General features: G+C 45.8%; 1 protein-coding gene and 1 long non-coding RNA gene across 4 annotated transcripts; one reads left to right on the top strand and one right to left on the bottom strand.

The window, feature by feature from the left end:
• Positions 1–383,635: 383,635 nt before the first annotated feature.
• LOC138472980 (uncharacterized) lies at positions 383,636–614,677 on the bottom strand. Of its 3 annotated transcripts, none has more exons than XR_011268708.1 (5): positions 613,948–614,677; positions 525,222–525,327; positions 521,661–521,892; positions 466,993–467,101; positions 383,636–387,108 (listed from the first exon to the last, which is right to left on the bottom strand). It is a non-coding gene; the product is annotated as an uncharacterized lncRNA (long non-coding RNA). The 3 variants fall into 3 exon arrangements; XR_011268707.1 differs by having other exon boundaries at positions 613,959–614,677; XR_011268709.1 differs by lacking the exon at positions 525,222–525,327 and having other exon boundaries at positions 613,959–614,677.
• Positions 432,133–888,861, top strand: LOC138472979 (vertebrate ancient opsin-like). The gene is made up of 5 exons (XM_069611410.1): positions 432,133–432,832; positions 514,155–514,365; positions 766,523–766,640; positions 806,728–806,967; positions 887,656–888,861. Exons 1-5 carry the CDS (start codon positions 432,469–432,471, stop codon positions 887,893–887,895), a joined length of 1,173 nt encoding a protein of 390 aa, XP_069467511.1. The 5' UTR covers positions 432,133–432,468; the 3' UTR covers positions 887,896–888,861.
• The last annotated feature ends 264,572 nt before the right edge of the window (positions 888,862–1,153,433 follow it).

Genomic DNA, 1,153,433 nt, shown 5'->3' with positions numbered 1-1,153,433 from the left:
GAGAAGTCACAGAATTTAAAGAGGTGAAAAAGGACTGATAAACAAGGTAGGAGGAATCCCAATCAAGGGCAGTGCCCTGGATTTCGCAGTCAGCGAGGGAACGACAAAGAGAGATGTGATCCATTGTATGAAAGGTGGGTCACAGTACAAGTAGGATTAAGATAGAGGGTAGTTTACAGTGGTACGCAGAGATCAGAAAGTTAAAGGTATTGGTGGGGGATTATTCAGCAGAATGCCAGCTGCAAAATCCAGGCTGGTGCAGGTCCCAGAGTTTATTATTGTCCACATAGGAAGTGATCCTCTAAAGCACAAGGTGTTTGAGGATTTTGGAGTAGTGAGGGAGGAGAGATAGAGGCCAATAGTTGTCAGGATTGATAGGGTCAGCCGAGGGCTTCTTTAAAATTGTTAGGATAGGTAATGTCTTGAAGGAGACAGGACAGATTCCAGGAAAGAGTGAGAAGTTGAAGAGGGAAGAGAGATTAGAACAGATATGAGGTGCTAACTCATTGATCGTCAGTGGGGCATATAGGTCAGGAGGGGCCCAGAAGAGGATGGCATTCTTTAAAATAGGTGCCAATTCACCAGGAGAGGTTGGGGATCATCAAAAGAGTGTTGGGAGGGAAAATTAACCAGTGGAGGGGTGAATTGGAGGAATACAAGCGTGTCTCAATTTTCAAATGTTCAGGAGAAATAATGGGAAATGTCATTTCTAGGTAGGGAAGAGGATCTAGCATGAGGGCAAGAACCAGCCAGCATGGCTTGAGGAGTGAAAGAGGGTTTACAAGAATGAGATTAAAGACTAGTGATGAAAGAGTCAAGAGTCTAGGTGAAAGAAAGGTGGGCATTCCTATAGGTGAGACGATGGGTGGGGATATGGTATCTGCACCACTTGTGTAGGATCCCTTTCATATACATTGTGAGTAATCAGATCTGAGGGTTAATGAAGTGTTGGGGATGAGGAGTAGTGGGGATGAACGGATTAATATGAGCAAAGAGGTGAGCAGAGAGCCAAGATCAAATCTGAGAAGGTCTGTGCAGTAACAGAGGCCTGGGGAATAGCAAGAGAGTTGGGAGAGGTCCTGGGTTCAACCCAGTACTGGGCGGCTATTTTGTCATGTTTGAATTTCCTTTTCAATAGTGGAGATGGGATGAGGAAATCAGGCAACAAAAAGGGATGCTGGATAAGAGGATAGAGTAGCCAGAGTGAAGGGCCAATAATGAGATTAGATTTGGAGAGCCCAGGTCAATATAGTATCATTGAAAAGGAATGGGTGAATTGTGGTGTGAGGCGAGGGGAAGGAGTTCAAATTGGTGGGTAAGAGAGATTTTGAGAAGGTTAATGTCTACCACGAGTGTTAGTGGGGCTGCATGACAAATTGAGCCAAGAAGTAGATGCTGGCCAGAATGAGAGAGCCTGAGGGAAGATATAGGAGGATGGTTAGAGGGGTGGGTGGGTGGTCGGAGTTGGGTGTCACAGAATTCAAATGATAGTTGCAGAAATTCAGAGGATGTTAGGGGCATATGGATTGGCCTTGTTGTTCACCCTTAACTCTATTTCTAGAGGAGCATGGGGGTGAAGGGAGATAGCAGTGTTGGGTGTGTAAGGTAACAGGGGTACCAGAGTCAATAGGTATAATTCAAGTCTCAGGGATTCTAATGGCTACTAGAGGGGTGTCATGAGACTCAATATGACCAGTTTTGAAGGATGTTTTGATACAAATAGATTGGGGATTCCTGTGTTTCAGAGTAGTGGTAAACATAGGGAGGGGGGAGGTGGAACAGGAGGAAGGCACGACACATAGGAAATATTGGCAAGAGTAAGTCAGGGACATGATAGAAAGAGAAGGAAAATGAGGAGGAAGAGATGAAAGGGATGTGCAAAGAAGTGATAATCTGTAAAGCGCTAGAAAATGGTCAGGAGAGGGCAAGTTTTAGGAGTAAGGGGATTGAAGAATATGTTGTAGGATAAGCTTTAGTTTGACATCAGGTAGGAATGAGGGTGCAGAGAGGTGATCATGGGTGGTGAGGGATTTCTATGAACACGTGGCAACTTGTTTTGCCAGCCTACACTTTGGCTGAATTTTGTTTCACCAATTATTTTCACTTTTACTACTGCAAAATGCAGGGGAGACACCCGTACCACCCCCTTACACTACCCGCCCCAATATATGCCTTACCCCAATTTACCATCTGCAATTTGCAGCAAATAAAAGTGGGGTAAAAAATGGGAAAAAGTGATTCAATGAAAGTGTAGGCTGACAGAAGTGGGCTAGACTGGTGAGAGAAAGTTTAGGAGAATGCAGTGGCAATAAATTGATGCATGGACAACAGGTCCTATGGTAAACAAAGATGCAAAGTGCAAAGTATCATTTCAAATCACATGGTGTGAAGCGACCAAAAGATGCTAGAAACAATGTAAAGTATTACATGATAGGGTCTTAGGTGACCAAATGCAGTTATAGATTGTTGCACAGTGATTTATTTGTTATTTGATTTGATGTATTTGTTGGTCATTAATACCTTGGTTAATGCTGCAGTTCTCCAGTTTCGAAGCACCCAGATGGGGCACATCTTGTTCCAAAGACTGGCTCATTTCCCCCCATTATCCTCTCAGCCTAAGCTACCTAGGTTTGAACCCAAAAGAGCCATAAGAACATATAGAAAAAGGGCAGCCATTAAAGAGGTAAAACTATTATGCAGTAGGTTGCAAATGAGTTGGATGAAGGAATGAATGGGCAAAAAAACTCCAAGGAGAATCTTTTCAAGCAAAGGAAACAACATATCAAGTTTCAAATGAGATACAGCACATATTAATGCAATGAGGTATTTTCAAGAATATAAGGCCACCAATTTAAGTTACAGGATCAGGAATATTGTATGCCTTGAAAAAGACCTTGTGTCGAAACACATTTTGGCAGACAATTTGTAATAAATGATGGCATACATTTTGTAATAGCTGCAGACCATTTGTAATACATGATGGCAGATCATTTTTAATAGACCATAAGAGTACATAAGACTTTTGTTTGTGATAGCACCTTGTGGTATATTTTTATCAATTTTCTCCCATTTTAAGTGGACATTGGGTACATTGTCCAGAATATCTAGGCAGCAAGCACATTATTTACTGTTTACAGAAATAATAGGAGAATATCTGTCCTTGAGTGCAGAAAGTAAGAGGCTCTACTAAAACCCCCAACACGTTGTATCTGTGCTGACACACTAACATTTAACATTACATATGTTTAACGACCTGTGTGAGCAAAGACATTCTGTGAGTGACTACAGCTAAAGTGACAGGTTTGGGCCTTCCTCACACCGACTGGCAGCTTGTGCACAATGCAATTGTGTGCTAAAGTAGTTTAGGGAAGCCAGATATGGTGTGAGAAATAGCTCTGTATCACTTTTCAGGATGCGTCCACTCACCCGCTATAAATTAACTTGTCCAAAAAAGCAATGAAACAGTGAAACAAGTCTTTGTGTTGCACTCATAATTGGACAGTTTGAAGTGAAAATAATGTATGTGTTATGTCATTAGGTAAATGCCTGAATACTGTAGATACACCAAAGCAACTGTTATATAATAAGAGACCTTCAGCAGATAAGTCCATTCAGATTGCATACAGATCGGTATCTAGTCTTGTTATCCAATTATTTTCATTGCAGCTATTTAACACTTATCTAGTAAGACTTTGGAATAGTGCAACAAGCGTAGCGGTAATGAGCTCAAGGTATACAAATGTGCCAATATGGTGATATCTGGTTAACCGTGTTAAACGGTAATTATATAGTGCCTGCTTAATATTTATATTGGCCTAAGCCTAGTCGCGCTACAATGAAAAACACGTTGCAAAGTTCCGATTTTAGGTTAACTTCGCTGCCATTCTAAGATCCATCTGCCATTTTGATTTCTACTCGTGTGTTCTTCGTTCTAAAATGGTGGACTATGTTTTCAACTTGCAACCAAGCCTCCCGACCTTTGAGTTCTGTTAATGTTTAGGCTGTCCAAGAGCCGACTGTTTAGACTAGGCAATGAGACATTGTGCTGCATATGAACTGTTGTTTAAGTGTTGTCTGCGCTCACAAGACTCATCCTTGTATACACATTGAGACAATGTAGAACAAACTCAGACCGTGTGTTTTTACTGAACTGCATTGTAGCGATTCTTGAAACAAGGCTTACCTCGGGTTTTGAGAACATACATCACCATTGGGCCTCCATGGAAATGCAAACCTATGTAATCCTTTGCATAATATTGTATAAACTGTATGTGAACTAGGCACGAACTCTAGACCACAAATTATTAATGTGAAGAGAGGCTGGACAATATTACACGAAATTATATAAAAGCACGAATGTTTAGATGTCCAGCACTCTCTCACCTCTCTCTGTCGGGCTGGTACAAATTGCGGGGTGTTTTAGCCCGTGATTAGTGTATTTCCTTTGTGGTACTCAGCCCCAATATTTCCTTGTTCTTTCAACCGAAGTCCGATTTGTTTGTCCCGCTTCACTGACATTTGCAATTATTTCCATTCCACAGCCACAATAGAAAAGTGTGCATGTATATCCAATACAGGGTTAATGATTATCTCATCCAAATCTGGAGTATTCCTATTAGGGGTTATCATGTTTTAAAAGATATATGTCCCTATTTAAAATGTCATCTCCAAAGCAGTTGAATGCTGGGCGTCCCAAAGAAGAGGAGAGTGATACAATAAAAGGTCTCAGTAATTGGTATTTAGTCCTTTCCAAACCAAATGTTTTCCTCATTCCTGAGATATGACACCTAATATTAAAATGTCTACCCTCACTTTAAATAATCAAAACATTACACAAAGTACATTGAAGTAAAATTCATTCATGTTGCTTACATTTCGGGGAGGACAGTTTGTGGCTTTTTTTTTTGGTTTTGATGTTTTGAATATTGGGTTCTTTTTCATGAAAGTGATGGAGAAATTGAAACATCATAAACAGCATGCACGACAGACAGAATTACAAGTATCACCAGATCCTCTTACTGTTAGTGACACCACAACTCGGACAAAAGACAGAAGTCCCAACTATAGTTAAGCCACATAACCCACATACATGAGGAGTGAATTGCATATGAGATAGGTTGGGTGGGAGCGTGAGTTTTGGAGCGCTGCAGATGGAAAGCGGTAGTTGGGCAGATGGAGGCATGCGTGGGTGAATGAAGGTGCAGTGGGTCTATGGAAGGATTACACTATTGGGTGCATGGACGATGGCCATAGGCTGTAGACCAAGCCCTAAGGAGCGTAGGGCTGCATCATACACACCCCAGGAAGGCATGTCTTACTCTGCATCCGATACAGGCTGGTGCTTGCAAAGTGCGGTGTGTGCCAATTGGGTGCAGTAACGTTAGTGCTGCAAAGTGATTGTGGGTAGGTTGGCAGTGACACAGTACTTTGTGAATGGGGGTGGAGGATGTGGTATGTTTGTGCATTCTGGTAAGTGCGAGCTATGTTCATGATTGCGTGGTTTATGGTGTGCAGAAGTTGGGGTGAAGTGCTGCTAACTACGTGTAGTACGTTTGTGCAAAATGGTAGCTGCCCATGTGGCCATCATGTTAACTGTTGGCATTTTCTGCTGCGTAGCGCCTTGGCGGTGTATAGGTTGGGTAGGAGTGTTGTTGACAGTGATGTCTATGTGTATTGTCGCAGAAGCTGACATGGAGACATGCATGGTGGTCTTACGTTGGCGTGCATGTGTTCAAGGCCTAGACTATTGGATGCATGGCCAAAGGCTGTAGGCCGTAGGCCATGCATTCAAGAGCCTAGGCCTTGAGGGCACACACACCAGTAATGCATTTTTCAATATGCATGAGTTAGAGGGTGGTGACATGTAAGGAATGGGTGTGGAGTCCATTTCAGCCGTTAGAGGCCCCTGTTGTAAATAGATTGTGGGTAGGTTGGTAGTGGCACAATAGTTTGTGAATGGTAGTGGGTATGTCCATAGTATGTGATTGAAAGTGTACAGGGATGCAGGAGAGAGTGTCTTGTTTGTACATTATAGTAACTAGTAATTTGTTACTACATACCTCCATGGCGGTTCTCTGTGGTTGGAGTTGCTGCAGAGAAAAGTCACGCTGTGTGTGGGCACCGGGTGCAATGCTTGGGCCAGTGGCACATATGTGCATAGTGGTCATTGGCGATATGCTGACATGTATTGTTCGATTACAGTGGGGGGAATATGTGCAAGGAGCAGACCCACTGGAGCATTGCAAGTTTGGCAGTGTATGCGGCACAGGGTGGTGATGTTTTGGAAATGCGTGTGAGGCACATTGTCGACGTGCTACAGCAGACCAAGTGAGTTGCAAAGCATGAATTGTGCATTCTATGGTTGTGGTGATAGTTGGAACATGCCACAGTATTTTGTGTGCAGCAGGAGATGGTGCAGAGAGAAGTTGGGTAGTGTGGCCACAGGGTGCAGTACGTATGTAATGTGACTATGGAAGTGGGTATGGTTGAAGGGCAGTTGGTTACTCTGCTGTGTGCAAAGTTATTGAAGTAGGCCCAATGTTGTGAAGGTGGTGTGCATAGGTTGGCAGTGACACAATAGCATGTTATCGGTAGTGCACAGGGATGGTGGAGGCTGCACTATGGTTGTGGCTTCTGGTAACTGTGACATTTTTTCTGCATGGGTGTTTTATGGTTTGAGGGAGATGGGTAAACTGGCACTACGTATGTAACGTTTGTGGATAATGTTGGGTGCCCACATGGTTGCTTGCTTGGATGTCAGTGTTGCGGTGGGTGTGGAAAGGGTTGCAATGTTGTATGCATACCTAAAGGTGTGTTGGGGGCATGTTAGGATGTTTGTGGATGCTGCAATACTGCCTTCTTTATCAGACATTTCTGGTGGAGGGGCTTTGCAAACAAACGGAACATGTACTGAGAGTGTTGAACGGTAAAAAAGGAGTGGCGTACAGAAATGACAGTATGCAGTGCAGAGGTTTTGTATAGAATTGGTGCATGCATGTTTTGAAATGTGACAGCACCCAATTTTGGTGCAAAGGGAAAAAGTATTGTCACAGCTTTATTGGGCCATGGCCCTCACTGTAGATGGGAAAGCACATGTGCACATCCTCCCATTATGAGCAGGGTGGAAATGGAAATTGAATTGTGGGAAATAGACAATTAGCAGTTTAGGGCGTGGTTCATAGGAAGTGACGTTACCATTTCGTCACAATACTGTGTCATGAGGGTGGTGGAGATGGAGAGACGAACCGTGCTTATCGTCGGTGATATCTTTGTGCACCATCATGCGAGACCATGAGGATGCAAAACATGCAGTGGTTCCGTAGAAATTGCATTTATTTGAGCACCATTGGCAATGCCATTTTCTTTCACACTATGCAAGAAGCATTGACCAGAATGTTGTAAAAATGTGAGGACAGGCAAACCAAAACGTATACAAAGATTAAATAAAGAAAAAATGCGCTTGCACGGCCGTAAAAAAGAAAAAAAAGAAAAAAAAAGCACACATATACGCTGGAAGACTAAATCCCCTGCCAACTTTCATATTGTTTACCACCCACCACACACCCCCCACCTTCACTATCACAAAAAGGTAGTGGATTACGCTGTACTTTCAGGATGGCACATGCCACATTCTGGGTGGCCATGTGGATGCATGCGGATGGAGAAATCATGCATACTTTCATTGAACTTTGTAGTGGACGTACTTTGGAATGGCACATTTGTACTGTGAATTAGTAAGGGTACATTTCAAGTGTTGCACAGCAGTGACAGTGTTCGATGATGGCACCTTTAATGCGATTGGTGGATGCGTGTGTGCCTGTTTACTAGTATAACCTAATGAGGTACAGCTGCAGAGAAGATAGTACAAAGGGAAGGAGGACTATTCCAGTTTTACAGGGGTGCGGCCCATGCGCTACTTTGGGAGGTGCCCTTTACACCACCTTGCCCAATTGCCATGGCAGTGTGGGGATTAGCCAATCACGTAGAATGGGTGTGGTTAACAGGAAGGGGAGGTGAAACAGTAGCACATTATACTGTGCATACTGACGGTGGTTGACATGGCGAAACTTATTGCGTTGCCTGTAGGTGCTCCCTTTGCAATAGATGTGCACAACTGTTCTCTGCAAAGAAACTTGGATGGCAATTTTGGTTTGGTAGGAGTGGACGCATTGTGGAACGCTGTGTTTGAGTGCATTTTCGTCGATATGCATGCACTTTGCAAAGGCCTCGCCACTTTTCCAGTAGTAGATGTTATCGTAATTTCTTACGGCGGCATGCATATGGGTTACCTCCCTTCCTTACATTTCTCCCGTAGACTGAGGAGGTTGCAGGGTGTCGTAAAGAGGCTTTTTCACACCGCCAAGGTCCTTCCCTCATCTACATTACCACGAAGAGCATGGCCTACTGCTCATGGATGTCGATCTGAGCCACATGAAGTAAGGTGTAACATCAACAGAAGCATGTGCACTTTTTCTGTCTGCTCGTGGAATGTTCTTCTGCAACAGTGACCTTATTACTTGTGGACATGCAGAGTGTTTCCAAGAAAATGGCATTTTGTTGTCCTCCATTGGCAAAGCAGTTTTGTTTGCTCCTCTAAAGGATGCGGTGAAGAGTTTACTGAATTAATGTGCGTAGAAGAAAACTCAAAAGCTACTGAAAACAGACACAAAAGATATTTTTGTAGAAGGATCTAAACAAAAAGAAAAACAGACTCTTTTAAGAGTCGCCCCTTATGTTGGGTGTCTTGACCCACGTTCAAGTTATTATGCTGCAACATTTGGTGCTGTGGGTTTAGGAAATCCAAGATGGCGGAAAAAAAAGCCCACATTTGCGCCAGAATCCAGGAGAACCGCACAGTTTTGCACACACAAAAATGGTCCCCTGACCTGCCACCCACCAGTGCAAAGAAAGATGGTTCTGTTCAAAATCCGTTTTTATTAATGTCAAAAATTGCTAAGATCATGGGCCCAAAACCACCAAACAAAAATCCAACTATGGTTGAGTGTTTTACTTTACTCTACTGCAGATCCACATCAATGCCATGTCAAGCAAGGATCATATATTATCAAGTAAAATCCTTTCTTTTTGAAATGTATTAATTCAAGACAGCTGTCAAAAATAGGTGCAGTACCGGCATTGGACACTGACCGCCACTGGCGCTCTATAAATCCTGACAGGAGGGCTGTCTTGCAGAACTGGGCAGTGAACAGAAGGGGGTCTTATGCAATTACAAGTTCAAAAGACTTGCTTTTCCTGAGAACCATTAACACCTCAGAGACACACACAACAGCCCAGGATATCACATGGCCCTGTTGATTGAGAGGGAGGAGTTTCTCCTGCAGCCTGCAGGACACAACACAATAGACCCTTTCAATTGAATAGAAATGCAGATTAGGGTGTAGCTGGCAACAGCTGCCCTGCCAAGAAGGAGAGGCATGTGATCTCTGACTCACCAAGCTTCTGGGGGCGGGCCAGACTGGACTGTGGATTCATATTGCAGCAAATATATAGTTTAAGTTAAATGCTTCTAAAATCTTGTATTAAGCTCACAGAAATGTACAATTTGGGGGTCCTCAATATGGAAAATGCCCTCACGATCTGAGACCAAACTCCACTTTGTGCGGTGTTCTGGGACCGAACCCCGCTATTTATTAATATTGCAGACACTGTGTTTAGGATAGAGACATAGTAATTTCCAGTAATATGCTCAGGGAAGGGGTGCCGGTCTGTGTAAATTTTGAGGAAAAACCAATATGGCGAAAGTCACTAAAAAGCACAAAATGTTGCCATTTTTGAACCCAGGCTCTGAGGGGGATCAGATTTGGGCGAGAGTGTATCTTAAATTAATGTGTGAAATGTGTATGTAATTTCAACGACGTGTGTATCTGGGAAACCTGTTAGTTATGAAAAATGCATTTTCTAAGTAAATGCAAAGGGGAGTGTTCTTTCTGTATGCCATAAAATGAATGCCTGATGACACTCCATCCCTTCCCCCAATCAAGGGAGAGAGGAGAGCTTGGCCAATAAATAAGTTGTGAGGGGCAGGCTTAGTTATGCCCACGCACACACCCACTTGCAGAACACATAAAAAGAGACTGCTTGGAAGCCAAGACATTCATTTTCTGTTTTCTTGCAGAGCATTTTGCCGGACCACACAACATCTAGAAGGAACATCCAGAACTTAGACTCCAGATAGACTACATAACTTAAAGCAAAGGCCTAACCCACAAGCTGAGAACTCTTCTCAGCAGGCCTTCAGAATCCAGCAATCCAACCAAACTATTCTACACCCGGGCAAGCTGTTTGATTCTGGCTAGAACCTTGGGCCAGAACCATATCCAGACCCAGAAAGCAGAGCTGTATCCAGAACCGGTAGCAGACCCAGAAAGCTGTGCTGTATCCAGAGAGACCAGAACCAGAGAGACCCAGACCAGACCGCTGTGAAGTGCAGAGCAGAGCTGACCAAGAGAGCTGTGATTTTAGAACCACCCGCCGGAGTCCAGTCCAAACCTGCTGACCAGACCCTGACGGCCTATTTCAAATTCATAGTGTGAGTACTCAGCCAGAACGGTGCAAAACCAATCTCTTAGTTTAAAATAATCTAATTCAAACTATTTTAACCTATTTAGAACTGCATCATAAGAAATCGTGTGTCCATTCTGCAACTGTCATCTGTCATTCTGAGCTTTACTTTTATTTTGAGAATCTACCTCCATTAAATCGTCCGTATCTTTTGAACCGTGCGTGCTAGCAACGTGGTTTAACTTTCATCTTAAAGCTAAGATTCTAAGCCTACTTGCTACTCCTTAGAGTTCCTCCATAATCGCGATCAACGCACACGGAAAAAAGTGCAGCGAATTGACAGTTTACTTCATTTCAACCACGTGTAAAAATATCTGTCTTTTGCTTCCATTACTGAATCCCGTTTTCAACCTGATTAACATCCCTGAATCATTGGTACGGCTGACTTGATCTGATTTAAAGTATCTCTCACTCACCCTGAACCTCTAGAGGGAATTAAAAGCATTTTCAGCATATTTTTCACTTCATTGCCACCACATTTAAAAGGATCTTGCCAGCTTTAAAATCATACCTGTTCTCCTCTAAACTCGCTGGGGGGAAATGGACATTTGTATTGCATTTTGTATTTCTGAGAATTGTGTGCTCTCCTTCCATCTCCTTACCTTGCATAGGGTGGGAAGGGAATTGTCAAAGAAAAAATGATCATATTATCTCTTGTGAAACCTTATCAGTTATTTCTGTACTGCATTCTTTCCATCATTGTTTTTCCTTGAAACCATAAAAGCATTCTCAGTTAACTTATCCTGCCTATATTAACTTTTAAGTAATTAAATAAGTGTGCTAGTGTAACATCATCTATTGTTGATCAACATTATATTCATAAGTGTGCAATCAATTATTAATTTATTCATCAAAGTGTGATATATATATATATCTTGTTTACTTTCTCAATAAACCATTTAAATTGCAAAACAAACCTACTTCTTGGCTCAGTGAGATCAGGGGGATTCATAGAGAGGGGTGTTATACAAGGGTTTATCATCCAGTGTATAACTTGCTATAAAAATATATAAATAGGGGCTTGCCTTGAGCAATCCCAGACAAGGCACTGACTTAGTGGGAGTGCTTGATTGGAGTCACTTAACAGATTGGGGGCTCGAGCCGAGGATTCTAGATTAGACCTATCACTTGTGCAGATTAATACAGTGTGCTAACTGACAGGATATATAAATTCTGTTGGATCGCCACGCCGTGTTACACTGTAAAAACACCCCTCAAAGGAACGCTCTAAGGAAACGGTCTGTTTTGCAAAATAAAATACAAACTTCTGTAAGTCAGGAAGGAAATCAATTAGCAGAATGACGACCTTGGTAGATATCAAATTAGCCAGAGAACTCCTCTTACATAAGCTATTTGTGAGAGGTGAGTGGGCTCATCAGGACCAGGCTGTCTGGTTGCAGGCAATCGCACCCCAGATCACTGAAACAGGGTCAGATATATGGAGAGATCAGGGTCCCTTACATGTGGCCCTGAGTGAACTATATATGGCACTAAGGCCAAGGATGAGCACAACAAGATTGCCAGGATAGCGGCATATTTATATTTATATATGGGAGCCATACAGGACAAATGTGCTGAAGGACAAGATCTGGCAAATAGGCAACTGATGGCATTAGAGAAGGCCCAATCTAACCTGGTCTCTTCTGAGCAGAGGCTGCAGAAGAGCCAGGAGTCAGAAAATGATAGTAGGCAGTATATTATTAAAATAAAGGAGATATGGATATCCTGCAACAGGATAACAGATTTCTGGCCTTGCAGAAGGAGTACCAAGAATGTTTGGACGCCCTACTGCAGAGCCAGAAAAAGCGGGAGCAACAACTGGACTTCAATAGGGCATGCACAGAGCAGGTAGTCACCCTGCAAAGCCACCTAGATAGGGAGAAGACAGAGCAATAAACTGTTTTTGAAAGACCTGGATACCCAGGCAGAGTTTGATCAAGAACGCCAGAAAGCTGGTGCCTTTCAAAGGCAGGGGGACGACCTGGCGTCACAGATGCAGGCTCTTAGTCAGGAAAGGGACACCTTAGGCCAGGAAGTCTGCCAATTAAAAGAAAAAATTGAAGGAAATCACCTGGCCCTCCATGGGCTGGGTGACCTCCAAAAAGAGCATCAGAACTTGTTAAAGCACACTAGGAGGGTGGAAGATGCTCTGGCAAGAAAGGAACAGGCCAGTAGGGATGGGACTCAGGAGATAACCCTCCTGCAGCAAAGACTGGCCCATTATTCCAGGACCAACCAGGAAGCGCAGAGAGAAAATGAGGCCCTATGTCAGCACAATGATAGGCTCCAGCAACAGGTAGCCATTCACGGGGAGATTGATAGAGTCTAGTAAGGCCTTAACTGAGGAACTGAAAGCGCAGGCTCTTGCATTGCAACAGGGAGCAGGGGCTGACAGAGATGAAGTTCGCTGGGAAAGTGAAACACCTGAGCATAACCTCAGGAGCCCTAGTACCAGAGGCCTTTATCTCTCCATGTCCTTGGACTCTGCCACCCCCATGTCCCCTGGCGCACATGAGCACAGGGCCACAGGGAGGGCAGATTACTATCCAGCCAAAAGTATGGGGTTCATAGGCCAGTACCACCCAGGAATGGATTGGCGGGCATCCAGGTATGGGCACCCAAGTACAGTGCAATTTAGTGGGGAACCCCAGGAGAGTAGGCCCACTAAGGGCATCCTGAAAACCTCTGCCCAGTTAGGTCAGTGGGGGGTACCCATCAAATCCTGGCAGCAAGGAGGGATCTGAAGACTCCTCTGAGCGGCCCAGGACACAGGAGACCAGGTCCCCACATTCTGCCAGCCATTCCCAGGCTCGCAGAATCCGGGAGAGCCTGGAAGATCAGACGGGCACCTCTGGGAGCAGTGCTTCTGAGTCAGAGGATGAATGGACCAGGGTTACCCGAACCAAAAAGGCCAATAAGGCAAAAAAAGGGCCTTGCTTAAGGACCCCTTAAAACAGATTAAGGCAATAAGGAGTGTCATCACGCCTTATCACAAGAACACCAAGTATTCTGTTTGGGAACACTTGGAGCTTTATGAGCAAATGATGGAGACTTTCCATTTGAAAGACAGCAGTAGCTGCATTCAGTATGGAAAATGGACATTCTCACCAGAATACTTCAGTTTCTTTGCGGGGCTGGAGGACCAAAATCATTCAAGATGGTCCACCTACAGGGCGGCCATCTTGAAACATTTTTCTGTTCACAGAAATCCTCAAGAGGCTCGCAAGGCAGCCTACAATTTGCAATGTGGGGAGGATCAGGCCCCACAAGAATTTGTGCAGGAGTTAAAGCTTGCTTTTGCGCAGTCTACAAAAAGGGTACGCACGGACAGTAAAGAATTTGTTAATACGTTTTTCCATGCCTTACCCAAATACATAATGACCCATCTCGTGAGAGACTTTCATGAGAAAAGGTCTTTAGACTGGGTCATTGAGCAAGCCACCCGCATCTATGAGGTGCAGAAACCAGTGGAAAATAAGAATCAGCCCAAAAACCCCAAAACCAACAGCACCCCTGCTGCTGCCGAGGTGTCAGAGGTAAAGGTTGCCCCTGTTTTAGATTTGGAGATGGGGGGCCTAAAAACCTGCCTGCACCGAATAATTCTAAGCCCAGAAGGCCCTCAGGCCAGTCACAGACAGGGAGTCAAGGAGGTAGTCCCGCAAATGGGGTCCCTCGCACCCCTGACTATGTAAGTCCCTGCTATAAGGGAAACAGTCCAATCCTGGGTTATGTGTGGACTCCTCCGGTCCAAGGGGGGGATCCAAGCAAGCGCCCAACCCAGGGAACTTCCCTCCGCACTTCCCCCAGGAGGGCATAAATTCACCAAATCCTAGGCAGAACTTGTTCCCCAGGTATCCACCCAAATTCCGGCCCCAAAATCATCCATCCTTCTTTCCCCAATTCCCTGAGCCCTGACAAGCGAATCCGGGACAGGGGAGGCCAAGGGTGGAGGGGTACACAAATCTTCCCAACCCGGGGTACTACCAGAGAAGGGATAGCTACCCTTCCCGGGATCAGCCCAGGGGAGAAAATAGAACCCCGTATCAGCCTGAGCGGGTTTCACAGTTAGAGCGCCAGTTCCAAAATATGGCATGGGATCTGGGTCACATACTGAGGGCTCAACAGAACCCTCAGATGAGCATGCCACCGCAGAATACCCCAAACTCTGGGCCTGGTGCTCCAGAACAATGACGGGGCAGCACCCCGATAACCCACCGGTTCCCAGGGAGGAGGCACAAGGAGAAGAGGGGTGTAAAGCCTTGGAGGAAGCTTCCTTCCCCATTTGTAAACAGCCCCTGGTAACCCAGGAACCGGAAACAAAATCTCCTACCCCTGGAAGTCTGCCACCCAAGGAGCAGAGAGGAGGTAGGAGAAACAAAGGACCCAAGCAGACCCATTTTGTGGAGGAGGTACAGGTCTTCCAATTTGAGGGAGAGGGATCCTCAGAGGATCCTGGGAAAAGGATCTTCTCCTTCAGAGATGGGGGAACTCCTCCCAATGAAAAATGGGTCCCAAGGGATTCCAACCCAGACTGGGTAGATGTGGGGATTGAGCTGTCACCTCCCATCATTCTATCCCAGAACCAACAAGACCGCAAACCCCTGATTCAAACCCATTCTGATGGCTGCCTCAAAAAAGGGGGGGCGGCCCAGAACCGGAACCAGGGGAACTTAAAACCGCATCCATAGACTGGGTAGATGTGGGGATTGAGCTGTCGCTGCCCATCATTCTATCCCAGAACCAACAATACCGAAACCCCTGGTTCAAACCCATCCTGGTGACTGCCTCCAAAAAGGGGGGGGGGTGGCCCAGAACCGGAACCAAGGGAACCTAAAACCGAATCAATAGACTGGGTAGATGTGGGGATTGAGCTGTCGCCGCCCATCATTCTATCCCAGAACCAACAAGACCGAAAACCCCTGGTACAAACCCATCCTGGTCACTGCCTCCAAAAAGGGGGGGGGGGCCCCAGAACCGGAACCAGGGGAACTGTTAGGCAGAAACCTGTGCAGTTCCCTCTGGGACCACTGCAAAAGATTTAAGTCTACAGGTGTTGGCAGTAAACCCACTTGGTAGCAGTCTGCACCACACAGATTCACTGTGGTAGCTGTGGCTGAGCAGTCAGACTTCCCTCATGAAGAGTTAGGCAGTATACAGAGGATACATAATAGGTACAGAGGCACCGTAGCACAAGCAAACACTGACCAGAGCTAGGTGTAAAAGTATAGACTTATTTATTAAAGGTACACTCGTAAATTACACTAGCACAATTGAAAAGATAAGAAAGTCAAACACAGTTACTATTACTCATATGTACATCCCTAATCATTTGTTGGACAATTCTAAGTTAACCCCACTTATTTCCAAACAGAGGTGAGCGCTTAACGTTAGATGACACTCCAACAAGTATTACCAAACGGGAGGGAAAAGGCAGAAATAAAGAGAGCAGTAAGGTAAAACACTTTTCACATAAGGTTAGCAAAGAGAGTCAATGGTGGAACAAGGAGAATTAGTTCGGGGCCCGCTTTAGAGGGAGCCAGGCGAAAAATGTGCCCAAGATCACACAATGTCATCAGTCTTTGCAGGTGAGAGAAAAAGATTTTACTACGGTTCTGAAAAGTTTAGTTAGGGTGTCCCAGACCTACCCAGGTTCGAGAGCCGAGGGCTAAATCTACCCCGTACAATCGGTGGCAAGGGAGGCCGGGCGGAACACAGTACCTTCAAAAGTGGAAAGGATCCTCCAGCGGTGGTAGTCGTTCCTGGTAGTGGGTGCAAGTCGCGGCGTCGTCCAGAGGAAGAGGTGATCTCGACGTGGAGAAAAGCTGAAGGTCGTTGCACTACCAGGGATGAGGCCAGCCGTGGAGTTTTCCGCACACAAAATGGATTTTACCCCTCTTTCGCGGTTGAAGTAAAAAGTGGTATCCCGGTTGCCAGGGTGCTTGGCACAGGCAAGGCGGCCACGAGATGCTTCGGGACGGCGAAAAGAAGGCAGCAACTGGTTGTCCCCACCAGTTAAGGGAAGAAGACTCTCCGGCGGGAGATCTCCTCTGTCGTCGAGAAAAGTGGTGAGACGGTTCCACAGGGCTCCACTGGACGTCTTGGCAGGTCGGCTCGGCTTCTCTCTCTTCGGCTTCTTAGGTCCTGTGGCGACTTCTGAAGTTCCAGTCCCCAAAGCCCTGCTTTTATGCAGCAAACCCCCATTCACCCAGCCTAGCTGTCACTCAAACATGCTAAGTGGTGAGCCGGCCGGCTCACCACTTGGGCCAATCAGGACGGAGTGCGACTTGAGTTACCAAGGTAACTCAGTCCAGGGTGCCTAAATCCCCCTCCACCCCTCCTAAGTACCCCAGACAGAGTGGCACCACTTTGGAGGGCTTCTGTGGAGAAGCCCGCCAAAAGTGGAACAAAGGGCTCCACTTTGGGTCAGAGTTACAGAGGTGAACACCAACGCCATTTTAGAATCAAGTTTTGGCAAAAAAATACCAACCGGAGTTATAATAATAAAGAAATAACCCGGCGGTATGTTCAAGGCTACCGTAAATAAATAAATAAAGGTATTAGCCTAAAACAATGGGAAATCCCATAGGAAAATATTCGCAATTGAATATAAAAAGTAGTTTCCACTGCCACCAGCCAAATCTCGATGAGGGGGGACGGAGACGTGCCCCCTCGACTAACAGACCCCGGGGCAATGGAATTGCCCCGGCCAGTACGTCCACAATATGATGGTTTGTACTGGTTCTGTTCAGGATTTGAGACTAGTAAAGTCAATGGTGACTTTACAGACCCTGGGAGACAGTAGTCAGTCCCAGGGTATGGAGTCTATGTTGGGGGGTCCCTAGGACACCCCTGGGTTACGGCACTGAGGGTGCTGTGTAACCCATCTCACAAAAACACATGAGGCCCTATGGAGTAAAAGACCCCATAGCCCATTCAACACAAGGCAAACCAAAGAAACACACTCCAATCATGTCCAAGAGTGAGGGTAAAAGAGTTTCACTCTTGGCAGGAGAAGAAAATAAACCCAGAAAATCCAGCAAAGCTGCTGGGGGACTCAATAGGTTAGGAAATTCAGCCTAAACAGAGAATTCTCCCTAACAGGAACCCAAAACCGCATCCATAGACTGGGTAGATGTGGGGATTGAGCTGTCGCTGCCCATCATTCTATCCCAGAACCAACAATACCGAAAACCCCTGGTTCAAACCCATCCTGGTGACTGCCTCAAAAAAGGGGGGCGGCCCAGAACCGGAACCAAGGGAACCTAAAACCGAATCAATAGACTGGGTAGATGTGGGGATTGAGCTGTCGCCGCCCATCATTCTATCCCAGAACCAACTATACCGAAAACCCCTGGTTCAAACCCATCCTGGTGACTGCTCCAAAAAGGGGGGGGCGGCCCAGAACCTGAATCAGGGGAACCTAAAACCGAATCAATAGACTGGGTAGATGTGGGGATCGAGCTGTTGCCGCCCATCATCCTATCCCAGAACCAAAAATACCAAAAACCCCTGGTCCAAACCCATCCTGGTGAATGCCTCCAAAAAGGGGGGGGGCAGCCCAGAACCGGAACCAGGGGAACCCAAAACCATATCCAGTTGCCAACTTTTTCTTTCAGATTCCTGAGACTCTCCACAGAATTTTGCCCAAATCTCTTCTCTCTCAATGTCCAAAACCAGAAAATTAGCCCACCAGTTGTCCAAAAATGTGCATTATCTGTGCCCCCTTGAGGAGAAGGAGGGAAGATACTATTCCCCGGTACAAGTACAGGGGCAGGGTATAATTTTGGCACTGGTGGACACTGGATCCCAAGCTACTCTTCTGTCCAAAAGGGCCTTTGATGAACTAAATGCAGGAAGGGGGGAGAATTACCGTATTCCTCTCACCTCTCTCCCTGGACAAATCCAGAACTTTGACGGGAAGGAAATTCCCGTCGAGGGGACTGCAGATTTGGACATCAAAATTGGGCGACACAAGGTGAAACACCCGGTCATAGAAGTGAATCCAGAGGGCCCCCCTTGTTTACTAGGGAATGACCTCCTGAGAAGGTTGTCACCCCTAATAGATTGTGTAAACAAGATCCTCTGGACCCAGACTAGTCGACCAATAAAATTAAAGCAGAGTGTCAACCATGTTAGTTTAAACGGCACGTACCACATGGTTGAACAAAAATCTGACCAAGTAGAACTTCACTTCCAGAACAACCAAATTCCAGACGTGACAGTAATAGCAGTAGGACAACAGACTGGTGATGGGGGTGTCCTCTCTATTTCTGAAAATCAACCTTCCTTCCAGTTTAAGTTGGTATTCCACACTGGCAGGAAACACTCTGAAATTCTTTACTAATCCACAATCAGACATTCCCACTCCGATAGTCCAGAAAGATGTGAAATCAGCTCAGAGCCTGGCTGATATTCAGCAAATTGGAGAGCAGTTGTTCATCCCTGTTCAGTTAAATGATGGGAAGGACTCTGTTCTCACCCGAGTGTGTGTGAACAACGGTAAGAGCTTCATCAGCGAAGCCATGTTCCGCCAACTCCAAAAAGATCCAGCCATTCCCACATTCAAACTGATAGACAAATGGGAAATGTACCTGGAAGCACCCAATTCCAAACATCTCCTGCCAAGCAGGTGTATGCTCAAAATCTCAAAATCTCCATTGGCAACAAGAGCATAGTCCATAATTTTGCTTAGGCAGTGACATTCTCAATCGCTTTGCCATTAGTTTGGACCTAATGAACTTCAAAGCTTGGTCCCGATTAGCGGATAATCCCATGGGCTTTGATGATCCAGAAAAAGCATTTCGGTCAGCTCAATTGCTACCTTATGCAGTTGAAATTCAGATTAAAGAGGAAGTCACCATCCCAGAAAGGACCCGACAATTCTCCCTGGAAGTGAAAGTTAAAAGAGGACAAAAATTGAAAAACCCTGATGCTTATATTCATCTAAATGCTTCCCTCCAACAGCAAGGGTTAGGGGTAAACCCAACACCATTAGTCAACATAGAACATGACACCATTCCAATAGAGGTGGATAACAGCGACTTAAAGAGTATTACTCTAGCCGCAGGCACCATTATTGGGATGGCGGTTGATGACCAACATTTCTCCATTGATTTAGGAAATTAACTGTTAGGACCAATCCCCATGGACTGTTTTGACAGTGACAGTGATGACAATACAACACCAGACAGGATCTTTACCCGGCATGGGGGGCACTTCCTGGTGTACGCTTCTTGCCCTTATGGTAAGGAAGATGTGACTTGTGACTTCAGAGATGTCCATGAGGGCTGCCTTTCCCACATGAAGCCTCTGGTCCAAATCAGCACTCTGACCAGGGACTTCTCCACCCAGCTGGAGGAGGCCGCTGAGATAGCAAAACCAGAAGTCTTTCCAGGCTTCAGGCAGATGGTGGAAGAGAGAGTCAACCTAGCTGATGCCTGCGTGACTCTGGAACAGAAGCAAAAGTTGAGACAAGTTTTCTTGGATTTCCAAGATCTCTTTGCGGTAGACTCATATGACTGTGGTCGCACCGACATCCACACAACAACAATTCCCACGGACCCTGGAATGACTCCAGTGTTTGTGAAGCAATATCGCTTGCCTCTCGCATCCATGGAGTCCCTTACTGAAATAATTAAGAACCTTGAGTCCCGGGGAATAACCCGTCCAGTCCACAGCACCTTCAATAATCCGGTGCTGGGAATATTGAAGCCAAATGGCCAGTGGAGACTCTGCGCCGACCTTAGGGAGCTCAACAAATGGGTCCATTCTTCCCGATGGCCTCTGCCCTACATTGACCAAGGGCTGGCCCAGATTCAGGGGTCACAGGTATTCACTGCAATAGACCTAACCAATGGATACTGGACTGTGCCTGTCAGTAGGGAGGACCAATACAAATTGGCTTTTACCTTTGGGGGCCAGCAGTACACATGGACCCGGACTCCCTTCGGATACCTCAACTCTGGCAATGAGTTCAACATTTTCCTACACAAGGCCATGCCCGACCTGGGTGCGAGGGGTAACCTGGCTTATGTAAATGATGTCCTCATCAAAAGTTCAACTGTGGAGGAACATATAGTGGAGATCCGTTATGTTCTGACCCAGTTGAGGGCCGCCGGAGCAAAACTTTCCTTTCAGAAAGCACAGTGGTGTAGAACCCGTGTTAATTTCTTGGGGCATGAGATTATTCCTCAGGGTCTTTGTCCCCAGGAAAAGAAAGTGGAAGCACTTCAGAAACTGAAAGACCCCACAACTCTGCGGGAACTAAGGAGCCTCCTTGCAGTGACTAATTACAGCAGAAAGTTAATTGCGGGCTATCACCAGACCCCTGATTCATCTCTTGAAGGGGGGATCAAGTGGGAATGGGGTCCAGAACAATCCGAGGCAGTAAGACAGCTCAAAAGAAGCCTCTCACAAGCGCCCTGCCTAGCTTACCCTGTCAGAAACAAGGAGTTTTTCTTGGAGACAGGGTTCTCTAATACGTGCTTGACGGCAGTATTATACCAAAAGCATGACAAGGTCAATAAAGTAATATCCTATGCAAGCAAAACGTTATCCTCTGTGGAGGAAAAATTCAACGATTGTGAGAAGGCACTCCTGGCAACGGTGTGGGCATTGAAGAACTACCGCCCGTTTATCCAGGGGGAACACATCATAGTGGAGACTCCACACCAGCCTCTGCAATATCTCCAAAGTGACAGAATCTGGGCCCGAAATGTGAGTAATTCCCGAATAACTTCCTGGATTCTGTCAATGCAAGGCTTTCTTGTGGAGGTCAGATATGGCCAAAACAAGAAGAGTCCCCTCGCGCAAGGTCTGGCTGACTTGCATGATTGTGCCAGAGATAACTGTCTCGAGGACGAAAGTCTAAAAATCAAGGACAACATGGAGGCATACCTAAATTCCCCACACAAAGTCTTTGAAGAAGACAAGTGTGAGGGAATGCCCACTGTCTATGTGGATGGATGCTCTTATCATGTTGACAACAACGGGGAAAAAGAACTTGTGGCCGGCGTAGGGAATGCATGGGTGAATGAGTCCCCAGAACCCTCCGCTGGATCCAAAATTGGTCCCCGAAGTAGTAAAGTGGCAGAATTGATGGCTGTGCATCAAGCCATCCTCACTGCTGTCCAACACCAACTCCACAAACTGGTCATAATCACAGATTCAGATTATGTACGGAACGGGTTCGTGGAGCACCTGGTTAATTGGAAAACCAGAGGCATGTTATGTGCTAAAAACAAACCCATGAAACATGAGAAGTTAATTCAAAACATTGATGATCTGGTCACCTCGAATGGGATGACCATCTACTGGAAGAAGATCAAGGGTCATTTCAAAGTAGAGGGACCAGACCTGGAAATGACTTAGCTGATCAGCTGGCCAAAACCGGGGCCATCCAAGGGGATCTAATAGAGATTGAGTCCCTGTTGGGGGAAATCAAAGTCACTGCTATCACTAGGTCCCAGACAAATGCTCACAATGATCTTTGAACAGCACAGTGGAGTAAGGAGTCCCCAGATGCTGATTTGATTACGGCTCAGAAGGGGGATCCAATAATTGGTAAGTTTTACCAACACTTTGAGGACTGATGGATACCGACTACATTGGGAAAGAGGACCTTAGAGTGTTGATGAAATGTCCAAAAATGTTCCGGATCCAAGACGGTTTGTTGGTAAGGAAATCCCAAGCTGGCCATGATCAGTGGGTGGTCCCTACCTCATTCCGAAGCCTGATGTTAAGTCACGCCCATGATGCGGCCACCGCCGGTCATAGGGGGTTTCATACAACACTTGTGATCTTAAGAGAGGTTGCATACTGGCCACACATGGGGCAGGACCTCGACCAATACTTGAAGGGGTGTCTTGTGTGTGCACAATTTCAGACAACATCCCTCAAACACCGGGCGCCTCTCCAAAGAGGGGGATGACACTGCCATGGTCAGATTTGCAAATCGACTTCATAGGCCCCGCGATTCGCTCCTCTAGGGGAAACAAGTACATGTTGACGGTCACATGCTTGTTTACCAAGTGGGTGGAATGTCTCCCGGCCCCAAACTGCAAGGCAGAAACAGCAGCTGCCCTGATGATCAACCACATCTTTTCGCGTTTTGGTGTACCCCAAAGGATTGAGTCAGACAGAGGTAGCCACTTCACCTGCGAAGTAACGACTAAGATGTGGGAGATACTGGGGGTTAAAAGGAAGCTACATATTGCTTACCGGCCAGCCTCTTCTGGTGCAGTAGAGAGATACAACAGAACCATAGTGAGCATCTTAAAGAAGTTTGAGGCAGATTCTGGGCCAAGTTGGGATATCCGATTACCTCTGGTCCTAATGGCCATCAGATCTACCCCTTCATCTGCAACTAAAATGTCAACGTTTGAGCTGATGACTGGACGCAAGATGGTGCTTCCCCAACATTTGCTCTACAGGACCCAAGAGCAGACATTGATAAATGCCTCCACTCCACAACTCATGAGTATGTGGTGAATTTAAGGAAACACCTTCAACATGCTTTTGCCTATGCTCAGCGGAATCTAGAAAGATCAGCTGATAGCATGAAGACTCATTACGATTTGAAAACCACCATGAAAGAGTACAATGTGGGAGACCAGATTTATCTATACAATTTCCAAAGAAACCAGGCCAAACAGCGAAAATGTTTGCCTACATGGAAGGGACCTTTTGAGATTATAGACAAGATCTCCCCAGTTGCCTACAAGATCTGCATCCCCAAAGGTAGTTTGGCCGAAGGGGAAGACAAGCGGGTCCATATAAATCAGTTAAAGTGTTGCCATCCCAGGCACACTCTGCAGCAACTGGAGGAGTCCTCTGCAATGCCAGAGGGGGCCGCTGCAGAGTAATTCAGTTCCAGCCCTAAAATATCCCACATATAGTCTCTAAAATATTATGATTCTTGAATGAAAATGTCTTCTGATTATATCTTGTTTTTTAAAAAAAATAAGAATGTAAATGTCTATTGATTTATAAAATGTATATGCCGCCCCACTATATTAATAGTGGGGGAGAAATGTCTACGAATAGGTATTGCTGCTTTGCTTTGTCATCCTAGGAGAAAGAAAACCTGGAGACTGACCACAGAAGACGACCTGGGGACTGGGAGCAAAGATCCGAGGGGCCCGGAGTACCGCCCAATACTCCAATCAGGACCGGGGAAGAGAACCGATCGATCCACCCTGATGGAGGAAAAGATGCTGAACTTTGTCATCTGCGTAATTGGAAGAAGGTGATGCGGACATCCCAGCGCGTGGATCAAAACATCCTTTGCACCCGACTCCCCCTCGACTCGATATCAAAGCGCAGTCGGGCGGAGAGGCTTGTTGGGTGTCTTGACCCACGTTCAAGTTATTATGCTGCAACATTTGGTGCTGTGGGCTTAGGAAATCCAAGATGGCGCAAAAAAAAAGCCCACAATTGCGCCAGAATCCAGGAGAACCGCGCAGTTTTGCGCACACCAAAATGGTCCCCTGACCTGCCACCCACCAGTGCAAAGAAAGATGGTTCTGTTCAAAATCCGTTTTTATTAATGTCAAAAATTGCTAAGATCATGGGCCCGAAACCACCAAACAAAAATCCAACTATGGTTGAGTGTTTTACTTTACTCTACTGCAGATCCACATTAATGCCATGTCAAGCAAGGATCATATACTATCAAGTAAAATCCTTTCTTTTTGAAATGTATTAATTCAAGACAGCTGTCAAAAATAGGTGCAGTACCGGCATTGGACACTGACCGGCGCAGGTGCTCTACAAATCCTGACAGGAGAGCTGTCTTGCAGAACTGGGCAGTGAACAGAAGGGGGCCTTATGCAATTAAAAGTTCAAAAGACTTGCTTTTCCTGAGAACCATTAACACCTCAGAGACACACACAACAGCCCAGGATATCACATGGCCCTGTTGATTGAGAGGGAGGAGTTTCTCCTGCAGCCTGCAGGACACAACACAATAGACCCTTTCAATTGAATAGAAATGCAGATTAGGGTGTAGCTGGCAACAGCTGCCCTGCCAAGAAGGAGAGGCATGTGATCTCTGACTCACCAAGCTTCTGGGGGCGGGCCGACTGGACTGTGGATTCATATTGCAGCAAATATATGTTTCGGTTAAATGCTTCTAAAATCTTGTATTAAGCTCACAGAAATGTACAATTTGGGGGTCCTCAATATGGAAAATGCCCTCACGATCTGAGACCAAACTCCACTTTGTGCGTTGTTCTGGGACCGAACCCTGCTATTTATTAATATTGCAGACACTGTGTTTAGGATAGAGACATAGTAATTTCCAGTAATATGCTCAGGGAAGGGGTGCAGGTCTGTGTAAATTTTGAGGAAAAACCAATATGGCGAAAGTCACTAAAAAGCACAAAATGTTGCCATTTTTGAACCCAGGCTCTGAGGGGGATCAGATTTGGGCGAGAGTGTATCTTAAATTAATCTGTGAAATGTGTATGTAATTTCAACGACGTGTGTATCTGGGAAACCTGTTAGTTATGAAAAATGCATTTTCTAAGTAAATGCAAAGGGCAGTGTTCTTTCTGTATGCCATAAAATGAATGCCTGATGACACTCCATCCCTTCCCCCAATCAAGGGAGAGAGGAGAGCTTGGCCAATGATAAGTTGTGAGGGGCAGGCTTAGTTGTGCCCACGCACACACCCACTTGCAGAACACATAAAAAGAGACTGCTTGGACAGGCAAGACATTCATTTTCTGTTTTCTTGCAGAGCATTTTGCCGGACCACACAACATCTAGAAGGTACATCCAGAACTTAGATTCCAGATAGACTACAGAACTTAAAGCAAAGGCCTAACCCACAAGCTCAGAACTCTTCTCAGCAGGCCTTCAGAATCCAGCAATCCAACCAAACTATTCTACACCCTATTCTACACCCGGGTGAGCTGTTTGATTCTGGCTAAAATCATATCCAGACCCAGGAAGCAGAGCTGTATCCAGAACCGGTAGCAGACCCAGAAAGCCGTGCTGTATCCAGAGAGACCAGAACCAGAGAGACCCAGACCAGACCGCTGTGAAGTGCAGAGCAGAGCTGACCCAGAGAGCTGTGACTTCAGAACCACCCGCCGGAGTCCAGTCCAAACCTGCTGACCACACCCTTACTGCCTATTTCAAATTCATAGTGTGAGTACTCAGCCAGAACTGTGCAAAACCAACCTCTTAGTTTAAAATAATCTAATTCAAACTATTTTAACCTATTTAAAACTGCATCACAAGAAATCGTGTGTCCATTCTGCAAAACTGTCATCTGTCATTCTGAGCTTTACTTTTATTTTGAGAATCTACCTCCATTAAATCGTCCGTATCTTTTGAACCGTGTGCTAGGAACGTGGTTTAACTTTCATCTTAAAGCTAAGATTCTAAGCTTTCCAACAAGCCTAAAACCGACTTGCTACTCCTTATAGTCCCTCCGTAATCGCAATCGACGCACTCAGAAAAAAGTGCCGTGAATTGACAGTTTGCTTCATTTCAACCACGTGTAAAAATATCTGTCTTTTGCTTCCATTACCGAATCCCGTTTTCAACATGATAACCATTCCTGAATCATTGGTAGGGCTGACCTGAACTGATTTAAAGTATCTCTCACTCACCCTGAACCTCTAAAGGGAATTAAAAGCATTTTCAGCATATTTTTCACTTCATTGCCACCACATTTAAAAGGATCTTGCCTGCTTTAAAATCATACCTGTTCTCCTCTAAGCTCGCTGGGGGGAACTGGAAATTTGTATTGCATTTTGTATTTCTGAGAATTGTGTGCTCTCCTTCCATCTCCTTACCTTGCATAGGGGGGGAGGGAATTGTCAAAGAAAAAGTGATATATTATCTCTTGTGAAACCCTATCAGTTATTTCTGTACTGCATTCTTTCCATCATTGTTTTTCCTTGAAACCATAAAAGCATTCTCAGTTAGCGTATCCTCCCTATACTAACTTTTAAGTAATTAAATCAGTGTGCTAGTGTAACATCATCTATTGTGAATCAACATTATATTCATAAGTGTGCTATCAATTATTAATTTATTCATCAAAGTGTGATATATATATCTTGTTTACTTTCTCAATAAACCTTTTAAATTGCAAAACAAACCTACTTCTTGGCTCAGTGAGATCAGGGGGATTCATAGAGAGGGGTGTTATACAAGGGTTTATCATCCAGGGTATAACCTGCTATAAAAATATATAAATAAGGGCTTCCATTGAGCAATCCCAGACAAGGCACTGACTTAGTGGGAGTGCTTGATAGGAGTCACTTAACACTTACTACGAACTACCCCTGCCCTGGGTGCAAGTTATTCCCCCACGGCCGCAACTAGCACAAAAGTCCCATGCAGGGATTTTGCAGGTGGCAGCCACGAAAATGGTACTGTGTGGATTGTCCAATGAGTTGCTTAGGATGTGCGACAATAGGAAGAGGGACTCCTGCTTCACTCGGGCCCAGCCGTTGACATATTTGGGGACTCGCATGTGCCATATTTGACGCTCCTCACCATGTTGGACTATGGAAATGGGACTGTAGTGATTGCCCTATCATGTTGTAGAGGAGGTGCCAAGTACCCCCACTCCAACTGCCCCGCCTACATTACCTGAAATGTATGAACCCAAGTATGTGACGTATAGTGAACAGTTAAACCAGCAAAGAGAAGAGCGTGGACTCTGTGCAGTACTGATAAGAATACTTATACCTAAGAGACTATGGGAGGTACTCATTGAGGAAACCATACATGCATCCAAGACAATATGATGGCCATTTGAATGAGATTCCTGAAGAAACAAAGAAACTAAATGACAGATGAATGATGACATCATACAAAGTTGAATTGACACCCATATAGAAAGATAACCGGACCAGAGAGGCAGAAGATTTATAAAGAACACAGAAGTACCAAGGATAAGTGACATCTTGGGATCAAGATGAAGAGACTTATGCCACAGACTTGATGAAGATACTTAGTTAGTTTAAACGTGTACAGATGCAATGAAATGCAAGCAGAAAAGCAATCATGGAGCTAGCCACATGCTTTTAAATAGATTAGACTGTGGCAAGTGCCAACAATATACAACTATATACCTCTATAGATACATATGGACAAGTAAAAGATGAATGTTTCCACTACGTATATAAGAAGTACTGAATGAAGCAAGAAGGCTTCATTTTAGTGTCACAGTTGAGAAAAGCAATTGAATTAAACAGAATAAAAGTTCAGCTAAGGCATTCACTGAGCCAAAAAAGCCAAGGTCTTATCAAACTGGAATTGGCTGACATTAGATACAATTAACGTGAAAGAACAGAAGCTCCTGTTCAGAGAGGTGAAGCCAAAACAAAAGATGTCAGAGGACTATTGTAAATAAAATCCAATACACAAAAAGGCTCAAATTCAGGGTGTCCAGTCACGTGATAGAAGGAAGTTGGACGGACAAGATGATCACACCTATGCACGGAAGCCGGCTAGTGCCCATACTCCTTAAGAATTCTCAGAGAACAGTACAAACTCAAGGCCAACTTCAAAGCACTAATTGACACTGGACCATTGAGGTGATGATGGATGATATTTTAATTGGTGGCAAGCTGGTGCAAAGACAAGCTTACCCGCACCTGGTTGTTCAGTCTGCGTGCTGCTAACGTAGGTAGGAAAAGTACTGACGGGGGTTAGAAGCCAACCAATTGTAGGGTACCACGTAGTTGGAGGTCCTATGTGTGTGTAGCCAATGTGACATCATACATTTAGTGACGTTCATAGGGCCATTTTGAATGGAGGGCTTAGTTGCCCCACCTGATGTTAACTATCCAATTACCTCTCTCTGTTACTCCATACAGATATAGAACCTATGCTTAGTTATTCACTTAGAACCAATCCCACCTCCCGATAGATTTTTGTAGTTTGCCACATAGGATGACGTTGGTGATGACGCAGGTCAAAATGTCGATGATGACCAGTTATGGGTATAAGAACCCCGTTTTTTTATGAAGTAGGTAGAGTCAGAGTATCAAGCGATTGCTGATGTCGTTGTACTCCCTGTTTTAGATACTTGATATTAAAACAGATGAACTTTTGTCAAACTATTTGTGTTGTCTTGATTATTGATGTATGAATACAATCTGCATCCCCATCTATCTCCAGGGTACCACTACTCATCAACCAGAGCCTCCAGTTCAATGTGCTGCTCAGGGTGTGTTTCAGAGGAACGCGCACCAATGGGAAGAAGGACTCCTCCTCCGGCTTTACTGAGGCGTGGCCCTGGTGGTACTTGGAGAAAGGCACATGCCACAATCTGCGTTTGTGAGCATGCTGGCCAATAGAAATGGGACTATGCCATTTGGCCAACGAGGTGGTCAGGGTGTACGTTACAGAAAAGAGCACCAATAGGTAGAACAAGTCCTCCTGATTCACTGGGGCGCCTCCCTATCGCTAATTGCGGGAAGGCACGTGCCACATTTTTCCCTTCTCACCATGTTGGCCAATGGAATGGGGACTACAGCCTTTTGCCAATCAAGTGCTCTTGGTGTGCATCACAGGAAAGGGAGGCATTCACTTTTGATGAACTTTGTGTACAGCGGCTGGCAAGCATGGTGTGGGTGATTACTTTGTAGAAGATCTGTGCGTGTAGGCCCTCCACGAAGACTTGTCTAGCAATTTAGGTTCAGAGGGAGTGGACGTTTTGAGCAGTGGGATGGAATTGTGCTGTTTCGGCGGACTGCTTCTAGAACGTTGACACGTGGCCTCTTCGGCAACAGTACATGTGATTGTGCATTTTGGAGGCTTCTTTTTGGGTTCCATGCCTTGTTCCCGTGTGTTCAGTCAACTGAAGTTTTTGATGAAAGAAGTGCAGCACATTTTTCCTACTGCCAAGGTGCTTTTCTCATATATACTGCCGAGAATCGCCAGGCATTATTCCAATGCTTCCTGTCCGCAGCCAGAGGTTGGAAGGGGTCTTCTTGAGTGCTGCTTGGATGTACTCCTGTGAGAATGAAAACATTGGTTCCCGATACATACACCTTTTCAAGGGAAAATGCATGTCTTTGTCAGCCAGTGGAATGAAATGTCCGTGCACAATCTACAGACAGCACTGAAGACCCTACTGTACGATTGTGAGCTGCAGTTCAAAACACACATTCACGTATGAAAACCGCAAAGAAAACCGCAAAGAAAATGTTGCTAGGGAAGCAAAAAAATAACACAAACAAACAACGGTTCTTTTAAGACCCACCACACCCAACCATGTGCACTCCCCTGGTACAAACTTATTCCCCCATTCTCGCGCACGTGCAGCACGAAAAGTCTGCAAATATTGCAATAGTTGCAGGGTGGCACATGGTACATACGACCCTTTTGCAGATGACGGCGAAAGCATCTTGCAGCACTCTGCTAGACACCAGGACCAGAAAGGACATTTTTAAAGAAGAGAGAAACAGAAAACGAAGAACTAGCAAAGAATCATCAGCAGAGAGCTGAAACTATAGAACACCTTTAAAAAAATAAATAAAAAAAACACACAGTCAATGGAATTAATTGCTTGAAAGTCAAACCAATTTGCAAAAGTTGAATGCACCTTTAAAAGTGTTTATGAAGAAAATATATTGGTCAATGGAATTAATTGATTGAAAGTTAAACCAATTTGGAAAAGTTGAATACATCTTTAAAAGTGTTTATGAAGGAAATTTATTGGGATTTGCTCTCCTGAAGGACCATTGCAAAAAGCAATGGGGAAACACGTGTCGAGAGTGAGTGGGATTGAAAACCAATCAAGAGAGTGAGTGGGATTTAAAACCAATCAAACAGATACTATAATTTGAGAACCTTTTTTAAATTGTTAAAGTGTGGAGTGAACACTTGGAAAATGAAATTATACATGTGATGATAACATGTGGAACCAAAACTAAAAAGCATTACAGAACAGCAGCAATGTATTGAAGATCTTTTTCTTTAAATTGTTATCTGAATTTGATTTTGAATACTCACCACAACAAAATTAACCTTGAAGGTTGGCGCATTTGAGTAAAACGTTATACCTCACATCAATTTACTTTTTAACTTTTGCAGATGACGCCCATAAATATGGGCCTGCAGAAGTAACGGGATTGGGAAATCAAGTTTGTGGGTGTGGTGTGTACGGCCCAATGGAGCTACACTGTGTATTTGTTCACAAAAATGCAGAGGGTGCCGTTGTAGGTGTGTGTTTTACGAGGCAGAGCATGCAGATTTCAGGGTATGCCAACAAAAATTCAATGAAAGCGAATGCAAAACACTGCTACTCATTTACCAATCTATGATGTACATGTGTACTGCTATGGACTAGGTACAATGAAGTGCCTGATTTTGGTTTGTGTGTGTGATACGCAAACATGCCAACCTTACTGTTGGTCCTTGTGCAGGGAACATTGCACAGCATGTTACAGGAGTTCCAGTGCTGTTTGCGATGAAGGAGGCACTAACCAAGTTCATGCGTTTCTTTCCGATCTCTTGTATAACTTTCTATCGCAGTATGCAGCTAACAATGTCACAGTATCCTTTTCTATTTGGCCTGTCAATGGAAACAGCGCGGTACATAGCAAAGAAGTGTATTTCTGCATTTCATTGTCATGTGCCATGGCATACTTTGCCCATGCCATTATGACGTTTCTCAGCACAAATACTTTTTCCTACTTACAACGTTCAACTCACTGTGCCAGCTATCTCGATTTCTGCACATCCCATCTACATTGCCTTGGTGCCTTTCTTGCAGTTTCTGATATGTTCTTGCAGTAAGTGTTGCACTTTGACTGTCTTCAAAACGCTCCGAAACACGTAAAGAAACTTGTTTGTACAGCGCACTCTTTTCTAACCGACTGCACTACAGTGTTCTCCACAATCCACACCTCCCGCCCTGCATGTATGCATTGGCAATTCCGTTGTTCATCTGGGAAAGGTAGTTTCTTTGTTTCCCTTTTTTCGTTCCCCAGTGAAGCTTTATGTATTATCGTGTTCTTATACTCCACACAGAAGGAAAGCCAGGAAAAGTCTGCTACGGAAGGGGCAGCACCTGCCTAGATATTATAGGTGGCGTGCCGGGAGGCGGAATTATTGGGTAGCCATCACCTATACAGGCGGTTCGCATTGTAATGCTCCTGTAACGACCTTTGCAATGCACTTCCACGTACCTTCCCTGTGCACAGTATCGCATTGCACTACATGTACAATACAATTCCGTTTGTCAGGTAAGGGTCTATAATGCATCATATGCTTTGGAAAGGCTGTTTTACAGCTCCGCTGCCCTACAGGAGTGCCCCTCTTGTTGCCCGCAGCGGATGTGGCAAATTCTGAACATGACAGTACCCAACCTCATTCTTTGAAAGGCGGGGTAGCCAGCCCACTGCTTATTTGCCCTTCAATTTCAGTTGTCGTCACATACAGTATAAACACTTTATGGTACACCATTACTGTTATCGGTACCATTCGCAGATATACATACATTGTGGAATACAAGAATGTTCACCACAACGCCAACCGCAGCTTCTTTACCTATGCCTTGAAGCCATTTATTCTGTGCAACCCATGCAAATACAGTGCTTTTCCAACCACCAATAAGATTGTTTGTGCTCTGTGTATTCTGCTGTTTCCTTACTTGCCTTTAGATGCACTAGTATGTCTGTGCGGAAGGTGCACCAGCTTTGCAATTTTGCAGCCTTATTACAAACTGTCCCACTTGCAGTTACATATTTTCTTCAACTGTCGAACCGCAGGTGACCTGTTCTTTCATGAGATTGTCACATTGAATGGCATGTGCACTTACAAATGGAGAGACACAAGAGTGGGTAATTAAGTGCATACTGTAGACAGGTGCATGTGAATGCAGATAGTTTATGATGGCACACACTACGTGAATAAATATAAGAACACTTATAAGAATGAGATTTGTGATGGCATCTTTGATGTCATGGGTGTTAGTCCTAGCAGTGCACACTGGTGGCACAAGTTATGGTTGCTTAGCTTACCATACTGTCGATTTTTTTTCTTCTCTTTTTCTTCCCTGTAACAACATTTTTCCATTGAATTTCATATGTTTTTGCTAGTGCAACTTAACGTCCCTTTAACAAGGTTTTGTGTTAGTGTATAAATTAATGTAATTTTTAATATACATACCAATGTATGTCTTTTTTACATAAGTGACCCTGCATCAAATTAATAAACGCTGCTATTCCAATCATTTAATTCGAGTTAACATGAGGCAACAGTCTCTAAAAAAACAAGTTGACAAAAAAAGATATTATTGTAATATCAGTTGACATATAGCTGAATTTACCAAAGTTTCTATTCATGAGAGTTTCTCCAAATGGTTAATTAATTCAAAGAACAATTTATTTCATGATATCTAAGACAGAAATTGCACAAACTCGCTGCTGTTGGCCTAGCTGCGAAGAATAATTAGTTATTTATTGTATTTAGTTATGTTAGCATTTATACAAGCGCACAAAGCCCGTGGGCATTTAGGCACCAGTCAAAGTGCGGATGGATGGCATAAATATGCATTTAGATTAGTTGAACAGGTGAGTTTTGAGTTTCCTCAACAGTTGGAGGGAGGGTTCATCACACAGGGGATGGGGGTGGTTGTTCCAGTGGGTGACAGCGCAAAGTTTGAAGCTGGATCCCCCTGCTCTTTTGCAGTTGAATCTTGCTATGATGACGCAGGCTGTGAGAGGATCGTAGGGCCCTTGTGGGAGCATGTCTGTTGAGCCTCTGCGCAAGGTATGAAGGTGCATTATTTACCAGACATCGGTCGGTTATTGAGAAAATCTTACATTTGATTCTTTCTCTGACAGGGAGCCAGCGAACAGATCTTCTGGCTTCAGAGATGTGGTCGTGCTTTCCCAGGTCCAGCTGGGCATGATATGATAGGATATGGCATTTATAACACGCCTATACAAAGTGTTTCAAGAGAGTGTTGTTTTTTATTACTTGTATATATATATATACAGTTTGCAGCAGTCAGTTGAGAATTCCCCTACCAAAATTGTTTTAATCTCCCCCATCTATATCTCAGGTTCACATAGCATCTTTGTGTTCTCCTTTTTTTTGTACTACTGTTTCTGTATTTTCTGAAAGTAGTGTTCTTATATTTATTCACCTAGTGTGTGCCATCATAAGCTATCTGCATTCACATGCACCTGTCTACGGTATGCACTTAATTACCCACGCTTGTGTCTCTCCATTTGTAAGTGCACATGCCATTCAATGTGACAATCTCATGAAAGAACGTAGGAAAGGGATTTACATCTTTATCTTTGTTTGACGTTAGTGTGTTTATAACAAAAATAATAGTATGAGTCAAATAACAGTGGCATAGGATCCACAACATTTTCTTTTAGATGCATGTTTCTGTAGCATGTGAGGAAAAGACATGTCTGTCCAACAAAACATAAGTGGAAAAAAGGTGTCTATAGGGGCTCATTAAGAGTTTGGTGGTAGGTCAGCAGTAAATCTGCAGAATTACTGCCAACATCATTTACCGTTACTGACACTCAGTATTGTGGAATCACCATGGGATTATGAGTGAAAGCAAAGTAATGTTAATATCCAATTTTGGAGTCCATTCGAATACATGGGGATGTTTTCAGATTTACAATGAACGGTAATTATGCCATTCTTTGCAGGTGAAGTGCAGGATTTATCTCCAGATACATGCTTGAGGTAAATCCTCCACTTCACCGCCAAAACTCTTAGTACAAAGGGAAGGAAAGTGGTGTTAATTTCATTAATTATATTTTTCTGTCATTTTACCCATACCACCATACTCATAATGAGGCCCTATGAATTTTTTGTACAGGTTTTATTATGGTTATATTCAAAAATGCATAATGGTGTGTGTCTGATAATCATTAGCACTCCCCTCTATTTGGCCACAAGTGAGTTTGTTGTAGCACATACTCTGTAGCCATCTATAGTACACTTCCACATACAAATTAAGTTCCATTTGATAAAACAGACCATTGGAGGTTCTTATATTGTCTATTAGTTGTAGAAACCTTACTTAAAACATGTTTCGCTGCGTCAATTATGCATCTTTACAATTATTATTCTGTATGTATTTCTCCAGAAAAGCTTTGACCAATGGAGCTTGAATGTTTGGAGTCCAAATTTGGATTCATGTTAAATTATAGGGGCGGAAGTAGTCATCCCAATATACATTTTCGAAAAGGGGCATTGAAAGAAATATGATAACATTTGAAAGATAGTATGTTTCTGTCACTGCCATTTGGAGATGTCATGTTCAAACACAGTGTGCCAGTTAATAAAACAGCGCCACAACACCAACAAGGTTAATGTTCCATCAAAGGTCAAGTCTAAACCAAAAAATGTCGGGATGGTATTAGTAGGTACATGTTTCTGAAAAGCCACATAGACTAGGTTGTCTATGAAATTGTTGACCCTTATCAGGGGAAAAATAGGTCTTACAGGTACTTTGTCGAAGTTTAAAGGGGCCAATACTGCAGAAATCATTTTTAGGCCACAAATACATCTAGAAAAAAGTTGGCACACAAGATATAGTATCCTCCCTGGATTCAATTTCTTTGAGAGAGAACAATGTGTCCTTATAAGTACACCAAGCTTGCTTTTCTGCCTGTTTCAATTAATCTTTGATGATAGAAGTGTGTTTCTAGCCTCTTTATCAAGAAATGCATCTGAGCTGTGTTGTTGGTCATACAAATAAAATGGAGATGATCATAGAAATTGACTAAAGAATAATGCCCTTTTGCGACCTTGAATGCTGGCTAAAGTATGGAAGTGCTGAAATTCGGTAAGAGGGTTGTTGATATAGTGTAGGGTATGATTTCTCATCTGTGTGTCATTTCTTAGTATCGAAAGAAGGTATTTCATCATTGTTTAAATTCCTTGTCAACTCTAGGTTTGGATTAAGTGTGTTCAACCAGTTTTTAAATACGTCCAAAAATGTTGAATCAACTTACCAAATGATTTTAAAGGCATCACAACACTTCTAAGCATTTTTCAACCGTTGAGCCCAGAGAGATTCTGTAATGGGTTTAGGGGATGTTCACCCATGCCTCATTGTCAACATCAACATGATTTATGAGCCACACAAATGAGGAATGCGTGTGTAGGGACGGACCTCATATCACCTTAACCCAGAGTAGGCCCACCTCTTAAGAAGCAAGGGCACGCTTTGTCCATAAAGCAATTTATGGCCAGGAGGAGCTAGATGACGCTATGGAGTCAAACTATCTCAAATCACCCTGAAGCACACAAGTTGACACATTATATACATGTTTGCAACAGTTGAAACACTCCAATATATATCATCACAAACATCCCCCCATAAGTGATTAGTTAAAACCTATACAAAGAAATCCAATCTTTCTCCAATTTCCCCATTCTCATTGGCTGCAGTTATCTTAACTACCATTTTCAGCTCATATGTAGAATTAGGATTAGTCCATGGCAGGTTATGACATCATCATATAGTTACACATTCACGTACAAACATAATTCATTACAAGTCACAGCTGGTCTGAAACCTTTTAACTCTAAACGTAATTGCACATGCTTTGAAAAAATACTTCAAACAACATGAGGAAGGGCAGTATAAACAGGTTCCTTTGAACTGTCGATAACCACCTCACCCACCCACCCAGTTCGTTGTTTTGCTCTCAATGTTCACCTCACTTGCCGCACTCTGAATCACTTGTGTACAAGCGCAATATGAATAAAATATCAATATCAATACCCCAGCTCACTGGCATCATTGGAAAATTCTAACCAAATGTCTACCAGTGCAGCACGCATGGCACATCCTGAAAACAATCGAAACACTGCCAAGTTTAATCCATTTATAAAAAAAAAGCACAAATGTAGATTTATAAATTCCCTGCGTATGCAAATCCGTTTGCATGCATATTTAATAACTATCATGTTTTCCTCACAGTGGGTTCTCCATGAAAAGACCACTTCCTCGCATGTCAGTTATAAAACTCCTTGTTGCCCAGCTTCTAGGCAATTCACAGCACACCATATCTGGGTCATGTTGATATTTAATTTGGTGATTTTGGCATTTATCTAGCTGCACACATGCAAATCAAATATGTTACAACTTGAACAGAATGTAACACTTTAAGTAACATATCCCATTCACATTTAACTATACTGGATACATATATAAAATTGCAACCTTGCGCTAACTTTGCACCCCCAGTCACAATATGGCATGTGCAACATGAACCCCTCTATCTCTGTGGGACCTTTCCTGACCACCCCAACATGTGGCTCCACATTATGAAAACAGATGACATTCCTACATATAATGCTGTCACTGTTGTCCAGCCTGAACAATCACAAACCTGTACTTTCTTTCTTGCTGTAGTTCTTTTATATCAATTTATATTAGCAGTCACTTTAATGCCTCTTTTCCCCTTTCCTGTATTGGTGTACATAGGGAAATAGTGCACTTCTGAGATCCTCTCCACTCAAGCGGTGAGACAGTCTAAAGTTGAAGCAATCTACATTCATCATTTCCGTGCTCAAATATGTGTTCTCATCAATGCCGTACAGACTGCAGAAAAGCGCAGCAGGCACAACTTGCACACATTTAAGTCTATCCCTGTCAGACCTGCCACATCCCCTAAAACAACACATATATAATCAGATACTCTTCTGATACTCTAAGGAATATGTGGAATCTATGGCTCAGACCTATGTATTAGTGTCTCTGGATTGCAAGGTCACCAGCAACCAGGAGCAGTCAGGCACGTTTTTCATGATACGGTTTTAGTATTTACAAAACTGGCTGATTGAGAGCTTCCTGGACTGCCCTGACAGGATATGCTAATGTCCTCTGTACAAACCGACTTTCTGTAAGAGAGACATTGTTAAAGAAGATATTTCGAGGGTCCATTTCGATATAAGAGATTTTATGCCACCTGGTGAAAAATGTCAGTTTTCCTCACAATCATATCATATACTATTTTTGAGGGAAAGTCCATGGTTTCAAAATCAGTCCTGATAGGATCGACAAATTCAGCCAGCTCACTGTCTTGAGTTGTAATTAGTCAAACCCAAGTTATTTCATAAATTAGAGCCAGAATGTTAGACCTAGAACCCCCATCCAACATAAATTCTAAGGATAGCCTTGGCTGCCAGGGTGAATGAAATGCCGATTAATTTTCCATTATTGTGATCTGCGTGTGGTAATGTTAGAAAAATGCTCAAACATGAGCATTGAAGGGGGACATGGTTGCACCAAGAAGCCAGCCAGTGTACAAGTCGGAACAACGTGCGTATTGTGAGTCTTTCAAAAAAATAGGTTTGCTTTGGTTGACTGCCCTCAAACAAGTAAAAATATGTGGCGCAACTGAAAACGTTCCACTATTTAGTGATGTTACCGTCTTGCCTGGAAAAATTAGACACAAAATGTCTAGCAACCTAGATCTACAGAAATAGAAGCTTTCCCCATACTTTACTTATTTCTTTTTTTTACCCCATGCTTGTTTGTTAAAATGGGTTTCGTGTGTAGCAGTTCTTGTCAGGTACCGGCGTTTGAGGCATTTCTTTGTCTGCAGGGATTTAAAAAATTACCTTGCTTAGGACCAGTTCTTTTGATTGTTTGTCTTTTTTTTGCTGAGGATTTTTTGTTCTAGGTAAGGGATTGATTTAGTTACTATCTATGGCAGACTTTCCTGATAAGCAGCATTGCCACACATGGCTGCTTCCGCACCACTGGTGTCCGTGATGTCAAATCAGAAAGAAGCTTTGTTATCCATGTCGGCTCTGCAGGACTTATTTGTGGTAGAAACTGCTAACGAGTTAAAAACGGGATTGTGACATGTTTGTCATAGAACAAATTCCCACAGGTCATGGCATAAGTCCCAAGAATCCATTCTAGTTTTATAGGGTACAGTAACACTGTGTCCAGCTTTACTTCTCCACTGATATTGTCATACAGTTTGACAACTGAATTGAGCACCACATTCAGTGCAAAATGGCCCCACATTTATTATACTGCTAGGGTCCAAAGTTTGAAGATGCAGGGAGGCAGGTTGCCAGTGCATTTAAGGAGACTGCTTGATTGGGGTTACAGGAAACAGGTGGGGGTGTTAAAATCAAGCCGTAAGCAACCTCACAATCTGCACTGGCCAAGTCACGTGCAACATTGTTTGGTACAGCCATGTCATTGTCTGCTAAAATCAAGCTTTTTACATGGAAGAAGTCTTCATTCTTTCTTCCCGCAAGGGTGATAGGCATTGGGGAGAGTCTAGCACTGGTAGGAGTCGTTTTCCCAGATGCAGCGTTCAAAGGTCCAGCTGGCGCATTACACGACTTGGTTCATTCGGCCACGTGGGGCTACACGTTGCTGCACACATTGCACATTGGGCCATGGAGAGTGTGATGGTTTCAGGCATCGGATGTAAGATTGGAGTCAGGATGACAACATTAGTGATTCAATGAAACGCTAAATTCTTACCTGACTCCAACTGCACTCAACACACACAGTGGCGCCCAACACTCAAGCAGGGTACTTCAACACAGGAGCAGGACTTTGAGAAAAGCAGTCTGTGTAGCAATAATCTCCAAACAACAAGCAAGCTTCCAGCTGCTTTCAACGCACTCCACCACATTCCCACATTTTTCAAACCGAGGGCAGGCCGTTGGGTGAAACTCTACAGTTGCTGGGTAAAACTCACAGGACCAGGGAGCTGTGATTGGAAAGACTCTCTGAGTCTCAGTGGCTTTACAAAGCACATAATGGCCCTCCACTTTTCTGGGAATGGCTATGAATGTCCACAAAAGGCCATGCAAAGCAATGTTTTTGTTTAATCAGTAACACTAGACAAGAAGCTTATAGGTATTGGCCATAGAACCCGTGAAGGTCTGTGGCAACACATTTGTGCCAGGAATTCAGCAACAAACTGGCAAAAAGGTGAACAATATTACAGATATTCACAGGGGCGAATACATGTGTGAAAGTTGCAGTTTTCCAGATCAGCCACACACGTGGAAACAATGTTTCAAATTCTAAATGTTAATTCCCTTGGTCGAAAATTCCCCATCCCTACTATTCACTCCAATATTTCATTTTTACAATTCACCCTTGTTGGAACTCATTAGATATGTAGTCTGGTCTTCTAGAATAATCCTGGAGACATGCATTTTATTTTAAAATTCCCAGAATAAAAGGTCAATCATCATAGTTAAAAATGTGTCTGCATGTAAAACATTATTGGAGGGGTCTGAATGTTCTCAAACTCCCTGCTACCAAATCTGAGATTCATGTGGTTAGTCCTTATTCACAGCTCTGGCAATCGTCTTTTATGGACTACAGAGCTGGAGCAACGTCCACCACCTGTTTCCCAACTAAAGAAATTAGGGTATGTTCTTGATAATGTCTGGACCTCTCTTTGTCTTGTCTCTACAGATCACCACACATATTTTTGTGATTTTGCAACCAGTAAAGAAATGATGCCCTTTTTTGATAAGTACCAGAGGGCCCCAGCACTAGTGGCTTAGTGTCCTGTAAAAGTGTCCTCCCACTAATTCTCAGTCTTTGTTTTGGTCTCCCAGTCTATTTAATCTAAAGGCTGCTGTGTTTACAAAACAGAGCAGTGTGGGACATTACTGGGATTTGCTCTAGAGCAGACATCGCGGCAATCCTACACTTTCTCCAATGGCTTCCAGTAGATCTATGAAATTAATTTAAGATTTGTTGTGAAGTCCACTAATCATTCTACAGCCATGGACATATTTGTATTGGGTATATATTCCAGCAAACGGTCCTCTAAGGGCTCCTAGTAATCTTGAAACTTCTTTTAAAGATGTTTAAGAAAACACAAGCACTCATTTTTATCTAATACTTCAGTGTAGGCTAATCCTTCTGATGGCTTTTGTCAAACCTACTCATCAGCTGCCATCTATGGTGGATGGGTACGTCATGCTTTACAAATAAACATACATGCCATAACACAACATAACATCACATCACAAAACCTAGAAACCACAGCTCTAGGATCCTTCCAGTCCAGAGAATTTATCGAGTGTTGAGCAATAGCTGACGATGGCTGGCGGGTGCATGAATAGGTCATACAATAAAATGGAGATGTGTGCATATGTATTTACCATTGCAGAGAGACTAGACAATTTAAAGTGGGTGGTCATCTATGTAAATTATTCTAAACCAGCTTATCAATGATAACTAATTCTGGTTTTTCATATCCAAAGGGGACTGGTATATGAAATAGGATTATGCACTCAGATTTCCCGCGCTGTCCAGAAGACCGCCATTAACCAGATGGCTACACAGCAGCCCTCTATATTGACCAATGCTCTGATCTGTATATATATTTGTCACCTGCTAAATTGCCGCGGTGTTATTGGAAATATACCGCAGTAACGTGAAGGCGAACAATAGAGTTTATGCTGGAGTCCACTGATCCTTAGCCATCATAATATCCGATGTCACTAAAATATTGCAGTCTGGTGTCTCTGTATTGTCATTAATAATATGTCGATTTGCATAACTCAATAAAATGTTGTCATGAAAAAAAAAAAATGTTATGAAATGGGATGTAAGCGGTTGAAAGTCCTAAGCTTCACCACTGATGAAAGGCTGATTTGTTTACCCAATTGTCCCGATTTTTTGTGACTGGTTAATCCTATTGAGTTATCATGTAAAGCCTCATCAATGATGCTAATTCTGGATATACTAATGAGAGACCCTAAGCCTCATGGTTAATGTGCCCTAAAGGCACCCTGCTTCTTTTATGAGTTCCTACAGTGTGGAATTTGTTGGTTGAAGGCAAACCTTCCTGGCATGTTGCTTTGTTTACCGGTAGCTGCTCTGAGCTACCAGCAGGCCTGACCTGCTGGGAGTTCAAGCCCATACTGGCATTTTTTTTCACTGAATACCGGGACCGCTACTAATGGTGCTGGTGCTTCAGGGTTCCCATTCCTGTGCAGTCCTAATGGACTACATGGAAATGGGAACTCACTGTACCACCGCCGCTTGTGATATCCCGGTAGCACCGGCATGTCAGGTGGCGGTAACTGTAATATAGGGTTGGTGGCAACCTGCCAGAAGCACCGGTGGGTTAATGCCACCCTCGTACTGAGGGTTCTGTGAGAGAATAAACAGAATAAAATGGTTGTTTACATATGTGGCTCTGGCCTCTGTCTGCCTCAGATAGGGTGTTTTATAATTGCCAGAACCAGATATGACCAGATGATTAAATGGTGTCTTGATTCACCAATAAATTGACACCTGGACTGAACTCCCTAGAGGATTCATGCAAATTCAAATGTGACAAAGCCAGTTTTTGGATGTCCAGCAAAAGTTTAAATGGATGTAATCCTATAGTTAGGAGCCAGATCCACACTTAGCTAACAGGATAACTATTTTACCTAAGGGTCTGCACTGTCATGGCTGTTGGGGTAAACAGAGTACTCAGGATCTGTGATTCAAACAGGTTATTTTACAACAGAAATATTCCCAGCACAAGGAACAGTCAGGATAAAGAGTAAATACATTTTAAAGGAAATTAAAATGTAGCAATTCCAACTTTATTGTTGACCGCTAGTTCATTAGTCTGCCCCTCACTTCTCTGGTGCTCCACCCACTCGCAATCATACGAAATAAATCAAAGCATTGAGGTGCCAAATGCCAACTGTGCTACTGTTTTCTCTTCATAGGTTATTTCTGTGGTCATCACTGTGGTTTTTCATAAGTGACCCCCCACCACTCCCATTTTGGTGGGTCTTGCCACACCTGTGTTCCTTGTTTCCAGATCTCACTGAGTCCAGGGAGCTTTGGATATGCACCCTGGATAACTGGCTTCCAAATCTGCCACAGCTGTTGACAGCAAAGGATGGGCAACTCGTCCTTTGGTTGGACCTTTCTATTCCCTCTATCAACCTCCTGGTATAATACCATTGCCATGTCACTTACTCCTTCCTTCCCCTTCTCAATGCCCCTCAATGATCGGGTCATCTTCAGCTCCACTCATATCTTCTCTTCTCCTCCCCTGGTTGAGCTTTTTTTTGCCTTTATATATTGTCACCTTATTTTCCTATCTTTAATTCTCACTCTTAAATCTCCATTGATGTTTCTCTATTCTCCCTCTGCATAACTGCAGTCTTTCCTCTCTTTCATTTCCACTCTTGCTTCGGTCTCTATCAAAGTTTCTTAGTTTTTCCCCTTCGAGATCGCTATCTTCTATAGTGTCTTCTTCTCTCACTTTTTCCCTTTCAGATCTATCTTTTCACCATAAACTCTGCTTTGTATTCTGCCTTTCTTTACTCTTACTCCTGTCTCTGCCAGCTTTATTCCTTCACCTTTCACGCTTCTCTCTTCTCTAGTTTTAATTCTCCACCTGTGCTTATCCCATCCCTTTCTGCACTGTTCCACCTGTTTCTCTTCCTACCACAATTGCACTACTCACTCCCTTGGCATCACCCACTACCTCAACTCATATTGGCTTTACGCCTCCTGCTCACCCATCCCACTCACCTCACACTGCTAATGCTCCTTCCATATTTGTGTGGACTCTTCTCCCTGGTCCATGAGGGCTGTACTTCAACCAGGAGTGGTATTCAGGTATTGCTACACAGGTTTTGGTGGCTACAATTCAAATCTAATTTCCCAGCAATATTGATAGGTCCTGCCATGGATAACAGTGCTGTGTAGAAGAAACTTCCAAAAGGCATAGTCACCACTGATATTATTTGCCTCCATAACATGCCACTGCTCAGTGCCGCATCCTCGCATGGAGGGGGGAAAAGTATTGCAAGTCTGGAAGCCCTCCAGGTGAAGTAAACTGTGATACTTCTAAAGTGGAAGCAATGTTGAACGTTGCTTGCAGCAGCGGGAGTCCTCTGTCAGTGATTTTCTCGTGGGTATTTCAGGCATGAGTGTGTTGCTTGATGCATAAAACCAGTGGCTGCTAATATGGGCAACTGATGTTCATAAAATGCCTGTTGTTGTGCACACAGTTGTTCTGCAAACTTACCAATCACCAGGATTCTGAGCAGGTAGGGACGTTGCCCTACTTGGTCAGTGAGTGGGGTTTAAGGGAAGGGTCAGAGTCATTTGGGATCTACACAGGGCAATGATAAGCTGGAGGATCTGGGGTATCCATTCTATTCCTCCTCCAGGCCCTACATTCCATAGCTCGCGGTGGCACTTGGATACCTATTGTCTTCCTAGCCTCATATACTGTTGGCAAAGATCTGTAAGTAATTGCAGATACCAGCCTTGTTCAGACAAGAGTAGAAGGACCGGCCTGGTGCCTCTTCTCTTGACCCGACAGGACCAGCTGAGTCTGAAGCCCTTGGGACTCACTGTCATGAGATGGCTGTCTGTGATACCTGTGTTGATCCAGACCAGAGAATGTGAATACACCATACGTCTTAGAGCACCAACAACCAGCAACATCTGCACTAATAGCTGCAAGAGGTATGTTTCAAGACACTATTCAGGTCCTGAATACTCCAGATGTTGTCTCTAACAGGTTCTGCTACAGTCCTGTGTCCTAAACCATTGTAGTACTGAAATCAGAAATTCCCTCAACCTCCACAAAGACCACCGGGTCTGCTAGTAAAACTACATAGCCTTCCTGGAAGCTCCTCCCTTCCGTTGTGAAAATAATTTTCTAGACACCTGCCCATACACAAAACAGCAGATGAAAACCAAATCATAAGGTTTTCAAATTGTAAAAGTGAGCCTTTCAGGGGAAGAGGCCCACTAAACATGTTGTGTATTGACAGCTGTCACAACAGGTGTGGCTGGACAAAGAACATATGCATAGCATGGAACTGGCACAGACATAGCTGTGCCAGGTGGCTATGGGGCTGTGACCATAGCCACTCCACACACCAACCAAGAATGGAGGCTCTTCCGAGGTAGGACAAAAGCAGGGTAAGGCACACTACCACAAGCAGGACTATTGATCCCAGAATGCAAAGCACCATGGGTGGCACCCACCATTTTGGCACAGCCTTTTACATATGACTATTGTGCCCTAGCTGGTGTTACTGATTCTGAATCCTCATTCAAATATGGTTTCTATTGGTGCTCCTGTTGCCTCCACAGGTTTCTATAACTCAGACATCCCAAGAGCTTTAATTTTCATTTCAGAACCCTCAATACAAAAGTACTTGGTATGGGCTAATACTCCAAATGAGAGGAATATTATCTCTAGGGCAAGATTAAATTGCCCCCTCGGAGAGCCACAACCTCACTATAGTTAGGCGATATTGATGGCAAACAAATGCTCCTGTGGAAAACCTTTTGCATAGTGTTCTTATTTGTTCGGTATGCAGCTAGATAAGAGCAAGAACATTACCTTAATATTAAGCAAGCTATGATTTGCCCAATGTTGCCCTTCTCTTTTGTACTTGTGATGGACTTACTCACCAAGGAGTAGTTGGGGTTTGCTTTTGTTTTTGAGACAGGCTCTGAATAGCAGGAAATCATTATAGTAATTTTGTATCTATTCATAATGATTGTTTATTGAATGAAAGGAAATTACCACTTGCGCTTTAAGATCCTTTAAACATATTTATGATTATTGTTTATCCACGATGTGGAAGGAACATGTTAATTATTTATCATAGGCTAATTCTTTTACTCACATTTTTTATTTGCAAATGGGTGAAGAAATATCAAGTCATCTGTATTTTTAAGAAGTCTTGTCTTTTTTACAGTTTTTACAATGTGGCTGAAGAATGTGATTTTCTATTGATGTCTTTGTGTTTCTGCTCTGGCTTTATGTAATGTTAAATTCTGAAATAAATGTGAATTGATTGATTGATTGATTGATTGATTTCAACATAAAGGATATACAATGAATTCAACAGATGCCCCACATCAAATGTATGCATTCTGTGGCTAATCCTACATGTGTATGTCCCTATTGCTATAAAGTCTGAACATCCCTCAGGGGTATAGGCATGCAGAATAACATGTTTTCATTAAATAGCATCTCATAATTAAATGTCATTGAGGACAAATGAATAATCCCTAGATTTGGGCAAATCTAGTACAACTTCATGTTGGTCATTTATTTGTCTTCAACGGTTAAGAGATGTCCTGTGTTACCACCATCTCCTGGGTAGGCTTTCGACATAATGCACCCTGTATGGAGTGAGGAGATAAAGTTCCTTTGGAAGACACCTCTGATCTAAAACTACAATACACTTGAAATGTGTAAAAACACCTCACTAAATAAAAGTAAGTATCTGAATTATTTAGAAAGGTCACTTCCTGGAGGCCATTTTCTCATAACTATAAATGTAATTGCTTATACTGAATTATTCCATTATTTCTGTTAAACCAAAAGGGGAAACCATGTTCATAAATTTGGCTACTAATAAACTTAGTATTAGAAAGTACAAAACAATTAGGTTAAGGACATGAAAGATTACTGTGCGACAAGTATCCTATGCTATATTTCCAAAACCACACATGATGTTGAACAGTTAATTATATGTGTTCCTGTCCACTGATTCAATGAATTATGTCATTGATATTGATGTCCATAACTAGAACATAATATGGACATTTAAAAATTAAGAATCCAAACAAGTATTAAAGAAAAGTTTTAACAGATAGGGCACATAATATAATCTACCACTGTTTCATGGTTTAAGAATGGATTTGTTCACTGCAAGACTAACATAATTACTCTGTCTTAGAATCTCTGCATGCATACCGTCAAAATGGCTGCTATAAATATGCAGTGCCTATGTCCCAATGTAATGACAAAATCGCATCACACAGTATACTTCAGCTGCCATCTTTACATCCCCTAAGATATGCGATATAGGTGAAGAAAATATGTACCTTTAAGGGCCCCTCGGAAGTATGATGTGTACCCGAAAAGGTTGGAATGAGGAAATGCAATACCATTGATGAATTACCAATGGATATATAACATTGTGCCACGTAACATTCTCGTTTAAAACCTAATAAGTGACTCTTAGCCAAATGAATTAACTTCTGTTCAAAACGATGTGATTTATTGTTGATAATATCCTGAAAATCATCAAATTGGTCAAGTAAAGTTTCATCAAAGTTGCTTTCTTTATTTGATTCTTAATGCAGCTCCTATGTTCAACTATTCTAGTCTTGTATTTCCTATTTGTGTTACTAATATAGCTTAAACCACAACTGCACGCAATCATATACATTACATTTGTGCTGTTACAATGTATTAAATCATTTATTGTCCGTTATTGGGAGAGTCCTATATCTAAAGATGTATTCACAGTATTATTTTTGCAATCTTCACATGATCCACATGAAAAGTGTCCTTTAACTGGGTTCATACCCCAATTCTCTATTAATGTACAAAATCTTAGATTAATCAGTTTGATGTAATTTTTCATAATGATCTTTCTGATGCTAGTGCTTTTTTTAAAGCAAAAATGGGTTCTTCTGTGGCTTTCATGTAAAATTGTGTTCCAATTTCTTTTGACAATTGATTTAATTTTATCTGAATGATTTGGGAACATGTTTACAAACACTAATCTATCACTACTTATGACTTTGGGATTGTGTTCTAGCAGGACCTTCTGATTATTTTTAAAGGCTCTTTTACAGGATATTTTAACTAGAGTGGGCAGATATCCTCTACCTGTTCTTGGACAAGATGCTGACTTCAACTGAATAAGCCTTTCAGGTGCTACTGCTTCTTTTGATCTGTAAAAACAGACAACCCATTCGTTATTTTTGACATTTTTGGTGTGATGGCTCCCATAATGTAATAAAGCATCTTTGTCTATTGCTTTGTTGTAAGGTTTGGTATTAAGAGGAGTATTCAATTGTGGTGATGAATAGAAACATCAAAAGTTAACTTCTAAATGACTTGTGTGAGTAAACTTCAGATAGTGATTTACTTTGGTTCTTCTACCAATTCACAAAAGAATGAGAACCCTGTCAAATGATGAATATAAACTCACAGAGCTGTAAATGATCAATCTTCACGTGGAGTAAATGATATTGTTGCTATGAAAAATGTATGTCACAAAATACTGATCACTTTGAAATAAACGCCAATTACAATCCACATTTTATGGTGACAAAATAACATTTGCGCCATTAATCAATACATCACTGAGGGATTCTCTCAATTTAACAGGAAGTGTACTATAAACAAATTAGCTGATTGATTGCGTGAGATAATTGACCACCTATGTTTGGCCTAAATAAAAACTCTACTGGTTTTCATGATGTGGAAATTGCTAAATCTAAGCAATTACTTCAAAGTACAATTTGTTAATATAACAGATTGTACCAATCAAAGGAAGCAAACGAGCATGCTTTAATCCGCAAAGCCAAAACAAATTGGATTAGATTCCACAAAATACCAATCCAAACCCATTGTTGGCAGACAATGTTGAAGTTATTGGTAAAAAATGTACAAAAGTATTTTGGCAGTTGATAAAGAATATGTAGAGAAAGCCAAACAGGTACTGAAATTAACCCCATAGCGGAAGATACCTGCGCAAATGATATATAAGCATTATTTTTAAATGAATTTAACAATTAAAAGTAGTGTATAACTTGAATGTATCCCTATAAATATAGGCAGACAGTGGAACATTTTATCGATGTCATCAAGAAAATAAAACATTAATGCGCTCTGCGACCCTGTGTCAATCCTAATATTGTAATAAAGGAAGATCCATTAGCTTGCGCACCATTGCTATATGCTCCAAGCTAAGGCATATCCATATGTGGATTAATACCCTCCACATGGAAAAGATCATTACTTGTTTGCCTGCTGGCAATGCCGGACTCTACTAATAAGACATAAGATCTAACTGAATGGTCAAATGATAAACAAATACTTAATCCTCTTCAAACTAGATTTAGATCAGGAAATAGTACAACACATAATATCTTTGTAATACAATATATAATGCATAGAGCAAAGCAAGCAGAGTCATTGCCTCTGCACATGGTCTTCATTGATTTCACAGTTGCATTCAATGGCGCTGATTGAAATCTTCTCAGGCAGAAATTGTAAAGATGGGAGATACCATTGGACCTTCACAAAATAATACAACAGCTATACATGGGAACAACAGTTAAAGTTTGACTCAACAACTCTGGCAATTACACCAAATAGTATCATACCAAAATGGCAATCAAGCAAGGGGGCATATTAGCTCCCTTGAGATTCAACCTCTACGTTGCTGACATGCCAGAAGCAATTAACAAAGTGAATCATTTTTCACCGAAGATAGGTTGTGCGTACACCTCTTGGGTGGTGCATGAAGACGATATCATTCTGATGGATTATACTCTGATAGGACTAAGAAGGTCAATTAATGCTCTCATTGGATACTCAAATGAGAATCACCTTGCAATAAATTGAAAAAACTAAAATAATGTTGTGCAGCGGAAACAAGATCTCTAATTACCTCAAATGGTTAATTAATGGTACCTGTATTCAACAGGAAACTAATTTTTAAATATCTAAGGTTTCTTCTAGGTAATTTGCGAAACAATCATGACATGCAAGAGAACATTAACACTGAAACTATTGCTTAATTTTCATATATGACATTGCTTGTAAAGCACACTATTAATTATTCAATGGCTATTCATTAGAGGGTCTCAAGAGGATATACAAAACCAGCAAGGTTCCTGTTATACTGTATGCTCAAAAAACATGCTTATCAATTAGATCAGGCAGGCTGAACAGCTATGGTGATCAATTTTAGGTCTATGGCAATGTGTTCCAAATCAAGGTATATGCTTAGAATGGGGACTCATTTCCTTAGATTCAATAGCACAATATTAATGGTGCATCCTATTTATAAAGCTATACAAAACATATGATGTTTCCATTGAGGGCATATTAGGCAATCTCATTAGCAGAGGCACAAATAAAACAATACAACAATATGTGAGCTTATGTAACAATTATCACAAAAGTTTGGATTCATACCTGGCTGGGAATTAGACTACCATCTGTTATGTACCCAATTAAAACAAACCATTGAGTTGGGACTGGTCTAACAATAAAGCCCACTGAGCTGAAAAAGAAACATGCAAAATATGCAAGCTTTACCCATTGCTGAAATGCAGAAATATCTAACTGTATATCCAAGCCAAACAATTCAAAGATTTCTTATGCTACTGAATCTAAATTTGCTTCCATCGCAATTGATTAGGGAGACACAGTAGGGTCTACCCGGAGAGATAAGTGGGCTCTGTCGATCCAGTACTCTATTGGAAAGTACACAAAATCTTCTTGCCCAATGCCCTAGTCTTATATGCAAGAGGTTTGAGGAAATGTGTCAAAAACATTACCTACATTCCAACAGAAATGTTTTGGCCTTACTGCACCTCCGGGACATCCATTTCTCTAACAAACGTACTGAAATGCCTATGGGACATTATCATGGTAACACTAACAACTGCGGAATATAATGAATGCTTCAAATAATAAAAAAAAACTAATATATATTACTCAAGACTATATATGACTGCCAGAATCCTAATTATCAAATGGTAAACACATGATAAACTACGATATTGGAACAATTGTTGTTTTTCAATTATGAATTATAGTGAATTTATAGTTTTTAAAACATATAATAAATTATGGCTTTTAAGTATTAATTGACATGTATCGCATTGGATATACTAATTGATGTTATTTTTGTAGTTTTGTCATTTATAATATTTAATTAAATTATTGCATGTGTAATTTGTTTGAACGTTTACAATATATAACTGTAATATACGATACATAAATACATTAAAAAAATATATATCATCAATGTACCTCAAAAAGTCGAAACTTGAGATTTGTAAGACATATTATTTGCATAAAATACAGGTTGCTCCTACACATTGACAGAGGTTGGCTAAAATGATAACTGTAGCCACTACCATTGTAGTGCCCCCGACTGTAAAAATAACTGATCTTGAAATTTAATTAAATGTCTTGTTAAACCCATTTCGATACACCAAAGAATAAACATTTATAGAATCAGCTTTTTCACCCTTCGATTGTTGCAGCATATCATTCCTTACCTTCCCCATTCAGATCACCTCAAAGTGGTGGGTGATTTGGTTAATTCTCAGCTGGGCTATGCAATTGCCCTATACGCAAGTCTTCTTAATCATCTTTTGAAAAGACATCAATTGGCCAAAATGTGGGTATTCACCTAATTTTTCATCTCCATAAATTCAATCCTTTTTCTAGCTTCAGACCCGTTCTGCACTAACTTTTTATCATTGTATCACTTTAAAGGTTCTGTTTTTGTTCTTTAGATGCATCAATGGGCTAGTACCACAATATTTAATGCAGATAATTCGAATCTAGCAAACATTGCTTCCACTCAGATAAACACAACTTGATCTTGTAACTTTCCCCTTCTTAATACCATCCAAAAGATGATTCACACTTTTGGTGACTGGATCTCAGCTTTTGAATCAAGATCCTGATCCAACGTCGGTCCCTGACATTGCTGCTAGTTTTTGGGAGTAATCTGGAAACTTTGCTTTTATCCTAATACTCTTCTGTTTACTTAAATCTACTATCCTAGCCTATGGTCTCTTATGTTCAATTAGTGGTTGTCATTTTCACCCGGATGCAGACAACTGTGCCTGGTATCCGGCTGGATTTTGGCTCTATATAAATTAGTAAAATCAAAATCAAATATTTTATTGATCTTTAACTGATATTTGGAAAGGCAAAAGTGAACATATAGCTAACAAAAACGTACATGTATATATTCCTACCCTCAAACCATCAACAAAGATTCTGGATGGTGTGAAATCTGATTGTATCATGCCACAAGGAGCACAATGGATGCTTGTCCAAGAACTTTCTGTTTTGCTAAAGTCACCCCGAGTGGGACGGGTATGCCCAGACGTGGGTCCCGAGTCTGCCGGGCCTAGAGACCCAAGCTACTCCTCACTGATGACGCCCAAAAAGGCTGAAACATGTCTGGGGATGCTTGTGGTCTCGTGCAGAAGGGATGTGACCTAGCAGTTCGGGCTGGACTGCCCCTTTTGGGGTAGGACCAAGCCTGATTTGCATATGGTTTTTCCCCTTCTGTAATGGCTTGGCAGGCTGAAAAACGATGGTCTGGAGGGTTGCCCAGAGCTTTGCCCGTGGTTATGATTAATTCAAAACCTTCCAGCCATCACCTTTCTGTTTTGCCAAGAACATGTCTAAACTGTCAGTTAACAGACTGTGCACCAAAAGACTGCTTCTGAACCAAAACCTTAGTCAGCAAGCAAGTGTAAAATCAACAGCCATCTTTCAGATGTTATGCCTTGCTCTATCACAAATGTAGAATGGACTTCACTTTGCCAGGAACTGTGTTGGGTTTGTTTGGACAAAGAGCCAGTGTCTAGAGAACCCATTTCACTCCGGTTTTTCCCGTAATGCTGATATTTGGCCTCATTACAAACATGGCAGTCTGGGAACTATGGTACCGGTTAGCATGTCGGTACCGTAGTTCCCGGAATGCCATACTATGAGCTGTGTTCGCGGGTGCCTGTCAGACCTGGCGGGCAAAGAGGCACCCGTGAGCCCAGCATGTCGGATGCATCCGACGTCCCCATTCCCATTTGAGCCCTATATAGGACATTTGGTTGAGCACTCATTTGTAGATAGTGAGCACTCATTTGTAGATAGACGACTATGTTACTTTAACCAAACTAGCTAGCAAGGGACTTCGTGGTAGACAAACACAAACAGGAGGCCTTTTAATTGCCACCAAAAACCAAAAATAATATCAATATCAATGAATCCACACTATCGACTAATTGCCCTCAAGTACTGGCCTCAATCATCACACCTCAAAACAACATGGACACCAGAAAGTCCTGGTTGTTAATGTTTATCATCCTCCTGCAAAAATGCATACAGAGATCATAAAAAACAATAGATCTGATTATATAATTTGATTAACGTTTTCCTGTCGGCAGTCAGATCTTACTATAATAATTGGAGGAGATTTTACCACATTTCGCGCCACTAAGGATATTGATCTTTCATACTTTAAAATATACAGTGTGCATGATTGAAACATGCACTTAAGTCCAAAGGAAATAAGTAATAGACAAAACTGAAAATGGTTCAATAAAAGGAAGGTAATGGGCTCATTATATTAAATGGTCGATTATCAGGAGACGTTCCTGGACATCCAACTTGGAAAATGTCAAACAAAACAAACACAATTGTCTATATTTATATCACTGCTAATTACAAATGACCTAAAACTTTCAAAATGATCATCTCTAATGACAGCGACAGTGCTGCATTGCCATTTACAGTTAATATTAAAAATACACCTAATCGGTGCTATGACAAGGGCACTTATGGTGTTAAGAATGCTAAGAACCGGATAATTTGGTGTGATTTCAATGCTCCCAATCTCATTTCCTATGCCAGGCCTGCACTCAGATAATGATTCCTTCTAAATATGATATGATATGATATGATATGTCATTTATAACGCACCTGTACACAAGTGTTTCTAGGCGCGAGCAAGTGTTTCTAAGTGTGACAAGTGTTTCTAGGTGTGGAAAGTGTTTCTAGGCGCGATAGCCATACTAACTCAAACCTTTGGCAAGCCTCCTGTGAAATGGCTCTACACCCAAACCATTGCCTCGAACTACAGATCTAAGATGATTGGTGGCTGGATATAAGCGAGAAATGCGACAAGCTATTTACACAGCCTCTAATGACCAGGCACTGGATATATTGGCACATAGTTGCTTGATTTGCCAAATCAAAATGTGCTTTAGGAATTGGCACAGAAGACATAAGCACTCGCTGCAAACTGTGCAGTGGCAGCTGGTTCGAAAAACTCTTTCAAACGAAGATGCTCAGAAATGTTTGCAGTTTGTTAAAAACCTCACCTTAAAAAAACTTCTGCTCTTAAATAAATCTTATATCGGTGACATCATTCCCCTATTGTGGCTATATAGTCACATGATTTCGATCATGGAGTGGAAGAAATAGCGTTGGTAATTGGTAAACCTAAATCGTCTAGTTCTCCAGATGGAAGGTAGTATATACAAATAATCTCATGACTTGAGCACCTCCATTAATTGAACTAATTATTAAAATCAGTTTGCAGGGCACCCCACGGTCATGTAAATAATTGCTGCTTTTCCCTATTCATAAAAGGGGAGATAAACTCTATCTAGCACTAATCACCTACTAGCCATGTTGGAATGCCAGTAGCAAGATCTCTGCCAGCTTTCTATTTAAAGACTTAAACACCTGGGTTAATATCAACAAGATGCCTTCAAGATTCCAAACTAGCTATCGACCTGACATCTCTACCTTATAAAATATCATGATTTTACAATATCTAATAAACCAGGCACCGCCTTTATCTGATATTTATTGACTTCAAAGCTGCTTTTAATACAATAAATCAAAAGCTTCTCTGGAAAAAAACGTATTAAAATGGGAATTCTGACACACAAACTCCTCATAATCCAGCAACTGAACAAGGTCAGGTCAGTTAGGATTTGTTTAATCATGTATTGGAATGTTCTGACTTAATCTCCCCACACCACGGTCTCAAACATGGCTTCATACTAGCTCAGTAATTGTTTAAAATATTCCTGGCTGATTTCCCAGAAGATATACTGTTATCTTATGTTAATACTATTTATAAAGCGCACATCGACCAGAGGGGCACCTTGGCACTAGGACACTAAACCGAAAACAATCAGCAGCTTTCCTAAAAAAGGAGAGTTTTCAAAGATGATCGGAATTGCAGATGATTTCTTAAATTCTGCATTGCTGTGGGTAACTGATTCCACAGAATGGCTGCTGCAACCGAAAATGCGTGGCCACATAAACAAGCTCTCCGAAATATCGGAATTATGACCAAGCTGACCGTTTCTGAGTGTATGGAACTTGTGGGGATGTAGGGCCTAACTTTGTCCTGCAAGAAATCAGCACCCAGCCTGTAGTACGCCCAGTGTACTAGGCATAAGGCCATAAACGTAATCCTCTTTACCACTGGGAGCCAGTGTAGAGCACGTAGCACTGGAGTGATATAGGCACCATGTGGTGATCCTGTGGCTACCATGGCTTCCATGTTCTGCAGGCCCTAGAGCCGCTGGATCAACCCCTTAGGTTGAGCTAAGTAAAGGGCATTGCAGTAGTGAATGCGGCTGGATATTAGAGAAGCCACCACCTGACGGAGAAAGGCCTCCGGTAAGAACGGCATAATCCTGCTTAGAAGCTTTAGCAGATAGAAGCCTGTCTTACATACAGTGCAAACTTGTCCAGCCATCAATAGCATGGATGCCAATATGACTCCTATGTTTTTGACAGACACACTGTCCGCACACAACTCCCCTGCTCACCCCCAAGGTCAGTGGAGAGCAAATAGGCTGCCTAGGATATGCGGATGATGTTCTACATCGCAGATCAAAACTAGGTGGGATTTATTTGTATTTTTTATTTTTTTGGGCATTTATAAGGCACTTATACAGCTAGTATAGCAAAAGGAAAGGGAACAAGGGAACAAAACATGACATTGGAAGAAAATAATGACAAACAAATGATAGGAGCGGTCCTACTAAGCCTTGTGACATTCAGAGCGTGCAAGTGCAGAGAGAGAGGGGAAAGGAGCAGGGTTAAGTGTAGGAGGGTCCCCCATTGGCGGGGAGTGCCAGAGTCCCCATTGCAGTGGCAACAGGTAAGTGTGAGGCAATGATCACCTGGTAAGAGGGAGGCCAGCTGCCAATCAAATAAGTGCAGACCTGAGGAACACTACAGGCCAGAAAAGGCCGAAGGCAAGTGCAGGGGGCGTATGCTAAGGTGATTGGGCGGAAGGCCAGAACCCAGTAGGAGTCTTAAGGGCCCAGGCTGTCAATCTCAGCGACTGTGGGGGATTAGCATGGGAGGGAGAGAAGGAAGGAATAGGAGAAATGCTTGCAGAACTTGAGGAGTTCCATCTCAAGATGGAGGCAGATAGGGAGTCTGTTCCAAATGAGGGAGCCATCTGAAGAAAGAGAAGGTTTTGATCAGCAGAGAGTTGGAGCAAGAGGATTGGAGACATCTGGAAGGATAGTATTTAATGAAAGTGAGTTGCAGGTAGCGTGGTCCCCGGCCCCATACAGCCTTAAGGATGCTGCACAGGGATTTTAATTTCATCCTTGCAGCAACCCGGAGCCAGTGGCGAGATTGTGGAGCTGGAGAGATATGGTTACTGGGCTTGAGGCCAAGGATAAATCTCACAACCCTATTCTGTATTAGTTGGAGGGGCGGAGAGAAGAGGAAGGTAGATTAAGGAAGAGGCTGTTGCAATAGTGCAGCCTAGAGAGAACCAGAGCTCTGGATACATTGAGCTTCTGGGGAAAGTTGAGGAAAGGGAGAATGCATCTGAGCAGGTGAAGTTGAAAATGGGCCTTCTTGGCAAGTTTAAAGATCTGAGGAATGAAAGAGAGCGAGGAGTCGAAGATGACTCCAAGGTTTATGACTTCTGAGGAAGGAGAGGGTGGGGAGCCCATAGAGGGTGGCCAGAGTGAAGGGAGGAAACAGGGAACAGAAGACCTGATGGGAAGGATCTCAGTCTTGCTGGCATTGAGACAGAGATTGTTAGAGGTGCACCATGACTGAATAGCGGAAAGGCAATCAGGAATGACAGGGGAAGTAGGAAGAGAGGTCGTAGGGAGTTTGAAGAAGAGTTGTGTGTCACCTGCATAACACTGGAGGTGCAGCAAGGGGTTGAAGATCAGGTGAGCAAGAGGGGCGAGATAGATGCTGAAGAGCCATGGTGAGAGGATAGAGCCTTGGGGAACACCACAGGTGTAAATAGAGGAGGAGGAGGAGAAGGGGCCCAGGATCATGTGGGAAGGATGGTCAGTGAGAAAGGAGGTCAGCCAGTACAGTGCCTGCGATACCAAGGGTATCATGCAGTCGCTTTAAGAGGATGGAGTGTTTGACCAATGAAAAGGTAGAGGAGAGGTCAAGTAGAATGAGAACAGCACAAGAGTAAGACTCAAGATTTGCGAACAATTCTTCACGGGTGTTCAGGAGAGCAGTTTCCGCTCTTCTGTATGCTTAGAATCCAGATTGATGGCCGTGGAGGCAACCAACAAGCTCAGTATGTTGGGTCAGTTGGGAGAAGACCAACTTCTCCAGGAGTTTCCAAGGAAGGTAGTGATAGAGATGGGGTGGTAGTTGGCCGGACACAAGGGGTCAGCAGAAGACTTTTTCAGGAGGGGTCCACAAGGGAGTGCTTGGGAGAAGAAGAGTGGTTGCAGAAATCAGCATGTGCAGGAGCGAGGGAACAGATATTGTCCTTGATAGTTCTGGAAGAACAGGGAGAGACCTGTTTGGATGAGACCTTCATAGAGCAGACTACTCTAGTGATCTCGTCTGAAGTGATAGGAGAGGAGGAGAGAGAGGAAGAGGGTGGAGGAGGGGCCAATGAAGCCAGGGAGATAGGGGGAGGAGTGAGGGAAGGGGAGGAAAAGAGAGAAATCAGGATATTCTGAGTTTTAGCAGTGAACTGGGTTGTCAGTGCAGTGCAGAGTGCCTGGGAAGGAAGAGGTGAGGTAGAGACTGCAGATGGATTGGCTAGTTACTTGCAGATTTTGAAGCGTTCTGCAGTGTTGTTAGAAGCTCAAGAAACATGGGCATGGATGTGAGCCCTCTTCTTGGAGTGAGTAGAGAGATGATATTGTCTTTGGAGTAGGCGACAGGCCAGTTTATCAGAGGATGAGCGCGATGTCTGCCACTTCCATTCAGCCACTCTGCACTTGCGTTTAAGAGATGCTTGATCAGAGTCCTACCAACTGTTACACTTGGTGACAGGTTTCAGACGGATCCTCATGACAGGGGCAACAATGTCGATAGCAAGTTGAAGATTGTTGAGAGCAGTGTCAGTGGGTGAGTCAGAAGGGGGGTGAAGGTGGAAGCAAATGAAGCAACTGACACCCATTTCATTGGCCGGATGACCGCAAACGAGGTTGGCAGTGCTGAGGGAGACTCGGCCAAGGGGCCGAGAGGTCCCATGTGGGAGGAGAGGAGGGAGTGGTCAGCCCAGGAAAGCGGGGAGAAGAGAGGGTCAGAGAGCAGAAGTTCTGCATGGATGAAGCAACAAGAGTGAGTGCAGCAGAGTGGGTAGGACCCGAAGGGAAAATAAAGAGGGAGAGAGAGGTGCAGAGGTCACGGAAAAGAGTGGAGGCCATGACTGAGGAGTTGAGGTGGATGTTGAAGTCACCCAGGAGGAGGGGTTTAGAGGTCGAAGTCAGGAGAGAGGAAGTGAAATTGGCCCATTCCGATATGAAAGAAGAGATAGGGCCAGTGGGCCTGTATATAGTGGCAACAGTGAGAGAAGAAGTGGGAGAGACACCAAGCTTGCAGACCAGTCTTTCAAAGGAGGTGTAAGGCTGGGTGGTTATGAGGGAAGAGGGGACCCACTCAGGGAAGATCAGGGCTACTCCACCACTAGATCGGTTAGGACAAGGCTTGGAGATGATCTTGTAGCCATCAGGGAGGAGGGAGTCAAAGGCAGTGACTGGGCCGGAATTGAACCACGTCTCAGTGAGAGTGAGGACGTTGAGATCAAAATCTTCAAGAAGGAGGCAGATATCAGAAGGACATTTGATAGCAGAGCGAGCATTAAGCGTAGCTAATTGAAGCGGTCACCAGCCTTGAAGGTTTTCCGAGGTGGGATACACCTTGATGGGTACACCCATCAGAGGTGGTGAAGAAGATGCAGAGAGAGAGGAAGTAGGGATTGCAGGAGTGGGAAGGAAGTTGATGAGAGATGGCAGGCACCAGTCAAAAAGGAGGAGATTGGGTTGAGGACCCTGAGCCATGAGAGTGCCATTGTGATAGACATTAATGATGCACCTAGAGGATGAGAAGTGAGCCAAGAGTACTTCCCATCTAGTGCCACCATTAATGGATGAGGAAGAGAAAGGGGAGAGAGTGGAAATCAGATGCAGAGTCCATAGTTCTGGAGAGGGGACAGAAAAGAGGATATCAGTGACAAGGTAGCGCTGACATAGGTGTTTGCGATAGGTATTACGGTATTAGAAGAGAGGAGATCTTTTTTTAACGTTTTTTTTTCCAGACTTCGTGAGAAAGGGAGGATAGGTGATAGAAAAACTCTTAGAGTAGATATGAGAGATGGAGAGAGCATAGAGATGGTAGTAAAGGTATTAAGGTGATCCATTTCAGTGTTTATGAAATATTGATTAATTTAATTATTTATTTGTTCACTTGTAATGTGCCAGAGTCCGCAGTCATCCGGGCGTAGAGAATATGATAATTGTAATGAGTTTCTTTTCAGTTTTCAGAAATCGAAGGCCATAGTATGTGGTAGAAAAAAATACATTGAATCTGCTCCTAATTGCTGGTTATTAGAGAGTGCTGAAATCACCACTGCAAACAAAATACTTGAGAGCTCTGTTTACTAACACTAGAATTAAAGCTAGGACTGAGACGTCTGTTATATCTAAAGATCATGTGAGCTTTGCATTTATAAAGAGCTTTACTAAACATTCAGCCAGCTTCTTTCTTAAGGAAATGATGAGAGTTTATTGTAGTAGCGTAGCTTCTGCAGTCATTTATGGTCTTGAGACGTAGTTCAGGCTGAAGCTATATTGGCCCAAATCACTAAAGGTAAAATATTGAGAGCTGCTTAAGGGTTACTGCAATGTGCTCCCATCCAGGCAATCCAACTTTAACTCGGGCTCACATCTCTAAAAACTGAGGTGGCACACAGGGGTACCCTCATTTCCATAAGGAAGAGGATAACTCACACTAATACCATATTGGGACCCTTTGAAGACATGATTTTACACAATAAGGACCAATTACTCTCATCCTTAATTGGACAATGTATAGCATTCATGAAGTCAAAATTTAGGATACAAAAAACATTATAACAACTTTGCCAATTCCATCACTCACTGTCTAAAACCCATTCCTTATTTGATATTGTTCCCGGATGGCAAGACTAGTACATTTCTACCTTAATATGAATGAACGTGCTGCCCTCACACATGATATCTTAAGCTTAGAACACAATTCCAAAACATGGCAAAATGTAAAGCGGCTGTTGTAGACGTGCTGTTTTGGAAACCTCTTGACATCTCCTAACACAATGTTTGTTGGTTGCCACAGTACATCTAAGATTTTTGTAAAAATATGTACATAATCTTGACCATATAGCATCTAATTATTTTGGGGAACATTGTTTATCTGGCACATCCTTTGTCACTGACAAATGCAATTTATGGATTATGGAAGATAATCGCTGCTGAACTATTTTAAAATAATCATACTATTCATAAACTTTATTCAATCGATATGTACGTGACTGACTCCATCTCCAAAACAGTATTTTAATTGATCTATTGAAAACTAATTTACTTATAGAATCATAAATTGTAATGTGACCTAGAGTAGAAAAATGTATTCAGTTTATGTTTTAATGGATAATTGGATTTCATTTAGTTTGCAGATTCCTCCATTTTCTCTTTATTGTCCATGTATTTTTATTCTTTTGATATATTTCTTTTTAATTTGAAATAATACAAGATGTCTAAAGTTTTTTTTTTTTTTAAATAGATCCCATTAATAAATAATAGACATAATCCGAGAAGATACAGAATTCTCTTTTGAAAAATACCTGAAATATACACCAAGTTTTTTGGGTGAAAACCGAGAAAATCTGTGTCAACAATAATGCTAAGAAATCTATCAAACCTACCTACATCGCCACAACTGGAAAGACCCCAATGTTGACAACTATCTTATTAAACCACCACCCCACTATCATTCATAATACTGTTAAGCTTTAAAAGTGAAGGAGAAAATGCCTCGATTCAAACCCCACCTTCATGAAGAGCAGCTTCTACATTCTGCCGGTGTCTAGCTACTTAATGTGTAAGTCTTCATTTAAGGCAGGCAAAATCGACAATTCCTTCAAAGAAGTAACTGAGGACCGTCCCCTAAACAAAATGTTCCTAGATTGCAGTGACCAAACCGTATACCGTCCTTTTGCCGACTGTTGTTTTTTGATGGATTATTCCGACACAAATCCATCGAAAAAACTCATTGAAATGTATATGGGGCGTGGGTAAGGGTATAAAAGAAGTTGGGATGGGTTTCAGATTAGGGTAACAATATAGGGAAATGGGGGTTTGAGGGACGCCCCAAATGTAGAAAAACAATATTTTGATGCATTTTTTGATGGATTTTTGTCAGCAAAAAATCCATCGCAAAAACAACCTTTGGTAAAGTAACATAGAACCAACCAAACAATCACTTGCAGTTTTTCAATATTTCTTTTACATGAACATTTCTGTAGAAAATGGCCACCACCCAACTCTTGACCAAAAAGTAAGGGAGGGTCCCTTTTTGTAAACCCAGCCTGGATTCGGGCACTCACTTAAAAAAAGAGATTGGGTTACCCAGTGATTTTAAAGATTAAAAAAAATATTTGCTTTATGAATAAATATACAAACCAATGCACTCTTAGAGTTATTGAACCAAAAATTATATTGTACATTTTTTTCCAACACACATAATTTCAAAATTTCAAATACAAAATGTATATCAGCAACCATACATTTCAAAATTTAAAGTATATGAACAGAAATGAAGCAACAAACATATATGTTTTTACATTGAGCAAACAAAACTTATTTTTTATTGCAAATACCTACCAATTTGACACGTGTCAATAGGGTGGAAAAGAGTACAAGTAAGTGCCTAGCAAATTAACCCTCTTATTAGGATTTACGAAACTGTAATGGCATCAACTTTCAAACTGAACTCAATTTAAAGGCATAATTGAATTCATTATTTTGGAAGGCAGTGCAATGCTCTACTGTGAAGATAGTGCCACTCCACTCATGGCCTACAGTGAAGCCTTTGAGGAGCTCAATGACAAAACACTCAGCATAAGACTCTGTAGAGGCATGAAAAATTCCCTCATTTTTATGAAGGAAGAGAACATTCAAAACTATAGATTCCAATACCCTTTTGCTGCTGGACCTTAAAAAATCATATAATCCAGTGGAATATACCACATTGTGATCCAGACTTGAATCGACTGTGGGGATCAGAGAACCTGCCTTGCATGGCTTACTGCCTTCCTCAAAGAGCACACTAATCAGGTGATCCTGGGAGATTTCATGGCTACTTTCTCTCTAGGGGTACCTTAAGTATCAGTCTGCTTCTTGTGACTACGACTACATTCAACCCCGGGCTGCTCTTCTGAACCAGTTTTCCCCCAGTGTTGACTGTACACAAATGACACTCAGATTGTTTTCAATCTGGACAAGACTATTACCCAATCTGATATAATGTCTAGATGTCTGAGGACAATTTACGAATGGCATACACAGCCTCAATTCTTCAAAAACTGTAATGCTTATGCTTGATATCTCTAACCCCACCACATTGTCTTTTCACTTGCGTGATAGTCTAGGTTTCCCTCCAGGCATGGCAGACATGCTCATGAACCTCAGCATCATGTTGGACAAACATCTGCCCCTCCCAACGCATATTGAGGGAACTGCCTGCAAATCTCCCCTTTAACATCTTCTTAAGACAATGCATGGACTCATCCATGGCTCATAAGGGGGAATCTAAAATGTAGATTAACAAAACATTGTTTGCTTAGGCCTAAGACCACCAACTAAAGCTCATTATTCAGACTGATGCGGCAGGGAAGATTTTAAGTCTTGCCCTCTCACCAGCTCTCAAGTCACTCCATTGGTTGTCAATTGAAGTCAAAATGCATTTCAGAGTCTTCATTTCAGAGTCTTCAGTCTGACATAACAAAGCCAACACAACAAGGGGGCTAAATTCCATAGAATCTGGGTGTGAGGAATTGCTATCTGGCAAGGGTGTCGAAGCCCTTTTTTTTTTTTTTAATTAACTCATCAAACTATGCAGGGAATTCCATCTCAGAAAGGGTGACTTGCCAAGTTGCCCTCAGCGAAATCTGAGGGAAGGGCGAGACAGTCTGCAGCAGGCTGCAAATGTGGGCTGTGGTTTAACCACCACTATTGTGTGTACACAGTCGGCTCCTCAAGAAGATCTTTCTTTTCCCTTCATCGTGTTTGCTTGATGTCTGCTGAGCTGAGGAGTGCAACACTGCAAATTTGAAACTTTGTAACCCATATGGCTACTCTTACCTACAGTTCACCATTACTGTGGTAAGGGGAGGAGAGAGGACTTTAGTTTGACCTAATTTGGTCCCCTCTGCGTGGATTTATGGGCATATATGGGGAGCACGTGGATTTATGGGCATGTATGGGGAGCACGTTTGGTGTTGGCTTTGGATGTGATCTCTAATTACTTCTTATTTATCAGCTGGTACTTGAGACAGTAATTAAGTGACACTTGCTTTATATTTTTTAATAATTGAGTTTGGGAGGAGGGGTGTGGACCTTGGGTGCTCCTCAAGCTATCGGGCCGTTCCTAAGCCACTCACTTGTTTTCATGTTGCAGCAATTTTTAACATCGATAAGTGGTTTCTTTTTTTTCTCTTTTTTTTCCTTTCGGTGTTCTTTTTCCTGTTTGTCAACATTTTTCCGGGATATAGTCTTTAGAACGAAGACATGCACATATGACAAAACTTTTATAACGAAAATCTATGCAGGGGTGGGGTAAAGTGTTAAGTCTAGTGTGGAAATGATTGGGTGAGTTTTTAGGGGTAGGAAACAGGTTTTTTTGTTTACCAAAAAAAAAATATGTTATGTTTTTTCGCTGTAAAATATTCGATATATGTGTATTCTACATAAAAGGTGCCATCATAAAGATATCTAAACCATTTTTCCCTGCAATATTCATATATATTGTGTAACAAATGTTTTTTCTCTGCTTGTATAAATTAATTATTGCATATCTTGCACATAAATTCGGTATATCCTCAGTGTGAACCCTATGTTCAAATGACTAAAAGGAAAGCCACAGCTAGCCTTTCAGCACACCAGATCCCCAAAAGGACAAACTCTATAAGAAAACCAGTAGAGGAGGTCAATGTCCTGTGAGAAACCTGGGGGTCTCCTCATGACTACTCCCCCGGGATCCGCTTTGCAGGTGGCCAGGGCAAGGGTATCATTGTTGTATGGCGGACAAGCAAGGGAGGATCACCTGGATAGAGGGTCGTTGGGGATTAGAGGTGGTATGCCCTTAGGTAAAACACATTATTCCAAATGCTCCTTTCAGGGGGGAACCCCTATCCCAGAAGTTGTTATGGGATATTGTGCACCACTTTCCCTTATCTCTGAGAAGAGCAGGAGATACTTTCATCCCCAATGTGTTAGACAGAGAGGGAGAATGACTGGGAATAAGGTACTGTTAGGCAGAATCCTCTGCCGTACCCTTAGGGAACACTACAGACAATTAAGTCCACAAGTGGCAGTACAATTTCACCTTTGGTACAAGCCTGTACTACACAGTTATAGTGGTAGAAGTAGCCGTAGCAGAGCAGCCAGACTTATCTCAAGAGCAAATGAGCAGTAATAGGGATCACACCAAGGATTACAATTACTGTGACTCAAACAAACACTGACTCAAGGTTTCTGGTAAAAAAATATAAGCAAATGTATTTTTAAACCATATGTTTACAAAACACTTAATAATAATAATAATAATAATAATTTGGCATTTATATAGCGCTACGAACCCTCAGGTATCTGAGCGCTGCTTATTATTACCCACGGTGTGTGGTGCTCATTTATCGACCTCGGAAGGATGAAAGGCTGAGTTTGGCCCTGCCGGGATTCTTAGCAGGCTCTGCACGGGTGTCAGAGCGAGCGCTCTACTCGCTGTGCCACTTGACCGGCTTCACTTCTATTAAACAAAACCACACTCTAAATATACCACACACAACCAATTCCTTTGGTTCAGGTCAATTCAAGGTAAGTACATTAGGATTTGACAGACCGGTATTGTGAAACAAAAGATGTTACCGGGGGTTAAGCAGTGCTCACTTTTTGACAGTAATGACAGTTCGGTCTTACGAAAGAAAAGCACACCCGCGGGAAGAATTGTAACCGTAGTAAAAACACATTTAGCACATTGAATAAAAACCAAGGAAAAGGGGATAAAAATCATAGGCAATACGTTTGTCAAGGCACTTGAATCAGAGGACGTATTCTAAGATGAAGTCAATAGGCCTGCCCCAGTGTCAAATGGAGCAAGGCTCTGTTGTCGAGGATCACACGATTAGAACAGTTCGAGATTAACGTTTGCCAGGAGTACTTGGATATTGTCAAAGGGAGGCAAAAGTCATAAGAGGGAAGGAAGAAAGAACAACCCTTTGGTAAGGAAAAAGGGTTCACCCCGATTCCTCAAGGTCGGACGGAGAGAATGACCAAATGGACACAGTACCTTAATCGAATGAAGAAAGCTGGTGCCACGGCAGCTGTTCCTGCTAGTTCCTGCAGACTCACGGTTCCTGAAGCTTCAGTCATGGGGACAAGAAGGAAGATGTCTGGAGCGATCTGCACTACCCAGGGATGAGGCCAGCAGCAGCAAAGCAACAGTGAATGAAAGGTGCGCTCCTTTAAAATAAAACAGGAGAGGGCTCTTCTGATGGCTATCTGGACCACTACAGCTTTTTGCAACGATTTCGACCCAGGAGAGGACTCTTTGGCTGTAGAAAGGTGAGCTGGTTGATGCCACCAGACACAAGGGAAGAAGACTCCGGACTCTCACTTCCAGCTCAAGATTCCTGCCTTTTATGCCAAAATCCCCCATTCACACAGCCTGGCTGTCAATCACACAGCAGGGGGATTGTCCAGCCCGGACAACCACCTCAGCCAATGGACACAAAGTACGACTTGGGTCTCCAAGGAGACCCTGTGCAGGGGGTTACTAAACCCATGCCTCATATCAGCCCACCTAGACACCAAGACGCCAAAGGAGGGATTCTTTGCAGAAGACCGCCAAAGGACGCCGAACAAAGAAGGCAAACATGGTTTGCCACGCAAAGTAAAACACAAAAAAAATATTAACACAAAGAAATGGCGGCTAAACCCGACCAGAGCCAAAATAAGATATATTTGGTCAAGCGTGTTTAGGTTCGAGGCTAACACAATAGCCTGAAACAGTACCACGTTTATATAATATAATCGCGGTAGAAAAGTTAGGGTAGATACCACTGCCACCAGCCAAGTCTTAGTGGTAAGGGAGTGAAACAAGGCTCCAGGAGGTACAGACAAAAGGGGAGTGGAGTTAACCCTTTCCAATACTCCATGTAAGATGGGGTGTACTGGGTCTGTATGTTAAATGACGACATAAAGTAAATGGCAACTTTACCTGTTTCTGGGGGGACAGTAGTCAGCCCCAGAAAAATGGAGTCAGTGGGAAGTCTTAGAAACAGCCCTGTGTCACTGCACTGAAGGTGCTATGTAACACACGCAGAAAGTTGGGCTCATGGAGTGGTGTGGCTCCGAGCCCAAGATCACACAAAAAGTAGAAATACACATGGCAAAACACATGTAAGAGTGGGAAAAAGGTTCACGCTCTTACCAGGTGGAAAAAATAAACCCCAGAAATCCAGCAAAGCTGCTGAGAGACTCACTAGGTAAGGGAAATTAGCCATAAATGAGAATTCTCCCTAACAGTTACCTTGGGCCAAAACACAGTATCCCCCTTGTACTTCTGTCAATAAGCCAAACCCTCTCCTGACCTTTTTAGGTCATTATGAAGTAGTTCCCCTTTATTCCCCTCACGGGGTACCAAACAGCACTGAGATGAGCAAGAAACAACTGAAAGTTATGAATAGTACACACTTTCCCCAGTCTGGTACTGTGACGAGGAAGAAGCAAGTGAGAGTAATGGATACTATTTCTTCTCAATGTTTTGGTACTGGGACGAAGAAGATGCATGAAGGTCAGGCATGTCCATGTAACCAGGGCAAGGCAGTACTGGTCATTGATATGCACCTGCAGCCTATTGATGAGCCACAGGTGTATAAAAGGTGGAAGGCTGAAGTACAATGGAGAAGAAAGGAGGAAGACACAGAACAAGGAGCCGTGCAGATGTGGGAGAAGTTCAGATGCCGAGAAGTCAATCAAAATCCGAGAGTCCTGCTGGTGTGATTGTACAGTATGGAGATCCCACAGAAGGGAAGGCAGGCAGCAAGCACTGCTGAGAAGCAGAGGCGGAACTGCGCACAAGAGCCAGAGATTGCTGAGAGAAGCACCCGGCAAACAGGCTTTCCTGCTCGGGGAGAAGCTGTAAACAGAAGCGGGGCTGCCACGGTCAGGGTAAGTGTCAAGGACACTGGAATCACAGGGGTGCTCCAAGGGACCGTGAATGTAGTCGCAGTCCATGGCAACAATCAAAGTAACCTTTATTGAATACCGAACTGAATGAAACAAGCAAAGTTGCCTTAATTGAATACAGAAATGAATGAAATATGCAACGTTACCTTTCTTTAACACAGAAATGAATGAAAGAAGCAAAATAGCATTTATTGATTAACAAATTGCATGAACCAAGTAAAGCAGCATTTTTTGGGAGTACTGTATTGAATGAAGGAAGTAAAGTTACATTGTTTGAAAACCGAATTGAAAGGATGCACTTATTGAATATTGAACTGAATGAAATATGTTAAATTAAATGTATTAAGTACTGAACTGAGTCAAATAAGCAGAACCTACATCTATTGGATAATGAATGAAAGAAAAGAACAAACCTGCTAAATGTTGAACAATGAACTGAAAGCAATTAGGAAACAATGCAAGACTCTGAGGGCAAAGTTGAAGTCATGGTTAAGAAACCACTGGTATATTAAAGTTGTGGAGCTACATTGGAGAAACTGCTTGTTTATTCTACACTGACATGAAGATATTTCTTATTGCAATACACCAGCTCCATTTGTAAGGCCCATTCAAGATTTGTTGATTTACGTCACAAGCAAATGTTAAGAAATTCATTTTTGATTGTAGGTTCACCCCAATAACTTTACTACTAAATGTTCTGCAAATGTATATTGCATCCAAGTGTTCCCCCACTCTTTTATTTTGTTTTTAGATGTCTCTCCTCTATATTTCAAATCCAGGTGTTCCCCCCTGTACTTTCTTCTAGGCATTCCCTCGCTCTGTTTTGCATCAATGTGTGCTCTGATCATACTTTATTCTAGGTGTTCACCCCCTGTCATTTGCTTCCCTATGTTTCTATACTTTACTTTGTTGTTCCATGTTTTAGCAGCAATTGTGTTTACTGTGCGGTCTCTCCCTTACGTTAAATACATTGGTGCTGTTCCACTGCTGTCCATTCATGCAGAAGACCCTCTTCCTCACAGTGGATCCTCCCTTCACCTCACACCCCATGTCTCAAATACCCATGAAGGGGGGTTGTACCCTCCCTTAACCCCCCGCCCCGAATATCTCTCTGTAGCCCTCCTTAATTAGGTTCATCATCGGTCACCACACTGTTTCCTCTTTATCAAATCTGGACATATTACCTCCCGGGATCCACCCTCCGTGAAACTCCTTCCCACGCAACTTCCCTCCTACTATTCTGCGCACCGAGACGCGCCCACACATACTACCCCAGATGTGCAGTGCTTTGCCACGGTGCAAGTGTGGTGCTGCAATGACCTGTGTCGCACCCACAGAGTGGCAGACATGCAATTACTTGTTTCTATGTGTTCCTGTACTGTATCTTGCTTCTAGGTTTCCCACTGCGCTTTAGCATAGGCGTTGTCCATTTTAATTTTCGCCTAGGCTACTTATACTAAACACACAGAAAAAATATTGTGTGCAGTGTTGGCACAAAGCTGGTTGACGTTTATGCTAAAAAGCAAACTACAAAATCTTCAGTGGCAATTGTATCACTAAAGCGTATGTAAATCAATGTCTTGGATCCAATGCATATCAAAATAAGTGTTACGCTAAATGGATGTCGGGCACCATTGCATGTTCAGCAGTGCAGGAATAAACAGGTGGCAATACTGTTGCTGCCAGTTTTTTGGTCAGTAACCGCACTGCAGCCATTTTTACCACACTGCCGAACTATAGATTTGACCGTAAAAGTCAGTTTTCCTGCAGCATCACGCTGGAGGTAAATCCACCACTTTAAGGCCAAATCTCGGTAGAATTAATGTGGTGGAATAACCGCCAGAATTACTTCCACCGAAATCCCCATGGAGTGCTATGGACGATTGGGATTAATACCGTCCTACCACCACTTGTAATCCCGTGATAATCCCCCTGGACCAGGTGGCTCTAACAGTAACCAGGTTTCGCTGTAGTTAGTGAGATTAACCCTTGAATTTCCATCAAACTCATAATGTGGCCGAAATGTGTTCATGTGTAAGTATGCTGAGAAAATCAAAATTCCCACTTAGGCCATACAACTGACAAATGCTGTTTCAAAGTGACAATTCAGACATGTTCGCAAATAGACACACGTGATGAGATATGGGAATTGTAAACGAGAAGACGTCTGCACCATGGTCGGTTATTTGTAATTTGGAGGATCACATAATTGTGTTTCTGTTAAGTTCAGAAAGGGTTATACATATCTTTTGATGCTTTCACAAATGGATCTGGGAGGTATTTGTTGTATATGTTCCTACAGCTGTCCACCTGTTAAGACAACCTGTGTGAATGCAGTCAAAATACAGGATCTTCTGTTCTTTTGCAAAGGGACAGGTTAATTATGGGCATACGATGAGGTATGGCTTAATTCCTTATCACATGTACAAGCATACAGGCTGGAAAGGAACGGTGAGTTATGCGCTGGTGAATGTGGACACAGATGGAGAAATGGGATCTTGTTCACTTAAAGCAACAATTGATTAGAGGAAATGGTTCTCTGCTGTAGATGCAGCCTGAGGTGTTCCCTGTAAGAGACAAGTAACTACCAGGCTTTGGCCATCATAGTATAGTATTTCCCAACAAAGATACTTCCTGTGCAGACAAAGGGAAAAATTATACATTTCAAAAACTGTTCCTTAATAAACTGTGTGCTAGAAAAATGAAATGCCTATATTTGTGAAGGTTATCATTAGCACATTTAGAAAATATATATTGTCATGCAACTTTGATGGCGTCTGTACATGCAGGGATTTATCAAATATTTTCATAGAAATTCCAGACTAAATGTGATTTAAACACGTTGGACTAAAATCATACCACTTAGCAGAATTTGAAAGATTTGCAAATTCCTTTGTTAAAAAATGTAGAAATTACAGACAAGGCTATCAGTTTATGTTGTCACAAATGTGGAGTTTCAAAGGCAGGAGATACATGAGCATGCCACAACTCACCTGGGTGGAAATGAGGCCTGTAAATGCAAGCTAAACATGTCTACCATATCAGTTCCCACTCCCAAACCTAAAACAGTTGTTGGAGGTGATTTTTCCCGCAGTTCCAAAGAGAGGATGCCAATGATAGTTTAGACAAATGGGAATGACATTTTAAGACATCCTGCTGAATTCATAGATGGGAAATAAAATCATGCTTACAAGAAAACATTTCTAATTTCAGATGTTCCCCTACCACAAATACCTCCAGTAATAGTTACAATTTAAAAAAGAATCATGATTATATTCAACAGGTTCCCCCAAACAAGTAGGGTTAAAATTGAGATCTGCTGCTCCTGCAAGTGTAACTATTGCCCATTATAGGATGTTAGCTTCATTCCAGCTAAAAATGGCCAAGCACTCATGTCCACAGCTGAGGAGACCAGTAAGACAGTTTATAACTAAATGTGATGCATGTTTGTTGTCTATGACCAGCAGTTTGAGAGACTAGGAAGCAAAGAGTAGCATCATTGCTAGGTGCATCATCATCATCATATCAAGACCTTTATATGCGAAATATAGACCCACTTACAGCATTTAATAAATAGTTATTAGCACCCTGGCGGGGGGAGCCGGCCAATCAGTGGCTAGGAACGCAGGCTTGAACCGCCGGTGAAAGCCCATGTTCCATCCCACCTTAAGCCCGGCTCGCCCCGCCACCAATTTCCATCCAACCTCCCTCCTGTTATTTTTATTTTGTCCCTTCCCACCTCCCACTTCCCTTATTTATGAGGCATGCCCCGCCGTCGCTGCTCCTTCCTCTCCACTCCGGCATGCCGCCATGGAAAGGGAAGAGGCATCTGTACAGAGCCCTGCTTCCCTTTGAATGGCGGCCATCTTGGAAAAGTAATTCCCTCATTCAACCCAATACCATGGGCGCCCCAATGAACAAAAGATTTTTTTTTTTTTTTAGCACCCTGGGTTTCCACTTTTTTAGCAAGCCGTTAACTTGGGCTGCTGGGCTGTTACCCCTAGTTCTAGCCCTTGGAACAAGGGCTTAGCACCCCATTCTTGTTGATTGAAATGGATGCTGAAGCAGGTTTCACCTATCCATACTTCCTCAAATGAAGGCTGACTGGAGAACAGTTGCTTTGGATCTCAATTGATGTTTCTGTTACTGCAATGAACACATTTCCAAGCATACAACAAGCAAACAATAAGTGGCAAAACCCTCAAGAAACCCTGTCCCAGTAGAAATGTACATTGCAGTTTAGTCCAATGGGATAGATGAAAGCAAAGCGAATCAGTGACCAGACTCTAACCAAATGCATTCATTGTTTTGTGTGTAGCTGAGTGGATAATTGACCCTTAGTTATGAGCAAGTATAAACAACCTGCTATGCCAAGCACAGCGTGATGTAAAACTCCATATAAATTGCTCTATGCCATTTCCATGTATATGACTAATTTACATAACCCCTCTAGCTTTCCTACCTGACCAAATCAACTACTATATACTAACATACGAACAGGCGAGATGGTGAAGATAGACATTCTGACTGACTAGAGCACCTTGAAAGCAGTAGGTTGGGTTATCTAAGAAGACAAATGATTGTTATTAGTTTTGACCACGAAACCGAAATGCTGATCCAGTAATCAAACTTTTATGTCTTAGAGCAGTAGTCCTCCCAGCCCTCTTTCGCCATCCCCACCAAAAGGTAATGTGTCAAGCACAGTGGTGGACTGGCCTACAAGGAGCTATGGAGCTTTCCTGGTGTTCCTGCACACCAAGGGCTTCTTTTATGTGTGTAGTCTGGTGTTCTGCTTCTCTTGACCTCTCTCCCAGTCACCCCACACCCTTCTAATACTGCTACTTGTTAATCCTCATATAGGGACATATGTGCTTCAGAATTCACTATTTGGACCCATGTTTCCAAAATTCTTGGTGGAGAATACCCCAGACTCTGCTTAGAGGGGTTGGGCTTTGTTTGCGTCATATGCTTGTGCAGTGTAATATGGAGCCACTTTGGAGAAAATGTCTGGCACACATTTGGTTCCCAGTCCACCGCTGGTCAAGTGTCTATTGATCATGTGAACCAAGTTCCAGATGGTCATTGCCATTTACAAAAGGGAGAGGAGTGCTCCCCTTTAACCACCTGAAGAGCAGACCAGGGAAGCCGGTGGACTAATGATGATGGAAATCAAAGAACCACTGCCTACTTCTGGCTGTCAGGAAGAATCAGATCAACAGATGAGCTAAAAACCAATATGCTAATATTACACAACAGGGGTCTCTCCTTCATTCCTAAACCTATTATCCACTTCCATTATTTAAGTTGCGGCAGTGCTCGAAGTGTATGAAAAGAAGTAGAGGAGCTATGTTTTCTGCTGGTCTGCCCCGCTCCCCACAAACCCCATCCCTGCGCCCCTTCCCATACACAATCCAACACCCCCAAACAAACACCCCAGCTATTTATGGGAATGTGCAGTGCACTGAAGTGCAAGCTTCAACTTCTTCCTACACTTTTATTTTAAAACGAAACCGTTCCCGAACGGTTTCTTTTTAAAATAAAAGTATAGGAACAGTGAAACTTAAAATTGAAAAGTATGGGAGAACCGCTCCCGTCCGCTTCCGCCCACTTCGACCTTTGAGTTGCGGACACCACAGTACACAACTTTTAATTGTCCTGCAATGCACCTTTAGATACACACAGTATCAATGATACATTAATTAAGGATTGTCTCCTAATGCTCCTATTTCAACTTCAAATAGGGACACATGCAAAGTGCCAAGAGCTTGTTAATGTCTGCCTTTTTAGGTACTTTGATACGTTTTGTTCTTTAGGGATATCCCAGAACACTGGTTAAACCAGACCCACTTGAAACACTTAAACTCAGCATAGTACATTTCCTTTACCTTTAACCTGTGATCCTTCTTTAAGGATGAGTACATTCCTACTAACATTGTAAGTGCACAGGGACATTTGGTGTAACGTTTATGTGGTTTATAATAGCATATTTCATGCTAAACTGTCACAAGAAGCCTACCCCGATGATATCCCTTTAATTTGCACGTGGCAGGTGACTTTTGGCAGATATATGGGCATGCAACACTAGACCTACCTTGTGGGATTCCTCATCTCATACTTTTATCTTTAATCAAAAGAATGTTCAGGCTACATCTAGCCGGGGGTTATCCTGACTGGCAATCTCAAAAGGGACGTTTCTGGACACCTTCTTCAAGGGACAAGCCATACCTTAGTGCAACTACTACCATAGTAAGTCTCAGACAGTGCAGTAGCCTGGGCTGTACAATGGAATTAATGTAATAAGGGATGTTGTAGAATGTCACCAGAGAGTTTAAAAAAAAATCTTTCTATAACATTCATAGTTTTATTTGGGGACTGTATACAAGTAGGTTCCTACTAAAATGCACAATGAGATCCTCCCAAAGGGAAGCATTAATCAGAATGATCTTTCTCCAAATGTTTCTCTCAGCTGATACTGTTATTGTAATGATTACCTTGTACCTTGTCTCTGCGGGAGCGTCTGGATCCTCGAGTCGGGCGACTGGTGCTGTTTGGGCTGGCAGGTCTTCTCCTAAAGGGAAGATATAGGTGTGATTTACTGAGTTTCTGTATGCCCCAGACCCCTCTCCAGCCTCCCCAATCCCTCTGGTGTATTCCCTATGGATGCAGAGCTCACCTGCATGTAAATGATGCTGGGCTCTCCGTCCTGATGTCAGTCGCAGGGGCGCTATTATTTTGTCTGCGTGCACACCAGTTGCTTCACTGGTTTCCAGGCCCAGACTGGCTGCGGCCCGTCAGTGCTGTGTGTGATTGTCTTGTTCGTGTCCAGACACTCTTTGCAGGATGGTCTGTTGATGTCCGGTGGCACTGGGCCCTTAGGGTATCCAGTGCTTTGACAAGAGTCCTTGTGTATGGTTTGCACTGATCCCTAACATCAGGGCACTAATACTGCCTTTCTGCAATCACACGGAATGCGGAATGACTCTCGTGCTTCTTTAGAATGACTATCACAGCTGCTTGCTGTTATAGCTGCTGCTGTAGCAACGCGCGGCGTGTTTCTTCCAAAAGTAAGTATGAATAAAGTATATGTAAACAGCTGCTTGCTGTATTGAAGCGATGTCTGCTTGGCTGTATTTGTTGTTAATGTTGTCTTCTTTATTGCAGGTATCAGCCCGTAACAAGCTTTGGAGTGGAGAAAATGGGTGCTAAATGAGGGATGGAGCAGGCGCTGATGAGGGATGACACCCGAGCTGGCGGAAGATCTGCGAGAAGCCGTGCAATGTCAACCTAAGTTTCCAAATTACAAATGTTTCTGTTGCAGCTATCCGACTCTCAGAACTCTTCTCTTCTTTCCGGCAGGTCGGGAGCTGGAATTCGGTGTTAAGCGTTAAGCTGCTGATGCAGAACAATGCAAAGCGGAGCCACACGCTTGGGGTGTGGCTTTTATATGCAACCAATTCCATCAACTAGATGAGCAACTTCCAGAGATCTCCACGGCCTGATGGTCAGCCATCTTCGTAGAACCAGGCCGTTTACTGTAACCCCTCCCTGTTGCCTGCACTAAGTTCCAGGTGTGCCATGAGTGTGTCCAACTGGCTCTTACGCCAGTCTTCCTGGATCTAATTGTGCCCTTTGTGTGTGAATGAGGGGACAGTCTGGCCTTTGATGATGGAACAGTGTACAAGTGCAGGTGGTTCTAATAATGGGCATGACAGTTATTTAGTCATTTAAGGACTGTAGAAACAGGTGTCCCCATCTGCACAAGTGTGAGCCAAACATTTCATTCCGATCTGAACTCATTTAGGACTTTCTGGGGTCCCGTATCCCATGACAGACTCCAGTACAAAGCTATGTGAACAGAGATCAGTGGACATGGCCAGGAAGGACAGCTAAAGATTGGATTCTGGGATCTTCCTTTGCCTTCCCGCCAAAGGGAGACCTGAATTGCAGGCACTGGGTTTCCTCATTCTCTTCTTCACTTCCTGCACACCTTACCTTTTCTTCCACTTCCTAGGATGTTATCTTCTCAGCTGTACTGGTATCACTCCCTAAATGTATGCCCCTAATCTCTGTAGCACTTCCACAACCACCTTCACTACAATCTCCAATTCGTGTCAGACCTTCTTCCACCTCCTCCATACTTCTCTCTTCCCCTGATGTTACCACTTGAGTGTCATTTTCAGCTTCTGCTTTTGTCACCCCTTCCTGGACCTTGGGTTTCTCCACCTCCCCCCGCCACCCCCGCATCCTGTATTTCGACCACCTCCTCTGCGTTTGTGGACTATGATGTTATTCCCTCCTTCGGTATTTATTCTCCCTGTGATGTTACCAACTGCTTCATCACCCCCTTTACTCTCACCAGCTCCTCCTGTCCTTGTTCCACATGCATCCTGCTCCCTAGTATCTCTATTTGTCCACTCCACCCTAATCCTACAGCTGTTTAATGCAGTCCACCTCTTTTATCATCTCTCAGTCTTTTTTACCAGGTTATCCTCTGCCCTCTTAGCTATGACCACCTCTTTCAGCTATCCACTGTTTTCACCACTCCAACCACTTCCATTCCTTCAGAGTCTTCGCCTTCCACCAGTCTCCATCCATCTGCAAACATGAGCCTACTGCACCTGCCACCCACCCTGGAAACTGAGTTTATGTGTCTTTATACTGTGATCCTTCCTGTGATGGGTATTTCAGCCAGGGCCTGAAACTGTGACATGTTGGTATATGACAGATGGGATTGGTTACTGTCCTTGAGTGTACCTGTGGTTGCTCTGGACGTATGGTCTATATCCAGCCTGTTCACCATTCTGGAAGATATTAATCCCTCCGTGGCTCTCCTGAATGCTGTTTATTTGCTGTGCTGACATCTTCTCCTTTCCCGGCGTGTGAATTCAATACTAGAAAAATGTAAGGCAAACTTTGGATACAATTTGGTTAACAGAATAGTCCATGAACCTGGAAATAATGCAATATTGTATTCATGGTAGAGAAACTCTCTGCTGGGAGACCATGCTTCTGTTCCCTCTGATACAATATCTGATTGTAAAGCTGCGGGCTTGCAACACTGTATCTGAAAGACTCCATAGTCCATCAAATATTCCTGTAAAGTATCTCAATGACTTCCCTGGTTTTCTGAACAAAGTTTTAACAATGTTTCAACATGTGCTGTTAGTGTCTAATGAATGGAAATTAATGCTAGCGGAAGTGATCGTGTGGTTTGTGCACGTAGAGTTTGCATGCACACGCACGCACACTCGTGGTGTGGCTTGTTGGCAGCTTGGGATGCGGCTGTCTGGTTGAGGTATCTCGGTTCTGGTGGCTCTCTCTTTCTTTTCCAGGTGCTGGGGCATCCGTATGCTGTTGGGTGGCTTGGTCGCTGCCGTTTGTTCTGTTTTGGTGGTGGGGATTGCTGACTTATGACAGAGCTTAGCATTGAGAGGTACCGCTTGCTTAACGGGGCATGTTGCACATCTAATGCTATCTTCTTCTTTTTATTAGGCCTGCTCTGTGAGCGCTGCCTTTATTGTATTAAAGCAGCTCTACCTATATTTCAATGGCTATTAGTTTGGGGTATGTTTTCAGATTAAGATTTCTGGGAAATTCTTGATCTGATAATCTATTTCATTACCAATGCAGTAGCTACAGCTGCACATGTTCTTTGCTTTTAGCTGTACTAATTGTACTGAGAATGCATTTAACCAGGTATCAGATTGTAATGACTCCCTCAGCGTGTGTGGTCCAGGTATCAAGCAGTAGAAGCTGCATGATGTGGGTTCTTTTCAGGCTTTACCCAATATAAAGGAACCCAGCTCTGCTGTCATAGATTTAAATTGTGCTTCCACCCCTTTTTTGTTTAAAGGGGATCGTCTATCAGAGGTGCTGGCGCTAAGCTCTAGGTGCAAACAGCATCTGCAGGATCAGAAAATTGGAGGACCTAAAGTTTCCCAGGAAGCTGGTGTATATGACCAAAACAATTCCAAACGGATTGGGGTTCAGGTAATGTGTCCAACTAAAAGCACTGTTACCCCTCAGTTTGATATACTAGGCTCTGTGGTTAGATCTACTATTGTCTCATTTAGCAGTCCAACTAGAACTGTTGATTTGGTGGACAACCTACACCAGCTTGGTAAAGAACTTCCCAAGGTTGATAACCATTCTGGAAATACTGACAACCTATCTCTGACAATGTCTAGGGCTATGCAGTCACCTACAAGGAGTATGGACACTGTCATTGCGGAGGCCCTTTCATAGTAGGGGCACAGCAAGATACAATGCATAACATTTTAAGTAATACGTCTGTTGTGTAAAATCTAAGGATTTCATTGGACTGATTTGATTTTGCTTTTCCAAACTTTATGTTTTTATTTTAGCACATATTTTAAAATCTCTTTAAGTTTCTTCATTTATATTTGTTTGATGTTGTTTATTGTTTTACCTGTTTGTGTAATTTGTCTAATCTGTGTGCCAATTTACCTAAGAGCCTAAAGCGCTATAGAAATACAATAAATAGAAACACATTTTTTCCATTAAAGACAAAGGCACATTTTCCTTCTCTGGAGCTGGAGATTTGTTTAAGGAGAGCTGCATTTTCTTTCAATTGGGAAGTGTTCTCTAATTATTACCCTGCATTATCTCACAAGGGGTTTGGTCAGGGGTTGAACTCTGAGGAATAACCTGCCTAGTGGACTGATACATTGGAAAAGTCTAGAACCAAAGGACTGGATCTTGGTGAGGCACTGGGGCTTACCCCTGCCTTATGATGGGTTCCAATGTAAGGAGACCTGAGGAACCTCCCATTCTGTTCTGAAACTCAACATCCACTGATGAGGATTAGCAGCCAGCCATCTGAGTCATCACCTTTATGGTTCCAAACAAGGCAAAGAACTTTATCACAGTTCTTTTTTAGCTTAAGCCTTGCATCAACATGTACCAAACCTTTGCAATATCTTTTGGTAATTGCTGTCAAGAATTGTCAGTACCCTATCATCTAATTGTAGTTATTCATGACATGGGTACTTGGGAATAAAAGTGTTACTAGTCTACTCCCATACATGTGGTTACATCTGTTGGAAAAAATCACAGAAAGCCAGACCTGAATTAGGCATCTGAGTGAAAATACTGCAAGGCTTTCCTACTCTTGAAAGGATGCTGTAAGTGCATGAGACAGCAGATGGATCCACATGCATGTGAAATAACACTTTCCTCTTGGACGGATACTGCTTGTGATACAGCAGGTACATTTGCATGCAGCTGATTGAAGATTCCAGCTGTAGATATATATTTTAACTCAAAGCAACTTGGCATCTATTGTTTGAGAGAATCCATCATAGTGACTGCTCTTCTGGATAACATCATCTGGGATGTTGGAAATCAAAAGCCAGGCAAATTCAGATGTGAGAAGTGCATTAGACTACAAGACATGGCGTCAGGTGATGGCAGAGACTACACCCACATTGATAAATGTGCTGAGTGATTAATTTTATTCTTCATCACCCTGGGTTGCAGATATACAGGGTAATTCATAGAATTTCGCAGAAAAGTGTCGCAAGCGGCTGGCGCAGAGTGTCCGCGTGCGATTGACTGTGCCAGGCACGTGCGCTAAAACCAATTTCCGCGCACAGCGTATTCATGGATTTTAGGCTCCCAAACCAGCCGTGGCGCAGAGAATCGCAGCGACCCTGCAACAGCGCCAGTTACGCCCCCAAGAACGCCCTCGCGCAAGGAAAAGCCATCAAAATCGCTAAATCATCGCAAAGGGCTGCGCTAACCCTGGACCAGTTCACCGGGCTGGCAAACAGCAAACGCCAAGCGGGGAACGTGTATTTCAGGGGTGCGCGGGAAGTTCCACACGCGATTGGCCCAGTGCGAGCAAGGTATGTGTATTTCAGGGGTGCGCGGGAAGTTCCACACGCGGGAAGTTCCACACGCGATCGGGCCTGGGGGAGCGGGCTACGTGTATTTCAGGGGTTCGTGTGAAGTTTCTCACGCGATCGGGCCTGGGGGAGCGGGCTACGTGTATTACTGGGGTTCGCGTGAAGTTTCTCACGCGATCGGGCCTGGGGGAGCGGGCTACGTGTATTACAGGGGTTCGCGTGAAGTTTCTCACGCGATCGGGCCTGGGGGAGCGGGCTACGTGTATTACAGGAGTTCGCGTGAAGTTTCTCACGCGATCGGGCCTGGGGGAGCGGGCTACGTGTATTTCAGGGGTTCGCGTGAAGTTTCTCACGCGATCGGGCCTGGGGGAGCGGGCTACGTGTATTACAGGGGTTCGCGTGAAGTTTCTCACGCGATCGGGCCTGGGGGAGCGGGCTACGTGTATTTCAGGGGTTCGCGTGAAGTTTCTCACGCGATCGGGCCTGGGGGAGCGGGCTACGTGTATTACAGGGGTTCGCGTGAAGTTTCTCACGCGATCGGGCCTGGGGGAGCGGGCTACGTGTATTACAGGGGTTCGCGTGAAGTTTCTCACGCGATCGGGCCTGGGGGAGCGGGCTACGTGTATTTCAGGGGTGCGCGGGAAGTTCCACACGCGATTGGCCCAGTGCGAGCAAGGTATGTGTATTTCAGGGGTGCGCGGGAAGTTCCACACGCGATCGGGCCTGGGGGAGCGGGCTACGTGTATTACAGGGGTTCGCGTGAAGTTTCTCACGCGATCGGGCCTGGGGGAGCGGGCTATGTGTATTTCAGGGGTTCGCGTGAAGTTTCTCACGCGATCGGGCCTGGGGGAGCGGGCTACGTGTATTACAGGGGTTCGCGTGAAGTTTCTCACGCGATCGGGCCTGGGGGAGCGGGCTACGTGTATTTCAGGGGTTCGCGTGAAGTTTCTCACGCGATCGGGCCTGGGGGAGCGGGCTACGTGTATTTCAGGGGTTCGCGTGAAGTCTCTCACGCGATCGGGCCTGGGGGAGCGGGCTACGTGTATTACAGGGGTTCGCGTGAACTTTCTCACGCGATCGGGCCGGGGGAGCGGGCTACGTGTATTTCAGGGGTTCGCGTGAAGTCTCTCACGTGATTGGCCCCGTGCAAGCAGGGTACGTGTATTCCAGGGGTGCGCGGGAAGTTCCACACGCGATTGGCCCCGTGCAAGCAGGGTACGTGTATTCCAGGGGTGCGCGGGAAGTTCCACACGCGATTTCAGCAGGGTATGTGTATTCCAGGGGTGCGCGGGAAGTTCCACACGCGATTTCTGCAGGGTATGTGTATTTCAGGGGTTCTGGGGAGTACTACACGTGAATTGGCCGTGTGGGTCCTCCCAGGTGTATGCTCCACAACCTCCACGTCCCCTGCAGGCAGCCCACACCATGGGGGACTACCCTGCACCCCTGCTCATGTCCCGCAGGCAGCCCATCCACCATGGGCATGCCCCCCAGCCAACCCACATGTCACCTTGCACTACTGATCAACAATGCATGTCTCCCACCACCCCCACCCACCAGCAGTGCAGGGGCAGCCTCCACCAGGCCCCCACTCATGTCTCGCACCACCCCCACCCCCCAGCCACCAGGGGCACCCTCCACCAGGCCCCCACTCATGTCTCCCACCACCCCCACCCCCCAGCAGTGCAGGGGCACCCTCCACCAGGCCCCCACTCATGTCTCCCACCACCCCCACCCCCCAGCATCCAGGGTCACCCTCCACCAGGCCCCCACTCATGTCCCCCTGCACCCCCACCCCCCAGCAGTGCAGGGGCACCCTCCACCAGGCCCCCACTCATGTCTCCCACCACCCCCACCCCCCGGCCACCAGGGGCACCCTCCACCAGGCCCCCACCCATGTCCCCCTGCACCCCCACCCCCCAGCAGTGCAGGGGCACCCTCCACCAGGCCCCCACTCATGTCTCCCACCACCCCCACCCCCCAGCCACCAGGGGCATCCTCCACCAGGCCCCCAATCATGTCTCCCACCACCCCCCACCGCCCTGCCACCATGGGCAGCCCCCACCAGGTCCTCACAATCCCCAATCATGTGCGTAATGGTCAGCCTCCACAGCCAAAAAGCCCTACCAAGTAACCCATTCACCCACATGGAAATGGAAATCACATGTTACACCCCCAATGTTCATGAAGCTAATGAAGCCATGTCCGTCACACACAATGGTTGCAATTGAATGGGAAAACACACAACATGACATGCATGAAACCAATGAGATGATACCACACAGTGAAGTATGCAAACAAAATTGTATTGAAAAAAAATAAGAATGCTAAAGAAAGAAAACTAACTACAATGTGAATGAGAAAAAAGTAAGCTGCATGTCCGTATGAAAAAATGAAACTTGAAATCCAAATAGAAAAAAATTTTGTCCAAAGTCAAATGTAAAAAAATCTCCATGCAATAAAGAACTATGTACAAAAATAACAAGGGTCCATGAGCCCAACTGAACAAAGGAAACCTACTAAAAAATCTACCTAAAAATCAACTATATACAAAAAGTGGAGCAGTGTCCGTCGACTCCAAATCATAATACGAAAGAAAGGAAACCTAAAACTAAAGAACTATATACAAAGGCGGCGGGCAAGTCCAGCGGCTCACTCTGTGGTGTCCCGGGCCAGGGCATCATCGAACTCCTGTTCGATGTCCCGGAGGCGGTCCAGTTCCATGGCCCCGAGGGTCCGCAGGGACGACGCTGTGTCCTCCTCCAACCCCCTGCGGATTGCCTCGAGGCACTCGGCCCGCCTCAGGGCCCTCCGCATGGAGTTCTCCGCCCTGACCATTGTGAGCCGCGCCTCTTCCGCCCGCCGCCGCTCCGCACCTATGGCGTGGCCCAACCGCTGCCACACGGAAGACACTCTCTGTCCTGGGTCCCCCTGCCCTCCGGCCGATGCCTGCCCCTCCGATGTCGAAAGCCCCGAGCCTTCATGGCTCCCACCATGTTGCTGCTGCTGCTGCTCTGCCTCTGCCCGTGCACTGCCTCCTGCTGCCTGCACATCCTCCGCCGGCTGGGGTGCACTTGTTGATGTGGCCACCCCTGCTGGACCACCGACTCCCGACTGTGGCAGGGATGCCTCCTCCACCAGCCTGGCCGCACCGTCAGAGGCAGCTCCACAGGGCACCCAGGTGACTGATGGGTGGGAAGATGGCACAGAGGACGACTGGCGCGTAGGGGGTCCAGTTGAGGAGGGGGTCGGAGCAAGCCCCATCAGACGGAGGAATCCGGCCTGGGTGACCTGTCCCAGCAGGCTGACGTGGTCAACGAGCCATTCGAGATGACGTGCAGTCTCTCCATGAAAAGACTGCAGGTCACCTCGCATGGCCCGTTGACGCAACGCCACACCAGCCAGGACAGGCTCAACCCGGACCTGGATAGCCGCGTCCGCAGGCAGAGGAAGGCCAGTTGACGTCAGCTCATCCCCTGCCTGGAAACGGGTCTGGACGTAGGCATCCCTGCTGGTGCAAGATGATGCAGGGACAGGATCGGGGACAGGATTGCACACAGGCACCTCCGAGGCAGCCTGTGCTGCCTCCTGTCCCTGGTCCTGGACTGCACCACTAGCACCAGTGGGATCCCCACCTGCAGACCCCGTCTCTGGTGCTTGCACGGCCTCCTCCTCCACCAGACCCCCCACCAACCTGGATGACTCCGTGCCATCTTCCCCTGTTGGGCCCTGTGGGGTCCCAGCTGCCCCTTCTGCTGCCGAGGAGTCCAACTCCAACCTCCGCCTCTTGGACCTCCCCCCGGCAGCTGCGGCCTGGGACGCGGCACCGGACTCCTCACTCCCCGACGAGATGACAACACGGGAGGGGAGCCGGGCCTTGCGTCTCCGGCTGGCGGTCGGATCCCCGCCGCTGTGCTCCACAGCACCTTCTCCGCCCTCTTCATCAGTTGACGCTGCACACAGGGAGAAACAAAACACAGGCATCAGGGCACTGTACAATGGACACATACACACATGACAGTTGCACATGAGTGGCATTGGCAAACCTCAGACATGTCATCACAATCCCCAACACACATGTCATTGCAACTCGCACACATGAGCCATACCACAGGCATATCGCAACTGCCACCACCATCCATACACATACAAGAGCATGAGCAGCCAAAGGTGACCCAGACATCACATGCAACACAGGAAGTGCACCACACATGTACACACACCACCACACTTGCATGCATGTGTACACCTCGGCCAAGTGTCGCACTGTTCAGACGGGCATCCATGTCACATCTGCCAATCAGGCTTACACATACCGCAGTCACATGCATCCATGTTGCATCAATGTTGCACCCTTGTCAAATACACACACATGCACATGTACACAGTGCTCATACATGCAGCCCAATACAACATACATGCGTGACATCACGGACATGTCTACTTACATACACATACATACAAACATGTGTGCACGCACAACTGCATTTGCCATGCAAGCCTACACACACAAGCACCATCCATGTCTCACACATTACATCCCTCGCATGTGTCAGCCCCACGGCCATGTACACCCCCACCCATACTCGACCCCATACAAACAGATGTGCAACCTGCACAATACCGAATAATCACCACACGCACTGCTCACAATCAGGATGCATGTACACTCACCGCTCGACTCCAGACGGGTCTGCTTCTCCAGGACCTGGACGTGGAGCGCTGGGGATATGCGTTCCAGGACCCCCATCTGTTCTTCCGACAAGTGGCCCCGGCGCCCCTTGGCATCCGCTGCCTTCAAGAGGCGCCGGGCCTTGTTCAGGGTCCTGGACCTGAAGTCCTCCCAGCGCTTCCTGACATGTTGTAAGTCCCGGACTGCCACCCCCTCCGCGTTGATGGCAGTCACGATGTCAGTCCAGATCCGAGTCCGTCCTTCCTTGTCGGCGCGGGAACTTCCGAAGAGGGCATCATACTGCCCCAGGACTTGCTCCACCAGGACACCAACTTCGGTGGCACTGAAGCTGGTGCCCCTCTGCCTCTCTGGCCGGGGGTTGTCAGTGGTCACAGATGGTGTTTGCCCCGACATGACAACCCCAGAGGCAGGAGTGGGTGGGCAACTGGGTCCTGGGGCTGGGCTGTGGAGCGATGGAATTCCAGTCGGGAGTCTTCGGTACCAGCAGGGGTGGTCACAGCAACAGCACCCCTGGCTGATGTGCAGGCAGCAAATGGCAGTGCACGTGGGCAGCAGGCAGTCAGGCAGCAGCAGATGGTAGGTGGGAGCGTGCTCGGGGCTCTGGGGGGCAGTAGTTCGGCCTTCTGGGCAGGAGCGTGGTCTTCCGTGTGCTTACGCGTGGCCAGCTTGGTACGGAGTGATTTGGCACGTGAAAATCCTGCACGTCAGCGTGAAAATCGAGGAAAGGCCCTTAGCGCGTAAGCGCGTCAGCACGCATAGGCGATTCTATTGGACCAAAGGCCCTCAGCACGTAAGCGCGTCTGTGACGTGACCCGCACGGGTGTTTCCCACACAGCACGTGATGACAGAGCACACGTGGAAAGACTGCACGTCAGAGTCTCATCGCGTGTGATTGGTGGAAATGGCCCTACACGCAGAAGTGACAAAGCGTGTAATAGGAGGAAATGTCCCTACACGCAGAAGTGACAAAGCGTGTAATTGGAGAAAATGGATCTACACGCAGAAGTGGCAAAGCGTGTGATTGGTGAAAATGGATCTACACGCAGGAGTGACAAAGCGTGTGATTGGTGAACGTACACGCCGCGTAAGTGACGCTGTACGTGTGGGCCTGTATATAAGGTACGTGTAGAACACCATTTCCTTGTACGTGCTTTTCGTGGAGAGCGAGTGGGTGAATTCTGTACTTCTTGTCGTTTCACACGCGATTTACTTCACGGCGTTTCCAGTTCGTACTCCCTGTTACCTCTGACAGCTTTTTTCTCTTGTACTGGTTTACCTGGGCCTGTTCCCTCAAACAGTGTCCCCTTCTACTGTTGTCCTGTCTTCTCAGACAGCGTACACATCTTCTTTTGGCGGGGGTATTGCCAACCAAACGCGCTCATTTTTCACGCTCTTTTACCTGGCAGACGGTGAGTCACGCACGTATCTAACTTCTGTGCTTGCCCCGTGTGTAGCCTACCCCTTCAGAGGTCATTCTAGGCTGCGTGTGACACGCATACGTTCATTCTTGTGTTACTGGGTGCCACAGCGTAGTGCAGGTTTTTATTTCTGCACACGTGGTCTAGGAGGGGTTGCGTGCACGTCATCTCCCTTTTTTGGGCCTCCTGTGCATTGCGTGACCCGTCATCTTTCCCCAGGGGTTACAATCAGCCGTGCTAGAGCACTAGGGTACAATTACCATCTGGTACCCAACCCCTTTGACCCCCAATTGCCCAGGACAATTGTCTACAGCCACTCCCATACGCACATTAATATCAGTGCCATGGCTGGGAGGCGAGGATTCCGTAAGGGTGGCAAAGGTGGAAGAGCCACAAGTGGTGGCCGTGGTGGATCCGGTAGGGGACGTGGTCGTAACTTGCAGGGTGAGCCTGTCCCCCCATGTGTGGAGGACCAGTCAAGGGCACCCATCATCCCCCCCTCCCCCCCCTCCCCCCCTCCCGTTGAGGCTGAAGTGGCTGACACCATCCATGCTCAGCCCTTGTTGGACCAGCCCATTGTGGCACCAGACCTGGCTGACTCCATGGCTGACTTCCAGGTCAGCAGGGCTACGACACGTGCGCTGGTGCACGTTGATGCTATCATGCCACGTGGATCTGGGGCAGCAAGGTCATCTGCTGCCCCAAGTAGGCAGGGCGGAGAGGCTGCAGGGGCAGCTGCGGCTCCATCCACCCCAGCTCTCACACACCCAGCCAGGACAGTGTCCATCCTAGTCCATTCTGCTGACATTCCCCATGACACCATTACACTTGAGCCAATGCCTGCACCAACTCCCATGCTGAGTGTGCAATCCCACACACCTGATACAGAGCCCACCAGGGCTCCTGCCCCTAGTGTCCAGAGCGGCGCAGGACACTCAGGATCACCACCACCTTCCAAGCGGAAGAGGAAGAGTGCTCGTCCGGCACAGGCTGATGCCCCAGACACGGCTACACAGTCCGGTCCGTCGAGGAAGCCCAGCTTCACGGATGACGAACTGAATGCACTTGTCGAGTATGTGTCCGGACATGATAACGAGATGGTCATTGTTGCAGGATCCAAGACCACACCTGCACAACGCCAGGCACACTGGCAGACCGTTGCGGACATCGTAAGTGCCCTTGGAATCATGAGGCGCACAGCCAATGATTGCTACAAGCGCTGGAATGACCTAAAGCGCAGGGCAAAGAAGAAGCTGGCCTCAAGTCATGCCGCAACTCTAGTGACTGGAGGTGGGTCTCCAGTAGAAGACATGGAACTCACTCCACATGAGTCAGTCGCTGGGACCTACGTCACGGAGGAACAGATCCAAGGCATGGGAGATCTGCCTGATTACGAGGAATTGTCCGGTGAGTGTACATGCATGTGTGTGTCATCCATGTGCATGGTGTGTGTGTGAGGGCATCTGTTTGTGTGCCAGGTGAGAGTGTGTGCGCCTGAGTCGAATGGGTCAGCCATGTGCTTCATGCAATACATCCTGCGCAGCTGCATTTTGCCATTGCAGTATCCCTTCTGCCAACAGTAGACATCTAGGCCAACAGCACCCAAGTTGGCCTTGAAGTGTCACCTTGCCACAACATTGTTGCTTATTTTCCTTTGTTCAATCAGACAGATTGTATGCATTCCACCACTTATACTAGGCATTCCTCAGTCCTCTAGTCACATGTATGGCATGGCCATGGTAAAGTGGAGTTACTTTGTTACCTGGATATCATATGTTCACACATGTCCCTGTGCAATTGGACCATATTGTACTGCCAGCTCCAGGTGATAAAGCAGACCTGTTTGAATTAGAAAAGCTATTGCATGTGGGAACTGGACAGAATGAATAAGTGCTGCCCTCCTCTCCATCTACACTCAATAGCAATGGCACATGCCATCTGTGTGATGGCATGTGTGTGTCACCTGGCAATCACAGGGCAATGTGTGATGCCACTGCCAGGCAGCATGCATGAAATGTGTTCAACTTCCATCTTTGTGTAATGAGTGTGTGCCATTTGCCTGCCCTTCATACGCAGTGAGGGTGCATGCATGGGAGGGTCTTAGTCATGTGGGACATGTGTCAATCAAGTACTGGTTCTCTTGCTTCGCAGCCCTCATTGTGTGCCATGGTGCTAATGCGGGTTTCCATTTCTTTGTCATTATGTCATTGCAGGGGAAGACGCACCTGATACTGCTGGGGTTGTGGAGATGGTGCAGAGCCAGGAGGGTTCCGAGGGCCGACCAACCACCAGTGAGGGACGTGGTGTGCTGGTGGGTGAAAACCCACAAGTGCTGCAGGTCGTGCTCTCAAGGGGTGTCTCTGGCTGCACCTCCCCCGAGCTGTACTCAGCTGTTGACTCGAATGATGAGACCTACGTGCCGTCGCAGGTGAGTGTTCCAGGGAGGGAATCTGTTCTGTCCCACCCACCTGCACCAGGGTCAGAACCCTCAATGGGGATGTCAGTGTTGGCAGCTAGGCCTTTGGTGGTTACGGATGCAGGGTCACACTCCGCGACATCTGATCCTGTTCCTGGGCCAGCAGATCAGAGGGGGAATGCAGTCCTGCAGCCTCAGGCAGTGCCGGCACAGCAAGGCGCAGTCCGCCTTGCCCCAGACAGGTGTGGTGCCCGCCGACGTGGTGGCCGTACGCCACCTGGCAATACCGAATGGGAGCAATCCATTTACGGTATGGCTACCCAACAGGCAGCATCATCCGAGATGATGGCTCAGGCCATGGATAGGGTGGCCACTTCCATTGTCCCCCCTGAAAGGCTGATGGAGCGACTAGAGCAGGCAACCGACTCCATCTGCCAGTCACACAGGGAGGACATGTTGGCGTCCAACAGGGACAGGCGGGCGGCACTGGCGACTCTGCAGGAGGCCATCTCCATAGAGTCCCAGGGCCACAGGGAAGCCCTGAGGCAGGAGCTACATCAACTCAGGACGACTCTTGTTGAGCTAGAGGCTTCAACACACCAAAGGACAGAACAGCAGCTGGAGCGTCTCACCCGTACGCTCTCAGCTGAGATGCAAGCAACGAGGGCGGAGGTCCGGGCATCCCGTGAGTTGTTGCATGGGGACCTCCGCACACTCATCCTCCAGAACGAGACCTACCACACCCGCATGCTTGCAGCCATGGAGGAACAGAGTAGGGCCTTGCGTGGGCTGCCTCCCATAGTGCAACCACCTCCGGATGCAGCTGCACAGGGTGATAATAGCGACAGCAGTGATACTCCCACAATAGGGTAGCCGTGTGGGCCATGAGCCCATGGAGGTGTTTTTTTTTCCCAGGATCCACACAGGTGGTTTCTGGTGTGCACCCTGACCTCGGACCTCCTGGGTGGCCTCCCCAACCCCCCCGGCCCCTTTAATGGCCATTTTTTATTTTTGTTTATTATTTTTTTTTATTTTTATTTTTATATTTTTCCCAAATTTTGTTGGGACAATTTGTTGGCTCCATGGTTCCTGTGGGCATACGCTGCATTGTGGCTGGGCACATGCAGGCTTGTCATGTATTAGGTTCAGATGCCTGGGTTTGAGTCACACACACCCCTCCTGCTTCCCGTTTCCATGGGCTTGCAAAGGGTGTGCCCAAGTGACATTGAAGTACATGGTGACATTGGACTCCCACTACATGTGTGGGTAGTCTAGTCAATACTGTGTATACATTCCTAGTGCATATTGCTGTTGTGTTGTACACTGCATGTTGCATTGATGTGTAACTCATCATCTGTGTCTGCCTCCCAATTTGCAGGTCCCTTCCTCATGTCTACACAAGGCCCTCTAGTCTGGAGATGGGGTCCTTGTTGGCAGCAGTGCACCTACAACTCTACATGGCACCAACACTGTTCAGTTGGAAGTGGTGGGAGTGCAGGCATATCCAGGTGGTGAGACAACTGATCTATTACATTACTGAAGTCATGTTAATGGTAGTACGTGCTCAAGTTTGTTGTTTGTCCTGCATTACAGTGAGCATTTCAGGTGTAGGAAGTTTCAATTGGGGACACTGTACATCGCAACACTTGTCATGTTATGGGGATTACTTTGTTTACCTGCACATAGCATGACATGGCACGGTGTGTTGTGTGGCGGTGCTGGGGATGGGTTGGGTGACATGGCACTGTCCTCTTGTTGCATTTAGCCAGTGGGTATTCATTTTGGCTGCTTGAATGTGTTTCTTCACAAAACTGCATTGGTGTTGTGTGTGGGTAGGGATGCACACATTGTAACACTTCCTGGTGAACAATCTCAGGCTGATATGCTTTTCACGGTTGAATCTCCAGACATCCAGGATCAGTGTCAGGTTGAGTCATCATTGATTGTCAGATGGAATGTGCCAGGCCAGTGTGCACTCCACAGGGGAGTGTATACTATGTGAAGTAATTAGCCACTAGCTGTGTACGGGTTGCCTCCCCTCGTGCCCTTTCCCCTCCCATGCGCAGCGGCTGTGCATGTGGTTGGGGATGTGGGGCCACCACCATGTCCATGGCCAGGCCCCGGCGTGTTGCAGCGTTGTGCAGGACACATGCTGCCACTATGATCCTGCACACTACTGGGGGAGCGTATAACAGCTGCCCACTCCGAATGTGCGCTCCACTATGCCCCGGGTTGTAATGTGGGCTGTGTTATATCTTACCTCGGGTGGCGTGGTGGGGTTCCGAATTGGCGTCATCATGTGGGGACTGAGAGGGTAGGCACTGTCCCCTGTGGAGGTGGTGATTGGTATCATTGGTGGGGTTGTGACCTTGCTCAGTATCCAACATGCATGCATGTGCAGTGGCATACATACTCACCAAGAAGCCATGTATAGCCATGCCGCCCAGCATCTATGTCCCGGCATAGGGTGGACATTCGGTAAATGAAGCTGTCGTGGGTGGACCCGGGATAGTTGGCATATACTGAGGTGATGATTCCCTTGGCATTACATACTACCTGCACGTTGATGGAATGCCAGTGCTTGCGGTTCCTATAGATGTGCTCAGATGCCCTGGGGGGACGTAGAGCCACATGGGTGCAGTCGATGGCACCTAGCACTTTGGGGAATCGTGCCACACCGTAAAAATCCAGGGCGGCAGCATGCCTTTCAGCAGGTGTTCTGGGCAGGTGTATGTGCCTGCGGACTGATGGGCGTGCAGTGATGATGTCCAAGACCTGGTGTAGGCAGCGTGACTGGGTGGCCTGTGACACCCCACCCACTATGGCACTTGTCCGCTGAAATGATCCAGTGGCTAAGAAGTGCAGTACATTGAGGACCTTCTCCAGGGGGCTGAGTGCTTGGGAGCACAGGGTGGGTGATGTGAGGTCATCCTCTCACTCACTCACCAGGTCCAGTATTATGTGTGGTGGAAACCTGTACCTTCCATACACCTGGTCATCAGGCATCCCGAAAAGGCTGGTTCTGGGTGTGAATATTCTGGCCCTGACTCTCCTCCTCCTCCTCCTTTGGTAGCCCACTGCCACTGCTGCTAGGAACGGTATGTTCATCCTGGCATCTGGCTTGTTGTTTGAAAAGTGCGCAAATTAATGCTTTGCGCGTGTTCTAGGCGAGCGTGTGACCCGCGCACCCCTGGAATCTAGTTCCCAGTCCAATAGCGTGTGGAAATTCCCACACAGCACGGGATCAAGTGCGCTGACGTACTTGCGTGTGTAAGTGCCCGCGCACCCCTGAAATACACGTACATATGCCAATCGCGTGTACGCGCACTTTTGTCCAATTACACGCGATGACGCACCCCTGAAATACACGTACATAGGCCAATCGCGTGTACGCGCACTTTTGTCCAATTACACGCGATGACACTCTGACGTGCAGAGTGACGTGCAGTATTTCCACGTGTGCTCCGTCATCACGTGCTGAGTGGGGAACACCCGTGCGGGTCACGTCAGACGCGCTTACGCGCTGAGGGACTCTGGTCCAATAGAATCGCGTATGCGTGCTGACGCGCTTACGCGCTAAGGGCCTTTCCTCGGATTTCACGCTGACGTGCAGGAATTTCACGTGCCAAATCACTCCGTATCAAGCTGGCCACCCGAAAACACACGGAAGACCACGCTCCTGCCCAGAAGGCCGAGTTACTGCCCCCCAGTGCCCCGAGCAGCCTCCCACGTGCCATCTGCTGCTGCCTGCCTGCCTGCCTGCCTGCTGCCACCGTGCCCTGCCATTTGGTGCCTGCACATCAGCCATCTGCAGGGGTCCAGTTGCTGTGTCCACCCCTGCTGGAATTGAAGACTCCCGACTGGGATTACATCGCTCCACAGCCCAGCCCCAGGACCCAGTTGCCCACCCACACCTGCCTCTGTGGTTGCCATGTCGGGCACTTCCACATCTGGCACCAGTGGCAACCCCAGGCCAGAGGGGCAGAGGGGCACCAGCTTCACTGCCACCGAAGTTGGTGTCCTGGTGGAGCATGTCCTGGGGCAGTATGATGCCCTCTTTGGATCGTCCCACGCCAGCAAGGAAGGACGGGAGAGGATCTGGGCCGACTGTGTGGTTGCCATCAACGCGGAGGGGGTGGCAACCCGCAACGTCCAGAAGATCAAGAAGCGCTGGGAGGACTTGAGGTCCAGGACCCTTGTGAAGGCCCGGCGCCTCATGGAGGCGGGCCGGGGCCGCATGAGTTCCATCCAGAAGAGGGTCCTGGAACGCGTACGCCCAGCGCTCCACGCCCAGGTCCTTGAGAGGGAGCCCCTCTGGAGTTGTGCGGTAAGTGTCCAAGCATTACTGTGTGAGACAGGGCATGTTGCGGTGTGCTGGTTCTATGATACTTGCCTGTATGTGTGCCATGGGCCATGTATGCATGTATGTGTGCAGGGACATCATGGTAATGCATGTGCGACCAGTGATGTGTGACCCACATGGTTGTTGCATGTGTTGAAATGCGGCATGGGGAGCCCTATGCAGATTTTGGACATGAGAGCATGCCAATCTCTGTACCTGGACATGGATGGGGGTGAAGGATGGGTACTGATGCCAGGTACATATATGGTAGCCATGTCTGTGTGCCTGACCTGTGTGTCTGTGACTTGTGCATGCCATGGATGCATGACACATGTGTGTGACAATGCACAGATTCAGTGACGCACCCAACTTACCCTTGTTTCCCCTGTGTTTGGTGTGTTTGGGGCCAGATGGATGTGACTGAGGTGAAGTGTGTGCATGTGATATGCATGAGCCATGATGCATGTGAGTTACATATCATTGAATGTTTCAATAGTCCATTGGACATGCATGGAAATGTCCATGGCATGCACCATGCCTGTTACTGTGTGTGTTTTGCCTGGACTGACCCATGTGTTGTGGAGGGACATGATGGAAGTGTACTTTGACAGTGGTGCTCATCTGCTATTGCTTCCTGTCTAGGGGACCATTGTACAGTAGCCTGATGCTTGTGTCCTTTGTCTCCCTCTACGCAGCGGCTAGTGAAGAAGAGGGCGGAGACGGCGCTGTGGAGCAAGGTGGCGGGGATGCCCCCACGGCTGCAGCGGAAGGGGTGGGTGAGCCCCCACAGGGGCCTGCTACGGCGGGAGACGGTGAGGAGCCATCCAGGTTGGTGGTTTGCACAGAAGAGGAGGAGGCCGACACTGGTGCACACATGGGGCCTGGTGGGAGCATCCCTGCTGGTGCAAGTGTTGCAGTCCAGGGCCAGGAGGCAGCACAGGTCACCGTGGAGGGGCCTGTGCATGTCGCTGTCCCTGACCCTGTGAGTGCACCACCATGCACCAGCAGGGATGCCCCGTCCCAGGCCCGTCCGCAGGTAGAGGGGATGTCCATGTCACCTGACTCCCCTCCACCTGCGGACGTGGGAACCCCTGGCCGCGTGGAGAAGGTCCTGATTGGGGTCGCGATGCGCACGGCTGTGATTCGTGATGACGTGCATGCTTCCCGGGAGGAGCACGCACGTCATCACGAAGTGCACCGTGCCGACGTGGCCCAATTGGGATCGGCCATGTTCGGGGGTTTCCTGCATGTGTTGGCCAATCTGACGGCCCTCTCCTCCTCTGTGCAGGCTATCCACCGGTCGTTCTCCTTGCCGTCTTCCGGCCCAGATGCCACCAGGGCCCCCTGTGGACCTGCCCCGACCAATGCAGCCAGCTCGGTGGGGATCCCATCCCTGCCACAGTTGGGAGTCGGAGGTCCAGCAGGGGTGGACAACACAGAAAGTGGACCCCAGCAGATGGAAGATGTGACGGCATCATCGGGCAGGGCACGTGCACGACGGCGTCGGTGGTTTCCATCAGCCTGGATGCCGTCGTGCTGGCAGAGGCAGTGGCGTCGGAGGCAGCAGCGGGCTCGACGTGGGAGGCATCATGGCTCGGGGCCATCAAGAGCAGAGGGGCAGGCATCGGCCGGAGGGCAGGGCAACCCTGGGATGGTGGTGTCTTCCGTGTGGGAGGAGTTTGGACAAGCGGATAGGTGCGGAGCGGCAGCGGGCGGAAGAGGAGCGGCTCGCCATGGTCAGGGCGGAGTTCTCCATGCATCGGGCATTGAGGCGGGCTGAGTGCCTCGAGGAAGCTCGCAGGGAATTTGAGGTGGACATGGGGTTGTCCCTGCGAGACCTCGGGGCCAGGACAGAGTCCCGCCTCCAGGACATCGACATGGAGTTCGATGATGCCCTGGCCAGCAACATCACCAAGTGAGCCGCAGGACTTGCCCGCTGCCTTTGTATATAGTTATTTAGTTAGTTAGTGCTAGGTTTCCTTTATTTTTTTTTATTATTTTGGACCGCTCGGACAATGGCCACTTTTTTGTACATATATTTTTCATTAGTTAGTAGTAGGTTTCATTTATGGTGTTGGGCTCATGGACCCTGGTACATTCCTGTATATAGTTTGTTTTTTTGGGAGATACATTATTTTAATTTCTTATTGTTTTCACCATGACGTAATGGTTTTTCATTAATTTCCTACTACATGATATTGCTTTGGACAAAGTTTTTTTTTTTCATTCCTTTGTTTTCTTGTTTATCACTTTTGTTCTCGGACATGGACCATTTCTTTACTTAGCCACATAGTTGTATGTTTGAAAAGTTAACTTATTTTTGTTATTTAATACATTTTTTATTTTTTCTTACACTTGTGTTATTTTCTCATTGGTTTCTTACATGTCATGATATGGGTTTTGACATTCACTTGCACCCTTTGTGTATGTGTGTGTGACGGACATGTGTTCTTTTGCATACTTGCCATTGGGGTTGTGTCATGTGATTGCATTCACTATGTGGGTGGATGGAATCCTTGCCTGGGTGTTTGTGCTGGGTATGCTGGCCATTACTGCCATGATTGTGTATCGTCAGGACCTGGGGCCAGGGGGACATGTGTGGGGGCCTGCTGGCAGGTTCCCCACAGTGCTGGGGGTTGGGGGTGGTGGGAGACATGGGTGGGGGCCTGGTGGAGGCTGCCCCTGGTGGCGGGAGGGTGGGGGTGGTGGGAGACATGGGTGGGGGCCTGGTGGAGGGTGCCCCTGCACTGCTGGGGGGTGGGGGTGGTGGGAGACATGGGTGGGGGCCTGGTGGAGGGTGCCCCTGCACTGCTGGGGGGTGGGGGTGGTGGGAGACATGAGTGGGGGCCTGGTGGAGGCTGCCCCTGGTGGCGGGAGGGTGGGGGTGGTGGGAGACATGGGTGGGGGCCTGGTGGAGGGTGCCCCTGCACTGCTGGGGGGTGGGGGTGGTGGGAGACGTGAGTGGGGGCCTGGTGGAGGCTGCCCCTGCACTGCTGGGGGGGTGGGGGTGATTGGGGACATGAGTGGGGGCCTGGTGGAGGGTGCCCCTGCACTGCTAGGGGGGTGGGGGTGGTGGGAGACATGGGTTGGACATGAGTGGGGGCCTGGTGGAGGCTGCCCCTGCACTGCTGGGGGGGGTGGGGGTGATTGGGGACATGAGTGGGGGCCTGGTGGAGGGTGCCCCTGCACTGCTGGGGGGGTGGGGGTGGTGGGAGACATGGGTGTGGGCCTGGTAGTGGGTGCCCCTGCACTGCTGGGGGGTGGGGGTGGTGGGAGACATGGGTGGGGGCCTGGTGGAGGCTGCCCCTGGTGGCGGGGGGGTAGGGGTGGTGGGAGACATGTGTGGGGGCCTGGTGGAGGGTGCCCCTGCACTGCTGGGGGGTGGGGGTGGTGGGAGACATGGGTGGGGGCCTGGTGGAGGGTGCCCCTGCACTGCTGGGGGGTGGGGGTGGTGGGAGACATGGGTGGGGCCTGGTAGTGGATGCCCCTGCACTGCTGGGGGGTGGGGGTGATTGGGGACATGAGTGGGGGCCTGGTGGAGGCTGCCCCTGGTGGCGGGGGGATAGGGGTGGTGGGAGACATGGGTGGGGGCCTGGTGGAGGGTGCCCCTGCACTGCTGGGGGGTGGGGGTGGTGGGAGACATGGGTGTGGGCCTGGTAGTGGGTGCCCCTGCACTGCTGGGGGGTGGGGGTGGTGGGAGACATGGGTGGGGGCCTGGTGGAGGGTACCCCTGGTGGTGGGAGGGTGGGGGTGGTGGGAGACATGGGTGGGGGCCTGGTGGAGGGTGCACCTGCACTGCTGGGGGGTGGGGGTGGTGGGAGACATGGGTGGGGGCCTGGTGGAGGCTGCCCCTGGTGGCGGGGGGGTGGGGGTGGTGGGAGACATGAGTGGGGGCCTGGTGGAGGCTGCCCCAGCACTGCTGGGGGGTGGGGGTGATTGGGGACATGAGTGGGGGCCTGGTGGAGGCTGCCCCTGGTGGCGGGGGGTAGGGGTGGTGGGAGACATGGGTGGGGGCCTGGTGGAGGGTGCCCCTGCACTGCTGGGGGGTGGGGGTGGTGGGAGACATGGGTTGGACATGGGTGGGGGCCTGCTGGCAGGTTCCCCACAGTGCTGGGGGTTGGGGGTGGTGGGAGACATGTGTGGGGGCCTGGTGGAGGCTGCCCCTGGTGGCGGGGGGGTGGGGGTGGTGGGAGACATGGGTCGGGGCGTGTTAGTGGGTGCCCCTGCACTGCTGGGGGGTGGGGGTGGTGGGAGACATGGGTGGGGGCCTGGTGGAGGGTGCCCCTGCACTGCTGGGGGGTGGGGGTGGTGGGAGACATGGGTGGGGGCCTGGTAGTGGATGCCCCTGCACTGCTGGGGGGTGGGGGTGATTGGGGACATGAGTGGGGGCCTGGTGGAGGCTGCCCCTCGTGGCGGGGGGGTAGGGGTGGTGGGAGACATGAGTGGGGGCCTGGTGGAGGGTGCCCCTGCACTGCTGGGGGGTGGGGGTGGTGGGAGACATGGGTGTGGGCCTGGTAGTGGGTGCCCCTGCACTGCTGGGGGTGGGGGTGGTGGGAGACATGGGTGGGGGCCTGGTGGAGGGTACCCCTGGTGGCGGGAGGGTGGGGGTGGTGGGAGACATGGGTGGGGGCCTGGTGGAGGGTGCACCTGCACTGCTGGGGGGTGGGGGTGGTGGGAGACATGGGTGGGGGCCTGGTGGAGGGTACCCCTGGTGGCGGGAGGGTGGGGGTGTTGGGAGACATGGGTGGGGGCCTGGTGGAGGGTGCACCTGCACTGCTGGGGGGTGGGGGTGGTGGGAGACATGGGTGGGGGCCTGGTGGAGGCTGCCCCTGGTGGCGGGGGGGTGGGGGTGGTGGGAGACATGAGTGGGGGCCTGGTGGAGGCTGCCCCTGCACTGCTGGGGGGTGGGGGTGATTGGGGACATGAGTGGGGGCCTGGTGGAGGCTGCCCCTGGTGGCGGGGGGGTAGGGGTGGTGGGAGACATGGGTGGGGGCCTGGTGGAGGGTGCCCCTGCACTGCTGGGGGGTGGGGGTGGTGGGAGACATGGGTTGGACATGGGTGGGGGCCTGCTGGCAGGTTCCCCACAGTGCTGGGGGTTGGGGGTGGTGGGAGACATGTGTGGGGGCCTGGTGGAGGCTGCCCCTGGTGGCGGGGGGGTGGGGGTGGTGGGAGACATGGGTGGGGGCCTGGTAGTGGGTGCCCCTGCACTGCTGGGGGGTGGGGGTGGTGGGAGACATGGGTGGGGGCCTGGTGGAGGCTGTCCCTGGTGGCGGGGGGGTGGGGGTGGTGGGAGACATGGGTGGGGGCCTGGTGGAGGGTGCCCCTGCACTGCTGGGGGGTGGGGGTGGTGGGAGACATGGGTGTGGGCCTGGTAGTGGGTGCCCCTGCACTGCTGGGGGGTGGGGGTGGTGGGAGACATGGGTGGGGGCCTGGTGGAGGGTACCCCTGGTGGCGGGAGGGTGGGGGTGGTGGGAGACATGGATGGGGGCCTGGTGGAGGGTGCCCCTGCACTGCTGGGGGGTGGGGGTGGTGGGAGACATGGGTGGGGGCCTGGTGGAGGCTGCCCCTGGTGACGGGGGGGTGGGGGTGGTGGGAGACATGGGTGGGGGCCTGGTGGAGGCTGCCCCTGGTGGCGGGGGGGGGGTGGGGGTGGTGGGAGACATGGGTGGGGGCCTGGTGGAGGGTGCCCCTGAACTGCTGGGGGGTGGGGGTGGTGGGAGACATGGGTGTGGGCCTGGTAGTGGGTGCCCCTGCACTGCTGGGGGGTGGGGGTGGTGGGAGACATGGGTGGGGGCCTGGTGGAGGGTATCCCTGGTGGCGGGAGGGTGGGGGTGGTGGGAGACATGGGTGGGGGCCTGGTAGTGGGTGCCCCTGCACTGCTGGGGGGTGGGGGTGATTGGGGACATGAGTGGGGGCCTGGTGGAGGCTGCCGCTGGTGGCGGGGGGGTAGGGGTGGTGGGAGACATGGGTGGGGGCCTGGTGGAGGGTGCCCCTGCACTGCTGGGGGGTGGGGGTGGTGGGAGACATGGGTGTGGGCCTGGTAGTGGGTGCCCCTGCACTGCTGGGGGGTGGGGGTGGTGGGAGACATGGGTGGGGGCCTGGTGGAGGGTACCCCTGGTGGCGGGAGGGTGGGGGTGGTGGGAGACATGGGTGGGGGCCTGGTGGAGGGTGCACCTGCACTGCTGGGGGGTGGGGGTGGTGGGAGACATGGGTGGGGGCCTGGTGGAGGCTGCCCCTGGTGGCGGGGGGGTGGGGGTGGTGGGAGACATGAGTGGGGGCCCGGTGGAGGGTGCCCCTGCACTGCTGGGGGGTGGGGGTGGTGGGAGACATGGGTGGGGGCCTGGTGGAGGGTACCCCTGGTGGCGGGAGGGTGGGGGTGGTGGGAGACATGGGTGGGGGCCTGGTGGAGGGTGCCCCTGCACTGCTGGGGGGTGGGGGTGGTGGGAGACATGAGCAGGTGTGCAGGGTAGTCCCCTGTGGTGTGTGCTGCCTGCAGGGGCCGTGGAGGGTGTACAGGTAATGCCTGGGAGCACACAGCCAAATCGCGTGTGGAACTTCCCGCGCACCCCTGCAATCCACGTACCCTGACTAATCGCGTGTGGAACTTCCCGCGCACCCCTGATATCCACGTACCCGGCCATATCGCGTGTGGAACTTCCCGCGCACCACTGAAATCCACGTACCCGGCCATATCGCGTGTGGAACTTCCCGCGCACCTCTGCAATCCACGTACCCTGCCTAATCGCGTGTGGAACTTCCCGCGCACCCCTGAAATCCACGTACCCTGCCTAATCGCGTGTGGAACTTCCCGCGCACCCCTGAAATCCACGTACCCTGCCTAATCGCGTGTGGAACTTCCCGCGCACCCCTGAAATCCACGTACCCTGCCTAATCGCGTGTGGAACTTCCCGCGCACCCCTGAAATCCACGTACACGGCCATGTCGCGTGTGGAACTTCCCGCGCACCCCAGAAATCCACGTACACGGCCATATCGCGTGTGGAACTTCCCGCGCAACCCTGCAATCCACGTACCCTGCCTAATAGCGTGTGGGACTTCCCGCGCACCCCTGAAATCCACGTACCCTGACTAATCGCGTGTGGTACTTCCCGCGCACCCCTGAAATCCACGTACCCGGCCATATCGCGTGTGGAACTTCCCGCGCACCCCTGAAATCCACGTACCCTGACTAATCGCGTGTGGTACTTCCCGCGCACCCCTGAAATCCACATACACTGCCTAATCGCGTGTGGAACTTCCCGCGCACCCCTGAAATCCACGTACACGGCCATGTCGCGTGTGGAACTTCCCGCGCACCCCAGAAATCCACGTACACGGCCATATCGCGTGTGGAACTTCCCGCGCAACCCTGCAATCCACGTACCCTGCCTAATCGCGTGTGGAACTTCCCGCACAACCCTGCAATCCACGTACCCTGCCTAATCGCGTGTGGAACTTCCCGCGCACCCCTGAAATCCACGTGCCCTGCCTAATCGCGTGTGGAACTTCCCGCGCACCCCTGAAATCCACGTACCCTGCCTAATCGCGTGTGGAACTTCCCGCGCACCCCTGAAATCCACGTACCCTGCCTAATCGCGTTTGGAACTTCCCGCGCACCCCTGAAATCCACGTACCCTGCCTAATCGCGTGTGGAACTTCCCGCGCACCCCTGAAATCCACGTACACGGCCATGTCACGTGTGGAACTTCCCGCGCACCCCAGAAATCCACGTACACGGCCATATCGCGTGTGGAACTTCCCGCGCAACCCTGCAATCCACGTACCCTGCCTAATCGCGTGTGGGACTTCCCGCGCACCCCTGAAATCCACGTACCCTGACTAATCGCGTGTGGTACTTCCCGCGCACCCCTGAAATCCACGTACCCGGCCATATCGCGTGTGGAACTTCCCGCGCACCCCTGAAATCCACGTACCCTGACTAATCGCATGTGGTACTTCCCGCGCACCCCTGAAATCCACGTACACTGCCTAATCGCATGTGGAACTTCCCGCGCACCCCTGAAATCCACGTACACGGCCATGTCGCGTGTGGAACTTCCCGCGCACCCCAGAAATCCACGTACACGGCCATATCGCGTGTGGAACTTCCCGCGCAACCCTGCAATCCACGTACCCTGCCTAATCGCGTGTGGGACTTCCCGCGCACCCCTGAAATCCACGTACCCTGACTAATCGCGTGTGGTACTTCCCGCGCACCCCTGAAATCCACGTACCCGGCCATATCGCGTGTGGAACTTCCCGCGCACCCCTGAAATCCACGTACCCTGACTAATCGCGTGTGGTATTTCCCGCGCACCCCTGAAATCCACGTACCCGGCCATATCGCGTGTGGAACTTCCTGCGCACCCCTGAAATCCACGTACCCGGCCATATCGCGTGTGCAACTTCCCGCGCACCCCGGTATACACGCACACGTTTATTTTTTCTCTCAGCGCGTGTCTGTGTTTGTGGGTACCCCTTTGTACGTCATTTATCCTGGAGGGCCACAGTATTGGACATTCATCATGGCTGTATATAGGTGCTATTTGTTGGCGCACCTTTTAGCGCACATTTCTTCCAGGCGCAGAGACACTACCGCCTGCTTTCTTGTGGCGGTCGTGTTTGTGCCTGTGCGCTGGTTTGAGCGTGCGCTTTTTTGCCCTATTCTATTCCATGAATACGTGTTGTAGGCGAGTGTGTGGGCGTTCCGCGCACTTTTACCCTGTGCTTCCCCCGTGACGCCCACATTTTGGCAAGTTGTTCCCCATTCCGAGTGTTACGTCCCGTGTTCCGCCTACTTTTGTTGCGTGCGCCGCGCTATGTGCGATTTTCGCTGTGGACTGTGCGATTTTCGCTGTGGCCTGGCGCACGCCGTTAGATGGCCTGTGCGCCAACGTGCGCCGCGCACCTTCTTATCGCACGTCCGATGGTTTTCTCGCGCACGGCCTTCCATGAATCGATGTGCGCTGCTTTTCGTGCGATTTTCGCTATTCCACTGCGATTTTCGCTATTCCACTGCGATTCGCACGTTTTTGGCCACTTGCGCCGCGCTAATTATTCCATGAACCGGCTTGATAGTGTCTTGGACTCTACATGGAGTTTTTAACGTTCCAGTCTCTTCAATGCCTTTACTGAGTTGCCAATTTCTACAGGCTTAGTGTACAATGCACCAGGTTGAGGAACATTGGATGAGGAGTTTCTTTGTCATGAGGAATTTCTTTGTCCTCAGATGCACGCATGCTTATGTTCAACATGCGAATTCTGGGATCCCTTGATAAACCTTTTAAGCCTGCCTGGTCCTCTTCAAGTGAAATGTCAAGAAATGTTAAAAATACAGCCATTTCAACAGTGTTTCAAGCCACTGTTTGTAACGTACTTGCTTAGGGATTAAACATTTGTTAAGCATATCATATTTGAAAAAGATTCAAATAGATCTTCCATTGCTCAGTTCAGTGCATCATGCCAAAGCACACCAGTGAGAGTGGCCTGTCTGAATGTTGTCACATCAGTGATTAAATGCAGTGTTAACTTTGGACCCTTGGGGGGCGTGGCCGAGCGCCGTAGCAAACATCAGCCTAACCCATGCGCTCCCACTCCAGTGCCTTTACCGCCTTATTTTCATGATCAATACATGTAAAACTAACCTTAAGCAAGGCTGTACAATCAATAATTAAGTCCCTGGTGGTCCGTGGTGCTCTTTTGAGTCGTGGAGCCAACTCACCTTTTCTGAACGAGGACTTCCATGAGCGAGGCCTGTGATGGCAGCGTCCCATGACTGCAGTATTCGGTGTCTCCTGTCAGCTGTTCAGAACAGACGCAGCGAAGGCAGCGCTGACTTTCCCGTAACACCTTCCTTCCATAACACTTGTTTTTCTACTAAAAAAAGCCTTGTAATACACGCGCATGAACTTGTTACCACATATAATTACTCAGCTTCCTTTTTGGCATTTTATGAGTTGAAGCTTGGAATAAATGTAATTTCTGCATTTTTCTCACTGGAAGGTTTCCACCTATCTAATTACTAGAAGATACCAAGCAATAACACAGAGACAACTTTTAACAATAAATGTCCATTATTTGATATTGAGAACTGGGCATAAAGTAGCCCAACTTTAAATACACTAGAGGCAGGAGGGGTCAGCTCAATTCAATACAGCATAACCTATACAATTGGAACTTTGTGAGGCCCTTACACCTCATCTCTCTGGCTTTTTTCCAGTATTGCATACACTGTTATGGCATCTAAAAAGGGCCAAATTAAAGGCATACCTGCATCCTCTTCAAACACTCTCAAGAGGCAGAAAAGTGAATCACCACAACCTAAAGAAGAATCTTCAGACCCAGTCATGCTTGCTATTCTCAGTGAAATTAGAACGTTGAAACCGTTTATGGAAGCCACGAACACCAAATTACAGCAGCTTGATGATAAATGGTCCGCTTTCATATCAAGAATCACTGAAGTTGAGGGACGTGTTAGTGATGCGGAGGATGTTACTTGCAGAGTGCATATGTTTGAAAGTGCTGTCAAGCATCTCCAAAAACAAACAGAAAACCTTGAAAATCCCAACAGAAGGAACAATCTTCATATTGTCAGCCTTTTGGAAGGCTCTGAATGAGATAACACAATTGTGTTCCTAAATACAATGCTTACCAAGCTCCTGGATCTACCAACGTCGGTTCAACTTAATATTCAAAGAGCTCATCGGATAGGACCAGTCAACCCCATGCAGTCTTCTAAAATTGCTCCCAGGACTCTTATTTTTGCATTACTGGATTACACTCATGTAATATGTATAATGGAAAAAGTGAAACTATCAAAGCAACTTTTATGGAATGGTATAAAGGTAATTATTTTCCAGGATGTATGTAATGCTAAGGCGGCTAAGAGAAAATAATTACTTGCCTTTAGACCAGCCTTAAAACAACTAAATGCCAGATATGGTATTCTGCAGCCAGTCATACTTCCAATTTTCAAAACCCAATGGAGTTGAGACACTTTATTCAAAATTATAAAAAGTATGAGATGGACACATCAAGACCAACTACCCGAATCTCAACACATAATATTATAATGGTTACAATATATTATTCTTGTTACTCTGCCAGAGTGGGGTGAGAGGGAGGCTATCTCTTCTGTGCTCCTCCAACCCCCCATTTGTTTGTCTCTTCTTCAACATGGATTGGTGTGGCTGTTTCCGGTTATCCACAATCTTCTTTGGGGTCCTCTTTTTTACACAGTTGCATATCATATATATCCACGTCGATTTTGTTTGTCTGCCCATATTCCTCATGTGTTGTCTCCTTTTTGTATTTACCCTGTGTGCAAATTCACCAATTGTCATTTATAGAAGGTCTCCTTATAGTTATTCTAGATATTATTGCAATGGCTGTTATTATCAAAATAACAATATTTATAAGGTCATAATACTGTTATATATGTATTACTTTGTACAGAGATATAACTTTTAATGTAACTTCGTGGAATGTCAAAGGGTTGCACAACCCCATTAAGAGGCAGAAAATACTGTCACATCTCAATAGAGCTAAACCGTCAATAGCTTGTATAAAAAGAAACACATATCACAAGCAGAAGTTGCCAAACTTAAACACCACTGGGTATGCCAAGTGTTCTCAAGTGCAGCAAATGGAAAGAGGAATGGAGTTATAACTCTCATAAATAAGAGGTTTAAGTGTAAAGTAATAGCTAATAAATCTTATGACATAGGCAGATGGGTGCTTGTTAAAGTACTAATTGAATCTATTGAATATACAATTTGAATATATATGGACCAACATCGCCAGATCCCTACTTCTGGAAACAACTTATGAATCATATTCTCTGTTCTAATCTGACCAATTTAATTATCTGTGGTGATTGTAATGAAATTGTTGATCCATTCCTTGATAGGAAATCTAGTGTGAATTTCAAAAACACCAAATCTCATTCACAATTCTCTAACTTTATATCAGAATTGGGTCTTATTGATACCTGGTGCATTACTCACTCCTCGGATTTGGAATATACATTATTTTCCAAACCTCATAAAACTTTATCTAGATTGGATTACATATTCAGATCTATATCTGTGGGTAGCTCTCTATATATGCCAAAATTGAGTGCATAACGATTTCCAACCATGCATCAGTTCATATTCAACTCAACCTACCGCAAACTCCATGTAAATCCAATATATGGAGGTTCCACTCAGCCCTCTTAATGGACAATTTATCCACACCCTACATACCCCAACAACACAACCACTTATTTTCAGAGAATAAAAGCCAGGATACGTCTGTAGTTAACAACTGGGATTGCTACAAAGCTGTCCTTCGTGGCTCTATTATATCATTTGTTACAACTAAGGAAAGTAAACTTAAACAAGAATCAGATGATATCCTTAAACAACTCAAAATCCAGGAATCTTTATTTGCATGCACCAGCTCTGATGCTATTCTGAATAATATTATCAAACACAGAGTGCAATATAATAAAATCATTGCACAATATTTGTGTACAAATCTCTTAAAATAAAAAAGCAAAAATATATAACTTCTCTAATAAATCTAGTAAGTCCCTTGCCTCATACCTCAAACTCAAAAAAGAAAAAGCCAGAATTGATGTAATCAAAGATCAAGCTGGCAATAGGACCTTTTCAGATAAAGAAATTATTAAAGCCTCTCCAAATTTGATCAGAAACTATACACATCGGAGGCCCCTCCTAATAACACACACATTAAGGAATTTCTTCAACACATACCTTATACCACATACCCAAAGATTGATATGCAGGTGCTTAGTGTCCCTATATCCCCCAACAAAGATGCTAAATCTATAAAAGAACTCAAACAGGGTAAGGCCCCAGGACCCAATGGTTTTGCCATAGATTTATTTGCCCACTTTAAGCAACCCTTAGTACCCAAACTTAATGAACTCTTCCCTCACTTTATTCTGGATACCAAGGCACAAGGCTTGTTTTAGGAAGCTATGCTTATAGTGTTTCCGAAGCCCAACAAAGATCCTGAACTACCTCAGAGCTACAAGCCTATATCCCCTATCAACATTATCAAGATTGTAAGATGTGTGCAAAAATTCAAGCAAACAGACTCCCCCCTTGTTACATAAATTATACAAACATGATCAAGTGGGATATATTAAGGGTAGACATTCCTCTTCAAACATTCGACTCTTCCTAAATATTTTAGAAAACATCCATGGTTCCAAGGATCCTTTTGCTGCGGTCTCCCTTGATGCAGAAAAATATTTTTATTGGGTAGAGTGGAATTATATGTTTGAAGCCCTCAAATGGCATGGTTTTGATTCCTCTTTTATCTCCTTAATAAGAATCCTTTACTCCAATCCCAAAACTGCTATCTTTATTAATGGGCAAATGTCCTCATACTGACCCTTATTTAGAGGCACACACCAAGGTTGTCCATTTTCCCCAATCCTTTTCATCCTAGCCTTAGAGCCCTTCTTAGAAACAATTTGACAAAATAACAACATAATGGAAATACAGTGTTGTAATGTACAGATTAAAACAGCAGCATACGCTAATGACATATTACTGTTGCTAAGGAATCCAGACACTTCTTTTGCATACTATCTCGCAATTCTCCTTAACATCAGGATATAAATTGAATACGGACAAATAGGACATCCAGCCCCTCAATGTACATTGTACTAAACATCATATCCAAACATCAGGCATGAAATGGTGTCCTAATGGTCTAAAATACCTCAGCATCTATATCTCCAACTCTATCAAGGATATTGTCAAACATAATACTCCAGTCTTTTATCAAGAATCAAGTAACTCACTAACTCCTGGTCTCCTCTGTACCTGTCCTGGTGGGGCAGATTAGAATCTATTAAATCATGATATCTCCTATTATCTATAGATTCGTGTTTGACTAAATTTCTTTGGGGAACCAAGAAGCATAGACTATGTCTATGTAAACTTAAATATCAATGTGCCTGCAGAGGAGTGGGTTTTCCTGATTTAAAACAAATATGTGGCTTGCATATTGAAGCAGGTACAGTTATGGTTTATTCATGAACAGTCTATTGATGTACCTCAATGGCTAAGTCTAGAGAGAGCCATGGTGTCCCCTCTAACCCTGGCAGATTGCTACCTCATCAAAATGAAAAACAGATTTATAAAATGTACAAGTATTATTCTATCTGCCTGCTACCTCAGAATCTATATGTTTCCTCAGGCTCCAAATCCCTCTAAATATATTTCATATTTTTGGTTTAATTCCTTGATTAGAATCAAGAAATTATCAATATTCTGGAAGCCACGGCTCTCTCGGGATATCAAATATCTTAATCAGATTTTTATGCATGGTCTTCCAATCATCTTCAATGAACTAGCTACCAAATTCCATATCCCGGTCTCATTTTTGCAACAATACATAGCTATCATAAATGCAATTATGGAGAATTATGACTCCCTCATATGTAATAATATTGCTGTCTCTGTAGATAGACTGCAATTAGTCCATAGTTGTAACAAGTCTGCTTCACTGATCTATAAAACCCTTAAGGAAATACCTTCCATGGATACTAGGCAGAACTGTTATCAGGCCTGGCAACAAAATTGCATTTTACAATACGATCAACTACAGTGTCCTCAAGCATGGAACCACATATTGAAAGTCACCACATCAGCGAGTTTATTACAAACCCTATACTTCTTTCAGCATAGAGCTTGCATTACCCCTTCTTTACTTCTCAAAATCAGCTCTACACAGAATGAAAACTGTTGGAATTGCCTTCAACCTCCTGGGACTTTTACACATATGATTTCTGACTGTAAATATGTTAAACCGTTCTCGTCCAGCGTGTGGAATACACTTTAAAAATGTTTTAATCTACAGTTTGACTTTTGTCCTCAACTACTTTTTATTGTAAATGTTATGCCAAGACATGTTATAGATAAAGGTAATGGTTACCTGTTTGATATTTTCATTTTAGTGGCCATCAAGACTATAACCTCTAATTGGAAAAATGTAGATCGACTTCATTACTAGATATGGTGGAACTCAATATGTAACATTCATAGATTAGAAAACTGTAATGCATATACTCCTTTACTGCTACTAAAACATGAACTGAAATGGAAACCTCTTATAGAATTTTTTACCTGTGTTACTTCTGCTTAACTGATACCCAAAAAGACAAATGTATGCACGTCATCCCTATGCTACTTCCCCTTTTCAATCCTACCCTCCCTCTTTTATATGGTCTGTTCTGTCTTGTCTTCTCCTTGATGTGTTTCTGATCCCCCCTCCCACATATGCAAAATATGTTTTTTTCATATTCACCAATCTCATATCCGTGCAATACTTTTATGTATTGCAGCTGATAGTTTCAGTTTTGGATTTTATATTTGTTGAACTTATCTGCTCTAATTAGTTGTTGACCTTGATCTTATATGGTTGTTATTAATAAACATCAACAACAACAAAATAAAAGAAATAAACGTGTGTACACTCAGGAAATGTTGCAGCACTGCATTACAAATGCCTGAAAGTAGACTGAGGAACCTTCAATAGCCACTGTTATTGTCGAGGGTGGCTAGAATTGTACGTTAGATTTGCTAGATCTTCAGGAACATTCCAAGAGTGCGAGACAAGGCACTTTCACTAACCATAACAATTCTTCAAAGCATAACTTCACGATTAGATGCTGTCAGCCCAATGCATACGGGTTTTTCAATGATGGGACTCTCTTCATTGCTTGAAACATTCACCAGCTAGGTAACAATGCATCTTCAAAACAGTGTCTGGAACAATTTACTTTTCAACAATGAGCAGCGGATTTTCACCTCATTGCAGCTCTGGTGATTGTGATTTTAATAATGTAAGCACTGAAAATGTGGCAGCTGCGTATCTTGATGATGATATGCCTGACTTTGAACTGAATCTGTGGAGGCAGTCTTTCGGAAAGGATCGAGCATGAAAGTCCCGAAGATTGTTGCCTTCGGGACTTTGATCCTCGCACTGTATTTGCACTGCTGCACTCTCAGGAGCTAGCCAGAGTGAAAGTACAGCAAGCTAATCAATTACCTGCCTGTTTGGAAGGTCCTTAACTTGACTCGTTATTGCAGTTCTTTGTCTGAGCCTCTACTATTGGTCACGTACATTTCCCAGTGAGTTTGAAATCTCTGGATTATGTGAAGTGGCCTTGCCTTGTGTTCAGCCCACCTTCTTCGGCTGAGTTTAAGAACTGTGTCATGTGCTAGAGAAGCAAATGAGATACTTCGGGTCCTTGTTAGTGTTTTTTTCTTTATTTATTATTATTATTATTATTATTATTAATATTATTATTATTATTATTATTATTATTATTGTATTTATTGAGAACAGACCTGACCCTTTACAGAGATAAACACCAATACAGATACATAACGAAGCGCTTTACAGAGGTGTACAACATTACAGATGCACAATGGAGTGCTTTTCAGTGGTAACAACAGTACAGATATAAGCGGCGGCTCGAGGGGGGATATGAGTGCCTAGGTGTTGAGGAAGAGAGACTCCTTGAAGAGGTGGGTCTTGAGTTCTTTTCTGAATTGTTGGAGCGTGAGTGCGAGTCTATGCAGGCAGGGGGAGGTTCCATAGTCTTGGGGCGTAGGAGGATAAGGCTTGCTTTATGGTCCTTTCCTTTTTGCAGCAGCAGATTTCAAGTCTGCACGTGTCCTGGCTTCTGGTGGTTCACTGTCCGCCAGAGATGCAGAGTTTCTCCACAAGGTAGCTGGGTGACTTGAGGGTGACTGCCTTATAGATGATGCAGCAAGACTTGAAGGTGATTTGTGCATGCAGTGGGAGCCAGTGAAGGTTGATAAGGGCCGGGCTGAGCCCTTGATGAGGTGTGCAGTCGCATGTAGGACACTTCTCAGGTGCACAAGGGAGGATGAAGGGAGGCCTTCGTGGAGTGCATTGCTCCTATCCAGATGAGATAGGACCAGTGCTTGAACGTGAATCTAAAGCTGTCCGGAGGGAGGCCATGACTTTTTTCACAGGAGGGAGAGCTGATACCAAGCTGTCTGAGTTTTCTTACCCATGTGTGTCTTGAAGGAGAGAGGTTGGTTGATGTGGAACCCGAGGGACTTGGTGCAGGAGGTTGGCTCGCGTGGGAAGCCCTCAGAGTTCATGGTTGATAGCCAGGTCTGTATGTCTAGGTGTTCAGTGTTGTTGGTGAGGAGTAGGAATTCGGTCTTGAAGGGGTTGAGCTTCAAGTATGCACTGGACATGTAAGACTGGATCAGCGAGAGGCAGGTTTTGAACCTCTGGATGTCATTGGTGCAGTCGATCTTGCGGTATAACTGTGTGTCATCAGCGTATTGGTTGATGTGGATGTTCATGTGTTTAGTTCCCGCTATTAAGTGTTGTCTGGATGTTTGCTGTTTGCCCACCTTTTCACTGCCCATGGCCTTGCTAATACCTATGGCCATTCCAACCCAGTTCCTACCCCTCCCTGCCCAAAACACCTCCTCGTGGAACTGGAAGTGCCTGACAGTGTTTTTTCGGTATGACTTAATTGGAGCTGTGAATGCTGTACTGGTGTAATAAAAATGCCTTAACTAGGTCTGCCTTCAGCCACTCAATGTATAAGCTCTCTGCATGTCCTTCACTGAAATCCTATTGAAAACAAGGATTGCCAAAGCCAACCATTTTGGCTTGTGTATAAGTATTAGGCATTTGCCAGGAATTGCTATTAGATGCCCAGGTGCTCAACCATTTTGCACCTGCTACCATCAATGGACAGTTAATGCCACTACGGCAGTCGTGGGAAGTGTGTTTATCATGCCTATACCCAAGATCACACTGTTGGTATTGCCATTGCTTTTTTTTGTTAGTAGTGTGCATCATGAACATGTGTTTTTCTTCCTCATAGCATGTGTCACTGCAGATGGGTGGTGTCATACATTCATTAAATAGTCTATAATTCATAATACGTTGTCTTTTAAAACTATTTTCAATTTAGTTACCTTACTTCATTCAGTATTATTTCGCATTTATTTCAATAGCGGTGCTTTTCAAGTGTCTGACAAATATTTATATATTTAAAGTACAGCATGACCACATGATTCTTGTTTAACTGCAGACATGTATTTACATATTTAGAATGCACAGTGCTCGTATTGCATACATTAAGTCAAGTGACCTTGTATTCACGTTTTTTGGAATTGGTTTATTGGAATGCATTTCATGTACGCATTTATTAGCACTATGATATGGATCGTATGAGGATTACACAATGACCCGTTTATTGTTTCAAAATGGGCCTCATTGCAAGTACGCCAATGTGGTAAAAAAAACAGTGGTCAAACAGAGGCAACTTGGTTGCCACCGAATTACTGCACTGCCGTATTACAATTTCAGCCATGAGGTGGACGCTTTACCTGAAGCAAAAAGCTAGAGGTAAATCTGCGGCTTTTCCGCTGATAATCAGCAAAATCTGCAGAATTGTTGGCAGTAATTCTGCTGAAATCCCCATGGAATCCTATGGTCTCCAAAAAATGTGAGCTAACACGCTTACCACCACTTGTAATCCAGCGTGAATCCTCCAGACCAAGTGGCGGTAACAGTAAATCCATTTGGTGGTGTTTTGACAGATTTACCACTGAAATACCACCAATCTTGTAATGAAGCCCAAGGTTCTTTATCTTAGTTTAAATTGAATTTGATATTTTCACAAAATAGCAGTCAACCAGGTTGGCCTTGAATTAAATGGTGAACAGACACTTTTTCAGGTTGCCATCATTGCTGGACTTGAGAAAACGTTAGGAGGGAGGTTGCATGAACTGTTGTAGCCTGAAAATGGCTGCCATACACATTGTGGTAGAATGCCATTTTAGAATTTCGATTGAACTTCATTTATCTCTTTGCTGCAGGGTGGTCACTGAGCAAGTTGTCAGATAACCACCAGGGACCGCAAATCCTTAGTTATAATCACAACTAAAATGTTTCAAGCAAGACATGCCAGCTGCCTGAGAGCATATGGGAGACAGTACTTGATAGGGTAAAAATGTATTTAAAAAAGGTATCTGAGAGATAAAAAATATTTTTACTCACCTAAAGAGTTCAACATTATTTTTAATCAACTAAAAACTATCTCCATTACGAATGAGAATGACTTTTTTATGCCATGAAAACAGATGATACTATCAGTTTATTTTATTTTAAGGATGTCCAGTGGCGAGAAATGCCTTTGCACATTGCCTGAATCAATGGGTGTAGAAGTCTTCCTTTCTGTGACAACTTTTCTGAACTCGCAGTAGTTCACAATTGGGCGTAAGGATGCGGATATGGCAAGAACTTGGGAACTGGGCTTCACCCCCAAACTGTTGTAGTATCTGGTAGCACCACAGTCTACAGTCCTTCTTGACAAAGAGAATGTGTGCATACCTACCCCCTACTCCACCCACATCACACATTGACAAGTGTTTTACTACTACCCATAGTGCTACAGCCTTTTGAGTAAGCATGGTTTTAACGCTTATTCAAATGCATGGAACAATGACACAACCAGTGGACGTATGGAAGTTAAAATTGCAGTTGAATACAGTTGAAAAAGGAATGCATTCCAACCCAATTTGGAAAAGAGTCAGAGTTAAATTCTGCCACAGCTGCAGTTCACAACCTACAGTGGGATAAATTGGCAACCAACAAACAAAAAGGTCTGTGTCAACCACATTCAATGTCAGTTGATGTGGCTCTGCATCATGGCAGATCAACTAGATTTCTCTCACGCCATTGTGAATTGAGTGTTGTAGACCTGGAGGAATTGCAAAACTTTCAAATGGAATTAGCTTGACCATGAGTGAGGAAATGCAGTGATTTCTCTTCGTTTCCCTGCCATTGCCTGAAACGTTTTGTGGTGGCTTCCATTTTTTCACATTGTTATTGAAATAGACTTTTAAAAAGATGTGGAGACTGAATTCTGCATTTCAGTATTTTCTTTATTAACTTTAATGCATGTAAACCGTGAGCACTAAAAACGGAGTAGGTGGGTTCCAGAAGATAGAAGCAGGAACAGGTAAGTAGGCGACTTAACATTGAGTGTACAAAGTGTTGTTGTTTTTATCCTTTAGGAGTTATATTCAGGAGCAGTTAATTGACAATCTTTTTTTGTTTTACTGTGCTTTAAAGTAGATCTGTTTAGTTATTTTTCCATACTTTCACGGTAAGTGGTCCCCTTGAGTTGTCCCAAACGTCACTTAAAGCACAGGATCAAGTCAAAAGTTGCAGGGAGTTGCGTGGAAATGAATGATGAACAGTGAAAACCATTTCCACCACTTCAAGAAGTTGGGAGACTTTTTAGCTGTGTATCAGCACTAGCACAATTCAGGACACTCATAGAAGCTTTGAAGACCTGTGATTCTCATTGTTTGCGGATTGAGGCCTCAGGACACTCTGGGCATGTGTAAAATGAAATGACTGCTTCTAGCAATACCAAAGGCTCATAGCACTGCATGATAACGCCATCTTCCTCGACAATTCTCTTTCATCCACATAGGAAGCCACTGTATTTCTTGTCAAAGGGCAACTCACTTCTTTTTCACAAGGATGTAAACAAAGAAACAAAGGGCCTCATTACGGGTTTGGCGGTAGCTATGGCGCTATTGGTGGCATGGCTGCATCCAAAACCGGTTCTGGGTTCCCTGAATGGGGAATTACCGGGCCATTCTGAGTTTGGAGGGCCCGGTAATTCCTCCCTCAGGGAACCCGGGCCCGGACCTTCCCCATTCCCATTCGAGCCCCCATAGGGCTCAATGGGAATGGAAGAGGGATCTAACAACGGGCCGATTACGACCGGCCCGTTGTTAGCTCCCTGGTCCCCTCGCGGGACCTGTTAAGGATGCCTGGTTTTACAAGGCGTCTTTACCGGGTCCTGGGAGGGGACCTCGTAATCAGGCGGAATGGGAATAATGGGTCCGCACACATTAGCGGACCCTGTTAACCCATTCTGCCTGACTCGTAATGAGGCCCAAATACTTTATTTCTTTTGTAATTTGGGTTGTAAATTTCGTAAAAAATTGGCAAACGTGAACAAATCTAACACGTGTTGCCAAATAGGACACAGCTATGAAAATATTAGGGATGCTTGTGGATGCTGATGTATTTCAGTAGGTAGATCCACATGGCATGAAATTAGACATTTCAAAATGCAAGTGTGAACACGTTTTCATATTTTATACACTTGATTTTGCACGTACATATGCTGGTACTTTTCCATCTTTAACTTGCATTCCTTTGGTTTATTCCATTCCCTTCATTTTGGTGAAAGTGATCAGATGGTTTATAGAAGAAACGATGGTGCAGCACGCATGTCATCCTTCAGAGAGTGATCAACAGTGCGCTAGATATGACTGGAAAAATGAGTTGGGAATAAAATGTCATATTAAGTTTTTTCAGATACAAGCGCAATTTGAAAATCTCATTAGCATTGTTTCCATCATTTGAGCGACGAGGAGTGCACACACAATGTTAATTGTCAAGGAGCAGATCCACTACTGTAAGCCCAGAAAAGCACTTTGTAACTTGAAATGTGTATATTTGTATAGGCTTTGCTTGTGAAATGGATTTTTTGGTAAAAATATTTATTTATGTATTTATATATTTATGGTGTGCTTGTTAGGCGCTTATACAATAAGAAAATACTGTTTCAAAGCGCCACCAGGGCAGGGAGGGACCAAGGGTGGGAAATACATTAAAAACACAATGTTTAGGAACAGAGGGGTGAAAAAGGTAGAACTGACGAACCTACTATGCCCTTGGAGTATTCGGAACGTGCATGTGCAGCAAGGAAGAGGGAAGAGAGGGTAGGTGCTGGAGAGTCAGAACTCATGGGTGAGCTACAGATGAAGTCCTAGGAATGTTGAGTGCTACACGGACAGGGGCCGCGGGAGGTGTACGTGTGAACCTCCAGGGCAGAGGTTGTGCAGATGCAAGTACTGTGGACAGACCTGAGCTGGGCAGAATTGGTGTAGGAGGTCAGGGCCCCAAGGATGCATAAGGGCCCAGGACACTTGATCACAGCAACTGTGGGACTAGCAGAGGAGAGAAGAAGGGAAGGAGGAGGAAAAGAGGAAAGAGCCCAAGGAGGAAGGCCACAGTGAGGGGAAGAAGAGGTAGCAGGGACCCCAATGGGAAGGATCTCAGTTTTAGAGGCATTGAGGTAGAGATCATTGGAGGCGCACCAGTGCTGGATGGCAGATAGGCAGTCAGGGATGATGGATGGTGCAAGAGGGTCCGCAGGGAGTTTGAAAAAGAGCTGTGTGTCATCTGCAGAACACTGGAAGCTGGAGAAGAAGGAGGCAATGAGGCATGCGAGGAGAGTAAGGTAGATGTTAAAGAGTCAGGGGGAGAGTATAGAGCCGTGGGGGACACCACAGGTGGAGAGTAAGGAGGAGAAGAGAAGATGCCCAGAATGACTTGGGAAGAGCGGTTAGTGAGAAAAGAGTTCAGCCAGTCCGGTGCCCATTTCGCGATACCAAGAGTATCGTGGAGCCATTGTATGAGAATGGAATGGTTGACTGTGTCAAAAGTAGAGGATAGATCGAGAAGGATAAGGACAGATGGGGAGTTGGAGTCCACAGATGCAAGCCGTTCTTCACAGGTGTTCAGAAGAGCAGTTTCTGTGCCTCTGGATGTGCAGAATCCAGATTGATGGTCGTGCAGACCAGCAACAAGTTCAGTGTGTGAGTTGAGTCGGGGCAAAGCCAGCTTCCTAATGTATCCTGAGTCAGGTAAAAGACAAGAAACAAGAACCAGACTGACCCAGGTAAATTGTAAATGAAACATGGATGCTTTATTCTTCTTAGTTACAGGTTACAACATAGAGGTGGGAGAGAAGGTAACATACATCTACTTTGGTCCCTTTTTTTAGCTCCAAGTCTACAACTGACATCCTTAGATCCCGCAGGCCTCCAGCACTCCACATTCCACAAAGCATTCTCAGAGGCCTCACCTTGCATACACTCAGTCTGCTACATTCAAGTCACTACACATCTCCTTCCCTAAAAAAACACAACAATTGTGAAGGACACTCCTTCACATGCCAGGACAAACAACCACATCAAAACTAAAAGTCCTTCTACCCTGGCCTGCCAAACCACGGTCTCCGTACTAACACTACTGAGCACAATCTTGCCACACTGGGACAATAAAACACACATACAAACTCATCCATCACAAATATACTAACACTCCTTAGAACCTGCAGGCCTGTAGCACTCCACATTCCACACAGCATTCTCAGAGGCCTCACCTTGCATACACTCAGTCTACTACATTCAAGTCACTACACTTCTCAAGGGGCTTCCTCAGGAAGGGGGTGATGGAAATAGGATGGTAGCTGGCCGTGCAAGTAGGGTCTGAGGATGTATTTTTCAGATGTGGGTGCACAAGGGAGTGCTTAAGGGGGCAGGGGAATGATCCAGTGGCAAAAGAGTGATTGCAGAAATTAGCAAGAGCAGGGGCAAGAGGGCAAATGGTATCCTTAATGGTCCTTGATGAACAAGAGGAGACCTGTTTAGAAGAGATCTTCATGGAGCGGACAACTCTGGTAACTTCTTCTGGTGTGACAGGGGAGAAAGAGGAAGGAGGAGGGGGGAATGGAGGTGAGGGGGTGTGGGATGGGTTGTGAGGGAGAGTAGAAAGGGTAGTCAGGATGTCCTGAGGTATGGTGGAAAGGTTTGAGACCAGTGCATTGCAGAGGGTTTGGGAAGGAGAAGGGGAGGAGGAGACTGTGGAAGGGTTGGCTAGTTCCCTGCAGATCTTGAAAAGTTCAGCCTTGTTATTAGATGCGCCAGAGACCCTTGCCTGTATGTGGGCACTTTTATTTGTATGGATGGTGCGTCTTTATTGCCTTTGGAGCAGGCAGCAGGCCAGTTTCTCAGAGGATGAGCCTGAGGTTAGCAACTTCCATTTTGCCACCCTGCTCTTTCATTTCAGGGACGCAAGTTTGGTGCTGTAACTGGTGTTACGCTTAGAGGCAGGTTTCAGGTGCATCCTCTTGACTGGGGCAAGCATGTCAAGAATGTTGGTGATGGACAGGTGGAGGTTACTGAGGGCAGAGTCAAGGGTGGAGTTAAAGGTGGGGGATGAGGGGGGTGAAGGTGGAGGTGAAGGCAGGCACAGTCACTCGCTTCATCGGGCGGATATTAGCGTACATGTTTGGTGGGACTTAAGGGGTGGGAGGAGCAGGCCGGGGCCCAAAAGGACCCATGTGGGCAGAAAGGAGAGAATGGTCTGTCCAGGAGAGAGGGTTGACTAGTGAGGGGAGAGAGAGAGGTCAGAGTGTATGAGAGAATCCAGAGTGTGTCCAGCTGACTGGGTTGGCCCAGGAAAGCGAGGTGCAGAGGTGAGTGAAAAGAATAGATTCAGAGACAGGGTAGTACAGTTGAATGTTGAAGTCACCCAGGATGAGGAAGGTAGAGGTGGATGAAAGTACGGAAGTGCAGAAGCCAGCCCATTCATAGAGGAACAGGCTGGTGGCGCCTGGAGGCTGGTAAATGTTGGCAATGGTCAAGGTGGAGATGGCAGAGAGGACCAACTTGCAAACCAGGCTTTCAAAGGAAGAATATTACTGGGTAGGTAAAATGAAAGCAGGAACCCACTCAGGGAAGATTAAGGCAATCCCCCACCAGTATGGTGTGGTCAAGGCTTGGAGATGATCTTGAGGCCGTCAGGGAGGAGGGAGTCAAAGGCAGTGACTGAGCTGGTATTGGACCTAGTCTCGGTAAGGGCGAGAATGTCGAGGTCAATGTCTTCAAGAAGAAGACGGATGTCAGAGGAGTGTTTGTTGGCTGAGCGGGCGTTAAGATTTGCCAGGTGGAGGAGGTCTGTGCCTTTGAAGGTTTTCTGAGATGGAGTACAGGGGCGTGGTACACCAGTAAGAAGAGGGAGAGCGAGAGAAGACAGGGAAGATGCAGGAGAAAGAAGGACATTAATGAGAGAAGGGAGGAACCGTCAAAGAGAAAGAGGTTGGGTAGTGGACCCTGAACCAGGATGGGGCAAGAGTGATAGACATTAACGAAGCAACGTGAGGATGAGAATCCGGCCAAGAGGCCTTCCCACTTGGTGCCACCGTTAATGGAAGAGCATGCGGAAGGAGAGAGAGTAGAGATGACATGGGGGATCATAGATCTGGAGAGGGGACAGAGAAGAGGATATCAGTGAAAACCTCTCTAGAGAAAGTGCTGGCATAGGTGTGTCCAATGGGAAGTCGAGGGTTTGCACTCAAGATCTCTTTTTTGTGCTTTTTCCTAACAGACTCTTAGAGAGGGGGGATAGGTGATAGTGTAGCAGTTAGGGAATGTAGGAGAATTGGAGAGAACCATAGGTTGGCAGAGGTTTAGACAAGGAATGAAGGAGTGACTGCACAGCACAGTTGTAGCTATGCTCACTGGGAGGCCTAGTAGATGCATTTGTAAAGAAAAAGTGCAAACCAGAAGGAATAGAATTACATCAGATATGTGGTACAGGAATGTATGAACTATACCCACCTAAATTCGATTTTGAAAACAAAGGCAACAAAAGCAATGCATTGTTACTCAGATGTAAAACTAAACAGGCACAGATTTAATGGCAAACACAGCTAAATTCAATTTTAAAATGGAGGCAGCAAAGCAATGCAAGGCAGATGGTGCACAGATCTAATACTAAACACAAATGGGAGTCGCAAGTTCAGTGAAAGAAATAAAGTTAGTTTAGGTGGGGAAGGAACAGGTGAAAGGCACAGTAGACGCTTCAGGAGAATTAGTGTTGGAGGTCAGTCAAACTCACTTTCATGTCTGCAGGGATCGTGGATAGACTAGGATCCAGTGACATAGGAAGCACTCCAGTAATTAGTCTGGAGAACGGATCATAGTTTGAGCCGGGTATCGAATATGTAGTGTTTTGTATTAGACATCATGTTGACCCAATGAATATCTCAAATCATTATGCATTCATTTGTGCAGCACAAGGTGAACATAACAGTGCTTATAGGGAATAATGAGTACTGCAACGTTTAACTTTTAAACTGTTTTGGAAAGCACAAATCGGTAAATGAGTAGCTTAGACTGACAGAAATGAGTAAGGATACTCTTTAGATGCTAGTGATAAAAAAATACAAATCTTTGGAATACTTGATGAAAAATTAAAAGTTTCCCCCTCTAGAACCTAATTCTGAATAACATATCTGGTATTCCCAGTTTTATAGGGCTAGTTTTAAGAGAAGGTGTAAATACTACCACGAACTGCAAGGGAACTGACAGCAGTGTGGTTTCAATGACCAATTATGAATGCAGGTACTGTCAGTGATATTGTAGTTCACACCAGTGCTTCAGTAATATCCATTCAACAACCGTCTTCACAACATCACAGACATGTGTTACTTCCAAAAGGAGATGACCATCTGTTTCCGATTTATTTTATAGTACAATTTTCTATCTGACAATAAGGGGGCAAAGGGAAAGTGGAAGGAAACTGTAAAATGAATATTCTGGTTGTGATGAATTGCCATCTGGCAAGAGTTTGAAACACTGGAATTCTTTTAAATGTATATTAATTAATATAATGATGCAGGTAAGTCCATCTCTGAAATGGTAATCTACTGACCAGATTCCCCTTTCATAAGCTCCATGCCAAAAGCATAGTGTGTATGTGTACCTTGCTGCATTAGTATCGTGGTCTGCAGTGCCTGCTGCACCAGTGGCACAGAGCCGGTTGGTTCAGAGTTCACAGGTGCCCATTTGACAGCTTAAGTCATGGCTAAGTCTCTGCAGCACAGGGGCTGCATTTAACATATGCACTCCTGTGCCATAACTATGATGATTCAAAGTAGCCCATGCTGTGGCAGGGTTACCCCCAAATATAAGCTATGTTTGAGTGAAGACAAACTAGCCGATTCATGGAATGAATGTGCGCTGAAAAAACGGCGCACGCGTGCGAAAATGTGCGATTCGCAGTGAAATAGCGAAAATCGCAGTGCAAGTGCGATTATCGCATAGAAAACAGCACAAATCTATTCATGGAAGTCCGTGCGCACAGGTCATCGAACGCCGTGCGATAAGGCCACAGCGAATTCGCACATAGCGCGGCGCACATAATAAAAGTAGGCGTAACACGGGGCGTTACACACAGAATGGGGAACAACTCGTGAAAATGTGGGCGTCACGGGGGAAGTACAGGAGGCAAGTGCGCGGAACGCCCACACGCTCGCCTACAACACGTATTTATGGAATTGAATAGGGAAAAACAGCGCACGGCCAAAGACGCGCACAGGCCCATACATGTCCGCCACACGAAAGCAGGCGGTAGCGTCCCTGCGCAGGAAAAAAATGTGCGCCAAATTGTGCGCTAACATAAAGCACCTATATACAGCACTGTTGAATGTCCCATACTGGGCCCTCTTGGACAAATGACGTGCAAAGGGGTACGCGACAAACACGGACACCCGCTGTGTGAATAATAGCGTGTGCGTGTATTTCGGGGGTGCGCGAGAAGTTCTACACGCGATTGTGCTGGGTGCGTGGATTTCAGAGGTGCGCGAGAAGTTTCACATGCGATCGGGCCTGGGGGAGCGTGTGTGTGTATTTCAGGGGTGCGCGAGAAGTTTCACACGTGATTGGCCTGTAGGCGTGTATTTCAGGGGTGCGCGAGAAGTTCCACACGCAATCAGGCCTGGGGGAGCGTGTGCGTGTATTCCTGGGGTACGCAAGAAGTTTTACACGCGATTGGCCTGTGCGCGTGTATTTCAGGGGTGCACGAGAAGTTCCACACGCGATCGGGCCTGGGGGAGCGTGTGCGTGTATTTCAGGGGTGCGCGAGAAGTTCCACATGCGATTGGGCCTGGGGGAGCGTGTGCGTGTATTTCAGGGGTGCGCGAGAAGTTTCACACGCGATTGGCCTGTGCGCGTGTATTTCAGGGGTGTGCGAGAAGTTCCACACGCGATTGGGCCTGGGAGAGCGGGGTACGTGTATTTCAGGGGCTTGCGGGTGGTTTTACATGCGATCGGGCCTGGGGGAGCGGGGTACGTGTATTTCAGGGGCTCGTGGGTGCTTTTACACGCGATCGGGCCTGGGGGAGCGGGGTATGTGTATTTCAGGGGCTTGCGGGTGGTTTTCACAAGCGATCGGGCCTGGGGGAGCGGGTTACGTGTATTTCAGGGGCTCACGGGTGGTTTTACACGCGATCGGGCCTGGGGGAGCGGGGTGCATGTATTTCAGGGGCTCGCGGCTGGTTTTACACGCGATTGGGCCTGGGGGAGCAGGGTACCACTCACCGTCTGCCTTGCGTAGAAGAACGCGTAGCCAACACCCACCCGCTGTGAAGTAATAGCGTGTGAACCTCAACGCCTGCAAAACACACGCACCGCACCCCACGAAAAGCACGTACAGAGCAATGGAAATCCATGTGGGATCTTCAAGCCCTGGCAGGGCAACGCCCATGCGCGATACGTCACAGACGCGCATACACGCTAAGGGCCTTTGATCCAATGGAATCGCGTATGCGTGCTGACGCGCTTACGCGCTAAGGGCCTTTCCTCGAATTACACGCTGACGTGCAGAATTTTCACGTGCCAAATCACTCCGTATCAAGCTGGCCACGCGTAAGCACACAGAAGACCACGCTCCTGCCCAAAAGGCCGAATTACTGCCCCACAGAGCCCCGAGCAGCTTCCCACGAGCCATCTGCTGCTGCCTGCCTGCCTGCTGCCACCGTGCCCTGCCATTTGGTGCCTGCACATCACCCATCTGCAGGGGTCCAGTTGCTGTGTCCACCCCTGCTGCAACAGAACACTCCCGACTGGGATACCATCGCTCCACAGCCCAGCCCCAGGACCCAGTTGCCCACCCACGCCTGCCTCGGGGGTCGCCATGTAGGGGCAAACACCATCCGAGACCACTGGTGACCCCCAGCCAGAGGGGCAGAGGGCCACCAGCTTCAGTCAGAAGGAAGTTGGTGTCCTGGTGGAGCTTGTCCTGGGGCATTATGATGCCCTCTTCGGATCACCACGCGCCGACAAGGAAGGACGGGACAGGATCTGGGACGACTTTGTGGTTGCCATCAACGCGGAGGGGGTGGCAACCCGCAACATCAAGCAAGTCAAGAAGCGCTGGGAGGACTTGAGGTCCAGGACCCTTATAAAGGCCCAGCGCCTTGTGTAGGGGGGCCGGGGCAGCATGAGTACCATCTAGCTGAGGGTCCTGGAACGCCTACGCCCAGCACTCCATGCCCAGATCCTTGAGAGGCAGACCCGTCTGGAGTCGAGCGGTAAGTGGCCAAGCATTGCTGTGTGAGACAGGGCATGTTGCAGTGTGCTGGTTGTCTGATACTTGCCTGTATGTGTGACATAGGCCATGTACGTGTGTGTGTGTGCAGGGACATCATGGTCATGCATGTGAGACCAGTAATGTGTGAAGCACACAGTTGGTGTATGTGTTTAAATGCAACATGGGGAGCCCTATGCGGAATGGACACATGAGAGCATGCCAGTCTCTGTTCCTGGACATGGGTGGGGATGAGGGATGGGTGCTGATGCCATATACATGTATGGTGTCCATGTCTGTGTTTCTGACCTGCGTGTCTGTGACTTGTGAATGCCATGGATGCATGACACATGTCTGTGACAATGTTCATAATCACTAATGCAGCCTAGTTATCCTTGCATCCACTGTGTCTGGGGTGTAGAGTCCAGATGGATGAAAGTATGTTGAAGTGTGTGCATGTGATAGGCATGACCCATGATGCATGTGAGTCCAAAAACAACATTGTATGCTTCAAGAGTCCCTTGGACATGTTTGCTTATGTCCATAGCATGCGCCATGCCTGTTACTGCATGTGTTTTGCCTGCATTGACCCATGTGTTGTGGAGGGACATGATGGAAGTGATCTTTGACAGTGCCACTCATCTGCTATTTCTTCCTGTCTAGGGGCCCATTGTACAGTACCCTGATGCTTGTGTTCTATGTCTCCCTCTACACAGCGCAAAGTGAAGAAGAGGGCGGAGACGGCGCTGTGGAGCTAAGCGGCGGGGATGCCCCCACGGCTGCAGCGGAAGGGGTGGGTGAGCCCCCACAGGGGCTTGCAACGGCGGAAGACGGTGTGGAGCCATCCAGGTTGGTGGTTTCCACAGAGGAGGAGGAGGCCGCTACTGAGCCGCACCTGGGGCCTGGTGGGGGCATCCCTGCTGGTGCAAGTGGTGCAGTCCAGGGGCAGGGGCAGGAGGCAGCACAGGTCACCATGGAGGTGCCTGTGCATGTCACTGTCCCTGACACTGTGACTGCACCACCATGCACCAGCAGGGATGCCCCATCCCAGGCCCGTCCGCAGGTAGGGGGGATGTCCATGTCATCTGACTCCCCTCCACCTGTGGACGAGGGGACCCCTGGCCGTATGGAGAAGGTCCTGAATGGTGTCGCGTTGCGCACAGCTGTCATTCATTCATCACGAAGAGCACCGTGCCAACGTGGCCCAGTTGGGAGCGGTCATGGTCGGGGGTCTTGTACATGTGTCGGGCACTCTGGTGACCCTCTCCTCCTCTGTGGAGGCTATGTGCCAGTCATACTCCATGCCGTCTTCCGGCCCAGATGCCACCAGGGCCCCCTCTGGACCTGCCCTGACCAATGCAGCCACCTCGGTGGGGATCCCATCCGTGCCACAGTCGGGAGTCGGAGGTTCAGCAGGGGTGGACACACCAGCAACTGGACCCCAGCAGATGGAGGATGTGACGGCATCATCGGGCAGGGCACGTGCACAACGGCGTCGGTGGATTCCATCAGCCTGGATGCCGTCGTGCTGGCACAGGCAGTTGCGTCGGAAGCAGCGGCAGGCACGACGTGGGAGGCATTATGGCTCGGGGCCATCAACATCAGGGGTGCAGGCATCGGCCAGAGGGCAAGAGAACCCTGGAATGGGAGTGGCTTCCGTGTGGGAGCGGTTGGGCCAGCAGATAGGTGCGGAGCGGCAGCGGGCAGAGGAGGAACGGCTCACAATGGTCAGGGTGGAGAACTCCATGCGGAGGGCGCTGAGGCGGGCTGAGTGCCTCGAGGGTCTTCGCAGGGAGTTGGAGCTGGACACTGTATTATCCCTTCGAGACCTCGGGGCCAGGGAACATGCCCGCCTCCAAGCCATTGAACAGGAGTTCGATGATGCCCTGGCCCGTGACAACAACCAGTGAGCCATCGGACTAGCCAGCAGCCCTTGTAAATAGTTATGTAGTTAGTGTTAGGTTTCCTTTGCTTTTTTTTTATTTTGGAACTTTTGGACAATGGACCACATTTTTGTGTATAGTTTTTTTATTAGGTAGTATTTTTATATAGGTTTCATTTCTTCAGTTGGGATCATAGACCCTAGGTTTGTTTATCTGTATATAGTTGACTGTTGGATTTTTGTTTTTTTTTGGATTTACCCATCGAGCAATGGTTTTTGGTTTTGTTTTTACCTTGGATTTACTTTCTTGAACTGTGACTTTGGACACCTTTCCTTTCGATTATGATTTGTGGTTTTACATTATTTTACGGACATGCTGCTTTTGGTTTTTGATTCCCATTGTCATTTGTTTATTTTTAATTCCATTTATGCTGCTTTTAATACATTTTTTTCATCAAACTTCAATGTGTAGTATCATCTCATTGGTATCATGCATATCATGATATGGGTTTTGAGATTCACTGACACCCATTGGTGTTCTTTCATGCAATTGGGGTTCTATCATGTCATTGCCATTTCTAAGTGGGTGGATGCAATACTCGGGTGGGTGTTTAGCATTTGGAGGCTGACCATAAGGGCCAGGGATCTAGATTGTGATGACATGTTGGCTGGGGGACATGTGTGGGGGCCTGCTGGCAGGTGCCCCGCAATGCTGGGGGGTGGGGGTGCAGGGGCCCTGCAATGCTGGGGGGTGGGGGTGCAGGGGGACATGAATGGGACATGAGTGGGGGCCTGCTGGCAGGTGCCCCGCAATGCTGGGGGGTGGGGGTGCAGGGGGACATGAGTGGGACATGAGTGGGGGCCTGCTGGCAGGTGCCCCGCAATGCTGGGGGGTGAGGGTGCAGGGGGACATGCGTGGGACATGAGTGGGGGCCTGCTGGCAGGTGCCCCGCAATGCTGGGGGGTGGGGGTGCAGGGGGACATGAGTGGAACATGAGTGGGGGCCTGCTGGCAGGTGCCCCGCAATGCTGGGGGGTGGGGATGCAGGGGGACATGAGTGGGACATGAGTGGGGGCCTGCTGGCAGGTGCCCCACAATGCTCAGGGCTGGGGGTGCAGGGGGACATGAGTGGGACATGAGTGGGGGCCTGCTGGCAGGTGCCCCGCAATGCTGGGGGGTGGGGGTGCAAGGGGACATGAGATGGTGATCAGTAGTGCAAGGAGACATGTGCCTTTGCTGGGGGGCATGCCCATGTTGGGTGGGCTGCCTGCGGGGCATGACCAGGGATGCAGGGTAGACCCCTGTGGTGTGGGCTGCCTGCAGGGGCCGTGGAGGGTGTACAGGGAACACCTGGGAGGACCCACACTGCCAAATCACATGTAGGACTCCCCGGCACCCCTGAAATACACGTACCCTGCTGGAATCGCGTGTGAAACTTCTCGCGCACCCCTGAAATACACGTACCCTGCTGAAATTGCATGTGAAACTTCTCGCGCACCCCTGAAATACACGCACATGCTCCCCCAGGCCCGATCGCGTGTGAGACTTCTCGCGCACTCCTGCAATACACGTACCCAGCCCAATCGCGTGTGAAACTTCTCGCGCACCCCTGAAATACACGCACCCAGCCCAGTCACGTGTAAAACTTCCCGCGCACGCCTGAAATACCCGCACCCAGCCCGATCGCGTGTAAAACTTCTTGCGCACCTCTGAAATACAAGCACACGCTCCCCCAGGCCAGATCGCGTGTGGAACTTCACGCGCACCCCTGAAATACACGCGCCCAGCCCAATCGCATGTGAAACTTCTTGCGCACCTCTGAAATACACGCACACGCTCCCCCAGGCCAGATCGCGTGTGGAACTTCACGCGCACCCCCGAAATACACGCGCCCAGCATGATCGCGTGTAGAACTTCTCGCGCACCTCTAAAATACATGCACACGCTCCCCCAGGCCAGATCGCGTGTGAAACTTCATGCGCACCCCTGAAATACACGCGCCCAGCCCAATCGCATGTGAAACTTCTCGCGCACCTCTGAAATACACGCACATGCTCCCCCAGGCCAGATCGCGTGTGGAACTTCACGCGCACCCCCGAAATACACGCGCCCAGCACGATCGCGTGTAGAACTTCTCGCGCACCTCTGAAATACACGCACACGCTCCCCCAGAACAGATCGCGTGTGGAACTTCACGCGCACCTCCCCGAAATACACGCGCCCAGCACGATCGCGTGTAGACCTTCTCGCGCATCCCTGAAATACACGCACCCATGCCAATCACATGTGGAACTTCTCGCACACCCCTGAAATACACGCAACCAGCCCGATCGCGTGTAAAACTTCTTGCGCACCTCTGAAATAAACGCACAGGCTCCCCAGGCCAGATCGCGTGTGAAACTTCATGCGCACCCCTGAAATACACGCGCCCAGCCCAATCGCATGTGAAACTTCTCGCGCACCTCTGAAATACACGCACAAGCTCCCCCAGGCCAGATCGCGTGTGGAACTTCACGCGCACCCCCGAAATACACGCGCCCAGCACGATCGCATGTAGAACTTCTCGCGCACCTCTGAAATACACGCACACGCTCCCCCAGGCCAGATCGCGTGTGGAACTTCACGCGCACCCCCGAAATACACGCGCCCAGCACGATCGCGTGTAGAACTTCTCGCGCACCTCTGAAATACACGCACACGCTCCCCCAGGCCAGATCGCGTGTGGAACTTCACGCGCACCCCCGAAATACATGCGCCCAGCACGATCGCGTGTAGACCTTCTCGCGCACCCCTGAAATACACGCACCCATGCCAATCGCGTGTGGAACTTCTCGCACACCCCTGAAATACACGCACCCAGCCCGATCGCGTGTAAAACTTCTCACGCACCTCTGTAATACACGCACACGCTCCCCCAGGCCAGATCGCGTGTGAAACTTCTCGCGCACGCGTGTTCCCGAAATCTGTAATACACGTTCCCCGCTTTGCGTTTGCGGTTTGCCAGTCCGGTAAACTGGTCCAGGGTTGGCGCAGCCCTTTGCGATGGTTTTGCGATCTTGATGGCTTTTCCTTGCGCGAGGGCGTTCTTGGGGGCGTAACTGGCACTGCTGCAGGGTCGCTGCGCCACTCTGCGCCACGTCTGCTTTTGGAGGCAAGAATCCATGAATACGCTGTGCGCGGAAATTGATTTTATCGCACGCGGCTGGCGCAGACATTCGCATGGGCAAGCTGTGCGCCAGCCGCGTGCGACACTTTTGTGAGGAATTACATGAATCGGCCTGATAGTGTGTGGCAGTAGTTATAATCATTACAGCCCCATCCACTATGATATCACATGTCAGCTCCTGTGAGCCAGATCAGCTGTGGAAGGTGAAGTGTATTGTGGCTAGACAGACAGAGCATGCTTAATGGCAGGACAGGAACGTAAATGTCCGTGCCTCTTCTTGAATCTCTTTGTGGGGTTAGGTAACACCCTCCTCCAGATGCAGCCACACAGCAGGCAGCTGTCCTGGGACCAGGCATCAAAGGCAGTGGCCTCACACCAGGGGTGGGGTTAGTGTAGACAGGAGAGCTCTGTACCGTGGTGTGAGAATTCCAACATCTTGTTTCTCCAAGTCTAACCCTCTCCTTCCTGTTACCTTCTAAAACAAAGAACTCTGGGTTTTATATCAGAAGAGCAAATTCCACAATTTCAAGAGCAGGGATTGGTCCAATCACCTGTGGGTTTTTTTCTTTAAAAGAAGGGGGTCACCACCCACTTCTTTGAATCATCTCTGGACTCCACCCCTTGAAGACGATGTTGTTTCACTCTGGTCAGAGGGCAGTCCTTTCTAAAGTCCTCCAGTTGTGAGGTAAAGCCGGGTGTTCAAATTCAGAGGTAAGCTCTGTCCCCTAACCATCCCCAGGGAATATTGTGAATGAACTCTGCTGCTGCATCAAGACCTGCATCTCTGCCAGCCACACAGTTGTCCAGGACCTCACCCTGATGCAGGACCCAGAATAAGAGAGCCAGCCTTCACTGTGCTTGCGAGCCCCTGAAAATACTAATCTTGGCTTTTACATCCCTGGAGTGGGACTCACAGCTCTTAACAGGCAAGACCCCTGTGTTTTCAAAATTGATTCACTGCGAGCCATGACACAAGCGTGTTCGGCATTGACTAAACCACCAGGACCCTTCACCACTGCCATTGGTGTTCATCGTTCTTCAAAAAGCCAATTTTCTGTTCAACTCTGTTCGCCATTGCACCACTCCAGCTGACGAGCATCATTGCCTTGCATTGCTTGGAGCACCATTTGGACTACCATCTTCTTCATCGCTGCTCCTGTAAGTCGATCAACCTGTCCCAGGTGTCCTTTGAACAGCGACCCACAAACCTCTGTATCAAATCTACTCACCTGCACATCCCGACATCAGCTTGCTACTGTTGTACCTCAATGGTCGAGCTGAATTACTGCACTGCCATATTACAATTTCGGCCATGAGGTGGACGATTTAACTCCAGCAAAAACCTTGAGATAAATCTGCGGCTTTGCCGCTGATAATCAGTCAAATCTGCAGAATCGTTGGCAGAAATTCTGCCGAAATCCCCATGGAATCCTATGGACTCCAAAAAATGTGCGCTAACACCGCCTACCACCACTTGTAATCCAGTGTGAATCCTCCAGACCAAGTGGCAGTAACAGTAAATCCATTTGGTGGTATTTTGAAAGATTTACCACTAAAATACCACCAATCTTGTGATGAAGCCCAAGGTTCTTTATCTGAGTTTAAATTGAATTTGATTTGTTCACAAAATAGCAGCCATCCAGGTTGGCCTTGAATTAAAAGGTGAACAGACACTTTTTCAGGTTGCCATCATTGCTGCACTTGAGAAAACGTTAGGAGGGAGGTTGCATGAACTGTTGTAGCCTAAAAATGGCTGCCATACACATTGTGGTAGAATGCCATTTTGGAATTTCGATTGAACTTCATGTATCTCTTTGCCGCAGGGTGGTCACTGAGCAAGTTGTCAGGCAAACATCAGGGACCGCATATCCTTAGTTAGAATCGAAACTAAAATGTTTCAAGCAAGACATGCCAGCTGCCTGAGAGCATATGGGAGACAGTACTTGATAGGCTAAAAATGTATTTAAAAAAGGTATCTGAGAGAGAAAAATTATTTTTACTCACCCAAAGAGGTCAACATTATTTTTAATCTAAAAACTATCTCAGAATTACTTTTTTATGCCATGAAAACAGATGCTACTATCAGTTTATTTTATTTTAAGGATGTCCATTGGGGAGAAATGCCTTTGCACATTGCCTGAATCAATGGGTGTAGATGTTTTCCTTTCTGTGACAACTTTTCTGAACTCGGAGTTGTTCACAATTGGGCGTAAAGATGCGGATATGGCATGAATTTAGGAACTGGGCTTCTCCCCCAAACTGTTGTAGTATCTGGTAGCATCACAGTTTACAGTCCTTCTTGGCAAGGAAAATGTGTGTATACCTACCCCCTACTCCACCCCCATCACACATTGACAAGTGTTTTACTACTACCCATAGTGCTACAGCCTTTTGAGTAAGCATAGTTTTAACGCTTATTCAAATGCAAGGAACAATGACACAACCAGTGGATGTGTTGAAGTTAAAATTGCAGTTGAATACAGTTGAAAAAGGAATGCATTCCAACCCAATTTGGAAAAAAGCCAGAGTTAAATGCTGCCACCACTGCAGTTCACAACCTACAGTGGGATGAATTAGAAACCAACAAACAAAAAGGTCTGTGTCAATCACATTCAATGTCAATTGATGTGGCTCTGCATCGTGGCAGATCAACTAGATTTCTCTCACGCCATTGTGAATTGAGTGTTGTAGACCTGGAGGAATTGCAAAACTTTCAAATGGAATTAGCTTGAACATGAGTGATGAAACGCAGTGATTTCTCTTCGTTTCCCTGCCATTGCCTGAAACGTTTTGTGGTGGCTTCCATTTTTTCACATTGTTATTGAAATAGACTTTTAAAAAGATGTGGAGACTGAATTCTGCATTTCAGTATTTTCTTTATTAACTTTAATGCATGTAAACCGTGAGCACTAAAAACAGAGTAGGTGGGTTCCAGAAGATAGAAGCAGGAACAGGTAAGTAGGCGACTTAACATTGAGTGTACAAAGTGTTGTTGTTTTTATCCTTTAGGAGTTATATTCAGGAGCAGTTAATTGACAATCTTTTTTTGTTTTACTGTGCTTTAAAGTAGATCTGTTTAGTTATTTTTCCATACTTTCACGGTAAGTGGTCCCCTTGAGTGGTCCCAAACGTCACTTAAAGCAAAGGATCAAGTCAAAAGTTGCAGGGAGTTGCGTGGAAATGAATGATGAACAGTGAAAACCATTTCCACCTCTTCAAGAAGTTGGGAGACTTTTTAGTTGTGTATCAACACTAGCACAATTCAGGACACTCATAGAAGTTTTGAAGACCTGTGATTCTCATTGTTTGCGGATTGAGGCCTAAGGACACTCTGGGCATGTGTAAAATGAAATGACTGCTTCTAGCAATACCAAAGGCTCATAGCACTGCATGATAACGCCATCTTCCTCGACAATTCTCTTTCATCTGCATAGGAAGCCACTGTATTTCTTGTCAAAGGGCAACTCACTTCTTTTTCACAAGGTGTAAACGAAGAAACAAAGGGCCTCATTACGGGTTTGGCGGTAGCCATGCCGCTATTGGCGGCATGGCTGCCTCCAAAACCGGTTCTGGGTTCCCTGAATGGGGAATTACCGGGCCATTCTGAGTTTGGAGGGCCCGGTAATTCCTCCCTCAGGGAACCCGGGCCCGGACCTTCCCCCATTCCCATTCGAGCCCCCATAGGGCTCAATGGGAATGAGAGAGGGATCTAACAACGGGCCGATTACGACCGGCCCGTTGTTAGCTACCTGGTCCCCTCGCGGGACCTGGTAAGGACGCCTGGTTTTACAAGGCGTCCTTACCGGGTCCTGCGAGGGACCTCGTAATCAGGCGGAATGGGAATAACGGGTCCGCACCCATTAGTGGACCCCGTTAACCCATTCTGCCTGACTTGTAATGAGGCCCAAATACTTTATTTCTTTTGTAATTTGGGTTGTAAATTTCGTAAAAAATTGGCAAACGTGAACAAATCTAACACGTGTTGCCAAATAGGACACAGCTATGAAAATATTAGTGATGCTTGTGGATGCTGATTTATTTCAGTAGGTAGTTCCACATGGCATGAAATTAGACATTTCAAAATGCAAGTGTGAACACGGTTTCATATTTTATACACTTGATTTTGCACGTACATATGCTGGTACTTTTCCATCTTTAACTTGCATTCCTTTGGTTTATCCCATTCCCTTCATTTTAGTGAAAGGGATCAGATGGTTTATAGAAGAAACGATGGAGCAGCACGCATGTCATCCTTCAGAGAGTGATCAAGAGTGCACAAGATATGACTGGAAAAATGAGTTGGGAATAAAATGTCATGTTAAGTTTTTTCTGATAAAAGCGCAATTTGAAAATCTAATTAGCATTGTTTCCATCATTTGAGCGACGAGCAGTGCACACACAATGTTAATTGTCAAGGAACAGATCCACTACTTTTTTTATTTTATTTTTTTATTTTGGTTGGCTGAAAAATTCAACCTTTCAAAATATTCTTCTTTACAACAAGCTATGAACAAAAAATGTACAAAAAATAGATCAATTATCTGAAGATTTACAATAGATTTTTTACATAGAGTAACTCAATTATCTAAAACTTTACAATAGAACCATTACTATTTAAGAAGTTAAACAATTTTAAAAATATTCCTAAATTTCAAAGTAATTGACAAACATTTAGCAGTACATACATAAAAGGAAAGAAAAAACCTAAATCATAAACTTCATAAAATTATCAATTGAACATAGAAGAGAGGTCACGCGGTAAGACTGTTTTTATGAACTGGGTAAGTGCAATACGAATAGCAGTTCGATTGCTCGTCATTAATATATTCCATATTTCATGTGAAGAATGATCATAGTTTGTAATAAATTGCGATAGTAGTGTTCACGTAGACCAGTTAGTGCAGGGCAATCCACTACTATATGAGATCATGTCTCTACTTGTTTACACTTTTTGCAAAAACGACAAAAGTTTGCATCTTTTGGAATTAGACCACATCTTGCCAATATTTGATTTGTCGATCCACTACTGTAAGCCCAGAAAAGCACTTTGTAACTAGAAATTTGTATAGGCTTTGCTTGTGAAATAGATTTTTTGGTAAAAATATTTATTTATGTATTTATATATTTATTGTATGCTTGTTAGGCGCTTATACAATAAGAAAATACTGTTTCAAAGGGCCCCAGGGCAAGGAGGGACCAAGGGTGGGAAATACATTAAAAACACAATGTTTAAGAACAGAGGGGTGAAAAAGGTAGAAGGGACGAACCTACTATGCCCTGGGAGTATTCTGAATGTGCATGTGCAGCAAGGAAGAGGGAAGAGGGGGTAAGTGCTGGAGAGTCAGATCTCATGGGTGAGCTACAGATGAAGTCCAAGGAATGTTGAGTGCTACATGGACTGGGGCCGGGGAGGTGTACGTGTGAACCTCCAGGGCAGAGGGTGTGCAGATGCAAGTGCTGTGGACAGACCAGAGCTGGGCAGAATTGGTGTAGGAGGTCAGGGCCCCAAGGATGCATAAGGGCCCAGGACACTGATCACAGCAACTGTGGGACTAGCAGAGGAGAGAAGAAGGGAAGGAGGAGGAAAAGAGGAAAGTCTTAGAGAGATTTTGGAATTTGAGAAGATCCCGCTTAAGGCACAGAGGGAGGGGGGTTATTCCATAGGCAGGAGCCTGCAGAGGAAAGTGAACAAACACCTACTCTCTTTTTAGCAAAACTCTTTACACACAAAGAGTTGGTGCCAGAGGAATGTAGTGGTCTAGAGGGAGAGAAATTTAGTGGGATAAAGTTGAAGATAGTGTGGTCCCCGGCCCCAGACAGCCTTGTGTATGATACAGAGGGATTTGACTTTAATCCATGCAGCAACCGGGAGCCAGTGAAGACTTTTTAGTGCAGGAGAGTTGCGGTCGCTGGGCTTAAGGGCAAGGATAAGTCTTGCTGTCCTATTCTGGATTAGCTGGAGGGGTCGCAGAGTGGAAGATGGTAGATTCAGGAGGAGACTATTGCAGTAGTCAAGCCTAGAGAGAACCAGGGCTTGGGTCATATGGAGCCTCTGTGGGGGAAATTCAGAAAAGGTAAAATTCCTTTAAGAAGGAAGAGTTGAAAGTTGGACTTCTTGGTAATGTCCTGAGTGTGAGGGAGGAAGGAGAGAGAGGAGTTGAAGAGGACTGAAAGGTTTCTGGTTTTAGTTGAAGGGGCAGGGGGAGAGCCCAAGGAGGAAGGCCACAGTGAGGGGAAGAAGGAGGGAGCAGGGACCCCGATGGGAAGGATCTCAGTTTTACAGGCATTGAGGCAGAGATCGTTGGAGGTGCACCAGTACTGGATGGCAGATAGGCAGTCAGGGATGATGGATGGTGCAAGAGGGACAGCAGGGGGTTTGTAAAAGAGCTGTGTGTCATCTGCATAACACTGGAAGCTGGAGAAGAAGGAGGCAATGAGGCATGCAAGGAGAGTAAGGTAGATGTTGAAGAGCCAGGGGGAGAGTATAGAGCCCTGGGGGACACCACAGGTGGAGAGGGAAGGAGGAGAGGAGAAGGTGCCCAGAAAGACTTGGGAAGAGCGGTTAGTGAGGAAAGAGTTCAGCCAGTCCAGTGCCCATTTCGAGATACCAAGAGTATCATGGAGCCTTTCTATGAGAATAGAATGGTTGACTGTGTCAAAGGCAGAGGAGAGATTGAGAAGGATAAGAACAGATTGGGAGTTGGAGTCCAGAGATGCAAGCCGTTCTTCACCTGTGTTCCGAAGAGCAGTTTCTGTGCCTCTGGATGTGCAGTATCCAGATTGATGGTCTTGAAGACAAGCAACAAGTTCAGTGTGTCAGTTGAGTTGGGGCAAAGCCAGCTTCCTGATGTATCCTGAGTCAGGTAAAAGACAAGGAGCAGGAACCAGACTGACCCAGGTAAGTTGTAAATGAAACATGGATGCTTTATTCTTCTTAGTTACAGGTTACAGCATAGAGGTGGGAGAGAAGGTAACAAACATCTACTCTGGTCCCTGTCTTTACTTCAAGTCCACAACTGACATCCTTAGAACCCCCAGGCCACCAGAACTCAACATTCCACAGAGCATTCTCAGAGGCCTCACCTGGCATACACTCAATCTACTACATTCAAGTCACTACACATCTCCTTCCCTAAAAAAGCACACCAATTGTGCAGGACACTCCTTCACATGCCAGGACAAACAACCACAACAAAACTAAAAGTCCTTCTACCCTGGCCTGCCAAACAAGGGTCTCCGTACTGACACTACCGGGTACAATCTTGACACACTGGGACAATAAAACACACCTACAAACTCATCCATCACAAATATACTAAAACTCCTTAGAACATGCAGGCCTCTAGCACTCCACATTCCACACAGCATTCTCAGAGGCCCCACGTTGCATACACTCAGTCTACTACATTCAAGTCACTACACTTCTCAAGCAGCTTCCCCAGGAAGGGGGTGATGGAAATAGGATGGTAGCTGGCCGTGCAAGTAGGGTCTGAGGATGATTTTTTCAAATGTGGGTGCACAAGGGAGTGCTTAAGGGGCCAGGGGAATGATCCAGTGGCAAAAGAGTGATTACAGAAATTAGCAAGAGCAGGGGAAAAGAGCCAATGTTATCCTAATGGTCCTGGATGAACAAGGGGAGACCTGTTTAGAAGAGATCTTCATGGAGCGGGCAACTCTGGTAACTTCTTCAGGTGTGACAGGGGAGAAAGAGGAAGGAGAAGGGGGGAATGGAGGTGAGGGGGTGTGGGATGGGTTGTGAGGGAGAGTAGAAAGGGTGGTCATGATGTCCTGAGGTTTGGTGAAAAAGTGTGAGGCCAGTGCATTGCAGAGGGTTTGGGAAGGAGAAGGGGAGGAGGAGACTGTGGAAGGGTTGGCTAGTTCCCTGCAGATCTTGAAAAGTTAAGCCTTGTTGTTAGGTGCGCCAGAGACCCCTGCCTGTGTGTGGGCTCTTTTATTTGCATGGATGGTGCATCTTTATTGCCTTTGGAGCAGGCAGCAGGCCAGTTTTTCAGAGGATGAGTCTGAGGTTAGCCACTTCCATTCTGTCACCCTGCACTTTCATTTCAGGGCCGCAAGTTTGTTGCTGTAACAGGTGTTACACTTAGAGGCAGGTTTCAGACGGATCCTCATGACTGGGGCAAGACTGTCAAGAATGTTGGGGATGGACAGGTGGAGGTTGCTGAGGGCAGAGACAGGGGTGGAGTTAGAGGTGGGGGGTCAGGGGTGTGAATGTGGAGGTGAAGACAGCCGCACTCACTCGCTTCATCGAGCGGATGTTAGCATAAAAGCTTGGTGGGACTTAAGGGGTGGGGGGCAGGCCGGGGCCCAAAGGGACCCATGTGGGCAGAAAGGAGAGAATGGTCTGTCCAGGAGAGAGGGTTGACTAGTGAGGGGAGAGAGAGAGGTCAGAGTGTATGAGAGAATCCAGAGTGTGTCCAGCTGACTGGGTTGGCCCAGAAGGAAGAATGGAGAGGGAAAGTGAGGTGCAGAGGTTGAGTGAAAAGAATAGATTCAGAGCCAGTGCAGTACAGTTGAATGTTGAAGTCACCCAGGATGAGGAGGGTAGAGGTGGATGAAAGTAAGGAAGTGCAGAAGCCAGCCCATTTATAGAGAAACAGGCTGGTGGCACCTGGAGGCCGGTAAATGGTGGCAATAGTCAAGGTGGAGATGGGAGAGAGGACCAACTTGCAAACCAGGCTTTCAAAGGAAGAATATTACTGGGTAGGTAAGATGAAAGCAGGAACCCACTCAGGGAAGATTAAGGCAACCCCCTGCCAGTACGGTGTGGTTGAGGCTTGGAGATGATCTTGAAGCCGTCAGGGAGGAGGGAGTCAAAGGCAATGACTGAGATGGCATTGAACCTAGTCTCTGTAAGAGCGAGAATGTCGAGGTCAATGTCTTCAAGGAGAAGACACATGTCAGAGGAGTGTTTGTGGCTGAGAGGGCGTTAAGATTTGCCAGGTGGAGGAGGTCTGCGCCTTTGAAGGTTTTCTGAGATGGAGTACAGGGGCGTGGTACACCAGTAAGAAGAGGGAGAGCGAGAGTAGACGGGTGGAGATGATGGCGAAAGAAGGACTTTAATGAGAGAAAGGAAGAACCGGTCAAAGCGAAAGAGGTTGGGTAGTGGACCCTGAACCAGGATGGGGCAAGAGTGATAGACATTAACGAAGCAACGTGAGGATGAGAAACCGGCCAAGAGGACTTCCCACTTGGTGCCACCGTTAATGGAAGAGCATGCAGAAGGAGAGAGAGTAGAGATGAGATGGGGGTCCATAGATCTGGAGACAGGACAGAAAAGAGGATATCAGTGAAAACCTCTCTAGAGAAAGTGCTGGCATAGGTGTTTCCAATGGGATGTCGAGGGTTTGCACTCAAGATCTCTTTTTTGTGCTTTTTCCTAACAGACTCTGAGAGAGGGGGGGATAGGTGATAGTGTTGCAGTTAGAGAATGTAGGAGAATTGGAGAGAGCCATAGGTTGGCAGAGGTTTAGATAAGGAATGAGGAGTGACTGCACAGCACAGTGCTAGCTAAGCTCACTGGGAGGCCGAGTAGATGAATTCGTAAAGAGAAAGTGCAAACCAGAAGGAATAGAATTACATCAGATATGTGGTACAGGAATATATGAACTTTACAGACCTAAATTCGATTTTGAAACCAGAGGCAACAAAAGCAATGCAATGTTACTCAGAGGTTAAACTAAACAGGCAAAGCTGATGGTGCACAGATTTAATGCCAAACACAGCTAAATTCAATTTTAAAATGGAGACAGCAAAACAATGCAAGGCAGATGGTGCACAGACCTAATACTAAACACAAATGGGAGTCGCAAGTTCAGTGAAAGAAATGACGTTAGTTTAGGTGGGGAAGGAAGAGGTGAAAGGCACAGTAGACGCTTCAGGAGAATTAGCGTTGGAAGTCAGCCAAACTCACTTTCATGTCTGCAGGGATTGTGGATAGACTAGGATCCAGTGACATAGGAAGCACTCCAGTAATTAATCTGGAGGACGGATCATAGTTTGAGCCGGGTATCGGAATATGTAGTGTTTTGTATTAGACATCATGTTGACCCAATGAATATCTCAAATCATTGGGTATTCAATTGTGCAGCACAAGCTGAAAATAACAGTGCTTACAGGGAATAATGAGTACTGCAACTTTTAACTTTTAAACTGTTTTGGAAAGCACAATTCGGTAAATGAGTAGGTTAGGCTGACAGAAATGAGTAGGGATACTCTTTAGATGCTAGTGATAATAAAATACAAATCTTTGGAATACTTGATGCAAAATTGAAAGTTTCCCCCTCTAGAAGCTAATTCTGAATAACATATCTGGTGTTCCCAATTTTTTAGGGCTAGTTTTAAGAGAAGGCGTAAATACTACCACAAACCGCAAGGGAACTGACAGCAGTGTGGTTTCAATGACCAATTATGAATGCAGGTACTGTCAGTGATATTGTAGTGCACATCACTGCTTCATTAATATCCATTCAACAACCGTCTTCACAACATCACAGACATGTGTTACTTCCAAAAGGAGACGACCATCTGTTTCCGATTTACAGCCTGATTCATGGAATTATTTGCGTGAAAAATGCAGATTTGCGCTCGTTTCTGTCCGAAAATCCCTGTTTGAAGTATCGGGATTTTCCGCAGAAAGGTGTGCATATCTGCATTTTTCATGCAAATTATTCCATCAATCAGGCTATTAATTTATAGTACAATTTTCTATGTGACAATAAGGGGGCAAAGGGAAAGTGGAAGGAAACTAAAATGAATATTCTGGTTGTGATGAATTGCCATCTGGCAAGGGTTTGAAACACTGGAATTCTTTTAAATGTGTATTAATTAATATAATGATGCAGGTAATTCCATCTCTGAAATGGTAATCTGCTGACCAGATTCCCCTTACATAAGATCCATGCCAAAAGCATAGTGTGTATTTGTACATTGCTGCATTAGTATCCTGGTCTGCAGCGCCTGCTCCACCGGTGGCATAGAGCAGGTTGGTTCAGAGGTCACAGGTGCCCATTTGACAGCTTCAGTGATGGCTAAGTCTCTGCAGCACAGGGGCTGCATTTAACATATGCACTCCTGTACACAACTATGATGATTCGAGGTAGCCCATGCTATGCTGTGGCAGGGTTACCCCCAAATATAAGCTATGTCTGAGTGAAGACATAGTGCATGGCAGTAGTTATAATCATTACAGCCCCATCCACTATGATATCACATGTCAGCTCCTGTGAGCCAGATCAGCTGTGGAAGGTCAAGTGCATTCTGGCTAGACAGACAGAGCCTGCTTAATGGCAGGACAGGAACGTAAATGTCAATGCCTCTTCTTGAATCTCTTTGTGGGGTTAGGTAACACCCTCCTTCAGATGCAGCCACACAGCAGGCAGCTGTCCTGGGCTCAGGCATCAAAGGAGGACACATATTCCAAAGTAGTGGACTCACATCAGGAGCGGGGTTAGTGTAGACAGGAGAGCTCTGTACTGTGGGGCAAGAATTCCAACATCTTGTTTCTCACTGCCTAACTCTCACCTTCCTGTCCCCTCCACTTCCTCTAAAACAAAGAACTCTGAGTTTTATATCAGAAGAGCAAAGTCCACTCATTTCAAGAGCAAGGATTGAACCACTAAATTGGGCTAGCTTTGGTCCAATCACCTATAGGCTTTTTCCTTTAAAAGACAGGGTCACCACCCACATCTTTGAATCATCTCTGGACTCCACCCCTTGAAGACAATGTTGTTTCACTCTGATCAGAGGGTAGTCCTTTCTAAAGTCCTCCAGTTGTGAGGTAAATGCAGGTGTTCAAAGGCAGCGGTAAACTCTGTCCCCTAACCATCCCCAGGGAATATTGTGAGTGAACTCTGCTGCTGGATCAAGACCTGCATCTCTGCCAGCCACATGGTTGTCCAGGACCACACCCTGATGCAGGACCCAGAATAAGAGAGCCAGCCTTCACTGTGCTTGTGAGCCCTTGAAAATACTAATCTTGGCTTTTATGTCCCTGGAGTGGGACTCACAGCTCTTGAAAACCAGAACAGGCAAGATCCCTGTGTTTTCAAAATTGCTTCGCTGTGAGCCATGACCCAAACGTGTTTGGCACTGACTAAACCACCAGGACCCTTCAACACTGCCATTGGTGTTTATCGTTCTTCAAAAAGCCAATTTCCTGTTCAACTCCGTTCGCCATTGCACCACTCCAGCTGAAGAGCATCATTGCCTTGCATTGCTTGGGGCACCATTTTGGACTACCAGCTTCTTAATCGCTGCTCCTGTAAGTCGATCAACCTGACCCAGGTGTCCTCTGAACTGCGACCCCCAAACCTCGGTATCAAATTGACTCACCTGCACATCCCGACACCAGCTTGCTGCTGTTGTACCTCAATGGTCGAGCTGAACCTGGCGCCTGTCTGATCTGCACAGCTTGAGTAGACTGTTCTATGTCCTTTCATCGAGGAATTTCAAAGCCTGCATTTTAAACTTGTATACTATAACGAAAAAGTACTCAAATTCTTTTTTATTGGGGAGGGGCCCAACTCTGTCCCCCACCTATTTCGAACTAGACACGACCCCTCCCCAAGCCCTTATCTGCCCTTTCACACACCCCTGCCCCAAAAATTTGATTTACTCTTTCGTTATTCTTTACACATTTAAAATTCAGGCTTTGAAATGTCTGGCAATAAAAGGACGCCGTACCAAGTAGACACCTCAAAGCTGCAGCAACCTCCAATTAGACACTAACTCGATGCCAGCTGGGTGAACAAATGCACAAACTACGCTGAGAAGCTTTGTTCTACACTATCGAACCACCAAGACATTTGCAATGGTATTACTGACTGATATCAGCCCATCTGTTCCATCCTTGTCCGTAGAGACAGGCAAGTTAATTTTAATCCGTTTTTGCAACCTCAAAAAATATCCTTTTTGAACATTGTCATCTTTTAATTGCCTTTTCCTCCTTGTCTCACTACCCAGGGTGCTGCATCTATTCTATCTTTGCATAGTCTGTGTTCCTTCTTACAGGGGGTGGGGGGGGGGTTTACAGTGGTCTCTATTTAGTTATTATTGTATTTTTATAGAAACTTGATTGGACATTCCTTTATTTTGGACTGTTATACTTCACTGTTTGGGTTGCTACTGAACAAAATCCATACCCCTCTAGAGAGTATAGCCTTTCCTCTACCCACGTTACCACTGATGGTAAGGGAAGCATATCTCTTTACAGTGCCTGTTTTACTTGTATGATTGTGTTGGCTCTTGGTTTTATAGAAGTGTGAGGGCTAAATGGGCCCATTATCCTCTACTCGTCCTTATACTCATGCAGGTAGAAGTCATTTTGTCCCACTAGTACTATGGGAAATTTACTGTGACCAATACCTCAATTATGATTTTGTAAAGAAAAGTTTGACAAATATTGAAAAATGAAGTGAATTAAGGTAAAAAAAATAACTTCGAATACAGGGGTTGTGCGTAAGTTAAAGTGTGAGGATTAGGTTCAGAGAAAGAGGAAAATGGGTAAGAAGGGTGTGAACCACTTGTGGGTTTAGGATTATGATTAGTGTTAGAGAAGAAATTAAGAGTAAATAAAATATAAAAAGTAACAAAAGGCAGAATCAAGAAGAGAAGTTGAATAGCTGGTGTGTAAGATTAAATGGAGTCATGACAGGGACTCAATGTATACATTGTCAATAACGTTATCATAAAACCAACTTTTTTCCAAATGTTGTATTAATGTAAATTAGCCTATGCATTATATAACTCTATCATGGACACACAAACCGAAAAGCTTCCACATTCCAGTTAACAACATTTGACGCATACAGATAGTAGTTTGGAGAACAAGAAAGAGGCTGTTTCTGCCAAGAGGTAAAGGCAATTTCCAAGACATACCCCCACACACAAAAGACAACAAGCAGGAACAATTTTATGAATGAAATAAGTTTGTGTGAACATAAAACAATATTGCAAACAATATTGACATGGCCTGGAATTGACCCTCAGGCCTCTGCGAGACCAGAAATAAATTAGGAGACACACAATTACACATGCGACACATAGGGGTCCATATCAAGCACCGATATGCACTGCTCTGTTCTGCTTGTCTTCTTTGGGGTGCCTTCCAATTTATTTAGAGTTAATAACAATCTCATGATTGGAGAAGAACAAGGAGTACAAGGAATGCTTGTCCCTCCAAGCCAACCCCCACCCTCAATACAGTACAGCTAGACATTTCAAGTTAAAGTTGGTTTCCCAGCCAAGCACAACCTGTCAAGCTACAGAAGAGGAGAGTATCCTTTCAGTGTGATGAATTGACTTCTACCCTGCAGTAGTAAAAAGATGAGAAGAGGCTAAAGTGTCTACACACCCCTCACACTTCTACACACCAAGAGCCATCACAATCACTATCAGCTGTCCAAGGAGTAATTGACCAATTAAATTGCAAAGCCCCAGGATCCGGTTTGCTGCTGGGGAGCCATTCCAGGCCCAAGCACTGGGACAGGAACAACTGGACTGTCCTTCCAATCGACCCATCAATCAATAAATACAAATGTATTTTGTGATAATGTCATCCCATTAAAGTGCAGAGTACAAAAATATTGTATAATAGCATATCATGATGTCACATACACAATGCAATAAATACACGCATAACAAATAGATCAACAAACTGGAAATACCTTTTCCTGCACTTAAGGAACAACCATTTTGAGGATAGGTAATACCTCAGTACCTCCAATTATATAGCCCTCAAACAAATCCCAATATCTTCCTCATTCTAACATTTGTAGAAGTGAAAAGGTTGTATGAGTCACAGCATGCTTTCCATAGCTTTATCAACAGGATGTTGTGTTTAGCTGAGGCCTCTATGAATACAGATAATACATTCTATTGTTATAAAATAATCTCATTAAAGAATCACTGAGCTCTTGAACTTGTATATGTATGTGTTTTTACTAAGATTAATGAGCTTTCATTTCCTGTTATACCAAATCACTGGTCATTATTAGGGGTGTCCTGTTCCACCGTGCTTTAAGGAGGTAACGTGACACAGAAAAGACAACATCTAATGTACATGTCCTCTTGCCGAACATTTTTGCAACAGCAAGGTCCCTTATTTGATAGTTATTCAAGCACGTTTTTAAAAGATCATGCATGAGTGTATCTGTTATAATGTTGGATATGTATCAAACAAACTTGTCATACTGTTTTTTATCACTTATGTTTATCCTTCTTTAATGTAGAAAAGAAATACAAATCTGTTATATTTTCCATAACTGCATCAATAAACATGGTGGATGATCAATACCATATAAGGATGTAAATACTGGATGCAACTACAATAAACACACTTTTTATGTTTTTCTGTAACTGTTATGTATAAAAATGTTATGATAACATGTCCTGTTTTAAAGGTGCATTTGCTGTTGTTGCCATTCTTTTCCCAAATCATAATAAACTTGTTGTGAATTCTTCATGGAGGCATGGCACCTCCACAGGGTTCCAGGCCACTGGATATATATATAGACTACAACCTTCCTACCGTCCTATTTACTCGAAGAAAATAAATACTAATTCTGCCCTGTGTCCTGGGAGAACCTTTCTTCAGAATGGCCCTCCTGCCTTTTGTTTTCTTTGTGCTGTTCTTCTCTCCCTTTGTGCCGTTCATCTGCTTCTCCTGCGATTCACATCTGCATTGAATTCCTCCTCGCAGGCGCCTCTGTCTCCCTTGGTGTTGATGCAGCATTGTGCAGCTTCTCCAGTTGCTCAATTACACTTCCTGCTGATTAAGTGACCCCCACGCTCAGGTCACCTGATCACTCTCCAGTGTGTCTAATTGCTGCAAGCCTCCTGCTGTGTCAACCTTCGAAGTGCCAACCGGCACCACGGACAGGGAGGTCTTGCTTCCTATCTACATCTGTTGCAGAACCTCATGAAGTAAGAAGGGTGACCTTCCAACCCCTTGGTCTCCTGATCGCAACTCAGAGGATCCAATCCACCAAAGTAATAAAGCAGCCAGCCTTCAACGTGAGAACTGTCACTGTGCATGAGGGAGTCCTGCCTCCTCCACACACCCATTGTCTCCACGCTACTCCATTCTCCAGAGATGGCACCTGACTTCACCTTCTGCACTTGGTATAACAGCCACCGGTTCATCTCCACAGCCACTATCATTTGGCAACTGTCAAGCAGTTAACTGACACCACTTTGCCTCCACAAGCTGCCTGACCGCGTCCGGTAAGCACTCAGCCCTGAACTTGGTTTCCCCTGGCACGAAGACCACTCTTTCCACCTCCCCACACTGTTTAACTACTCCCCTGTTAGGGAGAATTCTCCAAAATGGCCAATTTCCCTTACCTACTGAGTCCCTCAGCAGCTTTGCTGGATTTCCAGGATTACATTTTTTCACCTGGTAAGAGTGTGAGCCTTTTTTCCCACTCTTAGATGTGTTTTTTGCGGTGTGTGTTTAACATTTTTGTGTTCGTAGGCTGTGGAGCTTCACCTACTCCATAGGCATCATCTTTTTACTGTGTGTTACACAGCACCTTCAGTGCAGTGACACATGGTTGTTTTTTTCAGACTTCCCAACTCCGACTACATTTTCTGAGACTGACTACTGTCTCTCAGAACATGTAAAGTTGCCATTGACTTTATTAGTCTTTTTAAACACACAGACTCAGTAACACTATCTTACATAGAGTTCTGGAAAGGGTTAATACAAGTCCCTTTTTGTCTGTTTCTCTTGGAGCATTGTTTTGCTCCCTTTTAATTAAGACTTGACTGGTGGCAGTGGTAACTACCCTATTTTTCCTACCACGGTTATTTTAAATAGCCTTGGTATTGATTAAGGCTATCTTGGTAGCCTCGAACTTAAACCCGCTGGACCATGTATATTTTTATATGGTTCGGGCTGGGTTTATTCGCCATTTCTTTTTGTAAAAGTATTTCTCGTGTTTTACTCTGCGTGCCAAACCGGGTTCGGTTCCTTTGTTCACCGACCTTTTGCGGGCTTCTGCACAGAAGCCCTCCTTAGGCGCCTGAATGTCTGAGGGGGACAGGATGTGAGGGAGGGGTTTGAGACTCCCTGCAGAGGGTCTCCTTGGAGACCCATGTCGCACTCTGATCTGATTGGCTGAGGTGACTGTCCAGGTGGAACAGCCACCCTGCTGTGTGATTGACAGCCAGGTTGTGTGAATGGGGGAAAACTGCATAAAAAGCAAGTCTCTGGGGCTGGAAAGGCAAAGTTGCCACTGGGTCGAGAGAGAATTGAAGAGAAGCTGACAGAAAAGGACCTCTACCACGACTGAACCTCCCGGTGAAGCCCTGCTGCGGGTCTGAATCTTCAAACTTTGACGACAGGGAAGATCTGCAAGGAATCTTCTCCCCTTCAGCTGGTGGGAACAACCAGTTTACCAAACTGCAAGCCAGGCCTCCCTCCTCTGGTCGAATTTACCGTACAGTGCTACAGTGAACCGGATATCCAGGTGGAACAGACCCTGCTTGGGTTTTAAGGAGCGCACCTTTTATTTGTCGCTTTGCTCCACTGCTGGTTTCTTCCCTGAGCAGTGCAGGACCCTCCAGTCTTCCTCCTTCTTGTCAGTCCTACAGTCGCTTCAGGAACCGTGAGCCTGCAGGACCTGCCAGGAACGTCTGCCACAGCTCCAGCATTCTTCTGCTCTAAAGGTACTGTGCTTATCCAGTTGTTCGTTTCGTCCAGCCGTGGTGAAAGTGTGTGAAATCTTTTGCCAATCTGAGGGCTTGCCTCTCTCTCTCTATTCTTTAAAGTAACTTTTCGTCTGACCAACTTCGTTCTGAACTCTTGTCAAAGACATAACCGCTAACTACCCTGAACTGTGTGATCCTCTGCAAAGACTTTCGTCCATTGACTTTGGGCCAGGCCCCTTTAATTTGATTTCCTCACTGTAGTTCCTTTTTCTAGATTTCCCTGCTTACTTACTTGTTGGTGCTGCTCAACTTCTGTCTAACTTTGTCTTTCCCTCCCTTTTTATTCCTGGAGAGCCATTTTGCTCACACTTAATTTTGAGCCTAACTTGTACAGAATCTATTGGGTGCGGTGTAGTGTATTAGAATCGTGATTTTTCAACTGCTTGATAATAGTGAAATGTTTAATAACGGATGTGTAAATAAATGTATGATACTGCTCACTTTACTCTTGAGATAAATCTGGCTACTCAGCCATCCCTACCACTTTACTGTGTAGTACAGGCTTGTACCAAAGGTGAATCTGTACTGTCACTTGTAGTCCTAAGTGTGTGTGCTGAAAAAAGGAACTGCATATAATTCTGCCTAACATCCTCTCTCATCTTTTCAATGCAGAGTTGACTTTTTCTTCCCATCCACTGCCCACAGAAAATAAAAACTGTTTTACTTGTGCATGCTTCAGTGTTCCATTGCATGTATTCATTTGCAATCCTACTTCCACTGTCATTTATCACAAATGTTATTGTGCCATCACAACAAACCTAGACGTTGCAGAAACCTCATTACTTCTGTTGCCATCACCATTGTTAACATGTGCATATTAGAAAGTGCACCCCTTTCATCTTTTGCTGTGACATTCACTGCTACCCCCAAATGTGTTCAACATCTACCATTTAACACTCCCTCGCTTCAGAGTGTTATGTCTGTGGCCAACACCCCCTTGGACATCTACTTTTCACATATCTTTTATACCAATACCTCTCTAGTGTATCCACCATGTGCAACCTTCACCCTCACTTCATTTCTTCTCCTCGTGAACCCACCATTCCTAGGGAAACTTGGAAAGAGGGGTTCATGGACTATGTCTCTGCCATACATGGTCCACACTTTAACACTGAGAAATGCAGAGCCTTGCTTATGCACTGTTTAGGTAATTAGGGTAGGAGGATTATAAGAGCCTCCCTTTACACCCTCAATGATAAATAGGTTGCTGGGGATGGTGTTGAATTACCTAATGTATATGAAACCACTCCTAAAAAAATGGACAAGGACTATGAAAAAAAGTCAGTATCACCATACAGCGATATCATTTCAGTACTAGGGAACATTATAAAGATGAATCAATAGTGTCTTTCATCACTGCCCTTAGGGAGTTGGCCAACACCTGCAACTTTGGCCCCCTCTATAATGAGCGGATACAGGTTCAATTAATGCTTAAAGTTAAAGAAACTAAACGAAGGAGAGAAATGTGGACAAAGGGTGATCCCTCTCTAGACGAGGTATAAGACATTGCCAAACGTGTTGAACATATGTTATCCAATGCCAAACAATTAGAATCGAGAGACAATAAAGATGCTGTTTGTTCCACCTCCTCACAAGAAAAAAAGAAACATAGTAAAAAGAAAAAAACCTTCCCCCAAAGGGGGTAACAAAAAGGCCACATCTTCCAAGGCCTCCAATCACCCCTCAAGCAGAAGGTGTTTCAGGTGTGGCAGCTCCTCTCACTTCGCTAATAGCCCTTCATGTCCCGCTCACAATGTACAGTGTGATAAGTGTGGCAGGAAAGGCCACTTCTCCAAATATTGTCACTATCCTGCAAAGAAGGTTGTCAAAGAAATTAGTGAAAATAATGAGAATGATATATCAGAAGAGCATACCTCTGAGGAGGAATCCTCTGGCATCACTGGGTCCATTTGCAATTTTGATGTGCCCACCAAATCTGATGGTAAGCCACACTCTATTGTGTTGGTTAATGATGTTCCTATCAAAATGTTATTGATTTTAGTTCAGGTACTTTAATCAACAGGGAGACCTGGCAATCAAAATGTTCCAATGTCTGTCTCAGGCCCTCACATGTAAGGGCCAGTGCGTATGGTGGCTCTCCAATCACTAGGTTGGGCTGGTTTATGGCTACCTTAAAGTGTAAAAGGAAATTGACAAAAAATAAGGTTTATGTTTCTGACAAAGGTGTTGGTTTATTAGGATGGTATCATCAATGAGACATGTGCCTAACAATTAATCTCAACGTCCAAGGTTGTGTTTCCAGCATGTTTCGCACCTATGAAAGTCATGGCCCTGGTGGGTTTAGAGAAGACTTGGGTTGCTTAAAAGGACCTTGTCAGAAATTCAAGTTAACAAATGGGGTCCAGACTAATAGTGTGTACCTCTTGCATTAAGAGAGGAAGTTATCAAGGAAATCACCAGACATATTGATCAAGATATTATAGAAGCTGCCGATGCCTCTGAATGGTGTCCCCCCATTGTAGTAGTGGGGAAACCCATTGCATTGTAGTAGTGGGGACACTCAACTCCACTTCAGGCTGCCCTGGGCCACCTCCTCTCCCTCTCTCAGCTATGATTGCCTTACTGCCATCCAAGATTGGTGTTCCGCCAATGATCTTTGTCTGAATGCTAGCAAGACTGAGATCCTCCTCATCGGCACACCTTCTCCATCCTTTCCCCTCACTCTCTGGCCGGCCTCCCTTGGCCCTCCTCCTACCCCCACCTGTGAGGCTAAGAACCTCTGGGTCATTCTTGATTCTACACTTTCCTTCTCCGCCCACATCTCTGATGTCTCCAAAAAGTCAAACTTCCTATTGCACCTACTCAGAGGTACTCTGCCCTTCCTCTGCTTCCCCCAGAAGCTCACTGTCTCCCAAGCTCTGGTTCTCTCTAAATTGGACTATTGTAACAGCCTCTTTCTAAATCTACCTTCCTCTACTCTCTGCTGTCTGAAACTAATCCAGAACAGGACTGCAAGACTTGTTCTTGGCCTCAAGCCCTGGGATTGTATCTCTCCAGCTCTGAAATCTCTCCATTGGCTCTCAGTGGATGCAAGGATTACATTCAAAACCCTCTGCATTATCCACAAGGCTTTCTGGGGCCTGGGTCCAAAATACCTTCAGCTATCCCTCTGCAAATACCTCCCCTCTCGAGCTCTTCACTCCTCTACCTCCAACTCCCTAAGGGTCAGTCGTTTTTCAAAGAAACAAGCTGGGGGTAGATCTCTGTCTTCCACTGGGGCCTCTCTGGAACAGCCTCCCTGCCACTCCAAGACTTGAGGAGAACCATCTCCGGTTCCGGAAGCACCTCAATACTTTCCTCTTTGCCTCTGCCTTCTCCCCCCTCTCCCCTGCTGATCTGTTCTCTCTTGGCACCGTGCACCTGGCAAACTTCTGTCCTCTAGGCCCAGGTTCCTGCTCACCCTGCCACCCCCTCGCACTGCCTCTGGGCCACCCCTTGCACTGGGGTCTGTATCTGTACACATACAGCCCCCCCTTTTTTTTCTTCCTGCACTTATCTGACTTACCCTGTCTGCTACCTTAAACTCATCACTTTCCACTTGCTGGCTGCACTACCATTCTTGTTGCTTTTATTACTTATTTATTTATTATTATTTATCTATTCTGTTCTCCTTTTGCTCAGCACTGTCCACTTCTCCCCCTTCCTCGCACTTTTTCCCTCCCCCTCCCCCATGCACTTGCGCGTTCTCAATGTCACTGGGCCTAGTAAGATCGCTGTTTTGTTTCCCCCCTGTTCGCCTCCCTTGGGGACATTTATTAAGAATCATGATATCAAACTCAATACTCTATTCTATAATTTGGGTGATTCAGACCTCACTTTACAGAAAGCTAAATGTTGTTTTAGGACCTCACATATTGATTATTTGGGATATCGCCTATCGGAAAAAGTTATATCGCCCAGAGAAGGTTTGGTCTCATCCATAACTCAGGCAACACCACCCAAAAAGAGGTCATGTAATTTTTAGGTCTGGTTGAATATTTTTCACGATTTATAAGCAATTTCAATGATAAATGTAAAAATATTAGAAATCTATGCAAGAAAGGTCAAGACTTAAAATGAAGTGTGGAATGTGAGGTTGAACTTATTGAAACAAAAAAGGTCATTGTCAAAGCCCCCATTCTGGCACCATTTGGCACAAGAATGGACACTTATGTCATAAAGGATGAAAGCAGTATTGGTCTAGGTGCAGTACTCATGCAGGCTGGCAAGCAGGGTGACAACGTCATAGCCTTTGCCTCTAGAGTTTTAAAAGAAGTAGAACAAAGATATTCAGTAATTGAGAAAGAAGCTTCATCTGTATCAATGGCGATATAGACATTCAGAAACTTCCCCTGGGGGAGTAGATTTTCCATTGTCACTGGTCACAAAGCCCTAGTATCTGTTTTTATGTCGAAGGGGTTAGAAGGTGTTTCTAGGCGCATCATGAATTGGGTAACATCAATCCAGGGTCATGACTTCACTATCAAGCATGTTGTAGGAAAGGATAACATCATAGCTGATTAATTGTCCAGGGTATCTGTTAACATGTGTGAAGAGGATTCTGATGAGCCTTTACAAAAAGTATTTGGCTCTGTGAAGGATCCATTTCCCAAGATACTTGGGAGACCTGTAAGATGATGCAGAGCACAAAAAGGTGAAAGAGTTTGTGCTAAATAATTGGGCAGGGTGGACACCAGAAAATGGATTGTGAGAATTTTACAGAGTAAGAGATGAATTACGCTTTGAAAGCAGGCAATTAACGAGAGCAGGACGTATTATTCCACCCATCCTAATGAGGCAGAAACTATTACAATTGGCCCACAATAGCCACCTGAGGATTTAAAGAACCTGAGGATTTAAAGAACCAAAAGGATTTTCCACGCTAACTATTGGTGGACAGGACTGGACTCTGAAGTGAAAAATTTGATAACTAATTGCAGTACTTGTGCCCCTTCAAACGAAGTTCTTAAAACTCATGTCCAACCATTAAAATCAATAGACCTACCCAATATTCCATGGGAACACATTGTTCTTGCCATTTTAGGCCTGTTGCCTTCCAATGAAGGAAAGAAAAATATGTTATAGTTATGTTGGATAGATACTCCAAATGGGTTAACGCACTTTCAGTTCTAGAGGCTGATTCAATAGCTGTGGTAATGTTCCTGGATGACATATTTCAAAGGGATTGCGTAACTCAGAATAACCTTACAGATAATGGTGTTCAATTGAACTCTAAGTTGATTACATTTTTATTATATAATATGTGTGTAGAACACCATAAATCATCTGCATTCCACACTTCAACCAATGCAATGGTTGAGCGATTTAACTGGACATAAATGCAGAACATTCGCATGGCAATCCAAGCAGGTAGAGTTTGGGAAACAAAGCTGGCATTAGCATATAGGCTGTCACCTCATTACAGGGCTAGTTCCTTTTTAAATTCTGAGAAGAAGGAAAGCTGCATCACATGTGTTCCCACATGGCTGGCGAGAATGACATTCATTGAGTGGAATGAAGAGGACCTGAGAGAAAAAATAAAAAGGAAGAATGAAAATGCGAAATCTATTTATGATAAAAAAATTCAATACCAGGTTATCAAGGGTTGAACAGGATGACACGGTTTGGGTTCGGAGACCAGTAGGTGCACTTAAAGGAGAAAGCAGATTCGGTGGTCCATTTAAAGTAGACACACTCATGGATGATGCAGTGATATTAAATGATGGGTGAACATGGAATAAAAAAAGATTTCCAAATGCCAATAACTATAAAAGGAGTGTTCCCTTTCAGGATACAGGAAGAGAGGTGTGTTATAATGTTGGATATTTATTAAACACACTTGTCATACTGTCTATCATCACTTATGTTTATCCTTCTTTAATGTACAAAGTAAATACAGATCTGTTATCTTTTCTATAACTGTATCAATAAACATGGTGGATGATCAATACCATATAAGGATGTAAACACTGCATGCAACTACAATAAACAAACATGTTATGTTTTTCTGTAGCTGTTATGCATACACATGTTATGATAACATGTGCTATTTTAAAAGTGAATTTGCTGTTGTTGCCATTCTTTCCCCAACTCACAATAAACATTGTGAAGTCTCCATGGAGACATGGAACCGCCACATGTTTCCAGACCACTGTATATATAGACTACAGCCTTCCTGCCAGCCATTGCAATGTCAGGAGGGCCTTTTTACTTGAAGAAAATACATACTTTAAAGAGGACTTGTGTCCTTGGAGCCCCTGTCTTCAGTCTCCCTTTAAAAGGGGCACATAAACATAAAGTAATTGATTGACTAACAATTGACTTCTTGGGGGACTTACAAGCTGGGTAAAAGTATGTTTAAAGGTGGTTACGGGTTTTCTACACAACAGTGAGTGGCAGAATTCTTAAATAAAACGTAATAAATAATGTACAGGCATATGCTGAGGCTATGTTGTCTAATTGGATCTCCAATTCAAAGTCAAGTTTCACAAAGTGAAAACACTTTTACTGATATGCCAATCTTGAACCAAAAGACTGGCAGCTTTTCTTTACCTGATCGAAGACTCTCTACTAATGCTGATTTGGTTTTCCCAAAGCTTCAGTAAACCAAAGTTCCTCCATGTTCATCTTATTTGAGAGCACCAAGGGAGGGTACAGCTTTTATCTTTGGCCAGTACAACCTGCAATGCCTCCTTACAGATTAATAACTGGGGCTTGACCAAAAGATTACCCATTACAGGATCAGTTTTAAAGTTGCCATAGGATGCAGTTCAGTCCAACACAATACACGGTGGATCCCCCTGTGTGCGCAGAGTGTGCTGCCCCAATAGCTGTGTTATAAATGTATTCTCACTAATGTTTTACTGCCCCAGAGTTCTCCCCCAGAAAGTGTAGCTTTTGGGCCTTCATCGTGTAAATCTCTATGAAAGGCAGGACTATGCCGTGTCAGGGTGGCATTACTTGCATAATCCAGCCCCCTTTTAAAATGAGTTGCAGTTCTAAGCAGGCATAGGTATTTTTTTTCATTGTATTTATTCTATTAGACATTTTCTTCAGAGCGCTCAGCTGCCCCTACCAAGAGGGACTAGGAGTGCCTTTCAAGGTTCAAAGGTTAAAACGGTGGGAAATGAAACAGAAGTTACACAATGTTTTCATGATCGAACAATGAGGATAGACAGGTGGTAGCAGGATGGTGGGGCGGAGTTATGTGTGGGGAAACATCGCGGCTCTTTCTGAAAGTAGTAATGGAGGGTGCAGTTTGGATTTGAAGAGGTAGGGTGTGCAATGCCCATTGGGAAAATGCTAGCTTTGTGTGCATGAGTGGAATGCGTAGGAGATGCTGGCATGTTTGTCTGGTGTTTGTGTGGGTGATGGGTTTGAGTTTGTCATGAAGGAAAGATGAGGTTTTGTGGTGGATAGTTTTGAGAACAATGCACAGTCCTTTGAAGACAATTCTTTGGGGTAAGGGAAGCCAGTGGAGCAAGATGAGAGCTGGGGTGATGTATGACTGTTGGTAGTTGGAGGATGAGCCTGACTCCAGCATTTTATATGGCTTTCCAGGGGCAGGTGTGATGCTGGGGAGTCTAGTGAGGGGAGCAGTGCAATAGTCCAGCTTGGACAGAGCCAGTGCTTAGAGTGCAGTGCAGAGGTCACCAGCGGGAAAGATGTATATGTCTTTCTTAGGAGGTTTAGATGTAGTTTAGATTGCAGGTTTGTGACAGCAGCTATGTGGTGTGTAAAAGAAAGGTGGGGGTCGATGATGAAGGGATTTGACAGGTATGGAGAGGATTATGTGTGGGTTGTCCGTGGTGAGTTCTTCGATCAAGGGGGTGAGTTTGGGGTTGCATCTGGAGGGTGTTGGGGCACATAAGGAGGTATTCCATTTTGGAAGGGTTTAGCTGAAGGTTAACCTCTTCTAACATCCATCCATTTATTTTGGCACCTTCTTTTCTAAGGAGCCTTCTATTTCCCACACAGACCATTATCATTTTCTCATCATAACTATTTTCCAGTCTTTTTTAAAAACATGTATTACCAAGGGTTTTGGGAAATCACTACATTTGTTGAATCCAAAAATGCTGAATTTTCTTTCTCCCCCATACTTTCCTTCTATTTTTTATAAGCCTATCCCCCCTGCCCCACATATAATTGTGGGGTAATGTGTCCTTCGAAATTCAGCATTTTTGGATTCAAATTTTGGTCTGCTCTGTAATTTGCTCATACCAAGGGATGCTGTAGGGAATAACAATGCAGTTAAAATAGTGTTATGAGGGTGTTTGGGCAGTTTGCTTTCAGGTTGGATATGGGATGAAAATGAATAGAAAAGAATATTGTCCTTAGCTCACCACAAACACTAACAACTCCCAATTACTGTTTTTTCAACTTCACATGTTCATCCTGACGTCAAACATCTCCTTCAGTCCCTCCTAATATCATTTTCAGTGTGTTTTGATTTCCTGGTTTCTCCTCTCGTCAGTGAAGAAAATGGCGACTTTACATGTCTTCACATTTCAGTTGCTGCAATGCACCATGGAAGCTATATAAAAGACTTTACTACAGGGCACCTCGCTCTCTGCCACATTTAAAACAGAAATTAGGCAGCATATTCCCTATCGGAAAAACAAAGCAAAACGTACAAAACACACCTTTTTATTTATTTCATGCTTTATAACTTTTAAACAGTTGGACGAATTTGCAAGAGAGATTCCAGTTTGTTGCCCCCGACAGACATACGTTGTGACAAACTCACACACTACACACTGTGACACAACAACACACTATGAGCACCAATGCACACACCTACAATGTTATTGACTAGCACACAGATACTTTGCTATTCACTGAAACCAGACATAGGCACACATACAAAATGGTACACTTGCACAACATACACAACGTGAGAACACTCTAGCTGACACAGACAGATACACACACATGAAAACTGTGATGCACATATATTGTGAAGCAATGACATCCATGGACGGAATGGCTCACACAGGTACTTATTCTTACACATAATATGGCACAGATACAAACACAATGTGAAATTCGCGCTCTCTAAAATGTGTTCACAATATTGCTCACACACACAACATACAATATGATTAAAATACAAAATGTCCCAGACTGCACAATGTCAACCTCGAAGGCACACGTTGACACTGTGAAATACATGTATTGTGGCACAGTGACGCATACTGACACAAACATTCACAGAAATCTTGATTGACTCGAGAAGGTCACACAACCACAACACAACAGCAAGTGTAAATATAATGTTAAGACTTTTTTTTACTGAATACCATTGCTACCACCTGTCAGTTATGCACCAAAACCAAATCCTCTCTCTGCAAAATATAAGGGCTTCCAACAGCTCCTTTGGTCTGTTGGAAATCCTCATGGACAGACTTTTGTGTATCTCGTTCTGACATTCTAGAGAACATAGAACTCCATCTCAGGGTCCTGGTCAAAATCTATTCACCCCTTCTGCCTGCAAGACCAAGGAGTCGGGATCAGCTCGCGGACCTTGTGGAAGTCATCGTGATCATCCTGATTGGCTGTGGGATGTTTATGTGACATACTTGCTTGTTTTTCACTGTCCGCAATACATTAAAAACACTGAGATATAGTGTTTCTTAAATATCCTGATTAGCGCCCAGACAATCACATGAACACATCGCAACAGAAAGATGATAAAGCATTTTGTTAATGTTTTTGCCACGTTCTGCCATTCCACAGTACCCTGAACAGAACTTTAGGGTTCTGCATCAAAAACAAGTTGCTCCTCTCTCAACAGCTACTTTGACCTTTTGCAAACCATCTTGGTTAGCCTGATTGTCTCCAAGAGGGTTATATGACATTATCCCTCCATCTTTATTCAGTTTCCCCTATGCGGCCAACCCAGCATTGCACAGGGAATGGCCATCAACACAGCATAACTTCAGTGTGTGACTTCCTGTTTGGAATAGAAAGGGCCTAAAACTAGACTCACTACCCCACACAGGACATCCTAAACCTGGTGTATTCACCAGATAAGAGGGGCTTAAGAAAAAGGAAAATCTGCTGCTTCTTGCTATTTTACTTCTCTTTGGTACCAGTAGGAACAGTTCCTCTGTGTTGCCTGGTGCCGACCTATGAAGGAACTGTCCTTATCCTCTGCTGTTCTCTTACCATTTTGTTGCATATCTATCTTTTTCCTCTAACTGCCTTAACCCCATTCTGCATCTGTGGAAGCCTAGCACTGGCTGGCATGGTCCACCTGCTGCTTTTCTTTTCTCCCTCTTCTTACTCTATCTCAAGTATCTTGTTCTCTCTACAGTAACTCTCTGGTTGCTAAATTACACCTACTCTAACCTCATCCGCATCATTTGTAACCCTCAAGTAGTATCCCTTCTTCCATCCAACTCTGCTTACAGCCCCACTTGACTCATGCTGGAGCTCTGGAATAGCACACAACTAATTTTGGTATTCACCAATCTAATTCCACCACCCATTTCATTTTTTTGTGACGGCCACCATCTGACACTGTCACACAGACAGATACCTTTTATAACTCCATTCACCTTTCTAAGTAAGCTGGTGCTATTGCCGTTATGGAGCATAAAGCCAGCCAATCTACTTCTGTGCCCTCTTCTAGATGTTTCCCCCCAATTCATTTGAATGCAATGGTGTTGAACCTCTTGTACCAATCCCTCTTACTATCATCCTCATCTAAGGGTTGCCAGGCACAATCAACATCTTCTTTAATGATCTTGATCTCCTACTCAAAACCATTTCCACTCAAGTGTCAATCACTTTCATGGAGGACTTCAAACTCTCTGAGATAAACAGAAATAAAACCTACCACCAGCAGGTAAAAATGTTCATTTAGTCATTAATTTGACCAAATTGAATCGAATATTGGGACATTTACGTTCCAAGTTACATAAACCAACATTGTGTCTCAAAAACACTCCATTACACTGTATATGAAATTTGTAGAAGTTTTTAGTAGTTGAAAGAAACAGTTGTGTCATTAAACCTTCTATTGTGAAAAATTGATAATGAAATAAAACATTTAGCATACAAAGTGGTGAGAAATAAAAGGGGGTGAGAGAAAAGGAGAGACACAGTAGGGGGATGATGAAGGGAACGTCTAGGTTGCGTTAGCGAAGAAGTGCTTAAAAGAAAATGATAGATCTTAGGGGACTGCTGAATATATGCTTTGTCATCAAGCTTCTAAAGGCACTTCATGAACACATATTCAGGAACAACAAATGTAAATAGAAATCCCTTCATCAATGGGCATACAGAATCAAATCTTGTATAGTTCAACATTGACTTAATAGTGGGTAATTGGTGATTGTTTCCCATGAAGAGAATTTTATACATGGAGCATTCAATCAAAGTGTCCCATTGTTTTGGAGAACGTTCTGAGTAGTGAGTCATTGGATCTTCTTTAATGATCTTGATCTCCTACTCAAAACCATTTCAACTCGTGTCAATCACATTCATGGAGGAATTCAAACTCTCTAACAGGACCAAGGCCCACAAACTCCAGCTGGAGTCTTCTTCCTGTGACCCTACTCTGGGGACTCTCCATAACATCCTGATCCACAATCCATGCAACTCACTCAATCCCATCCTCATCTCTCCTCACTTCATTTGTTTGCTACCCTCTGAGAACCCATCACCTTCTGACCAAACTGTTTTACATTCCACAGTCTCTGTCTGTCTTCCTCTCTCCCTATCCCATGCTTTTAAAATCAGTAAATGAAAACTCAAAATGTTGCCTTAGGACTTCAGTTTAATATTTCTTTCCACCTGAATTAAATTAGCATTTTTGAAGTTAATTTCACCCCAGAAGCTATGTTTGCATTTCACCAGCTGGGTGCACGCATAACACTAAACTCTTCTCTGCATTCTCATCCTCAGAAACGATGAATGATTGCCCAGGCAACGCTTCCCCCATTTGCTTCTGTTCTTTCTACACCCCATTCTCAGTGCATAACTTTGCCTAATACATCTCCAAAAGCTCTATGATTCAGTAACCCTGTCAGTCCTCCTCACTATCCCACCTCCTACTTCCTTCTCTACTCTGCACTCCAAAATCACCATCTACTCACTATTGGCCATCCCACGAATCAGATAGCGTAGCTGGCACATATTCTTAAGGTCCTGAACTCCTTGGGCCTCATTAGGACCCAGGCGGTAAGGGGTTTACGCCGGCGTAAACCATGGCGCCCCTTACCGCCTGAGTACGAGTTCCCTTAGCGCCATGGTGATTTTAATGCCTGCTTTTAGCAGGCGTTAAAATCCATGGCGCTAAGGGACCTTGTTGTTAATTACGCCACCGTAATTTACGGTGGCGTAATTAACGCCTTCCCCACTCCCATTATGCCCTATGGGGCCAGAAATGGGAATGGGGAAGGGTAAATGGGGATTGGGGACTTACCGCCCCGCCAACCTCAGAATGGGGCGGTAAGTCCGCCAACCCCCATGGCGGAGTTGGCAGCTTAGCGCCATGGACCATGGTGCTAATAGCGCCATGGTCCTCCGCCAAGGTCCTAATGAGGGCCCTTGTGTGCTAACATTGACTCCTTTGTACCACAAACAGTAAGGGGGTGGCTTGCTCCACTCTTCAACCATTGGCTTTCCTTTGGTGTAATCAAAACCTGTTTCAAGGTGGTCTATGTCATACCAATTGTGGCAAAATTCACCACTTATCACAACAACCCAGATGACTACAGTCCTACCTCCTTTGATTGTGTAATCTTCAACTGCATCACTGAGATCCTAGAGACCAACAGAGTCGTTGACCCCCTATAATCTTGGTTCTGTAGAAGACACTCTGCAGAAACAGTTGTTTACAATATTACTAACCCATTCACTATAGCATACCCATGCCATCTGACCTGCATCCTCATTCTCTGTGACAAAGTTGACCTTCCCAACATCATTGAGACCCTCTCACGTCCTGGCTTTCAGGGCACCAACCTCACTGTGGTGCCCTCTTACCTGGCTGATGATTTATTTTCCAACGCCTGGAAATGTTTTACTTCTGTTGCCATCAGCTTCCTGATAGTGGTCCAGCAAGAGTCTGTCCACTGTCCACCCTCCTCTACACATTCCCACATAAGATAAAATCTACTTAGATTGTCTCATCATCTATTTGCTGGTGATACTCAAATGCACTTGTATTTACCCACTTTCGCCCATGAGCTGTGCTCTCACATAACTGTCTACTTATCTGCTCTTACTGTCCCATCTTCAAATACAACAACTCTTATCCCCTTCTGCTCTCTATTACGTTGTTTCCCATGACTTATTGAACACATCTCTCATTGCAGGCAATCTGGTGGGTTTCTTTGGCAGCAACCTGAAAGTTCAACACTTCATCACCTCCACTGGAATGGCTGCCAGGCTGAACTTCTTTAACATTTGTAAATACTGACCCAAACATCCAAAACATTTATCATCACCCTGGTACTCAGCATGCTAAATACAGCTTTAACCTCCTCTTGGGACACCCTCCCTAATCTTCTTTCACTCTCAATAAGTTATAGAACTTTGCTGCCCATACCCTGTGCATACTTACATGATTCTTTCTCACTTCGTTGCACAGCGTTCATGTGGGGGAACATCCTACACAAACAAAACTGTTCCCTGCTAGAATTCCTACTTCATCTTGTGTTTAAATTCACCCATAAAAAGGAATGTCTCTACTCCCCCACCAGTATGAACCTAGCCGTGTATAAGCACCCACTTGTACTTACATTCCCATGCTTTACTCAACTTAATTTTCCCTGTCACACATGGCAATCTCCTGCTTATTCTCTTCCAACTCTCCTGGCATTCCAAAATGGGACTCTTTACACCCTGAAATTAAGAACATTGCAATTGTGAATGTATTAACCCCACTGCCCCATAAGAACCTCGTCCATCCTGAGGAGGGAGCCCCAGGGTGTTGGAGGTCACCACCTTGATTAAAAGTGATAGAAAATTACCTGCACAAATTCAATACCAAAATGCGGTTGAAGTCACCTAATTAATAAGGTGTACATAATAATTAAAACAATATTACCTTTTGCACTGAAAGGCAGCACAAGAAATAAATATGTGTCTGAGGCTCTCAGTATCCTGATGGCAATATCTGCACACGTTATTGTTGCTTAAACCTCTAATAAAAAATATCTCATGGGTGTGTACAAGATTAAGGCGCATCCTTAAAAAAGTTCTCATGACCCGGCCGTAGGGGTTTTGCGACAAATACTTCAAGGGGATTGTCTTTTTTTACTTTCCACGCTAATCTCTGTGAACATCTTATACAAGCTTCTTCCATCACATGTTTCAATTCAGTGAAGCTCAAGCATTTCTTGCTTCACTAGATCTGGATTATGGATAAGAAGCTTGCTAGATGTACTACCGGCCCCCAGGATCTCAATACATTCCTTTTTGAACCTTGCTAAACAGCCTGAATTCAATTTTTTCACAAAGATAATTATATATACAGTCTGGTTTAGCTGACATACTTTTCCTATAAAGGGACACACTTTTCCAAGCAATAAAACAGGACATAGCTGTCAAACCTAGCTCATAACTTATTATGGCTATTTGAACGCAATTGGGCAGGTTCAGGACTTTTTTCCATAATATTCCTTCAATTTTCTCGAACTCAAATTTCGCAGTAAAGTCACTTGTCTCTAAGACATTGAAGGTACCACCTTCAAATTATAATAAGATACAAGCCAATTGTAAGCGTGACAATATGGGCCTCATTACGACCCAGGCGGTAAGGGGTTAACGGCAGCGTTAACAGCGCCGACCCTTACCGCCTGAGTACGAGGTCCCTTAGCGCCATGGCGCTTTTAACACCTGCTTTTAGCAGGTGTTAAAATCCATGGCGCTAAGGGACCATGGAGTTAATTACGCCACCGTAATTTACGGTGGCGTAATTAACGCCTTCCCCACTCCCATTATACCCTATGGGGCAAAAATGGGACTGGGGAAGGGTAAATGGGGATTGGGGACTTACCGCCCCGCCAAGGTCGGAATGGGGCGGTAAGTCCGCCAACCACCATGGCGTAAACATAGTTTACGCCATGGTGGTAAAGTCACGGCCCAGGCGGTAACTTACCGCCTGGGTCGTAATGAGGCCCTATGTGTCTAACTGTAACTGTATTAATGAAGCACTAATTGTAAGCAAATTCCTAAAGTTCCAGCACCTACATGCCTATGCGTTTTGAGCGCTTTACAAATGTACAAATAAATAAATAAATAAATAAATAAATAAATAAATAAGCAGGGTCAGTGTAAAGCAGCAGTATTTTCATATGCATATGCATGCATATGTCATCTGGGCCCTTAGCTGTAATCCTTTCATTCTCACAATATTTTCTAATACAGCCTTTTGAGGAGCTGTAGTAGGGGTATAAACCAGGTATTTTACTGTTTGTTCTACAGCCAGTACTTTACCACCTAATCTCTGGGTACAATTGGCCCTCTTACAGCGGTTTCAATTAAAACATAGTGTATTCTTTTTTTTTGTATTACTTTCAAACTATTCACAATTGTATATTCCATAATTTTTAACAGAAGTCATTGCAAACCAATTTGGGTTCTATCCATAAGCAGGATATTGTCTGTGTAGCTGAGTCAAAAACAGTTTTTCCTGAAATAGACTGCACTCCCAGTTCTAGGTCTAATTCAATAGAGTTTTAAGATAAATATAGGAGGTAGGAATACATTTCAGATTTGTATTTCAGGTGCAGAGGAGAAGAAAACCACCCTGGCATATGGGTTGTATTAGGGACAACTAATGGATAAGTTCCATTCCAAATTTTGAAATCTTTTGTAGATATTGTTAAAACAAGCCCCCGAAGAAGAGAAATCTCGAAACATGTTGGACAATAGAAATAAAAAAGCCTTAAATGAAGGAATGAATTCACCAATTTATCATTTTCTGTTTACACAATTGGACAGGAAATTAAAAAAAGTTTTTGTTTTGAATAATTAATTGAGAACATGTGTAAGCTGCCCACAGGAGGGGTCAGCTATATCCTAATAGTTGGGCTTATTTATTGAGCCATTGATAGGGGGCAAGGGATGTGAGTTCCCTAAAACAAGGGCACTTATCCATTAGTTGTCCCAAAAACAGTGTTTCTCAGCAATCAACGGTTCCACAAAAGAAGCTGGCTATAGGCACTCCCCCCAGTTCTGAGATGTACAGGTTAAACAGGCAGGGGGCCAAAACACACCCCTGGCCGAGACCTCTCGAAGTAGAGACCAGATCCATTACTTTGATATTTAACCTCACTTTAAGCTCTGTCCCAGCAAAGAGTTGAATAAAGATGTCAAGGAGATGTTCTGGTAATTTCCAACTCCTTAGCCAGCAAAGATATGAATAAAGATGTCAAGGAGATGTTCTGGTAATCTCCAACTCCTTAGCTTGGAAATTATCAATCTTGCCCTATCCACCATATTAAGGTCCACGGCCAAGGTCCATATTAAGGTGCTGGTCCAAAGCCCTCAGGACAACCTTCTCCTCTTTGATAGACGCTTCCCACGCCTCATCAACTTCCTTCCTTCTCCTGCTGTGCCCTCTCTCCCCTTTCTGGCTCTCTTGCCTCCCACCTCTGCCTCCTACTTGGCTACCTCGCCCTCTCATCTTTCCTCTTTCCTCCTCAGCCCCCCCTCGTGCTCCTTCGACACCTCCACAGGGTCTACCTCTGATTTGTACCCCTACCCGGAAGTCTTTCAAGGCTGGCAACCTTCTCCATATTGCCACTCTCAACTCTCGCTCAGCTGTCAAACACTCCTCTGTCATGCGACGCATTCCTACCTGGTGTCTGTGGCCCGATTCCGATTACGCACTTCCTAATTCCTGTCACGTGATTCACGTCACGTCCACTTGACGGTCTAGTCTTTCTCTGTTTAGCGAACGTGGTGTTATTTAAGTCACACCCTATCTTCCTTCTGTGCGTTGCAACCCTTCCGGTCAGCTTTGCTTTCTTTTGCTGCCGCGGTTTGCTGTACGATGTGTTCTGCTCCGCTGAGCTTTCCTCTCTCTACTCCTCCTCGTCCTTTCTGGTTCCAATTCTCGGGACCGTTCTCTCTCTATTTTTCTTCTTATTCTTTGGTTCATTAACCATTCTGTTTTCCTTGCCATTTTTTCCGTTTTACTTGTTGTGGGAGTTATTGCATTTCCTACACTTCCTGTTTCCTGTTATTCCTTCCTCGCTTTCTATTACTGAGTATTGCTGATTTCCGTTGATTTCAACTGCTACAACCTCCATCAGGATTCCCACCTGCCGTTGTGATTTCCTGGGGTTTTTGCCTTCACTTGGCTTTTTTCCCCTTTCCGGTCTCTCCCGGGAGGGGGTCACAGTCAGGGCGTTCCTATCGTTCTCACTGTGGCTTCTTCTCGTGGGAGATATCCGCCACAAAGAAAAAAAGAAAAGGACTACAGAGCGCATCAAACTCTCAGATCTATTGAAGATGACTCTGATTCAACAGGTGAGGAGGTTGAAGAGGGAAGCGGGAATATTGACATCGAGATTGTTGACATCCTCTGACATCTGCCGTCTCTTAGAAGAACTCAACCTCGATGTACTCGGTCTCACCGAGACATGGCTCATGGCCAGCTCTGTCATGATTTTTTAAACTCCCCTCCCTGATGGCTACAAAATCTTCTCTGTGCCCAGATTAACCTGTACCGGCGGGGGTGTAGCCTTGATCTTCCCAGAGTGGATTCCTGCGTCTTTGATTCCTACACAGGCCTACTCCTCCTTCTAATACCTTGAATGTAGGCTTTCTCTCTCACCCAGCCACTCTCTCACCAAGGTACTATCTATCGGCCACCTGGCCAGACTACCTTGTTCCTCTCCGAGTGGGCTGACCTTTCCTCCTCCCTCCTGGCCTCAACCACTCATCTCCTCCTCCTTGGAGACATCAATATCCACCTGGATGCTTCCTGTCCCTCTGCTGTACTCTTTCACAACCTCTGCGACTCTTTCTCTCTTTCTATTCTTCCTTCTGGCCTGACTCACTCTGCAGGGCACACTCTTTATGTTCTCATCTCCTCTGAACCCCCCTCTCTAACCTTCCCAACACTCCTCTCTCCTGGAGCGATTACTTTCCCCTTTCCTCCCATCTCTCCATCTCTACCCCGCAGGCTAGGCCTGCTCCAGCACTGCCACCTACCTTCTCTGTCATCCGGCCCATGAAACGTGTGTCAGTTGAGGCTTTCACTGCAACTTTCTCTCCCCCTCCTCCACCTGTGGCTGACTCTCATCCTGACACTGCCCTTTCCAAGCTCCACTCTGCTATCTCTGATATTCTCAATGTTCTTGCCCCTGTTATGAGGATCCGCTTGAAGCCCAAAGCCAAGTGCAACTCTTGGTACAACTCTCACCTAGTTATCCTTAAACGGAAGTGTAGGGTGGCTGAGAGGAAATGGAGGGCATCTTGTGCATCCTCTTACAAACTGGCCCGCCACCTGCTCCAAAGGCATTACCGGCTCTCTGTCCGCATTAAGAAGAGCGCCCACATCCAAGCCCACATCTCTGCGGCATCTAACAACTCGGCTCAACTCTTTAAAATCTGCAAGGAGCTGGCCAATCCTGATGCAGTCTCTACTTCTCCTGTCCTCTCCCAGGCCCTATGCACGGCCCTGACCTCTTATTTCATCTAAAAAATGCAAGACATCCTGTCCACCCTCTCATCCTCACCTCCTCTTCCCTCTGGCCTCTCTGCAGCTGTCTCCCCACCCTCTTTCTCTTCGTTTCCTCTGTTCCTCCCTGATGACATTTCCAGACAAATCTGTTCTATGAATGTCTCGTTAAAACAGGTAGTTACCTGTTCATCCAAAACTATCAAAGACCATATTGACACCCTTGCTCCTGCCCTGGCCAACTTCTGCAAACACTCCTTCACCACTGGAGCCTTCCCCTCCCCTCTGAGGCACTCTCTTGTGCACCCTCTTCTAAAGAAACCCACTGCCTACCCCTCCTGCCTTGCTAACTATCGCCCGATTTCTATCACTCCTTTCCTGGGCAAACTCCTTGAAAAGCTGCCCATCTCCCAGCTTAACCTTCACACTGACTCTGTTGGTTGTCTCCATGACAATCAGTCTGGCTTCAGAGCAGCCAGAAGCATGGAAACTGCTCTCCTGAACATCCGTGAAGACCTGCTCTCCAACCTTGATTCTAATCTCCCCCCTGTCCTCATGCTACTTGATCTCTCTTCTGCCTTTAATATGGTCAACCATGCCTTCCTGCTCAACCATCTCAATGAAAATCTGGGTATCACTGATCAGGCCCTGGCCTGGCTGACCTCCTTCCTCTCCAACAACCCTCCCAGGTCCAACTTGGGTGCTTCCTTTCCTCTATCTCACTCTCTACTTGTAGTGTTCCTGAGGGTTCTAAGCTGTCTCCCTGACTTTTCAACCAATACTTGACACCCCTCGCCCACCGTATTGCTGCTCTCTGCTCCAATGTTCAGTGCTATGTGGATGACACTCAGCTCGTTTTCCAGCTCCCCTCTGCCACATCTTCTCCCTCTCTCATCTCTGACTGTCTGTCTGCAATCCAGGAGTGGTGTGCCGCCAACGACCTCTGCCTTAGATCCTCCTCATCGGCACTCCTGCACCTTCCTTTCCTGTCACTCTCTGGCTAGCCTACCTTGTCTGTCTTCCTGCACCCACCTGTGAGGGGAAAAACCTCTGGGTCATCTTCGACTCCACGTTTTCATTTTCTCCACACATCTCTCATATCTCTAAGAAGTCAAACTACCAACTGCAGCTCCTCCGAGGTATTCTTCCTTTCCTCTCCTTCCCCCAGAAGCTTGATGTCTCTAAGCTCTGGTTCTCTCTGGGCTACTGCAACAGCATATTCCTAGATCTGCCTGCTACTACTCTCCGCCCTCTGCAGCTCATCCAGAACAAGACTCTGAGACTTGTCCTTGGCCTCAAGCCCAGGGATCATATCTCTCCAGCCCTGAAATCTCTTCGCTGGCTCCCTTTGGCTGCAAGGATTAAGTTCAAGAAACTTTGCATTGTCCACAAGGCCTTCTGGAGCCTGGGTCCGCAATACCTTCAACTCTGCCTTCGGAAATACCCTACTCAAACTCTTTGCTCTTCCACCTCCAACTCCCTTTAGGGTCAGTCGCTTCTCCAAGCAACGAGTTGGGGTAGGTCTCTTTCTTCGGCTGGTGCCTCCCTCTGGAACAGCCTCCCTGCCTAACTGAAACTTGAGGAGAACCATCTTCATTTCTTGAGGCACCTCCAAACCTTTCTCTTTGCTTCTGCCTTCTCTCTTCCTCTCCTCTGCTGATCTTTCTGTTTCGGCACCGGGCACCTGGCTACCCTCTGATTTCGGGCCCAGACCCCTGCCCATCCAGCCACACACCTGCACTGTCTCCTGGCAATCCTGCACTTGGGTTTGTATCGGCAACCCTACAGTTCCTTTCCTGCACTTACTAGTCCCCTGATGTCTGCGCCTTAATCTTGCACTTGCCACCTGCTGGCGGCACTATCTGTTGTTGTTGATCCCATGTTGAGCACTTCCCCCTTTCTCTCCCCAGCACTTGCACATTCTCAATGTCATTGGGCCTAGCAAGATCGTTGTTTTGTTCCTCCCTTGTACCCCTCCCTTGCCTCGTTGCACCCTGAAACACTTGTGTATGGGCGCGATATAAATAAAATATCATATGACATCATATCACACAAGCCCCATATTGTGGATCTGCCCCCTTGACACATGCCTGCTCAAGTAATGCATTGATTGGTGGAGTGTTAGGAGTGTTTCTTGTGTGGAGCAGCTGAGAAACTGCATTTTTTTGTTCTTGAAAGCAGTCTGTCTTCCCTGCTTGCTTCCCTACTGAAGAGGAGCTTACTTTTAAAAATTCACTCCACGACGTGGAGCGTCACAGAGTGTCAAGAGTGTTTCCTGTGTGCACCAGCTGGGAAACTGTACACTTTTTTGTTCTTGAAAGCAGTCTGTCTTCCCTGCTTGCTTCCCTACTGAGGAGGAGCTTACCTTTAAAAACTCACTCTACGATGCAGATTGTCGCAGAGTGTCAGGAGTGTTTCCTGTATTCCCTGTGAGACCGGGGACCATGGGACGAGAAAACAAAATGATCGGTCTTGATTGCTCCCAATATGGATATTGAGTTGGAGCAGAAGAAAAGAGCCCCACTGAGAACGAGACGACAAGCGCGGTTTTGCCTACTAAACCAATTGTCTACGGCTATGGTGCCAACTGAAGTCCTGAGACATACCAATGGTGAAAATGATGCTGACTCAGAGGCTGAGGTAAGAGCTTGTCCGTTCGTTATCCACACCCTACCTAACAACACAATAGCCATTCGGGGAGGTGATAGCGAAGCCGCATTAAGATCATCAATAAATAAAGCAAATGAAGAGCAGGGCCAAAATGCGGCTTTTGTTGACCCTTGTGCGTTCTCAATCAGCACGTGCCTTAACAATCACACGAGTTCATACAGACCCAACGACAAACCATGGAAACGTGTCATTTGGCAAACACCTACAGCGCACAACTGAAGTGCAATTAGAGTCCCTTATTTCAACATTAGGGACGAAACAACAGTCGATGCAGTCACATCAGATTGAAGTAAATACCTGCTGAAATGGAGATGTCTAGCATGACATCTGTGAAGTGGCAAATGGCGCAATGAGTGACAAGTTGTTAGGAAACTTTCAAGAAAAAAGAAAAAATGATGGTTTTTTAATCTTAAGGACACAAGACATTCAGAGTTATGACAAGGAGTGACTGTTCAACACAGGCCATGCTGTCATACATCAAGAGCCTGTAGCACCTGGAGCTTCAGACCTTGTTGGCCATAGAACTGACATTGAATGTGAAATTCAGGAAATAACGCCTAATTTGATAGTGCACAAGACTCAAGACTCGTCCCGGGAGGATAGCTTAGCAGCAACGTGCGCGCCTTGGAAGCAAGACGACACGAAGCAACAAGGTTCGATCCCCAGGTCCGTGCTTAGAAACCTCTGGGTGCTTAAGCGCATTATAAATAAGCAACTAAGACAAAAAAAAACAATTACACAACTAAAAAAAAAACAATTCCTGTAACAGCGCCTCGATGCCCACGGGCTGTGTGAGCGCTTTAAAAATGCAAAATAAATAAATAAATGAAGATGTAAGCCAAAATGATACCATTGCATCGCCTTTGCTGGCAATTGAACCACAAATCACAACACTTTTGACAAATTAAACTAATTCGATAAGTTGAATCAGCTCAGTGGAGACGTACTGTCTGGATCCGGATCCCTAGCCGTGGCTGAGAAATTGTCACTTTGCATTGCTGAGATTTATTTACAGCTGGAGAACAGCAGAGTGAACATAACGGCACAGGATTCTCAACCCAAAATCCCTGCTTATAACAAAACAAATACAACCATTCCTTCAAACTAACGTACGAGACTTGATTCATGTACTGCTGCAGGAATCACTTGTTTGCAAATTATTGAAGGAGTACAAATGAGCGAATAAACCTATTGAACTGGCGTCCCTCACAAACAGCATTGTGAGACATACAACCAGTTCCCACATAACGACAGACTCAGATGAGTCTGCGACTTATTCTTCTTTTACGCAAAGAGATTATCCGAAGGTGAGAAGAATGACTCCCAATTGGAAACAAGCCAGCAAAACCATAAAAACCAACATGTGCAAGTCCCCTCAGGAACTACATTTGAGTCTAAAGTGAGCCTTAATAATATACTTGGCTACTTTTTTGAAGATGTACGAACATATAAATGAGAACTATAAAGATCAAACTACCCTAACAGCCATGATGCACTCAAAGCTTTTGCTCATAGAATCATTCATATACATGATCCAGTAAAAAATGAATCAAGAATGCGAGAGAGAAAATGTGCACAAAGGGCCTTGTTCGAACAACTTAAAATAAACGGAGAAGAAAAGAAACTTCTGGCCACGAGAGGGTTTGAAGTTACTAAAAATGAACAGATCAATCATAAGGGAACCATTTGAAAGCCTGAGCACAAGTGTAGCAACAAATTGGAATACCAACTGCCAAAATCAAGCTGGAATAGAAACAAGTAGTCAGACTGAAGCCTCAGACTTCAAACACCCTGCAACTGAATCGGATGAGAAAAATGCCTTAACATCTTTAATAGTGAAGATCCAGCGCAACAACAGCACGATCAGTCATGCAAAGTGCTCTGAGTCAGAGCCAATTTGCCCCCTTGGAAGAAAGTGAATCAATCATTATCCCTTGAACATCCTCAGATGCGGAAGGTCATGTGGGAGCCCTATGGATCTAATTGTGGCAAAGACAGTTGAAAACAGCTCCTCGTTTCCACCAGGGTCAAAAACTGAAACACATTTAAAAAAAAAAAAAAAATGTGACACAAGCAGCCAAAATCTAATGGATCATTAAAATTCCTTCACAACTTAAAGCCCTACTCACCAGAACCTGTGGAGAAACATGCGGATAAAAAGGTTGTAGTAGCAAAACATAAAGAAAAGGACCAAGAACCTAACATATCAACTGAAGGCAGACAACCCCCTTCCAACTAAATACCTCTGAATTGGACATAAAAAGCATGATGAACATGACAACACATGATGAAGATCTAGAAGAGGAGGACCATGAAGATCGTAGTCCTCAACACGCAGTAATTTCAAAGTCACCTATTGACCTTGAGCGACATGTTGATTCAGAATCACTGGATCGAAGGGCCATGATGGAAAATGAATCCTTTCAGATGCCCCAGGACTTATTTATGAACCCTATCAGAAAAAAGACATAAAATAGACACCAAATTTCGTGAAGAGTCTTGTCACAAAGTTGAGGTGGCAAAGAACCATGGAATGTTCATGGAACCACTTCAACGAAATCCGTCATTGCAACCTAGCACTGCCAATTCAAACAGGGCATTGGAAATACACAGATACACTAAAGAAGTCAGGAGCAACACCCAAAGGTTAGAAAAAAGAACTAGTGCAAATAATCAACTGCTATTGGAACGAATATAATCAATGAACAATGCTTTGATATTGAATCGTTTCAATGTCCTACGTTTGCTCCACCATGACCCGATGCTTTGTGCAATTGAATCAGATGACATTGCAGTAGTAGAATTTATCAATGAACAACAAAGTGACCATGTGCTATTGCACATTCAATCTAGAATGATCTGTGATTTTCTACTCGACGCTTCGCCTTCCTTACTACCCTTGGGCTTTGGCATTACCAAATGTAAATCCGAACCTAAAAATGACAAAAAGTTCAAAATCAACAACAGAGAGAGACGGATGTCTGTATCATTGAAAGAATCAGATGCTACATCGATACTAAAAACAAATCACCTAGAGTCTTTGACTGGGCTCGTACAACCTACTAAGAAACTGGAAGTGACTCATGAAGCATATCTTGTCAGGCCTCACATATACCCACTGAGCATAAGAGATGGTCACCAAAATCTTAATCCATTAAAGATAATGTTTAACTGTCTCAAAAACACCTCTAAGACAATCAATGAATATGTGCGAGGGGAAGCTAAGGACTTAAAGCAAGACTCATGGAGTTGGCTGGCTGAGGCTATAGTCACTGAAAATAAAAGATAATGCCAAGAACAAGAGAAAGATATGACAACCCTAATTGGATCCTGGAACACCAGCGATTTTGTCCATCTATTTGCAAAGAACGAATGTAATTTGAAACGTTTTTACATCCTGTGCTTGCATGAGACGGGACAACTGGACCACCAATTGCAGATGGATTTAGTAACCACATGAATCCAGCAATAAAAGGCCAAAAAGGACGGCCATTGGCAGGCCTGTTGACTTTCATAAAAAATGGGACGGACTTACAAGTGATAGATGTATAAAACCCAAATCCGTACATTCAAATACTTGTCTTGGACTCTTTCAAGAAATCACGACAAATAGCCCAATCGGCAAAATAAAGCCGCTTGCTCAACAAAATGTGTGGATCAAATAACATCTGTAATCAACGATTTCAATGTCGCAATGCTAGATCCAATCATCATTCTATGCTGTGACTTGAGTATCAATTGCCTAGACTCATGCCCTGTAGCAGGCAGAGCATCTAACAGTGCATGGTTAGAAAAAGTCAACATATCGATTCTGTGGCTCTGGGAAATGGAAGAGCGAAAAATTAGCATGCTGAATGGGCAGACTACAGGGTACATTCCGCGAAATGTAACGTGGCGAAGAAGGCCGCAAAATGTGATGCTCGATTACTTCTTTGTGTCAGAAAATATAAACTAAAGAGTTATATCACTCATGGTAATGCCTATGAGCAACAACAATCATGATCTTCTAGAACCGTGATGTCAGCTCCTAGATAACTCAAAACTAAGTTATTGGAGAGAAACAATCTTGGTAGAGCCCGGAAGAAACAGGCTTTGCTTACACCTGGACAATGTTTGCATGCTGACAGAAAAATACCAACTGGCAATTAAAAATCAAGTCGTAGGAGTCGAATGCATATTGTTCCTCTCTGAATACCCAGACGTACAGCAAGCACCTCACAAGCCTGGCTTCAAGACACTCCTATGATGCAAAGATATCATCACAGAAGAGAGCGTCGCGAAAGGCAATTAGGCTTACCACTAGTCTCCCCATGCTGGAAAGAGCTGCAAGGCAGAAAGAAATCTGACAAGTTTACAAAAACGGGCTAATTTCTCACAAGAGCATAATACGACAACATAATGCAGAAAATATGAAGCAGACACTATCAACTAAAAACACCATAGCCTTCTGGCATTTACTAAACCATACAAATAATTCAAAACAAACCCTTCAAAGCAATATAGTACCAGAAGCGGAGTGGGTGCGACATTACTACAAACTATATGAAAAAAAAGAAAAAACCCTTAATCCAGTTTTGTCCCGCCAAAGCAATTGGATAATTGAATTTGATAGAGGCGACATTCTCTTGTTGATCAAAAAGACCAGTAGCTCGAGAGCCCTGGCCCCTGATAGCTTGAGCAATAATATGTGGAAAGCAGCCCCAGAAGGTTGGGCCGATTTCTGCATGACCTTATTCACCGAGATACAAAAAACAAAAGTAGTACCACAGTCATGGAAAACAGCAATCGTGGTACTGATATTTAAGAAGGGCAAAAGGGCAAATCCTAAGAATTATCATCCTATAGCCCTTTTTAACGTACTGGGAAATGTTTTTGCTTCACTGATATTGATGCGACTGAGAAATTGGGTGCAAAAGTCACAAAACTATGTTTGTCGAGAGACTGGTTTCGTCAAAGGAGCAGGCTATGAACGCAATCTGTTGTTGCTTAACTTTCTAAGAATTATAACATTCAAAGATGGAAGCAAAGTCAACCTAGCATTCATAGACCTGGTTCAGGCCTTTGATAGCATAGACAGAGAGTTACCATGGACTGAACTACTGAGATGGAACTGTCCCGCAAGCCTTCTCTTCGCCATCAAAGCCCTGCACACCGAAACCGTAGTCAAAATATGCTTAAATCAAACTGGCCTCCTGTCAAAGCCAATCAATATGTATAGAGTGGTCAAACAGGGATGCCCGTTGGCATCCTTGCTGTTCAACTTATTCATATCAGACCTAAGAGAGGCGATGGAGATGTCATATTCATTTCCATCAAAAATCAACAGCAACTCATTAGGTTGGATGCTTTACGCTGATGATTTAGTCATCTTGGATCAAACTCCCATCGGCCTACAAAGAAAATTAAACATACTTCAAACCTATGTTGAGTACAACAGACTCAAAATCAATGTAGCAAGATCGGAGATACTAATACTGCAGAATTTAAAAGGAAGGACAAAGAAGGCATTCCTGTGGTGCTCGGGAAAAGAATTGTTGAACCGAGTAGAGACCACAAGATATCTTGGCATGTGCCTCAACTCGAGTGCAAATGACGCTCCTTGGGTTGCCGCCTGGAAGTCCAAGACAAAGAACCTTACGACCCAGTGCATCACAATCTGCAAAATGTTTGGCACATTTTCGTTGGTTTCCGACCATAACATTCTACAAACAGAAAGTAGTTCCCATTTTACTCTATGTGGCCGAATATGCACTGAGCTGTTCTTAGGAACTCTGGTCAACACCGGAAAGCACATTTTGGACCAAAATGCTACATCTACCAAGATCTGTGCCCACAGACATTATTAGGCATGAACTAGGACTGCTCTCCATTAATGCAAGAGCGACATGGAGATCCTTATCCCTGTACAGAAAACACATAATGGATCCAACTCCCACACAGTTTGCAATACTTCAAACAAAATCATCTAAGCTAGCATTAAAACCAAACCCTGATGCAGTCAAGAAAAAACTTGAGAATTGAGACTGGACTAAGACCATTGAACAAAATCACCAGTACAGGTTGTTTGAAAAAATAGGTAAAGAAGTAACATCTCTGAACATTTTGCCCAAGTATTTGGAAAAATTCCATAGCCTGTACCACCAGAATTTATTTATGAGATTCTATGTGAATGTATTTCATATAAAGGAAATACTAAAGAGCACAAGGATAAGAACTTTCGCAGATGAAAATTGTTGACTATGTTGCAATGCAGTGGAAACCCTGCAACATTTAACCTTATACTGCCCTACTCTGAGGAACACAAGGACATGCTACCTCAGAGATTTTATAGCAGAAAAAACACTTTTGAATGGATGAGATTCGTGGAAATATATATGGTGGGCACAAAACTCAAAATTAATTTTTGCCCTAGCTACATTTTTAGAGGACATTTTTCATTTATTTGCAAATGAACTCTAAGGATTGAATGTTGCATCTATATCACTAGAACATCGAGATAAACACATGAGCCAATCTGAAAGACAAAGATGAGATGAGTAACTTCCTTCAGTTTGTAATAAACTAAATACAAAATAAAAAATAAATAAAACATATGTGTTGATTGCCAAGCCATTAGCATCTGTCATGATCCTTCTCCTGAACCCTGTCTGGAATTTAGACAGCCTATTAGTTTTAGTGTTCCATTCCACCATTTCTTTCAAAATGCAGGCTAAAAACACTTTGCTATCTGTGTCCAGGAGAGCAATTGGGTGATTGCTCAGTGGACTTTGGTGATCCCCTTTCTTATAAATCAGGTAGGTTTTCCAGGTAGGGGGTACCCTCATTTGCCTCAAGATACTATCAGAGCAGACACACGGTAAGTGCACAGGTTGTTGAATCTGATTTCAGGACCCTATTGCATAAGCCATAGGACCTGTGGCTCGTGAACTGGAGGAAGTGGCAATCATTCTTTGGATTTGCTCCACTGTAATATTTATACTCAAAGGGCCATCAAAAACATAATCAAAAGGGGCCTCAGAGGGTTTTTATTATATAGTTCATTAATGTATTCATCCCAACATTGTTCCAAAATCGGATTCAGCAAAGTCTTCCCATTACGTTCCAGCACAGCACAGCTCTAAGCATGGCCTCCCCATCCCTGTGTGCAAACAGGTATTTATGAGCCCTCAAACAATTTCTAGATCTTTGTTTCTCTTTCATATCAACAATTTCTGCTCCCCAAACCAAATTAAGTGTACGAATATTCCTTATAAGGGACCTCATTTTTTTGCACCTTTGTACCTCTTGATTAAACTGATGGGTGTGTCTAACATGCATGTGAGTTTTAGACTTATCCCACATTTCTGTAATTGTTGCCTTAATAAAGTGGGGCGAAAGCCTACACCGATAATAATTCTAATTTGTTTCTCAAGGTAGACGAATGCCAACTACTTGACATCATACTACTAAATTGCTCAATGCAAGTGGGCTTCATGAGATATGATTTCTATGCCGATTAACCAAGACAGACGGGCAGGCGGATTGCACTGGAGACTTAAAAGTACATTTTAAATATACTGTTAGTATTGTATGGTCGCTTGCTTCATTTCCCATAATTTCAAATGTACTACATGTATAGAATAATTTACTAGATAGGGCAGCATAATTTATCCAGGAGAAGGAATCCTCCCTGTACCACCTGGGTCTACTAGGGATATCCCTCTCCATCTGTCTATTTACAGTAGACAAAACTCAGGGTCTACGCACAATGAATTCCAATCGCCCAAGATTACAATTTCTCGCTCAGTTACCCTCACTTCATAAGCCTCCAAAATGCCACTGACGACCTCCAAAAAATCCCTTAATATGTTATGCTCTTAGGGACCTGCGGTTTGTCAAAGACCCCCTCTACTGAGACACAAACCCTCATTTGACTTGGATAACAGAGCCAGTAGCCACAACCACACCTCCTGTATTTTGGGGACATCCATTTGAGCATTTAGAAAACACACCTTTCTCGTTTATTTCCCATTAGATTGAATAATTGTCAAGTTATTACTCAGAATTGAAGTACACAGAGCCTGCATTCTCAAATTGCCCTCACCCTTATTGCCCCCCCCTGATTTCATAATATTGGGGGGCAAATCAAAACCCAAAATACGTAGTGACTCCACTTCCTATTTCAACATTGCGTACAGCACCCTGGATGGCACTTTAATGACTAGAACATCATTTCTTTGCTCATCAAAAAACTCTACCAAGTCAAGATATTTAGAGATGATCAACCTCAATCTTGGAATTTCATTGAAGAGCACTAGTATATTTGAGCAACTAAGTGTCAATCCGGTGCTGTGGCTAGGGTCCAAAACATATTCTAGGATCAGAAAATGAGAGCAATATTTGTTTTTGATCAATTTACTTCCTCCTAGAACAGGAACTTTCCAAACCCCCTCCCCCTTTCATTGCCCGTATCCCCATTACACCCTGTCTCACAAAACATCTCAGTCGAATCCACAGAAGTGCATTCCAAGTCCCTCACACCCCGCTCTGCGACTATCACTTTCAGGTAAATTACAACCAATTGCTAGATGGAGTACATCATTTAGTGCTACCTTTTTTCTGCACATACAATTATGGCAATTTTCACAGAGCCCTAACACAGTTTTATGTGTCTCATTCAATCTTACCACTCCATCATTCAGGACCTGAGAGATACAGGTAAAATAAGGTACAGGGCCACTATCACAATTGAGTACTGACTGATCAAATGATTAAGCAAAGTTAGACAAAGTGCAAGCAGGCTCAGTGCCCAGTACAAAATCACACTGTATCTCCTGGTGCATGACACCACTCAATTTAAACTCCAAATTCTGGTCCCCCCTACAAACTTCCCTATAATAGTTACATCCTGCACACACCCCTTACCACACTGTATAGCCACTTCACACTTTTTAACATTAACTCTGGTTTAAGAGGAGTCTCATTATCAGTGCTTCCCAGTAGATTAAACGTTTGAGCCCCAAAATCACATTTAGTCACTATGCGCTCCTCAGAAGAAGTATACCTTGATTGAATTACTGGTATAGCCCAAGATGTTGCAATGATCAAAGGGCAGCTGCCAGTATAGGCATCCTTCTCAGATACTGTGGGTTTTCCAAAAATGAGGGCAAAAGAGGACCTTGATTCACCAGCCAGTCACTTTTTTCAGAGATGATGCTGCTGTAGCATCCATGCTATGAAGTCACTGCATGAATTCTCTGTGCTTCTATTAGTCTGTTTAGAATTCCGATTCTGTGTCCATAGTTTTTTTGAGGGTCTACTGTGAGGGGTCAAAAATGTGAGGCAGACAACTTTGTGAAGGTTTTTGAAAAGATGCAATTTTATTAACTCAAAAGGTTGGATAAACGCCTCACTATCCCTACCCTTCCTAAAATAAACTAAAGCACTCCAACACAAGGTTTCTATCCCTCACACTTATAAAAATACCATCTCAATAAGGTAATATGTGGCAGATCATAAACAAATATAACAGTTAAATTCTCATGATGATAATAGCTTCTTATAATCTGTGTGAATTCCCCTTCTCTTAGCAGTTCCAATAGGATAAGGAAATCATGTCTTACAAGAAAAAATTCCATGTTGATAATCCAAAGTTCCAACTTGAATTGAACCACTAATTCACGAATGTTCAACAAAGGGATCCTCTTTGCACTGGTATGAATTCAACCAACAATTCATAAATCTTCAACAAAGTGTTCCTCTTTGCACATGTATGAATTAAACTAACAGTTCATAAATGTTCAACAAATATTTCCACTTTATAGTTGTACCCAAGGTCTTGAAACACTTCTTTTCATTAGCAAAGAGTTTTGTACTTCATTAGTTTAAACAATTTGTCTTTGTCAGGATATTTCTGCACCCGTTTATAAAAACCGCTTGTCAACACTTGCATCAGTGATAATAATTTGTCAGACTGCTTCTGTATTATTCCGCAAAACACTTTAGTGGTTCTTTAACTGTTTCAGGAACACCAGGTAATTGAATTGACTTCCACCTGGTCTACTCGCCTGCCTGGCCTACTACTACAAAGTTCTCTGTTCTGGTGTACTCTCCTGCCAGACCAGAACTAATTGTTACAAAGTTTTCTGACCTGGTACACTCTCCTGACAGGCCAGCACAACTACTAACTACTAGTACATCTGTGGTAATGGTGAACTTCACTTTCAATACTTTTAGCAATTTCTCTTGCTTCACAATATCACACATAAGAATTTCTTCAAGGGAAACAAGAAGCACACTGGTGATGTTTATTACACATAGGTGATTGTCACACGCAATACAGGTTATGCTCCACTCTTCTGAATATCTTCTATCAGAAGGGCAGCTTCCCCACCATTCTTATTTTTACTTCTGCTTCACAACTTAAAATTCAAAATAATATTTCTGGGAAAACAAGAAACACATTGGTGCCGTTTGGTACACTTTTGTGATCGCCCTGTGCAAACATGTTATGCTCCACTCCTCCTGAATATCATCTATCCGCAGGGCAGCCTTTCTGCTACTCTTGTTGTTCCCCTTCTGCACCAACCAAATGCTGATAATGATTCTATTTCACGTTCACACTTCTTTGGCTTTGGCAATGTAGGCTTAAGACATCGGGGCTCATTAGGAGGCTGGCGGTAGCCGTGCCTGTAATACAGGCAGGGCTGCTGCTGGTATTTTATTTTTTAATAAATTAGAAAAGGGCAATTACTGGGTCATTACGGCCTTGCCGGACACATGCAAATAATACCATGTGTGTTTGGCTGTACAGGAGACAATCAGGGACATAATGGGGCATGGCGGTGGGTGCGTTTGGGTGTTGGAGGAGGTACATTAGGGGGTTAGTTTTTTGGGGCCTGGTTGGGGGTGGGTACGTTTGGGTGGTGGGTGGGCATGGGTGTACAGTGTCCCTACACATTGCACCTTCTTTCCTGTTTTGTTTCAATATATCACCTTTGACATCCGTCATTTCATTTGCAGTAAATCCATTTATTAACTGGCATCGTCATATCCATTCAATTCTGTCATTGTGCAGTCTCTCAGAAGTAAATGCATATGAGTGTATCCAGTTTTTGTTGGCAATCTTGTGCACCCCTGGGGGGGGAGTGGAGATACCCCATCCCCAACCCCATCCCTATCCACATCTTCAACTCCATCATCATCTTCTGTGTCTGGGGGCAGCAGAATGTTCCTGCGCATGCACAGATTGTGCAGCATGGCACACACAAGCACAATTTTACCCGTCTTCACTGGGCTGTAGAGCAGCGATCTGCCAGATCTGCTTAAGCAGCGGAACCTGGCCTTCAGTAGGCCAAATATCCTCTCAATCATGCACCTGTGCGGACGTGTGCCCTGTTGTAGGCCTCCTCATGCCTGTTCCTTGGCCTCCGTACCGGTGTCATCAGCCATGGCATAAGTGCATATCCAGCATCACCTACATGGGATGTAAATGCAGGGGACATGTCAGTGTTCATCAGATGCAGTGCAATCTTGTGTCATCATTCATTCGTCCATATGGGCAAAGCAGTGCTGGGTCCGGTGGGTGATTACCATTCCTGGGTCATTGTTGTTGACGTTGGCATTTGGACATTGCCCAAAAACTTGGTGTGCATATGTAGTTCCCATTGTGGACAATAGTGGTTGGTAAGTATGGCATTGTGCAGTGATGTACACTCATGGAGGAGTCAATTAATGGACTGTGATGATGTGGTCGACGAAGGATGACTCATGTGCAGGCATCATGTGCATTGGGGGGCAGTGGTGCATAGTGTGGGTGGATGTAATGAGTGGCTGGAGTTCTACAGGCGTGTGGCAGTATTGGTTGTGTGTCTCATTTGGCAGGGTGTGTACGGGCACACTGTGGCAACCTGCCATGTGTAGCTTTGTGATGTGTGTGTTGTGCTGACTGTCCATTACATGGGCTGGAGGGTGATGCATGTGCAGTTGTAGCAGGCCACTCACACAGGTTATTGCCCTGGACACACACACCCCTTCCACTGGGCCTGTGCATTGGCAGTTGTACTCACCCAACAACCATGTGCTTTGTCCTGCATAGTGTTCCATGTAACGTGGTAATGTCGAATTACGCAGGACCATTGAGTCATGTGTTGACCCGGGGTAACGTGTGTAGCAATGTGTTATCACTTGTCCGGTGTCACATACCATCGGTACATTCAGTGAGTGGTACATTTTCCTATTGCGGTACACCATCTCCATTGCACGTGGTACTGTCAGCTCTATGTGGGTGCAGTTTACTGCACCTCTGCAATTTGGCATTGCCGCAATGGTATGGAAGGCCAACTTGGTGGCAATGACCTGGTCAAGGGTACGGGGTAGGTTGATGTGTTCTGACACATGTCGCAGCAGGGCATCGAGTACCTGTCCCAATATTTCAGAAAAGCAGCGTTGTGAAAGCCTGTGCAGCTCACCAACTGTGTGCTGATAAGTTCCCGTGCCAAGGAAATGCAGTACCGGCACCACCTTCAGGAGGGAGGGGATTGCAGTCGGAATGCCAATGTGGCTGCTGATGTCGTCAATCATGGTGGTGATGTACATGATTGCTGGACGGTCCAGCCGGTATAATGTATGGATCTGTCTTGGGGTCAGGTTCCAGGGTGAGGCCCTGATGCGGGGAATTGCAGGCTGTATGCGGGGTCGTGCGGGGTCGTGCCAGCTGAACAATTGGGTTGGCCATGGGTGCAGGGTTTGCTAACTGCTGCCTGCGCTTCATCCGCCTCCTCCTCTGCACCATTACGACCACCATGTGTGGTGCATCCTGTAGGTTCAATAGCCCCAGTCCCAATGCTGCTAGAGCTGCTGCCTGCATAGTTGTGTTTGGAGTTGGCCTGGGTGTGGCCCTTTTGTAGACTCCCAGTGGCCTGCTGGGTCCAGCTGGGCTCATTTGGTGCACCTGTGGCCTGATTCAGCTCACCAGGCACTGTATAACGTCATGTTCACGGTGGTGCTGATACCGCCACCCTGTCCATGGTTTTTGTGCCATTTTCATGGCGGTGTTTCCATGTCCGTAATACTCGGTGTTAGGTGTTGCCGGTAAGTGGGGGGTTTCCCGGCGACACAGTTTACGGGTGCCCTAACTCCATGGTGGCGGTTTGTGGTGTTGGTATTTCCGGGATCGTAGGTTGTAATTTGACGATCGCGGAAACAGTGCGGGTATGGTTATACCGGTGGCGTTAAGTCCGGACCGGCTGACTCGTAATGAGGCCCATTGTGACAATTCGCTCCCGTTACTCCCATTCCCACCACTTGGGGGCAGATTTGGGGTTTATTCCCTACTCGACTTACCTTCCAAACCTAATGCTACAGTGCTGTGGTGAATTGGGAGTGCTAAATTCTTATTTTCCATGCTTCTTCCCTTCCGTATCCATTCGAGGTTTCTGGCAGCCAGCATGATGCTTTAATCAAAAGACTATGCTTCCCAGAATGCCTGACCCACTGCTTCAACTCTGCCCTTGCAGGACAAGGTTGGGTGGAGGATAAGCAACACCTGTGGCTGGCAGGTGCAGCAATCAGCACACCTGTGGCATGTGCTCATTAAGCAGCTTTACAAGCCTCAGTTTGCTTCATTCCAGCGCTGGTCATTGATGCAGTGTTCCTGTTTGTGACTGGTCCCTTGTTCCTGGTTCTTAGCTTAGTGTCTAGTTCCTAGTTTCTATTTTCTTGTTCCGTTTCCCTGGATTTTGAAATTAATGTGCTTATTAGTGATTTTTGCATCCTAGATTCGCTTTCTGTCTTGCTTTGTTTTGCAGGCAGCACTTCCGAGTTTGCATGTGTTCTATATTTCTTTGGCTTTGCTTGCCCTACTCTGCTGTGAAACCTTGATTCTTTAGTATGTCCCCTTTGCTAGATTTAGCATTTTCCTTTTTTCCCTGGATGGGGAGGGGAAGGTTTTGCCTTTGTAATTTCATTTCCCCTGCTCCTGTTCCTTTACTTTCTGTCAGAATCCATTCCAGGTTTTCACTTCTCCCTTTATTTCCTATTGATTATTAGGTGTTGTGTGCTGTTGTAGCTAGCTCCTGCTTGACTGCCTATGTGCAATCACAAGTCCTACTTGCCCCTTGTCACGAGTCCTATGTATTAAGTTATCCTCCCACTGCTGTTATAGCCTTTCTGTGTCCCTGTTTGATCAACAGGGTTTGCTGATATTTCAGGTGGTATTTCTCGTCCTCACGAGTATTGTCTTTAAGCCACTTTATACAATACCATCAAGGGTGTTAACTCACAGATCCTGTTGTTGCTTGCCTGGTATGTGGGCTTAGCGTTGTTAGTACATGTAACAGCAATTGTGGGTAAGGCGCTTGCCAACTTTCTTTGTAATCATAAGGAGCTTCTAAGTGCTTACTCAACATCCCCTTTCATATATTTTTATTGTTATCCCACTCTACTTACACATCCTGGGCTTTAGTTTAAATGTGTCTTGGTTCCTGTGTGCATGTTGTTTGGCTCATAGCTATTCACTGTGTGATCCTGTGCACATTTCACTTGTCATATTCACTGCCTTTGTCCTCTCAGCCCACTGTTACCATTGAATATGGCAAATTTAAGAAAGAAAGGCAGCAAAGTGTCTAACATGTTTGTACAGAAAGTTTCCCCTACATTTACCTGCAACAATCAAATCACCAGTTCTGACATAAATGAACTCCTTGTCACGAGTGGGCATTTACGTGCAGAGTATTTTTCCCACAGGATGGCACATCTTACATTGCGAGATCCTAGTTCTGTCTTTTATTCTGATCCAGATTCTATGCCTGCACACGCCTTAGCAGCAGAAAACAACACGCTGTTAGTCTTACTACACAAGAGACAAACCTTTTTTCAATGGATGTTTATATTAAAAAAAGGGAGACCTAATAGTCTAATAGCACACAAAATACACAGAACATTTCATTGATGGCTGAACATGAACCAAATGCATGGTATTGCAGAACATACATACTTGATATATTTATAGCTCAATTCTTAGTACATGTTGACCTAAAATAATAGGTTACCTACTGTTGTAAAGGAAAGCAACAACAGAGGTTACAACAGTTAATACCATTTATAGACACAGGCCCTCATTACGAGTTCGGTGGTAACCATGCCGCTATTGGCGGCATGGCTGCCGCCGAAATCGCGTTGGGGTCCGGGTCCTCGGAATGAGGACTTACCGGTAATACCTCCCTCCAAGGACCCAGACACGGTCCTTCCCCATTCCCATTTCAGCCCCCACAGGGCTGAATGGGAATGGGAGAGGGAGCAAACAACGGGCCATTACAAGATGGCCCGTTGTTTGCTCCCTCTTCCCCTTGAGGGACCCGGTAAGCACGCCTGGTTTTCCCAGGCGTTGCTTCCTGGGTCCCGCGAGGGTAACTCGTAATGCGGCGGTACGGGGTGAACGGCACCAGCACCTTTTACGGCGCTGTTCACTACGCCCACAGTGTTGGAACTTCCACTGTCCCTACTGATAGTGATGTACAATTAATGCAGAAAATGCTAAAAGCTAAGCTTGAAGAGTTAAGACAATAATGTGTTTCTTTACAAGAGGAAAATAAAACCTTGCAATATTTACTGAATACACCCCAGACCTTATCCCTTGTTGATGTTGTGAACACTGTGCAGTCACTAATATTTTTCAATATGTAAGATCTACTGGGAATTAAAGTATTTCATCTAGTGCAGTGCCAAAACAGGGCACAGTTTCTGACATGTGTTCTTCTGTTTGTCAGGGATTCCAGTTAGCTGAAGAGTTTCTATGCACTCCTTTACCTAAGATTTCCTGTGTAGCAGCTTGCCACAACCCTGAGCTAACACGCAAGTTTCTAATTTCCAAACACAATCCACAAGAGTGGCCTAGACAGTCACTACAGTAGGCTTAGGCTCTGCTCTTGATCCAGCTGCTGAGACTGAAATAGATATTCTAGCTGTTGTGCAAAACGATGGTACCCCTGTGTTCACTCTTCCTTATGCCAAATTTGGTCACAATGAACAGTCAGAGAAAATACAGATTCCATGTTCTGATGAACTTATTCCACAGTATACAGAACCAAAAACCCAGCAGGCGATTCCTGAACTGTTGATTGTTAATATGCCACTTTCAGCGACTAGGACAGATGAGTGAACAATTGACAAAATCTTGATTAACAGAAAATTTACTATGGTAATTCCACTGGTTTATTTTGACTTCTCCAAAGAAAGAGACTCTGTGTCATCCACTAAGGAAAGGGGCTGCAAAGGTACAGCTCAGTGTTTGAGTATTGGTGCCAAGGAGTCTACTGCCCTAGAGGTGTCCTTCATTCCTGAGCCACCAATGTTTCTGTCGACTTAGGAGACTTCCCACTGTCCTCCTACAGCCATTGACTCTTCTACGTTCCAGTCCCCAGCTCTGCGGTCATCTTTGGCACACATGTCTTCAATCAATGAACCTCTGCTATGTCTTCCATTTACTCAAGAGCCTCCACCATGCACGTGGTCAGTCCTAGAGACCTTGAAATGTTTGTCTTCACCTGCCGAGATCGCTTCAGCATGTATGTCTTTAGCCTCAAAGTTTACTCTGGCATGTCTGTCTTCAGCTACAGCGACTCATCCAGCATATCACTCTTCAGCCATAGAGCCTCCGGCGGTCGATCCTAAGTGCATGTCTTCAGTCCCAGAGCCTACTGCTTGTTTGCCTTCAGTTCATGAGACACCAGTGTCCTGCTTATCCTAACTGTGTGATCTTGTGCACATCTCCCTTGCCATAATTACTGTCCTCTCATGACAGATATTTTAGAATATAATTTTGAATTAATGTGAATGTACTGTATGTTTCCCCATATAAGAGTAAGAAATATTTTGATATCTTTCACTAATAGATAATGCAGAAGAATATCTCAGGTCATGTGACTGTGTGTCCTTGCTCATCCCTATCTTGGCCATAAAACTGTCTATGGGGCTCTTGCTGTATTTCTTTTCTGAGACCCTGATAAGGACAGTCGATCATCACTAGGAAATTACCAGCTGACGAAGTTGTATGATGAGGTAGTTTTACATTGGGTCTGGCACTACATCAGTATGCAATCTAAAAGACCACCTCATCATGGTTATATAGACCAGTGGACAGGGCATTGACTACATGGCCCTGACTGCACACTGGATGAGAACCCCTTCCACTTCAGCCACAAGAGCAGGTTTCAGATCCCAAATTAATCCAGGAGGGCAGCAAATGTAGGCAGTTGTGCACCAAGCCACCTTTTGCATGCAGGATTTGAAGTCAGAGGCCACCTTTAGAGAATATATGAAGAAGGTGGCACTTTGCGGGTGTCAGGTTTGTCCAGGATTGTCCAGGTTGATGAGGTAACTCTCTCAGGCAAGCCACTTTTTGCATGCAGGATTTGAAGTCAGAGGCCACCTTTAGAGAATATATGAAGAAGGTGGCACTTTGCGGGTGTCAGGTTTGTCCAGGATTGTCCAGGTTGATGAGGTAACTCTCTCAGGAACCAGGAGAGGAGGACACTCAACCCCTTGGGGAACCCTTTACCCTTCAATGATAGAAAAAACACAGGGAGGATGTATTTAAACCCCAGGTACAAGCACTACTTAACACACACCCTGGAACATGCACAACTATGGCTAGCACTGGAACTACAGAAGGAGAGAAAAGCTTGTTCATCGGGAGTTCAACCTTCCCAAAATCCTCAAAAAGAGCAGTCAGCCACACCATACAATACCTGGATTACTTTGTTGAAGGTTTTGTGAGGGTCTTGAAACTTATCAAACACCAGCTACAACCAGCATGTATGTTGCTTAAATATAAATCCAACATTACCTAGTAGAAATCCAGGTGCCTCTCCAGAATTCTATTACCTCTTATAAATGCTGTAGGGCAGTGACCCCTCTTTAATTGCCACAAGGATCAGACTCACTGATGCTCATGCTCTCCTTACAGTTGTGAGCACAGTGTCACATGGATATATCTTCCCGGTCTCCCAATTACATCATGGTGGTGTGGTGTGTGATGACATCCCTAATGCAAGATTCTGAGTTTTGTCCTGAGCAGAGTTTGCCATCTTCATGGACTGGCTACTAAATTCTGTATCCATCCACCCTTACTTTGTCTGTGTATATATGGAGAGAGTCCATCGTCAGAGGCACCGGTGTCCCGGTAATATGCAGGATCTTTTCCAGAGGTTTGGATGCAGGGTTGGCTGCACTCGTGGTCTACGTTCAGCCTTAATAGTATCTTCACAAAACCTCTCAAAACCTCCCATTAGAATATTAAGATAGAGGGTTGTAGAGCCAGGCTTCCCTGGATTACACCACTGAAACCAGGAAACCAATCAGGGGTCCATTACATATTTTCCCTTTGAGAATGAATAACCAGGTTACTCACCGTAGTGACCACCTTACTCCTAATCCATAGTCCCCTCCCCTTTCCTCCATACTTATGGGACATCTCTCCGTCCTGTGGGACGGGACCGGAGTACTTTGTAAAAAGCATCCAAAAATTTTGCAAAAATATGTCCTTCCTCTCTTTCTTGCGCGGGGCCCGGCACACGGATGCAACTTCGCCCCCCCTTGGCTCCGCCACGTGCATCGCCCATCAGTCCTTTTCTATCACCAGGTCTAAGACCTAATAGTAATAACAGAGGAACCTTATTAGAGGGGACGACGGGCGGGTGTATGGAGGAAAGGGGACTATGGACTAGGAGTAAGGTGGTCACTACGGTGAGTAACCTGGTTATACTCCTACATCCCGTCCCCTTTCCTCCATACTTATGGGAGATTCCTAAGCCCTCCTTACAGGAACTATGGGTGGATGAAAATACCCTTTACTGAAAAAGGTTCTTCAGCACAGCCTGACCAAACTGAGCATCAGATCTTGAGCTCATGTCTGGACAATAATGCTTACAAAAAGCAGATGGGGAGGCCCAAGTAGCTGCCCTAGCTATGGTCTCCCAGGGGACATATTTCTGAAAGGCAACCATGGCTGCCTTACCCCGCACCAGGTGTGCATGAATTCCTTTAGGAGGCTTCAGCCCTTGGACGGTGAAAGACTCCGTAATGCAGGCGGCGATCGACCGAGAAATAGTCGCCTTAGATGCCTGCTTACCTTTTGGGTTACCAAAGGTCACAAACAGTTGAGAAGAATTCCTGAGCTGGGATGTTCTGTCCAGATAGAACTTAAGAGCCCTTCTGACATCGGGACATTGCAGAACCCTTTCTGCCTCTGAGGCAGAGTTCGGAAAAAAGACCGGCAGGGAGATCGACTGATTCAGATGGAACTCAGATACCACCTTCGGCAGGAAAGCAGGATTTGTCCGTAGGACCACCTTATCCTTGTGAAAGACCAAGAAGGGATGCTCCACCGACAAGGCCTGGAGCTCACTCACCCGCCTTGCTGGCGTAATGCCGACCAAAAAGGACACTTTCCAGGATAGGTACTTGAGGTCCACCGTGGCCATTGGTTCGAAAGGTTTGTGGCACAACGTCGTCAGGACCACATTTAGATCCCACGTCGGGTGTGGACTACGAATTGGAGGATAGTGGCGTGTCAAGCCTGCAAAATGCCTCTTAACCACTGGGTTACACAGAGAGTAAGAGCATTGGTCTGTAGAAAGGTAAGCGGAAACCACTGAAAGGTAAGTTCTGCACAACAGAAGGTGGACTCCCGACTCCACTAAGAAGGATACAAAGGACAGTACCATGTCAATTGTAGCCCCCCTTGGGTCCAACTACTTGCTTAAACACCAGTGACAGAACCTGAGCCATTTGCTTCTGCCTAGTCGAGGGTTTCCTGGCTGCCTGGATAATACGCATGTTATCCGCGGACACGTTAAGATGTTCTAAAAACTTGAACTCAGGCACCATGCCACCAAGCTGAGCGATTGTGGGGAGGGGTGCCATAGCTGCTGTTCCCCCTGGTGAAGAAGATTGGGGGTCACCGAAAGTCTGATTGGTGGATACACCGACAGGTGTTGAAGTTCTGAGAACCAAAACCTGGCCGGCCACCACAGGGCTATGAGTAGAGAGAACAGTTCACCAAGTTCTTCAATTTGCAAACTGCTCGGTGAACTAGAGGCAGAGGCGGGAAAGCGTAAGCTCTCATGTTGTGCCATGGAATCTCGAGCGCATCCCCCAGAGAGGACGCTCCCAGCCCCCCTCTGGAGGCATACTGAGGAAGCTTCTTGTTTACCGCCATAGCGAAGAGGTCCACCTCCTGTGTGCCCCAACGCAGGAGGAGGCGTCCAGTTAAAGTTACGAAATCAAAAGGATCGAATGCCAAATGTGAGAGTGCATTTGACCGAAAACAAAAGGATCACATTTTTTTTAATGTATTGTTTTTTTGGATTTAGTATAGGTAAAAAAAGGTGTTTTTACACCAAAAAACAGGGGTTGGGGGGGCCCAAAAAAAAAAAAACATTCAATCCTTTTTTTTCGGTCGAATTGACTCGACCCTTTTGTCATTCGACCCTTTTGAGTCGAAACTTTAACCTATAACCCAGGAAAATCCATGAGAGGACCTCTGCCATCAATTCCCACTCATAGCTGACCATTGTCCGCCAGCTGAGGGCATCCGCTGTGACATTCAGCTGGCCCGGGATGTGCACTGCAAACAGCCAAACACCATGAAGAACAGCCCATTCCCATATCTGGATGGAGAGATCCACGAGAGGGGGAGACTTGGTTCCCCCTGTTTGTTGATCTAATACATCGACACCACATTGTCCGTGCGTATACGGACCACCTTGTTGGCAATGATTGGTCTGAATGCCCTGAGTGCTAGGAAGATCACCAGAAGCTCCAGATGATTTATGTGGAGGAGCTTGTCCTGATGCGACCAAAGATCCGAGACCTGAAGAAGGTCCAACGTCGCACCCCACCCCAGAAGGGAGGAGTCCGTCGTGACTGTCACCGGAGGGGCTGGGTCCTGAAACCCCACACCCACCGACAGGTTGCTGAGAGACGACCACCACTCCAGGTCCACTCTCATGGAAGCCGGAATCATTATCAACTTGGAGTCCGGATCCACAGCCTGACGCCAAGAACTCCGAAGAGCCATCTGAGTTCGCCTCATCTTGAGACGAGCAAGAGGAAGAGCCAACACACACGAGGCCATGAGGCCTAGAAGCCTCTGGAACCACCATGCCGACATGTTCTCTGACTGCGCAAACTTCTGACACGTGGCTAACAGATCTGCCATTCTGTCCCCGGTCAGGTACACTCTGCAGTCGATCGTGTTCCAGCGAAAACCCAGGAAAATCAAGTCCTGCGAGACCGTCATGGAAGATTTCCGCTAGTTCACCAACAGCCCAAGATGGAACAGGAGCTTTAGGAGAGACTGAAGATTGCTTGCGGCTCTCAACGGGCAAGGACTGCGTAAGAGCCAGTCGTACAAATACGGATACATATGGATACTCTGCAGATGAAGACAGGCCGCAATCACCAACATCATCTTCGTGAAGACATGCAGCGCCGAGCTGAGGCCAAAAGGAAGCACTCGAAACTGGAAGTGCTCCTCTCCCAATGAGAAACGGAGATATCTACTGTGTGGATTCCAAATCAGAATATGCATGTACGCATCCTGAAGATCCACCACTATGAGCAAATCGCCCATCTATAAGGAAGACCGTATCTGGCTGGGCGTGATCATCTTGAATTTCTCTTGGGGTAGGAAAAGATTAAACTGGGAAACGTCTAGGATGGTGCGCAGGCCATCCTGGTTGGGTTTGGGCACCGTAAACAGCCGGGAGTAGAAGCCCTCCCCTCGTTCCCCGAGAGGAACGGGTTCCACCGCTCTGAGGTCCAGAAGCTTCTGCACCTCGGCATTCAGGGAGGGCGACAGCTGGAAAGGAGGGTTGAAGGGTGGGGTAGGGGGTAGGGGTAAGCAGAAGCCCACGCAAGCAACTGACAAGACCCATCTGTCTTTGGTGATGGTCTGCCACACCTCCCAATGAGACGCAATGCGTCCTCCCACCGGGGTCTCATGCGAGTGTGGAGAACCCTCATTCTGTAGGTTTTTCAGTGGTATTGCCACCTGAACCTGAGGAGGAGGCTGAGGAGCAGGAGAAAAACCGAGTCAGTTGTTGCCTCTGGTGGTTATTCCCCAAAGGGGTATCCACTCTATGAGATTTCTGGTCAAGGAAGCCCCTGAAACCAGAGGAGTGCCGACTTTACGACAGCGGTCTCTGGGTTTTAAAGGTTGTTTTTACCAGGACTGACAAGGACTTAGCTGTCTGCGTGCTATCCTTCGTCTTGGTCAGCTCTACATCCATTGTAGAATGAAACAGCACCTTACCATCAAACGGAAGTTCCAACAGCTTGTCCTGCACCTCCTTCGAAAACTTGATGGCATGCAGCCACGCCTGTCGTGAGGTATCAACTCCCAGCATAAGGCCCCGAGCCAAGGTGTCTACGTGGTGAGCCGTAGCCTCCAGGAGATCCTGGGCCAAGACCCTGGCGTCGGATAAGCCCACCTTAAAATCCTCGAGCTTTTCGACCGGAATGAACTCCTCAAACACCGACAGACCTTTCCACATCCGCTTATTATCCCCCGCTAACACTAGTTCGGCATTGGCCTGCAGGAGCTGCAAGGTCGAGTTAGCGAAAAATGTCCTCCCAATGGTGTCAAGAAGCTTATCGTCCTTTCCCAGAACCTGAGTAGCCGTCGTGGAAGAGGCTGCTGCAAGCCTGGACTGTAAGGTAGCCGCAGCCACCACCATGGAGGAGGGAGGCGGACAAGACTACAAAGCCACCTCTTCCGAAGAATGCAGCCTGTATCGCACGTCAATTTTCCTATTGACGAAAAGTCCAGAGTGTAGCTTTTCCCAAACCCTATGGACCTCGGCCAGAACGTCCTTCTGCAAGAACAGGCCGGTACACTCCAAAGGAGACAGGGTGAATGCCCCAGAAAGCACGCCCTTCTGCAGAGCGGGTGTCTCGGGCACCGGAAATCCAAGAAGCACATCATGTCCAGTACCCGGTCATGGAAAGCTCTAATAGAGCGGGGCAGATCCTCGTTGTCCTGATCGACCTGCGCGTCATCCGACAGGTCAGGATCCTGCTGAGCCGTGTCAAGAGCTGCCTTGTCCACGGGGGGCAAAGGTGGAAGAGTCAGGGAAGGCACCGTAGGCAAGGGAGGCGCCGGCGGGACCACCGGAGGAACTGGTGGTGCCGAAGGCGCGGGCGGACATATCTCCCTAAGAAGCCCTTTGAAACATTCCCTCATGGGGTCGGTACACATGAGCGTCTGAAATTTGCTTAAAAAAGCCTCCTCCGGGGATAATTCCAGGGACACAACGGGGAGAGTTGCCACACAGGCCCATCCCCCGAAGTGTCCCCAAAAATCAAAGGTGCCGACCCCACAGGCAACTAGACATTGTGTGGAAGGGGCATCCGAGCGTTCCAGTCGTAACTGGGTGAAAAGGATGTGCACAAGGAATTTTATGTTCACCCACAGAACAAAGCCCTACATCTGAGGCCGATGGCATAGCTGTAGGGGAAGCACCCAAAATGGCCACCGGGGTCGTGGCGTGAACGGCTGCCATTTTGCCATCACCTGAGGGGAACTGCGGCACGTGAGGAAATGAGGCAGAGGTCCCCGTCAATGGATCAGGGTTCTTAACTTTAGCCTTTACGTAAGGAACCTCGGCAGAGCCAGTACTATGAGGCCTGGAATGTTTCTGAGACATATCAATAGCCAAATTAGCCTTCTCAGGAAGGACCTCGGCGCTGCCGGTAAAGGAAGAACTTTCTTTCTTTGCCCCTCAACAGTTCTGGCGTCGCCACAAGAGCGGGAACGGTGAGAAACAACTTTCACCGATAAGGCCTTGCCTGGCCTCTCAGAATTGTTGGTAACCTCAGCCTCTGTACGAGGGACCTCGGACCCAGGTCCGGTAACAGCCTTACAAGCACGGGCCTCAAACGTCCGTTCGGTAACACCAAGCCCAACCAAGGCCTCGGGGCGCACCCCGGTTTTATTTTTGAGGGAAGCCGATAAAGAGGCCTCAGAGCTAGTTCCGGTACCGCACGACTCAGTAGAACTGGGTCTGCAAGCCGCCCCCACAGGAGGGGCCTCGGAGTGTACTCTGGTATCCACAGGCCTCTTACAGAGACCCTCGGAGAAAACTCCAGTACAATTTTTAGGCCCAGAAGGCACCTCAAGGCAATCCCCGTGACAGAGCGACTAACGCTCCTTCTGGCTCAGGAAAAGCCAGGATAGGTATCTCCCGGCCGGGGTGCTCTAAAAAGTAAAGCACTTCCCGGGATTTTCTTCTTTTTCGTCGATAAAAGCTTGAAAATGCAAGGGAGGGGCACGTCGAAACACCTCCTCCCAGCACTCCAACTGACATTGAAGTGCCTGGACTGAAAGGGAATCACAGTAAAAACAGGAGTCCCAATGGTGGTCCAGACCCAAACACTCGAGACAAAGAGGATGGAGGTCCACCTTCGCGAAGCGTCGGTGACATGATGAACAATCTGGAAAGTCTAGTTTGAACGACATAGGCAGATTAGTACACGATCGCTAGCGAGAGCCAGAGAGGAAGAAAGTGCATCCAGTCCCGAACGAGCGGAAAAAAGGACTAATGGGCGATGCGTGGGGCGGAGCCAAGGTGGGCGGGGTTGCGGCCGCGTGCCAGGCCCCGCGCAAGAAAGAGAGGAAGGACACATTTTTGCAACATTTTTGGATGCTTTTTACAAAGTGCTCTGGTCCCGTCCCACAGGACGGAAAGATGTCCCATAAGTATGAAGGAAAGGGGACGGGACGTAGGAGTATACAACATTTAAAGAAAATCTGATACAAACTTTACAAATATCGCACGCATTCTTTTCTGGGTCCCTCATTATTGAAAAGTGGGCAATCGCCATGGCCACAATCCTTCGCCGGTGGGCACGGACCCACAGGGTGGAAAATCTCATGGTGCATAACTTGGAAGCATGCAAATAATATTGAATATGACATCTGTGATTATATGAAAAGAAACATCTTTAGTAATACAGAGAGTGTGAGATATAGCATAACAAAATCCTTGAAGCTCAGTGAAAAAAATAGTTAAGAGAATGTGAAGTAAAATAAATCCCTGAAATTCAGTGGACAAAATGTATTTATTTGTTTTATTTATTTTGGCATTTATAAAGCACAATAAGCCCAGCGGCATCAAGGCGCTAATTACATATGACAGTTCAGGTCAAATTACATAGTGGTAAATTACTCTTTGCAGGCATGTTATCAGTTAGTAGACAGGCTAAGTTGTACATTCAATTCCGTTTTCCCACTCTCTGCAGAATAGCCATGTATTTAGGTATTTGTGGAAAGCCTGATAGGAGAGTATGGATCTTAGAGACACGTGCAGGGCATTCCAATTCTTCCAAGGATAAAGCATTCTTTTTGGCTTTACCCTTGATGTACAGTACCATGCATCAAGGGTAAAGCAAAACTAATATTTTAAGTGTAATTACGTGGCTTCACAGGCCTACATTGAATGTAGGCCATATTAGCTAATCAATAACACTTATCATGTTTGCTGTATGCTTGATGCACAGTGACTGGAGCCACTATATTGAACGGTGGTGGCTGCTGGGGCATGGCATTCTTTTTTTCTTCACCGTTACTGCACAGTACCATGCATCAAGGGTAAAGCAAACATGATAAGTGAAGTGATATTATTACATTCAATGTAGGCCAGTCTAGCCACGTAATACAACTCATCATGTTTGCTATAGCCTTGATGGCACATCAAAATGCCATGCCACGTTAAGACATTATGTACAGACAGACACTTCTAGTGTCAGTCTGCATCTACTTTCGTAATGTGGCAAGACATTTCTTTTACTTGGCATCAAAGGTAAAGGAAAAATAATAAGTGTTATTACATGGCTAGACTAGCCTACATTAGTGGTGCTAGTCCTCATAAACTTTGCTACTGTGGCATGGCATTTTTTACTGAGCATTAAGAGTAAAGAAAACGTGATGCATAGTATTACATGGCTAGACTGGCTTACATTGGGGGCTCTAGTCTGGCTTTATAGTATGTTGTGGACAAAGGCATTGGAAAATGGATCTGTGCATTGTTGGTGACTTGCTTCTATTTGGTTCTTTCATGTGCTACCATACAAAACAAATTGCAACCTGTCTGGCTTTTCACAAAATGTGCTGTAAAATGCTCAATTGTATCCCAATATTGAAACAAAATTCTCTACGGTAGAACTCCTCCTCCCCCTGAACACTGCTTGTTTGGTTTGGTCACTCACACATATTAGGCACATACATTTATGACCATCAGATTCAAAAATTCACCAGCTGCCACTGAAGATATCTAATTTATTTCAAGATATAAGACAAACATATCCTATAGGTGTATGCATATTGTATGCTAACAGAGATGTAATATATCAGCAGACCCATGACAATGGTGTAAGAGCCACTGGGTCTGGCTGAAGGCTATTCCCTTTGATTACTTTGAGTCACCTAACAGGGCCTGAGACATGAGGCCCTGGGTATTGGCCCACAGTTCCGGTGTCTACCTTAGGTACCATTGTATGGCAGAAATCCATGTCCTGCCAAGGTTTCCAGTGGCCCATAGGTCCACTATGGGTACACAGAGGCCACTGGGCCTGGTTTGTATTCATAGATATGCTGTGATGCAATGCATTGCATGTGACACTGTGCCCTTTGATTTCAGTGATGTACTGATTGTTTTTAAATTCTTGCATATTTCTCAGTTTCAGATATGATACCCTCTGCTACTGATAAAAATATGCGACCTATGTGATGTCATCAGTGAAGTCATCTGAGATGTCAACACTGTGGTCTAGTTTCTGGGAATGTCATCAATGACATCATAAGTGATGTCATCTGTAATGTCATGAGTGATGCCATCTATGACGGCATCACGGTGCTCATGAGCTCTGCAAAGGGAAGACTCAGAGTTGAAGTGGTGGAACTTCCAATACTTTCCTAATTAAAAAGGGTTTTGTTGCATTAAATGGTCATCTTAATATCATTATAAGTAAAGTGTATTAAATGACTATACACATAAATAAATACAGCGAAAAAACTTCAGTTGAAAGAGTTAAGGTGATCAGATCCATCACAAAGTCCTTGAAATTCAGTGGGTGCAAAAAGTGATGACCACCTTAACTCAGTGTCCCCCCTGTCGATGTGACCCAGGATGTTTTTTTGTTTCCCATTTTGAAACTCTTCTGTGATATTTTGTATGTGCTTATGTGCTTTGCAATAGGAGAGGGTGGTTCAGGCGGTCGTCATTTCCCACACCCCCTGAATTTCAAGGCTCCATTGTAAAACATCTGATCACCTTAAGTATTTCACAGGTAAAAATGTTTAACTTAATTCCAAGTATTTTTTATAGCATTCTTTGGGGCCCACCAGCCATGGTGAACCAATGATTTAAAAAATCTTTACAATTCTATGTGTACTCCTTATATAATTTTAATTAAATCTTTCATTGATTGTATTTATTTGCAGAGTGCTCTTTTAATTATTGGTCATTAGGCTTGAAGACATCTATTACAATTAAAAACAGTTAATGTGGTGGGTCTCCCTACTGTCAGAGTGTCATTAATAATGTACAGTGAGCAGACACAGCAGATACCACATCAGAAACATGTGATTTCGATTCTTCATGTATTTGCTGACCCTCGACATTGAGGCTCTGCTCCCCCGTCCCCTTCGTTGCTGTTCAAGTCATGCTCTTTTTGATGGGCAGGGTTACCTTGTTATCTTTCTCTGTGTAAAAGAAATACCGTATTTTTGTTTGTAAATCTTTGTTCTTTCAGAATATATCATTGTATGTGGGATTGATTCCACATGTAAAACATGACAGCATTACCCAATGTAATTGTACCCAATTTATAGGCTGTAGAAGGATAAGGCCTAATTCGCCATTCTCCTATGCCAGCCTTTATTTGTGAATTGCACATAAATCTTTCCCTGTCATTAGGTGTCGTATACGCCAAGGTGCCTGCATGCACTATATAAAACCATCCATTACATGGGTAAATGCATTTTTAATTAAAATTCAGGATTCGCCACAATGTTGGATGCATGCTCTAGTTTCTGCACTGATTAAAATAGATATGCTAGGCATTAAGAGAAAACAAGAGTAGTTGCACAGGAAATTTGTGTTACATAATGGATTTTAGATAGTGTCAAGTGAATATGAACACACGTGGTAATTTAGAGTGTTTTCCACTATAGAATTGCATCTAAAAGGTGGGCGTTGGTACCATTAAAATGCATATCCATTAAAGGCATATGTATTAAGTGTTTTGAATGAAAAAAAAAACGTCTGTGGCCAGGTAATAGCGAAACACTTTTCCTAACCATGTGTGTAACGTGGTCATCTTTCAATCGTGGCCAGTGACATTCAGTTCAGTATGTGGCTGTTAATTTAATTAGCATATACATACACTGCACACCCAGCTACAAATGCATATTGTGTCAGTCTACAGCTATTTGGGATCAGTTCTATTTTCCGGGTATGGATAATCGTATTGATCTTATGAATACAATGAAAGTAACATTCTATTTGTTCTGCTTCTAAATGTAAGGAATGTTTTAATCTATTTGTTCATTTTGTCTCCCCACTGGTGAACCTTTCCCCCAGTAAAGGCTTCTTTCCTGATGCCTTACAAATAGGCCACGTTTTCTCCTTTCTAAAAAAGCCACATTTGGTTGCAAAGAGCCTCTCTAATTTTCGACCCATATCCTCGTTGCCATTTCTTGGCAAGTATATTGAAAGAGTAGTTCCTCTCGGTTGAATCCATGTATTACTGAGCAACAGCTTGTGGCCACCTTCCAACGGTTCCATGTGAAAATGTCCCCGTAAATATGTCTCCTGACAAAAAAGTAGCCGTTTTCGGTGGAGACATTATTACATTGAACATGCGGATGACACCCCCGCAACTGGCATTTAAAAAAAAAGTTTTACAAGGGGAGCAGGGGACATCCACGCAACCTGTCCCCATACATAATGTCGCCATATATAATGTTGCCAATGGCTTTACCCGGGGACATTATGTATGGTGACAATATTACCTGATACACTTCCAGTCAGGCTTTCAACAAGGCTGCAGCATTGAAGCTGCCACCCCCTTATCTTGGATGAAGTTCATAACAGGGTCGGACTGGGACAAGAAATAGGCCCGGTCACCCAAAAGAAAGTGGCCCACCCCTCATCTCAAAAAGTGGCCCACCCCTCGCCTAAAAAAAAGTGGCCCTCAAACCATCATCCGTGAATCACGCCAATTCACAAATTTACAGAAAATGCTACTTATTGAGGGTTCATGATATGATATGATAGGTTATTTATAACACGCTTAATACCCAGAGGTTTCTAAGTGCGGACCAGGGGATGGAACCTGTGGTGCTCCGTGTCGTCTTGTTGCCAAGGCGAGCATGTTGCCTCTGAGCTATCCTCCCGGGACATGTGTCTGTTAAATTACAGCACAACTCATAAAATAACTTAACTTTGCATACATTTCTGTGACAGGGTCCACAGCTCCGAGGCACATTTCTTTCTCTTCGATATTAGGACCATGTGCCACCCAAACTTTATTTTGAACTTGCCTGAAAAGGTAAGTCAATCTGGTTGCCACTTTGCCACTTTCTAAATCGAACTGACATAAATCAAATATGAAATGGCCGCAAATATGCACATTCATATACAGGTGCTGCACAAAAGTAAATAAAATCTTTAGTGCTCACCTTTCATATGTCTTCTTCAGTCCCTGCTACACCCGTATTCCACAACCTATGGCTCCCACTTCCTCCATCTCTCCTCGCCCATACCCCTCCCTTTCTCCCTCTATCCAGCTCACCAGGCTCGCTGGAGGAGTCATAATCCGCCATTCTTATATAGCAGATTAGCCATTTTACCTTTATCTAGATTTCTATTATCACTTTAAATACTGTTACTCGTGTTATCATAATTCCGGGGCTACTCAAAGAATCCCTTCCATACGTCACACTTGGTGTTATTTGAGACAGCCTGTGCACACTAGAAACATGAGGTTCAACATTTGTAAAGACTATAAGACACGGCACACAGCAGTAGGCACAGCCTTATTTACAATCTTCTAGGCTACAATGTCCACTTACAGGCATAACAATGTTCCACGGATCAACCAATGCAGGCACAGGCCCACGCCATTACATGGGACATACTCCTCCCTAGGATTCTCGCTTTCACATCTGCCCGAGTGCCTGAGACCGTGCACATGACAGTGGTGCGTAGTCATGGGTCGTGCAAGCGGGCAGCCTGGAAGTTCCAGAACACAATATTTCCGTATTGGTGCAGCGGCCATTGGAGAAGGAATCGTCGCGTGCAAGGACAGAGCATGGATTAGCAGAGAAACAAAAGATCCGAGATCAAGGTGAATCCACAGCAAAGGCATAAGGGTTTATTCATTATGCAAGCACTTATACAATTATCTATGTGCAATCGCTTGCATGTGCAACAATTCAATCGTATGCACGTGAGCATCTTTACTATTTCATTTGTATGCTGCAGATCCGTGTTGTGCAGAATTGCAATCCATGTGCACGAGTAACTTGGTTGCATTGGAATGTGTGTGTGCTTGCGCTTCTGTGCGCAGCACAGAAGTGTCATTTACTCGAGGCTCGCTGTGCTGCAGTCTTGTGCAGGACTCCCACTAGAGGGGCAATCAAATTAAGGTTTGTTGAGGTCTATTATTATCCCTCACTGTGCAACCCTTCATTCATGAGTCTCTATGTACAATCTTCCATTCATGAACCTTGGTGTGCAGCACGCAATTGAATTATATCAGTGCCCAGCAGTGGGAACGTATAGGTGACATCCCTCAAGAGTGCACAAATACAATTGACCATGTATGACCTCGAGTATGCCGAAATATTTTCTTTTGCAGCACCTGCATTGGGCAAAATGCACGTGCCTGGTGAAACATTACAATTCCGCCTACACGAGCCTCATTCTGCAAGAACACCAATGCACAACAGATTTGTGAGCCTGTGTGCAACAGGTGTGTTCTGTTCTTGTATATAGCGCACCGTTACCATTTCACATGGGTGAGTGTGGAGTGGACGTGCAGCAATATAATTAGATTTACTTCCTCAGTGTGCAGCAATGTAATTAGCTATACATGTGCCCTGTGGTGCAAAGAAGCAGTCGCCAAATGCACCTCTCCCCCTCAGTATGCTGCGCTGCAATCCTAGTGTCTGCGTGATCTTGTGGTGTTGGTTAACACATGTTAACGCGCATCTGTGTGCTCTGTTTGAGTGGAATGGTGCGCTCGAGATTTGAGCTGTGGACCGTAGTGCCATACTTTGCACTGTACAAATGAGTACTAGCGACCAGTGTTTCTCAGTAAGGGGCATACCTGGTGTTGTTGCTGTGCGGCAGGCACGGCCCCTGGCATCTCGTGCCTCCATCCGTACCAGCTCCTCTGTCACCTGCAGCAGCTGTCTGTCTCCTGAGCCCAGTGACGTGTTGCTCAACTCAGGAGCTGCCACACAGCCCGGAACCTCCCCTAGCATGGGTTGTATGGCGTGCTCGGGAAATTCTCCCGCCCTGCCCTCCCCCGGCGCCAAAGCGGAGCAATTTGCAACTTAAGTTGCAAATGCGCACCACGGTCAGCCACTTACGATTGAATTTACTGGGAGCGGGCCAGGCTGAGGCAGATGCCAGCCTCGGCCCTGCCCAGCCCGTCCGCTCCCAGTGTTTTGTAAAATAAACACTGCTGGCGCCGCCGCCATGGTGTCGTGCGCAGCAGTTTGCTCAGGGGCTGCCTGCAGCACTGCAGGCACCCTAAAACCGGCCCAGGCATATGATTTAAAAACCGGCCCATGCGTGGGCTTATGATTTCTCGTCGGCCACGGGCCGATTGGCCGACGGCCCAATCCAACCCTGGTTCATAAGATCTTGGATGATGGGGGACAATTGTCTCCTTGTCCTTCTTGAGATATCGATTGCATTTGATAACATCGATCACAAGGTACTCTTAGAGACTCTTTGACATAATATTAGTACTAGGGGTCAGGTTCTGGAGTGGTTTAGCTTTTTCTTGCCTGATAGGTGGCAGTTGGTTACTCTTGGGCGAGCCCATTATGACCCTATTAAAGTACCGTTTGTGGATCCCCAGTGATCAATCCTCTCCCCTAGGGATCAATCCTGTCCCCTATGTGTTTTCATTTATAAATGGACCCTTTGGGAGAAGTGGCTGTGAAACGTAAGGTGAACATTCACCAGTATGCTGACGATACTCATCTTTCCATTAGCGTGTCATGGGAAGAAACTTTCTGTGTCTCTATGATTTTGTGCATGATATTGAGGAATGGATGGCCTCCCACGTTTTGAAATTGATTGCCTCAAAACAGAGTTCCTTTTATTCTCTCAATTGTCTTCCCTTTCCCCATTTATTATGTGTCTGGCTTCAGCTAACATAAAAGGTGCTCATTCCGGCTTTGCTTCTCAAGCTAAATCACTGGATTTGCTCCTGGATTCCGACCTGTCTCTGATCCCTCATATTCATTCTTTAGTTAAAGCTGCCAATTTCCAGATGCCTAGCGGATTACTACATTCTGCCATTAACAGTTCCATGGTGCTCAATGTGGCATGTGCAGGATTAACCACTAAGGCAATGCCTTGTCCAGCTTCCAAGCAGCAGCCATTGTTCTTGCATGTGCAGTTACCATCACAGCTGCCTCTGTATTTGCCGCTCTTTCTTGCTTCCTTGTATAGCCGGGTCACCATTCAACTGTCTCCTTTTCGGTCACATTGGTTTAAATGTGAAGTTGTTTGCTCTTTTTTGACTCTTTGGGCCTCATTACACGGAAGGCGGTGGACCAAGGTGCTTTTAGCACCTTGGTCCATGCCGGTAAAATACCGGCACCGCCTTGGTGGAAAGGGGAATTACCGCCCTATTCCAAGGTTGGTGGGGCGGTAATTCCCCCTTCCCCCACTGCCCTTCCCCATTCCCATTTTTGCCCCATAGGGCATAATGGGAATGGGGAAGGTGCTAATTACGGCACCGCAAATTGCGGTACCGTAATTAGCTCCCTGGTCCCTTTGCGGGTTGGTTTTTAACGCCCGCAAAAAGCAGGTGTTAAATTCTCCAACCCGCAAAGGGACCTCGTAGTAAGGCGGCAAGGGTTTACCAGTACCGGTAAAATACCGGTAACAGTAAACCCTTACCGCCTACCGTGTAATGAGGCCCTTTATCTCTGCTATCCTTCTTAGCAGAATTAGATGGGATGGGTGGATCTTGTGACGTTGTGAAGCTTGAGGTGGCACTTGTGATTTATCTTCAATCAGAGCACTATTCATCTGTCATGAGGACCTTTTTGGTGTTTTCATCTCTGCTGGCTTCCAAGCCTTCTCTTTCCTCCTGGACTGAAACATCACAATAGCAAAACCATTATCTTGCAAAATTGGTATGAAAGAGAAGTTAGATATTTATGTTACACTGTCCAAGAGGACAATTGATTATACTACCAAAAGCTGTCGATGACTACTTTTGAGAGTTGTTTTCTTACATCTTGAAGCAGCAGCCTTAACCTGCAAAGCACTAACAAAAACTGAAAGCAACTTATCCTGATTGAAACCAAACAACACACTGCTTCTAAAAGTTAAGAATATAATAAGTGAGACATTGCTGGCTAATTCCACCTTGTCAGAAGAGTGGGCGTGGGACGGCTGTCAACTATTAAACCCTAATAAGAAAGGCCAGCAATTGCAAGGCTATATACACCGTACCGATCTGAGGGGACAGAGCCTGTGATCATGTTTACAAAAGATCTCATGGAATCCAACCACAATGTTTAATTGCATTTGCTTGAATCTGGTGCAACCTTGAGACATAAGGTTCAAGAAACCAATCTAACACGCTTCCTATCACGCTTCCCACTAGCAACCGTCTAATGGAAACAGGCATTACTGAGATCCACTGCTGCTCTGTGTTCAGATATCCCACAAAGATTTTCAACATTCATTCTCTCTGCATATAAAGGCCTGATACAGGGTCACATGTAGCACACATGCTGCACAGCTTTGACCATAACAAGCAATTTTGTTCCAATGTTTGCACTCTTCCAGAATGTTATTTCTGCACTCTGAAGATGGTAAAAATGTCACTGCAGAATTTCTCAACATGTGCATCAATGACCAACACCCCTACAAAGTAGCCCAGCACCCCATATACTTCATCTAATCTGCTGCTAGATGTCTGTGGTATTTGAGAGCACAATAATTGGTAAAGCAATCATTCTGAAACTTTGGACATTGTTAACTTCACCTGGAATTGTTGATAACATATACAAACTATTATATTTCACTAGCATCAAGAAAGCAATGATAACATGCAATTTACATCTGGGTTAAATAATTAACTTAAGTCTTCCATCCAATACCTGTGCTGTTGACATCATCAGGTTCAAAGCTGTTTTCATGTGCTTGTTCATCTCAGTAGGAAGGCACCTTTTCACCTCCCCATTTGAGTTTCTCTTTTGCTCACTCTAAAGGCATCCGTCATATGACCTGCTAATGTTTATATACAATATTCAGTAACAAAAAACTCTGTTAAAGGCACTATTGGTTAAGTTGCACTAATAAACGCCTAACAAATTCAATGGAAAAAGTTTCATAAAAGGGGGATTATGGTTACAAGTAAAATTGTAAAACCCCAGAAATTCGTCAGTTATGGGAAGGTAAGCAGCCATAACTTGCGCCACCACTGTGGACTGCTAAGACTAAAAACATCCCAAAATTGTGGCTGGTGGTGCCATCAAAAACGTTGCACTCTTTGCTTGGGAAAGTAACATTCTACTGAACTAAACTTGTCCATGCAACTTACACAACAATAGGCATTTTGTTTTCACCATCCTTCCATGCATTTTCTGTTTCACCTATTGGAAAATGCTTTCTATATTTAGAAAAAGTGCTTTAAATCATTTTGAATATTTTGCAGAAAAAGTTGATTGGCAGTATCAGTAAGATGTACTCCGTCTCTGTGAAAAATATTGGTAATATCAAAGTAAATATTTTCATTATGGAACAATGTCATGCCAACATCTCCCAAAAATTTGCCGGCCAAATGAACTGGAGCACAGCCACATTTGTCTCTGGTCATTGCGAGAAGAAATTAGTCGGGAGCTCGAGAATATGTCCATCATTCCCAAATGTCTCATTGATTACAAACTGCAGTGAAATTCCAGTTACATGGCCTAAACCTGTCCCTCCTCAATGAACAATGATAATGTCTGGATGTTGGAGCATGGCCAAATTGACACAAAATGGGAGCAAGTCCACTCACTTCATGCCGTGCACTCCATACCACTTCACATCAACATGATGAAATCCAAGATGTTCAGCCACTCCGCACTGCTCTGCATACACCTGCAGCCAATGGGTCCACAAGTCCCCCAAAATCTACACACTCTGCCTCCTGAAAGACTCAACCATATGCATGGCCATCTGCACCCCTCTCAGCAGAAAAAAACCTTCTTCCACACACTCTCCTTGCATACCACACACAGGAAACCTTATTGGCCAATCCCCTAGGATGCACAGTCCCATTTCCATACCTGGCATCCTCAAAAGCCCCAGATGTGGCACATGATTCAAAACATACCCTTCAAAACTGTAAAGCTATCAACAGGTATAATACGTCAAATGGTATCTAGCTCCACCCATAATACTGCAATATTAGTTTCCAATAGTAAAATAGTTAGAATCCACCAACAGGAATCAAACTGCATCAAACCATACCCTTCAAAACTGCAAAACTATAAACAGGTGGACTGCGCCAACAGGTATCTAACGGCAGCCATACAACCAGCACTTTCGAAAAGTAAAACACTTACACCATTACCATTCTTCCTACTGCAACATTGCTTTTCACAACAAATACACTTAGTTGTGCACCTTAAACATTCCTTTCAGTACTCCACACTTCAAACAAGCATAGTGTGACAAGTAACGCCAAATAAATGTACTAGTTTTTTTTATCCTACATGGATTTTTTTCCCCAAAGACCCAAGGATTATGCAAACAAAAACAGCAACTATGCAAAATGCACAGTGATGTTGTTTGAAACATAGTACTTGGAATGTGCTAATTATGAGGTCTAAAAAGTATATGAATATGTGAGATTGTATCCAATACGACATTGTGAACTATCTTACCTAACATATTATGATATGTTTGTTCACATAGAAAGAAGCAATGATTTATCCTGCATTACCATGTACAACAAAGTCAACCTGTACCCCTAATGGTACATCAATCAAAAGTAATATGTCACCATGTCACAAAACTATACACTGCCTACACACTACATATATTTACTATACACATATTATTATAATGATTGTTTCCAATGGCCGAATTCCATTTCTGTACACATATTTTTACAATGGTTGTGGCCAGTGGCCAGATTCTTGGGTGCATGGCCATATTATGCTGTGGTGGTTGTGGCCAGTGCCTCGGGGCAGCAGAGTTGGGCAGTCTGCGGCAGTCCACGGCGGACGATGGCGGCAGGCAGAAATCCTGAGCAGGAGCCTGGAAGACGACTACGCAGTCATAATCAATGGTCAGAAGAATCTGAAGTGGATCATCCGAGTCCCCTGAGACTGGCAGCCTCAAAAAGAGGTAAGAGCCTGCAGGAGGATAAATTAACACAGCAAGGGACGCAAGGGTCGCAAAGGCAGCGGCTGACCTCGCACTCACCTCTGAACGAGGACGTATCCCTGCTCTCCCCCTCCCGGGCCCCCGCGACCAAGTTGTCCCAGGAGGGGGAAGTGATAAGGTCGCAGGACCTTGCACCCCCCCCAGTCAACACCTTAGAAGAGGAGAAGAGTGGGGGCAAAGGGGAGGGTGCACTGGGAGGTGAAAAAGAGCAAATGTTCCGCCACCCAGGAGCCCATGACTCGGAAAACGAGCCAAGAGTGGGTATTACGGACTCCGCCTCCCTGGACGAAGAAGGGAGTCAAATCGACGGACTCGCTCTAGGCAAAGCGAGCATGATGACATGCATCCGAGAAAACGAGGGAGTCGGCAATAATGTGCCCGATTCCTCTATAAAGAGGGGAGATGACAACCCAATAGATAATATGAAAGAGAATGACGGCGGGGTTGAATTTGTTCAAGAGGGGGTGGGGAGAAAACACACAACGGAACTCACCATCCACCCGGTACATGAGGTTGGAAACCTCAAAAGCCCATCAGCAGATGATATCACGCCTCACCATCAAGACCTAGTCCTAATGGAAAAACTGACGGAAGTATCTGACTCAGTGCTCTCAACTGACAGCATCATGAATCTGGATGAGGATCTGGACCAATCACTAGTAATGGAAAACCCGCTAAGCTCCACAAATAATGAGGAGAGGACAGATCTTACAAGTAAACCAAAAAGTAAAACAATCTTAAAGAAATCTCAGAGGAAGCTGAAACCGCAGGAGTTGAAACCCACAAAACCTAAGACTAAACGCACTCCAGCAAATCCGCCTATCCCTACAAGAAAAATAGGGAAGGGGCAAAATAAACTGGAAGATGAGATGAAAGTAAAACGGACATATATAAAAATCAATCTGTTAAAGAAGACAACTATGTCAAGCCAAACTACAGTTTCGCACTTCTTTTTGAAAAAACAAAACATAAAGACCCAAAATTTGGGAGAGCTATCAGACGCGGAAATCTTACAAGGAGCAGACATAGATCCTAAGATACAACTGCCAGGCCTGCAGGTGTTCACATGGACGGGCCTGTCAAATGCAACAACCAAACAAAACTTGAGAGAAGTCCCCTCCACTCAGAAAACTCATTCATCCCCAGATGAAAGGGGACTGTCCTTTCAACTGGGGGTGGAAGTAATGGAAGGAGACTCCTCTGCGAACAGAGCAGAGAAAACTGTCTTTAACATATCAAAAACACTTGGGGGTGACTTAACAATACAATTAAGCTTACCTGAACCGCGAACCAACATAAAAGAAAGCACCTCAAAGACAAAAATTCAATCAAAAGGGATTCAAACATCAGAAGAACTAAGACTTATATTGGGAGGAAATGCTCCATCAGAAGGAAATCAGGGAGAAGGGTTGACTCCATCATCTCCTTCCCCAATCCCAGGGGGAACTCTCCATAATGAACACACATCTCCAAGAAACCGGAAAGAGGGAAACCCCACGAGGCTAAAGAGCGGTAAAGCGTTAACACCAACACCCCTGAATAATGATATATCTGCAGAACAAGAGCTAAATGACTGTATTGTAGGGGATATAAACAGAACTAAATCAACACTACCACTCTTCAAGTCACCGACAAGAAGACGTACTGCTTCAAGTGCCACAGATTTTCCACACAAAGAAACCCCTTCTAAAAAACCGGGCTTAATGGCAATAATGTCTACATTCACAATAGCTTTAGCACCTTTTACTAAATTGTATGAGTCACTCAACGACACGGCCAGACATCATTATTGGCAATGATGCACACTAAAATGATCTTCTTAGAGGGCTTTATCACATCAACACCAAATATAAAAGAAATGTACAAATTAATTACCTCTGAAAAATCTAAGGATAATCCGGATGGAAGAATACATTTAAAAGATCAAAAAACAGAAACAACGGTAATAAAAAGGAGGAATCAAATGACTCAAACAATGCAAGAGAATGAAGGACAAAAGGATAACCCATATACATTGGAAGGTCTACCACAGGAGAAAATCGTCACAACAAATGATGAAGAGCAGAATACGAGAACAAGATTGGTAACAAGGCAACCAACAGAAACAACGCTACAAATGCTACGCCAAGCAGGGAGTCAACTTAAAAAGCTAGGTAGTAGAGAAAACTGTACGCGAAAAGAATCTCAAAACACAACTGCTAAGAAAACTATTAATGGTTGTGTTGTCTTGAAAGTGAAAACTGCATCAGAAATAGAACCATTTTTTTAAAGACCAGGACTTATACATCCACCAAGACGGATAGAGTAATTTACAAAGAAAAAATAAAAAGCATTAGAAGTTTTCCCCTTGAAAGCATAGGAAAATCAGACAGTACTATCTTGAACAGGAAAAACATAATGACACTGTTGCAATGTACACCGTCATTAAGATCAATCATCTCAGCTGATATCAGGATTGTGGAGTTTGCCAAAAAAAGGTAAACAGGATAGTGTTTACTTACATATCCCTTCACCGGTGGTGAGAAAATGATCGCACAAGCAACCGAAAACTTTCTGATATTGGGATACGAGCTATCAATATATAACAATCCAAAAGAAAAGTGTGAGAAAGACTCACAAACAAGATCCCCTATTAGAACTAGGGAGAAACAGAAGAGGCAAGAACATTGAAACCCCGATAGGCGAACAGAAGGAAGAGTGTCAAACGGGAACACAAGTCGAGAACTCCTTGTAACTGAAAAACCTGCAGATTCAACTAATACCAATAATACGAGTAAGAAAGAAAAAGATCAGGACGGGAAATCCCAGAGAGACAGGAAGACATCTGTATCACCCCAAAATTGGCCTACAGCAGCATACAAAGACCCCACGGGGGCGGGGCGATTTCCCAAAGGCCCCTTACCGAAAATGAAGGTCACATTCAACTCTAAAATAGATGATAAAGAAGAACTATCACCGGTAGCTCTAGAAAAAGAATGGAATAAACTTAAAGAGGGTCAAAAATGGAGGTGTATTTCCAAAGTTCTAAATCAGAGTGACTCAAGTTAGCAAATCCAGACCAAAGGACCAGAAGACGCGCTAAACAAGGAAACAAAGGAGAAGATTGTCTCTTTGAAGTTCGCTTCCTGGAACACCCAAGGTTTTTCTCACTTGCTAAAGCAAAGCGATGTACACTTAGGAGACTTTGATGTTCTCTGTCTACAAGAGACATGGCTAAGAGATCCTCCAACAATGGACGGTTATGAAACATATCTTTCCCCAACAGCTAAAGGGCCTTCAGGTAGACCCTCATCAGGCCTCCTGACAATGCTACATTCAAATAAAGACCTACAAGTGATAAAAATATTAGAATCATCTTTATACTTTGAAGTGCTACTACTGAAATGGGAAAGAAAAAACTGGAAACTTTTGGCCTTGAAGCCTGAGGACATAATAATAATTAATACATACTGGAATCTCCTCGCAATAAACGATGATCAGTTTCTAAACCAAATAAACAACATCTTTGAAAAAATCGACAAAGAACATCAACTCGGTCACTTGATTATATGTGGAGACCTGAACTTGGAATATCCAAAACTGCAACGATTTAACCAAAATCGATCATCAAAAACTCCGGCAAAAAAAAGAAGATTTAAATGGGACAAATTAATGAAGGTAAAATCCCTACAAAATCTACATTTCTTGATAGAGGAAGATGTTACCTTGATACCTACCTGGGAAAAGGACCTTTCCGCAGCTACCTTAGATCATATTTTTGTCAGCCCTGAGCTTTTAACTCACATCACTAACTTTCGTGTTAAACGTACTGAGAACAGCGACCATAATCTGCTTGAAATCAAATGGAAATCCAAACATGAAATAAAGGAATTCATGAAAACGGAGATCAAAGAAGCAAGCGGAAGAATAAGACTAAAAGTAAAACCTGCAGATATATAACAGCGCTTACCAAAAAATACATAGAAAGGAAAGAAGTTGATTACGAACAATGCTTAAACGTCTATAAACAAAAAGCTAATGCCTCAACAACTAAGGGAAGTGAACATATTCATAATTATGATAAGCTTTTGGTCGCTGAACGAAAAAAGCTAAGAAAAGCACAAAGAGTGGCAAAAAAGACTAAGGACAAAAAAGACGAGGAGGTAGCACGTAAAGCAAAAAAACAGTATAAAAACTGGCTGAGGTCGCGCAGAGCTGCAATGCTGCAAGCAGACGCAGAACTGATGCTGAGTTTAATGAACGGCCGTAACTCCAGGGATTTTTGGTCGCTTATTAAATCAACAACGAACACTCCTCGAAATGTAATTCATAACAGTGTAGGAGAAGGCAAGTGGATTGATCACTTCACAAACCTTTATAAAAATCTAAATAAACAGACGGAGATCCCAACTGGCAGAATGGAAACGAAATGGGTTCTTCCCAACGACACATCTTCAATCATAACAAGAATTAAGCGGCTGAATACTTCTAGAGCACCAGGACCAGATGGCCTCACTAACGCCCATTTAAAAGAAACTCCACAAAACTGGCCACTATTTATTAGCAAAGTATTTGATACGATTATGGAAACAAAGTCGATCCCAAAATCCTGGAAAAAGGCTATAATAGTCCCACTTTACAAGAATGGACCGAGGCAAAATCCAAAGAACTACAGACCCATAGCATTGTTAGATGTTATTGGGAAAGTATATGGTTCAACTTTATTGGAGATGTTTCAGAATTGGGCAATGGAAAACACACTTGTGGATCTCTTTCAATCGGGCTTTGTAAGGAAAGCGGGAACCTTGGCCGATATATTGTTGATAAACATCCTGAAAAGCAGAACGAAAAAAGGGAACCGGGCATATATATGGCCTTCATTGACCTGGTACAAGCCTTTGACCAGGTCAATAGGGAGCGCCTCTGGAAAAAACTGGAAACCAAAAACTGCCCTGGTAACATGCTGGAGCAAATTCAAGCACTCTACACAGAGACGTCTTTAACTATCCATTTGAATCAACAAGGCACCCTATCAACCTCTATTGAAACAGCAAGAGGGGTGAAGCAGGGCTGCCCAATGGCCCCCACATTATTCAATGCATATTTGTGGGATTTCAAAGATTCTGAACTTGACCTTAGATCTTATCCTCCAAAAATGGGCGGGTCTACAGTGTCTCGTCTACTGTATGCGGACAATCTAATTTTATTGGATCAAACGCCGATAGGATTACAAAGACAACTGGACAATCTGAGCAGATACATTGGAGAAAACGACTTAGAAATTAATAAAAGCAAGACGTAAATCATGACGCTACAAAAAACTAGTACTCCTAACATCTCGTTTACTTGGAAGCTGGAAGACGAAAAGATTGAAACGGTATTAGAGTTCAAATACCTGGGAGTGATCTTGAGCAATAACCAAACTGAAACAAGTATGCAGCTCTATCTTTGGGAAAGAATGAAGAACCTAACATCCCAAGCTAAGATCCTTTAAAGGAAATTCTGCTGGTATTCACTCAAGCCGATTATACAATTTTATCGATCTAAAGTGATCCCATCAGTAACATACGGGGCAGAGGCCTTCCTCAACATCCCGGGAACTTTATGGATAAAGGTGGAAAGCAATTTCTGGAGACAGATATTGAACCTTCCTCCTTCTACGCGGATGCCTTTAATAAGAAGGGTATTATGTATTCTGTCCCTACAAAGCATTGTATCAAGGAACGAACTGATGATATACAGAAAAGTTATAATTCCAGAGCGGTCTAACATCTTTGATATCATCCATAAAGAAGTTTTTACAACAAACTCTAATACCTTAAAGAGCTGGCGCCAGAAAATAACATCTCAACTAGAAGAAATCGGATCCTCAGAAGAAGAGCTAATAACCAAATGCCATGAAAGCAATAACAAGACTAGAAACTTTACATTGGATAAAGACCCAGGACACGGCGAGTTCATATGAATCAGCGGCGCATGTGACACCGATCAATAGAAAGCTGAATGAGATCAGACCCTATCTGAAAATCTTTCCAAATAGACAACACCTGCAAACATTCATGAGGGCTCGTCTCAACATTTTGCCAACTAATGAGATAAGATTTATCAGAGAAATATCATCGTCCAACAACTGCCGTTTCTGCCAGGATAAAGTGTTTAAAGAAACACTAAGAAATCTACTCTTGAACTGCACGGGCTTGACCGCACTAAGAACCACACACATGTTGCATTTATTTGAAGGATTTTCCATCTACAAAGAAAAAGTCTGGTGGAAACGCTTAATGGAGGGGGAACACACAAAGGAAATAATTGCAGTGTCGCAATTTTTACAACATATTGACTTTTGGAAAGCCCTAAACCAGAAAGAAGATTAATTTAAAACAACCTTAAAATGAACTAAATAAGGATGAATGGAGGAGCAGGACTAAGGAACCAATTCAAATAATTTGTAAAAGAAAATGTGTAAACATTTTTTAAATCAATTAAAAAAAAATTAAAAAAAATTAAGACTGGGCCATGTACTTTTTTATGCAAAGTTTGTTAAAGATTCGTCCAGGAGGAGCAAAGTTATAAGCCACCCAAAAAGTGCTCTTCCTATGAGTTGTGCAACTTAACCATAACTACATGGCCGCTACCGCAGGCGCTGTAATAATATATATATGCATGTTACAAGTTTACTTTATATTTTGTTACTTGAAGGTTTTCTTTTTGATTCTTGTGATAAGTATAAATTCTGAAATGCAAGGTTTCCTCTCTCAAAAAGGCACCTAGCAAAGACACTAAGAGCATATCTGCAACAAAGACAATGTAAGTGGCTTTCATCCATAACCTAAGTCCTGATCATCCCAAAATATATTGCTTCCTTGAAGTTGGGGACAATGTCATTATCTTTGCCTTGCCTTCAGACCCTGCTATGCTTACTTCCACATTCATCACAAAAAGTATACTAAAGCTGGATTCAATAGAACAAATAATACACTTAGAAATCTGCTCTGTGATGTCATCTTTGATGTCCTGGGTGTTAGTCTTAGCAGTGCACGGTGGTGGCACGAGTTATGGTTGCTTAGCTTACCATAACTGGCGAATTTCAAGGGTTTTTCGGTTTTACTTGGAACCATAACGTCCCCTTGACAACATTTTTTCACTGAATTTCATAGGTTTTTAGTAGCGCAACTTAGCCATAACGTCCCTTTAACAAAGTTTTTTCACAGAATTTCATAGGTTTTTAGTAGCGCAACTTAACCATAACGTCCCTTTAACAAAGTTTTTTCATTGAATTTCATAGCTTTTTATTAGTGCAACTTAACCATAAAGTCCCTGTAACATATTTTTTTTCTTACTAAATTTTAAAGGTTTTTATTAGTGCAACGTCATCATAACATCCTTTTCAATCGATGAAGACCAGTAACATCTTATGTCCTCAAAGTGGGAACACCGGGTGGTAAAAAAACCAAAAAGATGGCCACCATGGAAAGGGAAGGCGGGGTGTATAAAGAACACAACAGGGCATGAGCTGGGGTTGGGGGGGAACAGGGGAGACACATGGGCATGAGCGGGGGGTGAGAGGGAACAGGGTACAAACAGGGCATGTGCAGGGGGTGGGGGGAAAAGGAAGGAAACACGGGGCATGAGCGGTGGTGGGGGGAACACGAGAGAGACACGGGGCATGAGCAGCAGGTGGGGAGGAACATGAGGGAGACACGGGGTATGAGCGGGGGATGGGGAGGAACATGAGGGAGACACGGGGCATGATCGGGGGGTACAGGGCACACACGGGACATGAGCGGGGGTGTGGGGGAAAGGAGAGAGACAAGGGGCATGAGCGGGGGGTGGATGAACACGAGGGAGACACGGGGCATGAGCGGGGGGGTGGGGGGTAACACGACGGAAACACGGGGCATGAGCGGGGGGTGGGGGAACACGAGGCAGACACGGGGCATGAGAGGTGGGTGGGGAGAACAGGAGACAGACACGGGGCATGAGCGGGGGATGGGGGAACAGGAGACAGATACGGGGCATGAGTGGGGTGGGGAGAACAGGAGACAGACACGGGGCATGAGTGGGGGCTTGGGGGCAACAGGAGACAGACACAGGGCATGAGGGGGGAGGGGGCAACAGGAGAGAGACACGGAGCATGAGCGCGGAGTGGGGGGGTACAGGAGACAGACACGGGGCATGGGTGGGGGCAACAGGAGACAGACACGGGGCATGAGCGGGGGGTGGGGGGAACAGGAGACAGACACGGGGCATGGGTGGGGGGAACAGAAGACAGACACGAGGCATGAGCGGGGAGTGGGGGGCAACAGGAGAGAGACACGGGGCATGAGCGGGGGGTGGGGGGGTACAGGAGACAGACATGGGGCATGAGCAGGGGGTGGGGGGCAACAGGAGAGAGACACGGGGCATGAGCAGGGGTTTGGGGGGGTACAGGAGACAGACACGGGGCATGAGCGGGGGGTGGGGGGCAACAGGAGAGAGATATGGGAAATGAGCTGGTGGGGGAACAGGAGACAGACACTGGGCATGAACGGGTGGCAACAGGAGGCAGACACGGGGCATGAGCGGGGGGTGGGGGGTACAGGAGACAGACACGGGGCATGAGCGGGGGGTGGGGGGCAACAGGAGACAGACATGGGGCATGAGCAGGGGGTGGGGGGCAACAGGAAACAGACACGGGGCTGGGGGTGGGGGGAACAGGAGACAGACACGGAGCATGAGCAGGGGGTGGGGAGAACAGGAGACAGACACGGGGCATGAGTGGGAGGTGAGGGGCAACAGGAGACAGACACGGGGCATGAGCGGGGGTGGGGGGCAACAGGAGACAGACACGGGGCATGAGCGGGGGGTGGGGGGCAACAGGAGACAGACATGGGGCATGACCAGGGGGTGGGGGCAACAGGAAACAGACACGGGGCAGGGGGTGGGGGGAACAGGAGACAGACACGGAGCATGAGCAGGGGGTGGGGAGAACAGGAGACAGACACGGGGCATGAGTGGGAGGTGAGGGGCAACAGGAGACAGACACGGGGCATGAGCGGGGGTGGGGGGCAACAGGAGACAAACACAGAGCATGAGCGGGGGTGGGGGGCAACAGGAGAGACACGGGGCATGAGCGGGGGGTGGGGGGCAACAGGAGAGACACGGGGCATGAGCGGGGGGTGGGGGAACAGGAGACAGACACGGGGCATGAGCGAGGGGTGGGGGAACAGGAGACAGACACGGGGCATGAGTGGGGGGTGGGGGAACAACAGACACGGGGCATGAGCGGGGGGTTGAGGGGCAACACGAGGGAGACACGGGGCATGAGCGGGGGTGGGGGGCAACAGGAGAGACACGGGGCATGAGCGGGGGGTGGGGGGCAACAGGAGAGACACGGGGCATGAGCGGGGGGTGGGGGAACAGGAGACAGACACGGGGCATGAGCGAGGGGTGGGGGTGAACAGGAGACAGACACAGGGCATGAGCGGAGGGTGGGAGGAACAGGAGACAGACAGGGGGCATGAGCGGGGGGTTGAGGGGCAACACGAGAGAGACACGGGGCATGAGCGGGTGGGGGAACAGGAGACAGACACGGGGCATGAGCGGGGGGGGTGGGGGGCAACAGGAGATAGACACGGGGCATGAGCGGGGGGTGGGGGGCAACAGGAGAGAGATATGGGAAATGAGCTGGTGGGGGGAACAGGGGACAGACACTGGGCATGAACGGGGGGCAACAGGAGACAGACACGGGGCATGAGCGGGGGTGGGGGGTACAGGAGACAGACACGGGACATGAGCGGGGGTGGGTGGGTACAGGAGACAGACACGGGGCATGAGCAGGGGGTGGGGGGCAACAGGAGAGATACACGGGGCATGAGCGGGGGGTGGGGGGAACAGGAGACAGACACAGGGCATGAGCGGGGGGTGGGGGGAATAACAGAGACAGACAGGGGGCATGAGTGGGGGTGGGGGGCAACAGGAGACAGACACGGGCATGAGCGGGGTGCAACAGGAGACAGACACGGGGCATGAGCGGGGGGTGGGGGGCAACAGGAGACAGACACGAGGCATGAGCGGGGGTGGGGGGCAACAGGAGACAGACACGGGGCATGAGCAGGGGGTGGGGGGCAACAGGAGACAGAAATGGGGCATGAGCAGGGGGTGGGGGGCAACAGGAAACAGACACGGGGCAGGGGGTGGGGGGGTGGGGGGCAACAGGAGAGACACGGGGCATGAGCGGGGGGTGGGGGGAACAGGAAACACGGGGCAGGGGGTGGGGGGCAACAGGAGAGACACGGGGCATGAGTGGGGGTTGGGGGGAACAGCAGGAGACAGACACGGGGCATGAGCGGGGGGTGGGGGGCAACAGGAGACAAACACGGAGCATGAGCGGGGGTGGGGGGCAACAGGAGAGTCATGGGGCATGAGCAGGGGGTGGGGGGCAACAGGAGAGACACGGGGCATGAGCGGGGGGTGGGGGGAACAGGAGACAGACACGGGGCATGAGCGAGGGGTGGGGGAACAGGAGACAGACACGGGGCATGAGTGGGAGGTGGGGGGAACAACAGACACGGGACATGAGCGGGGGGTGAGAGAACAGACACGGGGCATGAGCGGGGATGTGGGGGTCAACAGGAGACAGACACTGGGCATGAGCGGAGGGTGGGAGGAACAGGAGACAGACACAGGGCATGAGTGGGGGGTGGGGAGAACAGGAGACAGACAGGGGGCATGAGCGGCGGGTTGAGGGGCAACAAGAGAGAGACACGGGGCATGAGCAGGTGGGGGAACAGGAGACAGACACGGGGCATGAGCGGGTGAGGGGAACAGGAGAGAGACACGGGGCATGAGCAGGGGGTGGGGGGGCAACAGGAGATAGACACGGGGCATGAGCGGGGGGTGGGGGGCAACAGGAGAGAGATATGGGAAATGAGCTGGTGGGGGGAACAGGGGACAGACACTGGGCATGAACGGGGGAGGCAACAGGAGACAGACACGGGGCATGAGCGGGGGGTGGGGGGTACTGGAGACAGACACGGGGCATGAGTGGGGGTGGGGGGGTACAGGAGACAGACACGGGGCATGAGCGGGGGGTGGGGTGCAACAGGAAAGAGACTCGGGGCATGAGTGGGGGGTGGGGGAACAGGAGACAGACACAGGGCATGAGCGGGGGGTGGGGGGAATAACAGAGACAGACACGGGGCATGAGTGGGGGGTGGGGGGTAACAGGAGACAGACACGGGGCATGAGCGGGGGTGGGGGGCAACAGGAGACAGACACAGGGCATGAGCAGGGGGTGGGGGGCAACAGGAGACAGACATGGGGCATGAGCGGGGGGTGGGGGGCAACAGGAAACAGACACGGGGCATGAGCAGGGGGTGGGGGAGAACAGGAGACAGACACGGGGTATGAGTGGGGGGTGGGGGGAACAACAGACACGGGGCATGAGCGGGGGGTGGGGGGCAACAGGAGACAAACACAGAGCATGAGCGGGGGTGGGGGGCAACAGGAGAGACACGGGGCATGAGCGGGGGGTGGGGGGCAACAGGAGAGACACGGGGCATGAGCGGGGGGTGGGGGGGTAAAGGAGACAGACACGGGGCATGAGCGGGGGGGTGGGGTGCAACAGGAAAGAGACACGGGGCATGAGTGGGGGGTGGGGGAACAGGAGACAGACACAGGGCATGAGCGGGGGGTGGGGGGAATAACAGAGACAGACACGGGGCATGAGTGGGGGGTGGGGGGCAACAGGAGACAGACACGGGGCATGAGCGGGGCTGGGGGGCAACAGGAGACAGACACAGGGCATGAGCAGGGGGTGGGGGGCAACAGGAGACAGACATGGGGCATGAGCGGGGGGTGGGGGGCAACAGGAAACAGACACGGGGCATGAGCAGGGGGTGGGGGAGAACAGGAGACAGACACGGGGCATGAGTGGGGGGTGGGGGGAACAACAGACACGGGGCATGAGCGGGGGGTGGGGGGCAACAGGAGACAAACACGGAGCATGAGCGGGGGTGGGGGCAACAGGAGCGACACGGGGCATGAGCGGGGGGTGGGGGGCAACAGGAGAGACACGGGGCATGAGCGGGGGGTGGGGGAACAGGAGACAGACACGGGGCATGAGCGAGGGGTGGGGGGAACAGGAGACAGACACGGGGCATGAGTGGGGGGTGGGGGGAACAACAGACACGGGGCATGAGCGGGGGGTGAGAGAACAGACACGGGGCATGAGCGGGGGTCAACAGGAGACAGACACTGGGCATGAGCGGAGGGTGGGAGGAACAGGAGACAGACACGGGGCATGAGTGGGGGGTGGGGAGAACAGGAGACAGACAGGGGGCATGAGTGGGGGGTTGAGGGGCAACAAGAGAGAGACACGGGGCATGAGCAGGTGGCGGGAACAGGAGACAGACACGGGGCATGAGCGGGTGAGGGGAACAGGAGACAGACACGGGGCATGAGCGGGGGGTGGGGGGCAACAGGAGATAGACACGGGGCATGAGCGGGGGGTGGGGGGCAACAGGAGAGAGATATGGGAAATGAGCTGGTGGGGGAACAGGGGACAGACACTGGGCATGAACGGGGGAGGCAACAGGAGACAGACACGGGGCATGAGTGGGGGGTGGGGGGTACTGGAGGCAGACACGGGGCATGAGCGGGGGTGGGGGGGTTCAGGAGACAGACACGGGGCATGAGCGGGGGGTGGGGGGGCAACAGGAGAGAGACACGGGGCATAAGTGGAGGGTGGGGGAACAGGAGACAGACACAGGGCATGAGCGGGGGGTGGGGGAATAACAGAGACAGACACGGGGCATGAGTGGGAGGTGGGGGGCAACAGGAGACAGACACGGAGCATGAGCGGGGGTGGGGGGCAACAGGAGAGACACGGGGCATGAGCGGGGGGTGGGGAGAACAGGAGACAGACAGGGGGCATGAGCGGGGGGTTGGGGGGCAACAAGAGAGAGACACGGGGCATGAGCGGGTGGGTGGAACATGAGACAGACATGGGGCATGAGCGGGTGGGGGGAACAGGAGACAGACACGGGGCATGAGCGGGGTTGGGGGGCAACAGGAGTTAGACACGGGGCATGAGCGGGGGGTGGGGGGAACAGGACACAGACACGGGGCATGAGCGGGGGTGGGGAGAACAGGAGACAGACACGGGGCATGAGCGGGGGGTGTGGGGGGCTACAGGAGACAGACACGGCACATGAGGGGAACAGGAGACAGATACGGGGCATGAGCGGGGGGTGGGGAGAACAGGAGTCAGACACAGGGCATGAGCGGGGGTGGGGGGAAGGGGAGAGAGACACACTGGGCATGAGTGGGGGTGGGGGGAGGGAGAGAGACACACGGGGCATGAGCAGGGGTGGGGGAGGGAGAGAGACACACGGGGCATGAGCGGGGGGTGGGCGGGAGGGAGAGAGACACACAGGCCATGAGCGGGGGGTGGGCGGGAGGGAGAGAGACACACGGGGCATGAGCGGGGGGTGGGGAGAAGGGGAGAGAGACACACGGGGCATGAGCGGGGGGTAGGCAGGAGGGAGAGAGACACACGGGGCATGAGCGGGGGTGGGGGGAGGGTGAGAGACACACGGGGCATGAGCGGAGGGTGGGGGGAGGGAGAGAGACACACGGGGCATGAGCGGGGGGTGGGGGGAAGAGGAGAGAGACGCACGGGGCATGAGCAGGGGGTGGGGGGAATAACAGAGACAGACACGTGGCATGAGTGGGGGGTGGGGGGCAACAGGAGACAGACACGGGGCATGAGCGGGGGGTGGGGGGCAACAGGTGACAGACATGGGGCATGAGCGGGGGGTGGGGGGCAACAGGAAACAGACATGGGGCATGAGCGGGGGGTGGGGGGCAACAGGAAACAGACACGGGGCATGAGCAGGGGGTGGGGGAACAGGAGACAGACACGGGGCATGAGTGGGAGGTGGGGGGCAACAGGTGACAGACACGGATCATGAGCGGGGGTGGGGGGGAACAGGAGAGACACGGGGCATGAGCGGGGGTTGGGGGACAACAGGAGAGACACGGGGCATGAGCGGGGGGTGGGGGGAACAGGAGACAGACACGGGGCATGAGCGAGGGGTGGGGGGAACAGGAGACAGACACGGGGCATGAGCAGGGGGTGGGGGGAACAACAGACAAGGGGCATGAGCGGGGGTGAGAGAACAGACACGGGGCATGAGCGGGGGTGGGATGGAGCGGGAAAGACACACGGGGCAAGAGCGGGGGTGGGGGGGAGGGAGACAGACACACGGGGCAAGAGCGGGGGTGGTGGGGAGGGAGAGAGACACACGAGGCATGAGCGGGGGGTGGGGGGAAGGGGAGAGACACGGGGCATGAGCAGGGGTGGAGGGGAGGGAGAGAGACACACGGGGCATGAACGGGAGTGGGGGGGAGGGGGAGAGACACACGGGGCATGAGCGGGGGGTGGGCGGGAGGGGGAGAGACACAGGGGGCATGAGCGGGGGTGGGCGGGAGGGGGAGAGACACCCGGGGCATGAGCGGGGGTGGGGGGAAGGGGAGATAGACACACGGGGCATGAGCGGGGGGTGGGCGGGACGGGGAGTGACACAAGGGGCATGAGCGGGGGGTGGGGGGAGGGAGACACATGGGGCATGAGCGGGGGGTGGGGGGAAGGGGAGAGAGACACGGGGCATGAGCGGGGGGTGGAGGGGGGTAACACGAGGGAAACACGGGGCATGAGCGGGGAGTGGGGAGAACAGGAGACAGACATGGGGCATGAGCAGGGCGATGGGGAGAACAGGAGACAGACACGGGGCATGAGCGGGGGATGGAGGAACAGGAGACAGATACGGGGCATGAGAGGGGTGGGGAGAAAATTAGACAGACACGGGGCATGAGCGGGGGGGTTGGGGGCAACTGGAGACAGACACGGGGCATGAGGGGGGGCAACAGGAGAGAGACACGAGGCATGAGCGCGGAGTGGGGGGTACAGGAGACAGACACGGGGCATGGGTGGGGGCAACAGGAGACAGACACAGGGCATGAGCGGGGGGTGGGGGGAACAGGAGACAGACACGGGGCATGAGCGGGGGGGTGGGGGGAACAGGAGACAGACACGGGGCATGAGCGGGGGGTGGGGGGAACAGAAGACAGACACGGGGCATGAGTGGGGGAGTGGGGGGCAACAGGAGAGAGACACGGGGCATGAGCGGGGGGTGGGGGGGTACAGGAGACAGACATGGGGCATGAGCAGGGGGTGGGGCCAACAGGAGAGAGACACGGGGCATGAGCGGGGGGTGGGGGGAAGGGGAGAGAGACACACGGGGCATGAGCGGGAGGGAGAGACACACACGGGGCATGAGCGGGGGTGGGGGGGAGGGTGAGAGACACGGGGCATGAGCGGGGGGTGGGGGGAGGGAGAGAGACACACGGGGCATGTGCGGGCGGTGGGGGGAAGAGGAGAGAGACGCACGGGGCATGAGCAGGGGGTGGGGGGAATAACAGAGAAAGACACGGGGCATGAGTGGGGGTGGGGGGCAAAAGGAGACAGACACGGGGCATGAGCAGGGGGTGGGGGGCAACAGGTGACAGACATGGGGCATGAGCCGGGGGTGGGGGGCAACAAGAGACAGACATGGGGCATGAGCGGGGGGGCAACAGGAAACAGACACGGGGCATGAGCAGGGGGTGGGGGGAACAGGAGACAGACACGGGGCATGAGTGGGAGGTGGGGGCAATAGGAGACAGACACGGAGCATGTGCGGGGGTTGGGGGCAACAGGAGAGACACGGGGCATGAGCGGGGGGTGGGGGACAACAGGAGAGACACGGGGCATGAGCGGGGGTTGGGGGAACAGGAGACAGACACGGGGCATGAGCGAGGTGTGGGGGGAACAGGAGACAGACACGGGGCATGAGCGGGGGGGTGGGGGGAACAACAGACACGGGGCATGAGCGGGGGGTGAGAGAACAGACACGGGGCATGAGCGGGGGTGGTAGGGAGGGGGAAAGACACACGGGGCAAGAGCGGGGTTGGGGGGAGGGAGACAGACACACGGGGCAAGGATGGGGGTTGGGGGTAGGGAGAGAGACACACGAGGCATGAGCGGGGGGTGGGGGGAAGGGGAGAGAGACACGGGGCATGAGCAGGGGTGGAGGGGAGGGAGAGAGACACACGGGGCATGAGCAGAGGTGGGGGGAGGGAGAGAGACACACGGGGCATGAGCGGGGGGTGGGCGGGAGGGGGAGAGACACAGGGGCCATGAGCGGGGGTGGGCGGGAGGATGAGAGACACACGGGGCATGAGCGGTGGTGGGGCGGAGGGAGGGAGACACACGGGGCATGAGCGGGGGGTGGGGGGAAGGGGAGATAGACACACGGGGCATGAGCGGGGGGTGGGCGGGACGGGGAGTGACACATGGGACATGAGCGGGGGGTGGGGGGAGGGAGACACATGGGGCATGAGTGGGGGTGGGGGGAAGGGGAGAGAGACACGGGGCATGAGATGGGTGGGGAGAACAGGAGACAGACACGGGGCATGAGCGGGGGGGTTGGGGGCAACAGGAGACAGACACGGGGCATGAGGGGGGGAGCGGGGCAACAGGAGAGAGACACAAGGCATGAGCGCGGAGTGGGGGGTACAGGAGACAGACACGGGGCATGGGTGGGGGCAACAGGAGACAGACACGGGGCATGAGCGGGGGGTGGGGGGAACAGATGACAGACACGGGGCATGAGCAGGGGGTGGGGGGAACAGAAGACAGACACGGGGCATGAGCGGGGGAGTGGGGGGCAACAGGAAAGAGACACGGGGCATGAGCGGGGGGTGGGGGGTTACAGGAGACAGACATGGGGCATGAGCAGGGGGTGGGGCCAACAGGAGAGAGACACGGGGCATGAGCGGGGGGGTGGGGGGGTACAGGAGACAGACACGGGGCATGAGTGGGGGATGGGGGGCAACAGGAGAGAGATATGGGAAATGAGCTAGTGGGGGGAACAGGAGACAGACACAGGGCATGAACGGGGGGGCAAAGGGAGACAGACACGGGGCATGAGCGAGGGGGGTGGGGGGAACAACAGAGACAGACACGGGCATGAGTGGGGGGTGGGGGAGCAACAGGAGACAGACACGGGGCATGAGCGGGGGGTGGGGGGCATCAGGAGACAGACACGGGGCATGAGCGGGGGTGGGGGCAACAGGAGACAGACACGGGGCATGAGCGGGGGGTGGGGGGCAACAGGAGACAGACATGGGGCATGAGCGGGGGTGGGGGGCAACAGGAAACAGACACGGGGCATGAGTAGGGGGTGGGGGGGAACAGGAGACAGACACGGAGCATGAGCAGGGGGTGGGGAGAACAGGAGACAGACACGGGGCATGAGTGGGAGGTGTGGGCAACAGGAGACAGACACGGAGCATGAGCGGGGGTCAGGGGCAACAGGAGAGACACGGGGCATGAGCGGGGGGTGGGGGGAACAAGAGACAGACACAGGGCATGAGCGAGGGGTGGGGGAACAGGAGACAGACACAGGGCATGAGCGGGGGTGGGGGGAACAACAGACACGGGGCATGAGTGGGGGGTGAGAGAACAGACATGGGGCATGAGCAGGGGAGTTGGGGGTCAACAGGAGACAGACACAGGGCATGAGCGGAGGGTGGGAGGAACAGGAGACAGACACGGGTATGAGCGGGGGGTGGGGAGAACAGGAGACAGACAGGGGGCATGAGCAGGGGGTTGGGGGGCAACAAGAGAGAGACATGGGGCATGAGCGGGTGGGGGGAACAGGAGACAGACACGGGGCATGAGTGGGTGGGGGAACAGGAGACAGACACGGGGCATGAGCGGGGGGTGGGGGGCATAGGAGATAGACACGGGGCATGAGCGAGGGGTGGGGAGAACAGGAGACAGACATGGGGCATGAGCGGGGGCGTGGGGGGCTACAGGAGACAGACACGGCACATGAGGGGAACAGGAGACAGATACGGGGCATGAGCGGGAGGTGGGGAGAACAGGAGACAGACACGGGGCAAGAGCGGGGGTGGGGGAAGGGGAGAGAGACACACTGGGCATGAGCGGGGGTGGAGGGAGGGAGAGAGACACACGGGGCATGAGCCGGGGGTGGGGGGAGGGAGAGAGACACACGGGGCATGAGCGGGGGGTGGGCGGTAGGGGGAGAGACACAGGGGGCATGAGCGGGAGGTGGGCGGGAGGGAGAGAGACACACGAGGCATGAGCGGGGGGTGGGGGGAGGGAGACAGATACACGGGGCATGTGCGGGGCGGGGGAGAGGCAGAGAGACACACGGGGCATGAGCGGGGGTGGGGGAAGGGGAGAGAGACACACGGGGCATGAGCGGGGGGGTGGGGCAAGGGAGAGAGACACACGGGGCATGAGCGGGGGGTGGGGAGGAGGGAGAGAGACACACGGCGTTTGTGTGCAGGCAGCAGATCCTGCTCCTCGGACCTCCGTGGCCACCGTGTGCCGATGGCGTGAGCTGGAGGAACAGGGGAGACACGGAGCATGAGTGGGGGTGGGGGGGACAAGAAGGACACACGGGGCATGAGCGGGGGTGGGAGGAACAGGAGACAGACACAAGACTTACTGTGCAGGCGGAGGAACAAAGATGGCGGGAGTCTCTGAAGCCAGACGCACTGCACACTTTCACCGCATCAAATGAGAGAGCACGTCAGATGTCCGCGGACATCACGCAAGCTGCTTGCCCAATCACCGTCCTGTCCGCGGAACAGGGAAGTGTGTCCGCGAAGCGAACACAGATATCACTAATTTTTTTCACTTACATTTTTTTCATTATTTTAAAAACTACTGGACGGATTTACACCAAATAAAGCAAAGCACGCTTGCGGGACCAAGCCACCACTCCTGCCGCAAATTTGGTGTAAATCTGTCCAGCGGTTTGGGCTGTAAGCGTGAGCAAATTTTTTTCCCATTATGTCTATGGGAAAAAAAAAGTTTTGGGAACCCCCCTATAACTTTGCCCCCCCTGGACGAATCCTCACCAAACTTTGCAAAAAACTTCAGAGTGACCCAAATACTTTTTTTGCAAAGTTTGGTGAGGATTCGTCCAGGGAGAGCGAAGTTATAATTCGCCCAAAAAGTGCTCTTCCTATGGAAACAGCAACTTAACCATAACTACATGGCCACTACCGCTATATATATATATATAATCCAGATATATTAACTACTCATGAGTGTGCCTTCCATGCTATGCCAACACAATGAGTGTCAACGAAGATATCGCATGGCTGGGATGTGGGGGTTAAAAGGGATGTGGTGACTCCCTGCTTGTACAGATGTTCTTCTGTAGTGAACACTGCAGTTTAGGGATCTGGCTACTTGTTTGGGGACATGTTCTGCTCTACCAAAAACCTGATTCTGGCCTCAATAGTCAAGCTGGGACCACTTCTTCCCGTCTCTTGACCCAAGCAGTGTGAGAAAGTTCAGTTTACCCATCACATAACCAATAATGCAGATATGAATGCTTTAATCAACGGGATACCCAGAGGTTCCTACCATAGGGATGATTTATATAAATTATGTTTGGATTGGGTTAAACTAGCAAGATTCATATGTTGTGCAATAAATAAGCTTCAACGCTTAACCAATGAACAATAATAGGTGTGAGGATGCAGAACATATGAAGAGAAACTCCATGGAAACGATATTAACAACACTCATTTTCTCCCAATTGGCCATCTAAAATGAGACAATCCCGTGTTAATGGAATTGTTTTAAGGTACTATGACCCCATATCCCATGTTCCATAAACTGTCTCAGGAGGGGTTTCCTGACATTTCTTTATGATGTGAGTTTTAGTAAAGCAACACACACTGACTACAACAACTGATATTTTGCAACAATCAATAATAAAATTATAATGGTACTGGTCTGATGAAAGCAAGAGCATTACCGCTTGGTGAAAGACTATTACCACATGGTACTGTCCATCCCTGTTGTCATTATGCCATTAGCAGATGTGGGGTGCTGGTGAAAGGTCTTTCAATAGACAAAAATACAGTAATGAGGGGGGATACACGTATGAAAAGGAGAGTCAGAAGAATTACAGCATGGTTGATGTGGAGCCAGATATGGGAGCGGTACGGAGGGGGATGTGTGGAATTGTAGCGGAATGCGTGTAGGGGCCAAGGAGGGGAAAAATTGCTTCTGGAGACATTGCTGCATTCTGGGCACACATATAATGTGGCCTTGTGACACTGCTGCTGCAGAAAACCACGGTGTTAATGGTCCTTCAACAGAAAAGAACAATATCTATGTGGATATCATGGTCCTTATCTCAGGGACTTGTATATATAATCCTTCTACAGAAAGTATCGTCCATAAGACTGTAATGCTGTATTATAAACTATGTTTTCAACAAACTCACACACAATTTGGTAAAATCGTATAGGATATGGGTGGCAAAGCGGCAGCATTGTTCTATGTGTTCAGAAACCCTACAAGGAATAGAAAGGAGAACATCTGGTAGTTCAAGTGTGCTTAAATATGGAATTTGCTCCCTGTGGGGATTTGGGATTTTGTTCAATGGCAGCTTTCACTGAGAGTCTTAACCTCAATTTAGTCTTAAAAGATGAGAGATTAGAGCAGAAATCTGCAATATGTAGCCCTTCAGATGTTTTGGACAACAGCTACATGACACGTCACCATTGGATATGTGGTCTAGGGCTGTTGAGGCTTTTGGTCCAAAAAATCAGAAAAATGTTGTAGACCCCAGGATTAGTTGTATAGGCTACACTTGTCAGATGTCATTCTACATATACATTGCTGTGCTCTTTAGTGATATTATATATTTGTGCCTTCATGTTTGAATATTTGTTTTCTGTGGTGTATTTATTTTTACTGGCTCTACGCATGAGTTTTGATGCTTAATGTATTCTTGTATGCTTTGGTTTGTACTTGTTTTGGGATGTTTAAATGTATTATTTAACCTAAGAACACTTTCAGGCTGCTGTAACCACGGGTGTTACGTAATATTACATTATGTATTCAAAACAAACAGTTCCCTCTTTAAGGTTTGTTGGCGAGTATATATGTTACAGTGTCTCCTCTATAAATAGATCATGTGTACTGATTGTATAATGGTAATTGAATACTCTACTGATTTCAGATATTTGAAGAGATCAGTTAAAGCTAAAAGCATTTCAATTATGTTAACCCGGGTCCCCTGGTTTCTATTAGATTAACATTGATACAACATTGATGAAACTCCATGCATCATTATAACTTCTGCCTGAAATCGCCTTAAGCCTGGAATGACCCAGAGGTGGTTGCTTTCATCACTATTTATCACCACAATAGAGCTCAGGCAGGACATCGCTAGAAGCTACGAGAAGGGATGCTAATTTCATGTTTTCTCCATTTCCACCTCTTCATCCTGTATCCCATAATTCCCAATTCACACTTCTTTGACTCGCCAACATCTTGGCACTTTTGCATCCTGTCAACTAGCTCGGTACAAACTGTCCCTTCCCTGTTTACAGGAGTCATTTCATATAAACTATAGAGCAAACAGCCTCCACACTGCAAAAGCTGCTCGAGCAAATCTAAAGCCTATCATGCAATCATACAATACTTATTTCCAGGAGTATACAACCCCAGGCATAGATATTACTGCTCACGTGATAGCTATATCTTATGTAAAGCAACACATACACTGTGCTTGGCTTCACACTGTTGTACAAGCAAGTGAAGACTAAAGACACACATCCATCCTAACAAAAACATGCCCTTAACCACCCCCTATAAAACTGCTCGTTTGTCATATAATAAAGCTGGTTCTGTTTGTTAATCCATGTCTTTTTGTCTTTATGTCTATTTCTTTCTCTCCCTTTAATCGCTTCCTTGGTAAAACCAGGCGCCCTTAGCGGGTCCCGCTAGCAGACCAGGGAGCTAACAACAGGCCCGTTGTTAACTCCCTCCTATGGGGGCTCGAATGGGAATGGGGATGTACCGGGTCCGGGTTCCTTGAATGAGGAATTACCAGGTCCTCCAAGGTTGGAATGGCCCGGTAATTCCTCATTCAAGGAACCCGGACCCGGTACCCGGTAAGGGGGTAACCATGCCGTTAATTGCAGCATGGTTACCTCCAAGGTTGTAATGACCCCCGGTCACACTAATTGAAGTGGAACACAGGCCTAGACCATGCTACATGGACCAACCCTTGAATTTTGAATAAGACATAAATCAATGGAGCATCATCCAGGTGATTATCAACCTCAGAATAACACAACAGATAAAGTGATGATTCTAGAATATATACTGACATAGTAACTGAAATATTATCTCGATGTATTTAATTATAGACATGAAAGAATCACAACAGAAAGGAACTAGCAACGCCTGAAGAAGGGAAAGAATTCCCGAAACGCATTGAGCAGAAATAATACATGTTACCTAATACTGGACACTGAAATTAAGTTAAACAATGAAGGGAATTGTTTCTAGCTTATGAAATGTTTTTAGACAACATTTAGATACATTATTCGATAAGGTTATTTTCAAGAATTACATACTGTGTTGTTTACACATTGTTTTTGATGAATTTCTGTATGGACACTTTTATATATATATAAAAAGCAATATCACCCAAGTTACAGGATGTGAGTCAAAAATGTCTGCTGAACTTTATAGAAATGTGGTTGTTTATTCAACATATATAGGGTGTACAAGGGCCGCGAGAGTTCCACAAGACTGTGGACATCTGCTGTTTTTTACTACTGTATGCCACCTAGTGTCAGGTTTGGTTTTTCTCCCCTGAATCCCCCTACTGATCTTAAATAATTTAATAATCACCAGCACAATTGAAGTGTGCTCCCAGACACGAGGGTACTTAGCCTCCCCCTGGAACAGCCTCCCTGCTTCCTGAAACTTGAAGAGAACCATCTCCGGTTCCGAAAGCACTTCAAAACCTTCCTCTTTGCTTCTGCTTTCTCTACTCCTCTCCCATGCTGAATTCCAGGCTGAATCTGCACTGTTTACCTGGCCACCCTCTGATCTTGGGCCCAGGACCCCTCCCGCCGCCAGTTACACACCTGCACTGCCTCCCTGGCAACCCCCGGACTTGGGGACTGTTTTTCTGTATCCCTTCGGTCCCCCAACAGCACTTGACACCTGATGTCTGCACTTACCCTTGCACTTGCCACCAGCTGGACCCACCTCTCTTGTTTTATGTATTCTATTACCCATGTATTGCACAGTGCCCTCCCACTGCACTTTTACCCTTCCCCTGCACTTGCACTATCTGAATGGCACTCGGCCTAATAGGATCTCTGTCTCTGTCTTCCCTATGTTCCCCCTCCCTTGCTGCCTCGTGCCTTGAAACCCTTGTGTACAGGCGCGTTATAAATGCCATATCACATAATATCATATCAAAGACCGAAATACCAAGTTGCCTTTCCAGGCAGTAAGATAATTACGCGCTTCCTACTATTTGAATGTAATTTGTGTGACACATTAGAGATAGTAGGCGCAAAATGCGGAATTCCAAGAGAAACAAGAGTGTGCTTTAAGAGCCAAATATTCTAAAGCGTATTATAATGCCAGTAACTTTGATAACATGATTACAATATGGGAATTACTTTTAAAGGGTAATGATATGAATATGATCTACCACATGTTGAAATTCTATGAGTTCATTTGAACTGTTCTTAAATAATTGTCAATTGGCATTCTTTTATATTAGAAAATCTTAACAATGATGAACTTGAATTATGCTGATATTTTTTATCCTTTATTTTAAGTGTTTCTGTTGTATTGCTGTGCGTTATATGTAAGCCTTAGGTGGCTATAAACACATTATTGTAATAAATAAATAAATAAATAAACAAAACCCTAACAGACAACTAGCCATGGCCTTCGGATTGCAGGCTTTGAGAACTCACAATGTTTTTAGGCAATATGCAGTGAGATTACATTATTTGCCATCGAACACACACTTTGGTTAAGCAGTGTGCTCCAAGCGGTACATCCCTTTTTCGGCGCCATCATTTTAGCGTGGGCTGAATATGTGTGATGATTCCGCCGAAGTGCCCATTTCGGCACGCCTTTTACGGCACGGGAGCCATTCCGGCTCTGTTAATTTGGTGCGAAGGATGTATGGATGCGGCTGACATTGCAGCCACGTCTAAACATCCTCATGCCAAATAAGATCACAGGACTGCACTGCAACAAACCTTGCCACCTCCCTGTTGCGTTGCTTTTCTTTTAATTAAGTTGAATTAGTTAAATTCTTTTAAAAAAACATACATCCTTGAACCCTGGTCTGCCAGAGTTTAAGGTCTAGCATTTAGCCTATAATTTATTATGTTCAATAATAAAAGGATAGGTATGAAACAAGTGATAATCCAAATAATAACATCATTGTAGCATAATGGTTAAGTGCTGCATCTCAAACTCCTTCAGTCCAGGGTTCTCCGATTTCAGCATAAATGTGATTTATTTTCCTGTTTTACAATGTTTTCCAGAGACGGTGTAGTCCTATTTTTTAATATATGTGCAGTGTAAGGGGGAATGTGTGGTGTGAGGGTGTGCATATCATCTGAGGGGGTGTGCATGAAATGTGCGTATGTTTTATGTGAGTGTGTGTGTGTGTACATGGTGCAAAGTTGTTTGTGAGGGATTATGCATGCAGTGTGCATTTGCTCTGTGTAGGCGAGTGTTAGTGTGCACGCACACGTGTACAACCGTGTGTGTAGGTGTGCATTGTGACACATTGAATGTCAGTTTTCAGTATCAGTGTGTGTGTGTGTGCGTGCATACGTGTTTGTTTGTGTGTGTGTGTGCGCATGTCTCCATGTAATTTGGAAGCTGCCCACCCAGTTCTGAGTTTTGTTTTGTCCATCAAGTGTCCTGTACTACAAATTCCAAAATGCAAAGTAAAAATAAAATCTGAATGATCACCTTACAAATAACAAGGGACTTGTGGTATATAACAATATATTCAAGACATGTAACTTGGCTGCAGTCATGATTTCTCCTGTACCTCTATTTGTTCGGGTTGAATGGCAGTAGGGGGACTCTAAGTTATTGAAGGAGGAGGTACGTAGTGTAGAATGCGAGGATGAGAAAAAAAAGTAAAATATGTTTTTTTTCAGCTTGGGAAAGTGAGCATAAGGGGCTGGAGAGGAGTGATGTCTACTTGCGCCTGCCATTTTCAAAGTCTAAAAGTAGCACAATATATTAAGGGAATAATGGGACTGTGTGGCAAGCCCCTCCCTTGAGCTGCAAAGAAGTCTTGTTTGTGCTGGCTCGCGTGCAATTTAAGACGTGCAGATGTATTAACTCATTGGTTGTGCAGCTCAAAAGACCTTCTTAAAATCATCCAATGAATGGGTGAACATTTCCATGAAGGAGGCCACATGGATCAGAGGCATGCCTGTTAGACTACATAGTCCAGAATATAGAGTGTTTACCAAAATATACTGTTCTAAATAAAAAAATGTAAAAGTCTTGATCCCTGGTCTGCCATAGTTCAAGGACCAGCATTCAACCACTACGCCACAATGGCTTAGTGCTTCCAGGTGCATACATTTCATACTTAATATATGCTTTTGATTAGGATGTTTTTTTACTAAATTTGTACTTTAGAATACATTTCAATTCCTCATAAAATGATATGGTATATTGTTGGTCTGAATTTATTTGATTAGAAGTATAACAGGGCACACTGTTTTGTGTGTATGATTCCCACTTAGGTTATCCTGGTGCCATAGACAGATAGAAGCTTTAGCTCTACCTTTTTTTTGTTCCTTCCTTCTACATTTCATATTTAGCCTACACTTTAATGTGTTCAATTGTAAAAAGCTAAGTATGAAATGTATGATAATTCAAACAATAACATAATTGTAGCATAATCGTTAAGTGCTGTGTCTCGAACTCCTCCAGGCCAAATTTCTCGAAGGCAGTATTCAGCATGAATGTGTTTTTATTTAGTTTTTTCAGTTTTATAATGCTGTCCAGAGACAGTGTAATACATGTTTATAATGTTGCAGCGAATAAATGTTTTTCACGCCTAATCCATATTACAAAATGCAAAGTGCCTGCAGATTCATGCCAATTGTGACCTCTCACGCCAATACATCCTTGCGCCAACATGTCCCTGCATCCAACTGTTTGGGTTTAACTGGGCCTGCTCGAACGGGGCCGAACGGGGCCACTTACAGTCATGCCATAACGATGTGCGCTTAACTGGCTTAACTGGCCATGCCGAAAAGTCCGGCCCCATGCTCCAAGCCCGTGGTTTTATGGGCAGCCTCTTGGTGGCTGTTGTGATACTTCGTACCACTGCAACTAACCACATTTAAGCAGCTTGGAAATGGGGAAAAAAATGAACGGCTGCATGAATAACATATGCCCAGGTACTTTCTACATGCACAGCCAAAATCAAAAGCTGGCACCCATGAATATGAAAAATAAAATAAATAAATAATAATTAAAAAAAATATACGCACAGTACTGCTTAGCTTCAAAGTGAGGAAGGGGCCATCCCCTTTAGGCAATGTTGCTCTAAGTGGTCTTGTAACTTTCCCCCACTTATTAGGCACTTTGAAGCTAAGCAGGGTTGGTCCTTGTTACTACATGGATGGGAGACCAAGGTCACCAGTAATTTTTTGCCCTCAAAGTCACTGTAGCTGTAACAATAGCTATTATTTTTTATTATGTATAAAAAAATTGCAGGCTTGTGAACTCCCAATGTTTTTAGTTATTGTAGCTGTGTGATTTAATTATTTGCAGAGGATCACACACTTTGGTTAAGCAGCGTGCTACAAGCTACTTGTGTTATGGCCGGTCTCTTAGTGACTGTTGTGATACATCGCATGACCCCAAATAATCGCATTTAAGCAGCACGGAAAAGAGTGTAAAATGATCAGCTGCAAGACTCACATATGCCCAGGTACTTTTGCCCCATAGCAAAAATCAAAAGCTGGCACCCATGAATAAACACGCAGTAAGTGACCATATATTTTAAAGTGAAATATACAAATGCAGTTCAATCGACCTTCTCTTTAGAACAAAGTGCGCAACAGGAAATAACATTGGATTTTTAAAAAAAGTAATGATACCAGAAAAATAACCTGAGAGAGGAAATCTTCCAATAAATATGCTGGCAAAGTATGAAATGTGCTCACTTTTTAAACCCAGCAATCTGTAGTGCAATATTCTATGGAAATTAAAATCCCAATGTGACGCAAGTGCTTTTGGTCTTGTGAGTAAGCGTCTGTGCTGGGAACATGGCAACCCAAGTAAAATACGGGTATCCAAATACTTGAGCAAGCTAACCAAACTCAAAAAAACACAATGGGTTGCAGCCGCCCTCTGAAACAAAGTTACGCTGTCCACCCACATGTGTCCTCTATTGGTGCCCTGAAAAGCAGCCACAATCAGGAAAAAATAACTGCATCAGTGTCCAGGATTGCAAGCATCGTGGGCAAATACTCATGACTTACTTGCCTCTCATCATTTCCCCTCCTCACCCCATGTCTGGTTTTCAACAATACTCTGCTTTATAAGCTAACTTGAACCATAGTGTACTCAAATACATAAATCCTTATAGAACTATGTTAGGCAAAAGTGTACAATTGTGGCATTATTCCCTCGATCTTCACTGTGAGACTACAAATACCAGAATGCAATTCAGCAAAAGGCAAAGAATGGTCCCTCAGTGCAAAACTTTCAAGTACTGACAGTAGCACGGTTTACATTTTTTTTAATTTCAGATGCCCATTCGGTCGTCCACCTATGCAGTAACTGGGACTGACCCTGCTTAGCTTGAAAGCGGCGCTGATTCTGCTTAGCTTCAAAGCAAGGAAAGGGTCAGCCCATACCTCTAAGTGGTATTGTAAGTTTGGCTCATTTATCTGGAAACATGGCCTGAGGAGGATCATCTCTTCCTCACTATGAAATTAAGCAGAGTCTGTTCTGGTTACTGCATGGATGGGAGACCTGGATGACAATCGAATCACTGGCCATGGGCTTCTGCCACGGCCAGTGATTTTTCACCCCTGACGTCACTATAGCTGTAAAAATATCTTTCACTTAAAAAATGTAACTGCGGGTACTGAACTACACATATCTGTGGTAATCCATAGTCCTTTGTGGCCTCAAACATAGCCACGAATATCGTCAAAACGTCTGAAAAAAATGCTTCCCAATCCATCACCGAGTGCCCCCCTAATCTATGCCAGCTCCCCAGATGGCCTCTCCCTTTCACCCCAGAACACATGCTGCTTCTGTGTCGCAGTTTGCTTTCACATGGCAGCTGTAGCCAAGGCTACAGAAAGCTTTGTGATGCAAACTCGGTCCCTGGACCCCCTCCAACACCCACATTTCACTCAGTGCTCTCTAGCCATCCCCTCACCTCTACCGTGGTTGGAATTTTGATGTTTTTTGACCTGCAAATAGCTTTTTACTGCATTTCATTTGCCCATCTCTCGCATCAAGAGAAAAACAAGATGGGGGACGTTTTTTATTTCTGAAAACCATGATCCTGCAATGCACCATGGGAGATATCTCTATTTATGGGAGGAAAGGGGCTCCCCCTTCTCTGTCTAATATTTCAATAACTACTGCACAGAATAACCCCAAACCAAGCAAAGCACTCTTTTGGACGTTTAGTGCCCGGGTTGTTTCAGATCAGGTCCAAATCCGTGCAGCAGTTTGGGCTGTGAGTTTTGGCAAAAATTGACCTCTTTTGTCTACGGGAATATGAATGGGAAGTCAGCGGCACTTTTGGAGGAAAAAAATTGCTTTTGACTCTTAATAACTTTCTTATTTTTTCATGAATCTTTATGAAACGTTGCAGTCTGGTGATGCCCGCACACATTTAATCACTCTTTAAATTGCGGTCAAATCTGTTACTTGAATCAAAAGTTATTAACAATAGGATTTTGAGAGGTTCTTATGTGTTTCCGATTCACCTTAACTATAGGGTGGCTATAGCCACTCTATGACATATATAAGTATATTCACTGAAAATAATTTGTTAAAGTTACATTATAGTAAAGTTGCACTAATAAAAAACCTATGAAATTCAATGAAAAACTTTTTTAAAAGGACGTTATGATATGTAAAACCGGAAAACCATAGAAATTCACCAGTTATGATATGCAAAGCAACCGTAACTCATGTCACCACCATGCACTGCTAAAACTAACACCCACGACATCAACAATGACATCACAAATGCCATTGATGACATCACTGATGTCATCACACAGGAAATTAATTTTGATGAAAAGTCCCTACAAGGAGTTGTGTCAATAATTTGGTTAACAAGATGTCAGGGGTGATCAGAAGACCTGTCCTGAACTACCTCTTGTATTAAAGAATGTACTCATGTAAAGAAAAATGATATTGGAGTGGTTTTAATACAGGATCCTAATGATACAGACACATAAGCAATGGCTGCACCATAGAAGTAGCATAGTGAATTTCTAAGGTTTTTCGGTTTTACTTGTAGCCATAACGTCCCTTTAACAAAGTCTGTTGATTGAATTTCATAGGTTTTTATTAATGCAACTTAACCATAATGTCCCTTTAACATAGTTCTATCAGTGAATTTCATAGGTTTTTACTAGTGCCCCTTTAATCTGCTACAAGTTCCATACATTAGGCGCCCACCCCAACATGTCAGATATGAAATCCACAGACAGCGCAGTAGTCCGAAGACCTCGTGCGCCATTTAGAAGGCTCAGAATCATAAGGGAGACCCAAAAAAGTTGTACCCAGCAACCAAAAAACAGATGCACATAAAATCACAACTAATGTTTACAACATGCAAATATACCTTTTTGTACAAATACTTACATTAAATTTGAATTATTGTTTTCATTTAGCACACATTATAATGGAATGCACCAATCAGGTTCCATGTGATAATATCGCCGCAAAAATATTGCTGTACAAAAATTTCGCCATAATTTTGCGGCGATATTACCCCATGGAACCTGCGGGGGACACCCCCGCAACCCTCATATATTTTAAAAGGGAGCGGGGGATACCCCCGCAACCCCCCCCAGCCATTTACCCCATAAATTATCCCCACCAAAAATATTGCCTATGGCCGTTCCTGACGACCATATGTACGGCAATATTTTTGGTGGCGATAATATTACCTGACACCACCAATCACAAACTATAACTGTACACTTCATATAATCTCCTCACTACAACTCTGCATACAGATTGAGAAACACCAGTTGCTTATTGGACAACACATTATCACTAAATAGTAAGTGCATTGTATTTATTTCTCTATTATTAGCTTTCATTATATAAACATGTGTTATAAGACAGAAGCCCTTTTTTCTCACAGAAATTACAAGCACACTTGAATTGTAGGAGGATAAATTCCCAAAAGAAGAAATGAGTGATAATAACATCTCCCATTGTATAAATAGCTATTTTAATGTAAACAAATAATGTATTGTGTACAAACCTTACCAAAATAATAATTTCTATTTTTCTTGCAGTACATAGTTTTCATGAAGAAACTATGCCCAGTTTAATTATACCCAGTCCCCATAATCACAAACAGAAGCCCTATTCCCAACTGTAAATAATCAAAACATGAACTTGTCCAACAAATGAGATGAACTTAGTAATGATTTCAAAGAACTTTCACAGTACGTGAAAAATGGTGTGATTAAAAATGATCCCTATTACTGTCCTTCTTGCACCTGTCCTCCTTGTCCCCAGTAATTATCCCCAGCAAAATCTGAACATTTTAATGTATTGCTGTGTAATGTTTCCTATTTTTTTTTAAACTCCCATTATGAGTCTGCGGACACTACGACTGTACGGGTGTCCGCACTCAAAATGGGCATGTCCCCAGGTTGGCGCAATGTCCGGACATGCATGTTTTCGTGTAACGCACTTTTAATTAGCCTGCAGACAGTGCACCTGTTCGACAGACACCAAGCAGATGCGCCCTGCATCTCCCACCAATGGGTTTCTGTGGACGGCGGTACAGCCATGGATGTCATCATGTGACCGCACCCTGCGGCATGACAGCGGTGTCTGCAAATGGTGTCTGTGGCCATAGACAGTTTAAAAGTGCATTACCGGCCAATCAAGGTTGTTTCAATTTGAAACTTTACCCTTTAAAAGCTCCCAGACCCATTCTTGGTTGATCTGGTGACTTTTTACAACTTTTCAAGGCCTTTTTGCGACTCGATCGTTCACAGATAGCATGACTGTCTGTGGACGGTTCCTCTAAAGGGACCCACCCATTACTTTCCCTCATTCTCAATCTGTCTATTCAGGGGTGAGCATCTTCCTGCACCTGCTTTGCAGAACTTTGAGGTCAGCATCATGGCATCTACCATGGCCACTTCTGCTCCTCAACCACCCCCACCAACACCACCATCACCATCAGGGGGGCCTGAACAGGGGAACAGGCACAATTATATAGATAAGGATCAAAAGGAAGACAAAGATGAGGTAGTGGAAATGCCTCTCCACAGCACCCGGAGTGAGTCCTGGGTATGCCGGTTCATTAAGTTCGTGGGTGGGGTCCCAAAGACAAAGACTGCCGGAGTTGAATGCATCGTGTACAGGGTGAAACTCAGTTGCAGACAACAGGGCACTACTCCTTTGGAACCACATCAATGCACTGCCACATCGGTTCTAACCACCCAGTTCTAACCACCCACTTGCACTGAGAAAGTCTGTTCCTCAGGGAGGAGCGGGGTATCTTCGCTGCACCATCTTCTTCAACCGATCCTGTCAGCACACAAGGTACTCTTGTGGGGCAGAGGATCCCAGCGGCTGCCTTGCAGGCCATACTGGATGCTGTAGATCTGTACCTTTCGAGGGTCACAGTGCTTTGCATGTACTGCACTATACTGCTCTGCAGGGGAGAGCAGTTTTGCAGTGCTTTTGAGGCAGATGCCAATGAGCATTAGAGAAACAGTGCTGCCTACCTTAAATTTAAGTGTAAGGCATGCCCAACATCCTTCCCTGTCCACGTGGCTCTCCATCTCTGTGGTTGGTGCCCCTTCCCTGCCTTCGCTCATATCCCTTCCCTACCTTAACTTCCCTCTCCTGCAATAAAAACTAAAAAATACAAACAATACAAAACCAAAAAAACACACACAAATCGGTTCCTTTAGAAGCACCATTCACAGTTAAAAAATAGAAGTGAGAAAAAGTCACAAGCCCCTGTGCAGCCTGCATATTCTGCAGATAATGCAGTAGTCTGCAGACAGCGCGGGAGTCCACAGACTTCTAAAAAATTCCAGGCATGGGGCAATTAGAATCATTTTAATTGTTTTGTTTTCAAAAAGGGTGGGTCTTAAAATAACTTTTTGTATTTTTGGCTTTTACACTAATAAAACATTTCACCCAAATGAATTATATCTTCTCACTTTCACAAAAACGGATTTAAAGCATTTTCAATGTTTTCCACACACATCTGATTACCCACATCAGTTAGATGAACTCCATATCGCTGAAAAATGTTGGTCCTATCAAATTTAATATTCTCATTATGAAACAATATCATGCCAACATCTTGAACAAAAGCACACACAGCTTTGTTGATTTTGCTCCTCGCTTTTTTCATTTGCGACCAAATGAAACGGAATGCATCCACATCTGTCTCTGGGCAATGCGTGAAAAAATCATTTTTGAATTAGGGAACATTTGCTTCAACTTTCCCAATCTCTCCTTCATTGGAAACTGCAAGGAAATTCCATTCAAGTTCCCCAAACTGTTCCCACCACAATGAATGATAACAATGTCCAGATGTTTCAATTCAACCACATTTGCACAAAATGTGAGCAGATACACCCACTTCATGCCTTCCACTCCATACCAGAACACTTCCAATTCGGGGAATCCAATATTTTTGGCTATTCTACAATGCTCAACATACACCTTCATCCAATGAACCCAAGAATCACCCAAAATCCAAACAATCTGCCTGCTGAAAGACATTGCCATGGCCATTTTCACTCCTCTCACAACTCCTACTAACATAACTCCTGCTACCCTCTCTTCTGTACACCACTCCCAGGCAACCTGATCGGCTTATCCTCTGATGTCTGCCTGTACCACGACTGTCCATGGTCTCTGCAGTCCCCTTTTCATGTCAGGCAACCTTAAAAGACCTGGATGGGGCAGGTAATACAAACAGAAGCTATAGCAGATCTCCCAAAAATACTACATCAAACAATACAACCACAAAACAGTCTAGTACAAAGTCAACTGCACGTCCATCAAAAAAGAAAGAAACAAATGTCTCTTCTCCAGAAGGATTTGCAGGTCATCAAACGCTACACACACAGAACTCTCTGGTTCATTTAAATTCAGCAACACCACTGGAGTAAATTGTTATGCTAACGTGACAATGAATCCTCTCTTTCCATTGCCCACAATTCTTCACAACATTTACTTAAACGGCTCGGACCAGTTGTGTTTGCAAATGCTCGTCCTTCAGAGAAATACCACAAAATATCCTGACAACACTTACAGTGTCTCAGGTATAAGGCACGATTTGGACTGCTGTCATATTTACCATAAACACATAGGAAGATCCACAAGAATTCCTAATGTACTTACTACAAGTAAAGGAAAACAAAAACACCACTATAAATGAAATCGACCATACATCTCATACATGTGGAAACATGCATGCACTCTATGCAACCATGTATGCCCTTTTTGCAATTCAGACAATCGTTGCACCGTACAAATAAACTAACATAGCCAATATATCATACTAATGCTTCTAAGGTACAATGCAGATATTTCCAGAAATAACTGTAAGCTTACAGGCTTCACACACGGCCAAGTAGCTCTTGGGAAAAGAACCTTCACAACAGTAGATCTTGTAGACCACACTGGTGCCACAACCACTTCAGGGCAGTACACTGCATATGTCAAAAAAAGAAGTGGTTGATTTGAACATAACGATACCTCTGTTACTCCAAAACGTAGTTTACAGGCAATTTAAAAAGAAAATTCCTACTTGATATTCCTTCAACCCAAATTTAGTCACTAAACTATAGCATAAATAACAGTTAGAAAACGCCAGCAGGTATCTAACTACATCCATAATACAAGAATATTACTTTTGAAAGTCAATCTATTTAGAATACGCCAACAGGTATCTAACTATTTGAAAAATACCCTTAATTGAAAACACTTCAAATACGCCATCTCAATGTTCATATGACAAAGCATGTTCTAACCTCTAATGTAGTTAGAATATGCCAACAGGTATCTAACTACTTCAAACATTCCCTTAATCACAACATAATTCAAACAAGCATACTATCACCCTTACACTTACATAACTGTAATCAGGTTGTGTCATAACCTAATGTTGTGCCAAACATAGTACTTACAATGTACTGTTTATGAGGGTCTGAAAAATTTAAAATTCTATACAACTACAGCTTTTAAATTATCCTGCATAACAAATGGTACTGTTTTTTTTCCACAGAAAATAAACCAAAGATTCCAGCTTCATAACGCTATAAAACTAAGTCACCACAGCAATTATAATCAAATACATATTCTATAAGCACTATCCTCAATTGTATAACAATCATAAGTACCATGTAGAGTTCAATTATATCTTTCCTTCATATTACAAACACTTTGTACTCCCACTACATTACCCATAATTACTATGCACATATCACTACTGTAGTGGTTGTGGCCAGAGGACATATTCTTGGGGCGTTGGCCCAGAATCTGTCCACTGGCCTCAACCACCACATTACAATTAACTATGTAAGAAGTACGTACTATACACCATCAAGTAATACAACTCACCCTGACTCCCTGCAATCAAAATGATGTCTGTGGACACAGAAATTGACTGCGGACTCAGCAGCATTTCCAAACCCTTTTTTCACCTATAAAAACAGCTCCAAATTACCTTCATTGTACTTCCCTACCATGTATACGCTCTCTTTCAGCAATCAAATAACCCCAAATGCCTTTTCCAATTTGTCAGTTCATGGCGATGTCCGTTCATGGTGCTGTCTGCAAACTACTGCAGTGTCCGCAGTACCGCTACAACACCTGCCCAACCTTTTTCCACCTACAAAAATAACCGCATTTCATCTGTTTCCCCTCAGCCACCCTTCCTAGCCCCTCTTTCCACGACCAAATACCCCAAAATGTGTTTTTCAAACTTTTCCCCCGAGAGCGCAGTCCACAAACAATGGCGGCTGTCCATGGATCCAACATGGCGGGTGTTTCCAAAAATCAGACTCACCTTATGCTTTTCACTATCCAATCAGGAGGCGCGTCCGATATCTGCAGATATCACTAATTTCTTTTAACCTAATTTTTGGACATTTAAAAAAAAACCTACCGCACAGATTTACACCAAATTTACAAACAATCACTTTCGGGACGAAGCCGCTGCTCCTGCTGCACATTTGGCAAACATCCATCCAGAGGTGTGGGATGTACGCATGAACAAATGATTTTTCCATTGCATCTACTGGAAAAACCAAAAATGTTGAGACCCCCCCCTATAACTTTGCCCCCCTTAACGGCAAACCTCACTAAATTTGCAAAATCAATCTGATGGGGACATATACTTCTTTTGTAAAGTTTTATGAGGATTTTTCCCAGGGGGGCGCAAAGTTAAAAGCTGCCCAAAAAGTGCTTTTCTTATGGGTTGAGCAACTTAACCATAACCACAGGGCCGCTACTCCAAGCCCCAATTACAGATAGCGACACTGCAGCACAGGAGGTGAAGAGAAAGAGTGAATGCGGCAGTGGCAGGGAGAGAAAAAAAAATGGGACAGAGGGTGGGGATGAAGATGGCACCGGGGTGAGCTGGCCATAAATTACCATAAGGTAATTTAGACAATACGTGCTGCTTCACAGCTGACCGTTTCGCTATGTAAGCAGATGAGGCATGGAACAGGATGTTGACATTCCTTGCCAACATGACTTTAGGTTTCTGGTGAACTCAGTTCCAAAATATCCGAACAGTTTTACCCCAATCTTGAAGGGTCATTTCATCAGTGTAGTTTGGTCTCCTTTGCTTGACATCTGCATATCAGATTTCTCTGAATTGACCTTTTATCACTCCATGTTTGTTTGAGCATTGTGTCACTATTTATATGTGTGCATTTTATATATGTACATGCTTTGCTTGTTACACTTACACATTTGATAGATCACTCTTGGATTGATAGAGGAGTGAGACCATCGTGAATTTCCATGAGCTTGAACATCAACAGATTGACAAATGACATCTGGGATTACACTAATATCGTTTTCATGTATTCAAGTTTTCGAGCGCTATTTCACTACTATACATGCAAAAATCAGCATTAAACTGTGTTCTCCTTAATTGGCTTTTAACATAATGTAGTTAGATAAACATGTTGCATGGTCAGGGTTATTATTAACTTACACTTATATATGTATTTCATTCATTTGTACACAGGTTCAACCAAAATATAGTCTTGTTAATGAACACAATGTTTATACAACAGCAATTGCCTCTCACCAGTACTTGCAGTATATCTACTCGCACTTTAGTATTGCAAAGAGCCCCAATTTTGTTCAAGTAGGGCTAAGGTTGACATTAACACAAGAAAATTAAATTCTGCAATATTACCTGTGGCCTCACCTTTGTACATAGTGTCATGTTTTAACTCGCAGCTATGTTCAATTATGCAGCCGCATTAAGAGAGGGACTCCCATACCCAGTTTGTATACTGTTGCCTAGCAACAGAATACGGGGAACCCTCGACAAACAATATGCTTTGCATGTGAGATAGTAGGCAATATATTTGTAGCTTGTCATTTCCATTACTAACAATAATCAACAAGTACAAGTTCACCATTTATGAGATACTAGTCTAGCCTGCATTCAACTATGGGCCGATTCGCCAAACGGTGTAGGCCCTCACTCATACTAATATAACCATGTTCTGGTATGCTGATTAGACATGCATACACACCAAGTGCATTTTTATTTATTTTATTTTTCAGGAATCAAGGGATGATATATTCTTTTGCACACAACACATACTGGTTGTGAACCAGAGATATATAAATTGAGTGCACCCTTCTCAGGGCTACCATACTCTTAAACCCACCATAATGCAGAATTTGTAATGATCCTAACATGTTTGACAACCAAACTCACTTACCTCTCTGTTTTTCTCCCCCTACCCTCTCTCTGCTTAAACCCCTATAATCCTTCCCATTTCCCATCCTTTGAAATCTCGATTCTCTATATTGTCATTATTATTTTTGTATGCCTTTTTTGTATACATTGTATATATGTGTGTTTGGGCACGGTTAACGCTCTGCCTAATACTTGATGATATTGTTCACAGTGTTTTGGTTATCATTGATACATGATGTAAGTCAGCAATACATGATACAAAGGGCCTGATTCACAGAATGTTTTCCTATGCATTGTGCCAATATAAAACACTTCCATGAACCAGGCCTAAAGTGTTTGTGATTTAGATGCTACAATCAGTCCTAGTGCCCAGTTTTGAAAAAGACCTGGAACAGGTCGAAACACGTGTCAACCCAAAGGGCACCTTAACTAATGAAGGCATTTGATAACTACCATAACTTGCAGCTGTATTTATGAAAGAAGAGTGTTGGCCAGCACCATAATATTATTTGGACACAGGACCAGCGCCTTATCCAGTGTACCCATTGAACTCTTATTAACTGTGTCAAGGTTTTGGGTAAACCTTTTCGGTACCTGGAGCTGCTTAAGTCCAATGTTCATCAACAACTACTCACATTTGTAATCAATCTGACCACTGATTAGTGCAGAGGGAGCAGAATTACCCAGAACTCTCTTCCTTTTATCACTCCAATTTGCCAATATTGTCTATGGTGCACATGATGGTTCGTTTTGCTCTGTCTGGGTTTGTTACAAACAATAACGTCTCTCATGCATATGACAATGACGTGTACATGTTTTTGCCAGACATGTACCCAATGTACTAGCTTAGCTACAATGGTAAGTGATCATGGATTATGCCAATCACACTGAGGAATATTATTCATAAAAACTTTGGAACTCAGAAAGTAATGGAGAGGTTGATGTTTACATTAGAGAATAATGATGTGTCTTACCATCAAGTTCGCAAAGCACCATACTCCATCCATTTATCAACCCTGTGGTATGTGAAGTGTCTTCCTGTTTTGATTCTCGTTTGAATTGTTTATGTTTTTTCAATCTAATACTGCATCTAGTTCTAATTTAAACCCTAAGTATGATTACATTCTGATCCGATAATTGTGACATGATGTTGGAAATATAATTAGTACCCGGCGAGGGAGAATCAGAATGAAAGAACCATTCTGATTGGTCCTCGCCGGGGCATTACCTGGCCGGTAATCCCTCCGATTCCATGCCTTAGTCTCCAGCGGGGGGCATGGCAGCCCCTCAACCAATGAGGAAGCTCGAAGTGGGGCCGACCCGACTCCGAACCTCCACACGGCTGGAGGACTCCTTTGTCCCCCGCTGGGAATTCAGGTATATTTTTTTTTTTGTTTGTCCTCCCCGCCCTCCCAGCCCCACTTACCTTCAGCCTGCTTTGTCCCCGGTGGGGACGATGGCAGCCTCCAGCCGTGTGGAGCCTCGGAGCAGGGCCCTCCCTGCTCCAAGCCTCCACACAGCTGGAGGCTTCCATCGTCCCCTGCCAGGGACCCAGGTATGTTTTTTTTTGCCCCCTCCCTCCCTTCCGCCCTCCCAACCCCACTTACCTTCAGCCTGCTTTGTCCCCGGTGGGGGACAATGGCCGCCTCCAGCCGCTCAGTTTTCCCTTTCCTGGCTGCCATTTTCTTGGTCGTTTTTTTTTTTTTATTCTGTCCCGAAACACTGCATCGTTTCAGGACCGAAAAAAATGCTTTTAGTGCCCCAGTCACACAGATTTTGCAGGCCGAGGTACTAATAGCAATTTGCCCCTTGCAGCGGGGTTTTAACCTGACGCGATAATGCCCCCACCGCTCGGGGCATATTGCTTAATTAATGACTGGTCCTGAGTTGCGATTTGGCAGTTATATATTACGTAGCAGAAACCCTACTTCTGGCAGTCTCGTCTCCAATGCCAGGTACTAGTCTTTATAATATGCATTCTTTTTTATTTATTTTTATTTTGCAATGCTTACTAATCAAAATGTTCAGTCACTGGACCACACACTGAGACAAAGTTACCATGTTCCATTTCATCCATTGATTCCTAACATTATTGCTTACTCCTGTACCAGATAAATGTTCTGGTAATGTGAGTATGAAACATCTTCAAGTGAAGCAGGAAGATGCTTCATAGAGTCTGTTCACCTTTCATATGCTATGCTCAACATAACTATATAGTTCTGATGACAGGGGGAGTGATTATTGTTATTGTGTTATTGTCAATATAAATGTAATTGAGCAACAGACTCCAGGTCTCCTTATATAACCAGCAATGTCTGTGGTCTTAATGCATTAAGAACCCTGCCTGCGGCAGAACACATTTTGTTTGGTCAGATTCTAGATACATCATCTATGTAGAGCTGACTCCCCTTTATGTGTCATGCAATGTGAGATAGAGGAAACTCCACAGACTATCATTGGGTGCCCCCCGAAGGGGTCTAAGTTGCTTTTTAAATCTTATACATACAGTATCAGGATGGTATTTCCATTAGCTCTAGAGTGCAGCAAAAGCAAAGGCTTTTAAAATGGTATTTTACTGAAAGAGAGCAGTACATTGTTAGAGGTAACATGATCTCATATTTCACATTATGAACTGTGGGGATAGTTAATACACGAATTTCAAATGTGCACCCATTTTAGCAGCACCACTCACTTCTGTGCGAGGTTGTGAATACCATTTTAGAAGTGAGAATAGTGTTGCACCACATGTTAGGTGGGCGACTTAGCACTGATGTGAGGCACTGAGGGTGAACTAAAAAGGGAGAGATTTTGGATTTGGCATAGCACAGTGTAGTGTAAGATGCCAACAACCATTAACATGACTAAATACTACCAATGACTAATCTTAACAAGACTAATATTACTAATTATTCAGATGAGAGTGGGTTTGCTTAGACCATAGATCACACCGCAATGTTGGCCTAGAAAATAAATATGAGAATTGAAAGTTGAACTGCAGTGTGCTTTGTGGGTGTGGGGTTCAGAGCACTGTGATACAGCACAGTGTGAATTGCAAAAACATCTCCTTTGTTTAAACAGGAAAGCAAAGATGATGTCAGAATGCTGTGTAGATCATTTCAATTAGACTGGAGAAGAGTGCTGAATAAAGGTCACTGTGGAGAAACGAAAAGGGTTGGACATTTTCTGGGGGTTGGCCATAGAATTAGTGAAGAGAGACAGAAGGGGGGAGAGAGAAAAATGGAAAAGAAAAGAAATTTGAGGAGTGCTGGCTGAGCAGTGCAGTGAGACAGAAGTCCTGCAGAGACCTGGGCTGGGCCGCAGAGAGAGGAGGTAGATGACTGCAGGGAGACCTTGCTGGACTTCGGGAGCCAGCTGAGAGCTAGAGAAAGAGTGGGAGAGAGTACCAGTGAGACAAAGGGCATCCAGCCTTGAAGGCAAAATCAGCAGGCTGAAATTGAGTGATAAAAAAATAATTAATTAATCAGGGCACCTCATAGCCTAATCCGGTGAGTGCCAAATCAGGACATACAAGCAAAAGGGGACACACACACACATTGGCTCTGGGGAAGCTGTGTTCACGTGTGCGAAAAGAAAAATGTATTGGGAAAGAGGGGTGGTCTGTAGGAGTATTTTGCGGCACTGCGAAAGTTTATCATTCACATTTACAAGGTTACTTATACAAGTATGCATATATTCTGCTAGGTTCTCTAGGTAGTAGCTAATTTTGCTGATAATGACAGGGCAAATTGTCAGCTGCGGTGGGGAATGCCAAGCGGGCAGATGCTAAAAATTGCAACTATGAGCACACTCAGATTGTGAAAGCTGTATTTTGCTACGCTGGGTTATGCTCTACTTTCTGTGTCTTACATTTGTCCAATGAACGTGCATTGTGAACTTTCTCCCTGTGTGTTTTTGTTCCAGCCTGCAGAAAGATTATAAAGTGCCTTAGGGCATAATTGTAGAAACTGTGTTTGATGTATTGTTCTGTGACCGGTTTATTTTGTGATATATAGAGTGTGTAGTCTTGTGCATCTGGTACTGCCAGTGGTAAACATAGTGTTCCTGGCATGGCGCTAGGTCTAGAATTTCCCTAGCCAATCGCCCCATATAAAAAGATATGATCATGAACTAGTTCGCCATATTTTAACAAATGAAAGTCAGAGAAGCACAGATTCATGCAATTGGTGGAAGTGGCCTAGATACACTTCCCCACAAAACCCTTTGGATCAGAATGGGGAGGAGGTACAAGTGGATCTAGGTCACCTGGCCTAAGCCCCGCCCACCTGGTGCCTTACTGCCTGCCGCTCTTTTTCACCACTTAGCAAGCCCCGCCCACCTGGTGCCTTCCTGCTTCCAGCTCTTTTTCAACACTTAGCAAGCCCCGCCCACCTGGTGCCTTCCTTCCTGCTAATCTTTTTCACCACTTAGCAAGCCACACCCACCTGGTGCCTTCCTGCTTGCCACTCTTTTTCCCTACTTAAAGAGCCCTCCAGCTTCTTTTCCTTTGCAGATGGGGAGCAGGTGCAAGTGGATCTAGGTCACCTGGCCTAAGCCCCGCCCACCTGGTGCCTTCCTGCCTGCCGCTCTTTTTCACCACTTAGGAAGCCCCGCCCAATTGGTGTCTTCCTGCTTGCCGCTCTTTTTCACCACTTAGCAAGCCCCGCCCACCTGGTGCCTTCCTGCTTCCCGCTCTTTTTCACCACTTAGCAAGCCACGCCCACCTGGTGCCTTCCTGCTTGCCGCTCTGTTTCCCTTCTTAAGGAGCCCACCAGCTTCTTTTCCTTTGCAGATGGGGAGCAGGTGCAAGTGGATCTAGGTCACCTGACCTAAGCCCCGCCCACCTGGTACTTTCCTGCCTGCTGCTCTTTTTCACCACTTAGCAAGCCCCGCCTATCTGGTGCATTCCTTCACCATCACTGTCTTGTGGCCAATGCTGGATTTGACTTTTATGGACTTCATTCATTCACGGTGCGTCACTCTTTCTCAACTCTCATGCTGGACTTCCTTTGCATCTTGTACTCATGGTGGCCCTGAATCATGCTGTTCCCATCTTCATCTTGTATCCTGGCTTGCAACATTATGTGTTACTAATGACTTCTGCAATTGTATTCGCTCTCCACTCTTGCTTCTCCACTCTTTTTGACTGCTTACTCTCTTTTCTCTCCTCCTTTCCCGTCTCCCTTTTCTTATCTCCTCCCCTTACTTTCTTCTATGCACTTACTCTATCAGAATTGTCCTTGGACCTAATATGATAGCAACCTCATCTGTTTCCTCCACCCTCCCATTACTGTTTTTTTCCTCCCCACCACGCCTCCAGCACTATCTGAAATGTCGTCAGGCCTAGTATGATAGTCGCTTGTTTTGTTCCTCCCCTCCCTTTCTGCACCCCTCTCCCTCACCTTTTGTTTTTCTCCAGCTCTACCAGAAATGTCGTCAGGCCTAGTACGGTAGTCGCCTGTCTGTTTCCTTTTCCTTCCCACTCTCCCCATCCCTTCCTTATCTATGTCTTAGCTCTTGCACTATCTGAAATGTCGTCAGGCCGAGTACGATAGTTAATTTCACATCCTTACTGTTCATGGCCTGTAAGAATGTTGTATTTTCCCATGTTCCCTCCCTTGCCTTGAAGCGCTTTGAAACACATTGTGTATAGGCGCTATATAAATAAACGATCATATCATATCATATCAATACTTTATTTGAAGCTTTGTTTTATCTTTCCACTTTACACTTCCTGCCTGGATTTGAACAAGCATGTCCATCAACCCCCATTGACTCAATGATCATTACACAGCTGATTGTATGCGGGTAACCACCTGTCTGTGCCCTACCTTGGCTGCAATGCTTCTCTTCCACACTGCTTCCCATCTGCCAAAGTCGTGTGTGTCAGGCCCTCCCAGGAACAGCACCCTGCCTTCAGCACACATCTCCTGCTCTACCTTCAGCAAAAAGTGAATTCCAGTATCTATATGCTTATGAATTTTCTATGCCAGTATTCTGTGTCACTAATCCACAGGGGCGAGCATGATGGCATGCTGTGTGGTCCACTACACCTGTGTGGAAGATAACAGCTCATACATTATGTGCCAAGAAGACGTTTAGCTTCCACTACCCACACAAGTATGAATCCACTGTGTGCATGGTAAGGCTTCATTCAGCTTCATAAACCTCAAATGCAGGTCAATAACCAATCAATGCCTGGGCTCAACTATCTCTACACGCTCCCCCCACCCTAAATTTCCCAAAATGGGCAATATCATCAGCAGTAAACTGAACAAAATAATACATGTATGTGTAGGCTGAAACCGAAATCCGCCATCACATTTAACCTGCCAGATTAGCATTGACACTAACAGTGTGACACTTCTGTTAACCCAAGTGGTAGAGTGGGACACTGTCTTACATATTATATACCGAAGAGCATGTAATCATGAAAGAGATATGTAGAAAGTGAATAGTGTGGGGAGCCTGTATCGAGGACAGATATAGTATGAGAGTTGTGTTGGCTAGTGGGCTCTAATTGGACATCATCTTCATTAGGATAAGTTCAGATAACAGATGCACCACATCTTTTGGGGTTTTACCTAGCTTAATTTCTCATTGAAGGTCTATTTTGAAAGCAGCAGTGCCGTCAGGGTCTGCTTTATGTAATTTTCCATTGCTAACCAAGATGCTTCTCCAAAGGTGTTTCTTCATTATGCCTCGATCTCCGATTGTCTTGGTAATATGCAATTTTCCTGATCTCTTGCCCACCCAGTTGGCTCTTTGAATTTTTGGCCTCCATATGCCCTTGAACGGTTGAAACACCATGGGCTTCATTACAAGTATGGCGGTAAGGCAACAACGGCACGGGTATCGCTACCGGCACCGTTGCTTCCGTACCGCCATACTAGGAGTTCTGCTCGCGGGTGCCCTTGCAGCCACCAGGTTTGACTACCGGTGCTACCACCGTCCCCATGGGAATGGGGATGTACCGGGCCCAGCACCCATGAAAGGGCAATTACCGTGTCCAGCTGGGCCGGAATAGCCCGGTAATTGCCCATTCGTGGGTGCCAGACCCTGGTGTGTGTGTGTGTGTGTGTGTGTGTGTGTGTGTGTGTGTGTGTGTGTGTGTGTGTGTGTGTGTGTGTGTGTGTGTGTGTGTGTGTGTGTGTGTGTGTGTGTGTGTGTGTGTGTGTGTGTGTGTGTGTGTGTGTGTGTGTGTGTGTGTGTGTGTGTGTGTGTGTGTGTGTGTGTGTGTGTGTGTGTGTGTGTGTGTGTGTGTGTGTGTGTGTGTGTGTGTGTGTGTGTGTGTGTGTGTGTGTGAGAGATTTTTGCCAAGGGGAAGGGTTGAGGGAAATGAAAGTGTTTGTGCTTTTATGTGTGTTGTGGGGTATAGGGATAGCAAGGAGGAAAGCTGGGTTTGGGGGTGAAAACCCCTAAAAAAGACCCTCAGCCATGTTGTTCTTTGGCTTTTTGAGGGCTTCACAAAATTGACTGAAATAAATCGGTCTATTTTATATGCAGCCTTCAAAAAGCGGAAAAATGACATAGAACGGGTCCCTCCACTCCCTCCAACATGTCCCTTCATCCTTGTGCTTTCTTAGTGTTTTTTGTCGTTCACTCTCAGGAAAGCTATCTGAGGGTCACAATCTCTCCTCTCGGCTCTCTATGGGCAACATAGCAGCTATCTGGTTACCTCACGTAGTACTTTACTCTAACCCACACTGAGTCTACTCATGTGCTTAGGAAGTGCACTCATATTGTCCATCAATGTTTGAATCTTGACATCTGCAAGCACTTCTCATTGGATTTCCCGAATTTGAGATCCAGAATCTTCTGTCATGCACTCAGTCGGATCCCTTCATAGCTAAGCAACTTGCTGCTTTACTTGGATGCAGAAGATTTGCTGATACCAACGTTCCTTGATACATTTGACATCGAAAACTCTCTATGTGGAGGGCTTGGTAGCTATCAAGCCAGGAAGTAGGCTTCACAGAGCCCAAATACAATTTTAGAGGGGGGCAATTTAACGTCTAAAGTAATTGTTCTGACGGAAGTTAATCAGATGGGTGTACCATTTTAAATGATTAATGGACTAGACTATGGAAAAGGGACGGGCCTTATTTCTGCTAATATTTAATTTGGGAGATGTTAGAACTGGCTAACAATGCAAAATCTTTTGTCACAGTATTTGTACCAGAGTTTTGCTAGAGCAGTGCAGCAGAATAGCACAGCAGCACTTACCATCAGTATAAAACAGCACCACTTAAATGTGCTGGTGCTGTCCCTTAAACCCATTATTGCCTTCCTGAAAAGTGCAGGCAGTGCGTAGCCACACTGCTGAGATGTTCTATTACTGTCCTTAAAGCACAGCAGTCCTGCCGAGAAGCTCCAGCATTCCCACAATTAAAGCAAAGAAGGCCACCTAAGAATGCTGGCGCTGTCCAATGTCCAAACAGAAGAGTACTGCTATTGAGATACTCTGGGACAGCCCCAGTAAAAGTACTGTTTAAGGGATTTGATGAAAAACACTGGTAGCTTTGTCTGCTACTCCGGTGCCAGTATACTATTTCCATACACATTCTCCTGAAACTGCACACATGGGGCGTCTTACTACACACACATGCGTTTCATTGTAAATAAAATACTGACATATTTATTTTTCTAGAAATGTTTACGTCTTTCTTTACTTCTGTTGCTTTGCCATTATGTGACCCTGTACTCTAACTTAAATGCCATTAAGCGTAGAAGTAAGCATTGTTCCAAATTATATAGAAAATCAGTGGCAAGTGGTTTAATGCATTGGCAGTTCCTTATATACATAGATACATTTTGCTAACAGCCTTACTAACTTCTTTCGAAATTACCCCTTTCATTCCCTACTTTCTGCATGTGATGTGTATACATAAAACAGGTCCTATGCCTGCAAAAACTGATAAGCTGGAAATATGCATTGCCGCAGTCCTGCTTCAATTGGTGCCAAAAGAAACGCTCTGGTAGTGCATCAACTGTCTGAGAAGCGTGTCACAGGTGACAAAGGCTGCATTGAAAACCATAAATAGCTGCGTGATTGAACAGACATGTTTAACATCTTTTTTAAATAGACCACTGAGAACAAAGGCAAGGATAGAAGCCGTGCAAGAACTTGCGGCCTCATTGCAAAACTGTGTTGAGTCCGACCAGTTTGTATTGTGGTGTTAAATTGCATTTCTGTGTTATTCCATAGTCACGTTATCTTTTTCAGTGATGAATTACAACAGGTGCCTTATTCCACTTATCATTGATATTAGGTTTTTGTAGGGCTTTTTTAAAAAAAAAATCAGTAATTTTCAACATACACCCACTAGAAAGCAGGGACAACGTGACTCTTACTGAAATGTGACAGCATTTATTTATTTATTTATCTATTTATTTACGTATTACATGTATTACACGCCCAAACCCTGATGTATCATGACGAGGTTACAGACAGCATGGTAACAATTGGAGCAGGAAAAACATTACAACATCTAAAGGTGAACAAATATGTACAAATTATGTACATTGTGTGGCAAAGCGAATAAGAGAGATCGGAAAGTTCTGTGCTTGCTCCATCGATCTGCATGAAACCTCCAGTCATTTATTGAAATCATTGCAGGATTGACTCAGCACTTCATCCTTCCAAAGATGGCAAATTCGGCTTTACTAAAGAGAGTGATTATGACGTATTTCAGCAAAGTAGTGTGTAGAAGCAGGAGCCATCCGGCATTAAGCACAATAATATAAAGACTAATTTGTATTGTTAGTAGTCAATAATGTCTGCAATAGTGGGCAATGCCAACTAGTAACAGTCTGTTACCCAAGTAGACAAATCCATACATGGCAAAGTTTTTAATGAGGCCATTAGGATATTAAGACCCGGTTCTGCCCACCACTCAGAAGTTACTGTCTTTAGCACCTATTGAAATTGTCTACGGTGCAAATGTTGTCTTCATCAGTTAGCTTTATCAGTTAAAAAGTTTCAGGGAGGATTGCAAGCATTAGTTGCTCAAAAAACAAAATAGTACAAACAAAATAACTGCCATTGAATTCTCTCTTGGAAGAGGCACTTCTCATTTGCATGTCTGCCACTGGTTACAGACGTGGCATGGAAAGGGGCGAAATTCAGATTAGTTGACATGTATGCTTTTATTTATACTTTCATGCTTGGTTTGGGGCCAAAGGAAAGAAGAGAGTTGCACAGTATGGGGTTAAAGGAGAAATTCTCTCAGGAACTGTATCGGTCCAATGGATAGGGCATGTATTTTTGAGCATGTATTGTTCGATCACATTTTTTTTCCAAAGCATCTTACCTTTGATTTTCAGCCATTTAAACATGCGAACCGCATAGGTCAAAACTGTCATCTTGTGATAATCTAATCCGTTAATCTATCCCCCAAGTTTAAGTGCTTTGGCTCAATAAATCATCATTCATACCCCTCAATTTGACAACAGCATGTCAGACAGATATGCAATGCCCCTTCCCATAACGTTGGCTTAGAGCATAGCCAAGAGTCCACCATGAGCATCTATGCAATCATGTTTCTGAACGCAAAATGCAGAAGACGCTGATTAAAAGTACACACACAGAGTTAGTATGTTTACTCGCTTATCAAGAAGACACCACGTTATACATTTCAATAATGTAGCTGAGTTTGGGAATTGGGTCTGTCTGTATATGTTGTACCGCAATGAAAACATTTTACTAAATAGAACGTATCCAATCATACTTTTTACATACATAATCATCGAAAGAACAGATTTAATAGGATATTTTATACTCCAGGCCATAGGAATCTGGTTATAATCCCACTCCGTTTTTTGGTTAGGATCGATGTAACATTGTTCTTTTTAAATTTGAGATACTATCCAAACAATTGACTTCTTGTATATTTTTTCGGGATCACATTGGGTTGTACATTGAGGTATGCTACGGGAACCTGCTGGCCCAAACTTAACCCAAATAAGAATGAATGGACAGTGATAAAAGTGCTTTGATAAGGGAGACGTGGTGGGATACATTAGGATCAATTCTGAGTAATATTGGTAACATATTCAAAGCAGTACCAATAACATGTATTGATCTGGCTGGCAGAGCATACCATTTTTATTTATAGACTGACATGTATAGTTGATGTGTGGTATTGCTGACTAAGGCAACAAACCCTTTCATTCACATGTCATTGCATTACATTATTACTTTTATTTAATACACCTTTAAAAGTATCAGGATTGTCAAGATTTCAAAAAAAGCATATATTCATAAATGCAATACCATGACATTTAGAGCTTGATTCATGGAAGTGTTTTATAATGATGCAATGGCATAGGAAAACGTTATTTGAATCAGGCCCTTAGAGTAGGTAAAACGAAGAGATAACATGATATGAAAATATTAGAATAAGAAATGTGATGTCCATTACAATGCAATCAATCACTCAGTATTTGGTATTGTGACTTTTAGGTTATGCTTAATTGTATGATTTTAGGAAACGAAATCAAAACAAGCTGAACCTCTTTCTGTGGATTAATAGCAAAACAAAACTTTGAAACGAAAGACATGAACTTGAAATAATGAGAAAGTAAACAATTCTGAATTATTAAAGGCATGCATATTTTTTATAAAAATTTAAGTATTTAAATAAACAGCACCTTTAAAGAAAAATTAGAATGCCAACAGAAACAACGGGTTATATTGATCGGGAAGTGGTATTGTCTGTGTGAATCCCTTGTATTTTCCCAAGGATGGCTAAGGCAGGTATGACACTACAAACTCTGAATCCCAGACTTACTTCCATGAATCCCCCACGTAAATGCTCTATAGGCCACAAACTTGTACCATTTCAGTAAAAGTAAGATACATAGTTTTATTGAACCAACTGAATAATTGATGTGTACTTTTTTTGCAATATTTAGAAAAAAGAAGACATACATAGGAATACAAAAATATATTTTGTGATTAAAGGAGTTCAAAGTCCAATATTTTTAAAATATAATGTAACTTCATTATCTTTATCATTATCATTATCATTATATGAAAATGTATTTGTGCAACAAAATGAATAACTAGATCAGATTACTATTTGGTGGTACCTTGTAATTGGGAACAATAATTTAGTGGACTCCCAAAAAACAAGAATGAATTGTTTAGCATGACCCAAGAACAATACCTTTTTTATATTACATGGCCATGGTAGTGGACATGTAGTTATGGTTAAGTTGCTGTTTCCATAGGAAGAGCACTTTTTGGGCGGCTTATAACTTCGCTCCCCCTGGACGAATCCTCACCAAACTTTGCAAAAAAAGTATATGGCCCACTCTGAATTATTTTGTAAAGTTTGGTGAGGTTTGGTCCAGGGGGGCGAAAGTTATAGGGAGGTCCCAAAACTTTTTTTTTCCCATAGACATAATGGGAAAAAACTTTGCTCACGCCTACAGCCCAAACCCCTGGACGGATTGACACCAAATTTGCAGCAGGAGTGGCGGCTTGGTCCCGAAAGCGTGCTTTTTTTATTTGGTGTAAATCCGTCCAGTAGTTTTTAAAAAAATGAAAAAAATGTAAGTGAAAAAAATTAGTGATATCTGTGTCCGGTTCGCGGACACACTTCCCTGTTCGCTCGGGGATTGGGCAAGCGACTTGCGTGATGTCCGCGGACATCTGACATGCTCTCCCATTGGCTGTAGTAAAGCGTGCAGTGCGTCTTATTTTCAGAGACGCCCGCCATCTTAGTTTATTGTTCGTATATTGGCATCTGTGGCAAGCTCTGGTGACTTCAGACTTCACAAGTGATTATCACAAGCGAAAATTCCAATGCGATAAGATCAGAGGACAGTGGGGCCTCCAATGGGGCTGTGTGAGGCTCATGTGGATTACACTTCCTGAACGTCCCAGGCTGCTGCAGACTTGCAGGAGACACGCCATTGTACACAATGGCCTGCAGAGGACCGAGGAGCAGATATCCCGTTCCCCCCACCCTGGCTCATTACCCTTGTCTCCCTTCTGTATCCCCCCACCCCCCACTCATGCCCTGTGTCTCTCTCCTGTTACCCCCCACCGACCTTCTCATGCCCCATGTCTTTCTCCTATTGCCCCCAACCCCCCGCTCATGCTCCGTGTCTCTCTCCTGTTACCCCCACCCCCTTCTCATGCCCCGTGTCTCTCTCCTGTTGCCCCCACCCCCCAGTCATGCCCCGTGTCTCCCTTCTGTTGCCCCCCACCCCCTGGTAATGCCTGTGTCTCTCTGCTGTTTCCCCCCACCCCCCGCTCATGCCCCGTGTCTCTCTCCTGTTACCCCCATCCCCCTCTCATGCCCCATGTCTCCCTCGTGTTCCCCCACCCCCCGCTCATGCCCCGTGTCTCCCTGCTGTTGCCCTCCACCCCCCGCTCATGCCCCGTGTGTCTCTCATGTTGCCCCCCACCTCCTGCTCATGCCCCGTGTCTCTCTCCTGTTACCCCCCACCCCCCTCTCATGCCCCGTGTCTCTCTCCTGTATCCCCCCACCCCCCGTGTCTCTCTCCTGATACCCCTCCACCCCCCTCTCATGCCCCTTGTCTCTCTCCTGTTACCCCCACCCCCCACTCATGCCCCGTGTCTCACCCCTGTTACCCCCCACTCCCCGCTCATGCCCCGTGTCTCCCTGCTGTTGCCCCCCACCCTCCGGTCATGCCCCATGTCTCACTGCTGTTGCCCCTCACCCCCTGCTCATGCCCCGTGTCTCCCTGCTGTTGCACCCCACCCCCCGCTCAAGCCCCGTGTTTCTCTCCTATTACCCCCAACCCGCTCTCATGCCACGTGTTTCCCTCGTGTTCCCCCACCCCCCGCTCATGCCCCGTGTCTCCTTGCTGTTGCCCCCCACCCCCCTCTCATGCCCCTTGTCTCTCTCCTGTTACCCCCCACCCCCTCTCATGCCCCGTGTCTCTCTCCTGTTACCCTCACCCCCCGGTCATGCCCCATGTCTCCCTGCTCATGCCCCCCACCCCCCACTCATGCCCTGTGTCTCTCTCCTGTTACCCCCACCTCCCTCTCATGCCCCGTGTCTCTCTCCTGTTGCCCCCCACCCCCTGGTCATGCCCCGTGTCTCCCTGCTGTTGCCCCCCACCCCCCACTCATGTCCTGTGTCTCTCTCCTGTTACCCCCCACCCCCCAGTCACACCCCGTGTCTCCCTGCTGTTGCCCCCCACCCTCTGCTCATGCCCCATGTGTCTCTCCTGTTCCCCCCATCCCCGCTCATGCCTCGTGTCTCTTCTGTTCTCCCCCACCCCCCACTAATGTCCCATGTCTTCCTGCTGTTGCCCCCCACCCCCCTCTCATGCCCCGTGTCTCTCTCCTGTTACCCCCCACCCCCCTCTCATGCCCCGTGTCTCCCTGCTGTTGCCCCCCACACCCCGCTCATGCCCCATGTCTTCCTGCTGTTGCCCCCCACCCCCTCTCATGCCCCCTGTCTCTCTCCTGATACCCCTCCACCCCCCTCTCATGCCCCGTGGCTCTCTCCTATTACCCCCACCCCCCACTCATGCCCCGTGTCTCCCTGCTGTTGCCCCCCACCCCACGGTCATGCCCCATGTCTCACTGCTGTTGCCCCTCAACCCCTGCTCATGCCCCGTGTCTCCCTGCTGTTGCACCCCACCCCCCGCTCATGCCCCGTGTTTCTCTCCTGTTACCCCCACCCCGCTCTCATGCCACGTGCTTCCCTGTGTTCCCCCCACCCCCCGCTCATGCCCCGTGTCTCCTTGCTGTTGCCCCCCACCCCCCTCTCATGCCCCTTGTCTCTCTCCTGTTACCCCCCACCCCCTCTCATGCCCCATGTCTCTCTCCTGTTGCCCCCCACCCCCCGGTCATGGCCCGTGTCTCCCTGCTGTTGCCCCCGCTCATGCCCTGTGTCTCTCTCCTGTTACCCCCACCTCCCTCTCATGCCCCGTGTCTCTCTCCTGTTGCCCCCCACCCCCCGGTCATGCCCGTGTCTCCCTGCTGTTGCCCCCCACCCCCCACTCATGTTCCGTGTCTCTCTCCTGTTACCCCCCACCCCCGGTCATGCCCCATGTCTCCCTGCTGTTTCCCCTCACCCCCCGCTCATGCCCCTTGTCTCTCTCCTGTTACCACCCACCCCCCCTCATGCCCCGTGTCTCTCCTGTTGCCCCCACCCCCACTCATGCCCCATCACTTCCTGCTGTTGCCCCCAACCCCCCTCTCATGCCCCGTGTCTCTCTCCTGTTACCCCCACCCCCCTCTCATGCCCCGTGTCTCCCTGCTGTTGTCCCCCACGCCCCGCTCATGCCCCATGTCTTCCTGCTGTTGCCCCCCACCCCCCTCTCATGCCCCGTGTCTCTCTCCTGATACCCCTCCACCCCCCTCATGCCCCGTGTCTCTCTCCTGTTACCCCCACCCCCCACTCATGCCCCATGTCTCTCCCCTGTTACCCCCCACTCCCCGTTCATGCCCCGTGTCTCCCTGCTGTTGCCCCCCACCCCCTGGTCATGCCCCATGTCTCACTGCTGTTGCCCCTCACCCCCTGCTCCCTGTTCATGCCCCGTGTCTCCCTGCTGTTGCACCCCACACCCCGCTCATGCCCCGTGTTTCTCTCCTGTTACTCCCCACCCCGCTCTCATGCCATGTGTTTCCCTCGTGTTCCCCCCACCCCCCGCTCATGCCCCGTGTCTCCTTGCTGTTGCCCCCCACCCCCCTCTCATGCCCCTTGTCTCTCTCCTGTTACCCCCCACCCCCTCTCATGCCCCGTGTCTCCCTGCTGTTGCCCCCCACCCCCCGCTCACGCCCCGTGTCTCTCTCCTGTTGCCCCTCACCCCCCAGTCATGCCCCGTGTCTCCCTGCTGTTGCCCCCCGCTCATGCCCCGTGTCTCTCTCCTGTTGCCCCCCACCTCCTGCTCATGCCCCGTGTCTCTCACCTGTTCTCCCCACCCCCTGGTCATGCCCCATGTCTCCCTGCTGTTTCCCCTCATCCCCCGCTCATGCCCCTTGTCTCCCTGTTGTTGCCCCCCACCCCCTGCTCATGCCCTGTGTCTCTCTCCTGTTACCACCCACCCCCCACTCATGCCCCGTGTGTCTCTCCTGATGCCCCCACCCGCCACTCATGCCCCATGTCTTCCTGCTGTTGCCCCCCACTCCCCTCTCATGCCCCGTGTCTCTCCCCTGTTACCCCTCACCCCCCTCTCATGCCCCGTGTCTCCCTGCTGTTGCCCCCCACGCCCCGCTCATGCCCCATGTCTTGCTGCTGTTGCCCCCCACCCCCCTCTCATGCCCCGTGTCTCTCTCCTGATACCCCTCCACCCCCCTCTCATGCCCCGTATCTCTCTCCTGTTACCCCCACCCCCCACTCATGCCCCGTGTCTCTCCCCTGTTATAACCCACTCCCCGCTCATGCCCCGTGTCTCCCTGCTGTTGCCCCCATCCCCCTGTCATGCCCCATGTCTCACTGCTGTTGCCCCTCACCCCCTGCTCATGCCCCATGTCTCCCTGCTGTTGCACCCCACCCCCCGCTCATGCCCGTGTTTCTCTCCTGTTACCCCCACCCCGCTCTCATGACATGTGTTTCCCTCGTGTTCCCCCCACCCCCCGCTCTTGCCCCGTGTCTCCTTGCTGTTGCCCCCACCCTCCTCTCATGCCCCTTGTCTCTCTCCTGTTACCCCCCACCCCCTCTAATGCCCCGTGTCTCTCTCCTGTTGCCCCCCACCCCCGGTCATGGCTCGTGTCTCCCTGCTGTTGCCCCCCCGCTCATGCCCCGTGTCTCTCTCCTGTTACCCCCACCCCCCCCGGTCATGCCCCGTGTCTCCCTGCTCATGCCCCCCACCCCCCACTCATGCCCCGTGTCTCTCTCCTGTTACACCCACCTCCCTCTCATGCCCCGTGTCTCCCTGCTGTTGCCCCCCACGCCCCACTCACGTTCCGTGTCTCTCTCCTGTTACCCCCCACCCCCGGTCATGCCCCATGTCTCCCTGCTGTTTCCCCTCACCCCCCGCTCATGCCCCTTGTCTCCCTGTTGTTGCCCCCCACTCCCTGCTCATGCCCCGTGTCTCTCGCCTGTTACCACCCACCCCCCCTCATGCCCCGTGTGTCTCTCCTGTTGCCCCCACCCCCACTCATGCCCCATCACTTCCTGCTGTTGCCCCCAACCCCCCTCTCATGCCCCGTGTCTCTCTCCTGTTACCCCCCACCCCCCTCTCATGCCCCGTGTCTCCCTGCTGTTGTCCCCCACGCCCCGCTCATGCCCCATGTCTTCCTGCTGTTGCCCCCCACCCCCCTCTCATGCCCTGTGTCGCCCTGTGTCTCTCTCCTGATACCCCTCCACCCCCCTCTCATGCCCCGTGTCTCTCTCCTGTTACCCCCACCCCCCACTCATGCCCTGTGTCTCTCCCCTGTTACCCCCCACTCCCCGCTCATGCCCCGTGTCTCCCTGCTGTTGCCCCCCACCCCCCGGTCATGCCCCATGTCTCACTGCTGTTGCCCCTCACCCCCTGCTCCCTGCTCATGCCCCGTGTCTCCCTGCTGTTGCACCCCACACCCCGCTCATGCCCCTGTTACCCCCCACCCCACTCTCATGCCATGTGTTTCCCTCGTGTTCCCCCACCCCTCGCTCATGCCCCGTGTCTCCTTGCTGTTGCCCCCCACCCCCTCTCATGCCACTTGTCTCTCTCCTGTTACCCCCCACCCCCTCTCATGCCCCGTGTCTCCCTGCTGTTGCCCCCCACCCCCCGCTCACGCCCCGTGTCTCTCTCCTGTTGCCCCTCACCCCCGGTCATGCCCCGTGTCTCCCTGCTGTTGCCCCCCACTCATGCCCCGTGTCTCTCTCCTGTTACCCCCCACCTCCTGCTCATGCCCCGTGTCACTCTCCTGTTCCCCCCACCCCCTGGTCATGCCCCATGTCTCCCTGCTGTTTCCCCTCACCCCCCGCTCATGCCCCTTGTCTCCCTGTTGTTGCCCCCCACCCCGCTCATGCCCTGTGTCTCTCTCCTGTTAACACCCACCCCCCACTCATGCCCCGTGTGTCTCTCCTGTTGCCCCACCCGCCACTCATGCCCCATGTCTTCCTGCTGTTGCCCCCACCCCCCTCTCATGCCCCGTGTCTCTCCCCTGTTATAACCCACTCCCCGCTCATGCCCCGTGTCTCCCTGCTGTTGCCCCCCATCCCCAGGTCATGCCCCATGTCTCACTGCTGTTGCCCCTCACCCCCTGCTCATGCCCCATGTCTCCCTGCTGTTGCACCCCACCCCCCGCTCATGCCCCGTGTTTCTCTCCTGTTACCCCCACCCCCCACTCATGCCCCGTGTCTCTCCCCTGTTACCCCCCACTCCCCGCTCATGCCCCGTGTCTCCCTGCTGTTGCCCCCCACCCTCCGGTCATGCCCCATGTCTCACTGCTGTTGCCCCTCACCCCCTGCTCATGCCCCGTGTCTCCCTGCTGTTGCACCCCACCCCCCGCTCAAGCCCCGTGTTTCTCTCCTGTTACCCCCAACCCGCTCTCATGCCACGTGTTTCCCTCGTGTTCCCCCCACCCCCCGCTCATGCCCCGTGTCTCCTTGCTGTTGCCCCCCACCCCCCTCTCATGCCCATTGTCTCTCTCCTGTTACCCCCCACCCCCTCTCATGCCCCGTGTCGCTCTCCTGTTGCCCCCCACCCCCGGTCATGGCCCGTGTCTCCCTGCTGTTGCCCCCCGCTCATGCCCCGTGTCTCTCTCCTGTTACCCTCACCCCCCGGTCATGCCCCATGTCTCCCTGCTCATGCCCCCCACCCCCCACTCATGCCCCGTGTCTCTCTCCTGTTACCCCCACCTCCCTCTCATGCCCCGTGTCTCTCTCCTGTTGCCCCCCACCCCCCGGTCATGCCCCGTGTCTCCCTGCTGTTGCCCCCCACCCCCCACTCATGTCCTGTGTCTCTCTCCTGTTACCCCCCACCCCCCAGTCACACCCCGTGTCTCCCTGCTGTTGCCCCCCACCCTCTGCTCATGCCCCATGTGTCTCTCCTGTTCCCCCCATCCCCGCTCATGCCTCGTGTCTCTTCTGTTCTCCCCCACCCCCCACTAATGTCCCATGTCTTCCTGCTGTTGCCCCCCACCCCCCTCTCATGCCCCGTGTCTCTCTCCTGTTACCCCCCACCGCCCTCTCATGCCCCGTGTCTCCCTGCTGTTGCCCCCCACACCCCGCTCATGCCCCATGTCTTCCTGCTGTTGCCCCCCACCCCCTCTCATGCCCCCTGTCTCTCTCCTGATACCCCTCCACCCCCCTCTCATACCCCGTGGCTCTCTCCTATTACCCCCACCCCCCACTCATGCCCCGTGTCTCCCTGCTGTTGCCCCCCACCCCACGGTCATGCCCCATGTCTCACTGCTGTTGCCCCTCAACCCCTGCTCATGCCCCATGTCTCCCTGCTGTTGCACCCCACCCCCCGCTCATGCCCCGTGTTTCTCTCCTGTTACCCCCACCCCGCTCTCATGCCACGTGCTTCCCTGTGTTCCCCCCACCCCCCGCTCATGCCCCGTGTCTCCTTGCTGTTGCCCCCCACCCCCCTCTCATGCCCCTTGTCTCTCTCCTGTTACCCCCCACCCCCTCTCATGCCCCATGTCTCTCTCCTGTTGCCCCCCACCCCCCGGTCATGGCCCGTGTCTCCCTGCTGTTGCCCCCGCTCATGCCCTGTGTCTCTCTCCTGTTACCCCCACCTCCCTCTCATGCCCCTTGTCTCTCTCCTGTTGCCCCCCACCCCCCGGTCATGCCCGTGTCTCCCTGCTGTTGCCCCCCACCCCCCACTCATGTTCCGTGTCTCTCTCCTGTTACCCCTCACCCCCGGTCATGCCCCATGTCTCCCTGCTGTTTCCCCTCACCCCCCCGCTCATGCCCCTTGTCTCCCTGTTGTTGCCCCCCGCTCATGCCCCGTGTCTCTCTCCTGTTACCACCCACCCCCCCCTCATGCCCCGTGTGTCTCTCCTGTTGCCCCCACCCCCACTCATGCCCCATCACTTCCTGCTGCTGCCCCCAACCCCCCTCTCATGCCCCGTGTCTCTCTCCTGTTACCCCCACCCCGCTCTCATGCCCCGTGTCTCCCTGCTGTTGTCCCCCACGCCCCGCTCATGCCCCATGTCTTCCTGCTGTTGCCCCCCACCCCCCTCTCATGCCCCGTGTCTCTCTCCTGATACCCCTCCACCTCCCTCATGCCCCGTGTCTCTCTCCTGTTACCCCCACCCCCCACTCATGCCCCATGTCTCTCCCCTGTTACCCCCCACTCCCCGCTCATGCCCTGTGTCTCCCTGCTGTTGCCCCCCACCCCCCGGTCATGCCCCATGTCTCACTCCTGTTGCCCCTCACTCCCTGCTCCCTGCTCATGCCCCGTGTCTCCCTGCTGTTGCACCCCACACCCCGCTCATGCCCCGTGTTTCTCTCCTGTTACTCCCCACCCCGCTCTCATGCCATGTGTTTCCCTCGTGTTCCCCCCACCCCCCGGTCATGCCCCGTGTCTCCCTGCTGTTGCCCCCCGCTCATGCCCCGTGTCTCTCTCCTGTTGCCCCCCACCTCCTGCTCATGCCCCGTGTCTCTCTCCTGTTCCCCCCACCCCCTGGTCATGCCCCATGTCTACCTGCTGTTTCCCCTCACCCCCCGCTCATGCCCCTTGTCTCCCTGTTGTTGCCCCCCACCCCCTGCTCATGCCCCGTGTCTCTCTCCTGATACCCCTCCACCCACCTCATGCCCCGTGTCTCTCTCCTGTTACCCCCACCCCCCACTCATGCCCCATGTCTCTCCCCTGTTACCCCCCACTCCCCGCTCATGCCCCGTGTCTCCCTGCTGTTGCCCCCCACCCCCCGGTCATGCCCCATGTCTCACTCCTGTTGCCCCTCACTCCCTGCTCCCTGCTCATGCCCCGTGTCTCCCTGCTGTTGCACCCCACACCCCGCTCATGCCCCGTGTTTCTCTCCTGTTACTCCCCACCCCGCTCTCATGCCCTGTGTCTCTCTCCTGTTACCACCCACCCCCCACTCATGCCCCGTGTGTCTCTCCTGATGCCCCCACCCGCCACTCATGCCCCATGTCTTCCTGCTGTTGCCCCCCACTCCCCTCTCATGCCCTGTGTCTCTCCCCTGTTACCCCCCACCCCCCTCTCATGCCCCGTGTCTCCCTGCTGTTGCCCCCCACGCCCCGCTCATGCCCCATGTCTTGCTGCTGTTGCCCCCCACCCCCCTCTCATGCCCCGTGTCTCTCTCCTGATACCCCTCCACCCCCTCTCATGCCCCGTGTCTCTCTCCTGTTACCCCCACCCCCCACTCATGGCCCGTGTCTCTCCCCTGTTATAACCCACTCCCCGCTCATGCCCCATGTCTCCCTGCTGTTGCCCCCATCCCCCGGTCATGCCCCATGTCTCACTGCTGTTGCCCCTCACCCCCTGCTCATGCCCCATGTCTCCCTGCTGTTTCACCCCACCCCCCGCTCATGCCCCGTGTTTCTCTCCTGTTACCCCCACCCCGCTCTCATGACATGTGTTTCCCTCGTGTTCCCCCCACTCCCCGCTCTTGCCCCGTGTCTCCTTGCTGTTGCCCCCACCCTCCTCTCATGCCCCTTGTCTCTCTCCTGTTACCCCCCCACCCCCTCTAATGCTCCATGTCTCTATCCTGTTGCCCCCCACCCCCGGTCATGGCTCGTGTCTCCCTGCTGTTGCCCCCCCACTCATGCCCCGTGTCTCTCTCCTGTTACCCCCACCCCCCCGGTCATGCCCCGTGTCTCCCTGGACATGCCCCCCACCCCCCACTCATGCCCCGTGTCTCTCTCCTGTTACACCCACCTCCCTCTCATGCCCCGTGTCTCCCTGCTGTTGCCCCCCACCCCCCACTCACGTTCCGTGTCTCTCTCCTGTTACCCCCCACCCCCGGTCATGCCCCATGTCTCCCTGCTGTTTCCCCTCACCCCCCGCTCATGCCCCTTGTCTCCCTGTTGTTGCCCCCCACCCCCTGCTCATGCCCCGTGTCTCTCTCCTGTTACCACCCACCCCCCCTCATGCCCCGTGTGTCTCTCCTGTTGCCCCCACCCCCACTCATGCCCCATCACTTCCTGCTGTTGCCCCCAACCCCCCTCTTATGCCCCGTGTCTCTCTCCTGTTACCCCCCACCCCCCTCTCATGCCCCGTGTCTCCCTGCTGTTGTCCCCCATGCCCCGCTCATGCCCCATGTCTTCCTGCTGTTGCCCCCCACCCCCCTCTCATGCCCTGTGTCTCTCTCCTGATACCCCTCCACCCCCCTCTCATGCCCCGTGTCTCTCTCCTGTTACCCCCACCCCCCACTTATGCCCCGTGTCTCTCTCCTGTTACCCCCACCCCCCACTCATGCCCCATGTCTCTCCCCTGTTACCCCCCACTCCCCGCTCATGCCCCGTGTCTCCCTGCTGTTGCCCCCCACCCCCTGGTCATGCCCCATGTCTCACTGCTGTTGCCCCTCACCCCCTGCTCCCTGTTCATGCCCCGTGTCTCCCTGCTGTTGCACCCCACACCCCGCTCATGCCCCGTGTTTCTCTCCTGTTACTCCCCACCCCGCTCTCATGCCATGTGTTTCCCTCGTGTTCCCCCCACCCCCCGCTCATGCCCCGTGTCTCCTTGCTGTTGCCCCCCACCCCCTCTCATGCCCCTTGTCTCTCTCCTGTTACCCCCCACCCCCTCTCATGCCCCGTGTCTCCCTGCTGTTGCCCCCCACCCCCCGCTCACACCCCGTGTCTCTCTCCTGTTGCCCCTCACCCCCCGGTCATGCCCCGTGTCTCCCTGCTGTTGCCCCCCACTCATGCCCCGTGTCTCTCTCCTGTTACCCCCACCCCCTGGTCATGCCCCATGTCTCCCTGCTGTTTCCCCTCACCCCCCGCTCATGCCCCTTGTCTCCCTGTTGTTGCCCCCCACCCCCGCTCATGCCCTGTGTCTCTCTCCTGTTACCACCCACCCCCCACTCATGCCCCGTGTGTCTCTCCTGTTGCCCCCACCCGCCACTCATGCCCCATGTCTTCCTGCTGTTGCCCCCACACCCCTCTCATGCCCCGTGTCTCTCCCCTGTTACCCCCCACCCCCTCTCATGCCCCGTGTCTCCCTGCTGTTGCCCCCCACGCCCCGCTCATGCCCCATGTCTTGCTGCTGTTGCCCCCACCCCCCTCTCATGCCCCGTGTCTCTCTCCTGATACCCCTCCACCCCCCTCTCATGCCCCGTGTCTCTCTCCTGTTACCCCCACCCCCCACTCATGCCCCGTGTCTCTCCCCTGTTATAACCCACTCCCCGCTCATGCCCCGTGTCCCCTGCTGTTGCCCCCATCCCCCGGTCATGCCCCATGTCTCCCTGCTGTTGCCCCCCACCCCCGATCATGCCCCGTGTCTCCCTGCTGTTGCCCCCCACCCCGCTCTCACGCCCCGCGTCTCCCTCGTGTTCCCCCACCCCCGCTCATGACCCGTGTGTCTCTCCTGTTGCCCCCACCCCCACTCATGCCCCATGTTTTCCTGCTGTTGCCCCAACCCCCCTCTCATGCCCCGTGTCTCTATCCTGTTACCCCCCACCCCCCTCTCATGCCCCGTGTCTCCCTGCTGTTGCCCCCCACGGCCCACTCATGCCCCATGTCTTCCTGCTGTTGCCCCCCACCCCCCTCTCATGCTGCGTGTCTCTCTCCTGATACCCCTCCACCCCCCTCTCATGCCCCGTGTCTCTCTCCTGTTACCCCCACCCCCCACTCATGCCCTGTGTCTCTCCCATGTTACCCTCCACTCCCCGCTCATGCCCCATGTCTCCCTGCTGTTGCCCCCCACCCCCGGTCATGCCCCATGTCTCACTGCTGTTGCCACTCACCCCCTGCTCATGCCCCGTGTCTCCCTGCTGTTGCACCCCACCCCCCGCTCATGCCCCGTGTATCTCTCCTGTTACCCCCCACCCCGCTCTCATGCCATGTGTTTCCCTCATGTTCCCCCCACCCCCCGCTCATGCCCCGTGTCTCCTTGCTGTTGCCCCCCACCCCCCTCTCATGCCCCTTGTCTCTCTCCTGTTACCCCCCACCCCCTCTCATGCCCCGTGTCTCTCTCCTGTTGCCTCCCACCCCCAGGTCATGGCCCGTGTCTCCCTGTTGTTGCCCCCCACCTCCTGCTCATGCCCCGTGTCTCTCTCCTGTTACCCCCACCCCCGGCCATGCCCCGTGTCTCCCTGCTCATGCCCCCCACCCCCCACTCATGCCCCGTGTCTCTCTCCTGTTACCCCCACCTCCCTCTCATGCCCCGTGTCTCTCTCCTGTTGCCCCCCACCCCCCGGTCATGCCCCGTGTCTCCCTGCTGTTGCCCCCCACCCCCCACTCATGTCCCGTGTCTCTCTCCTGTTACCCCCCACCCCCCCGGTCATGCCCCGTGTCTCCCTGCTGTTGCCCCCACCCTCTGCTCATGCCCCATGTGTCTCTCCTGTTCCCCCCACCTCTGCTCATGCCTCGTGTCTCCTCTGTTCCCCCCCACCCCCCACTCATGCCCCGTGTCTCCCTGCTGTTGCCCCCCACCCCCGCTCATGCCCCATGTCTCTCTCCTGTTACCCCCCAACCCCCTCTCATGCCCCGTGTCTCTCTCCTGTTACCCCCACCCCCTCTCATGCCCCATGTCTCTCTCCTGTTACCCCCCACCCTCCTCTCATGCCCTGTGTCTCTCTCCTGTTTCCCCCCACCCCTCGGTCATGCCCATGTCTCCCTGCTGTTGCCCCCCACCCCCCCACTCAAGCCCCGTGTCTCTCCCCTATTACCCCCCATCCCCGCTCATGCCCCATGTCTCCCTGCTGTTGCCCCCCACCCCCGATCATGCCCCGTGTCTCCCTGCTGTTGCCCCCCACCCCGCTCTCATGCCCCGTGTCTCCCTCGTGTTCCCCCACCCCCGCTCATGCCCCGTGTATCCCTGCTGTTGCCCCCACCCCGCGCTCATGCCCCGTGTCTCTCTCCTGTTACCCCCAGCTCCCTCTCATGCCCCGTGTCTCTCTCCTGTTACCCCCCACCCCCCCGGTCATGCCCTGTGTCTCACTGCTGTTGCCCCCCACCCCCCGCTCATGCCCCGTGTCTCTCTCCTGTTCCCCCCACCCCCGGTCATGCCCTGTGTCTCCCTGCTGTTGCCCCCCACCTCCGCTCATGTCCCGTGTCTCTCTCCTGTTACCCCCCTCCCCCGGTCATGCCCCGTGTCTCCCTGCTGTTGCCCCCCACCCTCCACTCATCCCCCATGTGTCTCTCCTGTTCCCCCCACCCCCGCTCATGCCTTGTGTCTCCCCTGTTCCCCCCACCCCCACTCATGCCCTGTGTCTGCCTGCTGTTGCCCCCCAACCCCCGCTCATGCCCTGTGTCTCTCTTCTGTTACCACCCCAACCCCTGTCATGCCCTGTGTCTCTCTCCTGTTACCCCCCACCCCCCTCTCATGCCCCGTGTCTCTCTCCTGTTACCCCCCACCCCCCTCTCATGCCCCGTGTCTCTCTCCTGTTTCCTCCCACCCCCTGGTCATGCCCCGAGTATCCCTGCTGTTTCCCCCCACCCCCCGCTCATGCCCTGTGTCTCTCTCCTGTTACCCCCAGCCCCCTCTCATGCTCCGTGTCTCTCTCCTGTTACCCCCACCCCCTTCTCATGCCCCGTGTCTCTCTCCTGTTGCCCCCACCCCCAGTCATGCCCCGTGTCTCCCTTCTGTTGCCCCCCACCCCCTGGTAATGCCTGTGTCTCTCTGCTGTTTCCCCCCACCCCCCGCTCATGCCCCGTGTCTCTCTCCTGTTAACCCCATCCCTCTCTCATGCCCCATGTCTCCCTCGTGTTCCCCCACCCCCCGCTCATGCCTCGTGTCTCCCTGCTGTTGCCCTCCACCCCCGCTCAAGCCCCGTGTGTCTCTCATGTTGCCCCCCACCTCCTGCTCATGCCCCGTGTCTCTCTCCTGTTACCCCCCACCCCCTCTCATGCCCCGTGTCTCTCTCCTGTATCCCCCCACCCCCCGTGTCTCTCTCCTGTTGCCCCCCACCCCCCGGTCATACCCCGTGTCTCCCTGTTGCCCCCCACCCCCTGGTCATGCCCCGTGTCTCCCTCCTGTTGCCCCCCACTCCCCGCTCATGCCCCGTGTCTTTCTTCTGTTACCCCCCACCCCCCTCTCATTCCCCATGTCTCCCTCGTTTTCCCCCGCCCCTCGGTCATGCCCTGTGTCTCCCTGCTGTTGCCCCCACCCCCCGCTCATGCCCTGTGTCTGTCTCCTGTTACCCCCATGCCCCGCTCATGCCCCATGTCTCCCTACTGTTCCCCCCACCCCCCGCTCATGCCCCGTGTCTCCCTCCTTTTCCCCCCACCCCCCGTTCATGCCCCTTGTCTCCCCTGTTCCCCCCACCCCCCTGCTCATGCCCTGTGTCTCCCTCCTTTTTTCCCCCACACCCCACGGATGCCCAGTTGTGTTCTCTTTATACACCCCGCCTTCTCTTTCCATGGTGGCCATCTTAAAAGATTTTCCTCCCTACACGGTTTGGGAAGAAAAATCTTTTTTTTACCACCCGGGGTTCCCACTTTGAGGACCTAAGATGCTAGTGGTCTTCATCTATTGAAAAGGATGTTATGGCGACGTTGCACTAATAAAAACCTATGAAATTCAGTAAAAAAAAAATGTGTTACAGGGACGTTATGGTTAAGTTGCACTAATAAAAACCTATGAAATTCAATGAAAAAACTTTGTTAAAGGGACGTTATGGTTAAGTTGCGCTTCTAAAAACCTATGTAATTCAGTGAAAAAACTTTGTTAAAGGGACCTTATGGTTAAGTTGCGCTACTAGAAACCTATGAAATTCAGTGAAAAAACATTGTTAAAAGGACGTTATGGTTCCAAGTAAAACCTAAAAACCCTTGAAATTCGCCAGTTATGGTAAGCGAAGCAACCATAACTCGCGCCACCACCGTGCACTGCTAAGACTAACACCCACGACATCAAAGATGACATCACATGCTATTTTTTGTTGAATCATCATCACCTTTCTTTTCCATTCTTCCTTGATCACAGGTTCTTCCCTCCAAGGTCTTACTTTCAACACCAGTCTCCCAGCTTCTAAGGTCTGAAATTGGTTCTTTATGAGGTCAGGAGGATCCGACCCACCCCTGGAGATACTTGCGAGTGGTAAGCTTTCTACAACCATCAATATACTGACATCCTCCTGACTTTCATCTTCCCAGGTGCGTGTTGCTTTCTCTGCCTCGCCCACATCTTCTTCTGTAATTTCTCAATAGGTTGATAGATTCTTCAAGGGGATCTCCTCGAGTTTGGTTATTTCCTCCGCAGCCTCCTTATCTTTGGCAATTGCGTTGAAGGATATTTCTTTTCCTTTATTAGTAGTGCTTCCCTCATTAACTGACCTTAGCAGATTGGATTTCAAGGCCTCTGGGGTTGATAGACTCCAAAGGAACGCTCTTGATCTGTTTGATTTCCACTTTTTCATTGATTGCAATTTTTTTTTAAATTAGGATCTTGCTTGCTGGACTTTTCAAATATTGAAAATGATCTGGTTTCGGTAGTAGTATTCTTTGTATAAATCCCGCACATCAGTATCGGGCCCCCTATCCAGTAGGCACTACCCGAGCCCTCTCAGAATCAGGATTAGCAGGGGGTGTTAATGTCATCGGGTCACACACCAAGCTTTCAATCTCCCTCCTTGGATCCTCTCTCTGGCTGGCCTATCATCCTCTATATCAGGGATCTCACTTCCCATGTTAGGTTCCTTTAAAATCTTCATTTGCTGTCTCATCCCCTCTATATAGAGCTCTTTTTCTCGAAATGCAGTCAAAAATTTCATAGCTTCCAGAAGGGACGCCATCATAGGTGTTTTATCAGCAACCCTCATTGCCATTGGGCAGTTAGTTCTGCTTCTCTATCCAGTCGTGAATGAATAACTCCTGAGAGAGCCTCTAGACTCATCATTTCTGTGAGGATGGTTTTCAGCAGGGCTCCTTGGTCCTTTGTAATCTCGTTTAGGGTTTCATAATGTTTGCTGAACGGGTTTAAAGTTATAGCCAATGCAGCCATCACAGAATTGTGGATTTGGATTAGAGGGAGTAAGGGAGTTTGGTCGTTTTTAATTGATCCATTGCTTACCGAGGAAAAATGTCTACTTACAGATGCAGAGGTGGAAATCGATGTTTGCTGTGCTATCTTTCTCTCTTCCATCATTGAAGAATCTCTCTCTTCCATCGTTATTTTGGCCAGATAGTTGTCTTCCTCCCTCACCCCTGGGGAAGCTGCCACCTCTTGTAATCCATTACTACTCTGCTGGTTTAGTATTGAAATTGCCTCCAAGTTCACTGTCGGCGCCTTTGGGGTGGAGCATTTAATAGAAAAAGAGTTGCTTAATATTCATTGCCAGGCCATAGTTGATTTAATGTCCTGTATGTCCCTTTGTAATCGAGCAGCCAGGGAAGAGTGTTGGGCTTCAAGGGAGCCCAATCTGCCAATACTTACTGGGGGGCCATTCCCATTGACCTTACAATAGAGTCATTCCCACTTAGTCACTCATACTCTGGTGGCTCCGGATGCGCAAATATTTCCTCAAGAGACACATTGTCATCTTCCCAGTCAATCGTCACTCTTTTCAAAACAACACCCTTTTCCTCGACCTCCGTCACTGTTTGGTATCCATCCAAGTATTCTGAGTACATAGTCTTCTCCTTGGATCTTCCCCTCATTGGTATCAGCTCATGCATGTGGCTCCTCACAGCTATTATCATGAAGGGGGCATCAGCCAACGTTGGCCTCTCGCCTCTATCTCCACCATCAGCGTGTTCTCCCTCCTGTTCTACTGGCACGAGGGTCGTGCACCTCACTTCTCCAATTTCCAGCACTGAGTCATCTATAAATGGGACTTTCATATAAGGAGTTCCCCGTTTTGGCTCTTGCTCGACCTCTGGTCGTTGCATGCCTTCACTCACGCTAAGTGCTTCTTCTTCTCTGATTTTTCATTGTTGGTGGGTGCAGGGACCATTTTCCATTTTCAAGTGGGTTGTGTTCACATATTAACGAGGCAAATCGAGTAAGATAGAGGGATCACAAAGAAAGGGGAAATACCCGCCAGATCCAGGCCTCAATCAAAGATGAGAAAGAAGGGACGGTCAGCGGGATTCGCATGTAAGTGGTATATGCCAAAACAGCATCCAAGCAGCTAATGTTCATTCCAGGCCCCCACCTCTACCCTCACTAGGCGCATTATTAATTCTCCGAGCTCCCGGGGCACGCCCAGCCATCAAATCTCTGTTTCCGTCTCCCGGCCTTTATGGACTTCACAGACTGCAGACACCTCTAGAGCACAGCTCTGCGGCATGCTCTGCGGTAGGCTGTAGATTTTGTAACCAGGCTCCACCCTCTGGATTCACTGAGAGCAAGGACAGACTCTCACTCACAGATTGCAGACACCTCTGCAGCACAGCTCCACTGTAATAATTATTGAAAGACTAAGTACTTGTAGAGAAAAGTCATTATAACTAGTACGTTCTTGTGTTGTATGGGTCATAGTTGGTAGCTCAACAGAGCAAAAAAGAGTTGTGAAGGCTCAGAATGAAATAGACAGATATAAAGGCAGGACAAGCTCCAATCTTATCTGACCAGAAAGGGTTTGTTGAGAGTCATCTAGTGTTTTTTCCTGGAGACACATCAATAGATTGAGCACTGTGGACGTTCATATGGGATGTGCACTGGCAGGGTGACAAGGGGCGTAAGCTTATAGTTCACATCGGCTGATGTCAGCTACAGGGGTGTGTGTTATGATGTACTGCCACCAGAGCACTTGAACTTAGTGTGATCGATCAAGGGATTTTATTATCACAAGAAGGCGGTTCTCGAGCCATGTAGTTTGTATTTGTAAACGCCTGAAAATTGAAGGTAAGATGCATTGGAAAAACACACATGATCGATTGATATATATGCTCAAAAACACATGCCCTATCCATTGGAGCAATAAACCTCTTTGTTAATGAGCCAGAGCACCCAACGTATTGCTTGGACCGCAGTCTTAAACCATGTAATCCAGCCAAAGCTTTGAGAAACCAGATTGGCTAATCACCCGTCCCAGGTGATAATATGCAGAAATCCTCTATGCACAGAAGATAGTTGCCACTGTAACAAAATATCAAAGAACATCAACTAAATGCTACAGTCTTCATTTGCACCACTGACCACAGGGTGTATATAGTCTGGCCCAAGTTTGAATTTGCTGTACAATGTTTCACCACACACTGCTTGCCAGAGACAAAAAGCCTCCACCTCAGAGTCAGTGTAACTGGCCTTGGGCTGAGGTTGATTTGTGTCAGAGTTTAGAGCTGAACATAGCAGTAAACCCAATGCGAGTGTAGGGACAGTTTAGAGGATTATTATCTCAAACCCTCTCCCTCTGTGGAACAGCCAGATTGTGCTTATATTCATGTGTCTATCATTATTATTTTTTTTATTATTAATAGGGTATTTATTGAGTGTGGAACTAGCCTTTGGAAAAAAATGAAGCCCTTTACAATTATAGGGGACAGAACACAGGGAGGGAAGTAGATAAAAAAGAAGTGGGAGCTAACAGGGAGGGTGGGCGATTGGCAGCATGGGGGATTATAGTGGGGAGTAGATGTCAGGCTGGTCAGTAATATCCTCTTCTTCCACTGAGGACTCCGTCTCTCCCACCTCCCCTTCCTCCTCACCTCTACTTTTCCTCCTGAGTGCCAGCTTCTTTCTTGCTTTCAGTCCGGGTCTCTCCTTTTTTTTATGTAGATGGGGCGGCCGTGGAAGACGCCACAGTGTCACCTTATAGGTAAACTGTGGGCAATCCTCCGCGGTCGCCAAATGCGGGGAAAAAGCCAGAGGCACAAAAAACCCCAAAGTAGTCTCCACGGAATTCAATGAAGTTGCTGGGTTCCGGTTTGACTCTGAAGTATTTTCTACGTGAGGTGGACAAAGACTGCCAGCAGGCGAAGAAACTGGAGAAAGGTGGTTCCACGTGAGTATACCGCTGAAACTGTAAACAACTGCAGAAAGTGGCACCTTGAGCACAACGTAGAGCCGAAGGATCAAGAAAGCAGTCCGGGGACAGGCGTAGGTCTGGTACACAAGAGAGGAGTAACAAAGTCAATGGAGTAGGCAGAGAAATCCAAAGGCAGGCCAGGAGTCGGTACACGGGAAGACAGGAAAATAGCAGCGGGTTGATGGTAAAGGGACGGGAAGGAAAGAATGCAAGAAGGGAAACAGAGGAATGAACGGAAGACGGAAGGAACAGAAGGAACAGAAGCAACAGAAGGAACAGGGAATGGGAGAGAGAGTAGCGAGGAGGATGGGAGGAAAAAACAGAGAGAGAGAGAAACGACAAGAAAGGGAAGGAGGGCGGACAGGAGAGAAACTAGTAGCAAGAGCAGGGAGCACAGGTAACCACAAGCGGAAAAACCATAGGACGTTGCAACGTGTCCGAGTTCCGGAAGTGAGGAAGGAAAACAACCGCCGTCGGACGTGATGCAAGAGAAAACTAGACCTGCACACGACGCTGCGAGGAACGTGATGGGAACATCAATGGTGGACTACATTTCCATCAGTTCCAAACCCGCCATCTCCCCCAAGTCGTGACAGTAGATCACTGAGTGTCAGGTAGGGTGGGGAGTGCAGGGTGTGTGGACCTAGGTGTTAAGGAGGAGCCATTCCTTGAGGAGGAAGGTTTTGAGCTATTTACTGAATTGTAGATGTGATGGGGCAAGTCTGATGTTGATGGGAAAAAGGTTCCAGAGTCTTTGAGCACAGAAAAATCTTCTGGTTCTTTCCTTCCTGCACTGTCGTAATTCAAGTTTGCACATTTCTATACTTCTAGTGGATTGCAGGCCTCCAGATATGCTGAGGTTCTCAGTGGGGTAGCTTGGAGACTTCAGGATGACAGCCGTGTAGGTGATGCAATAGGATTTGAAGATGATACAGGATTTCAGTGCGAGACAGTGCAGTTCGATTAGGGTCGGGGTACTGTGGTCGAATTTGCAGAGTCCTTTAATAGGTCTTGCTGCAGCATACAGGAAACAATTCAGGGTTTCCAGGGTAGTCACCCGAAGGCCTTCCAAAGGGCATTACCACCATCCAGGTGGTAGAGGACAAAGGCTTGGACAGTGGATATGAAGTTGTTTTCTGGGCTTGATTTTGCACAGGAAAGAAAGTTGGTAGCGGGCTGTTTGTGTCTTCCTTGCTATCTTCTGTTTGAATGTGAAGTGTCTGTTGATGTTGAACTCAAAGGACTTGGCACAGGGTTCCAGTTGGGTGGGAATCCCTAAAGGTTCATAGCAGAGAGCGACTCTGGATATCAGGGTGTTCAGTGTTGTTGGTCAGCAGTAGGAATTCAGTCTTGGAGAAGTTGAACTTCAGGTAAGCACTTGACATCCAGGACTGGATTAATGTAAGGCTTGTGTGGAGAGATGAGGGTTCTGAGTGGTTCCATGTAAAGATTGAAGATCACGGGGGACAGGATGGATCCCTGTGCAGCTCCACAGGTGATGGGTAGTGTTGGTGAGCTGGAAGAATCCATTCGTACGAATTTTTGGTGGTCCGCAAGGTAGGATTTGAACCAGCTGTGGACAATCTTGCTGATCCCCATCCAGTTATGTAGATTGTCGTTGAGTGTCTGGTGGTCTACGGTGTCAAATGCTGCTGAAAGGTCAAAGAGAACTAGGAGGCAAGGATGGCCATCATCAAGGATTTTAAGGGCATCGTTGATCACCTTGATGGTAGCTGTTTCTGTGCTGCATCTTGGTCTGAAGCCAGATTGATAGGACAGAAGGAGGTTATTTGCTTTGATGTGTTGAAGGAGTTGTTGGGCTACTACTTTCTCAAGGATCTTACCTAGAAAGGTAAGATTGGTAGTAAGGCAGTGGTTGCTGCCATCATAAGGGTCCAGTGTTGGTTTCTTAAGAAGCGGGAGGATTTTTCTAGTCTTGACGTTGAGGGGAAAGTGCCTTGAGTTAGGGAGCTATTGATGATTATCACGCAAGGGAGGAAGGCTTCAGTCAGAAAGGTCTTGAGTAAGGAGGGAAGGGGAATGCCATATGGATAGAATGTGGCCTTCAGGGAGGCCAAGATGGCAGTGAGGTTTTCCATAGTTAGTGGGCCTCATCACGAGTTGGGCGGTAACGCTGGCGCTATTAGCGCCGGCGCTAATAGCCCTACCGCCAAACCCCCGGCGCCGGATGGCGGGTTTGGCGGAAGGGTTATTGCCCATTCCCCATTGGGCCCATTCGGGAATTCATCATTCCCCATTGCGCCCAATGGGGAAAATTCACGCTATTACCGCCGGCGGATTTCCCGCCGGTGGTAATCGCGGCGAAAATTGGCAATTTTGCAGCTGATTTCCCCGCAGATCAGAGCTGGTGGGAAATCCGCCAAAGTCATGATCTGGCTAACTCTTAAATGCAGCGGTAATAGCGCTACCACCACATTTAAGGGTTACCACCAGACTCGTGATGAGGCCCAGTGTCTTGAAAGCTGTCCAGGTAGTTGTGGTTTTGGGAGGTGGCATGTGTAGTGTTGTGGAATTGATGTCTATGTATTGGTGGATCATGTTAATCTTGTTGATGAAGAAAGAGTTGACGGCAGTGAATGTTTACATGGAGTGTGCTGCAAGTGTGTCGGGAAGTTTGGGCTGATGCAGTGCTTGATGGCTTTGAAGAGGGCTCTGCTTTCATTGTTGTCTTTGGCTATGGTGTTTTCGTAGTAATTGGCCTTAGCAGTGTTGATCATTCACCTATGTTTAGCACAGAGTTCCTTAAGCTGAACAAGATTGGATACGCTGCAGGATTTTCACCAATTCTGTTCTTGTTTTCTGACAGTTCATTTGTTGAGGATGAGCTTTTGAGTGTACCTTGGTGCTAAAGGTTTAGGTTTGAGGGTGACCATTTCACTGGGGCTTGGTGGGTATTGTTGTTTGTGAGGGTGGTGTTGAGTTCTTGGAGAAGTGAGTTGCAGTCCTGGTTTGTGAGGGGTACATCAGCCCAAGTGAGTTGGAATTTGGTGATGCATTCTGTAAGAGCCTCCATTTGGAAATTCTTGAAGGGTCTGAAGGCTTGATTGGTTGGTTTCCAATGGGTTTGCTTAAAAGGTGTGGTCGACTAATCTCAAAGGGGATTTCCAGGTGGTCTGACGATTGGAGCAGAATAGAAGAGCTGTGATGAAGGGTTGGAAGTGTGCTGATGATGACGTTGAGGATATTGCCTTTCCTGTGAGTTAGTTCCCTTGTGTGCTGTGTGCAGTTCAGTGTTTAGAGATGACAATGGAGATCTTTTTTCATTGCTTTGGTTGCTGAGTTGCCAGGGATGCCAGTGTGAAGACTTGGAGTGGGGCCATCCCCTCTCCGCGCCTCCACGCGGCTGGAAGCTTCCATCGTTCAATGAAAAAACTTTGTTAAAGGGACGTTATGGTTAAGTTGCGCTTCTAAAAACCTATGTAATTCAGTGAAAAAACTTTGTTAAAGGGACCTTATGGTTAAGTTGCGCTACTAGAAACCTATGAAATTCAGTGAAAAAACATTGTTAAAAGGACGTTATGGTTCCAAGTAAAACCTAAAAACCCTTGAAATTCGCCAGTTATGGTAAGCGAAGCAACCATAACTCGCGCCACCACCGTGCACTGCTAAGACTAACACCCACGACATCAAAGATGACATCACATGCTATTTTTTGTTGAATCATCATCACCTTTCTTTTCCATTCTTCCTTGATCACAGGTTCTTCCCTCCAAGGTCTTACTTTCAACACCAGTCTCCCAGCTTCTAAGGTCTGAAATTGGTTCTTTATGAGGTCAGGAGGATCCGACCCACCCCTGGAGATACTTGCGAGTGGTAAGCTTTCTACAACCATCAATATACTGACATCCTCCTGACTTTCATCTTCCCAGGTGCGTGTTGCTTTCTCTGCCTCGCCCACATCTTCTTCTGTAATTTCTCAATAGGTTGATAGATTCTTCAAGGGGATCTCCTCGAGTTTGGTTATTTCCTCCGCAGCCTCCTTATCTTTGGCAATTGCGTTGAAGGATATTTCTTTTCCTTTATTAGTAGTGCTTCCCTCATTAACTGACCTTAGCAGATTGGATTTCAAGGCCTCTGGGGTTGATAGACTCCAAAGGAACGCTCTTGATCTGTTTGATTTCCACTTTTTCATTGATTGCAATTTTTTTTTAAATTAGGATCTTGCTTGCTGGACTTTTCAAATATTGAAAATGATCTGGTTTCGGTAGTAGTATTCTTTGTATAAATCCCGCACATCAGTATCGGGCCCCCTATCCAGTAGGCACTACCCGAGCCCTCTCAGAATCAGGATTAGCAGGGGGTGTTAATGTCATCGGGTCACACACCAAGCTTTCAATCTCCCTCCTTGGATCCTCTCTCTGGCTGGCCTATCATCCTCTATATCAGGGATCTCACTTCCCATGTTAGGTTCCTTTAAAATCTTCATTTGCTGTCTCATCCCCTCTATATAGAGCTCTTTTTCTCGAAATGCAGTCAAAAATTTCATAGCTTCCAGAAGGGACGCCATCATAGGTGTTTTATCAGCAACCCTCATTGCCATTGGGCAGTTAGTTCTGCTTCTCTATCCAGTCGTGAATGAATAACTCCTGAGAGAGCCTCTAGACTCATCATTTCTGTGAGGATGGTTTTCAGCAGGGCTCCTTGGTCCTTTGTAATCTCGTTTAGGGTTTCATAATGTTTGCTGAACGGGTTTAAAGTTATAGCCAATGCAGCCATCACAGAATTGTGGATTTGGATTAGAGGGAGTAAGGGAGTTTGGTCGTTTTTAATTGATCCATTGCTTACCGAGGAAAAATGTCTACTTACAGATGCAGAGGTGGAAATCGATGTTTGCTGTGCTATCTTTCTCTCTTCCATCATTGAAGAATCTCTCTCTTCCATCGTTATTTTGGCCAGATAGTTGTCTTCCTCCCTCACCCCTGGGGAAGCTGCCACCTCTTGTAATCCATTACTACTCTGCTGGTTTAGTATTGAAATTGCCTCCAAGTTCACTGTCGGCGCCTTTGGGGTGGAGCATTTAATAGAAAAAGAGTTGCTTAATATTCATTGCCAGGCCATAGTTGATTTAATGTCCTGTATGTCCCTTTGTAATCGAGCAGCCAGGGAAGAGTGTTGGGCTTCAAGGGAGCCCAATCTGCCAATACTTACTGGGGGGCCATTCCCATTGACCTTACAATAGAGTCATTCCCACTTAGTCACTCATACTCTGGTGGCTCCGGATGCGCAAATATTTCCTCAAGAGACACATTGTCATCTTCCCAGTCAATCGTCACTCTTTTCAAAACAACACCCTTTTCCTCGACCTCCGTCACTGTTTGGTATCCATCCAAGTATTCTGAGTACATAGTCTTCTCCTTGGATCTTCCCCTCATTGGTATCAGCTCATGCATGTGGCTCCTCACAGCTATTATCATGAAGGGGGCATCAGCCAACGTTGGCCTCTCGCCTCTATCTCCACCATCAGCGTGTTCTCCCTCCTGTTCTACTGGCACGAGGGTCGTGCACCTCACTTCTCCAATTTCCAGCACTGAGTCATCTATAAATGGGACTTTCATATAAGGAGTTCCCCGTTTTGGCTCTTGCTCGACCTCTGGTCGTTGCATGCCTTCACTCACGCTAAGTGCTTCTTCTTCTCTGATTTTTCATTGTTGGTGGGTGCAGGGACCATTTTCCATTTTCAAGTGGGTTGTGTTCACATATTAACGAGGCAAATCGAGTAAGATAGAGGGATCACAAAGAAAGGGGAAATACCCGCCAGATCCAGGCCTCAATCAAAGATGAGAAAGAAGGGACGGTCAGCGGGATTGGCATGTAAGTGGTATATGCCAAAACAGCATCCAAGCAGCTAATGTTCATTCCAGGCCCCCACCTCTACCCTCACTAGGCGCATTATTAATTCTCCGAGCTCCCGGGGCACGCCCAGCCATCAAATCTCTGTTTCCGTCTCCCGGCCTTTATGGACTTCACAGACTGCAGACACCTCTAGAGCACAGCTCTGCGGCATGCTCTGCGGTAGGCTGTAGATTTTGTAACCAGGCTCCACCCTCTGGATTCACTGAGAGCAAGGACAGACTCTCACTCACAGATTGCAGACACCTCTGCAGCACAGCTCCACTGTAATAATTATTGAAAGACTAAGTACTTGTAGAGAAAAGTCATTATAACTAGTACATTCTTGTGTTGTATGGGTCATAGTTGGTAGCTCAACAGAGCAAAAAAGAGTTGTGAAGGCTCAGAATGAAATAGACAGATATAAAGGCAGGACAAGCTCCAATCTTATCTGACCAGAAAGGGTTTGTTGAGAGTCATCTAGTGTTTTTTCCTGGAGACACATCAATAGATTGAGCACTGTGGACGTTCATATGGGATGTGCACTGGCAGGGTGACAAGGGGCGTAAGCTTATAGTTCACATCGGCTGATGTCAGCTACAGGGGTGTGTGTTATGATGTACTGCCACCAGAGCACTTGAACTTAGTGTGATCGATCAACGGATTTTATTATCACAAGAAGGCGGTTCTCGAGCCATGTAGTTTGTATTTGTAAACGCCTGAAAATTGAAGGTAAGATGCATTGGAAAAACACACATGATCGATTGATATATATGCTCAAAAACACATGCCCTATCCATTGGAGCAATAAACCTCTTTGTTAATGAGCCAGAGCACCCAACGTATTGCTTGGACCGCAGTCTTAAACCATGTAATCCAGCCAAAGCTTTGAGAAACCAGATTGGCTAATCACCCGTCCCAGGTGATAATATGCAGAAATCCTCTATGCACAGAAGATAGTTGCCACTGTAACAAAATATCAAAGAACATCAACTAAATGCTACAGTCTTCATTTGCACCACTGACCACAGGGTGTATATAGTCTGGCCCAAGTTTGAATTTGCTGTACAATGTTTCACCACACACTGCTTGCCAGAGACAAAAAGCCTCCACCACAGAGTCAGTGTAACTGGCCTTGGGCTGAGGTTGATTTGTGTCAGAGTTTAGAGCTGAACATAGCAGTAAACCCAATGCGAGTGTAGGGACAGTTTAGAGGATTATTATCTCAAACCCTCTCCCTCTGTGGAACAGCCAGATTGTGCTTATATTCATGTGTCTATCATTATTATTTTTTTATTATTAATAGGGTATTTATTGAGTGTGGAACTAGCCTTTGGAAAAAAATGAAGCCCTTTACAATTATAGGGGACAGAACACAGGGAGGGAAGTAGATAAAAAAGAAGTGGGAGCTAACAGGGAGGGTGGGCGATTGGCAGCATGGGGGATTATAGTGGGGAGTAGATGTCAGGCTGGTCAGTAATATCCTCTTCTTCCACTGAGGACTCCGTCTCTCCCACCTCCCCTTCCTCCTCACCTCTACTTTTCCTCCTGAGTGCCAGCTTCTTTCTTGCTTTCAGTCCGGGTCTCTCCTTTTTTTTATGTAGATGGGGCGGCCGTGGAAGACGCCACAGTGTCACCTTATAGGTAAACTGTGGGCAATCCTCCGCGGTCGCCAAATGCGGGGAAAAAGCCAGAGGCACAAAAAACCCCAAAGTAGTCTCCACGGAATTCAATGAAGTTGCTGGGTTCCGGTTTGACTCTGAAGTATTTTCTACGTGAGGTGGACAAAGACTGCCAGCAGGCGAAGAAACTGGAGAAAGGTGGTTCCACGTGAGTATACCGCTGAAACTGTAAACAGCTGCAGAAAGTGGCACCTTGAGCACAACGTAGAGCCGAAGGATCAAGAAAGCAGTCCGGGGACAGGCGTAGGTCTGGTACACAAGAGAGGAGTAACAAAGTCAATGGAGTAGGCAGAGAAATCCAAAGGCAGGCCAGGAGTCGGTACACGGGAAGACAGGAAAATAGCAGCAGGTTGATGGTAAAGGGACGGGAAGGAAAGAATGCAAGAAGGGAAACAGAGGAATGAACGGAAGACGGAAGGAACAGAAGGAACAGAAGCAACAGAAGGAACAGGGAACGGGAGAGAGAGTAGCGAGGAGGATGGGAGGAAAAAACAGAGAGAGAGAGAAACGACAAGAAAGGGAAGGAGGGCGGACAGGAGAGAAACTAGTAGCAAGAGCAGGGAGCACAGGTAACCACAAGCGGAAAAACCATAGGACGTTGCAACGTGTCCGAGTTCCGGAAGTGAGGAAGGAAAACAACCGCCGTCGGACGTGATGCAACAGAAAACTAGACCTGCACATGACGCTGCGAGGAACGTGATGGGAACATCAATGGTGGACTACATTTCCATCAGTTCCAAACCCGCCATCTCCCCCAAGTCGTGACAGTAGATCACTGAGTGTCAGGTAGGGTGGGGAGTGCAGGGTGTGTGGACCTAGGTGTTAAGGAGGAGCCATTCCTTGAGGAGGAAGGTTTTGAGCTATTTACTGAATTGTAGATGTGATGGGGCAAGTCTGATGTTGATGGGAAAAAGGTTCCAGAGTCTTTGAGCACAGAAAAATCTTCTGGTTCTTTCCTTCCTGCACTGTCGTAATTCAAGTTTGCACATTTCTATACTTCTAGTGGATTGCAGGCCTCCAGATATGCTGAGGTTCTCAGTGGGGTAGCTTGGAGACTTCAGGATGACAGCCGTGTAGGTGATGCAATAGGATTTGAAGATGATACAGGATTTCAGTGTGAGACAGTGCAGTTCGATTAGGGTCGGGGTACTGTGGTCGAATTTGCAGAGTCCTTTAATAGGTCTTGCTGCAGCATACAGGAAACAATTCAGGGTTTCCAGGGTAGTCACCCGAAGGCCTTCCAAAGGGCATTACCACCATCCAGGTGGTAGAGGACAAAGGCTTGGACAGTGGATATGAAGTTGTTTTCTGGGCTTGATTTTGCACAGGAAAGAAAGTTGGTAGCGGGCTGTTTGTGTCTTCCTTGCTATCTTCTGTTTGAATGTGAAGTGTCTGTTGATGTTGAACTCAAAGGACTTGGCACAGGGTTCCAGTTGGGTGGGAATCCCTAAAGGTTCATAGCAGAGAGCGACTCTGGATATCAGGGTGTTCAGTGTTGTTGGTCAGCAGTAGGAATTCAGTCTTGGAGAAGTTGAACTTCAGGTAAGCACTTGACATCCAGGACTGGATTAATGTAAGGCTTGTGTGGAGAGATGAGGGTTCTGAGTGGTTCCATGTAAAGATTGAAGATCACGGGGGACAGGATGGATCCCTGTGCAGCTCCACAGGTGATGGGTAGTGTTGGTGAGCTGGAAGAATCCATTCGTACGAATTTTTGGTGGTCCGCAAGGTAGGATTTGAACCAGCTGTGGACAATCTTGCTGATCCCCATCCAGTTATGTAGATTGTCGTTGAGTGTCTGGTGGTCTACGGTGTCAAATGCTGCTGAAAGGTCAAAGAGAACTAGGAGGCAAGGATGGCCATCATCAAGGATTTTAAGGGCATCGTTGATCACATTGATGGTAGCTGTTTCTGTGCTGCATCTTGGTCTGAAGCCAGATTGATAGGACAGAAGGAGGTTATTTGCTTTGATGTGTTGAAGGAGTTGTTGGGCTACTACTTTCTCAAGGATCTTACCTAGAAAGGTAAGATTGGTAGTAAGGCAGTGGTTGCTGCCATCATAAGGGTCCAGTGTTGGTTTCTTAAGAAGCGGGAGGATTTTTCTAGTCTTGACGTTGAGGGGAAAGTGCCTTGAGTTAGGGAGCTATTGATGATTATCACGCAAGGGAGGAAGGCTTCAGTCAGAAAGGTCTTGAGTAAGGAGGGAAGGGGAATGCCATATGGATAGAATGTGGCCTTCAGGGAGGCCAAGATGGCAGTGAGGTTTTCCATAGTTAGTGGGCCTCATCACGAGTTGGGCGGTAACGCTGGCGCTATTAGCGCCGGCGCTAATAGCCCTACCGCCAAACCCCCGGCGCCGGATGGCGGGTTTGGCGGAAGGGTTATTGCCCATTCCCCATTGGGCCCATTCGGGAATTCCTCATTCCCCATTGCGCCCAATGGGGAAAATTCACGCTATTACCGCCGGCGGATTTCCCGCCGGTGGTAATCGCGGCGAAAATTGGCAATTTTGCAGCGGATTTCCCCCCAGATCAGAGCTGGTGGGAAATCCGCCAAAGTCATGATCTGGCTAACCCTTAAATGCAGCGGTAATAGCGCTACCACCACATTTAAGGGTTACCACCAGACTCGTGATGAGGCCCAGTGTCTTGAAAGCTGTCCAGGTAGTTGTGGTTTTGGGAGGTGGCATGTGTAGTGTTGTGGAATTGATGTCTATGTATTGGTGGATCATGTTAATCTTGTTGATGAAGAAAGAGTTGACGGCAGTGAATGTTTACATGGAGTGTGCTGCAAGTGTGTCGGGAAGTTTGGGCTGATGCAGTGCTTGATGGCTTTGAAGAGGGCTCTGCTTTCATTGTTGTCTTTGGCTATGGTGTTTTCGTAGTAATTGGCCTTAGCAGTGTTGATCATTCACCTATGTTTAGCACAGAGTTCCTTAAGCTGAACAAGATTGGATACGCTGCAGGATTTTCACCAATTCTGTTCTTGTTTTCTGACAGTTCATTTGTTGAGGATGAGCTTTTGAGTGTACCTGGGTGCTAAAGGTTTAGGTTTGAGGGTGACCATTTCACTGGGGCTTGGTGGTTATTGTTGTTTGTGAGGGTGGTGTTGAGTTCTTGGAGAAGTGAGTTGCAGTCCTGGTTTGTGAGGGGTACATCAGCCCAAGTGAGTTGGAATTTGGTGATGCATTCTGTAAGAGCCTCCATTTGGAAATTCTTGAAGGGTCTGAAGGCTTGATTGGTTGGTTTCCAATGGGTTTGCTTAAAAGGTGTGGTCGACTAATCTCAAAGGGGATTTCCAGGTGGTCTGACGATTGGAGCAGAATAGAAGAGCTGTGATGAAGGGTTGGAAGTGTGCTGATGATGACGTTGAGGATATTGCCTTTCCTGTGAGTTAGTTCCCTTGTGTGCTGTGTGCAGTTCAGTGTTTAGAGATGACACTGGAGATCTTTTTTCATTGCTTTGGTTGCTGAGTTGCCAGGGATGCCAGTGTGAAGACTTGGAGTGGGGCCATCCCCTCTCCGCGCCTCCACGCGGCTGGAAGCTTCCATCGTTCAATGAAAAAACTTTGTTAAAGGGACGTTATGGTTAAGTTGCGCTTCTAAAAACCTATGTAATTCAGTGAAAAAACTTTGTTAAAGGGACCTTATGGTTAAGTTGCGCTACTAGAAACCTATGAAATTCAGTGAAAAAACATTGTTAAAAGGACGTTATGGTTCCAAGTAAAACCTAAAAACCCTTGAAATTCGCCAGTTATGGTAAGCGAAGCAACCATAACTCGCGCCACCACCGTGCACTGCTAAGACTAACACCACGACATCAAAGATGACATCACATGCTATTTTTTGTTGAATCATCATCACCTTTCTTTTCCATTCTTCCTTGATCACAGGTTCTTCCCTCCAAGGTCTTACTTTCAACACCAGTCTCCCAGCTTCTAAGGTCTGAAATTGGTTCTTTATGAGGTCAGGAGGATCCGACCCACCCCTGGAGATACTTGCGAGTGGTAAGCTTTCTACAACCATCAATATACTGACATCCTCCTGACTTTCATCTTCCCAGGTGCGTGTTGCTTTCTCTGCCTCGCCCACATCTTCTTCTGTAATTTCTCAATAGGTTGATAGATTCTTCAAGGGGATCTCCTCGAGTTTGGTTATTTCCTCCGCAGCCTCCTTATCTTTGGCAATTGCGTTGAAGGATATTTCTTTTCCTTTATTAGTAGTGCTTCCCTCATTAACTGACCTTAGCAGATTGGATTTCAAGGCCTCTGGGGTTGATAGACTCCAAAGGAACGCTCTTGATCTGTTTGATTTCCACTTTTTCATTGATTGCAATTTTTTTTTAAATTAGGATCTTGCTTGCTGGACTTTTCAAATATTGAAAATGATCTGGTTTCGGTAGTAGTATTCTTTGTATAAATCCCGCACATCAGTATCGGGCCCCCTATCCAGTAGGCACTACCCGAGCCCTCTCAGAATCAGGATTAGCAGGGGGTGTTAATGTCATCGGGTCACACACCAAGCTTTCAATCTCCCTCCTTGGATCCTCTCTCTGGCTGGCCTATCATCCTCTATATCAGGGATCTCACTTCCCATGTTAGGTTCCTTTAAAATCTTCATTTGCTGTCTCATCCCCTCTATATAGAGCTCTTTTTCTCGAAATGCAGTCAAAAATTTCATAGCTTCCAGAAGGGACGCCATCATAGGTGTTTTATCAGCAACCCTCATTGCCATTGGGCAGTTAGTTCTGCTTCTCTATCCAGTCGTGAATGAATAACTCCTGAGAGAGCCTCTAGACTCATCATTTCTGTGAGGATGGTTTTCAGCAGGGCTCCTTGGTCCTTTGTAATCTCGTTTAGGGTTTCATAATGTTTGCTGAACGGGTTTAAAGTTATAGCCAATGCAGCCATCACAGAATTGTGGATTTGGATTAGAGGGAGTAAGGGAGTTTGGTCGTTTTTAATTGATCCATTGCTTACCGAGGAAAAATGTCTACTTACAGATGCAGAGGTGGAAATCGATGTTTGCTGTGCTTTCTTTCTCTCTTCCATCATTGAAGAATCTCTCTCTTCCATCGTTATTTTGGCCAGATAGTTGTCTTCCTCCCTCACCCCTGGGGAAGCTGCCACCTCTTGTAATCCATTACTACTCTGCTGGTTTAGTATTGAAATTGCCTCCAAGTTCACTGTCGGCGCCTTTGGGGTGGAGCATTTAATAGAAAAAGAGTTGCTTAATATTCATTGCCAGGCCATAGTTGATTTAATGTCCTGTATGTCCCTTTGTAATCGAGCAGCCAGGGAAGAGTGTTGGGCTTCAAGGGAGCCCAATCTGCCAATACTTACTGGGGGGCCATTCCCATTGACCTTACAATAGAGTCATTCCCACTTAGTCACTCATACTCTGGTGGCTCCGGATGCGCAAATATTTCCTCAAGAGACACATTGTCATCTTCCCAGTCAATCGTCACTCTTTTCAAAACAACACCCTTTTCCTCGACCTCCGTCACTGTTTGGTATCCATCCAAGTATTCTGAGTACATAGTCTTCTCCTTGGATCTTCCCCTCATTGGTATCAGCTCATGCATGTGGCTCCTCACAGCTATTATCATGAAGGGGGCATCAGCCAACGTTGGCCTCTCGCCTCTATCTCCACCATCAGCGTGTTCTCCCTCCTGTTCTACTGGCACGAGGGTCGTGCACCTCACTTCTCCAATTTCCAGCACTGAGTCATCTATAAATGGGACTTTCATATAAGGAGTTCCCCGTTTTGGCTCTTGCTCGACCTCTGGTCGTTGCATGCCTTCACTCATGCTAAGTGCTTCTTCTTCTCTGATTTTTCATTGTTGGTGGGTGCAGGGACCATTTTCCATTTTCAAGTGGGTTGTGTTCACATATTAACGAGGCAAATCGAGTAAGATAGAGGGATCACAAAGAAAGGGGAAATACCCGCCAGATCCAGGCCTCAATCAAAGATGAGAAAGAAGGGACGGTCAGCGGGATTGGCATGTAAGTGGTATATGCCAAAACAGCATCCAAGCAGCTAATGTTCATTCCAGGCCCCCACCTCTACCCTCACTAGGCGCATTATTAATTCTCCGAGCTCCCGGGGCACGCCCAGCCATCAAATCTCTGTTTCCGTCTCCCGGCCTTTATGGACTTCACAGACTGCAGACACCTCTAGAGCACAGCTCTGCGGCATGCTCTGCGGTAGGCTGTAGATTTTGTAACCAGGCTCCACCCTCTGGATTCACTGAGAGCAAGGACAGACTCTCACTCACAGATTGCAGACACCTCTGCAGCACAGCTCCACTGTAATAATTATTGAAAGACTAAGTACTTGTAGAGAAAAGTCATTATAACTAGTACGTTCTTGTGTTGTATGGGTCATAGTTGGTAGCTCAACAGAGCAAAAAAGAGTTGTGAAGGCTCAGAATGAAATAGACAGATATAAAGGCAGGACAAGCTCCAATCTTATCTGACCAGAAAGGGTTTGTTGAGAGTCATCTAGTGTTTTTTCCTGGAGACACATCAATAGATTGAGCACTGTGGACGTTCATATGGGATGTGCACTGGCAGGGTGACAAGGGGCGTAAGCTTATAGTTCACATCGGCTGATGTCAGCTACAGGGGTGTGTGTTATGATGTACTGCCACCAGAGCACTTGAACTTAGTGTGATCGATCAAGGGATTTTATTATCACAAGAAGGCGGTTCTCGAGCCATGTAGTTTGTATTTGTAAACGCCTGAAAATTAAAGGTAAGATGCATTGGAAAAACACACATGATCGATTGATATATATGCTCAAAAACACATGCCCTATCCATTGGAGCAATAAACCTCTTTGTTAATGAGCCAGAGCACCCAACGTATTGCTTGGACCGCAGTCTTAAACCATGTAATCCAGCCAAAGCTTTGAGAAACCAGATTGGCTAATCACCCGTCCCAGGTGATAATATGCAGAAATCCTCTATGCACAGAAGATAGTTGCCACTGTAACAAAATATCAAAGAACATCAACTAAATGCTACAGTCTTCATTTGCACCACTGACCACAGGGTGTATATAGTCTGGCCCAAGTTTGAATTTGCTGTACAATGTTTCACCACACACTGCTTGCCAGAGACAAAAAGCCTCCACCTCAGAGTCAGTGTAACTGGCCTTGGGCTGAGGTTGATTTGTGTCAGAGTTTAGAGCTGAACATAGCAGTAAACCCAATGCGAGTGTAGGGACAGTTTAGAGGATTATTATCTCAAACCCTCTCCCTCTGTGGAACAGCCAGATTGTGCTTATATTCATGTGTCTATCATTATTATTTTTTTATTATTAATAGGGTATTTATTGAGTGTGGAACTAGCCTTTGGAAAAAAATGAAGCCCTTTACAATTATAGGGGACAGAACACAGGGAGGGAAGTAGATAAAAAAGAAGTGGGAGCTAACAGGGAGGGTGGGCGATTGGCAGCATGGGGGATTATAGTGGGGAGTAGATGTCAGGCTGGTCAGTAATATCCTCTTCTTCCACTGAGGACTCCGTCTCTCCCACCTCCCCTTCCTCCTCACCTCTACTTTTCCTCCTGAGTGCCAGCTTCTTTCTTGCTTTCAGTCCGGGTCTCTCCTTTTTTTTATGTAGATGGGGCGGCCGTGGAAGGACGCCACAGTGTCACCTTATAGGTAAACTGTGGGCAATCCTCCGCGGTCGCCAAATGCGGGGAAAAAGCCAGAGGCACAAAAAACCCCAAAGTAGTCTCCACGGAATTCAATGAAGTTGCTGGGTTCCGGTTTGACTCTGAAGTATTTTCTACGTGAGGTGGACAAAGACTGCCAGCAGGCGAAGAAACTGGAGAAAGGTGGTTCCACGTGAGTATACCGCTGAAACTGTAAACAACTGCAGAAAGTGGCACCTTGAGCACAACGTAGAGCCGAAGGATCAAGAAAGCAGTCCGGGGACAGGCGTAGGTCTGGTACACAAGAGAGGAGTAACAAAGTCAATGGAGTAGGCAGAGAAATCCAAAGGCAGGCCAGGAGTCGGTACACGGGAAGACAGGAAAATAGCAGCGGGTTGATGGTAAAGGGACGGGAAGGAAAGAATGCAAGAAGGGAAACAGAGGAATGAACGGAAGACGGAAGGAACAGAAGGAACAGAAGCAACAGAAGGAACAGGGAACGGGAGAGAGAGTAGCGAGGAGGATGGGAGGAAAAAACAGAGAGAGAGAGAAACGACAAGAAAGGGAAGGAGGGCGGACAGGAGAGAAACTAGTAGCAAGAGCAGGGAGCACAGATAACCACAAGCGGAAAAACCATAGGACGTTGCAACGTGTCCGAGTTCCGGAAGTGAGGAAGGAAAACAACCGCCGTCGGACGTGATGCAACAGAAAACTAGACCTGCACACGACGCTGCGAGGAACGTGATGGGAACATCAATGGTGGACTACATTTCCATCAGTTCCAAACCCGCCATCTCCCCCAAGTCGTGACAGTAGATCACTGAGTGTCAGGTAGGGTGGGGAGTGCAGGGTGTGTGGACCTAGGTGTTAAGGAGGAGCCATTCCTTGAGGAGGAAGGTTTTGAGCTATTTACTGAATTGTAGATGTGATGGGGCAAGTCTGATGTTGATGGGAAAAAGGTTCCAGAGTCTTTGAGCACAGAAAAATCTTCTGGTTCTTTCCTTCCTGCACTGTCATAATTCAAGTTTGCACATTTCTATACCTCTAGTGGATTGCAGGCCTCCAGATATGCTGAGGTTCTCAGTGGGGTAGCTTGGAGACTTCAGGATGACAGCCGTGTAGGTGATGCAATAGGATTTGAAGATGATACAGGATTTCAGTGCGAGACAGTGCAGTTCGATTAGGGTCGGGGTACTGTGGTCGAATTTGCAGAGTCCTTTAATAGGTCTTGCTGCAGCATACAGGAAACAATTCAGGGTTTCCAGGGTAGTCACCCGAAGGCCTTCCAAAGGGCATTACCACCATCCAGGTGGTAGAGGACAAAGGCTTGGACAGTGGATATGAAGTTGTTTTCTGGGCTTGATTTTGCACAGGAAAGAAAGTTGGTAGCGGGCTGTTTGTGTCTTCCTTGCTATCTTCTGTTTGAATGTGAAGTGTCTGTTGATGTTGAACTCAAAGGACTTGGCACAGGGTTCCAGTTGGGTGGGAATCCCTAAAGGTTCATAGCAGAGAGCGACTCTGGATATCAGGGTGTTCAGTGTTGTTGGTCAGCAGTAGGAATTCAGTCTTGGAGAAGTTGAACTTCAGGTAAGCACTTGACATCCAGGACTGGATTAATGTAAGGCTTGTGTGGAGAGATGAGGGTTCTGAGTGGTTCCATGTAAAGATTGAAGATCACGGGGGACAGGATGGATCCCTGTGCAGCTCCACAGGTGATGGGTAGTGTTGGTGAGCTGGAAGAATCCATTCGTACGAATTTTTGGTGGTCCGCAAGGTAGGATTTGAACCAGCTGTGGACAATCTTGCTGATCCCCATCCAGTTATGTAGATTGTCGTTGAGTGTCTGGTGGTCTACGGTGTCAAATGCTGCTGAAAGGTCAAAGAGAACTAGGAGGCAAGGATGGCCATCATCAAGGATTTTAAGGGCATCGTTGATCACCTTGATGGTAGCTGTTTCTGTGCTGCATCTTGGTCTGAAGCCAGATTGATAGGACAGAAGGAGGTTATTTGCTTTGATGTGTTGAAGGAGTTGTTGGGCTACTACTTTCTCAAGGATCTTACCTAGAAAGGTAAGATTGGTAGTAAGGCAGTGGTTGCTGCCATCATAAGGGTCCAGTGTTGGTTTCTTAAGAAGCGGGAGGATTTTTCTAGTCTTGACGTTGAGGGGAAAGTGCCTTGAGTTAGGGAGCTATTGATGATTATCACGCAAGGGAGGAAGGCTTCAGTCAGAAAGGTCTTGAGTAAGGAGGGAAGGGGAATGCCATATGGATAGAATGTGGCCTTCAGGGAGGCCAAGATGGCAGTGAGGTTTTCCATAGTTAGTGGGCCTCATCACGAGTTGGGCGGTAACGCTGGCGCTATTAGCGCCGGCACTAATAGCCCTACCGCCAAACCCCCGGCACCGGATGGCGGGTTTGGCGGAAGGGTTATTGCCCATTCCCCATTGGGCCCATTCGGGAATTCCTCATTCCCCATTGCGCCCAATGGGGAAAATTCACGCTATTACCGCCGGCGGATTTCCCGCCGGTGGTAATCGCGGCGAAAATTGGCAATTTTGCAGCGGATTTCCCCCCAGATCAGAGCTGGTGGGAAATCCGCCAAAGTCATGATCTGGCTAACCCTTAAATGCAGCGGTAATAGCGCTACCACCACATTTAAGGGTTACCACCAGACTCGTGATGAGGCCCAGTGTCTTGAAAGCTGTCCAGGTAGTTGTGGTTTTGGGAGGTGGCATGTGTAGTGTTGTGGAATTGATGTCTATGTATTGGTGGATCATGTTAATCTTGTTGATGAAGAAAGAGTTGACGGCAGTGAATGTTTACATGGAGTGTGCTGCAAGTGTGTCGGGAAGTTTGGGCTGATGCAGTGCTTGATGGCTTTGAAGAGGGCTCTGCTTTCATTGTTGTCTTTGGCTATGGTGTTTTCGTAGTAATTGGCCTTAGCAGTGTTGATCATTCACCTATGTTTAGCACAGAGTTCCTTAAGCTGAACAAGATTGGATACGCTGCAGGATTTTCACCAATTCTGTTCTTGTTTTCTGACAGTTCATTTGTTGAGGATGAGCTTTTGAGTGTACCTGGGTGCTAAAGGTTTAGGTTTGAGGGTGACCATTTCACTGGGGCTTGGTGGTTATTGTTGTTTGTGAGGGTGGTGTTGAGTTCTTGGAGAAGTGAGTTGCAGTCCTGGTTTGTGAGGGGTACATCAGCCCAAGTGAGTTGGAATTTGGTGATGCATTCTGTAAGAGCCTCCATTTGGAAATTCTTGAAGGGTCTGAAGGCTTGATTGGTTGGTTTCCAATGGGTTTGCTTAAAAGGTGTGGTCGACTAATCTCAAAGGGGATTTCCAGGTGGTCTGACAATTGGAGCAGAATAGAAGAGCTGTGATAAAGGGTTGGAAGTGTGCTGATGATGACGTTGAGGATATTGCCTTTCCTGTGAGTTAGTTCCCTTGTGTGCTGTGTGCAGTTCAGTGTTTAGAGATGACAATGGAGATCTTTCTTCATTGCTTTGGTTGCTGAGTTGCCAGGGATGTTGCAGTGCCCGAGGAAGATGTTGGCATGCATGACAGACATGGTGGTGACCAAGTCAGTGAAGTCTTCGATGAAGGAGGTCATGGGCTTGGGTGGTCTGTAGATGAGATGAAAAGTTACTGTGTCCATTGCAGAGAGAAAGAGGTGGCAGGATAAGTTTTCAAAAAACGCCAATGGTGGTGATGTCTAGTTGGATGCATGACCATGATGCCCTGTGAATGATGGCGAGGCCTATGCCAATCATGTTTGGATGCCTCATTGTAGACTTCTGTAGCCATTGGGGGTGATGTGGTTGGATGTGGATGTCATCCAGGTCTCTGTAATGAGGATGTCATCCAGGTCATGTGTGGTGATGAGGTCAGCGATCTCAGCTGTATGGTTGAGTGCTGAGCAGACATTGGCAAGCATCAATTTGTGTGTAATGGTGGATTATGGAGTGTATGGTGACATGACTAAGGTTGTTGCGATGCAGTGTCAATGAAGTTGCTGGTGAGTGGCATGGTTGGCGATGAGTGGTGATGGTAGGAATGGGCTGTTAGGAGAGAGGAGTGAAACACATATTCAAGGGAGCTTACCTGATGTTACTAGGGGCTGGGGTTCTGGTCCTGGGTCCTCCTGGTCTCATCAGGTACAAACAGGAATTCACCGGGCGAGAGATGCCCTTGATCTAAGAGTTAAGAGCACAAAGGAAGAGGCAGGACTAAGAAGGTGGATGGTGCATAGACCACATGACCTAGATCCACTTGCACCTGCTCACCAACTGCATAGGAAAAGAGGTTCAAGGGCTACTTAAGTAGGGAAAAAGGGCAGTAAAACAAGAAGGCACAAACAGATTAGCAGTGATTGACAGCTGGGTGGGACCTAGGCCACGTGGCCTAGATCCACGTGCACCTGCTCACCAACTGCAAAGGAAAAGAGCCTGGAGGGCTGCTTAAGTACAGAAAAGGAATGGCAAAATAAGGCAGCAACAGATTAGCAGTGATTGACAGGTGGGTGGGGCTTAGGCCACGTGACCTATATCCAGTTGCACCTGCTCACCACCACATGCAAAATTCTTTCACATTTATATTACATTCAGTGTTGTGCACAGAGATATCCGTTTTGCATTTTTGGCTCAGCTACGTACCTTTGAGAGATCAGCAATGCTCCATTTTATGGGAAAACCCAACTGTTCTGCAAGAGGTGTGTTTCGTAATAAAGCCTCAAGTCACTATTTCATTAGTGTTTCTTTTGTTAGAATACTTTATTATGCATAAACAACACAAACATGTTAAACATTAAGAATCAAGACTAAGTTAATATTGAAAATAGTCTTCCACATGTTACCAAACACAGGTCAATCATATAGCTTTAACTGATGTATTTATTAATATACAGGTAAGAACAGTGCTCTTTTGATCACAAAAAAAACATAGAATCGATAAGACATCCGATTTGACAGGAAGCATTCAGCTTCTCACAATGGGGTGAGTTTGAGTGGCATTCTCGCCAGGTTGTGGAGTAGAGAAAGCAGAACAGTCACCACAGACAATACATGGGTGGACATACATATATTTAGGACAATCGACAATAGACATTTTGAAGTGCAAGTAGTCAGTAGACCCAGCTGTGTTAGGGGTGTTACCATTATGGATGAAGTGCTAGTGGTGAGGCAGAGAAAGTGAGGGATGAAGGCATGCTAGTGGAAAGTGAAAAATGTTACCTCGAAGGCAGATGAGAAATAGGTTAACCTGGTAACTCGGAGGCAAGCAGGTTGACTTTCAGTTTGGTTTTTTAAGAGCGGAAGCAAGAGGAAGCGCAGGGAGGCCGAGATGCCACAAGGGTAGGTAGTTGAGGAGGAAGAGCAGAGATTACGAAAAGGCTTTAAGAGTTGGACAAATGTGTATAGATACAGTGGTATTTTACTGTGGATAGATTTGTGAACAAGGAGAAGAAATTTAAATATGGCCCTGTTTTGTATTGTCAGCCATCCAGACTGGTGATGGTAAGAGGAAGTAGGTGTAAACTGAGTGAGTTCAAAGAGAGGACTGGTAGAGAAGTTAATGATCTTGTCAGACGACAGAAAGCGTAGTTGGGGAGACCAAATAAGATGCTGGCACAGTAGTCCAGTTTATAGAAGACAAGAGTGGTTAAGAGATGTTTGGCAGTGTGTAAAGTAAGGAGGAGTCTGATTTTTCCAATATTTAGGAGGTTGAGCCGAGCGGCAGTTACAGTTTTGGAGATGAAAGTAGATAATGTGTGAGAAGGGTCAACTGATTTTGATAGAGTTTGTTTCCATTATTAGTACCCAGCGAGAGTCAAGCAGAATGCAACACGCATTCTGATTGGCTCTCGCCGGGTCCTTACCCGGCCGAGAATCCTTCGATTCTCAGCCGGGATTCGAGCCACCTTGTCCTCGGCGGGGGGCGTGGCAGCCCCTCAGCCAATGAGGAGGCTCGAAGTGGGGCCATCCCCGCTCTGAGCCTCCCCACGGCTGATAGGCTGCCTTCGTCCCCCGCCGGGGACTCAGGTAAGTTTTTTTTTTTTTCCTTCCCTTCCCTCCCTCCTCCCTGCCCTCCCCACCCCAATTACCTGCTTGCTCCTGCATCCCTGGTAGGGGAAGATAGCAGCCTCCAGCAGTGTGAAGACTCGGAGCGGGGCCATCCCCTCTTCGCGCCTCCACGCGGCTGGAAGCTTCCATCGTCCCCCGCCGGGGACGCAGGTACGTTTTTTTTTCTTTCTTTCTTCCCCTCCCTCGGAACCCCACTTACCTTCTGCTTCTTTTTCTTTTTCGTGAGCGGACTCGCTGGGAACACTTGTGTTCCCAGCGCGTCCGCTCCCGATGGCCGCCATGGAAAGGGAAAACGGACTCCGTTTTCCCTTTGCATGGCGGGCATTTTCTTGGTCGTTTATTTATTTTTTTTCTGTCCTGAAACACTGCAGCATTTCGGGACAGAAAAAAATGCTTTTAGTGCCCGGTCACACACATAATGCGGGCCGGGGTACTAATAGCAATATGACCCTTGCGGCGGGGGCATTACCTGATTCGGTAATGCCTGCGCCGCTCGGGTCATATTGCTTAACTAATAATGTATGTTTATGGTTAGTTGAAACATGGCACAGCATGAGAGCACTTACAGACTTCCTTTTGCTGACAAAAGTAAGTGAACGAAGGATGGCATACATCTCAGAGTGGAAGCTATGATCTGCCTAAGATTGCTTTGTGTGACCTGCTTCAATAGGTTTCACATTATTTTAAAATACTAACCTAAAACTGTGAATTCTAGAAAGCAGCATCCAGCAGAAAGCAGCATCCAGTCTGTGAAAAGCTGTATGTCAGAAAATGTAAGCAGAGTCAGTGTTCATGCGCTAGCTTTAAAAGCATGACAGAACATTGAAAAAATAATACATGCTACTGCCATTACCGCTGTTTAAAACATGGAGGAAGGTCATCAAACATTATATCTAGGTTCAAACTATTGTTTTCATTAAATATATGTAATTTTCTCTTCAGTGCTCAACATCTCTATGGAATGTGTGACATTTAATCTGTAGGCCTCAATGACTTTGCTTAAGAATGCTTGACCATTTTACTGGTGTTCTTGCTCCTGATACTACATCTAATTACATTCATATGTTTCGGTGATGTTGGCACCCACAGTACCTCTTCTTTAACTACATTACATTGTATGGTTTTATTGTTGTTCACTTTTTGTTATTTGCTGCTGCATATTTTCCCACCAACTCATTGTACAGGCAATAGTCCTGATATTTCTTCTGTCGCACAGCCTATTCCACTTGCCTGGTTGTATCATTATTGTATAATTCTTAATGTGTTTGCTCATTCTACAGCGTTCCATGGCCAATCCAAAATTTCTAATATTGTTACTTGGAATTATAAAGGTGTCACATCAAAGTCTCTTTAATCTGTTTTGCTTGCTTTCATTTCCTTGGATAAATAAGGTCAGCCTGTGAACACTAATGAAGATGTTCACTGATCCTGCTGTTCGTTATATTATTCGCACACAGCTTCTTCACCTGAAACGACCCTATTCTATGCAAAAAAAGTCCTTGGTACTGTAAAGTCTTGAATTCGAACGGAGTGGAAGTTCACGGATTACAAACGCTGATGGCAAGCCAGAACCACCACATGTGTGCCCCTTAAATTATCCTTCAATACTCTAAGCTCTTGATTAACAATGCAAAATCAGCATCATTTGCCAATCTAATAAAGCATGTCCGGAATACATGAATGGTTGTCTTTCAAGTGGTGAAAAATGTGGCAATCATCTCCATGCTGCATGTTTGCCACACTCCTCTGGTATACGTCATGATGTCAACCGTCCTTTTAGATAGAATTCAATAGGTTGAGGTTCAATTATTGCTGGTTCTGCTCTGTTCCACTACTGGTGCATAGATCAGTTCCTCCTCTTGCTGAGTTTGATTCACTGGGCCTCATTACGACCCTGGCGCTAAGTGACAAACGATGGCGGTAAATGCTTACCGCCATCGTTTTCCACCAGGTCCGATCATGACTCCTGACCGTAAACTATGATGCCAATAGCGGCATCGTAGTTAACGCTGCCGCTAACTGCGCTAAGGGTGCGCGCACGCGACCGCCCACACCGTACTTAGCGCCATGGCGGAAAGGCACGCAAATGCCGACCCAAGCGGACATGCACCTAACGCCATCACCGAGGCCGCAAAGTACCTTACCGCCATGGTGCAAATAACGCCATCGCGAACCAACCGTAAAGGGCCAATTCAAGTGAATGCAGCTGCCACAGGTGCACAGAAACAGCACAGGTGAAGGCAATACAGACTCAGGGGAGTACAAAAAGAGCACACCCCACCCCTACCCACACCCAGTCACACTCCACAATGATGCCAATACGACTAGCAATGTTGGGGCTGGAGGACCTGATAGCAATGCATGTGCTACTACAACAGCAACAACAACAACAACAACAGGCAGCACAGAGGAGACGCAGGAGGAGAAGGAGGGCAAGGCAGGCCCAGCAAGCCCCACCAGCACAGCCAGTGCCACCACGCAGGCAGCCCCCAATCCCACGCATCAGAGCCAATCCAAACAACCTCACTGCTGAGCAGATCCACACCCTGTACCGTTTGGACCGGGACACCATCACCGCCATCGTAGACATGATACACGATGACATCGTCAGCATGATAGAAAGTCCAACCGCCATCCCCCCCCTACTGAAGGTAGTGGCTGTACTCCACTTCCTGGCCACAGGCACCTACCAGCACACAGTGGGGCACCTGCATGGCATTTCACAACCATTATTCTCACGAACACTCATCCAAGTGCCCGATGCCCTCCTCAAGCACACAGACGACCACATCTCATTACCACGGACTGCCCAGGAGATTGCAAACACCAAAGTGGGTTTCCATGCACTAGCCAGCATACCCGGTTGCATTGGTGCCATCGACTGCACCCATGTGGAATTGGTGGTTCCACGTGCCATGGAGGTACCGTACCGCAACCGGAAACAGTTCCACTCTATCAACGTGCAAATGGTCTGTGACTCCAACAAGATCATCACACATTGTTGTGCCCGATTCCCCGGATCAACCCATGATTCCATGATCCTGAGGAACTCCACAATACCACGCTACATGGAGCGACATGCAGGCCCAAGATCCTGGCTACTCGGTGAGTGCTATGTCATGGAAGTGGGCATGGGAATGACGTACCAGTGCATACTCCACCTGGCAGAAAGGGGGGGGGGGGGATGATGCATACTCCACCTGGCAGAAAGGGGGGGGGGATGATGCATACTCCACTGGCCTGTGAGTAACACAGAGAACGGATACAGAGGAAGGGCACTCACAATGCACAAAACCCCTCTGCATACATAGGGTGATGGCATGCAAAACAGGCCATGGCAGCAATGAGCATATACTGGTTGCATAGTGTGAATCAATTAGTGCATGTAGAAGTGAGCCAAGGTAACAGTTCCATGCCAGCCATGGTGGAACATCATGTTCCTGATCAGACAACATGACTGACACATACATTCTCGCCTACATACAGGTGATGCAGCCTACCCCCTGAAGAGGTGGCTCCTCACGCCAGTCCGGAACCCGCAGAACCAGCACGAGGAGGACTTCAACCGTGCACATACACGTACTCGTGTGGTCATAGAGCAGACATTCGGCCTCCTGAAGGCACGGTTCCGAAGCCTCAGCAGGTCTGGTGGGGCACTCCTGTATGGCCATGAGAAGGTGGCAAAGATCGTCATGGCATGTGTCATGCTGCACAATATGTGCGTCAGACGGAATGTGCCCCTGCCCCCTGACGCAGAACTGCAACCACCTGACGATGAGGATGAGGATGAGGAGGGTGCAGATGGGGCGCCACCACATGGAGGAGGCGATGTACAGGAGGGGCGTGCCATGCGCCAAAGTATCATCAACCACTGCTTCTAGCACACACGGCTGGTGTTCATCGCATGGAGACTGCACTTGGGGCACTGTGTGTCTCTGGGGCATGCACACTGTGGACTGTACACCAATAAAGCACACATACGCAATGAAAATGTCCACACATTTCCTTTTTTTGAAAGAAAAAAGTGTATTGGAACCATGAACTGTCGTGTCACACCCCCTCCCACCTCCCCCCTGCACACCCCAACACACCCCCTCCCACCTCCCCCCTCCCCCCTGCACACCCCAACACACCCCCTCCCCCCTCCCCCCTGCACACCCCAACACACCCCCTCCCACCTCCCCCCTGCACACCCCAACACACCCCAAGTAGCTGTCAACAGATGCCTGTGACAGTGTCCACAGGCCGTCACAAGCCCCCTCTCCCGGCACCCGGGGCACCCCTGGCTGTGGAGCGCAGGTTGCGTCCGGAACGGCGCACGGGGCTGCTCTGCGCAGAACTGGCAGTGGAGGATGTCCCTGGCTGCTCCTGTGCATGCACGTCCTGTCGTGTGTGGGTGAGGCCAATGACCGCACGACGCAAGGCCGCAAGTTCTGCACAGATGTCCCTGGACATGGCCTGCATGGCATCCCTCAGGGTGGCAGTGCTCTGCGCCACTTCCGCCCTTAGTGTCTCCGTGGCCAGTTCAATGCTAAACCTAGCCCCCACACATTCCGCTGCATGCTCATCCAGCATTGCGGACAGTTGATGCTGCCGTTGAGTGATGTCCTCGAGGGACGGCTGGCCGTGCTGGCCCATGGCCAGTGCAGGTGGAGTGATGGAGGGGCTGGTCCCCTCCTGTGGAGTGTGGACAGGGCATGGGGTGGAAGGCCACTCCTCTGCCTCAGTGTGCCCCTGTGTGTCGCCCACATGGGGGCTGGCGTCTGAGAAACAGGGGGAATGTAGTTGGTCAGTGGGGCTTCTGACCTCCTGCTCCATGTCCGAGTCAGAACATGCAGCTGTTGCAGCTGTCTCCCCGATGTTGCTGCTGGCCGCTGACCCCCTGCCTTCTGTGGCAGGCAATGTCGGTGGAGGTGGAGCAGCAGCTGCTGGCCTGCTGCCAACAGGGGTGCTTGCCGGTGGGACCTCCGGTATGCCTGCAGTGGGACCTGCTTGTCGTGGGGTCTGCCTCACTGCAGTTGAGGTTGAGGGTGCAGGGAGGTTGTTGGTGGACTTCGCCCTCTTCGGCGCAGGGGTCTCCTGGTCCTCTGGGTGTGATTCTGTGCCTGTGGTGGAGCAAAGGTGGGAGGGCGTTATTGATGGGTATACGGACTTTTGAATGACAATGGTTGACATTATTTTGGCCAGTGGATGAGGCAGATTTCAGGCAGTGCCATGCAGGTTGTCTCCTTTTGGTGTGGCATGTGGATGCAGGTATGCGGGTGCCAGCAGTGTATGCAGGGTGGTGCTCGCATGTGGCTATGGGCAGTATTGATTTGTGTTGCATTTACACTCTAGGGCAACCTTGTGCTACACATGATTGGACTGCTGTGACTATGGCATGTCTTGTATGAGGCACCTACCTTCATCGCCTGATGTCGGGGCTCCCCTTTCCATCCCTCCAACGCCTTCGATGGATTCCATGCCGATGGTGGCAGCACAGATCTCCTCCCACGGTTGGAGTTTCAGGGGGGATTCTGACCCTCCACCGGTTCCCTGGGCAAGGTTGCGGTTTGCCGAGATGACGGCTCTGACCCGTATGCGCAGGTCATCCCAGCGTTTCCGGCACTGCTGTGGGGTGCGGGGTACGGTCCCCACCGCGCTGACGCGCTCAGCCACCAGGGCCCAGATGGCCTTCTTCTTCCCGATTGCTGTCCGGCTCATTTCAGGGGAGAAAACAACACCTGCGTTGTCCTGCAGGGTCTCCGCTAGCATGCAGAGTTCCTCCCGGCTGAATCGCTCCTGGCGCAGGCGGTCACAGGCCTTTTTCACGCATTTCGGCATTTTCGGGAACTTGGGTGGGTGGGTGTTTTGTCGGGACAGGTGTCAGGGTTGGGTCTGGTGTTGTTTGGTAGGATGGCGATGGATTGTGTTTTTAAAGATGGCCGACGGGCTGCTTCCCGTTCCGGCGCGATGACGCTATTTCCGGTTTGGCCTTTTACGGCCACCGTAAATTACGGTGGCCGTAAATTACGCTGGCCGTAAATTACGGTGGCCGCTACTTACGCTGGCGGATGGGCACCTTGCTCGCTTAGCGATGGCGGTAGGGGCCTTTTCCGCCATGGCGTTATTTGCATTACCGCCATGGCGTAATGCTCGTGCGCGATGGGTCGTGATGTGGCGCTCTTTACGCCATCGTCCCACGGCGTAAACGCTCATTACGCCATGGCGTTAATGACGGGCGCTTACCGCCAGGGTCGTAATGAGGCCCACTGACCTTTGACACTTTTCACTTGTTCGAAAAAAGTCTAAAACCAACCTTTTAAAGTAATGATATAATCACTGACAAACATTTCAGAGAACTGTGTCCTGAAAACTTCACTCCCTTTAAGTGAACGTCACTATCTAACTTCAACAAGCCATCTCTTTGGGAAAGATTTTCTTGAAAAATTGGAGCCCAATCACTAGTCCCCCTTTTTTGGGTAAGATTATTATGATGGCAGTAGCACACAGAAACATGGAGACGGAATTAAGGACTGGAAGGGTCCTCAGCTGTGGAATTGTGAGACTGCAGTAGGCACACAGCTCTCTTGTATCCCATAAAAAGAGATTATAACATTTCAAAGCACCACCAAATCCACTGTGTTTCCATGCGTCTTTTACTTTGCATTGAGTATTCTTTTAAGTTTGTAAGAAGTAATTCAATGCAGTACCCAACCTCTGTCCCTATGTAACAATCCATTTGGGGCTCACTCCCTCATCTAAAGCTACAGTTAAGAAATAATAGACCCCCTTCAGTATGATGTACCCACAATTCCGCACTTAAAATGGAAATGTCCGATTTAATGTTCCGCCTACTATATTTAGTTAGCATGTTCCTCATTTTAGCTGGATAGCCCTGTGGAATGCATGTACATGTTTCCATCATATTTAAACTAAAACGTATTCCTGTATATTTGACATATTCCAGCAGGGGTAATTCAAGGAGTACCCCCATGTAATATGCCTACCAAGGTAGGAAATGATGGGTGCATGTGAACAATTATGGGTCCATGAGGTGTGCAGTCTTTGGAGGACCACTAGTGGGCAAATACGGGCAGAATTAATTGGTTTGCCAGGAGTCTGAAGGACCTCTGTGATCGAAGGCTTTTATAGACGGAACAAGATGACAGCAATCTTATAGGAAACTGAACCCTTGTGGCGCTTTTGTTTACACCCCTTTCCTTCATGCACTCAGCATTTCTCCAAAACTGGATCCAGGTGGACCAGATCCACTTGCATTCTTTTGTGCAAATTTTGATTTTGGCACATATGGCAGCACTGTATTGCTACCTTGTATCTGCTGCTGAGCGAAGATACAAGAGATTGGTCTGGGAAGAAAACCTAAACCGCAGTTGGCAAATCCAGCAAGGAAAATGCAGTTTTCAATGTCCTCCATCAAGGAGAAAAACCTTGAATTATTCTAATAAGTCGTTGTGCTGGTGCTCCTTTATCAACTGTGTTGGTACAATGATATGTTATAAGTCATTTATAGCATGCCTGTACACAAGTGTTTCACAATGTAGATTCCCCCTGCTAATAGCGCAGGGAGCTCTTGATTCTATTAAAGACAAGGAGGCGAGCATTATGCTTCATCATCTATGTATTCTACTCTCCAGCAGTTACAACAAATAATACATTTTCAATCTTTCCATTGAAATAGTTTTTTTTTTCTTTTATAAAACTTCATATCCCATCAGTCTTAGGTCCCTGTAACCCCAGTGTCCTGGTCATGTGACCTAGTCCTTCCTCTTCCTGTGATCCTCCTCTTCTTGACTGCTTCCAACTGCAATCTAAACGAAACTGAACTGTCAACTTGATCAACATAGTCTCTGAACTTTTGAGCTCTGCCGAGTCTATCTCTCGCATTCCAACTTGCGGTTTTGGTCAACGTGACTCATTCACTTCCTGTATAGTCTCAGCCATTCTTCTGCTCGTCTCCTAGTGGCAGAAACAACAGTACATGTTAGGGTGGCAGATACACACCCTTTTCTGGGAGGAATTCATGTAAATTATTCTGATATACATCATAGCACACTTACCCATCAGTACTTTAACTCTCCCGTGTTTCTAGGGCCGGAAAGTAATGCTTGCCTCCTTGTCTTTTAATAGAATGAAGTGCTCCCTGCGCTATTAGCAGGGGGAATCTTCATTCTATGTCAAGACGGAGGCGAGCATTATGCTTGTTCAAAGCTTCTTACCATAGCTTCTGCTATCGTGTTAATTGGTCTAAAATAAAATGTTCCAAATGTAGTATCACTAGCCCAATCAGCTGCTTTCAGAATATCTTGCAAAGTCACAACTTGCCTAAGTGCCTTTGACGCCATTGCGCCCCAAACCGAATGTGCTCCAAATTTTGACATATCTATTCCTGCCAGGATCATAATCTCTCTAACCCACCTCGCTATGGTGGCTGTTGCTACGCCTTTATGCGGTTTCCTGCGCGCTATCAGCAATTGAGTCGTCCCCATCAGTCTCAGCTATTCTATTCACATATTCTTTTATGCACACGGCCACACACCACTTCGGATGCTCTTGCATATATGGATAAGTTATCAGAGAGGAATCTGTCTTCGTTCTCCTGGCAAGATGGAAAGTCACTCCGTCTGGTCCATATACCATCCTATCCACTTCCAGCGCTCTGACGTCTGCTACTCTCCTACATGACACCATAAATAACAGCATCGCAAATTTCCCAGAAAGTCTGTCTAAGGGCAGGTATCTATTACTTGGCCAGTCTGCTAGCAGCTTTAGCATGACTGCCACGTCCCATAAGGACTTGTATCTTGGGTGTGGCTGCTTCCTACATCTTATTCCTTTTAGAAGTCGGATTACTGCTACATTCTCCCCTACTGGGACTCCTTCGATGGGCGTGTGACCTGCTGATATCGCTGATCTATACACTCCTATTGTTATATAGGCTTTCCCATCTTGCAGGAGCTCTGCTAAAACATTGAGCAGAAACGGGATGAAAACCTCTCCTTTTGCACCATCTCGACCATCTGTTCCATGCTGCGTCGTAGCTCCTTCTAGTCGAAGGGGCCCATGACTCAGCGATGAGGCTCGCAGCCTGTGCCAAAATTCCTGGGAGATTCCAGCGTCTCCTGCTATCCTTCACGCCATCAGTGGCAGTGTCCCCTTCATTCTCAGAGAGTGAAACAACCAAACTGGCTCTGTGAGAAGGTTCTCTCTTTGAGGTAGCATTCTCGGATAATCGTATATTAGCTACATGAATGCTGGAAACCATACCTGAGATTTCTATATTGGAACTACCACTATCAGATTCACTGCTTCTCTGTGAACTTTTGTTAACACTCTGCTTATCATTACGAAAGGAGAAAATGCGTAGAGCATCTCTCCTCTCCAATCCTGCAGAAAAGCATATACCCCCGCTGCTGCTGGGTCCAACCTCCAGCTGAAAAATCTGTTCTGCGCGTTCAGTCTGGACGCAAACAGATCTGTGTGAACTGGTCCTAGAGGCCTTCTATCCGATGAAAAATCTCTCTGTCCAGCATCCAGTCGCTGGAGTCTGCTAGTTGTCTGGAGTTCCAGTCTGCTACAACATTCAGCAAGCCCGGTAAATATTCTGCTATCAATGAGGTTCCTGATTCTAGGCAGGAGTGCCAAAAGTGCTTGGCTATCTGTGCTAATAATCTCAACTTCATCCCTCCTAAACGATTGATCTACCTGACTGCTGAAATGTCAATTTTCAACAGAATACATGAATTCACTTTGTCTTTCACGAAAGCCTTGATTGCAAATGAACCGGCTAACAGCTCCAGACAGTTTATGTGCAGTCTGAGTTCCTCCGAACTCCACCTGCCCCCTATTTGGAGGTCTCCGCAACAGGCTCCCCAGCCTGCTCTGCTGGCATCTAACTCTATTACAATGTCGGGTTGGTCGACAAAAATGGCTCTCCCATTCCATGCCTCCATGTTCTGTAACCACCACTCCAGCTCTGTTCTGGAGTCTTGATCTAGGGGCACTAGCTGGTGATAGTGAAGGCCCTTCTGAAGGTGTCTTACCTTCAGCCGCTGGAGCGCTCGGTAATGCTGGGGCCCTGGGAATATCGCTTGTATTGACTCTGCCAACAAGCCTACTACTCATGCAATTGTTCGCAGCAACATAACTGTTCTGCTGATGCAGTTCCTTATTTCTCTTTTTATGTCTGGAATCTTTCTGTTCGGTAGCTCTACGGTTGCTGCCCTGGTTTCTATGGGGAAACCTAGGAACTCTATCTTCTTCAGTGGTTTCATCTCTGACTTCTCTCCGTTCACTAGGAAATCTAGGTAGGTCAAGAGATTTGCTACCCAGCAGGTCTGGTAGAAGACTGCATCTTCTCTGCTTGACATCAGCAGGATGTTGTCTAGGTAGACAATGATCTGTATCGCTTTCTCCCTGATCGCTGCTGCTACTGGTTTCATAAGTTTCATAAACACCCAGGGCACTGATGCCAGTCCAAATGGCATTCTCGCAAATATCCATAATTGCCCTTCCCAGTCGAACTCTAGAAAGGGACGGTAAGCTCTTTGCACTGGCATCATAAGGTAGGCATCTTTCAGATCTATCCTCGCGAACCAGTCACCTTCTCTGAGCGTATCTCTTAACTGGTGGGTACCTTCCATCTTGAAATGGTTATAACTGGTCTCACTTTGTCTTTCCTGTGAACCAGAAACATAATGCTTATGAATCTCGGTTCTTCGCACGGTTGGATTGCTCGCTTTTCCGCTAGACTCCACAGCTCTGCGTGTAGCAATACTTTCTCTGCTAGTGCTGACACTATTGGTCAGGGGCTTGGTACTGGGTTGGGGTCTGAGTAAAGTCTATGTGCAAGCCTTTGGCTGTCTGCAACACCCAAGCGTCATTGGAAAGCGTGTGCCAGTTCTCCCAGAACTTCGCTGTCCTCCCCCCTACCGGCAGATATGCGCCACTCTCACCTGCGGGGAAGTTTTGTCCTCTTCCTTGGTCTCTGCTTTGCCTTCCGCTGGGGAAACAACCTCTTGGTGGAAAGAAAGTGTCTGGTTGCTTGTTTTCCCAGTACTGGGCGCTGTTCAATGGAGGCCTTCTGGACGTCTGGTAGCGACCGGTCGCTCGGCCTCTGTACCGACCAATCCCACCAAAAACTCTTCCAGGGAAGAGCTTTTTTATGGAGGCTTGCGCCTTTTTCCTGGGAAGTATAAGCCACAACACATCTCCCCATTTCCTTCCCAAAGGTCTCTCCGAACAACAGCCCTTGCGCTGCTTCGCCCGCTTCGTATGAAGACAAATCCCCTAGTTTAGGATCTATTTTGAGCAGTAGCCCTCATCTGCGCTCGGACGATATGGCGCAATTGGCATTCCCTAATAAGCATACCACTCTCTGTGCCCAGTTCGCTAGCGCTTCTGGGTCCACTTCCTCATTGGTGTCTTTCGCTCACTCCGCCAGGACCATGATTTTTGCAAGTGGACCAGCTAGATCTAGGACTTTTTCCTGACAACTCCACCATGAGCGATCAGTCCCTTTCCTGGGGTCCCTGTTAGACTTGGCAACGAAGGCCAACATCTTTGGGTCCAGTTCCGGCGTTTCTGCCACTTTGCCTGGTAGTTCTGGCTTTGGACACTCCGCCCTCATTCTTTGCCTCACCACCTTCTCCACTGCTTTGCGCAGACTTTCAGCCATATATTTTGCGAATCTCAGGGAGGGCACCCATTCCGAAGATTTCAGGTTCTGGATGTCTTCTGGATGAAACATATCTGAAGTCTCCTCATCCTCTAAATTATTGAGCTTTCTCAGCCTTTTCTTTGGTGGAGGCAGACTTCCTTCATCCCCTTCTTTATCGGCTTCCTCTTGCGAGGAGGTCAGGGATTCTGCAGGTTCCTCTTCAAGGCAAACCTCTTCTGTGTCGCCCATATTCTCTTCCCCTGGGTAGGGGATGCTGAGGCTCGGTGTTAGGCAGAATTCAGGGCAGTTCCCTTAAGGAGCACCACCCCAGATTAGAACTACAGGTGAGAGCAATAAATCCCCTTTGGTATCAGTCTGTACCACAAAGATTTAGTTGGTAGCTGTGGCTGAGCAGTCAGACTTATCTCAAGAGGGAGATGAGCAGTATTCAGGGTTGACACAATAGGTAGTGCAGTACTATGGAGCAAGGAAACACTGACCAAAGTTATGTATTAAAAAGAGAATATATATTTATTTTATACACTTCTAAGTCAACACATAGATCACAGTTAATAAAGTAAGTTAAGTTTAGTCAAAAGAAAAGCATATACAATTCCCTATTCAATGGTAGATAGGTTTGCGGTAGAGTGAAAAGTGAGCAAAATGGCACAGTGAAAACCAACTACAAATGGCACTCTAACAATGTACCGAAAGGGAGGGAAAGCACAAGTTAAACCGAAATACCTTCAGACACCCCCTAGCAACACTTCCCTGAAGTTTTGTGAACAAGTAATGCACAGTAACACTTTAGCCAAAAGATAAGTGAATGAAAACTGAGCAAAATGGCACTCCACAAGTTAAAACAGTAGGAAGGAAGAGGGGTTTAGAAGATTTAGGTGCATCCACACATTTCTCATTGAAAACTAATCTAGTGGGAGCAGATCTAACAAATCAGCCAGAGTCAATAGGCCTGAGCCAGAGTCAGTGGTACAGGACCAGGAGCTTAGGAGCAAAAATGTTCTTGTAGTTGCAGTGAAGTCTTTAGTAGAATATTGTTGAAGAGGTAAATGCGAGGTGAAAGACAATGTTAAGAGAGAGGGCGGCCGACCCCACAAGTAGTTAAAGGATTTAAAACACCTTTAGGGCTACCACAGAAAAAGGGCGGCCTGGCGAAACAATGTACCTTAAAAGTGAAGAACTGGCTCCTGCGGTGGCGGTTGTTCCTGTTAGTTCCTGCAGGTCGAGGGATCCAACAGAGGAATAGAGGCTCTCGTCGTTGAGGAAGGTTCAAGTCGCTGCACTACCCAGGGATGAAACCAGCCGCGGTGCTGCCAAACGAAGTTTAAAAGGTACGCTCCTTTTAATGACGGTTCGGGTCGATAGCTGCCTGGCTATCCGGTCTCCAAGTGCTGGGCACTGTCGATTCAACCAAGGCAGGTCCGAGGAAGCGATTAGTGAACTGGTTGACCCCACCAGCTCAAGGGAAGGAGGCTCTTTCACTGAAGATCTCCTCTCGTCGTGTGGAAGAAAAGTGGTGAGACGATCCGGCAGGGCTTCACCGGTGGTGTAGATGCTGAAGATGTCTCTGGCTTCTCCCCCCTTTGGTCCCGTAGTTCCAGTGGCGACGTCTTGCTCTTCCAGTCCTCAGGACCCTGCTTTAATGCTGAAAGAGACCCATTCATACAGCCTAGCTGTCACTCACACAGTGGAGTGGTCATCTTGGCGGGAGACCCTCCAGCCTATCAGGTTAGAGTGCAACCTGAGTTGCTGTGGCAACTCTGTCCAGGGGTTCTACTCCCCCTCCCAAACAACAGACCAACCCCAGACTCAGAGGCGCCGAAAGGAGGGCTTCTGGGCAGAAGCCCGCCAAATGAGCGAACAAAGGATCCCCGACCTGGGTTAGAAAAATGGTGTAAGACTCGGGAAAGAGGTTTTATCAAAGCTCTGGCAAATAAAACCTACCAGAGTAAAGTTAATAATAAAATAAACCAGCGGTATGTTAGAGGCTGTCAGTAAAAGTATTAGCCTCGAACAATGGGAAAATCCCATAGAAAAATATTTGCGGTCGAATATAAAAGGTAGTAACCACTGCCACCAGCAAGAAACTTTGTATAGGGGGACTTTAAGGTACCCTCTCGAAAATAACTATGAACCCCTTCCAGTACTTCCATATTAAGATGGGGTATACTGGTTTAGTTCATATAGATTGACTAGTAAAGTAGTAAAGTTAATGGGGACTTGGGGACTTTACGTGCCCTGGGAGACAGTAGTCAGTCCCAGGGAATGGAGACTATGTTTGGGGGTCACTACAACACCCCTATGTCACTGCACGGAGGGTGCTGTGTAACACATGTTCATAAAGATGGTTCCTATGGGTGAGAGAAAAGATCCCATAGGCATTAAACACAAAAATAGCCTAGAACTCACATAGCAAAGATGCCTAAGAGTGGGAAAAAGAGTCTCACTCTTAGGCAAGTAAAGGGAAATAAACCCTTCAAATCCAGCAAAGCTGCTGGGGGACTGTATAGGTAAGGGAAATTAGCCATGAGTGAGAATTCTCCCTAAAACTCGCTCCCCCCCAGACTAAGGGACAGGAGGATCTAATCCACTCCTGGATGAGTCCTATACCTCTAGTCGGTTATAAACATCCTAGAGAGACCATCAGCATTTTGGTGGTGACATCCTGACCTGTGCTCAATGGTAACATCAAAGGTTTTCCTTTGTAAGCTATATGACCTACAAACCCTTTGAGAAACATCTTTCTTTTTAAATCTATAGGGGATCTGGTTGACCAGTCCCTCCGAAGTTGGTACAACTCCTGAACCTGTGATAGGCTTTTTCAAGGGGTCCTTATAAAGGATTCCCTTAGATCTAGAGGGGCCTCCAGGGTTCCTCACCACCTCTCTTGTGGGAGCAGGTTGGGTCTTACAAGACTTAGGTATTTTGGTTGGAGGGGCTGGGGTTAGGCAATGTACCTGCTTCCCATTCCTCTTAGATCTAACCTTACCTACTTTGGGAGTGTCACTCCTAATAGTAGGATTTGAGTTGGAGTCTTCAGTAGAAGGTCCAACATCTGAAGGTTTTTGGCCTTAGACTTTTCTTTTCTGGTTTTCCAGCAGCACTGAGAATTACCAGTTCTGTTAGGCCTAGATAGGGGTCCAGTTGGTCTATCCACCTCTTCCTCAGAAGCAGGGGGGAGTCAGAGACTCTAAAACTGGGGGAACAATGATGGAGCTTTGTTGGGGCTCCCATTTCCCTAATATACTAGCCTGAAATTTGCCTGGGTTGGAGGTCAACTTACTAACACCAGGGCTTGTAGTGGGGTTCTCTGTAGAGGTTCCCACAGGCTTAGAGTGGTCCTTTAAGGTGGCCTCTCTAGCCAATTTGGTTTGGTTCTGCTTCTCCATACTGGGATGTCGGGGGGTACTGGATACTACTCCTAGAGTTTTTAGATCATTCCTCAACAGGACTCTCCCAGGCACCTCAGTCTGAACACTGACAGGAATCCTCACTGTCATATTATTACACTGAATGAGGGCTGGTAGAATAGGACCCATCTGGACAGGACCTCCAGAACATTTTGTGGGACCTTTGGGTGCCTTAGCAACATCCTCAGGCTTGACAAAGCTTTCATCCACTACTGTTCTGCTGGCCCCAGTGTCTCTCCTGGCAGGAATATCCTGGCCATTGACAAGAACACTGTCCATGTAATATACTTTAGAGTTTTCTGGAAGGGGGTCATACACACCCCTATTCTGTTTGCTGACAAGACCCATGGACTCTAAGGATATAGTTGCTTGAAGACTCAAGGGTTCTTCAACAAAAAATTCAAAGTGAGCAATAGCCATTTGTACTTCCTCCTCAGGAGTGAAGGCTAAGGAGACTGTGCTGATCCCTGCAGGTTTACCCTTACACCTGGGATCTCCTTTGATATGGTCAGTTGCCCCACAGACATAGCATGTTCCAAATGCTCTCTGGAATGGGGCTTCTGCTGACCTCTCTCTGGTTGAACACCAGAGGACTGACTAGCCCTATTTGGTTTCCCTTGGGGCTTACCCTGGTTATTTTGTTGTTTTTGGCCCTCTTTGGGATGGGAGGTATTAGAAGTCTCTTGGTTCCCTTTTGGGGGCTGCATTCCCTCATCCTTTTTCTGAGTGACCCCTGAATCCTTGTGAGTAGCCCTGTTGGCAAACCACAAGTCAGCTGCCTTGCCTAACTTTCTAGGATCCATTTCCTTAGAATCAGCCAAGTAATGTCTGAGCTCAGGAGAGCAGGCATCATAGATAGACACCATCATAACAAGATTTCTCATTCCTTCATAAGTGTTAACTCTGTAACCCTTAATCCATCCCACTAACTTCTTCAAACATTCATTCACCCAAGTAGCCCAAGGGGTACTATCATGCTTTTTGAGGGTCCTAAACCTCTTAAGGTACTGGGAAGGAGTTTTCCCAAATCTAGCTATCAAAACTATCTTTACACATTCATAATCCATCCTATCCACCTCCCCCAACTCCATTACCACATCAAATGCAACAGGAGGGAGCCTAGAGAATAGCCAGGGGATCAACTGATTCCCTGTGATATCCTGGAGTCCATGATTGTTCAAACATAGCAAGCCAATCTAACACATCCAACTTAGGTTCATACATACCCACAATCTCTTTAGGCATCCGGGGTCTTTTTGGACTGGAAGATCTAGAGGATTAGGGGAGAGAAGCATTTTGCAAAGACAATTTCTTCATCTCAAGCTCATGGTTCAGCTCCATTTATTTGAGCCTTAGTTCTTGAGGCCTCTGTTCAGTTTGGGCACTAATTCTTTTGAATTCAAGTTCAAATCTTAATGTAGGACCTGGTAAGGGTCCAGTAGCTACAGGTTGAGGCCCTTGAGCAGGCAGAGGACCAGAGGGGGTGACATAGTTATCCTCCTCCTCCTCATCTGTCTCAATAATAACATTTTCAACATTATCCTCATTACTGTTTGCCACATTTGCTGGAGTAGTAGGGCCTACAGAACCACTATCCAGACTTTGTTTCTCTAACAGTCTATCAATCATTTCTGTTTTCTTGCCTTTGACAGGAAGACCTTTCTTTATGCACAAATCTTTAAGATAATCAGCAGTTTTTGCAAGGAGGGTCTCCTGACTATAACTTTCCATTTTTGACTTTTGTTAAAATGACTTTTTGTGATTGTTAACCTTTTGGTTAGTTGCACCAAGGCACTAGTAACACACTAAAATGTCAATCCAATACTTGTATCCTCACCGCTGTACACCAGTGTTAGGCAGAATCCAGGCAGTTCCCTTAGGGAGCACTACCCCAGATTAGGACTACAGGTGAGAGCAATAAATCCCCTTTGGTATCAGTCTGTACCACAAAGATTTAGTTGGTAGCTGTGGCTGAGCAGTCAGACTTATCTCAAGAGGGAGATGAGCAGTATTCAGGGTTGACACAATAGGTAGTACAGTACTATGGAGCAAGGAAACACTGACCAAAGTTTTGTATTAAAAAGAGAATATATATTTATTTTATACACTTCTAAGTCAACACATAGGGCCTCATTACACGGAAGGCGGTGAGCCATGGTGCTATTAGCGCCATGGCTCATGCCGGTAAAATACCGGCACCGCCTTGGCGGAAAGGGGATTTGCCGCCCCATTCCAAGGTTGGTGGGGCGGTAAATCCACCTTCCGCCACTGCCCTTCCCCATTCCCATTTCTGCCCCATAGGGCTCTATGGGAATGGGGAAGGCGCTAATTACGGCACCGCAATTTTGCGGTGCCGTAATTAGCTCCGAGGTCCCTTAGCGGGTTGGTTTTTAACGCCTGCAAAAAGCAGGCGTTAAAGCACCAACCCGCTAAGGGACCTCGTAGTAAGGCGGTAATGGTTAACGGTCACCGTTACCATTAACGGTGGCCGTTAACCATTACCGCCTTCCGTGTAATGAGGCCCATAGTTTAGTCAAAAGAAAAGCATATACAATTCCCTATTCAATGGTAGATACGTTTGCGGTAGAGTGAAAACGGAGCAAAATGGCACAGTTAAAACCAACTACAAATGGCACTCTAAGAATGTACCGAAAGGGAGGGAAAGCACAGGTTAAACCGAAATACCTTCAGACACCCCCTAGCAACACTTCCCTGAAGTTTTGTGAACAAGTAATGCACAGTAACACTTTAGTCAAAAGATAAGTGAATGAAAACTGAGCAAAATGGCACTCCACAAGTTAAAACAGTAGGAAGGAAGAGGGGTTTAGAATATTTAGGTCCATCCACACATTTCTCATTGAAAACTAATCTAGTGAGAGCAGATCTAACAAATCAGCCTGAGTCAATAGGCCTGAACCAGAGTCAATGGTACAGGACCAGGAGCTTAGGAGCAAAAATGTTCTTGTAGCTGCAGTCAAGTCTTTAGTAGAAAATTGTTGAAGAGGTAGATGCGAGGCGAAAGACAATGTTAAGAGAGAGGCCGACCCCACAAGTAGTTAAAGGATTTAAAAGACCTTTAGGGCTACCACAGAAAAAGGACAAACTGGCGGAACAATGTACCTTAAACGTGAAGAAGTGGCTCATGCGGTGGCGGTTGTTCCTGGTAGTTCCTGCAGGCGAGGGATCCAACAGAGGAAGAGAGGCTCTCATCGTTGAGGAAGGTTCAAGTCGATGCACTACCCAGGGATGAAACCAGCCGCGGTGCTGCCAAACAAAGTTTAAAAGGTACGCTCCTTTTAATCGCGGTCCGGGTCGATTGCTGCCTGGCTATCCAGTCTCCAAGTGCTGGGCACTGTCGATTCGACCAAGGCAGGTCCGAGGAAGCAATTAGTGAACTGGTGGACTCCACCAGCTCAAGGGAAGGAGGCTCCTTCACTGAAGATCTCCTCTCATCGTGTAGAAGAAAAGTGGTAAGACAATCCGGCAGGGCTTCAACGGTGGTGTTGATGCTGAAGATGTCTCTGGCTTCTCCCCCCTTCGGTTCCGTAGTTCCAGTGGCAACGTCTTGCTCTTCCAGTCCTCAGGACCCTGCTTTTATGCTGAAAGAGACCCAGTCATACAGCCTAGCTGTCACTCACACAGTGCAGTGGTAAACTTGGCGGGAGACCCTCCAGCCTATCAGGTTACAGTGCGACTTGAGTTGCTGTGGCAACTCTGTCCAGGGGTTCTACTCCCCCTCCCAAACAACAGACCCACCCCAAACTCAGAGGTGCCGAAAGGAGGGCTTCTGGGCCCGCCAAAAGATCGAACAAAGGATCCCCGACCTGGGTTAGAAAAATGGAGTAAGACTCGAGAAAGAAGTTTTAAAAAAGATCTGGCAACTAAAACCTACCGGAGTAAAGTTAATAATAAAATAAACTGGCGGTATGTTAGAGGCTGTCAGTAAAAGTATTAGCTTCGAACAATGGGAAAATCCCATAGGAAAATATTCGTGGTCGAATATAAAAGGTAGTAACCACTGCCACCAGCCAGAATCTTTGTAGAGGGGAACTTTAAGGTACCCTCTCGAAAATGAACATAGGGGGAAAACTATTAACCCCTTCCAGTACTTCCATATTAAGATGGGGTGTACTGGTTTAGTTCATAGAGATTGACTAGTAAAGTCAATGGGGACTTTACATGCCCTGGGAGACAGTAGTCAGTCCCAGGGAATGGAGTCTATGTTTGGGGGTCGCTACGACACCCCTGTGTCACTGCTCGGAGGGTGCTGTGTAACACATGTGCATAAAGATGGTTCCTATGGGTGAGATTAAAGATCCCATAGGCATTAAACACAAAAATAGCCTATAACACACATAGCAAAGATGACTAAGAGTGGGAAAAAGAGTCTCACTCTTAGCAGGTAAAGGGAAATAAACCCTTCAAATTCAGCAAAGCTGCTGGGGGACTCTATAGGTAAGGGAAATTAGCCATGAGTGAGAATTCTCCCTAATGCTTGGCACCCCCGACTTACTCATGAAGGCTTCTCTCAGCCTATTGAAAGCGTTGGTAGCCTCTGGGGCTCTTGAATCTGCCCTTTCTGGTTGGCCCGGGGGGTCAGAAGAGTTCTTGCTCTTCCGGGCCTTGATACACCCCTACGAGTCCTCTTGTGCGACCCTCGTGGACGTGCTTGCCTGTGTTATGTTTTTTTTGGCTCAGAAATAATTCAATTATTTCTAGTCTGTCCTGGAGGGGTTTGACCCCTTGAGTCATTGTCTCCATGAGTGAGTCTGCCAGCACTTCTTTGAAGCTATGAGCCAGGTCTTCTGAGTAAATGGCCTCTTGCTCCTCTTCACTCCATTCAAACTCAGCCATACTCTGTGCTGGTAGGTGCCTAACAGTACCCTCTCAGGTGTAGTGGCACGTCCACTGACTCACTCTGTATGATTGAGGCTGCACCTGGTCTGCCAAAGAAGCTTCTTGTCAAGCAGTGCTGGGCACTGTGTTCACTGTATGAGATATTCTAAGCTTTGTGCTGCTCCCGGTGGTCATTTAAATTTCAATCTGCTCTGGAGTGCATGGAGCTCTCATACGGTGTTTTTTGAACTTTCACATATGGGAGACCAGGGCGTAATGCCCGCAAAGCGTTTCGTCCCCTCTTCTCCAAAGGAGGGGGCTCTGCGCTCTCCCAATCACTTTGCCGGCTTTCCGGTGTTAAGCCCCACCCCCGCGAGGATGGGGGCTGTTCGTACGGCTCTCCGCGAGCCTATCTCTCGCACTGAGCGAGTCCACTCCGCCCCCACAAGGGTGGGGGATCCTCGTTCGCGGAGCATGCCAGCAAACCTCTGAAGTGCAGCACGGGGCCGCCGGGTGTTTTTCTTTTTACTAAATTTCAACTCAAATGCTTCACATACCCTGTGCTGTGCCACAGATTCGATTCAATCCCCTAATGTGGGTTGACAGCCTAATGCCAGAAAACAACATTAAGATCACCAATAAAACACCTCAAACGCTGTCTGATTACACAGCAAAGTAAAAAGTGTACTTATCTCTGGAGAGCAGGAAAAGAAGAGGAGGATTACAGGAAGAGGAAGGACTAGGTCACATGGCCAGGACACTGGGGTTACAGGGACGTAACACTGATGGGATATGAAGTTTTTTTAAAGAAAAAAAAAGCTATTTCAATGGAAAGGTTGAAAATGTATTATTTGTTGAAACTGCTAGAGAGTAGAATAAAAAGAAGAGGAAGCATAATGCTTGCCTCTGTCTTGACATAGAATGAGTTTCCAGGTCCCATACAACTATCTGCATGTGAACAAACCTGCACAATATGTTTGGTGACGTCACATATGATATCATCGCTGCGGTTATTGATGATGTAAATCAATGTCATAAGTTAAGGGATTTCTGACGTAATAAGCTGGTCATTTATTTAAGTATTTATTTATTTGTTTATTTCTTTATTTTGATTGGTATACATGCCACGTGCAAGGTTTGAGGGCCCTTACATAGGGAAGAAAAAAAAGGTAACATTTTAATAAACATGATGTTCAGAAAACGTTGCAAGTAAAACTAAGGAGGCATTGAAGAGGTTAGTGTCCAACATTGCAGAGAAATAGCCGTCCATTAGGAGTTCGAGGAGCCAGCTTCTGGGTGCCTACAGTAGATTAAGGAATATTGTAAGTTAGCAGTCACTAGGATGTAATGCCTGGCTTTATTTGTGTGTATCATTAAGCAGGTCTATTGATTAAGTTAATTTTAGGTATCTAGACTAGCTCAAATATTTTAGATGGTAGCTGGTGCTGAACTTGCAAACTTCCGGACACCTCACCAAAAACCGTTTTATTTAATATGTAAGATCTAAAATTTATCGGAACACATAAAGGGTACTTTGCAAGTGTTTGACATAACCTACTTGATATTCACCTCTCAGCAATCACCAGATCGGTTGGTGGGATTGTGGGGCAATTCTACAAACACCAGAAAGGTATGATTGGGAGACATGTGCGGCTGTATACATGACGTTTGCATACATGGAGCTGTCCAGCTAGGCTGAGCCCCTACGAACTCGCTTCTGCTCACCATGTGAGAGGTGCTGTCTGTGTAGTGAATGACTATGATGCCTCAAACCACTCACACTTGCCTTTGTGTACCATGTCTTGGGGTTCATAAAAAAGTTGGCCAAGTCCATAAACGTACATGCTCCAACAGAGTGCTAATTAGGAACAGATGTGCAACATTGTTGATCAACCTGTAAACTACCATGATGAGGTAGAAAATGCTAGCTCAGCGAAGGGAGTCCAACCATCTACCACACAGGTACCTAAACGGCAGGCATCCTATGCAATAGGTCTGTGGCCTATGTATAGGTTATCTGATGATATGAGTGAGAATATAAAATAGTCTGTAGCCACACCGTTGCGTATCGGGTGGATAGAAGGCTCTAAGAACTCCTGGAATGGCCCAGAGGTGAACACCATCAGAGCTGACAGTTCTGAGCTGAGGTTTTGTGCATATTTTAATGAGCCAAAAGATGCCACTAAGATAGAGGCCCACCCTACAACCAGAGTGTAAGAGCTCATCGACAAAAAAAAAGTTGTTGTCCAATCCCTGAATATATTCGCCTCACCTTGGTCTTTGTACGTTCTTAGTAAAGGATTGCCATAACTGATGCAGACAAAGCAAAATCTCTGTTGGTCACCCCTAAAGGTCACTGCCACTTCAAGCGTTAGGTCATTCTTCTTATAAATGCCAATGAAAACTTGAACTATAGAGTGAACATTACTCTGCTTTGTACGAGCTGGAACTACACATCAGGAGTCCTGATGCTCCATTAGAGTAACCTGATCATTAAGGCCAGTACGTGTCAGGCTTGACAGCTCTATGTGGCTTACATGGGTCACCAATTGTATGTAGGTCAGATCCAGCCCCCCAAAGATAAGATCCAAGCCATTAGGGTTTGCCAATCAAGAACATCTAGACTCAGGTGAAACTCTTTCTAGGTCTGCGTGGTTAGTACTTTGCTTTATTATGAATGGTGACAACGTAGAGGGTGCCCTAAATTATTAACTTGTCAAAACCAAACCTTGATTGTCTGTTTGTTAAATCAAAGGCTTTCAACAGGTAGAAATTCTAATCACTTAAGAATGAACTATGAGCAGATTCTCAGTGTAAAGGTCCTGACCGTAGTCAGAAGTTACTTGTCCAGACAAATGTGTCTGCTTTTGTAATAGGAATTCCACGTATGCCACTCATTTGGAAGGAGAAAGAACAGCAGATATCTCATATTAGATGTAGGGTATTACTCAGACAGCAGAAGTGATTATTATTAAGCTGGGTAATAGTATAGTAGCACACATTATCACATTAGTTGGAAGTGGGTAGCACTCTAAATTAAGGCTATAAGAAAATGTGATAGTATTAGTATTACTACTAGTTTTAATATTATTATTAGTAGTAGTATTATAATCTATGGGAATGATTGTCCATAGACTTGGTACCAAAGGACCAAAGAAGTTTAACCCAAAAATGTGGCACTCACTTCAGAGGAAATGCATGTCACAGGCCCCTGAGATGGCATTTGACAATGAAGAACTACAGCCTGAGATAATGAGATGGGTCATTTTATTCACAGGGTTAAACATGACTGTAGGGCATAATCCTGGCTCTTTCTGTGCTCTTGTATTTTCCTTCAATCAGGATTGGAAGAAACCACCAAGATCTTATGTATTGATGGAAATGCGCAGAAAAGACAATGCAGTTCTGCAGTAACCACAGATTTCTTCTATCCCCTGATGTTTGCCCTATTTGATGCTGAATTTGACACAGGTTATTTGTTTTACAAATTCTATCCAGGGACCTCAGTAATTCTGCTAAATTTAAATATCATTTTCTAACCAAATGAAAGTTTATCTTTGATGAAATGTGAAAAGTTGCAGTGTCGCATGCAAGTATGTCATTAGGTCACAATATGTGCATGCAATGCTTAGGGGATGAAAGAATAAAAATTGCACACTTTTCTTTGTGAAGGAGAAATAGTCGAGCTCTGTCTTGCCGGTAGCCTCCTGCATTCAAATCGAGGGAATGCCCTTCCTAATAACCAATTCATTGGTTGCAATAAAATGTGTTACAAACCATTTTATTTCATTATATAAACATTTATTTCACGCACCCCATAGAAGATCTGAAATAAATTATTTTTTCAGAAGAGTTACCAACTGCCCTCTTTTGACTTTAATATATTCAGCTCTCCACTAGAAATATGAAAATATGAATTCCTAGAAGAGATCTCACAAGTTATTTTGCAGAACATTAAAAAGGGTGCTAGGGAATTAAATTTGAAAATCAATTGCATTATGATATTGGGAACATCTTTCTGGAAACAATTGATAACCCTTACGGTGCTGGACCCGATGATATTTCTGTCCATTTCAGGGTGATTCTTTTTAGTTCATCTGAGAAATAATTCTGGCCTTTACGAGGAAGGCACAATAAAGCAATAATGGAATCTATATGAGATCTGACAAGACCCTAGAAACAGCAATGTACAGTCATGGGGATAAACACACTTCTTTGAGGTCCCCTTGTGACCTTGAGTAGCTAAGGTGAGTACAAGATTTACAATTATAAGTGAGTCTGAGTTATGTATGAAATAGACAAGTACACTGTAAAGTGGTCATGAGAGAAAGAATTTCATGCCAGTATAAAACATACTATATAACAAAAGGCCAGATGTATGTTTGTCTGAAGCAGTCCTGCCTGATTTGCCTGTTATAACTGCAAGATTGATTTGTTGCCTTACACATACAACAATAAGACTTCAAGTTCATCTTCCAGGCAAACAAAATGTGTATTTCATCAATGATAACATACAATTAGCTGCAGAAAAGGTCCAAGATAGGGTTACCACTTTAACAGCATACTTCAAGTTGCATATACTAAGACCATCTATACATTTTAAAAAGAATATATAAACAGAAATTCATTTGATTAACCACTATTTCTCTAACAAAACAAAGTATTTTTTTTTCTCAATGTACTTGTGTATTATGTAATTACTCATTAGAATGTATTATTATATCAATAATATTCTACATGTATGTTTCAAACTTCATTTGACTTCAATGTACTTTATTTTATGATCTCATGTCTACTTCGAATCATGCTGCACATGAATTGTATTACTCTGACATCCCTCAACAGCATATATTTGAGTCCAAAACCCATAAGTGGAATCCAAGACAATGAGGAGCAGATCAAACAATTGGCTGTATGTACTATGTTGAACTTTCAATGGATTCTGTGAGATTTTATCTGAGGTTTTTACTCCTCCACTTAAAAGGAGCAGGATCTTGTACACTTTTTTTGTATTAACATAAATTACTTTTAAATACACCACATACAAGATTTACACTCTGAAAATGTCTTCCTTTGCTCACATTAGTCAGTGTAAACAGGCTTTGTCCACTAGTATTGATATAAAATAATATTGGAGCAAACTCACTGTGGTTTTAAGCACTTTCAATTCCATTAACTGCTTAAAATATCCCATTTTCTAAGTGAAAATAGCTATAACTTTGTTGGTGGCCACGTAGCACACTTTACCTAAAGGAAGAGATTTGGTATGCCTCTGAAGAACTGATGGTTGTTTAGAAGGCTACTTCAAAGGCCCCTTGGTGGTCTCCTTTCATGTGCATCCTGCTGTTGATGAGTTTGGTGTCTCGTCTGTGGGTCAATCCTTGTTTTAAATCATTGAGACTGATGCCAATGTTGTTGGTGCTTATCCTGTTCTTAAGGGTCTTTCCTCATGCTTTGAGGCCTTACTGAAGTGAGCAACTCCACCTGTGTTTCCAGTTGTTTTCTACTATCAAGGCACAATTGTGAGGCCTGTGATAATGCATTTATGACCAGTACTGATCTAAGGGATCTTTAATCACATTATGAGGTATTTCTGCAGTGATCAATTACGCCAGTATTTTCAGTTGTTTTTACCTGCATCTGCATCTTCTACACCCCTCTCCTTTCCCATACCCGTAATAGCCTTCCCACTTCAGGATTAAGCTTGCCCATCTAGCCCAGTCAGTCTGCCATTTGCAGTTTAGCATAACAACTGGGCATCTAATTATGCAGTGCGCCCTCAAGTACAACAATTGCATCTTGTTTGTTAGAGATCTTTTCCTGATAAAAGTCAAATGAAACGTATAGAAAATCAAAGTAAGTGACTATATTCAGAAGTGTGGAATTCTGGAGAGAAAACATGTTTTAGAGGTTGCATCTGGACTTCCCACCTTTGTGTGTTTTTTTAAAAATTATTTAAAAGGAACACAATCTGCTTCCTCTCAGCGGAAGAAGGAAAGGGGATGATCCCTGATGCAGGAACTTAAAAGAGCAGTGTGTGAAACGTACATGAATATCCCTTCAAATGGATTTCTTATGTGGATCCTCAAACAAATGAATCAATTAATCCTTAAATTGATCTCTTCCTTACCTCAGTACCTTGCCTGTAAACCACTTTACCCCATATCTGCATGCCCTGCCAAGTATACCTTTATTTGCACCTGGAAGAGGGCGTTCAACCACTGAGGTGCCTGGAAATGTTGGAAGAATCTGTCAGTGACTGTCTGCATTCTCCCATCCACCAGATCACCTAGACCAGGTGTCGCCACTTCTTTTACTTTAGCACCCCTTCACCCTCTACACCATCCACCCCATTCCCTTAGCCCCCGCAGCATCTGACACTTCCGCCCCCACCCTCGGCAACCAACCGACTTAACTACTTAACTACTCACCTGGGCTTCTTCCTCCTAGCTGCTGCACTCTCTTGACTTTTGCTCCACCATAAACATTGAACATTTGTTTATTCCTACTTTCATTGCACATGGTGGCGGCCAACTTTGTTTGTTATTTGACAGGAGATTGGGCATGCACATTTCACAGGAAAAAACATTTAAACTATTCTTAACGCGGAGTGTGCTCCAGGCTGTGAATGGCTATCACCCTCCTGTTCAGGGGCCAGGGGGGGGGGGTGGTGACGTCCATGAGCCATCACAGAGGCCCTTGCTTTGCTTGGGCCTAACTTAGCTCAGGCTGGTGAGCAATCACTGGGCCTGTACATCCCTGAGCACTAGTGTGATCCCTTAAATATCAAATCTCTCCAATTGTACCAATTCTAATGGGCCACGTTACTATTACTGCATCCCATTCTGGTACGGTGCTCGGCTGTTTCACAGCTAGGAGTGTGATATATAAAACCTAGCATATGCATGCAACACATTAAAGAGCAAATAAAACAATATTGGCTTTTTTCGTTTTATATTGCTGGCCTACGGAGTGGTATCAAACTGACTGTGAGTTACAGACTATGGTTGGATTGAAATGTTATGCAGTTCTTTTTCCAATTGTGCTGCTTTTGTTATCAGGAATAAACAAGAGGTGGGTGGGGGGGGGCGAGTGCTCGCCAGCTACTTAAAGGGTGCTGCCCAAGCAGTAGTCTTTAACATGAAAGAGGACGGGTGGGCAGGCAAACCCAAACACTGGCCTTTTGAGCGATGGTAGCGCTCACTAACCATAAATGAGCTAGCCATTCCGCTCTCACTAAAGTCACAGCATGGCAACTGCATAACTATGGCTGTTGTTAGGGAGAATTCTCATTTATGGCTAATTTCCCTCACCTTGTGAGTCCCTCAGCAGCTTTGTTGGATTTCTGGGGTTTACTTTTTTTCACCTGGTAAGAGTGTGAGCCTTTTTCCCACTCTTACATGTGTTTTGCCATGTGTATTTCTACTGTTTGTGTGATCTTGGGCTCTGGAGCTACACCACTCCATGAGCCCCACTTTTTGTGTGTGTTACACAGCACCTTCAGTGCAGTGACACAGGGTTGTCTTTGAGACTTCCCACTGACTCCATTTTTCTGGGGCTGACTACTGTCCCCAAGAAACATGTAAAGTTGCCATTAACTTTATATAGTCACTTCAAACTACAGACCCAGTACACCCCATCTTACATGGAGTATGGAACGGGTTAGTTCCTACTCCTTTTTGTCTGTGCCTCTCTGAGCTTTATTTTGCTCTCTTAACACTAAGACTTGGCTGGTGGCAGTGGTATGTACCCTAACTTTTCTACCGCGATTATACAATATAAACGTGATACTGTTTTAGGTTATTGTATTAGCCTCAAACCTAAACCCGCTTGACAAAATACTTTTTATTTTGGCTCTGGTTGGGTTTTATCACCATTTCTTTTTGTTAAAATCTTACTTGTGTTTTACTTTGAGTGGCAAACCAGGTTTGCTTTCTTTGTTCGCCGACCTTTGGCGGGCTTCTGTCCAGAAGCCCTCCTTTGGCATCTGGGTGTCTAGGTGGGCTGAATGTGAGGGAGGGGTTTAGTCACCCACTGCACAGGGTGTCCTTGGAGACCCAAGTCACACTTTGTGTCGATTGGCTGAGGTGGTTGTCCGGGCCGGACAACTGCCCTGCTGAGTGATTGACAGCCAGGCTGAGTGAATGGGGGATTTTGGTATAAAAGGCAGGACTCTTGGGCTGGAAGTCAGAGTCGCCACTGGAACTGCAAAGAACTGAAGAGAAGCAGAGAAGAAGACGGCTGCTGCAACTCCTGAGTCTCAGTGAAGCCCTGCTGCAGGCCTGAGCTATCTACCCTTCAACGACAAGAGAAGATCCAGTCCGGAGTCTTCTTCCCTTGAGGCCGGTGGGATCAACCAGCTCACCTTCCACAGCCAGAGGATCCTCTCCTTGGTCGAAATCGCTGCACACACTGTAGTGGTCTGGATAGCCATCTAAAGAGCCTCTCCTGTTTTAAAGGAGTGCACCTTTTATTCACCGTTGCTTTGCTGCTGCTGGCCTTATCTGTGGGTAGTGCAGATCACTCCAGACGTCCTCCTTCTTGTCCCCACAACTGAAGCTCCAGGAACTGTGAGTCTGCAGGAACTACCAGGAACAAATCTCCGTAGCACCAGCTTTTCTTCAGTTGAATAAGGTACTGTGTCCAACTTCGAGGAACTGGGGTGAACCCTTTCTCCTCACCGAAGGCTTGTCCTTGTCTTCCTTCCCTCTTATAACTTTTGCTTCCCTTGTGACAATATCCAAGTACTCCTGGCAATCTCGAATTGTGAACTGTTCTAACCTTGTGATCCTCTACAACAGGACCCTGTCCCATTTGACACTGGTGCAGGCCTTTTAACTTTTATCTATGTTTTAGAAAGTATCCTCGGATTCTAGTTGTCTTGACAAAAGTATTGCCTATGATATTTGTCCCCTATTCTCTTGTGTTAATTCATGTGCTAAGAGTGTTTGACTACGGTAACATTTCTTCTCGCGGGTATGCCTTTCTTTGGTAGGACTGTCATTACTGTCAAAAAGTGATAGCGTATTAACCCACGGTAACGTCTTTGTTTCACAACACCGGTCTGTCAAATCCAAAGGTACTTACCTTGAATTGTTCTGCACAAGGGGAATTGGTTGTGTGTAGTATATTTGAAGTGTGGTTTTATTTTAATAGAAGTGAAGTGTTTTGTGAAAAGATGATCTAAAATTAAATGTACTTTTACTTTTTAACCAGAAACCTTGAGTCAGTGTTTGCTTGAGTCACAGTAATTGTAGTCCTTTGTGTAATCTCTACTACTGCTCATTTGCTCTTGAGATAAGTCTGGCTGCTCAGCCATTGCTACCACTTTTTCGGTGTAGTACAGGCTTGTACCAAAGGGGAAATTGTACTACCACTTGTAGTCTTAATTGTGTGTAAATCAAAAATCAAAATATATAAGAAAAACGTCTCTGGTACTTCTTATTCTATCCACTGATTTACAGGCGGTGCACCAGCACACACTAGGGATACCCTGTTTGCGAGGCAGAGATTGATAAAATCTTCCCTGAGCTTCTATCTTCCTGCATCCGGACTGATGTTGGGAAGGGAACATGATCTTTCCTCACCCCCAAGTGCTTTAGGACACGGCAAATGCTGCCACAGGTACTGTAAGCAACCAGTGGAAGGGAGGGTACCCTTAGGGCTTCTGCACAATTACATTATTGCATGCTTTATAGGCATAGCACACACGCGGGAATAGCAGCCATCTTAGATACCAGCAGCCATATTGTGGCACAAAGCTTAAACGTAACACGACAGTAAGTAATCCAGACCTAGGCCACGAACATAAGCAAAGAATAGGTTGTATCCCAGGCACTGATGAGGAAGGTCAGAGCTACACAGATCCTTAAACTCTTCATTGTCCTAAAATGTTGGCAACCTTCGTGACGGGGGAAGAATGTACCCTGCAAGGCCATGGTAGGAGGGCAGAGTGTCTATGAACAATATGATCCCATGAGAAGGAGGGCACAGGCCGCCAACCCCCACCAGTCCCAATTCTTAATTATAGCACCCAAATGCCCTGTCTTTAGGACCCCTGAATTCCAAGGTACCAACCAGCCCCACACCACTGATCATAAACCTATTAGACCCCCCCCCCCAAATGATCAAAAGGATCAGAAAGCAGTGCCTTCCTGCCTTCACTTCTAGGTCACATGATTTGTGCTGTGAGGTGCAGGGAGGGATGAAATGATAGCCCAGAACGAGGTTGGAAGACCTTGGAGAGGTGCTGACCTGTCTGGGAGTGAGTGAAGTGTGTGAGTTAGCATGACCTTGGCTTTTCCCCCGGGCTCTGTCTACTTGTAGCAAGTGCACTGCTACATAGAGATGTGTTTAGTGTGTGAGTAAATTGCTAATTGAACAGCTTGTGGCCAATGACGGGCGAATCATCACCCTCGTGGAAGACGATGGACGGACGGGCCAGGGACCAATGGCCTGGCATCCCCTATGGAGTAGGCGGCCTATGTATAGGGTCTCACCAACCAGCCGCTCCGGAATCTACAATATGCAATGGTGTCACTGATGATGCTATGTACCTTTCTAATGTGCTGCTCATGCAAATTTCGTCAGAATGTTCTGCAGCAGCAGAATCCTTTATTGTCGCTTTTTTATGGAAATAAACTTGTTATCCTTGCAAGGGGTGTATTGGGCCTTTTTCCATCGTGGGTTGTATTTTTTCTGGTGTGAGCGTCTAAGGGGGCTTTCCTACATTTGGTGACCCCAACATGATCCCAGTGGCCCCCCGCAACAGAAGCTTCCAGGCCACTTCTCTGAAGGGGCTGTGCCAAACTACAGCGACCAGTCCCAATTGTGCAAACCGCAGAGGTGTGCAGAAGGCGTTTTCACAGAATTCCTGTCTGCTCTTTGGAGCGTGGCGTGGCTCCTGGGAAAGTACAGCCTGTTATTGGAACCACATGACGGAGGAGCTCGGGTGAACACACAGATGTGAATAAGCCACTTGCAAGGGAGAACAATGAGGGGTATGTAAGTGTTGTGTGTGTGAGTGAAGGAGGAGTGTGGTAAGGTCATGTGGTGAGATTTACTTTTATTGTTATTTCTTGGAATTTAAGAGGAGTTTACGAAGGAAAAACAAGACTGTAGGGAGCATGGTGCCTTTCCAAGTGAGAGAAGATGATGGCACCATTTGTTTTGTGGCACAGAGATAAAGGAAAATTAGGAGCTCCATATAATTAGTGGGCTCGGTGGAAATAGTGGTTGTTATTTTCGCTTGTTTTTTTAAGCATATTATGATTTTTGTTTAAAAGGCAGAGGCCAGAGGTGACTTAAAGGCTGGCGTTTTGGGGCACGAACTGCAAGATGGGAGGGGGACACCATTGGAGTATATGTACAGCGCATTATCATTGTACAGGGATAAGATGGAGAAGTACCACAAACAGTGGGTGGTAGAGACAGAAGGGGGGATGCCCACAATAGAGGGATACTAGACCATATGAGCACGTTTTTAGCTGCTACATATAAAGGTAAACAGATTCAAAAGAGAAAAGAGATATTGGATTTGTGGAAAATGATAGGGTATGTGGAGCGCCCTGATGTGGGTGGGATCAGAATACTGAAGGGGCCACACAGATGTGATGTTTGCGACAACACAGGGGCTTTACCCACTCACCACCTGCCCTGCCACGGGGTACAGAAACCCGACATATGTTCCCACCCCGGTGACCGCCTCACCTCCCTACATACCGACACGGAGTGTCATCCTGACACAGGACAGTAAGGTACAGACGGAGCTAGAAGAGGCATTGGATGCCATACAGGTAGAATTGGCCAGACTGAGGGCAGGACAGGAGGGAGGAGGGAAGAAGGAGAGTGGGTTAGATGAGTGGAGGGCAGGAGACATTTTGTTTAGGTTAGACAGCACGTCCATAAAGGATGTGCATATTCAGAAGGAGGGAAGTGGTGACGGGTGAGCAGGAAGCACAGGATAAAGGACTATGAGGTCCGACAGGGACACAGACAGAGAGCTGAGGGAAGATGAATGGGACACAGTGGATGGGATCGAGGATGACGAAGGGGATGGGCAAACAATGCAGGTAACGCTGTGGTTGAAAAGTTTGTGGGGACAAAGGTTAAGGAATATGTTTGGTCGGGTAGCACTAGCAAGGAAAAAGGGAAGTGCTGGACGTAAAGAAGGGAAGAATACAGGTACCCAGATGCCATTATTGCATAGAGGCCTAGGCAGGACACACTATGCGCCCTGGGCACAAATGGATACAAATTATTTGATTAAACTTCTCCTGACTCCAGGACCGAGAAAATAGATTTACGCATTTGAAAACAAACAGCAGGGATTCCCTTGGCAGTGGGGGATATGAAAAGCTTACTTGTTGCAATCGATCAGGCTGGAGATATCGAGGACTAAAGTTGGATGATGATGCAAATGACAGTGCGCATTTTAACAGTATCAACAGGGTGCAAGTGTGGGAGGCGATGCGGCAAACGTACCCCAACACGCCAGACCTGCAGTCTATCATGCAGTATAATATAGGGGACGATGAGGATCCTGTTCAATACAATATTAAAGTTCAGGAGGTGTGGCATGTGGAGATGGGGGACCAGTGGGACAGATCTGTTCTTCTTTTTTATTTTGTCGTCAAAAGGGGTTTATCCAAGGAAATTCGGAAGGCGCTCTACAAAATAGTCGCCATTGAAGTGAAGGGGTGAGCTGAGATTCAAGCCATAATAAAACACCATTGTAAGAGAATAAAGGAGTGAGAAAAGGAAACGGTTCAGAGGCTGCAGGCTGCAGGCTGAGGAAGCAAAACTAGTGCAGAAAAATCTGGCAAATATAGCAGTTGAAGTGGCGGTATCGTCAAATGCGCAAATGGAGGTGGTTGAACAGACCTCGGCACCACCAGATGTGAGAATAGCAACGTTTTGTCCAGGAGGAGGACAAAGACAGTGGGGAAGTGGACCTCAGCACCCCTACCCGGAGTGGCAGCAAGGGGGTCAGCAGCATGGGAGGGACAGGCTCAGAGGTGGAATAGGGGGATTTGTCAGAATGGGACCTCAAGGAGGAGGCAGGGATCCCTCACAATGCTGGAGCTGTGGAAAGTGGGGACATTTTGCAAGATAATTAAGGAGCAGGCAGGGGCAGCATACAACCCATATAATAACTACCACCCACAGTCCAAACCCCAACATCAGATACCAACACTGAGGCCGACTTCCATACCCTATGAAATACATCAGGCCTACACTCACCTACCACCACAGCCCCCAGGTATACAACGGGCAGAACATCCAGATGACACAACCACTAATGTTCCAAAAGAATACCATGTACGGAAGTAACATGCCAGCGAACAACACAGTGCCGAATGGCACAATCATGCCTGCCCGAGGTGTGAGTGTGGTGGGAAACAATCTTTTACGTTCCCCAGCTCCAACACTTATCCCAACTAGGACAGACCACAGAGAACTCTTGCATGTCCAGTGTTGTCCATGACAGTCCACCCTGACAAGGAACTCTTGGTGGGCACTGAGATAGGCAACAAGCTATTCATCTTCATGGTTGGCACAGGTACCACTAAATCATGCATCAGTGAGGGAAACTTCCCATTATCAGGTGAAACTCTTGACACGCAGGGCTTCTCTGAGGCTGTCGCTATTGTTCCCTACACAAAAGAACTAGATCTCAAAATAAGAGGAAAACAGGTGTGAGATAAAATGAATTTATTGGGTCAAGACCTGTTGAATAAATTGAATATGGCAGTCTCCTTTACTGACCACAGAGTTATGTGTCCCACCCTAGGCATGTGTGTCATAGAAGCAATGATCATCATACATGCAAGGGGTGGAGAGGCAGTGGTTTACAGTATTTCCATCATCCTGGAAATTTTGTGTATGGCATAACAGTGCTTCTCGAGGCAGTGCCCCAAATTGGCAAACCTTGTTGGCGGATGCCATCAGACTTCATTTTTTGGCCTGTGGTAACACCGGAACTGGTGGCAGGAACGATACTCTCCCTGAAATTGTAGGGTCAGGTGGTGTGAGCTAAGAAGATTGTGGTAATTGGAACTGACTTTGAAGGGTGTGAATGTTGCACAGTTGTGTGTATTGACCCTACAATGCCTATAAGGGAAGTGTCACACCGCGGAAACCGTGGAAGCTATGGGCAAGATGGAGGCGCTATTAGGTCCCAATGATCTGTCGGTGAACGGTCTAGTCTTTTTTCGCCGCTGCATTTAAAGAAGCCACGCCCCCCCCTGCGAGTTGCGTTGCAACTCGCTCTGCTGACTTTCGAACCTGTGCCTACGATAGATCCTGACCTTTCGAGCTCATCTCTGCCTTCTCGGATACACTCCGCGGTCCTTCGCCTTCTCGCCAGGCGACGGCCGTTCTCTTCTGCCTTCTTGGATACACTCCGCGGCCCATCGCCTTCTCGCCAGGCGACGGCCGTTCCTTTTTGCCTTCCCTTATTCCTTCGGTCTTACCTTCCCTCGCCTTTCCCCTCTTTCCTCCGCATACTCTTGCATCCACTCTACTTCGCATTCGCGCACTCTCACAATCACTCGCTCTCTCATTCATGCTCTCTTAGATTCACTTCTCCTTCATTCGCGCACCCCTACCATTCATTCGCTCTATCTCATTCAGGCTCACTAGCATTCACTCGATCTCTCTCATTCAGACTCCCTAGCCTTTCACTCGCTCTCTTTTCTGTCTCTCTCGCATTCTTTCTCTCTCTCTCTCCAAACCAACATACCTCCGTCAGCAGTCTTCGGAGCCCTTGCTTGATCCCTCGGAAGTCTACAAGTCATCCTTCGTGGCCCCACACTCCATTGCCTCCTCCGAGACTCTCTCATCCCTGCCAAGAAATCACTGTCCTCCATCTGTTATACTTTGGAGCTCTCAACTGGACATTAGTCTCAAGACTCTTAAAGCATCTGGATCCGCTATTCTTCCTATCCATCCTCGCCAGCAGCCTCACAGGGTTTTTTCTGCCTTACGGGCTTTTTCCCTGATTTGGGAGGGGCGGACTCCCCAGGGTTCACCTGACGGTTTATTCGGTTAACGGTCAAGGTGGCCTCCGGAGGAGACCGTCCCTATCTCTTCGAACGCAAGAAGGGTAAAAGACTCCTTAAGAAGGATATTGAAGAGGAGAAGACCCCGAAAGACCGGAGGAGAAGACAGAAGGCTACCTGTCAGAGTGAAGACCAAGGTGAGGAGACTCTAGGGGAAGGAACTTTGGGAAGTGGCTTTGACAGTTTGCAACGCCCAACAAGTACGATGGCCTCCTTGGAACAATACCAGGAGATGGTAACAGCGATTCAGGGTCTCCAGGCGGAGGTTCAGAGCCTTCGAACAGAGAACGTCAACTTACGCCAGCAGGTGGCAGCTCGAGACGATTTCCGAGGCGACCTGCCTCCCCTGACGTTTTCCTTCGGGAAGTATGATGGCAGTCCACAACTCCTGAAAGAATTTTTGGATGCCTGTATGATTTACTATACCTTTCGACCTAAGGCCTACCAACTCGATAGGGCCAAGGTTGGGTTTTTGGTTTCCAACCTAGTGGGTAATGCTTTGGCGTGGGCTACTCCATTGATAGCGCAAACAAATCCTGCGGTTAATGATTACGCACAGTTCATTCAATTGATGCGGAACAGATTTGAACGACCAGAGGTCCAATATTCTTCGTATGAAGCCCTTCTGGATCTCCGTCAGGGGAATCAGGGGGTACAGACATACGCCTCCGCATTTATGAAGTTGGCGACGGAGGCAGGATGGCCAGATTCAGCCCAGCAGACCCTCTTCCGACGAGGATTACACGATGAACTTAAGGACGAACTTGCCCGGATGACACGTCCTGCTTCCTTCCCAGAGTTGGTTACGCTGTCCCTGCAATTGGAGTATAGATTGCAAGAGCGAAAAGTAGAAAGGAGGAGGTTCAGACCTCACCAGACCACCGGAGTACCCGCCTCAACTCCCTCTACTCGATCGCCATCTGAGGAACCTATGCAAATAGGATCAACTAGGGGCCCGTTGACTCCCGAGGAACGAAAGAGACGCAGAGAACAAGGTCTTTGCATGTACTGTGGATCCTCTAAGCATCTGCTTAGGAGTTGTCCCGAAGTTCCCCCGAGACGGTCGGGAAACGCGTCTCCCCGGTTTTAAGCAGGGAAAGGAACCGGGCGGAATCGATTAATCCCTGCAATTCCAGGCAGCAGGATAAGCCGAAGGAGGACCATAGACTCATGGTATTTACCGTCCATCTAACTTTCGGTTCTCTTGCTTCACTAGAAACCTTGGCTATGCTGGATTGCGGAGCGGCTGGAAATTTTATTGATATTCAGTGGGTTCAAGAACAAGCCATTCCCCTAATTCAGAAGGACTGTCCTTTACCGGTAGAGGGTGTAGACGGGGCTCCTCTCTCTTCTGGACCTATCATTCAAGAGACTTCTCCAGCTACTATGGCTTTGTTCCAACACCAGGAACAAATTACCTTTGATGTCATCAGAGCTGCCCATTTTCCCGTCATCCTGGGCATACCCTGGTTGCGCAAGCATAACCCCAGGATAGACTGGGCTACTAATACTATAAGTTTTCAGTCCTCATATTGTTCCACTTCGTGTCTTCCCCAGGTATCTCCTTTCAGGGGGAAGGGTGCCGCTATTTCAACCTCCTCGGCAGTGGTTCAAACGATCCCTCCTTGTTACCAGCAGTATGCCGAGTTGTTTGAGGACAAACTACCCCGTACTTTACCTCCTCATCGAGCTGAGGATTGTGCTATCAATTTGAAACCTGAAGCATCGGTACCGTTTGGACGCATATATCCGATGTCCCTACCAGAAAGAAGGGCTTTGAAGGAGTATCTGGATGCAAATCTACAGAATGGCCTGATCCAGGAGTCTCACTCCCCCGCAGGGGCTTCAATGTTCTTCATCCCAAAGAAGGGCTCTACTGAACTCAGACCGTGCATAGATTACCGGGGATTGAACAGCTTGACTATTCGGGACAGATACCCTATGCCTCTCATAAAAGAGGTACTCAAAGCAGTAGAAGGAGCTTCTATATTCACCAAATTAGACCTTCGGGGAGCCTACCATCTGCTAAGAATAAGGAAAGGGGATGAGTGGAAGACGGCCTTTAGAACCCCTCTGGGACACTTCGAATACAGAGTCATGCCTTTTGGTCTGGTGAACGCCCCGGCAGTGTTCCAGCGCTTTGTTGACAAGATTTTTTCTGACTTGCTGTATGCCTCAGTGGTGGTCTATTTAGACGATATTTTGGTCTTTTCCTCCTCCCTCTCGGAACACCGAAGACATGTCTCCCTGGTCCTCCAAAGATTAAGGGAAAATCAGCTTCTGGTCAAGCCAGAAAAGTGCATATTTGAGGCTATCTCAGTGTCATACTTAGGTTTTATCGTCTCCAAGGAAGGGGTACAGATGGATCCGGAGAAGGTAAGGGCAGTCCTTAGGTGGTCTGTTCCGAAGAGTCCTAAGGACATACAGAGATTTTTGGGTCTATCCAACTTCTACAGAAGATTCATCCCAAACTTCTCTGACATAGTCTTACCCATCACTCGTCTTCTAAAAAAGGGCCAGAGGTTTGAATGGGATAAAGATGCCGACCAAGCCTTCTTGGTACTCAAGAAAGCCTTTACTACTGCCCCCATTCTGGTGCAACCCAACCAATCTCTCCCCTTTGTGGTAGAAACAGATGCCTCTGGAGGGGCTATTGGAGCTGCTCTTCTACAAGCCGGCAAAGATGGAGTGGAACATCCGGTGGCTTATTACTCTAGAACACTTACACCTAGTGAGAGGAATTACTCGGTTTTGGAACGAGAGTTACTGGCGATCCGACAGGCCTGTATCGAATGGAGACATTTGTTACAGGGAGCGGCCCATCCCTTTCTGGTTCGCACTGACCACCGGAATCTGAAGATATTGCAGCAAATGGAGTGTCGCAATTCCCGACACGCTCGATGGGCCTATTTCTTCTCCCAATATGACTTTGAAATCACATATCTTCCTGGAAAGGAGAACGCCTTAGCGGACGCTCTCTCTCGGAGCCTGGAGTACCAAGAGGAAGAGAAACAGGGCCAGGATGGGATACTTGCTGGCAAGAGAATCTTGGGGTTGGTCAGCTCTTTCCTACAAGAAGTAGAGCTTGCCACTAACCATATTGAGGTGTCTTCAGAGTACCAACCGCTTCTGGTGAAGAAGGGTGGATTGTACTTTCATCAAGGCGCCCTATTTCTACCGTCTAAGGAGTCGCAAACCCAAGCCCTATATTGGTGTCACGACCTACCGTCTGCGGGTCACAAGGGGCAGAAGGCAACCCTATGCCTGGCGTCTAGATATTTCTGGTGGCCGACAATGATAAAGGACATTAAGACATACGTGATGAGTTGTCCAGTATGTGCTGCCAATAAGAATACCACTCACAGACCTTTGGGTCTGCTCCAACAAGAGCCTCTACCATCCCAGCCGTGGATACATGTATCTACTGATTTTATTGTAGATCTTCCCCCTTCAGGGGGTTATACAGCAATTATGGTGACGATTGACTCCCTGAGCAAGATGGCACACTTCTCTCCCTTACATGGCTTGCCTTCCGCTCCTGTAACTGCCGAGGTGTTCCTGTCGGATAGGGGTACCCAATTTACCTCCCGTTTTTGGTCAGCGTTATGCAACTCTCTGGGGATTCAGAGGGCACTGTCGTCTGGTTACCATCCCCAGAGTAACGGCCAGACCGAACGCCTCAATGCCACCATCGAACAATATCTACGTTGTTTCTGCAATCAGGAGCAGGATAAGTGGCAGTCCTATCTAGCACTGGCAGAGTTTACATATAACAATACCCAACATTCTGCTACAGGCATCAGTCCCTTCTTTTTTACCTATGGGTATCATCCGAGACATATACCTCTTTTCGGGATTCCTACTACTACTGTGCCCTCAGTGGATCAACATCTTTATGATCTCCGTATCATCCAAAAGGAAGCTGTACATAAGTTGGAGGCAAGCCGGATACGTTACAAGAAGTATGCGGATAAGAAGCGATCCCCTAACCCTAACTGGGTTGTAGGAACCAAGGTGTGGTTATCAACCAAATATCTCCCACATTGGGTTCACCCAGGAAAATTCTCGGCTCGCTTCATAGGTCCATTCACCATTCTGTCCCAAGTAAATCCTGTGGCCTTTCGGTTACAATTACCACCCAAGATGAAGAAGATTCATCCTGTTTTCCATACGTCTCTCCTAAAGGCTTATATTCCCGATCCTGCGAGTCATCGGAGACCCTCTTCTTTAAGGATCGAGGAACCGGACCCTGACGAGTATGAGGTGGAGAGGCTGGTGGATTCCCGTTACAGACATGGCACCGTACAATACCTGGTCCATTGGAAAGGATACTCCGCTGCAGAACGATCTTGGGAGCCCAGACACAACATCCATGCCCCACGCCTTCTCAGATCGTTCCATCGCCTTCACCCAGGGAAGCCTGGGGGAGAAGGGATAAGGAGAGGGCATACTGTCACACCGCGGAAACCGTGGAAGCTATGGGCAAGATGGAGGCGCTATTAGGTCCCAATGATCTGTCGGTGAACGGTCTAGTCTTTTTTCGCCGCTGCATTTAAAGAAGCCAAGCCCCCCCCTGCGAGTTGCGTTGCAACTCGCTCTGCTGACTTTCGAACCTGTGCCTACGATAGCTCCTGACCTTTCGAGCTCATCTCTGCCTTCTCGGATACACTCCGCGGTCCTTCGCCTTCTCGCCAGGCGACGGCCGTTCTCTTCTGCCTTCTTGGATACACTCCGCGGCCCATCGCCTTCTCGCCAGGCGACGGCCGTTCCTTTTTGCCTTCCCTTATTCCTTCGGTCTTACCTTCCCTCGCCTTTCCCCTCTTTCCTCCGCATACTCTTGCATCCACTCTACTTCGCATTCGCGCACTCTCACAATCACTCGCTCTCTCATTCATGCTCTCTTAGATTCACTTCTCCTTCATTCGCGCACCCCTACCATTCATTCGCTCTATCTCATTCAGGCTCACTAGCATTCACTCGATCTCTCTCATTCAGACTCCCTAGCCTTTCACTCGCTCTCTTTTCTGTCTCTCTCGCATTCTTTCTCTCTCTCTCTCCAAACCAACATACCTCCGTCAGCAGTCTTCGGAGCCCTTGCTTGATCCCTCGGAAGTCTACAAGTCATCCTTCGTGGCCCCACACTCCATTGCCTCCTCCGAGACTCTCTCATCCCTGCCAAGAAATCACTGTCCTCCATCTGTTATACTTTGGAGCTCTCAACTGGACATTAGTCTCAAGACTCTTAAAGCATCTGGATCCGCTATTCTTCCTATCCATCCTCGCCAGCAGCCTCACAGGGTTTTTTCTGCCTTACGGGCTTTTTCCCTGATTTGGGAGGGGCGGACTCCCCAGGGTTCACCTGACGGTTTATTCGGTTAACGGTCAAGGTGGCCTCCGGAGGAGACCGTCCCTATCTCTTCGAACGCAAGAAGGGTAAAAGACTCCTTAAGAAGGATATTGAAGAGGAGAAGACCCCGAAAGACCAGAGGAGAAGACAGAAGGCTACCTGTCAGAGTGAAGACCAAGGTGAGGAGACTCTAGGGGAAGGAACTTTGGGAAGTGGCTTTCACAGGAAGTGACTGATGCAGACTTGTTTGAAGACAGACCAGATAATGTTGAAATTGTCATAGCAATTTGTGATATTATGGCGCAATATCAAAATGTGCAATGTCCTCTGATGGCTCTATTGGCCAAACCCTCGTTCACTGAGACAGACCTAGAGCAAGTCCATGAGAGGTTCTGGACAACAGATGCCCACGATGTTGGGCTTTTGCAAGGCATGACCCCAGTTCGAATAACATTGTAGCAAGGTGCCATGCTTCCCCCCGTAATGAAGTACTGCTTATCAAAAGAAGCAGAAGAAGGGATATAAGACACTATTCTAGCCCTACTAAATCAGGGGATAATTGTACCATCTACCACCCCATGCAACCCGGCTATATGCCCGATAAAGAAGATGAAAGGGGGGAGTTTGAGAATGATTCAGGATTTGCATCCTCTTAACAGAATTGCCCAGGCAGAATTTCCAGTGGTTCCAAACCCTGTAACAATACGTTGTAACATCCCCAAAGAGGCAACCCACTTTACTGTGGGTGATCTTAAAAAAGCCTTCTTTTCTGTCCCCTTGCACCTTGACTCACAATACCTCACAGCTTTTACGCATAGGGGGATGCGCTTCCAACACACAAGACTGCCTCAAGGGTACTGTGAGAGCCCCGTCATTTTCAACAGGATATGACATTCTGACTTAGGAAATATTCAGGTGCCTAGTACCGTCATTCAGTATGTTGATAATGTATTAACGTGCAGTACCAGCGAGCACCAGTACACGCAGGACTCCATTAGACTCCTACAACTCTTGGCGTGCAAGGGATACAAGGTTGATAAGGTCAAATTACAGTACTGCATTCAGGAGGTACTGTACTTCGGTCAGTTGATTTCAGTGAATGGCCAAAGAATAATCCCAGATCGTGCCACCTCTGTGCGCATGACCCGACCGCCCAAAACAGTGAAATAAATGCAAACATTCTTGGGACTATTGCAGGGTATGGATACCTGACTATGCAGCATACACCAAGCCCCTGTTGCAGCCCTCAAAGAATCACAAAGGGAGAAAACAAAATTGTGTGGACGGAGGACTTGCAAACAAATGTCAATGACCTCAAGGAGGTCATATCAACAGCACCAGTGTTAGCAACCCCAGGCTACACGCAAGAGTTCTATTTATTTTCCCACTCCATCGTGCAACTGATGACTTTGGTGCTCACACAAAGATGCACAATGGGCCAATGGCCATTGGCCTATTACAGTGGTATACAAGAATCTGTGATTCAAGGCCAATTCGCTGGTGAGCAAGCACTGCTATTGAAAAGAGTACAACTGTCATTCTGGGATGCTCCATAAGATTTTACGGCGAGCAAGCAATTTTAGAACGATCAAAATCTACATTGACCATACAGCGTGCATCTGCATATGAGATTATTTGATGAAGATGAAACATTCACACTGTGCAATGCAAAACAGTTAACTGAAGGAGAGGAAGATGATATTCCAAAGTCACATGATAGACTGCTCGAGGGGGGGTCCTCTTTGTTGATGGGTCATCAATAATTGACCAGGACACAGGCTTGCGGCACATTGGGTAACACTGCCCTGGATGCAGAAGCAAAAACAGCATCATACCTTCCAGTGCCACAGGACTCAGAATATCCGGTACTGGTGCACAAAACAGGGCTTACACTGAGAACTAACAGAGGTACCTTGACCCACCCTACTGGGCCGTTCTGCAAACTGCACATTGATTATGCAGACATGGGTGAAAGGTGCAATGGATCTCAATATTTTATCGTGGTCGCGTGCCATTTCTCGAGATGGGTGGAGGCGGGACTTTGTGCACATCCAGATGCCAAATGCGCCGCAGTATTTCTGGTGCAGGAGGTTTTTCCTAGATGGGAAGTGTGCGATGGATTAAAGTTAGACAATGAAACGTATTTCTTTAACAACCTTTTCAAAGAAATGTCAGCATTACTGGGCATCAGGCATTGGATGTGTACAATTTACCACCCCGGGATGACAGAGTCAAGGAGAGGATGAATGACCTGTTGAAAAACAAGCTGTTGAAGCTGTGCATCACATTAAAGAAAAACTGGGTGCACTGTGTACGACTTGCATTACTCAGTTTGCGTGCACAGCCCTGCAAAGACCTCTATTTATCACCCCACATAGTGGTCACCAGGTGCCGCATGCACGCCCCGCATCAGTCGAGCATCCTCATAGGGCAGCATCAACTTTGGGGGAGAAATTTAGCAGCTGATTGTCCTCCCTTACAAGGGCAATAAAATGTGTCTGCCAACAGATTGCACCTCCCCGGACAAAGGAATCAATCAGCACTGCAACGAACACATCAGCAATGTCAGCCCCATTGCAGCTGTTCTCTGGGGCCTGGATATATGTAAAGAATTGTGTTCATCAGTGGAAACAACCCAGATATAACTCCTCCTTCCAAGTGGTTTATGCCACTCCCTTCTAAGTTAAAGTGAAGGAGTTATGTTACTGGGTGCACCTCTATGATGTCCGTGAAGCACCCCTGCCCCAGCCTGCTGCAGAAAATTAAATTACTCCATGGCCACAGCACCTAAAAACTAATCCTCATATGCAGCCCGTATAACACCTTCAAAAGTATTAAAAAACACTATCCAATACTACCACACAATGCTGCTACGCATTACATTTGCACATGGATTGCATTCTTGCAGTTCCAAATACTCTTCTTTTTCTCCTTCTCTTTTTTCTATTATATTTCTCTCTCTCTGTCTCTATCTCTCTCTCCCTCTCTTTCTCTATCTCTTTCTTTGACTTCCTCTCTCCCTTTCCCTGACTCTCTCACTATCTCTTTTCCTCGTTTGTCCCTTCCTCAATATCTTATAACAGCACTTCCTTTTCAGGTGGTTTTCAAGATGGACCCAGCTGGCTCTACTAATTCTATTTATGTTAAAAAATGTAATGTGTAGGATATAATGTCCATGTTTTCTTATTCATATTTATGCGCACTGCATTGGATAGCTGGATTGTTTTCAATGTCGATGTTTGGTTTAGGCATATAAGTAAGCTGTACTTTTATATGGGGAGAACATATAAAAGAGGGGGGACATATAAGCAAATGCTACCATCAATGGGTCTGCTGAGGATGTAAATTTGACCGAAGATTCATATGTTCCCATTGAATTTCACACACAACACTGTGGCCACACATCCCCATGTTAATGATCAACTAAGAAGTAACAGCACTGTTCACAACGCCACTGAATCTGTCATTTCTTCCAAGATAATTTCTAATGTCACCAAGTCTTTTCAAAATACATATAACATGTTTAGCATGCAGAAAAAGGCAACTGAACAAATATAAATATGGTAAATATCACAGCCTTAGTCTAGACATGATAGAAGATGTGCACCATCCGGAATTCTCAAATAGCTGGTGTGAAAACATGAGCTTGGTGGGAAAAGGCAGGGTGAATGGAAGTTGATATGTCTGTTTGTTGATACAACACACGTCGGCAGCATCCAAGGTATTAATATCACAAAACTACCAATTTTAGATGCTCAATGCTTGGTTCATCTGGCACTGTGTAGGCTGTGAGGCACATTCCTGGTGCAAAGAGTGTGATTATAAACTATGGAACCTGATCAGCTGCAAATCACCCACAATCCCAAAAGCATCCAGTGTTTGCAGGGGCCATACTTTACCTTACGAGCGGTAAAATACGTGGACAGCAGGCGGCAAGAAACATCAATGAGTTGTGCAGCAGGAGGGTTGCTGGGGTTCGGAGATGAAGTATTGGCTCATGTGAATTAAGTGTGTGCACAATTCTGGAACAAACGTATCGCAAAACTGATGTGGATTGAAGCAATGGAAAAGCCAGTAAAAATGCAACAACAACAAAATCATGAACTATGTTTTTATAACGAAGGAAGTGTTTTTGTAGAGGGCAACATGAGATGTAATAGAACATTGTTCATTCTAGACCTCCAAAAATGCACCTGAGAAAGAAAATTGCACTAAATTCCACAGAAAAAGAAGATTGAATTACCTGTCTCAAGACTCCTCTGAATTGCTCAAAGAAATACTGAATGAATATATACTGTTCAGCAAAGAAGACTTTTTTTGCATCTTTGCTACTGCCTCGTTTCCAAACATCCACCAATGCCAAGTGGCTCCAAATCGTCAGATGGGAGGTCATACAGCTCGGGAACGACACGGAAGAAGGTCTCACTGCAGGTTAGGTCTACTTGATTGGAAATAATTGACCTGTTCCTTTTTTACCTAATTATTTTTGGTTGTGCTTTTGTTAAAAAATGCGGGGGATACCGGCTGCACCCTGCTCTACTTCCCCTCACTGTAACCTCTTTCTCCATCCCACATATTTAATTTCATTTGCCCAAAATTCCCACAAAAAATTATTAAAAAACTTCGGTCAAATATAAAAGATCAATTCATTTTCAGTCAAGTACAAGTATGCTAATACCCTCAATGCAATCAAAGTCGAGATGCGTGCCCTAAGATTGATGACCCTCCAGAACCGATATGTGCTTGACCTGCTCAAAGCGATGAAAGTGGGGAGGTTTGCCACAAAATCGCCGATTCTTGTTGCACATTTGTGCATCCAAATGACACCGAGATCGGCTCCCTGACCCAAATAATAGGAGTATTGCAAAGACTCGGATTGCACATGCAAACTGAAGCAAGCATACAAGATGACTGGTTTGACAGCCTTTTCACCTGGGTACCTTCCTGGATGTGAGCCAATCGTGAAGATGCGTGTGCCTGTCATCGTGTTTGTGTTGGTCCTTTTTTACACCTGCCAATTGGGACTTGCATGTTGTGCAAAAGCAGTACCTAGCAGTTCCATGATGATGGTTTCAATTGGGGTATCTAATGCACCTCACGGTACAAAAGATAGTGCTGTCCGAACAGATGTCCCAAATAAACCACGTATGACGGTGATAGAGCAGCGCTTACACCCTTGTGGTGCTAGCACTACACCCCACCTAACCCTGAGCATTATACATTGGGTTGACCTGGCAGGAGATGGCGGTGTATATATATGACTTGAGCACCTGAGGAGTATGCCCAATCTAGTCAGAGTTTGCGTCATGGATGTAGAGCATGGGTTCCAAAAGGGGGGTCACCACCTCATGTAGATGCTGAAAGGTTGAAGGAGGAGCATTGGCGAGGGACACATAAGGATGGGCTTATTGGGGAGTTTGTTAATGTAGAATTAACGAAAGGGGGGAATGTTGGGAATGGGACACAATTTTCCTGCACCCCCATGCGCTTTAGGATAAGGCAAAGGCTGCCACACGTACTGTAAGAGACCAGGGGGGAGGGGTGTGCCCTTAGGTCTTCTGCACAAGTACATTATTGCATGCTTTATAGGAGTAGTACACATGCGAGAATAGCAGCCATCTTTGATAGCAGCAGCCACAATGTGCCACAAAGCTTAAACACAGCACGATAGTCAATATCCCCGGCCTAGGTCATGAACATGAGCAAAGGAATAGGTTGTATCCAAAGCACTGATGAGAAAGGCCAGAGCTTCACAGATCCATAAACCAAACATTGTCCTAAAATATTGCCAACCTTCGCACCCTGGGAAGAATGTGCCCTGCAAGGCCATGGGAGAAGGGCTGAGTGCCTGTGAACAATATGATCCCATGAGTCGGAGGACATGGGTCTCTGACCCCCACCAGTCCCAATTCTAAGTCATAATCTAATTCCAAATAAATAGCACCCAAATGCCCTGGCTGTAGGTCCCCTGAATTCCAAGGTACCAGCAAACCCCACACCACTGATCGCAAACCTATTAGACCCCCCCACTGATCAAAAAGATCAGAAATCAGTGCGCTCCTGCCTTCACTTCTAGGTCACATGATTTGTGTTGTGAGGTGCAGGGAGGGATTGCTACAATTGGGCGGCAGGAAGGATCACTGTAGTGAAACTGGCCACCTATAACATTGGAAATGTTATAGGTGGCCCTCACAACACAATCATGTGACCTAGAAGTGAAGGCAGGAGCGCACTGATTTCTGATCTTTTTGGTCTGGAATATCTTCAAATGCTTCTGTGTATATCCAATACTGCATGGCTTTTCCGTACAGCTGAGGATTAGCAGATACGGGTCTTGTGTAATTTGAAAAATACTCATGACAGCAATACAAAGTTCATGGTGTTACTAGATCTACTGCCTCAGTGACATATCCACGATTAAGAAACAGAAGCCCCTTATGCTGGAACTGTTGTGTGTACCCTGATGAAGACATGGTCAAATTATCCTCAATAATTCAAAACTAGTTTGTCTTGTTCTAAATGCCTGGAAATGAGATAATGGAAATGGATAATGAAAATGAATTAATATCCAGTCCAGGGATAGATACCTTGTCAATAACTGTGATGTTTTCCAGAAAAAAAACGTTTTATGTGTGTGACTGTGAAGAGTGGATGCAGGTATGGATATGCTTGTTCAGGCATTATGCCCAGTGTGGATGTAAGAAATCATTGTTTTTGATTTTCCTGCATTAAATTGTTGTTCTTGGATTTATTCCTGATTTTATCAACATTTTTATATTAATTAAATAAATATTGTTTCACTTTTGTAAATTGCATCCTCTTGATTCTTTCTTTCTGTAAAAAAGCTGTGTATTTCCACAATCCAGAGAATGGGGTTGCCTGATCTTCAGTTTATTATTAAAAGTGACATCACAGCACCGTAGAGGCTTGAGTTGATGGAAAATCATTAGAAACAAAAGGGAACTGAAACATTGAAGATTCAAAAGTGGGGACCAATGGCCGGGTCTTCTCTGCAAGATAAAGGCGAAGGCCTAGAGCACTACAGATTACTTTTTATGATGACGTTTAGAGAGGAATGAAGCTGCTGTTGGTTTGGCACACTTCCATACCACAGTGAACAACAAAGTAACGATGTCAAGCCTTACAAAGAGAAAAGAAAGTATTTGAAGGGCCTCAAGGCTCTGTAGAAGATGGTTGAGGTGTCAATGAGAGTGCTTCTCTGCAAGAGGTGCAGGAGAGGAGAATGAGGAAACTGTAAGTAGGCAGAAAACTATTATATGCAAAGAATTTAAGGTGGAAATGCTCACAAATGCTGCCTGTACAATTATGTTAAAAATTATGTATATCACTTTGTAAGCATGTGACAAGTGTTAGTAGGAGGAAATAGCACAGTTCCTAGGCTAACATTGCCTGAAATGGGAAACGCTTTGAATTGCACCATGGGTCTTCAAACTCCCATCTAGAGATAAAATAGCAGTGCAGGCAGGAAACTGTCAATGTCTGGTCATACAGCAAGGGACTCACTATAGAAAGATGATCCTTAAAGCTGCACTGTGGTGTCAGAACGGTGATTTCATTTATTTTAAAAGTGATATTCTCATTCCCTGGTCTGATAAACTATACATTCATGAACTTGTTCATCGGACCAGTCTATAAAATGGCAGAGAGGAGAAGAAAACTGCATGGTGTTTAGAAGGAACTGCGTGTGCATGGAATGCAATCAGAGGTGTGGCAGCCTGTGAAGCATGGGTGCATTATAATTGCAAGATGTCTGTAGTCACCACAATTGACACAGTCAGGCACTTCATAAACCATTTGCAGTCAAACCCATGATGACTGCCTCTGGTAACATTGATGAGATTGTTTACTTCGGTCTGTGTCTTTGCTTGTTAAAATTCTAGGCAGAGTGTTCCTGTCGAAAACAGTGAATATTTTCTCAGCAAATTGAAGAGGGCCTGCCTGAGCCGGATGCAGAATATTCAGTTGCAGGATAAAACCATCAGCTAGGAAGCATGATGACCCACTACATCTATAGCGGAGTAAGCAATGTTAGCATCTAGAAGCATTTGTCATTTGGTCATTAACAACCTAACATGTGACTGCCCCTGCGCAATGTGAAAAGGCTGTTGGTGCTTTCGGGGATATTATGTTTGACTGCAGGAGACACCTTTCTAGATGGGATGTTGAAGAGCTGGTGTCCAATAAAATCAATAAGCACCCCTCACGAGCTGCCTGTGGTAAGAAATCTTTATTCAAAACCCAAAAGGATACTGACCATACCACCAATTCAGAGGACGATGAGTTGTTGCACAGTGAAAGCTTTTGCCAAAAGTGAATGTAAGGACAATGAATATCTTAAGAACAAGTGCTAGATTAAATTTGTTAACAAGAATAAAACATAGGAAGCACCTCGTCCCTGCTAGTCTGGATAGAATAATGTGTCACCTGAGCCTCAGAACGTATCACAACCTTGCAAATACCACTAAAATCTTGCCCCTAGTATTAGCTCTAGCTGATTTTAGTAATCACTGTCTTAGGAAAAATAAGTTACCCTGCACGGCAACAAACAGCTCTCACCATTCACACAACACCTATTCCCCCCAATCCAAGACTCCTCCACCTAGCAGCACCCTGGACTCACAACTGCTAGAGTCTATATTGGAGCTTATACCACCTGAGCCTAAAGCAATCCCCCCTGCACCTTACTCAAAGGAGCCCTCATCAATGCCAGATCGATCCCCACCAATGCCCTCGATATTAACATCCTAATCACTTCCCAAAACCTAGATCTGCTAGCCATCACCGAAATCGGCTCAACCAAACCGCTGTCCAAGCCCTATCCCTAGCTCTCTCTGAAGGGTTTACTATTCTGAGACGCGACAGAGCGGACATGAGGGGTAGAGGCATAGCGCTCATCTTTAGAGACTCTCTCCACATTAGACCTATTGACAGGCCTATTGATGGTAACTGTGAGCTCCTCTCCATGAAGCTCACCTCATCACACTCAAATTATATCACCATCCATATCATCTAATGTATGCCCTGGTCCTAGAGCAGCCTTTGAGGCAGACTTCTTGCACATGATAGTGGAGAACATCAAACCCACATTAGAATCATCCTCCTGGGGGACTTGAGCCTAGGCCTCAATGACCCCTCTGATGCACCTCCGTAGCCAAAGAACTATCAGATTTAGGACTCAAACACTGTGTCCCTAGCTCTATGAACAAAAAACAGGCAGAACCCTTGATTAAACAGCCAAATAACCATCATGGACCTGGTCAGACCACCAAACCATCTGCTTCACCTTTCCTCACAGAATTACCAGACCCCTACACTAGCCATGCCCCAATCCTTGTCACGGAGCACCCACAGAATATCCCATAAAACCATCTCCCCCTTCCTCACTCCGATCTGCCCAGTATTCTCAAGTCCACAGATCCAAACGTATTTTTTGTGGATATCTACACCAGCACTCTAACTAATGCGGTAAACGTGGTAGCTCCACTACTTCTGAGGAAGGTCAAACCAGTTATCCATATCAACTCATGGTTCACCGAAGACCTCCAGGCCCTGCGCAATACAAAAAGACAAGCCAAAGCAATAAGGAAAAAATCGCCTTCAGCCACCTCCAAATCTGCATTCAACAAGATAGCTATAGAATACAAGCAGGCCATTCTTACTACAAAAGCAGATTCTAGCAACAAAAGAATTGCTTATGCCAATTCTAACTCTTAGGAAATATTTAAAATCCTCAGGGAATTAAAATCACCCTCTTCCCTCCACCCCACCGCCACCATCTCAGACATGATCTGGTGCTGTACGATCCAAGACGCCATGCTGCTGGAAATCTGCACCCTCCAGCAGAAAATCAAGGCTAAACAAGCACTGATTAAAGTACTCCCCTGAAACTCTATCCAAACCAAAGTGCCCAAGCCAGCTCAATTCCATTTTAGAGAAATCTGGGAACTAGAAATGGCCAACATCATCAAAAACCTAAAACCGTTGAGGTGCAAAGGGGACACCTGCCCAGAAAACATTGTCAAAGATTGCGCAGAATCCCTAATACCATTAGTTAACAAACTCATCAACACTTTGTTCAGAAGCAACCAAGTCCTGACTACTCTTCAGGGAATCCTGGGTCCTTACACTTCTAAAAACAAAACACTTGACCTGTCTTCCCCAAACAACTAATACCCAATTACCACGGTACCATTCCTCCTGCAAATTCTAAACAGTGCAGCCTACATTCAAACGCAATCCTACTTGGAATACAACCACATCCTAGGGATGCCCCAATCGGGCTTCAGACCAGGCCGTAGCACAGAATCAGCACTCCTTGACTTAAAAAATCTGCTAGACATGTTCAAAATGAGGGAAACCCTGCGCTCCTTCTCATTCTAGAGTGCTCAGCTGCCTTCAACTTAGCCCACAATACCCTATGCCACCACCGCAAAGATGTGGCTAACTTCTCACCAGAAGTAACATCATGGGTAGCATTTTTCCTAGAAGGAAGATCGACCAGAGTGTTCTCTGCCCTGGCCAGCGCACCACCCATACCTACACTATGCGATTCCCACAAGGCTCCTGCATCTCCCTGGCCCTCTACAACATTTTCACTGAGCCCCTCTTTGACCTCCTGGATGACATTGGTATTTCCTACACAAATTATGCCAATGACACCCAAATCCTTCTCCCCTGTCACGCAACTACAAGGAAGACTCCCTCACTGTTAACAATGTATACTCAATTATTCAAGCCTGGATGGTAGAGAACTACCTGTGCGTAAAGACGGAGATCTTACTGGTTAGATCGCCAGCCCTGCTCAAAACCTTGAACCCCCAAAATCCTCTGCATTCACCATTGACAGGATACCGATTCCCATCTCTGCATCAGTAAAAACATTGGGAATCCATTTAGATGCCTCTCTCTCCCACACCAAACAAGCAAAAGCGATCGCCTCCTCAGCCGCATATGCAGCCAAACTGATCAATGCTGCCAGGCACTTCTTGTCACCATGCAACTGCCTCATAATCGCCAGAGCAATCATTGGGGCCAGATTGGACTAATGTAATGCTCTATTTGCAGGAATATCCAGACAGAATTTAAACAAACTTCAGACAATCCACAAAAATGCCCTTAGAGCCACACTCAACATCCCGAGAAGAGACCACATGTCTGCCATGAGAAAAAAGCACACTGACTCCCTATTTGAGAAAGGATCATTTTATAAATCCTTGCAATCACACACAAATGCATATCGAATATGGTGCCCCAGTACTTATTGCAAATAATTGTGAGATCCTTACCAAACAGACATGTCAGAGCCATGCATGCCCACCGTCTGTCCTTACCAAGAGTAAAAAGAGCCAGAGGAAGAGGCTCCAGCTTCCCTACAGTGGCAGCGATAATTTGGAATACCCTCCCACCTGCACTGAGAGCAGAAACCTCCTATTGATCGTTCCACAAAGTCCTAAAAATCTGGCTATTCGCCTTAAACGCTTCCTGTCAAACAGATCCAGGCCACGACTGATCATTAAGCCGGTCATTTATCTTCATAACACCCATCTGAACCCAGACCAGCGCCCTTGGTCTACCCCTCCGACATATGATGCCTACTCTGATGCTTGTATGTAACCTGTTCCACAACAGAGCCCTGATGCCTGAGGGCTCAGGCGCTTTACAAATAAATACAAAAATAAAATAAAATGAATAAATAAATTGTCAACGGCATCACTTTGGGTCACTAGCCAGAAGAATTTGAACATTTTGAGACAATGGTCTTGATAATCACATCTTGTCACAAGAACTTTTCCGAACCCAACTGTACACACACAAACAAACGCTGACACACGCAAACTTGTTTTTGGTGGATCTGATGTATGTTTTTTTCCAGTGGGAGTAGAAAACCAAAATGGGCAATTTCAGAGTCACAAATAATTTTTCCCGAGCTGCCGGTCTTGTAATCTCCTGGTGGCACCGGGAAGTTAGGCACCAGTAAAGTTTTACGAGTCTGGCGGCAATCCGCTTGTAGCACCGGCAGTATTACCGCCAGACTCGTAATGAGGTCCATGACTGCTTTCTGAATGACATTTTTTTGCCATGGGGATCAACAAAACTCAATGGGCCTCATTATGACCCTGGTTGGGTAATTTTTTTTCTGGCGCATGGCAATGGGGAATTACAGGGGCATTATAGCCCCGGCGGTCCTGGTAATTCCCCATTTCCAGGCGCGGGAAAAAATACTCCCCATTCCCATTCGAGTCCGACAGGACTCAATGAGAATGGGGAGGATGAATGCACCAGCACTGTTACACACAGTGTCGGTGCATTCGTCAAAGTCTGCGAGCGGTGCCTTTCCGCCCGCCAGGTCATACTCCGAGTTCTGCTTGCGGGTGTCATTCCGCCCACCAGGTCAGACCTGGCGGGCAGAATGGCACCCGCACACAGAACTCGGAGTATGCCGATCCGGTAACAACGGTACAGTTGTTACCAGACCGGCATACTCATAATGAGGTTCATTGTGACATGTTTTTTCCTGAGGGAGCAATAAATCATAGTGACTGCATAATGACTGTCTACTATGATGAGAATGGAGTTATGGGTGATCTGGAGAATATATAGAGGCAAGTGTTTTAAGTGTTTAACATCATCACAGTCAATGGTATGGCATGTGTTGTTATTATGGTAGGTCTAGAAAAGGCTCTATCTTTTCATGGAGAACATTGTTTACCAAAAATTCAAATTACATAAGAATGAGTATGTCTAGATTATTGTGCAGTCCTATGAGAGCCATTTTGTCTCTGATATACCAAAGTTGTTTTACACAATGTTTTGGAAATTGCATTACAGTATGGGATTGTTGAAAAGGAGAATGCGGCTTGAAACATGTATCAAATTCAATGTGTAGTCAGTATTACTGCTAAGAACGTGAGAAATAACCTGTGTTTTGGTATCATTGAAACCCCATATAACTGTTTTTGGATGCCATGGAGAATCTCAGTGAATTTGATTGTTGGTATTTACAACCAATTTAATCATCTTCACATACTCAATGGGCCTCATTACGAGGAGGGAGGTAAAGGGTTAACAGCGCCAGTAAAGGTGCCGGAGCCGTTAACCCCTTACTGCCCCATTACGAAGTCTGCTCGCGGGACCCGCTAAGGACTCCTGGTTTTACCCCTGGTCCCGCGAGCAGCCGAGGATGCTAACAATGGACCTGTCATTAACGGGCCCGTTGTTAGCATCATCCCCATTCCCATTGAGCCCTATGGGGGCTCAAATGGGAATGGGGATGTACCGGATCCGGGTTCCCTGAATGGAGAAATACCGGGCCCTCCAAGGTTGGAATGGCACGGTACTTCCCCATTCAGGGAACCCGGACCCGGTACACGGAATGGAGGTAGCCATGCCGCAAAAAGCAGCATGGTTACCTCCTTTCTCGTAATGAGGCCCATATCTTGTAAACTGGGTACAGTCATCCAATGTACAATCAAATAAATTAAAATTAAGCCCAACATTGAACATAAAATATGAAAATATTGAAAGCGTCATGGATGTCATGTTAAATATGATTACTGCTTGATCTGCGTGAAGACGTTTTGGGTCACAAGTATGCCGTTTTTGATTTTATGTTTTAGTTTTGTGCGGTACTGTGTAGCCAATCACAAGCTGCAGGAAACGTGTATACCACGGGATTAGCATCATTTTGCACAGGTCACTCAGGATTGCTGCAAAATCCTGCACTACATGGGAAGGTTTTAATCCTGATCAGATAACATTGCATAACCAAGACTACCCAAACAGCACACTATCAGTTAGCGTTCATCCGCAAAGTGAAATTGTTTACCCCTGCTTCAGAACAGTCGTCCAATCCATGGTCATTATCCACCTTCATGGAGGCAGTGCCCTACTGACAGGAGTCCCAGGTGCCACCTTTGCACGCCATCTAGCATGAAAGCCTGTAGCATGCAGCAGCACACATCATCCCAAGACTATGGGCCTCATTACGAGTTTGGAGGCAGCCATGCCCTTAATAAGGGCATGGCTGCCTCCAAACTCGTACCATCCCCATTCCCATTTGAGCCCCCATAGGGCTCAATGGGAATGGGGAGCAGGTTAACAAAGGGCCCGTTAATGACGGGCCCGTTGTTAACATGCTAGTCCCCTCGTGGGACCCGCAAAGGACGTCTGGTCTGGTTTAAACCCATTCCGCCAGGGTCGTAATGAGGCCCTACGACAATTCAACCACAAAACCCTCATCCTAAAGGAGACGCACTGGTACCCCTTCAAGCATACATCTTGTTCAAGACAGTTTACCCCACCTACTTATCTGTCACAACCAAAACACCACTGTCAGAGAAACGCACTGTACCTGGATGCCACAACAAACCACAACATTCCCATACTAGAAAGAAATAACTGAAAGAGGGGAAAACGATGGCACAGACCATTACTTGATATGCACCATGTCTCTGGAACACATTGCCAATGCAGATAAGATTGCCCCCTTCATCCTGAACTTCAGGAAGTATCTGAAGACCCAAGTCTTCAAAGACCATTTTGCCAATGTACAAACACTTCACTCAAGCCTACGTCTTTCTTTCTGGAGTAAAGCCCATCCCTGCTACCACTCCCTATTCTAGCTACATCTGCTATCTCCACACATCTTCCCTGTATCTCGTTTGGTGGATCTCATATGTACAGTCCTCCATTGCTTCCCAGCCAGGGACGTCAATTAGGGGTTGACAGGGGTCGCAAGTGGAACGACTGAGCACTCCCTTGCTACCCCTGTGGTCTCCCTCGCTACCCCTAAAAAAACGGTTTTCTAGCTCCTGGGCTAGACTCAATAAAAGGTTTATTTCAGGCACACTTCAGGGGGTGATTCACCGAATTAGTCTGTTCTTAAACACCTCAACTCAGCCTTTCATCCTTCTGAGGTTGAGAAATGAGTACCAACACAGGTTGGGTGATATTATATGTATATTTGCTCTATATAAAGCGCTCAAGCGTAAGTGCTTTATTATAACATCTAATTATCATTTGGCCATGGACGTCTGCTTGCATTCACAGTCATTTGGTAATATGGGCCTATACACGCTGATCTAAACAATATGTATGGCGATCTATTCTTATATGAAATGTAAATCGCATTATAGTGATATCGTAATCATATTTTTTGTACTGTACTCAGGAACAATACTATGTGATGTCACTTCCTGTTTTGTCAAGGGGTGAAAGGTTGTGTTCCATCACTTCCCGTGATATCACTTCGATGTGGGGTGAAATGACAACACTTCCTGTGATGCCATCAGAGGTCAAGGGTCACATGATGTCATTTCCGCAACCCCAGGCATTTTGGTGAAATGACATCCCTGTTCCCAGCTAGGTTGTACTTTATAAATACTGTACCTACATATATAAATCAAAGTGGACGAGGTATTATATGCTACATAAGGATACAAGAAGGGGACCAGATCAAGTTTTGTACAGAGAAAAACAACACACAGTGTTGGAGAGGAGCAGGGTATACATTTATAAACTTCTCCCAGTTCCACAAAATTACGCAATTGTGATGAACAGGCACGTGGTTATGCTGTGTCTCGTAATACGAGTCTACAACACCTCTCCTCAGACACCAAGGATACCAAGGACAATAAAGACAGAGAGCAACAAGGGATGAGCTACAGGGTAGCTCTAAAGGATGTCTTTAGTGTATATTGTAAAATAGCCATTTCTGCTAATGGGACAATTTCATTAAAAAAAATAGAAGCATCATAATTTAGGATGGGTGAATCAGCTTGAAACATATTCAAACGGAGCTAAACAATGTGGGTTTGACTGGGCTTGAAAGATTCAAACCAGTTGGATCTGAGGTTCGGAATGGTTCTAAATATTCAAACCTAAATTTGAGCGATTCAAATAAATATGAGTATTTTGATCATTTGACTCAGCTCTAATGCAGCACATTGGTACACTGATTTCTATGGGTACTGGACAAGTATGCTGGACTAGAATTCCGTATTACTTGTGGCTAAGGAAATAATACGCTAAGGTCAAAGAATGAATATGTGATAAAAGCACAGGGGATCCTTTTTTTTCATTTGCCTTCATTTCAGAAATATGTAGATCACCTTATTCACAAAGGTGATCTGTGCATTTTAGGGGAACTCTGTGACAGCGCAAATGCTGCACTGGCTACCCTCCTTCTATACATTAGTGTCGGAACAGTGTTCCCAAGACTAATGTACAAAAGGCTCCCACTAACCATGTAGGTGCTGGAAGAGCAAATCACAGTGATGGCCTTGAAAGAGCCCGTCATTGTGAAATGTTAAAAGAAAATATGTTTATTTCTATCTCAGGATTTAAATGCAAGTGGAACAGCAGCTGCATCTGTTCAATTTTAAAGTAAACGTATGACAGGTTCGGCAATGACCCTGTCATTCCTTTTGCATCCCCTTGCTCCTATTCCAAATAGGCGCAGGGGAATGTGACTTTTTTCTGTGCATTTCAAAGAGCATTCCTTTGTAGATAAGGAATGCACTTTGAAATGCAAATAAACACCCCCTTGTTTGTGCAAATGCACACAGGGGTGAAGAAGGGCATCTGAATGGGTGCATCACAGATAAACACATTCTGGCACCCTTTGGGAATAGGATGCAAGTGATGAGATGAACATTTCATCACTTGTGTGAAAATGAGATCCCCTAATCCACATTGGTGACCTGTGCATTTCAGAGGCCTGTGCAGCTGCACGAATGATGTCCTGGCCAGTGGCCCATGTGTACCTCATTTTGTATGACATGCTCCCAGCCAGTGATCGAAGTTGATGGCAGCGGTTGGGAGCGGTTCACTATTCATATACTTTTACTTTGAAAAGAAACCATTCTGGAATGATTTTGTTTTAAAATAAAAGTGTAGGAAGAAGTTGAAACTTGTACTTCAGTGCACTGCACTGCACCTTCCCTGAAACAGCAGACACGTTTGTTTGGGGGTTTGTATTGCACGTGGGAGGGGGCGTGGTCATGGGGTTTGAGGGGAGCGGGGCAGACTAGCATGGAACATGGTTCCAGTAAATCTTTTTGTATACTTCCACCACTGCTCCCAGCACCCAAATATCCTGTCACTGTGAAATGCTAAAAAGAAAATAAAGCACATATATTCCAGTTTGACGATAGAAGTGATTCATACTACTCATTTCCATTTAAAAGAAAATGCATGACAGGGTCAGCAACGACCCCGACCTGCATTGTGCATTCCCTTGCACCTATTCCAAATGGTACCAGCGAAATGTGACTATTTTCTGTGCATTTCAAAGATCAGTCCATTTGTAGATGCGGAGTGCATTTTGAAACACACCTTGTTTTATATGTTACAGGCTCCCACAGATGCAAATGTGTTTCTGTCATTGGTAAACTGCACACATTAGAACACATAATGCAGTGTATTCATTCCAAAGCCAGGGCAGCATGGTTTCAAAGTACTCCAAAGTGAATTTGCTGTGTAGAGCTAAAGGGAGCAGTAATGCAAACATGTGGTGTGTGCTGAGAATATATTGTCATTTGGGGTAGTGCTTTGCGGGAGATGTGGTTTGTTCCTTTACAGTACGTGTGACCTAGACTACATTCAACAAATGTGTCTCATGTGCCCAGGCACATTGCCTCTTCCCTTCGGCCGTTGTCTCTAACCTCTAACTTTATCAGGCCCTTAGTGGATGATTGTGGGAAAGCCACAATGAACTGTACCACTCAAATTTGCACCCCGTCCTATTTTGCACATCAGATTAGCACCTGAAGCGTGTTACTATTGCACCACCAGAGTCCTCAAACACATTGCATTTGTCCTTGTTGTCAATGGTTGCCAATCACCTCTTTAATGAAATCCTCAGCCAGGGTTTGCGGTCACAAATGGTGTGTGGTTAGAGTTGGGAGATGGATGGGGTGGACAATGCAGAAGGCAGGTTTGGTTACATAAACAGTGGAAATGCATGTTTTACCAGTTGGAGGCTATAGTGTTTTCTTTCTGAGCAGGTGTGTAGTGACCTGTCTCCCGAACTTTCTCTCCTTGGAACTTAGAAGGCTTGGGACACAGCGATCGTGAGAGAGACGGTTGGGCAGAGCTGCAAGCATATTGATGAGTCCCTGCAGGCCCGCTTAATTAAAGTATCAAGAAACCCACCTACCGCGTCCTTCGTATCTTTTGATTTGGTGACGAGGATGGCGCACTAAGAGCAGACCTGTGGGGGTCCTTGGATGGATCCCTGTGCCACCGCGGGATCATTACAATGCGGAAACCTAATCCGAGGTGAGCCCAACTCCAAAGTCGGCTCCAGCACACACGCAGCACTGGTGGACATTGCATCTGGTGAGTAGAGGCAGCGTCGAACCTCATACACATATTTTGGGATTAGGGCACGTCATCACTCTGCGGGCTGGAAAAAGGCACCCATGAGCGTGAATGCTAGCAGAGAAGAGGTTGCCATAGCAACCTTCTCAACGAAGCACAGGCCCAAACAGGCACAACAAACGACCGGAATAAAGGTGCTTCCAACGAATCGACAAGAAGACAAAAGGCACAGCAAAGAAGCCTGAATGATAATGCTCAGAGAAATTTAAAGTGACAGTCCCGAATTGTATAACTAGTAGTACCAACACTCTAGAGATTAAACCAAATATTGAAGTGGATGCACAAACAATTATAAAACAGAGTAAATAATACACGCTCTACTACAATGCAGACATTGCAGCTGCAAGCATGCCCTCCCTTTTTGCCTGAACCAGGAACACCGAGTATCAGGTGGGACAGGTGGCAAATACTTTTTGATACATATTTAATAGCAATTGGAGGAGACAAATTCACTTCCAGAAGGAAACAAGCTATCCTACTACACAATCTCAGCTTACAAGGAAGGAGCGTATATGATGGCCTACCAGAACCAGAAGAGACAGGCCAGGGTGATACTGATGAATATATCATTGCAAAGAGGAAATTACAGAATCACTTCAAGCCCAAAAAGAATATTACTTTTGAAAGACACAAATTCTTTGAAAGACCCAAGAACCGCAGGAGGCAGTGGAAGGCGTTGTGGCTGCTTTGAGGACATTAAGTCGGCACATGAACCAACTTATTGATAAGGGATCAACTTGTACGATGCACCGACAGCAGCAGGGTTCAAGAGAAACTATTATCAAAGGACTTGCCCTTGGAACAGGCAGTAGAGGTTGCCAGGGGCATGGAACAAACTACTAAATACATGAAAGGCATGAAATGTGAAAAACAAGGAAATGAGGTTGCAGCATTGAAGGGTAACAAAAAATTGAATGAAGGGAAAGAAGTGAAATGCTGCAGGTGTGTCAGTAATCGGCATATTTCGTCCAACATCTTTTGCCCACCAAAGAACATAAATTGTGTGAACTCTAAGAGGAAAGGTCATTTTGCAAGAGTCTGCCACAAGCTGTCTACAGTTGAACTGATTGAAATGGGGGGAAGGCGACCAGAGCAAGAAGGGAGCCCAGTAAGTGCATCCATGACTCAAGCGAGACATGTGCTGTAAGTGTCATGTCCGGCCGAGGAAGAGGCCTGACTGATGTGTTCTTAATAAATGGCAGAGTGGTGACAATGAAAGCAGACAGTTGTTGACTTCGACAATCATGTCGAAAGAGACATCTGAGAAGTGTGTGAATGGAAATGTAGAAGAATTAATGGAACATGAAATAGAACTGTATGCATATGTAAATGTGAAAATCGAAGTGTTGGGAAATTTCCAGGCAGTTGTCAAATACAAAGGAAGAAGTTGCAAGGCAAAAATGTATGTGACCAAGGAAGGGTCATCGCTTCTATGGTGGAGTTGACAAAGCAAGCTGGGCATTCGAATTCAAGCCAACGCAAGAGTACCGGTTACCATAACAGAGATAGGAGACAAATGGGAAAAGGAATTTCCAGAATTTTTCTCAGAGGAGTTAGGAACGTTGAATGACTTTGAACACAGAATGAAGCTCAAAAAGGAAGCTGCACCGAGAGTGCATAAAGTAAGAACAGTGCCTCAACAACTGAAGAACAAGGTGAAGGTGGAAATAGAAACATTGCTTCAGAGAGGGATAATTGAGTGAAGTGAAGGATCGGAATGGTTATCTCTGGTAGTAATTGAAGCTAAACCGAATGGTAATTTTAGGCTCTGTGTATTCCTAAGAGACCTAAATAAAAACATTTGGGTAGATTGTCACCATCTTCCTGTCATATCCAGACAGAACAATGCGAGGGTGTTTTCAGTAATTGATTTGTCTTCAGCATATCACCAGGTACACCTATCAGAGGACTGGCAGCACCTCACAGCCTTTGTGACAACGGAAGTGACATTTAAATACTGTCGTGTACCATTTGGCTTAGCGTCAGCGGCAGCAGTGTTTCAGAAAGCTATGGAGAAGGTGTTGGAGGGGGTACCAAACATTATCATATATATAAAATATCATTCTAATTTATGCAGAATCAAGTGAGAAACATGATGAGGTATTGAGAATGGTTTTGAAGAAGCTGGAAAGTTCCGGGTTGACAGTGCAGAGAAAAAAGTGCAAGTTGGCAATGGAGAGTGTGGAGTACTTGGGCCATGTGGTTTCATGCAATGGCATTAAGCCAAAACTCAGTCTGGTAGAAGCCATAGAAAATGCTCCGAGCCCGGTGGACAAGGACCAGTTAAGATCATTTTTAGGGCTAGCTGAGTACTACCACAAGTTTGTTTAGGAATTTGCTGTAATGCCCACGCCCTTAAGGTTATTGTTGAAAAAGGGGGTCAGGTTTGAGTTTTCCGATGTGTGTGAAGAGGCTATTCAGAAGATAAAAAAAGACATAGCGAGGGCACCTTCTATAGGGAAGTTTGATCCAGGAGACAGGTGTGTTTTGTCTGTGGATGCCAGTATACTGGGGTTATAGATTAATAGCATTCGCATCAAGAACATTGAAGGGTGCTGAGAAAAACTATTCAGTCATTGGACGAGAGGAATTGGCGATGTATTGGGGGATATGTCATTTAAAGTTTTTCTTATGGGGCAGGAAGTTTACAGTGAAGTCGGACCACAAACCATCAGTTCAATTGTTTGAATGCAGGAACTGGGCTGTACGGTCGCCCAGAATCAGCATGTTTTGTTTAGGTCTACAAGAATATCATTTTGGAGTGTGCTATTTGCCAGGTAAAAACAATGTTGTGGCGGATTGCCTATCAAGGATGCCTACTATAGGGAGTGAGGAGGAGATGTGCGGAGAATGGAGTGAGGAAAATATTGTGGCAGAGGCTGATAGAGGATGTGTGGGGCAAATGGAGTGGGAGCAGAGTGAACACAGGGATGAAGACATGCAGATCATTAGAGAATGGACGGCCGGGGGATGACCCAGTAAGGAATTAATAGAGAAGAGGTTTGAACTATGGTGGGAGGCTAAAGATGAGTTGAGCATAATTGAATGGCGGCTCAGAAGAGGAACATGTGTTGTGCCTCCTGAAGGAGTTAGAAGTGCATTGGTGGAATTGGCCCACCAGGGACACTTAAGGGAAGGAGCTACAAAAAGAAAACTGAGAAACATTTATTGGTGGCCAGGGATGGACAGAATGTCAGAGAGATTTGTCAAGAATTGTGTTACCTGTAATCTGAGTGACAAAAACAAAGTGGTGAGGGAAGCCCCACTTATTCCTAATTTTGTGCCAGACCAACCCTGGAAGAAAGTAGTTATCGATATAATGGGACCGATAGCTGGGTTAGGTGAAGGGTTGAAATATATATTTGTGTTGGTGGAATTTCATACAAAGTGAGTAGAATGGAGTGTTGTCAGAGAGGTGACAGCCAAGGAATTAGTGACATTCCTGGAGAAAGTATTTCTGAGAGAAGGGTTTCCTTCAGAAATTGTTTCTGATAATGGTGTGCAATTTTTGTCAGATTCCATGAAGACGTTTCTAAGTAGTTATGCCATTAAGCATATGCGGACGGCTCTATATCTTGCAAGGGCTAATGTACTGGTGGAAAGGACTAACAGGTTCATATTTTTATATATCTGGCATGATTAAAGAATTGACCTTTTTCGTGTGTATGCTAGCACTATCCCTTAGAGGAAGCACACCCTATCCCTATAGGGTGGTGTTGTCGCTAGGTCAGAGCTGGAGCACCGCCTATCTAAAAGGAAAGAGCAGAGAGGGTCTACGCCTGCCTCTAGAATGTGTAGTATTCCAACAGAGTTAAAAAACATAAACGTTGATGAATCAGATCTATTTTTAGCATGAACATTTCAAGGAGGAAGCATTTCCTTCAGGCTGGGTGCCATTTCTCTTTATTCACCCCAAAGAAGTGTGTACAGTCAGTATAGATCAGTTTGCATACTGTGGTTCAACAAAATTAAAAGAGCTTAAAAAAGTGAAAATCATTTTTAGATCTGTCCTTTCAGATCAGTTGTTTTGGGGATTGCTTACTGGTATTGTCCCGATATTGCATGGGTTCTGTGTTCAATTTATTCTAGCCAGATACATCTGGAAAAGATCATTAGTTAGATGCCGGTAATCCCGAAATGTTGATGTTAGTGAACTTATACCACATGCCCAATTCCCTTCTGGGATATCAAACAGTGGGGTGGCCAACCGGTTTCGATGACATAATGGGTGTCATCATCTTCTTCAGGATTTATATTTATAGTGCTTATTATCAATCACGTTGTCTATCAGAGAACATGTGCAGAGCATGGAACACACATTGGCCCTCATTACGAGGTATGCCGGTAAGGGAAAAACGATGCCGGTATGTAAATACTGGCATCATTTACCGTTCCATAGCATTCCGACCTGGAACCCCGGTATTAGCGGCATACCAAACAATGGTGCCGCTAATAGCGGCATAGGCGCATACACGCGCCTCTTCAGGTAGTAAATACTGGCATGCCGGTAATAGGGGGTAATTTCAACCCACGCAAACATGCAAATACCGGCATCGCAAATCCGGTAATAACGGGCTGCATGATGCCGGCAAAACAGGCATCGCAGACCACCCGCAAACAGCAAGCAAGATGCAAGGCAGCTGCCACAGGTGCACATAATCCCCATAGGTGGAGTCAAAGGAGGCTGTGCCAGTATGAACTGAGCACACCCACACACCACAACCCCCCCGGTGTAGGCAATTTAGAGTTGCCCAGTACAAAAGGAGCACAACTAAACACCACACCCCTTCCTACACCAAAATGCCACCACTAGCATTTGCAAACATGGCGCAGGAGGACCTGTCTATACTGATACAACTACAGCAACAACTGCAACAACAACAACAACAACCACAGCAGCAAGAACAGGCAGCACAGAGGAGACACAGGATGAGAAGGAGGTTGAGACAGGCCCATCCATTACCACCAGCGCAGCCACCAGAGCCTTGTAGGAGGCCAGCAATACCTTGCACCAGACCCAGCCCATTCAACCCTACACCTGAGCAGATCCACACCCTGTACCGGTTGGACCGTGACACCATCACCACCATAGTGCACATGATACAGAACGACATTGCCAGCCACATACAAATATGCACTGCCATCCCCCCACTACTAAAGGTACCTACCAACACACAGTGGGCCAGCTGCATGGCATTTCACAACCACTATTTTCACGCATGCTGAACCAAGTGCTGGATGCCCTCCTGAAGCACGCAAGCACCCACATATCCCTACCACGGACTGCCCAGGAGATAGCCGAAACCAAAGTAGGCTCCCATGCACTGGCAGGCATGCCCAATTGTGTCGGTGCCATTGACTGCACCCATGTGGAATTGATAGTCCCCCATGCCATAGAGGCCGTGTACTGCAATCGCAAACAATACCACTCCATCAATGTGCAAATGGTTTGTGACTCCAGGAAGATCATCACCAATTGCTGCACCCGATTTCCTAGATCAACACATGATGCCATGTTACTGGGTAAATCCACGGTACCCCATCAAATGGAGCGTCATGCCGGACCACGTGCCTGGCTGCTTGGTGAGTTGCACAACCGTCCCATGGCAGTGCTTTGGGGTATGGATGTGTGGGGATGCGTGAGGGGGGGCAATACTGCACCTGGGTGGGAATAGCTGGTGATTGGAGAATGCATGCAGAGCCAAACACCCCTGACCTGAACCAGTCAAACGGTACATGACACTTCACTGGGCCACATATCACAAATAATGCATATCAATGAGAACAAGTAAGAGGCACAACCAGGCCACCATGGTGATGGCAAGCAATGCATGAATTAACAGGACGGCAAGTGTGGCTATGTGGGCAGTGTGACCATGCATAGTAAATAATGAACAGCATGAATTGGAGTCAAAACATTGTTGCACTACCACAGCATATCTGCCTCAGCATGCATGATTACACCCTGCATCATCTATTGAATGCCAACCAGACTACCACACCTAATGACAGTACAGATTGCACCTAGATAAAACATGTTCATGCTTAAAGGGACATGTGCATGGCCACACCAAATAGCTGGCGGCATGACTGTGCTCCCTGAATTACGGGAGTTCAGAGTGACACACACCTATTTGAATCTGCTTGCAGGTGATGGAGGATATCCCTTGAGGCCGTGGCTACACACCCCTGTGCCTAACCCGCAGAATGTCCATGAGGAGGAGTACAATCGTGTTCACACCCGTACCCGTGTTGTCATTGAGCAGACCTTTGGCCTGTCGAAGGGGCGGTTCCGCTGCCTCAGCAGGTCTGGTGGGGCACTCCTATATTGGCCTGAGAAGGTGGCAAAGATCACCATGGCCTGTGTCATGCTGCACGACATGTGCGTCCGTAGAAAATGTACCATTGTCACCTGACATTGACATGCATGGGCCGGGTGAGGATGATGAGAAGGGAGACGGAGGTGAAGTAGCCCCACTGCCAGTATGTGATGCACGGGATGGCCATGCTGTACGGCAAGCACAAATTCAAGTATACTTCTGAAACACAGGGACTATGAAAGACTTGTGTCAGTCAGACACTGGGCCAATGTGAACATGCACACAGGGAATGTTGGAAGTTGGGCACTGAACACCGTAACACATTAAATGGATGCACACGAAAAATAACAATGTCCAGCCATGGATTTATCTTCTCACAACTTGTGTATTATTTAAAACTGCAAAAATGTGCCCACTCCCCCCTCCCAGACACCCCCAACAAACTCCCTCACCCACCCCACAAACCCCAGAAAATACCCCAACAAGCTCCTTCACCCACCCCACAAACCCCAGAAAATACCCCAACAAACTCCCTCACCCACCCCACAAACCCCAGAAAATACCCCAACAAACTCCCTCACCCACCCCACAGATCCCAAATGTCCCCATGTGTGCAACAAACAGTGTCCCTTCACCAATGTAGTTCTTCACATTGTCATTGCCCATACTGGTATTTCTTTGAGACTTTTGGGTCTGGGGGTGCCATGGCCGAGCTCCGTGCGCTCCTGCGCGTTAACCGCACAGGGCTCGATTGCACCGAGGTGGAAGGGGTTGTTGTAGTGGAAGTGTCTATTGTCAGTCCCATGGCTGGGCCAAGGTGTGGCCGCTGCATTTGCGGGATGTTTGCAAGAAGGGCCTGTGTCAGTGACCCCATGCACTCCCTGAATGCACACGTAGATGCCTCCACAGCAGCTGTATTGGCTGCAATGGCCGTGGCAATGGCCCTCATGGCCTCATTCCCTTCGTCGACCTGTTGACGCATGATTTGCAGCATTGACTCTTGGCGGGCCTCTACCCTTGCCAGGCGAGCCTCGAAGGAGGTGTCGGCCGCAGGTGTACTGGTGGCTGGCAGGGTGGTGGCTGGCAGGGTGGTGGCTGGCAGGGTGGTGGAAGGCAGGGTGGTGGAAGGCACCTGCGTGGGGTCCTCGTCCTGGACACTGTCCTCCTGGAAGATCCCAATGCCTGATTCTCCAAGGTCAGAGTCATGGAGACACGGATCGTCCAGGCTCTCAGACACCGCAGGTGGGTGGGGGCTGGCAATGGGGCTTGGGGTGGGTGTTCCAGACATGATTCCAGCCTCATCATCCACCTCTGTGGACACAACATCCGTGGTGTCTGCCGGAACGGCTCCCACTGTTGTGGGTGCCTGCTTCTGTTCTGTCGCTGCAGGTGCTCCCTGCAGGGTTGATGCCTTGTGTGGCACACTGGGTGTTGCTGCAGGCATTTTCTTGGACGGGGGTGGCAGTGGCCCTGGTCCCTTTGCGTGCACTGGATGTACTCGCACCCCTGTCCTGTGTTCCACCTTCCTCATCGGTAACTGTGAGATAGAAGAGATGCAGGTCATCAGTGATGTTGTCAAATGGCAGCTATGATGTATTGCGGTGTGAAATGTTCATACATTCAGGCATCATTTCATTTCTGGTGTGTGGCATTTGGTGTACTGAGGGGACATGTTGGCAATCAATGCATGGATGGTGGCATAGCATTGGTTTGGTGTCTGTGTGGTGGGTCCCATGGGCATGGTTGGGTCATGTTGCACCTCTGTTGGGATTGGGATTTTGACTCAGAATGCGTGTGGTGCAGGGTGTGGCACTCATTATTCTATGGATGTGTTGATGTAGCCTTGGAACATGCATTGCCTTGCCTAGTCTAACTTCCACATCACTTGTGCCACATCATGTTTTGGTATGCGTGGATGTGATGGTTCACTCACCCTCCTCTGTGGTAGTTGCAGCGCCGAGCTCCTGGTCTCCTATTCGCTCTATGGATTACGGGTCAATGAATGCACTTGCGGTCTCCTCCCATGCGGTGAGCTTCACAGGGGAGTGTGGGCCACCGCCTGTCGCCATTGCGGCCCTCCTGTTCTCCGCCAGGATCTTCCTGACCCGGAGGCGGAGGTCGTCCCAGCGCTTCCGGCAGTCACATACACTCCTTGGGGTGCTCCCCACTGCCGACACCCTCTGAGCGACCTCCTGCCAGACCTGTTTTTTTTTTGTTTGGGCAGCATGCTTGAGGTCTGTGCTCCTGATTGTGTCTGCATGCTGTTCGAGGGTGTTAGCAAGCATAGTGAGTTCAGCATCTGAAAAACGCTGCTTCCTCTTCCTTTGGGAGGATTTACTGGTGGCCTTCGACATCCTGCTTCAGTTGTGGCACACAACAACACGAGTGTAGTGGTGGTTATGGAGGATGGCAATGGTTTGTGTTTTTAAAGATGGCCGCTGGCTCATTTCCCGTTCCTGCGCGATGACGTAATTTCCGGGTCCTTTTTTGCGACCACGGTAATACCGCGCCGGTATTACCGTGCCGGTGTTTAGTGGTTGTTATGACGCGGTTATGGAATGGGCGGTACCCGCAATGCCGGTATAGGGGGGTTGGTGGCCCGTTACCAGCATGGCGGTTTTGCCACTACCGGCATGGGGGAACGCGCGTGCTCACGCACTCGTAATCACCCGGTGTTAGCGGGTTCATGCGGGCACGGACTCGCACATTCCGGCATGCCGGTAATGAACACGCTCTTACCGGCCTACTCGTAATGAGGGCCATTGTGTCCCAGTGCGTAGGGCAGAAATTACATTAGATCAATTGTCCACTGCCACAAAGTTCAAGGATTTCTTCTGGGACTGTAGTCACTCTGCCACCAACTGCTTCACTTTATTCCAGGTATCTGAATCTGCGATGCTCCTTCCATCAATGCTTTTCATGCAGAAAGTGGCTTGTTGGTGTATGGTGTGCTGCTGTTGTGATGTCCCTCTTGCATGGCAGTGTCACCACCAGAGGGAAAGGTGACCCAATGTGCTGAAAAAGGAATGTAGTCAGTGCTTTGGCCACTCATCCACATATCCATTGTGAAATGTACTACCCTATCCTCCAACCTGTCCAATTTATTTCTCAAAGCAAGAAATACTGCATCATGCTACTCAGATATAGTCCTGTATTTTCAGATAAGAAATGTCCAGGAGGCATCATCATTTTCCATCAGCTCCCTATAACTACTGTTTCAAAAAACGATGTTAGGTAGATGGTCTACTACTAGCATTGTTTCCATTTTGATATTCACTAGCTGTATGTATGGATATTTACATAGGTATTTCTAGCTGTGCGCAAGTGACTCACTCAGACTGGTCTGGCACATATTGTGGACTTCCCTGCCACTTCTTTAGCTTTGCTTGCTGTTGGCAGTATTTCTATGTGGGTTTAACATAACTTCCACTTCCCGTGTGACAGGGCTGTAAAGTGCTAGCACTTTGTGTTCACTGATTCCTGGGAGCTGCTGCTCTGTTTGTTTGACCCATTCCTTTGTATGATGTTGCATCATATGGTCAGAAAATAATCAGGTAACTAATTTGGTCCCTGACTTTCCATGGGAGACTGTTTTTTTAGCACAGAGTGCAGAGACAAAGATGCAGTTCATGACCCTGAATAGAAAGAAACACACAGAAAATAAGCACTGTTTGCTCGCCGAAGTGGCTGTAGGTTCCATTGGTTGATGGGCCGAGGTAAGAGGTAAGAGGAAATACAATCTGTTGCTCTGGAAGGCAAATAGTTGCAGTAAATTACCATGTTTGCTTAAGTGGCCTTGGTGGTGCTGCCATTACTTGACAACAATCTACCGAACTGACACTTTGGGGTCTCCAACTAAGTGTCACAAAGCCAGACAGGAGACATGATACATACTTTGGGGGAATATCTGCTGTGAAGAATTGCAACTGTCAATGATATAGAAGGCCCCACTTTCATAAACTCCATGCCAAAAGCAAAACATCCAACTGTGCCTTACTGCATCAGTCTCCTGACCTGCAGTTCCTGCTCTCCAGTGGCACAGAGAAGATTCAGAGATCACAGGTGCCCTGGTTGTCAGTTGTTGTGACAGCTAAGCCACTGCAGTGCAAAGATTGCATTTAAATTTGCATCTCTGTTCGAAAATTCCATGTGATAATAATACAACTCTCACTTGGCGGCTGGGTATTCTAAACATATAATCAATACCTGTGTTGTATGATATGGAAGGGTTTATATAATTATTAAGAGCCACATCTGATTTCTATCATAACTGTGTCCGCACTATGAGCTCAGCTCAGCTGTGGAAGTGTTGTGCGAATTCAGCTCAGACAATGTGTCCCTGCCAGCATGCAGGACCAGAAATTGAATGGCTATGCCTTGTCTTTAATCCGGTCTGAGGTAGGGTAACACCCCTCTCCATCCCAGGGAGCCCTCAGCAGGGGTTGGCCTGGGAAACAAGAATCAACTTAAATGCCAAGAAACAAAAGAGACTAGCCTCATACCAGGGTGTTTCATGCAAAAAGAACCTTTGAGCCTATTGGGCTGAGAAGGGAGTGGGTTTAGTAGCAAGAGAGAGAGAAAGAGCACAGCATAGTTGGGGGCCATCTTGGTCCTCTTTGTACCTCTCTCTCCTTCATGTCCCCTCCATATCCTGTAGCACAAAGCAGTTTGGGTATGATGTCAGAAGGCAAAGATCACTTGTCCCAAAGACAGGGATTTACCTCTTAAAGCAGGATTGCTTTTGTCTAAGAATCTGTGGACGTATACCTATGAAAGAAGGGGTATCCCACTCCTTCTTTAATTCAACTGTGGCCTTCAACCCTTCAGGAAGAATTTGTTGGACTCTGCTGGGAGAGGGGTCCTTTCCAAAGTTCTCCAGTTGTGAGGTGGAGGTATGTGATCCAAGGCCCAGGGGATCAGCTGCTTGACTTTTCAGTTATTGTGAATTCCAATTCTTGTTTGCCATCCTCCCCCGGGATTGGGAGACTAAGAACAAGGAACTTTATTGCCCTCTGCCCCTGGATTGGGATTCACAGTAACTGCAGAAGCCAAGCAGCTGGTCCTGCACCTGCTTTGTGATCGCATTGAAGCGCATTCAAACCAATGGACCTGTGGTGCTGCCTTTGGCACTTCAAACTTTTTGGATTGCTGTTGCTGCATCCTCAAACTGGTTTGCTTCTACACCACACCAGTTGAGTGCATCATTGCCTCGGTTTGAACCATGAACTCACTGTCAAGGAAGAATTTGAACGACTGAGTGCCTCTCTTCGAATCTGACTCGACACCTGCTCCCTATCGGGATCACTCTGAATTGCTCCATCCAAACCTGATTTCAACCGCTCACATCGCACCAAGAAGCCTAATTCAATGAAGTTGAACCGCCAAGAACAGAAAGAATGTATTATTGACCACTAACTTCCCCCTGGACCATCTTTTGGCTGAAGAGACTGGTTAGGTCACCCATAACCCTTTTCTTGCACAAAACCATATCCTTTTATAAGCATTGTGCCTATTGATTGCCAATCATCACTGTTTAATTTTCCAGAGCACAACATTTTATCTCTTGCATATTCAATGTTCTTTCCATGGGGTCACCTTTGCACTCTGAATGATTGCAGGGTTTGTGCTGGCATGTGCTGTTTCAGAATTTGCTTGCTCCTACATCTGTTCCTCTGTGTCAGTGCTCGAGCCGGGATTAGACTCAGTTTCAGTGTTCTCAGATAGATGTTTCATTCTTCTCCTATGATCACTGCCTTGGCCATCATCACATTACCAAATTCATCACCACCATTTCCATCGTCAGGTTTATGCGTCAAAGGAGTGGAAGGGGTGGAGGGAGATGAAGTGGGTGTGCCTGTAACATATCAGACCGAGAGACATTCTGAACCTGTAACATAGGGTATTGACTCTTGCCAAGCTGACCCTGACCCACTGCTGCTAACTACAACTTCAAATCCTCCTCGTTACTTTGAAACTGATTTAGTCAGTGGCTCCTCACTGTCACCTCCATAGACCCCTGCATAACTTGGAAGTTTACCATGGTCTCTTGCAACATGAGAGAATGGGTTACATTCCCTCTTGTACCAGCCTTCGATGTTACGGAGGGTGTGCTTTGGCCTGGCAGTAGTTAAGTAAAAGACACAGCCAAGCCAGTAATGACTTTAGAAGGACTGCTAGCCACCTCAACTGGTGTTTCATTTCTTGTAGCACTTGTATCTGTGGTCAATGTTCTACTTCTGCTTGCTACCTGGCAGTGTACAATGCTGCCACCCACAGATCATACATCCCCAACCATTGCAGCAGCAGTTGTTTTTTATGCAAACCTTGCAACATTTAAATGCCTTGCGCATCCATATTTGGCTACTGCCCATCTTATTTGGTGTTGCTTATTTCCTCACATATTTAAGTTACTGAAAAGTGATGTGTGGGTTTGCTTCTGCGCTCAACTGCGAAGAAACATGCAATGTTTTAATAATCAAACCACCCACGACAAAATTCTTCCTCCTTCCAGGCAGATGGTGTGTTGTGTAACAGACCACATCACCTTGTCATTAATGCCACCGCCCACATGATATCATATGATATGATATGGCATTTATAATGCACCTGTCCACAAGTGTTTCTAGGGACAAGACAAGGAAGGGGAAACAAAAGGGGGACAAAACAATGATCTTACTAGGCCTTGTGTCATTCATATTGCGGAAGTGTGGGGAAGAGGGAAAGGAAGAAGTGTTGGGGCGGGAGGGAGTGAGAAGTGCAGGTAAATCAATAAGTGTAGCCAGAAGGTGGCTGATAAGTGCAGTGAGAAGGGACTGTAGGGTTGCAGGAACAGACCTTTAAATGCTCGGGGAGCCCGGAGGCAGTGCAAGGGCAACTGGACAAGCAGGAGCCTGGGCCCAAGCTCAGAGGGTATCCAGTGAACAGAGCAGTCAGGTACATCTGAAGGGCAGAGGAAGAGAGAAAGTGGAAACGAAACTGAAGGTCTTGAGTTGCTTCCGGAACCAGAGGTGGTTCTGCTCCAGTTTAAAAGAGGCAGGGAGGCTCTTCCAGAGGGAAGGACCAGCCGAGGAGAGAGATCTGCTCCCAACTCTCTGCTCGGAAAAGCGTCTCACCCTCACAGAATTGGAGGTGGATGAGTGGAGAGCTCAAGAAGGAAGATGTTTTAGAAGAGAAAGTTGGAGGTAGAGTGGCCCGAGGCCCCAGAAAGTCTTGTGGACAATGCAGAGGGTCTTGAACTTGATCCTTGCAACCACAGGGAACCAGTGAAGAGAGTTCAGTGCTGGAGAGATACAATCCCTGGGCTTGAGGCCAAGAACAAGTCTTTGCAATCCTGTTCAGGTTAAGTTGTTAAAGTCAAAGAGTAGAGGCAGGCAGATTTAGAAAGAGCCTGTTGCAGTAGTCCAGCCTAGAGCGGACCAGAGCTCTGGAGACAGTGAGCTTCTGGGGGAAAGTGAGAAAAAGAAGAATACCTCTGAGGAGGAGCAGCTGATAGGTTGACTTAGAGAGGTCAGAAATGTGAGGAGAAAAGGAGAGGGTGGAGTCGAAGATGACACCAAGGTTCTTAGCCTCACAGGAAGGTGCAGTAAGAGGGCCCAGAGTGGGCGGCCAATGAGAGACAGTAGAAAGGAGGGAGAAGGTGTCCCAATGAGGAAAATCTCAGTCTTACTGGCATTACGGCAGAGATGGTTGGCGGCACACCATTGCTGAATTGCTGCCACTCAGTCCGGTATGAGAGAAAGAGCAAAGGTGGCTGAGAGGAGCCTGAAAGAGAGCTGGATGTCATCTGCATAACACTGAAAATTGGAGCAGAAAGTTGCGATGCGGTGGGCAAGAGGTGCCAGGTATTGGTTGAAAAGCCAGGGTGAGACGTTAGACCCCTGCAGAACACTACAAGTAGAGAGACATATTTAAGAGAGGAAAGACCCCGGTTGAACCTAAGAGGGTTGATCAGTGAGAAAGGAGTTCAACCAGGCCAGGGCCTGATCAAGAACCTGACCAGGTTGTCATGGAGGCATTTTTGCAGGATAGCATGGTTGGCCATGTTGAAAGCAGAGGATAGATCAAGGAGAATGAGGACAGAAGGGAGATTAGAGTCAAGATTGGAAAGGAGGGTTCACAGGTGTTCGGGAGAGCAGTTTCTGTGTTTCTGGCAGCTCTGAAGCCAGACTGGTGGTCGTGGAGGCAACCAACAGATTTAGTATGCAGATTAAGCTGGGAGATGGCCATCTTTCCAATAGTTTGCCGAGGAAAGAAGGGCAATAGTTAGCCGGAGAGGAAGGATCAGCTGAGGGCTTGTTTAGAAGGGGGTGCACAAGGAGTGCTTAAGGGGTAGGGGAAAGTTCCAGTGGCAAATGAGTAATTGCAGAAATCGGCCAAGGCTGGAGCAAGGGTGTCGATGTGGTCCTTGATGGTTCTGGATGAGCAGGGGAGAACCTGCTTTGACATGAATTTTATAAAACAGACTTTTCTAGATACATCGTCAGTGGTGAACAGGGGAAAGGAGGAGAAACGAGGAGGAGAGACGCCCTCAGACAGGCCAGGGGTGGTAGAGGAGGAGAAAGAAGAAGTGGCATTTTAGTGGTGAAATGAGAAACCTAGGCCATGTAGAGGGCCTTGGAAAGAACAGGAGAGGCAGATACTACAGAAGGATTGGCCAGCTCCTTGCAGATTTTGAAAAGTTCAGCCGAATTCTTAGATGCTGCAGAGATGCAGTCTTGGATGTAGGCTCTCTTTTTAGAGAGGACAGAGAGTCTGTATTGCCTTTGGGGCAGGTGACAGGCCAGTTTGTCAGGGGGTGCGCCTGATGCCCTCCACTTCCTCTTCACCACCCTACACTTGCGTTTAAGGGTGGCAAGGTCGAATTATACCAAGAGTTGCACTTGGATTTGGGCTTCAAGCAGATCCTCATGACAGAGGCCAGGATATCCAGAGTGCTAGAGATGGAGAGATGAAAGTTAGAGAGGGTTGTGTCAGGGTGTGAGTCAGTGAAAGGTGCAGGAGGAGGAGAGAAAGTAGCGGCAAAAGCCTCACTGACACATGCTTCATGGGTCTGATGACCGAGAAGGTAGGTGGCAGTGCTGGAGTCGGCTTGGCCTGAGTGGTAGAGAGGTGCGAGGAAAGGAGAAAGTGATCACTCCAAGAGAGAGGAGTGTGAGAGGGTTAGATAGGGGGATGTCTGAGGAGATCAGAACATCCAAGGTGTGCCCTGCAGAGTGAGTGGGGCCAGATGGAAGAATAACGAGAGAGTGTTGCAGAGGTTGCAAAATAGTCCCAAAGAATGTCTAATAGCATCCAGGTGGATAATCAGGTCTCCATGGAAGAGAAGTTGAGAGGAAGAGACAAGGAGGGAGGTGTAGAGGTCAGAACATGCAGAGATTAAGAGGGCGACCTGGCTAGGTGGTCTGTAGGTGGTGGCCACAGTGAGAGTGAGGCCAGAAGAGATACAGAGCCTCCAGACCAGGTATTCAAAGGAGAAGTAATCCTGCATTGGAATGAAAGAAGTATGGATCCATTCTGGGAAAATCAAGGCTACACCCCCAACAGGATTGTTTGTTTTGGGTTCGGAGAGGATCTTGTAGCCATCGCGAAGGAGAGTGTCAAAACTCGTAACAGAGCTGACCATGAACCAAGTCTCAGTGAGACCGAGTACATCCAAATCAAAATCAATCTCTTCCAAGAGCCGGTAGATGTTAGAGGAATGTTTGACAGCTGAACCATAGTTGAGAGTAGCGATGTGAAGCAGGTTGCCACATTTGAAGGACTTCTGGGGAGGGGTATAGGCCAAAGGTGCACCCTCTGGAAGTGTAGGAGGTGCCCGAGGATGGACAGAGGAGGAAGGAAGAGAAGGCAGGGAAGTCATACAGGAAGAAGAGGGGTGGCAGAGGAGGGAGGCAACAGGGTAAACAGAGAAGCAGCAGGGGGTGCCAGAGAGGTGGCTGAGGAAGGAGGAGGCAGAGGGGACTGAAAGGGGTACGCAGAGATAGGAGCAAAGGAAAGGAAGTTGATAAGGCCCGGGAAGCATCTATCAAAAAGGAGAATATTGGCCTGAGGGCCCTGGATCAAGACACTGCCATTTAGGTAGACATTAATGATGGTATTAGAGGAGTGGAAGGGCACCAGAAGGGCCTCCCAACGGGTGCCACCATTAATGGGAGAAGAGGAAAAAGGAGCAAGAACAGAGACCATATGGGGGGTCCAGAGGCCAGAAGAGGGAACGACAAAGAGTATGTTGGTAAGGGTCTATCTGGAGGAAGCACTGGTGTAGGTATCAGCGACAGAACCAAAAGATACACACAGAGCTCAACAGGAACCTGGAGGTGAAGAATGCAGGTAATGCAATGTATTGTCACAGACCATGGAGAACAACACTATATCAAAACCATAGGGATCTTCACAAAGTCAATACCATCAACAAGGTACAGAACACAGCTGGAGCCTAGAGGAAGGAATGCAGTGGATCAAACACAAAGTTGAAAACAGTACACAATAGATCAAGAAGGAAGGGTATAAGATGGGAACGCAGGGGGAGAGTGGAACAAGATGCAGTGACCTATAATGCGATGGAGAGCAAGTAGCTAGAGAAGCAAGGGAGCGCACGCGGCCAGTTATCAGGGAGCGCACGCGCGCGAGCAGAATGTGGGGACCTACGATGCGAGCGCATGCAGCTTTGTAAGCAAGGGAGCACACACGGCCATTTTGGCGGAGAGCATGCACGCAAGCATGATGCAGGGACCTACAATGCGAGGGAGTACACACAGGAAGAGAAGCAAGGGAGCGCACATGGCCAGTTGCGAGGTAACGCATGCAAGCAGGATGCAGGGACCTACAATGTGAGGGAGCTCATACGGCTAGAGAAGCAAGGGAGCGCAGCCGAGCAGTTACGAGGGAGCGCACATGTGCAGGATGCAGGGACCAATGATGTGAGGGAGCGCATGCAGCAAGAAATGCAAGGGAATGCACACGGCCTGTACTTGCGAGGGTGGTACATGGAGTCTAAGTTGCAAGGGAGTGAACGTAAAGCGGGAGACACGCGCAAGGTGGGGTGTGAGGGTTGGTAGCAGGGGGAGAACGCGTATGACCAGCATGCCCCATACACATGTTCCCTTTTTCTCTAAGTATGCAAATAAGTTCAATTGAAATTCAAGTGTTTGTATCACTTATTGCACTTAACTAAGTTGTGACTTGTGTGAGTGTACGTTCAATCAAGCCGAAATTCCTCCTCCTTTCAGACAAGTGATATGTTGTGTCACACACCCCATCACAATGCCTTTAATGACACTGCCTGAGTAATCAGCAAGACTCTGCAAAAATATTTTGACAGAATGCCCTAAACACTATTACTCTTCCCACAAAGAAGGTAATGGTCTGATGGGCCCCAGTTGCGTTACCAGGCTGATCCAGCCCGCTGTTGGTGGTATTTTGGTGATAGCACCCCAGGTTTAAGGTTGGGTTTGGGTTTGGGGTGTAGCTAGTGTGTGACTCATTTGTTCAGCAGTGGGGGTGTGTTAGGAAGATGCCATGGCAGATGTGAGCAGCTATCAGCTTGCTCAGAAAGCAAGCTTGGTTCATGAGATGCAACCCACAATCTGAGCCGCTTCATTGACTACATCCTCTTGCGGGGTGCTAATACATTTTAAACCCATGTATGTGCTTGTATCACCTACTCCACTCACTCAAGTTATGACTTGTGTGTCAGTGCATGTTCAATCAAGTCAAAATTCCTGGCTTATCCAGACAAGTGGTGTGTTTTGACACACACCCAACCAACATGTCACTGCGCAAGTGATCAGCAAAGCCTGCAAACATTGTTTACCAGCAGATCTCCAAAGACGTTTCCCCCTCCCTCAAAGTTTACTAATATATTTTAAAAGAATTTCAAGTGTTTGTGTCAGTTATTGTGCTCAAAAAGAGGATGTGTGTGAGCGCAAGTTCAATCAATCTGACCACTTCAAATTCCTTCTCCTTTCTGCCAGGTAGATTGTTGCCTTACAGACCTAGTCACCCTGGTGCACCATCTTTGTGTTTGGCCGTTTTGGCACCAGTCGTTTTGGCTTGGTGTTTTCGGAGCAGGTATCATTTAGGCGCGGGACATATCTGCACTTCTATATTACCTCAAACACCAATATCCCAGCACAGGGGCCCTTCCATGCTGGGATTTATTTTTTGCTTAAATATATAGTCAGCCTAAGCACTAATAAATGCAGTGCTTCAGGTAATAGTATTTCTAAGACAAACACTATGTGCTCAGTAGAGTGTTTGGCTTAAATATACTGTCTTCAAACACAGTGCATTTTTTAGTGCTTAGATTAACAATATATTTAAGCAAACAGTAATATCACGGCACGGATTGGTCCCAGCGCCGGCATATCATTGTTTGCAGTAATAACCCAGTGCGGACATGTCCCTGTGCCCTTTTGGCCAAGTCCAACAAGGCACACCTAAATAGGAGCTGCACCTAAGGTGCCACCCCGAAAAAACCGGCCCCAATATAGCTGCACCGCAGTGTCTGGCTTCATAGTCACCCTGACGTAATGCCACCGAATGAATGATGAGCAGGACTATGTAAACCATTTATTCCCAGAACATCAGAAAGACTTCTGCCTTCTCTCAAAGTGTGCTAGTAAATGCAATTCAAGTGCTCCTGTCAACTATTGCGCTCAATTAAGTGGAGTGTTAGCTCATGTTCAATAAATCCACTACAACACACATGTCTTCTCAATCTCCATCTAGGTAGGTATTGTACTGTATCACACAGCCAATTGCCTGTAACTAATGCCACTGCCAGAGTGATCTGCAAGACCCTACAAACAACTTTGTCCAACACGCCATAAAGAGTTTTCCCTTTCCCTCAATGTGTGGTGATGAATTTTTAAAGAAATTCAAATGATTGTGTCAGTCATTACACTCCAGCAAGTAATGTGTGACTACACATTCAATCTAGGCATCCCAATGCACATCCTCCTCGACCCTGGCAGGCGGTGTGGTGCATTATACACACAACCATGCTCACCCTAATGCCTCTGCCTGAGTGATCAGCAAGGCCCTACAAAGAATCTTTTCCCAAGACACCCAGGCCCTTCCCACATTCATGACCCCTTAACAGAAAGTATGCAAGCAAACATGTGATGAGACCTGGACAAAGGGAAATTAGTCTCAAACAAAATCCCCAAGACCTGGCAAGCTTGTCTATCCTGCCTTCTTCTGTGGGATGCAGTTAATTGCTTTTAAAGATGCTATAACATGTTATTGTGTTTAGCAATGCCTGAAATCACCTCTGAAGTAAATACCAAAAAGACCCCGAATAAAGTAAAATGCCCAGCTCTCAACCAGCAAAAGATGTCATCTTCCTCCCTCTATGAAAGATGCAGTGGCTGCTAAATAGCACCAGAAGCAAGTTCCATATATACATAGCTGAATCTGACGGACCAAACATGATTACTTGAATCTCTTGAAAGTTTGAAAATGTCTTCCGAGCCATACTACAATGAACATTCAGATGACTCTGCATTCGGCCATACGCATTTGCGCTGTAAACACAATGTAATCTGCGCAATTCTGAAAAAACGGTGCATCATGGGAATCCGGGCACACAGTATGGCTCTGGGATTTATGGAGTCATTTGGAAAAGAATCATCAAGGGTAATTGCATGCTGAGCATGAAAAAGGGCAAAGTAGGCTGGCTGCTGGAACTTCTTATGAATGGTCAGTCCTTGTGGTCGAAGAAGGGGTGATGGGGAAGTAGTTGCTGGTACGCGTCCTCAAGGTGCCCGCAGGAATCTAACCACTTGATGCCTGCACCCTCAAAGTGGCAAAGAGATGTCGCCCATGTTCATTCATGACCATTACCTATAGAGTCAGGCACTCCTACTGGCACTGGCAGCACACTTATCAGACTCTTAGACAGTCCAGCATCAGGGATATTTTCACAAAGTCTGCAAAGTACCAATGAAAACAACCACAGCTGCATTTTTACAATGGGAATCTCGCCAAATGTTAAGAGGTAAACTCCTGCTATATTGGTATGGACAGTAGGATTCTGGGAATGTGTTGAGGCTGTTTGCAGAAATATCAGGTATCACGTGACACAAACCAAACAATTATTGGTAGGCACATAGGTTGGTGATTAAAACAAAGATGTATTGGGGATTGTTACACAAGTGTGTTAACTAGGCAAAATGCAATGTAAAAACAGTATGGCGTCTCCTGGACATTCCCACCTGCATTCTTTGTGCTCAGTAGTGTGCTGTCTTCTTTGTTTCATTATAGCTCAGGGTTACTCCATCACTTGCAGTCTTGTGTTTTTTTCCCCACCTGTTCCAGGAGCCTGTTTCTTGCCTCTCAATGCTTGAAGTTTGCAATCCTGTGGTTCACACCCTTGACTCCCAGAATACTGCTTCATGTGACTCCAGTAACTGGTGTGTGTCCACACATAGGGCCTGCGACATAGTAGCAAACCGAATTTCCAGAATGACCTTTAAAGAGTCTGACAAGCACACCCCAGTGGTAGGCTTCACTTTACATGTATCTTACTTGTTGAGCTGGCTCTACTCCACGGCACATGACCCTATCCTCCTCCACAACATTCTGCAATACACTCCTGTCAACAGGCTATTTTTGTCGCTTTCACTCTCACTCTCTTCCACCTCAGTCTATGCCTCCTTCATGCTTCACTACATTCCTGTTCCTACTCCCCTCCTTGACTCACTGCTTAAAGAATTCTGGCTGGCATGCTCTGCCAGCTCGTCTTCTTTCCTCCTGCCTATCTCTTAGGCTGCTCTTCTGATATTCTCTCTAGTGCTTCTCCTGTCCTCTGCACCCACGTGTCCAGTTATCTCATTGGTACTTCGTCCAGCTTCAACCTCAATATTCTCCCTGTCTCTCTCCAGATTTATCTTCCAACCTTCTCTTTGCTCTACTCCCCCACCTGTCTCCCTCCTATGCCTTGGATACCCCTTACCTTCACCTCCAACATCCTTTTTCTTCTCAACTTTAAAGTCGCATACCATGGCCACTTTAAGCTTCCTTCATAGGGCCTTTGTCCCTTCCCTTTTGTGTAATTTGGGTAGTGAGATGTTGTTTTAGAGTCAATTGAGGGCCAGCTGTTGCCCCTGTGAAAAGTGATAACAAGGACCAAGCCTATTAAAGGATTTGCTGCCATTTTGGATTCATAGTATTCTGTTCTTCCAACACAGGGTACAATCCCCACATGAATGCTCTCCTTCTTCACCCACGGACCTATGGGTCTGAGGAAGACCCCAGGGAAACTCTTCCTCACCTAAAATTGGCCTTAAGCTGATTGAGCAATAGTGAGCTCTAATTCTGTGTTAATGTGCACCCTGATGGCGTAGCTGGCTATATCCGTGTGTTAGGAACATCAGGGCTTCCTAAAGGGCAGAGTGAATGGTGAGTGCCATGTGGCGATCCCATGCCAAAAGCAAGGGGCATGGTAAGGCAGGCTAGCTAAGCCCCTGAAAACCCTCCCTCAGCCGAGCATCCTGTACCCGTGTAAACCCTGGTCCTGGTGGCCCCACCCTCTATCGCAAGACACAGGCAAGGAACTTCAGCACACCAGTCACACACATGTTGTCACAGATGCCTACACTTCACAAACAGTTTTAGATACAATCTGAGAAGCACTGATGGGGTCCGTCATGCACACCATTCATGCGACAATGTACATGTGGACTAGTGGACAAGCAACAGACTACTGGCCTCATTAAAAGTATGGTGGTATGTTAAAATGGCAGAAAAATGTCTGTAATTCCATTATTGAACCACTTTACAGCCACATTATTGCACTGTAATATTCGAATTTCGGCTGCAAGGTGGAGGATGTACCTCCAGCCCACCTTACCACTAAAAGTCGGCATACTGCCTGCAGGAGAATTACCACTGACAGTAGGTTCCTAGTGAGTATTTCGAATGACATTTTTTTGAATGCCATAAGGTCGAAAACATGTCACCAAAAAAAAAATTGAAGGCTTTTTTTTGTTATTTTGTGTTTGCAATGGGGGGCATTAACGTAAACTAGTGTGATGATTATTCCAAAGATTTACCACCAGATTACCACCCAACATTTGATGAAGTCCTATAAGTGCTATGAGTGCGTGAAGGTGTCACACCCGCCAGTCCCTGGGGATCTGTCATCCCGGTGATGAAGGCACAGCCATTGCTATTGGATCCAGTGCCTGGGGTGGACCAGTGCAGGAGGATCACCTGGATGGGGGGGGTCTTCAGGGAGTGGAGGTGGGACACCAAAGGGTGTGATGCGGTATCCCCTTCCTTATGGCACCTTTTCCCCATCCTATCAGGTAGGATATCTAGAAACTCAACCCCTCTCCCCCTCTCCCAACACAAGGGCCAGGCAGAGTCAGTCAATCATTGATAACTACACACACCTGACTTCCATCAGACTTCCCCACACGGATAAAAGGAGTAGCATGAAAGCACACTATGAGCAAGGCCAAACGCATGAGGAAGCAGGTATTCTGGCGAGACCAGGGAGGATGACAGAATGACCCTGATAACAAACTGGACTGAGTGACGCTCAAGGTTGCAAGCAGCAACATTGCATGAACAAATAAAGTGCGATTGAACTGTGAAAGCAAAATAGGTACCAGATACAGAGTGGTCCACCGCCACGTGGGTGCTCACTCGAAGGTCTCTGTTTAGTCCCCCCCAGAGTGTAAAAGATTACTGAACAGTGAAATCGAAGTGGTCCTGCAGCAGGTTAAGTGGAAGCCCATGCACATTCAAAAGTCTTCAATTACCTATGAACTGAAATTGGTCTGAGCCCAGTTGAGGGGGGATTATTGTCAAAAGGGGATCTGAGCCCGGAAGAGAGGGATCCAGGGAGAACAGTAGAACTCATCCGCAAAGATATTGTTGTTGTAAATGTGAACCAGACCGAGGGATGCCTGTGAATGAAAGTTGGTCTGATCCCGACTGCGGGAGGTTAATTCTGAAGAAGGATCTGAGCCCTGCTGAGGGGGATCCCGGGCAAAGAGTAAATCGCCCAGCTTGACTATTTTGAGAGGAACTTTTCTTTGTTGTTTATGGGAAATCGAGCCCTCTGAAGCAAGCGACTTTGCCCAAAAGCGTCTTGGGCACAGAAGGCCCTGATGTTGGTAACAGGAACTGTGACCTTCTGCCTATGAAGCTCAAGAGTGTGCTGTGCTCGAGTGACCCACATTGTGCGATGATAAAAATGTGGGCAAGCAAGACCCATGGCATAAGCATCCTGACTTATAATTTTGTGAACAATTCTTTCTTTTTGTCAATATTATCCCACACTATTTTGTAGCATAGCGGTAAGGATGGGCAATCTTTTTTTTAGCTTAGGCCCTTTCTTTTTGACTCCACTCCACTAGGACTGTATTATTATTATTTGATGGTCGTAGCTTGCTCCCATGTTAGATATCTTAGATTTAGGTTTGGATAGGAGTTTTTCACATCCCTAATAAAAGTTCAATAAATACCCTTGAACTGCGTCTGTCTCAATTTGATACCATGCCTTCCTTACAGTGCATAACTGCTCATTGTGCTCCTTTTAAGAAACTGAGCAGTGGCTGTTCAGCCACAACTACCTCAACTGCAATACTGCGAACACATCACCAGCAATCCCCTGTTTCAGTGTTTACTGTGGAAAAAGCCCAGACAGCAGCAAAGAGCTTCGAAGTATCCCATTCTAATATTTTCTGATGACTTAACCAGAAGTATTGACTGTTGGTTTTGCTGAAATTTATAATTGTAGCAACAGGTGGCAATTACTACTGTGTACCCTGCTTTGCACACTTTGAACATCATTGTACAACATTTTGGGGAAAAAACAGAGGTTGCAAATGTAATGTCCAAATAGCACACACAGAAGAAAACATTGTTAGTAGGGGAAATTTTGTCTGCAATAAAATTCCAAGCTGGAAATAGGGCCCCATGGCCGGATAATGTGCCAGAGGATCTGTTTTTGTCAGAAGCAGACCTTTGGGCTCCCATCCTGACCATGGGGTTTATTGCTATTTACGCAAAGGGCCCATACCAAGCCTACTGGTCACGTGCAGTAATCCATCCAATTCATAAATAGGGGCCAAAGTGTTTAAGACCTGGGGAGGACAATTTTGGGGAGATTGGAGTCTTGGGCAGAGTGTAGAAATATATTTTCCCCTATCCAGCTGGGGTTCAGACCAAGTCTTGGAACCTCAGAGCAGGCACTGAATCTCTATCTGGTGGTGGCCCATTCATTGTATATTAACGAGAAGCCAATTTGTCTTGCCTTCATGGATCTGAGCACTGCATTTAACAAGGTCAATTGGGACAAGCTCTGGGGTGTGCTCAGATCCATGAATTGCCCAAGTGCCCTGGTAGACCATCTTGAGAAATTGCATCTGTCAACAGTGTCTAGTTTGAGGAGTTGGGTACATGGACAGCGTACTGCCTTCTTATAGGTGGAGCGTGGGGTGCGTCGGGGATGTGTACTGACCCCCCTGCTCTTTTGTCTTTATATAAATTGCCTATATGATCATTTACTCAAGTCTGCTCCAGACACTCCTAGGCTGTGCAATAGGTGCCTGACAGTATTGGCCTATGCAGATGAACCAATATTGCTGGCCCGCACTCCAAGAACTCTGCAGTGTCTTATTGATGATTATTCTTCATTTATGGACTCATTTATGGACTCACTGGACCTAAACGTTAATGCCCAGATATCAGCTGTAATGGTCTGTGGTGGGGGAAGCGTCAACCCCCTTTCGGGCAATGTTTTGCAAGGGTGTGTTAATCCCCAGGTTAGTCAGTTTTGACTAACTGGGGGTTAGATGTTCCTCAAACTTTACAGCAGAAGCCCATATCAATAAGCAGATGGCTAGATATAAACAGGCCATGGGGGGAGGAGGGTGGCCAGGGCTATGGCCACATTTAAAGCAAAACCGGTCAAGCTCCTGCTCAAAGTTTATAATGGCAAAGCTACCTCTGTTGCTATGTATGGCATGGAGCTGTGGGGGCATGGTAAGATTGAACCCATCCAGGTAATAAGGAACACATATATTTAAAGAATACTGAGGCTTCCTCACTCAGCTCCAAATTCAGCAGTGCACCAGGAGATGGGATGCAGGTTAGTAACTGATGTCATCGCAGTGCAGCATGTAAGTCATTGGCTCAGAGTTTGGGGTAACAGTAAAGCTGTTCTGACTCATTAGCTAATTAGATATCTGGTGCCCATGGACCCCAACTTGATGAATCCCTGGCTTAGGAATGTAAAAGTGACACTGGGGGAAATGGATGAGGCTGAATATTTTTATTTGACAAATATTATGCCTTCTGTCATGGGTTTTGACCCATGTTGAATCAATAGACTGGGTAGATGTGGGGATGAGCTGTCGCCGCCCATTATTCTATCCCAGAGCAAACTAAATCAATAGAGTGGGTGGATGTGGGGATGAGCTATCGCCGCCCACATTCACGCCAGAATAGGAGAACTGCGCAGTTGGCACGAGACCACTCCAAAGATACAACCTTCTTGTGGGGAATTAATTTTCTTAATCCCAAAAATGGTTGCATTACCAGCACTCACCACTATCAGAAAGCCGGCGTTTTAAAACCACCAGACTTTTGTGTAAAACTGAACAAATGAAACAAAACCAGACCAAGAAAAGACTTGCTAAGAGGTGGATACAATGTAAAACTATATTCTGAAATGACTTGAAGGAAGTAATTATTTAATGTATAGGTAAAAATTGTCAGTTTGATTTGACTGTAGAAAACTGGGAACAAAAAGTGACATTTAGCTGAAACCTGGCTTAATGAAACTGAATTCTGCCTGACAACTATCCCCGACAGGAGTTGATACTGGATCAACAGCTGTGTTCCCAGGTCTGGCTGCCAGGCCTGGCTGCATCCTGAGGTCACATGGCCCTGTTGATTAGATTAGGGGTGGAGCAGCTGGGGACTACAGGGAGTTGAACAAAGGCCTGTTCTGGACTCAGGCAAATGTTATATTGGGGGGCCGTAAAGTGGCTTCCTCTTAGGGTAAACTGGGAGGGGCAGTGCCTCTGCTAGCAGCTGAGCTTGGGGGAAGTGGATAAACCAGTTATTTCACCCTGTGATGTGGGAAGCCACACCCCTTTTTGACCAAGGCATAATTTTAAAAAGATAGATAACTCAAAGTGCTGACTTGTCAGAATTATATAAGTAATATCATTATTTTTGTGATTTTTCTGTGGACATTTTGAAAAGCGTTAGGACCCTGTGGTGTATTCTGGGGGGTTGCTAGCGGAAAATAGGGTCTCACTCCAAACGTCTGCATGTTAAAAATCTGACACTTCATCAATTAATGTCCATACTCCTTGCGCACATGTGTGTAAATTTGGGTAAATGTCCGATATTGCAAAACCAGTTAAAAAGCGCAAAATGTTGTCATTTTTTAATGCAAGCCCCCAGGAAGATCAGAGACGGACAAGCATGGACCACAAGGAATATATAATGTGCACATGTAATTTCAACAAATTGTATATCTGGGAAGGATGTATTTGAATCAAATATAGATTTGTGGGCAAACTGACCAGGGGAGGATCCTCTGACCCATAAAACCTACAGCATCACTCTGACTCACATTTCCTTCCACCAATCATGGGAGAGGGGAGAATTGGGCCAATGACAAGTAGAGAGGGGCAGGCTTAGCTAGGCCCAGGCACACACCCATTTTCAAAACACATAAAAAGAGACTGCTGAGACAGGTAGAGACATTCAAATCCAGTTGCTGCGGAGCATTTTGCCGGATACCAGTTCCAGACTGACTCCAGCTACATACTCGAAGAACCTAGAACTTATACTTTAGAACCTAAATCAGAGGCCTAAACCACAAGCTGAGTTCTCTGCAGCAGGCCTCAAATCATTGCAAGCTACTCACAGCCGGGCGAGCTGCTTGAATCCCTTGCCAAGAACTTTTGCCAGGACCAGTGCAGAGATCCAGGAGCCGTGCAGAGACCGCTGTATCCGGACAGACCTGACCAGAGATCCAGAGTGACCCAGACCGCTGTGAGCAGAACCAGAGAGCTGACCCAGATCACTGTGAAGTCCCGAGACCAGAACCGGAGTCCAGTCCAAAACCTGACCAGATCCGTGGCGAGGCCTATTTCAAATTTATATTGTGAGTACCTAGCAGAACTGTGCAGAACCAATCTCTTAGTTAAAATAATCTAATCCAAACTATTTTAACCTAAGTAGAACTGCCTCCTAGAAATCGTATCATCTGTCATTTTTAAAGCTGCACAACTGTCACCTGTCAATTCTGCAGCTGCAAGCTGTCAGCTGTCATTTTGAGTTTACTTTAAATCCGAAAAACTACCTTTATTTAATCGTCCGTATCTCTGGAACCGTTTGGGCTAGGAAGGAAATTCATCTGAAAGCTTAGAATCTGGGCTTTCCAACGAACCTAGAACCGACTTTCTACTCCTTATACTTTTTCCACAATCGCGAGACACGGACTCGCGAAATTTACCGCGATTTGCGATTTTGGCTCAATTTCTCCACTTGTCAAAATAGCAGCTCCATTCTTTCCTTTGTTAAAATCCGTTTGCAACTTGGTAATAAATCATAGAGCATTGCTAAAGTGAGCCTGAACTAATACCAACACGCATCTCCCACTCACCCTGAATCTCTAGAGGGAATTAAAATCATTGGCACATTTTCCCATCCATTGCCATCACATTTAAAAAGCATTTTGGGCCTGTGTTTCAAACTCCTACCTGTTTCCTTTAAGCTTGCTGGGGGGGAACTGAATTTCGTATTGTATTTGATTGCATTCCTGAGAACTGTCTGCTCCTCTTTCCATCTACTTCCATGTCTTACATTGCATAGGGGAGGGGGGTGAATTTGCAGAGAAAAAGTGATTATATTATCTTTTGCTAAAATCATCTCAAGTATTTCTGTACTGCATTTTATTCCTCATTGCTTTTCCCTTGAAATCATAAAAGTATTTTGCTACTTGATCCATCCTATACTAACTCCTCATTGATTATAAAGAAGTGTGCTAGTGTCAGATTACCCATTGTTGATTAACATTATATTTATAAGGGCGATATCGATTATTAATTTATTATAAAAGCGTGGTATCTATATTTGGTCTTATTTCTCAAATAAACCTTTTAAACTTGCAAAATAGAACTACTTCTTGGCTCAGTGGGGTCAGGGGGATTCTAAGAGAGGGGTGTTATATAGGGGTAGTCATCCAGAACTCATGAACTGGACATAAAGATATATCAATAAGGGTTTCCATTCAATATCCCAGACTCGGCATTGACTTAGCTGTAGTGTGGAATTGAATCCTCTTACACTTCCGGGGATTTAAAGTCTGTGAAAGCAGATACATTCTGGAGAAAAGGGAGTCATCTGTGATCATGAGGCCCACCAATACGAAGCACATGACTGTTACGGGCCCAAGTCTTCAGAAGTACTTATGGTGAGACCAGAATCCTTTACAGCGTATTGTTATTGCTAGGGCACGGTTTAATTGTATCCATTTGAGAGCCGTGGAGGCAGCCTGGTCCAATGGAAATGGGAACCAATCATGTATCATTTGTGATGCGCATAGAGAAGACCTGGCACACTTTTTATTGTTTTGTCCATCTTTTTCGCCCATTAGAGAGCACACACTGAAACCGTTTTTTCTAGGGACAGGGCTGTTGCCTGATCTGTATTACCAATTATGAGCCGATTCAGTTTGTGTGGCCTGGCCTTTATTGTTATTTTTAAAGAATGCCCTATCTGTGAGGACATTCTTATTGAAATCTGCTTGAAGAGTTCCTTTTGTGCTTTTGTAATGTTTTAATGGTTTTTATGTGGTTGTGTTTTATTTTTTGATTTGTCATTATCTTGTCTATCTTGTCATTTTTATTAGTATGTTTTGTATTCCCGAAATACACGTTTACAAACTTTTTCTGCCATTCCCTAAAAGCCCAGAAGATGCTATTAAGATTTCAAAAACAAATAGACTTTCCCAGCCCAGTCTGTAGCATGAGGTTACCACCAGATGGGATTAGTCCCTATATGTGCTTCAAAACCTCTTTCAACAGCACAAAGCTTCCATAAATAGCTGAGATGAAACAACGGTGGAGCCAGGTCATCCACATGAAATAGCTCATCAAGTTTCATGCACCTTTTGAATATGTTACACAGGGTGTCAGCAATAATAATACCATCAGTAATGTTATGTCTTTGGGTCTTGTGCTCAACAACTACATCATGACGATTGGGCAGAAAATTAGGAAATGATACAGGGTACTGCCTCGGACCAAGAATGGTGCCAATGTTGTAGTTTATTATCCTTCATGAGGTGATATATTACAAACACAGACAATAGAAAGTGGATCTTCCCAAACAAAACAAATGTCAACGTGGTCCTTCTCGATAGCGATCAGACCCCTTTTTCCCTCAGCGACCCTTGCCATGTCCAATGCCCCTTTTTCTGGTTGGGGCTTCCAAGGCCACCCCAGCCTCCAGCATACTTGTCTCTATTCAGGCAGTTTAAGAAGGGTTGCCTCATCCTTTCCTGGGGCTTCAATATTAAGGGTGGCCTGAATCTGTCTTCACTCTCTGATCGAGGTGTGTTCTTTCCACGGCCCTGTACATCAAGACTCGCTCAGGTGCAAAATCTGCTCCACAGGTGAGTTAGTGAATGCAGCCATTAGGAAGAGCTCACGATCAATCTCTTGCATGTGTTTATACATGGACAAATTTCCCTATCACCACCTCTCTGATCTCACAATAATCTCCCTGGCCCTGTCTCATTTCTCCTCCCACATCGTCCTGCCTGGGGCCAATCTGGCCTATAAGAAACTGTTCTGCTCTGGATATCTAAGAGCTGTTTTTCTCTTATAACCTCAGTCCTTCTCTCAATGCCTGGTGTTCTTATCTCTTCTTCTGCCCCTTGAGTGTTAGCACATGCTCTATTTTAGTGCCTCTCTCCCCTGTCACTACCTCCAATCCTACTACTACTCATCTGAGTGTTCTCTCCTCCGCTTTATCTCCTCTTGATATACTTTCAAGCTCATCATACCACCTTCACTACCACTTCCACATTATGATGATCCTTGTTCCACCCCCCTCTGTATACCACTTCTGTATCACTTTCAACCTCTAATGCTATCACCTCCTCCATTTCATAGGGCTTAATGACCTCCTCCTGAACTATGATTTCTCCTACCTCTTCTTGATTTCCAGACCAAGACCCTGAAATTATCACTTCCTCCTGTAACTGTCTTCCTTATGATAGTACCACATCCTCGATTGCCCCTTTAACTCAAGATCTCCTCCTGTCTTCTTTTTCTTTCCACTATTACTGGCTAATGCACAATCCTTCTTAACTGCCACAACCTATGTTAACATCATCTTTTTCAGTCATTTAACATGAACAGCCTCCTCTTTGCTGTGATCACCCGCCCTGCTCTCCACTGCTTACATCTTGCCACTCTCCTCTGTCTCTGAAGCCTCTGGTCCTTTTACAAAGATCCTACCTCCAGTCTTTTCCAAACCTGCTCCTTCTGCTCCTACTACCCACAATGAGCAACTGGGCCAGGTGCTTACATCGTGTTCCCCCTTCTCCCTTGGAAGATATTTTATTGAGGGTCTGTTTTCTCTGTAGACACCTGCGGCTTCCTTTGGTTGAAGTGTCTGGACCCAGCCTATAGCTGGCATGTCTGCTTTCTTCGATGTTTGTTTTCCTCCCTTGCTGAGCTAGGTCTCTCGTGCTTCCAGCATCCAAACAAGAGGCTGTTAACCCACTAGTTAAGCTTTGTGCACACTTTATTTCTCTTTTCATAGTGTGCTAACAGTGAATATGACACATTGCACGCCCAGTGTGTGAATATTTTGCCAGGGATCAATGCTTTCCTACGTTTCTTTCCTGTAATGAATATTGAACATTCTTGAAGTCACAGATTTGTAACATTGTATATATGGAGGTACAGAGTTCATTTAGGTTCCCAAGAGCTCATTAAAATAACTTATTTGATGTATCATGTGAAGCTGGAATAGTATCTAAACACATGCTTCGTATCAGTGAGTGAAGGAAATGTTTTAACCTAATGGGAAATGTGCCTTTTCCTATGTTGAAGATTTGGCTTTCCTCAGAGGGAGCGTCAGGATCTCTAAGCTGGGATGGGATGTCCCATTATTGCCCTGTAAGGTCTCGCAATGGGTTTTGGTATGGTAAATGCTTTTAGTGCTGTCCTGCCCCAGTAGGATTGTGAAATGGGAAAATCCTAGGCCCCCAAGATTGACCTATGGTGGGATACTGTAATTGTCCACAACCTCATGACAGGAAGAGTTTGGGTCACCAGGGGATCTTCGCAATACTAGCCTTGGGACCAACATCCACTAGATTGGCGTGGCTCTTAGCAGGCAGGGGAGGAAGATTATTTTGAAGCTTTAAGTCTGCCCAACATCATAAACTAGCACTTATAAATACAATGCATTGATCAACACATACATAGTTGACTCTGAGGAATTTACCCATGCCGCCATTTCAAACCATTGCTACAGATCTCATTTGTCCGCTTGTTATCCTCTTTTATGGGGTAACATGTCAAAATACAAGACATGGATTCTGCACTGAATTGTAGTACAAAAGAGGCAGAGTGATCATTTGAAACTTCACCTAAAAGGAACTGGTTTAATGCCCTTTTCTACCAGCTCCACACAAGCAGTCCCATTGATACCACCACCACCAGTGGAAATCACTAGCCTCTGCAATGCCTCCTACTATTACCAGTGAGCACAGCCTCACACACCAATTCTGTTTTTATTTGATCAAGTGTATTATGTTTTTACCTTAATCTTAGTACTTCTAATATTTGTAGACTTTACGTTTTTTTTCTTTTTAACCTTAACCTTTTTGTAAAAAAAAAAAAAAAAAAGAAACATGTTAAATTGATTTCAACTTTTTTCCGGTTTTGTGATTGCTTTTGTTTTGTAGTGGCATGGAGTGAGTGTGCATACTTATAGTTAATGTACATATTCTACATGTCATGTAAATGTGGTATAGCAACTATATGTTCATTTTGACTGTAAGTTACTTGTTTGTGTACATTATTTATAGAAGTTGTTCATACATTGTGTTCATGTGTAATGCACACTCAACATGTCAGTGTAACTTTTGTATAGCAACTGTACATTCATTTTCAGTGTGCATAATGTACAGACTCAATATGTCTGTGTACATTTTGGATAGAAGAGGAACATTCATTCTGAGCCTGTTTTGTTTAGACACTTTGTATCCATTCTGAGCTTGTGAAATGTACATAATCTACATGTCTGTGTACTTTTTGGATAGGTGTACATTCAATCTGAACATGCATTATCTACATACTCTACATGTATGTGTACATTTTGTGCACCAGCTGTACTTTTAAATCGAAAGCGGTACATTCATTATGAGGGTGCATAATATACATACTCTACCTGTCCATGAACATGTTGTATAGAAGCTGTACATTAATTCTGAGTGTGTGTAATGTATATGGTCTACATGTCTGTGTACATTTGTATAGAAACATGTAACATACATGCTCTATATGTCTATTTGTCTTTTGGATAGAAGCTGCACATTCATTCTTAATGTGCCTAATGTATATACTCGGTGCATAATGTAAATACTCACATGTTTGTCTATATTTTGTATAGAAGTTGTACTTTTATTCTGTGCGTACATAATGTAAATATTCTACATGTCAATGTACATTTTGTACAGAAAACTATATTTATTCTTTATACATGTCTGTTTAATGTTAGATGGAAACAGTGGGCCTCATTACGAGTCTGGTGGTAACCCTGCAGTGATACCGGCGGGTTGCCGCCAGACCCGAAAGAAATTACTGGTGCCTGGTTTGCTGGTAACACCTTGGGATTACAACCCGGTAGCTGGGAAGTCAGGCGCTGGTAATTCTGTTACTCCCCATTCCCATAGAGTCCCATAGAAATCTATGGACATGGGGAACACGGAAGCACCAGCACCGTTAACTATGGTGCCGTTGCATCTGTTATGCACTGCTTACTGTGGCCGATGTGCCCTCCAGGGTCGGCCCTGCCGGGCACAGTGACTCCGGCAGTGTTAGGCAAGATTGTATGCAGTACCATTGGGGTGCACTACAACAACCCTGACTTCCTGGCAATAGAAACCCAGACTTTGCTATAAGTCTGTACTACACAGGTTGGTAGCGTGTTGAGCAGCCAGGCTTATCTCACTGGGGGTCAAACTGAGCAGTAGGGCAGTTACACAGATATTCACCATGAAAAATATTCAAATAAACTCTTACACACAAGGTTTCTTGATTAAACAATTATTAATTTATTTACCAGTCAGTTAGAGTAAGTCTTTTTCAGAAGGGGTAATATAACAGTAACACTCAAATACACGTATAAAAATACACGCTCTTAAGATTTCTAAATCATGTTAAGGATTTCAATCAGGCGACACACCCTGGTCTCAGCCTTGTATGCAGCGCACGACTGAGAGGTTTATTTTTTTATATATAGATTCAATATTTGAGAGATACACCACTCATATCACACCCCCTTTTCAAATACCCCGGTCGCGATGGACCATGAATCAGGCTGGTGGGTAAAGGTAATATTTATTTATTTATTTAAAAATTCAAAAGAAATCATACACGTTTTAATAAATGGGGCAGCCATCACCAATGTGATGATATTAACAATAGGAATGTAGGCAATGCACTTAATTCAACCCTTTAGTAACACAGGTAGAAAAGACCAGGGAATATAAACACTTTTGGATTTTCAGAAAGATAGCACTCAAGTTAAGATTTCCCCCTGCAATGTTCCCTCAACCCACAAATGATCACTTCTGAATGGATATAAGGAAGCAGCACGCAGTTAGGAATATGAATCTGGAAACGGAATTCAAATCTAACTTACCCTCCTCAATTAAAAGTGAAAAACGGATTTGAAACCCTTGCAATGTTAAAATGACACTCGGGAATGGCTGAATAAAACAATGAATGTGAATAAAAATTTTGAAACAAAACAATTTGTTACTGGAGCAACACTGGAAAGATACTAGCAATCACAAGCAATGGATTGAGCAAAAGCATACAGTTCCAAAATGAGTCGCAGGTTTTAAAACATGTTTGCAGCAAATGACACGCTGGAAAATCAGCAAACTTTGCAATTCCCGCCTGAAATTACCAAAACGGTTTTTAATAAAAACGGGTGCATCTGATTTGGAGTGCAGTTTTTTAGTTGGGGTATAGCTATAGATCTTAGGTACAATCTGGAAGTGAAATGAATTCTCTAGCTATTAAACTGAGTAAATCCACAGTTACGCGCCCATTGTAACCTTTCACGTGATGTACCCCGTTTCCTTGTTTGGGAAATTAATTTATTTAAACAAAGTAGCTAATGGCTCATGTTCTAGCAAAACAAAAATGAAGAGAAAATCAGCCCTAACACTAGGAATCAAAGGCAGGGTTTCACATATAATGCTGACAATTTTAACAAGATATCGGGGTCAGAATAAGATAGCTTAAAGATTGGAATAGGACAATGCAAGGCAAGGTGTATTATGAATTACTATGGGTTCCTATTGATACTCACAGTCCACTTTTTAGTTTTTGGATTTTGGACAGTCAAGGGTTCTGGTCACTACACGACAAGGCACCTGGCAAGACAGCTGGGCAGTTCTGGTCCCCGGACTGGCACTGGACTGGCACCTTTGGTCGCTGGATACTACAAATCAGCTGGATGGCAGGTTTGCAGTAGGCATGCATTTAACGAGCAGCAAGCAAGGTTAATTCAGGATGCTTCCCAAAACACCATAGCATTTCCTTTGGTTATTGGGATTATTTTAGAATTGAGGCCTATCTGAAGCAGGGTCAGCAATGCTTGGCCTTGGGGTTGGGATCTGACGTCTAGATGGATAAATGCAAGATGAAGACAGGAACAGACAGGAACAGGACGCTGGTGTAGGAAATCAGGAATCAGTCTGTACTATGTGTTGTCACGGGATCCTATTTATAATGCCTAGTGACATCCTCACAATATATGACTGGGGCAGGTTTTACTACACCTGCCTCTATCAACCATATTGGGCAGGGGTAATAGTCTTTGCCTCGCTCTCAGGTGGTTGGATTTCTAAGGGAATGATGTCAGGTTTATGAGGTGAGTTTTACAATGTCCAGAAACTCCCACATTTACTTTACTGAAAATCTGATTTTGACGAAAACATACATTTCTTCAATTACAATCTCTTGGCAAATTATACACACAGGTTACATATTATGTGCATCACATTTCAGTCCAAACCTCAGGTCTGTGCGACCTTGTTTCACCCTTCTGATACATTTTGTTAATTTTAAACATGACAGATTTGGCCTAAAATTCCACAATTTTATACACAGATGCAAATTGCCCCCAGGGATGTATGTACAAAATGTTATGTTTGCACCATTAATACTTTCCTTGGAATCTGTCATATTATGTAACCTCTGTTCCCCATGCGGCAATGAGTTCTACCAAGTTGTAAAAGATAGCCTATAAAATTAGATTTGAAACTGCAAACTTTTTACATTTTGACAAATTTTTGCTGCAGTGATAAAAGTCTTTAAAGTTTCTTTATAAGATAGTCTTTGTAAGCAAAAGGCAGTTCCTTTGTTGGGTCATTTTTTTTTCTTTAACTTCAACTGCAACCAACTGTCATTTCATCCCTGTGTGGAGTGGGGGTTTTCCCTTGACTGGAGTTATATTGCCCTCTTCACACCTTTGGCTTCCTTCCTTGGGAGCTGCATTGTTTGGGTCCCAGCAGAGACATAAATCTGTTCAACCCTATAATTATCAGGGGTTTGTCAGTATCTGCTGAGAGTGTTTATGACAGTCCCCTTCCCCTTGGGGGAAGTTTCAACCTGCCAACTGGAATAACTTATTTCTTTTTAGCTTGCAAGTTCAGCACAGTTGGTTCACAATCTTCATTTCCTGATTTTTGGGTCCTGAATTAAACAAACCTAAGGAATAACATATAGCTCATGGGTGTACTTTCCCCAGCAACAAAACCTCTTCATATTGCTAAATAAGGCGGGCTTTCATTCCACCGTTTACTTTTTAAATGGGCATTTTTTGTCTTTAGCTTGCACAAGCCCATTTTACATGTGTGGTGAAAACTGGTGTTTCCTCTAATTTCAGTTTTGCATCTGTCTTTCCAATATGGTTTACACAACAGTCTGGACAAGGCAAAGGTCTCCATAAAATTGACATGTGTATATACAGCTCTGATTCCTTTTCCTTTTTAAACAGTGATTTTGACACCTTTTAGCCAAAGTTAAGCGCTTTTCCGTGTTTGATGCAGTACAGCTTTTGTTGGTTTTCAGGTTTTGGCTGGTACAGCCTGTCATTCTGGAGTAAGGCATGGTTATGCTGAAGCACTGTGAAATATCCTGGGCATGACAGGTCCTTTTCAATCACAGTGGTTTCAGATGAATGGATGGAATTGGCATCAAACAGCATTTTTAAAGAGTGAAAAAGTTTTCATTTTGAAGGGAATATTGGGTTTTCAGCAAAGCAATGCTGCCTCTTGACTTAATTCCCTTTATATGTTTCAGGACACAGTGGCACGCTCCTGCAGTGTGTCCCCTGTTTCATCCTTCCTGAAGTGTGTGTGGCATGATGATGCAGCCATCGTTTTGGTTGTTGCAAAACTGCATTTTTGAGGTACTGGCATGCACAGGAGCCGGCACGGCCATTTTCCTCTTTCTTGCGCAAATGCAGTTGAGTGATGTGGTAAAGCACAGCAAAGTGGGTCAATAAATCCCACACGTCCCCCCAGACAAGGCTCCTGAGATTTTGAGCCGAGGGAGAATCGGCCAAGTGGGATTCCTTCATTGGACAAGGCAGGGTCTGTCAGGTATGAGTCCTTCTTCCATCAGCGAATGATGCAACACCCTCCCTAGCTGCCTCTGGTTGGAACACGGAACAATACCCCCAGCCTTCTCTTGGGTTTTCCTTTCTGGTGTGGAGTAACACCTCGGTTTTCCTTGGGTTTCTTATTTCAGGCTCCCCATGTAGGTCTTCCTTGGTAAGGACAGTGCAACCAGTACAAATCTAGAAAGAGAGCACAAACAGGTTACTATATTTTCCAACTAACTGCCCTCCAATCGGTATAACAGCAGTGGGATACGCATGCATTCAGTGACAATTTAAATATTCCTATGTTTCAGATGCATCCCCCACTTGATTTTCCATGGGCTCTTCTATTTGTTGCAAAGTGTGCCTAGGGTGACAATTCTTTAGCTGATTGATATGGACCCATTTTTCTTCTGTCAATTCGCCTTTGGGGGGGGTGGATTCTGTAGGCGACTGGTGAGATTTTGTCTACAATTTCAAAAGGTCCCCGCCAGCTAGGCAAACATTTTCGCTCTTTGGTCTGGTTCCTTTGGAAATTGTACAAGTAGACCCGGGCTCCTACTTGGTATTCCTTTTTGATAATTTTTAGATCATAATGAGTCTTGATGCTGTCTGCACATCTTTCTAGATTCCGCTGAGAAAACGCAAAAGCATGTTGTAGGTGTTTCCTTAGATTCTCAACATACTCATGAGTTGTGAAGGCATCTCTTGTGTTCTATAGAGCAGAAGCTGAGGTAGCACCATCCTTCGTCCAGTCATCAGCTCAAATGGAGACATCTTAGTCGCAGAAGAAGGGATAGATCTGATGGTCATCAGGGCAAGCGGTAATCGGATGGCCCAACTTGGCCAAGAGTCTGCCACAAACCTTTTTAGTATGCTCACAATGGTTTTATTGTACCTCTCAACTCCACCACTAGAGGATAGCGGTATGCAATGTGAAGTTTCCTTTTTACCCCAAGTATCTCCCACATCTTTGTCATCACTTTGCTGGTGAAGTGATTAGCTCGGTCTGACTCAATCCTTTGGGGCAGTCCAAAACGCGAGAAGATGTGATTGATCATCAGGGCAGCTGCTGCTTCTGCCTTGCAATTTGGGGCTGGGAGATATTCAACCCATTTGGTAAACAAGCATGTTACGGTTAACATGTACTTGTTCCCCCTAGAGGAGCGAATCACAGCCCCAATGAAATCTACTTGTAAATCTGACCAAGGCAGTGTCATCCCCCTCTTTTTGAGATGAGCTCGGTGTGTGAGTGATGTTGGCTGAAATTATGCACACACAAGACACCCCTTCAAGTATTGGTCGAGGTCCTGCCCCATGTGTGGCCAGTAGGCAACCTCTTGCAAGATTTTTAATGTAGTGTGAAACCCCCTATGACCGGCTGTGGCTGCATCATAGGCGTGATTTAGCAACAGGCTTCGGAATGAGGTAGGGACCAACAAACAGTCTTGGATTGGGAAATTCTTTGGACATTTCATCAACACCCTGATGTCCTCTTTCCCAATGCATTCGGTATCCGTCAGGGGGAAGTTCTCAGGATCCTCAATGTGTTGATAGAATTTACCAATGATTGGATCCCCTTTTTGTGCTGTGAATAAATCAGCATCTGGGGTCTTCTTAATCCACTGGGCAGTTGAGAGTTCATTGTGAGCATTTGTTTGGGACCTAGTGTAGAGGAGATCCCAGATATGGCCTGCACTCCAGCCACCTATTTTGAGATACCAGGAGCATACTCACCAAGATATGTGACATATAAGGAGCAAATAAACCAACAGAGAGCCACAATGGGGCTCTGTCCATTACCCTTCAGAAGAGCAATACCTATTAGAGCGCAAATAACCATACAACCATAGGCTGCACGGTACCCATTGAGACAACCGTACCAGCAGCTGACGCGAAATGAAGATTACTTACAAACTGTCCCTGAAGAGAGCCAAAGGGCCCTAACTGAAGGCGAATGGTGATGACACAATGGCCCGGACAGACATTCAGATGAACAAAATAACAATCAAAAGGTGACACATAACGAAGAAATGTTAGGAATAATGATGTAATGGACATAGAAGAAGAGACGATATTGAAATATAAAGAAACATAACCATAAAGCAGGATGGAAATATACAACCGGCTAAATGCCTGTAAATAGGCTTGGAACGCAAGAAGCTAAGGAAACGTTACTGCTTGCAATGCTTAGTAGAAGGATAGAGCGGCAAGCGCCAACTATATATCTACCTCAAGAAACACATTATACAAGTGCAACTCCATTTTATAAAAGCAGAATTAAGACCAGGATGGTAGAGGGCAAACAGGCCAGGATTCATATACCAGCACAAAGCCAGACGAAAGAGCGGAATCAAACCTCAGTAAGAAGTAGCTCATGCCTGGGAATTCGAGGTCAACTCCAGGAAGGGGGGAGAGCAGCAACTCCGAAGAAATGAAACTGAAGAGCAGAGCAGCCAGCCAGTAAAGGTCGAGATAAGGAGGCCAGCCAGGTGGAAAGGCTAAAGTAAGAATCAAATGCACAAATAGAGGGAGAATGAAGCAGATTCACAGTGAACTGACACGTGACCCGTCAAGCAAAAAGGAGGTACCCACGTCTGATGTCATCCAAACCCAGAGGATGCCATAACTTCTCCTGATAGGAAGCTACAGTTTCAAGGCCATCTGCCAACTAATTGACACATAGCCCTAAAGTGCTGATTGATGGAAGGGAGGCAGGGTGAATCTTGGAGCACTCCGCATCTGAGTGTCCATTCTGAATGCTGCTAATTAAAGTGGAGATTTATGCCTAAGGGTGTAACCCACCCAATCACAATGGACCAAATGATCTAGGGTCCTATAGCTAGTAGAATCAATGAGACGTTGTACTTTTAGTGATGTCTATCACGTGTGATGTAGAGGGATGGGCATAGACGCCCACCCGATGAGAGTTATCCAATCCTCACACTCTGTTACCATATACAGATATAGCACCTATACTTAAGTTACCTTTTCTGACCAATAGAATTGCATGACAAACTCTGAGTGTAACACATCAACGATGACGCAAATCTGCTATAACTATTGCTGTCTGATTGAAGAATTTGAAAGTTGAAGCAAGACGGGCGATCGCCTCACTGTTGATTTCCATTGTTTCCCCGTTTTTTGTACTTGTCATTAAGCGAACTTCCCTTTGCCGAAGCATTGACTTGTCCTTATTGACTGGTGTTGGAGTAAGAGAATCCTGCACCCCATCCTCCTCAAGGTGCAGCTATCTCGTCTTAAAGTACTCGAGGGTGAGCTCTGATTCCATGGGCCCGTCAGATGTCGCTCCGCCCTCCTGTACACTTGGTAGCAGTGAGGATGGTTTTGACCATCAACTATTGAATATTGATTATTGATAAGACACCTATTGACCGTCAACATGAAGTAACTCTTCGGCAATATCACGAGTCCTTTGCCATTTTGGCTGAGTAGACTGTGAAGCTTCCCGTGAACAATGATAGCTAAAACTTGTCCAAAAAAAAACTGCAGTGGGTTGAAGGTACCCGTTTTACAAACACAAACCCTTCCATTCCTACGGGCAGTGGATCAGACGAAAGACTAAAAAAAGGCGGTAATGGAGGCGGTGATCCCGAGGGTCCAGAGAGGAACGATGCGAGCGGTGAGTGAAACAAAAATTGATGCTCTGCCAAATGTCTTTAGGCAATAAAACAAGTAAGGGAAAAGGTAACAGAGGGAGGTGGAGAAAAACAAAATAGTCAGAAGTAGAGAAGACTGTATATATATAAGGGGATAATGACTTGAGAATAAATGAATAAATAGTGAATACCGGGGTGGACACCTGAGATAAAAGAGAGAGGATACTGGGGTGGACACCTGAGATAAAGAGAGAGGATACCGGGGTAGACACTCGAGAAGAGAGAGGATACGCCTTGTTCCTACGCTTTAATATAGCGGCCAGAAGAAACGTGAACTCATAGTCCCACATAATAGGGAAAGACTAGGCTACTACGACGATTAAAGACGTTGTGAAAGGAGTTTGTTTCAACTCTATGCCAGGGTATTGATTAGAAGGCATAGAGATCTGTGTCCAGCTGGTGTCTGTCTAGTCTGTTTAATGTTTGTCAGACATGTTATATTGATGTGTCACACGTAAGGAAATTTATCTCCTTGTTGGTTGAAATTGATCAAGGGATTTTACACGATTCTATAGTTGAGAGAGAATCGCACATGAATTGATGTTCTTGAATAAATTGGTGGTATAACATTTTGGCGGGAAAAGATTTGATTGGAGCTTGCGGTATTGGTGCTCGCTCATATTATAAGGAGTGGTGAAGTTACATGGAAGTATTGTTAGAAACAGGTTTACGCATGGAAGAAATTACTCCACTAGCACACTTATGTAAACAACTGCCTAAACATGCACCCAAGCTTAAGAAATACAGTACCGAGTGGGTTAAGGGTACCGCTGACAAGATGTTTACGCCGTGGCCACAGAATGGGTCCTTATCTAAAGCCATCTTACAACACATGACGACTTACTTGCATGCCACATATACAGGCAAAAAACTAGAGAAACGACTCGCTGTTCTAGAACTTTGGAAAATGTTCCAACAGTCGAAGGATGAAGAGCCACCTGCTGACTGGAAATTAAACGTATGCACAGAGGGGGGTGAGACACCTACCGTGCCACCTGCCCTGCCTGAAAAAGAAACCGAGGGAAGTAAGTCAGATGGACTCTACCCATTAAGAGAGCTTAAAGCAGCCACAGGGTATAGCAACCCCGCATATGAGTCACCTACGTACAGTAGTGATGAAAATAAAGGGAAGGATCAGGATAAAAATCTTACCTCTGCAGTCCCGAAGGACAAGGAGAGACGCGATGATGAGAGGAAGGATCAGGCACAGACAAGTGCATCTCTTGATAAAGAAAGGGAGGGAAAGAAATGGAAAGGAAGTGAAGACAGAACTGATGAGATAGCATTCGCAAAAGACGAATGGATGGGAGGACAGATATTTTTGAAACCCGATGGAAAACGAAGTGATGATGTGAGACCTAGAGAGAAGTCTGATGAGGCACAGAGAAAGGAGAAGGAGAAGGAAAGGGAGTTAAGAGATGAGAGAATAAGAAGGAAAGACAGGCTAAGGCGAGAACAGCTATATCACGAGGAGCAAGAAAAACATCTCTATCGCAAACAGAAAGCAGCCTATGACCAGTACAGACAGAATCAGAAAAGGTTGCAAGAAGAGCAAAGAGTACGTGAAAAAAGGGTAAAGAGACGAGAAGATGAAGAAGTGCAAAGGGCAAATGAAAATAGAGATGAAAGGAGAAGGGAAGAAGATAAGGTCAGAGAAGAAGCGAGGAAGCGCAAAGAATTTGATGACTATATTAAAAATAAGCATAGGCAGAGGGCACGCGATCTTGAATATCTGGAACGGGAAATTAAAAAAACCCAATCCTGTTGTAGAATGGGAAGACATTGAAGAATTTTTCCCTGCGTATGATTCAGTACCAGGCACTAGTGGGGCGAATATTGAACCAGAAGCATCGGAGAAATGATCGATTAAATACACGATGAAATGGGGCTAGTAACAATATGCCAAGGGGAAGACGAGCACTTGGAAAGCACTCAACTGTATGACACTGAGGACGTCACCCAAAGCAGTGGGAGCAGGAAGCTGTCCTTGGATAGGCTGGAAATCAGTAAGAACCACGATGACGCAAGGAGATGCGTGAATTGGGAACAATCAATGTCTGACTCTGGAGAGGAGACTGAGTGCGAGAGAAATGAAGAATGAAGACGGCCCGAAAAGCGGTTCCCAAAGGACAAAGGGGTACGATGGTCAGATGCTAGCGAGTCTGCACTGAGGGCATCAGAGTCTGCCACGCAGTCTGACCGGTATGAAGGAACACCCCATGTTCAGAGGGGGGTGTCAACACCCGCCTATGTAGACAGGTTGAGGACATTTTCAGGTAGACGGCGATGTAGGAATGTTACCCCAGCGATAGACAGAAGAGCTATGGGGAAAGAAAAAGAAGGCTGCGCATTCCAATTTCTGCTGTTATAAAAGTAGGGAGAAGGACCACAATATATTCCATGGCCACACATGGATCGGGAAAACCAGAAAAACAAGCTTCCAATGCTGACATCGGGAGCCGGGAATGGATACACGAGTTAGAAAAAATGACAGGGGGAGTCACGTTAGCTATAGGGGACATTAAAGGTCTCCTGATCGCCATACTTGGTGAGAGAGCAGACGATGTGTGGAAACGGGCAGGGTACCGTGGTGTAACCATTATTAGCACTTCACAAGATGGAGCGCCATTTAATAATTGCAGAGCAGCAGTGTAGAAAGCGCTATGAGTGCTTTACCCAGACACTTCCGATATGGGAGCTATAATGACTCAAAAAATGAAGGAGTCGGAAGATCTGTTGATTTATATCCAGAATTTCAAAGACGCGTGGGTGCTCGAAACGCATGAATCTTGGATGAAATCTATACCTGTATTTTATCACATATTGTGCTAGGGGTTACCAGAGCATGTACAAAAACAGCTTAAGAAATTGGTAGGAGTTGAGGCTAAACCTTGGGCCGAAATACAGTTTACTATTGCACATTACTGTACATTGCTGCAAGAAAAGAATAGAAAAAAGGAGGCAACTCAAAAGGGTGAGGAAGCAAAACTGGTGCAAAAGAAATTATCAAAGTATGCTCTTGAAGGAGCCATGCTGACTAGCCCAGCTGAACATAACGTACATCAGGTGGCTAACCCACAGCAGAACAACCAGGGTAATATAGGATTGTACCCGAGGGGAAGGGGATTTAGAGGAAGAGGATGGCAGTGTAATCAGGGACGTTTCCAAAGTAATTAAGGAGACTTTCAAAACGTGCAAATGGGCAGTCCCGATATGTCAAATGGACAAATAATTCAACCACCGCCAGTTTGTTGGCTGTGTGGATTGACAGACCATTTGGCGCGCTTCTGCAGAAGCCAAGGTGCATGGCAAAATGGTCAAGGAATGGGAGCAGGCACGGTAAATCCGCCTGCAATCTCACAACAGGGAGGTGCACAGAATCACACAATGCAGCAGCAAGCACCAGGCATGCAGCAAGGTGCGCAACAAGGGGTTCAACCCCCGAACATGGGCAACATGTCGCAAGGGCAATTCCAACAGTCACCACCGCAAACTTCTCAGGGCACAAACTCCCGAAGGGAAGGCAACCCTGGAAAGGGAGAGAATCCACAAGTGTACAGTGGACCGAACTTGTATATAAACTAGGACAGCTCACTGGGAACCATGATGTGCTCTATCCTATTGTCATGATGCCTACCCCTGGAGCACCAGGCCAGGCCCACCACCCCCGGGAGCAGGCATCATGCCCCCAGGTAAAAGCCCAGCAGCCCCTTATAGGGGCTCTTTGGACTCTGTCCTGGTGCCGTTGGCATCAGGCTAATGTTGGACATCAGTACGGGCGCCGTAGGCGCCAGGCTCATAAAGGAAGGTGTTTTGTGCACTTACCTGATGCAGACCATGCTGCAAGATTCAGGCCTCCCTGAGACCTGAAAGGGACTATTTTTTCATTGGGACTATTTTGCCACTCGGGCCTGGCCAGGGAAGGATACTTACCTGGAAGTACTTTGGTGGCTATTTAAGCCACGCCCAGACAGTAGCTCACGCTTCGCATTGTTCTGCATCCAAGCAGCTGAACGCTCACCGTGTCTGCTCCTGCATCTGGTCTCCAGCCACGCCCGCCTCGGTCCTGGAACACCGGTAAGGAAAGAAGAGAAGAGAAAGGTGAAAACCAAGAATTTTATCAAACTTCTTACCTGCATCCGGAACCTTCACGCCAGCATTCCTGAGAAAAGACTTTCATTTAAAAGCACTGCGTTGCTCGCTGCAGCGCTGCGCTTCACTCACCTGTCCTCGGGAGTTCTTCTGGCTCCACCGCGACTGTCTGCACCGGTCGCCACATCTCTGCGCCTAGGGGAGAGAAGAAGAGACAAAAGGTGAGCAGAAGGAACATATCAGGAAAGCCTAATTTTCCGCCATAACACTTACCGGTCTTCTGTTGGTGGACCATTCCTCATTTCGGGTCGGCGCTGCTTCGTTGGCAGGTACCGCACCCCGGCCCCTATGGGGAAAGGACAAAAGACATTACTGGAGCAATATAAAGACATTAAGAGGGATCGCCCCCATCGCTAACTCACCTGAGTTTACCATCGGCATTTCAATCCCTCAATGCACCACCTTCATTCTGCACCTGAAATAAAGGACAGATCACAGGTTAGGAAGGCAACAGAAAAGGAGGCTCTACACTTGAACTTTTGCAATCTTCATACTTACGGCGTTCCGCTCGGAAAAGTCAAGTGGATTTTGCCAGCGCCATTCTGAAAACCAGTGAAGTAACTGGACAAACACGCGCCCCTGCACCAGAAGCAGGATGGAGAGTTCATCCTTTCAAACCATAAGGTGAGCTTCAACCGGGGATTTCGGAGGAAGTTAGAGAAGAACGAAGGGGGGAGGGGGGAGCAAGCACACTATTCTGCAGACTGTTAATCCCCTTTCTCATTTGCAGAAGGATATTCCTACGGGCCAGACAAGCAAGATTTGAGGGTCCTGTTCAGTCGGTGTTCCGAGTTCTGCGCATCACGCTCGAAGAGCCCACAGCAACCCAGACTAGACCAGCGCCTCTGTGGGAGTCAGGTGAGCATTACAGAACGCGAAGCCTTCCTACAAATTCCCACCCAGGCGCTATGGAAACTTCTGAGACTGATCAGTTGGCCCAACTACTGGGGGAATTACGGGCCGAAGTACACGCCACTCGTCAAGAGACTAATGCTCTCAGGAGGGAAGTGATTGTATCAAAGGAAAGAACTGATGACCTGGCTAGACAGTTTTTGCAAGGTCAAGCTGGACACACTCCTCTACCCGGTTCCGGGGGGAACCTCACTCCTGTGGTTCCCAGTAACCCTGTGCAGATTAATCTACCTGGAAACATGCCGCTGGCCCCACCCGAACGCTTTGCTGGGGACCCCAAACGATTCGCTGTATTCATGAATCAGTGTCGTTTGCACTTCCTATGCAGACCTGGGGCCTTCCCTAATGACCAGACCAAGGTAGCCTTTGTATTGTCATATCTCAGCGGCTGTGCTGCCGATTGGTCAGTTCCACTGGTTACTCAAGATGACCCGATTCTCTGTGATTTTCAAGGATTTCAAGCAAGCATGGAAAGGTTATTTGCTCGACACTCTCAGGGGCAGGCTCTGGATGACGAACGCCTATCCCTGCGACAGGGCAATCAGGACCTTCTATCCTACATTGCAACCTTTAATAGACTAATTGTGGAAACTGGGTGGCCAGAGGATAAAAGAATCACGTTATTTTATCGAGGTCTACGCGGAGAACTTAAAGATGTCCTGGCCCAAGTTGTAAATCCGCCCCAAGAATGCACAGAATATATAGACTTAGTGGTCCAATTGGATCACAGACTTCAAAACAGAAAAGCAGATCTGTCCAAGTTTGAGACCCGGGTGTTGGTCAAGACCCACGCTAACCCCAAGGCTGCTGATGTCTCTGAGCCTATGCAAATCGGAGGGGTTAAAGGACCTTTAACTCAAAAGGAACGTGAAAGAAGACGGCAGATGCAATTATGTCTTTATTGTGGGTCCTCTGGACACTTTCTACGAGATTGCCCGGCAAACCCGCCCAAGAAGGTGGTAGGAGCCGCTGATAAAAACCATGAAGACTCTGTTTCGGGAAACGACCACGCCCGACAAGCGTAGGGGTCCGCTTGCCGAGCTTGAAAACTCACTCTCAGACCTCGCATTTCATTATGCCAATGGTCCTCGTAGATCCGGAACAGCCTAAGCGGTTGCATGCAATAAAGGCATACATCGATAGTGGGGCTATAGGAAATTATGTGGATCGTGAATTGGTCTCTAGGATTAACCTCCCTCTGCGTCCTAAAACCAGCAAAGATGTCATCACCACAGTCGATGGAACCGAAATTGCCTCTGGACCGGTAACACATTCCACTGCTGAGGTGACACTTATAGGTCCGGACGGCCATCGGGAGGCAGTTGTGTTTGATGCAATCAAGGCTCCACAGTTTCAGGTTATTCTTCGAATCCCTTGGTTAGAGACACATAATCCTCGAATTGATTGGCGAGCAAAGAGAATAACCTTCCCGGATTGTGCACAAACCTGCTACCCAGAAAATCTGAAGATTAGTCTAGCGTCTGTAACCTCTGTCTCCATGCAACTACCTCCGGAATACAAAGACTTTCAGGATGTCTTCCAAAAGGAACAGGCCAACACGTTACCTCCCCACAGATCGTACGATTGCCAAATCGATCTGGTGCCCGGTGCACAACCCCCTTGTAGCAGGATTTATGCCCTTACTGACCCTGAGAATCTGCATTTGAGACAATATTTAGATCAATACCTAGCCAATGGTTTCATTCGCCCGTCAAAGCCTCCGCCATCCTCGGCTTTGTTCTTCGTGCCCAAAAAAGAAGGCGACCTTAGAACTTGTATTGACTACCGCGCATTGAACCAGATAACTGTTAAAAACCGTTACCCTCTGCCTCTGATCCCTGAACTCCTTGACCATGTGAAGGACACTTGCGTATACACCAAGTTAGATCTCCGGGGGGCTTATCATCTGGTGCGAGTAAAAGAAGGTGACAAATGGAAAACGGCCTTCCGTACAAAATATGGATTATTCGAATACCAGGTGATGCCTTTCGGGTTGTGCAACGCGCCTGCTGCCTTCCAATTCTTCATGAACAATGTGCTTCGGGAACTCATCGATGTTTGTGTTGTCGTATATATCGATGACATTCTTGTGTACTCCTCTTCAGAATTTGATCACAGAAAGCATGTCAGAGCCGTCCTTGAGAAATTGCGCCAGCACAAACTGTTTGCAAAGCCGGAAAAGTGCTTTTTCCATACCACCAAGTTTGAGTTTCTTGGATTCATCCTGACACCTAAAGGGGTCCGAATGGACTCACGAAAAGTGGATGCCATCCTCAAATGGCCATCACCTAGTTCGGTGAAAGGTGTCCAAAGCATGCTTGGTTTTGCTAATTTTTATCGCAGATTTATCCTGGAATTTTCACGTGTCGTACAACCCATCACTGCACTCTTGCGAAAAAATAAACGCTTCGAATGGACCGAGGAAGCCGAACAGGCCTTTCAGGAATTGAAAGCTAAATTCACATCCGCACCTATTTTGAAGCACCCGCGTCCCGATCTCCCATATATAGTCGAAACCGACGCTTCCAGTTTAGCCATGGGAGCTGTCCTGTCTCAGAGAGACACTGAAACCAACCAACTGCACCACGTAGCATTTTGGTCCAGAAAGTTCTCGCCGCCTGAGGTAAATTATGCAATCACCGACAAGGAATTATTAGCCATTAAGTCCGCCTTTGAGGCTTGGCGGCATTATCTTCTTGGCGCCAGGCATACCATCACCGTTATCACTGATCACCGAAACTTACAATATTTAAAAACTGCCAAGGCTCAATCGTCACGTCAGCTCCGATGGGCTTTGTTCTTTGCTGAGTTCGATTTTGTAATCACTTACCGCCCCGGCTGTAAGAATGGCAAAGCGGACGCGCTATCTCGAATAGGAATGGGAGAAATAGACACAAACTCAGAACCTGTGCCGATAATTCCCGAACAAAGAATTTTGGGGATAACCTCTTTACAAACCCTTGAAGACATTCAAGCACGGGTAAAACAACTCCTGGACTCTACAGCCTTGCAGGATTGGATCCAAAGGGGGTCTTACTTTTCGGTCAATGAAGGCCTACCTTACTTCCAAGGACGCTTATTTTTGCCAGAAAAGGAATTGCAAGAACTGGTTATTTCCCGTCATCATGATACCCTGATGGAAGCACATCCTGGCATTGCCAAAACTGAGGAAAAAATTAAACAACAATTCTGGTGGCCTTCCTGGCGAAAGGATATTAAATCTTTTGTGATGTCCTGTGGAGTTTGCACCCAAAACAAAGGCCAAAAGACAAAACCCGCCGGTCTTCTTCAGCCTTTAGACATTCCACCAGCACCTTGGCACACCTTGTCACTAGATTTTATCACAGACCTGCCCCCTTGTAATGGATACAATACTATTCTGGTTGTGGTGGATTTATTTTCCAAGATGGCCCATTTTATTCCGTTGAAAGGATTACCTTCAGCTTCTGTCCTAGCCAAGGAATTCCTCGAAAATATCATCCGTTTTCATGGATTCCCGTCCATACTAGTCTCCGACCGGGGAAGCCAGTTTATTTCTCATTTTTGGAGAAAGTGTTGTCAACTGGCACAAATCGACGTAAGACTCTCAACCAGCCACCACCCACAGACCGATGGTCAGACGGAGAGAACGAACCAGACCCTTGAACAATACCTACGATGTATGTTGCACCAATCGGAGGGTAATTGGAAGGATATTTTATGGGTGGCCGAATATGCATACAATAACTCTGTACACTCTGGAACTGGACAAAGCCCCTTTTATACCCTATATGGACATCACCCTCGTACTTCAGACCTGGACTCACCTCTGAGCCTTGAAATGCCCGCAGTGGACCATTTGCATTCCACGATAACTCAAGCCTTCAAGGATGCAACTGCACATTTGCAACAAGCGAAAGGGAAATACAAAAAGAATGCGGATCTGCATCGGAGTGAGGCGCCTCTATACCAAATAGGGGATCAAGTATGGTTGGTTACCAAACACTTATTGCTCAAGGGACCTTGAACTTTTAATTCAAGGTATTTGGGCCCTTACTCGATCAAAGCTATAATTAATCCAGTGGCAGTCAAGCTCGATCTACCAGCTAACATGCGGATTCACCCCGTTTTTCATGTGTCACTTTTGAAACCAGTGCAACCAGGAACCAGATTAATAAAGCCACCAGAATCAATCCAGATAGATGGGGAGCCTGAATTCGAGGTGAAGAACATTTTGGATTCTAAGATCTCAAAATCAAAACTTTTCTATCTAATTGAATGGAAAGGGAACGGGCCTCAGGAAAGGTCTTGGGAACCCAGCGACCACGTACATGCACCTCGGCTGGTAAAAAGGTTCCATCGGAATTTCCCAAACAAACCGAAACCTCCAGAGGGAACAACCTTGGGAGGGGCCTTGAGGGGGGAGTGCTGTCATGATGCCTACACCCGGAGCACCAGGCCAGGCCCAGCACCCCCGGGAGCAGGCATCATGTCCCCGGGTAAAAGCCCATCGGGCCCTTATAGGGGCTCTTTGGACTCTGTCCTGGCGCCGTAGGCGCCAGGCTCATGTTGGACATCAGTCCTGGCGCCATAGGCGCCAGGCTCATAAAGGAAGGTGTTTTGTGCACTTTCCTGATGCAGACCATGCTGCAAGATTCAGGCCTCCCTGAGACCTGAAAGGGACTATTTTTTCATTGGGACTATTTTGCCACTCGGGCGTGGCCAGGGAAGGATACTTACCTGGAACTACTTTGGGCGCTATTTAAGCCACACCCAGACAGTAGCTCACGCTTCACGTTGTTCTGCATCCAAGCAGCTGAACGCTCACCGTGTCTGCTCCTGCATCTGGTCTCCAGCCACGCCTGCCTCGATCCTGGAACACCTGTAAGGAAAGAAGAGAAGAGAAAGGTGAAAACCAAGAATTTTATCAAACTTCTTACCTGCATCCGGAACCTTCACGCCAGCATTCCTGAGAAAAGACTTTCATTTAAAAGCACTGCGTTGCTCGCTGCAGCGCCGCGCTTCACTCACCTGTCCTCGGGAGTTCTTCTGGCTCCACCGCGACTGTCTGCACCGGTCGCCACATCTCTGCGCCTAGGGGAGAGAAGAAGAGGCAAAAGGTGAGCAGAAGGAACATATGAGGAAAGCCTAATTTTCCGCCATAACACTTACCAGTCTTCTGTTGGTGGACCATTCCTCATTTCGGGTCGGCGCCGCTTCGTTGGCAGGTACCGCACCCCGGCCCCTATGGGGAAAGGACAAAAGACATTACTGGAGGAATATAAAGACATTAAGAGGGATCGCCCCCATCGCTAACTCACCTGAGTTTACCCTCGGCAATTCAATCCCTCAACGCACCGCCTTCATTCTGCACCTGAAATAAAGGACAGATCACAGGTTAGGAAGGCAACAGAAAAGGAGGTTCTACACTTGAACTTTTGTAATCTTCATACTTACGGCGTTCCACTCGGAAAAGTCAAGTGGATTTTGCCAGCGCCATTCTGAAAACCAGTGAAGTAACTGGACAAACACGCGCCCCAGCACCAGAAGCAGGATGGAGAGTTCATCCTTTCAAACCATAAGGTGAGCTTCAACCGGGGATTTCGTAGGAAGTTAGAGAAGAATGAAGGGGGTAAAGGGGGAGCAAGCACACTATTCTGCAGACTGTTAATCCCCTTTCTCATCTGCAGAAGGATATTCCTACGGGCCAGACAAGCAAGATTTGAGGGTCCTGTTCAGTCGGTGTTCCGAGTTCTGCGCATCACGCTCGAAGAGGCCACAGCAACCCAGACTAGACCAGCGCCTCCGTGGGAGTCAGGTGAGCGTTACACCTATCAGTGACACCAGACCCTAACAGGGAACCAAGGGTGAATGTCGTCATAGGGGGTAAAGATTATTCCTTCTTAGTTGACACGGGTGCAACGCACTCGTGCATACGGAAAGGCAAGTTTTCCTTGTCCGGAGAGGCCATAGATACTCAGAGTTTTACAGGAGCTCACAGTCGAGTTCCCTTTACAGATGCACTCCCAGTTTCTGTAGGAGAGGGCGAAATGAATGTACCTTTGTTGTATTCAAGTCATACCCCAGTAAACATTTTGGGTCATGATTTAATGACAAAATTGAACATGACGATCTCGTTCACAGATGAGGGCATAGTATGCTCCACTCCAGGAATGCATTATTCAAACATGTGCAAAATAATCAGGGCATACTCAGGACGCATAGCCATGAGGGCTGTGCCTCGAGAACCAGAGGTCTTCGCATATGGCATGCGTATGCTTATGGCAGGATTGCCAGGCCTCGCAGATAGAACTATGAGAACCCCTGATGAGTTTCTATTCAGAACAAGAATACCTATGCATGAAGAGGAGGGACAAGTATTTCCCTTGATGATACATGCTGCAGCATTGGTCGAAGGCTACGATGATGAAGGCAGACAATGGTGTGCAATTATCGCCATTGAAGAAGGGTATCAAGTGACTGACGTCACTGATGACGATCTGTTTGAAGAACAACCAGACTCAGAAGAGATGAGAGTGTACGTGAGTCTCATATTTTGGGTAAAGATGATTAAAAGAGAAGTACCTCAGAGAGTGATGTTGGCATTGGTATGTCCGGAATACTTTGATGACGACATGGCCCAAGTGCCTGTCTCAGTATGTACTACAGGACCATATGACATAGGCCTCCTGAGGGGGGTGGGAGAAGTGAAAATGAAACTAAAACCAGGAGCAATTTTACCAAGAGCGCGACAATATCCCATGACCAGAGAGGTGGACGAAGGGATCGCAAAGACAATTTCCGCCATGATGGATCAGGGCATCCTAGTGACGTCAGAGTCACCCTGTAACACGGTGATCTATCCTGTCAAGAAATCAAAAGGAGGGTCTTGGCGTTTAATCCAAGATTTAAGAGCAGTAAATGATATTATTGAAGTCGAATTCCCTCTGGTCCCTAATCCATCTACAATCCTATGTAACATATCCATTGAGGCAAAATATTTCATGGGGATTGACTTGAAAAAAGCCTTTTTCTCAATCCCATTACAACGTGACTCTCAAGTTCTGACGTCATTTACATTCAGACAAATGCGTCTGAAAAGCACAAGGTTGCCACAGGGGTACTGCGAGTCCCCGTCCATATTTAACAGAGTCCTACAGATGGACCTAAGCAATATTGCTTTAGATAGTGTTGTCTTGCAGTATGTGGATGACAGACTAATCTGCAGCACCACTGAAGAGCAATGCAAGCCTGATTCTGTTAAGTTACTGACTATATTGCCTGAGAAAGGATATAAGGTTGACAAGGAAAAGCTACAGTATTGTCAACAGGAAGTACTGTACATAGGCCAACTCATCTTGCATGAGGGGAAAAAGGTGACCCCAGAAAGGGCTGAAGCTATCATGAACACGGCAAAGCCACTCACGATAAAGCAATTGCAGAGCTTTTTAGGCCTGTGCAATTATGTTAGAGCATGGGTCTTCGATTACAGCTCGTATACCAAGCCCTTGCTCCAGGCTCTGAAGAAGGCCCAGGTGACAAAAGAAAAGATTGAATGGAACGAGGCAATGGAAAAGGGGTTTACAGAACTCAAGAGAGTGATTTGTACGGCTCCAGTTCTCGGGATTCCTAATTATGCAGAGGAATTCTACCTATTCTCACACGCAGATGGCAGAGTTATGACGGCAGTACTCGCTCAAAGAACCTCGTTGGGGTACAAGACCCTGGCGTATTACAGTGGGAGCCTGGACCCAGTCCACTTCCCATGCACACAAAGCTTAGCTGCCGCAGCATTCACCATAGAGAAGGCAACAACCATTGTAATGAGATGTTCCATGATGTTATACGTCGAGCACTCATTGTTTGCCATCTTGGAGAAACCAAAGGGTACGTTGACATCTCAAAGAGCTTCCACCTATGAGGTGATCATATCTAATCCATCGATCAAAATAGTTCGATGTAAAACAGTAAACCCAGCTATGTTCATAGCTGAGCCAGTCACTGAAAGAAAGCCGATACATGACTGTGCAAACTATGAAGAATTCTATGATGATATCCCCAGGGTGAAAGAAAATGCCCTGCCGGGAGGTGAGATAGTTTTTATTGACGGTTCTTCGAGAATCGACCAAGAAGACGGACAAAGGTATACAGGCGTTGCAGTAATAAAACACATAGCAAACAGATAATTTCAAATACTCGTCAGTGCACGAATACCATCTCATTATTCAGCAAAAGCTGCAGAATTATTGTTGTTGATACTCGCCATTCAGAATCACGCAGATCAGGAATTTACAGTGTACAGTGACTCCGCCTATGTGATGTCAACAGTGCATGCAGGCCTAGCATGCTGGAAAAGGAGGGGCTACCTCTGAGCGGACGGCACGCCAGTGCAACAATCAGCCTTATTGGACAGGCTGATCAAGGCACTACAGCTCCCAGTGGGCACAGCGGTCGTGAAATGCGCTGCCCACACCAAAGGGACAGATTTCCTGTCACGCGGAAACCATGCAGCATATACGGAAGCCAAGCGTATGGCATCCAAAAGTGAGACGATCATGGAAGTAGCAGTGGCGTGCATCCATGAACGGATGATGATAGCACAAGCCACACCAGAAGCCCATGGCAATATGGGGCAGACACAACTAATGGAGCTTCAAGGAGAGGCACCTCAGGACGAAAAGAACCTGTGGAAAAGTCGAGGGTGTTCCTTAAACCCCTCTGACGGCCTGTGGCGGCAAGACAGCACTGGTAAACCAGTAATGCCTGTAGCCCTACTAAAAATAGCATTGGAGCAATTGCATTACCCATTTCACATGTCGAAAGAGAATCTAGCAGCAATGCTCGTAGAAGACTGGTTTATACCGAATTTAGCTGAGCATGTTGCATTCTTTATCATGAACTGCATAATCTGCCAGCAATTCACCGCTGGGCACACATTAAAAGTAGTGAGAGGAGTCCTCTCCCGGCCAAATTGGCCTTTTCAGCACTTACATATCGACTATATTGACATGGTTCAAGTGTGTAACGGGTACAGGTACTTAATTGTAGTGGTGTGTCCATTCTCTAGATGGATAGAAGCAGGTCCATGTACACACCAAGACTCTACCTGTGTGGACAAATTCCTGGTGAGGGAAGTGTTCCCTAGATGGGGGGTGTGTGAGGTGATGAGATCAGACAACGGGGCTCATTTTGTTAACTCCGTCTTTGAGCAGATCAGCTTGTTGCTTGGTATAAAGCACAAGTTCTCGTCGGCGTATCATCCGGAAGGTAATGGTATTTGAGAGAGGCTCAATGGCTTGTTAAAGGAAAGGATAGCCAAATTGAAGCTTACTCTAAAGAGGGGATGGTTGCATTGCCTTCCACTGGCATTGTATGCTCTTCGGAACCAACCAGGCTCCGACCATCATCTTATGCTGCACAAGATTTTCACAGGAAGGAGAATGAATACCCGCTTTACCCCCCAAGACAGAGCTTGATGTGATGCCCAGTCAACCCGAGAGGTCCTGGGAACCGAGTTACAAGAGTACCTGAACTGCATGACATCCAGCCTTACTGTAATTTCAGACCAACTACAGCGACGATGAAAAGGGGGCAGCGCAGCACAAAACACAACAGGAGACGCTGAAACAGATGCAGTTCAAAGTCTACGTAGTCCATTCATCTTCCCTGGAGACGCTGTGTTGTTGAAAAACCACACGCAAAAAAGGTGGGACGAGCCAAGATTCAATGGTCCCTTCATTGTGGAGGATTGCACCCCTTTGGCTGTCAAACCACAAGGCAGAAGAGCATGGATCTTTCTCAATTACATTAAGCCCTATATCGGAGAAAGCCCTCAAGCTGCACCCCACCGTGACGAAATTACAGACAACGGGGAAGATCCTCAGCACGTGCAGACGAGATCCATGATGAGGAAGAAGGACGCATGAGCAGCAAAGCCAAGACAAAGAACCCGTTTTCGAGTTGTGGCTTAAATTGGACAGTTCCTCTAAGCAAAAAAGGGGATAAGGACATAACGGACACTCTGTGCATCTCAGTTGCAGGGTGAAGAAGACAATTGCGCATCTAAGCCACAACACGTTTGTCAACACAAACTTGTAGATCAAATCACACTAAAGCGTTGCTGAGAAACAAGATTCAAATAGACTGTAATCAAGGACTTTTGCCCAAAGGAGCTAAACGCAGCATCCTGAATTATCAAAGATCAAGACGTCTCTTTGCCGCATTTATGGTATCTCCCAGCAGAAATATCACAAGGGATGTGCTATCCTATTTCCAGCTAGTACTAGAGTCGTATCAGTCACTTGTAGGGAGCGTTACCAGTGTCACAGACTTCATCCAAGATCCTGCCAACAAGAAAGTAATCTGGCAACTGCTTACTGTCATCGCGGAAGCCTTCATTGTGTTACCAGAATACAGTGATAAGGAAATAAATGCTTCCACCGCAGGCAATTATAGATGAACTCGTCAATACGCTCTTCTTTTGCATCATAGAGGAGTGCCCAGCTATTGTCGGAAGAACCACAGACACTCTCACTTTTATTAGAGATCCAGCAAACTCTGAACATTTGAGCCAAATGTGGACTAAACTAAATTACTTAGTCGCAATCCACGCAGCAGGAAAGTGCAAGGAGTGTTCACGTCAAGGGAAGGGCCTGTGATCCAGAACCCAGCAAAGCAGGACAAATGTCCCTGTCGCCCAAGGACAGACGACTAGTGCATAACGTCCTGTTTCGCCTAGTCACTGACTTTCCAGGAATGGTGGGGAGACCTATCGAGGTTGACGTCATCACCTTTATCAGAGATCCAGCTAATGTTGCTCATATGGGAATGCTCTTCCATGGAATAATGCTGCAAGTAGAGCTGTCCAACTTTCAGAGAGATTATATGAGGAGATTCCAATGAAACTTTCCGCCGAGGGACAGATCGAATAAACAGAGGCAAAATACTTCATCTTTCTGTCGAGGGACAGATCGAGGGAGTGGAGGCAAGAACTGATTTCGATAAATTGCCATTTTTCCATTTTTTACAGTGAACAGGTTCCAGAATGTCCTCAGGACTGAAACAGATTTGGGGGGTGGACTGTGAACTCAACTATTTTGAATATGCAAAATGTATGTGACTCACCAAAGGTGTTAGTCTAATCTATTTTTCATAGTCTAGCAAGGGAACTGTATCCCATATCCAGAGACAATTGTCACCCGCAAGAGGAGGGACACTTTATGATACAAACTTTCTGAGAAACGATAATGGAGTAAGTGAAAAGAATAAAACATTGACATCTGTTATGATTGAAATGGGGGCCCAGAACAGGAACCTAGTCCTCCCACAAGCAGAGGGGCACCCCCGCGCTTCTCTGGAAGGAAATGCTGCCACCTTTCGTATTGCAGGATTATGTGTATTTGTGTACTGATTATCATTGTCTTTCTGTCATTAACGATCAGAACTGCATTCTTTATTGGTGCACGAAGCGTTCCAATCTCAGTGCACCCACCGGATAATGTACACATAGGTCCCACAAAAGCACCCAGACCCTATATAGTTATTCCAGTCCCGGGAAAATCTAATGGGAAGGTAAATGAACTGAAAATTAATGTAATTAGCAGTGATACATAAACACTTCAGTTAACGAATGAAGAGAAAAGATGGAGACAAGGTCAGCACGGAATGAATGAAAACGTAGCACTGACCACTACACGCACCCACACACTGAATGCACACGAACTAGGGCATGTGTCAAGGGCCACGAAACCTCAAGCGAAGGCAACAGAGAGCATGAGACTGCCTACCGAACAATCAAAAGGAATCAAGTGAAAGGCCAAATAATGCAGACATAGCAAAAGCTCTCGAGATGACAGAAGCGGCTATGAGAGAATTCACTACAAGGACACAAATGTTGATAGATCATTTATTCCCGGTCATAGCTGGAGCAAAGAAACTACATGAGGAACTGAAAAATAAACCCGCAGAGACTGTATCAACAAGCACACCAGTTCTAACTCAGGGAATAAGTACCAAGCCCACGATACAGCCTTACGTTGGGCTGATAACAAGGGGGGTCCTTGGAGACTCTCTGCCAGACATGAGTCCTGGTTACAAGAGCTTTACCCAGAATCTTTAGCTCACTATCTTTCACAGAGGAGAAATATCCTAAACATATCAGTCTTTGTCCTGCCCTGGGACAGTCCAGCACCATAATGCTAGGCAATTCTCCTCTGAACAAGAGTACCAACAGCAACCCCAGAAACGTGTTTCGGTCTGGTTGATCCTCATCAGTAGGGTGTAGCTGTGCCTCTCTAAGAATAGTGAGCAAGGGGTCCACGTCTGGATTCCCCTAGTAACTTAGGGTGAGACCCAAAGTTACCTTAAATATGCAAATAACAAGGGGGGTCCTGGGAGACTCTCTGCCAGACATGAGTCCTGGTTACAAGAGCTTTACCCAGAGTCTTTAGCCCACTATCTTTCACAGAGGAGAAATATCCTAAACATATCAGTCTTTGTCCTGCCCTGGGACAGTCCAGCACCATAATGCTAGGCAATTCCCCTCTGAACAAGAGTACCAACAGCAACCCCAGACACGTGTTGGGCTGATGACAGACAGATGGTGGTTAAAGGCACTTATAGAAGGCAGGAAAAGAATGCATGAGGAGAGGAAGAGATTTGCAAAACCTCCACCTGTCACATCGATGCAGATAAAGAAACCTGCTCTACCGACCAGCATGCCCGAGAGTCCCCCAGCAAGAAAGAGTCACACAGATGCATTTAGAGATGTAGTTATAGCTGAACTACAGAAAGACACTAAGAATCAAGAGAAGCCCACATGAAGATAACAATGAACTAAACGATTACCTGGACAGCACAGCACATCTAGGAAACAACATTTGGTACCAACACATGAAAGAAGTAGGGAGAAGGAAGTCAGAAGGAGATTGCTTCGTTTGTGCACTTATACATACAGCGTGGAAAAATCCAAAATCTTCGTGGCTGTAGAAATTGATTTCCCGATAGCACACTGTTTGTCACACGTAGCAATGTGCAACACCAGAGGACAGTTTATGGGGAGGGATGCCTCACTGATATGGGCAACTGAAACAGCATATCCCGATGAAGATGATCATGCCCAGGACATTAAGACAAGAAACAGAGCTCACACTAGGAATCATGTGATCAGGTATGAAAAGCCAGAAGTTAAAGAAGCAGGAACAAGATGGGAAATTAACCCAAGACTGAACATCCAAGTAAAAACTCCAGAAGAAGCTCGATTTTGGAAGTACAGAGGCCAAATGCAGATCTGCGTAACAGTGCATTCACCAGATGGTTGGGAAGAAGGAGTAGTGATCTGCCGAGCATGGATGGTCCTTGGAACCTGCCAAGAAGCAATAGAAAACTCACAGAGGCTGTGCAAACCTCTATAGCCAAAGTTGGTAGTTACTAACATGGGTCGAAGACAGAGGAGGACCCTTGCAGATAGTGCCACTAGAAAGCCCAAAATTATGCTTCAGGAGCAATGGCACGAGTAATATGGGAGAGAATCAAAACTGCAGACAAATCTTTGAAGCTCCAGGAATGACTCACGGAACTGCAGTAATTAACGATCATTACTGGGCATGTGGATCCAAAGCATACATAAGACTGCCGAAAAACTGGGGAGGCATATGCACAATAGTGAAAGTCCACGTTCCTGCACTAGTGATCCCGAAAAGTGACCTGAATATTGACAGTTTTCCGAAAGCAGATGTTCACCTGAGGAAAGGAGATCTGTGGAACTGGTATCCTGAATGAAGAGAGAAAATTACTTTTCTGCCAAATTGGAAGAAGCATTCCATGAAATCCCATATGAACATAGGCTGTTCAGCCTCACTTCATCAGTGTTCACAACAATCATCATGCCAAGATTCCAGGTTGGAGCAAACACTAAGTTGTTGCAAATAACCAGATGGGAATTATTACAGACCATCAACACCACCATAAAAGGATTCAACGCGCTTAAAGAAGAGCTAAGAGCAGTCCGATTGATGACTCTCCAGAACAGATATGTATTTGACATGATCACAGTGATGGATGGAGGTGTTTGCGCGAAAATTGGAGAATCATGTTTGCCATTTATACCTGCGTATGATGAAGAAAATTGAACTTTAACAGAAGCCATGAGTATGCTGACATCCTACAGAACCAGATGATCAATGAAACTGATGAAGTGGATGATGACAGCTGGTTTGGAAGACTATTCTCATGGGTCCCACAATGGATGGCAGACATATTCAAGTTTCTGGGAACCCTGCTATTGATGATACTACTAGGACTCTGTGTTATCAAGATAATCATCAAACAGTGCCAGTAAACTGCGAAGGAAGCCATTGGGATGAAGATCATGATTGATGTCAAACCAGGATGGAAGCCGAGAGACCTGACAGATGAAGAAATAAGAGACTTTGTTAAGGCCAGCGAGTTTGCGCCAGAAGGAACAAAGTTTGTGTACCCAAGAAACCAAAGAAAGTATGAAGGAAAATGGATCTATTGCCGCCCAAATGGACAGTGTCAGCTTATGACCTGGAACAAAGACGAACATGTAAAAACAGCAGGAAGTCTGAAAGGAGTATCACAAATATGGACTCCAAAGAAACACACGTTCAGACCATCATGTACGAACCCAGAAGACGAAGAAGTGGATCCAAAGGAGAAAGCAGGAGTGGCGATGAACCGGCCAGAGGGGGGAGTGTAGAGGAGGTCCCACATATGGCCTGCACTCCAGCCACCCATTTTGAGATACCAGGAGCATACTCGCCAAGATATGTGATGCATAAGGAGCAAATAAACCAACAGAGAGCCACAGTGGGGCTCTGTCCAGTACCCTTCAGAAGAGCAATACCTATTGAAATGCCAATAACCATACAATCATAGTCTGCATGGTGCCCATTGAGACAACCGTACCAGCAGCTGACGCGAAATGAAGATTACTTACAAACTGTCCCTGAAGAGACCCAAAGGGCCCTAATTGAAGGCGAATGGTGATGACACAATGGCCCGGACAGACGTTCAGATGAACGAAATGCCAACCAAAAGATGACACATAACAACAAAATGTTACAAATAATGATGTAATGGACATAGAAGAAGAGACGATATTGAGATATAAAGAAACATAACCATAAAGCAGGATGGAAATATGCAACCGGCTAAATGCCTGTAAATAGGCTTAGAACACAATAAGCTAAGGAAACGGTACTGCTTGCAATGCTTAGTAGAAGGATAGAGCGGCAAGCGCCAACTATATATCTACCTCAGGAAGCACATTATACAAGTGTGACTCCATTTTATAAAAGCAGAACAAAGCCCAGGATGGTAGAGGGCTAACAGGCCAGGATTCATATACCAGCACAAAGCCAGACGAAAGAGCGGAATCGAAAATCAGTAAGAAGTAACTCATGCCTGGGAATTCCAGGTCAACTCCAGGAAGGGAGTAGAGCGGCAACTACGAAGAAACAAAACTTAAGAGCATAGCAGCCAGCCAGTGAAGTTCGAGATAAGGAGGCCCAGCCAGGTGGCAAGGCTAAAGGAAGAATCAAATACACAAATAGAGGGAGAATGAAGCAGATTCACGGTGAACTGACACGTGACCAGCCAAGCAAAAAGAGGTACCAACGTCTGATGTCATCCAAACCCAGAGGATGCCATAACTTCTCCTAATAAGAAGCTACAGTTTCGAGGCCATCCTCTGCCAACTAATTGACACATAGCCCTAAAGTGCTGTTTGATGGAAGGGAGGCAGGGTGAATCTTGGGGCACTCCGCATCTGGGTGTCCATTCTGCATGCAGCTAATTAAAGTGGAGATTTATGCCTAGAGGTGTAACCCACCCAATCACAATGGACCAAATAATCTAGGGTCCTATAGCTAGTAGAACCAATGAGACGTTGTACTTTTAGTGACGTCTATCACGTGTGATGTAGAGGGATGGGCGTATATGCCCACCCGATAAGAGTTATCCAATCCTCACACTCTGTTACCATATACAGATATAGCACTTATACTTAAGTGACCTTTTCCGACCAATAGAATTGCATGACAAACTCTGAGTGTAACATGTCACTAGAGGTGACCAGATCATCAATATTTTGTATTAGCTTGCCATGCTTCAGTGGTTTGTTGTTAGCACATAGAATGCCTCTGGTTTTCCAATTAACCAGGTGCTCCACAAACCCGTTCCAGACATAATCTGAATCAGTAATTAAGACCAGTTTGTGGAGTTGGTGTTGGACGGCAGTGAGGATGGCTTGATGAACTGCCATCAACTCTGCCACCTGACTACTGCGGGGACCGATTTTATACCCGGCGGAGGGTTCCGAGGCATCATTTACCCAGGCATTCCCAATGCCGGCCACCAGTTCCTTTTCCCTGTTGTTGTCAACATGGTAGGAGCACCCGTCCACATAACCTGTGGGCATTCCCCCGCACTTGTCTTCTTCGTAGACTTTGTGTGGGGAATTCAGGTACGGCTCCATGTTGTCCTGGGTTTTAAGACTTTTGTCCTCGATACATTTTTCTATGGTACAATCATGCAAGTCAGTTAGACTTTGCGCGAGGGGACTCTTCTTGTTTTGGCCATATCTGACCTCCACAGGAAAGTCTTGCATTGACAGAATCCAGGAAGTAATTCTGGAATTACTCACATTTCCGGCCCGGATTCTGTCACTTTGGAGGTATTGCAAACGCTGGTGTGGAGTCTCCTCTATGATGTGTTCCCCCCAGATGAACGGGCGGTAATTCTTCAATGCCTACACCGTTGCCAGGAGTGCCTTCTCACAATTGTTTAATTTTTCCTCCACAGAGGATAAAGTCTTGTTTGCATAGAAGATGACTTTATTGACCTTGTCGTGCTTTTGATATGATACTGCTGTCAAGCATGTATTCCAGAACCCTGTCTCCAAGAAGAACTCTTTGTTTTTGACGGGGTAAGCTAGACAAGGCGCTTGTGAGAGGCTTCTTTTGAGTTGCTTTACTGCCTCAGCTTGTTCTGGACCCCACTCCCACTTGACCCCCCCTTCAACAGATGGATCAGGGGTCTTGTGATCTCTGCGTAATCCTAAATGAACTTCCTACTTTAATTAGTCAGTCCAAGGAGGCTCCTTAGCTCATGCAGAGCTGTGAGGTCTTTGAGTTTTAGGAGTGCTTCCACTTTCTTTTCCTGGGGACAGAGACCCTCAGGAGTTATCACATGCCCCAGGAAATTGACACAGGTCCTGCACCACTGTGCCTTCTGGAAGGATACGTTTGCTCCGGCAACCCTCAACTGGGTAAGAACATAACGGATTTCTGCTATATTTTCCTCCACAGTTGTGCTTTTGATCAGGACATCATCTACATATGCCAGGTTACCCCTTTTACCCAAGTAGTGCATGGCCTTATGCAAGAAGACATTACATTTGTTGCCGGAGTTGATGTATCCTAAGGGAGTCCGGGTCCATGTGTACTGCTGTCCCCCGAAGTTAAAGGCCAGCTTGTATTGGTCCTCCCTACTGACGGGCACGGTCCAGTACCCATTGGTCAGGTCAATGGCAGTATATACCCTTGACCCCTGGATCTGGGCTGGCCCCTGGTCAATGTAGGGGAGAGGCCATCGGTACATGAGGACCCATTTGTTCAGCTCCCTCAGGTCAGCACAGAGCCTCCACTGGCCGTTAAGTTTTAAAATCCCCAGCACCAGATTATTAAAGGTGCTGTGGACTGGACGAATTATCCCACAGGACTCATGGTTTTTGATAATTTCCGTCAGGGACTCCATGGATGCGAGAGGCAAGCGATATTGCTTCACAAACACTTCAGTCATTCCAGGGTCCGTGGGAATTGTTGTTGTATGGATTGCAGTGCGACCACAGTCATATGAGTCCACCGCAAAGAGATCTTGAAAATCTAAGAACACCTCCTTCAACTTTTGCTCCAAAGTCTCACAGACATCAGCTAGGTTGACCCGCACTTCAACCATTTGCCTGAAGCCTAGAAAGACTTCCGGTTTTGCTATTTCATCGGCCTCTTCCAGCTGGGTGGAGAGGTCGCTGGTTAAATTATTGACCTGGACAGAGGGTTTCAGGCAGGGGAGGCAGACCTTGTGGACCTGGTAGATCACCTCATCCCGCCTGATGTCACAGGTCACCTCTTCCTCACAGTAAGGGCAGGAAGAGTACACCAGGAAATTGCTCCCTTGCCGGGTGAAGATCCTTTCTGGTGTTATGTAATTTTCACTATCACTGTCAAAACAGTAATTGGGGATTGGTCCTATCAGTTCATTACCTAGATCTATGGAATAATACCAGTCATCAACCACCATTCCAATAATGGTGCCTGCTCCCAGAGTGATACTCCTAAGGTCGCTGTTATCCATCAATATCGGAATGGTGTTGTGTTCTACATTGACTGATGGCCTTGGGTTTAACCCTAACCCTTGATATTGGAGATGGGCATTGAGGTGAACATAGGCGTCAGGATTTTGCAGTTTCTGTCCTCTTTTAATTTTTAATTCAAGTGGGAATAGTCGTGTCCGTTCTGGGATGGTGACCTCCTCTCCAATTTGAACTTCAACTGCATACGGCAGCAATTGGTCTGACCGAAATGCTTTTTCTGAATCATCAAAGTCCATGGGTTTACCCCCTAATCGGGACCAGGCTTTGGGCCTCATCACGAGTCTGGTGGTAACCCTTAAATGCGGCGGTAGCGCTATTACCGCCGCATTTAAGGGTCTGCCAGATCATAGCCTTGGCGGATTTCCCCCCAGCTCTGAGCTGGGGGGAAATCTGCAGCAAATTGGCCGATTTTCGGCACTATTACCGCCGGCGGGAAATCCGCTGGCGGTAATAGCGCAAATTTTCTCCATTGGGCCCAATGGGGAATGAGAAATTCCCGAATGGGCCCAATGGGGAATGGGCAATAACCGTTCCGCCAAACCCGTGATCCGACGCTAATAGCGACGAGGGGTTTGGGGGTTTGGCGGTAGGGCTAATAGCGCCGGCGGTAATAGCGCCGGTGTTACCGCCCAACTCGCGATGAGGGCCTTTGTCATTTATCAGGTCCAAATTACTGGCAAAACCATTGAGAATGTCACCGCCTAAATAGAATGCAGCAGGGACATCTCGCACGACCCAACAATTATGTACTATGCTTTTGTTGCCTATAGAAATTTTAGCATACACCTGCTAGGCAGGAGATGTTTGGAATTGGGGGGTTCCAGGTCCATTTCCCATTTATCAATCAATTTAAATGTTGGAATGGCTGGATCTTTTGGGAGTTATCGGAACATGGCTTCGCTGATGAAGCTCTTACGGTTCTTCACGCACACCCGGGCGAGAACAGATTCCTTCCCCTCATTTAACTGAATAGGGATGAATAGCTGTTCTCTAATTTTGTGAATGTCAGCTAAACTTTGAGCTGGTTTCTCATCACCCGACTATGGAATTGCGATTTTCAGATTGTGCATTGGTATAGAATTTCAAAATATTTCCTTCTAGTGTGGAGTGCCACTTGAAGGTTGATTTTCAGAAATGGAGAGGGGTTCCCATCACCCATTTGTTGTCCTACAGCAATTACTGTCACGTCAGGTATTTGGTTGTTCTGAAAATGGAACTCAATCTGATCAGGCTTCTGTTTAACCATGTGGCATGTGCCATTTAAACTAACATGGTTGACACTATGTTTTAATTTTATCGGTCTGTTAGTCTGGGTCCAGAGGACCTTGTTGACGCAGTCTATTAGGGGGGAAAACCTACGCAGGATGTTTCACCTTGTGTTGCCCAATTTTAATTTCCAAAATCCACAGTCCCCTCTACAGGAATTTTATTCCCATTGAAGTTCTGAAGTTGTGCAGGAAGAGGGGTGAGAGGGATCTGGTATCTCTCCCCCTTCCTGAATTCAGCTGATCAATGACTCTCTTTGACACAAGAGTGGCTTGGGATCCAGTGTCCACCAGTGCTGAAAATGTACACTGCCCTTGCACCTGGACTGGGGCATAAAATCTACCTTCCTCCTCCTCAAGTGGACAAAGGTAATGTGCATTTTGGGCAAGTTGGGTGGTCAATTTCCTTATTTTTGACTCCAACACAGGGGTAGTTTGGGCATGATGTTGTGTTGGAGTTTGGGGATCTGAAGGAAAAATCTGACATTTGGATATTTGGGGAGTTTTGGGCACCCCTTTTTCTGATTCTGGACCACCACCCCTTTTTGGAGGCAGTCGCCAGAATTGGATTGGACAGTTTGGTTTCCTTGATGCTCATTCTCAGGTTCAATGATGGGTGACTCTGACTCCATCCCCACATCCACCCAGTCTTCATTTGGATCTCTTGGGACCCATTTTTCTTTGGGAGGAGTTCTCCCACCCTTGAAGGAGAAGGTCTTTTTCCCAGAATGTTTCCCCTTCAAATTGGAGAACACTGACTTCCTCCACAAAATGGGCCTTTTTGGGTTCTTTATTTGTCCTACCCACCCTCTGTTCCCTGGGTTGCATACTTTTGGGGGCAGGAGAATTTTGTTACGGTTCCTGGGTGTCCAGGGGTTTTTCACGGGTGAGGAAAGAAGCTTCCTCTAGGGCTTCACACCTCCCTTCCCCAGGCCTCCTCCTCTGGAACCGGTGAGTTGTCGGAGTTCTCTCCCCGTCATTGTTCTGGAGTACCAGACCGTTGGTTTGTGGGGTTCTGATCGCCATGTTCATCTGAGGGTTCTGTTGAACCCTCAACATGCGACCCAGATCCTGGGATAGGTTCTGGACCTGGCGTTCCAGTTGTGATACTTGTTCCGGCTGGTACGCGGGTCTCTGGTCAACCCGAGGTGAATCACGGGAAGGGTGACTATCCCTTCTCCTATAGTACCCTGGGTATTGAGAATTTTGGTAACCCTCCACCCTTGGCCTCCTCTATCCCGCTTTGGGCATTCTGGTCTCCTGAAAGCGGGGGAAGAATGGAGGGTTGTCCTGTAAATTGGGGTTTTGTGGGTACCGGGGGATGAAACTCAACCCGACATTTGGGGGATTACTGATCTCTTTGGGAAAGTTAGGAGGGAAGTTTCCTGGGGCGGTACCTACCTGGTTGGATCCCCCCCCCCTCTTGGGCTGGGGAGTCCATACATACCCAAGGATGGGTCTGTTACCATTGTATCTGGGGCTGATGCAATCAGGGGAGTTAGGGGTCCCATTTGTGGGATTACCTCCCTGACTACCACCTTTCTGGGATTGGCCCGAGGGCCTTCTGGGTCTTTGATTGGGTTGATTTAGTACAGGTATATTTTAGGCCCCCCCATCTCCAGATCTAAAATGGGGGCAACCTTCACCTCTGCCACCTTAGCAGCATCGGGGGTGTTGGCTGGTTTGGGGTTTTTGTTTGGATTTTTGTTATCTGCAGGTTTTTGGACCTCATAAATGCAGGTCCCCTGCTCTATGACCCAGTCCAGCGATCTTTTCTCATGAAAGTCCCTCGCCAGCTGAGTCATTATATGTTTTGGGAGGGCATGAAAGAAGGTGGTGATGAACTCCCGACTATCTGTGCGCACCCTCCTGGTGGTCTGTGCAAAGGCGCGTTTGAGCTCCTGCACAAATTCTTGGGGGGCCTAATCTTCCCCGCACTGCAGATTGTAGGCCACCTTGCGGGCCTCTTGGGGGTTTCTGTGAGCCTAAAAATGTTGCAAGATGGCCGCCCTGTAGGTGGACCATCTGGAGTGGTTTTGGTCCTCCAGTCCCGCAAAGAAGCTGGAGTATCCAGGGGAGAAGGTCCATTATACATATTCTGTGCAATTCTGTCTGTCTTTCATATGAAAAGTGTCCATCGTTTGCTCATATAGTTCTAAGTGTTCCCAAACAGAATACTTCACATTTTTATGATATGGAGTTATGAAACTCCTAATGGCATTGATCTGCCTAATGGGATCTTTGTTCATAGCTCTCTTAAGTTTGTTTGCCTTCTTTGTTTTAGTCACCCGAGTCCACTTGCCCTCAGACTCAGAGGTGCTTCTACTGGAGGTCCCTTCTTGATCCTTTAGGCACTCCTGGATTCTGCGAGATTGTGAAGGGCTTGCAGAATGTTGGGGCCTAGTTTCTCTACTCCTGTCATGCTCAGAAGAGTCTTCTGACTCTTCCCTGCTCCCAGGGTTGGTGGAGTATCCCCCCACTGCCCTTACTGGGTAGAGGTCTTCAGGATGCTCTTTTTGGGCCTTATTTCATTTAGTTTCTCGTCAAATTTAACCAACTGGTCCCTTGGAAGGCGGTATTTCAGTGGATCTAATTCCCTGGCCCTCCCCTCATAGGAGTCTTCCTTGTCAGAGATATCAGCCTTAACATTTGGGTATCTGTACAGGGTCGCCCGTCCATCAATTTCTTGGGGGTGCTGATCTGTCAGTCCCATCTTACCAACTCTATTGAATTCTGCCAGCCCCATGGCTCCCAGCTCATGTGAGCCAGTAGACATGAAGTTGGCAGTATTCATGGTATTGAATGGGTTTGAGTCCCTGAGTACAGAGGTCCTTATGCTATGATCAGGTGTTGCCCTGTCCCTCTCTACCTGTCCCTCCAGTTAGGAGTTAGTCTAGCACCCTCTTTCTCCAACCTTGCTAGCTTTCCTTTTTCAGTCCCTATTTCTTGGTAATAAGCAAAGATCTGAACCTTTTGTTCATCTATCAAGGCCTCACTGGTCTCAATGATCCTCCCTTGTGCTGCCACTTGTTGGTGGAGCCCATCAAATTTTTCACAGAGGGCCTCATTGTCTCTCTGTACTTCCTGCATGTTTTGGGAATGCTGAGACATTTTCTGTTGCAGGAGATTCATCTCCTGGGTTTGTGTATCTTTGGCTTGGGTGTTCTCTTTCAGAGCACCTTCTACCCGTTTGGCGTACTCCAGTAGCTTTCCATGCTCTGTTCTTAGTTCATTTAGCTCCTGGAGGGCAAACTTACTTTTGTGTAACTCGGTTTTTAACTTGCTTATTTCCTGGCCTAGGGTGTATTTCTCTTGATTTAAGGTGCCACTCTGCTCCCCCAGGTCATCCCTTTGTTTTTTTATAATATTGGATTTCTGGTGCTCCTGATCAAATTCCTCTTGAGAGTGGAGGTCTTTCACAATTCATTTATTATTTTCCTCTTTCAATTTGTCTATCTGGTCTTGTAGGGTAACCATCTGCTCTGCACAGGCTCTGTTAAAATGTATTTTCTGATTTAACTTCTGTTGACTCTCTTGCAGAGAGTCAAACTTTTCCTTACACTCCTCTTTCAATACCTATAAGTTTGTCTCTTGATCTGCCTTTTCGTGCTGTTGGAGAGCCAAATCCTCTTTTAATTTTGTGACATAATCTCTAGATTCTGCCTCCAATTCTTGGCTCTTCCTTAATGTATGATCTGCTGAATCTAGATCAGTCTGGATTTTATCTAATTCAATTTGATTCTGTGCAGAACTGTGCTTTCAACATGCTTTTCCCGTATCTCTCCCATGTGGAGATATAGGTAGGCCGCAATTCTAGCCATTTTTATTTGCTCCTCTTTAATTTTTAGGGCCATGTATAATTCACTCAGAGCTTGGTGTAATAGGCCATTGTCCTGCCATCTATCCAGGTTCACGGCGGTGATCTGTTGTGTGATTTCCTGCAGCCAGACATTTTCATCCTGTTCTGGCCATTAACCCCTGACAAAAAACTTGTGCAGGAGGTGCTTCCTAGCCCTGCTGATTTCTACTGGAACAGCCATTTTGGAAATGTTCTTTCTTTATTAATTATTTTGAGGTTGATTTAATTTTACTTTTACAGACAGGCCTGGTCTTGGAGTATTTGTTTTAGGAGGCACGTGTACAGTGTAACACAGTATTCCAACCACACAATGTATCACTACTCAGGTTAATCTGCTGTGCTAGACTGTCACTGGTGGTAAGCAAACTCAAAGTCCTAGCACAAGCCCCAAAAATGTGTTAAGGATTTCAATCAGGCGACACACCCTGGTCTCAGCCTAGTATGGAGCGCACAACTGAAATGCTTATTTATTTATACATAGATTCAATATTTGAGAGATATACCACTCATATCAAACCCCCTTTTCACCCCTTTTTCAAATACCCCGGGTCACGATGGACCAGGAACCAGGCTGGTGGGTAAAGGTAACATTTATTTCAAAAATCAAAAGAAATCATACACGTTTTAATAAATGGGGCAGCAATCACCAATGTGATGATAATAACAATAGGAATGTAGGTAATGCACTTAATTCAACCCTTTAGTAACACAGACAGAAAACACCATGGAATAGAAATATTTTTGGATTTTGATTTTCGTAAAGATGGCACTCATGTTAGGATTTCCTCCTGCAATGTTCCCTCAACCCACAAATAATCATTTCTGAATGGATATAAGGAAGCAGCACGCAATTAGGAATATGAATCTGGAAACGGATTTCAAACCTAACATACACTCCTCAAATGAGAGTGAAAAACGGATTTGAAACCCTTGCAATGTTAAAATGACACTCAGGAATGGCTGAATAAAACAATGAATGTGTATAAAAATCTTGAACAGAAACAATTCTTTACTGGAGCAACACTGGAAAGATACTAGCAATCACCAGCAATGGATTGAGCAAAAGAATACAGTTCGAAAATGAGTGGCAGGTTTTAAAACATGTTTGCAGCAAATGATACGTTGGAAAATTAGCAAACTTTACAATTTCCGCCTGAAATTACCAAAACGATTTGAAATTCACTGAATTGGAGTGCGTTTTATCTAGCTATAGATCTTAGGTACAAACTGGAAGTGAAATTAAGTCTCCAGCTATTACACTGAGGAAGATAGGCAAGATAGAATGAGGTACGTTTTTAGAAAAAGCGGGTAGTGAAAAACAGAAAAGAGGCTTTAAAATGGATTGCAGACTTGATTTAAACTGGATTTAATGACTAAGGAAAAGAGAATGTCGCCAGTGAATCTCCACAAGTGCGCGGCCATTGTAACCCTTCACATGGTGTACCCCGTTTCCTTTTTTGGGAAATTAATTAATTTAATCAAAATCGCTAATGGCTTATGTTCTAGCAAAACAAAAATGAAGAGAAAATCGGTGCTAACACTAGGAATCAAAGGCAGGATTTCACATATAATGCTGACAATTTTAACAAGATATCGGGGTCAGAATAGGATAGCTTAGAGACTGGGATAGGACAAAGCAATTTCTGGTCACTATATGACAAGGCGCCTGGCAAGACAGCTGGGCAGTTCTGGTCACCGGAATGGCACTGGACTGGCATTGGACTGGCACTGCACTGGCACATTTGGTCACTGGATACTACAGATCAGCTGGAGGGCTGGTTTGCAGCAGGCATGCATTTAGTGAGCAGCAAGCCAGGTTAATTCAGGATGCTTCCCAAAACATCACAGCATTTCCCTTGGTTATTGGGATTATTTTAGAATTGAGGCCTAGCTGAAGCAGGATCAGCAATGCTTGGCCTTGGGGTTGGGATCTGAAGTCTAGATGGATAAATGCAAGATGAAGACAGGAACAGACAGGAACAGGACGCCTGTGTAGGAAATCAGGAATCAGTCTGTCCTGTGTGTTGTCAGGGGCTCTTATTTACAATGCCTAGTGACATCATCACAGTATATGACTGGGGCAGGCTTTACTACACCCGCCTCTATCAACCGGATTGGGCAGGGGTAATAGTCTCCGCCTCGCTCTCAGTTGGTTGGATTTCTAAGGGAATGATTTCAGGTTTATGAGTTGAATTTTACAATGTCCAGAAACTCCCACATTTACTTTACTGAAAATCCGATTTTGCCAAAAACATACATTTCTTCAATTACAATCTCTTGGCAAATTATACACACAGGTTACATATTATGTGCATCACATTTCAGTCCAAACCTCAGGTCTGTGCGACCTTGTTTCGCCCTTCTGATACATTTTGTTAATTTTAAACATGAAAGATTTGGCCTAAAATTCCACAATTTTATACACAGATGCGAATTGTCCGCAGGGATGTATGTACAAAATGTTATGTTTGCACCATTAATACTTTCTTTGGAATCTGTCATATTATGTAACTTATGTTCCCCATGTGGCAATGAGTTCGACCAAGTTTTAAAAGATAGCCCATAAAATTAGATTTGAAACTGCAAACTTTTAACATTTTGACTAATTCTTGCTACAGAGATAAAAGTCTTTAAAGTTTCTTTATAAGTCTTTGTAACCAAAAGGCAGTTCCTTTGTTGGGTCATTTTTTTTCTTTAACTTCAACTGCAACCAACTGTCATTTCATCCCTTTGTGGGGCAGGTGTTCTCCCTTGACTGGGGTTATATTGCCCTCTTCACACCTCTGGCTTCCTTCCCTGGGAGCTGCATTGTTGTTTGGGTCCCAGCAGAGACACAATTCTGTTCAAACCCGTAATTATCAGGGGTTTGTCAGTATCTGCTGAGAGTTTTTATGATAGTCCCCTTCCCCTTGGGGGAAGTTTCAGCCTGCCATCTGGAATAACTTATTTCTTTTTAGCTTGCAAGTTCAGCACAGTTGGTTCAACATCTTCATTTCCTGATTTTTGGGTCCTGAATTAAACAAACCTGAGGAATAACATATAGCTCATGGGTGTACTTTCCCCAGCAACAAAACCTCTTCATATTGCTAAATAAAAGGTGGGCTTTCATTCCACAGTTTACTTTTTAAATGGGAATTTGTTGTCTTTAGCTTGCACAAGCCCATTTTACATGTGTAGTGAAAACTGGTGTTCCATCTAATTTCGGTTTTGCATATCTTTCCAATCACACTAAAGAAGACACAGTTTTATCGAATGGGGACAGGTTTTCAACGAGCCAGTTGGTCTGACTACGCTTTCCCAAATGTCTCTGGTGCACTGTGTTGTGCTAAAAGACACATGCTCCACCACCTTGGTTTATGCATGTGCTTGCTGCCATACAGATGAAGGTTAAATTGATTTTAATGGGTTTTCTCTGTGTTGACAGGTGCAGGTTAAAAACGATGAAGAACTTTCTTCAGTAGATATTCTCTCTAGAGGTTGTACACCTCAAGCAGGAAGGACCCCTAGGTACTTAGTCTCGGGGTCCTTTTTCAGAACGAGATGGACCTGTGCGGGTAACACTGTGCACTAGATCTAGTCATTCTATAGCCGACCGGTTTCTGTGGAGCAAAATGGATGAGCCACATTCATCAGGGCTAGGCAAGGCATCTAGGCATATGCCAGCTGTAATTCCTATGTGGCAGCGGTGTCTGCTTAACTTCAGTACCTCTCCCCTCTCTGTGTGGTAAGAAAGCTCTCCACGGGGGGTGAGACGGCCCGGGACCTTGGAGCCGCGCTCGTAAGGACCCCTGAGACGATCGCTCCAAGTCACCCAGCAGGGTCGCTGTCCTTGACGGAGAGCCAGCTGGCCAATCACCTAAGAGTGCATTCCTGTCTCCTAGGAGACTAATCACTGGGAGTTTTGGGCACCTCCCTCACTTCCTGCCCCCGCCAGACACCCTGGAGCCAGAGGCGGGCTTCACCTGTGAATTTCGCCAAAGGCAAAATTAACAAAGGGACTAAACCGGATTTAGCATGCAGAGTAAATATCAAGAAGGACCTTTCCACAAAGAAATGGTGACAAAAGAAGACCGGGCCATTTTGAAAAAATTGCACCCTTATTTGCTTTACTTCAGATGCGAACGCAGCCTGCGGTAAATGCACACCACGGTAGTTAAAAGTAAACCACTGCCACCAGCCATTCGTTGAGGGAAGGGTAACATAAAATGGTTACATGAGAAGCTAGACAAAGGGGATACTAAGTAACCCATTCAGCACCCTATTGTAAGATAGTGTGTGCTGGGTCTAGAAAGTTACAAATGTAAATAAAGTCAATTTCACTTTACTGCTCTTGGAAACAGTAGTTTAGCCAAGCGAAGGTTTTTAAACCTTTGGGAAATCTGAAAGACTTCCCTGTGCCACTGCACTGAAGGTGCTGTGTGACACAATGTAAAATATGATGCCTCTGGAGTTTGTCAGACTCCATAACCAAAAGAAACACAGAGTTCAAAATCACATTTAAATACATGAGAGAGTGGGGAAAAGGGTCTCACTCTCTCCAGTTTAAAAATTCCAGTCCTCAAAATCCATCAAAGTTTCTGAGGTCTCTAAGGTAGAGGAATTAGCACATTTCTGAGAATTTTCCCTAATAGGCAGGCAGACCCGTAGTGTGCCGGTCCAGTAACAAAGGTGCTGGTAGGCTTTCCTGCACCGTTGTTACCAGACCGGCACACTTATAATGAAGCCCAGTATGTTAATTCTGAGCCAAAGTAATGCACATACTCTGCATGTGCATTTTGGATAGAAGCAATACATTTATTATTCAGAGCATGCGTAATGTACACACTCTCCATGCCTGTGTACATTCTGTATATAAGCTATACATTATTAATAAGATTGCATGACGAATATAATTTACCTGTCCATGTACATTTTGCATATAAGCTGTACATTTATTTTGAACATTGGAAAAATCGACTATATTCGGCCCAAAATCCCATGTCGAAAACTGTTCAAAATGCAATCAGAGTACACCTGTTTTTAAATATAAAGAAATGAATGTACAATTCAGAAATTTTACATGCACATGTGGCTGAATCAAAATATTACTGTGGAATATTTTCAGATGTATTCATCTGACCGAACAGAGAGCAGTGACTGCTTCAAACGGTGCTCTGCTTAAACGATACAGCGGGTGTCTCCAGGCTGTGGTAGAAGTGGCATCACACATCACAGTCAATAGTATCAAAGTGACCCAGTCATCAGTACACACACACATCACCTGAGAATGCCTGGAACAAATTTTCTTTGAGAGTAACTTTGGATAATTAAATTATATATATATATATATATGGGGTGTTTTTAGAAATGAAACAGCCACCATCTTGTTTTTCACTCGATCCAAGAGATATTTGAGGTTATAGCCGAGGATATGGGAAAATGTAACGCAGGAAAAAAGCTATTTGCAGGTCAAAAACATGCAAATGCCATCAGGCTAGAGATGGGGGGTGGCTAGTGGGGAACAAGTTAAATTGGGACTGAGTTTGCAACACAAAGCTTTCTGTAGCCTTGGCTATAGTCGCGAATGGCCGACATCTAAAGGCAAACTGCATCACAGAAACAGTGTGTGTTGTGGGGGGGAAGAGGGCAGGTAGGGGAGGTGAGGAGGCCATCTGGGGTTTGAGGGGGCTCTGGCACATAAGAGGGGGGGCACTTGGTGGGGGCCTGGGAGCATTTAAGCATTTTAGCCGCGTGTAAGAGCAGTTCCGTGCCCGCGGTTATACATTTTCGGGTGGCTGCGTTCTTTTTTTTTTTAAAAAGTTATATTTATACTTAAAGTCATATTGGGGTGAAAAATCATTGACCATGGTCAATGACACCTCCACCAAAGTTGGCATCCTTGTGGGTCGGGTCCTGGGCACCTATGATGCCTTCTTCAACCCAGCTACGCAGCTGGGCAATGACACAAAGTTGAGGATCTGGGATGAGATCAATGCAGAGGGGGTGGCAGTCCACCTCAGGAACATGGTCCAGAAACGTTAGGACGACCTCAAGACCCATAGCAATTCCAAGGTGGTGGCTGCCACCGGCTCACCCAGATAGAGCTGCGGGTACTTGAGAGGTTCAATCCGGACCTCCACTCCCCGTTATTGCCCTGGAGAAGTCGCCTGGATGCCGCTGGTGAGTACCCATGTGGGGCAATTCTCTATGGCATATTTGTGGCATGCATGTTTGCAGACGCCACATCCTGTTTATGGTTTGAGTGTGCTGTGAGCCACAGCGTATTGCTGCCTCATGCCAATGCAAGCCATTTGTGGCATCAGACATTGCAGACTGGCATTTGTGTGAGTATTGGCAGATTGTGCATTCATGACTTGTAATATGGAACGTGCAGTAGGTGAGCATGGAGCAAGTGTTTGGACATGACATATGTGAACATGCTATGCTGTGGGCATGTGAGTGACATGCATGATGTCCACGTCCATGTGTGTCACACCTGACAGTTCATCCATGAAGGCACATCTGCTGATAGTGACACATGTGCATTGATGCCTTTATATGTGCATATGTGGAGTTGATGCATTGAGGTCTTCAGGACTGGGATGTGACCTATAATCCCACGGCATTTGTAACACAGGTGTATGTGTGTACATACAATATGTGTATGCTTGGCCACATGACGTGCAATTTGTTCACAGATATGTGTGCCAGTATATGTTGCTTGCTTGCAGGTCATGCTGTTGCATGAGCACATTGGTGACTGTTTGTGTGGGTAGGTACCCTGATAATGTTCCCATGCACATGGCTGCATGTCATTCTTGTGTTTGTTGTTCATTGGTATGGTGGCGTAGCTGGTTTTTGGTGATGTGCTGTTGGCCACTGTAGAATGTGGTTTGTTGACATGTGCATGTGTCATGACTGTGATTTGGCCTTCACACTACACTCATGCAGCATTTGCAATGCAGTTAGCCTGGGCATGTTCATGTGTGTGTGTGCATGCATTGTGTGTGTGTGTCAGTTCATGGTTGGCACATGCTGCATGATTAATAATGTTTATTTTGTGTATGGCACACATCCATTGACAGCGTTTACTGATGTCAAGGCTTTTTTGTCCCAATTTTCAACAGTTGCTGCAGCTTGTGAAGAGAGCAAAGGCATCCCTGTGGAGCATAAGGACGGGGACAGAACCTCAAGACCTAAGCGCACACCCCGGCCAGCCAGCCAGCCAGGGTGCGGAAACAGAGGGGCCATCCAGCGAGGAAGGCTCTCTGGAGTCATCCAGGGAGAAGGAGGGGTTGGTGGAGGAGGAGGCAGGTGAAGGCTAGTGCTCAGGGTCGGGTGGGGGATCCAGGAGGGTGTTAAGGCTGCACCCCTGAGCAAGGGACAAGAGGGTGTACAGCGCACTGTGGTGGGAGCTACCCAACCTCATGTTCCTTCTCCATCTGATGCAGCAATGACCACCATCGTGGATGCCTCCAGCCAGACCGTTCCCCCCTTGGGGCCACAGGGATCAGCCCTGAAATGATGCACATCCTGTTGGATGGAATTGCACGGCAGTGGCCTTGATTTGCGATTATGTTAGAGCTTTGTGTTCTGCAGCATCACAAATCAATGGCCCTCTATCTGGGCCAGCTGGCACATGCGCTGCTCTCAGGTGGTCTCTATGCACTGGCACATTCAGTTGCCCCCTCCTCCACTGCCTCCTATGTGCCCAAGTTGATCTTCAGGGTCCCTTCCTTGCCAGTTTCCATCATGGGCCCCTCTACTCCAATCTTACCCACACCACCAAGTCTGGTGGTCAGCATGTCCCAACCTCAGGTGGGAGTCCTGGCAAGTACAGAGGTGGTGGTCTCTGTGCATGACCAGGCATTTGCACAGGAACAAGCATCAGTGGGACAGCTAGCCCATCGGGGCAGTGCTGGTACTGTAACCCCCGTGGTACAACATCCAGACGGCGGGGGTAGTTGCACAGTGTACGCTTGGATAGGCATCGGCATTATAGGAGTGGCCTGGGGCAATCCTCACAGAGCCCATCAACATCGAGGAGGCAAGCAGGACAGCAACATACAGTTAACTGGCAGGCGGAGCGCAGGTGCTTTCGCAAATTGGAGCGCCTCCGGATGGACTTTAGGATGCAGCTGATGGCGAAGAGGCAGCGGGTGAGGATGGCACAGGTTGCTAGGGCAAGGGAAGAGGTGATGGAGGGAAGGACACTGAGGCGGGTTGCCAGACTGGAGGCGGCTTGCAGGAATACGGACGAGGAGGTGTGGAGGTTGAGGGAGAGCCTGCAAGCCATCCAGGACTGAACAGTGTCCCACCTCCAAGTGGAGGACGATGAATGTGGCTGCCCTGGAGGATGTCATGAGAAGCTATTGACCTCGCTGCCTATATATATAGTTGATTGTGTTGTTTTCATTTTTGGACTTTTTAACATTTTTACCCTTGGACATTTCCTCCTTCCATGTAGTTTGTTATCATAGTGTTAATATTGCTAATACAGTTTTTTGTTTGTTCATCACACAGTTGTTGTTGTCTGTTTATTTGTGTGCTGCATTTGTGTGGTTTCATTCCCTTATGCATTTGTTCTGTGACTGTCACATGGGTTGGGGGCCTAACTGTGGATGTGTGTCATACACTCATCAATTGTGTAGTTGGGGTGGGGTTGCCTCCAAATGCATGGCCACCCACCAACACACATCAGGTACCAGCCAGGGGGTGCTCTCATGTCATGCTGCACATCTGCCACTGAAATGCTTCATCATCACATATGAGTTTGTTTATATATGGCTGTACACATCATACATCTGCTTGGCTCGCACACTGTCAGACTTCCTTCACATCATTCCGACACATGGCTGTTTAAATTGTGTTAGTTGCTGGGCCTTGGAATGCTATGCTTTCCTACCTGAGTCCCTTCAGTGATTGATTGTTACTTGCTACTCTGCACTCACATTATTGTGGCTTTGTCCTATCGGTGATGTCTTGGACTTGTGTCCTCTGTCATTCATGTATGGCATTTTGGGCCATTGTAATGGCAAAAGGGCACCATGATACATCACATTGAAGGCTTTCACTGTGACGCTGTTGCTTCGTGCTGCTGTCCTGTTGCCGGGCCACTGGTTGTGATGTACCAGGGAGTCCTGTGATGAGCTACAGACATGGATTCTGAATCAGTACCCCCAGTTGTTATATTTATGGTGAGTATTTGGCCAGCGTGCTTCATGTTGGTGGTAGGCCAGTGGAGTTGAGGTAAGTTGTTGATCAACATTTGACTGGTAGGGGGTTGTGTGGCATGGCCAGGATGGGGTGTTGTCAGAGGTGAGAGGGGTTGGTGAGTAGTGTGAGGACCCGTGGGGCTACTTGGGGGGGTGTTGGAGGTGAGGGAGGCTGGTGGGTGGTGTGAGGACCTGTGGGTCTGCGTTGGGGGGTGTCAGAGGTGAGGGGGGTTGGTGGGTTTTGTGAGGACTTGTGGGGCTACTTGGGGGGGTGTTGGAGGTGAGGGGTTTGGTAGGTGGTGTGAGGACATGTGGGGCTGTCTGGGAATGGTGTCAGAGGTGAGGGGGCTGGTGGGTCATGTGAGGAGCTGTGGGTGGTGTTGAAGGTGAAGGGGTCTGGTGGGTGGTTTGAGGGCATGTGGTGCTGCCTGAGGGTGGTGTCTGAGTTGGGGGAGGAGCTGGTGGGTTGTGTGAACCAGTGGGACTGCTCTGCTGGGGGTGGGCGGAGGTGAGGGGGCTGGTGGGTGTTGTGAGGACCTGTGGGGCTGCCTGAGGGTGGTGTCAGAGGTGAGGGGGATGGTGGGTGGTGTGAGGACTTGTGGGGGTGCCCTTGGGGTAGTGTTAGAGGTGAGGGGGGCTAGTGGGTGGTATGAGGACCTGTGGGGCTACCTGGGGTGGTGTTGGAGGTGAGGGAGGCTGTGGGTGGTGTGAGGACCTGTGGTTCTGTCTTGGGGGTGTCAGAGGTGACGGGGGTGGTGGGTTGTGTGAAGACTTGTGGGGCTACTTGGGGGGGTGTTGGAGGTGAGGGGGTTTGTAGGTGGTGTGAGGACCTGTGGGGCTGTCTGGGAATGGTGTCAGAGGTGAGGGGGCTGGTGGATCATGTGAGGAGCTGTGGGTGGTGTTGAAGGTGAAGGAGGCTGGTGGGTGGTTTGAGGGCCTGTGGTGCTGCCTGAGGGTGGTGTCTGAGTTGGGGGAGGAGCTGGTGGGTGGTGTGTGAACCAGTGGGGCTGCCTGGGGGTGGCGGTCGGGGCAGAGGTGAGGGGGCTGGTGGGTGTTTTGAGGACCTGTGGGGCTACCTGCGGGAGGTGTCAGAGGTGAGGGTTATGGTGGGTGGTGTGAGGACTTGTGGGGGTGCCCTTGGGGTAGTGTTAGAGGTGAGGGGGGCTAGTGGGTGGTATGAGGACCTGTGGGGCTGCCTGGGGGTGGTGTTGAAGGTGAGGGGGATGGTGGGTGGTGTGTGGACATGTGGGGCTGCCTGAGGTGGTGTCAGAGGTGAGGGAGGCCGGTGGGTGTTGTGAGGTCCTGTGGGGCTGCCTGGGGCTGGTGTTGGAGGTGAGGGAGGTGGGATGTATCTAGGCTTAAGGGTGTTGCTCTACAGTCAGGGTATTTGCTGTTTTGGTGCGTAGGGTGGAGAGTTTACAGGATCGCTGTCACGCAGATTGGGTGGGGTGCTGGTGTTCCTTATGGGGGAGCTTGTGCATGTTCTCAGGGGTGCAGCCGTTACTTGCGTGGGGCATCGTGCAGATTGGCAGGGGTGTAGCCATTACTGATGGGGAAGATGGTACAGGTTTGCAGGGGTGCAGCCGTTATTTACGGGGGAGATTGTGCAGGTTCTCATCGGTGCGGCCGTTACGTACAGGTGAGCTCACGCAGGTTCTCAGGGATGCAGCCATTACTTGCATGGGGCACTGCCCAGATTTGGTGGGGTGCTGCTGTTACTTATGGGGTATCTCACGCAGGTTCTCAGGGGTGCAGATATTACTCGTGTGGGGCATCGCGCAGATCGGCAGGGGTGTAGCCATTACTTATGGGGGAGATGGTACAGGTTTGCAGCCGTTACTTACGGGGGAGATTGTACAGGTTCTCATCGGTGCAGCCGTTACGTACAGGGGAGCTCACGCAGGTTCTCAGGGATGCAGCCATTACTTGCATGGGGCACTGCCCAGATTTGGTGGGGTGCTGCTGTTACTTATGGGGTATCTCACGCAGGTTCTCAGGGGTGCAGATATTACTCGTGTGGGGCATCGCGCAGATCGGCAGGGGTGTAGCCATTACTTATGGGGGAGATGGTACAGGTTTGCAGAGGTGCAGCCGTTACTACGGGGAGCTTGCACACGTTCGCAGAGGTGCTGGGTGTTAAGTCAATGGTGGACGCAGAGCTTTGCGGAATGGTTAGTCTGTGGCTCTGTTTTTTATTTGAGTAGGTGGATGTTGTGGGTGTTCCTCTCGCAGCTCTATTTTCTTTGCGGTCGGGTTGGAATGCACGTTTCCATCCATGAATATGCAAAGCGCGTATTGGAAACGTTGTACTTAGACCAGCGCAGAGCCGGCCTCCGCAAGCAGGCTTTGCGGGATCAATGCGCACTTTTCCATGAATCGGGCCATAAGTCTATGCCGATTCAACCACCGAAATATCTTTTATAAATGCGGAGTGTTCTCAGTTCAAATTTAAAAGCTGTCAGAAAATGTTCAGGTCTTCCAGAACTTCATAAACATCATATTTCCTTGAGGGGGGACGAAATGTAGGGGAGGCAGTAAGACTCCGAGGATATTTAATCCGTAGCTCCTCCGCTGACAAAGCTTGGCATCGCCCGTGCGCGCGCGCGCGCGCACACACACACACACACACGCGCTATACACGTGCATACTTGACGCACGATGGTTTTTTTATTGCAACAAAAGAAATGCCTTCACACATTAGCAACGCTTGATCTCCTCAGAGTGTCTTGAAGTAAACGAATCATCATAGCCAACATGATCTTAAAGCCAGTCAAGGGTGTGTTGCTCCATCAAATATGGAGTTCCCTCTGGTCGCTTAAGAACGAGATGGGACAATATCAGGGCTGGACTGGGAACTAAAAGAGGCCCTGGAAATAATTACTGGGGACCAAAAAAGGCCCTGGAAATAAAGTTCAAAGTGGCCCCATATGACACATTTTCAGCAAGCCCAATGCTTTTCCTATGAGAAAATTTGGAAATACCACAGAAAAGATGCCCAGGGTGCAGAGGCCCACCAGGAAATCTCCAGAGTTCCCTATAGGCCAGTCCACACCTGGACAATATGACGGAAAGAGCAGAACTTACACTATTCATCAACTACATGCCTCTGTTCTCCTGAAAGTGAAAATGTAAATGTTTGATTACGTTGGCTAAGACACCATGGCAACGCCCCGGATCTCCGCACCCCACTCTTTTACCTGCAGACTCCCCATTATTATTATATACCGAGTCAACAGTCCCTCCGACTGGTGGGTAACTTTCATATGCACGCTGTTCATTAATGCGCCATTGTAATGGTTTTAAACACTTTCAAAAGAAAGGCGGTGCTTTGCCGAAGATACGAAACGGAAAGGGCTTCGCGCCTCTACGTAAAGCTCTGCACGTTTGAGCCATTCTTTTTCAAAGGTGTGATGCGGTAACTTACAGAGGTGTGTGTGTGCGTGTGTGATAGACGTGTATCTTCTGTGCACTGCAAGGCAGTGCCCGTGCAGAAAGTGTGAGCACTTTAGAGCATACCATGCATACAGTGCAGAACTACGATAGTCCATGGCCAGGGCGCACTGATGCGATGGAGACTCACGCTTCAAATGAGTAGCTTAGCCCCACCACGCGCTTTCCACGGCAGCTGTGTGATTCGCTGCTGTTCGGCACATCAGCCAGCACTGTAACAACTGCTTCAAACAAGCTGCGAGGGGGCTTACCCCTCCCCTCTACCAAGAAGGCAGGGTTTTCGTACCTTTTGCTTTGAAGGGTGGCGAGCAAAGCCTTCTGCTTCACCACAAAAGAGACATGCCCGAGAGCGTGTTATTTACTCCCTGTGGCTGTCACTGGGGACCCCACAAGGAGAAACCTGGCAGCTCCTGCTCCCTGGCATTGCTGCAGCCACCGATCTGGGGGCACACAGACATTATATTGCCCACTGTAGTTCTTTTTGGATCACCTGGGTAGAGCCCTATTGCCCTCCTCTGACATTAACTGAAAGCACCCAAGTGCACTTCGGGGGCAGAAGCATGTGCCGGGGCGCACCCGCAGCTGGACTGCACACTAGTGAACTCTGCCCGGAGGTGGCCTGCTGACGCCGGGATCTGGCATTGCCGGAGCGTCCCCTTAGTTCCCTCGTGTGATGGAGACCTTCACAGCACCTGCAAACGCAACGCTGCTGCCCGACCTCCTCGGGGACACCACGCCGTGGGACCCCTTCCAGACGCCTCTCAAGTCCGTGCCACCCTGGACCTTCCGTCTCCTGGCAACTCTCATGTTCCTGGTGACCTCGCTCTCGCTCTCGGAGAACTTTGTCGTCATTCTGGTGACGATAAAGTACAAACAACTGAGGCAACCGCTTAACTACATCATCGTGAACCTCTCGGTGGCCGACTTCCTCGTCTCCCTCATCGGGGGCAGCATCAGCTTCTTGACCAACACCAAGGGCTACTTCTACCTGGGCCCCTGGACCTGCGTGCTCGAGGGCTTCGCCGTCACTTTCTTTGGTAAGATGACGTTTTGTTCCGTTTTGTGTGCCAGGATACTCACAGACCGTGTTTCGAAGTTTTTTGCAGGGTGTGATTCTGTTTAAGAACTTGTGTTTTCCCTTTTTCACAACACATTCAATTGTTATTATAATGAGTAGTAGTATTAACTTTGTTGTTGTTGTTGTTATCAGAACTACCACAAACAAAGTGTACACGAGAAACTAATGAGAGGCTTTGGGACACTCAGCTTTTCATCTTTCCGGATTGGATAACATGAGGACCATTCAGTTGGTTGTTACTGTAGTACAGCCGCTGTACGACTTGCTTGTGGGATGAAGTGTGATATGAACGCATATTTATAATCACAATATTATTATTCGTTTTTAGTATTATTTTTTTTCCGGTGAATAGTTTCTGTTTTATTTGATCACAAATTAAAATATGAGCCACAGAACCGACCACACAGTGTGAAGCTGAATTATTCCACTATGAACAAGTTAAATGTCCACCTCAATCTGACAGGATCAAAACCTATTGGCATCTATTTGGCGTGTTGTGGTGGCTACGGGATGCTACTGCCTGATACCCTGGCGTTGGGGTCGTTGTTGTCCTGTGCATAGGCGTAGGCAGCGCTTAAAGCCCATGGGCCTTACTGCAGAGGGACGGCGCTATGCCACGACTATAGGTAGAGGCAGGGACGCGAGGCACAAAGAGTCATGGAAGGAGGTGGCAGAACATAGACACGCAGGTGGAACCATGGCATGCAAGGATGAGCTGGGATTGGCTGCGATAGTTGCTGATACGTGTCAACGCAGCGGGCCTGTCAATCAAATGACATTTCTAAACCATTACAGAGTAATGCAGTGCGCCTTGAAGTGGTTTACTGGTCATGCTTGCACTCTATAAAACATCATTAGTACGACTGCTAGAATGTACACTGCGTTCAAATCCTGCTTCTGAAGTGGCGCCTCGCAAAGGAAAGATTACACCTTTTCTTTGCTATCGAACATGTTTTAAACAGGCCACTTTTCGGGATCCTGGCTGGGGGCGCGATGACTGTTTGCAAAGCCCAATCAAACATTGAATAATATTATTGGGTTGTGTGTAACGCTGTTATCAAACGTTGAGCGCAGTTACCCTACCCAAGTAACGCTTATCACGTAATCATACTGCACATGATGAAAGGCTGGGGGTGCCTACTCAGATTCACAAGTGTGCCCTGCAGGTTGCACACGTCCCACTCGCAAAGGGTACACTTGTCAACCTCACTGGATGACACCAGGGGCCAGATTACAGAAATGCTGCAATTGCACATTGGCCCGATATCAGTACTAGTGCAAACAACGCTGGAACCATAGCAGAAAACCTACGTGCCTGACAAGCAACATTTTGCATGGTATTAGCACTAGGGCAAACTTTGCCCTTGTGCAAAACACTATTTTTAGTGCCTTTTTGGACCAGGGCAACATTTCCCAAGTGCTAATATGGAAGGGTATTAGCAGTAGGGCAAACTTTGCACTGGTGAAAAATGCATTGAAAGTATATGTTTTTTTAAAATAGGACAATATCTTGCCAAGTGATGCTACCGCTCAAATTTGCACTGGTGTGAAGTTTCTTTAATCTGGCCGCATGTTCTTGAAAACTACTCAAGGACACCTGGGGGCAGATTACCGAAACTCTGCACCAATGCAAGTGCAAAGTCGCACCATATGAGCACTAGGGCAAAGTTTACCCTAGCTCAAAAAAATTGGGACATATTCAAAAACATTTGCACCGGGACAAGTGCAATTTTTCATGGTATAAGCACTAGGGCAAAACATATGCACTTTCAGTCCATTTGTGCACCAGGGCAAGGTTTGTCCTAGTGATAATACTATACCGTATTAGCACCGGTGCAACTTTGCACTAGCACCAGTGCACATTTTCTTTTATCTTGCACTTGGGGCCAGTTTACAGAAACTGTGTACTGGTGCAAGTGCAATTTTGCAAGGTATTAGTACTAGGACAAAGTTTGCCCTAGTGCAAAACCATTGGGGTTATATTCGAAAACCTTTGCACCATGTTAAGTGACATTTTTCCTGGTATTAGCAAAAGAACAAACATTGCTCTAGTGCACACAGCATAGAATTTCATTGCATTTTTGCACAGGGGCAAAGTTTTTCTCTAGTGCCAATACCATTGCATATTTACACTAGGGCAAACCTTGTTCTGGTGCAAACAGGCATTTAAATAATAGCCTTTTGTCCAAGGGCAAGCTTTGCCCTAGTGTTAATACCATGCAAATAGGCACTTGACATGGTGCAAATGTTTTCTAATATGGTCCAATACGTTTTGCACTAAGACATACTTTGTCCCAGTGCTAATACCAATAAACTATGCACTTGCACCCTGACACTACATACACTTTACACCAGTGCAAGTAGACTTTTTCACAGTGTTAGAACTAAGTCAAAATAAACCGTAGCACCAAAAACATTGGGGCCATATTCAAAAATATTTGCACTGTGACAAGGGCAATTTTTCATGGTATAAGCACAAGGGAAAAAATGTCCATAGTGCAACAAAAAAAATGGACTTTCTATCCATTTTTTCACCAGGGCGAGGTTTACCGAAGTGCTAATACCATTCTGTATTTGCGCTGATGCAACTTTGCACTTGCACCAGTGCAAAGTTTCTGTAATATGGCTCTGGCCTTAGCACATAGACGGGGTTGTTATGCATGTTTGCACTGGAATGTAACAGAGGCAGACTAATAATTAAACTCAGTGAGCAATGTCCCAGCTGGCTTGCAACATCAACGCCTCGAGCATCAGCCCACCTTTTTAGGGCTGCACAGGTACATGTGAGATGTGATCAGATCATCAGCCTCCTTTGCCCATGAAGCCACATGCTGATTCAGCAAAGGCAGTCCAAAACAGTCATGTTTTATTGTCTTGACTAAGCTAAGCAAACTTGCTCGAACTTCAAACCACCCGATTTCCTTCTGGTTCAAAAATTCCGAACCAAATTCGAATTTATTATGAAAAGAGTAATCCGAAAATTCCAACTGATGAGTATATTGTGTGCTTGAACTTCATGCCGTTTTGGGAAGCTTTCAGAGAGATGTAGTGGCTTTTTGTTGAGGCAGGCTTTGGAAATTTGGGAAAATTACAGAGTAGTTTATGGGATCAAAGGTTGAGAGAGGTGGTGATGTGCGAGGCTTTGGAAAGCCGGACTTAAAAAAGGTTTTAATATATTTGTTGATGTGGCTCGATTGTGCTGTGTGCTATAAATCCTGTTTTTTCACCAGGTAACTGCAGAAATGGTATCAGTGTAGGGAATCCCTGAGAGCGACAGTAGCATGAGGGTCTGGTCTGTGGCATAAACGCACAAGACTTCTTATTTGGTTTGAGGGTTGTTGGGGTCTCGATAAACTAACAGTGATATTGGGCAGGATAAAGTGATATGCCTGCGGGTAGGCAAGGCATATGGGGCCCGATTCATGGGATTTCCTGCGGGGTAATTGGGGTCTTTGTGCACCAAACCACGCATGAAATCCCGTTTGTCAATTGCAGAGCATGGGCGTGGCCTGCGCAGAGGCCAGAGTGGGGGCGATAAATGCAAAATGGGGAAACACATGTGAAAATGTGGGCATTACGAGGGACGGGCCGCAAGCAGTTCAATGCACATCCACAAATGCGTGCAACGAAGCGTATTCATTAATCTGACCATGCAAGCCCTCAATCTATCTGACACCTGAAGGCAGGCATACCACACTTGCGCATAGGAATCACTTCTGTGCGGTGAGATCCCATGTTGGATTTAGGGGTGCGTGCATGCAGACAGGGTTTCAAACTTACTTAGGGATGTGTATATGTATTGTAGCGGGGTGCATGAACGGTTTACGGGGGTTCGCACACAGATTTTCCAGAGTTTTAACTGAGTTACAGTAATTTGTACACATGTTGTCAGGGTGTTGGTAATAGATACGGGTCACTCTGCACAGTGTCCCCAAGCTGCAGACCTAGTTGCGGGGCACCCATGCACTATTTCAAGTGGGCATGAGTTAGCGACTGCGGTGCACGCAAAGCTAGCTGTATCTGGCTCTTTTTGCTTTGCGTGGGGGTGTGTGTCAGGGCGTTCTGGTCCTACTTGCGACTTGACTTGCGTATACAGTCACTTTGCACAAACATTTCAATGATACGCGGAACACGCAGTAAAACGTCTGCGTGCAGGCTCAAGCAGAGGCGTTCTCGGTGAGCGGCCTTTACAGGCTCTCTGTGCACTTTTCCTTGAATCTGGGTCATGGAGTCTAGAAGTGAGTGAATAATGTACAGCGCCTGTGCCCTAGGGCAACACTCCAGTGCAGGGTGGAGCAGAGATTCCCTTACTTGTGCTATTGTATCGAGAGACAGAGAGGTGATACTTAGGATGGGGTAAAGTCGAACCGGACATTTCTCGCCATTCCATGCTTAAGCCATCACTATCTTGCTATTGATTGGAATCGCTGTGAGTCATTTTGAAATTCGAACCGTGGTTCGACCCCATAGAAGAACCTGCATTTCAAGTCACTTTGGGCCTGATTCACAGTGTTTTCCTATGGAATTGCGCATTGTAAAATGCTTCTGTGAATCAGGCCCCTACCACTTCGACCTGCTGCAAAAGTGCATACAAAATATTGCAAACAAGTTTGGGAAAAGCTCACCCAGCATTAGTCTTGACTACTGTTGCCACTTACTTTCTGCGCCAGGTTCCTCCCACAGCCCCACCCCCAAATAAACAAACGTTTCATGTCTAGCCCACCACAATCCGCATGCCATCGTCACATACATGTTAGATAGCTAAGTGAGTTAAGCAATAGCTGCTGAGATCTCTGCTCTCCCGGTTGATCACAGACACTGGGTCAATGTACCTTTCGCCCCCTGAGGATGATAGATAGAGGACTTTTAAGCCAGGATACAGAAACACAAGGGCCACAAAGCCACAATAACCATGCTAGAAAGAGCCTGTCTTGTTGATTCCCCCTTTTTGACTTGTCATTTTGTTTTGCTTCACTGATTTCGCCTTCTTCTCCTCAGGTATCACAAAGTGACTTGTTTTGCAATTAGCATTACATACATCAACACGAAATAAATGCATACAATAGATAAACACAGACGTTCCTTTTAGTATGATTGTTAGCCCGGCCCCTGCACAGAAATGCCTTTGTGCATTGCCTGACTGAGTGGAGATTGCCTGTGAGAGAGAACATTAATCCTGAACACGAGGTTGCCTTTTTATCAATGTGATTAACGTCTTTTCTCTACACCAGCCTTGGTGTTCCAAGTGGTGCGTGTGGAGGGAAGCAGGACATGATTCTCTAAACAGGACTGCCGTCTCCTACCATCTGTGCTGGTGGTGCTGGTAGCGACCCACTCCCCAGTCTCCACACATGCCAATCATTCATGCTGGAGCACTGAACCCCTTGTTTACTGCGTGGACAGTCACGCATTGCACTTTGTGTCCCACTAGCCCTCCTTCCTCCAACATTTACGCCCCTCGCTGCTCACACGCTCCTTTTCTTGTTCCAACTATCCTGATTTCCCCTCAACCCCTATCATTCTCTCACATGTCTCCATGAGCACCTCCTTAATCTACATGCCGGGTTTTGGTTGGCTCTTTGCACAATGCGGGTGTTTGGGGAGGTAAAAGAAGCGAAGCTGTGCCCTGTCTGAGCGCCAGGCTTTCTGTAATGGCAGATTTGCATACTACTGTTACAGCCCTCAGTTCACAGACAGAGCCATACTGCGCGATGTACTGCACCTGTTTTGAAGCACAACACACAGGGGCCGATTCATGGAAGAAATGTGCACCGGAAATCTCAGCGCAAGCTGGCGCAAGCGTGAAAAAGCAAGCGTGCGTGTGCGATCCAAGGAAGGGCCTGCGCGTGTTTTCCCCAGGATGTGTGCCAAATCCGTCCATGGCACATACGGGCGCACACGTCATTGCAACATCCCGAACGCCGTGCGCGACGCGCACAACATGGCACACACACCAAAAAGGGGGCAGGACATGGGGCGTAATACGCGGAATAGGGAACAACGCGTGAAAAAGAAGGCGTAACTGGGGAAGAACTGCAGGGAAATACACGGAATGCCCAAACGCACGCGAATAACACGTATTCATGGAATCGAATACGGGAAACCCGCGCACACCAAAAGACGCGCATAGGTGTCAACATGTCCTAAGGCACACTAAGGCAGGCGGAAGCGTCCCCACGCACAGTATAAAAGTGCACGCAAACAACAAACACGTCTATCAAGCTATGATGAATGCCCCATTTGTCGCAGCACTGATCGTGGGACACCGCAGGAGGAGGAGAATAGCCAGGGCCCACATTTTTTTTCCCCAGACCAGCCTTTTTGGGATGCCTGTCGACCAGGTCTTTGGCAGGTATAGGTTTCCACCCCATATCATCCTAGACCTGGTCAGGGAGTGGGAAGATGACCTTACATCACCCACCCTGTGCTCCCAAGCATTGAGCCCCTTGGAGAAGGTGCTCAATGTCCTGCATTTTTTGGCCACTGGGTCATTTCAGCAGACAACTGCCATAGTGGGGGGGTCTCACAGGCCACGTAGTCACGCTTCCTACACCAGGTGTTGGCAATTATCACTGCATGCCCCTCAGTCGGCAGGCACATGTACATGCCCAGAACACCCGCAGAAAGGCAGGCCGTGGTCCACGACTTTTACAGGGTGGCACACTTTCCCAAAGTGCTCGGTGCCATAGATTGCACCCATGTGGCCCTACGTCCACCTAGGGCCACTGAGCACATGTATCGAAACCGCAAGCACTGTCATTCCGTCAACGTGCAGGTCGTATGCGATGCAAAGGGAATCATCACCTCTGTCTATGCAAACTACCCTGGCTCTACCCATGACAGTTTCATATACAGAATGTCCGCCCTGAGCCGGGCCCTGGAAGCTGGGCAGCATGGCGACACATGGCTCCTAGGTGAGTACAAATGCCTGTGCACATGCATGCATGTCACACACAGCCAAATACACAAACCCGAATAATAACAAACATTATCACCTCCCCAGGGGCCAGTGCCTACCCTCTGAGCAACCACATGATGACGCCAATCCGGAACCTCACCACACCACCCCAGGTAAGGTACAAAGCTGCCCATATTGCAACCAGGGGCATAGTGGAGTGCACATTCGGAGTGCTCAAGTCACGCTTCCGCTCCCTTGACCGCTCTGGCAGCCAGCTACTATATGCACCCCCAGTAGTGTGCAGGATCATTGTGGCAGCATGTGTCCTGCACAATGTTGCAACACGGCAGGACGTACCGGTGGACATGGTGGTGCCCCCACATCCCCAACCACAGGCGCTGCCCATGGGAGGGGAAAGGGCACATGGTGAGGCAGCCCGGACCCAGCTTGTGGCCACATTTTTCACCTAAACACCCACCCCTGCAGAGTGCACACAGGCCTGGCACATACCAGGTGACCATCGATGATGACAAAGAGACAGTCAACTGAGAATGTTGCCACGGAAGTGCTACATTGTGTGCATCCCTAGCTACTGAAACATAACCAATCCTGTGTGAACAAAAGGAACAAATGCAAGGTATGTATCACCCCCCCCCACAAAACAGGCCATCACAATCCCTGGTATGTCACCCAAACCCTCCCAACCCACATCACCCTTGTCTGCCACACCATGACATGGCATGCAATAGCAAAAGGCCAACACATGACTGATAAGATACGAAGTGACATGTCATAAATGAAAACTGGCACGAGATAATGATGCCTGACATGGAATCAGATGAAATGACTGACCAACAACCTCCCACACATACAAAGTCAGACACACATGCTTTCCACCAGTCGTAGCATGAACACAACACTGAGTGCCTGTTCACATGCACATTGGGCATGGCAAAATCCCTACTCCCAAACCCGTGTGCTGTGTGTGTCTCCTGCAACACACTGCTCAGCACACAGCACATTGATCAGCCATTGTGTTGCAGACACACCTTGAGCATCACATGAAAATGACAAATCAAATCAATAACCAAATGACGCATGTACAGGATACCCAAATGGTAGTAGATCATGTGCTGCAGGGACACAGCGGGCCCGAGAATGCAATCTGTGTGCACCTGTGGCCATGGAAGGGTGGTTGTACGTGTGGTGGATCATTGTGCAACTATGTGTGTCATTAGGGACATGCACTCAATATATGCATGTGAAATAAAGTGACCCTCAGTGTCCTGTACACATCACATGTGAACATTGCCCACGTGAACACCCCAGCATGTCAAACCACACCAATCCCCTGACACCTGAAAAGTAAAGACAACACAGGAACAGGCATTGACCAGCACAACACATCATGTACATAGTACCCCACAATTACAATGTCAGAGTGCCCAAAACACTCTAGCCCAAGCCAACTGTCCAACAACAAAAGGCCCTCTCTCATTTACATATCACAGTGACCTTCTGAACAACTGTGTCTGGGGTATGTAGCCTTCTTCCTTCAAGTTTACCTGGCTACAGGATCACCCTACCGCTTGGTCTCCATGTTCCAGCCTGTGTGTAAATAGGGTCCAGCCCCCTCAGAGGCCACCTTGACTGGTAACAATACCAAATTGCAGAGAACTCCAAGGAGCCAAACCCACAAACCAGGAAAAAGCCTGTAGGCACCAAAAAACCCAGGAAGAGTCTCCAGTAGATGACTTGAAGTAGCAGGAAATGTCAAAGCACATGTACAAGCACAATGATAGACAACCAAGGTAGCACAGTTGAACAATGGTCCTACAGGATGGGTACCATGTACGGTACATAGCATACAATGAGGATGCAACAACTGATGGGTAGTGTCACAGCTCCAGTGTCCAGGCGCAGGAGTGGCACGAACCAACCACCCCTTCCGTGGTCTGGGCGCCTGCAAGGTCAAATTTACACAGGCCTCTGAGACCCCGGCGGGGAAGGAGGGTCAGGGATATTTTGTTTGGACAGGCATTGGTATGCAGGATAACCGGAAAGAGGGCCAGGAGAGGGGAGCCGGATTGGCAAGGGAAAGTAGTCAAAGTAGTAAAAACTACTATTCACAATAACACATACTCAATCAGAGAAAACATATTCATCATGCACATTGTACCAAATGAGTCAAATGCAAGCCAAAGAGAGACTTATCTCTTGGGTGAGAGCTGGCCTCCTGCCTGCGCACTCTCAGGTCTGGTAACAGGAGCAGTTCAATGCTGCAAAGAGAGCGTGAGTTACTCATCTGAATGTGTGTTAACAACACAAACACAACACCATCCATGCCCCAAAGTAAGTGACTCCTCCACAAACAAACACTCCTGTCTGCTGCTTTGTACCCATACGTTAGCTTGGCCCCCTCATGGTTCATACACTGTCAATGGAGTAAGGCAGGTGCATGTAGGCGCGCGGGAAATGGAAGACCAATGCGTCAAGAATCACACATGATGCAATGGTCCCTGGGTGAGCTGCTACATGCGTATGGCGAGGTGCAACTTCAGTACAAGTTGTCTTCTGGTAGCCACGGATTTCAATAGGTAGTGCAGGTGGCAATTTGCACATGCAAATGATATGCACTACACACAAGTCTATGCCTCGCACGGTGTCCCTGTGCGCTTTATCAGTTTTTGGCTAGGAGTGCTAATGCCCTAATAACTCTGCTTCAATGGAGCAGGGGGTACTCGAGGATATGGTCGATGACCCGTGCGTGTGCCCCTGACAACTTGTAAAGCCACTTTGCATTTGGCCCTCAACGCATGTCAGCTGTACTGTGCCCTTCTCCAACAATGCCTGGCAAAGCTCCCCAGCACTGGTGCTACTTAGCATGCATTTGCAAGTGGCGTGGTGGAAGGTTGGCTTGGTGTGGGCCCTTGTACTGCTCACCTTGCCTGGAGCACCTGGAAACATGTCTGCTTCTGTCGGACATCCGAGCACAAGCCCTGTGCTTCTGCTTGCGCACACATGCACAAGTCTGCACAACCGAACGTGGCCAGTCATCAGTATTACTCGTCCCTGTGTCTGCTGGCAAAGGTAGTGTGGAGGCTCATTTCCCTGCAGAAAGGGCATACACGATATTAATAAGGCTTGAAAGTTCCCTGTGTGTGTGTGTGTGTCTTCATGCTGGTTGTCACTGGGCCCGGTTACATACCTACATTCAAACTCCTCCCTCCATTAGTGTGACTTTGACAGGCCAAAGGTGCAGGCTACTGTCTACAGCATGAAGGGCATCAAGCACTGTTAGGCGGAAACCTGTGCAGTTCCCTCTGGGACCACTGCAAAAGATTTAGGACTACAGGTGTTTGGCAGTAAACCCACTTGGTAGCAGTCTGTACCACACAGATTCACTTGGTAGCTGTGGCTGAGCAGTCAGACCTCCCTCAAGAAGAGTTAAGCAGTATGTGGAGTATACAATATAGGGCAATTCTTCACAGTAAGACAAGCAAACACGCAACGAGGCTCAGTGTAAAGATATTAAGGTATTTATTTATAACGGAACATCTATCGAAAACACTATGGCACTATCACGGCAAACACTTCAATCACAATTACTCTACGAAGAAGAAACGATCAATCCCCCTAACAATACTTCGACAAGTCTAGGTTCTACCAGCATCACTTATTTGCAGACAGAGGTGTATGCCTCAACCTAGATGGCACTCTAATATCAGTTAGGACGGGAGAGAAAAATAAGCAGGTTACGAAATCAACACAGTTCAATACTTCACAGGAAAAATGCAAGGCAAGAAGACAAGAACCACAATAGATCATAAAGTTCAGAGGCCAGGCCCACTCGGAGAGAGGCAAGGCGATATGTCCCAAAAAGTCTCTTTAGTGGAAATGCGTTCGAGTCTGTGTAGCAAATTGTTATTGGAAGATTGAACCAGTTCAGAACTATACGTGAGAAAAAGCTTGGAGGGGACCCAACGGAAAGGAGAGGATTAAGACACCTCACTCGATCCGATCGAAAGGGAAGCCAGGCGGACACGGTACCTTGATTGTGGAGGGAAGCTCCGGCAGGGGCAGTTGTTCCTGGTGGTGGATGCACGTCGGGTCTTTGCCAAGAGTAGAGATGATCTCGTCGTCGAAGAAAAAGTGAAGTCCGGTGCACCACCAGGGAAGAGACCAGCCGCGGAGTGCTCCGTCACAAGGCACCACCTTTTGGTCACGGTACAGGGGTAGTGGCTATCCGGTTGCCGAGGTGCTCTGCACGGGCAATTCGACCACTGCGTCCTGAGGCGAAGAAAAAGCAAAGGGGACTGGTTGTTCTCACCAGTCAGGGGAAGAGACTCTCCGGCAGGGAGATCGCCTCTGTCGTCGGGAAGTGGTGAGTCGGTTCCGCAGGGCTCCACCGGAGGTGTCGTCGTGCAGGTCGGCTCAGCGTTACCCTCGTCGGATTCTTAGGTCCTGTGGCGACTTCTGAAGATCCAGTCCCAAAAGCCCTGCTTTTATGCAGAAAACCCCCATTCATTCAGCCTAGCTGTCAATCAACACACGCTAAGTGGTGAGCGGGGAGGCTCACCACTTGGGCCAACCACACCAGAGTGCGACCGGAGTTGGCAAGGCAACTCGGTCCAGGGTGCCTAAACCCCCTCCCACACCACTGTGGTAACCCAGACAGAATGGCACCACTTTGGAGGGTCTCTGTACAGAGGCCCGGCAAAAGTGGAACAAAGGGCTCAACCTTTGGTTTAGGAGTCACAGAGACGAACACAGACGCCATTTTAAAAACCGAGTTCTGGCAGAAAATACCATCCGATAAACTTATTTAAGATAGGTAGACCGGTGGTACGTTAGAGATTAACGAGGAAAAGTATCAATCTCTAACAATGGGACGAATCCCATAGGGTTATGTTCGGGGTCGAACATAACAAGTAGTTTCCACTGCCACCAGCAAAAACTCGACGAGGGGGGACGGGACAGTGCCCCCTCGAGTAACAGACCTAGGAGTAATCGAATTACCCCTACTAGTACGTCCACAATAAGATGGTTTGTACTAGTTCTGTTAGTAAATTTAGGTCTAGTAAAGCCAATGGTGACTTTACATGCCCGGGGAGACAGTAGTCAGCCCCCGGGTATGGAGTCTATGGTGGAGGTCTACTAGGATGCCCCAGTGTTGCGGCACGTAGGGTGCGGTGTAACACACATAGAAAAACATATGAGACCCTATGGAGTAAAAGACCCCATAGCCCATAGAACACATTGACATTCAAAGGAATTACACATTCATGTCCAAGAGTGGGAGGAAAAGAGTCTCACTCTTGGCAGGATGGAAAAAACAAACTCCAGAAATCCAGCAAAGCTGCTGGGGGACTCACTAGGTTAGGAAATTCAGCCTAAACAGAGAATTCTCCCTAACAAGCACATATACAGGCAAGAAAATAACATACATGACAATCCACATCAATTAATGGAGATATCAATCACGTACTCACCCAAATTGATTACAGACATGGTGTGGATAAAACGCTACAAATCCCCACTAGGGGTGTTAACACAAGTAGTACAGCAGCAGACAGGCCACAGTTATGACGAAAATCCAAAGCCCTTGTGTAAATGTTTGTTACACTGAACCCTCCTAGCAAGCCCATGGATAATGGAAGCAGGAGTGGGCTATGTGAGTCAGGACCCCAAGCTGCAAACACATACAAGAGACAAGCTTGAAGGGCCCAGCTGGAACAGACAGTGGATGCTTTCAAAAGCCACAAAGCACCGCACCATCACATGAATGCACAATAGACAAACAATATTAAGCTACATTAACTAATTAAACTAACAATGAACAACCTACACAACGTAATTAAAATAACTATCAAATAGTCAATATTAACTAACTAAACTAAAATCAAAAATCAAAAATGGCCACATACGACCTGGGAAGGGGGTACCTAGAAGGGGGGATGTACAGAGTGCACCTCAACACCCACATGCGATGATGTTGAGAAAAAAAATAAAAACCTCCATGGGCTCAACGCCTGCACAGCCCGACCTATGTGGGAGATATCTCGTCGTCCGAGTCTGGCTCATCCTGAAAAGGAGGACGTGGCACATGAGCCTGACCATGCCTAGCCGCAGCTTGCCCCTCGTTGGCAGCAAGTCTGCTGGACATGTGAGCCTGGTTCTGTGCGGCGATGACACATAGGTCTGCATGCAGATCCTCCCGTGATACACGTGCTTCCTCTTGCAAGGTAACACGTGTAACACAGAGTTCTTCCTGCAAGGCCTGGCTGGACAACTGATGCACCTCCCGGCAAGCAGGTAGGTCAGCTGAGATGGTACGCTCAAGCTGCGCAAACCTCTCCTATGCCCGCTCACTCTGGGTCATCATGAGCACACCCAGAGTGGATCTGAGGGAAGCATACTCAACCTCCATGGCCTCCATGTGTGCCTCTGCGTGAGCAGCAATTGCTTGACGCAAAGACACCATTTCGGCCTGGCGTACCCTGTCTGAGGCTGCCATGCCCAGCCTGAGTGAGCGGGCCGTGGACCGTGCCGCCTGCTGCTGGAGAAGCACCTGCCTAGCAGGTGGGACCATGGATTGGGCCACACGTTCCATGCTCAGAGCGATGTTATCAAGTGCTGCCCCCTGCCGATCTGAATTGGCAGTCATGTCTTGCTCCCACTCAGTATACCTCGGTGGCGCACGGCCACCTTGTTGCTGGGCTTGACACCTGCAGGACCCAAGGACCGGCCGTCCTCGTTTGGTTGGCACTGGCCGCGGCTGCACGACTACATACCCCCGTCGACGTGATGGCCCAGGCACATCAGCGACTGGTGTGGAGGGTGACCCTGCATCCGATCCACCACAGGCAGAGGTCCCACCACTGTCTGGCCCCTCAGTGCAGGTGTCGCGGACAGAGGAGTGTCCACATCAGAATCACTCACTCCTCACGTATGGACCTGTTGCACATCCAACTCGACATGGACGTCAGAGTGGTCATCTGGGCTGGACTCATTGCCAGCCAAAGACAAGATGGTCTGTAGCACATGTGGGTTCTCGTGGTCTACCACCCCACGACCCCGACTTGTGTACGTTACTCACTATCTACATGTACAAGTACTTCCTGATGTGTATCAATGGGTTGCATGGCTACAAGCAAACACCCCCACCCCCCTTAGTGAAAATGCAGGGATGCCTTGCATGGTTGCAAAAGGGTGACCAGAGACCTGTGTATTGGCAGACAGTGTTGACTAGCATCAATTGCATCATCTGAGTCAAGTGACAATACATCAGATGATGATGGGACAGTCAGCAGGACACATGTTGAACCCTCAGTAGTACACCCATGTGTGCAGAAGCCACTACACCAGTTGGACAGAGTCAGTGGGCCTGAAACAGGGGGATGACTGTGCCCCACACAGACTGTGACACCCTAAACATGTGTGTGATGCAGGACTGAGCCAGAGTGGGCATGGGATGGCTGAAGAAATGCCATGAAATGTAGCTCATCCTGGACAGGTACTACAATGATCATCCAGTCAAGGACACATAGGGGCATGCATGGAATGCACATGGAGCATGAATGGGCACTCATGTCCCTGCGGAGCATCTGCCATCTGCACAGTCCAAGTGAGACACCCTGCATGAAGGGCAGAGGATGTACTCCACTGCATGTGTCTGGCAGGTTGCCTGGTGGAAGTTAGCATGTACACAGGAGGCTTGAACAGGCCTTTGCAGTATGCCAAAATGATGCACACTAGTGAAATGTTGAAATTGGGGTGCAGGGAGGAGTGGAGGGGCAAGGGGGCATGCCTACGTGGAGTACCCGCATGCAGGCAGAGGACACATGCACGTCAGTCATGCAATGACATAGTCCCAGTGCGGAGAGGAAAGACACCCCTGGCTACATGCAGAAGGGTCAGTGAGGTGGAACATTGACCGGAGGGGCATCTGGGTGACTAGTATGTGAGTAGGGTGCAAGTGTGGTAATGAGGACAGTCCCCGTCTGCTCTACATGTCCACCATCCTGCACAGCATGCATGCATCAGTGAAGCATTGCATGATTAGCACATGAGAACCATGTACACATAGCATATAGTGGCAGTCAAGCACAACACATCACACAGGCAAACCACACATGGGCTGGACATACACGCAACAACACTCACTGGACGGGGCATCAAAGTCCTGCATCTCTCCCACTCCTTCGACCGATTCTGCTGGTATGAACTCAGCAACGAATGACTTGTGCGGAGTGAGGTCATCCTCCTCAGGTGGTGGCCCACTGCCAGTCACCAAGGTCATGCTGTAATTAGAGGCACGCTTGGCCTTAGCGCTGCGTTTGAGGTCATCCCAACGCTTCTTGCACTCGGCAGCTGTGCGCACCTCATGGCCGAATGCACTCACATTATCCGCAACTTTCTTCCAGTGGGTATTCCGATGGGCAGCTGTAGTTTGACAATTCGGCCCCACTAGCATGTCACGGCTGTGTTCCCGCGCGTAGTCCACAAGGGAGTCCAGTTCCTGTGCACATAAAGGCTTCTTCCTTGATGTGTAGGAGGCCGTGGCTGTGTCTGGGGTCCCAGCCTGTGTTGCAGGTGCAACCTTCCTCCTCTTGGGTGGTGGTGCAGACCCTGGCTGGCGAATGCCGCCCTGATCAGTATGGCCAGTGGCACCGGTGGATTGAACCAAGGGAGTAGCAGGTGGAACGACGACCGAAGGCCTGACTTATGTCAGGGGCTGCTGGGTGCCCTGGAATGGACCCTGCGCAGCAACATCCGCTGTGCCAGGGTCATTGACCGCGACTGTCCTGGTTGGTAGACTCACAACCGGGGTGTTGTTGGCTGCATCTGCCCCTGCACTTGCCAACACCCGGCTGGTCGGGGCAGCAGATGACATTACTGCCCCAGGGACACCTGTCTCGGTCAGGGCAGCCCTGCGTGTAACTACGGTGTTCCTCCTGACCTGCTGGAAATCTTCCATGGACTCTTCCTGTGCCAACGCAGCCTGCGCTGGCAGACCCTGAGCCTGGGTGGTGGTGTCCACAGCTGCACCTGCAACTACCACTACCATTGGGCCCATGGCAGTCGATGCAACGGACTGCTGGGTCACATGGGTGCCAGTGCCAGATGCATGAACCTCATTTCCTGGAGCCGCAGGGGGTGGTGGCATGACTGCACCAACACGTGGCACAACATCATCCCGAGCTGTCGCACCCCTGCCTCTTCCCCCTCTGCAGCCACCCTGGAGTCCCCCTACTCCCTGGTCACCCCAGCCACGTCCCTGACCACACCCGCCACGAGGAGTACACTCAGATGAGGCAGCCCTCACCTTTCGTGGCCTCCCAACCATGGCACAGATGGAGTAGTGCCGGCACAGATGGAGTAGTGCCAATGGGAGGTGTACACGACAATTGTCCTGGGCAATTGGGGTGAGGGTGGTGGGATACAAAATGTTAAAAGTCCCCCTGCACCTGCAAGGCTGTATGTGACCCCGGTGATGAAGTGACGGGTCACGCAACACTCAGGCACCCCAAAACTGCAGTAAAACCATGTACGCAACACCCGGTAGCCCACGTGTGTGGAATCAACCTCCCACAGAATGCAGTGGCACCCAGGGACACGAAAAACATGTACGCGTGGGACACGCAGGCTACTATGACCTAAAAAACGGGTACGCGATGCACAGGGGCACCCGTAGTGGGAAAACTAGCGTGCGCGACTCACTGTCAGACTAGCGTGATAATGAAAATCATGCGTAGCCAATACCCCCACCAAAAGACGAGATAAGTCCTTGATCCGCTATGAAGCTGTGATGGTGCGCGAAACAACACGAAGTAGCAACACACACGTCGGTCTCCACGAAAGGCACGTACAGCAAACTCTGGCCCCGCTCACCTTTAACTCGTGCTGAGGGAAACGCGCTTAGGCCCTTTCCTCCGAATACACGCACACGCTGACGTGCTGTTTTTTCACGTGCTGAATCACTATGCACCCATCACAAGGGAAACGCCCGTGCGCGTAACGTCACAGACGCGCTTACGCGCTAAGGGCCTTTCCTCGAATTACACACTGACGTGCAGTTTTGTCACGTGCCAAATCACTCCGTATCAAGCTGGCCACGTGACAACACACGGGAGACCACGCTCCTGCCCAGAAGGCCATTTTCCTGCCCCACAGAGCCCCTGGCACGCTCCTACCTGCCATCTGCTGCTGCCTGCCTGCCTGCTGCCCACATGCCCTGCTATTTGGTGCCTGCACATCAGCCATCTGCAGGGGTCCAGTTGCTGTGTCCACCCCTGCTGGAATAGAAGACTCCCGACTGGTATACCATCGCTCCACAGCCCAGCCCCAGGACCCAGTGTCCCACCCACACCTGCCTCGGGGGTCGCCATGTCGGGGCAAACACCGTCTGAGACCACTGGCGACCCCCAGCCAGAGAGGCAGAGAGCGACCTGCTTCAGCGATAAGGAAGTTGGTATCCTGGTGGAGCAAGTTCTAGGGCATTATGATGCCCTCTTCACACCATCACGCGCTGACAAGGAAGGACGGGAGAGGATCTGGGAGGACGTAGTGGTTGCCATCAATGTGAAGGGGGTGGCAACCCACGACATCAAACACGTCCGGAAGGGCTTTGAGGACTTCAGGTCCAGGGCCCTCAGCAAGGCCCGGCGCCTCTTGAAGGCAGAGGATGCAGAGGTGTAGCGGGTCAGCCTGACCAACATCCAGATGAGGGTCCTGGAACGCATTAGCCCAGCGCTCCACGTCCAGATCCTTCAGAGGCAGACACATCCGGTGTCGAGCGGTAAGTGGCCATGCATTGCTGTGTGAAACAGGGCATGTTGCAGTGTGCTGGTAGTAAGCTACTTGCCTGTATGCGTGACATAGGCCATGTATGGATGTGTGTGTGCAGGGACAACATGGTGCTGCATGTGAGACCAGTCATGCGTAAACCACATGGATGGTGCATGTGTTCCAATGCAACATGGGGAGCAGCATGCGGAATGCACACATGAATACATGCCTGTCTCTGTTCTTGGACATGGATGGGGTTTGAGAGATGGGTGCTGCTGTCATGGAGATGTATGGTGTACATGTCTGTGTGTCTGAGTAGCGTGTGTGTGACTTTTAAACACCATGGATGCATGACACATGTTCGTGATGATGTGTTGATTCACTGATGCAGTTTAGTCATCCTTGTATCCACTGTGTCTGTGGTGTATGAGGCCAGATGCATGCCCCTATGGTGATGTGTGTGCATGGGATCAGTATGACCCATGATGCATGTGAGTTTGAAGACAACATTTATGTCAATAGAGGCCCTTGTACATGAATGCTAATGTTGATTGCATGCGCTGAGCCTGTTTATGCATGGGTGTTGCCTGCATTGACCCATGTGTTGTGGAGGGACAGGATAGAAGTGATGTTTGACAGTGCCACTCATGTGCTATTGCTTCCTGTCTAGGGGACTATTGTACACTACCCTGATGCTTGTGTTCTATGTCTCCCTCTACACAGCCTCGAGTGAAGAAGAGGGCGGAGACAGTGCTGTGGAGCAAAGCAGCAGGGATGCCTCCACCGGCCGGTGACGCAAGGCTCAGCCACCCTCCCAGGAATTACCATCATCCGGGAGCAAGGGGACTGGTACCGCATCTGCCACTACAGCTGCAGCGGAAGGGCCGGGTGAGCCCCCACAGGGGCTTCCTGGGGGGACCACGCATGCCATCACGAAGAGCTGCGTGCCAACGTGGCACAGTTGGGAGGGGCCATGGTCGGAGGGTTCCTACATGTGTCCAGTACTCTGGTGGCCCTCTCCTCCTCTGTGGAGACTATGCGCCAGTCGTTCTCCCTGCCGTCTTCTGGCCCAGATTCCACCAGGGCCCCCTGTGGACCTGGCCCGACCAACGCAGCCAGCTTGGTTGAGATCACATCCCTGCCACAGTCGGGAGTCGGAGGTCCAGCAGGGGTGGACATCCCACCAACTGGAGACCATCAGATGGAGGATGTGCCGGCATCATCGGGCAGGGCACATGGACAGCACCAGAAAGCTCAAGGTGGGAGCGATGATGGCTCGGGGCCATCACCATCAGTGGGGCAGGCATCGGCCCTGGAATGGGAGTGTCTTCCGTGTGGCAGCGGTTGGGCCAGCGGATAGATGCGGAGCGGCCACGGGCTGAAGAGGCATGGCTCACCATGATCAGGGCGGAGTTCTCCATGTGCAGGGCATTGAGGCGGTCTGAGTGCCTCGAGGCAGTTCGCAGGGAGTTGGAACAAGCCATGACTGTGAGACCTCAGGGCCATGGAAGAGGCCCACCTCTGGGACATCGACATGGAGTTCGATGATGCCCTGGCCCGGGACATCACAGAGTGAGCCGTAGGACTTACCCGCCGTCATTGTATACAGTTAGTTAGTGTTAGGTTTCCTTTCTGTTTTTATTTATTTTGGGGTGCTTGGACAATCCCCTGCCTTTTTGTAGGTTTCCTTTCAATGGTTGGGCTCATGGACCCTGGATTTGTAAATAGTTCAACACTGGATTTCACTTCTTTTTTGTTTTTTCCATGGATCAACGGTTTTGTCTTGTTTTTTTCACTTTGGATTTGTTTTGACGGACAGACACTTTGGACGTATGTGCTTTTGGATTGATTTGGATTCTGCTTTCACACATTTTGATTTTATTTTTGGGAATTGCAGCTTTTTCTTCATTTTTTCCATTATTGTGTGTTTCATTTCATTCCCTTGCTTTTGTGTTTAATACATTTTTATTTCATACTTCAATGTGTGGTATTCTCGCTTTGATTTAATGCATGTCACGATGTGTGTTTTCTCTATCACATGCACCCATTGTGTGTGTGTGACGGAAATGTGTTGATGTGCATACTTGCCATTTGGGATGTATCATGTGATGGGGATTTCAATGATTGGTGGATGTAATACCTGGTTGTGTGTTTGGACTGGGGTGGCGTGGGGTGTGATTTGTGTGGCCATGAGGCCCATGATTGTGGATCGTCATGACCTGTTGGGGGACATGAGTCGGGGCCTGCTGGCAGGTGCTTGTCTCTGCTGGGTGGGTGGGGGTGCAGGGACATGAGTCGGGGCCTGCTGGCAGGTGCCTGTCACTGCTGGGTGGGTGGATGGGGGGACATGAGTCAGGGCCTTCTGGCAGGTGCCTGTCGCTGCTGGGTGGGTGGGGGTGCAGGGACATGAGTCAGGGCCTGCTGGCAGGTGCCTGTCACTGCTTTGGGGGGATATGAGTCGGGGCCTGCTGGCAGGTGCCTGTCACTGCTGGGTGGGTGGGGGTGCAGGGACATGAGTCGGGGCCTGCTGGCAGGTGCCTGTCACTGCTGGATGGGTGGGTGGGTGGGGGGACATGAGTCGGGGCCTGCTGGCAGGTGCCTGTCACTGATGGGTGGGTGGGGGTGCAGGGACATGAGTCGGGGCCTGCTGGCAGGTGCCAGTCACTGCTGGGTGGGTAAGTGGGTGGGGGACATGAGTCGGTGGCCTGCTGGCAGGTGCCTGTCACTTCTGGGTGGGTGGGGGTGCAGAGACATCTGTCGGGGCCTGCTGGCCTGCTGTCACTGCTGGGTGGGTGAGTGGGTGGAGGGACATGAGTTGGGGCCTGCTGGCAGGTGCCTGTCACTGCTGGGTCTGTGGGGGTGCAGGGACATGAGTCGGGCCTGCTGGCAGGTGCTTGTCACTGCTGGGTGGGTGGGGGTACAGGGGGACATGTGTCGGTGCTCACTTGTGCATGGTGACATGTGGGCTGGCTGGGGGGCATGGCCAGGGCAGATGGGCTGCCTGCGGGGCATGGCCAGGGGTGCAGGGTAGTCCCCTGTGTTTTGGGCTGGCTGCAGGGCCTGGGGAGGGGGGAGAGGGCACACCTGGGAGGACACACACTGGCAATTCGCATTGGGGCAACCCAGGAATACACGTACCCCTCCCACGACAGCAGAAATGCATGTTAGACTCCCCGCGCACCCTTCTGAATACACGTACCCCGCTCGCACTAGGCCTATTGTGTGTAAAAAATCCTGCGCACCCCCAGAATACAGGTACCCCTCCCGCGTCAGCGAAAACGCGTGTGAAACTCCCCACGCAGCCCTCAAAATACACATACCCCACTCACACAAGTCCTATCGCGTGCAAAACGTACCACGCACACCCAGAATACACGTACCCCTCCCGCGGCAGCGAAAACACATGAAAAACTGCCCTGCGCACCCATCAGAATACACGTACCCCGCTCGCACAAGGCCTATCGCGTGTGATACTTCACGCGCACCCCCCAAATACACGCAGGCACCTCATCCACCCTGGGCATGCACCACAGGCAGCCCACACCACAGGGGGTTGATTTTTCTATGCTATTTACCTGGCTCGAGCGGGTTACGTGTATTCAGAGAGGTGCGTGGGGAGTTTTACACGCGTTTTCGCTGCCAACAGAGTCAGGTCATGAGCATAAAATCTCCAATGACTTGGATGTCAGAGGCTGATAATTCTAATAGAAAGCCAGCAATATTTTTGATTCAGTGATGCAAACACCAAAGAATCAACAGCATCTGCCTAATTGTGATGGTTTCTCTATGTTGGGCACACAGTGATTTCATTGGCCCTGGCATATTCGGAAAGTAGCCTTGTAGGACACTGGCGAATGATGACAAGAACCCTCACACACAAGTGCCACCACAACAACTGCTCCAATATCTTGGTGCCAGGAAAGTGGTTGAAGTGTCATTAAGATTGTGGTCCTTAGCAGCACTCCTTCAGTGCCACTGGCAGTGGGAAATTTGAGAGGCTGCTAAGGTTGTGTTCCCACAACTTGTGACTGACACGCAAGGGAGCACAGGGTCGGACATTGCAGAAATAGAATGTCCGACCCAATCAGCAGACCAGCCCACAATGTCAACCTCTGATGTGTGTGCTGGCAGCCTTTTAGTGTCAGGCGTGTTGTGGGATATATTGACCCATTCAACAATATTTCTCCACATCACCAAGCTGCATTTGCACAGATACAGCAAAATGCCTGTGCTGGCTCCTGTGAGCGCCATGGCCTCCAAACTGCATTTTGCAGCCACAACAAAAAAATAGCTGCACCGTCCTGCCACGCACACGTCAGGCAGGATGGATCCAGGGAACACACTGAGAGAGTGTGCCAGTGTGTTCTGACATATACAAAAGGAAGAAAGTGAAAAAGCAGCATTGCTTTGCTGCAGACCCCAAAATCCCCACTGAAAAGGAAATCTTTTCACCTTTAATAAATGCTGCTTTGACGCTAATTCCATCTGTTCTTTCTTAAACCACTGTGATCAATAAGGCCCTGCCATACCCAGTATATCTCATTGTGCCTCAGCAAAACCAGGCATGATTTCTGAATGACAGGCCCTGTTAAGCCAAATCTGAAAAAAGGCCCAAGAAACTTCATTTTCTGCCGTGCAGGGGAAACGCTTTATTTTGTGCCACAAAGTGTCAAAGGAATGAACCCTGCAAAAGAAATCATAGCTCTGTGCACATGTGAATTCCAGGAGACCTTTGCCTTGTACAGACTGTTGTGTACAAGAAACTAACTATGGCTGCAAGACAGTATTGGGAAGTCAGAGGGCAAAATCGAATGTGAAAGGAAATGCTAGCTGTTTTCACCACTTGTGTAAAATGGACTTTGCAAAACAAAGAAAAATAAATGCCTGTTTTAAAGGAAAAGTAATATGTTGAATGAAAGCTTGTCTGTGCCTAGCAATGAGAAGGGGTTGGCTGCTGGGAGACTCATATGGGCTACTTAGATTCCATAGGCTTGTTTTTTTTTTATTCAGGACCAAATAAAAGAAAATAAAGGTTTTAAACTGACTTAGCTAGATTTTGCAAGCTTCCAAAAACAAGTTATTCTAGTTGGCAGAGCTAAGGTCTACCCCAAGAAAGGGAGCCACCATAAACTTCCAGGACACGAAAGTGATAATTGCTAGGTTGAAAAACTGTGACTGAACAGGACAAAGAAACTTCACATACTAATCAGACTTCAGCCCAGGCAGGGGGCTCTTTCAATAGAAATTCTCGGACATCAAAGTGCAGAGTGGATAAGGGGCAATAAACCGTCAATCAAACTGGATAAACCCATCCTCCCTTTGGGGGAAGTGACAGTTGGTAGTAGCTGAAAAGGAAAAAAAAGAGTCCAGGCAGGACAAATGACTGCCATTTGCTTCCAAAGACTATTTTATAAATAAACTTTAAAGACTTTTATCTCTGCAGCAAGACTTTTTAAAAATGTAAAAAAAACTCGCAGTTTAAAAGTGATTTTGTGTTTTATAACTTGAGACATTGTAGAAGTCACTGACACCTTGGGAATAGAAATGGCAAAGTAGTGGGGATTATAAGAAAAGTATCAATGATACCAATGCAATTTTTTATGCTTACATCCCTTATGATAAACCACACATGTTTATAAAGTTATGGAATTTTAGGCCGAATCTTTCATACTCAAAATTACCAAAATGTATCAGAGGGGCGAAACAATGTCTCACAGAGTTCAGAGTTGTAGTGGTCTGTATAAAATATGTAATCTGCTCATGTTATTGGGTAATATGCCACAACTGTACAAATGTGTACATTCTGTTATGACTGATTTTTGGTAAAAAGGTCTGTGGGAAGTCTTTTCACCTCATAAAAGTACAACCCCTAAACTGAGTCACATCCTAGGGGAGGCATTCAACATTGATTGTCCAATCCAGTTGCTTAGAGGTGTGCTTAGCTAAGCCGGCCCAGCAATATAGTCTATGATGTCACCATGCTCTATATAAAGAGTCCCTGACAAGACTCTAGACAGACACTCTTCCTGAATTTCCTGCGCTGTGTTCCTGTTCAGATTCCAGACCCCACACAAGGCCAAAGCATTGCTGACCCTACTCCAGGGCCTATTGCAAAACCCAAACAGTGCTGATCCCATTCCCAGCAAGGCCTCAATTCTGAAAACCCACTAATCTCCCATTAAAAAGGGGAAAGCTGTGGTACATGTTGCATCCTGAACCAGCCTGGCGTGTTGCCCACTAACTGCATGCCCGCTGCCATCCTGCCATCCTGCCATCCAGCTGACCTCTAGTATCCAGTGACCAGAATTGCCATTCCAGTCCTTGCCATCCGGTGACCAGAACTGCCCAGCTGTTTGCCAGGTGTGCTACCGTGTAGTGACCAGAACCCTTGATGGTCCAAAATCCCAAACTAAAAGTGGACTGTAAGTATAATCCCTACCCCATAGATATACATACTCCACTTGTCTTGCCTTTGTCCTTATCCCACTCTCAAAGTCATCCTATCCTTATCCTGCTAACTTGTTAAAACTGTCAGAATCATTCTTGCAACCCTGCTCTTGATTTCTAGTGCTAGCGCCATCTCTCTTTTCAATTTTGTCTTGTGTAATCCTATGCCATTAGTCATATTTTGAGTAATCGGACTGGTTTCCGCCAGGGTTGGGCGCTGGGATGACAGGGTTGACGTTGAAAATCAACCTTGGATCGTACTGTGTCCATCTTTGGTGGGCTAGCCTGAATTCTCCAGTTTAAAGTAAAACTGTTCTTGTCACAACTGATTTCCTTTCTTATTGCACGGCTTCACTTTACTCAAAGCGCACCTTTTTATATCTTGTGTAACTCCTCCAATTTACCAACTAGAGGCTTACTTTCACTTCCATATTACACCAGTGATATACCTCTATCCCCGCACTCCAAATCAGTGTATTTACCCATTTTTAGTGAAAACCGTTTGGGTAATTTAAGGCGGGAATTGAAAAATGCAACCATTACTTGTGTCATTTTGCTGCAATCTGTTTTAAACTTTCCACTCATTTTCGAACTGTATGCTTTTGGTAATCCATTCTTTGTGATTGTTAGTGTCTTTGAATTGTTGCTTTACTGAGGAATTATATTTGCTTCAAGATTTTTAACACACATTCATTATTTATTTGTCCATTTCCGAGTATCATTTCATAACATTGCAAGGGGTTTTTCTCTCTTTTTTGGGGAGAGATGGTCAGATTTGGATTCCGTCTCCTGTTTCTTATTACGGATTACCGGATGCCTCTATTTAGCCACTCAGAATTTATTAGTTGTGGGTTGAGGGAACATTGCAGGGGGAAATCCTAACTTGGGTGCTATCTTTACTAAACCAAAAAGTGTCCCTTTTCCGCTGTGCTGTGTATCTGCTCCACTAGAAGTTTAAACCCAGTGTATTGCTCACATTCTCATTGTAATTATCCCCCCATTGGTGATTGCTGCCCCATATTAAAAAGTGTATGATTTCTTTTGAATTTTAAAATAATTAAATAAATATTGCATTTTACCAACCAGCCTTGTTCATGGTCCATTGTGACCCGGGGTATTTGAAAATGGGGTGTGATATGAGTGGTGTACCATCTCAAAATTGAATCTGCATATAATAAGGAGAAAAATATCTCAATTGTGCGCTACATACTAGTCCGAGACCAAGGTATGTGTCGCTTGATTGAAATCCTTAACAGTGTGCAGGAATATCAATGTATTGAAGGAGAACGGCCAGTTCACCATTTGCAAAAAGTGCCCAAGAAATGTGCAGCCGTCCAGTGTGAATGCGGCTGCCTGCACATTTCAGAGGTTCAGGTGTCTGGAAAGAGCACATTCTCTGCACACCTTTCAAATGGTACATTTCCTAGGGATTGGGACCTATGTGTGTTTCATTTGAGACTTCAGGGTTCAGTTTCTGCCAATGCCATTGATATTGCAGATAGTATAGCCAAATGTTATCCTCTTGTGACATTCATGACCAATGTGGCATTCATGACCAACATTTGGCTTCTGAAAAAGGCTAGCCGGTGCCTCTGAAGTAGGGCCTGCTAGCTTATCTTTCAACACCATCAATTAGTGGGGAGATTTTAAGGGCGGTTTGCTCACATTTTCAGGTGCATGTACTTTATAGTCTCCTTCAATGCCTTCTTCTAATATTTTGATAAAATATGTAGCATATTTGCTCTTTCTATGTTTGATGCTACATTTATATATTATTGATGCATGTTTCTGGACATAGGTTTTTGGAAATTATTAGGTGGGCTTTGTTAACACAATGGGGCTCATTGCGAGGTAGGTGGTAAGGGATTATCGGCACCGGTAAGGTCACTGGTGCCGTTAATCCCTTACCACCCTATTCCGAGGTCCCTTAGCGGGTCTCTTCCTTAACGCCTGGTTTTACCAGGCGTTATGGAAGGGACCCGTTAAGGGACTTCAGAGCTAATAACGGTACCGCAAATTGCAGTACCGTTATTAGCTCCATCCCCATTCCCATTGAGCCCTATGGGGGCTCGAATGGGAATGGGGAATGGTTCCCGGAATGGGGACTTACCGGGTCCTCCAAGGTTGGAATGACCCGGTAAGTCCCTATTTCGGGAACCCGGACCCGGAATGCGGTAAGGGGGTAGCCATGGTGCTAATGGCACCATGGCTACCTCCTACCTCGTAATGAGGCCCAGTGTTGTTTTCGTCCTACTAGGTAAATGTATTTGTCATTTTTATATTGGTGAACAGTTAAGGGTGCCACCTCCTATTTAGCTGACTTTTTTTCCCAGTGGAAACCAACGATTTTACACCGTAAGGACAAGACTTAGAATTGGGCAGAATGTTTACAAATAAACAGTTTAACCAAACTATCACTTCTCATCTTATACTAATTGATAGGAAATTGTGGCATAATTTGCTATAATAATGTGTCAGTATAGTTTTCTGCATCTAAATGTCTCTATAAGGGCCTGATCAAAAGTTTGGTGGTTGTGGTCAAACATCAAGTATTTTCTAATGCCAAATATTCAACTGTACTGCAACTCATCTTTCATGCCATCTTTTGTATGGAGGGAAATACCTCCTCACAAAAGCATTACCACATACTTTAATTATTACATGCAGTAATATGAAATCCCCATGGAGTCCTATTGGACTCCAAAAGGAAGGGAGCACATTCATCAGAGTCATGCAAACCCTTGAAGTTTCCTGTAGTAATAGTATTACCGTTTTATGGTATTTTCCAATGAATGACCTTAACAATTGCAATGTTTGGTCCTAAGTAGTAGATGGGGTCCTCTTCAAGTACATTTTGACAGGTGGGAACGCCCCCTTTGTGTCTTTAGTCCCGCCCCCATTTAATAGGCTTTTGATAAGAATTTTAATATCAAACATTTTGATATCTAAAAGATATCAAAATGCTATCAAATGTGTATTTTTATAGGAAGTTAATATTTCTTTTATATGAAAAGGGTATCATTTATTTCAGTTTGATATAATGTTTATATTAAGATGATTTTAATATAAAGATTATAATAAAATGTGTTTTAATATGGGAGAGCACACGTGCGCTGTTGATGGTCGAGGGCATAGTGAGTTGTGAGGAGTTAGTCGGCGAATGTGAGGTGTGGTGCCGCTTCGATGACACAGGAGCAGGTTGTGAACTTGATGGTATGACGTCATGATGTTATATAAAGCTAGCCTTTGATAAGACTTTGAATAATTATATATAAACTTTATATTATTTCTATTTATAAAATAAAAAAATAAAAAAAATGTGCTGTCAAAAAGTTTGGTTTGATATGAAAAACGTTTGACATAAAAACATTATATAAACATTGAAATTAAATTTGATATCCATGTTTATTATTGGAGGGGTTTTATATCAAAATGTAAAAAATTGATATCAAAATTGTTTTTGACAAAATATTTTTTATATCAAACTTGTTTTTAAATATCAAAAGTAAAAGTTTTTGTTAGGAAAAAAAACATTGATATTTAAATTAAAAATAAATTGATATCAACATATTTTATATCAAAATTAAAAGCCATTTTTATATAAAAATTGTTAAGAAAATGTATATCAAAATTTAAAACATTTGATATCAAAATATGTTTGATATTAAACATGTTTTAAATCAAAATAGTTTTCTTTTATTTTGATATCAAAATATCTGAATTTCTATATCAAAATTAAATAAACAAAAATACAAATGATATCCAAATTATTTTGATAAGCCTTACAAAAATGTTATATAAACTTTAAGTTTATATAACATTTTTGAAAGGCTTATCAAAATCAATCAATGTTATATTAAAATTATATAATGTTTATATAAAATGTTTTCGTGGCTCATCAAATGTATAAAAGCTTTATATTATGTTTATATAAAGATTTAATACATTTGATGTACCCTGAAAACATTTCATATAAACATTATATCATTTTAATATAACATTTGATTGAAAGGGCCAGTTTAAGGATAGGGTGACACAGGGTTGGGCTTTAGAACCCAGATATATAGCTTTTTTGCTATGGGGTGGAAAACACAGCGCTTTTTTAGTTAACCAAGGGCTATTCAGAAAATGACGACTATGATCAGCTAAGTCCCGGAGTTCCAAGGATAGTTATACCCCATATTGTTTTATGGAAAATGATGATCTGGAGATTGATCAGGACTTGCTGACAGAGCGTGAGGCTGGGGAGTTCTGTGAAAACATGGCTACATAGTGCAGATGTGAGTGCATTCGTTCTGCAGTCCCTGGATACGTTTTGAATAGTCTTTCAACTATTTTCACTGTTGGTGAGAGGAGGAGCTTCACACCCGCAGACATCTACAAAACATCCAGCATAACGCAGAGCGGGACGTGGAGTGCGGATGTGAGTGCAATCATTTTGCAGTCTGTCTGTAGTCTGGCTGGGACCAAGCAGAAGACTTGGTGGCAGAAAAAGCTTCTGAAAAACTGCAAACTGTTGGAAGAAGCAGTGGATCAAGATCCCAACGCTGATTGTGACAACGTCCTGTTGGTAAACACGCAAGTGAGTGGGTGCGTTGGGCTGGAAATGGCATGCTCAAAAAACAAAAATCCTTCCCCTGAAAATTGCCACAACCTTTCTACCTTAGCCCCCAAAGTTGACAAACTAGCCAACACATGTCTCATTAACAATCGCCTGTGCTTAATGACGAGAGTCAATTGTGCTCCTCTCCGCGAGTGACTTGCTCTGGTGAAACTGATTTTACTCTTTTCGTCGATAAACTTGCTGAGTCTGACCCACAGGACCCACGGGACCCACAGGCAGAAGCTGACTTAGACGAAAGAGGCATGAAGCAGGCACTTTGCATTCAATTTTGTTTGGGTCCGGGTACTTACCGCCAGGCCGCCACCAGGTGACTGATATGATTCATAGATTTTGTCCGGCTTCACACAGCCATCTGGGAAGCACCTCGATACATACAAACAGAGACGGAGCCGAATACAGAAATGGAGAGGCATTCACCTCCACACCAAGCTCCAAACGCTTGATGTTAACTTCTAAACAACCAGTTGACACGGAAAAAACAAAGAGAAATATAGCTGTCAGTAGTAATGACATGCAGATGCCTTACACAACAAGCTTAAACAATCCAAGCAATTTGTACCATACATTCTCCGGACCAAGACCAGTAATACATTTTCACCGGCGGATAATGCAGCCAGAAATAACTCATTTCTACAGAAAAATAACGGCAAACGAATATCTGATATAATTCTTAATGACTTTATGGATCGGATGGAGACAGATTTACTCAATAAAAAAGACCAGCCAGCTCGTATTAACCAGGTGGGGACATCGCCAGGTACTACAGGAGTTACCACATGAACGGCACAACTGCTAGAAAAGCAGCCTCTTGGTGCTAGGTCAATGCGGATCGCTAACACTAGCATGATGTGCAACAGTTCTAAGACCACTTCTGAGTTCATGCGAAATGGTCCCTTAGGTGGGGCATTGTTAAAACAACCCCCCGGACGGGAAGAGGCGAATTCTATAGGACAAAGAGAATCTTTCTATCAGAATGCGCAGTTATGCGTGCAAAACAAAAATACCAGCATGAATTCTCAGAACTCGCCCTCCATGGACTCCCGCGAAACATTAATGTCCACCTTTTCTTCGGCACCAATTCAACAGGAATTAACAAACTTAATTCCACAAAAACATATCTGCATTTCTGATATTTGATATCCTAATATCTCATCCATCATATGTTCGAAAGAAAAAGTGGTGTTTAGAGGCCTACCTATTGAGGCTTCTAAAGGCCTAAATCTTCAGGATTCATTATTGATACAAGAAATTGCCCACATGACTGTGCAACTTGAAAACAGTTTGCAACGCAGAAAAATTATACCACACATGGAAACAATTGCTGATGGATGGTAGAATCATATAAACAAGACATCAGATCATAAGAGCCATATTGACGAGCAAAATGGCCCCGATTTTAATTTACTTATAAAAGTGCCACCTTATCCTCGACTACAAGAACTGGATCCTGCTCTCAACTCTGCCACACAAACAGATCAGCCAGAGAAATTATACCAATTTGATAACAGCCCGACAATGAATCATGCAAATGTCACAAGGCAGAAGCAAGGTGAAATTAAAGCCACACTTACGGAGCAGGCAACTTGTCAACTACTGGCAACTGTTATGTCAGCCCTCTAGATAGTGATAGCTCCCTTTTACCAAATTGTATGAAACCCTAAAAGAAGTGTGGCTATGGCTAATACGAAATTGCTTCATATCGAAAATGTCGTCAGTGGTCTGGAAAATCAACAAGATAAATAAGCTTCTACACACATATTGTTACAAAGATCATTATGTGATCATGTGACTGAATCTAGAATAAATAAAGAGATACAGCTGGAAGCTGCTAAAGAAATCTTAAAATGGGGTAAATACCCCGAAAACAATTCCCAGTACCCCGGAGCAAATCAATCTTGTCACAAAAGTACCATAACTTCTAACGCAGACCCTGTTCTCAGTGATAGTCAAGTTTAGACCCTGAGCCAAAACTTCCAAGAACATGTGCCAATCCCACGACCAGAAACCACGTTAAAAGATGCCCAACTACACCTACAGCTGAGCAAAATACAGGTTAACCTGGATCAAACTGGCCATGGTCATGATATATTAGTAGAGGAGCAAGTGCAACCAGAATCTAATAAGTCACCACTGCAAGCAACATCGACTAATTTAACAGCGTCAACGCAAGAACCGATTAAGAATGCAGATACAATTGAAATTGCTGTTTGACCTGAAAATGAAGATGGAAACTCAACAGGCCATCTGTGACGTATCGTTGCCCTTTGGCGTGTAAAACTTCCCACGAACCCCAGTAATACACGTACCCCACTCGCCCAGGGCCCTTTTGCGTGTAAAACTTCCCGTGCACCCCAGTAATACACGTACCCCACTCGCACAGGGCCCTTTCGCGTGTAAAACTTCCCACGAACCCCAGTAATACACGTACCCCACTCGCACAGGGCCAATCGCGTGTGAAACTTCCCATGCACCCCAGTAATACACGTACCCCACTCGCACAGGGCCAATCGCGTGTAAACCTTCCCGCGCACCCCAGTAATACACGTACCCCACTCGCACAGGGACAATCGCATGTAAAACTTCCCGCGAACCCCAGTAATACACGTACCCCACTCGCACAGGGCCCTTTCGCGTGTAAAACTTCCCGCGAACCCCAGTAATACACGTACCCCACTCGCACAGGGCCAATCGCGTGTGAAACTTCCCATGCACCCCAGTAATACACGTACCCCACTCGCACAGGGCCAATCGCGTGTAAAACTTCCCGCGCACCCCAGTAATACACGTACCCCACTCGCACAGGGACAATCGCATGTAAAACTTCCCGCGAACCCCAGTAATACACATTCCCCGCTTGCCGTGCTGGTACAGGGTTAGCGCAGCCCTTTGCGCTGGATTGGGGATTTTGATGGCTTTTCCCTGCGCGAGGGGCGTTCTTGTGGGCATAACTGATGCTGCTACAGGGTCGCTGCGCCACTGTGTGCCACGGCTGGTTTTGGTAGCTAAAATCCATGAATATGCTGTGCGCGGAAATGGATTTTAGCGCACGCGGCTGGCGCAGAGATTTGCACGCGCACACTGTGTGCCAGCTGCGTGCGCCACTCGTGCGCTAAATTCTATGAATTACCCCCATTATGTTTCCAAAAAACATGGATGACCGAAAAACTGATAGCAGAAGGATATGACTCTGTTTTAAATCTTGCCCAAAAAGGAAAAACAGGGCGTCCCTCATCTGGTCTACTAATTATGCTCAATAAAAATCTTGATTTCAGAATTCACACAACTAATAATCCAAATATAAATATGCAAATATTTACTCTGAAGACTAATAATTATAAAACCAAAACCCACAAAATGTTAATCATAATGAACATCTATATTGGAATCCAGTCGAATGGAAGAATGAAAAATTCATAGACATGATGATGTTCTATCTTGAAGCCTGCCACATTGAGAGAGTTTCGACCAGCTTTCTGTGGTGAGCAAGTTATTTAATACACCCATCACAGACCATCAGAAGTAGTAGTAAATGTATACCCTGGTTCTATACAAGCCCACTCTTTTCTCTTAAATGATACATTGTTTTCCAACAACATTTCCTTTTTTTGCACAAAGTAATTGGTGCTACTAATTTGCCCTGGAATGTCCAGCAAGGATACACATTCTTACCAAGAGGATTTTTACATTAATTATTTTCCTTTTCTTTTCTCGCTTGGTTTTTCTGTTATAGGGGCCATCTAATCGCCCTGATGAAGGCAGCTATTATGTACAAATACTTTTCCCTCTGATGCAGCGTCAAGATGGACATTATTGCCGCCGAAACATCAATTTTATGCAAGGGGGAAAATGAACCTTTTATTTGGGGGTTCTTGATTAATATTGTTCATGTGATTCAAACAGATTTGATGGTGAAATCACACATTTACCCCCTGCTATGTTGGCTTATGGCTATTAGAAGAAAAATGTCTCCTTTTAGGCAGAATCCATTAGAATAGGCAGAACTATGACTGCTGAAACCCACCAAGCATCTGTAATAAAAGATGAATTTCACCAAAACTCATGCACCAGATACTTGGAACCTGAGCATCCCACTAAAGACATAGGGCCTCATTACGAGTCCGGTGGTAACCATAGCGGTAAAACCACCTGGTTACCGCCGGACTCGTATTACCATTCCGCCTCTGTGACTCCCGGGATTACCAGGGCATTACAGCCCTGGTGTCCTGGGAATTCCGGAGGCGGAATTCGGTAAATCCCCATTCTCATTGAGTCCCATAGGACTCAATGGGAATGGGGAAGTGGAAACACCGGCACCATCTCATGATGGTGCTGGTGTTTCCACATCCGCCTGCAGGCGGGAGGTGTTCAACCCGCCTGGTCAGACCTGGCGGGAAGATCACCTCCCGCCTGCAGGACTCTGGATCGGGCGGTCCGGAATTAACAGTGGCGGTGGGTTTACCGCCACTGTTAATTCCGGACTGCCCGACCTGTAATGAGGCCCATAGATTCTTACAGATTTGTATAAGCATTAAATCACTTGTGCAATTGTTTTATACACATTCTTTTCACGTTGTTTATTGTTGTGTTTTTGGAACCTTTTTCCCAAAAACATTTATGCTTAAATTTTAAAGAATTCAAGGATCACAACGTGGGTTATATTGCTCGATTTATGACTTCATTATATGTTTTTGTCTATAGTTTGTAATTTTGTAATATATGTAAGTGTCCACAAGAGAACTTTGTTTTGTCTCAATACAAATAATCTATACTCACAGCCCCGGATATGTGTATGTGTTTTTTCTTCCTGGACAATTTCATGGGCTATTAACTTTGAGATACATTCCATTAGTACAAATTGGCAAAGGTTCCCCAATATAATCTAAATGTTTTGCTTCATTCACTGACAAAAATTGGGTTGAGCCTTTCCGAGTAGCAGTACTACCTTTTTTGTGTGCTTTTCCATTTTTTGCCCGAGTCTGCATTCCTTCACCACGGGCATACCATACCTTCAGGTTTATATCTTGATGACTGTCCAGCCAAATATGATGATCCGAAAATCATAATCTGTGGAGATTTTAATGCTGTCTACTGGAGATTCATAACAGTATCAAGCAAAGAAAAACAACCCACAATTCCACCTTGAAAACAGCTAGCCGTGAATTGCTAACAAAATAAATGTTCATTTGTGATATGCATACGTTAAATGGCAACACAAGAGGCGACCTACCTGCAGCAACTACATGGTCCAACGGTTTAGTAAGATTCACCATGACTACTTCTTTACAACGAGCAACTTAGTAGCTCAAGTAGAAAACTTGATTATTACCAAAACAACCAAGAGTGATACAAAAATACTCACACTGACATTGAACTGGAGCCATAACAACCCAAGGAAGAGGTATCAACACCAGGTGAATCTTAATGCTGGTAGGAGTCGACTTTTCGTCATGCGCGAGCGTGTAGGCACACTGTGTGAAAAGTACAAAATAGGTGTAACTGACAAGAGGCTTGGATGCAATTACGTACCGCTTTTACAAATGTTTGAACAAAAAGCTGGTAAGCACACAAAATCTAGCTTCAAACATAAGCATATCTTTGATGCATTTGTTCAACAAAAGAAACGTGAATTAGGAAATTAAATTCAAAGGGTACAGAAAAAAAGAAACTCTAAAATACATTATTATCTCAAAGCTAAAGCAAAGATTTAAAAACTGGCTGATATGACACAAAAACATCCAGTTCCAACAAAATGATGAAAGCAATAGGAAACAAAAATACAAAGAATTTATGGTCAATATTGAACGAGACCTCTATTGCCAATCAATCATTTACCATCAATCTGATAGCAGGAAAGGATTGGACCAGGTTTTATTCTGCCTTATATAACGGAAATGCTGTATCAGCTTCCAGTGCAGTGCAAAATAGCACTATGTGTTGGTGGCACAAAATAACAGTTCAGAAGATGACTTTGACACAAGACTGGGATTTAACAATAACTGAAGCTGAAATTCTAACCCTTATTATGAAATTAAATGATTCACCGTTGGCCCGGATGTGCTAACTAATTTTATATTAAAAAAGCCCCCAGAAAATGGTCAAACTTTTGCCGTGCTCTCTTCAATACAATTACAACAACAAAGAATCTTCCTCCATCCTGGAAAAGCTCGGTGATTATCCCAATCTTTAAAAAAGGATCTAGGGACGATCCAAAGAACTACCATCCCATTGCATTTTTAGATGTGCTAGGTAAAATCTACGCTTCAGATCGCCTTAAAGAATGGAGCCGAACTTCAGGTCACACTGACGACCGGCAATGTGGATTCGTAAGAGGAGTGGATTGTTCCTTACACCTGTTCCTTCTGAACATCTTTAAGATAAGAGCCATCTATAAAGGTGAAAAAACATACATTGGTCTAGTAGATTTCGCACAGCCCTTTGACAGCGTCGACCGAGCATCACTATGGACAAAATTATGTCAATGGAAATGTCGGCAGAATATCCTGGAACCTATAATGGCTCTATAAACACACACGACAATTCAAAACAGATTGCACTGTGATGAACTATTAACCGAGGAAATAAAAACAATTAACGGCCTAAAACAAGGATGACCTCTGGCCTCACAGCTGTTTAAATGATTTATATTGGATATGCCCCTCACAATTTGAGAAGAATCAACGTTCTCGCCAAAGATTAACGGGCAAAGAATATGCGCACAGTCTAATTTTGTTAGATCAAACAAAAATTGGCCTGCAATGCAAACTAAATCTTTTAAACATCCACACAGAACAGAATGGGCTTAAAATCAATATTGACAAGACCATGATCCTAGTCTTCGAATCTATGAATGGAAGAACAGAAAAGGCATTTAGCCAATCAGCCTTTGCTTCAAACTCCAACAGCAAAATATCTAGGAGTGGTAATCAACTCAAGCAAAAATAACGAAAACCAGAGCACGACAATAAGGGCTTTAACAACTCAAGGTCAGATAATACATTGTAAATTTCACAAGTTTTCATTAATTCCAGTACTTAGCTTTTATAAGCAGAAAGTTTGTCTGATAGTTACCTACGTAGTGGAAACGGCATTATGCCTTGTGTGCGAAATCTGGCCAGCAATTGAAGGCCACTTTTGGAAAAAATGTGTGCATCTTCCTCGATGTGTACCATTCCAACGTATTTGGCACAAATTAGGCCTACGCTCTCTTTTAGTGGCAGTTGAGTGGAACGCTCTTTCACTCTTTCGGAAAACCTTACTGAACGATTCGGCAATCTTACAATGTGAAGATATTATTCAAACTGACCTTGTCATACAAACCTGGACCAAATGCTTTACCACCCTAATGACAAATGCTAATATCACAAAAGAACTACTTGTCAACAACCGTAATGCAGCCAAGAAAAAATTCAGGAATTATGATTGGGCTAGAACAGAAGACGCTAGAGTAAAAATCAAATTTCAATTTTTCATTACTACAGAAGTAAAACCTTTGAACAAATTGCCAAGCTATCTAAACAAGTTCCCTAGCGCAGACTATAGATCGACATGTATGCGCTTTAGACTGAACCTGTTTAGAAGAAAAGACATATTGGCTTCACAAAAATTGATAGATGCAAATAACCTATTATGTTACTTATGTAAGAAAGAAAAGGAATCACTATTGCATGTAGTATTAACATGCACCCAGCTGGAGCCTATGAGGACAAAGTATCTTGGATTGTTTGTAAATGAACATTGCATAATAATGCAGACGTGTGGTGGCTCAAGTTGGGTGAGACTGAAAATCATAGGATGAGCTGCGCCTTGGGAAAAATGCTACATGAGATCTTTCATAAAGAAACAAGGGACACTATGATATCGGAGTAAATGTTAATGGATGAAAAAGCTATAAATGCACTTTTTATTTAAACTTTTTAAATGTATGTTGAGGAGATCAGTAGAGACTCTTGTTAGGTTGTTAAGATCTCATTTATATGTACCATAATTGTACAGCACAAATCTTAAAATACAGTTGTACGCAATTTGTTGGTAAAGGTTTGTAATAAACCATTCACCAAATAATAAAAAAAGAAAACATGGCTACACTTTCTGTTGAAAGCAAGCCATCGCTTACTGTTACGGCTGTGGGGGAGTCTGTTGGAGATTGCATACAAAACATTAAGGAGATATTCCCATAACAATGGCTAATCTGGGGATGGCGACCTGGAATGGCAATGACGCAATTATGGCTCAACCAACAGCATTCAATGCGACAGTGGACACTGACAGAAGACAGTGGATATGAATCTATGGTTTTGCAGACGCCCGTTGCAATGACGCCAGAGACGGATTATGCCCTACTGCCCATTAAGAAAAAATGTGGGTCAGGCACCCAAAGTATCGGACAGCGTGCTATCCAGTAAGTAGGTTTAAAAGCGATTGTGTGTATTTTTCAGGGCATTAGAAGTACCCGTAGTTAAAAATGTGCATATTTGTTTTGTGTCCAGCCTTTAGCCGATGAAGTGGACGGCTTTGAAGACAACCAGGATGTAGCAGAGACCATGATTATTTACTGCATTTGCTGTTCAAACCAAATTGAAAACGTAGGGGCTTCTGAAAATGTCCTTTGTAAGGCCTGTGTTTCACTAATAGAAACTGATAGTATAAAAAATGATACAGTTATATCGACTTTGACCTGGACCGATATCATGGCTATCGAAGCTTTTACGGCCGTTGTTGTGAAAACATGTTTAAAGCAACACTTTCACAGATGGTGATCAGGCACAACATTGATGACCCCCGGCAGGATGCTCACAAATGTTTGGAAAAGGCATACATGGATAAATCGCTATGTAAGATATGTCACATGCTGAGCTCTAAACGACTTGTAGAAATGATGCGCTTGACACAGGCGCTAACATAGCTAAGGGCTTGGAATGGGGTGGAGCGCTGTGTACCTAAATCACTGTGAGCGATACAAATGGTGAATAACCCCCTTTTTGAAAATGAAGCAATTTCGACAGGGCTGCCTGATGTGTATTAGAAGCATTATCGAGAAAACAGTTTGTAAATGAGAGGATAAAGTATACCAAAGACAGTATGGTAGAGCAGTGTGCATGGAACCCTGTAAACTGACCTATGAGGCCTGAGACTGTAGATGTCTTCATATGTATTTGCACTTATTTGCAGGAAATAAATAATGAACATCTGCTGAAAAGTGATCAATTTAATGTTAAGCCAGCCGTTGGATGTGTACAGCGGTGATTGCTGGATCTACTTAAAGAGCGGCTGGCTGTTATACGTCCAAGGCTGCTGTGTTATCTGGAAGCACCAACGTTGTGCAACAGGTGATTACTCGACTAATTTAATATGAATAAAACACGTTTTAAATATGAACAAAAATCTGCTGCTTTATAATACCTGGTTGTGTCTTATTATTTTGAACGGGTACAGAGGGAAAATACACCCTGTATACAAATGGTAGAAATATATGATGATATAAAGATGTCAAGATTTTATAACAATGCCTGTGAAAATAAAAAAGTCAACATTTGAAAAAAACAGAACTATATAGCGAGCTTAAAACCAGTCTCTCTAAAAGTTGATGTCCCCAAGCGCAACATAGCTGATGGCAAATAATTAACAAGTGATGTGTGTTATTATACAAATAGTAAACAGGACCACGTTATAAAGAACATGACCAGTTTATGAATTATAAAAATTATAAAAAGATAAACTAACAACAGAAAGGAAAAATACATGTGTAAACACATTTTAATGTAGCAGAAAAAATTAACATGCAGATGCAAATAGTCAAAAGCTCAGACACACCACTTGAAGGGTTGCGGCACAATTACTACTGCAGAAGTACCATGAAAAAGTGAGGGGCTGGTAGAGGTTCTTGTTAAAATATTTAATAGCCATAGGGGTGGGTCAACCCGTCTGCTGCCAGTGTTCTTTTATCAAACACAACCCTGAGCGTCTTTTGTACTGTGACAGTGTTAATTTCTCACAGTTTTTTATTGCGCACTATACACGGATGTGTAACGAAGATAGAATGTGGGGTGCCACATGCATCCCCCTGTAAAAAGGACTGCACCAGATCTTTTAAACTGTCGAAATGTATCTGGACCATGTTGTTTACATTTAACATTATACCTTTTACTTTCATTATTGACGGTTCCTAATGATGTGTGAAAGCCGTATATTTTGGGCCCCGCAGATATGAACTCCAAAATGTATTCTTCAGGAGCTAGATCAGAAGTCAAGAAGTCAGATCTCTTAGATAATTGCTGGTGGCCAGGTTGACATCCCCGGGTTGGCTGACAAAATTAATGCTATTGGTATTATGATACAGAACCCGTGCTTGTAATTGCTTCATTACAGCAAACAGTTTTAAAAAGGCGTAAGCGGTTGTCAACGCTGCTATGAATATATTTGTGTTGTCCAAAGTTGTTGGGTATTCTACGGCGTAGCGCCAACACAGACAAGCAGTTTCATCGTCTATGTACACACGGCTGCTCACGTCATAAGAAATATCAAATAGCCGTGAAGCACTTCAGGGTCTGTAATGATGATTATATTTGGCAAATTATCTCTTTGCGCCAACTTACTCCACAACGAATTAAGGATTTGCCAACATCCGACGAGCAGGGTTGTCCCCAATCTGCTCCATATGTTATCGTATGCCCTGTTGTTTATAATAATCATCAATGTAGGCCTATTTAGCCTATATTCCCAGAAGAGCTTGAAGGTAACTGTTTTAAAATGCCATATTTCATGTATGCGCCCCAGGCGATATCCCTGATTCAGAGCCGCCTCCATCTCGATTGTACACCAAGTCTCGGTCAAGCTTCGCTCCTCATCCATGTGTTCACAACAGACCTGTTTTGTCTCAACACATATACGGCAAAGCAGAAATATTAGTTTACTTTCACATCTATAGGGTAACATGGATATGTAGAGGCCCCGGGGTGGAAAGACCTTGCATCTGATTAGACCAAAATATTGGTCTATATCACCAAAATTGTTACAGATGATCTCAGGGTGTCTCACAAGGTAGGGCTTGTCATTATTTATAGATGCTTATAGAATGGTAAAATCTAGTGTATTTGCTCACCCTCTGAGACTTGGTGGTGTAGCTTTAAAGCATTTGTGCGGCCATCGTATAGCACATCTCAGGGTTTTAGGAGGTTTGGTAGATTCATTTCTTTAAGAAAATAGCACAAATTAGGATTGTTTGCACCATCGCACGCATTTGTGTTCCCAGACTGGCTAGAAAAGTTTGTTTCAACAGATTGCGTCTATACAGCTGTTCGTAAGTAGTGCCCATTAAAGTGTTAAAACCCCCAGTGGGGTAGCAATCGGGACAGCCATGATAAAAGCAGCTGTTAAATTCATAGGCTGTTTCCATTCCTTGAACCACTGCCTCACAGTCCAACCAATACTGGCCGTAGCGTTTTTAACCAGTGCCAGTTAGGATGTGCTGTATAGAGATGTTCTCTGTTTTTGAGATGTATATGAGCCATTGAATAGCCGGCATGGAATAACATTTTTGCCGGCCGTGGTAAGAATCATGGGCCAACAGCCCGATTGTTTTGGGTTTTAGATATAGTTGTCTTTAGATCTGCATACAACAACTAGCCAGTGTGATATTTTGAAAAGGGTCTATGTATGGCATGTACACTCCACCCTTTATAGGAGTTTCACAATGAGACATATGAATGATGCCTTCGCTAAACAAATGACAAGCTTGTCTTGAAATGTTCACATCTTCTTGACAGTAGGCCCTTAACTCTCGGCAAAAGTCTAACACGCTGTGTTTATTCGCTTTGTACCAGGCCATAAACTGGTCTTTCTCACTAGGTATCATGTATTGAACCGCATTTTGTCGCGGGGGTCGGAATGGGCCTATGTAGTTTTGGTTAGCGGCTGTGTTAAAAAGATGGGAACAGAAACCCTTTGAACCGGGACAGCTAAACGCTTTTGGAAGCTTGTTGACTTCATGGGCAAAAAGTTCAAGGAATCAATAATGCGTATTTGTAGAGGCAACACAAAGCTGGCCATTAGCTTAGCACCTTGGGTGATACGTTTTCATTTAATTTTTCCCAAACTAGATGTCTCAACACAAAGCATGAATCATATCCTTTGGCATTATGTGCTAGAAAGGTATACCCTGTAAATTTGCTCATTACAAAGGTGCTAATAAAGGTAGCCACACAGGCGCCCTCTTTAAATTACCAATAACTATCCCCTGTTAGATGTCTGGCATAGATATAGTTCAGTTGGTGTGTTATAATTTCTTGGTGGGCCTCCATGTCGTATATTATGCAGTTCTCAGTTTTATTTTGTGGTCTACCAGCCGTCATGTAGCACAGGTGTTAAGCCGTGTTGACAATGGAAACTTTGCACACGCTGCAAATCATCCCGACACAGTTGTGACTCTCGGGAAGAAATGTTCGACACGCTGGACAATCAATGCGCGGCTCGCACCTGACCGCCCCCAATGCTGCTTTTTGAATGTGTGTGTCTAGACAGGCTTGAGAGCTCCCAAACGCGTTTCACTGGGGCCATTTTGCAGGTTTTTCCTTGAGCATTTGACATTCTTCTCCTAGACACAAGTGACAGTGGTATTGGCAACTGCGTCTATGGTTGTTTTTAGACATGTGATGACAATGCCGACAGAGGTGTTTAGACCCAAGAAAACCTTTTAGATTCAATACACTGTAGTAATGGTTGTCATGGTGTAAAACATATAAATTGTTTCTGGCTGTTTTAGCCGTTAGCGGGAAATACTGCCACACACCGCTGTTAAAATAGCGTATCTTGATGGGTCTATTAAAATACTCCTCAAAGAGATTCAGTTGTCCAAACCCTACCAGTGTGCCTGTTGGGAGTCCCAACTCAGTGTGCACTTGCAGAGCTTTTGCACATATGACAGCATCTGTTATGCTTTGCGGCTCAATTAAACCTCTGAGATTAGACGCCAGACAGAGATTTAGGGGTCCATGATCAACATTTTGCAGCCACCTGCCTTTGGATTTTATGATGTGGCTGTAAAGAATTTTAATCAGAGGCTTATAAGCACTGCCGGAACGGGGCCTGACAACCAGCGCCATGATTTTCAGTGGCACAAAACACAAAATCTCAGTCTTACTTTGCAAAAGTCTTCATAAATTCTCCAAAAACTGAAAAACGCAAAACGTATCATGATGTGAGCACCTTGTAAACAAGGGTCTGTTTAAACCATCAGCCTTCATTCTTATTTGCACAAAATCATTGGGCCCAACAGTTTCCAATACTTGCCAGACTAACGTTTCCACAGCATCCGTATGACTGCTATCCCGTGCCCCAAGGAGCGTAAGTGAGCCAGATTCACAAATCTAAATTCCTAGTAATGTTCCACAGCCGAAAAGGTTTTATAACTTCTCTGATAAGTTTGCACCCTTTCCAAATAAACCGGTGAATCTGGCATCTGGGGGCGCTGATATCTGCAGGGTGCTAGTTTGATCGCGTCTGGATATAGCTAGTCGTGCCTTTTTAAAGAATTTACATAGGTGATGCCTCTGAGCTCGAGATCTAGCACATTTTACATTTTGTCTCCTGTTTTTAGAGCACTGTCAAAATGGATATCCGCCTCCACTTTGAATAATTAGCCAATCTGTAACAATGGATTTGTTAGCAGTTGTGTTTTTAATTTTACTCGATCTCCTGGAGCACCGGGCACTATGGACATGTTCTTGAGCAGTTTGAGGGGCCTCACTAGTTGCTAGTCATAACTTTGCAGGCTCCTCTAGTATGTTCAATATATGGGATATTTTCAGAGCAGGGCTTAACAGAGATGCGTATATACTAGGCCCGACAAATGTTTGTGGAAAAGTGGTTAAACAGGTGGTTAGTGCATTGTGTGCCAGTCCCTGTGCCATGCCTAGCGCTGTAGCCGGGGGCACCTCTGTGAATGTTTCCAAAGCCGTATCAGAGATCCCTTCTACAACTAATGGGGTGTGTTCAACAACTGGGGCATCGGTTAGTGTAATATTGACCGGCAAACCCGTATATCTGTCGCACATGACGGCATCAGTAAGGTGTTAGTATCGCCACCCAGGTGCTCTAGTACCGTCAAAACACCCTTCTGCATTTTCAAAAGTGTTCTGAACCATAGATTGTACAAGCTGATTCTTTTTACAATGGGGTTTTAAACTTTTGTCGATGCTCAATAATTTCTTATAATTCCCTTTAAAATGGTCTTTTTTTCTTGTACTTTTGAAAAACCATTACATGCTGACTGTATCTGAAATCTTAATGACCCCTAAAACGGGCCCGGCTCCCACACTGTGATAACCTTCATTTTGCTTGTCTGTATCACTATCCAAAATTATAATGGGCTCATTGCAAGGTGTTTCAACAGGTGTATTGGTGTTAGTGTGTGATGTTGATGGGACCTCGGTGGTTGCAATGCCCTGTGGTTGAACACTCTACAGTAGCGCACTTGAAATATTAACAACATCTGTATTGTAGACCTCTTCATCATTGTGCACATCGACTCCTTAATAGCAATAACATCCCCATCGTTATTCACAGAGCCCTCCTGAACACCAGCAAAAGTTTCAACCCCAAACCTCTGCACACAGCCCCTCTTGAGAGCCATCAAAAATATTAGAAACAGCCCCTTCCTGAACATCACTAGTAATAATATTAGAAAGAATAACATTGTGTCCGCCCCTGCCCTGAATATCAGAAGAAACAACATTGAAGCCACAGTCATTGTGCGCTAACCCTTCCTGAACATCAGCAGAAACATTATCAGAGCCAACACTGTATTCACTTCCATCCCAGTATACACAGGCATCTTGGTTATCAAGGGGTGGTGTATAAATAGCCCCAATATTTTGACTCATAACCATATTGCTATGTGTAACAGACTGTATTTACAATACCAGCATCCTCTAAAAGTGCCTACAGAGATATAGGACTGTTAGTAAACTTTGGATTCCTCTGCATATCAAATGTCTGCGCTTCCAACTCAATTAACGTGTCATCCTGAATAACGGGTGTAGCGCCACCATGTATATATGTCATATTTCCCTCATTCACAACCCTCCCAATGTCTTCCCGCATAATTCTTATAGCAGTGTCCACCTGCTCATTTGAAAAATACAAAAATATGTCCTTACTGGGGTTTACTACTACATCAAATAGGTCATCTAAAGTTTGAACGCTGTCCAGACTGGTAATGTTTTTTCCGTCTTTACCAACATATACATTCTGCAGAGCGTATTCTAATACATTTGTCTCTTTGTTGGCCAGCACAATCATATTGCTTGTGTCAACCCCCATGTCTGTGCAGCCATGTATTTATTAGGCTCATCCCTGGCATTTTTTATCTTTAGTCGCTGTTTAACACCCCCCCCCTTGGCTGTTTTACCCCAGCCGGATCATTCTCAACATTATGCATTGCATTTCGCCTCTTAAAACGTTCACAATTTACACCATCAACACCACGACCCCGCTTCACGCGGCACTGTCCTGTGCATGTACACTTTTAAAGGAGGATTGCAGCCCAGATCCATCAAGAGATCTGTCTGAAAATGTGTGAACACCCACTCCTACAAAGACATGGGGCCTCATTATGAGTATGGCGGTAAGGCAACAACGGCGCCCGTATCGCTACTGCACCGTTTTTACCATACCACCATACTACGAGTTCTGCTCGAGGGTGCCCTTGCAGCCACCTGGTCTGACCAGGTGGCCGTACTGGCACCCGTGAGAAGAACTTGATGGTAATACCGGTACCGTTATTAACGGTACCGGAGCTACCACCCTCCCCATTCCCATTGAGCCATATGGGGCCGAATGGGGAGTCCCTTATTACCGGGACCCGCGAAAGGGCAATTACCGGGTCCGCCAAACTCGGCATGACCCGGTAATTGCCCATTCGTGGCTGGCAGAAAAAAATGGATACCGGCAGCCTCGTAATGAGGCCCATGGGCTGTTTGAATATTTAAATAGCTAGCAATATCCGTCAGAGCTCTCGAGCACCCAATTGCTGAGTGAAGGCCTCCATAATCAGAGTTTAAAACCAGAGCATTCCCTATTTTGCTTGAGGGACGCTGACGTGTTAAACATCTGTCTTGAGCCAGTAGAACACAGTGGGATAACCTGTGTGCCTGGACCCCCTGTTATAGAATTATTTACCAGCCCATTTCCAAGTTGCTCAGGCACACGGTTCAGTGCTGGAACAGTACAATAGTCATAAACAACCTTTGGGGCCTTACTGCCTTTATCGCTCAATGGCCCACCATACACTCCAACTGGCATTGTAAAAACTCCAGAACCAACAGGGGATGTTGATGAATTCACAATCAAACTCTGTGACATATGGCCCCCAGATCCATTGGGCTTTACCTCTGTAACAGCACTGCCAGACCCCATCCATGGGTCGTTGAAACATTCCAAAGTTGTTGATCCATACAAACAGGCCCCATCCCAGCACCCGAATGAGATCCTGTAGAGACAGGAAACCCATCCCTGTGCTCCCAAAACATTCATAATTTGCTGATCCACACAAAGCACCCCACCCCTTGGAGATTTTTCGAATACTAATTCGTCCACAGACATTCCGGCTGGTGTTACAAAACCTCCTGAACCAAGCGGCCCACGTGATGATTTCATAAAAGACATCTGTGGTGGTGGGGCCCCCAAATCCATCTGCACTTGGTGCTGTAACAAAAATATTAGACCCTGTCCTCGGTCATTAATACATCCAAGGTTTGTTGATCCAAAAACAACAGGCTGCCATTCCAACGGTCCGAGTTGTCCTCCGCTGCCGGCTGTTTTTCCAGAAGCTGTCTGTTGCAACAACCAATTGTTAAGAGCCATTTCTGTAAAAAAGATAAGAACGTAGAGTCAGCATAAACATTATAAACCTGTATAACAACCAAACACAGGGTCATGAAAATAAAAATTTAAATCCATATATATATATATATATATATATATGAATTTCAGCTAGAAAACTTTGTCAATGTGTGATCTGCGCCACATTGGCAGAAGCGGCAGAAGCGCCATTTTATAAAAGTTGAAATTATATTCTCAATTCCTGGCACACAATGAATTAACGCAATGTAGCCATGACATGTTTAAAAATACTAATGCTCTAATTCAGCCTTCACATGTTTTTACAACACCCCTGTGCGCCCACACAACCAACACAGTCAACCCAGACAGTGGTACCACACAACCATCACCGCAGCCACGCCTCTCTGTGATGGTTGTGTGGTTCCACTGTCTTGGCTGGGTTGTCTGTGTTGGTCAACTGTGATCTTCAACAAATTTGAAAGAGCTTGCAGCGAATATATTTAGTATAAACGCTACTTCAAAATACATTTCTGCATCACTATATAAAAGGTGTTGTCTATTCCCCTTGTCAATATCTTTTTCTTGAAAGTCTGTGCATACAGGTTCAGGCCATAAGTGCATATGTATCATTTTCATTTTGTCACTGTGGTTACTTTAATAAAGGCTCACCACACCTATTTGCTTTGTCACAGGTCCACAATTAAAAAACACACCACACAAAGCGCATATAGCACGTCTGCACAGCTGTTTTCCTAGAGTCAAAAGTGTTGTGCACTTTCTAAATACTTATACATGGCTAATACCATCTCCAGCCAAAACCAATATTTGTTTTAGGATAACAAATGTGTTATAAAATAAAACTGTGGCTGCTTTAAGCAATCTTCCCTGTGTCTATATAAAAAAAGTTTAATTGCATAAAACCACATGGCTTGTCACATAATTGTGTGTGCTGTGTCAGCACTGTATGTGGCGACAGACCCTAGCCCCAAGGCTTTTATTTTACACAAAGAATGTCCCCACTGCTGGAAACTTCTTAAACCAGCTTGACTTTAAAAAAATCTTACTTGCCAAAAAGAAACAGGTGTGAAATACCTGTACAGGAGGGCGGAGCTACCTCTGACAGGCCCATGGGATCATAGCTGACCCTCCAGTACCTTAAAACGAGATAGCTGCATCTTGAGGAGGATGGGGTGCAGGATTCCCTTACTCCAACACCAATCAATAAGGACAAGTCAATGGTTTGGCAAAGGGAAGTCTGTTTAATGACAAGTACAAAAAACGGGGAAACAAATGGAAATCATCAATGATGCGGTCACCTATCTCGCTTCAACTTCCAAATTCTTCATTCAGACAGTAATATTTATAGCAGATTTCCATCATATTTGACGTGTTACACTCATAAATTTGTCATGCAATTCTATTGGTCGGAAAAGGTAATTTAAGTATAGGTGTTATGTCTGTATATGGTAACAGAGTGTGGGGATTGGATAACTCTTATCGGGTGGGCGTCTACGCCCATCCCTCTACATCACTTGTGATAGATGTCACTAAAAAATCGACGTCTCATTGGTTCTACTAGCTATAGGACCCTAGATTATTTGGTCCATTGTGATTGGGAGGTTACACCCCTAGGCATAAATCTCCACCTTAATTAGCAGCATGCAGAATGGACGCCCAGATGTGGTATGTCCCAAGATTCACACTGCCCCCCTTTCATCAATCTGCGATTTTGGGCTATGTGTCAATTAGTTGGCAGAAGATGGCCTTGAAACTGTAGCTTCTCATCAGGAGAAGTTATGGCATCCTCTGGGTTTGGAAGACATCAGACGTGGGTACCTCTTGGTCACGTGTCTGTTCACCATGAATCTGCTTAATTATCCATCTATTTGTTTATTTATTTGAATTTGTAAAGCGCCCACTGCCCTCGAGCTTCGTGGCGCTGTTAAGAATGCTTGCTTAGTTACATCAGTGAAGTTATCAACATACATACATAGATGATAGCTTCAGACAATTACAGAAAGAGCATAACAGTGATCAGTGATTACATAGATTGGTGGGCAAGTATATGGTGCCAGCCACATCTTACATGGCGGCAGCTACATAAAGTTGCAAGGTCAGCTACGGTGGGCAAGAGCATGGTGCCAGCCACGTGTTGCATGGCGGCAGCTACAAACAGTTGCGGGTCAAGAATAGTATGCATACATTAGTGCTACCTAAGGGTTGAAAGGCGGCAGCATCTCATGAATGCGTGGTCATGTTCAATGGGCAAGTGCGTGGTGACCAGCACAGATACATAGGAGAGAAGCTACAGATAGGTGCTTGGTTGGTTTCATACATAGAATAGCATGGGGCCAGTCCCTTATTGGACAGTGGCAAGTGCATACTATTACATAGGCTTAAATCAACGGGCACTAGCCTAGAGCAAATCTCATGAAATGGCGGGCAACTACATACACTTACTGGGGTGGGAGGAGAAGGGAGGGAGGAAAGACTAGGGGGTAGGTGAAGGGGTGGGGACAAACATGGGCAGGCGGAGGGATGGAGAGAGGGGACCTGAAGGGGGGAAAAGAGGGGTGGGGTGGGGGGTAAGACATACAGGGGGCAGCAGGGGGAGTTTGAGACGTACGGGGGCAGCGGAGGGGGTGGCGGGCATTCACTCACGCTGTGACTGGGGGAGGGGGTGGGGGGCATTCATTCATGCTGTGACCAGGGTGAGGGGGAGGGGGCATACACTCACAGTAGCGACCAAGGGGAGGGGGTGGGGGCATAGACTCACAGTGGCGACCAAGGGGAGGGGGTGGGGGGCGTATACTCACACTGGCGACCAAGGGGAGGGGGTGGGGGGCATTCACTCACGTTGTGACCAGGGGGAGCGGGAGGGGGACATACACTCACACTGGCGACAAAGGGGAGGGGGTGGGGGCATTCACTCATGCTGTGACTAGGGGAGGGGGTGGGGCATTCATTCATGCTGTGACCAAGGGGAGGGGGTGGTGGGGCATACACTCACACTGGCGACCAAGGGGCACGGGTAGGGGGCATTCACTCACACTGGTGACCAAAGGGGAGGGGGTGGGGGGCAATCACTTGTGCTGTGACCAGGGGGAGGGTGTGGGGGGCGCACACTCACACTGGTGACCAAGGGGAGGGGGTGGGGGCATTCATTCATGCTGTGACCAAGGGGAGAGGGTGGGGGGCATTCAGTCGTGCTGATACCAGGGGAAGGGGGACATTCAGTCAGGTTGTGACCTGAACTTGTGTATTCGATTCTTCCTTCAGCCTTAAGCCTGGCTGGGGCCTCCTTATCTCGACCTTCACTGGCTGGCTGTAACGCTCACCTGATTCCCACGGAGGCGCAGGTCTGGCTTCGAGTGCTGATGCTTCTTCAATGGTGAAGCGCAGGACGCTGAAGATGGATAGGAAGGGCCCTCTACTCTGGCTTCTCCGGCTCGCAGGAATATTCCCCTGTGCGTGAAAAGGGAGTATTACCTACTGACTGAGTTATGCTCAAGCCTCCCACTCTCTTCCAACCCTCCACGATACCCTTCCACGATTCCCCGTGAAGTCTCACCTTAGGGTCTGAAAGGACGAGCTCTCCATCCTGCTTCTGACGCAGGGGCGCGTTGAACCCAGTTACTTCACTGGATTGAGGTTGGATGGGAGTTCAGGTAAGCTTGATTATACTGGTAAGGCGCTGTAAAAGTTTTGTTGCAAGTTCAAAAGTTCAAGCTTTAAATAATAATGTTCATTGTCTTTTTTCAGGTGATGAATGAAGATTCCTTATGAGACTTCTTGCAACAAAGCGCTGACGTTGATGTCTTTTCCCCATAGGGGCCGGGGTTCGGAATGCCGGAGATATGGCGCCGACCCGAAGTGAAACGTGCAGTTCCAGTAAAGATCTGGTAAGTCCTAGATGAGCGCTCAGGTAATGTTTTTGCATTCGCTCATCTAATGTCTTTGTCTTTTTTCCCCATAGGCGCCGGGGTCCTGCTTGGAAGCAGCAAGACCCGAAATGAAATGGGAATGACCCAACAGGTAAGTCTTAGAAGGAAACTGAGCTTTTCCTATTCCCTTCCTGCTCTCACCTCTTATTCTTGTCTTTTTCTCTAGGCTCTGGGAAGTGGCTGTGTATCCGGATGATCGCTGCTGAAGATGAAGGAACCCAGGAAAAGTGAGTGAAATGCAGCGCTGCAGCGATCGTAACGAAATGCTTTTAAAAATGATGTCTTCCCTTTCAGGATCGTCGGTGATGTCTCCGTGGTGCAGATTAGCTGGTAGGTCTCTTGTCTCCCTTTGCAGGTGACCCAGGATGCTGACAGGCGTGGCTGAAGTCCAGATGCAGGAGCTGACACCGTGAGCGTCCAGCTGCGAGGAGCAGAACAACGCGAAGCGTGAGTTGCTGATCGGGTGTGGTTTAAATAGCTTTGGAAGAAGTTCCAAGTGTGTATCCTTCCTCCGATCAGCTATGTATCCTTCCCCGACCACACCCGGGTGGAAAGTAGTCCCACAGGGTAAGTAGTTCCTATTCAGGCCTCAAGAGGGCCTGGATGTGGCAGCATGGTCTGCATCAGGTAAGTGCACATTAAAACACTTGAACACATGTCTAGCTTTATGAGCCTGGCGCCTAAGGCGCCAGGACAGAGGTCCAACATGAGCCTGGCGCCTAAGGCGCCAGGACTGCGTCCAAAGGGCCCCAGCTTGGGCCCGCTGGCACTCCCCTGGGGGAAATGATGCCTGCCTCTGGGGTTGCTGGGTCGGACCAGGCTCCTTGGAGGTAGGCATCATGACACTGGCTGCTATGCTCTTAAGTTTCGTTTCTACTGAGTTGCCGCTCTCCTCCCTTCCTGAAGTTGACCTCGATTTCCCAGGCACGAGCTGCTTCTTACTGAGTTTCGATTCTGCCCTTTCACCTGGCTTTGAGCCATTATGTGAATCCTGGCCTGTTTGTCCTCCACCATCCAGGGCTTAATTCTGCTTTTATAAGATGGAGTTGCACTTGTATAATGTGTTCCTTGAGGTATATATATATATATATAATTGGCACTTGCCGCTCTATCCTTCTACCAAGCATTGCAAGCAGTCCTGTTTCCTTAGCTTCTTGCGTTCCAAGCTTATTTACAGGCATTTATTCAGTTGCATATTTCCGTCCTGCTTTATGGTTACATTTCTTTATGTTTCAATATCATCTCTTCTTTTATGGCCATTAAATCTTTATTCATATCATTTCATCGTTATGTGTCATCTTTGGATTGTCATTTTGTTCATCTGAACATCTGTCCGGGCCATTGTGATGTCACCATTCGCCCTCAATTAGGGCCCTTTGGGTTTCTTCAGGGACAGTTTGTAAGTAACCTTCATTTCGCGTCAGCTGCTGGTACGGTTGTCTCAATGGGTACCGTGCAGCCCATGGTTGTCTGGTTATTGGCACTTCACAAGGCATTGCTCTTCTGATGGGCACTGGCCAGAGCCCCAGAGTGCCTCTCTGTTGGTTTATTTGTTCCTCATACGTCACATATCTTGGCGAGTATGTTCCTTGCACCTCAAATGGGTGGCTGGAGTGCAGGCCATATCTGAGACCTCCTCTACAGACCCTCTCCAGCAAAACAGCATAAAATGTGGATTACAAAATGACCTTATTGCACCGGGCAGATTCCAGAGCCAGTTTTTCCCTTTTCAGGTGCACTTTAACTTAAATATATAAAAATGCAGGCTGGCAGTTTAAATTGTCTGTTTACCTCATTAAATAAAAATATACTTCCCTATATAAAGAAATGCAGGCTGACAGTTATTCCTGCCTGCACACAGACAGTAAATGCATTTTGTTTTAATTTTTCTGTTTACCCCTTTAAATAAAAAAAACACTTCCCCATATAGAAATGTAGGCTAGCAAATAATCCTGCCTGCACATAAAGAATAAACACATTTTCGCTTAAAAATGTCTCTTTGCCGCATTAAACAAAAATATTCTTCTGTATATAAAAATGTAGGCTGGCAATTAATCCTTCCTGCAACTAAATAATACACACATTTTCTTTTAAAATCTCTGTTTGCACAGTTAAATAAAAATACACAGAGCTAGATTCTAGAACAAACACTTTTAAAGGTGCACTTTAACTTAAATATATAAAAATGCATGCTGGCAGTTTAAATTGTCTGTTTACACCATTAAATAAAAATACACTTCCCTATATAAAAAAATGTAGGCTGGCAGTTAATCCTGCCTGCACACAGACAGTAAACGTGTTTTGTTTTAAATTTTCTGTTTACCCCATTAAATAAAAATACACTTCCCTATATAAAAATGTAGGCTTGCATATAATCCTGCCTGCACATAAATAATAAACACATTTTTGCTTTAAAATGTCTGTTTGCCACATTAAACAAAAATACACTTCTGTATATAAAAATGCAGGCCGTCAGGTAATCCTGCCTGCAGCTAAAGAATGCACACATTTTGTTTTAAAAGCTATGTTTGCACCGTTGAATAAAAATAAACAGGGCTGGATTCTAGAACATACACTTTTAAAATTGTTTTCACATCTTGTTTAAATATTTTACACTTTTAAAACACAGCTATTTATTTATAAGCTTGCAGTCAATATATAGAATCAACTCACTTTTAAAAGTAGAATGTCTCTTTTGTCATCAGGCTTTAGATGTCCTGGGGTATTCAGTTCCATCTGCGGCTCCACATGTCATGCAAAACTCCTGAAATCTGCAGCGATGTTCTGGCAGGCTCCCAAAGCATGGGTTTTAAAGACATCCAACCCCAACCTCAGCAGAACACCCCCCATCCAGCCTATTCCCCAGTCAGGCTGATGGGGAGCTTTGAAAATCCCTAGTCACTGGGAGTTTAGAATGCAATGGGTCATTCAGATGTCCTTTCGGCACAGCAGTCACATGCCGGCTGAAGATTCCAGGCACCTTGGTGCTACACTTCTTTTACAATGAATCGGGCCATGCAAATATAGTTTAGTCACACCAGGCACATGGCGGCGCGTGATTACAATAGCCTTGGGGCTTCATTGCAAGGTTGGATCATTCTGATGCAGCTTCCTATCATTTGTAATAAACAGAGAAACCAAAATAGTTGAGTCAGAGCACCGGGCCTCGTGTGTGTTTCATCATCTGTCCATTCTCTGCCCTGCTGCAGCATTTTCATAAAGACAAGCTGCAGCTGTGTTGCTGGAACACTGTTTTCTGCAGAACAGGGAGAGTTGTAGAATCCAGTGACCCCAGCATTTAGCATGTGTTTTTTTTTGTAGCCCTGGAATTAGATCTTCACTTTTCATTTTGTTATTTCTTATAAACTATATATTCACAGGCCCTCTAACACAGCTGTTTAAAAAAAACAGTGCAGCTTTTGGCATAATATATAATTTTGATATCAAAACATTTTGATATCAGATTTTGTAATTTTGATGTAAAAAAGTTGATATAAAGATCTATGAAATGTGTTATAAAAAATGTGATATAACTTAGATATAATTTTTTTATTTTGATATACATAGGTTTTTAACATTTTAATATACATATAGTTTTTAATTTTTATATAAAAATTATGTTTTGATATCCATTTCTTTTTCATTTTGATTTTTTTAAATGTCAAAATGTTTAATTTTATTTCACATTTTGTAAAAAAATGTATATACTTTTTTGATATCAAATATTTTTTATATGAAATCACATTTTCAGACAGCACATTTTTTGATTTGTTTATATTTTATAAATAGAAATAATATAAAGCTTATATACAATTATTCAAAGTCCAACTTTATACAACATCATGATGTCACACCATCGAGGCCACAACCCACTCCCACGTCATCAAAGCACCACCAACACCTCATACTTGCCGGCCAACTCCTCACAACTCACTATGCCCTCTACCAAGCAACAGCGCACACGCGCTCTCCCATATTAAAATCATTTTAATGTAAACTTTATATCAAAATCATTTAAATACAAAATTTATATCAAACTGATATAAATGACACCCTTTTCATATCAAAACATATAAAACTTCCTATAAAAATACACATTTGTTAGCATTTTGATATCTTTTTGATATATTAAACATTTTTTATATTAAAATCCATGTCAAAGCCTATCAAAAGGAGACGGGACTAAAGAGACAAAGGGGGCATTACCACCTGTCAAAATGTACTTGAAGAGGAAAGGGGGCCCCATCTACTACTGCCTTGTGTATTTTAAGTGATGCAGGTAATTCAGTCTCTGAAAGGGAAATATGCCGATCACATTCCCCTTTCATAAAATAGATGCTAAAAGTATAGTGTGTACCTGTGCCCTGCTGCATCAGTATCCTGATCTTCAGCGCCTGCTCTACTAGTGGTACAGAGCAGGTTCATAGGTCACATGAGTCCTCTAGATGGCTGCAGTGACAGCCAAGCCTCTGCAGCTGAGGGGGCTGCATTTGGGATATGCACCCCTGTTACAAAAACTACATAATTCTAAGAGTATGGTATTGATGGAATATAATCTCTAAATATAAGCCATAACCGAGATTTAGTATGGTGGATGGTATTCTCATATTTATTACAGCCACATCAATTTGATATCACACATGTGTCAGCCCTGTGAGTCCAGTTCAGCTGTGGAAGTTCTATGTGCATTCTCCCCAGACAGATTGGGTCTTGCTACTGCTGGCTGGACTATAGCATAGTGTTTTGCCTCTCTTTGTTTTTGTTTTCCCTTTTCCTTTGTACTGACATCCCCAGAGAGACAACCACTCCACAGGAAAATGGCCTGGGAGAGGAATCAAAGGGCACAAGCATTAACAAAATGAATAGCCTCACAGCAGAATGCTTCATTGCAAAGCTAAAGGCCTTTATTTTTATTGAGAATGGAAGGGGGAGGGTTAGTGTAGACAGCAGGAGCTCTTTCCAGCAGGAGGAAGGTTCCATCACCTTGCTTCTCTCTTCCTGGCCTCTCCACTTCCTGTAGCACAAAACACTTTGTGTTTGATGTCAGAAAGCAAAGTCCACTTGTCCCAAGAACAGATTTGTACCCATAAAGCAAGCTAAATTTAGTGCAACTATCTGCAAACATTTGCATTTAAAAGAAGAGGTCTCCCACCACTTTTTTTTAAAATCATCTCTGGACTACAAACCTTCAAGAAGATTTTGTTGGACCCTGTTGGGACAGTAGTTCATTCTAATATCATCTGTTTGTGAGTTGAAGGCAGGTGTTCTAAGACAGAGGCATGCTCTGTCCCCTAACCCTCCCCAGGCACCAGAGGGGTGAACCTGCTGCTACAGCAAGACCTGTAATTCTGCACGCTACACTCTGCCCAGGACCTTGCCATGCTGAAGGACCCCTAGAGGTGTCTGCCAGCCTCCCACATGTTTGGGAGGAAAAGACTCATCTTGTCCCCAAGACCCTAAAATGAGACGCACACCTCAGCTGAGTCAAGACACCTAGATTCCTGCCATTTTGCCATCAAACTAATGTGTGAGGTGATTTGAGCGTGTTCGACCAAGGTTGAACCACCCAGACCCTCTTGAACTGCCTTTGGAGCTCATTGCCTTTCAAACCACAATCGGCCTGGTTCTGACAAGTTTGCTGCTGCACCACGCCAATTGAAGCGAGTCGTCTTGGCTTGAACAAGAGGAATGCTGCTGAATCTGCATTGCTCTAACCACTGTTTACACCACCAACCTCTTCATCGCTGTTCGAGTTGACGAACGAAGCACCGTTGGTGTTCTTACTGAACTGCATCCTTCAAGCCGGATCAAACGACCTCGCCTGTGCATCCCATCATCAGCCAATCTGCTGTTGAAGCTCGACCGTCAAACGGAACCTCCATGATCCGCACTGCTCAAGTCGCTTAGAACCACATTGTTCTTCTAATTTGGCCCCACTTCAACACCTGCTCTTTGAAGGATCACGTGTGAAGACTGAGTGGGCATTTTAGTCTCTACCAATCCTTGTACTCCTGCAGGGCAGAAGTCGTTCTGCCACACAAGGGCACCAGCACACACACTAAAATATTTGACAACTAATTACATCTGTTAATTACATCTTCTGACAGTCAACATTGAATGCAATTTTATCTTATCACAAGAACTACAAGACATTGGAACCCATTATCCAACAACTTCAGAAATATAAATGTGAAATAGACCAAAAAGTGGCCAGGAATTTTAGCCCTTGGCAAGAGGTCTATAATATTGTGATGACCCACATGTTTGAAGGCGGGCAGTTCATGTGACTTTGATAGCATGACATTGCTTTAGAATTAATGTTAAAGGGGTGGTAGGAAGGTGCCTGATGCACCGGTCTACTTAAAAGAGGACACACTTGAGAAAGAGGTACAGTGTGCCGGGAGAGTGCACATGGTCACTAGCAGTTTCCGCCTGTGTTCCTGGTGCCTCTACATCAGGCATTAAAACCCCCATCAACACATTACAACATCTGTTCATCATCCGACTCTACAAGCTCAGACTTAGGACCTGGAAAATGAGGACAGCGCATAGAAACCAGAGGCCGGCCTGCACTAATGGCTCTTATGAAGGAACTTCTTTGTGAACCTTGAAAAAGTACTGCATTAGGGATATCAGAGACTACAACATAAGCCATGTGTCCAGACAGTTTTGTAAACACAAACAAATATGGATGAGAGAGGGTGAGCAAATATCATGGCAGTCATGTGCTTCTAGTCAAAGAGCCCTATAGGGGTTAATGAATCCCACTGTCAATTACAGGTTTAAAAATACAAATTATGCTGAAAGACCTTTCTTTGGCACCTACATATAATTAAACACCTTTTATGGAAAAGGTAGCCCTTTTCAAGATGATTAGAACAATGGAACTATAAGTATTTATTTACTTTAACCTGCCAAAAGAAACGCCAGGTTTAAATATTGTTTTAATGCAAAGAATTTTACAGAAAAAAGGAGTTCAGGCCGCCGTTTGAAACCTCAGTGCTGACATTTGTCATAAATCTGTTTTATGTATTTGAAAAATGAGATATATTTAAAACAAAAGATAACGACACACAATCAATGGAAAGTTATGGAGCATATTTAGATGTATGATAGCTTTGCTAATCAAAATGGGGATTTGGTCAAATTTAATATGCAACATCCAAGACAAAACCTGCAGCAAACAATACCTCATCTCCTGGACCACACATTAGAGAGAAGGTTCATTAAACGAAGTTCGAAAAATTCCTGTGTAACCAGGGAGTTATCTTGCCAGTTTTCAACGCTTTGCATTCACAAAACAGAAAAATCCTGGTGGGCTACAAAATAAATGCTAGTTTGCAAAATAGGTTGATGTTTTCTTACTGGCTATTTTCAACAAACAAGACTTACATTAAATATATAGGACCGTTCATAGGGATAACCGGAGACCATTGTTGAAATGAGTGAGCAAGGTACGCTCTTTGTGTTGGAAGTGCACTGCCTTCATGCCTTCATTCCCGGCAATGAATGCCTGGATGCTGATGCTTGGCTTATTTTTATCGTGATGATATTGCAAATAAAAGTACCTTCTTGACCCAAATATTCAAAACATATTACGGTGCTTATTTGATTGACTATGGTACTCCTAGTCCACAATCCCCCTTTACCCATGCATATGGGATGGTATCCCCAGAAATGGGATGGGACAAGAGCATGTTTCACAGCAGTATTTAATTAAAAGAAGGGCAGGGGTGCATGTGTTGACAACCCGCACCCACCCCCACCTCTACACCCTCACCCGGATCCTCCCACGGGAGACCATGCACAGGCTCCCGTCCTAGCTCCAAATGCTGGTACTTTTATCAGCATGTGCAATTTATACTCTTGTAGTGGGGAATGTGGGTGGGCCGTTGTAGGGTCGGACTCGGTCATAAAACTGTCTCAGGCAACAATGAAAAAGTGGCCCACAGTTGCAAATGGCTATTCATTCCTTTTGTTACCTGTTTGAATTGTAACCAAGGGGGAGTTTTTTTTAATAAAGTGGGATGCAAATTATGCATTTTAAAGAATATTTATTCAGAAACACCGGTCGAAACTACTAGACGCAGAGTGAATTAACTCATCAAACTGGTTGAAATTGGCCAAAGGAAAGAGGCCCAATTTGACCAAAAAACCTGGGCCACATCAGCATTTTGTGTTTTTGGTTTGGCCATGGGCCTATTGCCCTGTATGCCAGTTCGAGCCTGGGCGTTGGAGAAAAGAGGTCTATAAACTAGGAGCACGGTGATCACTTTGCTGAGTAACTTATTCTTACTTCTATCGTCTATCCCCTTTCCTCCATACTTACATGTATAGCATCTATAACATCCCTGCAGATTAGGGAGCAGGAATACATTTGCACAATTCAAAGAACAGCATTGACCAAACATATTAAGCAGAACCACCTATTCAAACTGGGCGTCTGCTCTTGAGCTTGTAACAATCGAGTAGTGTTTGCAAAAAATATCAGCCCACTTAGCTGCTTTACAGATGTCCTAGAGAGGAATGTGTCTGTAGAAGGCCCCTTAAGGCCGCTTTATTCGTCACCTGATGTATGTCTTTCCCATGAGGAATGATCCAGATCTTGAAACCTTCCAGGATGCAAGAGACTGCCCATTTTGCAATGAAAGCCTTTGACAGTGGCGGTTGATGAATTTTTTAACTGGAGGGCCGTAAATATTTCTCCTAGATATGTCATAGCCACCACACATAGCACCAGAGCCCGAACCGATCAGGGGAGGTTCGGAGGTCACACATGACATTCTTTTAAATAACGGGTGCATTTTAGAGCACACTTTTTAGAAAAATTGGATAAAAAGCCATTTTTCAATTGGTTTTGTAGAGTAACACATGAACAATTCTAATAGACGCAAGTCACCAACAGTGCACAGGAGCATTTCTACAATACCTGATGCCTTTGCGCACAGTGTCTGCCAGTATAAAACATTTACACATTTCCATGCTGACTACAGCATTATACCCTAGCGTTCCCATTTAAGAATATACTCATGTTTGCTTTGCGCATTAAATGCCAGTGATATATAAGAAAACATGCCCGTGTTTGTTCTGCCAATAAATGGCAGTATCCCCACATAGGAATATGCACCAGTTGGCTTTACCATTAGAAATGCATGCCACAGTATGAAAGCATGTCCAAACTCGTTGCACTTAAATGCCAGCTGAGCTACATAATAACATTTAGCATGCTTGGTTTACCAAAGATGCCCAATACAACATGTCCTACCACAATAAGAAATGTCTAGACAGACTGGCTGCATTGAAATACCAGTATTGCTACATATTAACAGGTATCATGCTTGATTTATCAAAGATGCCCAATACAAAATGCCATGCCACAGAAAGAATAATGCCACTGATCATGCTTGATTTATCAAAGGTGCCCATCACAGAATGTCATGCCACAGCAAGAAATGGCTACACTGGTTGCAAAAAAATGCCTGTCTAGCTAGCTACATTATAACACTTATCATGCTTGCTTTACCAAAGATGCCCAATACAAAATGTCATAGCACAACATGAAATGGCTAGACAGACTGGCTGCATTGAAATACCAGTGTTGCTACATATTGACACGTATCATGCTTGCTTTTCCAAAGGTGCCCAATACAAAATGTCATGCCACAATAAGAAATGGCAAGACTGGTTGCAAAACAATGCCAGTCTAGCATCATAATAACACGTATCATGCTTGCTTTATCAAAAAGGCCCAATACAAAATGTCATGTCACAGTAAGAAATGGATAGACTGGTTGGATAAAAATGCCAGTATAGCTAGCTGCATAATAACACTTATCATGCATGCTTTATCCTCAATGTCCAGTAAATAAACGCCACGCCTGCCCTCTGGTAGCCCCATCGCCTCTTACACACACAATATGTTTATGTGTGCATGTTAGGTGCTGGGGTGCTCAAGGAGCGGGCAGGTTAATATTTACTAGGCATCTATGATAGATACCCAATAAAGAAATATGATGCCTCACAGCAGCTCACACAGGGAGCTAATTTTGGATGGTGGCAAGAGAGACTTGTGCAACAACCCCCATCCCACCAAAATCCACTCCACTGACCAGTACAAACACACGCGCACACACATTAACTGCACTCGCTCATTCACATGCACACCAATAATCATACACTCACTCATTACACACAGCACATGCATACGCACATACATACACATATTTAAATTAGTGTACCTCCTGCCCTGGTCTTGATGTTTCCTCCCAGAACTCCAGCTGCTGCATAGCATGAACATGCACCAGGAAGCAATGTGGACTTTCTGGTTTGTGTACATGCGTGCAAGAGACAGAGCGCTGATGTCAAAATACCCTGCCCGAATTGGATGTGCAAGGAGGTGCAGGAGCGCCTCTCTCGCATACGCAAACATGCAGTTCCTCAGCCAGCATCCCCTATGGCCACATGCAAGGTTAGGGAAGCAAAATGCCCCCAGCTTTGCATTGCTCATTGAATATGCTGGGCTGAGGAAATTAGGTAGTGCTCAGTGTTTGTGCCTACCGTAGAAGCTTACCTGTGTAGCTCAGTAGGTTGAGTAACTGTTGCTGTTATATATTTAAAACTGGCTGTAAATCTTATGACTTTTTCAATTTCTTATAAAAAACAAGTGCTAAAAAATGTGTTCAGCCAAGGGGGTGAGTTGGGCTGGTAGCTTGTTTAGGTATTCAGAGCGTGAATTTCTGCCCCCATAGTGAAAAGCAAAAGTTGGCACCCATAAACCTACAGTTTAATTTCCTAATAACAGCTGTCAGCGCAGTAGAAACATTTATTTTTAAATATGCTAGGCCGTAAAGACACCTCATATGGAAACTATGGCACAATCACCATATGCTAGTGACACGACAGACACGAGGTTCGCTTTTCCAAGCAAGTCTAGTTTATTTCTAAGTATTCTCAGTCGGCCAACTCGGGTCTAATATCTCGCAACGTGTGTACCCAGACCTCGTGAGATGCAAGAGAGCGAGCAACGCTCGAGCAACAACATTTATACATGACATGCAATCTTTAGAAGGCAATTCAAACTGCCCATAATGTATCTTTTAGGCTAGGGTTCGATGATTGACAATTATGACACGTTATGACAAGTCCATATTCAGTCTAAATATACTTATTCTAGCAACAGTAGCAGAGAGAGTTCTTTGTTATAGAGAACATAGAGCTCTTAGTACAGCAAGGGTATCATGTTCGTAGGAGAGAAACATTCTTTAGCACATTATCTATGCATTTCTATTCATGTACCAAGGGTCAGACAGTTCTGGGGCAGAAAATACCAGTCTCCACGAAGGAGTACCGCTAGAGAGAATATAATTCATGCTTTAACTGCCTATTGCAACAGAGTTTGCAAGACAGACCGGCACCTGGGCCGCTGATTAGATGCAATTTCTGCTCACCTTCAAAGACGTTGTGAGGGAGGAAAACAATGTATTTCTGCATCCTCTGACATTCCTGTCTGTGTTGGCCTTTCAGCATTCAGGCTGTGGCCTTGCACCGTGCATGAGCTCGAAGTATGGAATACATTTTGCAAAGCGGTTTTACAGAAAAGAAAAAAGCAAATGGTGGATATTTTCACAAAATGGACGCCCTCTGGTTACATTGACGATTCCGTGCTGGCGATGTTTGTCATATGATGCAATTAGTTTCTGGCCAACATAATATACATACTATACATACTATAGGGTCGTTTCTGGACTAACAATTAAACAGTTTGAAAAGCTTATAACATCTTTAGAAATACATCCTCTATAAAACACAAAGGAAGAGGCACAAAAATCACAGAGTATTTGTGTGGTAGTAATGGTTTTGATGGGGTTGATAGATACCAACTTCAGGTGCCCTGCACCCTCATTCAAATCTTTGTGATGTATATTGTTGCGTGTGCATGAAAGGAAACAGAGAAACAATTCCCCCACTCCGTTATAGTCATGAAGAGAAACACTTTCACACAATAACTGTGCCACAAGAAATGCAAAACCTTGTGTGGTTTTATTTACTTGTATTATTCAAACTCCCGTAGGAGGACCTTTTTTGAATACGTGTTTCTGCACAACATGTGCCTTCTTCAGATCAGGGCAAATTAAGTGTTACAATATCACACAATACATTGTCTTCAATAAACAAAAATACAAGTAGATGTGCATGCTAATAGTAGTAAGCAAACCGAGAAAAATAACAAATGTCGATGTCACAGAAATGAGTGGATGGTGAAGGGAAGGGTGGATTGTATTGTATTGTATTGTATTTTATTTTATATAGCGCCGGTAGCCCGTGGGCATCAGGGCGCTTGCACTTACAATACAGCAACAACAAGACAGACATAAAGTGACAAACACTGCGGTCTATTAAGGACCCCGAAACATTGCTTTCCCCAGGCTCTTCATCTGAAGAGGTATGTCTTCAGGTGCTTAGGGTTAAAAAAGAGAGAAACAAACAGAAAAAACACACAGCCACAGGACAGAAGAAAACAAAAAAATAAGTTGACACTATTAGGCATTCAAACACAAAGCAATTACAATTAAGCAATATGACCCGAGCGGCGGGGCATTACCATAGTTATAGGGCCGAGCGAGCCAAGAAAATAGCCGCCGCCATGGAAAGGGAAAACAGAGTCTGTTTTCCCTTTCCATTGCGGCCATCGGGAGCGGACGTGCTGGGAACACTTGTTCCCAGCGCGCCTGCTCCCGAAAAAGGATCAAAAAGAAGGTACGTGTGTTTGGGAGGGCGGGAGTGAGACGGGGCAAGGAAAAAAAAATGTTTCAGGCAATTTGGACCTGCAGCAGGGCTTCACTGGGCAAACCAACGGTCCAGGAATTGCAGCAGTCGTCTTCCTTCAGCTCGTCTTCGGTTCTCTCGTTTCAGTGGTCGACTCTGCCTTCCAGTCCTGGAGACTCGCCTTTTAAATAGTTTTCTCCCATTCATCCCAGCCTACCTGCCATTCACCCTGCCATTCACCCTGCCATTCACCCAGCAGGGTGGCTGTCCTTGCTGCACAGTAAGCCAGCCACTCACGCCAGAGTGCATTCAGGTCTCCTAGGAGACTAAGCACAGGAAGTTTCGGGCACTTCCCTTACATCCTGTACACCCCAGACACTCAGGCTCCAGAGGAGGGCTTCAGCACTGAAGCCTGCCAAAGGGAATCAAACAAAGGGACCAAACCTGGTTTGACATGCAGAGTTAAACACAAGAAGGACCTTTCCTAAAAGAAACGGCAAAAAAGATGACCAGAGTCTGTTTTTACAGAGGGGTCATGGACGCCATATTGAAAAACATGGCTGACATGATTTTTAGCCTCCGGTGTTCGCGGTCGGGAAAAACCATGGTAGTTTGTTCTAAAACCACTGCCACCAGCCATTTCAAGAGGAAAGGGCAACATTTAACTGTTACATGAGTGTTTAGACACAAAGGATGCTAAGCAACCCCTCCAGCACTCTATAGGAAGATAATGTGTGCTGGGTCTATGAATTTAAAAGGGCTAGTAAAGTCAATTTAACATCACATGCTCTGGGAGACGGTAGTCAGTCCCAGAGAAGGTATTGAAAGCTTGGGGAGTCTGAAAGACACCCCTGTGCCACTGCACTGAAGGTGCTGTGTGAAAACTCAAGAAAAAGATGATGCTTATGGAGTTTGTCTAAAAACACCATATCCAAAGACCACAAAAGTAAAACACATTGAAAATGAAAAGTTCAAAGTCCCAAAATATAGCAAAAGAGCTGGAGGGCTCTAAGGTAGAGGGAATTAGCACTTGGTCGAGAATTCTCCCTAACACTCGTCCCCCCAGACTAAGGGACAGGAGGATCTAATCCCCACCAGGATGGATCTCCTGTTGCAAGTCGGTTAAATGGCCTGTGGAGTACACCAGCAACCTTTTGTAACCGTTGCTATGACACCTTTGGTCAGTGGTTTTCATTTTTTAGCTATATGACCTACAAACCTGTTGTGTTACATCTCTCTTATTTAAGGTATAGCGGATCTGATCTAACAGTCCCTCAGAAGTTGTGACAACTTCTGAACCTGCAATAGGCTTTTTCAAGGGGTCCTTTGAAAGGGATCCCTTAGATCTAGAGGGGACTCCATGGTTCCTCACCACCTCTCTCTCAGGAGCAGGTTGGGTCTCAGACATCTCGGCTGGAGGGGCTGTGGTAAAGCAAGGTACATGATTCCACTTCCTCTGAGATTTCAGTTTACCTCCTAACACTAGGATTTACACTGGAGTCTTCAGTAGAAGATCCAACAGTCTTAAGGTGTTTAGCCTTAGACCTATATTTCCTGGTTTTCCACCAACTTTGAGAATTACCAGTTCTCACAGGCCTAGAGAGGGGTCCAATTTGTCTGTCCACCTCTTCCTCAGAAGCAGGGGGGTCAAAGACTTTACAATCCCTTCTACTCCCTTTTGTAGTTGGTTTTGTATATTTGGTCCCACACTTCATCTCCTTCTACAGACAACTCTCTCTTCTCCCAGGGAGTTGGTGTATACCTGGTTGGAAAGGGAATTTCCCTGGTTGACGAAGACAGTTTAATTTTTAACGGAATCTGCTACAATTTGAAGAGAAGAGATGAGATGATGGTTTATCACAGTATTGTGAGTGTTGTGACCATTCCATTTTCACTAAGCAATGATAGGTGGCATTGTGCTCTCTGCATTGTGGCTGACAGGGGGCCCTAGCTGATTCCTGGGGATGGCCCTGGTGATGGGATAGTGAACACATTGTGTCCCAAGTAAGTTAATGTATGTGTGTTACAAGTTCCGATTTTGGCCGCGGTATCTAGGATTACAGAGTTATGTTGACTGTTCTGTCATAGAGGGCTGGGTAGATTCAGGACATTTAGTACTAGAAAGCTGCAACAGTTTGGAGCAGGCTTTTAAATACTGGTGTTGGTTATTGTGAATGGGGAGGTACACCTGGGACAAGAAGGTACCACACTGTATTGGGCTGTGAATGCGGTGGTGGGTGAAGAAGGGATTCCCCTTTTTTTTTCTCATATTCTCTCAACAAATTAGTTTCCACTTTATGTCAATGTTGTGCTCTTGCATGGTGGATTGCATTTTGGGTGACTTTTGCACAGTTACCCCATGATGACCAGACTACAGGGAATGTGAACAGGAAATGGTGTTGGGACTTCAGGGGCTTTCGTCAAGAGAGATTCAAAATATGTTACTATGAAAGCCACAAGGCTCAACTGCTTTATGAAGTGCAGTCACACCAGAATGTCAGTAGATGTGCTGGGGCATTTTTGCTGGAGACATATCTGTAGGCTGGTGAGGCTGAACATTAGGCCCAGGTGTGGGTGAAGAAAGCATTTCACATCAGTGGATGGCCATACTAGTTTTGACAAATCTTCCATTATCAGTGTTCCCTTCTGCTCATGATGGGGAGGGACGGGCTGTGCTGTGAAGATCTTGATCTAGGACTGTGACATCATTTTTCGCAATGTTTATGAATCAATTGTGGACTATGTTCCTTTTCCCCACAGTCTCACATCAGATTGAGAAATACACGGGAGAACAGGCAATGTTGGGTGGGGTCTTTTTTAAAATTCTTGATAACATTTTTGATAGATTTCAAGGTAGGAGCACACAAAATTGCCAAGGCACTCAAGTGTCTAATTAATGAGAACAAAATATATGCAATTTGGAGGTTAGAACATCCTACCAGAAGGGGCTACACATGTTACTCTTCCTCCCACACATATACTTGAGACTGCACTTGTTTCTGACTACAACTGATAACATACTGATTTATGGTCATCAGACATGTCTGAACCTTGCCACAAGTGACTTCATTATTCAAATGAAGCCTTAACTAACCCCACCTTTAGAATGAGAAGTTCAAAACAAATCTTACTGTGGAAATAAGAAATCTTTACTAACAAAAGGAATTGATAAGTCAGTGATTCAAAGGTGTGGGAAGCCTTACAGCTCTTCATACGAGAAAACTGGATGTTCATATCCAGCCAAATGAGGAAGGAGAGGAGGAAAGATATTGAGAATCTGTAGAAGATCAAATTTGTGTAGGACCGTTTTAGACTTTCATTGTCAAATGAGCCTAGGAGAGAACTCGAGCAGGTGAGGTTCGATCCAAATAAAGTGCTGAGTGACAGAGTTGGAATAAGTCCTAATCATGCTCAGAATTAATTACTTTGAACAAGGCAAGATGAGCAGCAGGTGGTTAGCTCAGAGCTTTTAGTGCATGGTGGGTAAATGAGTAATAGGAGCAATCCAGATTTGAATTTGGGATGTGACATATCTCAGACATAAATAATGGAAGAATTCCTGAATAATGAACTGTATACTTACAGCTGTGGCACCTGAAACATTGGTGCTTCTGGAGTTCCTGGATGGACTGAGTTTACCATACATGAACGAGGAGTAGATTGGAATGTCTGAAGAGACCATCTACCTCAAAGAGGTTGCGGTAGCCATTGCAGGTCTAAATAGATGGAAGACATCAGTTCCAGATTACTTTCTTGCTAGGTTTTAGTGGAGATGCAGCCATTGATTTGTTACTTTTACCAGTTTTGGACTCGGCCGTATTTGGGATGTGCTCCATAAAACTTTGTCATGCCACACCAGTCTTGTACTTCAGAAAGGCAAAACCTATACATAGTGAGTAACTACAGGTCCACCAGCCTACTGAATACAAGCAATAAAGTTCACAAAATCTTGGCAAAAATGTGGAGAGTGCAGTACAGAAGCTGGCCCGGAATGTAAAGGATAATAAGTGGGTGTTTCTGTAGATCCTGAAGAAAAGAGGGGCCTGTCAAAAAACAGTTGCAGTGATGTTGTTAGACCCAGAAAAGAAATTAGACAGCATTGAGTGGAGCTTAGACAGCATTGAGTGGAGCTAGCTTTTTGCAGTCATGGAATGTACAAAGAGTTGTTGCATACCTCTCCATCAGCAGCTGTGCTCTGTATGTATGTTTCAGATGTTGTCTCTGAGGATGGCCCAGAAGGGTCTGAAATTCACTGGATTTCTCTCTCTCCAATGGAAGTCTGAATTCTTGATTTTCAACACTCATTAAAGTGGCTCAAATTACCATGCATGTGCATCATTGTTTTTAAATGTGGGCGTTGAATTGTAGCGAGGTTCCACTCGGGTGCAGGCAGAGCTAAGGAGGGCCTTCTTGGTCCCTTGTAGTTTGTGGTTTAGGATTGTAACCATGATTGCTCAGAAATCAAAATTACGTGGTTTATGGTCACCAATCTACCGCTCATTTGAGGATTGGAGAGAAGAGATGTAGAAGGCCTGTGTCATTGAAAAAACTGTAATTAGATAAAAGAGTATGGGTTATATTGATTTTCGAAGCTGATTTAAAACGTATAAATCCATGATAATATGTGTTTCTTACTTTCTTCAGAAATGTAAAATATAAATAAGTGCCTTTTCACTGCACTTTCAAAATTAATTTTATGGAAGACATAATATGTCATCAAAGCAGCATTACAAAAAATAAAAATATTCACAAATAGACACCCTTTTTATTTGTATTTTCCTGTTCATGGTTTATTTTTTAATACGGACTGATCACAACAAAAGGCTGGGATCATTAGAAATAAATGTACCTCTCTATAGAGAAACAAAAAAAAGACCTATTACATTTCAAAGCTTTTAGATCAGACAGCAAAATAAAAAATTCCCAGGTCTGAATACCATTAGCTTGGCGCAAATGAGAGTCCCCCACAAGGGAAGAACTAACCACAAGACACCACAGGTTACAATAAGGAAGGACTTCAGCAGTGTGTACCCAATACAACTACAAAGCCACAAGTCGCCACAGGAAGGCCACCGACTCTGTGGACAAGATACAAAAAAAAAGCAGAGTACCCCACAAGAAGAAATAGCCACACAGGACCCTGCAAGGGAAGTACTAACCACATTACACCACTGGTCACCACAAGGAGGCATCCACCACTGTTGAACCCAATACAAATACAAGAGCCCACAAAGGGAGACAAATATACAGGACACCACAATGGAAAATCCAATGACACGTCACCACTGGGAGGTTTTTCCCACTGTGAAATTGACACATCTACAACTGCAAAACTACAGGTCCCCACATGGGAAGATCAAATCAAAGAGTATCACAGGGAGGCTTTCGTAGCTGTGAACCTGATACAGCCACCACTACAAAAACTACAGGACCCCATAAGGAAAGACAGCCATACAGGAACCATCAAGGAAACACCAAACCGCAGAACACCACAGGCCACCACCTCGAAGATCTCACTACTGTGAATCTGATATAACTATCCACCCGAACTTTGTCTCTGACTGCCAAAATTAGTCACCAACTGCCAGGGTTAGTACACAAATGTCAAGGTTACTCTAAGGCAGCAAGAGGTAATACCTGACTGCCAGGGTTAGTCACTAATAGTCAGGGCTAGAACACAGCCCCTAAAACACCCCCACCCCCTGGGATATTCCAGTCTCCATTAAAAGCCTGTCCCCGTGATAGTCCTTCCCCCTGGGATAGAGCCACTCTCAGAGCAGGTCCCCTCACAAAATGCCAAACACCAGGTAAGACCAATGCACAAGGAACAACCAAAATAGAGCAAAAAAAGTGGAACAATCTCTCAACACCACACCCAGGAACAGATGCATATCGAGGGATAACACACCGGCACGTTTAACGGAAACAGGTCAATTTGCCAGAATGATATCAAAATCGCTCTACATAACACCCTACCTGCCAACCTACCACCCACTCAGACAGCCTCCCATCCTCAAGATCTTTAAACACATTACCAGGACTAAAGTATGCCCAGGGAAAAGATGAGCAACACTCCAAATCAAACCAGAAGGAAGTGACACCAACAAGCCATTCATCACAAAAAACTGGCACGACAAAAGGTACTATCAACAACGACTGAGAGACTACCATGAAGAAGACATCAATCCAATACGCACCGGGCTGAACTATTCAATGAAGAAACAGTATCAACAGACCCGAACACACAATCCAGTAGTAAAAATGCCAAACACCAACATAAGATAACCACCAAAATACACAGCCAAAGACCAAACTGACAACATGAAACAAAAAGATACGCTGAAACCTAGTCAATGCCTGATCTATGTCCAAGCACTCAACACAAATATATGATTTTCTAAGTGATGGAGGGATAGCTGTCATATTCCTCATTCCTCACTGAAACCTGGTGAGCTCAAAACTACAAGGTAATAGGGTGTGACAGCATTCCCAACAACTTCAAACTCAAGAAAGCCAACAGAGAAGGGAAAAGAAGAGGACTGGCCGTAGCATACAAGGACATGCTAAAAATAACAACACCACTGTTAAAAATACCAAAGTGTGAATAACTCTTCTTACACCTATCGCTAGATCCTCAAACCAACCTAACATTTCTACTCATCTACAGGCCACCGACCTATGACCCAACCTCCATGGACACCATCACCAACATGGGCACTAAACATGATCAACTGATCATTCTTGGGGACTTCAACATCTGTTTCAAAGACGAGAACATCAACTCACCCAAAAACAGTATCTAATCAAATAGCGACAATGCATCTATGACACCTGGTGAAAAGAGCAACACACACATCAGTCCACACACTAGGTGCAATCATTGGCAACAGAAAACCTGGCCACAACTGCACCTCCAATGCATATCTTCTGTAGCAACCACCTCATTATACCCTTTGTGATCGAACTGTCAATAATGATACCTGACAACCTTCCTAAAAACCCTGCCATTCTGAAAAGAAATTGGAGAGCAATTAACAGTGCAGACCTAAATGTGAAACCGGAAGCCACAAAACCATCAATCACCACCCTAGATGCACCCAGCATAGAAGATAGAACAGACACAATCCTAAAATAGCTAGTGAAAACACTAAATGACTTTGCACCAGATAAACATTTCACCCCTTCACTAAAGAAAGCAATGGCAAGATGGTTCACACCCCAACTCAAAGCCCTGAAAAAACAGACAGAAAACTTGAACAATAATGGAGGAAAAACTACGACCAACACAAAAGAAACACATGCCAAAGACAGATTAGACTATACAAAAGCGAAATCCTCAAAGCAAAAAAGACATACTACCAGGAACAGATCGCAAAATCAAACAACACCCAGAAAGAAATGTTCAACATTAAAAACGAAATGAGAAATCCATCCATGTGCAATAACGCAGCAACCCCTATGCAAAAACTATGCAATGACCTTGGTGACCACTTCAAGAACAAAATCACTAGCATCCAACAAATCATACAAAGCAAGCCAAAAATCATCATTGATCACCTCAACCAGTCAACACCGGAACCACCGACTAGACTAAACCACCTCCCGCTGATCTCGACAGATTCATTCTACAGCTTGGCGAGCAAAAGTAATAGAGCGGGCTGTGAGAAACCAGAGGGTGTCTCACCCCCTAGTGCCTGGGGATCTCTCGCTCTCTCTCAGGTGGCCAGGGTACAGCCATCGTCTTTGGATCCAGACACTGGGGGTGGACCAGTGCTGGAGGATCACCTGGGTGAAGTGTCTTTGGGGAGTGGGGGTGAAACAGCCGATGGCGAGATGTGGTATTCTCCCCTTTTTTGTTCATCTACCCTATCCTATTTTATAGTATTTCTTGATGTCACAAACCCCCCTTTTTTCACAAACACTGGGCCGAGGAAGAGAATGTCTGAGAGCAACCAGACTAACTCTCTCACATCGTACTGGACATGTCCCGTTAAAAGGATCCAGCAAAGTCAGGCACTTTACACTAAGTTCATACACCTGATACCAGTTAGTTCCCCTCACATGAATAAAAGGCAACACCTAAAGACACACTCTGAGCAGGGTGAAACACTAGCATGAGCAGAACTTCGGGGACAAGGGCACACCTACTGGAACAGATCAACGGACCAAGGGATGAGAACAGGGGGTCAAAAACCCCAAGAGTTCCCTACTGGAGGTTATTGTCTCCGACAGACCGCGAAAGACAAATGGAGAAGGACAGATCCTATAAGTGAAGATTGTATTCTGTTCCAAGGATGCCAGTGACCCTCCCGGGTGAACGACAGAGTTAGGGAGGCCAAGCCTGTGGTACTAACCTTCACTCATGAATTGAAAATAGCAAAACAAGAAAGAAGCACACACGGCCGCTGAGTTGGCAAGCGACCTGAGAGACCCCTGTGTGTTAAAGTGAATTAACTTGGAAGTGAAGGCAATGAGATGTTGTCACAAGTTTCTCCCCTTCTCACCTGTTTCTCCTTACTTGCGACTTTCTTGGAAGTGGCTTCCTTTTTTCGTACTGTCCGAGACTTGTATAGGCCAGAGCGCGGGTCTTCGGATTCCAGGGTGAGTTCTTGTTGCCTCCCGCTAGGAAGCGTTCAGTATCCAGGATGTGAAACCAGGAGGGAGATAGTACAGGCTCGGAAGGAGCCAAAGTGCCGTGGACCGAGTGCAATATTAATCCAGGAATGAATCACGGAAGGGGAAAAGGAAAGGGATGAGCGAGTACCAGGAATAGGAAGGAGGAAAATAAAGGAATCAAAAGGAGCACGGAGCGGACTCCGATAACACACGTCTAACTACTCCAAGCAGTAGCGTTGAGACGTGCAGCGCCGCGGGGGCGTGGCTCTTTTCTAGGAAGTCGAGCGTAATGCAGAAGGGTTTGTGTGCAGCGTTTCGGAACTGTTGGCCATGTTGGTAGAACCACAGAGTTCATATCGCAGTGCATCATGGACTATGAAGTCCAGAATGGATGAATTTGGCGGTTCATGACAGTATGCCTCCTCCTAAGCCCTACACCTCCGAGTTTACCTGGGTGGATCCGATGATATCTTTGTATTAAACGGGGGGCATTCATGTTTGAGACAGGTTCCCAGGTGCGCTCGCTGGGAGGATATCCTTTCCACTCAACCAGATACTGGAGTTGACCTCGTCTGTATCTGGAATCACATATCGTGGAGACCTCGAATTCAAGTTGATTATTGATGATTACTGGAGTGGGTCTTGGAGCAGTTCAGGTGGATTGTACAAATAGTTTCAACAAGGAAGTGTGGAAGACTGGATGAATCCTTTTCCACGACTCTGTGAGTTGGAGTCGGTAGGCCACTGGATTAATGATGATGGAGAAGGGCCCATAATATTTGGGTGCCAGTTTATTTGGTCGCAGATGTTGAGGAAGAAATTTTTAAAGACAGCCAAACCTTGTCTCCCACTGCGTAAGAAGGGCTTGGTCTCCTTTTGGTGTCTGCATATCGTTTGACATCTTTTTTGGCCTTTTCCAGTCGTTCCTTCGCGTCTTTGTGTACGTTGACCAGTGTTTTGATCCAGGAATCGACTGCAGGAACTGGGGTAGGATGAGGAAGAACAGATAGTAGAACTGAAGGATGAAATCCCTGGCTACAAAAGAACAGACTGGTCTTGATAGCTGAATGATCCGAATTGTTGTAAGCGAACTCAGCTACAGGAAGCAAAAGTGACCAATCATCCTGGACTTTGGTGGTGAAACAGCAAAGCTACTGCTCTAGGGTCTGGTTGACTTGTTCAGTTGCTCCATTGGTTTGTGGATGATACCCTGAGGACAACGCACGCTGGATTCCCAATATTTGACATAGTTGTTTCCAAAACTGGGATATGTATTGGGGTCCTCTGTCAGAGATGATTTTGGAAGGTATTCCATGAAGCCTAAATATATGTTCCAGGAAAATCCCAGACAATTCAGATGAGGATGGTAGCTTAAACAAGGGTGTAAAGTGAGCCATATGTGTAAACAAATCAATGGTAACCATTATGGTTGTGTATCCTCTGGATGGGGGTAATTCCACGATAAAATCTGTGGTGATGATTTCCCAAGGTCGTGTTGGCATTGCTGGTTGGTGTAAGAGACCTGCTGGTCTTCTATTATCATGCTTATTCTGGTTGCAAACTGCACATGATTGGACATGGGTTCTTATGTCGTCTTTCATCTTTGGCCACCAGAACTGTCTCTGTAAAAGATGGAGGGTGGTGGTGATGCCTCGATGTCCTGAATGGAGGGTATCATGGCATAGATTCGTAATCTTATGTCTGAGTTCTTGTGTGGGTATTGCCAGGTGTTTCCTTGAAGAGATATCCGTCCTTCAGCAGGAGGTTCCTTGGATTGTTCCCCTTGTATTCCTTCCAGAGTTCGGAAGAAGGTGTCTTTGCACGAATGTCCTCGAGGAGAGAAATAGCTTGAGCTACTAACACGGTGTTAGGAAACATCTTGGGAAAGGTCTGTGCTTCGGGAGGCTCATAATCAGGACATCTGGACAAGGCATCAGCTATGATGTTATGTGTTCCAGGGAAGTGGAGTCTTTGAAATTGAAATTGGGCAAAAAAGAAAGCCCAACGGGCCTCACGGCTGTTTCTGCACTCCAGGGATTGTAACACTTGTAAATTTCGATGGTCTGTACGAACCTGTACTGGGTGTTTAGCACCCAAAAGAAGATGATGCCAGTCGGTGAAGGCTTGTTGGATGGCTAACAACTCCGTCTCCGGGACGGAATAATGTGCCTCACTGGGAGTCAAGGTGCAGGATAAATATGCAATAGGATGCTCCATCTTGTCCTCAAGTTCTTGTTTTAAGACTGCTCAAATGGCATAGTCGGATGCGTCTGTCTCTACCAAGAAGGGTCGATCTATATCTGGTTGAGCTGGGATTGGAGCTTCAGTGAATTCCTATTTCAGTTGTTGAAAGGCCGTCTCTTGAGCCGAGGACCATTGAAATGGAGTGTCCTTCTTTAAGAGTGTTACAATGGGATGTACAATGTCAGAAAACACAGGTATACATTTTCTGTAGAAATTAGCAAGTCCCAGGAATGATTGAATCTGTTTCACAGTAGTGGGAGCAGGCCAAGACAGGATGGCATCAACCTTAGAAGGATCCATTGCGATACCTTTGGAACTAAGTACGAATCCAAGATAATGAACGGTTGATACATGGAAAAGGCATTTTTCATGTTTGGCCAGGAGCTTGTGTTCACATAGGTGTTGTAGAACTGCTTTTACATTTTCTTGATGGGCCTGAGGTTCCTTGGAGTAAATTAGTATATCGTCCAGATATACAATGACAAAAAGGAACAGCATGTCAGAAAAAACCCGATCCATGAAGCGCTGAAATACTGCGGGAGCATTGGCGAGACCAAAGGGCATTACCAGATACTCAAAGTGACCAAAGGGAGTTCTAAAGGCTGTTTTCCACTCATCACTTTCCCTTATGCGCATGAGATGGTAAACACCTCTGAGATCAAGTTTAGTGAAAATGACAGCACCCCTCACTGCCTCCAGAATCTCTGAAATAAGTGGTAATGGATAGCGGTCCTTGAGTGTGCATTGGTTGAGGCCACGGTAATCCAGAGAAGGTCGAAGTTCCTTGGTATCTTTTTTAGGAACGAAGAAGAGGGAAGCACCAGCTGAGGATTTGGAAGGTCGAATAGTACCGTTTGTCAAATTGGTATCCAGATATTCTCAGAGAGCTTTCTTTTCTGGTTCAGACAAAATGAACATTCTTCTGAAGGGAATCACTGCAGATGGTTCTGTATCAATGGCTCAATCCCCGGGTCTATGAGGTGGGAGAGCTTGAACAATAGCTGTTGAAAACACATCTGAGTATGTTTGGTATGCCTGAGGAATTTGGATAATGTTGAAGACAGTTACGGATGGTTGCTTGAGTTCCTGGAAGTCTGCTGAAGGACTTGGCAATGTGGCAAGAGATAAACAATGCGACATGCAATGTTCTGAACTGAGAAACAAGGACCCAGCTGCCCAATTGATGTAGGGATTGTGTCTCTGTAGCCAAGGTATGCCTAAAACCATGGGGTAGTGAGCAGACTTAATGATGTCAAATTTAAGTATTTCCTGATGGTTGTTTATTGAAAGCAGTAAATCCTTGGTTTGGTGAGTTATGGGTCCAGAAGACAAGGGTCTGCCATCAATGGCTTCAACAGGTTGTACTATCTCTTTGGTTTCTCGAGGAATGTGATGGTTGACAACCCAATCATGGTCTATGAAAATGCCCATGGCACCGCAGTAAACTAAGGCCATGATGGGGTAGGATTCTCTCTTTGAAGGGGACACGAATGTCTGTAAAATCACGAGAGTGTTCTGTCCTGGAAATTTCAAGGAAGGAATAGATGAGGAGCAGACATCTTTCTCCCAAAGCTGTGCTCCGCTTAGGATCGGGAGCTGGCGTTTCCCGAACGCTGAGGTGGCGCTATAGGACATTCTCTTACAAGGTGTTTATCATAGGCACAATACATGCACAGTCCTGTATTAATCCGACGGATCCTTTCTTGAGGAGAAATAGGTCCTCGGAAGGAGCCTAGTTACATGGGTTCTGGATCTGAGGATTGCAAAGTAGTTGTTTCTTTTGGACAGGGATAACCTGTGGCTGTCTTTGGGGATGTTGACTTAGACTTCCTTTTCTCTGCCTTTCTTTCCTGGATCCGGAAATAAATCTGTAGGGAGAGGTCCATGAGAGCTTGGAAGGAACTTGAGCGAGCTACTCTAGCTAATTCATCCTTTATCTCATAATTTAAACCTCTTCGAAAAAGGGTAAAGCTGGCTTCTTGGGACCAATCGGCTTCTTTTACTAGCTGTTTAAAGCGAGTCACATAAGTGAGCATATCCTAAGTTCCTTGTTGGAATTCAAGCATTCTTTCCTGTGCACTATAAACAAGTTCTGGGCGGTCAAACACGGCCTTAAGGGCTTCCACAAACCCATCGTAATCATCCAGGAGAGCATCACCCGCATTGACTAAGGGAGTTGCCCAGGTCAAGGCATTGCCGTGAGATGAGATATCATGAATCCAACCTTTGCTCTTGGTGTGGAAAAATAGTACGGTTTGAAGGTGAAAAGTACTAAACAAGAATCTAGGAAGGCACATAGGGCTTTTGATGATCCATCGTATTTGTCCACTACTCTCCCTAACAGGACACATTCCTTGGCTGCAGTGTCACGAGATAAGACTAACTGCTTTAATGCTGCTTTCTCAGCCTTGAGGTTTTGGACTTCAGTGGTTAATTCCTGCATACCTCTCATGAGGTTCTGAACTGTGGCTTCCATATCTGCCCTTGTATCAGGTTTGAGGCGTCTCAATCTGCACAAGTTTCTCCCCTTCTCACCTGTTTCTCCTTACTTGCGACTTTCTTGGAAGTGGCTTCCTTTTTTCGTACTGTCCGAGACTTGTATAGGCCAGAGCGCGGGTCTTCGGATTCCAGGGTGAGTTCTTGTTGCCTTCCGCTAGGAAGCGTTCAGTATCCAGGACGTGGAACCAGGAGGGAGATAGTACAGGCTCGGAAGGAGCCGAAGCGCCGTGGACCGAGCGCAAGATTAATCCAGGAATGGACAACGGAAGGGAAAAAGGAAAGGGACGAGCGAGTACCAGGAATAGGGAGGAGGAAAACAAATGAATCAAAAGGAGCACGGAGCGGACTCCGATAACACATGTCTTACTACTCCAAGCAGTGCATTGAGAAGCGCGGCACTGCAGGGGCGTGGCTCTTTTCTAGGAAGTCGAGCTTAACGCGGAAGGGCTGGTGTGCAGTGTTTCGGAACTGTCGGCGATGTTGGTAGAATCACAGAGTTCATACTGCGGTGCATCATGGACCATGAAGTCCAGAATGGACAAATTCGGCGGTTCATGACAGATGTGAAGAAAGACAGACCTGTGAATGAACTTTGAAGTAAAAAGCAGCTGTGAGAGAAGTGATACTAAGTAACAGAGTGGTCCTGCAAAAGGAAGTAGCCCATTCAAAAATCTCTGTGAAAGGTACATTGTTTGAAGTTATAAAGCAAATTGAGTGAAGGTAACCTTGAACTTTTGAGTCAAAATGGTCCTGCAGGGGTCTGGTAAAAGCGTTATTCACATTTCAAAGACAAAGAAACTGCTTGGAGTGTTAGAAACTGAGCCAGAGTTTGTCATCCTGCCTACAGGGACAGCCTTACTCTGTGAGGTGTAACGTGAGGAGAAGAGCTGGTCCAACTACCTTTATTTTTTTTAACACTGATTTTTCCTTTTGCATAAATTTCTCCTTTTTACACTTTTTGTATTAGAGATAGGGCAGGCATTAGGTTTTGTTAGCACAGGCCATTTTGATTTGACTGATGCCATTAGGGTTGTTTTATCATTTGATTGTTGCGACTACTCCCATCTTAGTTATAGGGAAAATTAGCAGTTTCTCTGACCCCAACATTTTCAATTAATGTTTATCAAATGGTATCCATTGTGTCAGTGTCATTCTTGTGATACCATGCCTTCCCTACAGGGCTCTCCAGAAGACCCCTGCCCACCAGATGTCTACAAAACCTTTCTGACCCAGAGAACACCAGCAGAAAATTACCTCAAACTCTACAACCTCTCACTAGCAACAGCAACCGTGCAACAAGCCTTCAAATCGGCTTACATCAAGCCATTTCTTTAAAGATGCACCGGGAAATATGGAAGATATAACCAATTACGACCAATTTCAAACACCCCACACTACTAGAAAGCTACGGCTATGAACACATCTTGGGATGCCAAGAAAACAACCGGTGGCTAGATGAGGCACAAGTAGGCTACAGACGCATTAGAAGAACACAAAACTGCACTACTATTTAAATATGGAATGATCTTAAATATGGAACACCTCGGAAAACAACAGGTTGAGTCCCACAGGGCTCATTGCTGTCTATGTTACTCTTCAACATCTACAAGAGCCCTCTGATTACCCTCATCAAAAAACATGGCCACACCTATTACAACTACCAGTTGACACTCAAACATCTATAAAATAAATACCAGCAAAGAGCAAAACCCAACACTCACCGACTGCCTCACTGAACTAAACCAGTGGATGAGCACCAACAGCCTTAAATTCAACCTGGACAAAACCAAAATCATGAATTCACCCAATGACGCAGTGAACAACAATCAGATTCCATGACCCACTGAGCTGTGAAACCCAGCAGAAACATCCAAAGTGGTAAAAAATCTTGGAATACTAAAGGACAACAAACTAAGACTAGAACCACAAGTCAACTCAGTATTTAAGAAATGCTTCTTCCACCTCCACACGATAAAGAAGATACTTCCCTTTGTCTTCTTCATACACAGAACACTTGCAGTTAACTCTCTCGTCATTTCTAGAATAAACTACGCCAACAGTATCTACCTCGGAATGTCAGACTATCTTATGAGGAAGCTACAACAAATATAGCACACAGCAGCAAGACTACTCCTTAGAATCACTAGCAACGAACACATCACACCAGTGCTAAGAAAACTGCATTGGTTTTCAGTCAAAAAACAAATCTTCAAAACTCTCTGCTAACACGCAGAGCAATTCATGGCAAAGGAGTAGAATTCATCCAGGGGAAATGACATTCACCTCAAACCGAAACAATACTCAAAACAAACATTGGGGGATCAGCATAGCTACAATAGGAAATAGAAACAAAATTCAGGAAACTGGTAAACACATGGCTCTTTAATGCACCAAGCTGATGAACATTTCAAAGCAACAAATCCTGTCACTGCAATGCAACAGAACTCCACAAGAGTGTAAAACCCAAAGAAAAATCAACCCTGAACCCAATAGGAATAAGATTAAGCCAAAGGGTTAACCCATTGTAAAACCAACCCAGACAACCCGCGACCAACCCTACTAAAAGCTCTCTAACACCAGAGACGTTTTTATGGGAGGGCAAAAGGGGTACTTGCGCAGGACCCCCACCTTGGAGGGGGCCCCACAAGGCTAGTTGATCTGAAGAAGTAAGATTCCATTGTTCACCAGTCTTAAATAGCACACATCAGGATATTTTATGGGGTGCTGCTGAGGCTCTAAAACCATTGCCTTTCAGTTTTGGCAAGTGCATTCTACCTTGATCACTATCATGTATTGCTTTCTGTGTTCATTGTGGTATACATAGTTTGTGTGTTCCTTATGGAACCACTGCAGCATTCTTTCCTTCCTGTGGGAATTATGTTGATTGTGTGCAATAGGCAATGGTGAAATGCATATTGATAAATTAAGTGCCACAATGGTTCAGAAGTTAGCTCAGTTTGTGAAGCAACCATTGCAGAGATATGTGTTCATATGAAAAACTAGAATATCAAATTCCAGCAAGGCCGGCTGAGCCTTTCCTGTCTGAAGTTTATAAACCTGCCTGCATATGTAGTTGGTTTTGCAGAACATCTGCTATTATAAGCAATGTACCTGTACCAGATAGGGGTTGGTATAAAAACTAACATATCATCCATATGGTGAAGTTCTAGAAATTGGTTTGTTCAGATGGGGTGTTGTAAAAACTAGGCAATTGCCTCCAACAATGGCATAAACTGTTAGTCCAAGGGGTGAATAATTATCCAAATTCAAGACTATGGAATGACAGCGTTCATGTTTGCATCCTAGATTTGCCAGAAGAGGATACAGTGATCCTGGTCAAATCATCTAATATATCATACATAAATGTGCTGTCTTCTGTGAGGTGTGCCTTCTTGCATGCTGCTGGTATCATTTAGCCCATTACTTGATCTTTCTTCTTATGTAGGCCATTTGGGTGGAAGGGTTGGTAGACAGAAGAGAGCGGACAATATGTTGCAGGCCTCAGGCAAGCATATTTTGAGGTCTGCTTGTTTGACACAAAAACGGTTTGCTTTTTGGTAAATGTCAAAGTTTTTTATGCACATTTATTAAAGAAAATGTCACAAGCCATTGTTTTGGAAGTATTTAAATCTTTAAAATACAAAAGACAAACCCTGATTAAATTTGTTAAATCACATCGATTGGTATGCTGGTTCTTATATACTTCCTTTGATGATGAAGAGAATGAAGCTAGAATCATTCCCTTTTGTAATATTTTGTTTAAAATGGTCATGTTTGGTAATGTGATTTGTGTACTTTCCATGTCCGTTTTTTAATAAAATGAGATTGTTTTAGTTCATGGTAATAACTGGAAAAGAAAGTGTTCAAATGCAGAAATTACAGAGTTGGCACAAATCCCAGCTTCACCCCTTCGCCCCTTAACCAATGTGTGATCCTGGGCATCTCATTTAATCTTGTATTGCCGAACCTCTCAATATTGCCAGTCCCTAAACCTTTTAAAATGGTCAGCCCTTCCGAGTGATTGCCTTCTCATGGTATGATCTTCATAAAAGCCTTATTCATGGGTTCACTGTGTTAATAGTGAGCATATTTATATCGCACACCACAGGCATTTGTTCCTTTGATATTAAATGGCAACACTATTTGAAAACCATATCCCACTTCTAATCTCAGTCTGTCTGGATAAAGACACCTTCCTAGTAGCTTCTAATCTGCCTCCACTATCCATGCTAGGGTATATGTAGCGTTCTCCTTCCTTCCAATTAGTGGTCTCTATCCATGCATGAGCACTTTTGCATTCTGTGAGGCAGCTAATGTGAGTTCTCTGTCTATTATGGGTTACATGTACCTTTTACATACGGTCCTGCATTAATACTACATCTACCTTCCTGGATGCTATTGATAAAAAGTATACTGTATGTACTAGAACAGTAATACCTTTGTAGGCTGCTAATTTTGGTCTTCAAATGCTGTTTATCATTCTGATTAGAGGGAGAATGAAGTTGCAAAGGGGATTTGAAGGGAGTAAACATGCTTATTATGCTATTATGCTACAAGACAGCATATCAACCTATAGGTTGTGAGAGTGACAGGTGGGGGCGCAACTAGTATTCTGATCCCTTAATTCCTTTGGTTTAGTGGAGGAGGGCCCCAAAGATGTCTGTGCCCAAGGACCCAAAAGTGCTTAAAATGGCCCAGTCTAACACTCTACATACCCACCACCCAACACAGAAGTAACATGACACAGACCTTCACCATAAAATACGCAAACTACAGGCACTCTACCAACTCTCCACAACACCCAACAAGCACATGAAACACCTGCATGCAACCACCCACAAAACATCACACAAACGCCTAACAAAATCATACCAGCACAGTGACTGGTTTTTCCGAACTGAAGTTACCAACAGCACATCAAAGCTCTCTTGCTCTTTTTCCTCTCACCCCTACTAACTTACCATCCCAGCCCCCTTCCTTTCCAGATCTGCCAGAGCACCTGGAGACCATGAAAAATGGCAGCAGTGCCTGGTACAAGCCACAGTAACATAACATAGCCTATGAGAAGTTGCAATCCTTCTCCAATAGCTGGGGTTTTTCAATATCGGAAAGGCAACCGGAAAGTACCATTTGCAGGTATAGCACATGCACTAATGCGACATGGGCCGCCAATTCCCACATGGCATGAGTATAGAAGGTGGAACATGGCCACACTATTGCCATATATGTACACAGGCACTGTGACAATCCTATCATAGTGATACGAATTCAAGCAACATATGAGCGAAAACCTAAAAATGAGCCTGCTTACCTGACCTTCAACTTTAACATATCATCTAATAGCCATGGAAGAGTTTATCCAATCTAACATTCTGTTTCCAAGAAAATAAGCAAAGCGCGAGGTTTGACAAATTCCTTATGTTTATCAGAAACATAAAACTAAGCTACATGTTTTACACAATGACATTAGTGCAGGCTTAACATGGGCAAGTGTAACTGAATCTAACAATGGCTGGATAACTTCTGTTTGCTTGACGAATAATGTCGCTCTGTTTAACGCTCGGCAGAAATCCCCTTCCGTTGGGCTCACGGTGGTGTTGCACTCTGTGTTTTGAAGGAATCGTCGCTCTTTGGTCGCTGGCAATCTTGGCCTTTGAGCGCTTCGTGGTCATCTGTCGGCCATTGGGGAACCTGCGCCTAAGGGGGAAGCACTCTGCCCTGGGCATCGCATTCGTCTGGATCTTCTCGTTCGTCTGGACCGTCCCTCCCACCATGGGCTGGAGCAGCTACACCACCAGTAAAATCGGGACTACCTGTGAACCTAACTGGTAAGACGTCTCAATTACATTAATTTGCACAAACGATGCATTAAAAATTCAATAACTGCCAGAGCCTTTGGTACTAACAATATACGTGCAACGAAAAATGACACATATGTTCAATGATTCTAAATTGCTCATGTGGGTAGCGCAAATCTCCTTTTCAAAACATATGGAGGATGTTTCACTTACTGAGTTAATTTAACATAATAATGCCACTTTTCATGTTTTTCAAAACTCACCACTGCAGAAATATTGACACTGATATTTTAATAGGCCAACGTATTAAATAAATGAGATGGGAAGATGAATAGCTGATGCCGCAAAATCAAAACAAACCCATACGGGCCCAGGGGCCTTTATTTTCTTTTAATACTCGAGAAACAGGGCTTTGCTTGAGGGCACCTGAGGCCATTTCACGATGCATTGTTATCTACAAAAGAGATGGGCTGGTGTTCAAAGGCGTTGACCTTTGGTACATGGGACAGCAGGATGTTCACTTCAAAGCTCCACCGAGACCAGCTGGACCAGGGGAAAGGCATTGTTTTCAGCTGCCCTCTTTGCAATTCCCTTTCAAATCATTCATTGATCACCGCCAGTGATCATCTGAGAAGATGGAGGTCACGTGTACAGTTTTATCAACCGCCCCAGGAAATATCTTTATTTTCTTTGGTTTTCTCAAAATTAAAGCAGATTCACCCCAGCGCCTACCAATCAATGGACAGGTTTACTGCTTTGTGGGTCAGCCACACTCAGGTGGTGCCCAGGTAGGCACAGCACCACCCAAAATGCATCATCGGAGCATGTTATGAACCTGCTCAGCATATATGTTCATGTGTCAACTGAGAAAAGGACTTTGCATAGCTTTTCACAGATTGATTGAATGTTGTTGGAAGTTATATTGCAGAATATTGCAGCCACTGCAGATGTTTATGAGACATGTCATAGAAATACAGAAACTGTGTTAAATGCAGGTCAGAATGCTTAAAAATAGTTTGAAGACTAATTGACATAGATAACACCTGGAGGTCCATCTCGGCAGTCCTATGGGCTGTGACGTAAGGAATAACTGCTGATTATGTGTCACAATGCAAGTCCTCTGCAGTCCCCTCACACTTCCCGGTTTTGAAATTATTTACATGGTACCTGCTCTCTCAGTGGATTCTCTGGGTCACGTCTCATCGCTGCACCCATCGCTACAATCTGTGGCCTGCATGGAAATAGAAATGGGGCTCTGTAGTTTGTGAAGGAGCTCTCGTTAAGTTTTCATGGAGGGCATGTCTGTGCAAAGGGAGCATATGAATGGGGTGACCATTGGTTGATGATGCTGAGAATTAGGGGTGAAAACTAGCAGTGGGAAGTGAGAAGGAGTCATATAGTAGGGATAAGAAGCTGGAGAAGGCAATGTTAGTGGAGGCATTGGGTGCGAAGGAGGAGAGTGAGAACTGTAGGTCAGAGAGAAAAGGAATGGTAGACGGTTTCAATCTCCTTTTAGTAACAGGTGAGGCAAGGAGAGGTTAGAGATTGTAAAGGAACTGGTGGTGGAAACATTGGAGTGACTGGATAGGGGTGGTGTGACAGTAGCATTAGTGGCTAAAAGAGAGGTAGAGATGAATAAGAGATCCCGAGAGTTACCCCTGTTGGGATTGGTAGGTTATGGATAGAGTGATGAGTGTGGTCAATAAGAAAAGACTGAAGTTCAGTTTTCTTAGAAGTAATTGAAGAGGGAAGGTTAAAGCCACCTAAGAGATTAAGGTGATGTTTAGTAGAAAGATAATCAAGGAGTTGCCCAAGTTCATCAAAGAATGGTGCAGTGAGAACAGGAATGTAATAGTTGGAGATGATGTGAACTGATTAAGCAGAGCAATAGTAGGAACAGTGAGTTCAAAAAAGGTAGGCAAGCACATGGCATTTGAAATGTGTGAGGCATTGTGGCGGGAAGAGAGTCTCCACTGCTGCCAGTCAGACAAGGAGAGTGAACGAAGCATAGTTTGTAATAGTGTGGAGCGGTCAGGGTGGAAATGTCAGATGGAGAAATCCAGGTTTCATTGATAACAAGGAGATAGAGTGAAGGAGAGCTGGTGTGAAAGTAGTCAGATGTGTGCTTTCAAGTGCACATTAAAGGCTTCTTTTGCAGGCACTTTCAGGCTGTTACTTTTCCTCTGCCTCTCACAGTATCCGGGCAGAAATGTTATCACCCTGTTGCCTTTGTCATCCCATTTCATCTGCTTAATTGCTGTTTGTTGGCAAGGTGCTAGGTTTGTGTTTCAGCTTCCTCAGGCTACCTGTCCCGGGTCAATCTGCAGCTGTTAACCACCTGCCACTTTCCTGTCTCCATTACAATGTAATCACCCAGCGGGTGCCTCAGACTCTTTCATCCCAGCTGTAGGCAAAGGCCATCAAACATTGTGTTGAAATGGGCCTGTACCAGTCCTGACACGCTGTCTGCCGGCCCTGACTCTAGGAAACACATAGATAATGTTTGATTTAAATCTGTAAAGTTCACAAATTTACACACAGCCTTATAATGAATTAAATCCCCATAGAGGTTAGGCAAAGGGGCACATGGAGCTGTAGAGTTATGATCAGACTAAAGGCCATGGTTTTGTACATTTCAGCAAAATGTAGTGAGGGCAAACTTCGGAATGATACCAGTTGGAACTACATATCCCATCAAACCTGAAGAGGAGTATGCAATTCTGGTCCATTTTCAAATGCAGTTGTGAGAACACCATTAGTAGATGTTTCCTAGAAACATGCAGCGTTTAATAACATAAGCACAAGAAACCCTGAAATGATGTTGAGTAAACATAATAGATTAAACTATATTCATTTGAATTAAGTGGAAAAAAGAATACATTAATGACAGTTTAAATTTGATGAGTTCCTACCCCCCCCCCACAATCAAACTGGCCAGACCAAGATACCTGTATGTTCTATTTAGCCCTGTCTGTGACTCATCTAGAACCAGTGAATCCCTCCCCTTTAGCAACATTAAGCCAAGAACCAGGCTGGTGTATGGAAAGAATGTATTTTTTATGAATTATTATGGTAACAATTATAATTACTCTACTTCACTCGACACACCACATTCTCTGTGACACCAAAACAAAAATTCAATACAAATAATTCACCTTTTGGGGATAAACAGTAGCGGCATTCTGAGATTACACAACATGTGCATTTTTGCTTTACAGTCACCATTAAATAGAATACAGGTCAAATGAACATTTCAACACTTTTATCACACACAAAAATCCCTGAATGCCAAAATGATGCAGCTCCTTAAAACATAACCAAAATAATGTAACTACACCATAGACTTTGCATGAAGTTCACTTTTCACAAAGTTTAATTTAAATAAAATGCCACTCTTTACTATTGACAGAAATGAAATTTAACAAGTACAGCACACTTTATTGCAACCTCCCCTTGCACTTTGTAATGTTCATAATGTTATAGCACAACACATTTTTTTTAAACTAACACGCTCATATCATTTTGTAGAACACTTTTTTCATCCCCATTCAGCAATAGAAAATCTCCCTTCTCTCAGGGAACACTTTGCCACATCTGTAGGAAGTGCGCTTTTCAAATAGGGGACTTTATTCTGTTGAACCTTGGGAAAACACTGTATTGTCCCAGCACACAAACCCAGTTATTCAGTTAATCATGTGGGACCCCTCTACCTTAATGCAGGGTTCAGGGAAACCAGAAAGCAGTAGGGAATTTCGTTTTTGATGCACCCCTACTTTTAGGGAGTTTTGGGGTTATAAAAAGAGTAGGAATACCCAATTACTTCTACTGTCGTTTTTTATTCAAACTGGAAGCAATGTTGTTGATTTTGAACTTCAACAAAGTTACTCTGTGTAATTGGAATGTAGGGGAATTAATTCAATTATTGTTTCATAAAATTGCTAAGGGTCTACTGCCAGCCCCCAACCCACTAATTAAGGGAAAGGTATGAACTCAACAAGATCCCCACAAGACTATATTAGTTGGACAAGTTGGTTGGACAAGTTAGCTTACATAATAATCTCTGGGTTTGTGCATAGGAAAGGACAGACAGGTTATCGTTCTGGTAGAGGACAGGTCTCCGGTCAAAAATTCACCATCAGTCATGGATATTATCAAGTCTCCCTTCTATTCTGCTTCCTTTGGTCAAACATCCCTAGCCTCTGTCCCTTTTTGTAGTTAGCAATTCCACCCAGAAGATCTCAGTCAATCCTTCTAATTAATTTCCCAGGCAGTTCTCACTGTGTTCCATTGTGTGTCTCCTTATGAATCCTTTACCACCACCGTAAAAATGTCTAAATTATCATATGCCAGCTTATTGGACAATTATTTCCCATTCTCTTCTTCAAGAGAATGGCCTCTCTTCTGAGATTGGCCTCTTCCGTTTACCAAGACCAAATTGGGAGTGGACAAGTCCACCCACTTGCATTTATTTTTACACATTTCAATGATTGCACTTAATAAGTCACTACATAGCAGCTATTGCACATTTATAGTTAAGCATAATAATATTTAGATGACTAAAATGGTCTGCCCATGCCCGTTCTGATGAAACATGTCTCATCTCAGAACAATGTTGCACGTGCAAATGTTTTTTCATGATTAATATATAAATTATAACAGGTATCAATATGACATTTTTTGTACCGACATCTATTTATTATTATTTATTATTAATTTATTATTACCCCAAATCTCCTCTTTTTGACATTTTCTGGGGATCTGAAACACAATTTGGATTGCAACTCTTGTTTTCAAGGTTGAATTATATCACCCGGAAGCCCTGTTCATCAGCTTTTAAATGATAATTGAACAATTACTGAGTGATGTATGGTTCCTGAGAAAATGAACAAAGTATGATTCTTAATACTACTCTATGGCAAACTCTAATCATACGTGCATATTATGACTTAGATTGTACTCTAAGTTTCATTTCCCCACTCAACATGAGCTCTGGATATCTGCTACCTGTATATATTCTGCCAGTCATAAAGCGCACCGACATTCTTGCACAGTCTAAGGCCAGGCTTAATGGATGCTGAAGCGATCTTATTTCTCTGGCCAGATGGGTCGCTTGCATCATGTGACAATCTTGATTGCAGGCCATCCCCTGAGTCAGTCCAGAGAAGGACCCCACAATTTCTTGAATTTTGGGTATTTTACAAAGTTCAACCAATTAAGAGCTGCCAATATTTACCCAGATGTCATGACTCTTCAATAAAAGCCTCACTCCAGCACATGTTGGCTCTTCAAAAGAGATTTTCAGATAACGGGGAAAGGCAGAGCTCGCCCTTTAGATCTTTTGTGGGATGTGAACAGAAACTGATGTTTTCAAATGTTTCTATTTCTTTTACACATGAGGCCTTTCATAACTTGCATCATGGCATCACATTCCAGTCTACATTATGATACATATTTCACATGAATCTGGTGCTGTAGATTTGTTTTCCCATGTGGTCATTGTTCCTAAGCTGTAAATGCACTCCTTTCCATGTTAACTGTTGATGTGCTTTCAGAGTTACTCTTTATTCTTTGTTCTCTGTGTCAGCAAGATTATACTTAAAACATACCATTGACCTATTATCAAAAGTAGGCCTCTGCTAGCTTTGGCAATTATATTTATTTAAACATTTACACAAGCGCACAAAGCACAGGGGCACCTAGGTGGTGTTTACAAAAGAGCAGAAGACAGTTGCCGAAAGGGAGGAAGTGGAAAAGTGCATTGGGGGTGGTTAGTTGAAGAGGTGGGTTTTGAGCTTTCTCTTGAAGATATTGCAGGATGGTTCATTTTGCAGGTCAGGGAAGGTCATTCCAGGGGATGGAAGTGCATACTGGGAACGTGGAGCCCCCTGATCTTTTACGATTGAATCTAGGAGTGACAAAGTGATGCTTGTGGGCCATTCTTAAAGGCCTTACTGGGTGTGTTTCTTGATTTTTTGTGCAAGGTACGAAGGAGCGCTGTTAGACAAACAGAACTGGTTGATGGACAGGATCTTGAAGTTGATTCTGTCCTTTACCGGGAGCCAATGGACAGAATCTCTGGTCTCTGAGATGTGGTTGTGCATGCTGATGTCTAGTGCCACTTGCAGGGCATTATTTTCTGTATTATTTGTAGCAGAGGTGCCACATAGAAGTGAGTTTTAATAGTCAAGTTTTAAGCAGATGAGAGCACAAACTAATTCAAGCTGATTCTTGGTGGACAGGAATAGTTTACTAGCATTGATAAGCTTTTTAGCATAGCTAGACAAAGAGATAATATGGTTAACCTGTTGAGTCATGTTTAGAGAGGAGTCCAGGTATACGCAGAGAGTTTTCACCCAGGTGGCAACAGGGATGTTGTGTCCATCGATAATGAATGCTTTGTAGAACTGGTTTAATTTTGCGATTAGGGAAAGCTGTGTTTTCATCGTTGAGACAGAGACTGTGTGTGGCCATCCAGGATTGGATGGCTTCATAAATTGTGTTCACTCTGAGAGAATCCTGAGTGTGGTCGCTGGAGAGGGGAATGAGAATTTGCATGGCATCAACATAGTTAGTGTTTGAGATGCCTAATGAGTTGAGGTGCTCAAACAATTATTTTGTTTAAACATTATACAGTGTGGGGGAGACACATGAGTCTTGCGGTACTCCACAGGAAATCGGCATGTGTCAGGTGATGGCATCACCAGCATAGACACAAGAGGTTCTGTCAAACAGGAATGAGGCGACCCAATTGGCAGCGTACGGTGAGAAGTAAGCTGATGAAGTGAGGTGGTGGCAGAGTATCTGGTGGTCGACCAGGTCGAAGGCCGCACAGAAGTCAAGCAGTAAGAGGAGGGAGAGGTTGCATAGGTTGTTTGCATCATCCAGCTGATTTCTGAGGTCCAGAAAGACTGTTTCAATCCCATGCTTTGGCAGAAACCTGATTGCCGAATGCCCAGAATATGGTGTGATTCTAGGAATTTTTGGATTTGTAAGTAGGCAACTCTGCCAATAACTTTCAGGAGGAACGGGACTGTAGTTATGGGTTGAAATTGCATGCAAGTCACATTTTGTACTCCTGATTTTCAATTTACACAGCATTTTGTGGCATTTCTGAGTGAAATGCTGCCTTTTGTCTGCCAGTCAACAATGTGCCTTTCCAATTCCCTTCTGCAGTCTGGTTTCATTTTTCTCATGTTCCTTGCTTCAACTGCAGAAGAACATACATTTGGGGGCGTGGCTAAGTGCCGGGGAAGATGGCCGCTTAAGAGTGCCTCATAAAAAAATGCAAACATTGCATTAAGTATTTTATTTTTTTATAAACCTACCTTTTTGTGGGGGTTCCTTGCTTCATTGCAGCTCCGAATGGGATTGTGGAGTTTCTGCGGTGATCCAGCGTCGTGGGGTGTTTCTTTGGCGGCCGCGTCGCGTCCTGACAAAAGGCTCCGTAACTATATCTGGAACGCGCCGCCCCTCATGTGGAGAGGTGCAGCGTTGCGTTTCAAGTGACATGTCGGCTTGGGCCTTGCATTACGGGCATCATCCAATGGATTACGCCACCTGGTGGAGAGGAGGAAAAAGAATGGAAAAAAAAAGAATATATATAACAGTTGAATTAGGAGCACAAAGAAAAAGAGACCTACAGAAGCACACATAAGAGAGAGACACAGAGAAAAAAGGTGAGCGGATAAGGAGGAGGGGGAGGTAAGAAGGGGAGAGGGAAAGAAGAAGTTGAGGGAAAAGGAAGGGAAAAAGAAGAAGAAAAGGACTAAAGATAACAATTAATATTACAACAAAATATATGTGATAGTGAAGGACAAAAAGAGAAATATATTGCTGAAAATAAAGGTCTCCGCACTAAATACTTCTCGCCTAAATACTTCTCTCCTCTAAATATTATAAAGAATTGCCACGTCAATCTCTCCAATGATCTATATCTGCTAACTACACTGCTTGGATTATTAACCCCCAACCTCCTTGCCTCCTTATAGATAACATCAATAGCTCTCATCTCAAAGTTCTTTTTTGCTCCACAGCTTTGTCTGCTTGCTCCTCTCCTCATTATATACTGCACTGGTGGATTGGTTCTGGATTCCATTACGCTATCATAATTACCTACATGATGTCAGGAACTGGGGATTGTGGAAGCGCTGGAGGCTATGATCAGCGCGCGCTCCAGTCCTCACCCAAGATGGCCGCCGTACCTTTAAGAGGCTGGCTCCTCCCACAAGCCGGTGCGTTGTATCTGTTTGTCAACGTTCGGTTCGTGTGTTGGAGTTTCTTCTGTGGATCCTTCCGTGCCTACAGCGAACTTACTGACCGCCTTGAATCCTACCCTAGCCTCCCTCCTCCTTGCTGCCCGTGCCTCTTTTTGTCTGTTTGTTCTGTTTTGCTTTCCGCCTTATCTTCTTTTTCCTTCTACTCTCGGTGTCTCGGCGCCTGCCTGGTTCTGTGCCTTGCCCTTCGTTTGTCTTTCTTAGCTCCCGTTCCATTCGCTACTCAGCCTTTCCTCTAATATTTCATTTTGAATTGTAGGCGCCGGTATTTCATACTTCTATCGGCGCTGCCTTTGCCTTTCACTGGTTGGGTCCCTGTTGCTCAGACCACTCCCTGGGAACCTTTAGCTCTTGCTTTATTGGACTATTTCCGTATACATTTCTATTCCTTTCAGTCAGCCTTTCACAACCTGCTCAGGATATTCTTTTCGTCCTAATCCTATTTATATCCATCTTCTGTCACTTATCACGTGGTGTTGCCTTTTCTCCTTCTATCCTTTACTCTTCCCAACATTCAATTTGGAGAACTTCTGGTGTTCTCTTCCATTTATACTCCTTAGAGTCTGGACAATTGTGGAATCAGACATCTATTCAACCAGCATTCCTTTTTGGTGTGGAGTAAACAACGCCTTCCTTGTCGATTGAGAGGAACCGACGGTCCCCCATCTGAACCCATTCGGAAACAGGTTTTTTTCTGCATTCGTGCTTTTTCCCTGGAAATTAGGACCTGCCCTCTGGGGATCCCCGAGGTCAGAGTCACATCTCTGCCAAGGTGGCCTCCGGAGGGGCCAGACCCTACCTACACGATAAGAAGGTCCGGACTCCAAAAGACAAGACTCCCTCACGGAGAAGGGATCAGAAGAAGCCAGAGGCCAACCCTAAAGAATCCTTCCCAGAAGAATCAGGTGAGGAGTTGGGGGAGAAAGCCTCGGTTCTTGACACAGGATCTCTTCATACTTTTAAGCTTCCATAGTCTGCGCCTTATTATTCTCTGTCCTTCCATTCTGGTCTCTTTATTTAAGAGCAAGACAGTATGAATAATATCAATGTAATAATTGCATACTATGAGACATCATAGAAAATAAATATAAAGAGTTATCACCAAACCCTTTCAAGTTAAGAAGTCACTCCAACATATTACAAAAAGGTGTTCACATAATTGGATGCAAGCTGAATATTGTTCTGACATATACCCATCTTCAAATGTTCGCCTTAGTTAAACGCCCCAATAACAAGTCTCAGTCAATAATCACCAACAATGGCAGCTAACAAAGCTAATAAAAAAAATGCATCCTCTGCAAAAGATGCCACCTCCTCTTCAACGAATCTTAAAAGACCAAAAAGTGACTCACCACCTCCACTAGGCATTTCCGATCCTGCCATTGAAGCCATTCTTGCGGAAATCAGGGCACTTAAACCCTTTATTGAGACTACAAATACTAAACTACAGCAATTAGATGATAGGTGGATGGGTGTCAACAATGGAGTGGAGGAGGTGGAGAAAAGAGTAGGTGTTCTTGAAGATGTATTCCCTAGAGTTGCACAATTAGAAAAATCCATCAAAGACCTCCAAAGGCACAATGAAGACTTGGAAAATCGCAGTAGGCACAATAACCTACGCATCTCAGGCTTACCAGAGGGGACTGAAGGCACTGACCCCCTTGTTTTCCTACAAAAATTCTTACCAGCCATTCTACATTTGCCCTCGGAAACGACATTTAACATACAACAGGCTCATAGAATTGGTCAACCTACGGTTTCTTCCACCTCTAGTCCGCTACCCAGGACTCTCATATTTTACCTATTGGAATACTCTCAACTACAACTTATTATATCCACAGCAAGGGAGCGCAAATCGCTCATTTGCCATGGTAGCAAGCTATTTATTTCACAGGGTGTGGCCAGAAGCACAGCTCAAAGAAGAAAAGTTTTTCTATCCTTTCGTCTTGCTCTAAAGCAGCTAAATGTCCGCTATGGATTAAACCACCCATGCTCCTTCAAGGTAACATATGAAGGTCACACAGCTGTGTTTGATGATCCAGCCGATATGAGGTCCTTCATACAATCCATAAAAAGTGACGGCATGGATACCTCCTCTCCTGCAATTGCCTCAACATCATCTACTACTTGAAATCTTGACCTCATAACATGTATAAATTGACTTCTTTTTTTTCCTTATTATTTACTTAATGCAATCATTATCCAATTTCTTTAACAGATTAAGGCGGACGGTCCCTCTTCCACTGTTGGTCATTCTTTCTCCTTTTGGCGACTCAGTTGGTGTTACCTATCCCTGGTATATCTTTCCTCCTGGTTCCTGCTCCTATGTCCAGTTTGATTTCTAAAACCATTTGTATTTCATTGCCTGAATCTCCTCAGTTTATGATCAAACTCCCGTCTCCCCTCCCTAATCCTCAATGTTCTATCCTTCTGTGTCACTGTTTGGGTATATATGTTTTAAACCACATTACTATGAATCTGATTCTATTATTGCACTACAGCTATAAATTGCATATCTATCAATACGTTTTTGATTAAATGATCTTCAAGTGTATTACACTGAACATCAAAGGATGTAAGAATCCCATTAAAAGATGCTAAATTATATCTTACCTGAACAAATTTAAGCCAACGGTTGCTTGTCTACAAGAAACTCATTTATCCAACAAAGAAACAATGAAGCTTAAATGCCTTTGGGTTAAGGAGGTTATTTCCAGTCCTGCAATATCCAAGAAAAATGGAGTGGTGTTATTAATAAGTAAAAAACAACCCTTTAAAATTTTTGACCAAGATGCTGATACGACTGGTAGATGGGAATGGGCAAAACCTTTAATTGATTCTACACCAGTATCTATCCTTAACATTTATGGACCCACACTACCAGACCCTCCTTTTGGATCTCAATCAAACAAATGATTCTCAAAAATAACTACACTAATTTGATTTTGTGTGGAGATGTTGATCAGGTGCTCGACCCATTTTTGGACCGCATATCCAGCTGTATGTTTAAATCAAATAAAACACATAAGTCCTTTGTTAATTGTCTAGCGGAGATGGAACTAATTGACACATGGAGACTATCCCATCCTACACAATTAGACTATACCTCCCATTCACCCCCGCACAATACACTATCACGCCTGGACTATATTTTCGCAATCAAAACCCTCTCTGGATCCATCCTAGATTCTAAAATCTCTTATATTATTATATCAGATCACGCACCTGTTATCACATCCTTTTGCCTAACAGAAGTGAACAAAACAGCTAGAAGATGGAAAATTAATAATTTACTTCTACATGATCCACAGTTTAATCTATCCGTTCAATCATTCATCCAACAATATTTCATTTATAATCAGGACTGTGATACCTCTGTTGTTAACAACTGGGATGCATTCAAAGCAGCTTTAAGAGGTCACATTATGGCACTCTCCAGTAGGAATAAGAAACTTAGGAAAATAGGAAAAAACACCTAGATGACCTTTATTCCAAACTCACCCAAGCCGAGCAATGCTACTATTTAGACTCTAGCTCGACAAACCTACGGCAGGTCATAATGCTACATTTTGAAATGAATAAAGAAATTACAGAACTTGCGGTAGGTACAATACTTATTTACAAAACAAAGATATATCAAACATCAAATAAAGTGGGCAAAATTCTTGCTTCTTACTTAAAAACCAAAAAGGAAAAACTTCATATTTCTCATATTAAAGATACTCAGGGCATATCTCATCATTGTTCTGATGAAATACTTGACTGCTTCAGGAAATTTTATACCGATCTTTATACTCCAGAAGGCTCCATTAATAATGATAATATCGAATCCTTTCTTAATAGTATAAGTCGTACATCATACCCTCGAACAGACCTTTCTCACCTTGATAATGATATTACATCCTCAGAGATTACTAAAGCCATTCGTAGCCTGGGAAAAGGCCCAGATGGACTATCCACCGAATTCCACATCAATGTATCTCAAGTATTAACCCCAATTTCCCTTATCAACATTGAAAGTAAAATTTGTGCAAAAATACAAGCATATAGAATCAAATCCTCACTCCCAATCCTAGTTAAAGCAGATCAAACTGGCTATGTTAAAGGACGCAACATATCCTCTAATGCTAGACTACTACTCAATGCCATTAACCTAGCAGCCAAAGACAAAAATGATAGACAAGGATATGCTGCCATTGCATTGGATGCGGAAAAGGCTTTTGATCGTGTAGATTGGAAATGTATGTTCCAAACCCTACGTTGGCACGGATGTGGTGAGAAATTTATTTCACTTATTAAACTCCTTTATTCATCCCCCAAATCCTCTATCTATTTAAATGGCCAAAAAGCCTTCTTTTTTCCTTTGCTCAGAGGAACGCGGCAGGGCTGCCCCTTCTCAACGTTATTATATATTCTTTCACTCAAACCGTTATTGGAATTAATAAAATCGAACAAAAATATACCGGGGATTCAAGCTGGTGCCTCAATTACCAACATAGCAGCGTATGCTGACGATATTCTTATTCTAATCAAAAACCCCAAACTTCACCTACCTAATCTCCTTAATGCTCTATCTCAGTTTGGTCATGTTTCAAGATATAAATTAAACAGACAGAAATCAGAAATTATGCCCTTAAATCCCTACTGCTTCAAACATGACATTGATATTTTTGGTCTTAAATGGTGCAGTAGCTCCATCAAATATTTAGGACTTCGTTTTGCCCCTACAATCCAAGATACCGTCAAGCTCAACACTAAGACGTTACTGGACACTCTTAAAGACCGAACATCCAAATGGTCCCCCCTTTACCTCTCTTGGTGGGTGCGTTTGGAAACGATTAAAATGATGCTGTCCCCTATTGTACTATACTACCTTCAGCTTCTTTCCGTTCCACTATCTCTTTCCTTTTTCAAATCTATATATTCCATACTACTAAACTTTCTTTGGGGAGTTGGAAAAAGTAAAAGAATTGCGCTAATCAAACTTAATGCACCTTATGAAATGGGTGGTGTTAGATTTCCAGACTTTAAGCTATATCACTCTGCATTTCTCATAAAGCAGTCTCGCCACTGGTTCACAGATCCCGAATTCTCTAATACTCCTACATGGTGCACATTAGAAAAACACTCAGTTCATCCTCATATCATCACTGATTATATTTACATATTTAAACATACCTCCAAGAACATCTTGTACTCTATTAAAGCATCTGTCACAGCCCTACAAACCTTTCTCTTCCCCTATACCAAAACTCCCAATAAGTACCTTTCCTCTTTTCTATGGCACAACAAGAATATAGTAATCAATAACAAGGTCCTTAATCATAAAGCATGGATTAAAAAAGGAATTAGATTCATCCAACACATAATAGATGGTCCTTCCGTTCTCTCCTTCCAGAAATTCTCATCCAAATTCGCCATTCCCAAAGCTGATTTTCAGTACTACAATACATTAGTTAACTCTTGTCTTGATGCACTTAATCACTTCTCCAATGAGATTCTTTCTCCAGACCCCCTCAGACTATTACAGCTAACCATGACTTGTGATGTGAGAGCCTCAAAAATGTATAATATGCTCACCTCAACATTTAACGTTTGTTTAATTCATCTGAAATGGGAATTTGACTTAGGATGTATGTTTGAGAATCATATATGGCTCTGTTTGTTCTCCAAAATTAAACACATATCGGTGTCAGCAAATATAACACAACATTATTTCCTCTTCATCCACAGAGCATTTATTACTACGGCTAAAATAGCAAAGGCCAACCCAAATCATGATGCTAACTGTTGCTCATGTGGCATGTCTCCCGCCACATATATGAATATGTTCTTTGAATGTTCATATATTTTCAGACTTTGGCAAGACATCTGGAAGTTCATCAAGCTCATTTTTTCTTTTGATGTTCCGTTATCCTCTGTGAATGTATTTTTGGGAAGTCTGGCCATAACAACATATATTTCTCCTGACTCAACCAGACTATACGATTTATTCATCTGCATAGCCTTGAAATGTGTCACAGCTAACTGGAAAGACTTTCGATCTCTCTCTACCAGAGGATGGTGGAACACTATTTGTCATATTCATAAAATGGAACTGTGCAGGGCTAATAATCATAATACAATTCCTAAATATAAGGCTAAATGGTATTTTTTCATCCGCTATCTCAACTGTTTCAATGCTACTGATCATGGCTCCTGAACCTATATTCTCATATTTAATTTATTAGCTAGATGATTATATTTTTACTCAAATGCCTGTTTTATATTATGATGGCAATGGTAGTAACAGTTTTGATCAAATAACTCATTGTACCCATCTTACCCCTTACTCTTCTCCCATTTGTTTCTTGTATGTCTTCTGTCTGTCTTTCAGTATGTCTCCCCAAATTTCCATTCTTATTCCGTTCAGCTATTCTTTACAGACTTGTTACAATAATTTATGTTCAATTTATACTACTTACATCTACTATTCTTGTTCAAACATGTACAATAATCCAATTTATTTAATGAATGTTTTTGGTATTGATCAAGTTCTTGCTTGTTAATATTTTTAATCTATGTTCATTTTATATTGTTATAAGTTCCTGTAACTTGCTTAGTCTATGAACAAACAATGGGAAACATCTACAAAGTCTTAGATGGGTAAAGTAATGTATGATTAGGTAAGGTCATAACATATGTTGCAGAAAAAACAAAAACAACATGTTTTATTAATGGTGGAAGGGGACCTGATGAGGCACATTTTGATTCCTTGCACAGATCTAGGGAAAGGGATTATAAAATCAAACAGATGAACAGTAGAGATGCAAGTATTCAACCTATGATGAGACTACTCCTCTTTATGAAAAGCATGAAGGTAAGTAATATTGCTTTGAGGGTCTTACTACAAATTTATTAGAACACCTTTTGGAACGTAATGTTTGTCTCACAAAATCAGGACTGGAATGTCCATCAAATAGAATATATAAAGGGCGCCTGGCGGAGTCCTGATATGCCCAGGAGGGTACCTGTGTGCAAAATGCTAGAAATCAGGGTGGAAGATCCGTAGACAGCTGTCGAGTTCAGAAGCTATTTTATTTTGCCTCCAAAACGAATTTGCACAGATGAAAGGAATTAAACATTTACAAGTCTTTCTATAAGAACGAATGTTTTTGGACAGGCATTTGTTTTACAAGGGAAATACAGGTGAGTTTCGTCCTCTTCAATTGTCGAGAAACAATTTCCACAGTGATGCACGAGTGTATAATACAGGTAAGTGATGACATAGAATATTTACAGGGTGCGACCCAGGACTGTGGTTAGTCTGGGGGTACTAAACAAAATAGTGTACACAACACTATCTATCAACACATATATACAAGGGTTGTGCCACAAGACATCGACACGGAGGTGTTTCGGCCAAACTGGGCTTGGTAAGTGCCCGAGGTGGTAATGGCCTTCATCAGGATGATCGCTGGTAGTGCTGCTGTCCGTAAAAAAGATCTGTGGGGGAATGGAAAGCTGTCAGGATCTCGGAGGATCAATGATTGATTTAAATATTAATGAATAAAGGCTGATTGGTGCCTAAAATACACTGGTGGTGTATTAAAAGAAAACAGCTTACCCTCTGCTGTGGTGCAGCGGGGATGCTGTGCCGAGAGTCCTGCTAAGAGTACCGGACTCTGAGAGCCATGTCATCAGGTAACATGGGAAGACTCGTATGAATCGGGTCAACTAGGCGAATAAATGCAGCCTTGGGCCTCTGGGAGCTGTGAGAGAAAAGGTTAACAAACCGTTATCTCCACACTCGAGGAGGACCGTGTCTGTAAAAATGCATGGTCCAGGCACATCCAGTGTGGGATTGTGCGAGTGTGGTATGTGATTAGGGACACCGGTGCAGTGGGTGTCTACCAAGTTGGATGGAGAGAGTAAATGGGGTGCCTGCTGCAAAGGTATGCCGACTTTTGGGTGAACTGTGGGCAGGGACGAGACGTAGGCTGTGGTGTAAAGAGATGTGGTTAATAGACTGTTAGGGAAGAGTTAAAATATGCTCACAAAGCAAGCATGTTAGAGACCATATACACGTGGGGTGTTGTGCCCATCCATAGTGTAGTGGCGACTGTCTGGGGTTTTCAGTGGTGTGTCCACTATTGACTATGCGGGACGGACATCTGTGCGAGGTTCGTGCAAATATATTAAATGCTGCCCACAAGGTGATCTGGAATTAGCAGTAACCCTACTGATGACAAAGGCACTGCAGCGGTGCGTGAAAGCACAAACGTGGCGGGTAGTGTAAAAAAATCTTCTTACATGCACGGAGATCAAATGCTGAGTAGGGAGCCATTGTGACCGTTTTATTAAAAAGAGAATGCCCGTGAAGTTAGTGGGGAGAGCTCAAGGTGCCTGGACCTAATGTTACATGCAGAAACAAACATTAAAAACATGACAAGGCAGCGTGACTTACCGATGCAAAAGATGGCGACTGCACTCCTCGCGGCAATGGAATGTGCCGAGGAGTGTTGCTGCAATTCTTATCAACATAAGTGCTGCAGGACATCCAGCCAATGGGGTGCCGGCTAGGTGCAGGGGTGAGTGTGTGGCTCCAGAGTGAGCAACAGCAAACGCAATTGGCAGAGGGTGGTTGACCAATGGCAAAAGGACACATCATACGGATGACAACCTGTATTTGTTTGGTCCGTTCAAGGGACAGAAATGACCTCAATGATGGAGAACAGGGGAATGTAAATGGACAAAGGTGGAGTATGCCAAAAGTGGCTGCTACGCAGAATAACATCAAACCTGATTGATGGTGGCAAGGTTAAAGCAGTGGCTGTACAGGTCCTGAGGTGATAATAAGCCAATATGTTGACCTTTTAAACAAACGTTACAAATGAACACATAAGCCAGAGGTGAACCACGGTGTCACTTGGTGATAGTCAGGTAAATATTGTATGACTATAATAAGTAGCACAGGCAGACTCAAGGAAACATATGTAATACATCATTAGAGTAATGACTGAGTAGCTTACAGATGAAAGTTGCAATTTTGAAAGTAGCGTCGGCAGACTTAAGGAAACATATATGATACATCATCAAAACGGTGATTGAGTGGTTTACAAACGAAAGTAGCAATTTGTCTATCCACGGTGCCTATATGTCAGAGGTCAGAATGAACAAACCACCGGCAATCGACTTTGATGGTGCATGTTTCAATTGGTGTTCTACAATACATGTGTACTGAACTTCATGAGTTCTAAAATACATGTTGACCCAAAAAACCTGGAGCGCAGCTGATGTCAAGTGTCCCCGGTCATGGGCATCTGATGTCAATGTGGGGATGTTATACCACAGTGGGGCTCTAACTCAGTCCCAGAAATGTTTCCACTCTACCATGATATTTAGGCCAGTTTTAACTGGTCCAATCTGTGCACCCATTTTTGTTCGAGACTGGTGAGGGCTAGATTGATATCGCCACCTCTTGCCGTTGAAGTTGTTGCAGGAAAGTCAATGTGAGTTGCTCGTGGGTGTGGCCTTTTTTGCCAAAATGTTCCACTAGAGGTTCCTCTTGTATTGAGTTTTTAATGCAAGATCGATGTTCGCTTCTCCTCTGTTTTATGGGTCTGATGGTTTTCCCAATATAAATGAGGTTGCATGGACATTTAATCATGTATATGACGTTTTTGCTCTCGCAATTGGTGTGATTTTGCATTGTCCAGATGAAGTTTTTATGAGTGAAGGTCTTGCTAGTCTTGGTGTAGCGGCATGCTACGCATTTGCCACATGAGTAGTGTCCTACTATGGGCGGAAGACCCCACAGAGTGGGTTGCTGTTTTTCTGGTTCCAGAAATGTATGTTCCAGGGTGTCTCTCAGGTTCCTATTCTTCTTAAAGGCATGTCCATCAAATTACAGAAGATTTTCACATAATCTGATGTACCAAACAGAAGGCTCCTCAGTGCAATACTCTCTATTTCCCTGCTGGGCCCTGTTCACCATTCTGTGTCTCTCGTTCCCCCACTCAACTTTCTGTCTGGGCAATCCTTTCATATGCTTCTCAGCATCTTCCACCCCAGTCTGATTGCCCACTCCCACCCTCCATCTGTAGAAGCTGCCCCTTCCCGTCCATGCACCTTCCCCCTGCATGGCATTTTTATGTTCCACTCCCTCAGAGCCTCCCCTATTCTGCACCAGCCCTTGCTTCAGGTGATTTAGGCTGCTCTGTCTCTGAGCGGTTCCCCACTGCCCCAGTGACACTGCGCCTCTGCTTGTTTCAATTCTTCTTTAGCTTTCCCTTGGTCTACTGACCCTCAACTTCTGGACCTGGCCCACAGACGCCCAACAAATAGTTGTAGCACCGTTGGAGAGGTGGTATTCAAAACCTTTAGGTGCTCAGAGATCACCTCAAGGGTCCTCCCTTCATTAAGAACAACACGTTTGGATTCCATGCACCGAATGGCCGTGAATTCTACCCCACGCATTTACAAAGTCTTAATTAACTTTTCCTACATGGAGATCATTTTTAAAAACATTTTGCTCTTTAATATCTTGATGTATGCTGCCTTAAACTGAATTATAAGAAAGCAGATCCAAGTATCAGAAAGAACTTGGAAAATACTTTTTTTTTCATAATACCAAGGTACTAGTTGGAACTACCAAGAACAATTTAACAGCACTAAGAATAGGTAACACACATATACTAATTGTCACGTTATTAAAGTATAATTGGTAGGTCCAAAGATACACAGACACACCAGAAGGATAATGCTTTATTTCTTGTCCATTGAAAAACCAGGGGAATAACATTGACTAAATCCTCTGAAGAATGTCAGGAAGCAAGAGTGAAATGACTAAAATATGTTGGGAACAAAAGAGTGCCAACATGGGAAGAAGTAATGAATGCACCTTTGCAATATTTACTCGATAGCGGAATCTAGGTGCGTATAAGGTGAAGAGGCACTGGACCTGGTTTACAAAGCATTCTTCTATAGGATTGTGTCAGTGGAACACACTTCTGTAAATCAGGCCTATTGTGTCAAAGCTTGACAGCTGCACGGGTGATGTTCTGTGGCGCATATTGTGGCTGTAACATGGTGTGTACCATCAAATTGTTGCATTACTTTGTATAACAGTGCACATGTTTTGTATTTTATGGTGCTAAAATGATAAACAATTGATGTATTTTTGTATTATTGATACTATCAAATAATGCAAAAGTAGAACAGCTAACATATTGTTAGGTTGAATAGTAACAACATGCATAGGATCATACTGGAGGACAGCAGCATTTAGATAGCTAAATGTTATGCATTATTTCATGCTTTTGTCTGAGTTACAAATGAATGAGTTAAAACTGAGACAGTGGCAGTTAAACACCTACTGATTTACCCATTTTCTGGTTCAAAGGTAGCCAGGTCAGAAGAACATGTAAGCATGTAATCAATAAACTCATAACATTAAATTCTGTTACATTGGCTCTCAAATACGATTTAATTGTAGATACAATTTCATGTCAGCTTCATAGCTGGGCTAAATATTCCTTCTCTCCGCTTTTATGTGTTCACATTGTCAAAAAGGTTATTCTGCCTAAAGTTTGTATGCTTCTTCTGGTTATTGTCCAATTAGTGGGTTGATACATTAAATGAACGACTCTCCCACACTGTTTGTGGTAAGGGATAACATAACAGGTCTCCTTAGACATAGTTCAAGACTCTGTATTTTGTAGTGGTTTGTCCCTCACAAATTGGAGGAAATACCCGATTCCAATCCAATCATCTAATATTCGATTTATGTAAGATGTTGGAGATGGATTTGTGGATTGTTAAGACATATAGGTATAATTATTGCATTATCAAGCTGCACTCATGTCCTGGTGTTTCTTGGAGCTATCATTTAATTAAAGTCGCATTGAGTATTGCGCCATTCACAATTTGTTTCTGTGGTAGTGGTTTTGGATTCATTTATGGAAGTATGTCATTTCAAAAATGTTATGTTGATGAAACAGGCAAGTACACCTACATAACTAATTACCAGGCAGTGAAGAGGAGTTGGTAAGCTGCAAGGGGGCTTACACTGAATGTATTTCCCAAATGATCATTAAAAAAAATAAATGAAAATAAACTAGTAGTTTCTACAAGTGTTTACAAAAACAATACGAACATGCAAAAATATTTGTTTTTTGTGTGTTACGGACTAGCAATACGTTTGTTATTTTTGGGAGAATTATTTTTGTTTTTTTTGCTATCAATTGAGTTTTATTGATCCATATCTGTCATCATATCAAATACATTGATAGCTCTAATTGTTCAGCTTTACCAACTCATTGTGGTACTCTTGATAAAGATACATAATTTAATTAAATCCACTCTACATTGGATTCTTTGCGATATGTGTATTTTGTTTTTCTGCTACTATATGTATATGTTGTAATTATATATATCAATTTTCTAATTGTATGCAGAGCAATGCAGGGGATCAGGGTAAAACAATGATATATGGAAGAAATAATGAATTAACTATAACACATTTCTGATTTTTTGTATACTTGAAAAGAATACACAAATGATACTCTAATTAAAAAAGAGTAAGCATTTGGTTGGAAATGAAAGCTTGTCCGAGAAGGACAGAGAAAGTACAGAGTGTCTAAAAAGCAAACTGCATGCAGATTGCAATGGATAATCAGGTTAAGAATAAAGGACACATTATTTCCCAAACTGCCTGCAAGTCTCATTTCGGGGCGAATGTCATATGTCAGTTGGCTTTATTTAGGTCTCTCATCCCGGAAAAGAGCTGACTCTCGTGTGCTGTCTCATTGAGGCGGGAGGGTTTGTTCGTTTAAAGTGCCTAAGTCCTCTGTGGGGAACGTTGGTCAAAGGTTTATGGAAGTCCAAGTTTCAGAGTTTCACCTTTATTGTTTTTACGACTGCTTGCTTTCCTCTGAGATGGGTGGAGGGCATTCATTTTAAAGCACTGAGATGGCAGTAAATCGTACTCCAAAAAGGTATCACAAAATCACACAATACAATAGAACCAACACGGTGCTCTGATTTCCTCTCTCATCAATACTCTCATGGGAACATTCCACTTGAAGGGATGAGACTTGTCGTGTTTCACTCACGTCCTGAGTTGAAAAACTACCCCCCACCCCTCTCTAATGAACGTGAACAAAAGTTAACACGTCTGTCACTAATCCATGGCACACTGAATTAGATATGCATTATGGAGAAAAAAATGTATGCCTTTCTAAGTGCTAGCAACGCATTTAAAACATTGGCTTTACATACAATATGATTTTGACTAAAATGACCAACTTCTCATGACAACAATATTTATTTAAACATGCTAGGTTCAAAAAGGTGAAGCGTGCATGCTTACCATTGTTCCAAAATAGTGGTCTTTGTGATTTTCTTTCTAAGCCACTAGTCTAACACAGACTGTAGAGTCGACTTCCTCGTGAGCCGCCTCTGGAGGTCCCGTGAGCGCTGCTAGAGTCCTCACATGTGGAATGCCACGGAGAGCTACGGTTGGGGGCGACAGCAGGGCTGGTGCCATCAGGGCTCCCTTAACCTATTTATACATTTACTTTGTAACGATAAATAAACATACGTAATTTCTCCCCTTACCTAGTCTGTGTTGGTCGCGTTACTACAAACTGGCGATGAGTGACTGTTACGGGAGCCCTGCGCCGTTGTGACCCTCGGAGCAGCTTTCCCGGTGTGTGCTGGCTGATCCTGATCCTTTCTGGGTGAGCGTCTGCTATAGTCACCTATCAATATTACAGCTGCATACCATGCCACCCTATGTTTTGGGTCAGAGGTAGTGGCCTGTGTGTGCGCATTTCCCTCAACCCCAGTCTCCAGCTTTAGAGGAAAGGACATACATGCTCACAGTAGAGCTGCCTTTCACGCATATCTTCTTCATCCCAGTACCAATATGTACTGCAGAAGTGCTTTAAAAGGTTTTTGACTGATGTTTACAGTCTGAATCTAGGGCACAGTAGGGCAATACAGCTACACGTCTTTGCAACCGGCACCAGTCTACACCTATAGTCCGAACCTGGATTTGCCTATCATTAACACCTCCCTGCCCACAACCATAATGAAAATAACCCAATACCAAACACTACACCTTGTACTGAGCCTCCTCACTACCATGGCACTTGCATCCGTTGCCTCACACCCCCCTAAGGATAGAAACATGAGACAGAGGGCAAGATTGTCCCGTCTCCATGAACCATCATCCTACCACAACTATAGAGGCTATATCGATCTAGAAAACAAACGTTCACAATACTTCAAACCTGCCCCTCCCCACCCTGTCCTCATAGCACCCAACTAGTCACCATCACTAAGAGTAACCCGAACTAAAAATAAACAACTTCCCACTACTATACCAACTAGCACCCTATCACTAACTTGGTCACTCGTCAATGCTAGATCCATGGTAGCCCACGCTACAGAGATCTCTGACACTTTAACCAATGAGAACTTAGACCTATTGGTCATAACGGAAACCTGGCTCCATGAGGCGGCCGGCCCTGCCATCATGCTGGCAATACCTGATGGCTACCAACTACTAAGAGTCGACAGACCTAATACCAAAGGAGGTGGCCTAGCCATCATCCACAAATCCACCTTACCCATAAGATTAGCTACTACCTTGCTACTTCAATCATGTGAACTCCTTACTGCTAAACTTCACCTTTCTTGCAACCGCACCCTTACGTTGTATGTCATCTACAGACCACCCAGACCACTAGGATCCTTTGAAGACGACCTAACTAGTATCTTAACTAATAACACTAAAGACCACGCTCAAATTCTACTACTGGAAGACTTTAACCTGGGTTTTAATGACTGTAATGACAAACAAGCCCTATCTGTTGCTTCACTATTGAATGACTATGCCCTAACACAAAAAGTCTCCTCCCCTACTCATGCCAAAGGTAGGACCCTAGACTGGGTTGCTGATCGGAATTGCAACATCAGCATTACCAACATAATGCCACAATCTTGGACTGACCACTACTTAATTGTATTCAATGCCTCACTTGACCTTATCCGACCCAAACCTATACTATGGCCCTGCCACTCCCCACCAGAAGTAAAAAAGATATCACAGCAGAGCAACTCTTACCCCACCTTCTCCCCACTCTCGACAATCTAGATAACATCACAGACCCTACATCGCTTGTGGAAGCCCACAACAGTACAATGATTAAGGCACTTGACTTGATTGCCCCTACCAAAATTTGTAAAAGCAAACAACTTTGTCACCTGAACAACTTTTTCACACCACAGTTAAAAGACCTCAGAATTCAAAAAAGAAAGCTGCAGTCAATTTGGCAACACTCACCCACTGAGGAGAACACAATTAAATTAGCCACTCTCGCCAAACAGTACAAAAAGGAAATCATAAGCACTAAAAGGAATATATTTAATGATAGAATATCTAAGGCTAAATCAGATACCAAGGAACTATTCTCCATCCTCCGCGAAATGGAATCATCCATACCCCCGACTGATAACATTCCTAAAATTAAACTCTGGTGCACCAATATACAAATTGCCCTGGCGGGCAAAATTAGCTTGCTCCAAACCAAAATTGCCAATAAAAAATCCTCCCTACTCCTGCCAACGGAGCCCACACCTCAGTCACAGCTTCCTCTAAACCAGCCTAACATACCTCACACATTTAGCTTCAGACAAATAACTATATTAGAGACAGAAACAATCATACTATCTTTAAAGCCATCAAACTGCAAAGGAGGTAATTGCCCTGCCCAAATTATAAAAGATGCAGCTAGAGACTTAGCCCGTTTCATCTCTAAACTCATCAATACATCCTTTAAGTGTAAGCTAGTGCCTAATAACCTAAAACAATTTTGGGTGCTCCCCTTGCTAAAAAAACAAACACTTGACCCCGCAATACCGACAAATTACAGACCCATCACCACCGTCCCATTTCTGCTTAAAATCATTGACAGTGTAGCTTACCTGCAAATTCAGGACTACTTAGAAACCAACAATTTACTAGGCTCACATCAATCTGGCTTCCGTCCCCTTCATGGTACTGAAACAGCCCTGATTGACCTTAAGACCCAAATTGACAAGTTGAAGGAAAATGGCAGATCAGCTATGCTACTCCTCCGTGACCTATCTGCGGCCTTCGACTTGGTAGATCACGCAGTCTTATGCAATCACTTCAGTTCCGCCACTCATTTTTCAAGTGATGCCATAACCTGGGTACAATCCTTCCTTGCAAACCGGACAATGAGAGTCTTCTCCCCCCTAGCAGCCGCTGATCCCACACAAGTTTCATGCGGTGTCCCTCAAGGATCATGTGTATCTCCGACGATGTATAACATCTTTACTAAACCTTTGGTTGACAAGTTGGAAAGACTGGGTGTCATCTACACTAATTGCGCAGATGACATTCAGATCCTTATCCCCCTTTCGGGCAACTTCTTGGAAGACACGGCCTTAGTAAATAAGATATATCTCCTCATTCAGGCATGGATGGCATCTCACGGCCTCTGCCTGAATGACGACAAAACGGAGTTACTGATCCTCGGCTCAGAGTTGGCCATCAAAAAACTTGACCCGTACTATGCCTCATTCAACACCCACAATAATGTCATCAAAGTGATGCCTGCAGTCAAAACCCTCGGGGTCTATCTCGACTCAGCGTTCACCTTCAAGAAACAAACTAACTCACTAGCATCTTCCACTGCATATACTTGTAAATTGATCCGAGCATGTAGACCATTTCTAACTGAGACCAGTTGCATTACACTAGCTAATGCACTCATCATATCCAAGATGGATTACTGTAATGCTCTATATGTAGGATCTAACAAGTATAACTCCAAACTCTCCAAAATAACGCGATTAGAGCAGCTTTAAATATTCCTAATAGAGCTCATATGTCCACCTCCAGAAAAAATATCAATTGGCTAAAAATCAGAGACAGGATTGCCCTCAAAACCCTCTCCCTCACCTCTAAATGTCTTAACAACATATCTCCCCCCTACCTGGCAAACAGAGTCAACAAGAGAATCTCAAATCGTCCCACTAGAATGACCAATGCCTACACCTTAGTGGTGCCCAGATACAAAAAGAGTACAGCTGGCGGCTCCAGTTTTCCGGTTATAGCTGCTCAAACTTGGAACAGACTCCCTCTTGATCTCAGGATGGACCAACCCTACCCTAGCTTCAGGCGGAAAGTCCTCACCTGGATACGTTCCAATGAAACGTAGCTCGACCTCCCCACTGCCACTTGCTCTAGGGACCCCTGATGATTGTAACGAGATTAATTGGTTTTCTGGTCAACTAGCTTTAACTGTTTCTTCGCACTTGCTCGTACATGCACCTTGTCTCTAATTTGAACTGTATAACTGTATTTCCTGTAACCAAGTTCTCAAGTATCCTTGTACAAATATCCTTGTATTGTCTGCGCCCAGCTACCCTTTGGGTTTGGTTCTGTGCTATACCAAATAAACAAACAAACAAACAAACAAACAAACAAACAAACAAACAGTGCAAGAAATGTAATGGCCAGATTGCGGCCAGATTGCTTTGTAATGGACATTGCCTTGGCTTCAATTGCAATTGCAGCTCTTGCATAGATAAACAGCATTTAAGGAAGAATAAAGGAATATTAGCAGACTCACCCATTGCATCCCAATTTACCATGTTCTTACAGCCTCCACCCGCTCCCAGCACTTGCCTTGGCACCCACAAGCCTACGCCACCATAGGCTTGCACTTAATTATTGATAGGCAGCTGACCACTCACCTAGGCACTTACAGCTGCTCTCTCCCTAGCTATTCCCTCCTGGTACACCTTGCACCTAACCCCAACCCCTCATTACTTCTCTCACACTTTCTGAATGCACCCAAAGGCTAGTAGATCCACCTCTATCATTCACTTTTTTTAATCTGTTTTTTCATTCCCATGTGCCCTGCCTTGTGCCCTGTGGGCATTTGGAAAACAACTTACTTGTTGTATAAGCACCTTACAAATGCACAATAAATATATCAATTACACAACCATTTTTTTTCTTGGTGACTGTGGCAGGCCAGCAAATATGTTGTCGTTGAGGGGTGCAGCAGACATGGCACTCCACAGTGTTCCCACACCTCTTTTTTTGCCTGAAGTTGGTGACCGGGCTGTACCATGGAAAAGGTGTATTAAATCTTTTGAACATTACGCCAATGTTGTGTGTGGTGCAAATTATAGCATGGAGAGGAGGAGGTCACTTCTCCTACATTGTATGGGTTCAGCAGGACAAGGAAAATGCGAGGATGTACCAGATCCCTAGGCAGAGGAGGGAGCGGATTTCAATGAGCATGAGACATCTGTCAAGAAATGAAAAAGCACTATGAAAAAAAGTTGATCACTATATTGGAACGTTATAACAAGTTTGGGAAACGCACTCATGAAAAAGGAGAGAGTGTGGAACAGTACATTACAGCGCTATTGAAACTTGCATGAACAGGTAAGTTCAACCAGCAATTAGACGAAAGACTACAAGACCAATTTATGTTGGAGTGCAGTCGTGGCAAAGTTAGAGAGAAGCTATGGGCTGAGGATGACTCATCTCTGGAAACTGTCCTATGTATTGCAAAAGAAGTAGAGCACATGGAATAATGTGTTAAGGTACTGGAGACCAGATTGAAGGAGTCAGCCTTAAAATCTGAGCTTCCCAAACAGGCAACCACTCCAGTGATTCTGATGGATGCGATTGCTGCTGTGAGTTGTAGTTGTTCTGTAGAAAGGAAGAAGTTCCCCAATGAGAGAGCATATAGAGGAAGAAGAAACTTCGAAGGAAGAGGAAGATTTATCTCTCAAGGAAGAGGTTGTGGTGACACAAGGAGATGCTTCAGGTGTGATAGTGCATCTCACTGGGTGAATGATCTGGAATGCCCGGCTCTAAGGGTCATTCGCAGAATTTGCAAAGGAAAGGACACTTAGCAAGATGGCGAAGGAGAAGAAGAGTGTCTCCATTTGGTAGTGGATGAAGATGAAGAGGTGGATAGCCCAAGGGCACCTATTTCCATCACTGGACCGTCCACAATGATGATTATGGACTTGGGGGACAAATACACACTGATGCCAAAGAAAATCTGGGAGAATATGGGACCCGGGTATCTTAATGAAGTCGACATATGCCTCAGGGCCTTTGGGGGAGTGACCATAGACCTATTTGGTTGGTTAAACGTGACTCTGAGTTTCACATCAAAGAAAATCACTGGAAAGTATATATTTCAAAGAAAGGAGCTACACCTCTACTAAGCTGGACACACCAAAAGAAGCTCTTGGTCAAACTTGATCCTAATGCAGAATATGAATTCCTGTCACTGGAAAGATCATCAGAAGGAACAAATGTGATGAAAGACATTTTGTGGATGTTGGATGTTTTCAGGGATTTGTTCACCAAATCAGACTCAGAGACAATTGCACACCAGTAGCGCAAACAATTCAGAACATACCTCTCTCAATGAGCGATGAGGTTAAGGTGGAGTTGAAGAAGTTGGTGGAACAGGACATAATTGAAAGCATTGATGCTTCAGAGTGGGTCTTTCCAATGGTCGTGGTGATGGAAAGTTCAGGGAAGATACCGATTTGTGTGGATATGAGAGAATTGAACAAATGCATTGTACCTGAAAGACATCCACTTACCAGCAGTTTTTTTCTCCACGTTAGACCTCACTCAAGCCTTTCACCAATTGAAATCACATAAGAAGTCCAGACATCTGACTGCTTTCATAACGCTGGAGCGCCTATTTCAGTACAAGCGGATGCCCTTTGGGCTCATCTCCGCAGCCTCGGTTTTCCAGAAGATCATGTATCGAATATTTGATGGGGCTCCAAGTGTCCTCTTCTTTCAGGATGACATACTGGTCTATGTGGACACTCTAGAAGAACACAACAACAGATTTGAAAGTGTGTTAACATAATTGCATTAGGCACTCAGTACGGGAAGTGCAAAATGAACAGAAGTGAAATTGAGTACCTTTGGCATGTTGTTTTAATGGAAGGTATTTGCCCTAAAAAGAATTTGTCAGATGCTATTGAAGGTATGCCTGTATCGACCGGCTGGGATCAGTTGCGGACATTCTGGGTAATGGCCGAATATTAGTCAAAATCCATTAACAATTTTAACACACACACTGCCAGTGTGAGAGAGTTACTCAAGAGCAAAGGAGGATTATTGTGGAATGACACCTGCAAGGAGGATTTCAGACTCAGAAAAGATGCCTTAGCTAAAGCCCCCAGGCTGCAGAACTATAAGAGAGGAAGTGCCGCAGTTATCATGACTGATGCCAGCGATGTGGGTGTGGGGGCTGTGATGACTCAGCTGGTATGATATGATATGATATGATATGATATGGCATTTGTAACGCGCCTATACACAAGTGTTTCAAGGCGCGACAAGGCGGGGGGGAACAAGGGGAGACAGACAACGATCCTACTAGGCCAGGGGTCATTCAGATCGTGCAAGGGTAGAGGGGAGGGGAAAAGTGCAAAGGGGATGTGGAAAGGGGAGAGTGCAGTACAGGGTTAAGAGCATAAGGATAAATAACAAGGGCCAGCTAGTGGCAAGTAAGAGATAAGTGCAGAAAAGTGCTGGGAAGGGGGGCTGTAGGGATACAGACACAGTCCCGCGGTGCAAGTGGTTGCCAGGGAGGCAGTGCAGGGGAGAGTGGCTGGGCCAAGGACCGAGAGCGGTAAGTGGCCCAGTTGCAGATTCAGCGCAGTTTCAGCAAGTTTAGCAGGGGAGAGGGGGAGAGAAGGCGGAGGCAAAGAGGAAGGTTTTGAGGTGCTTCCGGAACCGGAGATGGTTCTCCTCGAGTTTCAGGGAGGCAGGAAGGCTGTTCCAGAGGGAGGCCCCTGCAGCGGAGAGAGATCTGCCCCCAACTCGTTGTTTGGAGAAGCGGCTGACCCTGAGGGAGTTGGAGGTGGATGAGCGAAGAGCTCGAGAAGGAAGATATTTAGGAAGAGAGATTTGAAGGTATTTTGGCCCAAGGCCCCAGAAGGTCTTGTGGACAATGCAGAGGGTTTTGAAGTTGATCCTCGCAGTAACTGGGAGCCAGTGTAGTGATTTCAGTCCTGCGGAGATACGGTCCCTGGGCTTGAGGCCAAGGACAAGTCTCGCAGTCCTGTTCTGGATGAGTTGCAAAGGGCGGAGAGTAGAGGCGGGCAGATTTAGATAGAGGCTGTTACAGTAGTCCAGCTTAGAGAGAACCAGGGCTCTAGAGACAGTGAGCTTCTGGGGGAAGGAGAGGAAAGGAAGGATACCTCTGAGGAGGTGTAGCTGGTAGTGTGACTTCTTAGAGACGTCAGAGATGTGAGGAGAGAAAGAGAGTGTGGAGTCGAAGATGACCCGAGGGTTTTTGCCTTGCAGGTAGGAGCAGGAAGAGGGCCAAGGGAGGCCGGCCAGAGAGCTGCAGGGAAGGAGGGAGTGGGTGTGCTGATGAGTAGAATCTCAGTCTTACTGGCATCAAGGCAGAGGTCGTTGGCGGCACACCATTCCTGGATAGCAGAAAGACAGTCAGAGATGAGGGACGGGGAAGAGGAGGCCAAGGGTAGCCTGAAAATGAGCTGGGTATCATCTGCATAGCACTGAAAGTAGGGGCAGAGAGCGGCGATGCGGTGGGCGAGGAGTGCCAGATACTGGTTAAACAGCCAAGGAGAGAGGTTAGATCCATGGGGGACACCACAGGTAGAGAAAAAGATGTCAGAGGAAAAACCCCAGTTGGACCTGGGAGGGTCGATTGGAGAGGAAAGAGGACAGCCACGCCAGAGCCTGACCAGTGATACCCAGGTTATCACGGAGACGGTTGAGCAGGATGGTATGGTTGACGGTGTCAAAGGCAGAAGAGAGATCAAGAAAAATGAGAACACGTGGAGTGGTAGAGTCAAGATTCGAGAGCAGGTCCTCACGGATGTTCAGGAGAGCAGTTTCAGTGCTTCTGGCGGCTCTGAAGCCAGACTGATGGTCATGAAGACTACCAACAGATTCAGCATGGAGATTAAGCTGGGAGATGGCCAGTTTCTCCAGGAGCTTGCCCAGGAAGGGAGTGATAGAGATTGGGCGATAGTTAGCAGGGCAAGAGGGGTCAGAGGAGGGTTTCTTAAGAAGGGGGTGCACAAGGGAGTGCTTCAGAGGGGATGGGAAGACTCCAGAGGTGAAGGAGTGATTGCAGAAGTCAGCAAGGGCAGGAGCCAAGGAGTCGATGTGGTCCTTGATAGTTTTGGAGGAACAGGGGTGGACCTGTTTTGACGAGACTTTCATAGATCGGACTTGTCTCGAGACCTTGTCAGCAGAAAACAGGGGAAAGGCAGAGAAGGAGAGAGGAGGGGTGGCTGCAGAGGGGCCAGAGGTAGAGCAGGGATGAGAGGGGGGAGGTGAGAGGAGGAGAGTGAAGACAGGATGTCCTGAGTTTTAGAGATGAAGTGAGCGGCCAGTGCCGTGCAGAGGGCCTGGGAGGGGACAGGAGAGGTAGAGACTGCAGCAGGGTTTGCCAGCTCCTTGCAGATTTTAAAGAGTCCGGCTGAATTATTAGATGCCACAGAGATGCGGGATTGGATAAGGGCTTTCTTCTTGGTGAGAACGGAGAGCCGGTATTGCCTTTGGAGCAGGCGACAGGCCAGTTTGTCAGAGGATGAAAATGAAGCACGCCATTTCCTCTCTGCCACCCTGCACTTGCGTTTAAGGGCGACGAGATCCGTGTCATACCAGGAGTTACATTTGGCTTTGGGCTTCAGGCGGATTCTCATGACAGGGGCAAGGATATCAAGAGTATCAGATATAGCAGAGTGGAGAGTGGAGAGGGCTGTGTCAGGCTGGGAGTCAGCCGAAGGGGAAGGAGGGGGTGAGAAGGTGGGAGCAAAAGGTTCAACTGACACGCGCTTCATGGGTCAGATGACTGAAAAGGAAGGTGGCAGTGATGAGGGTGGCTTTGCGTGTGGGGTAGGGAGGGTGAGGTGGGAGGAGAGGAGAAAGCGATCACTCCAGGAGAGAGGAGTGGAGAGAGGGACAGAAAGGGGAAGGTCAGAAGAGATCAGAGCATTGAGAGTGTGCCCTGCAGAATGAGTCGGCCCAGACGAGAGAATAGAGAGTGAGAGAGAGTCGCAGAGGTCGTGAAAGAGTCCAGAGGGGGGACAGGAGGCATCCAGGTGGATGTTGTAGTCTCCAAGAAAGAGGAGTTGAGTGGTTGAGGACAGGAGTGAGGAGGAGAGGTCCGCCCACTCAGAGAGTAAGGAGGAAATTTGACCAGGTGGCGGATAGATAGTGGCCACGGTAAGGGAATGGCTAGGAGAGAGAGGGAGTCGGCAGACAAGACATTCAAAAGAGGAGTAGGTCTGCGTGGGAGTAACAGTGGCAGGAATCCACTCAGGGAAGATAAGGGCCACACCCCCCGCACGGTTGGGCCTGAGCACGGAGAGGATCTTGTAACCGTCAGGTAGGAGTGTGTCAAAGCTGGTGACAGAGCTGGCCGTGAACCATGTCTCGGTGAGACCGAGTACGTCAAGGTCCAGTTCCTCAAGAAGGTGGCAGATATCAGAGGAATGTTTGACTGCAGAGCGAGAGTTAAGAGTAGCAATGTGGAGAAGGTTGCCATCTTTGAAGGACTTCCGGGGTGGGGTACAGATCAGAGGTACGCCCTGCGGAGGTGAAGAAGGAGCACGTGAGGGTCAGGAAGGGAAGGTAGAGGCAAGGTAGTAGAGGACAGAGGAGGGGGGACAGCAGGAGAGGAAAGGAAGTTGATGAGGCGCGGGAAGCGTCTATCAAAGAGGTGAAGGTAGGCGGTACAGAGTACTTGATAGCTTTTGCCTCAAGACTATTGAAAGGAGCTGAGAAGAACTATGCCACTATTGAAAAGGAGGCTTTGGCTGTTAAGTGAGTGGAGGAAAGGTTTGAGGTTTTGCGTGGGGCACAAACTTTGAGTTTCACATCGACCATAGGGTTGGATGAGGTATCAGGGACGATTTTAAGGTGCGTCTCTCATCTGCAAGAGTATGACTTCATTGTTAAGTACATACCAGGAGTAGTGTACTATGCAGCTGTCTGTTTATCGAGGATGCCAGCTGCTGTTAAAAGAGGAAATGAGGATGAAGATAATGAAGTGGTTTTGGGGATCAGTGACAGCTCGGTTTCCTGGGAGCAATCGGAAAGAGAGATGCACAGTGATAGGAAGCTAAATCAATAGTGCAATATTAGAGTGAAAGTTCAACCAAAACCAGACAGAGTCTCTGGGCCTCAGGATCTTATGGGAGGCGAAGGTGATTGGTCTGCTGTGGAGAGGAGATAAATTCATTCCATCGTTGGGCATCAGGAAATGCCTGGTGGAACTGAGTCATGAAGGACATCAGGGCATAGTGAAAATGAAACTTAGGATCAGCAATGACTATTGATGGCCAGCATGCGACCTTTGAATTAAGAGGGTGGTCAGAGATTGTATCCTTTGCAAAAGAAGTGATAAAGTGTGTGTGAGTGTGAATTGTCCTATGGCAATGAATGAAATGCCTACGCAGCTGTGGGACAGAATTGGAATGGATGTAATAGGTCCCATCTGGTGCGATGGATTGCAATTGTTCTGTTTGATGGTGTTGGATCTGCTCACTAGATGGGCAGAAGTATTGGTGACAGACCGTGTGAACTCAGGAAGAGTTGTGGAATTCCTCGAGGACTTATGCGGTAGGGAAGGCTACAAGAGTGATAGTGACTGATCATGGTAGCCAATTCAGATCGAAGGAATGGGGTGACTATTGCTGCATACATGCCATCACACATAAAGCCAGAGCCATATACCACCCACAGACTAACGGGATGGTTGAGCGTAGTAACATGGTGTTGAAGGAAGTGTTCAGGTGGGCATGGGCGAATGGGCTAAATTGGAAAGTTGCTGTATGGGAGGCTGTGAGAGCTCATAAGTTCATCTTGCACAGCTGCATCGGCATTTTGCCTTTCAAACTCAGTAGGGGAGGAATGCTAACACAAAGCTTTTTCCCCCATGGATGGGGCAGCCTGCCTTGGCTGCAGAGAAATTGGACAGTGTTAGAGGGAATATCTCAAGAAGCCAGTTGAGGAACAAGGAGTTGTATGAATGGAGTAGAGTCAAAGAGAAGGCGCTACTAAGTACTGGGGACATGGTGAGGATCAAGCTGCCCCTGGCTCTTCGGGTTGGGGCATGTAAGTGGTCAGATTCAATCAGAGTTAACTGAGGTTTTCAGGTTTGAAGTTAGGACTGGAAATAACAGGGTGAGGAACTTGGAACAAGTGATGATTGAGATTAAGGGAAGTTCTGACAGTTCTGGTGTATGTTCCTTGTCAGGTACTACAGATGGGAAGTTGTCCAGTCCAATTCCAGTGGCAGGAGATGGTGCTGCAGACCTGGTGTGTCTTCTTTGCATGGTGCTAGAGTTGGGGAGTCGTCTAGTTCTAGGAGTGGGAGGAGCTGCTGCAGACCTGGTTACCTCAGAGACTATGTACAATAGGTTTGTGCTTCGCTGGGATCCTGTTGGAACATCTCTGTAAAGAAGAGGGGATGTGTAGTTTCGGCTTATTCATGAGCTTCCTCTGGATGTCCCATGAGCTCTGCTAGAGTGTGGAGTCCTCATGGGTGGAACACGGGGGAGAGCAACGGTTGGAGGAGAAAGCGGGGCTGGTGCCCACAGGGCTCCCTTAAGTTATTTATACATTTACTTTGTAACGATAAATAAACATAAGTAATTCCTCCCCTTACCTAGTCTGTAACGGTCTCAACACTACACAGACTAGTTGCTTTTTACTCAAGGAAAATAGTGATCCAATCAATTTTTAACATATACCTATTATACATACAAAATGATATATTGTTTAATATTGGAAGTTATTCAGTTGCAGGAAGCAGATACAGAGGTGAGTGAGGAATATACAAGTGTCTGGGACAAGCATTCCATTTAAATTTGAACAAGTATTATTCTAGCTGAAAGCAAACATTAACACAGATTGGTATCAAATAGAGCTTGGAAGATATGTGGTCGAGTGTGTCAAGTAAACACTAGGCTCAAATACTGGCTTTACCTCTTAAACACAGTGTGTGATCCTGGGCAGATAATTTGATCACAGTGTACCATACTTTCTAAAATTGTGATGCAAGATGTGGGCTTTGTGTTGTGGGAGATGGGTAAAACAGGATGCTTGGCGTGCCCACTTTGCCAGCTTGCTAATGTTTGGTATTTCAAGTCAAGCCAGATCACCTATTCTGTTGTCACCCATCTCAATCCATAACGCATGACATCTCTGAATAGCTGACCTCTAATAGGCACACAGCGGCACAGTAACCCTGGCCACTCTCTCTGTGCTGCTGCAACTAAGGGAACAGATGTGCTTAGGGACAGAGAGAGGCTGTTTAAACATGTTTTTTCCCCTTAATGGGTCGAGGATGTTGCACATCTTGGTATGCTCCACATTCGGGAGTTAGGCTTGACATTTCATCTTTAAGGTGCGGGATAGGTAGGCCATGTACTATTGCAGTTGTGAAGTACCAAGATTAGAATAAAAAAGCACAGACTGTCAAATATCTTTTACTCTTTTGCAAAAGAGAAGACACATTTTTACTGTCTTGAAACTGTATTTAGTCTCCAATAATAAAGTTAGGCAGTAAAATACTTCCAATTCAAAGTCTAATCTGGAGCACTGGGCATACATATGATTAATAGTTTTTTTTTTACTTACAAGTACTGCATTAATTAAGCAATAATCACCTGTTCCAAGAGCTGGAACGGATGATAACAGCCTGGGGCCTTTAACAAAGGTCCCCTGTGCCGTTATCACCTGTGCCAGCACTTGTAACAGGTGATTATTGTTTTTATCACCCTGGGTTATAAATCCAGAACACGGGGTGCTAAAAACAAAGTATTTTCTTTCGATGAACGAGACGCCTCATGGCACACCATTCATTGAAAGACTATGCTTACATTAGATGGCCATCACTCAGCCTTGCTTCAATTTTCATGGTGGCGGGCAGCAGGGAGCTGGAGTGTAGCTGCAGTGGCTGTGGGTGTTTCCACTGCAGTAAGCAGGTAAGTGGGCCTGGGGAGGGGGTTTGGGGCTGTCACATCGTAATGTGACTAGTGCTACCCTCCCACATCGTTATGTGAGTGGCCTTCAGTTTGGGCCACATTGAGAGAAAAGGGACGTTGGGCTATGGAGGGGGGCGTGAACCAGAAATGTCACGTGGGGTCAGGGTTTCGGCAGTTAAGCCGTTATTTGGTAATAAATAAAGACGTGTTTAGACCCCCTCCGTGTCTGCGTGTTTATGAGCCTGTCGGGGCCAGGCCTGATGATCCGTTCATTAGAGCCCTGTGCCTTGCTTGCACAAGGGTTTGTACAATTGGCGAAGAGGATCCACGTGAACGAGATCAGCACTGTGTCCGGAACTGGTGTGCCACATGAGTGAGGGAGGAAACAGACGCTGACTAGAAGCATCGGCCATGAACCGGTGAGGAAACTGACAAGGAGGGTGCTGTCAGGCACTTCATGAGCGCGTTGGCGTGCCTTCACATTCTGTCAGTCACATGCAAAACCGCAAGTACTTTCAAATGAAAATAAATACTGGAATCCCGGCACCATAATAATATATGTTTTCATGCGCCCGCTGAATGCGCACATCCCTCTCACACCCAGGATTTAAAGAAGGGGGAGGAAACTGAATGCGCTGGAAGCCCAGAACCGTTAGAAGAAAAAAAAAGGAATTACATTACCATATACATGCGGCACGGCAGCCCAGCCTCGCGTAAGCTAAGCACATTAAGTCCAGAGAGAATAAAAGGGGCATGAGGCGCAACATAAACCCAGCACCGATTTCACAGAGTGTGGCAGTGTAACCCAACCATGTGCAAGTGAGACAAATGTATCAAAACCTGCCACGCCATTTTGACGATGCCACAGTATTATAAAAGCCCAAATAAGGCATTTCTACAGGAAAACAAGGCCCAAAGGTCCACATTTAACATACCACCGTCCTAAGGAAAAAAAAAAGGAATCAGTGGATCTTAGAAAGAATCACCACAAAATTCAGACACACCACATATAGACTGCCAAACAGCATAGCTCTTAGAATTCTAAAAGGGGTCTTCCAAGTTCATGCCAGCCCATGCTAGCACTTCCTTGAGGAACCCAGCCAAACACCATGTCTGAGGAAGATCCCACGTCCACGTCAGTGGCAGGCCCTCCAAATGAGACAGCACCTTATACAAGCGCAGGGTCCTAAATATTACATTTACCCCATGCCTTCAACATAAGAGATACCAGTAAGGTAGGCCTGCGGTGGGCTACCGGGCTATGTGATTTTAATTTCTACGTAGGAGCCATAGGACTCAAAGATGACGCCAAACTCAAAAACACACTTTCCATGGCAGTGGACCCTGCAGTTAGAGATATTGTAGGAGAATTAATCAATATTGACACCGCCTCATATCAAGAGCTACACACCAAATTAATGGAATACTTTACTCCACTTAACTAATGTAGATTATGAAAGACATATCTTTCACATTACACGCCAAGAGAAAGGAGAATCTTTAGACAACTTTGTCATGAGGTTATGCATCAAGTTCAAGCACTGCGAATTGCATCGATACTCCAATGATGAAACACTCCGGTCACAAGTAATAGCTGGGTGTGACTCTCAAAGTTTTTATAAGAAGCTCCTGCAAAAACAACGGTCGCTCGACAAAATTCTTGCTTGGCACACATGTAGGCAGCAGCAGAATCTCAATTGAACAATTTAGGGAAAGTCACCACACAGACAAAATCTGCTGATCAAGAACCGTTTAACAAACTGTTCTCTTTAGCAACCTCATTACCAAGATGCACTGAGGTCACATTTTACAGGTGTGGATATGAGTACTCTCACACGGGAGAGTGCCCAGCCCTGGGACAAAAATGTGCTGTATGTGGGGGCTATGACCATTTTAGGATCATGTGCAAGAACGCCCCCACCAAACCCACCTTACGGAAAGGATTCAAAGAGTCAAGAAAGTTGGCCCCAACAAGCCCATTTGAAGGAGGCCCAGACACTGACCTCAGGTGTCAACAGAGAGATGAGAGGGACACTAAGAAAACATACTCGAGAGAAGAACACAGGCCATCTGACACCTCCCAACGCAGCAGGTGCCGGTGCTATGTCCGCTACATTGAAATTAAGTTACCCTCTAGTAGTGATTCATCTACATCAGGAGAAGACCAGCGGAAAAAGGGATATGTGTGGGTTTTGAATAACAGCACTGCAACCCAAAATAGCCCTGTTCTTATCATACAAGTTAATGACATGCCCATGGATTTCCTTATTGACACTGGTGCCACAGTTCACATAATTAGCGAAGAAGCTTACCACACCCTCCCGAATGGACCAAAACTCAAGAAAGCCACGGTTGACATCTATCCATATGGCTCCACCACGCCACTGACCTGCAAAGGTGTCATCTCAGTCACGTGTGCACACAAATCCCATGTCACAAAAGTACAAGTACATGTCCTAAAGACAGAAGCAAAAAGCACATGCAGACTCAGTTTTAAGACTGCAGTAGACAAGGTACTAGTTCATATCATGTATCAGCTAATGGCCCACAAGTACTTTTCTCAGCCGGAGGACATTGAGGCGGCCATCCCAAAATTTTTCAAAGGGCTAGGGAAGTTAAAGAACCAAAAAGTGAAATTTCATATCAATCCTGAAATAAAACCTGTTGCCCAACACTACCGCGGCATTCCTATTGATATACAAACTCAGGTGGAGGATGAAATTAAGAAACTAATAAAGAAGCATGTCAAAGATCCGGCATCAGGTCCCACACACCGTCGGTGTCTCCTATAATACCCATACCGAAGAAATAACCAGACGGTTCCATCATGTTATGGTGGATATGAGAAGGACGAATGAGGCCATTGAAAAAAAAAGACACCAGTCACCACGAATCACAGATATGAAACACCTACTGCATGGTGCCAAATTCTTCTTGAAATTGGACATAAAAAAAGATTATCATCAGATCGAAATTGCACCGGAGTCCAGGTACATCACCACCTTCGTCACTCATCTGGGCCTATTCCAATACAAGAGGCTCAGTTTTGGCATCTCTTTGGCTGTGGAGATCTTCAAAGAGGAGATCCACAAGGTCATTCGCTATGTCCAAAACTGTTTGAATTACTCGGATGACGTATTAGTTTATGGCAAAATAAAAGAAGAACATGATGCAGCCCTACATAAAGTCTGTGCAGAGCTTGAGACAGCAGGACTTACACTCAATCGAGCAAAGTGTGAATTCAGAAAAGAATCTCTCAGGTTTTTCAGACACATATTTTCGGAAAGAGGAATGAAAGCAGACCTTCAAAAAGTTGCGGTCTTAATTCTGCCCAACCACCAAAAAATGTATCAGAATTACGCCATTTTCTTGGATTAGCAAGTTATTGATCGTGATACTTACAAGATTATGTGACAGTGAGCAATCCCCTACACCTACTCATGTGAATAAACAACCATGTGGGTGGTCACCAGACTATCAAAGTGCTTTTGAAGCCATCTGTGATAACATTTCCAAGGCAGAAGATATGGCATACTTCGATACACGTAAGAAGACCTAGGTGCTGGTAGATGCCAGCCCAGTTGGCGTGGGTCCCCTATTGACACAATGCGACCCTGCAAATCCATCTGAGAAATGTAGAGTGGCATACGCGAGCAGAAGCCTCACGACAACACAACAGGTTTGGGCCTGCGAATATTTTCACCTCTTCCTATACATCAAAACATTCACGGTCATCACTGATCATCAAGCACTTCTAATAATTTTCGGTGACCCCAAGGCAAGAATGCCCCCTCAGATCGCCAGATGGGGACTACGTCATCAAGACTATAAATTTAACATCATACATCGCCCAGCGAAAGAAAATAACCGGCTGATTACCTCCAAAGACACCCTGTGGACTCACCTCAAATGAGTCGAACTATAGTCGATAATTATATTAAATACATCATACATCATCTACAACCACTGCCAGTGGAATGGGCCACCACACGAAAAGACTCAGAAAATGTCAAAGCCCTCGCTATAATAACTCATTGCATAAGGACTGACAGGATGTTGTACGCCAAGCAACAAGCCAACAAGAACAAGAAGCTGTGGAAAATGACATAAGAGCTCTGGATTTTTTGAAATAGGAGCTAAATGGTAGTCAACGACTACATTGTAATGAAAGGTTCTAAAATGTTCATCCCGTCGTTGCTACGTGAAAGTATTGTCACGCTAGCACATGAAGGTCACTGGGGAATAGCTTCCATGAAATGAAGGTGTGGTTTCCTAAGTTGGACACGCTGGTGGAAGAAGTTGGTGGCAGGTGTGACCTGTGCACACTAGTGGCTCCACTGCCGCACCCAAATTCGCTACAGATGTCAACATTTCCTGGAGGTGTCTGGGAAAAGGAAGCAGTAGATCTTTTTGGACCACTGCAAAATGGGAAATACGTACTCATTGATGAAAATTCGTACTTCCCTAATACACATCTCATTGATTCCACTGCAGCGACATATGTCATTCCAGCATTAGACTGAATGTTATCCACCTATGGAATACCAAAGATCCTGAAATCAGACAATGGACCCACATTTTCAAGTCATGATTTTGAGAATTTTGCCAAATATATCGTGTTCCTACACTGCAAGATAATACCACGATGGCTTCAGGTCAATGGGATCATTGAATGATTTATGTCCAACATGGCACTATATCAGATGCTACGTGATTACCATCACACTCCTCATAGCACCAACTGGGGTCAGCCCTTCTGACCTCATGTTTCGACGAGTCATAAGAACCAGACTGCCAGAAATTATGAATCAACAGTGAATCACTCCTCTTGAACAGCAAGCCAAAGATCATGATCAGGAGCAGAATGAGAGAATGAAAAGAGAGAGCTGACACCCAAAGAGGAGCAAAGTGGTGCGAGGTAGATCTAGGAGATCAGGTAGTAGTGTGCCAGCCGAGGGCCCGGAAGGAAGACTCAACATTTGCCCCAGAGATGTTGGTGGTAACAGCTAAAAAGGGCAACATGGTAACAGCCAGTGAGATCACCAACAAGAGATAACGAGAAACTCTTCTCGTTTCAAGAGACTTCCATGTCGCATACCTGAGAAATGGGAGCTGTCAAGTGACAGTGCTGATGGCTCATTTTCAGATGATTCATATCAAAGAGACAGTGAACATTCTGAAAATGAAGAACAGTGCAGAGGAGTATGTTCACCTGCCCAAGAACTTCCTTGGCCCAAATGCCTCAACACAGCCGCATAAAGCCCCTCAGATGATTGAGAAAATGGGGTAAGGGTGCGGGACACACTGTTCTTTAAAAAAGTGGGAGATGTCACATCATATCATGACTAGTGCTACCCTCCCATATTGTTATGTGGGTGGGCCACATTGAGAGAAAAGGGATGTTAGGCTAGGGAGGGGGGCGTTAACCAGAAGTGTCACGTGTGGTCGGAGTTTCAGCAATTAAGCCGTTATATGGTAATGAATAAAGACCTGTTGAGACCCGCTCCATGTCTGCGTGTTTATGGCCCTGTCGGGGCCAGGCCTGATGATCTGTTCTTTAGAGCCTTGGATTGTTGTATTCAGCCTGCGATCCAAACAACCTGATTGGTTGCTCCCCCTACCCGGATGCTAATTTAACTTCTTGCCTTTAATATGAAATTGTATACTTTTGTATTTCATTGTGAAGATCTCTGTTCCTTGACAGACTTTGCTCTTGTTCACTGTACTTCACACCAAGCCGAACTCCTGCTGATTCTAAGCCAAACATCTCTGACACCCTAGCATTGAGAGTTTGGCTAAAAGACATGAGTGTCAATCTAGCTTCATCATTCGGTTGGCTTGTCAGAACCCCTCTCCAGAGTACCTTCTTAAAGTCCTCTTAAGAGGTACAAATGAGGGATTTGTTGCTGAATTGTGGCCAAGTCATTCTAAAGATCACATGTGCAAAACCAGCACTCTCCCTCAGCTCATATCAAAGTGGAGAACAAAACACATATTTTCACCACATACTTACCCAAAAACAGAAGGCTCAGGACACATGGCGGACTCTCAGTTATCCCCACTCTGTGTTCTGGAGAATATATATTTCTTTAAGGGTGACCACTTCCCAAGGAAGGAGTTTTTTCGGAAGGCCAACTAGTGTATTGGGTAAAGCAAAGAGACTGTAATCCTTATATTTTGGTTTCATGGTCTGATAATGGGGATTGCCTCTGGAGCTCTGAAGGGAAGCTATTTCATGTGACTTTGCCGCTCTAAAAGCCCCAGTGGCGAGCAAAGAAGAAAGTGTAGGATTGGTGGATTTGCCGCCATCTCATTGGAATGAGTGGCTTCATCGTTTAATAAAATAGGAAAGTGGTAAGCCCCTTGATCTTTCCGAGGATTATCTGCATCAAGAATATCAAGCAGATCACTAAATCGTTCTGGGCCTAGCACCCACTTCAACTCACCTTGAGGTTCAACCTGATGCCAGAAGTCCCAGTACCAAGCCATGAAAAAAGGAGATGAATTGAGCCTATACTCCTCATGTTATCAGCCCTCGCATTCCATGTATTCCAGAACCCTAGGGCAAGTAGCTCTAGCAGCCCGTGAGGGGCAGTTGACAGCTGTGTTTCTGTTTGCCAGCAGCTCATGCAAGCATGGACACCCTTGACACCTTCCGCAACTGAAAGATCATACCACTTGCAGGGCATACAACAATGAGCATAACACCCAACCCAGCCATGGCTATTCTACTCCTTGCCAGAATCTTCCTACCAAGCTCCAGCAGCAATGTATAGGACTTCAATACATGAACCAAATCTAACTATGATGAGACCTGATGCAAATGTATGCTAACTGTTTCCCCAGCAGTGTTGCTTATGTACTCAACAAGTACACATTATTGTGTACTAACTATTTTTGCAACACTAACATAAATGTTTATTTGTATTTACTCTGAATTGGTTAAAAGTAAACATTACACAGAATAGCTAACAAGTGAACTAAAAACCAATATTAATATGAATACAAACATAATACAAATTTCATGGTAAACATAATAATCAGACAATAATATCAGAAATCATCAACCAATTCATCATAATAGTGAAACATATAGGCACAATTCCAAAATAGATATGTAAGCTTATAATACAATACAAAATGTTATTAATGTATATAATTCCAAGTCACCTACCACTTTACCAAATATAATCTGCCTAATCTCGTCACCTCTAATAGACATATCTGAGGATAAGGATATGCGATTAAACACACCTTTCCAAATGCTATACTCTCAAATCATAAAGGTTAGGACAAGTAAGTAGTAGATGATTTAGTGTTTCAATTTCTCCAGCTACCAGGCTTTAAGGTCTTTTCTTTTCAGACATGCCTGAAATCTCTTTAGCATACATGTTTGTGTTCTCATAGTTTCGTAACCATGACATATTGGAGTTTTTTTGGCATGTCACACAGTTTATTTGTTCAAACTGGTTATGTTTTGATTAATTTCATGAATGATATCAAATTTGAATTGCTAGCAACACTTAGATAGGCAAATGATGTGATTTTGTAAATTCTCAATTACTTTGTAATCAATGTACATGCATTAGATGATAGTGTTGATAACCTCAACTTCCTATGTACAAACAGATATTATGGAATGTGTATATTATATGCAAAATTGTATATGCATTTTAATAGTACTAAAGACCAATTAGAAGCTATTCCGCTTGTGCTAACCTTGGTAAATTACCTATAATCGTTCTGACATTATTATATTTCAAGTGCACTTAGTCAATAGCAGCATCTTGATACCTTCAGAATTATGAAGCATATTTGCGGATGGATATATTCATTGCAAACGCACATAAACAATTTGATTTCACATCCCAATATGTCCCACTTCTTTAACAAGTACTCTCACACACCTGCGATCTTCCATTCATATTCTGTACCAATGGTTGTGCAACACAATGGAATATTTTACAAATAACCAATTTAACACAAAAATATTGTGAAATTCGATACTGCCCAATACATTTTGAACCAGCCTGCGCTGAAAGCACCTGGTCAAAACATTCTCAGGCTGCAATGTCTTGTCAGAATATAATTTCATATGCCTCTCCAAATTAGGATTTCAAACTAACCCCCTGGTCCCGCAGAGAATACCTCAGAAAATATCACCTGGGACATAGTTAATCAAGCGAAGCAACATCATTTCAGATTATTCACACTAATTATTACACCTCTGAAAGCTAGGAGCCCTTGAAGCTATAAAACAACCTCAGAAGTATTGTACAATTTACCTTTAAGACTCCTAGTAAGGAAAACACACCAGTCCTGGTAAACATCTCTCACAAAGTTTGTCCCATATGATACCCATTGAATTACTAACCAGTTAAGATAATTGCTCAGGACTGATTTTCATAGATATGATACAGTAATTTAGACTCCTTCAACTTTAACAACTTTAAGAGAGATTATTTGAGCTAAATACACTCCAATAAGCAATAGCACTTTACCTCAAAGAACTTTAAATCCATACGCACCAGGACTAGGATCCAAGGTGACCTTGTTCCAACCATCAAATGTAGCTACTTCCATGTACCAATCTCCCTACTGACACTTCCATCCACAAAAATGGAAATAAAATGTAAGCAATCCACCATTTGAAAGTACCTTGAAAGGAACATGGATTGCAATTGACGGTGTCCAAAATAACACCAATGAAAATGAAAAAGGATGTTATATCCTTTAAACGTATTGTAAATACGTAAGCAGCAGCCAGGGAAAGTGGAAGATTGTTGATCTGTGACATTCTAAAGGTTGAATTGGCACAGATCCATGATGTGTGGGCTACTAGGCCAATGACAAAGCTTCAACACGAGTTGCAGGGAAGGGGTGGGGGTGAGGATAAAAGCAAATAGTACAGAATGTTTAATAGAGTGAATACATTTGCGATAAAGCAAAGAATGATCTCTATTTTTCATGTAATGGCTCTCGTCGTCTTGCTTTCTCTGTAAAACTGAAAGCCTGCAACTCAAGTTGACACCTTACCTTTGCCATGGCCGCGCACAAATCATACATTTGTGTGCATTCAACTTTAATAATATATTTTCCAATGTCCAGCAAATTCATTTCAAACATGTAAGTTAAACTGGTAGGGGAAAAGCATTTTCCCCCAGGCTACTTGTAATTCCCTTGGGACAGACTAACGGCCAAGAGCCGTCACTGTGATAGGACAGGAACTCATGTTACAGTGATTACTCTAAAAAAATTTAAAGTGGCACTCTTTGTTTGGAACCAAGTGTGGTAGTGTCTTTGTAGAGTGTGTATGCGCAGATTGACAATGTTTGAGAGGGTATAATGTCACACTTGAGTTGGTCATTGTTACAAAGTTCCTTAAGTATTTTCAACAGCTTTGTGGATCTATCTGATGATTCGTTGAGTCAGAGGAAACAGTGTTCCTTTTTTAGACCATTTATGTTAGCCATATGTCCCCTTGGTTGCCCATATCTATGGGACATACTATCCAAGTTATCTTGGGGTAGGTTTGATTTTTGACATTTCTGACATTTCTGTTCTAGATCCCGAGACTGTATTTTCAGCATGGCCAAATCAATGGCAAATCATTTGTTGGAGAGGAGTTTATATTTGACTTTGGGCTTTTTGGTGTGGCGGGGTGGGGGTACTTCAATGAATCACTACTGTCCTCTATATACAGCAGGTAATGGTAAATTTGCCCAACTGAGAAGGTCTGCATTTGTAGTTGGCTCAATAAAGGAGTAGTTAAAGTGGTCATGGCTGACACATTTTGAGTGTTTAAAGGTCTGATTTTGAATGCGGTCTGTATAAATTTGATGCTGATAAAAATGACCTGTGATCAAATAGTGAACAGTCCAGAATGTATGTGCACATGCTATCGGGCCAAAACATATATTGAGTTTAAATAGCATCATCATAGTGCCCACACTTCTGGTAGGCTCTTGAACACACTTTATTACCCTATATGCTCCCGTTAGCTAAGGATTCTTGGTCCAGTTTATTCCAGGGGTGTCAATTCACTGATTTAGAACTCCCACAATCTGCACTTAACACTGTTGTCCTCGCTATCTCTTCCTCACTTATCTGATCCCCCATTTCCTAGTGCCTCGTGATTGCCTCTTCATGCAGTACTATACAAAACTCATTAATATATAATAAACAAATACAATACATGTGTGAATTAGGATTTAGTTAATACGAGCCAAACATTCCTCTGGGAATTTTGTGTTATGGCCAGGGATGAGTAGCTATAGCTGTCTTGTGATTCGGGAAACATTTGAAGGTAATGCTTTTGAAAGGGTGATGGAGGTTATTATCATTGTCATATGATGCATTGTACATTGTATCAGAAATGATTGCCACACCTTTCAAAGTCTGTGTAACCTTTGGGCTGTGGGCAAAAAGAAACCAATATTGTGGTATAACTGTTGGTAATCCATCTCCAGTCATGATTTCAGTGTTGATGTCATTTTTACTTTTCACAGCTAACTGAAAAGCCTCCCCAGCACACTTCATTCCATGTCATGCTAGCCTCATAAAGAAAGGCAGAAATATGTTACCTTGCAGACACACACACACACACACACTTTTGCAATTACTCCCTCTAGACTGGCACAAACCCTGATTTACTTTAACTATTTTACACCACGACTAAAACGCCAAATCCCACACATTACATTCCAACTGAAAGTGAGCAGTCCCCCAAAATACACCATAAAAATCCCAATGAGAGCCAATAACAGACACAACCCACTAGGGAATGAGACCAAGACTAAGCGCAGGTGAAGTTAAGAGGTAAAGTTTATCTAGATAAAATTGGGCATGCAGAGCACTCTGCTTACTCCCAGAGCGCTGTGCCAAACAATACAATGTGAGTATATTTTAAAGGGTTACAGCGTCAGTGATGAAGAAATACATACAGTACAAAAGTTACATTTCGATTGGTGTAGTCATAGGTCCAGTATGGTTCCTTAGGGGCCATCTTCATGTGATTGGATGGTGGCTTGAAGGGAAGGCGGACATAACGCGCATCAGCGGGGCTGGTCAATGTGAGGTGAAGGTCATGTTGGTTTTGAGTGAGGCGACTGGTGCTAACTCTCTAATCTACACATTGCTTCAGAGTGTGCAATAAATAGTCACCAAATACATCTTGACATTTAGGGATAAAACCATATATTTTACATGTACCTTTTAATTAGTTTACTTTGAGCCGATGACCAGGTGAAAAGTGTGGAGGTCGTTTCTTTCTGGGGGCATGGGGAGCACACACCCAGTGGAAGGATAAAAGGATACATTTGTAACATCGAGATATCCGTGAGACATGAGCTTAGGGCGCACAGGCGTGGGAGAGGAAAAAGGTGGGGACCACCAGTGCTGGTTGTACGCGGTCCTGCTGCAGGCAGAGGAGGCCTGGCAGTTACTAGAATATGGCCTGGTCACGACAATGGAATTGGAAATACACTACATGGACCTTGAGTGGGTTCTGCGTGCGTTGTTCCAGTATGGGACATGTGAGGGGCTTTGGTCCATGTTGAGGTTGTACCTTTATATACATTACATTACACAAACCTGGCAATGTTCAATTTACAGCAAGACACGTTCTGGTTTTTGCCGCCCTTTGGGCTACGTAATTTACACCATATCACATGGTCCTTCTAACAATGTCCATGTGCATATATTATGTTAACATTTGACCTGAACTGTGTGGCAGAGAGGCATGGGTCTGAATATCTTATCTACTACAATCTGGCAGGAAACACATTTATCAAGCATTGGTTTAAATCTCATGACGGCAACTTTATTATGTTTTAGTACAAGGTAGGATATATGGTCACACGCGGGATTAGTGATAGGTGTGAATCTGAGTGGCCACACAGTTGCGTGGCATGCATCTGCAACATCTAAAAGATGCGAGGTTACGGATTGTGTGGGTAATATGTCTTTCGAATGGGGCCTGCTCGTACAGAGGCAGGTTTGTGGAGATGGATGGTTTTTTCCAGGACCAGGCTCTGGCCCGTTCATTCACCGGGAAGTGATGTCAGGAGGAAGGCGAGAGATACAGTGTTTAGTTTGTTGCGTTTCACACCCATTCTTCTGTGAGAACAGGACAGTCACTGAGACACTAGAAGGGAGGTGGAGGGGGGTTGGTGTGGTCGCTGTGCATGGACACTGATGAAGAGAGGTGCTGGCCTGCAGCTCAGTGTTTCTATGGGCCCATCTAAGCCTAATACAAAATGGAGTCGCAACTGGGCCTACCTATGTCCGTTGCACAAACATGGGTTACCTTGTGGCGGTCCAATACCCTGGCCAGTGGTACATGGTCAGTCACAGTGCGAGTGTAGTGTATATGGTTTGGCTGGAAGATAGGCGAGATGGGTTCGTAAAAGACCCTTCCTTCCTTACACAACTTATAAGAGAGTAGAGCAATCCTACTGGATCTTTCAGAAACACCCTAAGCCACTGCTATTCTCCCAGGGACCCTCGGCTGACTGATTGGCGATCCCTAACTGTTTTTGTCTCTATTTACTGGTCTTAGTTTGATTAATCGTTAATGAGTGCCTTAATGCCCTTGGGTTAAGTGCACATTACAAAAGCATAAATAAATAAAATAAACCCATAACGAATCTAATATTTCTGGAAACAAATCTTGGCAGAAATTGTAACACAGCAATTGAAAAAACACTTTGAGCGCAATTCTGTGTCCCATAACTTATTTTATGAGCTTCAGCGGTATAGCAGAATGGTGTCAACTCACTCAGACGGTTAGAGCCTGCCCAACCAACATTGACAATAGAATGTTCAAGGATAACCTTCATCTAATTGGTTCAATATCAAACATCCTCATCACTGGATCGAAAATAAAAAGCAACCTTCCCTTCATTTGGCCTAAAATCATGGGCAAACCACAAACTCCAACATAAACATTTGCCATTTTCTTTCTTTGACTTGGATATTATCTGTACCCCACAGGTAAACTCTCTCCGATGTACCATGTAGCAGACCCACTACACCTCATCAAGAAGAACATCCTCTTCATAAATTGTTGCGAGAAAGTGGAACTGATTAGAGCAATACTTCTCTTGCACATGAACTCCATCAATTGCCCAGTATTACAGATTACTAAAGAGGGTAATAAACCCAATTAAATTGGTTCCTAACAAGGCAGCAGCAAAGACCTTAGGCTAATGGCCCCTGTAGACAATGACCAATAAGAGGTGGTAAACAGTATTACAAGAAGTGCTGCTTCCCTACAAACATTCGACATGAATGAACATTGACTCGCTTAACCAACATTTACATTTGAGAATGCTCACCCAAAGGTACCTGTTGTCTTTATCAGCTGATACTTGTTTGTACTGAAACGCGTTGACATGACTACCCAGTATTGTAAAAACAGATGTCTTAATCGCCATATTAGAATGGTGTTATGGGCTCTGGTAGGTGGTGTGTCTCTAACATGTGTTTTCATCCCTTACCCTTGTCATGTGCTGCTGCCTATCTCTCTGGCTCATAACCCAGGTGCAGGTCATTAACACATGTTACAACCTTCCCTTCCTCAACTGTAATGACACATTACACACCACACTTCTTGACAAAAGGCTTAAAATACCTGACCAGTCTTCTCTCCTAGAATACCTCATCCAAATCTGTCATAGCCACAACGTCAAGAACCTTTAACATCACCCATCGAATTAGACAAACATTGATGATATTATGCTAGGCAAGCATTGTCCATGCGAAAAGGAAAAAGCAGTCACTGGCCTTGAGGCAACAAGAAGATATATCCGTATTGATGAAAGACTTAAAAAACATACCTTTTCCAAATGGCTTTTCCAGAGTAACATCGCTCAAAACGTGAACTGTAAAATCAAACTAATAGCATTATTATTTTTTTCTCACCGCATTTGCCTTTTTCACACCATACAATGCAAATATTTTCCTTCATTTTATGTGCTGACTTGTGCTCAAACCTTTTTTCACCTTTAAATGAAGGTTCTGTTTCAGTTGTACTATTACTCCCTGAGGAGGAGACCCAGGTGTTCTCAAAAGCTAGCAGACAAAACTATGGAGTTGCTAATAAAGGTATTATTTCTGAAAGATTTGTTTTCTTAACAACAACCAGAATTAAATAATTGTTAAAATTGTGTGTTACTGTGAGGAATTGCAATCTGGCAAGTGTGCAAAACCCTAGCTTTTTTAATTTGTATTAGTACACAAAATGATGCGGGTGATTCTCTTTTCAAAGGGGTAATCTGCGCACCAGATCCCCTTTGTTGCAACTCCTTGCCAAAAGAGTAGTGCACTTGTACCCTGCTGCATCAGTAACCTGATCTGTAGCACCGGCTCTGCTTGTGGCACAGAGCAGGTTCAAAGGTCACAATATGCTGACTTGACCACCGCAGCAACAGCAAAGTCACTGCAGCACAGGGGAGACATTTAAGATATGCCTCCTGTACCCAAACTATGATGATCATGAGTAACCCATCCATGGTGTAAGGGTAATCTCTAAGAATAAGCTATGTTTGAGTTTAGACAAAGTTAATGGCGATACCTATGATCATGGCCTTCACATCCCCATTGATATTGCACATGTGTCTGCTCCTGTGAGTCAGCTCTGCTGTAGAAGGGAATGTGTATTCGGGTCAGATGGGCCGATACTGCCACACAGCAGGACAGACACTCAATGGACTCAGCCTTCCTTTGATTCCCTTTGTGAGGGCCAGTAACCACCTTGCCCAGAGACAGCCGCATAGCAGATAGTTGTCCTAGGCCCAGGAATCAAAGGAGCACACCCATTCAGGAGGAGTAGCCTGACACCAGGGTTCTGCGTGTGTAAATGTCTTTGTTGTCAGTATGAGGGAAGGGGGTGGGAGTAGGATACGAAGGACTGCTCTGTTCACTGGAAGAAGTCTTCCACCATCTTGTTTCACACTGTCTCTTTCCCTTTCCTGTCTCCTCCACTTCCTCTGGAGCAATGCACTTTGGGTGCAAGATTTAATAGGGCAGAGTCCGCTCCAGCCAAGAATAGGGATTGGTCCCAGAAAGCAGGCTAGCTTCAGACCAATCACCCGAGGACTTGTGCCGTTCAAAGAAGGAGGCTTGCACCCCTTCAGCAGAATTCTCTCAGTTCCTAAAGGATCTTCTAAGGCCAAAGAAACACTCTGAACATTTTCACCTGGACTTCCTTTGGGTCAGTTGCACTGTCCAAAGTCCTCCACTGGAGGTGAAGAAGGAGCCATCCAAAACGGAAGGAAGATCTGTCTCTTAACCACTGCCAGGGAACATCGTGAGTGACCAATGCTGTGGACCAGGACCAACCATTTTGCAATGGATCTTATGTGCCAGAAGTGCACACCCTGAACTGGAGCATCCTGTCCTTGAATCCTTTGCGAAGGCCTCAAAGCAACTGATGGGCCAGACCAGCTGCAGCTCCCTGTTCTCTTGCACCTAACTGGTAGCTCCGTGTTCCCTGAATCTTGAACAACAGGGAAGGCACTGGTGTTGGTGTGTGTGTTTCACCAACCAGCTGAAGTATTGCACTGCATTGAAACCCACTTGACACGGCAGCATGTCCAAGTGAAACACGTCACCTGCTAGGCCCAAAGTGTTTGCTCAACACTGGAACACAAACTTAATCTCTGCAGTGTCACTCACCAAATCTAACCAGGGGTTACAATCACGGCTCATCCCAGCTAGCCCGAGAACCACCACCTCATTGAATGCACATTGACACACCTTTGATCACCACTTCAATGACCGCCGACTCGAACCGCTGGAGCGTCACTCACCACCTCTCCCAGCAGCCAAAGCCTGACCCAGCCTGACCAGCTGTGAAGCATTTTTGGGACTGCAAAACCTGCATCATTGAATCACCACAATTCAAACGTATTCGACTGTACTCAACACTGCCACGGCCTCCACAATCCTACATGCCTGACTGAGACTGATCAGCTTGAATCATTGTTCCAACCCTGGCCTGATGCATCTGCCCACCAAGAACTGAATTGAGGCACTGTGACACTGAACTGCCCCATGGTCCACTTGGGCCCTAGAGATTGGTTAGGTCACAATTGCTCATGCTTGCACAACCCAATATCTTTTTTATGGTAGTACCTTACCTACCATGCCTGGAACTACACTCAGAGTGCTACTTTCTACAGTCTGTCAAATCTCTTCAGTTCTTTTCTTTGTGGTGGGTTTTGTATAGTAATCTCTTTTTGTTCTATTTGCAGATGGTGTGTTTTATTAAGGTGTTATTACTTTTATAGAACATTGATTGGGCATTTCCTTTATTTTGGACTATATTACTGTGTTGAGTCACAACTGGTTCACTTTCAGACCACTCTTAAGAGTATATCCTTCCCTAGGACCGCTTTACTGCAAAAGGCGAAGGAGGTATAGCTCTTGATTATCCCTGTTTTACCTTTATGATTGTGTTGTGTTTTGGTGTGTAGAAGTGTGAGGGCTGGGTGGTCCCATTTACCCCTACTCATCCTTGTACTCCTCTGAGGCAGACTCCAATTCATCACAGTTTCTGCTATGAAATAAAATTCTTCCTCACTTGCAATATTAAATCAAATCCTCTTCTTTGGGACCACTGCGATGTCTCAGCGAGCAAAGCAATTGCATCTGATATCTGCGTTTTGTCTGCAAGACACAAGCTCAAATCGTGGCCCAGCTGACCATGTCCTTTTCTTTCCATGAGTAATAAATCGAGTTATATGAAACACACTGTGATAACCGTGGTACCTATTATTGCAACTCTTAGAAGCAGAAGGCATTCGAGCATGAAGTAGTACATAAAACGTGATAATGTTATTACTTTTAATACTATTAGAGTTTCTGCTACAGCATTAGAGGTGTCAAGTTGTACCAGCTATTGTTCATGTCCTGGTTGAACTTAGTAGTCTTGAACTAGTTAACTTAAAATGGGCACTATTACACTGATTGGACTTTTTCAAACTTTACTTTGGCTGTTACGTGAAGTGACAGCATGCTGTTGGAATGCAGCGTGTGGTGTGTGTTCATCTGTGTGTGTACGCGCGCACTCGCGTTCACTCTGTGTTTGTTCGGTTTGGGATGAGCGTCTCTGTTTCTTTGGATGAATACGAATCTGTTGTGGAATGTGCGTTGTATGATGTTGTGACAGTGTAATTTGTAGATTGAGAGAATCCGATTTTTTATTGTAATTTTCGTTTCATATTTTAGTTGTTAGTGGACTAATTGTCCACGCTGGATGATAAATAACATAGTCCTAACCGTTTACATACGTGAGCTAAATATTGACATCTGTGTGTGTTAACCTTTTTTAACAGATAGAATTCTAGAACTTTTTTTTTGTACTGTGTGAATTTAAGACAATGGGACTCCTTACAAGTTGGCCAGTATCCTTGTGGTAAATCTGACAGCGGCACTCAGTCCAGCCAATTACTGTGGATTACGAGTGCTGGTGTCAGATGTAAATTTCCATTCCATGGAGTCCCATCAAACTCCATGGGACATTTTTTCTGGCACCGGTAATAACGGTGCAGGTAGTAACACTGATTTTTGCAAGTGAGGGGTGTGCCGGTCCGGAAACATGTTGGTATACTTTATTAATGGCACATTAATTCCACACCGGACAACTTGTAATGAGGTACTTTGTGATGCAATGGAAGGTTGTCTTTTTTAATTTGAAAGGTGTTCTATTAAAACATATTTACAAAAGAAAAAGGTATTATACTTTAAATATGGTGAAAGACCTTGCTTGCTTAGCAGAAAAAACAATTCTTGTTGAAAAACCACATCACTCAGTAAAGCGGATGTAACACGCACACAGATGAAAGCTGTGGTAAGAATAATGCAGTCCTAATTGCTTCTCCAAGGGATACATTTCAACCAGTGCTGTGTTCGCTTCTCTGGCCATTTCCGCCACATGGGCATGCCCTTATCATGTGGCATGGGAACATGCAGTGTGTGGCACATACAGAATGAGCCTGCTTCATATACGACATAGGCAGGAAATGATCCTACAGCCTTCAATCAAAAGGTGCTTGAAGGTTGCGGCCTCCTGTGGTGCTCGCTCACCCCCTTACTTTAAAGTCAGTCTGCATGCAGAAACGGCCCGTTCATCAGTTCTCCGGGTGTTAGTACCCTGGGAGGTGATTTCCAGGGAATTACAGTTGCCTTTGTGCATACAAAGATCTAATGAGCACAGCTGATTGGTTTGAAAGAACATGCTATAAAAATGTGCATTCAGATAGTGTGGGTGACTCCCATCCACCTTACAAACATTACAAATCCACATGCTCTTTTATGTAGAACAGTGCGGACTCTTTCTAATAAGCACACAATGTAGTTACAGTGTTGATGCGTTGTGTTTTCACATTACTACTGTTCCCTGTTAAAGACCTTGGACATAATTATGAAAATAACAAGACTGTTCGGCTCCATTGATAAGAGATTATAGCAGCAGTTGCAATGGGGGAAATGAATGCGAAGAAATCACTTTATGCAAACTGCATAGATTACAGCAGCATTGTTACCCACTTGGGCACAATTAAGCAAGAAGGCCTGTAAGGACCTCATTATGAGTGTAGCGGTAATATTGTATGCAGGTGGCATTTTAAATTCCTCCAATTTGTATAAGTAGAAGTTGGGCTTGCATGAGTTATTTATGGCATGGAGTGCAAAAGATACTTAGTGCATGCAGGGCATTGTGTATGCTACAGATCCAAGGAAAGCTTGCTCGGCCCTCAGTATATTTCGATGATACCCACAGCGGGATTTGCGGCAGCTGCCCCCTGTTATCCAGTTATCTAGTTAGCCTTGGTGTCTTCAGACAGAAAATGACATGGCTGTAGTGCATGTTTAAATGTGCCAAGAATCATGGCTGTAATGAGATATATGAAACCGCGGAATATATACTGTTCATTAAACTATGCCACTAATTAGTCATCCATTCTGTGTGTATCATAGATAACAAATAAGTGAAAAAAAGCTATGTTGGATCATAATTTACAGAAGACATGACTAGTGTCTTGCATGTATGTATTTAGAGTTTTAATATACACTGTGGACAATCTACAGAACAGAGACGACACGACTGCAAGAGAGGAAACATTTAAATTAAGGAAACATTCATTATCAAGTAGGAATTGCCCGCTGACATTTGATAAGGGTGATTTTGAAGGGAAATGAGGCATGCTGCAAACCAATCTACCAGAAGGTCAGGCACGCCGCAGTGAAACATACCGCAGGAAACACATCGAACCACTTCAGCAGAACAATCATGTTTTAATTGCAATTGTCTGAAAGAAAATGGTGTCAGCCTTAGACTTGTTGAATGCACATAATATTAGATAAAGATGCAAAGGTTATCATCCGAACCTTAACGAAATTGGGAAAGGCAGCAAAGTTAATCTAAAAGCGCCCCCGAAAGGTATAATATACAGGAATGTGAACAATTTGATTTGCACGTGCATGAGAACTCCGTATATTGTTGATGTCCTGTTGTGAGTGACCTTTGTATGTCACCTGCATAATTTTCCATCCTTTCATAGCTCAATAGGTCAGGGGGCAGTGGTAATCATGAAAGAGTTGATAAATACACCTTTCATGAGCCAGGATGAGGGACAAAGGTGGGTCACAGGCATGTAATGGTAATGGTGTCAGGCACCCACTTATATGACGTTGTCTCTGGTGAAGCTTGTGATTGCAGACAATTGCATAGACCTTAGGAGCTGTCACCATGTATGTTGTGAAGAGGTTGAAGTAAGTGTATTTGAAAAGAACATAAGCAGATACAATGTGAGGCCATGTTTGTTGGCACAGGAAATTGGGCGAGGGAAAAGAGCTGGCGATAAAAGGCGGTAAAACCCATAACGAAATGTTTCTATAAATGACAGGATCAACAAGGCTCAGCACAACAAACTGCGAAGGGGTAGAGCATGTGACTAGATTGAGATGTAATATTCGGACTAGAAGCAAGGATCCCTAGGAAGGAAGTGAGGCATGAGACTGTGCCAGGTGAAGAGTGCAAGGAGTAGACAGTTCTCACTCTGATAAGTGGTCGGTAAGCAAGGTCATAGACATGAGCTAATAAAATGTTCTTTGTTAGTAAGTCCACCTGAAATGTATTTTCTTGCATTGCAATGAATTACTGTCTGACATGTTGCTAGCTGAAATTGCAGTCTGGGGCTTTTTTGCTTCCACGTGCTACAAGTGTATTCCAATTGTGACAGAACACAGAGTTTGAGATCAGGCACTGTTTCGAGAGCCTGATTCAGGTTTCACAGCATGCAGGGACAAAGCCTCCAAATAGCATGTGTGTTAGTGCTCCTCTGAATCACAGGAATGCATCTGAAATCCAGGCACGAATCAGTAAAGAGATCCAGATTATGTACCACTAAGCCTCTTCGATGCTTCAGTGGCTGATCGTTTCAGTGATGTTGCATGCACTACATCGTGGTGAGGCTACCATTTTACATCAGAATCCAAAGACGATCTTCTGAGGTGTGAATTGCACTTTTCCTCGAGTGCACAACGCCTGTTCAATTTAAAGGTTGTATTTATTTCAGGGGACACATCCTCTTTACAAGCCTAGTCTGCTGGCATGTGACAGAGCAAGTGGGATTCGAGGGGGGGGGGGGGGGTTCTTCCTCCAAGAAGATTTTTTTTAAAAAAAATAATGGGTGAAAATGGGACATTTTACAGCCATTTCTGGTAAAAATTGGATAAAAAGCCACACAATTTGCAATCAGGTTCGCATGGTAACACATGAAAAACCCAGTAGATGTCATTTTCCAACACATTTTCATGATGCCTTTGCCCACAACATATGCTAGTATATGAGCATGTACATGCTGGCAGTGCCAATGCATGTCCACTCAGGCTGCACCAATGTATGCCAGCATTACCATAGAAGCACTCCAAGCCAGTAAAGAATGCCATGCTACAAAAAGAAAGTATATTCAGTCTGGCTAATCCAATATAGCACAGTGTAACACATAGTCACACTTATGTTTGCTTTACCCTTGCTGCAAAGTACACAACTGCCATTGCACACAAAAACGATATGGCCAGAATAGAACCACCAATGTAAGCCAGTCTAGCCACCCAATAACACTCATCTATTTGCTTTACCCTTGATGCCAAGTAAAAAGAAACAAATGCCCTGCCACAGTAAGAAAGTAAATGCACACTGACATCACCAAGGTAGGTCACTCAAGCCACAAAGTAAAACTTATCACATTTTCTTTACCCTTGATGCCAAGTAAAATATGCCATGCCACATTAATAAAGTAAACGCAGACTAGCACTACTAATTTAGGCTAGTCCAGCCAAATTACAACACTTATAATGTTTGTTTTACCCTTGATGCCATGTGAAAATGCCACGCCACATTAAGACAGTGTATACAGACTGATACAAGTAGAGCTAGTCTACATTGTCAGTTACTGTACATCAAGGGTAAAGTAGGGAAAAGTACTAATATAGGCCAGTCTAGCCATTAGGATAACACTTATATTTGCTTTACACTTGTTGCTCAGTTGCTGTACATCAAGGTAAAAACATGATGAGTGTTGTTATATGGCTAGACTGGTCTTCATTCAATTTAGGCCAGTCTAGACATGTAATGGCACGTCACTTATCATGTTTGCTTTACACTTGACGGATGTGCGGTACTGTAAAGCAAAACAGAATGCCACGCCCTCAGAAACCGGGCCGCGAAAACTAGGGGTGGGAGCTGGCAGACACACCCTCACATACAACCCTTTGACCTGTGCATTCACACATCATTCAAACAACTCCCTGCATACACACATACATAAAAACAAACACACCAACATACACATGCACTTACATACATATACATACACGCAACGTAAAAAACACTCACCTGCTCGGACCCTCCACACACGCTGTACCCCAAAATGGAGGACCAGATGGCCCTCCCCATCATTTACACAATGTGAACACACTGACTGACAGAAGAGCAATTCTATGGCGTTGGCACAATAATGAGAGATGGTGGGGCCAGGCTTCCCACATCCCAATGGCCTCTAAGTATCTTGTGTTATGTTTGTTGGGGAGCTCAAAGGGCTCTGCAAACAAACATAATGAATGTGTAGCGGGGGGTGTACACCAGCTCAGAGAAAAGCAGCACAGCAAATAAAGAACACAATTGGATTGTGCTGCCTGCCACTCAGGCAAGGTGAGGGCACCCCAGGCCCATACTGGCACGCTGCCACAGACAGAAGTTTACAATTCAAAGGTGCAATTTTGCCTGTAGGGCATCATCTAATTCACAAAGATTCAATTTAAACATGTAACAACACCTGAGTGGTGGTGGCTGGGGGTGGGGTGTTCTGTTGCCACACTGAATACTTTGGGGCACAGGATAGCCATTTTGAAATAAATGGATGCCTCCTTTATGCAAAAGGAACTTCTGTAAAGGAAAGCTTTGTGCATTTGTGAAAGCAAATGGGATAGTGGGGCACTATATTTAGTGGGGCCCTGGGAACATGTAGATGATGAGGCAGGCAGGGTGGGTAGCAGCTGGCATAAAGGTGGGTGGAAGTTCAGAGAGAGACTCCTACCGAGTAGGGGAAAAGGTTAGGCAAGACATGAGGCAGAGAGACAAGCAGGTGGGCACGACCGATGGACGCAGAGCGAGGAGTAGCAGGCTGTTGGAGCACAGAAATCAGATAAAGTGGCCATATGAAGAGCGGGTAAAGCAGAACGGGATGGCTTTGGTGAGGGAAAGGGTTTGGTGGATAGAGGTGATGGCAGGTGGGTTATCCAGGGTCGTGTGGCAGCGAGTGAGCAGTAAAGGGGACCACGGTAACAAGGGAGCACACTTGGGATAAACCTTAACAGCACAACTGACTGTGAGAGACACGCAAAGGGGACATCTCAGAAAATGGTGTCGCTATGATGACAGACAACCACAGGGGACACAAATACTAGACAATATGTGGGAATGCTTTGAACTCTAAACATGAGGAATCACTTGGTGTATTGTCATTCAAGAGAGTACTGAAGAGACACTTGTGAAAGGTGGAATTAGATGAACTCACAGCAAATAATGGGTTCAGGCCCCCTATAGGAACTTTCTGGCACCCATAAATTGCCCATTGGAACCCCAAAACTATTGTCGGCCAAGACCAGATGCAACAGACCTCCAAGGCGAAGAATTGCACCCATAACAAGAGTTAACCTACCAGACCCGAAATGATTCAGACTGCCAGCCAATGCAAAATGGCTGGATTGAGACATAGAGACATTTTGCTAATAAGAGAACAAATGAAGGGAAGAGAGGTGTTTGCTGCTCAGTTTTTGTCAAATGTTAAGCTTCAACAATTTGCTTCCACTGGCAAACAAATGTTACTGTCCAGGATAAGAGACAGGTGTCCACAGACACCTTGGGGAACTTGTCTTTTGAGTTCCTTGCATGGTAGCGAAACTATCACACTGTGGCTATCCTACCAGACCAGAGAGATCTCTCTGCTTTGACAAAGCCATTTCCAAAACACAGGCTCGATCTACTTCAGCAAAGCTCTCTTGTTACCGGAAACGAAGCAGACCAGGCCAAAGCACTTCATTTTTTTTAAAAGTAAGTTTGCTACCCAACATTTAATACCAGTTTAGCTCTGCAACACTCGTTTAGCCTACATTTCTGCTTTTTATTGGGCTAAATAGAGGGTCGGAAATTCAAAACATTACCTATCACGTTGGATCCTTCTGTTCGGAAAAAAATATTTCATAATATATTTTCTCATCAGCTAGGCAGACCACAGGGAGGAAGGCAGAAGCAGCAGCACAATGGTAAACATGAGTGAGTATTCAATTACAGAAGAGAAGCATTCATGTCATGTTCATTATCTATTTATTGATTTATTTAAACGTTCTTTATTGTGCCACTTGATTCACAGCATTGCAATAGTCATAAGCACAGAGGTAAGCCGACACAAAACATGTCACTTTGATACGTACATAGGCATTGACCTAGAGGCGACAGTTTCTAACAGTTAATGGAAACTCATGCATGAGAGGGGAAAGGACCATATCGGGAGGTACCAAGACATTGCTCGAGGGGAAGTATACGGGTACCTTTAGTTTGTTATGGGTGTCTTGCCCTTGCAAATTAGGTAGGCTTTAAAGGGCAAACAGATGTCTTTCGGGGGGTTTCTCCCTGACAGTATAGTGACCCTTTGTTCCCCAGTATCACACGCCCAGGCAACAGTTTTTAGACATTGATTATTTGAGAGTATAGTGGGTTTAGACCAGTGTAGTAGTAAGCATCTCATAGCACGCATATGTTTACCAATTTACGCCCCCTCAATTCCTGATTTCCATAGACATGAAAAAGGCATTACATAGGTGTGGCATTCAGCCTAATGTTAGTCATATCTGTGAGTATGGTGGAAACCTTCTTGCAATAATCATCTAGCTTGTGACAGCTCCATACCATATGAATGTACCCCGCTTCCATCCCCTGACATCTAGGACATCTCCCGGTAGTAGTTTGAGAAAATCGTTTCAGCCTTGCCAGCGAGTAATGATATCTATGGAGGACTTTAAGTTGTATCAGTCGGAATTGTGAATTAAAGGAGAAATCTCGGGTTTGCGCACATATGCCTCTCCAAGTCTCGTCTGTAATTGTAAGGTTCATGTCCTTCTCCCACTTATCTCGTAATTTCGTTAGCTGTTGCAGCATGCGGTCCTGTATCAGCCAGTACAGTGAAGAAACTACACCTGAAGAGCTGTACGCTTTAATAATATATCCCAGCAAAGGATCACTCTCAGGCTCACTCGGAAAGTCCCTCCATCAGTTCCTAAATACTCTACGGACCCCGATGTAGTGTAGCCATTGTGAGGATTTGTATTGTGTGAGTGCAGGGATGTCATTCACTGATATAAAGTTCCCATTTGGAAACATAGTCCCCAATTCACTGAACCCTCCCTGTAACCACTGCCGCTCCGTGGCTGCATCCACTGCAGGAAGCGCTGGATCACAATTCCACAGTAAAACGTTAGCATGGTAGGGGTGTGCATCTCCCACCAGTTTCCACACCATACACCAAGCAAGAGAGGTGGCACTAGCAGGGCCAAAGGGGCAGGGGTCTGTTTAATGCTGGGGGCAACACTAGGCATCGAAGGTCGCACCCAACCGCTGAATGTTTTTCAAGCCTGAAATGTGGAGTGGTTTCTAATCCAGCAAACCAATAGGCTGCATATTGGGCTTGCACTGCAATCCAGTGCAGCTGGAAGTTAGGTGCAGCAAAACCACCCTGTGCATACAGCCTAGTCAAAGTGTCCCATTTGAGGCACACCACCCGTGAATGCCACACAAATGTGTTGATTGTACTCGCCAGATCCCCAGAGAACCTCTTTCCAGGCCATAATGGTATATTCTGAAAGAAGTATAGCATTTTTAGGAGGATCGTCATTTTGATTAAGGAGATTCGACCTGCTAATGGCAGCTGAGCCAAGGATATACGTTTGAGCACAAGTTGGGTCAAGTATTTCGCATATTTGGACTCATATAACGATGAATGATGACGGGTTATAGTGATCCCCAGGTATCACACTGTATGCTGAGCTCACACACTCGGGTGGGCCCGTAGTGTCAGTAAGTGGGAATAGCTCTGATTTACTGCAGTTCACTTGTAGGCCTGACCATTTCTTAAAAGTATCTGCATCTGCCATAATAGGGCGCAAGTGGATTTGTGTGTCTCTTATCTATATATATATTAGCGTCATCAGCATATAGAGGGATAATCTCCAGAATGCAGGCTATTCAGACGCCTCTATGTATGTGTCTGTGGCTGATCAGATCTGATAGTGGTTCAATAGCCAGGGCGAAGAGAAGAGGTGACAAGGGGCATCCCTGTTGGGTAGTCCTGGCTATGTGGATTGGAGCTGACAGCATCCCATTGGTGCTAAACCCTGCAATTGGAGAGGTGTACGGAAGGAGTACATAGGATATGTAACCCAGGCCAAAGCTGCATTTTCCTAGCACCAGGTACATGAAGCACCATGAAACTAAGTCGAATGCTTTTGGCATGTCGAACATAGGTGCCACAGCCTGAGCCTACCGATCAATCTGGGCTGGAACATTAAAGAGGCAGCACAAGTTAAGCGCGGTGGAGTGCCCTGTACGAAGCCCAATTGATCAGGGTACATATTGTAAGGCATGTAGGGCGATAACCGAGTAAGTAGGGGGACTTTGACATCTGTGTTTTCTTGATGTCGCTTTAAAATGCCCAGGTTCATAGTGACACTGTGGAATCTTCAAAAGTCTGACCACTGCTGATTCAATGGCAGGCTTTGTATCATTAAGCACTCTGCCCAGAAGCACACAATTAGGTTTTGGGCTAGTACATATATAAATAACAATCCTTGTGGTAACCATGACATAAATGGGGAAACCAACAAACAAAATGAGTTATATTGTGCTCGCTTTTCAAGGGGCTTTCACAGACTTTTCAAATGCGGATTTGTGGCATGCAACCCCTCCCAACTGTTCTTGGGTGCCTAGGAAAGCAAATAGAAGGGCTTTGCCGTTTGTGTTTTCTTGGGCATGACTTCAACATACCCAGACTCACCATAGCGTGAGTAAATTCCAGAATATCCCAAAACACCTCTCTCCAGCTATCTCTCCTTGTGGCACTGCGTCCCATAGAATACAGTTGCACCCCACAACAAATTCAGTCCAAGTATACACATAACTCCTCCAACTTTTCCTTCTCATGCCTTCCTGAGCATCTTATTTGTCTCTCGCCCTCATCCCAATTATCTGTCCCAACTATCTACCTGACGTTGCTCTTCCCTATCACTACTGAATGCTCTATCATACTCTTCCTTTGCCTCTCTGACAGTTAAAGCACAACGCTATACCATATGGTAGGAGGCACTATACAAATGCAAGACAAGGGAGGATAGCTTAGGGGCAACGCCCTCGCCTTGAAAGCCAGACCATGCATAGCAACACAGTTTTGAACCCCGGGCCCGTGCTTAGAAACCTAGGGGCATAAACCATGTCATAAATAACCCATTACCATAACAGTAGTATGGGACATTTATTATATTCAGAGAAAATAGACAAGACAATTCTGTGGCCCTTATTCTACTGGACTTCTCTACAGCATTCAATACTCTAGATGAGGTGTCTGCAACTCGTGGCTCTCACTTGTGGCTCGCCAGATATTTCGGTTTGCAATGCCAACGATTCCTTATCATTGATTATGCTGGCTATGACAGATAGGATTGCAGTAAAAAAACATATCTGGAACTAAAGGTTGAAGACCCTGGTCTGGAGAGTGCAAGGGGGCCGGTTTCTTTACAGGAAAGAATGTTGACATGTGCTTCAAGCTGGCTCCAGGAGTTGGCATCTGCTCAGACTGCTCTTCCCTCCGGCCTTGTAATGCTGGCAAGGTTGTGGACAGCACCATAGAACTCGAAAGTTTTAGAGCTGTAATTGGCACTTTACCAATCATAACATACATGACCTCTTCTTTCCAGGAGTGCCCTGCTGGATGTTCTTTGTAGGAGCAATGTGCTGTGCATCCCCAGCATCAGCAGTTGAGGGTACACAAGGAGGCCCCTACATCACAGGTCTCTCCAGTGAGTCTTCGAGGTTACTTCAGTACTTCTGTTGTAATAGCCCAACTGGGTACATAACAAGTATCCATGTACATGGAATAGGGGGACAAGTAAAAGCTAGGTGAAATACCTGTAAGACACTTTATTGATTGGGTGAGCTGTACCGGACTTTCATGCAGGAGAGACTAGGGCTTGGGCCATATATGTAGGTTGGAGGACCTTTGATAGGGATGGACCAAAATGACCACAGACACAGAGTCCAGTCCATGCCAATTGCAGTTATTGACAATAGGAACTGCCTGGGGGGACAAACAGTTCAGGTGATCGAAGGTGCGTGGCTTACTTGCTGAGCTTTTCGGTGGGGACATATACTTTCAACTAGGCAAGGATTTCATTCTCAAAAGTCCTACATTCTTTAATGTAATATGGGGCAGGAAGGATTGTTTGTGTGTCCTGACATTACATACCCTTCTACGTAAATGTTACTTCTGTTCAATATTGTACGAGCAGAAGAATAGACGTTATCTTGAGAGGTGCTAGGAAGGGGACAGAGTGTTCCACCTCACATCATGCACAGTAGGTATGTACCTGAGCTGGTAACACTTCACTAAGCCAGAATCAGTCATAGGCCATTAGCAGAATGTGATAGTGGATCTTTTTTTCCCATCAAAGGCAGTTTATGAGCATCCATGTATTCCCAAATCCATTGCTTGAACAACTCAGGAATCAATTCACAAAAACAACTTTTTAGAAATGCAAGATATAGCTTTCAAATGATGGACGTCATTACAGGTATGGTGGTAGCAGTAAAAACGAGTCATATTTTAAAGACATCCTATTTTTTAAATTCCACCTAATTAAAGTTGAGATCCCATGAGATATTTACTGCCTGGGGTACATAGAAGACACCTATAGAGGTAATGGGGGCATCACATAAATATGGATTGTGCAGTTCATACTTTCTATGTATTCTATGCTATAAAAATCCTAATGTAGTCTTAACCTGCAGTTAGGCGGTATTTTAGAAAAGGACGGTGGCAGCTAATCAATAAAGAAGTGCTTACATGGATTGATATAGTTTAATTTCAGTTGTGGAGGCGGGCCCCTATTCAGCTTAACCCAAAGCGGGCCACCCACTTAAGGAACGAGTGCATGTTTGTACATAAAGCAAGTTTATTGTACAATCGTCTGGGGAGGAGCTAGATGATGCCGCAGAGTCAAACTAACCCAAGTCTCACTGAACCATACAAGTTGACACATTACAAACGTTTTGCCAATCCACCCCCCCACATGTGATTTGGACAAAACCTCTACAAAAAATATCATCTTTCTCCAATCCTTCCATTCTCATTGGTCACTTGTCATCTTAACTACCATCTTCAGATCATATTCACAACTTTTTGGGATTCGTCCGTGGTAGGTCATGCCATCATCACACAGTTAAACATCTGTGTCCAAAAACAGTTAATTACTAGAAACAATTGGCATTAGCCCTTTAACTCTAAGCATAATTGCACATGCTTTGCATTGATACTTTGAGCAACAGGAGGAAGGCTGAATAAACAAGTTCTCTTTGATCTAACGATAACCATATCATCTGTCCCGGCACACTGGCACCAATGAAACATTCTAGCCTAAATGATTACCATTTCTGCACACAATGAGCATCTGAAAATTCATTTGAAACTCCTGGGTATTGATTACTTTGGCTTCGAGTGCCACTTCACCCCATGTTTTATTGCTGGCCAAAACAAATGGCCGGGTTCCTCTGCTAAACTTCAATGCACTTGTAGATATTACATCTACCTCTCGTGAAATACCAAGCCCTAAACAATGCATGTTTAATAAATATGATCTTTCCTTTACAGTGGGTTCTTCAGGAAAGGCCCCCCCCCTTGCCTGCATGTGCATTTAGGAAACCCCTTGGTGCCTGCTCCTGGGCACTCCATAGCACATTATGGGCCTCATTACAACCCTGGCGTTGAACCATGGTGCTATTAGCACCATGGTCCATGCCGGATTCTGCCATGGTGGATGGCGGAATTACCGCCCCATTCCAAGGTTGGCGGGGCGGTAAATCCCCATTCACCATGGCCCCTTCCCCATTCCCATTTTTGGCCCATAGGGCTCAATGGGAATGGGGAAGGCGCTAATTACGGCACCGTAAATTACGGTGCCGTAATTAGCACCAAGGTCCCTTAGCGGGTTGGACGTTAATGCCTGCAAAAAGCAGGCGTTAAAGTGTGAATCTGGCGTTAAGGGTTTAACGGCGCTGCAGCCTTTTAGGGCGCCGTTAACCCCTTAACGCCAGGGTTGTAATGAGGCCCTATGTCAAAGTCACGTTTATATTTCTTCTGGCAATTTTAGCATATTATCTTTCTACGCCCGTGAAAGTCTGATATGTATTAATTTAAACAAAGTAACACTACTTTAACATATCACATTTACAATTAACTACATTGGATACATATGAAATTGCAACATTGTGCCTATTTTGCTGCACCATCAGTCACAAATATGGCTCGTGCAACATACATTTTCTTTCTTTTTTTTTGTCTAATGCGCCATAGCCCAAAGACATCAGGGCACAACATGTACACCAGAAATATTAGACAGGATAAGGGAAATCAAAGAGGAGGATCAACCGAACAGCAAGGTTTTCAACTTCCTCCTAAATGTGATCAACATTTCTTCCTTGCAACGACTCTCTGGAAGAGCATTCCATGCTATAGCGGCTTTAACCGGAAAATATTTGCACTTTCCTCTCATTCTTCTCACCCGAGGAACGGTCAGTAGATTTGCTGTGCAGGAGCGTAATGTTCTGCTTGGTATATGCCTAGTTAGTGATTGTGTTAGGTATACTGGGCCTTACCAAACAGGCAGCACTTATGGGTCAAGGAGAGGATCTTGAATTGGATCCTCTCGGCGACAGATAGCCAGTGAAGGTCCCTTCGGTAACTGGATACATGCCTTTTCCTGGGGATGTTGTGTATTACTCTGACTGCACTATTTTGGATAATCTGGAGTCTGTGCATGCTTTCCTTGCTCGCCCCACCAAGAGGAGCATTGCAGTAATCCAGGCAAGGCATGATAATTGCTCATACCAAGTTTTTGAAGTTCTTGCATCAGACACGGGAATTTATTTGACGTAGTACTTTAAGATGATATTGAGCATTTTTGACAGCATTGTTGACATGTGCATTGGAGCTCATAGATTCCTCAAGCACTGTGCCCAAGGTCTTAACTTTTTCCATCACTGGGATGAGGCTATTGCCTACCTGAAAATCTGAGTATGCTGAATTTAATTTGTCTTGTGTCTGTTTTGTGCCAAAAATCATAAGGTTAGTTTGTGATTGGTTGTTGCACATGAGTAAATGGAGGTGAGGTCAGCCAGATCAATTGCATAGTCTCCACTCAGATCCATTATCAATTGGAAATTGTCTGCATAGTTTTTAAAGTGCAGGCCCCTTGATCCAGTTGATCACACAGTGGTTTTATGTAAATATTGAAAAGGGCTGGTGAAATACATGCCCCTTGGGGAACTCTGTATTTAATAGGGACTGTCTTGGAACATGCATTAATCGAGCAGATCTTAGAGTATCTTTCACTCAGGAAGGATTTGATCCACATGATTACATCACTAAAGCAGTGCCCTGTGTTTCTAAGTAGGTGAAAGTGATCAAATAAATCAAAAACGGCTCATAAATCCAAAAGGATCAGTTATCCAGTTTTACTTTCCCCCAGCCCATCTAGCATTTGTGATTGTAGATTTATCAAAGCGCTTTCAGTCCCATAATGGCTCCTGAAACCTGATTGTTTTCAGTGGAAGATTGCTGAGGCCTCAAAGTGGGACTTTAGTTGTATGGTTACAGCCTGGTCTAACATTTGCAACAGAAATGGTGTGTTAGTAAAGGGTCTGAAATTAACAGGGTCTTTTGGATTGAGACCCGGTTTCTTCATCAAAGGAGAGACTACCACTTCCTTAATGGTTTTTGAGGGGTGTAGAGCTCATTATTAGATAGAATTACTTTGGATGGCAGTAGGTCTCCGTACAGGAAATCAGTCTTCAATTGGTTAGGATGTCTTCAATTTCTTTAATAGAGATGTTCTGGAAGACAAAACCTGGACCTACATCTTCCTTCCCATGGCTCCACTCAGGATCTTGGTCAGGTGGAATGGCTAACTCAGTTTGCCAAATTTGTATCTTATCACGTACCAGCAGGACTTTATCCTGAAAAGCTTTTTGAGCATTTTCACAGTTGGTTACTTCTGGAATGAAAGGCTGAGATAAAGCCATTCCTGTAAATTTTGAAGTTTTCAGGTGTTGTTGCTTGCCTTTTTGATTGGTCCATCACAGAAATGTTTCTTTTGTGTCTAAGATCCTAGCTTATATGTTTTTTTCTAGGCATTTCCACTTTTCCCTGTTTTCCACCATTTTATCTTTAGCCCATATCCGTTTGGACCATCTTTTCTCTTTATTAATAAGTTCAGTTTGGTGTTAAACCAGTTCTGTTGATCAGGGCGGTCGCAGACTAATAACGGTGTTAGGGGGGGAATTATTTTCCAGCAATGCTGACAAGTGCTGTTTATAGCCTACGCTATGTGGTAAGGGTGATCCAGATTAGAGGAGGCTGTCATAACCTTCAGACAAATGTTTAGATCTGTAGCAATCAGTTTGTTAAAGTTTCTAATCAGGGGGCTTGGCCTGAGTTGATGTGTTAGGACCGCGCTGCGTGAGGCTCCCATTGACATCTTCCTATGATCCTCACAACGACAACTAAAAGACACTCTGGGTCCGTTTAAAAATACACTCCTATACTGAGGAAAGTGGCACCCTACTGCTCCTCCATTCTGGAAGATAATCAGAGCCCCGAAACAACACAAACCAAGAAACTAACAGAGTCCCGCTGTGCACCAAGATGGCGACCACAGTGAGGGACAGGCATTAACAGCACAGCCACCTGCAACTTGACTGCAACAGCCCACAATGCCCAGGTCCATCGACCATTGGGACCCATCACTGGCCCTCACGGGCAACTAGGAACGGACCGGAGCAGTGGTTACCCCACCAGTAACTGCCGCAGACCATGCTGCTCCACCCGGCACTACCTGGTCTCCTCTAAAGACAACAGCGCATGTGGTTCTTGCCTGCCCTGACACTACGGACACTGCCGGGACTCAACATCTGCTGCCAGGCTCCAGCCTACCAAGGCAATTGTGAGGTAAGAGCGTGCGCTTGCCTTGACACCCCAGTGCCTCCGCCAGTAATTAAGGCACTGCCTATTATAACCCTCAGGGGAACGCGCTCTGCAGCTTGGCAGGCAGACCGAAAGTGGCACTCCTTGCATCTCGCGTTGCCTCTTCTCAGTATTTAAAGTGCGCTGCCTGCAACTGTGCCAATGCAATTAACATTCCTCCAGAGCCTGGCATGGATCCCACAACACCACACCACCCGGTGGGTGTTACTGCCATCACACTATCCTGGAACTGCAGCCTGCATAAACTCATGTGGCCCAAACAAAGCTCTGGCCCACCACGGAACGAAACTCATAACAAGGCAAGGCAGACATCATATGGTCCACCGCTCCCCCACCTCCTACCTTTCATTGCTGTGCCTGTAGCGTCGGGCTATTCTACTCACCATCGGCCAGGGTGCGAGGGCTTACACGAGGTACTGAGGCCACAAACCCACTTGGGCGAACCGCTGGGGTTGATCATCCCAAATCACTGCCCAGTGAAGCTGGTGGCTTCGAGGTTAAACACCTGAATCACTCAACACAGAATCTTGCATATTCAATAGCAAGATCCTACGTGGCCTCATACACTTACGTAACTCACTGAATCCCTGCTAACGGAGCCTACCCTCTGGAACCCCATGGTCTGTGACCTGCGGCATGCCCACCTGACGTACTAACTAGAAGCGGAGCGCTACACTACAAAGCAGGCTATTGTGGAAGAGCCTACATGGGCCCCCAAGGGTATAGCCTGTGGAGACAGTGCAGCTCCCGGCATCATAACACTACCCACCAAACCACAACACACCATGTCTCCCACCAAAAGCAAGAACAAATCCAAGACATTGGAATCCTTCATGGTACAAGGAAAAAACAGCAATGCCATTCAAGCCGAGAGCCAGACTCAACAACCAACTCTTATGACCCCGCAAGACCCACAAAAAAATCAAGTTCTGGCAGCAATAGCAGCCTTACGTACGTCCCTGGAGTCAAGAATAGATGAGGTGAAAATAGACATACAACTCCTTCGGCAAGACGTCAGACAGCTAGCCGAGGGGGTCATGTCTGCAGAAACCTTCCTACAGGAGACACCAGATGCTATGAAGGACCTGGCCAAAAGGGCCAAGGACCTCAAGAGACAGAACATTGCTCTGGAAATGCATGCGGAGGATGCTGAGGGCAGATCATGCAGAAACCACGTAAGTGGGCTTGGTGTACCGGAGGGAACTGAAGGGTCGGACCCCACCTCGTAGATTAAAAACATGCTTCTCCAGGGGTTTGGACCAGGCAAACTTTCCCAAGGGTTCTATATTGAAAGGGCTCATCGATCACTCCAACAAAAAAAAAAACACCCGTATTACACCCACGACCAATGATGGCCAGAATCCTTAACTTTTGAGACAGAGAAGTCATTCTGCAACACTCTGGAGAGGGAGTCGAGATAATATGGGGTAGCTCGAAGATTACCATCTACCCAGACTATACACCGATATTCCAAAAAATCAAGAACTCCTTCATCCCCATAAAAGCGAGAGTGAGACAGCTAAACCAAAAAAAAAAATGCTTCTGTACCCGGCAAGGCTCAAAAATCTCTACAAAGGCAAAGCACAATTTCTAGAAAGCCCAGAGGCAGCTCCCATGTAGATGGATCACAACATACTGTCTAGCAAAAGCAACTCTGAGCTATGACTGACGAGATATGTTAAAAAAAACTATGCATAACAACTGGGAGACTGGGACCTTTGGTCTCGAAATGAGTGCTAATAACTCCAGATAAACAATTGCCGGCACTCCATTAGAATCCTCCAAGTCCTTGGTGGGAACCAAACAAGACTATCCAGGGCTAACTGGACTTCCCCAATTATGCAAGGAGGGTGCCATTGCCACCACTATTGTTTGTTGCCACCGGTGGGTGCATAGCCCAGCTACCCACGATTGGTTCTTCACCACTTGCCCCCCAGTTAACAAAGGTCTCCAGCACGTTGCTGAATACTACGCCTGGTACACAATGGCTGCACCATGCCTTGTAGGTACCAGATTGCCTGAGCAACCTTGCATTGTTGGGTACCATGTTCAAGTTTTGCATTTGTTTTTGTTGTTTTTACATGTTATCTGTATAAATCGACACTTGGGGGCTCCTGCCTGGCAGGAGGAACAGGAATTTAAATTGGCGCCCTGTGGTATCTGTAATGCATATTTCGACATAAGGACTCTGGCGGGTTCTGTACCGCACTCTCAATGGACTATTGAAAACAAATGTGGAATGTGCAGGGCCTCGGATTTTATCTCCGCAGGAACATAGTAAAATCATATATTAAACGCAAAAAGATATCCATAGTACTGCTCCAGGAGACACACCTACTCCGAGAGGGACAAGAGGCACTACTATCATGCTGGGGAGGGACGGGGTACCGCGCCACCTACTCTAAATATGATAGAGGAGTGCTCACCTGGATTGACAACACACTACCCTTCCAAGTGCTAGAAGTAGAAATTGACAAGGAGGGGAGGTACCTGATTTTCAGAGGATACATCAAACATAGGGAGATCTGCATCATAATCTCATACTTCCCGAACAACAAGATCCGGCACATGTACACACTTTACATAAACTGGTGGCAGCAAGGAGTGATGTCCTTGTTCTATGGGGTGAGGATTTTGAATGCATAGGAAACCCTGCACTAGACCGATCATCCCCTCTGACTAGCAGCCCCTCCCCAGCCTCTGCCACACTGAACACGATGCTAACAGACCTTGACCTAGAGGATGTCTAGAGGGAAATATACCCAAACACCAGGGGTTACTCCTACTACTCTTCCCCTCAGAAAACTTCACATGCAAATCAATCATATCTTTGTGGGATCAACACATCTCCCTGAGATCATTAGCACGGAATACATGGGCCACACAATATCGGGCCACTCCACCTTGGTGATTGAGTTCTACCTCGAACACCCTAGACCTCCTATCCTGATATGGCACCTACCATGGGGGCACTAACAGATGTAGCATTTAACAAGTCTCTATCAGACTTCATAGTCAGTTTCCTTGAGAACAACATGGGAAGCATGAGGAGTTTGTGCACCATATGGGAAGGTATGAAGGTAGTGACCAGAGCTGAGCTTATAGCCAGGGCTGGGGGTATCCATTGGACACTACATAACACCTTGGAATCCAGGGAAGAGGACATTAAAATGGTAGAGACCCAGTACCCAGGTCTGCAGTCCACAGAGGAAAAATTGTTAGAAGCACAATCCATATTCTGTGATGCCTGGCAGAAGCTATCCAAATTTGATTACACCACCCAGACCGCCCTATTGCACATAGCAAGTAATAAACCTGGAAGATTACTAGCATGGGTGTGCAGATGTGAGCACCCCAGACCGCAAACACCTTGCTCTAAGACGTATGCGGGACTCCGTGGTAATCCCAATGGGCGATCAACGAGATCTTCAACTCCTTCTATATGCAGTTGTACAGACACGATGCTCCAGTCCCTCAAAATGACCTGAACGAAGAGTTCTCTCAGATACCCCTTCCGAAACTCTTGGACAGCCAGCGAGCCTCCCAGACCTGATTGTTTCGGTTGAGGAATTGAATGAAGCCATAACTTCCTTGCCTAGCGGAAAGACCCTGGGTACGGATGGATTCCCCTCAGAATTCTATAAAGCTTATGCTGCCACCCTGACCCCAATACTTTTAAAAGTCCTCATGGAGGCATACCACATGGGCTCGCTCCCAGCTGGTATGAGGGAGACACTGGTGTTATCCATCCCCAAGCCTGGGAAATCAGCAGACAGGTGTGATTCATACCACCCTCTGGCAATGCTAAACTGTGACGTAAAAATACTTACAACAGTACTACCTAGACTCCTTTGCACCAGGAAATGTCCCCGGGTGCAGTACAGCCCTGAACCTCAGAAGACTCCAACATGTCATAGACCAAACACACACTCACAAAGAACAGTGCGTGGTGGCGTCTCTTAACGGCACTAAGGCATTTGACTCAGTCTACTGGGAGTGGCTGCTCACATCATTGGAATATCTTGGTCGTGGCCCGATATTCATCCTATACGCATCCCCGATGGCTAGACTAAAGTCGGTCAAGCAGATATCCCAAAAGTGGTATATCCAACGTGGTACCCGCCAAGGCTGCCCTCTTTCTCCTATGCTATACATACTGGACTACATACTGGACATGGAACCTATAGCGGCGTACTTATGCCAGGAATACTTAGAAGCAGGCATAACGATAGGCAACTCTAAGCACTTAATATCACTCTATGCAGTTGACACCCTACTTTACTTTTGTGAACCATGACACAACTTCTCCATTATCATAGAAGTACTCAATAGATTTGCAGAATTATCTAGTATGTCGTGTAACAGACATAAATCCTGCCTTTTCCCACTAGCTGTCCTCCAAGACACGGTCCCATCTGCCCTACCCGAGTGGGGACTCCCTTGGGAGACTGAGTCTTTCAGATACCTAGGCATCCAAATTGCATACACAGCCAAAGAAACACACAGATGCAACACAGTCCAGGTACTGGGAGTTCTGGGAAAGTCTATGTCCTTCTGGTCTAAACTGCCATTGTTGGCCATTGGAAGAATTGCCATTATCAAAATGATAGTGCTCCTGAGGTTCCTTTATAGCTTCACAAATGTCCAACACTACATAGGAGCAGCCTTTTTTCGCCATCTGGATTCGATAATTAGGGATTGTGTATGGGGTGCAGGTCGCCACAGACTGGCCCTCAAAATGCTGCAACTACCTTACAAAGACAGTGGGATACAGCTACCTAACCTCGGACTTTATTACCTCTCTGCCCAACTAAGCTTCATTGCAAAATTGCTAGCGGAACCTTCCACATCCGAATCACGGCTGCACCAGCAGTTGGTGTCACCAGCCAGACTAAGTGAAATCCTCTGGCTCCCGGCAGGCTACATGAACACTATCCCAATACTGGTTAGTTTGGGCAGGCAGATATGGCACAGAACAATGACGCTCTTAAACATACACAACCGATACTCACCTAATGTTCCGATGATCACAAGCATATGCACAAACAGATCAGACATGGGAGCTTCCAGACTCTGGGAGGAATGGGGGTCTATACATAGGGAGACTTGTAAGAGAAAGGTCAGTTTAGAGATTTTGATAATCTGTCACAGCAGTCGGGCCTACCCAAAGGCCAATTCCTGCAGTACACAAGAGTAAGGAATGTAGCAAGACGCATATAGGAAGGGTGGCTTGAGGAACCAGAGGGGCCAGGGGTACTGACACTGATGTACCTATTGAAGGATGGCTGGAGAATGGTGTCCAGACTATATAACCTCCTAATAGAGGGGATCAGCGCCAGTTACGCAAAACTGAAACTGAAACCAGAGGCGGATCTGGGTTCTGCTATCACTGACCCCGAGTGGGAATGAGCACAAGTATCTTGGAACGCCATGTTCAAACTGCTCCAACTTAATGTGCTACACCACACAAACATGACCCCTAGCAGGTAAACTAAATTCCACACAGAAGCCCCTTCCCGGTGCCCCTGATGCCACCAAGAGGAGGCAGACCTCATACATATGTTTTGGAACTCCATTAAAGTACTGACCTTTTGGTCCAGAGTTGAACTAGCTTGTAGGGCGGTGGGAATTGTTAGATACTCATGGTGCCCCCTGGAGTGCCTGCTGGGAGCTTACCCAAGAGAAAGTAAATACAAACACATAGTTAGATTTATGGATCTGGCATGCATACTTGTAAAAAGACAGATCACTATGCTACGGAAATCGCCTAAAGCTCCCTGATACAAACACTGGCTGCACAAATTCAAAATTTGGAGTGAAGCAGAGAGGTGGGCCTGGACAAAGTCGGCATCGACACAAGATGTCAACCTCATTGGCACTGTAGAAACCTGGAAAGCATTGTGGGCGCTATGTTTCGTCCGTCAGACCACAAACCGCCAGGAAGTATGCAACATTACTATGGCACACAATGTAAAACTGAGTTTCCTACCCTCGGGACACACTATTGGTGGTGATCCCCCTACCTGCCAAACACATGTTACTGAATGTCAAAAAGAACACCCCAACGAGAAAACCACTCCACGCCTGCCTAGTAAACAAACCTAACCTTACATCCCACAGGTCTTCGAAGGTATTACATTCACGTACAGAAATGCAATTAACCATTGGCCCCGTGTCTGGAACTTGCCGTACTTGCCAGACCCTAAACACGTAAGCACCAATAAACAAGCCCGATACTAATAGGGTGGACATGGCCCTTGGCCCAGGAAAGCACTACTGGTTGATACGCCTCCGGCAGGAACCAACATTGCCAGCTCTGCCACTAACTTGAACTAACAGATCACCCCACTCCTAACCAGCAAATGGTTTGACTTTATATGGAATGTTCGTTTGTCGTTCGTGGTTTAGTTAACTGTTTTATTGGCCTTACTACCCGGCATAAGAAGCAGCAGAAACATGCTTGTATTAATCCTTAGCTATCGAAACTCATGGTTTACACTATAATCTTGAAAATGCCAATAAACAAAATATAAAATAAATGGAAAAACAAATGAAAAAATAAAGTTTCTAATCAGCACTTTGAATGCAGTGATCTGACGAAATACGTGCTTTGGTTTCCACTGCACTATCATGAATGTTATGTGTCACCACACAATCCAGAATGTTCCCCTTTATATGCGTTGTTTCTTGATTTATTACTTGGATGTTTGTGTTAATTAGTTGGAGCTCTAATGTCCTTTGAATCCCCCAGAAGAATGGGTGAAGTTGCTGGCTGATGCAGTAGATTTAGGAGGTTCAAAATCTCTTTGTTAAAAGATGACATATCCTATGGGGGGGCGTTAAATTAGTATAAAATGTACACTGGTAGTATTAGTTGGGGTCAGTTTGCCATGAATTATTTCACAATTAGTGCACTCTATATTAGATTTAAAAAGTCCAAGTTCTTTCTTGCCTTTAATTGCCACCCCTCCCCCTTGTAGTCGGTTTTTATAAAAGATGTTGGGCCTCATTACGACCCTGGCGGTAAGGGGTTAACGCCAGCGTTAGCTGCGCCGACCCCTTACCGCCAATTACGTGGTCCCCTAGCGCCATGGTGCTTTTAACACCTGCTTTTAGCAGGTGTTAAAATCCATGGCGCTAAGGGACCATGGAGTTAATTACGCCACCGTAATTTACGGTGGCGTAATTAACGCCTTCCCCACTCCCATTATGCCCTATGGGGCAAAAATGGGAATGGGGAAGGGTAAATGGGGATTGGGGACTTACCGCCCCGCCAAGGTCGGAATGGGGCGGTAAGTCCGCCAACCACCATGGCGTAAACGTAGTTTACGCCATGGTGGTAAAGTCACGGCCCAGGCGGTAACTTACCGCCTGGGTCGTAATGAGGCCCGTTATATTCATTCTGGTGTGGCTAGGTCGATGATTGTGCCATTTTCTTCTTGTAGCCACGTCTCGGTAAGAAACATCATATCTGTCTGGTTTTCCATAATGTAGTCATGTATTTCCAGTGCATGTTTGGTATTAAACTTGTGTTCAGCAGTGCAACTCTCAGGTGTCTAGAATGCTTTTGTAAGCAATGTTCATGCAGTTCTAGCAATATTTGGGGAAAGGTAACATTAGCTGGGTCTATCTGTGCCTGCTTTAAAAGGGCCTAGTTCACTATGTTGTCAGTGTAATCATTCTCAACGTGACTTAGCCCCGAGCCAGTTTCCATCATAACTGCGGCCATTAGAAGCTGTGCGACTTCATTGATTGTGCCCAAAGCAATCACGCCCCAGCTCTTTACCTTCCTGTTAACTGATCAACATTGCTGTTGTCGGCAGAGGGCAAGTGTAATACTCCCCCTGAGGGGCTGATTTCATTTGCTGTTTCTTGGGGCTTGGGTGTGTAGGTTCCTTGACACTCATCTAGGAACCTTTGCACCAGGGTTTCCCTTCATAGCTTTTGTACTGTCAGGAGTGAGACCAAATCGTCATGAAGACCCATAATACAATTGCAAGGTGCAGTGTCCTAGAGTCTTACTGTAGGATTATAGAACAAGCACTGGGAGCGGTGCCATGCAGTCGCGCATCAGATGCAGACCAGCCCAAACATGCCAGCGCTAACGCACCATCAATAAAACAAAAGTAACCTGCGCTTGCAGGGAAATGCAGTTTTCCAACTCTACAGAAGTTCATCCTATGCCTAGCAGTGTAAAGTGCTGCAAGTCACTGCAATTCAGGAAGCCGTGATTTCTGGGTAACACAGGATTTTCAAACTTAGATGACAAAAGGTAAGTTATAAACTCATATTTAGAGATAGGCTAATTCAATAAAATACCAGGATTTTCACTACAAAAGAGCACGTTTGCACACAGTAACTACTGCTAAAATGATAGCTTTCACCGAAAAAGCGGCACACAAATCTATGAAAATCTGATTAATTGGCAACAATTTAGTTTTCATTCAATATCGCTCTGCACTCTTCAATCAATCGCACACAAAATGGAAAGTGAACCTGAACCCCTCTTTACCGTTGGGACTGTTCTGACCACCCCAACACAGTGTGAACTACAATTTAGAAAGGGGAACGCTTTACCTAACTTTACATCTGAAGAGATGCATACTCATAGTGCCTCATTATGAGTTTGCCGGTCCGGAAACAAGGGTGCTGGTGAGTTCAGCAGCACCCTTGTTTTTGGACCAGCAAACTGAGTTTGCCTGTCGGGGCTGCTGAACCCGACAGGTCTGACCATACCGGGCGCAGCAGCCACAGTAGACACACTCTTCATGGAAGCTCTGGCACCATTAGTAACGGCCAGTGCTTCCAATTCCCCACTCCCATGTAGTCCTATGGAAATGGGGACTAACATTTTACAAGTGCCTGACTTACCAGGCCACCGGACTTGTAATGTACCAGTGGCACTGCAAAGTCAGGTGCAGGTAAAATGTTACGAGTCCAGTGGCAAACTGCCGGAAGCAACTGCAAGTGTACTACCGGCCTCGTAATGAGGCCCAGGACTACATGTGTGGGTGTCATTATTACAGATGGAAACATGGCAAGTGAGAATGAAATTTTATTTTTAAGTATTCTTAGTTTTTTTATTGTGCTTTGGTTTACACAGTAAAACCTTTCATAGCACATAATTATACAAGAGAACAAAGAAAATATATACCTTACAGTGCTCAGGTTAATTAAAAACCACAAGCTCAACAACCAGATAAAATCGAATAGCGGACATTCAAATTAAGATCTACTTCATCCATCATAAAGTGTTAGCGCTGGGTTACAAAGTGCAAGACTAATGTGCCTATTCGATATTATCCCTCAATTGAATCTGAATATGCAGCGCTTCAAAAATGTTAATTAAAAATCTTTGCAATGCCAGTATTAAGGCAACACTGTTCCCTTCCATCAAACTGTTCCAAAGAGATTCTCCTGCATAGTCAAAGTGGCTATACACAAAAACGATTTCCTTATATCACCAGTGGACTTGCAGTGTATTGTAAAATGTTTTAAAGTTCCAAGGTTACCATGCAATTTACAGTCTGCAATATCAGGCCAATCCTTCAAGTCCCATTCGAGGGCCAGTACAGTAAAGAGTGGGCAACTGATTCAGCTTAAACATCAGATATATAGATCGCTCTCTGCAACACAGAAACAGTAAAATGTATCTAGACAAGTAGAGTCTGTTCCTGATGAACCTGGAATAAACGTTATACATTGAATGTGAGCCCAATAACTCAACAGATTATTTCCAATTGGCTACGTCATTTCTTGCCTTGGTTTCAGCCGGATTGGCAGCCAGCTCAATATCTGACTCTATTTTACAAAGTACTGCACACATCTTGTCACTAAAACTGTTAATTGAACAAACGTTCTAATCCTCAAGGCCATGTTCAAATCCATATAGTGAGAATTCTGAGGAGGAACGAGAATCTTTGCATAAATATACAACTGTGTCCAGATCACTATGGAATCTAATGAAGTGAGACCCATTTTGTGTCTAATAATTGCATTTGGAATTGAAAGTGCTAGCCCCAGAGTTTTCTTCCAGATGATACCTTGATCCAAATTCAAGTAAGACACCAGAGGCCTCATTAGGAGTGCGGTGGTCCAGAAACAAGGGTGCCAGTAAGCTTATCAGCACCCTTGTTTCTGGACCGCCACACTCTGAGTCTGCCTGCTGGGCGGCTGGCCCCAGTAGGCAGACTCATCACGGAAGCACCAGCACTGTTACTAATGGTGCCGGTCCTTCCATGAACCCATTCCCATGGAGTGCAATGGGACTCATTGGAATGGGGACTAATATTTTCTGGCACCTACCTTCCCGGTCCACTGGGACTTGTAATATCCCGGTGGCACCAGGAGACCAGGTGCCAGTAAAATTTTATGAGTCAGCGGCAACCCCCCGGATGCACCGGCAGGGTTACTGCCGGACCTGTAATGAGGCTCCAGGTCTACAAAGGCAACATCAATCCCATAAATAAGAGCAGGAACTATGTTTGCTGTGTAGTAATGCAATATTGGTAGTAGGGAGTATCTACACATCCTCCCATGAAACAACCTCAACTGAGCTAGCAGGGGCTGTGCTCTTTATCTTAATCTTTTTCTTAATTCCCAGTATCAAGACATTATTAGATAGAGTTAAATCCAGGTAACATAGAGATGGTTCTATTTAGATTCTGGAGTCGGCAACTGATAATTACATAGTTTTAGGTTTCCATTATTGGTATAGACTATAATCTTCGATTTAGCATCATTGACTAATAAACTATTGCCAATCGTATAGGCAGAAAACAAACTATGTTTTCTTTGCTAGGCCTATAGGTGTTTGGTCGAAGAACAGAAGGAAATCGGCAAATGCAAACCGGTTCAATTGACTTGATCCAAAATATGTCCACAAATTCTTGATGTCCGAAACATAAAGATTGAAAAGTATTGGCACAAGTACACAGCCCTGCCTCAAACCAAAAAATGACTCAATAGGTTTTGTTAACCTGCCCTCTCTGGTCAAGCATATCTTAACAGTAGTATTCTGGTGTACACTAGCTAGAACTTTCACCAGGGGGGCTGGAACATTCCAAGAGAACAATGTGTTCCATAGTCAATTCCAATTACCGTGATCAAACATGTTAGACATGTCCATGGATACTATATATGTAGTTCCCCTTGTGCCTTCTTTAACTTCAGCTAGGATATGAGACATTAAAATGCCATTTAGAGATGTACCCAAATGTTGTCTGAAGCCGATCTGGACACGGGAAAGAATACAAAAGTGCTCCACCCATTTTTTCAAATAGTTTCAAACCATTGTTGTAAAAATGTTACTAGAGGAGCCCAAGATGGTCACCGGCCTAAAATTGGATGGGTTCATGCAGTCGCCCTTCTTGAAAAGTGGAATAATTTATGATATTTCCAAGATAAAGGAAATCTATTTGTTTCTAATATTTCATTAAACAGGGGAGGCACACTATCAGACCATAGTTCAGAACCTCTCTTAATAATATATGGGAAAAGAAAATCAGGCCCAGGAGCCATGGAAGGCTTCGATTTGCAAATAGCCAGATAGACATCTTCACGTGTGTATGAAGAATGAGATGCTTGTGTATAACTTTAATAGGAACGAGATAATATAGGTTTATTCAATGGTTTTGCGTTCATCTCCTGGTAAAACTGCACACAGGTATTTTCCCCAATACTACAAGAGTCACTTGGGGCTTATGCACCTGCTACCGAACTTTGTAAGTTCCAAGTGTGTCCCCGTCCTTGCGATGGATGTATGCTTCACTCCCTGTTCTGCAGTTACATACTTGCTTTATAATTCTCAGCTCAGTGAACAGTGACCCCTGAAGGAGCCCTTAAGGATAAAGAAAGGGTTGTACAGATCCCTGCAATTTACACAAGAAGGTGCACTTGAATATTTCATATGCATGTCATTCTGGGCTCTTCTGAGTCTTAGGAATGTTACTGCGCAGTTATGTGGAATGGAAGAATGTTCATGCATGCAGCAGTGTCTGCCTTTTGACATTGACTGTAGCGGGAAGAGTACATGTTTATATATTTCAGAATTGTGTTATGCTTCATTCTGCTTTATTTGTCAAGCGTAATATTGAACACTTCCATGACGTCTTGCCACTGACAGATGCCACGGAGCTGAGGGGTTGTTTTCCAAGAATGAATTGCCTTTAGGGGTGGGCTGCCATCCAAGTGAAGGTTGCCCTAGGGGAAAGTGTCCCCTAGGCAGTGGGCAGCTATTCATCGTCACCAGCATGATGTATGCCTCTGGCTCAGGGCTGTTCAGTCTTTGAGGACTCCGTCAGCTCCTGGGTGTAATTGTCAGCATGGGTGTGATGAAATAATGCAAAAGGGCCGGAGGACAAACAACCTTACTACTTCCTAATATACGAATGGCTATGATCTGTGGCCAGCAACGCTGAGAGAAACTGGTTCTCTTCAACGAGGGTATGCTTTGAACTGTTACTTCTCTTTGATTAATGCCTTGGGCCAGGCTGGCTGGGAGTTATTGAGGCCTGGTAGCTTTAATGATGTGGTATCGTACACAGCACACCTGAGCCAGCAGGTAAATTCACTGTGGGCTTATTGAACAAGATAGTACAGCAAACACTGGCACGTCCTTGCTAGCCAGCTCTGCTTCTCCAGCTCTCCCCCTTGGAACATTCATTCAGATCACAACTCTCAATCCATAGTGACATCACAGCTGTAGCTTGCATTCCACACTGACATCACCACACTGAGGCATGAGAGGGAGACATCCATTATAACACCTTTTTCCACCCTACATTTCTGATAACCAGGAAAACGTGAAGCAATTGGTACATTCCTACTCACTCAGTACATTCCTACACCATACTGTTATGTATTATACATATAAATGATCGCTCATAGACGTATACTTTACATAGTAAAGTGGAGATTTATTTATCATGAGGAGTCCCCGGTGATTCAGACCTTCTGAGCCCGGCCTGCCTCTCGTATGATTCTGGAATCCCAGAGAATGACACATGAGCCAAGCACGAGTACAAACACTGTACATTATAACATCTCCCCCTCCACATCATTCAACAAGGAATATGAGGATTAACAAAAGAATGGAACATAAGAAAATGGTCACATAAATCAACATAAGATAGAACATGGATTAAGGTGACCATCAGTGAATGACAATTAGGAAATAAGTATACATGCTAACTAAGATTATTAACTTGACCCGACATTTATGTATAATTGTCCACACTTAAAGGATATAATTAATTGCCATAGCTCTTAGAGAGCTATCAAATCTTCAGTAGTAAATGTAGTCATCTTTAAAGTTCCGCACAATTCTCCTGTTCTTGGATGACATAGAGTCAATTCCCAGTGTCTTCCCATGACACTCTTGTACTAAATCATCTTCTAGGAAGTCTGCTCTTTCTGCTGGTATAATGTCATCACAAGACCACTTCTTGCCGTCCTCTAATATTACAGATTTGCTCTAACACTTTACGACTTTTTGTGGAGACCAATACTTGGATTCTCCTTTCATCACTTTCCTAGGTTCCCTAACTCTGATCCATTCTCCACACTCAATGTTATTCTCCATTGCATGTTTCTTGGTGTCATAGTAATTCTTATATTCTGCCTGTTTTATTTTTACTTTCTTTACAATATCCTCTAAATTAATTATCTTCTTCTTTGTTTGTTTGTTTGTTTTATTCACTTTTTATGCGTGCCAAACCCAAGGGTAGCAGGGCGCAGTGGCAAGGAAAGTCAAAACGTACAGTTTACATCATAGCATAACGTACAGAAGAGAATACAATAGGTCTCTGGAACACAAATAATTACAAATATACAAAGTTCAAGTAAGGTCAATCAGAGTTGCAGATGTATAGAGTCAAGAATTAGTGAAAGTAATTCCAGTAGGAGGTAGGTGACACAGGAAAACTGAAGTCAGTCGAGGTGAGGAGTTGAATGACATTTTTTCTGAAACAAAGATAGGGCAAGTCCACTCTCAAGTCTTGTAGTAGTGAGTTCCAGGTTTTTGCAGCCTTTACCGGGAAGCTATTTCCTCCGATCGTAGTGAGTCTAAAGTTCGGTATTGTCAAACAATTAGAATTGACAGCTCTAGTTGGTCTGAGAGATGTTCTCCTGTGGAATTTGTCAATCAGGTATCTAGGGGCGGCATTATTAAGGGCTTTGTGGGTCAGGGATAAAATCTTGAGTTTTATTTTATTCTCCGTGGTAAACCAATTGTGATGGCGTCTGGCGGAGGAGATATGGGATCTTTTGTTTATGCCTAGTGCTGCTCTCAGAGCATTATTTTGTAGTATTTGTAGTTTTTGAGTTATTGTTTTATTAGCGCCGGAATATAGAGCGTTGCAGTAATCAATTCTGGAGAGTATTAAAGCTCTAGCCAGGATTAAGCAGCTCTTATTGGAGAGGAATGGTTTACCGGCTCTTATCAGTTTGCACGTGTAAGCCGTGGAGGAGGCAAGGGATTTTAGCTGGTTATCAAGTGATAGGGTAGAATCAAGATAGAATCCCAGGGTTTTTACATCCTTGGACACTTGGATGATATTCCCATCTATGTTGAATGAGGAGAATTCCTGGCCTAGTTTTTTGATATTGGCTTGGGTGCCCAGGATAATCAACTCTGTCTTATCATCGTTCAGTTTGATTCCAGCCAGGCAGGTTTAAGTCTGTTGTGGCTATTCTTCCTCTCATCAGAGTAAATGGTTCTTCCTCCATTAGAGAATGTGGCGTGACTCTATACATGGTCAAGGCCTCTTTAAGTGTTTCCTTCCATGGTAACTTGTTCACTACTGCCAATTGTATGATGTCCTTTATGAAACCATTCATCCTTCTGACTAAACCATTAGTCATGGGATGATACAATGCTGTCGTCTTATGAATGATGGTTCTTTCTTTTAAAAAGTTCTGCACTTCTAAGAACATAAATTGCACTTCATTATCTGATATCAACTGTTGTGGATCACCTTCTCTGTTGAAGATTTCTTCTAAAAACTTTACCACCTTCCATGCTGTAACAGTGCCTTCTGCCACTCCCCACTGTACCCATTTTGAAGTGTAGTCTATTAACACTATAACACACATCTTTTGAGGTTCCAAATTCTCAAATGGGCCTGTAATGTCAATGGCTAACTTAGATCATACAGACCCCGGAATTTCCACTGGTCGTAAAGGGGTGCTTTGTGTTCTTTTCCCTTTATCGCTCACCGCACATGAAGTACATTGCTTGACCAGTCTTCTCAAATCATTCCACATATTTGGCCACCAGTATGTCTCTCTAACTCTTGTTTTAGTGAGGCTTCTCCCGACATGGCCCTCATGGGCAATTTCCATTATTTTTTTTCTTAAATTTAGTGGCGGAACTATACGATCACCTCTGAAAACACACACATTATCACAGGAAATCTCATCTTTTATCTTCTCCCATGTCTTGATACATACATCAATATCTTTTCAATTGGTTTCAATTGCTTTTCTTAAACATATTTATTCTTCATCATCTTTTGTGGAAACAACCCATTCTTCTTTTGAAAAACCAGGATGTATGTGTGCAATGATACATTCTCCATTGTGTTCATCTGTCAAACCATTGTCATTTAAAGGATCATTTTTGTCACAGTCCCACAGTAATCTAGAAAATCAATCTGCAACTACATTTGTCTTTCCTGAGATATGTTTTACTTTGATGTAATATTGCATAATATCTAATGTCCATCTTCATATTCGTGGTGATGTCATATGTGGATTTTTTTAAATTCAAAACAAGGCTGAGTGTCTTATAGTCAGTCTTCACATCAATGGGAATGCCCCAAATAAGTCCTCTGAAATGTTCTAATATCCATTTAACTTCTAATGCTTCTCTCTCAATTGTTGAATAATTCCTTTCAGCCCCTTTCAAAATTCGAGATGCAAAGGCAATTGGCACAACATTACCATCTTGTACTTATTCAAGTACTCCTCCCAGACCGATGTTGCTGGCATCTGCTGATATCATAGTCTTGGCATTGCGATCAAACATTTTCAGAGTGGGAGCTTTATTTATCAGATTCTTTATTTGATCAAACTCCATTTTATAATTGTCTGACCATGTTAACTTTGTATTATTCCGTCGCAATTCTCTCAAATGTCTTGTTTTGTCAGCATAGTGATAAATTAATTTCGAGTAATATTCAGTTAGGCCCAAGAAATTCCAGAGTTGGTCTTTGTCCTTAGGTTCTTGAATGTCTAGGATGGTATTTACCAAGCCTTCTTTGGGTTTTATGCCTTCCGCATTTATGCAATGGCCCAGGTATGTCACTTCATTTTCTTTTTATTTTGTACTCCTCTATCTTGAGAGTAAGACCTTTTTTTTGAAGGACTTGCAAAACACCCAACAGTTCTGCATTATGTTCTTCTTCAGACATTGCCGATATTAGTATGTCGTCTTGGAAAAAATGTACACATTCAAGACCATTAAATAACTGATACATGAACCTTTGAAAGACAGCAGCTGCTGATACCAATCCAAATGGCATCCTTTTATACCTGAATGCACCCAATGGAGTAATGAAAGATGTTAAATGTATTGATTCATCATCTAGCATCACTTGGTGGTAAGCTGAAGATAGGTCTAGTGTCGGGAAAAATTTAGCTGGTTTCATTGTAGTAAACATTTCATCTATATTTGGCAATGGATGTCGATCTACCCATATGTTATTATTAAGGTCCGTCAGGTCCACGCACATCCCAATTGATCCATAAGGTTTTTTACTATGACAATCGGGGACAACCATTCTGAACCCTCAAATGGTTCTATTATGTCTTGTTCACATAGTCTCACCAGCTCCTTCTGTAAAGCATCTCTTGTTCCTATGGGTATATTCCTCACTCTATGGACAACTGGTTTGGCACCCCTCTTCAGTATGATTCTATGTTTGAAACCCTTCAAAGTGCCAATTGTGTCATTAAATATCCTCAGAAATCTTTTTGCTAAATTTTCAGGATTAATACAACTGTCTTCTGTAATGCTCAAAATGGGTATGTCTTCACCTGGATGTATCCTAATTTGTAATGGTGCTTGTTTCCACCATCCTACAATGGAGAACCCATTCTCAGCAACACATAATTTACAGTATGTTTTCCTTCCTTTAAATTCCAAGTGTACTCATGTATATCCTATGATGTTAATGGGTGTTTTACCGTAACCAATTGCTCTCACTCTTGTCATGTGCAATTCATCCATCTTTACTCTCAGGTCTTGAAGAAAAGTCTGTACATCTACCATGGTGTATGGTGAACCAGTATCTACTGTCACTTGTAATGATACCCCATTTATTAACATGGTCACCCATGGACCTACAGCTCCTTCAGTTGGTATGAATGCTAAAATTTGTACTTCATCTTAAAATCCCATTGTGACTGACAGTAAACTGTTGGGACCACCAATTTCTTCCAAGGCTTTTATAATGGCCCTGCTATTTTTTCCAAAACAATAGTTTTCTCTCTGCGATGCATTATTAAAATGTGAGTTTGCTCTACCCCTACCTACTGGTATTTCGGCAAACTTTCCCAAAATGGCCAACAAGTCCACATCTGTAGCACTCTGCGGTAAATGCTGGGCAATCTTTTTCAATGTTCATGTGCTTGTACCAACCACATTTAATACATCGGCTTTGTGTCTTGTTTTCTCTTTCTCTCTCTTTTCTCATATTCATACCAAGATCAGATCTGGCCATCCTTTTCACCATGGCAATAAACGCTTCCTCATTCTTCTCATAATAACCATCCTGTTCTTCTTGGACGTATTTGACATCATTCTCTTCAGACTTATCTTGTATTTCTCTCATGCATTTCTCCCCCAGTTTCATTGACCTCGCTATTTCTATGCCCTGTTCCAGGGTAGGGTCTTTTGCCTGTCACAATCACTGTTGAATGTATGGATCAGCCACATGCAGGACCAACTGGTCCCTCAGATATTATCGGCTACGCCAGTGAACTTGCACGTCGATATAAGACCCCTCAGGGTAGCAGTGTAGGTGTCGACACTCTCCCCTTTATTTTGTCATCTAGAAAACAATCTATGTCGCTCTAATACAATGTTGGTTTTGTTACCATAGTGTCTAGACAACTTCGCTAAAGCAGTCTTATATTTTCTACCACTGCTGGCTGTGGAGGCTGAGTAGCCTGACCCCTCTTCATCGATTGGTAGGTCAGGTAAAGATCTGAACACTCTCAAGGCTTCTACTCCAACACAATTCAACAATATTGCTTCCTTAAGGTCATCAATGTACTTGGCACCACCAATAGCCATCAAATAAACTTGGAAACAATCTTGCCATTGTTCCTATGTGCAGACTGGGGTACCTGGATGTGCTAAAAATGCAAGGGGAGCAGCAATATTCTGCATGTTGTCTTGATGTAACTTCTGTTGTTAGGTTTGGCTTGCAATTGTTGGCTATGACAATAAATGCATCTCTTTCCTTTTCTTGTTCGTCTGCCCTTTTATTATTTCTTTTTTTTATTATTGTTGGCAATGCGAAACAGTATATGCATCCACCATAATATGTATTGCCCTCAGTCTTATTCAATGTGCCATGAAACTGCGGTATTTGTCTCTTATTTCTTCCTTAAATAGCTCCGTAATATCAACTTGCATTGTCATGACAACTCACTGTGTTATCTTCAAAAATGCGGCACGTAATCCACATCACGAAGGTCCTTTTCTCTAGTATTCATGCAGCTATTCGCTCATGCAGCATTCGGAAAATGCCAGATCCTCAACGTTCACACGTGTAGGTATTACGCTCTTAAAAGTCATTAAATCAAAGTTTTTTTTCCGATTTATCGCAGTACTTTGTGGAGGAGATCTGTGTCGGCTTTATTTCTCCTATACTGGATTCCTGAGGATATTGTCATCGGCTTGCCCAATCAGCAGTCAGTTCCTCTCCTGGTGATTCCAGCTTGGGACTCCTTGCATAACGAGCGATCCTCGTCGCCAATATGTTATGTAATATAAATGATCGCTCATAGATGTATACTTTACCTAGCAAAGTGGAGATTTATTTCTCATGAGGGGTCCCCAGTGATTCAGACCTTCTCAGCCCGGCCTGCCTCTCGTATGATTCTTGAATCCCAGGATTCTGAGAATCACACGTGAGCCAAGCACAAGTACAAACACTGTACATTATAACAAATACCATTACAAATACATGTGGCCACCACGGACCTGCACCAGCAACACCCAAACCACAAATGGACAAGAGACCCAACCCTAGGAAACTGTCCACATGGAGCCTGTTCACACCCCAAATACATCCAAATGAGCATCAAGACAGAATGCCCTACACAATGCATAATAGCACACTGAAAACACTGTGCTACAACAGTAAAACCCCAAGCGGCACCCAAAAATGGAAGCCCAAATTGTGCCAAACAACACCATCAAAATGGAAACCCAAATCAAGCCAAACAACACCATCACTCCACTCTGTTCCCACACAATAATCTCAACTAAAGAGGAACCCACCGAAATGGAGTAAGGGCTAAACCTCCTCTCAACCGAACTGGAAATCAACTCAAGGAACAAAAACAAAAAAACAAGCACTGCACCTGTTTCAAGCTGCCCTTTAAAGCCTAGAGCCTGCCACACCCCAGCGTTCCCCAAAAGTAACATTTACTAACAATGAAAGGCCTTCAGTGCACCCACATCCTTCCACCCTGGTCTGCACCCCAGGGCACCAGAGCTGCCACCTCCGGGCACTAACCCAGCTCAAAAGAGCAACAACAAGCACAACTAACAACATCAGTCCCTAAAACTGCTCTCAACACAGAGAACACCACACATCCAACACCAACCAAAACCTGAAACAAAAACGGCACCTAGCCACACATCCTATATCACCTCAACCATACGACCCATAATCCCTGCCAAAATGCCACGGCAGCACACCTTACCACGTCTACAGTAGACCTAGACACACCATAACCCCTAGTCCTTGCCAAAACGTCTTTGCAGCATACTTAACTGCTCTTACAGTTCACCTGTGCAGATGACAGCCAGATCCTCATACCCCTTTTGGGCGACTAGGAGACGGACTCAGCCTTGGTGAACAAGATGTACACTCTCATTCAGGCATGGATGGCCACACATGGCCTCGGCCTGAATGACGATAAAACAGAACTACTAATCCTCGGCTCTGAAGCCAACATCCAAAAACTTTGCCCAAACTATACATCCTTCAGCATTGATAACAACCCTATCAAGGTGATGCCTGTGGTTAAAACCCTGGGATTCTATCTGGACTCCTTTCTTACTCTCAAGAAGCAGGTCAACTCCCTCGCATCCTCCACCACTTACACATGTAAACTCATCTGCGCAGCTAGACCTTACCTCTCCAGTACCAGCTGCATTACATTAGCTAACGCCCTTATCATGTCGAGGCTAGATTACTGTAACGCCCTGTATTCGGGAACCAATAAATATATCACTGATAAACTTCAAAGACTACAGAACAATGCCCTAAGAGCAGCATTAAATATCCGCTACAGAGAACACATCACTAACTTCAGGAAAGAGGTAATTGGTTAAAAATAACGGATAGAATCCTACTTAAAAGAGCTTCCCTCACATCTAAGTGTCTTAACAACCTAGCCCCCCCCGTATCTTATGGCAAAAATAAACAGGACAATCCCACGCGACCCACAAGATCTGCGAACACCTCCAAACTAGAAATTCCAAGGTTTAAACGCTCCACCGCGGGAGGAACTAGCTTTCCTGTCAAAGCTGCTCACTGCTGGAACAAATTACCCCTTGACCTCAGAACAGAACAACCGTACCCGAAATTCAGGCATAAGATAATCAATTGGCTAAGCGCCAATAACACATAGCTTACACCTGCCTCCGACCTAGCCACGACCTACCCTTTGACCGGACACCCCAAGACATGCCCTGTGCGGGGTACATGTCTGCACATACTTTTCTATATATTTGCTTTTTGCCGCTGTGTTTCATATGTATATGCTTGTATATAGTCTCACATATATCTGCTCTTCTTGCCGCTGTGTTGTATATATTCATGCAAAATACTGCAACAAGCTTAACTCTTCATGTAACTCTTGCGCCCGGCTACCCACGGGTTTGGCACGCATTAACAAATAAATAAACAAACAAACAAACAAACCTCCACACAACCAGGACCCCTAGTCCCTGCCAAAATGCACCGCAACACACCTAACTGCGTCTACAGCTCCTCACAACCAGGACCCCAAGTCCTTTCCAAAACGCATCGCAGCACACCTAACTGTACCTACAGTACACCTCATCACAACCAGGACCCCAAGTCCCTGCCAACGCACCGCAGCACAACTAACTGCACTGACAATACACATCCTCACAACCAGGATAGTACTCTCAGCCAAACTGCACCTGGGCATTACAACACTCCCTTGCAATAACCCCACTTACTCACATGGGACCACTAGCATATGCTACCACAATTGTCATGCACATACACAACGTACAAACCAACCTCTCAACATCCCACACGCACTCACTTACACCTCAACACAAAGACAACAATTATTTCAATGGGACATGAGTGCAATACAGCATAACATCAAGAGTCCCTCATGCAATGTGGCGTGCTCTCACTGACGAGGTTACTGTGAGGGACCGGAGGGGGGTATGTACCTCCACTCTCTATTTGGTAGAGAAGAGGGACAGAGGACCCGTGCCAAGATTCTCAATATTGGTACGTGGTCGAGCAATCAAGGCCTAGCTTCTCAGGAAGGTGATTCGGGCTGATTCTTAAGTACAGTGTAGTGCCCAAGCACCCACAAAGGAATGTCCGCACACTGTATCGGTTAAAACACAGTCTTTATATAATTAATATTCAAGGTTATATACAATATCACCATAACGCACTTTGTATTCAGTTATCTATCATGGCAAATATATACAGTTCTACGTGGTACCACACTTACTATTAGAGCGCTTTAAAGTGCATCAACAGTACGGTTAAATGGCACACAAATCAAGTTGTAAAGGAAACCCACAGTCGAGAGAAGAGGAAAGCAGTTGATACAAACAATTGGCAGAAATACTGGTCACTACCATTAAACACAGCTATGTGTGGAGATCCCCCCACCTGGGCAACCTGAAGAATAAAGATACAAGCCCAGTCCATATATTGTTCAAAAGAGACTTCCCCATAGTTCTGCAACCCCAAAGTACCTGGCATTGTAGCATTTATCGTCGGGGAATCGACAACCCTTCTTGAGTGTCCTCCCTTTAAGGCAGGAGTCACGGGTCGTCGAACGTCAGGCGGAAAACAGGGTGAGCTACGACGGTGAAGTGGCAGCTTCGTTCCTAGCGATGCTCGTTGATGGGGGAAGCGTAAACGTCCTGCAAAGAGGAGGTGTGTGGGGCATCTCGATGTCGATAGTTCTGGACCGCAAAGAGTTTGAAGAACTGTGGCCCAGCAAGGGCGTAGAGTCGTCGGCGTCTCTGTGGTCTTTAGGTGGAGGGAAACTCACCGGTGGATGCTCCTCGGCATGTCGACGGTCAGGCCTTATCTAGCAGGATACAGCAGCAACGATATGGACGAGAGCGTCCTTGGATTCGAAAGTTCTTAGGCAAATGGGAGCACCGCGGCTCCAGTCGGCGACAGCGGTCGTCGACAGTGGCGGACAACAGTCCGGGTGCTTCTCCTTGTGATTCTGCAGTGGTCCCGGTCTCGGGTCGGCAGCCTGTTGAAGGTCTGCCTGCCAACGAGCTTTGGCAAAGATCTGCTGGTGCATGATGGTCCCTCGTAGCTCGGGAAGAGGGTGCCTTACCAAGTCCTTTCTAGGTCAGTCCTTGGAGACACAGCAGCTTTCAGATTGTGAAGGGAGCAACAACAATTCTTCTCATCCAGCAGGGCTTCAAGGTTAAGCTTCAGGTTTACAGATATACTGTTGATCTCCCATTCATTTCGCTGGGTCATACTCAAGCATCCAATCACGTGAAGGGCATTCATGCAGGCAGGCAGCCAATCAGGCACACAGTGCATTCAGGCCATTCACTTCTCTCCAGACACTCACAACAAGTTATGTGTATTGGGACAAGTACCCAGCCATTCAACACTCCACACTGCATTCATACCAGTTTCGGGCAGGGCTGTCTCAGTCATTGTGTCAAACACCAGATACTAGACACCCACTACACAGAATGCGTATTCGTCACACACTCCATTCACCCAGGTCCCACCCACAGGCGTACCCACAACATACGGTCATTGGGAAGGCTCCAGCCAGTCTGGTGAGCACTTCCCCACACTACCATATATGGAACTTCCACCCAACAGCAAGTCAGGGCGAAGGGACAGAGTCAGGGCTTCCCGGGACTTCGGGAAGATCAAGGTAACAGGTGATGGAAGGCAAGAGGCCACGGAGGCCATCATCTACCGACTCCAATGACAGGGCTTGGGCATCCCAAAATGGAGGACGCTCAGGGCACCAGTCAATTCAGCACAGAGCTGCCACCAGCCCGTACCCTGCTCTGTGGGCCACATACAGGTGCCCAAAAACATACACTAGGGGCACAGGGTGTAACGCTCACCTGATTCCCACGGAGGCGCAGGTCTGGCTTCGAGTGCTGATGCTTCTTCAATGGTGAAGCGCAGGACTCTGAAGATGGACAGGAAGGGCCCCTCTACTCTGGCTTCTCTGGCTTGCAGGAATATTCCCCTGTGCGTGAAAAGGGAGTATTACCTACTGACTGAGTTATGCTCAAGCCTCCCACTCTCTTCCAACCCTCCACGATACCCTTCCACGATTCCCCGTGAAGTCTCACCTTAGGGTCAGGAAGGATGAGCTCTCCATCCTGCTTCTGATGCAGGGGCGCGTTGAAACCCAGTTACTTCACTTGATTGAGGATTGATGGGAGTTCAGGTAAGCTTGACTATTCAGGTAAGGCTCTGTAAAAGTTCAGTTGCAAGTTCAAAAGTCCAAGCTTAATAATAATGTTCATTGTCTTTTTCCCCTTAGGGGCCGGGGTTCGGAATGCCGGAGATATGGCGCCGACCCGAAGTGAAACGTGCAGTTCCAGTAAATGACAGGTAAGTTCTGGATGAGCGCTCGGGTAATGTCTTTGCATTCGCTCATTCAATGTCTTTGTCTTTTTTCCCCATAGGGGCCGGGGTCTGGAAAATGCCTGGAAGCGGCAAGACCCGAAATGAAATGGGAATGACCAAACAGGTAAGTCTTAGGAGGAAACTGAGCTTTTCCTATTCCCTTCCTTCTCTCACCTTGTTCTTGTCTTTTTCTCTCTAGGCTCTGGGAAGTGGCTGTGGATCTGGATGATCGCTGCTGAAGATGGTGGCGTCCAGGATAGGTGAGTGAAATGCAGCGCTGCAGCGATCGTAGCGAAATGCTTTTAAAAATGATGTCTTCCTTTTCAGGATCGTCGGTGTGATGTCTCTGTGGTGCTGATTTAGCAGGTAAGGTCTTTTGTCTCCCTTTGCAGGTGACCCAGGATACTGACAGGCATGGCTGAGGTCCAGATGCAGGAGCCGACACGGTAAGCATCCAGCTGCGAGGAGCAGAACAACGCGAAGCGTGAGTTGCTGATCGGGTGTGGTTTAAAAAGCTTTGGAAGAAGTTCCAAGTGTGTATCCTTCCACCGATCAGGTATGTATCCTTCCCCGACCACACCTGGGTGGAAAGTAGTCCCTCAGGTAAAGTAGTTCCATTCAGGCCTCAAGAGGGCCTGGATGTGACAGCATGGTCTGCATCAGGTAAGTGCACATTAAAACACTTGAACACACGTCTAGCTTTATGAGCCTGGCGCCTAAGGCGCCAGGACAGAGGTCCAACATGAGCCTGGCGCCTAAGGCACCAGGACTGCGTCCAAAGGGCCCCAGCTTGGGCCCGCTGGCACTCCCCTGGGGGAAATGATGCCTGCCTCTGGGGTTGCTTGGTCGGACCTGGCTCCTTGGAGGTAGGCATCATGACAGTACCCCCCCCTCAAGGCCCCTCCCAAGGTTCTTTCCTCCGGGGGTTTTGGCTTGTTCGGAAATCTCCGGTGAAACCTTTGTACTAATCGAGGTGCGTGGACATGGTTACTAGGCTACCACGATCTCTCCTGAGGTCCATATCCCTTCCAGTCAACAAGATAGAAGAGTTTCGACTTTACCACCTTGGAGTCTAAAATGTCTTTAACTTCGAATTCTAATTCCCCTTCAATTTGAACTGGATCTGGAGGCTTGGACAATCGGGTTCCTGGTTGTACTGGCTTTAAAAGTGATGCATGAAAAACTGGATGAATACGCATGTTGGAGGGTAGATCCAGTTTAAAGGCCACTGGGTTGATTATAGCCTTGATGGGATAAGGTCCTATGAATCTGGGATTGAAGGTTCATGGGCCCTTGAGGGGTAAATGTTTAGTTGCTAGCCATACCTGGTCTCTTACTTGGTAAGGAGGAGTTTTACTTCGGTGCAAATCAGCGTTTTCTTTATACTTTTCTTGGCTTGCTGTAAATGAGTTGCAGCTTCTTTGAAGGCTCGGGTTATTGTGGAATGCAGATGATTTACTGCGGGCATTTCCAGGGTCAGAGGTGGATCTAGGTTGGAGGTCCGAGGATGGTGACCATACAAAGTATAAAAAGGGGTTTGTCAGGTTCCAGAATGCACTGAATTGTTGTATGCATATTCTGCGATCCAAAGGATGTCTTTCCAATTTAACTCGGATTGGTGTAACATGCACCGAAGATATTGCTCGAGAGTCTGATTGGTTCTCTCGGTTTGTCCGTCGGTCTGGGGGTGGTGGCTGATGGATAACCGCACATCTATCTGTGCTAGTTGGCAACACTTCTTCCAAAAATGGGAGATAAATTGACTTCCACGATCCGAGACTAATATGGAAGGGAAACCATGTATGCAAACTATATTCTCCAGAAATTCCCTGGCCAAGGTGGAAGCTGAAGGGAAACCCTTTAAAGGGATAAAGTGGGCCATTTTGGAGAATAGGTCCACAATTACAAGGATTGTGTTGTAACCAGCAAAAGGAGGCAGGTCGGTTATAAAGTCCATTGACAGGGTGTGCCATGGTGCAGGTGGAATATCCAAGGGTTGAAGTAGGCCGGCTGGCCTTTTCTTTTGGGCCTTGTTTTGGGCGCAAATTTCGCAAGACAGAACAAAAGACTTTATGTCTTTTCTCCAAGAAGGCCACCAGAAGTGGCGTTTGATTTTTTCCCCCGTTTTAGCGATACCAGGGTGTCCTTCCATTAAAGATTCATGATGATGGGCAATAACAAGTTCTTGCAATTCTTTACTTGGCAGAAACAACTGCTCCTGGAAGTAGGGTAAGTCATCCTTAACGGTGTAATGAGGACCCTTTTGACTCCATTCCAGTAAGGTTGAAGAGTCTAGAAGTTGTTTTACTTGCGTTTGGATGTCCTCAATAGTTTGCAATGAAGTTAAGCCTAAGATTCTTTGCTCAGGTATGATGGGCACAGGTTCTAAGCTCGAATTAGGTTCTTCCATGCCAATCTGGGATAAGGCGTCCGCTTTTCCATTCTTGCAGCCAGGGCGATAGGTAATTACAAAATCAAATTCCGCAAAGAATAGAGCCCATCGGAGTTGTCGTGAAGATTGAGCTTTGGCCGTCTTTAAATACTGTAAGTTTTTGTGGTCCGTAATTACGGTGATGGTGTGTCTTGCCCCGAGAAGGTAGTGACGCCAAGCCTTGAAAGCAGATTTAATAGCCAGTAACTCTTTGTCGGTAATTGCGTAGTTGATTTCAGGAGGAGAAAATTTCCTGGACCAAAAGGCCACAGGGTGCAGTTGGTTAGTTTCTGGGTCTCTTTGCGACAGGACAGCTCCCATGGCCGAACTGGATGCGTCGGTTTCCACAATGTAAGGGAGGTCTGGGTGTGGGTGCTTCAATACAGGTGCAGTGGTGAATTTGGTTTTCAGGTCCTGAAAGGCTTGTTCGGCCTCAAGAGTCCATTCAAAGTTTTTCTTTAGGAGAGCTGTGATGTGTTGGACTGTTTGGGAAAATTCCGGGATGAATCTTCGATAGAAATTGGCGAAGCCGAGCATGCTCTGAACTCCCTTCACCGAGCTAGGAGATGGCCATTTGAGGATGGCGTCCACCTTTCGCGAGTCCATTCGGACTCCTTGAGGTGTTAGGATGAATCCGAGAAACTCAACTTCTGTGGTATGAAAAACATATTTTTCAAGCTTTGCAAAAAGTCTGTGCTGGTGCAATTTCTCAAGAACTGCCCTAACATGTTTTCTGTGATCGGATTTTGAAGAAGAGTACACCAGGATGTCATCAATATAAACAATGACACAGACATCGATAAGTTCCCGAAGAACATCATTCATAAAGTACTGAAAGGCGGCAGGTGCATTGCACAACCCGAAGGGCATCACCTGATATTCGAAAAGCCCAAATTTGGTGCGGAATGCAGTCTTCCATTCGTCGCCTTCTTTTATACGCACCAGGTGATAAGCTCCTCAGAGATCTAACTTGGTGTACACACAAGCGTCTTTTACCTGGTCGATAAGCTCAGGGATCAGGGGCAGAGGATAACGATTCTTAATCGTTATTTGATTTAGGGCGCGATAGTCTATACATGTTCTAAGGTCGCCCTCTTTTTTCGGCACGAAGAACAGAGCTGAGGAGACAGGAGACTTCGACGGGCGAATAAAACCATTGGCTAGGTACTGATCTAAATACTGACGCAAATGCAGGTTCTCAGGTTCCGTAAGAGCATAAATCCTACTACAAGGTAATTGAGCATTGGGTACCAGATCGATTTGGCAATCATAAGACCTATGGGGAGGTAACGTGTTAGCCTGTTCTTTCTGAAAAGCGTCTTGGAATTCTTGGTATTCTGACGGTAGCTGTACAGGGGTGGAAGTTGCTGAGGCTAGACCCATAGCTGGATTTCTTGGATAACAAGTTGGTTCACAATCAGGAAAACTTATCTTCTTTGCTCGCCAGTCAATTCTGGGATTATGTGTTTCTAACCAAGGAATTCCAAGAATTACTTGAAATTGTGGGGCCTTGATCACATCAAACACGATTGCTTCCCGATGTCCATCCTGACCCACCAGTGTCACTTCAACCGTGGAATGCGTTACAGGCCCTGAGGCTATTTCGGTTCCATCTACTGTAGTAATGACATCTTGGGGTACTTTCGGGCGGAGAGGAAGCTTAATCCTGGAAGCCAATTCACGGTCTATGTAATTTCCAATAGCTCCACTGTCGATGTATGCTTTTATAGCATGCAACTGCTGAGGCTGTTTTGGGTCCACGAGCACCATTAGCATGACAAAATGCGAGGTCAAAGAGTTAGGTTTCAAGCTCGGCAAGCGGACCCCTACGCTTGTCGGGCTAGGTCGTTTCCCAAATCAGGTGTCAATAATTCGTTATCAGTAGCTCCAACCACCTTCTTAGGTGGTTTAACTGGACAATTTCCAAGAAAGTGACCGGAAGTTCCGCAATACAGACAAAGTTGCATTTGCCGCCTTCTCTCTCGTTCTTTCTGCGTTAATGGTCCTTTAACACCACCGATTTGCATAGGTTCGGATACGTCGGTACTCTTGGAGTTAGCGTGGGTTTTGATCGGTACTCGGGTTTCATACTTGAACCAATCTGCTTTTCTATTTTGAAGTCTGTGATCAAGTTGAACCACCAAGTCTATGTAGTCTGCGCAGACTTGGGGTGGGTTTACTATCTGAGCTAGAACATCCTTCAGCTCTCCGCGCAGGCCTCGATGAAACAATGTGATCCTTTTGTTTTCTGGCCATCCAGTTTCCACAACCAGTCTGTTAAAGGTGGCAATGTAGGGCAGAAGATCCTGATTACCTTGTCGTAAGGATAGCAGTTCGTTATCAAGGGCCTGACTTTGAGAGTGTCGAGCGAACAATCTTTCCATGCTGGCCTGGAAGCCCTGAAAATTCTGGAGAATGGGATCATCCTGATTTACCAATGGAATAGACCAATTGGCAGCACTGCCACTGAGGTAAGAAAGTATAAAGGCTACCTTGGTCTGGTCATTAGGGAAGGCTCCAGGTCTGCATAGAAAGTGTAAACGACATTGGTTCATAAAGACGGCATATTTCTTGGGATCTCCCGCAAAACGTTCAGGCGGGGCCAAAGGCATGTGTCCAGGGAGATTAATTTGTACCGTGTTATTCAAACCCATTGATGTGGAAATGTCTCCAAAATTAGGTAAAGGAGTGTGCCCTGCCTGGGCCTGTAATAACCTTTTGGCTAGGTCATCTGTTCTTTCCTTGGATAGGATCAGTTCTCTTTTGAGAGCGTTAGTCTCCTGGCGGGCTGAGTGCACCTCTGCCCGTAATTCCCCCAAAAGCTGGGCCAGCTGGTCAGTCTCGGAAGTCTCAATAGCTCCCGGGTGGGAAATTGTGGGTAGGCTTCGCGTTCTGTAACGCTCACCTGATTCCCACGGAGGCGCAGGTCTGGCTTCGAGTGCTGATGCTTCTTCAATGGTGAAGCACAGGACTCTGAAGATGGACAGGAAGGGCCCCCCTACTCTGGCTTCTCTGGCTCGCAGGAATATTCCCCTTTGCGTGAAAAGGGAGTATTACCTACTGACTGAGTTATGCTCAAGCCTCCCACTCTCTTCCAACCCTCCACGATACCCTTCCACGATTCCCCGTGAAGTCTCACCTTAGGGTCAGGAAGGATGAGCTCTCCATCCTGCTTCTGATGCAGGGGCGCGTTGAAACCCAGTTACTTCACTGGATTGAGGATTGATGGGAGTTCAGGTAAGCTTAACTATTCAGGTAAGGCTCTGTAAAAGTTCAGTTGCAAGTTCAAAAGTCCAAGCTTAATAATAATGTTCATTGTCTTTTTCCCCTTAGGGGCCGGGGTTCGGAATGCCGGAGATATGGCGCCGACCCGAAGTGAAACGTGCAGTTCCAGTAAATGACAGGTAAGTTCTGGATGAGCGCTCGGGTAATGTCTTTGCATTCGCTCATTCAATGTCTTTGTCTTTTTTCCCCATAGGGGCCGGGGTCCGGAAAATGCCTGGAAGCGGCAAGACCCGAAATGAAATGGGAATGACCCAACAGGTAAGTCTTAGAAGGAAACTGAGCTTTTCCTATTCCCTTCCTTCTCTCACCTTGTTCTTGTCTTTTTCTCTCTAGGCTCTGGGAAGTGGCTGTGGATCCGGATGATCGCTGCTGAAGATGGTGGCGTCCAGGATAGGTGAGTGAAATGCAGCGCTGCAGCGATCGTAGCGAAATGCTTTTAAAAATGATGTCTTCCTTTTCAGGATCGTCGGTGTGATGTCTCTGTGGTGCTGATTTAGCAGGTAAGGTCTTTTGTCTCCCTTTGCAGGTGACCCAGGATACTGAAAGGCATGGCTGAGGTCCAGATGCAGGAGCTGACACGGTGAGCGTCCAGCTGCGAGGAGCAGAACAACGCGAAGCGTGAGTTGCTGATCGGGTGTGGTTTAAATAGCTTTGGAAGAAGTTCCAAGTGTGTATCCTTCCACCGATCAGGTATGTATCCTTCCCCGACCACACCCGGGTGGAAAGTAGTCCCTCAGGTAAAGTAGTTCCATTCAGGCCTCAAGAGGGCCTGGATGTGGCAGCATGGTCTGCATCAGGTAAGTGAACATTAAAACACTTGAACACACGTCTAGCTTTATGAGCCTGGCGCCTAAGGCGCCAGGACAGAGGTCCAACATGAGCCTGGAGCCTAATCGCCAGGACTGCGTCCAAAGGGCCCCAGCTTGGGCCCGCTGGCACTCCCCTGGGGGAAATGATGCCTGCCTCTGGGGTTGCTGGGTAGGACCTGGCTCCTTGGAGGTAGGCATCATGACACAGGGTTGTACCCCTACCCATGGGTGCCATAAGGGTATCCCATGGGTTTGTTCACCAAAATCAAAAGAGAGAGCTTCACCGCCAGGAGTCCCACATGAACTCCTGTGCGGAAAACCCGACAGAACACACGATAAAAAGCAGTAAGGACAAAGATACGGAGGCCCTGTCCCTCCGTTGCATTTCCAGCATCACAGTTACCATTTTTTTTCTTTATGTTGCACAATAACGTGTAAAATCGTCAGAAAACAACTGCAGAGTGGGAAGAACCCGAGCAAAAAAAAATGTTTGTCCATGTCACTAGTGCAACACCTCCCCACCCGCAAGACCCACAACTTAAACCTCCCTCAGTCCCGGAGCAACAATAAGTATATCCATAAAATGGTGAAAGCAATTGCACCAACGTCCCCAGTCCTGACCAGCCCCACCTGCAAGAAAACATGTTAAACACAACAACACTTTTAATCTCACAGTAATATTTTGTTTACTTAACTAGGCCACAACACGAGCACTCACACCATACTGGTCCGATGCATAAATGCAGAAACTAAACATACATATAGGTCACAACACATACACGCGACATTTCTCACACTAGCCTTACTGCTACAGCGTAGATCCAGTAAATATTAAAACGTCCTTCTCCCATCAGGTTGCCACAGTCCTGAACACGCCGCACTCCCACTCTGGCAAAACATATCCTCTCTTCCGACCAGCGAACACGTTGACTCCAGAAACATCCTTGCCCTGTGTTCCTGAAGCAAATCAATATTGTCTGCCTCAAAAACTTCTGCCATTACATGACACTCCCCTGCAGTAAACAGTACTTCCCCAGTCCGCCATGCGCCTGCCGTAAATACGATCCATTGTTGCCATGGACACAGGAAAGCGTTATCTTCTTATCGAAACAGAGACGGCAGCGTCACTCCGTTCCCTGCGCACCGCAAACGCAGTGCATTCTGTATTCTCTCTGCTTTCTAGCCTCTTGCGCAGGAACGTTCTATGATGACTAGCACACGTCATCATTTCACACCAGACAACACAGAGTTCACTTCTCCTGCACATCCAACGCAAGGGATCAGCTCGTAGTCCCCGGCACAGGAAAATCTCCTTGCCGGCTCCGTCCATGGCCGCAACACCAAGTCCATACGCAACCTCACAGATTGCTCTTCCCACGGTCCTCCCTCGACTGGCACTCAGTCAAACACGACCCCAGGGCAGTGTCTCACTTTGCCGCAGCTACGGGTGCTATCAGCATGTATGCTAGGAAACGTCCCCTCCCACCTGCGTTGCGTTCAAACTCTGGAATCCTCGAATCCTCCATCTTTGCTCCTGCACCTGCTATGGTCCCAAAGGCACTGTACACTTCACAGGCCTCCGCTGCAGACAGCCAGAGAGCAGCCCACTGGAAGCTGTACTCCAAAGCAGCACCTGGTGTCTCCCTCTCTCCGGGTACCAGCTCCAACTGTCAAAGGATCCTCCCCTTACTACTTCAGTACCACCCCGCCTACTGAACAGCAACTCCTGGTCCCGACACGAGAATTGCACAGCTGGTTAACTCCTAGGACGTGTGCACTTGGAAGGCTGTGTCCTTGCTCAACTGCTGCCCCTTCCACGAAAGGATACCATCCTCGTCGCCAATGTAATGATGTGGTATCGGACACAGCACACCTGAGCCAGCAGGTAAACTCACTGTGGGTTTATTGAACAAGATAGTACAGCAAACACTGGCGCGTCCATGCTAAGCCAGCTCTCCTTCTCCAACTGTCCCCCTTGGAACATTCATTCAGATCACAACTCTCAATCCATAGTGACATCACAGCTGTAGCTTGCATTCCACACTGACATCACCACACTGAGGCATGAGAGGGAGACATCCATTATAATAGTAGCCTTTATATAGTAGTTTGGGAGGGTGGATTCCTCATAGGCTGAGCCTGGACTTTTCTCATAGTAAATCTTTTGGGGGCTCATAAATCAGCCTTGTCAACCCTTCCTGACCTGGGTTGCAATATTTCTGGACATCTGCAGGTTTTACAAACGGTAGGAGAGTAACGTTATTACAAAATCAGGTCACAAAATCTGCTATTCCATAATAGGTGCATAAGTAAAGCCACATCAGATGACTCCCTCCTGGTCGTTAAGGGCTTGTGATGGCATGATGATAAAAAAACTGCCGTATTGTGACCCGCTCCAGAATCCTTCTGATTATTATAAACAAGCCTTATAATATCATCATCCTTTTTGATATGCATGAGGTTGTGACATGCATACACTTGACATTAATTTTTAACTTTCTAGCACATCCATTCCTACAAATTTCTCTGTTGATTGGTTGCCGCTTTTCTGCCCGCTAAATATTATTCTCTGCGAGAGTTCAACTACATAAAGAAAACGTTAGACATAAAACTGCAAATACTACGAAGTCTGCTTTGTAACTGTGGGCAAAAATAGTGCAATTTGATCTAAGCTGCATGTTTACTAGTGCAGCATATGTAATAATTTAACATTTGGGCCCGATTCATAGAAATTATTGTGCACAGAAATGTGAGTTTGTGCACTTTTCAGCCTGCAAAAATCCAAAACTAATGGAGCTGGCTTTGCGTGTATTTTCATGACTTTGCGCGGGTCCATCACAACGTTGCGTGCAGTCACTTCGTGTCACCATGCAAAGTTTGGGATGGGCATCCTTAAAGTAATAAATCAGGGGCGTAACATGCATGTTCTCCATTCCCCTTTCAAAATGAGGAAGAATGAGGATTAACATGGGAGTGTTGATGGACGCGCCACGCAAAGAGATCACACGCCCATTCAAGCACAAATATAACCAAATGAATGGATTTCAACGTGCAACATCATGTCAGGAAAAAACATGATATGATATGAAAAGTAATTTATAACACGCTTAATACCCAGAGGTTTCTAAGCGCGGCCCGGGGATCGAACTTGTGTTGCTCTGTGTCGAATTGCTTCCAAGGTGAGCACCTTGCCCCTGAGCTATCCTCCCGAGACTACCTGCAAAACATGCAAACCTTGTGATCTCACCCCCACATGATAGTAGATTCAAAGTACAACACCAAAGCATGAAATGCACACTGTTCCAATGTCGGTCAGCGAGGACGAATGCAGGTATACTGGTGTTGCGTGTCATGACCCACGTTTGGAATATTATGCTGCAACACTTGTTGCTGTGGGCTTAGGAAATCCAAGAGGGCGGAAAAGCCCACATTTGCACCAGAAACCTGGAGAACCCCGCAGTCTTTGCGCACAACAAAATGGTCGCCTGACCTGCCACCCACCAGTGTGAGCGTAAGGGGCCAGAAGCGCCATGAGCGAAATCAGTGCTAAGGAATATGGTGCTGTTCAAAATCTGTTGTTATTAATGTCAAAAATAGGTGTAATACCGGTGCTCACCACTACCAGAAAGCCGGCGTTTTAAAACCACCAGACACTTGTGTAAAACTGAACAAATGAACCAAACCAGGCCAAAGAAAGACTTACTAAGAGGTGGATACAATGTAAAACCATATTCTGAAATGACTTGAAAGAAGTAATTGTCTAATGTATGTATTGAAAATAGCTGGGGATGTCAGCAGCTTGAGTGAATTTGGGTTTAAAGCCACTAAAATCGAAATGTTTAGAATAAATGAGTGACCAACTTTTGAGTGTCACATAGGTTGAAATTGTTTAAATGTCATAGTTTTGAACTTAGAATCAGTGTTGCAGCTGCATGTGTAAATATTGCAAGTTTGGTTTGAATGTAGAAAACTGGGAACCAAAGTGACATTTAGCTGAAGCCCGGCTGAAAGAGATTGAATTCTGCCTGACAACTACCCCCGACAGGAGTTGAACCTTGATCAGCAGCTGTGTTCCCAGGCCTGGCTGCATTCTGCTGCCCCTGCGAAAAGGAGATGACACCTCTCTGATTGAATTAGGGGAGTGGCATCTGGGGACTGCAGGAAACTAAACAAAGCACTGTCCTTGGCCCAGGCAAATGTTAAATTAGGGGGGTCGTAAATGGCTTCCTCTTGGAAGGAAACGAGGAGGGGCACTGCATCTGTGAGCAAGCTCAGCTTGGGGGAAGTGGATAAACCAGAAATTCCACCATGTGCTTTGGAAAACCAGAGCACAATTTTAAAAAGATGGATAATTCATAGTGCGGACTTGTAAAAGTTATATAAATAACATCATCATTCTTGTGATTTTTATGTGCACATTTTAAGAGGTGTTAGAACTCTGTACCCTGTTCTGAGGCAAAACCCCATGAATTATGGAGAATGCAGACACGGGATTCACGCTAGAAAAATGAAAAGTTACTGGAATATGTGTAGAAAGGCGGTGTACATGTGTGCCATTTTTGGTAAACGTCCGATATTGGTAATTCAACTAAAAACTAAAATAAGTTGTCATTTTTGAATGCAAGCTCTTAGAAACATCAGAGTTGGAACAGAATGTACCATAAGTAATCTGTAATATGTACATGTAATGTCAACCACTTGTGTATCTGGGAAATATGTATTTGGATCAGAAATAGATTTGTGTGCAATTTGACAAGGGGAGGATCCTCTGACCATAAACCTACCTCATCACTCTGACTCACAACTCAGTTCCCCCAATCAAGGGAGAGAGGAGAACTAGGCCAATGATAAGTTGAGAGGAGCAGGCTCAGTTATGCTACGCACACACCCACTTTCTAAAGACATAAAAAGAGCCACTGGAAGCCAGACAGGGACATTCACTTTCCACTTTCTTGCGGGACGCTTTGCGGGGAGACTCCAGACTTCAAATCCATCAATCTCCAGAGAGACCGGAGATCCAGAGAGACCAGAACTGTGCAGTGCTGAGAGCTAACCCAGATCGCTGTGAGCAGAACCAGAGAACCAGTACCAGTGGCGAGAGAACCGCAGCTAATCCTGACCTGATCCGTGACCAAGTCGCATTCCTGTCCAAAATATAGTGTGAGTACTCAGCCAGAACTGTGCAAAACCAATCTCTTAGGTTAAAATAGTTTGAATTAGATTATTTTAAACTATCTAGAACTACATCATAGAATTGTGTGTCCTTCTGTGACTTTAAAGCTGCAAAACTGTCATCTGTCATTCTGAAACTTTAAAATTTCATTTCTGAAAATCTACCTTCACAAAATCGTACGTATTCCTTGAACTGTTTGTGATACAAGCATGATTTAACTTTTATGTTAAAGCTGCGATTCGAAGCTTTCCAACAAGCTCTGACTTGACTTGCTACTCCTTATACTTCCTCCGTAATTGCACTCGACTCACGCGACTAAATTGCTACAATTTGACATTTTGCTTCATTCCAGCCGCGTGTAAAAACATTTGTCTTTTGTTTCCTTTGCTGAAATTCGTTTGCAACCTGACAATCATTCATGGAGCATTGCTAAAGTGATCCTGAACTAATTTAAAGTAGCTATCACCCACCGTGATTCTCTTATAGGGAATTAAAATCATTTTAGCATATTTTTCCCTTCTTTGCATACCACCTTTAAAGTACTTTGCCTGTGTTTAAAATCATCCCTGTTTCTCTAAGCTTGCTAGGGGGGAAACTGAATTCGTATTGTACTGTGATTGTATTCCTGAAGACTGTGTGTGTTACTTCCACCTCCTTACATTGCATAGAGGGGGGGGGGCGAATTACCAAAAGGGGAAAAGTGATTATATTATGTTTTGCTGAAATCACATCAAGTTTATTCCTGTGTTGCTTCTTTTCCGCCTTGCATTTCCTTGTACCATATAAAGCATTCTCAGCTACCTTATCCTCTATACTACTCCCAAGTAATTAAACCAGTGTGCTAGTATAACATCATCCATTGTTGATCACTGTCATATGTCTAAGTGTGATATCAAATATTAATTTATTATAAAGTGTGATATATATATATTGTTTAATTTTTCCAATACATCTTTTAATTTGCAAAACAAACCTACTTCTTGGCTCAGTGGGGTCAGGGGGGATTCTTAGAGAGGGGCGTTATACAAGGGTTCATCATCCAGATTATAACTTGTCATAAAAATATATAAATAAGGGCTTCCCTTGAGCAATCCCAGACCAGGCACTGACTTAGTGGGAATGCTTGATTGGAGTCATTAACAGAGTGGGGGCTCGTCCGGGATACTGGATTAGATCTATCAGTGTGCTAACTGATGGGATACATACAACCGGTCGGATCACCACGCTGTGGTACACTGTAAAGCACTCCTCAAAGGAACGCTCTAAGGAAACGGTCTGTTTTGCAAAATAAAATACAAACTTCTGTAAGTCAGGAAGGAAATCAAGTTCCAGAATGACGACCTTGGTAGATATCAAAATAGCCAGAGAACACCTCTTACATAAGCTATTTGTGAGAGGTGAGTGGGCTCATCAGGACCAGGCGGTCTGGTTGCAGGCAATCGCACCCCAGATCACCGAAACAGGGTCAGATAAATGGAGAGATCAGGGTCCCTTACATGTGGCCCTGAGTGAACTATATATGGCCCCTAAGGCCAAGGATGAGCACAACAAGATTGCCAGGGTAGCGGCACATTTATGTTTACATATGGGAGCCATACAGGACAAATGTGCTGAAGGCCAAGATCTGGCAAATAGGCAACTGATGGCATTAGAGAAGGCCAATCTGACCTGGTCTCTTCTGAGCAGAGGCTGCAGAGGAGCCAGGAGTCAGAAAATGATACTAGGCAGTACATTAGTAAAATAAAGGAGGATATGGATATCCTGCAACAGGAAAAGGCTGACCAGGATACCAGATTTCTGGCCTTGCAGAAGGAGTACCAAGAAGGTTTGGACTCCCTACTGCAGAGCCAGAAAAAGCTGGAGCAACAATTAGACTTTAACAGGGAATGCACAGAGCAGGTAGCCACCCTGCAAATCCGACTAGACAGAGAGAAAGAGGAAAGCAATACATTGATTTTGAAAGACCTGGATACCCAGGTAAAGTTTGATCAAGAACACCAGAAAGCTGGTGCCTTTCAAAGGCAGAGGGACGACCTGGCGACACAGATGCAGGCTATTAGTCAGGAAAGGGACACCTTAGGCCAGGAAGTCTGCCAATTAAAAGAAAAAAAATTGAAGGAAATCACCTGGCCCTCCAGGGGCTGGGTGACCTCCAAAAAGAGCATCAGAACTTGTTAGAGCACACCAGGAGGGTGGAAGATGCTCTGGCAAGAAAGGAGCCGGCCAGTAGGGATGAGGTAACCCTCCTGCAGCAAAGACTGGCCCAGTAATCCAGGACCAATCAGGAGGCACAGAGAGAGAATGAGGCTCTCTGTCAGCACAATGATAGGCTCCAGCAACAGGTAGCCATGCAGGAGAGACTGATAGAGTCTAGTAAGGCCTTAACTGAGGAACTGAAAGTGCAGGCTCTTGCATTGCAACAGGGAGCAGGGGCTGATAGAGATGAAGTTCACTGGGAAAGGGAAACACCTGAGCATAACCTCAGGAGCCCTAGTATCAGAGGCCTTCATCTCTCCCAGTCCTTGGACTCTGCCACCCCCATGTCCCCTGGCGCACATGAGCACAGGGCCACAGGGAGGGCAGATTACTATCCGGCCAAAAGTATGGGGTTCATAGGCCAGTACCTCCCAGGAATGGATGGACGGGCATCCGGGTATGGGCACCTAAGCACAGTGCAATTTAGTGGGGAACCCCGGGAAAGTAGACCCACTAAGGGCATCCTAAAAACTTCTGCCCAGTTAGGTCAGTGGGGGGTACCCATCAAATCCTGGCAGCAAGGAGGGATATGAAGACTCCTCTGAGCGGCCCAGGACACAGGATACCAGGTCCCCACATTCTGCCAGCCATTCCCAGGCTCGCAGAATCCGGGAGAGCATGGAAGATCACACGGGCACCTCTGGGAGCAGTGCTTCTGAGTCAGAGGATGAGTGGACCAGGGTTACCCGAACCAAAAAGGCCAATAAGGCAAAAAGGGCCTGGCTTAAGGACCCCTTAAAGCAGATCAAGGCAATAAGCAGTGTCATCACGCCTTATCACAAGAACGCCAAGTATTCTGTTTGGAACACTTGGAGCTCTATGAGCAAATGATGGAGACTTTCCATTTGAAGGACAGCAGTAGCTGCATTCAGTATGTCAAATGCACATTCTTCCCAGAATACTCAAGTTTCTTTGCGTGGCTGGAGGACCAAAACCATTCAAGATGGTCCACATATTGGGCGGCCACCTTGAAACATTTTTCTGTTCACCGGAATCCCCAAGAGGCTCACAAAGCAGCCTACAATTTGCAATGTGGGGAGGATCAGGTCCAACAAGAATTTGTGCAAGAATTGAAGCGTGCCTTTGCGCAGACCACCAGAAGGGTGCGCACGGACAGCAGAGAATTCATCAACACATTTTTCCATGCTCTCCCCAAATACATAATGACCCAGCTTGTGAGAGATTTTCACGAGAAAAGATCTTTAGACTGGGTCATTGAGCAAGCCACCCGCATCTATGAGGTGCAGAAAATAAGAATCAGCCCAAAAACCCCAAAACCAACAGCACCCCTGCTGCTGCCAAGGTGGCAGAGGTAAAGGTGCCCCCGTTTTAGATTTGGAGATGGGGGGCCTAAAAACCTGCCTGCACCAAACAATTCACAGCCCAGAAGGCCCTCGGGCCAGTCACAAACAGGGAGTCAAGGAGGTAATCCCACAAATGGGGTCCCTCGCTCCCCTGACTATGTAAGTCCCCGCTACAAGGGAAACAGACCAATCCTGGGTTATGTGTGGACTCCTCCAGCCCAAGGGGGGGATCCAACCAAGCACCTGACCCAGGGAACTTCCCTCCTAACTTCCCACAGGAGGGCAGAAATTCCCCAAACACTGGGCAGAACTTTTTTCCCAGGTATCCACCCAATTTCCAACCCCAAAACCATCCATCCTTCTTTCCCCAATTCCCTGAGCCCAGACAACCTAATCCGGGAGAGAGGAGGCCAAGGGTGGAGGGGTACCCGAATCTTCCCAACCCAGGGTATACCAGAGAAGGGATAGCTACCCTTCCCGGGATCAGCCCAGGGGAGAAAACAGGACCCCGTATCAGCCTGAGCGGGTTTCACAACTTGAGCGCCAGGTTCAGAACATGGCACAGGATTTGGGCCGCATGCTGAGGGCTCAACAGAACCCTCAGATGGGCATGCCGGCACAGAATGCCCTATACTCCGGACCTGGTGCTCCAGAACAATGACAGGGACAGCACCCCAATAGCCCACCGGTTCCCAGGGAGGAGGCACAAGGGGAAGGGGGGTGTAAGGCCTTGGAGGAAGCTGCCTTCCCCACTTGTAAACAGCCCCTGGAAGCCCAGGAAGCGGAAACAAAATCCCCAACCCCTGAAAGTCTGCCACCCAAGGAGCAAACAGGAGGTAGAAGAAACAAAGGACCCAAACAGACCCATTTTGTGGAGGAGGTACAGGTCTTCCAATTTGAGGGTGAGGGATCCCAAGAGAATCCTGGGGAAAGGATCTTCTCCTTCAGAGATGGGGAACTCCTCCCAAGGAAAAATGGGTCCCAAGGGATTTCAATCCAGACTGGGTAGATGTGGGGATTGAGCTGTCGCCGCCCATCATTCTATCTCAGAACCAACAATACCAAAAACCCCTGGTTCAAACCCATCCTGGTGACTGCCTCCAAAAAGGCAGGGGCGGCCCAGAACCGGAACCAGGGGAACCTAAAACTGAATCAATAGACTGGGTAGATGTGGGGATTGAGCTGTCGCCGCCCATCATTCTATCCCAGAACCAACAATACCAAAATCCCATGGGTCAAACGCATCCTGATGACTGCCTCCAAAAAGGGGGGGTGGCCCAGAACCCGAAACCATTTCCAGTTGCCAACTTTTTCTTTCAGATTCCCCAGGCTCTCCACAGAATTCTGCCCAAATCTCTTCTCTCACCATGTCCAAAACCAGAAAGTTAGCCCACCAGTTGTCCAAAAATGTGCATTATCTGTGCCCCCTTGAGGAGAAGGAGGGACAATACTATGCCCCGGTACAAGTACAGGGGCAGGGTACAATTTTGGCACTGGTGGACACTGGATCCCAAGCTACTCTTCTATCCAAAAGGGCCTTCGATGAACTGAATTCAGGTAGGGGGGAGAATTACCGTATTCCTCTCACCTCTCTTCCTAGACAACTCCAGAACTTTGACGGGTAGGAAATTCCTGTCGAGGGGACTGCAGATTTGGACATCAAAATTGGGCGACACAAGGTGAAACACCCGGTCATAGTAGTGACTCCACAGGGCACCCCTTTGTTTACCAGGGAATGACCTCCTGAGAAGGTTGTCACCCCTAATAGATTGCGTAAATAAGGTCCTCTGGACCCAGACTAGCCAACCAATAAAATTAAAACAGAGTGTCAACCATGTTAGTTTAAACGGCACCTGCCACATGGTTGAACAAAAATCTGACCAAGTAGAATTTCACTTCCAAAACAACCAAATTCCAGACGTGACAGTAATAGCAGTAGGACAACAGACTGGTGATGGGGGGTCCTCTCTATTTCTGAAAATCAACCTTCCTTCCAGTTTAAGGTGGTATTCCACACTGGAAGGAAATACTCTGAAATTCTTTACTAATCCACAATCAGACATTCCCACTCCGATAGTCCAGAAAGAGGTGAAATCAGCTCAGAGACTGGCTGATATTCAGCATATTGGAGAGCAGTTGTTCATCCCTGTTCAGTTAAATGATGGGAAGGACTCTGTTCTCGCCCGAGTGTGTGTGAACAACGGTAAGAGCTTCATCAGCGAAGCCATGTTCTGCGAACTCCCAAAAGATCCAGCCATTCCCGCATTCCAACTGATAGACAAATGGGAAATGGACCTGGAAGCACCTAATTCCAAACATCTCCTGCCAAGCAGGTGTATGCTGAAAATCTCCATTGGCAACAAGAGCATAGTCCATAATTATTGGGTCGTGCGACACGTCACTGCCGCCTTTTACTTAGGCAGTGACATTCTAAAACGCTTTGCCATTACTTTGGACCTAATAAACTTCAAAGCTTGGTCCCGATTAGCGGATAATCCCATGGGCTTTGATGCTCCAGAAAAAGCATTTAGGTCAGCTCAATTGCTACCCTATGCAGTTGAAATTCAGATTAAGGAGGAAGTCACCATCCCAGAAAGGACCTGACAATTCTCCCTGGAAGTGAAAGTTAAAAGAGGACAAAAATTGAAAAAGCCCGATGCTTATATCAATCTAAATGCTTCTCTCCAACAGCAAGGGTTGGGGGTAAACCCCACACCATTAGTCAATATAGAACATGACACCATTCCAATAGAGGTGGATAACAGCGACTTACAGAGTATTACTCTAGCCGCAGGCACCATTATTGGAATGGCGGTTGATGACTGCTAATTCTGATTGAATTAGGGGAGTGGCACCTGGGGATTGCAGGAAACTAAACAAAGCACTGTACTTGGCCCAGGCAAATGTTAAATTAGGGGGGTCGTAAATGGCTTCCTCTTGGAAGGAAACGGGGTGGGGCACTGCATCTGTGAGCAAGCGGAGCTTGGGGGAAGTGGATAAACCAGAAATTCCACGATGTGCTTTGGAAAACCACACCTCTCGGGGCCAGAGCACAATTTTAAAAAGATGGATAATTCATAGTGCGGACTTGTAAAAATTATATAAATAACATCATCATTCTTGTGATTTTACTGTGCACATTTTAAGAGGTGTTAGAACTCTGTACCATGTTCTGAGGCAAAACCCCATGATTATGGAGATTGCAGACACGGGGTTCACGCTAGAAAAATGAAAAGATACTGGAATATGTGTAGAAAGGCGGTGTACATGTGTGCCATTTTTGGTAAACATCCGATATTGGTAAACCAACTAAAAACGAAAATAAGTTGTCATTTTTGAATGCAAGCTCTTAGAAACATCAGAGTTGGAACAAAATGTACCATGAGTAATTTGTAATATGTACATGTAATGTCAACCACTTGTGTATCTGGGAAATATGTATTTGGATCAGGAATCGATTTGTGTGCTATTTGACAAGGGGAGGACCCTCTGACCATAAACCTACCTCATCACTCTGACTCACAACTCAGTTCCCCCAATCAAGGGAGAGAGGAGAACTGGGCCAATGATAAGTTGAGAGGGGCGGGCTCAGTTATGCTACGCACACACCCACTTTCTAAAGACATAAAAAGAGCCACTGGAAGCCAGACAGGGACATTCACTTTCCACTTTCTTGCGGGACGCTTTGCCGGGAGACTCCAGACTTCAAATCCATCAATCTCCAGAGAGACCAGAGATCCAGAGAGACCAGAACTGTGCAGTGCTGGGAGCTGACCAAAATCGCTGTGAGCAGAACCAGAGAACCAGTACCAGTGGTGAGAGAACCGCAGCCAATCCTGACCCGATCCGTGACAAAGTCGCATTCCTGTCCAAAATATAGTGTGAGTACTCAGCCAGAACTGTGCAAAACCAATCTCTTAGTTTAAAATAATCTAATTCAAACTATTTTAACCTATCTAGAACTACATCATAGAATCGTGTGTCCTTCTGTGACTTTAAAGCTGCAAAACTGTCATCTGTCATTCTGAAACTTTAAAATTTCATTTCTGAAAAATCTACCTTCACAAAATCATCCGTATCTCTTGAACTGTTTGTGATAGAAGCGTGATTTAACTTTTATGTTAAAGCTAAGATTCTAGGCTTGCTACTCCTTATACTTCCTCCATAATTGCGCTCGAGGCACGTGACTAAATTGCCACGATTTGACATTTTGCTTCATTCCAGCCACGTGTAAAAACATTTGTCTTTTGTTTTCTTTGCTGAAATTCGTTTGCAACCTGACAATCATTCATAGAGCATTGCTAAAGTGATCCTGAACTAATTTAAAGTAGCTATCACCCACCGTGAATCTCTTATAGGGAATTAAAATCATTTTTAGCATATTTTTCCCTTCTTTGCATACCACCTTTAAAGTACTTTGCCTGTGTTTAAACTCATCCCTGTTTCTCTAAGCTTGCTAGGGGGGAACTGAATTCGTATTGTACTGTGATTGTATTCCTGAAGACTGTGTGTGTTACTTCCACCTCCTTACATTGCATAGAGGGGGGGGTGAATTGCCAAAAGGGGAAAAGTGATTATATTATGTTTTGCTGAAATCATAACAAGTTTATTCCTATGTTGCTTCTTTTCCGCCTTGCATTTCCTTGTACCATATAAAGCATTCTCAGCTATCTTATCCTCTATACTACTCCTAAGTAATTAAACCAGTGTGCTAGTATAACATCATCCATTGTTGATCATTGTCATATGTCTAAGTGTGATCTCAAATATTAATGTATTATAAAGTGTGATATATATCTATTGTTTAATTTTTCCAATAAATCATTAATTTGCAAAACAAACCTACTTCTTGGCTCAGTGGGATCAGGGGTATTCTAAGAGAGGGGCGTTATACAAGGGTTCATCATCCAGATTATAACTTGTCATAAAAATATATAAATAAGGGCTTCCTTTGAGCAATCCCAGACAGAGCACTGACAGTGGGAATGCTTGATTGGAGTCATTAACACTGGGAGCCATTGTACATGCACATCAAAGGAGGAGGAGGGTGAGGATGGTGAGGGACAGGAATTTCCTACCGTGTACCACACTCTTTGGGATGCCAGATGACCAAGTCTATGCAAGGTAACAGTCCCCCCCATGCCCCCACCTGGTCAGGAAGTGGGAGGCACCAGCCACCATCTGTTGCCATGCCCTCACCCCCCTGTAGGAGGTGCTGACAGCCCTACATTTCATAGGATCATTTCAGCACACCATTGCCATTGCATGGGGAATACCACAGGCCACACATTCCTGGTGTCTAAACCAGGTATTGGGCTGCATCACATCACATGTGTGTGTAGGTAGATATAAATCCCATGCCCACTGCTGGAAAGGCAAAGAGTGTGCCAGGAATTCTATGTTGTAGCACACTTTGCACATGTACTTTGAGCCATTGATGGCACACATGCTCTGCTACCGCCCCTCCGATTGATGAAGTACATTTACCGCAACTGGAAGCATTGGCATTCCGTCAATGTGCAGGTCATCTGTGATGCAAACAGAGTCATGCAAATCAAGGCCAGTTTTCCTGGAAGCACACTTGACACCTTCCTCTACCGCCAGTCACCGCTCTACCGGGCCCTGGCATTGAGAACCTTTGGCAACACCTGGCTCATCAATAAGTATCAACTCTCAGGCACATGCATGCAGTCACGTGACACACTGAACAACCGACCATGACAATCAATGCCAATAACAACCATCTACACATTTGCAGGGGACAGTGCCTACTCACTCTCACCATTCCTGCTCACGCCATTCATGAATCCTGCCACACCAGCCGAGGTAAGGTACAATTCAGCACATATAGTCACTAGGGACATAGTGGAGCACACATTCTGCTCCCTTGACCAATCTGGTGGGTTATTGCTATATGCCCCACCAGTAGTATGCAAAATCATGATGGCAGCTTGTGTCCTGCACAATGTTGCCACACAGGGTGGCATACCAGTAGAGATGCAGGAGGGATCGCACCTTCATCCACAGTTACCACCCATGCCATTGGTCAGTCAGCCAAAAGGCGAAGGGAGAGGCTGCATGCAATCAACTTGCGCAATTGTACTTCACATGAATACAAGACCCTGCGGAGCACAACCAGTGAAGCCACATCCCTGGTGCTATTCAGTGATGAATTTGGGCAAATCCACCATGCCCATAACAACACCCTGAGAATGTGTGTATGGGAGAGGCACAATGTGTGTGTCCATATTTACAATATCAAATGCACCAACCATGGAAACAACAGTACACATGTCGCACACAACAAGAAACACAACACAATCAATGGAATCCCTTACCACATTCACATGCCCCAGAAAAACTAATGTCCACGCAGAGCCCCAACAACCCAGATGAGTGTAAGGGAGAATTCTCATAAATAGGCTAATTCCCTTCACCTTATAGACCCCCAGCAACTTTGATGGATTTTGTTACCTGGAAAGAGTGTGGGGCTTTAGTCCACTCTTTCATGTATTTTGATGTGTGTTTCACTCTTGTGTTCTTTGATTATGGAGTTTTAGATAATTCCATAGGCATCATCTTTTCATGTGTGTCACACAGCACCTTCAGTGTAGTGACACAGGGATGTCTTTTAGACTTCCCAAAGGTTTAAATACCTTCTCTGGGATAAACTACCATTTCCCAGAGAATGTAAATTTAAATTGACTTTACTAGTCTTTCCAAATTTCTAGACCTAGCACACACTATCTTCCTATAGAGTGCTGGAGGAGTTACCTACTATCCCCCTTTGTCTAAAAACTCATGTAGCAGTCAAATGCTACCCTTTCCTATCGAAATGGCTGGTGGCAGTGGTTTTACAACAAACTACCATGATTTATCCCGACCGCGAACACCGGTAACTAAATATCACGGGAGCCATGTTTTTCAAGATGGAGCCTTAAGCCCCTTTGTTTAAAAAGGTCTGGGTCTTCTTTTTTCGCTGTTTCTTTTTGGAAAGGTCCTTCTAGAGTTTGTCTCTGAGCGCCCAACTAGGTTTGGTCCCTTTGTTCGTATGCCTTTGGCGGGCTTCAGGACTGAAGACCACCCCTGGCGTCTGAGTGTCTGGGGTGGGCAGGAAGTGAAGGAGGTGCCCGAAACTCCCTGTGCTTAGTATCCTAGGAGACCCAAATGCACTCTGGCGTAATTGGCTGGCTGACTGTCCAGCAAGGACAGCCACCCTGCTGGGTGAGTGACAGCTAGCCTGGAATGAAAGGGAGAAAACTGTTTAAAAGGCAACTTTCTTGGCTTGGAAGACAGAGTCGACTACTGGAACAAAAGAACCGAAGACAAGCTGGAAGAGGACGGCTGCTGCATCTACTGGACCATTGGTTTGCCCGGTGAAGCCCTGCTGCAGGTCTGAATTGCCACGTTCACCTCGACAGAGAAGCCCCTTCAAGGACGACTTGTTCCTTTGAGTTGGTGGGACCAATCAACTCATAAGCCATCTGGATACCATTCTCGGAGCTGGTTATGTTTAACCAGGGAGAGGGACACCAAAAGACTTTAACGTTTACTACCAGAACTGCTCTTTCCTATCCAAGACACTAGTCAGTTGACTTTGGCTTAGGCCAATTGAATTGAATTGACTCTTCTAGTGAACTGAAACTATTTGCACTGCCTAAAGAAAGTATTTGTGATCCATTTTATTAACTTGTGCCTTTTTACTCCTATTTAAAGTGACTGAAATGCCATTTTGCTCCTACTTCAGGGGAGCCTAATTTACTCAGAAACTTATTGATTTGGTACTGAAGTGTATTTGTGTATCATAGTAAGTTGCCTCCTTCTAATGAATGTTTTCTAAATGACCGTGTAATAAATTACCAAGAAACCTTGAGTGCAAGTGTCTACTTGAACCACTCACTGTGATTGTAAGACCTCTGTGTAACTTCATTTACTGCTCACATTCCCTCTTGAGACAAGCCTGGCTGCTCAGCACGCTACCAATAAAACTGTGTAGTACAGACTTATACCGAAGGTTGGTTTTGCTTACACCTGTAGTCCTAATTGTGGTGATCCCAGAGGGTACTGCATGCAATTCTGCCTAACAATGAGAATACAAGTAAGAAGGCACAGCACAAAAAGCAACCAGTAGACAACAAATGTGAGCACTGCCCTGGCCAGACTATGCATGTCACACAACAATATAGAGGTGGACCACTGCATTCCTTGACAAAAAAACATGCACACAATACACAACCACATCAAAACAGTCATATGAACATAGAAGATAGCAAGCTCACTTCAAGAACGATGCACATCTCACCTCATCTATTTTCCTTTGCATGCCTGCATCAGCTGTACCCAGGAATCCATCCATGCTACACTCTATAGGTCTCCAATGCAGCCTAAACTGCTGAGGGGTTGCTTGCAGGCATCCCACATCACTGATCCCTTGATTTGATAATCAGTAACCATCTGCCCTCGCAGAATGCCTCAGTTGAGAAAAAGAACACAAGGTCAGAGCATTTAACACATCCATGCAACCAATAACACTGCACCCTGTTCCCCCTGATGACATGCAACAACTGCAAGCAATGACTCACTAGCCTGCCATCAACATGTCACCCCACGCCCATGCTGTAGGACCTGCTCACCTCAAGCCAATGCAATGGAAAACACCCCACACAGTGACACCATCACCTCCACAACACCGCCACTGCCTGCCCACCTGAGTGCTATGCTCTGAAGGACCTGCATCCACTTAACCCGTGTTCCGGCAATGGGTCATTGTCATCCATCAGATCAGGCTGTAGTCAGAATAACACTGAGAAAACTCCCAAATAGAGATCCCTAAGAGGTTGAAAAAACAGGATCCCATCAGAAGCCCTCCCAATGCCATGATTTGGAATCCCCTGATTAACGTGGCATCAGGACAGTGTAGGAAACACGGGCAGGGGAGCCGATGATGGAATATCCAAGATGACGGTAGGAAAACTTCTCAGCAATTGCAGTGAAGACAGGATCTGGCAGAAGGCAGTTGACAAATAGGAAGCAGTCATAGAGGAAGGCAGGGCACAGAGGCAACAAACAACAGAAAACAGACAAGTGAAAGTAATAACAAACGAGGTTAAGCATACTGCCGCACAAAAGGGATCAGGCAAGAGCAGGAAGGCAGAGGTCAGAGGGACTGGACTGAACGGGCACCAATGACCTTGAAACTGAAGGCAGCGTTGAGATGTACTGAGGAGCTGGCAAAAGGTGTTAAAATAGCTGCTGGGGTAGAGAGCACGGTAGGCATTGCCATGGCAAACAACAGCACCAGGCCTATGGTGTGTGCCTGGTGTCTGGGGTGGGTGGGGCATCCACCCTGTTGTGGTCAAATGGGGCAGCCTCCACATGGACTGCCATGCTGTGCTCGGTGTGGAGTTGTCTGGGGAGTGCAACCCCATACAGATCCAAAGCACCAGGAGTGGATTGCCAGCATGGGTAGAAATGCTATAAAAAGTTGAGTGAACAGGATACTGCGTAGCGGGCAGGACAAAAAACATACAAGCAATCACTCGCCAGTCTCCCTACATCATGTGTCCCCACAATCATGCAGCCGGACCTGCTCACCTCAGACCAATGCAATGAAAAACACCCCACACAGTGAAAGCCTCCCTGACACCAATGACACCACAACCCTTTGACCCCAAATGAATCCAACAATATCAAAACTCATTGACAGAGCAATCACTGGCAGTGAAGCTAAAATATTTTAACTAAAGCATGATGTGCACTCTGGACACAGGTTTCAGTCAGCCCTGTGATGCGGGCACAAGTCGGGCCATGGCTTGCAGGCATACAAGTAGTGCAAACCCACCATCAGGTGTCACGTGTGCCTTTGGGTCACCCATGGATGCGAGGGATGGATAGGGACACCAACTGACAAGATGAAATTCTGGGGAGTGGAGGTACAAGTGTGGGAGCTGATGTGAAGGATGAAAGAGGTCAAGAGGGAGATAAGACACAATGTGATGAGCTGCACAGTGGAGAAAGAAAGAGAGGGGGTAATTGTGGCAGAAGGATGTGTCTTGCTGGTGCAGAGATGAGGAGAGAGATCAGGGCTATTACAATGGATGAGGGCAGAGAGAAGGGCGTTAACGGCAGAAGACTGAGACAGAAAGACATGAAAAAAGGAAGCATAGTCTGAGAGCCTGGAAGACACATTGATGTAATAATAGCACATTTTGGGGTGAAGAAGGACAACAGTGGGTGAGGGTAAAGGGCAGACTGGGAAACAAAGGCCACCTGTGAAAGGGTTATCCTCAGCTTCTTCACACAAAAACAACATGTCAACACACCATGGCATGTAAACCAGAAAGAGACCTATATCAACAACATCCACGCAAATAAGCCAGTTCAACCACAACTCCAGTCTCTGCACCACCCACCAACCCCCATGCCCTAATGGACACCACAGTTCATGGACATTACATCAATCTCCAGCTGTTGCCTCCCCCTCCAACAGATTGAACACCCTGGATGAGACATTTCCAGGAAGGGGGCAGGCATCATACAGTGCACTGCAGGGACAACAGATGAACAGAAGCTGTGGGAGGGGACAACGTACCACATGCATATGCCCACAATGTACACACACACACAATGCAATCACTCACAGTGCAGAATTAGAACAACGAGTAATGGGAACACAGTCATGCAATACATTCAGGAGGAGAGAACATCCGGACAACAACAATGAACAAGTGACTCGAATGGGGAACACAGGTAAAGGCCATCAGGGGTCCACATTTGCAAACAAGTACAAAGTTAGATGCACCAAGTGTGCCAAACCTGTCCTGTGGATTGCATGGAGACATATAGACACGTCTGCGTTTCCAGAGGCAAAGTCATGAAGGGGAGCAGCTGAGGTTTTGGTGATTTGTGAATGGATGTGTGTGTAAGATGTGTAGTTGTAGCAGGGCAGGTAAGGCAAGCGGATAAGGGGATGGAGTGGGCTCTGGCACAGGTCAAGAGTAGAGTGGACAGGGAGTACACCTGAAGGACCCCATATGGCACATTGTGTGGGGGAGGAGAAGGTTAGTACAACAAGACATAATTACGGTAAGTGAGGCAAGTGGTGAACAATCATAGTGCAGGGTCAGATGTACAGAAAATTGAGGTTCTGTATGAGGATGTAGTTGTGGAATGTGTCAAATACTGCCAATGGCTCAAGTGTGATAAGTGCTGCACATTCCCATGGGTCTGCTGTCCTTTGTGGAAGTGCAACCTGAAAATGAATGCACACACATGGATGTTCAATGAGACAAACACACACAAACATGTGGACAGACACACATCTGCACTGACATTCACCATGACAAAATGACACTATCCACTGCAAATCTGGTGTGTGAAACTGTATGAAAGAATTGTGGTGCACACTGAAACGGACATTTACATGATTGACAGTGTTCAACCTTACTTGCTGAGAGAGCTGCCTTGATGTAATCCCCTCATCACCTCCACCAGAAACTGTTCCGTCACATTTGTGAAAAGAGGGCCAGTGCCTGTCAGAGGGCAGGGGGACTAGGGAGGTAAAAGGGTGCTGGGTAGACCTCTCATGGAGTGCAGTCACAGGATGAATCAGGAAGACAGTTCATCTATATAAAGGACTCAGGCTAACCCTCCCTTCTGACACTTATAGGTGATATTCACCACACTTTTAACAGATATTCATATTTAATCTGTACATCTCTACATCTGATCATCACAATTGCATTTCACAACATATTTTTATTTTGGATAATTTTGTTGTTACCATGTGTAGGCATATGGTCCCAGGATTGAACCGTCAGATTGTTTGTGCCTATAATGGTATATCATATATTTACATACATGTCACACAAGTTTTGATAAAAAACCACTGTGAAGGAGTTAGTATTTTTGTGACTTAGAGTATAGCAATAATGTCCATACGCCTAGCTAGTCGACACCTATAGTGTTTGAAGCACAAACAAGTATTCACTACAACTTCTGTAGTTGGTATTCTGGTGCTTTTCTCAGGACTGTTGGAGAATGAGGGTGGGGGGATGTGCTGTAGTCCTCCACACTGATAGTCTGATAGGAAATCTAAAGTAGACGGAAGATAACATTTAAAATTACTGTTAAAATGTGGTGTGTCTATGTGGCCGTTTTAAGAAGCCAGGAGTGTGTGGTGGGATCATACCTATCTCAAGTTGTTTCTGTGCTTCGGGTATACATTATTTTCTTCCTTGTACTGCCTTCAATGCGGGTTGGGGGGGCACTGTAGTCACCTCTGATGTAGTGGACGCCAGATCTCTTCAAATCTGTAAGAGATGGTACCACTGGCTGGTCAACATCGAGTGGAACATTTTCTTCTAATGTACTGAACATCATACCATACCTACCCACCCAGACAAGCCGCATAGAAAGCCTACACGATAGGCAGTTCTCTCCTAACCATCAAGGGACTAGAGCGACCACCACAGAGATCCACACACACGAGGGTAACAATCCACAACATCAATGAGGCACTCTCACAGCGGAGACATCCGGCACATTGTCCTCCCACCCAGGGCTCACACATAGGGATCACCATGTGGGATAACTATATGTTCACAGCATTTAGCATGAGGGGTGCATGAGCCAACCTGTATCAATATCAAAATGGTGCCAATATGTATAACCTGTCGATATATGCCGTAACATATCTTGGTTTGAAATGAGAATGTAAACGTGACTGGGCCGACATTCTAATATAGACCTGCGTGTCTATTCTTTGGGCTACACAAATGTCCTTTGGTTGTTTCACTGCAAAGATCTTTCAAGACAAATATTGCTTCACCTACATATGTACCATATGATGAGCGTCACTATGGACACTGATCAACTTGACAATGTACCATATGCAGAAAGGATGTATCCACATACCTGTGGCCCTCTGAATTATATTGTTCAATACGGCCATCTAGAGTGATTTGTGCACGGACAGGATTAGACAAAGCCCACCAAGATTTTTTGGGTGCAGTGCACTCGTGTCTTAACCATGGAATTTGGCACGTAACAATGTCCATGACAGACCGATATACCCCGTGTGAGGTGCGCACTCATATCGGGGCACAGCATGCCCGCGATTAGAGCGAGAGATCACGACTAGGTCATCGGAACCTGCATAACACAGCGCGTAAGTGTATACGCCCAGTGGGTCCGCCTACCAAGAGTGGCCACGTCGCACTAACCAACCGGGTCACGAGCCACGGTTGCTTATCGACCGGCACATCCTAACAATAATTCATCTACAGAGGATGAGCAGTGTTTCTGTCTCTGCACATGCACGCAGATAGCTACACGTCTCCTTGGCAGCACACAGCTCCTGCAGCTCCTCGCGTCCACGCAGGTAAACTAAACAGCCCATTTTGCCCCCCCCCCCAGACACGCACACCGCTAATAGCACGGCGATTAATTGGAATCCTTTGAATAAAACAGAGTCACACACTACGGACCATTCACAGCCCCTTTAGATGGCTCTCAGCACACTGCATACGTAGTACACAGCGCACAGTCAGCCACTGGCTAACCCCTACCCAGATTAATTCTCCTTGCAACTCCCAGGCACAAATCCCTGTGTAATTCACATGCACAGGCCAAATAATGTAGCAGTATTGCAAGTGTAAGAATAAAATAAATGCTGACCAGCCAGTGGTACCATCTCTTACAGATTTGAAAAGATCTGACGTCCAATACATCAGAGATGACTACAGTGCCACCCACACCGCATTGAAGGTGGTACAAGGAAGAAAATAACGTATACCCGAGGTACAGAAATGACTTGAGATAGGTATGATCACACTACACACTCCTGGCTTCTTAAAACGGCTATATAGACACACCACATTTTAACAGTAATTTTTAGTTTTATCTTCCGTCTACTTTAGACTTCCTATCAGACTAACAGTGTGGAGGACTACAGCACATCCCCCCACCCTCATTCTCCAACAGTCCTGAGGAAAGCACCAGAACACCAACTACAGAAGTTGTAGTGAATACTTGTTCGTGCTTGAAACACTACACGTGTCGACTAGATAGGCCTATGGACATTATTGCTATACTCCAAGTCACAAAAATACTAACTCCTTCACAGTGGTTTTTTATGAAAACTTGTGTGACATGTATGTAAATATATGATATACCATTATAAGCACAAGAAATCTGACGGTTCAATCCTGGGACCATATGCCTACACATGGTAACAACAAAATGATCCAAAATAAAAATATGTTGTGAAATGCAATTGTGGTGATCTATTATATATACAGATTAAATCTGAATATCTGTTAAAAGTGCGCTGAATATCACCTATAAGTGTCAGAAGGGAGGGGTAACCTGAGTCTTTTATATAGATGCACTGTCAATTTACCCTCATGACACAGGCCCCCCTCTAACAAAATAGAGGGTCCATCACACCCCAAAACATATTCATATGAATCAGGAAGACTGCAACAACATGAGACATTGCATTCCACCAGCCATAGGAGCAAACCATGAAGACTTCACATATGTTCAGATAGTCTATTTACTAATTGTTACCTGTACATGTCATCATGTTGCCGTCAAGTGACCCATGTCATTGGACACCGCTGTGCATGGCTGCATGTTTAGTACCTCACTCATAAATCCCTTGAGAGGGCAACAACACACCTCTAAGGTTGAAATAAACCATATAAATATCCATCCCGACAGGTTAACCAAAGTAAAATGTGTCCATTCTGGACAGGGAAGTAAATAATTAGAACAATGTGTCCATCTCGAACAGGGGAGGAAAAAAAATGAAAGCCTTACTGGACAGGTTCAAAATAAAAATAAAAATTCCATCTTGGACTGGGGGGAAACATAGGTGTAACCTGGAGGGATGACGGGAGGGTGTATCCATTTCCATATGAGTGGACAAAAGAAATACAACACAAATGAACAAAAAATAAATACCCCTATGATCTCATGGACATCATGGCACAGGTGGTTGAGGTGGCATGGGTGGACTGTGAATAGCATACTGTGACTGCCATGCTGCGGTGGATCATCAGCTGGTGGCGGCGGTGGCGGACATACTGTCCATGCAGTGCCAAACCTGGTCTTCATTGGCTAGGGCCAGCCATGATGCAGATGCATGCACCAGCATCCCAAGAGTGGTAAGGTCATGATTCGCTTCTTCGAGAATGGCCACAGAGTCTACATGTGTGCTCACCCATGACACATCAACTTGCTGGGACAGCTTCTGCCCCAAGGCATCCATCTCTTCGTAGATCTTGGACCTTGTGGCAGAAATGTCCTCATGCAGTGAAGCCCTCAAGCTCTCCATCTCATTGCAATGGGATACCAACATCTTCTGCTAATGGGCTTTTCTATGGGCTACTGCATCTACATGAAGGGCATCCCGATGACACTTCAGATCAGCCTATCGACCATTGATGCTGGCATCCACGTCCAGTTTGTGGTAGATTCTTGAGGACTGCATCTCAGAATGCAGCTTCTTCTCCAAGCTGGCATCAGTTGCTGCTGATGTCCCTAAGAGGCCAGATGCTGTGCATCACAGTCAGTAGGTGTGGAGATGTTCCTGGCCATGTGATGCATGTCCCCGGCCATGCAAAGCATTTCCCCAGGAATGTCCTGCAACCTGTCACCATGCCAGATGGTTGTACACAACATCTGCTGCTCCAATACTGTCTCTCCAGCATGCTGTCAGAGGTATTTTGGTGGTATTTTGGTGGTAAGCCTGTTGAGGTATTTTGTTGTACAGTGGTGAGTCTAAATATAGGGAACTGGCTGATGATTGTTCTTATAACAGGGGTCACTAACTGTGAGCCAAGACTGAACTTAGTACACTCTAGATCATAATTTAATGTGCTTGTAGTATTTTGTTTACAATACCACATTATGCCCTTTTGACTGTATCTCAGAATACATTTTTCATGTAACCAATTACTGTCATTCATACAGAGCCCCCGAGAAGAACCCAATTTGCAGTGATCTACTTTGCTTTGTATTTTACCACATGTGATAAAGTGAATTACTGCCTGTGGTAAAATGAGTCAACCATTTGTTTTTCACAGTTGTCTGTATTACCACAAAAGATAATGACACAGAATAAGCACTCTGAGTCAAATTCACTTTCAGACTTCTGTTCTTTAAAGAAGGTTAGAATTATGAAGAACATCAAAAACAAAGCAACTACAACATAGTGTTCTCTCATAGCATTTGACATCTATGACTGAAAAACGAAAATGACACATATTCATAAGCAGTTATTTTCCTGCAAAAAATGTGCTAAGGATTTCTTAGTGAAAAATTCCCTCAGAGTAAATTGGCCTCATTACGAGGTGGGCGGTAAGGGATTACCGCCCTACTACGAGTTCCCTTTGCGGGTCCTCCCTTAACGCCTGGTTTTTCCAGGCGTTAAGGACGGGACCTGCAAAGGGACTTTGGAGCTAATAACGGTACCACAATTTGCAGTATCGTTATTAGCGCCTTCCCCATTCCCATTGAGCCCTATGGGGGCTCAAATGGGAATGGGGAAGGGCCCTGGTGAATGGGGAATTACCGCCCCCGCCAACCTTGGAATGGGGCGGTAATAGCTCCATTCGCCAGGAGGAGTCGGTAAAGTTTTGGAGGCAGCCATGGGGCTAATAGCGACATGGTTACCTCCAACCTCGTAATGAGGCCCAATAGCTTGCCATAACAAGCTCCACTCTCTTTGTGATAAATGTGAATAGTTCTGACAAAGCTGACCTTGAATGTATCATAATCATAAGTTTTGGAAGTGTGTAAGCTTCTGTCTCCTTTGAAGCTTGTTGCATACATAGAAAAAAACATATAAGGAAAACTGTCCACGTTTAAGAATGCAAGCACACTCTTCTAAGCTGCATCTATCAATAACACTTTACAAAGACCTTCAAAATATAGCAATTGCTCTCTGCAGCACCTAAACATTATTTAAAAAATGTGCCAGCCTACACTTGCATGTAACACATCCTTGTAACCAATTATTCATTTTAGCTTGCACCTCACTTTACCAGACACTCGCCAAGAATGAAGTTATGATTATCTGAGCCCCCGGACTGCAAGTGACCTCTGTCTATCTGGCCCTTATCTGCTTCACTCCCCTCTGAGCCTGGAAGGAGTCCATGGGACTACTTTGGACAGATCACCTAGCTCAAATCTTGTCAGGTATTTGCTGCAAAACAAAACTAATTCTTCATGTTTGTTTATTTGCATTTCAAATTAACCTTGCACATTTAGTTCATCAATCTGCACCAAAGTTTGCACACAAGAGTCATGGACTGATTTGCCCTGAATATTAGTAGGGCATATGATAGAGGTTAGGGGATGGGGATTAGTCACTGTTGGTTTTTATGCTTAAATGCAACTCAGTCCATAACTGTGATATGGAGCAAAATGTGCAGTACCAGAATTCGAATTCACCTTTTAGCTGGCATGTGCTTTATCCATTCACAATACTGACCTCAACTAGATTCAGTCTGAGTCTCACAGTTGTGATTCACACCCCTGCTCACGTATGGGGTCAGTTTGTATCCTTGTTGAAATGTGGAGCCCTGGCTAAAATTCAAAGGCTAGTTCAAATTTGGAGTCACCGTTAAAATTCAGAGTCCCATGTCCCTACACTCAATCCTTTGTTTCTGTTGGGACCTAACTAAAGAGTCACTGCAGAAAGACACAATAATAACATTCATGTGTGATCCCGGGCATACACAAAAAACTTGATTGTATCTTGATTTCAAATGGTTTAATCAATCAAATCAAGCTATAAAAATAAAACAATGTGCAATTGGTTCACATATCTTCTGAATTAATATATATACATATTTAAGAGTTTTTGTACACATTTCTTACTTTTATATTTTGATCTTTATATATATTTATTTTTTCTTGGTCACCTTTATTTATAGTATTTTTCTTTAGTGATCTCTGATTTGATTTTGTTTATTTTCCTTTCTTTGAAAATTCTATTTGTTTGTATCTTTTGAATTTTCTTATAAATAAATCATTAAAAAAACATAAAATTCTAAACAACGATGAGTCCATGTAGTTGTATCAGTGGCATCAGTCCAATCCTGCAAATGTTTGTGAAAATAATACAAATTAAATAAGATGTTTAAAATGTCTTGCATGCAAAATGAATGTCCATGATATCAAGCCCAAATTACTTTAATGGGTGGTGGCCATCACAAGCCTATTGATGGACTTTCAATCATTCTCTTGATCAGGAAATAACCTTTAATGGCACAGGCCTATATCCTCTGCAAGCAGGGCTTCCTTCTGAGGTCACCACCTTCTCCCCCTTCTTCGGTCCAGGATTTTTTTTTTCAGTGGATTCCAATGCAGTAGCCTCCAAGGGTCAGGCTGCCTCCAAGGGTTCGGAGTGATGGTGAGGGAATCAATTAGTAACCTAATGCAAAGAGAAAGAGACAAATTAAGAACCAAGAACATAACACGAATTATTTCCCTTTTAAAAAAAAAACACCTGGAATTAAAAATATGAATTAGCCACATAAATATGCATTCTGCAAAAAAATCAATATAGTGATTTTATCTTTACTTATCAATAAAAACATATATCAACAAAACCAAACTCAAAACAGCATCAATCAACATACTGATATATCCTAAAGTGAGGTGCGAGCTAAAATGAATGATTGATTACGAGGATGTGTTACATGCAAGCACATCATTCTAAGCTGTGTCTATCAGTAAAACTTTACAAAGACCTTCGAAATATAGGAATTGCTCTTTGCAGCACCTAAACACGAATTAGAAAATTTGCCAGCCTACACTTGCATGTAAAACATCCTTGTCACCACATATTCATTTATGCTTGCACCTCACTTTACCAGACACTCACCAAGAATGAAGTTTGATTTTGTGAGCCCCCAGACTGCAAGCAACCTCTGTCTATTTGGCCCTTGTCTGCTTCACTCCCCTCTGAGCCTGGACGGGGTCCACAATGTCTCTTCCCTGGCCTGCCTGCAACTTCTGCACACACCCAGGGCTAGTGCGTTCTCCAGCAAGAGACAGCCTTGAGATGATGCACCAGCCAGAGAAAGAGAGAGAGATAGAGAGACAGCCCTCTACCTGCAATGCTACTTAAACCCTCTGTCTAAGACCTCCCATAGTGTATATCTGGCTTGAATAACATTTTATGAAATAGCTCCTCCAAAAGCTGATTCATAAGAATTTTCTAGAAACACTTGACTATCCTGGCTGCTTAGAATGCAGCAACGGATGAGATTGTTACATTTCTTCGCACTGCCCGTTCCTGTTCTGCAAAATGAACAATGGGCCTACTTTGGACAGATCACCTCACCTAGTTCATATCTTGCCAACTATTTGCCGTAAAATAAAAGCAATTCTTCATGTTTGTTTACTTGCATTTCATATTAACCTTGCACAGTCCAAAATCCTTTACATTCAGTTTATCAATCTGCACCAAAGTTTGCACAGAAGAGGCATAGACTGGCTTGCCCTGAATATTAGTAGGAGATATGTTAGAGGCTAGAGGGTGGGGATTAGTAATTTTGTGTTTGTTTGTTTGTTTTCTTTATTTGTATGGTGCTCCGAACCCTTAGGTAACTGTGTGAAAAGGTTACAAGTTTACTTTAGGGTTAAGTTACAGAATACATAGTAAGAGTTTGGGAAAAACAAGTCAAGGACAACAGTAGAGCACATAGTGATACATACATGAATGGTGAATACAAAGATGCATCAGGAAGTCATTATTAGCAAAGAAGTAGTCATATTACCTAATACAGTATTCGGTAGTGGAATGCAGCAGACGTCAATTGTCATTAGTTCTCAGGGAAAGTGGGAGTGCGTTCTAAGTCTGTGCAGCCTTGGCAGGGAAGCTACTTCCTCCAGATTTTTTTTTAACTTAAATCTGGGTATGATGAGGCAGAAGGAATTAGCATTTCTGGTAGGGCGATAAGTAGGTTTCAAGACTATTCTCTCAGCTAGATCGGGTGGTGCGGCACTGTTGAGGCATTTGAATGTGAGGGAAACTGTTTTGAGTAGGATTCTGTCATTGATGGACAGCCAGTGATTGTGTCTCCTTAGCTCTGATATATGCTCTCTGTTTGGAATACTTAGTGCAGTTCTGAGTGCATAATTCTGTAATATTTGAATTTTATTCAGAATGTACTTGCACCTATGTATAAGGCATTACAATAATTCAATTTCGAGAGTATGAGGGCGTTAACTAGGATGATTCAACTTGCTTTAGATAGGAATGGCCTGCAGGCCCTGATTAACTTGCAATTATACACTGTTGACGATGCCATAGTATTTACTTGTTTACTCAAAGTTATTGTAGAGTCAAGGTAAAAACCTAAGGTTTTTACTTCCTTTACAACCTTAATTATGTTCCTGTCTATGTTAAAGGCGGTGTAGGTAGTGTTACGTTTTTTCAGCTTGGCGACTGTTCCAAGAATCAGGAGCTCGGTTTTGTCGTCATTCAGGCATGGGCATGGGCCATGGGCTGCCATCTATGCCTGAATGAGTAGGGACATTTTATCACAAGGGCCATGTCCTTATTGTAATCGCCCGAAAGGGCTATGAGGATCTGGGTGTCATCTGCATAATTAGTGTAGGTGATTCCCAGACTGTCCAATTTGTCAAACAAAGGCTTTGTAAATATATTGTACATTGTTGGCAAGACACAGGAGCCTTGCGGTACGCCACAAGTTATTGGATGGGGTCTGCGGAGGATGACGGAGAGAAGACTCTCATGGTCCTGTGATTTAAAAAAGGATTGTTGTTATGCTTTAGTAAAACTCAGTCCATAACTGTGATATGGAGCAAAATGTGCAGTATCAAATTCAAATTCACCTTTTAGCTGGCATGTGCTTTATGCATTCACAATACTGACCTCTACTAGATTCAATTTGAGTCTCACAATTGGGTCTCACACCCTTGTTCATGTATGGGGTCACTTTTTATCATTGTTAGAATCTGGAGCCCTAGCGAACATTTAGGCCTAGTTCAAATTTGGACTCACTGTTAAAATTCAGAGTCCCCTTTCCCCACACTGCACAAGTTCAACCAGTGTGCAAGGCCGAGGGTAGTGGGCTGCTGGGTTCCAGGCCTGTCACAGTGGGACCCCTGTCGGTGGCTGCAGGTCTGAACCGTTGGACATCAGTCCCAGAATCTGACTCCAACTCGGGAGTGAGATCGTGCAGCCCTTACTGCCACAGGTGTGGGGAACATCGCTGACTGGACCCACGAAACCTGGTGCACCTTCGCAGACTCAACAGCTCCATCCAACCTGCACATTGGGGCAACTTCCTTGTCCCTCAATGAGTCATACACACCTGGTTCTGCAATGTCACTTGCAGAGTCATAAGAGTCCAAAGAGTCAGGAGCATGACTGATGATTGTAGCACCTGTGGATGTTCATGGTACATGACAGTGTCCAGTAAAAGGATCTAAAACAAAAAGATTGAATACAATAGGGTCAAGTAAAAAGGACCAAAAAAAAAAAGGTTGAATGCCTTTTTTAAAATGTATATATATATATATTTTGGTTTCCGTATAGGAAAAAAAAGTGTTTTTTACACCAAAAAAAAGTGCAACCTTTTTTTTCAGTCCTTTTGACACGAAACTATTGCATTTCGATCCTTTGTGTTCGATCATTTCACCCATAACCATAAATGACACCACAGCCTTCACTGGTGGACTGACTGAGAACCTCCTCCTTTTCCCCCTCCTCCTCTGCAATTGCTGAAGCATCACCTGCACATGGACAGACACCAGCATTTTAAGTCATGAGTACCTTGACAAACAAACATGCACATTACAATGCAAAAAGATGCAAAATGGCTGGACACATATGCATCACATATCGTGACTTTGCACACTGAGCCGTACATCGCAGATGTAAGGTATTAGCTGACAGCTTTTCATGCCAGCGGATGATTTGAATGTAGAGTTCCAGGATCAAAGTTTCACTTGCAACATGCACATTCAAGTCATACAAAACAGACAGATACACTCATTGCTGTCATTCATCCCCAAACACCTTCTCATGGGTTGTCAGACAGTTCAATAGGAGAGTACTTGACTGTGCACATTCAAATGATGACACACCATCAGATAATTGAACCTATGTTTTTACTAGTGTCACCTCATGCAATATACAAATTAAGTTCCTTCAACAAAATGCCTACAATACATGGCAGGGGGTCTGTGGGCACTTTGAGCCCGCCAGCCTAGTCACAACACAGTGTGTCAGTACAGGCAACTTGGAAATGCATCCTAACAAGGTATTCAGTAGGAGCAGGTGATAGGACAAACATGCACCTCAGCAGCAACTGCTGGGTTTCAATATCACATATCGCATGTACTTGATGCAGAATGAAAATTGAATGGGCCCATTTGTGTGGCAATGGTTCATTGATATTAAGGAGGTATGTTTTTCTGACACAGAGGCATGGCTTGGGGTTGATATGTAAGTGTCAGCGGGGCACATCATGGGGTCTTGCACTATGCACATATTCGGGTTGTGGAAACCCTGCATACAAGTACTGTGAAGCCCGGTACACAGTGATGTGTCATGCATGGGAACCACAGAGCCCCCACCCCAAACACAGGCCATGTGACAGAAATGAATTGCACACAGTAGCAAAGAAACATTGTCCAGGGATGGCTGACAACTGCAGCCAACTGTACTACCACACATATATTGGTAGGTCAACCTTAATTGTCCACACATACAATGCACACAAATGCCACTCACCACCTGGGTCCTCATAGGCCTCCAGGCCTCCCACGCCTTGCACCTGCTCACTGCTAATAAGTTGACTTGTAGTCTCTTCCTTTGAAGTCAGCTGCTCCTCCTATGCTGCCCCCCCTCACCAGAAGCCAGGTTGTCACTCAGCTTCTGCTTGGCCCTTCGTGTAACATTGTTCTTCCACTTCTGGACCTCTTTAGCAGTGTGCCTCTCCACACCACAGGCATTGATTAGTCCCATCACATGCCGCCAATGCGCCATTCGGCGTACAGGAGTATAGGTGCTGCCTGCAAAGGGTAACATCTCATTATGGTGATCGTCACATAGTATATAAGGATATGAAGCTCCTCATCAGTGAAGCGATTCTTCCTTTGCAGACCTTTATCCTGTGCTGAGTCTTGGAGTGCAGCCACTTACTGCTCTACAGGGCATCCCCTCCTGGAACTAGTGTCCCTTGCTGGTACTGGTTCACCAGTCGGCCTCCAACCATGTCCACATTCAGGTCCCATTTCACCTGTGGCCGTGGCACACCAAGACCTCTTAGGGCTGATGCACATGTGTCCACACCATATCTCTGTCTTCTCCCTTTACCTTTTGGGGATTTACCACTCATGAAAATGAATGAATGATATGCACCCCAATATATTCCTCAGAGTGAAATAAGAAAGGGAACATTCTACGTGATGCACTACGTAGACGCGTAGTGCAGCAAGGCTCCAATGCAACTGAAAAGCAAAAATATCTGGTACGCAATATGCAGAGGCACCCTAATAAAGATACCATGTCCACGACCTGGAAAGCTTTCAAAAATTAAAAAAGCAGTATGTGAAAAGCAGTGGCATCCCAAGATCAAAAGGTGCATGTGCGATACTCCGAAAGCTACTGAATCAAGAGAAAAAACCGTATCTGATACACAGTGGCAGCCCAAACTGAAAAAATGAATACGCAATACATCGTAGGTCTCAAAATGGACAATAATACATGTAGGTGTAGCGCAGAGGAATTCCCCAAAAACAAAAATGTGGTACACGTTACTTGAAGGAAATGGCTTGCGTAGCACCCACAAATGCGTGTATGTGTAACTCATCCATCTTCCCAGGCACAACCAGTGAATATCACTGTCATTGCTGTGTACCGAGTAAGATACAAAGGCATGCTGTCTGCAGTATATAGCACATTACTTATGTGCTAAGGGCCTTTACTCTGTATTCAGCTGCCTCAGATGTAACACACCACAAAACCCCTTCTCCTGCCTCCAGTGCCACAACTATTGCCTCCTCGTGCCCTGTACTGCCTCCAACCTTGCCATTTGTTGCCTGCCGAGAGTGAGGATCTGCACTGTGCTGTAGTGCCTGCTGACCCACCATTGCCTCTGCTCCTGTGCTCCTCTGTGTCTGGACTGTCAGGCCCTGTGACCACCTCATCTTCTGATTTGGACGCCCACCTCTCCATTCCACTACCATTGCTCCACAGTCAATTTCCAGGACCCAGTTAGCCCACCCACACCTTCCTCAGGGTTACCATTTCTGATCCATCCTCCTCACCACCGAGCGGCACCCCCATGGCAGCAAGGCAGAGGGCTGCCAACTTCAGCTCTAACAAAGTTGGCATCCTGGTGAATGGGGTTCTGTAGAATGATAATGCTCTCTTCAACCCAGCTAAGCAGCTGGGAAAGGAAGGACGGAAATAGATCTGAGTGCACATCACGGAAGTCATCAACATGGAGGGGGTGGCAGGCCATTGCCCGAAGACACCGCAGAAGTGATTGGAAGACCTGAAGACCCGCAGCCATGCCAAGGTTGAAGTTTTCATCGGGCAATTTGCAGGCCCTTGAGAGGTTCTAATTGGAGCTTCATGCCTAGATCTGTGATTGGAAACAAAGTCTGCAAGCTGCTGGTGAGTAGCCATGTAGTTCTACAGTGTATGTGTGTTGTGCACAGGCATGCATGATTGCAGGTTCTGCCTTCTGTATGCAACATGTGTACTGCAGTGTTCCACAGCGGCATGCAGCCTCCTGTGAATGCTTGCCATGTGTGATGTCAGACACCGCTTGATTGTACATACTCTGGCATGTTCACTGTGGTTGTTGGTGACTTGGGCGACTCGTCATGCACACGCAATATCAGTTGACGGTGACACTATCTAGGACAGTGAGAATGCCGGATTATTATGTTGTGGCCATGTCAGGGGCATGCATGCAGGACACATATATGTGAGGTACATTTTCAAGTGTAGCCACGCAAACTCAACATCTGGAGGGGACATGTGTATGGATGTCAGTGACTGTCATGTTTGTGCAATGACCTCTCAGGGACGGGGATATGTTTGGTCATCTGATTGCATGTGACGTCTGAGTCGATGTGTGATCATACCCTATGTATGTGCTAGGTGCAACAGTATACACGTTTGTACCTCTACAATTTGTGAATGTATGTGGCGCAGGCTTACAGGCCAGGTTGTCAGTGAGGCATGTTGCATCATTTCATTACGTGGACCAATGCCCAAGCATGTGTTTGCATGGCCATGCTGTGCATGGTACAATCTTAAGTGTCTTGTAGGATCCAGTATACAACTGGGTGTCTTGCCACCAATGTGTTCCCAGCTGCCCCCCAGACCATCTATGCTTTCTATGTGCATTCTGTGGTCGGCCACCCTACCAAGTGACTCCCTGCACCCCCCTCCCCCCTCCCCTAACTCCTGGGGCAACACGGATGTTACATTTGGGTCACTTTGGCAATGCTATTGTACCATGTCATGTTTCTAAAAATGTGTTTGTGGACCGCCGTCTATGTGCTGTGTTGACATGTGAATGTGTCATGACTGTGGGGGTCATTCTGAGGTTGGAGGTAAGGGAAAAACGATGCCGGTAAAGGATTACCAGCATCGCTTACCGCTCCGGGCTATTCCGACCTAAGACCCCGCTATTAGCGGCACCGTTAATAATGGTGCCTGTAATAGCGGCATGGGCACGGGAACGCGGCCCATCATACCGGCAATACCGGCATGCCGCTAATGGGAGGAAATCACAAGACAGGCGGACAAGCAAATACCGGCATCATGAAGGCGCTAATAGAGGATACCGGCATCTCGAACCAACCGTAAAAATTTATGTGCAGTGTTCCCAACTGCCACAGATGCACACAATCAGCACAGGTGGAGTCAATGGAGTCTGGGCCAGTACAAAAGGAGCAAACCCACACACCACACCCCTTCCCACACTAAAATTATACCAATAGTAGTAGCAATACTGGAGCTGGAGGACATACTTGCATTGCAACACCAGCAACAACAACAACAACAGCAGGCACCACAGAGGAAACGCAGGAGGAGAAGGAGGGTGAGACAGGCCCAGCATGCCCCACCAGTGCAGCCAGCGGCACCATGCAGGCAGCCCCCAATCCCTTGCATCAGAGCCAGTCCTTTCAACCTAACCCTGGAGCAGATCCACACCCTGTACCATCTGGACCGGGACACCATAACCACCATTGTGGACATGATACACAATGACATTGTCAGCCTCATTGAAATAGGCACTGCCATCCCCCCTCTACTGAAGGTGGTGTCAGTGCTCCACTTCCTTGCCACAGGCACCTACCAGCACACTGGGGCACATGCATGGCATATCACAACCCTTATTTTCTCAAATTCTGTAGTAAGGTCGACACCTTTCACAACATGACAAACGGTAACCCCCCCCACATCCCACTAAACGTGCACCACTCATCAGTGGACCTCACCTTCCGTAACACCATCCAGCAGCATGCTGTATATATGCACTAAGTTGCTGTCTCCAGCAAATCACCACACAGGACAAGCATCCATGGGAGTGCATTGAACCAAACCACCAAGGGAATCCACTGTCTGTCACAAGGACGCCACAAGCACAAAAATGCAGCATGTCACCATGGCCAAAATAAGCGCTGAATGCCTAACATTGCAGAGCCTACTGCCAACTCTCCAAGTCAGCAATTCCTACAGAAGACAACACATCGCAAATTAGACACAAACACAGCTGTATGCGTACACGATACATGTTCAACAAGACGGCAGTGCACACCGTGTATCCTTTTGAAGATGCAACCCACACCATTAATCCATGGCACAAGACACAATGAGGGCCTGAAAATAGCGTGCATACAACCAGGGACATGTGCATGTGACCAACGATAACCTGCAGGCATGTGTGACTAGTACAGCTGTCCATCATGATTTGACTGACATGTACCTTTTTTTGCCTCCCATGCAGGTGACAGTGGCTATCCTTTGAAGCCGTGGCTCCTCACCGCTGTCCGTAACTGACAGAACAACAGGCACGAGGAGGACTACAATCTTTCCCACACCCGTACCCGTATGGTCATTGAGCAAACCTTTGGCCTGTTGAAGGCATGATTCCGCTGCCTCAGCCGGTCGGGTGGGACACTCCTCTACAGGCATGACAAGGTGGCCAAGATCATCATGGCATGTGTAATGCTGCACAATATGTGTATCCGACGGAACATGTCCCTGCCCCCTGACATTGAACTGCTACCACCTGGTGATGTTGAAGGGGATGAAGAAGATGTGGCTGCACATCATCACGGTGGCGATGCACAGGAGGGATGTTATGTGCGTCAGTCAGTGATAGCACAATATTTCTGACACACATGGCTACAGAGGGTGACATGATAGTTTGACAGGGGGCACTGGGTGTGGGAGTACATGTACACTATGCACTGTATATGAATAAATGACACATGCGCAATGATGAATGTCCACTCAAGATGTTTTTTTTTCACACAACGGGTGTATTGAAATTTACAATGAAGAAGAAAGTGCACCAACCCCTCACCCCCCTCCTCCTCTCCCCAAAACTCCCCAACACACCCTCACCCCCACCCCCTCCCCCAAAACTCCCCAACACACCCTCACCCCCCTTATAGCTCCCCCCAAAACTCCCCAACACATGTCCAAACAAGTGGCCGCTAATGCCGCATTGATTCATGCCGGTAGTGCAATCTGCGCTTTCAATGTTGCTGCTAAGGGCCTTTTTCGGGCCTTTTACGGCATGGCGGTAATGCCCTTACCTGCGTGGCGCAAAGCTTGTGCCCGCGAGGTCATAATAGCCCGCTATTAGCGGGCTGTTACCTACACGGACACGTTATTTGCTCCATGCGGTAATGACAGTTACTTACCTCCAACCTCGGAATGACCCCCTGTGACTCATCTTTGACCCTAAATTTGTGTTTCAGTGTTCATGGAAATTTTATGGGTGTGTGAGTCTGTGGCTCTTGGTGGTTGACCCATGGTGACTTGATGTTACTGTTCATGTTGTGTATGCCACACATGCTCTGACACTGTTGACTGATGTCACTGTTCTTTGAACACTTTCCCACATTTGCTGCTATTGGCGAAGAGGGCAGAAGCAGTGCAGTGGAGCAAGGGTGCAGGAACCAGCTCTCCAGACCATTGACAGACCCCAGCCATGCCCCTGTGACACCTCCTTTTTGGAGAGTGATGCGGCTGAGGGAACACCTCAACCATCGGGTGTGACTGCTGGGATGGGGATAAGTCCCAGGAGGTGTAGGAGTCATGGGACACCTCAGCAGCGGTGGGACAGCGTGATGCCACACATAGGCAATCCAGTGGGGAAGACACCCTGAGTTCATCCAGGTTGATGGAGGTGGAGTTGTAGGAGGAGGCCAGTGCAGGCCAGCCCATCGGGTCAAGTGTGGGCATCGAGGAGGGTGTTCATGCTGCAACCCCATCGCAGGGTGGTACCAGGACTTGATGGGGTTGCCTGGGGTAGTGGCAAAGTTGAGGGGGGCTGGTGGGTGGTGTCAGTACTTGAGGGGGATGCGGTGGGTAGTAATGGAGGTGAAGGGGGCTGATGGGTGGTGTCTGAACTTGAGGTGGCTGCTTGGGGTAGTGGCAGAGGTGAGGGGGCTAGTGGGTGGTGTTGGGACTTGAAGGGGCTGTCTGGGGTTTGTGGCAGCTGTCATGGTGTTTGGGGAGGGGGTCTACTGTCAGGGGGCTGCTTGGAGTAGTGGCAGAGGTGAGGGTGGCTGGTGGGTGGTATTAGGCCTTGAGGGGCTGCCTTGGTAGTGGGGCAGGTCAGGGGGCGTGGGGGTCCACTGTCAGGGGCTGCCTGGTGTAGTGGCAGGGTAAGGTGGTCTGGTGAGTGGTGTTGGGACTTAAAGGGGTCTGCCTGGGGGTTGCAGCAGAGGTCAGGGATGTCAGGAGGGGGTGTACTGTCAGGGGGCTGCCTGTGGTAGTGGCAGCGGTTAGGGGGGCTGGTGGGTGGTGCCGGGACTTGAACGGGCTGCCTTGGGTTTGTTGTAGAGGTTAGGTGCGTGTGGGCGGGGGGCTGCCTGGAGCAGTGGAAGAGGTGGTGGCTGGTGGGTGGTATCGGGACTTGAGGGAGTTGCCTGGGATTTGTGGCAGGGGTCAGGGGGTGTTGGGAGGGGGATGTAATATCAGGTGGCTGCCTGGAGTATCGGTGGAGGTGAGGGGGGGCTGGTGGGTGGTGTCGGGACTTGAAGGTGATATCTGGGGGTTGTGGTAGAGGTCAGGTTTTGTGAGGAGAGGGGTGTACTGTCAGGGGGCTTTCTCAGGTAGTGGCAGAGGTGAAGGGGGCTGGTGGGAGGTGTCAGGAATTGAGGGGGCTGCCTGGGGGCTGTGGCAGAGGTCAAGGGGTGTATGGATGGGGCTGTACTGTCAGGGGGCTTCCTGAATTAGTAGTAGAGGTGAGCAGGCAATTGGGTGGTTTCGGGACTTGAGGGGGCTGCCTGGGGGTTGTGGCAGAGGTCAGGGGGTGTGGGGAGGGTTGTACTGTCAAGGGGCTACCTGGAGTAGTGGCAGAGGTCAGGGTGGCAGGTGGATGTGTCGGGACTTGAGGGGGCTGTCTGGGGTAGTGGCAGGAGTGAGGGGGCTGGTGGGTGGTGTTGGGACTCGAAAGGGGCTGCCTGGAGGTTGTGGCAGACATCAGGTCGGTGCAGGGAGGAGGGTGTACTGTCAGGGGGCTGCCTGAAGTAGTGGCAGAGGTGAGGGGGGCTGGTGGATGTTGTTGGGAATTGGTGCGGCTGCCTGGGGGTTGTGGCGGACGTCAAGCGGGTCTGGGGAGGGGCTGTACTGTCAGGGGGCTGCCTGGGGCAGTGCCGGAGGTCAGGGGGCTGGTGGACGGTGTTGGAGTTGAGGGGGCTGCCTGGGGTAATGGCAGAGGTGAGGTGGGCTGGTGGGTGGTGTCAGGACTTGAAGGGGCTGCTGTGAGTTAGGGGTGTGAGTCAGCAGTTTTGGTGCCTTGACAGTAGGGGTGATGGTCCGCAGCTTCGCCGGGGTGCAGCCTTGACTAACGGGGTACTTTGCAATGTATTGCCAGGGTCTAGCCTAAACTTATGAGGGGACCACGCACAGTATCACCGTGCTGTATCCTTGACTTATGGGGGACAGCATGCAGTTTCTCCTGGGTGCAGACTCGACTTAAGGGGGACCGTGTATAGTTTTGTCAGGGTGCAGCCTTGACTTACAGGGGGCCGCACGCAGTTTCACCGTGGTGCAGCCTGGACTTATGGGGTACTGCGCACAGTTTCGTCGGAGTGCAGCCTCGATTTACGGGGACAACGTGCAGTTTCCCCGGATACAGCCTTCACGTAGGCGGAGCGTGCGCAATTTCACGCGAGTGCTGGTTGATGGGAAAAGGTAGACACAAAGGTTGGTATGTGTCACTGGTTTTGGTTTGCGTGGGGGTGTGTCATGGTTGTTCTAGGCGCTACTCTATGTTCTTTGTGCCTAGGGTTACTTTGTGGTTAAAAGTCCATGAATATCTCAAACGCGCAAAATATACATTTGCATAATGGTTGGTGCAAAGTTGTTTTATGCGCAGAGCACTTTGCATGGGCTTTGCACTTTTTCTATGAATCGGGCCCTTGATCTTTGAATGCTTATGTGCCCAATTTATATTCTTAGAACCTCTGTGACCTTCAATGAGTGTCACATGACACTATTCTTTGTACATCTGTCTTTCATGACATCTCGTCATAATTAAGTGATGCCTTAAACTACATAAATTCATTAAATGAAACAATACTGGACCCGATTTACAAAGCGTTTTTTCAATGAGGTTTTCCCAGGCCCAGTGTGGGATTAGTCCTTCTCACTATGTTCCAGGCTTGTAATTAGTGCCTACCAACTCATCATCACAGATTGGCCCTTTGCCTTTCCAGATTGTGGTCATTTTGCACGGATTTAGTCAATTACATGTCCTCATATGCACCATTTACATTGCAAGTGTTCATTTCAGATGGATAAATTCACACATTTATTCTAAAATAGATTGAATTTAAATTACATGGATTCTGCCATTTACCCTGATTAAGGTTAAAACTATCAATTTATCGACAGAAACTTATATTGACGAGTAAAATCCTATACCTTCTTAATTATTTTCTCACAAATAAACAGATTTATCTCAATAAACAAAACACGGATCCAGCAGAGATTGTACTGCCAGATCAGGCTGTTGATTTATGCAATGTTGTTCAAGTCTGTAGAACATAGTTGAAGGTATACTGTTAGGAAAGATTTCTCTTTACTGCACCTTTCCTTCCATCTTTATGGAACCCACAAACCTTTTGCTTTTATTTTTGAATCTGACCTGTACATTTCGCAGTGCAGTGAAGCCTTAAGCTTCACTACACTGGCCTTTGCTCATATGCTATGGGGAAACTGATGTGTCCTTCAGGCTGTCAGTACTGGGAAAATTTGTTTCCCTTAGTCGTGTTACTATGTTACTACTTTTGGTTACTTTTGTATCACTTGTGGTAACTTTTTATCACTGTGCACAGCAGCTTACACTGCAGTACAAAAGAGTGCATTTTTGTTTTGCCCTAGACTATCACTGAGGGCCCTATTCTCATCCAGGTGTTAAGTACCGAAAAGGACGTTAAAATGCTTAACAATCTTTTTGGTACTTAAGACCTATTCTGAAGGTGGCGCATTCCTCCGAAGTCAAAAGGAATGTGCCACTTTCAGAATACATGTGGCGGTTGCTGGGAAGGGTTGGAAACCAACCTAGCAACCGCCACATTCGTAAACTGGCTTTTTGGAAGCCTATTCTTCTGGCACTCCGTCAGTTTAATATGTGCGCAAAACTAGCGCACATATACGGTAACCTTTTGGTGCCGTTAAACTGGAGGAGTGCCACAAGAAGCCTTGTTTGGGGAAAATGAAAGTTCATATACACCTGTGTGTTGTATATGAACACTTTCATGTCACCAAAGCAAGCAGCTTCAACGTTGCATTCTGCAACGTTGAAGCTGATACTTTGGTGTACAGGAAAGTGTTCATATACAACACACGGGTGTATATGAACACTTTCATTTACACCAAAGTAAGCAGTTTCAACATCCTGCAATGTTGAAGCTGCTCACGTTGTTGTAAATTAAAGTGTTCATATACACCGCACAAGCAGAATGCAATGTTGGAGCTGCTCGCTTTGTTGTAAATTAAAGTGTTCATATACACCCGTGTAGTGTATATGAACACTTTAATTCAGAGCAAAGCGAGCAACTTCAGATGTAAATGAAAGTCTGCATTTGCACCGCAAAGGTGTATGTGAACACTTTCATTTAGACCAAAGGGAGCAGCTCCAACATTGCATTTAGAACTAAAAACAGGCACAATCCACACAGAGCACTGTTGTGCTCTACGAAGACTCCCAGGCCCATTTGAGAATACTAGTGGAGCCTGGGCATCCTCATTTGGCGCATTGAATCATGCTGTTTAGCACCTTCACTGCGCCAAGTTGAGAACAGGGGCCTCAGAGGATTGTTGGTTACTCTAGGTGTGCTAAAAGGATAGGCTGGTGGCAGCAGTGACTTCTCCACACTTTTTGGGTATTTTCATTTTAGCGTTACCATGTTTACCGTGTTTGGCTACTAACTGTGGCTACTGGTCAAACATGACCATGCCACAAGATTTGTTTGCCTGTTCTTTTGCCATCTTGTCTTTAGCCTTCTTCCTGGCCTGAGATGCCAGGAACATCCTTATGAGGTCTTCCAGTGCCCGGGAAAGCAGAAGCTTTTGGCGGGTTACTAGAGGGCTGTGTGTTTTTGCTGGCAGGATGTGTGCTGGGACTGTCTGGTCCCAATCCACAAACTGGTTTCAGTGTGCCTGAGTGGTATGTATGAATGTTCACGCCAGAGGTCCTGATTGGACCACTGCTGGGGTGTGTGTGTTGGCTAGTCCTGCTATTGGCTAGTGGGAGTTTCAGCTCTTACCTGGCTTTTAGCATAAGAAGAGGACCCATGCACCCATTCTTCAGAGCACTGGAGATACCTGAAGGAGCCAAGTATCCTGTCTAGCTGTGAGACCCGCAAAGAAACCTGAGACCTGACTGAAGGAGGCCTGGCAACCAACTTCTGCTGCTGTCCTGTTGAGACCCGTGAAGAAACCTGAGACCTGACTGAAGGAGGCCTGGCAACCAACTTCTGCTGTCCTGAAGGAGCCCTGTCTTGCTTGTGATCTTTAGTAGTCCTGCCAAGGACCTACAACCCTTGGAGTAGAGGGACCATCCATTCCCAATATCTGCTCAATGCCCTGCCATAGGAAGCCTCAGAAGTGCCCCGGAAATGGCCTGTGGTTGACCAGCTTTGTTTTTGGGCTATAGTGATGTCGGCGTCACTGTATCGTGTTTAGGCCTAAATCTTGGGGGATCCTCAGCGGCCCTATGAGACTACATCCTGTGAAATTCCAGCGTCCTACCATCGAGGGGACCTGAGATAGGAGGGAAAGTCTGACCGCAGTTGTTGAGTTCTTTTCTGTCACCCTGCTGTGGTGGCCAGCGTCCGAAATACCTTACCTGACCCGAGTCCAGTCCTGAGAGCGGTACTGCATTGAGTTTTTCTGCATTCTTCGATCGAGAGTCCTTGCAACAGTAAAATACACCAACCAGAGAACAGCTCAAACCTGCAACACCTGTGAATCGAGGACAGCGACTTTCAGCGGGAAAAGCAACGTCAGACCCTCTTCCTTTGTTTTGCCAAGTCGGGGGAAGAATCGGAGTACAGGGGTAAGGTTTCTAACCAACCCCTATACTCCCATTATGAGCCAATGGGCTTGTAATAAAGCTTATATATAACAATATTGGCTTTGCGATTGCTTGTTTGCGCATGACATCTGACTGTTGGGGCTACTTTTGGGCATTAGTCTAACTTGAACTCTAACCCTAAGAACTCTTCACTTGACCCCCGATACCCTACCTGCATTTTTTCCTGCCTCCTAACTTCTGTAGAACTTTATCCTGAACAATTGGGCAAAAGGCCCCAGGCAATTTAGGGCTGGACAATTTTAGTTAGGGATCATCTCTGTGCATGATACTTGTCTAACCTTTCCTATGCAGGAGCTTCTGATGTGTAGTATGCCCTATAACAGAATTAATGTATATATGTACTCAGTTTGATAGTGTTGTGTGATAAGTCTACCCGCTAGTAGTCATTTTTCTATAGTGTGTTATGGCCATAAATACATTACTATATTTTTATACATCCTGTCTAAGTGTAATCTGTGATTCCCATTGTGTGACCCCATTGTGGACCCTGTACAAGATCACCATCTCTGAAGTACATAGCCTAGACCCCCTGTCACTGCTACCTAAACGGGTTTGGCTACTGCTTCCCAGAGTTGTTCCTGTCATGATATAGGTTGCCCTTCTATACATCTGTCCACCAGGCCAGAATATAAAAATCAGCCCTAACATATACCTGCTGTCAAAGGTCCCAAATGGACCTTCTAATTGTAAAGAATCATGCATCAATTAATATGTACCTGTCGAAGAATCTTTAGACAGTGTATTGTGTATACATCATTTTAACTATTTTCTCCCTCCGTTGTTCGTTGGCATAATAACATTGATTTAACAAACACCAGTGGTGGTCCACCACTATGGTTGGGGGGGGCACCATCCCTGCCAGAGTGGCAGGCTGCCCCTTGCCTGAGTGACAGACAGCACAGTCCTGTGTACCTTTTTTCATGGTGGACACCACTGCTTGCTTCTTAGCAGTGACATGTCCCTCGCTTCACATTTCATTTTTGGGTCTCAACAACAAACTTTGCATAGTATAATGGGATCAGGCAGGGCGTCATAAGACTGCCTCCTCCAGCTCTCATTATTCTGGGCTAGCAGTGTAGAGAGGTTAGGAATCTTTCCTGTCAGTCAACATGTTCATGTTGTGCATCTCCCTGTGGCTGTGTAGACACGGATGGAGGGTGCACGCAGGTAAATGTGTGTTCTTAGTGTAATGGGTTTTTGTTTACATATGTATGTAAGTGTGTTTTTTAGGAAGGCTTGCATGCAAGGTATTGTATGAATGGTGTGTGTGTGTGTGTGTGTGTGTAAATTCAGTGGGGGTTAAATTCAGGGGTGGAGGTTGCTGAGGGCATGGCATTGTTTTTTGCTTTACCCTTGATGCACAGTACCATGGATCAAGGGTAAAGCAAACGTGATAATTGAAGTGTTATCTCATGGCTATACTGGCCTACTTCAACCTAGGCCAGTCTAGCCAGATAATAACACAAATGTTTGTTTTACAATTGATGGAGTGTTACTGTGCTTCAAGGGTAAAGCAAACGTAAGTGTTGCCACTGGCACACATTCAATGTAGGACCGTCCAGCCAAGTAGTAACAATAATGTTTGCATTACCCTTGGTGGACAGTATCTGTGCATCAAGGGTAAAACAAACACACGCGTCATGTTTGCTTTACCCTTGTTAAAGCAAAATTAAATGTAATAGCTGGCTAGACTGGACTATTTTGGATGTAGGCCAGTCTAGCCAGATAATAAAACATATGTGTTTTTTCATCAGAGGAGACTGGAGGAGAAGCATTGAGCTGGCACCACCACCTTGGTGCCCCAGGAGCTCCAGGAGCAGTGTTTTGCTGCATATCTTAAAGAAGGTAGGCCATGTGGGGGTTAGTTGCTGGCTGGGAAGGAATAAAAGCATATTTATACGTTTTTGCAGACAAGAGTGCATCACATGCTGAAATGCCTCAGAAGATGCGTTATTGTTTAAGAAAACAGTGCTCGCATTGTGAGGCTATTTCTGAAGGGCTCTTTCCTGCTTTTGGGGGCCTTTGCAATCCACCAGCATTAAAAACTGCATCAAGCCTTTGACTACCTTGTAGCTACCCCACGGTGATTGGCTGCCTTTTTCCTACAACAACCAATGAGAAGTGCTGGCAGGCGGAAGCCAGCCCCTCCAGCAAAGACCCTGTCTGAGCCTGTCTGGGCCAAGGAGGGCCTAGAAGTCCTCCACCTTTTGTCCCCCTCCTCAAACTATGAATCAACCTCCATAGTTACATATTGCGACCCCTGCATGACCGTGGACCCGTGGACCTCTATGCTCCCTGCAGATATACCAGTGAGTGATAGCTGAACTCTCCCATTGCCTCCTCCACTAACTTTTTAAACCATTGGGGGTGTGGCTAAGCAGCCATGCAATAAGAGCTGTCTTCCTCCAGCTCATGATGATCCTGCAAGATCCTGAACTATACAGTGAATTATACGTAAGCACCTGAACTAAAAACAAAGATACTGCTGTCGGAACATGCAGAGAATAAGGAGATCCTGGTCTCAGGAAGATCAGAGGCGGAGAATGGCAACTATGCAGACAATTGCGACTGTACTTCCAGGGATGGACGAAAAGAACATGACGCCCGCACTATAACAAAGGACGAGGCTGCCACCGGAGCGGACAAAGGAGATAGGTGGTCTTACGAGGCTGCAAATACATTGTAACAATAGACCACTAGAGCCACATGAGCTTAAGAAACGGCAGATGCACGGACCCACGTGGACCATCACAGCCGGCAATCACAAGGAAAGTGGGGAAGGGGAGAGAATGGTGCCCGGACAATGGATGATATACCCCTTTCCTCGGACAACATAACGACCTAGCACTAGCTGGCACCTGCTGCGTGTATCCCGGTGGGAATCAGGTGCCCAGCTAAAGACACTCCCATACAGACGGTGCCACCTAAGTAAATGATAGACCCTGTGCTGGTTGGACAGAGCGAGATGCCTCACTGGAAGGAATGAAATACATGGTTGCTCGGAGCGGAGGTCAATGGAGCATTTGAGCAGATGGATGAAGCGTTGCAGACCGCTGGTGTGTGCTAAGGTACAGGAGAAGCGTGCCAGGCAATCAACAGATCTAGGTTGTCAGTACAGGATAACGGCATTGAAACGATATCCAGTACTACGTTACACTTCTTACACACAAGTAGATATGCAGTACACGAAAGAACAATCTCCGGTGGAACGCGACTGATACAAAGTATCGGAATGAGGCAACAATAACGAAGAGGAATTACACAGCTGGTGCTTATTGCAAGCACTTTTTATGAAGCCCGTCATCAAAGAAACCTGTCAGGCCAGAGAGCTGAAAAGCACATAATGCGTGCAGCACTTTATAACAGCAACACTAAACAAGTGGAACCAGCTGAAGCACAGAGGAGCCCCACACTCAGGATTCTATAAGTTACGTGGTAAAGGATTAGACTTCATCAGCGTGGTGTCCCAAGTGACGGAAACGCATGCAAGCCGGACAGCCCTGGTAATACTCTCATTGGACAGCCAGCTGATAGTTAAAGGCACATATTGGGGACAGTAATCACACCCGGAGGTGCGGCTTGAAACAAAAACCATGGACGAACCAAGGAATAAACTAATAGTGGGGCACTGTGGAGTGACACTACTCAACAAGGTGCCACAGCCATACAACCGTAGTATAGCATGAGGGAGTTGCTGCAGCTGAATACAGAAGCCATGACAGTGTACCGAATGGAAAAAGGGCACGACAGACGGTAGTGGCTAAGAGAGGGGACACAAAGCTCTGCCACTGTGTGTTAGGCAGAATCATGTGCAGTACCCTTTGGGAACACCACACACAATTAAGACTACAAGTGCAAGTACAAATTCACCTTTGGTACAAGCCTGTACTATACAGTAAAGTGGTAGCAATGGCTGAGCAGCCAGACTTATCTCAAGAGTAAAGTGAGCAGTATCAGAAGTTACACAAAGGACAGCAATTACTATGGTTCAAATAATCACTGACTCAATGTTTCTGAGTAAAAGAATATACATTTATTTACATTTATTTACACCATCAGTTATAAAACAATTCACTGTTATAAAGCAGCAGAAAATCACAATCTTAATATACTACACAACACCCAATTAATTCTGGACAAGTTAAGCTCAAAATGAAGTGTGAGCTGAATGGCACTCCAGCAATTTAAAAAGGGTGGGAAAGACAAGGTTATTCAAAATCAAACAGCACCAACAAGTAAGTAGGCAGGGCAATCTAGAAAAGGCTTACTACAACTAGGATTCAAATCAATAGGCCTGGGCCAATGTTAATGGTTCAGAGTCTTTGTAGAGGATCAGACAGTTCAGAGTAGTTCACAGTTAAGTCTTTGCCAAGAGTTCAAAACGAAGTTGGTTGGAGGAAAGGTTATTTAAAAGAGTAGAGAAGAACAAGCCCTTGGATTGGCGAAAGATTTAAAACACTTTCACCACAGTCGGACGAAACGAACACAGCGGTTTGTAATTATTTCCACCATCGCTGTCTACCATATACTAACGGCACTCCCCCCCTCTGGTCATTCCCCAGATCGGCACCTTTAACAACAGGCAGCCGTGCCTCCGATGAGAGGCCCTTACAGCGAGGCTGCTTGCTAACTGGGAACAGTACTTTGAATTGAAATGACAGAAATTACAGCAATAATACCCAGAATTAGCTGTACAACATATTCAAGATGTTGTTGTTTGTTAGGTGAGTGAGCATAGTTTTACTTATTAATGTTGCCATTGAAGTTTAGAGATTTATACTCTGTTTCTGCGTAGTGAAATGCAGCAAAATAGCCTGAGTGAATCATGGCTTGAAAAACGGGCAATAAATACCGTTTTTTTCTGTATTGTAGACCCTGTGACAGTCGGTGAAGACAGACAAGAAAGGCCACGGAAGAGTTATTTGGAAACTCGAAATGCCAATTTATATGACAAAAAATAAGTTTAGAGAGAATGTTGATGCTTTTACTATGTATCTATTATAGATTTGTATCAACAATGTGAATATTTGAGGTGGTGTCCCCCTGATGAAACTCCAACTCTACTGTTTTGAATGAGTATATAAGGGAGCGAAACATGTCGGGACGCTTGGGAATTGACTGAGTGAATTAAGCCATATGAAGGTGTATGAGATTTCAAATGGTTCTAATTAGAAGCCCAAATGGTGGTTAAAATAGGAACCACCCTTTGTTTTAACACCTTTGTTTTAACACCATTGTTATATTCACTAGGTATATAGTATTATGAATGTTTTTTATAAATATTATTGTGATCTATTCAAATTGAATGATGGATTAAATTCTCTCTTTTTTACTGATAAAAGAAGTTTGATGATCTTTTTTACTGATAAAAGAAGACTGATGGTTTTTTATCTGACATTTACTCTGATCCGACTACACATGGGTTTACAATGCTTGACCTACAGGAATTCGCTGTACAGATTTTGGACAAAACGAACAACCAGGTTTGAACAGTACCTTTGAAGAAGAAGAATGCTGTAGCTGAGGCAGAAGGTCCTACAAAAAGCCAGAAAAATGTGTCCCCACAGGTAATAGGCTATAGGTAATGTGGGATGTGAATTACCTACATCCCCATTTTATCCAAACAGAAAAAACAAAAAATGGGCAAAAAGGATCACTCCTATCTGGATGTTCTAATTACTGCTCCCAGATTGTGTCCTAATGTTCTCTATATATTCAAGATAACATCACATATATATCAACCCAAGATTTTTACATTGACCTGGGTTATTTTTCTCAATTTGTCAACTTCATTGAGCATGGAATCTGACAATAAACTCAGAAATACCTTTCACAATTTATTACAAAACATATACCAATTCTTTTTACAAATTCTCACAATTTTTTTCCAAAAGACATATAACAATTGTGTTTAAAAAAATTTAAATTTAAACATATTTCAAGAAAAGAAAAATAAAAACCAACATGGATAAACAAAATCATCAATAATAATGAATATCGACAAGCAAAGCAGAAAAGAGAGAAAAGAAGCTTCCCAATGAACATGAAAATTCACAAGAAAAATGAGAAAAAATTGGATTAGTATCCTACAAGAAAGAGTGCTGAAAAGTAACTATAACAAATTCATTTCTTTCCAAAAAAAGTCATCCAATTCCTTCACGTTGGTAACTAATGGATTTAAGAACAAAGTCCCAATAGTGTTCCAACTCTACTTCAATTTGAGAGTCAAAATTGTCCCACAGTATCAAAACATTTTCAATTATTTTTGTTGTAGAACTTAGGGTTATAGCTGGTAGAAATTAGTTCATGTGTGAACTATTTCCCACTGTTTCTTACAGCTCTGCTAAAGGTCTACGTATATGGCCTGTCTGTCCATGCACAGGCACATCACTCACGTCTGCTAGGAAAGTCAAAATGGCATGGTGAAATATGTTTCGGCATATTGATCAAATAAAGGCTGCCTTCCTCAGGACCTAAGGTCAGATGTGTAAGAGCAAGAGCCCTAAAGGAAAGGAGATACAAATAGAAAAAAGACCAAGCCACATATAATTAAAGAAATGAAAGTGTCTGGCTCTCCAGTCCTCTCCCAACACCACAGAAAATGTTTAAAAGAAGAGGTGTGGATTAAGAAAAATTAAAAGATAAACAGATTTGCGAAGAATGAAGAAAAGCACAGAGCTTAGTCATATTGGGATACAATAAGTGGGGAGACCATATTCTCCCATGATCCAAAGCAAAGGATATAGGTAGATATATACCGAGAATGCTAACACTTCAAGCCCCATCGAGCAACAGACCGTGACAGAGGGGAGGGGAACTAGTTGGAGTCTAACAGAAAGTCCAAAGGGGGACACAGTGGCCATGCAAGTGATGTCCCTTGTCATTTGATGGTATAGAGTGTGATGGTGAACATACACACTAAATTCACTACTGCTGTGAGTGTCCACCAAGGGTGGGGGGCCTTCAGGCTTATATTCCTGATATAGTAAACCCAAGGGAACAAGTATAGGCACCTATAATGAGCCCACAATGCCAATACCATGCAAATTATTATGAAAATAGGTAAATATTAAATGGGGGCACCATCTACCCTGACTACATAGGAACTCTGTATCACACTGGCTCTAACCATGCTGCCCAGTGAAACAAGACATAAAAGTACACCATTACCTTCACCGGTGCTAAGCGTTGTGGAGGCAACTGTGTGTCATGTGGAGTCCATCAGTATATATACGTAGATGCAAGCGTGCTGGAAAGCATTAAAGCAAGCTGCAATTCGTACAGGCAGCCCATCCAGCAGCAGCAAGGGGAAACAATATATATGTGATGTACACGCAATCCCCAACGTGCCCAAAGGAAGCGATATGCAAGGGCCCTTTGTATTGGTAAAGACATAATACACACGACCTAACGCAAAAGAAAAAAGGCTAATTTTACCTTATACTGCTGCTGACATCCGTGCTCGCTTGTAATCATGGCCGCCGGGTCACGTAGCCTTAGGGTCAGACTGCGGATGCTCCAAAAGATAAATCACTATAATGGCGAAGCAAATAAAAAGAAGGATTGTAAAATGGGGTTCCTGGCAAGGTAAGCACGGTTTCGTAGATCTACACTGATGTATACGCACCGTGAGCTGTTAGGTTACCATGGTAAGATCGTAAATCCGGTGGATAGAGTGTCTCCTTGCTTTGTGTCCAGGTCGCTATGGGAACATGACCAAGGGCACATGGCTCGATCTTGAAAAGGGCACCATTGGAGACCAGTGCTCAAAGTTGGAATAGCACCCTGGGAAAGCAGGAATAGCTGCGTTGGCCATTCTCGCTATGGTTGCTATGGATACCCTTTCAACAACCAAGGGCCATTGACCACTGCTAAATGTCGGCTGGGAATGATTTCATAGATATAACTGAAACTGAAGGTTACAATATGGAAGATCAACCAGTCTTGACTATAGTGTATGTACCTGCATTGATATATGTAGAAAGTGGGGGCGTGTATGGGGCGCGTTACCTAGTAGGCACAAAGGCCATGTTAGGAATTGACAGTTGCAGCGCCAGCACATGCCACTAAATATTGACCTGCTATGATGCATATATCTGCAGGGCTGACACATGGCAAAATTCAATGTTCAGTCATAGCCCTGCTCATGTCTAGTGGGTTAACCCAAGTTGGTCAAGAATATTCAAGTAGCCCTTAGGTTGTAAAATCGACTATCCACCCATCTCAGCGAGATCTAAATGGATAACGTGGTGGGTTTGCAAAGGGCTCAAGATAATACCAAGTCTAGGGCTCCAGGCTCACTCATATGTTTGTGGCAAGTGTCGCCTAGGAGGTACATGTCCAGAATACCAAATTGGTGGGCACTTACTGTATGTAGATGTCCCAAAAACTACAATTGTTAGGCAGGGGATTCTTCATTCAAGCCCCTTAGTTTATCCAGCATTCTCAGTCGATGGATGCATCTGGATTCTTTGTTGTTCAGTGCTCGCTGCATATTGGAGCTATTTTTAACCGTGTCGATTACCCACCATTGCATGTCATCGGGGGAATGAGCAAATGCGACATAATGAGATACTATCAGTGCTTGGTGATTCTTGCACCTAATCCTGGATCGATGTTCATTAATTCTCGTGTGGACTGGTCTCATGGTCTGTCCCATATATCTCAGTCCACACGGACATTGAATACAGTAAACCACATTTGCAGTTTTACAGTTGGATAAAAAATGTATATCCCATGTTCTGTCTTCAATTAGGATGCTGGACATTTTCTTGGTGAATTGACAGGCTCGAGAATTTCCACATGGGAAATGGCCTATCAATGGTCGAAGGACTCTATGGCTAGGGCCGGGAGCAACCTGGCTTGTGGAATGAACAAGTTTATCTCTCAGGTTCCTAGACCTTTTGACTATGTATTATGTTACATCCTGGCAGGACAGTCACCTAGCCAATCAAACAAAAGTGTGACTTGGGTTTCCAAGGAGACCCTGTGCAGGGGGCCTAAAACCCTTCCCTCACATCCTGTCCATCCAGATTATCAGGAGCCTAAGGAGGGCTTCTGTGCAGAAGCCCGCCAAAGGACGGCGAACAAAGGAACCAAGTCAGAATCCTGGTAGAAAATAAAGAAATGTGCATAGTAAACACATATGCCCTGAATGAGGACAACGTTTCCTATTTTAAATCATTGTATCCCAAGATAAGCCCACACAGAGATTGCGCATTGATAAGGGGGGACTTTAATTGTACATTGGACTCAATGAAGGATAGGTCAGATTATAAATTTGTTAACCCAACCCCCGGCAGCAAAAGCACTAGCTATGCTATTGTGCACACCAAAAATGGTGGATGTGTGGAGAGTGATGTTCCCACAAGACCAAATGTATTTGCACTATTCTGCCCCTCAGAACTTATACACGAGATTGGATTATATGTTTGTAGGAGAAGAATCAATGCACAAGCTTACACAGGCTGACTATAAGGCTAGGTTCCTGTCTGATCATGCCCCCCCTGATTACCGTATGTCAAATATTACCATCCCGGGCTAGAATCCCAACCTGGAGACTCAGAGTAGAAGCCCTAAAAGAGACTGGGTTCCGCGAACAGATTTAAATGGAGGTACGAGAATATTTCAAGCACAATACAGGTAGCGAGGACTCGGCTGGCACACTGTGGGAGGCATTTAAATAAGTGATGCAGGGAGCAGCGTTGGCTAAATCTAAAGGGCTGCAACAGATACTATGCAGGACTTACAGGGAGCAGAGAATTAACTGGAATAGATAATGCGGACGAATAGTGGGACACTAGAGGGAGCAGGGGAGGTGCCCCTCTTACAACTAGAATGTAGGCAGATGTTGAACAGAGTGGGCAATCTAAGCTATAAAAAATATATAGAGCGTCAACACGCAGAGGGGGACAAACCAGGCAGGTTGCTGGTCTGGTTGTATAAAAGTGAGAACACCAGACAACCAATCCGGGTGGTGTTGGGGACTGATGGGAAACTACGAGACACCCAAGAGGGAGTGAACAAATGTTTTTTTTATATTACCAGATCCTCTATGGGGCAGACATAAGGGAGGAGGAAATAGATATACAAGAAACAGTAATGGAAATAAATCTCCCGAACCGCATGTAGACATAAGAGATAGGCTGGAACTACCAATCACTATTGAGGAATTAGATAACGTGATCAGAGAACTGTCCACTGGTAAAGTCCCCGGGGCGGATTGGCTGCCTAGCGAGTTTTATAAAGAATATAGGGCAGATATTCTTCCTCCATTGCTAGCAATGCTAAACGATGCTCTAGCACAAGGCAAATTACCCGGATCACTGAGAGAGTCGATAATCATCCCCCTCCTCAAACCTAATAAAGCAGACACTGAAAGTGGGTCATATAGGACTTTGTCTTTACTGAATCAGGATGGGAAGATTCTTACAGCAGTGATGGCAATGCGGCTGCGGCCCGTGATAGGCAAACTTATTCACCCAGATCAGACAGGTTATATCCCACATATGAACATCACTAACAACTTAAGGCGATTACACAACGTGATTGACCACACTAACAAAGGAACACAAGAAGTGGCAGTGGTCTCACTAGACGCGGTTAAAGACTTTGACTCAAATGGCCCTGATTGTTGACTATCCTAGAAGGTTTTGGCCTGGGACCCACATACATAAAGTGGGTGAAATTGTTGTACAATGCACCAATAGCGAGAGTTAAGATGGGCTCCACAGTTTCGGAGCAATGGCAACTCACTAAATGTACGAGGCAGGGGTGCCCATGGTCTCCGATGCTCTTTATATTGGCGCTCAAACTGCTAGCGGTCTACTTGCGAGCGGAGTTCAGGTAGGTTGGGATAAACACAACAGACGAGCAGAATTTGATTTCGCTGTATGCAGACAACATGCTGCTGTACCTCCGATACCCGGAGTTGAACTTAGAGTATGTATTGGAGGTGATGGCGCGATATGCCCTTGTGTCAGGTATATCAGTGAACCCTCAGAAATCGTGTTTGTACCCCCTAGGAGAATACAGGAAGAGACCTGCTTCCAGATTACCAGTATTGCAGATCAAGTGGGAATCAGTTACATTTCGATACTTAAGAGTAGATATATACCACAACCCCAAGGTGGAATATGAGTGGAACATGGTTAAGGCGGTGGCCAAGGTAGAGAACAGTATGTCCTTTTGGAAGAAATTACCAGTGTCTATGATGGGGCGTGCAGCATTGTTGAAAATGATGGTGCTACCTAGACTCCTGCACTACTTTGCGAATGTCCCATACGCAATCCCCAAAGGTTTCTTCAAGAGACTACACAGCATATGCAGGAGCTTTATATGGCACAACTCCAGGAATAGGGTGGCACTGTGGAAACTCCAGAACTTGTACGAACAAGAAGGCATACGGCTGACTCATTTTCAAATATACTTCATAGCTAGTCAGCTACAGTTTGTGGCCCACTGGCTGTCAGATGGTTATACATCAGAATCGAGGCTGTTGGGAACGGCAGCCGCCCTGTTCTTCTTAAAAGAAATCATATGGTTGCCTGACTCACACAAAACTGGCGAATGCCTCCTGTTGAGCCTTGGGTGTGAGGTATGGCGCAACTGCTAGGGGGTGCAACATTATATTTGCTGCAGATACCATTGGTAGTATTAGTAGGTGAGGATGAACAGATCAGGAAGAATGTGCAGAAGAGTTGGGAACCCATGTGGATAGCTACATTTGGGGATATAATCAAAGAAAGGCTCCCCCAAAGATTCGAAAAGTTGGTAGAAAATACTATAAAACATAGGGGGCAATATATCACACATGCCAGACTTTTGAGAAGCTTAAAACATAAATGGATGGACTCTGCAATGTTCCTGCAACCCAAGGAAGTTGTTGAATCTTTGTACGATGTAGCAGAGAGGGGACATGAAGTGTCACAAATATATGAGTTGTTGATGTCAAAAGGGGGCGGCGATATAGAGCAAATCAGATGCCAATGGGAAGTGGACCTGGGAGAACCGCTGTCTGATGCGGGATGGGGAAGGGCATAGTTATACCATAAGAAGGTGTCAAGCAATGCTAGACTGCAGCACATTCAGTTGTATGTGATGCACAGAGCATTTCTTACTCCGAGTAAAATAGCTAAGCTTAGCCAAGCAGGGGTCCAAACGTGTCTGAAATGTGGAGAAATAAATGCAGATCTTGTACATATGTTTTGGGCATGCACATAGGTTGGCAGATTTTGGAGGGAGGTGGCACAACAGTTAGCAACAGTGGAAGTCACGTTAGATGTGGAGTCACCCACGGCCTGCCTGTTGCGTGGATTCCCCAGATCCAAACGGGCACCACATGTCCATAAACTTAAGGACCTGGCATATATTGTGGCAAAACGGAGACTAGTGATGGGCTGGAAATGTGTCGTGGAGGGTTTTATTGAAGTGGGCAAATGCAGAAACAACGGTGTGGCAAGAAGCATCCTGCATAGCAGGGGAACAAGGAGGGAGTGGGGTGGAAATTGCTTATAGCAAATACTTTCCCTCTTGACCTCTGCGGTCCTCTGGCACCAACTCTCTGTGTGTCAAGCATTTAGCTAAACAGAGGGCCGGAGGACAATCACTTTCTTAAGCTGGCTCCCTCTTATGGAACTGCCTCCCCCTCCATCTCTGGCTTTAGCAGGACTTCCTCCAATTCCAGAAGCTCCTCAAGACATTCCTTTTCACCTCCTCCTTCCCTTCGTCCCTCCTCGGCTAATCTCACAGTCGTTGTGATTGGTGGCCAAGGCCCTTATGTATCCCCGGGGACCTGGCCTTCCATACCCAATCACCACAGCCTCTGCCTACCTCTCAGCACGTGCTTCAGCACCCACCGGCGTCAATCCTGTAGGCTTGCGCTTTCTACCCAATGCGGTCCTAGGCCACATGGCACTTAACATACTATGCACTTCATCTGCTGCTCACCCACAAGCAGAGGCATTCCAGCACTTCCCCTCAACCCCCACTTCCCCTCTTCTGGATAAACTTGAACATTCTGAATGCTCACAAGGCATAGTAGGTTAGTCTTTTATCTTCCACTGTAATCATTGTTTTTCAATCTCTTGTTCCCTCCCTATTGCCCTTTGGGCGCTTTGAAACAGTATTGACATCCTGTATAAGCGCCTAACAACTGAACAATAAATAAATACAATAAAATGTTTGCTTTAGTCTTGATGCCAAGTACAAAATGCCTTGCCACATTAAGAAAGTATGTGCAGCCTGGCACTACTACTGTCAAGGGTAAAGCAAAGTGATGAGTGTTATTTCATAGCTAGACTGGCTTAAATCACTGGTCTTTTTTGGTATAGCCAGTCTGGATATACTTTCTTTCGGGGGCATGGCATTTTTTAATATGTGAAAGGCCTTATATTGTAATACTAGCATATATTGGTGCGGCTTGCATGGGACTATATGGAGACGGAGAGAATGAACATGTTTTACACACTGGCATATGTTGTGGGCAAAGGCATCAAAATGATGGTTCAAAATGGTCCTTTGCACTGTTGGTAACATGCACCTTTTGGGTTTTTGTATGCGCTTCCAAACAAAACTGATTGCAAACTCTGTGTCTTTTTACCCAATTTGTAACAGTCAATGCTGTAAAATGAAGCATATGAACCCATTATTTTAAACATTTTCTACCACCCAAGCCAGCCTTGGTAGGTTCGGCTCCCTCGCTGTGCTCTGTCGCTCCTGCATGTTAGGTGCATGCATTTTCGCCCCTCCAGTTGAAAAATACAAAAGCCACCAATAACAAACACCACTGCGACCGCCATTCCCTTCCTCCCTATTTTTCCAACCAAACGATTTCCTTTTATTAAAATAACCGGTAGCTTAAAACTCGACACAGGACCTTATACTATTAAAATCAGTTAATATAAATGTCCCTTGTTATTCAACACGCATGGAAAACTCGCATGTTTAAGGAAAATTGAAATAAGTGAGTTGGACGTTATGTATCTGTCTGTGGAGACTCTCAGCTACCCACAAGCATGTGCCTAGTATGCAGGGGGGAGTGGTTCGTGTATCATTGTTGCTTATATGAAAATATAATTTCACCCCTAAATGTCCAGTGGCTTCGATTGTGAAGGTGGAAAACCATCTCGTCCTAAAGATCAATGCTTTTTATTTCCCCGGGTCACTGACAGAAAACGTTTCACAGGTGAGACATTTTGAACACACTTAGGAAGAGGCTTGACAAAAGTTGGTTTCAAGGAGAGATGCCACAACTCGTTGTGTAGCAGAGAGAGGAGAATGGGCTTGCCGACCAACTAGCTTGAAACATTTATTTGTTTTTTCAGAATAACCAACACACATGCAAGGACTCTAAAATTAATATGCATTTGTTCGCCTGCATATTCCTTGTGATTATACCAAAAGCCTGACTTGATTTGAACGCTGTCCTCTTTCTGGGTAGGACACACTCGTCTCTTTTTATAGACTACGCGTTCTTCAGCATTTCATCTTTCCCCAGGCCAGAACCTTGTTTCATGGCTGTCAAGTAGTGCCGAATGTGTGCCAGAGTTGCCAGGCGCTTAGACCCCAGGACACATTTAGAAATAGGCGACGTGCACCGGTCCCTTTGCCAGCATTGCTTGTCACGCTTGTTCTGCTGTCATGACTCCTTTCCAACCCACCCCTTGCAAGGCAGCTGCCTCTGCTGCAAATCCTGATGTATTTCGCAGGATACCGCAATTACATTTTCCTAAGGCGGAATAAACCTCTCGCTACATTTTAGACCATTAAATTGCTGGGTTAGCGCTTCCTCATAAGTGTCATTATTCTTTAGCTACTTAACCAACATAGTTAGAACATTTCGCTGTAAAAAGCAGCTTTTAGCCCAATTTTCCAAACCTTTCTGGAAGATTGCTTGCTATGTTCGCCTGTATTGTGGCTCTCCTCTTCCCTCAGGTTTATGGGCGAAACAAAAACGGATGCTCACAAGCTTGCCATAGATGCACACTGAAATATAGGAGAACTTTTTTGGAGACAAACATGTTTCCACTGATATAAGAGACCTCTGTTATTTAAGGAATGGGTCACTGAATTGTCTGTAACCCTTTACATTCAGTATTGCTGAATGTTCGTGACCAAATATGCTTTAAATGCACTGCTTTGCTTTGTATTCCCAGATGATAAATATAGGTTTAACATGTTGTGAAATAGTCATAAAATCCTGAACCCCCAAAAAAAAGCACATTCCTCTGAGCCTCCCACCAGCATATCATTAGACATCTCTGGCGGGACCTTGCACTGTTTGCTTCACACGTTCAGCCTCCCTGTCAGGCCTAGAAACACGTGACGCGTTATACATGACTTATCATATCATATGCCAGTTACTTAATGGAGGACAGATCAAGCACATAGCAAGTGCATCTTGGACAGGTTATTTCACTGCAAAGCAGAGGATGCCTGAGATAATAGAATGGTAAAATTACCATGACACAGTGGGCGAAATATTAATTATTCACCCGTTATTGTTCAAATACCCGTTTTGTTCGTGTGCCAATGCTACGTTTCCTAATTTGAGACAATCAGTTAAAATTCTAAACATTCAGTAAAAAAAAATATTCAAATGTAAATATAAACACAGAGATCGATACAGTAGACACGGTTGTGAACAAGAACAAAGTCTGTAAAGCTATAGGTCCTTAGACATTAAAGGGCCTGATTTATAAAGTGTTTTTCATTGGGATTTTCACATAAAAAATGCTTTTGTAAAGCATGCCCTAAAACTCGAGCAATAAAACAAGCCTGAACTATTTCATTAAATGCAATCTTCATCATGCCATGGCAACATTGGATATAGTGATAGGCAAAACGAATGGGGGGTTAGGGAGGCACTACTGAGTTTGTTGTTTCGTCCTGGCATATAGTAGTTGTTCTTAGATATTCACATGGCATTGTCCATTGGAAATGTAAAAGTATTTCAGGTGCAAGTGGGCCGGACAGTCTTAAGGCCACCCAAGACTGTAGAGGGAAGAAAAGGCAAACTAAACCTGTTGATCACTAACAGGTGACCCAATGATGCACTCCTGTGGGGATGAAAACAATCCCAAGGTATTTTCTCAACCAGTGTTCAGGGGCGAGCTAAAAAAGAGGCAGTCGACCCGGATCATGTGTTGAAATTACTGCAGGTATTAGATTCGAGACACTAGGTCCCCAGTACTGTTAATGCCATTCGTTACTTCAAATTAAATGTTAGTTCATATACAACTTCAAAGGTATCAGTATGTCAAAGAACTGATTGACTACACAGTATAATCTTTTCAGAAGATTATAATTGTGGAAGGTAAGTTCATAAAATGATAATCAAATTCAATCAACAAAAACCTGTGTTCAGTTCCAAATACATATATAGAAGTTCATTATTGCGTTCAAAAATTGTTCATATACAATGAATATAGTGAGATCAGTGGTTGTGTTAACACATCACACACCACCATCTTTTTAACACACATCAACAAAATTGTTATGTCAGATGTATATCCTCATTCACATCTAATAGGCTCCTTAAGAGTCCGTGTAGAGTTCAGTCTGCAGCGGTGTGAGCAGGAGAGAGGAGCTGCAGCTACGGTGCACAAACTTTGTTTCCTGTGTAAGGAGTGTGTCTTTAAGAAAAAAAAGCACAACCACCTTTAAAAACAACAGAAGAACACGGAGCGCGCGCGGAGTCCGTGTAGAGTCCAGTCTGCAGCAGTGTGAGCAGGAGAGAGGAGCTGCAGCTATGGTGCACAAACTTTGTTTCCTGTGTAAGGAGTGTGTCTTTAAGAAAAAAAAGCACAACCACCTTTAAAAACAACAGAAGAGCACGGAGCGTGTGCAGAGTCCGTGTAGAGTCCAGTCTGCAGCAGTCCGCAGAAGGCAGCAGCAGGCAGCAGTGACTCGCGTGACTGAAGTCAAGAGGTAAGAGATATCCATGGGTGATAACAGGCCACTGACATGGCTTAAATTAAAACAAGCCCAGAAATCACTAACTCTTTTGCCCGGTAACACTATGGATTATGAACTGCATTTAAACAGTGCCAATGGAAGTGAATCTGAAAATGAGAGTGAACTAAGGCACTGTTTACCCCTTGACGTAACTGAAGGTGGAGTAGATAGTAGTGCGATTGGATTGACATACCCCACAATTTCTAATGTCCAATGCTTAACGGGCACAATTCCGGATGTGCGAGAGGCAGCATTTTGCAATTTCACAACACAAGCAGCGCCGGGCCCCCTAGAAGCTCCCCCTCACACAGAGCTTGAGCCGGTGTCTGTGTTGGCCTCAGATAATCTGGCAACTGACTCGGCGCAAACTCTGGCTCTGGTTGTTGTCTCTGAAGCAAAATCTATGGCGAATTCAAATGTTGATATACTTCCAATACCGCAACAATTATATTTGCAAGACCAAGCAAAGAAAGAAAATGCACGTGTGGACATTGAGAGTACTGCTGTTTCTAAGAATGAAATGGGTAGCAAGAAAAAGGCTTCTATTGAGCACCACCCCGAACCCACGAACATGCATATCAATAATTTCATTAATGCTAGGGGCAATGAGTAATGGGGCAAATCATTGGGAACACGATTTAAATAGAGACAATGTGGAATCTGAGGTGATTGAGATAAATGCGGAGGCATTTCAATCTCCCTTTGATGTAACCAGCAATGAATTGCTTGCACTTGAAGTACCGAACATAGTGCTAGACACAAACCTGTTGAAATTCACTTTTCCATTGGCAGCTAAACAGCATGCAAACTTACGAAAGGAAAGCACGGCTATACAAAAAACTGCAAATGGCAATAAGGATGTTAACCAAATCAAGCCGTTAACCACTGCATGTAATAGAAGTGAGACAAATGTCCCATCCTTATTAAACAGTGGCGATATATCACCCGGAGTCGCAACTGGGAAACTTACCAATGGTTTACATCCGGGTCTCTGTAATGAATTACCATCAAAGGAGATTGATTTGGCAGCGCGAGAAGCACGCTTGACCAGGAGACTCCTAGCCGATTTCGAGGAAATGAAAGAAAGATTAGCTGCAAGCTTCTCACTTGGTACCTCGAGTAATAACAACACTGTGGAAATAATCACTGGTCAAATTAAAGCAGGCGAACAAGAGTGCATTACTAGTGGCAAAGTGACAAGCTTGAACCAGAAATATTTCGAGCAGAAGCGTGTTACCGTCAGCCTGGACTCAAATCTGGTGAATGAAACGACGCTATGCCCAAAATGTCAAGGAAAGCATTTTTACACAAAGGCCGATACTAGCTCTAAAACGAAAATCCAGAAGGGATATGCTCCTGACGAGCAAATTCAGCAACGGCCGAAAAGCACTCCAGTAAACAGCAGGAGCGACCAGAGCATTTCAAGCAAGGAGAATTGTTGCAGTCCACAAAGTAAAGACCCAGAATCAAAATCGAACTTATCAGTTGCTGCTTGCATACAGATTCACAATAACGTTTTGGCCGCTACATCACTGGCTTTGATTCCATTTATAAAGCTGTATGAAAGCCTAAATGAATCTTCCCAAAACAATGGACCAGTAATGAGGCATTTGGACGACAAAATAAACAAAATCGAAACGCAATTTGTGGCCTTTCAATTAAGACAGGAAGCTGAAAACACCCAGTCTGCCGAACACATGAGCAGGCATTTCGAACAGTTGCTGATTGAACATAAAGGAACCAAACTGTGCTTGGATGAAATGCTTAGCAGCATAAAACAAATGCCAATACAATCATTGGAGAAACGTGCCTCTTTTGCAAATAATGCCCACGGTGGAATAGACGTAGGGACACAATGCAAAATAGAAGAAGATATATCTGTAATGGACAACTCAAATGACAAAAATACTATAGTCAATGGGTCCAATTCACATGTTCTCATTGACTTAACAGAAAAAAGTGTAAAAACGACGTCCAGGTCGACGACGAAAGGCATGGCCCCTGAAGCAAATGAGATTGCTGACAGCCTAAAACAATCGTCGGCGACAGACATTAAAGTTTCGAATGCCGAAATCAGCAAAAGAGGCAGAGAGACAATTACGATACTGGAGAAGTGTTTAGAGAATCCATCGTACTCTTCCGCAAAAGCATCGTATGGTATATTTAGCTGTCCCGCAAAAAATCTTGAGATTACAGTGAGTAAAGGAAAACTGATCACAGAGATAAAAGGTCATGCAAAGAAAAAGCTTGACAAAAAAAAGAACATGCAGACCTTAACAAATCACAGAAGCAACACAAGGCAATTTATAAGAAATTTGACCATGCCTGTGAAACCAAAGTCAAATGAAAGCGATACACTTGGCAGACCAAACAGAAACAATAAAGAGGGAAAAGAAGAGAAAAGAGCGGGACCTGTATGTAAAGCAATTGCTAATCCAAAAAAGCGGATGAGAATTGAATCTGACCGGAGCTCGTCTGCCTCCGGGGACCTATTGGAAGAACTATGCAACCTGTCTACATATTCTGACGACGAAGTTGAGGAACGTCCCCAAGGATATGCCGCGGACTTTTCCAACACGTCTACAAGTAGTTCAGATTCACCAAGACAGACCAAACCAGAGAAACCTCTCTTAAAGAAAACAAGCCGCCATAAAAATGTAAAAGGAGAGACCTGGGTGAAAGAAAGAACCACTTGTGAGCACCCAACTGAACGGAATAAAGGACTTGCAGATTCCAGCTCCAAGTCAGCAAACAACTTGAGTTCTGTATTGAACCCGAAACATACAACAGCGCATAGCCGTAATTCGTCTTCCGAACTACATGAAGATACTCGAGGTGAGCACAAGGCATCCTCCCAAAAAATTATGATCGAAAATATATTCAGAAATGAACTAGATGTCAACTTGAACCGTGCAAACATCATGCGTCTACTGCATGCAGTACCAGCGCTACGGACCATTAGGTCCGATGACATCCGCATTGTAGAATACTTATCGGAAGATCGAGTAGACTGTGTACTACTCCATATTAACTCCCAAGCGGTACGTTATATGTTATTGACCGCGAAGCAAGATCTCCTGTGCTTAGGGTTTGAGATCTCGCCCAACGACTCAACAGGAAGACAAGGTTCAGTCGCGGCATTGGACTCCAAAAGTGTGAAAGACTCTATAGATCAGCGACGAGAAGACCTGAGGAGACAGCTAAAATCTGTACCATTCCTAAATTCAAAGAATGGTAATGCTGCCGTCAAGTCAACTAAGCATTAGCTCGCGAAAGTGGAAACTGATGCTCCTGTGACTGTGATTTCGTGGAATACAAGGGGCTTCAGCCATTTATACAATGACTTTCCCATAGATTTAACTGATCATTTTGCAATTTGTCTCCAGGAAACCTGGATGCGTGTGCCACCAGTCAAAGATGGCTACGTAACACTGTTAAATCCAGCAGAAAAAAACAACAAAGGACGCCCATTCTCCGGACTAATCACAATGATAAAGTCAGGAACAAACTGGGAAGTAATTGAAAAAATTAATCCCAACGGTCATGTCCAAGGAACATTACTTGAAACCTTGAATGTTCGCAATAATAAAAATACCTCTTAATGCTGAACGTGTACTGGAACCCTTTAAAAGTCTTGGCTGACACGTTCATATCTGCTGTAACGAAAATAATAGATAACTATCAAAGGACTTGCTTAGACATTGCAATTATCCTATGTGGAGACCTGAATATCTCCTGGTTTGACGAACACAAGAAGCTTATTGAAGTTAAATCGATAGATGGATGTCCAGGAAATGCAAGAAGATTGCAATGGAGCAAAGAACTGGAAGCTCGTGATTGCATGATGGTAAATGGACATGTGAGAGGTGACATACCACCAAATTTCACCTGGCAAAATATGGGCTATAAAAAGACCATAGACTACTTCTGGACATCAAGAAATGTGTTTGTAACAATTAACAAATTACACCAACAAAAATAGTGATCATTGCCCATTAGTAATGTCATGGCCGCTAATGAGCAAAAGGAAATCTGACAGTAATAGTCAAGCACGAGAGGTAAACTACGGGCGAAATCGACTAAGAATAAAAGAATATCAAATCATCAAAATGTCAAATGAGATACAGGAGACAAACTATGATATTGCTGATTCATTAGACTACATACCGCTACTACCAAGTCTGAAAACAGGCTTTTCAGAAAAAAATCGCCAGAGTAACAACGACCATAAACATAAATGGACTGTCACTTTGAAAAATCAAAAAAGCAGCTTAGGAAAGACTTAACCAAATTAAAAAAACAGCAGGGAAAGAATGCTTGAGCAAATTAAAACAGAGAAAACAACACTATCGAAATTGGCTAAAAACCTTTTCCCATCAGAGAGATCAAGAGCATGGTGAAGAAATGCTGGCATTGATCAAAAAAAACAACTCAAGAGAAATTTGGAAAATTCTGAATAAAGGAACAGTTAATCAAGACGCCTTAATGACAAATGGAGTGGCTGAAAACGACTGGGTAACGCACTTTCAAAAGGTTTTCACAGGAAAGGAGATGCCACACTCAATAGTAAGTGGAAATGATGACACAGCCTGGGATATAATAGAGACCAGCGAAGATATCCTCATAGCCATATCAAAGCTAAAGACATCAAGAGCTACCGGCCCAGACGGCATCAGTAACACGTTGCTAAAAGAACACAAACATGCGTGGTCAACATTTATTGAAAAGCTGTTTGTGGCGATGACAGACAGAAAGCAGGTCCCGAGATCATGGACTGAGGCAATAATAGTACCAGTGTACAAGAAGGGCAGTCGGGACGATCCTGCCAACTACCACCCGATTGCCCTTCTGGACACTATTGGTAAAGTGTTGGTGACATTTCTGCAAAAAAAGCTATCTACATGGGCCAAGGAAGTAGATCTACATGATGTTAGACAAACAGGATTCACAAAGGGCGTGGGAACAGAGAATAACCTAGCCTTGGTGAACCTGTTGAAGCTCGATGCATTAAACAAGAAGGACAACTCATTCATGGCTTTCATCGATTTGCAGCAAGCATTCGATTCAATAAATCGAAATAAATTATGGGAGAAGTTGGAAAACAGAAACTGTCCGAATGCTCTCTTGTTACCTATAAAGGCATTGCACTCCAACACAACAATCAGAGTGAGACTAAATGCAAGTGGAGACCTGTCCAAATCTATCACTACCACCAGAGGGGTGAAACAGGGATGTCCACTTGCAGCTATCCTGTTTAAACTCTACATTGCTGACATCTCCACAGCCTTAGCAAGTGTCAACTGTTTCCCTCCAAAAATCAACGGCCATCATATAAATTATGTGATCTATGCTGATGACATAGTACTGTTTGACAAGACTCGGATAGGGCTACAGCGGCTTTTGTTGAAACTTGAAACCTACATGATCGATAACAATCTGTCAATCAATGTGAAAAAAAATTGATTGAGGAAGTCACAGAAATTCGTCATTTAGGAATATTGATGAACACCTCTATACGTGAGTGGAGTTGGGTTCAAGACTTATTCTATCGGACTCGAACGCTTGCCTTACAAGGAGCAAGACTGCATACTTTATATGGAAAATTCTCAGTAACACCGCTGCGCACGTTTTACCTTCAAAAAGTGGTCCCTACAATAACTTTTGGGGCAGACGCCAGCTGGAATATAGACCAAAAGATCTGGTCTAAAATGGAAGGCTTATTCTGGCGCCAAGTCTTGAGGTCACCTAATTATCTCTCAATGACTATAATACGTCATGAACTGGCCCTGGAAAGTCTTTATGGAACAGTACTATGGAAATCCATGTCCTTGTTGCGAAAGATGGAAATATCCAATCCTGAACCAGCATATAAAATATTAAGATCAGGAGGAAAACATCAACACAAAGGTTTGCTCTTAAGATGGGCAGAAAAAGTGAAAGCCATCATGCACAATGCAAATATCTCAATGGACACACTGACGAATCATCCTCAAATCGTGAGAACTAATTTGAAAGAGTGGTTATGGATTGATAACCTGGATAAGTATGGAAAGATGCCGACAGCCTTAGATCTTGGACCGACAAAGAATAAAGTGGATAAAATGCCAAAATACCTATGTCAATTTCCCTCGAGATATCATTGAGACAAATTTCTCAGACCAAGAATGAACATACATAACACAAACCAAATGATGGTGATGAGAAAAATGAAGCCTGTCACTGATGAAGCTTGTAGGCATTGCCAAACTCATTTGGAGTCACTAAAACATCTGATAATCGAATGTGTGGCTATAAGCGATTTGAGGTCCATCCATTTGAGTAAATTTAAGCCTGCAAACAAAATGTTGGAAGATCTGTGGCTCCGGATACGGAGTGAAAGCTCGGTACACCTAACCTGTTCAGTGATAAATTTCCTAGACAAAGTCATAAACTGAAAGGATAAGAACTTAAATTGACATTGGAAGTGCTACTAATGAATTGATGTAAAGAGTTGTAATAATAGTTTGTAAGAAACTAGATGTTACAAATAAAAAAAATAAAAAAATAAAAATGATTGCCGACACGTTTCAGATTTTCCAATAATCCGCCTTCAGGGTTTGGGTGCCTATTATTTCTTGATCACTTAATTCCCTGCGTCCATATGTTGGCCCGGACGACGACCTAGGGATAATATATAATATCTCAGTGTCAGGGGGAAACCTGCAAATATACTTATCTGTAAAAAGTCATAATATTAAATGTAGTGACGGACCTCAGGGCTTCATACGTAGGTTGAAACATCTTTCTGGACTGTATTGTATCTGCATACAGTAATGGTAACAGTATTTAGAATACCAGCAGTATATGTAATGCAGCTCGTCATGCGCGCGTGTTAGATATAGTGATAGGGTCAGAAGTACATTTTGCGTAACACAGTACTTCCTAAATACTCCAGATTCCTGCATGTCTCATTAATGATTTTAACCATTCTAGTCTTAGACCCCTGTATACCTGGCACCTGATCAATATATAGATTACAATCTCCCAGGAAACTGTAGCAACAGATACATGGCTATGCTTTCTGCTAAGAACTGGTTGCATAGAATTCCCTAATGAAATGTAATCTAAATTGACTGCATCTATATGTTAGTCATTATTGTAGCATTAATGCCAGTTAGGCACAATTGTGTGCAGTACCCTTTGGGAGACTACAGCAACCATGTACTCCTGGCAATAGGTAACCCAACTTTTGGTATAAGTCTGTACCACAGAGGTTGGTAGTGTGGCAGAGCAGCCAGGCTTATCTCAAGAGGGGTCAATGTGAGCAGAAGGGATTTTACACAGAGATTCACAATGACAATTATTCCAATGGATGCTTACACTCAAGGTTTCTTGATTAAACCATTATTAATTTAAATTTATTAGTCTGTTTTTATAATCCTTCTTCAGAAGGGAGCAAAACATGCAACACTTCAAAATACACTTCAAATCACACTCTTAGTTTCTCTAATCAGGTTATACCCATTGGGGATGGCACACAGACACTTCCTACACCCTCAGGTGACTTAAATAGCTAGGACACTGTGGACATTGATGTATCACTGGTACATTTAGAGCAATACTGAGTTTGGTGCAAAGGTTAGACATGGGAATAAAACAAAGGTTAACAAATAATTCATAAACTGGTAAGTACTTTTATAACCCTCCACTGCAAAGTAAATTAACCCTTTCCTGGAGGATAGGCAAAGCACAAAGTCAGAGGTAAGAAGAGTATCTCAGGCAGCCAGGACAGCCAATGTTAGTTGAACGAAGTCCACGAGAGCTGAAGATCTTCTTTGCAGGTGAGTAAAAGTCTTGCCCAATGTTTTAGAAAAGTTTGTAGAAAGAAGAACACTTGAAGGGCCACAAGCTGGGAGGCTTGTGAGGGGCAATGCTGCACACAACTCTTCAAGGTTAACAAAGACAAGTCTCAACTGAGAACAAGTAAGGCTACACCACAAGAGGTAAGTCCTCTTAAACTTCCTGTGTAGCTCTGCAGATCCTGTTGTTCCAGGGACTCAGTTGTAGGGACAAGAGGGAGGACATCTGGGGACTCCTGCACTACAGCTTGAAGGTCAGTGGCAGCAATGGATAAATCTTCAGTTCAGCGGCACTTTGCGGTTTCAGCTCCTTGCGTCTATAGCAAATAGCACCACCGTGGTCTCATGAATACCACTCTGGACTTACCTTGCATCTGGGGTCCAGCACTCTGTTGAGGTGGCTCAGGCTTGGTCAGTCTTGCTTTAAGGGAGTCTAGGGATCTTCCTTCAGCACGGGTCCATCTTAAAAGTGATTCACTCGGTTTGGTGTTCTTCTCCCTGGCACGTTGGTTACAACAGCAGCAGCAGTGGAAGTACATCCAGCTCTGAGAGGATGTCCAAATGAGTTCACTTTGGGGTTGATTGGTCCCACCAACCCAAAGAGAGAAGTCGTCCTTGCAGGGCTTCTCTGGTCAAAATGAATTTAGAGCTTCAGCACAGCAGCAGGGCTTCACCGGGCAAACCAACGGTCCAGGATTTGCAGCAGGCATCTCTTCCAAGTTCGTCTTCAGATTCCTTCGTTCCAGTGGTCGACTCTGCCTTCCAAGCCAAAGGTTTCACCTTTTATGCAGGTTACACCCATTCATTCCAGCCTAGCTGTCAGTCACACAGCAGGGTGGCTATCCTCCAAGGGCAGTCAGCTGGCCATTCACCACAGTGTGCATTCTTGTCTCCTAGGAGATTAAGCACAGGGAGTTTCAGGCACCTCCCTCACTTCCTGCCCCTGCCAGACACACTGGCGTCAGAGGCGGGCTTCAGCAGTGAACTCCGGCAAAGAAAAAATGAACAAAGTGACAAAACCTGGTTTGGCGCGCAGAGTACATCTCAAGAAGGACCATTACAACAAGAAATGTTGAAAAAAGAAGACCTGGCCATTTTGACAAAATGGGCACCCATGGGTGCTTTAGCAAGGCTGCAATTGCAGCCCGTGGTAAAAACACACAATGGTAGTAAAAGTAATCCACTGCCACCAGCGTTTAATTGTAGAAGGAGTAACATAAAAATGTTAAATGAGAAACTAGACAAAGGGGATACTAAGTAACCACTTCCAGTACCCTATTGTAAGATAGAGTGTGCTGGGTCTAGAAAGTTACAAAATGTAAGTAAAGTAAATTTCACTTCACTGCTCTTGGTACATGGGGACTGTAGCATATTGGCAAGACATGCAACCATCATGTTTGCACTATCAACAGCAACATACCCCACCCTCCATTGACCAAGGACCCTCCTCCCGCTTTCAACCATGGTACATGGTCAGGGGAGTACTGGACCTGGCAGACTCACAGCTTTAATCCATAGACTCTCACAACCTCCACGTGAGCTAGCTATCGATCACCCATCTCAATCTATGACCATCCAGCGCTGAAATCCCTCTCAAATGTATCACATCAGCCACCAAAACACAATGACCCTGCAATAAATGTGTCACCCCAGCCCTCAAATTCCCTCAAAAGCAAACACACATCCTTCAACGGAAATGGCAGCCTGGGCCCTCACCCCTGAATTGGACCCCATATGTCCATCAGTCAAAAGACAAATGGGAAGACCTGAAGGGTGAATATCCCTTGATCTGTAACGGATGAACCAACACCATTGACACCATCATGTAACTCCTCAAGGCCCATTTTTGCACACCCCCCGCAGGCCCTCCCACCCATAGGACCCACACAGTGTGGAACCTTGCATGCACCATCAACACAGCACATAGAAGCCATGCCAATGTCACCAGAACAAAATGGCATGCCACATTACATTACTTTTAACACAATAATGGGGGAAGGTGTGTCAACACTCTCCCCTGAACCACAGAAACCGAATGTAGTCGACCCTCCATCCGTGGTTGGCACAGATACCTGGTATATAATTACAGGATACCATGTGGCTGCCAGTGGGGGGAAGAGGGTTAGGGAGAGGTTGTGGATGGGAAGGGGAATATGGGAACACCGGATTGAGGGTTAGGGAATGCCTAAGGTGGATAGGTACAGGGAAGTACCAGGGGAAAAACCCTACCCTGTCTACTAGCACATGTAATACCATAGACCAGACAGCACCTCAATAATTCCACTTAATACGAGTTACTGATGCTCCTCCTGGAAATACTTGCACTCCCTAATACCCCTTAATACAGGCACAGGTTGTCATTCATTACATGGCCCACATATAAGCAAGCACAGGATAAAAACAAACTTTTGGGATGTCATTCCCACATGAAGAACGTAACACATGGCCCTCTGGGCAAGCAGTAGCAACACATATAAACATAACACATGTAGAGTCATAGACCTGGCTCAGACCCAAAACCTATACGGTGAACACACACACAGTCTGAGAGATCCAGTTAGCAGCACTGATACTCGAGTACAGTCTATTTCTAGACCCTAATAATGACAACCAGGAGTTCGAAATACTTAAGCGTGGCACATTAAGATTTCTTCCTTGTATGTCGCATGACCATAACTCTGCAGCATCAATTGATTCCCCCAAACCCTTCCCGCACTTATCTTTTTGTCCGGGAAGCGCTTTGCCTTCCCGGACATAATCTTGTGTTGCCTTAATAGCAGCGCGGGTCCTACTTCAGCCGCTGCACAGAAGTCTAGCATAAACATGAATCCGCAACATCAATGGATCACAAAACCCCTCCCGCACTTATCTTTTCATCCGGGAAGCTAATCAGCCTTCCCAGACATAATCTTGTCTCGCCTCAAAAGCAGCTCAGGTCTTCTTTTCATGGCCATCAGCTCCCAATAAGTACCCGTTCAGGAAGGGAAAACAGCAATTACAGGCACGGGAAAAGTTGCTCAATCCTCTGGCATGGCTTCAGTACACGAAACAGAATAAGCCACACCTGCCGTGCGCAGTTGGCCCTTGATAAGCTGTAGCTAACCAGTGTCAGCTGGCCAAACGCGCGCACAGCAAGAACTACTAAATGTCCAGGAGGCTGCTGGGAAAGGTAGTTTATAGCCTAAATCCTGTCTTTTAAGCTTTCTGAAGACCCCAACACTGCTTCCTTCTCCACCAACCCAGATTCCTAACATTACCTCCTCTCCCAGGGCCCTTCCAAGGGCCTGGTTTATCTGGATGTTGCAGATGGAATTGTTTGACCAACCTTGGAGCATGTACCGCATCTGCGGGTTCCCAAGAACAGTCTTCTGGTCCATAACCTTTCCACTGAATCAGATACCAAAATCGACCATTCCTTTTCTTTCCATCCAGAATACGCTGCACTTCATATTCTTCTTTGCCTTCCTTCATGATAACTGGAGGTCGTTTCGTAATCATGCCCGGAGCTGCAGGTTTAAGTAACGATACATGGAACACTGGGTACATTTACTAATCTCATAGGGTCTCATAGGGTCCAATGAACCGAGGTAGAAATTTTCGTGACCCTGTTAAAGACAGATTTTGAGTAGAAAACCAAACCCTGTCCCCCACTTTGGATTGAGGACCTTCGTGGCGATGCCTGTCCGCTTGCTCTTTGTACTGCCTCTTGGCTCTCTCCAGATTTTCTCGTGCCCTTCGTCTTACTTCAAGAAGCAACTGTTTGCGCTCCTGTAACACTGGCATATTTCCCGTTTCCGGCAAATGTTCGGTAACATATTCAGTTCATGACCATATAAACATTCATTAGGTGCCATCCCCAAAGACGTATGATAGGTGTTGTTATAGGTAAATTCTGCCAACCATAAAGCCTGTACCCACGAATCTCTGCCATCCCCCAGATAGCCACGTAAATATTTCGGTCTGTCGATCTGTCTGGGGATGAAAGCTGGTGGAAAGCGCACAGTTGATTCCCAACATACGACAAAAGGCACGCCAAAATCTGGAGGTAAATTGTGAATCTCTATCCAAGGCAATACTTTTTGGCAATCCATGCAGCCTTACCACATGTTGTAGGAATAACTCAGCTAACCTACCTGCCCCAGGTATTCCCTCACAAGGGATGAAGTGGGCTTGTTTTGACAGAAAATGTACCACTACCCATATGGTATCATATTGATTATCGAGCGGCAGATCAGTGATAAAATCCATAGAAATTTATGTCCATGGTTGCTCAGGAGTTGGTAATGGCTGTAGTAACCCTCTTTTCTTAACATGCTCTGCTTTGTTACGTGCACAATTCTCACATAATGCCACATATTTTTCTATGTCCAGTCTTAAAGTGGGCCACCAAAAGTATTTTTCTAACATGGTCTGCATTTTTCTCAACCCTGCATGATGACATCAATATAACGCCTTGTCTTGTAACTCTTTCTTTGGTAAATATAATTGCCCCTGATGATATGGCAATCCTTCCCATATAGTTCGTGCCGGATGACTGTTCCGCCACTCTAACAATTGTCGGGAGGTTAAGGCTTTCTTGACTTGTTCAGTGACCTGCGTGGTAATCGCCCCAACAATTTTATCTGGTGAGATAACAGTTTTCACTTCACCTATTGTATGGTCCAAATTTTGTTGCTTAGAAAGCGCATCTGCCTTTCCATTTTTGCTACCTGGTCTAAAAGTAACCACAAAATCAAATTCATTAAAGTACTGAGACCATCACAATTGTCTAGGACTAAGTGTGTGGGCTGTTTTAAAATATTGCAAATTTTTGTGATCAGTTACCACCATCACCTGATACCTTGCTCCCAGTAAATAATTGGGCGCAACACGCTCCCCCGAACCACAGAAGCCGAATGTAGTCGACCCTCCACCCATGGTTGGCACAGATACCTAGTATATAATTACAGGATACCACGTGGCAGCCGGTTCGGGAGAATTCTCTTATAAGGCTAATTTCCCAAACCTAGTGAGTCCCCCAGCAGCTTTGCTGGATTTTTGGGGTTTGTTTGTTTCTCCTGCTAAGAGTGAGACTCGTTTTCTCCCACTCTTAGGCATGATTTGAAGTATGTCTTTGACTCTTTGTGTGCTTATGGGCTATGGGGTTTTCTTTTTACTCCATAGGGTATCATCTCTTTCTTATGTGTGTGTTACACAGCACCCTCAGTGCAGCAACACAGAGGTGTCATAGTGACCCCCAAACACAGACTCCATACCCTGGGACTGACTACTGTCTCCCAGGGCATGTAAAGTCACAATTTACTTTACTAGTCCTAAATTGTGAACAGGACCAGTACAAACCATCATATTGTGGAAGTACTGGAAGGGGTTAATTATATTGCCCCTGGGTCTGTTTTCAAGGGGGAACTTTCCGGTCCCCCCTTGTCGAGTTTCTGGCTGGTGGCAGTGGTTACCACGCAAAATATTCCACCGGAATACTCTCTATGGGACTTTCCCATTGATTTTAAACGCACCACTTTTTGGTGCAATGTTAAAGATACCGCCGGTTTATTTATTTAATATTAAACCAATGGTTGGGTCTTTTTGCCAGAACTCTTTTCTAAAATGGTGTTCGTGTCCGTCTCTGTAACTCTGACCAAGGTCGAGCCCTTTGTTCCACTTTTTGACGGGCTTCTCCACAGAAGCCCTCCAAATGATGCCACTCTGTCTGGGTTCCACAGGATGGGTGGGGAGGGGAATTGACACCCTGGACCCTGGACTGCATTGCATTAGCAACTCAAGTCACACTCTGTTCTGATTGGGCCAGTGGGTAGCATGTTTGAGTGACAGCTAGGCTGTTGAATGGGGTTTTTTCTGCATAAAAGCAGGGCCTTTGGGATTGGAACTTCAGAAGTTGCCACATGACCTAAGAATCCGAAGAGGGAAGAAGCTGAGCCATCTGCAACGACGACACCACCGGTGAAGCCCTGCTGCAACTACCTCACCACTTTCCCGACAACAAGAGAAGATCTTCTGCTGGACGAGTCTTCTTCCTCTGAGCTGGTGGGACCAACTAGTTCGCCATTTTCACCTCCCAAAGATGTCTCTTGGTCGAATCGCCCGTGCCAAGCACCCTGGCAGCCAGATAGCCAATCTTCACCACTTTGACCGCGAATAAAAGGAACTCACCTTTTATCGATGAACTCTGCGGCTGGTTTCATCCCTGTGCAGTGCAACGACTCCACGTTTCCTCCTCGACGAGATCCTCTCTTCCCTGGTCGGAACAATGAACTGCAACTACTGCCAGGAACAACTGCCACCGCTGGGGCTTCCTCTCTCTTTAATGTACTTTGTCCTTCCTGGCCTCCCTTTCTTCGGATTGCTAAAGGTGACCCTTAAATCCTTGGCTTTCCAACTGGGTTGGCCCCAGACCTTCTAACTTTACCTTCTTGAATCACCCCAAACTCTTTTGAACATTCTGCAAAGACTTATAGTGCATTTTAAACCGTGTGATCCTAGGCACATTTAGCTTTGCTCCATTTAAAATGGGCCTGGTCTATGAACTTTGGCTCTACGGTATATACTGCCTTTATTCCCTTGGTGAGAACTCCTAAAAGTGTTGGGGCTTGTTTTATTTCTATGCTCTGCCTTTTTCTCTCCCTTTAACTGAACTATTGGAGTGCCATCAGGATATGCGCTCACATCTGTTTAACAAATCGTGTTTTTTTAACTCTGACTTGTCTGATAGTTATCAAGGGAGGTGTGTATACTTTACCTGACTGAGTTTTATCTTGATTTTGATTTAGAGTGCTAGTATATTGCCTAAAGTGTGTTTTTAAATAAATAATGATATACTTTTTATACAAAGCTCTGGTCAGTGTTCGTTTGCTTTACTGTGTTTTTAGCCCTATTGTGTATACTCTATATACTGCCCTACTCTTCTTGAGAGAGGTCTGACTGCTCAGCCACAGCTACCAGGTAAATCTGGGTGGTACGGACTGCTACCAATTGGGTTTACTGCTTACTCCTTTAGTCTTAATCTTTTTGCAGTGTTCCCCAAGGGAATTGCACAGGATTCTGCCTAACTCAGCCAGTGGGGGGAAGAGGGTTATGGAGAGGTTGTGGAGGGGAAGGGGAATATAGGAACACCGGATTGAGGGTTAGGGAATGCCTAAGGTGGATAGGTACGGGGAAGTAACAGGGGAAAAACCCTACCCTGTCTACTAGCACATGTAATACCATAGACCAGGCAGCGCCTCAATAATTCCACTTAATATGAGTTACTGATGCTCCTCCTGGAAACACTTGCACTCCATAATACCCCTTAATACAGGCACAGGTTGTCATTCATTACATGGACCACATATAGGCAAGCACAGGATGAAAACAGACTTTTGGGATGTCATTCCCCCATGAAGAACGTAACACATGGCCCTCTGGGCAAGCAGTAGCAACACATAAACATAACACATGTAGAGTCATAGACCTGGCTCAGACCCAAAACCTACACGGTGAACACACACACTCTGAGAGATCCAGTTAGCAGCACTGATACTCGAGTGCAGTCTATTTCTAGACCCTAATAATGGCAACCAGGAGTTTGAAATGCTTAAGCGTGGCACATTAAGATTTCTTCCTTGTATGCCGCACGACCATAACTCCGCAGCATCAATTGATTCCCCCAAACCCTTCCCGCACTTATCTTTTCGTCCGGGAAGCGCTTTGCCTTCGCGGACACAATCTTGTGTTGCCTTGACAGCAGCGCAGGTCCTACTTCAGCCGCTGCACAGAAGTCTAGCATAAACATGAATCTGCAACATCAATGGATCACAAAACCCCTCCCGCACTTATCTTTTCTTCCAGGAAGCTTATCAGCCTTCCCGGACATAATCTTGTCTCGCCTCGAAAGCAGCGCAGGTCTTCTTTTAATGGCCATCAGCTCCCAATAAGTACCCGTTCAGGAAGGGAAAACAGCAATTACAGGTGGGGGCGAAGTTGCTCAATCCTCCGGCATGGCTTCAGCACACGAAACAGAATAAGCCACACCTGCCGTGTGCCTTTGGCCCTTGATAAGCTGTAGCTAATCAGTGTCAGCTGGCCAAACGCGTGCACGGCAAGAACTACTCAATGCCCAGGAGGCTGCTGGCAAAGGTAGTTTATAGCCTAAATCCTGTCTTTTAAGCTTTCTGAAGACCCCGACACCGCTTCCTTCTCCACCAACCCAGATTCCTAACAATTACACTACATAGCCCTGTACATCGACCATTGTCCTCCCAACATGCATCCTCTACACATAGCATACCCATTCAGCCCCATAGCACTGACAGTGTGGACTCACCTGCAGCCTGGATCCAGGCCTGCAGTCCGAGGACCTCGACGTGAAGAGCCAGATTCACCCTCTGCAGGATCTTAACGTGTAGAGGTGAAATCTGATGGCGCCGCCAGAGTACACCTCTGCAGTAGGTCCTGTCACAATGACTGCCCTGGCCTTCTTCTGGCTCCGGATCCTGATGTCGTCCCACCTTTTCTTAATGTTCTACGGGGTATGAACGACGACCCACTCTATATTGATGGCAGCTGTGATCTCCTGCCCTATCCTCCTACATCCAACGGCCGCAAGCTTCTGCTCCGGATGGAAGCGGGTGTCGTAGTGCAGCAGCAGCTGTTCCCAGAGGCTGGCAAATTCTGCCCCCGAGAAGCTAGCAGCCATCATCCTTGCAACCTTGGAGGTGCTGATGGAGGTGATAGACATGCTGCAGCTGATGCTGGTGGCCTGGAACTGGTCCTGGAATGCGCTGTAAAAGAGATGTAAGTGTAAAAAAGATTGTTGGTAAGCCGTACCACCACCCCATTTGCTCCCTACAGAGCGTGCCCACTGCTCAAAGGCCCAAGAATGCTTCTGTGACTTTTCACATAATTCCTGACCAAATATAGATTCAGCTGGGCATGTACAATCAGGCACTGCCAATGTCGTAAGTGACACCAATGCATGGGCAGACACAGACACGCACACACAACAACCAACTGTACATGGCTCAGCAGCCTTATCAACTTAAGCACCTTGCAAACACACATTTTACATCTGCAGTAGGGGCTTCCATATGCATGATGGTACAATTTGAAATGGACTACTGAGCAATGCACAGGAACCATGCCACATGTACATAGCAAAACATAGGACAGCACTGACTTGCCATGCACTGTCCCCCCCACAGCAGTACCCCCTCCCCATAAATGCTACCATCCTACTCCCACCTACTTGGATGCAGCCACAGAACCACTAGTTCCCCTTTGGGAATTCTCCCACTTACCTGTACTGTGTAGCAGGGGTGTTTGTGTCCGGAGGAGGCAGTGTCAGTATTTAGCAAATTGTCCCCGGACAGCACACTGGAGGAATGGCAGGAGTGTGAGGTCAAGCCAAGCTGGAGGAGGAACACAAGCAGGCATAGGAGTGTGGCAGCAACAGCTGGTTATTCAAGCTAGACCCGTGTCACATGAGTTACGCGTGTCGAGCCAAGCAAACTGTGCATGCGCAGTTACTACGAATAGGATGCGTATATGCAGGATGTATCTGCGTGGCATAATCCGAAAGGACGGAGGACACAGAGCACATCAGAAATTGGCATGATGGGCGGTACCTGAGTATGCGTGGCGCAAGTGCAAACTAGCGAGATTTGCTGTGAATCATCTGCATCACCCCTATCATGGATGGGAGGGGAACTGACAGGGTTGGGAGACCAGTGAAGAGGAGTGGACCACCACCAAATCATGCCAGGAAGACAGCACCACCACCGCATGCTGTGGATGCACCACTGGCCCAGACATGCATCCGTGCTGTAGGTGAAGGGGCCACTCGAACTCCCACGACCCAGGGACAGCCACTGATCCCTGAGAAGGGGCAGAGCCAGAAGAAGAAATTCACTGAGGAGGAGTTGCAAATCTTCACAGACTATGTGGATGAGCACCAGTGCGCGCTCTACACATGGGCTGGCAGCACCCTAACACTTGCCAGCGAAAGCAGAAGTCAGGAGGTCGCTGATTTAGTCAATGCCCATAGGGTGGAGAAGTGCAAAGCACCAGAAGTGCATAAGAGGATGGACGACTTCACCAAGCATACCAAAGAAAAACTTTGGTTTTGGTGCAAATGTGTCCTCTGCATAGGCTACTGGTGGTGGGTCTCCATTTGTTGAGGAGCTCACTCCTTTTGTGGAAGTTGCATCTGGACTCAACATGAGTGAACAGGTTGTTGGTGTGGGATGCTACAACACATATGGACTTGCAGCAGGTGAGTGACATGTTTGACTGATACATGTGGTCATGACGCCATTGTGCATGACAATGGAGGAGTGTATTGATGTTGGCCAGGGGGATTCACATCAGGGCATTTCCATTCGGGCTGTACATACATGTGTACCCTGTCCACATGATATGCAGTGTGATTGTTGGATGCATGATGGACATTTCACTCCACCTTACAGGTGTATTTGCAAATGGCATTGCCTACATGCCAATATGTCCACATCCTGCATGACAAATGTGTGACAGATGGTGTCTTGGTTCACTGCCAGCGAAATATACTGGGGTTCACATCCACTGCAGCCCTTATACTATCAATAGACATCATAGACATGTCTTCTCATGTTGCCGGTGCATTTGGAGTGTCCCTACTATGTTGTCCATGTAAGTGCACATAGGTGACGTCCATGCCAGGTTTCGCCAAACATGCTTGTGATGCATGTGTGCATTTGACACTTGATACGCCCTTGACTTTTACCTTTGCAGGGGAGCTGCTTGTAACCCTGGCATTGCCTTTTCCCACAGGGGTATTAGGGGGATTCCATGGGGCACTGACCGAACACGGCCACATCCACCCTTGGGTCTTACCTTTGGATTGGGTGGGTTACATTGTTTGTTATCAACATAGCCAGTCTCTTGCCACCTTTGTCCACATACCTTGCAATTGCAGCAATGCCCCTGTGACTCAATTTCCTACTCCTGCCTGCATTATTTCCTTACTTGCATGCTCCATTGTCTATGACATTTTGCATTGTCAACATATACCACACCTATTATATGTTGCCCTGACTTTTGCCACTGCAGCCGCATTATCCAATTGGTTATTTTTCTGGCAGTGCGGCTACATCACGCTGCTCACATGTGCGAATACTGGCACCAACACATACAGGCACATTCTGAAAAGTGCATCCAGTCCTGCTGGCAATGACATGACTGCTATGACTTATTGGGCAAACTGATGATGTCTGCTTGAATGGGACATTTCAGTTGCATCACCAGAATATGAGTCGCTGATATATGCAGGCCACTGTCAGTGTGCTCCATGTGCATCCTGATGGCTTTTGTGACATGTCCAAGTTGCATGGATCCCTCTTTCCTTACTCATTCGGTTTACACTGACATGATGTATGTCTGATGCGGGGTGTCTGAGGTGGCATGGTGCTTCTGGTGGGGTCCGCATGGACGTAGAACAAGTCTACATGCCCATTTTGTGAATCTGAGGCATGTTTAGATGGTCCTTATGTTCTGCATGCATTCTATATGAGGCATACATGTATATACAGGTGGACCCCTGACTTTTGTTGTCTTCCTTTTTGTAGGTGATGACGCGGCAGATGGTGAGCAGAGGAGTTGTCAGGGGATGCGCAACCAGGAACCAGCAGTGGCCAGGCTGCAGTGCATGGTGAGAACCAGATGCTGTTGCAGACCATCCTCAGCATTCCTGCACAGGCATCATCGGAGGAGGATGGCAATGCAGATGTTGCAGCCATACTGAGGCAGATGGTGGAAGAACCACCACTGAGCAGTTCCAACCCCAGGCTTCTCCATGAGATCTTGGAGGCAACTGAGCCTGAGGGGGGCAAGAGTCCATGCCCCTACTAGTGCTGAGCCATTTTTCTGTCGGCACCCACCATGAAGGCAGCAGATACTGGGAGTGTGATACATGTCAAACTGCAGCCCATAGCAGTGTGCTCACTCAGACAGGGATGCACTGCCTCTTCTCGGTTTCATCATCCACGCACACATGGGGGACGTACGCCTGCTTCCCCATTTGACTAGGTAGGGGCAGTGATTCACAAAATTGTGCAACATGGTGAGGTCATGCAGGAGATTGGCAGTGCCCACATGAGGAGATTAGGGCTTCAAGGGACCAGCAGAGGCAGGAGAATTGGGTGTAATCCTGCATGAGCAGTTGGAGGCCTCAAGGGAGCATCACTGTCTTGATATTTCCTCCCGAAGGGACACTATCAATATCCAGATGGATGCAACAAGGGCTGCCATGCAGACAGACATGAAGGAGAAGCACAAGGAGATTCATCAGGACCTTGTTGCAATTGGCAGACGGTTGCATGCTTCCTTGTCATGTGTGGCAGCCACACAAGAGGATGAGGCATTGGATTTGCGTGGCCCCCCAGGGCCCCCATCTCAGGATGATCCACAGCGTGGGTCTTAGCAAGGCTTCTTGCAAGTGATGCTATTTTGTTTTTCTCTACACAACATTCTTATGTTGCTTCTCACCTTACCACACCCCTTTTTCATGCCCCCTGCTGACTATGTGCACAGTGCTGTTTTTTTAGTTGATATTTTGTTTTTGCTGTCCGAGGTGGACACCTGGGTCTGACCTTCCACGTTGGGGGAAAGTTTTCTGTGACATGTAGCAGCAGTATTTTGATTTTTCTCGTATTTGCATGTTCATAATGTGTGAGTTATGCAGGGCCAAGCCCACCATGTGTGCAGATGTCATGTCCCATGTAATGCAGACTACCTAATGTGGCAATGCTCACTGGCCCTGCAGCCCACTGCCCTGATAGGGTATTGCCGACCCGGCACCGTGCCTCCAGGCCCTGGATGCCCTATGAGCAGCCCATGAGAGGGTGCAGTGTGGCACCTGTAGTCACATGACCCTGCTGATGACCCCCAGGCCACTCAGTATTATGGGGAGCTGTGCCACCTGCTGCGCTTGCATTGTTGTTCTCCCACTGCACTGGCACCTCCCACCCTGCCTGTCCCTGTGGCACCTCCACCAGGGGAGGGGGTCTGATTTTAGTGGCATTTCAATGGTACATGCTTATTATCAGGGAGACAATCATTTACAATGAACTTAATGAGGATTCTTGCCTCGGTAACGGGTAATGGAAATGGCTAATTATGGGATGGTGCTCCATGGTCGGAGTTTGACATTTTTCGGTGGGTCATGTCCATGTTACGTTCTTAGTTGATCTGTGTAGGCAAGTGACCCTGTTATCTGTATTTGTATGTATGGATGGGTGACTTGAGAAATGCAATGTGTAATACTAAGGGCTCTGCCCATGTTTTCAGGATTCTCTGTGAAGGATGAAGATGGAGGATATGTGATTTCTGGAGTATGAGGCACACACATGTCCACCCTGGACTGCCATTCTCAGGTGGTTGTTTATGGCCCAAATGTACTTGCCATGTTTCATCATCAAATGCCATCAGGGATGTGGCTGTGGTGTGACTTTCACACTGGATGTTATTCATGTAAAGTATGTCTGGAAGAGCTGATTGTGTATGTGCTGGCCCCTCACCCTTTGGCCTGCTAATGGTATGGGTACTGTCTGGAGCTGCAGCCGCAACCCATTATGCACCTTTATTGGTATGCCACGACATGCGGCTATGTTATGTAGGATGTAACATGCCAATATGATTTTACATGATACAGCTGGTGCATACAACAGTACTCCACCTGAATGGTCCAGGCATCAGAACCGTGATTTCAGGGCACTCCAAATTTGCCCTTGATTATGCCTCTGGTGGCAATATGGGCTACATTGTAGCGTGCCTCCGCTGGTGAGGTGGAATTTTATGAGGCAGAGCCAATCACCTGCTCATCTCGAATCTACTGCTCATCACCATAACCCAACTCAAACTGCTGCAGTGTCCCTCTCTCTCTCTCTATCCAGCATTCACCCAATGACTCAACCTGGCTCGACCTCAAACCACCATTTCATCAAACAGCACATGGGAACATCAGGATCACCGCGTGGAACCGTCGCTGAAGTTCGACTCAAAATGTTTGAAGCGTCACTTGTCGCCCTATTCAGCATTTACTACACCTCTTGAACTGGCTAAACCCCGAACCGATCCTGGTGAGCGCTCCAACATGCATTCCTTGAACGCTGCCTTTGAACTGCTCTTAGCCATTGCATTAAACCTGAACCGACGCCTGCTTGCGGCTTGGGTCAGCGTGACTTGCTGAACCCAAACTTGATTCAAACTGCTTGCAGAGCAGTTCGAGCCTGATTCGACAATGTTGAATTGCCAAGAACGGCAAAAAGGTATCATTACTGCTAACTGCCCCTTGGTCCATTTTTTGGCCCTAGAGAATGGTTTGTTCATTTTGAGCACGTTTGCACCCAAGAACACATCCTTTTAAAGGACATTGTAGTTTTGACTTGCCATTCTCCATGATTCATTACTAACTAAGAGTGCTGCATCTTGCTATCTTTGCTTATTCTGTATTCTTTCTACAGGGGTGGGTTTCTGTTGTGCTTTCTTTTTAGTTATAATTGCATATGGTTTGTTTAAATAAAGTATCCATATTTAAGATAAACTTGATTGGACATTCCTTTATTTTGGACTGTTATACTTCACTGGATTGCTACTGAATAGCATGTATACCACTCCTGAGAGTAGAGACTTCCCTCGGTTCACATTACCACAAAAAGCGAAGCAGGTATCTCTTAACCATGCCTGTTTTACCTTTATAATTGGGTTCACTCTTGGTTTGTAGAAGTGTGAAGGCTGAGAAGGTGCTTTAGCCTCGACTCACTCTTGTACACCTGCATTGCAGAAGTCACATTTTCAAAGGCTATCATTGGCAGTTTATGCCCCCCCCCACCAATTCTGATTGGTTCAGGGCTCTCCCCAGGGTATCAATGAGAAATATGAAAACATTCCAAAATTTGCCCTTCTACAGAAATCTAAGTTCATCCTCGGGTTTTCATATGCAAGGTGCAACATCTCAGTTTCCTTCCAGTACCAGCAAATGGCTTGCACCCTTTCACTGTCCCATTGACATGTCTGCTTTGTGCATTCCCATAAAGTATTATGTTCAGTTCATCTGTCCATTGTTTACATAAATAAATAAGGGCAGCCTATCAACCTCATCACAAACAGACACATTACATTCTGACTATGAATCTTAAACACAAAAAGGCCCAAAAAAGCCCACATTCTGTGCTAAAAAAGTGAGGACTTCAGTTCTGCCTTTTGTGCCATACGCCCCTGAACCCCTACTTTTTGTAGCAAAGGGTTTGGAACTGCCTGCAGCAAAGCTAAAAGAACTTTTAAAAAACTATTCTGAGAAAACACAGAGACCAAAACTAGCCATCCCCCTAAACCATGCCTCAGGAAAAGGTGTGTGGGCACTGCTTTGGCAAGATAGGTCGTCAGTGGAACAAATATGGACCTATATCTGCATTTCCAGATGATTATGAACATATCCCCAGCAGTAGAGGAATTCAAACTCCCTAAATACCTTTCTTTCCATCACTGAAGCTTCTCTGCTATGCTCCAACCAGTGCTACCCAAACGTCACTGTTATTGAGGCATCCCCTCATCTTAAGGAGATTGTATCAGGAGCTTGAAAACCAGGGATCTGTGGCACTTGCTTCTTATCCATTACTAAAAACACCAATTAGAGTGTCTCCGACTGCTAAATCCCATGCATGCATAATTCCCCAGTGTCAGCCTTTTTGGAATTTCAGTTAGCTTGCCAGATACACGGTGGCTGTTGGCAATTGCCGCTGCCATGGTTTCATGTTGCCATCCTTCTGGGTTTGAACATGGCACTCCGTCCCACTTCCCCAGCCTCTGTGATCAGCCATGGATGTGAGTGCCAATGATGATTGCGCTCACCTAGCACTCCAACAATACCCCGCAGGAGCGCTCTCCTACTGCAGGTAAGGGAGTAGATCTCTTCTACATCTGGCAATCTGGTCGTCCTATCCCTTCAGTTTATTACAAACTAAAGTCCAAGCAGTTGATTTTGAATGATAATCAATATAACTTGTTTTGTGATGTGTGGTGAACATTTCTCAATCGATATGCAGAAACACGTTGCTTCCTGTAAATGGGCTAGTGATATCAGGTGTCAGATGGCAATGTGCAGCCTCCATGAAGGCATGAAAAATGAGCCATGCCATTTGGCGAAGAATGCTGAAGCCTCGATTTCTTGATTTTTTTCGCGCGCGCTCCATTCAGGCATCGTTTTCTATTTGGGGCTGGCGAAACAAGCCCTCCCCCGTCCCTTTTCTAGAATTTCCATGTGAAGGTAACCTGCGGACACTCACTCAGAGGATGGCCGGCTGCTTGTCAATGGCTATACGTTATTTTGACGACCGATGGAAGGGAAAGTGTAACATGTTACATATGTGCCCTGAGATTTCATTTTAGTATTAAATCCCTAGAGGAGACTCCGGAGATAAAAGGCCATTTTATCATTTATTGGAAGGAACCCTGCTGATAGTGCAGTGCAATTGGCAGTATCAAGAGATCCACTGCATCTGGTGTGGACTTCCTTTAGAAGTTGATTGATGGGTCTGCCTGCAAATCCAGTGGTTTGTTGCTTAGAATTTCTTCTGAAAAATGGGCACCTTTTCCACCTATCATTTTAAAAGACTCGAGTTGGTATAGCCCCACAGGAGTGGCCAGGCTCCTGTGGTTTGGTCAGGTGCTCACTGACACTATGCAGGGCATTTCTGCCCTCGTAGTGCAGATCAAAAGCTGGCACACATGGCATGCTTTGAATGTGTTTGCCCCTTTGCCATCTATAGTAGGTGTCACCTCCCCTCTCCCCCCTTTGCGTATGGTACTGCCCTGAAGCGTAACGTGTGCGAGCGAATGTTATTTAAAAAATAGCCATTTCAACTCTAATAATCAGCTAAATTAGCCAAATAAAGGATCTAATAGATTACAAAATACATTCAATGATATGTCATGTATGTTAGGTATGTGATTCATATGTCAAGTATGTCAAGCATGTCTGGGATAGCTATTCTTTTACCAACGCTCCATTGTGTCTGCACCTCGGAGGCCAGCAGCATGGCATCCTTGGCCGAGTCACTTTGTTTTACTTCAGGGCAGGACAGGAGCTTTCCGGGTATTAATTAAAACCCTCATTGGCATGGGCAACTGCCCCATTAATGTGCATGAGGTTCCAGCATCCAGCATTAGCCTCCCATCATGCCCACGAGTGACAGGCGGCGTAATACAGCCTATTTAGGCGTGGATATGGTACTGCACATGTGTGATGGAGCTCCTGCCCAGAGTTCTCAACACAGCACATGTGCAGTTCAGGTTTTTGGGTTCTTAAGCTGAGTCCTAATGATATTCTGGCTGGCTAGAACTGAAGCCTTTACAAGCTGTAGGGAGGCAGTTACCCTGCCCCCTTGTCCTGCCACTCACACAGTGTGTGGGCGCGTCAGCATACTGTTTAATGCATAGAGAAGAGCAACATATGTGTAAAGGCTGTTACCAGTACACATTGATATAAACAATTACATTTAAACAGACCATGCAATGCCAGTGGCCACGACCATCATTGTTTGGGCTTAACTTGGCTTGAGAGATCTGAAAATTGCTACCACAGATAGGATGGCCAAGACTGCAGACCTCCTGCTGCAACAGCCATTTCCAACAGATTGTTTTCTTGAACACTGGCATCACACAACTACGTTGAAATTAAGCTACCATTTGATCCTTCCAGAGCAAATCGAACGAGTCTTGACAACATGAGGTTGTAATGTGAACAAAAGAAATACATACAACATGCACTGACTGTCCTCCAGGCCCGGGTGCCCAGGCTGCAGTTGCAATAATAAGACGTTGTGGCCATGGCTTCCTGTGACTTGTAGGGTAAACAGACCGTTTCCCCCACACAATGTAGATATAAATCCCGACCCCAAAAGGGGAACACTGTATTAGGATGTATATAGATTTGCTCTTAGGGCAGTCAAAGGTTTCATCTAATATAACAGCCAACTGACTCCATGTCCATTGAGGTGCAGGAAGGCCAAAGGATTTGGTGCAACTTCTGGGTTGCCTGAAGTCTACTCCCTCTGCCCGCCTACAAGGCTCTGGGATTATAAATTAAGAGTGCAAGGTGTGGCAGGAACACCGAGGGTCACCCCTGCAGAGTTGCTAAGTAGTGGCAACGCATGAACTCAATTGGCCAGGCTCTAGTGTTAACACATGAACTCAATTGGCCTGGCTCTAGCACGGGGGCCAGGCCCCCCCAAGGCTGCCCTCTGCCTCCCCCTAGAAAGTAGGGCATGCAAGTGGGACCTGGGGGAATATGGGTGTGGGAGTTGGATTTCACTTTACACATGCAGAAGCAACCTCAGAGATATCATTCTGAGAGGCTGGACTGCAGGAGGTCGGCCAGGATTTGTTTTCATGCCCTAGACCATGATGTATGCCCCCCAGCCATTAAATGACCAGGGAGATGGGGGGCCATTCACACCTATAAAGTGGGGTAGCATATTTATTCAAGCTGGCTGCCTGCAACTATTTTCGCAAACCTAAAATCACAGTTCTGCTTTCAGTAATTTAAAGCATGTTTATCTTTTGTGGGAATATAGTTGTTTTTCGCATCATGCTTAGTAAAATGGTTAACTATATCAAACAATTAATGACAGATGTTGTTGCTTGAACACAGATTTCTGAAGAAGGTGCATCACCCGACTCAGGGACCTTACAAATTACATTCAAAGTATTTATTCAGCTGCATTAACTACTTGAGTATGAGTAAGAAGATAAGGTTGATAGTAACACAAATGTAATTCTGGAGTGTAGTAAAATAAAATGTGATAGATGCAGGGCTTTCAATTAAACATTACCACTACCGTTGCTCTGCGCAACATTCCATGCCATAATTCTGTAGTATGTCTGTGCCATTACAGAAGGAGACAAGCCATTAAGAAATGACTCTTGGTGCTGCACCAAAAGGTGCAGTCCAATCCCAATTGATAGGCCATGACCCCTCTGCACTGGAACACAGAACTATATGTATTTTTAGACCTTGTGGTCTAGCAGTTTGGGAAGGGCTTCTCGCATTGGGGAATGGGCCAAGTCTGATTTGCAAACAATGGTAAAGAAGGCTGGCCAGTGCACTGCCAGTGGTTATAATTGATTCATACTTTTTCCTATTAGGTTCAAGACATAACTCATGCAGTGGAACACAGATAGGATGGAGATAAAATGTAAGGAGAAACGCACATCCTATGGGTGTATTTGGTCATTTATCCACCATATGACTAGCCCTGGCTATGTTAGAGCCTATGGCATTACTAGCCTCTGCCTGCCTCTCGCCACCAAAACGTAACCCTTCTGGCACTCTGTGAGCAAGCTCTATCACAAAGTAACACCAAACTTGTTGCTAAATAGGGCCTGCCAGCGTTATATCTAAGCATTCTTTTATTGTTTAATTACTTAATTGCCACTGTAAATGAGCTCGTGGTATGATAAAAAAAAACTCTTAATGTGTGTCTTCAGCCAGTTGATTTTATAAACAATGTCTTTGTCTATGCCACTACCTGAGGTACTGTCTTAAACAAGCAATCACAAAGCCAACAGACTCTGCTTGTGTATAGGTATTAGACATTTCCCAAGAAATGCCATCATATGCCCAGGTACCCACACCATTTTCCAGCTGTTCCCATTTTATGGCCAGGCGGTACCCTGATGGCAGTGCTTGGCAAATGCCTATCCATGCCTAATCAAAAGCCCAAGCTGTTTGCTTTATCAATGCATGTTGGTTTTAGTTTGTCTCCCGAAGTGAACATGTATATGCCCAGATGTGAGTGCCTTGCTTGCTACACCTAGGTAATCAAGCTGCACCTCACTGAGTTGGTCTAACAAGGCCCTAACTGAAAAGATAAGGCTAGGATGGCAAGTATGGACCGGTTTCAGATCTTCTCATGCATACTTAACAGTGGGGCCCCGACCTAAATAGAATGTATCTTTGTCTGTTTAGAAGCTAGTCTGCCAGAACGTCTCATGATTCAAACTAAGTACCGACTTGATAAGCTCATACTGCTTGAGTAACTTAACAGAGTTTGCATTTCAACAGAGTACATCATGTGCATTGTGGGTGTTGTTTGGAAAGTATAATGTAAATCGTGGGTGATAGGTGTTTAGGCAGTGCCGGAATCCCTTAAAGAGCACCTTTAAAAAACATGAGAGAAGAGCATTTCCTATAATGTTGCGTGCAAAGTATACAAAGGGCACATCTTTTAAACTAAAAAGCAGTGTTTAAAACCTAAAGAGTGCAATCAGAGATGGATTTAACATTTAGACCTTGGACAAATGCCCATGACCGCCTGCTCTGCCTCTCTTCGCAAATACAAACAGCCAGGGCTGCACAGGCCCTCCCACTGAGGTTGTATCTTTTTAACATGTCTCAGGGGCAACTTATTTACAACAAGAAGGGATTAAAGAAAGTAATTAGAGATGAGAAAAGGTAACAGGTAGTGGCCATTGCTGTGTCACTTCTTTCTTTCAATTATATATGGTTTTAACAAGCTATTTAAGTGTTATTGTTGGGGGATTAGGATACAGAACAAGCGTGAAACAATGAGCTTGTCATGCATTTGATTTCACTTTGTGTCTGTACGAAATTTTTGTAAATTCTCATTGTCTATGCTGGAGACTATATGCTTCCATTCAGGGTGGGGAATACAAAGATACAATCATAGGGGCTCATTTTCCAAGCGGAGTGCAAGAAGTGGTGATAAATGCATTTATCGCCACTTTTTATGACCTGCAGGATTTTGTATGATTTTGTATGTGGGGTTGGAGACCAGAGGTCCCCCTGCCAAATCAGATTTGTTTTCCACCAGCAAGTATTTTTATGTTGGCAGAAAACCAATGGATTCCTCTGGGAGTCGTCTGACATTTACACTCGATAAAAGCAGGCAGATTCCAAAGAAATCCATTGCGGTTGTCTCCCACAATCATTAATTGTGGAAGTGATTTACACTTTCCCAGACACGTAGAGGAAATGTAAAGAGCAAATTTTCGCCTCTGTTTTTACCTTTCCAGGACTTGGTTGAAACAATTACAATTAAAGAATTGCCCCTTTTGGAAAAAGTGCAAACAGGAGTGGTCCGTTCCTGTGCAATTTAGGATTCAAAACAAAATGCCCCTTTACTTTTCATCAATACGTTTCTACAATGGTGAATACATTTTCAGGTTCATTTATCATTTGGCTTGTGCATTTTCAAAGTAATCTATACAATTAAGTATTATTGTAGTTATTCAAAATGAAATTTCAACACATATTTTTTTATCAAGTTCAGCTTGGAAGATGCATGGTCAAGTATCTAAATTGCAGGATATGCTCAAATTCTGGCTTTACCACTCAACCAAAGTGTGTGATTCTGTACAAATCATTTAATTTCAATATGTAATACCTGCTAAAATTAGGTGCCCCTGCAAGTAATTCATTTTGCATTATAAGCTATAAACGCCCCACTCATGGTTTAATAGATGGGCCATCATCTTACCAGTCCCATACACAATTCCTATCCACCCTAAACCGACGTAACCATCACCCACTATTATAACCTACCACCTGCACTGCAGCTAAGACCCCCCCCCCATCCGTCCCTGCATTACCCCAACAGGAACCCACAATTATTCAGTCCACTAGGAATCAATAAAATCCACATGTGCAACCTCCAACAGGAACATGTGTCCCCCAACCCTCGACCCATGTTTAAGAAATGCTGGTCAACCTGCAACTCAGCTGCTTTGTTCGATGCCACCTTGACGCCCCCCACCTCCCTAAATATAGTCTTCATCAATTCATGGTGATTACAGGTCCATGCACGCATTGCATAAATACACAGCTCGAAGTGGTCTGCTCACATAGCGCAGTCAATGTACTCAGATACCCGTAGATCACCAGACCCAGATCCTATGTTGGCATAAACCTCAAAAGAAATAATCTATTCACCGATCACTCTCTAACCATTGGCAGATATAGATTTAGGTCTCCCATAGCCCCTCTTAATAAACATACCCACACCACAATGACCCTACACACCGATACCATCCATTCGCAGATGCATGTAGACATGGACATACATTCAAACCCAAGTAGGTGATTTCACTCATGAAAGCTACAAAATGGAGCACGGTTTCCATGAGCACAAAAAGGAGTTTTGTAAGCGTTGCTGAAATAGTCCAAAAACACCAGAAAGAGCACAGGGGAAAGCGTTCATTAGAGGTGGTAGAAAGCGGAAGTCCAAGATGAGGCATCCGTGAACACCCCCCCCCCCCCACATAAAAGCAATGGGAAGGGTTCTGAACAAATGCAAAACCGAAAAGAAATCGTAACCACCACAATTACTTGCAATTCTATAGAAACCATCTAAACAACCCTCAATAAAGTAGAAATACTTCATGATCCTAAAGTAAACTTGGCAAATAACTGTTCTGCTCAATATATTATGATGCTGTGATGTACTTGTGCTGCATTAAAAGCTTGCTGTCTCAACGCAACCCACTATCTCTGATGCTGCCTCAACATCAGTGTTATCTCTCAGAACCTCAAATGAATTACCCTTTGTGCAATCCCCCCTCCCGACACACATATTCTGGGCCTCACACATTCTCTTCTTCCTTCCCTCTCTCCCTCCCCTGCATATGTTCCCCTCTGCTGCATTTCACTGGCTGTCTGGTTCCTTCTGGTTCCCTGAGACCATCAGGTCTTCCTCACCCAGTCTTCCCCAGTACCTCCGTCTCCCCTCACCCCCCCAAACTGCACTTGCCATACTGCCTCCCCCCCCGCACTAGCATGGCTGGACCTGCTCCACTATTGACCTTCATTCCCCTGCACTCTCTGCATTACCCTGGCACTTGTCCACCTGGCCTCCCCTTAGCACTTGCCTTGCCCAGGGGCCCTGTTCTCCCCTCCATACACCCAGCACTTGTGCGTTCTCCACTCCGACCTGCACTTCCTTTCCCTCCTTAGCATTAGCGCATTCGCTCTGACCAGCACCCCCCCCACAACTCCCCTGCACTTCTTGTTTCTCCATTTGCACGACCCGAATGACACAAGGCCTAGTAGGACCATAATTGTTATTCTTCACCCCTGCCCCTCCCCCTTCGCCTTGCCTTGTTGCGCCTTGAAACACCATTGCTATGTAGGCGCACAATAAATACCCAATACATAAAATATCAAACCACGTAATTTTTAACGGAATGTACTGCTTATTTTTACTCTCACATGTGAGCAATTCCGTGCAATCACTGTTGACGTTTCTGCGTGTGTGTAAATATGGCATGAAAATCAAAGCGAACTCAGGTTTCATGCTGTTTCACAGCCAATCACAAAATGCACCTGCAACGTCTGTGCATTGCAGATGGTATTTATATGAATCCAAAAGAATTCCATGTGGCTTTCTGCCTCTCTGCACGCAAATCAATATGGACAATGATGCAAGTGCATTTTCTGCATGGAGCAGATGGGGAGGCAGACGTGCTCCGTATGCTCTGCCAGTCTGGCAACATGCATATAATGCACAAGCATCACAAAGATCTTAATTTGCTTTCAGAGATAGTGTCTCGACCAGAACATCACAACCCATGTGTTTATCAAAATGAGCTCAATGCAGTTATCCACCATGAGCTCTGCCTTATATCTCTCAAAGCTAGGTACCTTTGGATACAACTTTGCCTGTTTAGGAAAATAAGTGACCCTCCTATAAACACTCTATATGAAACTTTAAGAGAGGTTGCAAGATCTGAATCAGTTTTATCCATGGGAATGTTTTGTGCTAAAATGAACTTAATTTGACTTTCCCTTGGCTTAACTATAGAAGATCTTGTGCAACGACCAGGAATAGTGAAGAGGTTTCTCTTTAGGGCAGATTGGGCAGAAACGGTGGACAGTGTCAATTCTTACTCCACCTATAAAGAATATTCCAATTTTGGACACGCTCGGGAATGTCTACCTCTTTACCTTCAGAGGTTCCCGTGCGATAGGGGAAGAACTTGTTATATGCGTTTTAGGCTCAACCAGGTACTGACTCTCGAGAGGACATGGCACTGGGGTAATAAAAATGAGCTGAATCTATTACATTCTCATCAATGTACACTGCATATGGAGCAGGGGTGTTGCTAGGTCTGGAAAAGATCCGGGGCTACATTAATGTTGTGACTGTCAGAACTCTGGGCTAGCTAGCCTTTCGGTTGTTGCCCTAAGCTTCTATCCAGGGCTACAATCAAAAGACCCAAGGCTATAGCCCCTCCCCACCAGCCCTCCCCTAGCAACGCCTCTGATATAGAACATCTACTTTCAAGGCCTTAATTGAAATCAAAGTGAAGACACCTGCACATATGAATAGTGTGTATTAATTAGAAGACCACAATGATCTGACAAACCACACACTGAAGCAGACACGAATATGCCAACAGCGTAATCCAAGCACTGATTACAAAATACCAAGAACTCAATGATGCTCTCAGTGGGTGAGTGCATCAAGGTATTTCTGCTGAGGCTGAGTGGTGGCATCGGGGAAGGACATCAGAAAACACCATTGCAAAAGGTATGCACTCTGCCGTCTTTCTATACACATCACACTCATTTCGGTGTGTCCTTCATTACCTTATTCAACTCAAAACATGTTCCAGTCATGCCACACGTATGTACACCCTGGGGTGAAGTGTGTGGTCATGCACAGTTCAAATGTTAAACAATGGCCCTAGTGTAAAATACCCAACAGACAGATCCCCATTGCTGTAGGCTGCAGCATGAAAAGGGCCATCAGTCGCTACGCTGTCAACTGTTGAATTACGGGAGATTGGAATGCACGTGCATGATTGTACTCCTCAACAAACAAGTGCCCTAGAACATATTTAAAAAAAAGATTATACTGTACATAATATATTTGTTCTCCAGATAAAAGCCATCAATTAAAAGTGACCCCACAGATATACACATCGATATTTTAAAATTAGAACAGGAGAGTACATACCTATCAGTACATACGCAATGGCAAACATTGTAAACACACGGTTCTTGATGTCATTAGAAGATGGCCAGGATACATCAGACAGTTATTAGAAGAACTGCACATTCCCTCAGTACCTTGGAAATCCCTGAACTTAAGTGGAAGTCCAAATTCGTTCCCACAATAGCACAAGATAAATAATTGACACCTTTCATAAGGCTGTTGTATTGGATATAGACAAGCACATCACAGGTTGACACCTAAAAGCAATACTAGAATCGATAACTTCAGCAAAGGTGAGCAGCAGGTGCTTAACAACCTCTACAATGACAACAATATAGTCATGAAAGAAGCAGATAAAGGGGGAAATATAGTGATTCTAAATAAAGTAAATTATATTCACATGGGCAAACATCCTCTGCAAACACCGGGATGTTATGAAGAATTCACAATGAATCCTTTGCAAGAGCGAACAGCACAAGCCAAGAATCGTATTAATAAATGGCACAAGCAAGGCCACCCAACAGACAACGAAAAACTATTTCTTTTTAAGCAGCCAGTTTTATGAGTGATTTATGACCTACCCAAAATTCACAAACCGTTTGAGAAACTACCTTAAGTAGAACCCATTGTTAGCGGCATAGGGTGGGCAACTGAAAATGTAACCAAATACATATAACACAGCTATCAAAATGAATGAACCTCCTATGTCAGTGACTCTAAACATATTTTACAGATCTTGGAGGATATGATTTGGGACACAGGATGTATGTTGGTGACGTAGATGTTCAAACACGTGTGAGGAACCTGAGGGCGTCCTCACTTCTTTTCCCCTGGTATTCCCCTCTCGGGTGGCCAGGGAAAGGCCATCGCTTTTGGATCCCTACCCTGGGGTGGATATACAAGGGAGGATCACCTAGGTGGAGGAAGCTTGTGGGGACGGGAGAGGACGTCCTTAGGTGAGACTTGGTATCCCCCATTTCCTTTCACTCAGAACGCGCCATCCCTCAAGCCTCCATAGGCTTTTGTCAGCCTTTTTCTTGGGATCCCCCTAAAATATTCCCCAAATGGCATCAGTACTGGGACGAAGAAGAGGATAACTAGACCAACACAACCTCATTTTGTAAAAACCAACATCCATCAACCCCAGCCAAGTACTGGGTCGAGGAGGAGGACAACAAGAGTCAAGCAGGACTACCACTTTGCTGGTGAGCGGTCTAGTCCTTTTTGTAATGTAAATAAGGTGGTTGTTTTAAAACCAGCAAGGATGAAACAAATGTCAGCTGTGCAGAAGCAGAGGCAGAAGCAGAGGCAGTCAGCTGTGTGCAGGGAGACCTCTCCTGTGTGGCGGCATGGCATGAGGAGAGCTCTAGACCCATGAAGCAGTGCAAAGTGTATGCAGCAGGAAGCAGAGGCATATGAAGCTGGAGGCCAGTGGCAAGCCATGAGAAGGGGGCCGGCAGGTCAGAGAGAAGTGGTTGTGAGTATCCTGCTTTGCTGAGGAAGCTCTACTAGGTCTGCGCGAGAAGACGCAGTGGTAGACCTCACAAGGAGCTGTAAGACCAACTGGTGAGTGCAACCAGGAAAGGGGGAACACCGGGATGGCAGGCGGTGATATAAATAAAGCAAAGCAAGGCATTTTGAATACAGAATGACATGAAAGTACCTTAAAGCAGATAAAAGGTGCTTTGAATATCGAACAAACTGAAAGCAAAGCATTTTTGAATACTGAACGAAATGAAAGCAAGTGAAAGCAGATGAAAGGCATTTTTGAATGCCGTATAAAGTGAAAGCAAAACATTTTGAATACCAAACGAAATTAAAGCAAGTTTTGAACACTGGCATATTGAGAGGAGTGAAAGAATGAGCGTGAACCGTATTGAGAGAAACGTTTTGAACTGCATTGAAATAATGAACTGGATTTACTGAAACCAGTGCTAGCAAAGCCAAGAGAGCACAAAGAGGTGTATGCAGGATATGAGAAACTCAACATTAGCCACAGGCAAGAAAGTAAAAAGAATAGTTTATTATAAGGCAAACAAGCATTGGCAAGAACCAATGGAATATAAACGAGTTGTATGTAAAATAGGAGGAATCCAGCAGTGGTCCAAGCAAAGAAAGTGTAAAGAACTGTATATCATAAGGAAACAAGCATTGGCAAGAGCAAAGGAAACATAAGAATGTGTTACAAGTGCAAGGCGGTTAAACAAGCCATCATATAGTGTCAGGAAAGTGTGACACATGAGACTGAGGACAACCGCACTGCTGAGGAGAAACAGTGGACTGGTATTGAAGGAAAAGCAGTCAAGGAAGGGTACCGGTTGCGTGACCTGTAAACGGTGGACTGTTTGGTCCTACAAATGTGCCTGGACCCGAGCCCTGGAATGAAAAGGCCACTGAAAACACCCATAAAGAAGCTTGTGTTGTGAAAGACTTGGTTGTGATATTAAAGGCAACTGTTTGTTTGAAAGCTGGAAGATTTGAACTCTTTTTGTTTGAAAGATGGAAGATTTGAACTCTTGGGGAAGGGAATCCATTTGTTTGATAAGCTAATTTGAACTTGGGGAGGGGGGGCTGATTACAAGCCAAAGATCTAGAAGAAGCTTGGAACTTTACTTTGAACAGTATTCCTTTTTGATGCTGATATCCCTACACATTGTATGCAGTTAGTTGTGATGGCAAGTATAGGTTTTGGATGCAGACAAATGTTTTACTTTGGACTTCCTGATGTAGACTATCCTCAGTTTTCTAGGCCGTATTCCACTCTACATTTTAAGTTAAATAAAACTTTGTTGAGAAAACCTGAACCTGTTGTCTGACTCATGATGCCTTCACACACTATATACATCAATTGCACATGATCTGGCATTAAAAGCCTTAGACTATACATCTGCAAATACATCAGCCTATTATATGACACATTATAGCGTGCGGGTCGCTGCACTATAGTTAAGGTGAGTAACATGATCCATAGGAAACCGGAAAATTGAATTGCTAGTAACGTTTGACTTTTAGAATGTATATGGATAATATTTGGAAAAAAAAGGTTTACCACCCAATCCCCCCATGTGCCTGAGACTGGACATTTTGGCAAAGATTTGTTAAAAAAGTGAAAATGTTATTAAGAGACAAAAAATCCCTGCTTTTTTCGGCCTTCTCCCATTCATTTTCCCATAGAGAAAAAGTCAACATTTCTGCAGAGCGCTGGCCAAAAACCGCTGGCCAGAATTGGACCAAATAAACAACTTGGGAATGAAGCGTTGACTCGAATTCCGGGAGGTGTCTGGCATCATTCTGTCCAGTAGTTTCAAAATATTTGATGGGAAAGCAGATGCCCCCTTCTTCCAAAATCAGAGCTATGTCTCCCATGGTGCTTTGCAGCAGAAAGGCTAAGAGGCTTTGATGAAATGAACAATACGTTAAGAAATGAAAAAGTTATTAAGAAAACAAAACACCACAGTTTTTGAACAGTCGCACTGTGAAAAACACTTGTTAGATTTGGACCAAATAAGAAACAACTTGGGCCTAAAGTGTTGTCGTAATTTACTTGACTCGTTTCGGCTAAATCTATCCAGTAGTTTTTAAAATATTCGACAGAGAATGGGGTGTCCGCTGCACCTTTATATCAGCTTCACTATCAGCTTCACTGCTTATAGGGTAGCAGATAGGATGAGCAAGGCAAATAACGTTTTACTTGCTGGATGGAATTTGGTGACATTTTCTGAACAAAAAGGTTGTCAAGTGCACGCAAAATGTGGGAAAAAGTCGCTAAAACATAAAAAAGTTATTAAAAAACATTAAAAACGCAGTTTTCAGTCTTCTCCCATTCATTTTCCCATAGAGAAAAAGTGCAGTTTTGAACATCCATATCGCGAAAACCACTGGGCAGATTTGGGGCCAAACTTTGGAATGAACTCCCCCATAACCTTACAGAGTTTTATACAGTACTCAACATCAGAAAGATACTCAAACTCTTCTGCGTATGTGGTTACCAGAGATATTATCACTGGTGAAAACATTGAGGGTGACGCAATATTTTTTAAAGGCACTAAACACCCTACCCAATATTTTTTACGACTAGTGCAATTATATAAACAAACTACAGTCCTACAATATTTGGCGAAAGTGTTGGATAGGACCTTTAAAAAAATATTGAGTATTGCTTGATGTTTTCACCAGCGATAATAGTACTGGATACTGGTTATGTAGTCACTGGCCCTCATTACGACCCTGGCGTTGGACCATGGTGCTAATAGCACCATGGTCCATGCCAGTAACTTACCGACTCCGCCATGGCGGAATGGGGAATTACTGCCCCATTCCGAGGTTGGCGGGGCGGTAATTCCCCATGCCGCCATGGCCCTTCCCCATTCCCATTTTTGCCCCATAGGGCTCAATGGGAATGGGAAAGGCGCTAAGTACGGTGCCGCAAATTGCGGCATCGTACTTAGCTTTAAGGTCCCTTTGCGGGTTGGTTTTTAACGCCTGCAAAAAGCAGGCATTAAAATCTCCAACCTGCAAAGGGACCTCGTAATCAGGCGTTAAGGGGTTAACGGCGCTGCCACCTTTTACGGCGCCGTTAACCCCTTAACGCCAGGGTTGTAATGAGGGCCACTCTGTCATGATTCCTGCCCCTCATGTCCCCAGCCCTCCGAGATGCCAGGCTGGAGACAGGCCACCATCACCTACATGGCCCTCAAAGGCCTCTCCATCCCTCCAAAGACCCACTTGGAGTCAGACTTGGTGCTTGTGGCACCAGACTCACTCACTCCCATAGGATAACATTGGGGATTGGACTTGTAGTGCATTGATGGGGACAAGATGGATGCCCCCACATATTTCGGTTCCCAGAACTGCATGTGCAGTCTAGTCTTTTGGGTGTGGTTCAGCCCAGAGACACCTGTTTAATACCTATTTAAGCCATGCAGAGAAACATGCTTTGTGTTTTCTGCACCTGCGCATGACACTCACCGTGTTCAGGTCGGTCTCCAGTAGGCCTGCATCTTTATTCTGTGCTCAGCTCCTGCAAGAACAAGAACACTGCTAGGAACAGCCTTACCTTGCAGCGCTTCTGCCCATCATTCATTGCTTCTTCTGTTCTGCGGGCATCTTCGGCGGTGTCATTCCCATCCCGGCACGCCGCTTCCTAAGGAAAAGGGAAAAAAACAGAAACAAGGCATTAGTAAGCATTCAGCAAATCTTCGCTTATTTTTAATGACTGTACGCTTACCTGAATCCCAGCCGCTCTGGGGGAACTCTGTCTCCGGAACTTCTCCAGGTAAGCGTGGAAACATCTAGATACGCTGCATACCGCGCTTACTCACCGCATTTCTTCTTCATAACCAGCATCCACGCTGAAAAATTTGCGGCACCTAAAAGGCACAGAAAAAGAACTCAGTTCAATACAAATACGAAAGGGTCGCATTGCGCATCGCGCTCTCACTCACCTTCAGTGCTACTCATCTCAGCAGCACGTCGCCATCCCCGGATGCCAGCCATCATCTAAGGAAGGAAAGGAATGAAGTTAGAGAGCTGTTCAAAAGACTCATTATACTTACCTGTCGGACTCTTGCCAGTGAAGTAACTAGGCAGCAACGGGCCTGCATCAATCAACGTGCCCCTGCACTGAAAGCAGGATGGAGAGCACACTTTCCAAGAAAACAAGGTGAGCTGTGGATCAAAGGGAAGGGTTGGACCCCGGGGAAGAAGGGGTTCAAGCACACAGAGACAATAGGGAGTTAAACTCTACCAATCCTGTGTTTCAGGCCCAGTCTCCAGTCGAGTAGACTCCAGGGAAGGGTTCGAGGTCGTAAGAGGTCAGAACAGGCTGAGTGATGTCCCCATGGATACCAGGTGAGCGTTGCACACTCGTAGGAGAACACTGATTGTTTTGAACAACAGCGCTTAGATGACTTGGCTTCAGGTGATATTTAAATACCACTAGCTATAGCAACAGCAATAGCAATCACATCATGCTAGGGGTCGGGACTGGGAAAGAAGACACCATGTGAAGTTTTGTATTTGGGGTTTTGTTGGGGAGCCAGTTACGGGCAGACATTTTTTGATTTATGTGGGGAAGACTGTGCAAATCTAACAAGATTACAGAGTCAACTCTGCAAGACACACTCAGAAAAGAATGTGCATCACACAAAGTTATGAGTGATGGGGTAATGGGATAGGGATAGGGAGTGAAAAAGCAATTGAGTGGAGTCAGGGGAAATAGAAAACAAATGTTGAGTGTCTGTGAGGACGAAAAAGACTTTTTAATTCTGAGAATAAGTTTCTGTTATTGTGGGGATAGGCGAACCGTCACTCTACCACAGACATTTCTGTTATTGGAAATTATTATTGTGAAATGATCGTGGGAATAAGGAGTAAGAAAAAAAAGGTTTAACATCTGCAGTGCCTACATCTACTGGGCAGGGGGCAATGGGTGTTTGTAACAAATGAATGGTGTGACATGGCTAGTGGCCATGGCTAGAGGGTCAAAAGAAAGATGTTGGTGCTTCACGTACAGCGGCCATGGCTGAAGGCCATAGCTAGGGGACCTCGGGAAACAATGCAACATGTTCGGCCATGGCCACTGGAAAAACAAAAGAAAACAATTGTTATTACATGTACAGCGGCCACAGCTGAAGGCTATGGCTAGCGGGCCCTGAGGAAACTGGAGTATAGCAAAACCCTTGAAATTGAGTGAACATTTTTTTTTTAATAGAGAGAGTTTAGGTGATCAGACTTAACCCTACAAAACCCCTGAAAGTCAGCACTCATATTTCAATCAAGTCCACCTTGGAGAAGTAAATGTGTCACACAAACCTAACAATGATCAGGGGTGATGGCCAGGAGAGGGCCAGGGAGGGGAAAAATAACTGGGGGAGCAGGGGGACCATGAATGAGGAGGGGGCACTTTGTGAGTGGCTGTGAGGACAGGGAAGAGATTTGTATTTTTGAGCATTATCAGGGGAATAATGGTTGAATCCTGCAGGAATGGGGAGAGAGTGAAAAAAAATAGTTTTACACCTGCAGTGATCTCATCTCCTAGACAGGGGACAATGGGTCTCTGGCTCGAAGGTCATAGTTAGTGGGCCCCAAAGAAACATAATGTTGCAACATGTACAGAGGCCACAGCCAAAGTCATAGCTAGTGGGCCCCAATGAAACCTATTGGTGCAACATTTACAGTGGCCATGGCTAAAGGCCATGGCTAGTGCCTGAGCTGGAAGCATGTCCTCCCTGACATCGTGAGACATAGATGTGGGCTAGTCTGCTCCATCTGCCTAAGTAGACCTTGTAAAACTATCAAGATGGGCGCCGCCTTTTTCAACGAGTTCCAGGCTCATTGTAGTGCCTGGAGAGGCCCCCGACACCATTGTGCCACCTAATTGGCTTTTTCACCCAGCAAATTCCGAGACCCGGCTGAGCAGTGACGTGAAGACGGGCCTGGCATAAAGGCCCGGGTTTAAGGCCTCCTGTCTTTTCCCTGTCTTGCCGCGGGCTTGCCACTACTTTCCAATGTGCTAACTGTGCTGCTCCGAGCTGCCTTCCGGGAACCCTGGGGCGATCTTGTCAACTACTCAGGTAAGAGGTGCTCACTTTCTTGCTTCCGTAACTATTCTGGTCATTGTCCATCTTCACAGTTATCATGCCACCCATCTTGCATTCACCTGAGAACCTTCACCTTATATGCCCTTCCTTCTTGCCCACGTGAAATTTACACCTCATCCACCATGGCGAGCCTTCCTGCATTCGGTTACTATTATGTATCCGTCACCATCATCGCTGGGAACACTACTGTCTATTGTCCTTCAACCGCGTTTTAAATACACCACCTTAACCGGTGCATCTTGGACTGCCATATGTGCATCTCTGCCATGGCTTGCTTGCCTGCACAGCTATAGCACCCCTATTTGACTTTTTACGGACTGCTCACGCCTCCGTTTAGCCATAACAGGTCTAACTCTATAACAAAGCAAAATGCGGTGTGCTGTCGTCTTCATGTACTCTTGCTTACACACTACCACCTTATTGCTTGTCTGGCTGTTATAGCCCCTTACTATCAGGAAACTTGATGCCTTTCTGTTTATCTCTTACCTTCTCCTTGCTCTTATGCATGCTTGATGAGGCCCTGTATTTCAAAGTTGTGCCTTCCCGAGTTTGCACTCTTCCGGTACATATTTTTTTCCCATACGCATTCCGATGTAGCTCCCCACAACAAGAGGCAAGTTTTTCTGAGTTTATATACTCTGCACCTATTCGGTCCTTTATATGTACTCTTGGTGTAGCTCCCTGTAACAAGAGGCGAGTTACTTCGCAAATATGTAGTCAATGTACCTACCATATATGTACTCCTGATGCAGCTCCCTATAACAAGATGTGAGTTTCCAAGTATGTATTCACTGTACCTACTATGTCCAATAGATGTACTCCTGATACAGCTGTCCATAACAAGAGGCAAGCTTCCAAGTATGTATTCACTGTACCTAACATGACCCATATATGTATGCCTGATGTAGCTCCCCGCAACAAGAGGTGAGTTTTCCAAGCATGTATTCACTGTACCTATCTTGTTCCATATATCTACTCCTGATGCAGCTCCCTATAACAAGAGGTGAGTTTCCAAGTATGTATACCTATGTACCTACCTTGTCTCTTATATTTACTCCTGACATAACACCCCATAACAAAAGGCAAGTTTTTTTTCAAGTATCTATTGAATATACCTATCATGTGCCATATATGTACTCCTGATGTAGCTCCCCGCATAAAGAGGCAAGCTTCCAAGTATCCATTCAATGTACCCAACATGACCCATATATATATGTGTGCCTGATGTAGTTCCCGGCAACAAGAGGCGAGCTTTCCAAGTATGTATTCACTGTACCTATCTTGTCCCATATATGTACTCCGGATGTATCTCACTTCAACAAGAGGCAAGCTTTGCCAAGTATGTATACTCTGCACTATCCAGGTCCAATGTATGTCTGGCCTCTAACCAACCATCTGTAACCTGTTGATTTCAGCACTTACTCTAACCATATTCTTAAGTTAAGAGCACTTAGATGCCCTTCTGCTTTGTGCGCTATATAAATGACAAAAAAATAAATCATGTACAATGGCCATGGCTAGTAGGCCCCAAAGAAACCTATTGGTGCAACATATACAGGGCCATGGCTGAAGTCCATGGCTACTGGGCCCAAAAGAAACCTATTGTTGTAACATGTACAGTGACCACGATCGAAGGCCATGCCGACTAGCCATGGCCAAAGGTCATGGCATGGCAACTGGGCCCCGAAGAAACTATAGTATAACAAAACCCTTGAAAATCAGTGAAAAAACTTCAGTTATGAGAGAGTTAAGGTCATCAGGTTTAACATGAAAAATACATATCAACAAAAGCTTTGAAATTCAGTGAAAAAAAACTTGGTCAAGAGAGAGTGATCAGATTTAACACAACAAAACCCCTGAAATTCAGCAATAGCTTTTCAACCAAGTACACCTTTACTATGTGACCCCTGATGCGCAGCACATGACTACAATGATGACATCTCAGATGACCTCACTAATGACATCATACATGGCATCACTGATTACATCACTGATGGCATCACTAATTACATCATGCATGACATAACTGATGTCACTGGTGTGATTAACCTCATTTTGAAATATTAACATAACATATACTTACATATGTCATGCTTACACACTTCAATGTATTCTGCCATTGATTCTTTAAATGTAATGCAAAGCATGTAATTCTGTAGCACAAGTAACTGATTTTTGGCATATTAACCGAACTTGGAATTCTTAGATTATATATTATCATAATGCACATGGGCACAGACTTCCTTTTGTATGCGATTATTTTTTTATAAAACTTGTCATTTAGAAAAGAATGTGTTAATGTTATGTTATTACAGTGAGATAATTGTACATTTTAACGTGAACATTGACTCTTTTCATAGCACTTATTATTAAACAGGTTTCTACTTCTATCTATTCTTATTTCTTTGTATACTACTACATAGACTTATTGTTACGGAGAATTTTCCTTTTAGTGTTTAAATCGTCCCACCTTAAAGACCCCCAGCACTTTTGCTGAACTTTGGGACTTTGTATTTTAATCCTATGTGTTTTCTGTGTTTCTTTCGGTTTTGGAGTCTGACGAACTCCATAGGCATCATCTTTTTACATTGTGACACACAGCACCTTCAGTGCAGTGGCACAGGGAAGTCCTTTAGATTTCCCAAAGGTTTAAATACCTTCTCTTGGTAAAACTACTGTTTCCAAGAGAAGTAAAGTGAAATTGACTTTACTTACCTTTTGTAACTTTGTAGACTCAGCACACACTATTTTACATAGAGTGCTGAAGGGGTTACTTAGTATCTCCTTTGTCTACTTTCTCATGTAAAATGTTTATGTTTCCCTTTCTACAATTAATGGCTGGTGGCAGTGTTTTACCATTGTGTGCTTTTACCGTGGGCTGCGTTCGAAGCTGCAGTATAGCACCCAGGGGTGCCCATTTTGTCAAAATGGCCCGGTCTTCTTTTTTCACCATTTCTTGTTGTAAAGGTCCTTCTTGAGGTTTTGGTCCCTTTATTCATTTTCTCTTTGGTAGGGTTCACTGGTGAAGCCCGCCTCTGGCTCCAGCGTGCCTGGCAAGGCAGGAAGCAAGGGAGGTGCCCGAAACTCCCTGTGCTTAGTCTCCTTGGTTACAGGAATGCACCCAAATGTGATTGGAGGACAGCCACACTGCTGTGTGAGTGACAGCTAGGCTGCAAATGAATTGGAGAAACCCGCATAAAAGTTGAGGCCTTTTAGACAGAAGACAGAGTCGACCACTGGACGAAGGAATCCGAAGAAGAACTTGGAAGAGACGCTTGCTGCAACTCCTGGACCGTTGGTTTGCCCGGTGAAGCCCTGCTGCAGTGCTGAAACTCCAAATCTGCCTCAACTAGAGAAGCCCTGCAAAGGACGACATCTCCCCTTAGGTTGGTGGGACCAATCGACCCCAAGACAAACTCATCTGGAAATCCACTCGTTGCTGGCTGTACTTCCATTTGCTACTGCAGGAACCGAGTGCCAGGGAGAGGAACACCAGAATCGAGTGCATCGTTTTTAAGTCAGGCACGTGCTCCAGGAAGATCCTCTGGACTCCCTCGAAGCAGGACTAACCAAGCCTCAGCCTCCTCAACAGAGTGCTGGACCCCAGAAGCAAAGAAAGTCTACAAGGTATCCGAGATCCGCGTTGGTGCTGTTCGCGAGAAGCTGAAACCGCGAAGTGCCACTGATGTGAAGTTTGCCCATTGCTGCCCCGACCTTCGAATCATAGTGCAGGGGCCCCCAGACATCCTCCCTCTTGTACCCACGACTGAGGCTCAGGAACAACAGGATCTGCCATACTACAACAGGAACAGAAGCCAAAAGGAACCAATTTCTTCAGACCTAAGGTACTGTGAACTAAGGGGTACTTACCTCTTTTTGTGTAGCATTGCTAGCTCTCAGTTGAGACTTGCTTTTGCTGCCTTTTGCAGAGTTGCTTACAGCTTTGCCCCTCATAAGACTCCCAGCTTGTGGCCCAAAAGTGATTTATTTTTCTACAAAAACTCTCTATAACATTGTGCAAGACTTTTTGCTTATCTTCACGAACTGCCTTGGCTCCCCTAGACTTTGCTCAATTGACATTGGCTATCCTGGCTCCCGGAAGACGCTTCTAACCTCTGACTTTGTGTTTTTATCTGTCCCTCCAAAGAGTCATACCTTCTTTACTTGTATAGCTGGGAAAAGGTTAATCTGCATTGCATTGGGGGGTTCAAAAGTGCTTACCTGTTTGAGACACTTGTTAACCATTGTTTCCTCCCCTAATCTTTTCATTTTGGCACCAAACTCAGTATTGTTCTAAATGTACCAGTGATATATCTATGTCCACAGTGTTCTAGTTATTGAAGTCACCTCAGGGGGTAGGATGTGTCTGTGTGCCATCCCAAATGGGTGATTTATTGAAACTGAGAGTATGTATTTTTGAAGTATATTTAAGTGTTACATATTTTCTCCCTTATGAAGACGGCTTATTCAGCTGACTGTTTAAATTAATAAATAATTATTTAATCAATACACCTCAAGTGTAAGTGTTATTTGGATACTTGTCACTGTGAAACTCTATTTTGCAACACTACAGTTTACATTGACCCCTCTTGAGATAAGCCTGTCTGCTCAGTCACTCTACAAACTTGTGTATTGCATGCTTATACCAAAGTTTGGGTTAACTATTGCCAAGAGGACAAGGCTGGTGCAGTCTCCCACAGGGTACTGCATACATTCTTGCCTCACACTTATTATATTATGTGTATACCTGAAATAGATATACCAGGATCAGGTACTTTCCCTGCCATAAAGTATTGTAATGTTTTATTAATGCGTGAAATTCAAACTATTTGTATAACATTACATATTTTTTTCATTTTAAAGTTTATAAGTTGATAAGTACTACACATGAATGTGCCACACGTTTTCATATCATACTTCTGTATCAGTGTATTATTCCATGTCATGTTGTTATTGTTAAGTGTAACATCAGTAATATCTCATTTGATGTAATTGTTGATCTCATCACTGATGTCATGTATGATGCAATTAGTGATGTCACCAGTGATGTTGTCAGTGATGTCATCTGTGATGTCATCTACAATGTCATCATTGTGGTCATGTGCTGCATAACAGGAGGCGCATAGTGTTTTTTTTTACTTTATTAAACACTTGGTGAGCAAACAGCGATAAATACATAATAACAGTCTCATATATCATGAGATACCACTACTACATTATCAAAAGACACAATAGAACACTAACCACACATGGAACACTCCACTGGAAAGCTCAGAGCTCTACCTTCCTTGATAAATAAACTCGAAAGTCCTGCCAAATGTCCTCAGGACAACAGCTGCCAGGGACCATTAAGACACGCAGTTCCTCATTGTTATTTACCCACGTTACATCGTTCAGCCAGGTCAACTGCCCTGGGGACTCCTTCAAAGTGCTATGCATCAGGACAGCCCTCTTGCCTAACAAGTTAAGGAATCTCTGCGGTACTACAGACATCTTGCCCGTGTAACCCAATAAGCACTCTAATGCTGTGAGGTGGAACTGCAGGTTTATTATGTCTTCAAGAGCCTGGCAAACCTCGCACCAATAAACGCCCAGTCTGGGCTAATCCCGCAGCATGTGTAACAAAGAAGCATGCGGAATGCAGCACCTAGGACATTCCATGGCCACATTCAGCCAAAACATATACAGTCTAGCTGAAGTGTATTATAGCCTATTCAGTGCCCTGAAATGTGTAAGGCAATATTTCAAATTCAAAGAGACTCCCTTAGTCAAACAGCATATATTCTTCCACTGTGAGACCGTGAAGTCGATTCCCAAATTGCCACCCCACTTCTCCCTGGCATTATGCCCCTTCGCAGTTTCTGCAGATTGAGTGTGAACCCAGGGGGTGCTTAAATCAGTAACACATCATGCATGGATGGGATGCAGAATAACTCTTCCACCAAATAATAAGACCGAATTAGGAAGTTGGCAAAAAGTCTCATCCGACTGTTTTATTATCAATTATCTAAAACATGGAGTTACAACGCACATCGACAGACGTTTGCTCAACCTCTCAATCATTTTACATAAAAAACACATTTATATACAAAATATGTGTCATATGTGACATCATACTAATGTTGTGATATGTTCAAAGGGAACATCTAGGTATACTTTCTATATAGGGACGGGTTGTGATTGGGTCTCTACAGTCAGGTGGACAACTTATGCCCACCCCTAGTGCAAGTCATCTGCATCAGGTATTAGATAAATAGTATATCTGTCATGATGCCTACCCCCGGGCATCCAGACCAAGTCCATCAACCCCGGAAGCAGGCATCAAGTTACCCAGAGAAAGCCCAGCAACCCCTGTTAGGGGCTATATGGGTACAGTACTGGCGTCTATGGCGCCAGGCTCATATGGGGCATCAGTCCTGATGCCATAGGCGCCAGGCCCATATGTTAAAACTTACCTGATGCAGACCATGCTGCAAGAGATCCAAGCCCATGTGAGGCTTGGAAGGGACTACTTTACCTAGGGGCTATTTTGTTACTCGGAGTGTGGTTGTGGAGGAATACTTACCTGGAACTACTTTGGAGGCTATTTAAACCACGCCCGAAGAGCAGCACATGCTTCACGTTATTCTACATCCTGCAGCGTGACGCTCACCGTCCCTGCAGCCAGCATCCAGCCTATTGTCACGCCCGCCTTGAGTCCAGAGTGCCTAGAAAGAAGGGAAAGAAGAAGAAAGGTTAGAACAAGAACATTATTTGGTTTCTTACCGGATTCATCGCACCTTTTAATCAGAAAAAGACTTTATTTTAAACACGTTGCATCGCCAGCAGCAGCGCCGCACCATACTCACTGTTCCTCACAGCATCTCTACGATCCGGCGCTGTCTCCATCATTATGTTGCCGCATTCCAGCATCTAAGGGGGACAAGAAAACAACAAGGTGAGCCGAGGGAACAAACAAGGACAATCTCTTGCCACCATACACTTACCTGATTTTACCGCCGGAGGTATTATTCACCAGCACGCCAAATCTTCTTACGCCACACCTGTAAGAAAAGTGAAAGCAGCGAGTTAAACTTTGGCATCATTTAACGGACAGTGTGGGATAACACAGACTCTTACCTGAACGCTTTCAGCTGCCACAGGACAATCTTCTTTTGGGTCTAAGCTGCAAGATAAACAAAGGAATTGGACAAGAGTCATTAATCAGACATTTTTGAACTCTTAAGAACTATATACTTACGGTCCTTCGCCAGGAGGTTTGGAGCCAAGATTTGTCTAGAACTCATCCAATATCCTCAGGCCAGTGAAGTAACTGGCCATCAACGCGCCCCTGCGTTCCTCGCAGGATGGAAAGCTCATCATTCAAAACTATAAGGTGAGCTTTGTGAACGGGAATATCAGAGGTGATAAATGGGGACGCAGTGAGGGGCTATTACTCAAATCCACGGGTGGCTAATTCCCTTTCTCCGCCTTTAGGAGACTACTTCTATGGGTCAAGCAGACGAAGCTGGGTGGGCCAGTCCAGTCAGTCATCTCTGCACTACGCATCACGTTGGTGGAGACCGTGGCTGTCCAGTTCCGCTCGACACCCCTGTGGGAACCAGGTGAGCGTAACAGAACGCGAAGCCATTCTACAAATCCTCACCCGGGTGTCATGGAGACCTCAGAAACTGACCAACTGACTCAATTATTAGGGGAACTTAGGGCTTAAGTACATGTCGCTCGCCAAGAAACGAATACCCTCAGGAGAGAGCTGATTGTTTCCAAGGAACGCACTGATGATCTTGCTAGACAATTACTGCAAAACCAAGCTGGGCAAACACCATTACCTGGACTCGGGGGGAATTCAACTCCTGTTTCATCGAGCAATCCTGTGCAAGTGGTTGTACCAGGAAGAATTCCTTAAGCCCCGCCGGAACGTTTTGCTGGGGACCCGAAAAAGTTTGCTGTGTTTATGAACCAATGCCGCTTTCACTTTTTATGCAGACCTGGAGCCTTTCGAAATGATCAAGCCAAAGTAGCCTTTGTATTATCAAATCTCAGCGGCAGTGCAGCGGATTGGTCAATTCCACTGGTCAATCAGGATGACCCTATTCTTTGGGATTTTCAGGGTTTTCAAATGAGCATGGAAAGACTATTTGCCCGGCACGCCCAAGGATAGGCCCTGGATAACAAACTTTTGTCCCTACGACAGGGTAATCAGGACCTTCTAACCTACATCGCAACCTTCAATAGGTTGGTGGTGGACACTGGATGGCCCGAGGTAAAACGGATTACGTTATTTCATCGAGGACTTCGAGGAGAACTCAAAGATGTTTTAGCTCAAGTTGTGAACCCACCTCAAGACTGTACTGAATATATAGACTTAGTGGTCCAGTTAGATCACAGACTTCAGAACAGAAAGGCTGACCGAGCCAAGTTCGAGAACCGGGTGTTGGTTAAACCCAACGCTACCCCCAAAGGAGCAGATGACTCAGAACCCATGCAAATCGGAGGGGTTAAAGGACCCTTGACTCAGAAGGAAAGAGAAAGGAGACGGCAAATGCAATTGTGTCTATACTGTGGAACTTCGGGACATTTTCTATGGGATTTCCCTGTAAAACGACCTAAGAAAGTGGTAGGAGCTGCTGATAAAAGCCATATGGAGTCTGACTCGGGAAACGACCACGCCCGACAAGCGTAGAGGTCCGCTTGTCGAGCTTGAAGAAAGATACTCAGACCTCGCACTTCATCATACCAATGATCCTTATAGATCCAAGGCAGCCATCACGTATGCACGCAGTAAGGACATACATTGATAGCGGGGCCATAGGAAACTATGTGGACCACGAATTGGCTTCTAGGATGAATCTACCTGTCTGCAGAAAGACCACTTCGGATGTCATCACCACAGTCGATGGAACTGAAATTGCCTCTGGGCCTGTAACTCATTCCACCACAGAGATGACACTATTGGGTCAGGATGGGCATCGAGAGACTATTGTGTTTGATTTAATCAAAGCCCCGCAGTTCCAAATAATACTGGGGATACCTTGGTTGGAAACACATAATCCTTGTATTGATTGGCGAGAGAAGAGAATAACCTTCCCGGATTGTGCACATATTTGTTACCCGAAAAAACCCTTGAACACAGGCCTGGCCACAGTCGCTACTCCAGTCGTGCAGTTACCTCAGGAATATCAAGAATTCCAGGATGTTTTCCAAAAAGAACAGGCAAACACCTTACCACCTCACAGATCATACGATTGTCAATTCAATCTCATACCCGGTGCACAACCTCCATGTAGTGGGATCTACGCCCTTACGGAACCTGAAAACCTTCACCTACGACAATACTTGGACCAATACCTTGCCAAATGGCTTCATTCGTCCATCCAAGTCCCCTGCATCTTCAGCTTTGTTCTTCGTGCCAAAAAAGGAAGGTGACCTCAGAACGTGCATAGACTACCGCGCATTGAATCAGATCACGGTTAAGAAACGATACCCATTGCCTCTGATCTCCGAATTACTAGACCAAGTAAAGGATGCTTGCATCTACACTAAATTAGAACTCCGAGGGGCATATCATCTGGTACGTGTAACGAAAGGCAACAAATGGAAGACTGCTTTTCGCACTAAGTACGGGTTATTCGAATACCAGGTGATGCCCTTCGGGTTGTGCAATGCACCAGCAGCCTTCCAGTATTTTATGAACAATATCCTTCGTGAACTCATTGATGACTGTGTTGTTGTATACATAGACGATATTCTAGTGTATTCCTCTTCAGAATCAGACCATGTGAAGCACGTTCAAGCAGTCCTTGAGAAACTACGCCAGCACAAGTTATATGCAAAATTGGGAAAATGCGTTTTTCATGCTACGGAAGTTGAATTCCTTGGATTCATCCTGACTCCAAAAGGAGTCCGAATGGACTCTCGAAAGGTGGACGCAATTCTCGCGCCTTGAAAGACTTGTGTATAGGCGCGTTACAAATGCCATATCATATCATATCATATCATTCTCAAGTGGCCATCACCCAGTTCAGTTAAAGGAGTACAAAGCATGCTCGGATTTGCTCATTTCTACCGCAGATTCATTCCGGATTTCTCACATGTTGTACACCCTATCGCAGCACTCTTGCGAAAAAACAAACGCTTCTTGTGGACCGAAGAAGCTGAAAATGCCTTCCAAGAGTTGAAAGCGAAATTCACGTCTGCACCTGTATTAAAGCACCCACGCCCTGAACTTCCATACATAGTTGAAACTGATGCATCCAGTTTAGCCATGGGAGCTGTCCTGTCCCAGAAGGATCCTGAAACTGGTCAACTTCACCCAGTAGCATTTTGGTGCAGAAAGTTCTCGGCACCCGAGTTGAACTATGCGGTTACCGATAAAGAGTTATTAGCCATCAAATCCGCCTTCAAGGCTTGGCGGCACTATCTTCTCGGTGCCAGGCATACCATTACTGTAATCACCAATCACCGGAACTTGCAGTATTTAAAAACAGCCAAGGCCCAATCGCCACACCAACTTCGATGGGCATTGTTCTTTGCCGAGTTAGATTTCGTGATCACTTATCGACCAAGCTGTAAAAATGGCAAGGCAGACGCCTTATCCCGAATAGGGATGGGAGAAGCATATGTAAACCTAGAACCAGTATCTATAATTTCAGAACAAAGAATTCTTGGCATAACTACTCTACAGACACTAGAGGATATTCAGGTAAAGATCCAACAACTCTTCGATCCAACAGCCCTGCAGGACTGGGTAAAGAAAGGCCCAGACTACTCAGTCATCAATGACCTACCTTATTATCAAGGGCGACTATTTCTGCCACACAAGGAACAACAAGAACTAGTCATCTCCAATTATCATGACACCCTGATGGAAGGACACCCAGGTATCGCAAAGACTGAAGCTAAAATTAAGAGACAATTCTGGTGGCCCACCTGGCGAAAAGACGTAAAGTCATTTGTAATGTCTTGTGGCATTTGCACCCAAAACAAAAGTCAGAAGAAAAAACAAGCTGGACTTTTACAACCTTTGGACATTCCACCTACACCATGGCACACCTTATCGTTAGACTTTATTACAGATCTACCTCCATGTAATGGGTTTAACACCATTCTGGTTATTGTGGATCTTTTTTCCAAGATGGCCCACTTTATTCCTTTAAAGGGGTTACCTTCTGCTTCAATTCTGGCCAAGGAGTTCCTCGAAAACATTGTTCAAATACATGGATTTCCTTCCGTTTTGGTCTCTTACCGAGGTAGTCAATTCATTTCACATTTCTGGAAGAAATGTTGTCAATTGGTGCAAAACGACGTGAGGTTATCAACCAGTACCACCCCCAGACTGATGGTCAGACGGAGAGGACCAACCAGACTCTTGAACAGTACCTGCGTTGTATGTTACACCAGACTGAAGGTAATTGGAAGGACATTCTATGGATTGCCGAATACGCATACAATAATTCTGTACATTCTGGAACTGGACAAAGCCCCTTTTATACCATATACGGGCACCATCCTCGAACCTCAAAACTTGATTCACCTCAACACCTAGAAATGCCCACAGTGAACCATCTGCCCACTACTATTACACAAACCTTTAAGGAAGCAACTGAACATTTGAAACAATCAAAATAAAAATACAAGAAAAATGCTGATCAGCATAGAAGTGATGCTCCACAATACCAGATTGGGGATCAAGTATGGTTGGCCACAAAACACATACCTCTAAAGGGAATGCGGACCTTTAACCCTAGATATTTGGGACCTTACTCTATTAAGGCCATTATCAAGCCGGTGGCCGTCAAATTGGAATTACCTGCTAGTATGCAAATTCACCCTGTCTTCCATGTGTCGCTTCTGAAGCCAGTACAACCTGGAACAAGACTCACCAAGCCACCAGACCCCATCCGTATAGACGGGGAACCCGAATTTGAAGTTAAAAGTATCCTGGACTCCAAAATGGTTAAGTCAATACTTTTTTATTTAATCGACTGGAAAGATTCCACCGGAATTTCCCAGACAAACCAAGACCAAGGGGAAGAACGACTTTAGGAGGGGCCTTGAGGGGGAGTGCTGTCATGATACCTACCCCCGAGCATCCAGGCCAAGTCCATCAACCCCAGAAGCAGGCATCATGTTACCCAGAGAAAGCCCAGCAACCCCTCTTAGGGGCTATATGGGTACAGTCCTGGCATCTATGGTGCCAGGCTCATATGGGGCATCAGTCCTGGCACCATAGGCGCCAGACTCATATGTTAAAACTTACCTGATGCAGACCATGCTGCAAGAGATCCAAGCCCATGTGAGGCTTGGAAGGGACTACTTTACCTAGGGACTATTGTGTTACTTGATTGTGGTTGTGGAGGAATACTTACCTGGAACTACTTTGAGGCTATTTAAACCACGCCCGAAGAGCAGCACATGCTTCGCGTTATTCTGCATCCTGCAGCGTAATGCTCACCATGCCTGCAGCCAGCATCCAGCCTCTTGCCACGCCCGCCTCGAGTCCAGAGCGCCTAGAAAGAAGGGAAAGAAGAAGAAAGGTTAGAACAAGAACATTATTTGGTTTCTTACCTGATTCCGGATTCATTGCACCTTTGAATCAGAAAAAGACTTTTTTTTAAACGTTGCATCGCCAGCAGCAGCGCTGCGCCATACTCACCGTTCCTCGCAGCATCTCTACAATCCGGCACTGTCTCCATCATTATGTTGCCGCATTCCAGCACCTAAGGGGGACAAGAAAACAAGGTGAGCCGAGGGAACAAACAAGGACAATCTCTTGCCACCATACACTTACCTGATTTTACCGCCGGAGGTATTATTCACCCGCACGCCAAATCTTCTTACGCCGCACCTGTAAGAAAAGAGAAAGCAGCGAGTTAAACTTTGGCATCATTTAACGGACAGTGTGGGATAACACAGACCCTTGCCTGAACGCTTGCAGCTGCCACAGGATGATCTTCTTTTAGGTCTAAGATGCAAGATAAACAAAGGAATTGGACAAGAGTGATTATTCAGACATTTTTGAACTCTTAAGAACTATATACTTACGGTCCTTCGCCAGGAGGTTTGGAGCCAAGATTTGTCTAGAACTCGTCCAATATCCTCAGGCCAGTGAAGTAACTGGCATCAACGCGCCCCTGCGTTCCTCGCAGGATGGAGAGCTCATCATTCAAAACTATAAGGTGAGCTTTGTGAATGGGAATATCAGAGGTGATAAATGGGGACGCAGTGAGGGGCTATTACTCAAATCCACGGGTGGCTAATTCCCTTTCTCCGCCTTTAGGAGACTACTTCTACGGGTCAAGCAGACGATGCTTGGGGAGTGGGGCCCGGGGAGTGGGCAGAGGAATATGTGACTTAATAAAGGACACTGCCTCCTCAGGCATTGTGAAAAAGTGGGCTCTGTTATTGAACTGGACCATAAGCCATGCAAGGAATAAAATTGCAAAGGGTACGTTTCTCTCTCTCGTAACAATTTCTTCACGCCTATAAAGATGCGCCATTCCTGCTGCACAGCGATCATAAAATCAGGATAAATATGAATAGTGTTAGAACCAAGCCTGAGCTCTTTTTTTGTCCCTGGTCGTACGCAATATAAGTTCTCTGTTTTGGTAGTTCATGATAAGCTCGATAATCGGCCTGGGATAGTCTCCCAGTTAAGACTTAGCAGCTAGCACCCTATGAGCTTGTTCAACTGTGAAATGTGGGGACCAGCCGGGGTTGTCCAGAAGTTGTCAAAGCAGGTGCTCCACTGGCGACTTCATATTTCCACTTTCATCTGCTTCATATCCCTGTTCAAGACAGAGACGGCCGTCTGCAGGCCCACAAAGGTATCTTTGGTTACATGTCTTTCCATCGATTTATTTACATTAAAACACCACCAAGATAATTAAAAGTGCATATTCATCGAAACTACTTAATCAAAACACACTGCAAGTTCGATAAAGCACTGTAACTTGTGAGGAAAGGACCCTATACAAGTACATCAGGAGAAGTGACAGTTGCTGATAATGGTGCTTTCACATTTACTGACTATCCAGTGAGACAATAGTACGGAATACGGAAAGCGCTTCAGTTATTATACCTTGATAATAATACTGGTAGGTTATACATTTAGAATAAAAGTTTTAACATTAGACATATATTATACTGGGGGCTCCATTCATTTCATTTAGCAGCGGACGCGCTGCATTGCTCTGATTGATCAAAAACGTTCTCCGTGCAACTGCAAGTTATTGGGAGCCCACATAATACTATTTAAATCTATTTAAGGTTCAATACCTGCACGAGATTTGCAGATTGACCAAGATTAAGCCTCAGTAGAAGAGCATGAAGCTCGAAACACGTGTCAGGCTGCAACATTGTTGATTAAAATCACTCAATATAATCAGCAAATTATGCTTCTATTTTGATTTTGTGTGCGCAGTGTGAGAGCAAACCCAGTCTTCCTCCATATATTATACTGCGCTAACTATCAAACTAAAGATGGTAAAAAATATTTCTCTTTCATTTTCTAGTTACAATGACTGAAAGTAGTTATTTTGTGGTATCCAAAATGGGAAAGAAACAATTGTTTTTTAAGGAATATACATACAACAGAGAAAAACAAATGAATGAGAAATAGTACTGGACATGTACCGAATACTTCACAAACAAATGCAAAGGCAGGGCAGTAACGCATGGTGATAAAGTGATTCATGAGGTGGAACACAACCACTTACCCGATGGTATGAAAATTATGATTAAAAAAACCATAACTCAAATGAAAGAAAGGGCTAAAGAAAATGTAGATGAAGCAAAAGGATCAGTAGTAAAACGTGTGTGCGCAACTCTTCCATTTCATGTGGCTGGTCAAATGCCACAAATCAAAACATTGCAATGACAAATAAGTAAACAAAGACAAGTACAGGCTAAATTTCCCAGAAACACCTGACGCCTTTGCAAAAATCGATTCACCACCGGAATTAAAAGTAAAGGGAAACAATGACAACTTAATATTGGATAAAGAAATAATCAAAAATTAATGATATTTGCCACATCTCGAAATATGGAATACTTAAAAACCGCCCACATATGGCATGTGGATGCAACCTTTAAAGTGTGCCCTAAACATTGTTCACAATTTTACAGAATTCATGCAATGTTCAAAGTTTCTCTAATTCCTAAGATATATGTACTAATGCTAAACAAATCCGAAGAAACATATAAACCCATTTTTAGATTCATTCAAGAAAACATTACCCCCAAAACACCACAAATCATGGTTCTGGATTAGGATATACAACAAATCAAAGCATGTAATGACATTTTCAATCATGTAAAGTCCAAAGCTGTTTTTCTCACTTCACTCAATCAATTTGGCGTAAATTACAGAGCATTGGGATGCAATCAAGGTGCATTGAAGATTTAGAGTTCCAACACAACATCAAATTATTGTTCTCATTAGCTTTTGTACCAGTTAATCATGTAGAGGAATATTACGAACATTTAGCAGATTCTCAATTTTATAAAGACAATGAACAATACTTGGAATCACTGCTAGATTATTTTGAAAGTAATTGGATCAGGCAGTTAAGTGGATCGAGAAGGAGAGAAAGTTTTGATAAAAACGTATGCAATTGTTATGAATCAGTATTAAATGGACATGCCAGAACAAACAATAAAATCGAAGGATGGCACAATGGACTAAATCAATCCTTCAAAATCAATAATCCAACGATGTGGTCTTTTTTTAGACATTTCAAATTGGAACAAACGAACCAGGAAATGCAAAAGCCCAAGTTATAGCAAAGGAAAAAACACAAACACAGAGGAAAAAGTATAGAGACACAGAAGAAAGATTGAAAAAATGCTTACTGGAATTCGAAAAACAAGACAAATTAACCTATTTAAACAGCATTGCATTTAATATAAAATGTAAAATTAGCCAAAAAAGGATTTACCACTGCACTCTGGATACCAAGAATCGTGTACAAAATCCCCAGATCAACAATCCGAACCTTCATAATCCAAAGGAAAATCCATGAAAAAAAAACAAAATTCCAATAAATCCACAAGACAATCCACAAAATAGAAGCCAAAATCCAGAGAAATCCACAGGCAAATTCCCGAAATTGAAGCCAAAATCCAAGCGAAATCCACAGTTGAATTCAGGAAATAAAAGCCAAAATCCACATGAAATCCACAGGTGAATCCAAGAAATAGAAGCCAAAATCCATGCAAACTCCACAGGCAAATCCACGAAATTGAAGCCAAAATCCAAGTGAAATCCACAGTTGAATCCAGGAAATAAAAGCCAAAATCCATGTGAAATCCACAGGCGAAGCTATGAGAAACAAAACAAAATCCAGGAAGACATGTAAGGTGAAGCTAAAATGTTCCCAAAAAAGCACATCCACAGGAGAAAAAAAACATTCGGAAAAAATAAACAGGAACTCCACAAGAATCGTCCTATCGGGAAAGTAGAACTTCCAAAATTGAGGGGCAACCCAAGTGCATCTCCCCACACAGGCCAGGGAGCCCCCGCTGCAAACTCCACTGTCCCTCAAGTTGAAATAGAGACAGGCCAACTGTATCATAGCCCAGGCACGAAATGTGGTTTACTAGAATACGGCGGCAGCCCCAGAGCGGTCCACAGTGCCTCTGCAGGAGCCCCGCCTCCACTCTCATAGGGATGGACACAGAGCAGACCCCAAAAGTGCACAGACCCACCCTATACCACGGCCAGCCAAGCCGGCTGCAAGCAACACCGCAGCTTTGGTCGGCCTCTTCACCAGTATACTCAGCAAAACACAGTGTACATGAAGAGTGCACAAGCAGGGATCAGAGGCCTGTTGACTTACAATGGACCAGAAAAGGATCCCCAGGTCTGAAAGGAAAGTCCCTGGGTCAGCACAGGCAGGCCCAACCCCTTGTATTATGGTTCCTCTGAATCCCAGGGCAGCGGCCCATTCTGGAGAGTGGGCAGGACGCTGCCCAAAGCACTGGTGGCACTGTGCTACAGGCTATGGAACTCCTCATCGATACGAATGCCGGACTGCATGCACCCAGGGACAATGCAGGAGTTGTGAACATCACAGGCTGCATTGCCCAACAGACAGCTCAAGGATCACTTGCCAGTCAATGTGGATGGGAAGGCTTAACACTTACACCTGGGTATCTACAAAAGCATCATACCAAAGGAGACAGCGCTATGTCCCTCACCACATGTATCACTGAATTTCATGGAGGGAACACAAATAAAACCCCTTTCCACACAAGGCAGGATGCACCCTCAAAGGGGAAGAAGGAAAAAGAAAAAGAAAAAAAAAAAGAAATTGCACAACCCCAGCGCTACAATTCGCCAACCCGTACAAAGTTGCCTACTAGCGGCAGGACGAAAACCATGTGCTCATGACCATACATCAACAGCGTCAGCCTGCAAGTCCCAGTGGAAGATCGATACTCCATTCCCCTCCATGCAACTGCTGTATGCTCACCCTCGTTTGACAGTGGGGGGTCCACGGAGCATCTCCTCACAGTGTTGCCGGCCAGCACGGGAATTCAGTGTGTGCCGGCAGTGTGCTCGATGGCCACGAGGGACCTGACACCAGCTGTCTTCCCCACAAAGAACTACTCACACCACCAGTGGTTGACCATGATGTAAATGTAAGTGCTCCCCAGCCCATCTTGTCAGCCTGGGAGCCTACCAGCATCCTAAGGCGCGCTGTATGGCACACAGGTCCAGCGACAACCATGGGGCCCACAGCTCCCCAGGCTCAACGGATACCCAAGACCTGACTGGCACCCTCTTGTAATTGCAGGTTGCCAAACAGATGTATTTGGTATCAGCGGACCAGTGTTATGATGGTAGGACCCCCCCCCCGCCGCGCTGAGCTTATGAGCGAACTGCCATCTTGCCTCAGTGCTCAACAGCACCCCCATAGGACGCATAGTTAAGGTGGACATGCTTGAAATACTTTGATAACTAAACTTTGTCATCGTTTATGGTAAACAAGTAAACCATACATTACACTGGAGAATGGTAGAAACATGGACACAGAAGGGGTTTCTACAAATGTAGCACTTGCTCCATGTGCCAACATGCAGTAGAGAACACAAGCCAATTGGTTATTGATGATAAAAGGAACGTTTACATTAAGGAATGTATTAACTGTAACACAGTTTTTCATACTTGTCATTGTATGTGTGTGTCTACCAAAAAGTGTATCTAGGTAACACTGTAAGAGAATTGAGAACAATCATCTGCGAACATATCAGCATACTAGGGAGCCAGGACTCCAGGCTACCGGCGGCTTAGCACTGGCAGAAGGAACACCAACACGATGGTATGAGTAAAGTAGGCTTTATTTGAATTCAACCAATTACATGTGCCTAAAGAGGCAGCGACAGAGGATTCAAACTGCTGCAAATTGAGGCCACACTGATATTTCACATGAGAACGATATATGATAGGCCCAAAACTGAGCATGAGATGAACGTTCTCCTGCAGTGATGTCTCCTGCAATCAGATGAACCCTGGAGGTATAATTAGGCATCATCATGTAAGAACAACAAATCATTATTACCATGATGCAATGTGAGATGTGTCTACTTGCATACTTATTCGAATGACAAGAATGGGCCCCTTGGAAGATCGACACAGACCTGTATTGTGATCCATGACCAAGAAAGCTGAATGACATCAATATGTTATTTACGTTATCCTATTGGCAATTGATATATGCCAAGAGTATTTTATAAAAACACGCTAAGGGAGTGCATTCATTGTAACTGCATGAGTAAACATATATATGTAACACTGATACAATGCTAAACAAGTAGGCAGAATGATGACGTCATATGTCCAGCTCTAGGACATCACTCCATTGACATAAACACAAAGAATAATGGTGTCTGCGGCCACTGACACTCAGAACGTCAATGCCAAACAAGGCACTTTAAAGAAATGCGCAGGTAAGCAAGTAAGGATGACCTTACACCAGGGGATTGTAGCTAACTGTGAAAAACGATTCAATTAAATTCAAGTTTATTTTGGATCGTTACATCCATGAAACCAACATATTTAACACATTTCATAAAATCAGACATTTTAACTACATCCTGTGATACACTATAGGGATACAATGTATCTCATGCTAGAATATGCAAGTCTCATATAAATCAGTAGCAGGGACTGTAACAGTAAAATGACAGACTACAATGTGCTCAAAGCAGCCCATCAACTCGAAATCTCTGTCCATAGCAATATGGTTTCGCGTGCCAAATAGAAGAAATGCACTGCCTCATTTCACTCAGTATCTATTCATCTGAGAATAGACAATTCGCGTCAGATTCATATACAACGAGGCACACGTAATGTTATTTTGCACAATCACTTAACTCAACTAATGTTGCTGGTACCCACAAAAGCAACACCACATAATGATTAACAAGCAACTGCTGAATAATGTTCTGCAACAGCAACCGATGAGATAACGATAGACCTTAAAAATGCACGCATAGATGAGTGTGTCTTATTCAAATGCAATCTGATTACTAAAAATAAATGTAATCCGTACATAAAAAGGAAAAAAAAGAACGAATAGGAGATTTAACCGAATTTCTCGGCCGTATGAAAATTGCGTAGCGCCTGAAATTTCGACCAAGTCCCCCATTCGGTGGCATTACAGTGACCAAGGGCAGCTGCGGTGTCCCCTGCACCCGTGTTCACTGTAATATCAGTGGGGGTTGCTGTGGTGTTTTAAAAAAAATAAGATGCCGTGGCGCTGTTTCCCGTCAACGCAATTGAAGGGAACTGGCATTGCAAAGGGATGCAGGACACGGTGGCACACAAGGAAGTGTGCCACCCACATGTAGGTAAGGGGGTGTGGGGCTCCAGGGGCAGTCTGAAATGTCCGGTGGAAAGAAAACCGAAAGTTATTTTCGGTAAAATAACTTTTTTTCTTTTTTCCTTCTGACATTTCGGATTCGTACATTTCTCGGTAATCCAAAATAATTGCCTAATATCATATCTGAGAGAAGCGATATTAAGAGAGCGAGATCTATGTTTGTAGGGGCAACCATTACATGAGCTCCAGGAACATTGACGTGTCCAAAACAAGTAGGCTTGCTTGAAGGACTATGAGAAACCTTTCTTTCCAGTGAATTAGTGAGTTCATACATCTACACCTATAAATGCAGTAAAGAAGATGATTTAATTCTGCACTGTGCTAATGACAAGTCTCTTTTTCTTTTTTCTTTTTTTTCTCTTCCTTTCCTACACCACAACGTCCTATTTTATTATGTCCAATTTGTGTATTGCCAAAATGTTTTCTTTACATTTAACTGTGTTCTAAATTCACAGACCACTACCAATAATGCATTGGGCATGTATCTGATATTGCATACATGGTCCACTTGTAATTTACTTCATTACTAATATGATGTATAATGTAATCAAATCATTATTTGAACTAATGCCAATTATATAGCCTTGAAGTAGGCCCAAGGGTTAGAAACACGTGTCGGCGTTAGAAGCTTTATATCTGAATACATCTAAACTGACACAGCCAATCTTATGCAAAGATATTTACTCATGCTGAGAAAAATATATTGACGCTTGGCCAAATTCATATGCAAAGGACTTGCACTTATAGGCCCAGTTAACATTAAAACACACAAAAATGTAACGTTATTATGATTTAATCAAAATAGCTAGCCACCAGCACACGCTGGGCACAATTGTATAGATTTTGTTTTTTATGTACAATGCCATGACTAGCACCTACTGCAAATGGTACATTAACATGTGCAAAAATACATCAATGACAACCTGCACACCACACATTCGTATCAAACACATAACTTACAAAGAAAATACTAACAGCGGTACACAAACATCCCTTTTCAAGCATAAAAGTAAAGAAGTTGACCAAAAACTGCTCAACAGAAATGATAATTCCCAAACGATTACATTAATTGTCTGGCCAAGTGGTTTTGGCGTGATCGTCATGATGTTAGGTGTATTTTTCAAAGACTACAAAGGTATCAGAAAGATTCTAGAATAATCAATTTTAGTATTAATACAGTTTTCCGAACACAAACCGTAACTTCCAGTCTGTAGTTTAGTAGTGTACAACATCCCCAACTGCTTTGATTAGGGATCCCTAGGGAAAACAAAGTCTTCTTGATGGAAGAGCTGCACTCGTCAAACTGTGGTAACTCCATGACATCCTTTGGGGTGCAATTTGCTGCATTTGTTGGCCAAAGAGTGGGCCTACTGTACATATGCTGCATGCTTTCAGTTGTGTGCTGTTCTTCGTTTCAAACATGGGTGTCTCTGATCGAATGGGGAGCATCAATGTCCCTGTTGTAGAGATGCTTTAAGAACATGCTGATGTGACCACTGCCCTCGCTGATGAACTAGACACTGACAAAGCCCAGTAGTTCCAATTGTGGGGGGGGGGGGGGTGTTAAACCTTATGTAAAGGTTGAACTGCAAAATATATTAAGACAAATATAACAAGATCACACAGACAATTTTTGGGCCCCACATAGTCTATACTACTCATACTGTCACATGGGGATTAGCTGCCACGAGGGTTGGTGATGCAGATCAACTCTTGGTGCAGGCATCAAGACTTTCTAAAGATGGTGGAAATGCCAGGTGGGAGATCACTGTTCCTCTGAAGTCATGGGCAGGAAATTCAAGTTAGCAACAAATTCGTTTTGGAACGGGATCTAGTATTCCACTCCATGACCATGTAGTTGATAATGTATTGTGAAAATACTATCACTCTAACCCAATGCTGTGTTCAGTCAGTGACTACCTGTTTGTGAAAAATCTAACCCTTCTGAGGAAGTTCTTCATTTTCAGGTGTTGAGGACATTTTCATTGTCTGCTCTTCACTCCCCTTTGAGCATATCTTTCTCGTTGCCATTTTGAATGTTTTTTTGTTTTCTTTAGTGTGCATTTGGTTTAAAAATACAAACATTAAGCACATGTACATGTCGTTATTACATTTAAAAACATTAAAATACAAAAAGCAAACAAGAAAAATCGATACGAAATAGTAAATAATACAACCTAAGGCACAACACAACAGAGAAAGAGTCCAGCTCGGGAATACTAAAGTTACAATCAATTAGCTAAAAGAAAAAGATGCATCAGTAGTGCCTATTCATATTGATAATGAGCTGTACTCTTCATGTTCCAAGCGCTAGCAATTCCTGTTATTTTTCTAACTAGAGGATATCAAAATTCATTTGATCTTAATCAATTCCATTTCTGCCCCCCCAAACGTGGAAGGCTGCGGCCGTTGTCACCTGTGATTGCGCACCAATTAAGGTGCTCCAAATTTGCGCCAATTCTATGCGACTATCATGACTTACAAATGCTCTATAGCTCTTGCTATATTGGGTCCTCCGATTTGGACATGCAGTTAATAAATGGTGATTGGTTTCCACACTTTCGGAGCATAATCTCGAGGTGTGCTCTTCCAGAGGAAGACCCCTCCAGGTCCAATGATACTCCTCAGTAGGTAATATATTTAAGCGTAGGCTTAAGATTTTGAATGTACAAACAAGTGCTTTTCTCTCCCACATCCTTACTGTGTTTGCCCTCCTTTTTACCCCCATTTGCAATATACATATGCAGAATGAAGGCAGTAACCGCACGACAAACGCACAAATATTAGCATTGTTTTAGAATGTAATTCTGAACATGGTTTTGGTGTAGCATGCCCATTTAAAGGATCCACGCTGCATTACATTGTTGCTAGTACTTAACAACGTGTTAGGTAATAACTTCACCATTTGCTAACTAGCCCTATATGTGTAATGACTGATATCCAGGTGTATCCTAACCCTCTATCCTTCACTCGTGTTCTTGAAGCATGCTTAAGGTGAGATCTTGCTCCAAATAATAGGAAACTATGAACACTCTAAAACTGAAAAAGTTACCAAGGTCAACCAGCTACAACTGAGAGCGACCTGTAGAGCACAGTATAGGACAATAGAAATTATTTGCCCACTGCGGGCAAATTATATTTCTCCTGAGCTTTCTAATACACAAGAAAGAACAAATTGCATGCAGATTAAAACCAAGGACTTCATAGGATGCTTCAGTCATCAACAGAGCCGGAACCTGCTTGGACCATTTTCATTGACTCGGGTTCTTCACCTAGAGCACACATTTTGTTGACGTGAAGATGCTACATTCTGCTGAGATCTCTTGTACTACCTGTGTTGGGTTGGGTACCTTACTGTGGCGCTATTCATTTAAATGAGATGAATGTATAATTGGTCTTAGAATATATAACAGTGAGGCATGAAGGAAGTGTATGAAACCTTTATTCTAGAGTGTGCCCTTGAGTTGACACGTGTTTCAACCAACACTGGTCTTTTTTAAAACTGGGCAATTCTCCTGCTAAATCACAAGAATCAAAGGTGCAACGTAATAAACAATCAAAAAGCAGATGTGCCAAAAATTAATATTTTGGGTGAGAAATTTCATACAACAATATGTCAACAATAACAGTGAATGCAATTGTTAAATACGAGCAAGACCAACCATGGATTACAAAGGAATAAAAAATTATATAAGGAAAACAAATAAAAGGATTGTAAAGGGTTGGCGAAGAGGGGGATTGTGAGGCAAAAGAAAGGGACAAAAGAAATCTCCATCAGTATATGCAATAACAAAAACAAAAAAGGAATAACGTTGTAGACCTATTGAAATATTTATATTTTGTAATTGGTTGCTATGGGTCTTTCTATCAGTAGCTCTGCCATGACTATGCATTCAGCATGCTCATCATGATAAATTAACCAAGGTATCAGTGCTTGCAATTGTGCATTAAATAAACAGTATCTAAAATGGGTGCAGGGTGATATGGAGGCAGAGTGCCTTTTATATGCCCACCTTATATATCCTGCCATTCAGGGAGTTTGTAAGTTCATTGTTATTGGTGACATATTGTATGACATTTCTCACCCAAATGTTAATTTTTGGAGCATCTGATTTTTATAGTATACATTATATTATAAATTGATCTAAATGGACTAGTGCCACACTGTAGCCATCTTGGCTACAGGTGAGCGTGTGCTTGTGACCCCCTGGCACCGCTTTAATACCAACATGGCAGCGCTCTGAATATCGGGACCCTCGCGGGCTCCCCAGCCGTGTCTGAGCTTCCCCTTCCCTTGTCCCGCCTCCCGTGCCCTCCCCCTGGCCCTGATTGGCCAATTGTATTCAGTATTGTTTTGCCAGTGAAGTTGCTGCACATCCGCTCCCTGTGCCATTTCCCATCTTGGCTACAGTTGAGCGTGTGCTTGTGACCCCCTTGGCCCCCTTTAGTACCATCATGGCCGCGCTCTGAATATCACGACCCTTGCGGGCTCCCCAGCGTGTCTGAGCTTCCCCTTCCCTTGTCCCACCTCCTACGCCCTCCCCTGGCCCTGTTTGGCCAATTGCATTCAGTATGGTTTTGCCGGTAAAGTTTCTGCACATCCGCTCCCTGTGCCATTTCCCATCTTGGCTATAGGTGAGCGTGTGCTTGTGACCCCCTGCCCTCCCTTTAGTACCATCATGGCAGCGCTCTGAATATCGGGACCCTCGTGGGCTCCCAAGCCGTGTCTGAGCTTCCCCTTCCCTTGTCTCGCTTCCCGCGCCCTCCCCCTGGCCCTGAGTGGCGAATTGCATTCAGCATGGTTTTGCCAGTGAAGTCTGTTAAGACGGATTTCTGAACTCTGTCCTGGTGGCGCAGAAGTTCAGAAGGCCAACCTAATTACTTGGAACAGGGTAACCTCTGGACGAGCCAGACCAATCAAGGTAGCGATCGCGGCGGTCAAGACTAGGTCTCAAGAGGGGTGAGGGTGACTGAAAGCCCGCAATGAGCACACAAAGCAAGAGCGCTTACAAACTACTCCAAACAGTTGTTATATCAAAAATATATACACATTTATTTTAAGGCCTTTAAAACAACGACCGTAGCGAGAAAATCACAATATCACAATATTAAGCCAACACATACCATATCAACACAATATATATACAAATACGACAGTCGCAAGCGTTATATGCACGAAATGTGTAGTCCACCTGAAAGGGAAGGAAAACAGGCAGTGCGATAATGCTTTAGACTCAGTTCGCCTTCAGAGGCACCTAACTAGATGGAAGTCCGAGCCCTGCGAAGAGTGGAGCCTTGTGCTCAAAGTACCTGCACACGCTGGTGCCAACGGGCAAAAGGAGAAGCTCTTCAGAGGAAGTCAGGCAGTTCGGGTTAGTGCACAACAGAAGAACAGGTTCCGCGACTCAAGCGCAGCCTCCACAGTGAGCAGAAGCAGAGTGCGAGTACGGACAAAAGGGTGCTGTTTTTACACAGCGGGGAAAAGCAATGGGCTACTGCAGGAGGCCGACCAGATCCTAGCTATACTACTCACCGGTCCCCGATGCAAGCAGACCCAGGCTTCTCCACGTTAGTTTCAGCAGCTGGCAGGTTCAGAAGAGCCGGGAATGCCTCGTCGTCGTGTAGAGAAAAAAGACGTCCCAATCGAAGAAACCTGCACAGTTTTGTCACCACAGCAGGGCAACGGAGCGGCCGTGTGTATCTGAGCCAAATGTACACTACTCACTTCAGACTTGGGAACGCCAAGTGTACGAAGCGTGTGAGAGTGACCAGGACTCGAAATACAACACAACCTGGCGGCGGTTACAGAGCAAGACTCCCTTGTAAACTGGTCAGTCAACTGGATGGCCCAGAGACGCTTCCGAAGGCTTACTGGCAGGAGATGATGAAGATGCCGAGAATAGCTGTTCCCGCTATTCCAAAGGTCGAAGTACCAGTACAGGCCTTCTGGTTCGATCAAAGGTGAAAAGGGTTTCACAGAGCGACAGCAGTGCAGAGGAGGAGTCCTTCAGCGGGTCACCAGCGATTCCTCGGTCCAGCCTCTTGGTTGCAGGATACTTGGCTCCTGTATTCCTTCGTTCGTGAGAACTCAGGAGATCGACATGGTAGTGGTGTTTCCAGCCCCCTCTTATCCACGGTTCCCTTCGCGCCAAAACGGAGGGGAGCCAATGGGAGATCCGCTCATCAACACACACACCATTCGTGGACCAATCACGGACCACGGTGGTCCCAGGCATTCACACCACCCTAGACTCTCTGGCACCCAGGATGTGTATTGGGACCAGACATCCCAGCCCACACCCTGGAGGCACACAAAAGACATGTAGAAGCCCGCGAAAGCATCCGTGTTTCGCGGGAAAGTACATGCCCAAATAAGGAAGGCCCCGGGTCGGCTCGACCTGGGGAAGGTGAAGGGAGCAAGACGGTCAGTGGACAGGACAAAGGAGCCTCGTGGTCTGGCCATATTGGGAGCCAGGCCACCATTTTGGGTTCAGCGCGAAAAACGCGCTTAGAACGCCAGAAGGAGCTCAAAATACACAAAACGATCGCTGCCACCATTCCAGTCCCTGAATGACTTGCACCGATCAAATACAATCCTAAACGAGTATCTAGGGCCTGTAGAAGGCTAGAGACCCAAGAGAGCTGTAACTTAGCTTACAGTGCCCTCTTGTGTCATGTTGCACTAAAGCCGCAACATGATAAAAGAAACTATGGGAAACAGCGTTCCCCGGTACTGACTGCCTTAAGGGCATGTCAGTTTCCCCGTAAGAAAGGAGCGAAAGCCCAGAGGAGTGCGGCAGAAGGCTGCACTTCTCTGGCAAAGTCAAGAACAAGGTGAAAAACAACAGCAAAAAGTTTAGGGGTTGCCACATGGAAGGAAAATTCCCTACAATTACGAAATCTTTCCTAACACTCGCCCCTCCCAGACTATGGACAGGGGGAACTAATCCACCCCTGGATGAGTCTCTTGTTCAGGTCGGTTAAACATTCTAGACAACCCATCAGCTTTGCTATGTTGGACACCTGGCCTATGCTCAATAGTGAAGTCGAAGCCTTGTAGACTTATGGACCACCTAAGCAACTTTGGATTCTCCCCCTTCATGTTCATTAGCCACTTTAACGGCTTATGGTCAGTTTGCACAGTGAAGTGGGTCCCATAGAGGTAGGGCCTCAGCTTCCTTAGGGCCCACACAACAGAGAAACATTCTTTCTCTACCGTGGACCATCTGAGCTCTCTGTCCTTAAGCTGGCGACTAATAAAACCGATAGGGTGTTCCTTACCCTTCTCATCTACTTGTGATAGTACAGCTCCTATCCCAGTGTCAGAGGCGTCCGTCTGCACGATAAAAGGTCTTTGATAATCAGGGGCCCTGAGGACAGGGGCCTGGCACAAGGAGTCTTTTAAGCCATTGAAGGCCTTCTCACACTCGTCGGTCCAAGTTACCTTCTTGGGTTTCTTCGGAGTTGTGAGGGCAGTCAGAGGAGCAGCTATGGTGCCATAGTCTGCCACAAAATTGCGGTAATACCCCGTGAGTCCTAAGAAGGCTCTCACTTGGGTTTGCGTAGTGGGGGTAGGCCAGACTTGTACTGCTTGTACCTTACTGGGTAGAGGCTGTCTCCTTCCTCCACCTACTTCATGTCCAAGGTAAACCACTGAGCCTTGTCCATTTTGGTGAGGGGCCATTCGGACACCCTCAAAAGAGCTATCTGAAGGACTGCTTTGGAACAGGTCGGGGAGAGGTTCAGACTCCTCTTCCTCAACGTCTGAAGCCAGTAGCAGTGCTGCGATTTCGACGCTTGGGACGAAAGCCTTCAGCCTATTCACGTAAAACACTTTTGGGGCCTGTCCAGGCCTTCCAAGGTCCACTGAATAGTTAACCTCACCCAGGGGCTCCACCACTGGGTAAGGGCCTGACCATTTGTCCTGTAAAGCTCGAGGCCTTATGGGATTCATGATCAGGACTTGCTGACCAAGTGTAAAGTTGATGAGGGAAGCTTTCTGGTCGTACCAATGTTACACCAGCGCTTGCCCTGCCTTCAATTTATCACTAGCCAAGCCCATAAGAAGTACCATCCGTTTTCTGAGCCCTAGCACATAATCAACTACGTTGGTAGTAACAGGGGGAGTGAGCATCTCCCATCCCTCCTTGACGATGGCTAAGGGTCCCCGTACGGGATGACCGAACAGAAGTTCGAAGGGGCTGAAGCCAACACCCTCCTGTGGTACCTCTCGGTAGGCAAACAGTAAGCATGAAAAAAGAAGATCCCATTTTCTTCTCTGAGGCTCCTCCAGAGCCCCAATCACGCTCTTTAACGTCCTGTTGAAACGCCCCCCCAGACCATTGGTCTGGGGGTGGTATGCAAAAGAGAACCTGTAGGTGACCCCACATTCTTTCCACATAGCCAGCCTATACTTCGACATAAAGTTGCTGCCATGATCCAACACAACTTCTTTAGGGAAGCCAACCCTAATAAATATGCCGAGTAAAGCTTTTGCAACTGACTTGGCAGTTACAGTTTTCAATGGGATGGCCTCAGGATACCTGGTTGCATGGTCGACCAGCACCAGGATAAACCTATTGCCTGAGGATGTTTTCGGGTCAAGGGGACCAACGATGTCGATCCCTACCCTTTCAAATGGTACCCCCACAACTGGGAGCGGTACCAACGGAGCTTGGATTGTCGCGCCAACCTTACCAGACAACTGGCAGGAGGTACAACTCCTGCAGTGACTTTCTACTTGCACCCCCATCTTGGGCCAGTAGAAGTGCATGGACAACCTTTGCTTGGTCCTCTTCATACCAAGGTGACCAGCAAGGGGAACTTCATGCGCCAACTGCAGGAGGAAGGGCCTAACAGCAAGGGGAACCACCAACCTCCTATGGTCTCCTTCTGTAGACTCTGTGGGCTCGCTATACAGGAGTCCACCTTCCCAATAAATCCTATGCGTCCCAGGAGGTTCACCCTCAAGCTGGGAGCAGGCCTGTCTCCTTAGGCCTTCCAGAGATGGGCACTCACGTTGGCCTTTACTGAATTCGTCCCTATCAGGACCTCCTTCAACTAACAAGTCTTTTAGGTCAGGATGATCGTTGGGGTCGAATACTTCAGGCATCGCCACCTCCTCGTCAGGCCCGGGCGATTGACCAACTTCCTCCACCGCAGTGGTAGGCGAGCTCGGGAGAATATTCTCTTTCCCTCGTCGTGACTTGTCGACTCCTTTCGCCTTGGGTTTCCCCTTCGGCTGGGGCGGCGTATTGGACTTGGCCAATGCTGCCCGTGCTTGAGACCGTGTGTAGGGTCTTTCAGCAGTGTCTTCTACGAGCCCTAAAGCTCTGAGATCATTACCTAACAAGACCTTTCCCGGGACGTTTCTCTGAATGCTCACTGGAATCCTGAGTGCTGTACCATTTAAAGTAAGATTTACAGGTATTACTGGAAACATACGTAGGGGGCCGTGTCTCCTTAGGCCTTCCAGAGATGGGCACTCACGTTGGCCTTTACTGAATTCGTCCCTATCAGGACCTCCTTCAACTAACAAGTCTTTTAGGTCAGGATGATCGTTGGGGTCGAATACTTCAGGCATCGCCACCTCCTCGTCAGGCCCGGGCGATTGACCAACTTCCTCCACCGCAGTGGTAGGCGAGCTCGGGAGAATATTCTCTTTCCCTCGTCGTGACTTGTCGACTCCTTTCGCCTTGGGTTTCCCCTTCGGCTGGGGCGGCGTATTGGACTTGGCCAATGCTGCCCGTGCTTGAGACCGTGTGTAGGGTCTTTCGGCAGTGTCTCCTACGAGCCCTAAAGCTCTGAGATCATTACCTAACAAGACCTTTCCCGGGACGTTTCTCTGAATGCTCACTGGAATCCTGACTGCTGTACCATTTAAAGTAAGATTTACAGGTATTACTGGAAACATACGGAGGGGGCCGTCAGCCAACTTAGTGGGCATCAGAGTAGCTCTGGCAACTTCCTCTGAGTCTACCAAGGTAGAATCCACTACAGTGCGACTGCACCCACTATCCCTAAGAGCTGGAGTATCTACTCCATTGATCAGCACACTGTCTTTAAAGTAGTGCTTGGTATTATCCGGAATCCTAGCATAAGCCTCTACGACTTTAGGCTCCCAGGAACCCAGGGACACTAAAACTACCTCAGCCTCTATCCCGCTGGGAAATGAGTCTGAGGAGAAGGATGCTCCTGTAATCTCTTCTTCCTCGTAGGAGGAGAAGGCCAGATTAGCGGAGTGGACCCCCAAAGGTCTAACCTTACAACGGGGATCCCCCTTCACGTGGTCAGTTGCTCCACAAGCAAAACAAGATCCATTGGGTCTGTTTACATAGGGAGGCTTATTGTAACCAGAGTTTTGTTTCGGAGGCTGACCTCCACTACCCTGTGAGTTCTCTTGTGTCCTACCCTTATTTTTCTTTTTGTGGCCCTTATGGGAAGAAGATTTAGCAGATTCTCCACCCTCCATATCTTTGGACTTTTTCCCTTCCTCCTGCTTACCAGGATGAGTTTTGTCCTTATGGGACACTCGATGTGACACCCATAAGTCTGCTGCAATGGCCAGCTTCTTAGGATCTATCTCCTTCGAATCGGCCAAATGCTGCTTAAGCTCCGGGGAAGAAGAAGCAAAAATGTGTTCCAGCATGACAAGATTTATCATGCCTTCGAAGTTAGAAACCTTATAACCTTTGACCCAGCCAGTTAAGTTTTTCAAGGATTCAGTGACATAAGATACCCAAGTACCACCTTCCTTTTTCTTATACTCTCTGAAACGTTTCAAATATTGGGCCGGAGTCTTCCCAAACTTTAAAATGAGACTTTGCTTTAACATTGCGAAATCAGCTCGCTCAGCCTTCGACATTTCCATAATGGCACTACAGCCAGAATGGGGCAGTCTGCTGAGTAACCAGGCAATCTTATCAGCATTGTCAACTTGTTGAACTTCGCATGCATACTCAAACGCATTCAGCCAGTCCATAATGTCATTCCTTTCTTCATACACACTGAGCAGATCTTTTGGAAACCGTGGATGAGAGGAGGCCCCAGACCCATGTCCAGGACCCTTGGACCCATTTGCAAACTGAAGCTTGGCCAGTTCCAACTGGTGATCCTGTCTTTTTGTTTTTCTGCCTGTTCGATTTTTAGTTTGGCTATGCTGAATTCAAGCTCCTGCTGCCTAAACCGCAGCTCTTGCTTCTTGAATTCAAGCATAGCCTCCCCATCAGCAGTGGCAGAGGAAACATTAGACATCTCGTCCTCCCTGTCCTTGTGGTCATGATGGATCAGTGCAGCGGCAGAACCGTTGGTTCTACCAGTGAGAGCAGCCCCACCACCTTCTGCACTGTCCTCAGAAGTTATAGCGTCAAGCTGCGCTTCTTGCCACGCCACGATTCTTTGGATCATTTCCAATTTCGTGCCTTGAGAGGAAACACCTCTCTCCGCACACATCTTCTTCAATGTTTCTGATTTGGAAGCATTTAAAGTTAACAAGGTATTTGTTTCCATACTGTTAGATAGGACTATGGCCTTTTTAAAGTTATACTACAACAATTCACTACGTGTCCTGGTTGGAATATCTTGAAATGCCTTAGTTCGTGCGCAACACTGGATACTCTCAGTCGTATCCCACCGCTGTACACCAATTTGTTAAGATGGATTTCTGAACTCTGTCCTGGTGGCGCAGAAGTTCAGAAGGCCAACCTAATTACTTGGAACAGGGTAACCTCTGGACGAGCCAGACCAATCAAGGTAGCGATCGCGGCGGTCAAGGCTAGGTCTCAAGAGGGGTGAGGGTGACTGAAAGCCCGCAATGAGCACACAAAGCAAGAGCGCTTACAAACTACTCCAAACAGTTGTTATATCAAAAATATATACACATTTATTTTAAGGCCTTTAAAACAACGACCGTAGCGAGAAAATCACAATATCACAATATTAAGCCAACACATACCATATCAACACAATATATATACAAATACGACAGTCGCAAGCGTTATATGCACGAAATGTGTAGTCCACCTGAAAGGGAAGGAAAACAGGCAGTGCGATAATGCTTTAGACTCAGTTCGCCTTCAGAGGCACCTAACTAGATGGAAGTCCGAGCCCTGCGAAGAGTGGAGCCTTGTGCTCAAAGTACCTGCACACGCTGGTGCCAACGGGCAAAAGGAGAAGCTCTTCGGAGGAAGTCAGGCAGTTCGGGTTAGTGCACAACAGAAGAACAGGTTCCGCGACTCAAGCGCAGCCTCCACAGTGAGCAGAAGCAGAGCGCGAGTACGGACAAAAGGGTGCTGTTTTTACACAGCGGGGAAAAGCAATGGGCTACTGCAGGAGGCCGACCAGATCCTAGCTATACTACTCACCGGTCCCCGATGCAAGCAGACCCAGGCTTCTCCACGTTAGTTTCAGCAGCTGGCAGGTTCAGAAGAGCCGGGAATGCCTCGTCGTCGTGTAGAGAAAAAAGACGTCCCAATCGAAGAAACCTGCACAGTTTTGTCACCACAGCAGGGCAACGGAGCGGCCGTGTGTATCTGAGCCAAATGTACACTACTCACTTCAGACTTGGGAACGCCAAGTGTACGAAGCGCGTGAGAGTGACCAGGACTCGAAATACAACACAACCTGGCGGCGGTTACAGAGCAAGACTCCCTTGTAAACTGGTCAGTCAACTGGATGGCCCAGAGACGCTTCCGAAGGCTTACTGGCAGGAGATGATGAAGATGCCGAGAATAGCTGTTCCCGCTATTCCAAAGGTCGAAGTACCAGTACAGGCCTTCTGGTTCGATCAAAGGTGAAAAGGGTTTCACAGGGCGACAGCAGTGCAGAGGAGGAGTCCTTCAGCGGGTCACCAGCGATTCCTCGGTCCAGCCTCTTGGTTGCAGGATACTTGGCTCCTGTATTCCTTCGTTCGTGAGAACTCAGGAGATCGACATGGTAGTGGTGTTTCCAGCCCCCTCTTATCCACGGTTCCCTTCGCGCCAAAACGGAGGGGAGCCAATGGGAGATCCGCTCATCAACACACACACCATTCGTGGACCAATCACGGACCACGGTGGTCCCAGGCATTCACACCACCCTAGACTCTCTGGCACCCAGGATGTGTATTGGGACCAGACATCCCAGCCCACACCCTGGAGGCACACAAAAGACATGTAGAAGCCCGCGAAAGCATCCGTGTTTCGCGGGAAAGTACATACCCAAATAAGGAAGGCCCCGGGTCGGCTCGACCTGGGGAAGGTGAAGGGAGCAAGACGGTCAGTGGACAGGACAAAGGAGCCTCGTGGTCTGGCCATATTGGGAGCCAGGCCACCATTTTGGGTTCAGCGCGAAAAACGCGCTTAGAACGCCAGAAGGAGCTCAAAATACACAAAACGATCGCTGCCACCATTCCAGTCCCTGAATGACTTGCACCGATCAAATACAATCCTAAATGAGTATCTAGGGCCTGCAGAAGGCTAGAGACCCAAGAGAGCTGTAACTTAGCTTACAGTGCCCTCTTGTGTCATGTTGCACTAAAGCCGCAACATGATAAAAGAAACTATGGGAAACAGCGTTCCCCGGTACTGACTGTCTTAAGGGCATGTCAGTTTCCCCGTAAGAAAGGAGCGAAAGCCCAGAGGAGTGCGGCAGAAGGCTGCACTTCTCTGGCAAAGTCAAGAACAAGGTGAAAAACAACAGCAAAAAGTTTAGGGGTTGCCACATGGAAGGAAAATTCCCTACAATTACGAAATCTTTCCTAACACTCGCCCCTCCCAGACTATGGACAGGGGGAACTAATCCACCCCTGGATGAGTCTCTTGTTCAGGTCGGTTAAACATTCTGGACAACCCATCAGCTTTGCTATGTTGGACACCTGGCCTATGCTCAATAGTGAAGTCGAAGCCTTGTAGACTTATGGACCACCTAAGCAACTTTGGATTCTCCCCCTTCATGTTCATTAGCCACTTTAACGGCTTATGGTCAGTTTGCACAGTGAAGTGGGTCCCATAGAGGTAGGGCCTCAGCTTCCTTAGGGCCCACACAACAGAGAAACATTCTTTCTCTACCGTGGACCATCTGAGCTCTCTGTCCTTAAGCTGGCGACTAATAAAACCGATAGGGTGTTCCTTACCCTTCTCATCTACTTGTGATAGTACAGCTCCTATCCCAGTGTCAGAGGCGTCCGTCTGCACGATAAAAGGTCTTTGATAATCAGGGGCCCTGAGGACAGGGGCCTGGCACAAGGAGTCTTTTAAGCCATTGAAGGCCTTCTCACACTCGCCGGTCCAAGTTACCTTCTTGGGTTTCTTCGGAGTTGTGAGGGCAGTCAGAGGAGCAGCTATGGTGCCATAGTCTGCCACAAAATTGCGGTAATACCCCGTGAGTCCTAAGAAGGCTCTCACTTGGGTTTGCGTAGTGGGGGTAGGCCAGTCTTGTACTGCTTGTACCTTACTGGGTAGAGGCTGTCTCCTCCCTCCACCTACTTCATGTCCAAGGTAAACCACTGAGCCTTGTCCATTTTGGTGAGGGGCCATTCGGACACCCTCAAAAGAGCTATCTGAAGGACTGCTTTGGAACAGGTCGGGGAGAGGTTCAGACTCCTCTTCCTCAACGTCTGAAGCCAGTAGCAGTGCTGCGATTTCGACGCTTGGGACGAAAGCCTTCAGCCTATTCACGTAAAACACTTTTGGGGCCTGTCCAGGCCTTCCAAGGTCCACTGAATAGTTAACCTCACCCAGGGGCTCCACCACTGGGTAAGGGCCTGACCATTTGTCCTGTAAAGCTCGAGGCCTTATGGGATTCATGATCAGGACTTGCTGACCAAGTGTAAAGTTGATGAGGGAAGCTTTCTGGTCGTACCAATGTTTCACCAGCGCTTGCCCTGCCTTCAATTTATCACTAGCCAAGCCCATAAGAAGTACCATCCGTTTTCTGAGCCCTAACACATAATCAACTACGTTGGTAGTAACAGGGGGAGTGAGCATCTCCCATCCCTCCTTGACGATGGCTAAGGGTCCCCGTACGGGATGACCGAACAGAAGTTCGAAGGGGCTGAAGCCAACACCCTCCTGTGGTACCTCTCGGTAGGCAAACAGTAAGCATGAAACAAGAAGATCCCATTTTCTTCTCTGAGGCTCCTCCAGAGCCCCAATCACGCTCTTTAACGTCCTGTTGAAACGCCCCCCCAGACCATTGGTCTGGGGGTGGTATGCAAAAGAGAACCTGTAGGTGACCCCACATTCTTTCCACATAGCCAGCCTATACTTCGACATAAAGTTGCTGCCATGATCCAACACAACTTCTTTAGGGAAGCCAACACTAGTAAATATGCCGAGTAAAGCTTTTGCAACTGACTTGGCAGTTACAGTTTTCAATGGGATGGCCTCAGGATACCTGGTTGCATGGTCGACCAGCACCAGGATAAACCTATTGCCTGAGGATGTTTGCGGGTCAAGGGGACCAACGATGTCGATCCCTACCCTTTCAAATGGTACCCCCACAACTGGGAGCGGTACCAACGGAGCTTGGATTGTCGCGCCAACCTTACCAGACAACTGGCAGGAGGTACAACTCCTGCAGTGACTTTCTACTTGCACCCCCATCTTGGGCCAGTAGAAGTGCATGGACAACCTTTGCTTGGTCCTCTTCATACCAAGGTGACCAGCAAGGGGAACTTCATGCGCCAACTGCAGGAGGAAGGGCCTAACAGCAAGGGGAACCACCAACCTCCTATGGTCTCCTTCTGTAGACTCTGTGGGCTCGCTATACAGGAGTCCACCTTCCCAATAAATCCTATGCGTCCCAGGAGGTTCACCCTCAAGCTGGGAGCAGGCCTGTCTCCTTAGGCCTTCCAGAGATGGGCACTCACGTTGGCCTTTACTGAATTCGTCCCTATCAGGACCTCCTTCAACTAACAAGTCTTTTAGGTCAGGATGATCGTTGGGGTCGAATACTTCAGGCATCACCACCTCCTCGTCAGGCCCGGGCGATTGACCAACTTCCTCCACCGCAGTGGTAGGCGAGCTCGGGAGAATATTCTCTTTCCCTCGTCGTGACTTGTCGACTCCTTTCGCCTTGGGTTTCCCCTTCGGCTGGGGCGGCGTATTGGACTTGGCCAATGCTGCCCGTGCTTGAGACCGTGTGTAGGGTCTTTCAGCAGTGTCTTCTACGAGCCCTAAAGCTCTGAGATCATTACCTAACAAGACCTTTCCCGGGACGTTTCTCTGAATGCTCACTGGAATCCTGACTGCTGTACCATTTAAAGTAAGATTTACAGGTATTACTGGAAACATACGGAGGGGGCCGTCAGCCAACTTAGTGGGCATCAGAGTAGCTCTGGCAACTTCCTCTGAGTCTACCAAGGTAGAATCCACTACAGTGCGACTGCACCCACTATCCCTAAGAGCTGGAGTATCTACTCCATTGATCAGCACACTGTCTTTAAAGTAGTGCTTGGTATTATCCGGAATCCTAGCATAAGCCTCTGCGACTTTAGGCTCCCAGGAACCCAGGGACACTAAAACTACCTCAGCCTCTATCCCGCTGGGAAATGAGTCTGAGGAGAAGGATGCTCCTGTAATCTCTTCTTCCTCGTAGGAGGAGAAGGCCAGATTAGCGGAGTGGACCCCCAAAGGTCTAACCTTACAACGGGGATCCCCCTTCACGTGGTCAGTTGCTCCACAAGCAAAACAAGATCCATTGGGTCTGTTTACATAGGGAGGCTTATTGTAACCAGAGTTTTGTTTCGGAGGCTGACCTCCACTACCCTGTGAGTTCTCTTGTGTCCTACCCTTATTTTTCTTTTTGTGGCCCTTATGGGAAGAAGATTTAGCAGATTCTCCACCCTCCATATCTTTGGACTTTTTCCCTTCCTCCTGCTTACCAGGATGAGTTTTGTCCTTATGGGACACTCGATGTGACACCCATAAGTCTGCTGCAATGGCCAGCTTCTTAGGATCTATCTCCTTCGAATCGGCCAAATGCTGCTTAAGCTCCGGGGAAGAAGAAGCAAAAATGTGTTCCAGCATGACAAGATTTATCATGCCTTCGAAGTTAGAAACCTTATAACCTTCGACCCAGCCAGTTAAGTTTTTCAAGGATTCAGTGACACAAGATACCCAAGTACCACCTTCCTTTTTCTTATACTCTCTGAAACGTTTCAAATATTGGGCCGGAGTCTTCCCAAACTTTAAAATGAGAGTTTGCTTTAACATTGCGAAATCAGCTCGCTCAGCCTTCGACATTTCCATAATGGCACTACAGCCAGAATGGGGCAGTCTGCTGAGTAACCAGGCAATCTTATCAGCATTGTCAACTTGTTGAACTTCGCATGCATACTCAAACGCATTCAGCCAGTCCATAATGTCATTCCTTTCTTCATACACACTGAGCAGATCTTTTGGAAACCGTGGATGAGAGGAGGCCCCAGACCCATGTCCAGGACCCTTGGACCCATTTGCAAACTGAAGCTTGGCCAGTTCCAACTGGTGATCCCTGTCTTTTTGTTTTTCTGCCTGTTCGATTTTTAGTTTGGCTATGCTGAATTCAAGCTCCTGCTGCCTAAACCGCAGCTCTTGCTTCTTGAATTCAAGCATAGCCTCCCCATCAGCACTGGCAGAGGAAACATTAGACATCTCGTCCTCCCTGTCCTTGTGGTCGTGATGGATCAGTGCAGCGGCAGAACCGTCGGTTCTACCAGTGAGAGCAGCCCCACCACCTTCTGCACTGTCCTCAGAAGTTATAGCGTCAAGCTGCGCTTCTTGCCACGCCACGATTCTTTGGATCATTTCCAATTTCGTGCCTTAAGAGGAAACACCTCTCTCCGCACACATCTTCTTCAATGTTTCTGATTTGGAAGCATTTAAAGTTAACAAGGTATTCGTTTCCATACTGTTAGATAGGACTATGGCCTTTTTAAAGTTATACTACAACAATTCACTACGTGTCCTAGTTGGAATAACCTGAAATGCCTTAGTTCGTGCGCAACACTGGGTACCCTCAGTCGTATCCCACCGCTGTACACCAATTTGTTAAGACGGATTTCTGAACTCTGTCCTGGTGGCGCAGAAGTTCAGAAGGCCAACCTAATTACTTGGAACAGGGTAACCTCTGGACGAGCCAGACCAATCAAGGTAGCGATCGCGGCGGTCAAGGCTAGGTCTCAAGAGGGGTGAGGGTGACTGAAAGCCCGCAATGAGCACACAAAGCAAGAGCGCTTACAAACTACTCCAAACAGTTGTTATATCAAAAATATATACACATTTATTTTAAGGCCTTTAAAACAACGACCGTAGCGAGAAAATCACAATATCACAATATTAAGCCAACACATACCATATCAACACAATATATATACAAATACGACAGTCGCAAGCGTTATATGCACGAAATGTGTAGTCCACCTGAAAGGGAAGGAAAACGGGCAGTGCGATAATGCTTTAGACTCAGTTCGCCTTCAGAGGCACCTAACTAGATGGAAGTCCGAGCCCTGCGAAGAGTGGAGCCTTGTGCTCAAAGTACCTGCACACGCTGGTGCCAACGGGCAAAAGGAGAAGCTCTTCGGAGGAAGTCAGGCAGTTCGGGTTAGTGCACAACAGAAGAACAGGTTCCGCGACTTAAGCGCAGCCTCCACAGTGAGCAGAAGCAGAGCGCGAGTACGGACAAAAGGGTGCTGTTTTAACACAACGGGGAAAAGCAATGGGCTACTGCAGGAGGCCGACCAGATCCTAGCTATACTACTCACCGGTCCCCGATGCAAGCAGACCCAGGCTTCTCCACGTTAATTTCAGCAGCTGGCAGGTTCAGAAGAGCCGGGAATGCCTCGTCGTCGTGTAGAGAAAAAAGACGTCCCAATCGAAGAAACCTGCACAGTTTTGTCACCACAGCAGGGCAACGGAGCGGCCGTGTGTATCTGAGCCAAATGTACACTACTCACTTCAGACTTGGGAACGCCAAGTGTACGAAGCGTGTGAGAGTGACCAGGACTCGAAATACAACACAACCTGGCGGCGGTTACAGAGCAAGACTCCCTTGTAAACTGGTCAGTCAACTGGATGGCCCAGAGACGCTTCCGAAGGCTTACTGGCAGGAGATGATGAAGATGCCGAGAATAGCTGTTCCCGCTATTCCAAAGGTCGAAGTACCAGTACAGGCCTTCTGGTTCGATCAAAGGTGAAAAGGGTTTCACAGGGCGACAGCAGTGCAGAGGAGGAGTCCTTCAGCGGGTCACCAGCGATTCCTCGGTCCAGCCTCTTGGTTGCAGGATACTTGGCTCCTGTATTCCTTCGTTCGTGAGAACTCAGGAGATCGACATGGTAGTGGTGTTTCCAGCCCCCTCTTATCCACGGTTCCCTTCGCGCCAAAACGGAGGGGAGCCAATGGGAGATCCGCTCATCAACACACACACCATTCGTGGACCAATCACGGACCACGGTGGTCCCAGGCATTCACACCACCCTAGACTCTCTGGCACCCAGGATGTGTATTGGGACCAGACATCCCAGCCCACACCCTGGAGGCACACAAAAGACATGTAGAAGCCTGCGACCGTGTTTCGCGGGAAAGTACATGCCCAAATAAGGAAGGCCCCGGGTCGGCTCGACCTGGGGAAGGTGAAGGGAGCAAGACGGTCAGTGGACAGGACAAAGGAGCCTCGTGGTCTGGCCATATTGGGAGCCAGGCCACCATTTTGGGTTCACCGCGAAAAACGCGCTTAGAACGCCAAAAGGAGCTCAAAATACACAAAACGATCGCTGCCACCATTCCAGTCCCTGAATGACTTGCACCGATCAAATACAATCCTAAACGAGTATCTAGGGCCTGTAGAAGGCTAGAGACCCAAGAGAGCTGTAACTTAGCTTACAGTGCCCTCTTGTGTCATGTTGCACTAAAGCCGCAACATGATAAAAGAAACTATGGGAAACAGCGTTCCCTGGTACTGACTGTCTTAAGGGCATGTCAATTTCCCCGTAAGAAAGGAGCGAAAGCCCAGAGGAGTGCGGCAGAAGGCTGCACTTCTCTGGCAAAGTCAAGAACAAGGTGAAAAACAACAGCAAAAAGTTTAGGGGTTGCCACATGGAAGGAAAATTCCCTACAATTACGAAATCTTTCCTAACAAAGTCGCTGCACATCTGCTCCCTGTGCCATTTCCCATCTTGGCTACAGATGAGCGTGTGCTTGTGACCCCCTGCCCTCCCTTTAGTACCATCATGCAGCACTCTGAATATCGGGACCCTCGTGGGCTCCCCACCCATGTCTGAGCTGCCCCTTCCCTTGTCCTGCCTCCTACGCCCTCCCCTGGCCCTGTTTGGCCAATTGCATTCAGTATGGTTTTGCCGGTAAAGTTTCTGCACATCCGCTCCCTGTGCCATTTCCCATCTTGGCTATAGGTGAGCGTGTGCTTGTGACCCCCTGCCCTCCCTTTAGTACCATCATGGCAGTGCTCTGAATATCGGGACCCTCGTGGGCTCCCCATCCATGTCTGAGCTTCCCCTTCCCTTGTACTTCCTCCCACGCCCTCCCCATTGCCCTAATTGGCCAATTGCATTCAGCATGGTTTTGCCAGTGAAGTCGCTGCACATCCACTCCCTCTGCCATTTCCCATCTTGGCTACAGATGAGCGTGTGCTTGTGACCCCCTGCCCTCCCTTTAGTACCATCATGGCAGCACTCTGAATATCGGGACCCTCGTGGCCTCCCCACCCATGTCTGAGTTGCCCCTTCCCTTGTCCTGCCTCCTACGCCCTCCCCTGGCCCTGTTTGGCCAATTGCATTCAGTATGGTTTTGCCTGTGAAGTTTCTGCACATCCGCTCCCTGTGCCATTTCCCATCTTGGCTATAGGTGAGCGTGTGCTTGTGACCCCCTGCCCTCCCTTTAGTACCATCATGGCAGCACTCTGAATATCGGGACCCTCGTGGGCTCCCCATCCATGTCTGAGCTTCCCCTTCCCTTGTACTTCCTCCCACGCCCTCCCCATTGCCCTAATTGGCCAATTGCATTCAGCATGGTTTTGCCAGTGAAGTCGCTGCACATCCCCTCCCTGTGCCATTTCCCATCCTGGCTACAGGTGAGCGTGTGCTTGTGACCCCCTGGCCCCCTTTAGTACCATCATGGCAGCGCTCTGAATATTGGGACCCTTGCGGGCTCCCTAGCTGTGTCTGAGCTTCCCTTCCCTTGTCCCGCCTCCTGCACCCTCCCCCTGGCCCTGATTGGCCAATTGCATTCAGTATGGTTTTGCCATTGAAGTCACTGCACATCCACTCCCTGTGCCATGTCCCACCTTGGCTACAGGTGAGCATGTGCTTGTGACCCCCCAGCACCCCTTTTAGTACCATCATGGCGGCGCTCTGAATATCAGGACCCTCGTGTGCTCCCCAGCCATGTCTGAGCTTCCCCTTCCCTTGTCCCGCCTCCCGCGCCCGCCCCCTGACCCTGATTGGCCAATTGCATTCAGTATGGTTTTGCCAGTATAGTCTCTACACATCTGCTCCCTGTGCCATTTCCCATCCTGGCTACAGGTGAGCGTGTGCTTGTGACCCCCTGGCCCCCTTTAGTACCATCATGGCAGCGCTCTGAATATTGGGACCCTTGCGGGCTCCCTAGCTGTGTCTGAGCTTCCCTTCCCTTGTCCCGCCTCCTGCACCCTCCCCCTGGCCCTGATTGGCCAATTGCATTCAGTATGGTTTTGCCATTGAAGTCACTGCACATCCACTCCCTGTGCCATGTCCCACCTTGGCTACAGGTGAGCATGTGCTTGTGACCCCCCAGCACCCCTTTTAGTACCATCATGGCGGCGCTCTGAATATCAGGACCCTCGTGTGCTCCCCAGCCATGTCTGAGCTTCCCCTTCCCTTGTCCCGCCTCCCGCGCCCGCCCCCTGACCCTGATTGGCCAATTGCATTCAGTATGGTTTTGCCAGTATAGTCTCTACACATCTGCTCCCTGTGCCATTTCCCATCTTGACTACAGGAGAGCGTGTGCTTGTGACCCCCTGCCCCCCCTTTAGTACCATCATGGCAGTGCTCTGTAGATAGGGACCCTCGTGAGCTCCCAAGCAGTGTCTGAGCTTCCCCTTCCCTTGTCACGCCTCCCGCGCCCTCCCCCTGGCCCTGATTGGCCAATTGCATTCAGCATGGTTTTGCCAGTTAAGTTGCTGCACATCCACTCCCTGTGCCATTTCCCATCTTGGCTACAGGTGAGCGTGTGCTTGTGACCCCCCTACCCTCTTTAGTACCATCATGGCGGCGCTCTGAATATCGGGACCCTCGCAGGCTCCCCAGCCATGTTTGAGCTTCCCCTTCCCTTGTCCCGCCTCCCACACCCTCCCCCTGGCCCTGATTGGCCAAGTCATTCCTGATCCTAGACCAAATATGGGCAGCCCTCTGCCTGGCACCCCCTGCAGCTACGGACCTCGAGGCAAAGGGCGGCTCCTACATTGGCGGCTCCAAAAAGTGTCTGCAGGTGAAGCCAGCGACCAGCCGTCTACCAGCAGCAACCACCAAAGTAAGTGTGGCATGGGTATGGAGTAGAGCAATTACTCTACTCCAGAAAAACCTGCCATTCTACATTACCTTACCTCAGAACTGTGAATGTTAGCAAGTGCCACACTTAGATAGAACTGTGAACATTGGGCTACACCGCACCCAGGCAAAGTTGTGAATGTTAGCAAGTGCCACACTTAGAACTGCGAACATTAGCCTGCATCGGACCCAGAGAGAATTGTAAATGTTAGCAAGTGCCACATTTGGATAGAATTGTGAACATTAGCCTGCGTCGCATCTAGACAGAACTGTGAATGTTAGCAAGCACCACACTTAGAACTGTGAATGTTAGCAAGCGCCACACTTAGAACTGTGCAATGTTAGCAACCGCCACACTTAGATAGAACTGCAAATGTCATCAAGTGCCACACTTCCACAAAATTGTGAATGATAGCTAGTGCCACACTTAGATGGAATTGTGAACATTAGCCTGCGTCGCATCTAGCTAGTACTGTGAATGTTAGCAAGCGCCTCACTTAGAATTGTAATGTCAGCAAGTGCCACACTAACACAAAATTGTGAATGATAGCTAGTGCCACAGTTAGATGAAATTGTGGACATTAGCCTGTGTTGTTTCTAGATAGGACTGTGAATATTTGCAAGTGCCAAACTTAAATAGAATTGTGAACATTAGCCTGTGTCGGAAACAGACAGAATTGTGAATGTTAGCAAGTGCCACACTTAGATAGAATTGTGAATGATGGCGAGTGCCACACTTAGATAGAATTGTGAACATTAGCCTGCATCGCATCTAGATGGTACTGTGAATGTTAGCAAGCGCCACACTTAGAAGTGCGACTTTTAGCAAATGCCACACTTTGAACTGTGCAATGTTAGTAAGCGCCATACTTAGATAGATTGTGAACATTAGCCTGCATCGCATCTAGATAGAACTCTGAATGTTAGCAAGTGCCACACTTACACAAAATTGTGAATGATAGTTAGTGCCACATTTAGATGGAATTGTGGGCATTAGCCTGCGTCACATCTAGACAGGATTGGGAATGTTGACCAGTGCCACATGCAGCTTAAATAGCAAATATTAGCTGTTGCCACATCTAGACTGCATTAGGAAAATACCAATGCCACATTTAGATTGAATTGTGAATGCTAGCTTGCTTCGCATCGAGACAGGATTTCGAAGGTGGGCCAGTGCCACATTTGGTTATAATTATGAATATTGGCATGCGTCATACATAGACAGGATTATGAATATTAGCCAGTGCCAAATCCAGATAGAAATGTGGAGATATTCATGTTCCACAACTAGAAAGAGCGTGGAAATCTAGCACATATCACTTCTAGAGAGCGAGGCTAATAACAAACCCACTAACAATTTCACACCTATGCATACACCTCTCAAACTCCACCCAAACACAACCACAACCCTAAAGCACAACAAACCACACAAACATCACTAAACCGCAACAACAAAACAAACCGCACATAGCTCCGCACAACAGCACACAACGGCTTTTGACCCAAAATCACCCCCAAGCTCAACGAACAGTGTTAACGGAACTGAAGCTGCCAACAGCACCTCACTGCTCTCTTGCAATTATCCCACTCGTTCCCACTAACTCATCCCCCGACCCACACCCTTTCATTTTCAGATCGGCCAGAGCGCCAGGGGACCAATCCAGTGGGGATACTGCACAGTACAAATATCCTTTAACATTAACATTAACACTCAGATACCCAACCCAACACTTGTAAATCAGACTAAGGTTTGAGTATACATTATGGTACCTGGGTCAGCGGGAGTACACAACATGCAACATTTCGATGATTAGCGCAGAGTGAGCACAATTGCCCCCAGTCACTATCTCACTCTTGACATATCTGCCCCACAGAATTTTCTTTCTTCACTCTTCGGTATCTTCAGCGAGAAACCTCTTGGGTATCTTGGTCCAGCTACTGCTTCAGTTAACTGAACACCACCACATTCTCTAAATGCAAAGGTAACCCCTCCAAATGAAACAGCATGTCCTACACACTGAACTGATATTGTTGAACGTCTGCACCCTGAGCAAATGCCCATTTTACATTTTGCACTGCTGGTGGCACACATTCAATTTACACAAGGAGCCTGAAGTCCCAATCTTCAATATCAAATATGTGTTCACTACCTTTGCTCATGTTCTGGATGGTGTATTTACTCATTGTCAAAGGAGAATCTCCCATGCAAATGAGGTATTCGGATTGCTGCAGGGACATGCTTGTTATTACCAAATTATGTGTCCGGGCAATAAGCTCTGCATTTATGTGCCAATAGTGAGATGGCCCACACAATGCACACATTTAATGGGGCACTGGTAGCACCAAAGAATCCCCAGGGGGCCTACCCATTGGGGAGGTGCATTTACATATGTGCAGTTACAAATGTGAACACAAGCAACGACCCGCATTAATGGTGTAGCCACATCAGAGCACCTGGGCAGGATTCAAGATGGCTTTTTTTTAAAGTAATGGGGCAGAAAGCCTTAGGTAATGCACAGGTCATCATTTTTGCTGGTGCACCCAGGGTTTGCCCTATGTTGCCCCTGGTTCTTTCCGTTAGTCGCTTAGCCTCTCAAACATGTCCCATTAAAAACTCTTATAAACATGTTTTCTTCTGCAATTTTTCTATTTGCCTAAACATTAATGGGGTTCTTCAATTGTTACAGGGCCAGTACCCTGGCCTTGTCAAGAGGGGACACAAACCCAGCCATCATCTTGGAGTGGGAGGCCTACCAGGAAGAAATCAAGATCCAGCCCTACTCCTAAGGTTGACAGTAGCAGGTGAGAGGGCCTTAATTACTGACCACCCCCTTATGCCGCCTGTTTCTTAGCAGTACACATCAATCTCTTGTGGTGACTCCATTGTAATATACTTTCCAGGGTCTCTATGTCTTTTAGAGACACCTCATCCAGTCCAGAAGCAAAGAAGAGACATGAAAGAGCAAAAATGGATGCAGCACCCCACATTCCTGGTGAGTGAGCTGAAGCTGGAACACTACCCACCCGACTCAGCAGACATCAGCACAAACAAAGAAGCCCACATAGAGAATCCACGATAACCCTGAGGACATGCACTACCTGCTTAATTAATTTTCACCAGGGAAGGGGAAAGGAGTTCGAAGAAGCCGTATTCCTACACACCAATGGAAGAGCATTGTGGCGCTGTTAATTTACTCTGGCATGCCTGTGCACTGAGACATAAGCCCCTAGAACCACCAGAGAATAAGAGGGGAGGAGTGTCCACCCTCCCCCATTCAATTTAGCTTGGGACGCCAGGAACAGGGGCTCAAAACAAAAACACAAACCCTTACCTTCCCGGTCCACCATTGCCATTCTGCGGCAAACACATGCAGGGAAAGTGGGCAGGGCTTAACGCAGTAAGTGGGAAATATAGGGCCAGATTGGCCAGATAGAGTGATTTAATACCGGAAGAGGTAGGAGGATAAAGGTAGGAGGATAAATGTTAGAAACAGGAAGCATGTAGTTTCGGTTATTCAGGTGAGGTCACTGGTGGAGGTAGAGGATAACCAAGAGAAAAGCAGAAGGGAGGAAGGCGAGGCAGAGTGTGTAGGTGATTTCTGGAGAAGGTGAGGCTTTGGCTAAGGAATGAAAGTGTCAATGCAATGTGAGTGACCGAGTTAGTGTGGCAAGTGTTGTTAGAAAGATTAGTGTAAGGATAAACCATGATGGCGATGTAAAGATTGAAAGGAGAGTGTTTGAGTTTTGTAGAGGATGAGGTAGCAGTGTGGAGTAGGGAGTAGTAGTGTGGTGGGGGAGTAGTAATGGGAAACAGGGTGTAGTAGTGTGACTGAGGGTATAGTAGTGTGGAGGAGGGAGTAGTAGTGTTGAGGAGAGAGATGTAGAGTAGAGGAGAAAGTAGAAGTGTGGAGGAGGGAGTGATAGTGTGGGAGAGGGAGTAGTAGTGGAGAGGAGGATAGTAACATAAAAGTGTGGAGGCATGTCCTAGAAGCAGTGAGGAAGCAAGGGTCTGAGTAGGCACCAATGAAGTTAATATTTTCAGCAATAACTGTTTGACCTTTGGTTCTGTGTTCCTGTTGTCAAAAGTGTCTCTTTACACTGAAGACTCAACTGAAATATCAAATGAGTACTATTATCTTTTAACAGTAACTTGGAAGTACCTCTTATGTGAAGACATATTAGTACTTAGAGTAGAGTTCAAAGAAATTATAACAGAGTAAGCTTCTCAGTCAATTTCTCTGTATTGGATGGAGGTAAACAAGATTTCACATAGAAATATCTTGATTTAGGTGACATAGGCAGAGAGGGTTTTACTGAATCGAATGCATGTCAGACTTATAATCGATCATCTGTTGCCATTTCTTTGAACTCAAAGTACTTATATGTCTTCCTAGAAGGAGTGAGGGACATCAGAGGGACAGTAGTGTAGAGGGTGGAGAAAAGGAGGGTACATGAGTTGGAGGAGAGTGTTAGGAGGTACAGAGAGAAGAACGGCCTACCAGAGGGAGCCGGCAGATGATGTAGGCCCTGTCATATGCCCCACTCTGAAGGCTAGGGGTCTTTCCCTGTTTGGCCCAGCGGTCACACCATCACAACCACGGCCCAGGAGTGCTTCATGGTACAGAAGATATGGTTGCAGGCTTCCATCTGTTTTCTGCTGCATCTGGTAATTTCTGCATGCAAAGTAAGCCCTGCTGGGCTTGAAGCTCATACTATCTTGGGACATTTAAAAATGGCTGCCCATATGCAGATGACTGCAGCAACCTTCTTCTTCCTTCCTAGATGCCTGTCCCTGCCTGCTTACAATTGGCTGCCTGACCCTTCTTCTTGGCCTACCGCAGGGAGCTGGCAGGCGATGCTGGTCCCCTCCGAAGGCCCACTCTCAAGGCAAGGGTCTTTCCCTGTCTGGCCCTGTCAGGCCTATGAAGGCATGCCATCTGCTAGTCCCCTTTGAGCCGTCTGCTGCTACCTTCATTAAAATGCATGGTAAGCCTTGCCAGTTGTTCCCATTGTGAGGAAGGCCTGGTATCAATGGTAGAAACAGACACAATGCATACAAGTTTTGAAAACCTTTATTTATACTTTTGATTGGGACGGTAGAATTCCTAACTGGCTCTAACTCTAAAATGGGAGTAATCTTAACCATTAAACAATGAAAAATATGTCCAAGTTAGTCTGGTAAACATAAAAAGGCCTGTACTAAGAAAACCTAACCTTGTCCTCTTTCTTAGAATAACAAATGTGTTAAGGGAATACAAAATGAAAATTGTGTCTCAAAAGGAAATGTCAGAATGGTTTCAGCACCAACTCCCTTTCCCAGGTTCAACCCCATCTGGTCTAGAGAGTCTAAAAACACAAAGGATGGGTGGACGGCACAATCCAGTCAGTCTTGCACACTTTGGCTTACTGATACAATTCAACAGTTCAGCCTTAGGCTTTCAACTTCTGGTAGTTCAATCACTTCTTTAGACTTTGCCCTCCATGCCATCAATACGCAGTTCTGAATCTCTCAAAGTTCTGCACAGGCATCCCTCTGCCGGGCTCGAGCCTGTCTCTCCTTTGTGGGGGTTCCCTTCCCCATGTTTTATCTTATATATCTTTTCTCTGTCGAGACTGCACAGAATTTACATAGACCTCTGCATGACTACTTCGACCTCTCTTTCAACAATCCTTCGATTCACAATTTTCTCTGGTAGCACCAATGCCTTTTGGTACTTGTAGTTCTTATTCTCTTTCACTTGCCTTCTTCGTCTTTCTCCAAAGTTCTTTTATTTTACTTTTGCCCTCTTGGCATATTTCACAGTTCACAAATGTCACTTTCCTCTTATTTCTTATTTCCTTATCACGGATTCCGTTGATCTCAGCTACCCAGCCTCGCTCAAAGTGTACCTGTGCGCACCACCTTTTATCTTCACAAGGAGTGCTAATAAGTGGTAGGTGTACATTGTTAGAGTTAAGTGCCTAATTCTGCCTGGGCACATTACAGGGAAAGGTCCAATGCAAGTTAGGGGAGGTAATCCTTCTAACCTCATTCCTCATATTCCTTGGTGCAGTGCCATTGTCAGGGTAAAGTGGGGAGGAATTATGGGAGTTGTAGTTTCACATAAAATCAGCAGGGATAGGGGTTAGAGGGGCTGTAAAAAAAAGGGGATACCTTGTCTCACCATTGGGTGTTTCTCCCCCACTACCTGAGGAATCCCTACCCAGGTGATCCTCCCTCGCTTGCCCACCCCCAGGGTCGGGATCCAAAAGCGATGACCTTTCCCTGGCCACCTGAGTACAGGATCCCCGGGGACAAGGTTGTGAAATGCCCTCTGGTTTTTCACACCATTTTCTGAATTGGCTATGGCACCCTCCTAGCCTCAGCTACTGGAGCCTTCCCCCCACTGGTTTACCCCTCCAGCCCGCTCTTTTGCCCTCCTGATGCAGCTCTGCACTACGACACCCAATGTACAGAAGCAGTCTATAAGACTCATGTTACTGCAAGTACAACCCATATGCACAATAATGTATGGTAATGTACTCAGAACCCACTGCCTGTCAATACCTAGTGCTGCAACCCCTTACTTCCGACGTAGCCCTCTGCTTCATGGTACGGTGTCCCCTGCATGCACCCTTAACCTAATTTGCCACACTTGTTACATTGTTGTTATTTCACACGTCTTCTATACTGTACTGTGTTTCTAGTTATGTTGTTTTCTGCCCATCTGTTAACCTATGTGGATTATCTTTACCTATAGCTCCACTGCCCTGATATACCTTTAACTACATCTTTACCTGCCATGTCCAACATAACTTGAGATAATGCCTTACTGGAATGCACAGCCACAAGCAAGTTACCCATTATGCCTACTGCACATCCAATGCAGCCCTCTGCAGAATCGGGCATGGCCTTGCAAGATTGTTTTCTCACACCAATTTTGTTTTATGCTTATCTGTACTCCTTAGGTATCCCCCGTACCACGAGGCGTGGCTTTGCCAGATTGTGCAATCTCCAACTCTGTCTTATGCTTACCTGTACTCCTGAAGTAGCCCCCCATACCAATGAGGCATGGTTTGGCAAGATTATGCAATCACGCCAATTTTGACTTATGCTTACCCATACACCTGAAGTGGCCCCCATTCCTTGAGGTGTGGCTTTGACAGATGTGCGATCTCACCAATTTTGTCTCATGTTTACCTGCACACCGAAGTAGGCCCCCGTACCATGAGACGTGGCTTTGCCAGATTGTGCACTATCACCAATTGTGTCTTTGATTACCTGCACAACTGCAGACACCCGCTGCACCACGAGGTGTGGCGCTGCATAAGCATGTTTTCCAAATCCACCAAATCCACCTGTTGTAACCTGCATGCACGGTCCCGCACTTGTAGAATGTCACGACACACTTACTGTAACTAGCATCTAGATGCCTGAGAGTTGTGTGCACTACTATTAACGCAAAAATATATACAAATAAAATAAATAACGGGGAGAAGAGCACGTCAAACTCAAAAATAAAAATCACCCAGGGTATATGAAAGGCACAGTATCATCCCTATAGAACACTAATCAGTGTATGGAGTAGGGAAAGCCTTAGGAAGTCCCTGAGAGCACCAAGTTCTAAAAGCAACCTGGCCTTTGGTTCTTCCCATCAAGTTTAATGCAGAGATTAGAGAGTAGGGATCAACATTCCGTATCTAATAACCTAGGTTGGTGCTGCCTGGGTTAGAGAGAAGGTGCTTTCCGAGATGAGAGAGAGGGACAGCCTTAGGACCCATTCTAGAAACAATAAAACCCTTGAACCTACTCTGAGTCTTGAAGTGATTCCTTTCCCATCTGTCACGCATGATGTCATTGTGGGGTTCTTTAGACCCTGATACAGAGGTTGACCATTGCCATCCAAAATGCTGAGGATCATGGAAGTGGCAAGTACAGCCCAGCTTCCACGGAAGTCATAGCAGGAGCGTCAGGATGCGACCTACATGGAGATGAAGGAGTAAGCATCCCTCCACGAGGACAAGCCATGGTTCGGAACAGTTTGAGAATGTAAATACCAGAGGCAACCTATGAAAGAGGTGCTCTGAAATCCTGGTAACCCCATAAGTATTCTCTGGAGGAAGGAGCTGGAGTAATTGATTGGGATTACCACAGAAAGATCAATGTAATCCTATGGAACCTCAGGAATTCTCCTTTTGTGTTGAAGCAAAGGGAACCCATGTACCATCATCTTTCTGGGTTGTTCTTGCTCTGAATTTACTCTTTTTCAACACCATGCTTTCTTTTCAAGGTAGATATTTACACCTTTTAAGTGACTGTACCATTCCATACCATACTATGCCCAACTGATATGTGAAATGATATTGCTATCAATTTATAAACTCTAAAATAAAAATATGTAGCGTTCTTCAAATAGTTTGAATTTCATGTATTAGTAAACAATTGCAATACTTCATTTCAGGGAAAGTACCAGATTCTGATAACACTATTTCAGGTATTTCAAACACAATATAATAAGAATATGTAGTGGAAAAAAATAGGAATAGAAGTAGAAACATGTTTAATAGTAAGTGTTATGATAATAGTCAATGTTAACATTTAAAATTAGAACTCTCCTTACTGTAATAACATTACATGAACACATTATTTTCTAAATGACACATTTAAAAAAAAGAATCAGATACAAAAGAAAGTACGTGCTTGTTTGCATTGTGATAATATATAATCTAAGAATTCGGTTTGGTTAATATGTACACAAAAAAAGTTACTCATGCAACATAATTACATTTATAAAAAAAGAAAGGAAGATTAGAAAGAAAATATGTAATTATAGACATTGCAATGGTATTACTAAAATGTGTAGTTATTTCATTTGACAATACATTGTGAATTGTTACTCCAATATAACAGAGTACCTTAGAAAGTAGGTAAATGCTTAACAAACTATTCTTCTTTGTAATAATGTCTTTATGTACTTACAATTGTACACTGTGCATTACATTTAAAGAAACAAGGGCAGAATACATTGTACTGTGTTAGTATGACATATCTACATACTTATGTTAAAAATGTAATTAATCAAACCACTCATATCAGTGATGTCATGCATGATGTAAATAGTGATATAATCAGTGATGACATCAGTGATGTCATGTATGATATATTTAGTGATGTCACCAGTGATGCCATCTGTAATGTCATCATTGTGGTCATATGCTGTGCAACCGGGGATGCATAGTTAGTGGACTTGATCGAAATGCGATTGCTGAATTTCAGGGATTTTGTTGCATCAAATCTGATCACCTTAACTCTCTCTTAACCAAGGTATTTTTCACTGAATACATAGATGTATGTCTCTCAATGACCCTATGTCCCCTTATTTTTGTTTGCACCCCTGATGCCCCAAGACCTACTATCCATTCATTGTAGTGTGTAAAGACACAGTGAAATCTGACTGCTTATGTTGCCTAGTTATTCTCTTTCTGGAACTTGAGGTAGAAGTGCCAACCATGTCAACCAAATAAATACAAATTCAAACTCATATCTCTTCTTAGTCCATCCCCACCCGACATGAGCCTTTATTCAATTTAACACCTCCCTCCGATTACATATCTCTGTAACATCACATTGTAACTTAAATTACTTTGCAAACATTTCTAAGTAGCTTTATGAATACCTATTAATTTCCATGTATGATGGTGTCTATCACTTCCTCCTTCAGATTCATCCTTGACACACCCACAGCTCCCAAACATACATTGGGAATACCCACCTTTGCTGGTCTTAGAGTTAGCCAATAGAAAATAACTTGAAAGGATTTGCAGGCACATTCATATTCACTAGCATCTGGTCCACAATTGTCCATTTGTGAATTACTCCAAGAAAAGGTTTCATGAATCAGGCCCTACATTTTGCGCTATCTGAACTGTGCATTTTCAAATGTTTCTGATTTGGTCCTGATTACTGAAACAGTTTTGAAGATTGTGCAATTATTGTTTGCTGTGGTTTCATTAATTATTTGATTGGGGTACACTAAATAATTTACAAGTAAACAGTTTTACTCTTGATTACAAAGATTATCAATGCCAAACTCAGATTTATAATTTGTGACATATATCATGAGCCGCGTCTCTGAACACGCTAATGAATGCTTTCTTTGTTTTTACAATGAAAGCAATGAATAGGATGATTTGGAGTTTCCTTTGATTATGTATCATCGATAGTTTAATTCTAACTAAAGCTCTACAATAAAACGTATGACATTTGACCTTGTATATCCAGAGAAAACTTTGGGATTGTTTCCAGCAGTTTCAACTACCCGAACATAAACAACTTTTATTGGTAAAGGTACCTTTCTATACACATTACTTACATTTTTTATGCATATACAATTTACAGCAATTCTTCTTAGTGTCTGTCCTAGTTTTTCTATACTCTGTGGCTGTGTGTACTGTAGTTATTACATTGACTTGCTGTTTGGGCACTATGTAACATGTTTCAGTGCTTATATACGTATACTTGATTTTCATCAGGTGATTTGTTCTTCCCTCGTTCTACTAAAATTGGGAAATGTGTTACTTATTTTTACTCCGACTCCAACCACGGTCACAAGCCAGCTTTGCCTCATATACAATATATAAACCTGCTATAGGTCCTCATGATCAAAATAAATGTATTGTGTATTATAATGTACCATTATAGATCATTGTATGTGAATAGCACATGACAGTATATTAGAAGAATACTTGAAGTTGTTTGAGCACAATATAGGATGCAGACAGGGAACTTTTTTATGAATGAGATTTATTGAGAATAGAATCATTGGATTTAAGTAAAATATGTAGACGTGTTCTGCATCCACTTGAAGTCAACCCATTGGTAATAAAATAGTTACATTTCATAAACTATTTCAATCATGCATGTTTTGGGATTCTTGTAATATTAGTTAACTGCTAATCAATTTGCACTAGCTTAATTCTTTTTTGTTACGTAGCCAATGAAAGTTCATGCTTATGCTAATGTACATTGTATTTTTTCTAGGTATTCGGGTGAATATAATGATCATACATATATAATTACTTTTTTTACAACGTGCTTCATATTGCCATTAATGGTCATCTTCATATCTTATGGGAAACTAATGCGAAAACTAAGAAAGGTGAGTGCTGTTTTAAAAATACAAAATGCCAAATTAACTATTGTAATTGCATTTCAACATTAGGACGCAATTTGCAAACCAGATAAACTTTACAAAAATGTTCATTTGTGAATTAAAACTGTGTAAAACATATCACCATGGTTGCTCTTTTTAGACAATTGCAGAATACCAGACAACTTGGCATTTGTTGATATTAAGTAACCAAGGTGTAAATTATTCAGGTGAAGTATGTGCAACATGTATTTCTACTGCATTGGATTCACATTTTTTGCTACAAGTATTTTGCTTCTGTTTTCATTTTCTAATAATAAGCCACTCACAGATTCTTAGATAGGAGCAGGGCGTTATTCTTGCAGTAATTGGTCATATTTAATTTAATGGAACCATGTTTCAGATCTGATTAGGGAAATTTCAAAGGCAAATGCCTGATTATCATTCAGGGAAATACAGATAGTTTGAAGGCAAACTAAAGAAGTGAAAAAGCAGTATTTGAAGGTATCCAGTCATTTTTTCAAAAAAAAAATGTCAAAATCCAATTATGTCGAAAAGATTTTGCCGAAATGTTTTTTTTCAAACGTCTTTTTTTTTTTTAGTTTATAGATTTTGGGTTTGTTTCGTTAGTAAAAAAAAGGGTTAAAAAAATGGGGGTTTGGGGGGAACCCCCCATTTAAAAAATCAATTAAAAAAAAGACATTTGAAATATTTTTTTTAGGTGAAATGTTTTCGACATAATGACATTAAAAAAAATTCATTTGAAATAATCACTATAAACCGTATTACAAATAGTAAAACGATATCAGTGCTCAATGTTTTATATTACCAATTTATGGCCAGGAAGTGAAGGGCTATAGCATCATCTTGGTGAGCTGAAGCTGGGTCATTGAGCTGAAGCTGGGTCACTGGAGATCGATAGAGAATTACCTGACATTCCAAAATGTTTAATTCCACAGATGATGTGCTGTTTGCTTTCACCACAAAGAATCTTCTCTGTTAGTCGTTTTCTCTCAAAATACTTCACAGGGCAATCAATTGGCCAGACTCCTGGTAGAGATTTCAGTTAAGGTGACACCTAGATAAACAGTGTTGGTAATGCATCCCACTGCAACTCAGATACACCAACATAATTTGCACAGAAGTTGTTATTTTAATGTAGATTCTTAATTAATCTTTCTTTCGATAAATAAATGAGCAAAAATGTATTTAGTAAGATAAAACTGCATAGGAAATCTAGTCCAGATATGAAGGAAAATCTGCCCAACTGCCAGATATAATGAAAGGATCTTTGTGCAGTTATGACCAAAGGGCCAAGAGTTGCTTCAAGCTACAATGTGATTAAGAATAAAGGGCACTCCAAGTTCTCCTATTGTAGCAGATTGGAATCAACTGGAGCATCAAGCAGGCATTCAAAATCTCCCCATCAGGGGGCACAGGCAACCACAGTCCTTTTAAAATGGCAAGTTGTGTAGAGGATAGGAGGAACAACATAGGCAAAAACATCAACAACATCAGGAGGAGACTAAAGAGGCAAACCAAAGTTGTGGCATGGTACAGTATTTGTTGCATCAAATGAATCTCCACTACAGATTGATGGGCACAGGATTAGAACCGCCACAGGTGACTCATAGAGAGAGATAGAGAGAGAGAGAGAGAGAGAGAGAGAGAGAGAGAGAGAGAGAGAGAACAAACATGATGGGACATGCAGTGCAAAGGCCCTAGAGGAGAGCCTTGAAACATTGTAACTTTGGGAAAACCAGGCCAAACCAGAAAACCAAAGAAGCAATAAAGAAAGATAACTGAATTCTGAACTATATATCTCAGGACATGCATGGTTACTTAAGTCTAAGACATATTTGGCATATTCATCCTAACATTTGTGTTAAGTGTCTAAATCTAAGAATCAATGCAAGAGTTCAAGACTAACAGGCCGATTAATGGAATTAATGTGCGCCAAAAATTTCAGCGAAAGCCTGCGAAAGCGTGTGAATCGCAGTGCCAATGCGAAAATCTCAGCGAAACCCGCACACAGCGATTCATGGAAGTCCGTGTGCGTGGAAATCCATGGATGTTCGCCAAAATCCTGTTCAGCGCACGCTGGCGCACACGCCTTCAAACAGCGTGTGCTAAGCGCACAGCGAAAGCGCAGATAGCGTGGCGCACGCAACAAAAGTAGGCGTAACACGGGACGTGACACGCGGAATGGGGAACAATGCGTGAAAATGTGGGCGTCACGGGGGAAGTACAGGAGGCAAGTGCGCGGAACGCCCACACGCTCGCCTACAACACGTATTCATGGAATCAAACGGGGCTAACGCGTGCACCAAAAAAGACGCGCTAATCCAGAAACACGTAAGCCAGCAGGAAGCAGGCATACGTGGACCCGCGCAGCATAAAAGCCCGCGCAAACAACAAACAAGCACAGACGCCAGGATGAATATACCGTTCCTAGCAGCAGCGGTCGTGGGATACCGCAGGAGGAGGAGGAGGATAGTCAGGCCCAGAATTTTCACACCCAGAACCAGCCTTTTTGGGATGCCTGATGACCAGGTGTATGGGAGGTACAGGTTTCCACCTCACATAATACTCGACCTGGTGAGTGAGTTGGAGGATGACCTCACATCACCCACCCTGTGCTCCCAAGCACTCAGCCCCTGGAGAAGGTCCTAAATGTACTGCACTTCTTGGCCACTGGATCATTTCAGCGGACAAGTGCCATAGTGGGGGGGGTGTCACAGGCCATGCAGTCACACTGCCTGCACCAGGTGTTGGGCATTATGACTGCACGCCCATCAGTCTTCAGACACATATACCTGCCCAGAACACCTGCCGAAAGACAGGCTGTCGTCCAGGATTTTTACGGGGTGGCACACTTCCCCAAAGTGCTAGGTGCCATTGACTGCACCCATGTGGCTCTACGTCCTCCCAGGGCATCTGAGCACATCTATAGAAACCGCAAGCACTGGCATTCCATCAACGTCCAGGTAGTATGTGATGCCAAGGGAATCATCACCTCATTATATGCCAACTATCCAGGGTCCACCCACGACAGTTTCATTTACAGAATGTCAACCCTAAACTGGGACCTAGAAGCTGGGCGGCATGGCGCTACATGGCTGCTTGGTGAGTATAAATGCCACAGCACATGCATGCATGTCAGATACTGAGTAATGTCACAACCCCACTAATGATACCCATCACCACCTCTCCAGGGGACAGTGCCTACCCTCTGAGCACCCACATGATGACGCCAATCGCCAATTCGGAACCCCACCACGCCACCCGAGGTACGATACAACACAGCCCATATTGCAACCCAGGGCATAGTGGAGCGCACATTCGGAGTGCTCAAGTCACGCTTTCGCTCCCTTGACCGTTCTGGCAGGCAGCTGTTATACGCTCCCCCAGTAGTGTGCAGGATCATAGTGGCAGCATGTGTCCTGCACAACGTTGCAACACGCCGGAGCCTGCCGGTGGACATGGTGGTGCCCCCACATCCCCAACCACATGCACGCCCGCTGCGCATGGGAGGGGAAAGGGCACGGGGTGAGGCAGCCCGTACGCAGCTGGTGGCTAATTACTCCACCTAAAATCACACCCCTGTGGAGTGCACACAGACCTGGCACATACCAGCTGACAATCAATGATGATGACATAAGGGACAGTCAACTGTCACAACCATACCAGCCTGAGATTGGTCACCTGGAAGTGTTACATTATGTGCATCCCTACCTACACAAACACCACCAATGCTGTGTCATCAAAAGACACTTCTATGCTGCTAAATTCATGACCCCCTTGCAAAATACAACATGACAACGGCGCCAGGTCACCCAACCCCTCCCCAGCTCCGCCACCCAACACACCATGGCATGTCATGCTATGTGAAAGCAAACAAAGCAATCCCCAAAACTTGATACAAGTGTCACAAAGTATACTGTCCCTAATGGAAACTGGCCACACACAATATGCTCCCAGTAATGTAGAACTAACAACACACATGACCAAATACTTACCATACAATGCAGCAACACAACCTCAAACATAGGAAAAACATGACAGTACTAAGTTAAAGTAGTCGTAGTCTTACAACCTGAATATGCCACCACATCTACCCCTTCCAACTGTAGTGTTGCAGCCTTCCAAATTTGTCAGTGTACTGCATAGAACATGAACTCCATCTCCAAAGTAGATGGCCTTGCGAAGACATGAGGAATGAACCTGCAAATTTGTAGGGAGACATGGAAGCACAAGCACATATCAATACACCATGTAGTGTACAATACAACAACAATATCCACTAGGAATGTATACACAGTATTGACTACAGAATGCCCACACAGCTCATGGGAGTCCAACGTCACTGTGTACTTCACTGTCACTTGGGCACACCCTTTGCAAGCCCATGGAAACGGGAAGCAGGAGGTGTGTGTGTCTCACGAACCCAAGCATCTAGCCCAAACTCAGGACAAGCCTGCATGTGCCCAGCTGGAATACAGTGGATGCCCACGGGAGCCACACAAGGCAACACAATGTAAAACTTTAAAAAAATAAAAAATAAAAAATGGCCATGTGGGGGCAAGGGGGTGGAGGGGGCACCCAGGAGGTCCGAGCACAGGGTGCGCACCAACAGCTACCTGTGTGGGTGTTGGGAAAAAAACACCTCCATGGGCTCCTGGCCTGCACAGCTACGCTATTGTGGGAGAATTGCTGCTGTCGCTCTCATCACCCTCTGCTGCTGCATCAGGAGGTGGTGGTGCTTTGGGAGGCAGCCCACGCAAAGCCCTGGTATGGTCCTCCATGGCAGCAAGCATGCGGGTATTGAAGGTCTGATTTTGGAGGATTAAAGTGCGGAGATCCCCATGCACCACCTCACGGGTTGCATGCATTTCTGCACGCATGGCCTCCCGTGATGTCAGGATCTCCTCATGTGTTGCCTGCATCTCAGCGAACATGTGAGCCGCTCCAGATGCTGTTCTGTCCTGAAATTTGTGGAAGCCTCAAGGTCAAGAAGAGTCTCCCTGAAGTTATGAAGTTCTTCCCTCAAGGCTTCCCTGTGGGCCTGGGACTCTATTGAGATGGATTGGTGCAGAGTCTCCAGTGCCGCCTGTCGGTCCCTGTTGGACGCCAACATGTCTTCCCTGTGTGATTGGCAAATGGAGTCTGTTGCCTGCTGTAGTAGCTCCATCTGCCTTTCAGGGGGGACACTAAAAGTGGCAACCCTCTCCATTGCTTGAGCCATCATCTCAACTGATGCTGCCTGTTGGGTTGCCATACCGTACATGGATTGTTCCCATACGGTATTGCCTGGTGGGGTACGGCCACCGCGTCGGCGGGCACCACACCTGTTTGGGGCAAGGTGATCTGCGCCTTGCTGTGCCGGCACTGCCTGAGGCTGCAGGAATGCATTCCCCCTCTGATCTGCTGGCCCAGGAACAGAATCAGATGTTGTGGAGTGTGACCCTGCATCTGTAACCGCCAAAGGCAGACTTACCAACACTGACATCCCCATAGAGGGTTCTACCCCTGGTGCAGGTGGATTGGACAGAACAGAATCCCTGCCAGAAACACTTACCTGCGACGGCACATAGGTCTCATCATCCGAATCAGCACCTGAATAGAGGTCTGGGGAGGTGCACCCAGAGACACCCCTGGACAGAATGGCCTGCAGCAAGATTGGGTTCTCACCCACCACCACACCACGTCCCCCACTGGTGCCGGTCGTACCTGAGAATCCTCCTGGGTCTGCACCATCTCCTCAACCTCAACAGCATCAAGTGCGTCATCCCCTGCAAAAACATGAAAGACAAAAAATGGAAACAGGCATTAGCACCATAGCACACAAATAGGCCTGACAAGCTACAGAACCAGTACATGATTTACACATGTCCCACATGACTATAACCCTCCCATGCATGCACTGTCACTGAGTTTGAAGGGGAGGCTAAAGGCAGACACTGATGACACCAAGATGGAAGAGCAACACATTTGCTGCATGCTGGGTAGCACTGCCATCACACATTGGCCTGTGAGTGGCATGTCCAATGCACATACATGACACATGCCATCACACAGATGGCATGTACCATAGCCATGGTACATTCCACAAGTACATCCATATGTCAGTGAATGAGTACTGTCAGCCATCCATGTGAGATGGGCATGATGAGATGAAAAATGCTACATAGTGTGACAAAATACACATGTGCCACACACTGCAACACATCCAGTGTACAAAAATACAGTGATTGCAGGCCGATGTACACATCAATGGTTGTGCACTTCAACATGACAGGAAACAACTATCATGTTCCACATTCAAACAGGCCCCAAAAATGTATGTGATCAGGCCAATACTCAATCAGCCTGAATGGTCAAATCATTCACCTAACAAGGTAACATATGTGGGCCAATGTGGGGTTCATCAATGACAGAAGCATGTCACATATGTGACAATAGGGCTGAGGAATGCATAGCAAAAGTGGGAGAATTGGAACAATCAGCGTGAACGAACACTGAAAAATACAAACAATGTTGTTGCAAGATGCCACTTCAAGGGCAACTGCCGTAATGATGCGCTAAATTACTACTGTGGGCAGAAGGGATACTGTCACACCCAAATCCAAGGACGCTGAATGTTTTGGATGAAGCACATGGGTGACCCATACCACTCAGGCACACACACCCTCACCTGGCACTCAATCAGAACCCGTCACCCAAACAACCTACACATGGATTACACACACATGCATGGGCACTCACCGGACAATGCGTTATAATCAGGTAGTTCTCCCACACCTTGGATCTGTTCCTCTGTGACGAAGGCCCCAGCAACAGACTCATGTTCAGTGAGTTTGTTGTCCTCTGGTGGAGACCCACCGCCAGTCACCAGAGTAGCAGCATGATTTGAGGCCAGCTTGTTCTTTGCTCTGCGTTTCAGGTCATTCCATCGCTTGTAGCAATCATCAGCTGTGCGCCTCACAAATCCAAGGGCACTTATGCGGTCCGCGATGGTCTGCCAGTGTGCCCTACGTTGACTAGGTGTGGTCTTGCACCCTGGAGTCACCAACATTTCACGGCTATGTGCTGACACATAGGTCACAAGTGCATCAAGTTCCGGGTCATTAAAGCTAGGCTTCCTTGACGTGCCGGAGTGTGTAGCCGTGTCTGGGGTCTCAGCCTTTTGTGCCAGAGCACCCTTCTTCGTCTTTTTTGAAGGTGGAGCGGAGCCAGGGTGGCTTACGCTGCTCTGGTCAGTAGGGGCAGAAGCACCGGTGTACTGGGTAGTAGGAGTGTGGGAATGCACAATGACCATAGGTCTTGGTGCAGGCATTGGTTGCAAGGTGTTGTTGGCAGGGGGAACGTCAGTTTGATGGACCTGGACCGACACTGTCCTGGCTGGGAGAGTCAGAGCTGGGGCGGATGGAGCTGCAGCTGCCCCTGCAGCCTCCCCACCCTGCCTTCTTGGGGCAGCAGATGACATAGCTGCCCCAGATCCACGTGGCTTGGTGACAGCAACTTGCCCCGCCACACGTGGCCTAGACTTGCTGACCTGGAAGTCAGCCTGGGAGTCATCCTGTGCCAGGTCAGGTGCCACAATGGGCTGGTCCAACAAGGGCTGAGCTGGGATGGTCTCAGCCACGTTTCCCTCAATCATGGGGGGGCATGGGTGTCCCTGATAGGTCCTCCACACATGGGGGTATAGAGGCACCCTGAAAATCCCGGCCACGTCCCCTACCGCCCACCACGTCCACCTTTTGAAGGTCGGCCACCTTTGCCTCCCTTACCGCTTGGTCGCCTCCCAACCATGGCACTGATGTTGTTGTGCGTATGGGAGGAGCAGTAAACTATTGTCCTGGGCAATTGGGGGTAAAAGGGGTAGGGTACTAGATGGAATTCGTACCCTAGTGCACTAACAAGGCTGTCTGTGACCCCTGGGGGAAGATGACCGGTCACGCAACGCACAGGCAGCCCAAAAACAAAAACTAACGTGCACTCAACCCCTAGTAGACCACGTGCGTGGAAAAATGAACCCGCACTACGCTATGGCACCCAGAAACACAAAAATAAGCGTACGCGTAATACACGCAGCCTACAATGACCTCTGAAGGGGTACGCGACACACGGGGCAAGCACAGTTGGTAAAAACGTGCGCGACTCACCGCCTGCCTGGAAAAAAAACGTGAAAAAGAAGCGCATGTGCGCGTTGGCAACACCCCCGCCAAAAGAAGAATTGTACGCTGTCTGAGGAGACAGGACAAAAGGAGAAGTGAACGCTGTTTGAGGAAACAGGCCCAAAAAATGAAGAAAAATGAAAGCTGTCAGAGGTAACAGGGAGTAAGAACTAGAAACGCTGTGAAGTAATCGCGTGTGAACCGACAAGAAGTACAGATTTCACCCACTCGCTCTCCATGAAAAGCACGTTCAAGGAAATGGCATCCTACACGTAGCTTTTAAACCGGCCCACGGGTACACGTCATATATGCTTGTACACGGGCCCTTTACTCCAATTACACGCGATGACACTCGGACGTGCAGTTTTTCCACGTGGGCTCTGTCATCACGTGCTATGAGGGAAACACCCCCGCGTGTCACATCACAGACGCGCATACACGCTAAAGGCCTTTGGTCCAATGAAACCACGTACGTGTGCTGACACGCTTACGCGCTAAGGGCCTTTCCTCGAATTACATGCAGATGTGCAAGATTTTTACGTGCCAAATCACTCCGTATCAAGCTGGCCATGCAACAACACACGGAAGACCACGCTCCTGCCCAGAAGGCCGAATTACTGCCCCCCAGAGCCCCGAGCACGCTCCCACCTGCCATCTGCTGCTGCCTGACTGCCTGCTGCCCACGTGCCCTGCTATTTGCTGCCTGCACATCAGCCAGGGGGGCAGTTGCTGTGACCACCCCTGCTGGAACCAAAGACTCCCGACTGGTATACCATCGCTCCACAGCCCAGTCCCAGGACCCAGTTGCCCACCCACTCCTGCCTCTGGGGTTGCCATGTCGGGCACAACATCATCTGGCACCACTGGCAACCCCCAGCCAGAGAGGCAGAGGGCCACCAGCTTCACTGCCACCGAAGTTGGTGTCCTGGTGGAGCAAGTCCTGGGGCAGTATGATGCCCTCTTCAGAAGTTTGTGCGCCGACAAGGAAGGACAGACCAGGATCTGGATGGACATCATGACTGCCATCAACGCGGAGGGGGTGGCAGTCCGCGACTTACAACATGTCAAGAAGCACTGGGAGGACTTCAGGTCCAGGACCCTCAACAAGGCCCAGCGCCTCTTTAAGGCAGCGGATGCTAAGGGGCGTCGGGGCCACCTGTCGGAACACCAAATGAGGGTCCTGGAATGCATATGCCCAGTGCTCCACGTCCAGGTCCTTGAGAGGCAGACCCATCTGGAGTCGAGCGGGAAGTATACATGCATACTGATTGTACGCTGTGCGTGTCGTGGTGTGCCTGTAGTGGGCAGGTTGCACATGTGTTTTTGTATGGCCATGTATGGATGTGTATGTACAGGGGGGTGATGCTGACACATGCAAGTCCTCTCATGTGTGAGACAAATGGATGGTGTATTTGTGAGTAAGCATGCAGGCCAAATGCAGATGTGGGAGCACCCATGTTTGAAATTCTGTGTATGTACGTTGGCATGGTTGTGGTGTCACACATGGATGGTGGTTCCTACTGCATGTATCTGCATTGTGTACATGTGTGTGTATTTGACAAGTGTGCAACTGTGAAGCAACTTGGATGCATGTGACACTGACATGTTGAAGGCTGATTGCCAGATGTGACATGGATGGCGATCTCATCACTGTGACAGTTGGTGGACATGTACACATGCATGTAAGTGTGGTGGTGTGTGTTCATGTGTTGTGCACTCCCCGTGTTTCATGTGACGTCAGGCTCACCTTCGGATTCTCATGCTGTCGTATGTGTATGGATGGTGCTGGCTGGTGCGATATGGCTGTGGAATTGCTCATGTGTGTGAGTTGAAATGACATGTGTGTTGGGGATTGTGATGCCATGTCTGAAGTTTGACACTGCCACTTATGTGCTACTGTCATGTGTGTATCAGTCCATTGTACAGTGCCCTGATGCCTGTGTTCTTTCTCTCCCTGTCTGCAGCGTCAACTGATGAAGAGGGCGGAGAGGGTGCTGTGGAGCACAGCGGCAGGGATCGCAACGCCAGCCGGAGACGCAAGGCCCGGCTCCCCTCCCAAGTTGTCATCTCATCAGGGAGTGAGGAGTCCCAGGCCGCAGATGCCGAGGGTAGGTCCAAGAGGCGGAGGTCGGAGTTGGACTCCTCGGCAGCAGAAGGGGCAGCTGAGACCCCACAGGGTCCGACGGAGGAAGATGGCACGGAGTCATCCAGGTTGGTGGGGAGTTTGGTGGAGGAGGAGGCCGTGGAAGGGACAGATACAGGGTCGGGAGGTGGGGATTCCACTGGTGCTAGTGGTGCAGTGGAGGGGCTGTGACAGGAGGCAGCACAGGCTGCTGCTGAGGTGCCTGTGTGTAATCCTGTCCCCGATCCTGTGACTGCATCATCCTGCACCAGCAGGGATGCCTACGTCCAGACCCGTTTTCAGGGAGGGGATCCGCTTACAACAACTGGCCTTCCTCTCCCTGCGGACGTGGCTATCCGGGACCGGGTTGAGCCTGTCCTGAGTGGGATGGCATTGCGTCAACGGGGCATGCAAGGTGACCTGCAGTGTTTTCGTGAGGACACTGCAGGTCATCTCGAATGTCTCATTGGCCGCGTTGACCTACTGGGACAGGTCACCAGGGCCGGATTCCTCCGTTTGCTGGACCTTGTTCCGACCCCCTCCTCACCTGAACCCCCTATGCGCCAGTCGTCCTCCATGCCATCTTCCCACCCATGTATCACCTGGGTACCCTGTGGAGCTGCCTCTGACCCTGCGGCCAGGCTGGTGGAGGAAATATCCCTGCCACAGTCGGGAGTCGGACGTCCAGCAGGGGTGGCCACCTCGACAACTGCACCCCAGCCGGAGGAGGACGTGCAGGCAGCAAGAGCCAGGGCAGAGGCACAGGCACAGCAGCAGCAGCAACAAGGTGGGAGCCATGGTGGCTCAGGGCCTTCAACATCAGAGGGGCAGGCATCGGCCAGAGGGCAGGAGCACCCAGGACTGGAAGTGTCTTCCGTGTGGCAGCAGTTAGGCCATGCTATAGATGCGGAGCGGCAGCGGGCGGAAGAAGCACGGCTCACGATGGTCAGGGCAGAGAACTCCATGCGTAGGGCTCTGAGGCGGGCCGAGTAGCATGTTAGTTCCATGTGTGGGATTCCCTCATTGGGTTGATGCATGTGAAAATGTGGGTTTACACAATCAATGCCAACCAGTGTATGTGTGTGACGGACATGTGTTGATGTAAATAGTTGACTTTTGGTTTGTGTCTTGAGATAGGCATGTCAGTGTGGGGTGGATTGGGAAATCATTGCGTCTCAAGAATGGGGTGGTGTGAAGTGTTTTTTTTTTTGGTGTAGAAGTGGGCATGATTGTGCATCATTATTTTGTGTATGGGGGACATGGGTGGGGGCCTTCTGGCAGGTGCCCCTGACTGCTGGGGGGTGGGGGTGCAGGGGGACATGGGTGGGGGCCTGCTGGCAGCTGCCCCTGACTGCTAGGGGTTGGGGGTGCAGGGGGACATGGGTGGGAGCCTGCTGGCAGGTGCCCCAGACTGCTGGGGGGTGGGGGTGCAGGGGGACATGGGTGGGGGCCTTCTGGCAGGTGCCCCACACTGCTGGGGGGCGGGGGTGCAGGGGGACATGTGTGGGACATGAGTGGGGGCCTGCTGGCAGGTGCCCATGACTGCTGGGGGGTGGGGGTGCAAGGGGACATGAGTTGGTGATCAGTGGTGCAAGCTGACATGTGGCTTGGCTGGGGATGGGCTGCCTGCGGGACATGACAAGGGGTGCGGGGTAGTCCCCTGTGGTGTGGGCTGCCTGCAGGGGCTGTGGAGGGTGTAGAGGGAACACCTGGGAAGACCCACACTGCCAATTCATGTGTAGGACTCCCCGCGCACCCCTGAAATACACGTACCCCACTCGCACAGGGCCTATTGCATGTGAGACTTCCCACGCACCCCCGAAATACACGTACCCTGCTCAAATCGCGTGATTTTCACGTGAAAGATTTCCCGCGCACCCCCGAAATACACGTACCCTGCTCAAATCGCATGTGAAACTTCCCGCGCACTCCTGAAATACACTTACCCCACTCGCACAGGGCCTATCGCGTGTGAGACTTCCCGTGCACCCCCGAAATACACGTACCCTGCTCAAATCGCATGTGAGACTTCCCGCGCACCCCCGAAATACACGTACCCTGCTCAAATCGCGTGTGAGACTTCACGCAAACCCCAGTTATGCACGTACCCTGCTCAAATCGCGTTTGAGACTTCACGCGAACCCCAGTTATATACGTACCCTGCTCAAATCGCGTGTGAGACTTCACGCGAACCCCAGTTATACACATACCCCACTCGCACAGGGCCAATCGCGTGTGAAACTTCCCGCGCACCCCTGAAATACACGTACCCCACTCGCACAGGGCCTATTGCGTGTGAAACTTCCCGCGCACCCCTGAAATATACATACCCCACTCGCACAGGGCCTATCGCGTGTGAAACTTCCCGCACACCCCTGAAATACACTTACCCCACTCGCACATGGCCTATCGCGTGTGAGACTTCCCGTGCACCTCCGAAATACACGTACCCTGCTCAAATCGCGTGTGAGACTTCACGCGAACCCCAGTTATACACGTACCCCATTCACACAGGGCCTATCGCGTGTGAAACGTCCCGCGCACCCCTGAAATACACGTACCCCACTCGCACAGGGCCTATCGCATGTGAGACTTCCTGTGCACCCCCGAAATACACGTACCCTGCTCAAATCGCGTGTGAGACTTCCCACGCACCCCCGAAATACACATACCCTGCTCAAATCGCGTGTGAGACTTCACGAGAACCCCAGTTATACATTTACCCCACTCGCACAGGGCCTATCGCGTGTGAAACTTCCCACGCACCCCTGAAATACACATACCCCACTCGCACAGGGCCTATCGCGTGTTAGACTTCCCGTGCACCCCCAAAATACACGTACCCTGCTCAAATTGCGTGTGAGACTTCCCACCCGCACCCGAAATACACGTACCCTGCTCAAATCGCGTGTGAGACTTCACGCAAACCCCAGTTATACACGTACCCCACTCGCACAGGGCCAGTCGCGTGTGAAACTTCCCGCGCACCCCTGAAATACATGACCCCACTCGTACAGAGCCTATTGCGTGGGAAACTTCCTGTGCACCCCTGAAATACACGTACCCTGCTCAAATCGCGTGTGAGACTTCACGCGAACCCCAGTTATACATGTACCCCACTCGCACAGGGCCTATCGCATGTGAAACTTCCTACGCACCCCTAAAATACATGTACCCTGAACAAATCACGTGTGAGACTTCCCGCGAACCCCAGTAATACACGTTCCCCGCTTGCCATGTGCTGTGTGGCAGCCCTGTATACTGGTACAGGGTTAGCGCAGCCCTTTGCGCTGGATTGGGGATTTTGATGGCTTTTCCTTGCGCAAGGGGTGTTCTTGGGGGCGTAACTGGCGCTGCTGCAGTGTCGCTGCGCCACTGTGCGCCACAGCTGGTTTTGGTAGTTAAAATCCATGAATATGCTGTGCGCGGAAATGGATTTTAGCGCACGCGGCTGGCACAGAGATTCGCACGCGCACACTGTGTGCCAGCCGCGTGCGGCACTTGTGCGCTAATTTCTATGAATTACCGTGTAAATTCCATGAAGTGCGCAAGTATCTAAGTCTAATAATCATTGAAAGTGTTCCTCCTGAAATCTATGAAGTGCACAATTGTCTAAAGACAAGTGTGATTGAAGGCTGTGATCTGCATTGTTTCATGAATATGGAAGGCATTAGGTGATCAGGATAGTGCCATGGTGAAATCACTGGTTTTGGAGTCCATAGACCAATGGAAGAATACACAATATAACTGATTTGAATGCCAGCCTACCTTCTATTTAAACCCAATTCAAAATGGAATTGCAAAGTGGATTCTCGTGAGAAGCAGAACCAGGTCCAACAAATAAATCTATAACTCAGCAGGATGGCGACCAGAGGACTGAGTGTATAGTAAGTGTGCACCACAGACCACATAGCACCTGGGACAGATGGAGATAAAACAGGAGACTGGGATGGTGATTACTCATGGAACGAGGAGATGGGAGAGAAAAGGAAGCTTCTTGGACCTCAGAAAAAGAATCTGTAGACTCAAGCAGCAACCAACACCTTTATTTTAATAAACCAACCTGACATTTATTTGTTGGTCAGAACTTCTCATATCTTTTTTAATGTTATTAGAAGTGGGATCCTAATGACATTGAGAGAGGTCTGACATTCCGGTAAATAAAACATTCTTTGAATATTAATAAATTGACAGATACTGCAGTGGACCCCTCTCTGTGGTTCGTCACAATAGATCCTACAGCCCCAACGTCCTCTTCCAAAACCAAAATAAGTCACAGGACTATATGTAGTACATGGAATTGTAAGACTCCAGCTGAAGATAGGAGAATGGAACCAATTAATTTACAAATGGCTTTTCTTCAAGGCTGCTACGATCACAAAGCTCCAAGATCAGGACTGTTTTGAAGAGTGTTATAGGTGTTGGTGCTGGGGTAGTAGTCTGGGCATAGGGAAGGGATTGAGTCCTCCTATATCACCTCACCAATCAAACTTTGATATATCAATCGTTGACCATTTACCCAGTCTATTTGTGAGCAATTGGGTTAACCATGGGTAAAAGAGGAATTGACCCGATACGCTGAAATACAATCAGACTTCACCACATCCCAAAAGGAAGACCATCAACTGATTAACGTCTACAATGATGTGACTACGAAGAAGGAATAAAAAACAGAGCATATTGTTTTTTTCTGAGAAGAGGGGACTCATATATATATTGAATTATAATCCAAAATCTTTACAAGAAACCCTGCTGCCAATGGTTAGTCCTTATATGTTTGCTAAGATCAGTGATGGATTTGGACAAGTGCATCAAACAGCCAAAAAATAAGAAAAAATACAGGACAATTTTCTGAGTCACATCTACTGGCCAGGCATTTGTAACTCCATCAGAAGATCCTGCCAGACATGAGATTTTCCAAAAAACAGGTAATAAGCATGTGCCAAAGGCTTGGATGCAGCTGCTACAAATTATAGTACCATTCAAATGAATATCAATAAATATAATAGATCCTTAGAGCCGTATAAAAGGTGTTTCAGGAATATCTTGGTAATCCTCATCTACACTATGTAGGGAAGTCCGCTGCATGGGTTTAACGTCTGAAGTGGACATGAGCGCCAGGTACCACCAAGCACTACATAAAGCTGAGCCTAGTAGTGGTAAATGGTGTATCCCCCAGTCCATCAAACCTCTACCCAAGGCTATAGCACCAGCCGCATCAAAGAGTGACTCTAGGTTTCCTCTGGTTGCGATCCCTGATAACTTGAAACATTATTAGAGGGGACATCTCCATTAATGCAAGAATAGTTAGAGAGGTGCAATTATCTCAGCCACTCTCCATATGGCAGTGCACAGGAATGAAATACCACATTTACCTGACACTTGATTAATGACGGACAATGATCTGCTCCACAGAATGTCAGTAGCACAGATTGAATCTAAATATTTGACCGTGTTTCAAATAGGCCCATTCCACATGACCATGTACCACCAAAACTCGACATGAGCAACACCTGACACTTCAACACAATTAGAGCCCCAACACGAGTATTGTAATTGTAAACAGGTCAATACAATTGCATGTGGGTGGCTCAGATGGCACCAACGGAGGGATATAAGCCGTTGCATTTTTATGGCATAGTCATCGATAAATGGTGGCTATTGAGGAACATACAACAGGAGCAGATGAGAATGAGGTTGAAGAGAGGCAGCCTGAAGGAGCAGGTTGGTAAGAGTATCAAATGGGTGCTTGGAGATAAATTAAAGGAAAAGGTTGGAGAGAGATTAAAGTTAGAGAGTGGTTAAAGGTTGAGGTCAGAGAGAGAAGGAAGGAATATGTTGGAGAGAGAGGATAGTGGAGAAGGTTGGATAAAAGTTATGATATGATATGATGTCATTTATAACGTGCCTGTACACAAGTGTTTCTAAGTGCAGCAAGACAAGGAAGGGAAGACAGGGAGGACAAAACAAACAATGTTTTTAGGCCTTGTGTCATTCAGATTGTGCAAGTGTGAGACGCATACTGCAGGGCAGAGGGAGAGTGGAAGTGTCAGGGGGACGAGGGGGAAGTGCAATCAGGGCAGCAATGCTCTGAATAAATGCAGCCAGGGCAATGTGGCTCTCGGTAAGTGCCAGGAGGCAGGGGACAGTAGGGTTACAGATACAGCCCCAAAGTGTGTGGTACGCCTGGAGCTAGTGCAGGGGCTACTGGTCAAGGGGATCTGCTATGCGTGAGACTCTGAGGGTAACCAGGCAGCCAGTCAGCAGAGCATACAGGTTGGGCAGCAGGGGAGAGAGAGAGAGAGAGAGAGAAATCAGAAGCAAAGAGGAAGGTCATGAGCCTTTTCCTGAACTTCCAGTGGACCGGCACATCTTTAAGCGGGCACAGGGAGTCCATTCCAGAGAGAGACACCGACAGAGGAGAGAGATCTACTCGGCCACTCTTATTTTATTTTATTTATAGAGCGTAATAGACGAAAAGCCCGTAGGCCAAGGGGCGCTAAACAGGACATACATACAAAAAACACGAATAAGAGAAGTAGGAGAAGATGGTTATGAAACATCTAGTTCAGAGACTTAGCAGAAAAGTGCCATCTTCAGCCACTTCTTGAAGGCTGGGAGAGATGAGCATGCTCGCAGATTGAAGGGAAGCTCATTCCGGAGACCGGGGGCTGCATGTGGAATGACCCTCTTGTCATTCCCACATTCTCTCTCTCCCTGCAGAAGCGGCAGACCCTCAGAGAGTTTGGGGTGGCTGAGCGAAGGACTCAAGAAGGAATGTTTTAAGCAAGAGACAGTTGGATGTAGTGCGGGCCCCAGCACCAGAAGGCCTTGTGGACGATGCAGAGGGTCTTGAATGTGATCCTTGTAGCCACAGGGAGCCAGTGGAGAGATTTCAGGGCTGGAGATATACGGTCCCTGGGCTTGCGGCCAAGGACAAGCCTTGCAGTGCTGTTCTGGATTAGTTGAAGAGGGCAGAGAGTAGAGGAAAGCAGATTGAGGACGAGGTCGATGCCATAGTCCAGCCTAGAGAGAACCAGGGCTCTTGAGACAGTGAGCTTCTGTGGGAAAGTGAGGAAAGGAAGAATACCTCTGAGGAGGTGCAGCTGGTAGTGGGCCTTCTTGGCAAGGTCTGTGATGTGAGAAGAGAAGGAGAGAGTGGAGGCAAAGATGACACCAATGTTTTTAGCCTCCCAGGAAGGCAAAGGAAGAGGGCCCAAGGAGGGTGGTCTGAGTGAGAGAAGGAAAGTGGGAGCAGGGGTCCCAATTTGAAGGATCTCAGTCTTACTGGCATTAAGGCAGAGAGAGTTGGAGGCACACCACTCCTGAATCATGGATAGACAGTCAGGAATGAGTGAGCGAGAAGAGGAGGCTGAGGGTAGCCTGAAGGAGAGCTGACTGTCATCCCCATAGCACTGAAAATTAGAGGAGAAGGTAGAAATAATGAGGGCCAGAGGGGCCAAGTAGACATTGAAGAGCCCCGGTGAGAGGTTAGAGCCCTGGTGAACATCACATGTGGAAAGAGAGGTGTTGGAGAGAAATGACCCAAGTTGGACCAGGGAGGGTCAGTCCAGGAGGAAAGAGGTGAACCAGGCCAGGGTCTGATCCGTGATGCCCAGGTTCTCATGTAGACGATTGATCAGGATGGCATGGTTGACCATGTTGAAAGCAGAGGAAAGATCCAGGAGGATGAGGACAGATGGAATGCTAGAATCGAGATTAGTGAGCAGATCTTCGCTAGTGTTTAGGAGAGCAGTTTCTGTGCCACTGTCTGCTCTAAAGCCAGACTGATGCTTATGGAGACAAGCAACAGATTCAATGTGGAGAGTAAGCTGGGAGATAGTCAGCTTTTCCAGGAGTTTCCCAGGAAAGGAGTGATAGAGATCGGGTGGTAGTTTGCCAGACAGGAAGGATCGGCAGAAGGCTTTTTCAGAAGGGGGTACACACAGGAGTGCTTGAGGGGAGAGGGAAAACATCCAGTGGCAAAGAGTGATTGCAGAAATCATCCAATGCTGGAACATGGGTGTCAATGTGGTCCTTGATGGTTCTGGAGGAGCAGGGGAGCACCTGCATGGACGACACATTCATAGATTAGACTTGTCCAGAAACCTCATTCGGAGTGGTCGGTGAGAAAGCGGAAAAAGGAGGTGGAGAGGTCTGAGCGGCCAGAGGGAGGCCAAGAGAGGTAGAGGAAGAGGAGATAGAGGACAGGATGTCCTGAGTTTTAGTGGTGAAGTGAGAAGCCAGAGCCGTACAAAGGGTCTGGGATGGAACAGTAGAAGTGGAGTCAGAATTAGAAAGATCCTTGCCTATTTTAAAGAGTTTGGCTGTGTTATTAGAGGCTGCAGAGGTGCGGGCTTGGATGAAGGCTCTCTTCTTTGTCAGGACAGAGAGTCTGTATTGCCTTTGGAGTAGGCAGCAGGCCAGTTTGTCAGAGGATGAATCTGATGCCCTCCATTTCGTCTCAGCCACCCTACACTTGCATTTCAGGGTGGCGAGATCAGAGTCATACCAAGAGTAGCACTTGGAGGTAGCCTTTAGATAGATTCTCATGACAGGGGCAAGGAAATCCCGAGTTTTGGAGATAGAAAAATGCAGGTTAGAGAGGGCTGTGTCAGGGTGTGAGTCAGCCGCAGGTGAGGGAGGAGCAGAGAAAGAAGCGACAAAGGCCTCCACTGACACACGCTTCTTGGGCCGAATGACCGAGAAGGTAGGTGGCAGTTCTGGGGTGGGCTTCAACTGGGGGACAGAGAGATTCAGGTGAGAGGAGAGCAGAAAGTGTTCAGTCTAAGAGAGAGGAGTGGTGAGATGGCTCGAGAGGGGGATGTCTGAGGAGATGAGAACATCCAAGGTATGTCTGCCAGAGTGTGTCGGACCAGGGGGTAGAATGGAAAGAGAGAGAGTGTTGCAGAAGTTGTGGAAGAGCCCTGAGGAGTGATTAGAAGCATCCAGGTGGATGTTGAGGTCTCAGAGGAGGAGACGTTGAGAGGTAGAGGCAAGGAGAGAAGAAGAGAAGTCAGCCCACTCTGAGAGCAAGCGGGTGATCTGGCCAGGTGGCCTGTAGATGGTGGCCACAGTCAGAGAGAGGCCAGGAGATATAGAGAGCCTACAAATCAGGCATTCGAAGGAGGAGCAGACCTGTGTAGGAATGACAGAAGCAGGGATTGTTAGGCAGAATTACATGCAGTACCCTTTGGGGACACTACACACAATTAAGACTACAGGTGTAAGCACAATCTCACCTTTGGTGCAAGCCTGTACTACACAGTTTATGTGGTAGCAGTGGCTGAGCAGCCAGCAGTACAAGATGTTACACAAAGGACTTGCAATCACAGTCGTTCAAACAAACACTCACTCAAGGTTTCTTGGTAAAATAATATACATTTATGTACACATTTAGTTTGAAAACATTCCACTAGTAAGAAGCAGCTCAATATCACACACCAATACACTACAATACTAAACCTATACGTTTCTGAACAAGGTAGGCTCCCCTGAAGTGGGAGCAAAATGGCACTTCAGTAACTTTCAAAAGGGGTAGAAAGACAAAGGTTGTAAGAATCAAAACACAGTTATTTTCATAGGCAGGGCAAATAGTTTCAGTTCACTACAAGAGGCAATTCAATTCAATAGGCCTGGGCCAAAGTCAATGGTTCAGTGTCTTGGATAGGATAGCACAGTTCTGGTAGTAAACGGTTAAGTCTTTGCCAATGTTTTGGAAGTAGTTTGTACGATAAAGAGTTACAGGTCGGTTTAGGAGAGAACAAGACTCCAAAGTTGGGAAAGTTTCACAAACTTTCACCGCGGCAAAGAGGATTTCTCTAACACATTTGCACAGTACCTTATGGATGAATAAAAGCTGTAGCTGAGGCAGTTGTTCCTAGCAGTTCCTGCAGATCTCGCTGTTCCTGAGCCTCAGTCGTGGGGACAAGAGGGAGGACGTCGGGAGGTTCCTGCACCGCACAGGGAAGAGTCCACAAGCTGGGCAAAACATCGGTTTAAGGTGTAAGTGCCTTATGTCCACAATCTGGTATTCTTCTCACTGGCTATCCGGTTTTCAACAGCATGCTGATAAAAATTCGACCAGTATGGAGATGGTTTCCAGGTGGCTTGCGAGTTGGTTGTTCCCACCAGCTCAAGGGAAGAAGTTGTCCTTGAAGGGCTTCTCTGTCAAGGGAGTTTCAGGCAATTCGGACCTGCAGCATGGCTTCACCGGGTAAACCAATGGTTCAGGAGTTGCAGCAGTCGTCTTCCTTCAGCTCGTCTTTGGTTCTTTTGTTCCAGTGGTCGACTCTGCCTTCCAAGTCCCAGAGACCTGCTTTTAAACGGTTTCCTCCCATTCATTCCAGTTTAGCTGCCACTCACCCAGCAGGGTGGCTGTCCTTGCCGGACAGTCAGCCAGCCAATCATGCCAGAGTGCATTCAGGTCTCCTAGGAGACTAAGCACAGGGAGTTTCAGGCTCCTCCCTCACATCCTGTACACCGCAGACACTCAGGCGCCAGAGGAGGGCTTCAGCACTGAAGCCCGCCAAAAGCCAATGAACGAAGGGACCAAACCTGGTTTGGCGCGCAGAGACAAACACTAGAAGGACCTTTTCCAAAAAGAAGTCGATCAGAACCTGTTTTTACAGAGAGGGCTCAGACGCCATCTTGAAAAACATGGCTCCGGTGGATTTCAGCTACCGGAGCGTTTAAATGGGTCGCGGTCAGGGAAATCATGGTAATACCACTGCCACCAGCCATTCTGAGTGGAAAGGGTAGCTTTTGAGGGCTACGTGAGTTTTCTAGGCATAGGGAACACTAGGTATTCCCTCCAGTACACTGCTTTAAGGCAGTGTGTGCTGGGTATAGCAATTTAAAAAGACTAGTAAAGTCAATTTAACTTTACATTCACTGGGAGACAGTAGTCAGTCCCAGAGAAGGTATTTAAACCTTGGGATGTCTAAAAGACCTCCCTGTGACACTGCACTGATGGTGCTGTGTGTCACACAAGATAAAGATGATGCCTATGGAGTTGTCTAAAACTCCATATCCAAAGAACACAAAAGTAAAACACACATCAAAATACATGAAAGAGTGGGGAAAAAGGCTCACACTCTTTCCAGGTGAAAATTAAAGTCCAAGAAATCCAGTAAAGTTGCTGGGGGTCTCAAAAGGTATGGAAAATTAGCACATTTCTGAGAATTCTCCCTAACAGGGATCCACTCCAGAAAGATCAGAGCTAATCTACCTTCGGGATGGTTGGTTCTGGGTTCGGCGAGGATCTTGTAGCCTTCAGGGAGGAGAGTGTCAAAACCTGTGACAGAGCTGGCTGTGAACCATGTCTCATGAGAGCTAGGACATCCAGGTCAAGTTCTTCAAGGAGGTGGCAGATGTCAGAGGAATGTTTGACAGCAGAGCAAAAATGGAGAGTAGTGACTTGGAGCAGGTTGCCAGATTTGAAAGACTTCCATGGATTTAAGTAAAGAAGTTGAAAAAAGTTGAAGGATGAGTTTGAAGTGTGGCTGAAGGAGGAGGTTGGAGAGTGGATAAAGGAATAAGATTAGAGACGATATTGAATATAGCGTGCAAGCAGAATTTGGATAAGAGCTTGGAGGAGACTGGAACATTCTTAAAAGAGATGAATAGAGGAGCAAGGTGAAAGTAACATCAAAAGGTGGTCAAGGGGAACAGGTATTTTCCAAGGAGTGAGCACATGACTAGGGGTCTTTCAAACAAGACCATTGTGGAACATCAGGTAGGTGGTCGGATAAGAAGAAAAAGGACTGGAGGAGAGGAGGGACAAAGAAGTTGTAGGTATAAACCTAACGAGCACTCCTTTACCAATGAGCACATTGGGGAGTTACATGGAGATGTGGCATTTAGAAGTAGTGCCAGGACCCTCTGAAAGGTAAATGTTGAGGTAAGTAAGAAAGAAATATGGGGGTGGGACTTAGCCATCCAGCATGACATCCACAAACTGAGTGAGCTCCAGAAAACAAGTTCTTTCAAAATGTGCGCATGCTCCCTACTGCCACACCTAATCCTTATTGGGATCTATATGTGGCCCATCGAGGATGAGGTCTCCATCAGGCCAGTGATGTACTGGGTAAGGTTGTGGAGTATACCACGTCTTGTTAGGTAAACGGAAGTGCTAGTACATGTTCTGGAACTAGAGAGGAGCGAGAATGCTTCCATGGCTAGCACACGTCAAGAGAACAGTCTTTGCCCCGGACTTGAGTAGCATGTGGGCTAACCCATCCTCTATTGGTAAAGAATCCGCGGCAAGGGTAAAAAATGCTGCGCTAATTCTATCCATGAAAAGTATGGAGAAAGCATGCCTCAAATTGGGGTTGGACCTGGGGTACCTATCAAGTAAACCAGATTTTAGCTTTGAAAGGTATTTAGATATTATAATTCCATGATTCGCACGGGCACTTTACCTGGAGTTAAGGATGAATACTTTCAGTGTAGCTAAATTTACTAGAACATGGGGCAGAATGAATTCTAGTATCTTCCCAGTTTGTGGAAACGGTGAGGAAACGGTTGTACATGTTATGCTACTATGTGATGGATTAAAGGTTTTGTGGGTCAGATATTTGAAGCCAATGTTTAAACGTGCACAACTTCATAGTATTACTGAAGCAATTGATTATTGCAAATCAACAAATGATATGATTGTTGTTTATTTTGGGGAAAAATAAAACCATTGCTCTTGGATATGTAGGATTAATATAATAAAATCACCTGGAAGCGGCACTACAGGATAGCTTTCTCCAAGCAGGATATTGACAAACCAGGATAGATTTATTCTCTCCTGGTAATGGCATGGGGGAAAACAACCTGGATTGTGCCCTGTTAATTATCACCTTTGCATTCCTAAGTGCATTACATGTGGATATTAGTTTTGTCATGAGCAAAGATAGATTAATTTTAACATGATGTCTTATCAATGGAAGGATCCTACAATAATTTTACAATTGTTTATTAATGTTTGAAGGATTTTAAGTGCTATCAATTGCTATTACTGTGGATGGATTGTAAAATATTTTCAATGATGTGTTTTATTAACTGCTGTGAGAAACCTGTGGGTATTCTCACTTCTATTCCCCATGGATCCTCTGTGCAGCACTTTTGAATCTCGACCCTGTGGGTGGACAAGCAAGAGAGGATTACCTGGGTGGAGGGTCTGTGGGGACTGGGAGTGGGATGCCCTTGGGAGAGACATGGTATCCCCCTTTTCCTACTAATGACCAACCCAACCCTTCCCCTGTCTTCATGGGGTATTATAAATCAACCCCCCTGACTTCCTCATACATAACTACAAAAAGTACTGAGACGAGGAAGAGGCACCCAGGAGTAATGAAGACTAGTTGCTTTCCCCACTTAGGTACTGGGACGAGGAAAAGGCATGCTGAGAGCAGTAGAGGTCGGGCATGTTCCCTTAATGATGGTTAGGCAGGGCTAATTGTGAACTTACACCTGCAGCCGGTTAAAGGGCTGCAGGTGTATAAAAAGCTCTACCAAATGAGAGTGAGAGAGGAGATGGTGACAGGATCAGTGGCAGTGAAATTGCAGCAGTAAAGAGGCTAAGACGAACAGAGAGGGGCTGTTTGTGTGCAGCACACTTATAGTTCAGGGAAGAGTGGCCCAGGAGCGGGGGCTCTTTCGAACCAAAAGAGGCGTGAAAGGGGAGCCGTACCAGAAGGCTGCCCCTTTTTCTATTGCTCGAGGTTCTCGTTCGCCTGGGGCCAGAAGCCAACCCAGGAGTGCCTGAGGGGCAGAAGATGGAGTTCTGAAGAAAAGACCAGAAGGCGGCAAGATCTGCGCTGCAGGAACTCACAACAAAGCAACCAGTGAGTTTCTAAGCAATCAGAAACCCAGCATGCAAGTGGTTGATCCAACGCGCAAGGATATTTTGTATCAGAGTGGTTGCGTGAATGCTGAGACATGTTTTCGAATGTCTCCAGTTTGAGTCCTTGCAAACCAGTGAACAATAAGGCTCTGCAATTAGAATGAACACTTGGTTATGGAGTGGTCACGTGCAAGTGAAAGCACGTTTTTTGAAAGTCTCTGCACGCCGGCCATATTTAAACGCAAACTACAACGATAGATTGTAACAAAGCTAATTGAAAAAAGCAACAGAGTTACTAAAATGGAAACTTTGAAGCATTATTGAATGCTGAATGGAAAAAAACAATGTTTAAACAATATATCTTCACATTTTGAAATCCATTACTTATGAAGATGATGAAAGAAATAAAGCTTTTCCACATAACAAAATACACAGTGACAATAAATTTTACATTGCAAGCAATGTTCACATTTATCATTTCTACAGAACAATTAAGTGTTACTTCAAATAAAACAATATTTAGTAAACTCTAAATTGAATACAGCGTTCAAAAGGCGAGCAAATCCAATGTGTATTTCAACCCAAAGTGAATGGAACTCTGGGAAATTAACTTTAAAAGGTGAATGTAACTGAATTGCCATTTTTAACTAAAACATTTTGTCATGTAAAGACCAGCTATATGTAGAGGGTGCAAGTGTGGCACAGAACATTAAGGATATTGAAAAACACCACCATATTAAAACCTCACTGAGATGGTATCTTGGGGAAGGACCCCTGAGGCTGGAACTACTTATTGTCTCGAGGATAGAGACTTGGGACATTTGTGTTTTGAACTGTGTTCTGGAATTTGGGGAAGGGAACTCTGAGTATTGGTCAATCCTATATTGGTTTGGAACTCAAGGCAATCCTAAGGGCATGAGTTGGGCAGTATCTGCTGGGATACCACCCAACTTTATTCGCGTTAGTGCTCACCCGTCCGGCAGTATTACCACCGGATCATAGGTTGGTCGCTAACTGTTACTCTCCATTCTCCATTCGGTCCATTGGACCGAATGGGGGAATGTTCGGCGAAATTACCGCTGGCAAAAATTGCGCAGAAAAATTTCATTTTTCCAGCGTGTTTACTTCCAGGTGTGAGCTGCGCGCTAAACATGCAAAACCCGGGATTGGACGGACCCTTAAATGCAGCAGTAACGCCATTACCGCTGCATTTAAGGACTAACGCCAAACTCGTGAGCAGGCCCCAAGACTTTTGTGAGAACTTTGTCAACAACCAGACTGAACATAAGTTAAAGGGAGAATGTAAAGAAGGCAATGAAGGGAGCCCTCCTCTGAAACATTCTCCCATTAGTTCACCGTCAGCAGAGATTTCTCCCAGCAGTCACCTCTTACTTACATAAGGGACATACATTATTATGGGGCAACACAAAACTAATGTTTACAATCATCAACAGGAGAGGTGAAGGAAAGATAGAAAGAACAAGAGGAACATGAGAACATAGCACACGGTGAAAATGAAGTAAAACCTGCAATAACAATTTCTCTACAAACAGAAATCACTGCCCCAACTCATTATAACAAACATCTGTCAAGAGAGACGAGGGGGCAACACAAGAAGGCAGCCTGAATACTAACATAAATAGTCCTTGCTCTCACACTGACTATCACTCTCACTCCCATTAACATAGATTCACCAAAATGCTCCAGAGAGCACAATAAAGGGAGAATCTGAAAAAGAGAGTCCAACTCCAAATCCTTAGGCGACCAACCAAACACCAAGACATTTTTGGTCATTACAAAAAGGAAACCAGGAGGAGGCTGATTTTGCAAATTCACAATTCTTACACAGTTCAGATTCATCAGTCAGATCAACAACCTATAATAAAGACAGAAATAGACATTCGAACACAGATCAGTTAATCAAAAAACAAACTGTCAAACTGTATGGGTTGGAAGGGATACCACACCTCTCAGATTTGCATCAGAATGTTTGGAAAGACTCTTTACCTCAAAAGACAAACTATAGCTTAGAGCAGTGGTCATCAACATTTTTTGGCCTGGGCACCCCCCGAGCAAAATCTGGGCAGGAAGGGCCTCCTAAAAATGCCAAATGGACAGTAAGTCCAAATGCTGTGAACTGTCGCACAACGTCACTGCAGTGTAGTGCCTGGGCTCCCCCATCTGCTCCCATCACAGTCTCTGGGCTCCCTCATCCCACTCCTAGCCTAGTCCCTGGGCTCTAGCTCACCCCACCACAGACCCTGGGCTCTCCTCACCCTGATCCCGCCAATGTCCATGCGCGCTCCCCACCCTGCTCACACCACTATGCCATGGCCCCCTCATCCTGCTCACACCACAGTCGCTGGCCTCGCTGCACCCCACTCCCAGCAAAGTCACAGGGCCAGTGGTGCCTGGTTAATTATTTAAGTGGAGGGACATAAATATTTCTCCCAGATATGCCATAGCAACCGAGCGTAGAGAGGGAGCCCAAACCAACCAAAGACTGTATGGGAGAGGTTCTCCCCAGGAATTTCCTTTAAATAATCGGTTAAAATGTTGCATTTTAGAGCATAATTTTAAAAAACATTGAGTAAAAAGCCCAGCCATTTGCAATTGGGGGCCAGGAGGTAGGCATGGTATGTTGTACTGGACATCTATGATAGATGTCCAGTGCAAATATGCCATCCCTGTCCCCAGGACCTCACAGTGCCTAACATGCTCACACAGTCAGCATGATTTCCTGAAGATCTTACAGTGAAGGGGGAAGGCTGGGTGATTTATAATATTTGTTTAGCATGCTTAGGCTAAATAGGTCCTCAACTAGCAACCTTTGATGGAGATTAGGCAAACTCCAGCTAGTCGTTTGCCACAGACTCACCAAATCATTGGGCAACTATATCTAAGCAGGCAACAGTCCAGGACGGACCAAAAGGCCATAACTTAAGGGTCCCTTTGGTAAACCGCTTGTTAAGTGTGTGTTTATATACCACAACCTACCCTCCAGAACATTCAGTTCTCTGGTGGCAATGTGATAAAAATAAACAACAGACTTGTGTTTGCTGTGTGTGTTTTCTCCAGCTGATTACTGTAACTCACTGAAAGAGCTTCTAAAAGAGGTAATGGCCTCAATAATCAAAAACAATGTCTATTATAATTTTAAAAAAAGAGTGATTATCAAGAATAAAATGTATGTGCTAAAAATTAAATAAGTTATCCCCTGGCAGTCAATCCCTCCAATAAGCAGTAGTGAGGATCTTAGAGATTTGAGGGACTGCCTTCTGCTTTATTGTAGGCAGATAGCATGGCTTTGCTTTTCCAAAGTCTTTAAGGTCTTCAGTGCAATTTGAGGTTTTTGCAGCAATATCTTTACAAATGATGTATGTATCAACATTGCTAAGTACAAGATACTGATTTTTGAATATTGTAAAATGAAGTTCAGATGTTATCTATGCAAACCATCAGAAATAATGCCAGCTAACGTCACTTACCAAGGATTAAGGTTCAATTTCATTAATCTTGGTGACCTCTTATTAATGAACACAATCACATTTGGCTGGTTAGCAAGTTAGGTGACTGGGGGGGTTAATTAAATGACACATAATTGAACCACACTGGGAAGGTAGGCTCTGCTCTGCTGTATGGTGCTGGGCCTTGGGGTAATAGGAATGATATGAAAGGAATTAGAGGTGAGGGGATGTTTTTGGGGTAAATTGATTGTTATGTCACCTAATACCTCATACTCAAAGTTTGCCCAGAATTGGTGTTACACAACTGCATGTGACTTTATTTTACATTTGCTATTTCAAACAAACATATTATAAGAAAGTGAAATAATGCTGTAGAGGTGGGTTTTTACTAGTTCAAGTGATGTTCTTACCATGCAAAATTATTCCATCCTAGATAAGGTCCTCTTACTGAACCTGAGAGTGGCAAAAAGGTATATATCTAAATAACTGATATGGTAAAGGACCCAAATACAAAAATGTAGAATCGGGCACTGCTAAAATGTAATTCATTCAATTAGTCCAGCAGTGCTTTTGAAAAGGTTTTGGATTGAAACAATCACAAGTAAAGGGTGCAGATACCCACAGTCGACACTATGCAAAGTCAATATCTGAAACATTTGGGTGCACTCCACGTGAATCTCAATCATCTAAAGCTAAATAAAAATTAAATGGTGTTCAAAATAATGTTTTTAAAGTCTTGTGTTTATTCAGCGATCTTTTATCGACCAGCCAAAAGTAGTTCAGTACATTTCAGAATAAAAGTCATCAGGAGCACATGTTAATCTGTAAACAAACAACACATAGCAAAACTAATCATGTTTCATTTTGTCTAGAGTGATCATGCAAATAGTCCTTACATATAACCTAATGAAAACAAATTATTACAAGTAACATAATGGGCCTACCTGCCCAAAACGTTTTACCAAAGACTCATGTCCAACAACAAGTGGACATTAACACTGCTAACTGATTGGATCTCAGGAAAGAAACAGTAGTCCTTCTTTTATCTTGCAATGAATAACAACATGTATTATATCGAATGTATCATACTCAGAATCACATGATTATTTGACAGCAATAGCTATAATCGCGAAATATTAGTGTTGTCCTAAAGGCATACAAAAAAAATTGTCTAGTTAAATATTTTGGCACAAATCATATCATTAATGTAGTACAAATTAGTAATAATATTTAAAAAAAGAAAAAGTAGGGATTGAACCTGGATCTTCAAGGTCAAAGGCAGAGTCCATATTCATGCATTCCATCTCTACCAAGACAACTCAACAGAATCTACAAGTAACTGTTCTCATTGCCTGATTGACCCACCAAATGCAGCAATGTAAGGCTAACAAGAGAACGCTGCAGCCCTTACCTAAAGAGAGATGAAGATCGCTGGACTGATCAGCAGAGATCACAGAGAGAGAGAAAGAGAGAGAGAGACAGAGAGAGAGAGAGAGAGAGAGAGAGAGAGAGAGAGAGAGAGAGAGAGAGAGAGAGAGAGAGAGAGAGAGAGAGAGAGAGAGATAATACTGCATGCTAAGGTCGCACTGGTGATTGTAGTGAGAGAAGAAATGGCACAGCAAGTTACATTGTACTGCTGATATCCATTCCAGTTTTCTTCTTTCATTGTGAAATTCCTGGTGATAGCCCACCAGGAGGTTTCCGAGCACAGAGAGGTTAAACCCAATGCTCTTATGGATAGCCAAGAAATTACAACCTATAAAAATAGCTAAATGAAGAAAAACAGGGAAAAAAGGTAGTGCATTCTTTGAGAACAAAAAACAGAAAAGAGGCAACAAAATTGTTTGTGCTCAGGGATTGACTTGATAGGATATTTTAACTTCCAAACCTTCCATAAAGCCGGAAGAGAAGCTGCTTTAATTATGCTGAATCTCATTCCTGTAAAACAAGTTTATGACAAGACTAGAGGAAACCCTGAAGAATCTTTAGCCTCAACCATACAAACGAAATGTGAAATGCCAGAATACAATATTGAAACTATTTGAGCCTCACACTTAGCATGGATCCTAAGAGGACTGATGTAAGCTAAAGAGGCTAAAAAAGTATGTACCTCCTAGATGGAGGGAAGATGCTGATGTAAGCCTAGGAGACTGGTACAACATATGCTTCCTAAAAAGGGGAAAATGGCTAACTGAACATACGAGACAGGTAGCGCATATACCTTTTTACAAAGAGATAAGGGAGTGATTCAATCTAAGAGACTCCTAAACCAAAAACTCAGATTGGGACAAGAGGCTGACATAAACCTAGGCAAGCGGAAAGATTAAGAAATCAAGGAATGTCTTGACACATTTCATAACTTGCTATATACATTTCAAAGATAAATGCTAATCTCTCATTTGTCAAACGTATCATATGCATATCCTTTTCCTAAGCAAACTCATATTGAAAGAAGTAGGGGTATGTTATCCACTTGGGCACTACAATGAACAAACAAGGAGTTAATCTGAGCAGAAAAAATTGAAAGTTACTTCCCCAAAGAAAAGGTCTGTTGATCATATAATAATATCAACAGTGCTACATGACAGGATTGTTGTTATTCAATTCAAAGTGAACATAAAAATGATCTAATTTATAAATCATTGAAAAGAGAAGGATTTAGATTGGAAGACATCCCGGTGATCGGTGATGGAAAGCATGAATATTGGCAACAAATTAAAATTAAGGACATCATAATAGTTGCAGGTTAATCATCTAACTGCAGCAAGGGTATAGCGTTCAACACCAAATGGTAAGTTGATGTGCTTCTTAGTTAAGGTATTAATGGCCAGTGCCAGTAGTGAAGTGAGTGGTGTGTAAAAATGTTCCATGACAAGTTGGTCACAAAACCAAACTACCATATAAAAAGAGGGACACATCTTGTGCTATACAACATAGCATATATGGCTATGTACCAACATTGGTTCTAAGTGAGACTGTTGATTAACAGAGGATGTACAGCCAAAGTAGCTTTGAATTCTAAGTGAAAAAATAGAAGGTGACATATTGAAATTGCAAAATTGTCATGTAATGCTAATAACAGTAATTCTAAAAGCATGAAGAAGTATCCCCGTATCCGGCCATTACATGCCTTGAGGCCTTATCTTTGAAAGATGCTAGCTACCTTACTGCTAAGAGGATAGGTCTGCTGGGGTGCAACAAGGGATAACTCTGGAATCCCCTAAAGTTCATCTTCTCCAAGCTGATCTCTAATAACAACAGGATCAGGTTCAAATTGGCAATTAACGTCGCCTACCACCACCAGTCATTCATGGCCTTCATCTAACCTTCATCTAACCTATCTATACCACTGTCCATTACACACACTTCATTATCCCACTGCTTCCTAAGACTGCCAGAGATAAACATTAAGAAGGACAAGTGTCCAATTATCCTTCCATTTGATTTTAATCCTGAACAAATCCGGAGAGTTCGATAACTGTAGGGGAGTGCACAGTACCCCAAAAGATGTTTGGACCCAGATGATAAACCCACCCTTTGGGCGCCCTCTTTGGCCTTTGAATGCTGGTTAAAAAAAGGTCTCGTATGAATTGGGTTAATACTCCATGTCTTCTTAAAACAGATCATCTCAGCTTTAGAAATAAACTTGTTCCACTCCAAGTCATTAGTATTAGAACTAAGCCTCCTGAGGTTCCATGAGTAGATCGTTAAAAACGCTATCTGCCTGGAGACATTGATAGATCAGCAAGGAATATCGAGGCTTAGAACCACCAAAAATTGAATCTGCCAGTCAGGAAGTCAAAGTTATGAATATAACGTTATTCTGTACAGATTAAAATATCAAAGCAGATAGCTATCTGGCTCCCAAGCACCTCGCAGTGTGTACCAGCAGACACTGTGAGGGCAGTGATTACTGGTCATCACAAAGCATGCAGTATTTATACACAGTCCTGGTCATAGCCCAGCCCTTCTCCAAACTAATAAGTTACACATTTGGGTTTGTGCCCAGTTCACATAACATATATAACAACATTAGTATACACTTTTGACATGTTGTCCTATCCTTGAAGATTCAATTGTGATGTTGGTTCTCCACCTTATGTTGATCCTAGTTTCGAGAAACAAATTAAATAGTTTACTGCTAAGGCACATAGTTTTAGTTTGTCTACCATTCAGTTCTGATGTTTGTATATGGCTGATAATATTGATGCAGACAACACTTTGAATTGAGGTTCAGTGTGGCTCCAAGGTTCCTTAAAGTTACTGGCAAACTTTGTTGTATTCACCTGTGTGGATCTTTCCTTGTTTCTTGAGCTTTAGGATAAGTCCTGTTCCAAGGAATGCACAAAGGAATTCTTCCAAAACTCACAGCATTAGTTACTTTGCATTGTATGTCACTGTTTGAGGGAGGATGAATCTGTAGGCATAGATAACTCTTTGAATGAGAGTTCATTCTGACTACAAGGTCTATTTGCACAGAACAAATAGTCTGCTCTTGGCAGCTCTAGTGTTGGCATAGGCTCAAAGGTCAGTCTGCTCTGACAGCTGAAAACATGGTTTATCATTTCTGAACAGAGAGCAAGAGTCAGAATCAAAATGGCAGATGGTTTCCAAAATGGTGGCAAAGTCAATTCTGTCTAGATCTAGTTAAGCATAGGTTTTGAACACAAATGCGAAATGGCTTAGGCCAATGTTTATAATTAGTCAGTATTTATGCGAATATAGTTTAACAACATGAATCTGAACCAGACACACTTTTTGCACTGCCTACCAAGATACTGTTAAACCTGAAATGGCAGGACAGGTTTTAAGCAGCGGTACACACTCTCTGAAGCCCCTCAGTAAATAACTAAACTCTTTGGAGGCATAAATGCTTTCAGTACATGATCAACAGATTCTCTAGCACATTCCAAGAGACTAATTTCCCCCCTCTTTACCTCACATGTAACTACCACTGCAGACAAAGTCTCAACAATGAGCCAGTGCCAGGAATCATGAAGATGGCAAGTTTTTTTAAACCATGACCCCCCCTACTGGCTAGGGCTTCTTTACAGTTAATAAAGCATGCCCCCACAAAAGAGGAAACAAAACCAAATCTGACGTTACAGCCCCCACAAGACATGCAGTCAGAAAGAATTTGGCAGGCGGTAAAAATACTACTCGTGATATCATGCACTTCCAGAATCTCTGATGAGGCTTTAACCAGTGCACACTTACAGGCCTTCTTCTTTCCATGTGTCCTTCCCTTTTAGGTACAAATCATATTAGTGGATCTCCAACCCTTCAACATGTCAGGTACACCCCCCAAACTCCAGGCTGGTGGTCATGGATACAGCCAACAGATTTAGTGTAGTGGATCACTTGGGAGATGACCAAATTCTCCAAGAGTTTGCCCAGGAAAGAAGTTGCGGAGATAGGACGATAGCCAAGCAGGAAAGGTCGGCAGACCACTTTATTTAGGAGAGGGTGCACAGGGGAGTGCTTGAGGGGTAGTGGAAAGGAGCCAGTGGCAAAGAAGTGATTTCAGGAATCAGTCAAGGCAGGAGCATGAGAGGAAATGTTGTCCTTGATAGTTCTGGAAGAGCAGGGGAGCACTTGCTGAGGAGAATTTCATAGAGCAAACATCTTTAGAGACCTCTCCAGTGAAATGGTTGCAAAGGAGGAGAGTAAGGAGGACGGCGAGAGAGGGGCGAAGGGAGGCCTGAGAGCAGGTGGGGGAGTATGGAGGTGAGTAGAGGGGAGTGAGGACAGGATGTCCTGAGTTTTGGTAGTGAAATGGGAGGCCAGTGCAGTACAGAGGGCTTGGGATCAAAGTGGAGACAGTAGTAGGATTGGCGAGTGCCTTACAGATTTTGAAAAGTTCAGCTATGTTGATCATGACCCTGGAGATACAGGCTTGGATATAGGCCCTCTTCATGGAGTGGATGGAGAGACAGTATTGCCTTTGGAGCAGGCGACAGTCCAGTTTGTCAGTGGATGTACTTGAATCCTGCCGTTTCCATTCAGCAACTCTGTACATGCGTTTCAGATAAGCTAGATCGGAATCATAGCAGCTGTTGCACTTGGAGGCAGGCTTCATATGTATCCTCATGACCGGGGCAAGTGTGTCAAGAGTGTTGGAGATGGAGAGGTGAAGGTTAGCAAGACTGTGTCGATGGAAGAACCAATAGCAGAGGTGGGAGGAGGAATGAAAGTGGTGGCAAAAGCAGCGACTGACCCTCGATTCATCAGTTGAATGACAGAGAAAGACACTGGCAGTGCGGGTGGGGGCTTAGCCAGGGTGCTAAGGAGCTCCAGGTGAGAGGAGAGCATGGTCTGACAAGGAGAGCAGAGTAGTGAGAGTGTTAGAGATAGGGATGTCTGCTGTGATGAGTGCATCCAATATGTTTCTGGCTGAGTGGCCTGGACTGCAGGGAAGAATGGTGTAGGAAAGAGAGTCACAGAAGTCACAGAAGAGTAGGGTGGATGCTTCAGGGGAGTCAAGATGAATGTTGAAATCTCTGAGAAGTATAAGCTTGGATGCAGATGTCAGAAGTTAAGAGGTGAGGTTGGTCCATTCAGAAGGGATGGTGGAGACTGAGCCAGGGAGCCGGCGGCAAGAATAAGTGAGAAGGTAGGAGAGAGAGGAAGCCTACAGATGAGGCATTCGAAGGAAGAGTAGGATTGAGTGTGTAGGATAATAGCAGGGACCCATACAAGGAAGATCAGGCCCACAACACCTCCAGCCCAATTGGGCCTGGGCATGGAGAGGATCTTGTAGCCCTTGGGAAGAAGAGTGTCAAGAGCAGTGACAGAGCTGGCATTGAACCATGACACAGTAAGGATGTGGCCATCAATGTCAAAGTTTTCAAAGAGACACATGTCAGAAAAGTGTTTAACAGCAGAGCGAGCATTGCTGGTAGCTAGGTGAAGCTGGTTGCTGCTTTTGAAGGTTTTCCAAGGAGGGGTACAAGGAGGAGGTACACCTGACAGTGATGGCAAAGAGGCCAGGGGAATGGCTGTAGGAGGAGAAGCAGGCACAGGGAGACAGTTAATACGAGATGGCAGACACCTATCAAGATGAGATTGAGCTGATAATCCTGAGCTATGACAGTGCCATTCAGATAGATATAATGATACACCTAGAGGTTGAGAAGTGTGCCAAGAAAATGTCCCATCTGGTACCACCTTTAATGGCCAAGGAAGAGAAATGGGAGAAGATTGAGATCATATGGGGAGTCTATAGGTCTGGAGAGGAGACGACAAAGAGGATGTCAGTGAGAGTCTGCCTGGAGGAAGCATTGACACAGTTGTCAGCGATGGGCAGGCCTGGGTTGGAGACCCGGAGAGCTTTCTTAACTTTTTCCTTCCAGGCTTTGGGAAAGGGGTAGGATAGGTGATAGAGTAGCAGTTAGAACAGATGGGGAAGAAGGCGAGCACCATGAAGGCAAGGTGAGAGAGACAGACAGATGAACTGCACAGTGCACGAGGAACTCACCAGGCAGCCTAGCAGCAGGACATGCGCAGACGATTCAGGTTGATAAGCGGATCCATACTGGAAGTTACGCCTGCATGGCGGAAGTATAGGCTGATGACAAGCTGGCAGCGTCTCACGCACTCGCGGTGCACACCCTAGCCTGCGCAGGCTTTGCATGCTTGGGCTTCAGTCTCTGGTTGATATGCGGATCCTTGCCGGATGTAATGCCTGTGTGGGGCAAGGATAGGCCGATGACGATCGGGCAGCATCTGGTGCACCCGCAGTGCACGCCTTAGCCTGCATGGGCTTCGCATGTGTGTGCTTTCGTCCCTGGTTGATAAGCAGACCCCCACCGGAAGTTACACCTGCATGGCAGAAGAGTGGGCCGATAACGATCGGGCAGCATCTTGTGCACCTATGGCACACAACACCGCATCCTTAGCCTGCGCAGGCTTTGCCTGTGTGGGCTTCAATCTCTGGTTGCTTTTAGGGTCTCAGGGCTCAGGGCTCAGAAGGTCTCAGCAGGGTACCCTCGGCAAGAACCAGTTGAGGGGACCCAATTCCAACACCAATGCTCCAACTTAACTCAGCTCCATGAATTGAATGCCACTGCAGCACTTAGCTCATAAATCACAGCAAACAAGCACCAGGCATACACACACCAGGCTCCAAGGCTCCAAGCAAGGCAGAAGAGATACGAGAGAGATGAGAGAGGAAAGGACCATGGAATGTAACTGAGCATCAACACTTCTGCAATCTGCTGTATCAAGCTGCACCCATCTCTCTCCCCGAGGTTGCTTGTGACACAAGGTGCATTTTATTTTACAGAATTGTATAACTGTATAGTTGCTGACATCTTAACATACTGATAGAAAGTCAGAGATACGTACAAAGTAATCTAGGCTCATGATGACATGAGTGGTACCTTACATAAAAGAAGGGAGTAGCTGAACAAAATGAGAGGGTGGATATTAATTATTTTTAATAAATGTGCTGGCAAACAGCCAATACCACAAAGGAAAAAGTGTATTGTTTATACTGTTTATATGGTGGCAGTGGTAGGTGATGACAGCCACAGAAATTGATTGTAATCCTGTGTGATGAGTCTGTCTTGATAACATTGGTCCAAATTACCTTGCAACAGTATCATCATGTATTTTGGTATAACAAAATGTATCATTAATTCGTATTGATTTTTCAGTTAAGCAATCATTAGTATTCATCAAAACAGTGTTACCGCATTAATCAGATTCTTTGACTGTAGCATTATAGTTTAATTGAAACTGACAAATTCTTGTCTTCTTGAAGGATTAATTTCTTTTCAGATGTATTCCAATTGCTTATATGTTTTTAATAATAATCAGTTAATCTGTAGAAATCCCTAGTTACCTGGGATGAGAAATTGTCAAGGACATTAGCCATAGGTAGGATTGGGGTAAATCTTTGTTTGCATTGGAATACACTCTGTATACTCTGTGTTGTGTCTATGCTAAGGTCACTGAAGATTTCAATAAGATTTTCATTGTTAAGTGGTAGGAGCAATTTAATTTTATCAAGATCAATGGAAGAATATCCAAAAGGTTGTGGAGATGCATCGTGTACAATCTCTGGTAAAGGATTTATAGAGAAAAACGTTTTTACAATTTTAATTCAGGAATACATTTAAACAGTGATTTGTTAATGTCTACTGGACTAAGTGGTACAAATGAAAGGTCTTTATCAAGTGAAGTGTTGCACGTATCTGTCAATTCTAAATGAGATGTGTTATATAGAGAGAAATGTTATAAACTAGCTAATTCACCTTCACAGTTTTTGTGTCTGACTCTAACCCATTTCACAAGTGTCGTCATCCTTGATGTTCTTGTATTTGCACATATTTGTTCATGTTCCCCTAATTCCTCTTGCTCTATGATTGTTTTGGTAGCTTTGAGATCTTAGCATGTAGATATGATATGATATGACATTTATAACGTGCCTATACACAAGTGTTTCAAGGCGCGACGAGGCAAGGGAGGGGAAACAAAGGGAGGATAAGACAAGGATTTTACAAGTCCTAGTGACATTGAGATCACGCAAGTGCTGGGGAGAGGGTAGGGGAAAAGTTCCTGGGGAAGGAGAGGAGGAACAAGTGCAGGACACAGAATGAAAACCAGGTAGTGTGGCCAGCAGGTGGCAGTGCAATGGTTGAGTGCAGACAACAAGTGTCTGATAAATTGAGGTAAAGGGACTGTAGGGTTGCAAATACAAATCCCAGGAGGCAGTGCAGGTGTGCAGCTGAGCAGGCAGGGACCTGGGCCCAAAGTTCAGAGGATACCAGGTGACCAGTGCAGTATCAGACAGGAGACCACCAGGGAAGAGGAAGAGAGGAGGCAGAAGCAAAGAGGAAAGTCTTGAGATGCTTCCAGAACCAGAGATGGTCCGGCTCAAGTTTCAGAGAGGCAGGGAGACTGTTCCAGAGGGAGGCACCAGCAGAAGAGAGAGATCTGTCCCCAACTCGTAACTTGGAGAAGCGCCTGACTCTCAAGGAGAAATAGGTAGAGGAGCGAAGAGCTCGAGTCTGAAGATATTTCCGAAGAGAGAGTTGGAGGTATTTCTGTCCCAAGCCCCAGAAGGCTGTGTGGACAATGCAGTGGGTGCTGAACTTGATCCTTGCAGCCACCTGGAGCCAATGGAGAGATTTCAGGGCTGGAGAGGTACAATCCCTGGGCTTGAGGCCAAGGACACATCTTGCAGTCTTGTTCTGGATGAGTTGTAGAGGAAGGAGAGTAGAGGCAGGCAGATTTAAAAAGAGGCTGTTGCAATAGTCAAGCCTAGAGAGAACCAGATCTCTGGAGACAGAGAGCTTCTGGGGGAACGAGGGGAAAGGAAGAATACCTCTGAGGCGGTGCAGTTGATAGTTTGCCTTCTTAGAGACATCAGAGATGTGCAGAGATAAGGAGAGTCTGGAGTCGAAGATGACCCTGAGGTACTTAGCCTCACATGTGGGAGCAGGAAGAGGGCCAAGGGAGCTCTTTTTGAATGCATCCGTCTGATTCAAAAGATGAAGAGGATGCATGTTAGCTGTTGTTTGAAGGACTACAACTTGTATCCAGTTTCATCATCATCAAAAAACCTTATTTTGAAAACTGCTATAAGAGTATGTTCATCATAAAACAATAATCATCAGTAAAATCAGAGATGCCTCAAGAGGGACACTAAAAACAAATATAAATGAGGTCTTAAAAAGAATAAAAACATAATTTACAGGTTTGTGGTAATAGGAAACAGATACACATTAATCAATGATTAAAAGCAGCACCAGATATGTTATATTCAAGCGGGGGAGGGGGGGTTAAAAGATAACAATCCTTTATACAAACTAACAAATATAGAAAACTAAGAATACATATCCAATGTCTACAATAACATTTTGTGGTAAGATAATAAAAGATAAGCCATCATTAATACAAAGTGCAACATGCAATCATGAGCAGTGTCAACACATAAAGGCAGGTTTGAATCGAATACGATAAGTTAAAACATTTGTCCTCAGTATCCAAGCACAGTGGATATAACTAGAAGATGCAAAACCCACCAGGTCTTCAACAGCACATTTAGACAGAAATAGTGCCTTGTGTATGTGTCTGATGTTACATTTTAACAAATCTGGTTTCACATGCATTTTCTTGAGTCCTCTGAAGTGGGAATAGATAAACAAAAAATGCACAATGTTTTCCCTTTCAGCTGTACACAGGGGGCAATTCTCAGATTTATTCATATGCCACTTACATAGTAGTGAGTTTAATGTTAACAGGCCCAGCTGATGTCTCATATACAGTGATCTAACCCAGAGTATTTTAATATTATCCAACTAGGGTTCCCTCTCTAAAGCAGGTTTACAACACTGGTATTTCCAAGCTTGTGCTGCTGATGCAAAATATCTACAAATAGCTTGCTTTGACCTTGCTAAATATTCTTCCTGGACGAGTGCCTTTGTCTGAGAATTTATAGTAGCAAGGTTTGTCCACAGATTGTCTAATTTTAGGGTGCCCAGTTCTTCCCTGGAATGTTTGCACCACTGGATATTTCTCCTGCCAGGTTGCAACAGAACATCGACCAAAGCGTCCCTGTATTTGCACAGCTCTGGAGTAGCCCAAAGTCAATGTGCAGAGCTATGTATGAAGTACTCTTTGGTATCCAAGTTGTATTCTTCAGAAATGTGTTCTCAATTATTTGTAATCTATCGCAGTTGGTATACCCCCAGATATCAGCCCCATAAGCCACTGCTGCCTTTGCTTGCATATTATACAATTCAACTGTGGGAGAAAGTGCCCCACTCTCAAGGAATGTGCTAGTTTAAGTATAGGATTACTAGTTCCATCCAATGTTGTTAGTGCCTTTTCCACCTTGGCGGACCAAGTGCCTTTCTCCTAGAATCTGATCCCCAAGTAATTGAAAGTGTCCACCTGCTCTATTTCTTGCCCCCCTATCCTTACACTCAATTTCAGCTTCCAACTTGTGTTCAATTTCATTTTCCATCAATGAATTCCTGTCAGAGTTAGAGCATCTTGGTGTGCAATTTGTAGATCATTCTGGGTCAACATTGTCTTAAAAGGTGTCAACCCTTCCTTGTTGACAATCCTAACCAATCCTTTCAAATGTTCAGTTTTTGGATGTAACTACATTTTGAAAATTATTGAGTATTTAATCAAGTATCTGATACTTCTCAAATCGAGCCTATGGAATTTTTAGATGTATTCTTCTTTTATTTTGCTAATCAGGTTAGTGGTTTCTGCATACCATTCTCAGCCTTAGTGATGAGTATTTTATCATAGCATTAGAGGTATTAGCACAATGGTCCTCCCATTTGGGAAAACGGTCAACATCTTTCTCTGTAAATGAGGGAAATGTACATATTCTTTGTGTGAAGATTTGTTTGGCTGCTGAGTAATTGTTTAAAGTGCCCATGTCCTATAACTTTGTAACGTTGTCTTACAAGAGATGTTGCAATTTAAGAAATGTTCTTCTAATCATTTTTATGATATCTTTATTCCTTTTTAGGTGTCAGACACTCAAAGCCGATCAGGATCTACCAGAAAACCTGAACGGGAAGTGACTCGAATGGTTGTTATTATGATCCTTGCGTTTCTCATCTGTTGGTCTCCATATGCAACTTTCTCTATTCTTGCCACTGCATGTCCATCCATCCACCTGGATCCACGTTTGGCATCAATCCCTGCCTTCTTTGCAAAAACTGCTTCAGTTTATAATCCAATAATTTATGTCTTCATGAACAAACAGGTAGGCTCCTTTAAGATAAATTCTCTTTTAAGTACATTATTGTGAATTATGTTTTTAAACATTTATATTCCATGCTTCATGTATACATAAAACTAAAGTCAGGGTGAAAGAATCCCAATGAGCAGCATTGTTAGTAGCAATGTTTGATGATGATGATGTGTATTAATGATGATAATAGTAATAAAAACAATAATATGAAAAATAATAGTGATAATAGTAATAGTCTAATAGTATAATGCCTCATACCAGATTTAAGTGTAGTCATAATAGCTGGTGTTATTACAAATGTAATGCTAGTCGATTTATCAAGCCCAGAAAAAGGTCCTTATACGATACGTTTTTGAAATATGCTTCAAATACTGTAGACAATGAAGGGCCTGATTCACAGAGCGTTTTCCTATGGGATTGCACCATTATTAAACGCTTCTGTGAATCAAGTCCTAAGTCTTATAAAAATACAGTGTATCAAAACAAATCTTCAAATCGAAAATAAATACCATCATCATAATTTATTTTGGAAAATAAAACCCTCAAAACCAGTGCAAACGCATACAGCAAGCAGGACAATTAGGAATCTAGGCCTGATCAAAATTAACATGATAAATTAGTTTACAACATACATTTATCCAAATGTGCAAAATATTCAAAATATTACAGTTGCCTAAAAACAGCACCACTAATAATTCTAAAAAACAGAAACAAAATCTCCGTCCTCATTGTTCCCACAGTCTATAACAACTCTGTATTGGGCAACCAACAAAATAATTGCTATTTGAGGAGTTTAGATCCCTTCAACCAAGCCCCGCCCAAATTTGAAGCAAAACTGAGACCGCATTCTCACATATTTATTGCTCTGTTCACAGTTACAAGCCTCCTGCCCTTAAAGAATAGGACTAGTCAAAAATATCTTATGCTCTTAGGAGCGAAGCACCAAATAAGAAAGTGGTGCTCACCCTCATAGGTTCAGGTACACATAGGGCACATAGCATCTGTTGAAGCAGACCAAGGGAATGAAAAGCTAGCTATAGGCTGAAATGCTACAGAAAGAATTGTTTAAAAAAAAAATCCCATATGAAATACTGCTCCACAAGGGAATTACCCCTAGATTTTTCCAGGGGTATCCTTAAGTGTCGAATCCTGATATTCCTTATTCAGTTTTTGAATGAGAGAATAGTCAATAACTCTAGTTGTCCCAAAGAAAGCCCATACCTGGCTTAATTAGAAAGGTGTTCACATGGTGGCCCAAGGCCTAGATTGACCCGTATTGGTCCTTAGCATTCCAACAGTGCTTCCTTGTACTTGCAAAGTGTGGTATTTGACCAAAACCTTAGACTCTGTATTCAAGGTAGAAGAATTGCTTCATATGCAATGCTTATCTGATCAATTTCCTATTGAAGGGGAATTGTCGGAGCTCCCCTAGGTAGGGATAATATAGTCTTAAAAAATAATTCTCTTCTGCCATCAGATGTTCTATGTTTATGTAACCCAAAAGCTCTTGGGTACAAAAGAGCTGCACATGCTTGTGTCCTAAAGACCTCAATACTGGATGAAATAGCTTGCCCACAAAAATCTTTGGAAAAATCAAAAATCACACCAAGACGTCTATTTACAGTCAGCTTGCTTTTATGGAGTTGACAGCTATACAAATGCTTTTTGATGAAACACACAGCCAGATAAATAAAATAATGGTGGTTCCCATTTTTGTACAATTTATTACTGGAATTTTTGGTCTACTGTTCCCATGCCTGACCGAAAGTAAGCTTGTACATGGCTTGAAATATTATTTACCTTGACCCACTGGCTAAGGTGTTCTAGCAGGGCCTTGCCAAAAGCCTTCCCCAGAGAGTGAACCAGAAAGACATGTCTATCATATGCTGAAATGTTGCTGTCCCCTCTTTCGATATAGGTAAATATCCACATGGCACCTTTCCATTTTGAGGGAATTCACAGATAGGCCCACCTTTACCTCTCTAAAAGACAGATTGTATTTACCATCTAGAGTACTTAAACTATAATGTTTGAGGGGGTCATAGATGGCTATGTACGATCGAAGTGGTATACCCCTTTAATATACAAAAATGTCTTCTATGGGCTGTAGATCACAATTTTGACAAGGCTGACTGGTTCTTGTCATTCATGGCTTGCCTTAGGTGCTCCCAATTGAGTATTACTTCTTATTTTCTTTCTTTCTACATTGTCTTATCAGCCTCCCCAAGATCCCTAACCACGTGCACTGTGTCAACACTCTCTACAGGGACCCTCAAAGAGACCATTGAATTTCCATACTCTGCTTGTCAAACCAGGAGGGAGGCATCCCTACTATTAGTTTTAACATGTGTACTAGACTGAGTCCCTAAAGGTTTTATCAGATTTACCAAATTGTCATAAAAACACAAAACACCAAGGACTATTGGCCAAGGATTCTGCCAGAGGTAGATGTTCCCTTCTTGAAGTGTGCCCACTGTTTCTTCTCAAAACGGTCACATTTTCAACACAGTTGTTATTTAAAAATGTACTGCACATTTCTCCATCCAATGACAAAACTACTGGGTCATGATCTCTTTCTGCCCTGGGCAATACTTCAAGTCCTCTAGTTATCCCCAGTGAACTAAATTTACTATAATTTATAAGCCTCGTTTTTATTCCTGTTTTAAAGGTGGGATTAGCTGGATTATCCTCTGGTTGTCTGCCATTGAGGGCTCTCCAACCAAGAATCAATATGAGACCCCTTAAAGCAGGATATCACTATCTGATAAATATAGCAGCCCCTGATCTGCCTGAACCACTATACGCATTTAATGGCAAGAGAAGCACCTCTTTCCATTTCTCCTCTAGTGAGTTTTGGAACTCCAGTCAGATAAACAACACAGTCATCCTTAGTTTGCCGTTGGGTCACATTTTATTGAATTATTGCAAAAGTGGTATTAGCTATACAATTAGTATTCATGCTTATTCTCAACATTTGATTCTTTAGTGTATGGTTGCTGATAGAATGTTTAGCTATTGAACTCAAAAAGGGGACAATACCCCTCTTCTATATTTTGCTCTGTCTAGTTTGGCTGTAAAAGTACTTCTTCAAAGATCATGCAGTTCCCCCGCCCCCTCTTGATTACCTAGTGAAGGGATTTCAGTAAAGAGGTCAGAAGCTGAAGCCAGAGGTATACAGAGAGGAGATGCATTTGTGGTGATAGGTTTAAAATGTACAGTTAAATTAATCACGTTTTCCTTCTCTATGTGCTCTATTAAAGGTCACAGCAATTACTGTCTGTGTAAATAGGGTGGGAATAAGTGCAGAGTTGATCAAAAGACATTGAAGAGCAAGGAGCATTAATAACTTTAGTATAGTTAATGCTATGTGAGCAGTAACAACTGCCAGGGTCCCTTAAGCCAAAATACAATGATAAATTTTGATTATCAAAGAATTAGCATTAATGATCATAGACACTATCTTTGCAATCATCTTCCTGTTTGCAGCGAAAGTTAAGTGGTAGCTTTCTTCTTGCTCCTAACTTAAAACGTATTCTAAGTTTAGTTGGTCCCAAAATCTTTAAAAACGTATTCAGATAAATATCATTTGCACCTAGGGTGGGAGGCGCAGCAAATTAGCTTGCTCGGTTCGTAGGCTGTATCCCACGATCCTAGACCACATTGCAAGCAAGCTGAAAGCTGAGAGCTACTACCCTAACATCTTCCCCGACCCCCTTTCTGCCAGTCCTTCACACAATGCTGGAACCCCACCCAAATTCAACCCACCTAGTTAACCGATTTCTCTGGTGGCAGCGCACACCGCTGTCACTATTCCTGCATTTTGGGCAGCCATAGAAATGCACCACTTTCCATGAGTATTTGTTTTAATGGATTGGGCATTCAAGCATGCAACCTGTTCATTTAAAGAAATAGATTGCTATCGGTAACCCAGATTAAAAACCTGTGGTGCTAATAGCAATGATATACTAGACGGCAGGCTGGATCGCCTGGTAACAGCACCGGGGTCCATCGTTATACTTTGTCCTCGGGCCATTACCAGCCTGACAGCTCAGTTACTAAGCATGATGTTATGCATTGCCTGTGGCCTTCAAATAGTATGGACAGATTGCTCTAGGCCTACCTAAAGTATCACTCCTCTCGCTCTCACACTGGCACTGAGGCTCCACCTGCTCTAACCAGTCACCACTAACTGTGCACAATCGAACAGAAACTGATGTGATCAATAATAGTAATTTGTTAGTAATTTGGTAGTCAAACTACCTGTTTTGCTTTTCAAACATGTGTAATTACCTCAGAGCTACTCACCCTACTACACGGCCGAAAAGCTCTTGGACTCAGGAAGGCAATAATATACACCTAGACCAATGATTGGAATCTAATTGGCTCTTTACAGGCCCTTTATTCACACACTTAATAAGCATACAGATAACTATTGGAATACATGCAATTGGTTATACATAAACACACAAGCAGGGATGGTTATAAAAGGGTCTACATCACCATTAGTGCAGTTGTAGGAGAACACTTCATCTCAGCCACAACGACACTACCCAGTCCCAAGGTAGGTAGGCAGAGAGATCACACATACTAATGGGGTCTGGAGCGGAGCGCCCTCCCTCTCAGCGAGACTTCATCACCTGGGGGTTCCAATTATCTGTCTACCATCAGGATACCTCTCTTCTTATGGGGGACAAATCCCCGCCCCTCCTAGATTGCAGACTGTCTCCGGCTGACGGACAGATAGCAAGCATGGGAGGCAAAGAGCGGAAAATCCAGACAGAAGTGGAAAAACACAGCTTGTCTCCCGCACGCTTGTTTCCAGCACCCCTTATCATTGCACACGCACATCTCTGACTCCCTTCTCGGCTCGTCCTTGAGCAAACAATACAACAACTATCCTTCATAGCGAGCTCCTCTGTTTCATAATATAATATTGCAATTGTTGCAGAATCCATGTCTGCCTTCTAACTGAGCCCACAGAAATGTAGAATTCTTTGAGGTTTGGAAGTGCATGTCCAAAATGGCTGCACACCAGCGCCATGTTTTAACTCATTTTCGCACACATATTACACTCCACCCTTTGGACAATCAACTGCCATATCCCAATGAAACAAAAGACAGTTTCTGAAACTGATGAAACTTCACCACCAAATTGGGAATACATAAATACAACAACAGCAACCAAGCAAAATAAAAATAACCACAAAAACACCACAAATAAGAATATAACGCAATGCCTCCCTAATTCATGAAAACAAGTGATGCCACAAGTTCTCGCCCTGAAACTGAGTGACTTCGGAAATCACGTCCTTTAAACCGCCAATGTGCTGTTCAATAGAACGGGAATGATCATCCAAATCAAAACAACACATCCCTTCAATGGCATTCCAACCCAAATTATGTTTCAAAACAAATAATCAATAGCAGCCCTGTTCTGTAGAATAGCTTTTCTAAAATTCCTGTTGTCGAACAGCAGCTCAATCAAAGCTTGAGAGGTCTCATTAAGTCCTTTAACTACCACAGAAGCTGAACTAATTAAGGATGTATAGCCCCCAGAAGCTAACCCCCAGACACCCACTAAGGAAAATGCAAGCACCAAAACCTCAGGTTTGGACCACAAATCCACATTAGAATCACAGTGAGGTAACAGGCCAGTATGAGGCACAGATTGTGTAGAATGATGAATAGCAGGCTGCAAGGGAACTATCATCAAACCAAGGCATGTCAAAACACAAGAGCCACTAGAAATGTTGGCAGGAATATAAGAGTAGGCAAAGTTGCCACAGGAAAACAGCCAACCAGTAGGAATTTTCACATGTTGAAGATGACTGGCAGCCAAAACAGTAAACTTACAGAGCATATCATTACAGTACAAACAGACATATATCGAGTACTTAGATGATTTTCAAAATCAGTGCCACTTTGCTGATCAATCAAGTCCAATTGCTGACATTTGCAAATGCGCTGAGGATCATAAATCATCAAGTAACACACATCAGCAGGAGCAATATCATAGGTGATAATATGGGTCATATTCCTCCATTTTCGATCAGTGTTTGCACAAAATTTTCAGTATTCATAGACAGAAAAGGAGCCTCTGGCATCCGAATCCTCCATGAGAGAATCATTATGCAGTACCCCAAAATTGTGCCACAAGACAGGGGCCGGCGTTGCTATGGCCACAAGGCACATCGAAATTAGGTTTGCAGCATCATGAACATCAGCCAAGCAGAAGTGCGAGATGTGCAACACATGACGGGCTAAGTAGACCCATACATTTTCAGGGTGCCCGACAATTGCAGCATAGTCATGCCGCACAATAGATAGGGAAGTTGCGGAAGGGAGCAAAACATCACGCCAATGTCCACGACTTCTCCTGAAGGAGTCACAATACAATGTAGTAGATCCGGCATCAGGCAACGCATGTAACATCAAAGCCGTTAGTTGTCATCGAGATCACCGGACTCAGTTGCATGATAGAGACATTCACCACATCTTCCAGCACATCCCTGGACCCTCCCGGATGAATTCCACACAAGTCCATAAGTGCAAACATTACACAAAGGGTCTGGAAAAAATCTTTTTGAGAAGAAGCAAGATATCTGTGTAGTACATCACTCACATAAATAACATTTGTCAGTGGGAACATGAGTCAATTTTCTCTTTCCTGGTTCCATTACCAGAACAACTTGGTCCTTCCCTGCTGCAATCACACCTGCCAGAAACGGCGGACCACTAGGTTTTTTAATCCAAACTTTCACTCCTGCAACCATTTTGTCTGATGAAGCAAAACCTTTATCTCCTCATGTGGCTGACCCTTCTTCACAATATACAGTTTTACAGGTACAATAATGCACTGCACCATTCCATCACTTTTATGGATAGGTAGCATGTTTTCTCCACTATTGATTAGGATCACTTTTATCACTGCTTGATAGTCGTGAACTCGAAGGCCCTTTAAAACGAGGTAACACTCTACAGGGTGGATGGGGATGCAGAAATTACTCAAACATCAATAATAAAACCAGCTCAGGAAGTTGGCAAAAGACTTGGTCTGTTTTAATAACAGTTATCTAAAATGGAGTACAACAGACATCATCGGGTGTCTGACAGTAAGATCTCAGAATATTTTTATAAAAACACACTTATATACTAAAAACTCATCACCATTGACGTCACACTATGTGGCACACTAAAAAAACGTATGTGACACTGTGATTGGGTAACGGGGACATCTAGGTATACTTTCGATGGGGTTGGTGTTGTGATTGGGTCTCTATTGTCAGGTGGACCACTCTGCCCACCCCTAGTGCAATTCATTCTGAGCGTCATAAAATACACAACGTCTTATTGGATCTCTAAACTAAATGGCTCTTTGGTACGTGGCCCTTTATAATTGGTTGGCCTGCTTGTACCCTTCTGGAATATTCCACTCGTTAGCAGCATGCAAGCTGGTACCCCATGTGCTGGTAGGTCGGACTTGACCATGCTTCCCACCCAATTAGCCCATCATCTATCATCACTCAAGCTGTCTGCCATGAGAATAGTCTTTTGAACTTGGCCTTGCAAGTATCACTGCTCCTGGGAATAAAAGGGAGTGTGAGCATCACTGTATCTTCCAGTCTCGGTGTAGCTTGCCCAAAGTCTATTTTCATCTGAACATGTGACTGGAGACCATGCTTTCATCTCCTTCGTTATATTTTAATACCATTTAATGAATAAAACGTGGCACTGTCCTTCACCGCACCTTAACAGGAGTTTGGCTCTCGCCTTCTCGTTCATTGTATCTTTCCATGATAGATAACCGGTTTCTTGGCTACCCCAGTCCTTGACACTGGGCCAGGCAAACCTTCTCGATTCTCCTTCCATCTCCAGCCAGGCTTATTCTGCTGCACCACACTTCAAGTCCTTCTGTTCGCAGGGTTTTCAGTTTGCTAAAGTATGATGTGGAACTTCCAGATTCCTATGCATATATATATATATATACCTTGCTGCATCGCTGGAATCTATTCACTGCATAGCCAGCCTTATGATTACTTTGTCGACTTGCGTTACTGCATCTGTACAATTATTAAATGGTTTTCATTTTCTTCTGTGCTTTACACATTCCTCATATGAAAGTTTACTTGATTCTTAACGTCGTCATTAGATTCTATATGGTCTATCCACCTTCTCTCTTGTCATCTCTTCTGAGGTCTGCAGTTTACTTCATATGACATCACCAGTCTCTTCTTTCCATCCGTCTTCACGTGCTCTTCAGGGATCTTTCCCTAGAGGCTGTCAGCTTTTCGTGAATACACAAAGAATGATTTTCTTAATGGATACTTTGCTTCAAAGGCTGCTTGCGTTATAGGCCTCATTAAAGGTGTCGCCTTTGTCACTATTTCTGGTTCCCAACAGATAGGCAATTTAGGGGTGGGACTTCCAGTGGAGACTTTTGGCTCCTCCTCTACACTCCACCCTCTGGTTGATTCATCGACCACTCTCTCATCCTCTATTAAAGAAGTGCTTCTTTGGAGTCCATATCTTCATCACTCCTTTCAAAGATCCTGCTGATTTTACATGCCCGTCAACACTCCAAGTCATATGGCTGCACTGTCCACTTAGGCTGCAGTAGATCCATCTTCCCACATACTTCTTGTGATCTCTTGGATACAGGAACTTTGTTCCCTCTGGAGCATGAATGCTGGCCTTAATACAGTCTCTGATTTCTTCATAGGTCAGCTCTTTGGGTTCAAATCCAGATTCAACATCAATTGCTTTCTTTGCTGTCTTCTTGCTCTGTGTGATTATTGTCTTGATCACACAGAATCCAAATATTATCATCAGCAGTAATTCTCCAAGGAACTTGAAGATATTCGCCATCCAATGTGGTACTGATGATAAGATGGATGCTAACCAGCTGTCATCTGCAATATCTTCTACTTCATCTTCCATCTTGGTATGAAAGGTTGTTAACAGCGTTAATGCCACTGTCAGTGTCCCATTCTCTTCGTCGTAAGCAGATATGAATGTGCAACATGATTCCCCGATTTTGGCTAATATACCTCCATCCATGGCTGTAATCATGTCCAAGACAAATCTATTCTGGAGTGTCATCAGTCTTATGGCTCTCAGCTCTTCCTTGATAGCAATGAATTCCATTATGGTAGTGTTGATCATCTGCAGGAGCTCCCATCTGGTTATCTGTAATCATTTGGCATTCGTCATCACCTAGATCCGTGGCATGAAGGTTGTCGTGAATATTGCTGAAGTCTGACTGAACAATCAGTGTTCACATGGAATGGCATCAAAAGCTTCTATTGATTTAGCTGAGAAATAATTCTCCCTCTTTGTTCGATCAAGAAATACAAGTGATCTTCTTTTCCTCAGATGAGCATCTGCCTTTGGAAACTATCCAATGTTAAAGTCACTTTTCAGAATCACTAATGCTGGAACGTGAATAATCACTATGGAACACAGTTTTCCCCAGTCACTAGTTAGCTTCGTATAGGCTCTTGATCCACAAGTCCAGAAGTGGTCCATTATCACTACTGTCCCATCCTTCATTCCTGGTACATAAAACATTTGTCCACATTGTTGGTTTTCTGCAACTTTACTTGTGACATTGTTTCTGAAGCATAGTTCGGCACTTGCCAGAGGCACTATCTGCACTGGGCCTCATCTATCTTCATCCCATGTTAGCAGCTTGGCAAGCTTTGGCCAGAGAGGTTTGCATCCCTTGTCCACATGATCATTGACTGGTTTGTGATGTCCTGTTACTGCCACTGCTTTGCATATGACTATGCCTTCTTTCCAGACAACTGGTGGAAGTACTGTTCCCCAAATTTGCATCTGGCCTCTCTCCTTGCATCTTTGTACTTCTTCCTCAGTCCTTCCTGGGCAATTGAGCTTTATGTTTATCTCCCATCTGATTCCTGCTCCTTTCATTCCAGGCTGTTCGTATCCTATCACATGATCTCTGGTGTGTGATCTTGCTCTTGTTTTCAAATCTTGAACATAATCATCTTCTTCTGGTGCTGACCATTCTGTCACCCATACCAAGGATGCTGTTCGACCCTGAAATTGACCTCTCGTATGGCAGAGTGCAAGGTGAGTCAGGCAATGAGCTGTCTGGACGTCTAGCTCTGTAGCTATGAATATCTTTGAATTTCCCAATGCATAGGGTAAGAGAGCGCAAACATAGCACCTCTCCTCAGAGGTTCTTTTTCCCACTTCTTCCATGTGTTGATACCACATGTTGTTCCCCAAGTTTGCTGTACTGTCTAGATAATTATTTAACCCATAATCATCTTCTCTTGCACTTCTCTTGAGTCTTCCATATGAAAAGGTTGTGTAGTACTCATGAAGTAAATCAAAAACAGTTCTCTTAGTGGGGGAATCATAGTAACATTTGTCAAAGAGATTGGTGACTTCATACGGGTTACTGGTGTAGGGATAATCACATATGGTCTTGACCTTTGTGCAACAGGTATGTCTGTAATGGTCACTTGTGTAGGGAGGATCAGAGGGACTGCTGCTTTCTTTGGACCAGCATGGTAAGCAGCATATATTTGGCGAAACAGGAAAACAACAATAGATGCTGTGCAAACATATATTAGGCACTAATACATTAGTCCCTACCAGTGGTGATTTCCCATACCCCCCTGTGCTCTCTAGTTCCCCTCCACTGTATCACTTTCAGGATTCCACATCATGCCTGTGTACTATTTTATAAGGAAGGAAAAAACGTTTTAATCAGGCAAATTCGTTAAGTGCTCCGATAGCTTCATATTTGCTCAATGATTGCTGAGAGCAATCTCCTTATAACTGGACCATTTTTAGGATCATGCAAGAAAACAGAAATGTCAGTACTTCTCTCCACAAGTGCAGGATTTGCCCAAAGAAAAAAAATAAAAACAGTAAGCACGAGCTGGTGAATGTCAACATCAGATAGGACCATTTGGGTGTCCAAAGTGAAATTCAGTAAGGAATGAGTCGGGATACTGCTCCCTCTTCCAATTTGTATCCAAATGTTGTCATTTAGGCATAATCATGATATATCATCAGCTCTCGTACGTTCATTTTCAAAAGATTTCTATGGCTCAAGAACGATTGCTTTCACACTCCTGCTAAAATATCTATAAACAGTGTCCCGTGTGAGTCACAGCCCAAATGCACACTAGCCTTTATTCAACTAGCAGCTTTAGCGTCCTTCTTCCTCGTCATCGATCGAGTCTGCACGTGCTGAACTACTTTGTGTTGAGTTACTTCTGAATTAACGGGTGGGGGTGTTCTGGTCTCATCAGCATATGGCTTGATGTCACTGAGGTGAATTCATGCGCTTGATTCTTGGACTTTTACTGTTGATGGAGTGACATTTAACACAATGTAGGGTCCACTAAAACGGGGCTTGTGCCACTTCCTAGTGAAGTTGCATACTAGCATGGCGTCTCCCTTGAAAAGCTTAGGTACTGATAAAAGTTTTCCAGGTCCAGTGCTGAATGGTCTTCATCTGTGTCCTGAGACCGACACCCCTTGCACTTGAATTGATCTGAAATGACAGAGATACTAGCGGTCATACATGTCAAATAAGCAAGTAACTAATTTCCTAACTTTTCTGCTGTCTTCTGGTCATCACTCCTAATCCTCGATGTAGGAGTCAGAGGCGTTCTCATTTGCCACACTGTTACTAGTTCAAGGGGTGTGAAGTGGTGGTCCGAACCAGGCTGATTCCTTAATGCATATAATGCTAGGGGCAAGCAATAAAGCTACCCCTTTTTGAGTGACAATTTTAATTTAGCAATCCTCTCTTTGAGAAGACTGTTGAGTCTCTCATATCTTCCGTTCACTTGCGGGGGATAAGCAGAAGAAACTTGTGTTTTATGTTCAATAACAAGCTAATCTGTTCAAATAATTCATTAACAAAATGAGGACATTGTCGGATCTTAGCACATCACATAGTCCCCATCTTGGAAATACTTCTTTTACTAAAATCTTTGCTGCGCAAGTGGTTGCAGGGTGTGCACATGAACCTGCATTGATCCATCTCAAAATGGGACACACCACCACTATCATATACCTGTATCCACTACATGCTTGCAGCATGTCAACATAATCAATATGTAAATGCTGAAAAGGACCATTCAGTCGAGGAATGATCCTTCTGATTGTTCGCAGCGTGTGCCCAGCAGTAAACCTTTCACATACGATGCAATTTACTACATAAAATTCAACGTGTTCTAACCAATTTGGTACAAACCAATCCTGCGCAATCGTTCCTACAAGGATTTCCCTAGTTACATGTGCAGGGCACCCTCAATAATGCTACTGGCATTACTGGCTTCCCAGTGCTATCTTGCCACCATAATGCTTCAGAAGGGGATAAAAAGCACCCCCTCCGTTTCCACAATTCCTGTTCTTCCTGCGGTACACTGCCTTGAATTTCCATTAACTGTGTTTTTTTGGGAAATGATTAAAACCTTCCTGCATTATCACAGCCATAAATTCCCCCTTTCTTATATGAGGAGTATCAAAACTCGAAATGTCTGAAGAAGTTGCAACTCTTTCGGCTTCTTGTTCCGTGGCTTTGTTTCCACGTGAAATAAAATCAGTTCTCTTAGTATGTGCTGCACATTTAAATATTGCAATGGCTGCTGGGAGCTGTAGGTCCTTAATGAGTCTGTCCACTAGTGCTGCCTGTTGCACAGGAGTGCCATCCGCTCAGAGGTAGCCCTTCCTTTTCCAACATGCTAGCCCTGCGTGCACGGTTGACGTCACATAGGCGGAGTCACCATACACCGTCACTTCCTTCTCTTCGTATTATTCAAGTGTGATAATAAGCGCCACCAATAATGCTGCTTGTCCCAAAAAGTGAGAAGGCAACTTTATGCTTGCCACAATTTCAATTTCCCCCTTCTCTCTATGCCTCACCACAGCTGACCCAGTCAATCTTTCTCCATTAATTTGATCAATTTTTGATGACCCATCAACAAAAAGAATCTCTCCTCCTGACAGCATGTTTTCTTTTACATGCGGTATGTTCGCATATGACTCTTCATAACTTGCGCAATCGTGCACATGCTCACCCTATGCCTCGGGCTCAGCAACAAATGTGGCAGGGTTCACTATTCTCACCTGACTATCTTAATCGCAGGATTAGATATAACAACTTCACATGCAGATGCTCTCTGGGATGTCAACGTACCCTTATGTTTTTCCAAAATGGCAAACAATGCATGTTCAACAAATAATGTCATGGAACACCCCATCACTATGCTCATAGACTTCTCAATGGCAAATTTGGCTGCTGGCAGCGATTGTTTGCATGGGAAGTGTCCTCTCATAACTGGATTGAAAATCCCACTGTAATATGCCCGAGGTGAGTACCCCAATGTATTCCTCTGTGTAAGCACTGCTGTAATAACTGTCCAACTCGAATACGAAAACAGGTAGAACTCAGAATAATTGGGAATTCCTAAAACTGGAGCTGTACAAATTGCCCTTCAAGCCCTTCCTCCATTTCCTCAGTCCATTCTATTTTAGCCTTGTTCACCTGTGCCATTTTTAGAGTCCACAAAAATGGTCTTGTGTATGAACCATAGTCAAATACCTATGGTTTGACATAGCTACATAGTCCCAAAAACTGCTACATTTGCTTTATTGTGCACGGTTTTGCTGTTTTCATAATTGTCTCAGCCCTTTCAGGTGTAACCTTTTTTCCCTCATGTGAAATCAACTGGCCTATATACAACCCTTCTTCTTGGCAATACTGTAACTTCTCTTTTTCCACTTTATATCCCTTGTCTGCTAGGATAATCATTAACTGAAATGAGCCTTGCCTGCACTCAGCTTCTGTCATGCTGCAAACCAAAATGTCATCTACTTACTGCAGCACAATGCTTTTCAAATCATTACTGCCTAGGTCCGTCTGAAGGACCCTATTAAAGATTGATGGAGACTCACAATACCCTTTAGGTAAACGAGTGCTTTTCCGCTTAGTCTGGCAGGAAGTAAATGATGTCAAATATTGGTATTCTTTATGCAATGGTATTGAGAAATACATATTGTTCAAGTCAATCACCCTGAAATATCATGCCTCAACTGGGATACTACATAGTATCATAGCAGGATTTGGAACTAGAGGGAACTCTGCCTCTACAACCTGGTTAATCAGCCTCATGTCCTGAATTAAATGCCATGACCCCCCTTCCATTTTTTCACAGGGTACTGTGCAGTATTACACATTGACGATGACGTCACTAAGATACCCTGTTCTGTTAATGCAGAAATAGTTTAAAAAATACCCTCATCCGCCTCTCAAGACATGGGATATTGTCTTGCTAAAGGTATAATTGTTCCTGGCTTCAGTTTAATCTTGACTTCTATTACCCCCTTCAATAGGCCTACGTCATGGGGACCTGAAGTACATAACGAGGCTTGCACTTTTTCTAAGTCCTCCTCAAAATACACTGGGCGCTTTTGTACTATCATCATTCTCTGTGGGACCTCTCTTTTCTCTATTCTAATCCAATATGTGATATGCATTTCAAAGACTACTTCATCGTCTGCTGGATCATCTTTAAAAATATCCTCATCTGTGACGTCAGTGTATACCCTTCCCCAATGGCAATCACAGTTCTCCATGGCCTGCCCTTCTCAAATCCTTTGAGCATGGCTAATTCCCCTCGTATTATGGCTGCAACTAGTTCTAGAGGAATAATCCATCCCTCCTCTTCATCCATATGTATCTGTGGCCTGAATAAAAACTCTTCAGGTATTCTCATAGTCGTTCCCACTAAGCCGGGTAGCCATGTTAACAAAATGCATACCCCATAATGGATGACTTCAGGTTCGATTGGCACTTCCTGCAGGGCCGTGCGCCCTGTAAATGGCATAATAAATGTTCCCACATTTAAATATTGTATCCCTGGAATAGAACACACTATGGCATCATCAGTAAAAGAAATCGTCATATTGAGCTTCGTCATTAAATCTTGTCCCAAAATTATTAACTGGTATCTGCCGTGAATACAATAATGGAACAGACATTTCACACTCTCCTATCGAGCCTGGAAATTCCTCAGTAAAAGGTACTCTGCTTGTAGCTCCAGAGAACCCTTGAGAATTCATGGCATTTCCCGATAACGGAAATGTTCCCTCCCATATATATGAGCGAGTTGCCCCAGTGTCTACTAAAAAAGAAATAGATGTGCCTCCTATTGTCACATCAACACTTGGTTCCTCTTTGGGGTCTGCTGATAGTACTGAACACTTCAAGTCACCCTGTGAGCTGTCTTATTGTGGATATATGCTCATCCCTGTACCTGTGAAAGGACTTCCTCCCACCAGAGAAACACCCCTATTTTAGGAGTTAATAACTGCCCTGTGTTTGGGTTTTGCTGTATCTGGATGGGTGCATGCTGTGACTATCCTTGCAGTGGATTCAATGGTGCTTGTTGTGGCTGTTGTGCTTGCTGTATTTGCTGCGCTTGTGCTTGGTACACCGCCTGATCTTGTGCAAACCCAGTCTGGCCTGTGGGCTATATGCAGGAGGATAAGCTGTACACCCTTTTGAAAATTGACCATTCTGTATAAACCCTTGGCTTCCACACATGTGCGCAACGTGCCCTGCCATACCACACGTCCAGCATATAGGAGGTGCTCTTCTCACTGTCCCTCCTTGATTAAACCCTACTTGCATATTCTGGTTATCATTCTGCATATTCTGAAAGCCACTCTGGTTATTTTGAAAATGACTTCTTCCTCTGAACCCCATCCCTCAGCCTCTCGGCATGAACCCATTTCCTTCTTGGCCCATCTGGCATTGATTATTTGCTTTGATGCACCCACTGCTTTTTGCTGAATTCCCAGCCCTTCTGAACTTGTTAATACCACACCCTCTTTGGCATATTTTGACAATTACTTCTGAACTAACTTAGCCTCCTCTAGCTTCCTAGCCTCTTCCTTATTTTCCTCTTGCAGTAGTCGACAGTGGTGCACTATGGTCAACTGTATCTCTGCCCAAGGCCTTGCTTCCATTCCCACTAATTTCTTGAGCTGTCTCTGTACTTGCTCCGGTAGTCCCTGACATAAAATGTGGTAAAATACTGCCACTGATTTCCCCCAAGGCTCGTGAGTTTCCAAAGTCCACTGTTCCTGAATATTTTGAATGTAAGCAAGCGGATCTTCTCCTTCTTGCATCTTACGTGCTATAATTGCACCCATATCCGACGAATCAGGACACTGTACCCTATGAGCTCTCCACACGTCCGCTTTACATTTATTAAATGGTGCTCTATTATGAGCTGTATTCTGTGCTGTGACACTTGAATAGCCTGCTGGTGTCCAAATGGCATCAGCCCTTTGCCCAAGAAGGTCTGCTAGGACACCCTTAATGTGGCTAGGGTGTTTCCTCCTGTCATTTTTTTAGCTCATAAATCCATTTTCCTGCACCCGCCGTCAAACTAGGGAATTTACATCCATCTGTGGCCATTGGATATACTGTGGCCTAGCTCTTCCCTTCTCCTCTAATAACGTGAATTGTGTGAACCCAAATTCGCAATCAGCTCCCATTGTTTGCCTATCTAGAACATTGATAATGGTTCTGCATTGCCATCTACCTGTTAATGACCTTAACTTGCTCACATATGTTGGCGATTCTCCTTTCTCACTGTGTGAACGTCCTTTGGGACGCTTGGGATATGTTATGGGATCTGGTGTCCTTTCCTTGAGTTGTTCCAGATAAGACCATCTTACTTCCTTGTCTGACGGTGTGCATCCTTCAGGGCCACATGTGCTTTCTCCCTCCTCCCCACGGAAGGTTTCTCTGTCTTCATCTGACATACCCAGTCCCAACTAGTGCGACTATCATCCTTTTCATCTCCATTCAAAGTCAGCCTGTCCAAATACAAAGCTCTATGCTCGAGACTAAATGGGCTTCCTTCTTTGCCTTGTGACTGGTCAATGAAAGATCGATCATCTTTTCCGCTGCTTCGCGATTCCTGACATTGCTCCTTGCGACGGGAGAAACTCCTCTGTGTCACCCCGTGATGTCGCTGGACATGGTTCAAATAGCCCTGTTCAAATATGCTCAATTTCGTGTTTCCTTTGTCTCCTTTTTTGCTCCATTTCTTTGTCTAATTCCCTTCTCTTCTTTGCTTTCCATATAACGCTTTCCTCATCTCGTCTTCCCTTTATTTGTATGCTCTATGCACTTTATCTTCTTTTCGTATTTGCATTCTTTTATCCCTTAATTTCTGAGCCTCTTCCTCTTCAATCTTCTTTTCTAAACTTCCTTTTTCTTCAATTTGCTCTCTGCCTGTTGTCATACTTCCATTGCCCTTCTGCCCTTTCTTCCTTCCTTTGTTGTTCCTCCTGATACATCTGCTCTCGTCTTTGTCTATCCTTTCTCTTTTTCTCATCTTCCTTCAGTCTTCTTTCTCGTTCCCTGTCTTTTTAATCTTGCTCGTCTTGGTCTTCCCTTTGCATAACCTCCTCAAGGCTTTTCCCATTGAGCTTTAATATTATCTGTCCACCCATTAATTTGTTCTACATAAGCGTAATCTCGTCAACTTTGACCTTTTCTCCTTTCCATCTTTTAATCTCCCATTCTAATAAATCTAAAGATAGATTTCATCATTCACTTTTCTCTTCCTTGCCCTGTAAGAATTTAAACATCTCTTCCTTTCTTTTAGTCTCTTCTTGACTATCGTCACTACCATAAGCGGATGGTTCATATATTGGGTTACTATACCCTGTTGCCGCCTTTAGTTCATTTAATGGATACAGTCCTGCATCTTCCGTACCATCAACATTTATTTCTGGCAGAGTAAGGGGAGCAGAAGGCTAAACACCTTCCTCCCTACTCTGGTTAAGCATCCATTCCTCAGGGGGTAGATCTTCCCGCTCCTCCTGGTACATTTTCCAAAGTTCTAAAAGAGCTAACCTTTTCTCCAGTTTCCTTTCCGTGTATGCTGCGTGCAAATATGTGGTCATGTGTTGTTGCTGGTTTGCCAGTGATCCCCCTTGTGGCCATGGCATGAACATCTTTTTTGCTGCGCCCATTACCCATTCTGCACTGTATTGTTTGATCTTGGGCAGATGTTTCGGTAATGTTTTGCACATGTGCATCAATCGTGTAACTTCTACCATTATGAATTGACTGCCAATACTTACCTGTGATTTTACACAAAATACATTTCAGAAAAATAACAAACATGAGCGTGCCTTCAAATGTCATAAATCAAGCACTCTCTGAACAGTATCTTTTTCTAGCTGAAATGCTTTCTCTTGCTCCTCGCCCCACTCAAAGTCAGATTTGTTCCATGTTACTTTGTAGAGAGGTACTAAAATCTGACCCAAGTGTGATATATTTTGTCTCCAGAACCCAAACAACTCTATGAATGGTTGGGCTTGCTTCTTATTCAGTGGTGTAGCAAACTCAAAGATCTTTTTGTTTAGCCTTCGGCATCATCTCCCTTTGTGCCACTTTATTCCCAGAAACATCACGGTCTCCGCTGGACCTTGGGTTTTCATCTCATTTAATTCCCATCCTTCATTTCTCAAACCCTCAATAATGATGTTTAGGTGTGTTTGCATGCTCTGCATATCCTGTCCCTCTATCAGAATGTCATCAATGAAGTACAAAATCTGTACATCAGGTTTGCACGGGATCTCGTCCGATGTTCCATCACCAGCTGGTGACAAATGGTCAGACTAAGCATGTACCCAATGAGCAACCGTTGAAATGTATACTGCCTCCCATTCCAAGTAAATGCAACCTGTTCTTGATATTCTTCTGCAATCGATACAGTGGAAAATGCATTCACCAAGTCTATCACCGGGTACCAAGTTCCTTCGAACTTCTGCACATTTTCGATCAAGGTAACCGCATCTTGAACTGCAGGTATTAACAGAGGAGCGTACTTATTCAACTCACGATAATCTACAGTCATCCTATAGCTTCTCTCTGGCTTCTTAACTGGCCAGACCGGGCTGTTCAAAGCCGTGGTTACAGGACGTAGCACGCCTGCTTCAACATATCCCTTAATGGTGTCTGAAATCTCCTTCTGCCCCCCAAGAATATGATATTGTTTCATAGATACACGTTTTGTGGCTAAGGGAACCTGTACGGGGAGTATTTTCAATTTCCCCACAATGACGGGGGTACACATCAATGCACTCACCCCAAACTGATAGGTTGTACCTCCCAGTCCTAAAGTCAATCCCTTCAGGATATCAAAGCCAATAATATATTCAGGTATAGAAACAATCAACACTTGATATTTATGGCTTCTTAAATTACAAATCTTCATATCAACCTTCATTTGAACTGCAGGGGTCTCTTTCCCTCCCAGTCCAGTAATGGTGAAATGTCTGCCATTAAATCTTGAAGGATTGCCATGAATCAGTGAGGCCTCCATGCAGGTATCAATCAAAGCTTGAAATTATTGTGTATTTCATGATTGGCAAAATAATTTCACATTCACATGAGGTCATCTGTCTACCTTAATCCAGGCAGACGCTACCGAAGTTTGACCACAATCCTATTCATATTTTGAATTTAATTTGGACTCTGTCTCCAACATCGCACTCACAACTTTCTATAAATCGGCATAGGTCAGATGATATGGTGAAAGCATCCCCAGTGAGCCATCATCGATCTCCTCTTCAGGTGGCGTGGAAGGCGACTCCTCCCCACTTTGCTTATTCACATCCTTCCTTTTCACTTGTTTATATCGCTCTTTCCCTTCAAGCCCTCACTTTTTATACAGCTGGTACATTTCGTGAGTTTCAATTCCATCAATATCTTTGCACGGCAGTCCATCTTTTAGCAGCACCAAGAACATGCCTTTTCTAGATACACATGTATCCCTACTATTGAACCTCTTTCCAAGGGTCTGTTTATCACTTCGTCCCTCTCTCTCTCTCTCTCTCTCTCTCTGTCCGTCTCTCTCTCTCTCTCTCTCTCTCTCTCTCTCTCTCTCTCTGGGCCTGTCTTCTGTGTTGTCCCATTCCCCTAAGTCTGCTAACTGTCTGGTAGCATCCACTACCTCATCTGTTAGTTTACCGGTCATGCCCACCAGCAGGGTCATAATGACATTTTTGTATGCCGGTGGAGCAGTCCGAATGATTGTGTTTCATGCTGAGACCGATAACGTCACTACCCCCATACGTTCCGGCTCCTCAATGTGGATGGCTTCTTTCATGGTATGCTCCCTAAGTCTTTGAATTGCCTCTCTCAGTGTATACCACTTCTTCTCATCGCTAGGCCAGTCCGATGTTATCAGATACTTGTGATTACACCCTTGAGCAACTAACTGTAATAGAGAAATCGTTGAATCTCTTCCCTTGGCATCAGGAGGTGGACCTGCCCGTTATACCTCCTGGATATTAGTTTCATGGGACAATGGCAAAACTCATGGAGAATCGGTAGGATCTACAAGAAGACCTGCCGCACCCCCATCAAATAATCTGACCATCCATGTTAACAGAGGCTCACCAGCCCTCTGTTTTAATCGGTTTATTATTTCCCCAACCTCTTGTTGAGAATACTCTTCCAATGTTGTCAAATCCAATAAACCACCTCCGTGATTAGTCGTATGCAGTCAAGCTCGTCTACGCATGACTGGTTTAGCGGTCACCTCCTTTCTGTCAGGCTCTGGTTTGGACGATACATCTCTATCTGAGCTGCTCTCTGAACTAGTACTATCGAATACATCCCTGTCCCATTTCTGGGGTCGAAATCAACCCAATCAACCCCTGCCAATGCAATCACCATTGCTACCTTGCTGAATGGCTAGGTACTTTTCCCAATCCACATTCCTTGCTGTGAGTGTCTGGATGGAGAAGAATGGCCTGAATGCACTGTGAGCCTGATTGCCTGCCTGCCTGAATGCCCATCTGAATGATTGGTTGCCTGAGTGTGACCCAGCAGAGTGAACGAGAGACTGAACAGTATATCTGGGAACCTCTCACTGATGGAAATCATCCAGAAGCAGAAGTCGAAACCTGATTGAAGCCCAGCTAGAAGAAGAAGGTTTTGCTGCTGCTTTCCTTTCATGTCTCCAAGAACTGATCCAAGAGAGGACTTGGCTAGGAGACCTCTTTCCGAGCTACCATGGAACATCATGCACCAGCTAAACCTTCACCAAGGCTCCCTGGAAGTCAGTCCTCGAAAGGCTGCCAACTGGAGACAGGGACCGCCGAGGAATCTGAAGCAAAGCACCCGAACATTGAAGTCCATCGCCGTTGATTACCATCATCGTCGACCGTAGCCGCAACGCTCCATCGCCTAAGACATTTGTATCAAGGACTGCATTGCTCATCACCGTCTACCGCTTTGTCCCACCAGAGAAAGTGACGCTGACAAAGATCTGAAAGCCATCCGTGGTCAACGCCAACTGCCGACGACCCGACGCCCTTGCTGGGTCTATGTTCTTCATAGATCTGCTTTACGGCAATGAACTATCATCGTCGAAGTGTACCGCACACCTCATCTTCGCAGGATGTCCATGACCGCTCGTCGACATGCACCGCCAGGACCGAAGCTGCTGCCTCAATGCCATTGTTCACCCTTTTCTTCGAGGAATCTTGACAATCCATGACTCCTGCCTTAAAGGGAGTTCACTGAAGAAGGATCGTCGAACTCTGCTATACCAGGTACATTGGGGTCATAGAACATTTGTAGAAGGAAATAAGACTCTGAGCTTGTCAGTATATCTTTATTTACAAATTGCCCAGGTGGGGGGGATCCTCACACAGAACTGTGTCTTGCGGTAGGGGCCCAGTATTCTGCCAATTGTTTAACCAACTTGTTTTCCTCCCAAGTCTATGGTTGATATCTTTTGCAATTAATTTTATGCCATTTGAAACTGTCAGCAGTTGCTGCATTTTAAAGGAGTCAAAGAGTAATTGTGGTACCACATAGAAATTGTACATTTATCATTATAGTATTGCCTGAGCACAAAGTGTGTTATTGTATGTGCATATAACTTGAACCTTATTTATATAAAGAACTGTGTTATCACTAACAAAGTGTGTGGACCTTCCTTTAAGAACCAGCCCGCACCTGAGAGCTTAAGCCTTGATTGCTCGTCCATAGCTACCTTATACAGAATCTTGGCTGGGGTGCTCTGTGCTTCTACTCTGCCATATAGAGGGCAGGAGTACAGAACAACCCCTCCAGTCTTTACAGGGGGTAAACAGACACTCTACAAATACAACTGCTACCTTATGTTATAATACAATTAGCCCACATTATGATGACAATCTTGTTCATTTTATTTCCTACATGAGAACATCGGTGAGCATATTGCACAAAAATACCACTTTTAATCAAGTGTGCTTTGAAGTGTTTGGAGAAGAAGATTGTGAGAACCCTGAAAGTTTAGGAAATGTTGTTATTAAGGAAGACCTGCAAAGAGATGTTTGTAAAAGACACAGGCCTGTTTGAATTGATCATCCAGAATATTTAGAAGTGTGAGACTACTGGTCATTAGTTGCAACCCAACCTCACCCCACCACGTAACCCCAATGACATGAGTCACATACCAACCTCATCGCAACAACCAACCCACCAAACCTCAACAACACTCATCCACTCAACATTAACTACCACCTCACTGTACTTTATAACCTCATACACACCACCCACCATAACCTCACTTAAAATAATCTTTTTTGTGGTTTTGGCTTTTATATATATTTTTTTATTTTTTTGTTTTATAAACTGAACTAAGAAACATTTTACTGAATTCCATTATTTCTTCACACTTTCACAAAAACTGCTTCAAAGCATTTTTAATGTTTTCCACAAAAATGTAATTACCCATATCAGTTAGATGCACTCCATCTCTCTGAAAACATTTTGGCAATATCAAATGTAACGTTCTCATTACGAAATGTTTTTCATGCCAACATCTTGCAGAAAAGCAGACACAACTTTATTGATGTTGCACCTTGCATTTTCCATTTGCGGACCAAATAAACTCGAGCGCATCCATATCTGTCTTTGGAAAAAGTGTGATTTTTTTTTTGAATTAGGGAACATTTCCTTCAAATTTCCCAATGTTTCCTTCATTGCAAACTGCAAAGAAATTCCAGTGACGTGCCCCAAATGGTTCCCTCCACAACGAACAATAATAATGTCTGAATATTTCAATTCAACCATATTTGCACAAAATTTAGCAGGTCCACCTACTTCATTCCTCGCACTCCATGCCAGAACACTTCCAATTTAGGGATTCCAAGATTTTTGGCTATTCCACAGTGCTCAGCATACCATGTCAACCAATGGACCTAAGAGTCCCCTAAAATCCACACACTCTGCATTCTGAAAGACATTGGGCCCCATTACGAGTCCGGCGCTTACCGAGCCGGAAAAACCGGCAGGTTACCGGCGGACCCGTATTTCCATTCCGCCTCCATGATTCCCGGAATCACCGGGGCATTACAACCCCGGTGACCTGGGAATTCCCGAGGCGGAATTGTGTAAGTCCCCATTCCCATGGAGCCCCATAGGACTCCATGGGGATGGGTCATTGGAAACACTGGTTCCGTCTATGACAGGGCCGGTGTTTCCATGTCCGCCTGCAGGCGGGTGGTGTTAAACCCGCCAGGTCAGACCTGGCGGGAGCGACACCTCCCGCCTGCAGGACTGTTAATCAGCCGGTCCGGAAAGAACGGTGGCAGCAGTTTTACCGCCACCGTTCTTTCTGGACCGGCAGGATCGTAATGAAGCCCATTGTCATGTCCATTTTCAGTCCTCTCACAACTCCTACTATCAGAACTCCTGCTAGCCTATCTTCCTCTACAACACACCCAGGAAACCTGATTGGCTGATCCTCCTATGTCCATGGACACCCACGACTGTCTGTCTGTCAATGACATATGTGATGTCATCTTTGATGTCGTGGGTGTTAGTCTTAGCAGTGCACGGTGGTGGCGCGAGTTATGGTTGCTTAGCTTACCATAACTGGCGAATTTCAGGGGGTTTTCGGTTTTACTTGGAAATATAACTTCCCTTTAACAAAGTTTTTTCACTGAATTTCATAGGTTTTTAGTTTAATAATAATAACTCCGACTTTATGTACATGTCAAATTGAACATACTGAACCTCCTCTGAGTTTGATGTCTGCAAACTCTTTTAATGTCCGCGGACATGTTCAGACAACAGCACCACTACCCAAAAACTCTGGGGGGGTATGTTTAATTGTTATATCATAACATATGAACATTTTACAAATTCACAAACCAGCACACATACACATTATATGTAGTAATACATAAGAAGTGTAACCCATATATGTAACGCACTAACTATTCATTTAAATACAATATGTTCTAAAATGGAATATACCAAAAGAAGAAAGATAGGCTTCCAACATAATTACCTCACAGACACTCCACAACCAAGAACAACAGCAGATCTACAGACCCCTCAGAACATACCTTACCTGAAATAGTAAGTGTACTGCATTTTACTCATATATTTATAAACTTTCTGTATTAGATAAAAAAAAATGATATCATGTTTTTTTTCTCACAGAAATGTCTAGTACTCTGGAGTGGCTAGAGGAGCATTTCCCACATGAGGAAATGTCAGAAGATAGTGAATCTAATGCTAGACACCTTACAATATAAACCATTTAATTATTATTATTTTACATACATTTAACGTATATATTTTTTTTGTACAGCGCATACCAAAATAGAAAGTACTACAGAAAAATCTGTTATGGATAAGACTCTTCACAGCATACAAGAAAAAATTGATATATTGTTGGCTATTTTTAATATTTAAAAACCTTTGTGGAAGATCATTTTAAACAAAAAAAACACATACCATTGTCCCACATGTGTGTGTCCCCCCTCACCATATCCCAGTCAATTATCCCCAAAGCCTCTCCATGAACCAAAACGTTTTGATGAGACTTCCATCCCTTCTTCACCTTATACAAATCCTGTTGGAACCCCTAATTCTCCTGTGTTTGTTTCAGTTTCTGCCTCACCTTCTCTGTCATAAATTAATCATACATGTTAAATAAAGTTACATTTTTATATTGTGTTTTAATTCATTTCATGTTTTTTAAAGAAAAAAAGCTATTTAGGTGTCCGCGGACAGCACGGGTGTCCGGAATGTCCGTAAAGAAACGAAAATGGAGGTGTCCTGAAGAACACTATACCTGTCCGTACTGTTCGCTAGCAAGATGAAACTGTTCTAAGAACACATGCGGTGTCCTGAAATGTTCGTAAATAAACAAAATAGGGGTGTCCTGAGAATGCTATGCCTGTCCGTTTTGTTCGTAGGCAGGTTGAAACTGTTCTAAGAACACATCATGTGCCCTATAATGTTCGTAAATAAACGATATAGGGGTGTCCTTAGAACACTAAACCTCTCCGTAATGTTTGCATGCAAGTTGAAACTGTTCTAAGAACACACGCGGTGTCCTGAAATGTTCGTAAATAAACAAAATAGGGGTGTCCTGAGAACGGTATGCCTGTCCGTTTTGTTCGTAGGCAGGTTGAAACTGTTCTAAGAACACATCATGTGCCCTATAATGTTCGTAAATAAACGAAATAGGGGTGTCCTTAGAACACTATACCTCTCCGTAATATTTGCATGCAAGTTGAAACTGTTCTAAGAACACACGCGGTGTCCTGAAATGTTCGTAAATAAACAAAATAGGGGTGTCCTGAGGACGCTATGCCCGTCCGTTTTGTTCGCAACCAAGTTGAAACTGTTCTAAGAACACATGTGGTGTCCTCAAATGTGCGTAAATATACAAAATGGAGGTGTCCTGAGAACGCTATGTCTGTCTGTATTGTTCGCAAGCAAGTTGAAACTGTTCTAAGAACAAACGCCTGTCTGTAACTGTTCGTTTGACGTGTGACGCACTTTTAATTACTTCAGGACCCGAACAGTGTCCGTAGAACATCAACACGCATGCGCAAACCAATGTCCATGCATTTGGTGTCCTGTGGACAGCCGCTCCCTTCGTGGACATGTACGCGAAGGGATCATGTGACCGCGCCCACGCTGATCGTGTGTTCTGAATGCGGACACTGTTCGTGTCTCCGAACAATTTAAAAGTACATTTTCAAGTAATCCACAATATTTTTCAATAAAAACTCACCATACAACAAGTCCCACATATTAATCCTGAGTTTCTACATACCTTTTGAACCTTTTTTGTGTTCGATCTGTCCGTGGACAGCGCGCATGTCCGCGAACCGCGTACAAGCACCCCTATAAAAGACCACGCCCTAGAGCTTATTTTCATTGTGTTTCTGGCTATTCTACAGAACACAGTGAATTTTACTGCCACCTGCAGATTTCCATCTTGAAACTGATGGCATCCATGGCTGCACTGCTGCCACCTGGTGCTGCATCTGCCTCAGCACCACCCCCAACCCCTCCACCACCACCACCTCCCCAAGGGCCTGAAGAGGGGAACAGGAGTGAGGATGCAGAGGAGGAATAAGAGGATGACAAGGATGAGGTAGTTGAACTCCCTACTACCCGCACTCGGCTTGAGTCTTGGGTGTGGCGGTTATTTACCATTCGCGGAAATGGTCCTAAGGCTCGTGCGAACCAAGTCACCTGCAACAAGTGCAAAATGGTACTCAGTCACGGGAGGCTTGATTCTTACAGCTTTGGGACCACTACCATGAAGCGACACCTAAGGTCATTTCACACTGGGGCCATTCGCAGGGTTGTACCTTGCGAGGAGCGTAGCAGGTTGACTTCCTCTACTTCATCCTCCGTTTCTGATCCTGTCACCACAAGCAACAGTCCTGTGGTACAGCGTATTCCTCAAGCTGCCTCTCAGGCCATACGCAATGCTGATGACCCTCACCTTTCGAGGGTCACAGTTGTGTGTATGTACTGCGATGCAGTACTCTGCAGGGGGGAGCGACTTCGAAGTGCTTTTGAGACTATCATCTCAGAGCATGAGAAGATCTGCTCACTACCCAAATAAAACCCACTCTACATCTTCCTCTCTCAGTGCGCCCTTTCTTATCCCCGTGGTTGGTGTCCCCCCCATTACCCTCCTTTCTCCTCCTCTCCTAGTGTGTCTTGTATAAAAAACAAAAAAAAATAGAACACTACAAAAATCACACAAAAAATAAGGCTCTTTTCAGAGCCGCCTTTCAGAGTTACAAAATAGAAGTGAAAATAAATGAAGCAGGGCCCTTTGTATTTTTTAGATGTCCGCGGACAGTCCACGGACATCCAAAATTTTGGGGTGCTGCCCTATCATAACCATTGCAATTTTCTCTGGGAGGAAGTGGTGGCTCTGAAAAGAGCCTTTTGGTGGTGTTTGTGTTTGAAAAATTATAAATACTCAACACCTACTACAAAATGGATGCTGTAATTCTAAAAAAGGTCGCAATGCATTTTGTATATTTCTCAGAAAAATCTGATTGCCAGCTTAAGTTAGATGGACTCCATCTCTGCGAAAAGTGTATATACTACGAAACATAATATTTTCATTGTGAAAAGAGGACATGCCAAAATCTCTTAGAAAGGCACAAACAGCCTTATTTACATTGCGCCTTGATTTCTCCATTTGTGGACCAAATGAAGAAGAACGAAGCCACATTTGTCTCTGCGCAATCCATGAAAAAATTACTTGAGAATTTGGAAACATGTCCATGACCTTCCCAAGTCCTTCTTTCATTGCAAATTGCAAAGACATTCCAGACACATGTCCTAAACTGTTCCCTCCACAATGAATTATAATTATATCTGGATGTTGCTCTGTCTCCAAAGTAGCACAGAGAGGTAGCAAGTCCAACCACTTCATTCCACTTACTCCATGCCAGTGTACTTCCACATGTGGAAATCCAAGATCTACAGCTGCTCCACAGCTTTCTGCATGCACCTTCAACCAATGTATCCACGAGTCTCCCAAAATCCAAACAATCTGTTTTCTGAAACACACAGCCATAGCTATCTGTTCTTCTCTCAGCAAAAGGAGTATCTGAGAAACTCTCTCCTGGCACAACACACTCACTAAAATTTCCTGACCAATCCCTTTCTATGCTCATTCTAATTTGCATTGTTTCCCAACCCAAAAATCCCCGGATGTAACACCCGATGTCCGCGAACTACCGCCTTGTCCACGGACATATCGTAACATGGACAGCCCTTCTACTATTTCCACTTCACTCTCTGTGCCATTCCCTCATTGGATGTAGCTAAGAAGTCACATGACAATCTACCAATCACACAGAAGACCTCTACATCTATCTGCATCATCATAGATCAGCACTGCAAATGTACTGTGAATCTCTCTGAGTACAAGTGTCATTTCATTGGAAAGCACCTTCTACAAGAAATACTGTAAAAGTCTCCAAGATTTCTACTTGCAGCTCCATGCATATCCATATGCATGAACACAAACTACAGGTATGCATATTTTCTGTACAGTACATGTACAATTCTTCTAGTTTCATATAAACAGATTAACTGACTTTTAGCTTGTATAATCTGTAAAAAGAACTTACTGTCTTTTTTTCATCTCCCAAAATCAACTGTCACTTACAAACTTTTATACTATTTAATTTCTTTTTCACATACATATTCAAATCGTGTTGAAGTAACATGTTTTAAATAAAATATATAGACTGCATATAGTCAAACAAAATTTCATTCACACACTATGTTCAAATCTCAAACAACAATACTTGTACAATAACATAAACATTTATGTATTTACTTACTTATATTTATATAGCGCAAGCAGCCCATGACATTGAGGCACTATTACTTGCAAGAGCTTAGTTACAGGAATAGTGGTATTCAGTGGTACATTATGAATTTCACAAGGCATAGTAAAGATATTTTGTTTGTTACAGTTAGTCATTGCAATACAGTTTATTCATTAAGAACATATGACATGTATTCAACTGGTGCGACGTATCGTATGTGAATAAGATAGTTTTAATGGTTTTGAGGAAGGCGCTGAGGATGTCAATTAAAAAAATCAATGCCTAAATTAAAAACAGTGCTATATACAAACAAAATTACTAATTTGTTTCTTTTACAATTACAGTGAAGACCATTCTCCTGAAAAGAAGCAACCGAATTTGAAGTACAAAGAACAACTAAGAAGTAACCTCCTCATTTTAGAAAAAAAGTAAGTTGAATACTACCATAATATTTGTATTATTACTCAAACACACTGTAAGGTTAATTCATGCTATTTCTGTGCCTAAAAATAGAGATTGTGCACCATTCTGTCCAAAAATCCCCATTTCTTAAACAGCGATTTACAGCCAGAATGGCCCACAAATTCCTATTTTTCGACACACAAATTACCCAACTCAGCCACTAGAATTTTGATGTTATAGAACAAACAACTGTTTTAATTGTATAGCATTAGATTTACTATTTGTACTTCTCCACACCACTAGCTTACTTTTTTCTGTCATCTGAACCCCAGTTTAGTAACACATTAATTCAAGAATACCCATCCCTACTAGTTGTAGTTGCCCAATGCACAATCACACACCATTACATACATCTTTATCATCTTACTCAAACACTCATGCACACAGCACACATACATTGCAGAACACCCCAACCCATACCTTCTTTATTTTTTTCAACAGACCCTATAGAATGCCTACCAAAAATCAACTCCATAGAAAACAACGCAGAAGTAGAGCAAATGAAAATAAAAGTGTCCAACATAAGCATCCATCTCTGGCAGAATTTGTAAAAAAAAGTTGAAACAAAACAGCTAATAAAGTCATTTAATGAAACAAAAGAAGTTTCAAGTGCAGAAACTTTGCCTCCTCTATCAAAATGTAAAACAAATCGGAAAACAATTAACAAAAAATCAGCTATCACTACAGATAAAGCTGCTTCTATAAATCTTGATATAGTGCAAATTAAGCATACCAAGAAAAGTATTTTAGCCAAAATGTTCTGTCACAAAGTCCTTCAAAATCTTATAAAAACAGGAGAGAAACCAGGTTCAACCCTTAAAACCTATCATAAGAAATTAATCTTAGAAGCGTTGATAGACAGGGCAATTCTTCTAAAAAAAAAGTTCTTTATTTTATTGTTAAACAAAATGAAACCACTAACAAAACTAATGACTAAATTACAAAAAAGACTTCTCAATAAACGAAATGTCAACAGAAATAACTTCTTAAATATCTGCGGAGGTGAATGGAGTCACACTACAAGCACAGAACCATACTTTAGTAAAGAAGCATACAAACAAAAGCAAACAAATACAATTGCCATACATAGCAGTGGTCGAGGTTATGAAAAAGTTAATAATACCATAATGGAACAAGAAGTACTGCTTACAAAAATATGCCCTGAAAACTTAGAATTACCTCTCCATTCAACTGAATCAGAATGTCTAGTGTACAAATGGCCATGCACGTCAATGTGTAACATTCCCAAAAGAAATGTCAAGTCTTTACGCCAATTCCTCAATCAATATGTGAAAGGCAAAGACAAAATCAAAATTAAACTACTGCAAAATATGGATACCTGTCCAGTGCGCAAGTACACAGGACTACAAGAACATTCATTGGCCTGCATTACAGGACCTACTTGCAAAACCACCTTCCATGATATCAAAAGGATATCAACACATCATTCAACTATAAGAAATCGAGTCTATAAACTGTACTTTGCTAAAAGTCCTGCTTTACCACTAGCCAATTTAAATAACATTCTTCTACATGGTACAGCAAAAGACCTACTTGAAGAAATCGACTATATCCAGAAAAAATATTTTGGAAGTGAAAGCCACTTACAGAATGAAATAGCTTTATACCAAATTAGCAACAATTCTATGTATGCCAACCTTTTACTACACACATACAAAAAAGAAATACTAAAATTTAAAAGTACATCAGCTGAAGTACCAAACCATGTGTGTGTATGTTGCCGCAGAACTTTTTATAAAAGTAACACAAAAACTGTAGACCTATCATACAAAATAGAAGACAATAAAGATTCTAAATGGTTTGAATTAGCTCTCTACCTAAAAGCAGAAATCAAATACGAAATAACTGACACCTTAATACTTTGCAGTTACTGCACTACAAAACTTGACAACAACCAAACTCCTTTACATGCTATCACGAATAATTTGGAATTATATCCACTACCAAAACCCCTATAACAACTTAATTTATACGAGAGCATCATAATTCAAACAGTGCACCCATTTCAAGCAATAATACGCCTTCAACCAAAAACAGCAAAATTACCTCCCTCTGAATTAGTGAAAGGTATTTGTGGAAAAGTAGTGTATTTACCATTAGATCTAAAAGAAAATGTGCACACTCTAGGAGTGCAATGTCCAATGCACCAATCTTTAATTATCTTAGTAAATGGAGTACCTACAAAAGACAAAAAAATATGGCAACGGCTGGTAGATTTATATAAAGTTAGACAAGCCTTGCAATATCTTAAAGAGAATAATGAATACTACAAAGAAATTAATATTGAAGAAAACTTGAAAGATACAATTGAAATAATTCAAGAGAAACAAGAAGCTGGTCAATTTGAGCTCCTAGATCCTGCTACAATATCAAAAACTTTAGACCATTATACAATTCATCCATTGCACTCTAATGACACCATAGAAGATGCACTAGAAACGTACCAAATGCGTCAAACAAAAGGATGACCAATCAGCATATGAGAAAAAAGTATAGAAGAACATGCTTTTCCTCTACTCTTTCCTACTGGCAAAGGAGGAAGGTACGATGATAGACCTATTCAAATATCAGCATCCGAATACCGCTCATTACGGATGTATTCTGAAGATCCCAGATTTAGACAAAATGTGGAATACATATTCCACCTACTCTTTGAAAGTGAACTAGCAACTTTATGTTACGTAGTTGCACACACATTAAAATTAGGATCCCACTTTCAAAATATGTCAGCTACACAATTATTACAAAAAGATGAGGTTTTACAATCAAATATTACAAATCTATTAGCAAATATGCGTGGTACTAAAGAGTACTGGTTTCAACATCATGTAGATGTACGTTGTATGATCAGAAACCTTGGCCCACCCACTTGGTTTGTTACATTAAGTTGTGCAGAATATGCATGGGAAGATTTACATGATTTCCAATGCATATCAAACAAAAACAAAACAAACATAGATAAACTAACACCTGGATAACTTTGTTCTCTGGATCCTGTTAATGTTTCAAGATATTTTCACCATCGCTTCATTGCTATGCTACACTTTATTTGTAATACAACTGTTCCTCCCCTTGGAGAAGTGCAACACTTCTTTTGGAGAAAAGAATACCAAGCCAGAGGAGCACCACATATCCACATACTTTTATGGATTAAAGATGCTCCTAAATTTGGTCAAGACAGTGATGCCACTGTTTTACAGTTTATTGAAAAATATGTCACTTGTGAAATTCCATCAGAAGCCACAAATAGTGATCTTTATGCACACATTTTAAAATTTCAAAGACACAAATGTGGCAAATATTTTCGCCGCAAATACAAAAACAAAGGGAAATACTACACCAAATGGCACTTTGGTTTCCCTAGACCGGTTACAAATACAGGTCAAGTGAACAACCTCATGTCTTCAGTTAGACATAGTGTTAAAGGTAAGTCACCTAAAAATACATATTACATAAAAAGAACAGAAGAAGAAAAATATATCAATGATTACAATGCAATCATTGCCCACTTATGGAATGCAAACATAGATGTGCAGTACATTTTAGACAATTCCACTGCAGTTGCACGATATGTTACAGCATACTTAACCAAAGCAGAAAAAACAGAGCTCCAAGACCTCTGGAATGACCTGTCATCAGATAAAACAGTGTCTCAGAAATTATACATAAAAAATGCTCTCCCATAGAGAATGTGGATCCTATGAAGCAGCAGATTGTTTAACTGGTACTGCATTGTATGGTAAATCTGAAAATATAGTATGGTTAAGTCTTGGTCCTGCTAAATCTAGAAAAAGAGTTCTAAAATCATAAGAAGATATAGAAACAATAACCAAACATGATCCCAACAGCCAAGACATTTTAAAAAACAATTTATTGGACACATACTACCCAAACAGAAGTAATACTTTGGAAACCATGTGTCTATACCACATAGCCCAAAGCGTCACATACAAAAATAATATAAAACCTGATGAAAAAAAAGGTAAATACAGATTGACAAACTGTGAAGGCAGCTTAGTAAAACTCACCAAACCAAATTTAATTAATCATATCAAATTGTTATTAAAGACTCCTCAACATAAAGAACTATATTACATGCCCTGCTACAACTCTTTAAACCATGGAGAAAAGAAGAAGAAATACTAGATAACTATGACTCAGATGAAGACGCTGTCAAAGCAAATGAAAGCACTAAAACTGATGTAAACGTTTCACAGTACAAAACAATGTTGCACAATGAACAGCAACACAAAGAAGAACTCCAGGCCCAACTAGATAAGGACACTCCTGACAGTAGTCAACCTTCTGTAACAGGAAGCCAAGAACCACTTGGAGAACCACTAATAACAAATGAGGCAGAATTAGCTATGACAGAAGTAGAAAACACCATGTGTCAGTATGAAGATAAAGAAGACTTAACTATACTACAAACAATGAGCAATGTAGCATCTTTCAAGAAGTAACAAACGAAATTGCACATGGTGTACAACATGAAAACAAAGAATGCACCTGCCAAAACTACAAACCTATACTACTGTACGTCAGTGGTGAAGCTGGTTCTGGCAAAACATTCCTAATCAAAATCATCAGTAAGTCCCTTCAACAATTGACAAACAACAAACTGTCAGCTGTTGTCATTGCCCCCACAGGTTTAGTTGCCTACAACGTTTAAAGATGTAAAGGCAGGTGCTCTGTTACCAGTCTTTAGCTTCTCCTCCTAACGCATGTTTTCATGACTTCAGCAATCTTCAGGGAGGCTGAGTTACTTTGTTTTTTCAAGGCGGGTCTGCATTTCTGTTTCAGGTGTGACAAGTTAATTAGCTCTGAGGATTCTGGTACTTGTATTTTTCGCACTTGATTTTGCTGGCAGGTGACTGGAAACAACTCCCTCCATAGCACAAATCTTCCCCTTGATGGAGGGAGGGGGAAAGCCATGGTTGTGGCTCTCCAATGTAAGGCATGATGGCCCTGCTGCACTGCCTTTCCCGGGATTTCTGTAACAATGTTTAAAGATGTAAAGGCAGGCGATCTGTTACCAGTCTTTAGCTTCTCCTCCTAACGCACGTTTTCATGACTTCAGTAATCTTCAGGGAGGCTGAGTTACTTTGTTTTTTCAAGGCGGGTCTGCATTTCTGTTTCAGGTGTGCCAAGTTAATCAGCTCTGAGGATTCTGGTACTTGTATTTTTCGCACTTGATTTTGCTGGCAGGTGACTGGAAACAACTCCTTCCATAGCACAAATCTTCCCCTTGATGGGGGGAGGGGGAAAGCCATGGTTGTGGCTCTCCAATGTAAGGCATAATGGCCCTGCTGCACTGCCTTTCCCGGGATTTCTGTAACAATGTTTAAAGATGTAAAGGCAGGCGCTCTGTTACCAGTCTTTAGCTTATCCTCCTAAAGCACGTTTTCATGACTTCAGCAATCTTCAGGGAAATGAAGACACACCTGAAAAAGCAAAGAAACACAGCCTCCCTGAAGATTGATGGAATCATGAAAACGTGCGTTTGGAGGAGAAGCTAATGCAGGAAAACTTGATTGGCAACAGAGTGCCTGCCTTGACACCAATTTTTAAACATTGTTGCAGGAGTCCCGGGCTCAAAAGGTAGCAGCAGCAGGGCCATCATGCCTTACAATGGAGAGCCACAACCATGGCTTTCCCCCTCCCCCCATCAAGGGGAAGATTTGTGCTATGGAGTGAGTTGTTTCCAGCCACCTGCAAGAAAAATTAAGTGTGAAAAATACAAGTACCAGAATCCTTAGAGTAAATTAACTTGCCACACCTGAAAAGGAAATGAAGACACGCCTGAAAAAGCAAAGAAACACAGCCTCCCTGAAGATTGATGGAGTCATGAAAACGTGCGTTTGGAGGAGAAGCTAATGCAGGAAAACTTGACTGGCAACAGAGCGCCTGCCTTGTCACCAATTTTTAAACATTGTTCCAGGAGTCCCGGGCTCAAAAGGCAACAGCAGCAGGGCCATCACGCTTTACAATGGAGAGCCACAACCATGCCTTTCCCCCTCCCCCCATCAAGGGGAAGATTTGTGCTATGGAGTGAGTTGTTTCCAGCCACCTGCAAGAAAAATTAAGTGTGAAAAATACAAGTACCAGAATCCTTAGAGTCAATTAACTTGCCACACCTGAAAAGTAAATGAAGACACGCCTGAAAAAGCAAGGAAACACAGCCTCCCTGAAGATTGATGGAGTCATGAAAACATGCGTTTGGAGGAGAAGCTAATGCAGGAAAACTTGACTGGGCACAGAGAGCCTGCCTTGTCACCAATTTTTAAACATTGTTCCAGGAGTCCCGGGCTCAAAAGGCAGCAGCAGCAGGGCCATCATGCCTTACAATGGAGAGCCACAACCATGGCTTTCCCCCTTCCCCCATCAATGGGAAGATTTGTGCTATGGAGGGAGTTGTTTCCAGCCACCTGCAAGAAAAATTAAGTGTGAAAAATACAAGTACCAGAATCCTTAGAGTCAATTAACTTGCCACACCTGAAATGGAAATGAAGACACTCCTGAAAAAGCAAAGAAACACAGCCTCCCTGAAGATTGATGGAGTCATGAAAACATGCGTTTGGAGGAGAAGCTAATGCAGGAAAACTTGACTGGGCACAGAGAGCCTGCCTTGTCACCAATTTTTAAACATTGTTCCAGGAGTCCCGGGCTCAAAAGGCAGCAGCAGCAGGGCCATCATGCCTTACAATGGAGAGCCACAACCATGGCTTTCCCCCTGCCCCCATCAATGGGAAGATTTGTGCTATGGAGGGAGTTGTTTCCAGCCACCTGCAAGAAAAATTAAATGTGAAAAATACAAGTACCAGAATCCTTAGAGTCAATTAACTTGCCACACCTGAAAAGGAAATGAAGACACGCCTGAAAAAGCAAAGAAACACAGCCTCCCTGAAGATTGATGGAGTCATGAAAACGTGCGTTTGTAGGAGGAGCTAATGCAGGAAAACTTGACTGGCAATAGAGCGCCTGCCTTGTCACCAATTTTTAAACTTAGTTGCCTACAACATAGGCGGTGTCACTTTACACCGATTACTACTCCTGCCAGTAGAACACCAAAACAAATTAGACTATTACAAACTTTCTACAGAACCTGCAATGGAACTACGCAGAGTATTAAAACAAATGAAAATGCTACTAATAGATGAAGTGAGCATGGTGTCCAATCTAATGTTGGCTTTGATTCACCTCAGATTACAAGAAGTACTCAAAACAAACTACGAAGAGCTCTTTGCAGGGAAACACATTATTGTTTTCGGAGATCTTCTTCAATTGACACCAGTAAAAGGTGAGCCTATTTTTAAAACATTAGGACACAAACTCTGCCGTAAAACTGTTGGCAGCATTGGAAATGTCAACCTTTGGCAACATTTCCAATACAGAGAATTAACAGAAAACATGCAGCAATCTGCAGATCACACTTATGCCAACATCTTAAAAAGTATTAGAGTTGGTATACTCTCTAAAGAAGCACAAGCAATATTGAAAACCCTGCACATTCATGCACTTTATGGCGATAATGCATGTGCTACAAATGTTATGGAACAATTAGCCCATAAAAATGTCAATTGTATGACCTTAATGCCAACTCTTGCAAGCTGTTTCAAATTCAATAAAATGATGTTAAATAAAGAAATGCAACCAATAATGGAAATTAGCATCACAGACAAACTAGATGTACTTTGTATGACACTACCCATGTGTGAGCAAGCCACAACAAGACTAAATAGTTTGGAAAATTCAATCTCCAACACAGCTGGGTTGGAAAAGATATCAAAATGATCCTTAAATTGCAGAGTAATGCTTAAACGTAACCTTGACGTGGACCAAGGACTAGTTAATGGAGCACTGGGTACAGTTGTTGGCTTTCAAACATACCCACGTGACAACAACATTCAGTTTGTCAATATTCCCTTTGACAAACTTTCAGAAGTAAAAAGGATAGGATGCTCAACAACTCGATTCCTTCTCTTCAAAGACATGTATGTACGCAGAGAACAATTTTCTCTAACTCTTGCATACCAGTCACCATTCATAAATCACAAGGTCTTACCATAGACAAAGCAATGATAGACATTGGTAACACAGTCTTTAAAGAAGGCATGAGCTACGTAACACTATCACGCTTACGTACACTTGACGGTCTATTTCTAATCAACTTTGATGCAAGTAAAGTAAACGCTGATATTCCTTACATTTTAGAATACAATACACTTTGTTCACTATACACCTCCAATCTAAACACATATTCTGTTCCACAAAAAGTAAAACGTTATAAAAGAAAACTAAATCAAACAGAAATGCAACAGGATGTCACTGCAAATCCTCCAAAGAGAGTAAAAGAATCTAAAACTTCATCACGTACCACAAACATAAAAGAACCAATTAGGGAAAGTTAACCAGGTACTTTGTCAAAGAAGGAAGACAAACAAAAAAAAAATCAATCAGATACAGAACTACCTGGTCCATTTAAACTCTCAAATATAGTTGGAGTAAGTTGTTACGCAAATGTAGCAATGAATATTCTATTTCAATTGCCACCAATTGTTGACAACATTTACTTACACAGTACAGACCAATTGTGTTTGCAAATGTTAGTACTTCATAGAAACGCAACAAACAATCCTAACAACACGTATAGTGTTTATGGAATAAAACAACAATTGGACTACTGTGCTGGAATGGTTAAATTCACTATAAACTCACAGGAAGATCCACAAGAATTTATAATGTACTTACTACAAGTACTGGCAAACAAAAACATACCTATAAATGAAATCTTCCAGATTTCATACATTTGGAAACATACATGCACTCTCTGCAACAATGTGACACAAGAACAAATCCCCAATGAACGCTTTGTATATATATCAATACCTAATTGTGAATCCATTCCATTTCAGCCACTTGTACAAAATGCAAACTATGGTAGATTATGTGCTACCTGCAATTCGGATAATAGCTCCACCTTATTAATACAAACACATAGTAAATACGTAATACTAATGCTTCTACGTTACAATGCAGATGGTACCAAAAACAACTGCAAGCTGACTGGATTCACACATGGTCAAGTATCACTTGGTAAGAAAACCTTCACAACAATAGGTATAATCTACCACGCAGGAGCCACAACCAATTCAGGTCACTAAACTGCATATATAAAAAATAAATGTGGATGGTTTGAATGTAATGATAGTACCATTACTCTAAAGCAGAGATTACCAGCAAATCTTTCAAATGCTTATTTAATGTTCTTAAAACCAAAATGTATTAACTAAACTGTACTTAAACCATAACTAAACTTGTAGTAAAAAAATATAAACTGTTAGAATATTCCAACAGGTATCTAACTGCCCAAAGATTCTACAACAACTAATCAGATAAATGAATACCACTAAACTAGAGCAAAAAATAGATAGTTATAATACACCAACTGGTAGCTAACTAACCCAAAATTTTACAATATCCAAACTGATTAATCAATACCACTAAATTATATAAAATAATAGACAGCTAGAATACGCCAATTGGTATATAACTGCCCCAAAATGTTATAATATCCAAACAGATAAATCAATACCACTAAAATTTATCAAAAAATAGACAGTTAGAATACGCCAACTGGTATCTAACTGCTACAAAATGTTACAATATCCAAACAAATAAATGATATGTAACTGCTCCAAAAATCTGCAACAAGCCAATATATAGAGCATTAGCCAGAAACAACAAGTGAACACTGAAAACAAACAAACAGACTGTAGCATCCCACATGGATTTTTTTCTCTCCCACAGACCCAATGATTTTAGCAACAAACACAGAAACTGAGCAAATTGCACAGTACACTGGTTTGTAATCTACTAAATATGAGAGTACAAAAAAAATGTTGATTATTCAATGTTATAAGTCGTTACAAAATACCAATACTAACATGATTTTTTCTTTTATCACAGAAATAAACAAGAAATACATGTACTCCAGTTACTAAAGCAAACAGTAAGTATATTATAATAAGTACAACCATCGCAGCATATCACACCCGTAGTGGCTTATAACTTTGTTCCTTATAAATTTGTTTTTGGATCCCAAAGTTATAAGCCACTATGAGTGTGATATGCTGCGGTGGTTGTGGCCAGGGCATAGAGTCTTGGATGCATGGCCATATGGCCATGCTCCCAAGACTCTATGCCCTGGCCACAACCACTGCAGCATATCACACTCATAATGTCAAACATTTTAACTATGCCTTATGGGAACTTTTAATGTCCGCGGACATAATGAGTGTTCTTAGAACACTTTCAACTTGCCAGCGAACAATACGGACAGTGTCCTCAGGACACCCCCATTTCGTTTATTTACGAACATTTCAGAACACCACGAGTGTTCTTAGAACAGTTTCAGCTTGCTTGCGAACAACACGGACAGCGCCCTCAGGACACACCCTTTTCACTTATTTACGGACATTTCAGGACACCGCAAGTATTCTTAGAACACTTTCAACTTGCAAGCGAACAATACAGACAGCGTCCTCAGGACACACCCATTTTGTTTATTTACGAACATTTAGCGGACACCACGAGTGTTCTTAGAACACTTTCAACTTGCCAGCGAACGATACGGACAGCGTCCTCAGGACACCCCCATTTTGTTTATTTACGAACATTTAGTGGACACCACGAGTGTTCTTAGAACACTTTCAACTTGCCAGCGAACAACACGGACAGCGTTCTCAGGACACCCCCATTTTGTTTATTTACAAACATTTCAGGACACCGCGAGTGTTCTTAGAACACTATCAACTTGCCAGCGAACAATACGGACAGCGTCCTCAGGACACCCCCATTTTGTTTATTTACGAACATTTCAGAACACCGCGAGTACTCTTAGAACACTTTCAACTTGCCAGCGAGCAATAGGGACAACGTCCTCAAGACACCCCCATTTTGTTTATTTACGAACATTTCAGGACAACGCGAGTGTTCTTAGAACACTTTCAACTTGCCAGCAAACAATACGGACAGCGTCCTCAGGACACCCCCATTTTGTTTATTTATGAACATTTCAGAACACTGCGAGTATTCTTAGAACACTTTCAACTTCCAAGCGAACAATACAGACAACGTCCTCAGGACACTCCCATTTTGTTTTTTTACGAACATTTAGCGGACACCACGAGTGTTCTTAGAACACTTTCAACTTGCCAGCGAACAATACGGACAGCGTCCTCAGGACACCCCCATTTTGTTTATTTACGAACATTTCAGAACACCGCGAGTACTCTTAGAACACTTTCAACTTGCCAGCGAACAATACAGACAGCGTCCTCAGGACACCCCCATTTTGTTTATTTACGAGCATTTCAGGACACCGCGAGTGTTCTTAGAACACTTTCAAGTTGCCAGCGAACAATACGGACAGCATCCTCAGGACACCCCCATTTTGTTTATTTATGAAAATTTCAGGTCATCGTGAGTGTTCTTAGACCACTTTCAACTTGCCAGCAAACAATACGGACAGCGTCCTCAGGACACCCCCATTTTGTTTATTTACGAACATTTCAGTACACCAGGAGTGTTCTTAGAACACTATCAACTTGCCAGCTAACAATACGGACAGCGTCCTCAGGACACCCCCATTTTGTTTATTTACGAACATTTCAGAACACTGCGAGTACTCTTAGAACACTTTAAACTTGCCAACGAACAATACGGACAGCGTCCTCAGGACACCCCCATTTTGTTTATTTACGAACATTTCAGGACACTGCGAGTGTTCTTAGAACACTTTCAACTTGCCAGCGAACAATACGGACAGCGTCCTCGGGACACCCCCATTTTATTTATTTACGAACATTTCAGGACACCGCGTTCTCAGGACACCCCCATTTTATTTATTTAACAACATTTCATGACACCGCGAGTGTTCGTAGAACAATTTCAACTTACCAGCGAACAATACAGACAGCGCCCTCAGGACACCCCCAACTTGTTTACTTAAGGACATTTCAGAACACTGTGTTGTCCGCGGACAAAGCAAACACAACAGGGGGGGTCTACCACCTAAATAAATACAACATTTAACCCATCTCTTACTCCCCCACCCTCCCCAAACACTTTTACACACCAACACACTAAATCCAATTTTTCAACCAAGTTTCACTGCGCTGTCCGCGGACGTCCGCAAATCCAAGATGGCGGGTGCTACCGAAAATCTGACGCGATTCACGCTCTACGCTTCCAATCAGCGAACACGTCCCATGTCCGCGGACATGACATAAGCCGATTGGCCAATCAGGACACTGTCCGTGGAGCGAACAGGGAAGTGTGTCCGCGGACCGAACACAGATATCACACATTTTTTTTACCTACTTTTTGGTCATTTTTTTAAAAAAAACTACTGGACGGATTTTCACCAAATTTGCAAAAGCACACTTTCGGGACCAAGCCGTTACTCCTGGTCCAAATTTGGTGAAAATCCGTCCAGCGGTTTGGGCTGTAGGCGCAAGCAATGTTTTTTCCCCATTCAGTCTATGGGGGAAAAAAAGGCTTTGGGACCCCCCTTATAAATTCCCCCCCTTAACGAATCCTCACCAAACTTTGCAAAATTATTCAGAATGGGCGATATACTTTTATTTGCAAAGTTTAGTGAGGATTCGTCCAGGGGGAGCGAAGTTATAAGCCGCCCAAAAAGTCCTCTTCCTATGGAAACAGCAACGTGGCCATGTAATATATATAGGGTTCCTGCTACTTACCCTGTAATTCGCTTCTCAATAAGCATATTCTCTTTTTAACCACTCTAGCAAATGCCATGCATTGCAGCATTCATCGCCTCTTCACATGAAGCAGTAAACAATTAGAATGCTCTGTGTTTCAAAAAGTTTCTTTTTACAAACATTTTGAAAAAGTAAAAAAATGCATATCTGCATTTATAGCAGCACTGTGTCACTTTTTCATGAAAGAAAGTAAAAGCAGATAAAATAGATTTGTACACCATATTTAATTGCCACTCGGTATGTGCCAGTTTAATATGTTGACAGTACTTATATACTTCCAAACATAACCCAGTCCAATCTTCAGCTGATTATGCAGTCCTCATTTTTTCTCTACAATCTGGGACTTGTACTCCAACCTTTATAATGGGAAAAGTGGAAATGCAAGCCTTAGAATGCAAACAAAAAATCTAGGACTACAAAAACAACTACAGATTGGAAAGCATTATGTTGGCAAGTAAGCATATAATTCTAACATATCAAACGTCCACACACCAACTGCCATTTAAATATGTATTACAAATCTTTTCCATCAACTTTTCTTCTCTTTTACAAAACATTACAGGCCTTCGATAAATGCACATACGCATTTCTGAACGTTCATGAAAATGCTCCTTAAAGGGAAAATGTTTAACTGTCCACCAATTTTAATAAATGTTTTCCCCACCACTCCTCCTTCCTACATAAAAAACAACCTTGCTTACTAAAAGTACTTCAGCATTACAATATATCCCCACTAACTTTCTTTTACAATTACAGGAAAGAAGCACATTACTGAAGATAAGAACTCAAAGATAATACCCTTCACATCCAACAAACTAACAGGGTAATTCATAGAATTTCGCAGAAAAGTGTCGCAAGCGGCTGGCGCAGAGTGTCCGCGTGCGATTGTCTGCGCCAGGCACGTGCGCTAAAACCGATTTCCGCGCACAGCGTATTCATGGATTTTAGGCTCCCAAACCAGCCGTGGCGCAGAGTATCGCAGCGACCCTGCAGCAGCGCCAGTAACGCCCCCAAGAACGCCCTCGCGCAAGGAAAAGCCATCAAAATCGCTAAATCATCGCAAAGGGCTGCGCTAACCCTGGACCAGTTTACAGGGCTGCCAAACAAGGAACGCAAAGCGGGTAACGTGCATATCAGGGGTACGCGTGAAGTTATACACGCGATTAGCCAGGGTGCCAGGGTACGTGTATTTCAGGGGTGCGCGGGAAGTTCAACACGCGATAGTCCAGGGAACGTGTATTACAGGGGTACGCGGGAAGTTCAACACGCGATTGTCCAGGGAACGTGTATTACAGGGGTACGCGGGAAGTTCAACACGCGATTGTCCAGGGAACGTGTATTACAGGGGTACGCGGGAAGTCTTACATGCGATTAGCCAGGGCACGTGTAATACAGGGGTACGCAGGAATTATCACACGCGATTTGGCAGGGTACGTGAATTACAGGGTTGCGTGGGAATTATCACACGCCTTTTTGCTGGGTACGTGTATTACAGGGGTGCGTGGGAATTATCACACGCGATTAGGCTGGGTGGGTCCTCACAGGTGTTCCCTGTACACCCTCCACGGCCCCTGCAGGCAGCCCACAAAACAGGGGACTACCCTGCACACCTGCTCATGTCCCCCTGCACCCCCACCCCCCAGCCACCAGGGGCACCCACCACCAGGCCCCCACCCATGTCTCCTACCAGCCCCACCCCCCAGCAGTGCAGGGGCAGCCTCCACCAGGCCCCCACTCATGTCTCCCACCACCCCCACCCCCCAGCCACCAGGGGCAGCCTCCACCAAGCCCCCACTCATGCCCGACTCATGTCTCCCACCACCCCCACACCCCAGCACTGTGGGGCACCTGCCAGCAGGCCCCAACCCATGTCACCCACCACCCCCACCCCCCAGCAGTGCAGGGGCATCCTCCACCAGGCCCACACTCATGTCCCCTATCACCCCCACCCCCCAGCAGTGCAGGGGCAGCCTCCACCAGGCCCCCACTCATGTCTCCCAGCGTGCTACGTGTATTCCAGGGGTGCGCGGGAAGTTCCACTCGCGAATAGCCTGGGCGCGTGTATTTCAGGGGTGCGCAGGAAGTTCCACACGCGAATAGCCTGGGCGCGTGTATTTCAGGGGTGCGCGGGAAGTTCCACACGCGAATAGCCTGGGCGCGTGTATTTCAGGGGTGCGCGGGAAGTTCCACACGCGAATAGCCTGGGCGCATGCATTTCAGGGGTGCGCGGGAAGTTTTACACGCGATTTCAGCAGGGTACGTGTATTTCAGGGGTGCGCGGGAATTCTCACATGCGATTTGACTTGGTACGTGTATTACAGGGGTGCGTGGGAAGTTACACACGCGATTAGGCTGGGTGGGTCCTCACAGGTGTTCCCTGTACACCCTCCACGGCCCCTGCAGGCAGCCCACAAAACAGGGGACTACCCTGCACACCTGCTCATGTCTCCCACCACCCCCACCCCCCAGCAGTGCAGGGGCAGCCCCCACCAGGTCCCCACTCATGTCCCCTATCACCCCCACCCCCCCAGTCACCAGGGGCACCCTCCACCAGGCCCCCACTCATGTCTCCCACCACCCCCACCCCCCAGCAGTGCAGGGGCAGCCCCCACCAGGCCCCCACTCATGTCCCCTATCACCCCCACCCCCCCAGTCACCAGGGGCACCCTCCACCAGGCCCCCACTCATGTCTCCCACCACCCCCACCCCCCCAGTCACCAGGGGCACCCTCCACCAGGCCCCCACCCATGTCTCCCACCACCCCCACCCCCCCAGTCACCAGGGGCACCCTCCACCAGGCCCCCACTCATGTCTCCCACCACCCCCACCCCCCCAGTCACCAGGGGCACCCTCCACCAGGCCCCCACTCATGTCTCCCACCACCCCCACCCCCAGCAGTGCAGGGGCAGCCTCCACCAGGCACCCACTCATGTCCCCTATCACCCCCACCCCCCCGCCACCAGGGGCACCCTCCAGCAGGCCCCCACTCATGTCTCCCACCACCCCCACCCCCCAGCAGTGCAGGGGCAGCCCCCACCAGTCCCCCACTCATGTCCCCTATCACCCCCACCCCCCCAGTCACCAGGGGCACCCTCCACCAGGCCCCCACTCATGTCTCCCACCACCCCCACCCCCCCAGTCACCAGGGGCACCCTCCACCAGGCCCCCACCCATGTCTCCCACCACCCCCACCCCCCCAGTCCCCAGGGGCACCCTCCACCAGGCCCCCACTCATGTCTCCCACCACCCCCACCCCCCCAGTCACCAGGGGCACCCTCCACCAGGCCCCCACCCATGTCTCCCACCACCCCCAGCCCCCCAGTCACCAGGGGCAGCCTCCACCAGGCCCCCACCCATGTCTCCCACCACCCCCACACCCCAGCAGTGCAGGGGCACCCTCCACCAGGCCCCCACTCATGTCCCCCTGCACCCCCACCCACCAGCCACCAGGGGCACCCTCCACCAGGCCCCCACTCATGTCCCCCTGCACCCCCACCCCCCAGCCACCAGGGGCAGCCTCCACCAGGCCCCCACTCATGTCCCCTATCACCCCCAACCCCCAGCCACCAGGGGCAGCCTCCACCAGGCCCCCACTCATGTCCCCTATCATCCCCACCCCCCAGCAGTGCAGGGGCAGCAGGCAGTCAGGCAGCAGCAGGTGGGAGCGTGCTCGGGCTCTGGGGGGCAGTAGTTCGGCCTTCCGGGCAGGAGCGTGGTATTCCGTGTGCGTACACGTGGCCAGCTTGGTACGGAGTGATTTTGCACGTGAAAATCCTGCACGTCAGCATGAAAACTGAGGAAAGGCCCTCAGCGCGTAAGCGCGTCTGTGACGTGACCCGCACAGGTGTTTCCCACACAGCACGTGATGACTGAGCACACGTGGAAAGACTGCACGTCAGAGTGTAATCGCGTGTGATTGGTGGAAATGGCCCTACACGCAGAAGTGACAAAGCGTGTGATTGGTGGAAATGGCCCTACACGCAAAAGTGACAAAGCGTGTAATTGGTGGAAATGGCCCTACACGCAGAAGTGACAAAGCATGTAATAGGTGGAAATGGCCGTAGCGCGTACACGCCGCGTAAGTGACGCTGGACGTGTGGGCCTGTATAAAAGGTACGTGTAGAACACGTTTTCCTTGTACGTGCTTTTCGTGGAGAGTGAGTGGGTGAATTCTGTACTTCTTGTCGTTTCACACGCGATTTACTTCACAGCGTTTCTAGTTCGTATTCCCTGTTACCTCTGACAGCTTTTTCTCTTTTTTCTCTTTTACTGGTTTACCTGGGCCTGTTCCCTCAAACAGTGTTCCCTTCTACTGTTGTCCTGTCTCCTCAGACAGCGGACAAATCTTCTTTTGGCGGGGGTGTTGCCAACCAAACGTGCTCATTTTACACGCTCGTTTACCTGGCAGACGGTGAGTCACGCACGTATCTAACATCTGTGCTAGCCCCGTGTGTAGCCTACCCCTTCAGAGGTCATTCTAGGCTGCGTGTGACACGCATACGTTCATTCTTGTGTTTCTGGGTGCCACAGCGTAGTGCAGGTTTTTCTTTCTGCACACGTGGTCTAGGAGGGGTTGCGTGCACGTCATCTCCCTTTTTTGGGCCTCCTGTGCGTTGCGTGACCCGTCATCTTTCCCCAGGGGTTACATTCAGCATTGCTAGAGCACTAGGGTACAATTACCATCTGGTACCCAACCCCTTTGACCCCCAATTGCCCAGGACAATAGTCTACATCCACTCCCATACGCACATTAACATCAGTGCCATGGCTGGGAGGCGAGGATTCCGTAAGGGTGGCAAAGGTGGAAGAGCCACAAGTGGTGGCCGTGGTGGATCCGGTAGGGGACGTGGTCGTAACTTGCAGGGTGAGCCTGTCCCCCCATGTGTGGAGGACCAGTCACGGGCACCCATAATCCCCCCCCCCTCCCATTGAGGCTGATGTGGCTGACACCATCCATGCTCAGCCCTTGTTGGACCAGCCCATTGTGGCACCAGACCTGGCTGACTCCATGGCTGACTTCCAGGTCAGCAGGGCTACGACATGTGCGCTGGTGCACGTTGATGCCATCATGCCACGTGGATCTGGGGCAGCAAGGTCATCTGCTGCACCAAGGAGGCAGGGCGGAGAGGCTGCAGGGGCAGCTGCGGCTCCATCCACCCCAGCCCTCACACACCCAGCCAGGACAGTGTCGGTCCTAGTCCATGCTGCTGACATTCCCCCTGACACCATCACACTAGAGCTAATGCCTGCACCAACTCCCATGCTGAGTGTGCAATCCCACACTCCTGATACAGAGTCCACCAGGGCTCCTGCCCCTAGTGTCCAGAGCGGCGCAGGACACTCAGGATCACCACCACCTTCCAAGCGGAAGAGGAAGAGTGCTCGTCCGGCACAGGCTGATGCCCCAGACACGGCTACACAGTCCGGCCCGTCCAGGAAGCCCAGCTTCACGGATGACGAACTGAATGCACTTGTCGAGTATGTGTCCGGACATGACAACGAGATGGTCATTGTTGCAGGATCCAAGACCACACCTGCACAACGCCAGGCACACTGGCAGACCGTTGCGGACATCGTAAGTGCCCTTGGAATTGTGAGGCGCACAGCCAATGATTGCTATAAGCGCTGGAATGACCTAAAGCGCAGGGCAAAGAGTAAGCTGGCCTCAAGTCATGCCGCAACTCTAGTGACTGGAGGTGGGTCTCCAGTAGTAGACATGGAACTCACTCCACATGAGTCAGTCGCTGGGACCTACGTCACGGAGGAACAGATCCAAGGCGTGGGAGATCTGGCTGATTACGAGGCATTGTCCGGTGAGTGCACATGCATGTGTGTGTCATCCATGTGCATGGTGTGTGTGTGAGGGCTTCTGCTCGGGTGCCAGGTGAGAGTGTGTGCGCCTGAGTCGTATGGGTCAGCCATGTGCTTCATGCAATCCTTCCTGCGCAGCTGCATTTGGCCATAGCAGTATCCCTTCTGCCAACAGTAGACATCTAGCCCAACTGCACGCCAGTTGCCCTTGAAGTGTCACCTTGCCACAACATATTTGCTTCTTTTTCACTGTTCATTCAGTCAGTTTGTTTGCATTCCACCACTTTCACTAGGCATGTCGCTGTCCACTAGTCACATGTCTGACATGGGTATGGTAAAGTGGAGTGACTTTGTTACCTGGATATCATTTGTACACACATGTCCCTGTGCAATTGGACCATTTCAGACTGGCAGCTCCAGGTGAAAAATCTGACCTGTTAGAATTAGAAAAGCTATTACATGCGGGAACTGGACTGAATGAATAGGTGCTGCCCTCCTCTCCATCTTCACTCAATAGCAATGGTACATGCCATCTGTGTGATGGCATGTGTGTTTCACCTGCCAATCACAGGCCAATGTGTGATGCCACTGCCAGGCAGCATGCAGAAAATGTGTTCATCTTCCATCTTGGTGTCATCAGTGTGTGCCATTTGCCTGGACTTCATACGCAGTGAGGGTGCATGCATGGGAGGGTTTTAGTTATGTGGGACATGTGTCAATCAAGTACTGGTTCTCTTGCTTCTCAGCCCTCAATGTGTGCCATGGTGCTAATGCCTGTTTCCATTTCTTTGTTTTCATGTCTTTGCAGGGGAAGACGCACCTGATACTGCTGGGGTTGTGGAGATGGTGCAGACCCAGGAGGGGTCAGAGGGCCGACCAACCACCAGTTAGGGACGTGGTGTGGTGGTGGGGGAGAACCCACAAGTGCTGCAGGTCGTGCTCTCAAGGGGTGTCTCTGGCTGCACCTCCCCCGAGCTGTACTCAGGTGTTGATTCGGATGAGACCTACGTGCCGTCGCAGGTGAGTGTTCCAGGGAGGGATTCTGTTCTGTCTCACCCACCTGCACCAGGGTCAGAACCCTCCATGGGGATGTCAGTGTTGGCAGCTACGCCTTCGGTGGTTACGGATGCAGGGTCACACTCCGCGACATCTGATCCTGTTCCTGGGCCAGCAGATCAGAGGGGGAATGCAGTCCTGCAGCCTCAGGCAGTGCCGGCACAGCAAGGCGCAGTTCGCCTTGCCCCAGACAGGTGTGGTGCCCGCCGACGTGGTGGCCGTACGCCACCCGGCAATACCGCATGGGAGCAATCCATTTACGGTATGGCAACCCAACAGGCTGCATCATCCGAGATGATGGCTCAGGCCATGGATAGGGTGGCCACTTCCATTGTCCCCCCAGAAAGGCTGATGGAGCGACTAGAGCAGGCAACCGACTCCATCTGCCAGTCACACAGGGAGGACATGTTGGGGTCCAACAGGGACAGGCGGGCGGCACTGGCGACTCTGCAGGAGGCCATCTCCATTGAGTCCCAGGGCCACAGGGAAGCCCTGAGGCAGGAGCTCCTTCACCTCAGGACGACTCTTGTTGAGCTTGAGGCTTCAACACACCAAAGGACAGAACAGCAGCTGGAGCGTCTCACCCGTACGCTCTCAGCTGAGATGCAGGCAACGAGGGCGGAGGTCCGGGCATCCCGTGAGTTGTTGCATGGGGACCTCCGCACACTCATCCTCCAGAACCAGACCTACCACACCCGCATGTTTGCAGCCATGGAGGAGCAGACTAGGGCCTTGCGTGGGCTGCCTCCCATAGTGCAACCACCTCCGGATGCAGCTGCACAGGGTGATAATAGCGACAGCAGTGATACTCCCACAATAGGGTAGCCGTGTGGGCCATGAGCCCATGGAGGTGTTTTATCTTCCCAGGATCCACGCAGGTGGGTTCTGGTGTGCATCCTGTCCTCGGACCTCCTGGGTGGCCTCCCCAACCCCCCCGGGCCCATCAATGGCCATTTTTGATTGTTTCTTATTTTTATTTTTATTTTGATTTCTTTTATTCCCAATTTTTTTGGGACGATCTGTTGGCTTCCGTGGTTCCTGTGGGCATACGCTGCATTGTGGCTGGGCACATGCAGGCTTGTAATGTATTTGGTTCAGATGCTTGGGTTTGAGTCACACACACCCCTCCTGCTTCCCGTTTCCATGGGCTTGTAAAGGGTGTGCCCAAGTGACAGTGAATTACACAGTGACGTTGGACTCCCATGAGCTGTGTGGGCAGTCTGTAGTCAATACTGTGTATACATTCCTAGTGCATATTGCTGTTGTGTTGTACACTGCATGTTGCATTGATGTGTAACTCTTCTTCTGTGTCTACCTCCCAATTTGCAGGTCCCTTCCTCATGTCCACACAAGGACCTCTAGTCTGGAGATGGGGTCCATGTTGGCAGCAGTGCACCTACAACTCTACATGGCGACAACACTGCACAGTTGGTAGTGGTGGGAGTGCAGGCATTTCCAGGTGGTGAGACTACTAATATGTAACATTTGTGATGTCATGTTAATGTTACTACGTGCTCAAGTATGTTGTTGTTCCGGCATTGCTGTGAGCATTTCAGGTGTTGCAGGTTTCTAATAGTGCCACTGTACATAGTGAGACTGATGTCATGTTGTGGGGATTACTTTGTTTACCTGCAATTAGCATGACATGGCACGGTGTGTCGTGTGGCGGTGCTGGGGTTGGGTTGGCTGACATGGCACTGTCCTCTTGTTGCATTTTGCAAGTGGGTATTCATTTTAGCTGCTTCAATGTGTAACTTCACAAAACTGCATTGGTGGTGTCTGTGTGGGTAGGGATGCACACATTGTGACACTTCCAGGTGAACAATCTCAGGCTGATATGGTTTTGACGGTTCATTCTCCAGACATTCAGGATCAGTGTCAGGTTGAGTCATCATTGATTGTCAGATGGAATGTGCCAGGGCAGTGTGCACTCCTCAGGGGTGTGATTTCTATGTGAAGTAATTAGCCACTTGCTGTGTACGGGCTGCCTCCCCCCGTGCCCTTTCCCCTCCCATGCGCAGCGGCTGTGCATGTGGTTGGGGATGTGGGGCCACCACCATGTCCACGGCCAGGCCCCGGCGTGTTGCAACGTTGTGCAGGACACATGCTGCCACTATGATCCTGCACACTACTGGGGGAGCGTATAACAGCTGCCCGCCAGAACGGTCAAGGGAGCGAAAGCGTGACTTTAGCACTCCGAATGTGCGCTCCACTATGCCCCTGGTTGTAATGTGGGCTGTGTTATATCTTACCTGGGGTGGCGTGGTGGGGTTCCGAATTGGCGTCATCATGTGGGGGCTGAGAGGGTAGGCACTGTCCCCTGTGGAGGTGGTGATTGGTATCATTGGTGGGGTTGTGACCTTGCTCAGTATCCAACATGCATGCATGTGCAGTGGCATACATACTCACCAAGCAGCCATGTATCGCCATGCCGCCCAGCTTCTAGGTCCCGGCTTAGGGTGGACATTCGGTAAATGAAGCTGTCGTGGGTAGAGCCGGGATAGTTGGCATATACTGAGGTGATGATTCCCTTGGCATTACATGCTACCTGCACGTTGATGGAATGCCAGTGCTTGCGGTTCCTATAGATGTGCTCAGATGCCCTGGGGGGACGTAGAGCCACATGGGTGCAGTCGATGGCACCTAGCACTTTGGGGAATCGTGCCACAGCGTAAAAATCCAGGGCGGCAGCATGCCTTTCTGCAGGTGTTCTGGGCAGGTATATGTGCCTGCGGACTGATGGGCGTGCAGTGATGATGTTCAAGACCTGGTGTAGGCAGCGTGACTGGGTGGCCTGTGACACCCCACCCACTATGGCACTTGTCCGCTGAAATGATCCAGTGGCTAAGAAGTGCAGTACATTGAGGACCTTCTCCAGGGGGCTGAGTGCTTGGGAGCACAGGGTGGGTGATGTGAGGTCATCCTCCTACTCACTCACCAGGTCCAGTATAATGTGTGGTGGAAACCTGTACCTCCCATACACCTGGTCCTCAGGCATCCCGAAAAGGCTGGTTCTGGGGTGAATATTCTGGCCCTGACTATCCTCCTCCTCCTCCTTTGGTAGCCCACTGCCACTGCTGCTAGGAACGGTATGTTCATCCTGGCGTCTGAGCTTGTTATTGTTAAAGTCCGCAAATGTATGCTTTGCGCGTGTTCTAGGCGAGCGTGTGACCCGCGCACCCCTGGAATCCAGTTCCCAGTCCAATAGCGTGTGGAAATTCACACGCACCACGGGATACAGCGTGTGACCCGCGCACCCCTGGAATCCAGTTCCCAGTCCAATAGCGTGTGGAAATTCACACGCACCACGGGATACAGCGTGTGACCCGCGCACCCCTGGAATCCAGTTCCCAGTCCAATAGCGTGTGGAAATTCACACGCACCACGGGATACAGCGTGTGACCCGCGCACCCCTGGAATCCAGTTCCCAGTCCAATAGCGTGTGGAAATTCACACGCACCACGGGATACAGGTTCGCTGACGTACTTGCGTGTGTAAGTGCCCGCGCACCCATTAAATACACGTACATAGGCCAATCGCGTGTACGCGCACTTTTGTCCAATTACACGCGATGACACTCTGAAGTGCAGTATCTCCACGTGTGCCCCGTCATCACGTGCTGAGTGGGGAACACCCGTGCGGGTCACGTCACAGACGCGCTTACGCGCTGAGGGACTCTGGTCCAATAGAATCGCGTATGCGTGCTGACGCGCTTACGCGCTAAGGGCCTTTCCTCGGATTTCACGCTGATGTGCAGGATTTTCACGTGCCAAATCACTCCGTATCAAGCTGGCCACGCGAAAACACACGGAAGACCACGCTCCTGCCCAGAAGGCCGAGTTACTGCCCCCCCGTGCCCCGAGCAGCCTCCCACGTGCCATCTGCTGCTGCCTGCCTGCCTGCCTGCTGCCACCGTGCCCTGCCATTTGGTGCCTGCACATCAGCCATCTGCAGGGGTCCAGTTGCTGTGTCCACCCCTGCTGGAACTGAAGACTCCCGACTGGGATTACATCGCTCCACAGCACAGCCCCAGGACCCAGTTGCCCACCCACACCTGCCTCTGGGGTTGCCATGTCAGGCACTTCCACATCTGGCACCAGTGGCAACCCCAGGCCAGAGGGGCAGAGGGGCACCAGCTTCACTGTCACCGAAGTTGGTGTCCTGGTGGAGCATGTCCTGGGGCAGTATGATGCCCTCTTTGGATCGTCCCGCGCCAGCAAGGAAGGACGGCAGAGGATCTGGGCCGACTGTGTGGTTGCCATCAACGCGGAGGGGGTGGCAACCCGCGACGTCCTGAAGATCAAGAAGCGCTGGGCGGACTTGAGGTCCAGGACCCTTGTGAAGGCCCGGCGCCTCGTGGAGGGGGGCCGGGGCCGCATGAGTTCCATCCAGATGAGGGTCCTGGAACGCGTACGCCCAGCGCTCCACGCCCAGATCCTTGAGAGGGAGGCCCGTCTGGAGTTGAGCGGTAAGTGTCCATGCATTACTGTGTGAGACAGGGCATGTTGCGGTGTGCTGGTTCTATGATACTTGCCTGTATGTGTGCCATAGGCCATGTATGCATGTATGTGTGCAGGGACATCATGGTAATGCATGTGCGACCAGTGATGTGTGACCCACATGGTTGTTGCATGTGTTGAAATGCCGCATGGGGAGCCCTATGCAGATTTAGAACATGAGAGCATGCCAGTCTCTGTACCTGGACATGGGTGGGGGTGAGGGATGGGTGCTGATGCCAGGTACATATATGGTAGCCATGTCTGTGTGCCTGACCTGCGTGTCTGTGACGTGTGCATGCCATGGATGCATGACACATGTGTGTGACAATGCACAGATTCAGTAAAGCAGCCAAATTACCCTTGTATCCGCTGTGTTTGGTGTGTTTGGGGCCAGATGGATGTGACTGAGGTGAAGTGTGTGCATGTGATAGGCATGAGCCATGATGCATGTGAGTTACATATCATTGAATGTTCCAAGAGTCCATTGGACATGCATGGAAATGTCCATGGCATGCACCATGCCTGTTACTGTGTGTGTTTTGCCTGGACTGACCCATGTGTTGTGGAGGGACATGATGAAAGTGTACTTTGACAGTGGTGCTCATCTGCTATTGCTTCCTGTCTAGGGGACCATTGTACAGTGCCCTGATGCTTGTGTTCTTTGTCTCCCTCTACGCAGCGGCTAGTGAAGAGGAGGGCGGAGACGGCGCTGTGGAGCAAGGCGGCGGGGATGCCCCCACGGCTGCAGCGGAAGGGGTGGGTGAGCCCCCACAGGGGCCTGCTACGGTGGGAGACGGTGAGGAGCCATCCAGGTTGGTGGTTTGCACAGAGGAGGAGGAGGCCGCCACTGGGGCACACATGGGGCCTGGTGGGGGCATCCCTGCTGGTGCAAGTGGTGCAGTCCAGGGCCAGGGGCAGGAGGCAGCACAGGTCACCGTGGAGGGGCCTGTGCATGTCGCTGTCCCTGACCCTGTGAGTGCACCACCATGCACCAGCAGGGATGCCCCGTCCCAGGCCTGTCCGCAGGTAGAGGGGATGTCCATGTCACCTGACTCCCCTCCACCTGCGGACGTGGGAACCCCTGGCCGTGCGGAGAAGGTCCTGATTGGGGTCGCGATGCGCACGGCTGTGATTCGTGATGCCGTGCAGGCTTCCCGGGAGGAGCACGCACGGCATCACGAAGTGCACCGTGCCGACGTGGCCCAATTGGGATCGGCCATGTTCGGGGGTTTCCTGCATGTGTTGGCCAATGTGGCGGCCCTCTCCTCCTCTGTGCAGGCTATCCACCAGTCGTTCTCCTTGCCGTCTTCCAGCCCAGATGCCACCAGGGCCCCCTGTGGACCTGCCCCGACCAATGCAGCCAGCTCAGTGGGGATCCCATCCCTGCCACAGTCGGGAGTCAGTGATCCAGCAGGGGTGGACACCAGAGCAACTGGACCCCAGCAGATGGAGGATGTGACGGCATCATCGGGCAGGGCACGTGCACGACGGCGTCGGTGGTTTCCATCAGCCTGGATGCCGTCGTGCTGGCACAGGCAGTTGCGTCGGAGGCAGCAGCAGGCTCAACGTGGGAGGCATCATGGCTCGGGGCCATCAACATCAGGGGTGCAGGCATCGGCCGGAGGGCAGGAGAACCCTGGAATGGGAGTGGCTTCCGTGTGGGAGCGGTTGTGCCAGCGGATAGGTGCGGAGCGGCAGCGGGCAGAGGAGGAACGGCTCACGATGGTCAGGGCGGAGGACTCCATGCGGAGGGCGCTGAGGCGGGCTGAGTGCCTCGAGGGTCTTCGCAGGGAGTTTGAGCTTGACACTGCGTTATCCCTGCGGGACCTCGGGGCCAGGGAACATGCCCGCATCCAAGCCATTGACCAGGAGTTCGATGATGCCCTGGCCCATGACAACAACCAGTGAGCCGTCCGAATAGCCCGCTGCCTTTGTATATAGTTGTATAGTTAGGGTTAGGTTTCCTTTGTTTTTTTGATTTTTTTTGGTAGCGATTGGACAATGCACCACTTTTTTGTATATAGTTCAGTTTTTAGTTAGTAGTCATAGTTAGGTTTAATTTGGTTGGGCTCATGGACCCAGGATGATCTTCTTCATGGTTCTTCGTTGGCTTATTTTTATTTTTCAGATTATTTTCCTGGACATTCATCTTGTTTTGTTTGATTTGCTTTGTGTTTTTTCTTATTTCATTTCCATTCTACTTGCTGTTCAATACATTATTTTTTTTATTCTTCAATGTGTCGTATCATCTCATTGCTTTCAGGCATGTCATGTTGGGTGTTTTGTCATTCACTTGCAGCCATTGTGTGTGACAGACATGTGTTCAATTGCATTATTTAAATTGGGGGTGTAACATGTAATTGCCTTTGATATGTGGGTGGGTGTGATAGTTGGTTGGGCCTTTTGGCAGGGGAGGATGGGCATTACGGACATGATTGGGGAATGTTGGGACCCAGGTGCAGGGGGGCATGGATTGGACATGGGTGGGGGCCTGCTGGCAGGTGCCCCACAGTGCTGGGGGGTGGGGGTGGTGGGAGACATGAGTGGGGGCCTGGTGGAGGGTGCCCCTGGTGGCTGGGGGGTGGGGGTGGTGGGAGACATGAGTGGGGGCCTGGTGGAGGGTGCCCCTGGTGGCTGGGGGGTGGGGGTGGTGGGAGACATGAGTGGGGGCCTGGTGGAGGGTGCCCCAGGTGGCTGGGGGGTGGGGGTGGTGGGAGACATGAGTGGGGGCCTGGTGGAGGGTGCCCCTGGTGGCTGGGGAGTGGGGGTGGTGGGTGACATGAGTGGGGGCCTGGTGGAGGGTGCCCCTGGTGGCTGGGGGGTGGGGGTGGTGGGAGACATGAGTTGGACATGGGTGGGGGCCTGCTGGCAGGTGCCCCACAGTGCTGGGGGGTGGGGTGGTGGGAGACATGAGTGGGGGCCTGGTGGAGGGTGCCCCTGGTGGCTGGGGGGTGGGGGTGGTGGGAGACATGAGTGGGGGCCTGGTGGAGGGTGCCCCTGGTGGCTGGGGGGTGGGGGTGGTGGGAGACATGAGTGGGGGCCTGGTGGAGGGTGCCCCTGGTGGCTGGGGTGTGGGGGTGGTGGGAGACATGAGTGGGGGCCTGGTGGAGGGTGCCCCTGGTGGCTGGGGGGTGGGGGTGGTGGGAGACATGAGTGGGGGCCTGGTGGAGGGTGCCTCTGGTGGCTGGGGGTGGGGGTGGTGGGAGACATGAGTGGGGGCCTGGTGGAGGGTGCCCCTGGTGGCTGGGGGGTGGGGGTGGTGGGTGACATGAGTGGGGGCCTGGTGGAGGGTGCCCCTGGTGGCTGGGGGGTGGGGGTGGTGGGTGACATGAGTGGGGGCCTGGTGGAGGGTGCCCCTGGTGGTTGGGGGGTGGGGGTGGTGGGAGACATGAGTGGGGGCCTGGTGGAGGGTGCCCCTGGTGGCTGGGGGGTGGGGGTGGTGGGTGACATGAGTGGGGGCCTGGTGGAGGGTGCCCCTGGTGGCTGGGGGGTGGGGGTGGTGGGAGACATGAGTTGGACATGGGTGGGGGCCTGCTGGCAGGTGCCCCACAGTGCTGGGGGGTGGGGGTGGTGGGAGACATGAGTGGGGGCCTGGTGGAGGGTGCCCCTGGTGGCTGGGGGGTGGGGGTGGTGGGTGACATGAGTGGGGGCCTGGTGGAGGGTGCCCCTGGTGGCTGGGGGGTGGGGGTGGTGGGAGACATGAGTTGGACATGGGTGGGGGCCTGCTGGCAGGTGCCCCACAGTGCTGGGGGGTGGGGGTGGTGGGAGACATGAGTGGGGGCCTGGTGGAGGGTGCCCCTGGTGGCTGGGGGGTGGGGGTGGTGGGTGACATGAGTGGGGGCCTGGTGGAGGGTGCCCCTGGTGGCTGGGGGGTGGGGGTGGTGGGAGACATGAGTTGGACATGGGTGGGGGCCTGCTGGCAGGTGCCCCACAGTGCTGGGGGGTGGGGGTGGTGGGAGACATGAGTGGGGGCCTGGTGGAGGGTGCCCCTGGTGGCTGGGGGGTGGGGGTGGTGGGAGACATGAGTGGGGGCCTGGTGGAGGGTGCCCCTGGTGGCTGGGGGGTGGGGGTGGTGGGAGACATGAGTGGGGGCCTGGTGGAGGGTGCCCCTGGTGGCTGGGGTGTGGGGTGGTGGGAGACATGAGTGGGGGCCTGGTGGAGGGTGCCCCTGGTGGCTGGGGGGTGGGGGTGGTGGGAGACATGAGTGGGGGCCTGGTGGAGGGTGCCCCTGGTGGCTGGGGGGTGGGGGTGGTGGGAGACATGAGTGGGGGCCTGGTGGAGGGTGCCCCTGGTGGCTGGGGGGTGGGGGTGGTGGGAGACATGAGTGGGGGCCTGGTGGAGGGTGCCCCTGGTGGCTGGGGGGTGGGGGTGGTGGGTGACATGAGTGGGGGCCTGGTGGAGGGTGCCCCTGGTGGCTGGGGGGTGGGAGTGGTGGGAGACATGAGTTGGACATGGGTGGGGGCCTGCTGGCAGGTGCCCCACAGTGCTGGGGGGTGGGGGTGGTGGGAGACATGAGTGGGGGCCTGGTGGAGGGTGCCCCTGGTGGCTGGGGGGTGGGGGTGGTGGGAGACATGAGTGGGGGCCTGGTGGAGGGTGCCCCTGGTGGCTGGGGGGTGGGGGTGGTGGGTGACATGAGTGGGGGCCTGGTGGAGGGTGCCCCTGGTGGCTGGGGGGTGGGGGTGGTGGGAGACATGAGTTGGACATGGGTGGGGGCCTGCTGGCAGGTGCCCCACAGTGCTGGGGGGTGGGGGTGGTGGGAGACATGAGTGGGGGCCTGGTGGAGGGTGCCCCTGGTGGCTGGGGGGTGGGGGTGGTGGGAGACATGAGTGGGGGCCTGGTGGAGGGTGCCCCTGGTGGCTGGGGGGTGGGGGTGGTGGGAGACATGAGTGGGGGCCTGGTGGAGGGTGCCCCTGGTGGCTGGGGGGTGGGGGTGGTGGGAGACATGAGTGGGGGCCTGGTGGAGGGTGCCCCTGGTGGCTGGGGGGTGGGGGTGGTGGGAGACATGAGTGGGGGCCTGGTGGAGGGTGCCCCTGGTGGCTGGGGGGTGGGGGTGGTGGGAGACATGAGTGGGGGCCTGGTGGAGGGTGCCCCTGGTGGCTGGGGGGTGGGGGTGGTGGGAGACATGAGTGGGGGCCTGGTGGAGGGTGCCCCAGGTGGCTGGGGGGTGGGGGTGGTGGGAGACATGAGTGGGGGCCTGGTGGAGGGTGCCCCTGGTGGCTGGGGGGTGGGGGTGGTGGGTGACATGAGTGGGGGCCTGGTGGAGGGTGCCCCTGGTGGCTGGGGGGTGGGGGTGGTGGGAGACATGAGTTGGACATGGGTGGGGGCCTGCTGGCAGGTGCCCCACAGTGCTGGGGGGTGGGGGTGGTGGGAGACATGAGTGGGGGCCTGGTGGAGGGTGCCCCTGGTGGCTGGGGGGTGGGGGTGGTGGGAGACATGAGTGGGGGCCTGGTGGAGGGTGCCCCTGGTGGCTGGGGGGTGGGGGTGGTGGGAGACATGAGTGGGGGCCTGGTGGAGGGTGCCCCTGGTGGCTGGGGTGTGGGGGTGGTGGGAGACATGAGTGGGGGCCTGGTGGAGGGTGCCCCTGGTGGCTGGGGGGTGGGGGTGGTGGGAGACATGAGTGGGGGCCTGGTGGAGGGTGCCCCTGGTGGCTGGGGGGTGGGGGTGGTGGGAGACATGAGTGGGGGCCTGGTGGAGGGTGCCCCTGGTGGCTGGGGGGTGGTGGGAGACATGAGTTGGACATGGGTGGGGGCCTGCTGGCAGGTGCCCCACAGTGCTGGGGGGTGGGGGTGGTGGGAGACATGAGTGGGGGCCTGGTGGAGGGTGCCCCTGGTGGCTGGGGGGTGGGGGTGGTGGGAGACATGAGTGGGGGCCTGGTGGAGGGTGCCCCTGGTGGCTGGGGGGTGGGGGTGGTGGGTGACATGAGTGGGGGCCTGGTGGAGGGTGCCCCTGGTGGCTGGGGGGTGGGGGTGGTGGGAGACATGAGTTGGACATGGGTGGGGGCCTGCTGGCAGGTGCCCCACAGTGCTGGGGGGTGGGGGTGGTGGGAGACATGAGTGGGGGCCTGGTGGAGGGTGCCCCTGGTGGCTGGGGGGTGGGGGTGGTGGGAGACATGAGTGGGGGCCTGGTGGAGGGTGCCCCTGGTGGCTGGGGTGTGGGGGTGGTGGGAGACATGATTGGGGGCCTGGTGGAGGGTGCCCCTGGTGGCTGGGGGGTGGGGGTGGTGGGAGACATGAGTGGGGGCCTGGTGGAGGGTGCCCCTGGTGGCTGGGGGGTGGGGGTGGTGGGAGACATGAGTGGGGGCCTGGTGGAGGGTGCCCCTGGTGGCTGGGGGGTGGGGGTGGTGGGAGACATGAGTGGGGGCCTGGTGGAGGGTGCCCCTGGTGGCTGGGGGGTGGGGGTGGTGGGTGACATGAGTGGGGGCCTGGTGGAGGGTGCCCCTGGTGGCTGGGGGGTGGGGGTGGTGGGAGACATGAGTTGGACATGGGTGGGGGCCTGCTGGCAGGTGCCCCACAGTGCTGGGGGGTGGGGGTGGTGGGAGACATGAGTGGGAGCCTGGTGGAGGGTGCCCCTGGTGGCTGGGGGGTGGGGGTGGTGGGAGACATGAGTGGGGGCCTGGTGGAGGGTGCCCCTGGTGGCTGGGGTGTGGGGGTGGTGGGAGACATGATTGGGGGCCTGGTGGAGGGTGCCCCTGGTGGCTGGGGGGTGGGGGTGGTGGGAGACATGAGTGGGGGCCTGGTGGAGGGTGCCCCTGGTGGCTGGGGGGTGGGGGTGGTGGGAGACATGAGTGGGGGCCTGGTGGAGGGTGCCCCTGGTGGCTGGGGGGTGGGGGTGGTGGGAGACATGAGTGGGGGCCTGGTGGAGGGTGCCCCTGGTGGCTGGGGGGTGGGGGTGGTGGGAGACATGAGTGGGGGCCTGGTGGAGGGTGCCCCTGGTGGCTGGGGGGTGGGGGTGGTGGGAGACATGAGTGGGGGCCTGGTGGAGGGTGCCCCTGGTGGCTGGGGGGTGGGGGTGGTGGGAGACATGAGTGGGGGCCTGGTGGAGGGTGCCCCTGGTGGCTGGGGGGTGGGGGTGGTGGGAGACATGAGTGGGGGCCTGGTGGAGGGTGCCCCTGGTGGCTGGGGGGTGGGGGTGGTGGGAGACATGAGTGGGGGCCTGGTGGAGGGTGCCCCTGGTGGCTGGGGAGTGGGGGTGGTGGGTGACATGAGTGGGGGCCTGGTGGAGGGTGCCCCTGGTGGCTGGGGGGTGGGGGTGGTGGGAGACATGAGTTGGACATGGGTGGGGGCCTGCTGGCAGGTGCCCCACAGTGCTGGGGGGTGGGGGTGGTGGGAGACATGAGTGGGGGCCTGGTGGAGGGTGCCCCTGGTGGCTGGGGGGTGGGGGTGGTGGGAGACATGAGTGGGGGCCTGGTGGAGGGTGCCCCTGGTGGCTGGGAGGTGGGGGTGGTGGGAGACATGAGTGGGGGCCTGGTGGAGGGTGCCCCTGGTGGCTGGGGGGTGGGGGTGGTGGGAGACCTGAGTGGGGGCCTGGTGGAGGGTGCCCCTGGTGGCTGGGGGGTGGGGGTGGTGGGAGACATGAGTGGGGGCCTGGTGGAGGGTGCCCCTGGTGGCTGGGGGGTGGGGGTGGTGGGAGACATGAGTGGGGGCCTGGTGGAGGGTGCCCCTGGTGGCTGGGGGGTGGTGGGAGACATGAGTTGGACATGGGTGGGGGCCTGCTGGCAGGTGCCCCACAGTGCTGGGGGGTGGGGGTGGTGGGAGACATGAGTGGGGGCCTGGTGGAGGGTGCCCCTGGTGGCTGGGGGGTGGGGGTGGTGGGAGACATGAGTGGGGGCCTGGTGGAGGGTGCCCCTGGTGGCTGGGGGGTGGGGGTGGTGGGTGACATGAGTGGGGGCCTGGTGGAGGGTGCCCCTGGTGGCTGGGGGGTGGGGGTGGTGGGAGACATGAGTGGGGGCCTGGTGGAGGGTGCCCCTGGTGGCTGGGGGGTGGGGGTGGTGGGAGACATGAGTGGGGGCCTGGTGGAGGGTGCCCCTGGTGGCTGGGGGGTGGTGGGAGACATGAGTTGGACATGGGTGGGGGCCTGCTGGCAGGTGCCCCACAGTGCTGGGGGGTGGGGGTGGTGGGAGACATGAGTGGGGGCCTGGTGGAGGGTGCCCCTGGTGGCTGGGGGGTGGGGGTGGTGGGAGACATGAGTGGGGGCCTGGTGGAGGGTGCCCCTGGTGGCTGGGGGGTGGGGGTGGTGGGTGACATGAGTGGGGGCCTGGTGGAGGGTGCCCCTGGTGGCTGGGGAGTGGGGGTGGTGGGTGACATGAGTGGGGGCCTGGTGGAGGGTGCCCCTGGTGGCTGGGGGGTGGGGGTGGTGGGAGACATGAGTTGGACATGGGTGGGGGCCTGCTGGCAGGTGCCCCACAGTGCTGGGGGGTGGGGGTGGTGGGAGACATGAGTGGGGGCCTGGTGGAGGGTGCCCCTGGTGGCTGGGGGGTGGGGGTGGTGGGAGACATGAGTGGGGGCCTGGTGGAGGGTGCCCCTGGTGGCTGGGGGGTGGGGGTGGTGGGAGACATGAGTGGGGGCCTGGTGGAGGGTGCCCCTGGTGGCTGGGGGGTGGGGGTGGTGGGAGACATGAGTGGGGGCCTGCTGGAGGCTGCCCCTGCACTGCTGGGGGGTGGGGGTGCAAGGGGACATGAGTTGGTGTTCATTAGTTCAAGGAGACATGTGCCTTTGCTGGGGGGCATGCCCATGGTGGGTGGGCTGCCTGCGGGACATGACCAGGGATGCAGGGTAGTCCCCCGTGGTGTGGGCTGCCTGCAGGGGCCGTGGAGGGTGTACAGGGTACACCTGGGAGGACCCACACTGTCAAATCACATGTGGAACTTCCCGCGCACCCCTGAAATACACGCGCCCAGGCTATTCGCGTGTGGGACTTCCCGCGCACCCCTGAAATACACGCGCCCCCAGGCTATTCGCGTGTGGAACTTCCCGCGCACCCCTGAAATACACGCGCCCAGGCTATTCGCGTGTGGAACTTCCCGCGCACCCCTGAAATACACGCGGCCCCAGGCTATTCGCGTGTGGAACTTCCCGCGCACCCCTGAAATACACGCGCCCCCAGGCTATTCGCGTGTGGAACTTCCCGCGCACCCCTGACATACACGCGCCCCCAGGCTATTCGCGTGTGGGACTTCCCGCGCACCCCTGAAATACACGCGCCCTGGCTATTCGCGTGTGGAACTTCCCGCGCACCCCTGAAATACACGCGCCCAGGCTATTTGCGTGTGGAACTTCCCGCGCACCCCTGAAATACACGCGCCCAGGCTATTCGCGTGTGGAACCTCCCGCGCACCCCTGAAATACACGCGCCCAGGCTATTCGCGTGTGGAACTTCCCGCGCACCCCTGAAATACACGCGCCCAGGCTATTCGCATGTGGAACTTCCCGCGCACCCCTGAAATACACGCGCCCAGGCTATTCGCGTGTGGAACTTCACTCGCACCCCTGAAATACACGCGCCCCCAGGCTATTCGCGTGTGGAACTTCCCGCGCACCCCTGAAATACACGCGCCCAGGCTATTCGCGTGTGGAACTTCACTCGCACCCCTGGAATACACGCGCCCCCAGGCTATTCGCGTGTGGAACTTCCCGCGCACCCCTGGAATACACGCGCCCAGGCTATTCGCGTGTGGAACTTCACGCGCACCCCTGAAATACACGTAGCCCGCTCCCCCAGACCCGATCGCGTGTGAAACTTCACGCGAACCCCTGAAATACACGTAGCCCGCTCCCCCAGGCCCGATCGTGTGAGGAACTTCACGCGAACCCCTGTAATACACGTAGCCCGCTGCCCCAGGCCCGATCGCGTGAATAACTTCACGCGAACCCCTGTGATGCACGTACCCTGCTGAAATCGCGTGTTAGACTTCCCGCGCACCCCGGTATACACGCACACGTATTTTTAGTCAGCGGGTGTCCGTGTTTGTGGGTACCCCTTTGCACGTCATTTTTCCTGGAGGGCCACAGTATGGGACATTCATCATGGCAGTATATAGGTGCTATTTGTTGGTGCACCTTTTGGCACACATTTCTTACAGCCGCAGAGACGCTACCGCCTGCTTTCTTGTGGCGGTCGTGTTTGTGCCTGTGCGCTGGTTTGAGCGTGCGCTTTTTTGCACTATTCTATTCCATGAATACGTGTTGTAGGCGAGCGTGTGGGCGTTCCACGCACTTGTGCCCTGTACTTCCCCCGTGACGCCCACGTTTTGGCAAGTTGTTCCCCATTCCGAGTGTTACGCCCGTGTTCCGCCTACTTTTGTTGCATGCGCCGCGCTATGTGCGAATTTCGCTGTGGCCTGTGCGATTTTCGCTGTGACCTGGCGCACGCTGTTAGATGGCCTGTGCGCCAACGTGCGCCGCGCACTTTTTTATCGCACATCCGCTGGTTTTCTCGCGCACGGCCTTCCATGAATCGACGTGCGCTGCTTTTCGTGCGATTTTCGCAATTGCACTGCGATTTTCGCTATTCCACTGCGATTCGCACGTTTTTGCCCACTTGCGCCGCGCTAATTATTCCATGAATCGGCCTGTAAGTACCTTAATGTACTATGCATGCATATGTATGTAATTACAGCAGCACAGTTCCACTGCATATTACCCCAGACTACTCTTTTCAAACCAACATTTCTTTCATTTTAAGCCATTATATTCCTCCATTCACACTGTTCCTATTCCCATTTGAACACAATTGCAAAACCCACTCTGTTCCTCAAAACAACACAATGTCCCTACACATTCCATGACACCACCACTCCCTTACTCACCTACCCAACACCATCACACCTCTGCAAACTCCTACTCTCACAACCTTCCCAACTACTCCTAATATACCACCTCATAATCAAACAGCACTCTAATCATCTCTACAACCACACCCACAAGCCCATGCACCATACATGCATATACATTGCACAACTTTCCAACCCAAACTTTTTCTTTTCCCAACAGACACAACAAAATGCCTACTAAAAAGCAACTCCATAGAAAAGAAAGACGAAATATACCATATAATAATAAAACCATATAGTCATCCAACTATAAAACAATGTATAGAAAACATTAAAACAAAAGAGCTAGTAACCTCATTCAACAATCTAAACCAGCCACGAATAAAAAAGGCAAGGCCCCTCTTGCAAAAGCTAAAAGTAAAACAATATGTACAAAGAAAAGCAGACATACTCACAAACCAAACACTGGATCTATCAGTGTTAATATAGTCATGGTTAAGCAATCCAAAAAATGTATTTTACAGAAAATGTTCTTCACAATCTTAGAAAAACTGCTGAAAAGTCACAATCTACCCTTAAAAACTACCAAAGGAGAGTAATCCTGCAAGCTCTAATTGACAGCGCTTTTCTACTAAAGAAACAATTGTATATATTGCTTTTAAACAGAATGAAACCACGAACTAAATTATTCAATAAATTACAAAAAGTACTTCTAAACATGGGAGGTGTAAATAAACAGACTTTAAAACATATGTGATGGCTAATGGATTTACACAAGCAGCACATAACCATATTTAAATGAAGAAACTTATAAACAAGAACAACAAAAAACAATTGCCATACACAATAATGGTTGAAATGGTGGAAAACACCACTATGGCAAAAGAAACCCTTATCGAAAAAAGTCCCCAACCAACTTTGAAGCAAATGCTCCTTGCACCCAAACAAACCGTCCAGTGTACAAATGGACATGCATCTCAATGTGCAATGTACACCAACAATCCTTTAAATCTTTATGACAACTTTTCAATCACTATGTAAAACTAAAAGGCACAAGTAGAATTAAAAATGTACAAACCATGGACTGCTGTCCAGTGCAAAGCCACACTGGTCTGTGAGGACATTCATTATCCTGCATTTTAGGAACTGCATTCAAAAGCACTTTCCACCACAACAAATGTTAGCAACACACCATTCTACTATACAGAATCTTGTGCATCGACTACACTATGCAAAAGGTCCTGCTCTAGAACTGCAAAATTTAAATAACATTCTCCTACATGGAACAGGCAAAGAACTGTTCAAAGAAATACAGCACATCTAACATAAATACTTTGGAACTGAAGTTGACGTAGAAAAGTCTCTACCTTCAGAAAACCATACCAAAAACCTAATAAACACCAACCTCCTAATAAAGAAATATCAAAACACATCTGCTGAACTACAAGACCAATTATGTGTTTGTTGTCACAGAACATTTTATAAAAAAAACACAAAAATAGTAGATATACCCTACAAAACAGAAGACAATGCAGAATCCCAGCGGTTCCAAATAGCTTTATATCTAATAGCAGAAAATAAATACAAAATAACTGACCCCTCAACAGTTTGCACGTACTGCAACACAAAGCTTGACAATGACCAAATGTCATTACGCGCTATCACTAATAACTTAGAATTATTCTCACTTCTGAAAGCCCAACTTAACTTGGATGAGGGCATTATAATCCAAACAGTACACCCATTTCAAGTTATAATACGCCTTCATCCAAAATCAGCCAATTATCTCCATCAGAGTTACTAAAGGGCATCCATGGCAAAGTAGTATATTTGTCACTATATCTGAAAGAAAATGTGAAAACTCTAGGAGTACATCAACCAATAGATCAATCTTTGACTGTATTAGTTAATGGTGTGCCAACAAAAGACAAAAGACAAAAGAATTTGCAAACAACTAGTCGACTTAAAGTTAGACAAGCTCTACAATATCTAAAATAAAACAATGAATACTACAAAGATATACACATAGTGAAAACTTAAAGGAACCACCCAAATAATTCAAGACTCACCAGCAAAAGCCAATTTGAATGTGTGGATCCTGTTACTGCAGTCAACATTTTAGACCAGTATACAATTCCCCCACTACACTCCAAAGACACCATTGATGATGCATTTGAAACATATCAAATGCATAAAGCCTAAGGATCCCCAATGAGCATATGGGACAAAAGTGTAGGATCACATTCTTTTCCTCTACTCTTTGCCACAGGAAAAGGAGGGATATATGAAAGGTCCGAGCAAATAAGTGCATCAGAATACAGCTCTTTAAGAATGTATTCTGAAGACCCCAGATTCAGACAAAATGTTGAATACATTTTCCACCTCCTCTTCGAAAGAGAACTAGCAACTCTATGTTATGGAGTTGCACACAATTAAAAACAGGCTCTAACATTTTTAACATATCCGCTACCCAACTGCTTCAAAAAATAAAAGACAAAGATTAAGTTTTGCAGTCAAGTATCACAAATCTCTTGGCAAACATGCGTGGTACAAAAGAATACTGGTTCCAACATCATGCTGATGCACATTGTATGCTAAGGAACATATGCCCACCCACATGATTTGGTATTTTAAGTTGTGGAGAGTATGCACGGGATGACTTCCACGACTTCTTACACACTTCAAACCAAAATAAAGACGGAATAGTTCTCTTGACCCTGTCAATGCATCAAGGTACTTTCGCCATCGCTTCATTGCCATGCTGCACTTTTCTGCAATAAACCAAGCATCTGCTCGTAGTAGTGCAACACGTGTTTAGAGAAAAGAATACCAATCCAGAGGAGCATCACACATCCACATGCTTTTGTGGATAAAAGATGCTCCAAAATGTTGTTATGATAGTGGCACCTCTGTTTTACAGTTTATTGAAAAATAAATTACCTGCGACAGACCTTCAGAAACCACAGATAGTGACCTACATACACAAATCGTACGCTTACAAAAGCATAAGTGTGGCAAATACTGGAGATGTAGATATAATAACAAATGTAAGTACTATACCAAATGTCGCTTTGGCTTCCCTAGACAAGATACATACAACATTAAAAGGAACGAAAAATCCAAGTACATCAATTCAATGCAATCATTGTCCTCTTGTTGAATGCAAAAATAAACATACAATGCATTGCAGACAATTCAACTGCAGTTGCAAGATATGTCACAGCCCTTCTCAGCAAAGCTGAGAAAACATAGCTAAAAGACCTCAGAGATGACATATCTTCTGACAAAACACTATCACAAAAACCTTACATCTTCGGTATAAAAATGCTCTTCCATGGAGAATGCATATCCTACGAAGCTTCAGACTTTTTAACAGCTACAGCCTTATATGGCAAATCTGAACACGTTGTCCGGCTGAACCTTGGACCAGTTTCTTCCTGAAAAAGAGTACTAAAATCCTACCATGAGATAGAAAACGTAGCCACAAATTATCCCAGCAGCCTGTGCATTTTAAAAAACAATCTAATTGACACATACCACCCAAACAGAAGTACTGCTTTGGAAAACATGTGTCTGTATGACAGTGCCCAAAACTTCACCTGCGAAAACAATGTCAAACCAAATGAGACAACTGGCAGATATTCAGTCTCAACCTGTGAAGGAAGCCTAGTAAAACTAACCAACCAGTATAATTAATCATATAAAGTTATCATTTAAATCTCCACAACATAGAAAACTGTATGTTACGCTCACCTGGTATCCACAGGGACGCCACCCAGCCGGGTTACTCGCTGGTATGCTTCTCAGCTTTGCCCTGATGTGGTCTACGGGGAAGGTTCTGCCTGAAAATACAGGAGGACTGTGTTCAAGACTGACCAACTGGGGTACGTATCCTCCCTCCACCCCGTATGATTTCAGTCCCTCTGGCGCCCTCTCCTCACCTTGTGGTAGAATTAGGCGTGCTCTCCGTCCTGCCTTCTTTGCAGGGGCACGTTGTCTTTCATGGGCAAGTGCGGTCCAGTTACTTCACTGACGCCGGCCCGTTTGATATTGTTCAGGTAGGTCTTATTGCTGTTCTTTAGTTTTGTTGCTATTCTGTATGCCTTTCTTTGTTTAAAATGTCTATTTTTTCTCCCTTAGGTATGCAGAGCTTCAGCACGGCGAACTGGCTTGGTTGAGCCCCGCTGGTAAATGATGGCGCATTAAGAGCGCTATGATGCGGTAAGCGCTATGCGCAGCACTGCGAAGTCTTGCCTTTGCTAACCTGTGTTTTCCTTCCTTGTAGGTCGCGGTGTTCTTCAGTGCGAGTGGAATGTCCGGAGGGGTGCCAGCCGAGAGGCGACCAGCCAGGTAAGCCTTTTCAGCAGTTCGTAATTTGTAAATGTCTCTACTGCTTTCTTTAATGTTGCCTCTATCTTCCTCTTTCAGGTCGTTCTGTCCGGGAGGTGTGCAGATTCGAGGAAGCTGTTCTCACTAGCTGCGAGTGTTTAAAGATGAAGACTGCAGGTAAGATACTGCTGCTAATGATGTTCTTTTTGTCTCCTTGCTGTTGTCTTGTTCGGTTGTGGTTTAAATAGCCCCAACAAAATAGTCCAGGTAAAGTAGTCCCTAGGCTACCACACCCAAAACACTAGACCGCATAGCTTGGTTCTTAAGAACCAAGCTATGTGGATGCCTCCATGTTGGCTGACAATACAATAAAGTAGTTCCCAAGCACATTGTTTTTCATGGTGTATGAGCTTGGTGCCATAGGTGCCAGGACTGGCCCCATGAGGGCTTTTGAAGAAGATGCCAGGCTCTAGAGGCCTGAGTCCTGACTCCACCTGGCCAAGGGGTTTGCCAGAGGGGTTTTGGGTGAGGGTCGTGACACTATATTACATGGCCCTATTCCAACTTTTTAAACCCTGCAGAAAAGAACAAGACTCATTAGGTGACTATGACTCATTTGAAGCTGCATTCAAAGCAAATGAAAGCAGTATAACAAATACAATTTCAAACAATACAAACACATTTTGGACAATGAACACCAACAGGAGGAAGACATTGAAACTCAACTAGACAAAGACACTCCTAAGAGCAGTCAACTTTCCCTTGCAGGAAACCAATAACCACTTGGAGAACTGCTCATTCTAAATGAAGCAGAAATAGCCATGACTGAGGTAGAAAATATCATGTATCAATATAAACAATCTGAGGAAGACTTGTCAGTGATCGATTCACAGCTAAATGATGAAGAACTCACCAATTACCTAGAAGTCACTTTTGAAATTGAACATGGTTTTAAACATGAAGCTAAAACCTGTAGCTATAACAATTGTAAACCTCTGCTCCTGTATGTAAGTGGTTAAGCTGGTTCTGGTAAAACATTCATAATTAATTTCTACAAAACTTAACTAACAACAACCTTTCAGCTGTTATACCAGCCCCCACCGGTTTAGCTGCCTACACCATAGGAAGTATAACTTTACACTGACTACGGCTCTTCCCCGTAGAACACCAAAACAAATTAGAATAGTACAAATGATCAGCAGAAGCTGCTACTGAAGTATGCAGAATTCTGAAGCAAATGAATGTGCTCCAGATAGATGAATTAAGCATGGTTTCCAACCTTATGATCACTTTAATTGGTTTATGGTCTTTCCATCGAAAGATTTGCAATGATTTTTTTTTCCATCAAATGTATGTGTGTGTGGGATAAATGCATTTTTATTATTTTATTTTCTTTGGGGGGTAACCTCACCAAACCCTCCAGTTTTTACTTTTAAAAACCCACTACAAACAAAAATAATCGTTTATCCCACACACACATACATTCGATGAAAAAACATGTGTTGCAAAACTTTCGATGGAGAGGGTTTCGTTGGAAATTCTTTCGATGGAAAGACCAGATACCCTTTAATTAATCTCAGAATGCAAGAAGTCCTCAAAACGAACTACGAAGAACGGTTTGGAGGAAAGCATGTTATTGTTTTCAGAGACGTCCTGCAGTTAACACCAGTGAAAGGTCAATCTCTTTTCGAAACATTAGGACACAAACAATGCCACAATATGCTTGGCAGCATTGGAAATGTGAAGTTATGGCAACATTTTCACTACAGCTAACTAACTCAAAACATGTGCCAGTCTGCAGAACTCACCTATGCTAACATTTTAGCATTAGAAATTGTATGCTTACTGAAGATGTAAAATCCATCTTAAATAGTAGATTAATCCATGAGCTATATGGATGAAACATATCTGTTCCTGATGTCATGGAACAATTAACTCAACACAATCTAAAATGCATGTCCTTAATGCTAACACTTGCAAGCTGTAGTCAATTCAACAAGACAATGTTTGAAAAAAGAAATGCCACTTATACCTCATATCAGCTCCACAGACAAACTAAAAGTGCATGGCATGACGCTGCCTATGTGTCAACAAGCAACAACGCGACTAAGGGCCTCATTACGAACCAGGCGTTATCCAATGCGCTATTAGCGCCATGGTTGATGCCGCTACCTTACTGATTCCGCCATGGTGAATGGTGGAATTACTGCCCCATTCCAAGGTTGGCAGGGCGATAATTCCCCATTCACTATTGGCCCTTCCCCATTCCCATTTTTGCCCCATAAGGCTCAATGGAAATGGGGAAAGCGGTAATTACGGTACCGTAAATTGCGGTACCGTAATTACCTCCAAGGTCCCTTTGCGGGTCTCATCCTTAACGGCTGGTAAAACCAGCCGTTAAGGGAGGACCCGCAAAGGGACCTCAGAATTGGGCGGTAAGGGATTACCGGCACCAGTGCCCTTACCGGTACCAGTAATCCCTTACCAACTGGGTCGTAATGAGACCCTAAATAGCTTAGAAAAATGTATCTCCAGCAAAGCTGGATTGGAGAAAATATTGACTTTGTGTCTAAACTGCACAGTAATTTTAAAACGTAGCCTTGACGTAGAACAAGGTTTAGTCAATATGTACAGTTGTTGGCTTCCAAACATTTCCATATCACAACAACATTCAGTTTATCAACATCCACTTTGACAGACTTGCAGAAGTTAAAAGAATTGACCAGGGAATAGCACGTTTCTTTCTTTTCAAAGACATGAACATATGCAGAGAGCAATTTCCTCTATCTCTTGCATATGCTGTCACTATTCACAAATCACAATGTTTGATCCTAGATCAATCATCGATTGACATTGGCAGCACAGTCGTTAAAGAAGGTATGAGTTACATTGCACTTTCACATCTGCGTACACTCAATGGTTTCTCCCTAGTTAACTTTCATGCAAACAAATTCGACGCTGACATTCCTTGCATCCTCGAATACAACAGGCTATGGTCACCATACACCCCCATCTAGATATGTACTGTGTACCTCAAAAAAAGTAACCTCTAAAAAGACAAGCAATACAAACAGAATCTATAACATATCTCCCAACAATACCACTGAAGAAACAATGACCATATCCTTCTACATCAAACAATACAATAAACACACAGGAAGATCCACAATAATTCCTATTGTACTTACTACAAGTACTAGGCACCAAAAACATCCCTGTACATGAAATCTTCCAGATTTCATGCACATGAAAACCTCCATGCACGCTCTGCAAACTTTTTTCTCAAGACCACATCAATAATGATTGATTTGTAGATGTATCCATTCCAAATTCTGAATTAATTGCTTTCCACCAGCTTCAGCAGAATGCAAATCATGGCATATTATGCCCTTTTTGCAATTCAGACAATCGTTCCACTATACAAATAAACTCACATAGCCAATATGTTATACTAATGCTTCTACGGTACAATGCAGATTGTACCAAAAATAACTGTAAGCTTACAGGCTTCACACACGGCCAAGCAGCTCTTGGAAAGAAAACCTTCACAACAGTAGGTATAATATACCACACTGGTGCCACAACCACTTCAGGGTCTCATACTGCATATGTCAAAAAAGAAGTGGTTGCTTTGAATGTAGCAATACCTCTGTTACTCCAAAACATAGGTTACCAGCAAATTTAACAAATGCCTACTTAATATTCCTTCAACCCAAATGTAGTCGCTAAACTGTACCACAATTAACAGTTACAATACACCAACAGGTATCTAACTACATCTATAATACTGCAATAGTACTTTTCAAAGTCAATCTAGTTATAATACACCAACAGGTATCTAACTACTTAAAAATACGCTTCATTCCAAAACACTTGAAATACGCCATTTCAATTCTTATACGACAAAACATCTTCTAACCTCTAATGTAGTTAGAAAATGACAACAGGTATGTAACTACTTCAAGCATTCCCTTAATCACAACATACTTCAAACAAACCTACTAACACACTTACACTCTCATAATTGTGATCAGGTTTTTTTTTACTCCAGTATGGATTTTTTCCCCAATGACCCAACTATATTTAATACACCAATGTTGTACCAAACATAGTACTTAGAATGTACTGTTTATGAGGGTCTAATAAATGTATATGTAGAATTGTATACAACTAAAGCATTTAAACTATTCTGCTTAACAAATTTTACAGTTTTTTTCCCACAGAAAATAAACCAGAGATTCCAGCTACATAACGCTATGAAACTAAGTAACCATAGCAGCTATAATCAAATGCATATTCTATGAGCACGTTTGTTGATTTTACTACTATCATAAGTACCATATACAGTTCAATTGCATCATTCCTCCAAATTACGATCACTTTGTACTCCCACTACATTACCTATAATTACTATACACATATTACTACTGTGGTCATTCTGGCCATACTCCTATGACATTACCTATAATTAATACACACATATTAGTACTGTGGTGGCCATGGCCAGTGGGATGCTATTATTGGGAAGTTTGGTGAGGATTCATCCAGTGAGGGCAAAGTTATATGCCACCCAAAAAGTGCTCTTCCTACGGGTTGAGCAATTTAACCACAACTACAGAGCCACTACCGCAGGCCCTGTAATTTGAAGATAACTGCATATATTCAGAAAGTCAGGATACATTGACCCATCTAGTCTGTCTGTACCTATGCATTCAGTGACAACACTATGCCTCCTACATAATCACATAGATTTATTTTTGCTACTAGTTTATGAATCAATCAAATATTGGCTGCCAAATCAATACCAAAAATTGCAAGTGATATTAAAAATGTTACGATGCTATATTGTCAAAACCAGGTCACTGACAGCTCAGCTCACTAACAGTTCAAAACATTCTAACTGCAGATGAAATCATCAGAAATCCCACCAAGCAAAACAAGTTATACCATTGAAAACATCACAAGAGAAAACACAACAGTTGGTACTATTTTCAGAAACATTTTCATCATGGACAGCCAATATTAAGAACATAAAACATGTCAGTAAATTGTGTTCTAGTGCTTCGAACAAATCAGCAGTCCAGCAGTGTAGAAAAGAAGGGCATATAGTAAAAGCTCTGTATTCATCCAGCAATCTTATTTTCACTCCACACACCATAACATTATTTGTGGCCACGTGCCTCTGTAACACCAACTAAGCTAAAACCTAAAAATGATTAATGACTTCTGACCAATAAAGGCATCTGATCCTAGAAAGGTGACCCGTAGCACATCTCGAAAAGGAGGATAGGGCGCCCCTGAGCGAGAAGGAACACGGCATGAGAACCTGTTCCGTGGGAATGTACCCACTCAGAGTCTGCAGCCACATGCTTTAGCTCACTGTACCTTTCACAAAGGAGGAATAGACGTTTGCATATCAGTCTTTGCCCTCCCACTTGAGCAGTCCAGCACCGAAATGCTATTCAATCCTGCATTGAACAAGAGTACATCTACACGGAAAGAGATAATCTAAATTAGCAGTCATGCATGAAGACAGGCAATAAATCCTACTAGCTAGTATTTTTTTTGTTTATCTAGTACATGCTTCCCCATACTGTATTGGTGATAAACTATCAATGACAGAGGACATTGCATATTGCCATGCCACTCAAAAAGCTTGAGAAGTGTTCTGTAGTTTTGGCAACACGTGTGATGAAAATAGTAAACAAGAGTGTTCCCATTATTGTGTTAAGTGAAAATGGCCATATCTTAAATGCTAAAAATGAGTGGTTGATGCTTATAATTTAAGTCCATAGTGCCAACTGGCTTTGCCAGAGGATTGATTGTAACTAAGAAGCAGCCTACAGCCTGCTGGATTGTTAATGTGGCTTGGCCAGGGAAGAGGAGAGGGAATGCATGACTCCTGTCACCCAGATATTTTTAGTAAACACACAGGAAACAGAACATGTATTTTGAGGCGTTCTCCTAATCTTTATTGCTTTTTAATGCTGTAAATCATGCTGTAAATGTTGCATTTCTCATTTCTTAAATCAATGATTTGTTTCATAGGAACATATTGATAATATTACAAGTCTTAAATTACAGAAGTAAAGCTTGAACATGTTATCCACAGTGTGAGAGCAGACCCTCCCCGTCCCCCAAGCAGCAATCACCCAACATAATAAGCTATCTGTCCTGCAGGGGAACAAGAGCTGTTTAAATGTGGCTAACTAGTGATCTGCCCACACCAATGACTGAAAGATTTAGCTCAGATTCCTAGAGAGCCTAGCCCACACCCTTCCTCAATTTACAAACAAACAACATGGGCAGACTGGGAGGCCACTGGCAGCATGGGGCTCCAACCCAATTAAAAGAGCTCATTCCGCACACGACTGTAAAACAGTCCTGAATTCAGAAGTACTGTCACAAAAGGTCTTCTGTACCCACCACCAACATGGATTTGTCACCAGAAAAAGAATTGACACTCTCTCTACAAAACCGTTCTAAATTGCTTATTACCATAGTTCAGAGCAGTGGTGTAGTACACATTATAAACAAGCATAGAAGAAAAACTAATGAGGCCTTGAGATTTAGCCTGTGTCGAAGAAAAATCAAATTTGTAACTCAAATGTTGGATAAAGTTAGTTTATTAAAGATGTAATAAAGCACAGTAAGTGTACACAGAAAGAGGGAACACACACCGTCCAAACAATCTTGAACTATGTTACCCACACCACTGACCCCAGTACAACATCTTATATATGTTTTCAATTTCTTTATTCTAATGCAACCGCTGTAGATATTCATGACCTCATTAGGGAAAACTTCATTCCTTCCAGTTAATAGCATTTCTCTCTATATGGAGAAGGAAGAGCCCCGATCTTCCAGGGTTACCCCAGCTGCTTTCATGTACAAGCCATGAGGACAAATGAATTAGGGGAAACCCGCCAATTATCAAATGAGTCTTATTCTTGGCACTTAGAAGGGCCAGAAGAATTAAGACTGCCTTCTCCCAACTGCTACTTTTTGCCCATATAGATTAGACTGTATACATTCCCAGTGAAACAGCACATACAGAGTTGTTTTCTACCCTCCTGATGGACCACCGGATTAAGGTGGGGAAACACGTGTTGAGGGATTATCAACAACCTGAGAAACTAACAAAAGGAACTATAACATTTATGAAGATTCCAAAATAAACATCTATTTTGGCGCAAATTAGGGATTCCTTTCTCTTTCATTACCCAGCTTTCGTGACATACCAATGCAGAAGTGTCCTCATTATCCAATTATATTCACACTGTTGTCTCATCACTCTGTTAGAGTCCCCTGTACCTTTAAGGTGCAGTTTAAATAAAGAGAGTTGTGTTTCCTTATCCCTCCGGCTTCACGTCCTTCTTGTGTGTATGCAAGCCCAGTCCAGGCTACATCTGGTGACGAGAATCTCTCCCCACGAGCCGGAGTCCTCCTTCCACGGGTGATCCCACCAAACGTCCTACAATAAATGCGGCCGGTGATCCCATGGGACCACTTCCTCCTTCTCCACAGAGCTTCCCGGCGTTCCAATGACGGCGAGTCCCACCGCGTCTCATCTCTCTGGTGACAGGCCCGGCCCATACGATATCCTGCTCCGGGTGCAGTCCGCCCCCCCACCACCCTGTGAAGATCTGCTGGAGGGCTACACAAAGCTCTGAAGTTGCAGCAGCCCTGCGGGACGATGGACCGCCACGTGGCGCAGGAGCACGCAGGCGGTGGCATCGGGCAGAGCCCCCCTACAACACCTGCCCGCAGCAATGAAACCGGGCCATCCACGCTCCTGCTGGAGCAGGAGCACATAGACAGTGAGCAGCTGCGTCAAAGGAGAGCAACCTCGCTTGATGCAGCTCCGCCCCCTGCATCCGGCTGGTATCTCACGTGCCTACTGGGGCACGTTCTTCACTCCACTTGCCTGCAGAGACAAAAAGGCCTGCCAGGAGCAGGCTCTCCAAACATTACTCCTCCTTAATTGGCCTCACATCACTATACGTTCCCATAGACACCTGTGGGCCTACTCGACACGCCCTAAGTGTACTTCTGGATCCCCTTTCTTCTTGGTTCTGGATTATCCTGCATGCCAGGTCAGAGCGGTGCCCTGGGACATTTGCTCACCACGGGACCCACAGTTAGTGAGTAGGTGGGCCAGTGCCTACCTCACGATCATCGCAAAGGGCACCAACTGCCAGCATGGGAGAACCAGCCTCACCACCCCCCCGCTTGCAGCATGAAATCCGTATAGCTACGCATGCCCGTTCCATTTTCTATGACACCACAAGCAAACAAAGGTCCTCTGTGCACCGAATGGATGGAGGACTTCTACCACTTTGTTAAAGGGTCGAGAAAAGGTGACTCACCTCACCTACGGGACGTCTTTCTCAATCTGGTCAGGGGGAAGATGAAAACTATCATCAAAACCATCCCAATGGCCGACCAACCTGAATCTGCCTCCCTAATCGCCACACTCGACAGGCTACTTATTATCGAGCTCAACAGATATGAGAGATACCTATTCAATCAATGCATGCAGAAGCCAGAGGAGGCAAAGTGGCTCACTGCCAGTTTGATGCTTTCTTGCTGGACGAGGCTATACGCCTGTGCATCATTGAGGACATTGAGGGCTGCCTATCACCCACGCTTAAGAAACAACTACTGAAAAAGCCCCTCACGATCCAGGAAGTCAGGGAACTTGCAAGAATCTTTGAAAGTTTAGATGCCCAGGCTGCTTCAATGGCTGGCGCACCAGCACTAAAGCACGACACGACTGAACTCATTGCTGCAGTTCAACAACCAGTCCTACAGCAGCGAGAGAAGGGCGTCACTCCATATAGACAACCCAACATGCAACCACCCAGAAAACAGAGACAGTGCTACCGATGTGGCATGGCGTTCCCCCACTCAGGCTCCTGTCCTGTGCTGTCACAAAGATTTGCCAACTGTGGGAGAGAGGGGTATTTTCAATCTGTCTGCAGGGAGGGAAGGTCGTTTCCTACCCTGAGACCCCAGGTGCCCACTAGGATGCCATACCGGTCACCACAACCTCAATATTTTCAACAGAGGTTCTACCAGCCCAATCAACAGTGATATGTCTGTGCTGTTGATGAATACCCCTATCCAGACTATCCACAAGCCTATGGGTACCACAAACAGCCGTCTCACCTGGCAGACAAGTACAACACACCCCCTGAAGGGTACCTAGAGGAAGAAAGTCAGTACACGGCCATGCCCAAACTAGGTGCCTTATATTACGACCTGGCAGCACAGGATGAATATATCAACCTCATCCAAGACAGGGAGGAGGCAAAGGAAGCCCCGGGATCCCAGTCAAGATGGGCAATTGCCTTTTTCACTTTCTGGTAGACTCTGGCGCCACTGTGAACATCATTGGGGAGCAAGAGTACCTGAGAATCCCTGATAAACCAGTGCTAGAGATGACCCACTCCAGCATCTTCCAGTGAGGTGCAGCCAAACCCCTGCAGACCATTGGCCATTTCAAGCACCGGCTCCTCCTCAAAGTACGGCAGACCGACACAACCATACACGTCATCCAATGTCCCATAAAAGGACAATGCCTCCTCAGCTACTACACAGCCTCATGCCTGGGGCTCATTGACATTCACGTTGGTGCTGACGATGTGATAACCTCATCTGCATTGAATCAGAGGCACAAGGACACTGTGAGGGCCGTCACAACCGGCGAAACCCAAGGCCTCATCACCAAATGGGACATTATAGAAAAATTCCCTCAACTGTGTACAGGTTTAGGAAGACTAAAGGGCCCAATGATCAGGCTCCAGATAGACCCATCTCTGAGACCGGTCCCACAACACCCCAGGAGGGTTGGATTCCATCTTCAAAAGGCTGTCTCCAGAGAGCTCGACCAGCTACTTTCCGAAGGCATCATAGAGCCCACCACGGGGCCCACGCTGTGGGTCTCACCCCTGGTCATCGTGCCAAAAGAGGGTTGGAGGATGCGCCTGTGTGTCGACATGAGGATGGCGAATACTGCTATCCATAGGGAGAGACACCCGGGCACTTGCATTGAGGACATGATTGTGCAACTCAACAAGGGACGAATATTCTCCAAACTTGATTTGATACAGGGGTACCATCAACTGGAGCTGCATCCTGACTCAAGAGTGATGTGGAAGCCGCTACAGTGGGTCAAAGAATGTTGACCCGTATGTTTGAACATTCGTCCGGGGGTGGTCTTAGGGTCCCCTGTACCTTTACGGCGCACGCCTGTTGGGCAGAGGGGTGTGTCCGATGACGAAGGACTGGAGGGAGGAGTGTTGGTGTGAGGACGCCAGTTCCTGTTGCAGTTTAAATACACAGAGTTGTGTTTCCTTATCCCTCCAGCTCCGCGCCCTTCTTGTGTGTATGTAAGGCCAGTCCGGGCTACACACTCTATTTCAAGCACTGTCAAATAATACCAGAATAAACTTTGGTAGCTCGTGTGAGGTTATCGAAAAGTGCTGTAGCAGCAGTAAGCCAGGTGTGAGTAAAACACTGCTTCTGTGGCCAAGTTTCGAAATTCCATTCTGACAGCAAGCACATATGCATTTCAAAATGGAGTCTCTCAGACAATCGCAGGCCGTGGCAGAGAAGAAAAGGCCTAGTTCTCATGAATCAGTACATTTCTTTCTTCTTTATTTGAATATACTAACAATTTAAATTCCATCTTCTTTCTTTTAAACCTTAACATGCAACTGTATTTTTCCTCTACACCTGATATCTACAGTTTGAGCACAGCCCACGGCCCCACCCCCAGCAGCAAGCAACAGCAAACTATTTGCTCCACAAGTAAACAAGAGGTGTTTAAACTGCTAGCCTAACAAGAAATGGGTGGAGCATAATCAGCCCTCATGCTTGAGCCTTCCGACTCTTGTGATTGAAACAGGCTCCCATGCCTTGGGGCTGGGGTGGGGCGGGCGAGGAGGGGGGTTATGACTCTGCCAAAGAAAGCTTAATAGCTTTTTTAAGGGGCCAGTTAGGATTTCACCTGCCAACTGACTCTCTTCCTTAGTTCTCTGGTGCAGAGACCAATAAACTTGTTGCGTGATAATTTGAAGCCGTTAGGCCCCTTCTCCATTATTTTATCTAGGTAAGATTTTTCCACAGAAGATGTAGTCTATGGTATACACATATTCTCTGAGTAGCCACCTCTGCCCACAAACAAAAGGCTATGTCACTTTGAGTATGCATGTTCTAGTAAAAGACAGAACGATCTTATTAGGCCATGTTTCATTCAGATCGCACAAGTGCAAGGGAAGGGGGAAAAAGAAAAGTGCAGGGAGGAGGGGGAAGGGAAAGTGCAGTACGTGGGATAATAAATAACAAGATAAATAAAAAAATGGCCAGCTGGTGGCAGTGAAGGGTGAGTGCAGACATAAGTGCTGGTGGGGGGACTGTAGGGATACAGAAAACAGTCCCCAGGTGCAGGGGTTGCCAGGAGGGCAGTGTAGGCGTGCAACTGGGAGGGCTAGGGCCCGAGATCAGAAGGGTGGCCAGCTAACCAGCGCAGTCTCAGTATCAGCCAGGACTTCAGCAGGGTAGAGGGGGTGAGAAAGCAGAAGCAAAGAGGAAGGTTTTAAGGTGCTTCCAGAACCGAAGATGGTTCTCCTCAAGTTTCAGGGAGGCAGGGAGGCTGTTCCAGAGGGGGGCCCCAGCCAAAGAGAGAGAATGGATGGTGAGCATGGCAGCACAGTGTGGTGCTGCATGGCACGTTCCCCCAGCTTTAGCCTACTGATTGCCTCCAGAGAGGCAGGCACAAAGACTCATGATGTGCAGATTGCTGTGGGAATGACTTGTCACAGTGAGCAGGCAAACAGGCAAGTTGGTCATGGTCGGGAGGTTACAGGCAACATTGGTGAAGGTATTTCATGAGTGAGCCAAGAAGAGCCAATTCATCAGTAAGACTTTCAGCCACACAGTGCATGCATTGTCCCAAGAGAGAGCCACCAGTGTTGCCTTGCAATTTGTTGTGGCCGACTTTCACAAGGAAGTGTGGCCCCCTTTGGTTTCTGTGGCTTGAAGTGGGATGCATTTTATTGTGTAAACCTTAAGCCTTCAGTGGCCCCTGAGTGCAATATGGGAAGCCCCACGGCACCCGCGCCCCGACATTTGTGCACTGATGATCTGAGTGAAAACTGTTTAGAGGACTGACATACAAGTCAGCATTCATTGTGAGAAAATGCCACTCATTTCGAGTTACAGACTGTTCAGTGTTAACATGTTTCTTTACTTTTGCTTTCAGTTCAGACGGTGTCTCCTGCTGATGTTTCACTACAGCGTGACTGAGGGCCCAGAATCCAATGTCAATCAAACATCCGAAAGAGCCATGCTGAACCGAGAGACCCAAGGGGGAGAAATGCACACCATAGACGCGCACATCACACACACCAATATGAACAGCCGCAAAAGCGACGACGAGCAGAGCAGCTGCAACTCCTTTGCGCCGCTGCCTGTAGCAGACAACAAAGTGTGCCCCATGTAAACAGGCATCGCGTGGTTCACGTGACTATTCTTGCTGATTGCTGCTCAGGTTTTTACTTCTTACGTTTATGTTCAGGGCCACTCCTCTTCACCTCCCCTTCTACAATAACACGTGTAGCAACACACATGTCCATGCGCCAGTTCTGCTGCATTTAACATGCATCGCAGCATCGCGTGCGCAGTAGGTAGGAAGCAGTTTTACATCACTGTGAGTGAATTCTCATTTCATTATCACTACTACATGTTTTTGTGTCTAAATATTCGGCGATTTCTAAGTGAGAATAACATCCATTGTTACCGAGGAAGGGGGCCCTTCTATGACACTGACACCATATAGCAGAATGTGCCAGTCCTCACTGGAAACCTCCGCCATCTGCACACGTGTAATACCGCAAATGAGGCTTCATGAAGGTGCGTGGAAAGCAGGCATTGCGAGCCGCAACCTCCCCGCCTTTTATACCTGGAAAAACATAAACCCTTAAGAGAAAAATAAAGGAAAAACAACAACAAACTCATGAACCCCATAAAGGATGAACATGATAAAAGATACTGTCATAACCCATGATAGAAATGTGACAGTCAAGAGAACACCAGCTCTTAGAAATGGGATTGTACAGATCACTAAAGAGTGGAACCTCACTTAATGTTCTGCTTATCATGGCCTCTTTTCATTGTCTCTCCACGTTATCTGCCTTGATACTTGACTTTTGTATCAAGCCTCATCTATGTTAGAGTGAGCTCGTTTTACCGACCCTTTGTTCACTTCCGAGATTAGTTTTCTATTAACCCACCAACGTCTGTCTGTCTGTCTCTTTCTCGTTGTATGTCTCATCTGTCTTTATCTCTCACAAAACGTGTTCTCATCTCTCTCTTTCCCTCTCTCTTTCCCCTTCTGTCTCATGATCTCTCACTATATACATTTACTGGTTGCTCCCAGTGGTGGAAATGGAAAGAAATTGGGCGGGGATACCACAAGAGTCGGGGCGGGGGTGGAGTTTGGGTGTGGGGGGGCGGTGCCCGAGGAGGCGGGGTTAATGGGGGGCAGAGCTGGCAGCTGACCTCCGACCTAAGGAAATGTCCAAAATAATAGGCGCTATTTCGTTCATGCTGCTTCTTATCCAAACTATGGGCCTCATTACACGGACGGCGGTAAGGGTTAACGGTCACTGTTAATGGCAACGGTGACCGTTAACCCTTACCGCCGTACTACGAGGTCCCTTTGCGGGTTGGTGATTTAACGCCTGCTTTTTGCAGGCGTTAAAAACCAACCCGCTAAGGGACCTCGGAGCTAATTACGGCACCGCAAAATTGCGGTGCCGTAATTAGCGCCTTCCCCATTCCCATAGAGCCCTATGGGGCAGAAATGGGAATGGGGAAGGGCAATGGCGGAAGGGGGATTTACTGCCCCTCCAACCTTGGAATGGGGCGGTAAATCCCCTTTCCGCCAAGGCGGTGCCGGTATTTTACCGGCATGAGCCATGGCGCTAATAGCGCCATGGCTCACCGCCTACCGTGTAATGAGGCCCTATATATCAATTCCACTTTAGACCACTTCCATGGCACTGGTGATGAGTTACTTCACTATGCAGAAAATAGTTTTGGCCAGTGTTGCTGAGTAAATATTCTTTAAAATTCACAATTTGCATTCAATTTTATTTAAAAAAAACTTCCCCTTGGGTACTATTCAAACAGGGTGATTTCTGTTCGCCATAAGCAACGTTTTCCTTTACTTGAACCACCCGCAGTACAGCTCCTGCAGCTCCCCTCTGAAAACAGTTGGGTGGCTGCATCGTGTGTGATGTTAATAGGGGTATTTATGTATGCAATGTTTGTCGGATACCTGTATATTAATTTATTTATGCAATGTTTATCGGATACGGGTATCCGAAAAACATTGCATTAATAAATAAATAATCCGGCCCAATGACCAGCCCTGGTTGCTCCCTCTTATATCACTATCACCTCTCTCTCTACCTAATCTCTCTCTATTGTTATTTTACTATTTATCTGATTTTTATAAGTTGCCAAACATGAGCACAGTTGCTTCACAGCACCAGCAAAGCAAAGGGGAAGGGGAAGAGGGAAGGTGGTCTTAAACAGCTTTGGGGGCATTGGGATCAGATAAGGTCAAAGCCAATGCATATCATTGCAGTGAGAGGGTACAGAGCATTAAGTGCAAAGTCAGACATTGAATACAAGCCCCCCACAAGCCAACAGTAGAGGTGCAACATGAGACCAGGTGCCTATTGGTTGGGCAGAACAGAACATATCAACAAGGCCATAATCGTTCGACAGAAACAAACTCCACACGGAATCCAATGAAAATAAAGAAGGGCTGGAACATGATGGCCACGTGGTTTAATGGAAGCGTCAATCGAGTGGTTTTATTTTGAATGATCTAAAGTTGATGGATCCGATTGTCATGTTAACACAGCAGGAGTCGTCGTCAATAGTCATGACAACAGTCAAAATGTGTCAGGACCATTGCAGAAGTGACTTGCAGCATCTGAGACACGTTCAAGAAGGTGAGGCGGTGCCTCGGGACATGGAGCTGCTAGTGTGACTTCATAGAGTTCATGAATGTGTTAAACAAAGGTAAAACCATTATCAAAAACAACTCCAATGGGTTTGAAAATGGCAGAGGGATATTATTACTAATGTAAACGCTCTATCTCTTCAAGTTATTTAGGCAGAGCTGGTTATGTATCATTCAGTCCTAGATCTTAAGACCCCAATTTGCTATTGTAAGATTATCTGGATGGGGCGGGGAGAGGGGTTGAGGGAGCTTGGAGTCTGAAGACAATTTAAGTGTTACTAGAGTGTCTCTGAACCTCTGAAATATAGCATAATGGGGCGAGATTATGTTAGCGAGGGGTTTAAGGTAAGCATTCAAGAGCCACAGGGAAAGGGTGGATCCCACAAAGCAATGTCATAGGAGCAGATAGAAAAGGGCCTGTTTTTATCCGAATTTCCCTACAGGAGAGAAGGAATAAAATGAATTTAAGGGTCAACAGATCGTCCAAAGGAGGTCTCAAAGTGACTCTGGAGCATTGCATGGTTAACAAAGGCAGCCAAGAGAGGTCCAAAAGCATGAGTATAGATGGTATGTTGGCATCAAGAGACTGCAGGAATTCATCTCTAAGGAAGAGCAAGACGAAGTCTACCCCTCTGGATGGTCTGAAGCTAGATGGCTGGTTGTGGAGGAGGGTGCATGTACACTGTATTCCAAAGGTTGCTAGCTGTCACCCTTGTCAATGGACATGCTCATGGCCGGAGAATTGGGGATTCAGTGGCATTTCACAAAGATGTTAGAATAATCATTGGCTTTCCTAAGTAAGGGATGAATGTGTTTTTTTTCTTTTAATTACAAAAGAACATAACAATGGCAAGAACAGTTAAGGAAAGGGCCACGGTAATGGCATTACCTTGAATAGCTTTTCAGGACAGGGAGCAGCCTGCTTCAAGGAAGTTCTCCTATTCTTAACTAGTGATACCAATTCTGAGGAGGAGACAGGTTTGAAGGCAGAAAAGGGTAGCAACAGTCTTTGAGTCTGTGATCAGTGGGGCTGATCATATAAACAAGACAGAAAAGGTTGGATGTACATTAAGTATCTTCTCAACGAAAAGGGTGGACTACGAGTCAACACGTCCTGAGGAGAAGTAGCATTCAGATGGGGGTCTCAAGTCTTTGTAGATTCTGAAGTGTTCAGCCAAAGGGTCGGATGTGGTCTGATGTGATCATGAAGGAATGCCCTCTTCTTATGCAAGATGCTCTCATGATAACCTTTCTGAAAGTGAAGGCAGGCTCGCAAGTCCACCAGGTCATTGGTCTCAAACCACTTCCTTTACATGGCTATATGGCTTCTTTTGAGCAGTGCAACTAGATTCAATATCTTGCTCTTCCCCTCAGGACTCTATATCTTACTCTCACCGAATCATGCATGCTCTCTCTCTCTCTCTCTCTCTCTCTCTCTCTCTCGCTCTCGCTCTATCACTTAAATAGAGCATACAAAACATTGTGTGTCACATTTATAAACACATACAAAGCACAGTGTTTGGAACCACTGAAATAGCAATAACAAAAGTCATGTTAATATGTTCTTTCTCTTTTGGTAATGTCATTGAACTCTTATGATTGTAGCAGTATGTCGAGGTCTCTACATGACAGGCTTCTTAGTGCATCTTCTGTGGGGCTCTTTAATATATGCAACCATTCCCTGAGAATTCACTGATACTCATGAACTGAACAAGAGACCCTGTGTGGATCCAAAGAAGGACTCAGAAAAAAGAGAATTGCTCATAGTACACCAAAAAACCCACAGATGCTGAAAGATGATCGCAGGAGGAGATTAACACTAGTGCTGGTAACATAATGCCCAACAAGGGAATAGTAAACCAAAGGATTGGGGCAAAATACAAGGAGTGAGGAAAAGGGCAGGGTTTGAGATAAGTCTGGTGGCAACAAAGGAGACAAATCTGAAAGTAGGGCTGAAAACAAGGATGGGTGCGAGGGAAGGGGGAACTCTGAAGGGAAGGCTGGAGGCAAGCCCAGAAGCAGTCTAAAGGTAAAGCAGAATGAACAGCAGGAGATGGGGCTGAGCCCAAAGCTGGAGCCAAGGCAGAATCCAATGACGGCAGCAGAGCTGGATTCAAGGGTGGGGATAAGACTGGAGGCAATTCTGTGCAAGGAACCAACAACTCAAAAGAGCAAACATCAACGTTATGGCCCAACAACTGGTAAGCTTTCTACACTTAATAGTGGGTGTTTCAGACCGTTCCTTCTGGCAAACACCAGAAGAATACAAATCACCATTTTGTATTGTGTAGAAAGATTACTACCATATGTAAAATAAGGCCATGGCTGCCATCTTGGAATGAGCATTTTCACATCTTGACCAGAGCTACAAAAAACAGCAACCATGCTGCAGGCACCAGAAGAAGATGCAGAAGAAAGGGGCTGTGTCGCCGGTGTGACTTCTGGGTCACAGCTACACTGAATAGCTCTGTAGAGTGGAGAACTGTCACAACAACTATGGCAGTAGCAACCAGAGACAACACATGTGAGTAAGCTGCAAGCACCTCAAGCATGTCCCATAGCACAATAAGTGCAAAAAACGCAATGTAATAATAAATAATTAAAAAGTGCAAATTCTATTCAGTTTGAAAATAAGTAAGCCTGTTGTTATGCACAATAATTGCACCAGTGTATTCAGTGCCTGGTGTATTAGATCTTTCTCATGTGGGACTTTCTCCAAGTATAGTGTAAGGTTAATATGATGACAGAGAAGATTCCAGCGATCGAACTCCTGAGGTCAAAAAGAAACCCCATATGCGCCAAGGCATTGATGGAATGGAAACTACACATGTCTAAAATTCTCGATCAAGAAGAAATAACAGCAGACATGCTAACAGGCCTCAAGATGCAAAAAGAAAATCATGCGAACGGCTGTATAACCACTATGAAAGAGAAAGCAAAATATCAAGAGAATTTAACATGCGAATTGGAGGCTCGATCACTTAGCCAATTGCCTGCATATCTGATGATTTTTCCAGACAAAGCAATCAGGTCCATGTTCACGAAAATACGGTTTAACATTCTGCCTACAAGAGCTAGATTGGTACGAATTAAACAACCGGATTCCATGCTCAGATACCATAGATTTTGCAAAAACGAGGAAACCATCGAGACGCTTCACCATTTAATTATGGTATGTCCTGAGTTACAACAAAAGAGAGCACTCTGCAGGAACTTTTTCAAAACTAGTAATACAATACTGAGTGCGGACGCAAGATGGGCACAGATACTCCTGGGTCAGGACAAAAATCTGGCCTATATAATAACACAATTTTGGACCAAGATCATGAACTCTGCAAATGAAATCCTGAAATAAGAAGCAAAATAAAGACTTACAGTTTATAGTACTATGGATCTGAAAATATCATTTTAAAGAACCTTTTGTAAAATGAATCCAAAAAAGCCTGATTACTATAAATTGAAAAGTTTCAATGTAAACTGTAACATTTTTAAATAAAAAAAATATGATGGCATCACTACACACGACTGCACAGCAGCCTAAGGCATTGCAGCTCTCCCATAACCATTTGCACTGGAACAAATCGGGAGATGCCAGTGACTCAGATTTGCACTTGCTAACATGTCACTGATTCAAAAAGCCTGAAATGGTAGCAAATCTGGCCCCAGAAATCTCAAAGTCTGATCCAGTGCAAATCTTTCAAAATTAAAGGGGGTCCCGAAGTAATGTTACAATGGTGTAAGTGCTTTTTTTGCATCGAGACAAAGGGACTAAGACTGGAGCTAACATTACCTTGCAGCACCAATGCATTGAAAGAATGTGTGTTTTGACTGCACCATGGTTTGCCGTAGGGCTAATAGCGCTTACACTAGTGCAAAGTTCCTGTAATCTCACCACATGACCACTGTCTTTGTTTGTGAAATCTAATAATTCACCTGTTTGTATGAGAACAGAATGCATACAAACAGATGTGTTAGTTTGCACAAGGTACATATAATACATGTACATGTGTTTAGTTTGTTTCCTTAAAATTAAAACACTAATGTATGCTTTCAGTAAAATGGAGAAAGGCTGTTGCATTTCCACATATATATGGTTTGTGATGCTAGGAGTGTTTACCATTTCTATACTCTGATATGTACTTGCATTATTTTTTGAAAGCTATGAATTCTATAAATAACGATGTTTGAAATATTTTAATTTGAGTTATAAAATAATGATGGACCTCATGCAACAATAATACACTGTATCATTGTGGACAAATCATGAAGAGCAATCATATGCAAAAATAATAAACACTCTTCACTGTGTACGTGGGTTGTCCTTCACACAATTCAATCAGTAATGAAAAAGTTAACTTTTGCAAGTTCACATTTCAAGATTCTGCAGCTGGATGTTACTTTCCTGAGCCTGATGATGTATTTCATGAATGGCAGAACAATGAAAAGCGATGGAACGTTCACTTAGACCTGGCTACGTGAAATTGTGACTGATGTCTCTGATGTAGATGGATATGTCATAAATGAATTTGAATGAAATTGTGAGGCCAATCATGTGATTTCTGCCTGATTATGAAGGGCCTTGACAGTATCAGCAAGAGAGCATCGACAAGTGCTTCGGAAGAGACAATCACATAGTGATAGGGGAAATGCCCTCCTTGCTGGGCTTCCCGCTCCACACCTGCCCCCTTCTCAAAGCAGCACACCACACATAAGCACGCCTCATTACAGGCGCCTGCAAATTCAACTATATCTCTGCAACACTGCTCATGCTTCACTGGCTCACCCTCCCCGCCAAGATAATATTCAAAGCTTCATGTATCATCTACAAGGCCTTTGACCTTGAGCAGTTTATACATAGTTTGGCCATGTCCACTGAATATTTTAAAATAATAAAATGCAATAAGCAATGGCCTTTTGCCATGCTCCCTCTTGAGATGAGTCTGACCGCTTAGCCACAGCTACCAACTAAATCTTTGTGGTATAGACTGATACCAAAGTGGATTTTCTTGCATATACCTGTAGTCTTAGGGCCTCATTAGGACCCAGGCGGTAAGGGGTTTACGGCGGCGTAAACAGCGCCGACCCTTACCGCCTGATTCCGAGGTCCCTTAGCGCAATGGAGGATTTAACACCTGCTTTTAGCAGGTGTTAAAATCCATGGAGCTAAGGGACCTTGTTGTTAATTACGAAACATAAGTACAAAAAATAGTGATATAACTTTTCTGCCATGGGCAGAGGGCCTGGCTTTCGGCAAGGACAAATGTCTACTCCGATTTGCCAATTGGGGTATGCGCTGCAGATAACGACTCATATAAGTATGCGTTACAAAAAATACTTTTGTTAAAGAAGGTTTATAGTTATTTCATATATGTTAAGAGGAATTATTAATAATTTATATACAGTGATGTAACATTATGAAACATTTACACTTATGAAAACGTATTCTATTGACAGAAACAACTTTGTTAAAAGGACGTTACGGTTAAGATGTTCCCCACCCTTGGGACTCCTTTGCCCAGCAGTTATCTAGCGGCCTCCCACCTTGGCATCCCTTGGCACTTCCCTCCTGGGCTCCCATGAGCACTTGTCCATCCGTACTGCCCCTTTTATGCATGCACTTCTGTCACTGCATGTTAGGGAGAATTCTCTTTCAGGATTATTTCCCTTACCTATAGAGTCCCCCAGCAGCTTTGCTGGATTTGAAGGGTTTATTTTTTTCTCCTGCTAAGAGTAAGACCCTTTTTTCCCACTCTTAGACGGTTTGCTCGTGTGTGTTTTAGGCTATCTTGTGTGGTTATGGTCTATGGGGTTTTTCTCACCCTAATGGGAATCATCTTTTTACATGTGTGGTACACAGCACCCTCCGTGCCGTACCACAGGGGTGTCGTAGCGACCCCCAAACGTAGACTCCATACCCTGAGACTGACTACTGTCTCCCTGGGCATGTAAAGTTGCCCTTGACTTACTAGTCAATAGTTATGAACCAAACCAGTACAAACCATCTTACTATGGAGGTACTGGGAAGGGTTAATAGTTTTTCCCTAGTGTTCATTTTCGAGGGGGTACCAAACAGTCCCTCTCTCAAAAGGTTCTGGCTGGTGGCAGTGGCCACTATCGTAAATATTCGACTGCAAATATTTTCCTATGGGATTTTCCATTGTTCGAGGTTACCACTTTTATTGACAGCCTCTAACATACCGCCGGTTTGTTTTAATATTAACTTTATTCCGGTGGGTTTTTATTGCCAGAACTTAATAATATTTAGTTCTCGTGTCTTCCTCTGTAACCCTAACCCAGGTCGAGCATCCTTTGTTCGTCCTTTTGGCGGGCTTCTGCACAGAAGCCCTCCTCTAGGCACCACTGAGTCTGGGGTAGACATGATGTGTGGGAAGGGGAATAGGCACCCTGGACCGGGTTGCCTATGCAACCCAGGTCACACTCTGCCCTGATAGGCTGGGAGGGTCTCCCGCCAGGAGAGCCACCCCACTGTGTGAGTGACAGCTAGGCTGTATGAATGGGGGTCTTGCTGCATAAAAGCAGGGTCCTAAGGACTGGAGGACAAGACGTTGCCACTGGAACTAAAAAGCCGAAGAGGAGAGAAGCCAAAGACATATGCAATGACTGAACCACCGGTGAAGCCCTGCTGCAGATCCTCACCACTTTTCTCCAATTACTCGAGAAGAGTCTTCTTCCCTTGAGCTGGTGGGGCCAACCAGTTCGCCAAACCTGCCTTGTCGAATCACCAGTGCCAAGCACTAGGAGACCGGATAGCCAGGCACCCCTGTCCACCACAACCGCGATTTAAAGGAGCGTACCTTTTATTCGTCGGGCAGCACCGTGGCTGGTTTCATCCCTGGCCAGTGCAGTAATTCGAACCTTCCTCCACGCCGAGAGCCTCTCTTCCTCTGCTGGATCTCACGAACTGTAGGAACTGCCAGGAACTACTGCCACCGCAGGAGCCTCTTCCACTACTAAGGTACATAGTTCCACCAGGCCGCCCTTTTCGTCGGGTACTGTTAAAGGTGTTTTAAATCCTTCTCTTACCTACTGGGTTGGCCGCCCCTATCATCTAACTTTGACTTTCACCTTCTGCAACCACCTTTTCGAATCGTTAAACAAAGACTTGACTGCAGCGACTAGAACATTTTGCTCCTGGGCACTTTGCCCTGTACCACTGACTCTGGCACAGGCCTATTGACTCCAGCTAAATCAGTTGCAACTGCCTTCTCTAGATTGCTTCTCACCTATAAATGTGTTGGTGTACCTAACTCTTATAACCACCTTTTCCTTCCCTCTTTTGACACTTGTGTAGTGCCATTTTGCTCGGTTTTCACCTCAGTGTTGCATAGGCTAAAGTACTGCCTTGCTTAACTTGTTCACAATCTTTTTGGGAAGTGTTGCTGGTGTGTTAGAGTATATTCCTGCATAACTTGTCCTTTACCTCCCTTTTGAGAAATTGATAGAGTGCCATTTCTGCCTGGTTTTCACTGTGCCGTTTTGCTCAGTTTTCGCTCTTGCTCAAACTTGTCTACAATTTAAATAGGGAGCTGTGTATACTTTTCTTGACTGATTTAGCTTGCCTTTATAATAGTGATTTGTGTGTGAACATTTGAGGGTGAAAAATAAATATATATATTCTTTTTGATACCAAGCTTTGGTCAGTGTTTCCTTGTTCCATAGTGCTGTAGTCCTAATGTGTAAACCCTGAATACTGCTCATCTCCCTCTTGAGATGAGTCTGACCGCTTAGCCACAGCTACCAACTAAATCTTTGTGGTATAGACTGATACCAAAGTGGATTTTCTTGCATATACCTGTAGTCTTAGGGCCTCATTAGGACCCAGGCGGTAAGGGGTTTACGGCGGCGTAAACAGCGCCGACCCTTACCGCCTGATTCCGAGGTCCCTTAGCGCCATGGAGGATTTAACACCTGCTTTTAGCAGGTGTTAAAATCCATGGCGCTAAGGGACCTTGTTGTTAATTACGCCACCGTAATTTACGGTGGCGTAATTAACGCCTTCCCCACTCCCATTATGCCCTATGGGGCAAAAATGGGAATGGGGAAGGGTAAATGGGGATTGGGGACTTACCGCCCCGCCAACCTCGGAATGGGGCGGTAAGTCCGCCAACCGTTTACGCCATGGTGGTAAAGGTACGACCCAGGCGGTAACTTACCGCCTGGGTCATAATGAGGCCCTTAATCTTCTGTAGTGCTCCCTAAGGGAACTGCACAGGATTCTGCCCAACACTGGTGTACAGCGGTGAGGATAAAAGTATTGGATTTACATTTTTAGAGTGCTGCTAGTATCTTGGTTCAATTAAACACAAGGCTTAACACTAAAAGTTAATTTTAAAGAAAGTCAAAAATGGAAAGCTATAGCCAGGAGACCCTCCTTGTAAATACTGCTGATTATTTAATGGATCTGTGTAGACAGAAAAGTCTTCCTGTCAAAGGCAAGAAATCAGAAATGATTGAAAGGTTGTTAGAACACCAAAGACTGGAGAGTAGAGCTGTAGTGCCTACCCCTCCAGCAAATGTAGCAGATATTGAGGATGATAATGTTGAAGATGTTGTTGAAGCAGATGAGGAAGAGGAGGATAACAATGTCACCCACTCTGGCCCTCTGCCTGCTCAAAGGCCTCAATCTATGGCTTCTGGACCATTGTCAGGTCCCACATTAAGTCCTGAATTTATCACTCTAGAAAAAATGAGACTTGAACTTGAATTCAAAAGAATTAGTGCCCAAACTGAACAGAGGTATCAAGAACTAAGTCTCAAAGAAATAGAGCTCAACCATGAGCTAGAGATGAAGAAATTGTCTTTGGAAAATGCTTCTCTCCCCAAATCCTCTAGATCCTCCAGTCCAAAAAGTCCTGGATGCCTCAAGAGATTGTGAGTATGTATGAACCTAAGTTGGATGTATTAGATTGGTTAGCTATGTTTGAATACAATCATGGGCTCCTGGATATCACAGGGAATCAGTTGATCCCCTGGTTGTTCTCTAGGTTCCCCCCTGTTGCATCTGATGTGGTAATGGAGTTGGGGGAGGTGGATAGGATGGATTATGAATGTGTGAAGCTAGCTTGGATAGCTAGATTTGGGAAGACCCCTTCCCAGTACCTTAAGAGGTTTAGGACCCTCATGATTGTACCCCTTGGGCTACTTGGGTGAATGAGTGTTTGAAAAACTTAGAGGGATGGATTAAGGGTTACAAAGTGAACACTTATGAAGGAATGAGAAATCTTGTTATGACGGAGTCTATCTATGATGCCTGCTCTGTAAGAGGATTCAATTCAGCACTACAGCCAAGTTAACGCCTAGTCTAGAATACTGAATGAAAACCCTTATTGATATATCTTTAGGTCCAGTTCATGCGTCCTGGATGACTACCCTTGTATAACACCCCTCTCTTGGAATCCCCCTGACCCCACTGAGCCAAGAAGTAGTTCTGTTTTGCAAGTTTAAAAGGTTTATTTGATAATTTAACAATAGATATATAGATCACACTTATAATAAATTAATAATTGAATAGCACACCTAATCTGATATGATAAAGATCAACAACAGAGAATCTGGCACTAGCACACTTCTTATAATCACTAATGAGTTGATATGAAATGGATAAGGTAGCACACTGGTAAATAGGAACAAAAGAAGAAGGTGGTACAAAATGCTTTATGGAGTTCAAATGGATGCAAGGTTGAATGAATGAAATGCAGTATAGAAATACTCAATATGATTTCAACAAAACAATGTAATCACTTTTCTCTGGCAATCCCCTCCCCCCCTTGATGCAAGGCAAGGAAATGGAAGGAAAACACACAGTTCTCAGAAATGCAATCAATGTAATCAGTTCAATCCAGCAAGCTTAGACAACAGAAAACAGATAGGAGTTTTGAAAACACAGGCAATGCTTGGATATGTGCTGGCAATGAATGAGAAATATGCTAAATTTGCTTTTAATTCCCTTATAGAGGTTCAGGGTGAGTGGTATCTAGTTAATATTAGTCCAGGCTCACACTAGCAATGATGCAGGGATAGTTAGCAGGTTAAACGAATTTCTGGCCAATGGAAAGCAAACAGCAGCAGTTTTTACCTGTGAAGAAATTGCAAATCGCGGTAAAATTCGCGGATGCGCCGAGCGCTATTACAAAGGAACCGCAAGGACTATCTCTACCGTTTTGGGGTCCTAGAAAAGCCTGGGATCTCAGCTTCCAAATGAAAGTTATTGCAAGTCTCTAGCCCAAACGGTTGCGGAGATATGAGTAATTTAGTAAAGGTCGTTTTTGGTTTTGTAAATTTTAAACGCACACTTTTTCAAAATGACAAGTGACAAATTTTTTCAGCTAGAATGACAGGTGACAGCTAGGAGGCAGTTCTACTTAGGTTAAATAGATTGAATTAGATGAATTTAAACTAAGAGATGTGTTCTGAGTTTTGCTAAGTACTCACAAGAGATTTTGAACAGGAAAGCGACTTGGTCACGGACTTCAGTCTGGTCAGGTCTTTCCGGGTTCTGCTCACAGCGCCTGGCCTCTGGAACTGCTCACAGGGGTCTGGTCTCTGGAACTGCTCACAGGGGTCTGGTCTCTGCTAGGCACCGGTTCTTTGGGTCTCTCTGCTCTGGATAGATTGAAGTCTCTAGTTTGGCTTTCTGGAGTTTGATGGAGGTAAGTATGGATTTTTCCGGCAGAGCTTTCAGCGGCAGATGAAAAATGAATCCCTATCTGTCCTGTCTGTCTGCTTTTATGTGTTTAGAATGTGGGTGTGTTCTAGCATCACTGACCCTACCTCTCTCTCAGCTTCTAATTGGTCAAACTTCCATTTCTTACTTGATTGGGGGAATGAAATGAAGTGTCATCATGATGAGGTCTGTTTATGATACAGAGAACCCACCCCTGTCAACTTTACACACAATCTATATCTGACCTAAAAACATATTTGCACAGGTACACATTTGTTTAAAATTACATATACATGGTGTGGCTGAATTTAGCCATGTCTATGTCCAAATCTGCTCATTCTCGGAGCTTGCATTCAAAGAGTGTACATAATTGACTTTTTAACTGCTTTTCCAATTTCCGACATGGACCCAACTTTACATACATGTGTGCAGGGGGTAGGGACATTAACTGATGAAGTTTCAGATTTTTAACATGCACACATTTAGAGTAATATCCACTTTTCCGCTAAAACCCCCCTGAACATACCACCGGTTCCTACCACGTCTTAAACTGTGGGCAGAAAAATCACAAGAATTATGGTATCATTTATAAAATTTTCACATGTCCGCTCTATGAATTATCCCCCTTTTTATAAAACCATATCCTTGCTGCAGGGGTGTGTCTTTTCAGGTCACATGGTACAGAAACCAGTCTTTCCAGTTTCTGCCAAGCCAGCTTGCTTCTCACAGGCAGTGCTCCTCCCAGCTTCTCCAGGAGGAAGCCACTTTTTACGACGTCTGTAATAAAAAACCTTTGCCTGAGTGGAGAGGGCTTTGTTCACTCTCTGGCAGAGCACAGGAAATTCAATTATCAGATAGATGGCATATCCTTAGCCTGGGCAGCAAAAGGAAGGTTGGCCTGGGAACACAGTGGTGACTCAAGTTTCACTGCTGATGGGTAGTTGCTAGGCAAAATCAAGTTCCTTAAGCCAGACCTTCAGCTAACTTTTTGTTGCTTTTAAAATAACTTGTAATTTTACACATGCAGCTAGAATGCTGATTCTAAGTGCAAAACTATGACATTTCAACAGTTACAAAGGCATGTGACACCAAACATAGGTCACTCATTTAATTTAACATTTTCGATTTTGGTGGTTTTAAATCCAGTTGTAGTTAGGCTTAAGCTGCTGACTCCATAGCATTTTTGTTATAAGCATTGTTTTTGGGCTCTTCATTTCCCAGATTTTGTAGGCACACAAAACTCCATTCTGCCAAATGTCTGCTGGTGTTCAGTGAATATTTTGCACATGTTGCAAGGTTTGAAATAGGCATTTGGCTTGCCTTCAGAAAAACACACAGAGTGGTTTTAAAACGCCGGCTTTTGGATAGTGGTGAGTACTGGTACTGCACCCATTTTTGGGATTTAAGAAATGAATTCCCCACAATTCTAGGTTGCATTTGGCAATCAGCATTGCCATTCCCAATGGTTTCAGACTACTGTGCGGGTAGTCCAATGGTGGTTTTAAAGCGCTTTGAAGCTAACCGGCGCTACTGTTTTTCCTTTGGCAACCCATTTCCCTCATGGCAACCCGGCCTTTCATTCTCGCACTGGTGGGTGGCAAGTGAGGCAACCATTTTGGTGGGCGCACAAACTGCGCAGCTTTCCTGGATTTCGGCGCACATGTGGGTTTTCCGCCATCTTGAATTTCCTAAGCCCACAGCACCAAATGTTGTAGCAGGATAGCTTAAACGTGGGTCAGGACACCCAACAAGTCCCCCCCACGCGACTGCACTTTGAATTTGAGTCGATGGGGAGTCGCGTGCACAAGGGTTTTGACCCATGCACCGGTCTGTCCGCATAATCTTCTTCCTCTTCTGTAGATGGCACAGTTCAGCATCTTCTTCTCCATCCGGTACTGATCGATCGGTTCTCCTCGCCGGTCCTGATGGGAGTATTGGGCGGTACCCCGGGCCCGTTGCGTCTCTGCTCCCGGTCTCCGGATCGTTCTTCTTGGTCATCCTTCATGGTTTCATCTCTCCTAGGATGATAAAGCAAAAGCGGCAATATCTACTCATAGACGTTTTTCCACCACTGTTGAGGTAGTGGGGCAGCATATGCATTTTATCATAACGAAACATTACATTCTTATTTTGAGAAAAAAAAAACAGTATAACTAAGAGACAGTTTCATGCAAATCACAATATTTTAGAGACTAGATGTGGTATGTTTTATGGTTGGAACTGAATTAGTCTGATACAGTACCCGCTAGGATTCCAGAGGATTCCTCCAGTTGTTGCAGAGTGTGCCTGGGATGGCAACATTTCAACTGGTTTATGTGGACCCACTTGTCTTCCCCCTCTGCCGAACCGCCTTTGGGGATGCGGATCTTGTAGGCCACAGGGGAGATCTTATCGACGATCTCAAAGGGTCCCTTCCATGTAGGCAAAAATTTGCGCTGCTTGGCCTGGTTCCTTTGGAAGTTGTATAGATAGACCCGGTCTCCCACCTGATATTCCTTCCTGGAAGTTTTCAGGTCATAATGGGTCTTCATGCTATCAGCCGATCTTTCTAGATTCCGCTGAGCATAAGCAAAAGCATGTTGGAGGTGTTTCCTTAAATTCTCCACATACTCATGAGTAGTGGAGGCATTTATCAGTGTCTGCTCTTGGGTCCTATAGAGCAAATGCTGAGGAAGCACCATCTTGCGCCCAGTCATCAACTCAAATGGTGACATTTTGGTTGCAGATGAAGGGGTAGATCTGATAGCCATTAGGACCAGAGGTAATCGGATATCCCAACTTGGCCCAGAATCTGCCACAAACTTCTTTAATATGCTCACAATTGTCCGATTATATCTCTCTACTGCCCCAGAAGAAGCTGGTCTATAAGCAATATGCAGCTTTCTCTTGACCCCCAGTATCTCCCACATCTTTGTCATTACTTCACTGGTGAAGTGGCTACCTCTGTCTGACTCAATCCTTTGAGGTAGACCAAAACGGGAAAAGATGTGGTTGATCATCAAGGCAGCTGCAGTTTCTGCCTTGCAATTTGGGGCTGGGAGACATTCCACCCACTTGGTAAACAAGCATGTCACAGTCAACATGTACTTATTCCCCCTAGCCGAGCGAATCACAGGGCCTACAAAGTCGATTTGTAAATCTGACCATGGCAGTGTCATTCCCCTCTTTTGTAAAGGCGCCCGGTGCGTGAGGGATGATGGCTGAAATTGTGCACACACAAGACAACCCTTCAGGTACTGGTCGAGGTCCTGCCCCATGTGTGGCCAGTATGCAACCTCTCTTAAGATTTCCAATGTTGTGTGAAACCCCCTATGACCGGCGGTGGCCGCATCATGGGCGTGACTTAACATCAGGCTTCGGAATGAGGTAGGAACCACCCACTGATCGTGGCCAGCTTTGGATTTCCTTACCAGCAAACCGTCTTGGATTCGGAACATTTTTGGACATTTCATCAACACTCTTAGGTCCTCTTTCCCAATGTAATCGGTATCCGTCAGGGGAAAGTTCTCAGGGTCCTCAAGGTGCTGGTAAAATTTACCAATAATGGGATCCCCCTTCTGAGCGGTAATCAAATCAGCATCAGGGGTCTCCTTACTCCATTGTGCAATTGAGAGGTCGTTGTGAGCATTTGTCTGGGACCTAGTGATAGCAGTGACCTGGATTTCCCCCAACAGGGACTCAATCTCAATTAGACCCCCTTGGATGGCCCCGGTTTTGGCCAGCTGATCAGCTAAGTCATTTCCAGTTTTGTCTGGTCCCTCTACTTTGGAATGACCCTTGATCTTTTTCCAATAGATGGTCATCTCATTCGAGGTGACCAGATCATCAATGTTTTGGATCAACTTCCCATGTTTCAAGGGTTTGTTGTTAGCGCATAACATGCCTCTGGTTTTCCAATTAACCAGGTGCTCCACGAACCCGTTCCGTACATAATCCGAATCTGTGATTATGACCAGTTCGCGGAGTTGATGCTGGACAGCAGTGAGGATGGCCTGATGCACAGCCATCAATTCTGCCACCTGACTACTTCGGGGACCAATTTTGAATCCGGCGGAGGGTTCTGGGGACTCATTCACCCATGCATTCCCTACGCCGGCCACTAGTTCTTTCTCCCCGTTGTAGTCAACATGGTAAGAGCATCCATCCACATAGACAGTGGGCATTCCCTCACACTTGTCTTCTTCAAAGACTTTGTGTGGGGAATTAAGGTATGCCTCCATGTTGTCCTTTATTTTTAGACTTTCGTCCTCGAGACAGTTTTCTCTGGCGCAATCATGCAAGTCAGCCAGACCTTGCGCGAGGGGACTCTTCTTGTTTTGGCCATATCGGACCTCCACAGGAAAGCCTTGCATTGACAGAATCCAGGAAGTAATTCGGGAATTACTCACATTTCCGGCCCGGATTCTGTCACTTTGGAGATATTGCAGAGGCTGGTGTGGAGTCTCCACTATGATGTGTTCCCCCTGGATAAACGGGCGGTAATTCTTCAATGCCCACACCGTTGCCAGGAGTGCCTTCTCACAATCGTTGAATTTTTCCTCCACAGAGGATAAAGTTTTGCTCGCATAGGAGATTACTTTATTGACCTTGTCATGCTTTTGGTATAATACTGCCGTCAAGCACGTATCAGAGAACCCTGTCTCCAGGAAGAACTCCTTGTTTCTGACAGGGTAAGCTAGGCAAGGCGCTTGTGAGAGGCTTCTCTTGAGTTGTTTGACTGCCTCGGCTTGTTCTGGACCCCATTCCCACTTGACCCCCCCCTTCAGGAGATGAATCAGGGGTCTGGTGATCTCTGCGTAGCCCTCAATGAACTTTCTGCTGTAATTAGTCAGTCCAAGGAGGCTCCTTAGTTCTCGCAGAGTTGTGGGGTCTTTCAGTTTCTGAAGTGCTTCCACTTTCTTTTCCTGGGGACAAAGACCCTGAGGAGTAATCTCATGCCCCAAGAAGTTAACACGGGTTTTACACCACTGTGCTTTCTGAAAGGAAAGTTTTGCTCCGGCGGCCCTCAACTGTGTCAGAACATAACGGATCTCCGCTATGTGTTCCTCAACAGTTGAGCTTTTGATGAGGACATCATCTACATAAGCCAGGTTACCCCTTGCACCCAAGTCAGGCATGGCCTTGTGTAGAAAAATGTTGAATTCATTGCCGGAGTTGAGGTATCCGAAGGGAGTCCGGGTCCATGTGTACTGCTGGCCCCCAAAGGTAAAAGCCAGCTTGTATTGGTCCTCCCTACTGACAGGCACGGTCCAGTATCCATTGGTCAGGTCTATTGCAGTGAATACCTGTGACCCCTGAATCTGGGCCAGCCCTTGGTCAATGTAGGGAAGAGGCCATCGGGAAGTGTGGACCCGTTTGTTGAGCTCCCTGAGGTCAGCGCAGAGTCTCCACTGGCCGTTTGGCTTCAATATTCCCAGCACCGGATTATTGAAGGTGCTGTGGACTGGACGGATTATTCCCCGGGACTCAAGGTTCTTAATTATTTCAGTAAGGGACTCCATTGATGCGAGAGGCAAGCGATATTGCTTCACAAACACTGGAGTCATGCCAGGGTCCGTGGGGATTGTTGTGGTGTGGATGTCGGTGCGACCACAGTCATATGAGTCTACCGCAAAGAGATCTTGGAAATCCAAGAAAACTTGTTTCAACTTTTGCTTTTGTTCCAGAGTCACACAGGCATCAGCTAGGTTGACTCTCTCTTCCACCATCTGCCTGAAGCCTGGAAAGACTTCTGGTTTGGCTATCTCCGCGGCCTCCTCCAGCTGGGTGGAGAAGTCCCTGGTCAGAGTGCTGATTTGCACCGGAGGCTTCAGGTGGGAAAGGCAGCCCTCATGGACCTGGAAAATCACCTCATCCCTCCTGAAGTCACAGGTCACATCTTCCTTACCATAGGGGCAGGAAGTGTACACCAGGAAGTTCCCCCCATGCCGGGTAAAAATCCTGTCTGGTGTTGCGTTGTCATCACTGTCACTGTCAAAACAGTCCTTGGGGATGGGTCCTAACAGTTCATTTACAAGATCAATGGAGAAATGTCGGTCATCAACCGCCATTCCAATAATGGTGCCTGCGGCTAGAGTAATACTCTTTAAGTCGCTGTTATCCACCTCTATTAGAATGGGGTCATGTTCTATGTTGACTAATGGAGTCGGGTTTACCCCCAACCCTTGCTGTTGGAGAGAAGCATTTAGATGTATGTAAGCATCAGGGTTTTTCAACTCTTGTCCCCTTTTAACTTTCACTTCCAGGGAGAATTGTCGGGTCCTTTCTGGGATGGTGACTTCCTCTTTGATCTGAATTTCAACTGCATAAGGTAGCAATTGAGCTGACCTAAATGCTTTTTCTGGGTCATCAAAGCCCATGGGATTATCCGCTAATCGGGACCAAGCTTTGAAGTTTATTAGGTCCAAACTAATGGCAAAGCGATTGAGAATGTCACTGCCTAAGTAAAAGGCGGCAGTGACGTCTCGCACGACCCAACAATTGTGGACTATGCTCTTGTTGCCAATGGAGATTTTGAGCATACACCTGCTTGGCAGGAGATGTTTGGAATTAGGTGCTTCCAGGTCCATTTCCCATTTGTCTATCAGTTTGAAGGTGGGAATGGCTGGATCTTTTGGGAGTTGGCGGAACATGGCTTCGCTGATGAAGCTCTTACCGTTGTTTACACACACTCGAGCGAGAACAGAGTCCTTCCCATCATTTAACTGAACAGGGATGAACAACTGCTCTTCAATTTGCTGAATATCAGCCAGGCTTTGAGCTGATTTCACATCTTTCTGGACTATAGGAGTGGGAGTTTCAGATTGTGGATTAGTATAGAATTTCAGAGTGTTTCCTTCCAGCGTGGAATACCACTTTAGACTGGAAGGAAGGTTGATTTTCAGAAATAGAGAGGACCCCCCATCACCCGTCTGTTGTCCTACTGCTATTACTGTCACGTCTGGAATTTGGCTATTCTGGAAGTGAAATTCTACTTGGTCAGATTTTTGTTCAACCATGTGGCATGTGCCGTTTAAACTAACATGGTTGACACTCTGTTTTAATTTTATGGGTCGGCTAGTCTGAGTCCAGAGGACCTTGTTTACGCAATCTATTAGGGGTGACAACCTTCTCAGGAGGTCATTCCCTAGTAAACAAGGGGTGCCCTCTGGAGTCACAACTATGACCGGGTGTTTCAACTTATGTCGCCCAATTTTAATGTCCAAGTCTGCAGTCCCCTCAACGGGAATTTCCTTCCCGTCAAAGTTCTGCAGTTGTCCAGGAAGAGAGGTGAGAGGAATTTGGTAATTCTCTCCCCTTCCTGCATTCAGTTCGTCAAAGGCCCTTCTGGACAGAAGGGTAGCTTGAGATCCAGTGTCCACCAGTGCCGAGATTGTACCCTGCCCCTGTACTTGTACCGGGGCATAATATCTTCCCTCCTTCTCCTCAAGGGGGCACAGATAATGTACATTTTTGGACAACTGGTGGGCTAACTTTCTGGTTTTGGACATCGCGAGAGAAGAATTTTGGGCAGAATTCTGTGGAGAGCCTTGGGAATCTGAAAGAAAAAATTTGCAACTGGAGATCAGAGCCATTGTGGGTTCCCCTGGCTCCGTTTCTGGGCCGCCCCCCCTTTTTTGGAGGCAGTCGCCAGAATGGGTTTGAACCAGGGGATTTTCTTGCTGTTGGTTCTGGGATGAGATGGTGGGCGGCGGTAGCTCAGTCTCCACATCTCCCCAGTCTGGATTTGCATCCCTAGGGACCCATTTTTCTTTGGGAGGAGTTCCCCCCTCTCTGAAGGAGAAGATCCTTTTCCCAGGATCCTCTGAGGATCCCTCTCCCTCAAATTGGAAGATCTGTACCTCCTCCTCAAACTGAGTCTGTTTGGGTCTTTTGTTTCTCCTACCCCCCCTCTGCTCCTTAGGAGGCAGACTTTCAGGGGCAAGAGATTTTGTTTCCGGTTCCTGGGTTTCCAGGGGCTGTTTACAAGTGAGGAAGGAAGCTTCCTCCAAGGCTTTACACCCCCCTTCCCTTTGTGCCTCCTCCCTGGGAACCGGTGATTTATCGGGGTGCTGCCCCCGTCATTGTTCTGGAGCACCAGGTCCAGAGTTGGGTGCGTTCTGCGCCGGCATGCTGATCTGAGGGTTCTGCTGTGCCCTCAGTATATGACCCATATCCCGCGCCATGTTTTGAACCTGGCGCTCTAACTGGGAAACCCGCTCAGGCTGATACGGGGCCCTGTTTTCTCCCCTGGGCTGATCCCGGGAAGGGTAGCTATCCCTCCTCTGGTAATACCCCGGGTTGGGAAGATTTGGGTACCCCTCCACCCTTGGCCTCCCCTCTCCCGGATTCAGTGGTCTGGGCTCAGGGAATTGGGGAAAGAAGGATGGATGGTTTTGGGGCTGAAAGTTGGGTGGATACCTGGGGAAAAAGTTCTGCCCAGGATTTGGAGAGTTTCTGCCCTCCGGTGGGAAGTTTGGAGGGAAGTTCCCTGGGTTACGTGCTTGGCTGGATCCCCCCCCTTGGGCTGGAGGAGTCCACACATAACCCAGGATGGGTCGATTTCCCTTGTAACGGGGACTTACATAATCCGGAGAGCGAGGGACCCCATTGGTGGGGCTGCCTCCTTGGCTCCCGGTCTGTGACTGACCCGAGGACCTCCTGGGCGTAGCATTATTAGGTGCAGGTAGGTTTTTAGGCCCCCCCATCTCCAAATCCAAAACGGGGGTGACCTTTACCTCTGCCACCTTGGCAGCAGCAGGGGTGCTGTTGGCTTTGGGGTTTTTCTGGGCATTACTTTTGCTATCTATCGGTTTCTGCACCTCATAGATCCGGGTAGCCTGTTCAATGACCCAGTCTAAAGATCTTTTCTCGTGAAAATCCCTCACGAGCTGGGTCATGATATATTTGGGCAAGGCATGGAAAAACGTATTTATAAATTCCCTGCTATCCGTGCGCACCCTTCTTGTGGTCTGTGCAAAAGCACGCTTTAACTCCTGCACAAATTCTTGTGGGGCCTGATCCTCCCCACATTGCAAATTGTAGGCTGCCTTGCGAGCCTCTTGAGGATTTCTGTGAACAGAAAAATGTTTCAGGATGGCCGCCTTATATGTGGACCATCTTAAATGATTTTGGTCCTCCAGCCCCGCAAAGAAACTGGAGTATTCCGGGGAGAATGTCCACTTTACATATTGAATACAGCTTTGGCTGTCCTTCAAATGGAAAGTCTCCATCATTTGTTCAAACAACTCTAAGTGCTCCCAAACAGAATACTTAGCGTTCTTATGGTAAGGCGTGATGACGCTCCTGATCGCCTTAATCTGCTTTAAGGGGTCCTTACGCAAGGCCCTTTTTGCCTTATTGGCCTTTTTGGTTCGGGTAACCCTTGTCCATTCTTCGTCGGACTCAGAGGCACTGCTCCCAGAGGTTCCCGTCTGTTCTTCCAGGTTTTCCCGGATTCTGCGAGCCTGGGAATGGCTGGCAGAATGTGGGGACCTGGTCTCCTGTGTCCTGCGCAGTTCAGAGGAGTCTTCAGATTCCTCCTTGCTGCCAGGATTTGATGGGTACCCCCTCCACTGACCTAACTGGGCAGAGGTTTTCAGGATGCCCTTAATGGGCCTACTCTCCTGGGGTTCCCCATTGAACTGTACTGTACTTGGGTGCCCATGCCCGGATGCCCACCCCTCCATTCCTGAGTGGTACTGGCCTATGAGCCCCATACTCTTAGCTGGATAGTAATCTGCCACCCCTGTGGCCCTGTGCTCATGTGCGCCAGGGGGCATGGGGGTGGCAGAGTCCAGGGACTGAGAGGTATGAGGGCCTCTGGTACTAGGGCTCCTGAGGTTATGCTCCGGAGTTTCCATTTCCCAGCGAACCTCATCTCTATCCGCCCCTGCTCCCTGTTGCAATGCAAGAGCCTGCATTTGTGCTTTCAGTTCCTCTGTTAAGGCCTTACTCGACTCTATCAGTTTCTCCTGCATCGCTACCTGCTGTTGGAGCCTATCATTGTGCTGGCAGAGGGCCTCATTTTGCCTCTGTGCTTCCTGGTTGGTCCTGGAGAACTGGGCCAGTCTTTGCTGCAGGAGGGTTACCTCCTGGGCAATGTCCCTATTGGCCTGCTCCTTTCTTGCTAGAGCATCCTCCACCCTTCTGGTGTGCTCTACCAAGTTCTGGTTTTCTTTTTGGAGGTCACCCAGTCCCTGGTGGGCCAGGTGATTTTCTTCCATTTTTCTTTTTAAATGGCAGACTTCCTGGCCTAAGGCGTCTCTTTCCTGACTAAGAGCCTGCATTTGTGCCGCCAGGTCGTCCCTTTGCCTTTGGAAGGCACCAGCATTCTGGCGCTCCTGATCAAACTCCACCTGGGTATCCAGGTCTTTCAGAATTAGTTTGTTGCTCTCTGCCTTCACTCTATCTAGGTGGCCTTGCAGGGTGACTACCTGCTCAGCACATACCCTGTTGAAGTCCAGTTGTTGCTCCAGCTTTTTCTGGCTTTGCAGTAGGGAGTCCAAACCTTCTTGGTGTTCCTTCTGCAAGGCCAGAAATCTGGTATCCTGTTCTGACTTTTCCTTTTGCAGCACATCCATATCCTCCTTTATTTTAGTGATGTACAGTCTGCTGTCATTTTCTGACTCCTGGCTCCTCTGCAGCATCTGCTCAGAAGAGGCCAGGTCAGATTGGACCTTCTCTAACACCATCTGTTGCCTATTTGCCAGATTTTGGCTTTCAGCACATCTATCGTGCATGTCTCCCATATATAGGTACAGGTATGCTGCTATCCTGGCAATCTTATTGTGTTCCTCTTTGGCTTTAGGAGCCATATATAGTTCACTCAGGGCCACATGTAATGGACCCTGATCTCTCCATAAGTCTGACCCTGTTTCCGTGACCTGTTGCATGATGGCCTGCAACCAGACTGTTTGGTCCTGGTGAGTCCACTCACCTCTCACAAATAACTTATGTAAGAAGTGCTCTCTGGCTATTTTCATGTCTACTAAGGCCGTCATTCTAGAGATTGGTCTCTGTCCTGACTTACAGAAGTTAGTAATTTATTTTTGCAGAACAGAACTTTTCTTGGAGTGTCCCTTTTGAGGAATGCTTCACAGCGTAATGCAGCGTGGTGATCCGACCGGATGTATGTATCCCGTCAGTTAGCACACTGTATTAAGCTGCACAACTGGTAAATCTAACCCAACATCCCGGACGAGCCCCCACTTTGTAAGAGGATTCAATTCAGCACTACAGCCAAGTTAACGCCTAGTCTAGAATACTGAATGAAAACCCTTATTGATATATCTTTAGGTCCAGTTCATGCGTCCTGGATGACTACCCTTGTATAACACCCCTCTCTTGGAATCCCCCTGACCCCACTGAGCCAAGAAGTAGTTCTGTTTTGCAAGTTTAAAAGGTTTATTTGATAATTTAACAATAGATATATAGATCACACTTATAATAAATTAATAATTGAATAGCACACCTAATCTGATATGATAAAGATCAACAACAGAGAATCTGGCACTAGCACACTTCTTATAATCACTAATGAGTTGATATGAAATGGATAAGGTAGCACACTGGTAAATAGGAACAAAAGAAGAAGGTGGTACAAAATGCTTTATGGAGTTCAAATGGATGCAAGGTTGAATGAATGAAATGCAGTATAGAAATACTCAATATGATTTCAACAAAACAATGTAATCACTTTTCTCTGGCAATCCCCTCCCCCCCTTGATGCAAGGCAAGGAAATGGAAGGAAAACACACAGTTCTCAGAAATGCAATCAATGTAATCAGTTCAATCCAGCAAGCTTAGACAACAGAAAACAGATAGGAGTTTTGAAAACACAGGCAATGCTTGGATATGTGCTGGCAATGAATGAGAAATATGCTAAATTTGCTTTTAATTCCCTTATAGAGGTTCAGGGTGAGTGGTATCTAGTTAATATTAGTCCAGGCTCACACTAGCAATGATGCAGGGATAGTTAGCAGGTTAAACGAATTTCTGGCCAATGGAAAGCAAACAGCAGCAGTTTTTACCTGTGAAGAAATTGCAAATCGCGGTAAAATTCGCGGATGCGCCGAGCGCTATTACAAAGGAACCGCAAGGACTATCTCTACCGTTTTGGGGTCCTAGAAAAGCCTGGGATCTCAGCTTCCAAATGAAAGTTATTGCAAGTCTCTAGCCCAAACGGTTGCGGAGATATGAGTAATTTAGTAAAGGTCGTTTTTGGTTTTGTAAATTTTAAACGCACACTTTTTCAAAATGACAAGTGACAAATTTTTTCAGCTAGAATGACAGGTGACAGCTAGGAGGCAGTTCTACTTAGGTTAAATAGATTGAATTAGATGAATTTAAACTAAGAGATGTGTTCTGAGTTTTGCTAAGTACTCACAAGAGATTTTGAACAGGAAAGCGACTTGGTCACGGACTTCAGTCTGGTCAGGTCTTTCCGGGTTCTGCTCACAGCGCCTGGCCTCTGGAACTGCTCACAGGGGTCTGGTCTCTGGAACTGCTCACAGGGGTCTGGTCTCTGCTAGGCACCGGTTCTTTGGGTCTCTCTGCTCTGGATAGATTGAAGTCTCTAGTTTGGCTTTCTGGAGTTTGATGGAGGTAAGTATGGATTTTTCCGGCAGAGCTTTCAGCGGCAGATGAAAAATGAATCCCTATCTGTCCTGTCTGTCTGCTTTTATGTGTTTAGAATGTGGGTGTGTTCTAGCATCACTGACCCTACCTCTCTCTCAGCTTCTAATTGGTCAAACTTCCATTTCTTACTTGATTGGGGGAATGAAATGAAGTGTCATCATGATGAGGTCTGTTTATGATACAGAGAACCCACCCCTGTCAACTTTACACACAATCTATATCTGACCTAAAAACATATTTGCACAGGTACACATTTGTTTAAAATTACATATACATGGTGTGGCTGAATTTAGCCATGTCTATGTCCAAATCTGCTCATTCTCGGAGCTTGCATTCAAAGAGTGTACATAATTGACTTTTTAACTGCTTTTCCAATTTCCGACATGGACCCAACTTTACATACATGTGTGCAGGGGGTAGGGACATTAACTGATGAAGTTTCAGATTTTTAACATGCACACATTTAGAGTAATATCCACTTTTCCGCTAAAACCCCCCTGAACATACCACCGGTTCCTACCACGTCTTAAACTGTGGGCAGAAAAATCACAAGAATTATGGTATCATTTATAAAATTTTCACATGTCCGCTCTATGAATTATCCCCCTTTTTATAAAACCATATCCTTGCTGCAGGGGTGTGTCTTTTCAGGTCACATGGTACAGAAACCAGTCTTTCCAGTTTCTGCCAAGCCAGCTTGCTTCTCACAGGCAGTGCTCCTCCCAGCTTCTCCAGGAGGAAGCCACTTTTTACGACGTCTGTAATAAAAAACCTTTGCCTGAGTGGAGAGGGCTTTGTTCACTCTCTGGCAGAGCACAGGAAATTCAATTATCAGATAGATGGCATATCCTTAGCCTGGGCAGCAAAAGGAAGGTTGGCCTGGGAACACAGTGGTGACTCAAGTTTCACTGCTGATGGGTAGTTGCTAGGCAAAATCAAGTTCCTTAAGCCAGACCTTCAGCTAACTTTTTGTTGCTTTTAAAATAACTTGTAATTTTACACATGCAGCTAGAATGCTGATTCTAAGTGCAAAACTATGACATTTCAACAGTTACAAAGGCATGTGACACCAAACATAGGTCACTCATTTAATTTAACATTTTCGATTTTGGTGGTTTTAAATCCAGTTGTAGTTAGGCTTAAGCTGCTGACTCCATAGCATTTTTGTTATAAGCATTGTTTTTGGGCTCTTCATTTCCCAGATTTTGTAGGCACACAAAACTCCATTCTGCCAAATGTCTGCTGGTGTTCAGTGAATATTTTGCACATGTTGCAAGGTTTGAAATAGGCATTTGGCTTGCCTTCAGAAAAACACACAGAGTGGTTTTAAAACGCCGGCTTTTGGATAGTGGTGAGTACTGGTACTGCACCCATTTTTGGGATTTAAGAAATGAATTCCCCACAATTCTAGGTTGCATTTGGCAATCAGCATTGCCATTCCCAATGGTTTCAGACTACTGTGCGGGTAGTCCAATGGTGGTTTTAAAGCGCTTTGAAGCTAACCGGCGCTACTGTTTTTCCTTTGGCAACCCATTTCCCTCATGGCAACCCGGCCTTTCATTCTCGCACTGGTGGGTGGCAAGTGAGGCAACCATTTTGGTGGGCGCACAAACTGCGCAGCTTTCCTGGATTTCGGCGCACATGTGGGTTTTCCGCCATCTTGAATTTCCTAAGCCCACAGCACCAAATGTTGTAGCAGGATAGCTTAAACGTGGGTCAGGACACCCAACAAGTCTCTTGAGCTAAAACAGCACTTGACTGATTCAAAGGAACTGGATTCTAAGAAACTAGATAAGGCTGCTGACTTGTGGGTTGCCAACAGGGCCACTCGCAAGGATTCAGGGATCACTAAGAAAAAGGATGAGGGAAAGCAGCCTAAAAAAGACAACAACGAGAATTAAAATAATTCCAATTCCAAAGAGGGCCACAAAAATATTCTAAGGGTAAGCCACAAGGGAAACCTAATCAGGCTAGTGTACCTCCTGGTCCCAGACCAGAAGGAGGTCAAAGCAAACCACCATTCATAAAGACATTTGGGAAATGTTATGTTTGTGGTTCAACTGACCATGTGAAAGGGGATCCCAGATGTAAGGGTAAACCTTCAAGGATCCACACAGTCGGTTTAGCCTTCACTCCAGATGAGGAAGTACCAATGACCAGTGGAATCTTTCAACTAATTGCTGAAGACCCCATCCGAGTCTCAGCTAGTGTATCTTCAGTATCCTTGGGGTTGTGGGAACAACAGAATTTAGATGTATATAATTCTATCCCAAATAATATTAAAGAGTATTATAATGACAGTGTCCTAGTGAATGGTAAGGAGACCCTTGCCATTAGAGACACTGGGTCCAGCATAAATGTGGTGGATGAAATTTTTTTCAAGGTAGAGGATGTTGCTAAGGCGCCCAAATCCCTCACCAAGTTAGCTGGAGGGCCTGTGCAGATGCTTCCCCAGTTACCAGCTCACATCCAGTGCAATTACACGACTGTCAGAATACCTGTTAGTATACAATCTGAAGTACCTGGAAGGGTGTTGTTGAGCAATGATCTGAAAGATCTTGGAAAAATATCCAGTACTCCCAGACCTCCTAGTAAGAGATTACAGGAGCTTACCAGACCTGCAAGAGGAAGGACCTTAAAAGGCTCTCCTGAGGAGATGATGAAGGAAGAAATCACTCCTACTCCACTGGAGTTACTAACTGCAATTTCTAAGCAACCAGAAGCAAAGGGGAAACCCAAGACTTCCAAAAAGAAACCAGCAGCCAGCACTCTAGTGCTGCCAACCAGGAAATCTCCTAGGTTAGCAAAAATCACACCTGTGATTCCACCTCCAGCTGAGAGGGAAGTACCACCCTGTGTGGTTGAACTAGAGCCCGAGGGATTCAGATCTAGTAGAAGGCCAGGATCTTATTGCAGATCTGGACCCTTTGGACCATCCTGAGATGCAGTCTTTACTGGCAGAAGGTGACCCCAACAGGGAAGACTTCAGTAAGGGACAAAGAGAATGTTCAACTCTGGAAGGTCTTAACCACCAGGCTGCTTCTCAGCTTGAAGGGCAAGAGTCTGGGACGTATAGGTTACACTGGGAAGATGGCCTCTTCCATAGTGAACCGACTGAATCAAAACCTGGAGACTACAAGAGACTTGTAGTGCCCCAAGAGAACAGACTCCAATTCTTGCAACTAGTCCATGAGATTCCTTTGGCTGGTCACTTGAGCTTCAAGAAGACCAAGGAAAGGCTCTTTCTCTACTTTTATTGGCCTAAAATGGGGGCTGAGGTAGATAAGTATTGCAAGAGTAGTCACCCTGACAAACCTCTGATAAGAGTGGATCCAAGAATGTGGCACCTTTAGTGCCTCTCCCTGTGGTGGGAGTACCATTTGAGAGGATAGGAATCGACATTGTCGGTCCTCTTGACCCTCCAACCTCTTCAGGCAACAGGTTCATCATTGTTGTTGTAGGTCATGCTACTAGGTACCCTGATGCAATTCCTATGAGGACTGTTACAGCTCAGGCTGTGGCTAAGGCCCTCCTTGGTATTTTTTACCAGGGTTGGGTTTCCTAAGGATGTAATATCCGACGGGGGTATCATTTTATGTCCCTCTACATGAAGGCCATGTGGAAAAACTGTGGAGTTACCTAAAAGTTCTCAACAGCATACCACCCTCAGACAAATGGATTGGTAGAAAGGTTTAACAGAACAATGAAGAGCATGATAGGAGCTTTGGAAGACACCCTTAAGAAAAAGTGGGATCTTCTACTGCCATGCCTTCTTTTTGCATATAGAGAAGTCCCTCAGGAGGGAGTGGGCTACAGTCCCTTCAAACCTCTCTATGGCCATCCAGTCAGAGGTCCATTGGCCCTGATCAAGGAGGGGTTGGAGAGTGCTCCTTCCCCCAAGCGAGTCAGAGTGACTGACTATGTGATAGGACTCCGGAGGAGAATGTCACACATGATGGCTGAAGCAAGTGACAACTTGAAAGCAGGTCATGCTCTGGTTAAACATTGGCATGACCAGAAGGCCAACATGGTTGAGTTCGCTCAAGAGGAACTAGTTCTTGTTATGGTGCCAACAAGGCAGAGGGCCTTGCAGGACAAATGGGTAGGCCCCTTCAAGATTGTGGGAAAACCTGGAGAGGTGAACTACCTGGTAGACTTAGGCAATTCTAAGGAGGCTCCCAGAGTCTTTCACACCAACCGTCTAAAAGCTTATGTCTCGAGACCAGAACTAGGAGCTTTGCTTCTAGCTTCACCTCAAGAGGAGGAGGAGAGTGAACCTCTGCCTGACCTTCTCAGAGGCAAACCTTTAGATGAGCAAATAGAAGGAGTTAAACCCTCTTCTAATCTGACTTCTGAACAACAGGAGGAGTGCAAAATTTTGTTGAATCAATTTGCCCCCTTGTTTTCACTTTCACCAGTCTTGACCCCTTGGGGCCAGCATGACATAAATACTGGTGACTGTTTACCTGTCAAAAGCAGAGGTTACAGGATGTCAGAAAATTTAAGAACCCACATCAAAGGAGAGGTGAACAAGATGCTTGATCCCGGGGTAATAGAACCCTCTACTAGTCCATGGTCTAGCCCAGTTGTGTTAGTATCAAAGGCAGGATCCAAGGAGTTGAGATTCTGTGTAGACTATAGAGCACTAAATGCAGTCACTAAGACTGATGCCCATCCTTTGCCAAGGACAGAGGAGCTGGTGGATGGACTTGGTTCAGCCAAGTTCCTCAGCACATTTGATCTCACGTCAGGCTATTGGCAAATAGCCCTGACAGACCATGCCAAGGAGAAAACTGCATTCACCACCCCAGTTGGCTTATACCAATTTAAGGTTATGCCTTTTGGCTTAAAGAATGTGCCTGCTACATTCCAAAGGATGGTTAACCAGGTTCTGAATGGGATGGAGGACTTCTGAATGGCATTCTTGGATGACATTGCAGTGTTCAGCCCTACTTGGAAAGAACATGTTGACCACCTAGGATATGTTTTGCAGGCTATTGAGCAGGCCCAACTGACCATAAAGGCAAGCAAATGTCAAATTGGTCAGAGTAAAGTGGTCTACCTTGGGCATGTGGTCGGAGGCGAAATAAGGCGATTGCTCAGCAAGATAGAAGCTGTGGAAAATTGGACAACACCTACTACTCAAACCCAGGTGAGAGCCTTCCTAGGTCTCACTGGGTACTATAGGAATTTCATTGAGAACTATGAGGCCATAACTTCTCCACTGAATGTAATCTCTTCTCCTAAGTTCCCTAAAAAGGTTAAATGGAATGAGGAGTGCAATCAGGCCTTTGAACGCCTAAAAAGAGCCCTTTGTCAAGCTCCAGCCCTAAGAGCTCCTGACTACCACCAACCCTTCATTGTGCAAACAGATGCTTTCAATACAGGTATAGGTGTGCAGTCCTTAGTAAACTGGATGAGAAAGGTAGGGAACACCCCATTGCTTCATCAGTAGGAAACTGAAGGAACCTGAGACAAGGTGGGCAACTATTGAGAGAGAATGTTTTGCCATTGTGTGGTCTCTGAAGAAGTTTAGGCCATACTTGTATGGTTCTACTTTCACCATTCAGACAGACCACCAACCCTTGAGATGGTTGATGCAAATGAAAGGGGAAAACCCAAAACTGTTAAGATGGTCAATCTGCCTCCAAGGGTTTGATTTTACCATTGAGCACAGGTCAGGATGTCACCACCAAAATGCTATGGTCTCTCTAGGATGTTTTTAACCGACTAGAGGTGAGAGACTCATCCAGGAGTGGATTAGATCCTCCTGTCCCTTAGTTATGAGTGTTAGGGAGAATTCTCTTTCAAGGCTAATTTCCCCTAACTATAGAGTCCCCCAGCAGCTTTGCTGGATTTGAATGGTTTATTTGTTTCTCCTGGTAAGAGTGAGACCCTTTTTTCCCACTCTTAGACGGTTTGCTAGTGTGTGTTTTAGGCTAGCTTGTGTGGTTATGGTCTATGGGGTTTTTCTCACCCTAATGGGAATCATTTTTTTACATGTGTGGTACACAGCACCCACCGTGCCGTACCACAGGGGTGTCGTAGCGACCCCCAAACGTAGACTGCATACCCTGAGACTGACTACTGTCTCCCTGGGCAAGTTGCCCTTGACTTTACTAGTCAATAGTTATGAACCAAACCAGTACAAACCATCTTACTATGGAGGTACTGGGAAGGGTTAATAGTTTTTCCCTAGTGTTCATTTTCGAGGGGGTACCGAACAGTCCCTCTCTCAAAAGTTTCTGGCTGGTGGCAGTGGTTACTATCATAAATATTCTACTGCAAATATTTTCCTATGGGGTTTCCCATTGTTCGAGGCTACCACTTTTATTGACAGCCTCTAACATACCGCCAGTTTGTTTTAATATTAACTTTACACCGGTGGGTTTTTATTGCCAGAACTTTAATAATATTTCTTTCTCGTGTCTTCCTCTGTAACCCTAACCCAGGTCGAGGATCCTTTGTTCGTTCTTTTGGCAGGCTTCTACACAGAAGCCCAACTCTAGGCACCACTGAGTCTGGGGTAGACAGGCTGTGTGGGAGGGGGAATAGGCACCCTGGCCTACGCAACCCAAGTCCTACTCTGCCCTGATAGGCTAGAGGGTTCTCCCGCCATGAGAGCCACCCCACTGTTTGAGTGACAGCTAGGCTGTATGAATGGGGGTCTTGCTGCATAAAAGCAGGGTCCTGAGGACTGGAGGACAAGACGTCGCCACTGGAACTAAGAAGCTGAAGAGGAGAGAAGCCAAAGACATCTGCAACGACTAAACCACCGGTAAATCCCTGCTGCAGATCCTCACCACTTTTCTCCAACGACTCGAGAAGATCTTCACCTGCAAGAGTCTTCTTCCCTTGAGCTGGTGGGGCCAACCAGTTCGCCAATTGCCTTCCAGGACCTGCCTTGGTCGAATCGCCAGTTCCAAGCACTAGGAGACCGGATAGCCAGGCACCCATCCACCACGACCGTGATTTAAAGGAGCGTACCTTTTATTCGTCAGGCAGCACCGCGGCTGGTTTCATCCCTGGGCAGTGCAGTAATTCGAACCTTCCTCCATGACGAGAGCCTCTCTTCCTCTGCTGGATCTCCCGAACTGTAGGAACTACTGCCAGGAACTACTGCCACCACAGGAGCCTGTTCCACTACTAAGGTACATTGTTCCGCCAGGCTGCCCTTTTCGTTGGGTACTGTTAAAGGTGTTTTAAATCTTTGTTTTACCTACTGAGTTGGCCGCCCCTATCATCTAACTTTGTCTTTCACCTTCTGCAACCACCTTTTCGAATCGTTAAACAAATACTTGACTGCAGCAACCCGAACATTTTGCTCCTGGGCACTTTGCCCTGTACCACTGACTCTGGCACAGGCCTATTGACTCTGGCTAAATCTGTTACAACTGCCTTTTCCTTCCCTCTTTTTAAACTTGTGGAGTGCCATTTTGCTCGATTTTCACCTCAGTGTTGCATATGCCTTGCTTAACTTGTTCACAATCTTCTTGGGAAGTGTTGCTGGTGTGTTAAAGAGTATATTCCTGCATAACTTGCCCTTTCCTTCCCTTTTGAGAAATTGATAGACTGCCATTTCTGCCTGGTTTTCACTGTGTCGTTTTGCTCAGTTTTCACTCTTGCTCAAACCTGTCTACAATTTAAATAGGGAGCTGTGTATACTTTTTTTGACTGATTTAACTTGCTTTTATAATAGTGATTTGTGTGTGAACATTAGAGTGTGAAAAATAAATATATATATATTCATTTTTATACAAAGCTTTGGTCAGTGTTTCCTTGTTCCATAGTGATGTAGTCCTAATGGGTAAACCCTGAATACTGCTCATCTCCCTCTTGAGGTAAGTCTGACTGCTTAGCCACAGCTAACAATTAAATCTTTGTGGTACAGACTAATACCAAAGGGGATTTTCTTGCATATACCTGTAGTCTTAATCTTCTGTAGTGCTCCCTAAGGGAACTGCACAGGATTCTGCCTAACACTGCACAATGCATATGTGCATTTATAGAAGCACTATGTACAATTGTTTGGTATATGTATGGGCAATGTAGATGTAAAAGATTTGTAGAACATTGTTAAGTGGCAGTTGGTGGGTGGAAGTTTATTATGGTGATAGGCTTTATGTAGAGTTTTTTTGAGTGATTGGTGGATACATGTGTGAATGGTTTAAAGCGGGCAATGAGGGAGTGTTACAAACATAACAGTACAAAATGTAAAAGGGCTGTTTTGTGTGATAGTGTGCATGTGCAATCCAGGTTTTCTAATAAGGCATGGGCTAGTCAGGATAATGCAAAGATAGTGGATAGTTATAAATGGCAATGGATTATGGATTATGGTGTTTATTGTATATTAGAGAGAGGAATTTCAGGCAGAAATTTGTTTCTGTGCTTTTTTCTTTTTCTCTAGTATACAATTGTCCATTATTTCCATTAGCATAATATAAAATGCTATTGGTAATGTTGGAGAATCTTATTGAATTTAACTACTTTACTGAGAAATGTAAAGTAGATGGAGTCTACAAGATTATTTGTTTTAGTTCTATTTTTTAACTGTGAAATGTGGTTCCTAAAGGAACCTTTTTTGGTGTTTTTTTATATTGTGTTTTTTTAGGGGGGGTTGCAGGAGAGGCCAGTAAGTATGGTGGGGAGGAAAATAAGGGATGGGGCACCAGTGAAAGATTTGGGGGGAGGTGGACAGTGAGAGATGTTGTGTGTGCTTTCAATCTAAGGTAAGGGCAGTGTTTCTCATGCTTCTTGATTACAGCCTCGGAAGCACTTCGAAACTGCTCCGCCTTGAAGAGTGGTCTGTTGCAGTATATACAGAGTACTGTTGTCTTGGAAAGATATGGATCAACAGCCTCTTCTATTGCTTGCAAGGTACATTGTGGGATCTTCTGCCCCACAGGAGTAGCCTGTGTGGTGGCAATATTGGTTGAGGAAGATGAGTTAGAGGAAGACAGCCTACTGCTTCCTGATAAAGGAACAGCATTTCTCAGAGCATCCAGGTGGTTGGATTTGGTGTGGCGTTGCATGGAGTTGGTCCTGTAGGAGTACTGCCCAGGTTGTCCGCGACTGAGTTCAATGTTGCACTCATTGCCTTTAACCTTTGTAGCCTTAGCCTTCGGTACACCCCCAATGGTGGTAAAGAACCAACACAACCATGATTCTTTCTGAAGGAAGGCATTTCCTCTATCTCATCTTCCTGGTCCTCTTGATTGTTTTCTGCATCATTGCTTTTTTCCGTTGTGGAGGCCCTGCAGATGATGCTGGTGGTGGCTCCTGCGGAGGAGGGATGGCCATGGTTGATGCAATTTTTTAAGTTATATAGCAGTTGTGCTAATATTGTTCCAAACATGTGCTCTCTCCTGGATTGGAAATGGAAAATCAGTAAGAATAGGTCTAGGAGCTGTACAAGGGTATATTTTCAACTTGAAACTTGGTAGATCAGTTGAAAATGCAGTTTTTGAAGCACGGACTTGTTCGCGAAGTGAGGACCCGTTCACGGACACGCCATCATTATGCGTGCGCACGCGTGGTCACATGACACTGTCCATAAAATTTGCAATGACGCCAGATGTCCGCAAATGTCAGCAAACAGGAAACAGTGCTAAAAAGTTGCAGAAAGTTAATAGAAGTGTTAAAAAGGTTGCTAGGAGTTGGGGAATGGCACAGTTTTTACTTGAAACTTTCTAGATTAGCTGAAAATGCTGCTAAAGTGGGGTTAATATAATATAAGAAACATGTAGCAAATTAAGGGTGCACTGGTGAAAAGCTATGGCATTCACTGAAAAAACTTTGTAAAAGGGACGTTGTGGTTAAGTTGCACTAATAAAAACCTATGAAATTCATTGAAAAAACGTTGTTAAAGGGACATTATTGTTACAAGTAAAACCGAAACATAAGGAAATTACTTTAAGAACATACAAGGATAACATATATATATATGTATATATATATATATATATTCAGTGAAAAAAACTTTGTTAAAGAGACGTTATGGTTAAATTGCGCTACTAAAAACCTATGAAATTCAGTGAAAAAACTTTGTTAAAGGGACGTTATGGTTCCAAGTAAAACCGAAAAACCCTTGAAATTCGCCAGTTATGGTAAGCTAAGCAACCATAACTCGCGCCACCACCGTGCACTGCTAAGACTAACACCCAGGACATCAAAGATGACATCACATCACTGAATTTCATAGGTTTTTAGTAGCGCAACTTAACCATAACGTCCCTTTAACAAAGTTTTTTTCACTGAATTTCATAGGTTTTTAGTAACGCAACTTAACCATAATGTCCCTTTAACAAAGTTTTTTCACTGAATTTCATAGTTTTTTAGTAGCACAACTTAACAATAATGACTTTGACTTTATATACATGTCATATGGAACCTACTAGATCTCTTCTTATGAACGTGATGTCCGCGAACTTATTTAATGTTCGCGGACATGTTCGGAGAACAGTACCACTACCTAAAAACTGTGAGGGGGGGTATGTTTGATTGTTATATATCGTTATATCATAATATAGGAACATTTAACAAATTCAAAAACCAGCACACAAACACATTATATATAGTAATACATAAGAAATGTAACCCATATATGTAACACACTAACCATTCATTTGAATACAATATGTTCTGAAATGGAATATACCACAAGAGCATAAATTGGCTTCCAACATAATTACCTCACAGACACAACAGAACTGAGAAGAAGACCCGACCCACTGAATACATAGGACTTATCTTACCAGAAATAGTAAGTGTACTTCATTTTACTCATATATTTATAAACGTTCTGTATTAGATTAAAAAATATATTATCTTTTTTTTTTTCACAATAATGTCTAGTACTCTGGAATGGCTAGAGGACATTTTCCCACATGAAGAAATGTCACAAGATAGTGAAACTAATGGTAAACACTTTATAATATAAACCATTTAAATATTATTATTTTGTATACATTTAACATATATATATTCTTTTTGTACAGAGCATAACAAAATAGAAACTACCTCTGAAGAAGCTGTTATGGAAAACACGCTTGACAACATAAAAGAAAAAATTGATTTACTGTTGACCAATTTTAATAATTTGAAAACTTTTGTGGAAGATCATTTTAAAACAAAAACGTCATACCATTGCCCCACATGTACTTGTCCCTCCTCACCATATCCCAGTCAATCATCCCCAAACCCTCTCCATAATCCAAAACTTTTTGATGAGATTTCCATCCCTTCTTCACCTAATACCAATCATGTTGAAACCCCAAATTCTCCTGTTTTTGTTTCTGTTTCTGCCTCACCTTCTCTGTCATAAATTATTAATATACGTTAAATAAAGTTTAATTTTGATATTGTATTGTGAATAGTTTCCGTTTTTTTTTTTTAAAACAAAATTGTCCGCGGACAGTGCGAGTGTTCTGAAATGTTTGTACATAAATGAAAATGGAGGTGTCCTGAACAACACCACACCTGTTCGTACTGTTCGCTAGCAAGTTGAAACTGTTCTAAGAACACACGTGGTGTCCTGAAATGTTCATAAAGAAACAAAAATTAAAGTGTTCTAAAGAACACTATATCTGTCCGTAATGTTCGCTATCAACTTAAAACTGTCCTAAGAACACAATTGGTGTCCTGAAATGTTCGTAAATAAACGAAAATGATGTGTCCTGAAGAACACTATACCTGTGCGTAGTGTTCGCTACCCAATTGAAACTGTTCTAAGAACCCTATTGGTGTCCTGAAATGTTCGTACGTAAACGAAAATGGAGATGTCCTGAAGAACACTATACCTGTGCGTAGTGTTCGCTACCCAATTGAAACTGTTCTAAGAACACAATTGGTGTCCTGAAATGTTCGTACATAAACTAAATTCCACGTGTCCTGAAGAACACTATATCTGTCCTTACTGTTCGCTGCCAAGTTGAAACTGTTCTAAGAACACACGCGGTGTCCTGAAATGTTCGTTTCACGTGTGACACACTTTTAATTACTTCAGAACCCGAACAGTGTCCGTAGGACATCAATGCGCATGTGCTAACCAATCTCCATGCACTTGGTGTCCTGCGGACAGGCGCTTCCTTCGCAGACTAGTTCGCAAACAGATCATATGACCGCGCCCACGCTCATCGTGTGTCCTGAAATGCGGACACTGTTCGTGTCCCTGAACAATTTAAAAGTATATTTTCAGTTAATCCATAATATTTTTCAATAAAACCTCACCATGCCACAAGTCCCACATAGCAATCTTGAGTTTCTATATACCTTTTGAAACTTTCCGATCCTTTTTTTGTGTTCGATCCATCCGTGCACAGTGCACATGTCCGCGGACCGCGCACAAGCACCCCTATAAAAGACCACGCCCTAGAGCTTATTCCCATTGTGTTTCTGGCTATTCTTCAGAACACAGTGATTTTTGCTGCCACCTGCAGACTACACCATCATCGAGATGGCATCCTTGGCTGCTGAACTGCCACTTGGTGCTGCACCTGCTTCAGTACCACCACCACCCCCTACACCACCACCACCTCCCCAAGGGCCTGAAGAGGGGAACAGGACTTAGGATGCGGAGGAGGAAGAAGAGGATGATGAGAATGAGGTAGAGGAAATCCCTACTACCCGCACTAGGCGTGAGTCTTGGGTGTGGCGGTTATTTACCATTCATGGGAATGGTCCTAAGGCTCGTGCGACCATGTTACCTGCAATGAGTGCAAAATGATACTCAGTCGCGGGAAGCACGGTAACTACAGCTTTGGGACCACTACTATGAAGCGACACCTGAGGTCATTTCACTCTGGGGCTATTCGCACGGTTGTACCTTGCGAAGAACGTAGCAGGTTGATTTCGTCTACTTCATCCTCTGTTTCTGATCCTGTCACCACAAGGACCACCTCTATGGGACAGCGTCTTTCTCAACCTGCCTCACAGGCCATACAGAATGCTGATGACCCTTACCTTTCGAGGGTCACAGTTGTATGTATGTACTGTGACACAGTACTCTGCAGGGGGGGAGTGACTTCGGAGTGCTTTTGAGACTATCGTCTCAGAGCACGAGAAGACCTGCTCACTACCCAAATAAAACCCACTCTACATCTTCCTCTCTCAGCTCGCCCTTTCTTATCCCTGTGGTTGGTTTCCCCCCTTTACCCTCCTTTACCCTCCTCTCCTAGTGTGTCGTGTCTGAAAAACCCAAAAAAATACAAAATTACAAAAATAAAAAAAAATAAGGCTCTTTTCAGAGCCGCCTTTCCCAGTTAAAAAATAGAAGTGAAAATAAATGAAGCAGGGCTCTTTGTATTTTTTAGAAGTCCGCGGACAGTTCGCGAACATTAAAAAAAATGGGTTGCTACTCCATCACAAACATTGTAATTTTCTCTAGAAAGAAGTGGTGGCTCTGAAAAGAGCCTTTGGGTGGTGTTTGTAAGTCAAAAATTGTAAATGCTTAACATCTACTTCAAAATCGTTGTTGTAATTCCAAAAAAGGTTGCAATGCATTTTGTACATTTCTCAGAAAAATCTGATTGCCAGCATAAGTAAGATGGACTCCATCTCTGCGAAAAATGTATGTACTACAAAACATAATATTTTCATTGTGAAAAGAAGACATGCCAAAATCTCTTAGAAAGCCACAAACAGCCTTATTAACATTGCGCCTTGCTTTTTCCATTTGTGGACCAAATGAAGAAGAACAAAGCCACATTTGTCTCTGCGCAATCCGTGAAAATATCACTTGAGAAATAGGAAACATGTCCATAACCTTCCTCAGTCCTTCTTTCATAGCAAATTGCAAAACAATTCCAGTCACATGTCCTAAACTGCTCCCTCCACAATGAATTACAATTATGTCTGGATGTTGCTCTGTCTCCAAAGTAGCACAGAGAGGTAGCAAGTCCAACCACTTCATTCCACGTACTCCATGCCAGTGTACTTCCACATGTGGGAATCCAAGATCTACAGCTACTCCACAGCTTTCTGCATGCACCTTCAACCAATGTATCCACGAATCTCCTAAAATCCAAACAATCTGTTTTCTGAAACACACAGCCATAGCTATCTTTTGTTCTCTCAGCAAAAAGAGTATCTAAGAAAATCTCTCCTGGCACAACACACCCACCAAACTTTCCTGACCAATCCCTTTCAGTACTTATTCTCATTTGCATGACTTCTGAACCCAAAAATCCCCGGATGTAACTCCCGATGTCCGCGAACTACCGCCATGTCCGCGGACATATCGTAACATGAGCAGCCCTTCTACCATTTCCACTACACTCTCTCTGCCATTGCCTCATTGGATGTACCTCAAAAATCACATGGCCATGCACCAATCACATTCAAGACCTCTACATCTAACTGCATCATCATAGATCAGCACTGCAAATGTACTCTGAATCTCTCTGAGTACAAGTGTCATATCATTCGCAAGCAGCATCTACCAGAAATACTGTACAAGTCTTCAAGATTTCTACTTGCAGCTCCATGCATATCCATATGCATGAACACAAACTTCAGGTATGCATATTTTCTGTATAGTAGATGACATAGCTCTCAACCATTTTTGTTTTACAGGCGGGTGAAATCACCCGATTTTGTTTTTGGCGGGTGAGACGCCCATTGGAATGAATGGGCGTGCAGGAGGCTTGGCGGGTGAGTCTGCCCTTTACAAGGCGTGTGACACCCGCCAAAAGCGTGTGAGTTGAGAGCTATGGTAGATTAACACATTTTCAAACAGACTTTTACCTTGTAAAATCTGTAAAATTAATTTACTGTACTTTTTTCAATTTCCTAAAATCAACTATCACTAATAAACCTTTATACTTTTTACTTTCTTTATACACACACACTCAAATCATGTTAAACTAACATTTTTTAAATGAAATATATAGACTACATATATTCAAACAAAATTGCATGCAGACACAATCTATGTTTAAACCTTTATAAAAATACTTATACAATTTCATATTTTTTGTTTTTATTTATTTATTTACTTAATTACTTTAAATTAGACATGACATTGAGGCGCTATTACCTAGAACAGTTTACTTACAGAAATAGTGGTATTCACTAATATATTATAAATTTCACAAGACATAGTAAAGATATTTTTTTTTGCTACAGTTAGTCATTCAATACAATTTGTTCATTAAGAACATATCATATGTACTGAACTGATGCAATGTATCTTATGTAAATAAATTAGTTTAATGGTTTTACAGAAGGCACTGAGGATTTCAATTAAAAAAATCAATATCTAAATTAAAAACAGTGCTATATACAAACAAAGTTACTAATTTGAATCTTTTACAATTACAGTGAAGACCAGTTTCCTGAAAAGAAGCAGCCGAATTCGAAGAAGAAAGAAAAACTAAGAAGTTACCTGTTCATTTAATAAAAAGTAAGTAAAATATCACCATAATATTTATATTATTAATCAAATATACTATAACATTAATACGAGCTATTTTGGTTTCTTAAAATAGAGATTTTGTACCATTTTGTCCAAAAATGTCCATGTCTTAAACAGCGATTTACAGCCAGAATGGCCCACAAATTTCTATTTTTGGACACACAAATTAGCCAACTGAACCACTACAATTTTCATATTATAGAACAAACAACTGTTTTAATTGTATACATTAGATTTACTATTTGTACTTTTCCACACCACTAGCTTGCTTTTTTTTGTCATCTGGACCCCAGTTTAGTAACACATAAATTCAAGAATACCTATCCCTACTAGTTTTAGTTTCCAATGCACAATCACACACCATTACATACATCTTTATCATCTTACTCAAACACTCATGCACACATACATTCCAGAACACCCCAACCCATATCTTCTTTATTTTTTTCAACAGGCCCTAAAGAATGCCTACCAAAAGACAACTCCGTAGAAAGCAACGCAAAATTAGAGCAAATGAAAATAAAGGTGTCCAACATAAGCATCCATCTCTAGCAGAATATGTAAAAAAAGTTGAAACAAAACAGCTAATACAATCATTTAGTGAAACACAAGAAGTTTCAAGTACAACAACTTTGCTTCCTCTATCAAAATGTAAAACAAACCAAAAAACAATTAACAGAAAATCAGCTATCAGTACAGATAAAACTACTTCTTCAAATTTTAATATAGTGCAAAGTAAGCATACCAAGAAAAGTATTTTAGCCAAAATATACCGTCACAAAGTCCTTCAAAATCTTATAAAAACAGGAGAGAAATCAGGTTCAAAGCTTAAAACCTATCGTAGGAAATTAATCTTAGAAGCATTGATGGACAGTGCAATTCTTCTCAAAAGAAATTTATTTATTTTACTGTTAAACAAAATGAAACCACTAACAAAACTAATAACTAAATTACAAAAAAGACTTCTCAATAAGCGAAATGTCAACAGAAAGAACTTCTTAAGTATCTGCGGAGGTGAATGGAATCACACTACGAGCACAGAACCATATTTTAATGAAGAAGCGTACAAACAAAAGCAAATGAATACAATTGCCATAAATAGCAGTGGTCGAGGTTATGAAAAAGTGAATAATACCATAATGGAACAAGAAGTATTCCTTACAAAAATATGCCCTGAAAACTTAGAATTACCCCTCCATTCAACTGAATCAGAACGTCTAGTGTACAAATGGCCATGCACGTCAATGTGTAACATTCCCAAACAATGTTTCAAATCTTTACACCAATTCCTCAATAAATATGTAAAAAGCAAAGACAAAATCAAAATTAAATTACTGCAAAATATAGATACCTGTCCAGTGCGCAAGTACACAGGACTACAAGGACATTCATTGGCCTGCATTACAGGACCTACTTGTAAAACCACTTTCCATGATATCAAAAGGATATCAACACATCATTCAACTATAAGAAATCTAGTCTATAAACTGTACTATGCTAAAAGTCCTGCTTTAGCACTAGCAACGTTAAATAACATCCTTCTACATGGTACAGCAAAAGACCTACTTGAAGAAATTCACTATATCCAGAAAAAATATTTTGGAAGTGAAAGCCATTTACAGAATGAAATAGCTTTAAACCAATTAAGCAACAATTCTACACATGGCAACCTTTTGCTAAACACATACAAAAAAGAAATACTAAAATTTAAAAGTACATCAGCTGAAGTACCAAACCATGTATGTGTATGTTGCCATAGAATTTTTTATAAAAGTAACACAAAAACTGTGGACCTATCATACAAAATAGAAGACAATGAAGATTCTAAATGGTTTGAATTAGCTCTCTACCTTCTAGCAGAAAACAAATATGAAATAACTGAGCCCTTAATACTTTGCAGTTATTGCACTACAAAACTTGACAACAACCAAACTCCTTCACGTTCTATCACAAATAATTTGGAATTATACCCAGTACCAAAACCTCTACAACAACTTAATTTATATGAGAGCATCATAATTAAAACAGTACACCCATTTCAAGCAATAATACGCCATCAACCAAAAACAGCAAAATTACCTCCCTCTGAATTGGTAAAAGGCATTCGTGGAAAAGTAGTTTATTTACCATTAAATCTAAAAGAAAATGTGCATACTCTAGGAGTGCAACGTCCAATGCAGCAATCTTTAATTATATTAGTAAACGGAGTACCTACAAAAGACAAAAAAATATGGCAACAGCTGGTAGATGTATATAAAGTTAGACAAGCCTTCCAATATCTTAAAGAGAATAATGAATATTACAAAGAAATTAATATTGAAGAAAACTTGAAAGATACAACTGAAATAATTCAAGAAACACAAGAAGCTGGTCAATTTGAGCTACTAGATCCTGCTACAATATCAAATACTTTAGACCATTATACAATTCATCCTTTGCACTGTAATGACACCGTACAAGATGTACTGGAAACTTACCAAATGCGTCAAACAAAAGGATCGCCAATCAGTATATGGGAAAAAAGTAAAGAAGCACGTGCTTTTCCTCTACTCTTTCCTACTGGCAAAGGATGAAGGTATGATGATAGACCTATTCAAATATCAGCTTCAGAATACCGCTCATTACGGATGTATTCTGAAGATCCCAGATTTAGACAAAATGTGGAATACATATTCCACCTACTCTTTGAAAGTGAACTAGCAACTTTATGTTACGGAGTTGCACACATATTAAAATCAGGATCACACTTTCAAAATATGACAGCTACATAATTATTAGAGAAAGTGCAACAAAAGGATGAGGTTTTACAATCAAATATTACAAATCTATTAGCAAATATGCGTGGTACTAAGAGTACTGTTTTCGACGTCATGGAGATGTACGTTGTATGATCAGAAACCTTGGCCCACCCACTTGGTTTGTTACATTAAATCTTCCCATGTGCAGAATATGCATGGGAAGATTTACATTATTTCCTACGCATATCAAATAAAAACAAAACAAACATAGATATTCTAACACCTGGAGAACTTTGTTCTTTGGATCCTGTTAATGTTTCAAGATATTTTCACCATCGCTTCATTGCTATGCTACATTTTATTTGTAATAAAACTGTTCCTCCCCTTAGAGAAGTGCAACACTTCTTTTGGAGAAAAGAATACCAAGCCAGAGGAGCAACACATATCCACATGCTTTTATGGATTAAAGATGCTCCTAAATTTGGTCAAGACAGTGATGCCACTGTTTTACAGTTTATTGAAAAATATGTCACTTGTGAAATTCCATCAGAAGCCACAAATAGTGATCTTCGTGCACAAATTTGACAATTTTAAAGACACAAATGTGGAAAATATTGTCGTCGCAAATACAAAAACAAAGGCAAATACTACACCAAATGCCGATTTGGTTTCCCTAGACCAGTTACAAATACAGGTCAAGTAAACAACCTCATGTCTTCAGTTAGACATAGTGTTAAAGGTAAGTCACCTAAAAATACGTATTACATAAAAAGAAAAGAAGAAGAAAAATATATCAATAATTATAATGGAATCATTGCCCACTTATGGAATGCAAACATAGATGTGCAGTACATTGCAGACAATTCTACTGCAGTTGCACGATATGTCACAGCATACATAACTAAAGCAGAAAAGACAGAGCTCCAAGACCTCTGGAATGACCTGTCATCAGATAAAACAGTATCTCAGAAATTATACAGCTTGGGCATAAAAATGCTCACCCATAGAGAATGTGGATCTTATGAAGCAGCTGATCGTTTAACTGGTACTTCATTGTATGGTAAATCTGAAAATATAGTATGGCTAAGTCTTGGTCCAGCTAAATCTAGAAAGAGAGTGCTAAAATCATATGAAGATATAGAAACAATAGCCAAACATGATCCCAACAGCCAAGACATTTTAAAAAACAATTTATTGGACACATACTACCCAAACAGAAGTAATACTTTGGAAAACATGTGTCTATACGAAATAGCCCAAAACTACACATACAAAAATAATATGATACCTGATGAAACAAAAGGTAAATATAGAGTGACAGACTGTGAAGGCAGCTTAGTTAAACTCACTAAACCAAATTTAATTAATCATATCAAATTGTCATTGAAGACTCCTCAACATAAAGAAGTATATTACATGTCCCTGCTACAACTCTTCAAACCATGGAGAAAAGAAGAACAATTACTAGATAACTATGACTCATATGAGGATGCTTTCAAAGCAAATGAAAGCACTATAACTGATGTAAACTTTACACAGTACAAAACAATGCTGCACAATGAACAGCAACATGAAGAAGAACTCCAAGCCCAACTAGATAAGGATACTCCTGACAGTAGTCAACCTTCTGTAACAGGAAGCCAAGAACCACTGGGAGAACCACTAATAACAAATGAGGCAGAATTAGCTATGATAGAAGTAGAAAACACCATTTGTCAGTATGAAGATAAGGAAGACTTAACTATACTACAATCAAAACTAAACAATGAGCAACGTAGCATTTTTCAAGAAGTAACAAAACAAATTGCACATGGTGTAAAACATGAAAATAAAGAATGTTCCTGCCATAATTATAAACCTATACTACTGTACGTCAGTGGTGAAGCTGGTTCTGGCAAAACATTCCTAATCAAAATCATTAGTAAATTCCTTCAACAATTGACAAACAACAAACTGTCAGCTGTTGTCACTGCCCCCACAGGTTTAGCTGCCTACAACATAGGTGGTGTTACATTACACCGATTACTACTATTACCAGTAGAAAACCAGAACAAATTAGACTATTACAAACTTTCTGCAGAAGCTGCAATGGAATTACGCAGAGTATTGAAACAAATTAAAATTCTACTAATAGATGAAGTGAGCATGGTCTCCAACCTGATGTTGGCTTTGATTCACCTCAGATTACAAGAAGTACTCAAAACAGACTAGGAAGAGCTCTTTGCAGGAAAACACATTATTGTATTTGGAGATCTGCTTCAATTAACACCAGTAAAAGGTGAACCTATTTTTAAAACATTAGGGCACAAACTCTGCCGTAAAACTGTTGGCAGCATTGGAAATGTCAACCTTTGGCAACATTTCCAATACAGAGAATTAACAGAAAACATGCGCCAATCTGCAGATCTAACTTATGCCAACATTTTAAAAAGTTTGAGAGTTGGTATACTTTCTAAAGAAGCAGAAGCAACATTGAAAACCCTGCACATTAATGCACTTTATGGCAATAATGCATGTGCTACAGATGTTATGGAACAATTAGCCCACAAAAATGTCAATTGTATGGCCTTAATGCCAACTCTTGCAAGCTGTCTCAAATTCAATGAAATAATGTTAAGTAAAGAAATGCAACCAATAATGGAAATTAGCGCCACAGACAAACTAGATGTACATGGTATGACACTACCCATGTGTGACCAAGCCACAACAAGACTAAATAATTTAGAAAAATCAATCTCAAACACAGCAGACTTAGAAAAGATGTTAAAATTATCCTTAAATTGCAGAGTAATGCTTAAACGTAACCTTGACGTGGACCAAGGACTAGTTAATGGAGCACTGGGTACAGTTGTTGGCTTTCAAACATATCCACGTGACAACAAAATTCAGTTTGTCAATATACTCTTTGACAAACTTTCAGAAGTAAAACGGATAGGACGCTCAACAGCTAGATTCCTTCTCTTCAAAGATATGTATGTACGTAGAGAACAATTTTCTCTAACTCTTGCATACACAGTCACCATTCATAAATCACAAGGTCTTACCCTAAACAAAGCAATGATAGATATTGGTAACACAGTCTCTAAAGAAGGCATGAGCTACGTAGCACTATCACGCTTACGTACACTTGACGGTCTATTTCTAATCAACTTTGATGCAAGTAAAGTAAACGCTGATATTCCTTGCATTTTAGAATATAATAGACTTCGCTCACTATACACTCCCCATCTAAACACATATTCTGTTCCACAAAAACTAAAACGTTGTAAAAGAAAACTAAATCAAACAGAAATGCAACAGGACGTCACTGCAAATCCTCCAAAGAGAGTAAAAGAAACTAATACTTCATCAAGTACCACAAACAAAAAAGAATCAATTAGAGAAAGTAAACCAGGTACTTCTTTAAAGAAGGAAGACAAACTCCAAAAAAAGCAGTTAGATACAGAACTACCTGGACCATTTAAATTCTCAAATATAGTTGGTGTAAGTTGCTATGCAAATGCAGCAATGAATATTCTATTTCAATTACCACCAATTGTTGACAACATTTACTTACACAGTACAGACCCATTGTGTTTGCAAATGTTAGTACTTCACAGAAATGCAGCAAACAATCCTGACAACACATAGGGCCTCATTACGACCCAGGCGGTAAGTTACCGCCTGGGTCGTACCTTTACCGTCATGGCGTAAACTACATTTACGCCATGGTGGTTGGCGGATTTACCGCCCCATTCCGAGGTTGGCGGGGCGGTAAGTCCCCATTAACCCATTTACCCTTCCCCATTCCCATTTTTGCCCCATATGGCATAATGGGAGTGGGGAAGGCGTTAATTACGCCACCGTAAATTACGGTGGCGTAATTAACGACAATGTCCCTTAGCGCCATGGATTTTAACACCTGCTAAAAGCAGGCGTTAAATCCTCCATGGCGCTAAGGGACCTCGGAATCAGGCGGTAAGGGTCGGCGCTGTTTACGCTGCCGTAAACCCCTTACCGCCTGGGTCCTAATGAGGCCCATATAGTGTTTTTGGAATAAGACGACAATTGGACTACTGTGCTGGAATGGTGAAATTCACTATAAACTCACAGGAAGATCCACAAGAATTTCTAATGTACTTACTACAAGTACTGGAAAACAAAAACATACCTATAAATGAAATCTTTCAGATTTCATACATGTGGAAACATACATGCACTCTCTGCAACAATGTGACACAAGAAGAAATCCCCAATGAACGCTTCATATATATATCAATACCAAATTGTGAATCCATTCCATTTCAGCAACTTGTACAAAATGCAAACCATGGTAGATTATGCTCTACCTGCAATTCAGATAATCGCTCCACGTTAGTAATACAAACACATAGAAAATACGTAATACTAATGCTTCTACGTTACAATGCAGATGGTACCAAAAACAACTGCAAGCTTACTGGATTCACACATGGTCAAATATCACTTGGTAAGAAAACCTTCACAACAATAGGTATAATCTACCACGCAGGAGCCACAACCAATTCAGGGCACTACACTGCATATATAAAAAAGAAATGTGGATGGTTTGAATGTTATGATAGTACCATTACTCTAAAGCAGAGATTACCAGCAAATCTTACAAACGCTTATTTAATGTTCTTAAAACCAAAAATTGATAAATAATCTGTATTTAAACCTTTAACTAAATTTTGTTAAAAAAATATAAACTGTTAGAATACTCCAAAATCTATCTAACTGCTCAAAGATTCTACAACAACTAATCAGATAAATGAATATCACTAAATTAGACCAAAAAATACACAGTTAGAATACGCCAATTGGTATCCAACTGTCCCAAAATTATAAATTTGTGTTAAAATAATATAAACTGTTAGAATACTCCAAAAGCTATCTAACAGCTCAAAGATTCTACAACAACTAATCAGATAAATGAATACCACTAAATTAGGCCAAAAAATACACAGTTAGAATACGCCAATTGGTATCTAACTGTCCCAAAATTTAACAATATCCAAATAGATAAATCAAAACCACTAAAATATATTAAAAAAAATAGACAGTTAGAATACGCCAATTAGTATCTAACTGCTCCAAAATTTTATAATATCAAAACAAATGAAGAATCTGTTACTGCTCCAAAAAAATACAACAAAGCAAAGTATAAAGCATTAGCCAGAAACAACAAGTGAACACTGAAAACAAACAAACAAATAAACTGTAGCATAACAGAAAAAGTTTTTTTTTTTTTAATCCAACATGGATTTTTTTCCCACAGACCCAATGATTTTAGCAACAAATACAGAAACTGAGCAAATTGCACAGTACTCTGATTTGTACTCTACTAAATATGAGGGTCGAAAAAAAATAAAAGTATATTGCTTATACAATGTAATAAGTCAATACAAAATACTAATACTAACATGCTATTTTCTTTTATCACAGAAATGAAGAAGAAAAACATGGACTCCCATTACTAGACCAAACAGTAAGTATACAATAATAAGGACAACCATAGCAGCATATCACATCCATAGTATCTAATACCTTTGTTCCTTATACATTTGTTTTTCACCCAAAGTTATAAGCAAATATGAATGTGATATGCTGCGGTGGTTGGTGCCAGGGCATAGAGTCTTGGGTGCATGGCCAAATAGCCATGCACCCAAGACTCTATGCCCTGGCAATAACCACTGCAGCATATCACATCCATAGAGTCAAACATTTCAACTATGATCTATGGGAAACTTTTAGGGGCCGATTTATGGAACAAACGTGCGCCGAAAATCTTCGCGCAAGCAGGCGCAAGCGGAAAAAAACGATTCATGGAAGTCCCTGCGCGTGTACACCCCGGCGCACAAGTCACTGCAACATCCCGAAAGGCGTGCGCGACGCGCACAGTGAAAGCGCACAACCTCGGCGCAAACACCAGAAAGTGGGCGGGACACGGGGCGCAACGCGCGGAATGGGGAACAACGCACGAAAATAAGGGCGTAACTGGGGATGTACTGCAGGGAAGCAGACGGAACGCCCACACGCACTCGAACCACACGTATTCATGGAATCGAATAGGGCAAAGCCACGCACAGCCAAAGACACGCACAAGCCGAAACACGTCCGCCACACGAAGGCAGGCGGTAGCGTCCCTGCGCATTACAAAAGTAACAACATACAGCAATTGGGCCTGTGCGAGCGGGCTACGTGTATTTCAGGGGTTCGCGTGAACTTTTTCACACGATCGGCCTGGGGGAGCGGGCTACGTGTATTTCAGGGGATCGGGCCTGGGGGAGCGGGCTATGTGTATTTCAGGGGTTCGCGTGAACTTTTTCACGCGATCGGGCCTGGGGGAGCGGGCTACGTGTATTTCAGGGGTTCACGTGAAGTTTTTCACGCGATCGGGCCTGGGGGAGCGGGCTACGTGTATATCAGGGGTTCGCGTGAAGTTTCTCACGCGATCGGGCCTGGGGGAGCGGGCTACGTGTATTTCAGGGGTTCGCGTGAAGTTTTTCACGCGATCGGGCTTGGGGGAGCGGGCTACGTGTATATCAGGGGTTCGCGTGAAGTTTCTCACGCGATCGGGCCTGGGGGAGCGGGCTACGTGTATTTCAGGGGTTCGCGTGAAGTTTCTCACGCGATCGGGCCTGGGGGAGCGGGCTACGTGTATTTCAGGGGTTCGCGTGAAGTTTTTCACGCGATCGGGCCTGGGGGAGCGGGCTACGTGTATATCAGGGGTTCGCGTGAAGTTTCTCACGCGATCGGGCCTGGGGGAGCGGGCTACGTGTATTCAGGGGTTCGCGTGAAGTTTTTCACGCGATCGGGCCTGGGGGAGCGGGCTACGTGTATTTCAGGGGTTCGCGTGAAGTTTTTCACGCGATCGGGCCTGGGGGAGCGGGCTACGTGTATATCAGGGGTTCGCGTGAAGTTTCTCACGCGATCGGGCCTGGGGGAGCGGGCTACGTGTATTTCAGGGGTTCGCGTGAAGTTTTTCCCGCGATCGGGCTTGGGGGAGCGGGCTACGTGTATATCAGGGGTTCGCGTGAAGTTTCTCACGCGATCGGGCCTGGGGGAGCGGGCTACGTGTATTTCAGGGGTTCGCGTGAAGTTTCTCACGCGATCGGGCCTGGGGGAGCGGGCTACGTGTATTTCAGGGGTTCGCGTGAAGTTTTTCACGCGATCGGGCCTGGGGGAGCGGGCTACGTGTATATCAGGGGTTCGCGTGAAGTTTCTCACGCGATCGGGCCTGGGGGAGCGGGCTACGTGTATTCAGGGGTTCGCGTGAAGTTTTTCATGCGATCGGGCCTGGGGGAGCGGGCTACGTCCATATCAGGGGTTCGCGTGAAGTTTCTCTCGCGATTGGGCCTGGGGGAGCGGGCTACGTGTATTTCAGGGGTTCGCGTGAAGTTTCTCACGCGATCGGGCCTGGGGGAGCGGGCTACGTGTATTTCAGGGGTTCGCGTGAAGTTTTTCACGCGATCGGGCCTGGGGGAGCGGGCTACGTGTATTTCAGGGGTTCGCGTGAAGTTTCTCACGCGATCGGGCCTGGGGGAGCGGGCTACGTGTATTTCAGGGGTTCGCGTGAAGTTTCTCACGCGATCGGGCCTGGGGGAGCGGGCTACGTGTATATCAGGGGTTTGCGTGGATCGGGCCTGGGGGAGCGGGGTACCACTCACCGTCTGCCTTGCGTGTAGAACGCATAGCCAACACCCGCTGTGAAGTAAAAGCGTGTGAACCCCAACGGATGGAAAACACACGCACCGCACGAAAAGCACGTACAGAGCAGTTCAAAGGCACGCGGGATCTCCAAGCCCTGCTAGGGCAACGCCCATGCGCGAAACGTCACAGACGCGCTTACGCTGTAAGGGCCTTTGGTCCAATGAAATCGCGTACGCGTGCTGACGCGCTTACGCGCTAAGGGCCTTTCCTCGAATATCACGCTAATGTGCAGGAATTTCACGTGCCAAATCACTCCGTATCAAGCTGGCCACGCGAAAACACACGGAAGACCACGCTCCTGCCCAGAAGGCCGAATTACTGCCCCCCAGTGCCCCGAGCAGCCTCCCACGTGCCATCTGCTGCTGCCTGCCTGCCTGCCTGCTGCCACCGTGCCCTGCCGTTTGGTGCCTGCACATCAGCCATCTGCAGGGGTCCAGTTGCTGTGTCCACCCCTGCTGGAACAGAAGACTCCCGACTCGGATAACATCACTCCACAGCCCAGCCCCAGGACCCAGTTGCCCACCCACTCCTGCCCCTGGGGTTGCCATGTCGGGCACATCAACATCTGGCACCAGTGGCAACCCCCGGCCAGAGTGGCAGAGGGGCACCAGCTTCACTGCCACCGAAGTTGGTGTCCTGGTGGAGCAAGTCCTGGGGCAGTATGATGCCCTCTTCGGATCGTCCCGCGCCAACAAGGAAGGACGGGAGAGCATCTGGGCAGACTGTGTGGTTGCCATCAACGCAGAGGGGGTGGCAACCCGCACCATCCAGAAGGTCAAGAAGCGCTGGGAGGACTTGAGGTCCAGGACCCTCATAAAGGCCGGGCGCCTCGTGGAGGGGGGCCGGGGCCGCATGAGTTCCATCCAGATGAGGGTCCTGGAACGCGTACACCCAGCGCTCCATGCCTAGGTCCTTGAGAGGGAGACCCGTCTGGAGTTGAGCGGTAAGTGGCCAAGCATTGCTGTGTGAGACAGGGCATGTTGCAGTGTGCTGGTTGTCTGATACTTGCCTGTATGTGTGACATAGGCCATGTACGCATGTATGTGTGCAGGGACATCATGGTAATGCATGTGCGACCAGTAATGTGTGAACCGCACGGTTGTTGCATGTGTTTAAATGCGACATGGGGAGCCCTATGCAGACTGTACACATGAGAGCATGGCAGTCTCTGTTCCTGGACATGGGTGGGGGTGAGGGATGGGTGCTGATGCCAGGTACATATATGGTATGCATGTCTGTGTGCCTGACCTGCGTGTCTGTGACTTGTGAATGCCATGGATGCATGACACATGTCTGTGACAATGTACAGATTCACTGATGCAGCCCAGTCATCCTTGTATACACTGTGATTGGGGTGTACGGGGCCAGATGGATGTGACTGAGGTGAAGTGTGTGCATGTGATAGGCATGACCCATGATGCATGTGAGTTCCATTACATTGTATGTTTCGAGAGTCCATTGGACATGTATGGAAATGTCCATGGCATGCACCATGACTGTCACTGTGTGTGTTTTGCCTGGACTGACACATGTGTTGTGGATGGAAGTGTACTTTGACAGTGGCACTCATCTGCTATTGCTTCCTGTCTAGGGGACCATTGTACAGTACCCTGATGCTTGTGTTCTATGTCTCCCTCTACGCAGCGGCTAGTGAAGAAGAGGGCGGAGAGGGTGCTGTGGAGCAAGGCGGCGGGGATGCCCCCACAGCTGCAGCGGAAGGGGTGGGTGAGCCCCCACAGGGGCCTGCTACGGCGGAAGACGGTGAGGAGCCATCCAGGTTGGTGGTTTCCACAGAGGAGGAGGAGGCCGCCACTGAGGCGCACATGGGGCCTGGTGGGGGCATCCCTGCTGGTGCAAGTGGTGCAGTCCAGGGGCAGGGGCAGGAGGCAGCACAGGTCACCGTGGAGGGGCCTGTGCATGTCGCTGTCCCTGACCCTGTGGGTGCACCACCATGCACCAGCAGGGATGCCCCGTCCCAGGCCCGTCCGCAGGTAGAGGGGATGTCCATGTCATCTGACTCCCCTCCACCTGCGGACGAGGGGACCCCTGGCAGTATGGAGAAGGTCCTGATTGGGGTCGCGATGCGCATGGCTGTGATTCGTGATGCCGTGCATGCTTCCCAGGAGGAGCACGCACGTCATCACGAAGAGCACCGTGCCGATGTGGCCCAATTGGGATCGTCCATGTTCGGGGGTTTCCTGCATGTGTCGGCCAATCTGGCGGCCCTCTCCTCCTCTGTGGAGACTATACGCCAGTCGTTCTCCTTGCCGTCTTCCGGCCCAGATGCCACCAGGGCCCCCTGTGGACCTGCCCTGACCAACGCAGCCAGCTCGGTGGGGATCCCATCCCTGCCACAGTCGGGAGTCGGAGGTCCAGCAGGGGTGGACACCACAGCAACTGTACCCCAGCAGATGGAGGATATGCCGGCATCATCAGGCAGGGCACGTGCACGACGGCGTTGGTGGATTCCATCAGCCTGGATGCCGTCGTGCTGGCAGAGGCAGTTGCGTCGGAGGCAGCAGCAGAGTCAACGTGGGAGGCATCATGGCTCGGGGCCATCAACATCGGAGTGGCAGGCATCGGCCGGAGGGCAGGAGGACCCAGGACAGGAAGTTTCTTCCGTGTGGCTGCGGTTGGGCAGGCAGATAGGTGCGGAGCGGCGGCGGGCGGAAGAGGCGCGGCTCACGATGGTCAGGGTGGAGAACTCCATGCGGAGGGCCCTGAGGCGGGCCGAGTGCCTCAAGGCAATCCGCAGGGGGTTGGAGGAGCAGATGGCATCGTCCCTGCGGACCCTCGGGGCCATGGAACAGGACCGCCTCTGGGACATAGACGAGGAGTTTGATGATGCCCTGGCCCGGAACACCACGGAGTGAGCCGCTGGACTTGCCCGCCGCCTTTGTATATAGTTCTTTAGTTTTAGGTTTCATTTGTTTCTTCTTATGATTTGGAGTCGACGGACACAGCTCCACTTTTTGTATATAGTTGCATTTTAGTTAGGGTTTTTTGTAGGTTTCCTTTGTTCAGTTGGGCTCATGGACCCTTGGATGTTTTGTACATAGTTCTTCATTGGATTGTTTTATTTTTTTATTTTTGATTTATTCTCCATGGAGCAATAATCTTTGCATTTATTTTTATCTCTCGGATTGATTTTATTTTTAATGTGACTTTGAACAACATTCTTTTGGATTTGGATTTGTAGTTTTGATTTTTTTGGACGGACATGCAGCTTATCTTTTTTTCATTGCCATTGTAGTTTGTTTCATTTCATTTGCATTCAATTTTTTTTAATACAATTTTGTGTTCATACTTCACTGTGTGGTATCATCTCATTGGTTTCATGCATGTCATGTTGGGTGTTTTCCCATTCATTTGCAACCATTGTGTGTGACGGACATGGGTTCATTTGCTTTATGAACATTGGGGGTGTAACATGTAATTTCCATTTCCATGTGGGTCAATGGGTTACTTGGTAGGGCCTTTTGGCTGTGGAGGCTGACCATAACGCACATGATTGGGGACTGTGAGGACCTGGGTGCAGGGGGACATGAGTGGGGGCCTGGTGGTGGGTGCCCCTGCACTGCTGGGGGGTGGGGGTGGTGGGAGACATGGGTGGGGGCCTGGTGGTGGGTGCCCCTGCACTGCTGGGGGGTGGGGGTGGTGGGAGACATGGGTGGGGGCCTGGTGGTGGGTGCCCCTGCACTGCTGGGGGGTGGGGGTGGTGGGAGACATGGGTGGGGGCCTGGTGGTGGGTGCCCCTGCACTGCTGGGGGGTGGGGGTGGTGGGAGACATGGGTGGGGGCCTGGTGGTGGGTGCCCCTGCACTGCTGGGGGGTGGGGGTGCTGGGAGACATGGGTGGGGGCCTGGTGGAGGCTGCCCCTGGTGACTGGGGGGGTGGGGGTGGTGGGAGACATGGGTGGGGGCCTGGTGGAGGCTGCCCCTGGTGGCTGGGGGTGGGGGTGGTGGGAGACATGGGTGGGGGCCTGGTGGTGGGTGCCCCTGCACTGCTGGGGGTGGGGGTGCTGGGAGACATGGGTGGGGGCCTGGTGGTGGGTGCCCCTGCACTGCTGGGGGGTGGGGGTGCTGGGAGACATGGGTGGGGGCCTGGTGGTGGGTGCCCCTGCACTGCTGGGGGGTGGGGGTGCTGGGAGACATGGGTGGGGGCCTGGTGGCGGGTGCCCCTGCACTGCTGGGGGGTGGGGGTGGTGGGAGACATGAGTGGGGGCCTGGTGGTGGGTGCCCCTGCACTGCTGGGGGGTGGGGGTGCTGGGAGACATGGGTGGGGGCCTGGTGGAGGCTGCCCCTGGTGGATGGGGGGTGGGGGTGCTGGGAGACATGGGTGGGGGCCTGGTGGTGGGTGCCCCTGCACTGCTGGGGGGTGGGGGTGCTGGGAGACATGGGTGGGGGCCTGGTGGAGGCTGCCCCTGGTGGCTGGGGTGTGGGGGTGCTGGGAGACATGGGTGGGGGCCTGGTGGAGGCTGCCCCTGGTGGCTGGGTGGTGGGGGTTCTGGGAGACATGGGTGGGGGCCTGGTGGAGGCTGCCCCTGGTGGCTGGGGGGTGGGGGTGTTGTGAGACATGGGTGGGGGCCTGGTGGTGGCTGCCCCTGCACTGCTGGGGGTGGGGGTGGTGGGAGACATGGGTGGGGGCCTGGTGGAGGCTGCCCCTGGTGACTGGGGGGTGGGGGTGGTGGGAGACATGGGTGGGGGCCTGGTGGAGGCTGCCCCTGGTGACTGGGGGGGTGGGGGTGGTGGGAGACATGGGTGGGGGCCTGGTGGAGGCTGCCCCTGGTGACTGGGGGAGTGGGGGTGGTGGGAGACATGGGTGGGGGCCTGGTCGAGGCTGCCCCTGGTGACTGGGGGGGTGGGGGTGGTGGGAGACATGGGTGGGGGCCTGGTGGAGGCTGCCCCTGGTGGCTGGGGGGTGGGGGTGCTGGGAGACATGGGTGGGGGCCTGGTGGAGGCTGCCCCTGGTGGCTGGGGGGTGGGGGTGGTGGGAGACATGGGTGGGGCCTGCTGGCAGGTGCCCCACAGTGCTGGGGGATGGGGGTGGTGGGGAACATGAGTTGGACATGGGTGGGGGCCTGCTGGCAGGTGCCCCACAGTGCTGGGGGGTGGGGTGGTGGGGAACATGAGTTGGACATGGGTGGGGGCCTGCTGGCAAGTGCCCAACAGTGCTGGGGGGTGGGGGTGGTGGGGAACATGAGTTGGGCATGGGTGGGGGCCTGCTGGCAGGTGCCCCACAGTGCTGGGTGGTGGGGGTGGTGGGAGACATGGGTGGGGGCCTGGTGGAGGCTGCCCCTGGTGGCTGGGGGTGGTGGTGGTGGGAGACATGGGTGGGGGCCTGGTGGTGGGTGCCCCTGCACTGCTGGGGGGTGGGGGTGCTGGGAGACATGGGTGGGGGCCTGGTGGAGGATGCCCCTGGTGGCTGGGGGGTGGGGGTGGTGGGAGACATGGGTGGGGGCCTGGTGGTGGGTGCCCCTGCACTGCTGGGGGGTGGGGGTGCTGGGAGACATGGGTGGGGGCCTGGTGGAGGGTGCCCCTGGTGGCTGGGGGTGCAGGGGGACATGCGTTGGTGGGCAGTAGTGCAAGTTGGCATGTGGGTTGGCTGGGGGGCATGGCCATGGTGGATGGGGTGCCTACAGGACATGTGCAGGGTAGGCCCCTGTGGTGTGAGCCACCTGCAGGGGCCGTGGAGGGTGTAGAGGGAACACCTGGGAGGACCCACACGTGCAATTCACGATTGGTGCTCCCCGCGCACCCCTGAAATACACGTACCCTGCTGATTTCACGTGTGGAACTTCACGCGCACCCCTGAAATACACGTACCCTGCGGAAATCTCGTGTGTAACTTCCCCTGCACCCTGAAATACACGTACCCTGCTGAAATTGCATGTGGAACTTCACGCGCACCCCGAAATACACGTACCCTGATGGAATCGCGTGTGGAACTTCCTGCGCACCCCTGGAATACACGTACCCTGCTGATTTCGCGTGTGAAACTTCCCACGCACCCCGAAATGCACGTACCCTGATGGAATCGCGTGTGGAACTTCCCGCGCACCCCTGAGATACGCGCCACCCTGCTCGCACGGGCCCAATCGCGAGTGGAAATTCCCACGCACCCCTGAAATACACGTACCCTGATGGAATCGCGTGTGGAACTTCCCACGCACCCCTGAAATACACGTACCCTGCTGATTTCGCGTGTGGAACTTCACGCGCACCCCTGAAATACACGTACCCTGCGGAAATCGCGTGTGTAACTTCCCCTGCACCCTGAAATACACGTACCCTGCTGAAATCGCGTGTGGAACTTCACGCGCACCCCGAAATACACGTACCCTGATGGAATCGCGTGTGGAACTTCCCGCGCACCCCTGGAATACACGTACCCTGCTGATTTTGCGTGTGAAACTTCCCCCGCACCCCGAAATACACGTACCCTGATGGAATCGCGTGTGGAACTTCCCGCGCACCCCTGAGATACGCGTGCCCTGCTTGCACGGGCCCAATCGCGTGTGGAAATTCCCGCGCACCCCTGAAATACACGTACCCTGATGGAATCGCGTGTGGAACTTCCCACGCGTCCCTGAAATACACGTACCCTGCTGATTTCGTGTGTGGAACTTCACGCGCACCCCTGAAATACACGTACCCTGCGGAAATCGCGTGTGTAACTTCCCCTGCACCCTGAAATACACGTACCCTGCGGAAATCGCATGTGGAACTTCCCCCGCACCCCGAAATACACGTACCCTGATGGAATCGCGTGTGGAACTTCCCGCGCACCCCTGAGATACGCGTACCCTGCTCGCACGAGCCCAATCGCGTGTGGAAATTCCCGCACACCCCTGAAATACACGTACCCTGATGGAATCGCTTGTGGAACTTCCCACGCACCCCTGAAATACACGTACCCTGCTGATTTCGCGTGTGGAACTTCACGCGCACCCCTGAAATACACGTACCCTGCGGAAATCGCGTGTGTAACTTCCCCTGCACCCTGAAATACACGTACCCTGCTGAAATCGCATGTGGAACTTCACATGCACCCCGAAATACACGTACCCTGATGGAATGGCGTGTGGAACGTCCCGCGCACCCCTGGAATGCACGTACCCTGCTGATTTCGCATGTGAGACTTCCCCTGCACCCCGAAATACACGTACCCTGATGGAATCGCGTGTGGAACTTCCCGCGCACCCCTGAGATACGCGTACCCTGCTCGCACGGGCCCAATCGCGTGTGGAAATTCCCGCGCACCCCTGAAATACACGTACCCTGATGGAATCGCTTGTGGAACTTCCCGCGCACCCCTGGAATACACGTACCCTGCTGATTTCGCGTGTGAAACTTCCCCCGCACCCTGAAATACACGTACCCTGATGGAATCGCGTGTGGAACTTCCCGCGCACACCTGAGATACGCGTACCCTGCTCGCACGGGCCCAATCACGTGTGGAAATTCCCACGCACCCCTGAAATACACATACCCTGATGGAATCGCGTGTGGAACTTCCCACGCACCCCTGAAATACACGTACCCTGCTGATTTTGCGTGTGGAACTTCACGCGCACCCCTGAAATACACGTACCCTGCGGAAATCGCGTGTGTAACTTGCCCTGCACCCTGAAATACACGTACCCTGCTGATATCGCGTGTGGAACTTCACGCGCACCCCAAAATACACGTACCCTGATGGAATCGCGTGAGGTACTTCCCGCGCACCCCAGTGATACACGTAGCCCGCTTGCTGTGCTGGTACAGGGTTAGCGCAGCCCTTTGCGCTGGATTGGGTATATTGATGGCTTTTCCCTGCGCGAGAGGCGTTCTTGGGGGCGTAACTGGCGCTGCTGCAGGGTCGCTGCGCCACTGTGCGCCACGGCTGGTTTTGGTGGCTGGAATCCATGAATACGCTGTGCGCGGAAATGGATTTTAGCGCACGTGGCTGGCGCAGTGATTCACACGCGCACACTGTGCGCCAGCCGCGTGCGCCACTTGTGCGCTGGATTCTATGAATTACCCCCTTAATGTCCGCGAACAATGTGAGTGTTCTTAGAACACTTTGAACTTGCCAGCGAACAATACGGACACCGTTTTCAGGACACCCCCATGAACATTTCAGAACAACACGATAGTTCTTAGAACACTTTCAACTTAACAACGAACAATATGGACAGCGTCCTAAGGACACCCCCTACAAACATTCCAGGACACCGGGAGTTTTCTTAGAAGCGTCTTCAGAACACCACCATCTTGTTTATTTACAAACATTTCAGGACACCGCTAGTGTTCTTAGGACACATTCAACTTGACAAAGAACAATACGGACAGCGTCCTCAGGACACCCCCTACGAACACTCCCCGGACACCGGGAGTGTTCTTAGAAGCGTCTTCAGAACACCACCATCTTGTTTATTTGCGAACATTTCAGGACACCGCAAGTGTTCTTAGGACACATTCAACTTGACAAAGAACAATACGGACAGCGTCCTCAGGACACCCCCTACGAACACTCCCCGGACACCGCAAGTGTTCTTAGAAGCGTCTTCAGAAAACCCCCATTTTGTTTATTTGCAAACATTTCAGGACACCGCAAGTGTTCTTAGAACACATTCAACTTGACAGAGAACAATACGGACAGCGTCCTCAGAACACCCCTACAAACATTTCAGGACACCGGGAGTGTTCTCAAAAACGTCTTCAGAACACCCCCATTTTGTTTATTTGCGAACATTTCAGGACACCGCGCGTGTTCTTAGAACACGTTCAACTTGACAGAGAACAATACGGACAGCGTCCTCAGGACACCCCCTACGAACACTCCCCTGAACAGTTTCACTTTGCTTGCGAACAAAACAGACACATATTGACTCCTTAGAACACCCCCTAGTCAGTTTATTTAGAACATTTCAGAACACCTGTGATGGCCGCAAACAAATCGAACACAAAAAGAACGTCTAACACATAAAAAACACAACTTTCATCCTATCTCATACACTTCCACCCTCCCCAAACACTCCTACACACCAACACACTCTACAAAATACACATTTTGAACAAAGTTTCACCGCGCTGTCCGGGGACGTCCGCGAATCCAAGATGGTGGGCGCTGCCGAAAAATCTGACGCGCTTCACGCTCCACGCTGTCCAATCAGCAAACACTTTGCATGTCCGCGAACATCACGCAAGACGATTGGCCAATCAGGATACTTTCAGCGGAGCGAACAGGGAAGTGTGTCCGCAAACCGAACACAGATATCACAAATTTTTTTTACCTACTTTTTGGTCATTTTAAAAAAAACTACTGGACGGATTTTCACCAAATTTGCAAAAGCACGCTTTCGGGACCAAGCCGCTGCTCCTGGTCCAAATTTGGTGGAAATCCGTCCAGCGGTTTGGGCTGTAGGCGCAAGCAACATTTTTTTCCCATTCACTCTATGGAGAGTGAGTATAATGTATACAAATATGAGCATATAGAGGGAAGGTAGAGTAATAAAAATAAAACTATGAGAAAGTGCTGATAACCATAATGATTATCTTCATGCACAGAAAGGATTGCTCTCTTTCAAGCCTGTATCTTCCGCTATGTATATGTTTCATATGATGTGACTGGACCCTAAGTCTACAAATATAGTACCTTTTCAATTTTTACTTCCTGACTGTTACTGAAGAAAACTATGTGGCTTTGATATGTCAGTAAAGGATAAAAAGGGAGAGCCAGCCATGTGATGTCATCAGTGATGTCATCAATGACATTTGTGATGTCATCTTTGATGTCCTGGGTGTTAGTGTTAGCAGTGCACGGTGGCGCGAGTTATGGTTGCTTATGTTACCATAACTGCCGAATTTCAGGGGTTTTTCAGTTTTACTTTGAGCCATAACGTCCCTTTAACAAAGTTTTTTCACTGAATTTCATAGGTTTTTAGTAGCGCAACTTAACCATAATGTCCCTTTAACAAAGTTTTTTCACTGAATTTCATAGGTTTTTAGTGCACACCTTAACCATAATATCCCTGACTTCATATACATGTAACATAGAACATACTAACCCCCTCGTAGTGATTTTCATGTCCGCGGACGACCGCCATGTCCGCGGACACATCGAAAATCTGAGCGTGGTGAATGTAAATTTAAATAGTGTGCCCCATTTCCCCTTTGAAGTTGGCTCTGAAAAGAGCCGTTTTTTGGGGGTTTTTTTACAGATGCTTGACGGACACCTGTTATTTTGTATTTTTTTGATGTCATCAATGATATTTGTGATGTCATCTTTGATGTCCTGGGTGTTAGTCCTAGCAGTGCACAGTGGTGGCGCGAGTTATGGTTGCTTAGCTTACCATAACTGGCGAATTTCAGGGGGTTTTCGATTTTACTTCTAACCATAACGTCCTTTTGACATCGTTTTTTTACTGAATTTCATAGGTTTTTAGTAGCACAATTTAACCATAACGTCCCTTTAACAAAGTTTTTTCATTGAATTTAATAGGTTTTTATTAGTGCAACTTAACTATAACGTTCCTGTAACAAAGTTCTTTCACTGAATCTACATATATATATAATGTAAATTTGATAAATGTTTACTAGGATGCCCTTAGTTTATATACATTTAACATAGAACATACTGAACCACCCACCTGCGCTAGTGCGTCTGATGTCCGCGGATCATGCACCTGTTCACAGACAGACTCGGACAACATCAACACTATCCAAAAACTCAGGGGGTATCTTACATTGTTACATCATCCAAAAAAAAACCTAAACATGCTAAAAAAGCAGCACATGAATAAATTACATTCAATAATTAATAAGAAGTGAAACTGTATGTAAGACACTAACAGTCCAATTACATAGCATATGCAACATAGTGGAATATACCAAAACACAATAAATATGCCTCCAACAGAATTACCTCTGCAAAGCAAAAAGCAACAGGACACCTATGCAGCAGTAAGAGCAAAACTTAGCAAGAAACTAGTCAGTACACTTCATTTATTGTATATATTTATAAACTTTCTGTATTAGGTACACTAAAATGAATATTATTTTGTTTTACACAGAAATGTCCAGTACTTTGGTATGGCTGGAAGAAAATTTCCCTCGGGATGAAATGAGTGAAAACAGTGATACTAATGGTAAACACTACACTTCTCTATATAAGCCAATTAATAACCATTACTTTATGTGTACTTAACACATTTGTTTTTCTAACAGACCCTACAGACATTAAAAATAATATACCAAGAGAGATGTTAGAAAATCTTCTGCAGCGAATGGAGCTAAAAATGGATATGTTAATGAAAAATGTCATTCTTATAAAAAACTTTGTGGAGGACCATATAAAAGACAAAATTAAATATCACTGCCCCACATGTATCTGTTCCCCCTCTCCATGTCCCAGCCAACTATCCCCAAAACCTCCCCAGCAAGAAAAACATTACGATGAGACTGCAATCCCTTCCTCCCCTACCATCCATCATGTTCAAACCCCTAATTCCCCTGTATTTGTTTCAGTTTCTGCTTCCCCCTCTCTTTCGTAATTTTATACTGTTATACAATAATAAAATATTAAGTGTGTTGTTAGTATATTCCTCTCTGTCTTATTTTTTTTTAAAAGGCAGTTAGGGTGTCTGCAGACAGCGTGGCTCTCCGGGATGTCTTCAATTAACCAAAATGGGGGTGTCCTAAGGACACTATGCCTGTTCGTATTGTTGGCAATCAAAATGAAGGTGCCCTTAGGACACACAAGGTGTCCACCTGTACGTAATTAACCAAAATGGGAGTGTCCTAAGGACACTATACCTGTTTGAATTGTTGGCAATCAAAATAGAGGTGTTTTTAGGACACACAAGATGTCCGCCTGTCCATGATTAACCAAAATGGGGGTGTCCTAAGAACACTATACCTGTTTGAATTGGTCGTAGTCAAAATGGGGCTGTCCGCAGGAAACTAAAGACGTCCACATGTTCGTAGCTATGCAAAATAAAGTGTCCTAAGAACATTTTCCCTGTTCGCATTGTCTGTAACCAGAATGAATATGTCCGTAGAACTCAAAGCCCGTCCACCTGTCCGCAAAGTTCTGAAGCACATTTGTTTTGTTCGGGGACCTGAACACTGTCTGTAGAACACCCGTGCGCATGCGTAGCACACCCTTGCCCCTACGAACATCGTGCCTGTCTGCAACTGTCCGCCGCACATGTGTCACACTTTTAATTAGTTTGGGGACTGGAACACTGTCCGTACAACACCCGCACGCATGAGTAGACTCGACCCCGCGCATTTGGTGTCCTACGGACAGCCCTCCCATTCGCCAATGTGTCCTCGATGTCATTTCTGAGCCCTTTCTTGGTGTTTGAAATGTTTGGGGACAGCGCGGATGTCCGCGGACCTCTAAATTCTTTGTGGTGCTGCCCTGTCACAACCATTGAACTTTTCATTGAGAGGAAGTGGTGGCTCTGAAAATAGCCTTTTTGTGGTTTTTTTTGTGTTTTGAAAACTTCAAATGGTCAACACCTACTGCAATATGGATTGCTGTAATTCCAAAAAAGGTTGCAATGCAGTTTGTATATTTCACAGAAAAATCTGATTGCCGCCATAAGTAAGATGTACTCCATCTCTGCGAAAAATGTGTGTACTACAAAACATAATGTTATCATTGTGAAAAGAGGACATACCAACATCTCTCAAAAAGGCACAGACAGCCTTGTTAACATTGCGCCTTGCTTTCTCCATTTGTGGACCAAATGCAGAAGAACACAGCCACATTTGTCTCTGCGCAATACAAGAAAGAATTACTCTAGAGTTTGGATACATGTCCATGACTTTCTCAAGTCCTTCTTTCATTGCAAATTGCAAAGAGATTCCAGGCACATGTCCTAAACTGTTCCCTCCACAATGAATAATAATAATGTCTGCATGACACTGTGTCACCAAAGTAGCACAAAGAGGTACCAAATCCAGCAACTTCATTCCACCCACTCCATGCCAGTGCACTTCCACATGAGGGAATCCAAGATGTACAGCCACCCCACAGCGATCTGCATGCACCTCCAACCAATTTATCCATGAATCTCCCAAAATCCAGACAATCTGCTTTCTGAAACACACAGCCATAGCTATCTCCTCTCCTCTAAGGAAAAAGACTTTCTAACAAACTCTCTGCTCACACATCACACTCAGTAAACCCTATTGACCAATCCTGTGCTGTGCTGCGTCTCATTTGCATCCCTCTCAACCTCAAAAATCCTGCATGTGATATGCGCTGTCCGCAGACAACCACGGTGTCCGCAGACACATCGAAAAATCTGAGCATGGGGAATTTAAATTCTTTAGAAACACCTTTTATTTTGTATTTTTTTGGGGGTTTCTTTTCTTATTTTCCTCCAAAAATCTTCAGATTAGCTTCCACAAAGCAACCCTTATGATCCAAAATAGCATGGCATTTCTCTTAAAAGATAAAGTCATGCCATCTTCTTTAAAGTAATCAACATTACCAGAGTCAATGTTCTCATTGTTGCAAAAGAAAATGCCAGCTCTAGTCATAAAAGCAAACATGCCTCGGTTGATTAAGCACCTACCAACATTTTGCTGAAGACAAAAAACAGAACTATTGTCCCATACTGCCCTAGCTACCAAAGCAGATAAAATAACCTTCACATTTGGAAGCACTTTCATGACTGTCTGAACCAAGTTTTGCAGATCTTGCAACAAAATAGGGCACTGACATAGCCCAAATGCAAAGCACCACAGTGCAGAACAACCACATGCGGACTATAATACCTAGCCATATCCTGACAAACGTCTAGCATTGCCTGCAAATTAAAACCAGGCACAGTGCACCACACCACTTCCACTCCTTTTGTGTCAAAATGGTTAGCCACATTCCTAGATTTAGCATACTGCTCCAAACCATTCACAAAGATATCTCCAAGCACCACCACCATGATTTTCTCCACCTCCGCCATCTTCAGTACACACAGCCTCTCTCAATACAAAGCAGAACCTCAACACCTGATTGGATAATCCTCAAAATACACTCCCATTTCCTGCTCGGAAGCCCCAGATGTGCATGTCCTGTCTGCGAACAGTCACGCTGTCTGCGGAGTGCGTAAGTAACACTGGAACAACCCTTCTACCTTTTCCACTTCACTCTCTGCACCATTCCCTCATTGGCACTCCACCAATCACATGCAAGACCTCTACATTGAACTCCATCATCACAATTCAGCACTTTAGATGTACTGTTGATCACTCAGAGTACAATTGCGCTGTAACTGCAGAGCACCTACAGCAACTACTAGTAAACTCTCAAACATTTCTACTTGCAGATTCATGCACATCCACATGCATGTACAGGTATGAATATTTTTTGCACACTACATCATACATGCCAACATTCCGACTCACCTGGGAGGGACATTTCCTCCAAAAAATCGGGAGACAACACTTGTGTCATAAGAATGCATTGGGCAAACATGTATTTTCGGTGGGAGAACGTGAAAAAATAACAATATTCTTCACGGAAAAATCAGGAGTCTCCTGCCGAAATCGGGAGAATTGGCATGTATGGTACATGTACATCTCTTCTATAAATGCATAAAAACAGAGTAACTGCCACTTACCCTGTGCAACCTATAAAACAAGCTTACTGTCATTTCTCCCATCTGCTATGATCAAGTGTCACTTTCAAAGTTGTCTGCTCTCCAAATTTTTATATACCCATATTATTAACTGCAATGTGCAAATTGTTATTTTCTTCATTGTTAGGGAGAATTCTCCAGAAGGGCTAATTTCCCTTACCTACTGAGTCCCTCAGCAGCTTTGCTGGATTTCTAGGATTCATTTTTTTCACCTGGTAAGAGTGTGAGCCTTTTTTCCCACTCTTACATGTGTTTTGCTGTGTGTTTAACATGTTTGTGTTCATAGACTGTGGAGCCTCACCTACTCCATAGGCATCATCATTTTACTGTGTGTCACACAGCACCTTTAGTACAGTGACACAGAATTGTCTTTTTCAGACTTCCCACGCTTAACTCCATTTTCTGGGACTGACTACTATCTTCCAGAACATGTAAAGTTGCCATTGATGTTATTAGTCTTTTTAAATCCACTGACCCAGTACAAACTATCTTCCATAGAGTACTGGAAAGTGTTAATAGTGATCCCTTTTTGTCTGTCTCTCAAGGAACATTATTTCGTTCCTCTTTCTTTAAGATTTGACTGGTGGCAGTGGTATCTAGCATATTTTTCCTACCGCGGTCAATGAAGTAGCCTTGGTACTGCTTTAGGCTAAGTTAGAAGCCTCGAGCTTAAATCCGCTGGACCCCATTTACTTTTATTTGGTTCCTCACGGCCTTCGCCATGCACCCAAGACTCTAGGCCCTGGCCACAACCACTACAGCATAACACACCTATAGAAACAAACACCTACCAAATGACCACAACCCAAGAACATAATACATACACCTCAAAACTATCCACTTCAATTAACATTCTAAAAAATAATTACAACCAACGTACAAACTCTTCAATACATACCCTCTTCACCCAATGCTCTTCTAACGACCCAAAACCAACATCATACTAAAGTAAAATATCCAAAAGTGCGCCCAGTGTTAGTATGTCCACGTTTTAGTATGTCGGCGGACAACCACGGTGACCACGGACATCGCGAACACATCACAGTCTTCTCCCACCTAAACAAATACAGCATTTGACCCATCTCTTACTCCCCCACCCTCTCCAAGCACTCATATACACCAACACACTCCCCAAAATTGGATTTATGCTCACTTCCAGCGCATGTCCGCGCATCCAATATGGTGGGTGCATCGAAACAATTTGACGCACCTCACGCCTCATCCCAGCCAATCAGACAACACGTTGCGTGTCCGTGGACATGCCGCAAGCTGATTATCCAATTGGTGTCGGGTCCGTGGAGCGGACATAGATATCACTAATTTTTTTGCCTTACGTTTTGTTTGTTTAAAAAAAATACTGCTAGACGGATTTACACCAAATGAACAAAAGCACGTTTTTGGTACCAAACCGCCACTCCTGCCATAAATTTGGTGAAAATCTGTCCAGCGGTTTGGGCTCTAGGCGCGACAGAAATCTTTTCCCATTATGTCTATGGGAAAAAAGAAATGTTGGGACTCCCCCTATAACATTGCCCCCCCTTGACCAAACCTCACCAAACTTTGCAAAAAAAGAGTGGGCCATATACTTCTTTTGCAAAGTTTGGTGAGGATTCGTCAACGGCGAGCGAAGTTATAAACCGCCCAAAAAAGTATCAATGTATGTGTAATGTATATATATTACACGGCCCGTGGTAGCAGGCGTGTAGTTATGGTTACTTTGCTCAACTCATAGGAAGAGCACTTTTTTGGTGAGCTTATAACTTCGCTCCCCGTGGACGAATCCTCGCCAAACTTTGCAGAAAAAGTATATGGACTGTTCTGAATTTCTTGGGGAAGTTTGGTGAGGTTTCATCCAGGGCGGCCAACATTATAGGGGGGTCCCACATTTATTTTCTTTCATTGACTGAATGGACAAAACCTTTGCGCACACGTACAGGCCCAACCGTAGGACTGGTTTTCATGAAATTTGCAGCAGGAGCAGTGGCGTGATCCCGAAAGCGTGCTTTTGTAAGTTTTGTGAAAATCAGTCCTATAATTTTTTTAAAGCAGGTAAAATGTACATCTCAAAATATTAGTGATATCTGACTCCGCCCCACGGTCCCATTCCCCTGTTCGCTGCGAGGTCAAAAGTCTGATTGGGCTAGAGTGTGGTGTGATGTCAGCCGACATTGGACGCGCCCGGTGGTTGGCTGGAGAGAAGCATGATGAGCGTCATAAGTTTGGGTAACGCCGCCATGCTGTAGCCGAGGATAGTGCAGCACCAAAAGGGGCTGGAAAACATGCATTCCAGCATATGGTGGTTGGAAGAGGGGATGGAAAGGGTGGGGGGAGTGTATTTGTGCATACTGCGTAAATTTGCGGGTACCTCCTCAAGCGACTAGCTTGTATGGTGACTGCAGGCAGCCTTCGTTACGGCACGATACGTCCTGAGGTGACCTGTTTTTGTGGTGAGTGCTGGCAGCATAAATTGCAGATAGGAAGTGGATTACACATGACATGAGCATTTTCGCATAGGGTGTACTAGGCTTGTGAGTGGTAAGCCACTAGCGCCTTCGATGTATGGCTGGACATGTCCTTGTGCATTTCCGATGCAAATTACACAGTCACGTACAACTTCCTTGTCCACTAGTTGCAAGTAGGTTTCACATTGTTGCATTGTGTTTTTGGTCCATGGCTAGACGTGATGGAGTCAACAGTCCTGCAGTGTGTTCACTGGGTGATGTGTAGGAATACTGTGTGTATAGAAGTGCATAGGGTTCCAGTGGATATTGTATGTGGTTGGGTTGTGACCACTGCGCAGAATACAGAGTACTGCACTGTACCATGATGTAGTGGGTCTGTGTACTTAATAGACTGCTGGGAGCAGGGGCAATGTTTGTGCAGATTTTGTGGTTTGGTTGGCAGTAGAAAACTACTATGTGAGTGAAAGTGGGTAGATGTGCTGGAGGCTGTGTTATGTTTGTGGATTTTGCCAAGTACCTACAAGTTTGCATGCATGGCTGTATTATGGTGCAGGGGTTGGGTAGGCGTGCTGGTGGCGTATTATGTTTGTGGGTTCTGGTACCTGGCCTCATGTTTGGATGCATGGCTGCATAATGTTGCCATGGGTGTGGCCAAGGCCTAGGCACTTGGGTGCATGGCCAAAGGCTGGAGGCCGTAGGAGTGCTGGTGGCTCTATTACGTTTGTGGGTTTTGGTACATGGCCACATGTTTGCATGCATGGCTGCTCCAGTTACGTACAACTTCCTTGTCCACTAGTTGCAAGTAGGCTTCACATTGTTGCCTTGTATGTGTGGTGTGACAGCATTGTACATATTGTTAGTTGAATGGGTGTGGTGATTGTTGTTCCATCCTACAGTTTTGGGTCCATGGCTGGACATGATGGAGTCAACAGTTCTGCAGTGTGTCCACTGGGTGATGTGTTGGAATATTGTGTGTATAGAGGTGCATAGGGTTCCAGTGCATGTTTTATGTGGTTGGGTTGTGGCCATTGCACAGATTACAGAGTACTGCACTGTACTATGATGTATAGGGTCTGTGTACTTCATAGACTGCTGGGAGCAGGGGCAATGTACTGAAGATTTTATGGTTTGGTTGACAGTACAAAAATACTATGTGAAGTGGGTAGAGGTGCCGGAGGCTGTGTTATGTTTGTGGATTTCCCTAGCTACCTACATGTTTGCATGCATGGCTGTATCATGGTGCAAGGTTTGGGTAGGAGTGCTGGTGGCTATTACATTTGTGGGTTCTGGTACCTGGCCACATGTTTGCATGCGTGGCTGCATAACGTTTGCGGTGGGTATGGCCAAGGCCTAGGCTCTTGGGTGCATGGCCAAAGGCCGTAGGCCGTAGCCCATGCACCGAAGACGGTAGGCCTTGGCCACACCTAGCGGAATGCTATGCAGCCATGCATGGCAACACTGTGATACTGCTATATGGATTTTGTTTTTCAATTGTATAGAACTGCAACATTTGGCACAAATGATGTGTACCACTGAAGCCTATTTTACAATGAGCTTTTCTCATGTTGATAGAGAGGTATGACAGGTTTCCATTTTCGGCCACTATGCGGCTACAGAAACAAAATCAGGCAGAAAGGTGTTACCATTTAATTGTGCATTTCCAATGCTAAGTACTCTAGTTACGTAGAACTTCCTTTTACGTACATGGAGAAATGTTGGTATCTTATACATGGTGCAATGAATGTACAGCTGACACAATATATACATGTGCATTTACGGCCCCTATTTACTATTTATATTTACAGTGAGTTACGAATCAACAGCGTATGTTGGCAGACTCTGTGTGCAAGGGCTGCGCATACGTGGGTGTCAAGGCCATCTTACGCACTTTAGTGCCTTTGGTAAAGTACATTTTTGGGCCTCTCCTTCATGAAAGGAAACAAATTCCTTTACATCTAATGTACGAAGCATAGTGACTTGCCCAGGTTGTGTCACCTGTGTGGTACATTACAGCTATAGTGTGTGAAGGCAGTAAGGTTGCAGTTACTTTTTTTTCCCCATCTTCATTGTACGTGGAAAGCATTCATATTATGTATTGCCTATGCGATTGTATATGTAAGGTTGCATGTATGTTTCCACATGTAGGAAATTGGAAAGATTTAATTAATGGGTATGTTTTTGATTTCCAATACCTGCAGTAAGTACATTACCACTTCCTGTGGATTTACTTGTCTATTTCTAGTCCAATTCCTGCCTTATTTCTGAGTCCCTGTAACTGTTTCCAGGATTGTGTGCAGCATTTTTGTGCAGCCCTATTATTTGTAAACACAACTGGAGTGAGCCGTTTCAATACATTTTTAAAACAATTAGTGCAATTTGCAATATACCATTGCTTGCTACATTTGCATACTAATTTACACCATTTGTGTAGGAAAATGTGAATGGACCAGGCAGTTTTGTGTGTGAGTACTATTTGCTTACTACACTTTGTAAATGAGATTTCTTACAGTACAAAGATGTGTTGCTAACATTTGGGTATGTTGGAAGGTGCTTTTGCAAGCAGGTCCAGAAATTGAGGCTAACGAATGTCCTTATTCTCCTGTGTATTTGCGCGTTGGACAGGAGTTCACAGTTTGTAGTATTTTGCTTTTTCTGTTGTTGCGGACTTTTATAAGGTGCTTGAGGAACTGCTGCAACTACGTTATAGAGTTGTGGCGACCATTGCATATTGATGTGCAAAACGATTGAAGCTGCACCACATAGGTTTAGTACCACAGACAGTGGCATCTAACTTTGCTGGGGATATTTCTAAAAGCAGTGTTTCTTCTTCCATAGTGATATTGTGTACCTTTTCATACCCTGGTACAGTGCTATGTATGGCAATTTCTTTTCTTTGCTCTTGTTTGTAGGATTTCTCATTGAAGTATGCCTCTGTGCTGGTGGTGTGCCTCCACTGACCTGTATTGATGTTGTGAAGGTATCTATGCTGATATTGCGTTTGCTTCTAACTAGTGGTGGTAGTTTACAGAGTAATTTTGTTAGCGCCTTCATTCTCATTACATTTTATTGAAAGATCTTTGGTTTTAAGAGCATTGCACTGTCTACACCAGTTTCCAGGATTACTTTTGTGCTGTAAAGTTTAAGGGTTGAGTGTGATTTCTCCTCTCTACTTATACGGTCTGAAGGACTCTGTGGTGGAAATTTTTTTGTAAAAATACTTTTTTGGAATGCTTCCTTGTGGTGTCATTAGCATTTGCACATACTCCATGATTGAGGATTTGGGAGCAGCAGCATTGTTGGTAAGGGGGTACGTGGTTGATTTGTAAGTGTACGGTATGACGTGTCGTTTAGCAAGTGTGTGCATTGGAGTAGGAATATTTACTTTGCAAACGGATTAGTCCTAGTTGTGGAAGGGTGAGAAAAAGGTTGGACAAGGTGTACAACTTGGAAAGGACAATGTGTTCATGTGTGAAATTCCATTAACTTTTCTGCACATATATGCTTCATACATGAGTACAGCAATTATTGCACTTCTTGGATTTATGTATCTACATTTACGCTTGGTACTGTTGTCAATTTACACCTACTTTTTTTGTCTTTCTAACTAATGTTACATTCTGTGAAGTAAGTGGCAGGCACCCTGTTTTATGCATGCAATGTATGTACTTGGTTTAGGTAAGTAGGATACATTCAGTGATGTTTTTGTGTGATAATTTTACATATTTTGTAGGAGTGCCTTAGTGCGGAAAAAAATGGGTACCATTGTCGGAAGGAAATAAGAGAGTTCCAGTTTGGATATTGCAATGGCTGATATGGGTAAATGAAAACTTTCAAAGCACATACCAATGAAGTGGCACTTGATAGTAGGTGATGGGAGAAATGACAGTGTGCTTTTTGAGAATGTTATGGAGGTTCAGTGGCAGATAACCTGTTCAAAGGCACTTATAATAGGGTTGTAAAAATACTGTAGAAGCAAGCGACAAGAGTGGCGATAGTTCATTTTTTTGACTCAATCTTCCCGGCAGTTGGGAGTGTGGTAAGTGAAAAGGCTCTTTTTGGAGTATAAAAGGACTCTTAATTGTTGCTGTTTTTTTGGCTAAAGGTTGATAGCCAGCTTTACTGTTTTATTGATCTCATACTGAGTGTTCCTTAGTTTTAATTTGATATCATGGAAATTGAGTTTTACTCTGACTTTACTATGACATTTTTAGTTTGTATGTTTCCGTTGTTGATCTATTCTGATTGTGAATGACCTGTTAGGTAACAATTACTGATGAAATTTTATAAAATTGTAATAATGAAATGTAATATTTGAAAGGTTGATTTATCAGCTAACCAAATTAAAAAACAAAATGTTTATACCTGTACTTTGTGGTGATGGGTGCCGATGTGGATGAATCTGGATGCAGAAATATTGGAGAGTTTCACAGAACTTTCTACTGGGATTACACAAGACTTGCACTCTGAATGTTTATCGGTACATATGGAGTGTTGTACAGAACTGCTAGTGTTACATGCAGAGGACTTTGATGTGATTGGTTTATGCGTGTGTGACTATTTAACAGTACCCAATGATGGAGTGCTGAAAAAAAAGATATTGGAAAGGGAAGAAGGACTGTTTCTGCTTTACTGGGGTGTGGTGTCATGATGCATACCCCCGGGGATCCAGACCACGTCCATCAGCCCCGGGAGCAAGCATCATGTTTCCTTGAGAAAACCCGGCAACCCCTGCTAGGGGCTGTCTGGGTTCAGTCGTGGCGCCTATGGCGCCAGGCACATATGGGACATCAGTCCTGGCACCATAGGCACCAGGCTCATAGGTGCACACTTACCTGATGGAGACCATGCTGCAAGAAGATCCAAGCCCATGTGAGGCCTGGAAGGGACTACTTTACCTTAGGGACTATTTTGTTACTCGGGTGTGGTCGGAGAGGAATACCTACCTGGGACTACTTTGGAAGCTATTTAAACCACGCCCGAAGAGCAGCCCACGCTTCGCGTTATTCTGCATCCAGCAGCGTAACATTCACCGTGCCAGCAGCAGCATCCAGCCTTCTGCCACGCCCACCTCGAACCTGGAGCACCTAGAAAGAAGGAAAGAAGCAAAGGTTAGAACAAGAGTATTACCTGATTTCTTACCTGATCCCGGATTCGTCGCATCTTCAAACCTGAGGAAAGACTTTGTTTTAAACGCGTCGCATCGCCAGCAGCAGCTCCATGCCATACTCACCGTTCCACGCAGCATCTCTTCGATCTGGCGCTGTCTCCATCTTCACATCGCCGAATTCCGGCACCTAAGGGGGACAAGAAACAACAAGGTGAGCAGAGAGAACAGACAGAGACAATCTCTTTAGCCGCCATATGCTTACCTGATTTTACCGCCAGAGGTATTATTCATCAGCACGCCACATCTTCTTATGCCGCACCGGTAAGAAAAGGAGAAAGCAGCAAGTTTAACCCTTTGCATTATTTACCGGACAGTTTTGGGTAACACAGTCTTTTACCGGAGCGCTTTCAGCTGTCAATCTTTTTATTGGGTCAAAGCTGCAAGATAAAACAGGAATTGGACAGGAGTGAATTCCAGACTTTTTGAACTCTTACGAACTATATACTTACGGCTCTTCGCCAGGACCTTTTGGAGTCAGGATTCGTCTACAACTCTTCCAGTATCTTCAGGCCAGTGAAGTAACTGGTCATCAACGCGCCCCTGTGTACTTCGCAGGATGGAGGGCTCATCCTTCAAGAATATAAGGTGAGATTGCTGAGAGGGCACTTCAGAGGTGATTAGAGGGGAGGACAGTGGAGGTGCTATCACTTTAATCCACAAGTGGCTAAATCCATCTCTCCACTTGTAGGAGAATATTTCTACGGGTCAAGCAGACAAGAATTGGAGGGCAGATCCAGTCAGTCATCGCTGCACTACGCATCACGTGGGTGGAGGCCGCAGCAGTCCGGTTCCGACCGACGCCCCTGTGGGAGCCAGGTGAGCGTAACAGAACGCAAAGCCTATCTACAAATCCCCACCTGGGCGTTATAGAAACTCCAGAAACCGACCAACTTGCCCAACTATTGGGGGAACTTAGGGCAGAAGAGCATGCCGCTCGCCAAGAGACTAATGCCCTCAGAAGAGAACTAATTGTATCGAAGGAGCGCACAGATGATCTCGCCAGACAACTGCTGCAAAACCAAGCTGGACAAACACCTCTACCTGGGTTTGGGGGGAATCCAGCCCCAGTTTCATCAAGCAATCCTGTGCAAGTGATTTTACCAGGAAATATTCAGTTAGCTCCACCCGAACGCTTTGGTGGGGACCCCAAGAGGTTCGCTGTGTTCATGAACCAATGCCGCTTGCACTTTTTATGCAGACCGGGAGCCTTTCCGAACGACCAAGCTAAAGTAGCCTTTGTATTATCATATCTTAGTGCCAGTGCAGCGGATTGGTCCATTCCGCTAGTCAACCAGGATGACCCTCTTCTCCGGGATTTTCAGGGTTTTCAAATGAGCATGGAAAGACTATTCGCCAGACATTCACAGGGACAAGCCCTGGATAACGAACTCCTTGCGACAGGGTAACCAGCATCTGCTAACCTATATCACAACCTTCAATAGACTGGTGGTGGAAACCGGATGGCCTGAGGAAAAACGAATCATGTTATTTCATCGAGGGCTTCGAGGAGAACTCAAGGATGTCTTGGCTCAAGTCGTGAATCCACCTCAAGACTGTGCTGAATGTATAGACTTAGTGGTCCAGTTAGATCACAGACTTCAGAACAGAAAGGCTGATCGAGCCAAGTTTGAGAATCGGGTGTTGGTCAAAACCCACGCTAACCCCAAAGGAGCAGATGCTTCAGAACCCATGCAAATCGGAGGGGTTAAAGGACCCCTAACCCAGAAGGAAAGAGAAAGGAGACAGCAAATGCAATTGTGTCTATATTGTGGAACTTCTGGACATTTTCTATGGGATTGCCCTGTAAAATCACCCAAGAAGATGGTAGGAGCTGCTGATAAAAGCCATATGGAGTCAGACTCGGGAAACGACCACGCCCGACAAGCGTAGAGGTCCGCTTGCCGAGCTTGAAGAAGGATATTCAGACCTCGCATTTCATCATACCAATTGTCCTCGTAGATCCAGGGCAGCCATCGCGTATGCATGCAGTAAGGGCATACATTGATAGCGGGGCCATAGGAAACTATGTGGACTATGAATTGGCTTCCAGGATGAATCTACCTCTCTTCCGAAAAACCACCTCAGATGTCATCACCACAGTCGATGGAACTGAAATTGCCTCTGGACCTGTAACTCACTCCACCGCAAAGATGACACTATTGGGTCAGGATGGGCATCGATAGACTATTGTGTTTGATCTAATCAAAGCCCCACAGTTCCAAATAATACTGGGGATACCTTGGTTGGAAACACATAATCCTTGTATTGATTGTCGAGAGAAGAGAATAACCTTCCCGGATTGTGCACAAACCTGTTACCCAAAGAAAAATCAGAACGCAGGCCTGGCCACAGTAACCACAGCAGTCATGCAACTACCTCCAGAATACCAAGAATTCCAGGATGTCTTCCAAAAGGAACAGGCAAACACCTTACCTCCTCACAGATCGTACGATTGTCAAATCGATCTCATACCCGGTGCACAACCCCCTTGTAGCAGGATCTATGCCCTTACGGAACCTGAGAACCTTCACCTACGACAATACTTAGACCAGTACCTTGCCAATGGCTTTATTCGCCCTTCCAAGTCCCCTGCATCTTTAGCTTTGTTCTTCGTACCCAAAAAGCAAGGTGACCTCAGAACGTGCATATACTACCGCGCATTGAACCAGATAACTGTTAAGAACCGATACCCGTTGCCTCTGATCCCTGAACTACTAGACCAAGTGAAGGATGCTTGTATCTACACTAAGTTAGATCGCCGAGGGGCTTATCATCTGGTACGTGTAAAGAAAGGCGACGAATGGAAGACAGCCTTTCGCACCAAGTACGGATTATTCGAGTATCAGGTGATGCCCTTCGGGTTGTGCAATGCACCAGCAGCCTTCCAGTATTTTATGAACGATGTCCTTCGTGAACTCATTGACGTCTGTGTTGTCATATACATAGACGATATTCTAGTGTACTCCTCCTCAGAATCAGACCATGTTAAGCACGTACGTGCAGTCCTTGAGAAACTACGCCAGCACAAGTTATATGCAAAATTGGAAAAATGTGTTTTTCATGTTACAGAAGTTGAATTCCTTGGATTTATCCTGACTCCAAAAGGAGTCCGAATGGACTCACGAAAAATGGATGCAATTCTCAAGTGGCCATCACCTAGTTCAGTTAAAGGGGTACAAAGCATGCTCGGATTTGCCAAGTTCTACTGCAGATTCATTCCGGACTTCTCACATGTTGTACATCCCATCACAGCACTTTTGCGAAAGAACAAACGCTTCTTGTGGACCGAAGAGCCTGAAAAGGCCTTCCAAGAGCTGAAAGCGAAATTCACGTCTGCGCCTGTCTTAAGACATCCACGCCCAGAGCTTCCATACATAGTGGAAACTGATGCATCCAGTTTAGCCATGGGAGCTGTCCTGTCCCAGAAGAATCCTGAAACTGGTCAACTTCACCCAGTGGCATTTTGGTCCAGAAAGTTCTCGGCACCCGAGTTAAACTATGCGGTTACCAATAAAGAGTTATTAGACATCAAATCCGCCTTTAAGGCTTGGCGACACTATCTTCTCGGTGCCAGCCATACCATTACTGTAATCACCAATCACCGGAACTTGCCGTACCTAAAAGCAGCCAAAGCCCAATCATCGTGCCAACTTCGATGGGCATTGTTCTTTGCCAAATTCGATTTTGTGATCACTTGGACCAGGCTGTAAAAATGGCAAGGCAGATGCCTTATCCTGAATAGGAATGGAAGAAGCATATGCGAACCCGGAGCCGGTGCCTATAATTTCTGAACAAAGAATTCTTGGCATAACTACTTTACAGACACTAGAAGAAATTCATTTAAAAATCCAACATCTCTTCGATCCAGCAGCCCTGCACAACTGGGTAAAGAAAGGCCCGGATTACTCAGTCATCAATGATCTAACCTACTATCAAGGATGACTATTTATACCACACAAGGAATTACAGGAACTTGTCATCTCCAATTATCATGATACCCTGATGGAAGGTCACCCAGGTATCGCAAAAACCGAAGCTAAAATTAAGAGACAATTCTGGTGGCTCACCTGGCGAAAAGATATAAAGTCATTTGTGATGTCTTGCTGCATTTGCGCCCAAAACAAAAGTCAGAAGAAAAATCCAGCTGGCCTTTTCCAACCTTTGGATATCCCACCTACACCATGGCACACCTTGTCTTTAGACTTTATTACTGATCTACCTCCATGTAATGGATTTAACACCATTCTAGTTATCATGGATCTTTTTTCCAAGATGGCCCACTTTATTCCTTTGAAGGGACTACCTTCTGCTTCAATTCTGGCCAAGGAGTTCCTCGAAAACATTGTTCGAATACATGGGTTTCCTTCCGTATTGGTCTCTGACCGAGGTAGTCAATTCATTTCACATTTTTGGAAGGAATGTTGCCAATTGGTGCAAATCGACGTAAGGTTATCAACCAGTCACCATCCCCAGACCGATGGTCAGACGGAGAGGACCAACCAGACCCTTGAACAGTTCCTACGTTGCATGCTTCACCAGACCGAAAGTAATTGGAAAGATATTTTATGGATTTCCGAATATGCATACAATAACTCTGTACATCCAGGAACCGGACAAAGCCCCTTTTATACCATATATGGACACCACCCTCGAACCTCAGAACTCCATTCGCCTCAGCACTTAGAAATGCCCACAGTTAGTCATTTGCATTCTACTATTACACAAGCCTTCAAGGAAGCAACAAAACATTTGAAGCAAGCAAAAGAGAAAAACAAGAAAAATGCTGATCTGCATAGAAGTGAAACTCCACAGTACCAAATTGGAGATCAGGTTTGGCTATCTACAAAACATATACCTCTGAAAGGAACTCAGACTTTTAATATTAGATATTTAGGACCTTACACCATTAAGGCCATTATCAACCCGGTGGCCGTCAAACTGGAATTACCCTCCAATATGCTAATTCATCCTGTCTTTCATGTTTCACTTTTAAAACCAGTTCAACCAGGAACAAGATTAACCAAAACCACCAGATCCTATCTTGATAGATGGAGAACCTGAATTCGAGGTGAAAAACATCCTGGACTCCAAGGTGGTTAAATCAAAACATTTTTACTTAATCGACAGGAAAGGTCATGGGAGCCTAGTGACCACGTTCATGCACCTCGATTAGTGAAGAGATTCCATCAGGACTTCCCAGACAAAGCAGGACCAAGGGGAAGAACGACTTTAGGAGGGGCCTTGAGGGGGAGTGCTGTCATGATGCATACCCCCGGGGATCCAGACCACGTCCATCAGCCCCGGGAGCAGGCATCATGTTGCCTTGAGAAAACCCAGCAACCCCTGCTAGGGGCTGTCTGGGTTCAGTCCTGGCGCCTATGGCGCCAGGCTCATATGGGACATCAGTCCTGGTGCGATAGGCGCCAGGCTCATAGGTGCACACCTACCTGATGCAGACCATGCTGCAAGAAGATCCAAGCCCATGTGAGGCCTGAAAGGGACTACTTTACCTTAGGGACTATTTTGTTACTCGGGTGTGGTCGGGGAGGAATACCTACCTGGGACTACTTTGGAGGCTATTTAAACCACGCCCGAAGAGCAGCCCATGCTTTGCGTTATTCTGCATCCAGCAGCATAACGTTCACCGTGCCAGCAGCAGCATCCAGCCTTCTGCCACGCCCGCCTCAAACCTGGAGCACCGAGAAAGAAGGAAAGAAGCAAAGGTTAGAACAAGAGTATTACCTGATTTCTTACCTGATCCCGGATTCATCGCATCTTCAAACCTGAGGAAAGACTTTGTTTTAAAAGTGTTGCATCGCCAGCAGCAGCGCCACGCCATACTCACCGTTCCATGCAGCATCTCTTCGATCCGGTGCTGTCTCCATCTTCACATCGCCGAATTCTGTCACCTAAGGGGGACAAGAAACAACAAGGTGAGCAGAGAGAACAGACAGAGACAATCTCTTTAGCCGCCATATGCTTACCTGATTTTACCACCGGAGGTATTATTCATCAGCACGCCACATCTTCTTATGCCGCACCTGTAAGAAAAGGAGAAAGCAGCAAGTTTAACCCTTGGCATTATTTACCGGACAGTGGTGGGTAACACAGACTTTTACCGGAGCGCTTTCAGCTGTCAATCTTCTTATTGGGTCAAAGCTGCAAGATAAAAGAGGAATTGGACAGGAGTGAATTCCAGACATTTTGAACTCTTACGAACTATATACTTACGGCTCTTCGTCAGGACCTTTTGGAGTCAGGATTCATCTACAACTCTTCCAATATCTTCAGGCCAGTGAAGTAACTGGTCATCAACGCGCCCCTGCGTACTTTGCAGGATGGTGGGCTCATCCTTCAAGAATATAAGGTGAGATTGCTGAGAGGGCACTTCAGAGGTGATTAGATTGGAGGACAGTGGGGGTGCTATCACTTGAATCCACAAGTGGCTAAATCCATCTCTCCACTTGTAGGAGAATATTTCTACGGGTCAAGCAGACAAGAATTGGAGGGCAGATCTAGTCAGTCATCGCTGCACTACGCATCATGTGGGTGGAGGCCGCAGCAGTCCGGGTCCGACCGACGTCCCTGTGGGAGCCAGGTGAGCATAACATGTGGCCCTCGCGATACTTGGGGAAGTATTTGTGCCACATCCTGCTCTTCTCAGCATGTTGGCTATGGAAATGGGACTGTGGGGATTATCCAATCAGGTGCTAAGCGTGTGATTTGCAGGAACGGGCGGTAATACTTTCATTACTCTGTGTAGTGATACTGGTAGACATGGAGAGACGCACAGTGTTGATCGTGGGTGATGCCTTTGTGCTAGATCTGCCCAGGTATGCCCTGGAAAGAGACTTTGATGGCAATTTCGATTTGGAAGGAGTGGAGGCTTTGTGATGCAATGCCTATGTCTGCAGGGCCTATGTGTGCAGTGCCTATGTGTGTGGTTTTGGCATTGTGCTAGCGCTCTGCAGAGAAGTGACCACTTTCGCAACTGTTGATGTTGTTGTGGTGCACTATGGCACCCTGTATTTGGGTTACGTTTCTTTCTCACGTTGTTCCATCAACTAAAGAGGTTGATGAAAGCAGTGAAGCAGCTTTTTTTCCCACTGACAAGGTGGTGTTCTCATCCATACCACCAAGAAGAGTATGGGACTATCCCAATGTACTTTGTCCCCAGCCAGAGGTCGGCAGGTGGCTTATGAACAGAAGCATGTGTGATTTTATGTGCACTGCTGGGATGTTCTTCTGTAACAATGACATAATTGATTCTCGAAGTGTGAACCTTTTTGATGCAAATGGCATTTTTTTGTCCACCAATGGAAATGGTATTTTGTTTCACCATCTGCAGGATGCGTTGAAGGGTTATTTTAAGAATGTGAGGCGGAGAAGAAAACACAAACCACTTTAAAAACCCAAAAAAAGTTGTTTGTTTGCAAGCACCAAAAAAAAGGCTCTTTTAAGAGCCACCACTAAAGACGAAATCCCCTACCCTGGTTGAAATGTGTTCACCCACTCCCATACACAGCACGATGTGTCTGCGGATATCGCAATATTTGCAGGATCGCACGGGGCTTTTGAGGATGCCAGTCATGGAAATGCTAAGGGATTGCGCAATAAGGTTTCTGAGTGTGGTGTGTGCGGGGAGACTGTGGTAGAAGGTGTAATTGTAGAGAGGTATGCAGAAGTGTATGATTATGGCTGTGTGTTTCAGGAGGCAGAGTGTATGGAATTTGGGGGAGTGCTAGATACATTGGTTGAAATGAATGCAAAACAATGTGCAGTGGCTGCTCATTTTGGATTCTATCATGTGGATGTGCACTGGTATGGAGTACGTGCAATGAAGTGGCTGATTTTGGTTCCTCTTTTTGCCACTTTGGTGATGCACGATCATCCAGACATTATTGTTCTTCGTTGTGGAGGGAAAAGTTTAGCAATAGTTACCAGAATTTGTCTGCAATTTGCGATGAAGGAGGCACTTGGCCAGGTCATATGTGTGTTTCTGAACTCCTGCATAATTTGGGTTGCATTACGCAGACACAGATGTGGTTGTGTTGTTCTTGCTTTGGTCCGCAAATGGAGAAAGTGAGGCAAATGGAGAAAGTGAGGCACATTGTCAAGAAGGCTATTTTTTCTGACTGACATGTGGCCATGTCCTACTTCCACAATGGAAATATTATGTTAAATAGCATGAATAATGTTCCCACAAATGGAATTCATCTTACTGATTTTGGCAATCAGATTTTTCTGCGGCCTACCCAAAATGCATTGCTGCCCTTTTTGGAAGTACAGCAAGCATTTTTCTGACTGACATGTGGCCATGTCCTACTTCCACAATGGAAATATTATGTTAAATAGCATGAATAATGTTCCCACAAATGGAATTCATCTTACTGATTTTGGCAATCAGATTTTTCTGCGGCCTACCCAAAATGCATTGCTGCCCTTTTTGGAAGTACAGCAAGCATTTTTCGAGTAGGTGTTGCACACTTCAACCCTTCGAAATGCAAACAAACACAAAAAAAGCCTCTTTTTACAGCCAGCCATTTCTACCTAAACCGACCTGCAATGTTTTTCACAGAGCCACGCCTCCCATTATTTACTGCACATTCTCTGGAGCTTATAGGCTGCGCGGCAGCCTGCATCCTTTCATTGGCAATTTCATTTTTGATCTCTGAAAGGAGCAATTATTTTACTTTTTTACTTTTTATGTTGTTTTGTATCTTTCTTAGTCTTGTAACACAGGACACAAAAGGCAAGGAAGGGAACGGAGGGTACGGAAGGGGAACCACCCACATGGATAAAATAGGGCAAGTGCAGAAAGAGGAAGATGTTGGGTGGCCCTCATTTGAGTAGGCAGCAGTCATTGTCATGCTCACTGACCGAACCTTCGTAAGCACTTCGAAGTTGCTCCCCCCTGCAGAGTACTGCGTCACATTACATGCACAATACAATGACCTTTGACAGGTAAGAGTCTGCTGTGCAGCATATGGTCTGCAAGGATGCTTTAGGCATCCGCTGCCCTACAGGAGTATCCTTGGTGTTGGCAGGAGCAGATGCAGAGAATGCTGTAGAGGAAAGTAACCTACTGCATTGCTGGAAGGGCAGCACCCTGAGCACTGCTACCTTTTGTTTCGATTTGAGGTGTCGTCACATGGAGCTGGTGCCGTAGCTGTACAAGCCAGGTTTTGGTACATCACCTATGCTGGTACACAGTTTCCACACCCAGCAGTCATGCTGGATGCAGACATTGGGGATTTGCTCATCCTCGTTCTCCTCTGGTTCCCAATCTACATCAGCACCCCTGTTCCCTTGTCCAGGTTCTTCAGAAGGAGGTGGTGGTGGTGATGGTGAGGGTGCTGCTGGCATAGATGGCAATTCCAGCTCAAGGCATTGTCGCCTGCTACTCTGCTCTGAAAAGCCAAAAAACAGAATGCAGAGCAGCTCTGGGTTGTGACCTTTTCTAGGGCTACTGTGGACGCCTTGCAACCACAAAAAGAGGCCAACATCGTTCAAACAAATACTGACATGTGCAATGGCACACTGTGGGATGTTTGTAAGCGTGTACTTTCACAATAACACTCCGTACATTGCAGAACACAGTACTTTTCCGATGTGCAAGGGCCCGGATCGTGTCTGGAAATAAGGGCCCACGCACAGCGTGGATGCAGTCACATAGTGATGTTGTGAATGCTCTCAAATGGGAATGCTGTCCATGGGAAATGCATTGGCCGGAATACTTTGTGCACTTCTGCATAGGTGTGCTACGAACAGGGTTGGTCTCCCCGGACTCATTAAAAGTGCAACACATGTCCAGAGCTCATTTTCGCAAAAGCTGGGTGTTTGTAGGCTACAGCATGTGCAATGTTCATGTGCACAGTTGTCCATAGGATGTGGGTGGATGCCTCCATATACTGAAAGTACGTTACAACTTTTTCCTACCAGGCTGGACACATACATGCCAACATTTTGTGACCAGAAATGTGTAGGAATCTTAACGTATAAAAAATAGTAATTAGCATAATGATAAGATCCCAGGAAATGATGTCACATCAGCTTGACCTGAAAAATGACAGGAGATGACATCACAGGAAATTATGTCACGAGAACCTTGAACTTACAACATCACAGGAAATGACTTAACTTGCCATATGGCCTTGAAGAGATCGCAGGAAAGGACTGCCTGTTCTCTGAACCAACATGAGAGAGAAATGTAACAAATGTGTGAGCTGTGAGCACTGTGACAAGCCTCGTCCTCATTAAGACATATTTTTATTTTCAAACATACAATGAGGTGATAACAAATCTGTATACCCCAAGTTAAGTGACGGCCACACGGGCAAACGCAGATTGTAAAGTGAGCGCTGCAAAGCGCACATTTAGAGCCCCAGAACAAAAGTAATATGGAGAGAAATATATTGTTGTTTTGTTGGACTGCTGACTTGCAACATGAGGTAGTTGCTGAGGGCCTCCCTGTGCCTCATGGCCACTTTCCATTAAAGGAGTGAAAAGTCCCTGATGCCGTCCCTACTTTTGACACATGAATTGCCAAATATTTCTTTGAACGTATGGCAGTGTGAAAAGGCAATGAGGTCACACTTCTGTATACCCACAGTGAAGTGACAGCCGCAAAGGCTCCAGCAAATGCAGCTTATAAAATGAGCACTGCAAAGCGCACATTTAAAGCCCCACAACAAAAGTAATGTAGAGAGAAATATATTGCTGTGTTATGAGACTGATGGCTGAGAACATGGGACAGTTGCTGCCCCCCAAATCCCTCTGGCTCAGGGCTCCTTTCAACTGAAAGAGTGGAAAGGCCCTGCTGTTGTAGTGAGACAGGGCATTGGCTCGGAGCTGTGAACAAACAGTATGCATGGAAGAGCTCAGACAGGCAACTCTGAGATTCACAGGATGTTTGTGGACGGAGCTGCTACAGGAGTCTTCAACTTTTGCATCTCTTGATGTTTTGGACTACACATCCCAATATCCCTCTGCATTGACAGTGATATTGAGGGCATATGGGAGCTCTATTCCAGAACATTTGGAGCGCCAAAGGTTGCAGACTTCTACGCTATTGTATTCTATATGAAACAATTTTAAGAAGTTGGTTTAAAAGACGGAATCTGTGCCCTGCAGCTGGGACCAATTGCATTAGAAAATTGTTGAAAACCAAATAGAAAAGCGTGCTTTTCTGGTTTGTCGTTGGCATTTTACTGTTCTGGTCTATGTTTTTTTAAAGGGAAAAAACACATGTGCACCGTCATGTCCACCTCATGTACAAACCCTCACCTGCTGAGCTAGTGAAAAGGAGAGAGCATTGGAACAGTGTCAGAGAAAGCTTCACAATAGTGAGAGTGACATTGCACAAACAACACATCACAACACAGCAAGGGCCCGATTCATGGAATATTTGCACAGTTCAAAGTCAGTGCATGTGGTTATTTTTGCAGTACTAAATGACTTTGCACTGACTTTACACCGCAAAAATAAACTGTGCACAGTTCCATGAATCAGGGTTTGTGTCGGCAGTGCAAAGTAACTTTTAAGCAGTGCAAACTCACTTTAAGCCATGCAAAATGTGAATGAATCGGCCTTCAAGTTCTGATTAAAAAGTAACAGGAGTTGAAAGAACAATACTGTCTGACATTACGTTACAAAGTATCTGGAATATTTTTAGACTTGTTAAAAAATCAATTTATGTGGTACTAGCGTTCTATCGGTTTCATTTGTGATGTCATCTTTGATGTCATGGGTGTTATACTTAGCAAAGTACAGTAGTGGCGCGAGTTATGGTTGCTTAGCTTACCATAACAGGCAGGTTTCTGGGGGTTTTTGGTTTTACATGTACCCATAATATGGATAGGTTGTTGTTAATGCAAAGTAAGTATAACATCCCTTTACCAAAGTCTTTGCACTGAATGTGCTAGGTTTTTCTTAGTGCAACTGAACCATAACGTGCTTTTAACAATGTTTTTTTACAGAATTCCATAGGTTTTTAGTAGCGCAACTTAACCATAATGTCCCTTTAACAATGTTTTTTCACTGAATATATATATATATATATAAACTAACAAAAAACGTTAAAGGGACGTTATGGTTAAGTTGCACTACTAAATAATCTATGGAATTCATTGGAAAAACGTTCCTACAGGGAGGTTATGGTTACAGGTAAAAATGAAAAACCCCAGAAATTCGCCAGTTATGGTAAGGTATGCAACCATTACTTGCGCTACCAATGTGCACGGCAATGACTAACACCCATGACCTAAAAGATGACATCACTAATTTCATTGATGACATCACAAATCTGGTCCACTTGTTTTTGTTCACTGAAATATTTAGGCCAGGTGGTTTTGTTCACTAACAGTCAGAATATTAAAATTACGAAGGTGTTGTATATCTAGACGTTGACCTTGTCATATGTTCTTAAAGTACTTTCCTTAGGGTTTGGTCTCAGCACATGGTGCACATACATGGGGCAATAGGCAGGCCTCAAACACACAATTCATTTGTATACATGAAGATAAACTTTCATTGCTATTGACATTTTCTGATGATGCTGTTTCTTTCGTCCTTACTGTAGTTTCCCTGTATGTGCTTCTGATGTGTATGCATTGTGGGTCTTCATATGTATTGTTTGTACTGGCAGAAGTGTGTAGTAAGGCTGGAATTGTTAGCTAGTTATGACATGTTTAACATTACACAATCACACCTGACATCTTGTTACCAACATTATAAACACAACCCCTTCTAGGGACTGTTCATCAAAATTAATTTCACATGTGATAAATGGCAAATATCTGGGGTTTTTCGGTTTTATCTGTTACCATAATGTCCCTGTAGGAACGTTTTTTCCAATGGATTTCATAGTCAACTTAAACATAACATCCCTTTAACAATGTTTTTTGTTAGTTAATTTCATAGGTTTTTAGTAGGGCACTTTAACCTTAACGTTGCTTTAGCCTAGTTGTTTCAATAAAGGGGAAATGTTTGAATTAGCGTTTAACAGGGTTTTTCCAGTGATAATGATAGGTGTTTAGTAGGGCACTGTGAGTAGAACCTTCCTGTAGCATAGTTTTTTTAGTAAAGGAGATACGTTTTTAGTAGCGCAATTTAACCATAACGTCCCTTGAACAATGTTTTTTGTTAGTGAATTTCATAGGTTTTTAGCAGGGCACTGTAATGGATACGTTGCTTAAGCATAGTGTTTGCAGTACAAGTTATATGTTTGTAGTACCCCACCTTCACCATAACATCCCTTTAGCACATTTTTTGTTACTTAAGCATATGTTTTTAGTAGGACATTGTAACCGGAACGTTACTTCAGCAAACTGTTCTCTGTAAAGGTAATATGTATTTGGTACCGCAATTAAACCATAACGTCCCGTTAAAAACATTTTGTCACTGATAGCTTGGCTGGCCTCCTCAAACGTTTGGAGGGGCCATATTGCCCTATCAATTTGTGCTACCCCTTCCATTGCCTAATAGTGTTGGTGTATCTTACAAATGAAAGGTGTGCATGTTAAGTGTTGGTGACACTGAGAGTGGTGTTTTTTAGTGTTTACATAGCATGGTGAATGTGTGCTGGACATTACTAGCCGAGATAGCTGCAGGTAATTAATGTGGACGTTTCATATGCGCACTGCACGTGGCCGGCGTATATGCAATCACAATGCAGGTATACGTAGGACTGCAGTATTAGCCACATGGCTGCATGTTATAAAGCTCTTTTAAATACTTGTGGGAGCGCACGTCTATCCATTTTAGAACTATGTCTATGGTTAGGGCATCTTCTGAGTGCTGGTAAGAGCTCTTCTGTTGCCAGCCCTACGGATTGATATGGTAGGCTACCAAATTTCAACTACTGGTCAAGACTACGTGGGTTGCTCTGCAAACCTACCAATTTGTCGCTGCACCACGCCTGCCTGTATGAGGCCCACTGGAAAACAAGGAACAGCAACCTCGAGTGTACAGTGGGCGTGCTTAATGTCACAATAGTTTGATGAATATGCTGTTGGCCTTTTCATGACCTGTAAAACAGACACACCGTCTCTGCACTGAGCACTATGCCGGAAAGTGTGAAGGGTTCCCCTGTGGGTGGTAGAGTTGGAGATAACATTTAACTGCAGGTGTGACATTTTGTAGTGAGTCTGTGAAATGCCAAAGCTGGTGTGCTTCATCACTAACATAGTAATGCATGTTAAGAAAAGTAAGCAAACAACAGAATCTTCGTAGAGTAAATAAAAGCACTGGTGGATAGAAAAGTACTATAGCTGCATGGGTCGCACTTAATAAATATCTGCCTCCTACACGTACTGAAGCTGCGTTTCTCCTGTAAGCATTGTTGTATTTCACAATTCATTAATCTCTGTGCATGCTAGTCCTACGGCTAACGGCGTACCATGAACTGTCCATACCACATGAGAAGAGAACAGCCGTGCAAGCATAAGGGACCAGTTGGCAGGGTACTACCCTGCCAAAAATGCAGTAGGGTAATTTCATGTACAGCATTCTCCACATAGACTGCGGCCGACAACAGGTGCACTCTTGTACGGCACCAGAGCGTTAAAAGACCCTTGTACACCATATGCTGCGCTAATGATCCTTGCCTGCCAAAAGGCATTGTAGTGCGCATGTACTGCAACCCTGTACTCTACAGAGGGAAGCTACTTCAAAGTGCTTGGGAAGGGTCCGTCCGGGAGCATGACAATGAGGGGCGGCTATTTAAGTGAGGGCCACCCAACATTACCCTCTCTGTGCATGTCCCCTGCAATATCCCTGTAGGTGGTGGCCCTTCCGTACCGGCCCTTGCCTTTCGGTCCTTCGGTGGTGTGGGATGTCTCAACCCACTGGTCCAAGCCCTACAACATCACTGTGCATTGCTGGCAGCAGACACCTCAGAAATGGCCACTGAAAAGCATGCTGCTCGCTAGAAATCACCAGAAAGTGTGCAGTAAAAAGCTGAAAAATAGGCAGCAATCCACTTTTGCCTATGTCAGTGGTAACACAGGAGACCACTGCCAAAACCCATCATTTGGCTGCCCACAGAGCAAATTCATTGCAAAAGAAACATAGTTATTTTCAAAAATCAGTTTTTATTTGGTGTCAAATTTGCAAAAATCATGGCTCACAAACCACCCAAAAAGATCCAACCTCCTTGTTGGGTGGTCAACATCATTCTCCTTCAATAATCTACATAAATATAAGGTCCACAGAAGTATGTGTTATCTGAACAAAGTCCACTTTTGAGGATTGGCTGCTGGAAGAAATCTGTCAAAAATGGGTGTAATACTGTTACTCCCCTCTATCAGAAGCCGGCGATTTAAACCCATTTTGTGTAAAGTTGTACATTGAACCAAAACTATGCCAAAGAAAGACTTGCTATCAGAAGCCTAAGAGGTGGATACAATTCAAAACTATATTTTGAATAGGTTTAAAGTAAGAAATTGTTTGATGTATTTGTGAAAAATGTGAGTTATATTATGACAAGACAATTTTTAGACATTGGGTTCAGGAGTTAAAGTTTCCCACACTGTGCTTCAAACTAATTCCACACCTTCCACCTGAACAAAGGAAACTTCCCCCTGCCCTTGGCTAAGAGATTGACAGGCTGTTGAGAAAGGGAACTAGGAGGGGCACCCTGGCCTTTTGATCTGAGTGAAGACAAAGGAGGCCTTGGGCTGAACAGAAATGCTAATTCGGGTGTGACTGACAACAAACTGCTGGCAGGAAGAAGGACATGTGACCCTCTGAGTCAGCCCAACTCTGGAGGCGGACCAGACTGAAATGTGGATTTAACATTGAATTAAATATATGTTTTAGAATAATGCTTATAACAAATTGCACTAAACTGATAAAAATGTGAAATTTTGAGATTGTTAAAATGAAAAATATGCTCACAGTTTAAGACTAAGCTGGAAGAGGTGCGAAGTTCTGAGACTAAACCCCAGAATGTATTCATATTGTAGCCACTGTGTTTATGCTAGGAACATGAAAAATTACAGAAATGTGCCCAGGTGGTGAGTGCATGCGGGTATACAAATTGGTGCAGAACAAATATTGAGAAACCCACCAAAAGCGCGAAAAAGTTGTCATTTCTGAACCAAAGCTCTTAGGAACATGAGAGTTGAACAGAAATGTACCTTAGGCAATCTGTCATGCAATTCATGTAGTATTAACAAGTTGTGCATATTGTAAAGATAATTTTTTATGAAAAATAAGATATACTGTACAGAGAAAAGGGGAGGGTCTTTCCCCTAAGCCATAAACATGACACATCATGACACAGGATGACACGCTGCTCCTTTCCCCAGTCAGGGGACAGGGAATTCCATGACCTATCAGATCCTTAGAGGGTTGGGCATGGCGAATCAGCCTCCCCACCCACTTTGGAAATACATAAATAGGGACTGCTGAGGACAGACAGGGGACACACACTTTCCACTTCTCAACTGATTCCTTGGCGAAGCACCCTGCAGGCGGATCCAGACATAGATCCAGAAACCAGACTCCAGAACCAAGCTCTAGAACCAAACTCTAGAACCTTGAAGCAGAGAGGCCTAAACCACCAGCTGAACCTTTTTCAGAGGCCTCAGAACCTTTTGCAACCTGATCCTAACCCCTAAACTTCCAAGGAGCATCTCACATTCAACAGCCAGGCTGTGCTGTTTTGCTATTCTAGCCAAGAACCTTGCTAGAACCCAAGATCCAGATCAGTCCAGCAGAGCTGCATCCAGAACCCATCAGATCCAGGCCAAGAGGCCGCGCAGACCGCAGTGCCGTGCTGAGAGCAGAGACCAGGGCCTGAGACCTGCCCGGTGGTGAGAGAACCCCAGCCAAACCCTTGACCAGATCTTTGACGGGGCCCACTCCATTCCAAAGCCATAGGAGTGAGTATCTAGTCTAGAACTGTCCATAGTCATCTCTTAATTTAAAGTAATCCTATTCCATCCATTTCAATCTATCCAGAACTGCCTTATAGAATCTTTTGTCCATCCTGAATTCTTCTCATTATATTGTCTGTGATAATTGTAGCAATAATCATCTTTGCGCTGATATTTTTCTGAAGAGGGACACGTTTTTTGATGGACAGAGGTCAGAGCGGAGGCGCCGCTGTTCTGGTAGCTGCCCATTGAGTGTCTTGCTTCTTCATAGCCCCTTAGTATAAGTCCATATTGATTCTGAATCTTTAAAGCGCAATCTGTCATTTTGAAATCTTGATTCTGTTTCTGAAAAATCGACCTTCACAAAAACCTCTTTAACTTTTGAACCGCTAAGATCCCAAGCTTTCTAACGAACCTGAAACGACATTCCAGTTCCTTATAGTTTTTCCGTGATCGCGTTTCATGCACGCGGAAAAGTTGCAGCGAATTGCAATTTAGCTAAATTTCACCACATGTCAGAATAGCTGTTTCTTGTTTGGAACTGCTGAATTTTGTTTTCAATCTGATGACCATTCATAATCATTGCTAGTGTTGACCTGAACCAATCCAAAGTAACTCTCACTAGTGTTGAATCACATTTAGCGAATTAAAGTCATTTTTAGCATTTTTTAAGTTCATTGCAATCACATTCATAAGCATATTGACCTGTTTTAAAATCATACCTGTTCTCTCTAAGCTTGCTGGGGGGAACTGTGATTGAACTGCATTATTGATTGTAATCCTGAAACCTGTGTGCCCTCATTTCCATCTCTTCATATTGCATAGTGGGGGGGGTGAGTAGTCACAGGGGAAAGAGTGATCATATTGTCTTTTGTGGAAATCATATCAAGTCTTACTTCTGTGTTGCATTCTTTCCTATCCTTGCATTTCCTTGAACCATGCCTAGTGTTCTCTGCTACGTTATTCTTTCTATTCCTACTCCTAATTGATTAAAGAGATTGTTGATATTGTAATATTACCCATTGCTGATCATTGTTCATATTCACAAGTGTGCTATTCATATATTATTCTATTCATAAAAGTGTGATATATATATTGTTCAATTCTTCAAATAAACCTTTTCATTTGAAAAACAAACCTACTTCTTGGCTCAGTGAGGTCGGGGAGATCCAAAGAGAGGGGCGTTATATAAGGGTTTATCATCCAGATTTAAATAACTTTTGACATAAAAATATATAAATAAGGGTTTCCATTGGGCATCCCATACTAGGCATTGACTTAGTTGGAGTGCTGGATTGAAGTCACTTACCGATTGGGGGCTCGTAGCGGGACTTCTGGATTAGTTCTACCACTTGTGCAGCTTAATACAGTGTGCTAACTAATAGGATAAATAAATCCTGTTGGGCTACCACGCTGTGTTACGCTGTAAAAGCACCCCTCAAAAAGGAACGCTTTAAGGAAACGGTCTGTTTTGCAAAATAAAATAAAAAACTTCTGTAAATCAGGAAGGAAATCAATTTCCAAAATGGCGACATTGGTAGACATCAAGATAGCTAGAGAGTACCTCTTACATAAGCTATTTGTGAGAGGTGAATGGACTGAGCAGGACCAGAATGTGACACAACAGATCACTGCAACTGGGTTGGATGTCTGGAGAGATCAGGGTCCCTTACATGTAGGCCTGAGTGAACTATATATGGTCCCTAAGGCCAAGGATGGGCACAACAAGATCGCCAAGATAGCGGCATATTTATATTTATCTATGGGAGCCATACAGGACAAATGTGCTGAAGGCCAAGATCTGGCAAGTAGGCAACTGATGGCATTAGAGAAGGCCAATCTGATCTGGACTCTTCTGAGCAGAGGCAGCAGAGGAGCCAGGAGTCAGAAAACGAAAGGAGGCAGTATCTAGTTAAAATCAAAGAGGATATGGATATCCTGCAACAGGAAAGGGCAGACCAGGATACCAGAATTCTGGCCTTGCAGAAGGAGTATCAAGAAGGTTTGGACTCCCTGCTGCAGGAAGGAGCAGGCCAGTAGGGACGGGGCTCAGGAGGTAACCCTCCTGCAGAAAAGAATGGCCCAGTACTCCAAGACAAACCAGGAGGCACAGACAGAAAATGAGGCTCTCTGTCAGCACAATGATAGGCTCCAGCGACAGGTAGCCATGCAAGAGAGACTGATAGAGTCTAGTAAGGCCTTGATTGAGGAACAGAAAGCTCAGGCTCTTGCATGGCAACAGGGAGCAGGGGCTGAAAGAGATGAGGTTCGCTGGGAAAGGGAAACACCTGAGCATAACCTCAGGAGCCCCAGTACCAGAGGCCTCCATCTCTCCCAGTCCTTGGACTCTGCCACCCCCATGTCACCTGGGGCACATGAGCCCAGGGCCACGGGGATGGCAGATTACTATCCAGTCAGAAGTATGGGGCTCATAGAACAGTACCTCCCAGGAATTAATGGGTGGGCATCTGGGTATGGGCACCCAAGCACTGTGAAGTTTAGTGGGGAGCTCCAGGAGAGTAGGCCCACTAAGGGCATCCTGAAAACCTCTGCCCTGTTAGGTCAGTGGGGGGGTACCCATCAAATCCTGGGAGCAAGGAGGAATCAGAAGACTCCTCTGAGCGTCCCAGGACACAGGAGACTAGGTCCCCACATTCTGCCAGCCATTCCCAGGCTTGCAGAATCCGGAAGGACCTAGAAGATCAAACAGGCACATCTGGGAGCAGCGCCTCTGAGTCAGAGGATGAATGGACCAGGGTTACCCGAACCAAGAAGGCCAATAAGGCAAAAAGGGCCTTGCTAAAGGACCCCTTAAAACAGATTAAGGCAATAAGGAGTGTCATCACACCTTATCACAATAACGCCAAATATTCTGTGTGGGAACACTTAGAGCTCTTTGAGCAAATGATGGAGACTTTCCATTTGAAAGACAGCAGTAGCTGCATTCAGTACGTAAAATGGACATTCTCCCCAGAATACTCCAGTTTCTTCACGGGGCTGGAGGACCAGAATCATTCAAGATGGTCCACATACAGGGCGGCCATTTTAAAGCACTTTTCTGTTCACAGAAATCCCCAAGAGGCTTGCAAGGCAGCCTACAATTTACAATGTGGGGAGGATCAGGCCCCACAAGAATTTGTGCAGGAGTTGAAGCGTGCCTTTGCGCAGACTACCAAAAGGGTGCGCACGGATAGTAAAGAATTTGTTAATACATTTTTCCATGCCTTGCCCAAATACATCATGACCCAGCTAGTGAGAGATTTTCATGAGAAAAGATCACTAGACTGGGTCATTGAACATGCCACAAGAAGCTATGAGCTGCAGAAGCCCATAGAAAATAAAAATAATGCTCAGAAAAGCCCCAAACCGACCAGCACCCCTGCCGCTGCTAAGGTGGCAGAGGTAAAGGTTGCCCCCATTTTAGATTTGGAGATGGGGGGCCTAAAAACCTGCCTGCACGGAATAATTCCAAGCCCAGAAGGCCCTCAGGCCAGTCACAGACAGGGAGCCAAAGAGGTAGTCCCACAAATGGGATCCCTCACTCCCCTGACTATGTAAGTCCCCGCTACAAGGAAAACCGTCCCATCCTGGGTTATGTGAGGACTCCTCCAGCCCAAGGGGGGGGGGATCCAACCACGCACCTAACCCAGGGAATTTCCCTCCTAACTTCTCCCAGGAGGGTAGAAATTCCCCAAATCCTGGGGAGAACTTTTTCCCCAGGGACCCACAGAACTTCCATCCCCAAAATCATCCATCCTTCTTTCCCCACTTTCCTGAGCCCAGACAACCTAATCCGGGAGAGGGGAGGCCAAGGGTGGAGGGTTACCAAAATCTTCCCAACCCGGGGTACTACCAGAGAAGGGATAGCTACCCTTCCCGGGATCAGAAAACAGAACCCCGTATCAGCCTGAGTGGGTTTCACAGCTTGAGCACCAGGTCCAAAACACGGTGCAGGATCTGGGTCGCATGCTAAGGGCTCAACAGAACCCTCAGATGATCATGCCGGTGCAGAATTCCCCAAACTCTGGACCTGGTGCTCCAAAACAATGAGGGGGGCAGCACCCCGACAACTCACCGGTTCCCAGGGAGGAGGCACAAGGGGAAGGGGGGAGTAAAGCCTGGGAGGAAGCTTCCTTCCCCACTTGTAAAGAGCCCCTGGAAACCCAGGAACCGGAAACAAAATCTCCTACCCCTGAAAGTCTGCCACCCAAGGAGCAAAGGGGGGGTAGGAGAAACAAAGGACCCAAACAGAACCATTTTGAGGAGGAGGTACAGATCTTCCAATTTGAAGAAGAGGGATCCCCAGAGGATCCTGGGAAAATGATCTTCTCCTTCAGAGATGGGAGAACTCCTCCCAAAGAAAAATGGGTCCCAAGGGATTCAAATTGAGACTGGGTAGATGTGGGGACTGAGCTAGCGCTGCCCATTATCCCATCCCAGAACCAACAGCATCAAAGTCCCCTGGTTCAAACCCATCCTGGTGACTGCCTCCAAAAAGGGGGGTGGCCCAGAACCGGAAACCAGGGGAACTCAAAACTTCTCCCATCTCCAGTTGCCACCTTTTGCTTGCAGATTCCCAAGACTCTCCACAGAATTCTGCCCAAATCTCTTCTCTCTCCCTGTCCAAAACTAAAAAACTAGCCCACCAGTTGTCCAAAAATGTGCATCATCTGCCCCCTTGCGGAGAAGGAGGGAAGATACTATGCCCCGGTTCAAGTACAGGGGCAGGGTACAATTTTGGCACTGGTGGACATTGGATCCCAAGCTACCCTTCTGTCCAAAAAGGCCTTTGATGAACTAAATTCAGGAAGGGGGGAGAATTAACAAATTCCTCTAACCTCTCTTCCTGGACAACTTCAGAACTTTGACGGGAAGGAAATTCCCGTCAAGGGGACTGCGGATTTGGACATTAAAATTGGGCGACACAAGGTGAAACAGCCGGTCATAGTAGTGACTCCAGAGGGCACCCCTTGTTTACTAGGGAATGACCTCCTGAGAAGGTTGTCACCCCTAATTGACTGTGTAAACAAGGTCCCCTGCACCCAGACTAACCGACCAATAAAATTAAAACAGAGCGTCAACCATGTTAGTTTAAACGGCACATGCCACATGGTTGAACACAAATCTAACCAAGTAGAATTTCACTTCCGGAACAGTCAAATTCCAGACGTGACAGTAATAGCAGTAGGACAACAGACTGGTGATGGGGGTCCTCTCTATTTCTGAAAATCAATCTTCCTTCCAGTTTAAGGTGTTATTCCACACTGGAAGGACACACTCTGAAATTCTTTACCAATCCACAATCAGACACTCCCACTCCTATAGTCCAGAAAGATGAGGAATCAGCTCAGAGCCTGACTGATATTCAGCAAATTGGAGAGCAGTTGTTCATCCCTGTTCAGTTAAATGAAGGAAAGGACTCTGTTCTCGCCTGAGTGTGTGTGAACAACGGTAAGAGCTTCATCAGTGAAGCCATGTTCCGCCAACTTCCAAAAGATCCAGCGATTCCCACATTTAGACTCATAGACAAATGGGAAATGGACCTGGAAGCACCCAATTCCAAACATCTCCTGCCAAGCAGATGTATGCTCAAAATCTCCAGAGGCAACAAGAGCATAGTCCATAATTGTTGGGTCGTGCGAGACGTCACTGCTGACTTTTACTTAGGCAGTGACATTCTCAATCGCTTTGCCATTAGTTTGGGCCTAATAAACTTCAAAGCTTGGTCCCGATTAGAGGATAATCACATGGGCTTAGATGATCCATAGAAAGCATTTAGGTCAGCTCAATTGCTACCTTATGCAGTTGAAATTCAGATTGGAGAAGGAGTCACCATCCCAGCAAGGACCCGACAATTCTCCCTGGAAGTGAAAGTTAAAAGAGGACTGAAATTGAAAAACCCTGATGCCTATATTCATCTAAATGCTTCTCTCCAATAGCAAGGGTTGGGGGTAAACCCAACACCATTACTCAATATAGAACATGACACCATTCCAATAGAGGTGGATAACAGCGACTTAAAGAGTATCACTCTAGCCGCAGGCACCATTATTGGAATGGCGGTTGATGACTGACATTTTTCCATTGATTTAGGCAATGAACTGTTAGGACCAATCCCCAAGGACTGTTTTGACAGTGACAGTGATGACAACACAACACCAGACAGGATCTTTACCCAGCATGGGGGGAACTTCCTGGTGTACACTTCCTGCCCTTATGGTAAGGAAGATGTGACTTGTGACTTCAGGAGGGATGAGGTGATTTTCCAGGTCCATGAGGGCTGCCTTATCCACCTGAAGCCACCAGTCCAAATCAGCACTCTGACCAGGGACTTCTCCGCCCAGCTGGAGGAGGCCGCTGAGATAGCGAAACCAGAAGTCTTTCCAGGCTTCAGGCAGATGGTTGAAGAGAGAGTCAACCTACCTGATGCCTGTGAGAATCTGGAGCAGAAGCAAAAGTTGAAACAAGTTTTCTTGGATTTTCAAGATCTCTTTGCGGTGGGCTCATATGACTGTGGTCGCACCGACATCCACACAACAACAATTCCCATGGACCCTGGTATGACTCCAGTGTTTGTGAAGCAATATCGCTTGCCTCTCGCATCAATGGAGTCCCTTACTGAAATAATTAAGAAACTTGAGTCCCGTGGGATAATCCGTCCAGTCCACAGCACCTTCAATAATCTGGTGCTGGTGATATTGAAGCCAAACGGCCATTGGAGACTCTGCGCCGACCTTAGGGACCTCAACAAACGGGTCCATACTTCCTGATGGCCTCTTCCCTACATTGACCAAGGGCTGGCCCAGATCCAGGGGTCACAGGTATTCACTGCAATAGACCTGACCAATGGATACTGGACTGTACCTGTCAGTAGGGAGGACCAATACAAGCTGGCTTTTACCTTTGAGGCCAGCAGTACACATGGACCTGGACTCCCTTCAGATACCTCAACTCCGGCAATGAGTTCAACATTTTTCTACATAAGGCCATGCCCGACCTGGGTGAGAGGGGTAACCTGGCTTATGTAGATGATGCCCTCATCAAGAGCCCAACTGTTGAGGAGCACATAGCAGAGATCCGTTATGTTCTGACACAGTTGAGGGCCGCCAGAGCAAAACTTTCCTTTCAGAAAGCACAGTAGTGTAGAACCGTGTTAATTTCTTGGGGCATGAGATGACTCCAGAGGGTCTCTGTCCCCAGGAAAAGAAAGTGGAAGCCCTCCAGAAATTGAAAGACCCCACAACTCTGCAGGAACTCAGGAGCCTCCTTGGACTGACTGATTACAGCAGAAAGTTCATTGAGCGCTATGTAGAGATCACTAGACCCCTGATTCATCTTTTGAAGGGGGGGGTCCAGTGGGAATGGGGTCCAGAACAATCCGAGGCAGTAAGACAACTCAAAAGAAGCCTCTCACAAGCACCTTGCATAGCTTACCCTGTCAGAAACAAGGAGTTCTTCTTGGAGACAGGGTTCTCTAATACTTGCTTGACTGCAGTATTATACCAAAAGCATGACAAGGTCAATAAAGTAATCTCCTATGCAAGTAAAACTTTATCCTCTGTGGAGGAAAAATTCAACGATTGTGAGAAGGCACTCCTGGCAACGGTGTGGGCATTGAAGAATTACCGCCCGTTTATACAGGGGGAACACATCATAGTGGAGACTCCACACCAGCCTCAGCAATAACTCCAAAGTGACAGAATCCGGGCCGGAAATGTGAGTAATTCCCGAATTACTTCCTGGACCCTGTCAATGCAAGGCTTTCCTGTGGAGGTGAGATATGGCCAAAACAAGAAGAGTCCCCTCGCTCAAGGTCTGGCTGACTTGCATGATTGTGCCAGAGAAAACTGTCTCGAGGACGAGAGCCTAAAAATCAAGGACAACATGGAGGCATACCTCAATTCCCCACACAAAGTCTTTGAAGAAGACAAGTGTGAGGGAATGCCCACTGTCTATGTGGATGGATGCTCTTACCATGTTGACAACAATGGGGAAAAAGAACGTGTGGCCAGCGTAGGGAATGCATGGGTGGATGAGATCCCAGAACCCTCCGCTGGGTACAAGATTGGTCCCCGAAGTAGTCAAGTGGCAGAGTTGATGGCTGTGTATCAAACCATCCTCACTGCTGTCCAACATCAACTCCACAAACTGGTCATAATCACAGATTTGGATTATGTACGGAACAAATTTGTGCCCCTAGGGGACCCTGACGTCTATGGAAACAAGGCGGGTCACCACACACAATAGAGAACCCAGACACGAGGTTGTATTCCCAAAGCTGGGGTTTTATTGCAAAGCAAAAGTCTCAGTTGGCCAACTCGGTCTCACGCCCCGCGACGTGTATCTCTAGACCTCGAGGGACGCAAGAGAACGAATTACATACATCATTTACATATATACAAAATGCATATCAAACAATCAGCTATGACATGTTTAACACCCCTCTTTATTGGGTTTCTTTGAACTTGGTGTGATGATGGACAACTCCGACCACTATGACACCTTCAAACATCTATTATAGTAACAATTTGCAATTTGTGAGTGCGTAGCCATCTTTCGGTTATTGAATAGAACACAGCGCTTCTGTTCTTGGAAGCGAACTACATACGGGGGGAGTTGCATTCCGGACCTTGCTATCTATCAGGTGCTATTCGCGTCCTGGGAGCCGACATGCTCTTAGCGGGCTCAGCAAAGGGGGGGCCATTAGAAAAGCATAATTCAAGCCTTTAGCAGTATTATTCTAACATATTCTACCATATAACGAGACTGGCTGGCAGCTGTGAAATGATTAAATGCCCTGCAGCTCTGCTTCAAGGCTACATTAAGGAGGGAGCTGGGCATTCTTCCTCGCGCTGCCTACGTTTGTGTTTCAGCGAACTCTTGTTATCCTCTCGGCCCTGCGGCCTTGTCCTTTTCACATACAGACAACAATGTTCCACAGTCGAGCAGTGTAAGCGGAAAATATACTGCGAAGCAACAGGAACAGAAAGCAATGAGCAATGGTTAGAAAACAAAATGGCGATTCTTGTTACATCAAAATGGCCGTTCATTGGCAAACTCGAAAACCTATATTCTGTCGTATCGTGCATGAGACGTTTGGTCCACGGCCACCAAAATGCGTTTGCGGTCTCAAATTAGAGGTATCTGTATTTCTTGACTGACAAACCCTCCTTTGGCCGTATGCCAAATGTCTCATCTATTTATTGAAACCTCCTCTAGTGATGATGAATCTGAAGTACTTATGTCTGAGTCTCGCATGCTATTGGGGACATCATTGTCTTCATCAATATCTATTGCCATCAACTCTTTCACTACTCTCATCTCATTTGGGTCTGGGCTAGTTCGATCATGAGTTTGTTTTTTCTTTGTTTTCATATGCATGCATCCTTCCGTACATCCCTCACTTACCTCTGCACAAACTATGGGTAAACAATGTATACAACAACAGCACGTTAGGAATATTCCGAACACCACTACTAATATTGAGATCAACTTCCATCCCCAAGATTGTAGTATTCCCCAAAACCAAGATCCTATTCCCCAACTCCCTTCTCCCGTGGGGAGTTCAGAGCTTAGAACGTGCATTTTCTTTATTGCTTCAAAGATGGTGGGAGGATAGTCATCGACATAAACGCAACATGCTAATCCCACTATTTTGCAAATTCCCCCACGATCAACCAGGATTACATCGAGAGCCATTCTATTTTGCAGCGTCATTAACCTAATTCCTCTTTCTTCCAACGTCATGTTAAATAATGTATCTGTTGTAGTGTTTATTGTATTCTTTAGGATTCTGGACAGCTGCCTTATATTATAGGAGTTCACTATCTATCCTAAGAATGGAATGAATGATTTCGCTACATCAGTTGCTATTAAAACACCTTTGTCAGTCCTCTTGACTCTAGTTCTAGATAATCTGGCCATGGCTGCTGTTTCTAAGAGGACTACTCCGGGGAACATTAGCCCTAGGTAACATGTACCTCGACAGTTTCTGGGCAACCAAAGGGTATGCTTTGTCTCCACATTTAAAATAAACTGGATCACATACGTATACTGGTTCTATTTCCCATTTTAGTACCACTGTATTCATACAACCAGTATATGTTGCGACTGAAAAATAGCCTTTCTTTTTTAGACAAAAAGGGACAGTTCTTGGGCTATAATTCACCGTGTAAAATGGGGGAATTGCATCTTTGTTCCCTTCTGTTCTTACACGAAACGTCATTACTGATGTTTTTTCTGGCGGGAACAATCTATCTCGTCTATTTTGTCGTGTTATCTTCCGTGTACTTTTCTTGGTGGGCTCTGGGGCTATTACTTGTGCTTTATGGAAAATGGAACAACCCACAGGCTTCATTATTATCTCCTCAAACTCATTCATGTTGGTTCTGTCTAATTGACCCGTATTACTCTTATTCCACTTCCCATAGAACATTGCACCTAAAGATGCACTACTTGCAGAACTTACTGGTAATGGCTGCACATAAAACCTTCCCTGTGTTTTTCTTCCATTGGGGGTAGGGTATAAGTGATCACCTGAACGGGGCTTTCAGTAGTGGATATATTAATTATTGGTAAAAACATTTCTAATGGGTGTATTGTTTCTACCCACCATAATATTAGGGCTGTCGATATTGGTGCTACCACGCTCATAAAGCACATTATTATCGTTAGTGTCAGCCTACAATTTGTTTTACCATGCGTTTTTCTTAAACTTATAGTCTTTATAATTGACTCATTCTCAGCGGTTGTAGTGCAGGAGGAGGCTGGAACCGGTCCCGGCATGTTTCTTGTCGTCCTTCTTCTTCCTTATCACAGTTCGTTGTGGATATCTCTCTTCGTCACGCTTGCTCTGATGTCTATAAGTTCAATGGAATTCTCACAATTCAGTTTTGCCTGTCCTTTTTAGCCTGGATTCGATTATTTGTTTTTTTTAGGGGAGATCACTTGTCCCTTCTTATACTTCTCAGAGGACATTTGATCAGTTATCGCCTCAGTATCATGTGCGCCCAGCTTGTCCGCTCTGGTTCCTGACACATGTACTGTTAATCAATTATCTCACTTGCTATAGTACCATGTGCGCCCAGCTTGTCCGTTCTGGTTCAGGACACATGTACTTTTTATGATCGCACCGAGGAGCCGCGAGTCTTGAATTGTCCGACTTGCACAATTCTCACACTTCTCTCCTCTACACCCCTGGTTCCTTCTCCGTCCATGAGCTGAACCAGAAGTTGACATAAACACCAAACAAACAAAAAAATGCGGATCACTTTGCCTTCCGAGGCCGCAGGTTGTATCGTCTTGCTCCTGGTATCGTATGATCCGTGAACAGTGCACTTTCAGATTCATGCTTGAAGTCAGCCTGTGGTGCTACTGCAGGTGCTGGTGTGCGCCAATCATGTAAATCCGTTTTTTGGCGTGCTGGCAAGTGCTGGTGGGCGCCAAAGGGGTACATGATTTGGTTTTGCTGGAATCTGCAAGGCAGATTTCACGTCGGTCAGCAGTGATGTCGATTCTGCTGGGCAACGTTGGGGCACTTTTTGCCCTTCCCCCTTTTGGCAATCGTCTCAGGCTTTGTTTCTAGTTTCACTTCCCGTTTTGGCAGATCAGGTGGCTGCTCACTGGCAACAGTTTCTTTCGTTTCTGGGACCGCTGTCTCTTTCCGGTCAGCAGTGTCAGGCAAGACTTTCAGTGCAGGTGGAATCTTTTTGGCATGGGTGGCATGGATCCACGACTTCCTTCCATCCACCCGTATTGCCGCCTGCGTCACCAAAAGTACTTGATGGGGTCCGCGCCACCTGGGTGCTAATGATGACTTTCTTTCAAAGTTTTTTAGCAGCAACCAGTCTCCTGGCTCCAGCGCGTGCCCCGTACCAGTATACTGTACGGGTAATGCCTCCTGCACCTGCTGATGAATCAAACGCAATTTCTGCATTAAAAGGCCACAATAAGTACTAAGCACAGGATGTCCTAACTCACTAAGTCGTTTTGGCTGAGGTGCGCAACAAACATTTGCCGGCCTCCCCATTACGATCTCGTACGGGGAGAGCCCAGTTTTAGCCTGTACAGACGTACGCATGCATAATAGTGCTATTGGTAATGCATCCACCCAACTCAACTTGCTTCCCGCACAAATCTTGCTAATCTTTGATTTAAGAATCCCGTTGTGCCTCTCCACAAGACCGGCAGAACTCAGATGCCTTGAACTATGGAATCTCTTATCAATCTGAAGACCTGCACGTATCTGTAACACCACTGCACCCACAAAATGTGGTCCATTATCAGACCATAGGACACGGGGCAAGACAAATCTGGAAAAATACTCCTCCAACATTACTTTTGCCGTAGTCATTGCTTTGCAATCTTTTAAAGGATATGCCTCCACCCACTTACTGAATGCACATATTACCACCAAGACGTATTTTAAGTTTTGGCACCTCTCCATCTCTATGAAATCAAAATGAACTATCTCAAACGGCATGGAGGGCGGGCCAAAACTTCCTGTTGGTGTCACTGTTCCCTTTCCTACATTGTGTTGTAAACACGTGATACAGTTCTGCACCAACCTCTCTGCATTCTTTTTTATGTTTACATTCTGCCATACTGTAAAAAGGTGCTGTATCATTTTCTTGGCAAAGATGTGCTTGGGGCTGTGGGCCATTGTGACCATTGCAGTCACATATGAATTTGGCAACATCCAGTTTCTAGTTCCCTTGTCCACCCAACAACCCTCCAGATCCAACTCAGCAGATACCTCTGCCCATCCCTGTATTTCATCGGCCGTAGCCTCGGCCTGCATTTCTTTGACAGTCGCAACTCCATCTTCTATCATACAGGGTACTTCCTCTGTCTGAACCGTCATCATCTTGGTATTAAAATCAGTGGCAGTTTGTTTCGCAATCCTGTCTGCAAACGCGTTTTCCTCTCCTATTTTGCATGTTACTTTTTTATGTGCCTCGCATTTCACTATTGCTAGGCGCTTTGGAAACGTGAGTGCAGACAGCAATCGTACAATCAAAGGGCCATGTTGAATTCTGGCACCATGTGATGTCAGAAACCCTCTCTCAGCCCACAGTCGACCAAAGTTATGAACCACTCCAAACGCATACTGACTATCAGTATATATATTCACATTCAAATTTTCAGAAATCTCGCAGGCTCTGGTTACTGCTATTATTTCTGCGGCTTGTGCTGAATTATAGGGGATTCTTTTACTTTCTACAACACTCTCTAGGGTAGTGATAGCGTATGCAGCAATTGTCGTGCCATCTGGTAATTTAAAACATGAGCCGTCACAAAATAACTCTCCATCCAGCTCTTTCTGTGGAATATCAATTAAATCAACTCTCCCCTTGGTTTCTTCCTCAGTGACCATTAAGCAATCATGGGGGGGTGATTCATTCTTCCCAATTTCTTTTATGGTTAGTGGCATTAATTCTGCAGGATTCAAAGCGCTACACCTCATAATTTGGATATAAGGTGCAAACAAGATAATCTCATATCTTGTCAATCTAGCAGAGGTGAGGTGTTGCGTCTGTGTCCTATTTAATAGAACGTCTATGGCATGTGGCACCATCAAAATGAAAGTGTGCCCCAATACCATCCCTTCTGTTTGTTTCACTGACGCAGCAGCCGCTGCGACAGATCGCAAACATCGTGGTAGTGGGCGCGCTACAGGGTCCAGCGCAGAAGAAAAATAGCCGCACGGCCTATTTCTTCCACCTTGTTCCTGTGTCAAAACCACCAATGCACATCCTTCACTTTCACACACAAATAGTCTAAAAATGTTCTTATAGTTCGGCGTACCCAAAACTGGAGCCGAGCATAATGCAGTTTTCAATCCATCAAATGCTCTCTGACATTCCTCATCCCACTGCAAAGGCATACCCGCATCTTTTCTAGTCAAATTCACTAATGGTTTCTCAATTAACGCAAATTTACCAATCCATTGTCGGCAATATGAAGCCATGCCTATTATGGCTCTGACTCCTTTTTGTGTCTTTTGAATAGGCATACAAGAAATACTTTCTATGCGTTCTGGCGTTAGTCTTCTTCCTCCTTTCGAAAGTAGGGAGCCCAAATAAGCTACCTCCTTTCGATAATACTGAAATTTCTTCAAACTAGCTTTATGGCCATGTGCTGCTAGGTGTGACAGTAGTAATACAGTGCTTTCTTTACAAATCTCCTCTGTGTCTGCAGCTAGCAATAAATCGTCCATGTATTGCAAAAGTACACAACCCACGGGTAATTCCAGCATGTCTAGCTTTTCTTTTAATGCTCTACTGTAAATACTTGGACTTTCCGTATAACCTTCCGGAATCCGCGTAAATGTAAATGATCGTCCTCCTAATGTGAACGCGAACAAATATCTACTGTCCTTGTCCACTGGAATACTAAAGAATGCATTTTTCAAATCTATTAGACAAAAATATTCTGCTGAAACAGGTATCATTGTCAATATTGTAGTGACGTCTGGCACTAGAGGAAATTGCGGATCTACTACCTTATTCAATGCGCGTAGATCAATTATGAAACGGTATGGTACCTCATTACCTCCTTTTTTATAAACCGGAAGAATCGGGCTGTTACATGTACTGCCTGTGATTTCCTCTATTACCCCTAATTTCACCAAATCGGTAACAATACTCTTCAATCCTTTCATACTGTCATGATGCCTACCTCCAAGGAGCCAGGTCCGACCCAGCAACCCCAGAGGCAGGCATCATTTCCCCCAGGGGAGTGCCAGCGGGCCCAAGCTAAGGCCCTTTGGACGCAGTCCTGGCGCCTTAGGCGCCAGGCTCATGTTGGACCTCTGTCCTGGCGCCTTAGGCGCCAGGCTCATAAAGCTAGACATGTGTTCAAGTGTTTTAATGTGCACTTACCTGATGCAGACCATGCTGTCACATCCAGGCCCTCTTGAGGCCTGAATAGGAACTACTTTACCTGTGGGACTACTTTCCACCCAGGTGTGGTCAGGGAAGGATACATTCCTGATCGGAGGAAGGATACACACTTGGAACTTCTTCCAAAGCTATTTAAACCACACTCGATCAGCAACTCACGCTTCGCGTTGTTCTGCTCCTCGCAGCTGGACGCTCACTGTGTCAGCTCCTGCATCTGGACTTCAGCCACGCCTGTCAGCATCCTGGGTCACCTGCAAAGGGAGACAAGAGACCTACCAGCTAATCTGCACCACGGAGACATCACCGACGATCCTGAAAGGGAAGACATCATTTTTAAAAGCATTTCGTTACGATCGCTGCAGCGCTGCATTTCACTCACCTTTCCTGGGTTCCTCCATCTTCAGCAGAGATCATCCGGATACACAGCCACTTCCCAGAGCCTAGAGAAAAAGACAAGAATAAGAGGTGAGAGAAGGAAGGGAATAGGAAAAGCTCAGTTTCCTTCTAAGACTTACCTGTTGGGTCATTCCCATTTCATTTCGGGTCTTGCTGCTTCCAAGCAGGACCCCGGCCCTTATGGGGAAAAAAGACAAAGACATTAGATGAGCGAATGCAAAAACATTACCTGAGCGCTCATCTAGGACTTACCAGATCTTTACTGCAACTGCACGTTTCACTTCGGGTCGGCGCCATATCTCCGGCATTCCGAACCCCAGCCCCTATGGGGAAAAGACATCAACATCAGCGCTTTGTTGCAAGAAGTCTCCAAAGGAATCTTCATTCATCACCTGAAAAAAGACAATGAACATTATTATTTAAAGCTTGAACTTTTGAACTTGCAACAGAACTTTTACAGCGCCTTACCAGTATAATCAAGCTTACCTGAACTCCCATCCAACCTCAATCCAGTGAAGTAACTGGGTTCAACGCGCCCCTTGGTCAGAAGCAGGATGGAGAGCTCGTCCTTTCAGACCCTAAGGTGAGACTTCACGGGGAATCGTGGAAGGGTATCGTGGAGGGTTGGAAGAGAGTGGGAGGCTTGAGCATAACTCAGTCAGTAGGTAATACTCCCTTTTCACGCACAGGGGAATATTCCTGCGAGCCGGAGAAGCCAGAGTAGAGGGCCCTACCTGTCCATCTTCAGAGTCCTGTGCTTCACCATTGAAGAAGCATCAGCACTCAAAGCCAGACCTGCGCCTCCGTGGGAATCAGGTGAGCGTTACAGAACGCGAAGCCTACCCACAATTTCCCACCCGGGCGCTATGGAGACTTCCGAGACTGACCAGCTGGCCCAGCTTTTGAGGGAATTACGGGCAGAGGTGCACTCAGCCCGCCAGGAGACTAACGCTCTCAAAAGAGAACTGATCTTATCTAAGGAAAGAACTGATGACCTAGCTAAAAGGTTATTACAGGCCCAGGCAGGGCACACTCCTTTACCTAATTCCGGAGACATTTCCACATCAATGGGTTTGAGTAACCCGGTACAAATTAATCTACCTGGACACATGCCTTTGGCCCCGCCTGAACGTTTTGCGGGGGATCCCAAGAAATATGCCGTCTTTATGAACCAATGTCGTTTACACTTTCTATGCAGACCCGGAGCCTTCCCTAACGACCAGACCAAGGTAGCCTTTATACTATCTTACCTCAGTGGCAGTGCTGCCGATTGATCTATTCCATTGGTAAATCAGGATGATCCCATTCTCCAGAATTTTCAGGGCTTCCAGGCCAGCATGGAAAGATTGTTCGCTCGACACTCTCAAGGACAGGCCCTTGATAACGAACTGCTATCCTTACGACAAGGTAATCAGGATCTTCTGTCCTACATAGCCACCTTTAACAGACTGGTTGTGGAAACTGGATGGCCAGAAAGCAAAAGGATCACATTGTTTCATCGAGGCCTGCGCGGAGAGCTTAAGGATGTTCTAGCTCAGATAGTAAACCCACCCCAGGTCTGCGCAGACTACATTGACTTGGTGGTTCAACTTGATCACAGACTTCAAAATAGAAAAGCAGATCGGTTCAAGTATGAAAACCGAGCACCGATCAAAACCCACGTTACCTCCAAGAGTACCGACGTATCTGAACCTATGCAAATCGGTGGTGTTAAAGGACCATTAACGCAGAAAGAACGAGAGAGAAGGTGGCAAATGCAACTTTGTCTGTATTGCGGGACTTCCTGTCACTTTCTTCGAAATTGTCCAGTTAAACCACTTAAGAAGGTGGTTGGAGCTACTGATAACGAATTAGTGACACCTGATTTGGGAAACGACCTAGCCCGGCAAGCGTAGCGGTCCGCTTGCCGAGCTTGAAAACTAACTCTTTGACCTCGCATTTCGTCATGCCAATGGTGCTCGCGGACCCAAAACAGCCTCAGCAGTTGCATGCTATAAAAGCATACATCTACAGTGGAGCTATTGGAAATTACATAGACCGTGAATTGGCTTCCAGGATTAAGCTTCCTCTCCGCCCGAAAGTAACCCAAGATGTCATTACTACAGTAGATGGAACCGAAATAGCCTCAGGGCCTGTAACGCATTCCACTGTTGAAGTGACACTGGTGGGTCAGGATGGACATCGGGAAGCAATCGTGTTTGATGTGATCAAGGCCCCACAATTTCAAGTAATTCTTGGAATTCCTTGGTTAGAAACACATAATCCCAGAATTGACTGGCGAGCAAAGAAGATAAGTTTTCCTGATTGTGAACCAACTTGTTATCCAAGAAATCCAGCTATGGGTCTAGCCACAGCAACTTCCACCCCTGTACAGCTACCGTCAGAATACCAAGAATTCCAAGACGTTTTTCAGAAAGAACAGGCTAACACTTTACCTCCCCATCGGTCTTATGATTGCCAGATCGATCTGGTACCCAATGCTCAACTACCTTGTAGTAGGATTTATGCTCTTACGGAACCTGAGAACCTGCATTTGCGTCAGTATTTAGATCAGTACCTAGCCAGTGGTTTTATTCGCCCGTCCAAGTCTCCTGTCTCTTCAGCTCTGTTCTTCGTGCCAAAAAAAGAAGGCGACCTTAGAACGTGTATAGACTATCACGCCCTAAATCAAATAACGATTAAGAATCATTATCCTCTGCCCTTGATCCCTGAGCTTATCGACCAGGTGAAAGACGCTTGTGTGTACACCAAGTTAGATCTCCGAGGAGCTTATCACCTGGTGCGCATAAAAGAAGGCGACGAATGGAAGACTGCATACCGCACCAAATTTGGGCTCTTTGAATATCAGGTGATGCCCTTCGGTTTGTGCAATGCACCTGCCGCCTTTCAGTACTTTATGAATGATGTTCTTCGGGAACTTATCGATGTCTGCGTCATTGTTTACATTGACGACATCCTGGTGTACTCTTCTTCAGAATCTGATCACAGAAAACATGTTAGGGCAGTTCTTGAGAAACTGCGCCAGCACAGACTATTTGCAAAACTCGAAAAATGCGTTTTTCATACCACAGAAGTTGAGTTTCTCGGATTCATCCTGACACCTCAAGGAGTCCGAATGGACTCGCGAAAGGTGGACGCCATCCTCAAATGGCCATCTCCAAGCTCGGTGAAGGGAGTTCAGAGCATGCTCGGCTTTGCCAATTTCTATCGAAGATTCATCCCAGAATTTTCCCGAACAGTCCAACCCATCACCGCTCTCCTAAAGAAAAACAAACGCTTCGAATGGACTCTTGAGGCCGAACAAGCCTTCCAGGACCTGAAAACCAAATTCACCTCTGCACCTGTATTGAAGCACCCGCACCCAGATCTCCCGTACATAGTGGAAACCGATGCTTCCAGTTCGGCCATGGGAGCTGTCCTGTCGCAAAGAGACCCAAAAACTAACCAACTACACCCAGTGGCCTTTTGGTCCAGAAAATGTTCTCCTCCTGAAATCAACTACGCAATTACCGATAAAGAGTTACTGGCCATCAAATCTGCTTTCAAGGCTTGGCGTCACTACCTTCTCGGGGCAAGACACACCATCACCTTAATTACGGACCACAGAAACTTACAGTATTTAAAGACGGCCAAAGCTCAATCTTCACGACAACTCCGATGGGCTCTATTCTTTGCGGAATTTGATTTTGTAATTACCTATCGCCCTGGCTGCAAGAATGGAAAAGCAGACGCCTTATCCCGGATTGGCATGGAAGAACCTAATTCGAGCTTAGAACCTGTGCCCATCATACCTGAGCAAAGAATCTTAGGCTTAACTTCATTGCAATCTATTGAGGATATCCAAACGCAAGTAAAACAACTTCTAGACTCTTCAACATTACTGGAATGGAGTCAAAAGGGTCCTCATTACACCGTTAAGGATGACTTACCCTACTTCCAGGAGCAGTTGTTTCTGCCAAGTAAAGAATTGCAAGAACTTGTCATTGCCCATCATCATGAATCTTTAATGGAAGGACACCCTGGTATCACTAAAACGGAGGAAAAAATCAATCGCCACTTCTGGTGGCCTTCTTGGAGAAAAGACATAAAGTCTTTTGTACTGTCTTGTGGAATTTGCGCCCAAAACAAGGCTCAAAAGAAAAGGCCAGCCGGCCTACTTCAACCCTTGGATATTCCACCGGCACCATGGCACACCCTGTCAATGGACTTTATAACAGATCTGTCTCCTTGTGCTGGTTACAACACAATCCTTGTAATTGTGGATCTATTCTCCAAAATGGCCCCCTTTATCCCTTTAAAGGGTTTGCCTTCAGCTTCCACCTTGGCCAAGGAATTCCTGGAGAATATAGTTTGCATACATGGTTTCCCTTCCATTTTAGTCTCGGATCGTGGAAGTCAATTTATCTCACATTTTTGGAAGAAGTGTTGCCAACTAGCACAAATAGATGTGCGGTTATCCACCAGCCACCACCCCCAGACCGACGGACAAACCGAGAGAACCAATCAGACTCTCGAGCAATATCTTCGGTGCATGTTACACCAATCCGAGTTAAATTGGAAAGACATCCTTTGGATCGCAGAATATGCATACAACAATTCAGTGCATTCTGGAACCGGACAAACCCCCTTTTATACTTTGTATGGTCACCATCCTCGGACCTCTGATCTAGATCCACCTCTGACCCTGGAAATGCCCGCAGTAAATCATCTGCATTCCACAATAACCCGAGCCTTCAAAGAAGCTGCAACTCATTTACAGCAAGCCAAGAAAAAGTATAAAGAAAACGCTGATTTGCACAGAAGTAAAACTCCTCCTTACCAAGTAGGAGACCATGTATGGCTAGCAACTAAACATTTACCCCTCAAGGGCCCGCGAACCTTCAATCCCAGATTCATAGGACCTTATCCCATCAAAGCTATAATTATCCCAGTGGCCTTTAAACTGGATCTACCGTCCAGCATGCGTATTCATCCAGTTTTTCATGCATCACTTTTGAAGCCAGTACAACCAGGAACCCGATTGTCCAAGCCTCCAGATCCAGTTCAAATTGAAGGGGAATTAGAATTCGAAGTTAAAGACATTTTAGACTCCAAGAGGGTAAAGTCGAAACTCTTCTATCTTGTTGACTGGAAGGGATATGGACCTCGGGAGAGAACGTGGGAGCCTAGTAACCATGTCCACGCACCTCGATTAGTACAAAGGTTTCACCAGAGATTTCCGAACAAGCCCAAACCCCCGGAGGGAAGAACCTTGGGAGGGGCCTTGAGGGGGGGTACTGTCATGATGCCTACCTCCAAGGAGCCAGGTCCGACCCAGCAACCCCAGAGGCAGGCATCATTTCCCCCAGGGGAGTGCCAGCGGGCCCAAGCTAAGGCCCTTTGGACGCAGTCCTGGCGCCTTAGGCGCCAGGCTCATGTTGGACCTCTGTCCTGGCGCCTTAGGTGCCTGGCTCATAAAGCTAGACATGTGTTCAAGTGTTTTAATGTGCACTTACCTGATGCAGACCATGCTGTCACATCCAGGCCCTCTTGAGGCCTGAATAGGAACTACTTTACCTGTGGGACTACTGTCCACCCAGGTGTGGTCGGGGAAGGATACATTCCTGATCGGAGGAAGGATACACACTTGGAACTTCTTCCAAAGCTATTTAAACCACACCCGATCAGCAACTCACGCTTCGCGTTGTTCTGCTCCTCGCAGTTGGACGCTCACCGTGTCAGCTCCTGCATCTGGACTTCAGCCACGCCTGTCAGCATCCTGGGTCACCTGCAAAGGGAGACAAGAGACCTACCAGCTAATCTGCACCACGGAGACATCACCGACGATCCTGAAAGGGAAGACATCATTTTTAAAAGCATTTTGTTACGATCGCTGCAGCGCTGCATTTCACTCACCTTTCCTGGGTTCCTCCATCTTCAGCAGCGATCATCCGGATACACAGCCACTTCCCAGAGCCTAGAGAAAAAGACAAGAATAAGAGGTGAGAGAAGGAAGGGAATAGGAAAAGCTCAGTTTCCTTCTAAGACTTACCTGTTGGGTCATTCCCATTTCATTTCGGGTCTTGCTGCTTCCAAGCAGGACCCCGGCCCCTATGGGGAAAAAAGACAAAGACATTAGATGAGCGAATGCAAAAACATTACCTGAGCGCTCATCTAGGACTTACCAGATCTTTACTGCAACTGCACGTTTCACTTCGGGTCGGCGCCATATCTCCGGCATTCCGAACCCCGGCCCCTATGGGGAAAAGACATCAACATCAGCGCTTTGTTGCAAGAAGTCTCCAAAGGAATCTTCATTCATCACCTGAAAAAAGACAATGAACATTATTATTTAAAGCTTGAACTTTTGAACTTGCAACAGAACTTTTACAGCGCCTTACCAGTATAATCAAGCTTACCTGAACTCCCATCCAACCTCAATCCAGTGAAGTAACTGGGTTCAACGCGCCCCTGCGTCAGAAGCAGGATGGAGAGCTCGTCCTTTCAGACCCTAAGGTGAGACTTCACGGGGAATCGTGGAAGGGTATCGTGGAGGGTTGGAAGAGAGTGGGAGGCTTGATCATAACTCAGTCAGTAGGTAATACTCCCTTTTCACGCACAGGGGAATATTCCTGCGAGCCGGAGAAGCCAGAGTAGAAGGCCCTTCCTGTCCATCTTCAGAGTCCTGCGCTTCACCATTGAAGAAGCATCAGCACTCGAAGCCAGACCTGCGCCTCCGTGGGAATCAGGTGAGCGTTACACATACCTTCAACCGAAGTTTTGTATTGGGGTATTCGCAGTAGGGTAACACCTTCTTTTAAAATAATCTTTACTGGCTCTATCTTTAAACATCCCACATCGTTGTCATGCATTGCCCATATACAGGTTGGTACTTTACTTAGTTCCCCTGGTAACGCTTCGGACATGAATTCTGACACAGGGGCATCGTGTGGCCATATCGTTAGAAACACTCCGTCTGCCGTGCAATGTATAACAGAACCTAGTTTTTTCAACAAATTTAATCCCAACAAATTTTCTCCACAATTTTCTGTTAGAAGGAAAGGACAATGTTCGGTAAATGGTCCTATGGTAACTGGGACTGGTTTGGACACTGGGTTTATGACTGGTGTACCTGCGAACTCTACGGAAATATTATTTTGCCCTGACAGTGGTATATTCGGAACCAATTGATGGTCTATTGAACACGTCTGTGCTCCTGTATCTACAAGAAAGCGGTGCTCCTCATTCCCAACTCTCATTTCTACGTAGGGTCCTCTCTGATTCACGGGAATAGACACTGGTTCTGACCCCTGTCCTGGGCTGTCCTATTGGGGAAATAACACATCGTCCGATGTGTAATCATTACTATTACTGTAATACGTGTTTGGCTGTGTATCGAAAACATTTCCACTCTTCCCTCTATTTCCCCACTCTGATTTCGATATTGTTGATTTTGCTGTCCCTGACTCTGGTTTGGGGCATTTTGGTTTTGGCCTTGGTTTTGATTACCTCTATTATGATGCTGCTGCATACTATTTCTATTTGCTCCATTCGCTCCTGGGTGTCCTCTATGCTGTCTCCTCTGACCAGACCCATTTCTATTCTGTAGATGCGGGCATTGCGCTCGCCAATGTCATTCCTCTTTACAATATGCACACTGATTCGGCCCCACTGTTCCCCCATGCATATTCGAACTACTCCTTCCTTGTGCGTTCCCTCGCCCTCTATTATGTCCTACTACTTGCTGCATTAATACTTGTGTCTTTGGATTTACCCTATCCCTCTCTTCTTTTTCTTTTCCTGCAGTCACTCTGCGCTCATAATATTGGGCCATATGCAGTACTTCGCCCAACGTTTTTGCTTGCCATGCACTCTCTGATGTCATTATTAGATCCTGAATTGGAAGTTTTAACCCCCTCACATATTTGTCAACAAATAACCTCTTTTCCTGCTTCTGAACCCACATCCTGCCCGCTGAAGTCTGTGAATACTTCTTAAATCTATTAAAATAATCTGTAGCCAACTCATCTTTGCCTTGTACACATGCAGTCAATTTGTCCCATTGGATTCTTTTCTCTGGGACAATTGTTTTTAACTTCTGTACTATACATGCTGGTAATGCCACCAGGTTCGGTCCTGGTGTTCCTCCAACCGCTTTATTTCTGTCTTCTATTATCAAATCCACCCATGTGGCGCCAAAGGCAGTTGTGTCATCTACCTTTCTCATTTGTTTCCATATGTCTGCTGGCAGGATCACTGGGAATATTAGGTCTATATCACCCATGGTAAGCACGGATGACTGTAGGCAGGACTCTACTTCCTTGTAAAACCATGCAGGATTCTTTCTTATATCAGGAATTGTCTGCTTTATGTTGTTCATCTCCTGTCTTGAAAAGGGGACATGTACATAGTGGGCGGTGTAATGGGCTGGTGTTACCTGCGCCGCTACATTGCCCACTGCGGGAACCTCCACTTTGGGTTCAAAGGTAGGTGGGACCTCTCTCATAGGAAATGTCCCACTTACCGTCCCTCCCCCTTCTCTTAGATGCAACAATATTCCCAGATCCAATGATAGGGCTGTTTCTCATGTCCCTCGCTCTAATGCTCTTCTATATACTGCCATTATTTCAGGCGGGCTGGCCTTATCATTCTTTATATCTTTATCTAATAAATGTTCAACCATCGATTGTAGCGCTTTTCTTTTCATAGGCATGGAATATTCATCAAATATCTTGTGTATCTCCATTGTGGGAATACTAGGATCTGACATCCATCTAAACGCTTCTCGCATACATACTTTTAACTTGTCGCCCCTTTGTACTGATGACATCGAATGTCGTCGCTGTATATATGGCTCTACAGTTTCCTTTCTATTTCTCCCGATATCTTTACTCCTGTACCCGGGTGCAGTAAACATTTCGGCATAGTCATTATCTAATTCATCTTTAAGCTCAAAAAGTCTATACACATGTTCTCTCACTTCTTCATTCCTCTCCCTACAGCGTGCTAATGCATTCAAACCTAACAATCGCTGCGGTGGTAATTTCCCAATTAGCTGTTTCCATCTCTCCACCAAATAGTCACCCATGCATTCCAACACTACCTGTCTTTCGTTGCTTCTACGAAAGTCATATATCGAAGCCAATGTTGCCGTCCCATCATTCCCGTCTATATACATCTCTGCCTGTTGCTGCAATTCCACCTTCCTTTCCTTGCTGATTGCGCTGCGGGTTACCCTCGTGCACTCCCGTTAGTCAGTCCCACCTCTTGCCCCCGTGGTTTCAACTTCAACCCCGGGAGGAACGGACGGTGCTGAGTCTGTGTCTAAGGCGGGAGGTGCGGATGGGACCATGGGAACAGTGAGTGTCTGTTGTGGGCCTGGTTGGCTAATAGGAAGTGTTACGTGCGCGGTGTCATGATCTCTGCTTCTAAAAGGTCAGGGTTTTCCCAACTCCCTTGGAAGCAGATCCATAACCCAGGTTCCGAGTGCCAACCAGTCCCAATTGGGACCTTTTGGACCCAGTCCTGGCGCCAGTGGCACCAGGCTCATAAATATGCCCAGTCCCAGCGCTGGAAGCGCCGGACTCATAATGCTTGGGTGGACTTACCTTCAGCAGACCATGCTGCTTACTTGCCTGCCAGTTGAGCCTCTGATCCTCTTCTGTTTGGAACTACTTTTCCTGTTGGGTGGGGCTGGAGCCACTCCCTAGATTCAGAACACTGGAATTCTTCTGGAAGGCAGGAACTCTTTTCTTACCAGGAACTCTTTTCTTACTTAGGCGTGGCTGTGGAAGGAGACACCTAAGCACTACAGGAGGCTATTTAAACCACACCCGGTGGATGAATCTTGCTTTGCGTTATTCTGCAACCTCTGCAGCAGAACGCTCATCGTGTCTTCTGCATCCGGTCCTGGGCCTAAGGAAAAAGGCTTACCATCCTGAATCCAGTCTTCAGCAACACCTATAAAGACAAGAAAGAACAGGTTAGCATTCCGGCATCTGAAAGGCAAAGGCTTACCATCCTGAATCCAGTCTTCAGCAACACCTATAAAGACAAGAAAGAACAAGTTAGCATTCCGGCATCTGAAAGGCAAAGGCTTACCTACTCTTCGTGCGCTCCGGAGGTCTTCACACTGCATTCCGGCATCTGAAAGACAAAAGTTTACCAACTCTTCGCACGCTCCGGAGGCCTTCGGCGCTGCATCCCGCATCTGAAAGACAAAACAAGGTGCGTTTAAAGACATTGGGGAACTTTAATACTCACGTGCCATTACTCCTTTCCACATCTAATCCAGTGGGTATTCCGGCACCCTGCAGCCGCTCCGAACTCAAACCTGCAAAATAAAAAGACAGTTAGAGCGCATAGTGAAGCAGGCAACAAGCGCTTACTTACGTGCTTCCAGGCGCTTCTATTCATCACACGGGCTCCATCTTCAACTCACTTCAGCCCGTCATCCGCCATCGCCGGAACCCTGCAAAACAAGAGACATCATTACTAAAGACTTTAAAGACATTTGAATGACTCGAAACTTACCGTTCGTGCAGTAAACGACGGACAGCAGTCCTCTGAAGTCAAGAGGCCTGCGCTACCTATCCAGTGAAGAAACTGGTTACAGCACCCTGCCCCGAGGCAGATAGAGAGCTCGGCATTCACTTACCTAAGGTGAGAGCGTTAACCTTTGGGGGTCTACAGGAGAGGAGAAGAGGAAAGAGATAGGGACACCCCAATAACCCCAGTTCATTAACCCCAGGCATCTTACTCTACACGTCAGGCATACAGTGCACAGAGGTCCAGCCCAAAGAGCCAACCGGGTGCTACACATCACCTTTGAAGAAACGGTAGTCGCCCAGTCAAGACCGGCGCCTCTGCGAGAATCAGGTGAGCGTTACAGAACGCAAAGCCTACCGCAAAACTCTCGCCCGGGCGCTATGGAAACCTCGGATACTGACCCCCTAGCCCGGTTACTTGGGGAACTAAGGGCAGAAGTGCATGCAGCTCGTCAGGAAACAAATGCTCTAAGAAGGGAACTAATTATTTCCAAGGAGAGAACAGACAATCTTGCTAGACAAGTGCTACAGTCACAAGCCGGACAGACCCTGTTACCCGCATCAGGGGCAAATCTTCCTTCAACATCCTCTATGAATCCAGTGCAGATCAACCTACCTGGGAATGTACCTCTGGCTCCGCCCGAACGATTTTCTGGTGACCCAAAGAGGTTTGCAGTATTTATCAATCAGTGCCGGTTGCACTTCTTATGCCGGCCAGCAGCCTTTCCAACTGATCAAGCAAAAGTAGCTTTTGTACTTTCGTACCTTAGTGGCAATGCGGCAGACTGGTCGATCCCTCTAGTTAATCAAGATGATCCGGTTCTCCATGATTTTCAAGCCTTTCAGCTTAGTATGGAAAAACTGTTCGCAAGACATTCACAGGGGCAGGCCTTGGACAATGAGCTTCTTTCGTTGCGACAGGGTAATCAAGACCTTTTGGCTTATATTGCATCTTTCAATAGACTAATAGTGGAAACTCGATGGCCTGAGGACAAAAGGATTAAGCTGTTTTATAGAGGTCTACGTGGAGAGCTCAAAGACGTTTTAGCCCAAGTAGTGAATCCCCCACAAGACTGTTCGGATTATATAGACTTGGTCGTTCAAATAGATCACAGGCTGCAGAACAGGAAGGCTGATCGTTCCAAGTTTGATGCTCGAGTATTTTCCAAACCGCCAACTCCTTCCAAAGGAGTAGACTCCGGGGAACCCATGCAAATAGGGGGTCTGAAAGGTCCTCTAACACAAAGGGAGCGGGAAAGGAGGAAACAGTTGCAATTATGCCTATATTGCGGAAACTCAGGGCACTTTCTTCGAGACTGTCCGGTGAAACCTGCCAAGAAGGCAGTAGGAGCTGCAGTTACCAAAGTTACAAACTCTGAGCAGGGAAACGACCTCGCCCGACAAGAATAGAGGTCCTCTTGCCGAGCGTGAAAACCAGTTCCGTGACCTCGCATTTCGTGATACCTATGGTCCTCATTAGCCCTGATAATCCGGATCGATTACATGCAATTGAAGCTTACGTCGACAGCGGTGCCATCGGCAATTATGTGGATCATGAAATGGTTTTGAGGATGAATCTAACTCTTTGTCCCAAGGCTGTAAAGGACGTCATTACTACGGTGGATGGTACGGAGATAGCCTCCGGGCCAGTAACGCATACCACTCAAGAGGTGACGCTAGTAAGTCAAGATGGACACCATGAGAAGATTGTGTTCGATGTGATCAAGGCCCCTCAGTTTCAGATTATTCTAGGAATACCTTGGTTAGAGAAACACAATCCTCTGATCGATTGGCGAGCAAGAACGGTCCAGTTTCCAGAATGTGTCTCTACTTGTCACCCTCCACCTGGTGTTGCACTGGCCGCAATTTCTTCAGAGACTCCCCAGTTACCTCCCGAATACCTAGAATACCAAGATGTTTTCCGGAAGGATCAGGCTAACTCTCTACCTCCTCATAGGTCTTATGACTGCCAGATAGACCTGATACCTGGATCTACTCCTCCTTGTAGTAGAATTTATGCCCTCACCGAGCCTGAGAACCTTCACCTTCGACAATACCTGGATCAATACCTGGCAAATGGGTTTATTCGTCCTTCCAAGTCCCCTGCTTCTTCAGCTTTGTTCTTCATTCCAAAAAAGGAAGGAGACCTTAGAACTTGTATCGATTATCGCTCCCTGAACCAGATCACCGTTAAGAATAGATATCCGTTACCTTTGATCCCTGAACTCCTGGACCAAGTCAGAAAAGCATGCATATATACAAAGCTGGATCTTAGAGGAGCTTACCACTTGGTACGAGTAAAAGAGGGCGATGAATGGAAGACGGCCTTCCGCACCAAGTATGGGCTATTTGAATATCAGGTTATGCCCTTCGGACTTTGCAATGCCCCGGCCACCTTTCAATATTTTATGAACGATGTCCTCAGAGAGCTCATAGATGTATGTGTTGTTGTTTACATTGACGACATCCTCGTTTATTCTTCATCGGAATCTGAACATTGGAAACACGTGAAAATGGTCCTCGAAAGATTGCGTCAACACAAACTTTTCGCTAAGTTGGAAAAATGTGTTTTCAACGTGACTGAAGTTGAATTCTTGGGATTCATATTATCACCTGGCGGAGTGCGTATGGATTCAAAGAAGGTCGATGCAGTTCTCAAATGGCCATCACCATCCTCCGTAAAAGGTGTGCAAAGCATGTTAGGCTTCGCTAACTTTTACCGCAGGTTTATCCCCGAATTCTCTCGAATAGTCCAGCCCATCACTGCCTTGTTAAAGAAAAACAAACGTTTTGAATGGTCTACCGAGGCGGAACAAGCTTTCCAGGATTTGAAGACTAAATTTATCTCTGCACCAATCTTAAAACACCCTCGCCCCGAACTCCCCTACATCGTGGAAACTGATTCTTCAAGCCTTGCCATGGGGGCAGTTCTATCACAAAAGGACCCGGTAACCAATCAGTTGCATCCCGTGGCATTTTGGTCCCGCAAATTCTCGCCTCCTGAAATCAATTACACGATTACTGACAAGGAACTTCTGGCTATCAAGTCTGCCTTTAAGGCTTGGCGGCATTATCTGCTGGGGGCCCGACACACCGTTACTGTGATTACGGATCACCGAAACCTGCAATATTTGAAGACCGCAAAAGCCCAATCCTCTAGACAACTCTGTTGGGCATTATTCTTTGCCGAGTTTGACTTCATAATTACCTATCGACCTGGTACAAAGAACGGTAAAGCCGATGCCCTTTCTCGGATGGGAGTGGAAGAACACTTGGTCAACCCTAAACCTGTACCAATCATTCCCGAACAAAGAATTCTGGGTGTAATCGCCACAGAATCCATAGAGGAAGTTAAGGATAAAGCCAGGCAACTTGTAACTCCAGCAGACATACAGAATTGGCATCTGCAGGGAAAGGACTTTGCAGTAAAGGACAACTTATTCGAAGTGTATTTCCAAGAACGATTATACCTACCCAGCACAGATTTACAGAAAAAAGTAATCTCTTGTTATCACGACTCTTTAATGGAAGGTCATCCCGGTATAGCCAAGACCTCAGAAAAGATCAAGCGCTACTTCTGGTGGCCGTCTTGGAAAAAAGATGTCAGAGACTTTATAATGTCCTGTGGAGTATGCGCCCAAAACAAGAGTCAAAAGGAAAGACCAGCAGGCCTCTTACGCCCTATTGACATCCCACCTCGCCCTTGGCATACGCTTTCTATGGACTTCATCACCGATCTACCTCCATGCTCCGGATACAATACGATTCTAGTAATCATGGACTTATTCTCCAAGATGGCGCATTTCATTCCGCTCAAAGGCTTGCCAACAGCAGCAACTCTGGCCCGAGAATTTCTCGAAAACATCGTCCGACTGCACGGTTTTCCTTCGGTTCTAATTTCGGATCGAGGTAGTCAATTTATTTCTCATTTTTGGCAAAGTTGCTGTCGGTCGGCTCAAATTGATGTGAGACTATCGACCAGTCACCACCCTCAGACCGACGGACAAACCGAGAGGACCAATCAAACTCTGGAACAGTATTTACGCTGCATGCTGCAACAAACTGAAAAAACTTGGAAAGATATCCTTTGGATAGCCGAGTATGCCTACAATAACTCTGTCCATTCGGGAACTGGGAAAACCCCGTTTTTTCTTTTGTACGGCAGTCACCCTCGAACCTCGGAGTTGGATCCCCTCCAAGATCTTGAAACACCAGCAGTAGACTACCTGCATTCTACAATCACCCAAGCCTTTAAGGAAGCTGTTTCTCACCTTCAAAGGGCTAAAGAACAATACAAGAAAGGAGCAGATCAACATCGGAAGGAAGCCTCTCACTATCAAGTAGGGGATCAAGTCTGGTTATCCACCAAATATCTATCTCTAAAAGGGCCACGCACATTCAACCCAAGATACCTTGGTCCCTATTCCATCACTACCATAGTAAACCCAGTAGCGGTCAAGTTGGACTTGCCCCCGCACATGAAGATACATCCGGTCTTCCACGTCTCTCTATTAAAACCCGTGCAACCTCAAACCCGACTAACCAAATCCATACATATATACAAAATGCATAAAATGCATATCCTAGTGGATGGAGAACTCGAGTTTGAAGTCAAAAGCATTCTGGACTCCAAGATCTCCAAATCTAAACTATTCTACCTAATTGACTGGAAAGGCTACGGCCCCCAAGAGAGATCCTGGGAACCTGCTGAATATGTCCACGCTCCTCGCCTAATCAAAAGATTTCACCGAACATTTCCTGACAAGCCAAAACCCCCGGAGAAGCCCGGTTTGGGAGGGGCCTTGAGGGGGGGTACTGTCATGATCTCTGCTTCCAAAAGGTCAGGAACTCTTTTCTTACTTAGGCGTGGCTGTGGAAGGAGACACCTAAGCACTACAGGAGGCTATTTAAACCACACCCGGTGGATGAATCTTGCTTTGCGTTATTCTGCAACCTCTGCAGCAGAACGCTCATCGTGTCTTCTGCATCCGGTCCTGGGCCTAAGGAAAAAGGCTTACCATCCTGAATCCAGTCTTCAGCAACACCTATAAAGACAAGAAAGAACAGGTTAGCATTCCGGCATCTGAAAGGCAAAGGCTTACCATCCTGAATCCAGTCTTCAGCAACACCTATAAAGACAAGAAAGAACAGGTTAGCATTCCGGCATCTGAAAGGCAAAGGCTTACCTACTCTTCGTGCGCTCCGGAGGTCTTCACACTGCATTCCGGCATCTAAAAGACAAAAGTTTACCAACTCTTCGTACGCTCCGGAGGCCTTCGGCGCTGCATCCCGCATCTGAAAGACAAAACAAGGTGCGTTTAAAGACATTGGGGAACTTTAATACTCACGTGCCATTACTCCTTTCCACATCTAATCCAATGGGTATTCCGGCACCCTGCAGCCGCTCCGAACTCGTACCTGCAAAATAAAAAGACAGTTAGAGCGCATAGTGAAGCAGGCAACAAGCGCTTACTTACGTGCTTCCAGGCGCTTCTATTCATCACACGGGCTCCATCTTCAACTCACTTCAGCCCGTCATCCGCCATCGCCGGAACCCTGCAAAACAAGAGACATCATTACTAAAGACTTTAAAGACATTTGAATGACTCGAAACTTACCGTTCGTGCAGTAAACGACGGACAGCAGTCCTCTGAAGTCAAGAGGCCTGCGCTACCTATCCAGTGAAGAAACTGGTTACAGCACCCTGCCCCGAGGCAGATGGAGAGCTCGGCATTCACTTACCTAAGGTGAGAGCGTTAACCTTTGGGGGTCTACAGGAGAGGAGAAGAGGAAAGAGATAGGGACACCCCAATAACCCCAGTTCATTAACCCCATATTTTCTATCTGCAGACCTCTTACTCTACACGTCAGGCATACAGTGCACAGAGGTCCAGCCCAAAGAGCCAACCGGGTGCTACACATCACCTTTGAAGATACGGTAGTCACCCAGTCAAGACCGGCGCCTCTGCGAGAATCAGGTGAGCGTTACACGTGGTCTGTAGCTGTTGTAGGGCTTGAGCTACCGGAGGGGGAGCTTGGGCTACGGGCGGGGTCTGGGCAATAGCTACTGACGTATCTGGTCTTACTTCTGATCTTGGCCCTTGTTTCGTATGGGTCAATATATTTTCTATCAATTCATGTGTCATGTGTAATTCTCGTTGTGGGTATGTCTTTTCTATATTCAACTGGTCACGCCTGCCTGCCCTTCTTAGACTCTCAGTCCTCTCCTCCTCTTCTTTTTCTTCCGCTACCTCACCTTTGAATTTATGCCTGCGCACATGCTTTGCTCTGCTTTTAAATCAGAGCATTGCTTCCTTTCTCCAGTCTTTAATAGTTTCAAATGCCGTAGAACGCACTTTCTTTCTTATCAACACCCTTTCCAAGTTATCTATCCTCGCCATCTCAAAACTACCATTAATCGGCCACTGATGGTCTTGTTGCTTTCTGGTTTGCCTATGCCAAGTCTCACAGAATATTATCGCACCTACTCCATACTTCACATACATCTCATACGCCGGCGTTCCCCCAGGTGGTAGAATTTGGCCATTTTCCAAAGATTGTCTACCGCAGCGGAAAAACCCTGCTAAGGTGGACAATACCCCAGGCATGTTTCAACCTTCCCCCTGGTTAATCAACCTTACCTAGGGCGTTTGATTTTGCAAAGTCAACTCTCAACCAATATCAGGATACTTTGAATCGGGGAATGACTCACCTGATAAATCAAGTCGTCTGTATACTGACGCACCAAAGGACGTCGTGTCTGCGTTTCTTGGCTTCTGCCTCGTTTCGGGACCCTCGCCTCCTTGTTCTCTAGCCAGGCACGTCGATCAGGGATCAGATGTGTGCAGATCTGCAAAGGAATCTCTCATCACTTCTACAGGGCGCCCGAACACCTCTTGATCCCGGCTCGATCGTCCCGTCCTCGCCGTTCTCTGCCTTTCTCAATTACAACATTACGCGAAGGAACAAGTGGGGGAGGGTCCCTATTCGGGCGCCATCTTGAAAGGGGCCCCTAGGGGACCCTGACATCTATGGAAACAAGGCGGGTCACCACACACGATAGAGACGCCAGACACGAGGTTGTATTCCCAAAGCTAGGGTTTTATTGCAAAGCAAAAGTCTCAGTTGGCCAACTCGGGCTCACGCCCCGCGACGTGTACCTCTAGACCTTGAGGGACGCAAGAGAACGAATTACGTACATCAGTTACATATATACAAAATGCATAAAATGCATATCAAACAATCAGCTATGACATGTTTAACTCCCCTCTTTATTGGGTTTCTTTGAACTTGGTGGGATGATGGACATCTCCGACCACTATGACACCTTCAAACATCTATTCTAGTAACAATTTGCAATTTGTGAGTGCGTAGGCATCTTTCGGTTATTGAATAGAACATGGCGCTTCTGTTCTTGGAAGCGAACTACACACGGGGGATTGCATTCCGGACCTTGCTATCTATCAGGTGCTATTCGCGTCCTGGGGGCCGACATGCTCTTAGCGGGCTCAGCAAAGGGGGGCCATTAGAAAAGCATAATTCAAGCCTTTAGCGGTATTATTCTAACATATTCTACCATATAATGAGACTGGGTGGCAGCTGTGAAATGATTAATTGCCCTGCAGCTCTGCTTCAAGGCTACATTAAGGAGGGAGCCGGGCATTCTTCCTGGTGCTGCCTACGTTTGTGTTTCAGCGAACTCTTGTTATCCTCTCAGCCCTGCGGCCTTGTCCTTTTCACATACAGACAACAATGTTCCACAGTCGAGCAGTGTAAGCGGAAAATATATTGCGAAGCAATAGGAACAGAAAGCAATGAGCAATGGTTAGAAACCAAAATGGCGATTCTTGTTACATCAAAATGGCTGTTCATTGGCAAACTCGAAAACCTATATTATGTCGTATCGTGCATGAGACGGTTGGTTCACGGCCACCAAAATGCGTTTGCGGTCTCAAATTAGAGGTATCCGTATTTCTAGACTGACAGAGCACCTGGTTAAATGGAAAACCAGAGGCATGCTATGTGCTAATAACAAACCCCTGAAACATGGGAAGTTAATTCAAAATATTGATGATCTGGTCACCTCGAATGGGATGACCATCTACTGGAAAAAGATCAAGGGTCATTCCAAAGTAGAGGGACCAGACAAAACTGGAAATTACTTAGCTGATCAGCTGGCCAAAACCGGGGCCATCCAAGGGGATCTAATAGAGATCGAGTCCCTGTTGGGGGAAATCGAGGTCACTGCTATCACTAGGTCCCAGACAAATGCTCACAATACCCTCTCAACTGCACAATGGAGTAAGGAGACCCCAGATGCTGATTTGATTACGGCTCAAAAAGGGGATCCAATAATTGGTAAGTTTTATCAACACATTGAGGACACTGAGAACTTTCCCCTGACGGATACCGATTACATAGGGAAAGAGGACCTCAGAGTGTTGATGAAATGTCCAAAAATGTTCCGAAACCAAGACGGTCTGTTGGTGAGGAAATCCCTAGCTGGCCATGATCAGTGGGTGGTTCCTACCTCATTCCGAAGCCTGATGTTAAGTCACGCCCATGATGCGGCCACAGCCGGTCATAGGGGGTTTCATACAATACTTGAAATCTTAAGAGAGGTTGCATACTGGCCATACATGGGGCAGGACCTCGACCACAACTTGAAGGGGTGCCTTGTGTGAGCACAATTTCAGCCAACATCCCTCACACAGTGTGAGCCTCTCCAAAAGAGGGGGATGACACTGCCATGGTCATATTTGCAAGTAGATTTCATTGGGCCTGTGATTCGCTCCTATAGGGGAAATAAGTACATGGTGACTGTGACATGCTTATTTACTAAATGGGTGGAATGTCTCCCGGCCCCAAACTGCAAGGCAGAAACAGCAGCTGCCCTGATGATCAACCACATCTTTTTGCGTTTTGCTCTACCCCAAAGGATCGAGTCAGACAGAGGTAGCCATTTCACCAGCGAAGTAATGACAAAGATGTGGGAAATACTTGGGGTTAAAAGAAAGCTACATATTGCTTACCGGTAGGCCTCTAGTGGTGTAGTAGAACGATACAACAAAACCATTGGGAGCATATTAAAAACATTTGTGGCAGATTCTGGGCCAAGTTTGGATATTCGATTACCTCTTGTCCCGATGGCCATCAAATCTACCCCTTCATCTGCAACTAAAATGTCACCGTTTGAGCTGATGACTGGACGCAGGATGGTGCTTCCCCAGCATCTGCTCTACAGGACCCAAGAGCAGACATTGATCAATGCCTCCACAACTCATGAGTATGTTGAAAATGTAAGAAAACACCTTCAACATGCTTTTGCCTATGCTCAGCGAAATCTAGAATGATCAGCCGACAGCATGAAGTCCCACTATGACTTGAAGACTATCAGAAAAGAATACAATGTAGGAGACCGGGTCTACTTATACAATTTCCAAAGGAACCAGGCCAAACAGCAGAAAGTTCTGCCTACCTGGAGGGGACCTTTTGAAATTGTAGACAAGATCTCACTAGTCGCCTACAAGATCTGCATCCCCAAAGGCAGTTTGGCAGCAGGGTAAGACAAGTGGGTCCATATTAATCAACTAAAGTGTTGCCATTCTAGGCACACTCTGCAGCAACTGGAGGAGTCTTCTGGAACCCCGGAGGGGGCCACTCCAGATCCATAAAATTCCAACCCTAAAATAGTCCACATATAGTCTATAAAATACAATAATGCAAATGTCTCCTGATTTATCAAATGTATATGTCCACCCCACTACCTTAATAGTGGTGGGGAAATGTCTACAGATATGTTTTTACTTTGTCATCCTTGGAGAGAGATAACCTATAGTTGACCGGAAACTATGGAGACTAACCAAGGAGGATGACCCGGGGACCGAGAGCAAAGATCCGAGGGGCCCGGAGTATCGCTCAATACTCCCATCAGGACTGGCAAGGAGAACCGATCGATCCACCCCTGATGGTGGAATCCGAAGAGATGAGCCGAGATCCCAGTCTTGTGAATTTCCATTGATGGAAGATCAACGTACATAGCAAGAGGGGGGCTTGTGGGATGTCTCAACCAGCTGGTCCAAGCCCTGCAACATCACTGTGCATTGCTGGCAGCAGAAACCTCAGAAATGGCCACTGGAAAGCATGCTGCTCGCTAGAAATCACCAGAAAGTGTGCAGTAAAAAGCTGAAAAATAGGCCGCCATCCACTTTTGCCTATGTCAGTGGTAACACAGGAGACCACTGCCAAAACCCATCATTTGGCTGCCCACAGAGCAAAATCATTGCAAAAGAAACAGAGTTGTTTCAAAAATCAGTTTTTATTTGGTGTCAAATTTGCAAAAATCATGGCCCACAAACCACCTAAAAAGATCCAACCTCCTTGTCGGGTGGTCAACATCATTCTCCTTCAAGAATCTACATAAATATAAGGTACACAGACGTATGTGTTATCTGAAAAAAGTCCACTTTTGAGGATTGCTTGCTGGAAGAAATCTGTCAGAAATGCATGTAATACTCTTACTCACCTCTATCAGAAGCCGGCGATTTAAAACCATTTTGTGTAAAGTTGCACATTGAACCCAAACTATGCCAAAGAAAGACTTGCGATCAGAAGCCTGAGAAGTGGATACAATTCAAAACTATATTCTGAATATGCTTGAAGTAAGAAATTGTTTGATGTATTTGTGAAAAATGTGAGTTATTGTCTTACTATAAGACAAGACAATTTTTAGACATTGGGTTTAGGAGATAAAGTTTCCCACACTGTGCTTCAAACAAATTCCACACCTCCCCCCTGAACAAAGGAAACTTCCCCCTGCCCTTGGCTAAGAGATTGACAGGCTATTGTGAAAGGGAACTAGGAGGGGCACCCTGGCCTGTTGCTCTGAGTGAAGACAAAGGAGGCCTTGGGCTGAATAGAAATGCTAATTCGGGTGTCACTGACAACAAACTGCTGGCAGGAAGAAGGACATGTGACCCTCTGAGTCAGCCCAGCTCTGGAGGCGGACCAGACTGAAATGTGGCTTTAACATTGAATTAAATATATGTTTCAGAAAAATGCTTATAACAAATTGCACTGAACTGACAAAAATGTGAAACTTTGAGATTGTTAAAATTAAAAATTCGCTCACAGTTTAAGACTAAACTGGAATTCATGCGATGTTCTGAGACTAAACCCCAGAATGTATTCATATTGTAGCCACTGTGTTTCTGCTAGGAACATGAAAAATTACAGAAATGTGCCCAGGTGGAGTGTGCATGCGGGTATAAAAATTGGTGCAGAACGAATATTGAGAAACCCACCAAAAGCGTGAAAAAGTTGTCATTTCTGAATCAAAGCTCTTAGGAAGATGAGATTTGAACAGAAATGTACCTTAGGCAATCTGTCATGCAATTTATGTAGTATTAACACGTTGTGCATATTTTAAAGATGTTTTTTATGAAAAATAAGATATACTGTACAGAGAAAAGAGGAGGGTCTTTCCCCTAAGCCATAAACATGACACATCATGACACAGGATGACGCGCTGTTCCTTTCTCCAGTCAGGGGACAGGGAATTCCATGACCTATCAGATCCTTAGAGGGTTTGGTATAGAGAATCAGCCTCTCCATCCACTTTGGAAATACATAAGTAAGGACTGCTGAGGACAGACAGGGGACACACACTTTCCACTTCTCAACTGATTCCTTGGCGAAGCACCCTGCAGGAAGATCCAGGTATCGATCCAGAAACCAGACTCCAGAACCAAGCTCTAGAACCAAACTCTAGAACCTTGAAGCAGAGAGGCCTAAACCACCAGCTGAACCTTTTTCAGAGGCCTCAGAACCTTTTGCAACCTGATCCTAACCTCTAAACTTCCAAGGGGCATCTCACATTCAACAGCCGGGCTATGCTGTTTTGCTTTTCTAGCCAAGAACCTTGCTAGAAACCAAGATCCAGATCAGTCAAGCAGAGCTGTATCCAGAACCCATCAGATCCAGACCAAGAGGCCGTGCAGACCGCAGTGCCATGCTGAGAGCAGAGACCAGGGCCTGAGACCTGCCCGGTGGTGAGAGAACCCCAGCCAAACCCTTGACCAGATCTTTGACGGGGCCCACTCCATTCCAAAGCCATAGGAGTGAGTATCTAGTCTAGAACTGTCCATAGTCATCTCTTAATTTAAAGTAATCTTATTCCATCCATTTCAACCTATCCAGAACTGCCTTATAGAATCTTTTGTCCATCCTGAATTCTTCTCATTATATTGTCTGTGATTATTGTAGCAATGATCATCTTTGCGCTGATAATTTTCTGAAGAGGGACAAGTGTTTTGATGGACAGAGGTCAGAGCGGAGGCGCCGCTGTTCTGATGGCTGCCCGTTGAGTGTCTTGCTTCTTCATAGCCCCTTAGTATAAGTCCATATTGATTACGAATCTTTAAAGCGCAATCTGTCCTTTTGAAATCTTGATTCTGTTTCTGAAAAATCGACCTTCACAAAAACATCTGTAACTTTTGAACCGCACGTCCTAGAACCGAAATGTAACCGTCATTTTGAAACTAAGATCCTAAAACGACATTCAAATTCCTTATAATTTTACTGTGATTGTGTTTCAGGCACATGGAAAAGTTGCTGCGAATTGCAATTTAGCTAAATTTCCCCACATGTCAGAATAGCTGTTTCTTGATTGCAACTGCTGAATTTCGTTTTCAATCTGATAATCATTCATAATCATTGCTAGTGTTGACCTGAACCAATCCAAAGTAACTCTCACTAGGGCTGAATCGCATTTAGCGAATTAAAGTCATTTTTAGCATTTTTCACATTCATTGCAATCACATTCATAAGCATATTGACCTGTTTTAAAATCATACCTGTTCTCTCTAAGATTGCTGGGGGGAACTGGGATTGAACTGCATTATTGATTGTAATCCTGAAACCTGTGTGCCCTCATTTCCATCTCTTCATTTTGCATAGTGGGGGGGTGAGTTGTCACAGGGGAAAGAGTGATCATATTGTCTTTTGTGGAAATCATATCAAGTCTTACTTCTGTGTTGCATTCTTTCCCATTCTTGCATTTCCTTGAACCATACCTAGTATTCTCTGCTACGTTAATCTTTCTATTCCTACTCCTAATTGATTAAAGAGATTGTTGATATTGTAATATTACCCATTGCTGATCATTGTTCATATTCATAAGTGTGCTATTCAGATATTATTCTATTCATATAAGTGTGATATATATATTGTTCAATTCTTCAAATAAACCTTTTAATTTGCAAAACAAACCTACCTACTTCTTGGCTCAGTGAGGTCAGGGAGATCCAAAGAGAGGGGCGTTATATAAGGGTTCATCATCCAGATTTAAAGAACTTTTGACATAACAATATATAAATAAGGGTTTCCATTGGGCATCCCATACTAGGCATTGACTTAGTTGGAGTGCTGGATTGAAGTCACTTACAGTGGCGTGTGTTACAAGACCAAAAGAAATACTAATGAACTGGAAAATGAAGAAAGGTAAGTAAAGAAACCTCCTTTCAGAATGCAACAATGTAAGTGCCAATGAAGGGAGTCAGGGCACCGTGCATCGTATACCTTCCACAGATTGTGTGCAAAATAGAAGGAACCATGGTACTGTGGAAAACACTGCAATCGAAACGGGATGAAATGGGTGGCTGTTGAAAGAGATGGTTTTACGTGTTGCAGTGCGTTTCCAAGAGCGCTAGTGCGCAACACCTACCACAAACATTATTCTTATACTCCCAAAAAGGGCAGCAAGGCAATTTCTGTAGGCCGTGCAGAAAACGGAAATGCAGTAATGTTAAGAGGAACGCTATTTGTGGGGAAAACTCTTTGTGCTATGAACAGCAAGATTCCCATTTGTAAAGTACGACATTGGCACAAGTCGTAAAAAGGCACAAATACACTTCTTCACAATGTGACGTGCTTTCTCCATTTCCGGACCTAATGAAAAACAACGCGCTGACATGGGTGTCGGCGTACTGGGATAAAAAATTATGCAAGGGATCGGAAACAGATGCATACCCTGGCCAAGTGCCCCTTTTTTTGCGCAAACAGAACTGAAAATCCTGTTACATGTTGTACAATTTTCCCTCCACAATGAACAACAATAATCTTGTTGTGATCGCGCGTCACCAAAGTCTCACACAGAGAAACCAAAATCAATCACTTCATTGTAGGTACTTCATAGGCGTACAAATCCACATGATACAATCCACAATCAACTCTCACTGGACTCTGTTTTCCATTCAATGTGAAGTAATGTATGTAGAACTCCCCCACAAAGCATACGCTGTGGCTCATGCAAGAAACACCCATAACGGCACCCTGCGCATTTTGCTCCACAAATATACTGTGTACCAAACTCGGTGTGTGCACTCCACACCCAGAAACCTTATTGACCAATCCCGTGTCCTCCACAGGCCCAAATGTATGGTGGCCATGTGCAAAAGGGGCATATGTCACACGTGCAACCCTACAACTGTCACAATGTCAGCAGACTTTTCAAGTGTGCACGCCCGGGAGTCAGGGAATAAATGTCACGCACTGTAGGGAATGCATTTGTAGTGGTGGCTCTCAAAAGAGCCGTTTGTATTTTCTTTTAAAGGTGCTTCCATAGAAAATTTTTCTTTTCGGGTTTTTATAAGTGTTTTTGTTTGTTGTACTTCGCCTCACATTCTTACAATAGGGTCATCAGTGCAGCCTGTACATTGGAAAACAAAATGTCATTGCCAATGGGCAACATGAAATGCCATTTCCATTGAGAAGGTGCACATATTGATAACCAATGTTGTCATTCTCACAGAAGTACATCCTAGCAGCACGCAAGAAGTTACAAATGCTTCTGTTGATAAGACACCTTCCGACCTCTGGCTGGCGACAACATTCATTGGAATAGTTGTATACTGGACTTGGTGGTATACATGAGAAAAGCACCTTTGCAGTGGGAAAAATGCACTTCACGACTTTCATCATCTTTTTTGAGTTGACGGTACACACATGAACAAGCTTTGGAACGGAATAGCAGTGCTCTATAGTGCAGGACCACAACGTGTACAGTAGCGAAAGTGGCCACTCTTCAACATTCTGCAAGCAAATGGTTGAAAGTACGGACAGCGACACCGCACCACAAAGCGTCCACTTCCTCCAAATTGAAATTGCCATTAAATCCTCTTTCCACGGCATACTGGAGCAGATAAACCAAAAATGGATCACCCAATATGAAAACTGTGCGTCTCGCCATCTCTGCCAGCCTCACTACACAGAGTAATGAAACAAAATATGGCCGCCATTTCCTGTGACGCACACTCTGACCACCATGCTGAGAAACAAGGATTGTGGCATGTGCACTCTCCATGTAACACTAGCATGTCTGTAAAACAGTCCCCTGCATACACACCACACCTAGAAACATTGTTGCACAATCTCTCAGCCTGCACAGTACCATTTCCATGGCCACCGCCCTGAAAATCCATGGATTAGGCTTTTGTTCTGTGTGCGTGCGTGCGTGGGGGAAGAAATGTCAACCAGGGTAAGGGCTTTCGTTTGTAGGGGTGGATCTGAAAGGAGCCGTTGTGTTTTTTTTGTTTTTTCTTTTATTATCTGCTTCCACACAAAGAGCCCGTTTTCGGTTTCAGACAGTTGTGTGTTTCCTTTTCATCCTCACAATCTGACAGGAACCTTTTGAGTGCATCTTGAAGATGAGCAAACAAAACAGCATTACCAATGGACGACAACAAAATGCCATTTCATTGGAATAGCTCTGCATTTGCAGAACTAATGATGTCATTGTTACAAAAATACATGTCACAAGCGGACATAAAATCAGATATGCTTCTCTTAATCAGACACCTTCCAACTTCTAGCTGGATACAACAGCCAATATGAGTGGTCCATACTGTTGTTGGTGGTATGGCGGACAAAACCACCTGGGCAGTGGGAAAAATCCTCTTCACTGCATTCATCAGTCTCTTCAGTTGACAGAGAAAACGTAAACAAGACACGTAACCCAATTGCAACCCACCACAGTGCATGACGACAACATGCACAGTAGCGGAACTGGCCAGTTGTCTCCAAAGTGCATTCATATCGGCTAAACAGAGGTCATCAACAGTGCACCACAATGTGTCCACTGCTTCCAAACAGAAATTGCCATGAAAGTTTCTTTCCTGGGCATACTTGTGAAGATCTATCACAAAGGCATCACCCAAAGTCAACACAATGCGTTTCTCCATGTCAGCAAGCCTCACTAAGCAGAGTAATGAATACCAGTATTATCGCCCCTTTCTGTGACCCACACCCTCAGTACCTGATTGGATAATCCCACAGTGCCATTTCCATTGGCCAGCATGGTGCGAAGCACAGATTGGGCCTCATTACAAATCAGGCGGTCCGGAAATAACGGTGGCGTAACCCGCCACCACCGTTGTTTCCGGACCGCCCGATCCCGACTCCTGCAGGCGAGAGGTGATGTCCCGCCAGGTCTGAGCTGGCGGGTTTAACACTGCCCGCCTGCAGGCGAATGGGGAAACACCGGCAGCATCACAAGATGCTGCCGGTGTTTCCAGGATCCCCATTCCCATTGAGTCCCATAGGACTCAATGGGAATGGGGATTAACACCATTCTGCCTCCGTGATTCCCGGGAAACCAGGGTTGTAATGCCCCGGTAATTCGGGAATCACGGAGGTGGAATGGTAATACGAGTCCGGCGGTAACCAGGTGCTTTTACCACCTCGGTTACCGCCGGACTCGTAATGAGGCCCATTGTGTCATGTGCCCTTCCCAAAGTATTGTGAGGGCCGCGACCCAGTGGAGCACGAAGACTCCTTCTTCCCTTTCCACTATCCTGTTCCCACCACACCCTTATTGGGTATTGTTAAGTAGTCACACACGCATCCACCAATGCCATCCAAGACGACAGCATCTAACACTGTCAGTTCTCCAGAAGACCTCATATGTACCGTTAAAAAATCAGCCGGCAAGTGTGCTGTTATTGGAAAGCACGTCCAGTGGAACGTTCATTCAAACATTGCACAATTTGTGCATGCACATTCATCCACATCACCACAAAAGAAAGGTATGAACATTGTTTTCGGCACGATGTTTAAAACTCTGTTGTAAGTGCATCTGTGCACGACATCTGCCTCTAAGCGTCCATTACGTGTTTGAAAAGCATACTGGTTTTCCACCCATCTCCTACCAAGAAGTGGCAATTTAATGGTATTTGCTTGCAACGTGTTCATTTACCCATTTGTGCTTTAATTAGCCTTTCTAGGCCAAACTTTACCTGCCATCCGTGCCCCCAGCTCCTGATTTCATCCCTGCAGCCCTCGCTTCGTCCCCGCTTCTTGATTCACTACCTCGTGCCTCCCAACCCTCCCACCATGCCCTGATTGGCCCTCTACCCTCTGTGTGTTAGTCTACACGACCATACCGCTGCCGAGGCCTCACTTAGCTCCTGCATCCACCTGGTGAGTAGTCCATCCACTGGTGCCTTTTTTTGTTTTAATTAGCCTTGCTAGGCAAACCTTGCCTGCCATCCGTGCCCCCAGACCCTGATTTCATTCCTGCAGCCTCCGCTTCGTCCTCGCTTTCTGATTCACTACCTCCCGCCTCCTGCCCCAACCACGTGCTCTGATTGGCCCTCTACCCTCTGTGTGTTGGTCTACACGACAGTACCACTGCCGAGGCCCCACTCAGCTCCTGCATCCACTTGGTGATTAGTCCATCCACTAGTGTCTTTTTGTGTTTTAATTAACCTTGCTAGGTCAAACTTTGCCTGCATCCGTGCCCCCAGCCCCTGATTTCATCCCGCAGCCCTCGCTTTGTCCCTGCTTCCTGATTCACTACCTCCCACCTCCCGACCCGCCCACAGTGCCCTGATTGGTCCTTTACCCTCTGTGTGTTGGTCTACACGACCGTACTGCTGCAGAGGCCCCGCTTAGCGCCTGCATCCACCTGGTGAGTAGTCCATCCACTAGTGCCTTTTTGTGTTTTAATTAGCCTTGCTAGGCCAAACTTTACCTGCCATCTGTGCCCCTAGCCACAGATTACATTCCCGCAGCCCTCGCTTCGTCCCCGCTTCCTGATTCACTACCTCCCGCCTCCCAACCCACCCACCGTGCCCTGACAGTGTCACCCAAGCCATTACTGACCTTCCCAGGGCAGCCCTGCGACGAAAGGCCCAAGACAAAGGGTGGTTCCAACAGAGGCAGCTTCACACCATATCTGCAGGTATCCGCAGGAGAAGGAGGACACCAGTAGCCTGACGCCAACCAGCACCAACCAAAAAGTAAGTGACAAGGGTAGGGACTGAAACAATGACTTCACGCCAAACAACCCTACCACTCATACCTACAAGCCCTACTGTCGTAACTCTTGCATCTACACTATATTGCCAACAACATTGAGTGTGCCTAAATTGTTCCACTGTGTTGAGTCTCATATCTAGACAGTCTGAACAAATATCATTGAGTGTGCCTAATAGCGTAACTGTGGTATAGTTAAATTTAGAAAGTGTGCCTAATATCATCAGTGTGGTATAGTTGAACTTAGAAAGTATGCCCAATAGCGTAACTGTGGTATAGTTGAATTTAGAATGTGTGCCCAATAGCGTAACTGTGGTGTAGTTGAGTTTAGAAAGTGTGCCTAATTAGCCTCACTGTACCAAAGTTGAATTTAGAAAGTGTGCCTAATATCATCACTATATTATAGCTGAATTTAGAAAGTGTGCCTAAAAGCATAGCTGTGGTATAGTTGAATTTAGAAAGTGTGCATAATATCATCACTGTGGTATAGTTGAACTTAGAAAGTGTGCCTAATAGCGTCACTGTGGTATAGTTGAATTTAGAAACTGTGCATAATATCATCACTGTGGTATAGTTGAACTTAGAAAGTGTGCCTAATAGCGTAACTGTGATATAGTTGAACGTAGAAAGTGTGCCTAATAGCGTCACTGTGGTATAGTTGAATTTAGAAACTGTGCATAATATCATCACTGTGGTATAGTTGAACTTAGAAAGTGTGCCTAATAGCGTAACTGTGGTATAGTTGAATTTAGAAACTGTGAATAATATCATCACTGTGGTATAGTTGAACTTAGAAAGTGTGCCTAATAGCATCACTGTGGTATAGTTGAATCAAGAAAGTGTGCCTAATAGCGTCACTGTGGTATAGCGGAATTCAGAAAATGTGCATAAAAGTGCAACTGTGTTATTGTTGAATCTAGAAAGTGTGCCTAATAACATCACTGTAGTAAAGCGGAAACCTTAGAAAGTGTGCCTAACATCATCACTGTGCTACAGTTGAATCCTGATATTACAACCGAGCCATAACTCTGCCCTAGCCATGCCATGAGTCCATCCCGCCCCGCTGGGTCCAGAGAAAGAGCTTCACTCTGGCGCACCTCCCTCCCCCTCACCCTAATTCCCTTCCCCTCCCATCCCAAACCATCCAACCCTCCACCACACCCTCAGCTCACTCCCTATCCAACTCTCAAGCCAGAAGAACCCTCCCATCTGAAACCACCCCACCCTCCACTGCTCTCTGACCCCATCCCCTATCCAACGATCAAGCCAGAGGAGCCCAATGGCAAACCGTCCATCCTAAAACCCCTGTTCCTCCCATGCCTAAAAAATCACCCCCTCACTCCCAGCACCACCAGCGAAGATAAAACCCACCTAGGCCCACCACCACCCCAGCCCTTTCCTCGTCTCAACTCCCTCTAATATCCTCCACCAACCCCTTACCTTCCCCTCCCTAAAAACTGCACGTCTCGCCCTGGCAAGAACAGTGGCCGCATCCCCTTCACCCTCAGCCCCCCTACCCTCTCACACACACCAACTGCATCAAAAACCCTGGAAAAAAGGAAACAGACCTGGTCTCCTTCAATCTCTCACTACTCCTCGCCCCTCCTGTCTCGACCCACCACCGAAATCTCAAACATCACCACCCTCCTCCCCTTCCTCTCCCTGCTTTGAAACCCTCTCCCTTGAATTTTCACCAACCACAACTAGAACCCCTAGCCCCCTACGCTTCACCCTTGAATCCCCAACCCCAAATCCGTCTTCCCAACTGATCAACCTCACACACCCATTCAACCCCATCATCCCCACACCCACCTCCTCCACTGCCCGCCTACTCTTCACAACCACCATCGACCAACCCGCCTCTCTCACCTACCAGATTCCACTCACTCCCCTCACTCCCCACCACTCCCCTCCCCCGCCAACCCTTGCAGCCACTCACATACTCCTCCCATCCACCACCCCTACAACCTCCACAACATCCCCCTGTGCCGAAGTAAGAGGCATCCTTTTTAATTCCCGATCTGTAGCAAAAAACAGACACAGCATCTTTGACCTCGCCTCAGACAAACCAGACCTAGTCTTTATCACGGAAACCTGGTTCTCGGACGACTTTGCCCCTATCGCCCATGAAGCCTTCCCCCCGGACTACTCACTCAATCCCACTCAACCGATCCTCTCGAGGAGGAGGAGTAGCAATCGTTTTCAAGTCAAACTTCTCTGCCTCAATCATCGACTGCCAGACAATAATCCCTTCCTGCGAATCGGTTGTCGTCAAACTATCCCTTCCCCCAACATTCTCCCACAGGTTCCTAATCATCTACAGTCCCCCTGGCTACGACAGACAATTCTCAAGCAACCTCTGTGATTCGATAGCCACCATCCAAATAAACCATCCCACCCTCACTCTCCCAGGGGACTTCAATATCTGGCTAGACATTCCCACCAACCCTATGACCCACACACTGGTCGACTGCCTAGATGCGCTTAACCTCCGCCTTCACATAAATGGCCTAACTCGCTCTAAAGGACACACCCTTGATGCCATCTTTAGTTCCCACAATGAGATACATCTAAGCCCCCCCCTATACCTATCTTCTGGTCTGATCACTTCATTGTGCCTTTCACCATTCGCTCGCCCGCCCCCTCCCCACACTTGAACCAGAGCCCCCAAATCAACGCAAATGCTTGAAGAAACTAAAAATCCTCCCTGACCTAGCCGACGCGCTGCTTCAATCTCCTCCCCAACCACCACACGCAATGAACCCTTAACCAATGACACCTTTGACTCATGGCTCAATATCTCATAAATCCCACTCACCCCCACTTGCCAATCCTCCGCTCGCCGTGGCCCTTATGCCAAATGGTCTACATCAGAACTGAAGACTGTAAAACAACTGTATAAATCCCTTGAACACAAATGGCAGAAAGATAAAACCAACCTGAGTAGATCCACCCTGGCCCTGCACCACTGCCACTACAAAGCCGAAATCCAAAAAGCAAAAAAAGTCCACTAAAGCTCTGGAATTCTCAACTGTGAAAACCCCAGCAAGGAACTCCACAAAATCATTTCTGAATTCACCAAACCAACCTGTACCACCACCCAATCGACCCCATCTCAGTCAATCTGCAACTCACTCTCTCTGAACTTCTACAGCACTGCTCTCAAATGAACAAATTCTCTCAACAACAAACTGCCCACATGTCGCCACCACTTAATCCACCCACTTTACCTGCCACCCCACACCTGCCACACCAACTACAACCCAACCCACCTTCGACTCGTTCACACCAATATCAACAGACCAATTTTTGAAACTTCTCTCCGCCCGGAAACCATCCGGCTCCATCTTGACCCCTGCCCTGCTTCAATCCTCAAATAAATATTCTCATCTACCTGTGCTGTAGAGTACGCAAGAACCATCATAAATGGCTCCCTCTCCTCGGGAATCTTCCCTGACGCCTCCAAAACTGCCCATGTCAAGCCTCTTCGAAAAAAACTTTCCCTCGACCCTCTCAACCCCAAAAACTACTGCCCCATCTCAAACACTAGGTTCCTTGCTAAACTCATCGATCAAACTGCATACTCCCAACTAAATGACTTTGTCGAAGCACAATCAGGCTTCAGACCTCAACACAGAACCAAAACCACTCTGACCTCAATCTGGGATGACCTTAAGATCACTGCAGACTCTGAGGGATGTGCTGCACTAATCCTTGTAGACCTATCCGCCGCCTTTGACACAATCAACCACTCAATCCTCCTCAACCGCCTCCACTCCCTAGGAATCTGTGGAACGCTCTCAATTGGATAGCATCCTTTCTCAACAATAGGAACCAAATAAGCATCCTTGTCACCTTTGCTTCTGCCACCTGAGCAGTCAATACGGGAATTCCACAAAGAGTGTGCCTATCAGCCCTCTTGTTCAACCTCTATATGTCCACCCTCCCAAGAATAATCCGCTCACACAATATCCTATGCTATAACTACACCGATGACACCCAACTAATCCTATAACTCCACAATTCAAACCCCAACCGTCAGCCCAACCTCGCTGCCTGCCTCCTTGACATTGATCGCTGGATGACCACAAACCACCTCCTCCTAAACCCCACTAAAACCGAAATACTGGTGTGCAGTAACACCGCGCTTCTACTCCACCCTCTACCTTGGCCATCATATATGGGCAATCCAATGACCACATCAACCACAGTAAAAAACCTTGGAGGCACTCTCGACTCTGACCTAACCCTCTCTTGCCAAATCAACAACGTCTCTAAATCCTGCCATTACCACATCAAAATTCTTAGATGCATCTTTCCATACCTCTCCTTTCCCAACAGACTCACTGCTGTCCAATCTATTGCAATGTCAAGACTGGACTATGCCAACTCCCTCTGCCTCGGGGTCCAAGCATACCACCTCATTAAACTACAAAGAGCACAAAACGCGGCACCCTAATTGCTTCTAGCACTTTGCCCAAGGGATCACACCTCTCCAGCTCTCAGAACTCTCCACTGGCTCATGGTTGGACGAAGGGTGACTTTCAAAACCTTATGCATCTCCCACGAGCAATGCATAAAACCGGCCCTCTATACCTACAGGACAAGCTAAAACCCTATCACCCACCATGCACTCTAAGATCAAGCTCTGCCTTCCTTCTAGTGATACCAAACTCAACTCAGTCAGGTTAGGAGGATCATCATTCTGAACCTTGGCCCCCACTCTATGGAGCTCACTTCCACCCCACATTCGACACCAAAAACTACCTGTCTTTCCGCAAATTACTGAAAACGTGGTTCTTCCCTTAAAGAATCGACGCTCAGAACAAATGCAATAAATAGCCACAATAAGCAGAAACCCATGGTTGTTGAACAATGAAATCAAAAGAGCAAAGGGAGTCGATTGAAAAAATAGAAAGACTAAAACGGATAGTGTAACTAAAACGGATAGACTGAGTAAAAAGGATAGAGTAAGCGAAATGAATGAAACTGATGGAACAGATAGAATAGATGGAACAGGTAGAATAGATGGAACAGATCGAGTCGATGGAACTGATAGAGTAAATTGAACAGGTAGAGTAGATGGAACGGATTGATTAGATGGAACAAATAGAGCAGATGGAATGGACTGAGTAGATGGAACGGATTGACTAGATGGAACGGATAGAATGGATGGAGCGGATAGAATGGATGGAGCGAATGGAGTGAATGGAGCGGATAGAGTGGATGGAGCGGACAGAGTGGATGGAACGGATAGTGTGGATGGAGTGGGTAGAGTAGATGGAATGGATAGAGTGGATCAAACGGATAGAGTGGATGAAACGAACAGTGTGGATGAAATGAACAAAGTAGATGAAGTGGATGAAGCGGATGGAGTGGATGAAGTGGATGGAATGGTTGAAATGGATGGAGTAGATGAAACGGGTGGAGTGGATGAAACTGATGGAGTAGATGAAATGGATGGAGCGGATGAGGGATGGAGCGGATGAGGGATGAAGCAGATGAGGGATGGAAAAGATGAGGGATGGAATGGATGAGGGGATGGAACAGATGAGGGGATGGAACAGATGAGGGATGGAATGGATGAGGGGATGGAACGAATGAGGGGATGGAACAGATGAGGGGATGGAGCGGATGAGGGATTGGAATGGATGAGAGATGGAACGGATGAGGGATGGAACGGATGAGGGATGGAACGGATGAGGGGATGGAACAGATTAGGGGATGGAGCAGATGAGGGATTGGAATGGATGAGAGATGGAACGGATGAGGGTTTGGAACAGATGAGGGGATGGAACAGATGAGGGAATGGAGCGGATGAGGGATTGGAATGGATGAGAGATGGAACGGATGAGGGACGGAACGGATGAGGGATTGGAACAGATGAGAGATGGAACGGATGAGAGAGGGAACGGATGAGGGATGGAACAGATGAGGGAAGGAACAGATGAGGGATGGAACAGATGAGGAGATGGAACGGATGAAGTGAATGGAACGAATGGAGTAGATCGAATAGATGAAGAGAATGGAATGGATGAACTGGATGATCCCGACGAAGTGGATGGAAAAGATAGAGTAGATGGAACAGATAGAATGGAAGGAACAGATGAAATGAACTGAACGGATGGAGCGGATGGAGCGGATGAAGTGGATGGAACGGATGAAGTGGACGGAATGGATCAAGTGGACGGAACGGGTGAACTGGACGGAACGGATGAAGTAGACGGAACAGATGAAGTGAATGGAACGGATGAAGTGGATGGAGTGGACGAAACGGATGAAGAGGACAGAATGGATGAAGTGGATGGAATGGATGGAGTGGATGGAGTGGATGGAGTGGATAGAGTGGAAGGAGTGGATGGAGTGGATGAAGTGATAGAACGGTTAGGAAGGATGGAGTGGGTGGATGGAAGGGATGGAGTGGGTGGATGGAGTGGATGGAGTTGATGGAGTGGGTGGAGTGGATGGAGTGGATCGAGTGGATCGAGTAGATCGAGTGGATGGAACGGATGAAGTGTGAATGGAACAGATGAAGTGGATGGATCAGAAGAAGTGGATGGAACGGATGAGGGGATACAACAGACCAAGGAGATAGAACAGACGATGTGGATTGAACGGACGGTGTAGATAGAACGAAAAGTGTAGATAGAACAGACAGTGTAGATAGAACGGACGGAGTGAATGGAACGGACGAAGTGGATGGAACGGATAAAGTGGATGGAACGAATGAAGTAGATGGAACAGTTGAAGTGGATGGAACGGTTCAAGTAGATGGAATGGTTGCAGTGGATGGAACGGATGAAGTGGATGGAATGGATGAAGTGGATGGAATGGATGAAGTGACTTTACAGATAATCACCATATCACACTACTACGCTCACACTCTCCTATACACCATCATTCAACTAGAACACAGCTATACTACGATAACATTTGGTCTAGCTGTTCTCATACTAACATGACCCCACGAACACCTCATCATCCTAATAAAACACAGCTGGCTGAGCCCATACCAGCTGGCTTAGGTGTCTCCTCAGGCCTCAGACAGCCAGAACTCAGTCTGGGTGTCCACTCTCCAGACTGAACACATTCAACTGACTTCCTCAGCACCACACCTACCGCTAAAATGAAGCTATGATGCAACAACCACACCAGCTGCACACATATCCGGTGCGCCCACGCACCATACAACACTCTCTCTCTACTGACTTGAACTATGGTTCCCAAGGGCGTTCAACCTACCAGCGCTTTGAGGTCATATCAATGATAAATAAGACACTATATAAATGCCAAGTAACATAACATATCATACAGTGCATTAGCAAAACATGAACTCTCTTCTTTCCTTGCAACAATGCTACAAAATGTGTTCCCCACTAACCCACCTCCTACATAAATCGTAAAAAGCTGGCACCAAAGCCACCACTGAATGTATCTTACCAACCTAAAGTCAGTTCCCAAAAGTGTAGTGTGTGCACGGCTGTGGTTCTTTGTATGCTGCACTATTGCCACAGACTCTTTTTAAATCTGCCAGCTTCCACTCTCCGTACTCAGCAAAACCCATCCATAAGAGGACTGCACAACTTATCCTTGACCTGAACGCCAGGGATCGTATCTCTGCTGGACTAAAATGTCTGCATTAGCTCCCAGTGGCTGCGAAGAATAAAATAAAAGCCCTGTGCATTAGGCAGAAGGCCTTCTGGTCCCTGGGTCCTTAATACCTTGCACTCTCGCTTCCCAAATATCTGCTTGCACCAGCTCTTCCCTCATCCCCCTCCAACTCCCTCAGGGTCAGTTGCTTTTGCACTCAACCAGTTGGTGGTAGATGTCTTTCTTCTGCTGAGGCCTCCCCCTGGAACAGGCTCTCTGCCTCCTGGAACTTGAGGAGAATTATCTTAGGGTCTGAAAGCACCTCAAAACCTTTCCAGGTGCTTCTTCTTTTTCCCCTCCTCTCACCTGCTCACTTCCTCCCTAAAAAAAATTTTGTGCACTGGTTTCCTACCCACCCTGTAATATGTGACCCAGGCCACCTCCCTCCCAACAGTTCCACCCCTGCACTGGCTTTCTGCCAACCCCTGCATTTGGGGACTGTTTTCTGCAACCTTAACACGCCACCCACCACTTGTTGTCTACACTTATCCTTCCACTTGCCAGCACCGGCCGTAGTTGCACGTATTGCTATTTTTTGTTGTTCCCATGCACTCCACTTTTCCCTCCCCCTCCCCATTCACTTGCAAAGTCTCAGTGTCACCTGACCTAGTGGGATCAGTGTCTCTGTGTGGCCTCTGTTCCGCCTCCCTTTCCTCGTCGCGTCTTCACACACTTATTTGTAGGCGCTGTACAAATGCCACAGAACTCCATATCACATCATATCATATGATACAAACACTGCATTCACAACAACAGTCCAGGCTCTTGAGTGCATGGCCGACGGCCTACAGCCTTCGGCCATGCACCCAATAGCCTAGAACCTAATAGCCTGAACCCAGTAGCCTGAACACACCCACAGCAACGTAATTCCACCATGCATGTCACCATGTCACGCCACTCCATATTTACTGTTAAACACTCTCAGTGCACGGTCCTATTGTTTTCAAAGGCCCTCCACCAGAAACTTCTGCTAAAGGATGTGCTATTTCAGCATCCACAAAGATCCTGAGGTGCACCCAGACACCTTTGGCCATGCACACAACAGTCCACCCTTGCCCACACCCAGCACAACACTGTAGATCCGTGCATGGGCCCATGTGGGCAGCTACCATTATGCACAAACGTAACATACGTAGGTGGCGGCACTTCACCCGAACTCCACCACACCATAAAACACCCATTCACGAAAACAGGTCGCAATTAGCAGAATCCACCAACGTACCACCACCTCCACCACCCCTAACCGCAGCCATTCACAAAGTAGTGTGGCACTGCCAACCCAACCACAACATTTTCACAACATTTGGCCTACTTCAACAAATCTGCGCACAGCATAATAACCAAGCAGATATACAGGGTAATTTATAGAATTTCGCACAAAAGTGGCGCATGCGGCTGGCACACAGTGTCCCCGTGCGATACACTGCACCAGCCGCGTGCGATAAAATCCATTTCATCGCACAGCGTATTCATGGATTTTAGCCTCCAAAACCAGCCGTGGCGCAGAGTGGTGCAGCGACCCTGCAGCAGTGCCAGTTACGCCCTCAAGAACGCCTTCGCGCAAGGAAAACCCATCAAAATCCTCAATTCATCATAAATGTCTGTGCTAACCCTGGACCAGTTTACAGGGCTGCCAAACAGCAAACGCCAAGCGGGGAACGTGTATTTCAGGGGTTCGCGGGAAGTTTCACACGCGATCCCAACAGGGTACGTGTATTTCAGGGGTGCGTGTGAAGTTTCACACGTGATTCCATCAGGGCACGTGTATTTCGGGGTGCGCGGGAAAATCCACACGCAATTGGCCTGGATACGTGTATTTCGGGGTGCGCGTGAATTTCCACACGCGATTCCAGCATGGTACGTGTGTCTCAAGGTGCGCGGGAATTTCCATACGCGAATCCAGCAGGGTACGTGTATTTCAGGGGTGCGCGAAAAGTTCCACATGCGATTGCCCTGGGTACGTGTATTTCGGGGTGTGCAAGAATTTTCACACGCGATTCCAGCAGGGTACGTGTATCTCAAGGTGCGCGGGAATTTCCATACGTGAATTCAGCAGGGTACGTGTATTTCAGGGGTGCGCGGAAAGTTCCACACGTGATTGCCCTGGGTACGTGTATTTTGGAGTGCGCGTGAAGTTTCACACGCGAATCCTGCAGGGTACATGTATTTCGGGGTGCGCGGGAAGTTTCACACTTGAATTCAGCAGGGTACGTGTATTTCAGGGGTGCGCGGGTAGTTCCACACGCGATTGTCCTGGGTACATGCATTTCGGGGTGCGCGTGAAGTTTCACATGCGAATCCTGCAGGGTACATGTATTTCGGGGTGCGCGGGAAGTTTCACACGCGAATTCAGCAGGGTACGTGTATTTCAGGGGTGCGCAGGAAGTTCCACATGCGATTGTCCTGGGTACGTGTATTTCAGGGGTGCGCGTGAAGTTTCACATGCAATTCCATCAGGGCACGTGTATTTCAGGGGTACGCGGGAAGTTCCACACGCGATTGCTCTGGGTACGTGTATTTCGGGGTGCGCGGGAAGTCTCATATGCGATTTCAGCATGGTAGGTGTATTTCAGGGGTTCCGGGGAGTACTACACGTGAATTGGCCATGTGGGTCCTCCCAGGTGTTCCCTCTACACCCTCCACGGCCCCTGCAGGCAGCCCACACCACAGAGGACTACCCTGCACCCCTGCTCATGTTCCGCAGGCAGCCCATCCACCATGGGCATGTCCCCCAGCCATGCCACATGTAACCTTACACTACTGATCAACAACGCATGTCTCCCAGCACCCCCACCTCCCAGCACTGTGGGGCACCTGCCAGCAGGCCACCACTCATGTCCAACTCATGTCCCCCTGCACCCCCACCCCCCAGAATCCAGGGGCACCCTCCACTAGGCCCCCACTCATGTCCAACTCATGTCCCCCTGCACCCCCAACCCCCAGCATCCAGGGGTACCCTCCACCAGGCCCCCACTCATGTCCCCCTGCACCCTCACCCCCCAGCAGTGCAGGGCACCTGCCAGCAGGTCCCCACTTATGTCCAACTCATGTCCCCCTGCACCCCCACCCCCCAGCATCCAGGGGCATGCTCCACCAGGCACCCACTCATGTCCCCCTGCACCCCCACCCCCCAGCAGTGCAGGGCACCTGCCAGCAGGCCCCCACTCATGTCCCCCTGCACCACCACCCCCCAGCAGTGCAGGGCACCTGCCAGCAGGCCCCCACTCATGTGCAACTCATGTCCCCCTGCATCCCCACCCCCCAGCAGTCAGAGGTACCCTCCACCAGGCCCCCACACATGTCTCCCAGCACCCCCAACCCCCAGCAGTGCAGGGGCACCCTCCACCAGGCCCCCACTCATGTCTTCCAGCACCCCCACCCCCCAGTAGTGCAGGGCACCCTCCACCAGGCCCCCACTCATTTCCAACTCATGTCCCCCTGCATCCCCACCCCCCAGCAGTCAGGGGTACCCTCCACCAGGCCCCCCACTCATGTCTCCCAGCACCCCCACCCCCAGCAGTGCAGGGCACCCTCCACCAGGCCCCCACTCATGTCCCCCTGCACCCCCACCCCCACCAGTGCAGGGCACCTGCCAGCAGGCCCCCACACATGTCCAACTCATGTCCCCCTGCACCCCCACCCCCCAGCATCCAGGGGCACTGTCCACCAGGCCCCCACTCATGTCCCCCTGCACCCCCAGCCCCCAGCATCCAGGGGCACCTGCCAGCAGGCCCCCACTCATGTCCAACTCATGTCCCCCAGCACCACCACCCCCCAGCATCCAGGGGCACCCTCCACCAGGCCCCCACTCATGTCCAACTCATGTCTCCCTGCACCCCCACCCCCCAGCAGTCAGGGACACCCTCCACCAGGCCCCCACTCATGTCCAACTCATGTCCCCCTGCACCCCCACCCCCCAGCATCCAGGGGCACCCTCCACCAGGCCCCCACTCATGTCCCCCTGCACCCCCACCCCCCAGAAGTGCAGGGCACCTGCCAGCAGGCCCCCACTCATGTCCCCCTGCACCACCACCCCCCAGCATCCAGGGGCACCCTCCACCAGGCCCCCGCTCATGTCCAACTCATGTCCCCCTGCATCACCACCCCCAGCAGTCATGGGCACCCTCTACCAGGCCCCCACTCATATCCCCCTGCACCCCCACCCCCCAGCAGTGCAGGGCACCTTCCAGCAGGCCCCCACTCATGTCCCCCTGCACCACCCCCCAGCAGTGCAGGGCACCTGCCAGCAGGCCCCCATACATGTCCCCCCAACACCTCATGACGATCCATAATCATGGCCCCCATGCCCCCTCAATACACTGCCTACGCCACCCTAGTCCGACCACACCACCAGGTATGACATCCACCCCACAAAGAAATCACCAGCACATGATGCATCCCAAATGGCTAGTCTGCACATCAACATATATCCGTCAAACCCATACAATGACAGCATGTGAATGATAAAACACACATTGTGACATGCATGAAACCAAAGAGAGAATACCACACATTGAAGTACCAAATGATAATGTATTAAACAGAAAAGCAAGGCAATGAAATGGAACAGAAGAAAATGGAAATAATAAATGAAATCCAGCATGTCCAATAAATGAAAAAGATGCATGAAATCCAAATGAAAAGCAATCCAAAAGCAAGTCTCCAAAGTGTCAGTCTGAGAAAATAAATCCAAGGTGCAAAAATAATAAAAAACCATTGATCCATGGGGAAAAAAAATCAACAATCCAAATCCATTGTCAAACTATGTACAAAGTGAACATCCAGGGTCCATGTGCCCAATCCTTTAAATGAAACCTAAAAAATTAAAATCCTACCTAATGAAGAACTATATACAAGAAGTTGGGGCATTGTCCAAGTGCCCCAAAACAAAACAAAACCGAAAGGAAACTTAACACTAAAGAACTATTTACAAGGGCAGCAGGCTAGTCCGACGGCTCACTTCTGGATGTTCCGGGCCAGGGCATCATCGAACTGCTGCTCAATGTCCCAGAGGCGGTCCTCTTCCATGGCCCGAGGGTCCGCAGGGATGATGACATGTTCTCCTCCAACTCCCTGCGGATTGCCTCGAGGCACTCGGCCCGCCTCAGGGCCCTCCGCATGGAGTTCTCTGCCCTGACCATCGTGAGCCGTGCCTCTTCTGCCCGCTGCCGCTCCGCATCTATGGCTTGGCCCAACCGCTGCCACACGGAAGACACTTCCCGTCCTGGGTCCTCCTGCCCTCCGGCCGATGCCTCCCCCTCCGATGTCGAAGGCCCCGAGCCATCATGGCTCCCACCTCGTTGCTGCTGCTGCTGTGCCTGTGCCCGTGCCCTGGCCCCTGCTGCCTGCACATCCTCCACCGGCCGGGGTGCAGTCGTTGATGTGGCCACCCCTGCTGGACGTCCGACTCCCGACTGTGGCAGGGATGTGTCCTCCACCAGCCTGGCCGCACAGTCAGAGGCAGCTCCACAGGGCACCCAGGTGACAAATGGGTGGAAAGATGGCACGGAGGACGACTGGCGCATAGGGTGTTCAGATGAGGAGGGGGTCGGAACAAGCTCCAGCAAATGGAGGAATCTGGCCTGGGTGACCTGTCCCAGTAGGCCGACGCGGTCAACGAGCCATTCGAGATGACGTGCAGTCTCCTCATGAAAAGACTGCAGGTCACCTCGCATGACCCGTTGACGCAATGCCACACCAGTCAGGACAGGCTCAACCCATACCTAGATAGCCACGTCCGCAGGCAGAGGAAAGCCAGTTGTTGTAAGCTCATCCCCTGCCTGAAAACGGGTCTGGACGTAGGCATCCCTGCTGGTGCAGGATGATGCAGTGACAGGATCAGGGACAGGATTGCACACAGGCACCTCCGCGGCGGACTGTGCTGCCTCCTGTCCCTGGTCCTGCACTGAACCACTAGCACCAGTGGAATCCCCACCTCCAGACCCCGTCTCTGTCGCTTGCACGGCCTCCTCCTCCACCAAACCCCCCCACCAACCTGGATGACTCCGTGCCATCTTCCCCCGTTGGGCCCTGTGGGGTCTCAGCTGCCCCTTCTGCTGCCGAGGAGTCCAACTCCGACCTCTGCCTCTTGGACCTCTCCCCGGCAGCTGTGGCCTGGGACGCGGCACCGGACTCCTCACTCCCCGATGAGATGACAACCTGGGGGGGGACCCGGGCCTTGCGTCTCCGGCTGGTGGTGCGATCCCTGCCGCTGTGCTCCACAGCACCTTCTCCGCCCTCTTCATCAGTTGACGCTGCAGACAGGGAGAAATAAAACACAGGCATCAGGGCACTGTACAATGGACACATACACACATGACAGTTGTACATGAGTGGCATTGGCAAACCTCAGACATGGCATCACAATCGGCAACACACATGTCATTTCAACTCGCACACATGAGCCATACCACAGCCATATCGCAACAGCCAGCACCATCCATACACATACAACAGCATGAGCAGGCAAAGGTGAGCCAGACATCACATGCAACACAGGGAGTGCACTACACATGCACACACACCACCACACTTGCATGCATGTGTACACCTCTGCCAACTGTCGCAGTGTTGAGATCAGCATCCATGTCACATCTGCCAATCAGTCTTCCACATCCCGGTGTCACATGCATCCATGTTGCATCACTGTTGCACCCTTGTCAAATACACACACATGCACATGTACACAGTGCAGATACATGCAGCTGAAACCAACATCCATGTGTGACATCACGAACATGCCTACTTACATACACATTCATTCAAACATGTGTGCCCACACATCTGCATTTGGCATGCAATCCTACACACACAAGCACCATCCATGTCTCACACATGAGAGCCCTCGCATGTGTTAGCCTCATGGCCCTTTACACCCCCCCCCATACTTGGCCCCATAAAAACACATGTGCAACCTGCACACTACTGGCACACCACCACATGCACAGCTTACAATCAGGATGCATGTACACTTACTGCTCGACTCCAGACGGGTCTGCCTCTCAAGGACCTAGACGTGGAGCGCTGGGGATATGCGTTCCAGGACCCTCATCTGATCTTCCGACAAGTGGCCCCGACGCCACTTAGCATCCTCTGCCTTCAAGAGGCGCCAGGCCTTGTTGAGGGTCCTGGACTTGAAGTCCTTCCAGCGCTTCTTGAAATGATGGAATAGTCAGACTGCCACCCCCTCCACGTTGATGGCAGTCACGATGTCCGTCCAGATCCGAGTCCGTCCTTCCTTGTCGGCACGCAAACTTCCGAAGAGGGCATCATACTGCCCCAGGACTTGCTCCACCAGGACACCAACTTCAGTGGCAGTGAAGCTGGTGCCCCTCTGCCTCTCTGGCCGGGGATTGCCAGTGGTGCCAGATGTTGCAGTGCCCGACATGACAACCCCAGAGGCAGGAGTGGGTGGGCAACTGGGTCCTGGGTCTGGTCTGTGGAGCGATGGAATCCCAGTCAGGAGTCTTCGGTTCCAGCATGGGTGGTCACAGCAACAGAACCCTTGGCTGATGTGCAGGCAGCAAATGGCAGGGCACGTGGGCAGCAGGCAGTCAGGCAGCAGCAGATGGTAGGTGGGAGTGTGCTCGAGGCTCTGGGGAGCAGTAATTCGGCCTTCTGGGCAGGAGCGTGGTCTTCCATGTGCTTACGCGTGGCCAGCTTGATACAGAGTGATTTGTCACGTGAAAATCCAGCATGTCTGCGTGTAATTCGAGGAAAGGGCCTTAGCGCGTAAGCGCGTCAGCACACGTACACAAATTCATTGGCCCAAAGGCCCCCAGCGTGTAGGCGCATCTATGACGTTACGCGCACGTGCGTTTTCCATGGCACGTAGAAAAAATAAGCATGTCAGACTGTCATAGCGTGTAATTGGTGGAAAGGGCCTCAGCGCGTATGCGCGTCTGTGACGTGCGTGCACGGGCATTTCCCTGTACACGGGTGCATGTTACATGTCCAATGACTGCACGTCAGAGTGTCAGCTCGTGTAATTGGAGGATAGGGCCTTAGCGCGTACACGCGGAGGTGACGCTGGACGTGTGGGCATGTTTAAAAGGTACATGTAGAACGCCATTTCCTTGTATGTGCTTTTCGTGGAGAGCGAGTGGGTGAAATCTGTACTTCTTGTCGGTTCACACGCGATTTACTTCACGGCGTTCCAAGTTCGTACTCCCTGTTACCTCTGACAGCTTTTTCTCTTTTTGTCTTTTTCCTGGGCCTGTTTCCTCAAACAGCGTTCACTTCTTCTGTTGTCCTGTCTCCTCAGACAGCGTACAATTCTTCTTTTGGTGGGGGTGTTGCCAACGCACACAGACGCGTCTTTTTCACGCTATTTTTCCAGGCAGACGGTGAGTCGCGCACGTATTTAACATCTGTGCTTGCCCCGTGTGTCGCATACCCCTTCAGAGGTCATTCTAGGCTGCGTGTGACACGCATACGTTCATTTTTGTGTTTCTGGGTGCCACAGCGTAGTGCAGGTTTATTTTTCCATGCACGTGGTCTAGGAGGGGTTGCGTGCACATTATCTCCCTTTTTTGGGGTGCCTGTGCGTTGCGTGACCCGTCATCTTCCCCCAGGGGTCACATTCAGCCTTGCTAGAGCACTAGGGTACGAATTCCATGTAGGACTCTACCCCTTTCACCATCAATTGCCCAGGACAATAGTTTACTGCAACTCCCATACGCACAACAACATCAGTGCCATGGTTGGGAGGCGACACGCGGTAAGGGTGGCAGAGGTGGCCGAGCCTCAAGAGGTGGGCGTGGTGGATACGGTAGGGGACGTGGCCGGGACTTGCAGGGTGCCCCTAGCCCCCCATGTGTGGATGACCAGTCAGGGACACCCATGCCCCCCCTGGTTGAGGGTAACGTGGCTGACACCATCCCTGCTCAGCCCTTGTTGGACCAGCCCATTGTGGCACCAGATCTGGCACAGGGTGACTCCATGGCTGACTTCCAGGTCAGCAGGTCTAGGCCACGTGTGGCGTTGCACGTTGGTGTCACCAGGCCATGTGGATCAGGGGCAGCTATGTCATCTGCTGCCCCGAGTAGGCAGGGTGGTGAGGCTGCAGGGGCAGCTGTGGCTCCATCCACCCCAGCTCTGAGTCTCCCAGCCAGGACAGTGTTGGTCCCAGTCCATCCTGCTGACGTTCCCCCTGACTACATCACACTTCAGCTAATGCCTGCACCAAGTCCCATGGTGAGTGTTCATTCCCACACTCCTAGTACACAGTCCACCGGAGCTCCTGCCCCTAGTGTCCAGAGCGGCGTAGGACACTCAGGATCCCCACCACCTTCCAAGCGGAAGAGGAAGAGTGCTTGTCCAGTATCGGCTTATGCCGCAGACACGGCTACACAGTCTGGCCCGCCAAGGAAGCCCAGCTTCAATCAGGCCGAACTTGATGCACTTGTGGAGTAGTGTCCGCACATGACAGCAAAATGGTGATTACTGCAGGATGCAAGACCACACCTGCACAACGTCTGGCACACTGGCAGACCATCGCGGACTTCATAAGTGCCCTTGGATTCGTGAGGCGCACAGCTAATGATTGCTACAAGCGCTGGAATGACCTGAAGCGCAAGGCAAAGAAAAAGCTGGCCTCAAGTCATGCCGCTACTCTAGTGACTGGAGGTGGGTCTTCAGCAGAGGACATTGAACTCACTCCACATGAGTATGTTGCTGGGACCTACGTCACGGAGGGACAGATCCAAGGCGTGGGAGACCTGCCAGATTACGAGGCATTTTCCGGTGAGTGCACATGCATGTGTGTGTCATCCATGTGCATGGTGTGTGTGTGAGGGCTTCTGATTGAGTGCCAGGTGAGGGTGTGTGTGCCTGAGTGGTTTGGGTCACCCATGTGCTTCATCCAATACATTCTGTGCACCAGGATTTGGGTATTGCAGTATCCCTTCTGGCAGCAGTAGACATTTAGCCCAACCTCACGCCAGTTGCCCTTGAAGTGTCATCTTGCCACAACATTGTTGCGTATTATTCTGTGTTCATTCAGGCTGATTGTTTGCATTCCACCACTTTCACTAGGCATTTCTCAGTCCTATTGTCACATGTGTGACATGGCTATGGTACATGCCATCTGTGTGATGGCATGTGTCATGTATGTGTATTGGACATGCCAATCACAGGCCAATGTGTGATGGCACTGCTAGCCAGCATGCAGCAAATGTGTTGGTCTTTCATCTTGGTGCCATCAATGTGTGCCATTTGCCTCCCCTTCATACGCAGTGATGGTGCATGCATGGGAGGTTTATAGTCATGTGGGACATGTGTCAATGAAGTACTGGTTCTGTTGCTTCTCAGCCCTAATTGTGTGCCATGGTGCTAATGCCTGTTCCCATTTCTTTTCTTTCATGTCTTTGCAGGGGATGACGCACTTGATACTGCTGGGGTTGTGGAGATGGTGCAGACCCAGGAGGGGTCTCAGGCCCGACCGGGCACCAGTGAGGGACGTGGTGTGGTGGTGGGTGAGAACCCACACTTGCTGCAGACCATTCTCTCAAGGGGTGTCTCTGGGTGCACCTCCCCCGAGCTCTATTCAGGTGTCGATTCGGATGATGAGACCTATGTGACATCGCAGGTAAGTGTTTCTGGGAGGGATTCTGTACTGTCCAACCCACCTGCACCAGGGGTAGAACCCTCAATGGGGATGTCAGTGTTGGTAGGTCCGCCTTTGGTGGTTACGGATGCAGGGTCACACTCCGCAACATCTGATCCTGTTCCTGGGCCAGCAGATCAGAGGGGGAATGCATTCCTGCAGTCTCAGGCAGTGCCGGCACAGCAAGGCACAGTTCACCTTGCCCCAGACAGGTGTGGTGCCCGCCGACACGGTGGCCATACGCCACCTGGCAATACTGCATGGGAGCAAACCATATACGGTATGGCAAACCAACAGGCAGCATCATCTGAGATGATGGCTCAGGCCATGGATAGGGTGGCTACTTCCATTGTCCCCCAAGAAAGGCTGATGGAACAACTACAGCAGGCAACAGACTCCATTTGCCAGTCACACAGGGAGGACATGTTGGCGTTCAACAGGGACAGACGGGCGGCACTGGAGACTCTGCGGGAAGCCATTTCTATTGAGTAGCAGGGCCACAGGGAAGCCCTGAGGGTGGAACTCCGTCAACTCAGGGTGACTCTTGTTGAGCTTGAGGCTTCAACTGACATGAGGACAGAACAGCAGCTGGAGCGGCTCACACGTACGCTCTCAGCTGAGATGCAGGCAACTAGGGAGGAGGTCCGGGCATCCCGTGAGTTGTTGCATGGGGACCTCCGCACGATTATCCTCCAGAACCAGACCTTCCACACCCGCATGCTTGCTGCCATGGAGGACCAGACTAGGGCTTTGCGTGGGCTGCCTCCCATAGTACCACCAACTCCTGATGCAGCTGCAGAGGGTGAGGAGAGCGACAGCAGCGATTCTCTCACAATAGGGTAGCCGTGCATGCCATGAGCCCATGGAGGTGTTTTTTTTTCCCAAAATCCACACAGGCGGGTTTTGGTGTGCACCCTGTCCTCGGACCTCCTGGGTGGCCTCCCCCACCCCCTCTGGCCCATACATGGCCATTTTTGATTTTTGATTTTTGATTTTTTTTACAGTGTGTTGCCTTGTGTGGCTCCCGTGGGCATACGCTGTATTGTGGCTGGGCACATGCAGGCTTGTCCTGAATTTGGGTTAGATGCTTGAGTTTGTGTGACTTCCCGTTTCCATGGGCTTGCAAAGGGTGTGCCCAAGTGACATTGACTTACACAGTGACGTTGGACTCCCATTTGCTGTGTGGGCAGTCTGTAGTCAATACTGTGTATACATTCCTAGTGCATATTGTTGTTGTATTGTACACCTCATGGTGTATTGATATGTGCCTCTGCATCCATCTCATCCTCCTAATTTGCAGGTCCATTCCTCATGTCTTCACAAGGCGGTCTACTTTGGAATTGGAGTCCATGCTGTAAGCAGTGCACCTACACTTTTGCGTGGCGCTAACACTGTACAGTTGGAAGTGATCGAAGTGCTGGCATTATCAGGTAGTGAGACTACCAATTTTTTAAATCGTACTGTCATGTTTATGGTAGGTTTGAGGTTGTGTAGGTGATTTGTATTATTGCTAAATATTTGGTAATGTGTGTTGTTGGTCCTGCATTACTGTGAGCATTTCATGTGTGGCCAGTTTCCATTAGGGACACTGTACTTTGTGACACTTGTCACGTTGTGGGGATTACTTTGTTTGCTCTCACATAGCATGACATGCCATGGTGTGTTGTCTGGCGGTGCCGGAGAGGGGTTGGGTCACATGGCACTGTTCTCATGTTGTATTTTGCAAGTGGGTATTCATTTTTGCTGCATAGAAGTGTGTCTTTTGATGACACTGCATTGGTGGTGTTTGTGTAGGTAGGGATGCACACATTGTGACACTTCCAGGTGAACAATCTCAGGCTGCTATGGTTCTGACAGTTGACTGTCCCTTCATTCATCATAATTGTCCGATTGAGTCATCATTGATTGTCAGATGGTATGTGCCAGGGCTGTGTGCACTCCACAGGGGTGTGATTTCTATGTGAAGTAATTAGCCACCAGCTGCGTATGGGCTGCCTCACCCCGTGCCCTTTCCCCTCCCATGCGCAGCGGGCGTGCATGTGGTTGGGGATGTGGGGGCACCACCATGTCCACAGCCAGGCCCCGGCGTGTTGCAACATTGTGCAGGACACATGCTGCCACTATGATCCTCCACACTACTGGGGGAGCGTATAACAGCTGCCTGCCAGAACGGTCAAGGGAGCGGAAACGTGACTTGAGCACTCCGAATGTGCGCTCCACTATGCCCCGGGTTGCAATATGGGCTGTGTTGTATCTTACCTCGGGAGACGTGATGGGGTTCCGAATTGGCGTCATCATGTGGGTGCTCAGAGGGTAGGCACTGTCCCCTGGGGAGGTGCTGATGGGTATCATTAGTGGGGTAGTGACATTACTCTGTATCTGACATGCATGCGTGTGCTGTGGCATTTATACTCACCAAGCAGCCATGCATCGCCATGCCGCCCAGCTTCCATGTCCTGGTTTAGGGTTGACATCCTGTAAATGAAGCTGTCGTGGGTGGACCCTGGATAGTTGGCATATACTGAGGTGATGATTCCCTTGGCATCACATACTACCTGGACGTTGATGGAATGCCAGTGCTTGCGGTTTCTATAGATGTGCTCAGATGCCCTGGGGGGACGTAGAGCCACATGGGTGCAATCAATGGCACCTAGCACTTTGGGGAATTGTGCCACCCCGTAGAAATCCTGGATGACAGCCTGCCTTTCTGCAGGTGTTCTGGGCAGGTATATGTGCCTGCGGACTGATGGGCGTGCAGTGATGATAGCCAACACCTGGTGTAGGCACCGTGACTGCGTGGCCTGTGACACCCCCCCCACTATGGCACTTGTCCACTGAAATGATCCGGTAGCCAAGAAGTGCAGTACATTGAGGACCTTCTCAAGGGGGCTGAGTGCTTGGGAGCACAGGGTGGGTGATGTGAGGTCATCCTCCCACTCACTGACCAGGTCGAGTATTATGTGAGGTGGAAACCTGTACCTCCCATACACCTGGTCATCAGGCATACCAAAAAGGCTGGTCTGGGTGTAAAGATTCTGGCCCTGACCATCCTCCTCCTCCTCCTGCGGTATCCCACGGCCACTGCTGCTAGGAACGGTATATTCATCCTGGCGTCTGAGCTGGTTTGTTGTTTGCGCACACTTTTATGCTGCGCGGGTCGACGGACGCCTGCTTCCTGCGAGTCGACTTGCGCCTGCTTCATGCTGGCGTACGTGTTTCCGGATTGGACCGTCTTCTTTGGCGTGTTGTAGGCGACCGTGTAAATCTTCCTGCCCACCCCAGGAATACACGTAACACGCTCTCCCAGGCCCAGTCACGTGTAAATCTTCCCGCCCACCCCAGGAATACACGTACCCCACTCTCCCAGGCCCAGTCGCGTGTGGAAGTTCACGCGAACCCTGTAATACACGTACCCTGCTGATGTCGCGTGTGGAAGTTCACCCGAACCCCGTAATACACGTACCCTGCTGATATCATGTGTGGAAGTTCACGAGAACCCGTAATACACATACCCTGCTGAAATCGCGTGTAAAACTACCAGCGCACCCCTGAAATACAAGTACCCAGGCCAATCGCACTGCTGGGGGGTGGGGGTGCTGGGAGACATGAGTGGGGGCCTGGTGGAGGGTGCCTCTGGATGATGGGGGGTGGCGGTGCAGGGGGACATGAGTGGGGGCCTGATGGAGGGTGCCCCTGGATGCTGCGGGTTGGGGGTGCTGGGAGACATGAGTTGGACATTAGTGGGGGCCTGGTGGAGGGTGCCCCTAACTGCTGGGGGGTGGGGGTGCAGGGGGACATGAGTTGGACATGAGTGGGGGCCTGCTGGCAGGTGCCCCTGGATGCTGGGGGGTGGTGGTGCTGGGAGACATCAGTGGGGGCCTGGTGGATGGTGCCCCTGGATGCTGGGGGGTGGGGGTGCTGGGAGACATGAGTGGGGGCCTGGTGGAGGATGCCCCTGGATGCTGGGGGGTGGGGGTGCAGGGAGACATGAGTTGGACATGAGTGGGGGCCTGGTGGTGGGTGCCCCTGGATGCTGGGGGTGGGGGTGCAGGGAGACATGAGTTGGACATGAGTGGGGGCCTGGTGGAGGGTGCCCCTGACTGCTGGGGAGTGGGGGGTGCAGGGGGACATGAGTTGGACATGAGTGGGGGCCTGGTGGAGGGTGCCCCTGGATGCTGGGGGTGGGGGTGCTGGGAGACTTGAGTGGGGGCCTGGTGGAGGGTGCCCCTGACTGCTGGGGGGTGGGGGTGCAGGGGGACATGAGTTGGACATGAGTGGGGGCCTGCTGGCAGGTGCCCCTGGATGCTGGGGGGTGGGGGTGCAGGGTGACATGAGTGGGGGCCTGGTGGAGGGTGCCCCTGGATGCTGGGGGGTGGGGGTGCTGGGAGACATGAGTGGGGGCCTGGTGGAGGGTGCCCCTGGATGCTGGGGGGTGGGGGTGCAGGGAGACATGAGTTGGACATGAGTGGGGGCCTGGTGGAGGGTGCCCCTGGATGCTGGGGGTGGGGGTGCAGGGAGACATGAGTTGGACATGAGTGGGGGCCTGGTGGAGGGTGCCCCTGACTGCTGGGGAGTGGGGGTGCAGGGGGACATGAGTTGGACATGAGTGGGGGCCTGGTGGAGGGTGCCCCTGGATGCTGGGGGGTGGGGGTGCAGGGAGACTTGAGTGGGGGCCTGGTGGAGGGTGCCCCTGACTGCTGGGGGGTGGGGGTGCAGGGGGACACGAGTTGGACATGAGTGGGGGCCTGCTGGCAGGTGCCTCTGGATGCTGGGGGGTGGGGGTGCAGGGGGACATGAGTGGGGGCCTGGTGGAGGGTGCCCCTGGATGCTGGGGGTGGGGGTGCTGGGAGACATGAGTGGGGGCCTGGTGGTGGGTACCTCTGGATGCTGGGAGTGGGGGTGCAGGGAGACATGAGTTGGACATGAGTGGGGGCCTGGTGGAGGGTGCCCCTGGATGCTGGGGGGTGGGGGTGCAGGGAGACATGAGTTGGACATGAGTGGGGGCCTGGCGGAGGGTGCCCCTGACTGCTGGGGGGTGGGGGTGCAGGGGGACATGAGTTGGACATGAGTGGGGGCCTGCTGGCAGGTGCCCTGCACTGCTGGGGGGTGGGGGGGCTGGGGACATGAGTGGGGGCCTGGTGGACGGTGCCCCTGACTGCTGGGGGGTGGGGGTGCAGGGAGACATGAGTTGGACATGAGTGGGGGCCTGGTGGAGGGTGCCCCTGGATGCTGGGGGGTGGGGGTACAGGGGGACATGAGTGGGGGCCTGGTGGAGGGTGCCCCTGGATGCTGGGGGGTGGGGGTGCAGGGGGACATGAGTTGGACATGAGTGGGGGCCTGCTGGCAGGTGCCCCTGGATGCTGAGGGGTGGGCGTGCATGGGGACATGAGTGGGGGCCTGGTGGAGGGTGCCCCTGACTGCTGGGGGGTGGAGGTGCAGGGGGACATGAGTTGGACATGAGTGGGGGCCTGCTGGCAGGTGCCCTGCATTGCTGGGGGTGCAGGGGGACATGAGTGGGGGCCTGGTGGAGGGTGCCCCTGGATGCTGGGGGGTGGGGGTGCAGGGAGACATGAGTTGGACATGAGTGGGGGCCTGGTGGAGGGTGCTGCTGGATGCTGGGGGCTGGGGCTGCAGGGAGACATGAGTTGGACATGAGTGGGGGCCTGGTGGAGGGTGCCCCTGACTGCTGGGGGTGGGGGTGCAGGGGGACATGAGTTGGACATGAGTGGGGGCCTGCTGGCAGGTGCCATGCACTGCTGGGGGGTGGGGGTGCCGGGAGACATGAGTGGGGGCCTGGTGGAGGGTGCCCCTGACTGCTGGGGGGTGGGGGTGCAGGGAGACATGAGTTGGACATGAGTGGGGGCCTGGTGGAGGGTGCCCCTGGATGCTGGGGGGTGGGGGTGCAGGGAGACATGAGTTGGACATGAGTGGGGGTCTGGTGGAGGGTGCCCCTGACTGCTGGGGGGTGGGGATGCAGGGGGACATGAGTTGGACATGAGTGGGGGCATGCTGGCAGGTGCCCTGCACTGCTGGGGGTGGGGGTGCTGGGACACATGAGTGGGGGCCTGGTGGAGGGTGCCCCTGACTGCTGGGGGCTGGGGGTGCAGGGGGACATGAGTGGGGGCCTGTTGGAAGGTGCCCCTGGATGCTGGGGGGTGGGGGTGCAGGGGGACATGAGTTGGACATGAGTGGGGGCCTGGTGGAGGGTGCCCCTGACTGCTGGGGGGTGGAGGTGCAGGGGGACATGAGTTGGACATGAGTGGGAGCCTGGTGGAGGGTGCCCCTGACTGCTGGGGGATGGGGGTGCAGGAGGACATGAGTGGGGGCCTGGTGGAGGGTGCCCCAGGATGCTGGGGAGTGGGGGTGCTGGGAGACATGAGTGGGGGCCTGGTGGAGGGTGCCCTTGACTGCTGGGGGGTGGGGGTGCTGGGAGACATGCCTTGGTGGGCAGTAGTGCAAGGTGACATGTGGGTTGGCTGGGGGGCACGGCCATGGTGGATGGGCTGCCTGCGGGACATGTGCAGGAGTGCAGGGTAGTCCCCTGTGGTGTGGGCTGCCTGCAGGGGCCGTGGAGGGTGTAGAGGGAACACCTGGGAGGACCCACACGGCCAATTCACGTGTAGTACTCCCTGGCACCCCCGAAATACACGTAGGCTGCTGCATTCACGTGTGGAACTTCCCGCGCACCCGAAGTGCACGTACCCTGCTGAAATCGCATGTGGAACTTCACGCGCACCCCGAAATACATGTACCCTGCAAATTCGCGTGTGAAACTTCCAGCGCACCTTGGAATTCACGTACCCTGCTGAAATTGTGTGTAAATCTTCACTTGGACCCCGGAATACACGTACCAAAGACAATCGCGTGTGGAACTTCCCGCGCACCCCAAAATACACGCACATGCTATTTTTCACACAGCGGGTGTCCGTGTTTGTAGCGTACCCCTTTGCACCTCAATTGTCCTAGAGGGCCACAGTATGGATCATTCATCATAGCTGTATATAGGTGGTTTTTGTTAGCGCACATTTTGGCGCACATTTATTTCAGGCACAGGGACGCTACCGCCTGCTTTCTTGTGGCGGACTTGTTTGGCCTTGTGCGCGTCTTTGCCCGTGTGCTGGTTTGCCCTATTCGATTCCATGAATACGAGTTGTAGGCGAGCGTATGGGCATTCCGCGCACTTGCCTCCTGTACTTCCCCCGTGACGCCCATATTTTCACACGTTGAACCCCATTCTGAGTGTTATGCCCATGTTCCGCCTACTTTTGTTATGTGCGCCGTGCTACGTGCGATTTCGCTGTTGCCGTGGCGCACGCCATTGGATGACCTGTGCGCCGGCATGCGCCGCACACTTTTTCAGCGCACAACCAATATTTTTCTCGCGCACGGACTTCCATGAATCGATGTGCGCTAGTTTCCCTCCGATTTTCGCACTTGCACTGCGATTCGCACGTTTTGGCACCTCTGCGCCGGAATTTTCGGCACACATCAATTCCATGAATCGGCCTGATAAGCTGCACTGCAACCATACCCTCATCCATACTGACAGTATTTAAACACTGCACCCAGTGTCCACACAGCATGACTTTTCACTGCACCATCTCCAACCACACATAAAAATCTTTACTGCACTTCAACCATGCCCTCTTCCATACTGACAGTATGCAAACAGTGCACCCTGTGCCCAAACTGCATTACTTTTCACTGTACCATCTCCAACCACAGAACAGATAATGTACCATGTTCTAACAGTGACCTCACCTGCGAAACCAAACATACACGCATGGCAGCTCACTTCTGCTGCTCTATGGCGTCTGAAATGTGCTCCACAACCATTCCTTACAGGTCACCACTTTCTAACTGATGCGAAGTCAAAAACGCATTCCTGCCGTGGGTGTCCTCGAGTCCTAGGCTCTTGAGTGCATGGCCTACGGCTTACGGCCTTCGGCCATGCACCGAATAGTCTAGGCCTTGAACACACCCACTGCAACATAATGCCACCCTGCATTTCACCATGTAACCAACAACGGCAATCCCCCTACAGACCACTGCAACCAGCACTCCTACCCAACCTGCGCACCGCCAAGGAGCTATGCAGCAACAAATTGCAACAGTTACCATAGTGTAGACAGAAAACACTCTCTCCTGCACCTCTGTGCACTTTCATTAACATACTGTCGGCGTACCCACTTCCATTAACAAAGTATTGTATCACTGCCAACCTACCCACATTCTGTACACAACACTGGGCCTACTCCAACCAATCTCCACACATACCTTCCACAGACCCACCGCTACTTCATTCACCCATACATGCCACCATGTGCCCAACTACCGCATTCCATCCACAGGGCACAGACACCAGCCCTCCCACCCAACCTATGTCATGCGCAATTCACTCCCCTTCTAAAATTCACCTTGCACCACTCACCACGAAAAGAGGTCACCGCAAACAGGTTGCAGCAGAAGCTATCAGGCCATTGCAACAGCTGCCTCCAATCACCACACAAAGTACTCGCCTGACTAGGTACCCGCGAATTGACACAATACGCACAATTACTGCAGGCACTCCTCCGTCTTCTTCCACCTTTGTACATATGTCACATGAACCACTTCTCACTCCCCCACCCGTTCCCTCCCTTCTTGCTGCCAACACATGCCGTACGGTACTTTTCCAGACCCTTCCACTGCTGCACTGTCCTCCGATACACAATGGCAGCGTTTCCCAAAAACTTTAACGCACAGCACGCTTCCCTCCAGCCAACCACCGACTGCGTCCTAATTTCTCCGACAGCACGCCGTACCGCAAGCCAATGAGACTTCTGTCCGCAGAGCGATATCACACATTTTTGGGAGATGCATTTCAGCCTTTTCCATCAAAAGTACTGGCCGGATTTCCACCAAACACACAAAAGTACGCTTTCTGACCCAAGGCCCAGCACCTGCCACAAATTTGGTGAAAATCCGTCGAGCTGTTCGGCCTGTAGCTGTGCGCAAAGATTTTCCCCATTCAGTCTATGAGGAAAAAAAAATGTGGGACCCCCCTATAACTCTGCCCCCCCCTGCACGAAACCTCACTCAACTTGCCGAAACAATTCAGAGCCGGCCATATACATCTTTTGCAAAGTTTGTTGAGGATTCCTCCAGGGGGAGCAAAGTTATAAGCCGCCGGAAAAGTGCTCTTCCTATGAGTTTAGCAACTTAACCATAACTACACGGCTGCTACCTCGGGATGTGTAATATATATGTATAGCCTCTTTTGAATTTTCATATTCTGACTGTCAGTGAACAAAAACACCTGGCCTAGATATGTCAGTGAACAAAAACATCAGTGATATCATCAATAACATTTGTGATGTAATCTTTGATGTCCTGGGTGCTAGTCTTAGCAGAGCTTGGTGATGACTCGAGTTATGGTTGCTTAGCTTACCTTAACATAACTTACCATAACTTACCATAACTGGCAAATTTCTGGGGGTTTTGGGTTTTACTTGTAACTATAACATCCCTGTAAGAACGTTTTTATATATATATTCAGTGAAAAAACTTTGTTAAAGGGGCGTTATGGTTAAGTTGTGCTGCTAAAAACCTTTCAAATTCAGTGAAAAAATTTTGTTAAAGGAACGTTATGGTTCCAAGTAAAACCGGAAAACCCTTGAAATTCGCCAGTTATGGTAAGCTAAGCAACCATAACTCGCGCCACCACCTTGCACTGCTAAGCCTAACACTGAGGACATCAAAGATGACATCACAAATGTCATTGATGACATCACTGATGACATCACATGTCTGACTCCCCCTTTTTCCCTTTCCTGACATATCTAGGCCACATGATTTTCTTCAGTAACAGTCAGGAACTAAAAATTGTAAATATACTATATTCGTAGACTTATCCTTCAAGTATGTTCTTACAATAATTCCCTTATGGTCCAGTCATATCATATGAAACATATACATAAGGAAGACACAACCTTGAAAGACAGCAATCCTTTTTGTGCATTAAAATTATCAGTAGATTTATCAGCACTTTCTGTTAGTTTTGATGTTTTTTATTACTGTACATTCCCTGTATATACTCATATTTTTAAATGTTGTACTCACACTATTTTCCTTAGGGTCCAGACACATCATGTGATATACATAGATAGGGTAAGTAACAGCTTTGAAACAGAGCAATCATGTCTCTGCATAAAGGTAATCAGTTAGGTTATGAACACTTTCTGCTAATATTGCTGTTTTTTTTTCTTACTTCAATTCCCTTGTATATATTCATATTTGTATGTGGTGTTGTCTCTTTGTGATTTGTCTATAATAATGCAATGATGTAGTAAGTGGGTTTTATTACCTACTTATCACAAGTTTCACTGTACGCAAAACTGTAATATGAAAACAGTTATCATTTCACTATTCAACATGGCAATCTTATGAATATCGCACCTCCATCGTGTATGCTGCACACAATGCCTATGTTTCTACATGAGTACCTTAGTATACTGGATGGAACTTCATAATAGAATGCTATTTATATCAATGCATTGCTTAATACACTGATTAGCACTTGATATTTATTCCAATAATCTTTGACACTTTTTTAATTAACATTACACTAAGAATCCCTTGTACAGACTTTTCATGAAAGGTAAATGCACATGTGATGTCATCAGTGATGTCATCAATGACATTTGTGATGTCATCTTTGATGTCCTGGGTGTTAGGCTTAGCAGTGCACGGTGGTGGCGCGAGTTATGGTTGCTTAGCTTCCCATAACTGGTGAATTTCAAGGGTTTTTCGGTTTTACTTGGAACCATAACGTTCATTTAACAAAGTTTTTTCACTGAATTTGAAAGGTGTTTAGCAGCGCAACTTAACCATAACGTCCCTTTAACAAATTTTTTTAACTGAATCTGAAAGGTTTTAGCAGTGCACCTTAACCATAACGTCCCTTTAACAAAGTTTTTTCACTGAATTTCATAGGTTTTTAGCAGCGTAACTTAACCCTAACGTCCCTTTAACAAAGTTTTTTCACTGAATTTCTTAGGTTTTTAGTAGTGCAACTTAACCATAACGTCCCTTTAACAACGTTTTTTCACTGAATTTCATAGGTTTTTAGTAGTGCAACTTAACAATAATGACTTTGACTTTATATACATGTCACATGGAACTGACTGAATCTCTTCTACTGTACTTGATGTCCGCGAACTCATTTAATGTTCGCGGACATGTTCGAAGAACAGTACCACTACCTAAATACTCTGGGGGGGTATGTTTGATTGGTATATCATAACATAGGAACATTTAACATATTCAAAAAGGAGCACACAAACACATTATATGTACTAATACATAAGAAATGTAACCCATATATACAACACACTAACCAATCATTTAAATGCACTATGCTCTAAAATGGAATATACCACAAGAAGATAAATCGGCTTCCAACATAATTACCTCACCAACAGGACAGAACTGAGAACAGGAGCAGACCCACTGAGTACATAGGACATATCTTACCTGAAATAGTAAGTGTACTAAATTTTATTCATATATTTATAAACTTTCTGTATTAGATAAAAAAATATATTATCTTTTTTTTTCTCACAGACATGTCTAGTACTCTGGAATGGCTAGAGGAGCATTTCCCACATGAAGAAATGTCACAAGATAGTGAAACTAATGGTAAACACTTTATAATATAAACCATTTAATTATTATTATTTTGTATACATTTAACATATATATATCTTTTTTTTTGTACAGAGCATACCAAAATAGAAAATATTTCAGAAAAAACTATTATGGATAACACTTTTCACAGTATAGAAGAAAAAATGGATTTATTGTTGACTAATTTAATTAATTTGAAAACTTTTGTGGAAGATCATTTTAAACCAAAAACCTTGTACCATTGCCCCACATGTACTTGTCCCTCCTCACCATATCCCAGTCAATTATCCCCAAACCCTCTCCATAACCCAAAACGTTTTGATGAGACTTCCATCCCTTCTACACCTAATAACAATCATGTTGAAACCCCTAATTCTCCTGCTTTTGTTTCTGTTTCTGCCTCACCTTCTCTGTCATAAATTATTAATATATGTTAAATAAAGTTTAATGTTTATATTGTGTTGTAAATAGTTTCGTTTAAAAAAAAAAAAAAACAATGTAGGTGTCCGCGGACAGTGCAGGTGTTCTGAAATGTTCATAAATAAACGAAAATGGAAGTGTCCTGAAGAACACTATACCTGTTCGTATTGTTGGCTAGCAAGTTCAAACTCTTCTAAGAACACACGCGGTGTCCTGAAATGTTCGTAAAAAAAAAATTAGAGTGTCCTAAAGAACACTATATCTGTCCGTAGTGTTCACTATCAAGTTTAAACTGTTCTAAGAACACAATTGGTGTCCTGAAATGTTCGTACGTAAACAAAAATGGAGGTGTCCTGAAGAACACTATACCTGTTCGTAGTGTTCGCTAGCAAGATGAAACTATTCTAAGAACACACGCGGTGTCCTGAAATGTTCGTAAAAAAAAAATTAAAGTGTCCTAAAGAACACTATATCTGTCCGTAGTGTTCGCTATCAAGTTTAAACTGTTCTAAGAACACAATTGGTGTCCTAAAATGTTCGTACGTAAACGAAAATGGAGTTGTCCTGAAGAACACTATACCTGTTCGTAGTGTTCGCTAGCAAGTTCAAACTGTTCTAAGAACACACGCGGTGTCCTGAATTGTTTGTAATTAAACGAAAATGGAGGTGTCTTAAAGAACACTATACCTGTCCGTACTGTTCACTAGCAAGTTGAAACTGTTCTAAGAACACAATTGGTGTCCTGAAATGTTCGTACATAAACGAAATTGGACGTGTCCTGAAGAACACTATATCTGTCCTTACTGTTCGCTAGCAAGTTTAAACTGTTCTAAGAACACACGCAGTGTCCTGAAATGTTCGTTTCACGTGTGACGCATTTTTAATTACTTCAGGACCCGAACAGTGTCCATAGAACATCAACGCGCATGCGCTAACCAATCTCCGTGCATTTGGTGTCCTGCGGTATTGCGCTTCCTTCGCGGACTTGTTCGCGAACGGATCATATGACCGCGCCCACGCTGATCGTGTGTTCTGAATGCGGACACTGTTTGTGTCCCCGAACAATTTAAAAGTACATTTTCAATGAATCCATAATATTTTTCAATAAAATCTCACCATGGCACAAGTCCAACAGAGCAATCCTGAGTTTATACATACCTTTTGAAACTTTTGGAACTTTATTTTGTGTTCGATCTGTCCGCGAACAGCGCGCATGTCTGCGGACCGCACACAAGCACCCCTATAAAAGACCACACCCTAGAGCTTATTCTCATTGTGTTTCTGGCTATTCTTCAGAACACAGCGATTTTTGCTGCCACCTGCAGATTACACCATCATCGAGATGGCATCCATGGCTGAACTACTGCCACCTGGTGCTGCACCTGCTTCAGCAACACCCCCACCCCCTCCACCACCACCACCTCCCCAAGGGCCTGAAGAGGGGAACAGGAGTGAGGATGCAGAGGAGGAAGAAGAGGATGATGAGAATGAGGTAGAGGAAATCCCTACTACCCGCACTAGGCGTGAGTCTTGGGTGTGGCGGTTATTTACCATTCATGGGAATGGTCCTAAGGCTCATGCGAACCGTGTTACCTGCAATAAGTATAAAATGATACTCAGTAGCAGGAAGCACGGTAAGTACAGCTTTTTGGACCACTACTATGAAGCGACACCTGAGGTCATTTCACTCTGGGGCTATTCGCAGGGTTGTACCTTGCGAAGAACGTAGCAGGTTGATTTCCTCTACTTCATCCTCTGTTTCTGATCCTGTCACCACAAGGACCACCTCTGTGGGACAGCGTCTTCCTCAAGCTGCCTCACAGGCCATACAGAATGCTGATGACCCTTACCTTTCGAGGGTCACAGTTCTATGTATGTACTGTGACACAGTACTCTGTAGGGGGGAGCGACTTCGTAGTGCTTTTGAGACTATCGTCTCAGAGCACAAGAAGATCTGCTCACTACCCAAATAAAACCCACTCTACATCTTCCTCTCTCAGCTCGCCCTTTCTTATCCCTGTGGTTGGTGTCCCCCCTTTACCTTCCTTTTCTCTCCTCTCCTAGTGTGTCGTGCATAAAAAACCAAAAAAAAATACAAAATATCAAAAATCAAACAAAAATAAGGCTCTTTTCAGAGTCGCCTTTCACAGTTAAAAAATAGAAGTGAAAATAAATGAAGCAGGGCCCTTTGTATTTTTTAGAAGTCCGCGGATGGTTCGCAAACATTTAAAAAATTGGTTTGCTACCCTATCACAAACATTGCAATTTTCTCTGGGAGGAAGTGGTGGCTCTGAAAAGAGCCTTTGGGAGGTGTTTGTAAGTCAAAAATTATAAATGCTTAACACCTACTTCAAAATGGATGTTGTAATTCCAAAAAAGGTCGCAATGCATTTTGTACATTTCTCAGAAAAATCTGATTGCCACCATAAGTAAGATGGACTCCATCTCTGCGAAAAATGTTTGTACTACGGAACAGAATATTTTCATTGTGAAAAGAAGACATGCCAAAATCTTTTAGAAAGGCACAAACAGCTTTATTAACATTGCGCCTTGCTTTTTCCATTTGTGGACCAAATGAAGAAGAACGAAGCCACATTTGTCTCTGCGCAATCCGAGAAAATATCACTTGAGAATTAGGAAACATGTCCATAACCTTCCCAAGTCCTTCTTTCATAGCAAATTGCGAAAACATTCCAGTCACATGTCCTAAACTGTTCCCTCCACAATGAATTACAATTATGTCTGGATGTTGCTCTGTCTCCAAAGTAGCACAGAGAGGTAGCAAGTCCAACCACTTCATTCCACGTACTCCATGCCAGTGTACTTCCACATTTGGGAATCCAAGATCTACAGCTACTCCACAGCTTTCTGCATGCACCTTCAACCAATATATCCATGAATCTCCCAAAATCCATACAATCTTTTTCCTAAAACACAGAGACATAGCTATCTGTTGTTCTCTCAGCAAAAACAGTATATGAGAAACTCTCTTCTGGCACAACCCACCCACTAAACTTTCCTGACCAATCCCTTTCAGTACTCATTCTCATTTGCATGACTTCTGAACCCAAAAATCCCCAGATGTAACTCCCGATGTCCGCGAACTATCGCCATGTCCGCGGACATATCGTAACATGAACAGCCCTTCCACCATTTCCACTTCACTCTCTCTGCCATTCCCTCATTGGATGTAGCTAAGAAGTCACACGAGCATGCACCAATCACATTCAAGACCTCTACATCTAACTGCATCATCATAGATCAGCACTGCAAATGTACTGTGAATCTCTCTGAGTACAAGTGTCATATCATTGGCAAGCACCATCTACCAGAAATACTGTACAAGTCTCCAAGATTTCTACTTGCAGCTCCATGCATATCCATATGCATGAATACAAACTTCAGGTATGCATATTTTCTGTACAGTAGATGAACACATTTTCAAACAGACTTTTAGCTTGTGTAATCTGTAAAATGATTTTACTGTATTTTTTTTAATTTCCTAAAATCAACTATCACTTATAAACCTTTATACTATTTACTTTCTTTATACACACACTCAAATCATGTTAAACTAACATTTTTTAAATGAAATATATAGACTACATATATTCAAACAAAATTTCATGCAAGCACAATCTATGTTTAAATCTTTAAAAAAATACTTATACAATTTCATATTTTTTTGTTTTTATTTATTTATTTACTTAATTACTTTAATTTAGACATGACATTGAGGCGCTATTACCTAGAACAGCTTACTGACAGAAATAGTGGTATTACCTGGTATATTATAAATTTCACAAGACATAGGGCCTCATCACGACTTGGGCGGTAACGGTAACGCTATTAGCGCGGGCGGTGTTAGCCCTAACGCCGAACTCCCTGCCGCTAATAGCGCCGGATCACGAGTTCGGCGGTAATGTCAATCCCCATTCCCCATTGAGCCCATTCGGGAATGCCCCATTCCCCATTGGGCTCAATGGGGAAATTTTGCGCTAATACCGCCGGCAGATTTCCCGCCGGCGGTAATAGCGTGAATTTTCGACGGATTACCCCCCAGCTCAGAGCTGGGGAGAAATCCACCGAAGTCCTGCTTTGGCGGACCCTTAAATCCGGCGGTAATAGCGCTACTGCCGGATTTAAGGGTTACCGCCGAAGTCGTGATGAGGCCTACAGTAAAGATATTTTTTTTGCTACAGTTAGTTATTCAATACAATTTGTTCATTAAGAACATATCATATGTACTGAACTGATGCAATGTATCTTATGTAAATAAATTAGTTTAATGGCTTTGAAGAAGGCGCTGAGGATTTCAATTAAAAAAATCAATATCTAAATTAAAAACAACGCTATATACAAACAAAGTTACTAATTTGAATCTTTTACAATTGCAGTGAAGACCAGTCTCCTGAAAAGAAGCAGCCGAATTCGTAGAACAAAGAAGAACTAAGAAGTTACCTGTTAATTTAAGAGAAAAAGTAAGTAGAATATCAACATCATATTTGTATTATTACTCAAACATACTGTAAAGTTAATACAAGCTATTTCTGTGCCTAAAAATAGAGATTGTGTACCATTTTGTCCAAAAATCTCCATGTCTTAAACAGCGATTTACAGCCAGAATGGCCCACAAATTCCTATTTTTGGACACACAAATTACCCAACTGAATCGCTACAATTTTCATATTATAGAACAAACAACTGTTTTAATTGTATACATTAGATTTACTATTTGTACTTTTCCACACCACTAGCTTACTTTTTTTTTGTCATCTGAACCCCAGTGTAGTAACACATCAATTCAAGAATACCTATCCCTACTAGTTGTAGTTCCCAATGCACAATCACACACCATTACATACATCTTTATCATCTTACTCAAACACTCATGCACACAGCACACATACATTGCAGAACACCCCAACCCAAATGGCCATGCACCCAAGACTCTATGCCCTGACCACAACCACCGCAGCATATCACATCCATAGAGTCAAACATTTCAACTATGGTCTATGGAAACCTTTAATGTCCGCGGACATTATGAGTGTTCTTAGAACACTTTCAACTTGCCAGTGAACAATACGGATAGCGTTTTCAGGACACCCCCTACGAACATTTAAGAACAACGCGATAGTTCTTAGAACACTTTCAACTTGACAACGAACAATACGGACAGTGTCCTCAGAACACCCCCATTTTGTTTATTTGCGAACATTTCAGGACACCGCGAGTGTTCTAAGAACACATTCAACTTGCCATCGAACAATACGAACAGCATCTTCAGGACACTCCCTACGAACATTTCAGAACAACGCGAGAGTTCTTAGAACACATTCAACTTGACAAAGAACAATACGGACAGCGTCCGCAGGACACCCCATTTTGTTTATTTGCGAACATTTCAGGACACCGCAATTGTTCTTAGAACACATTCAACTTGCCAGTGAACAATACGGACTACGCCTTCAGGACACCCCCTACGGACATTCCAGGACACCGCGAGTGTTCTTAGAACGTCTGCAGAACACCCCCATTTTGTTTATTTGCGAACATTCCAGGACACCGCGAGTGTTCTTAGAAGACATTCAACTTGCCAGCGAACAATACGGACAGCGTTTTCAGGACACCCCCTACGAACATTTCAAAACAACGCAATAGTTTTAGAACACTTTCAACTTGACAGCAAACAATACGGACAGTGTCCTCAGAACACCCCCATTTCGTTTATTTGCGAACATTTCAGGACACAGCGAGTCTTCTAAGAACACATTCAACTTGCCATCGAACAATACGAACAGCATCTTCAGGACACCCCTTACGAACATTTCAGAACAACGCGAGAGTTCTTAGAACACATTCAACTTGACAAAGAACAATACGGACAGCGTCCTCAGGACACCCCCATTTTGTTTATTTGCGAACATTTCAGGACACCGCAAGTGTTCCTAGAACACATTCAACTTGACAGAGAACAATACGGACAGCGTCCTCAGGACACCCCCTACGAACATTCCCCGGACACCGCGAGTGTTCTTAAAATTTCTTCAGAACACCCCCATTTTGTTTATTTGCGAACATTTCAGGACACCGCAAGTGTTCTTAGAACACATTCAACTTGACAGAGAACAATACGGACAGCGTCCTCAGGACACCCCCTACGAACATTCCCCGGACACCATGAGTGTTCTTAGAAACGTCTTCAGAACACCCCCATTTTGTTTATTTGCGAACATTTCAGGACACTGCGAGTGTTCTTAGAACAGTTTCAGCTTGCTTGCGAACAAAACGGACACATATTGAGTCCTCAGAACACCCCCATTCAGTTTATTTAGAACATTTCAGAACACCCGTGATGTCCGCAGACAAATCGAACACAAAAAGAACATCTTACACATAAAAAACACAACTTTCATCCTATCTCATACAATCCCACCCTCCCCAAACACTCCTACACACCAACACACTCTACTAAATACAAATTTTGAACAAAGTTTCACCGTGCTGTCCATGGACGTCCGCGAATCCAAGATGGCGGGCGCTACCGAAAATCTGACGCGCTTCACGCTCCATGCCGTCCAATCAGTGAACACGTCGCATGTCCGCGGACATCACGCAAGCCGATTGGCCAATCAGGACACTCTCCGTGGAGCGAACAGGGAAGTGTGTCCGCGGACCGAACACAGATATCACAAATTTTTTTTTACCTACTTTTTGGTCATTTTAGAAAAAACTACTGGACGGATTCTCACCAAATTTGCAAAAGCACGCTTTCGGGACCAAGCCGCTGCTCTTGGTCCAAATTTGGTGAAAATCCATCCAGCGGTTTGGGCTGTAGACGCGAGCACATTTTTTTCCCATTCAGTCTATGGGAAAAAAAAAGTTTTGGGACCCCTCTATAACTTTGCCCCCTCTGGACAAATCCTCACCAAACTTTGCAAAAAAATTCAGAGTGACTCAAATAATTTTTTGCAAAGTTTGGTGAGGATTCGTCCAGGGAGAGCGAAGTTATAAGCCGCCCAAAAAGTGCTCTTCCTATGGAAACACCAACTTAACCATAACTACATGGCCACTACCATGGCCATGTAATATATATATATATATATATATATATATTACGAGCTCAAATTTGTAGGTTTTGCCATCATATGCCAAGTACAGCTTCAAATGCCCCAGCAATATCATCCAATGTCATGTATGCATAGTATAGCCACCATATGTAAAGTGTAGACTCACTCTTAACTGCCTCTATGTGGCAAAATTATTGAGAAGATCATTGCCATCCAATTCCACTCAGCACACTCTCCTAGAGAACTACCAATCTGGTTTCTGACTATGATTCATCACTGAGGACGCCACCATCAAAGTTATCAATGACGCTGTACACATCCTGGACAAAGGGAGCCCCTGCTCCTTGTCATCCTTGATCTCTCTGCTGCCTTAGATTCAGTTGACCATGAAGCCTTCCTCATCATCCTCGTCATAAGCATGGGCTTTGAAGAAACAGTCCTGCAGTAGTTCACCTCATGCCTCTCCAACAGGGATCAACTCTCCTGGATGCTCCCAAACAGATCTCAGTGCTTCCCAGAAACTTGAAAGATATGCCAATAAGCAGATGGCACATAGCTGTACCTAAAGATGAATTGCGTTGACAACATCTGTTGACTCAAGCACTGTTCCACCCTCAAGCCTGGATGTCAAGCATCAACCAGAAACTAACCCCTACAAATACTGAATTCATCCTCCTAGGAAACCCCGTCATGCTGAGGTCCAAAATCGGCTGACTGGCCTGAAGTGTAATGATCAATGCTTCAACACTTACCAAGTGCAAAAACACTCAGCTTTACTGATGACTTTGACTTTCATTTAAAACACACATTGCCAAGAAGAACCAATCAGCATGGTAGCAGATTGCACTCCCCTGCATGGTCAAGCCTTTCGACCCTGTCCCGAGTCTTTTAACAGTTTTCCATGTCGTGGGCATCCCCCAAATGGACAGTGAAAACAGTATTAAAAGCCTGAACTGCGCAAGTGCTGCTATCATATGTCAAGTGCAGCATCAAATGTCTCATCACTGTCATCTTATGCCTCGCATGTATGTTGTAGTCCCAGACGCCACCTTGGCTCTTCTGAAAGGTATCCAGTATGAGGCAGCATGCCTCAATACAAGCATCACCCCCATGCACTGGCTACACCTTCAACCATAGATCATGCTCATGACTGCCTTCATCGGTTCCATGTTCCTTTGCCGACAATAATAACTTCATGGTACTTTACCATGAAGTAATTACTTTGAATGTTTTCATCAAATTTTGTTTTTCAAATCTGGGGAGTTCTGACCTATGCCTGCTGTTCCCTTTCATTACTGCCTCTAGCCCAAACCCCTCCCAAACCCCTTTTTATCCGTTACCCCACCATTCCCTAAAACATTTGATGAAAATTCAAAGTAATTACTGTTAGCAAAAGAATGTGATACCCTTCCATCACATACAATGCAGTCATAACAAAACACACAACTCTACTTGGCCGAGAAACTCACCATCTCAGGATGCTAGTGTGCCACCAGAAGCTACAAATTCACGAGTCTGGAAACAAAGAATTTCATGAGTGAGAAAATACAAAACATGACTTTTCCTGATATGCCCTCTGTCTTTAACCTTTGCTTCTAGAATAACCTTGAGACCCTAATCTACAAAGAATTCCGCTAACTGATCGCTCACCTCAACCTTCTTCTCCTCCATTGGAGTCCCCCTCCACTGCTGCCTACCGATCCTGGCTCTTCTGCTACTCTTGCACTCTACTTGTACCCACCTGGATGAGTCTACTTTGTACAGTACTATGCTGCTTCTAAGCTAAATTGACGCTTTATGAATCCCATACATTCAGATGTCAAGTATGGGTTCAAATTACCGAGTAATTCCTGAGTGCTGACATCCATGAGATGCATGGCACACTTGATGGAAGGTGTTGCTTCACGTGTGCAAGTACTGCCTCATATATAAAGTGCTATTTCAAACACCCCAATGATGCCATATAATGCCTCATATACATGGTAGAGTTACCAGCTGTAACTTTCAGCCTCATTGGTCCAATTACTGCCATCAAAGCGAGGCACGTCCTCAAATACCCTAGTTCTGCCATTCAACACCAGTTATTGATTTTGGCGAATGTGTGTGGTGCTTGCACCACAAAATTGCAAAACCATTGTTACAGAAAAGAGAGGGAATGGGGGCTTTGAAATGAGAAAATCTGTTTGGCATAGCAACAGGCAATGGCATTGCATGAAACTGCCAAATGACTCAAATCTTTTTTCCAAACTCCTCTTCCCAATACCCTATGAAAAGTTATATAATACTATTTTCTCCAATCAGCAGCTTTGTAAAAAGCAATTCGGGTGCTGAGCATTCCATTTCCTAGCTGTGCAGTGATATCAGATTGGGCTATTTTGGGATGTTTACTGTGGACGGTTGGGCTATTTTGGGCTATGTTTGAAGGCAGATTGTTTTCCCCACCTGAGTCTACCATTTGGTGTTGGTTGATTACTGTGTGTCTATTGGTCGCAGGAGAATTGGTCGCAATTTTTATTGACCAAGTTGATTTGATGTAATCAACCCAAACCTCCCTTTCTACACCCACCCACATACTCCACCCTCAATCTCTTTAACCTCATTCACACTCTCTCTATAGCTACCAGCCCCACACCCACTCTCTCCACCCAGCCCCCGCCCACCCCACCACACCCTACTTAGGAGTGCTGATTGGGTTTTATATGGGCTATTTTGGCTACTTTTCACAAGTCCTCCTGGAGCTGCTTTGTTCTTTACGTTTTTTGCCCCAACCAACTATCATTGACCACCCACCCCACCCCTACTCCCTCTAACCCCAGATACTCACCACCCCTACACACCCTTCCCATTCCTCTCTGCCCTCACACACCCAATCTGCACTCTCTTTATACCAACCCATGCAGCCTAACCCCACCCTGTCTACAACCACCTAACTTGGTGGGGACAATATGTAGTGATACCCCCTGAACCCACTCTCTCTATGCCCACCCACTCTACCCCCACACTCTCTACACCAACCCGCCAAATCCTCATCCTCATCCTCACCCTCTCTACCTTACATTGCCTTGTGAGCATGTACCCCTTGACTTGATTGGCACTTACCTTTGTGCATTTTCACTTTGTGTCTTGCTTGGCATTTACCTTTATGCATTCTCACTTTGTTAGCGCTGCTACCATTGCCACCTCCTGTTGCCACAGCATGCATGAGCTATCAAATTGTGCCTGTTTACTATTTTGTAAGACTAACTACACTAATCTTCAATTGCGCTCGTTGACCATTGTGTAAGATTAACTACTCTGATTTACATGATTCTAGTGTACCAACATAGTGTTAACACTGCCTTAGGATGAAATACCTATTATTAGGTCTGCACTATTCTTGTGCATGTATATTATGATTGGCGTGCTATCACCACCTTAGAGTAGAAGGGCACCTGGCAAAACCCTGAAAAACCCAGGTGGATATACTTCGATAAACAAAACCAGAATTTCAGGGTGAGAGGTCACAACACTCCAACATTCTTGCAATTATAACAGTCACTAATAATGTATTTTTTGACTGAATGTATTTTAATTACATCTGGATAATATTAATGGGGGTAGATCTCCCAGGTGTATTTGAAAAAACAATACGGGTAGGTATGATCCAGTGAAACAGGCTGGATCTCAATGAAATAACAACAAACAAAAAAACTGCTACTATTAGTCAATCGTTTCAATTGGGCAGTTACAAAAATGAACATAGACCCACATTTTTTAACATATATACAGAAAAGCACAACAATACTGCTTGAAATGTGCCCTATTCAGGTTGTGTTATCGTCGACACAATGTTGTTTCGGCCTAGGAGAGCTGTAAGGAGCAGCTTTTTGGGCAGGCCTTCATCAGGACGTGTGATTGGCAAAATGGATGTTCCGGGATCTCTATCTAGAAATAACAAACGGAATGTGGTGAGTGGAGTGGTAACCTCAAGTCTAAAATGATGATTCATAAAAGCTCCCTCAGGATGCTTAATTAAAAGAAAGGAAAAACTCCCTAATAGGGGAGTTATATTCTTACCGAAGACTTATCCAGTACAAGGGTAAGCGAGAGAATCCATCAGGAGTATGGATATCTGAACAGCACTGAATGTGTGGTAAAGGAAAACAATGTGTACCTGTAATGACACATAATGATCTGTAAGGGTTCTGTACAGATCTTGGTTCCACACATAAGTGAATTGGGAAATGGGTAAAAACTTACCTCAAGCGGTAAGTAATATCTTCTATGCTGATAAAGGTGGAGACACCCACTGTGAATAGTGGCTGCTGGCCCAGGTTGTGCCAAAGTGACACGACCTATGTACAACAAGTACACTAAAGTAAGCAAACTAGCGTTACTGAAGCTATATCATGCCTGAGCCAAAAATGATAATAATCATGCTGACTAATATCGGTGAAGGCAATATTACAAAGTAATATCTGTATTGGCTTAGGGTTCTAAATTTAACCCAAATAGTCCCAAAATTAAAATTAAAATTAAAACCCGCTTGTAGCCCGTATTAGCAGGTGAACGAACTAGCGTTACTAAAACGTGTGTCATATAAGAACTCCAAAAGATGCTAACTCGTATTGGTGAAAACTATGTTCCATAGAAAGGCCCTCAGTAAAGTCACATCATGTTGTACTTACTTCTATCACTCGAAGTGTTAATCAGGGCTATGCGGCGCAGTGTCTGAGTATACGATCGCTGCCGAGCAAGTGAAACCGTAGCCATGCCGACCCAGGGTAATCAAACCCATGGGTCATGCTGATTGGCTACGTGATGGCGCTCCCCTGCTATAGCGTCATCCTATGACCAATCGGCAGCCGCCACGGAAGTCTGAAGGGAGGCAGGCCCACGGGCCGTGTGTGCCTGGAGCACCAATGCTAAATGTTGCGTGCTGCAGGAGCAGGATAGCGCGTGCGCGTAGCACGTAGACTGTAGAATTAGACCTATCACGGCGAGTGACAGCGGAAATGTCAGACGTTCGTTGCCGTGGACGAACAAAAACAAATAAACAATGCACAAGTGGTTTATGTGAAAACATGTGTACTCTGTGTGCACCAACGAAGGGATATGTTTGTTATCATAAACTAGTGCAATCCTTAAACAGCAGATTATAACATACAATGGTGATCTTCATCTTTACATCATAATTATGCATACATTGCTTTTGATGACACAAGTCAAAAAGAGAGAGAGAGAGAGACGTCCCGAAACACAGTGTATAATTTCTAAAGTCACGTCTGAATTAATATCTGCAATTGACAGTGTTTAGACATATGTACAAAATTATTCAAACTGTGTTTGGCAATATATATATAGAATGCAGAACAGTGTTTCTGATGTCATAAAACAGCAAAAATGTTTGTATTTTAAAACTAAGTCGCTCACTTATATGGTTGCACCAGATAGACAATTGCAATGGACCATATAGATACAGCTCATAGTAATATATTCACATGGTGCTAATTATAACAACAAGACATGGATATCATCAAAATGTAGTTGTGTCCAAACAAAAACGTTTACATTTAGGCCTGCAGTATAGATGGAATAAACCCAAAGGACCAAATTGGTGGATCCCAAAGGGTTATACAAGTGTATACAATCATGAAGAACACCCACATTTTTGGTTGTGGCTTGCCATAACGAAAGATATTTGATTCTAACCCAACATAGAATAATGCGATATCCCCATAATATATAGGAAAAAAGTGGGAAAGAAAAGGCCCAGAGGGTCAAAGATTACTGGCTATAAAAAGTGTTTCCATTCCACAGACACATTCAGACCTGTTTTAACAGTGTCAAGTTTATGGACTAACTGTTGCTCTAATCTAGTCAGTGCTTTGTCCATGTCCCCTCCTCTTTTATGTGGAGTTAGTTGCTGTATGATGGTCCAAGACAAGTCATCGTTGGTATGTCCTAGTCGACTAAAATGATCGACCAAGGGCTTGTCTGGTATTCTGTTTTTAATGCAGGACCTGTGCTCTGAAATCCGCTGTTTTACTGGTCTAGTTGTCTTGCCTATGTATAGTAAATGACATGGGCATAGTATCCCATAGATCACAAACTTGCTGTTGCAGTTGGTGTGGGTTTGTAAATGCGGTGGAAATCCTTGTAATCAAACGTTTTGGTGGGGGTGGTGTAGCGGCATGCCTCACAAGTTCCACATTGATAGTGTCCCACAACCCTCAGAAGATCCCACAATTTGTTTGGTGTCTTGGTTTCTTCGATGTAGGTGTGGACCAATGTGTCCCTTAGGTTCCTGTTTTTCTTGAATGCGAAAATAGGCTTCTTATCCAGAGTGCCCTTGTTTTTTATCAAATACCAATGTTTATTCATTGTTTGTTTGGTGAGATTGCTCAATGGGGTGTATGTGGTGACACATACCAGTCTATTCATTTCGGTTTTCTCCTTTGGTGTCAGGCATATGGATAAGAAGTCTATTTTTGCATTCAAGAAAAACAGGAACCTAAGGAACACATTGGTCCACACCTACATCGAAGAAACTAAGACACCAAACACATTGTGGGATCTTCCGAGGGTTGTGGGACACTATCAATGTGGAACTTGTGTGGCATGCCGCTACACCACCGCCACCAAAACGTTTGATTACAAGGATTACCACCGCATTTTACAAACCCACACCAACTGCAACAGCAAGTTTGTGATCTATGGGATACTATGCCCATGTCATTTACTATACATAGGCAAGACAACCAGACCAGTAAAACAGTGGATTTCAGAGCACAGGTCCTGCATTAAAAACAGAATACCAGACAAGCCCTTGGTCGATCATTTTAGTCGACTAGGACATACCAACGATGACTTGTCTTGGACCATCATACAGCAACTAACTCCACATAAAAGAGGAGGGGACATGGACAAAGCACTGACTAGATTAGAGCAACAGTTAGTCCATAAACTTGACACTTAAAACAGGTCTGAATGTGTCTGTGGAATGGAAACACTTTTTATAGCCAGTAATCTTTGACCCTCTGGCCCTTTTCTTTCCCACTTTCTTCCCATATATTATGGGGATATCGCATTATTCTATGTTGGGTTAGAATCAAATACCTTTCGTTATGGCAAGCCACGACCAAAAATGTGTGTGTTCTTCATGATTGTATACACTTGTATAACCCTTTGGGATCCACCAATTTGGTCCTTTGGGTTTATTCCATCTATACTGCAGGCCTAAATTTAAACGTTTTTGTTTGGACACGACTACATTTTGATGACATCCATGTCTTTTTGTTATAATTAGCACCATGTGAATATATTACCATGAGCTGTATCTATATGGTCCATTGCAATTGTCTATCTGGTGCGACCATATAAGTGAGCGACTTAGTTTTAAAATGCAAAATCTTTTGCCGTTTTATGACATCAGAAACACTGTTCTGCATTCTATATATATATTGCCAAACACAGTTTGAATAATTTTGTACAAATGTCTGAACACTGCCAATTGCAGATATTAATTCAGACATGACTTTAGAAATTACACACTGTGTTTCGGGACGTCTCTCTCTCTCTCTTTTTGACTTGTGTCATCAAAAGCAATGTATGCATAATTATGATGTAAATATGAAGATCACCATTGTATGTTATAATCTGCTGTTTAAGAATTGCACCAGTTTATGATAACAAACATATCCATTCGTTGGTGCACACAGAGTACACATGTTTTCACATAAACCATTCGCGCATTGTTTTTTTGTTTTTGTTCGTCCACGACAATGAACGTCTGACACTTCAGCTGTCACTCGCCATGATAGGTCTAATTCTACAGTCTACGTGCTATGCGCACGCACTATCCTGCTCCTGCAGCACGCAACATTTAGCATTGGTGCTCCAGGCACACACGGCCCGTGGGCCCGCCTTCCTTCGTACTTCCATGGCGGCAGCCGATTGGTCATAGATAGGATGACGCTATAGCAGGGGAGCGCCATCACGTAGCCAATCAGCACGACCCATGGGTTTGATTACCCTGGGTCGGCATGGCTACGGTTTTTAGCATTCGTATACTCAGACACTGCGCTGCATAGCCCTGATTAACACTTCGAGTGTTAGAAGTAAGTACCACATGATGTGACTTTACTGAGGCCTTTCTATGGAACACAGTTTTCACCAATACGAGTTAGCATCTTTTGGAGTTCTTATATGACACGTGTTTTAGTAACGCTAGTTCGTTCACCTGCTAATGCGGGCTACAAGCAGGTTTTAATTTTAATTTTAATTTTGGGACTATTTGGGTTAAGTTTAGAACCCTAAGCCAATACAGATATTACTTTATAATATTGCCTTCACCGATATTAGTCAGCATGATTATTATCATTTTTGGCTCAGGCATGATATAGCTTCAGTAATGCTAGTTCGCTTACTTTAGTGTACTTGTTGTACATAGGTAGTGTCACCTTGGGACAACCTGGGCCAGCAGCCACTATTCACAGTGGGTGTCTCCACCTTTATCAGCATAGAAGATATTACTTACCGCTTGAGGTAAGTTTTTATGCATTTCCCAATTCACTTATGTGTGGAACCAAGATCTGTACAGAACCCTTACAGATCATTATGTGTCGTTACAGGTACACATTGTTTTCCTTTACCACGCATTCAATGCTGTTCAGATATCCATACTTCTGATGGATCCTCTCACTTACCCTTGTACTGGATAAGTCTTAGGTAAGAATATAACTCCCCTAGTAGGGAGTTTTTCCTTCCTTTTAATTAAGCATCCTGAGGGAGATTTTATGAATCATCATTTTAGACTTGAGGTTACCACTCCACTCACCACATTCCGTTTGTTGTTTCTAGATAGAGATCCCGGAACATCCATTTTGCTAATCACAAGTCCTGATGAAGGCCTGCCCAAAAAGCTGCACCTTACAACTCTCCTAGGCCGAAACACCATTGTGTCGACGATAATACAATCTGAATAGGGCACAATTCAAGCAGTATTGTTGTGCTTTTCTGTATATATGTTCAAGAATTGGGGTCTATGTTCATTCTTGTATCTGCACAATTGAAATGATTGACTAATAGTAGCAGTTTTTTTTGTTTGTTGTTATTTCATTGAGATCCAGCCTGTTTCACTGGATCACACCTACCTGTATTGTTTTTTGAAATACTCCTGGGAGCTCTATCCCCATTAATATTATCCAGATGTAATTAAAATATATTCAGTTAAAAAATACATTATTAGTGGCTGTTATAATTGCGAGAATGTTGGAGTGTTGTGACCTCTCACCCTGAAATTCTGGTTTTGTTTATCGTGCTGTCACCACCTACTTACTGTGGGCTTGTGTACTGGCTTGTGTACTGTTCATCAAAATTATCCCACAATGCACTGGCTCCACCTACTGTAGCTTTCACAGCTCCTTGTTATTATATCCGCCTTAACCAGACAGCACACTACCCCCATCACCTGTCTCAGAAGAAGGTACACATCTGCGGAACACTCAATCCAAACACCCCAACACCCATTACCAGCCCCCCAGCCTCAGTGCCACACTATTCTACCATTTCACATTGCACATATGCACGCATCTAAATGCGGTAATACCATGCCTTGCATTAACCCCTATCTAAATGACCCAGCCTTGTGGCTCAAACACTTTGCAACTAAACCAACCCCTAACCACCCTTGCACACTCTCCTTGAGCAACGCAAGATTAGGCACCAGATCATGCCACAAAACCTCACAAATACACCATCTTCCAGAGACCAAACCATCTCCCAAGACCAAACTTCCTACACTCCATTACACTGACTTGCCAGCACGTAACGGTGACATAGGCACGCCCTCCACGGCCACTACATGAGCAACTAGCTCCCCCATCATTCAAGTCCCACAGATTAAAGGTGCCTTGATTAACGCTAGATCCATTTCAGTACATGCCCTTGACATAGCAGACTTTATCATAGATGAAAATCTAGACATCCTAGCTATTACGGAAACGTGGCTACACACTGCTGCTGGGCCCACACAGTCACTGGCTATACCTGACAATTATATTATCAGATGCGACAGAGATGCCAACCACTCTAAGGGTGGAGGCATCACATTTATCTTTAAAAAATCCATTGAATTTAGAGCAACTCCCAATTCACAGATCCCCTCGGCTGAGCTACTCTCAGTCAAACTGCCAAAATCACCTGACCAAACTGCCATGGTGCACCTTTTCTACAGACCACCCAGACCTATCTCTAAATGTATAGAGGACATATCATCTCTCCTAGCTGTCAATACTAAGCCCAAGTCTCAAATTATATTACTTGGAGACCTTAATCTAGGTTATCTGGACCCTAATGACCACAAAGCCTCTGACTTGGCTAACTCCTTAATGGACCTAGGCTTCACCCACCATATTCATGAATCCACACACAACAAAGAGAGAACCTTTGACTGGCTTAACAACCTGAATTGTGCTATCGGTCAAGTAATTCTGTCACCTTGTATTTGGTATGACCACTACAAGATTACCTTCACTATCCAAGCCAATACCTCTAGTCAAAAACCTAACATAGCACCAGCTATACGTACCCGTAATAAAAAGGACATAATGAAGGAAAAACTGCTCCCTCACATCCTTCCCCTTCTCAACAACACTACAACTCTCTGCTCTGAACCCACAGTCCTACTAGACATATATAACCAATGGTGTCCAGTCATTTTTTTTAATAGAAAAGTTTTGAAAGGCAATCTTTTTTTTTTAAATACAAAAGTTTCAAATGACAATTTGATCGAAAGAAATTCGAAAGTTTGCCTTTCGAAACTTGGGTTAGGGTTAGGGTTGGGGCTTGGGTTAGGATTGGGGGGTGGGAGGGTGGCGTGGGGATTGGGGAGGGGCTGGGGGGAACCCCCTCAATATACACTAAAACCTTGCAACGTTGCATGGAGCTGTCCAATGCTGAAATTACAGGGTTTGGACAGCTCCATGTAACGTTTCTAAGTTTAAAAAAAGGCATTTAAATGCCAATATACATAAAACACTTTGAAACGTTATATGGAGCTGTCCAGTCCTGCAATTTCAACACTGGACAGCTCCATGTAACGTTTCAACGTTACAAACAAAAAGGCAGTAAAATGCTACTTTTAACATGTAAAAGTGGATTTCAGTTGAAACCAATCCATGACTATTGTTGATGGATTGGTTTCAAACGAAATGCACTTTCCATGTTAAACATTGCATGTCATATCTTTTGATTTCAAAACTTTTGTTTCGAAACTTTGGCTATTCCAATCTTCTGATGCCAACGAATGACCATAAACCATATCTAATCTATACTAAAAGCACTGGACGCCATTGCCCCGCTCAAACTACGCAAACCCAAACCACAAATGCACCTCAACTTCTGGTTTACACCTCATCTACGTTAATTACATAAAATCAAAAGAAATGCTGAGGCACACTGGAAAGGACTCCCCACTGAAGCCAATAAAAACACCTTGAACATTGTTTCATCCAACTGCAAAGAAGCAATTTTCTTAGCTAAAAGAGAGGTTTATAGCAAACGCATCCTGCAAGCTCAATCCAACACCAAAGAGCTCTTTCAAATTCTAAAAGAGCTCAAATCGCCTATTGCCCCAACTAACAAGTGCAACACCGATGCTCTATGGTGCACCAATATCCAAAAAGCTCTCCTTGATAAGCTCACGACCTTACAAACCAGAATTAACAACAAAAAAAGTAGTGTGCTTCCAGACCTACCAGGCTATTCCTTTGATAATGAACCACCAGCACCCAATCACCCCCTCAAACCTTTCTGTTTCTCTCCCGTATCCATCCAGGATGTGGAAAATGTCATGAACAAGATTAAACCCCCCAATTGTCAATGCAACTCCTGCCCGCCCCTATCATCAAAGAGGCAGCCCATGACCTTGCCCCGTTCATCACCACATTCATTAACGCCTCCTTCAAATCCAGTATTGTCTTCTACAATCTGAAAGATGTTTGGGTCATCCCTTTAATTAAAAAACCCAACCTCGATCCGAGTAACCCTTCAAACTACAGGCGCATTACCATGGTGCCATTTCTCCTGAAAATTCTCGACTGCGCCGCCTATCTACAAATTCAGGCCTATCTTGAAGATAATAAACTACTGGGATTCCATCAATCAGGCTTCCGACCAAGACACGGGACGGAAACTGCTTTGATCGACTTAAAAACGCAAATAGAGGACCTAAAAGACAAGGGCAAACTGGCACTCCTCCTCCTGCTTGATCTTTCAGCAGCTTTTGACTTGGTGAACACCAAATTCTGTGCCATCACCTCAGAAACGCTGCCCACTTTTCAGAAGAGGCCACATCCTGGATCCTCCCTTGCAAACAGAATGATGAGGGTCTTCTCCCCATCTGCAACGGCCGTGCCATCTCCAGTTAGTTGCGGGGTACCACAAGGGTCCTGTGTTTTCCCTACATTATATAATATATTTACAAAGCCGCTCTTTGATATTCTGGACTCGCTGGGTGTCACCTACACAAATTACGCAGATGACACCCAGATGCTGATCCCTATCATTGACGACTATGTAACTGACTCAAAAACGTTTAATGATGTCTAAACCGTCATTCAAGCTTGGATGGCACATCATGGGCTCTGCTTGAACGATGATAAAACCGAGTTACTTATCGTAGGTTCTCAGAATAGATTAAATAAACTTGACACAGTATTCCAATCATTGATCATCGATGGGAACACCACTAAGGTGTTGATTGATACTAAAACCCTCTGTATCTATTTAGATTCCACTCAATCACTTCATCAACAAACCAACACAGTGGCATTTGTAGCAGCCTGCACATGTAAGCTAATAACAGCATGTAGACCCTTTCTATCTACGAATAACTGCATCATCTTGGACAGAACACTCATCCTGTCTAAGATCGATTATTGCAATTTGCTTTACCTTCGGACTAGCCAAAGAAACATCAACAAACTTGAGGGTACCCAGAACAATGCCATCAGGGCTGCTCTCAACTTCCCTAGGAATTCACATATTTCAGACAGTAGATGGAGCCTTCACTGGCTATCGGTCGCTCATAGAATTTCACTGAAAACATTAATGATCACCCACAAGTGTAAAGCTAACCTGGCCCCTGAATATCTGGCCAACTGCTTTACCATACACACTGCCCTTCACCCACTGAGATCCACGCTGACTCACTCATTGTCCATCCCTAGATTCAAGCTACAAACAGCAGGAGGAACTAGCTTCCCTGTCCTCACTGCCAAACTCTGGCCAACCCAACTCAGAGAGGAGCCTTCCTTCCCTGCCTTCAAACACAAAACTAAAAAATGGCTTGCTGACCTGGACACAGTAGCATCCCACACATATGCTTGTTTGTCTACGATCTGTATCACTGCCTACTGTATCCTGAGTACCTGCACTTTTATTGTAACAAATGTCTCATCTGTAATATGTATGAAATACCTTCTTCTGGAATTTTAACCTTGTAAGAAATGCACCCAGATGCCTCCGGGCCAGGTGCGCAATACAAATAAATAAACTAAACTACCCACACCAGCTCTACCCCCACTTTCTCTACCCTAATATGTCTAGTACAACCCACCCACAATACCTGCACCCTCTCTAACTCCGCCAACCAACCCTGCACCCACTCTCTCTACCCCACCAAGCCAAACCAACCCATGCTCTCACTACCCCCAGCCACTCTACCCCCAATCTCTACCCCAACTCATCCTACCCTACTCTCTCTACCCCACCCATCCATCCTACCCCCTGTATCTACCCCCAGACACCCTACCCCACTCTCTACCCCACCACCCACCCTACTCACAGTATGTGTACTACCACACACCCACTCTACCCCAATCTCTCTACCCACCCACCAAACCAATCCCAATGCTTTCTACCCCCCACCCACCCTACCCCCACTGTCTCTACCCCTAGCCCCACTCTCTCGAGCCCTACCCCCACGCACTCTACCCCATCCAGCTACCCTACCCACCACTCTCTCTACTCCCCCAGCCACCCAACCTACACTCTCTCTACCTCCACCCACCCACCCTAACTCAACTCTCTCTACCCATACCCAACCAATCAACATATCTCCAGGCTCTTTACTCTCGACAACTCACCATACCTCCACTTTTCTTCCCCCAGCTACCAAATCTACCCCTACTCTCTCTAACCCAGCCACCCACTCTCTCTTACCCCATCTACCCTACCCACACTTTCCCTAACACACTCTCGCTACCCCCTCCCACCTACCCTACCTCCATTCTCTCTACCAACACCCACCCGCCCTACCTCCATTCTCTCTGCACCTACCCATCCTACCTACACTATCTCTACATAACCCACCCACAGCTCCACTCTCTCTCTACCCACACCCACCCTACCTCCACTCTACACCACCTATCCACCCTACCTCCACTCTCTACCCCCCAACTATCCACCATACCCCAACTCTCCACCCACCATACCCCCACCCTCTCTTTCCCCAACCACTAACTCTACAACCAGCCACCCACCCTACCACCACTATCTCTACCCCACCCACTCCACCCCACTCTCCCCACCTCCACCCACTCTCTCTACCCGCAGCCCCCAAACCCTACACCCACTCTCTCTACCCCCAGCCCCCACTCTACCTCCACTCTCTCTTCTACCATACACCCACCCTACCACCACTCTCTCTATCCCCACCCACCCTACCTCACTCTGCCCCAACACACCCTACCTCCACCCACCCACTGTACCCCCATTTCTCTCTACCCCCACCCACCAAACCATACCCACACCCAACTCTCGCTACAACCCACCCACACACCCCAACCACACTCACTACCCTCTCTCAACCTTCCTCTCACACTCTCAATTTATTTTTTTCCCTCTCACTCTCAACATTTCTCTCTCATATTTCCTCTTGCTCATCATCAATGGCACCCTCTCCCAATTGTGTCCTTGCGTGTTCTATTCTCCTTGCTTCTTATTCTTTTGAACGCCCATGCCCCTCATTGCATCCTCCTTTGAAGCTTTGCACTACTGTTGCACCATGTTGCCTATAAAGGCAAAGAACATCAGTAAATGCCAAAAATATACTTGTTTTCTTATAGGCGTAGTATAGGCACCATATGTAATGTGCAGGAAGGATCAAATATCGAATTAATGCTATCAAATGCAGTCACACTTTTTCCATTAAGGCCATCCAATGATACTTAACACCTCACATGTCCAGTTTCTACTAGCATATGTCAAACACAGCCACACACTACTTCTAATGCCACCAAGTGCCTCACATGTTCAGTGGCCACCATCATATGGCTAGTGCAGCCTCAAATGCCACAGTATTGCTGTCAAAGTACTTGTGAAATGAAATGTCAAGCACGCCATTAAATGCCCCAGTAAGGGAACATGGCATACATAAATGGAACACAGTAGCTCGCGCATAGGCTTGCCTTTGAGAAGAGTCACATGCTGTGCTTTCTTTGCAATCCACGTCCATTACATACTGAAGGCTAAGTTAACATTTTTGATACAGTGAATGAAAACTGAGTGAAAGAAGTAGTGTCCAAAAGAACATTACAGTACAGCAAAGGGAAAAAGTGAAGTGTCAAGAAAGATTAAACGTTGGATATCAGAATGAAATTGTGATAAATACCATGTCACAACTAAAATATGTTAATTACTTTATTTTTGACAACACCAAATGATAATGGTGAATAACTCAAACGGAAGGATGACACCTCGTCAGAGTGTAATTGAGGATGTAATTAAGGGGCCGATTCATGGAACAAACGTGCGCCGAAAATCTTCGCGCAAACAGGCGCAAGCAGGCGCAAGCGGAAAAAAACAGGCGCACGCGTGCGATTCATGGAAGTCCCTGCGCGTGTTTACCACGGGATGTGCGCCAAACCCGTGCATGGCGCACACGTCACTGCAACATCCCAAAAGACGTGCGCGATGCGCACAGTGAAAGCGCACAACCTCGGCGCATACACCAGAAAGTGGGCGGAACACGGGGCGTAACGCGCGGAATGGGGTACAACTCGCGAAAACAAGGGCGTAACTGTTGGATGTACTGCAGGGAAGCAGACGGAACGCCCACACGCACCCGAACCACACGTATTCATGGAATCGAATAGGGCAAAGCCACGCACAGCGAAAGACACGCACAAGCCGATACACGTCCGCCACACGAAGGCAGGCGGTAGCGTCCCTGCGCATTACAAAAGTGGCAACATACAGCAATTGTGCGAGCGGGGCACGTGTATTTCGGGGTTGCGCGGGAAGTTACACACGCGATTGAGCGGGATACGTGTATTCCGGGGGTTCGCGGGAAGTCACACACGCGATCTGGCCTGGGGGAGCGTGCTACGTGTATTCCGGGGGTTCGCGGGAAGTCACACACGCGATCTGGCCTGGGGGAGCGTGCTACGTGTATTTCAGGGGTTCGCGTGAACTTTCTCACGCGATCGGGCCTGGGGGAGTGTGCTACGTGTATTTCAGGGGTTCGCGTGAAGTTTCTCACGCGATCGGGCCTGGGGGAGCGGGCTACGTGTATTTCAGGGGTTCGCGTGAACTTTCTCACGCGATCGGGCCTGGGGGAGCGGGCTACGTGTATTTCAGGGGTTCGCGTGAAGTTTCTCACGCGATCGGGCCTGGGGGAGCGGGCTACGTGTATTTCAGGGGTTCGCGTGAAGTTTCTCACGCGATCGGGCCTGGGGGAGCGGGCTACCTGTATTTCAGGGGTTCGCGTGAAGTTTCTCACGCGATCGGGCCTGGGGGAGCGGGCTACGTGTATTTCAGGGGTTCGCGTGAAGTTTCTCACGCGGTCGGGCCTGGGGGAGCGGGGTACCACTCACCGTCTGCCTTGCGTGTAGAAGAACGCGTAGCCAACACCCGCTGTGAAGTAATAGCGTGTGAACCCCAACGGATGGAAAACACACGCACCGCACGAAAAGCACGTACAGAACATAAATGCACGCGGGATCACCAAGCCCTGCCAGGGCAACGCCCGTGCACAAAACGTCACAGACGCGCTTACGCTGCAAGGGCCTTTGGTCCAATGAAATCGCGTAAGCGTGCTGACGCGCTTACGCGCTAAGGGCCTTTCCTCGATTTTCACGCTGACGTGCAGGATTTTCACGTGCCAAATCACTCCGTATCAAGCTGGCCACGCGAAAACACATGGAAGACCACGCTCCTGCCCAGAAGGCCGAATCACTGCCCCCCAGTGCCCCGAGCAGCCTCCCACGTGCCATCTGCTGCTGCCTGCCTGCCTGCCTGCCTGCTGCCACCGTGCCCTGCCATTTGGTGCCTGCACATCAGCCATCTGCAGGGGTCCAGTTGCTGTGTCCACCCCTGCTGGTACAGAAGACTCCCGACTCGAATAACATCCCTCCACAGCCCAGCCCCAGGACCCAGTTGCCCACCCACTCCTGCCCCTGGGGTTGCCATGTCGGGCACATCCACATCTGACCCCAGTGGCAACCCCCGGCCAGAGGGGCAGAGGGGCACCAGCTTCACTGCCACCGAAGTTGGTGTCCTGGTGGAGCAAGTCCTGGGGCAGTATGATGCCCTCTTCGGATCGTCCCGCGCCAACAGGGTAGGACGGGAGAGGATCTGGGCCGACTGTGTGGTTGCCATCAACGCGGAGGGGGTGGCAACCCGCACCATCCAGAAGGTCAAGAAGCGCTGGGAGGACTTGAGGTCCAGGACCCTCATGAAGGCCCGGCGCCTCGTGGAGGGGGGCCAGGGCCGCATGAGTACCATCCAGTTGAGGGTCCTGGAACGCGCACACCCAGCGCTCCACGCCCAGGTCCTTGAGAGGGAGACCCGTCTGGAGTTGAGCGGTAAGTGGCCAAGCATTGCTGTGTGAGACAGGGCATGTTGCAGTGTGCTGGTTGTCTGATACTTGCCTGCATGTGTGACATAGGCCATGTACGCATGTATGTGTGCAGGGACATCATGGGAATGCATGTGCGACCTGTAATGTGTGAACCGCACGGTTGTTGCATGTGTTTGAATGCGACATGGGGAGCCCTGTGCAGATTGCACACATGAGAGCATGGCAGTCTCTGTTCCTGGACATGGGTGGGGGCGAGGGATGGGTGCTGATGCCAGATACATATGTGGTATCCATGTGTGTGTGCCTGACCTGCGTGTCTGTGACTTGTGAGTGCCATGGATGCATGACACATGTCTGTGACAATGTACAGATTCACTGATGCAGCCTAGTCATCCTTGTATGCACTGTGATTGGGGTGTACGGGGCCAGATGGATGTGACTGAGGTGAAGTGTGCATGTGATAGGCATGACCCATGATGCATGTGAGTCCCATTACATTGTATGATTCGAGAGTCCATTGGACATGCATTGAAATGTTCATGGCACGCACCATGACTGTCACTGTGTGTGTTTTGCCTGGACTTACACATGTGTTGTGGTGTGACATGATGGAAGTGTACTTTGACAGTGGCACTCATCTGCTAATGCTTCCTGTCTAGGGGACCATTGTACAGTACCCTGATGCTTGTGTTCTATGTCTCCCTCTACGCAGCGGCTAGTGAAGGAGAGGGCGGAGACGGCGCTGTGGAGCAAGGCGGCGGGGATGCCCCCACGGCTGCAGCGGAAGGGGTGGGTGAGCCCCCACAGGGGCCTGCTACGGCAGTAGACGGCGAGGAGCCATCCAGGTTGGTGGTTTCCACAGAGGAGGAGGAGGCCGCCACTGAGGCGCACATGGGGCCTGGTGGGGGCATCCCTGCTGGTGCAAGTGGTGCAGTCCAGGGGCAGGGGCAGGAGGCAGCACAGGTCACCGTGGAGGGGCCTGTGCATGTTGCTGTCCCTGAACCTGTGGGTGCACCACCTTGCACCAGCAGGGATGCCCCGTCCCAGGCCCGTCCGCAGGTAGAGGGGATGTCCATGTCATCTGACTCCCCTCCACCTGCGGACGAGGGGACCCCTGGCCGTGTGGAGAAGGTCCTGATTGGGGTCGCGATGCGCACGGCTGTGATTCGTGATGCCGTGCGTGCTTCCCAGGAGGAGCACGCACGTCATCACGAAGAGCACCGTGCCGACATGGCCCAATTGGGATCGGCCATGTTCGGGGGTTTCCTGCATGTGTCGGCCAATCTGGCGGCCCTCTCCTCCTCTGTGGAGACTATACGCCAGTCGTTCTCCTTGCCGTCTTCCGGCCCAGATGCCACCAGGGCCCCCTGTGGACCTGCCCTGACCAATGCAGCCAGCTCGGTGGGGATCCCATCCCTGCCACAGTCGGGAGTCAGAGGTCCAGCAGGGGTGGACAACACAGCAACCGGACCCCAGCAGATGGAGGATGTGACGGCATCATCGGGCAGGGCACGTGCACGACGGCGTCGGTGGTTTCCATCATCCTGGATGCCGTCGTGCTGGCAGAGGCAGTGGCGTCGGAGGCAGCAGCAGGCTCGACGTGGGAGGCATCATGGCTCGGGGCCATCAAGATCAGAGGGGCAGGCATCGGCCGAAGGGCAGGAGAACCCTGGGATGGTAGTGTCTTCCGTGTGGGAGCAGTTGGTCCAGCGGATAGGTGCGGAGCGGCAGCGGGCGGAAGAGGAGCGGCTCACCATGGTCAGGGCGGAGTTCTCCATGCGTCGGGCGTTGAGGCGGGCTGAGTGCCTCGAGGAAGCTCGCAGGGAGTTTGAGGTGAACATGGGGTTATCCCTGCGAGACCTCGGGGCCAGGACAGAGTCCCGCCTCCAGGACATCGACATGGAGTTCGATGATGCCCTGGCCGGCAACATCACAGAGTGAGCCGCAGGACTTGCCCGCTGCCATTGTATATAGTTATATAGTTAGTGGTAGGTTTCCTTTTAATTGTTTTTTTTTTATTTGGTTGCGATTGGACAATGCGCCACTTTTTTGTATATAGTTCAGTTTTTAGTTAGTTGACATAGTTAGGTTTCATTTGGTTGGGCTCATGGACCCGGGATTGTCTTGTAAATAGTTCTTCTATGGATTTTTGGATTTTTTGGATTTTTTTCATGGACATTCATCTTCTTTTTGTTGTTTTGCTTTGTGGTTTTTCTAATTTCATTTTCATTCTAGTTGATTTTCAATACATTTTTATTTTCATCCTTCAATGTGTCGTATCATCTCATTACTTTCATGCATGTCATGTTGGGTGTTTTAACATTCACTTGCAGCCATTGTGTGTGACAGACATGTGTTCATTTGCATTATTTACATTGGGTGTGTAACATGTAATTGCCTTTGATATGTGGGTGGATGTGATAGTTGGTTGGGCCTTTTGGCAGGGGAGGATGGCCATTACGGAGATGATTGGGGATTGTTGGGACCCAGGTGCAGGGGGGCATGGATGGGACATGGGGGCGAGGGCCTGGTGGAGGGTGCCCCACAGTGCTGGGGGGTGGGGGTGGTGGGGGACATGAGTTGGACATGGGTGGGGGCCTGCTGGCAGGTTCCCCACAGTGCTGGGGGGTGGGGGTGGTGGGGGACATGAGTTGGACATGGGTGGGGGCCTGCTGGCAGGTGCCCCACAGTGCTGGGGGGTGGGGGTGATGGGGGACATGAGTTGGACATGGGTGGGGGCCTGGTGGAAGGTGCCCCACAGTGCTGGGGGTGGGGGTGGTGGGGGACATGAGTTGGACATGGGTGGGGGCCTGCTGGCAGGTGCCCCACAGTGCTGGGGGGTGGGGGTGGTGGGGCACATGAGTTGGACATGGGTGGGGGCCTGGTGGAGCATGCCCCACAGTGCTGGGGGGTGGAGGTGGTGGGGGACATGAGTTGGACATGGGTGGGGGCCTGCTGGCAGGTGCCCCACAGTGCTGGGGGGTGGGGGTGGTGGGGGACATGAGTTGGACATGGGTGGGGGCCTGCTGGCAGGTGCCCCACAGTGCTGGGGGGTCGGGGTGGTGGGGGACATGAGTTGGTGTTCATTAGTTCAAGGAGACATGTGCCTTTGCTGGGGGGCATGCCCATGTTGGGTGGGCTGCCTGCGGGACATGACCAGGGATGCAGGGTAGTCCCCTGTGGTGTGGGCTGCCTGCAGGGGCCGTGGAGGGTGTACAGGGAACACCTGGAAGGACCCACACTGTCAAATCACATGTAGGACTCCCCGGCACCCCTGAAATACACGTACCCTGCTGAAATCGCGTGTAAAACTTCCTGCGCACCCCTGAAATACACGCGCCCAGGCTATTCGCGTGTGGAACTTCCCACGCACCCCTGAAATACACGTACCCTGCTGTAATCGCGTGTAAAACTTCCCGCGCACCCCTGAAATACACGCGCCCAGGCTATTCGCGTGTGGAACTTCCCGCGCACCCCTGAAATACACACGCCCAGGCTATTCACGTGTGGAACTTCCCACGCACCCCTGAAATACACATACCCTGCTGAAATCGCGTGTAAAACTTCCCGCGCACCCCTGAAATACACGCGCCCAGGCTATTCGCGTGTGGAACTTCCCGCGCACCCCTGAAATACACGCGCCCAGGCTATTCGCGTGTGGAACGTCCCACGCACCCCTGAAATACACGTACCCTGCTGAAATCGCGTGTAAAACTTCCCACGCACCCCTGAAATACACGTGCCCAGGCTATTCGCGTGTGGAACTTCCCGCACACCCCTGAAATACACGCGCCCAGGCTATTCGCGTGTGGAACTTCCCGTGCACCCCTGAAATACACGCGCCCAGGCTATTCGCGTGTGGAACTTCCCACGCACCCCTGAAATACACGTAGCCCGCTTGCCGTGCTGGTACAGGGTTAGCGCAGCCCTTTGCGCTGGATTGGGGATTTTGATGGCTTTTCCCTGCGCGGAAGGCGTTCTTGGGGGCGTAACTGGCGCTGCTGCAAGGTCGCTGCGCCACTGTGCGCCACGGCTGGTTTTGGTGGATGGAATCCATGAATACGCTGTGCGCAGAAATGGGTTTTGGCGCACGCGGCTGGCGCAGGGATTCGCACGCGCACACTGTGCGCCAGCCGCGTGCGCCACTTGTGCGCTGAATTCTATGAATTACCCCCTAAGTTCCTTAGCATTTCATCTAACATACTTCCCTTTACACTGCTCCTCATTCACAAATACTCTGTGCTGTGCTGCATCCGAACGTGCAAAGACATGTCACTGTCTACTGACCCTAATTGCCACGCAGAGTTGATTTATTTTTTACAGCAGGTAACATGCACCATTAGCATCCATTTGCTAATCTGGAAAAATTGCACCTGGGAAAAAAGGCTTCAGAGCACCATGGACCAGAATACAGAAACGTTGCACAATTGCAAATGTGCACAGTGTAACGATATATTGAGACACCATGCTTAACCTGGGGAGTCCCAAATCCAATCCAGATGACCACAAAACACTGATTATTTTGGTTTAGCTAGCCCTATCTATGACACATAGCCACACAGATCCTGCCCCCTGTGCCAACAATGAACCAGGCTGGGGTATCGATAGAATATATATTTATTTCACTTACAGGTTTAATCAATCTTGCACTAAATGGTTACACACGCTGCAAGGCTGGAAATGTATTTGAGGGTCACGGCCTCCCTGTCCTTGTCCTGTACGCCCTTATCATGTGTGTTCTGTGTTATTTTCTGTACAGGAGTCCAGTTGGGACCCCTGGCAGTGGAGCTCTTCCTCTTTTTGTTTGTGGTGAACAGAAAACCTTGGGATACCCTAATGGCACCCATGGGTGGGGGTACAATCCAGTACCCCCATTGTATGTTTTTGGGAACCTGTGTGTTGCCCACATAACAGGGTATGGGGTGGTGGCAGCTTCATGGTGATGTGACAGGAGCTCTGAGTATCCTCCATTTTGGGATACGAAGACCCTGCCATAGGAATCACTGGATTCCTGATAGAAGGCAAGATGACACGTAGGACCTCTTGGTTTCTGTTGCTTTTTACCTTGTTTTCCTAAAGTCCTGGGATGCCCTGACTCTGTCCCTTCCCCTGACTGGCTGTTGGGTGGAAGAACCATATATGGTATTGTGAGAAAGTACAGGCCAGACTGGCTGGAGCCTTCCCAGTGACTGTATGTTATGGCTATACCATTGGGGTGGGACCTGTGTGAAGAGAGTGTGTGACTAATATGCACTGGTTTCTCTGTGCATGACACAATGAATGAGACAGTCCTGCGTGAAACTGACATGAATGTAGTGAGGTGTGCTCAAAGGCTGGGTGCTTGCCCCAATCTGCGTTCCCTCTTATGGGCCTCTGGGTGGAAGTGAATGGCCTGAATGCCTGTGAGCCTGATTGGCTGACTGCTTGATTGAATGCCTTTCTGTCTGATTGGCTGACAGAACCTGGCTCAGCCAGAGTGAATGAGGGACAGATGTGTGTATCTGGGGACCTCTCACGTACCATTTTGTTTAGAAGCTGAAGTCGAAACTTGAAGCTCATCCTTAAAGCCCAGCTGGAAGAAGAAGATTGCTACTGCATTTCCTTCGAGGTAATCTAAAATCTGTAGAGTGTGGAGAAGACTGATCCAAGAGAGGATCAGGCTAGGAGACCTCTGCCTGAGCTACGAGGGACACTCATGCAAAAACCTCTGTTCTTCATCGAGTACCCTGGAAGCCATTTCTGTGAGTCTGAAGTCCGGAGAAGGGTTCAGCTGAGAAACCTGAAGAGAGTGCCTGGACATCGAGGCCAACAAAGTCCATTGACGTCATCCAGTGTTTGGAAGATTTACGTGACCGCTGGAAGCCAAGTCGAATCATGTTGCTTAGAAGCGGGGACACCTTGACGCCATGCTGCTCAACGCCTGGTGCAGAAACGCTCCACTTTTGCCTAAGAACATTTGAACGAGGGCACCCTTGCCATCACCGTTGACCACTTTGTCCCGCCAGAGATGTCGAGATAGCCGGCTACCGAGGGAAGTCTGCCAGTGAGTTTCCTGCCACCAGAAACTGACAAGGACAATCCAAGGACACTAAATGAGTGAAAATTTGAGGAGCACCCTGTGGTCGAGTCCCGATCAGCGAAGCTATCCCGAGGTACGTGCTATGGCTGCAGCATCGACAGGCCAGAGGACCGATGAATGCGACTCCCGACAACCGACGCCCACTGCCGGGCCTGCATCCCTCACCACCAAAGGATTTCCAAGTCCACAATGTCTTATTTGTGGCACAGCACACTTTGCATCGAAGTTTACCGCACACCTCATCTTCCCAGGATTTACACAATCGATCATCGAAGAGCACCGCCAAGGACGAAGCTGCAGCATAATCACAAGCATTCCACTTTTCTTTGAGGATCTCGACGTCCAGTGGCTCCTGCTTTAAAGACAGTCCATCCTCGAAGGATATCATCGATGAACCGTCCAAGAAACTCTTCCACTTCAGGTACATTGGGGTGGTTGAACTTTTTAACCAAGAAGCAAGGCTTATTAAGTATTTATGGACTGGGCTTGTTAACTCTTTTATTACAGGTTGCCTAGTTCGGGGGATCCTCACCCAGAATTGTTCCTCTATATCCAAAGAAAGCATTCTGCCATTGCTTAACCCTAACCTGATTTCCTTCCTAATGATCTATGTTGATACACCTTACTGAATGATTGTTATGGTCTATTATAACTGTCAGCGGTTGATGCATGTTAAAGGAATCTAAAGTCTAAGATCTAACATAGAAATTGTATATATTTGTCATCATAGAATTACCAGAATAGAAAGTGTGTTATTGAAGTGTATACATCTCTGAACCTTATTTTTATATAAATAACTCTCTTAGCACATAACATAGCGTGTGGACATTCCTTTGTGGGGGCTTGGGGACTTACTATACTTAAGAACCAGCCTGCATCAACTCCTGAGACCTTAAGCCTTGGTTGCTCGTCCATAGCTGCCATATAGAGAGTCTTGACTGGGGTGCTCTATGTCTCTACCCTACCATATAAGGGCCAGAAATACAGATACCCCCCTCCAGTCTTGGTGGCAGGGGTGGGATGCTAATGGTTTTAAGAATCAGTGTGTAACCTTGCCACCTACAAAATATCCACACTTTGTTGATTTGAGGTTTAGTTGTGTGTACTAGAATAACTACATTACAAGCAATGGAGTCCATTTCAAATGGCAAATTGACATGGATGAGCTTAGAGGCTCTCCAGAGTGCTTGTGAAGCCAGGGAGTTATACTTTGAAGGTAAGTCTAGGGCTGAGCTTATTGCAGCCCTGGTGGATAACCAGACCAATGATGATACTCTTGATGAAGCGGGTGGGAGTTGGAACCACTGAGGACCCTACCACTGTGTAATTACTGAATCTGCTTCTGGGATTGTCGCCTCTCCTGCCGCCTCTATGTCTAAACCCTGCACTGCTCTTCAGTGGAAGGCCCTGAAAATTGAACTTCTAAAATTGGAGTTATGAAGGGAACAGCTAGCCTTTCAATACAAAAAGTTGGAAACAGAAGCAGAGTTGAAGAAAGAGGAACTGGCACAAAAAGTGGCACTCAGGGATAGAGACTTCAGCTAGAGAAAACTAAAGCAGAGACTTCCGCTAGACCGGTTGGGAGTGTCAGGTCTCATGCCACTAAATTTGTGAAAGATTTGTTGATTTTGTATGTGAAGAGTCCAGATATTCTCCAATGGTTGGAAGCCTTTGAGATGGCTTATGAAATCAATGATGTTGACTGACAGGATTGGGCTGAGTATTTGTTAAGCAGAGTATCTCAGATTGGTTATGACTACATTCTGAAGTTGAGTGTGGGTGAAATGGGCCCATATGTGTGCATGAAAGATGCTATGATTGCCAAGTTTGGCAAGAGACCTACCCAATACCTTAAAAGGTTCAGAGAATATAAGAAAAGAGAGAATGGGCCTCATTACACGGATGGCGGTGAACCATGGCGCTATTAGCACCATGGTTCATGCTGGTAAAATACCGGCACCTCCTTGGTGGAAAGGGGAATTACCGCCCTATTCCAAGGTTGGTGGGGCGGTAATTCCCCCTTCCACCATTGCCCTTCCCCATTCCCATTTTTGCCCCATAGGGCTCTAGGGGAATGGGGAAGGCGCTAATTGCGGTACCGCAAATTGCGGTACCGTAATTAGCGCCCTGGTCCCTTTGCGGGTTGGTTTTTACCACCTGCAAAAAGCAGGCGTTAAATTCCCCAACCCGCAAAGGGACCTCGTAGTAAGGCAGTAAGGATTTACTGGTACCGGTAAAATACCGCCATCCATGTAATGAGGCCCAATGTGTCTTGGGTTGACTGGGTGAATGCTGCACATATGAACATGATGGTGTGGATTGATGGATACAAGGTGAAAACTTTTGTTGAATTGTCCCACCTCTTGTTTTTTGAGAATTTTTCTGAAGCTTCTTCACCAGAGCTGCATCAGTACATTGCTGACCAGAACATTTTGGTTCCCTTTAAGCTGGCCCGGCTGACTGACAAGTGACAAGTGGGTCTGCCACCGGATATCCCTTAAGGATCCCAGTGGGAAGCACAAGGATAAATAGAAAGGTACCTCTCAGAAGGCTGAGAGTCCCATAAGCAATCACAGCTGAGTAAACCTAAACATCCCTCTCCTCAAACCCAAAAATCTTGCAGGGATAAGTCTCATGGAGGTGGGAGCAAGAGTGGCGGTTATCCTGCTGTAACGCAGGCTCCCAGTGGATCCAGTGCAGTACCTCGCATCCCTTGCACTTGTTAGGACTGTGGGTCTCTGGACCAATAAGGTTTAAGCCCTCATTGCTGATAGGCCCTTGGAGTTCTATAATTGAAGTGATGAGAAGAGCTAAACCTACTGTCATTTACATTTTTTTACATGCCAGCTTTTCTACTCAAAAAGTCCCTCCATCGGAAGAATTAGCAATTTACCCATAAACACCACACTGCATGGATATTTATATTCCCCTAATGATGACGAATCTATGGAACTTACTTTTGTTTTGGCAGGGAATTGCACATGCAAGCTATAGTATTTTGTCCTTTAAGCAACATTTCCATAGTTAAGAATGTGAAATGTTCTAGTCAGATATGTAATTCAATGAGCCATTAGCTCCCCAACATTTGTATTCATAGCATTTTTTTTATTTTTTTATTTTTTTTAAAATGTTTGGTTTATATTCAAACCTCTCATCTTGTTATTTTCTCATCCGTTTATTGCTCAAATTACTAACAAGCTGTCGAGACTCTGGAATGTGCCTTCCTTTTTATAGATGTCTTCATCTGCGAGTTGCGTTATCCTGTTTGTCTATTGTTCATGATGTTGTTCCAGAATGATATTAATGCAAACACCCATTTTTTTTCCTTTCCAGCAATCATCGTCGCCCCAGCGATCATAAGTTGATAGTATTGTTTGGGTTTTGATGAACCATTCTCTGGATAGATGTTTTTTTCCATTCAGTACAGGGCACATCATAATTATATGATGTAGACTCTCTGTCATCGTTAAGTCCTTGCAAAATTGGCAGTATTTTTTTATTTCCGGGATTTGTTTCCTTGCTGCCATTATTTCTTGAGTCGGGAGGATGTTTAGCCGTAGTCTCATGAACATGTCTCTTATTTTGGAAGAAGGAAAGATTTGCAAATACGAGGGTAGTTGATTGATTCGTCTGTTATCGGATGCACCATGTATGTCATGCCAGTGTTTAGGTTTGGCTTGGTTGGTGTTCAGCCAGTCATTCTAAGTTTTATCTTCGCTTTTTGGGGTCTTTCTAGTAGCATTTCCGTGGAGATGTCTTGTTCTTCTCTTTTTGCTTCTATCAATCTTTTCCAGATTTCTAAAGCATGATCTGTGTTGTCGATTTTCTCAGTTCTGGATATTTCAAGCGGTGGTGCATGAGATGTACACATCATTTTCTGGTATAAATCAAGCTGTTTCCACAGTACGATGGATTCGAGCAGATTCGAGCGATTGGAGGGCAAGTTCAGCTCGGATACGTCTTGTGGGCAGCGACATAGGTAAGTTTAACACTTTCTTCCAGAAACTCCCTTCCAATTGATCCCAGATGGAGTTGTTGATGTTTATCATGGATTCTGCTCCATATGCTAACACAGCAGTTACTTTTTGTTTACAAAATGTAACTACTGGGTTCAAGGAGAATTTTCCATACTTTTGGTGTATTATTTTCGCCTGTCGCTAAAGGACAGTGTTTTTTCTTTAAGTTGTAGTACCCATTCTTCTTCAGTTGGAGATTGAGAAATCCATACTCCCAGGTATTTTATGTGCTTTACTTGTTCCATTCTATCTTTTCCTATGCATAAAGAGGGCAGCTGTCCATTTTCCTGGTTTCTTTCTTTAATGACATGATTTTGGTTTTCTTTGTGTTTATTTCCAGCTGGTTCATTGTCATGTATTCTTCTAGTTTTTCTAGTGCAATCTGTAGACCTCTGGGTGTTTTTGCCAGTAGCCCTATATCGTCCGCACACAAGATACAGGGTATTGCTGTGTTGGTATTTTTTGGGGGCTTATTTGTGGTGTATATATGTTTGTTTCAAGATCTGCCATATAAAGATGGAATAGAGTAGCAGCCAGTGGGCATCCTTGTTTCAGGCCGTTCCATGTTCTGATTTGTTCCATGAGTGTGCCGTCTCTTGATAGTCTAATTCTTATAATGCTGTTTTCGTATAGGAGTTTGATGGGTTCAATGATGTCTATTGGGCACATCCATGTGTTCAGCTTTTCTCATAGGGCATCTCTTTTCACAGAATCGAAGGCCAGTTGTAAATCTACGAAAGCAGCATAAATCTGTGTTTTTGTGTTTATGGCCTCGTGTTTCAGTATATTTAGTAGGAACAGATTGAAATTGGTACCTACCGGTTTCACGAACCCTGTTTGTCTTGTTGCGAATTTCTTTTCTTTTGTTGCCCATCTGTCCAATTTCCCTAGTAGAAGTTTTGCAAAGATCTTCCCCATGGGGTCAAGTAAAGCTAGAGGTCGGTAGTTTTGTGGTTCTTTTGTGGATCCGTGTTTGAATATGGGTATTATTGTTGCTTGCTTCCATGTGTTTGGGATCGTTTTTGTGCTCTGGATCATCTTGAATATGCTCTTGTATATTAATCCCCAGACTTCCGTATTCTATCTGATTACCATGTTTGATAGACCATCCAGGCTTGGTGCTCTGGAGATATTTAGAGTACTTATTGCCTTTTGTATGTCTTCTGGATCCCATTCCGATTGCCATGTTATGTTTTTCACTATATGGATTTGTTCTATTGGTGGCTTGCTGTTTCCATATATCTCTGTAAAGTGTGTCGTCCGTCTTGCCTCCGGTACATCGGTGATCGTTGTGTTCTGTATTTGGGGTTCTGTTTTTTAGGGTCTGCAGCATCTTCTCTGCGTCATCTTGCATTATTAAGGCTCTGTTGTTCTTTGTCCAATTTCTGCATTGTTGCTTTGCCGCTTTGATTTTCTTGCTTTTCTCGTCTAGGTTTTGTTTCATTATCAATTTTATTTTTGATCTCAGTTCCTTTTTTTTTGTTATTATTTTCTCATAGGCATGGGTGTGCTTTTTTGCTGCTTGCTTTTCATTTGTTGTATTCTGGCACCTGTATGGTAGTAATAACCATCCATAGTTGATTTTTTTAGTATCAACTAATGTTGAGTTGTTCATTCTGTTTGGTAATTCTTTCAACATTTTTTGTCTGATTCTTAGTCTATTACTTCCGTTGTTTATTTCAGTTTCTATTGGTTCCATTTTTTCATTAGTCAGTTTCTCGTTTCATTATGAAGTGATCGCTCGATTCTGTTTTGATGTTTTGGGAATCACTCAATTCGTCATATATACCTTTAGTCATGTATATATAATCGATTATGACTGTAGAGTTGCCTCTTGCCCAGGTTTCCATCGGTCTTCCAGTTGATGTGTCGAGGCTATACGATCTTTTCAGGTTCCTGCATATTCATTCTTTAGTCCAGTTTTTGGCTCAGTGCGTGAGATGAGTTTCCTCTAGTTCTTCTCCTTTTCTGTCGAATATATGGATGTTTAAGTCACCATATATTATGAATTCTATCGCTTTGTATTTTTCTTTAGCATTGTCTATTGGCGATAGAACCATGTCTATGAATTTCTCATCCGTTATGCTTATCGGATTCCAGTACAGGTTCATTAGTGCCCATGTTTGGTCCTTCCTGCAGTTCCTGGCTGGTGTTTCTTTCTCTTGTTTTTCTGTTTTGCAATTGAGTATTGTTATTTGTATCCACGGGTTTAGGTTTTCAGATTCTATTATGTCAATCTTTCACCCATTTTTAATTATCATTAAGAGTCCAGATGGCGGGCGGCCCTTTTTCTTCTGGATTGCTGGGTTCATTATTATTGTATAGTCGTCACATATGGGTTGTTCTGTGATCCAAGATTCCTGGATGCCGGCCATTATGAGTGTTGGGTTTGTTGTGTTGAATAGATGGCTATGACCCTGGGTGTTCCATGAGCATAGTGTGGTATTATTCCTATTCTCTTCTTTTGATTGTTATCTTCTTAAAGTGTGAATTTCTTCAGTTTCCGTAATTGGGTCGTCTTCTTGTCTCCATATTCCATATTTTCGGTACAGCTCATGCCGGTTTTGGTGTTCTTTGTTATCATTTACTTTTGTCTTGTGCAAGCACTTTGCATTCTCATATTCAGGTGATTTGCTCTCGTAGTCATCAGCCTTTTCGTATGTACTTTCATTGTGATCAGATTGTCTCCAGCTTGACATTGCCATTTGTTTTTTCTTGCCTGTGCTTGACATTTCTTCAGTCAGAGTAAGCTCAAAGCCTAGCTGCTTGAAGATTAGTTTATTATCTATCATTCTGTTCAATGTTTTTTCAGAGCTGAAGTTGATCTTCACTTGGTCCGTTGTTGTGTCGTCACAGAATTCTACCGTACTTATGTCTTTCGTTGTCATTTCTTTCATATTTGGAATTGCTTATATCAGGCTTAGGACTTTTGTGCGGTTCATTATCAGGTTGTTACTTTTTGTTACTGTTGTTTTTAATTTTATTTTCTTGTCTTTTTTCCATTTGTTTTTGGGTGGACAAAGGTTGGCAATTTTATTTCATTTACCGTTTGCCCATGGAATGATTCGCTCTTATCCTTGTTATTTTTGTGGCTCTTTGTCGGCGATGGTTCATCATTCAGGTCTGATGTTGGCTCATCGTCGTCTTCCCAGTCTACCTTAGATATCTCATCGAGAGTCAGTTCATATCTGGAGCTTTCTTGGGTATTGGCTTCTTCTGGTTGCTCTTCTTCGTATTGGTCCACTGTGATCATGAAGGCCTCTGCAATTTCGATTTGTGCTTCTTCTGATTGATCAATCACGTCTTCCGTATATGTTGATAGGTTAATTAGTTCTTCTATTTCTGGATCATCAATACTGTGGTCTGGGATTTGCGTTTTATCTTTGGGTTTATTGTTTTCCAGTTTGTTCTGCTGCGGTGATTTTTTGTTGGTATGTTTTTTGCTATTCTCTTTTGTCTGGTGTTCCTTTAAGGGGTTTGTTAAGTTTTTTAGAAAGGCGCGAGAGCCTCTTTGTTTTCTTTTTTTCAGGGTTATTCCTTTTTTGGCAGGTTCTCTGTGTGATGGTGTGTTATTTCCTTTGGAGAAGATCTCATACGTTTCTATGCCTTTCAGTTTGAATTTGGCTCTGCTGTCGTCTGTTGGCCCAATATAATTTTCTTTCTCTCTGTCTATCGGGTTATTTGTCTTTGTTTCCTCAATGGGCTATTCGCTTAGGTCAATTAAGTTTGCTTCCTCGGTGGTGGTCTTGTTTTTTTCTTGTTGCCTTTCAGCTGTCTTTGCTAATTCAATATTCTCTGCCTTTTCCTGCTGTTGTGTTGCTTTGGGTGTTCTATTGTGGTTTGATAGAGGCATATGCATTGATTTTTCTTTGTTTGTTGTTGTCATCATTGTAATTAATGTATGAGTCAAATCTGTTTTTTCGGCTCTGTCGCTCCGTGCAATGTCGAATAGTCTTGTTTGCCACAAGTGGCTGTTTCGTGCTTCTATTTCAAGCCTCTCCAGTATTTTATTCATACACTGTTCAAGGTAGCTTTGTTTGGAGTGGATTAATGCAGTGAGAGTCGTTTGATCTTTTATTGACCCTACTAAAGATCCTTGTAGCTTCATGTATGGGAGTAGTGATTGTGTTGTAGTTGTTATTAGCATGTTTTGCAGATCTAAAATTGATGTTGGTATGGAGGCTATCTCTTGGTCATTGGAGTTGTTGCATCTGCTTTTGGTGTCTAACAGCTCTTGGTTTTGATTTGATTTTTCTTCAAATTCAACTTGTCATTCATTTTTGTTTTGCAGGCTTATATCTCTGCCCTTGTTTTTTTGTTCGTTCGGCGTTTGTTCATTTCCTATTCGTCGATTTTGAGTCAGGTGTCTGCATCTTTTTTTCTTGTCATTGGTGGTGTGTTCCCGAATACCTCTCTTTTTCTTTCATGGTTCCTCGTGAGGTTTTCAATTTCAGTTATATCAAGAGATAGAGAAAACAATCAATCTTAACAGCCTTTGGTAAAGAGGTGGTTCCTTGGCGACTGCTTATTTTCTTTGTGAAGGGATGGGTTTAGAAAGTTTTAAAGGGTTATCTGCATGAGAACTTCCCAATTCTGCGTGGCTGCTACACAGATATTACATTGAAAAAAGAAGAAAAGAGTTTGGGAAGATGAACTCAAATGCGCTAACCCCTTTAAATGAATATATACAGGCGAGTCTTAACAGTCTTGTAAATTTTATTAGTGTTTATTCACACTAATAATTTTTATTTTCCTTTTATGATTTCAAAAAAGCATTCCAGATAAAGCTGCACACCAGTATAGAGTAATTCATATGGTTCAATGAATCAAATATTTCTCTTTCTCTTTCAATGAATCAAATATTTTCATAAATTACTCTCTCAAAATGAATCAAATATTTCTCTCTCTCGACACGTGTTTCCCCATTGTAACTCTCAATGGTTCTTCAGGAGAGGAAGTTTTAGTACTAAAAAGAAAAGAAAAGAGGCCAAATTCTTTTTTAGTAATGCTTTGGAATTTTTTACCCAAATAATAATTGTATTAATTTCTACAAAGACTCACCGTTCTGATTTTCTGATTGTTCACATATATCCTGTTTGTTTTTCCAAAATAAATTTTTTATAATGTTCATCTGGCTATTTAGCTTAATTTAGTCTGTAGAATATGGATCCAGGTTTAGGCTGTAAAAGGGAGAATGGGGGAAGAAGACAAGGTAATTGCTTCTTGTTTTCAATCTATAAAGAGCGAAAAGCATGGTCTTTGAGAAAGGTTCTAATCAGATTTAAGGCAGGGAGGGTACAGGCTTCTCATTTACTTACCTTATTTCCTTGGTATTCTTGATGATATTTTGTGGTCCTGTGCCGTGATAAGCACCCAAATGTAAGGATGTTTAACTGAAACTGATTCTGGCTATTTATTGCCGCGATCGTGACGTGATGACGTCATCACGCCACGCCCACGTGATACCGTGTAGCGCGATGACGTCATCACGCACGTATTCGTAACCCGGCGGCCATTTTGAAATAGGTTAAGGTACGTTCAAATGTTGTTTCTTAGCAACACGCCAGTTTTATTTAGCGTTTGCTGAGAAAAGCCCAGAACGTTCATTTTAAGGAGCCATTTGTTAAATAAATGATTAGAAATAATCTTGCTGCGCCCTCATAATTTAGTGCGACACAATTGCGTAGATGCGCACAAATTCTTCAAACGGTAGTCATTTAAGAGATAAGTTGAAATGTTACAATTTCATTCTAACTGAGTAATTAGAATTCTAGATCATATAAAACAAAGACAGATTGGTTAAAGAATAAAAATACAGAATAAGCAATATGGTAATTTAAAGCCAATTAAACATTTCCGTGTCACAATTTAAACCAGTAATACATGTGTCCATTCTGCAGATCCATCTGCATTCCCTTTTTCTTAGTTGGTCTTCCTTATTTCCTCCTCTTGGTGAAAGAGTAACTTTCTCCAGACCAAAGATTTTAAGTTTAGAAATATCGAAATCAGGATGATTCATAATGACATGTACTGAGATAGGGGATCTCAAATCTTTATTTCTGATAGCTCTAATATGTTCAAATATCCTTATTTTCAATTTTCTGATAGTACTCCCAATGTATAACTTCTTGCAAATACATTCTATTCCATAAATGACAAAAGTTGAGTTGCAATTTATCATTTGATTTATGTGATTTATTTCACCATTTGGTAATGTGATTACTTTCATCCCTGGTTTTATGTACGAGCATAGTTTACAGTGACCACATTTGAAGGTACCTTTGTTTTCCATACAAAAGAAGGATTTTGTTTCATTGGATAATGGACCCATAAAGCTTGGGCTGATCTTATTTTTGATTGTTGGTGCTTTTCTAAAGCAAATGTTAGGATAGTCATCCAGGTGTTTTTGTAGACTGGAGTCTGTCATAAGGATGTTCCAATGCTTTCTGAGTATTTTTTTGATCCGGCAAGATTTTGTGCTGAAGGTGGTTATGAATGGAGTTTTAGGGATTGTCTTTGTTGATTTTGGTTTATCTTCCAATAGAGAATCTCTAGAAACCAATTCTGCCTTGATAATTGCTTTTTTGATGGTTTTCATTCCATACCCTCTCTGTAGAAATTTTTGATGAATATGACAAAGATTTTCTTGAAAGGTGGAAGTAGTGCTGCAATTTCTTTTGATTCTCAGTATTTCTCCATATGGAATACTGTGAATGGTATGTTTGGGATGATAGGATGTTGCATGAAGAAGACTGTTCCCAGCTGTAGGTTTTGTGAATAGTTTAGTTTGTATTTGTGAATCTTCGACAAAAAGTTCAAGGTCCAAATATTCAATATTTGCGGCACTGGCTGATTTGGTAAATGACAAGTTGAAGGAATTTTTGTTGAGATAATTGACATATATGTCCAGATCTTGTAAGTTGCCTTCCCAAATTATTAGGATGTCGTCTATGAATCGTCCCCAAAATCTTATATTTTGTTCAAAGTATTGATGTTTCCAAGCATGTTGTAGTTCAAAGAAACCCATGAAAAGATTTGCATAAGAAGGGGCAAATTTTGACCCCATAGCTGTTCCTTGAAGTTGTTTATAGATATTGCTGTTAAAGATGAAAATGTTATTGTGCAAACAGAAGTGTAGCATTTCAATTATCATTTTGTTTTGTTCAAGAAATGAGACAGATCGGGTTTTGAGAAAAAACATTGTACTTTCCAAACCTTTTTGATGCTGGATACTTGTATATAGTTGAACTACATCCAATGTAACAAAGTAGTAGTTAGGTTCCCATGGTATTAGGTTAAGTTGCTGAATGATATGTTTTGAATCTTTGACATATGAGGCTAAATTTGCTGCCAATGGTTGTAGATGTGAATCAATATATTGTGAAATACTTTCTGTTATTGAGCCAATGCCATTTATGATAGGTCGAAGTGGTGGAAAATCTTTGTAGCTTTTATGGATTTTTGATAGAAAATATATTGTAGCCATAATTGAGTTTTTGCTGATTAAGCTTTGAAATTCCTTGTCACCTAGAAGGCCGAGTTCATGCCAGATTTTTATTTTTTCATTCCACAAAGTTTCTAGAGTAGGGATTGGGTTATTATTCATCTTCTCATAGCATTCTTTAACATTTAGTTGTTTAAGTCCTTCTCTTATATAGTCAATTCTATTAAAGAGGACAATTTTGCCCCCTTTATCTGCAGCTTTAATTATGATTGATTTGTCCTTAGATAAGTTTGTAATTGCCTGTTTTTCTTCTTTTGTTAAGTTGTAACTTGTCTTGATATGTTTATTGTTTAAGTAGTCTTTCCGTAGATTGTTACTGACTGTTTTATGAAATACATCTATGACATTTTCTGAAGATAGAATTGGTATAAATGTTGATTTTGGTTTTATACTAGTTTCTTCCATTAAGTCTGTTTGTATGTCCTGTTCCTCTAAGAAGGTTTCTTGGGTATAGTTTTCTCCTTCTTCAATGTTTAATAAGTCCACTGTATCTTCGACCATTTTGACAGTAAGTTCAGACGGTGTGCTCATTTGATAAATAGGTTTTTTAAAGGTTGTTTCTTCAAAGTATTTTTTCAATTTTAATTTTCTGCAAAATTTGTACAGATCAAGTTGTTGCTGGAAATAATCTCCTTTATATGTCGGACTGAACGAAAGCCCTTTGCTTAGAGCTGTGGTGAGTGCTGATGTAATTTCATATTTTGATACATTTATGATTAGGTTCATCTTCTCCTCCCTTGTCTTTGTGCTCTTGTTTCTACACCTTGATTTCTTTCTTCTGTTTTTTCTTCCTCCTCGACTGCCTCTATGATGTTTGAATGGGAGATATTTAGAGATCCTAGTTGTTTTGGTGCTCCACGAAATAAGGGTTTGTTTATTCGTGAATTGGTCCTGTGACTTTTCAATTCCTCCAAAAAAGGACATGTTTTATTAGAGTTTTGCTGTTTCTCGTTGGAGGTAGCTGATATGGGGATAGGTGCTGACACTGGTATGTCTTTTTCACTCGATGTTTCTACATCAGAGGTAGAAGGAGTGGAGAGGTTATCTTTAGGCGATGTTTTCCTTTTATAGGGTTGTTTTTGTATTCCACTGTCATATTTTCTTTGAAAAGTAAAGATTCTATTATTAATGTAATCATTTTTGTCTCTGATGAAGGTTCTTTGTTTCTTGAGCTTTAGTTCTTTTTCGTAATTTCCCAAAAAATCGTCTAAGATCTGATAGTTTTTAAATGTAATCTCTGGACATTGAGCTTGTTTAATTGTTTCTTTTATTTCTTCTATGTTCTTCATTATTCTTTCATGAGTCAATGCTGCTTGGTTTATAAGCCGTATCATCATTTCCTTTGAAGTATTGTGTAATAAATCTACCCAATCATTAAGTGCTGATATGTCTTCGTCTTCAAAAGACGGAAAAATACAAATCCTGAGTCCTCTAAGAATTCTATTGACCTCCAAATACATTTTTAAGGTTTTGATTTCCCACCATTTATTTAGTTCTTGCTTACTAAGATTTTCTAAATGTTCAAAGAGATGCTTAAGTGAGTTTTTGTTTGGTTGTTTAGAGGCAGAAGAGCTGGTTTGTCCATGTCTTAGAAAAAGTTCATTTGCTTGCGTTTCTCTTAGGTTAAATGCTTCTTCCATATTATTTGGAGATTTGTGGTTAAAGAGTCTGCCAGGAGCCTTCTTTTATACTTTGTAGAGAAAACAATCAATCTTAACAGCCTTTGGTAAAGAGGTGGTTCCTTGGCGACTGCTTATTTTCTTTGTGAAGGGATGGGTTTAGAAAGTTTTAAAGGGTTATCTGCATGAGAACTTCCCAATTCTGCGTGGCTGCTACACAGATATTACATTGAAAAAAGAAGAAAAGAGTTTGGGAAGATGAACTCAAATGCGCTAACCCCTTTAAATGAATATATACAGGCGAGTCTTAACAGTCTTGTAAATTTTATTAGTGTTTATTCACACTAATAATTTTTATTTTCCTTTTATGATTTCAAAAAAGCATTCCAGATAAAGCTGCACACCAGTATAGAGTAATTCATATGGTTCAATGAATCAAATATTTCTCTTTCTCTTTCAATGAATCAAATATTTTCATAAATTACTCTCTCAAAATGAATCAAATATTTCTCTCTCTCGACACGTGTTTCCCCATTGTAACTCTCAATGGTTCTTCAGGAGAGGAAGTTTTAGTACTAAAAAGAAAAGAAAAGAGGCCAAATTCTTTTTTAGTAATGCTTTGGAATTTTTTACCCAAATAATAATTGTATTAATTTCTACAAAGACTCACCGTTCTGATTTTCTGATTGTTCACATATATCCTGTTTGTTTTTCCAAAATACATTTTTTATAATGTTCATCGGGCTATTTAGCTTAATTTAGTCTGTAGAATATGGATCCAGGTTTAGGCTGTAAAAGGGAGAATGGGGGAAGAAGACAAGGTAATTGCTTCTTGTTTTCAATCTATAAAGAGCGAAAAGCATGGTCTTTGAGAAAGGTTCTAATCAGATTTAAGGCAGGGAGGGTACAGGCTTCTCATTTACTTACCTTATTTCCTTGGTATTCTTGATGATATTTTGTGGTCCTGTGCCGTGATAAGCACCCAAATGTAAGGATGTTTAACTGAAACTGATTCTGGCCATTTATTGCCGCGATCGTGACGTGATGACGTCATCACGCCACGCCCACGTGATACCGTGTAGCGCGATGACGTCATCACGCACGTATTCGTAACCCGGCGGCCATTTTGAAATAGGTTAAGGTACGTTCAAATGTTGTTTCTTAGCAACACGCCAGTTTTATTTAGCGTTTGCTGAGAAAAGCCCAGAACGTTCATTTTAAGGAGCCATTTGTTAAATAAATGATTAGAAATAATCTTGCTGCGCCCTCATAATTTAGTGCGACACAATTGCGTAGATGCGCACAAATTCTTCAAACGGTAGTCATTTAAGAGATAAGTTGAAATGTTACAATTTCATTCTAACTGAGTAATTAGAATTCTAGATCTGGCGTGTTGCTAAGAAACAACATTTGAACGTACCTTAACCTATTTCAAAATGGCCGCCGGGTTACGAATACGTGCGTGATGACGTCATCGCGCTACACGGTATCACGTGGGCGTGGCGTGATGACGTCATCACGTCACGATCGCGGCAATAAATAGCCAGAATCAGTTTCAGTTAAACATCCTTACATTTGGGTGCTTATCACGGCACAGGACCACAAAATATCATCAAGAATACCAAGGAAATAAGGTAAGTAAATGAGAAGCCTGTACCCTCCCTGCCTTAAATCTGATTAGAACCTTTCTCAAAGACCATGCTTTTCGCTCTTTATAGATTGAAAACAAGAAGCAATTACCTTGTCTTCTTCCCCCATTCTCCCTTTTACAGCCTAAACCTGGATCCATATTCTACAGACTAAATTAAGCTAAATAGCCCGATGAACATTATAAAAAATTTATTTTGGAAAAACAAACAGGATATATGTTAACAATCAGAAAATCAGAACGGTGAGTCTTTGTAGAAATTAATACAATTATTATTTGGGTAAAAAATTCCAAAGCATTACTAAAAAAGAATTTGGCCTCTTTTCTTTTCTTTTTAGTACTAAAACTTCCTCTCCTGAAGAACCATTGAGAGTTACAATGGGGAAACACGTGTCGAGAGAGAGAAATATTTGATTCATTTTGAGAGAGTAATTTATGAAAATATTTGATTCATTGAAAGAGAAAGAAAAATATTTGATTCATTGAACCATATGAATTACTCTATACTGGTGTGCAGCTTTATCTGGAATGCTTTTTTGAAATCATAAAAGGAAAATAAAAATTATTAGTGTGAATAAACACTAATAAAATTTACAAGACTGTTAAGACTCGCCTGTATATATTCATTTAAAGGGGTTAGCGCATTTGAGTTCATCTTCCCAAACTCTTTTCTTCTTTTTTCTATATCAAGAGATAGTCTCGCGGCTTTAGGGTTTGTCTGCTCGATTTTTCTTGCAGCGAGTTGTTTGGAGTGTCTGCGGCTTTCATACAAGGCTTGCCATTTCTTTTGTGCTTTCGCTGCCTTTTCTTGCTGGGTTAAGACCTTTCTATCCTTTTCGTCGATATCTTCTCAGGGGGCAGATGGGTTTTGTTCGGTCTCTCCTTCATTTCTCTCTTCATCTTTTCTCGGCTGCATTTTTTTCCTTGGGCAAGCGTCATTGTGTTTTTTAGTTCTGCAATCATGACCTCCTTCGCTGTTGGTCTTGATTCTCCGGTGGTAATCCTCTTGCCTTCGCTTCTGGGTCCGGTCTCCTCTTGTTGTTCTGAGGTGCTTTGACACTGTGTGTTTTGTATTTCTTCAGTCATGGCCTCTATCGTTGTTGGACTTGGGTGTCCGATGGTGTTCCTCTCGCCTTCGTTTCTGCATCCGGTAGAGGGGCTTGTGTCTGTTGTTTCGCTCCCATTTTCCTCGTTTATTGTTCTTGTGGGGGCGTCTTTGCTATTGGACTCTCTAGAGACTTCATTTGTGTTTTTCCATGTGGTTTGGTGGTTGCAGATTGTGGTTCTGGTGTGTCCATTGTCTTTCTTCTGAGTTTCATGTGCGGGGAGGTTAACTCTGCGTTTTTGCCACGCTTTATGGAGCGAGTCATTGGAGGGGTGTGTCTCTTGAGCTCTCAGGCGCTAATAAGTATATTTCCTTCTTTGTTATGAGTGAGTTATGGTGTGTTTTGCTTACCGAACGTACTGGGTTCTTTTTAGATCACTATGACGCCGGATAGGAACTTCAGCATCTCTCTCCAGTATGTGCCTCACAGTGCGTTGTTTATTAGGGTGGATCAAGACTATTCGCCCGCAATCTCCACTAGTTTTCTTTTTTTTCTTTCTTTTTTTGTGGAAATGGATTTTCCTAGTCAAGGTTTAGTTTCTTGAGTGGTTTCTCTTCTTGAGCTAGGGTGTTGTTGCGTTAGCTTCCGTGGGGGCAAATTGTACTTAGGACTTTCTTGCACGTCGTTCCCTGTGATGTATCATTTCAGTGAGCAACGTGCTCTTTGGGGTGTCTAGAGTCTTGCACTTGCACCAAAGCCGCCCAACAGCCAGTAACCAGCCCTTCTGTCCTCAGGGCTTATGCCGCAAGGGCACGGGGTGTGTGGCTATATGGGCAGCTGGTTGTCACGTGATGCACGTGTATCAGGAAGTGTTGACGGCACTTCTCGCCGCCTTAAAGCAATAGGCGTCCTTTTCACCTATTCGCTTTCTGCACAGTTATCACATCCAGGGTGCAGACGGGGAAGGGAGATGCTCCTTCGCGCTGTTGAGGTTACTTCGCTCCTCTCCTTCTGCAGTGAGTAATGAAAGTATTTTACATGTGCCGCCACAGCCCAACAGCCAGTAACCAGCCCTTCTGTGCTCATAACATTTTTGTGGAAGCTAGAAACACATGTGTGGTTAAAACAGCATTTCTGCAACTCGAATTTGGATGAAAGTTATATAAACACAACCACCTCGGAATCAGCTTTAAAACGACATATGTCCAAACCTTTTAAGTGTCACGGTTCAAAGGTTACTGAGTAAAGTTACATTTCTAAGGTAAGCGAATGGCCATATATTGATACATAGATTTGCTTAGTTTGATTTCTCAATTTCAATCGCAGGCAGGCCACGGCATCTGTTCCAGTCTCTGGGCCTAATGTTGACTTAAGGCTGAGGTAAATGCATTAGCCTTTGTTCTCTGAGGTCTAATGGGTGCTGAAGAGATTTTTATCCTTCAGGATTTGGCTCACCTCTGCCGTCTGAACATCATGAGGCCATGCTGACATTTGTCATTTGTCCTTGCAATCTTGAGTCCACCATGTTTCAAATCTAAAGTCTGTATTTCTTTTAAGAGCTGCAAATTCCTGTTATTCAAGAGCCAAACCTTTCTGCCCTGCTTCAAACCAATGGTCTTTTAGCTGGACAGCAGAGCATCACATGACATGGGGGAAGGTAACTTTCAATCTCTGTGTGGAAGTCATCCCCTGTGTGGATGGGCCTTTAATCACCTTAACACAAACATGCCCACCAGTTAAAAAACGAGTACATGGTTGTACATGAAGCAAGTTTATTGTACCTTTTTTTAAGCAACAGTTAAAACACTCCCAAACATCATTGAGGAAAAACCTCTTCAAAGAAATCCCATCTTTTACTAATTCCTACATTTTCATTGGCCAGTTTAATCTTAATAGTCTTCTTCAGATCATATTCATAACACACCTCTTCGGATTTGCCCTTAGTAGGTCAGGACGTCAGCACATGGTTAAACATTGGTATTGAAACATAATTCATTACATGCAACAGCTGGCCTATGCTGTTTAAACCATGACTCTTAATTTGTACATGGCTTGTATGAATATTTCCTGTGATATGAGTCATAAGCCTGAATGCCCTTAATTCTCCCCTAATAGCACTGAACACTGACCCGTACATGTTCATAAAGAGTAGGAATTCATACCTAGTCAACTGGAGCCATTTTGCATGGCCACTACATGGGCGCCAGGTGCCAGAAGTGCCACGAAGAAAACATTGGTGTGGATAAACAGCCAATATTTATCAGGAATGTCTGCTAAAGCCTGTGATGATGCTGCTGAAAGATAATTTAATCGCCTCCTGCATTGCAACTGTTTGTGATTTTCACCATCAAACAGGCCTCATTACAACTGTGCCGGTCCAGAAACAATGGTGCTGGTAAGCCTACTGGCACCGTTTTTTCCAGACCGGCACAGTACACTGCGGGCGGGTGCCATCCCACCCACCAGGGTCAGACCTGCTGGGTGGGACAGCACCCACTTGCAGAGTTCTCACGGAAGCACCTGCACCGTTGTTAACGGTGCCGGTCCTCCCATGTCACCATTCCCATTGGACTCCATGGGAATGGGGACTTACAAAATTACCGGCGCCTGAGTTTCCAGCCACCGGACATGGAATAGGCCGGTGGCACCAGGAGGTCAGGCGGCAGTAATTTATTTTGTGTCCAGCGGCAACCCGCCGGTTTTACCGGCAGGGTTACCACCGGGCCCGTAATATGGCTCATAGTCTTTAATTTAGTCATATAAGGTGGTGAAAGGGAAGCAAGGGGCATAGGGGACATGGGGCACAGATGTAACTGTGGGCATTGAACAGGCCAAAATCAGGTTTTCTTCAGGGATCACGAGGATGGGAACATGACGGTTACAGAAACTACACAACTCACCATGCTGGAGGCAACTGCCTGTACGCATTCTGTCCACAGGTCCAAAAGTTGTCTAGGAGTACAGCATAGCTCCAGCCAGGTCTGAGATGCAAAGAGTGTAGCTGCAGTTCCCATTTGTGCCAGAAGGCACTGTGCCATCGTCCTTAAAACACAGAGAAAAATGGGTAAGTGCCTGTAAATTAACAGGTTTTTCTGGCTCTTTGAGCCACGTCAGATACTGCAAACCATTTCTCCATACTGTCCCACACTGTTGATTTATTTGTGCCACCCCTTCTTCTGAGAATCCCCTCATTCTGCCAGCTCTGCAACTCTTCACTCCTTGCTCCTATCAATGTTTAGAAAAAATCGCTCTTCCAATGTTAATTGAACTCTTTCAACACACCTAATATTTGTGTGTTCTGCACACTCAGCAACTGAACAATCATCATCACTTGGTTGATGATGCCGTAACTGACTGCCATTTTAACTGCCCTCAAATTCTGTACAGGGCCAGGCATACTAAGCACAGCCCATTTTCTACATCTACCTCACTCATAAATACCCTAGGAACTCCAGAGGTATGTGGGATGAGAGAGCAGATGTAGCAATATCCTACAGATCTCTCTCTCCCCACATTCCTCAAATGGCTATACCATATGTTACCTATTGCAAAACCATGTGCATTCATTGTAGGATCTAATTCATCATCATCATTATCAAAAAGATTATTATCGACATTTATTTTCACTCTCCTCAGACATCATAAAACTAGACAATTTTAAATTTCCCCTTTTTATATTAGTTGTCATCTTCAGACATGATAACCAAAGGACAAGGAACACCACAAAAACATGAATTTTTACACAATTTACAATATTAGACATTCTTTTTCCTATACAAAATATGTTTAAATTCAAGATCTCTGTTCATATCCCCCTTTGCACTGAAATTAATGGTGAATCCTTATGGCATGCTTAACTTCTATGCCTGCTCCTGTGCAGGTAGAGGGCTGCCAGTATCCCTTTTAGTATCCCTTTGGTGGATCCAACCCTTGTTGCCCTCCAACTTCATGGCAGTCGGAGTGGCGTAGATTACTCTATGTGGCCCATGGAATTGCTGGTCGTTCCAGCGATGCACAAAGGTGCAGCTATAGATAAGGTCCCCGGGAAGAAGCTGTGTCTTGTGATATGATAAGGCATGTATAACGCACCTATGCACAAGTGTTTCAAGGCGATCTTACTAGGCCAAGTAACATTGAGATTGTGCAAGTGCAGGGAAGAGAGTAAGGTAGATGTGCCAGGGGAAGAGGAGGAAGGGCAGTGCCAGACCCAGGATCAAAAAACAACAAGTAGTGCGGCCAGCAGATGGCAAGGGCGAGGGTTGAAAGTGCAGACAACAGGTGTCTAATAAGTGCAGGTAAGGGGACTGTAGGGTTTGCAGATACAGACTCAAGTGCAACTGGGTGGGCAGAGACCTGGGCCTGAATTCAGATGGTTGCCAGGTGACCAGTGCAGTAACAGACAGGAGATCAGCAGGGGAGAGGAAGAGAGAAGGCAGAACCAAAGAGGAAGGTTTTGAAGTGCTTCCGGAACTGGAGATGGTTCTGCTCAAGTTTGAGAGAGGCAGGAAGGCTGTTCTAGAGGGAGGCGCCAGATGAAGAAAGAGATCTGCCCCAAATCCTTGCTTGGAGAAGCAACTGACCCTCAAGGAGTTGGAGGTGGAGGAGTGACGAGCTCGAGTAGGAAGATATTTCCAAAGAGAGAGTTGGAGGTATTCCGGTCCAAGGCCCCAGAAGGCCTTGTGCACAATGCAGAGGGTCTTGAACTTGATCCTTGCAGCTAATGGGAGCCAATGGAGAGATTTCAGGGCTGGCGAGATACGATCCCTGCGCTTGAGACCAAGGACAAGTGTCACAGTTCTGTTCTGGATGAGTTGTAGAGGACAGAGAGTAGAGGCAGGCAGATTTAGAAAGAGGCTGTTGAAGTAGTCCAGCCTAGAGAGAACCAGAGATCTGGAGACAGTGAGCTTTTGGAGGAAGGTGAGGAAAATAATAATACCTCTGAGGAGGTGCAGTTGGTAATTTGACTTCTTAGAGACATCAGAGATGTGAGTAGAGAAGGAGAGAAGGAGAGTGTGGAATTGAAGATGCCCCCGAGGTCCTTAGCCTCAGAGTTGGGAGCAGGAAGAGGGCCAAGGGAGGCCGGCCAGGGAGTGACAGGAAAGGAAGGTGCAGGTCTTCCGATGAGGAGGATCTCAGTCTTAATGGCATTAAGGCAGAGATCATTGACGGCACACCACTCCTGGTTTGCAAACACACAATCCGGGAAGAGAGAGGGAGAAGAGGCAGCAGAGGGGAGCCTGAAAGCAAACTGAGTGTAATCCGCATAGCACTGAAAGCTGGAGCAGAGAGCAGCAATGCGGTAGGCGAGAGGTGCAAGGTATTGGTTGAAAAGCCAGGGAGAAAGGTTAGACCTCTGGGGAACAACACAGGTAGAGAGTGAGATAGAGGAGAGGAAGGACCCATGTTGGACCTGGGAGGGTTGGTCCAAGAGGAAAGAGGTCATCCAGGCCAGATACTTAACAGTGATACCCTGGTTATCACAAAGCCAATTGAGCAGGATGGCATGGTTGACCATGTCAAAGGCAGAAGAGCGGTCAAGTAAGATAAGGACAGAGGAGTGATTAGCATCAAGGTTAAAGGGCAGGTCTTCATGGATGTTCAGGAAAGCAGTTTCCCTGCTTCTGGCTGCTCTGAAGCCAGACTGATGGTCATGGAGACAACCAACAGATTCAGTGTGAAGATTAAGCTGGGAGATGGCCAGCTTTTCCAAGGGTTTTTCCAGGAAAGGAGTGATGGAGTGGTCGGCTGAGGGTTTCTTGAGAAGAGGGTGCACAAGAAAGTGCTACAGGGGGGAGGTTCCAGTGGGGAAAGAGTGGCTGCAGAAGTTGGCTAAGGCTGGAGTGAGGGCGTCAATGTAGTCCTTTATATTTTTGGAAGAACAGGGAAGTACCGTTTTTGACAAGACTTTCATAGATCAGACTTGTCTAGAAACCGAGGAAAGGCAGAGAAAGGAGAAGGAGAGGTGGCTGCAGGGGGGGCGGAGGTAGAGTAGAGAGTAGAGTGAGAAGGGGGAGACGACAAGAGGGTGGACAGGATGTCCTGTTTTTTGTTGATGAAGTGGAAAGCCAGGACAAGGCCAAGGGCCTGGGGGTGGGGGGCAGGAGAGGTAGAGACTGCAGCAGGATGTGCCAGCTCCTTGCATCTTTCAAAGAGTTTGGCTGAGTTGTTAGATGCCGCAGAGACGCAGGTTTGTATGTGATGATTGTTGGTAGCCTCACTTTTTTCTCTTTTTGTCTGTTGGTGAGAAGACACAACCTGTGAAGAAACAATCTTAACACTTTTCGTTAATGCCCTAAGGTATTCCCTAAACTCCTCTCCTAGGACTACTGCTGTCTTGTGTGCGTCTGATGTCAACATGTAGGTGAGAGAGTTGTATGTAGCCTACTCCCAGTCACGATTTCATGAGGGCTCAAGCAGTGGTCCCTCCCTGGCTAGTTTCCTAAATAAAATAGAGCCAGTAGAAGGCACACACACCATGATTTATTTAACTCTGCATTTAGTTTAGCTAAAGAGGCCTTAAGGACTACATTGAGCCTCTCCATGGTTCTGTTGGCCTGCGGGTGGTACAGCAAGCACAACCTATGCTTTATTCCTAGCAGCAAAGTGATTTCTGTGAAAAAACATTAAATAAGTGGGGTCTGTTGTCGGTTTTTAGGACCTCGCAAATTCCCCATCTTGCAAATACCGCTCTCACCAGATATCTCGCTGCCGCTTTAGCATCAGGATGTATGCAGGTATCAACCTCAAGACACCAGGAGAATTGACAAGCCAGCACAATTAGATATCTGAAGTTACTGAACATTGTTATCATGTCCACAAAAGCGATGTGGAGCTCCTTGGGTGGACCAGAGGGCCTGGGCAAGACACCCCTTAATGACCTCATGGTATTTCTGGGATTGAACTCCTTGCACACTACACAAATCCCTTAAAATCTACTTACCTGTTCTTGTAAGCTAGGTATACATTAGTCCTACTGCAGCTCTGCTGCGATTTGTTGTTGAGAAGTATGTGATGCATAATGCAGTTGCACTAGAGCCAAAAGAAGCAGCTCTAGAGGCATTACTACCTTCCCCATTACCTCCTGTCTCCAAAGCAAATCTGTGGGTGAGAGATGACATCCTCTCTTTTTCCAGAGCTCCTGTTCTTCTCTATGGGCTTTCCCTTACATTTCTATTATCTGGAGCACCAGTGATGCGGTGTACAGGGCTGGTAACTGCACCTCCTGAGACACGGTTTCTATTGTGTGGGAATGTGGGAATATATGCCACTTCCTTTGTCGCCTTGTCTTTGGAATCATTTCTGAGAGCTCTTGAATTAGTGGGGTTAGGATAGGCAGCACACTTTACTAGACCTATGTTTGCTGGCACGGTGTACGCTTAAATTAGCTGGGATCGTAGCGTAGCATGCTGGACAAAGGACCCGTCAGACCTCCTAAACCCTCTTCTCTACTTCTCTACCATCTGGATAACCCAGAATGGACAGTGGGGGTGGCATACGTGTAGTCAGAATAAACAGTGACTGCCTTCCCCTATTCATTTCTAGCACCTGTATAAGTGCCACCAGTTCCACCGCTTGTGCAGAGAAATGAGAAGGCAACCATTTCTTCAGTCTTACCCGCTACTCCCCATCCACAAGACCCATGACAGCTGCACTTTATGCCTCTCCCCCGTCTCCTGGTTGATGAATGCAGACTCATCACCAAAAATCACCTCACCCTGCTCCAGAGCATACTTTTTCACATTAACCATCTCTTCCTCTTCTCCCTCATACATGGCAAAATCGTGAACAATATTCTCAGGCTGCGTGGTTCTGCTGCAAATGTCACGGGATTTACTACGTGACATCACATTTGATCAAATGACATCCTACCCTGACACTCTCTGAGTCGTTATTGTGGATTTAGACTTCTCTAGAATTGCAAACACTGCATGCTCCACATACAATGTCACAGAGCAACCCATACTAATGGTTGAAGAATTCTGAATCGCAAAACCCGCTGCTGCCAGTGTTTGTTCACAAGGGAACTGTCCCTGCATCACTGAGGCTAGGATTCCGCTGTAATACGCTAAAGGTTTGTGGCCTAGCAATGTTTTATGAATCAGGACTGCTGTGATCACCTGCCCATTTGAATGGAAAAACAGAAAGAATAGCTTCTTGTAATTAAGAGTCGCCAAGACCGGAGCATTGCTGATCGCAGCCTTGAGTTCCCGAAAGCTAGTCCCCATTTCCTCAGACTATTCTGTTGGATCTTTCACCTTCTGTGCTTCCTTTAGTCCCTGTGGTGAGGGCCTCACATAACTAGAGTAATTACCTTTCTTCCTCCAGGTGATATTCCTTGCCCCAAATATACTACCTCTGCCTGGCAGTACTGACATTTTTCTTTGGCCACTTTGTCCCCTTTGTCCATGAGCAGGGTGAGAAGCACTATTGAGTCTGCCAGATAGTGCTCCTCTGAAGTGCTGCAGACTAATAGATCATCCACTTACTGGATTACTGTACTGGACACATGTAAATTCCCAAAATACATCTGATCCACCCTGTTAAAACACTTGGAGATTCGCAGTAGCCCTGGGGAAACCTTCTGTGCTCGAATCTCTGATCACGATACGTTAACGCCACGAGGTACCGAGAATCGGGGTGTAAGGGAACAGAGAACATTTTATTTTTTAAATCAATTACTGTGAAGTGGGCCAACCCAGTAGGGATGTTACAGAGCATGGTGGCAGGATTCAGTACCACTGGAAATTCTGCCTCAACAATATTATTGAGGTGGCGCAAAATCCTGGACCATCCTACAACTAGATCCCTTCACTTTCTTCACATGGTATATAGCCGTATTACATGGGGACACAGAAGGTTGTATTATGCCTTGCTTGAGTAATGGCATAATGGTCTCATAAACCCCTTTGTATGCTTCCTTAGACCTGGGGTACGGCTTAACCCATGGTAATTTTGTATTGGGTTTCAGTTATATCCTCATCACTCCAACGCTATTTGTTTGTTTGTTTTATTATTTATAATACATACCAAACCCGGGGGCATCAGGGAAGCAAGGATATTTTCAGCTTGTGTTACAATGCTGTACAGGTAAATACTAAAGGGTAAAAGAACAGACATTAAAACTATATATGCAGAAATGGATAAAGGCAATTAGACAAGCCGAAGGTTGCATGGCAATCGGCATTACGTACATTATGTGCATTGAGTGCAAGTGGGATAGAACTGGCGGGAGGCGCCCGGAGGATTAGTGGTCATTTTCTTTGATCCAGCTGATGATGTTACGTCTGAAGAGGGGGTAAGTTTGATCTGTCCTTAAGGTTGGAGGAAGGGTGTTCCATAGCTGAGCTGCTTTGACTGGAAAGCTACAGCCACCGGTTTAGGAACGTTTATATCTTGGTACAGTCAGGGTGTTGTAGTTGGCTGTTCTAGTTGGGTGGTTGGGTGCATGTCTCTTAAACTTTTCTGTGAGATTTGTGGGGCGGAGTTATTGAGGCACTTGTGAGGGAGTGAGGCTGTTTTTAGTAGGATTTTCTCATTGGTGGTGAGCCAGTTGTTCAGTTTCCTTGTCTCTGAGATATGCTCTTTTTTGGCTTTACTTAGAGCTGCTCTAAGGGCGTTATTTTGGAGGATCTGAATTTTATTGATGATGTATTTGTTGGCGCCCAAGTATAGTGCGTTACAATAGTCCCGTTTTGAGAGAATTAGGGCTCTGGCCAGGGTGGTGCAGCTGTGTGTAGAGAGGAAAGGCTTGGCAGCTCTGATTAACTTACAGGTGTAAGCCATGGCAGAGGCCATGGTGTTTACCTGTTTGTTGAAGGAGAGGGTGGCATCTAAGTAGAAGCCTAGAGTTTTAACTGTTGATCTCGCATCAGCGGTATGAGGATCTGTGTATCATCTGCGTAGTTAGTGTAGGTGATACAAAGACCGTTGAGATCATCGAACAGGGGCTTAGTGAAGATGTTGTACAAGGTAGGCGAGATACAGGAGCCCTGGGGTACCCCACATGTGATGGGGATAGGGTCGGCAGATTCTGAAGGTGAAAAGACATGTATGGTCCTGTTGTTCAGGAAGGATTGTATCCAGCCTATAGCTTCTTTCACGAAGTGTGCGGCTGAGTCCAGGTGTTTGCAAAGGACTTTGTGGTCTACCAAATCAAACACTGCTGAGATGTCTCGTAAGAGTAGCAGGGCGGTTTTACCGTTGTCCGTGAGGGCGTCGATTTGGGCCTTCAGGTCTATCAGAGCTGTTTCAGTCCCATGTTGGTGTCTGAAGCCCGACTGGGTTTTGTTCTAGATACTGCTGGAGGTGTGCTACCTTGTCTAAGATTTTGAGCAGGAAAGGAATAGTGTTGATGGGTCCATAGTTAGTTGGTATGGCAGGGTCTAATATTTGTTTTTTAAGGAGTGGGAGTACCCAGGACTCCTTAAAGTTTCTGGGAAAAGTGCCGGTGGAGAAGGAAGCGTTAATGCGTTTGGAAATGAAGGGGGATAGATCTCTCACAGTGTCTTTAATGATTTGGGCTGGGCAGGGGTCGCCTTGGCAGTTCGATGGTTTAAGGGAGAGAATTACTTTTTTGACCTCTAGGATGGACACTTTAGTGAAGCTGAAGCGGCATGTATGTTTGTCTGAGGGTGTGGTCATACTAGGTTGTGGGGTGGTATTGTGTAGGCAAGTATTTAGCAGTGAAGGCAAGCCCCTGAACGCTCACACCAGAGAGAATACAATCCACTAGGGAAGAAAGGCCCAAGTCTGTATTGGAAGGTATAATAAGTTTTCATCTCACACAGGGATGAGAACAGAGAACTCGGCCTATACATGATCCACTTGCTCCATAAGAGATGCCAGGTCATTGGTTCCAGCCCAGTCCGCCCGTCTTCCATCATGTGGGTGCTGCGTGATCATCTTCTTCTCACATCGAAGGTAAAAGAATAAATTAACTACACTTCTAACACAATGGGCCTCATTACAAGTTTGGTGGTAGCCTTGCCAGTAAAACCGGCGGGCTGCCGCCAAACCTGCGATTTTTACAGCACCCACGAATGGTCAGTTACCGGGTCATTACGGCCCCACCAGACCTGGTAATTGCTCATCCGCGGGCGCTGGAAACAAATGCTCCCCATTCCCATTTGAGCCCAATAGGGCTGAAATGGGAATGGGGCGGTCGGATGCACCGGCACCATTCAGAATGATGCCGGTGCATCTGACATGCTCTGCTCGCGGGTGCTGATACGCCCACCAGGTCACACCTCGTAGTTTGCCTGTCCGGTAACAACAGTACCGGCAAGCTTACCGGTACCTTTGTTACCGGAACAGCAAACTTATAATGAGGCCCAATGCTACTTTATCATTATACTGTGCACCTGCCCGGCCTTAGGATGGGCACAAAGAAGGTTCTGGTGCACTCTAACCTTCAAACACACATTTCACTCACTCTCCTCTGAGCCATCCAGCTTCAATGTCTCCACCCTTGTTTTGAACTATAATTTATCCCTTCCAGCACCTCGCAATACAAATAAAATGATTGTCACTCTGAGATGTACGCTGTCCATCCTCTCTGAACATTTCAGGACTTGTTACTTTGGGGTTGGTGGTCAAAGGTGCCATGGAATTCGGGGATCTTTGAGGTTTAGTCAGTCATATGGGCTATAACTCATGGTCGCCTGGGGATGTGCCGGGTCATACTTTGGCCTGTGTGAGATATCATGCACACCAGGCACCAGTCTATGATCGCGGCCTTGTAGGGCACATTCCTCTTGAGTAAAAAACACATCTTTGCAACATTGTTAGAACAATAAATAGGCGTTGTGGTGGTTGGGGGTGTAGACTGTCCTCATGGGGACTCGGGCCTGGCTGGAGATTTCCCTCATCTCGCAATTTGGGCCTAGTGCATGCAATGCCACATTCGCCACACTGGTGTTGTCTTTTACCTATGATTACTAACTTTTTACGTAAAATAGCAATGTTGCTCGCGCCCTGCGTTACACTATATGGGTTGATTATATTTGATTATATTGAAGTGGGGTCCTCTATATTGAAAGGTGTTCCCTTCACCATTCCCCTCCCCCTTGGCCCATCATAGTGCTTCAAATGAATCTTGCCTCTCTCTAAAGTGCTTAGGGGGATGGGACAGGGCTGCCCCCTTCCCAACATTGCCCCCTTTCATTATTTCTACAGTAACAAACTCTGTAATTCCTCTGTGCTCCCACTCCCTCCTCTCTGCTTCCACATATGGCTGTGTTCCCTTAATGGCACCCATTCCCTACATACTGACCGCATACTCTCCCCCTCAGGTGAGCAAGTCATATAAATGCACCCCCCATCCCCTGTCAGGTCCACCCAAACCTCTGTGTAATTCTCCAAGTTAGGGGGTGGAGTAGTGATAGTGTGGTATAGGCTGTCAGGCGAATCTCAGAGGCAGCACAAACTCCTACCTTCCCTTGTGGGTCTTGGCACCTGTAATATCAAAAACACAGGCCACCGCGACCCCCACAGGGAAAGAGGGTTGGGGTCCATGGATTGGATGGGGAGAGGGTGGTGGGGTCACCGGAAAGAGGTTTAGGAAGAGGTTATGGATAGGTAGGGGGTTTTAGGGAAAACATGCTCCTTGGCTCTTGTTTTGATCAGTTCCTTGCTGGCTTCCTGCCAGAACGATCTTAGGCACACTGCACTCTCATACATACATGCATACAACCAAGATGGGATTTGGTCACTCAGTTGCTCTCTTCACTGCGCTTCCCCAGATGCATTCACTCTGCTGGCCACTGGGATAGCCCCATGTGACTGATGGGGGAAGTCGTAGCCTTCTGACTCTGATTCAGTGGCTAAGCACCTCTTTTCTAACTCTGACATATGATTGATAGTGCCCAACACTGAGCGCCACCTAAACCATGAAAGAAACATGAAACATGATTGCATGCTGAACTGTAACCCATTGCCTAACTGCGATCACAGAATAAATGCACATTGCACACATTTTCTTTTGGGTCATAAAATGAAAACATTTCGCTTTGGTTGCTCTTGTAATCCGGAGCCAGTCCCTGCTGATCCGCTGTCTATGAGGTCATTGAACCAGTTTGTGGTACGGCACCTATGGTCTGTCAAAGAGGGAATAGTTAATCTGTGCCTTGGGTCTGTCTAATGCACTTAGTCTCAATGGCACATGCACTACTGAAAATATGCACCTTCCCAACACTCTGTCATGCAAGTTAGTGCTTCCCCCTGGTGTTCACTCATACCATTAGCATCTTTCTCCCCATGCCATTCGGTTCCTCCCACTGCCACGCCAAGGGCTTATTCCCAGCACTTATCTGTATTTGCTGCGAGGATGGCTGGAGGCGAGGACTTGGCCCGCGATGAGTTTTGCCTGTCGGGAGCTGCTCTGTAAGCGTCCGTGCAGTTGAAAGCCTTGAGCGCGAACAAGCGTTTGTAGGGGCGGTCATGCACGTAAGCCTGGACATTGGCCCAAAGAGTTTGCAGGCTCTGTGGGCTAATTCTCGTGGGTGTTGGGGCTGCTGGGACTGCTGGGGATTGTAGTCTTTCCCCAATTAGTGTTTGTCCTGTGGTCCTGCTGGTGTGTGTTGGTTGTGTTCTCCTGGTAGACCTGCAAGAGGGACAGATATGACACCTGCCATGGTTTTGGCCCCTACCATGTCTGGTTTGCCTCATGACATAGGCAGTCAACTTCATCTCCATACGGGAGGGGGAACATTTCATGTTTAGGGCCACACTGTGGGAGATCTGTCTGTACTTCAATATTTTTTGTCCCAGGATATGCTTTCGAAACCCCAATAGATACCATCATTCTTTCCCCATTGGGTGCCACATTGGTACAACACCGAAGGCGCAGTTCACTGGTGCAGAAAATAATAAGGATGAACACGATGATGGGCATCAACATCTTCATGATCACCCCGAGCCAGGGCAGGGCCCAATTGAATGCCACGGTAAACCAGTCACTGTCCTGTACTCCTCCCTCCCTCTTCATATAAACACCCAGGCCATGAACAGCTGCAATGATGTGGGATAATGAAGCATTCTGTGCATTCTCTGGAGGCACAAATGTGCAGCAGAAATCACCACATTTTTTGCAATCCCCTCCTTTCATTGCTGTTAACATGCACAACACATATCCGTTTTTGCACCATCATAAGTCTTAATGCATGCAATTCAACCTCGATCACGTTAAACCCGTTCTCTGTATCGTTCACAAGCTGGCCCCGCTCCCATCTCATTATCTGCAACCATTTGGCATTAGCGGCAGCCTGCAATTCTGGCAACAATAGAGATGTGAAAAAGGATTCTGCTGAGATGAAGAACCTATATTCTTCAGGTATTTCAGTGAGCAATGCAGATGAATCTTTGGATATGTAATTTGACCTTTTCTTCCTCTTTAGCTGTTTGAATTGACCTTTCCCTGGCAGGATACAGAGCTTGTGTAAGGTCAACAGGTTTTGTTCTTCTTTTTCGAATACGGGAAACTAGTTGGCTCCTCGACAGGCAGTATACCCTCCTTCAGGTGTTCTTCTGGGATTACTAGTAGCCCTGAGTGCTGCCTGGTTAGCAAACAACGGCACCTCCATGATGGTGGGAGGTCCAAGTAAGCTTGTTGGCCACAGACCCAATAGTATTCCATCATGGCTGCTGTTCCCTTCTTCATGTCTGCAATTAGGAGAGTCTTATTGCAACGTTCATTTGAACCGACAAAGACTGTGCCCTTGCTGCAGAAAAAAAGTTTGTATTCTTCTTCCATGTGCACTCGCACCGGCCTTTCCATTGTTGCAATCCACCTCAAGTTTGTGACATGCTCTGTCCATATTTGTGCACAGAAATTGCCCACCAATGCTATCATTTCCTTGCTATATGTTACTAGCCCTTCTGCCAAGCAAGATAGTGTGATGTCCTTCCATTTGTCATTGACATGTTTAAGCCCTTTCACCATCAGATAGGGTAGCTCCACACACTTGATACTAAATTTTTTTTGGATCGTCGCTGTACTGTACAAGATCTGGACCCACCAATTATTGCAGTTGCACACTGTGTGCCTGGAACGTTCCTTTTATTCTGCATAGCGCAAGATGAACTAGGCATTGCGCCTCTATAATTGGGACTGCTTGTGGTACTAAAACCTTGGTAACCCCGGACGAGTGTGGAATGAGTGAACATACATAACAACTTCCATTCACAGCGTTTCTTCCCAGGCCACTCATGTCAGTATACCATGAGTTGCTAAATGCAGGATCATGGATATCCGCAATTGCATCCCAACCCCGGCCTTGATATGTATCATACTTTTTCCGTACTTCTCTTTTCATTATTCTATAGATGCTCTCAGGGATGCCAGCTTTGACAGTGCTATTGAAAATAACATGATATTATTTCAAATTATTAGACAATCTTTGACTTGCTGAAAACAACCTTTCACTGTTTCCCCCATTGCCAATCGTGCATGTACTTTTGATGTCGTATTTTACCTGTTATAATCATCACTAACACCTGTATCAGCACTATTGCTACTCCTATATTCATTTCCATTATTATTGTTAGCATTCATAGTGTTACTAATATATGTAAATCCACTAATATTATTAACATGTATATGTACTGTCCCATTTGGATAATATACAATCCCATTCCTCCCCCTTTATAGGACCTCCCCTACAACAAACTCCTCCAATACAGTCCCAATAGTATCATCAATATCACACATAGACCTACAATAATGGTCAACCCACAATAGTAAGCATAGGTCCATATTTTCTCATTTGTGCATCTAAACTTCAGATTCCTACATAACAAACACTTATTTACATTAGTCACATCCATCTTCTTCTCTCCTGAAATGAAAGCACAGACACACAAAACTACGAAAAGGAGAGACGTACAAGACATACTTTTTATACATAGAGAGAGAGAGAGAGAGAGAGAGAGAGCGAGAGAGAGAGAGAACACAAGAGAGAGAGGGAAAAATAGATATACAGAGAGAGAGAGAGAGAGAGAAAGAGAAAGAGAGAGAGAGAGAGAGAGAGAGAGAGAGCTCCTGAAAAAAGAAGGATATGGAGCTAGCAGCTGGGCTTCGGTCCATCAATGGAGTGTAACACTGCAAACCTATCTGCCTGGATAGGCAGGTGAGGTGGATAGGGTAACGTTACTGCTTTTAAGATAACTGATGTGCCAACGTGCTGTCTGGGGGTGCCCTGCGGATGTCGGAGAGGTGTACCCAGTATCGCAAGCCCTTTACCTTAACCGCAAGGGGAGCTCAAAACACCACCTTGTAGGGCCCGTGGAACCGAGGGTTGTTCCGCATACACACAAAATTGTGAATGTACACAAACTCACCAGGCAGCAGCGGTTGTGTGGTCAAGCACTCAGGATCCATCACCGTTGTGATTGCTACATCCGCTGTCTCTGTCGTCTCAGTCCTGGGAGGTTAAAACTGTTGGGAGACACATTTAATTGCCTTTGTTAGTGTGATCAAATAATCTTTGAACTCATCCCCTAACACCACTGCTGCCCTATGTGTGTCTGAAGGTCTTCTCACAGGGGGATGGGGGTGTGCATACACTGACCTCATGAGGTGACAAATGGTGGTCTTTGCTGGGCTGCGTACATAGACTGAAGAGGGTGAAGGGCAAACAGTGCACACAGTTCTTCGTCAACATGGTACACAGTTTGGATCATTTGCTTTTGAGGAGCCAGTATATTCTTTCCACAATGCTGTTGGCCTGTGGGTGGTAAATTGAACACATCCAGTATTTGATGTGAAGTAGTGCTGTGACATGCTGAGACAGTGCGCAGAAAAAATGTGTGCCATTGTCTGACCTTAAAAAAGTATGCACATGCCATCGAGGAAAGAACTTGCATATCAAAAATGGGTGAGCACATTTGGCATCCGAATGTGCACACGGCACTACTTCCACCCAATTTGAGTAAGGACAAACCACTACTATAAGATTCCTAGAGCCATTGCAATTCTTATCCATGTCAGCGTAATCTATGTGCAGTTGACAGAACTGCCCAGTAGGGGGTGGCAAGGTACCCCGGAACATCCGTAGTGTCATCCCTGTACTAAAACTCTGACATGTGGTGCAATGTATGACTATTACTGTAATGCTTTCCTGGATGTTTGATATAAACCAGTCCTCCCATATTTCTGCTGCGATGTGCTGCTTCAAACTGAGGGACGGATAGTGTCAATGTTCAAACGCTACTGCTAGCAGATCCGGGGGCATTACTGTCTTTCCGGAGCCTCTTGTCTCCATAATAGATCAGTTGGGGTTGCTTGCATCCCCTTCATAGCCATAATTCTTTCTCCCTTACCGGTGCCCTACCCTGTAACTCTATTATTTGGGGGATAGGCAATGCTGTATAAGGTGTTATATGTTCACTGGCTGGGGGGTGGTTACAATGTACTCAACAGGCATCTCATTTGGCAGATATGCCACAATTTTAGCTGCCACATTGGCGGTTGTGTTCCCCATCGATATTTTGTCTGTCCTGTTAGTGTGGGTGACACACCTGATGACCACCACAACAGATGGCTGGGATAATGTTTTTATTAGTAGTTCTAGCAGCACTGCATGCAGCACTGGAGATCCATCCGCCCTCCTAAACCCCCTCCTCTTCCAGCAGGATAGACTGAGGTGCACAATTGTTGTGACTTACGCCAAGTCTGAATATATTGTGACAGAGCACCCTTTGGATGCTCTCAATGCTTCGATGAGCGCTATGAGTTTTACTGTCTGTGCAGAATTATGCATAGGCAATCTTTCATGACCACCGTCTCATACTCCCCTTCCTCAAGTCGTACCACCACTGCCCCTGTATGTCTTTGAGCATCCTCCTGGTCAATTGTGGATGACCCATCAATGAAGAGTACCTGACCCTCAGTTAATGCGCAATCTTTCGCTTTGGGGATATCATCCTCCTCCCCCTCGTATGTGGTGCAGTTGTGCATTGTCAGATCTTCGACAGTGGGCATAACTGTTAGCAAGTTGGCCGAATTCACTGTTTCACATCTAATCACATGAATGTGGGGCTTTGAAATAATAATCTTGTACGCCGAGGATCTCTGTGTAGTCAGGGTGGAATTTGACATTTCTAGAATGGCAAATAGAGAATGTTCCACAAACAACGTAACTGAGCACCCCATCACAACAGTCAAACTTTTTTCTATTGCAAATGCAGCAGCTGCCAAATGTTCTTTGCACAGAAACTGCCCTTGCATCACTGAAACCAGTGTGCCTCTGTAATAGGCCAACAGCTTATGCCCCATAATACTTTTCTGTGTCAATATTGCGGTCTTGAGCTGAAAACCAAATGTGAGAATATGTAGAATTCCTGTGCGTAGGCTGGGGTGGCCAGTACGGGTGCTGAACTAATGACTTCTTTTAGGTCATCAAACTGTTTGATCATATCTGCAGACCACAGTAACTTATGATCCTTTGTTTTTTGTGCTTCCCTACAGGCCTGCAGAAGTGGACTTGTGTTGCTGCGTAATCTATGATCCATGCCCTACAGTAGTTGCACAGCCCCAGAAATGTCTGCATTTCTTTAACTGAGGTGGGTCTGGAGGTGGCGTGTACTGACGCTGCCCTATCTCGTAATATTCTTTTACCATTTGCTGATATGAACTGTCCCAGATAGAGCACCTCCTGTTGGCAGTATTGCAACTTAGCCTTATCAACCTTGTAACCCTTATAGGCTAGCAATTGTAAGAGTGCAATGGGATCCCTTAGGCAGTGCTGCTCGCTGTCACTGCACACTAACAGAGCATCCACTTACTGGATAATCGTGCTGGGCACCTGAATTTTCACTAAATCAGCATGCAGTGTTCTGTTAAATATGCTCAGGCTCTCACAGTAGCCCTGAGGTAATCTAGTATGTTTGAAACGCATCTGGCCCTGTGTAAATACCGTGAGGTACCTCAACACTCGGGATGGAGTGGAATCGAGAATAATGCATTTTTCAAGTTCACTACAGTGAAATATGTGGCTTCTTTGGAAATGGTGCATAAAATTATCGCAGGATTTGGGACGACTGGAAATTCTTTTTGTACCGCATCATTTAGTGGGCGCAAGTCCTGGATCATTCTCCAATTACCCCTTGTTGATTTTTTGACAGGGTGTATCACTGTGTTACACAGAGACGTTGATGGCACAATGATCCCCTGGTCCAGTATGGCCTGTATTTTTTTTCTTATACCCTCTGCCTCCCTCGATAATGGATACTGTTTTACTCTGGGTAGCACCACACCCAGCTTCAGTGTTATACGCACAGGGGTCACATCTTTCAATAATCCTACATTGTGTGGATTTGTAGTCCACAACTGCGAAGGCACGTGTTGTAAGTCTTTGTCAAGAAATAGAGGTGGAGTTAGTACTGTCATCAGGGGGGCACTGCACCCTTCGATACTGTACCATTATGTCATGGGGATACAAATCTCTAATAGTATCTCCCCATTTTTATCATTGCTTTCAACCAGCTTGTCACTCGTCGCTTCCTTTAACTGTACTTTTGGATCTATAAAGAGCACTGTGCACTATTCACACCCGTCCTTGTCTATTCCTATCATGACAACCCTTTTGTCAGAGACCAACAATGCCTGTAAATCCAGTGACAATATTGTTCCCGCCACCACCTCAGGTGACACAACTGGGTGAAAGATTAAATCTGCAGGCACTCACCAACATTGCTTAGCAGTTTGAGTCACCGCCTTCAAGAGCACAGTAATGCCATATATGAACATGTCTGGGTCCACGGGAGTCTCCCTACTCCTGCACTCCCTTGAAAAATGTCCCCACCGTAAACAATTCCAACATTGTGATGGTCCAAAACCACCCCATCTGGGTCCAAACCCACTCCCTCTGGGATCAAAGGCCCCCCCTTTGCTCCTCAGAATCCTCCACTTCCTTGCTGTGGTCCTCCTTATTGCCACTGTGGGCTGTGATACTGTTGCCCTGCCCCACTGTCCTTGTCCTCCTTCAGCCCAGAGCGCAGCAATAGTGGTGCTCATGACCTTTTGGGTGCTCTCTGTCCCCTCCACCTGTACTGGCATCAACACAGGCACCTGTACAACACCTTTGCCATTTTTTTTTCTACCAACTTCACTTCCTCCACCTGACACCTTTGGGATGTTTTCCTTTCCCGCTCCTTGATCTTTTTGCAATGGTGCACTATTATACTCTGTATCTTCCTTTGCTTCAATACCCTCAATCTTATCTAGCACTTTCTGCAATTCCTTTAGCAAGCCCTGCTTCACAATAAAATGGTATTGAATGATCCCACGGTCCTCCCGTTTCAGCTCTTCACATCTTTTTCAATTTGAGAATAAATTTAGCTGGGTCCTCATCATCGCCCATTGTACACTGCATCGGGGACTGTAAACCAGGGGTATCTGGGATAGCTCTTTGTAATGCATCCCATACTTGTGCTCTAATTCTGTTAAATGATGCTCTATCATGTACATCATTCCCCAGGGTTATTCCCGGATATCCATCCTTAACCCACACGTCCTCAGCCTGTTCCCCAATTATAGCAACCATCAAGCTCTTGATGTCCCCTATTGCCAGAGGCACTCCTGCTGTTTGCTTTTCAAACTCGTATATCCACTTGCTCGCCCCTGCTGTGAGCTGTGGGAGAGACTTAATCAAATTGTTTTTATTCATCTGGGGCCAGGGCACAAACTGTGTCCTCCCTGCTTCCTTATGTATGAGGGGCATCTGCATCTTCGCCCCACTTCCCACACCCTACTTCATAACTCCCTTCTCTTTACCAGTGCCATCCGGCCAGTCCTATTCATAATGCCCCCCAATGATCCTTCTACTTGGTGGGTACTCAACTGCCTCTTCACCTCTTTCTTCTTCTTTATCCGGACCTGCATCAAACATATAATTGTCATCCCCTGTCACATTATTTCCCACCATCGTATTCTCCTGTCCAAGGATTGTCTACTCACCCTTGTATACCTATACCTCCTTCTCAACATATACATGTTTTATTCCTTCAGTATCCATCCTGAGCAGCACCTCCCCTGATCTCCATTCTCCCAACCCTTCTCCCGATGCCCCTACATCCCTTACTCGTCTTGAGGCTGCCTGTATCCTTTTCAGCTCTGCTAACAACTCTGACAGACTATTTTCAAACTCCTTTGGCCTAACATCCACGGATGCCGATACTTCAGGTGTGTGTGCATATGGGGGTGGGCGAGCACTGACCGGAGGTGTTACTTGGGCTGAAGGGGTCCGTACCATAGTTGGTACATAGGTTGGGTTTGTGTACCCATCCGCGGGACACTCTGCCTGCGACCTCAAGCCACCTGGGCCCTTTCTCCTCTCCTACTTCCTCTTCCACCTGTGACATCCCCCAGGGCTCCATTCTTTCACCCTGACTCTATAACATATAACTTTTCTGCTGGCATGCCTCCTTTCATCCTTCTCCCCCAGCTTCCAGTGCTAGGCTGACAAAACACCATGCTTTTTCACACTTTCTACTGACATCCTTGCACCTTCCTTCATCCGTGACTGCCTCTCTGCCATCCAGGCCTGGTGCACTTCTAATGACCTCTGCCTCAATGCCAGAAAAATAGAGATTATCCAAATTGGGTCCCCTGCCCTCTACGTCTTCCCTTCACTCTGGCCTTCCTCCATGGGCTCTCCCTACCCCCTCCTCTGAAGCCAGGAATCTCTGAGCCATCTTTGATTTCCTCCCTTTCCTTCAGCTCTCATATCCAGGACATTGTCAAGAAGTCCCACTTTCAGCTCTTCTTTCTCAAAGGAACTCTACCCTTCCTCACCTGCCCCCAGAGACTCAATGTTCCCGTGTTCTGGTTCTCTCCAGGCTAGACTATTGCAATAGCTTCCTCCTTAATCTTCCTTCATTCACCCTGTGACCCCTCCAGCTAACCCAGAATAGGGCAGCAAGACTTATCCTTGGCCTCAACCCAAAGACTGTATCTCTCCTGCCCTACAACACCTTCACTGGCTCTAGCTCTCAGCACAGATCAAATTGAAATCCCTCTGTATCATCCACAAGGCTATCTGGGGCCAGGGACCACTCTAGCTACAACGCTTCCTGACCAAATACTCCCCTTCTAGACCCCTGCATTCCTCTGGCACCAACTCCCTGCGTGGGAGGTGGTTTACTAAACAGAGAGTGTGTGGTCGATCAATTCCCTCGGTGGGCTCCCTCCTGTGGACTAGCCTCCCTCTCCCTTTGCACCTTGAGCAGGACCTCCTTAAATTCCTAAAAAAAAAAAGATAGTTCTCTTTTTCTCTTCCTTCTTCTCCTCTCTTCTCTGCTAATCATAGAGTAGTGTGATTGATGCTCACTGCCCTTAAGCATCCCTGCGGCCCTGAACCCCACATCTCTCATCCCAGCCGCTGCCTACTTACTGCACATACCTAGGCTCACCCTCCCCACAGGTGGTTGCAGTTTATTCTATTATTAGCACTTCACCCAAGCACTTTGCAGTGAGCACCACTGAACATTTCCCTTTAACCTCTTGCCCCCTGCACTTGCATGTTCTGAACACTCACAAGGCATAGTAGGTTTGTCTCCCCTCCCTGTTATTCTCAATATTTGTTTATACTATTCATTCAATTATTTATCTTGTTGTAATTCATTGTCTACCTTCCCCTGTCCCCATCCTGTTGCCGTGTGGGCACTTTGAAACAGTTGTTGCTAATTGTATAAGCACCTACAAATTACCAATAAATAAAATAAATGTAATCCTCAGTGCGCCGCTGGCACCCTGCCCTCTCCTTCTCCCCTCCGGCACTTTCTATCTTTCTGTATCTGTCCCCCCTTGGTCCTCTGTGTCCTCAAACATTCACCAGAGCTCCAAAATGCATTTTTCTTCTGTAGCTGTTTCCCCTTATACTTAGCTACTAATAAGTGTGGACATATATTCTAAAACGCTCTTATTATGGGAGCCCTGCTCTGTCCACGGGCAGGGCATCCCCCTCCTCCTGCCTCCACAATTGACTGCTTATAGAATTTGTCCACCCTGTCACGATACAGTGGCAGGGCCTTGTGCATATACTCTATTGTTGTTCCTCCCCCCATGCTATTGATGTCTATCTCTTACTGACCCCGCAAAGCCCCGTTAACGTCCCACGCATTCTGCCGCTGCTTGCGAAAAAACAGAAAATCAACCCCCACCTTTTTCTGTCCCCCTTCCTTGGACACACACATCACTCCATAAAACCATCCAATGCCACACCACGCCACGGCACACACAATTATCGCCCCTCCTAGGGCCTGTTCTTCATCCAATAAAACAGGAATACAATAAACTAAAATAACAAGCTAAAATAACAACCACCACTTGTTCTAGGCCTACTACTTATATGAGACCACTACTTTTATTTCCGTATTCCTCCTTTAAATAATATGTTTTATCAAGGTACCACCTTTCCACCCCTTCCGAGGAGGGGCTACCTGCCTCACCTTCGCCTTACCTTATAATGCCTTACCGAAATAATCTCTTCACAGTACAAACACCAATTGGAATTTATTATATACCTCTCCCTACTTTACATCTATGACCTCGCTCTCCGTGTGTGCACACCTCTCACACTTGCCCATGCATTTGTCCCCTACTTGTGATTGCTTACAACAGTCTACTCACATGTGCATGCCCACCCGAACTCCTCTGTCACGGGGTTCCAACACCGGCCTGCACTATCCTCTGTGCCAAGCCCCACTTCAAAGAGCAGAGAGGACTTCTCTTAAAATGGCTCCTGCTAAACCACTCGGAACACATGTTTTTTTCTGAGCCGTTCGCTGTAGGTGGGCGCGGCTCCTGGAGAACCGGCCTGGAAGCCTCTGCAAATACAGGGGGTGCTGGGATCACGTCGGGTCACCAATTGAAGTCCCTGAACTCTCACACCAGAGAAAATACAACCCGCTAGGGAAGAAAGGCACAAGTTGATCTTATAAGGATAACACGTTTTAATCTCACACACAGATGAGAGCAACAGCAGAGAACTCTGCTGCTAAGAATGTTCTGCCAAAAAGTAGTACAAGCAGAATCTTATAAAAAAAAAAACATTGTCATTGATGATACAACACATACAGTAGAAACCCGCATGGCTGGTTGGTGTGTGCCTATATATGATCTGCCTGCTCCATAAGAGATGCCAGGTCATTGGTTCCAGCCCAGTCTGTTCGTCTTCCATCATATGGGTGCTGAAGTGATCATCTTCTTTTCACACCGAAGGTCAAATAACAAATTAACTACACTCCTAACACAATGCTACTTTAGCACTGTACTGAGCACCTGGCAGGTCTTAAGACAGGCACAAATGAGGTTCTGGGGCACTTTAACCTTCACACACATTTCACTCACTCCCCTCCGTGCCATCCCTCCCAGCACCTTGCAATACAAATCATATGATTGTCCCTCAGAGACCTACACTGTCCGACCTCTTTGAACATTTCAGGACTTGTTACTTTGGGGTTGGTGGTTAAAGGGACCCTGGTACCATGGAATTCAGGGAATTCAGGGATCTTTAAGGTTTAGTCAGTTATATGGGCTATAGCTCGTGGTCACCTGGGGATGGGCCGGGTCATGCTTTGGCCAGAGTGAGATAACATGCACACCAGGCGCCGGTCTATCATCTCGGCCTTGTAGGACACATTCCTCTTGAGTAAAAAACACATATTTGCAACACTGTTATGGGGACTTCGGCATGGCTGGAGATTTTCCTTGTCTTGCCATTTGGGCCTAGCCCATGCAATGACGCATTTGCCGTGCAGGTCTTGTCTTTTTAAAAAAGTGCCAATCCAGCAGTTAAATAATTGCCTGGGTTATGAAACCTGATGCGTCTCATAAAAAATGTAACTTGCCATATTACTCATTTCAAACCATCTTTCCTACCTTGATTTTCTTTGTGGTACAAACTACGCTCACTAGTCATCATGCATAAATGTCTCTCAAATACGGCTCCAAAATTCCTGACAGACAAATTCTCAAGGAATCTGTCCGACAGACCCACCAGATCCTTCTATCTCAACTGCCTCAACATCCCAAAATAGAAACTAAAAACTGCAGGAGGCTCCAGCTTCCCTGTGCTAGCGACCAAATGCTGGAACTCTCTCCCCCAAGCCATCAGAGCATAAGCCTCCTTTTGGACCTTTAGAGACAAGGCAAAAGCTTGGCTCTTCGCTCTTCACTCAGCGCTCAATCTAACACAGCTATCTCCAAAGGGCTCACCTTCTTCCACATACCATACTGTATATAATTGTATAGATCTGTCTCGCACCATCTTACTAGGCACATCTTGACTCTGATCTGTAACCCAAGTCAGCTGCTGACAAATGTTCTCTAATCTCTCACTGTTTCCATCTGTCGCTATTTTGTGTACCCAGAATTCTGGTTGTTTTGGAAGCCTCCAATGTAATATCATATATTGTAATTATGCAACATACTTTATATTGTAATTATGTAATCCTGTGTACTGTGTTTGGTAACATGCTATGTATTCAAGTAAAAGCGCCCAGATAACCCTGGGTTAGGCGTGCTATATAAGTAAATAAACTAAACTAAACTAAACTTTTACCTATGATTACTAACGTTTTATGTAAAATAGCAATGTTGCTCACGCCCTGTGCTACGCTATGTGGGTTGATTATATTTGATTATAATTAAGTGGGGTCCTTTATATTGGTAGGTGGTCCCTTCACCGTCCCCCTCCCCTCTGGCACATCATAGTGCATCAAATGCATCTCGACTCACTTAGAGAGGAGGGACGGGGCTGACCCCTTCCCAGCAGCAGCCCCCCCATCATGCGGATTGCTGGTCTTCAAATTGTCCGCCACTATGCCCAAATACTCCTTCCAAAATGATGGTGTATTTTTAATGATGAGAGCATGGTCTATGATACTTACCTTTGCTCTATCACTATCTGGTAACGCACACCAATTTCAAGGAGCATCTCTCTTGTGTCATCAGTGTCATGACTTCGAACAATTGGTTGTTGGACGCATCCCCTAGCTATTAGGTCAGATTGATGTACAGAACTGTGCACCACTCTCTGCCTGCCTCATCTGTGCCTGAGAGAACTAGCCTGTTCTTCTGGATCACTACTGTCATGATGCCTACCTCCAAGGAGCCAGGTCCGACCCAGCAACCCCAGAGGCAGGCATCATTTCCCCCAGGGGAGTGCCAGCGGGCCGAAGCTGGGGCCCTTTGGACGCAGTCCTGGCGCCTTAGGCGCCAGGCTCATGTTGGACCCCTGTCCTGGCGCCTTAGGCGCCAGGCTCATAAAGCTAGACATGTGTTCAAGTGTTTTAATGTGCACTTACCTGATGCAGACCATGCTGCTACATCCAGGCCATCTTGAGGCCTGAATGGAACTACTTTACCTGTGGGACTACTTTCCACCCGGGTGTGGTCGGGGAAGGATACATACCTGATCGGTGGAAGGATACACACTTGGAACTTCTTCCAAAGCTATTTAAACCACACCCGATCAGCAACTCACGCTTCGCGTTGTTCTGCTCCTCGCAGCTGGACGCTCACCGTGTCAGCTCCTGCATCTGGACCTCAGCCACGCCTGTCAGTATCCTGGGTCACCTGCAAAGGGAGACAAAAGACCTTAGCTGCTAAATCAGCACCACGGAGACATCACACCGACGATCCTGAAAAGGAAGACATCATTTTTTAAAAGCATTTCGCTACGATCGCTGCAGCGCTGCATTTCACTCACCTATCCTGGACGCCTCCATCTTCAGCAGCGAACATCCGGATCCACAGCCACTTCCCAGAGCCTAGAGAGAAAAAGACAAGAACAAGGTGAGAGAAGGAAGGGAATAGGAAAAGCTCAGTTTCCTTCTAAGACTTACCTGTTGGGTCATTCCCATTTCATTTCGGGTCTTGCCGCTTCCAGGCATTTTCCGGACCCCGGCCCCTATGGGGAAAAAAGACAAAGTCATTGAATGAGCGAATGCAAAGACATTACCCGAGCGCTCATCCAGAAGTTACCTGTCATTTACTGGAACTGCACCTTTCACTTCGGGTCGGCGCAATATCTCTGGCTTCCGAACCCCGGCCCCTAAGGGGAAAAAGACATAAGCATTAGCGCTTGCTGCAACAAGACAATGAACATTATTATTAAGCTTGGACTTTTGAACTTGCAACATAACTTTTACAGCGCCTTACCTGAATAGTCAAGCTTACCTGAACTCCCATCAATCCTCAATCCAGTGAAGTAACTGGGTTTCAACGCGCCCCTGCATCAGAAGCAGGATGGAGAGCTCATCCTTCCTGACGCTAAGGTGAGACTTCACGGGGAATCGTGGAAGGGTATCGTGGAGGGTTGGAAGAGAGTGGGAGGCTTGAGCATAACTCAGTCAGTAGGTAATACTCCCTTTTCACGCACAGGGGAATATTCCTGCGAGCCAGAGAAGCCAGAGTAGAGGGGCCCTTCCTGTCCATCTTCAGAGTCCTGCGCTTCACCATTGAAGAAGCATCAGCACTCGAAGCCAGACCTGCGCCTCCGTGGGAATCAAGTGAGCGTTACAACTAAGGCCTCTAAGAGAATCATAACAATGGTGACTGGTGTTACTACCTCCAGCACATCAGGCCGAAATAAAAACTCAAATGGTAATCAACAGGCCTGATTTCTGATCCTTGGGACCCAACTCAACAAAACCATGAGCCCATAAAGAAAGAATACTGCCTGCACAGGAACCCCCCTGATCATGCTGTCGCTACAATAGGTCTGAAAACACACTGCTTCCCTTACCGGATACAACCCTGGAGTCAACATACAATGCCTCCCTCCATGAAGGCAATCAACATCTGCATCTTGCTGAGGATGTCCCTTCCCAAAGATTCACCAGGGTGTCATTACAATACAACAAAGGGGCTGATACATTTTGATTACCCACCTTGATATGAAGAGCTTCAGTATAAGGAGCCAACAGGATAGCCCCAGAGAATCCCTGTGTGTCCATTGTTTGTCCTAACAAGGGGAACTCACCTTCCTTGATGCAAGATTTTGTAGCCCTTGTGCCAACCATGAATGAGAATGTTTGGTCACCTACCTACACATCTATCCGAGGTTCCTTTTTCAGATTGGTGGTAATGGGCAGGACTGGACACATCAGAGACCCATGTGGGTTGTCCTCCTCCTGGTACATATTAGCACTTGGGAAAGGGAAAAGATTTTCCCTGAAAACACACTCTCGAGTGTAGTGCTCAACTGTTCTTTGGGGTAAAGGATTAATGTCCCATGTCTGTACCGGCGCTTCTACTGGTATGGTCGGAGGGATACCAAATGTCTGTGCAGCCCCAGTTGCTGGTTTCAGTTCAACCCGTGCCTGCTGCAATTGCACAGAGTCCGGGGCATATGTCAGGGTTGGGGCCTGCACCTGTGGAGCTTGCATGTTAAGGTACTGTGGCCGTTCACGACACTCCCGTGACATGTGTCCCAGCCTTCCACACAACCAATAATGAATCCTATAGAACCCTCCATAACTGTTTCCCATTGGCCCATTAAAAAAAAGCACCCATTCCTCCTCACCTGTCAAATGACCCACTTCCCAGTGGCAATGCTCCCCTGTCCCTTGGAAAGCCCTCTTCGGCCTTGGACTGGGGATATACCCATCCATCCCTGTGTTACACCTGGTTCACTGTTTCCCTGTTGTCCCGATTGCCACTACTGTCCCTCCATAGAATTTATGATTACTGCTCCTTCTTGGCAAATCTTTGCCTATTTCTTTTGAACAAGATTAGCCTCAGCTTGTTGTGCCTGTTCTACACTCTCCCTTTTTTCTTGTCTTCTTTTGCATAAATGCACAATAGGAGCTTGAATCTCCAGCCAACCCCTGGCCTCCATCCCTACCACTTTACCTGAATCATGCTGGACATCTTTGGGAATTCCCTTCTTTAGCATGTGGTAAAAAATTGCCATGTTTCTCCTGTCTTTGCCCTCCGCATCTCCTGAATTCATTGGATGTGTTCGGCAGGATCATCATCCAATTTCATTGTCTTAACTCAAATTGAATTGATATCAGGTATATCGGGATACATAATCCGCAAGGTCCCCCATACCTGTGCCCTAGGATTATTAAAAGTTGCTCCACCATGGGTATTTGCATACAACTGAGCTCCTGGATACCTCGATCGCTCCCAAAGCTCATCTGACTGCTCCCACGTTAGGGCTGCAAATAAGCGCTTCCTGTCCCCTATGGCCAACATGACACAGGCAAAAGTGTTTCTCTAATGCATAAATTCCCATCCCGCTCCTACAGTGAGCAAAGGGAGTGTCTTCATCAAGTTACTCTGCTCCATGTGTGACCACGGCACATAATACGCCCTTCCCAGACCCTTCTGAAGCAACAGAAACAGAGTTATACTCATTTTTACCGGGGCATTCCCCATCTCTCCCATACTACTTGCGACAGCCAATGCGAGTACCCTGGTGCTTCCTATGGCTCCATAGTGTGCTTTCTATTGCTGCTACTGGAACAGGAAGTAGGGTGACTATGCCATGCTCTCCCTGCTCAACATCCCATTCCTCTCCTTCTGCATCATCTACTCCGGCTACTACATCCTCTGCCCTTCTACAGGCATGGAAGCATAATCAGCACTAACATAGTGTGGTCTAGCGATATTTCATGGACAGGTGTAATTTCGATGGCTTTTTTTAAGAGTACATTTTACCAAAAAAAAATAATCTAAATATATAGGGGGGGGGTGGAAAAGTGTATATAAGGGGATGGGAGGTCAGGAATAGGTAAATGAAACAATAGGGGATGGGGTCTTGGGGGTGAACTCTTCCAAAAATAAAAATAAATACATTCGATGAGTTTTTTCGGTAAATAAAACTCATAAAATCCCATCAAAATTACACCCGCTGATGAAATGACATAGAACCCACATGGTGCAGCCTCTCATCCTCCGTGCTCAGTCCTTGTACCCATGGAAGCATTCCTGTTCTCCATATCCACCTCAACCATTCTGATAACCAAGTTGTCCAATTTAACAAGGACCTGACAATGTCTCCACCTTCCTTCTTCTACATCCCTTACCTGTCTTCACACTTCCTCCTGCTTTTCATCTCTTTTCCGCTGTAGCAGCACTGCCTCTACCTCTGCTCATTTTAGTGCTTCCTTCATTTTTTCACGATCTAGCGCATCTACCACTCTTCGGAACCTATCCTCTATCCTAGCAGGAAAATGCCTAATCTCTTCTTTCTCTCTCATTTTCAATCCGTCCTCCGCTTTTCTGATTGCCGGCCTCACTATTTTTCACTCCTCCACCCCTAATCTATCTGCTACCCTAGCAGTCAGGGGAGTAATCCCCTTCACGCTCTCCGTTTTCAACCTCTCTGTAGCCCTAACAATTGAAGGAGTTATTCTTCCACTTGCCTCAAAATTTCAGTTCTTGAAAATCGTAACTGATGGAGGCCTTACCTATGTCTGACTTGCAACCACTTGAGTAGCCGCTGGGGAAAATGGTGGTACAAACTCAGGGTCTGTGTACCCCTGTGCGTGCGATCAAGGATAGCACCTATATGGGTGCGGTGCAAAAGGAATTCCTGTAACCTGCTTTTTCAGCCCTCTCCCCACTATTTCAACATTATGGCCCTTCCCACCTTTTTCATACATCCTCCATAATTCCAAGATGTTTAACCACTTCTCTAGCTTTGAGCCCTTGTGCTTTGTAGTTAGACTAAAGCATGCAGGTTCTCCAATAACCCAGTATCAGAGGTTCCCTCAATAGGCCAAGAATTTATCATTTTCCCCTTACACTCCAGCAACCATTCTCTGTGATACTTTAAAATGATCACCTTATAGCCAGGAAGCACATGGCACAAATGATTCAAGAGAGTCTCCATACTACAACCCATGGCACAAAAAAAAGTTTTACCCAAACACTCAGTTTTTACCCTTACCCATTTCCTTACTTGTATCTCACACTCATTCACTGTACTCTTCTATACCGCAGTTACCTCACTTAGCTAATTCAATTCTACTTCTCACTTTTACACAAAAGACAGCATCTTATCAAAAACACTCTCTCGCCAATATTCCTCATATATCCCAACCAATGGAGCATAAGAGGAGTGCAATGCTTTCTACTACAGCACTGCTGCTCTTGCTTCTCTCTCTTTTACTAGTACAACCCTCTCTACTGCAATATCGTCTTTACCTAACCACAAAAAGTTTCCCCTTCACTACTTCAACTAACAAAGAAGACTGAGGTGAGGGGCTCCACCTACACAGCTAATACAAAAGAATGTCCAGGCCTACTTCACAAAGGTATCTACAGTTGGACTTACCCTAAGATATCACCCCACCTTCAGGTGAGGACTTCAGCCAACCAGACAAGCAAACTAAAGGGTATCAGGACAACCGTCACACTGGTCATGTGGGGTAAGATACCACCTCACACTTCTAAAATAATAAACTATGTAATGAAATATATACAAGGGACTCACAAACACAAAATAGTTCAATCACTCCATCAAAACATCAATTTTCCAATCGCTGCAAACTCAACTAATTTCACACCCACAGTCCAAGTCTACCCTTACTAAAACCCCTTAAATCAAAGAAACAACTCCTTTTTTACTCCTATTTCCCCCTTGCTTTACACCCCAAATGTGCACTCACATGAACCCGAGGTTCTCTGATGTGGTGCTCCGTCAAGTCGTCCTGCAAAACTAGGCCACGGCACCATGTCTCCAGGGAGCAGATGGACCTTTAACCAATATGGCATCCCCAGACCTCTTTTTCACTGTCCATGGAAGACTGGTGTCCATCATGAGGTGCCGTAGCTGAGAGGTGTGGTCAGATGACCCCCAACATCCTAGGCTCCTATCTGGCTCAGCAAATGTCCAGATGGGCCTTAATCACCTTAACCCAAACAGGCCCACCACTTAAGAAGTGAGTACAGTACAGAGTTGTACATAAAGTGAATTTATTGTACAATTCTCCGGGAAGCAGTTAGATGACGTTGCAGGACCAAACTAACCCAAGTCTCAACAAACCACATCAGTTCACATCTTTTATACAGTTTTACAACAGTTAAAACACTCCCAATATTTTATTGCAGTCCACCCTCAAACATGATTGGACAAAAACCTCTTCAAATAAAACCTACCTTTTCCTAATTCCTACATTTTCATTGGCTAGTTTAATATTAAAAGTCATCTTCAGATCACATTCATAAAACACCTCTTCTTAGGATTCATCCATATTAGGTCATGACATCAGCACATAGTTATACATTGGTATTGAAACATTATTCATTACTAGCAATAACTGGCCTAAGCTATTTAAACCCTAATTCTTGATTTGCACAAGGCTCGCGATATGAGAATAGCTGAGTGAATGATTTCTCTTTTTGAGTTAGTGATGCTAAGTCATTCCCCGGGTCAATGTTCCATTGAAGCTTTCCAATCTATAAAACTCCCTCTTCATTGCACAATTGAAACTCCTGAATAGCCTTAGGTACTGGCTTACCCTTTGTTTTACTACTGGTAAAAAAAAATAACGAAACTCCTTCTGTCATGCTCTCAGGCATAAGGAGATTACATCTACTATCTACAATATTTATCAGACCATAAAAACTCATGGCTATTTTCTACAGCTGTACTGACTGCAACGGTTATGAAGTTACTTATTCCCCCATGTCCTAGCTCTTAAAACCTCACAGAAACAGTTTCAAAGATCACTTTGAAAAACAGCCCTCGGCTGTGAGATTCATGTATTCCTCAGGCATTTGTTTCATTGTACATGTATGCTTTTACATTTGGTGTGTTTAATATTTTATCTTTCTGTGTGCTTGCAAACTAATATGTCTCAATTTCTAGACCAAACGGAACACTAAAGTAACATATTGCATCCATAATTAAATACACTTTGATACCTATGAAATTACAACATGGCGCCCAGCTCGCCGCCACCTCTAGTTAGCAATACAGTGTGCGCAACATGAACCCCTCGTAATCACAGGGACCTTTTTTGACCACTCCAACACTTCTCTAACCACAATTCTGTACTTTGCATGTCACAATATGTTGCTTTAGACATAGGGCCTCATCACGAGTTTGGCGGTAACCCTTGAATCCGGCGGTAGCGCTATTAACACCGGATTTAAGTTTCCGCCAAATCAGGGCTTTGGGGGATTTCTCCCCAGCTCTGAGCTGGGGGGAAATCCGCCAAAAATTCATGCTCATACCACCGGCAGGAAATCCGCCAGCAGTATGAGCGTGAAATTTCATCATTGAGCCCAAGGGGGAATGGGGCATTCCCGAATGGGCTCAGTGGGGAATGGGGACTTCCAATACCGCCAAACCCGTGATCCGGCGCTAATAGCGCCGGGGGCTTTGGCGGTAGGGCAGATAGCGCAAGCAGTATTAGCGCCGGCATTACCGCCCAACTCGTGATGAGGCCCATAAGGTCTTCCTATTATTTTTAACATGTTTGCACATTGTATCATCATGAAAAGTTAATTCTTTAGCAACATTTTTCCCCATTTTCTAAATGCACACGCCTCTGGGCATTGCAATTTCAGTATTAGAAAACACTGCTTTTCATGTCAAATCAATTTGCTTTATATTTCCCTGCCCTTATCACTTATATGCAAAGCCGTTTTAAATCTGTGTCGTTCCCTTGCTGTGCACCTGCAGTATTTTTAATGTGGCAGCTGAAACTGACAGGCTGCCCTTTCCTTTTGTTATTCACAATATGCATTTTCCATTTAGCAATGTTTTTCGCATTTGAGGGCTAGCCTGATCTTTTAGTTCATATCATGCTGGAGCTGTCATTAAACCCCACAACAGTATTAGCACCAGAGCAAGTTTGGCCAAGTTTAAAAAGATGGGGGCTATATTAGAAAACCTTTGTACCATGGCAAGCGCAAAGCCTCTGTAATCTGCCCCTTAAAGGATTGAAACAACAATGTGCACACTGCTAGTCAAATAACTAGTCTGATAAAAAAAAAGATACACCGAGGCATTTAGTCATTTCCTACTGCATTTAATGCTGTAATAATACTTTGTCCTGTTGAGCAAGAGAGCAAAGCTGTGAAAAGGCGTGAGAGCATTTGCAATGTGTTCATACAACGTGCTTATCGAAACTGCCTCCTGCCTGGATACCCCGGTGATGCCGCTCATTTGAATTGATGCTGCAGATTCCAGATTAAACTGTCTGCAAGTACTTTGTAATTAGAGGACAGTGACACAATCTAGCAGATATGTATGGATATCATGGTGCTTCTAAGACAATGATATTTCTAAGGAGACATCAGTGCCGCATATTATAGAGAGGAACAAAATCACTGGATATCTCAGATGCACGCTGTCTGGCAGAGGGGAGTGCATTTATATTCATTATGGTGGAAGAGGCTTTGTTGACTTCCAACTCACCCTCTGTCGTCTCAGTGCGTACAGCTGAAATTCTAAGCACCTAGAATAGATTGGTTTAGCTGCCTCCATACCTATAGTCACACTCATGCATAGTTTAATAAACTGCAGAGACGCGCTACATATCACACCCTATAGAGTCCATAACACAGGCTGAATATTCTCTTCACCCACCCGTGGGACCTTCACTTGTGAAGACACGTATATGCCTTGTTCTTCAAGAAACAGCACACATAGCTGAAAGATATTTTGATCCTATCCTCAAATCAAATGAAACAAGGAAAGCTATATCATTTATTTCTACAAAGTAAACGCTGTGTGATAGTGTGTGTGTGTCTGTATTTGTGAGTGCATGCGTCACACCCCTTGGTTACAATCCTTGCTCCTCACACAATTAAAATTGTTTGATCCTGAGCGAATCACCCTAAATAATAAATGTGTCACTCAGCTTGCACTTACACATACGGATGTATGAATATCCCGGCCCATGTTTGCTCAATGTATATATTTCACTATCTGCAAAGTTTCTAGCAGCCTGAAATGGAGCTGAAGTTAAGACAAGGGTAGAAGGGCTCCCCTTTCCCTTCATGTGCGGCACCTGCTGTGAACCAAATGTAAGAATTGTTCTCAGTCAAAACCTTTACACCATCTCTTATTATTATTATTATCATCATCATCAATTATTGGTGTATTTCTAAGGGTATTTAATAAGCACAGACCTAGCAGTGGGAAGAAACAGCGCGGTTTACAAATTATTGGGGGAAATGCACAGTGAGAGAAGCAGAGATATAAGGAAGAGGGATCTAGCAACGGATGAAGGGGAGGGCGGACGGGCAATTGGGCAGCAAGGGATCAACAAACAACTAGGGGAGAAAACTATGCAGCAGATCTCCAAGTCACAGGTTAGGTGGGAAGTGTGTGGGTGCGTGTGTGTGGGTGGGGGGGTTATTTATTTATTTTTTCAGCATTTGTTAGACACCTATACAACAAAATAGTGTTTCCAGTCGCCACAAAACAAAATGGGGAGGGAACGGTGGAGTCAATAGAATTGGCAAAAAAGACAGCAATATACAATCGTGGTCCTACAAGGACTTGTGACATTCGGATGTGCAAGTGCAATGAAGAGAAGTGCAGGAGATAGCAGAGGGTAGGAGGGGGAGGAAGCAAGGTAAGGGAACTGCTGGTGAGAGCCCAAGAGGGAAGTGCTGAGGGGTGCCAGGTGCGGAGTCCTCTGGCTAAGTGCAAGGGCGGAGGAATCCCAAGGGTGGGATGACCAGTCGGCAGGTAGGGGGGGCACAAGGGCAGTTCTGCGGGGGTGAGGGCGCCAGTGTCGACTGGGCAGGGGCTTGGTAACATGTGAGATTCATGAAGGTCCAGGCCAGCAGTCTCAGTGGCAGTGGGGTTATTAGCAGGGAAGGAAAAGAGGTAGAAGAAATCAGAGTTTTGAGAAGTTTCCGGAACTTAAGGAGGTCTGATTCAAGTCTGAGTGGGACAGAGAGAGGGACCAGCTGAAGAGAGAGACCTGCCCCCAACTCTCTGCTTGGAGAAGTGTTTGACAAGCAGAGAGTTGGTGTTAGCGGAGCGGAGGGCTCTAGCAGGGAAGTATTTAGGGGGAGTAAGTTTGGTGATAGCGTGGCGCCAGGCCCCAGAGATCCTTGTGGATGATTATGCAGAGGGTCTTGAATTTGATCCCCGTGGCCACTGGGAGCCAGTGGAGAGATTTTAGGGCGCGAGAGATATTGTTCCTGGGCTTGCGGTCAAGGATAAGTCTTGCAGCCCTATTCCGGATAAGCTGAAGAGGGCGTAGGGAGGAAATGGGGGAATTGAGGAAGAGGCTGTTGCATAGTCCTGCCTAGAGAGGACCACAGCTCTGCAGAAATTGAACCTCTGGGGAAAGGTGAGGAAGGGGAGAATACCTCTGAGGAGGTGAAGCTGAAAGTGGGCCTTCTTGATAAGGTCCAGTATGTGAGGGGTGAAGGAAAGAGAGGAGTTGAAGATGACCCAGAGGTTTTTAGCCTCACGGGTAGGTGAAGGTAGAGGGCCCAAGGAAGGCAGCCAGAGGATAGGAGGGAAACAGGGTGCAGGTGTCGCAAGAAGAAGGATCTCCGTTTTACTGGCATTAAGACTGAGGTCGTTAGCCGCACACCATGTCTAGATAGAAGTCAGACAATCAAGGAGGAGAGAGGAAGAAGAGGAGGTACTAGATGGAAGTTTGAAGGACAAGCTGTGTGTCATCAGCATAACACTGGAAATGAGGAGAGAAGGGGGAGATCGGGTAGGCAAGAGAGGTGAGATAGATATTGAAGAGCCATGGCAATAGGATAGGGCCCTGGGGGGTGCCATAGGTGGAGAGTGAAGTAATGGAGGAGAAAGGGCCCAGCTGCAACTGGGAGGGGCGGATAGTGAGGAAAGAGGTCAGCCAATCCAGTGCCCGGTCTGTGATGCTGAGGGCATCATGGAGCCGTTTTATGAGGATAGAATGGTTAACCATGTCCAAGGCAGAGGAGAGATTGAGGAGAATGAGAACAGCAGGAGAGTTAGAGTCCAATTTTGCAAGCATGTCTTCACAGGTGTTGAGAAGAACAGTTTCCATGCCTCTAGATGTCCAGAATCCAGATGGATGGTCAGGGAGGCAACCACCAATTTCAGTAGGAAGGATCAGTTCTCCAGATGTTTGTCCAGGAAGGGGGGTGGTGGAGAATGGGCAATCGTTAGCGAGGCAAGAAGGGTCGGCAGATGGATTTTTTAGGAGAGGGTGTACAAGTGAGTGCTTGAGGGATAGAAGGAAAGAGCCAGTGGTGAAGGAGTGGTTACAGAAATTGGCAAGAGTGGGTGGTGAGAGAGGAGATGTTGTCCTTAATGGTTCTAGAAGAGCAGAGGAGCACCTGTTTGGATGAGACCTTCATGGAACGGACAACGTTAGAGACCATATAAGGTTCTACGGGCAGGAGGGAGGAGAGTGCCGGGGGAGGAGGGAGGGAAGCCAACAGAGGAAGGAGAGCAGGAGCGGGAGTGCAGTTGGGGGTGGTGGAGGGAGAGGACAGGATGTCCTGAGTTTTAGATGTGAAAAGGGAGCCCAAAACAGTGCAGAGTGTGGGAAGGAAGGAAAGAGGTGGAGACTGCAGTTTGATTGGCGAGTTCCTTGCAGATTTTGAGTTCAGCCAAGTTGTTAATGGCTCCAGAGATGCAGGCTTGGCTGTGGATTCTCTTCTTGGAGCGGATAGAAAAATGATATTGCCTTTGAAGCAGGCAACAGGCCAGTTTGTCAGAGGATGAACTCAAGGTCTGCCATTTCTGTTCAGCAACTCTGCACTTAGGTTTCAGAGATGCTAGATCGGAGTCATAACAGCTGTTGCTCTTGGAGGCAGGCTTCAGGAGGATCCTCATGACAGGGGCAAGGATATTTAGGGTGTTGGAGATGGAGAGGTGTATGTTGGTAAGGACAGAGTCAGATGGAGAATCAGAAGCACGGGTGGGAGGGGGTGACACTGGAAGCAAAGGCAGCGACTGACACTCGCTTCATCGGTCAAACGAAGGAAGATGGCAGTGTGGTGGGCGGCTCAGACAGAATGCCAAGGGGCCCCAAGCGGGAGGAGAGGAGAGAGTGGTCAGACAAGGAGAGTGGGTGGTGATCAAGTTAGAGATAGGGTTGTCTCCATAGATGAAGGCATCCATAGTGTGTCTGGCTGAGTGGGTCAGACCGGAAAGAAGAAGAATGAGAGAGAAGGAGTCACAGAGGTCTCAGAACTGTGAGGTGGCTCATTCAGGAGAGTCGAGGTGGCTATTGAAGTCACCAAGGAGGAGGAGTTTCAAAGAAGAGGTCAAGAAGGAAGAGGTGAGGTTAGCCCATTCTGAGAGGAAGAGAGAGATATGGCTGGGTAGGCCTGTAGATGATAGCGAGGGTGAGTGAGAAAGTAGGAGTGACCTGGAGCCTACAGATGAGGCATTAAAAGGAGGGGTAGGATTGAGTAGGTATGTTAATGCATGTGGAACTAGGTGTGGGGGAGGAGCTGTCACCTGATGATGAGGGTGTGTAGAAGCAAAGGGGTGAGTCTTGTGTTGATAGGGTGGAGATTCCAGATCATGGGGGCCTAGAGAGAGCCATGTCATTCTCCTTAAATCTTAAAAGGTAGGAGCTGAGGTTAGACAGAACACCAGGGTCATCATGCTAATGTGACAACCTTGATTGTAAAGAGTTTGAACAAATACACAATGTTTGACTTTTATTACTAAGTAAATGGTTGCAGTTGGATGAATATATAAACAGCAAAATGTATGTATTATGTATTTATTTATTTATTCATACATTTGATATAGCCCAAACATCGGAACAAGTGCATCAGAGCACTTTACAATAAACAAATATAATTTATAAAAAGCAATAGTACATTATAAAATTAGACAAGCTATAAAAAGACAATGCAAAACAAATTCCGACAACCAGGCTTTTAACTATTTCCCAAACCTCAGGAAATCAGTACTATACAGCGAAGGCTGTAAGGAGTTCCAGCATTTTACTGCAGCACCATAAAAAGATGTATTAAAATACAGTAATAGGTGAAATGTTGGCGCTTTGAGACAAAGAATCTTCCAACTACATAAACTCCTTGTACCTCCATTTGTGTCTTTTTCTGATACTATGTGGAGGCTGCAGTTCACATGTTGATTTTTAAAGTCAGTGCTTTTCACTGTCTTTTTGTATAAAAGTTGTTACAAATGCCCCACCCCCTTGCTCTTGCTCCTTGCGGCAGAAAAGGTGGGAGGACAAGGGATCTTCTTTTTGTTTTAGATTCCTCTGCTCAACTTTGGATGAGTCTTTCTTCCATCATGTTTTCTTCATTTACAAGAACAATTGAGATTTTATGTCTGGATCTTCTCATTCTCTGGGTTTTCATTGGATGTAGCCTTCCCTGGTCCTCAGGCCATGGAAAGAACTCTCCATGTAATGCACTAAAGAGAAAGGTAGAAAGGCTTTTTTAGAGACACAGCATTTACGAAAGACTTGCATCATATTGTGCTATTTTCACAGTTAGTCATCAATTTAATTTTCATTAATTCTAATAATGTCATCCAGTCATTCTCTTGCACACTAATTTGGGGATTTACCTCTTCATTTTCCTTTTTACTCCTTTCCTTTTTGTGTGCTCCAGGTTTTATTCTTCAGAATTTTCTTAAACCCTAAATTATAATGGGTTATCAATCATTCTTAAAGCTAGTTAAGGATGACAGCTTTTCAAATGATTGAATAAACACATTTTTTCTCAATCTGATCTCCTTTTCAGATGCAGATCATATAGGCGCAAGGGCAATCTTACCAATGATCTCAAAATCACCTTGCAAAGAAGGTAAAATGTATTCTCCTTGGCTGCGTGTCTTTGAACATTACAGTGGTAAACCCAGTCACCAACCTTGTATTCACATTTTGGTTTTTGAGTATGTCCTCATTCCATCAGCAGAGGTCTCCAGAGTATGTTGGCCATATGCAAAAGCATGCTGTGGGTGCTTCCTCAAATTCTTAATGTATTCCTAAGTAGTTGAGGCAATTACCAAAATCTGTTTTTGAGTTTGGTAAATTAGTTGTTGAGGTAATACAATTTTTCATCCAGTTATTAACTCAAATGGATGCATCTCGCTGGATAGTCTATGTGGAGTTTTCTGTTCACACCTAAAATTCCCCTCATCTTAGAATCACACAGGTAAAATGACTTCCTTGGTGGGGTTCAATTCTTTGAGGAAGAGCGAAGTGAGAAAAGATGTGGTTGATTGTGGAAGTGGTCTCTGCCTTACAATTTGGGACAGGGAGGCACTCAATCACTTCGTGAAGAGGCATGTCAGCGTCAAAATGTTGTGTTTCCTCTGCAAGAGCGAATTACTTGTCCAATGAAGTCTACTTGCAAAACAGACCATGGTAACGTAATTCTTATTTTCTGTAGAGGATCTCTGTGTTTGGGAGAAGTCATTTGAACTGAGCAAACAAAAGACATCCCTTTAAATATGTATTGAGCTCCTGGCCTATATCTGGTCAGTAATTGACATTTTGTAGTATCATTAGATTCTTTCTGAATCCCCTATGACAGGTGGTATGTCCATGGTTTAACATCATACTTCAGGATGGGGTAGGCAGCACCCACTGTCATATCTAGATTGGGTTTTCTGCACCAACAATACATCTTGAATCTTGAAAATGTCTTACATTTCATCAAAATGCAGAGGTCTTCCTTTCCTTGATAATCTGATTCTGACAGAATGTATTGGATCTTTAAAATATTGATAGGATTTTCCAATGATGTGATCCTCATTTTTCGCAATGATCAAGTCTGCATCTTTACTCAGGAGGATAGCTCAGGGGCACCGTGCTCACCTTGGAAGCAAGATGACACGGAGCACCACGGGTTCAATCCCCGGGTCTGCGCTTTGAAACCTCTGGGTATTAAGCGCGTTATAAATAACCTATCATATCATGTTACTGATTTGCCAATTGAAGTACAAAGGGAACATGATTAAAATATAGAACTTCAATGTCATGAATGGTTTGGCATTTGAAAGACAATTATGATAATTTCAGAGAAAACTAGCAATTAATGGCAATTGCTGGCCATGTCATACCACTATAGTTTCATTTAAGCATATGTTTTATGAATGTGTTTTATCGAAATATTCTTGGTTTCAGTGTGGACAAACTTCAATCAGATATTTTCCAATATTTTATTAGGCAGTTTATCTTTTAATTGTATGTTTATTAATCATTTATTCATGTTATATGATGTATGTATTGCAATGTCAATCCTTTGACCACATCCAATTGGAAAGACTTTTTAAAAAATCACAGATTGTGGTTGGTGGAATAATATTTGCAATGTCCACATAATGCAAAAATGTATTGCTGGTAATCCAACTGGATCTGCTAACTATTAATTGAAAAGGCATGTGTTAAATTAATTACTTAATGAAAATGTTTGATGTTACTCTTGTACCACTTTCCCTGCCTGTTTTATGCAATGCGATTGGGCCTCATTATAACTCACCCGGTATGGAAACAACGGTGGCGGTAAACCCGCCGCCACTGTTGTTTCCATACCGGGTGATCACGACGCCTGCAGGCGGAGGCATCAATCCCGCCAGGTCTGACCTGGCGGGTTTAACACCGCCCGCCTGCAGGCGGACAAGGAAACACCGGCACCATCACGAGTGGTGCCGTTGTTTCCATGATCCCCATTCCCATTGAGTCCTTTTGGACTCAATGGGAATGGGGATTTACACCATTCCGCCTCCGGAATTCCCGGGTCACCGGGGTTGTAATGCCCCGGTAATTCTGGGAATCACAGAGGCGGAATGGTAATACAAGTCCGGCGGTAACCAGGCAGTTTTACCGCCTCAGTAACCGCCGGACTCGTAATGAGGCCCATTGTGTTTAAACTAATTTGATGAATCAATAGCCATATGCTGTTCAGCTGCATTTTATGTTCCCCAGTATTTATTGACTTTTTCCTGTATGTGTATTGTCAATTACCCTTGTTTGGTTTTATGTATTTGTATATGTTTCTGTAGACATGTATTTTAAAAGATATTCATCTATATCTTCTTTGATCACTTATTATAATTGCTTGAATTGGCTCAGTTCTCAATTCATGAATTTAGTCAGAATGTGATGGTCTCATGGTCATTGATAAAAGTATTTATGAATCCTGTCTAAATGTATCTTCTTTCGTATTTGTATGCCTATTTAGACCTCTATTGAATTGTATGATCGAATTATCTATGAGGCCTTTATTACAATACAATCAGTTTACACAAAAAAAGAAAACAAAAGGTGTTGGGCTGATAAACCAGTGTAAAATATTCCCTGTTACATCTGTGGGTAAAGAACACTATTGCAGAATAGGCATTTAAGTAAAATATTGAAAGAAATAACATTGTTACAGGAAAAGTCACTACAGGGTAAATTTAAATTTCCAATAAAAAACAAAGAAGAAGAAGAAATAAGATAAACATTAGTCATGAAATTCATTAATTCAACAAAAAAAGCAGAATCATTCTGTTGTAAATGTTATATAAGATACACAAATACAGTAAAATAAGCAGGAGCTGCCAATAGGAGTTGCATACCAATACATTCAAAGGCAAGGGCAGCATGTGTGAAAATTAACTGAGAAAAATTAAGAAGAATATCAATGTCTCTGGCAACCCTACTGTGCCTATCATCTAAGTGAATGGTATAATAATTATTTGGCACAATAATATCCAAAATGTGTTGCATATTAAATGACTATGGACCTGATTCAAAGCATTCTTTAATGATTACATACCTTTGAAAAATTCTCAGTGAATCAGGCCCTATGAATCTTATCTTTCTTGGTGTACACACGTATGCTTGCATTACATAACTGTGTACCTCATCTCAATCTCCATAGGGATTGAATGCTCACTCATGTTTTGCACTGGTCACAAGACAACTTCCTGTGCAGCAGGCCTTACATGTACTTGATCCATTGCGATGTTTTTGCCAACAATGGTGATTTACGGTAATATTCAAAATTACAGTTTTCCATTGTTCTCGCAGGTGGCAGTAGATACAATGGCTGGTGACGTGTGAGGCAATGGCATACTGAGGCTCAGTCCTACAAAGGAGCGCTCCTAAATGTAAGATCACTAGTTGCACATGCCCTCAACATAGCAGACCTAATCACTGAAGCTAACTTGGACTTCATAGCGATAACCAAGACCTGGCAACATAATGCAGCTAGGCTGTCACTCATGCTAGCCATCCCTGACGGTTATACTATATTGAGGCAAGACCGAGAGGGCACCCGCAGAGGCGGCATTGCCATTATATCCAAAGCGAATCTATCAATAAGGCTAACCCCCACCCAAACCCTACAATCCTGTGAAGTTCTCACGGCTAAACTCTCTATAAACAACACCCAATAATTAACTATTCATCTAATTTAAAGAACACCAGGCCTGCTTGGAACCTTTGAGGAGGATCTGCACAGTCTACTAACCAACAATGTCAAAACCACTCACAACTGTTGGTGTTAGGAGATTTCAATTTAGGATTTTATGACCAAGCGGTCGCGCACACTCTGACCATCACCAATACTCTTAACTCACTAGGACTATCCCAGTAAGTTAAAAAATCTACCCACCAGAAGGGCAGAATACTAGACTGGATCGCCAAATCCAATTGCACAGTCACCATTTCATCGATCTCGCACTACCTTGGACCGACCATTCTCTGGTATCCTTTAACCTATTAACCACCCGACCCCCGACCATAGTTCTACAAATGGCACCCCCATGTTTAACTAGAAATAAAAAGAACATGACAGTGGCCTTCATCCCTGCTATCCTCCCCACATTAAATGCACTGCCCGACAATCTAGACCCTAGTGCACTAGTCCACGAATACAATAAAATCATGCTTGATACTATGGACAAAATAGCCCCAGCTAAACTACGAACTAGCAAACCAAAGGCCCATCTAAACAAATGGATCACCCCAGAACCCAAGGCCTTACGCTTAACTTAAAGAAAAATTGAATCCATCTGGAATCTACACCCAACTGAATAAAGTGAACCTAACCTCTATCGCTAGCCATTATAAGAATGAAGTCTGCAGAGCAAAACGGAATTAATACAATTACCGTATTGCCAATTCTAACTTGAGTATGAAGGAACTCTTCACCATATTAAAGGAACTTGAATCACCCATTGCCAAACCAGACACGTGCACCAAAGATCAAACCTGGTGTACAGATATCCAGCACGCACTAGCAAATAAAATAAACACCCTCCAAAATAAAATACAATTAAAAAAAGATTCACTAAATCTCCCTAATCTGCCCAAGCCACCTCCTAATGTTACCCTTAACAACATGACCAACACTAAGACCAATGAATTATCCTTCACTAAAACTACCACAATAGAGGTAGAGAAAATTATCCTCTCTCTCAAACCCTCTAATTGTAAGGGTAATACTTGCCCCGCACAGATAATAAAAGATGGGGCTAGAGATTTATAGCCGTTCATCTCCAAACTCATTAATGCCTCCTTTTGCACAGGTATTATCCCAGCCAATTTAAAACAATCCTGGGTACTCCCACTTCTCAAGAAGCAGACTCTTGACCCTCTCATCCCTACCAATTACCGCCCGATTACCACAGTACCATTTCTATTGAAGATACTGGACAAAGTGGCTTATGCACAGATCCAAAAACACCTCGAACTACACAAACTACTATGAGCTAGACAATCCAGCTTCCGTCCGCTTCATGGAACGGAAACAGCCCTCATTGATTTAAAGACCCAAATAGATGAACTGAGAGATCGAGGAAAGACTGCACTCCTCCTCTTACTTGATCTCTCAGCTGCATTCGACCTTGTGGACCACAAGGTCCTCTGTAAACATCTTGACTCTGCTGCTCATTTCTCTGCTCAAGCTATCAAATGGATAGATTCCTTTTTGAGTGAGAGAACTATGACAGTTTTCTCCACTTCAGCAGCAGCTGACCCTACACCCATCACATGTGGTGTCTCCCAGGGCTCCTGTGTCTCTCCTACACTCTACAACATCTTCACCAAACCTCTGTTCGATGATATGGACCATCTAGGTATCACCTACACTAACTAGACAGATGATACACAGATTCTCCTCCCACTTTAAGGGGATCACAGCAAGGACAGTGAGTTGGTAAATAGAGTGTATCTCATCATTCAGGCATGGATGGCATCTCACGGCCTCTGCCTGAATGATGATAAGACAGAGCTGGTCATTTTGGGCACGCAGGCTAACATCAACAAATTAGGCCCTGACTACTACACGTTCAACACAGAAGGAAACACCATCAAGGTCTCCAGAGAAGTAAAATCTCTCGGCTTCTACCTTGATTCTACCATGTCTTTTACTAAACAGGTCAATTCCCTAGCGTCAACCACAGCCTACACCTGCAAATTAATAAGAGCAGGTAAGCCTTTCCTCTCCAATGATAGCAGCATGATCCTGGCGAGAGCTTTAATACTCTCCCGTCTCGACTATTGCAACACCCTCTACAGCAGTGCCAACAAATCCATTACCCGCATATTACAAATTCTACAGTATAATGCCCTAAGAGCTGCACTCGGCATAAATAAAAGGGAGCATACCTCCTCTATTAGACGCCAACATAAATGGCTCTCTACAGTTAACAAAATCCATCTGAAAACAATCTCCCTGACTCACAAAGCCCTTAACAACGCTGCCCCTAGCTATTTGACGGATAAAATTAAGAGAAAAACATCCACCAGACCCATAAGAACCGCCAGCTCTAATTGCCTGGTAGTTCCAAAATTCAAACTTGCCAAAATTGGCGGCATCAGATTCCCTGTGACAGCCGCTAAACAATGGAATGCCTTGCCACACAACCTGAGAGCAGACCAACCTTTCTCACAATTCAGAAGGAACCTCATCAAACACATCAATTCAAACAACTTGTAGACACCTATATATCCTTAGCCCAACTGGTTTGTACAGACGCATTGTTAGCAATCCACCCACAAATGCACATAACTCGAACATCGCTTGCAAAACCTACTGTACCACTGTATATTATCTCTCTGTAATATAATATTATCTGCACATATTTTGTAAGTATGTAAACTGTATATTTTTGTAACATTACCATTGCTCTATTTTTGTAACATTGTAAGCTTTGCATATTCTTTCTGCTGCGCCCGGTTACCTTCGTGTCTGGCGTGCATTATAAATAAACAAACAAACAAAAATAAACAAACGTGTACCTTCCATACCAGCACTGTTGCTAAAATCTGCTACCATACACATCACTACAAATTCAGATGAGCGGTTCAGTCGGATATATCTCTCTGCCTTTTTTCAGTGATTGGACTGAATAACTCTAAGGTTAATCACAGGCAGGGTTGTGTGGGGGAAACCGTCATCCACCCACCACATAAAACATTGGCAAAATTGCTGCAGTTTGGAGACCTCCCTCCCCAGCGCACTGGTACATTGAAATGTCGATATTGTGTTGGAAATAGAAAAAAAAGCATTCGCACTTGTTCCCAGCATGTGTTTGTCTCATAGCCTCCTACATTTCAAGGGGCAACATCAGACCCCACCTGTCCACTTTCCACAGGACACCTCATCGAACGTTGATTGCAGAGTCGCAACATACCCTCTTCGTCACCCGTCTCCCTTATGTTTCCTACTCTTAACGCCAGCATCAATCAACTTGTACCCCCTCTTTAGCTCCATGTACAGCTCCATGTACAGCAGTGCCTTGTCAGCTAGCTCAGTGCTGTGGAGCTCCAACTACATGTGTGCATAATTCCTCCATAGGTGTTCAATCCACACAGCTATTTTATCGACGTATCTGGGATGCTTTTCAGAGAACACACATGATCTATTTGCCCCTTTCCAAACAGTGCAACATACAAACACAGACATTTCAAATTAAATGAATGGATTTTGCATAACACACATACAGTTAATGATTATTAAGATCCTTAATGCTAATCATACCAAAGTCCTTGCAATCACTTGCTGGCCTATCAGGAAATACGATAAAGACTAGATGGCAGGTTCCACAGGTCAGTGTGGGCCTATTTTGCGGAAAAACTGGAGTCAGTTTGATGACTTCATATACTGTGAAGTTAGTATTGTTGATTAATGAAGGAAATGTGCTTCAAATGCGTTAATTGTTCCAATCTTTCCAAAAATGCCCTCCTGGCCGAGCCCTATGGAAACAATTGAATGATTGTAGCTAATGTTATGTATTTGAAGTGTAAGAAAAATTCAGGTAAGTGGGCCTGCTTTATTTGGGCGTCTGGGTCTTCTTTATCCACAGAACAGAATGCAGAATGCGGAGTAAAGCCGACCATTGCAGGGTGTAACTGCATCCACTATAATCATATACACACTGAAATGACAATCCAATATACCTTACTAAACTAGCAGCAAACAGTCGAGAAAGCACACTTACCTAACAAGATATAACTTTGTACAAGTCTTATGACAATTCTATCACACAACTCAAATAATTAAATGACTGGCATCCATAACATATCTACATACAGTTTATATTTGGATACTATGACAATGTGTTATCCTGGAAGAATTAGGATTTTCGAAAATCTGAAATTTAGAAACTCTTTTCACGAGCCTTGAAAAAGCCTTGTAGGCAATATCCATGGTCATGGTCGCAGAAATTTGACAGCAGACGTTCTCGCGAGATTAAGGAAGCTCGCGCCGTCGTGACGATTGCTGCCACTTGCCCTTCAGGACATTCAGGAGCAGCGCATGCTTTTGCGGTTTGTGTGACCTACTCCCGAAAGGCAACGCGAGAATGGGCTCCCATTCGGGAGTTAGAGCATAATTTTTACCTTCTGAACACTGCCCGCGCCACAGCTATTTAACAATTTACAGATACTCCCTTCATGTAACTGCAAGATATTGCAAGAAAGACATTCCCCGCTCCAACTCGCGTAAGACTGTCAGTCGCCAACACAGCTGACAGCAGTTGAAGCGAGCGGGCGTTTCTACAGAGGCTCATATACTGACACGTGACCTGTGTCACGTGATTTCTCTTGGACACTCCCCCTGAGCTCCGTTATAAAACCACAACAGCACGACCCTTGCGGCGTGAAGCCCGCGTGGAGGAAAGGGCGCGCTGTTTGACTGCTGAGACTTACGTTTTGCTTGATTTTGTTTCTTTCCTCCCTGCTGGGAACTCTGCAGCAAGAAAGACTTTCCCCGCTCCAACTCGCGTAAGACTGTCAGTCGCCAACACAGCTGACAGCAGTTGAAGCGAGCGGGCGTTTCTACAGAGGCTCATATACTGACACGTGACCTGTGTCACGTGATTTCTCTTGGACACTCCCCCTGAGCTCCGTTATAAAACCACAACAGCACGACCCTTGCGGTGTGAAGCCCGCGCAGAGGAAAGGGCGCGCTGTTTGACTGCTGTTTGCGGCTGGAGGCGGCTAATAGGAGAGGTGAGAAACCATTGTCACTTGAAATACAATCAAAAGGACTCTTCTGTCAGATCAACTATAAAATACTAAGGATAAAGATGGATAACACAAAACCAAGCACTAGATTGCAAGAAAAATTGGAAGAAACACTTGCAATAAAGGATAAAGGCAGGCCGAAAGACAATGATCATCCCCAGCTCATTGACATTCACATAGAAGAGAAACCGAGACCATCTATAAACAAAGAAAATACTACAGTGAAAAATGAGAGCAAAAACAGCACTAGTGATCTTCCACTAAAAAATGCTCTTCCTGTACTTAACAACGCGAATGCTGCCACAGAGATCCAATCTAGATCCTTCCTAGACCAGATAAACACAATGCCAGGGGAAAACAGAATCCAACAGAAGTCAACAGATGATAACATAGATCTTGTAGAAGAGATATTAAAACAATGTGATTCTGATGCTAAACAACTATCAAAGAAAAGCCCAGATGACTCATGCTGCACACCATCCTTACAGGAAAGAGCACGGATCGCAAAACAACAATGGCAGACAATGTATCGGTCAGCCCACTCTCTGTGCGACAATAACATACATCCCATTCCCCTAAGGATAGCACGACTCTCAATGGACATCACAGAGATAGACGCCTTATTGGATAGTCAAGACAAAAGACAAGAGGTGTTCAAAGTGAAATGTGCCACCACCCACACCAACCAAATAAATACCTCTACACCGAACAACTACAAAGACAGTAAATTAACAAAAAAAAATGATGTGAATGAAAATAACGGATACCCAAAAAAACAAACATCGGGGACAGAAGAGTCTTCGGCAATAAGCACACAATCAGAACACAATAGGGACGTGAATAATTCACCACCAAGAATACCAACAACAATGTTAGACCTACAAAATACCCTAACTGCAGTATTATCAAACGCGATGATTCCCTTTTTGAAAATACAAGAATCAATGGTTGACGCCACAAAAGACCAGGCTACGCTACTAGCGATGATTATGACAAAACAAACTCAATTCGAAGCATTTACAACCAGCATACAGGAGCGACTGATATATGAGGCCGAAACATCAAGATCTTGGCAATCGCGTTTAGCAGATATGGCAAGAGTAGAGCATATCGAAAAACAGAATTTATTTGAAACAGTGTCGAATATAACAAAAAAACTAATAGACGAAAAGGCAAGAAAACAATCCCAAATCTCACCACGGATCTATGCAATAAGCCAAGACACACAAACCGATGAAGCAGATTGGTCAAAACACAAGATTGACAAGACGACGCAGTACGAGATGCAACCATTGAGGATTGAAACATCTGAAACTAATGAACCTTCCATATGTACACCATTTGACATATTTGATCTCTCAAAACGACCACAAGCAGGACAGGATAGTCTGAATAAGCCAACGCATAAAAAAGCTACAAAAAAATCACAAACAGGATCTAGAGCGTTCCTTAGAAATATGCAAAAAGCGCAAGAAACACTACATGACAAAACATCACAAAATAACAAGAACAAAGTGACGAAACATAAAGAGATAAAAAATACAAACTTGCATATGCTAACAACGGACAGTGCCATTACAAGTGTCCAAATACACAATCCAGCACAAAGGGATCCTTTAGACGATCTGATATTGGAAATTCATCACCAGAATAATAAGCAAACAACAAGCAAAACTGGAGCAACAAGAGGTGAAGAAAAGTCCCTGAATTCAAGTATAGCATCGGCAACAGAGCAGATTACAATTGAAGACTCCGTAGAAGATACCTTTTGCAGTACAAATGATCAAAATGACCAGTTGATTGTCATTGATGAATATAACGATCCAATCAGGACGCCAACAACTATTTCGCATGATTCAACCATACAAGGAGATAAAGCAGCCTTCAATTACTCGGCTGTCTCGCGTGCGGAATCATGGACATCTCCTGAAAGGCAACAGACTTCAGAAAAAGAACAGAAGCAGACTACTACCCAAGAGTCGCCAATTTTGAAACCTAATTTTCAGAATCCTTTGAGTAGAACATATGCCTACAGAGTGGCCCTGTTCCAACTCGCGCCAAGTTCAGAAGAACCGGTGACACTTAATAGATATAACACTTTGCGACTGATGAAAGCAATCCCGCAACTTAGAGATATAGAATCGGATAACATCGAAGTAATAACTTTCCCCAATAAGAATCATATGGAGGAAGCTCACATTGACTTTTACCTAGAGGAAACCATGGACCGCGTCCTAGCGGCCAACCATCATCTTAAGAAACTTGGCTTTAAAGCAGAAGAAGTTTATGTAACCAGACTGATGGCAAAAAAGAAATCTATGAATATCACAATATTAGACCAAAGGATAAAAAACAACAAAAAGAATGAGGAACATCAAACTAACATACAAACTAATGATCGAAGTACCCCAAGTCAAGTAAATTTAGCTGAAAGGACAAACAAGAACGCTCAACCAAGGAAGACATACCTATAACAACTAAAGGAGAAACTATGTGACTCACAGAAAATATCTCTAACTTCGTGGAACACAAGGGGCTATAAACATCTCCTAGAAAATTACTCCACAGTTTTAGCGAATTCAGAATTAATCTGCTTACAAGAGACCTGGCTTACTGGTGAGATTGTCTGCGAGGGATATACAACCTGGATGATCCCTGCAATTCAATCGAAAACAGGTAGAGCGGCATCAGGAATGATAATCCTAATGAAAATCAATACAATGTGGAATATAACCGCAAGAATGAACATAAATTCCTGGTTTCAATACATAACCCTTAGCATGCCAGCATACAATCCAGAACGTAATGACAATAAAACGACACGCAAAAGCGAAAATAAAAGTATCTCAATCTTCAACATCTATTGGAATCCAATGGCAATCAATGACAACAAGCTAATTGATTCCGTATGTGAAGAAATTGACTCCATCTCCCGAGCTAATATTGGAAACGAATTCATCATAGCCGGTGACTTTAATATGCATTTATTTAACAAAGAGGGAATCAAATTTTCAATGCAAGAAATGTCACCTCGTGCAAGGAAATGGATGAAGGAGCTGAGAATTCGTAACATTTCCTTAACAAAACAACCGTTAAATGGAGAGGGGATACCGTGTGCAACTTGGATAGGAAAAACCTCTACGTCGATAATTGACTATATCTTTGCCTCTGACACTCTACAACAATTAGTAATTGAAACCAGCAAATATTCAAATGAAGAAAGCGATCATCATCAAATCTCTATTTCTTGGTATGCCCATAAAACTATTGCTGAGTATATATTCTTACCTGACTTGGAAGTAAGCAACAGTCTGAATAAATTAAGAATACGAGAACAGCAAGCCAGAGAAATTCGTACAACTTTTCAAGCAGCCACATTGAAAGATCAGGAAAAACTGAACTATGGATGGCTATTAGAAAAATACAAAGACCCACAAACAAAAACAAAGCATGCGGCGAAAAAATCTCATGGACATTATTACAATCAAACTATCAAACAAGAAAAGCATGAACATCAAAAGAGACTGCGTCACATGAAATCAAAAAATGAACCGGATCTCAAAAAACAGTTAAAGAAAGAAAAACACAGATACTCAAACTTTATAAAACAAAATAAGGCTATGATGAAACAACATGATGCAGAAGCAATATTGAATGCTTTAAAAAATAAAAACACAAGATATCTATGGTCTATGATGAATGATAAATCAACTCAGCAAACATTAATACAAGAAGTTGACTCACAAAACTGGGTAAGACATTACCATGAAGTATATAACAACAAAACAAGCAAGATGTTAATTGATGGAGAAAACGATTAATCTAATTGGAAATTTGAATGGGAGCTCGACGACATAATAAATAAAATCAAAGCTTTGAATTCTTCGCGAGCACCAGGCCCGGATGGGCTCTCAAATGCAGTTCTCAAAGCATCACCAGAAGACTGGGCAAAATTCTTCTCACAATTATTGCAACTCATAGTGAAAAGTAAAGAAATCCCCAAAACCTGGAGAACTGCAATAATAATCCCAATCTTTAAATCAGGAGACCGAAAGCTGCCAAACAACTACAGACCGATAGCCCTCCTTGATCCACTAGGAAAGCTATTTGCAAGCTACCTACAAAAACAACTAAACATATGGGCAGCAAAAAATGGAAGACACGCGAAAAGACAGACTGGCTTTGTGACGAAGATTGGGACAAACGTAAACTTACTGTTACTGAATATGATAAAGGTTGAAGCAAGTATCAGAAATCAATAAGGTTTATGCCGTGTTTATAGACCTGAAAATGGCATTCGATTCAGTAAACAGACAGAAGCTCTGGGAGAAACTAACAGCTTGGGGTTGTCCTGCTTACATCTTAAACCCAATCATTCAACTATATTCAAATACATCTATTCGAGTCCGATTAACAAACGCTGGTATGGTCACAGAATCCATTTCTACTAGGAACGGTCTGAAACAAGGCTGTCCCCTAGCTGCATGTCTCTATAACCTTTATACTAATGACTTTGAAGAGCGTATTCAAAACACGAGAGCAAATCCTCTGAAAATCAATAACGAACCTATCCAAGCACTTATCTATGCTGACGATATTATCATCTTGGATAAAACGACATCTGGCTTGCAAGAATCTCTGAACAAAACACAAGACTATATGAACGTAAACGATCTGCAAATCAATACGTGCAAAACCAAGGCTATGAAACTGATCAGTCTGAAACGGAAAAAACAACATCCCTTTAAAATCATGCTGGATGGAAATGAAATTGGAATGACAAAATCAATGAAATATTTGGGTGCCCTGATAAATCCTTCAAACAATGAAAAAGAATGGTTTGAAAACATCAAAGAAAAGGCTATATCTTTAGCGAGACAAGGAAGATTCTTTCATCTGAAGTATGGCACATTCTCAGCAAAGCCAATAACGTTATTATATAGGCAAAAGGTAGTGCCTATCATAACTTATGCAAGTGAATCTATAATCAAGGAGAAGTTT

Source organism: Ambystoma mexicanum, chromosome 8, assembly GCF_040938575.1.
Source record: "Ambystoma mexicanum isolate Mex_15411 chromosome 8, UKY_AmexF1_1, whole genome shotgun sequence".
NCBI classification, from domain to species: domain Eukaryota; kingdom Metazoa; phylum Chordata; class Amphibia; order Caudata; family Ambystomatidae; genus Ambystoma; species Ambystoma mexicanum.
This window is presented reverse-complemented; position numbering and strand designations above follow the sequence as displayed.

Bases quoted from the DNA above. Each gene is read 5' to 3' on its own strand.
- LOC138472979 (XM_069611410.1), top strand. From the start codon at position 432,469: ATGGAGACCTTCACAGCACCTGCAAACGCAACGCTGCTGCCCGACCTC. The intron at 514,366-766,522 runs GTAAGACGTCTC...TATTTTTTCTAG, and splicing joins ACTACCTGTGAACCTAACTG to GTATTCGGGTGAATATAATG. The intron at 766,641-806,727 runs GTGAGTGCTGTT...ATTCCTTTTTAG, and splicing joins TAATGCGAAAACTAAGAAAG to GTGTCAGACACTCAAAGCCG.